Raw genomic sequence first — 1,153,433 nt, 5'->3', positions numbered from 1 at the left:
GAGAAACCCCATCTCTATTAAAAAAAAAATGTATGTTTAGCCAATTCATTTAGTGTAAAACCCCTGTCCCATCCTCACTTCAATTCCTAGCTTGTAAGTTGCAACCCATAATAAGAAATAAAGCTCTCCTTTCCAAATGTAAAGATCTTGTGGTTTTAAGCCAACATAATTGACAACAAGAGTAGGAACCATGGAGTGACCAGGTTCCCCCAGCGTGAGTGAATGCACTGGTGCCTGGTGGAGCCACTGACAGCTCAGTTGTCCCCCTGACAGCTTTTGTAAGAAAACGGGTAAGCTCTCTCCAATCTAAGATCTCCTACTTTTGAGTTGAGATCTTGAGGACTTCATTTTCACTCTGATCCTTTCCAACCCGACCCTTCGAGGACCATCTTTGCTGGCCCCAGGTTTCTAGTGGGAGTGCTCCGGGGCAGTTCAGCCTGACTCATCCAGTCCATCAGGTTTTATGAGGATGCTTGCCCTCTAGTGGCAATCAAAGGAATGTCTTATGCTCTTCTGGGGAACCTAGATTCTAAGCACAGTCCCTGACCAGCCACCATCAGGAACATACATGTTTCAGAATTATGAGAAAAAGTCTTATGAATATTTTGGATCCTGAAAAAAGCTTACCTGGAACAATTTAAAGATTTATGGGCCAAAATGGAGAAATTCTGAAAACATTTGACATACTAAAATTAGAATATTTGCGTGTACAATAAGAACAGAGAGGGTTCAGACCAGGCACGGTGGTTTCACGCCTGTAATCCCAGCACTTTGGTTGGGAGGCCGAAGCAGGTGGATCACCTGGGGTCAGGAGTTCGAGACCAGCCTGACCAACATGGAAAAACCTCATCTCTACTAAAAATACAAAAATTAGGCCGGGCGTGGTGGCTCACGCCTATAATCTCAGCACTTTGGGAGGCCGAGGCAGGTGGATCACGAGGTCAAGAGATCGAGACCATCCTGGTCAACAAGGTGAAACCCCGTGTCTACTAAAAATACAAAAATTAGCTGGGCATGGTGGTGCATGCCTGTAGTCCCAGCTACTTAGGAGGCTGAGGCAGGAGAATTGCTTGAACCCAGAAGGCGGAGGTTGTGGTGAGCCGAGATTGTGCCACTGCACTCCAGTCTGGGTAACAACAGCGAAACTCCGTCTCAAAAAAAAAAAAATTAGCCGGGCCTAGTGGTGCATGCCTGTAATATCAGCTACTACTCTGGAGGCTGAGGCAGGAGAATCACTTGAACCTGGGAGGCGGAGGTTGCAGTGAGCCAAGATTGTGCCATTGCACTCCAGCCTGGGCAACAAGAGCAAAACTCCATCTCAAGAAGGAAAAAAAAAAAGAACAGAGAGTGTTCAGGATCTCTCAGAAGCAACAGGAGGCCTAGGCCTTTTTCTTTTTTTTTTTTTTGAGACAGGGTCTCACTCTGTCATGGCGACTGGAGTGTAGTGGCATGATCATGGCTCACTGTAGCCTTGACCTCCTGGGCTCAACCATCCTCTCACCTCTACCTCCCAAGTAGTTGGAACTACAGGCATGCACTATCACACCCCACTAATTTCTTTATTTTCAATTTTTAATTTTGTATAGAGATGGGGTTTCACCATGTTGCCCAGGCTGGTCTCTACTTCCTGGACTCAAGGAATCCTCCCATGGGAGACCATTTTTAAGTGGCATTATGAGAGCTCTAAACACAGTCAGGAGTCTCAGATAACCTCCTTAAATGAGACTATTTCAAAACTGAAGGAGTCTAATTCAAAGCTTGACCAGCATATCCAAATCTATCTGCCACTATTGGCCAGATAGCTGGAGACCCTGCAGAAAGCCTTACAGCCCAACAAATTAATTCCCTGGCTGAAGTAGTAATCAATAATTTAATTGCTTTAGATTTTTTCTTAGCCAAACAAGAAAAAGTCTGTGCAGTGGCCCATAACACCTGTTGCACTTACATTAACTCTTCAGGTGAAGTAGAAACTCATATAGGGTTGGGTATGGTGGCTCACACCTGTAATCCCAGCACTTTGGGAGGCTAGAGGCAGAGGATTGCTTGAGCTCAGGAGTTTGAGACCAGCCTGAGCAACATAGTGAAACCCCATCTCTACAAAATATACAAAGATTGACAGGCTGTGGTGGCACATGCCTGTAATCCCAGCTATTTGGGAAGCTGAGGCAAGAAGATCACTTGAGCCTGGAAGGCATAGGTTGCAGTTAGTCCAGATCATGCCATTGCATTCCAGATTGAGAGTCAGAGCAAAACTCTGTCTCAAAAAAAATAATAATAATAAAAGGAAAGAAACTCATATAGAAAGAATTTCCATGTAATCCCACCACTTTTGGAGGCTGAGGCAGGTGGATCACCTGAGGTCAGGGGTTCGAGACCAGGCTGGCCAACATGGTGAAACTCTATCTCTACTAAAAATATTTAAAAAATTAGCTGGGTGTGGTGACACACACCTGTAATCCCACTTACTTGGGAGGGAGGCAGAGGCAAGAGAATGCTTGTACCCGGGAGGCAGAGGTTGCAGTGAGCCAAGATTGCGCCACTGCATTCCAGCCTGGGCAACAGAGCGAGACTGCTTAACTCTTAGGAAAAAAGCCCAGTAATAGTTAGTAAGGAAGAGGGTGTACCGAGGTGTGACCAGCCTCCTGTCTCATCATAGCCAGGAAACTTAGATTTTAAAGTTGTTCTAGGGTCTTGGCCAAGAGGGGTTTGTTCAGTCAGCTTATGGGGCTTTGGATTTTCTTTCTCCACATTTCCTCCTTTTAGCTGAGATCTGCCACAGGCGGTATTAATGGCCAAATTGGTTACAAAGTGAAACTCCCAAGGACATAAAACAAGAAGACAGAGAAACTTCATCCAGACTTTTTTTTCAGGGAACTTCAGCAAAGTTTATAACTGATCAGCTGGCTCGGCCATTTTGAACAGCAGACTTATAGGTGTCCTAGGCCTGCATTCTATCCTAGGGTACCCCTCTTTATAGCAGAACAATGTAGAAAGACACACAAAGCACACTAGATTCACTACAGCTAGCCTCACAAGACTTTTTTCTCATTAACCAAAACTTGCCTGTGGTAGGGTGGGAAAAGTGAAGAGCTCAGGAAGGCCAGAGAAAGACCCACCTATCCCAGAGACAACCAAATCAGAAGTTCAGACAGCCACTTGTCAGTTCAGAAGGGATCTTTTCCAGGAGTTGCATCAGCCCTTAAGTGTCCTCGTTTGGGGAACAAAAACTCCCCATGTCCTATGATCCTGTACATGCTCAATTCTGTCACCCATAGCCATCAGCAAAGAGTGCAAGGTAGATTAATCTAAAGAGAATAGCAATTAACATCTCATGGTGCTAAACCTGTTCTTAGCCAAGAGGAACTTACTCTGAGAGGGGCTTCTAACCCCCTAAATCTTAGAAGGGACTCTAACACCCCTAAATTGGGCCTTGAACCCAAGTTCAGTCAAGTGTCCTTGCCTTTTATGAAGAGGGGCCTTTAACCTACTCTGTTTTAGGAGAGACTGTAACTCCCCTAGGTTGAGCCTCTAACCCAATTCCATCCTTTACCTGGGTACTCCTCCACTTACCCAAAGGTAGCCAATTGGTGCTGCAGTCTATTTCCTTTGGGTTGGGTGTCTCCTCAGTATCATTTCTTCAAAGTTCCACGGGAAGGTGTTACCAGAAAGGGATCCAGATCCAGACCCAAGAAGGTGAGCACAAGATACAGGTCACAAAGACCTTGCTGATAAAACAGCCTGTGATAAACAAGCCAACCCAAACCCACCAAAACCAAGGTGATGACCAAAGTGACCTGTGGTCGTCCTCATCACTCATTATATGCTAATTATAATGTATTAGCATCCAGATCCAGATCCAAGACAGGGTTCTTAGATCTTGTACAAGAAAGAATTCGGAGTGAGTTCACAGAGTAAAGTGAAAGCAAGCTTATTAAGAGGCAAAGGAATACAGAATGGCCACTCCATAGGCAGGGCAGCAGCTAGAGCTGCTCAACTAAGGATACTTATCGTTCCTTCTTGATTATATGCTAAACAAGGCGTGGATTATTAATGAGTTTTCTGGGGAAGGGGTGGCCAATTCCTGGAACTGAGGGTTCCTCTCCTTTTTAGACCATTTAGGGTAATTTCCTGATGTTACCATGGCATCTGTAATCATGGCGCTGATGGGAGTGTCTTTTAGCATGCAAATACATTACAATTAGCATATAATGAGTGATGAGGAGGAACATGTGTCACTTTGGTCACCATCTTGGTTTTGGTAGCTTTGGGCTGGCTTCTTTATCACATGCTATTTTATCAGCAAGGTGTTTGTGACCTGTGTCTTGTGCTCACCTAGCTCATCCCGTCACTTGGAATGCCACACCTCCTGGGAATGCAGCCCAGTGGATCTTGACCTCATTTTACCCAGCTCCTGCTCACGATGGAGTTGCTTTGGTTGAAACACCTCTGACAGACCCACCAGAGGAGCCCTTCCGTTTGTATCAACATGTGTGATTGTTTATTTCACAGACACTGTGTGCCAAATGTTGGTACAATGCCAACACCTCCCCTTCTTGGTTATTGAGTTTCTGCATTACACAAAGAAGGAAGCAGGCCCAGAGGGGAGCCTGGGAAATGGAGTTGGAGAGACCCATCCTGGGTTGCTTGATTTAGGGGTTTAGACTGGGAATGACTCCTCCATAGATCTGAGAGAAGAAACTGCACACTGTGCATAGTGGCTTCTTTTCTGCCAGCCCTAAACAGCTCAAGAAAGGAGAGTAGTCTCTCGGTTATGAGGCTGGGTGTGAAGCATTTTTTTTTTTCTTTAAGAGAGGTCTTGCTATGTTGCCCAAGCTGGTCTCCAACTCTTGGGCTCAAGCAATGCTCCCACCTCAGCCTCCCAAAATGCTGGGATTACAAATGTGAGCCACCACCCCCGGCCTGAAGCACCTCAGTTCATGCATCTAGCAAACCTTTGGGCTGTGTCTCTCATCCCCACTGGACATGAGGTCTCCCTGTAACAATTATTTGGCTACAACCCCTTTAATAGCCTGAACTTAGCCAAACAGTTATTTAAAAAATCAGTATTCAGATATAACTAAAGAAGAAGCAGAAGAATTAATCTCTCATATGTATTTCAGCATATAAATATTCATTCTGACTCCTTCAGCAGAGAGCAGTCACCACCCTGTTTGCATTTGTTTTGAATCAGGGAGCCTGCGGCTGCCACCTACAGACTAAGAGCTCTTACTTTAACTTATTCTTTTATTTTTTAATTTTTATCTCTTTTTAGAGATGAGGTCTCACTACATTTTCCCAGTTGGCCTCAAATTCCTACGCTCAAGTGATCCTCCTGCCTTGGCCTCCAAAGTACTGGGATTACAGGTGTGAACCACCGTTGTTTTTTTTCTTTTTTTGAGACAGAGTCTTACTTGTTGCCCAGGCTGGAGTGCGGTGGCGCAGTATCGGCTCACTGCAACCTCCGCCTCCTGGGTTCAAGCGATTCTCCTGCCTCAGCTTCCCAAGTAGCTGAGACTACAGGCGTGCACCACCATGCCCAAGTAATTTTTGTATTTTTAGTAGAGACAGGGTTTAACCATCTTGGCCAGGATGGTCTGCATCTCTCAACCTCGTGATCCACCTGCCTCAGCCTGGCAAAGTGCTGGGATTACAGGCGTGAGCCACCGCGCCCAGCCTCAAGCTTTATACTAAATATTAGGACATGGTTTTTCACTCACTCAATAAGTAGGTGTTGAGTGTTTATGTAACTGGAACTCTTCTGGGGTTACAATTTAACTTGCTTTCTTGCCTCTAAATCATTATCACCTTAGTGAGGAATAAACTCCATGATTTTTTTTAACTTGTCAAAATTCCTATCGAAGCAGTCTGGGGAGTCATGCCCTACAAATCATAAATTTTCATCAGATGGGTTTTATTTAACTCTATATATGATGACTTACTTTCCAACCTGACTCTGGCATAACATGATGAGACAAGGAAGAAAAGCAAAATATTTTAATTTTTTCATCTCAAAACATATATATATATATTTTTGCCATGTCTTGAAATGACGCTGCAAAGCTGTCCTTTGTGGGGGAAAATTTGCATCTGTAAAGAATCTCTATTAACATAGCTGGATCTTTTTATTCCAGACCCTCCCAATCATAAAGAGATTAACTAAAAGTCTAGCACCTTTTACAGATCTGAATAGGAAACACTTGTCATTTACTGTCTCCAAGGGAAGCCACTATAAGACTTCAAAAGAACCTTGGTTAGACCCTACAGGGTCTAAGGAGTGCCCGGTGGGAGCTGCCTGCCTACCTTTCCATTCCTATTTTCTCACACCCATTGCTCTGTGCAATGAAATCTGAAGTCACTCCTACAAGATTGGCAACTACAGCTGAAGGAGTGGCTGCTACAACCAGATGTGGTTCAACCTGGCACTGGGCAACCCCAACGAGGAGGTAGCAAGGTTCTATGCTGCAGCCATGGGTGGGGCTGGGTCCTGGGCAGCCTGTCCTGTCCTGCTCAGCCTGGCCCTGACGCTGCTCTGGCTATCAGCTGATCTCCTTTTACCTTCTGATACCTGGATATCCCTGCCTGTTTAGCCCCATAGCTCCCTGAATGGGGGAGCCATGGGGGAGCTCCGTAGTCAGGCCTCTGACAGCCACTTTGAATAAACCAGACACTTCACATGTATCTTGAGAATTATTCAGGTATGAATGGGAATGTGACTGTTTTGTTTCCCAATTCTTGTTGATTGAAGCCAATTAGATTGGGCCAGTTCCCAGCTCTGACACTTGCTATGAACTAGCCTGATACTTAACTATTCTTCTAACTTAGGAGACATTTATAGCTCCCAATTTCATTTTTCACTATAGCTCCAATCTAGAGCCAAGCCCAGGCATTTTTCTTTTTTTGAGACAGGGTCTCATTCTCTCACCCAGGTTGGAATGCAGTGGTACAATATCAGCTCATTGTAACATCTGCCTCATGGGCTCAAGTGATCCTTCCACCTCAGCCTCCCAAATACTTGGGGCTACAAGCATGTGCCACAACACCTGGCTAAATTTTAAACTTTTTTTAGAGAGGAAGTCTTTCAATGTTGTCCAGGCTGATCTCAAACTATAAGACTCAAGCAATCCTCCAACCTCAGCCTCCTGAGTAGCTGGGACAACAGCTGTGAGCCTCCACACTCAACTAATAAATATAATATAAAACATGTATTTTATATATAATAGTAGAGACAGGGTTTCACTATTTTACCCAGGTTGGTCTCGAACTCCTGGGCTGATGTGATCCTTCCAAAATGCTGGGATTACAGGCATGAGCCACATGTGTCTGGCTGCAAGTCATGTTTACTTCTTGCTCAAGCTACAATGTTTGTCATATGGGTTGTCAGGGGGATTCTGCTTATTTCTCATTCCTGGACTACATTAGCAGTCAAGGAGATTCTGTTTCTCACTTAAGAACCCACACTGGGGAGGCCCCATCTCCCAGGAGACAGGAAGAGAGAACTTGGTGAATTCCATAAGGCTCTTCAAATTTCCACCCATCACTTATTTCATTGGCCAAATCAAGTCATGAGCATGCCTAAATTCAAGAAGGCTAGGAAAACATACTCCTCTCATGTACTTGGAGGGAGAGGAGAATCACAAGGTTTGCAATAGACCTAATAATGACTACAAAGACTTTCTCATTTTCTCATTAGTTTCTGTTTCTGGCATGGTCATAGTTAAAAATTTAATTTTTTGGTTAGATTCTAGCAAGGAGGACCAACTCTTTATACCTGTGCAAATAACTACATCAACCTGAAAAGTGGAGCAGTCCACTGATGACCACCCTGGTTAGTCTTATAAACAAGGCCAATTGATGCCCTTTTCATCCTTCATTTATTTCTATTTATTATTTATTCTTTATTCTTTTTTAATTTTCATTTTTTCTCAAATATTTATTGACTAGATATTATTTATTATTTTTATTTTTTGAGACAGGGTCTCCTGTTGCTTATGCTGGAGTGCATTGGCACAATCATGGCTCACTGCAGTCTTGACCTCCTGGGCTCAATAGATCCCCCAACCTTATCCTCCCAAGTAGCTGGGACTACAAGCACATGCCACCATGCTGAGCAAATTTTTTGTAATTTTTGTAGAGTTAGGGTTTTGCCATGTTGCCCAGGCTGGCCTTGAACTTCTGCACTCAAGTGATTCATTCACCCACCTTGACCTCCTAAAGTGCTAGGATTATAGGCAGGAGACACCTTGGCCAGCCCACTAATTTCTTTTTTAAACCGAAAGCATAGTTGATCAATGCAAAAACTAATAATGGGACATTAACAAAATTCAAAACTCTTGCATTTTAAAAGGCACCATTAAGAAACTTAAAAGACAAGCAACGGACTGGGAGGACATATTTGCAAAAGACATCTGACAAATAATCTGTATCCATAAAATACAAACACAACTCAGTAATAATAAGGCAGACAACCCAACCAAATAATGGGCAAAATAAATGAACAAACATTTCATTAAAGAAGATACCTAAATTACAAATAGTTACACGAAAAGATGCTCAACCTTATTAATCATTAGAAAAATGAAAACTAAAATCCCAGTGATATACCATTTGATACCTACTAGAACGGCAATAATAAATAAGATCGGCAATAACAAATGTTGGCAAGGATGTGGAGAAATGGGGACCCTCTCACAGTGCTGGTGTGGTGTAAAATGGTACAGCCCTTTGGAAAACAGTGTGGCAGTTTCTCAAAAAATTAAATGTGAAACTGCCATACAACCCAAAATTCCACTCCTAGGTATCTACTCAGGAGAAATGAAAACAAAGATAACAAAACTTAAATATGAATACTCATAATATTCATATTTATGTGTGTAAATATGATGAATCATACTTTGTATCATTATATATAAGAGCCCCAAGCTGGCAATAACCCAAATTCTTTTCTTTTTTTATCTATTTTTGTTTGAGTGGTTTTTTTTGAGACAGAGTCTTGCTCTGTCACACAGGCTGGAGTGCAATGGTGAGCTCTTGGTTCACTGCAACATTCACCTCCCAGGTTCAAGCAATTCTCCTGCCTCAGCCTCCCAAGTAGCTGGGATTACATGTGTTTGCCACCATGTCCAGCTAAATTTTGTTTTTTTGTTGTTGTTTTTTTGGTTTTTTTTTGAGACCAAGTTTCGCTCTTGTTACCCAGGCTGGAGTGCAATGGTGCGCTCTTGGTTCACTGCAACCTCAACCTCCTGGGTTCAAGCAATTCTCCTGCCTCAGCCTCCCGAGTAGCTGGGACTACAGGCGCGCGCCACCATGCCTGGCTAATTTTTGTATTTTTAGTAGAGACGGGGTTTTACCTTGTTGACCAGGATTGTCTTGATCTCTTGACCTCATGATCCACCCACCTCGGCCTCCCAAAGTACTAGGATTTTGGGAGCCACTGCGCCTGGCTGGTAATAACCTAAATTTTTAGCAACTGGTGAATGGATAGACAAAATGTGGTGAATCCATACAACAGAAGACTGTGCAGCAATGAAACATAATGACACATGCTATGGCATGGATGAGCCTCAAAAACACTATGCTAAGTGAAACAGGCCTGACATAAGAGGTTTCATGTGGCGTGATTTCACTTATATAAAATGTGTAGGGAAGGCAAATTTATAGAGGCAGAAAGTAGATTAGTAACTGTCTGGGGCTGGAAGTGAGAACAGAGAAAAAATTGTAAATGGGCATGAGGAGGTATAAAAGTTGTTGAGGGATGATTCTGAGTTTCTGTGGGGTGTGCCCATGAAGGAAAGTATTCTCAGGAATTTGGCATGTGGCTCCATAAAAATCTATCATCTGAGATAAACTCCATTCCCATCATGAACTTTAAAAGGTTGATTGGAAGCCATCCATGATGGCTCATACTTATAATCCCAGCATTTTGGGAGGCCAGGGCAGGTGGATTGCTGGAGCCCAGGATTCTAGACCAGCCTGGGCAACATGGTGAAACCCCATCTGTACCAAAAAAATACAAAAATTAGTCAGGTATGGTGGTGCACGCCTGAAGTCCCCGCTACTCAGGAAGCTGAACTGGGAGGATATCTTTAGCCCAGGAGGGCAAGGCTGCAGTGAGCCATGATTGTGCCACTGCACCCAGCCTGGGTTGACAGAGTAAATCCCTATCTAAAAAAAAAAAAAAAAAAAAAAAAGAGGAATTGCTGGATGGTAATGTTGCAGGAGTTTCTCCTCAGTTCAGCCAAAGATGGGGTTCTTGTCACCTGGCCATGAAATATTAGGCTTGCAGACACTTTGAAGGGTGAGCAAAATGGAATTTATTGGGCAAAAAGAAAAACAACGGGCAACAGGGACCCTCAGCAGAGAGAGTCCTGGTAGTATATGGTTCCCACCTCGAAGATTGAACCCCAGGTTCCATGCTGGAAGAGGAGGGGCCAAGCTCCTCTGCACGAACTTCCCGAGGCTCCATCACAGTACAAATTCCTACCAGTGTGCGGCTTGGTCAGAGATTCTCTGGGGACCCCTTTACACTTGGCTGAGCAAGGAAAAGGGTAAAGAAAAAGACCGACCTAAACTGCTTCCTGCTGACAGAGGGCGGTGCTTTGGGAACTGGCAGTGGGAGCTCCCTCAGAGGCCTATCTGTGGGTTCCCTTGCATGACCGTTTGGAGTTTGAGGGCCTGAAGTCAAGAAGAGAAAAACCGGGTTATTAGAAAACATGTACAAAAACTAAACAAGGGAGGGTAAAGACAGCTTAAAATCCCGAGGCCTTTTACCAGTTTGCACAGGGAGAGGGAGGCCAAAAGCTCTACTGGTAAAAAAAACCTTACCCTTTTACCAGCATGTTGGGCTTCTGGGTTCTCTTTCCCTGAGCCCAATCCTAAGCCAACCAGCTGAAGATATGGGAAATTAACTCTTTCCAGTTTGGAGGCTGCATCTAAGGGCAGTGTCCTTTAGTACGGAGACAGTGGTGAAGAGAGGACAATGAAGAAGAAAGGAAAAAAGAAGGCACTTTTTAAAGGAGTCCCAGGGGTACAGACTGAATATGAATGGCTATCCATCTAGAAAGAGGGCAGCAGGTATCCCTGGCTCCCATCTCTTTTTAGCAGATACCAGGGGTACATGAGGGAGAGAAGACCATTCTCTTTCCCTCTTCTGTCCTTGCATACTTGAGTCCTGATGACCTTGGCAGGTGCTGCCATGGGTGCCACAGCAGCTTGCACCCATGAAGCATGGAGGGCCCAGAGAATAGGAATTATCAGCCAGGTGTGGTGGGTCACACCTGTAATCCCAGCACTTTGGGAGGCCAAGGCAGGCAGATCACAAGGTAAGGAGTTTGAGAACAGCCTGGCAAATATCGTGAAACCCATCTCCACTAAAAATACAAAAATTAGCTGGGTGTGGTGGTATGCACCTGTAGTCCCAGCTACTTGGGAGGCTGATGCAGGAGAATCACTTGGAGATGAAGATTACAGTGAGCTGAGATGGCACCACTGCACTCCAGCCTGGGCAACAGAGTAAGACTCCATCCTGAGGAAGAAAAAAAAAGAATAGGAATTATCCACTCTTACCTATGACTCTATCCCCACCACAGTCAGTAGTCTTGGAGTTCCCTAGACCTCGTTTATGTCATAGATACTAGCATGACCTTTATGCATGAAATGAGAGGCTTGGCTTGGTTGGCAGGAATTAGCCATGCTCACTTGCACTGTGCCTTTTAACCTCTATTATCATCTGCCTTTGAATCCCTTAGATCAGTTTTCTTTCCTGGGGCTTTGACCCAAAGCTTGGAATTGAGTTTGGAAAAAAAATGTGTCTGATGGGGGTTGCATGGACTCCTTATCATAAGCCAAATGCCAAGGAAGGTGAAGCTGCAGAACTGAGTCCTCCCCCAACAAGGGAGAAAAAAGGATGTCTTGTGACATGCCCAGGTAACTGGTGGGTATAGTTACGCATGCTAGGATTTGGGTGCATGGTGCTTGGTTTTGATTAGCTCTTACTTTCCCAAAAAGGAAATCTCTCATTGAGAGGCATCCTATTTATTCCCATCACCTGGCAGGATTTGCAGGATAATTACTCAGAACTAGAATATTATCCAGATTTTTACATGACCCATCCCTTTCTTCTTTCTGAGTTGCAGCTGGAGATTGCTGGTTGTTTCACAAGAACAAGCAGGGTTAGTCTAAAAATGTAGGCAAAAACTTAAAAACTAATGACTTTAGAATTTAATGACAAATGTATGATATTCTGAAACATAATTTCTCTCTCTCCAGTCTTCATTTTTGTTAAAAAAGCAAATTATGATAGGATTGAATTGTTTGCAACATAGACTTTAGTCTTATACTTGGCCTGATTATTTGCATGAAGTGCAGCAAGAATAACTATTTCTATATAGGTCTTTTAGATTGGCTTTGATGGATCTCTGTTCCTCAAGGAATCTCAGATAAGAGGTTTTAAAACTGAGCCCAGACATGGATTTATGCCCTCAAATACCTGTGAGGTGGGTGATCTTCTCCTCTTAAGGTCCCATGATAAATTTGGAGCTCCTAGACCTGTTAAAAAGTGACATTCTTGGCTGGGCGCAGTGGCTCATGCCTGTAATCCTAGCACTTTGGGAGGCCAAGGTGGGTGGATCACCTGAGGTCAGGAGTTCAAGACCAGCCTGGCCATCATGGTGAAACCCCATCTTTATATATATATAAAAAAAAAAAAAACATAAATAAAGTGGCACTCTTTTTTTTTTTTTTTTTTTTAAAGATGGGGTTTCACCATGTTGGTCAGGCAGGTCTTGAACTCCCGACCTCAGGTGATCCGTCTGCCTTGGCCTCCAAAGTGCTTGGATTACAGGCGTGAGCCACTATGCCCAGCCGATATTCTTTACTGGACACAGGTTAGGAACCCTGTACAGGAACTGAGTAGACAAGGGTATGAGGCCAGTCTCCCCACTGGGCTTTTCTCAGCTCTAAAAGTTGAGCTTGACTCCTTAAAGGGCAGCAGATCCTTCCAGTCAAAACCTTGGTAAAATAACTAGTTTCTCCAATTGCATCCTGTTGCCAAAAAAAAGGATTTTATTGCACTGATGCAAACTACTATATTCTCACAAGTTAAGAATACTCACGGATCGTTTCCAAATTCTGGAGAAGCCAGGCAGAGAGAGAGAAAAATATGCTTCAAATTTTGTTCACAAGACTATACCTTACTCAATTATTAAAGGCCATAAAGAGTTGAAAATAAGTTTCTTTGACTCTGAAAAACAAGGATCAGCAATATTCCAAGCAAAAGTAAAAAAGGTTGCTTCAGCTTTCTGAGTTCAGTCCATTCAGTTCATTATGCTTAATATTCGTGAACACTTTAGATCTTTATGAGTCCTGTACATTTTCCTTTATTCCAATATCACAATCTCCAAAGTTATCAGAAACCTGCTTATTACAAACTTTTTTTTTTTTTTTTGAGACAGGATCTGACTCTGCTGCCCAGGTTGGTGAGATCTTGGCTCACTGCAACCTCCACCTGTGGATTCAAGCGATTCTCCTGCCTCAACGTCCTCAGTCACTGGGATTACAGCTGCATGCCATCATGCCTAGATAATTTTTGTTTTGTTTTGTTTTTTAGTAAAGACAGGATTTTGCCATGTTGGCCAGTTTAGATTTGAACGTCTGACCTCAGGTGATTCCCCTGCCTTGGCCTCCCAAAGTGCTGAAATTACAGGTTTGAGCCACTGCATCCAGCCAGATCAAGCACTTTCAACTTGAAAATATGAAGTTCTCTTTCCTAACATTTTTCTTTTTCTCTCTCTCTCTATCTTTTGTTGTTGTTGTTGTTGTTGTTGTTGTTGTTGTTGTTGTTGAGATAGAATTTCACTCTGTCACCCAGGTTGGAGTGCAATGATGCCATGATGGCTTACTGCAGCCTTGACCTCCTCGGCTCAAGCAATCCTCCCAGCTCATCCTCCAAAATGGCTGGGACTATAGGCTTGCACCACCATGCCCAGCTAATTTTTGTATTTTTGTGTAAAGATGGGCTCTCCCTATGTTTCTCAGGCTGGTCTTGATCTCCTGGGCTCAAGCAATCCATCAACCTTGGGCTCCCAAAGTGCTGGGATTACAGGCATGAGCCACTAAGCCTGGCCCCCTAACATTTTTGTATCGGCTAATGAAAGAGTTTTAAGTTTAGACCCTACAAGGCAGAAAGAAATAACTTTAAAGTTATCTTATTAGATGTACAGTGATATGATCTGGCTCTGTGTCCCCACCAAAATCTCATCCTGTAGCTCCCATAATTCCCAGGTGTTGTGAGAGGGAACTGGAGGGAGATAATTGAATCATGGGGGAGTGGGTCTTTCCTGTGCTGTTCTCATGATAATGAATAGGTCTCACGAGATCTGATGGTTTAAAAAATGAGATTTCTCTGCACAACCCTCTCTTTGTCTGCTTCCATCCACGTAAGATGTGACTTGATCCTCCTTGCCTTCCACCATGATTGCGAGTCCTTCCCAGCCATGTTAAACTGTAAGTCCAATAAACCTCTTTCTCTAGTAAATTGCCCAGTCTCACATATGTCTTTATCAGCAGCGTGAAAACAGACTAATACAGTACATTCGTACTGGGAGTGGGGTATCGCTGAAATGATACCTGAAAATGTGGAAGCAACTTTGGAACTGAGTAACGGGCAGAGATTGGAATAGTTTGGAGGGCTCAGATGAAGACAGGAAAATGGGAAAGTTTGGAACTTCCTAGAGACTTGTTGAATGGCTTTAACCAAAAGCCTAACAGCAATATGGATAATAAGATCCAGGCTGACTTAGTCTCAGATGAAGCTGGGGAACTTCTTGGGAACTAGAGCAAAGGTAACTTTGTTATGTTTTAGAAAAGAGACTGGTAGCATTTTGCCCTTGCCCTAAAGATTTGCAGAACTTTGAACTTGAGAGAGATGACTTAGGGTATCTGGTGGAAGAAATTGCTTTTTTCTTAATTATTATTTTGAGACAGAGTCTCACTCACCCAGGCCGGAGTACAGTAGCATGACCTTGGTTCACTGCAACCTCTGCCTCCTGGGTTCAAGCGTTTCTTATGTCTCTGCCTCCCTGGGATTACAGGCATGTGCCACCATGCCTGGCTAATTTTTACATTTTAGAAGAGATGGGGTTTCACCATGTTGGCCAGGCTGGTCTCAAACTCCTGACCTCAGATAATCCACCTGACTCAACCTCCCAGTGTTGGGATTACAGGTGTGAGCCACCATGCTTGGCAGCAGAAGAAATTTCTAAACAGCAAAGCATTAAGAGATGACTTGTTTGCACTTTAGGTTCTGGGGAAAAGTTAAAAAAAAAAAAAAAAAAAAGAGGTAACTTGGATGCTGTTAAAGGCATTCAGTTTTGTAAGGTGAGCAGAGACTAAAGGTTCGGAAATAAAGGTTCAGAAAATTTGCAGCCTGACAATGCGATAGAAAAGAAAATCTTATTTGCTAAGGAGAAATTCGAGCCAGCTGCAGAAATGTGCATAAGTAATGCACATTAACCCCCAACACAATGGGGAAAATGTCTCCAGGGCATTGTCAGAGGTCTTCACAGCAGCCCCTCCCATCATAGGCCCAGAGGCCTAGGAGAAAATGGTTTCATGGGCCAGGTGCAGGGTCCCCATGCTGTGTGCAGCCTAGGGACTTGGTGACCTGTGTCCCAGCTGCTCCAGCCATGGCTGAAAAGGGCCAATGTAGAGCTCAGGCTGTGGCTGCAGAGGGCGAAAGCGCCAATCTTTGGCAGCTTTCATGTGGTGTTAAGCCTGCCTCTGCCTGGGTAAGTTCCCAAGATGGAGAAGGAGTGAGGGGTGAAGTGCGATTGCCTCACTCCCTCACCTCCCACAGCATCTGCTCCAGGACCATGAACAATAGCTGATGGCTCCATGGCCTTTGCTGGCTCCAGCTCAGTTTCCCTGGGCATCTAAACCTCAGCCGCCCTGGGGTGGGAGGATGGGCTGAGCAAATAGAAGTGTGAGGCTGTCTAGAGTCCCACCCCTGAATCAGCAGACCATGACCTGTGGTTCCACCTTGTGCAGATTTGAGAGGAATTGCATAAAACACTGGAGAAATCCAAGAGAGGAAGTCAACCAGGGCGCCAGCTTCCTCCATGATCACAGAGCAAGCTGGTGTCACAGCCTGGACCTAGAGCTCTGTTGGGTGGGAAGCAGGAGGAGAGTGCTGCCTCCAGGCTGGGGAAAGGCTCCCTCTCACCTCTACCCAATCCACATTTTTTGGCTCAGCTGCCCTGTGGGGGATGCAGGGTGGGGAGGGCAGAGATTTGGGCCTGGGAGGGGGACAGTACACAATCTTGTGGCTGTTGCCCTTCCCTCACGCCTTGTCCACCTCTGACTGTGGGTCTCTGGAAGGAATAGATGGACATGGCCTACAAGGTGACCCAACTGCTGCTTCTGGCTTTGGTGACCACTGCAGGGAGCACCCAGCCCAGGAATGTGTGGGCCAGGACGGGTCTGCTTAATGTCTGCATGGACGCCAAGCACCACAAGGCACATCCCGGCCCTGAGGACAACCTGTATGGCCAGGTGAGGATAAAGTGGAGTCTGTGGCGAGGGAGAGGGCTGCCTCTGACAGACATAAGTTAACAGGGTGGAGAAGCCAGCTGTGGGAGGTGATGAAGGCAGGAGGATGGCTGCTGTGATTCTGGAGGGCCTCCCCACCAGAGGCCACCAAATCTACAATAATAAAGAGACCACATACCTAACAGTCACTATGAGCCTATGACTCACACGCTTTCACTCATGCCATGTTAGTGAATAAGCCCAAAGGGCAGGGTGGGTGTGTGGTGGTCTCTACTTATGCAAATGAGGAAATAGGTCCACAGAGGGCACAGGTGCAAGTGGGAACTGAGGAGAGGGATTGTCCATACTTTCCCAGACTTAATTATGTGTCACCCCACAGAGCTCAATGGCACAGTAGAAGAGGAGCTGGGCCCCTCATGGTCATGGTGCAGCCAACACCTACAAACAGGCCAGCTTCCCACCCCCATTAGGTACTGAAGAGACAGCGACCAATCAGATATGCTGGGGAGACTTCCCAGTGAAGAGGCCATTGGCCTTGGCCTGGGAAGATGAGTAAGAGTTTTCCAGGAAGGAAAAGCAGAAAAGGACAGCTTGACAGAGGACAGCATGTACTCAGGTCAGAGGGTGACGGTATGAGCAATGGCGGGTCCAGTGTGGCCAGAGCGAAGGGTGCTGATGCCCACAAGGAAGGGAAGGCCAGGGTCCCCATTCCACAGGTAAGGCCACTGAGGTAGCTTGGGGAGCGTGAACTCGAATTTGAACTCCAGGCTCAGGAAAGTGCCTGTATTTTATTCCTCTGGTCTCCTGGTCTGCTCCCTACAAGTGTTCACATTCCCAGAGGGCTGGGGATGTGCCCAGGGGGAGCCTGTGGCATGGACAGGATCTGAGGGCTAAAGTGAAGAGAGGACAGCCCGGAAGTCCCGTGACATCTGAGTCATTCCCAACATTCTATTTGCTTATTTTAAATTTGGGTTAAAAATTTAAAAACCCAAAAAACATAAATTTTGCATTTTAGCTGTTTTTAACTATACGGTTCAGTGGCATTAAGTATGCTTATGTAGTTGTGCAGCTGTTACCACCATCCATCTCCTGACTTCTTCCTTTTTTTTTTTCTTTTGAGACAGAGTCTTGCTCTGTTGCCAGGCTGGAGTGCAGTGGTGTGACCTTGGCTCACTGAAAACTCTGCCTCCCGGTTCAAGCAATTCCCCCCGCCTCAGCCTCCGAGTAGCTGGGACTACAGGCGTGCACCACCACACCCAGCAAATTCTTTTTTTATAATTTAGTAGAGACAGGGTTTCACCATGTAGGCCAGGATGGTTTCCATCTCCTGCTCTGTCATGATCTGCCTGCCTCGGCCTGGCTCTCCTGACCTCTTTCATCCTCCAAAACTGAAACTGAAACTCTGTGCCCACCATTTCATTTGCTTTTCAGAACCTTCTAGAGTACCTCCTCTTTGCCAGGAAATGGTGCAGACGTAGATCTTTGAGAGACACAGATGATTATAATTCTCAGGGCCATGAGCCATATGAGAGTGATGATATTTGTAGAGCCCCTACTACAGCCAGGGTGTTCTTTTCATTATATTCACTAACCCTCTCAGAGGCACAAACTCCTGACCCTGACAGGCAAGACCCATGTCTGCCAAACCCCAAGACCCATGATGTGCAAGGGGTCTTGCAGGGAGACCAAGAGTTGGGACATGTAAGGAAACGCAAGTGTGAAGTCGGGCAGGCGGGGAAGCATGTTGTGTGTCAGCCGGCACCAGGTGTGGGCCAGGGTGTGGGAGATGGGTAGATCTGGCTCCACTCCCATGGATTTCCCTACTGTTTCTCCTGGGTGCTCAGACCTGTCGCACCTCCACCATCACTTGACCCTAGGTGCAAGGGTTCAGCCCAGAAACTTCAAGCAATTGATTCCTGATTTCTCAGGTTCTCTGAGTCCTGGCCTAGAGTGATTTCCAAAGAGAAATCTCCACCATTTCCGCTTGTCTTGCCTGCATTGAATTTACCTTTCTAGGATGGCCTTTCTCACATTTAGTCAAGTCTGGGTTCAGGCCCATGTGCGGGCTACAGCTCCTCTGTTCCCCTACGACTCTCAGGATCTACCTGGAGTCTCCTCACCTGGACCTCCAGAGCCTGGGAAAGCCAGACCAGCCCCTGACCTCAGCCCTCAAACACAAGCCTGGCTAGGTTCCTCTCCTCCTTGTCCTGAGTTAAACCTTAACCACACTGTATACCACAGGTGTAGCTTTCTGAAACTCTGTAAAAATGAGGGTAAGCACTCATACTGGGTTGTTAAGAGGATAAAGTGCAAAATCCTCGGGGACTTTGCACCTATGGTTTTCTATGCCTACAGTGTTCTTTGTCTCCCTACAGTGTTCGTCGCAGCTCATCCACCCACTCAATCTGTACTCTCCATGAGGCTAGAGATGGTACATGTTTTGTTCACAGCGGTGTTCCTAGGACCTCACACAGTGCCTGATGTATAATAAACACTCAGTTAATATTGGCTAAATGCAAAATGAATAATATAAATAATCTGATAACACGAAATAACTTTTTAAACCATTAAGAGCTGTACAAACAATAATTACTCCCCTAGACAGTGGCTCCCCTCTATGACACTCCATTAAAAGCCAATATTGGCCAGGTGTGATGGCTCACATCTGTAATCTTAGTACTTTGGGAAACTGAGATGAGAGGATTGCTTGAGAACAGGAGTTTGAGACTAGCCTGGACAACATTGTGAGACCCAACTCTACAAAAAGATCTTAAAAATAACCAGGTGTGGTGGCATGGGCCTGAATCCCAGCTACTTGGAAGGCTGAGGTGGGAAGATTGTTTAGCCCAGGAGGTTGAGGCTACAGCAAGTTAAGATCACACCATAGCACTCCAGCCTGTGCAACAAAGCAAGACCTCTCTCAAATAAATAAATAAATACGGACAAAACACACCAATATTGTAATTGCCTCTGTCCCCAGATGGGGGCTCCTCAAGGGCTCTCCCCAGCAAATCTTCCTCTGGATGACCTACCTCGGGCAGAGGATCCAGAATATGGAGAAGATGGCTGTGGTGGGGAGGCACTTAGTCCTGTCTTCCCTACCCAGTGCAGTCCCTGGAGGAAGAATGCCTGCTGCACGGCCAACACCAGCCAGTACAACACCTCCCGCCTGTACAACTTTAACTGGGAGCACTGTGGCAGGATGGAGCCTGCCTGCAAGCACCACTTCATCCGGGACACCTGTCTCTATGAGAGCTCACCCAACCTGGGGCCCGATCCGGCAGGTATGAGTGCTGTTCCCACAAACATGACCCTCATGGCCAGGCGCAGCAGCTCATGCTGGCAATCCCAGCACTTTGGGAGGCCAAGGCCGGCGGATCACGTGGCTAAACCCTGACTCTACTAAAATACAAAAATTGGCTGGGCTTGGCAGCAGTTGCCTGTAACACCAATTACTCGGGAGGCTGAAGCAGGAGAATTGTTTGAACCTGGGAGGCAGAGGTTGTAATGAGCTAAGATTGTAATGAGCCACTGCACTCCATCCTGAGCTACAGAGTGAGACTCTGTCAAAACAACAACAAAAACCATAAAAAAACCATGAACCTCAGCAGAGGGCAGAGCCTGCCAGCCACTTGCAGGGAGGGCTTGGTCCAGGAATTCAGGTCTGAGGGTGGTGGAGGCCCTGCCCCCTCCCACAGCTCTGGTCCCCTTCAAGCCTGCAGCTACTGAGATACGTGGCTGACAGGAGCCTTCCCTTTCCTCCCCACCCAGGTCAATCAGAGCTGGCGCAAAGAGCGCATCCTGAACGTGCCCCTGTGCAAAGAGGACTGCGAGCGCTGGTGGGAAGACTGTCGCACCTCCTACACCTGCAAGAGCAACTGGCAAAAAGGGTGGAATTGGACCTCAGGTGAGGGCCGGGAGGAGACCAGATGAGGAGTGGGAGTGGGGCTTTGGGGTTGGGAGGGGTGTGGTCTGGCCCAGAAGCTAAGGGTCTTATGTTCTCCTCCCTCAGGGATTAATGAGTGTCCTGCCGGGGCCCTCTGCCACACCTTTGAGTCCTACTTCCCCACTCCAGCCGCCCTTTGTGAGGGCCTCTGGAGTCACTCCTACAAGGTCAGCGACTACAGCCGAGGGAGCGGCCGCTGCATCCAGATGTGGTTTGACTCGGCCCAGGGCAACCCCAACGAGGAGGTGGCGAGGTTCTATGCTGCGGCCATGAAGGCTGAGGCCCCATCCCGTGGGATTTTGGGACCGTGAACATTTGTTCCTGATCCAAGAAGGGTCCCCTGGGGTTCCTCCAACAACTCATTCTAATAGACAGATCCACGTGTGTCTTGTGTCTTGTAATTTGGGGACGGGTGGGTTGAAGGGACACAATGCTTCATCTTTTCCACTGATAGGCCCCAAATCGGACTGGAACTAGCCTGACATTCACTGGGAAGTAGGGTGTAGAGGTTGAGCTAGAATACAGGTATCTGACCCCTTAGTCTGGTCCTCCTTAGAGCCCCCCTCTCACACCAAGCTTATCACCCCCACACTGCACAGAGACAAAAGAAAAGGTGGAGGGAAATGGACAGAAACTGATGAATTATTGAGCTTCAGGTGGGGAAGACAGTTTCTTTCCCTTTCCCATTAGATGTGGGCTAGGTAGAGATATTGGTGGGAGAAGAGGGTCTCAATGTGGAATACCTGCCTTGTTTCTATTTATTTATTTGAGACTGGGGTCATGCTATGTTGCCCAGGCTGGTCTTGAACTCCTGGGCTCAAGCAGTCTTTATTCCTTGGCCTCGCAATGTGCTAGGATTATTGGGGTGAGTCACTATGCGTGACCTACTTTTTAATAAATGGTAAGGCTGCAATTAACAGTCTTAGCCTCTAACTGGGCTTGGTGGCTCACATCTGTAATCCCAGCACTTTGGGAGGCAGAGGTGGGTGGATTACTTGAGGTCAGGAGTTTGAGACCAGACTGACCAACATGGTGAAACTCTGTCTCTACTAAAAATACAAAATTAGTCGGGTGTGGTGTCAAGTGCGCCTGTAGCCCCAGCTACTTGGTAGGCTGAGGCAGGAGAATTGCTTGAACCCAGGAGGTGGAGGATGCAGTGAGTGGAGTTTATGCCATGCAGTCCAGCCTGGGTGACAGAGTGAGACTCTGTCTCAAAACAAACAAACAAACAAAAACAAAAAAACAATCTTGAACCTAATAGAATGTTATACTTGAACTCCAGAAGGATTATTGGGTCAAGAGTACATATAATTTTGAGAGTTACAACTTCATGGGAGTTGTATCAATGTGGCCCCCACTAGCAAAGTATGAGAGTGTCTATTTCTCCGCTGGGTGCAATGGCTCATACCTGTGACCCAGCAGTTTGGGAGGCTGACACAGGGGAATCTCTTCAGCCCAGGAGTTCAAGGTTAGCCTGGGCAACATGGTGAAACCCTATCTCTACAAAAAACTAAAAATCTCAACTGGGAATGGTGGTGTGTGTCTGTAGTCCAAACTAGCAGGGAGGCTGAGGTGAAAGAATCACTTGAGCCCTGGGAGGCCAAGGCTACAGTAGCTGTGATTGTGCCACTGCACTCCAGCCTGGGCAACAGAGCAAAACCCAGAGAGGGTAAGAGAAAGTGCCTGTTACCTCACAACCTTGTCAACACGGTATGCCATCAAACTTTGGTTTTCTGTTCATCTTACAGGTGGGGAAAAGGGCATCTCAGTGCAGTTTTCATCTGTCATTGTTCCTGAGATCTGTCCATGTTGACCTATTGAGATCTTAAATTACTGGGTAAAAATCCATTCTATGTGCACATCACACTGAATTCAGTCTCCTCTGATGGGCATTGGAAGGAATAGGTTTCTTTTATGATCTTGACATTGCTGAAAGCCACAGGCCAGTTATTTGGTAGAGTACCCCTCATTTGGGTTCATCTGTTTCCTCATGATTCTTGAGGTTATGCATTTTGGGCATGAATGCCCTGCGTGGTTATCTCATGCATCATAACAGGAGGCATGTGGTGTAAGGTTTGCCCATTACTGGTGACGTTAACTTCGGTCTTTTGGTTGAGATGTCTGCCAGGTTTCTCTACTACGCTTTCCCCTTTGTAAGTAATAAATATGTTGTAGGGAGAGACTAGGAACTATAGATATTCTATTCATCAGCACACTTCCACCTACACATTCTAATCTCTGATGGACATTTTTTTAAAAAAAGTAAAAACAGGCTGGGCGCGGTGGCTCACTCCTGTAATGCCAGCACTTTGGGAAGCCGAGGCGGGCGGATCATGAGGTCAAGAGACCGAGACCATCCTGGCCAAAATGGTGAAACCCCGTCTCTACTAAAAATATAAAAATTAGCTGGGCATGGTGGTGCACGCCTGTACTCCCAGCTACTCGGGAGGCTAAGGCAGGAGAATTGCTTGAACCCGGGAGGCGGAGGTTGCAGTGAGCGGAGGTCTCACCATTGCATTCCAGCCTGGCTCCTGGCAACGGAGACTCTCTCTCAGAAAAAAAAAAAAGTAAAAACAAGGCCAGGTTCACGCCTGTGATCCCAGCACTTTGGGTGGCTGAGGCGGGTGGATCATGAAGTCAAGAGATCCAGACCATCCAGGCCAACATGGTGAAAGCCCGTTTCTACTAAAAATACAAAAATTATCCAAGCATGATGGCGCAAGCCTGTAGTCCCAGCAACTCGGGGGTTTGAGTCAGGAGAATTGCTTGAACCCGGGAGGCAGAGGTTGTAGTGAACCGAGATCACACCACTGCATTCCAGCCTGAGCGACAGAGCAAGACTCCATCGTAAAAAAAAAAAAAAATGTAAAAACAAAACCTAAACATGTCTTATTACATTACACCTCTTTCACCAACCATTTAATACTTTCCAGGGGTATATACTGTAAAAAACAAACTGCTTTAAAATAGCATGGAAGGCCACGCCCCTCCTCTGAGCCCTCAAGCCAAATCATCCTCGAGCCAGCCTATATATGAGCTCCAGTCACACTTCTCATGTTGGGAGTCTTTGCTCCATCAAATCCTCTAGGTGCCTGAAATGTTCTTCATTAATCCTCTGCAGGCCTGCCCCTTGTGGCCACTTAGACAGATGGTAACCTACCCTAAAATAACTTCTGTCCGCTCAGCCTAACAAAGCCACCCAGCTGATGTCTCATCACACCATTCTGTGCCCTTGTGTGGATTTTTCTCTACTGGGTTTGTTGTCTGCCTTTCCCCTAACAAAACATACTCTCCCGACAGCAGGGTTGTGTCTATGTCATTTTATGCTCAATCCCCAGGGCCTGGGTTAGTGCCTGGTACCAAGAAGGTGCTCAGTAAGTTAAGGAATCACTGCATCCATTCTGTCAATCAACTAATGCTTTCTGAGCATCTAGTTCACTGGCCCATGCTGGTCTCAGCCGACAGGAAGGGAATTGAGTTCTTTGCAAGGTCTGGTGGGGACAGACAGTTTTGAGAACCAAAATTGTTCTAACTCTTAGAACAATTAGATGAGCCTTTCACAGAGGGAAGCACAGAGTGTGGTGTTGTTCTGCTGAAGCCCAAAGACGTCGGGGAAGTCTTCCAAAGGAGTAACGTTTGCCAAGCACAAAACAGTACCAGGAATGGGACTCCAGGAAGAGGTCTTAGTAAGTGTAAAGGCTTAGAGGTAATAGAATTGTGAGAAGAATTCCAGGGTGGCTGAGATAGAAGTTATGTGGGGAGTAGGCAGCCAATAAGGCCAAAGAAGAGACACTGGATCTGCATTTCTTAGGACGGTGCCCTGTGGGCCCCTCACAGAGCTTCTCTCCTGCAGCTGCTAGGTGAAAGAAGTCAGGCTTGGGCCGGGCCCGGTGGCTCAAGCCTGTAATCACAGCACTTTGGGAGGCCGAGGCAGGCAGATCACCAGGTCAAGAGATCAAGACCATCCTAGCCAACATGTTGAAACCCCGTCTCTACTAAAAATACAAAAGTTAGCTGGGTGTGGTGGCGCATGCCTGTAGTCCCAGCTACTCGGGAGGCTGAGGCGGGAGAATTGCTTGAACCTAGGAGGTAGAGGTTGCAGTGAGCCGAGATTGTGCCACTGTACTCCAGTCTGGCGCCTGGTGACAGAGCGAGACTCTGTCTCAAAAAAAAGAAGTCAGGCTTATAATCAGACTGAGATCTGTAGTTTCTGCAGCTGGGAAGATGAGTGATGTGAGATTGCATGTGATGGGCTGGCACTCAGGAAGAGCTCAGGGTTCTCTCTCCTCTCTAACTCCAAAGCCTCTCTCCTGTTCCTGAAGCCCAGAGTCTCCACCTCTGTAAGTCAAACACCTTCCTGTTATCTGTGCCTGGTCCTAGGGCAGCCTTCAGGTTGGGGCTGGAAGGAATGCCAATGGTTAACCTTGTGGCTAATTTTTAGTAGAGACAGAATTTCAGCATGTTAGCCAGGTTGGTCTCGAACTCCTGACCTCTGGTAATCCACTCACCTCGGCCTCCTGAAGTGCTGGGATTACAGGCAGGAGCCACTGTGCCTGGTTTCAATAGCATTTTAATGTCTCCACCCCAAAGGGAATATGGGACATATGTAACATGTATGTTTGCTTAGACCACATGCAAGCAACTCTCATGAATATTTATAGTGCCTCCTAAAACCTGTTAAATATGTATGTTTAGCCAACTCTTTTAGCATAAAACCCCTGTTCTACCCTCACTGCACTTCCCAGCCTGCAGGTTGCAACCCATCATAAGAAATAAAGCTCTCCTAGGCCGGGCACAGTGGCTCACAACTGTAATCCCAGAACTTTAAGAGGCTGAGGCAGGCAGATGGCTTGAGGTCAAGAATTTGAGACCAGCCTAGTCTCAATGTGGTGAAACCCCATCTCTACTAATAATACAAAAACTAGTCCAGGCACAGTGGCTCATGCCTATAATCCCAGCATTTTGGGAGGCTGAGGTGGGCAGATCACCTGAGGTTGGGAGTTTGAGACCAGCCTGACCAACATGGAGAAACCCTGTCTCTATTAAAAATACAAAAAATAAGCCAGGCGTGGTGGCACATGCCTGTAATCCCAGCTACTCCGGAGGCTGAGGCAGGATAATCACTTGAACCTGAGAGGCGGAGGTTGCGGTGAGCTGAGATCGCACCATTGCACTCCAGCCTGGGCAACAAGAGCAAAACGCCATCACACACAAAGAAAAGAAAGAAAAATTAGCCGAGTGTGGTGGCATCTATAATCCCAGCTACTTGGGAGGCTGAGGCAGGAGAATCACTTGAACCCAGGAGGCAGAGGTTACAGTGAGATCGTGCCACTGTACTCCAGCCTGGGTGACAGAGTAAAACTGTGTCTCAAAAGAAAAGAAAAGAAGGAAGAAAGAAAAGAAATAAAGCTCTCTTTTCCATATGTAAAGACCTTGGGATTTTAAGCTGACATAATTGATGAGAAGAGTAGGATCTATGGAGCGGCCAGGTTCCCCCAGCGTGAGTGAATGCACTGCTGCCTGATGGAGCCATTGGTAGCTCAGTTATCTCCCTGACAGCTTTGGGAGGAAGGTGGGTAAGCTCTCCCCGATAAGATCTCCTGCTTTTACGCTGAGATTTCAGAGACTTCGTTTTTTTTTATCTAATCTCCTCCATCCAGACCCTGCAGGGGCTATCTTTGTTGGCTCCAGCTTTCTAGTGGGAGAGGTTGGGGGCAGTTCAGCCTGACTCATCATCAGGCCCATCAGGTTTGGTGAGGATGCTCGCCCTCTAGTGGCACTCGCAGGGATGAATTTATGTAAATGCTGTTAAGAGGAACTTAGGTTCTAAGGGGACAGACAGTCCCTGACCAGCCGCCATCAGGAATTTACATGTTTCTGAATTATGAGGAAAACGTCGTGTGAATATTTGGGATCTTAGAAAAAGCTAACTCAGAACAATTTAAAGCTTTATAGGCCAAAATGGAGAACTTTTGACAGACGTTTGACATGCCTAAATTAGTTTATTTGTATGCACAATGAGAACAGAGAGGGTTCTAGACATCTGAGAAGCAATGGGAGGCCTTTTTTTTTTTTTTTGAAATGGGGTCTCTGTCACCGGGACTAGAGTGTTAGTACAATCATGACTCACTGCAGCCTCGACCTCCTGGGCACAAGCCATCCTCCCACTTCTGCCTCCCAAGTAGCTGGGACTATACACATGTACCACCACACCCAGCTAATTTATTTTTAATTTTTAATTTTTTTTGTAGAGATAGGGTCTACCATATTGCCCAGGCTGGTCTCAAATTCCTGGACTCAAGAAATCCTCCCATGGGAGACCATTTTTAAGTGGCATTATGAGAGCTCTCAATAGTTAGGAGTCTCTGATAACCTCCTTAAATAAGACTAATTCAAAACTGAAGGAGTTTAATTCAAAACTTGACCAGTCTCAACTGATCTCAACATCTGTGAGTGATGGAAGAAGGTATTACCTCCTCTAGCCGAGGGAAATGGATAGAGCGGTGTCTAAATGTTTGAGTGGTGTCCAAAGCAGAAAGGGAGCTGTTGTCTTTTGGGGGCCGCCATGCCTGCTGTAAGGAAATGCCGTTTGACTTGCAAACTGGTTATGGTATGGTAGTTGCTGATGAAGAAGATGAGGAGCCATGATGTCAATCCTTTTTTATACAGTCTTTCTTCCTGCCCATAACCACACTTCAATCACCATGGGCAACGACTGAGATAAATTTTGCATTGTAAAACAGGGACATAGCAGTAATGGAAAAAGTATCATCATGCATAAAATTTGGAAAATGCAACATGAGACTTCTGTGTCATGAGACCAGTGTATTCAAACCTATCTGCCACTATTAGTCAGATAGCTGGAGACCCTGCAAAAAGCCTTACAGCCCAATGAAGTCTCTGAATTCCCTGGCTCAAGTAGTAATACACACTTTAATTGCTTTAGATTGTCTTTTAGCCAAACAAGGAAGAGTCTGTGTGGTGGTCCCTAAGGTCTATGGCACTTATATCAACATTTCAGGTGAAGTAGAAACTACATAGGGCTGGGCCCAGAGGTTCATGCCTGTAGTCTCAGGTACTTAGGAGGCTGGGGCAGGAGGATAGCTGGAGCCTAGGAGGCAGAGGTTGCAGTGATCAGAGATCATGCCATTGCACTTCAGCCTGGGAGACAGAGCAAGACTATCTCAAAAAAAAGAAAAAGAAAAAGAAAAAAGAAAGCGGAGTGTGGTGGCACATGCCTGTAATCCCAGCTGTTGGGGAGGCTGAGGCAAGAGAATTGCTTGAGCCTGGGAGGTGGAGTTTGCAGTGAGCTGTGATTGTACCACCGCACTCCAGCCTGGGCAACAAAGCAAGACTCCATCTCAAAAAAAAAAAAAAGAAAAGAAAAGAAAAAAGGAAAAAAAATTTCCAAACAAGCTAAAATGGTCGCAAGAGGTATGAACTACTGATCCTATCAATTTCCTATTAAGTTGGCTTTCTACCGAACTGGGAAGTTCCTTTCAAGATGCCATTCAAGTCCCTGTTATCAACATATGTCTCCATCAACCTCTTCTTCTTAACATTTAAATTACTTATAATATGTATAACCAACTGCTTTAAGTCTGCTGCTAAAACCAGAATTATGTTGGCTCAATGCATAGAATTTACAGACAAGTTAAATTGGTAGCCCTACCTTTTGGCCCTTATGTTGCTTGATAAATCTTAGGCGCTAATGAGTGCCTGCCTACCTATATTCCTGTCTGACCAAGATGTTTAATTGGCTATAAGTCTCTTGGCCACAAGGCTCCCACCAAGGCACTGGATGGACTTGGGGCAGGTAGCCTCACCATCCTCGCAATGACATGGTACAAATCTGGCCATTGATGCCGCCTGTGGCAGATCTCAGCTAAAAGGAGGAAATGTGGAATAAAAAGAAAATCTGGGCCGGGCGCGGTGGCTCAAGCCTGTAATCCCAGCACTTTGGGAGGCCGAGGCGGGTGGATCACAAGGTTAAGAGATCGAGACCATTCTGGTCAACATGGTGAAGCCCCATCTCTACTAAAAATACAAAAAATTAGCTGGGCATGGTGGCACGTGCCTGTAATCCCAGCTACTCAGGAGGCTGAGGCAGGAGAATTGCCTGAACCCAGGAGGTGGAGGTTGTGGTGAGCCAAGATCGCACCATTACACTCCAGCCTAGGTAACAAGAGCGAAACTCCGTCTCAAAAAAAGAAAGAAAGAAAGAAAATCTGCTGGATGTGGTGGCTCACCCCTGTAATCCCAGCACTTTGAGAGGCCGAGGTGGGCGATCACCTGAGGTCAGGAGTTTGAGACCAGCTTTGCCAACATGGTGAAACCCTGTCTCTACTAAATATACAAAAATTAGCCGGGTGTGGTGGTGTGCACCTGTAGTCCCAACTACTCAGGAGGCTGAGGCAGGAGAATCACTTGAACCTGGGAATCGGAGGTTGCAGTGAGCCAAGATGGCGCCATTGCACTCCAGCCTGGGCAGCAGAGTGAGAGTCCTTCTCAAAAAAAAAGAAAAAGAAAATCCAAAGCCCCCTTAAACTGACTGAATAACCCTCTTGGCTGAGGAGACCCAAAAAAACTTCAAAATATAAATTTCCTGGCTATGATGAGGTAGGAGACTGGTCAAACCCCAGTATACCGTCTTCCTTTCTGTTACCAGGCTTTTTTCTTAAGAGTTCAGCAGAAACCAATCCTGGAGAACAGATGGAAGACTACTCTGCTGATTTCAACTTCAACCACCTGATGCTGTGGCTAGATGTCCCTCTTTTATTCATGGGTTTTTTTTTGAGAAAGGGTCTGGCTCTGTCACCCAGGCTGGAGTCTAATGGCCAAATCTCGACTCACTACAGCCTCTGCCTCCTGGGTTCAAGCAATCCTCCTGCCTCAGTCTCCTGAGAAGCTGGGACTACAGGCACACACCACCATGCCTATCTTATTTCTGTATTTTTTTTGTAAAGACAGAGTTTTGCCATATTCCCAGTTTTGCCATTTTTGCCAGGCTGGTCGCAAACTCCTGGGCTCAAGAGATCTGCCTGCCTTGCCTCTCAAAGTGCTGGGATTATAGGCATGAGCCACCGAGCCCCAGCCTCTTTTTGTGATTTTGATATGACAGCTGACCAGCTCTCAAAACATTCCTTCCTGATCAATTCCTATCAACCATGGGCTGGTTCTGGCCAATTTACAGAGGCTGCATGCAAAGTGTCTTTGTGTGCTATGTTCCGCCTTTTTAATTTAATTAATTTATTTTTTAATTGTAAAGGTTTTGGCCACAATAATGTTTCATCTTTTGAGATATACAGTCTAAGTCTGCATTTTAACATTAAGTCTTGGCTGTGCCTGCAATCCTAGAACTTTGGGAGGCTAAGGTGGGAGAACTGCTTGAGCCTAGGAGTTTAAGCTCAGCCTGGGCAATATAGTGAGACCCTGTCTCTTTCTTTCTTTTTTTTTTTTTTGAGACAGATTCGTGCACTGTTACCCAAGCTGTAGTGTAGTGGTGCAATCATGGCTCACTGCAACCTTTGCCTCCTAGTTTCAAGGGATTCTCCTGCCTCAGCCCCCACTGGTAGCACCACCATGCCCAGCTAATTTTTGTATTTTTAGTAGAGATGGAGTTTTGCCATGTTGGCCAGGCTGGTTTTGAACTTCTGACCTCAGGTGATCCACCCTCCTCAGCCTCCCAGAGTGCTGGGATTATAGGCATGAGCCAGCCACCATGCCCAGCCTTCTGTCTCATTTTTAAATAAAAATATAAATAGGCTGGGTGCCATGGTTTGTGCCTGTAATCCCAGCACTTTGGAAGGCCAAGGTGGGCAGATCACTTGAGACCAGGAGTTTGAAACAAGCCTGGACAACATAGTGAAACCCAGTCTCTACTAAGAAATAATACAAAAAAAAAAAAAAATAGGTCGGTGTGGTGGTGCACACCTGTAATCCTAGCTACTGTGGAGGCTGAGGCAGAAGAATCACTTGAACCCACAAGGTGGAGGTTGCAGTGAGCTGAGATCACGACACTGCACTCCAGCCTGGGTGATACAGTGAGATTGTGTCTTAAAAAAACAAGGTCGGCGTGGTGGCTCACATCTGTAATCCTAGCACTTTGGGACGCTGAGGCAGGCAGATTACTTGAGGTCAGGAGCTTGAGACCAGCCTGGCCAACATGGTGAAATCCTACCTCTACTAGAAATACAAAAATTAGTTGGGTGTAGTGTTGTAGTGTCAGGCGCCTATAATTCCAGCTACTCAGGAGGCTGAGGCAGGAGAATCTCTTGAACCAGGGAGGCGGAGGTTGCAGGTAGCTGAGATCGTGCCACTGTACTCCAGCCTGAGCAACAGAGCAAGACTCCATCTCAAATAAATAAAAATGAAAAAATAAAAAAATTAATGTTAAGTCTCAACTCCAAAGTGAACACAGGATGTTTGCTTAGTATACACGCGTGTGACTCCCTTTCATGAACATTCATAACTTCTCCTATAACCTATTAATATGTATGCTAGGCCAGGCGCAGTGGCTCATGCCTATAATCCCAGCACTTTGGGAGGCTGAGGCGGGTGGATCACGGGGTCAAGAGATTGAGACCATCCTGGTCAACAAGGTGAAGCCCCGTCTCTACTAAAAATACAAAAATTAGCTAGGCATGGTGGTGCGCGCCTGTATTCCCAGCTACTCAGGAGGCTGAGGCAGGAGAATTGCTTGAACCCAGGAGGTGGAGGTTGCGGTGAGCTGAGATCGTAACAACAGCGAAACTCTGTCTCAAAAAAAATATATATATATGTATGCTAGCCAACCCATTTTGCATAAAACTCCTGTCCCACCCTTCCTCCCTCAAATTGCCTGCTTTTGGTCTCAGCCAAAGGCTCCACTTAACCAGCCCGGAGGTTGCAACCCAGCCTAAGAAATCATGTTTCCAAATTATGAATCTGGTGATTTTAAGTCGATACTTCCCAGGTTTTCACAAGATTCAGGTGTGGCTCACTGTTGCAGGACACAAGCTGGGATCTCCTGGGAGTTGGTCTCTTTGCAGGCCCTAGAGGGCCTTCCTTCTTTTTTTTTGAGACAGAGTTTCACTCCTGTTGCCCAGGCTGGAGTGCAATGGCTTGATCTCGGCTCACTACAACCCCTGCCTCCCGGGTTCAAGAGATTCTTCTGCCTCAGCTTCCCAAGTAGCTGGAATTACAGGCGCCTGGTGCTATGCTTTCCAGGTTCAAGCAATTCTCCTGCCTAAGCTTCCCAAGTAGCTGGGATTACATCCACCTGCCACCACACCTGGCTGATTTTTGTATTTTTACTAGAGATGGGGTTTTACCATGTTGGCCAGGCTGGTCTTGAACTCCTTGATCACTCAGGTAATCTGCCCGCCTCAGCCTCTCAAAGTGCTGGAATTACAGGCTTGGGCCACTGCGCGCAGCCAAGGCCTTCCTTCTTGGTTGATTTTGCTCCAGAGATCCAACTGTCTCCTCATGCTCCCCTGCCTGCCTCCTCCTTGGGTCCAGACCTGTGGCATTGCCCAGGTTACTGGGTCCCCATCTTCCCTACACTTACTGCCACCCATAGGCTGATGGCTCCCACATCTGCATCCAACCTGGACTCTTCCTCTGAGCTTTTCCCTCTACAACCACCTCCCTCTGGGTCAAGGGCAGACTGTGTTGCATCCTGACCAAACCTGCCCCTCCCTCTCCCTTTTCTCATCAGTAGTACCATCACGCGCTCAGAGAATTAAAACAATGACTTCTGTGGGGGGGGGGGGGCAAAAAACAAAACAAAACAATTAAAAACAATGACTTCTGTCATGGCCTGGGAGGGGATGGGGAAGAGTCTAAATTAGCCCAGGATCACAGGGGCTGTAGAAAGGATGCCTGAATTGGCGGAGGGGGTCAGTGAGTTGGGGATGAAAGAAGAGCTTGGACCTTCAAACAACTGAGAGATCTGATCAAAAGATTCAGAACATCTGTGATTTTGTGGCTGGCGGTGAGTGACATCTGGGCTAATGAGGTTGTGGGAATTGGTGGCTCTACAATTTATGGCCGTGGGAGATCCTTGCTTTCTGTCGCTGACTGGGAGGTTGGAGGCCTGGGTTCTAGTCCTTGCCCTGAAATTGGCTCTGCCCTTTGGGAACCAGCCTAACCCCATATGTGGGTGTCCTTAGTCCTGGTGGTGACGAGGGATTGAGAAACGGAAATAAAGACAGAGACACCAGAGTAGAATTTACAGCATGGGTCCAGGCGACCAACGCAAGCTTGGGAACCATGTTGGCCCCAGCTCTGGGCTCCAAACACTTTTATTATGTGCACATTCTCACTCATCTTACCAGTGTGGAAAGGAGGGGTAAAGGAGTAGGTAAGATAGCCAGGTGGAGAGTGCTTGAGATCCTTCTAAGACGCGCTAATCTAGTGCTCTGAGTTTTCAACAGCACTGGATATCCTTCTAAGACATGATAAACTAGTACTCTGAGTTTATTGCCCATTGTTATCAGGGTGAGGTTGAATCAGAAGTATAGCGGATTAGGAACCACCTGTCTGACCACACCCAAAGCATCAACGGGCTTTTATCTCCCAAGGGTTGAGGACATAGAGCAATTAAAATCACTCCATATTCCAAGAACCTAGGCAGAGCCTAAGGCGTTCCATGATCTCTGCCCTGTAAGGCTTTTCTCCTCCTTGCCAGCTGCCATCTGCAAAGACCCTCCAGATCTTGTGAGCAGAGGTCACCTCCCTTCTCAGAGATCTTTGCATAAGCCCTCTCTACAAGGCCCTTATACAGTCTCCATGATGAGAAGGCGTTTGTGGGACCGGAATAGTATTGCCGGCTCTGCAACCCCCCCTAGGTGTTCCCTAGTGTTACTGCGGTCTTGGATGGTCTTCACCTTAGGTCTCCTGTTGCCGCTTGATTTCTAATTGACTGCACCAATAATACAGTTTAGTTCAGTGTATAAACTTCAGTGTACTCTGAGCCAAGCAAGTTTATAATTATTTAGCTAGAATTAACATAGGTCTCCCCCTGGCCATCTTGACCCACATGCCTTGATCCTCCAGATCTCATTTTCCTCATCTGTGTAATAAGACAGGAATTAGAAACTGATGAGATTAGCTCAAATAATCCCAGCAGCTCAGGCTATAAGGTTTTTTTCAGACCTGAGCTTTTGGGAGAAAATTGGGTAGGTGGAGCTTAGGGGCTGGCCTGAGGCCTGCACTGTTAATTCACCCCCTCCCACTCCCCTATGGAGGCCTGGCTGGAGCTCACATGCAATAATTAACTGCTGAGTGGCCTTCGCCCAATCCCAGGCTCCACTCCTGGGCTCCATTCCCACTCCCTGCCCCACTGCCCGTCTCCTAGGCCACTAAACCACAGCTGTCCCCTGGAATAAGGCAAGGGGGAGTGTAGAGCAGAGCAGAAGCCTGAGCCAGACCGAGAGCCACCTCCTCTCCTAGGTATGATACTCCCCATCCCCCTTCAGAGGCCACACAACCTATGGTACTCCCAGCATGTGTTAAGGATTTGCTGAACTGGAAGAGCCCTCTGTTTAAAGCCTAGAGAGTCTTGAAGTGGAGACTGAGGCCATGAGAGCATGGCCTGCCCAAGGTTAAACGCCAAGTTAGTGTCCATTCCCCTGAACTAGTACCTGGGCTCTAGCCCTGCAGTCCAGCACTGAGTTCTCAGCTCTTCTAGTCTGGGGCACCAAGGTTGGGAGTGGAGGTCATGATTGTTGGGGCGGTGGGGGGGTGGATCATAGCTGGACCAAGACCTGAAGGTGAGACAAGGAAGGTGGGAAGGGGGCTTACAGAGTGACGCAGGTCACAAGGACAGGAAGAGAGCCTGGCTTCAACAGCAGCCACAGCAAGAGAGACTGACTGAACAGGTAGGCGCCCCTGGGGCTGGGGAAAGTATTCTCCCAGCCCCCATCCCCAGCACTGTGTGTTGGTCGCCCCCATGAGACCCCAGCACTGTGAAGGTGCAGGGGGCAAAAGCAAAAGAACTCTGACCTGGACTTAGGTGGTCCCTGCTGTGTGACTTGGGATGGCCCTCAATCTGTGCTCAACTGATTCTGCAAAGACTAAACTGGCTATCATTTGTTGATTTCCCTTCCTATATTTAATCCTTGCAGAAGAAAGCTAAGCCTCAGTTTGCTTCTCTTTCCCTCAAGGCCCAGAAAGTGGAGTGAGGGCTGGGGTCAGGACGGGCTGAGTGGGAACCCTGTGCCCTAAACTGTTAGGTTTTGTTCCCCTGGGAACTGAACCCAAAGGATCACCTAGTGTTTCCTGACAGAACAGATTTCTCTGGCCTGGCTTTCCAGATGAGTGAGTGAGTGGGTCCACAGAGGCGTGATTGGGTCCTGGAATGAATTAATCAACCATTAGAGAATGAACACTAGAATCACTAGGGTAGCAGAATAATGGTTTGTAGAGCAGGAAGGAGAGAGAGCTGCTGGGTGGGAATCCAACTCCAGGCTTCTCTGAGCCCTGCTGTGCAGGGCCCAGCTCAGGCCCTGCCTAGAGCCCTAGAAACTTTTACAATGAAGTATTTTGGTGTCGAAATCTGACCTGAAAAGGAGCCCCTGTCAAGAGGAGAGGAGGGGCAACGTGAGGGCAAGGCAAGCTTGTGAGCGGGAAGGACCTATCCACTTTAGGGACTGGTATGTGGAAAATAGGTTAGAAGGAGATAGATGGAGAGAAGTCATAGGAAATAAATTCTGAGCATTTTAGGAGGGCCCAGACACCAGTTGACCAGTGGAGAGAAGGAAACAGTCACCTCCCAAAATTCAGTGTCTGAGGTCAAAGGATTGAAGTTCTGTGATGACCAGGGAGAAGCCAGCTCTGTGGTAGGGGGCTCAGGAGCTCCCCAAGGCCCCAGGGCTGTCTAGCTGGCTGCCCCCTGCCTGCCTGTGCCCTGTGACACCTCCCCACAAGCCCCCAGATCCCATGGTTTCTAGGAGGGGCCTTCTAAACTAGCCCAAGTGATGAGGCTAGAAAGGGCTGGGACCAAGGTTTAAAAAGCAAAACAGGCCGGGCACGGTGGCTCAAGCCTGTAATCCCAGCACTTTGGGAAACCGAGGCGGGTGGATCATGAGGTCAAGAGATCGAGACCATCCTGGTCAACATGGTGAAATCCCGTCTCTACTAAAAACACACAAAAAAATTAGCTGGGCATGGTGGCGCATGCCTGTAATCCCAGCTACTCAGGAGGCTGAGGCAGGAGAATTGCCTGAACCTAGGAGGCGGAGGTTGCAGTGAGCCGAGATCGCGACATTGCACTCCAGCCTGGGTAACAAGAGCGAAACTCTGTCTAAAAAAAAAAAAGGCAAAACAAAGCCAGGCATGGTGGCTCATACCTATAATTCCAGCACTTTGGGAGGCTAAGGTGAGCAGATCACCTCATATAGGGAGTTTGAGATCAGTCTGACCAATGTGAGAAACCCTGTCTCAACTAAAAATACAAAATTAGCCGGGGAAGGTGGCACATGCCTGTAATCCCAGCTACTCAAGAGGCTGAGGCAGGAGAATTGCTTGAACCCAGGAGGCAGAGGTTGCAGCCGAGATTGTGCCATTGCACTCCAGCCTGGGTGACAAGAGCGAAACTCTGTTTCACACACACACACACACACACACACACACACACACATAGCAAAACAAACTAACAAAAAAAACCTACACTGCAGCCCCCCACTGAAACATTTTTTTTTGTCAATTTTTTTTTTTTTTTTGAGAGAGTCTGCTCTGTCACCCAAGCTGAAGTGCAGCAGTGCGATCTTGGCTCACTGTTCCCTCCACCTCCCTAGTTCAAGCGATTCTCCTGCCTCATCCTCCCTAGTAGCTGGGATTGCAGGCACACAATATCACTTTCGTATTTTTAGTAGAGATGGGGTTTCACTTTGTTGACCAGGCTGGTCTCAAACTCCTGACATCAGGTGATCTACCCGCCTCAGCCTCCCTAGGTGCTCATATCACACTGCACCCAGCCCATTTTTGTAAACTTTTACAACAAAGTGATTTGGTATCAAAATCTAACCTGAAAATTAATGTGAGCTTATGTATAGTTTTAATTTATCCCAGCAGTGTAACAGTTTCATCCCAGAATATGCACTTGATTATTGGGTATATGGAAATTATATTATCTTTGTATCACCTTTTATGAAATTGTAAAAAATTTTAACTCTGAAACATTTGAATGGCATTGTGGACCCATGGCAAACTCCTGGCTATTTCTCCATTTTGCCCAAATCCATCCTTTAAATATATCACTTGAACCTCCCTACCACCTGGATAAGGGAGAGACTCAAGCCAGGGAGGGGTGGTATCTAATCCAACCTCTCACTGGATCTGGGAAGATTGAGGGAGATTGGGGGCAGGGCTCGATCTGCCCCAGGCTTCAGTCGAGGCCCCACCCTCCTGGAGCCCTGCCCACAAATTAAGGCCCCACCTCTGCATTCCTTGGTGCCATTTACCACAGCTCTTCCTTCAGGGACAGACATGGCTCAGCGGATAACAATACAGCTGCTGCTCCTTCTAGCTTGGGTGGCTGCAGTAGGGGGGGCCCGGACACCAACTGTGCGGGCCAGGACTGAACTTCTCAATGTCTGCATGGACGCCAAGCACCACAAGGAAAAGCCAGGCCCCGAGGACAAGCTGCATGAGCAGGTGGGCCGGGGGTGATCTGGGGTGGTGAGGGACTGGCTCAGGAAGAGGAAATCAGGATATGGAAATGTCAAACCTCATTCACTGATGAAGGCAGACAGACCCCCCAGAGGATCCCCTCCGTTTGTATTAATATGGGGGAGACTATTTCACAGATACTGTGTGCCAAATGTCGGTACAATGCCAACAGCTCGCCTTCTTGGTTGTTGAGTTTCCGCATTACACAAAGAAGGAAGCAGGCCCAGAGGGGAGCCTGGAAATGGAGTTAGAGAGACCCATCCTGTGGTTGCTTGATTTAGGAGTTTAGCCCAGGAATGACTCCTCCAAGGATCTGAGAGAAGAAACTGCACACTGTACATAGTAACTTCTTCTCTACTTGCCCTAAACAGCTCAAGAAAGAGTCTCTCACAGTTTTTATTGGTTTGTTTGTTTGTTTGAGACGGAGTTTTGCTCTTGTTACCCAGGCTTGAGTGCAATGGCGCGATCTCGGCTCACCGCAACCTCCGCCTCCTGGGTTCAAACAATTCTCCTGCTTCAGCCTCCCGAGTAGCTGGGACTACAGGCGTGCGCCACCATGCCCAGCTAATTTTTGTATTTTTCGTAGAGACGGGGTTTCACCATGTTGACCAGGATGGTCTCGATCTCTTGACATCGTGATCCACCCGCCTCGGCCTCCCAAAGTGCTGGGATTATAGGCGTGAGCCACCGCGCCCGGCCATTTGTTTTTTTTTTTAGTAGAGACATGGTTTCACCATCTTGGCCAGGCTGGTCTTGAACTCCTGACCTTGTGATCCACCCACCTTAGCCTCCCAAAGTGCTGGGATTACAGGCATGAGCCACCACGCCCAGCTTGTTTGTTTTTTGAGATGGAGTCTCTCACTCTGTCCCCCAGGCTGGAGTGTAGTGGTGCAATCTCAGCCAACTGCAACCTCCACCTCCCAGGTTCAAGTGATTCTCAGAGTAGCTGGGACTACAGGCGCCTGCCACCATGCCTGGCTAATTTTTGTATTTTTAGTAGAGATGGGATTTCACTGTGTTGGCCAGGCTGGTCTCAAACTCCTGACCTTGTGATCCGCTTGCCTTGGCCTCCCAAAGTGCTGGGATTACAAGCATGAGCCACGGCTTCCGGCCATCTCACAGTTATGAGGCTGGGTACAAATAATTCTTTTTTTTTCTGAGACAAGGTCTCCATATGTTGCCCAGGCTAGTCTTAAACTCCTGGACTCAAGTAATCCTCCCACCTCAGCCTCCCAAAGTGTGGGATTATAGAAATGAGCCATGTGCCTGCCTGCAGCATCTTGGTTCATGCATCTAGTAAAACTTTGGGCTGTGATGTCCTGAACATGATGATATAACTAAAGAAAAAACAAAGTAATTTGTAGGCCAGGTATTATGGCTTACACCTGTAATTCCAACACTGTGGGAAGCTGAGGTGGGGGGATCACTTGTACTCAGGAGTTCAAGACCAGCCTGGGCAAGATGGCAAAAACCCATCTCTACTAAAAAAATACAAAAAATTAGTCAGGTGTGGTGGCACGTGCCTGTAGTCCCAGCTACTCAGGAGGCTGAGGTGGGAGGGTCAGTTGAGCCCAGGAGGCAGATTAAGCTACTGCACTCTAGCCTAGGCAACAGAGTAAAACCCTGTCGGGAAGGAAAGAAGGAAAGGAAAGGAAGGGAAGGTAATTTGTAGTATGCATTTCGTTTTTTTGTTTTTTGTTTTTTGGTTTTCTTTGAGAATGGAGTTCTTGTTGCCCAGGCTGGAGTGCAGTGGCACGATCTCACCTCCACCTCCCAGGTTCAAGTAATTCTCCTGCCTCAGCCTCCTGAGTAGGCACAAGCCACCACACCCAGCTAATTTTTTTTTTTTTTTTTTTTTTTTTTTAGTAGAGAAGGTTTTTCACCATGTTGGCCAGGCTGGTCTCGAACCCCTCACCACGTGATCTGCCCCCCTAAGCCTCCCAAAGTGCTGGGATTACAGGTGTGAGCGCCTGCGCCCGGCCTTAAGTGCACATTTTCTTTATTTTTTTGAGATGGAGTTTTGCTTTGTCACACAGACTGGATTGCAGTGGTGCAATCTCAGCTCGCTGCAACTTCTGCCTCCAGGGTTCAAGCAATTCTCCTGCTTCAGCCTCCAGAGTAGCTGCGATTACAGCCATCCACCACCACACCCAGCTAATTTTTGTGTTTTTAGTAGAAATGGGGTTTTGCCATGTTGGTCTCAATTCTTGACCTCAAGTAATCTGCACGCCTCCACCTCCCAAAGTGCTGGGATTACAGATGTGAGCCACCGTGCACAGCCCACGTTTTAATATTTAGCTTGTCAGCCTTAAGTAATGAGATTCAAAAAGCTTGAAGATAGCCACATAGGAGCATAGATTCAAGTTGTCCTGAATTTCACAGCAGTCACAAGTTAGTTTTTAAGGAAAAAGAGTAGTTCCTCTAGTTTTTAAGGAAAAAGAGTAGTTCCTGTTTATCGAGAATTTATAATAAAATAATGTGAGCAATTGATTGGCTATACATTGTTTTCTGTTTCAAATTCCAGGAACAAATAATGGGTGAGGCAGCTAGTTAGAAACAGAACTGCCTCCCCAGTAGCTGGGATTACAGGTGCATGCCACCACACCCAGCTGATTTTTTTTTGTACTTTCCAGCAAAACCCCAGAAAGCCTGCTAGACAAATTCTAAAAGCTGTAACACTGATTTTTGTATTTTTAGTAGAGACAGGGTTTCACCATTGTTGGCCAGGATGGTCTCCAACCCCTGACCTCAGATGATCCACCTGCCTCTGCCTCCTAAAGTGCTGGGATCACAGGCATAAGCCACCACACCCAACCTTTTTTTTTTTTCTAAGAGACTGAGTCTTGGCAGGGCACGGTGGCTCCTGCCTGTAATCCCAGCACTTCAGGAGGCCAAGGCGGGCAGATCACCAGGTCAGGAGATCGAGACCATCCTGGCCAATATGGTGAAACCCTTACTCTACTAAAAAATACAAAAATTAGGCCGGGCGCATTGGCTCACGCCTGTAATCCCAGCACTTTGGGAGACCAAGGTGGGTGGATCACGAGGTCAAGAGATCGAGACCATCCTGGTCAACAAGGTGAAACCCCGTCTCTACTAAAAACACAAAAAAATTAGCTGGGCACAGTGGCGCGTGCCTGTAATCCCAGCTACTCAGGAAGCTGAAGCAGGAGAATTGCCTGAACCCAGGAGGCGGAGGTTGCAGTGAGCCAAGATCGTGCCATTGCACTCCAGCCTGGGTAACAAGAGCGAAACTCTGTCTCAAAAAAAAAAAAAGAAAAAAAAATTAGCTGGGCGTGGTGGCATGTGCCTGTAGTCCCAGCTACTCAGGAGGCTGAGGCAGGAGAATTGCTTGAACCCAGGAGGTGGAGGTTTGCAGTGAGCCGAGATCTCGCCACTGCACTCTAGCCTGGCAACAAAGCAAGACTCTGTCTCAAAAAAAAAAATAAGAGACAGAGTCTTGCTCTGTTTGTTGCCCAGGCTGGAATGCAGTGCCCCAATTGCGGCTCACTGCAACATCTACCTCTTGGGTTCTAGCGATTCTCCCGCCTCAGCCTCCTGAGTAGCTGGGACTATAGGCGCATGCTGCTATGTCTGGCTAAATTATTTTTTCTTTTTTTTTGAGACAGTCTCACTCTGTCACCAAGCACCAGGCTGGAATGCAGTGGCACAATCTTGGTTCACTGCAATCTCTGCCTCCTGTGTTCAAGCAATTCTCCTGCCTCAGCTTCCTGAGTAGCACGCACCATCACATCCAGCTAATTTTTGTATTTTTTTAGTAGAGATGGGGTTTCCACCATATTGACCAGGCTGATCTCGAACTCCTGACCTTGTGATCCACCCGCCACAGTCTCCCAAAGTACTGGGATTACAGGCATGAGCCATGCACATGGCTGTCTGGCTAATTTTTTTTTTTTCCTTTCTCTCCTTGCCCGCTCTCCCTGGCTAATTTTTTATATTTTAGTAGAGACAAAGTTTCATCATGTGGCCCAGGTTGGTCTCAAACCCTGAGCTCAGGCAACTCACCTGCCTCTGCCTCCCAAAGTGCTAGGATTACTGGTGTGAGCCACTGTGCCCATCTAGGTTACAATATAAATTGTTTTCACCTTCAAATCTTTGTCACCTCAGTGAAGCCTAATCTAACCACACTATTACACTGCAATTCCCCAGCCTTCTTCCCTGCTTATGATATTGCTAAAGCAATAATCACACGATGTGTTAATTTTTGTAACCCCAGTTTCTACAGAGGTACCTGGGTGAGAGTAAGTGGGATCTCAAAGGTTAAATTAACCAATTTTGGAATGATAGAACCTCCAGACAGGAACTCCCTTCTGGGCTCCCACAATCTCTGATGGCCCTCTCCTCTAAAGAGGTCCCAACAGCAAGTATTTTCCTGGATGACTTCCAGTGGGCTGGGATATCAAGGTGGAAAAGAGGAGATGTTGCATATGGAATATTCTGGCTGTGCTGGCTGTGGGCTGAGTCACATGTCTTTCCCCATCCAGTGTCGTCCCTGGAGGAAGAATGCCTGCTGTTCTACCAACACCAGCCAGGAAGCCCACAAGGATGTTTCATACCTATATAACTTCAACTGGAACCACTGCGGAGAGATGGCACCTGCCTGCAAACGGCATTTTATCCAGGACACCTGCCTCTATGAGTGCTCCCCCAATTTGGGGCCCTGGATTCAGCAGGTACACACGGCTTCTGTCAGGTACAAGACCTGGCAGAGGAGCTGAGCTTTCCAGGCATCTGTGCAGGCTGCATCCTCAGCTCCAGTTCTATTCAGGGCTGGGTTGCTGGGGTTCTTGTGCCTGAGCCTTTCTTTTCTACCAAAATCTCCCAGGTGGATCAGAGCTGGCGCAAAGAGCGGGTACTGGACGTGCCCCTGTGCAAAGAGGACTGTGAGCAATGGTGGAAAGATTGCAATACCTCCAAAACCTGCAAGAGCAACTGGCACAAGGGCTGGAATTGGACCTCAGGTGAAGGCTGGGGTGGGGCAGGAAGGGAGGGATTTGGAAGTGGAGGTGTGTGGGTGTGGAACAGGTGTGTGACAATTTGGGGTTGTAGGGCTGGCAGACCCCAAGATAGTTCTGGGCCCAGTGGCTAAAGATTTTCCCTCTTCTCTACAGGGTCTAACAAGTGCCCGGTGGGAGCTGCCTGCCTACCTTTCCATTCCTACTTCCCCACACCCACTGCTCTGTGCAATGAAATCTGGAGTCACTCCTTCAAGGTCAGCAACTACAGCCGAGGGAGCGGCCGCTGCATCCAGATGTGGTTCGACCCGGACCAGGGCAACCCCAATGAGGAGGTGGCAAGATTCTATGCTGCAGCCATGAGTGGGGCTGGGCCCTGGGCGGCCTGTCCTGTCCTGCTCAGCCTGGGCCTGCTCTGGTTGCTCAGCTGACTTCTCTGTTTACCATCTGATTCCTGGACATCCCTGCCCTGTTCAGTCCCATAGCTCCCAACTGTTTGGTTTCTGCTCCATGGTTGGGCCTCTGACAGCTACTTTGAATAAACCAGACACCCCACATGTCTTGAGGATTATTTGGGTATGAATGACAATGCGACTCTTTTGTCTCCCAATTCCCATTGATTGAAGCCAGTGAAGACTGGGCCAAATCCCAGCTCTGACACTTGCTATGAACTAGTCTGATACTTAACTATTCTTCTAACTTAGAGACATTTGTAGCTCTCAGCTTTATTTTTCACTATAGCTCCAATCTAGAGCCAAGCCCAGGCCTTTTTTGTTTGCTTTGAGACAGGGTCTCACTCAGGTGACTGGCCCTGGGTAGTCTTGCAAACAAGGCCAACTGATGCATCATGTTCTCTACAGGACTAGTAATACCAAACAAATATGATTTGTTTACAGATATATTTGAATTAGTGGAATTTAAGATAACTAACATCTAAAATCAACTTTCTTTTTTTTTGAGACAGAGTCTTCCTCTGTCACCCAGGCTGGAGTGCAGTGGCATGATCTCATCTCACTGCCACCTCTTCTTACTGGGTTCAAGCAATTCTCATGCCTCAACCTCCCAAGAAGCTGGGATTATGGGCATGTGCCACCATGTCTGGCTAATTTTTGTGTTTTTAGTAGAGACCGTGTTTCACCATATTGGCCGGCTGGTCTCCGAACTCCTAACCTCAAGCAATCTGCCTGACTTTACCTCCCAAGGTGCTAGGATGACAGGTGTGAGCCACTGTGCCTGATCTATTTTTTTACTTATTATTGTGTGTGTGTGTGTGTGTGTGTGTGTGTGTGTGTTTTTGTTTTGAGATGGAGTCTCCTGTCCAGGCTTGAATGCAGTGGCGCGATCTCGGTTCACTGCAATGTCTGCCCCCCAGCTTCTGCATCAGCCTTCTCAGTAGCTGGGACTACAAGTATGTGCCACCACGCCCAGCTAATGTATGAGTAGGGACAGGGTTTCTCCATGTTGGCCAGGCTAGTCTGGAACTCCTGGGCTCAAGTGATTCTTGATTACACTGGGATTGCAGGTTCGAACCACCAAGCCTGGCCCACTTATTTTTTGGACTAAAAGCATAGGTGATGAAAGCAAAAATGGATAAATTGGACTTAGAATTCAAAACTCTTGCTTTTTTGACACTTTTTTTTTTTTGAGACGGAGTTTCACTCTTGTTACCCAGGCTGGAGTGCAATGGCGTGATGTTGGCTCACTGCAACCTCCACCTCCTGGGTTCAAGCAATTCTCCTGCCTCAGCCTCCGAGTAGCTGGGACTACAGGCACGCGCCACCATGCCCAGCTAATTTTTTTGTATTTTTAGTGGAGACGGGGTTTCACCATGTTGACCAGGATGGTCTCGATCTCTTGACCTCGTGATCCACCCACCTCAGCCTCCCAAAGTGCTGGGATTATAGGCGTGAGCCACCATGCCCGGCCTGAACAAACATTTCATTAAAGAAAATACATAGGTTGGGTGCGGTAGCTAATGCCTATATAATCTCAGCACATTGGGAGGCTGAAGCAGGCAGATCACTTAAGGCCAGGAGTTCAAGACCAGCCTGGCTAACATGACAAAACGGTGTCTCTACTGAAAATACAAAAATTAGCCAGGTGCAGTGATGCATTCCTGTAATCTCAGCTACTCAGGAGTCTGAGGCAGGAGAATTGCTTGAACCTGGGAAGTGGAGGTTGCAGTGAACTGAGATTGTGCCACTGCATTCCAGTTTGGGTGACAGAGTGAGACTCTCAGAAACAAAAAAAGAATATACACAAATTATGAGTAGTTATACGAAAAGATGCTCGACATTATTAATCATTAGAAAACTGCAAATTTAAATCCCAGTGATATACCATTTGATACCTATTAGGATGGCAATAATAAATAAGATCGGCAATAACAAATGTTGGCAAGGATGTGGAGAAATGGGGACCCTCACACAGTGCTGATGTGGTGTAAAATGGTACAGCCCTTTGAAAAACTGTGGCAGTTTCTCAAAAAGTTAAATGTAAAACTGCCATACAACCCAAAATTCCACTCCTAGGTATCTACTCAGGAGAAATGAAAACAAACATAACGAAACTTAAATATGAATTCCATAATACTATGTATCATTATACATAATAGCCCCAAGCTGGCAATAACTTAAATTTTTAGCAACTAGTGAATGCATAGACAAAATGTGGTTAATCCATACAACAGAAGACTGTGCAGCAATGAAACATAATGACACATGCTATGGCATGGATGAGCCTCAAAAACACTATGCTAAGTGAAAGAGGCCCAACATAAGAGGCTTCATGTGGCATGATTTCACTTACATGAAATGTACAGGAAAGGCAAATTTACAGATGCAGAAAATAGATTAGTAGTTACCTGGGACAGGAAGTGAGAACAAGGATTAACTGTAAATGGACATGAAGGGGGATGAAAATTACTTGGAGGATGATTCTGAGCTTCTGAGGGGTGTGCCCATGAGGGAAAGTATTCTAACAAATTTGGCTTGTGGCTCCATAAAAATCTATCATCAGAGACAAACTCCATTCCCATCATGAACTTTAAAAGGTTGGTTGGAGGCTGGGTGTGGTAGCTCATGACTGTAACCTCAGCATTTTGGGAGGCCAAAGAGGGTGGATGGCTTGAGTTTAAGAGTTTGAGCCCAGCCTGGGCAACATGGTGAAACCTGGTCTCTAGAAAAAAAATACAAAAATTAGCTGGGCGTGACAGTGTGTGCCTGTAGTCCCAGCTACTTGGAAGGCTGAGGTAGGAGGATCTCCTGAGCCCAAGGAGTTTGAGCCTGGAGTGAGCAATTGTACCACCGCAGTCCAGCCTGGGTTGACAGTGAGACCCTGTCTCCAAAAAAAAAAAAAAAAAGAAAAAGAAAAGCAAGCTGGGATTTGGCAGTCAAGGAGTGAGTCTATCCTTGGTGTGGATAACATGAGAGTCATTTAGGAGGTGGCCCATTGACCAAGGATGTTTTTAAATTTTCTTTTTTTCTTTCTTTCTTTTTTTTTTTTTTTTTTTTTTTTTAATAAAGATGGGGTTTCACCATGATGGCCAGGCTGGTCTTGAACTCCTGACCTCAGGTGATCCACCCACCACCGGCCTCCCAAAGTGCTAGGATTACAGACTTGAGCCACTGTGCCCGGCCAGGACTTTTTTTTTAAAAAGAGTGTTTATTCCAGTTGGCACAGGTAAGGTTTGCTAAACTGAGTGTTGGAGACCTGAGCTAGGGGAAAGAAAAAGGCTATATCATATGACTAGCAAAAAAGAAAAAAAAAAGGGAACATGAAGTACATTACCAAAAATACCAAGACAATAACCACAATCATATATCTTTAATTAACTTTACTCCTTCCTTGTCTAGTTACATGTTCTTGGGCTAGCATCTTCCTCCAGAGAAGTCTTCTGCCTTGGGGCTGAAATTTTGCTAGAAATCCCTAGTCTCAGGACTCTTACGTTGGCTCAACCAAGTGTTAGTTTATAGTGATGATGTCAGATACATGGATTTATTTCCTGTCAGCAAAGTATAGTAGGTATCTTTAGAAAAACAAGAGGGGAGAATAGAAACAAGTTGTTGAGCTGAATGTGGTGACATGTGCCTGTAGTCTCAGGTACTTAAGAGGCTGGGAGAATCGCTCGAGCCCAGGGAGGCTGAGGCTGTAGTGTGCGGTGATCATACCACTACACTCCAGCCGAGTGAGACCCTGTCTCAAAAAAAAAAAAAGAAAAGAAAAGAAAAGAAAAGAAACCAGTTGTTGAGAGTATCAAATGGCCTGGCCAATCTATTCACTTTCAATATCAGAATGAAAGAAGGATATTCTCTGGGGCGTACTACATAACAGCACAAACCTACCAGTGACTGCTAGATTTCATGAGGTCTCAGATCATGGCTACATTGAGGAGAACTATTATTAGAACCTGGGGAGGGAGCAGGAGACAGGGAGGTTTGTCTTCTCAACTGATTTAACTAACATTTTTTCTTAATTTTTAGGCAGAGTCTTGCTCTGACACTGGAGTGCAGTGGCATGATCTCGGCTCACTGTAACCTCCACCTCCCAGGTTCAAGCAATCCTCATGCCTCAGCCTCCTGAGTAGCTGGGACCGCACACATGTGCCACCACACCTGGCTAACTTTTGTGTGTTTTTGGTAGAGATGGGGTTTCACCATGTTGGCCAGGCTGGTCTCAAACTCCTGGCTTCAAGTGATTCACCCACCTCGGGCTCTCAAAGTGTTGAGATTATAGCCACAGGCCACCGTGCCCGGCCTAACTTATGTTTGATAATTCTATGTGTCTTATTTGGCTGAGCTCTGCAGGTGAAACAGATAATGAATGTATTTACAAATCTTGAGGGCCTTACAGTCTATTTCATAACATGTGTACTACAATTGCTACCAATAATACAAGGTTAAATTATGGAATAAAATCAACATGGGCATGAGTTTGACAGTCATCATGTAAGGCCTTGCACATGAATATGAGTATACTTTTATCCATCCAAGAAGGTCCACAATCATAGTCACAACAATACCTTGCATAAAAATTATCTTGGCTAGGTGCGGTGGTTCACACCTGTACAGCCTGGACGACATAGTAAGACCTTGTCTCTACAAAAAATAAATAATTAGCTGGGTATGGTGGTGCACACCTGTAGTCCCATCTACTTGGGGAGGCTAAGGCTGGAGGATCGCTTGAGCCCAAGAGGTCAAGGCTGCAATGAGCGGTGTTTGCGTCACTACACTCTAGCCTGGGTGACAGTGAGACCCCATTTCAAAAAAAATATCATCTAGAGGGAATGAGCCCCTCTTTTTGCTCTGACATCTTTTTCCACTTTGTGGACATGATGGACAAGGCAGCTCTTATAATACTGATACACTGATTTTAAAAATATGGAGCATGCCAATTATACCTAATTATTTTTAGTATCCCTCCTTGTATCCTTCTTTACTTATGAGTGCTATGCTGTGTGGGAGAGAATTTTTGGTGTAATCCAGTAGCTGTCTGGGAAGTGTAAGATGATTTTGCTGTAAAAAAAAATGCTTGATAGTTACATTATTTTGAATTAGGACCTGATCTTGGAGGACAACAGAAAAAAGTGTTCTTGGGGAAAGGCCTTCATCTCGGCTGTGTAAGAAAACTATATTTTACAACAACCTTGTCATTAGGAATTTTAACTACTTTACAGGGGAAGAATCCTATTGTTTTATGTTAGATCATGACCCAAGACAGTGACATAAGTCAGCACAACAGAAAAAAGAAAAAAAGAAAGAAAAATAACACGCTTTTTGAGAAGTGAAATTCACATTCAGTCTGGGCAAGGACCTAAAGTCTGCTGTCAGGGGAAAACACACAGGAAATAAAAAGTAACTTTTGTTTTTTCATGTTAAGAGTAGACTTATACTCAAATTTAATACTCAAAGATGATTTTTTATGAGCAGCCAATATTGTTTAAAGCTTTCTATTTCTTAAAATAGAAGTCATCTGAAGAAGCACTTCTAGAAGGGCAGAATAAGGACGTCTGAAAATTCATTCCTCAAAAAAAGCAAGAAAAATACTGGCAAAAATGGTCAAAATCCACTTTTTTAGCCAAGTGCGGTGGCTTATGCCTGTAATCCCAGCACTTTGGGAGGTCAAGGTGGGAAGCTCACTTGAGGTCAGGAGTTTGAGACCAGCCTGGCCAACATGGTGAAACACTGCCTCTACTAAAAATACAAAAATTAGCCAGGCATGGTGGCAGATGCCTGTAATCCCAACTACTTGGGAGGCTGAGGCAGGAGAATTGCTTGAACCCGGGAAGCAGAGGTTGTGATGAGCTGGGATCATGCCACTGCACTCCAGTCTGTGAGACTCCATCTCAAAAAAAAAAAAAAAAAAATCCAGGCACAGTGGTTCATACCTGTAATTCCAGCACTTTGGGAGGCTGAGGCAGGAGGTTCACTTGAGGCCTGGAGTTCAAGAGCAACCTGGGACACATAGCAAGACCTCATCTCTCTCTCTCTCTCTCTCTCTCTCTCTCTATATATATATACATACATATGGCAGCTTCCTGTTTTTCTTTGGAAGGGATTTTTGGCATGCATCAAGTGCTCCAACTTTTCAGTTATCTCCCAAAGGTCTCTGTCCTAAACATCTTAAGTCTGGGAGCTGAAGGGACTAGGCATATGTGAGTCTTTCTTTTGTTTTTGTTTTTGTTTTGAGATAGTCTTGCTCTGTACCCCATGGTGGAGTGCAGTGGCGCCTTCTCAGCTCATTGTAACCTCCGCCTCCTGGGTTCAAATGATTCTCTTGCCTTAGCCTCCCACGTAGCTGGGATTATAGGCATGCACCACCATGCCTGGCTAATTTTTTTGTTTTTTTTTTTAGTAGAGACCGGGTTTTACCATGTTGGTCAGGCTGGTCTCAAACTCCTGACCTCAAATGATCCGCCTGCCTTGGGCTCCCAAAGTGCTGGGATTATAGACGTGAGCCACTGCACCCGGCCATATGTGAGTCTTTCTAGATCATAGAACAAAGAGGTAGTTTTAAATTGGTGCACAAACAGTTCCAGAGCTATACTCCCTCGGAGCAATTCAGAAAAGGAGAGGGAACATTTAGTTCCTATTTTCTCTCTAGATGGGGCTTACAGTACACTTCCAGTGGCTACTTGATGACCTAACAGCTAACAAATTTGCACCAGGGAGATCATGGGGCAAACAAACAATAGCCTTATTACAGCTTAGCAAGGGAACTTCATGAAACTTTCCCCTGGCCCACCCCATAAATAAATCCAGGTCTACTCATTCTTCCAGGAAGGAGCTTGGCCTCACACTGAGTGCCACAACTTCTATGGCTCCCACCCTGGGGACTGTCTCCTTAGTGACCTAGCTCTTGACATTGATGGAGCTTTGTATTCTTGGGTGGGCTGAGACCACAGAAAACAAAGAAGTAAACATAAAATAGCCAGGCTTCCAACAGCTATTTCCCCAGGATTAGAAAGTGCAACCTGAATGTTAGTATAGGCATTTGCCAAAGATACAGATCTTCTTCTCAGCTTAGTGTAGAGAGAATGAGAGATAAACACCCGTATTCAGCTTTACCGTAAAAATAGAAGTAGCTGAAACACATACCCAACACTCCAAACTTTCCAGCTATACCTACAGAATCTGGCTTCTGCCTTACGGGTCTCAGAATACTGAAATGATATGACAGAAACTCTAGCGGGGCACCAAAAACAGAATAGAGGTCTGGACAAATATAAAAACTTGAGAGGCACCTTAAAATCTCTGGTCAGACAGATAAGTGAGAGCCTTCTCCTACATGAGGCCAGCTGGACAAGAGTGAGAGAGATAGTGATACGGTCAGGCTTTGTGTCCCCAGCCAAATCTAATCTTGAAGTATAATCCCCACAATTCCCAGGAGTGAAGGGAGAGACCAGGTGAAGGTAACTGAATCATGGGGGCAATCTTCCCCATACTGTTCTTGTGATAGTGAGTGCTAATGAGATCTGATGCTTTTGTAAGGGGTTCCTCCCACTTTGCTCAGCACTCCTCCTTCCTGCTGCCTTGTAAAGAAGGTGCCTTGCTTCCCCTTCGCCTTCAGCAATGATTGTAAGTTTCCTAAAGCCTCCCCAGCCATGCTGAACTTTGAGTCAATTAAACCTCTTTCCTTTATAAGTTACCCAGTCTTGAGAAGTTCTTTACAGCAGTGTGAAAATGGACTAATACAGGTAGTTATTTTATCTAATGTGCAGAAACCAACACAGAGAGTCAAGGAAAATAAAGAAATAGAGGAATATGTTCTAAACAAAAGAACAAGATGAATATCCAGAAATTGACAGGAGTGAAGTGTAGATATGTGATTTACCTCACAGAGAGTTCAAAATAATGGTCATGGAGATGCTTACTGGGATCGGGTGAGCAATGTAAGAATAAACTGACAATTTTAATAAAGAGAAGGGAAATATTAAAAAAGTACTGAATAGAAATAGTAGAGCTGAAGAATACTATAACTGAAATGAATAGTAAACTAGATCAAGTAGGAAAAAAAATAGTGAATTTGAAGACAGGTTGCCGGAAATTACAAAATCTGAGGACCAAAAAGGAAAAAATAATAAAAAAGACTGAGGATAATTTAAGAGACTTATGGAACACCATTAAGCATAACCACATACACATTATCAGTATATAAAAAGGAGAAAACAAAGAGAAAGGGCTAGAAAACATATTCAAAGAAATAATGGCAGAAAACTCCCAAAACCTGGGGAAAGAAATAGAAATCCAGAGCTAGGAAGCCCAAAGGACATCAAATGAGATTAATCCAAAGAGACCCACACCAAGACACCTCATAATCAAACTGTCTAAAGTTAAAGACAAAGAGAGAGTTTTGAAAGCAGCAAGGGAAAAGTGAAATATTACATGCAAGGAAACCCATGAGATTATCAGTGGGTTTTTCAGCAGAAATCTTGCAAACCAGAAAGAAATAGAATAACATATTCAAAATCCTTATAAGAAAAATAAATTTTAACCAAGAATACAATACCAAGTAACCCTGTCTTTCAAAAAGGGAGGATGATAAAGACTTCCTCAGACTAATAAAAGATGAGTGTATTACCATTAGATATGTCTTATAAGAAATGCTAAAGGAAGTTATTTAAGGTAAAAAAGAGGATGTTAATTAGTAATATGAAAACATATGAAAGTATAAAACTCACTGGTAAAAGTAAGTATGTTGTCAGGCCTGGCGTGGTGGCTCACACCTGTAATCCCAACAGTTTAGGAGGCCAAGGTGGGTGGATCACCTGAGGTCAGGAGTGTGAGACCAGCCTGGCCAACATGGTGAAAACTGCCTCTACTAAAAATACAAAAATTAGCTAGGCACAGGCCTGTAATCCCAGCTATTTGGAAGGCTGAGGAAGGAGACTCACTTGAACCTTGGAGGCGGAGGTTGCAGTGAGCCAAGATCACGCCGCTGCACTCCAACCTGGTCAACAGAGCAAAACTCTGTCTCAAAAAAAAAAAGTAAGTATGTTGTCAAATTCAAAATATTTAAATACTATAATTGTAGTGGGTAAATCAATTTTATATCTCAAGTATAAAGGTTGAAAGATCCTAGCTACTTGGGAGGCTGAGGGAGGAGAATTGCTTGAACCTAGGAGGTGGAAGTTGCAGTGAGCTGAGATTGCACTACTGCACTCAAGCCTGGGCAACAGAAGTGAAACTCCATCCCCCTCCAAAAAAAAGAAAGAAAGAAAAACTAGTAAAAACAAGTAAAGCTACAGTACTTTGTTAAGAATACAAATTATTTTACTTTAGAGAGCTGAGGCAGGAGGATTGCTTGAGCTCAAGAGTTTGAGACCAGCCTGGGCAACATAGTGAGACCTTGTCTCTACTAAACAGGTGTAATTTGTACCTGTTACCGTATAGGTAATGTAACGATACTGACAAAGGAATTTAAGACAAAAATTGTTAAGAGACAAAGGAAGACATTTAAAAATGATAAAAGGATCAATCCACCAAGAAGACATGGCAAATAAAAACATAAATGCAACTACCAACAGAGTCCCAAAACGCAAGACGCAAAAAATAACAGAATTGAAGAGAGAAATACATTATTTGACAATAACAGTTGGAGATTTCCATATCCCACCACCAGCAATATATAGAATAGGCAGAAGATCAACAAGGAAATAGAGAACTTGAACACTATAAACCAAGTAGACCTATCAGATATCTACAGAACACCCCAACCAAGCAACAGCAGAATATATGTTCTTCTCAAGTACACATGAAACATATTTTGGGCCATAAAAAAGGTACTAATAACTTAAAAATAATTGAAATAGAAGAAAATATCTTCCCTGATCACAATGGAATGATGTTTAAAAATCAGTAAGATAAAAACATTTAGGAAATTCACAAATATGTATAAATTAAATACACTCCTAAGTAACCTGTGAGTTAAAGGTTAAATTACAAGGGAAATTAGAAAATGCTTTAAGATGAATGTAATGAAAACACAAAATACCAAAACCTATGGGAGGTAGCTAAAGCAGTGCTTGGAGAGAAATTTAGATTTGTAAATGGCAATATGAAAAAGAATAATGTTCTTAAATCCATAAGCTAACCTACTACCTTAAAACAAAACAAAACAGGCCGGGCATGGTGGCTTACACCTGTAATCCCTGCACTTTGGGAGGCTGAGGTGGGCAGATCACCTGAGGTCAGGAGTTCAAGACCAGCCTGACCAATATGGTGAAACCCCAACTTTAAAAAAAAAAAAAAAAAAAAAGAGAAAGGACCAGGCACAGTGGCTCACACCTGTAATCTCAGCACTTTGGGAGACTGAAGCAGGCGGATCACTTGTGCTCAGGAGTTCAAGACCAGCCTGGCTGGCCGGGCATAGTGGCTCATGCCTGTAATCCAAGCACTTTGGAGGCCAAGGCGGGCGGATCACCTGAGGTCAGGAGTTCAAGACCAGCCTGACCAACACGGTGAAACCCCATCTTTATTAAAAAAAAAAAAAAGACCAGCCTGGGCAGCATGGTGAAATCCCATCTCTACAAAAAATACAAAAATTACCCAGGCGTGGTGGTGCATGCCTGTAGTCCCAGCTACCTGGAAGAGGCTGAGGTAGGAGGATTGCTTGAGCCTGGGAGGCAGAGGTTGTAGTGAGCTGAGATGGTACCACTGTATTCCAGCCTGGGCAAAAAGTGAGACCCTGTCTCAAAACAAAACAAAATAGAAAAAGATGAGCAAAATAAAATTGGAAAAAGAAGGAAATAATAAAGATTAGAGCAAAAATAAATAGAATAGAGGATAGAAAAACCCCAAAAATCAACAAAACCAAAAGTTAGTTCTCTAAAAAGGCCGACAAAACTGATGAGCTTTAGTGAGATTGATGAAGAAAAAAAGAGGGAAGAATCGACTCAATAAAATCAGGAGTGACAAAGGGAACATCAGTACTGACCTTACAGAATAAAAAGGATTATAAAGGAACAGTATAAAGAATTGTATGCAACATATTAGATAACACAGAATAGTGAACAAATGTCTATAAAGACACAAACTACCAAAGATAACGTAAGAAGTAAAGAATACAAATAGACCTGCGACAAGTAAAGAAGTTGAATTAATAATTTTTAAATTTCTCACAAAGAAAATTTCAGGCCCAGATGGCCTCAGTGGTGGTTTCTACAAACTGTTATTATTTACTTATTTATTTTCAAGACAGAGTCTCACTCTGTCACCCAGGCTGGAGTGCAATGGCATGATCACAGCTTCCTGCAGCCTCAACCTTCTGGGCTCAAGCAATCCTCTCACCCTAGCCTCCCAAGTAACTGGGATTACAGGTGCATGCCACCATGCCTGGCTAATTTTTAAAAAATTATTTTTAGTAGAGAAAATATTTCACTGTTTCCCAGGCTGGTCTCAAACTCTTGAGCTCAAGTGATCCTCCCACCTCTGCTTCTCAAAGTGCTGGGATGACAGGCATGAACCACCACGCCTGGACCAAATGTTTAAAGAATAATTTATACCAATCCTTCACAAACTCTTCCAAAAAAAATAAAAGGAGGAAATATTTCTCAACTCATTCTGTAAGTATCATATGAGCCAGTATTACTTTGCTACAAAATTGGGCAAAGATATCACAAGAAAAGAAAACACAGATCAGTATTTCTTATGAATTAAGATGTAAATCTTTTTAATCAAATACTAGCAAACTGAATCCAGCAACATGTCAAAAGTATATATTATTACCAAGCAGGATTAATTCCAGGAATGAAAGAATATTATTCCATTTATAATAGCATCAAAAAGAATAAAATATGTAGGAATAGGTTTAACAAAAGAAGTAAAAGACTTGTAACCATAATATATTTTTTCTTTTTTTTTGTAACTATAAAATATTATTGGCTGGGCGTGGTGGCTCACGCCTGTAATCCTAGCACTTTGGGAGGCGGAGGTGGGTGGATCGCCTGAGGTCAGGAGTTCAAGACCAGCCTGGCCATCATGGTGAAAACCCCATCTTTATATATATATATATATACACACATATATATATACATATATATATGACATTGAAAACCTGAATACATAGAAGTAAATCTCATGTTCATCAATCAGAACACTTAATATTGTTAAAATGGCAATACTCCCCCAAACTGATCTACAAATTCATCTTGAGACCTGTCAATTCCAAAAGGGTTTGAGACTATTATTGAATCGGAGTCTGCAGGGCAGACCCCCTTAAAAGAAAAGAAAAAAAAAAAAAAAAAAAGACCTGTCAAAATCCCAGCTGGCTTTTTTGCAGAAACTGAAAACCTGATCCTAAAATTCATATGGACATGAATGAGATCTAGAATAGCCAAAACAATCTTGGGAAAAGAAAAGAATTGAAGAAGTCACACTTTTCACTTTCACAACTTACTACAAATCTACAATAATAAAGACAGCGTGGTAGTGGCATAAGAAGAGACATATACATCAGTGGAATCGAACTGGGAGTCCAGCTTTTTGGCAAGGTGTTAAAACATGGGGACAAGAATAGTCTCCAACAAATGGTGCTGGGACACAACTGGATGTTCATATGCAAAAAAAAAAAAAAAAGTTGGACCTTTATCTTACACCTTTACCCAGGTATAATACATTTGTATAAATACATCTTTATACAATATTAAAAAACAACTCAAAGTCGATCCATGACCTAAATAAACATAAAAACAAAATGATGAAAGTCTTTGAAGAAAACCTAGGGAAACAGCTTCATGACATTGAATTAGGCAATGAGCTCTTGAAGATGACACCAGTAGCACAGGAAACAAAAGTAAAAATAGATAATTGGACTACATCAAAATTAAAAACTTCTGTGCATCAAAGGACAATCAATAGGCAACACACAGAAAGGGAGAAAATATTTGTAAATCGTATACTTGATACGGGGTGAATCCAGAATACATAAAAGAATACTACCACTCAACAAAAAACAAATAACTCAATTTTAAATATGGGCAAAGGACTTGAATAGAAATTTTTCCAAAGAAGATATACAAATGGCTGACAAGCATAGGAAAACATGCTCAATATCACTAATCATTAGGGAAATGTAAGTCAAAGTTACAATTAGGGCTAGGTATGGTGGCTCACGCCTGTAATCCCAGCACTATGGGAGACCAAGGTGGGAGGATCCCGAGATCAGGAGATGGAGACCATCCTGACTACCCTGTCTCTACTAAAAATACAAAAACTTAGCTGGGCGTGGTGGCACGTGCCTGCAGTCCCAGCTACTTGGGAGGCTGAGGCAGGAGAATTGCTTAAACCAGAATTGCTGTGAGCTGAGATCACACCCTGCACTCCAGCCTGGGTGACAGAGTGAGACTCCATCTCAAAAAAAAAAAAAAAAGCCATGGAAAGACAAATATGCATGCTTCCACTTAGACAAGGAACTTACCTACAGTACAGTAGTCCAAATCCCAGAGACAGAAAGTAGAATGGTGGTTGGCAGGGGCTAGGGAAAGGGAAAATAGCGAGTTGTTTAATGGATATAGTCTCAGTTTTGCAGAATAAAAATGTTTCCAAGATTGGTTGCAAACAGTATGAATATATTTAACACTGCTGAACTGTACAGTTAGAAATGGTGAGGATAGCACATTGTATGTGATGTGTATTTTTACAACACATCAGAAATTGCTTAATTATGTCTTCAGAAATGCCAGACAGTAATATATTGTCGTTTTAACAGATTTGAGACAATTTTAATTTTTGTGACCCTTGACTTCTATACCTTAACTTTTTTTTTTTTTTTTTTTTTTTTTTTTTTTTTGAGACAGTCTTGCTCTGTCACCCAGGCTGGAGTGCAGTGGTGTGATCTCAGCTCACTGCAACCTCCACTTCCTGGATTCAAATGATTCTTGTGCCTCAGCCTCCCAAGTAGCTGGGATTACAGGTTCTCGGGACCATGCCCCACTAATTTTTGTATTTTTAGCAGAGACAGGGTTTTACCATGTTGGCCAGGGTGGTCTCGAACTCCTGGCCTCAAGCAATCCGCCCACCTCAGCCTCCCAAAGTGCTGGGATTATAGGCATGAGCCACTGCACCCGGCCTATACCTCAACTTCTACCTGTGTCTACCTGGCTGTCTATAAATTAACCCGATAGCTGTCCCTACTCAGTATGTGCCAGGCTTTTCCCTATACAATTCTGAACAATTTTTTAGTGAGCAAATTGAAGCTCAGTAAGGTCCAGTGACTTTTCCCAAGGTTGTGCAAGAGATGGAGCTCTCATTGGGTCCCATTGGCCTGATCCTAAAGCCTGGGTTCTTCTCCACCAGACTTTATCTCCATTGAGCTGGTCTCATCCTAAGAACCACTTAGGGTACCTACAAAATCCAGATACTCCCGGGGGATGAGCAGTTCTTTAGATTTTGATGAATGTTGAATGAGTGGATGCTGGAATGAGTAATTAACAAGTAAGGCGATGAATGTAAACAAGAGTGACTAAATTGACAGACTCAGGGAAACTTGAAGAGGGTGGGGCCTGGAAGGGAAGGAAGAGAGGAAGGAGATTAGCTAAGTGGGGAGATTTCACTCTGTGCTTACCAGAGCACATTCTCTATCCTGTGCTGAGGACAGAGGCGGTGGGGACAGCCTGGATCTACTGCCCACTTAAGAGAGAGGACAACTCAGACACAGCTGTGTATGCTTCCAGCAGCAACAGAGGTTCAGGCAAGATGCCCGATGGAGGGAAGGGTGTCAAGGGCAGTGGGGAGACTTGGCAGGTTTGTGCAGAGGGGAGCGACACATCTTTCTTCAGAAAGATTATGCTGGCTCCTGTGGGGAAGGCAACTCGAAGGGGAAGAAACTGGAAGAGGGAAGACTTGACACTAAACATAGCACCAAGGGCAGTGAGGTTTTGGAGGAACCTTTACCAGAGAGGGAGAGGAAGCAGTCTCCATTATCCACTCTTTAGTGACAGAGCCCAAAGGGACAGCTCTGTAATGGCTGGGGGTGGGGACGAGGGTAGCAGTGAACAGAGGAGATAGGGGCTGCTCCTTTTGTTGAGTGCCTTCCAGGACAGCAAGTGCTGGTCTGGCTGCTCCAACATGGGAAACTTTTATGTTGTCTCTCAGGTCTAAGGGTCTCTTTACATTTCTTAAAAATTTATTTTTAATTTTTTAATCTGGGTGTGGTGGCTCACGCCTGTAATCCCAGCACTCTGGGAGGTCAAAAGCAGGTGGATCATCTGAGGTCAGGAGTTCGAGGCCAGCCTGGCCAACATGGTAAAACCCCATCTCTACTAAAAATACAAAAATTAGCTGGATATGGGAGTGCATGCTCATACTTCCAGCTACTTGGGAGGCTGAAGCAGGAGATTCACTTGAACCAGGGAGGCTTAGGTGGCAATGAGCCAAGAACATGCCACTGCACTCCAGCCTGGGTGACAAAGTGAGACTCCATCTCAAAAAAAAAAAAGTTTAAAAAAAATTTTTTTTAACTTCTATTGTTTTTCAGATGGTTTTTGGTTATATAGATAAGTTCTCTTTTTTTTTTTTGAGATGGAGTTTCGCTCTTGTTACCCAGGCTGGAGTACAATGGCACGATCTCGGCTTACCGCAACCTCCGCCTCCTGGGTTCAGGCAATTCTCCTGCCTCAGCCTCCCTAGCAGCTGGGATTACAGGCATGCGCCACCATGCCCAGCTAACTTTTTTGTATTTTTAGTAGAGACAGGGTTTCACCATGTTGACCAGGATGGTCTCTATCTCTTGACCTCGTGATCCACCCGCCTCGGCCTCCCAAAGTGTGATAAGTTCTTTAGTGGTGATTTCTGAGATTTTAGCACACCTGTCGCCAGAGCAGTGTACACTGTAATCAATATGTAGTCTTTTATTCCTCACCCCTCCCCACCTTACCCCACTCCCAGTCTATATCATTCTCGTTGGCATTTGTTTTTTGAGAGGTAAGGTGAGGTCTGCTGCATTAGCCCAGAGACAGCTAAGGATGCTGGAAAGGAAAATGTTTTTTAGAGAACAGGGAAGGAAAAAGTCTGAGGAAGCAAAATTATTTTAAAAACACTGTCCTTTCCATTTCTGTGTCATTTAACCAAACACCACCCTGTGGGTTCTGTCAGTTGATCCTCATGCTGATCTGAGAACTTGGCAGAGCTGGGTCACTGCCTTCCCCAGGGCTAACCGGGTGTCTAAGCTGGTACAAGACCCCAGGTGATCCAGTGTCTAACCACAGAGCTCTTGCTGGACACAGGGAGAAGACATTATGTGTCCCTGGCCCTGTTCAGGGGAGCAGGGAATGGACCTGAAGGATTTAATTACTTGTCATAGATAAAGGCTAGAGAAAACGTGAGGGTGCAAAGCCTCTCCTCCAAATTGTGAAGACTTACTCAGGGCCCACTCACTAACACCACTTCTCTTGGGCCCTTAAAGCCTGGGGGTGGGGGCTTTAAGGGCCCTCTGGTCAACCCTCTACCCTAGCCTCAGGACCCCAGCATTGAAGGAAAGGTGTCTGACCTCATTCATCACTGTAGGGATGGGGAGACTGAGGCAGGAGGTGAATGGTCTCCCAGCCTGGAGCCCTTTCCCCTCAGGACTTGGTCTCCCTACCCTAGGTCCCTCTGCAAGGACAGAAAGACATGGTCTGGAAATTGATGCCACTTCTGCTGCTTCTGGCCTGGGTAGTCACCATGTGCAGTGCCCAGGACAGGACTGATCTCCTCAATGTCTGTATGGATGCCAAGCACCACAAGACAAAGCCAGGTCCTGAGGACAAGCTGCATGACCAAGTATGGCTGGAGTGTGCCTCTACTGAGGGGCTGGTTCTAACAGGGAGGAGGAAGTCAGGATGGTAGGGGAGGACTTGAGGGATCAGACACCTCCGCATCCTGAATTTTTGCAGTGGGAGAAGATGAAAGTGGAGGGGTAAGAGTGGCTGATGTGATTTTAGTGGGGCCCTCCCTAGAGGTGGATACCATGTTGGCAACGAAATTGAGTCGTCATTTGATGGGCACCTATCAGTTGTCATGTGATTTTTGTACATAATTTCATATCCCCAGGGGTTCTTTGATGTAGGTAGATGTTATTCTCCACATAACACAAGTAAGTGAAACTGAGACTCACAGAAGCACATGGGCCCACACAGGAGCTGGACATGACTGGCCCCTGTGGTGGGGTAGGGGTAGGACTGGGTTGGGCTCCTCCTTTTGGTGGGTGAGAGACTAGGGAGGCGCTGGCTGTTCCCACCCTCACTATGTGCCAGTTCCATGGAGTGCCGAGGGGAGAAGAGGAGGAGTCCCCTTCCATCTGTAATTTGAGGCACAGGGGCTGTATATTTACACAGTCTCTATACATATATGCCAGTGGATTGCAATCTGATTAGACTCAGTATCTCCCTTTTATGACAGATATTTTTTAGATTCTCTTTTCTATCCTGCAATCAAATTCAAAAGAACCTATTTGTATGCATAATTTTTGTAAATATCAACATAATGCTCTGTAATATAAAGGAGAAACACATAGAAAGTAAGTTGTACTAAAATAATATATATTTCAACATGTCAGTTCTCTGGTATGACTGACTGCATTAGAAGGCATTAGGAAATAGCACATGCCTGCTTTTGTCATAAAATCATTATGAATGGGGAGCTAAAAATGAAGATTGATACAGGTGTATTATATTGGTAACTTAAACACTGTAAGATGCCATAATATAAGCAATGTTGCTGTTGATGACATAATTTTCTAAAACAGTGAATAACTCTAGTAGAACAAAACACATAGTACAGCCTTCTATTTCATGGTATTTTGAGTCCTGGAAAACCCAGTCTAGGTTAAAATCTTGTGAAAATATGATGTGACTATATGTTAGACAGATAGATTTAAAAAGTAGGGCCTTTGCTTACTTTTTCTTTTTTTTTGAGAAGTAGTCTCACTCTGTTGCCCAGAGCTGGAGTGCAATGGTACAATCTCGGCTCACTGCAACCTCTGCCTCCTGGGTTCAAGTGATTTTCCTGCCTCAGGCTCCCAAGTAGCTGGGATTATAAGCACCTACCACCATGCCTGGTTAATTTTTTTTATTTTTACTAGAGACGAGGTTTCACCATGTTGGTCAGGCTAGTCTTGAACTCCTGACCTCAGGTGATCCACCTGACTTGGCCTCCCAAAGTGCTGGGATTACCACCTTGAGCCACCACGCATGGCCTGGATTTTGCTTACTTTTTCCAGCAAATTATTTTCATGGGCCTACTATGTGTCTGTCACTGGCCTAACCACTGGGACACAGATCTTACTACCTGCCAAGAAGAATGAATGTATTCAAACTCTGTTACTATATGGCTCACTCCTCTTCCTTTGCTCAAAATGTCACCTACAATGAAGTGTTTTCTAACCCATTTAAAACGTCAGCAATCATTCCATATTTTACATTACTGCTCTACCTTTTCTCATATCATTTATCATATCCTGACATACCATATATATATTTTTTTAGTTTCTTACTGTCTGTCTCCTCTGACCAGAATGAAATTTCCATGAACACATATTTCTGTCTGTTTTGTTCTCTTCTGTATTCATAGCATCTATAACTGTGACTGGCATAAAGTAGGTGCTCAATAATTATTTTTAAATGAGGATGTGAAAGGACTTTTTATGAAGTGTTGCATGCTGCATAAATGATAGCTATTACTCCCACGACAAGGTTTCCCCTGGGCTCCCACAGCCCCCCATCACACGGTTGTAATTGTGTTTCCTCCAAGAATGGAGGCCTAGGACAGAGGGACCATCACAGTGAGTATTCCCAGGACAACCTACCTAGGGCAGAGGAGTAAGAACCAAATGGGGGAGAGACAGGAGGTGGTAGAAGGAGGGTGCGGGGAGGCACTTAGTCCTGTGTCTTCCCCACCCAGTGCAGTCCCTGGAGGAAGAACGCCTGCTGCACGGCCAACACCAGCCAGGAGCTGCACAAGGACACCTCCCGCCTGTACAACTTTAACTGGGATCACTGCGGCAGGATGGAGCCCGCCTGCAAGCGCCACTTCATCCAGGACAACTGTCTCTATGAGTGCTCACCCAACCTGGGGCCCTGGATCCAGCAGGTAGGATGTCTCTTCCCCACACCCCAGCAGACTGCCATCCCCCTCAGTCACTTCAAGGCTATGGCTGCCAGCATCCCTGGCTGAGAGGAGCCCTGCCTCCCCACCTCCCACCCAGGTGAATCAGAGCTGGCGCAAAGAACGCTTCCTGGATGTGCCCTTATGCAAAGAGGACTGTCAGCGCTGGTGGGAGGATTGTCACACCTCCCACACTTGCAAGAGCAATTGGCACAGAGGATGGGACTGGACCTCAGGTGAGGGCGATGGAGGCGGGGTTAGGAAAAAGCAGACTGAGGTGGGGTTTGGAGAATCCTCAAGGATTTGGGGTGGGGTGATTTCTGGGGGTGGCCAGAAATGAGCTTTGGGGCCCAAGGGCTGAATGTCTGTGTCTACCATCTCTCTACCTGCAGGAGTTAACAAGTGCCCAGCTGGGGCCCTCTGCCGCACCTTTGAGTCCTACTTCCCCACTCCAGCTGCCCTTTGTGAGGGTCTCTGGAGTCACTCTTACAAGGTCAGCAACTACAGCCGAGGGAGCGGCCGCTGCATTCAGATGTGGTTTGACTCCACCCAGGGCAACCCCAATGAGGAGGTGGCGAGGTTCTATGCTGCGGCCATGAATGTGAATGCTGGCATCCTGCTTCATGGGATTGGGGGTCTCTTGCTCAGCCTGGCCCTGATGCTGCAACTCTGGCTCCTTGGCTGAGTCCAGTCCTCCCAGACTACCTGCCCTCAGCTTGGATAACCAGGCTGGGCTCCAGCTCCCACAAATGACAGCATCCTAAGCATGCTTCCATTAGTCACCCAACGCTCTGTTACCTGGTCAGTTCCTGCTCCACGGTGGGGCTTGGGGCTCTAGACTGACATATCCACGTCTGAGGAATTATTTTGGTTGTGAGTTTGTGGGTGGGTAGGAGACAGATTCTACAGCTTCTGGGTTCCTTCAGATTAGAGCAACTAAACCTGTATTTTATCCCCAGCTCTGCTACTTACTTTGTGAAAGTGAAACAGTTGCTTCACTGCTCTAAACCTTTGTTTCCTCCTGTATATAAAAAATGATAATAGTCCTGCCCTCAGGCTTGTGAAATATAGAGGAGCTGTTTCTCATGAGGCCAGTGTCTGCACATTAATAGTCTTCCGGGATCCTGTGGCTCCTGTTGCCCCAAGTGAGAACCAGGTCCTGAGCTGATTTATCTTGGTCTTCAAACAGCCTCCCAGTACCCCAGTCCTCATCTGCCTGGCTCTGTACTCGGCTCTGTAATTGGAAAGCTGGGACTGGGAGTCCAAGAAAGGCTCTGGATTGTCAGCGGGTTGAAAAAAAAATTCACACTGCCTAACGTGATGCACATTGAAGGTGCAGCGTTGGGGCTTGGGACTCCGAGGAAGAACAGAGCTAATTGGAGAGGGTAGTTTAGGGGGTTCCTGGAGTGGAATACTCAAGACCCTCGAACTGATTCAGCGCTTCTGTGTCCTGGAGGTGTGGCTGGAAAAGTTAGAAACCCTTAGGGTCTTCGGGGGTGAGGAGCCTTTGGCGCCTTTGTCAACTCCTAGGATTGGTGGATATGCCTATCTTGGGGGTTGCTCTGTCTTCGCACAGCCCTCGGGAGCTGGGCCTGAGCTATCTCTGGATCTCCCAACACCCCTTTCCCTTTGGCTGTTTCCACACTCCTACAACTGTCCCCAGAGAGGCATAGGTTAAGTGTCTGAGAACACCCTGCCAGAGGGTGGCCCAGCTAGGACGAGAACCCAGGTGTGCACTCCTAGTCCAGGTCTCTCCCCCACTACCAAGGATTCCCCTCACACCAGGCTCATCTTTTCTTATACTAGAATGTGACTGATGAGGAAGATGGCACAGATTGTAGGCTGAGTTACTGGGTTCTGGAGGCACCGTTGGGTGGTTGGGTAGATCTATTAATTATTATATTTATCTAGTGTGGAAGGTCCCATCGAGGCCCTTCTACGTTCCAGGCTCTGTTCCAGCTGGGTTAAATCAATGCATATTTGAAATAGAGGAAGGAGCTCGCCGGACTGACCCGGACTCCGTCAACAGGTTCAGCATAGCAAACTGAAAGTTATCTCCCAGGTTAAAGGGAACCTCCCAAGGCCGCCCGTAAGTTGGCGGCGGCGGGCGCCGGGCTGGAGGCCTGCGCCTTTAAGGAGCCAGGGGACGGAGGGGCGGGGCAGGAAGACGACTCCCCGGAGACGCCGCCACCGGCTAGGTCTTTTTTTTTTGGGAGGGGGCGGGCCAGACCATTTCTTGGACTCCACCCCCTTTCCGGCGGCCGAGTCCCCCTTCCGCCCCTGGCGGGAGGGGAGGGGGTCGGAGGGCCTCGGAGCAGAACCAGTCAGGGAGCTCCCCGCTGGGCGTCCGGCCCGTTGAGGCGCAAGTTTGCTGACTCGGAGGGAGCTGCTGGGGCGGGGGCGAGTGCTAATAATACCCGTTTGTCCCGCAGCCGCTCTTTACAGTTTACACAGCTGTCACCTTCGTTCCTCCTTAATTAATAATAAAAATAGCCGCCTTTCGGGAGCGCGGGCGGGGCGCCAGGCCGGGTGCCGAGCGCGGTACAAGCCCGGCCCTCAGAGGCGGCCCCCGCCACAGGATCCCCATTTCCCAGAGCGGGAAGCCGAGGCTCAGCCCCGCGCCGCGAATTGCCCCAGGTTACCCGGCGGGCCAGCGGCTCTGGGACCGAGGCGCGGGGCGGGGTGAGGCGGTGCGCGGTGCTTTCCCCGGGTCCCTGGGGCGGCGCGGGGCGGGGCGGGCGGCGCGGAGGGCGGGGGCGCGCGCGGATGGCCATCTTAAGTGGCCGCCGGGAGCTCAGGGACGTTGTCCGGGGAAGGGGGCGCCGGAGCAGCCCGGGAGGTGGGGGTCTGCGTGCGGCGGCCGGGATCCCGTAAGGGAACTTTCTCCTAAACGGGCCAGGGGAGCTTCCTGACCTCGGACTGCTGAACCCCGCCGAGGCTCGGCCTGCGGGTGTCGGGGGTGGTGCTGGGGAACTTGGCCGAGAGGGGGAAGGGCTCTACCGGGCTGGGAGGGACTGCGTGAGGGGCTCGAGGACGTCGCACCTCTTCTAGGGGAGCGGATCACCATGGAGGGGATCTCCCCGTGGGATTTGCCGGAGTCCGGACCCCGCGGAGTTAGGGGGCTGCATTTCTTGGGAGTTGGGGGGTCTTGCCCGCATAGGTGGAGGGAAGAGGATTCGGAGGGGTCATCCTGGATCCTTCGCAGGTTTGGGGAACTCGATGCAGCCAAGCTGTACTGGGGCCGAGAGAAAAAGCCGTGGAGTGGAATCAGACCTTTATGGGGCATAGGGGTCATATCACTGGGAGAACTGAAGAGCGCTGAATTTTCCGGGGGGTGCCTGGATCCCGAAGTGTCGGGACCAGGATGGGAGGACTTGGATTTTGATGGGGGTTTGGGGACTGGATCTCTTCGGGTGAGTGATGGAGGCAGGATCATCGTGGGGTCTGGGAGATCCCAGGCCTAGCGGGAAGGTGGGTGCACCGTCCCCGCTGGAGGAGGCTGGGGGCAGGGGCATCCAGGGCTGCGGGCGGAGCGGAGGGGGAGGGGGCGGCCGCCGGCTCTGCACTCCGCTCCCGCCCCTCCCCCGCCGCCTCTGAACAAACTTTCTTTCTCTTCAAGTTGAGGCCGGCGCTGCAAGCAGCAGCGGCTGCACGGCGAACCAGGCGGCCTGCGCCGCGGAGCGCGGAGTCCCGACCCTCGACTCTGTCGAGCCCACGGATCCTAAGGCTCGGGCCCCGCGTCCCGGGCCCGGCCCCAGCCCCAGCCTCAGCCCCTAGCGTCCCGGGGCGGATGGCGCGGGGCGGCGGGCCCGGGCAGCGCTGAGCCCTGCGCGGGCCATGGCCTCGGCCTGCGGGGTGCCGGGCCCGGGGGGCGTAGCGCCGGGGGGCGCGCTGGGCAGCCAGGCCCCCGCCTGGTACCACCGCGACCTGAGCCGCGCGGCCGCGGAGGAGCTGCTGGCCCGGGCAGGCCGAGATGGCAGCTTCCTGGTCCGAGACAGCGAGAGCGTGGCGGGGGCCTTCGCGCTCTGCGTCCTGTGAGTGGGGCGGGGGCTCCTTTCGGGCTGGAGGAGACCGGGAGTGCGGGGAGGGCCCGGGTCAGGGTGCCTGGGCTGGTGGGATGCCAGACCCGCCTCCAACCGCCAGAGTAGGGGCCTTGGCTTTCTCCTGGGTCTGAGGAAGGATGCAGGAGCACTTCCTGCTGTGTGCCTTGGGGCACTTTCAGGAGCCTTGAGGGCAGAGGATGTGGGGTTCTGCGGCCCAGTGTGGCTGTGATGGACGAAAAATTCGGGCATTCCCCGGCAGACCCCTTCAGGCATCCTCCAGGGAGCAGGGGAGAGGATGTGTCTTCCACCTTATGTGCAGTCCGGTTTGGATAGGGACTGAGTGGTGAGCAGGAGAGGGAGTCGGGGTAGAGGGACTGACGGGATGTGTGGGATTCCCGGCAGCTTCCTTAGGGCTCCTTTGTGTGCTCTGGGGTTCTGTCTGGCTGTGTATGGCTGGTGGGGGTGGTGGTGGGTGGTGTAGAGAGGAAGGCTTGGGGAAGCAGGGGCTGAGGCTGTATGGAACCTTGCCATTATTTATGAACCAATGAGTGAGGGCTTGAGCCCTGGTTACCTGGCTGTCCTAGCCCCCTGAGCTACGAGTGCTGAGAGCAGAGCTAGACTTGGCGCTTGTCAGAGTGGCTGGGTCCTGCGGCTGTGCCTGTCAGCCAAGTGTGGTAGTGGTGCCTGTCAGCCAAGTGTGGTAGTGGTGCCGGGGTGAGTTAGCACTTACGGTTTTGCAGTCTTCTCCCTGTCCTGTACCCCCTGCCTTGGAGTCTGACACTGAGTTGGCTTCTATGGGCCTCTCAGTGGGAGTAGTGAGTGGGAATCTGGAGGGGGGCTGCTTTATTTAGACCTAGTTATTTAGATCTTTCGTAGCCCTGTGAACTCCCTCCCAAACTCCTCTCCCAATGTCGGTTCCTTACCCCTTTGTTCTCCTGACATCTTTGGTTAGGGGGCACGTTAGCCTAGACCAGGGGAGATTTTTTTTTTTTTTTTGAGACAGTCTCACTGTGTTGCTCAGGCTGGAGTACAGTATCATGATCATGGCTCACTGCAACCTCCGACTTCTGGGTTCAAACGGTTCTTCTGCCTCAGCCTGGCGAGTAGTTGGGATTACAGGCGCTCACCATCAAGCCCAGCTGATTTTTGTATTTTTAGTAGAGATGGTGTTTCACCATATTGGCCAGGCTGGTCTTGAACTCCTGATCTCAAGTGATCCACCCACCTTGGCCTCCCAAAGTGCTAGGATTACAGGTGTGAGCCACCTTGCCCAGCCGGGGGTCATTTTTAATTGTCACAACTGGGATGATGCTATTGACATCTAGTGGGTAGAAGCCAGGGATACTGCTAAACATTCTACAGTACACAAGACAGTCCCTCAAAACAAAGAACTGCAATCCAAAATGTCAGTGGTATGGAGGCTGAAAAACTCTCGCCTAGGCAGTTGACCCAGTAGGGAAGGGGCCCTATAAGTCTCAGCTTATGCCTCAAGTCTGAGGCCCAGTAGGGGGAGACTAAGGAGGGACAGACCAGGCAGATGGATATCTCCTAGTCCTGCCTCCCAGCCCCCTCTGAGGCATACCCCCTAATTAGGCTGGGGAGGGAGGCAGGTGCTGGGTCAGCTGTTGAGTGGGAGGGGGACAGCTGGGGCCTGTCTGGGTGAGGAACATTATTGTCCCAGTAGGGGGAGAATCCTGGCCCCACTGCCAGGGGAGGCTGTGAATGGGGTGAGGGGGTCTCACTGTGAGTGGGGGATTCAGGTTTGCCAGCTGACTGGCTCCTCCCTGAATTTCAAGAGCCTGGGAGTAAGGATCAAATGTCGGCAATCAGATGAGGGCAATATCTTAGATTTGCTTAATACACACACACTTGCTTACCTGTATACATTGCAGGTGCTCATGGATAACATGCAAGACACGCCCCTGCCCCAGCAGGCACAGGCAATCTGACCAGTAGGCCAGGATACCGCTCTGGCTTCTGCCATGGTTTAAAATCCCAACTTGACCTTTCACTTACCCTGTGACCTTAGGCAAATCACTTTCCCTCTTTGGGCCTGTTTCCTTAGCTGGAAAATGGGGATAATAATGTCTACTTAAAAATGTGAGAATTAAATAAGATCTATAGGACACTGGGTACCCAGCCTGTCACAGATAGGATTCAGTCAATGGTATGCTATTGCAATAAACACAGACAGTGTTTATAACAGTCTACCAAGGAACACCCGGTCACAGGCAGACACCCAGCATAAGCAGACAGGAGAGCCCCTGAGGGGGCCATGGTGTTGGGGGGTCCTTACCTCCCTCCTGCCCAACACGGAGAGTGACTCCTCCTGGGTAACTCCTGGGGGGAAACACGCCCTGAGGTGTGGAGGCAGAGGATCTTCCCCCACTGAGTATGCACCTGGCTCAGCTGTCACCTGTTCTGCTGTGGCTGCCGTCTGTCAGCACCCCTCTTGCCCCTCCTTGGCTTGGGGCTCCTAGAGGCCCAGGTCTCCCATGGGGGCCTTCTTCGGTGGGAAAGCCTAGGGTGATGCCCCCACACTCCTTGACAGAACTACCCTAGACATACCTGACTCCGGCAGAGCCAGACAGCAGCATAAACACAGGAGGCACACACATATTAGCATGTTACCTGTGTGTACAACCACAGGTTGTACAGGCTAACCAGGCTTCTGAAGACTCACTCTGGCGGGGGGCCCAGACTGGTACCACAGCCCAGAGGGGCTGTTTAGACAGCTGTGGAGGCTACAAAAGAGCTGCCTGTTGCTTCCTGGGCCCTGCCCTGTGGTGGGTGTGGAGTCTGTAGGTCTGGTGGGGAGAGGGGGGTGTTCTGGTCATTCCTGCCCTTATTGGCAACACTAGGAGGGTGGAAGTGGACCAGCCCATCATTAACCCTGTGCAGTCTGGGCAGGTGGGTTTAGGGAAACCAAGCTGAGGGCATTGGGATGCTGAGCTTGCTGGCAGGAAGAAGGGGTGCTTTGGGTCTTAGACCCCAGCCTGGGGGTGACAGATTCTGGCCCTGCCTTGGTGTAGGTATCAGAAGCATGTGCACACATATCGAATTCTGCCTGATGGAGAAGATTTCTTGGCTGTGCAGGTAGGACCTTGGACCCCTGACCCCTGACCTTGATCCAGCTTAGGGTTTGGGACCAGCTGGCTGACCCTTCCTCCCACCTTTGCTGGCCCACAGACCTCGCAGGGTGTGCCTGTGCGCCGCTTCCAGACCCTGGGTGAGCTCATTGGCCTGTATGCCCAGCCTAACCAGGGCCTTGTATGTGCCCTGCTGCTTCCTGTAGAGGGGGAGCGGGAACCGGACCCTCCAGATGACCGGGATGCCTCAGGTACTAATGTGTGGGTCCCCTCCCTGCCCCTGTCCCTTGGTTCTCCCTGCCTCTTCCCATCCCCGATTCTCAACCCTACCTCTCCTGTAGCCCCCTTGCCTGTGGTCATGATGCTGGCGCCCTTTATCCCTCTTTCCATAAAGTCACTTTACAGCTGCATTATGCCTCCTACTCCACCGTGTGTGGGAGGCCCAGACAGCTGCCCACTGACCCCTGCCCACAGATGGGGAGGACGAGAAGCCCCCGCTGCCCCCGCGCTCTGGCTCTACCAGCATTTCTGCCCACACTGGGCCCAGCAGTCCCCTGCCAACCCCTGAGACTCCCACAACTCCAGCTGCTGAGAGGTGAGACCCCTACCCTATCCACTGAGCAGGAGATCCTTTCTCCTCTGAGAACTGTTTTCCTACTAAAGGTGGAGAGGCCTTCTAAGCCCTCACCAAGGACCCCCACACCACCCTGATTCATCCCGCCCTGGTTGCCACAAATACTGTCTCTTCTAGGGATGGGGCAGGGGTGCTGGGACAGGACAGCAGGACCTCCACTGACTTCTTTACCCCTTCCCAAAGTGCTCCCAATGGGCTAAGCACCGTCTCACACGAGTACCTGAAAGGCAGCTACGGGCTGGACCTGGAGGCTGTGCGGGGTGGAGCCAGCCACTTGCCCCACCTCACCCGTACCCTCGCCACCTCATGTCGGAGGCTACACAGGTATCTGGGACATCCAGCCCCATGCATTACCCTTACTTCTGACCTGTGCTTGCCTGCTCCCTGGCTGTATAGGTGCCCTAACCTCTGACCCTGAACAGTCAACTAGCCACTGCTTGCTGACCTTCCTCACCTGGTACCCTTTATCCTTGTGGTGAGGTGGAGGCTACACCCAGCGCCCCCTTCCCTGTACTTAGGTCTGGGTGGGAATTCTTCTGACCTGATGTCTCCCCTAGTGAGGTGGACAAGGTCCTGTCAGGCCTGGAGATCCTGTCCAAGGTGTTTGACCAGCAGAGCTCCCCCATGGTGACGCGCCTTTTGCAGCAGCAGGTGGGATTGTAGGGAGACCCCTGGGAGGTGGGCTCATGTTCTGGAGCTGCCTGGGAGGCTCTGCTTAGGTGACTGTTATACAAGCCTAGTTCTTTCTCCCCCTACCAGAACCTGCCACAGACAGGGGAGCAGGAACTAGAGAGCCTGGTGCTGAAGCTGTCAGTGCTAAAGGACTTCCTGTCAGGCATCCAGAAGAAGGTGGCATGACCTCTGACCCTTGTCTGCCGATTCACTGGCCACTGTCATTAGCTTAGCACTGATCTCAACCTTGAGTCTACAACTTAACATTGGCCCCAGCATCAGTTGTGTCCCTCCCTGCCCCAGGCTTCAGTCAGGGTGTCCCTTGACTTCACGCTGCCCTTGTTCCCTCCAGGCCCTGAAGGCCCTACAGGACATGAGCTCCACAGCACCCCCGGCTCTGCAGCCATCCACACGTAAGGCCAAGACCATCCCTGTGCAGGCCTTTGAGGTACATGGCAGTGGGGCCTCATGGGGCAAAGGGCGGTTGGAGGGGACTGGGGTGCTGCCTGCCCCAAGGTCTTGTCAGCAGCTTCCCACCTGGCTTGCAGGTGAAACTAGATGTGACCCTGGGTGACCTGACCAAGATCGGGAAGTCGCAGAAGTTCACGCTGAGCGTGGATGTGGAGGGTGGGCGGCTAGTGCTGCTGCGGAGACAGCGGGACTCCCAGGAGGACTGGACCACTTTCACGCATGACCGCAGTGAGCCAGGGCCAGACCTGGGAGGGGTGAGCAGGGGGGAGCCCCCGGCCTAGGGGCACAGGCCCATGTGACCTGTCCTCCATGCCCTAGTCCGCCAGCTCATTAAGTCCCAGCGTGTCCAGAACAAGCTGGGTGTTGTGTTTGAAAAGGAGAAGGACCGGACTCAGCGCAAGGACTTCATCTTTGTCAGTGCCCGGGTGAGCAGCAGGCTGGGCCAGGCCACTGGGGACAGCTGGGGTCCTCACATGGGTGCTTCCCATTGGATGGGAACAGAAGGAACACATGATGTAGGCATGCCATCCCTCCTGGCAGGGGTAGGTCTGACAGGTGAGAGTGTTGAGAACGGGTGGCCTGAGGGTGGATAACATTTACAGCACTGTTACATGCTTGAGCAGTGGGTATACAGTGGAGAACCAGACAGACCCTCTCCTCATGGACATGAGCTGTCTAGCAGGGTATCCCTGTAGAGGGGGGGTTTCCAGGATGCCTTCCTGCTCCTGAGTGGCTACTGTTCCCCCAGAAGCGGGAGGCCTTCTGCCAGCTGCTGCAGCTCATGAAGAACAAGCACTCCAAGCAGGATGAGCCAGACATGATCTCTGTCTTCATAGGCACCTGGAACATGGGTCAGGCACAAGCTTGGGCTGGGGCTGGGGCTGGGGCTGGGGTGGGAGAGAAGGATGGCCCCAGAGCAGGGGCCTAACCCCTCCAGACCCACCTCACCCCCTTCACCTCCAGGAAGTGTACCACCTCCGAAAAACGTGACATCCTGGTTCACATCGAAGGGTCTGGGAAAGACCCTGGATGAGGTCACAGTGACCATACCCCATGACATATATGTCTTTGGGACCCAGGAGAACTCAGTGGGCGACCGCGAGTGGCTGGACCTACTGCGCGGGGGCCTCAAGGAGCTTACGGATCTGGATTACCGCCCGGTGAGGAGGGTCATCTTGTCCAGCCCCCTGTCCTCACACGCCACCTCCAAACTATCCTATTTCATGGGCAGCCCTAGGAGCACAGCCTCACTGGCTTTTTCTCTGGTCCCGGAGCATATCCTTTGGGAGATCTGACCTGAGTCCTTCACGCCACGAGAGGAACCATTTCTCTCCAGTCCCTCAGGAAGAGGGGTGGCAAGCCTTCCTATCCTGTGATGGACACAAAAGTTTATTTATCGTCCAGGGGGAAATGCAGGCAGTGGGTGCAGCAGGGCAGTGGTGACCATGCACTCTCCACCCAGATTGCCATGCAGTCACTGTGGAACATCAAGGTGGCAGTGCTGGTCAAGCCAGAGCACGAGAACCGTATCAGCCATGTCAGTACGTCCAGTGTGAAGACTGGCATCGCCAACACCCTGGGTAAGCAGGGCTGGTGGGTGCCCAAGGGTGGCCGTGTCCCTCTGTCCATGGCTTCTCCTTCCTCTCCAGCCTAGGATCCCCTGTTTTTGGTGATCTTTGCTTCCCCATATATAGGGTACTTTGAACTTTGAAAAGCATATTCATATTTGAAATCTCTCTCAGTCACCTGGGAAGGTGAGACTAGGATAATTACTCACTTTTCACAGATGATAAAACTCAAACCCAGAGTGGTTGAGTGCCCTGTCCAAGGTCACACAGCAAGTAAGTGGTGGATCCAGGCATTGTGCCCAGGTCTCCTGATTTTCAGTCTGGTCCTCTCCCAGGATAGATTCTGTTGAGAATCTGCAGGGCCTTTCAGCTTCACCCTTGGGGCCCCTGTAGACATACATACAGACTCAGGCCATCCACACAGACCATGTGTGCCCAGTGAGGACCCCCAGGGAAGGTGTGGGTATGTGCAGGGGCCCACCCATGTCAAAGTGTCTGGTGGGCTCAGCGGGAGGATCCTCTCATTTTGGCTTTGAGAGGCAGAAGGGAGAGTTGGGAGCCCTCTAAGGGTGACCTGGGCCTTCCTCTCTTGCTTGCCTTAACAGGGAACAAGGGGGCTGTGGGCGTCTCCTTCATGTTCAATGGAACCTCATTTGGATTTGTGAATTGTCACCTCACCTCAGGAAGTGAGAAGACGGCTCGGTGAGGGGCACCTTTCCTGTGGTCTCTTTACACCCACCTCCTGTTCACCTGAGGCCTGTTCCCACTCCCATATCTGAGTCCATGACCCTCCTGTAGGCCTGTCTCCAGAGATTCTCTCCTCTCTTAGCCCAACCCTGACCTTGTCCCCAGGGACCTGGATCCCTACCCCATCCCTGACTCCCAAGATTTCTTCCTTTTATGCCTATCCTTGTCTTCTGGCCCTGACCCTGGGGATCTACTCCTCCCCACCCCACACCCCGCACCCCAGGAGGAACCAGAACTACTTGGACATCCTGCGGCTGCTCTCGCTGGGTGACCGGCAGCTCAGTGCCTTTGACATCTCTCTGCGTTTCACACACCTCTTCTGGTTTGGGGACCTCAACTACCGCCTGGACATGGATATCCAGGTGGGAGCAGGGCCCTGCCCTGGCTGTAGGGAGGCTAAGGACCACATAGGCTATCACCCCTGGCTCTGGTTCAGGAGGAAAGTTTCCAGCCTTTGTGTCCCCCACCCCAGGAGATCCTGAACTACATCAGCAGGAAGGAGTTTGAGCCCCTGCTCAGGGTGGACCAGCTCAACCTGGAGCGGGAGAAGCACAAGGTCTTCCTTCGATTCAGTGAGTGTGGGCCTGGCAGGTGGAGCGGAGGGCTGGGAGGCTTGTGGTATCTCTGGGTGTCAGGGCCCTGAACCCCACCTGTCCCCTGCTTTCCTTAGGTGAGGAGGAGATCTCCTTCCCACCCACTTACCGCTATGAGCGGGGTTCCCGGGACACATATGCCTGGCACAAGCAGAAACCAACGGGGGTGAGCCAAAACAGCATGGGCCTTGGGGGACACCAGGCCTGAGACGAATCAAGAATTTGGGTCAAGGGCGTGGGCCTCTGCAGCTACCACTCTAGCCTCCATGGCCCCTCTGAGAACTTTGGGTGATCCTGGGTATTGTGAGGATCCAAGAAGGGAGGTGGGTCTGGGGCCCCTTGTAATAGAAGTGTGGGGACTCATCAACTCTGAAGTGGGGTCCATGCCAAGCAGCCCCCTAGCTGTCAGTGCTAACCATGCTGCCATCCTCTGCCCCAGGTCCGGACCAATGTGCCCTCATGGTGTGATCGGATTCTGTGGAAATCCTACCCTGAAACTCATGTCATCTGCAATTCTTATGGTCAGAGCTTCCTGGACAGGGTGATGGGAGACCTGGGGTGGTACCCCTCTGGACTCTGCCTTAACTTTGGAAGGCGGAGCAGAGGGCAGGACTATTCCCCCTGAGTCCCCATTCCTATCCCCACTCCCCAGGTTGTACTGATGACATCGTCTCCAGCGACCACTCCCCTGTGTTTGGGACATTTGAGGTTGGAGTTACCTCCCAGTTCATCTCCAAGAAAGGTGACTGTTCCAGATGTGCTTGTGGATGTGGCATAATCTGGGTGGGCACCAGTGGTGGCTTTGGGATGTACCATAGGTTTGACTATATAAGTGTGTGTGGATGTGTACCAGTGAGTGCAGTAGTGTTGCTGAAGGTGTGATGTGTCAGGGTGTCTGTGCACCTGGGCCATCACAAGTGTTGTATGCCCATGAGTATGTGTGTGCATATGTGAATATACATGTATCTGTGTATCTGTGTCTGCCTAGGGCCACGTCTGTGTCCCTGACTATGCCTGAAGGTGTGGCAGGTTGTTGGTGGGTAATCCCACAGGCATTCTGGTCCCAAGTACCCTCTTCAATGGGTCTTTTATCCTTGGGTTGTCTCTTTGCTCTGGTCCAGTGTCTGGGCTCTGGAGTTTCTCCATTGGCAACTTGGGACTGGGGACGCCCCTCCTGGCCCTGCCTCCTGTTCTGCCAGAGCCCCTAATTTCAAATCCCAGGGCCCTGCCTCTGTCCCATTCCTCCTGTGATCCTCTCAGCCCTCCTCCCTTTCCCTGCAGGGCTCTCAAAGACTTCAGACCAGGCCTACATTGAGTTTGAGAGCATCGAGGCCATTGTGAAGACAGCCAGCCGCACCAAGTTCTTCATTGAGTTCTACTCCACCTGCCTGGAGGGTCAGAGGCGGGGCAGGGGCTGGGTGTGGGCCAAGGAGGATGGGAGGCCAGAGGGTGCCCCTAGCAGTCAGCCCCCTACTTAGGGGAAAGGGAAGCTGGGAGGTGGTACTCAGTTGGGTGTCTTCTACCCTCACCCCAGAATACAAGAAGAGCTTTGAGAATGATGCCCAGAGCAGTGACAACATTAACTTCCTCAAAGTGCAGTGGTCTTCACGCCAGCTGCCCACGGTGAGGCTGTGGGCAGGTTCCCTGCTTATGGGTGAGGGCACAGAGAAGGGTGCAGAATAATTTACTGGGGAACCTGCGTGGGAGGGAGTGTGGGGCCAGCAGAGCGTGTGTGTGTGTGTGTGTGTGTGTGTGTGTGTGTGTGTGTATGAATGAGGATAAAGGTCTTTGCTTTATTTTGGGAGGTGGAACCTTGTTGCAGTTTGTTCATTCAGGAGATGCTTCTTGAGCTTTTGCTAAATGTCAGGTCCTGTGTTTCTATGTCCTACTGAGGACATAGAAAATTAGTTACAGTGATGCTAAGCGCTGTAAAAGGCCCGTCCAGGGCTGTGTCTTCTGCATTAAGGATTTGGCTCTTCCCTGAAGAGCTGAGTATGAGTGAGCACAGATGACCTGAGGGAGGGGAATGAGTGGTGTCAGTGGCAGTGTGCAGGAGGAGCAGGGGGAAGTGGCTGGGCTTTGTTCCTCACTGGGCCTCCCTGCTTCCCAGCTCAAACCAATTCTGGCTGATATCGAGTACCTGCAGGACCAGCACCTCCTGCTCACAGTCAAGTCCATGGATGGCTATGAATCCTATGGTGAGGGCTGAGGGGTGCTGACGGGAATAGGAGGAAGCCAGACTAGGGCCCTAGATTGGCTTGGTAATTTGCTGGTCTGTCCCATCTGCCCCTCAGGGGAGTGTGTGGTTGCACTCAAGTCCATGATTGGCAGCACGGCCCAACAGTTCCTGACCTTCCTGTCCCACCGCGGCGAGGAGACAGGCAATATCCGAGGCTCCATGAAGGTGCGGGTGCCCACGGAGCGCCTGGGCACCCGTGAGCGGCTCTACGGTGGGGACTCCACTGGGACGTGAGATAGGGTGGTGTGAACAGATCTAGGAGGGCAGGACCAGGGTTGTGGGGGCATGTTGGAATCTGGGATACCTGGAAGTTCTGTAGCCACAGCTGGGAATAGTCCTGCTCCAAGGCATAGCTGGGAAAGGGCTAGCAGGCCCAGTGGGTGTCTGTGGGATCCAGGAGCCCAGGTCTCCTCTGAGTCTCCCTTCCTGCCCCCTCAGAGTGGATCAGCATTGATAAGGATGAGGCAGGAGCAAAGAGCAAAGTCCCCTCTGTGTCCCGAGGCAGCCAGGAGCCCAGGTGAGCTAGGGCTGTGTTGAATGTCATGTGAAAGGGTACCTAGGGGCATCTAGTCAGCCCCACTTCATCTCCCCTCTCCTGTACATCCCTGGCAGGTCAGGGAGCCGCAAGCCAGCTTTCACAGAGGCCTCCTGCCCGCTCTCCAGGTTATTTGAAGAGCCAGATAAACCGCCACCAACTGGGAGGCCGCCAGCCCCACCCCGAACAGCTGCCCGGGAGGAGCCCTTGACCCCCAGGTGAGAGGAGAAACCTGTCACCCCACCCCAGCCAATTATCCATCACTATCCCCTGCAGGATCTCAGGGGTGGCCTGGGGATCATCAGCTGCTTGGGTGCTCTGCCACTCTGTGGTTAGAAGTGCTGTGCCCTTACATCTGTGGCTACTTTGGCCAGCCAGACCACCCTTAGGTGTGGCTCTGAGTCAAAAGGAGCACAGTCAGCCTTTCCTCTCAATTCCGCCTTTTAAAATGGAATTGGAAATTGTTTTTAAGACAGTTCCGTCCACGTAAACAGACCTAGCTTGAGCCTTCTATTTGGAGGAGGCACACGGCTTGGCCTGGGATTTCCCAGGGTACCTTCTTTGGAACTCTGTCCTGCAAGAGGCCCCACTTGGAATGGGTTTGTGGTCAAATGGGTTTGGGAAATACTTTTTTCTAGATTCTTTTCTTAGACATTCCCAGTGCACATTAGTATTAGCAAAAGCTCTGAGCATGTGGACAGGAAGGAAACTTCTTTTCAACTCTGTTTAATATAGTTTCCCAAACTTAATGGGCCAGGAAGCTTATTTTCCACATAATAACTGTTACCGTCCTGGGGAATTGGTGCTCTGTGTTACACTTTGGGAAAGTGACGATTGCTTTCTAATTATATCCAATTGTTGCTTAAACTTACAAACTCCTAGGTTCAGTTTGGTACTTTTTACTCATCTTCAGTTGTCAGTCACTGGGGTTTTATTCCCAGGCTTGAGTAAGACCCACGTAAATCTCTGAGAAAGATTCTGCAGTGGATTGACCACAGGTGCCTTGAGAGGCTTTCCAAACCTGGCCTCTCATTAGAGGGTTTACTTGCCCTGTCTTCTGGCACCTCTATTCTGACCCATTTAAGCTCTGGTTTCACGGTTACATATAAAGTTATGAAAGCTCTGAGAATCTTAGCAAGTGAGGCGCAGGACTGTAGGGTTATCTATTCCAAGGGTTATCTTCTCCCTGACTTTAGAGATGAAGAAGCTAAGGGCAGGTGATGTGCTTAAGGTCATGGGAAAGTCTAGGACCAGGGGCCCTTCTGACCCCCATCCAGTTCTCCCACTGCTCCCACTGCCTTAGACCTGGGTTGCTGGGTCCTGGCTTAGTCATCCTTTTTCCACACTCAGGTTGAAGCCAGAGGGAGCTCCTGAACCAGAAGGGCTGGCAGCGCCCCCACCCAAGAACAGCTTCAATAACCCTGCCTACTACGTCCTTGAAGGGGTCCCGCACCAGCTGCTGCCCCCGGAGCCACCCTCGCCTGCCAGGGCCCCTGTCCCACCTGCCACCAAGAACAAAGTGGCCATCACAGTGCCTGCTCCACAGCTTGGGCGCCACCGACCCCCTCGTGTGGGAGAGGGGAGTTCTTCAGATGAGGAGTCTGGAGGCACTCTGCCCCCTCCAGACTTTCCCCCTCCACCACTGCCAGACTCAGCCATCTTCCTGCCCCCCAGCCTGGATCCTTTACCAGGGCCAGTGGTCCGGGGTCGTGGTGGGGCTGATGCCCGTGGCCCACCGCCTCCTAAGGCCCATCCAAGGCCCCCACTGCCCCCAGGCCCCTCACCATCCAGCACTTTCCTAGGGGAAGTGGCCAGTGGGGATGACCGGTCCTGCTCGGTGCTGCAGATGGCCAAGACGCTGAGCGAGGTGGACTATGCCCCTGCTGGGCCTGCACGGTCAGCACTCCTCCCAGGCCCTCTGGAACTGCAGCCACCCCGGGGACTGCCCTCTGACTATGGCCGGCCCCTCAGCTTCCCTCCACCCCGCATCCGGGAGAGCATCCAGGAGGACCTGGCAGAGGAGGTGTGTGGAGCAGGGTGGCTGGCTGGGTGTATCTGAGGACTGTGCTTGCCTACAGACTGGTACCATTTCACTGCACCATTCAGCACTCAGGATGTCCCCTCTACCCTGAACTGAGCACCAGGAAGTTGGGAGACACATGAAGCAGCCCAGCCCTTCCCTCCTTTTCCCCAGACCATGTGGTAGAATGTGACTGTCTGCAGGTGTTTCTATAGGGGGCAATGAGCTCCCCCTGATACGCCCTGTTTTCTTAGGCTCCATGCCCGCAGGGCGGGCGGGCCAGCGGGCTGGGCGAGGCGGGCATGGGCGCCTGGCTGCGGGCCATCGGCTTGGAGCGCTATGAGGAGGGCCTTGTGCATAATGGCTGGGACGACCTGGAGTTTCTCAGGTGGGGGAGGGGCTGACCCCGGGGGCGGAGCTGGTGCCTTCAGGACCCCCTAGCTCATCTCACCTCCCAGCCTCTTTTACCCCACAGTGACATCACCGAGGAGGACCTGGAGGAGGCTGGGGTGCAGGACCCGGCTCACAAGCGCCTCCTTCTGGACACCCTGCAGCTCAGCAAGTGATAGCAGAGGCACCACAAAGCTGCGAACTCAGTGCCCCTCCCTGCTACCAAGGCCCAGCTATGGCCCCAGGGTTGGAAAGTTATGAGTGTCAGGGCAGTATCTCTTTGCCTATTATTGGGGTGCCTATTTATTGGGGATCTGCATTCCCCACTACCCAATCATTTGGAGCCCTAATGAGGACATCCTGTCCGTGGCCTTTTTAGGCTCAGGGCAGGTCAGTTGCCATCCTGTCCGTGGCCTTTTTAGGCTCAGGGCAGGTCAGTTGCCATGGTTACTGAGGACCCTGGTTACTCTGGTGCTGTCCTTTTACTGGACCCCACCTCCCAGCCCTAGGGGTGCCTGCAGGAGTCCAGTTGGGTACGTCTGGGCCCCCACTTTTACCGGTGTTTCTATGGCCCTCCACCTGGCCTGAACCACAGGAGAGGAGCTCAGCTAGGACTTCCCCTCTCCCGCTGGGGGTGGGGGTGGGTGTCCATCCGGAAATGAAGGAATAGCCCGAGAACCGGGCTGGGGTTTATTTAAGCTGTTTTGTGTGGGTTTGGGGAGGGAGGGCACCTTAATATTATTGGGGTTGGTTGGGGTGGGGCAGGATCTCAGCCATAAAGTGCCAGTTTGCTTAGTTCTCTTTGTCTCCTGGTCTGTGCTGCCCTGTGCTGGGGATGCAGGGCGGTGCAGGGAGGGAGGTTCCTCGCGGGTCTCAGCCTGGGACAGGGTCTTGCAGGCAGCCTGTCCCCATCCTGGGCACTCAAAAGGGTTTCAGTGTGATGTCGTCAATAAATTAAATTTTATTTGGATTGAGTGAAACTCACCTCAATAAATTACAAGTTTTTCAAAGAAAAAGGACAACCAAAAAAATTGGAAAAAAGGGAACCCCTCTGTCCCATTCCTTGGGCAGCCCCTCCAGTCCTCTAACAGGTCCACTCTGTGCCAGATGGGCTAGGGAAGAGAGGGGATACAGGAGAACTGACACTGGCCACTGATTATCCCGGCGACCACCAGCCTCTGTACGGGTGGGGTTAGGGCAGGTGGGCCTGCAGCATGGGGCAGCGGGCTCTTCTGGTCACCAAAGTAAGGAGTAACCCAGCCATTGCAGAGCCAGGGAAGTCGGCCCTGAGGGGTGAGTCAGCGGACTCTCGTGATCACCAAGGTAAGGGGGGACCCAGCCGCTTCAGAGCCAGGGAAGGGGGCTGTGCCGCTTCTTGAGGACCTTCACTTTGAGGGCACTGTGTTACCGACAGGCCTTATGTGATCCCGCCTCCAAAGAAGGCCAAGCTAGAGGGTGGGTGAGGATGAGAGTGGCCCTGACTTGGTCTCCAAAATTGGGGAGGACACACCCAGGGGTGAGACAGTAGAGAGTGGGGACGGATGGGAACTTCCAGATGGGTGGCCAGGATGGGAGGGGCTGTCAGGTCCTGGAGGGGCAGGGATGTCTTTGGGGGCAGGCTAGGAGCCTCCAGAGGCCGGCAGCTAGAAGAGATTGGTCTTCAATGCGGGGCCGGGCTTCCGGTGAAAGGAGGACAGAACCCCGGAGAAGGGCCCGGGGCCCGACTCCGGCTGCCAGGCCTTAAGTAGTTCGGCTGCGCCAGCGCCGGGTCCGCCGCCCCCACCGCCCGTCACGCCGGCCCACAATGCGCCCTTGAGCGGCTGTGGCCCTGGCCCAGGCCCCGGACCGGAGCCCAGGGCGACAGGCAGTGGGCTGGGGCTCAGGCGCGGACTGGCTAGGCCAGGTGCAGGCGGCGGCGGCAGCGACGCGGTACTGTCGGGCGTGGGGCTGCACGTGGACTCCTTGGAGTCGTCGTCCTCGGAGGAGCAGCGCGCCTCGCCCTTTTTGGTGCCCGCCGTGCCCGCAGTGCCCTTGGCGCTGGCCGCGCGCTCCTGTTTGCGGAACTTGGCCCGGCGGTTCTGGAACCAGACCTGCGGGCACAGGGGCCAGTCAGCCTGGAGAACGCATGGGGTCAGCCCACGGCCGCAAGGCTCAAGTGAGATCCTGGTTTGGAAATAACCCGGCCTGGGTTCTTACTAGTTGGAGGGGCCTTCGGCCCTTCAGTACATTCACAGCCCGCTGCCTTCTGCGCGCTCCTCTGGCTCCTGCCTCTAGATCCCTGGGTTCTTGCCCTTGGGATCCACTCACCCGCGGACTCCGCTGCCTCCCAGCACTCTTGGTCTCCTGGAGGGGACCCTGCCGTCGTCCCCCTCACCCTAAGTTCTTCCCCCAATTTCTTCTTTTAGGAAGCTCTGGGATTTCCCTCCTGGAGTGTTCCAGGGCTGTGGAGAGCAGTTTAGGGCACCAGAAAAACCTTTTGTTCAGGGCGTCCAGTCAAGGCGTACCAACTGAACATCTGTACACAGAGTTGTACAAACAGACTGCTCTAGCTCGGCTCTCTTTGGCCCTGCGCCTGCCACAACCTCAGCCTCCCGGGCTCCGGGTTTTCAAAGCTGCAGCGCCGGGGTAGGGAACCCCAGGGGTGCTAACTGGCAAGCTCCCACTCCTCCTCAGCTCCGCCTTGAGGTCTCCTAGGGCTCCCACTCCTCCCTCCTAGCTCAAGCATCACTTGGAATGTCCTGCCCTAGGAGGGAGACAGAGCGGAGGTAGCCTGAATCAGAGTGGAGGCAGCCTGGAGCTAAACAGATCAGGTCTCCCAAGGGTCTCCAAGTCCCGGCCCTGCTGCCTCCTGAGGCTGCCCAAACACCCTAGGACCGCGCCCTGCCTTCGGGCTGCATCTGCCTAGATTTCCCCCACCCCAGGTGTCAGGCATTAAGTTCCCACACCTCCTTCCAGGCGCACACAATCTCGAACACACACGTGTGTATACACGCACCTGCACGCGAGCCTCAGTGAGGTCGATCTTGAGCGCCAGCTCTTCACGTGTGTAAATGTCGGGGTAGTGAGTCTCCGCGAAGACGCGTTCCAGTTCCTTAAGCTGCGCGCTGGTAAACGTGGTGCGGATGCGCCGCTGCTTGCGCTTCTCGTGCAGGCCAGATGGCTCTGGGAAGAACTTGTAGGGCACTGTGGGTGTGTGCAGGAGGGAGGGCAACGAGGATGGGGGAGTGAGAGGCAGAGCTTAACCCCTTGTGCCCAGCTCCAGGGGGAATCGCACATTTCCCCTGTCCCTGGCCCGGTCCCTGGTCTAGGTCCTGGCAGCCTGGGGCCAAGCGTCCTCCCTATCACTCAATGAAGCTGGTGGGATAAAGGCAGACGGAGATCAGGGAGACTTGAGCCCCAAGAGCCGCCAAGGGGAAACCATAATACTCCAGCCAAGACCCCCACCACTGTGGTCGCCCTCCTCCCATGCCCTGTTCCCTCCACCTCCCCCTGTTCCCTGCACCCCCACTCAACCCCTTGCTCCAGCCCCTCCCTTCCTTTCTGTCAGCTCATCTGCTCCCTCACTTCAGGCCAGTCCCGGCCCTGGATGTCTGTCAGGTCTCATCACCATTGCCAGTCTCCCCACTACCCAGTTCTGGGCCAAGGCTCTGCAACAGAGACCCTCCCACTGGCCCTCTATTCAGCCCTACCACCAACCTTCCCAGCGGCTCTCAGCTGTATACAGATTTGTCTCCCTCTGCCTATCCGCCTCTCCCCATTCCCAAGCCTCATTTCTTCAATCCTGCCCCACACCCCTGATCCCCATTCTCCCTTAGATGTTTGCCTCTCCTTTTCCTTGTCTTCCTCCATTTGAATCTCTCTTCATTTTTCCCCTTCTCGGCCACTCTTCTCTTTTAGAAGACTTCTTCCATCTTCTCTTTGCCCTTCTTCCTCCCCAGGCACCTTCTCCATGTCCCTTCTCCTCCAAAGCCAACACTCAGCCCCCAACTCTCTTCCTATACCCATCCCAGTCTCCACTGCCCCACAGACAGTGTCTCCAACAGTATTTCCCTTCCTTGTCTCTAACCCTGGTTTAGATCATCATATTCATCAGTGGTCTCCAATCTCCATCTTTGTCCATCTTTCTAGGTCTCCATATCCCTTGGTTCTTGCCTCCAGCACCCCATTTGTATCCCCATCTTCCTCATCTCTAATCTATCTTGGTCCCATCAACTGATTTTTATCTGTCTCCCCAACTCTGAGTCCCCATTTCTCCTAGGATTTCCAGTGCTTCCACCTTTGCTCCCATCTCTGCTTATCCCCATTTCCCTGGTCTCAAAACCCTGTATCTCTGGAGCCTGTCTCCCCTCTCCCTAATTCCTGCCCTCATGGTTCAGGATACCCAATCTCCCCACCCTGGTTCTCATTTTTTGTATCTCTCCCCACAATCCCCACCCTAAGGATTTTTTTTTTTTTTTTTTTTTTTTTTGAGATGGAGTCTCATTCTGTGGCTCAGGCTGGAGTGCAATGGCACAGTCTCAGCCCGTTGCAACCTCTGCCTCCCGGTTTCAAGCAATTCTCCTGCCTCAGCCTCCCAAGTAGATGGGATTAAAAGTGTGGGCCATCACGCCTGGCTAATTTTTTTTTTTGTATTTTTAGTATAGATGGGTTTCACCATGTTGGTCAGGCTAGTCTCGAACTCCTGACCTCAAGTGATCAACCCGCCTTGGCCTCCCAAAGTGCTGGGATTACAGGCTCACACCCGGTCTTCTACTTGGGTCCCCGGTGGTTTTCTCATGAGGAAAAGAAATAAGAAAATTCCATAGGGCAAGCTGGGACTCAAATCAGAGGGATGGGATGACTGAGAAGTTCAGTGAGGTTTGGACAGGGACTTAGATCAAAATCTTGGGGATGCCGGAGCTGCTTCTGGGTTCTGCAGGACTCTAGCTGGGAGGGTCTGTAGGGAAATGGGAAAATACAAGTGGTTTAATGACCCGGGCCCCTTTATTGCGGGCTACTAGAGCTGGTTTTGGTGGCTGCTGAAGAGCTCGGGCCCAGGCAGGACGGGTCCAAGACAGGGCGGGAGGGGCCTGACGGCCACCAGGCCTCTAGGAAGCTTCCCCTCTGGGCAGCTCAGCTTCCTGCAGAGGTCCTTGCTGGGGGGTCATGCATCTTGTGGGGCAGGGGTGATGGGCTGGGGTGATACGTGTTGATAGGACTGAGCTGGGAGCCTTTTTCAAAGATCCAGGGCTTGTAGAGATTTAGTGATCAGTCTTTGCTGGTGGGGAGGGGAAGGCCTTGTTAGGGGCCCAGAGGTGGATGGGGATCTATTTCCTTCACCTGAAGGGTACAAGACAGAGATTTGGCAACGAGAAAAACAGGAGAGATGAGAGGGCGAGGCTCATGCTTGCGGAGGGGAATCTAGTATTCTGGGGGTCTCTCGGGGCATTGGAGGGTCTGGCCAAGGCAGGAATGGGGGCGGCTGAGGGGGACAGTCGCATTTATTTGGCAAGCGGGCCCGGGGATTCTGCAGGAATTGGAGGGAGAGCTGGGCATGGGCTGCGCTCACCTGCCGAGTAGGGCGCGGGCTGGTGGTCGCGTAGGGCGCCAAGCGCGCAGTTGGAAGAGCCGAGTGCGGGGCAGGGCGGCCCTGCCGCGGGGAAGGTGGGCCGCAGGGGGCTGTATTGGAAGCCGCCGGGCTGGCTGCAGGCGCCAAAGTCGCCGTAGGCGGACGCCTCCATGGCCGCCACGCACGAGTCGTACGAATTGAGGTAGGAGTAGTCCATCGGCCCGGGGGGCGGGGGCGGGGGCCGGGCCGGGCCGGGTCGGGGTCGGGGTCCGGGTGGAGGTCGGAAGGGAGGTTCGAGCGCCAGGCTCCAAGGACCCGAGGCTAGCTCTGAGCGCCCGAGAGTCCGCCCGCCCCGTCGCGGCCGCACTCCGCCCGGGTGCAACGCAAGTGCAGCTGGCCGGGTCCGCGCGCCTTTTAACGCGCAGGACCCCGCGGAGGGGGCGGGGCGGGGCGAGCTCGGGAGGGGCGGGGCCTGGGCGGCCCAGAACCCGCCCTCAGCCGCCCCGACCCCCACCCCAAAGGGTCCCCGCCGCCCGTTTAGGGCTCTATGTATATGGAGCGGGGATGCGCGGGACCCTATCCCCGGTGTCCCTATCCTGTCCCAGACCAGACCTTCGGACCCTACAGAGAGTCCGAGGCCTGAGGGTCCCGACCCCTTTCCCCGGCCTCCCCAGCTGGGGCCCCGCGGAAGGGAGGCGAGGCAGGCCTGGCCGCGCTCGTGTGAAGAAGTTAATTCAATTCGCTCTGATAACCGAGTTATTCCGATCCGGCCCCTCTACCCCGCCCCTAGCGAGGTCCCAACCCCGTGGAGACTGCGGAGGCGGCCCAGGAAAAGGGATGGAGACCGGGAAGAGACGGAGCCTGGGATGGGGACAGGGAGGGGACGTGGGTAGACAGAGGAGGCAGAGACCAGGAGGGATTGGGACAGAAACAGTGATGGAGACAGGGGCAAGAGATACTGGTACACAGAGGGAGACGGGATGGAGCGCGGACAAGGCAGAGACAGGAGATGAGGGTAAGAGAGAGACATGGGGAGACAGGGACGGGGGGGGGGGGGGGACAAGAAAAGTGTGAGGCAGGCAAGGAAACAGAAGGGGTCGGATGAAACACGGACGGCAACCAGGATTGCTACGGAGAACAGGAGAGGGATGAGAGAAAAACAGAGGCAGAAATCGTGAGACAGACACATGCCCAGGGACAGTCTCAGAGAGACAGGGCCAGGGACAGCTACGAGCGCAGGAGCAGAGACTGAAGGCGGAGAGAAAGCACCTCTGGGGAGCTTAGACGTGAGCACTGGAGGACAGAGGGGGCCCAGCGATGGTGCTGGAGGCTCTGGGGGGCAGCCCCCAAAGGGCTGTGGAAGGGGAGAGTTGTGGGAGCCAGGTCCCTCTACCCTGACTTGTCCCGAGGCCCACACGACCCTGCACATTCAGGGCCCGCCCACCTTTCCCTCCCCCCAGTTCCCTCAACTCCATCTGTGGTGTGCGACCCTCTCACGTGGCCTTGGGCACAGGGTGTGTTTGTGATGGATGTCAGGAAGGGAGCGCGCCCCATGGACTCTTTATTGTTCTTCAGTCTCTTACTCCTGTCCTCCAGAGACCCCCTTTTTTTCTCCAGGAAAACCATCTAGACTCAGTCTGCACTTGGCTACAGACATCCCTGCACAGATTCGGTCACCAGCTCTTCGTGCTCCCGCACAGCAGGACCCATTCAGAATCCTCGCCAGGAGAACGAAACAGAACTCCTCCGCCGCTACTGAGCTGAGTCGGGCAGCTCAGTCCACTCAGCCCCCAGCCTTCTCCATCGATCTTGGCAGGTCCTGCAGATGGGGAGTCCAAGACTCAAGGAGAAGCCGCAGGGAAGGGCGTGTCTTTGTTTCCAGCTGAAGTCCTTGGGGCTTAATAGAAGGACTCCTGGAATTCTCCCCAAGTTTGTCAGGACAGAGGGAAATGCATCTCTCCTCAGGTAATCCCTCCCCACCATCTGTTTTGGGCTTCGCAAGAGGACTCTCCATGCCCGATCTCTGTAACCACTCCATGCCAGGGGATTTCTTCGAGGTTTCTCAAATTACCTTCTTTCAAAAAAATTTTTTTTATTGTGGTAAAATACACATTACCTAAAATTTACCATCGTAGCCATTTTAAGCTATAGTTCTGTGGTATTAAGTACATTCATATTTATGTATTAATAAATCCATCTCCATAACTCTTTGCATCCTGTAAAAATCCAATGTCTGTACCCATTAAACAACCTCTCATTTCCCCATCCTCCCTTCAAACCACCATTTTTCTTTCTGTCTCTGTGATTTTTTTGTTTTTTTCAGACAGAGACTTTCACTCTGTCACTTAAGCTGGAGTGTAGCTGCCAGATCAGGGTGCAGTTTTGAATTCCCGGGGTCAAGCGATCCTCCCCCCTCAGCCTTCTGAGTAGCTGGGACTACTTGTGCACACTACCATGCCTCACTAATTTTTAAATCTTTTGTAGAGATGGGGGTCTCACTCTGTGGTCTCTGTTACTTTGACTAGGGACCTCGTATACATGGAATCATACAGTGTTTGTTTATTTATTTGTGAGGTAGTGTTACCCTGTCACCCAGGCTGCTGTGCAGTGGTGGGATCATAGCTCACTGCTGCCTTGACCTTCTGGGCTCAAGTGATCCTCCCGTCTCAGCCTCCCAGTGTGCTGGGATTACAGGTGTGAGCCTCTGTGCCCAGCCCACTGTTTGTCTTTTTGGCTTACATTCCATTTATATACCCCCTTTCCTTATCTACCCATCCATCCATGGACATGTGGGTTGCCTTCACATTTTAGCGGTTGTGAATAACACTGCTGTAAACATGGGTGTACACATACACATCTGCTTACGATATTTGTATCTGCTTTCAATTCTTTTTGATATACACCCAGAAGTGGAATTGCTGGATCATATAGTAATTCTCTTTTTATTTTTCAAGGAATTGCTTCCATAGAGCAATGATTTCCATAGAGGCTTTTCCATTTTCCACTCTCACCAGCAATTGCACCAGTATTCCAATTTCAACGCATCCTTGTCAACACTTGTTATTTTCTGTTTTTCTCAAATGACTTTTTAGGTCTAAACTTGTAGAGATTGAGACCTGACAGATCAACTGCTTCAAAAAATTCTCCCTTCTGGTGTGTGAGGTGTTCTTCTCCCTCTCAATACATCCTCTGCAAGGAGCCCAGGGGGTCTCAGAATTGGGAGATCAGATGAGGCCACTGTTCTAAGACCCTCCTATGGCTCTCTATTGCCCTCATGATCAAGTCCAAGCTCTTGCTGGCCTGCCAGGTTCTTGGCGCTAGCGCGCCAGCCTGCCTTCCCCTCGTCTTGGTTTTCTTTACAGTTTTCATACTCTAATCTTTTGGTTCAGAGCTGTTCTCTCTGGCTAGAATGCCCACTTCATTCCCTGCCCTCCCACATAAAACAAGCAAAATCAAACAAACCCAAATGTGGTTGACTCCTATTTATCCACTGGGTTTCGATTTGGATATCACTACTTCCTGGAAGCCTTCCTTGATGCTGCTAGACTAGGCTGGGCATCCCTGCAGTGTGCTGTAGTAGTAACTCCCTCTCTAGTTACTCAAATGACCTTGTTGAAGTGTTTGCAATACACTGCAAGGTCAGGGCAGAACTATGTCCTCTTGTTTCTCATTCACTTCCCAGCCCTGCCGTGGTGCCTAGCCCATCACTCTGTCTGTCATAGGTCCTCTCTTACCTGTTTGTCCAATGAATGAATTAGGCTAATCTGAAATCTTTGCATTGAAGAATTCTGCCCTTGCTTCCAGGGAAGAAATCCCCATCCTCTGACTCCACTCTGCACTCTCTGAAGAGGGATCATCCTGCCGTCTTCATTTTCCCTCTCGCCAGGGACAGAAAACTTCTTCCCTTGTGGGTCAACCTCTGTCTGGAAGAAAATCCTTCCTCATCTGAGGAATTTGCAGGTGGCCATATCCCTTCCCCAGTGAAGCTGACCAGCACTAGGAGCAACTGAAGCTTGTATGCAGAAACAAGCAGAGATAGAGGGGAGGCAGAGTCCCAGTGCTGCCTAAGGCCCTGGCTCTGGCTCTCTCAGATACCATGATCCAGACCTCTCATTTATTTATTTGTATTTGTATTATTATTTTTTGAGACAGGGTCTCACTCTGTTGCCCAGGCTAGAGTGCAGTGGCATGATCACTGCAGCCTCAAACTCCTGAGCTCAAGTGACCCTCCTGCCTTGGCCTCTTCAGTAGCTAGGACTACAGGCACAGGGCACCATGCCCAGCTTAACTGATTTTATTTTATTTATTTATTTATTTATTTATTTTTTTGAGATGGAGTTTTGCTCTTGTTACCCAGGCTGGAGTGCAATGGCGCAGTCTCGGCTCACTGCAACCTCCGCCTCCTGGGTTCAGGCAATTCTCCTGCCTCAGCCTCCTGAGTAGCTGGGATTACAGGCACGCACCACCATGCCCAGCTAATTTTTTGTATTTTTAGTAGAGACGGGGTTTCACCATGTTGACCAGGATGGTCTCGATCTCTTGACCTCGTGATCCACCCGCCTCGGCCTCCCAAAGTGCTGGGATTACAGGCTTGAGCCACCGCGCCCAGCAACTTAGTTTATTTTAATGATTAAATAAATTAAAAAATATAAAGTATTTGAATAGTGCCTGGCATATTAAATCAGCTATTTAACCACCACCACCACCAGAACTCCTTCTCCCTGTTTTTTTTTTTTTTTTTGAAACGGAGTCTTACTCTGTCACCCAGGCTGGAGTGCAGTGGCATGATCTTGGCTTACTGCAATCTCCGCTTCCTGGGTTCAAGCAATTCTTCTGCCTTAGCCTCCCATGTAGCTGGGATTACAGGTGTCCACCACCTCATCCAGCTAATTTTTGTATTTTTAGTAGAGATGGGATTTCACCATGTTGGCCAAGCTGGTCTCGAACTCCCACCATGGCCTCCCAAAGTGCTGAGATAACAGGTGTGAGCCACTGTGCCTGGCCCAAGAGTTTAAATTTTTAAAAATAAATCTCTGTCAAAGAGCAACGGAGGGGTAAGGATCCAGGCACAGTCCAGCATCTCCCTGACGCCTCCACACAGGCCCCTCAAACTGCACCCACTCTGACCATGCTCCACTTTCCACAGAACTGCTCCTGCAGCTGTCCCTTCCTCTGGGGAAGAGGAGAAGGGATGGTGCTAGGGGGATGCAGAGCCCATCCCTTAGCCCTGCCATCTGCCCCATTTCTTAGGACTTCCTGGGATTGACTGTCCTTCCCTTGACTCCCCATTCTTCTGGTCCCCCACCCCTCTGGTCCCCTGGTCTCACACAGCATGGCCCCTCCCACCCTCTGGCTTCTGCTGGTTCTAACCATTTTCTTTGATCTCTAGTGCCACCTCCCCATGGTCCTCCTCAGCAACCTCAGCCTTGCCCTCCTTCTCAGGTGGAACCCTTTGACTTGACCCCAGTCCTGTCAGTCCGTACTCTAGAAAGCCCACAGTCCCAGCTCCCTGAGGCCCTGCTCTTCTGGACTGGCTGTATAGGGCTGAGCTGTGGCATTTGCTGCTACTGTCAGTTGCAGTACCAGGTTCAGAGAAGGCAGGCCCTGGGACTTGTGAGCAGGGAGGGGCTTTGTGCTCTGGATAGATGGTACAGCATAGTTGTCAGTGGCAGGGTTGTAGGGGAGCTCGTAGCCCTCCTCCTTTACCTGAACTTGGCACCCCCACACATCCTTGGGCTCCGGAGGCAGATCATAAAGGCCCTGTGGAAGGGCTGGGGTCCTCCATTGCACTCCCTCTCCTGTCTGAGCAGGGGTGCTGTCCAAGGGGTCTGAGTATAGAGAGTCCTGGGAAGGGCCTGGGCAATGCGCAGAGAATCTAAGGGCTCAGCATACAGGGCTGGGGGGCTGTCAAAGAGCTCTTGGGGGCCAGGTGGGGAAGGCAACTTCCCCTCTGCCACCTCCCCTTCATGGGAGTCAGCTCTGAGAACATCGTGCCCCTGTCCGGCCTTTCCCTGGGCCTTCTGCTGGTGGATGGCAGTCTCAACTGCCCAGAAGATGTCATTTCCCTGTGCCATCTGGAAGGTGAAGTTTCCAGGGCCCAAGAGGCAGCGGTGCTGGCTTCAAAAGGGAACATGACCTTGTCCAATCCATAGCGACGCAACAGAGTGTAGGGCCAGGACAGGAGCGCCTCCAGTATCTGAGAGTCAGCCTCTCAGCCTCTACCCTCAGCAGTAGGAGCCATGCAGGCCACAGTGCTCGGCAGCCTCAGTCCTCTGCACCGTTACCCAGAACTGGGATCCTTCCCAGGTGGGGCTGCACAAGGAGTTCTCTAGCATCTCCAGGGCAGAAAGCTTAGGTGGGTTATTAGGAGGCGCCAGAGTCCATCGACCTCTTGGAAAAGGGTTTCGGCACAGCATCTGTGCCCAGGCTGCACTGGATGGTGCACCGGCCACCCTCAGGTGCTAGCACTGTGCAGTGTCCAGGAGGAAGGCAGCGGCGCTGGGTTCAGGGGGGCTCTCCATGGCCACGAGAGCCACACTCATACACTTCTCCAGATGGATCACCTTGCAGTCCAGGCGGCATGAGCTCCCTTGACCACTCCCAGAGCTTGACCCCTTATGATCGAAGAACTCAAGCCATGCTACGCCATGGGGACTGCCCAGGTAGAGCACAGCCCAGGTCTTCCTTCATTTCTTGGTCTCAAAATGCTGACTCTGCAAAAAGAGTGGCCCTTCCATCACAACTCCGTTCGTGGCCCCTTACTCCTTTCTCCTTCTTATCAAGTGACTGAGTACTGTGGCACTGACAGACCCAGACTAGACTCTGGCCAGGCTCCTCCGATCCTTTACTCCTGATGCTTGCATATCTAACCTAGACACGGTGCACCTCAGCATCACCTTTACCTGAAAGATTTCAGAAGACATCAGGGCCCTGCGGAGTTACCCAGCTTGAGGCCTTCATTTTTGTAAATGAAGAGACCAAGGCCCAGTGAGGGGTCCTATAGAAAGAATAAAAGTAAAACCAATGAGTATGTATCAGAGGAGGAGTCCCCACAGAAGGAGCGGCATGCAAGAGGATCCTGGGGACAAGTACAGTGGGGACTGCCTTAGATCTTCTACTCCGGTCTCTGCTCTGACATTAACTTAGTCTGTGAGCTCAGGCAGTGGAAGCAGTTGAGGAAGGACCCATTCCCTGGAGAACTCTTTCTGCCGGCAGTCATTTGGAGAGTGGCATCCTGGGGATTTCCAGGTACCAACACCTTATTCTCACTTCTGCCAGCAAAACTGTCCTTAGCCTCTTCTCAGAACTCTGAGCAAGAATGTCCTGTCCTCAGAGTGTGGCTACCACATTGGCTTCTTACCCCAACGCACTCCTGCCAGCCCTCCTCTCCTCTAGGGGCGGCACATGCAGCAGCGGCTCCTTCCTACCATTGAAATGCATCTTTGTACTCTTCTCTGAAGCAATGTCTGCATTGTCATCGTTATGCAATTATGATTGGAAGCTGAGCTTGATCAGATGTCCAATCTAACTTCTATTAAGTCATGAAACTTCTCTATCAGTGAAAAGTTAACACATTGTCTGGTCCTGCTTAAGGACAAGAACTCCTTTTACCCCTATTTACCAACTCCATAAGCAGCCATATTCCAAATCCTTATTCTCTGCTGCTGGGACTATCTGGTCCAGGAAGAGTGGGAGGCAAACACATCTACTGTATGTGATTCTGCCCTTTCTGTCAGAACCCACAGTCTTTTGCTCATCCCTCTGAAGACAACACTTGCTGACCATTCTCCCCGCCAACCAGTACCTTAGGTCATACAGTCTTCCACTCATTTGGCTTTTTGTTCTTAGCTTCTAGCATCAAGGCTTTCCAGGCCACCAGGGATCCATAAAGAATGAGGAAAGATCTTAATCCAGTTTTACAAACTTTTTTTTTTGAGATGGAGTCCCGTTCTATCGCCCAGGCTGGAGTGCAATGGTATGATCTCAGCTCACTGCAACCTCTGACTCCTGGATTCAAGCGATTCTCTTGCCTCAGCCTCCCGAGTAGCTGGGATTACAGGTGACCACCACAATGGCCGGTTATTATTATTATTTTTTTTTTGGTATTTTTAGTAGAGACGGGGTTTCACCACTTTGGCCAGGCTGGTCTCGAACCCCTGACCTCAGGTGATCCACCCGCCTCGGCCTCCCAAAGTGCTGGGATTACAGGCATGAGCCACCGTGCCCAGCCACAGTCTACAAACATTTTTTGAGTGTTCAATCCATGATGGACGCTCACAAGGCACTAGACATATGGGAACATATTAGTCTTAGATGCTTTCTTTAAGGATCTCCCAGTCTGGTGGGCACATGAGAACTTATCTGGGGAGAGGAGGGATTTTTCTTTAGAATGTCTTAGTTGTTTGTGTAAGAGAATAGTACAGAGAAGTTTTGTTGACTCCTTTAAAAAGGTGAAAGAAAAAGCAAAGTTTGACCCAACCAACCTTGCCAGGCACTGACAAGCTTATCCAGGTGATACGGTTTGGCTGTGTCCCTACCCAAAATCTCATCTTGAATTGTAGCTCCCATAATTCCCACATGTTGTGGGAGGGACCCAATGGGAGGTAATAAAATCATGGGGGTGGGTCTTTCTGTGCTGTTCTCATGGTAGTGAATAAGTCTCACGAGATCTGATGGTTTTATAAATGGGAGTTCCCCTGCACAAGCGCTCCTGTCTGCTTCAATATAAGACGTGACTTTGCTCCTCATTTGCCTTCCGCTGTGACTGTGAGGACTCCCCAGCCCTGTGGAACTGTGAGTGCCTTAAACTTCTTTCCTGGCCAGGTGGGGTGGCTCACACCTGTAATCCCAGCACTGTGGGAGGCTGAGACAGGTGGATCACCTGAGGTCAGAAGTCTGAGACCAGCCTTGCCAACAAGGTGAAACCCCGTCTCTACTAAAAAATACAAAAATTAACTGGGTGTGGTGGTGCACGCCTATAGTCCCAGCTACTCAGGAACCTGAGGCAGGAGAATCGCTGGAACTGGGGAGGCAGAGGTTGCAGCAAGCTGAGATCATGCCACTGCACTCCAGCCTGGACAACAGAGTGAAGCCCCATCTCAAAAGAAAAAAAGATTCTCTTTCCTTTGTATATTACCAAGTCTCAGATATGTCTTTATCAGCAGTGTGAGAACAGACTAATACACCAGGTTATTGTGCATGGGAAGGAACCTGCCAATGGGCTGCCATAGTGAACAATTATGGAGTGCTCATCCAGCACCATTCTTCCCTCTTGGGAACTGTCAGGCCCATCTAGATGGCTACCCAGGGACCACTGCTTTTACATAATCCTGCCTTCAGTCATAATTGGTCCAGGTGTGGATCCTTTTCAAAGATGGGTCAATAAAACCTTTCCTTACTATTTTTTTCTTATTTGAACCTGGAAACAAGTCATTCTTTTGTTTTTTGTTTTTGTTTTTTAAGAAACAGAGTCTTGCTGAACCCAGGTGAGTTCAGTGGCACAATCATAGCTCATTGCAGCCTTGACTTCCTGTGCTCAAGGCATCCTCCTGCCTCAGCCTCCCAAGTAGCTGGCACTACAGGTATGTGTCACCACAGCCACCTAATTAAAAAAATTTCTTTTCTGTTAAGTCTTACTACGTTGCCCAGGCTGGTCTCGAACTTCTGGGCTCAAGTGACCCTCCTGCCTGTCTCCCAGTTCCCTGGGATTACAGGTGTGGACCACTACACTTGGCCCAAGTCATTCTTTTTTGAATGGTGAAAGCTATAAATATGAAGTTCAGGAACTGTCTGCAGGCATATTCTCCATCATGAAGAAAAGAAAGGTGCTCTGCAGTGCAGAAAGCAGGTATCTATTAGGATTTAAGTCCCTAGTTCCAGTTATTCTTGAGACATCCTTGCTTTTTTTGCAAATTAGTTGTTCAGCCCCTTATTAGATTTTATTACCCAACACATTCTTCTTTATGTTTAATGTAGTTCAAGTTGGATTTCTTTCACGTCCAAACAAAGGAATCCCAATTAAAAAATCAGTACAAGGTGTGGAGTGATGCACACGGCAGAACCTAAACCATGGACCTGGCCCTGTTGATGCTGAGGGTGGCATATAGTCAGAGTCCCTCGGGCATCCTGAGTCGGGAAGTGAGCAGTTCTTGTTAGGTGGCAACCGAAGCAGCCAGGGAAACCTCTGCATGCTGTGTTTTAGAACAACCTCCCCATCCCTGCCCCGTGGTTACAGCTTCAGAGGATTCAGCGGGAACATGGCAAAATATTGGAGCACATTGTCTATAGCTGGCAACCCCAGGAAGATGCTTCCAGGGAGGGACAAGCACATGACAAGCAGTATGACAATTTGTAGCCCTGGTGGGGCCTCCTCTGCCTGGGGCCGGCAATCCCAGGCGGCTGCAGGAGAATAATCATTTGCTTTGCAGACTGGCTGCAGGCAGATTCTGTGCACACCCTAAAGTGAATGGATTGATTAGGAAAGGGGGAATGTCTGGTAGATGAAATGGGAATATCTGGGATGATCTAGAGGAATTAATGACCTGTGACTCTTCCAGTCCCCGCTTGGCACTCTGGCCTGACAGTAAGGGTCAACATTTCTTTTTCTTTTCTTGGCATCTGGCATCTGAAACCACTTCTAAGTTAGGGAAATTCCCCATCTAATAGATGCCAGATACTTGTCTTCTGAACTTCCCTCACAACCAGGGTGTGGTATAGACATTTGATCTTGTCTTAGCCAATCCTGTGCACAGATCACAGACTAAGCTAAGAAATCTACAGCTAAGGAAGTGAGGATTCAGAGACCCTACGAACTCCCCCCAGGGACAATGGGGTTGTAGTAAGACCTTGTTCTAGAGGGAGCAGAGACCCTACAGAGCTTGCTCTTGGCAGCAGGAAGGGGCAGTGGTGGTAGCATTGTCCTCCTGGAGAAAACCCTGCAGCTTAATTTGGAGCATTGTTCTGGTTTCATGTGTGGCTTTCTATCTGGTTCTCTAGTTGTTCCTGTAATTCTCTGAGATACCTAATATCTTTTATACAGTTAGTAAATTTTTTTTGGTTAAATAAGATGGAGTTGGGTTTTGTTGCTTGTAACTAATGATTCTGATAATATATAAATTGGTGGTAGATGGACTGAAGGCATCAGACCCTCAGAGAAATAGCTGGAATCTAGGAATGGCTGTGGTGCCTGATGGGAACTAAAGGCAATGAAAATCCAGAGATAGGGTGGCACTTAGCAGCAAATTAGCTCATCCGTTTATTCCTAGTGGTTACCTGGAATGAAGTGTTCATTGAGAACACGGGCTTGGGGGACTGTCCAACGTGAGTCTGAAGGGAATGAGGCACAAATGGATTGGAGGTGGTATGGACAACTTAAAGTGAGAAGGAAAGAAACAAACTTAAAGTTTGCTGTCACTCCGTCCTGTGTGAGAACTAGAGCATTGTTTGGAAGAGGGACATGCTGGGGTGCTTATATATGGAAGAATTTGGATGGCTGAGAGCTCTGAGCTTCTACAAGCTAGGGCTAGGTTGGGTATACCTAAGGGAAAATCCAAAATAACAATGGTATAAACAAAATAATGTATTCTTTCTTCTCACTAAGACTGAATCTGTGGATAGGGAGTCCAGTGCTGGTGTGGCTACTCCAAGGGCGTTAGGGCCTTCCACTCCTTCCTTCTTTCTGTTTTCTCTTCCTAGAGTGTGGATAGCCTTTCTATCCTCAGGCTTACTTATTGTTCTAAGATCGCTGTTGGAGTTCCAACCATCACATCCACATTCTAGAAAGCCAGATGAAGGAGAAAGCAAGAAAAAGTACATCTCTCAGTGAGATGTCTCCCTGTAAGGAACCTTCTTAGATGCTCCGTGCAACGCTTCTGTTTACTTTGGATTTAGTTGTATGAGCACATCAAACTGAAAGGGAGACTAGAAGAAGGCATGAGTTTTAACTGGGCACATTAGCATCCCAAAGAAAATAGGGTCTTCATTGCTGAGGAATAAGGAGGGAATGGATATCAGGCAGGAAAGTAACCCATTCCTCTGCAACAATTACCCCACAACTTACTAGTGTAAAACAATACACATTTATTATGTAATAATTTCTGTGCATAAGGAATCTCGGAGCAGCTTACTTGAGTTCCCTGCTTCAGGGTCTCTTCCAAGGCTACAATCAAGATGTCAGATCTGCTGTCTCAAAAGAGGGCGTGACTAAGACCAGGTCTCTTAGTCTCTTAGCTCTTTTCAGGGCTCAGCACCTCAACAGCAATTGGACTGAAGGGCTCTGTTTCTTATCAGATGTTGGCCAGAGGTCATGCTCAGTTCTTTGCACTATGGACCTCCCATCAGGACAAGCATGTTAGAAGGGTCAGAGGGAATGCCAGCCAGACAGAAGGCAGTTTTGTAACCTAATATTGGAAATCATATCCCATCACTTTTGCCATATTCAGTTCCTTAGAAGTAAATTACTAGCCAGGTACAGCAGCTCACATCTATAATCCTAGCACTTTTGGGAGGCTGAGGCAGGAGAATCATTTGAGCTCAGGAGTTTGAGGTCCTGAGCAACATAGAAAAACCTCCTCTCAACAAAAAGTATAAAAATTAGGATGGTATGTGGTGGCTCATGCCTGTAATCCCAGCACTTTGGGAGGCCAACGTGGGTGGATCACGAGGTCAAGAGATCGAGACCATCCTGGTCAACATGGTGAAACCCCGTCTCTACTAAAAATACAAAAAATTAACTGGGTATGGTGGCGCGTGCCTGTAATCCCAGCTACTCAGGAGGCTGAGGCGGGAGAACTGCTTGAACCCAGGAGGCGGAGGTTACGGTGAGCCGAGATCACGCCATTGCACTCCAGCCTGGGTAACAAGAGCGAAACTCCGTCTCAAAAAAAAAAAAGAAAAGAAACCCATCTCTACTAAAAATACCAAAATTAGCCGGGCGTGGTGGTACTCACCTGTAATCCCAGCTACTCAGGAGGCTGAGGCAGTAGAATTGCTTGAACCCAGGAGGTAGAGGTTTCAGTAAGCTGAGATCACGCCACTGCACTCCAGCCTGGGGGACAGAGGGAGACTCTGTGTCAAAATAAATAAATAAATAAATAAAATAAAATTAGCCAGGCATGGTGGTATGTACCTGTAGTCCTGGCTATGCAAGAGGCTGGGGCAGGAGGACTGCTTGAGCCCAGCAGTTTGAGGCTGCTAGTGAGATACGATCACACTATTGCAATCCAGCCTGGGTGCACTTACCAAAGAGTCTGGATTCCATGTGTCAGTTCTAACAGCTGGGGGTTCTAATAAGTTCTAGTAACTTATATTTATTTATTTAGAGACAGAGTCTCATTCTGTCACCCAGGCTGGAGTGCAGTGGTATGATCTAGGCTCACTGCAACCTCTGCCTCCCAGGTTCAAGTGATTTTCTTGCCTCAGCCTCCCAAGTAGTAGATGGGATTACAGGTGTGCACCACCACATCCGACTAAATTTTTTTTTTTTAAGAAGAGATGGGGTTTCACCATGTTGGCTGGGCTGGCCTTGAATTCCCGGCCTCAAGATACCCCTCGCCTTGGCCTCCCAAAGTACTGGGATTACAGGCATGAGCCACCATGCCTGGCCTAATAAGTTTTTTAAAAAGGATGACTTAATTGTTTTCTAGAACCTGTAATAATATTTTATTATTTACTTTATCACATATTCATCCATCTACTATCTGTCAATCCATTGTATTTTTTTAATGCATTTCAGAGCATGTTGCAGACATCCATATACTTGGCCTCTAAATATACTCCAGTGTGCATATTGTTATGTTGAAAAATGGTTGGCTGTAGAAAGTGTTAGACCTTTTTCCAAAGAGTTGTGCCATTTTACACTTCCACCAATAATATATGTGAATTCTTGTTTCATATCCTCTTGAACATTAAATAGTGTCAGTTTTGTTTTTTTTAAATTTTGAGATGAAGTCTTGCTCTGTGGCTAAAGTGCAGTGGTGCGATCTCGGCTCACTGCAACCTCTGCCTCCCGGGTTCAAGCAATTCTCCTGCCTCAGCCTCCTGAGCACACACAGGTGTGTGCTACCACACCTGGCTAATTTTTGTATTTTTAGTAGAGATGAGGTTTCACCATGTTGGTCAGGCTGGTCTCGAACTCCTGACCTCATGATCCACCTGCCTTGGCCTCCTAAAGTGCTGGGATTACAGGAGTGAGCCACCACACCTGGCTGTTTCAGTATTTTTAATTTTATTTATTCTGATGGATATATAGTGGATTTAATTGCTTTTTCAGTTGGTTGATTGAAACCTGGGTTCCATAATGAAGTTAAATGAAATTGAGATGCCAAGAATTCTTTGGTAAAATGTGGAAGAAGGAATCCAAAGAATTAAGGAGACAGGAATTTGGTGTGGGTTTATAAGTGTGACCCATTCACTCCTAGCTTTGTCCCCTGGGAGGGCACAGGAGACATTCTTTTCACCAAGGCATTGAAAAATATATTTGTGAGAGAGTGATGGTTATCTTCAGAAAGTGCTGTAATACCAGCTTCTGTAGCTCGGGGATATTGGTGGGAGATACTTCAGATGAAACAGCCTCCTCTCCCCTCTCCTTTCCTCTCCTCCCCTTCCTTCTCCCTTCCTTTCCCTTCCTTCTCCCTTTCCTTCCCTTCTTTTCTTTCTCCCTTCTCTTCCCTTCCTTCTCCCTTCCCTTCTCCCTTCCCTTCCTTATCCCTTCTCCTCCCTTCCTTCTCCCTTCCCTTCTTTTTTTTTTTGAGACAGAGTTTCACTCTTGTTACCCAGGCTGGAGTGTAATGGTGCGATCTCAGCTCACCGCAATCTCTGCCTCCTGGGTTCAAGCAATTCTCCTACCTCAGCCTCCCAAGCAGCTGGGACTACAGGCTGCGCCCCATGCCCAGCTCATTTTTGTATTTTTTTTTTAAGTAGAGATGGGGTTTCACCATGTTGACCAGGATGGTCTCGATCTCTTGACCTAGTGATCCACCCGCCTCGGCCTCCCAAGTGCTGGGATTATAGGCGTGAGCCACTGTGCCCGGACCCCCTTCCCTTCCTTCTCTCTTCCCTTCCCTCCTTCTTCCTTCCCTCCTTCTCCCTTCCCTTCTTTCTCCCTTCCCTTCTCTTCCTTCTCCCTTCCCTTCCCTCCTTCTGATTCCCTTCCCTTCCCTCCGTTCCCTTTCCTTCCCTTCCCTCCCCTCCCTTTCCCTTCCCTTCCCTTCTCCTCTCCCCTGTTCCTCCTTTTCTTTCTCTTCAGACAGGGCTTCATCATGTTGGCCAGCCTGGTATACAACTTCTGACCTCAAGTGATCCACCCGCCTCAGCCTCCCAAAGTTCTGGATTACAGGTGTGAGCTACTGTGTACCTCCCTATATATGTACCTTATAGGCTTCCCCAGAAAGGCCTGTAGTCATTTTCCAGGATAACTGTTGTGGGGTTTTTTTTTTGAAACTCGATGTTTATTTTCCATGAATCTTATATGTTGTTTAAGAGCCCACACAAGAACAGCTTAAGACCATTCAGTGGTTGCTCCTACCCATTCAGTGGCTTGAGCAGTGGGAGCTACAGACCAGTCTTCTGTGGCAGGCTGGGTGCTCCAGTCTTCAGTAGGGAACTGCTGAATAGGCACAGAGGGCACCTGCCCGCCTTCAGACCAGTTGGCAACCTCAGGCTGAGTAGCAGTGAACTCAGGAGCTGGAGCAGTCCATTCGCCCTGAAATTCCTCCTTAGTCACAGCCTTTTCAGCAGCAGCCTGCTCTTCTTTTTCAATCTCTTCAGGATCTCTGTAGAAGTAGAGATCAGGTATGACCTCCCAGGGGTGTTCACGGAAAATGGTGCCGCGCATGCGCAAAACTTCCCGAGCCAGCATCCACCACATCAAACCCACTGAGTGAACTCCCTTGTTGTTGCATGGGATGGCAATGTCCACACAGCGCAGAGGAGAATCTGTGTTACACAGAGCAATGGTAGGTAGGTTAACATAAGACGCCTCTGTGAGAGGCTGGTAGTCAGCCCTTGGGTCAGTAACCACAAGCAGTCGTGGCTCCCGGAAGGCTGCCTGGATCTGGTTGGTGAAGGTTCCAGGAATGAAGCGGCCAGCAATTGGAGTGGCTCCAGTGGCAGCAGTAAACTTTAGCACAGCCCTCTGGCCAGTATTCCTGGAGGATATAACACTGACATCAGAGGGTTTTCAATGGCAACAGTGGCACGAGCTGCCAGGGGAAGCTTCTCCCAGGTCCTCTTCAGATTAATGATGTGGATGCCATCACTTTTCCTTTTATAGATATACTGCTCCATCTGGAAGTCAAGGTTGGTGCCACCTAAATGGGTTCCTGCTGTCAGGAACTTAAGGACATCTTCCTCCATTTACAGGACATCAAGGGCTCCGGACATTGTGAAAGTTTCCCTTTAAGTTACCATGGGAATCCAGAACAACGCCGTTTGGAGCCCTCGGCAGGTATCACGGAAAGGAAGCACTGTTGTGTGTTTAATTGTGTCTCCCTCAAAAGAATATGTTGAAGTTCTGGTCCCCTGTACTTGTGAAACAGGTCATCTTATGGAAACAGTTGGTTTGCAGATGCAATCAGGTTAAAGTGAAGTCATACCGTTTAGCCCTAATCCAATGACGATCTCCTTATAAGAAGCTTTTTTTTAAAAAACCTTATAAGAAGGGAGAAATTTGGACACAGCAAGAACAGCATGTGAAGATAAAGAATAAATTTCGGTTGTTTCAGGCTACTGAGTGTGTAGTATTTTGTCACGGCGGCCCTAGGAAACAGAGGCAGTAACTGTGCCCTTTGGAGTGTTGGACACTGGCTCTAATGCCAGCCTTTGGACTTGTAGTAGGCACAGTGGGTAAAGAATCACTCAGAGTGAATGAAGGCTGATGGAGTCAGGTGATAAATTGACTTTTGATATTTTTTGAGACAGGTTCTTGCTATGTTGCCCAGGGTAAAGTGCAGTGGCACGATCATAGCCCACTACAGCCTCGATCTCCTATACTCAAGCCATCTAGCCTCTGGATTAGCTGGAACTACAGGCATGTGCCACCATGGCTGGCTACTTTTTTTTTCTTTTTTAATTTTTGTAAAGACAAAAATTACATGTTGCCTAGGCTGGTCTTAAACTCCTGGGCTCAAGTGATTCTCCTGCCTTGGCCTCCCAAAGTGCTGGGATTACAGGTGTGAGCCACTGTGCCCAGCTGCAACTTTTGATTTTAGTCTACCTTACGGTCACCCCAGTTTTTTTTTTTTTTTTTGAGACAGAGTTTCGCTCTTGTTACCCAGGCTGGAGTGCAATGGCGCGATCTTGGCTCACCACAACCTCCGCCTCCTGGGTTCAAGCAATTCTCCTGCCTCAGCCTCCTGAGTAGCTGGCGTGCGTCACCATGCCCAGCTAATTTTTGTATTTTTAGTCACCCCAGTTCTTAAGCCCATTTCCCCATGGTTTCCTCAGTTCCTGAGTGTATTGTTAGACTAGATATATTCACCAAACGGCAGAATCCCCATGTTTCTCCCGTCCATGGAATGTGGCTACTATGGTTGAAAGGGCCTAGCAAAAGCCCTAAGCCTTCCTCCCTATTGAAATTATAAACAAAGAACAATAATGCATTCCCAGGGGTAATGTGAGATTAGTGCAACCATCGAAGATCTGAAAATCTAGAGGCGAAAATTGTGGTTACTTACCCATTTAACTTATCCGTTTGGCTCATGCAGAAGTCAGAAGGGCCTCTGAGAATGACAGTGAATGAAAGGTTAAGACGGTGATGACTCCAGTCGGTTGTATTGCTCTTCCAGATGTGGTTTCTTCACTAGAGCAAATCAACAGTGCCTCTGCCACTCACAAACTTGCAAATGTTTTTTTTCCTATTTCAATAAGCAAAAAAGACCAGAGGTAATTTTGTTTATCCTGGCAGGGGCAGAAGTACATTTTCATGATTTTGCTTCAAGAATTATGTCAGCTCTCTGCCTCTGTGCCACACTTTAGTACACAGGGACTCTGAGAATCTTAAGGTCCCATAACACATTACACTAGTGAACTATGATTATGATAAAGTGCTGATAAATCCTAAATAGCAGAAAGTACTGTGTACTCCGAATGTCTGAGTGCGTTGCTGTTGTCAGCGTTTTGGATTTAAGCCATACTAGTAGGTGTGAGGTGATATCTCATTTATTGTTTTAATTTGCAATTCCCTGATGACATATAATGTTGAGCATCTTTTCATGTGTTTATTTGCTATCTGCACATATTTTTGGGTGAGGTGTCTGTTCTGATCTTTTGCTAATTTTTAAATCGAGTGATTGTTTCTTTGTTGTCAAGTTTGAAGGGTTCTTGTATATTTTGGACACCAGTTCTCTAAATTTGCTTTACAAAGATTTTATCCCAGTTCGTGGCTTGTCTTCCTTCTCTCAAAAGCGTCTTTTGCAGAATAGAAGCCTCTAATTTTCATAAAGTCTAACGTACATTCCTTCTTTCATGAATTCTGCTTTTGGGGTTGTATTAAATCATCACCATCTTCATTTTATAGTGATAAGTAAACTTAAAAAAATAGTAAAATAAATAAATAAATAGAAAATTATCACAAAACCCAAGGTCATATAGATTTTGCCTTACGTTATTTTGTAGGAGTTTTATAGTTTTGCATTCTATTTTTAGGTCTGATCCATTTACATATATATTCTTTTTTCTTTTCTTTTTGAGACGGAGTTTCACTCTTGTTACCCAGACTGGAGTGCAGTGGCGCGATCTCGGCTCACCGCAACCTCCGCCCCCTGGGTTCAGGCAATTCTCCTGCCTCAGCCTCCTGAGTAGCTGGGATTACAGGCACGCGCCACCATGCCCAGCTAATTTTTTGTAATTTTTAGTAGAGACGGGGTTTCACCATGTTGACCAGGATGGTCTCAATCTGCCGACCTCGTGATCCACCCGCCTCGGCCTCCCAAAGTGCTGGGATTATAGGCTTGAGCCACCGCGCCCGGCCCTTTTCTTTTCTTTTTTTGAGACAGAGTCTCGTCTGTTGCCCAGGCTGGAGTGCAGTGGGGTGATCTCGGCTCACTGCAACTTCTACCTCCCAGATTCAAGTGATTCTACGCCTCAACCTTCCGAGTAGCTGGGATTACAGGTGTGTGCCACCACATCTGGCTAATTTTTGTATTTTTAGTAGAGATGGGGTTTCACCCTGGGCTCAAGTGATCTGCCTACGTTGGTCTCCCACAGTGCTGGAATTAACAGGCTTGAGCCACAGTACCGAGCCCTGCAGGTATTATTTCTATTCCCATTTTAGGGATGAAAACGATTGAGTTGTAGAGGAGTTAGGTAATTTACACAATGTCATAGGGCTAGCAAATGGCAGAACTTGGATTTAATCCCAGGCAGCATGTTCTTTCAGTATGAGGAAAGATACTTCTTGATATATCAATTTATGCTATTTATTGACTTCCTATTATGAATGTTGTTCACTCATATCACCCAAGCTCTAAGTTTTTCTCCCTCTGGTATCCCAATATGCCATATTTCACTAAGACATCATGGATTATAAGACACGCCTTTATATACCACTAAGAAAGACAAAAATTACCAAAAAAGCACAATGCTTTCTTATCATTTAGAATTTTTTTTTTTTTTTTTTTTTTTTTTGAGATAGAGTCTCACTCTGTTGCAAGGCGCCAGGCTGGAGTGCAGTGGTACAATCTCGGCTCACTGCAACCTCCACCTCCCAGGTTCAAGCAATTCTCCTGCCTCAGCCTCCTGAGTAGCTGGGACTACAGGCGCATGCCACCACACCCAGCTAATTTTTTTTTTTTGTATTTTTAGTAGAGACGGGGTTTCACCATATTGGCCAGGATGGTCTCGATCTCTTGACCTGGTGATCCGCCCACCTCGGCCTCCTAAAGTGCTGGGATTACAGGCTTGAGCCACCGCTCCTGGCCTATCATTTAGAATTTTTTATGTTACATTTATTGAAAAAATTCTTTTAGACTTTAGATGTATAAAGTGTTATATATCACTCTTATGTATGCATGCAATAAAAATATATAAGCAAATTAATTGGTAAAAGTATTCCTAAAACTCCTTTATATTCAGAGTCCCATTCTTATTTTTATTGTTATATCTTTTAAATTACAATTAAAAAAAAATAAAACAGAGATGACTATGTTGCCCAGGCTGGAGTGCAGTGGCACAATCTCGGCTCACTGCAACCTCCATTTCCCAGGTTAAAGCAATTCTCCTGCCTCAGCCTCCTGAGTAGCTGGGATTACAGGCACATGCCACCATGCCCAGCTAATTTTTAAAATATTTTTAGTAGAGACAAGGTTTCACCATGTTGGCCAGGATGGTCTCGAACTCTTGACCTTAGGTGATCCACCTGCCTCAACCTCCCAAAGTGCTGGGATTACAAGCATGAGCCACTGCACCTAGCCCATGCTTTTTAAAACCCAATATCCTACTTCATATTTTCAAGACTATTGGTGATACTCTTGAAAAAGAGAGATCCACTATTACCAGTGAGATTTTCTTCCAAACAACTGATATTCATTCCACAAGTTCTGATACTGGCACTTTTTTGATTTTATCAGAAGGTATGCATGAAAACTTTCCAGACAATAACAAACACTCATTTTTTCTTCGAATGGTCCTTAAGTGAACTAAAATGCTTAGGAGTGGCAGTTATTCGCCATGCCACCAGGAATAACAATCCCACATGGGCTTGGCAGTGGCATCTCTGCCATGGCTACTTCCTGGCTGACAGTGATTCTGAGAGGGTTCTCGATTTCAGGTGTTCAGATTTTGTTTTGCTAACACATGTATCTTGGGATCAATGAAAAACACAGTAGTTGTATACCAATTTTATCAACATTTAGTTGTACTTTATGTCTTTGTAGGTATCATATATTTACCATGATTATTTTAACTTCTTTGTACCAATTTTTTCTTTTCCTGGAATTAATAGTTGTCTTTTAAAAATTTTGCATAGTTTTTAAAGTCACTATCAATATCACTCTTCTAAGGAATTATAAACCCTTAGAGATATTCTTTTCCATGCAGTCAGACATACTAGGTCTTCTATCAGTACCATTATTTTTTTCCTGTAGGCTTCTCTTCTGGAGCTTTCTGAGGTTAGCTGATTATTCCCAGTTCTTCACTTCCTCTCTGTTACAGAATGATACACTCATGCTTTTTGCCATGGACTTTGCAGTATCTCCCACTAGAGTAGGGGGAGTATATTTCCCTGCCCCACTGATGGTGAACATGGATGGCTCTATGACTTGCTTTGGCCCAAGAATGGTAATAGACATGAGAAGAGCAGAGGATTGAAATGTGCCTGTGTAATCTGGCTTGCTTCTTGAGCTTCTGCAGTTAACCATGACAAGTACAAGACCTGGGTAGATATTGGTTCAAGCAGGATGAGAAAACGTGGGGAAAAGACCTTAACAGAAACCTCATTCTAGAGCCAAGCCCAGCTAGGTCCAGTGGTATTGACTGAACCCTTGTTAGAACGCAGAGTCATAAATGTGAATCGTCCTTGTTGTAAGCCACTGAGATCTTGAGTTCCTTTTACTACTTAGAAAACACTGACCAATTGATATGGTTTGGCTCTGTGTGCCCACCAAAATCTCATCTAGAACTTTAATCCCCAGGTGTCAAGGAAGGGGAATGACTGGATTTAGGGGTGGTTTTCCCCCATGCTGTTCTCATGAAAGTGAGTGAGTCTCATGAGATCTGCTGGTTTTATAGGTAGATTTTTCTGTGCCTGCCCTCACTCCCTCCTGACACCTTGTGAAGAAGGTGCCTTGCTTCCCCTTCACTTTCTGCCATGATTCTAAGTTTCCTGAGGGCTTTCAGCCCTGCGGAACTGTGAGTCAGTTAAACCGCCTTCCTTTATAAATTACCAAGTCTCGAGTATTTCTTTATAACAGTGTGAAAACAGACTAATACACTGATACACATTCTGCCTTCCTGCACCAATCTGGACTAGCAGTTGCTCTGAAAAGCTGCTGTTCTGGGATATCTCTTTGCCTGTCTCTCAGGTTGGGTCCCGCATTTACTGAATTCTGTGACTTCCGTCTTCTCAGTTTATTTCCATATTTTGATGAAGCCCATTTTCAAATAGTTTCCTGAGAATGGGTGCAATGGTACGTAGGAATAGCATCTAAACATGTGTTCACTGTGTTGTAACATTTGATGCATAATTTGCCTAGGTGTGGATTTCTAGGTTGAAAGTAATTTTCTCTTGGAATTTTGAAGGCATTCCTATGTTGTCTTTCAACTTGCTGTGTTGTTTTTGAGGAATGCATTATGATTTCCTATTCTTTGCATGTAATTTCTTGATATGGTTTGGCTCTGTGTCCCCACCCAAATCTCATCTCAAATTGTAATCCCCACGTGTCAAGGGCGGGACCAGGTGAAGGTAATTGAATCATGGGGGTGGTTTCCCCCTTGCTGGTCTTGTGATAGTAAGTGAGTTCTCAGGAGATCTGGTGGTTTTATAAGTGTTTAGCAATTTCTCCTGAGTTCCTTCTCTGTCCTGCCGCCTTGTGAAGAAGATGCATGTTTTTCCTTCCCCTTCTGCCATGATTGTAAGTTTCCTGGGGCCCCCAGCCATATGGAACTGCAACTCCATTAAACCTCTTTCTTTGATAAATTACCCAGTCTTGTGTAATTATTTATAGCAGTGTGAAAATCAAGCAATACACTTATTTTTCCTTTGGAAGTTTTTAGAATCTTCTTTATGTCCTGAGTATTCTGATACTTCCTGATGATATGGCTGGTTCAGAATCTATTTTCAACCACTGGGCATTCAGTGGATCTGAAAACTGATGTCCTTTAGCAATAAAAACATTTCTTATGTTATTTATTTGATAGTATTTCCTTGCTGACTTAATCTCTTCTTTCTTTTTGAAGCTACCTATCATGTGGATGTTGGACATCCTTAATTACTTTTCTAACTTTATCTGTTCTCTTACATTTTCTGTTTCTTTTGGTTCTACTTCTTGGGAGGTTTTCTTAAGTTTATATTTTTATTTTATTTTATTTATTTATTTTTTATTGCATTTTAGGTTTTTGGGTATATGTGCAGAACATGCAAGATAGTTGCATAGGTACACATGTGGCAGTGTGATTTGCTGCCTTCCTCCCCTTCACCCCCATCTGGCATTTCTCCCCATGCTATCCCTCCCCAACTGCCCACCCCCACTTTCCCTCCCCTATTCCCCGCAATAGACCCCAGTGTGTAGTGCTCCCCTCCCTGTGTCCCGGTGTTCTCATTGTTCATCAACCGCCTATGAGTGAGAACATGCGGTATTTTATTTTCTGTTCTTGTGTCAGTTTGCTGAGAATGATGGTCTCCAGATTGATCCATGTCCCTACAAAGGACGCGAACTCATTGTTTTTGATTGCTGCATTATATTCCATGGTGTATATGTGCCACATTTTCCCAGTCCAGTCTATCATCGATGGGCATTTGGGTTGGTTCCTGGTCTTTGCTATTGTAAACAGTCCTGCAATGAACATTCGTGTGCATGTGTCCTTATAGTAGAACGATTTATAGTCCTTTGGATATATACCCAGTAATGGGATTGCTGGGTCAAATGGAATTTCTATTTCTAGGTCCTTGAGGAATCGCCACACTGTCTTCCACAATGGTTGAACTAATTTACACTCCCACCAGCAGTGTAAAAGTGTTCCTATTTCTCCACATCCTCTCCAGCATCTGCTGTCTCCAGATTTTTTAATGATCGCCATTCTAACTGGCGTGAGATGGTATCTCAATGTAGTTTTGATTTGCATCTCTCTAATGACCAGTGATGATGAGCATTTTTTCATATGTTTGTTGGCCTCATGTATGTCTTCTTTCGTAAAGTGTCTGTTCATATCCTTTGCCCATTTTTGAATGGGCTTGTTTGTTTTTTCTTGTAAATCTGTTTGAGTTCTTTGTAAATTCTGGATATCAGCCCTTTGTCAGATGGGTAAACTGCAAAAATTTTTTCCCATTTTGTTGGTTGCTGATTCACTCTAATGACTGTTTCTTTTGCTGTGCAGAAGCTATGGAGTTTGATTAGGTCCCATTTGTCCATTTTGGCTTTTGTTACCAATGCTTTTGGTGTTTCGGTCATGAAGTCCTTGCCTACTCCTATGTCCTGAACAGTTTTGCCTCGATTTTCTTCTAGGGTTTTTATGGTGCCAGGTCTTATGTTTAAGTCTTTAATCCATCTGGAGTTAATTTTAGTGTAAGGTGTCAGGAAGGGGTACAGTTTCTGCTTTCTGCACATGGCTAGCCAGTTTTCCCAACACCATTTTAAACAGGGAATCCTTTCCCCATTGCTTGTTTTTGTCAGGTTTATCAAAGATTGTATGGTAGTAGATATGTTGTATTGCCTCCGATGCCTCTGTTCTGTTCCACTGGTCTATATCTCTGTTTTGGTACCAGTATCATGCTGTTTTGATTACTGGAGTCTTGTAGTATAGTTTGAAGTCCAGTAGTGTGATGCCTCCTGCTGTGTTCTTTTTGCTTAGAATCGACTTGGCTATGTGGGCTCTCTTTTGGTTCCATATGAAGTTTAAGGTGGTTTTTTCCAGTTCTGTGAAGAAGGTCATTGGTAGCTTGATGGGGATAGTGTTGAGTCTGTAAATTACTTTGGGCAGTATGGCCATTTTCACGATATTGATTCTTCCTAACCATGAACATGGAATGTTTCTCCATCTGTTTGTGTCCTCTCTTATTTCATTGAGCAGTGGTTTGTAGTTCTCCTTGAAGAGGTCCTTTATGCTCCTTGTTAGTTGTATTCCTAGGTATTTTTTTCTCTTTGTAGCAATTGTGAATGGCAGTTCATTCTTGATTTGGCTCTCTTTAAGTCTGTTATTGGTGTATAGGAATGCTTGTGATTTTTGCACATTGATTTTGTATCCTGAGACTTTGCTGAAGTTGCTTACCAGTTTCAGGAGTTTTTGGGCTGAAATGATGGGGTCTTCTAGATATACAATCATGTCATCTGCAAATAGAGATAATTTGGCTTCCTCCTTTCCTGTTTGAACACCCTTTATTTCTTTTTCTTGCCTGATTGCTCTGGCTAGAACTTCCAGTACTATATTGAATAGGAGTGGTGAGAGAGGGCATCCCTGTCTAGTGCCAAATTTCAAAGGGAATGCTTCCAGTTTTTGCCCATTCATTATGATATTGGCTGTTGGTTTGTTGTAAATAGCTTTTATTATTTTGAGATACATTCCATCAATACTGAGTTTATTGAGGGTTTTTAGCATAAAGGGCTGATGAATTTTGTCAAAGGCCTTCTCTGTCTCAATTGAGATAATCATGTGGTTTTTGTTTTTGGTTCTGTTTACGTGGTGAATTACTTTTATAGACTTGTGTATGTTGAACCAGCCTTGCATCCCCGGGATGAATTCTACTTGATCATGGTGGATAAGGTTTTTGATGTGCTGTTGTAATCGGCTTGCCAGTATTTTATTGAAGATTTTTGCATCTATGTTCATCATGGATATTGGCCTGAAGTTTTCTTTTCGAGTCTCTGCCGGGTTTTGGTATCAGGATGATGTTGGTCTCATAAGATAATTTGGGAAGGATTCTGTCTTTTTGAATTATTTGGAATAGTTTCAGAAGGAATGGTAACAGTTCCTCTTTGTGTGTCTGGTAGAATTCGGCTGTGAACCCATCTGGACCTGGGCTTTTTTTGTGTGCTAGGCTCTTAATTGCTGCCTCAACTTCAGACCTTGTTATTGGTCTATTCATAGTTTCGGCTTCCTCCTGGTTTAGACTTGGGAGGACACAAGTGTCCAGGAATTTATCCATTTCTTCCAGGTTTACTAGTTTATGTGCATAGAGTTGTTTGTAATATTCTCTGATGATGGTTTGAATTTCTGTGGAATCTGTGGTGATTTTCCCTTTATCATTTATTATTGCATCTATTTGGTTTTCTCTCTTTTCTTTTTTATCAGTCTAGCTAGTGGTCTATTTTGTTCATCTTTTCAAAAAACCAGCTCTTGGATTTATTGATGTTTTTGAAGGGTTTTCCATGTGTCTATCTCCTTCAGTTCTGCTCTAATCCTAGTTATTTTTTGTCTTCTGCTAGGATTTGAGTTTTTTTGATCTTGCTCCTCTAGCTCTTTCAATTTTGATGATAGAGTGTCAATTTTGGATCTCTCCACTCTTCTCATGTGGGCACTTACTGCTATATATTTTCCTCTAGAGACTGCTTTAAATGTGTCCCAGAGATTCTGGTATGTTGTGTCTTCATTCTCGTTGGTTTCGAAGAACTTCTTTATTTCTGCCTTCATTTCATTGTTTATCCAGTCAACATTCAAGAGCCAGTTGTTCAGTTTCCATGAAGCTGTGCAGTTCTGACTTAGTTTCTGAATTCTGAGTTCTAACTTGATTGCACTATGGTCTGAGAGACTGTTTGTTATGATTTCAGTTGTTTTGCATTTGCTGAGGAGTGATTTACTTCCAATTATGTGGTCAATTTTAGAGTAGGTGTGATGTGGTGCTGAAAAGAATGTACATTCTGTGGATTTGGGGTGGAGAGTTCTGTAAATGTCTATCAGGTTTGCTTGTTCCAGGTCTGAGTTCAAGTCCTGGATATCCTTGTTAATTTTCTGTCTGGTTGATCTGTCTAATATTGACAGTGGAGTGTTAAAGTCTCCTACTATTATTGTGTGGGAGTCTAAGTCTCTTTGTAAGTCATTAAGAACTTGCCTTATATATCTGGGTGCTCCTGTATTGGGTCCATATATATTTAGGACCATTAGCTCTTCTTGTTGTATTGATCCTTTTACCATTATGTAATGTCCTTCTTTGTCTCTTTTGATCTTTGTTGCTTTAAAGTCTATTCTATCAGAGACGAGAATTGCAACTTCTGCTTTTTTTTTTGCTTTCCATTTGCTTGGTAAATCTTCCTCCATCCCTTTATTTTGAGCCTTTGTGTATCCTTGCATGTGAGATGGGTTTCCTGGACACAGCAAACTGATGGATTTTGGCTTTTTATCCAATTTGCCAGTCTGTGTCTTTTGATTGGGGCATTTAGCCCATTTATATTTAGGGTTAATATTATTATGTGTGAATTTGATACTGCCATTTTGATGCTAGCTGGTTGTTTTGCCCATTAGTTGATGCGGATTCTTCATTTTGTTGATGCTCTTTAGCATTTAGTGTGTTTTTGGAATGGCTGGTACTGGTTGTTCCTTTCTATGTGTAGTGCCTCTTTCAGGAGCTCTTGTAAAGCAGGCCTGGTGGTGACAAAATCTCTGAGTACTTGATTGTTCACAAAGGATTTTATTTTTCCTTCACTTATGAGGCTCATTTTGGCTGGATATGAAATTCTGGGTTGAAAATTCTTTTCTTTAAGGATGTTGAATATTGGCCCCCACTCTCTTCTGGCTTATAGGGTTTCTGCCAAGAGATCTGCTGTGAGTCTGATGGGCTTCCCTTTGTGGGTGACCCGACCTTTCTCTCTGGCTGCCCTTAGCATTTTCTCCTTCATTTTAACCCTGGTGAATCTGACGATTATGTGCCTTGGGTTTACTCTTCTTGTGGAATATCTTTGCGGTGTTCTCTGTATTTCCTGGACTTGAATATTGGCCTGCCTTGCTAGGTTGGGGAAATTTTCCTGGATAATATCCTGAAGAGTATTTTCCAGCTTGGATTCATTCTCTTTGTCACATTCTGGTACACCTATCAAACGTAGATTAGGTGTCTTCACATAGTCCCACATTTCTTGGAGACTTTGTTCCTTTTTGTGCTTTTTTCTCTAATCTTGCCTTTTTGTTTTATTTCATTGAGTTGATCTTCAACCTCTGATTTCTTTCTTCTGCTTGGTCAATTCAGCTGTTGAGACTTCTGCATGCTTCACAAAGTTCTCATGTTGTGTTTTTCAGCTCCATCAATTCACTCGTCTTCCTCTCTAAGTTGTCCATTCTTTTTATGAAATCTTTTTTCAAGGTTCTTAGTTTCTTTGCATTGAGTTAGAACATGTTCTTTTAGCTCATGGAAGTTTCTCATTACCCACCTTCTGAAGTCTGATTCTGTCATTTCATCACACTCATTCTCCATCCAGGTTTGTTCCCTTGCTGGTGAGGGGTTGCGGTCCCTTGTAGGAGGCGAGGTGTTCCAGTTTCGGGTGTTTTCCTCCTTTTTGTGTTGGTTTCTTCCCATCTTTGTGGATTTATCCGCCTGTCGTCTGAGTAGTTGCTGACTTTCCGATTGGGTCTCTGAGTGGATGTCCAGATTGTTGATGATGAAGTATTTCTGTTTCTTAGTTTTCCTTCTAACAGTCTAGCCCCTCTGCTGTAGGACTGCTCAGGTCCACTCCATGCCCTGCTAACCTGGGGAACACCTGTAGCAGCTGTGGAACAGTGAGGGTTGCTACCAGTTTCTTCTTCTGCTATCTTTGTCCCAGAATGATGCCCACCAAATGTCAGTCTGATCAGTCCTTTGTGAGATGACTCTTTGGATATACAGGAGTCAGGGAGCTGCTTGAGGAGACAGTCTGTACTTCATAGGAGCTCAAGTGCTGAGCTGTGAGCTCCATTGTTCATTCAGGGCTGCTAGGCTGGTACGTTTAAGTCTGCTGCAGCAGAACTCATAAAGCCCCTTTTTTTCCTCAGGTGCTCTGTCCTGGGGAGTTAGGGTTTTATTTATGAGTATCTGTTGCACTGTCCTGCCCAGCAAGGAGGCAGTCTAGTCACTGCCTGCCTGCAGTGGCTCTGCCCTGCTGCCGTGGGCTCCGCCCTGCTGCCGTGTGTAATTCCCTGTAGTCCTGTTTATATGGGTGTGGTTAGAACTGCCGTGGTCATGGTGGCCCACCTCTGTAATGGTGGACTCTCTCTGTTATGGCGGGTTGCCTTGGCAATGGCAGAGTACCTCTGTAGGGGTGGAGTGCCTCGGTAATGGTGGGCGCCCCTCTCCCACTGAGCTGCACTGTCCTGGGTTCAGCTGTGCTTGCCGTGAAACTCTCAACCCCGAGCATTTTCAATTGCTGTTTTGTTTTTGTGGGGGTGGGACCCGCCGAGCCTGATCATTTGGCTCCCTGCCTCAGAGCCCCCTTTTTTTTTTAAGTTGAACGGTTGACTCTCTCCCAGGTGTTCCAGTCCCCTGCTGAAAGGGTGCTGGGATCTGTGTGATTTCCCGTGTGGCGACCCACTGCGCCAGCTGAAACAATGTCGCTGCCTGGGAATCTCCTGGCCTGGCTTACTGTTTAAGTCCTGTTTAATCAGATGAATGTGCTAATCTGCCTTCCCAAATCTCAAATTGCCAGTTTAACAGGGCAACCAGACCAGTGTATCTTGTACGGAGTGCTGCTGTGCTGCGGTGCCGGCCGAAACAGCCACGCTGGCCAAAACAGCCATGCTGGCGGCCCGTGGGGCTCCTACACCTGTGGGCAATAAAGATCCATCTGGAAATGCGGTGTCCACTCACCCTCTATGCTTTCACTGGGAGCTGCAATCCTGAGTTGCCCCTGTAGTGCCATCTTCTCCTCCTTCCCTCTTTTTTTTTTTTTGAGATGGAGTCTCACCCTGTCACCAGGTTGGAGTGAAGTAGCGCCATCTTGGCTCACTGCGACCTCTGCCTCCCAGGTTCAAGTGATTCTCCTGCCTCAGCCTCTCTAGTAGCTGACACTACAGGCATGCGCCACCACACCCAGCTAATTTTTATATTTTTAGGAGAGACAGTATTTCACCATGTTACCCAGGATGGTCTCGATTTCTTGACCTTGTGATTTGCCCGCCTCAGCCTCCCAAAGTGTTGGGATTACAGGCGTGAGCCACCGTGCCTGGCCCCAGTTGTTTTTATGGATTAAAAATTTTAACTAACATGTCTTAAAATTCTAAAAGTTATTTGGCTCTGTGTTACTTTTTTTTTAAAAAAAAAGGTATATTGGACAGGTACGGTGGCTTATGCCTGTAATCCCAGTGATTTGGAAGGCTGAGATGGGCAGATCACTTGAGGTCAGTAGTTCAAGATCAGCCTAGCCAACATGGCAAAACCCCATCTCTACTAAAAATACAAAAATTATTAGATGTGGTGGCACATGCCTGTAATCCCAAATACTTGGGAGGCTGAGGCAGGAGAATAGCTTGTACTCAGGAAGCGGAGGTCACAGTGAGCCGAGATTGCGTCACTCCATTCCAGCCTGGATGACAGAGCTAGACTCTGTCTTTAAAAAAAAAAAAGAAGAAGGGCATATTGTTTTTGTTTGATGGTCATAATATTTTTTATTTCCTCTCTTTTGATAGTATAGATTTCAGGGTAAGGGTTCCTGTGTTGTTTCTGCTTTCTGTTAGTTTTCTTTTTCCTGGTTATATTTTTGGTCTTTCATGTTCAAGCTTTCCTTATGTCTGGACAGTCTCGTTTCCTTTTTTATTTAAGAGTGAGGTACCACAGAGTTTCTTGGGAGCTCTGTGTGTGTGTGTACTAAGTTTGTGAATTAGTGTTACTGTATGGTAATGGGATAGAGACTCAAGCATTTTGCTGGAGAATGTAAAATGTCCTTTCTATAGCTCTTTTCTCTAGGATCATTCAATGTCTTCAGAGACAAATGTTCAGTGTTCTTTCCAGGAAGGAAATATGCCTGGCTGCCACTGTGCTTGGAGCTTATGCCAGAAGGGCTAGCATGTTATAGTAGGGTTGTTTTCAATTCTGTTTTTTGGCACAGCTCTTTTGCAACCTTTTGCTGTTCCTGGGTCCCGAACCTGGAGGCTTTCATGGTAGGTTCATCCACAGGCTAAAGATTCCGATTCCTGTCCCTGTGAGGAAGGCATGACCAGCTGACCAGAATAAAGGAAGAGACATGACAATCTTAGTGCATTTAAAAAATAAATGTTCTGGTCAGGCATGGTGGCTCATGCCTGTAATCCCACCACTTTGAGAGGCCAAGGCAGGTGACCTACTTGAGGCTAGGAGCTTGAGACCAGCCTGACCAACATGGTGAAACCCTGTCTCTACCAAAAATACAAAAATTGTCTGGGTGCGGTGGCGCGGGCCTGTGATCCCAGCTACTTGGGAGACTGAGGCAGGAAAACCGCTTGAACCTGGGAGGCGGAGGTTGCAGTGAGCCAAGATCACACCACTGCACTCCAGCCTGGGCAACAGAGTAAGACACTGTCTCAAAAAATAAAAATAGAAGTTCAATCCTTGCTCCTATTTTCAGCCCCATGATGCATCCCACATTCTCAGAGCACCTGGTATTTTGTATTCCTGAACTCTTCTGGGGTTCTGTGTTATGAATTTGATTCTTTCTTTTTGACATCCCCTCTGTAGTTATTGGGTATGTAGCTGACACTACAGGTGCACCACTATGCTCAGCCAATTTTTGTGTTTTTGTAGAGATAGGGCTTCCCCTTGTTCCCCAGGCTGGTCTTGAACTCCTGAGCTCAAGTGATCCACACATTCTGGCCTTCCAAGATGCTAGGATTACACGCATGAGCCACTGTACCTGGCCTTAGATAAGATTTTTAATAATATTCCTGGAGCTTATTTCACTATTGGCACATGTAGATTCATCTTGTTCTCTTTTATTGGCTGTGTAGGACTCCATCATATGGATGCATCATACCGTATTTTAATGGACGTGTTGATTTTGAAACAATATCTTAAGAGCACTAGGAAAACAGCAATTTAAAAGATTCCTTTTAGTAAATTCTTTTTGTCGAATAAACAACTATTTTGGGGTAATGAATACTTATCCATTAGTTTTTCAGGTTTGGACACTTGTATTTTAATACATCAAGCTTTCTTAAAGTTATCCCACCTAGAAATGACAGATGACTACATATATAATTAGGTGAGATTAGGTGAGAGTCTCAGTGAGGAAGTGAGAAAAACTTGGGAATCTTTTAGTTTCAAGAAACAGAAACTATACCTGAAGGGATATTCCAGCTAAAGGAAAAAGAAAACTTAATTTTAGGGATACTCTGTTGTTTTGCAGGACCTAAGAGCAGATGGGTTTTAGGGAAAACTGGGACTAGGGACCCAGACACCATTGGTATTCTTTGATGCTGCTATAAAGTTTCTATAAACATTCAGGTTTTTGTGTGGACATAAGTTTTCAACATATTTGGGTAAAATACCAAGGAGCAGAACTGAAGGATCAAATGGCAAAAGTATGTTTAGTTTTGTAAACAACTACCAACTGTCTTCCAAAGCTGCTACATCATTTAGCTCTGCTCCTGCCTGCACTCCAGTCCACTGGACTCTGCTCTTCCCCCGCAGCAGGTAAGTTTCCTCCACTATTCTGGCCCTTGGAGAAGACAACTTTGTTATGGATGTCTCCAGACCTGTACATCCTAGTTAGGCACTCAAAACAGAGACTTGTGGCTGTTTCTCAGTTCTAGTTTTAAAATTTCTGGAGGGGAGGGAAGTCTGATTTGTCCTGGTGGGTCAGGTTGTCACATCAGAACCAATGAACTGTATCTAGATGTATCCAAGGAGCTGTGTCATAGCTGCTAACATGGCAGCAGCAGCCTCGATAGGTCTTTGGGTGGCGGGAATGGGTTGGGAGAGAGTGTTGGAATAAGGAGTGTTAAGCTCACTGTCACTTAGGAGTCTGCTGTTACAGAATCTTCTAATTCTTTGGTGGAAGCTTCCTGGAAGGGAGAAGTTACAGGGGTGCCATCATTCAAAGAAAATTCAAGCCGTTTGTGAAGTTTTTGTAACAACCATGACAAGGGTTCCTTGGGTCACAGAGAAGAGACCCTCCACAAATGAAGATAGCTTTACAAGTTTGGAGCACTTACCCTTCTCTAGGCTTCCAAAGCTGTATGATCCTTCCCAGCAAATTGGAAAGCAGTCGGCTTGAAGGTGGCGGTGGCTTAGAGCTTCCTTTTAACCATTTATGGAATAGGTCTTCCTTTCTTGATGTAAATCCAGGCATCCCTCTGGTATCACATTCCATCTTCCTGAAGAACTTCTTTAACATTTCTTGCAATGCAGGTCTGATGAATTCTGTCACTTGAGTTTGTCTGAAAAGGTATTTTTCTGTCATTTTTGAAATATTTCCATTGGGTGTAGTATTCTGAACTGGAGTTTTTCTTTTTAGTACTTGAAGTATGACCTTCTTTTCTCTTCCAGCTTGCATAATTTCTGGTGAGAAGTATGCTTTGTTCTTCTCAATGTAATATGTCTTTTCTCTGTCTGCTTTCAAGATATTCTCTTTATATCTGAATTTTGGAAGTTTGAGTCTGATGTGTCTAGGCATGTGTGGTGGTTTAAAAATATGTTTAAAAATATTTTTAATGTATATCTCTATCTCTATATCCTTTAAAAGGTGAAGCTTAAAGGCCAGGTGCGGTGGCTCATGCCTGTAATCCCAGCACTTTGGGAGGCCGTGGTGGGTGGATCACACGAGATCAGGAGTTCAAAACCAGCCTGACCAACATGGTGAAAGCTCATCTCTACTAAAACTACAAAATTAGCCTGGCATGGTGGCCCATGCCTGTAATCCCAGCTACTTGGGAGGCTGAGGCAAGAAAATTGCTTGAACCCAGGAGATGGAGGTTGCAGTTAGCCAAGATCATGCACACTACATTCCAACCTGTGCAACAAAAGCAAAACTCTGTCTAAAGAAGAAAAAAAAAAAGTGAAGTTTAATTCTCCTTCCCTTGCATTTTTGGGACTGCTATTGTAATGAATGCAGTATAGTGGGAATGGTGGTGCGCTGTGCTGATGCTTAGGGCACTTGTGACTTCTGCCTGCCTCTCCCTTAGATTGCTCTGGGGGTACCAATTGTCATGTTGTAAGGACCTTAAGCCGATATGTTTTAGTCATCAGGAAATTATACTTTTTTTATATAATTAATTGTCTAAGAAATGCTAAATAGATAGATACCGCAATGGGAAGAAACAAAGATAAAAACCCAAATCATGAGATTATGCCATGGAGACTTACTGATTTGCTCTTCCTGCAAGTACTCGGTAAGCATTGATTGTGTGTCTGAGTATGCCCAGGTAAGCCCCAGAAATCAGGCAGAGGGAGGAAGACTCTAAAACAGTTTTGCAACTTTAACCTGTTAAAATATGAGCCATAACTTTTTGGATACATTTCTATTTTTTTTGCCCACATTTTAAAAAGAAGCTCTATTACAATGTGGTTGATTTGGCTGGGTGTGGTGGCTCATGCCTCTAATCCCAGCACTTTGGGAGGCCGAGGTGTGTGGATCACCTGAGGTTGGGAGCTTGAAACCAGCTTGACCAACGTGGAGAAACCCCATCTTTACTAAAAATATAAAAAATTAGCTGGGTGTGGTGGCGCATGCCTATAATCCTAGCTACTCAGGAGGCTGAGGCAGGAGAATCGCTTGAACCTGGGAGGCAGAGGTTGCAGAGAACCGAGATTGCGCCATTGCACTCCAGCCTGGGCAACAAGAGCCAAACTCCATCTCAAAAAAGAATGTGGCTCATTTAACTTTTAAAATTAATTGATTTTTTTTAGAGTAGCTTTAGGTTCACAGCAAAATGGAGTGGCAGGTACACAGAGTTCCCATACCCCTCTCCTCCCCTAGTAACACCCTCCTCCAACAAAGGCTCCACTATCAACGTTAGCATCAGATTGGAATATTTGGTACAACCAAAGCCCCAATGTTGACACATGTCATAATCGACCAAAGTCCATAGTTTACATTAAAGTTCACTGTGTTGTGCATTCTGTAGGTTTTGATAAATATATAACATTTACCCACACTTACAGTATCATACAGAATAATTTCACTGCCCTAAAAATTTCCTGTGCTCCACCTATCCATCTCTCCACTTAAGTCTCTAGAAATCACTTCTGTTTTTACTGTCTCTATAGTTCTGTCTTTTCCAGAATGTCATATAGTTGGAATCATACAATATATAGGCTTTTCAGAATGACTTCTTTCACTTATTGATAAGAATTTAAAGTTTCTCTATGTCTTTTTATGGCTTAACGGCTCATTTCTTTTTAGCATTAAATAATATTCCACTGTCTGGATGTACCAGAGTTTCTTTATCCACTTATCAATTGAAGAACTTTTTAATTTCTTTCAAATCTTGACAAGTATGAATAAAGCCGCTACAAACTCGTGTAGGTGTTTGGGTGCACTTAAGCTGTCAGAATAGTTGGGTAAACACAAAGGAGCTCAGGTGTAGGATCATATGGTAAAAGTATGTTTGGTTTTGTAAACTGCTGTCTTCCAAAGTGACTGTGTCCTTTTGCATTCCCTCCAGCAATGAATGAGAGTTCCTGTTGCCCCACCTCCTTACCAGTATTTGGCGTTGTCAGTGTTTTGAATTTTTGCCATTCTAAAGTGTAGTGGTATCTCATTGTTTTTTTTTTTTGAGATGGAGTCTCGCTTTGTCACCCAGGCTGGAGTGCATTGGCTCGATCTTGGCTCACTGCAACCTCTGCCTCTTGGGTTCAAGTGATTCTCCTGCCTCAGCCTCCTGAGTAGCTGGGACTACAGGCACCTACAACCATGCTTGGCTAATTTTTGTATTTTTAGTAGAGACAGGAGTTCACCATATTGGTCAGGCTGGTCTTGAACTCCTGACCTTGTGATCCACCCAACTCAGCCTCCCAAAGTGCTGAGATTACAGGCAGGCATAAGCCATCTCGCTGCCCTCATTGTTTTAATTTGCAATTCCCTAATGACAAAGGATGTGGAGGATCTTTTCATATGCTTATTTGCCATCTGTGTATATCTTCTTTGGTGAGGTGTCTGTTCAGATCGTTTGCCCATTGTTTAATCTGGTTGTTTTTTTGTCGTTTAGTTGTAAGCATATATTTTGAATACAATTCCTGTATCACATATGTCTTTTGTAAAATTTTCTCCCAGTCTGTGACTTCTTTTCTCATTCTCTTGACATTTAACTTTGATATATTAAAAAGACATTTTTGAAAGGATATATTTTCTTATTTTTAAAACTGAGGTATAATTTTTGAGATATAAAACATTGAGAGATAATTCACATCATAAAATTCACTCTCTGGGACAGGCCTGGTGGCTCACACCTGTAATCCCAGCATTTTGGGAGGCCGAGGCGGGTGGATCACTTTAAGTCAGGAGTTTGAGACCAGCCTGGCCAATATGGTGAAACCCTGACTCTACTAAAAACACAAAAATTAGCCAGCTATGGTCATGTGCACCTGTAATCCAGCCACTCAGCAGGGCTGAGGCAGGAGAATTGCTTGAACCCACGATGCAGAGGTTACAGTGAGTTGAGATTGTGCCACTGCATTCCAGCCTGGGCAAGAGAGCAAGACTCCATCTCAAAAAAAAAAAAAGAAATCACCCTTCACAGTGTACAATACAGGGATTGTACAAAATTGTGCAAACATCACCACTACATAAATTCTAGAACATTTCATCACCCCAAAACAAAACCCCAAGCCCATTATCTGTCATTTCTATTCCCCTTTCCTATCACCTGGCAACCACTACTCTACTTTCCATCTCTCTGAAATTGCCTATCTGGACATTTTCATAGAAATAGAATAATCTACTATGTGGTATTTTGTAACTGGATTCTTTCATTTTGCATATTTCAAGGTTCATACATGTTGTAGTATAAATACTTCATTCTTTTTATGGCTGAATAATATTCTATGTGTGTGTATGGATACACCATATTTTATCCATCCACTCATCAGTTTGATGAATATTTGGGTTGTTTCTACTTTTTCATGATTATAAAAAATATTGCTGTGTACACTTGTGTACAAGTTTTTGTGTGGCTGTATGTTTTCATGTCTCTTAGGTATAAGCTAGGAGTAGAATTGCTGGGTTATATGGAAACTCTATGTTTAACCTTTTGAGTGACTGTTAGACTCTTTTCCAAAGTGGCCTCCTCATTTTACATTCCTAACAGTAGTGTATGAGAGTTCCAATTTCTCCAAATCCTCAGCAACACTTGTTATTTCCTATCTTTTTGATTACAGTCATTTTGGCGGATATGTATAGTGGTATTTCATTGTGGGTTTGATTTGCATTTCCTTGATAGCTAATGACAATGAACATCTCTCATGTGCTTTTGAACCTTTTGTGTATCTTCTTTGAATAAATGTCTATTCACATTCTTTGCCTGTTTTAAAATTGGTTAATTTGTCTTTTTATTGTGTTTTAAGAGTTGTTTATATACCCTGGATGCTACTAGATTCTTATCACATATATGAGTTTCAAAGATTTTCTCCCATTCTGTAGGCTGTCTTTTCACTTTTTTTTTTGAGATGCAGTTTCACTCATGTTGCCCAGGCTGGAGTGCAATGGCGCAATCTTGGCTTATTGCAACCTCCGCCTCCTGGGGACAAGCGATTCTCCTGTTTCAGCCTCCCAAGTAGCTTAGATTACAAGCATGCGTCACCACTCCTGGCTTTATGGGTTTTTTTTTTTGTATTTGGTAGAGACTGGGTTTCACCATGTTTGTCAGGCTGGTTGCAAACTCCTGACCTCAGGTGATCCACCCATGTTGACCTCCCAAAGTGCTGGGATTACAGGTGTGAGCCACCATGCCCAGCATCTTTTCAGTTTCTTGACAGTGTCCTTTAAGTGCAAAAGTTTTCATTTTCTTTCTTTAAAAAAAAACAAAACAACAGAGTCTTGCTCTGTCCCCCATGCTGGAGTGCAGTGGCACAATCTCTGCTCACTGCAACCTCCTGGGTTCAAATGATTCTCCTGCCTCAGCTTCCTGAGTAGCTGGGATTACAGATGCCTGCCATCACACCCAACTAATTTTTAGTAGAGATGGGGCTTTCCCATGTTGGCCAGGGTGGTCTCAAACTTCTGGCCTCAGGTAATCTGCTTACCTCAGCCTCCCAAAGTGCTGGGATTACAGGCATGAGCCGCCATGCCAAGCCAAAACTTTTCAATTTGGATGAAGTTCCATTTATTTTTTCTTGTTGTGTTTTAGTGTCAGATCTAAGAACCTAATCCTAAAAAAAAAATTGTGGTAAAACATACAAAATACAAAATTTATAATTTTGACCATTTTAAAGTGTATAATTCAAAAGTATTTAGTACATTCACAATGTTATGCAACTACCACCAATATCTAGTTCCAGAACATTTCATCACCCAAAAGAAAACCCTACACTGGTTAAGCAGTTACTCCATTCCTCCCTTTTCCCATCCTGGCAACCACTAACCTATTTTATGTCTCTATGTATTTTCATATTCTGCACACTTCATATAAATGAAATAATACAATATGTGGCCTTTTATGTCGGCTTATTTCACTTAGCATAATGTTTTCAAGGTTCATCTATGTTGTAGCATGTAACAGTACTTCATCCCTTTCTATGGCTGAATCATATTAATGATATGGATGCACCACATTTTGTTCATCCGCTCATCAGTTGATGGGCATTAGGGTTGTTTCTATCTTTTGACTATTGTGAATAGAAAAAGAAAAAAACATGCAGAAGTTTGTGTGTGAATATCTGCGTGTCTCTTAGGTATAACCTAGGAGTAGAATTGCTGGGTCATACAGAAGCTCTGTTTAACCTTTTGAGTTTAAACCTCTGTTTAACTCTTTTCCAAAGTGGCTGAATCATTTTACATTCCTACCAACAATAAATGAGGGTCTACATTTTCCCATATCCTTGTCAACACTTATTTCATTACTTTTTGTTTTACCTTATAGTCATCCTAGTGGGTGACAGTAGGATCACTGTCATTTTGGATTTCTCTAATGACTAATGATACCGATGATATCGAGTGTCTTTTTATGTACTCATTGGCCTTTTGTACATTATTTTTTCTAAGAGATTATGACTATATTTTCTTCTCAGAATTTTATATTTTAACTCTTATGCTTAAGAGTTATTTAATTTTTGTGTATGGTGTGGGGTAGAAGTCCAATTTATGTTTTTGTATGTGGATATCCAGTTGTCTCAACATAATTTGCTATTCTTTCCACATTATGTTTCATAATTTTTCTTTTTTTGAGACAGGGTTTCGCTCTTGTTACCCAGACTGGAGTGCAATGGCACGATCTTGGCTCACTGCAACCTCTGCCTCTTGGGTTCAGGCAATTCTCCCGCCTCAGCCTCCCGAGTAGCTGGGACTACAGGCACGCACCACCATGCCCAGCTAATTTTTGTATTTTTAGTAGAGACAGGGTTTCACCTTGTTGACCAGGATGGTCTTGATCTCTTGACCTCGTGATCCACCCACCTCGGCCTCCCAAAGTGCTGGGATTACAGGCGTGAGCCACTGCGCCCGGCCCATAATTTTTTCATTGAGTGTTGGACATCATGTGTAGAACAGTGGAGACTGCAATAAATAATATTTATGCCTAGAAATGAGCATGCCTCTCCTTTCGAGAGGCTGTTTGTGTGGGTAATTGAGGTAATTTAGTCCAGGTCTGATCTGGGCTTAGGTTTTATTGTTATACTCTCAGCTTCAAATTCCTAACTGTAACCTTATGGTTAGGGTGGAGGCTAGGTTGGTACAACTTTATCAATTTTTTATCTTTCAAAATTGATTGATTTTCCTCCTCTCTTGACTCTTTCTATTCTTTTTGTCCTCGTGGGTAATTACTCTTTTCCACATTAAAAAATTGTGATAAAATATACAGAATATAAAATTTGCCATCCTATTTATAAGTGTATAGTACAACAGTATTAAACATACTTCCTATGTTGTGCAACCACCACCATGGTCCATCTTCATAATTCTTTTCATCTTGCAAAATGGAAATTCTATACCCATTAAACAGTAGCTCCCTATTCCTCTGGAAACCCAGACTCTGGAAACCACCATTCTACCTTCTGTCTCTGTGATCTTAACAATTCTATATACCTCATATAAGTGAAATCATACAATATTAGTCTTTTTTGTTAATTTCTGTGTATGTATGTGAGACAGAGTTTCACTGTGTTGCATGAGCTGGAGTGTAGTGGTGTGATCATGGCTCCCTGCAACTTCAACGTCCCAGACTCAAACGATCCTTCTACCTCAGCCTCCCTAGTAGCTGCACCACAGGCAAATGTTACCATACTCAGCTAATTTTCTTCATTTTTCCGTAGAGAAGGGGTCTCACTATATTGCTCAGGCTGGTCTTGAACTTCTGGGCCTCAGCAATCCTTCCACCTCAGCCTCCCAAAGTACTGGGATTACAGATGTGAGCCATTATGCCTGGCCAACATTTGTCTTTTTGTGACTGGCTTATTTCACTTCGCATAATGTTCTCAAGGATCATCCGTATTGTAGCATATGTTAGAATTCCCTTCCCTTTTTTTTTGATTGAATATTCCACTGTATGTATATACTACAGTTTGCTTATCTGTTCATCTGTTGATGGACACTTGTGTTGCTTCTGTGTTTTAGCTATTGTGAATAATGCTGCTCTGAATATGGGTATACAAAGATCACTTTGGGACTCCGCTTTCAATTCTTTTGGTTATATACCCAGAAGTGAAAATGCTGGATTATATGGTAATTCCACACGTAATTGTTTTAGGAACTTTCATATTGTTTTTCACAGTGGCTGTACCATTTTATATTCTGACCAACAGTGCACAAGGGTTCTAATTTCTCCAAACCCTCATCAACACTTGTTATTTTCTGATTTTTTAAAATAGTAACTATCCTAAAGGGTCTGAAGTGGTGTCTCATTGTAGTTTTGATTGACATTTCCCTAGTGATTACCGATGTTTTGTGTTTTTGTGCTTATTAGCCATTTATATATATTCTTTGGGAAAATATCTATTCAAATCATTTGCCCATTTTATTTTTTATTGAAAAAATTGAGACAGAGTCTCACTCTGTCACCCAGGCTGGAGTATGGTGGCATGATCTCTGTTCACTGCAACCTTCACATTCCGGGCTCAAGCAATCCTTCCACCACAACCTCTCAAGAAGCTGGGACCACAGGCATGCCCCACCACACCCAGCTATTTTTTTATTTTTTATTTATTTTTTTATTTTTGGTAGAGGTGAGGTTTTGCTCTGTTGTCCAACCTGGTCTTGAACTCTTGGTTTCAAGCAATCTACCTCCACCTCTCAAAGTGCTAGGCTTACAGGCATGAACCACTGTGCCCACGCCTTTGCCTTTTTTTTTTTTTTGAGACAGAGTCCTGCTCTGTCGCCTAGGCTGGAGTGCAGTGGCACAATCTCAGCTCACTGCAACCTCTACCTCCCAGGTTCAAGCAATTCTCGTCTCAGCTTTCTGAGTTGCTGGGACTACCAGCGCATGCCACCATGCCCGGCTTATTATTATTATTATTTTTGTATTGTTATTAGAGACGGGGCTTCACCATATTGGTCAGGCTGATCTCAAAATCCTGACCTCCAGTAATCCACCCACCTTGGCCTCCCAAAATGTCAGGATTAAAGGCATGAGCTACTGCGCCCAGCACCGTTTTAAAATCAGGTTGTTTTGTTTTTTCACTGTTGAGATTTAGGAGTTCTCTATATAGTGTGGACATTAATCTCTTATCATATGTATAATTTGCAAATATTTTCTCCCATTCTGTGGGATACCTTTTTACTCTCTTGATAGTGTCTTTCATTGCACAAATTTTAAAAATTTTCATGAGGCTCAATTTATTTATTTTTTGTTGCCGTTGCCTTTGGTGTCATTTCCAAGAAATCACTTTCAAATTTACAGTTGTAAAGATTAGCCCTATATTTTCTTTTAGAATTTTATATGTTTAGGTCTTACATTTAGGTCTTTGATCCATTTTGAGTTGATTTTTTGTATATGGTTAGATAAGGGCCCAAATTTATTCTTTTGCATCTGGATATCCATACTTGCCAGCACCAACTGTTAAAAGACTGTTTTTTTTTCCCCCATTGAATAATCCTGGCACTCATGTAAAAAATCATTTGTTCACATATGCAAGCATTTACTTCTGGGCTGTGTATTCAGTTGGTTTACATGTGTATCTTTATGCCAGTATCATACTATTTGATTGCTATAGCTTGTAATAAGTTTTGCAATCAGGAAGTATGAATCTTCCAGTTTTGTTCTTCTTTTTTAAGACTATTTTGGCTATTCAGGGTCCCTTGAAGTTCCATATAAATTTCAGGATGGGTTTTTCTATTTCTGCAAAAAGCATCATTGGGATTTTGATAGGGATCACACTGAATCTGTAGATTGCTATAGAAACATTGATAAATTCTTGTATGTTGAACCATCCTTGCATTCCAGGAATAAATCCTACTTTGTCATGGTGTATAATCCTTTTAATATGCTACTAAATTTGGTTTGCTAGTGTTTTGTGGAGGATTTTTGCATCAGTGCTCATAAGGGATATTGGGTTGTAGTTTTCTTTTCTTGTAGTGCCTGTCTGGCTTTGGTATCAGGGTAATGTTGGCCTCATAGAATGAGTTCAAAAGTGTTCTCTCCTTTTTTCTTTTTTTGATAAGTTTGAGAAGGATTGGTGTTCTTTAAATGTTTGATAGAATTCAGCAGTGAAAATACCAGTTCCAAAGCTTTTATTTCTCAGGAGGCTTTTTATTACTGGTTCAATCTCCTTGCTATTTATAGGGTTATTCAGATTTTCTATTTCTTTGTTTAGTCTTAGTAGGTTTTGTGTTTCTAAAAATTTATCAGTTTCATCCAGGTTATTGGATTTGTTGGCATGCAATTGTTCATAGCACTCCCTTATAATCCTTTTATTTCTGTAGAATCACTTGTAATGCACTTGCTTTCATTTCTGATCTTAGTAATTTGACTCTTCTCTTTTACTTAGTCCATCTAGCTAAAGGTTTGTCAATTTATTGATCTTTTTAAAGAATCAATTTCTTGTTTCATTGATTTTCTCTGTTGTTTTCCTATTCTCATGTTATTTATTTCTCTTCTAATCTTTATTATATCTTTTTTTCTATTGGCTTTGGGTTTAGTTTGTTTTTGTCTTTCTAGTTCCCTAAATGGCAGTTAGGTTGTTGATTTGAGATCTTCTTTTTTAATGTAAGCATTTATAGCTATAAATTTCTTCCTTAGCACTGCTTTTACTGCATTCCATAAGTTTTGGTGTGATGCATAAATACTTACAGGTCATTATCGTGTAGTTGTAAGTATTTTCTAATTTCTTTTGTGATTTCAATTGATTGCTCAATTTTTATTTATTTTTTTTGAGACGGAGTTTTGCTCTTGTTACTCAGGCTGGAGTGCAATGGCGCGATCTCAGCTCACCGCAACCTCCGCCTCCTGGGTTCAGGCAATTCTCCTGCCTCAGCCTCCTGAGTAACTGGGATTACAGGCACGTACCACCATGCCCAGCTAATTTTTTGTATTTTTAGTAGAGACGGGGTTCCACCATGTTGACCAGGATGGTCTCAATCTCTTGACCTCATGATCCACCCACCTTGGCCTCCCAAAGTGCTGGGATTACAGGCTTGAGCCACTGCGCCCCTCAATTTCATAATTTTATGAATTTTTACAGTTTTACTACTGTTACTGAATTCTAACTTATCTTGCTCTATAAGAGAAAATACTTTGTATGATATCTACCTTTTAAAAATCTATTGAGACAATTTGTGGCCCAACATATAGTCTATCCTGAAAAATGTCCCATGTACACTTGATAAGTGTACGCTGTTGTTGTTGAGCACAGTGTTCTGTATATGCCCATTATCTCTAGTTGGCTTATTGTGTTGTTTAAATTTTTATTTCCTTACTAATCTTCTTTCTGGTTCTTCTATCTAATACTGAGAGTAGGGTATTGAAGACTCCAACTATTATTGTAGAACTTTCTATTTCTCCCTTTAGTTCTGCCAGTTTTTGTTTCAAGTATTTTGATGATTGTCATTAGGTATGTAAATTTTCATAATTGCTATATCTTTCTTCCTGTATTAAACCTTGTATTTATAATAGTCTTAGCTGGGCCCAGTGGCTCATGACTGTAATCCCAGCAGTTCAGGAGGCCAAGGAAGGAGGACAGCTTGAGCCCAGGAGTTTGAGAACAGCCTGGGCAATGTAGTGAGACCTCATCTCTACAAATAATTAAAAATATTTGCTGGGCATGGTGGTACATGCCTGTGGTCCCATTTACTTGGGAGGCTGAAGTGGGAGGATTGCTTGAGCCCAGGTGGTTGAGACTGTAGTGAGCTGTGATCAAGCCACTGCACTCCAGCCTAGGCCACAGAGTAAGACCCCTTCTCCAAAAATAATTATATAATGTTATTTTCTCTTGTAATTTTTAAAGAAAGGTCTTTAAAAAAATTGAAGTGTATATTGTCTGATGTTGGTATAAGCATTCCTGCTCTGTTTGGTTACTATTTGCATAGAATATGTTTTTTTCCATCCTTTCACTTTCAATCTATTTGTCTCTTTGGATCTAAAGTGAGTGCCTTGTAGACAGCATACAGTTGGATTATGTTTTTAAATCAATTCTGACAATCTTTGCCTTTTGATTGGAGAGTTTAATCCATTTACATTTACAGTTGGCTGGGAGTGGTAGCTCACACCTTTAATCCCAACACTTTGGGAGGTTGAGGCAGGCAGATTACCTAAGGTAAGGAGTTCAAGACCAGCCCAGCCAACATGGTAAAATCCCATCTCTACTAAAAACACAAAAAAATTACCTGGGTATGGTGGCACATGCCTGTAATGCCAGCTGTTTGGGAGGCTGAGTCATGAGAATTGCTTCACTTGAACCTGGGAGGCAGAGGTTGCAGTGAGCCAAGACTGTGCCACTGCAATCCAGCCTGGGTGACAGAATGAGACCCTGTCTAAAAAAAAAAAAAAAAGGGCCGGGTGCAGTGGCTCAAGCCTGTAATCCCAGCACTTTAGGAGGCCGAGGCGGGTGGATCATGAGGTCAAGAGATCGAGACCATCCTGGTCAACATGGTGAAACCCCGTCTCTACTAAAAATACAAAAAATTAGTTGGGCATGGTAGCGTGTGCCTGTAATCCCAGCTACTCAGGATGCTGAGGCAGGAGAATTGCCTGAACCCAGGAGGCAGAGGTTGTGGTGAGCCGAGACTGTGCCATTGCACTCCAGCCTGGGTAACAAGAGCAAAACTCCATCTAAAAAAAAAAAAAAAAGAAGAAGAAGAAGAAAAAGAAGTAATAAAAAGGGACTGACTTTTGATGTCTTGCTATTTGTTTTGCTTTTTTGACCCTCATTTTTTTCTATTATTTTTGTGTTTATTTATTTATCTGTTTTTTTGTTTTGTGTTTACCTTTTGTAGTAAAACATTTAAATTAATTTCTCATTTCCTTTTGGATATATTCTATAGCTATGCTCTTTGTGATTAATATGGGGATTACATTTAACACCCTAAAGTTATAATACTACATTTTGAATTTATACCTGCTTAACTTCAATAACATACAAAAACTCTGTTCTTTAAACAATCCACCCTCAACCCTTTTGATTACTGATGTCACAAAATTATATCTTTAATACTGTGTGCCCCAAAGCAAATAAATAATTCTTTGAAATGCATTAGTCTCTTAAATTATGTAGAAAACATTATGTGGAGTTACATATTAACATTGAACACTTTTTTTAAAAACACGGGTGGATCACGAGGTCAAGAGATCGAGACCATCCTGGTCAACATGGTGAAACCCTCTCTCTTCTAAAAATACAAAAAATTAGTTGGGCATGGTGGCGCGTGCCTGTAATCCCAGCTACTCGGGAGGCTGAGGCAGGAGAATTTCCTGAACCCAGGAGGCGGAGGTTGCGGTGAGCCGAGATTGCGCCATTGCCCTCCAGCCTGAGTAACAAGAGCGAAACTCCGTCTCAAAATAAATAAATAAATAAATAAAAACATAGAGTCAGCCTCATTCTACCTAGGTTGGAGTGCAGTGGTATAATCATAGTTCACTGTAACATCAAACTTCTGGGGTCAAGTGATCCTTCTGCTTCAGCATCTTGAGTAGCTGGGACTATGTGTGCACTGGCTAATTTTTATTTTTATTTTTTAAGAGATAGGATCTTACTATCTCTTGCCCAGGCTGGTCTTGAACTCCCTGGCCTTAAGCAATCCTCCCACCTCAGCCTCCCAGAGTGCTGAGATTACAGGCATAAGCCACTACATTGAGACTTACTCTTGCAGGGCAGGTTTAGTGGCAATGAACTCCCTTAGTTTTTGTTTATCTGGGAACATTTTAATTTCTCCCTCACTTTTGAAGGAAAGTTTTGGTGGGGATAGGATTTTTCGTTGACTTTTTTTTTCTTTTAGCACTTTGAATATATCAGTCCACTACCACTGGGCTCCAGAGTTTCTGATGAAAAACCTGTAGATAGCCTCATTAAGGATCCTTTGCATGTGATGAGTTGCTTCTCTCCTGCTGCCTTCAAGATTCTTTGTCTTTCAAAAGTGTGATTATAATGTGTCTCAGTGTGGATGCCTTTGAGTTCATCTTACTTGGAATTTCTTCGAGCTTCTTAGATATTTATATTCATGTCTTTCATCAAATCTGGGAAGATTTCAGCCATTATTTCATCAAATATTCTCTCTGCCCCTTTCTCCCTTTTCCTTCTGGGACTCCCACAAGGTATATGTTGGTCAGCTTGATGATGACCCAGAAGTCCCTTAGGCTCTGTTCTCTTTTCTTTAACCTTTTTTCTGTTCCTGATAATTTTCATTGTCCTATCTTCAAGTTCACTCCCTCTTTCTTCTACCTGCTCAAAACTGCCTTTGAAAGTCTTTAGCAAAAATTTCATTTTAGCTATACTTTTCAGCTCCAGAATTGTTTTTTGTTTCTTTTTGGTTTCTCTCTCTTTATTGATATTTAAATTTTGTTCATACATCATTTTCTTGACTTTCTCCATGTCTTCCTTTGGTTCTTGAGGCATCCTTAAAGATAGCTCTTTTAAAGACTTTGCTTAGTATATCTCCCATCAGTTTTTTTTCAGGGACAGTTTCTGTGGGTTTTTTTCCTTTGAATAGGTCATGATTGCCTTTTTTTTTTTATATGCCCTATAATTTTTTTTTTTGTTGTTGTTAAAAACTGGACATTTGAATCTAATAATGTGGTAACTCTGGAAATAAAATTTCTTTCCCTTTCACAGGGTTTACTTTTTTTTTTTTATTATTGTGGGCTGTCTCTGCCAAGGATCAGCCTGAAGTATAAACTTAAGGTCTTCTTAGGCCTTTACTAAGTTTGTCTCTTCTCTAAGATATTATGATCACCTTCTAATTTTTCCTGTATATGCAACTGCTTTTGAATATCCTAGTCTTAAATGTCTGACTCCCAACAGGAAATAAAAGAGAAAAATGAAGAGGGAAGGAAGGGTGCAAGCACATTAATCCTAGAAGTCACTTCAGCCAGAGGGACTTGTTAAAATGGGAGGAGGTGTAAGAACAATGGTCTCTGCCTCTTTTTCTTTACCCCTGTGATCAGAAATACCATCAGGGCACAGATCCCAAGTATTTGAAAGACAGGGTTCTTTTACCCCTCTTGGCTCTTGCAAGCTGCATTCAAGCTGCTCTAGAAACATGTGCACAGCTGCCTGTCATGGGGCTGGAAGGTGAGGGATAGTTATTAACTATGCTAAGAGTTGAAATTGAACAAAATTAATCACAATTTATCATCTAAGTTTTCCATTGGAAGTTGCAGGACTTGAACAGGCTTCGGAGCTCCAAAATAGTTACACCAAACAAACTCTGCCACTGTAATTGTCTGGGTGGGGAGACAGACTCCTGGTGCTTCCTACTCTGCCATCTTCCCAGAATCCTCTGGGCATTCACCTTTTAAAACATGATTTTACTCTTTCATGTGTGTGTGTCTGGGGGTATCTAAGGTGGGGATTATACTATACAGTGCTTAATATGCCATACTTTTTCCTTTTTTCCTTCATTTTTCTTTCTTCTCTTTGCCCTGGTATTTTATGTAGATTGTGTTGGTTAACTTCTCAAATTTCCTCACAGGTTAAAATATATCTAAATAGGGTTATGACAGAACCAGAGAAAGAATGCTTGTCACAGACATCCTTGATATGGAACAAGTTGTAGCAACTGACGAGACTTTGCTATGTTTATCTTTGTAAGAGTAAATTGCTCTGTGCAAGGGCTAGGTGGCATTATGTAGTGTGAAGTTTTTCTTAAAAATACAGGTTTAGGAAGACCTATATTGCTGTTGGGTTAAATCTGAAGATTCTGAGAATATATGCAAGAGAGAGATTATAATGATGGACCCTGAGATTTAAGTGGACTTGGAGAAAGAGGGATCAGATGGGCAATAAGAAGGGTTGGAGGTTAATGGACTAAAAATATCGATAAGATCACAGAATTACATACAAAATGTACTCCAGTTCACATAAGTGAACTGGAAGATGAAATATATTGGCTAGAGAGGGACAGGGGCTTTGGAGGAAGTTCAATTACTTTTGATGAAATTTTTCAGTGTGACCATAACATAGGTGATTGAGGTGGGCAGGGGCAGAAAAAAGGACTACTAAAAGTGAAGAGAGCAGGGCATTAGATAGGTCATTCATGGAAGGCTGAAGCCACCAACAATGATGGCATGTGCCGGGGAAGAGAAAAAGTGACACAGTGACTAAAATCTTCCCTGTGAGACAGTGATGGGGAGATCAGTCTCCCCAATTAGAGAAAGGCTGGTATGGTCAAACTGATGAATTCAAAAGAGCTAAGAGGAAGGATGAGAACTAATTGAGGAGGCGCAGTGGAAGCTCACTTCCTGGCAATGAAGGCAGCCTCTGCATAAGAGGGCTACAGGGTAAGCAGAATCTTAGGGGACAGACAGAGTAAGCAATATCTTTAGGGGACAGTTAAGGTGAAGAAGTGAAGCAAGTATTTCAACAAGAAGGTGCATATAGAAAAGAATCTACCGATTTTAGAAAGGAAGTGCTGGAGGACACAGTGGAAAGGCTGGAAAGGGGAGGAGTATGTGATGATGTGGTGGAAGATGACCACTGAGGTTAGGGTCAGACTTCTTGTGATTACTATGACAAATCTGTGGGGGATGGTAGTATTAGACTTAAAGGCTCTTAAGAGGATGGTAGGCTAATGGTTTCAGGAATGTTGAGGCTACATTCCTTAACTCTACAACTGATCATGACTCTGGAGGGTCACACTGGTGACTGCCCTCCCCCACTAACTGTTCCATATTCTCCTTGTCCTATGCCACTGCCTTAGACTACTATGGTTCTTTGTCCCGTGAATGAGCCAAATCTTTCCTCTTTAAGAATATGAGTCCTTATTACTCCTGGTATCTAATATCTAAGTCAGTTAGGATCACAACAGTAGAAAAAAATTATAGAAATATATAAAACATAAAAATTAATCTGAGAAAAATCACTCAGGATGAAGCCTCTTTTTCAAACATGCCTATTATTTTTTTCTTGCTGTCCTTTCTTGCCTTATGGTTTTTAGTCTTCTCTCCATGTCTTTGAGCATTTTAAACATATTTTAAATTCAGATATTTTTTCTTATATTACTGACACTTTTTGGAACCAATTTCTCCCATTGGTTGTTATCTGCAGACTTTTCTTCTTGACGATTTGTTTCTTCTTTCATTGGGTAAATTTTCCCTGTAAGGTCATTTTCAGTAGGATTTGGTTTTCCACAGCTCTCTTTGTGAAAACCGGATTATGGCAATAATCTAACAGAAAAATCTTTGTGCTTTTTCTATGGGATTCTTTAGGTTTCATTGGTCCAGGATCAGCTTTTTGTTAGTTTTTCAGCTTTGTTAGTTTTTCAGATATCCCAGTAATACTTGGGTATTATGAATTTGGACCACTCACAAAGAGCAAGAGTGTGAATTTTTTCTTAGCTGACTCTTTTTACTTACATTTCTGAGTAATGGTAGAGTTTCTTGTATTCCCTTTTGAGTCCCAGGTCAATGAACAGTGTTTGTCTAGTCCTCATTTCACACAGAGAAGGTCTTTTGAGACTCGTGTCTCACTGTTGAAGCCCTAGTACCCAGCCATTAGGCTTATATCTGGTCTCAAGTCTCTATGAACTCGTTGGTCTCTACTTTCACTCACTCTCTACATTTTAGGTTCCATTCATTTCTGGCACCTAGAGACTTCCCCCTTTTTGTTTTTTGAGATGGAGTCTCACTGTCACTCAGGCTGGAGTACAGTGGTGTGATCCTGGCTCACTGCAACCTCTGTCTCCTGGTTCAAGCAATTCTTCTGCCTCAGCCCCCTGAGTAGCTGGGATTACAGATATATGCCACCACGCCTGGCTAATTTTTGTATTTTTAGTAGAGACAGGGTTTCGCCATGTTGGCCAGGCTGGTCTTGAACTCCTGACCTCAGGCGATCTGCCTGCCTCAGCCTCCCAAAGTGCATGAGCCACAGCACATGGCTGGAATTTCCCATTCTTGGTTTTAAGTCTAGTTGTGTATTAAACTTTTTGTTTTATTACATATATTAAATATTTCTCTTTGAGGTGGAAGAGAGTTTGCCTGAAATCACTCTATCTGTTTTATACTGGTCGTAAGTCATCCCAAATCATTCCACACAATGCAAACAGAAGGTCTTTTAAAACATATGGTGCTGGGAAAACTGGCTAGCCATATGCAGAAAGCTGAAACTGGATCCTTTCCTCACACCTTATACAAAAATTAACTCCAGATGGATGAAAGATTTAAACGTAAGACCTAACACCATAAAAATCCTAGAAGAAAACCTAGGCAATACCATTTAGAACACAGGCATAGGGAAGGACTTCATGACTAAACATCAAAAGCAATGGCAACAAAAGCCAAAATAGACAAATGGGATCTAAGTAGACTAAAGAGCTTCTGCACAACAAAATAAATTATCATTAAACTGACAACCAACAGAATGGGAAAAAATTTTTGCAATCTACCCATCTGACAAAGGGCTAATATCCCGAATTTACAAAGAACTTAAACAAATTTACAAGAAAAAAACAACCCCATCAAAAAGTGGGCAAAGGATATGAACAGACACTTCTCAACGGAAGACATTTATGCGGGCAACAAACATGAAAAAAAGCTCATCATCACTGCTAATTAGAGAAATGCAAATCAAAACCACAATGAGACACCATCTCACACCAGTTAGAATGGTGATCATTAAAAAATCAGGAGATAGATGCTGGAGAGGATGTGGAGAAATAGAAATGCTTTTACACTGTTGGTGGGAGTGTAAATTAGTTTAATCATTGTGGAAGACAATGTATTAAACTAATTTAATTTAATTATCCCTGACAATGCGATTCCTCAGGGATCTAGAACTAGAAATACCATTTGACCCAGCAATCCCATTACTGGGTATATACCCAAAGGATTAGAAATCATTCTATTATAAATACACATGCCCATGTTTATTTCGGCACTGTTCACAATAGCAAAGACTTGGAACCAACCCAAATGCCCATGAATGATGGACTGGATAAAGAAAATGTGGCAGCCATAATACTATGCAGCCATATGCATAAAGCTGGATAAAGCTGGAAACCATCATTCTCAGCAAATGGACACAAGAACAAAAAAACCAAACACTGCAAGTTCTCACTCATAAGTGGGTGTGGGTGTTGAACAATGAGAACACATGGACACATGGAAGGAACATCACACACCAGGGCCTGTTGCGGAGTCGGGGGCCAGGGGAGGGATAGCAGGGGATGGGGAATAGGGGAGGGATAGCATTAGGAGAAATACCTAATGTAGATGATGGGATGATGGATGCAGCAAACCACCATGGCACACGTATACCTGTGTAACAAACCTGCACATTCTGCACATATACCCCAGAACTTAAAGTACAACAAAAACAAAAACAATAACAAACAAAAACAAAACCCACCACAAATCTGGTCATTTCCTTCCCTTAGCATGGCATTCAAGGCACTTTGAAATCAGGAACCTTGCCTCTCTGTAGTTTCATTTTCTACCAATTTCCTCTCTTCTCCACACTCATACTCCAGCCACAGGCAACAACCCTTCTCTTTCTCATAATTGCATTTAGGGTGTGTGTTAATGGTAAATTTACATTTTCCCTAATTTTTGCATACTGTCAAGACGGAACTGCAAAAGTAGTAATGTCTATTTCCTGAGAGCCTAGACCCAGAAAACAGTAACTGCATATAGCATCACCTCTGGAAATAGTAGTGCAATATGACCTTAACTTTATTCAACTAAAAGTGCTGTCAATTAGATTTGTATTAAATTAGTTATTAGGTTTTATATTAAATTACATATTAAGATTGTATATTTTAATATTATTAAATCACCCTTTCTAAAATTTGGTATGTTTTTTCATTTGTCAGATCTTATTTTTATGCCCTTTAATATGGTTTTCTTGTTAAATTTATTTTGAACAGGTAATACATTAATATGGTTCAAAACATACTAAAAAGTATTTAAAATAACATATCAATGTTTCCCTTCCATTGCTCTCCCTGAATTGCCCAGTTCTGCTCCCTTACAGAAGTAGGTTATATATATATATGAGCAAATACGTGTACCTACTTGCTGTAATTGTAAATGGAATGTTTTTCTTTTGTTACTGTTTCTAGTTGATTATTGCTAGAATACCGAAAACAATGGATTTTTGTGCAGCTATCTTTTATTCAGATACCCAATTTTCTTATTAATGCTAATGGGCTTTTACTATAGCCCCCCCCCCCCCCCATTTTTAGACAGGGTCTTGCTCTGTTGCTCAGGCTGGAGTGCAGTGGCATGATCTTATCTCACAGCAACCTCTGCCTCCCAAGCTCAAGTGATAATCCCACCTCAGCCTCCCAAGCAGCTGAGACTACTGGTGCATGCCACGATATCCAACTAATTTTTTGCTGAGATGGGGTTTCACCATGTTTCTCAGGCTGGTCTTGAATTCCTGGGCTCAACCGATCCACTTGGCTTGGCTCCTCAGTGTTGGGATTACAGGTGTGAGCTACTGTACCTTTTTTTTTTTTTTTTTTTGGAGATAGGGTGGCAGCCTGGAATGCAGTGGCATGATCATAGCTCACTATAACCTCAAACTCCTAGGCTCAAGGAATCTTCCCACCTCAGCGTCAAGTAGCTGGGAATACAGGCATGCACTATCATGCCTGGCCTGAAATAACTCTAAACTTAGAGAAAAGTTGTAAAAATAATACAAAGAATTCATGTACATTGTTCCCTCAGATTTCCCAAATATTAACATTTGTTTGTTTGTTTCTGAGACAGTCTCACTCAGGCTTCCTGTAACATCTGCCTCCAGGTTCAATGAATTCTCGTGCCTCAGCCTCCCAAATAGCTGGGATTATAGGCATGTGCCACCATGCCTGGCTAATGTTTATATTTTCAGTAAAGAGGGGTTTCACTATGTTAGCCAGGATGGTCTCAAACTCTTGACCTAGGTGATATACCTGCCTGGGCATCCCAAAGTGTTGGAATCACAGGTGTGAGCCACCGTGCCCAGCCAACACCTTACTTTTTGCTTTATCATTCTCTCTCTGTGTGTGTGTGGTTTTCTGAAATGCTGGCAAATCAAATTAGAGGTTTACCTTTAACTTCTAAATACTTACATTTTCTAAAAACAAGGACATTCTCTTCCATAATCATAATTATCAAAATAAGAAAATTTAAAATACTATCACTCTAGACATTTAAATAACATTTAAGTTCTTGATGTAATAAATTAAATTTCCTGACACTGAGCCTTGTATTGCTAAAATAAAGCTTATGTAATCAGAGTGTACAATTCAACTTAATTTTGCATCTATGGTCATAGGTGAGATTAGGCTGTAGCATTCTTTCTGGCATTTTACTGCGTTTGAGTACAATGGTAGCTTAGATAATAGTTAAAACTCATCTATTTTGGGGGTTGAGTGATGGCTACAGGAGAGTGTTTACTTTGTAATCATTCACTGAGCTGCATACATGTGATCTGTACAATTTCCCATGTTTTTTAATTAAAAAGTTTAAAAACACAAACTTTTATTTTTTATTTGTTTTTGGGACAGTCTCACTGTCACCCAGGCTGGAGTGCAGTGGTGCAATCTTGGTTCGCGGCAACCTGGGCTTCCTGGGCTTCAACAGTCTTCCCCACCTCAGCCTCCCAAGTAGCTGTGACTGCAGGCATGCACCAGCACAGGTGGCTAATTTGGGTATTTTTAGTAGATGTGGGATCTTGCCATGTTGCCCAGGCTGGTCTTAAACTCCTGGGCTCAAGTGATCTGCCCACCTTGGCCTCCCAAAGTGCTAGGATTACAGGTGTGAGCCACCACACCTGGCCAACAATCTTTTCAAGGATAAAATTTTATATATTTTTCACCCTGTCTTATGGTGCTGAAAAAAGATAAAATTTTAATCACCTTTCCAATTTCTTCTTGGGTAATCAATTGGCCTATTAAAACTACGTCTAGGATCAGTGTTTGCTGGGAAATTATCCATTTGCTCTGATTTCAAATTTTGTTTCCATAGAGTTCTATTATTATTCTCAATTCCTTTATATGGTTATGTCTAATTTCTCATTCCTAAGTTTGTTCTTTTTTGGCTCCGTTCACCTTTTATCAGGCTCAGGATGTTTTATCTATTTTATTGGTGCTTTCAAAGAATTGTTTTTTAATTTATTTTTTTTTTCTACCGTGTTAACTTTAGCTTTTATCTTTATTGGCCCATTTTCTTTTTTTTAACGGTTTAAATGTGTTTTTCTCCTATATTTCCTTTTCTTCTTTTACTATACTGAGGAATTTCTCTAAATTTAAAAATCACTTCATGCCTTTGAGTTTTTCCTTTTGAATAATAAATGTGTTGCACTTTCATTTCCAAGCCCGGTCTCATATATTCTAGGATCCTTAATAGGGAATCTGGGGCTGGGTACAGTGGTTCATGCCTATAATCTCGGCTTTTGGGAGGCCAAGGCGAGTAGATCATTTGAGACCAGGAATTTGGGACTAGCCTGGCAAACATGGTAAAACCCCATCTCTACTAAAAGTACAACAACAAAAAATTAGGTGGGAGTGGTGGCGCATGCCAATAGTCCCAGCTACTTGGAGGCTGAGGCATGAGAACCACTTGAACCAGAGGTGGAAGTTGCAGTGAGCCGACATGGCAAAACCACACTCCAGCCTGGGTTACAGAGCAAGACTCTGTTTAAAAAAAAAAAAGAAATCTGGGTCTTACCTTGCTGCATTTTCTCAGAGCTCCAATCCTGGTGGGTCCCACTGCCTGGCCACAATGATATGACAAATAGAAACGTGAGGAGAAAACAAACAATACTTTTCTGTTCCAGGGCCAAGTGAGATCTGTGCTTGCTGCAGATCCCATCCACACACCCAAATATTCCTGGAGCATTTGTCATGTGCGAGCACTGTGGCAGGTTCTATGAATGGCTGAACAGTTGGGTATCCACCCTCTTCGAGCTTACATTCTAGTGATGAAGACTTAGAACAGGTAGCACAGTGAGCTGAGCATTGCCTAGGATGCTGTGGAAAAGATATGGGCCATCACCACCTAGGAGGTCTGGCAGAGAATCTCTGGAAGAAGTGGTTCTTAATTGGTTTCCTTAGACTAAGGTTCTACCCTGTCTCCTTATTCTATTCTTAAGAAGGTGGCTATTTGGTTTTCTTGTATAAAAGTGATCTGATTAAAGAGAAAAAAAATAATAAAAAAAACCAAAATAATAAAAAAAAAGAAAAACAATAAAAAAAAAAAAAGGAAAAAAAAAGTGATCTGATTTTGAGTTATCTGCCTAGTGTTCCTGGCCACAGTTAACTGAACCAACAGACTGAGAGCCGGGCATAAGACATCTATCGAGTAGGAATACTGCACACAGGATGGTCACTGGCTGACTTAACTAGAGCCTCTATGGGATGTCTGAACATCAAAAAGAAAGAAAGGAGCAGAAACAGAGATAGCAGAAGAAAAAGCAGAAAAGAATAGTAAGTTTATACAAATGGCAGTCACAAACCCTAGAGTATTAGATTAAAACCATATCTAAACTCATGGTTTTTATTTATTTTTAAAAATATGAGACAGGGTCTTGCTCTGTCACTCAGGCTGCAGTGCAGTGGTACAATCACAGCTCATTACAGCCTTGACATCCTGAACTCAAGCAATCCTCCTGCCTCAGCCTCCTAAGTAGCTAGGACTACAGAAATGTGCCGCCATGCCTGGCTACATTTTTTTTTTTTTTAAGTTTTGGAGGATGAGGTCTTGGAATGATGCCCAGGCTGGTCTTGAACTCCTGGGCTCAAGTGATCCTCCCACCTTGGCCTCCCAAAATGCTGAGATTATAGTCATGAGCCACTGTACCTGGCTCATGGTTTTTAATAACATACAGATGGATAGAATAATAAATTCAGGTATATGTATTTGCATGTTTTAACATACATACATATATGTTTTCCAGCTTTGTGGGTTGAAATGGTCTATAAGCAATGACACTCCAGCAATGAGACTCTAGCCAGGAATATATACTGTGTCCAGATCTTGGTTTCCAGACTTTGTTTTAAATGGTACCAAGAAACTACTTGGTTTCTAAGTTCCTTTTTTCTCGAATAAAAGGAACTGGGAGCTTCTTAGAGAAATGACAGATATCAGGGCTGAGACAGGGAAAAGAGGAGTAAGCCTGAAACATCTTGTGGTGCCAGAAAATGCTTGAAAAGTGATGGGGCAATGTTGAAACAACACAGGTGCCAATGAGTACTCATTACTGAATGAGTTCTCACTGGCCAAATCTGAGCCGATTTGAGCAACAAAATAAACTATGTTAGCATTAGATTATAACCTGTAGAATAAAACAGGTACCATTCATTCATACTGATATAAATTATCAAATAAATAAATGAGGAGAAGGGACAGCTCTTCTTTATAGTGGAATACCAATTAATAAATACAGGTAAAATAAGGAAATAAAGTCACCATTAGGCAAGCGCAACATCAATATCTGTGATAAGCAAGAATCATTGATGACGGAAACGAAAATCAGCAGGCAAAATTTTAACGATAAATGAGACATTCACACAGCTTCAAAGTATCTCCCCAGAAGATTCTTATTAATTTCAAAGAGAAAATTCCTAATTTTACAGTGGAGAAACCTGGCACATACCACCTTAGCCATGTGATCAAAATTACCACCACCTAGGCTGGGCATGGTGGCTTACACCTGTAATCCCAGCACTTTGGGAGGCAAAGGTGGGTGGATCACCTGAGGTCAGGAGTTAGAGACCAGCCTGGCCAACATGGCTAAACCCTGTCTCTATTACAAATACAAAAATTAGCTGGGTGTGGTGGTGGGCACCTGTAATCCCAGCTACTCAGCAGGCTGAGGCAGGAGAATCACTTGAACCCTGGAGGTGGCGGTTGCAGTGAGCTGAGATTGCACCACTGCACTCCAGCCTGGGCAACAGAGTGGGATTCCGTCTCAAAACCCCAAAACAAACAAAAAGTTACCACCACCCTTTCCTGGGAGGCACTACGAAGGGCACAATATCACTTCTGCGGTTGTCTTGCCAAAAATGCAGACCCTCAATTACATCATGTAAAAACATTAGACAAACTCAAATTGGGGAATATTCTATGAAGTAACTGGCCTGGACTCTTCCAAAGTGGCAAGGTCATAAAAGACAAAGTAAAATGGAGAAACTGTCACAGGCTGACAGATGAAGGAAACACAACAACGAAATGCAATGTGGGATCCTGGACCAGAAAAAGGACATCAAGGGGAAAACTGGCAAAATTTGAATGTCCATAGATTAGTTAGTAGTAGTTTATCAATGTTAACTTCCTGGTTTTGGTTTTTGAGAAGGAGTCTCACTTTGTCGCCCAGGCTGGAGTGCAGTGGCGTGATCTAGCTCACTGCAATCTCCAACTCCCAGGTTCAAGTGATTCTCCCGCCTCAGCCTCCTGAGTAGCTGGAGTTACAGGCACCCACCAACATGCCCGGCTAATTTTTGTATTTTTAGTAGAGACAGGGTTTCACCATGTTGGCCAGGCTGGTCTCGAACTCCTGATATCAGGTGATCCACCGGCCTCGGCGTCTTAAAGTGCTGGGATTACAGGGATAAGCCATCACACACGGCAATTTCCTGGTTTTGATAAGCTATAGTATGGCTTTGTAAGAGGTTACCATTGGGAGAAGCTAGATGAAAAGTACATGGGAATTTTCTACTATTTCTGCTACTTTCTGTAAGTCTAAAATTATTTCTAAACAAAAAGTAAAAAAACAATGAAAAGAAAAGCAGTCACTGAGGTAGGGAGCAACAGGCCCTCAGGGGTAGACAGTGATCCAAGCATCTTCTGGAGCCCACACCCTGGATTCTGACTGCCTCATATCCATCATACCATTAGGACATGCTTCCATTACCTATGAGAGTTTGATTCCTGGCCCCATTCTCTGCTTCCTAAAAGAGACTAGCTAAGGACACACTTCCTGAGGATTCCACAAAGGGCCTGCAGCGGGAAGGTGGATGGAGTGCTTATCAGCGGTGCTTACTGCAGATGGTGCCCAAGGATGCACCAAGCCTTACTGTGCCTGGCTAAGGTGGGCTTGAAACATTGGCTGGTCTGTGAAATGCCCCTGGGGGATGGTGTCCAGACCCTCTGCTTAGTGACTAACATGCAGACTGAATAAACTGCATGTTTATTCCAGGCTCATTTAGAAAAGCAGTACAGACAGGGCTGAGGACAACTCCATGGCCACATGGGCAGAGGTTAAACCTATGGTCTCTCTCCCTACAGCTTCCTAATGTCTGCGATGTTAGTCTTTTGAAGGAGGCCCTGCAGAGCTGAGCTTCCTTGGTTATCTGGGACTGCTGCTCAGTTTGAGTAGGTGAGGGTAATGAACCAGTCAGGCCTCCTCCTAGAGGTGTCCAACACTGGCCTAGTCCCCAAGGCTGAAGAAACATGGTCTGGCCTGACCCCAGGACATGGGGTGGGGAGGAACAGTGGGCATAATACAGTAGTGCAAACAGGCAAGGTTCTATGGGTCCCTTCCCTTAGAATTTTAGGGTATGGAACGAGGAGGCTACAGACTAAATTGCAGACCCATCTGCACCTGGGCCTCCGAACTCTTCCTCCACTACCAGTGAAGCCATTCTGGGGACTGAGTTGCATGAGGGCTGCCAGAGGGTGGCAGTTCACAGTCTGGTCCCTGTCTTCTTCCAGCCAGCTGTGTTTTTAGCTGCCATACTTCTGAGCTTCCTGGGAACATGAGAGAGTCCAGCAACTATGGGGGATGGGGAGCATTCTGAAGGAAATAAGGGACCTCCCTCTCCCCCTTGCCTTGAAGGGGTGAAAGGCAGCTCCTCTCCTGAAGGCTTGTTAGCAGGTTATGGGCCCAAAACAAAGGGGCCAGAGTAGGGCAAAATTCCTCCTTCAGGTTTTGGGACTGAGGAAGGGTCTTCAGGGGCTGTGAGGAGGTAAGCAGGCCTTAGGCTGGGTAAAGATGGGAAAGGCATGAGGGGAAGATAGGTGAGTCACCATGCCACAGCCGAGGGGCTTTTATTGGATGGTGAGGGTGCATATAGGTAGGCAGGTGGCTGCTAGATGATGTTGCACACCTTTTCAGGGTGCAGTGGTGCCCGGATGTCCAGTTTGCGAGTCTTGCTGTCCTTGTCGATGATCTCCAGCCGCAGCTTGGGGAGGCGCTTCTCGGCCTGGGGTGAGGGCAGTTCTGGGCTCTTGAGTAGCTGCTTGTCTGAGTCCTCCACTGTGATGCGCAGAGTGCAGCCCCCTGGTAGCAGGTCCTGCTCATAGGCTGCTGCCAGCTGGTTTACCACACGGCGCTCTACCTGCGAGTGGGGAGGTGAAGTGGTGGTAACCACTGCAGCCTGGACCCAGCCTGGAGGCTGGCCTCCATCACTTACTGCTAGGGCAACTCAGAGACCTCCTTTGGGCCTGAGACTCAGTTTTCTCATTTGCCAACAGGTGCTAATAACAGCTAGCGTGCAGGACTGTGCTGTTTCTGAGGCTCCCAGCCCAGTCCCACAGTCCTAGGGGGGTTCATATTTGGCTACCCTCCAGCAGGGGTTTTACTTGGTGATCATGTGTTTATGGTTATGAATGGGCACCGCTCAAACTGAGGGAGGCAGACTGGGTCTGGGGGGCCCAGGGAAGGGGGCTGTGGAGGCGCCTCATTTCTCAGGCTCCTTGTGCTCACCTCATGTTTGATGGAGCGGGCGCCATAGTGCACGTTGTAGCCATCGACCAGCACGTCTGCCACCTCGCGGTCCCAGAGCAGCGTAATGTTGTGTCTTTGCTTGGCCTGAGTTGGGTCAGATAATAGCGTGCCTGCATGTGGCCCACTGCTTTCCACCTCTTGCCACTCTGACCTGAGGCCAGGGCCACTGGCCCCATGCCACTGTGCTCTACCCTCTGTGTGTATGTGGGTGCCCCCAGTCCAGTGTTGCAGATTTCCAGTGGCTGGCTATCCTGCCCCCACCCATGGGTAGTCCCCTCTTACTCTCTTGGCCCAGAAGTTTAGTTCCTTGTTGACGAGTTGGATGAGCTCTGAGTGGCAGAAGGGGAGGAAGTAGACGATCTCATTGATTCGTCCCAGAAACTCATCCCTCCGGAAGTGAGCCTGCATAACCAGGTTAGGGGTGGGATAAGCTCAGTGACCCAGAGGGGTTAGGAAAATTACCAGACACAGGGGGACGACTGGGGAAATTATGGGACTTCCAGATCTTTAGGATGGCTAAGATCACCCTCCCGCAACCTTAGGCTCCAGCAGGGAAGTGCCAAGAAAGACCTCTTACTTTCAGGATAGGGCGAATCACATTCTCCTTGAAGTTCTTTGAGATGGTGATCTTGTCACTTATCTGGACATCTCCTGTGGAAATGGAATCATAAACTGCTTACTACCCACACTCAGGGACCTGTGGGGCTGTGCCTGCCCATTGGCCTGCCCATGGAAAGCACCCTAGTCCTGCCTGCCTGTATGGTCATGGCCAGAGTCACAGGCTCTCTGGGATTCAGCCTGGTCTTCTCTGACCAGGCACTTTCTGAGGCCCTTGCAGCTCTCCTATGTACAAAGCCTCTGGTTCCTTAGGGTGAGAGTTGTGTGAAGGAGGGAGAGGAGAGGAGAGGAAGCGTCAGGATTAAGACCTGAGTCCTGACTTGGAGAAAGGGGCCTGCAGGGCTTGATCTTGAATGGAAAAGGTGACAGACACGACTTCCTGCTGGATGTGCTCATTTTTTTCAGCACTCTCGAGGGCCCACCTACGCAGGAAGCTGCCCTGGGTGAACAAGGCTGTGTCCACTGCCATGGAGTTTTTGATCTGGTGTTCCCTCCTTGCACCAAAGCATCTCTATCTATTGCGTGTGCGTCTCTCCTCAGTCCCCTAAGACCCTGGGCAGCTTCTGGCCTCCCACCCTGGTGTAGCTCTGTCCATTCATGCCTGGATCCCTCTTATCACCCAACAGACTTGAGGCTTTCTTAAAGAAGTAGGGGCACTGTCTCTTTTGTCTGTTTCTCCCTCAACCTCCACTACTTGGTGTCTTGCCTGGTGTCTGCTCAGTGTCAGCTAGGGACAGAGCTGCCCACTAGCACCTGTACCTGGGCCCATGGCCCCAGTCCCATCCTTCCCTAGGAGATAGGCTGGTGGCCCGGCCACCGGCCCAGACTGCTCAGGTCAGCCACCATACCCAGGTTTTCGGCAATACGGTTACGGCTCATCTCTAAAGCTTCCTGCCTCAGCTGCAGCGCGTGCTGTGCGATCTCATCGCTGGCCACATTGGAGGTCATGATGAAGATGGCGTCCTTGCAATCAATGGTCTTCCCTTTTCCATCTGTCAGTCGGCCCTGGGAAGGGAAGGGAAAGATATAGTCAGGAAGCTGTGAGCCTGGGTAGGCCTCAGTACTCTCAGTTCTCACCTCCTTCAGGAGGCCTCTACAGAGCCGTTTCCCTCCAGCCCCGGCGGTCAGCTGCTCCCTCCTCTTGGTTCTCTAAGCACTGGACTAGCCCCTTGGCTGCTGTGCTTGCTGCCCTGGGCTGCTACTGTCTAACTGCTGAGTGCCTCCAGGTAAGGCTGCACTTACTCTCTGGTATCTCTTGGGGAACCCCACTATCCTTGGCATCCAGAAGTCAGAGTTAAACATCCATTTGTGCAACCAACACATTTTTTGGAGGCCCATTCTGGGCCAGGCTCTGTGGTGGGGGTACTGGGGTCTCAATAAGCCTTCAACTTAGGCTCTATTCGCCCAGTATAGAGAAGCAGTGAGATACAGGAAACAAGCAATAACCTTCCAATATTAAGTATAATGATAAAGGGAAGCACAGGATGCTGTAGGAATTCAGAGGAGGGTGCTTTACAGAGCTACTGTGAGGAACAGATGTGGTTATCTGCAAAATTCTTAGTAAACCATGCTGTAAGAATGTTCAGAGCTATTATTACTGTAGTAGATGATATATAATGAATTGAAACAGGACAATCTCTTATCTTTGGAGCTGCCATCTGGCCTAACAGAGGATAAAAAATGAGGTTGCTTCTTTAACCACTTTGGGTGTTTCCTTGGAATCCTCAGCTCTTTCTAGAAGGGATACAGGAGATATCTAAACAGGAGAAAGATGCACCAAAGAGAGAAAAGGAGCAAATAGCAGAGGGCAGAGACAGAAGATCGATAAAAGTACAGCGTTCTGGGGACAATCAGTTGAAGGGTACAGAGCCCCTCTCACTCAGTGAACCTCAAGGGCATGATCGTACAATAGCACTTTATATCATTGATAACAAAAGCAATGATCAGGAACTCCTTGAGAGCAAGTGACAGAGTGACAATGCTGAACACAGACAGGGACTTCTACTTTCATCACAGATGCTCTGCTTAGTGCTTTGTGTGTACAATTCCACTCCTTTCTAGGTAAGTGGCTCCCTGATGGCAGAGGCTGGGTCTTGTTCATCACTGTGTCCCAGAACAGTGTCTGATATAGAGTAGGTGATTGACACCTGCTTGCTGGAGGCCGGAATCTTCACATCCACCCTTGGAGGTAGGTGCAGTTAGGACCCCTAGAAAAAAGCTGAGGCTCAGATAGGTTCAGTACTTGTTTGAGGTTTCACAGCTAGGATATAGTAGAGGTGAGACTTGAATTGTCTGACCTCAGAGTCCATGCCCTTCCCTCTGCACCAGGCTACAGAGGTCACACCAATGGTGCTGGATGAATGAGGCCTCATGCTATTTTCTTTCCTTCAACAGAAATTCTCAGAATTTTGCCCAATTCAGTTTGTATCCTTTGATCTTCACTGGAGAGATGCAATTGGGACAGATGCTAGGGAGGAGATCTGCCTGAGATTTCTTCTGGGGAGCAGAGAAAGCACAGCTCCTGCCAAGCCAGAAACCACTGCTCTGGGGATACATCACTGACCTCAGCCTGTTGGCTTCTGCCTGAGCCAGGGATGCTGGCCCTGCCTGAGCTTCAGGGTCAGCCCTTGCTTCTAAAGCCAGTGTTATGGTAAACCCAGTCTTGCCCTTTAGGAGCAAAGGAGAAAGGACTGTGCATCAACTGAGCACTTACTGCATCCTGGGTGTGCTTTCCAGCCTTGCTTTCCACTGACAGGCCTCTGAGAAACTGTTAATTCCCAAGGGGCCTGGTGATCCACGTCCTGGAGCTGGTCACTCTGTGGTCCCTGCCTTGAGGCAGGAAGAGGGGAAACAAGGGTGCAAGTGGATGTCCTTGAGCTTTTACCAGCAGCTTTTCACTCTCATCCTCTGCTTATGGGTTCTAATCCAACAGAATCCACTGAAGGCAGTTCTAGTTTTAGGCACCAGGGGTGTGTGTGTGAGAGACATGTCCAACATGTATGACACTGTAACGCATATGACAGTGTGTGTGTGTTCCATACTCACTTTGCAGAGCTTATCCCCAAGGACTGAGTTCACACATTGCTATACTGGCCAGAACAATAACCCAGCAGCAATTTCATTCTAAGAGATCAAAGCTCTGCTCATAACTGGGCCTGAGGATGGGTCCCAGGTGGGTGAGGGGAGCAGGTGCAGTGCACAACTGACCCAAAGGGTGATTTTCAGTGCTCATGTCTCCTTCCCCTCAGTTTCCTTGGCAATAAAGATGTATCCCAAAGAGGGAGCTGTCTGTGCCTCACCTCCCTCTAACAACCAAAGCATGCACATCCTGGGTGGGGCCTGAATGCTTACCCCTGGGTTACAGGGCTGCTCTGCCACTATCTCACATATGAATCCTTGATGGGAGGAGTGGGGGCTGGGCTCTCTGGGGACTAGTCTTTTCCTGGGACTTCTGCCCTGGGGTCACCTGTAAGTGGCCAGCATTAGTCCTGCTTTGATGAGAGCAATAGGATTCTTGCTTTTCTGGGCCCAGGCTTGGGAAAACTAGACTGGGTGGGGATGAGGGTGCTTCCCTCACAGCTCCAGCCTAAATTAGGTGCCCCTATAAGTGCTGCTCGTCCCTAGTACAACACCGACCACAGTGGACTGAACTGCTTTTTAGAGGCCCATCTCCCACTCATTAGTCATAGTGAGGCCAGGGCTGCGTCTCTTTTGTCAGTGTCCCCCTGCCCCACACAGTGCCTCATGAATAAACAAATGAGCCACATTCTTTCGGTTTGCTCCTTTTTGTTTTTGAGATAGGGTCTGGCTCTGTTGCCCAGGCTGGAGCACAGTGGTGCAATCTCTGCTCACTGCAACCTCCGCTTCTGAGGCTCAAGCCATCCTCCCACCTCAGCCTCCTGAGTAGTGAGGACTACAGGCACATGCCACTATACCCAGCTGGTTTTTGTATTTTTTGTAGAGACAAGGTTTCACCATGTTGCCCAAGCTGGTCTCGAACCCCTGAGCTCAAGTGATCTGCCTGCTTTGGCCTTCCAGAGTGCTGGGATTATAGGTGTGACCCACCATGCCTGGCTTGGTTTGCTTCCTACCTAGTGAGTCTGTTTTGACTCTTCCCTGATATGTCCCAAGGCTCTGTGTGTAGTCCTCTTTTCTCCGCACATTATACACTCCCTGGGTTAGAGACCCCATCTATTCCTGCGGCTTCTGTTAACCTCTCTGGGCTGAAGGATTCCTGGACTACTATTTTCAGTCAGACCTTTCCCAAACTCCGGACCCATGAAACTGATGAACGGCCTCTTGGCCATCTCCACATGGATGTCCCTCAGGCATCTCACCTTCAACATTTCCATATCCCAGTGTCTCACCTTCCTCGCCAATCTGCTGCTTCCCACTGAGTTCCCCACCTCAGCTGATGGCCACAGCAGCCAACTGGCCACCATTGGCTCCTCCTTCTCTCCTCAGTCAACCTTCTAGTAAGCTTCTCCAGCCCATGGTCTTCCCAGCTCTAGCTTAGGCTCCCCAGCAGTCTCCTTGTTGGATGAGAACTCTCCCTTCTCATCCATTCTCTATACAGCTGCCCACAGCATCTCTGTAAAGTGAAAATCTGACTGTTTCTTTCTTGCTTAAAGTCTTTCAAACACTCGTTACTCTCTACTAGAGAAATTCACACTTCTGTGCCTGGCATTTTAACTGCGCCCTGTCTACCTTACCTACCTCCTCTCTACCACTCTGTCCTTGCTTTCCTTCTGCAATTGAGTAGTACTGACCAGCTGCAGCTCCCTGAGCATGCCAGGCTGCTTCACGCCCTGCGCTTCTGCACATTAGCTTCCTACTGCCAGCCCCTCCACTCTGCTCACTTAGTACTTACTAGCCCTTTGAAGGTTTGCTAAACTACTGCTGGATTAAATAAGTCAATACATTTCCCCTGACTTTGTGGGATCTGGGAATGGTTCAAGTGAACACGACAAGCACCTGTTCTCAAAGAGCATAAATCTAAGTGAACCTAGATGGCAGCTTTGCTCAATGGAACCAAGAGCATTAGAAACCATAGTAGGCTGGGGCTGGGGAGAGGGGTGACAACAGCTGCAGGAAGGAATTCCTATCAACCCCTAAAAGGCAGTCAGTAGAGTGGAGTGGTGGAGTAGGGGAGAGAGGGCTTACATGCAGGGCTGCTTCTACTTCAGTCAGCAGTTGCCTTCCGTCTTTCTCGGCCAAGAATGCCATCAGAGGTACCTCTCCAGGGATGCCAGAGATCAAACAGGCTGCGATGCTCACCCTCCCTGAGCTGTCCTGTCCTGTCCCTTGAGTGCCTCACTGAGATTGACCAGGCTCTTTTGGCCCTAGCAGCATGGCAGTCATTCAAGCTGCAGGATCTAGAACTGGGTTGCCTGGGTTTGAATCCTTGATTCTCTCTTCCCAGCTGCATGATCACAGGCGAATTACTTAATCTTACTTGGCTTCAGTTTTCACCTCTGTTCAATGGAGGCTCTAATAATAACTACCTTTGGAGGGTTGTTTAAAGGGTTGAACTGATACACTTAAACCTCTTAAAACTGTGAATGGCACATAAAATGCAAAATGCCAGCTACTACCATGTCTCCTTTCCACCTGTCTACCAGGCAGAGAGCTCCCAGAGGACATGTTTGGGTCTGGCCATAACTGTGCACTTGAATCCCACCAAGAGGCTGGAAAGGAGGCCTCCGCGTACACAGTACACATGTGAGTAACTGAGTCTGTGACCTCTGAAGGACTGGCCTCTTCTTCCTCAGCAGGAGGTTTGTGGGAGGGAGCAGCTGAAGAGCTAGGAAGATACCAATGAATTGGGCAGGGGCAAGGAGGCTAGGCCAGGTGGGAAAGGCAGTGAGCAGCTGGTAGGAGATCTGGATCTAGGTCTTCCTGGCTTGGTACCTGATGTGCTGTTCAGTCTGGAGGAGTCTCCTCCCTGTGTTCCTGTGACATGGGAAGTAAACCACCTTCCCATTTTCCCAGGGCTGCAGGAGGCTAGGTAGAAAGGTGAGCTGGACTCATGGCCTGGTGCTGGCTAATATAGCCCCTGCACGGAAGAACAGAGGCCTCAGCCCTGGTTCAGTCCTTGGCTCCTCATGCTCTTTTGATGGAGCAGGGCCCTGGAAAGGTGGAAGTCATCTTTTCCACGATCATACGCAATCCCTTGCCTGGCTGAAGGTAAATAGTGGTATGGGGGAGAACTGGGGCTCTGGAATCAGACATATCTGCAGCCCAATCTTGGCTCTTTACACAGCAGCTCTGGCCTTAGGCACATCTTTTATAACCTTTCTGAACCTCAGTTTCTTCATCTGTAAAAAAATGAGACAATTTCTACCTTGCCTGGTAGGAATTTTTCTACCTACCTGTGAGGATTAGTGATAATGTCTATAAAGTCTTTAGTACAGGTCTAGTACATAGAAGGTACTGGACAGAAGTGTGTTCCTCTCTCCATTCAGAACGTACCATTACCAGCAGGGGAACTGGACTGTCTGTGAGAATCCTCAGATTCTCAGAAGAGAAAGGCCCATGAACCAGAATATCAGCATCTTACCATTAAAAGCAACAATGTTAGCATTTTAAAGAACTGCAGGAGACAGCGTTTGGTACAGAGGGAGGAGCAAAAGCTGTCTGAGGCAGAAGGATTCTTGGGGCTTCTCTGATTTACCCTCCTTGTTTGTCACATGAGGTCTCTGATGCCTAGAGATGGGCAGTGACTTGCCAAGGCCACAAAACCAGTCAGGAGCAGAGCTGGAACAAAAAATTCATGTCTCTCTCATGGCACCTCTGCCATACCATGTCTCTCTAGAAGGTGGCCTGAGCAGCCACACAATTTCAACTCTTAGGCAGGGCTGGTCCTCCCTCGAGTGCCCTGGTGAAGAGGGGCTAAGCTGCATCTGCTGGATGAATGAACGTATGCATGTGGGAGCAGGAAGCCAAGGAAAGACCAGCTAGCCTCTGGGCCCTTGCTTTCTGCTGTTCACAGCCCCCCCATATCTCCAGGTGTCCCCCTACTCCATCCTGGCCTAAGGCGACTCTCACCTCATCAAACAGCTGCAGCATGATGGTGAGCACATCTGGATGGGCCTTGTCTACTTCATCAAAGAGCACCACAGCATTGGGGCACTGCCTCAACTTCTTGGTCAGCTGGCCACCCTCCTCATGGCCGACGTAGCCTGGTGGGGACCCGATAAACTTGGCCACCTGGTGGAAGGAAGGAAACATGCTAGGAAGGCCTTTCTGTGCAAGTTTTCAACATGGGGCATGCATGGGAAGATGACTTTATACACGGTTAAGATTGCCTGTCTCAACAAAGACAATTGGCTATCCCTCTCCTGGTGTGGCAGATAGATAGATCTTCTCAATGTTTATTCTTTAGAGCAAATCCTACGTGAAACAGATTGGTGACCCTGCTGCACACCTGTGCTCCCAATGACAAATCCCAAGGCTGCTGGAATGATCTGAGGCCCAAAGGCCCAAATGACAAGTCATGAAATACCCAGGCAGTCGTGCTGACAAACCATGCTTCAACCAAGGACTGTCATTCACCTCATGTCGCTCCTGGAACTCGGACATGTCCAGCCTGATGAAGCCCTGTGTGGAAACAAGCAAGCACCAAGTCCGTTTGGAGGCAGAAGAGTGAAGAGAAGGGTTAGGGAGGAGAGCACCTCAACTATCCCCAAGGCTTTCAGACCACACCAACATAAGATCTTCTATCTCACGCTCAAGAGATTTTTTTTTCTTCTGGCTTCCTGTCTCCTTTTCTGTGCACTCACTTCCCACGAGTCCCTCATTCTCTTCCCTAAAACATCCAAATCATGTGCCTGACCTTCTAAATCTGACTCGGGGTGTCTTCTTTCTGCTAGGTCTCTCCTGGTCTGATTACCACATCATCCACCCACCCATCCTTCCATTCCACATTTCCTGAGGGCACCTGTGTGTGCTGGACACCGGAGTTACAACAGGGAACAAGTCTTGGTATCTGTCCTTAAGGAATGCCCCATGGAGTGGGGCAGACATGGACAAAGTTAGTCACGATCGGTGTGGATTGTGATGTGAGGGAGACAGAAACACTCAGATGGCTCCAGAATGCCCCTCAACTCTGCAAGTCTGTGTGATGCCCCATCTCTCTGATTTACTTTTCTTCAAAATGAATATATTTTAAAATTTATTTATATTTTTTCATTTCATTCAAAAAATATCCATAACATGGCTTTACAGCCCTTCTCTCTTCACCACTGGGTGTAGGGGTGATTTCCGAGAAAGTGGCCCCATGGGTGAGGACCATGGTTAGCCCCTGGGGAAGAGAACAGCTTGCAGTGTGCGACCTGAAGAGTTAACATAGGCAGAGTGCCCGCTGGTTTTCAAGAAGCACTAACTGATTAGGGAGCTATAAAGGCATCCACAGGTGCCCTGTCTAGCCACAGCCAGACCAGAATTCCCCACAGTCCCCCGGGCTCCTCTCCTACTGGCACATGCTTCCATCTAAGAGACAGCATTCACTGAATCCTTCTTCTCTGAGAGCTGGCGATGATGAGGTGCCAAGATCCTCAGCGGGAGGTAGCTATTCTGAAATCCAGGGCCATATTCTAGCTTGGCCACTGGTCAGAAATTCACACCGTGATGCATTTTTAATTATTTCTCTGTCCTGTCACTCTATAGCTGAGACACAGGGTAGCAAGAAGAACCTTGGGCTGGGAGCCAGGGGACTCGGCTTCCAGTCTTAGTTCTGTCTGCCTGTGTAACCTTGGACATGCTGCCTCCCCTTTTTGAGCTGTCGTTTTGTTCTGCATTACACAAGGCTCTTGGCTCCTCTCCCTGCCTCATCAGGGGTCTGGGGACCTAATCCAAGAGGTGGGACAGGGCTTAGAGAAGTTATTAAGGCCACATGGGGGAAAGCACTGCTATCAGCACATGGGGCATGAGTCAGCAAGCATTTCCAGAGGATCCCTAGGCCACTCAGCCGAGAGATCTGCAGGTTTCAGGAAGGGTGGGAGGATGGTCATGGGGAAGCTGGGAGACAGCAATGGCCTGAAAGCCACAAGATGGGTCGGTCTCTAATTAATAACGGCTGATATTTACAGGGTATTTACTATGTGCCTAGCAATGTTAAGCAAGTTTATATAAAGGGCTTAAAACATGTACAAGTCTATAAGGTAAGCACTACAATCACCTCCACTTTACCGATGAGAAAACTAAGTCAGAGATTAAAGTAACTTGCTCAAGGTCCCCCGTGCTTGGCAATCTGGCTCCAAGTCTGTGCTCTTAGCCATCATGCTATCCTGCCTCATAGTTTCCCTTCTGCCAATCAGCTGGGTTCTTGACAGTCTTTGCCTGAAGGGTTCTGAGCTTTGTGTCCAGATGCCAGTGAATGTCTGAGGACACAGGGAGCATAGACTCTCAAGCTTACTTATGTCAAGTGACCTGGATTCTCACCCTAGTTCTTCTAATGATTTGCTATGTAATTTCGAGCAAGTTTGTAGGCTTGATTTTCTGAGCCACAATCATCATTTTGCTTCACATGATCTTACCTTGGGCTTATCAACAAAGTGAGGCAAGAACAATAAGAGTAACATCCAATACGTACTGACTGCTTACCATGTGCCAAGAATGGCGTTTACTATTTTACATCACTATCGCATTTAACCTTCCTAACAGTCCAGTGAGACAGCACCATTATGGAACCCAGAAAGCGGATATAAACAGAGGTCCTGGCCAACTCCACATAGCACGGTACAGTTGGGATTTGAACCCAGGCAGCTGGACTCAGATACTTGCTCTTTATCCTTCATCATACTGCCACTATAACTAAGTCTTCTGGGCTCCATCACCCTACCTGATGATGATATCACAGAACACCATTAAGGTTCCTTCTCAAGGCTTATTAGCTCCAGTAATGAAAGTTAACAGGGCCACTCAATTTGGGAGAAATAGTCACAGATCTGATAAAGAAATCATATAAATGTACGAAGAATGCCTTGTGAAGCAGCAAGATCTGGAGTTGTCAGTGTCTCTTTACAAATGAAGAAACTAGGGATCAGAGAGCCTAGTTATTCATGTCACCAGACTCCAGGCCAGTGCTCATTTCATTTCGTCAGCCATCTTGGGAGGCAAATTAAAGGGAGCTTCTGTTTGATAAAAGTCTACTTTACAGTGGGCTCTGTGAATGACACTTTCCACGTATCACTCTTTGGGTCCTGGGTACACAGGTTGCAGAGCTTAAAGTCCAGGGCTCTCTTGGATTTTGAAGGCAGGTCTCAAACATGCCCGTCACCTGTCATGTGGCTATAAAGTGTCTATGCTAAACATAGATTCTGTAATGAGCTGACCCACAGGGCTAGTACAGGTAGGAGTTTTATAGAAGCACCACCTATGATTTAAAAATAAAATACATGGTTGTGTTTACAGGGCTTCTCATGCCTCTCATCTTCCAATGTGTAATGGGGACACACTGGGACATTTCCAATCTAGCTTCCTAGAGCACTGAGAACAGTATCACAGTGGGGAGTTGAGAGACTAGATTCTGGTTTTATTTCTTCCCCTAAAAGGTGAGCTTGCTGTAGGGCCTCAGTTTTCTCATCTGAAAAGTGGGTCTAATTTAGCATCCATGCTATCTTCCTCATAGGATCAAACAGGAGAATAGATGCGGTGGTGTTGTGGTAAGTAGGAAATGATGAATAAATTCAAGTCAAGGATTAGGCACTTGCTGTCTGCTAGATCCTGAGCTAGATGTGATTCCTATGATCTCACTTGATGTTCACCATAACCTAAGATACAGGACTAGAGGGCTTTCACCTTGAGGCAAGAGGGCTGAAACTTCAAGGGGTAAAGTTTACCTGCCTAGGGCCAGTAGAAACTAGAAGAACTAGAACCTGAGGCAAAGAATGATTGCTCCAGAGCTCTGTCTACCACAGTGCGCTGCCTCCAAGGGATGATGGTGTTACTTCCTTCTGAGTGAGGCATGCACTGAAGGATGCCAACCTCATCCTGCACTGGGGTCAATCTGGCTCCCATTTAGATGTGCCAACTAAAAAATTACTTGCATTATTAGTCTTTTAACAAGCCCCTTCTCCTTTCTACACCGGCAAGTCAGTAGATACTTTCCTTTTACTTCCACTGTGTATGAAGACATATGAAGACAGCTTGGATAAGGAGATTATAATTTGTAATTAAATATTAACCTTTCTGACAGTATTAAAATTAAACCACTCAGAATTCTTCATCCCTAATCAGGTGGTTCCTGCCCGTAAACTGCATCTTCCCTAATAGTCCTGCTAGTTTATGGCCCTTTCCAGAGTGCTAATTGTTTCAATCGCTGCCAACCTGATGAATTGACTTAAAAATGCTATTTCGGTTGGAGCACATTAGCATGCTCTGCGCTGCTTCTTGCTTGCCTGCTTGTCAAGTGGGTCTGTTCCAGGTTTGATGGAGGCAGAGCACAGCTACTGGCAGAGCCGGGGGAGTTAAGAGCCTTTAGCCATTTATGAAGCAGAAAGGGGCTCAGGAGGACCCAATCTGAGATACCTTGTTTCTGTGGCTGCCAGTGGGGCAGGCAGCCTAGAAAGAGAACAGGAGTCCAAGACTCTGTGCTGCTGGGGCCACTTGGCTGGCAGAGGCCTAAGCAACTCCTCATTGCCTTGGCCGGGGAGGCTTTCCTTAGACAGGCAAGAGTATCCAGGGTCTCGGGCGGTCTCCTGCCCTGGATACTGGGAAGGCTGGTAGGAGAATGTTTGGCTTTCAGTGAAATGTTTCTCCACTCTCTGAGAGTGCCAATCAAAAGCACTTTCTCTCTGCATGAAAGCATTTCCTGTCTGCCTAGAAAGTTAAACTGAGCAGGCCTTGGAAAGCCTGAGAGTGAACAAATAGGAGATGGGGATGGCCCTCTCCTGTGGAGAATCCAGGGCTCTGAGCCATGGAGGAAGGGGGACTATATGCACCCCAGGCTCAAGACACAGGAAACCATGTCTAAAAGCTCATGCAGGATAGTGAGAAGCAACAAGGCATCCTCTTATTCCTACTTGTTTTCTCCTACAGCCCCCAAGACTCACAGTAGCACAACCCTGACTGCACTGAACACTAATGGTGTCTTTCTAAGTCTGTTTCCCTCTCCAACCTGAGCTCCTTGGAGCAGGTAGAGTGTCTTATCAAATGCTATATTAGCAGCATCCAGTACAAAACCTGGCACAGCACAGATGCTTGAAAATGTTGCACGCTGGATCTCACTTTGTTCCCTCAAGAGTCAGGCAGGGGAAGGATTATTATTCCTATTTTACAGATGAAGAAACTGAGGCACAAAAGTGCCCAAATCTCTGGAGCAATTGGTGGCCAAGTTGGGGCCAGAGCTGAAATCTGCTTCCTGGGTCAGGGACCATCTTTTTGATTCCCTATTGCTGAATTCAGAGAGTCAGACATTTTGGGATAGCAGAAGAGGTGACATCTCTATGATCTGCAGATCAGACCTTGGTCCCAGTCCTTACCTTTTTAGCATCTTTGTGCATATATTTGGCTGTCTGCTTGGCTAGCTCTGTTTTTCCTAGTAAGAAAGAAGGGAGAGGTGTTGGGTTAGAACCAGGTGACTATCCGCTGGAGTGAAAGAATACTAGAAATGCATGGACACTAGAAAAAAATATATTCTATGGATGAGAATGTTGAGGTGCAGAAAGTTATCAATGACTCTCCCACAATCATTTAGGGAGTTAATGGTGCAGCTGGGACCAGAATCTAAGTGTGCACTGCATCTTAATTTTTCTGGGATGGAGATTGAGGCCTTTTCTCTGTAGCACCATCCTAAGAGTGAGAGGCTGACTTTATAATCCAGAACCAGCTTGCCTTTTAAAGCCCAATTTAAACCTCACGTCTCCTAGGCATACCCGGACTGCCTGGCTCACTGCCATGTATCCCTCTCAATGTCCACATTCTTGCCAGGCCCTGGAACCACATGCCAGAGAGATGCTGGGAGGGGCTGACGAATACTTTTCACTGTGGCTTCACAGTCCTTTGTAAAATAGAGAAGGAATGACAATGCTGAAGTGGGGGCTTTGAAGGGCCATTTGGTGTAATGGTAACCTTTGGAAGTCCCTGACTAGTATAAAAGTCAAGTTCTGTAGCATCATGGTCAGGTTGGTGGTAGCCTCTTGGGGGCCTACATCTGAGGGAAAGGCCCATGAAGATGTTGGGAAGGGAAGAGGAGGCAATTAAAGCATGAAATTTCCCATCAAGACCATGGTGGGAGGTAGTAGTGAAGGTATGTGGGGGGTCTGTCAGGGCAGAGAATGAGGGTTTAAGAATGCCTCAGATAATCCAGCCTAACTGGCTAGAAAAATACTCAACCCATCTTACTGCAACCAAGTTTTCTATGCACCTGGCACTGTGCTGATCATCAGGGGCCTTCTTTAGCTTTTACAGCTAGGCTGTACTTAACATGGTTGGTGTGCTGGGCAGAGGAGATGGTTCAACTGTTCTCAAAGGGGAGGCTCTGTGGATGTAAAGTGGCTGGACCAGGGTTAATGGGCCCTGAAGGGCCTGGTTCTCCAAGTGAATCAGTCTTAGCACCACAGCTTCCAGAGGGAGGGACATAATTCCAGCTCTTCATAACCTGACAGATGGTAACAGAGTCCTCTTTCTTGGTGGCTCTGTAATTTGGAGGCTGTTGTTTTTAGAGGTGGAAGTGGACCTAGAGGTAGACCTGCTGACCCTGGCCCACAGCAGCTGGGGCTGTCAGGCTTGGGCCGGGCACTACTCTACCTCTCCATCCCCACTGGCTGATCTGCTCCCAATTACCTATTCCAGATGATCCCAAGAAGAGGAAGACCAGAGGGTGTTCTTCATCATACCAGCCATTCTCCTTCCTCCGGATCGCTACGTCCAAACATACAAGACGGGGGGGATAGGGAGGGAGGCAGATAAATCAATGACACAAAAGGCAGGATAATTATCACTAAGTATACAATATGTTTTACTGCTCTGCGCCCACTCAAAGTCCTCAGTACCATTAGTGCTGCCTAATCTGATTAGCTGGCAAGGCCCCTAGAGACACCTAATCAGGTTAGAATGGATTTGGAAAGCTGCCCAGAGCAGATTTCGGATAAAGTTTTCCAGGATGAGCACTCAGCGTTGCCAGGGAAACTGAAAGGCGGGTGGATGGTGAATGGAGGTGAAGGGGGTGGGGGACTGGTGAAGGAGAATTTGAGAGGAACTTCAGCTTTCACTGGTTACTCATCTACTCATCACTAGTGAGACTACAGGCCACCTCCTATGCAAATGGAAGAGGCAGAAGCCCATGGCAGGCCCTTGGGGATGTGGGGTGTGAGCCCTGGACTCCTATCTGGGTAAACTAAGGTCTCGTCCACCGTCTGGGTCAGGAAGTAGAAACGCAGCCAAATGCATTTTCTGGAAGCCAATCAAACGCAAGGTGGAGCTTGGGGCATGGAAGGGGTAAGCCACATGGTTACCAGAGATGCTAACCATAGCCTCCAGTGGCAGAGGGAGTGGGGAGCGTGGGGAGTAGGACAGATCTGTACCAGTTTCCTTGGAGGCTCAACTCTGCTAGAGCAAGATGACCTCCTCTGCAAGAGGAAGTATGTAATCAAGGGCTATGCATTCAAGCTGAGGAAACTAAGTGCTTAACTATGGAGTAGGAGAATCAGGCTCAGAAACATTGCCCAAGTATAAGAGTGGGGGTGGAGCGAGGCAGAACTGCAAGAAGAATCATGCACTGAACATGCTGCACGCTAGGCACACCCTAGGCACAATGGGAAAATTCACCAACAATGTATCTATTCAAGACCCGCACAAATACCCTCAGAGGAAAGTATTATTTTCAACCCATTATACTGAGCACAAAACTGAGGCAACAGATAGAGACTTGCCCAAGTCATACAACTAGTAGGTGGCAGAGTTGCTTCTCTCTCTAAACCCATCTTTTTTTTTTTTTTTTTTTAAAAAGTAACATAAGGCTGCTCAAAAAAGTATCAATTTGGGTTGCACTGATGGAAACAGGGCAGTCAGGAGCAGGAAAGAGACATGAGCACTATGTAATGTCAAGGTCATTCTGCAGATGGAGCAGGATGTCTGATCTGCTTTGCAGAATGTCAGGGAGTAGATTAGCCAAAGGATAGATGTCAGAGGACAAGGCCTGGAACAGTAGTCAATGGAGAAAGATCTGACAGTGTTTGGGATGTGTCTGCCAGTCTTCAGTTACCAAGATCCAAACTACTATCCTGTGTGGTTGGATTGCAAAGAAGTGACTGCAGAGGTCTGGGAAGGATCTCTGGAAGAGGCAGGACTGGTGATGGATCATGGAGGATGGGCTGGACTTGAAGAGGCAAAGGTGGCCAGCATGACAGAGGTGCAGAGACAGGAATGACCATGAGCAGAGGTGGGGTGGGGTCAGGCTGTGAAGGTCTGGAATACCTGTTTTAAGAGTTCAGCTTCATGTCTTTGGTCTTTCTCATCTCAATCTCTAATGTTCCTACCTACAATACGACTTTCTGTCTACTTCTGGCCTCAGTAGAAACAGATGGAAGCTATGCAAATTCACAGACATCAGATTAGCCACTTCTGCCTGCCTAGAAAATGCTCCCTGAGAATCCTGAAAGAGTCCTGAGAAAAAGCTCTGTACAACCTCTCTCCTGGGAAAGAATCCAGATTTTCTCTAAACTAACTGGCCTAGGATCTCTGGAAGGGCTGGCTATAAGGGGAACCTGCAGACCTCATAGGTACCCTAATGCTGGGAATGAAGAGGGACAAGTGCAAGCTTGGCTAAGTGGGGAGTCCCCGGTGTCCGACAGAAACAGCGAGCTGAGTGTGGGTATCTGAGGAAGTGAAGACATTAAAATGGTAAAGGCTAGACTTGTGAATACTATGTATGGACATGTCTATATGTGTTTTGGTGCAGGGATGAGAGGTGTCACCTGAAAGGAGCCACATTCTTCTAAAAGTTGGCTAAATTGAGACTCTAGGTTGGAAACAAGTTGAGCATGAACTGAGTTCAAGCTTTGTGGCATATTTGAGGAGGCAGATGTACCCAGACATCCCCCTACAAGGGTTCTCTGGGGTATCATGTACCTGGGGTTCTTATCTTGCCTTTTCTTTTAAGGTAGCATCCTAGCCCACAGAGAGCTGCACGCTGCCAGGCTGCGCAGTACGAAAACACCATGGAGAATGAGGAATTGAATTATGCCTGGGGCCATTGTTCCCCTTTCTTTTCTAAGAATGCACCTGGGAGAGAGCTCTTTATAATGCCAGGCAGACTTCACTGCACAGCTGTCCCTGGTCAATTCTGCTCGACCTAGGGCATGAGTCTGAGGTGAGCTTGATGTGGGTCCCCTGTGAAACAGGCGAAATGCCAACCATTAAACAATTACAACTCTGGATATTTCTAATAATATCTGAAGAGAAAAACGACCAAGCAGATGGAGTCCGACAGAATGAAAAACGGTGGCAGCTAGGAAGGACAGGAGAAGGCGGGCTCCAGTGTGTGTGGTTGACAGGGTGGCTGAGGACCAAGGCTATGAGCCTTGAAGATGCCGTCAGGCCAGAGTAGAAGCTGGGACAGACTGGATGGGCCCATGTGGGATGTGGCCATAGGTGCTGTTGCTCTCATTGTGGCCAGCAAATGTATTTATGGTAGACTCTGTAACACTTCATAGTCTATAAAGTAGTTCTGTAGACATAATTTCATTTCAGCCTTGTCATGGCTTTATAAGGTAAGCAGAGCAGGTGACGTGATTTTCATTTTATAGGTGAAGAAACACACAAACAGAAGTTAGATAACCTGCTCAAGGTTACAGAGGGAAGAAACAAAGACCCTGGGCTTTACCCTCCTCTCTGGCTGATCCTGAACCTGTGCTGTACTATGAGAGCTTGGACGAAGGTTGGCTCTCCTCCTCTGGCTTTCTGCTGCCACGGTACCTTTTCATACCCTGACTCCCTGAAAACGTTCTCTGTAGTCTTCCAGTCTGGCCTGCTCAGCCATTCAGCACATGGCCTCAGGAGCCCTTGTCCCCTGACCCTGTCCTGGTCACTGCTCTTGGGCTAGAGATAGTATCAGGGGCTTCTGCACAGGCAGCCTGGCTCCCTTCCCTGGCCAGTCCCATCGCCACAGGCTCCAGCCAGGATGCTCTGCCTTCTAGCACATAGCGCCAGTGCCCACCTGGCTTGTGTTCTGCCTTCTCTTAGCCATGCTTGTCACTATTGGACCATCTGAAAACTCACCTGCAACAGCTCTTTTTGATTAATTCCACCACACCACATCTAGCCATTTAGTTGCAGGTCTGTATTCTCTGGCATGCATTTATCTACAGGGTGGCATAGTGGAGAGGGCAGGAGTTATACGATCTGATGCAGAGTCCCGCCTTTGTCACTTACCAGTAGACTGACTTTAAATAAAACACTCATTCCCGGCTGGGTGTGGTGGCTCACACCTGTAATCCTAGTACTTTGGGAGGCCAAGGCGGGCAGAACACGAGGTCAGGAGTTCGAGATTGGCCTGGCTAACATGGTGAAACCCTGTCTTTACTAAAAATACAAGAAAAAATGAGCCGGGTATGGTGGTGCATGCCTGTAATCCCAGCTTCTTGAGGGGTAGAGGCAGAAGAATTGGTTGAAGCCAGGAGGAGGAGGTTGCAGTGAGCTGAGATCACACCACTGCACTCCAGCCTAGGAGACAGAGCAAGACTCTGTCTCAGAGAAGAAAAAAACAAACAAACCAAAACCAAACCAAACACTGACTCCTTTGGAGCCTCAGTTTCTTCATCTATAAAATGGGAACAGTCACATATGCTGTGTCAGCCCCACATGCAGATCAAACAAGTTAATGGTGATGAAAGCAATTTGTAAGTGGCAACAAGTGGGATAACAATAAGAGTAAAAATAATGGTAGTCATAGCAGCAGCAATGGCAGTTACCATAGCTTTGGTATTTTACAGTAATTCTTTCATCCTTTTAATAATCCTGAGAAGTAGGTGTTATCTCCATTTTACACAGAACACCGAGGCTCAGAGAGGGGCAGTATAAGGTGTTTCATCTACCTGTGCCCTTGTATCTAGGGGAGAGGGTGTGCCTCCAATCTGACTGTATTCCATGTGAGCAGGTGCTAGGTGTCCTGGGTGTCCTATTTTCTGAGGGACCCCTGAGACTAATCCAACACTGGTTTAATATTTGCTGACTAAATGAATTATTGGTCTTTCTAAAATTGCAAGGGGGAAAGAACAGATACCTCAACTCTCATCTTACAGAGGAGAAGAGTAAGGCCTAGACTTGAGTCTCTTAGTGCTCCAGGTGGTTACTACCACCCTTGGGTGAAAAAGGCTTCCACTTTCTTCTAAATCCCTCTCCAGGAAGCCTTATGCATTTGTTTAGCAAACAAGCTCTGTGCTAGGTGCAGGGACACCCACAAAGAGGCCTCAAACAAGGTGCTTGCCATAGAGGTAAATGCTGCTATGAAAACTGTGGGCTCTAAATGGGATGGGTGCACAGAGGGAAGTATGGGAAGAGCCATTTGTGCCAGTCTGACATTCGTACTTGAAGGGTGAGAGGGAGATTGCCAGCCAGCTGCAGGTTATGGCAGGACATTCCAGGAAGAAGGCCCTAGTGTGTGCCAAAAAGGCAAGAGTGGCCTCCTCCTTCCACCCCAAGTCTTTGTTTCTGTACAGCTCAAGGTTCTGGGGCAGTCTGGGTAGGCTCACTCACCTTTCTTGATAGGTGCCAGGTATATAATGCGGGAGGTTTTTTATAACCTAATCTGGAACATGTTTGTCACAAGTCTTTGGCATCTCCTAGGGGAACTAGTCCTTCAGAGGGACTCTCATAGTTGAGAGTCATACAAATGTTTATCAGCAGTTTCCTGATGACTGCTTGTAGGTTCAAGGAACATGGTAAGTACTCGACAGGTGCCTACTGAGTGGAGACTGGTGCCTAGGGTTTGGTGGATCATGAAAAAGCAGCTCTCTACTTAGTCCTTAGTAAGGATTATTCTTTCTGCAGGCAAACTATTGCTGCCAAGGGGTTAACATCTTAAAAATACAATGAGTAGCTTGTGACAAGACCACACACACACACACACACACACACACACACACACACACACATACGGGAGTAGGGACTGCCTGAGAGAAGAGCAGTGCCCTCTTCCAGAAAGAGGCTGAGATGAGAATCTGTGTTGGGGGGAGTGGCGGAATGTCACAGTGGGTTCAGGCTTCATTCACTGAGTTCAACAACTTTTTATATCCCTGTGTGCCCAACCCTAGAGAAAAAGAGCTGGTGTGCAGTAGTTCTGGACTTTTGGAGGGAGAAAGACATACAAACATAGTAGATACCACGTGATAAAGGTGTTCCCAGGAATCCCAGGGAAAGGCCCTAAACCCAGGAGGACTGAGGAGGGCAACCTGCAGAAGGCCTAGGTCTTTCCTTTCCATTTTTTTTTTTTTGAGATGGAGTCTCACTCTGTTGCCCATGCTGGAGTGCAGTGGCATGATCTCAGCTCACTGCAACCTCTGCCTCCTGGGTTCAAGTGATTCCCCTGCCTCAAGGGATTCAAATGATTCTCCTGCCTCAGCCTCCCAAGTAGCTGGGACTACAGGCACATGCCACCTACTCTTTATATTTTTATTATATATTAGCCAGGCCTAATCTTTATATTTTTAGTATAGATGGGGTGTCACCATATTGGCCAGGCTGGTCTCAAACACTTGACCTGACCTTGTGATCCGCCCACCTCAGCCTTGCAAAGTGCTGGGATTACAGGTGTGAGCCACTGCACCTGGCCGGTCTTTTCTTTTTTAAATGGGTACATGTAGGTGTACGTATTTGTGGGGTACATGAGATATTCTGATACAGGCATACAATCCGAAATAATCACATCAAGGTAAATAAGGCATCCATCACCTCAGGCATTTATTATTTCTTTGTGTTTCAAACATTCCAATTAAACTCTTTCAGTTATTTTTAAATGTACAACAAAAGACCAAGGTTTTGAATGTCTCAACAGGCAACGTGGAAGGGCGGGGCAGTCTAGGCAACCAGAAAACACAGCATGCTACTTCAGAAGTAGCATGATGTGGGGTGGAACTACAAGCAGTTTTTTAAGCTTATCACAACAACTCTGGGCCGGTCGTGATGGCTCACGCCTGTAATCCCAGCACTTTGGAAGGCTGAGGCAGGCAGATCATGAGGTCAGGGGTTCAAGACCAACTTGGCCAACATGGTGAAACCTCATCATTTCTACTAAAAATACAAAAATTAGCTGGGCATGGTGGTGGGCACCTGTAATCCCAGCTACTTGGGAAGCTGACGCAGGAGAAGCATTTGAACTTGGGAGGCAGAGACTGCACCATTGCACTCCAGCCTGGGTGTCAGTGCTAGACTATGTATAAAAAAAAAAAAAAAATCACTGCAACTTCACAACCCAGGGATGATCTGGATGGAAGGTTCAGAAAAGTACAGAGCTTGGGAAGATCACGTTTTTGGACTGGTCAAAGAGGGAAGTGAAACATGAGATCTGGTGGTGAGCCCTGGTGGCTATATGCAATCCTTCTGTAATATACAATATGCGCCATACTCTGGCAGAGCAGAACATGTGAGGTGGCAGAGCTTCCCCGGGGGAGTGAGTGACTTCAGAGGGTCAACTGGGACCAGGTCAGAAGGAGTTCCAAGAAAGCTGCAGGGTATGTGCAGGCTGACCTGCTGTCCAGGAGAGGCTTCCTTAGAGCAGGTCTGGAGAATGGCCTGCCCACCCCTGGGGTCAAAGGTCAAGAAGTATGGCTGTTATGAGCTATTCTATAGTTATATTCCCAGTACGCTGTGAGATACTGGAGAGCAGGTGTTGCAGCTTCTCTTTTTTACCTTGGGGCACATCCTAGAGCCCATGAGGGCCTGGGCTATGGGGGCCATTCCCTGGAGATGGACAAGGGACCAGACGAAATTCTTTAATTTGACAAACTGCACTAAGCATCCACTTTGAGCAGGATGCTGTGCCAGGAAGTGGAAGCATAAAAATGATTAAGTCACATTATCTCCCCTCAAGGAGCCTGTAGTCAGTTGCTCCTGAGCTGAGTTAGGCTAAGTAAAAACCAGCTAGTGTGTGGGTTGGTGTGGGGTGGGGAAGGGCCAGAAGGAAAGGACTGCAAGCAGAGAGGGTGGCAGACAAATGCAGGCAGGAAATCAACACAGTATGTACAGGAGGCAGGGGCAGGCCACTGTGGCTGGTGCATGCATCAAAGCAGGGAGCTGCAGCAGCAGGCCTGCATGCCAGGTTAGGGCAGCAAGGAACAGGCAAAGGTTTTAAATGGGGAGTGGCACTGTTAGATATGTGTTTTGCAAAGATCACTCAGCTGGTGAGGAGAACTGATTCTAGGGGAAGGAAAGGAGGCAGGGACACCAGTGAGGGGGCTGCCTGGTTCAGACGGGAGACTCTGACACCCTGAGTTAGGGCAGCGGTATTAGGAACAGAGCAGAAAGGCCAGGTGCTCAATCCTTCATGGGCTGTAAAGGGGGAGGGCACAGGAGGGGCCAAGGAAGCATCTGAGTTTCTATTTAGGAGTCCAGTGAATGGTGGTCTCTACACAGATGGCAACACAGGAGATGGGCAGCCTGGGGAGGGGGAGGAGTCTGGTTCTGAATGTCCTGAATAGACAGCTGGTTGCCTTTCTGAGAAGAATGGTGGGGCTTAGAGGTGCTGAGCTCCCAGGAGGTCTGTCCAACAGGGTAGGAGCTGCCTTTCCTTGTGACCGAGAGCAACTCTGGATTCTGGAAGGAGAGCCTCATTTTCAATGCCAAAGCTCTGGCTTGCAGGTTGTCCTGGTTTGGCTCCAGTGGCCCTAGACCAGAGAGGCCATGAGGGCCTGGGCTGTGGGGCTGACACTTTATCTCCTCCATTTATAAGGTGGTAACTGTGCGCCAGCCTTGCTAGAGGTCCTGCAGCTGGGGATCACACTGATAAATTCACTGTATTACTTTGCACAAATCAATATCCCAGCACTTACCAGGGGTTGATGTGACCAAAATTGGTTTCAGCCAATTCGTGAGGGTAATAAATGGCCATTTATCAAATCAATTCATTCTGCGGCACTTCTCTGGCTGCCCATCCTCATGGTACCCATGGGGTGCCAAGCTCCATCCAGCCAGTCCCTAGCACACATGTGACACTAGCTTAGAGAACTCAGGGAGGCCTGGTGTAGTCTCTAGATCCACCTCACTCTCCTGGACCTGCTTCAGCTTGAGGTCCTGAGGTGCTGGGTGCTGCTTGCCTACTATAAGTTCTGACCCAGAGAGTGTTTCATGCTTCAGCTGGGCTGCTGGCAGCTGCAATCACCAGGCTGCCTTATTCCCTCATGCTTGGGTTTAGAAGCCTCTGGGAGCTGGTCACAAGGACTGAGCATGGCTGTGAACATTACCATTATGATTCCCAGCTGCAGGGCTTCTCAGCAAGGTGGATGCAGTAACTTCCTTACAATGGAGGTTTAAAAGCACCAACCCCATAATCCAGGCATACCACACGACCAGGTAGAGTCTTCCTGGGGCAGTGGTATTTTAAACTTCAGCTGAGTGTAAGAATCACCTGGAGGGCCTGTTAACACACAGATCCCAGAATGTTTGATTCCACAGGTGTGGGATGAGCCTGAGATCTGATTTTTAACAGGTTCCCAAAAGATAGTGATGCCACTGGTCCAGAGACCATGCTTTTAGAACCACTGTGTTGGCAGATGCACCTTTGTCTTGGCCTGGCCCATGGTTCCTCTTCCCTTGCCTCATCTATCTGAAATCAAGCCCGAGGAATGGCACTCCAGAGTCAGAGAACAAATATGAGGCCACTGTATTCAGCAGACCTTAGTTTTAATTATCTGCTAGTGGGATTTGCACAAGCAGGAGGGTCATTACATTAGGGGTTATACCAGAGGGCAGTCTGGCTCCCAGGGGTCAAAGTATGGAAATAAGAGCTTCAGGGGTAGAGAAGACTCAAAAGTTGTTCAGGGTATTTTGTGTAACATTGGGCCAGCTGCTGACAAACTATCTGGAAGTGATAGCAGAGTCCCAGATGGGGACATAAGTTCTGGCTCAGCTGCTACGTTGCTAGTGACAGACAAGCTCCTACCCCTCTCTGGATCTCAATTCTCCCACTTGTAAAACGGGTTGAGGCCAGGTGCAGTGGCTCACATCTGTAATCCCAGCACTTTGGGAGGCTGAGATGGGTGAATCACAAGTTCAAGACCAGCCTGGCCAAGATGGTGAAACCCTGTCTCCACTAAAAATACAAAAATTAGCCGGGCGTGGTAGCGGGTGCCTGTAATCCCAGCTACTGGGGAGGCTGAGGCAGAGAATTGCTTGAACCCAGGAGGCAGAGGTTGCAGTGAGCCAAGAGAGTGCCACTGCATTCCAGCCTGGGCAACAGAAAGACTCTATCTCCAAAAAAAAAAAAGAAAATGGGGTTGAGGATAGCAGACCACCAGGTGAAGGTCAGATTTAAATTCTATGCATAGGAAAGCAGCCTCGAGCAAGTGATTTAGATATTCTGTGTCTCAGCTTTCTCATCTGTAAAATGATTTAGCGGTACCAACCTCAGAGGATTGCTATAAGGATTAAATGACATGACATGCAGAGAGCTTATAACAATGTCTGGCATATAGGTAGGACTCAACAAATGCTAACTTTTAATATTACTCACTGCACCTATCCAGTTTGGTGTCAACAGGATGTACACCTCACTGCAGCAGAGCATGCCTGCTGCCCTTTCTGGGGTCTCACACACTCACCAGCACCCACTGTGGCGATGGCGCTCTCCTGGCCAATGATGTGCTCCTTCAGTCGCTGCTCCAGGGGGAAGCGGCGCCGCTCCTCAGCCTCACGCTTTCGCTGCTTCTCTTGGTGCTGTGGGGAGAGAGGGCAAATGGTTCAGGGCTGCCGGGTCCATAGTACCATAGCTTCATTCTATCCCCCAACTCAGGGGGAAAACACAGGTCTGGGTTTCCAGGGGTCCTCCTTCATAGCTGTGGCTCATGGTCACTGGGGGCTGCTGGTCCAGCCCTTCGCACTCTCTGCTCAGGTGGCTGCCACTCAGGGGTCTCGGCTCACTCTGCTGGTAGAATAAGTACTGCTAGCAGATTAACCCTGGCTCTGGAGGCTGACAGAAGACCTGGGTGCAATCCCAGCTTTCTCACTTACAAGATGTGCTTATCACCTATAGCAAGTTATTTCACCTCAGTTTTCTCATCAGCATCAGCAAATTGGGGATTAAATATTAATATGATGATGTATGTAATAGGCCTAGCATCATGCTTGGCATGGAGTAAGTGCTTACTAAGTATAAATTCCTTTCTCTTTCGTCTTGAAAAACTTGTTGTTGTTCAAAAGAGAGCTATGGGCAGCAGGAGAAGCCTGGGCTTGGTCGCCCCACACAGAAGAGTAGGGTTGGGGCTTGCCCTCAGGCAGCTCAAAGTCAGGTGACAGGCATGGCCTGCACACAAATACTTCACGACCATTTTCCTCAAGGGTTCAAAGCATGAATGTTTATCTCTAGCACTGTATCTTTCACCAAAAAACACAAAATCCTACTTGAAAACAAATTTGGCGAATGTCTGTAAGTCTGTCCTCTAAATCAATTATGGGCTCCCCAAGGACAGTCCCTATCTTTGACTCACTGCTATTTCTAGCATGGGTCCTGGCACAGTGGGGCATCTGGTGAGTGTTTGCAAAAGTGACAGATACAAAGAGGAGAGAATGAACAGCTAGATGGGGCGGTAGTGTAGGAATAGAGAAAGGAAGGACACAAAAGTGTGGAACATCCATTGGAGGGCTTTTTGGGGAACAGGAGGCTTGGAGAAGCTGGAGGAGGACTGGGCCAGGAGGGACCTGTGGGACTGTCTGGAAAACAGGCAGGGAGGGGCGAGGGCAGGGGCCTGATGGTAGAGTATTTGTGGAAGTTAGGAGCTGGAGGGGAAGGAAGCAGATCTTGAACTGGAAAAGAATGACCAGGTCTTTAGGAGGCTCCTTTCCCCCAAGCCTGTAACACTAACATCTTTCTGGAAAGAGAGCTGTCAAAGTAAGGCCCTGTCACAAAACTTGTGGTTGCAGACTGCTCCTGTGGGCAGAGTGGATAAAAAATACCTACTGCTTGGGCAGTGTTTTCCTGTTACAGTAGTGACCTTGACAGAAGTTAAAAAAAATAAATAGCAAACAATCCAATTTTGGCTGTTGCTATCAGTCTGTAACTGAAAGCTCCCATCAGTCCTGGGGTTTCATATGGAGCAATAATTCGGTGCCATTCCCAATGGAGTGACACTTGCCGGTTGGAATCCAGAGTGTCACTGTGTAGCTCCCTCAGGCGCCACATACATCACTTGGCTCTGCCGACTTCAGCTACAGATCTGCTTTTTCCTCCTCCCTGCCCACCCAGCCCCACTCAGCACTTAGGTCCACTGGGCTGGAGGCTCTGATGGTGAGATGCACACATATTGGCTGGGACAGTGCCAGCTTGCAGTCGGGAGGTCATGGAAGGAGCCTGAAAGGATGGAAGCTGGCATGCAGGGGTTTGTTGGGTCAGTTTCCTCACTTCCCTTCAGTGATGAGTCCCAGAATACGCCTGCCTCTGGGCCTTTGCTGACACTATTACCCCACCACAAAGATCTTCTCTCTTCCCACCATCCTCCAACATGGTACTGTCTAGGGAGTCTGTTGTAAGGCTGTGTGCCTATTCGAGGCCTTGGGACCTCTGGTGCACTTAAATAACTTCCTGTTTGTCTCTCCTTCCTGCACCATGAGGTCAGTGGTTACAAGACCAGGTTTATTCATCTCTATAGTTCCAGCACCTAGCAAAGGGCCTGGCTCACAGCAGGCATCAATTTGTGTTGCTAACTGAATAAAGGTGACTACCGTTTGTGGAATGGCTGCTGTATGCCAGGCACTGTACTCAGCACCTGATACACAGCATCTGCTTTCATTCTTCGGCTATCTCCATCTGAAGTTTGGCTCTTCTTTTGGCTTACAGTAAGGCAAATTGAGTAGAAAAACATGCTTTGCTCCAGACAGACCTGAGTTCACCCCTCAACCTTATTTACTCCCTGGTTAGCTAATTTTGGGGAAGTTAGCCTCCTAGAATCTTAGTTTTCCTCATTAGAATGCAGGGTAGTACTCATAGTTCTGGCTTGTAGGATCCTTGTGGAATGCCAGTGAGGATTAAATGAGATAATGGATTAATATAGAAGTTCTTAGCAAGTCTCTGGCACATAGCATTAAGTAAGAGGCAGTCTGAGTGACCAAAATGGCTACCTCATACCTAACCTTTATTAAGCCTTTGACAGATGTCACCCTCCTTCTCCTTCACTGCATTTTAATAACAGATTGTCTAATCCAGTCCTTTTTTGTTTTTGGTACTGGAATCCTTTAATTAATTTACCTGTGGGTGGAATTCCACAGATAAAGAAGAGTTACTCTGCTCAAGCAGAAGGCAGGAGCCAAGTAAACTCGGTTGCTACCACTGCCGAGAAGCGGTTCTCGGGGCTCCTTCTCTAGGAACCCTAGGTCTGCAGTATGCAGTCTCAACGCTTGCCCGGCTCTGGAGGTGCATCCAGTGCCTGACGTGGCTCATCTCTACTGTCAGTCTCCCTTACATGAGAGAGAATTCCACTTCTGGGTACTTTCCATCCATTGGCCTGTGGGGCCTCACAGAACATATCTTTTCCCTTTGCTACAGGCAAAGTCTAACATAACTTTTCTTTCCACTTTGTTGATTCAGGTATGACCATTATGGCCTCCCTACGTCTTCTCTAGGGAAACACTTCTACTTCCTGTAACTCTTCTTCAGTGTCATGGTTTCAGGTTGTTTGATATTTCTGTTTATTTACTGGGCAAGGCTGGGTGCGGTGGCTCATGCCTGTAGTCCTAGCACTTTGGGAGGCCGAGGCAGGCAGATCAACTGAGGTCAGGAGTTTGACACCACCCTGACTAACATTGTGAAACCCCTGTATTTCTGTACTAGAAATACAAAATTTAGCCTGGCATAGTGGTGGGCGCCTGTAATCCCAGCTACTTGGGAGGCTGAGGCAGAACTGCTTGAACCCGGGAGGCGGAGGTTGCAGTGAGCTGAAATTATGCCACTACACTCCAGCCTGGGTGACACAGGGAGACCCTGTTTCACAAAAAAAAAAAAAAAAAAAAAAAAGAGGAAACATTTACTGGGCAAAGGAAAAGAGAAAGAGTCCTTGACTTCTATGGATGTGACAGGTGGTGTGGGGAGTTACACCATGAACTGGTTAGTTTTCCAGGAGCTTTCTAGATGGTCTTGGGAAAGGTTCAAACTATGGCCTAAATCTTAGCACATTGTGATTCTTCCCAGGCTGGAATCCCAAATATCTATGAAAATTCAGAAAAACCCTGGAAAATCGATCAGACTTCTTGATAAAAATGTGTAAGACACTGGAATTGATGCCTGCTGTGAAAATTATGCTTCATGCTCTTTTCACAGTGCTTAGTACAGAGTTTGTACTAAACAACACATTAAATGAATGAATGACTTTTAAAGGCATGAGCCATGTGCCCAGCCTTGTGAAGGTTAGCCAGTGGAGTAAACTAGAGAAGGAAAATACCTGATATGTATATATTCTCTTTGGAGGAGAGGAGATAGACGGATGGGAGAAGGAGCTTGCTAAGGGCTCCATAAATACAGGCTACTATGGTTCCTGTCTCTTTGAGGAGATGGGGAGGAAGGCTATAAGACTGAGTTCAAGGCTCTGCTTGGATAGGGATCCACTAAAGGAGAAGATAAGGCAGGAATTCAGCCTGCAGAAGCAGAGGGCCTGAGCTGAGAGAGGCATTGTAAGAGAGCCACCCAGGAGAGCAGGAGTGGGGGAGTGAGCATCTTCTTAATAAAAGCCACACACAATTAGCTTCAGAAGCCCTCACCTGGAGCCGGCAGCAACCAGCTTCCCATGCTGCATCTTGGCTGGATAATCGCAGTCACTGGTTTCCATCAGTCTTGATTTAATATGGCACCCCTCCTGGCTGTGAGTGCATTTACAGGAAAGGGCTGGGAGGCCAAGGCGAAGCCTAGCTTGGCTTGCTCTGCTCAGAGGTGGGTGGCTGGGCTGAGTGGCTCTGCAGGGGAAGGTTACAGAAGGGATATGGCAGGCATCCCAACTGTTGGGCATCCGTCAGGGGAGAGGTCTGATGGTGAACCTGGCAGTGTGTTCACCATAGGGGTGGTGGGTAGGCAGAACAAGACCCTGGGCAAGAATGGGAAGGTAGGTATGGAGCGAAAAGAGATGAGAGGCCAAGCTGTAGTTTACCTCTCAAGGGGAGGTCAGGCCTATAGAGTCCACCTGCTGTTCATGGATAAACTCAGGCATGGTCCATACTCCTGAATCCCTGAATCAGATGGTGACTCATATAGTTGGGGCTTCTACCATGCCCTGAAACGGCATGACATAGAGGCCTGGGAAGAGAGGTCAACAACGGGAACAGGAGGTAACAGATGAGATAGTGGGGGCAGGGATGACGATGGAGAAAATCTGGAGGATGGGAATGATAACAGAGAAGCCCAGGAATGCCAACAAAGAAGTCCAGGGGATGCAGAACAGATGGGAACACAAGACTGACAGATGAGAGAGGCACCTAAGGGATGCGAAAGTCTCTTAAACTATCCACAAAGTACACATCCCAGGAGGAGAAGGCTGGGTACAAAGCAGGTGTCAGCCCCTTCACACTTGGTAATCACTAGGTCGGCATCCCAGATTCCATACTCCTCTCTTCCATCCATCCTCCTTTTGCTGCTAAAGCCATATTTTAAACATGTAAATCTGATCATGTCACTCCTCTGCAAATAGCTAGGTGGATCAGAGACAAGACTGATGAGAGACGGTTAAGAGTGGCTAAAGTGAGAAAATGAGTCTGTGCTCTTCTCAGTGCATCATATCAGAGGCATGTGATGTTGCTTTACCTCATAACTGCTTGTGTTAACTTCCATCACTAGGTTAAGGTGGCGGCTGCTAGGTTTCTTGACTATTATTTTTCCCTTTGTAATTAAAAAGTATCTTGTGGGGAGATACTTTGACACTGTGAAATAATCCTGTTACTTACTCCTCAAACTTCAACTCATTAATTTTATCTTTCACTAATTTGGGACTGGCTGTTTTAATCCTCATAGCCCTATGAAGTTGATAGCATCATCATCCCTATTATACGGAGATTAAATACATTCAAGCAGGGTTCTACCAGCAGCAAGTGTAGAGACAGAACACTAACCCTTGCAGTCTGACTCCAAAGCCTGCACTGTTGCACTGTCCACTTGGAGATAAGGAAAGACTTGTCTTCAGGGAGTTCACAGTCTGTTTAAGAAAATTAGATTTAAAAGAGAAATTTTCTATCTGTTAGAAGTATTAGTACTTCTAGTAAAGGGCTACCTGATAAATTTATTGAAAATAAACCCCACAGGGTGTTCTTGCCAGAAATGCATAATCTGAGTTGAATCACAATGAAACATCAGACAAACCCAAACGAGGGACATTCTACATAACAACCAACTTGCACTCATTAAAATGTCAAGGTCCACTTTTGAATGGGCTTGTTTTTTTCTTGTAAATCTGTTTTAGTTCTTTGTAGATTCTGGATATCACCCCTTTGTCAGATGGGTAGACTGCAAAATTTTTTCCCATTCTGTTGGTTGCCAATTCACTCTAGCAACTGTTTCTTTTGCTGTGCAGAAGCTGTGGAGTTTGATTAGGTCCCATTTATCTATTTTGGCTTTTGTTGCCAATAATTTTGGTGTTTTGGTCATGAAGTCCCTGTCTACGCATATGTCCTGAATGGTTTTGCCTAGATTTTCTTCTAGGGTTATTTCTTTCTTTATTTATTTAAATGCATTTTAGGTTTTGGGGTACATGTGAAGAACATGCAAGATTGTTGCATAGGTACACGCATGGCAATGTGATTTGCTGCCTTCCTCCCCTTCACCTATATCTGGCATTTCTCCCCATGCTATCTCTCCCCAACTCCCCACCCCCTGCTGTCCCCCCCCATTCCCCCCAACAGACCTCAGTGTGTGATGCTCCCCTCCCTGTGTCCATGTGTTCTCATTGTTCAACACCGCCTATGAGTGAGAATATGTGGTATTTCATTTTCTGTTCTTGTGTCACTGTGCTGAGAATGATGGTCTCCAGGTTCATCCATGTCCCTACAAAGGACACTAACTCATCATTTTTTATAGCTGCATTATATTCCATGGTGTATATGTGCCACATTTTCCCAGTCCAGTCTATCATCGATGGGCATTTGGGTTGGTTCCAGGTCTTTGCTATTGTAAACAGTGTTGCAATGAACATTTGTGTGCATGTGTCCTTATAGTAGAACGATTTATAATCCTTTGGATATATACCCAGTAATGGGATTGCTGGATCAAATGGAATTTCTATTTCTAGGTCCTTGAGGAATCGCCATACTGTCTTCCAGAATGGTTGAACTAATTTACACTCCCACCAACAGTGTAAAAGTGTTCCTGTTTCTCCACATCCTCTCCAGCATCAGTTGTCTCCAGATTTTTTAATGATCGGCATTCTAACTGGTGTGAGATGGTATCTCAATGTGGTTTTGATTTGCATTTCTCTAATGACCAGTGATAATGAGCATTTTTTCATATGTTTTTGGCCTCATGTATGTCTTCTTTTGTAAAGTGTCCGTTCATATCCTTTGTCCACTTTTGAATAGGCGTTTTTGTTTGTTTGTTTGTTTTGTAAATCTGTTTTAGTTCTTTGTAGATTCTGTATATCAGCCCTTTGTCAGATGGGTAAACTGCAAAAATTTTTTTCCCATTCTGTTGGTTGCCGATTCACTCTAATGACTGTTTCTTTTGCTGTGCAGAAGCTGTGGAGTTTGATTAGGTCCCATTTGTCTATTTTGGCTTTTGCTGCCAATGCTTTTGGTGTTTTGGTCATGAAGTCCTTGCCTACTCCTATGTCCTGAATGGTTTTGCCTCGATTTTCTTCTAGGGTTTTTATGGTGTTAGGTCTTAGGTTTAAGTCTTTAATCTATCTGGAGTTAATTTTAGTGTAATGTGTCAGGAAGGGGTCCAGTTTCTGCTTTCTGCATATGGCTAGCCAGTTTTCCCAACACCATTTATTAAACAGGGACTCCTTTCCCCATTGCTTGTTTTGTCACGTTTGTCAAAGATCGGATGGTTGCAGATGTGCTGTGTTGCCTCCGATGCCTCTGCTCTGTTCCATTGGTCTATATCTCTGTTTTGGTATCAGTACCATGCTGTTTTGATTACTGTAGCCTTGTAGGATAGTTTGAAGTCCAGTAGTGTGATGCCTCCTGCTTTGTTCCTTTTGCTTAGAATTGACTTGGCTGTGCGGGCTCTCTTTTGGTTCCATGTGAAGTTTAAGGTGGTTTTTTCCAGTTCTGTGAAGAAGGTCATTGGTAGCTTGATGGGGATAGCACTGAATCTGTAAATTACTTTGGGCAGTATGGCCATTTTCACGATATTGATTCTTCCTAACCATGAACGTGGAATGTTTCTCCATCTGTTTGTGTCCTCTCTGATTTCGTTGAGCAGTGGTTTGTAGTTCTCCTTGAAGAGGTCCTTTATATTCCTTGCTAGTTGTATTCCTAGGTATTTTATTCTCTTTATGGCAATTGTAAATGGCAGTTTGTTCTTGATTTGGCTCTCTTTAAGTCTGTTACTGGTATATAGGAATGCTTGTGATTTTTGCACATTGATTTTGTATCCTGAGACTTTGCTGAAGTTGCTTATCAGTTTCATGAGATTTTGGGCTGAGACAATGGGGTCTTCTAGATATACAATCATGTCATCTGCAAACAGAGACAATTTGGCTTCCTCCTTTCCTATTTGAATACCCTTTATTTCTTTTTCTTGCCTGACTGCTCTGGCTAGAACAGTACTATATTGAATAGGAGTGGTGAGAGAGGGCATCCTTGTCTCGTGCCAGATTTCAAAGGGAGTGCTTCCAGTTTTTGCCCATTCATTATGATATTGGCTGTTGGTTTGTCATAAATAGCTTTTATTGTTTTGAGATACGTTCCCTCAATACCTAGTTTATTGAGGGTTTTTAGCATAAAGGGCTGTTGAATTTTGTCAAAGGCCTTCTCTGCATCTATTGAGATAATCATGTGGTTTTTGTCTTTGGTTCTGTTTATGTGGTGAATTACGTTTATAGACTTGCGTATGTTGAACCAGCCTTGCATCCCTGGGATGAATCCTACTTGATCATGGTGGATAAGCTTTTTGATGTGCTGTTGCAATCGGTTTGCCAGTATTTTGTTGAAGATTTTTGCATCTGTGTTCATCATGGATATGGGCCTGAAGTTTTCTTTTCTTGCTGAGTCTCTGCTGGGTTTTGGTATCAGGATATAAACAAGCACTTTACAAAAGAAGACATACATGAGGCCAACAAACATATAAAAAAAATGCTCATCATCAATGGTCATTAGAGAAATGCAAATCAAAACCACATTGAGATACCATCTCATGCCAGTTAGAATGCCGATCATTAAAAAATCTGGAGACAACAGATGCTGGAGAGTATGTGGAGAAATAGAAACACTTTTACACCGTTGGTGGGAGTGTAAATTAGTTCAACCATTCTGGAAGACAGTGTGGCAATTCCTCAAGGACCTAGAAATAGAAATTCCATTTGATCCAGCAATTCCATTACTGGGTATATATCCAAAGGATTATAAATCATTCTACTATAAGGACACATGCACACGAATGTTCATTGCAGCACAGTTTACAATAGCAAAGACCTGGAACCAACCCAAATGCATTGATGATAGACTGGACTGGGAAAATGTGGCACATATACACCATGGAATATAATGCAGCTATAAAAAATGATGAGTTAGTGTCCTTTGTAGGGACATGGATGAACCTGGAGACTATCACTCAGCACAGTGACACAAGAACAGAAAATGAAATACTGCAGGTTCTCACTCATAGGCAGGTGTTGAACAATGAGAACATATGGACACAGGGAGGGGAGCATCACACACTGAGGTCTGTCGGGGGGAAACAGGGGAGGGACAGCGGGGGGTGAGGAGTTGGGGAGAGAGAGCATGGGGAGAAATGCCAGATATAGGTGAAGGGGAGGAAGGCAGCAAATCACACTGCCACGTGTGTACCTATGCAACAATCTTGCATGTTCTTCACATGTACCCCAAAACCTAAAATGCCATAAAAAAATGTCAAGGTCCTGAAAGCCAGGGAAAGACTGAGGAAACCATTCCAGATTATATGTTTTGTTTTTGTGTTTGATTGCCACATCATCATGTTTGGACCATTTCAGATTAAAGAGACATGATAACCAAATGCAACTTGGATTTTGAAACTGTCTTTTCTTGTAAGGAGAATTATTAGGACAACTTGTGAGGTCTGAATAATATCTGTAGATTAGTTAGTATCAATATTAATGCCCTGATTTTGATGATTATACTGAGGTTTTATAAGAAAATGTCCTCGTTTTTTAAGGAAATACATACAAATATTTAGGGGTAAAGGGGCATCATGTGTAAACTTATTCTCAAATCATTCAGAAAAAAATTATAGATATCCTTATATGTATTATTTATGTGCATAAATAAAGCAAGTATAATAAAATGTTAACAGTTGGGAATCTAGATGAAGGATTTATAGGAACTAACTGTACTATTTCTATAATTCTGCAAAAATAAAAATATCAGGATAATGCCTACCCTTGGGGCGTGAGTCTGGAAGGGAGTCTGAGGAAGGCTTTTGGGGTGCTTCTAACAGTCTATTTCTTGATAAGGTGTGTCTTGTTTGTGAAAATACAGTGAGCTGTACATTCCTGGTATGTGCATCTTATACAAGTATATTTCAATAAAATCCTTTTAAAAGTTAAAAAAAAGGCCAGGCATGGTGGCTCATGCCTGTAATCTCAGTACTTTGGGAGGCTGAGGTGGGTGGATCACTTGGGGACAGGAGTTTGAGACCAGCCTGGCCAACATGGTGAAACCTGTCTCTACTAAAAATATAAAAATTAGCTGGTTGTGGTGGGTGGCCCTGTAATCCCAGCTACTTGGGAGGCTGAGGTAGGAGAATCGCTTGAACCTGGGAGAAGGAGGTTGCAGTGAGCCGAGATTGTGCCACTGCACTCAAGTCTGGGCGACAGAGCAAGTCTCTATTTCAAAAACAAGAAAAAAGAAAAAGAAAGTTAAAAAAAAGAGAAAGAGGAAGTTGGTCCCTAAAAAGCACTTAGCACTGTGTCTAGCCCATACCATAGTAACACAGGGTCAAGTACAGAGCTAGGCATATGGCAAGCTGGCACCTGTAATGAGAGGCAAAGCAGAGAATGGGCTGAGCAAGGCCGGGGGGAGGAAGAACATAACCCTCCTACCCTCCTGTGTCCTCCTCCTCTCCCCTCCTGCAGGGCTGCACTCAGTTCTGAGAGGAGCACCCAAGCTCTCAGCCTGGAATGCAGGCCCAGGGGAGTACCACATCCCCAGCTACCCCTGAAGCAAATGAAAAAATAGAGAGAGGAAATGTGCTTGTGATCCTGTCACTGGGATATGCAAATAAAATATATAGGATAGGCCTATCTGCCTAATATTCCTGCCAATGCATTCTTTGGGTGTGATTAAAATGAGCAATAAATTCCTCGTGAGTCTCGGTGCAGTGAGGATTGGGAGTGGAGATGCAGGCTGGCACAAGCACGTTCCCCTCAGCTGAATATTCATCATGGGAGAGCTCCCCATATTTTTGTTTTATCTGCTATCATGTCAACAGAGATATATTTCTACTTCTCCTTCATCTCTTAGTTAAGACATGAAAATGGTCCTGGCTTTAAGAATTAAACTCTCCATCTATTGAAATCCTTCAAAGTGAGACTACAGGCTACCTCCTCTTTGAGGCTTGCCCTGCTCTCTCTCTGACAGGAGGTGATCCACGCTTTCTTGGATACTCCACCAACTCTGAGAACCCTCCTAAGACAAATCGGTCTGCAGGTATCAGAGCTTAGAGTGCCTGTCTCTCCCCCAGCCAGATGGCAAACTCAGGGACAGGGGCTGGGCCTTATCACCTCTGCATATTCTCAGGGGACCTAAGGAGGCTTCGGCGCAGAGGATACTGAGAGAACTGAGGGACAGCCAACAGTGAGGGACACATCATTCAGACCACTTAAGGTGACAGAGATTCTAGGGTAAATGACGTATTTTAAAGGGCAGAATTAAATAAAAAATTAGGCTTATGGATAATTTTAAATGAAGAAATCACCAATAATATTAAGTGAATAAAAACAAATTCCAAATATAGAATAGGATCTTTAGGGCCAAGCAGGAAACAAAAGTGTCTGATTGATAATCAAGGACATAATGCAAGAGGGAATGGGGGGCCCTGGGCTAGAGAGTACATACTCCCAATCCCCAAGCATTAAATTCAAATTTTTGGAAAATGCTGGATGACTATATAAAATGTGGCTGCCAGTTTGACACTCCTGGTATATATGGTAGGCAGCCAACAGCATTTTTTTTTAAAAGGCCATCTATGTAACTACACATAGACATGATCCAGGGAAGGCTAATACAGTGTCATAAGAGGAACCCTCTCATTTTATTCCTAATAGTCACTTATAACAACTTGGTTTTCTGTAAATTATCTGCTTGCTTTCCTACAGCTTCAGTTTTCCCATCTGTGAAACAGGGGTAAGAGGAACGCTCTCATTTTATTCCTAATAGTCACTTATAACAACTTGGTTTTCTGTAAATTATCTGCTTGCTTTCCTGCAGCTTCAGTTTTCCCATCTGTGAAACAGGGGTAATAAGAACTACTTCAAAGGCCACAGGATTAGGAAAAATATATATTTGAGCACCTATCACAGTACCTAGATGCATTTGATAAAACAGTATCTACTATTGTTATAAATAATTAAGACTATTAATAGTGGTTATGTCTGGTGGGAGGGCTAGAGTGCTTTGAATTAAATTCAGCTCAGTTGTCATCTCTTCCAGGAAGCCTTCCTTGATAAGTCATACCATCAGTGGTGTCATGGCTTACTTGCCTGTCTCCCTATCAAACTGTAGCTCCCTGAGTGTTTTACTCATCAGTCTTCTTCCCATCTAGCCCAGAGCCTGTCACGGAGATGTCATTTATAAATATGTACTATATTATTTAATTCTCTTCATTTTACTTTCTTTATATCTCTAAAACTTCTATAATGAGACATATGACTTTAATACAAGTTTTCTATGAGCATAATTTGACTACGAGTGGTAGATGTAGGTGGAGGAGGCTAGGCTGGGTGGCAGGGGGATGCTGGGTGGACAGAAGGGGAGCCAGATAAGATCAGAGTGGCAGCAACCCATGTCTAGACAAAGAGCCAGGAGATGAGGCCCAGGCTGGAGCTTCAAAAGCCTCCAGGCCTGAGTCATTATGTTACAGATGGAGGGCCTGAACTCAGAGACAGCTGCTTCTTACTTACTCACAGTTTTGAAGAGGTAGCTTTGTGCAGTTTGGAGGAATAAAGCAGAACAGAATGAATGCGTGACCAAGTAGATGCTGAACAACTGAGAGAAAGCCGATGCTGCTGACATCCAGGGAGAGCTGAGGGGTGCTTCACATGGGCAGAATCTTATGGGACAGCAGAGCAATTACATGGAGATACTCAGAGGGCACATTCAGGATGGAGAGTCCAGACTGGATGACTGGATAAAGGGATCAAGTGCACAGAGGTGACAACAGATGAAATGGACTTCCAGCTGAGAGCTATGGAATCCCTGGACTGGCTCCAGGTGGTCTTCTTAGCCTCTAAGGCAGACCCTCCATGGTGGGACAGCTGTGTTAGGGGCTCTTCCCTGAAGCTGCTGCCCAATAAGCCTATCGACTCTGGTTTTGCCATGGACTAAATCTCATTCCCTCTCACTCACAGCTGTTCCTGTGCTCCTCCTCTTCTGGCCAGATGCCCCTATGACCATCAGCTTTTTCTCATGGCACAGTACCTCTTGCCACCCTTCTGCCCTTCTTTATACAGATTCTAAGAGGGCAGTGTCTACTTAGAATACGGTGTCTCATGCTCCAGGAGGGTCTGACCAGCACAGGGGATTGCAACCAACTGCCATTTGTTCACTCTGGACATTAGCCCTGTAATAATGTGGCCAACATCAAGCCACTTCCCTTGGGCAGCCAAATTTTGTTAAGGGTTCCTCAGTAAGCCTAACCCCTCCATCAGCGCTGGCACTAATGGGCCTGTTCTCTTGCTTCAATAGCCAGACCAGTGCCTGCTCTATGTTACACAAGCTCAAAAACCACAGGTACTCTTGGTCAAGTCCAGGGCTGGTCTCTCAGGGGACAGCAAATGGGCTAGAGAGGGGAGCTGATGATGAGAGTGCAGTCCCTAAAGTTATGTGCAACAGTGCTGAGGGATTTCCTTAAGGCTCTTGGGGAAGTTGACCCAATCTCCTGGCCTGTTCCTAGGAGAGAAAAATCTGAACAAAAGGAGAGAAGCACTTGCCTTCTGAAATTTAGCAGTTCTGTCTGGTCACAAGGGCCCCTGGGGATGGATTGTGAAAAGCTAGTCACCCTTCCTAATTCCTTCCCTTCTCTAGAAGAAATTACTGCAAGACAGTTACTAAAAATACCAGGAAGGCAAAATCTGTATGGTTCATGTTGATTACCAAATATTTCCAGCTCTCCCATTCTAGGCACATGGTAGGATTACTTTTCTTGGCTCCCTTATGATTGGTTTGAAACATGGGATTCATTCTGGCTAATGAATAGTGAGTGGAAGGAAGGGCTCTTCCTTCTAGGCTGAGCATTTTACTGTAGCTGTAAGACCCTTCAGAGCATCCTTTTCCCTCTGGCAAGCAACCAGCAACATTCCCATGGGTGGCTGCTCTGCCTGCTGGGATGGCTAAGTGCCTAGGATGAACAGAGCCTGCCCCTCATCCCTAACCACAAGGAACATGCAACATAAGGCAAAAACAAATCTTGTTTTGTTTTAAACCACTGAAATTTGGGGTTGTTACAATAGCAGCATCTAGTTTATACTGACTGATCCACAGACAATCATTTGTTGCCTAGAACCTTAGAAGCCATTTAGTACAATGTTTTCACATCTCAGAAGACCGGGCTTTAATGAGGGGAAGTGCTAGCCCAAGGTCACATGGGCAGTGAGTGGTGAAGCTAAGATTAGAATCCACATCTCTTCAGTCTCAGTCCAGTGAGCTAAGTGCTTGGACTCAGGACAGAGAATATTTGCCACTAGGTGGGACCTGCCACACTGAATCATCTCGAGGTACTTCAGCCACTTTGTGGTTAAGAGACTCCACGATGCTGGAAAGGACATAAGAGCGAAAGTCAAAAACCAGGTCTTCCAGTCCCTGTCCTGCCACCGAACCTACCACATGACCTTGTAGTCAAGCTTATTATGTTCAGTTTTGATGCTAATTCACTCTGGGACCAAAGGCAAGCCACATCACAGGCCTGGGCTCCAGTTTCTCCAGGAGTAAAATAAGTCAGTTGATTTAGGTTTCAGAGATTGAAACTTGTGCCAACAGCAGAGTCCACTCAGAGGCTGCCCCAGGAGGGAAGGGCAGGCCATGTGGGCAGTGCTCTAGTCCATCTTTCTCCTTCAACTCAAACAACTCAATTTTCTTCTGATTTATTGGTTTGTGCTTTTGTAAGATTTCCCATTACTGGACTTGATTTCTAAGGTCCCTGCCAGCTCTGAGATTTGTGATTCTAGTTCTTGGATTCTGTCCAGTAGTTCCTGAGTTACAGCTCTATGGCTGGGAGAGGTGGAAGACTTAGCCCTGTTCTCAGGGAGTTCAAAAGTTTGGTTGAGAAGACAGAATTAGAATGGAGGATTTTTTGGCTCAGATTCTATTTTGGCTCAGATTCTATACCAGGCTCTCTGGAGTGTGTGTGGAGGGGAAAGGTGAAGGAATAGTTCTAGAAAGAGTGATGACAGGAAAAGATGGTTTGTTGAGGCTTTAGAACATGAGGCCTAGGAAAAATGACTATAATCTTTACATGGGCTAAAGATTTTGTCTGGCTAGTACCCCCTCCTCTGAAAAGGACCTATCACTTCATAAATCACATTTAAAGGTAATGCTCAGAAGCCAGAAGTGGCCGAGGCTGCTCCTTGGTCATGACAGGGGCAGCTTCCTATTCTTGATGAGACTGTGGGCTGGATTTGTATTTAAACAGATAATAATCACCTAAGGAGAAGTGGCCTTTGGTGTAAAGCCTGACATAATTGAATGACTGAAAGATTAAATGATGCATGGAGTGTCCATAGGCCTCTTCCCTTCCCTGATACTTACCTTGGCTTCAGAAGTCCTCAGAAGTTTCATCACTTCCCCTTCTCGGGCATAATCCAAGGGTGTGTGTCCCATTTCATTCCGCTGCAGGGGGTTGGCTCCTGGCAAGAGAAGAAGGATAAATGGTCAGAGGCTCTATGAGTGATCAGGGGGACCTCAGCCTTCCCTTGGAGGTGGCTTGGGGCTCTGATTTCTGTTGGGAATGTCCATGGACAGTCACAAATGATGGGAAAAACATGGTACTGGGGCTCCTACAAGTCCATGCACACACGTTCAATAACATATTACACATATACAAATACACACCGCTGAACATGCTAACAAAATATGCCAAATACACAGGTTAATATACCCCAGCACAAATACATGTAAACACACAATTTCATACATGCATTCGTTAATATCCACATTTTCCAATGTATCAGCATACAGATAAACATTCATTCATGAAGCTATATAAAGGGTTCCTTTCTAAGGCAGAGAATATCCCAAATAACAATTAAATGGTTCCCCTTCTTTCTGTTTTCTGCTCCTCTCCTTTTATGCTCTCTTATCTCTGGGCATTTCCTGTCTGTCTGAGTCAGCTGAGTCCCCTGGAAGGACAGGGGCACCATCAGCAACCTGGCTATGCCACTCTAGCTGTCAGTGAGTGAGTGTGTGTGTGTGTCTGGACATTTCTTCCAATCATTAATTCCTGTGACTTAAGGACAAAGACTGAGTATGACAAGAAGAAGGGGTTAGCTCGGGGCCATGTATCTACCTTCTCTCTAAGTAATGACAGGTGACAAGCCTGTATAAACTGTCTACTTTGTGCCAGCCTTGCCAGTAATGGAGGAAAGGTCATTCTGACTCTGTGCTATCACAGCCTTCCCAAAGCCCAGGTTTAAGCACCTCACTCTCTTCAAAAACCATCCATTCCATTCAATTAGGCAGACACTGAATGAATGGGGCCTGAGGACACAGAAGCATCACATCTGGCCCTGCCCTAACGGTACTCCTCTCAAGTCAGGAAGACAGAAACATAATTAGAAAACCGCTTTGTACACAGCAGATGCTCAATAAATGTGTGTTACATGGAACATTAAGGTAATAATTATCTAGTACTTCTTTAGCTTCTTTCTCGCTCAGGAAGTGTTGTCTGAAGTAAAGATGGTTAAGACTCAGACCCTGCCACAGGATACAATGGACTGGCTGGGGATCCAATTAGCACAGAGCATGGCTCAGGTGGGTGTCCAACCACTGTTGATGGATGGTAAAAACCAGTGTTTCTTAATCCAGTATGTGAAAACATTTATATAATGATACAGAAGTATTCCTATTGCAAGTCTCTACTTAAAAAAAGAAATGATCCTAGCTACCTGGGAGGCTGAGGCATGAGAACTGCCTGATCCCAGGAGGCAGAGGTTGTAGTGAGCAGAGATCACACCACTGCACTCCAGCCTGGGCAACAGAGAGAGAGAGAACTTGTCTAATAAACAAACAAACAAACAAAGTATACAATTCAGAGCAGCCGTGGTGGCTCAAGCCTGTAATCCCAGCACTTTGGGAGGCCAAGGCGGGCAGATCATGTAGGTCAAGAGATGGAGACCATCCTGGCCAACATAAACCCCACCTCTACTAAAAATACAAAAATTAGCTGGGCATGGTGGCGCATGTCTGTAGTGCCAGCTACTTGGGAGGCAGAGGCAGGAGAATCGCTTGAACCCAGGAGGTGAAGGTTGCAGTGAGCTGAGATCATGCCACTTCACTCCAGCCTGGCAACAGAGCGAGATTCCATCTTAAAAAATAAAAAAGTATACAATTCAGTGGTTTAAAATATAACATTCTTGAACACTTTCACCCCCCTCCAAAAGAAATCTCCTACCCATTATCAGACACTCCCCATACCCCCCAGCCCCAGCAACCATTAGTTTACTTTCTGTCTGTGGATTTGCCTATTCTGGATACTTCATATGAATAGAGTCATATGATATGAGGCCTTTTAGATCTGACTTCTTCAAGCTTACCAGAATGTTTTCAAGGTTCATTCAACATGGCTGAATAATACTCCATTCTGTGGACATACTACATTTTATTTATCTATCAGGTGATGATGGACATTTAAGCTATTTCCTCTTTGGCTATTATATAAACAGTGCAATGAACATACACATACAAGTCTTTGTGTAGATATGTTTTCATGTCTCCTGGGCAGATCATTGGAGTCACGATGTAATAACAGTAACACTGGTATTTATTGAGCACTTACTTTGTGCCAGGCACTGTGCTTGGTACTTTCCATACATTTTATCATTTAATCCTCGAAACTACCCTGAGGGATAGGAATTAAAATCCCCAAGCTATAGGTTCAGAAAAGCGAAATAACTAGCCTGAGGTCACAAAGCTAGCTTTACTTAATTGAACTATGAGTGAAAACAACCCCCAGGTTTTCCTAACTCAAATTCTCTACTCTCACGAGGGTGGCACAATATACCCCCGCTGAAAAAGTTTTCAGTTGGCCTTTGCTTTCAGGACAAAGTGCAACCTCCCTAGGAAGGAGTCTGTCTGTGGTCTTCCTAACTACTGGGCAAGTCCTCAGAAGCTCAGTCGGAGCCTCATCCTTTCTTTCAATTCTGTTGGCACTTACTGGGCACTGTTTATCTGCAAGCCTCTGTGTGCAGGATGATGGGCGATTGGCAGAGCCAATGAATAGTTTCCTTCTTTATATTCCTTGACTGTTCTGTAGCAACTCATACCTTGGCCACTCTCTCCTTTGACTTCTATAAAACCACTTTTCAGGTTTTCTTCCCATCCTTGTAACCATTTATTTTCTCTTTTGCAGACTCTTCGTCTTGTCTTTAAGATTATTAGGTGCTACCTAGAGTTCGAGTCCACCTCTCCAAGAGCTCACGGGGACAAGCGATCACAGGCTGAGTGTCATCAGTGTGCTGAAGGAGGGACAGGCAGCACTGGGAGGCTCAGGAAGGAACAAAGTGCTCAGAGACTTGTTCGCCTGGCCCAGCCTTCCTGGCCCAGCCCCACTGAGCTGCTTTCTCTGGAGCAAGGGCTGAGGGGCCAGTGGCAGAGGGGATCCTCCCCTTCCCCCAGAGCTAAACCAGTGGAGGCAGAAAGGGAGATACAATGAAGCAGTGGAAAGGTCTCTCCTTTCGTAGCCTCAAGGGGAGCTCTGTCACTAGATATGAGCTGCAGTAGAAGGGAGGATTAGGGAGAGACCTCTGGAAGGGGAAGAAGGGCAAAGAGAAGAGCAAAAAAATGGATAGGAAGAAAGAAATGGGAGAGAGAAGAGGAGGGGGAAGAGGAGAGAAGGTGACAGAAAGACAGTAGAACGTACAGAGAGTGAGATCAGCCTCTTCAAACAAGTGCTGTCAGTGATCTATATTTGCTTACAGAATGAAAAATGTGTGCCACAAACATTGGCCACTGAGTAATTTCTAGTAGGAGTCATGTCACTTCTCATAAAGGATGGGATAGGGACAGGTAGGACATCTCTGCATCTGGGCCAGCCAGCACAGGGGCTCCTTTTAAAGCAATACTGGGCCTGTCTCCAGCCCAGGAGGCTCTCAGGTCAGGCTCCACCTGATCACTCATGGGGAATGCTCCCCAAGGTCCTGGAGCCTCAGGGCAGCACATCTGCCCCCACTTCAAGAAGGCTGAGGCAGGGGTACCATGGATAGTGTCCATCTAATATTAGTACCCCAGCCCTGCACCCTCGCTCTGACTTGACTAATTGCTGTAATAATTGATAGAACCTGACTTCTACTACTGATCGATTTCACCTCCACGACCAACGGCCACAAACCATTACACTCCAATAAATAACCACGTTGGGCCTCACCCGCCTGCCCTCTCCAGGGGCATCAGGATGGCCCATGCCCTGGCCTGACCTCCCCTTGCCTCCCACCCAGGGCCCCTTCGGGCCGAGCAGCTGGTCTAGAGGGCCAGGCCTCTGGGAGCAAGTGAAAGGGCTGGATGGAGGTGGGGAGTGCTAATCGCAGGCCATCCGTCACCTCCCACTGGCTGTCTGGGGCTGGGGCAAACACCTGGAGCACCCCAGGCAATGTGGTACAGAACCCCCCCCCCCCTCCTTCTCCAGATTAGTGTGTCCCAGCTTATAATATTTGATAAATAGCAGACTGGCTTCCTGGCAGTACTGCTGCGGCTGTGCCTGCCTGCTACAGCTGTGGAAGGTCACTCATTGGGGAAATATGTTTCTGTCAGTGGTATTGAAAAAAGTTTAGTGGAGTGACAGGCCTCAATTTTTCAAATTTTATTAACTCCATCCTCTTAACCATTTGTCTTGAATTCCTTCAGATTCTGGGGGATCTGTCAATAGGGACTGGGCCAGGAAAGTAGTGTGGGGGGTGGGTGGTCATGGGGCTGATTCTGGTGGGTGCCACTGTGGCTGGTTTGGACCTCATCACCCAGGGCAAGGTAAAGCAGTTGCAATGGCGTTGGTGGGAGTGAAGGCCTGGCTCACTGGTGCTGAGGGAGCCCACTTCTCTTCTCTGGTTCAGCTCCTGCCTTTGATTTGACATAATTATTGACTCTCCAAGTGGAAAAATGGTGAGTTCTTCTAATTTCCTAAGAAGATACTCCCTTCTACTACATCTCAAAGAGGTGGTCACTCTGGCTTCTCTGAATGTCCCCAGTACCCAGCCCCAAGCTCATGGCTCTCCCAGGGGTGTCCCCCATTTAACTGAGGGCAGATTTTTTTGTATATGAGCCCCAGATTCGCTACCCACTACTATCTTGGTTCTGAAAACACCTGTTTATCTTTTAAGACTAAGTCCAGACTTTTCCTCCAGGAAGCCTTCCTTGTTTCCCTTCCACCCCAGGTTGAGTACCATCCTTTCAGCTCCCATAGGCCCTACTGCTTCCAGCTTACTGCATTGGCCATCCTGTATTAAAGTCTGTCTCATCTAAGACTGAGAGTTCTTAAAAGTCAGACACTATGTTTGATATACTGCTATATATGCTTGCATGGGATGGGAGCTCAATAATATTTGCCAGATGACTGAACTGTATTCTCTATTGGTGCTATCTTCTGAGGCCACACAGAACATGACTGTTCTTTCTGCCCCAGGAGAACCTTTCTGATAGCAAGTGCATAACCATGTACCTTTTTCCTGTAGACTAAAGTCCCCAGTTTTTTTGCTGGTCCCAGAAGCCTCTCTGCCTGGGTGGCAGAAGTCAGGTCAGGCCCAGGTACCCTCTATGCTCTGTAGGTGGGAAGTGGAGAAGAAGTGGTTGGAGAGAGAGACCCACCTGCCTTCCCTAGGGAGAATGCTGAAATTGGGTGGGATTCAGATCTCTGCTGGTGGGAAAAGCTCATAAGCTGAGGGGGTGGGAGGAGGCTTGTCACTCCCTCCTCCCTTGACACTACTCTGTTCTGGTCCTTGCCTACCTCAAATAAGATCATGTGTATAAGACGGCTTAACAACAACAACAGTTAATGTCCCATACAAGTGTGTCAGCCTATTATTATTAACACTGACATTCATGCCCCTCCCCACCCCCAGTTCTGTCAGCACACTGCCCTTCTAGTCATACGATTCCACCACACTGCAGTTCTCATGACCCATCCCTTCCCTCTGAAAGAGCACGGGGCTGGGGAGCCAGTGAGGGGCTGCCTTTCCTGGCTGTGTGATCCAGGGCACTTTCTTTACTTCTCTGGTGATAATGATTGCTGCCCTACCTACTTCTAAGGGCTTTGTGAGGACTAATTAGATTAACAAGTTCAAAAATGATTGGAAAGAAAGACTACGGGTGTACAATGTTCTTTGTAATAACTTTTACATTCACCCTTACTTTTCTTTTTTTTTTTTACTTTTGCTTTTCATATTTACTGCTAGTGGCTTTCGACCTTCATCCTGATTGTCACTATTGCAGCAGTCTGCTGACTATCTCAAATTAGAAGTTTTTGCTGAAACTTTTAATTATGGGAAATCCTTCCCATAATCAGAGATATGTCAGTGTGGACTGATCTGTTCTTTTTGGTTGTGAGCTCCTCATCAAGGAAACATTCAGAGAGAGAGAGTGAGTGAGAGGATGACCACATATGAGAAGTGGTGCACTTTCCCTGACTCCATGCTCAGCTCCACTCTGTCCCCACCTGTGGCCTCTCTGATTATCTAGGTCCTACCCATTCTTCAAGGCTCAGTTCTCTCCTCTTCCAGTGATAAGTGCTCTCCCTTCTGGGCTCCTAGTGCCCTCCCTATTCCCTTCTTTTCCTGGCCCTCAGCCTCAGGATCCTTGCCTGCCACTTTCATATCTTGGTTTAGTCTTTACATCCAGTATGTTACGGGACTGCTTAGGTCAGAGCCACTTCTCCTCTACTTTCCCAGAGGCTGAAGGTGAGAGAGAAGAGACTTGTTGAGAATGCTGCAGGAAGCACAGAAGACCTGGGAATAGAGCTCTGGTCTGATATATTGAGCTTTTTCCATAAACCACACCATTGAGTCCTATTCAACATACGTATGTACACGGACATGCACACCTGCAGATAAGCCTCCTCTGTAATGAAAAATACTTACTGGGCACTTGTTATGTGCCATATCCTGTGCTGACAACGTCCATGGATTTAACAACTTGGTGAAGACAGCAGGAGAGGTATTATTTTTTCTTTTCTTTTTTTATCTTGGTTACAATACCACAACACCTTTTTTTTTTTTGAAAGGAAAGAAGAAAGAGAAAAAAAGGAGTGAAGGAGAGGAAGAAAGAGGAAGAAAAAGAGGGAGAGAAAACGGGAATATTGCTTTATTCTAAAATGGGTATTAATAATGGCCGATCAATATTTTGTGTATTTAAAGTGAAGAATGTATAATTTGTGTATTTAAAATGGAGAGCTCTATAAATATTTATTGAGTTTACTTGTTCCGGATCTGAGTTCAAGTCCTGGTTGGCCTCATCAATTTTCTGTCTTGTTGAGTCTAAAGCTCTTTATGGGTCTTATGTATCTGGGTGTTGGAATCGTTAGCTCTTATTGTTGCATTGATCCTTTTACCACTATATCTTTGTTGCTTTGAAATCTATTTTATCAGATGCGAGAATTGCAACTCCTGCTTTTTATTTATTTATTTATTTTTGCTCTCCATTTGGTTGGTAAATCTCTCTCCATCCCTTTGTTTTGAGTCTTTGTGTATCTGTGGATGTGAAATGGGTCTGGATGTAGCATACTGTTGGGTTTTGGCTGTATCTTTTGATTGGGGGATTTAGTCGATTTAAATTTAGGGTTACTGCCATTTGATGTTAACTGGCTATTTTATCCATTCATTGATGTAAATTCTTCTTTATGTTGATGCTCTTTACTTTTTGGTATATTTTTAGAAAGGCTCATACTGGTTGTTCCTTTCTATGTATAATGCTTCTTTCAGAAGCTCTTGTAAAGCAGGCCCGGTGGTAATAAAATCACTGAGTACTTGCTTCTTCATAAAAGATTTTATTTTTCTTTCAATTGTGAAGCTTAGTTTGGCAGGATATGAAATTCTGGGCTGAAAGTTCTGTTCTTTAAGGATGTTGAATATCGGCCCCCACTCTCTTCTGGCTTGTAGGGTTTCTGCTGAGAGATCTGCTGTAAGTCTAATAGGCTTCCCTTTATGGGTAACCTGACCTTTCTCTCTGGCTGCCCTTAGTATCCTCTCCTTCGTTTCAACCCTGGTGAATCTAACGATTATGTGCCTTGGGGTTGCTCTTCTTGAGGAATATCTTTGTGGTGTTCTCTGTATTACCTGGGGTTGAATATTGTCCTGCTTTGCTAGATTGGGAAAGTTTTCCTGAGTAATATCCTGAAGAGTATTTTCCAGCTTGGATTCATTCTCTTCATCGTATTCAGATACACCTATCAAACGTAAATTAGGTCTTTTCACAGAGTCCCATATTTCTTGGAGACTTTGCTCATTCCTTTTTATCCTTTTTTCCTCTATTCTTGTCTTGTCGTTTTATTTCATTAAGTAGATCTTTGACCTCTGATATCCTTTCTTCTGCTTGATCAATTCGGCTATTCAAACTTGTGCATATTTCGCTAAGTTTTCGCGTTGTATTTTTCAACTCCGTTAGTTCATTTATATTTCTCTCTATATTGTCTATTCTTGTTAGCATTTCGTCAAACCTTTTTTCAAAGTTCTTCGTTTCTTTACATTGGATTAGAACAAGTTCTTTTAACTCCCAGAAGTTTCTTATCATCCACCTTCTGAAGCCTACTTCTGTTAATGGCACACAGTCCTTTTCCATCAGGGCTTTTCTGTTGCTGATGAGGAACTGTAATCCCCTGTAGAGCGAGAGGGGTTCTGATTTTGGGTATTCTCAGCCCTTTTAGGCTGGTTTCTTCCCTTTGTTATAAATTTATCCATCTGTCCTCTTTACAATTACCACCTTTCTAGTTGGGTTTCTGAGTGGATGTCCAGTTTATTGATTCCCAGCACTGGAATCCGAGCAACCCACTGCACCGGCCAAAACAGCGGCGTTAAGACTGATGGTGCTCTTCTGTCTGGGAATCTCCTCCCGTTTACTCTGCATGAAGAGCTACCGGGCCAAGGCACTGGCAAAACCGCTGCGCCGGCAACAAGAGTCGCGCTGGCGACCCGTGGGGCTCCTCCACTGGAAATCTTCTGGTCTGTGAGTGACGAAAATTTGTCTGAAAGTGTGGCGTCCTCTTGTTCTCTGCGCTTTCACTGGGACCTACAATCCCGAGCTTTAGCGATCAGCCATCTTGGATCCTCAGTCAGAGGATCCAAACTATTTTTTCTAGTTTACAGATGATTTAACTGAGTCTAGCAGAACAAGGGGGAAAGGTCAGAGGCTAACTTGTTGGGTATAATGCCTTTATCCACAGTGTCTGAATTGTTTATCAAACAAAAATTCTGAGAAAGTAGAGGCTTGAGGAACTGAAATAATTTGCCCATGATCATACAGCAGATAAATAGTAAAGCTGGGATTTAACATGGGGATTTATTATACTATTTTTCTTTTGTACACGTTTGATATTTTACATAATTAAAAAGTAGTTTTTAAGGAAAGGAAGCCAGGTCTGGTTTTCCACCACAAAGTGCTACCTTCTAAAGGCCTGATTATTCAAAAAGAGAGAAAAATAATCTTTTTTCCTCCCTTTCGGTATGCTCAGATGCTCCAAAGACAAGATTGAGGAGTCTCTAGCAGCAGGTTTGGGACAGACAGCTTTGTAGAAATGGGAAAAAATGCCAGGCTTAGTGGTTCACACCTTTAATCCCAGCACTTTGGGAGGCTGAGGTGGGTGGATCACAAAGTCAGGAGTTCGAGACCAGCCTGAACAACATGGTGAAACCCCATCTCTACTAAAATTAGTCAAGCGTGGTGGTACATGCCTATAACCCCAGCTACTCAGGAGCCTGAGGGAGGAGAATCCCTTGAATCCTTGAGACGGAGGTTGCACTAAGCTGAGATCGCGCCACTGCACTCCAGCCTGGGCAACAGAAGAAACTCCATCTCATTAAAAAAAAAAAAAAAAAAAAAAAGGACAAACTGACGCTACCTTTCCTCCTCCCTTTCTGGGGGCCCAGGGAATGGTAACACACATTAACTGACCTCCTAGAAGGCCATCCACAAGTCCCAACCCCACAGTGGACATGCTCTGATGTGACCCCTTGCCTTCAGGGAGTCAGATTTCTAAAGTTTAGGGAACACAGACAGTTTTAATGGAATGGATCCAGACATTCCTCATTCCACTGTAGGGAATCAGACTTGTTCTGGCCCTTGGGCAGAACTCAGGCTAGTGAAAGACAGACAGGGATAGGAATAATGTCGATATAGTATGGTAAATGTCAGGAGAGTGAGGAGATGAGGATGATGATTCTTCCCCCTCCCCGTGGTACAAGGGAGCTAGGCATTGGGTAGCTGAGGAGATGGGAAAGCACAGCACCAGCTGGAGAAGAGCAGAAGATACTGCACTGAGCACTAAAGAAAAAAGGAGGGGGGAAGTGGAGAGGCCTGAGGGAGGGAAATTAGAGCTCAAGGTCACAGAGACTACGAGGAGAGTGGGAGCTAGAACCCACGCCCACTAGTCCAGGGCTCTTTCCACCCATACTGTCTCAGCCTCTGCCCACCCTGTGGCTTTCATTTCCTCAGCACTGAGTGGAAGGGTTGGCCTGCATTGGGCTACCGCTGTTCTTTTCTGTGGTGCCAAACTCATCTTTTCCCACCACTTAGACTTCATGTCCTGCAAGTCTCAGGTTCATCTTCTCTGCCCTGAAGCTTTTCCAGACTACTCGAGCCTACAGATCACTTCTTCCTTTCAATGTTACCTGATCACAGCCTTTCACACATATGTCTTGTCTCCACAATCAGATGTGTTACTAAGAATGCTTTGTGCATGGCTAGAAAAGGAATGGTGATGATCGCTAGGCATCAGGATGGGTGCACAGAAGCCAAGACATGCCAGACTAACCTCTCCTTTCTTTGTCATATCAGGATGACCTGTTTGCTCAAACAGGTACAATTAGGGCAAATGTGGACTTCATGAGACAACTGATGGGATGCCTCGGGATAATCCTGTGGTCACCATGGAGAAATGTGGGCTGCATGCCAGTACCACATGGAATGTTAGTAAATGACTGATAGATTAGAGACCCAAGGGGGTGGGTCACTGATGGATCAGAGGTCTGGAAGGAGTTTCCAGTGGCAGCAAACACTTGGTCCATTTAGCATGTTTATCTATGACATGGATATCACAGGGACATCTTCCTCATCAAACCTGCAGCTGTAATTAAGGTGGGAAGGGTACCAAATACACCCGATGGAGGATTGACATTAAGCACTAAAGCAAATGTGATGAAAGTTAGTGGAAATACACAGGAAGTCACAGGTTTAGGAAAAGAAACAAAGTGAGGATTGTTCTGAGAAATGTGATTGAGACAGGAGAGGGTTTAGAGGCCATGTGAGAAAAATGCATTTGAAGGGCCATCATGTAAAGCTGGGATTAGATTCATTCTACATGAATCCAAAGGTAATATTCAAACTCTTAGAAGCAGATTTTGGCTAAATTTCTAACCATCAGAATATACAAAAACAGAATATGAGCAGCCTCAAGAACAAGTGAGTTCTCTAGCACTGAAAGTGTTCACTCATTTAATGGACAACACTTAGGGGGTTTGCTACTTATATATGGGTTTACAGATATTTTTTCAAGACTAATTGTTAACTTGCACTTATCCATTCATTCAAAGACAGTTTTTGAGTCTTCTATGTGTTTGGCACCACGGTAGGTGCTAGGGATACAAAGGTGAGTAAGAAGATACAGTTCTTGCTTTTAAGGCACTTCTGATCCAGCTGAGGGGAGATGGACAAGTTTATTTCAATAGTATCTTGTGCTATGATTACAGGCCTCAGCACAGGGAAGGCTGGCTTTAGTTTAGATTAAGTCAAGAGTTCCTGTGGAAATTTAAAAATGCATTTGGTTACTAAACGCCGTGTAACAGTTTAATCAAGGCCAAATCACTTGCTTAAACTAACTACTGGCTGTGGGAATATAAGTGTACAGTGAAACAGAATTTGTGGATTTTTGCTCTTATACCTTGAGTTTTGGTCTTTGGCTGGGACTTGTTTATGTACCTACAGATTGTCTTACAAGTGGCTGTGATGTCAGGGTGAAATGATTTAGCCAGCAGGGCTACCCAAGTCTCCATTTCTTACCCACCCTATGGGGACTGCTTCAACAGAGACATAAACATGCTCCTGCCGTTACCTTATTGCACTCGTCACACGGGGAGGCTAGAAGGCTTGATTCAGGGATATGATTGGATTTTAAATCCCAGTCTCACAGGATTTTAATTACTGGTCTGGGGCAGCAGAGATAGGCGCTGGCTGCCTTTGGATGGAGGAGGTCGATACGCCAGTCCACAACATATTGAGCCACAATGCCTGCAGACTCTATTGCTCTATTTAATCATCTTTTGCAAAATTTACAGTGGAACAGGAGGGATCAATACGGAATTTATCACATTCTCTTGTAAATATGAGCCAGGAAAGAGTTCCAGGCAGTTTGTTACTGAGAGGGAGGGAACATGTCTGTGTGCAGCTGGGCATTAGGAGATGAGACAAAATCCATACTTCCTGGCATAAGCTACAGACATTCAGCCAGTCACTCTTAAGCCTGCAGGCAAGTTCAATGGGAAGAACACCGATTCATTCATTCAGCCAACCAACCAACCAACCAACCAACCAACCAACCAACCAACCAACCAACCAATATTCTAGAGCACCTATTTTATGCCAGACCCTACAGAGGACAGGGTAGGCCATCTAGAGCTCAGGGGACATACACTGGAATTCTGCCTATAAGATCCTAATCATAGCTATAATAACATAATGGCTCTGCCACTTAGTGGTGAACCTTGGTTAAGTTACTGAACTGCTTGGTTCCCTGTTTATGCATATGGAAAATGTAGATAATGAGAGTCCCTAACTTGCAGAGTTATTTTAAGTATTAAAAGAGATAAATAAATGCCTTAGTCGAGAGCTTTTACCAAAAAATGATAACTATTGTTATTTTTCCTTCAATTACTATTACCAGCCATTCCTTCCTACAGTGGATGGGGTGTTGAACAGGGAGCTGGCTGCCCTACCTCCTAAGTAGACAGAAGGGAGACTGGATGGCCTTCCCAGGTTAGAGACCTGGTCAGGGCCACCAGCAGTAGAATCAGAGGAGCAGGAGGAAGACGGTGTGTAAAGAGGAGATACATGTTAAGCTCTGTTTTTTGAAGCTTCGAATGCAAACTTTAAAACAATAAAATGGTCTCCTAAAATTGCTGTGGGGGAATGGAAAATGGAGTGAGAAGTGATTCACTTTATGTGGGCAAACCATGTAAAGTTACACACTAAAGATATAAATGAGTTGGATCTTAAAGGCTAAGTAGGAATTTGACAGGTGGAGAAGTGGGGAAAGGACATTCCAGGCAGAGAAAAGTGAACAAGGACATGTTTGGAGGCAGGAAAAGCTATGCTAGGGAGTGAACAGTTCAGTGGGCCATAGGCAGAGACAGTTCCTGTCTCCCAGGCCTACTTGGCTGCAGGCATCCTCCTGGTAGGCCCACAGAGTGATCACAATCCTGAAGCAAACCATAATCCTCATCCTCTCTTGGGAACTGGTGGCAGAAGATTTATGGTGGACTTCAGAGTGACTACATGCTAGGCTAAACATATGGGCTTAATTTATAGGCAGTGGGAACTGATGAAGGTTTTAAAGCAGGAAAGTGACATGGTTTTGTGAGGTGGAGGCTAGTTTGAAGAAGATCCTAGAGGTAGGAGGACCAGCAAGGCTGTTATAATAGTCCAGGTGAGAGTGATAAACCCTGAATTAGAGAAGTGGGGATGGAGAAGAGAATGGGCTTGAGATGAAATTCTAAGCAAGACAGGGCTTGATGGAAAGTGGGGGAGAAGTCATCAGACATAATGCTTTCTAGCTTGAGTAACCAGTAGATTGTCAAATAGAACATGGAAGAAAGTGTGAGGAGGGATGGGTTTGGATGCATTGAGGATGAGATGTCTATGGAATATTAAACATCAACAAAGCTATGAAGACATGAAAACGCCTCGTTTGTTCTAAGGAAAATATGCAGATCATTGTGGTTAGAAAGAGGTGGTACAAAAACCATAGAAATGAATATTCAAACATACTCCACATACAGAGTTAGGCGAGGAAAACGGCAAAAGCAAAATCTCCTGCCAAGGATTTCTGGTCAATGCAAACTTAACACAGAGGGTTTCTATACGGCGGATAATGCTCTGAATAGCATGTCACACAGGCATAGGAAGTGAGGATCCTTACCTCGTTTTCATTTTGGGACTTGTCCAGAATGAAAACGAGGTAAGGATCCAAAATGAAAATGTTCACGACTTTGCTGGAAGTCATGGACTTTCAAGAAGCCAGCTCTACTTCCCCTTCCCCCCACGTTCCAGCACAGACTCTCCTTAGAGGTGGCAGCAGGTTCTATGGCCAGAGAGCAGCTAGGAGCAACTGTCAGTGGGGAGGGAAAGGCTCTGGATAAAGCAGAGTTCAAAGTGCATTATCAGAGCCTGAGTACTTGGCTTCTGCAATCTTCCCTCCTGCAAATGACAGCTGAGACCAAGGCATCTGAACCTGGGGTCTGGGCTGAATTTAGCGGTCATAATTATACTGCTGACGTCTGGGGCACAGCCACAGTCTCCGCAGAAGGCGGCAGCTTTTGTTCATGCACTAAAAACACATCATCTTCAAACATGCTAATCGTATGTCTGCTTCCATCTAACAACATTGAAAGGAGGCTGAGGAAAGGGCACACAATGCCCACACATCTGGCTAATTCAGTTATGAGACCAATCAATCTTGATGGGTTGTCTGTGAAACCCCAACTACCCCAAAGGACTGAACTGACCAGATGTTTAAGCTTCTGTTGACCAATCCTAGCTGAATGTGCAGAGCAGAGAAGAGGGGTTATCAAGAGATGACTTTTGCTTCCACTTACACATCTATTCCCAAAGCTAAGTAAAGCCTTCTGCTTGCATGAGAAGTATCAGCACATAAAAGCAGTGGTTGTGCCAGGCTCACTGGAATGAGGTACACTCAAATATACAGACTTTCACTCTGAACTTAAAGGAAGATAGAAAGCCTTATTTATATTTGTCTTTGTGAACATTCACAGCAATAGAAACCAGTGAAATATTTTTTGCTAACTGTACTTCCCTATATGGAGAGAATCAGAAATGTGTGTATGTTTTGGGGGGAGGAAGTAGTATCTTTAACTATAATATCAAATGTTATAGGCTATGGTTCTGGGAAGAGGAACTGTTTTATCTGCTGATATCTGCTTTCAATCCCCCATTCAAGGCTAAAGCAATTAGTCGTCTTCCTCATAAAACATTTGCTTTTTTTAAAAAACCAGAAGCTTCTGCCAACAGGGACTTTTCCAGTTTATGCACCTTCTTTTACGCCTGACCGCAGTTACCAGGCAACTATCACCAAAAATAAAAGTGGAAAGGTGGTGGGAGATTAGGAGCAAGGAGAGAGGACAGAGTAGAACACAAACACCAGGAAGACCATTTTGACCCAGAGCTCCTTGCTGTTGCTAGTGATTCCATTTTTCTCAAGAGTGCTTTTCCCTCATTCATTCTGACGACTTCACTAAGTTTGTCCCAGAGTTGAGGATGCATGACAAAACAGATGAATGGTCTTGGGTAAAAGAAACCTCTGACTTATTAGTAGTGAGAGAGAAGCAAAGATTAAAAATGGGGTCTTTGGGCCGGGTGCGGTGGCTCACGCCTGTAATCTCAGCACTTTGGGAGGCCGAGGCAGGTGGATCACGAGGTCAAGAGATAGAGACCATCCTGGCCAATATGGTGAAACCCCGTCTCTATTAAAAATACAAAAACTTAGCTGGGCATGTAATCCCAGCTACTCAGGAGGCTGAGGCAGAAGAATTGCCTGAACCCAGGAGGCGTAGGTTGTGGTGAGCCGAGATCGCACCATTGCACTCCAGCCTGGGTAACAAGAGTGAAACTCCGTCTTAAAAAACAAACAAAAAAAAGAGGTCTTTATTGTGATACTCTGTGCCTAGAACAGTAATGGGCACTTAGTAGGAGTTTAATAAATGCCTGCTGACTGATCAATTATGGCCCCATTATGACACAGCTGGGCTATAATCCTTCCATTTCTGTTTGTCAGGAAAGGCCTCCTATGGTCATGAGCAACACTGCTGGACAAAACCGCTACCCACAGATCAGGAGAGTCTTCCTTCAGCCTGAATGAGCGGATGAAGTTGTGCTGGGAGGTAGGGCTATGAATGTTACTATCATATCCAGCAACCTCTTCTTCCTCTTCTCCATGGATGCAGTAATCAATACTGCTGACCAATCTTGCCTCCTTTCAATTTTTTTCTACCTTAAAAACAATTTTTTTGAGGCAGGGTCTCACTCTGTCACCCAGGCTGGAGTGTAGTGGCACAATCTCAGTTTACTGCAAATTCCGCCTCCCAGACTCAAACAATCCTCCCCGCTCAGTCTCCTGAGCAGCTGGGAGCACAGGCACATCACCACACCCAGCTAATTTTTGTATGTTTTTGCAGAGACAGGGTTTTGCTATGTTGTCCAGGCTGGTCTCAAACTCCAGAGCTCAAGCCTCCCATCCACCTCAGCCTCCCAAGTGCTGGGATTACAGGGATAAGAGCCACCACGCCTGGCCTTCTTTTCTACTTGATTTTCATGATATACAATATCCATCACTTTATCTCCTTTGCAATTCATTCTTGTTTTCCAAGTTATTGAGTGTCACCCAAGCCTGAGTCCTCTACCCTTATTCCTTTCTCTCTCTATGTATTCTCCTTTAAAAAGCAGCTCCGATTTGTATAGTTTAAACTACCCCAGTGGTTCTCATTCCTGGCTATATATTAGAATCACATGGGAAGTGTTAAAACCACATTGACCCAAAGTAGGAGAAAATATTTCCATATATATCACAGATAAAGGGCTAATATTCTTAACATAAACAGAAATTTTTAAAATCAAGAGAAAAGATGAAAAGTCCTACAGAAAAGTAGACAAAAGACACAAATAGTTCACAAAAGGAGATATAAAATGACTGTCAAACATGAAATAATGCTCAAGTTCACTTATAATAAGAGAGTCAAACTAAAATTACACTGAGATACTATTTCTCACCTTCAGATTGGCAAAAATCCAAAAGCTTGACAATGTACTCTGCTGGAGAGGCTATGAGGAAATAGGCCCTCTTGTAAAACAGGCTAGAGAAAACCATGCTAATGGAAGTGCAACATGGTAGAACTCATATGGAAGAGAAGCTTGGCTATAGCTAACCAAATGACATATGCATTTACCCTCTGACCCAGCAATATCACTTCCAAGGCTTTACTGTAAGGACATACCTCCAACAAGACCAAAATATATATGCATGAAGTTATTCATTGCAGCATTATTTGTAACTGTAAAATATTGGAAACCTCAAGGTCCATGTATAGAATACATGGAATACATACATACAATGAAGAAGTATGCAGCTATTAAAATGAGGAATATCTCTATGAATTTACATGAAGTAATTTTCAAGAAATATTGTTACGTAAGAAAAGCAAACTGCAAAGAGACAGATACAGTATGTTACCTTTCGTGTAGGTAGAAAAGTGAAATAACAGAACATACAAATATTTGCTTATACAAAGAAACACAGGGAGGATAAAAGAGAAAACAAAGCTAATTATTTGCAAGGGGCCAGGACTCACTGAGAGGGACAGAAGAAGGCTGAAAGGGATACAGGAGGAAGGTTTTACTTCTCTGAGTGTACCTTTTGGTACTTTTGACTTTTAGAAACAAGACAGTGCTCTACATATTCAAACAATAAAATTATATCAACCAGGATAGGCAGGGGAGAAAAACCCTAAAACTGAAAGCAAATTGAAAAATTAACCCAACTGTATTCAAATGAATAGCATAAACAAACTGAAGTGGGTAAAAAGAACCCAGTAACTTAGGAACGCAGTATTTGACGATAACTCTCAGCCTTGGATGGACTAGGGGTGAAAACTGCAAACAAATCCTGACCTGAACTTTTAAGGAGGTTTGTTTTCTACAGTGGTATCAGTGAAGCAGTTCTGAAGCTTTTTTGGATGTACTATAGGATTGAGCAAATGAGTAAATAAATACATGTACCAACACTATTTGCTGCTAGCATTGTCACTAAGGAAGAAGGATGTACAAATATGAAATGTGTGAAGACAAGAAAGAACCCTATCAGGATTAACTGGAATGTGGTGGGGGTGGGGCGGGTGGTCTGGTGTTCTCAGGATTTCTAACATATGTATGTGCATAAGAAGAGCTTGTGTTTACAGTCCCAGCTACATGGAAGGCTGAGGTGAGAGGATCACTTGAGGCCAGGAGTTTGAGAGCAGCCTGGCCAACATAGTTAGATGCTGTTTCTTAAAACAAACAAAACCAAAAATAATTCTTGGTGCCTTTATGTTATAAAGGAAAAAAGTAAAGAATATAGAATATCTCTGTGCATACGTATATATACGTACGTGTATATTTTAATGGATATGTATATATATATGTGTATCTATCTATATAAATAGTTCGTGGCTCTGTCCACAGGCGCAATGAGCACACTTGGTACTTAGATTTCACACTCTAGTACAATTATCAACAAAAAAAAATCCAAGGGCTCCTCAAGAAATGGCTGATTTCAGGGCAGCAGTAAGGTGAATACAAGATGAGCCTGAAGCATTTCTTTATTTAGAAAAATAAAATGCTATGTATTAAAAAAAAAGATGCAGGTATGCCACACTGGCTAAATATGAGGCAGTAGTAGCCCCAACATAACTAAGCATAATTTTAGAATATCAAAACGGTAAGTACCCATGAACACATTTTGACAATATTAGAAAATGGAGGACAAGGGTTTTTTGCTTAGTGTAGAATGCTAAGTGCTAACTGGTCAATATGGAGTACGTGCTGGAGTTAGAAAACATGGAAAATACCCATTTTGCATGCATCATATAAAGACTGGTTCAGACAAGAACCAGCAATGGGTGCTAATTCTAGGGGAAATTTTTTAAAAAACTAAGCTGGGCTGCCGAGCATAGTTACTCACGTCTGTAATTCCAGCACTTTGGGAGGCCGAGGTGGGTGGACAACCTGTAGTCGGGAGTTCAAGACCAACATGGAGAAACCCTGGCTTTACTAAAAATACAAAATTAGCCAGGTGTGGTAGCCCAAGCCTGTAATCCCAGCTACTCTGGAGGCTGAGGCAGGAGAATCCCTTGAACCTGGGAGATGGAGGTGGCAGTGAGCTGTGATCACACCATTGCACTCCAGCCTGGGCAACAGAAGTGAAACTCTGTCTCCAAAAAAAAAAAAAAAAAAACCTCAGCTGGGCAAGGTGGCTCATGCCTGTAACCCCAGCTACTTGGAGCCTGAGGTGGGAGGATCACTTGAGCTCAGGAATTAGAATGAAGTGTGCTATAATTGTGCCACTGCACCAGCCTGGGTGACAGAACAAGACCCTATCTCAAAAGCCAAAAGTTCCCTCTTCACAGAGTGCTAATTAATGCCAAGGGAAAAAAAGAGTAACAATACAGTGGAGAATTGGACAGTTCTTTGATTGGAGATGAGGTGAGAGTAAGACTTTTCTCTGAAAATTCTTGTGAATTTTGTACTATGAGCAAGCATTAAGTATTCAAAAATAGGACTAAAAATAAAGCATTTGAGTGTGATACATAAAATAACCCTCCCCCACCCCCCTACCCAAGATGTCCATGTTCTAACCCTGGAAACTGAATATGTTTGGGGAATATGAAGGTTGCATATAGAATTAAAGTTGCTAATTAGATGACTTTGTGATGGGGAGATTACTCTGGACTATCAGAGTGGGCCCAATATAATCACAAAGGTTTCTAGGAGTAAAACAAGATGGCAGAAGAGCCAGTGTGAGTGTGAGGAAATGTGAGAAAGACTTGCCCGGTCATTGCTGGCTTTGAGGATGGATGGCAACTACATGGAGACCAAGAATGTGGGCAGCCTCTAGCAGCTGGGAAAGACAGGAAAACAGACTCTATTCTAGTCTCCAGAAAGGAAGACTGCTCTGCCAATGCCATCTTCAGTCCAGTGTGACCCATTTCAGACTTCTCTCCAGAATGACAAGATAAATTTGTGTTGTTTTAAGCCACTAAATTTGTGATAACTTGTTACTGCTGCAATAGAGGTGATGCATAAGAAGAGTCATGTGGTTGCCTCTGAGGCGGACCAGGGATGTGAAAGGGAGACTTCCTTTCCACTACATGTCTTCTTCTTTTTTTTTTTTTTAAGAGACGGAGTTTCGCTCCTTACCCAGGCTGGAGTGCAATGGCACGATCTCGGCTCACTGCAACCTCTGCCTCCTGGGTTCAGGCAATTCTCCTGCTTCAGCCTCCTGAGTAGCTGGGATTACAGGTACATGCCACCATGCCCAGCTAATTTTTTGTATTTTTAGTAGAGACGGGGTTTCACCATGTTGACCAGGATGGTCTCGATCTCTTGACCTCGTGATCCACCCGCCTCGGCCTCCCAAAGTGCTGGGATTACAGGCTTGAGCCACCGCGCCTGGCCTCCACTACATGTCTTCTGGTACTACTTGTGTGATTTTTTTTTTTTTTGAGACGGAGTTTCGCTGTTGTTACCCAGGCTGGAGTGCAATGGTGCGATCTTGGCTCACCGCAACCTCCGCCTCCTGGGTTCAAGCAATTCTCCTGCCTCAGCTGCCTAAGTAGTTGGGACTACAGGTGTGCGTCACCATGCCCAGCTAATTTTTGTATTTTTAGTAGAGACGGGGTTTCACCATGTTGACCAGGATGCCTCGGCCTCCCAAAGTGCTGGGATTATAGGCGTGAGCCATCGTGCCTGGCCTCTTGTGTGATTTTTAAAGTAAAAACCACAATGGTCACTAAACAAACACACAAACAATAGACATCAGGAGCTCTCTACAGACTACAAATCCTCTATCTCTTCCCCAAGACCCTCCATACCTGTCTCCCTACCCCGTAATACAACAGGTGGCCAGTTTCCTCCAGGTCTCTAAGTAACACACAGGGCTCATTTCTGTTGCTGCCTCACCTGAAAAGCTTCCGTCCTTCTCCCTCCTTGTTTGAATTTTACGTGTCCTTCTGGGTCTGGCTCTGGTCCCAGTTCTTCCATTATGCCTTCTATAATGCCACACTGGTTTCTCCCCTCCTCATTCCCCATGATGGCTATTAATTCTGGCCCTTGCTTATGTTTAATTGAAAGTCCTGTTATCTACCATCCTGCACTGTTCTCAGTGTGCTTTGCATATGGGCATTATCAACAAACATTATCTACAGGGTGCAGTCTAAAGGAAGGGCCTGTATCCTTTTCTCTCTTATTTCCTGGCATGCCTAGTACCCATTAATTCAACAAATGTTTGCCAGGCAGCTATCATGTGCTAAGGACAGTGCAAGGTGCTGGGAACACAGTACTTCAGATCTAGATCCTACCTTCTGTGAACTCACTGTTAAGTGAAGGAGAGATATATTATTCAAATAACTATAGAACTACATGTTATAGTAAGAGTGATAAATCATACAGGATGCTTTAAGAACATCTATCAGAGGAACCTAGAATAGGGATGGCAGTGGTTAGTTGTAAGAAAATAATTAATAGTTGCTGAAGAAATACAAATACTTAGACAATTAGATCAGTGCACAAGTATTCAGAATCACAGAATATTAAAGCGAAAGGGGGGCTGAGATTGTAGTCCAATTATATTACTTTGCAGATGAGGAAACTGAGGCTCAGTGTGGGGGAAGGACTTGCTCGAAGTCCTACAGCAAGGCAGAGTTAGTGCCAGAACCACATGCCAGCACCTTGACTCCTAGTCAGCACTTTACTACACAGGCTTCTATTACTTCAAAGGGGCTCCCTGAAGGATTTCTTAAGTGGCAAGCTCCTTTCTTCTGCTATACTTTAAAATACTCATTTCTAAAATGCAGTTCAGGAAGGAGTCTGTGGTTCAAACCTACAGAGAACACAGGAGTCTGTGTTCTTCCTTGGGTGCTGCCAGGCTTCTGTATTGAGGAAGACAGCGCATGCATGCTAGAAGCAAACTCCTTTTGGGAAGGGGAACTTGGTTCTGGTCATCCCCAGTCTCAGGTTGGAAGGGGCTTTTGCTGCTATTTTGCAGGCCCTGACCTTCAGACTAACAATCTCCTTTCTTAAAGCTGCCATGTGAACCTTTATCTGTGCATTCTGCCCAACAGTACATGTACTGGAGGGGGCATAAGTGGGCTGGCAAAGGGCGGCTGGAAAATCTGATTCTGACTCAGTGCTGTTTCCAGGCTCAGTGCAGGTGGAGGAGAGTGTAGGACACAGAACAGACCTGGCCCAGCCGATACTGACCTCTCCCTCACCCAAGGGAGTCTTGGCCTCCAGCTGCCACTATTGGCGGTGATGAGGTCATGCCGGATACCAGCCAGGCTCATCTGAGGACTGTTTGGAGCCGATTAAAGCCTTGATGAAATGCGGGGGCCTGGATGGGAAGTGGCTCTGGAGAGAATGGGCTCTGGTGACCAGGCTCTCATTTCCAGCTCAACTATGCAGTGGCTCCTCTATGTCCACAGGAGCCAGGATACAGTAATACTTCTCCCTGCGTTGAGCAAGGACAGTTCCTCATTCTATACTGGGTAAGGGGCTGAGGATAGGACTCAGGTCACTGAGGGCTTCTACTAGGCCTGGTCTACCACATGGGCTGCAAAGAACAATACCACAGAATTCCTCCACTCCCCAAAATGCCCCAGACTAGACTACTGGATCCCTTTGGATGACTAAATGGCCATCCCTCTCCACAGGATTTTTCTCAAGCTAAATGACAGGCTAACAGCCACATTTTGAGTCTCAATGTCAATGCCATGTATGCTCAGGGAAGTCTTCCTCTATTCCCCTTTAGACTAGATTAGGTCCCATTATGCTCTTGTAGTACCCTCTATTCTTCCTTAATAATATTTTTATTATTAACTAATGATTTAACTAATAATTCTGGTAATTTTGTAATCATTTGCCTAACATCTATATTCTACCAGACTTTAAGCTTTACAAGGATATAATAAATATTTGTTAAAATAATAAATATTTATATTTGTTTTATATATATATATATATATATATATATATATATGAAGAGAGATGTTTACAGATGTTTTTAATAACATTATTTTAAAAACTGTTGATTGGCTCACGCCTGTAATCCCAGTACTTTGGGAGGCCGAGACGGGCGGATCATGACGTCGAGAGATCGAGACCATCCTGGCCAACATAGTGAAACCCCGTCTCTACTAAAAATACAAGTTAGCTGGGCGTGGTGGTACACACCTGTGCTCCCAGCTACTTGGGAGGCTGAGGTGGAAGAATCGCCTGAACCCAGGAGGCAGAGGTTGCACTGAGCTGAGATTGTGCCACTGCACTCCAGCCTGGCGACAGAGCAAGACTCCGTCTCAAAAACAAAACAAAACGAAACAAAAAACCTGTTGTATACAACAGAGGGGCTCATCTCCACTTTAGCTGTGGGGTCAATCAGGTCCTCCTGGCTTTCCAGCCTGCTTTCAGGCAGGCTGTTAGCCATCCAAGACAAGATTTTATGGTTTTGAAAGACATGGAGGATTTTTTCTTCTTTTCTTTTTTAATAGCTTTACCGAGATGTAATTTACATACCAAAAAGTTCATCCATTTAAAGTATACAATTTAGAGGAGGTTTCTCCTATACTTATAGAGTTGTACAACCATCACCATAATCTAATTTTAGAATATCTTCGTAATCTCCAAAAGAAACCTTGTACCCATTAGCAATCTCTCCGCATCCCTCCCCTGGATAACTGCTAACATGGAGGGCTTTTAAAATTTGAATCCAAACAAGAAGAAGAAACTTTTAGTATTCAATCACTTAACACAATTTCTTCATTTTATGGAGGAAAACAGTGATGTTAGAGAAGGGGTGAGATGTGGCAGAACTGAGGTGGATCAGTCTCTGATGTCTACAGCATAATGGTAGTGCTCTGACCTCTCTGCCACACAGTGTGACTCTATGTGTCCCAGAATGTCTATATCTCTGGACTTTAAGCTAGTCGAGGGCAGAGGCTGTATTTTGCTCATTTGTCTCCTCTTTCTGCCTGGGAGTACCAGCAGACCAGTCATGTTTTAAGTGTGGTCTGTGTACTGGTGCCAGATGGTGAACTTTTCTACCAGTTGTTGATGGGATAAGTACAAACAATAACTGTCTGGAAACTTTTATAGCAACTAGTCAGAGTAACTTTATGTCTGTTAGGAATTGATGACAAATCTGGGGCTATATTTTGTATGCCTTTAAAAATATACTTCTTCTTTTTTTTTTTTTTTGAATCCAAGTTTTGCTCTTGTCACCCAGGCCAGAGGGCAATGGTGCGATCTCAGCTCACTGCGACCTCCACTTCCCGGATTCAAGTGATTCTCCTGTCTCAGCTTCCCAAGTAGCATCTGCCACCACACCTGGCTAATTTTTTGTATTTTTAGTAGAGATGGGGTTTCACTATGTTGGCCAGGCTGGTCTTGAACTCCTGACCTCAGGTGATCTACCTGTCTTGGCCTCCCACAGTGCTGAAATTACAGGCGTTAGCCACTGTGCTCAGCCTTCCCCCATTTTAAAAAAAAACCTGTTTCAAGTATAACATATAAAGAAAAGCACAATAAGTACATAAGGATACAACTCAATTTTCACAAAATGAACACATCCACATAACCAGCATCTACATAAAGAAATAACATTATGTGGAACACATCCACATAACCAGCATCTACATAAAGAAATAACCTCTCTGTTACTACCCACCCTCTAGAGGTTAAGTACTACCCTGACTTCTTATGCCATTGATCAGTTTTCTCTGTTTTGGACTTTGAATGCAGGCATACTGTAAGTACTCTTCTATGTTTGGCTTGTGACCTGATGTGAGGTTTGTGTTGTAGTACAGAGCAAGAGTTCACTCAATCCCACTGTATATTTGTCCACTGTGTGACCACCCCACAATTTATTCATCCATTCAGCTATTGATAAACATTTTAGAAATGCCTAAACCATCTTTCACATTAAACATAAAGCCTGTTCTAGTCCTCCTCTAAATCTTAATGATTTCCCTTTGGAGGATAAGTCCAGTCTCCTCAGCATAGCTTACATTAGTGACCTTCAATATCAGCTCCTGTCTTCCATTATTGCCCTCTGATACCCTCCAGCTCTTCTAAACAACTTGCAATATTCTGAGTAAAGTATGCTGCTTCATACTCCATGCCTTTGAACACGCTGCTCCCTCTGCTTCCTTACCTCATCCACCTGGTACATTTGCATTCATCCTTCAAGACTTGGTGTGAACCCCATCTCCTATATCATGCTTGCCCTGCCCTCTTCAAGATTTAGAAGGTCTTTTCTTTGTGATCTCACAGCACCTTCTATAGCTCTCCATTAATACACCAGATAGCAGATCTTGGTTAAAATGTCTGGTTTCCTCACTGAACTGTGAGTTACTTAAGGGCAAAACCCATGTCTGGATCTTCTTTATTTCCCTGGTGCCTAGGGCAGGGCTTGTGGCAGCAGAGATGCTCAGTAAGTGTTTGGTAAGAGAAGGAATGCTGAAGCTGGAAGGGGTCCCTGGTATCTTAACTTCTCTGTTTTATTGAGGAGGAGAAAGGATATGCCTAAAGGTGAAAGGATTTGTTGGTGGCAGAGCTGAAACATCTGATCCTTCACCCAGTGCTCATTCCCCCTTTCTGTACTGTTGGCGAGAATCAGAGGGTGAAGCTTAAACACAGAACAGACAGCCTGAGGCAAAGCTGATTCCCTGCACATCTGGCAGTGCCGCCAGATGGACAGACAGTGAAGTGGAACAAGAAGCAGAACTCTTAAGTCTTGGGTCCTAACAAGCTAAGAGGCTGTTAAAGGGGATGGCGGCACTGGAAGGCATCTCTGCCTCAGACAGGGATGGTGGGGAATTTAAGGACTCATTTGATGATGGCTGGTTAACACTGGTAACTGAACGCAGACTTGGAGACAGGGACAAGGAGGATTCACTAAAGTAGGTGGGAAGGAGGCCGAGGGAGGACCCGGGGAAAGTGTTAGGTTTCATTAAAGCCCAAGTGTTTCTGAAGTGACGATCACCAGTGACTGAAAAGGAAGTGGCATTGTGACTATAAGGAGAAGGAAGATAGCTAGGCGGAGGTGGCTCATATGTGAAGCTCTAAAAAGTCAGACTCATTAGGAAATTAAGAGTCGGGGGAGGGCATCAGCAAAGAGTAGACCAAAAAGTAAAGACACCACATCTCTGGAAAGAAAACCTCCAGTGGTTTTGGGGATTTATCAGTGCATCTGATCCAAAACATACTAAACCACGTGCAGGGCACTGTAGCAAATGAGATGGCGACAAAAAAAAAAAAAGACACAGGCCTGGCCTTCATCTACCTTGGTCTAGTGAGACCCAAATCCAGAGAACAGGAAAGACTTCAGAAGGAAGGTGGCATGAGGTTGGAGACTGACTGGTAAAAAGAACTCCACCAGCATGAGAAAGTCTTTTTTTTTTTTTTGAGATGGAGTTTTGCTCTTGTTACCCAGGCTGGAGTGCAATGGCGTGATCTCGGCTCACCGCAACCTCCGCCTCCTGGGTTCAGGCAATTCTCCTGCCTCAGCCTCCTGAGTAGCTGGGATTACAGGCACGTGCCACCATGCCCAGCTAATTCTTTGTATTTTTAGTACAGACGGGGTTTCACCATGTTGACCAGGATGGTCTCGATCTCTTGACCTCATGATCCACCCACCTCGGCCTCCCAAGGTGCTGGGATTATAGGCGTGAGCCAACACGCCCGGCGAGAAACAGTCTTAAAGGGAAAAGAGAGGCCGAACAAACAGCGAGCGTAAAGGCACCAATGTGGGAACACAGTGTAGCTGGAGTATTAGGGCTCCAGTGGGGGGAAAAGGTAGGTGAGCATCAGACTAGAGCAACTCTAAAACCAGTTAAAAACATTAGTATTGTTAGGATTTTGTTTTTAAATGAGTGAGCACTGAGTGTTTCTGAAGTTAATAATAAAGTACCTACTTTATATATATATACTATATATAAAGTACCTACTCTGAAGAAGTACGTATGTCCTAATCCTTACAAATCCTTAGGAGGTAGGTGGCACCACCCCCAATTCCAGATGAGGAAAAAGAACTTCAGAACAGTCAGTAATTTGCCCTGGATTGCAGAGCTATTAAATGGCAGGGCTGGTACCGAGATCCTGACTCCAGTATTCATGCTCTTCCCTTGCAACCGCTCTTAGCTGGGGCTCCTTCTTGGAAGCACATATGAAAACATATTTGACTAGTGATTTTCTCAATGCTTCCAAAGGGTTGTGTGTGTGTATGTATATGTACACACACACAACACACACACACACACACACACACACACAGAACCATTTTAGATGCCTGGGAGAGAAGTTAATTCCCATGTACAATGGATACCTTGGAGCATGAGGGCTCAACTCTCTGGAGAAACCCTGGCCAAGAAGGACCGCCATGATTAGAGAGATGTTTTAGGAAGATGGCTCTGCCAGTGGATCACATTGCTGAGAGGACCTGGTTGCCAAAGCAACAGTCCTGGAAATACCAAGATGAGTCAGCTTCAGGCACTTGAAGTGGGAGGCTCCGGCCACCCTCCCTGGTCACTCCTCTTTATAGTCCTACTGCCTTTTCCCTACCTCTCTCCCTCCCTCCAACCACACCTGCATTCAAGTGTTGAAGCAGAGCCTTCCTGCTGCTAAGCCATCAACACAGGCAAAAGCAGCTGGTTCAAAGGTTAAAAAACACAGGGGTCTCTGTCTCAGGTTGGGAGTAGAAGATTGGCACTAGTTAATTCAAAACCCTTCTGGAGAACTCTGGCAAACTCCTATTAATCCTTCCTGACAAGGCTTAAGCACCCCCTCCTCTGGGAAGCTTTCTGTAACTGATTCCACCTCTCTGATTACCAGGCAGAAGAAAGCATTTCCCTGTTCATCCCCAGAGCCCTTTGTCCAGGTGCCTGCTACAGCACCTACGACATTATTACGGCTGTTTCCACAACTGTCTCCTCTGACAGTATGAGAGCCTCTCAGGGTCAGTGATGGTTTGCCTGATCTGTCTTAGGATTCCCTGAGGCCCATGGTCTCAGAGATGGCAACTGGCTTGTCCAAGGGTCACTTGACAGGGCTGAGATTTAAATCCAGGTGTGACTTCAAAGCTTGTGTTCTTTTTCACTATGCTATGGGGTCTCCCGAAGATGACGTGATGTTAAGCAGTCTGTGCTAAGCTGTACAATGCTGTACAAGTTTGGAGAAGGAAGTATCAGAGAGACCAGATGACCAAGAAAGGCTTCCTAAGAGAGGGAGGCCTTGAAAAGTCTGAGGATTCAGATAAGAAAAGAGGGAACATGATGGCACTTTAGGCAGGATGGGAATGTTGTAGAGAGACACAGAATTAAGAGGCCTTAAGGTAAGAGAAAAGGTTCCACACTGGGGAGGCATGGCATTAGAGCTGCCAGAATGAGAGTTGGATTTCTTTATATATGTCACAATGAAAACTACTTATAGCAGACCACCTACCATGTACCTGCCAGAGGCTTTTGCAAAAATTACCACCAATCCTCAGGCTATCCTTGTGAAATGGGTGTTATTTTAGATGTATGAAAACTGAGGCTTAGAGAATTAAGGCAACATGTCCAGGGTAACACAGCTAATAGGTGGGGAAGCTGGGATTCAAACCCAGGTTGGCCTGATTCTGAAGCCTGAGGTTCCCTTTCTATTACTCCATGCCACCTCCTAATGGACCAGAGGGCTTTCCACATTATCAGCCTGATGCTTCTGCCTGAACCTCCTCCAAGCTCAAATGGGGACTTCTGGTCAGACAACGAGCAAGCGCAGCTGACTTTTCCAGCTCTAACCCTCTAAGATCTAGGGACCCTAAATATCTGAGGACTGAGTGATTGCAAGGTAACTGTTCTGTGTGGGCCCTATGAGCACAGGCTGGCCTCTGTGTTTAGACCTGCTTTGGATCTCGCAGAGAGAATCTCCCTTTGGTTATTGTAGCAAAGCTGGTAGCAAGTACAACCTAAGAAAGCTGGATGGGGCCAGGTGCGGTGGCTCATGCCTGTAATCCCAGCACTTTGGGAGGCCAAGGCTGGAGGATCACCTGAGGTTGGGAGTTCGAGATCAGCCTGACCAACATGGAGAAACCCTGCCTCTACTCAAAAGTACAAAATTAGTCAGGAATGGTAGCATGTGCCTATAATCCCAGCTACTAGGAAGGCTGAGGCAGGAGATCACTTGAACCTGGAAGGCAGAGGTTTCAGTGAGCTGAGATTGTGCCATTGCACTCTAGCCTAGGCAACAAGAGTGTAACTCCATATCAAAAAAAAGAAAGCTGGATGGGCAGGAAGGTAGGCTCCCTTGCCTTCTCTGAAACCCTTTGGAGAGGGTCAGTTGAGGTCAAAAGACTTTGAAAATATTACTGGCAACAGTCCCTGGAATGATAGAGCAGGATCCTGCCTCTCGGTTGGCTGGTCACACACACAGGCAGACCAAGGGAGGTCAAGGGGGAAGGGAGGTCAGAAGTTGGCAGCCTGCAGGCCCTGAGTGACGGCAACTTGTTCAGGGTTGGGAGGGAGAAATAATGGGTTAATGGTTTTGGCCCTTGAGGCTGGGAGGCTAGGGCAGGGGGTGTAAATAGATGCTGGCTAAAAAGGCAGGTGGGAGAAATGTAAAGGTGGGGGCTAAGGGCATCTGTTCCAAGTTAACAGGCAGGAACCATGCCCCTGCAACAGCTCAAAGGGACAGCCTTGGCCTGAGGGGTGAGGATGGAGCGAGTTTCATAAAAGGCCCTCGTCTTTTCATTTCAAAGGTGTTCGATCTAGAAGGCTAGGAAGAGGGGCTCCTTATAAAGGGAATTCTCTGTCTGAGGGCTGGGAGGAAGCAGAGAATGCAAACTACTGGACAATAGCTGGGAGTATTGATTGATTTTTAAGTCATGACAGAGAGAAAGTCTTTGGTGAGCACTCCCATACATAGCTACAAATATCTTGTCACAGAGCTTCCCAATGGACAAAGGAAGCAGCATTCTGCTTGGGGACATTTTCTAAGTCTCTGCTTCTGAGAGCAGCAAGTTCTCCCTCCAAAAGCATCAGTCATCCCAAGTACTGCTGCCACATCCACAGACAGTCCTGCCCTTCAGTGGCTGTGCCCCGGACCAAAGCATATTCTGGTGGCTCTGGGGCAGACTTGCGGGTACAGGCCAGGCCTGGGTTTTAAGCTAGCGTGGCTGACAGTAAGTAGCAAGATTAGGTGTTTATTTCTAAGAAGTCCCCAGAAGCCAATCAGAAGATGATCTGGGGACACTGGGCCAGTGGAGGAAAAGGCTCTGGGACTGAAAGAACGTTCTTTGAAGACTGGTTTTGAAAAAGTGATTAGGTAGTAAAAGACAGTTGGCATAAGTTACAGAGAAGAACACAGCTCATTAAAAAGATGTTTCAACCACAGCCAGGCACGGTGGCTCATGCCTGTAATCCCAGCACTTTGGGAGGTTGAGAAGGGCAGATCACCTGAGGTGGGGAGTTTGAGACCAGCCTGACTAAAAATACAAAAGTAGCCGGGCATGGTGGTGCATGCCTGTAATCCCAGCTACTAGGGAGCTGAGGCAGAATTGTTTGAACCTGGGAGGCGAAGGTTGTGGTGAGCTGAGATGGCCCCATTGCACTCCAGCCTAGGTGACAAGAGCGAAATTCTGTCTCAAAAAAAAAAGTTTCAACCAGTCAGAGATGATGTAGTAAAATGAGCTTACCTACCTGGGAAGAAGCAGGGTTCCTTCTGTCTCTGACAAAAAAAAAAAAAAAAAAAAAAAAAAAGTCAGCTAGCTAGCTGTGGAGAGAGTTCTGCTGGCAGAGAGGCAGGCAATCATCAGAGTGGCCCAGAGACCTTTGAAGACCCTTCCACTTCTCAGGTTCTATGAAGAATAATTCCAACAAAGAAGACCCTGGGATCTAGCCCCAAGAGAGGATCCCTGGCCCCCAAAAAGCAGCAGAAGGGTCATGAACAGGTAGTCATGTGTCATACAGTGCATGTGTCACTCAGGGGCCTGTGCCCCACACATCCTGGCAAGATGCTTCCCACCCTATCTCAAGGAGAGGCTGGAGTGGGACATGGGGAAGTGAGAGAAAGTGACTGGGATGTATCTGGCAGGTAACACTACCAGACCTGGACAGGACTTGCCCAGCCTGAGTCTGGGGATGCCATACATTGTCCTTCCAATTAACTGATGTTCTCCCAAGGGAGGGTATTCATTATTCAACAAATATTCATTGAGTGCTTACTAAGTGCCAAGTACATATAGTAGATGCTGGGGACACTTGAACAAGTCAGTCATGGTTGTTGCCTTTTTGAAGAACAAGTTAGGAAGAAGGCTATTGAACAATTTCAGGTTGTGACATGTGTTATGACAGAAAAGAGTAGGGTGCCATAACCCAGAGTAATGGAAGGGGCCTGAGACTCAGACGGGACCAAGGAGGATGTCTTTGCGACTTGGGTTAGTAGGGATTTAAAGAGCCTCTACTTTGTTTCATTAGCTCTGCTTTAGAGGTCACAGAGGAGAAGAGAGAACACTTTTAGGGATAGAACAATCAAGAAAACTCTCACAGTATATGCAGACAGGCAGGATGGCATGGTGTATCACACACACAGGTAGGCAGAGAACACACATCAGCCACAGGAGGGCAAACCACCTGTGTGCATGCCACTCTCGGCGAGTACTCTCCAGCTGCTCTCGAGGCATTTTTAGCTCTGGGAGGATAATGGGGCTCTGGGAAAGTACATATTTCCAGAATAAAGAGGCTGCCAAGTACTCTCTCCCCACTGCCAAACCCCACCTCACCCACCTCCACCTCTGCTCTCACCTCCATCAAGCAGCTCCTTGACAGTGCGGTAGTCATCAGCAAGGACAGCATAGTGTAGGGCTGTGCAGCCCTTGAAGCTGGCACGATTGTTCAGCCTGTTGTTGAAGTCATCCTCTCGGGTGACCAGGACTGGGGAGACAGTAACGCAAACCCTTCCATTAGCAATGAGAGCATGAGCCACCAATCTCACCTGTTTTCTCTTGGCATTTTAATTCATTCACTCATGCATCTGCCTACTTACTAAACATATAAATGGCACCTACTATGTTCCTGGCCATCTGTGCTGGGTAAGAAGGGGCAAAACAGAGGCTAGTTAGTTCCACAATGTTTACTGACATCTGTTATCTGTTAGGATTCATCCTGGGGACATGAAATAGATCAGATAAGGTCCCTGACCTAACTGAGGAGGGAGGAAGACAATAACCAGATGTTTATAGAACTGTTTGAGATAAATGTTCTGTTAGAGGTATAAGAGGAGAATATACTAGAACGCTAGAGGAGAGTTTAGCTCAACCTGGGATGAAGAGAGGATCCCAGAAGACAGGAGTCTTAAAGGATGAAGGGAAGTTATGCAGGTGAAGAAAGCAGGCTAGGGTAGGATAAGGGAAGAGTGGGGCAGGAGACAGAGGCTGTTTTAGCAGAAGATTAATATACCTCTCTGCTCTGAAAATGTTTACATTCTGGTAAGAAATTAGTTTTAATTTTTAAAAATGTAAAACAATATAAAAGCAATTAAAATTTTAAAATCACAGAAAAGTTCAAAATAGAAAAGGGACTAAGATCTTAGGGACTGAGTAACTACATGTTAGATTTTGATATATGTTCTTCCAAGATTTCGTGTGTGTTTGTGTGTGTGTGTGTGTGTGTATTCCCTACAAAATTGGAATTTACTGTATATGCAATTTTGTAAACTGCATTTTTACCCTTAATAATTACCTATTAGAAAACAAAACAAAAACAGACAATAAAAAAATTACCTATAAACATTAAAAAATTCTTTTTAAATACTTTTTAACTTTCTACCCAAATCAAAAGGAGACCTACAGACATTTTTTTGAAAGACGAATAAGCATTTCATGTGGTCAAAGAACCAAAATCCCCCAGGCTCACTCTAGTGCTAATATTTGTGATTCTCTTACTCTAATTTGATATAAAATAATCTAAAACCAGTCCATCACTTTTCCAAGACTTTCTGGATTGGGTGACCCCACACACCCTGTTCACCCAGGGGGTCCTGGTTTGTATCTGTTGTTATAGACAGTTCTAGTTTGGACAATGAATTAGAATGTTACCCCACCTCTGGGGCCTTCCCTTAGGAAATGAGACCCCACAGAGCACTCTCTCCCCTGCTCAGGCAATGGAGCTTCTTTCTACCCCATGTGGAGGTTAACCAGGCAACTGGAAGTAGAAGCCTGGATGTCCTGGTCCCAGCCTTGGCTCTTATTCCATCCTGTTTTCCTGTTTAGGTGAAGGTGCAAACACACTCTCTTGCATTCCCTCCTGAGCTGAGTTTGTAGGGGTGGAATTTGGGTCCTGACTACCTGTATTCCTCTTCTCCCCAAGTCTACAGCATAGGATCTACTGAGGACAGGCTCCTCTTACCTCTCACTGGATAGAGGTACACTCAGTCAAGAGATGACTTTACTTACGTAATCAAAAGCACCAGACAATTTCTGAACCATTCTTTTTCACGTGGTCTTAGAATGGAGTCTATGCTTCTACCCCTCCTGGAATACTGAACATCCTATATAAAGTTCCAAAAGCCAGAAGAGTGTCATGCCTCTTCCTAATACTAATATATATTTTTTTGTTGTTGAGATGGAGTCTAAATCTGATGCCCAGGCTGGAGTACAGTGGCACGATCTGGCTCACAACAGCCTTCACTTGGGTTCAAGCGATTCTCTGCCTTAGCCTCCTGAGTAGCTGGGATTACAGGCACCTGCCACCACACCTGGCTAATTTTTCTATTTTTAGTAGAGAAGGGTGAACCATGTTGACCAGGCTGGTCATGAACTCCTGACCTCAAGTGATCTGCCTGCCTCAGCCTCTCAAAGTGTTGGGGTTACAAGTGTGAGCCACTGCGCCCAGCCATACATTTACTGACCTACTGCATGCCTGACATGGTCACTTTACACAATTAATCTTATTTAATTCTCATAAGTACCTTACATAGTAGGTAATTATTATTCCCATTTTATAGATGAGAAAACTGAGGCTTAGAGGTCACATAGCTAATAAGTGGTTGTCCTCACACTTTCTCACATATCATAATGTCACCCTCATTTTCCAAATAAGGAAATCAGAGACCAAGAAAGAAGTAGAACCTAGATGTCCTGGTCCCAGCCTTGACTCTTATTCCATCCTGTTTGGGTGAAGGTGCAAACACACTCTGCAGAACTTGCCCTTAAGAAAATGGCCTGAGGTTTATAGCTAGCACTCAGATAAGCTAGTGTGGGTGGAAGCATTTCAAATGTTTGGCCAAAATAAAGTTGGTGGAGTGTGCAGCTGGAGAACAGACAACACTCTCTTGTGGTTTATAGAATCAATGGTCAATGAGCCTTCTACTCTTGATATGGGCTCTCCAGACTGATGACCCGCCTGCTCCCGCCCCAGGAGTGTTATCTGACCTTTCCTGAAGCAGGAGGAACAGGAAGTTAAAAGGCCTCTAACATACAAGTCCCATGTGCAATGGCATCTACACTTTTCCCATCAGAGAGCCCTTTAGGACCTCAATCAGAGATTACTAGCCCTTAGTCACAGTCTTATCAAATCATGCTAGGTGATCTTATTTCCAGTCCACTGCAGATTAGGAGAAGGAAATAAGAAGGCCAGGGAGGATGCTACAGAACCAAGCAGATTGATTACGATCAAGCACTGGCCAGGCAGGCAGGGAAAAGAACAGGACAATGAAAAGCTGAAAAAGGAATTCAGAGTACAGCACCTCAAAAGCCCCTAAGGGCATCACTGAACTGCCACATAGGACATTAACTGCTGGATATAATGATGAACCTGACGAAAAGTGATAGTTGGCTCAAGAAAGCAAGAAAGGTGTAATCCATTTTACAAAGAAAACACATCATTCATTCAACAAACAACATTTAATGAGCACCAATGCAGGGTGGTAGTTCCTGGAGATATAATAATAAATTATACACAGTTCCTGACTTTCAGAAGCTAACAACCTAATGCAAGAATCAGACCACTGAGCAGACAAACGATAATATAATTTCACAAATGCAATGACAGAGCTATACACAGGTTGCTTACCATAAACAGCAGATAAACTAAAGGAACACAGCTGGGGCTATTTTGGTGCAAACGTCAGGAGACTGCCAGTGTCATAGCCCAGCTAATAAGGAATGTCCAGAGAAGGCACACTGTTCACCAGTCTCATCACTCATCATCGCCTTTCTAATGCTCTTTCTTGCCTCTGAGCTTTTGTAAATACTATTCCACTGCCTGGAACATTCCCCCTCTCCCATGCCTTCAGTTGGCTAACTCTAATATACCGTTAGGCCTCTGAGTAGAAGTCACTTTCTCCAGTGATTCCTCCTATGTTTGAGGTAGTAATTCTCCTAAGAGCTCCCCTAGCACCTTAGGCATCTCCCAATTCTAGTATTTATTACATTCTATTGCAAGCACCTGCTTACTTGACAATGATTCCCGACTAGACAGAAAAAATTCAATGAGGACAGGAAGTGTGACTACCTTCTCTAGTGCCCAGCAGTGTATGGCCGTGAGTATGTGCTTTACAAATACTTGCTGAATCAACAAATAAATATGTCAAACATAAACGAGGCCCTAATATTATCTTTGGTTTTGGAATAATAAAAATAAAACAATACTAGTCAACCATACTTTGTGGGGGCAGTAGAGTACAACTGTTAAATAGCTGAACTCTGACGTCAGACCACTTATGTTTGAGTCTCAGTCCTGAACTTACTGACTGTGTAATCTTGAGCAATTTACCTAACCTCTCTGTGGCAGACTCCTTTATCTATATGTGGAAATAATAACAGTAATGCCTTCATTGTAAGGATTAAATGAGACACTATGAATAAAGGAGCTAGGTACAGTACCTAGCATACAGCACCTCTCAATAATAGTTATTATCTCATCTGGGGCTTCCAAAAGTATATTTTCTCTGTGAAAAAAGGTTTCATCTGGGGAATCCTGCATATACTTTTCCTCTCAGAAAGGCACAGTGAGGCGGGCACAGTGGCTCACGCCTGTAATCCCAGCACTTTGGGAGGCTGAGGCGGGTAGATCGCTTCAGCTTAGAAGTTTGAGCTTGGACAACATAGTGAACACTATCTCTACAAAAAATACAAAAATTAGCTAGGCATGGTAGCACATGCCTATAGTCCCAGCTACTGGGGAGGCTGAGGTGGTAGGATCACTTGAGCCAGGGAGGCAGAGGTTGCAGTGAGCAGAGATCATGCAACTGTACTCTAGCCTGGATAACAGAGCTAGACCCTGTCTTAAAAAAGAAAGAAAAAAGAAGGAAGGGAGGGAGGGAGGGAGGGAGGAAGGGCACAGTGAGCATGAGAAAAGCGTTCTGAGTTAAGAGCCATCTGTTTCATTGGGTGTCACTCAGCAGTTTCTTGTTTGACAGCTGAACACTTGTTAAAATCCTGCAGTGGTCTCTAAATAACAAAAGCTTTATTTACCGCTCACTTCTGCAGGGTAAGGAAACCCTAGCTTTGAGTTCGCCTCTGGCCTCTACTGGTCACTCCCAGGAGCCAGTGCCATCTAATGTCATGGAATGTCGAGCAGTGCCCTTGCCTTTAAAGATGTGAACATGTTTCCATGAGAGGGAACCTCTATGACTAATAAGACAAACAAGACAATAACCCGTTATGTTTGTACAATGTTTTAAAGTGTAGGAAGCACTTCAAGGCAATCATTCCCTCATCCTCATGACAATCCATGTAGGGCAGAGAGGTCAAGTACTATCATCATTATTGAACAGATGAGGAAACACAGGCTTAAAGAGGTTAGGTGGCCTGCTCAACTTGCAATGCTGGTCAGTGGTAGGCTAGGACTACACTCTAAGCCTGAGTAGCTGCAAGGCCTCTGCTCTAGCTTCTGTACTGTGCAGCTTCTGCCAAAGCCCGCAGGCCCAACCAAGCCTTACATAATTCAGGGTTGGTTGATACAACCTGAAGGTCAAGTCTCTAGGAAAAAGCCTCTGGCCTTTCAGCTTCCTCTCACTGAAGACTACACAAATTAAGACCCTGCTGAGGCATCACAGCACCCTGAGTTAGAAGCAGAGCACTTACCCCCTCTTGCCACTGCTCAGGAATGCCATCTATAATGTGAGTATGTGAGGGAGTTGTCTACAACCCACCAGAAAGGTCTCTGACTTTCCAACTTGGATGAGTTACTTCATCTCATCATTTTTATGCTTTCCACCACCATTTAAACTAAAAAAAGTTTAGAGAGCTTCAAGACGAAATGTATTCCAGTTACTTTTTATTTATTTACTTTTTCGAGATGGAGTGCAATGGCACAATCTCAGCTCACTACAACCTCTGCTTCCCAGGCTCAAGTGATTCTCTTGCCTTAGCCACTTGAGTAGGTGGGATTACAGGTGTCTGCCACCATGCCCAACTAATTTTTGTATTTTTAGTAGAGGTGGAGTTTGCAATGAGCCTAGATCGTACCACTGCACTCCAGCCTGGGTGACAGAGCTAGACTTTGTCTCAAAAAAAAAAAAAAAAAAAATACTGAAGTGACATTGCATGGAATATAGAAAATATTAGGAACTAGCTGCCATCATCCATGAGGAGCTCAGGATCTAAGTGGGGAGTCAGATCAGTGGGAAAAACTTGCCTGGAGAGGAAAAGGCCCTTCATTTCCTTCCATAGCCTCAGAGTCTCCTCCCTCTCAAATCCAATTACATATTCCAATTACTTTTAAGAATTCATACTGTTGGAGAGAAATGAGGCCTTTTTATGCCAAGAGTTTTATATATACTATCTCACTAAATCCTCACTATAATCTGAAGATAGCCACACTAATGTCAGGCTTCAGGCTGCTTCCTTAATTTCAGTGACTGCTATCAATTCTGCCTCTGGTATTTGTCTTCAGCCAAGAGATGGAGCAAGAGGGAGACTTCCCTGTGCTGGGTCAACATGAGACCACCCCAGAGGGCAAGGTCCTTCATTTCCTTCCTCAGCCTCAAGAGTCTCCTCCCTCTCTAAATTCTACTTGTTCTTTAAAACCCAATTCAAGTCTTCCTCTTCCAGGAAGTCCTCTCCTTCCAGCTCTGTCCTAAATTTCTGTAAAGTTGATTGGACAAATAATTTTAGCAGTTAATTATTTATTGCCTTACAACTCTGCTTATAATACTTTCTTGTGTTTTTCCCTCTGTTTTGACTCCCCACTTAGACCCTAGGCTCCTCTTGGATGATGGTAACTAGTTCATAACATTTTCTGTATTCCATACCGTATCACTTCAGTATTTTTCAGTATTATTATTATTATTTGAGACAGTCTTGCTCTGTCACCCAGGCTGGAGTGCAGTGGCATGATCTTGGCTCAATGCAACCTCTGCCTCCCGGGTTCAAGCAATTCTCCTGCCTCAGCCTCCCAAGTAGCTAGGATTATAGATGCCTGCCACCACACCCAGGCATCTATAATCTGCTCCAGAGAGAACAAAAAAAAAAAAAATAATTTTTGTATTTTTAGTAGAGACAGGGTTTCACTGTGTTGGCCAGGATGGTCTCGAACTCCTGACCTTGTGATCTGCCTGCCCTGGCCTCCCAAAGTGCTGGGATTACAAGTGTGAGCCACCTGGCCCACTTCAGTATTTTATGCAGCTTCAGCAATGAGCTCACATGAGCTTTCATCCATCCCTTACTAATGACTACCCCATTACTGAGGACCTACCCTATAGTAAGTGCTAAGAGATATACCAGATGTCTCATGGGAGCGAACATGGCTTGGGGAGGAATCTCCCTGAAAAACCACCCTGAGGAAAAGGGGGAACCTAACAGGTAGAGAGGGAAGGATGGGCATTCCAGGAGAGAAAGTGGCATTTGCAAAGGCTAGAGGGTAAAGAAGCATTATCTGTCCATTCAAGACACTGGGAACCCTTCAGTGTGCCTGAAATGCCAAGTTAAGGCAGGTGAAACAGCAGGCAGAGATGAGCTTGTCCAAGCAGGCAAAGGCCTGATCCTGAGAAAGGTCTGGACTTTATCCTGAATGCTATGGTCCTGTAAGTTTCTGTTACTGAATTAAGCTGCATGGGGATCAGCAAGAACAATAGACCAGGAGACAGGAGATCTGGGTTCAAAAGTGGCCCTTTCACCAACTTGATACGTGGTTCAATCCTTCTGTGCCCTTAAGTTCCCTGCTTTTAAAGTAGAGGAGTTTTTCTACATCAGTGGTTCTCAAGTTTTAGTGGGGACAGAATTATCTGTATAACTGGTCAAAAAATGTTGATTCCCAGTTTTCTACTTCAGCTATTCAGATTCAACAGGCAGTGCCTGGGAACATATATTTTAAAAGCCCACTGTGTTGCTCCTCAGCAAGGCACTAGACTAGATGATGTCTGAGGGTCTGTCCCACCCTAAATTTCTTTAGGGTGGGACACAGGCTGGCCAAACCCACCTCCCACCTGCATGGTCCTGCTCCAGAGAGAACAAGGATGCCTGGGCACTACATCTTGGGATTAGACCTCTACCCATTACCTCATTCATACCACCTATCCTCCTAAAAAATCCCAGCTGGAATTAGGTCATTCTATATCACATACCCTAGTCTGTCTCCTCATTCATCCATCAAACATTAAGTTCTTACCATGGGGAAACGAATGGGCCCTAGAACAGGTGTGGCGGCTCATGCCTGTAATCCCAGCACTTTGGGAGGCTAAGGTGGGGGATCACTTGAGCCCAGGAGTTTGCTACCAACCTGGATGACATGGCAAAACCCTGTCTCTACAAAAATAAAAAAATTAGCTGGGTGTGATGATGCACGCCTATATTCTAAGCTACTCTAGAGGTGGAGGTGGGAGGATTGCTAGACCCCAGGAGTTCAAGGTTGCAGTAAGCTATGATTATGCCACTGCACTCCAGCCTGAGCAACAGAGTGACTCTGTCTCAAAAAAAAAAAAAAGAATGGACCCTGGTCTCAAGAACTTGTATTACAAATAACATAAAAATAATCTCCTTTTATAGAGTATCTCTAAGAGGAAAGAATTCAAATTTTGAGTCTGAGAGACCTGGATCCTAGTAACTCTGAAAAATTACTTCATCTCCCTAGGCCTCAAATTTCTCATGGCAAAATGGGAACACTAATGCTATTAATTGGGTTGCTGTAAAAATTTGTGGTGATGTGATATAGGAAGGGGCAAAAGAAATAATTTGTACTCAGGAAATGACAATTTTTAAGTTAACATGTCCTCTTGTCTGGGAACCTGCAGTACAACTACATCCTCTATTGACTTTCAGAGGCTCCTCTTACCTGGCACCAATTAATTTCTCAAACAGACTTTCTGTTATTTTAAAAAAGTTTCCTGAGTTCAAGCAATTCTCCTGTCTCAGCATCCCGAGTAGCTGGGATTACAGTTGTGTGCCACCATGCCCAGCTAATTTTTAGTAGAGACGGGTTTTACCATGTTAGCCAGGCTGGTCTCAATTTCTTGACCTCATGATCCACCAGCCTCAGCCTCCCAAAGTGCTGGGATTACAGGAGTGTGCCACAGTGTCTGGCCAAAAAAATTTTTTTATTTAAAAAAAAAAAAGAGAGATGGAGTCTCCCTATATTGCCGAGACTGGTATCAAACTCCAGGGCCCAAGTGTTCCTACTGCCACAGCCTCCCAAAGTGCTAAGATTAGAGGCATGAGCCACCCACTGCACCCAGCCTTCAAACAGATTCCCTTCCCACCTTTTTCCTTTCCTCCTCCCTTCCTGCTAGTCAACGGCCACATAAGAGGACCCTGGTGACTCTAGTATGAATCCTCAGCAGGCAGCAACGTGTATCAGAAAGAGCATGGGGACTAGAGTCAGTCAGTCCGGAAAGCAAAACTGACTGTGTGACTTTATTAACATCTGTGAGATTCAGGTTCTTCATCTCCAAAACAGAGACAGTATCACCTACCTCACAAGAGTCGATGGTAAACCTAATTTAAAAAATGGACAAAGGATTGGAATAGACATTTCTCCAGATAAGATATATAAATGGCCAAAGAGCACATGAACAGATGCTCAACATCACTGGCCATCAGGAAAATGCAAATCAAAACCACAATGAAGCTGGGCGTGATGGCTCATACCTGTAATCCCAGCACTTTGGGAGGCTGAGGCGGGAGGATTGCTTGGAGCCCAGGAGTTCAACACCAGCCTGGGCAATATGGAGAGACCTCCATCTCTACAAAAAAATTTAAAAATTAGCCAGGGGCTGTGGTGGTTCGTGCCTGTGATTCCAGCGACTCAGGAGGCTGAGGTAGAGCATCGCTTAGGCCTAGGAAGTCGATACTGTATTGAGCCATGATCATACCACTGCACTCCAGCCTAGGGGACACAGAAAGACCCTGTCTCAAACAGGTCTCAATAAAATAAGATTCAACGTATAATTAATGTCCAGATTAGGCAAATCTATGGAGACAGAAAGTAAATTAGTGGTTGCCAGGGGCTGGGAATAGTTGAGGAGAAATGGAGAGCGACTGATAATTAATGAGGTCTCTTTATGGCGTGATAAAAATGTTCTAAAATTGATTGTCATTATAGTTGCACAACTCTTGTGAATATATTGTGTAAACAATCGAGTTATATATTCTAAATGGTGAAGTGTATATGGAGCCAAAAAAGAGCCCAAACAGCCCAAACAATCCTACACAAAAAGAACAAAGCCAAAGGTACCACCTTACCCAACTTTAGACTATACCACAAGGCTAAAATAACAAAAACAGCATGGTACTGTACAAAAACAGACACATAGACCAATGAGACAGAATAGAGAACCCAAAAATAAACCCATACACCTATACACAACTGACCTTCAACATGGTCAACAAATATAAGCAATGGGGAAAGGACTCCCTGTTTAATAAATGGGGCTGGGATAACTGGCTATCCACATAGAGAAGAATGAAGCTGGACCTCTACCTCTCAGCATATACAAAAATCAACTCAAGATGGATTAAAGCTTTAAATGCAAAACCTAAAATTGTAAAACTTTTAGAAGAAAACCTAGTAAATACCCTTCTGGACATCGGCCTTGGCAAATAATTTATTACTAAGTCCTCAAAAGCATGACAACACCAAAAATTGACAAATGAGACCTACTTAAATGAAACAGCTTCTGCACAGCAAAACAACCTATCAATAGAGTAAACAGACAACTTATAGAATGGGAGAAAATATTTGCAAACTATTTATTTGACAATGGTCTAATATCCAGAATCTATAAGGAACTTAGGCGGGTTTTTCTTGTTTTGTTTTGAGATGGAGTCTCACTTTGTCAACCAGGCTGGAGTACAATGGCATGATCTTGACTCACTGCAACTTCTGCCTCCCAGGTTCAAGCGATTCTTCTCCCTCAGCCTCCCATGTAGCTGGGATTACAGGCATGCACCACCACACCTGGCTAATTTTTGGCAAATATTTTTAGTAGAGACAGGGTTTTACCATGTTGGCCAGGCCGGTCTCGAACTCCTGACCGCAGGTGGTCTACCCACCTTGGCCTCCCAAAGTGCTGGGATTACAGGCATGAGCCACCATACCTGATCAATAATCTACAAGGAACTTAAAGATTCTTTTACTGGACAAGTGAAAAACAAATCCCATTAAAAAATGAGCAAAAGACAAGGACATTTCTTAAAAGAAGCCATACAAGCAACCAACAACCACATGAAAAAATGTTTAACATCACTAATCATCAGAGAAACGCAAATCAAAACCACAATGAGATACCATCTCCCACTAGTCACAATGGCTGTTATTGGTGAGGGTGCAGAGAAAAGAGAATACTTATACACTGTTGGAGGGAATGTAAATTAGTTCAGCCACTGTGGAAAGCCGTTTGGCAATTTCTCAGAGAATTTATAACTACCATTCAACCCATTACTGGGTATATATCCAAAAGAAAACAAATTATTCTACCAAAGAGACAATCTCATTGCTGGGTATATATCCAAAAGAAAACAAATTGTTCTACCAAAGAGACACATGCATTCATATGTTTGTCAGAACACTATTCACAATACCAAAGACACAGAATCAATCTAGGTGCCCATCAATGGTGGATGGAATAAGGAAAACATGGTACTACACCATGGAATGGTGGTAGTATACCATGGAATACTACACCATAGTACTATACCAGGGTAGTAAATGATAATAACTTTATTATTCATTGGTACTATACCATGGAATGTGGTATTACACCATGGTATGATACCATGGAATATTACACAGCCATAAAAAGAATGAAATCATGTCCTCTGCAGCAACATGAATGCAGCTAGAAGCCATCATCCTAAGCAAATTAACACAAGAACAGAAAACCAAATACTGCATGTTCTCACTTATTTACTTTTTTTTTTTTTTTTTTTTTTTTTTTTTTTTTTGAGATGGAGTCTCGCTCTGTCGCCCAGGCTAGAGTGAAGTGACATGATCTTGGCTCACTGCAACCTCTGCCTCCTGGGTTCAACTGATTCTCGTGCTTCAGCCTCCTGAGTAGCTGGGACTACAGGCGCGTGCCACCACATGTGGCTAATTTTTGTATTTTTAGTAGAGACGGGGTTTTGTCATGTTAGCCAGGCCGGTCCTGAACTCCTGACCTCCAGTGATCCTCCAGCCTCGGTCTTCCCAAGCAGGAAACAGGTTCTTGATGGACAGACACTGTGTCTTCAACATCTCTTTATCTTTTATATAGAGAAGGCACTCATGGTCACCTAGGCTAGCCGACGGCTGGAGGACCAGCCCCTGCTTGAAAATGGTTCTCACAGACATCATGCTTTTTCTCCTTAGGAATAGGACCTCACCTCATTATCACCCCATCCTAGTATAGCAGGGGGGCTCAGAATAGATTTGATGAATTAAAGACTGGGTCAACACATATTCCACTGGAGACACCTCAAGGGCAGCCTTCCCACAGGGACCCCAAGCCCATTTTCTCTCACCTCCATGAAAGGGAAGGGGGAGACCAGGAAAGATGGCAAGGAACTTGAAGAAGACAGGCTACTGTCCCTGCCTGTCGCCCATGACAGTCACCGCGGCACCCTCTCTGGTTCAGGACCCTTTCTTTTAATGCAGACCTAGGGAGTGCTTTCCAGACCCTACATCTCACCTTCACATCACCAAATTTATAAGGTGGGGCAAACTCTTAAGAATCTGTTACTCGGTTATCTATAGACCCATCAAAACTCTGTTTTAACCTCCTGTACTTCCCACCTCTCCTAACAAAGTAGTGACATGTTCACAAGTATCTAGATTCCCTTAGATGTGTCCTATAAGGACCCTGAGGTCACCCTCTTCCCCCTCCTCCCCCAGCCCCATCCTATCCAAAGCAGTGTTCTTCCCACTCCAGGGATCCTCTGGGGCAGGGCTGGCAACAAGAAGAAGGTGGCTGCCCTCTTTGCCTCTTGGCAGCTACTTGGTTGGTCACATTTGGTTCCTCTGTGTTCCCCATCTCTACACCTGCTTGCCTTTCCTCTGCCTTTTCTTCAAGATGTTAAAAACTCGCAATAAAAAACAAATACAAAATGCTGTAATTAATAGCCAATTCCAAGCCAACCCAGCATCTCTACTAATAAACCTCAACACTTGCAAAAAGAACAATAAATTCTGCCCCTCTCTGGTTCTGAGTTGGTCTCTTTTATATAGTCTCTCTGTGTGTATGTATGTGGGTAAGTGTGTCTACATATATATTTATTTTCCTTTATTTCCCATCCAGGGAGGGGCAGAATAATGAACTGCGTGCGTCAGGGAAGATGAATCTGAGATACTAGGGAGCAGTGCAGTAAAAAGATTAAAGTGTTATTATTGTTGGGTTTTTTTCCCCCATGGTCCATTGTGACAGCTCGACCGTCATCTGTAAAAAATGTCTCAGCGAGAGATAATCATCGGAAACTCAATAAAGCGTCAGGGGGAGCCTCAGCCCCTATCAATCACTAGGTGCCTGGAAAATTTCAGCCCTCTGTCTCCCTTCCTGCTATCCATATAAATGTCTCTAATATATTTTGTGTGGTGTGTGGGACCCATCCCTGATTTGGACCTTTTGATGAAAAAATATTTATACACAAAATATGTAAATCAGTTAAAAATCATAAGACTAGTTCTTTGCCACCCAATCCTATTTTTTCTTATTTTTATAAATGCATCGAATTTATTCTGTTTAATAAAACATGTCAACTAGTCTATCATACTCTCCTAGGACACAGACACACACACATGTACACACACACAGGGATTGAGAGAGAGTGAGTTTGGAGGGCTAAAAGGATGGAAACAATTAACCTAACTGGCTGATTTATTTAATCATGCAGTTGGCCAAAATGTATCCTGGTAACTCTATGGTGGCCAGAACCAGAACTATGGAGAAATGACAGGTAGAAACATTGGCCATGGAGCGTGACAAGTCTCTGAGTGAGCCTGGACAAGGATGAGGAGGGCTGTGACATTATTAAAAATAACAACTTGCCCACACAGCTTTTGGCCTGGCAGGTTCCCAAGCCTTCGGACAAGCCAGAGATCTGAGCTAAGTGTGGGGCATGTGTAGGCTGATATGGTTGCTGGGGCTTAGAAAAGAGCAGCATTTGACATCCTCACTCTGCCTCAGTTTCCTTTAGTACCTGCATCATAGGGTTGCTGTAAATACATAGTAAGTATCAATCAATGTTATATGTTACCCTGCAGCTATCATCATCGCTGTCATCTCATTATCACCTCCTTCTGCTTCTCAACCCTGGAAGGAATCAGTTCCTGCAGTGCCCTCTCCTTTAGGACCTTCAAGCCTCTTCTCTGTCTAAAGGATAAAGTCCAGGTGTCTTGATCTGGCCCTAGTCTACTAATACTGCATCTTTATTGCACATCACTGTCTAAAATGAATCTTCTGCTGCGTGCATGCTTCACCCTAACACATGTTCATCTCCCAGGGTGAAATGTAATTTTTCTGTTTCCCACATCTGAGTGTTTTGTTTTTTTGAGACAAGGTCTTACTCTGTCACCCAGGCTGTAGCGCAGTGGTGTGATCATGGCTTACTGCAGCCTTGGCCTCCTGGGCTCAGGCAATCCTCCTGTCTCAGGACCACAGGCACAACCTACTATACCTGGCTAATTAAAAAAAAATTAGGCCGGGCATGGTGGCTCATACCTATAATCCCAGTACTTTGGGAGGCCAAGGCAGGCAGATCACAGGTCAGGAGTTTGAGATCAGCCTGACCAATATGGGGAAACTGTGCCACCACTGAAAATACAAAAATTAGCTGGGTGTGGTGGTGGGCGCCTGTAGTCCCAGCTACTCAGGAGGCTGAGGCAGGAGAATCGCTTGAACCTGGGAGGCAGAGGTTGCAGTGAGCTGAGATTGCACCACTGCACTCCAGCCTTGGCGACAGAGTGAGACTCCATCTCAAAAAAAAAAGAAAAGAAAAAGAAAAAGAAAAAAATGTTGGCAGGGTGTGGTGGCTCACAACTAATCCTAGCACTTTGGGAGGCTGAGGGAGGTGGATTGCCTGAGCTCAGGAGTTCAAGACCAGCCTGGGCAACACAGTTAAACCCTGTCTCTACTAAAATACAAAAAATGTGCCAGGCATGGTGGCATGTGCCTGTAATCCCAACTACTCAGAAAGGTGAGGCATGGGAATTGCTTGAGCCCAGGAGGCAGAGGTTGCAGTGAGGTGAGATTGTGCCACTGTATTCTAGCCTGGGCGACAGAGCAAGACTGTGTCTTGAAAAAAAAATAAAATAAATTTTTGTAGAGACGGGGTCTCACAATGTTGCCTAGGTTGGTCTTGAACTCCTGGGCTCAAGCAATCCTCCTGCTTCAGCCTCCCAAAGTCTTGGGATTATAGGCATGAGCCACTACGCTTGACCACTCTGTATGTTTTGAATATAGTATACCCCTTCTCTACTCACACTCAATTGCACCCACCTGTCAGCCCTCCATACAGCTGTCCAAAATCTTTCTATATTTTGAGGCTTAAATGTCATTTATTTCCTTGACCTCTTCAGCCAGAGATTCTCTTCTCTTTGCTCTGAGAGTCCTTGTTATCTGTACCTCTTACTGGACCCTTTGTCAACTATTGTCTTGGTAATGTCTTCAGTCTTTATTAGTACTAATTACTGTTCTTGCAAGCATCTTACATTTGCACAATGCCTTGCATTTTCTCAAGTGCTTTCATAAGTACTCCAATTTGGGCTTTATAATAAGCCTATGGTGCAGGAAATACTATTCTCTACACATGAGAAAATCAAGCTCAGAGAGAGTAAAAGAATTGCCAAAGTCACACAGTTAGGTAATGGCTAAGCCATTCCTTTGACTCTAAATAATATTTGGCTCTTTGAGGATAACAGTTTGCTACCAGAGAAAAACATTTGGAAGGCTGTGTCAAAGACTGACTGACGTTCCGTAAGAGTTTAATGAGGAGGAGGATGTAGAAACAGAGGTTTACGTTCACAGAACTTCTTCTATGTTCTAGATTTTAGATTAGGGATAATATACCATCTCTAACTCTCCCAATAACCTTTATTTTACAAATAAGGAGACAGAGCCTCTGAGAGGTATAGAAAATTGCTCCAGGTGTCAGAGCCATTAATGCTCTGTACATGTAAAATACCATGGGGCTTAAACACACAGCCTCTCTAGGGGAGTGAAGCTTAAAGTGGCAAAATAAGATCTCTTGTAGGGAGGTGAAGGCCTAGATGAGTTTTCTAAGCAGTTCAAGCACAAGACCACAACTAATACCTGTAGAATCACGCTCCAAAAGGGGTAGGAGCCTATTAGAAATGCAAAACCTCGGCTCCCACCCCAGACCTAATCAATCAGAATTTCTGAAGGTAGAGTCTAGGAACCAGTGTTTTAACAAGCTTTCTAGGAGATTCTTATTTCCTTAACCTTATTATTCTCATCTGAGTTTGTGCTCTCCAAGGGCATACATTCTCCCCTCTGCTATGCTTGAGTTAGGCTGGGTACACAGTGGGTGCTGGGTAGTTAACTTAAACTGAGTAGAAGAGATAGTCAGATGAGACCATCCTTGGCATATCCTGGGGAGGGGGAGAAATATTAAACAGAGCAGTTCCATTACCGCCAGCAGGGAGTCCTAGCCACTTCCTGAACTCCAAGGCACTTGTCCACTGGTTTGTGATGCGCCAGCTTGCACCGTCCTGTCCCCCATCTGAAGACACAGAGATGGGGAGGTCAGCTGGAGCAGGCCAGGCCCTGCAGGCCCTGGAGCTGTGGGAAGGGGGCACTCAGGCTGGTGGGGTTGGTCCAAGTCCCTCTACCCTCAGAAGGGCCCTATGCCAACCCAGCTTCTGTGAGACTCCTCTTTATTCAGCTGCCACTTGGAGCTGAGAAGAGAAGCTGATTTATGACCTGCTCTGGCTGCGATTCTGCCATGTTTTATTGTTTTAATTGTACATATAAGAGGCATTCAAAATGCTTGCTTGCATTTCTGACAGCCCCAGACACCCAATGTTTATAACAGTTACTTATAAGCAGCCAGCGGCATCCCCGGCTGGGCGACTTGTTTACTGTTACCACTAATTTATTACCTCCTTCATCTGAGGATTAGGGCCCACCACCCATTAGCCAGCCACAAGTGGAACACTCCTGGAGTAGGCACGGGTAGGGCTCAAGGCACTGAATGGAATGTGGTTGATATCAGGGAATGAGTTGGCAGAGGAACAGCTATGATCCTCATACTTCTCTCCACATGTATTCCATCTCACAGACATTCTCAGCTGTGCCCTCTGCTTTTTTTCATTTTTTCCCATCTTCTTCATCCTCCAAAGCCCAACTCCAAATCCCACTTGTTTTAAGAACATTATAGGCAGGCGCAGTGGCTCACGCCTGTAATCCAGCACTTTGGGAGGCTGAGGCAGGTGGATCACCTGAGGACTGGAGTTCAAGACCAGCCTGCCTAACATGGTTAAACAACATCTCTACTGAAAATACAAAAAATTAGCCAGGCGTGGTGGCAGGTGCCTATAATCCCAGCTACTCGGGAGGCTGAGGCAGGAGAATCGCTTGAACCCAGGGGATGGAGGTTGCAATGAGCCGAGATCGTGCCATTGCACTCCAGCCTGGGCAACAAGAGCGAAACTCTGTCTCAAAAAAAGAACATTACTCAGTCTGATAGTGAGCCTAGAGCTTCTAGAACGTTAGAAATCATATGGCTGACAGGAACACTGGAGGCCAGATAATCCAATGACTTAGGGCAAGAATCCGCTTTACAACATTCACGAGGGGCAGACATCTCAACTGTTCAGTACCCTTGAGGGATGAGTTGCTCACTACCTCCCAGGCAGGCTTCCTGCCTTACACTTTGCCAAAACCCATTTCCATAGAGAAATTTTTCATTAAATGTCACTGTGCTTTACATATATATGATTACCTAACAACCCTATAAGATGGGAATTGTTACCACTATGTTACAGCCGAGAAAACTGAAATTCAGAGACTTTAAGTCATTTACTCAAGATCACACATCTAGTAAGTAATAAAGCTTAGATGAATCATTCAGATATCTGGTACTAACGCCCAATCTTTCTCTAGGACATCAATGTGCCTCTGAAGATGCCACTCTGAGAGGTGGAGAGAAAGGAAACAACAATCAGGCCAACAACACTTCCATACCAAGCATCCTTGGGCCACCTGCACCAGTAAGACTGCCCTCTACCCAGAAACACCAACCTTGACAAAATAGACCCAGCTGAGTAGGCTTCTTGCTAAGGAGCAATGCTCACATGTAAAACAATAAAGAGTGTCACTAGGAATGGCATAACCAATGACAAAGTCTTAGCAAAGATGGCAAAGAAGTTTCTTTCCTCCCTAGACTGTGTCTGTTCTCAGCAGGTAAAACAGATACAAAGCATCTTTGATGTCTTTTAGTTTTCTTGCCTCAATCCTCTTTCCTGCTCGCACCTTAAATGCTGGTATCCCGAGTAAAGGACTTATCCTCCTACCTCCCCCTCACTTTAAATCCTTTCTTTCTTTGGGCAATTTCAGTCACATCCATTGTTTTAACTCTCAAGAAAATGGCCAATACTCCTAATTCCCTATCTCCTGCCAAACTACTCCTTTGAGATCTCCAGACCCACATATCTAATTATTCACTCAAAGCAGAAACTGAGGTGTCACCGTACATACCTGCTTTTCCATCAATTCTCACAATCCACTGAGTACTCAATCTTTGAATATTCTGCTATCATCTATTTACTCCATTCCCAAAGATCACCTTTAGGAATCTCCAGATATTTTAAATGTATTTTGGGAGGACAGGAACATAGCTTCTTATCAGATTCCCAAAGAGTCCATTATCCCTAAAAAGTAAAGAATCATTGCTAATCTTTCCCCTCCAATTCTTCCTCCACCCTGTCAGATGGTCCACTTAAAATGCAAGTGAATTCAACATTGCCCCACTTAAAATCCTTTAATGGCCTTCAGAATAGAGAATGAGCTCCCTAGAACTGCCTTACAAGGTCCTTCCCACATGTAACCTCCTTCACCCTCTGGCCTTACTTCTTGTTCTCCTCAATCTCGCAGCAGATGATTCCACCCGCTGTCACTCCCCAATCCCCCACCTGATGCCTCTGCATACACTGTTCCCTCTGCCTGGAAGATCCATCCCTCTTAGCCTCCTTGGCAATCTCCAACTCATCCTTAAGACCCAATTCAAGGTCACTTACCCTGTGACATTTCCCAGGCACCAGCCTGCTCTCTTCTCAGGTGGAGCTCACCACTACTTAGAGCAGTGCTGCCTACAAACTTTGTGCAGCTACCATTGCATTTATCACTCTGCATTGTGATTCCTTGTTTACAGGCTCGTCTCTGTAAATGACTGGGAGCACTGTTAAGGGGCTAGACCATGTATAATCATTTATATAATTCCAGCAATTGGCAGAGTGCCTGACACTCAGTAAGAACATGCTGAATTACACATAAATGAAACTAATAAGCAATTACAACTGTAGAGCACTTTATGATCCACATATCACATATTTTATCTCTTAATATTGAGAACAATACTTATACGGAAGACAAGGAATGTATCATTGGAGGTTAGACAGGTCTTGCCAAAGCCACAAACTACAACTCACCACCTTTCTTCAGTACTAACTGAATCAGGGCAAGGGCCACAGAAATATCTATTAGAAATTTAGTGAACTTCATGGGCTTTGGCACTGACTCCATAGTCTAATATAACAGTGAAGGACTGTCTAACTTTCCTGAGTTGTGACCATCCTGTGAATTTGCCTAGACACACTAGAAGGACAGGGAATTACAGCTCTTGTTCTACTCTACCTTCCTTACCCATCCCAAGTCAGGAAATTTTCCATGAAAAAGTCAATCCAATCCAAAAATAAGAGAACTACAGGATTCTTTTGTTTCTATTTTGTCAATGAGAATGAGTCAGAGCTGGGTATGGTACCCTGCATACAATTAACTGGCAGTCAGTATAAATTAGTTGGATGGCTGAAAAAAGAGGTTTCCTTCAATGGAAAAAGGAAAGAAAGACATGGTTAAGACTATGCTGAAGGCTTAGACTGCTGAGATGGAAGAGCCCTGAGATGATTCTAACGGACTATCACTATCCAGGTCAAAGTCAGAACGTTCAGTGCACCAAGCTGGACAGCAGAGCACATCCAAACTGATACACCCAGGAAAATAAGGCCAGCTGCCAGAAAACTGTGGCAGACAAAGGCAGTCTAGACTTTTTTAAAAAAGGTGGAGAGTTAGATCTTGCAAGCGACAGAGAGTTTATTAAGGATTCCCAACAAACTTCTAGGATGTTATTTTTGGTAACATCGGTTTGTTTTGTTTTGTTTGAGACAAGATCTTGCTCTGTCACCCAGGCTGGAGTGCAGTGGCATGATCCTGGCTCAATGCAACCTCTGTCTCCTGGGTTCAAGCGATTCTCGTGCCTCGGCCTCCTGAGTAGCTGGGACTATAGGCATGCGCCATCATGCCCAGATAATTTTTGTATTTTTAGTAGAAATGGGATTTTGCCATGTTGGCCAAGCTGGTCTTGAACTCCTGGCCTCATGTGATCTGCCTGTCTCAACCTCCCAAAGTACTGGGATTACAAGTGTGAGTCACGGCACCTGGCCTTTTTTAACAGTTCTTAAACACTTGGCTAATTACTGGGTACTAGCGTGGGTTCCCCAAGAACAATAAATCAACATGCTGGAATAACCCTATTTCCATTTTTAGAAAGGGTTATTAGACAAGAAAATAAGACAAAGGTTAGAAACATTTTAATTTTAGCAAGATATCTAGGAAAAAATCTCAAAATTTTGTGAACAAAGCAGAAAAATGGAGGATGGAAAAGAACGAAGTTTGGTAGAATTACAGCTAAGAATGCTGAATAATGCATCAAAATTATCCTGACCATGTGCTCTAGGCCTCTGTATTTAATAGAGGCCTTATAAACATTTTAATCCAAGTAAGAACATGATGGCAGGGGATCTTGTCATTGTGTTTAACTCATAAGTGCTTAAAACACTACCTGGTACATAGGAATGTGATCAATAAATATTTTGAATAAATAAATGAATCCGGAACGATCCAAGATGGCCGATCGCTAACATCCCGGGATTGCAGCTCTCAGGGAAGGCGCGGAGAACTAGAGGACGCCACACTTTCAGACAAAGTCTGGTCGCTCACGGAGCAGAAGATCCCCCAGTGGTGGAAACACAGGAGTCGCCAGCGCGACTCTCGTGGTTGGCGCAGCGGTTCCGCCGGCTCGCTCAGCGCAGAGTAAACGGGACAGGTTCCCCTTCTGACCGAGGTTTGGAGCCCCGGGAAGGCAGAGTCGCCTACTACGGAAACAAGAAGGAAGCCCGACAGGAGAATCCTGGGAAGAAAAGCACCATCAGTTTTAAGGCTGCTGCTCTGGCCCTGGGAACTAACAACCTGAAGGTCCACTCAAGAGACCTAATCTGAAAGTTGGTAATTTCAAAGACGACAGGAGGATAAATTTACAATGACGGGAAGAAACCAGCGTAAGAAAGCTGAGAATACTCAAAGTCAGAACGCCTCTCCCTCTAAAGATGATCACAGTTCCACATCGACAGTGGAACAAGGCTTGATGGAGAACGAGCGCCTCCTGATGACAGAATCACTCTTCAAGGAATGGATAATAACAAACTTCGGTGAGTTAAAAGAACATGTTGTAGCCCAACGTAAAGAAACTAGGAACTTTGAAAAAAGGTTTGATGAAATCCTATTGCGAATAGACAACTTAGAGAGGAGTATGAGTGAATTAATGGAACTGAAGAATACAATACAGGAACTCCGAGAAGTATACACAGGTTTAAACACTCGAATTGTTCAAGCAGAAGAAGGGATATCAGAGGTCAAAGTCCAACTGAATGAAATAAAACGTGAAGAAAAGATTAGAGAAAAAAGGATAAAAAGGAATGAGCAAAGTCTCCAAGAAATGCGGGACTATGTGAAAAGACCAAATTTACGTTTGATAGGTGTACCTGAATGCGACGGAGAGAATGAATCCAAGCTGGAAAATACCCTTCAGGATATTATTCAGGAAAATTTTCCTAAACTAGCAAAGCAGGTCAACATTCAACCCCAGGTAATACAGAGAACACCACAAAGATATTCCTCAAGAAGAGCAACCCCAAGGCACATAATCGTTAGATTCACCAGGGTTGAAACGAAGGAGAGGATACTAAGGGCAACCAGAGAGAAAGGTCAGATTACCCACAAAGGCAAGCCTATCAGACTTACAGCAGATCTCTCCGCAGAAACTCTACAGGCCAGAAGAGAGTGGGGGCCAATATTCAACATCCTCAAAGAACAGAACCTTCAGCCCAGAATTTCATATCCAGCCAAACTAAGCTTCACAACTGAAGGAAAAATAAAATCTTTTATGAACAAGCAAGAACTCAGAGATTTTATTACCACCAGGCCTGCTTTACAAGAGCTTCTGAAAGAGGCATTACACAGAAAGAGACAACCAGTATTAGCCTTTCTAAAAATACACCAAAAAGTAAAGAGCACCAACATAAAGAAGAATTTACACCAACAAATGGATAAAACAGCCAGTCAACATCAAATGGCAGTAACCCTAAATTTAAATTGACTGAATTTCCAATCAAAAGACACAGCCAAAACCCAACGGCATGTTACATCCAGACCTGTTTCACATGCAAGGATACACAAAGACTCAAAACAAAGGGATGGAGAAAGATTTACCAACCAAATGGAGAGCAAAAATAGATAATAAATAAATAAAAAACAGGAGTTGCAATTCTTGTATCGGATAAAATAGATTTTAAAGCAACAAAGATATAGTGGTAAAAGGATCAATGCAACAAGAGCTAACGATCCTAACACCCAGATAGGAGACATAGATTCAATGAGACAGAAAATTAATAAGGATATCAAGGACTCGAACTCAGATCCAGAACAAGTAAACTTAATAAATATTTATAGAGCTCTCCACTTCAAATACACAAAATATACATTCTTGTCAATACCACATCACACCTACCCATTAGTTTAAATGAAACATTGATTGGCCATTATTAATACCCAATTTTTTTCAAAATAAAGCAATATTTCCATTTACTCTCCCTCTTTCTCTTCCTCTTTCTTCCTCTCCTTTACTTATTTTTTTTTTTCTTTCCCTCTCTCAAAAAAAAAGAAATCAACTTGTAAACCTCTAGATCCAGGTTGGCAATGTCTCTTTCATTGCTTGATTTCCTTTCTTCCCTTCCCTGCCTCCCTCCCTCCTTCCTCCCTCCCTCCCCGCTTCCTCCCTTCCTTCCTTCCTTCATCCCTTCCTTCCTCCCTAATAAAAAAAATAAATAAATAAATAAATAAATGAATCCATAGAAAGCCCACTATTAAATCTGCAGATCACACGAAATAAGAAGACAGAGTTCCTATTTTAATTTTTATTTCATAAGGGGACATGATAGCCTTTTCAAATATTTTTGTTTCCTGTCTCTCCCTATCTACCTACCTACCCAGAATATTGGCTGCCTGGCATAAGAGTTAAATATAATCCAGAGGTTGACCAGGAAGAAAGAAGGGAAACAAAAAGGAAAGAAAGAGAAAAAGAGAAAGGATGGAAGGGAAGGGAAAAGAAAAGAAAGGAAAAAAAGAAAAGGAGGACAGAAAAAAGGAAAGGAAGGAAAGGAAAGGAAGGAAGGATGGGAGGGAAAAAAGAAAAGAAAAGAAAGGAAGAAAGGAAAGGAAAGGGAGGACAGAAGGAAGGAAGGAAGGATGGACGGACTAAGAAAAAGAAGTTAACTAGGAATGCAAAAAATTTATGTAGAGCAGGGTTGGCAAACTACATCCTCTGGGCCAAATCCAGCCTAGTATGTGTTTTTATAAAGAACATTTTATTGAAACATATCCACGTCGATTTGTTTGTGTACTGTTTATGGCTGCTTCTGTATCACAATGGTCAAGGTAAGTAGTCACAACTGAGACCAACTGGTCCACATAACTTAAATGTTTACTACTGGGCTTTTTCTAGAAAGTTTGCAGACTGCTGATCTAGAAAGTTTAATAAGAGTATTAACCTGAAGGTTACCATTAAAACACAAAGCTACAAAACTTGAATGTACGTGGTGGACACCAGTGTGACAGGAGAAGTTGGACTAGAAGGCTTCATAGCTCTAAGATTCTATGAAATAAAAAAAAAAATGTTTACTAAGCCCTGCTAGAATCCTGACAGCAGATGAGAAGGCACACAAAAGAATCTCCTACTACCTGGCCCTGCCTGCTAAACAAATGTTCCACTTTGCTTTTTGGTGAGAGCACCTGTATTAGTTTGTTTTCATGCTGCTGATAAAAACATACCCGAAAATGAGACCAAAAGGAGGTTTAATTGGACTTACAGTTCCACATGACTAGGGAGGCCTCAGAATCATGGTGAGAGGTGGAAGGCACTTCTTACATGGTGGTGGCAAGAGAAAAATGAGGAAGAAGCAAAAGGGAAACCCCTGATAAACCTATCAAATCCTGTGAGACTTATTCACTATCACAAGAATAGCACAGGAAAGACTAGCCTCCAAGGTCCACTATTTGTCCTGGATTATATAGTAAGTTGAGGGGATAGTCCCAGAGACAGGACTGCATTTTACATGAAGGAAAAAGCAGTATTCAGAGTAGTAGTATTTAGGGACTTCTGAGGCTAAGGAATTCATGAAGGCTATGTCTAGTTCTGGAGCAGGGATGGGGCAAGGTAAGTCTGCAGGAAACAGAAGAGGAACAAATCCACACTCCATGCAGTCGCCTTAATTATTTTACTGAAACCTGCTCTGTTGTCCATTCATTTGTGGCTCCATAGGCTGAAGTACTTTCAGGAAAACACTAGTTGAAATGTACTTCCTACCCCCAATTAGGTCATAAAATCAGGCCTCTATTTCTTTCCCCAAGACTTCTGAAATGACATAAAGTTAGAGCCAGAAGACTATGAAGGGCAGCTGTTTCAAGCCCTTTGGGTTCTCCATGAGTCCATAGAGATAAGGAACACAGAGATAAGGCTCTCACTCTGAGTTGCTGGTAGAACTGATACCACAGAGCAAGTCTTCATGAAAGCCACAAAAGGAGGGCTCTCAGAGAAGCAGGGCAGCCCACACTCACCTTCCAGAGAATGGATTCCCTGTTCCTTGGCAGTCTTGTAAATACTGCTGAAATCATCTCCAAGGTTTGGATCAGCCCCGGCGGCAAGCAGGACCTGTATCACACTAGAAGAAATCACAAAGACAGAAGTGTCAAAAGCAGGAAAGGCCCAAGAGGTAAAGACCCAGATCTGGAAGCATGTTTGGGGACTGGTACTGTCTCTGCTCATGGGAGTGATACAGTAGAAAAAAACACGAACTCTGGGAGGGTAAAAGGTAAGCATAGGAAAGACAGGGATAGGAAATCTTGGCCAGGTACAGTGACTAATGACTGTAATCCCAGCACTTTGGGAGGCCAAGATGGGAGGATTACTTGAGCCCAGGAGTTCAAGTCCAGTCTGGGCAACACAGTGAACTTCAGTAACAACAACAACAAAACAGCAGCCTCTGAAACTTATCAGCTGAGAAGCTTGGGACAACTTATGTAACCCCTTTCTAAGGCCCAGTTTCCACAACTCTAAAATACAAACTCTTGGCCAGGCATAATGGCTCATGCCTGTAATTCCAGTACTTTGGGAGGGCAAGGCGGGCAGATCATGAGTCAAGAGATCGAGACCATCCTGGCCAACATGGTGAAACCTCGTTTCTACCAAAAATATAAAAGTTAGTTGGGCATGGTGGCGCACAACTGTAGTCCCAGCTACTTGGGAGGCTGAGGCAGAAGAATCACTTAACCCCGGAGTCAGAGGCTGCAGTGGGCCAAGACTGCACCACTGCACTCCAGCCTAGTGACAGAGCAAGATTCCGTATAAAATAAAATACACAGTTTATCCAACAATTACTGATCAAATGCCTACCATATTCTAGTCCCTGTCCTAGGTGCTCAGGTCTGCGACCTCAGAAACAATAGTTAAATATCAAGTTACAGCAAAGTGTGATGCAGGTTACCAGAGAAGAAACATGCAGTAGAAGAAAGGAGATCAAGAAAGCCCTTCCAGCATCAGCAAGATGGCTGAGCAGGACTCTCCAGCATTTGTTCCCCAACAGAAACATCAATTTGAACAATTATCCATATGCAAAAATACCTTCACAAGAGCTAAGTAAACCAAATGGGAGATTAAAGCACCTGGGCATAGCACAGAGGTAAGAAAAGACTACCTACAGAGGGTAGGAAGCACAATTTCCCCTTACCCATATTGCCTCTCCCCAACTTTAGGCAGTACACATGGGGGAAGGAGAGAGAAATGAGCACTGGACTTTGCCTTGGACCCTGAAACCAGGCCCACCCCAGTAAAACTCAGTGCCTGGAAGGTTCCCACACTCCAGGCTGATGCGCTCAGACTAAGTCCCTAGGCCTCCCTTAGTGCCAGGCCATACCCCACAGCCCGAGGCTCCAGATCTGTCTGGTGGACTTGGTCTCTGGACCTGCTTCCTAACCAGATTGACCTTAGCAGCCCCAGACTCTTGCCCTAGTGCAAGGCTAGCCCCAGTAGTCATGGGCTCCGAGCCCACCTTAACACCAGCCTAGCCCCTACAGACTGAGGCTTTAGGCCCACCTTGCAGATTCGATCTCCAGACCCATCCTAGAGGCAGGGTAGCCTTGGTGGCCCAAGGCTCTAGACTGCCCCCAGAACCAGATGGGACATGAATCCAGGCTTCAGGCCTGCCTTAGAACCAGGTCAGCCAGACAGCCTTAGTTATCAGGCCTATGACAGCAGGCCCAGCCTCCAGGTCCACCCAGGTTCCAGCACAGCACACAGCCAAGTTAGTCCACATAGTTCGGAGCTGTGGGCCTGCCCTAGCACAAGGTCAGTACCCCTGGCCTTAGGTACTAGGCCAGCACCTGTGGACACAGTCTCTAGGACTACTCAGTTTCACAGCAGTCCCTGTGGCTCCACATTTCAGGCCAGCTCTAACAGCCAGCAGGCCCATCTCAGTAGACCCAGTACTGAGCTGGCTCCCACAAATCCAGACACCAGGATCGCCCCCGTGGACCCAGGTCCCAGGCTAGCCCCCATGGCCCTAGTACCCAGGCCAGCCCTCACAGACCTACCCTCTGGGGCAGCACCTACATATCCAGGCTCCAGACCATCACCCACAGACGCAGGCTCCATATCTGCCCAAAACAAGGCCAGCCCAGGCTCCAGACCAGTCCCTGTGCCACAGCCTTCAGTGAACCCAAAATCTAGGCCTGCTCCAGCAGACCCAGGGTCCAGAATGGATGTGAGAGACAGCCTGGCCCTCATGGACCATCCCTGTGCACCCATGTTCCAGGTCAGTCATTGTGGACCAAGGGCCCAGGCCCAATCCCCATAAACTCAGGCTCCAGATCTGCCCCAGTACCAGACCAACCCCTGTGGACTCAGGCTCCAGGTATGTCCCAGTACCAGACCAACCCCTGTGGACTCAGGCTCCAGGTATGTCCCAGTACCAGACCAACCCCTGTGGACTCAGGCTCCAGGCACCAGGTCAATCCCAAAGACTAACCATTCTCTGCAGATTCAGGCTCAAGGCCCACTGCATCACAAGGTCAGTCCCTGTGCACTTAGGCTTCAGGCTGGCCCCTGTAGATACAGTAGGTCTAGGCCTACCCCTGTGATCGCAATCAATAGGTCCACTCCAGTGGACCCAGGTTCCAAGCTTAACCCTAAGGACCCAGGGACCAGGCCAGCCTGCCTGAGGACTCCAGAACCAAGCTCATTCATGAGCCACACAAAATGGCCTGCCCAGAATCTCTGGACAGGTTGAATGGTGAAGGGCTTTCCCAGGCAAAGCCAATCTGCAAAGACTGGAGTAAGTCCCTAGTTCTTCATATACTCAAGACACCAATGCCTGGCCACAAGAATCAAGAACAATTAGGGAAACCTGATCCCACCCAAAGAACAAAATAAAGGATCAGTAACCAAGCCTAAAGAAATGGATATTCATGACCTGCCTCACAAATAATTCAAAATAATTGTTTTAAGAAAGTTTAGCAAACATTAAGAAAACACAGAGAAACAATTTAACAAAATCAGGAAAATAATAAATATCCAAATCAAATTTAAGAGATTGAAATTATTTTTCAAGAAACATCAAAAGAAATCCTGGAGCTGAAAAATATAATCAATCAAATGAAACTGCAATACAGAGCATCAACAGCAGAACTGATCAGCATAAGACTGAATGTGAACTCAAAAATTAGTTATTTGAAAACAGGAAAGCCGATGGTCTCCAATAAGATTTAGTCCAAATAAGACTACAACAAGACATATTATAATAAAATTCTCAAAAATTAAAGACAAAGAAGGATTCTGAAAGCAGTAAGAGAAAAAAAAAAGCAAGTAGCATATAAGGGACTTCCAATAAGGCTGACAGTGGATTTCACATTACAAACCTTACAGATAGGCCAGGAGAGAATGGAACGATAGATTTAAAATGTTGAATGAAAAAAAACCTGCCAACCAAGAATAATATATTTAGCAAACCTGTTCTTCAGAAATGAAGGAAAGATAAAGACCTTCCCAAAGAAACCAAAGCTGAGGGAGTTTATCACCACCAGACTTGTCTTTTATTTCTTAGACAGGTCCAACAGTGATAAATTTATAAGAAATGCTAAAGAGAGTGCTTTATGTTGAAAGAAAAGGATGCTAATTAGCAACACAAAAATACTAAAGTATAAACTCACTGGAAGCCTGAGAAACATGGTGAAACTCCATCTCTATCAAAAACAAACACATACATTAGCCAGGCATGGTGTCATAGGCCAGTAGTCCCAGCTACTCAGGAGGCTAAGGTAGGGGGATCACTTGAGCTTGGGGGGCAGAGACTGCAGTGAGCTGAGATCACATCACTGCACTCCAGCCTAGGTGACAGAGTAAGACCCTATCTCAAAACAAACCAACCAACCCAAAAACCTTACTGGCAATGGTAAACACATAGTCAAATTCAGAATACTATGATATTGTAAATGGTGGTAAGTATATCACTTTTATCTTTAGTATTAAGGCAAAACTGCTAAAAATAATAACAGCTACAATAATTTGTTAAGGGATATATAATACAAAAATATGTAAACTGTGACACTAAAAAGAAAGAATATGTTTGTGGCAGGTGTGGAATAAAAGTGTAAAGTAACCACAAAGCAACCTAAAGTAGATACGTAAAAGATAAAAGGTAAGGAGGGCCGGGAGCGGTGGCTCAAGCCTGTAATCCCAGCACTTTGGGAGGCCGAGGTGGGTGGATCACGAGCTCAAGAGATCGAGACCATCCTGGTCAACATGGTGAAACCCCGTCTCTACTAATAATACAAAAAATTAGCTGGGCGTGGTGGCGCGTGCCTGTAATCCCAGCTACTCGGGAGGCTGAGGCAGGAGAATTGGCTGAACCCAGGAGGCGGAGGTTGCAGTGAGCTGAGATCGCGCCATTGCACTCCAGCCTGGGTAACAAGAGCGAAACTCCGTCTCATATATAAAAAAAAAAAAAGATAAAAAGTAAGGAATATAAGTATACTACTAAAGAAAATCACCTCATCACAAAGGAAGACAGCAAGAGAGGAAGAGAGGAACAATGGATCTACAAAATAAGCAGAAAACAACAAAATGTCAGAAGTCAGTCCTCACCTATCAATAATTACCTTGAATGTAAATGGTTCAAAAAAGAGTAAGACCCAACTATATGTTACCTACAAGAGACTCACCTTACCTATAATGACACACATAGACTATATATGGAAGAATGGAAAAAGATATGGTATGCAAATGGCAACCAAAAGAGAGCAGAAGTACCAATATTCATATGGAATAAAATAGACTTTAAGTCAAAACTGTAAAAAGGGACAAAGAAGGTCATTATACAATAATAAAGGGTCAATTAATCAAGAGAATACAACTATTGTAAATATATATGCACCTAACATCACAGCACCTAAATATGTAAGGCAACTATTAATTGATGGGAAGAGAAAGATAGACTGTAATACAGAAATAGTAGGGGACTTCAATATCCTACGTTCAGCAATGGACAGACCAACCAGAAAGAAAATCAATCAGGAAATGTCTGACTTAAACTACACTTTAGACTAAATGAATGTAACAGACCTATACAGAACATTCCATCAAACAGCAGTACAACACACATTCTTCTCAAGCACACATGGAACATTAAAGGTCTCCCCTTACATGCATCTCCTTAATGCAAATTCCAAGAGTAACTACTATTTATAGATTGGCAAGTTTCCTTCCAAACTTTGGAATTAGAAAAATTGGTCCAGTGGCTGTGCGAGAAGAGGGAGTAGAGGCAGGGGCTCCGTATGTTAGCTTCTTTTCTTCTTGCTCTTTATGTAATATTCCCACTAATATATTTTTTTCCTTTCTAAAAAAGGGCTCATGTTCACTATTAAAAAACAGAAAATACAGATAACCAAAGAAGAAAATGTCTTAGAACATATAACATCTTTCTGGTTTCTTCAATGGATATATACATACTTTTATTTAGAAGAATGGGATCATGTATAAACTTTCTCTCTGAATGCAGAGATGTCCTTCCGTGTATTATATGTCTATAACATTGTTTTAATGGCTGGGCACAGTGGCTCATGCCTATAATCCCAGCATTTTGGAAGGCCAAGGCAGGCGGATCACTTGAAGTCAGGAGTTTAAGACTAGCCTGGCCAACATGGTGAAACTCCATCTCTACTAAAATACAAAAATTAGCCAGGCATGGTGGTGCATGTCTGTAATCCCAGTTACTTAGGAGGCTTAGGCAGGAGAATTGCTTGACCCTTGGGGGCAGGGGTTGCAGTGAGGTGAGACTGGGCCACTGCACTCCAGCCTGGGCAACACAGCAAGACTACGTTTCAAACAAACAAATGTATAAACAAACAATAACAACAAAAAGCCCATACTGTTTTAAATGGCTATACGGTATTCCAGTACAAGACTATTCCATACCTGATTTAATCAATCCCTTATTATAAAACAATAGATTGTTTTAAATATTTTAATAACATAATATTTCTGATTATTTCCTTTGGATGAATTCATATTCATTAAAAAGTATAAGCTTTTTAAGCGTTTAAAAAATATTACTAAGTTGCTTTGCAGAAAGATTTTACTAATTTTTATTTTCACTAGCAAAGTATGCTGTATGAGAGTAACCGTTGTGCCTTTCTTTAACCAAAATAGGGTATTTTTTTTCCTTCTTTTCCAGAATGTGTCAATCTGGATAATAGAAAATGGAATCACACTGCTGTTTCAATTTGCATTTTTTGATAACTAGTAAGGGTGAATTTTAAACAAAATATATTTAGCAGTCCGTTGTGCTGCTTCTTTATGAATCCCCTATTAAGGTCCTTTGCCCATCTTTCTCTTTCTCTTAGGGTATCTATCTTTGGCTTACTAACCTTCGAAACTGCTAATGCTTCTGCAGGCAGAAGTGGCAAGCATTTCAAACAAATTATTTATTGTACCTAATAAGAAGCCAAACTATGGTTTGTTTTCTCTTCCTTATTAGTTTTTTAGTATTTGTAAGCAGTTACGTTGATGGTTTCTCACATACCATTTGGTTTGAATTTCATTACCTTCAACAGGCACAGTACCTGATTCAATTATTTGCTGAACCAATGAATAAATTTCACTAACTTCCATGCACACAAACATACAGTCCTTAAGGGTAAGCCCAAAACCAGACTCTATCTCCTACATAGCAGTGGTTCTTTTATATCTGACCTAATATATAATATAGTTAAGTGAGTCTTCTTTTTTGCTACAATATTAACCATTAATACTGAAGTTAAGTGAGTCTTCTGAGCCTACTCACCTTACCTAAAATTCTAAAATTACCTTCAAAGGTAATTTATCCAATTATAAATTAAGATTTCAAAGAGAAATGAGAAGGGCCTCTAAGCAGCTAAAATCTATGTCTAAAACTCATATATTTAATTAACAGTAGAGTCTTCAGGTTCTCATTTAGAGTCTATTTACTCTCAGTTTATACACAATTTGGATTAAGGTTGGCATTAGTCAGTCTTCCTATTTCCCAGAACGTTAAAAGCCAAGAAGGTACAAAAAGGCAGATACAGATAGGCCAGCTAATTGAAAGCACTGCAAAACAATGTCTGATAGAGAAGTAGTATGGCACAGAGGTTAGAAAGACTGGATGTAAAATCTGGGACGATCAGAGTGTCAGAATGAATAATGACAGTAATGGATTACAACATACTAATCATATATAATTATAAGCCATTGAGTAAAATAAGATTCTCCATTGAAGTCCACATTGAAAATCAATTAATACGTAAATGGGAGAGAAGGGAAAGTTCCGTCTTACTATAGAATGAAAACTAATAATTGTGGAAGCAATGATGAAATTAGAAAATCACCCTTTTATGGCCTCATAATAATTATTAGGGATAATAAGAGTATCTAGCTCACCTGGTTGTGTTAATGCACATAAAATGGCTTAGAACATTCGTGTACATGTGTCCTTATAGTAGAACGATTTATAGTCTTTTGGGTATATACCCAGTAATGGGATTGCTGGGTCAAATGTAATTGCAGCACTGTTTACAATAGCAAAGACCTGGGATCAACCCAAATGCCCATTGATAATAGACTGGATTGGGAAAATGTGGCACATATACACCATGGAATATTATGCAGCAATCAGAAATGATGAGTTTGTGTCGTTTGTAGGGACATGGATGAATCTGGAGAACATCATCCTCAGCAAACTGACACAAGAACAGAAAATGAAACACCGCATATTCTCACTTATAGGCGGGTGATGAAAAATGAGAACACATGGACACAGAAAGGGGAGTACTAAACACTGGGGTCTATTGGGGGGGAAAGGGGAGGGCCAGTGGGAGGGGGAGGTGGGGAGGGATAGCCTGGAGAGAAATGCCAAATGTGGGTGAAGGGGAGAAGGAAAGCAAAGCACACTGCCATGTGTGTACCTACGCAACTGTCTTGCATGCTCTGCTCATGTACCCCAAAACCTAAAATCCAATAAAAAATTAAAAATAAATAAATAAATAAAATAAAAAGCTAGTTCTCAAAGAAATGATAAATGGTTGAGATGATGGATATGCTAATTACTCTTACCTGTTACATACATCACATATGTCAAAACATCACTATGTACCCTATGAATATGTACAATTACTAGTTGTCAATTAAAATAAAATTAAAAGTCAGTTAATTAAAAGCTTAAAAAAAATGGCTTAGAACAGTGTCTGACATACAACAACTGCTCAATGAATGTTAGTTATTATTACTATGTACCTGACCCTGTGGATGGGCTACAGGGAAGTCAGGAGACATATGAACATCTAAATTGGGAAGTCAGCATGGCATTTTATAACTAGCACAGAGAGACCTGTGTTCAAATCAAACCTCTATTATTTACTGATTGTGTGTTGTTGAACCAGTTACTACACGTCCAAGCCTTCATTTTCTTATCAGAATAATGGAGATGATGATGGCTCCTGTGCAGGTTGTAAGCATGTAACCAACTCCTTAGGGCCCAACACATTAAAAAAAAAAAAAACCTCCACAAATCTAAGCTCTCTACCTTCTGTTTGTATAATCTTAGCAATAATCACATGAATCAGGGCTATGGTGGGCATCAGATCTATACCTGACCACCCAGCACTCACGCTGACATAGTCCTGTGTCAAGAAGGCAGCTCTTCTATATTCTGCACAAGTCAATGTGTTTTGAAATCCAAGTGAGAAGGCTTTGTCGATCTAAACTCAAAGGGACGTAATTTGGTTAATCCTCAGCTGCTGTGTCCAATCACCATTCAATCACACCCCCTCCCATGGCAGGCTGTCCCTCCAGGCAGCTAATGTCACTAACTGTGCTACCTGGGCCTCTCCAGGTTCATGAGTATTGATTCCATCTGTCCAATTTGCAGGCTGTAGGACGTGTCCAAGCAGCCACGTATGCTGCCCTTGGTCCTGGAGGGCAGCCAGTGGTCTGACAGGGTGGGGAGAAGAGAGTGAGTAGCATCGACCCTGGGCTGCTAACCCAATCAAAGGGAATGGGCAATTCACTTCACAAACTTGGAGGACAGAGAGGATAAGCATCCAAGATAGTGACTCATCCTGAAACCTCAGAGAAGATGCCCTTCATTTTAATAATACTCAGAAGGCACCAGCACCACTGTGGGGTATAGACATAGCTAAAGAAACCATGGCGGCCAGGTTGATAGTTCACACCGTAATCTCAGCACTTTGGGAGGCCAAGGTGGGTGGATCACCTGAGGTCAGGAGTTTGAGACCAGCCTGGCCAACATGATGAAACCCTGTCTCTACTAAAAATACAAAAATTAGCTGGGCATGGTGGTGGGCACCTGTAATCCCAGCTATTCAGGAGGCTGAGGCAGGAGAATAACTTGAACCCAGGAGGGGGAGGTTGCAGTGAGCCACGATCACGCCATTGCACTCCAGCCTGGGTGACAAGAGAGAAACTCTGTCTCAAAAAGGAAAAAAAAAAAGAAACCATGGCTGCTCCGTAGCCAACAGTGGCATCAAACACCTTGCCATATGGCCAGTAGGTTTTTTGTTCAACAACCTTCATGTACTTATAAAGCATCTAACCAAGAGCTCCAAAGGGGTCAGGCTATTCTTCGAGAACCCAGCCCAGATTGGGCTAGAGGGATATAAGAATATGATTTACCACTAGCTTGGATTGCCAAAAGAACCTCACTGAAACTATAGCATATAGCACACAGCAGGGCAGAAACGGGGTAGGAGGCTAGCCAGGTTAGAGAAATCAAAGGCAAGGATGGTGAAAACAGGCTTAGCATTAGGCTAGCACCAGGGAGTGCCAAGAAGTTCACAGTCAAAATAGAATCAAGAGCCACACACCAGGCAGCAAAGGTATATATGAGGTTAGAGGTCAGGAACTAGAGGGTGAGGTAGAACAGCACATTATAAACCAAGTGAGTAGCCAGAAACCAAGGAATACACTGGTACCAGAATTCAAGGCAAGGCAAAAGCAGCAGCATCCAGGAGCAGCAGTAAGGAGACATTGGATGGAATGATTTCTGCCCCTTTTGTTTTCTGCTGAAGTGGAAAGAAATCCCCAACACGAAACAGTATTTGGGAGAAGGTGACTTACATGGGGAGATGATGGTAAGTCAGCCCACCTGGCTGATATTCAGAATACAGAGTGAGCAATAAGAACCAAATCTGACAGCACAGAGGAAGACAGGCGCTGCTACTGGAGCTGATCCATCAAAGGACAATAGGACAATAGCAACCTCTCCTTTGTTCTGGTGCTGGCATACTGGCTGCCATATTGTAGGTTTGGGTTACACTGTTACTGTCTTAAATTTGAGTAGCTGGCACCAAATGGGCCGTGGTATAAAGCTAGGCCTTCATGGTCATAACTGTTGGATTAAAGGCGGCAGAGTATACCAGGCCACTCAATTATGTTTTTCTATATCAGGAAACATCACTCAAAAGAGTTACTGCACAGGCACTCACTGGCAAAGGCTTAAAAATATCTGTGATTCTCTGGCTGGCATGGTGTCTCACATCTATAATTCTAGCACTCTGGGAGACTGAGGAAGGAGGATCGTTTGAGCCCAGGAGTTCAAGACCAGCCTGGGCAACATAGTGAGACCCTATTGTTAAAAAAAATTTAAAAATTAGCCAGGCGTGGTGGCACATGCCTGCAGTTCCAGCTACTTGGGAGGATCACTTGAGCTCAGGAGGTCAAGGCTGCAGTGAGCTGTGGTTGGGCAAAAAAAAAAAAAAAGAATATCAGTCACTCTCTCAGCCAGCTCAAGATTTGGCCTCTCATGGTCTGTGGAAAGATGCTTACACCAGAATGACCCTCAAAGGCTAGGGATAATCTCTAGATACCTTATTTCCCTTACTAATTTGGGGAAGCAGAGAATGTCTATGACACAAGTATGTTATATTGTCCCTTGCTTCCCAGTACTGACTTTCAGGCAGTTAACCTGTAGGACCACTTTGCCCCAAACCAGGTTTTGATAGAAATGCTAGGATCAGAAGGCCCAACAGGCCAGGCGCAGTGGCTCATACCTGTAATCCCAGCACTTTGGGAGGTTTAGGCAAGCAAATCACTTGAGGCCAGGAGTTGGAGATCAGCCTGGCCAACATGGTAAAACCCTGTCTCTACTAAAAATACAAAAAGTAGCTGGTGTGGTGGCAGGCACCTGTAATCCCAGCTAATTGGAAGGCTGAGGCAGGAGAATCACTTCAACCCAGGAGGCAGAGGTTGCAGTGAGCCGAGATCGAACCACGGCACTCCAGCCTGAGTGACAGAGTGAGACACTGTCTCAAAAAAAAAAAGGAAAAGAAGGATCAACAAAAATGAGGCAAAGATATGAACAGCCAATTCCTAGAGAAGAAACCAAAAAAGATTATTAGGTACATAAAGAGAATCTTCAAGTTCATTTGTTATTACAGAAATGCAAATTAAAATGAGATGTCACTGTAAATTCAACATACTGACAAAAGTTAGAAAGCTGAAAAATGGCAAGTGTTAGTGAAGACGAGGATCTGGGACTCTTCATGCACTGTTAGGGTATAGACTGGTGAAGCCATTCTGGAAGCCAATCTTGTAGGACTTCCTTAAAGTACCTTACCCTATGACCAAGCGCTTCTACTCCTGAGTATATAATTCCTAGAAAAATTCTTATACATAAGAATTTCCATGAAGGGCAATGCAAGAAATGGTACATCACAGCATTCTGTGGCCATGGAGAGTGGTGGGCCATCAAGTGTCCACCACTGGGGGGATGGATAAGGTAAATGTGGTAGTCACACACTACAAAACATGAGGCAGTCAGAAGTAACAGGCTGGATATACATGCAGCAACATAGATGGATGTTTTCAAAAAAGGTTGAAGTCCTATCTCTTTTATTTATATATTAATTAACTTGTCCTTTTGTTCCAAAAGTTAATCCCTTTCAGGGAGTCTCTCAATTATAGAACTTCTAATTCCTATATGATCTAGTAATCTTGGGAGTTGAAACATTAAGGACCCAGTGAAAACAATGAACTCCCTGAAGTACACCCAAGGGCCATCAAAGATGCCACCTGCTGTCCCCTGCTTCAACTGGTTGGTGTTCATTTTCCTTCAGGGTTCCTTGGTGACTCCATCACCATCTCAACTGAGCCTTCTTTGATTCCCAATCTGAGTCCATGCTCTTTCTCTTTGTCTGCACAAAGAGAAAAGTGGTGGGCACCCAGTACCCACCAGCATGGTAGGTGACCGTCATCACATTGTATCATGATGGTCCGCTTACTTTTATTTGCCTTTCCCACTAAACTATGGGGCAAGGGCCAAGTCTCAACCTTGTTTCCCAGCTCCTTGCCCAGTGCCTGGATCATAGATGTTTTCTGAATGAGTGCATGAATAAATAAATAAAAGATGAATAAATGAAATCATTATTTTATTTGATGAAAAATGGGAGAGAAAGGTAGACAGCAGCTGTCTCTGCCCTGCTCAGCCTTCTCCCACCTGAAGGTTCCAACTAGGCTGCAGGTGGTTTAGCTGTAGAAAACCTTCTATCTTCCTCTCTGAGCAGTAGCTCCTCCCTGGGCTACAGAAAGTTCCCAGACAAAGCTGAGGAAATAAACAGAAGGGTAGTCCCTAAGTGGCAGCTCCTGAGATTCATGGAACTCCCTTTGGAGCCATAGCCAAATTAATTTGCTCATTGGGCTGTAATTAGATCAGAAGTGGGAGCACATGTAGAAAGGTTGGCTCACACTGACCTTAATGAGCTCTTGCTTTTAGGGCAGTGGGGAGTCACAATGCATGGGAGGGCAGTTACTTCTGTCGATGTTTAGGCTTTCTGTTTTCAGTGGCCAGAGGGGGTTGGGGTATTCACATTGTTTAGGGAAGAGCGAGAAAACCGGTGTTGTGAGCGGAGGCTTGTGTTGGGCCAGGCGCGTGTCAAAGACGGCTGGCGAGCAGCTGGAGTTGGTGAAGCAAGAAGGGCAGTGATCCCAGCTCCAGGTCAGCCCTACACAATGTTGAGCTTCAGAAGAAGCTCCTCTAACTCCTCCTCCTACCCACCCCCACCCCATATCTAAAGCATAGGATCACTGTGATGAGTGTCACGGGTCCCAAGGAGAAGACAAAGAGTGACCTCTTCTCAACCCAGTGCACACCTCGATGAGGGGAGGAAGCAAAGAGGTCACAGTTCAGGAGGTCTGCTGCAAAGTCAAATGAGCTGTGGCTCATTCAGTAACCTGGTCTCCGGCTGGTCAAGAAAGCCGGGTGGCCCAACCAAAGGCACTAGTATTTGTTAAATCTACAAGTCCTGTGGCATGGGGACATGAGCTGAAAGTAGAGAGGGCAAGGGGAACTGTTTTCTTTTTAAAGCCAGATTCCTAAGGAAATGAATTAAAGATTGGGTAGGAAATAAGGTATCTGTACAGAAAATGTACCCCAGTTTCTTCAAATGAGGATAATTTTTATATATTTACCTTAAGAGGTAAAGATCAGTAATCATAATAAAGCAGCCACAGTGTGTTAGACACTCTACATTCACTATTTCAGATCCTTATAACAACTTGCAATGAGGAACAGTCCTATTTTATAAATAAGTAAACTGAGGCTTGGCAAGATAATATGAGTAATCCAAGTGTACACATTAAATAAGCCCAGAAACCAAGATTCAAATCCAGGTCTGAGTCTAAACTTGGTGTACATTCCCCTAAACCACAATGGCTCTCACCCGACTGACCATCCATTACTCTGTCTTATCCCGCAATTACTAAGCCCTTGCTGCGTAGTACAGGAACAGCGAAATTTTCAGATGGCAGTTAAAGCAAAGCAGGGCATAGCAGCTAGCTAGGATAAGGAGTCAAGGGTAGCTAGACAAGGGTAAAAATCAGTGGTGAACCCAGACAGAGGTGATGTTTAGGGGCAAGGCTCAAGGAAGCCATGGCACATTAATCAGATGGCCAAGGAATCAAGATCACCCACGACAGGGTTTCCAAGACAATCCCAATTTCACATCCTCCGCCTAGTTCTAAATACACTTTCCTGTCTTTCAATTTGTGGTTCATAATATATGGTCACCAAACCTAAGGCCAATGTAGTCAGGCCCTAGTTGTTAGGACTTCTTACTATAGAAAAACTAAGAACTATAAAAGGCAGAGCAAGGTCTTAAACTCAGGCAGTTTAAGTTTCATTCCAGAGCCCCTTTTCTTCACTACCATAGTATACATAACTAGACTGGATGCTCCCCAAAGCAGGGACTGTGCCTTGACTACTTCCATCTCCTCATACATAGGGCCTATACAGGGCAGTAAATATTGGTTGAATCAATTCACTTCTAGAGCCTGATGTTGTTCAACACAGTTTTTCGTCAGCTTCTAGGCTTTACTTTTAGTATTGCTAAGTTCTGCACCTTGGGTTTTACAGTTGGTTTTTATTTTAATTGTTGACCCATATACTCATCCTTGTTAGTTTTTATCAACAGATTTAACCATTGCTCTAGCCCACTGAGGTTTTATTTAATGTCCCCTATTCTTTCATGCAACATATTAGTACCTCCTCAAGCTTCATTTACTCTGTTGGCATTTATCGATGACCTCAATGAAATAGTGATATGAAATAATAAATAGGACAGGGCCCCACAGCTCACCACTCAAGTCTGCTCTCTACTCTGATGTCCATTCATATATAAACAATGAACCAGATCATTTATGTTTATTAGTCTATACTATTTTTACATCATAATTTTACTCATACAGATGTCATTAGAGACATCCAATATCTTACTAAAATCCAGAAACGCCCATCGTGGACCCCTGGCCCACCAGTCTGGCAGCCCTGTTAAAATAAGCAGATTATGGTATGGCTGTTTTTAAAGAAGTCTCTTAAAAAAGAGGTATAGGACTATCCATCTCACAGTTCCTAGAGATGGAACACCCTCCCCTAAGCAGCTGAACTGAATGAACACTGGATGCTCTCCTTTCCCCAAATGACATTCTCCATGAAGAGAGCACTGAACACAGAACCCCAGGACAGAATAGAGCACTGGGCCCAGGCAGTGTACCCTGAGACTGTCACATTAGGCAAATGAGCTGGTGCTGATTTCCAGGGAGCAGTATCTTGGGTTACCTGAGGTTAAGGCATGTGTCTGCCAAACTACGGGTGCATGCTGGAATTGGAATATCATTACCACAAAACACGATTATCTTGAGCAACGATTCCAAATGGGATTAGAAATGACTGTTACTCTGAGACAATGGGCCATAGCAGTAGGAGTGGGAGAAACACCAAGCCCAGCACACTTCTGGGCGCATTGTGTTGGCATTCTAGGCACTTGGCCAGCACCCTCACCCATCCTTCCTTGCTGGGGAAAACTGGGTACTCTCCTGCACTGAGCAGGTGGCCACCTGTGACAAAAGCCAGCCTACATGAAGGTACCCTGCTCAGGGGTCCCATGTTCTTGGGTTCCCTGCCAGCTGCTCCTACTAGCACATCTCTATGTTCCCACCTTTGTGAGCTTATGCTCACAACAGTCCTTCCGGAAATGCTCTCCCCATACTCCCCATATTACCTATCAAATCCTGTCCATCTTTTAAGGTCCAACTCCTCTGAAAGGACCTCTTTTCATGTTGCCAGCTCTATACAGCATCATCTCCTCCATAGCACTCTATGTGTTCTTCTCTGTGGCACTGAACGTATTCTGCCTCCTTCTCCAAAGTGGGACTTGTTTTATTTGTTTTTTGACTGTCAGCTTTTCAAGAACAAGGAGAGTAGCTTGTCTGTTTTGTACATTTCTCAAAATCCATCTAACACATCATGGGTCATCAAGAAACCCTGACAGGGCTGACCTGACTCCTCGTCCCAGCATCCTTTGGTCCATTCCATGGCCTTGCTCCCTGCCCCTTCCCTCCATAGGCAGTGTAGTTCAGTAGAAAGAGCAAGGGTTTGGGGTTCAGAAAGACACAGCTTCAAATCCTGGCTCCTTCTTTTACTAACTGGACAACCTTGGGCAACTCTGAGCTTCATTTTCTCTATCTGTAAAACAGGAATAACAATCCCTGCCTTTCTGGATTGCCCTGAGGATTACAGCCAACATGGGAAGTGCCTGACATGGGCCCTAGCCCTACTCTACAACATGAAGCCAGACCAAGAATAGGCTAGAAGATGGAAGAGGCTCTACGTCCCTAAGGTAGGACCAACTTCCACATGGTTGGTCAGGCTCCCTGAGAACCTACTTTCAAGCACAGGTATACTGGTACTCTACCTGCCCCACATATGGCTAGCCAGCAAGGAAGGAGAGAGACCCAGGGAAGCTGCCAGTGGTCAAGCTGCAAGAGCAGCATCTGCTTTTCACTCTAATAACACCTGTGAAGCTGTTGGAGCCCACAAAGAAAGGCCTATAAAACCTCTCCTGTAGGACAGCAATCTGGCTTAGGCCATTGGTTTTTTAAAGACAGGGTTTAACGCACCCTCTCCCCTTAGTAAGGCAGAGGCAAAATAAGCAAATGCTAAAAATAAATGACTGCTGTGAGAGGGAACTGAATGGTCTTCAGCCAAGGATGGCAGCACTTTAAAATTAACAAAGCCCAGGTACCACAACCAGGAAGGCCTTGGCAAATGCGTGTTATCCACTCATTAGCTCAGTTCCTCAGGGACCCTGGCCAAGCAGGGAAGGCAGTGCCGGGAACCAGTCCTTCCGACACTGATGAAATGCACTTGGGGAGAAAAGGCAGAAGGAGGGAGGGAGATTCTTGTGGGGAATTTCAAACAGTTCCACTGTGCTTCATGCTCTGCCTTGCAGTTCTCACCTTCTCTGAGGCAGGGGCTTGCAAACACCACCACCAAGACCAAGCAGAATCAAATCAAAATCTCTGCACACCAGCCTCCCTTTTCAGGACCTTTGGTTCCTGAAGCACCACAACGGCCTCACTATATAGGTGGTCTCCCTGTATGAGAGTTCAGAGATAAGGAACCCAAGAATAGCGTGGGAGAGGCAAACTCCCAGTCTATACCCTCGACTTTCTCCTTGCTGGAATGAAGAATCATATACTTTATGAATTTATACAAGTCAGCTGTATACTACTCACAAAGTGAATTTATCACTATTCATCAGTAATTATACTTCATGACATCACTGACAGTATGAATTCACAAATCTTCATTCCCTACTAAAAATCAGAATGCATATCACTCTAATGTGAGATATCATCAACAATAAGAATTCAAAACATTCCAGGTGACCATTAACAATAAAATTTATTTTGACACTACTAACACAAATTCTCAGTATGCCACTGGTCACAACTAATAATGAAAATTAGAGAGGGATAACAGCTTTTTAAGAAGTTTTTAAAGTCAGTTTACTGAAGTATCATTTACACATAGTAAAATTCATCCTTTTTAAGATAAATAATTTAATGAATTTTGATAATTATATATACGTATGTAACCAACACAATAATCAAAGTATAGACTATTTCTCCATCATCCCAAAAAGTTATTTTATATTCTCCTCTCATTCCCAAACGTTGGCAACCATGAATCTGATTTCTGCCCCTAAAGTTCTGTCTTCTCCAGAACGTCTTATACACGGAATTAGAGTAGGCAGCTTTTTGTGTTGGTTTTAACTTGCCATGATGTTTTTGTTGTTGTTGTTTGGCTGTTTTTACTGTATAGATGTACCACAATTTGTTTGTCCATTCACCAGTTGATGGACATTTGCATTATTTCCAGTTTTTGGCAGTTAGGAATAAAGCTGCTATAAATATTTACATACAGGTCTTTTTGCAGATATATCTTTTTATTTCTCTTAGACAAATACCTAGGAGTTGCTATTGCTGTGTGGTATGGTAAATGTATGCTTTACCTTTATAAGAAACTGCCAAAGTGTTTTCCAATGTGGCTATACCACCATGCATTCCTATCAGTGATGTATGAATATTGTTCTGTACCTTTGTCAGCACTTGGTATTGTCAGTTTTCCTAAATTTTAGCTACTGTAGTAGGTGTGTAGTGGTATCTCATTGTGACCTGAATTTGCAGAGTATGTTTCCATGTGCTTATTTGCCACCCATCTCTTTTTTGGTGACACATCTGCTCAGATGTTTTGCCCATTTAAGAAAACTGAATTGTTAATCTTTTTATTATCGATTTGTAAGACTTCTTTGTATGTTCTGGGTACTATTCCTTTATCAGATATATGTTTTGACAGCTTCTTTTGTTATGTATTAGAAATTATAAGAATCTAAGTCGTATCATTTTTCTTCCAAACCACTATCCTCTGCACGTACTCTAATTAAGGGACTAGGAAAGACTTAAACTTTCAATTTACAAACATCGTAGTGCTGCTGGAACAGAGGGTCAAGCAGTACTTAAAACCTGCTAAAACTCATGAGACTATTTTTATCTCCATTGCAAGCACCTAACACCACCAAAACTTTAAGGAAAGCTACATCTGGAGAAATGACTGTCCTATGAGCAGCTTTTGGCCCCCCAGGCTCTGCACCTCCCAAAGCCCTGTTCTGGTCGGCCAGACTTCTGGAATGGTCAACAGTCGTCACACTCCATGGCTGGCCATTGTTCACTGGGAAAGGTAGGAGGCTCCCAATCCATCCCTCAGTGGAAGAGCAAATAGTGGGGCCTGTGGCTGCTTGGACATCAAAGTTGAGCAAACAGGCCTGGCAGGCCCTGCCTCTCCGCCTACACATCCTGCAAATGCCATCTGAGGGAACTTCTCCAAGGGGGTCATGACTTTCAGCTTGTCATAGCACACATCAAAGTTTGCACCACACACGAACTAGGTGCATGGGTTCGAATCAAGTCGCCCGAGAGCGGATACTCAGCCATTGTGTCCAGTTTTAATCCTGTGTTTTCCCAAGTAATTAAGCCTTCTTGCTTATGAACTTGTGACTAAGTAAAGCATCACTGAGAGGTTGTAACATCAAAGTGCCTTCCACCGTCTGTCCGTGTTTGGTAAAATTGGATTTCTTTCCCTTCTTAAAGAAAAACTAATTGAATTTAGCTGAAGGCTGTGTATATTTGCACAAGCCGGTGAGGGCTATGCTAAGTCACAGTGATCATTCTGGGACCCTGTGGCTTAGCCTTTAGCTGGACTGGGTCAGAGTGCAATATAGAATGAGACACCCAGACTCAGGCTAAACAAGTGCCTTGTGGCATGAGGCTTATAGAGGGCTCACTGTGGAGAAGGGGGCCAGACCCTAGTGACTGTTCCTTGAGTCAATACTATACCCAAGCTGTTACTAGGGCTGGCAAAAGATTGTCCTAGTAGAATGTTGGTAAAGCTTTGGCAGCATGGCTACTGAAGACAATGGCCATCACATTGCTCAAGTCCTTGATGTCAGCAGTCAAAGTAAGCTTCTTAAGGCAAAAGCTGTGACTGTTTATTCTCTGAATCCCCGATAGCCTAGCACATTAGCACCTGACACCGTGGAGATTTTAAATAATGTTTGCTGGATATACATAATGATAATATATATTTTATATATATAATGATAATATAAATACATATAATATACAGAGATATAATGCTCTGTATCCCTTTTTTGCTTTATCAGGAAATGTCAATCTAAATTAATACCCAATTTGCCTAATTACCTAATTTACAGTAAATACAGCATGGTCCCATTCATGTTACATTTGTATATAAACATATATACAACAACCAACTGCTAGATAGAGGGAATTCAGGTGACTACCACTTTCTTTTCTATATGTTTTTACAAAAACAATAAATCTATTTTCAGAAAAGAGAATCTCGGGTTCAATCTTTATAAAATTATCTTTTCTTTAACCAATATGATTTCTGATCTTGAACCACTTTTCCCTCTCCTGTGTATATTTATATTTGTATTTTAAGTTACTTCAAACTCTTTTTGAAAATAAAAGGAGAAAATACATTATAAATTAAATTCCTGTGCATATTTTTAGAATGTAGTTCTACAGCACTGTTTTTTCCTATTCAGAACTAAAAAGTACATACAAATCTAGAAATTCACAAGAAGTTAAGCTCCTTAAGGATAGAGACTATTATATTCTATATCCCTAAAGACTTAACATATTATTAAGCAGCATCAGGGTGAAATGATTGGGCTACTCTGAGGATCTCTCTCTTGAGCTTGTGGGCTGCCTACATCCTAAAGGAGGTGAAGGTTCTCTCTGCTTTCAGCTTTGAATCAAGGGTGCTCCCCTTCTATCTTCCCTTCATCGAAATCTGATTCAAATATGGTAGCATTTCGGGTCTGACCAATATGATTCTGGAAGGAGTTAGTGACTGATTACAGGAAAATCAGTACATTTCCAACAAAGAGAAACCTATTGACAGATTGTGCTGGTATGGATATGATAATCCTTCAAGACTACTCACAGGGCACCTTAACAATGAGGCCTACTCACCCTGACCAATATGCGTTCTACTTTTCCTTTTTCTCATGGCACTTCTTCTAATATATTATACGGTTTACTCTGCCATTATACTTATTGCTTATTGTCTGTCCACGCCTTTCTCTATCCAAAGACCACAACTAATACAGAAAGAAGCTCTCTGTGGGCAGGCATCTTTGTTTATCATCAATGTTATTTCAAGTACATAGAACAGTACCTGGCAAACAGTAGGAGCCAAAAAAAATTCTTTGATATGAATATATAAATCCAACCCAAGAGTATGCTATTTTTAATAAAAATATGTCCTCCCTGGATGGTGGAAGGAAGAGAAGGGCACAAAATGGGTACTTAATTAGTCCAACTAATATAAGTCAACACGCTCACTTTGCTCAACAGGCATCACTGATTTGCTAATAGCTCTGGATAAAGACAGAACAATCAGTTAAACCAACAACTCATTAGATTCAAAGAGATGTGTCCCCAAAAGCACATTTACTAGCCATCTGATCACTAATTGACAGTATTCTTAAGCATGGTGTTATTTCCTATTCAGTCTCAAGTTGAAACTACTACACACAGAAGGGAACACATCTCTCCACCTCTCCTTTAGCACTACTGGCTATTTCTTGCAGAGGGAAACACCTGCAAGCTGGGGGAAAAGACTGGTGCATGTGGTGAAGTACCAGTGGCGTAGAATTAACAGGTGTGTTTGTGTACAGAAGTCTAATGGGGGCATCAGAGACTAACAACCCACCACTTATAACCTGTAGTACATACATTACCTCACTGGATTCTCAAAAGTATATGGCAAGAATCTACTCTGCTGCCACAATAAGTCTCCTCCCACCCTTTGCTTCGATAGTATCCCATAGACACTGCTCAAAAATCACTGATTATACTATATTATGTCTCTTTACCTGTATTTGTTTTTCCCATTAGACTGCAAACTCCCCACGGTCTTGGATTCTGCAAACACTAGCACAGGGCCTGGCTCAAGGCAGATATTTACTAAATGTTCATAGAAACAATTTCTGATGAAGAAACAGGGTGTTCATGGAGCTCTGAAATTCAATTAAGGCTTGGAACCAGGACTGGACTCCAGGTCTCTCAGCTATGAAGCCTATTTATATCAATTTTGCTTTTAAAGCATAGGTGCTTGCAGCTAAAGAGGGCAAATCAGGAAACTGAGTGACTGAGAACAAAGGAGCACAGAAGAGAGACCCATCTCATGTATAGCTAAGTCTCTCAGTCAGTCTGAGGCAGTACCACCTCTATATTATAAAATCCCAGTTACATTTTTTTCTTTCATATTTATAATCCTTTCAGAGGTGGCCAGTACTGGCAGATAAAAGCCTTAAACGCCTACTTGCAGAAAGAATTGAAATTGGTACCTCCAACTATAAATTTCAATGGCTGTTACTAAAGTGCCCAGTCTACTTTCTTTGAAAGTATCCTTTTTTGCTTTTATTTAATCAATTTCACACAATTGTAGCTAGAGCAAATGTGTACTTCATCCCAACACTTCCAGAATTATACAGACTCCAAGGCAGAAATCAGAACTGACTGAAATAGAAAGGCAGCATCTGCACTAGGCTGGGATCTGACATTGGGAGGTAGCAGTGAGATACAGTAAAAAACACAGACCATAGCTGGGCACAGTGGCTCATGCCTTTAATCCCAATACTTTGGGATTACAGACTGAGGATACAGGAGCACTTGAGGCCAGGAGTTCAAGAGCAACCTGGGTAGCATAGTGAGAGCCCTATCTTAAAAAAAAAAAAATTAGCCCAGTATGGTGGTGTACACCTGTAGTCCCAGCTACTCGGGAGGGTGAGGTGGGTGGATCACTTGAGCCCAGGAGGTAGTGAGCCATTGATTGCACCATTACACTCCAGCCTGGGTGACCAAGCAAGACTGTATCTCAAAAAAAAACCTCAAAAACACGGTAACACAGACTTTGCAAGCAGCCAGACCAGGTTCTAAATCCTGTCCAAGTGACACAGATAAATCACTTTTTCTCTTTGGGTTTCAGTTTTCTGAGCTACAACATGAGCATAATATATATGTTATGGAGCAACTATGAGAATTAAGATAACTCACTACACAAAGTAAACTATTTCAATCTTTATACAATAGCCACAGCCCTGAGAGAGTGAGGGAGTGGGCAGGAAAACAGCAGAGCCTCCAATGGGAGGGAAAGAGATCCCCCATCTTTCTTAGTTTCCAGCAGAACCTCCAAAGAAAAAGCCCCTGGAGGAGCACTTGCTGGGGACAATAACTGCAGACTTCTCAAGATGAACAGACGGGGGTAACAGAACATGACAGTAACTTGCACCTATACATATAACCACTTACAACAGGCTCCAAACATCTGGTTGCTACAATAATGCAAATGACTGGCCTCAGGTCACAAAGCCAATGATTGAAGGAGCTGGGAATCAAAGCTACATCTTCCGTGTCCACGGCTACTATAGAGTCCAATGCACCAGGTGAAGTCCAATACCTTAGTCTGAATCCATCTCCCTGCCATTGGAAGAAGACAGTAGGGAGGCACAACAGGTGGGAGCATGCTCAGGAGCGCAGACTGCAGAGATCTGCCTAAAGGAGCCCTATGTGGAAGGAGATCTCTCACCTGTAATTTCGGTTGATGGCTGCCACCATGAGTGCTGTCCAGCCAAGTCTGTGCCTTGCGTTGACATCTGCGCCTTCTGACAGCAGTCTAAAATGAGACAGAAATATTTTCAGGGTATGACTTATCATGGATGTAAGAGTGGCAACAACCATAGAAGAAACAGACACAGTCAACAAACAGAGGCTGAGTGAGTCTGGAAACAGAGGCCTTTGAGGACTATATTCCCATTCTCAGCTTCTCTGGTCATTCTGCCCCATCAAGCCTTCCCCAACCTCTCTCCTTCCCTTAAATCAGTCTGTCCCCTCTGTTGTCTTCCTAGCCCTTGAGAAAAGAATAATTCCTCCCTATCTTAATACTCTGACACTCTCACTCCCTTGGTCCAGAATACTCTCCCTGCCCCTTTGCATATTTGAATTCTCCTCTCATTCTATTTAATACAATCCTTGTGGCTTGTGCACTCCTAAGAAGTAAGCCTTCCTTGACTCATCCAATCCACAGCTCTTCCTTCCTTAATTTCCCAATGTTAGGAACAGAATGCCTAATGACACGTCTTATCTAATCAGTTATCAGTTGACAAAATGATCACATTTCTCAACTTTATCTGTATTGTGGTTGTTTAGCAATTGAAAATCCTTCAACCCAAGGAAAGATGGAAATAGATTAGGTTCCTAGGAGAGTCCACATAGACCCTCTGGGAATCTATATGCCAGTGCCTAAAATGTTGTAGAAGCTTAATAACTGTTAAATAAATTAACAAACACGGAATTTAAAGTATCCCACTAAAAGTCTGAATTTTGGCTCCCAGGAATAAGGGACCCAACAATGTAGGGGTGGGTAAACAGAATGAACTCTTACTGAGCACCTTCTACAAGCAGGAACTATCCCGGGTACTTTACATTCATGATTCTATGTGGTCTTCATACCACCTAAGGAGCTAAGAGTAATCTCCTCTTTTAAGGGATAAGGTAACAGGCTCATTGAGGTTAAATGACTTGCTTAAGGTCACACAGCTCATTAAGGGGCAGTGCAGTGACTGGCTGGCAGTAACTTTAAGCCAGGCTCCTTCTCACCTCACTACCTTCCTCTAGACAGAACCTAGCTCTAGATAACATGAAAGATAAAGACTACATTGATGTCAGTGAATCTGTATGACATGTGCTTGGTCCTGTGCTAGATTCTGGATGAGGGTGAGGAGAAGACATGGCTCAAGACAGTATATCAAACAACACAGTGCTAAGAAAGGGCAGAAGGGGTTGGGGAAGCTAGGAGGCTGTCTGTTTTTCAGTGGGTTCTAGACAAAGGGCAGAGAGTCCAAAGGCTTGGGTTTGAGTCCTAGCACCATTCTTGTGCCACAATCTATAGTAAATGTCCTTACAGATCAAGTCAAATAAAATCTCTGTGTTGCTGATGTTAGCAGGTAACTCAGGCTTGAGAGGATGAGAAACATCATGTACTAATTAATGCTTCTTTCAAACACTTTCAAAAGCACTGTCAAAGCCCAAGAGGGAGACACACCACAGAACTGCATGTCCCATGAGTGCTATGAATGGGACTATGGGTTGCAGGTGCATGTACCAAGGGAACTTAACCCAGTTTCAGTGGCCAAAAAGGCCTCTCTGAGGAGGTGCTGATAAAGGGGAACTGGCCAGACAAAAGGGGGTGAAGGAGGGGAAGGAGTGTTCCAGGTAGAGGAAGTCTTCTTCACCAACAGCAGGCATGGGATACACGAGATCCCCTAAGAGGTCTGGTGTGACTGGGGCACAAAATGTTAGGAGAGAGTATTAAGAGAGATTAGGAATTCTACTAAAACTCTGCTATTAATTTTATGCATATTTCAAATTCATGTTGATTTTTCTTTTTTTTCTTTTTATGTTTAGTGTAAAAAAAAATTAAAAAAAAATAAAATAAAATAAAGAGAGATTAGGAAACCTTCCTTTCTTATCTCTAGTTTGGAGGGTTTATTCTGGTGGAGGTCCCTTACTATATATAATGTTAAACTTCTTTTATGCAGAAACCATTTTCTACAGCCAAGAACGCTGCCTAATTTACAGAATCTCCTCTCCTTGTTTAGCAGGCCATGTGATACAGTAGAGCATGCATGGTTCTGATCTTAACTATCATCCTAATTGGGATGGCCTCATTTCTTTGACCCTCGGTCTAAAAGGCTAGAAAATCAGAGGCTTCTGAGGGAATAAACTTGAATTCTGTCTTGAAGAAGGGGAAGAGTTTAGAGAAGTGGAAGGAAGTGCATGTCAATCAAGGCAAGAAACAGGATATGACTGCGAAGCAGGAAAGGAACATTCACAGACCATCAGGCAGCTCCATCTGGGTGACAGTTCACAGCAGAGAAACAGCTGCTGAGGTATGCAGAGGCAACACAGGGCCTCAAATGTCAGACTAGGAGGCCAAGGCAGTGGGCATAAACCTGTTAAGCTCTGGGCTCTTTTGTGACTATGATCGGATTTCTTCCAGGAAAGTGCAAAGGAGCACACACACTCAAAAAAAATTTTTTTCACATATAATGATCAGGTGTTCACAGCCCCCATGAAATCAGTAATGGACCCTAGGATGAGAGCTCAGTCTAAAGGTTTGACAGATTCCTGGCATCGAAGCTACTGCCCTGCACTCCCATGTCTAAGAGGCATATCACACATCTCTCCCAGCAGCTCTTGCTGTGGAGCCTTTGAAAGAGCCTCAGAATGTTCTTCAAAACAGGTTCCAATCAGCCACCATCAATCCACTGAAGCTAGCAACAGAGAGAAAACCTACTTGGCATTCCTTAATTTCCCACCAAAGGCAGTGAGGTTGTCATTCAAGGTTTTGGGGCAAAAAAAATTATAACATTAACCTAATTGCTAAGCAGGCTGAATTTGAAAGGGGGGAGGGTACAAAATGGGGATAAGAAGACCAGTCTGGAGGCTGCTGTAATACAGACCTAGAGAGAGGAGAGCTGGGCAGGAAAATAAGAAAGGAGAGTGTAACTAGGATAAACTCAGAGGGACTAAAATCCCTCACGCCTCGGAGTAAACAATGACCATGTTCCCCTGCCTGGGCCCTGAAAATTGTGGAAGCAGCTGCTCTAGAGGTAGGGCTAAAGAAAGAAGATTGAAACGCCTCCTCCTACTGTCCCTCAAGGGCTGAGTGCAGTCTAACAAAAAGAAATGGACGAATAAAGGGTGTTGGAGTAGGTCAGACCTTGATTTGAATTCTGATCCAGCTAGATAACTCTGAGCAAATCAACTCTAATTTTCAGTCTTCTGACCTTTGGGATAATAATCTCTAATTTGTAAGATCCCAGCCCTGCCATATAGCAGGTACTCAATACAGACCCTACCATCCTGTCTCACTTCCATCATTTTGATGGAACAAAGCTGAGTGCTCTCAAGCTGGTAGTGTGGCAGGTTGGCCATACCCAGGGATTCTAAGATGTGGTCATGAGGATGACTGGATAATTCAGTGAGGCTGGTTCTAGGCACTGTGTTCATTCATTCAGCAAACAAGTACACATACCCACTCTGTGCCCAGCCTCTTGCTGGCTACTGAGGAAGAGACAGAGAGAGAGGTTCTTGCTTTCCACGACCTAAGCCAGGCAAGATTTCTCTCTTCTCTTCCTGCCTTCCTTCCTACTTTTAAACCTACAGATACACAGTTACGTACCTGTGTGCGTGTATGTGTATAAAATTCTGCTTATAACTTTGTTTTAAGTATGCTCATATTGCTAAGTATGCAAGAACTTACTGTTTCTAATTGTTGCATAATTCCCCATGGTATGTGTCCACATTTTCTTTCTCTGCTTTCCTAGGCATACCTGCCCAGGGAGCCTCTATGTCCCAGCCACCAAACACAATGCTCACAGCATATCCTCTCATATGTCCCCTTTTGGACCTGTGTGAGCATTTCCCTGTGGCATGTACTCAGAGTGAGATCACTGGGTCCTGGGGTATGTGCGTAGTTGATTGACTAAATAGTGCCAGGGTCCTCTCCTGAATAGCTGCTCCATTGACCCTTCCACAAGCAGGACAGAGGTGTGCCTATGTATCCCTCTTCCTGTCAACACGTGGCCATAGCCAGCTTTCTAATCACTGCCAGTCTAATGGGTGGGTATAAAGGGCTATCATATTATTCTTTTATTTTGCATGTCTCTGATCACTAATAATTTTGAGCTATTTGTTATATGCATGTTTGCTTTTGGGATTTTCTCTTCGATACACTGCAGAGTTTTCTATTTAAAAAGAAGGAACTGCTGGAAGAGACACTTCCCTAAACCTGCTATCATTTCAATGAAAGAACGTATGGAAGACTCAGGAGACCTGGGTTCTAGCTCTAGCTCTGCCACCTACTATTCTAACGCCCTGAAGGAAGGCACATCATCTTGCTAAGCTTCAGTCTCTTCATAGGTCCAATGAGGATCACAATCCTCCCAGTGTCACAGGAGTTTTAGAAGGTGGCACTGAAATATGAAGGAAAGGGCTCTACAAACCTGAGGGGCCACTCACAGGAGGAAACCTTGGTGTTCCTCAGTGAGACTCCTGCTTTTCAGCCCTGCCCAGCTCCTTGACTGAGCATCATTCTTTGCAGTCTCTTGGGGTTGAGGTATAATGATAAAAAAGGAATGACCCTGGAGTACAAAGGCTGGAGTTCAGATTCTAGCTCGGTCACTTACTAGCTGCAAAATGGAAGACATTAATCCCTCTCATGCAAAGTGGTTACAAGGATTAAAACAGAACTCCTGTAAGGATGGTGGCACCTGGTAAATAAAGAAGGGACCACAAGAGAACCCCCAACCACAAGTAACTTTTTCTCTTCAGAGCTGGGTGCCCCCCACCAGTACTTTTGTACAGAGCAGCCCATAAAGTTGGGATTTTACAAACCAGGTCTCCTCCATTTCATTGTGTTGCTTTGCAAGTGAATGCCCAGTGGGCAGTCATTTCAAAGTCCTGGGCCTGCTAAGGGACTGGCTGCCTGCTGAGAGTGGCTGAAAGGGCCTTTGAGGCCTGAGAAAGCCACCCTTGCTCTCCCCTGAGATTTTCGCCAATGGACAAAATGTGGCAAGTGAATTAATCTCTTTTAAGAAGAGCAATGCTTGTGACAGAGTACAGTGTCTCGGAAAAGGTTAGGAGTCCATCATCCCTAAGATGATGAGTAGAATGCTTAATGCAGGCTGCCACTCAGGGCAGAGCAGCCTGTGTCCAGGGGCTAGGGAAGCAGAGTGGGCATGGTAGGCCTTTCTGGGCTCACTCCAGAATTGTGGAGGGCCCTTCCCTAATGAACTAGGTCTCCTGCTTGGCAGGGCAGTAGGTGACCCTATCTGAGGATTGCCCAGGGCAGTTGACAGAGAATAGACCACATTAGAAGTACAGAGTTGAAGCCAGGCATGGTGGCTCACACCTGTAATCCTAGCACTTTGGGAGGCTGAGGCGGATGGATTACCTGAGGTAAGGAGTTCAAGACCAGCCTGGCCAACATGGCAAAACCCCATCTCTACTAAGAATAAAAAAATTAGCTGGGCGCAGTGGCGGGCACCTATAATCCTAGGTAGTCAGGTGGCTGACATATGAGAATCACTTGAACCCAGAAGGCAGAGGTTGCAGAGAGCCGAGATCATGCCACTGCACTCCAGCCTGGGCAACAGAGACTCCATCTCAAAAAAAAAAAAGTCCGAGTTGAATCCCAGCTCCTGCACAACTCTCAGACAATAGAGTGGTTCAGAAAAATCAGTTGGAAAGACCTTATTTCAAAAGATTAAAAAAAAACAAAAAACAAAAAAGGAAAGATCTTGTTTCAAATCTAGGCTAGGCTTAGGCTGAGGTCAGGAATTTGAGAACAGCCTGGCCAACATGGTGAAACCCTGTCTCTATTAAAAATATAAAAAATTAGCCAGGCGTGGTGACAGGCACCTATAATCCCAACTACTCAGGAAGCTCAGGTAGGAAAATCGCTTAACCCTGGGGGCAGTGAGCCAGAGATCCGTGCTCTGTACTCCACCGTGGGTAACAAGAGCAAAACTCCATCTCAAATAAATAAATAATACAAATCCAGGCTCTGTCACTTACTAGGTGAGGAGTGGTAGATGAATGAGTGACTTAGCCTCTCTGAATCTCAACTGCTTCCTTCATTTACATGCTAGCTCCTGCTCTCTAAGCCTGATTCTGCATCTGTTAAAAAAAATGGAAAGTACCCCACCAGCCCTACTATATATGTCACATAGGGTGCTATGAAGAGACAGTGACAGAGTAAACCAGGATGATACATGAAAAGGTATACACAGAACTTGGAACATAGTAAGTGCTCAAAATTACCAGAGGATAGATAAATGAACTGTCTAAAATTCCCAGGCAAGAGCAGTGGCAGGAAAGGGAAGGTTCCCTAGCCCAAGAGCTGAAGATGATCACAGGAGAAGGACAAATCAATCGGGAAAAACACAGCCTGCTCCCATCCACCAGTGTTCCTGGAGACTCCAGCAGGCAAAAGACCAAACAGATGACAGCTACTACCTGTGATTGGGGAAGAGGCAATGAAGCAGTCAAGCTTTCTTTCTGCTGTGAATGCCTCTGTATTGTTTGAAGTTTTGTTTTTATAACAATGACCATACTATTACTTTTTTAAAATAAAAGTTTCTTAGGAAAAACACTCCTATACTTTCTTTTAAGAAGCCTTCCCTGGGAGCCGTGGTGGCTCTGGCCTGGCGCTTGAGGAGGCGAGGCTATGAGTTCAAGGCCAACCTGAGCAACATAAGAAGCTCTCATTCATTACCAAAAAAAAAAAAGCCTTCCCTAAGATGGCCTGTTGCCACAAGCCTGTGCTAACCTGTATCAATGCAGTTATCATACTGTTCACATGTCTAACATCCCCAGTTGGCAGCATGTCCTTCTAGAAACAAGGACTTGTCTTCATCTCTCTGCTCCGTGTGCCTGCCATAGCAGGTGGCACACCACGAAGCTCAGGGTCTGAAGGAATAAATGTCTACAGCACTTACCTACATTAACCTCTCACCAATACTTCTATCTGGTTGGAAGTTACCTGTTTTACAACTGTATACTCGTCTTTTTCAAATAACTTAGGCTTCTATGTATATGTAGGAGGGGGTGGGTGCAGCTTCTCAGTCTCAGGGCTGAGGATATACGTCAGTAAAGGCCTATGGGCTGGAGGTCACAGATTCCAGTCACAGCTCTATCACTTACTAGCTTTGTGACCACAATAAATGTCTTTGCGGTCCTTACTTTTATCTGCAGTAAGAGAAGGAAATTGAATGAAATTCTTTCTAAAGTCCCTACCAGCTCTATAATCTTATGATTCTAAATATGTGCAGCATCAAAATGAAAATTGAGTAGATTCCTAGCAGACACAGCACTCAGCAAGACTTCCAAGGAGAAGATAACTCCCCAGGCTCTGATTGTAGGAGGGAGGGAAAGAGTCCTAGAGAGGAATACAGGGCAGCTTCGGACTAACTAGCTTTTTCACTCAGGGGAGGGAGGTACCACTTGACTTTTCTTCCTCTTTCTTTAGGACCAATCAATACAAAGCAGCCACTGAACTTCAATGATGCATTGTTCCAGCTGACTTCCGGATCCTTCACATGAACCAGCCCTCAGCTGCAGCTGGGGAGGGGCTGAAGGGTAGGGAGCCCTATCCCACCTGCATCAGAGGCCTGGAAGCACTGAGCCATGCAGACCCAATCATGATTGCTATCTGGGCAACAGGGCCCTGGCTGGAGCCTCACAGAAGGCCCTGTTTACAGTAATAACAGCACCAGGCCCTGCTGTCTGAGCAGAGGCAAGGTGCCTGAGGCCAGAATCCCCAGGCGGCCTCCATCTGTGCCTTATCTATCCTGCCAGCAAGGGCTAGGAGGGGCAGGGCAAGGGAGCAACGGCTACTCATAGACCCCCAGCCTAGGCCAGCAGTCTTCAGGCAGGGTCTTAGTGCTTCAACTCCACAGACAAGGCCTCTCCAGCAAATTCTCCATTGCAACTTGAACTGAGCACCCTTCTCCAAGGCTTAGCTGGGGACCCTTCGACAAGGAAGCACTCCAGATGCTCTCACTCCCAGTGAGATGGCCCACCAGGCATTCTGTCATGCCTGGAGAACTCCAAGGGGAGTGAGGGCAGTGACGGAGGAGAGGGGCTGGCAAGTATGCAGTATCTACCATAAACGCAGGTGTACTGTGAAATGTGTCTGCTTGTTTCATAACTGGCTATTTCCTATCATAGAAAGCTTTAAAATTTCTGAACTTAAAGAATGATCTGCAGAAATTAACCAGTCCAAATCCTGGAGGCTCAGAAAGCATCCTCCTTGGAAAAAACTGACCTATATATGAGCTTGCCTCTGTCTGTCTCTTCCAAGCTGTGTACTGTGGGCAGATTACACGAACCTCTCTGAAACTTAGTCATCTTACCCTGTCAGGCTGCCAGCCTGCCAGCCCTATCTAACATGTGTGCTGAGATGACCAAAGAAAATAATGTATTTGAGAGCACTTACATTTTCCAAATCTTAGTTGCTATTATTATTTTTTTTATTTTTTTGAGACGGAGTTTTGCTCTTGTTACCCAGGCTGGAGTGCAATGGCGCGATCTCGGCTCACTGCAACCTCTGCCTCCTGGGTTCAGGCAATTCTCCTGCCTCAGTCTCCTGAGTAGCTGGGATTACAGGCATGCACCACCATGTCCAGCTAATTTTTTGTATTTTTAGTAGAGACGGGGTTTCACCATGTTGACCAGGATGGTCTCGATCTCTTGACCAGTTGCTATTATTACAATTGTTCTGTTTGTTCAGGCACACAGTGGAGGAGCTGAATCACCACCTCAATGAATACTTGCTGGATCAACTAAATAAAGTGCAACGTTGGGTGATCATTCCTTGTCCCATCTCTCTTACAGAAACTTGGCACATACTAAATTGCATAAATTATTTTACCTTTTTATTTTGAAATAATTTCAAACTTATAGAAGTTACAAAAATAAGACACACCCATTCCCTTCAAATAGTCTCCACTCATATCCTGTTTACGTGTTGCTTCATTTGCTTTTCTATTCTTTTTCTGTTTTTTTCCTGGACCATGTGAGAATTAATTTCAGATACTATGCCCCTTTACCCCAAATACTTCATTGAGCATGTATCTTCTAGTACCAGAGCATTCTCTTGCAGAATCACTAATGATTAAATTCAGAACATTTACCACTGATAAACTATGTTTATGAAATATACAGCCCATATTCAAAGTTCTTCCATTATTCCAATGTTCTTTATAGCAAACTCCCCCTGTGATCCAGATGCAAGCCAAGATCAATATCAGGGCCAAACACTGCATGTGTTTCAATTTCATCTAGAAATAGTTCCTCAATTTTTCTTTGATTTTCATATTGACATTTTTTGCAGAGTAAAGCTAGTTTGTTTGTAGAATACCCTTCAATGTGGATAACAACTTGTGAGGTGCAACTTATTATTTACCCATTCATTCCATAAACTCATCCTGAGGACTCTGAGCAGGGCACTCAGGATTCTTTGATGAATTCTGTGGTATCCTTGCCTTCAAGGCATTCACTGGACAGCTACACACAGGGCAAACAGCTAAAATACAAGCAAGGACCCTAGAGGAAGGTGCCATGAGAATGCAGGTCAGAGCAAGAGAGCCACAGGGATGACTTCCTAGAGGCAGAGTGTGCCAGAAAGATTGAGCCAGAAGCACAGATTCCCAGAATGATCTCCTGGGATCCTCTACGGCAAACATCTTTGATTCCCTAGGCAGTGTGTGCCAAGGCTGAGACTGCATAAAACATGAAAATCCAACAATACAAGGCCATAAATGGCAGGGAGAGGCCCAAGGCACCTTCATCTGGGTACCCTGCCCAGAGCTATTAATATATGCATTTCCCAGAGAGCCAGCAGCTGCCGTGGTGACAAGGGCCTGCACAGGACCTGAGGTGTGGGTGTGGTAATGGGTCATAGGCGCCACCTACCGGCCCCACAGCAGGCCTCCTGGCTGGCTGCCAGGAAACCTGTCACACTACAGCAGTGGGACGCAATAGCGGCTCAAACTTCTCAGTGTTAGTACTTGAGCCACCTTTTGTAAAGTTCAGGAATCCTACAAAATTTCTAGTAAAGAAGAGACAGTAAAAATCCAACCATAATACCTGGCCTCCTTGGGCAAAGGTGTGGCCTTCACTCATTCAACAAAACTTAAGTAACATCTCCAAGCCAGCATCTGTGCTGGGCGCTGACAGACACTGAAATGAATCAAACATGAATCTGGCCCACAAGGAGCTCTTATTCTGAGCTGGAGGAGGGAAAATGAAACAAGCGCACAAATAAGTGAGCTAAGTATCACAGGTGCTCAGAGATGTTTTACCCAGGGTCAGGGAGCACAACTCACTGTCTTGCAAAGCTCTTGAATGATGGCGTTCAAAAGGGCTCACATTTCTTGAGCTCCCTACTACGCAACAGATACTTGACATTTATGATCTCATTTGATCCTCTGAAAGAAGCCCAAGTCTTACAGAGGGTAAATGACTGGTTAAGATTATAGGGCCAGTAAGTATCAACTGGGGGGATGGAACCCAAGCTCTACGGAACCACACTGCCTTCCAGGGCTCATATGCCCAGTTCTTCCCTTCCTTCCCACATTTAGCATGTGTCAGCACACCATAGTTATCTGATGGGATCAATCAGCTGACAGAAAATAAGGGAAAGCCTTAAGTAGAAAGGAGTTTACCTGAGGGATGAGGATACCTTCTGATTAGTCCTGCTTCCTAGAACCTTCTCTCTTGCAAGTTTCTAGTTCCCTTCTAGTCTCCTGCTAAGAATGGTTCAAACCTATCCTTTCTTGTTTCTGGCAGTCTCCATACCACCGCCACTACTTTCATACACTACATATTCACATTTCAAATACTACCTATTCAAAAGCAAATACAATGCCTTTAAAACAAGTTCTGCAAACAAACCCAATCAAAAGGTTACAGGACATTCAAGAAGCCATGAGCTGGGCGTGGTGGCTCACACCTGTAATCCCAACACTTTGGGAGGCCAAGGCAGGTGGACCACCTGAGGTTGGGAGTTTGAGACCAACATAGTGAACCCCGTCTCTACTAAAAATACAAAATTAGCAGGGCATGGTGGTGCATGCCTGTAATCCCAGCTACTTGGGAAGCTGAGGCAGGAGAATTGCTGAATCCAGGAGGCAGAGGTTGTGGTGAGCTGAGATTGTGCCACTGACTCCAGCCTGGGCAACAAGAGTGAAACTCCATCTCAAAAAAAAAAAAAAAAAAAAAAAGCAGCCATGGTTCTTAGGAGGCTGGGCTGATTACAAGCTTAACAGAACCGAGAAGTATAATGCAGCTGCCAAGAAAGCTAATGCAAGATCTGGCCATATTAATAGAAGTATAAAGTCTTTAACAAAGGGGATGGTTGCCCTGCTCCTCACAATAATGGTCATACTGCACTGGAATTCAGAGCAGGCACCAAAATGTTGTGGCTGTTTCATTTAAAAATGACTAGGATGAGGAGGAGACTTGAAACCACAGTTTAGAGAACCAAGGCTCATGTAGCTTGGAGCTATGTCTCCTAAGAGTTAAAAATCTGGAACAGGAAAAGGAAGCTATGCAGTCCTAGAATACAGAGCTGAGACCAAATGGGGGAGCTGCAAAGGGAGTTAACATATAGTGATGGCCCATCATGTACCAAGTGCTATGCCAGGTGCTCTCACACTATTACTTCCAAGTTCGTCAGAAGATAAAACTGTTTTCTACTAATTACAAATTGTCTTTACTTATATTACTCTAATTGCCCGGAAAGTCTTTCCATAAAGCTCCTTGTATAAAAATACTACCTATCTCTAGACCCAAACCAAAGGCCACCTTGCCTGTGAAGCCCTAACTTTTCACCTGCACTAATTACAATTCTCTTACCAGAGCAAGTTCTGCGAAAGGCAAAGATCATCATGATACACGTTTCTCCTCCTCAATGCCTAATAAGATTTATTGCTCATAATGGGCCTTAAGAATGAATAAATGCCAAAGAATGGCCAGGTGTGTTGGCTCGCGCCTGTAATCTCAGCACTTTGGGAGGCTGAGGCAGGTGGATCACCTGAGGTCAGGAGTTTCGGACCAGCCTGGCCAACGCGGTGAAACCCCAACTCTACTAAAAATACAAAAATTAGCCAGGCATGGGGGCACGTGCCTGTAATCCTAGCTACTCGGGAGGCTGAGGCAGGATAATCGCTTGAACCCAGGAGGAAGAGATTGCAGGGAACTAAGATCACACCACACTCCAGCTTGGGCAAAAGAGCAAGACTCTGTCTCAAAAGAAAAGAAATAAATGCCAAAAAAGATATAGAAATGGCCAATAAGCACATAAAAAGTTGCTCACATCATTAGCCATCAGAGAAATGCAAATCAAAACCACAATGAGATACCACTCCACACACACTAGGATGGCTATGGTAAAAAACACTGATGACAACAAGTGTTGGTGAGGATGTGAGAAAGTAGAATCCTCACACATTGCTTTCGAGAATGTAAAATGATGTAGCCACCCTGGAAAATGGTTTGGCAGTTCCTCAAAACACTAAACGTATAGTTACTCTGTACCCAGCAATTCCACTCCTAGGTATATACTGAAGAGACATAAAAACATACATTCACACAGAAATCTATACAAAAATGTTCATAGTAGCATTATTCATAATAGCTAAAAAGTGGAAACACAAATGTCCATCAACTGACATCCTGTATGGATGCACATCCACAAAATCTAGTACATCCATACAGGGAATATTATTCAGCCGCAAAAAGGAATAAAGTACTGATACCTGCTACGACATAGACGAACTTGAAAACATTATGCTCAGTGAAAGAAGCCAGACACAAAAGGTCACATATTGTATAATTCCATTTATATCAAATGTTCAGAATAGGCAAATCCAGAGACAGAAAGCAGATTAGTGGCTGTAACATCTAGGGGAGAGGAGAATGGGGAGTGACTACTATTGGGACCAGAGTTTTCTGGGGGCCTGGGGTAGTGTGGGAGAGTGATAAAACATTCTGGAAATTCTGGAATTAGTGGTGCTAGTTGTGCAATCTTATACATGTTCTAAAATCCACTATATTGTCTATTTTAAAAGGGTGAATTTTATGGTATGTGAATTATATCTCAAAAGAAAAAATGAATGAATGTGTATTCAATCAGAATCTGCCTATTCTTCAGGAGGCAGATAGTGCCTCATACCTAGAGGCACCTAAAGAGGGCTGGATGTTGACGATCAGGGAAGCTCAGTGGGGACCTGAATACTGGAGAGGAAGTGAGGTTGGAGACAAAAGTGCCTGGGATCCTGTCTGACTCATCTAGAGGTTGTGACTGAGTCCCTGATGTGCCCTGGGAAGGATCCTGCCCCTCCCCACCCCTGCTGGACTCTGAGCCCCTGGGAATTCCAGAGGCCTCCCTCAATTGTTTGTGCTTTACATCCTGCCCTAGTTCACTGTCCATCTGCAAAGGCTGGTCAAACACACAGTCTTCGTAGGAGGCCTGGGTGCTATCCCTCCAAACAAAAGGGCATTGAGATGGAAGCCTCAGCTCATCCTCAGAGAGGATTCTTATGCAGTCTTCCAGAGCCTCCCATCCACATGAATGGAGGATCCTGGAGACCAGCCTGCCCAGCTGCTGCCTAGGGCTGTGCTCTCCTGCTGGTTAGCCTTGTGGAGAATAAACAAGGTATCCATCAACCAATCAATCAACAGGCCAGACTCCATCTGTACTGTGTGCCTTCTGAGTGCCAGCCAGCCTTGTGTGAAGGCTCCTACTATGGTGAAGGTAGGAGAAGGAAGTACCATACACCTTGCTGTGACATGGCTCACAGCCTAGTTAAGGAGAAATATACAAGAAGCAACTGGAGAGAAAAGCAAGGAGATGAATCAGTAAACATGACATAGCAATGGTGTGAGGCAAGTCAATTATCATTCCTACTTTGCAAATGAAGAATCTAAGGTTAGAGAGGTTTGACAACTTTTCCAAGGTCACAGAACTAACGAATGGTCACAGCTGGGATTCAAGCCTTGTTCTGTTGGACTCCAAAGTTCCTACCATTGCCTCCCTGCCAATGATAAGAAATCCACTAGAAGGCCAGGTGAGGTGGCTCAAGCCTGTAATCCCATAACTTTGGGAGGCCGAGGTGGGTGGATCACCTGAGGTCAGGGGTTTGAGACCAGCCTGGCCAACATGGTGAAACCCAGCTAGCTATTTTTGGTATTACTAAAAATATACAAATTAGCTGGGTGTGGTGGCACATACCTGTAATCCCAGCTACTCCGGAGGCTGAGGCAAGAGAATCGCTTGTACCTGGGAGACAGAGGTTGCAGTGAGCCGAGGTTGCAGTGAGCCAAGGTTGCACCACTGCACTCCAACCTGAGTGACAGAGTGTGAGACTCCATCTCAAAAATAAATAAATAAATAAATAAAAAGAAATCCACTTGTATCTGCATCCATTGACAGAATCACAAGGAGAGGATCACTGATTGCCTTAGAAGGACTCTGGGCCAAGGGCTCTTGCTCAGAAGGGACAAACATAAAGGAGGCAGGATGTAGTAGAGCCTCAAAGTTCAGAAGTGAGATTTTCTGAGGTTTTTCAAGAAGGGCAGAGAAAGAACGGGAACTGCAAGGCAAGCAGCTTAAGTGAAATAATTATTATAAGCCCAGTAACACACTGGCTCGACTGTTTTCTATATTCTTGGATTTATATCTGTTCCTCAGTTTCCAAGAAAATTCCTTGGGGAAAACAATTCCAATTGGTTCTGGCCATGCTGACATGCATTGCATTTTGATTTTAATTAAGCTGGGATTTTAGAGAAGAGACAGCACTTAGGCCACAGAAATGATGGTAGGGAGGCAAGGCCTGACAGTCGCCCCTGCTGTTGGGCCCTGAGAGATTACAGCTTTGGGGCCTACACTGCCTCAAGGGGCAGGACCATGCCCAAGATGATGCCTGGCACATACAAGCAGGAGGGCACTCCCATTAGTTCCTCATGTTCTTCAGCCATCAGAATGGTTGCTGACCATATTGATCCCCTCTCAATCCATCTCAGCTGCCACTGATGTAAGAACAAAGCCCCTTCATGTGGCCTTTGATGCCCTGCAGGGCCTGCTTGTTCTAGGCTCCTGGCACCTTCCTCTAGCTGGAGTACCAAAGGCCTTTTTCAGTTCTTCACACTGGCCTTGCAGCCTCCTCCTGCAGGATTCTTGCAAATAAAAGTTCCTTGTGCCAGGAAAGCTCTTCCCACCCTATTCTACCTAGATAACTCTTCCTTATCCTTCACTTCCAAGCTCAAGCTTCCTCTGACCAGGAGGAAATCTGGCTGTCACACGCTCTCCTGATTCTCTGTGACCTTCCTTTGCAGTATTTGCACCAGCTGCAATTTTGCATTTGTAGGATTCATGCCTGACATGTACATGTTTGACTGACTACTGATTTACCAAACACCGTGCCACACATAGTAGGCACTATTTGTTTAATGAATAAATGATTCAACTACTTCATTTTTGTTTGGCCTCTGTCTACAGGTTTATTATGACTGTAATAGCTACTAAAGTTTACTTAATATTTTATCATTTACAAAACACTTTTAGCGAGGTATGGTGGCTCACAACTGCAATCCCAGCACTTTGGGAGGCCAAGGCAGGAGGACTGCTTGACCCCAGGAGTTCAAGACCAGCCTGGGCAACATGGCAAGATCTCGTCTCAATTAAATAAACAAACAAAAAAAACACAAAACACTTTCAATGACCACGCGTGGTGGCTTATACCTGTAATCCCAGCACTTGGGGAGGCTGAGATGGGCAGATCATGAGGTCAGGAGTTTGAGACCAGCCTGGCTAACAGGGTGAAACCCAGTTTCTACTAAAAATATGAAAATTACCTGGGCATGGTGGCAGGTGCATGTAATCCCAGTTACTCAGAAGGCTGAGGCAGGCAAATGGTTTGAACCCAGGAGGTGGAGGTTGCAGTGCCAAGATTGTGCCACTGCACTCCAGCCTGGGTGACAGAGCAAGACGCTGTTGGGTGGTGCGGGGGAACAAAAAAAGAAACTACTTTCAATAATATCCAATAAGTATTTGGTAACTATTTACGTGCACAGTGATGAACAACACAGCAATTGTCTGCTGCCTTCCAAAACTCACAGTGTTGTGAAGGAGATAAGGAAACAGACAACCCATCCCAAGAGATGGTGGCAAGTGCTCTCACTTACATAGTACAGGGTACTATGGGAATCCACAGGTACCGGAGTTGGAGTTGTTAAGACATTATTTTAGGCAGATAGGAAAAGGGGTCCTTGGGAAGTTTTCATTTTTTAAAGCATTTCCAGAAAAGTTTCTTGTAAAGCCCCAGTTCTTAGAGCCAGCCTGGCAACCTTTGATATGCAAATGAAGGCCATTAAAAACTGGGTCTACCCAAACATGGCAATTCTCACCCTCTTCTTCTTGCCCTTGCCCCACATGTGCATTGCAACATGGCCGCCTCTACATATTCCACGTGTGTAGAACGTCAAGGCGCCCTACATTTGCATATTAAAAGACTAGGGTGGGAGGGCCAGTGATGATCCCAAGGATGAGAAATTTTCCAGACAAGGAATCACCTGCCTCGAATACTCACAAAATCCTGGGAAGTGATCAGACAATTATCATCAAAAATATTTTACCATGGAGGCCCTGAGGAAACTGAGAGACTAGCCCAAGGCCATACAGGGCTGGGCTCCTTTTCAGTGGCATGACCCTTCCCTTCCAGGCCCCCTGTGTTAGGCCCTGGCTGCTCTCTGCTCATGGCCAACTGCCTGCTTCTGCAGAGCTTCTAGACAGTTGATCAGTTTCTCCCACAACTCACCTACCCATGAAGTTACAGAAAAGCTGCTAATCCAATCTTCCCCAATTGCCCTTCCAACATCAGAAAACAAGCAATCAGAGCCTCAGAAAGCCACATACCCCAGAAAAGAAGCCAGGCCCTGGGCCACTCTGTAGAACTGCTTGACAAGTACAAGGTCTAGCAGTTCTCGAACAAGCCTAGGGTTTCAGTGTGTGATCTAGACCCTTCCCGAAGGATTCAGATTTCTCTGAAGACTGGGGAACTATATTTAAAAGTTCTCAGTGGGAACCCCATGAACAAGATTTGGAAGCTAAGACTTAGAGGGGTTCAGTGACTTATTAATGGTCACATAGTTTGTTAGTAACTATGTCAAAAGTAGAAACCAGGTCTTTTAATTCTAAAATTCTTGTATATTTTTCTGTAACATTATGCTGCCTTTCCAACATCCTGGAAAGGCATTCAAAAAACCTGTGTGGGTTATACCCCAGCATTAAAAAAACTGTGAGGATCTTTAGATGCTCTCACTATAAGCATCAAATGACAGGAGTGATGCCCTTGAGGCCCTGACCTTTGGTCTAGGAAAAAGCTTTTGTTTCAATCCACTGCAAGCCGCAAGGATATTTACATACTTCCTGATTAAGAGAGCTGGATGTTTTGTTTGCTGTGATGCCATCATTAATATCTTCCCATCCAGCCAAAATGATACAACAATCAATAAACAGACAGCCTCTCTGAGGCCCCGAGACAGCCAAATGTATTTACCCAGTCAGGGTTTTGTTAATTAGATAAAATCCCTGGATCAATGTGCAGGACATTTACCTATGCTGTAGCTAAGCACATTCTGGACACCTCAATCCTGGCGCATGGACAGCAAATGCCTCAAGCCCCAAGCTGGGGCATCCAGGGATAAGAACCAATCCAAGCCATCAATGCAAAGCTAGAATAAATATGTCTATCTCTCAACAATGCCCAACCCTTTCTTTTTTCCTGAACTGTATACCAAATCAGATTTTTTTCCCCAAAGCCATCTAGTAAACCACTTTGGGCTGGTATGAAGTTCTTTATTGTCTAAAACCATAAAACCAGAACTCAAAACAGGACACCAAAAGAATCTCCTAAATGATAATTTAAGAGGCAGCATGGTATGTATAGTGGCAAGAGTCAGAAAGATCCATACATTCTACTGCCTAATTGACGTTTCCACGTGTGTATCTCACTGGCATGTTAAATTCAGCATGTTTAAAACTGAACTCATAATCCTTCCCCCCAAACCCAGTGTTCCTCAGGGATCCTCATCTCAGTGAATGGCAAAAGCATCTACACAGATGATCGAGCCAGAAAAGTGAAATTCATTAAGACCTTCTTCTCCCTAATCAACCACATCCAATTCTAGTCATTCATTTATTGAACACTTATTGTGGCAGGCACCATACCAGGCAGTGTCCTAACCATCACCAAGTGCTATCTAGCTGACTTCCTCCATTTCTGCTGCTGATGTCTTAGTCCACATCACATCTTCTCTCATCTGGACTACTCCAATCGCTTTTCACCCAGTCTTCTGGCGTCTACGACAGATCTCACACCAATCTGTTCTCTACCAAACAACCAGAATGATCTTTTAAAATTGCAGATCTATCAGAGAATAAATGCATGGGAAAGAATTTTAAAAAGAAAAAATAGAAAAAAAAATAAAATTGCAGATCTATATCATGTCACAACATACACCTGTTTGTTAGTCCCTCTTTCTCACACATACATATAATGGCTAAAAATTCCTCAGTGGTTGCCCATGCTCTTAGGAAAAAAAAAAAAACTGGTAATATGACCTACAGACCTAATGTGGGATGGTCCCTGCCTAACTCTCCAACTTCATTTGACACCACCCTCCCGCTTGCTCTCAAGGGTCCAGCCTTATTGGCCTTCTCTCAATTCCTCCACATCTTTGACTCAGGCCCTTCCATCTGCTATTCCCTCTAAGCTGTCTTCCACCTTTCTCTTCATCCTCAAGAGTTCACTTCAATCTCATCTACACAGAGGCTTTGATCTAGGACTTTGATCTCTACAACTGACAGCAATACATTCTGCTGTTGATAAACCACCCACTCTGTTGTATTGTTACAGTAGCCCAAACAAACAAAGACAGTGGCCTTTAGTGACTAGCTTCTTTCACTTAGCATATTTTCATCCATGTTGTAGCATCTATCAGTATTTCCTTTGAATTGATAAGCAATATTCTGATGTATTGTTATATATTTTTATGCAAAATGTAACAGACCCAGAGAGACCTGAGTATAGGATTTAGGCATGACCCCACACCCCTGCCCCATGCCTGGGGGCCATTGTTTAAAGCCTTTTTCTTCTTTCTTTTCTCCCTGTAGTTTCCTAACTAGGTGCCCCACCCATTATTTTCCTGTTGTTCCTAGAATATGTGATATAAAGAATAACGTACAGCCAATCAATAGCTTATGTGATTCTAATGTAAATTCTTGGGAAACAACTTAGCAAGTGCCTCTTCTGTGTAGTGGCTCAGGTCTGTAATATCAACACTTTGGGAGGCCAAGGTGGGCAGATTACTTGAGGTCAGGAGTTTGAGATCGGTTTGGCCAACATGGTGAAACCCCATCTCTACTTAAAATTAAAAAAAAAAAAACAAAACTTAGCTGGGTGTAGAGGCGTGCACCTGTAATTCCAGCTACTTGGGAGGCTTAAGTCCAAGAATCACTTGAACTCAGGAGGTGGAGGTTGCAGTGAGCCAAGATCATGCCACTGCACTCCAGCCTGGGTGACATACTGAGATTCTGTCTCATAAACAAAAAAATAGTGCCTCTTGTTTTTCCCTTCAAAAACCCACTTTCTATTTTCTCAAAACACAAAAAGAAGAAAAACAAAAGCAAAAGAAAAAAATTTTTTAAAGAGAGAGTCTCACTCTGTTGCACAGGCTGGAGGGCAGTGGTGCAATTACACTTCACTATAACCTCCAACTCCCAGGCTCAAATGATGCTCCCACCTCAGCCTCCCAAGTAGCTAGGACTACAAGCACATGCCACCACACCTGGCTAATTTTTTTTCTTTACTTGAGGCAATGTCTTGCTATGTTGTCCAGGCTGGTCTCAAACTCCTGGCCTCAAGTGATCCTCCCGCCTTTCAGGCTCCCGACTATGGCCAGCCCATTTTTAAATTATCATTTTATTGTTGAATTGTAAGAGGTCTTTATGTATTCTGATTTAAGTCCCTTATCAGATATATGATTTGCAAAATAGTCTCTCATTCTGTGAGAGTCTTCACTTTCTTGATGGTAACCTTCAAAGCATAAAAGTTTTTAAATTTAATGAAGTCCAATTTTTTTTTCATTCATTGCTTGTGTTTTGGTGCCGTATCTAAGAAAGCTTTGCCTAACCCAAGGTACAAAGATTTACTTCTATGTCTTCTTCTAAGAGTTTTCTAGTTTTACATTTAAGCTCATGAACCACTTTGAGCTTATTTTCATATGTGGCGTTAGGTGAGGGTCCAACTGTGTTCTTTTGCATGGTGATATGCAGTCGTTGAAAAGACACCATTTGTTGAAAAGACAAATTGTACTTACTTTTGAAGTACATAATTATAATTGCATAATTAGTCATCTGACTTTAGTTAGACTGTGCCAGTCTTGTTCATCACTGTTATCTCCCACATTCAGCCCAATGCCTAGCTCCGAAGATGCACCGTAAGTACTGGTCGAATGAATTAATCATTGTGTTATTAGTAATAATAAGTCTGCCACTCTTTGGGCTTAGGTGTTATCATCTTCACATTACTTGGAAGGTAGGTAATTTGTCCCTTGTTTTGCTGGCTCTCAAGATTTTGTCTCATGTCCTTCTTCCTCACCAGAGGGCACACAGGCTCCTCCAGGGCAGGGACTGTTTCTCCTTCCTCATTTTGTTGCCACCCTCCCTCCTCCAAATTCAGCTCAGGGCTAGGCTGAATAGGCACAGGCTGGATAGGCGACTGAGGGATAAACAGAGAGTCAGTCAGTCTTCTTCACGACCAGGTCCCTACCAATCTCCAGTCTCTCCTGGCCTCAGACTGATCCAGCAACACTGAACAGCAGGTGACTTCCCCTCCCAAATACCCTGCAGGCTGCTCTTTGCCTTGTGCTACCACATCAGTCCCCCTTTTTGCCTGGAATGCCTTCCCTTTCTATTTACGAAGCCCAGCTGATATTTTAAGTCTATGACCAGGTGCCATTTCCTCTAGAAGCTTTCCCAGATTCCCCCAGGCTGTTTGTCCTCTGAGGTCCTGCAGCCCCTGTAGTTTCCTGTCTCACAGCACTGACCACCTGTTGCCACAGTTTACTCCCAACTCTGTTATCACGGGCAGGAATCATGCCTGCTAGTGTTCCCTGTGCCAAGCAGAGGAATCAGGATACGGTAGGTGCTCTTTGTCAAATGAACAAATAAATCCCGGAGAAAAAGGGCAGGTAGAATGAGGCCCAAGATGGATCTCACCAGGCTTCCTTTATTAGAGAGGGCTTGAGCTGATGAACAACTGAGGTAAGCACTCAGCAGAGCCTACCCCCTGTTGAGAGAAAGGAGCCAGGTAGGGGTGCTGTCTTTCACCCAGTTTGTCCTGAAGGAAATGTGATCTCTGCTGAGAGAACAAGAGGCCTCTTTTCCCAGTCCTGACAGCTCCTCACAAGTCTCAGTCTGAGCCTGGACAGATGTGCCTCCAGTCTGTCTTGTGCCCTAGGTTTCGGGTGAGCAGTTCCTGAGTCCAGAAGCCAGGCTCAGTTCTGAGCTAAGCCCAGGAACAGGGCCACCTGCTCACACTGCTGACAGGTAAGAGAGAGGCCAGGCTTCCACTTCCCAGGAGCCAGAGATGAATGAACTTAAGTGCCTCAGGGGAGAAGGGAGGAAATGGATTCCACATGGGAGGGAGGGAGGGAGAGAGGAAAGAGGAGTCCCGGCCTCCCTCTGATATAGCCAAGAGGGGGTGTGAAAGTGGACTCTGGACCGCTTACTTCAGGTACGCACAGGCTAGATGAAATCTAGTCCACAAACTTCTTAATATAAAGAACAAAGTGTGGCAAGTGGCATTCAGGCCTACTTTTCCAACCTGACCTCCAACTTCTCTTCCAAAAAAGAAGTCCCCTCCTGTGACAAGCTGGCATTGGCCCTTCCTAGATGACCCTTGTACCCTCCCAGACCAGAAGGAAGGTGTAGGATGAAAGTGGGGGGAGGGGCAAAGAAGACAAGATCACATCCAGCTGGGAGGAATCCAGGAAGGCTCTGTAAGGGAAGCAGTACTTGAGCTTTGAAAGGTATAAGTGGAGGATAATGAATACAGAGGGCAGAGGGCTGCTGGTGTGGAGGACTCGCATCCAGGGCCCATGGACTGAAGATTCCAGGGTGTGAAAAAGGAGGATCACGGCTGGGCATGGTGGCTCAGGCCTGTAATCCCAGCACTTTGGGAGGCAGATCAAGAGATCAGGAAATTGAAACCTGTCTGGCCAACATGGTGAAACCCCGTCTCTTAAAAAAAAAAAAAAAAAAAGGGAGGATCAAGCACTGCCCCCTCAAGCAGAAGAGCCTCAGGCTGCTTGCCTTTCACTATCGGGAACTTTCCCAAGGCTCTGGGGCTAAGGACAAGAGCTGGGGGAGGGCAAGTAGAGACAGGCATAGTACAGAGCCCCAGAGAGGTCAAGGGGAGAAGGGTAAAAGACAATATTATTATTATTATTATTTTTGTTTGTTTGGCCGGTTTTGTGGCTTTGTTGTAGGAAGGGCAATATTATTTATGAGGTCTGAGTTTTGTTCTAAATACTGATATCTTTGACTGTACCAATCATAAGGTATAGTCACGTGCTACGCAATGACATGTTGGCTAACAACAGACTGCATGTATGAGGTTATCCTGTAAGACTAGAATGAAGCTGAAAAGTTCCTATCCCCTTGTGATGTTGTAGCCGTCTCAATATCACAAATTACCTTTTCTGTATTTAGATATGTCTAGATACACAAATACTTACCATTGTGTTACAACTGCCTATAGTGTTCAGGACAACACTGTGCTATACAGATTCCTAGCCTAGGAGCAACAGGCCATACGGTACAGATTAGGTGTGTGGTAGGCTATTACCATTTAGGTTTGGGTAAGTATACTCTATGATCTTCACACAGTCATGACATTGCACTTCTCAGAATGTGTCCCTATTGTTAAGCAATGCATGACTGTATGTGTAAATTAAAAATATATACATATTGAGTGTGGGATTCTATCCTATTATAGACAGGTCTGTTGGGCAGAGCTAAGAGCCAGGATACAGAGGAAGAAACAAAGAGCAGCATGAACCACCTGTGCAGAGTCTAGGGTACAGAAAGGCTGAATTAGGATCTGCTGTAGGAATTCCAGAGTTTCCTTCTAGCAAGGATGGTCAGGCTCCCTTTGTCCCCACTGCCCCAAGGCCTGGCTCATTTGCAGGAAGAACTACAACTGGTGGGCTACACGTCTGTTTCCTTGAGACCAGGGCCTGCATCACCATCCCCATCCCCCATCTGCAGTGCCCAGCAGAGGCCCAGTCATTCTTTCATAATCAAGAATGGCTTTGGGTGAGGGGGAGGGAAGGATATGCTCATTCAGGCCTTCATCATCTTGAATCTGTCTTACTGAAACTGAAACAGGTTCTTAATAGATCGGCCCTCAGTCTTTTCCCAATGCAGTCCATCCTTCACTCATCTGCAAGTCAGCCTTACCTGGGTCATGCCCTTGCTCAAAAACTTCCCACATCTCCCCACTGTGTATGGAATAAGAGTTCAAAACTCCTCACCCTGGGCATGGCAGGCCTTGCACATTCCAGCACTTCTCAGACCACCTTCCCTCTTTCCTGACACCCTGTACAAGTCCCACCTTGGGAGCAACAACATGTTCCCCACACTGAGCAGCCAACCAGCATCTGCTTCCCACCTTTGCTCAGCTTGCTCCCGGCTCTATGTCCTGTATGAGATGGGGCTAAAGGCAGGTCTGTGCCTTGCTCATCTCTGACTTCCTCACATGGAGTGAAGGGAGATTCTGAGGAGGTCAACCTGACCAAGTGAGTGGGACAAGAGAAGGCAGGAGAAAAGCAGGCTAGAGCCTGGGAACACACATGAAAGGCCCCATACAAGAACGAATGTTCAGAAAAATTGTCTGAATCACACACACGCACCATAAGTTCAACTACTTTCTGTATTTTGGGGGTGGGTGTTTAATTGCTATTAGAAAAACATGTATTTGAAAGAACTAAATAATCAATGCTTGGCAGCTCAATGGAATAGGGCAGTGGCATCCCTGGGGGATGGAAGAGTAGATTCCCAACATTGCTGCTCTGCAAATGCACTGGCAAAAGGGGAAGGCCGCAGCCTGGCAGCTGTTGGCAGTAGCCACCAGGTGATTCCAGGGTCAGCAAGGGTCAGCTTCCATCCCCTTACTGCCTTGTACTGCAGCAGAATGGAGCAAGGCACATCTGCTTCTGGAGGAATGAAGATGCCACACACAGCCTGCGGTTATGAATGGCTCTTATAATAAGATGACATTTGTGCTTGGTTTTTAAGATGCATCACTGCATGTTTATTAAACTATTACTCCATCATATTTATTTGGCTACAAAACAACTCCCAGACCATACTTCTAAAAGTGGTTTATTAAAAACTAAAGCTTGAACATTAATACTCAAAAGCACCCTTGAGAATCAATAATAATGCTGCAGATAAAATGAAAGGGAATCAAAGTAGTAAGTCTTGGTGGGGCTGTGGCTGCTTTTCAACACTTTCTTGTATGTTCGGAAAGCTAGAGTGGGGAAGAGCACCAAGGGCCTGTAGCACTGGGTGCAGAAATAGCCACCCCCACACCTGACTTCCTGTCTAACATGCAGACATGATGGCGATGAAGAGTGGTGTCCTATGGTCACCTAGCTCTATGTAAAGGGCCAAGAGAGGCCAAGGTTAGGCCCAGTGGAGGCCAGTAATTTCACCAAGAATAAGACCTATGTCCTTAAACAACAGCCCTGTAACTGATGCCCCATGCTAGCCCCAGTCTGAGCATCCATCCTGAACACAGACTCTGCCCTATACCTGGCACTAGACTGAGCTCAGCTGAATCTTGCCCTTGCTGAAAAATAAGCCTCAAATTCAACCTGCCAGTAGTCACTGGGACTAGCCAAGCCAGTGAGGCTACAGAAATGCAGTCTGCCCCTGGGCTGGGCCCAGCATGGGCACCTAGCCCTGCAGGCAGGCATTTCTAGCCCCAGGCCTCCTGGCAGATGGGCTCTTCCAGCTCTGTCCCAAATCCCCAAGCTTTTCCATGGATGCCCACCTGCAACCTGTCCAGGCAGCAAGCAATAACGAACACATGGCCATTCCCAAAGAAATGAGAACAAATCACAAGATTCAGAGAAGAACCCACAAGATATGGGGGTCGGGGAGAGTCCAAACCAATCCAGTGAAGAACAAAATAGCTGAAAGATCCAGGGATGTTTGGGAGCTGACTCCCTACCTAAAGTACCTAAGGGTTGATCCGGGTCAGAGGAGCCCAGGTGACTCTGTGACTAACAGGGAAGTCACAGGGGACAGTTCCCAACTTAGGGTGAGGATTTCCTCCAAAGCAGTCATCAAATGAGAAGAGGCTCGCCCTGCTCAGTCCCTCCTGTGGGGAGAGCAAGGCCTGGGGTTCAACTCACCTGCTGACTTCTTGTGGATTGTTGGCACGGGCAGCTTCCATCAGGGCTGCATCTGAAGAGAAAGGGGGCACTGGTCAGATCCCTGGCCAGGACATACCCGCGTCAGGACTGCGTGGAGGGCCCACTAAGACAGTGGCAGTGCTTTAGAAACATGGACTTTAACAAGCAAACTGATGCCACAATACATAACAAGAAAGCTAATCATTCCCACCCCACGTGGTGTCCACTGTTAACCACCTGACTTCCACACCTTGCTACTACAAACTCGTAACTCTCTAATCATACAAGGAGTGCAGCACAGCTGCTGGCACTGTGTCTTGCTTGTGATAACCGATGTGCTCTTCATAATCTATGAAGCTCTGCATAATATGCTTTATGTTCCTGTAAAAGTTATTGTTAGCCATTCCCTGACCTTGTCCACTTTCTCCCTCAACTCTAGTTCTTCAAACCACTTCTGAATGTTGATGTGAAAGGTCATAAACCCAAAGGGAAAGGTAGAATGAGGGAGGCAAGCAGGGTGCAGGGCTGTCTGGGGATGGAGAGGGCCTCAACTAGGAGTCTTTGAGATCTGGCTCCATTCCATGCTCACTACCCACCATGTGACCACGGCAGCTCCTCTCCCTCTCACCCACAGCTTCCCTGACTGTAAAACAGAGACCCTTGCCCTGCCAGCCTCTCAAGGATGTCAAAGAGATGAAATGACAGTTGAGACGTCTGCAAACCCCGCAGTGCTAAGCCCAGGGAAGGGAGACCCAAGCAGAGGGTCTGGTTAGGAAACAGCAAGCCTAGGAGGAAAGCAATGAGAGCTCCATCAGCCTGGCCTGGTCTGGGCAGCCTGTTGCCACCACCTTGCGGCCATAAAGAAAATTGGACTGACTCAGAAAAACCTCAAAGTCAAGAAGGCTTTTCAAATAGCTCAAAACCAAGTACATGGAGCCCTCTGTGCCCAGCCCGGTTGTGAGCTGCACTGCTGGGCACTGGATGGACTCATAGTCATTCCTGACTCAGGGAACTCTCACTTGAGCCAACAGACTTACCCGTGAGCAAATGTACTGGAGTAGGGTGAAAGAGCAGGATCTGGAGACGGTGAGACCTGGGCTCCAGCCCAGCTCTGTTGCTTATTTGCTGTATGACCTAGCCCACTCATCTAACCTCCTGAGCCTTAGTTTCCTTATCTGTACAACAGAGATGAAACCCACCTTATCATGCATATGAAAGGCAGTCCTGTGGTTCAGGCATCCTCCTGGCCTAGATTCCAGTAACAGGCCCTTTCTAATTACTTTACCAGATTGTACCCAAAGCACATACCCAAGCATGGCTCAGACAGCCACCAGCTGGGAGGGGAATCAAGCCTTCCTTAGAGATGGCTGTGTCCACTCTTCCCTCACTCCGCAAGAAAAAATGTGGCTTCTGCAAGGTTACAGAGTAGGAAGGAGCTAAGAACCAGGCAGGGCCTCCTGGCTTCTGAAAGGGTTCAGTTTCTACCACACTGCACTGAGGGCCTCAGGTCAAAACTCTAAATCAGGGGTCAGGGTAATTGGCAAGTCAATTCCAGCAAGAACTGGTCACGGTTTTGACCATTACCTATTTTGGTAAATAGACCCTGGTATTCTTGCCGGAGTTCAGGCTACAAAGTCCAATTTGGAACCCCCAGGAACTTCTTAGGCAAGACCTCACCAAATACACTGGACTCAACATTCCCTACTCATGAACCTTCCATTTCTCTCCACTGCCTACAGAAGAAATTCCAACACCTTCATCCACTCCACCCCTGACTGGCATCCAGGCCCCACTCCATCTGTTCTCATCTAATTCCAAAGACCTTATCCTCCAACCAAGCTGGCCACTCTGCTAGCCCCTGCACACACCATGGTGCCCTGAAACTGTTATTCCCATCCCTGAAGCCTTTGCATAGAATATAATCCAACTCTCACACATTTACTAGGCATCTACTAAGTTCCAGACACTGTGGTGGGCAAATGATGTCTAGGTATAAGGGAAGTTGCTAGTATAACCTGGGGCGGGGTGGGGGGGAAGAGAGAGAGAGAACATCTATTTCCTGTTCTCTTGGGGCTCACAAGGTCACTCTCCTTTTCATCCTTCAGAACTTAAGTTCGAATATCCCATCCTCTGTGGGCCCCCAACACTACTGGAAGGCTTTCCTCACCCCACTGGCCCTCTGATCCCCCAAAAACACATAGCACCACTCACCAGCCCTGCATTCCAACTGCCTGCACTGTCCCCTTGACTGATTTTGTGTTGTTAGGACTTCCCGCACACCTAGCCTAAAACCAAACAAACAGAGGGTACCCCACAGAAACACTGAAGGTGAGAGGATTACGGCATGCCTAAACCAGATGCCCTTAGTGTCATCCTCAACACCCTCATTTTGTAGATGAGGACCAGTGAGGAAAAGCAAAAGTCCAAATTCACAGTGGGAGTTAGACACAGAACCAAAACAAGATCCCCAGTGTTGTCTCTCCCAGACCAAAGTCCTTCCTTTACACCTGGCCACATCAAATGAATGAAAGTTAAGGCACTCCCCACTCCCCCAACTCTTGCTCCAAATACTCAGAGCTTCAGATGCATGGAATCCATGGACACCAGGCCTCAGTCTTTCCTCTTGAGAAACGACTAAGAACCTGAATGGCTGGACTCATACAGGTCCTAAGTCCCCTCTGTCCCCTCTCTCAGTGGCTGCTCAGCTCCATGCATCCAGATGAGATGCTAATCGGGATCAGCCATCCCCCCGACAGTTGGCCTTGGGCCTCCAGGAATCCAACCTCCCCCTCCTGCCAACTATCCCACATGGCAAGACTACCTCACAGCATGTGAGATGAGACACAGCAAAATCCTGAGACTGACAGACTCAGGCAGCTGAACCCAAAAGGGGTCAAAATAGCAGTATTGTAAAAATGTTGAGAAATTATCCTTCACTATATAAAGAAACTGAGGTCAAGCTGGCATTAGATCCAAGTCAGGTTCTTCCTGACTCTAGCACCTCTGGTGGGCGGGGGTGGGAGGTGGCAACTTCTCTAAACCATCTAGCGGTTGCCCTTAAAACACCCCACAGTTTCTGCTTCCTGGAGATCTCAGGAAAGAGGAATTGGACCAAGCAGAATATCAGAAACATAAGGGGACCATGCTATAATAGATGTTTAGTCCAGTATCCCATTGAACAGATGGATAACATGATGCCCAGAGAGGGGAGGCGGACCTATGATAGGAGATTATACAACTCCGAGATGATGAGCTCTCCAGGGCAACACCCTGCCCCTGTAACCAGATGATGTCTGAGTCCCTCCAAGACTTGGGCTCTACAGATCTAAATCTGTAAGTACCTCCCACCCTCCTAAGATAAGAAGTTAGGACAATCTTCCCGCCTCTCCCTTTCTCAAACCCAGATCTCATAATCACCCTTGTTGGACGGACTCTTGCTGTAGCAATGAACCACCAGCGCTGTGGCCAGGACCCACATGCCCAGTCCGGCCCTGTTGGGGACCTCGGTCCAGCTGTCCTGTCCTGGGAGTGTTTCTTCGGGGCCAGGAAGGCGTCCCCAGATGGCAGCCGCGAGGCATTTGGTATCGAAGCGTCCTCCATGGCGCCCCCCAGTGGCTGCCCCGCGTCCGGAGAACAAGGCCGGCGATGTTCCAGGGCGCCCCCCGGCGGCTGCCCTCAGCCACTGAGGCTCCCCGAGACCCCCAGTGGTCACATTCCCACCGAAAACACCTCCATGGCCCCGGAGCACTGGGGACCTGAGTAGCCGGAGGAGTAGCCGTGGCGCCGGTGGTTTTCTCCTCAACACCAGGGACCCCAGCATCGTGACAGCTGCTTCGATAACCCCGTGGTGCCGGCCCCTGTGCTGGCCACGTCCAACATGGCTGCCGCGGCGCGTTCGAAGACGCCGCTAACGGGGTGGAGTTACGTACTACCTCACGGGAGGGGTAGTCTACAGCCCTAAGTCTTTCCCCAGCTGGAGAACAAATAAACTACCCTTCCCAGAAGGCCGTGAGATTGCGTCATAATGACTACCAATTTATAGGAGCCTGGGGGCATGTTGGGAAAGAGAGTTCGGGTGAAGGGGCGTGGTGATTGGAGTTAAAGATTCGAATCCCAGGACTTCTTTCCTAGTTTAGTTGAAGTACAGGACACAGTTTTTTTTTTGTTGTTGTTGTTGTTGTTGTCTGTTTTTGAGACGGAGTCTCGCTCTGTCGCTCAGGCTGGAGTGCAGTGGCGCGATATCGGCTCACTGAGTCTTCCTGTCCTGAGTTCAAGCAATTCCCCTACCTCAGCCTCTGAGTAGCTGGGATTAAGGCGCCCGCCAGCATGTCCAGCTAATTTTCGCATTTTTAGTAGGGACGGGGTTTCATCTCGTTGGCAGGTTGGTCTCAAACTCCTGACCTCCAGCGATCCTCCCGCCTCGGCCTCCCAAAGTGCTGGGATTACAGGCGTGAGCCACAGTGCCCGGCCCACAATTTCTGACTGGTGTAAATTACACAAGAATCTTTAGCTGGGGGGGGGGGGGGGGGGGGGGGGAAGAATCTTTAGCTGAGGTGTATTATGAAACTTATGCTTATTTAGTTTAGTCTATTTCTTTTTTCAGCCTGGATGGCCTTTCAAAAAGATGTTTTGGGTAACCGCTACATCTGAGATAGGAATACATTTTATTTTCCTTCACAGACTTCGCTTTGCTTATAGAGTTGACTTCCGGTCTTGCTTGTATTATCTTCGTTTTTATTTATTTATTTATAAGACGGGGTCTCACTCTGTCGTCCAAGCTGGAGTGCAGTGGCACCATCTGGGCTAACTGCAACCTCTGCCCCCTTCCCCCACGCCCAGGTTCAAGCGATTCTCTCACCTCAGCCTCTGGAGTAGCTGGGATTTCAGGCGCACGCCACCAGGCTCAGCTAATTTTTGTATTTTTAGTAGAGACCATGTTGGCCATGCTGGTCTCGAACTTCAGACCTCAAGCTATCCACCTGCCTTGGCCTTCCAAAGTTCTGGGATTACAGGTGTGAGCCACAGAACCTGGCCCCACTTGTGTTATTTTCAAAGGGCTTTCACATGGGTCATCTCACCTGATCCTCAAGGCAGCTGTGTGTGAGAAGCTGGGCAAGAACTGTTATTCCCCACTATAGCAAAGGGAATTGAGGCTCAAAGGTGAAAAGACTTGCCATTAAATCACCTGGACTAATGCTCAGGCCTTCTGACTTTGAGCATATAGTTTCCATTAACACCTGTACTCCCATCCTGCCACCTCTTTCCCAAACTGAACCCATAGGTAGTTAAAGAAGGAAGCTTTGTGCCAGTTCTGTTTCTTGCCAGTCTTGTAGGTGTGCTCAGACTTCATAGGATCAGTCTTCCCTGACCATTCTAGTCAAAATAGTAATCCAACCAACCCCTATTCTGCCTCATTTTTCTTCACAGCATCTATCACCATCTGACACTACATTTTTGTTGTCTTTCTCTACTATAGCATGAGCCCCATGAGACAGGGACTTTGTATTTTCACTTTTATATCACTAGCACTCAGAACAATATCTGGAACAGAAGAGGCACTCAATTTTTTTTTTTTCAGGGAATGGATTACTCTCACCTTATTAGTGTGGAAGAGTGAATGTGAGCTTTGGCATTCAGGCAGATGCGACTCTTACATTTACATGTGTGACCTTGGAAACTCCCTTTACCGCTCTGATAGTTAATTCCTCATTATTGTTGAAGATAATTCCTACCTTCAAGATGATCGCTTAAGATAATGTGTAGAAAGCCCCTAACAGTGTCCTTGGCTCACAGTAGGTCTTCAAGAAATGATAGCTATCATTGTATTCTCTGCTCTGTGTATCTACACCTCATCCAGGCAGAGATGGAACTTCTCATTTCTGCATCCCTTAGTAAGACAGGAATGAATGAACAACTATTTTTGTTTCTTTTTTTGGGACAGGATCTTGCTCTGTCACACACAACTGTCATAGTTTTCACTGCGGCCTCAACCTCCTGGGCTCAAGGGATCATCCCACCACCTTAGCCTCCTGAGTAGCTGGGAACATAGCTGGCACCACCATGCGTGGCTAATTTTTTGTTATTACTATTATTTGGGTAGAGACTAGGTCTCACTATGATGCCCAGGCTGGTCTGAACTCCTGGGCTCAAGCAGTTCTCCTGCCTCAGCCTCCTAAAGTGATGGAATTATAGGCGTGCGCCACTGCGCCCAGCTTCAATAATATTTTTAAAGCACCCAATAATGAAAGCATTTTGACCTTTTTGTTTTAAGAGATTCTTAGCACATACTGTTTCATTAACCACCCCATTCACTATAGCAACTTCACCTTCCCTATATTCTTGAAACATTTCTGCCTCCCAACTTAGGGTGGTCACAGCAGTAAATGCAGTCTCAGAAAGCTCCCATTTACCAGATGCAGAGTTCAACCCCTCTCATTGCAGACACATCCCAGGGTCCTTCAATTTACTTAGCAATGCATCATTTTCAAAGCACTTCCCCATTGATTCTCTCAGTTGATTTTCACAGGTACCATATGTGAGGGGTTCAAGGAAGGAATTCGTTACTATCAGTATTTGGTAGAGATACTGAAAAGCTTAAATGATCAATGTCTGAGTGGGGGACATAGTGAAAGAGCATGGAAACACCCGTTAGAGCCAAGTATGCTTGCTCACGTGCCCATAATATCAACACTTGGGGCAGCAGTTTGAGACCAGCCCGGGGAACATAGTGAGATCACAGTCTCTGAAAAAAATTAAAAATTAGCCAGGCCCACCAACAGTGTAAAAGTGTTCCTATTTCTCCACATCCTCTCCAGCATCTGTTGTCTCCAGATTTTTTAAATGATCGCCATTCTAACTGGTGTGAGATGGTATGTCAATTTGATTTGCCTTTCTCTAATGACCAGTGATGATGAGCATTTTTTCATATGTTTGTTGGCCTCGTGTATGTCTTCTTTTACAAAGTGTCTGTTCATATCCTTTGCCCACCTTTGAATGGGCTTATTTTTTTCTTGTAAATCTGTTTTAGTTCTTTGTAGGTTCTGGATATCAGCCCTTTGTCAGATGGGTAGATTGCAAAAATTTTTTCCCATTCTGTTGGTTGCCAATTCACTCTAATGACTGTTTCTTTTGCTGTGCAGAAGCTGTGGAGTTTGATTAGGTCCCATTTGTCTATTTTGGCTTTTATTGCCAATGCTTTTGGTGTTTTGGTCATGAAGTCCTTGCCTATGCCTATGTCCTGAATGGTTTTGCCTAGATTTTCTTCTAGGGTTTTTATGGTGTTAGGTCTTATGTTTAAGTCTTTAATCCATCTTTTACACTGTGTAAATTAGTTCAACCATTGTGGAAGACAGTGTGGCGATTCCTCAAGGACCTAGAAATAGAAATTCCATTTGACCCAGCAATCCCATTACTGGGTATATATCCAAAGGATTATAAATCATTCTACCATAAGGACACATGCACACGAATGTTCATTGCAGCACAGTTTACAATAGCAAAGACCTGGAAACAACCCAAATGCCCATCGATGATAAGACTGGACAGGGAAAATGTGGCACATATACATCATGGATACTATGCAGCCACAAAAAACGATGAGTTCGTGTCCTTTGTAGGGACATGGATGAACCTGGAAACCATCATTCTCAGCAAACTGACACAAGAACAGAAAAATCAAATACCACATGTTCTCACTCATAGGCGGGTGTTGAACAATGAGAACACATGGACACAGGGAGGGGAGCATCACACACTGGGGTCTGTCTCGGGGAAATAGGGAAGGGACAGCAGGGGGTGGGGAGTTGGGGAGAGATAGCATGGGGAGAAATGCCAGATATAGGTGATGGGGAGGAAGGCAGCAAATCACACTGCCATGTGTGTACCTATGCAACAATCTTACATGTTCTTCACATGTACCCCAAAACCTAAAATGCAATAAAAAAGAAAAAACAAAACAAAACAACAACAACAACAAAAATAAAAAGAAAGAAAAAAAGGTAGCCAGGCATGGGGGTATTCACCTGTAGTTCTAGCGACTCAGGAGGCTGTGGCAGGAGGATCCCTTGAGCCTGAAGATTAAGGCTTCAGTGAGCTGTGATCACATTACTGGGCAACAAAGTGAGACCTTGTCTCAAAAAAAAAACAAAAAACAATTTAAATTAAAAACAAACAACCCCCACTCCCATTAGAATCAGCTAGGACTCAAAGTGAATTCCATATGGTCAATAACCAATTCAAGGAACTTTAGGGCCGGGGCAGTGGCTTACACCTGTAATCCCATCACTCTGGGAGGCTGAGGTGGGAGGATCATTCAAGGTCAGGAGTTTGAGACCAGCCTGGCCGACATGGTGAAACCCTGTCTACTAAAAATACAAATAAATTCGCCAGGGTGGTGGTACATGCTTGTAGTCTCAGGTACTCCAGAGGCTGAGGCAGGAGAATCGCTTGAACCTGGGAGGCAGAGGTTGCAGTGAGCCAAGATCGTGCCATTGCACTCCAGCCTGGATGACAGAGCGAGATTCTGTCTCAAAACAAACAAAAAAACAAAAACTCTTAGGTCATATTTGAAAAGATTTTCAACTCAGGAGGGCTTCCTTTTGGTCTGCTTGGAAAGCAAGAATTTATATTAGGTTCCAATTACCCCACCTTGGCCCTAAGCTTCTAGCTGTTGGGTTGGGCGATAGAGAACTCCAGTTTCATTTAGTTTGTAAGAAGGTGACTGAGGGATATCCGAATGGGGTTCAGGAGGCAGAAAGTGAAGAATCAATGCAGTTGCTGTGATCAGCTACCTCTGGCATGGAGCTGGAGGCCATTCTGTGCACACATCCTATAGGTTCCTGAGAAAAAACTTTTCCAGAAAAACAAAACAACAACACACACATACATTTTTAAGGAATTAAGTAAATAGGTAGTATCTGGGCTTTTCACTGTTGGAGAAAGAAGTTATAAATAAGAAAAGAAAGCTAAAATGAACCTTGTGGTATTGAACTGGAATCAGATGTACCAGCATAAACTCATCGTTTTAATTTTATTTTTATTTAATTGATTAATTTATTTTTTGAGATGGAGTCTTGCTCTGTCACCAAGGTTGGGGTGCAGTGGTGTGAGCTTGGTCGTTGCAACTTCCACCTCCCAGGTTCAAGTGATTCTCCTGCCTCGACCTCCCAAGTAGCTGGATTTACAGGCATGCACCACCTCCCAACTAACTTTTTTATTTTTGGTAGTGACAGGGTTTTGCCATATTGGCCAGGCTGGTCTTGAACCAGCCTGCTTGGTCTCAATTGATTATTGACCATATGGTTTTGCCATGTTGGCCAGGCTGGTTACGAACTCCTGATCTCAAGTGATCTGCCCACCTTTGTCTCCCAAAGTGCGAGGATTACAGGTGAGGGCCACCATGCCCAGCCACAAAACTCATGGTTTTAAAATATATAGAGAGACAGATCAATACAGAAATATAGATTTTTTTTTTTTTTTTTTTTTAAGACGGGGTTTCACCACGTTGGTCGGGCTGGTCTTGAACTCCCGACCTCAGATGATCTGCCTGCCTTGGCCTCCAAAGTGCTTGGATTACAGGCGTGAGCCATCACACCCGGCCAGAAATATAGATATTTTAAGTATGTATGAGTTGGCGTATTACATGTATTACCTAGTTCTAGCCTCTGATAGGGTCTAGAAACAATGACACCCTAAAAATTGAACACAGCATTCTCCAATAAACCAGAAACCAGTTACCCTTGGAGAATGCTGTTTAGATCTGGGCAGAGAAAATACAAAATGAATCAACAACATCTTATGTGCCAGGAAGTTAGGAAAGGCTCAAAACCAGATGCAGGCTTGTGAAAAGAACACAGGAGCCAGTGAGAAGGAGTTCATAATGACCTAAGTGGGAGCAATTTAACTAAAGAGTAATGACAGTATAGGGTTTTGACCCACAGAGTAAAACAAATATGATATAAATAATCAAATAAATAAATAGATAAATAGGGGAGGAATGAGGGAAGAGGCAGCTCTTTCTTACAGTGGAAGTTCAATCAATAAATGTAGAAGAAAGAAAAATACAGAATTACCACTAGGTAAACACTGGAGTAATAAAAATTTCAGGCTGGTCACAGTGACTCACGTAGTGACTCACGCCTGTAATCCTAGCAGCTTTGGAGGCCAAGGCAGGAGGAGGAGGAGGATCACTCAAGCCCAGGAGTTCGAGACCAGCCTGGGCAACAAAGTGAGACCCTGTCTATATAAAAATATAAAATAAAAAAATTAGCTGGGCAGGGTGGTGCACACCTGTTGTCCCAGCTACTTGGGAGGCTGAGGCGGAAGGATTGCTTGAGCCCGGGAGGTCAAGGCTGCAGTGAGCCATGATCACACCACAGCACTTCAGCTTGAGTGACAGAGCAAGACCCTGTCTCTAAAAAAAAAATAAGAATAAACATTTTAGGCAAAATCCATGGATGATGCTAAAATTAGTGGACAACAAGGAGGAGAAACAGAATTCATGTAGTCTCAAAAGTACTTCCTTCAAGATACTTACCGACTACAAAAACTTTACAGTGGGGAAACCTGGCAGACACCAATTTAACTGCATGATCAAGGTAAACATCACCCGTAATAAGACATACAGGCAACGGACAAAATGAATCCCTTGATATGAGGCACTGGGAAGGACACAACATCATTTCTGTGCATTCTTGTCAAGCATATATAGCCTCATTTCAATCATGAGAAAATATCAAACACATATTGAGGGACGTTCTGCAAATAATTAATGTGGTATTTGTATTCGCTTTCTATTGCTGCATAACAAATCACCATAAACTTAGTAGCTTAAAACAATTGCTATCTAATATCTCACAGTTTCCATGGGTCTGGAGTCTAGCATATTTTAATTATGCTTTACTCTGGGTCTGAAATCAAGGTGCTGGCCAGCTGCATTCACATCCAGAGGCTCCATTAGGGAAAGGTAGTTTTTCAAGCTGCCTTACATTGTTGGTCAAAATCATTTCCTAGCAGCTGTAGGACTGAGGTTGTATTGCTAGCTAGCAACAGCTGAGAACCTCTCTCAGCTCCTGGAAGCTACTCTCAGGTCTTTGCCATGTAACCACTTCCTTAGATTCTCTTGAATTTTTTTTTTCTTTTTTCTCTTTCTTTTTCTTCCTTAGATTCTCTCATACTTGCAAGGAAGCTCTCTGACTTCAGGAAGGGCCTGGTTATTTTAAAGGGTTCGCCTGATTAGGCCAGGCCCACCCAGATAATCTCGCTTTTGATAAATCAAAGTCAACTGATAAGTAATGTCATCACAGGAGTGATATCTCATTACATTCACAGGTTCTGCCTGTACTTGGAGTGTATACAAGGTGTGTATATTCAGCAGTGGAAACCTTAGGGATCATCTTAAAATTCTGCCTATCACAGTGCTCTTCCAAAATGTCAAGGTCATGAAAGATAAGGAAAGCCGGAGGAGCTGGTACAGACTGGGGATTAAGGAGAAACAAATACTAAATGGACTCTGTAATCATGGACAGGACCAGGGAACAGAAAACGGACATTAGTGGGAAAACTGGTGAATTTCAAATACGTTCTAAGGTTTAGTTAATGATATTGTACAAATGTTAACTTCCTGTTCTTGATCACTGTATTATGGTTATATAAGATGTTCACATTGGGGAAGTGCAGTGGGGGATATAGAGAACTCTGTGTACATTTTTGTAACTTTTAAATATAAAACTAATTCAAAATTTAAAAAATTTTAGAAAGAATATATAATTTCTCAGAGTGAGTAGATGAAATAGGTAGGGAAAAATTGAGAAGAAACTGACATCTATTGAGTACTATTCATTTATCTATTGATTCATTCAACAAAATATTTATTGAGCACCTACTATATACCAGGTACCAAGTTAGGTGATTTACTGAAGCCAACTCCTTGAAGGTAGGGTCCATGTCTGGATCATTTATGTATACCAAACACATTGCACAGTGTCTGGCAGAGAGAAGGCATTTGTGTTCTCTTTTTTTTTCCTTGAGATGGAGTTTCGTTCTTGTTGCCCAGGTGGAGTGCAATGGTGTGATCTCGGCTCACTGCAACCCCTGCCTCCTGGGTTCAAGCATTCTTCTGCCTCAGCCTCCCAAATAGCTAGAATTATAGGCAGGCACCACCATGCCTGGCTAATTTTGTAGTTTTTAGTAGAAATGGAGTTTCTCCATGTTGATCAAGCTGGTTTCGAACTTCCAACCTCTGGTGATCCACCCACCTTGGCCTCCCAAAGTGCTGAGATTACAGGTGTGAGCCACCACACCCAGCACCGTTTGTGTTCTTATTTAATTCTGACAATAACCACAAGGTGGGAATTTTCCTTCCATTTTACAGATGGAGAAACTGAGATTCAGAGAAATGAAATGACTTGTCCATATCATGCAATTGGTGAGTGATGGCTCTAGGATGCCAGTGCTGGTCTGTGTGATTCCAAAACCTATGCTCCCTCCACCATTTCAGGCATCGCCTTAATTTTGATTAGGTGTCATTAGGTTCAAAGGTCATTCTATAGTATAAATTAAGATATAAAATTTGCATTTTTAGCCGGGCATGGTGGCTCACGCCTCTAATCCCAGCACTTTGGGAGGCCGAGGTGGGTGGATCACCTGAGGTTGGGAGTTTGAGATCAGCCTGACCAACATGGAGAAACCCTGTCTCTACTAAAGATAAAAAATTAGCTGGGTGTGGTGGCACATGCCTGTAATCCCAGCTATTCGGGAGGCTGAAGCAGAATTGCTTGAGCCTGGGAGGCGGAGGTTACGGCAAGCCAAGATCACGCCATTGCTCTCCACACTGGACAATGAGAGTGAAACTCCGTCTCAAAAAAAAAAAAAAAAAAAAAAAAAAAGAATGCTGTTACCAGAAAGTCATTAAGAGAGGAAAAAAAAGAAAATTGCATTTTTAAAAAGGTAAAATACATGAGTTCTCAAAGAAATTTCATGCTCGCATGATTGGTGCAAGCCCCAGATCCTCTCATGGTGTTTCACTGAAAATCCTTGAAAACAATTCTCTCTCTCTCTCTTTCTGAGACAGTCTTTCTCTGTCACCCAGGCTGGAGTGCAGTGGTGTGATCTTGGCTCACTACAACCGCCGCCTGCCTCCCAGGTTTAAGTGATTCTTGTACTTCAGCCTCCCAAGAAGTTAGGATTACAGGTGTGCACTACCATGCCCAGCTAATTTTTCAGTTTTCAGTAGAAATAGGGTTTTGCCCTGTTGGCCAGGCTGGTCTCAAACTCCTGGCCTCAAGTGAATCCTTGCCTCGGCCTCACAAAGTGTTGGGATTACAGATGTAAGCCACCGTACTCAGACAACAAAAGAAAGTTATTTAGTCAGTTAGCAGCAAAAGATACAATTAAATATATAGCATCCCATCAAATATCAAGAGTGACTGATGAGCCTTTGTGAGTCAAAAATCTTTTTCAAAAAATTAGCACTGTGGATTGGGCTTGGTGGCTCAGTCCTGTAATCCAGCACTTTGGGTGGCTGAGGCAGTTGGATCACATGAGGTCAGGGGTTTGAGACTAGCCTGGCCACCATGGTAAAACCCCATCTCTACTAAAAATACAAAAATGAGCTGGGTGTGGTGGTACATGTCTGTAATCCCAGCTACTCAGGAGGCTGAGGCAGGAGAATTGCTTAAACCCAGGAGGCGGAGGTTGCAGTAAGCCAAGATGGCACCACTGCACTCTAGCCTGGGTGACAGAGCAAGACTCCCTGTCTCAAAAAAAAAAAAAAAGAATTCACTTTCTGCTAATTCTACTGTATACTGCCATACCACCATCTCCGTGTCTGCTCTTACACAATTTTTTGGAATAACTAAGACAAACTGATTTATTATTAATAATATCAGGAAATTGTATTAAATATTTTCTGTGTGTCAGTTGAGTAAGTGAACCATGTTGATTATCTATATAAATGCTCAGGTAAGTTTCTCCCAGGTTTGGTGGACATATTTTTACATGTGATATCTCCAGTCAGTGAAGACACAATCCCTCAGTGATAGCAGTAAACCACATCTGAGAAATCTTGGAGAAACTCATCTAAGCATTTTTCAAAAACAGAAGAAGTAAATAGTTACTGATGATTGAGTATGTATTCTGAGTCCAGCATTGTGCTAATAAGCACTTTACATGAATAAACTCACTTAATTCCTACATTAACACAAGTTAGACACGAGTAGCATCACAGGCTTATGTGACTCACAGCCCCAAGTCAGCCATTAGACAATTTTTCCTTAAAGAATAAACTTCTCTGTGTGTGTGTGAGTGTCTGTGTGCATAAAGTCTTCTGCACTACTTTTTCTCAAAAATATCAAACACTTTCCTTAGTCCAAATAGAAGATGGTAAATATAATATTCTCCTGATGATCAAGATTATTGCTATCTTAATTGATATTAATTTATTTAGAGACGGAGTCTCCCTCTGTCGCCCAGGCTGGAGCGCAGTGGCATGATCTTGGCTCACTGCAACCTTCACCTCCTGGTTCAAGCAATTCTCCTGCCTCAGCCTCCCAAGTAGCTGGGACTACAGGCACGCACCACCACACCAGGCTAACTTTTTAGTATTTTTAGTAGAGACAGGGTTTCACCATTTTTGTCCAGGACAGTCTCGATCTCTTGACCTTGTGATCTATCCACCTTGGCCTCCCAAAGTGCTGGGATTACAGGTGCGAGCCACCACGCCTGGCCTTAACTGATTTTTATATCATATTATAGATGCAGAAATCTTTTTTTTTTTTTTTTGAGATGGAGTTTCGCTCTTGTTACCCAGGCTGGAGTGCAATGGCACTATCTTGGCTCACCGCAACCTCTGCCTCCTGGGTTCAGGCAATTCTCCTGCCTCAGCCTCCTGAGTAGCTGGGATTACAGGCACGCGCCACTGTGCCCAGCTAATTTTTTTTTTTTTTTTTTGTATTTTTAGTAGAGACGGGGTTTCACCATGTTAACCAGGATGGTCTCGATCTGTTGACCTCATGATCCACTTGCCTCGGCCTCCCAAAGTGCTGGGATTACAGGCTTGAGCCACCACACCTGGCCAGATGCAGAAATCTTAAGCACTAACTCTTTATTTTCTTTTCTTTTCTTTTTTTTTTTTTTTTTGAGATGGAGTCTCACATTGTCACCCAGGCTGTAGTACAGTGGCAGGATCTTGGCTCACTGCAATCTCTGCCTCTGGGGTTCAAGTAATTCTACTGCCTCAGCCTCCCAAGTACCTAGGACTACAGGCGTGTGCCACCATGCCCAGCTAATTTTTTTGTATTTTTAGTAGACACAGGTTTCACCATGTTGGCCAGGGTGGTCTCAATCTCCTGACCTTGTGATCCCCCTGCCTCAGCCTCCCAAAGTGCTGGGATTACAGGTGTAAGCCACTGAACCCAGCCTTAAGCACTAAGTGAAATCCTGCTCTGAAAATAAATCTCTTAATCACCTCCTTTTCTTGTTACCTGTTTCTTCCCCATAGAATCAGAGTGGAGCATGTGGCCTCTGGGCAGGGTAATATGGCTTCTTTTTACATTAAAAATGAGAATTTAGTTTGTGATAAGTCTGGCACTTTATGTAAGTGGGAAAAATATGAATTATTTAATAAATAGTGCTGGGACAACTGGGCAGCCAACTGGGGAAAAAAGGAAATTAGATTTCTGTCTTACCCCTTCGTCAAAATAAAGGCCAACTGAATCAAAAGACTTAAATGTGAAAAAGAAACAATAAACATGCCAGAAGAAAACATAACATTATTTTTCAAAATAACTTTGGAGTAGGGAAGCTTTCTAAGCACGACACAAAACTCAGACCCACAACAGAGAAGTCTGGTATATTTGACTCCACAAAAAAATTATTCTGATTGAAAAATACCATGAACATTGAAAATTGTAAATGATAATCTGGGAAGAATATATTCACACCACAGTGGAGGATTAAGTCATACAGAGAACTCTTATATGAAGAAGACGTACAATGCAGTAAGTGAGCAAAGGCAATGCCTCTGCTAGCTTATGCAGTGCCTCTGGGAAAAGCGAAGAAAGCAGCCACCTCTGGAGGAATTAGCAAAAGGGGCCCCTTTTGCTAATTCAAATTTTGATAATACAAACACATTGTATTATCCCATTTATATAAGATTCTAAGCAGTGTACATGTCCCAGGGAGCAGCGTGCTGCCAGGCTGCAGCCTCCACTTCCATTAGTTTACGCTTTTGAGCGGCACAGGAAGCGCATATCCAAACATAGCTGCCTGGGCAAAGGACTTGATCAAAGACCTCATGAGAAATGAAATATAAATCATATTTAAACATATGAAAATAAGCTCAGTACACTCATGCCAAGAAACATACAAATTAAAACCATAGTGACCTATATCTTACAGCCTATACAAAAATGTACTCAAAATGTATTATCATCCTAAATGTAAAACCTAAAACTCCAAAATTCCTTGAAGAAAACAGGAAAAAATTGCAACTTTGTGTAAAGCAGATTTCTTAGATACAACATCAAAAGCACAATGCCTAAAAGAAAAAAAAAGATCAATTTAACTTCATCAAAATTAGGAATTTTTGCTCCTCAAAAGCCAATGTTAAGAGAATGGATACACCACAAAGTGGAGAAAATATTTACAATTACATACCCAGTAAGGAACTTACACAAGAATATGAAAAGAATTCTCAAAACTCAGTAATAAGAAAACCACCCAATTTTTAAATTGGAAAAGATTTGAAAAGATAACATCTCACTGTCAAATAAGAACATTAAAAATCACCCTCAGTACCATTGCTCTTAGAGAAATAAAAATGGAAACCATGAATTATATATCTATTAAAACGTCTAAAATGAAAAAGACTGCCCATACCACATGAGGATGTGGAGCAACTGGAACTCTCATATACTGCTGAAGGGGAATGTGAAATGGCAAAACCACTTTTGAAAACAATTTGGCAGTTTCTTTAGAAGTTAAACAAGCACATACCATATGATCCAGCCATTCCAACTTCTAGGTTTATTAACCAAGGAAAATAAAAACATATGTTCACACAAAGTCTTGTACATGAATGTTCATAGCAACTTTGTGAAAGCTACAAATTAAAAATGTTATCAAAACACCAGAGGTTTGGTCTCGGTCAGGGGTTTGGTCTAGGTTCAGGGAGGGTCCTAGTGCTCCCCTTTCTTGCTTCTACAGCCTAAGAAATGGGAGTTCAATCTCAAATCCATCTCCCTGACTGACTAAAACTATGGGTTCATATATCAGGGAAGAAATGTAACAATGTATAAGAAAACAGGAACTAAGGAGGGGCGGAAGAAGCAATCTTAATGAATGAGGGGTTGGCATCTGGTGCTGTGATCTGGTGAGTTTCAGTTCTTTCATACTTTTTCCAGAGGCTGAAGGTTGGTTCCTGAGGAAGTAACTCAGATAAAACAAATATAAATTTCAAGCTTTAAGATCAGGAGGGTCTATTTTGTTATGCTAGCCAAAAAAATAAAAAGAAAAAAAATGAAAAAAAATAAAAAAGATCAGGAGGGTCAATTTCTATGTTTATCAAAAAGAATCATCTATGAGACTATTGGGTTGGGTTCAAAAACAACCTAAATGTTTATCAATACATAAAAGGATAAACAAATTGTGGAATATCCATACAATGGAGTGTGACTCAGCAATAAAAAGGAACTATTGATATGCACAATGACATGGATGAACCTCAAGATATTAACGCTGAGTGAGGCAAGTCAGTTCTACAAATAAATAAGCAAGCAAGCAAGCAAACGCAGGCTACACATTATATTATCCCATTTATATAAGATTCTAGAAAATAAGAACAAATAGAGTATATAGTAACATAAAGCAAATTGATTGCGTGGGGATAATAGGATTACAGGGGTAGTGGGAGGAAGCATTTACAAAGTGCACAAGAAACTTTTGGGGTGATGGATATTGTCATTATCTTGATTGTGGTGATGGTTTCACAGGGGTACATATGTCAAATTCATCAACTTTACACTTTTATTTCTTTCTTATTTATTTATTTATTGAGACAGAGTTTCGCTCTTGTTACCCAGGCTGGAGTGCAATGGCGCGATCTCGGCTCACCGCAACCTCCGCCTCCTAGGTTCAGGCAATTCTCCTGCCTCAGCCTCCCAAGTAACCGGGATTACAGGCACGCACCACCACGCCCAGCTAATTTTTTGTATTTTTAGTAGAGACGGGGTTTCACCATGTTGACCAGGATGGTCTCGATCTCTTGACCTCGTGATCCACCTGCCTCGGCCTCCCAAAGTGTATTTTTTTATTTTTTTAAGACAGGGTTTCACCATGTTGGTCAGGCTGGTCTTGAACTCCCAACCTCAGGTGATCCGCCCACCTTGGCCTCCAAAGTGTTTGGATTACAGGCATCAGCCACCATGCCCGGCCCAAATTTACACTTTAAATGTGAAATTTATTGTATGTCAATTATATATCAATGAGGCTGTTTCAAAAAGCTGTAATGAGATATAGTTCATCTCAGACTGGCATATATATTGCATGTATTCTTATGTAGTATATATATAAAACTGTGTGGTAAGTTTGTAAAGAAAAGGACACTAATCTTGTTGGTGGAAGTGTAAACAGGTACAACCTCAGTGGAGGGCTAATTGACAATATCAATATACTGGAATTTAAAATCTAGATATACATGCAGATGTATAAAATGAGGAATGTTTTGAGATATTTCTAAGAGTAAGAGATGAAAAGGAGCCTGAATGTCCATCACTAGGACTTTGGTCAAATACATTAAAGCTAAATGTGGAATTTTTTTAAAACAGGGTAACACTATCTGAATGGAATGCACTGAGATATTTTAAGTACAAAAAAAATTCAAGGCACAGAACAGTTGCATTATACACAACCACTGGTGTTATTTGAAATATACATCTACTTATGAGGTTCTATGTGTAGGATATGTCTGGAAGGACATCCACCCTATGTGTATAATAAAAATTGTTGCCCATTGATTGGGCAAAGTGGGGCTGGAGGATAAGGGACGGAAGTAGGGAGGGAGGAGGAGTTTACATTCCACTGTATACTTGAATTTTGTTCTATGTGTATGTATTACATATTCAATTCAATCAACCAATCTCTATTATTTCTATATCAATATTAACTTTAAATTACTTCTGGCATCAGGTAGAGGGAGTGCTTTTAATTTCATCTAGACCGCTACGTTTTTTCTCAAGTACAGACACTGCCATCTTGTGGACTTTTGGGATAATGCAGTGAAATGACTTTTGGGATAATGCAGTGAAATATCATTAAAATTAGCATGTTCCCCATCCCATCCCATCCCATCCCATCCCATCCCATCCCATCCCATCCCATCCCATCCCATCCCATGCCATCCCTCTCAACAAACTATTTGGCATTCAGTGCCTACCCTGGGCTTTTGTCCAACTTTCTAAAGCTTACAAAGTTTCAACAATATTCAGCCTCATTTATTGAGCACCTGTAAGGCATCAGGTACTGAAAGTACAGTCATGAAGAAGTCCTGGAGCTCTGGAGGGGCATGCAGGCAGTAGGCCATGTCAACAGAGAGCGCTAAGTGCCACGACAGACATAATTCAGGTTTCCCTGGGCGCACACAGTAGGGTGAGTGGTCAGAGTAGGCTTCCTAAAGGAAGTGACCGTTGTGCTGAGCTCTGCAGAAGGAGCCAGAATTGACCAGATGAAAGGGAACAGAATAGCTGATATAGGGTGGGGCACTTGGAGAATGGGGTCATTGTGAGTTAAGGGAACCCCACGGGCAAATTAGCAGAGGCAAGAATGCAATTTTTTCTTTTTGGGCAATGCATGTTTGAGGAACTGAGTGAGTGTTCAGTGTGGATTAAGTGTAGAGTAGGAGGGGCTAAGAGGAGAAAATGAGGCTGAGGCTGAACCAGAGGGGTTAAGTAACTTACTAGGTTTTCTCAGCAAGTATCTGCACCCAGGGCTAAATGACTTAACCACTTTCTCTTATACTTACCATGAAGATTTTCCTCCGTGAGCCTTTCCTAGACCCCATGCCTACTGCTCTGCTTCTTCCAACTGGGCACAAAGCTGAGCCATCTGCCTTCCCTCTCTTCCTTTCCCCTTCCCTTCCCTTCCCTTCCTTCTCCCTTCCCTTCTCTTCTCTTCCCTTCTTCCCTTCCCTTCCTTCTCCCTTCCCTTCCCTTCCTTTCCTTCTCCCTTCCCTTCCCTTCTCTTCCTTCTCCCTTCCCTTCCCTTCTCTTCCCTTCCCTTCCCTTCTTCCCTTCCCTTCCTTTCCTTCTTCCTTCCCTTTTCTTCCCTTCCCTTCTCTCTTCCTTCCCCCTTCCCTTCCTTCCCCTCTCCTCCCCTTCCTTTCCCTTCTTCATTGCTTGTTTTCTGCAGCCTTGGTGCTAGGGAGAAGACAGAGAAGGTACTTTGGGTCAGGAGTGATAATTCAGGTCTCAGAGGAACTGTCCACTCTGCACATGATGATAGATAAAGCTGATAGATGAAAATGATTCCTGTATCAGAGCCTCACTCCATCTCTCCAGCTTAGTGGAGCAGGTGGATCCTGGGGTCGGGATGGTGGATGAGCCTTGGCATTGAAACCTTTGTTTTTCAGTAGTAGCCCTCTGTCTATTCATGGGCAAATGAATGTGTGTATGTGTTTACTGAGTGCCTATTATGAGCAAGACTATGCTTTTGCTGCTTATGCTACATTAATTCCAACAACAATCCTATGAGGAAGATATTCTCTCCACTTTACAGATTTAAAAAACTCAAAATGCGGGCCAGGCGCAGTGGTTCACACCTGTAATCTCAGCACTTTGGGAGGCCAAGGCAGGCAGATCACGAGTGAGACTAGCCTGGCCAACATGGTGAAACCCCGTCTCTACTAAAAATACAAAAATTAGCTGGGTATGGTGGCAGGTGCCTGTAATCTGAGCTACTCAGGAAGCTGAGGCAGGAGAATCTTTTGAACCCTGGGGGCGGAGGTTGCAGTGAGCCAAGATTGCACCATTGCACTCCAGCTCGGGTGACAGGGCGAGACTCAATCTCAAAAAAAAACCCACCAAAATGGAGCAGCCTTGTTTATGCCGTATGCAGCATGTCAGTCTCATAAAAACCCAACATGTGGAAAGGTTAAGTAATTTGGCCAGGGTCACCTAGCTTGTAAATGGCAAAAATGGGGCTCAAATGGTCTGAATTCAAAGCCCAGACTCTTAACCACAACAATATCCCAGCTCCCAGGAAAAAACAAAGATCCACATGTAATAGACATCTCTGAAGTTTGCCTAAGGTATGGAGGAAGAGAAGAATTGAAAGTATAGTCAACCCAGTACTGAGTCAATATGATACATTCTGAGTTGGGATGTGTGCAAGGGTGCACTCTCACATAACCGAACCAAAGGCACAAACAAATGAAATGGAAGAAGGAAAATTCCAGGCAGCAAGGAATTCCCAGATGCTTGGCTGCACAAATGGCTCTTCCTTGAGAACTAATGGGATGACCACCATCACTCCTTTTCCAAGCTTGAATGGGCTCCCAGTCTTTCTAACTGGACAGGCAAAAGACAAACTCCTTTTTCTTCTTCATTCATCTGAGATATTTGACAGCCTTCAAATATAACCTTACTAGAATGCTGACAAAATAACAAAATCTGAAAAAGCAAAGGGACAGCCAGGTGTGGTGGCTCACGCCTGTAATCCCAGCACTTTGGGAGGCCTAGGTGGGTGTATCACAAGGTCAGGAGTTTAAGACCAGCCTGGCCAAGGTGGCAAAACCGCATCTCTACTAAAAAATACAAAAATGAGCTGGGCGTGGTGGCGGATGCCTGTAATCCCAGCTTCTCGGGAGGCTGAGGCAGAGAATTGCTTGAACCTGGGAGGCAGAGGTTGCAGTGAGCCAAGATAATGCCACTGCACTCCAGCCTGGCAATAGAGCAAGAGCAAGACTCTGTCTCAGAAAAAAAAAAAAAAAAAAAAAAAGGCAAAGGGATGTGTGTAATTCTAGAGCACATATTTTTGATAGAAAGGCGAGTGAATTCTGGCCATAGATGTGCTGACTGGGCCATCTTCTGGGTACTGAAACTTCTACTCCTTCCCTTCCCTCCACTGTATCTCTTTTGCTTGTATGATGGAGCAAGCTACTTTTTCTCCTGTCACAGGATGCGTTCTCTGGAAGCAGAAGCTGAGATGGAGTTGTGGGTCCAAGATTATTAGGGATCAATATCTGTGAGGAGAAGTGGGAGGGAGCAGGGTTGGGCACAGGAAGACACTGAACTGTGACGCAGACCTGGCCAACTCTTGGCCAATTGTATTAGTCTGTTCTTAACGCTGCTATGAAGAAATACCCAAGACTGGGTAATTTATAAATGAAAGAGGTTTGAGTCACAGTTCTGCATTGCTGGGAAGGCCTCAGGAAACTTACAATCATGGCACAAGGGGAAGCAAACACATCCTTCTTCACATAACAGCAGGAGAGAGAAGAATGAGAACCAAGCGAAGGGGGAAGCTCCTTATAAAACCAACAGATCTCATGAGAACTTATGTGCTATCATGAGACTAGCACGGGGGAAACTGCTGCCATTCAATTACCTCCCACTGGGTCCCTTCCATGACATGTGGGGATTATGGGAACTACAATTCAAGACGAGATTTGGGTGAGGACACAGCTAAACCATATCACCAACTCAGAGTTACTCCAGAGTATGACTGTTGGAGTGGTTCTGGGTCAGACTAAAGTGACTGAGCCTCTACACCCCTTTTCTGTTTCCCTGACCTTCAGCCTAGCTCAGTCACCAGCAAGCGCTGCTTAGGCAGACCCTGAAAGAGCTCACGGCAACAGTCTGTCTGCTGACTACATAGTCTAAGTCTGGGCAGAAAATCTTTCCTTGAAGGGGATTGTAAGCAGTACATGCCTATGACTACCAACATTTTTAACATTGTTCATTCACTGACTGATTATTCAATGTGTTGGGTGCTGGCTACCATGTTGGGTGCTAGGGGACAGAACAGGATACAGGGGTGAAGCAGAAGTGGATCTCACCCTCAGGTTTGGTCTAGTTGGGGGCTCAAATCACTATAGATTAGGGCAGTGAATTCAGAAGGCAGGAGAATACCTAGACAGGGTCATTGCTCCTACTTAGGCAACCTCTGCTCGGGGTCCCTCTCAGTAGAACTTTTCCAAAAAAAGTAGCCCACATTCTGTTCTATGTCCCTGTCAAACAATGCTCACGTTCTCACCAGTCTGTATCCATCCTTCTGTTCTACTACTCTTTGTGAGAATACCTTTCCATCAATCTCTTCCCCAGTGATAGTGATTGTCTGTGTGTAGTCTTGGTAGTATCTGAATACTGTGGTTATTGTATTAGATTCTGTTATCTATCTCCTTGAGTGAAAAGGAACTGAAGAGTGGAGGGAGGGGGTGAATTCTCTCTCTTGAACTAAACTTAAGGAACCCAGATGTCTAAGAGGGTAGATCTGGAGGGATTTTGGAGCAGGGGTGGGAGGAAGCCAGGTAAGAGGGGTCTTCAAGCCCAGGAGTAGCATTTTGGGAATGAGATTTTGAAATAATACTACTCTGTGGGTTATCTTCTGGCCTCCAGTAAGATTGTATTTAATGGTTCAGCTTTGTTTACATTCAGATGAGCAAGCAGTTCCTGCCCTCCAGAGGCTCTGAGTTTAATGGGGAAGACACAAGTAAAAAGACAAGTTTGAGGCCGGGTGTGGTGGCTCATGCCTGTAATCCCAGCACTTTGGGAGGCCAAGAGAGGAGAATAACTTGAGGCCAGGAGACCAGCTTGCATTATATGGTGAAACCTCATCTCTACACAAAATACAAAAAAATCAGCTGGGTATGGTGGTGTGCAACTGTAGTCCCAACTACTTACGAGGCTGACCCCAGGAGGTAGAGGTTACAGTGAGCCATTATCATACCACTACACTTCAGCCTGGGCGACAGAGTAAGAACCTATCTCCCTCCGCCCCAAAAAAGTGTATAATTCTTTGTGATAAATGTTTGAAGGGAACTGAGCTCAGGGTGCTGCAGGAGTCCAGAGGGGAAAGCAACTAACTGCCTGGGAGACTAGGCAGACTAACATCCCTAGAGGAGTGCTTGGAGGGGAAGAAACTTTCAGAGTGGCTTTGGAGAATGAACAGGAATTGTGAAGTCAATGGTTTTCAAAGTGTGGTCTCTGTACTGCTGAGGGTCCCCAAGGCTTTGGAGAGAATTTGCAAGGTCAAACTATTTTTTTAATAGTATTGGTATTATTTGCCATTTTGCTGTATTGACATTTTCCTGATAATGCAAAAGCAAAGGTGGGAAAAACTGCTGGTGCCTCAGTAGGAATCAGAGCAGCGGACCCCAAATGTACCAGAAGTCATCGCATTCTTCACTGCTGCACCCCTGCAGTAAGAATTTTTAACTGCTGCTTTCACTTAAGAATATCCTTGATGAAGTTGTAAAAATTAATTTCATTAAATCTCAAATCTTTTTAGAGTGTAAATGGGTTTTGAGAGCAAAATATTTGAGAACTGCGGTGTGTGGTAAAGAGAGATTGGCATTTCCAATAGAGGTAAGAGGATACTAAAGCACCAAGTTATGACTATTATTATTACTTTTCTTCTATAGGGAAGCTACTCTTCCGTGCCATCAAAAACTCAGGATGTACGGGACAGAAGGGATCGAGTGATGGGAGATAGGGCTGAAAAGTAGGCTGGAATTAGCTTGTGAGAAGCCTTATGAGCAATGCTAAGAAATACAGACTTGATTTACTGAGGATGTGATCACACTTCAGATGTCTGGTTATTGTGATGGGGGTGTGTGGATAGCAAGAAAGTCTGCAGCCCTGGAGATCAAAACACAAGCCAGATTTTGGGAATGTGAAAAGGTTCTTGAGAAGATGGAATAGGTAGCAAGGAGAAGTAGACATAAGAATTTCCCAGGAGTTTGGATGCAAGAACAAGAGCACCATTAATCAGTAGGAGTGCCTTTCTTTTGAAGTCATGGACCTGTATAGAATAGGGCTGCAAATTCAGGAAACATGTTAAGATTTTGGTGTCTGCCAATTCTTTAACAAACCTTCCATCAGGGTGTGGGGTCTTTGTCCCTTCCCTTGAAACTGGGAAGGCGCTGTGATTGCTTAAATAGAATAAGGCAGAAGTGACACCATGCCAGTGTCCAGACTCAGGTCTTAAGACACTAGCAACTTTCACTTCTGTCTCTTGAGATTCATGTTTTTGGAATCTAGCCACTGCTCTATGAGGAAGTTGGTGCTGACGCATCGTGAAGCCTGTGTGGAGAGAACTGAGGACCTCGGCCTACAGCCTTAGCTAAGCTCTTAGGTGACAGCCAGCCCCAGCTTGCTAGCCATCTTGGAAGGGGATTCTCCAGGCCCAGTCAAACCACTCCAGCTAATGCTGTGTACAGAGATGAATCAGCCCCATCAAACATTGCCCAGATTGCAGATTCATGAGCAAAATAAGTGATTATTGTCATTTTAAGTCATTAAGCTTTGGGTAAGGGTTTGTTGCTATCTATTGTTTGTTACACAGCAATAGATAACCACAACAGCTGCTCATGCAGTTTTCCACGAGATGAGGAGAAGGGAGAAGATATTTGCAATAAATATAACTGACAAAAGCCTTACTTCTATGTTTTAGTCTGTTCAGGCTGCCATAATAAAATACCATAGACTGTGTGGCTTAAACAGTGTATATTTATTTTCTCACAGTTCTGAAGGCTAGAAGTCCATGATTAAGCTACTAGCAAATTCAGTTCCTAATGAGGGTTCTATTCCTGGCTTGTAGATGGCTGCCTTCTCGCTGCGTCCTCACGTGGCCTTTCCAGAGAGATAGCGCTGGTGTCTACTCTTTTTATAAGAAAACCAGCCTTATCAGATTACGGCTAGTCCCTTACAACCTCACTTAACCTTTATTAGCTCCTTAGAGGCCCTATCTCTAAATATAATCACATTGGGGGTTAGGGTATCAACATGGAATTTTAGGGTGGATACAGTTCAGTCCATCACTTCTTAGAATATAAAAAAGAATTCCTACAGATAAATGTTTTAAATAAACAAAATATTTGAACAAGCACAAGAAATCCAGATGGCCAATAAGCATATGAAAAGTGATTGATTTTATGAGTCATTAGAGAAATACAAAATGAAAACATGTTACAACTCCACACCCACCAAAATGGACAAACGTTGAAAAATCTGACATCAAATAATGGCCCCAACTAAAGCTGCTGTACCATATTGTGTCTTTGTTGAAATGGATCAATGCAGTCTCTGGCATTTGGCATGTGGCTGCTAATCTTTCAAATGTGTTATTTTCTGTCACTGTCACTAAAAGCAGTTTACATGTACAGGAGAAGGTCATCAATACATGTTCACCGTCTTGTCCCATAACTATATCATTTCCCCTGCTCTCTGTCAAAGCGTAGTCCACAGGGGCCTTGATCTTTGTGTTTTGGTCCACTATATCGACGGCATCGTGCTGATTAGACCTGGACAATAGAAAGTGTCAAATATTCTCGACACCCAGTAAGACAAATGCCTGCCAGAATGTGGGGAATAATCCCTATAAGAAGTCAGGGGTCTGCCACATTGGTGAAATTTTTAGGAGTGCAATGATCTGAAGAATTCTAGGACATTCTTCTAAAATAAATGTCAAGGTATTGCATTTCATAAACCCGTATCACTAGGGAAGAGGTAGTGTTTTGGGGGCCTCTTTGGATATGGGGGGCCTCAATATACACTACATTTAGAAATACGGTTTTGACCTATTTATCAAATAACTAGGAAAGATGCTAGTTTCAAGTGGAGCTCAGAGAAATACAGGGCCTTACAGCAAATCCAGGCTACAGTGGAAGCTGCCTTGCCACTTAGAGGGGAAATGGTATATTTGGGATCAGTCTAGAGCAGATTCTAAGTTACAAGTACGTTACATGAAGGAGTGACCCAGTCTGTATCACCCACCTTGGTTGCATTCACAGCTCTTCCTTAATTCACACACACAACCTCATGGAGGTTTTCTTTACAACCAGCTGACAAAGGAAAAAAAAAGGGGGGGGGGATGGTTATAGATGGCGGGAGGGACTCAATATGTTTTTTGTAACCAAAGCTGGACAGCTGCCACACTAATGCTTCACTAGGACGGACCCTAAAAAAAGTAGTGAATAGGACACTTGGTTGTCACTTTGAATAGAGGGAAAGTAGTTTGAGGTAAGAATATATATACATAAACTCCTGGGCAGTGGAGAATGATTTAGCTGGTTGCCCAGGATTCTGGAAAGGTCAAGATTGGAGGATTAGAGACAGGCTAGTGTAGGGGAAGAATCATGTGGCTGGATATTCAGAAGCACATACAAAGTGAAGTGAAAGGACCATTTCTAATGGAGGGGGATGCAATTCTCCCTTTCTGAAACTGACACCTGCTCTTGAAATGTTTGCCTTTCTACCACTATCCCAAAGACTTGGAGTTAGAGAATGCCTCATCAGCTCACATGGGATCTCATAAGATATTGCCCCAGACTGAAGGATCCATTTTATGGCAAAGGAGGTGCATAACAATAATCACAACAACCACTGTTCTACCACATACTTTATATGTGAAAGCAGCTGGCAAACAGAATGGTGAGATGGCCTATAAAAGGCTCATCTAAGGTGCCAACTTGAGGACAGTATTTTGGGGGTGGAGTCCTGTCCTCCAGGATAAAGTATACTTACTAAACCAATAGCCAATATACAAAGTCGGAAGATCTCAGTAATGCCAAGCCTAGTAATAACAGCAATTGCAGCAACCACCACCTGACAAAGGCAAGGCAACCAAGAGCTCAGACTCCCGAGAGATGATCCGAGTCCTCTTGCCAGGCAGGCAAACTAGACAAGATGCAGTGCTAGAATGGGGGTGGAAGGGAGGCCATGGTGGAGAAGAAAGATAATGTCAATTATCATTTTGGGTAAGCAGTGGGATTGTGGCTTGGCTCAGTAATCCCTATACATTCAATCTTTTTCTTTTTCACTTACTCCAACTTAAATCCAAAGGATTAACAGAATGGGCTACAAAGGGATCTCAGTGGCACAAGAAGTGACCAGTGTCTATGGTGTCCTGTGTCACATCTCCTTAGCTTCCCTTTCACTTTGGCTATTACTGTGATTGACAATTCTTTGTGACTGCAAACTCATCTTGTGCTGATCATTCCCACCTCAAGCAGGAATCTGTTTGCATCCTCATTTCATGTTTCATTTTTTAATATTTATTTTCTTTTTTTGATATTTAAACTACCAAAACCCAGTGGTAATTAAGATTTGCTTTTCAAATGGAGAATAGCTGGCAGAAAAGGGCATGATTTTACTCCAAACTCCAAAGGGTCTGCACTGTGATTCTCCTACTGGGGCGTGGCAAAGGCTCCCCATACAATTTCTCTCTCTTCTACAGATACTTCCCACACCATGGTGTTTGCTGGGACTCAAGACCCAAGTGACAAGGAAGCTTGAATAACTTAGACCTGCAGAGATTTCTCTTGCTTTGGGTCCTACACAAGTCTATAAAACCTGGCCAGGTATGGTGTGATGTAATCCAGCACTTTGGGAAGTCAAGGTTGGGGGGAGAATCACTCGAGGTCAGAAGTTCGAGACCAGCCTGGCCAACATGGCAAAACCCCTTCTCTACTAAAAATACAAAAATTAGCCAGGCATGGTGGTGCACACCTGTAAACCCAGCTACTTGGGAGGCTGGGGCACAAGAATCACTTGAACCTGGGAGGCAGAAGTTGCAGGGAGCTGAGATCATGCCACTGCACTGCACTCCAGCCTGGGTGATGGAGGTAGAGAGACTGTCTAAAATAACAACAAAACTGTAAACCTTATAGATTCCTTGGTGAATGGATTGGAGTGACAAGTTCAAATGTAGAATATGTTGCCTCCAAAATCCAAACAGGCCTACGAAACATTGTGCCTCTTTATTCATAGTGGACAATGGAAGGCGAAGCAACCTGTCAGCATGCCACAGGCCTTGGACCCCTAGAAACTTCCCTATGTGTCAGGTCCCTGAATTTTCACGGGGTTTATTGGCCAGCTTCTGAAACGCATGTGTTCTACTAAAGTATGTGGGATGCTTGATACTTCTTTCTCACCAGGTCCAATTAGCATAATATCAGTGCATTGGAGCAGCACAAGGTTCTGTGGGTTATCAAGGTAATCGAGGCCCTTCTGGCTATACTATACCAGAGTAAAGAAGGTTGACAGAACCCTGAGGAAAAACAGTGAAGGAATACAGCTGTCATGCCACACAAAGGCAGTTTGCTTTCGAACTGAAAGCAAAACACTTTCAGTGGTTTGAACGAAAAAGAAAACACTTCCTAGAGGCCAGAGGCTGTATTGATTTGTTCTGTTAAAGTTACCACATCCAGGTTGCGGGTCTCATTGGATTCCATACCTGATTACATTTATAATAATCCGTAGTCATGTTCCAAGTTCATCAGATTCTGCATCTGCCAAAAGGACAAATTAAACAGGATTGTGGAAGGAATACTACCTTGCATCTTTCACGCACTGGTGGTGGTGTTAAGCATTGCAATTTTCTCAGGAATGCATTACTCTTGTGCTGCTGGATGGGATTTTTTTTTAGAGACAGAGTCTTGCTCTGTCGACAGCCTGGAGTGCAGTAGCATGATCTCGGCTCACTGCAACCTCCACCTCCCAGGTTCAAGCAATTCCCCTGCCTCAGCCTCCCGAGTAGCTGGGACTACAGGTGCATGCCACCATGTCCAGCTAATTTTTTTTGTATTTTTAGTAGAGATGGGGTTTCACCATGTTGGCCAGGATGGTCTTGATCTCCTGACCTCGTGATCCACCTTCCTCAGCCTCCCAAAGTGCTGGGATTACAGGCATAAGCCACCAAGCCCGGCCTTTTTTTTTTGGAACAGTTTCATTTTTGTTGTCCAGGCTGGAGTGCAATGGCGCAATGTCAGCTCACTGCAACTTTTGCCTCCCAGGATTAAGTAATTCTCCTGCCCCAGCCTCCCTAGTAACTGGGATTACAGGCGCCTGCCACCACACCCAGCTAAATTTTGTATTTTTAGTAGAGACAGGGTTTTGCCATGTTGGCCAGGCTGTTCTCAAACTCCTGACCTCAGGTGATCCACCCGCCTTGGCCTCCCAAAGTGTTGGGACTACAGGTGTGAGCCATCATGCTGGCCTGGGATGGTTTTTTTTTCTGCCTTAATAGCTAGAATACACAGGCCTGGGTGGCTACAGGTGATAGAAGCATTGCCCCTGAACACTGTTTCTCTCAATGACCCACTTGTGGAATTCATGTTTCCTGTAGCCGTAGGCACTGAGAAGACCTATTCATGTGTGCTTCCACCTGGGAACTGGAAGCTATGGTCATGTTTGGCCACTCTGGGCTCCTCAAGCCAGAGGATCAGCAGAACAAAGAATTTCTGTACTGGCAGGGGTAGTCGACCCTGAGTCACATGAATATCAGGGGTTGCCATTTCTTTTTTTTTTGAGATGGAGTTTCACTCTTGTTACCCAGGCTGGAGTGCAATGGCGAGATCTCGGCTCAGCACCACCTCCGCCTCCTGGGTTCAGGCAATTCTCCTGCTTCAGCCTCCTGAGTAGCTGGGAATACAGGCATGTGCCACCATGCTCAGCTAATTTTTTGTATTTTTTGTAGAGACGGGGTTTCACCTTGTTGACCAGGATGGTCTCGATCTCTTGACCTCGTGATCCACCTGCCTTAGCCTCCCAAAGTGCTGGGATTACAGGTGTGAGCCACCGCACCCGGCAGGGGTTGCCATTTCATAATGGAGAAAGAAACAGCTCCCAGCCTGGGAAACACAGTGAGACCCCTGTCTCTATAAAAAATTTTTCAAAATTATCCAGGCTTGCTGATGTGGGCCTGTAGTCCTGGCTACTCAGGAGGGTGAGGCCAAAGGATCACTTGAGCCTATGAGTTTGAGGTCACAGTGAACTGTGATCACATCACTGCACTCCAGCCTGGGCAATAGAGTGAGACCCCATCTAAGAAAGACAGAGAGAGAGAGGAAGGAAGGAAGGAGGAAGGGAAAGAGAAAGAGTGAGAGAGAGGGAAGGAAAGAAAGAAAGAGAGGAAGGAAGGAAGGAAAGAGAAAGAAAGAAAGAAAGAGAAAGAAAGAAAGAAAGAAAGAAAGAAAGAAAGAAAGAAAGAGAGAAAGAGGGAAAAGGAAGGAAGGGAGGGAGGAAGGGAGGAAGGAAGGAAGGGAGGGAGGGAGGAAGGAAGGAAGGAAGGAAGGGAGGGAGGGAGGGAGGGAGGGAGGGAGGAAGGAGCATGTTTGGAACTTGGGGGATTTGCTGGGGCACTTCTTGGTGCTCCTCTGCCCAGTGAGAACTATGAGTGGTTAATTGCAGCAACCATAGCCTGACAAAAGCCAGGCAAGAGGGCTGAAGGCTTAGGTCACTTTACCAGGTCAGTGACCCGGACCAGCCAAAGTGCTGACTGAGGGTGAGGAAAACCTGGAATGGTTGGTAGAGGTGCAACATGAGATGATCAGTTATGGCCCTGAATATCAATTACAACCAGCTGTAATAATGCAGTCTAACTTGGTTTTCTAACTCCTTTTTTGGGAGATTGGAATTGCCCATCAGCTTGAAGAATTGGCTTTAAAATTCACTTCTAAGGAAAAATGACAGCATCATTTTTTTCCTCACGCAAGATTCAGAAATGAATGGGTCTGAGCAGATCTGTGTGCTGCAATGGATGGATGTGCAAGATCCAGTTTCTCTGCACCCCAGATGTGTTGAACCTGACTTATCCCCTCTTCTTTCCTGAGGCCTGAGCCTCTTGCCCTATTTTCTGGCTGGATTGACCCTGGGGATGGCTCATTTCATTCCAGTGGTCATGGGCATCGCTCTGGCTGCCTCAGCGGTCCCTTGGGGTTGGACAAGGCTTCAGCACAGCTTCTGTCACAGCCACTGCCATAGTTGCTGTGGCAGCTCCGATACCACATCTAACCTGACTGGACCTGTGGAAGCTCTGGCTTCCCCTGCGACTTCCCAGAGTGGTCAGTAAATCGTAGGGAATTAAAGCTCCCCGGGGATGATTTTGACCAAAGAGAAGAACGCCAGAAGGCCTGAGAAGGAGTAAAATGGCCCCTGCTGGATTGTGTTTAGATGCTGTGGTCCTCTGTCCTCCCTGGAGGAGCCCTGTGTGCTCCGCGGTTGGATAGTCTTGGAAGACGTTGCCAGCTCTACAGCACACTTTGTGGTTGCTCTCCCGACTTCCCTGCCTGACTGCTCCTTTCCCTCATTCTTGCTTCTTTCTCAGTAAAGCATCAGCACATTTGCTTTGCCTCAGACTGACTCTGTGTTCCAGGGACCCTGGCCAGGAAAGAGATGTGTTCAGAGAATGGGATATTTGAAACTCAACTTGTGATGGGATTGAGGTGATTGTTATGACAAGACCTAGAATATGACCATGGACAGGAATCACATAGGTGAAATGGATCATCAGTTCACTGGAGAAGAGAGTATCATGGAACCTGGAGTCCTGGTTCCTGGAATAATCATCCATGTGGGTATAGAAATCTCTAGGAATGTTGGTGGGGATGATCCAGGACCTAAACTCTTCAAAGCATGGGGGAAGGTGGCAGAGATGCCTGCAGGCAGAGAGACTGTGGATTGTGGATACTGAGTCTGAAAGAGGGAGGGCATCTGGGATTAGCGACGGGAAACAAGGAGAACATCTAACTCACCCCAAGGCCCAGTGGTACCAGGGCTGTGGGAGAGCAAGCAACCACCTTCGAAGAGGACTGCAGAGAAATAAGTATCTTTAGAGCATGAGGATGAAGAGAACATTTGTTTTTTTTTAGACAGAGTCTCACTCTGTCACTAGGCACCAGGCTGGAGTGCAGTGGCACAATCTCGGCTCACTGCAACCTCTGCCTCCCGGGTTCAAGCAGTTCTCCTGCCTTAGCCTCCCGAGTGGCTGGAACTACAGGCGCATGCCATCACGCCCAGCTAATTTTTTTGATTTTTATTTTAGTAGAGACGGGTTTCACCGTGTTGGCCTGGATGGTCTCATCTCTTGACTTGGTGATCCGCCGTCCTCGGCTTCCCAAAGTGCTGGGATTACAGGCATGAGTCACTGCACCCGGCCAAAGAGAACATTTTGGAAAGAGGGCTGGGGTGCAGAATGCTCTGCTGATGAGTAACCTTGAGCTCCAGAGTGCACGTTGGAAAGGTTTCGGGAGATGAGGAGCTATGGCAGATGGCGTTAAAAGGCAGTGCATAAGCTGAATGGGGATTCGAGGTGGGGAATGAGGAATGATGCGTTGGCTACATGCACAAGGCTAAAAGGCCTAGTGAGATTCGTCCAGCCATCCCCAGGTATACAGCAGCTGCAAGTGTTCAGGGAAGTGGGAGTGTGAGCTCTTGTCCAGAGTGTCCCCGTTCAGGGCTTCCCACTCAACCCTGCTGAGAGAGGCGGGGAGTCCTGCACGCATGGGGGATGTGTCCTGCTCTGAATGCACAAGCTCCTCCCTTCTCCCTTCTGTGGACAGGGAGGCCTCCAGGACAACACAGGTGACCTCTTATTCAAGCGGAGCCAGCACACTACCCTCTGCCGGTGACAGTCACACAAACACTGAGTTATGTCTCATTCAGTTATGCTGGGTTGTGTGCTTTTTCATTGTCCTTTGGTTGTGTGTTTAGCAAGGGACTGTCCTTTGCTTGCACTTGGTACATGTCTACTTATTTCTAAGACACCGTTACACTTAGACAAACTTTCCTATTCTTCTATTTTTCTTTTCATTCTCTCCCCTATTTTATATAACTCTTTGATTCTTTATCTTCTTATGAAAAGGAGTCTATTTTTAATTTCTTGACATTTCTCCTATTCTCTTTTGCTGTGACACCAACTCCTTTTACCTTAACTGACATTGCCTTGTTTGAGCTCATTCAGCCTGACACTGCCAGCCCAGACGGTTTCCTACTTTTTCCAAGAGACGTGCAAACCTCCCTCTTCCTTTGGTCCCACTCTTCAGAAGGATTTGGTGACCTATACACGATAACCTGAGTTTACTGGGTTTGTGCTTTTTATTACTATTAACTAATCTTGATACCTTCGCTTCTTCCATCCCAGTAGACTTCCTCTCTGTTCAGTGTTGCCTAGCTAATGTTTCTCCACCTTTTACTTACATTTTCCATCTCCCATTGCTCTGAAAGATCCACAAAATTACCCTCACTTTCTACAAGTATACCCCACCTTCTACAAGTACACTCTTACTTTAAAAAAATACTTTTGGCCAGGTGCGGTGGCTCACGCCTGTACTCCCAGCACTTTGAGAGGCTGAGGTGGGTGGATCACCTGAGATCGGGAGTTCAAGACCATCCTGGCCAACATGGTGAAACCCCATCTCTACTAAAAATACAAAAAATTAGCCAGGAGTGCTGGTGTGCACCTGTAGTCCCAGCTCCTTGGGAGGCTGAGGCAGGAGAATCGCTTGAACCCAGGAGGTGGAGGTTACAGTGAGCCCAGATCGCACCATTGCACTCCAGCCTGGGTGACAGAGCAAGACTCTTTCTCAAAACAAAAACAAAAACAAACAAACAACAAAAAAACCCACCAAAAGCCAAAAAACAACTTTCCATGTTTGACATGTGTCTTTCTAAGATTTTTTCTCCCCAAACCTACTCCTCAATTTTATTTTCTGGGGTATGACCAGCATACTTTGGGCTGATCAATACAGAATTTTAAACCAATAATATTGCAAGCTAGTGTGCACATTATCCCCACTTTTTCTTTTTACTTGTGCTTTTATTTTTTGAGGCAGAGTCTCACTGTGTTGCTCAGGCTGGAGTGCAGTGGCACGATCACTTCCTGGGCTCAAGCAATCCTCCTGCCTCAGCCTCCCAAGAAGCTGGGACTACAAGAGTGTGCCACTGCGTCAGGCTATCATTAGCTTTTAGTTCCCTTTGTGAAGGCTTCCTTCTAACTATTTAGTATACTTGTGAATGCACATTTCTTTCAATAGACTCAATTCTTTCTGATTCACTGTGGTCATTTTTTCCGTCTCTGGAGTTTATGTGGTCATTCTTTGGCCACTCACAACTCTGCTTTCTTGAATGACAGGATGTTCCAGGCTCGGTATGAAACACTTTCTACCTCAAAAGGTGGAATCAGACCCAGCATGGTAGCTAACGCCTGTAATCCCAGCACTTTGGGAGGCTGAGGTCGGCAGATCATCTGAGGTTGGGAGTTCAAGACCAGCTTGACCAACATGGAGAAACCCCGTCTCTACTTTAAAAAATACAAAATTAGCCAGGTATGGTGGTGCATGCCTGTAATCCCAGTTACTCCAGAGGCTGAGGTGGGAGAATAGCTTGAATCCGGGAGGCAGAGGTTGCAGTGAGCTAAGATTATGCCATTGTACTCCAGCCTGGGCAACGAGAGCAAAACTTCGTCTCAAAAATAATAAAAACAAAACTAAAAAGGTGGAATTGTTTTTTTCCCTAGAATCTTAGTCCTTCTTCCAAAAGAAAAATATAGAGCCAAACTTTGGAACCTAGGCTGGTGCCACTCATCAACCAGGGAAAGGCAGATCAATATTGGAGTATTCTCAGGTCACTGTGATGACCTAGCATGCATTTTTTCATTTCTCTCTCACTCTCCCCTTTATGTAAGGAGTCATGAGTATATCATATCATGTATCTATATCATATCATGCTCCAAGTTACCACTACCTTTATCAAGGTTGTTGTTACTTTTCTCTAATCTGAGATATTATTAAATCTCCCTCCTTTTTTCAGCTGATAATTTTTATATTTTCTCACCAACACTGATGTAAACAGCTCTCAAAGCAAGCCACATTTTCATTAGTTTTATTCCCCTAGTTTATAAGACTCCAATTCATTTTCTCTTTTAACCTCAGCTGAAGCATCCTCGGGCTACCAAGTGTGCACATCCAGATGATCTGATTCATAACTATCAGTTGTACCTCAATTATCCAAAAGTAAAAAGAAATGCCAAGCTTCCTAGACCAGTCTCAAAGCGAGTACCAAACGCTTGTAAGGGCTGCCTTGGCAAATACCGTTGCTCACAGTTTCATTCCATTTTCTCCTCTAGTTTTCTCCATCTGGACCTTACAGTTTAAATCGATTTTCCTTCCCTTTAATTTTTCCCTCTTTTACTCTCTTTACCATTCCATTCAAGTTTCCCTGACTGTGTTAACCACCTCTTTTTCCTTTAGTTGGATTTTTGTTGGAAATAAAAACTGCAAAATCAAGTCCTTAAAACAAATGTCCTTTGTGAGGGGTAATTCACGGTGGAAGGTCATGGTTCTGTATTTTCCTTGTCCATTTAGGCTCTGATGGGACACTCTGTTCTATTTCTAATGATTCTCTTTCATTGAGTTAGCATGATAGGTATGGGTATAAAAAAGAGCACCCAGAAACTTCAAGGTGAGGCAATACTTGAGAACAGGAACTTGTCTTGTGCATCTTTGTCATTCCCTGAACCCAGCATGGTGTCCAGCCAGGTATCAAAGGTACAAGAGCAGTGACTGCAGCGTCAATGAGTATTGAGCTAGATGTGCTGACTACACCTCTGACTGGAGCTCAGGAATCACCCCCCAGCCTGGGGTAGGACAACAAAGGCCAGTGGCGTGAACTTGGCTATGGGGAGGGACTGCAAAAGCTAGACACCTGAAAGTTTTGAGTTTCCAGGTGTGAAACATGGAAGATGGCCAGTGATGACTAACTTCCCAATTTGTTATAAATATACATCAATAAGATGTTGATAGAAAATTACTTTTGAGAGCGAAAAGCAAGAAGCAGGTTTGAATAATAGGTACTGGGAAATTATGTGACTATTAAAATGATGACTATGTAAAAATGACACATACATCTTAATGAATGAAGACAATCCCAAGAAAGACCACATCGACACTAAAGTAGTTTTGGTGATAGTGTGAAGCAATTTTAAGTGAAATTCTAATTAATTTTTATAATGTCAGAAATATAATTTTTTTTTTGAGATGGGATTTTGCCCTTATTGCCCAGGCTGGAAGTGCAATGGCGTGATCTAGATTTAAGTGTCTGCTTCCTAGATTTAAGTGATTCTCCTACCTCAGCCTCTTGAGTAGCTGGGATTATAGGCACCCACAACCACACCTGGCTAATTTTTGTATTGTTAGTAGAGATGGGGTTTCACCACATTGGCCAGGCTGGCCTCAAACTCCTGACTTCAGTTGATATACCCACCTCCACCTCCCAAAGTGCTGTGATTACACGCCTGGCCCATAAATGTAATTTTAAATGTTCAAAGAAAAAAAAAGACTACTGAACTTTAGCATTGCATGTAGTGCACAGATATGAACTTGGAAACAGCACATGAGCGAACACATTCAGAACTGCTACTCCTCTAGATTTCCCCACAGGCTCTGAACTGTGGGTAGCATATTTCCTTTCCATTTGTCACCTCTTTCTCCCATATCATTTTGAAGATGAAATATTGTATTGGGCATGTCAAGTTTAGATAGAGATCCTGTTCCACGATCTTGGGAGTTAGGTGGAGAATATTTTGTAGCCTCCCAGGGACAGTTGGAACACAGGCAAGATATCATCTTCAATTTCCTGTTTTCCTGTGTCTTCACCCAGTTGGTTCTGGACCACCTAATTTCCCCTCTCCTTTAGTCACAACACACATTAATGAACACAAATAAATGCTTAGGCAGCTGCTGCCAGCTTTACACATTCAGTGTCTGATCTGATGGAGCTCTGCTGGAATGTTCCACTATCTTTAAGTATCTATACATTCTGAACAACTATGGAGAAAGGAGTGATCAGAGCAAGCAGGGCTTCCTTGGCACTGTTGTCTAGTTCGTGCACTGCGTAAAGGTGCCTGGCCGAGGGGGTGCATGTGGACTGAAGCCCAGTGCCTCTGTCACTCCCCACGCAGTGCGCACCAGCAGGAGCTGCTTCAGAAGGAGTACTATTTTCTTCTCACAAAGACATTGTCCGCTTGCCGGCCTATGGTTCCCAGGGGCTGCATCTGCTTAGAGGATGGCACTTGTGTCTAACCTGCCCACATAGAAGGCACATTCCTCATTCATTCAAGGCACATCCACTTTGCACCTGCTCTCAGTGTTGGTTAGGGTTACTCAGAGACGGCTTCTTGAGAGAGAAAGGTTTTGAGACAACTCTAAAGGAAGAAAAGTAGAGAGTTTTCTGAAGAGAAAAACTGGGAATGCACAGACTTATTTACAGAAGGGGCCAGATGTGGTAGAGACTCTCAGTGTCTGCCTGTTTTCCCCTCAGACACTGCCATCTCCGTATCTGTTGCATCTCCGTGCCTGACGACTGTTTCCAGAACCACAGAAAGCTGTCTTACCCACCCAAGCTCTGCAGGCTGGAAGTGCTGGGGAACGAACACTTTCTCCAGCAAACAGCCCTCAACTATGCCAGTTCCCTTGTCTCCCTAGTGAGATGATTCTGAGGGGTGTGTTTTATACATTTAATCAGAATATGCTTGTGGTAGTCAGCTTCATGATGCTGCCTTTAGTGGTTTCCCCATGTCATTTCTCCATCTCTCCTGTGGGGGTTCCTGCACCTCCCTTCAAAACTGCCTGCACTTCCAACTGGTGGTCCACTTCTGTGGGAACCCACACAAAGACACAGTTTTCCCGGGTAAAACAGAAGAGCTGGGATCGAGGGGAAGCAGGATACATGAGTAGGGGGCAGTTTGTGGAAGAACTCAGAGACCACACTGAGAGGTCAGATTTGATTGAGGAGACAGTTCCTGTGCTGGATGACATATTTTTCTTTTAATTTATTATTTTCATATTTGATTTATGAATTCCTAGGTTTCTACAAGCCTTGCATTGCACACTGAGTTCTGGCTAATAAAATCTTAGCTCAGCCAGGCACAGTGGCTCACGCCTGTAATCAGCACTTTGGGAGGTCGAGGTGGGCAGATCCCTTGAGGTCAGGAGTTCGAGACCAGCCTGGCCATCATGGTGAAACCCTGCCTCTACTAAAAATACAAAAATTAGACAGGCATGGTGGCATATGCCTGCAATCCCAGATAGTCAGAAGGCTGAGGCACAAGAATCGCTTGAACCCAGGAAGTGGAGGTTGCAGGGAGCTGAAATCGCACCTCTACATTCCAGTCTGGGTGACAGAGCACTCTGTCAAAAGAAGAAGAAGAAACAAGAAAGAAGAAAGAAGAAAGAAGAAGGAAGAAGGAAGAAAGAAAAGAAAGAAGAAAGAGAAGAAAGAAGAGAAGAAGGAGAAGGAGGAGGTGGAGGAGGAAGAGGAGGAGGAGGAAAAGAGAAAAAAGAAAAAAATCTTAGCTGAAGATAGACACTGTAATCTTCTTATCTGTCAGTTGTCAGTAAAAAGAAATTCTAGAGAGAGAAGTATGATTACGGTGTAAGACTGAGATGAAATTCAGAGCTATAAAACCATTCCCAAGATCTTGTTAGAGAAATATGAAGGTGAAAATAATCACAAGACTATAGCCCACATAGAGGATTTTTATTTGTAGCCATCCCGTTCAATTTTTTTACCCTTAAAAAAAAAACTTTGTAAAGTAATCTGAAAAGTCTCCTTAAGCACATTGGGTTTTCAAAATTTTAAGATTATTTCTTATGGTAGGAAACCTTGAATCCCAAAGCACTGCATAATAATTGGTTGTCAAGGGAAACCGCATGACTGTAACTGGTATTGGTAACTCCTAAATGTATATAAATAACTTACAGCCTTTGTTTTGCAGAAGAGTCTGAAATTCTGTACATGATTCTTCTCATTTAGACCCAGAATAAAATTAATAATGTCAGTGACTCTGGCAGACTCTTTGTCCTAAGACAACACATTTCTGTGGTTTAAATTAGAGATTTGGCAAATGTATTTGCTTTGCAGGCTTAGAAACACAGATCAAATCTTCTCTTTGCTTTGCAGGCTTAGAAACACAGATCAAATCTTCTATCGAATCATTTCCCTCTGCCACACAAGTTCAGAAACCTAGAATCACCTTTAATATGTGGACTGTCATCAATCAATGTCATAGAAAATATGGTATTAAAAAAACCCTAGAATGCCAGTTTGTTAATTCATACTGGAATTCTTTCTGCAGAGGGATCTGGGCACTCGTATTCTCCAATCAGAGCACTTTTGCCCTGCAGGCAGCTACCCAAGGACCCAGATGGTAATCAGAAGTTTATGTGGCATGCATTAATTCAAAACAAAGGGAAATTGTTGAGTTGAATGGCTAATGGTTTCAAGCCAAATGAAGGCAACACTCCCATTTTATTCCCAAGGCCAGAACATTTTATGGATTTCTTTGTCCAGAGTCCTCACCACTATGGATAATACTGGATGGACACTGATAGTGTGTATCCTTGTGAATCTTAGATATTTTTAATACATCGAACTAGTTAAAAGAAATTCTAGAAAGAGAAGTATGATTAAGGTATATGACTGAGATAAAATAGGGTTCTTAACTATGGGTTTATGAACTGGATAACTAGAGATTCTCTTTTTTTAAGAAACAGGTTCTCATTCGCTTTCCAGACTAGAGTGCAGCAGCATGATGTTAGCTCACTACAGCCTCAATTTCCTGGGTTCGTGTGATCCTCCTGCCTCAGCCTCTTTAGTAACTAGGACTCCAGGCTCACCATCAAGCCTGGCTAAATTTTTATTTTCTGTAGATACAGGGTCTTGCTATATTGCCCAGGCTGGTCTTGAACCCTTGGGCTCAAGTGATTCTCCTGTGTTATCTTCCAGTGATTCTCCTGCCTTGGCCTCCCAAAGTGCTGGAACTACAGGCATAAGCCACCATGACCAGCCTGTGTAAGTAGGATTCTTGAGCACTTAGAAATTAAATGTAAATTTTGTGTCTATGCATATTTTCTCTGGAGAAAATGTATAGCTTTTATCAGACTCTCAGTGTGATTTATTATCCAAACAGGATTCAGAACCACTGATGTCAATACAATCAACTCCTGCCAGCCTGGGTCTCCACTTCTCCTTAAAATGACTTTTTTAATGCTCCTGCTCTGATTCTTATGTGCTGTTTCAAAGCATTAACTCCTCTGGGGAGCTCTTATTTCCAGGTTAAGGGGGAAAAGAGAGTTCCTCCTCAATGTAAACATGAAAGGTCTGATAATCAGAGAGAAATGGGAGGTTATTCTACACACAGTGATCCGTGTGAGCCCAAAGTGTCCTGTTCATCAAGAGTTTAGATGCATTTTTAAAAATTTACCCTGTATTATTTTGAAAGTTCTAAATTTGATTTCTTTCTTCTCATGGTTAGTGGTCAGAATGAGTAGAGACTAGCATTAAAGCTGGAAAAGCTGGAAAGCATGTGTAAAAATGAATTCTAAATGCATTGGACCAAAGAGGATGAAATGTAAGTTTGATAATCATGAAATTATCAATGGGAGTGTACTTACATGGATTCAGGCGATATCAACTGATTGAGTGCTCACAAGTGGTTTCAACAACTTGCTTGACTAGTTTACTGAAGCAGGGATTCAGTGATGGTCTAGAGTCAATGACTTTAATGTGTCAAAGGTCCAAAATCTCAGGAAGATGGGAATCTTGGAGTGGACCTAAATGTGCAATTTCCTCAGCCAGCCTCATCCATGACCCTGAAAAGGTTCAGAGGATGCTCCATTTATCATGGCACTGAGATATGTGTACCTGATGGGCACCCCCAAAAGCAATGCTAAAGATAGTAGTGGGAGATGCCACCTGAGAACGGGTAACAGGTTGCAGGGACAGAATGGCTATTAGAATGCTTCGACCTTCAAAGATCAGTGGTAGCAACTCATGGATGGTAGGGTTCTTGGAAATGAACAGATGAACAGTCTACTAAGGCGTGGCTTTATCTACATAATTGAAAAATAGAAACCTGATTCAAGTCACTACAGTGGGAATTTACTGCCTCAGACCCAGTTATTCAACCTAAGACTGTTTGCAAGCCTATAGCTCACTGATTGAGAGAAAGACTCTGTCCCTTTAAGGAAAGACCTTGCAATGTGCCAGTAAGTATATATTACAAACAAACTTTCCTCCAAGCCTCCCCTGGAAAGGCCTGCAGCCACCTGCTAAAGTGACTGTGCACTGGGAGAGAAAACGCCCAACCTGTTTGGAAGCTATTATACACTGGTTCTGAGTGTGTACTAATCATTGGTGGTACAAAATGCCAACCTGGTCTTCTGGTCAGAACAAGGGCTTATGGAGGCCATGTGATAAATGGAGTCTTGACCTTAGTCCATCACTGGACAGTGTGTACTTTGTTTCTGCATATATAGTTAAAATAAACATACTTAGTAATTGACTGAACCCCTTCCATTGGTTGCAGGATTCATTGTTTATTGTCTCTTCTTGACCCACTTCTACAGCCTCTATGGCTTCATGACATGGATGGCCTGGAGGAGAGATATGTAGATGGGCCTCTTGGAATGGGCATAGAGTATGAAGGCAATCATGTCCCACAAAAATGCCCAGCAGGGGTCATCCACTGCAGGTGAGTCACTCAGTGATCAGGTGGACAAGATGACTAGATGACTGGTTGCGTAGATGTCAGCTGGCCTCCTTCCCCAGCCCCTCCAGTTGTTGCTCAATGGAGCAGGTACAAAGCATCAAGATGGAAGAGATGGAGGCTGCGCACAAGCTTAACACCATCTATATCCTCTCCCACGAGTGAGTGCCCAACTGCCAACTGCAGAGGCCAAGAATGAGTCCCCAGTATGCCACCATTCCCCAGAGAAACTAGCCAGGAATCTGGTAGTAACTGAACACTCTGGAAACACATTTATTCCAATGAGAAAGTGCTTTCATGGGAATAGATGTGTTTCCAGAGTTTTCTTCCTTGTTCCTAATGCTTCTACCATACCATGTCTTTTTTTTTTGAGACAGGGTTTTGCTCTATCACCCAGGCTAGAGTGAAATGTTGTAATCATAGCTCAATGTAGCTTCCAGTATGAGCTCTCCTAGACTCAAGGTATTCTCCCACCTCAGCCTCCAGAGTAGCTGGGACTACAGGCACATGTCACAATTCTTGGCTAACTTTTAAAATTTTTGTAGAGACAGGATCTTGCTATGTTGTCCAGGCTGGTTCAAATCCTTTCTTTTCATGCTTAGTGGTCAGAATGAGTAGAGACTAGCATTAAAGCTAGAAAAGCTGGAAAGCATGTGTGGATTGCCTCAAGCAATCCTCCTGTTTAGGCCTCCCACAGTCCAGGGATTACAGGCAGGAGACACCCTACCCAGCCAAGAATGTCATCTTTACCACCATGGTATCCCATACATCTGACCAACAGGCTACTTTTATAGTGTAAGAGGTGTGGCAACAGGCTCATACCATGGGATTTATGTTACCCTTAGGATATGTTATCACCCAGAAACAGCTGGTTTGAAAGAATCACCTGCGAAGGTCATGGTTACTGAAAGAATGACCTGCTGAAGGTCAGTTATGGCGCCAGGAGAAATACAGCACCCTAACAAACGGAAGAGCAGTACATTCTTTGTATCAGCAACCAGTATATAAGATTGTTTTCTCCACAGCAGAGACGCATGAGGTGTGGCTTTATCTATACAATTGAAAAATAGGAAGGAGGAGGGCAGAGTATAGTGGCCCTTCTCATGAACACATCTAATAATCCAGTTAAAGAATATTTGCTTCTTGTCCCCACTGTTTTATTCCTGGCAGGTTTAGAAGCCTTAGTTCCTAAGGGAGAAAATTCTTCAAATAGGGAACATAGTTGCAGACACATTACGATGGAAGCTAAGACTGCTCAGTCGCCATTTTGTTTTCCTCATGCCACGGAACCAATAGGTGGAGACGTGGGTTGCTCTACTGGCTGGGATAACTAATCCTAATTACTAAGGGGAAAGTGAATCACTGGATGTTTTAGGACAACATAGTCCATAGAAGCATTAAGGAGAAACTCTAATTTTGGGTAATCTTCAGCATATCAATTATTTTATTTTATTTTAAACAATTTTTTTTGTGGAGATTGGGTCTCGTCATCTTGCCCATGCTGGTCTCAAACCCTTGGCCTCAAGCTATCCTCCTGCCTCATCCTCCCAAAGTGTTATGATTACAGGTATGAACCACCATACCTGGCCCAGTTATTTTAAGTATGACTTGACAATCTAGGGGCATGTGTTTTCACATGAAATGTGCAGAAGTGGGAATTCTTTTCTAACCTTTGGCCTGGGGAAGGACCATGAAAAGTCAGTCTAGCCAAGGGATAAAAACAGAAAACTCAATTTTTTTTTTTTTTTTTTTTGAGACAGGGGCTCGCTCTGTTGCCAGGCGCCAGGCTGGAGTGCAGTGGCGTGATCTCTGCTCACTGCAACCTCCCAGGGTCAAGCAATTCTCCTGTCTCAGCCTTCCGAGTACCTGGGACTACAGGCACGTACCACCATGCCCAGCTAAGTTTTGTATTTTAGTAGAGATGGGGTTTCACCATGTTGGCCAGGATGGCCTTGATCACTTGACCTCATGATCCACCCACCTCGGCCTCCCAAAGTGCTGGGATTACAGGCGTGAGCCACTGCGCCCAGCCAACTCAGTATTTTTATGGGTTACATGGGCAAGATATCAGGGGGAGTAGAGAGGCTCAGTTTATGATCACTCTCTGAAATGACAAAGACTTCTGAAACAAAAGGAGTTCAAAAGTAGAGTCAGCACTGGGCTTGGTGGCTTGTGCCTGTAATTCCAATAACTGAAGAGGCTGAAAAAGGGGGCGTTGCTTGAGGCCTAGATATTGAGGCCACCTTGGACACAGCAAAACCACACCTCTCTTAAAAAAAAAAAAAAATCCAGCTGCTTAGCCAGGCATGGTGGTGTGTGCCTGTAGTTCCAGCTACTCAGAAGTCCAAGGTGGGAGGATTGCTTGAGCTCAGGAATTCAAGGCTACAGTGAGCCTTGAATCAGACCACTGCACTCCAGTCTGGGTGACAGAGCAAGACCCCAACTCTAAAAATAACAAAATAAAAATTTAAAAATGGAGTCAGATCGGGGAGAACTCAAAGACAGCAAAGAGGCTTACTACAAATACTCCCTCCCATCCTGCTGGTCCCGTCTACCACTCTCATGTTCTGTGGTGCTCCAGATTCTGGCAGAATTAGGTCAGACTGTGGTGGAATATAGTTCCACAGACTTAAAGATGGTAATAACATTCCATTGTTTAATAAAAAAATAGCTCCCTCCAGCCTGGGTAACAAGAGCAAAACTCCGTCTCAATTAAAAAAAAAAAAAGCTCCATGCTGGAAAAAGGGGAAAACACTCACCAATGGGAAATTTTCTGTTGGACCTTACTTAAGATGGAAGGTATCCAGAATGCAGATGTAAACACAAGTCTGGAGTTCTGGACCCTAGACTGGCGACTGATGGTCATTAGCACCGAAATACCATACCAACAATGCAGCTAGTGCTCAGCTCACTTCCATGGTCTTACGTGAAGTCCTTGTTCAACTACTAGACGACATCAGTTTTAGACACGACAGATCACTTTTTGACTCCCGTTTGGTGGCTAATAGTGCAGGTAATATTTACTACCCCTGGACCCTCATCCTACTCCTTCAGATTTTATAAAACAAGACGGCCGGGCACAGGGGCTCATGCCTGAAATCCCTGTATTCTGGGAGGCCAAGGCAGGTGGATCACCAAATGTCAAGAGTTTGAGACCAGCCCGACCAACATGGTGAAACCGTGTCTCTACTAAAAATACAAAAATTAGCTGGGCATGGTGGCAGATGCCTGTAATCCCAGCTACTCAGGAGGCTGAGGCAGGAGAATATCTTGAACCTGGGATGCCGAGGTTGCAGTGAGCCTGAGTGAGGCTCCATCTCAAAAACAAAAACAAAAGAAACAAAAAAACCCCAAGAAGATCCTGGAGAGGAGATACAACTAGAGTCTGTTAGAGATGGTAGATTACAAATAAGAATCAAACATTTTCAGCCAAGCATGGCTCACACCTGTAATCCCAGCACTTTGAGAGGCCAAAGAGGTTGAGGCTGCAGTGAACTGAGATCACACCACTGCACTCCAGCCTGGGCAACAGAGCAAGACCCTGTCTCAAATTAAAAAAAGAAAAAAATTGAGAGAGAAACTGAAAACAAAGAAAAATTTAAAACTGAATGTGAAAGGGCAGCAGGGAAACAAATAAAACCAAAATAAACAATCCAACCATTTCTACAGAACAGCTCCAGTGGCTCATCCTGGGTGTACTGCACCAGGATTATTAGCAGGATTGCAAGCGAATTCCTTCAAATTTTACATAACTTTCCGTTTATTTTTTATTTTTATGTATTTATTTTTTTTGAGACAGAGTTTTGCTCTTGTTGCCCGGCTGGAGTACAGTGGCCCGATCTCGGCTCACTGCAAACTCTGTCCCCGGGTTCAAGTGATTCTCCTGCCTCAGCCTCCCGAGTAGCTGCGATTACAGGCATGAGCCACCACACCTAGCTAATTTTTGTATTTTTAGTAGAAACAGGGTTTCTCCATGTTGGTCAAACTGGTCTCGAGCTCCCAACCTCAGGTGATCCACCTGCCTCGGCCTCCCAAAGTGCTGGGATTACAGGTGTGAGCCACAGCACCAGACCTACTTTGAGAATTTCTAGCTAACATGACATATATTCTGTGTTTAAGTCCTTCAGTGTGACTAATAGCCATGTACACTGTCAGCAATAGTTTAAATATATGTGTTGTGATCATAAAAATTGCAAGTCGAAGAAATAAATGATCTGTAATAGTGTTTCCCCTTCCTTGACTTGAGAGAATTCCATAGGCTGTGCCAGCTCCTGACTAGGATTGTCCTTAGGCTTACTTGATCCTTGAACTGGACACGATAGTGATAGTTCATGTGACAGGTTTTTCACAGCTTTTCTTGATGCCATGAATGCCCGGGTTAGACTGTCCAGAACAGATTACCTTGAACTTGGCACTTTGGCATTTTGGACTAGATAATTTTTTTTTCCTTTTTGTAGAGAACAGGGTCTCGCTATATTGCTCAGGCAGGTCTTGAACTCCTAAGCTCCAGCTATTCTCCTGCCACTGTTTCCCTAAGAGCCAGGATTCTCTGTGTCTGGTGGGACTGGATAATTCTTTACTGGGGGGCTGTCATGTGCGTGGTAGGATATTTGGCAGCATCCCTGGTCTAGCCCCACTAGATTCCAATAGCGTCCCTCCTTCCAAGTTGTGACAACCAAAAATATATCCAGACACTGCCAAATGTCCCTTTCTGGCAAAATCACCCCTACTTGAGAACCACTATCTTAGACAAATCCATCTTCCTTCCCCACTGATATATAATTGATCACAAAGTCTGATGAATCCACATTCTTGCATTATCTCTCAAGTCCATTTCCTTTTCTCTGTCTCCAGTGTTCCTGGTTTTCCAAGGAAATACACAGGGCTGTTCTTAAGGTTTGGATGGAGTCAGGAAGAGTAACCCTGGAGCAGAGTATTAGCCACAGCTGGGATTGCAGGAGCTCATGGTGGCCACTGGGTGGTGTCCGTACAGCACCAAATCTGGAACTTACAGGTGTGCTCAGAGCCAGGACCCTGCATTGCCCTAGAAGCAGCTGGACGTGACTCAACCCAGGCTGTCAGTAACGTTTGGCACCATGCATCTACAGAGTGCCTACTGTGTGCTGGGCACTCCAGAAGGTGCTTTACCCATAATCATAAGAAGCATAGCTAACCACCATTGAGCATTTACTCCATGCTAGACACTGGGTTCTGTGCATTGCGTGGACTATATTCTTGAATTCTAAGAAATAGATATATTCGTTTATTTATTATCTCATTTCACAGATAAGAAAACAGAGGTAGAGAGATGTTAAGAAACTGGAAAAAAACCATTTAATTATTTCAAAAATGCTCAACATATTCATTTAACTATTGGAATCTACTGTGGGTCACATAATCTTGTAGATATGAGGCGGTATTTTTAACCCCCTATTCTATGAGAGAAAGCAGATCTCAGAATGTAAGAGTTATAGTCCAGGTTTGCACAGCTTGCTGAGTCAATATTTTAACTCAGGGCGATGTGTCTGATTCCAGCACCTCCCTTTGCATCCATATGAGAACACAGTGAGAGGGTTTCCCAAGCCATGCCTCCTGCTGGCCTGTCTCTCTCTGGTCTGCTCCACAGTGGGACCCTCGCATGCATCTATGTGTGTCAGACAAGGCTCTGGGCACCCAAAGATGAACCAGACAGACCTACAGCTTGCTTTCAGGGAGACCACAGTAAGGGGGTGCTCATGGAAGACAGCTGTTCAACCACCTCATTCTAGAAATTGTTATGTACAATTGTGCTGACTGCTAGAAAGGAAAAGCACAGGACAGGAAGTTGTGAAATTGTTTCAGGGAAGCCAGCCTTGTATAGGAAGTCAGGGTGAACTTCATGGGGAAGGGGAATTTGGGCTGAGAGTTTAAGGTTGAATACCAGTTGATTGAGCAATGAGTCATGGAGGAACTGTCTACACGAGGAATAAGGCTTCGGGGCTGGGAAAGAACTTAGCCCTAAAGGTCAGAAGGGTGAAGGGCAGTAAGCAAGGGATAAATAATAAAAATCCCAATTCATAGAAGTAAGTGCAACTGATGTTTCCACGTGTCTTATTCTAACCAATTCTGGTAAGAGTATGGGCTCCGGAGCCAGACAGGCTGGGTTTGAATCTTTGCTCCATCATATATTGGTTGTATGGCATTGGGCAAATTCTACCTTCTCTGTGCCTCTAATTTCATCATCAGTAAAATGGAAGTGAAATTGCCCCTATCCTTTCAGGCTGCTGTAAGAATTAAATGAGTTAATACACGTAAAGCACTTAGCAAAGCACCTGGCACATTGTAAGCACTATTTTTTATTACTGCTGTTATGCAGTTTGATACATACAGGTTTACATTCTACTCTCTTCATTTTACAAGAAAGCATCTTTCCATGCAGTTAAAAAACTTCTTTGTAAATTCACAGTGTGTGTGAGCACATATGTTTGTAAGAGCATGGGGGAAAGCTAAATGCCTCGCAGTGTGGTAACGTGTTACTTCAAAGAGAAGAGGGTGGGAGGACTTTATCCACTTTTTCTTTATGTAACTCTCTATTGCTCCTCTGGGAACAATAGCAAAAAAGAACAAAACCACCTAAAGAACAGAATAGAGAGCCCAGAAACAGACCCACACATATATTTATGTGTGGGATTCATGACAAAGGCTCTATTCCAATTTATCAGAGTTACTTTAAATACACGGGTTGATGGGATAACTAAGTTGAAATTGAACCTTGACTCCTTCCTCACAACTACCAGATACTAATTTAGAATGGATCATAGACTTAAATGTGGAAGCTAAAATAAAGCAATGAAGCTTCCAGGAGAATATCGGTGGAAAAGAGTTCCTAGACAGAACATAAGATTGATAAATTGGATTTTCCCAACATTAAGAACTTCTGTTCACCCAAAGACACCATTAAGAGAGCAAAAAGGGGCTGGGCGTGGTGGCTCCTGCCTGTAATCCCAGCACTTTGGGAGGCTGAGGCAGCTGGATCATCTGAGGTCAGAAGTTTGAGACCAACCTGGCCAACATGGCGATAACCTGTCTCTATTAAAAATGCAGAAATTAGCCAGGCGTGGTGGTGCGTGCCTGTAATCCCAGCTACTTGGGAGGCTGAGGTGAGAGAATTACTTGAAACCAGGAGGCGGAGATTGCAATGAGTTGAGATCGTACTACTGCCCTCTAGCCTGGGCAACAGAATGAGAGTTTGTTTCAAATAAAAGCAAAAAGGTAACTCACAGACTGGGAGCAATATTTGCAGTACATGTATCTGACAAAGAAATCATACTAGAACAGTTAAATATATATATGAAATATATATGATATTCATAACATCAGTAGGAATATATGTAAATATGTAAAAAACAGCAATGAGAATAGTGAACTAGTAACATGATACATGAAAAACATGGAAGAATCTCAAAGATAATGTGTAATGAAAGAAGCCAGACACACAAAAAGTGTGCCTGTGTGTGTGTATATATATATATATATATATATATATATATATATGTATTCATTATTATTATTATTATTTTGGAGATGGAGTTTTGCTCTTGTTGCGCAGGCTGGAGTTCAATGGCATGATCTTGGCTCACCACAACCTTCACCTCCCAGGTTCAAGTGATTCTCCTGCCTCAGCTTCCCAAGTAGCTGGGATTACAGGCATGCACCACCATGCCCGGCTTATATTTTGTATGTTTAGTAGAGATGGGGTTTCTCCATGTTGGTCAGGCTGGTCTCGAACTCCTTACCTTAGGTGATCTGCCTGCCTTGGCCTCCCAAAGTGCTGGGATTACAGGTGTGAGCCACCACACCCAGCCCCAAGAAGTATATATTATGTGATTCCATTTATATAACATTTTAAAATAGGATAAACTAATATATTGGTGGTAGAGATCAAAATAGCGGTTACTGTTAGAGTGAGTACTCATTAGAAGGAGGCACAAGGATGTCTTTTGGGGTGTCAGAAATGTTCTGTTTTTTTGGGGGGGTGGGGGATGGAGTTTCACCCTTGTCGCTCAGGCTGGAGTGCAATGGTGCAATCTTGGCTCACTGCAACCTCTGCCTCCTGTGTTCAAATGGTTCTCCTGCCTCAGTCTCCTAAGTAGCTGGGACTGCAGTCGCACACCACCATGCCCAGCTAATTTTTGTATTTTTAGTAGAAACGGGGTTTCACCATGCTGGCCAGGCTGGTCTCAAACTCCTGACCTCAAATCCACCTGCCTCAGCCTCCTGAAGTGCTGGGATTACAGGCGTGAGCCACCACACCTTGCCAGTGTTCTGTATCTTGATCTGGGTGATAGTTCCACAGGTGGTACACATAAGTAAAAAGTTATTAAGCTTAGTATTTCTGCACTTTGCTGATGTAAGTTGTATTTCAATAAAAAGTATTTTTAAAGTCATAGAAATAAAATTCAAAGGCAAATAACTAATTTACAGTAAATAATAACCACACAAAGAAACAAGGTATCATGAGCAAGGACTAGCAGAAATGAAAACAAAGAGATTCAGAATAAAAAAAATCCAATAATAGAGTTATCAGAGTTTCTATAATAACATGCTCCATAAGTTTAAAAAATGACAGAAATGCTTGAGAAGCCTGTGTAGGAAATAAGAAACTATAAAGAACTGCAAAGCAGACTTGAAAAAGAGAAAAATAGACTTTCTAGACATAGAGTCATAAAATAATTATAATTGAAAATTCAGTATCTGGAACCCCCTTTTCCCTGAAGATGGAATAGGTGTACTTTATTCTTCCTGCCAAGCACAATTGAAGTTCCTGTACATTACATGTAAAATAAACGTACGACTTTGGAAGATGTGCAGAAGAAGGCAGACCAGATAGCGACTTTGGGACTGAAGGAGTGACACAGTAATGAGTTCTCTATATTTTCTTCCTGCCTCATATATCCCAGACTTGGAAGTGAAGAAGCAAGCAAATGCCAACCTGCACAGACAAGAAAAGGGCCAACCAAGACTTGCTCTTTCCAGCCAGAAGACCAGGAAAGGAGAGCGCAGAAAGACAGAAAACGTCTAAACAATAACTGCTATACTCTGGCCAAATACCAAAGGAAAAACTGTGATTCCCCCACCACCCACGTCCGCAAAGGCCAAGTGGGGAGAGTGTAGATTTACACCACACAACACTGATGAAACACCCCCACCCCTGCGGGTGTGTACCTGTAATCCCAGATACTCAGGAGGCTGAGGTGAGAGAATGGCTTGAATCCAGGAGGCGGAGGTTGTGGTGAGCCCAGATTATACCATTGCACTCTAGCCTGGGTGACAGAGCGAGAGTCTGTTTCAAAAAAAATGCAAAAAGTGGGCCGGGTATGGTGGCTCACCCCTGTAATCTCAGCACTTTGGGAGGCCTAGGCGGGCGGATCACAAGGTCAGGAGATTGAGACCATCCTGGCCAACATGGTGAAACCCCGTCTCTACTAAAAATACAAAAAATTAGCTGGGCGTGGTGGCACACGCCTGTAGTGCTACTCAGAAGGCTGAGGCAGGATAATTGCTTGAACCCAAGAGGTGGAGATTGCAGTGAGCCGAGATGTCACCACTGCACTACAGCCTTGGCGAGAGTGTGAGACTGTCTCAAAAAAAAAAAAAAAAAAGCAAAAAGGCAACTTGTAGAATGGGAACAAATATTTGCAATACATGTATCTGACAAAGGAGTCATACTAGAATAGCTAATAATACATATGAAATATCATATATGATATTCATAACATCAGTAGAAATATATGTAAATATATCATATATGTGAAAAAGTAAACAGCAATGAGAATAGTGAACTACTAACATGATCCATGAAAAACATGGATGAATCTCAAACACACCGGGGTAATGTCAGAGAAGGCTGAGTAGGGAGCTGGGACTCTCATCCCTGCTAGATGGTAACAAGGTTCCCTCCCCATTGCAGTGTCGGTGAGGACCATGTGGGGAGTCGTACCTGGCAGTAATGAGGAACTCTCCTCCTTATGTGTCGAGGGAGGCTGGGTGGCGAACTTGTATTTCTACCCCTGCCTGGTAATAATGAGGTGGTGCCAACTCTGTTATCCCCTGCTGGAGTGGTTATTTAAAAAAACATCTAAAATAGATAATTTAAATATGATTCAGAGTCTTATAATACCTAAAATTTACAGGTTTAATAGAAAAGCACTTGTTGTACTATATTAGACTGCTCAGGCAGCCATAACAAAATACTATAGACTGGATATTTATTTCTCAGAGTTCTAGAGTCTGAAAAGTCTCCAGATCAAGGTGCCAGCCCATTCAGTTCCTGGTAAGGGCTGTCTTCCTGGCTTGCAGATGACCACCTTCTCAATGGGTCCTTATGTGGCCTTTCCTCTCTGCTCACAAGAGGAGACAGAGAGCAAGTTCTCTGGTGTCTCTTGTTATAAGGGCACTAATCCCATCAGACAAAGGGCCAATCCTCAGGACTACATCTAACCCTAATTATCTCCCAAAGGCCCCATTTTAAAATACCATAACTTTGGGGGTTAGGGGTTTAACATATTCATTTGTAGGACTCAAACGTTTAGTCCATAACACAAACCAAAAACCAGAAAGATCCTAAACTGAATCAAAATGGGCAATGCATAGATGCCACCAGCAAGATGACAGAAATGTCAAAATTATCTGATAAGGATTGTAAGCTAATGGGCAATTATGAACACATTTGAAACAAATGAAAAAATGGACTAAGCAAAGAGATGAAAGATCTGGGGAAGGAGCAAATGGATATTTTAAAATGGAAAAGTACAATGACAAGTAATAACACTCAGTGGATAGACTCAACAGCAGAATAGAGGGGACAGAGGAAAAAAACAGTGAACTGGAAAACAGAACATCAGAAATTGCCCGATCTTAAAAACAGTGAGAAAATAGATGGAAAAAAAAACATTAACATGGCCTTAGAGACTGTGAGACCCTAGCAAAAGATGGAACATTCATGTCATGCAGCCCTAGGAGAGGAGAAAGAGAGTGAGGCTAAAATGGTATTGAAAACACACTGGCTGAAAATTCCCTGAATTTGGCAAGAGACATAAGTCTACAGAGTTAAAAAGCTGAGAGAAACCCACACAGGATAAATCTAAAGAAATCTACATCATGGCACATTAAAGCCAAATTTCTGAAAACCGAAGACAAAGAAAAAAATCTTGCAAGGTGCAGTGGCTCATGCCTGTAATCTCAGCACTTAGGGAGGCCAAGGTGGGAGGACGGCCTGAGACCAAGAGTTTGAGACCAGCCTGGGCAGCATAGCCATACCTTGTCTCAATTAAAAAATTTTATATATATGTGTGTGTGTTGTGTGTGTGTGTGTGTGTGCTGTGTCTGTGTGTATATTGTGTGTGTGTGTTTGTGTGTGTGTGTGTGTATATGAATAAAAAAAGGAAAAACAATCTTGAAAGCAGCAAGGGAGAAATCACATCTTGTATGTAAGAAAAAATAATTCTAATACCTGCCACTTTCTTATCAGAAACAATGGAGGTCAGAAGAAAATGGTGCAGCCTTTTTCAAGTGCTGAAAGAAAAGAATTGTCTACCCAGAATCTTATATCCATTGAAAATATCATTCAGGAATGAAGCAGAAATCAAGACATTTATGAACAAAGGAAAATCAAGGATGCAAAAGAGAATTTGTTTCTCATACAACACTAAAAGAACAATTTAAAACAAATTCTCTAAACGCAAAGGAAACAATAAAAGAGGGAATCTTATAATATCAAAATGGAAGAATAAATGTGCTGTGGGAAAATCTGGGTAAATAAATACATTTATTCTCCTTTGCAATTTTGTAAATTGTGTTAGATAGTTGCAGCAAAAATGGTAACACTGCCTGATATGGTACTAGATGCATAGAAAGGAAATATTGAAGACAATGGTATCATAAATGGGGAATTAAATGACTTTAAAAGGAACCAAGATTTCCAATTCTACTCAAACTGGTCAAATGATAACTTAGGAGGTGTGATAATGTACGTATGTATACTATCTACATCAATCACTTAAAAATCCATGCAAAGACATACACTAAAAAACACTACAGATAAATAAAAACAGAGCTCTAAAAAATGTTCAAGTAACCCACAGGAAGGCAGGAAAAACAAAACAGAGAGGCAAAAACTAGAAAACAAGAAACAAAATAGCAGAATGAAGCCTTAACATACCAATAAATGCATTAAATGTAAATGATTTAACTTACAAATCACCACTAAAGAACTTACTCATGTAACCAACTACCACCTGTTCCCCTAAAACCTATGGAAATAAAAAGTTTAAAATAAATAAGTACCTTTCATCAAGAATACACATGATTTAAATACAGCAATTAAAATACAGAAGTTGGCAGACTAAATTAGGAAACATGACCTAACTATATGTTACCTACAAAAACAAATATATCAATATAGGCAGGTTGAAAATGAAAGGATGGGAAAAAGAGATAACATGAAAACATTAATCAAAAGAAAGTAGGAATAACTACTGATATCAGAGAAAGAAGACTTCAGAACAAAGAAAATTACTAAAGACTGAGAGGAACAGGGTACCCTGCAACATGGCTGAACAGTGTTTTTCAATGCTCTCAAGATAATGAAAAAACAAAGACAGTCTGAGAAACTGTCACAGTCAAGAGGAGCTGCAGAAACTATGACAACTAAATGTATTGTGATGTTCTGGATGGGATCCTGAAATAGAAAAAGGTCATAAGGTAGGTTGGGCATGGTGCCTGTAATCCCAGTACTTAGGGAGGCTGAGGTGAGCAGATCACGAGGTCAGGAGATTGAGACCATCCTGGCCAACAGGGTGAAACTTCGTCTCTACTAAAAATATAAAATATTTAGCTGGGCACAGTGGCACATGCCTGTAGTCCCAACTACTTGGGAGACTGAGGCAAGAGAATTTCTTGAACCCAGGAGGCAGAGATTGCAGTGAGCCAAGATTGTACCACTGCACTATAGCCTGGGTGACAGTACAAGACTCCATTTCCTCCAAAAAAAAAAAAAAAAAAAAAAAAGAAAAGAAAAGAAAAGAAAAGGGTCATCAGGTAAAAATTAGGGAAATCTGAATAAACTGTGGACTTTACTTCACAATCATGTATCAATGTTAGTTAATTAATTGTGGCAAATGTAACATACTAACAAAAATGTTCATAATAAGACAACTTTTGCAGAGGATGTATGGGGACTCTCTGTACTATCCACCCAATTTTTCTGTAAATCAAAAACTGTTATTTAAAAAAAAAAGTATTTGGCTGGGCACAGGAGCTCACACTTGTAATGCCAGCACTTTGGGAGGCCAAGGGGGCAGATCACTTGAGTCCAGGAGCTCAAGACCAACGTGGCCAATATGGCGAAACCCTATCTCTACTAAAAATACAAAAGTTAGGCATGGCTGCTCATGCCCGTGATCCCAGCTACTTGGGAGGCTGAGGCACAAGAATCACTTGAACCTGGGAGACAGAGGTTTCAGTGAGTCGAGATCGAGCCACTGCACTCCAGCCTGGATAACAGAGCAAGATTCTGCCAGTAAATAAATGAATAATAAAAAAGTTTTTTTTTTTTTTAGAAAAGCAATCTCTTAGATGTTAAGAAAAATGATGCCCAATATTAAAATAATCAAAGCAGAAAGTGTTGAATTATTGCCACTTGCTTATTAAGCTTAATGTTCACATGGCTTCTACTAAAGCAATTGTGGTCTTAGGTATTTTCTAGGATTCAGGTACTAGAATGTTATAGCAGCAAAATCCTGGAAATAAACAAATGCCCACCAACAGGAGAATGGAGGAATATGCCATTGTGATGTTTGATGTTATGTATCCTCTTGCCTGGGCCATGGGGTGCCAGGATATTAATACCGAAATATTATTTGGAGTGTTTCTGTATGAGTGTTTCTGGATGAGATTAGCATTCAAATCAGTAAACTAAGTAAAGCAGACTGCCTTCCCTAATGTGCGTGGGCCTCAAACACAAAGGCTGATTCTCCCTCAAGTCAGAGATTCTTTCCTGCCTGGCTGCCTTTCAGCTGAGATATCAGGCTTTCCATGCATTTGAACTTAAAATGAAACATCAGCCCTTCCTAGGTCTTGAGCCTGCCAGCTCAGACAGGAACTACACCATCAATGCTCCTGGTTCTCAGGTCATCGGACTCAGACGCTGAACTATTGGCTCTCCTGGGTCTCCAGCCGGCCAACTCATTTGGCAAATCTTGGGACTTTCCCACCACCATAGTCACATGAGCCAATTTCCTTATAATCTATCTATTTATATATACACATCCTATTGGTTCTGTTTCTCTGGAAACCCTGACTAATACAGGCATATTATATCAAATCAGATGGAGACATTTCAAAAAAGGAAAATTATAGGACCACTCCATTCATGAATATGGATATAAAAAAATCCTTAAAATATTAGCAAATCTAAGCCAAGAGGGTGTAAAAAAGCATTCATACCATTGCTTAATTGAATTTAACCCAGCTATGCAAAACTGGTTTATAAAACTGGTTTAATATTAGAAAATCCATGAATGTAAATCATTTTATAAACTGATTAAAAGAGAAAAAAAACATATTATAATGTCAATTGATTCAGAAAATTCCTTTGATAAAATCCAACTCTCAATCATAATAAGTACTTATGGAAAATTAAGAAGAGAAGAGAAAATCTGCAATTTAAAAAAAAAAAAAAAAAAAGAACACCTAGAAAAACCTGATCCTAAATGGGGAAACGTTGGAAGCATTCCTTTGAAGTCAGAAAAGCTGAGAATGCTCACTAATGCCACTTTTATTTAATACGGTATTGGAGATTTATACTGGAGATTCTACTCTGTACAAATACAACAAAGAAAAAGGATATTAGAGGCTGAGCACAGTAGCTCATGCCTGTAATCCCAGTACTTTTTGGGAGGCTGAGGCCAGAAAATCACTTGAGCCCATGATTTTGAGACCAGCCAAGGCAACATAGTAATACCTTTTTTTTTTTTTCTGAGATGGAATCTTACATTTTCTCCCCGGCTGGAGTGCAGTGGTGCAATTTCAGCTCATTGCAACCTCCATCTCCCAGATTCAAATGATTCTTCTGCCTCAGCCTCCCAAGTAGTGGGATCACAGGCACCTGCCACCACACCCAGCTAATTTTTGTATTGTAGAGAAAGGGTTTCACCATGTTGTCAAGGCTGGTCTCAAACTTTTGACCTCAAATGATCAGCCTGCCTCAGCCTCCCAAAGTGCTGGGATTATAGGTGTGAGCCACTGTGCCTGGCCAGCATAATGAGATCTTCTTTTTACAAAAAGTAAACAAATTAGTGGGGCATGGTGGAACACACCTGTAGTCCTAGCTACTTCTGGGGCTGAGGTAGGAGGATCATTTGGGCCTGGGAAGTCAAAGCTGCAGGGAGCTGTGATTATGCCACTGCATGCCAGCCTGGGTGACAGGGCAAGAATGTCTCAAAAAGAAAAAAAAATGATTGGCTGGGCGCCGTGGCTCACACCTATAATCCCAGCACTTTGGGAGGCCGAGGCAGGAGGATCACTTGAGGTCAGGAGTGTGAGAGCAGCCTGGCCAACATGGTGAAACCCTGTATCTACTAAAAATACAAAAATTAGCCATTTTGGGGATTACTATAGGTGTCCTATAGTCCTATAGTAATCCCAACTACTTGTGGGGGCTGAGGAAGGAGAATTGCTTGAACCTGGAAGGGAGAGACTGCAGTGAGCTGAGACCGCACCTTTGCACTCCAGCCTGAGTGACAGAGCGAGACTTTGTCTCAAAAAAGAAAAAAGAAAAGAAAAATAACAAATCCAAACAAACATACAGAAAAATTATTAGAAATATTTATAGCTGGCTATAGATTACCAAGCCAGTTGTATTTCTATGTAACAGCAGCAAATAACTAAGAATACAATTAAAACTAAAAATAGGCCAGGTATGGTGGCTCATGCCTGTAATCCCAGCACTTTAGGAGGCTGAGGTGGGTGGATCATGAGGTCAAGAGATGGAGACCATCCTGACCAACATGGTGAAACCCTGTCTCTTCTAAAAATACAATAATTAGCTGGGCGTGGTAGTGCGTACCTGTAGTCTCAGCTATTTGGGAGGCTGAGGCAGGAGAATCGCTTGAACTCTGCAGGTGGAGGTTGCAGTGAGCCGAGATCATGCCACTGCACTGGAGATAGAGAAAGACTCCATCTTAAATAATAATAATACAGGCGTATCATCAAGTCCCTAGGAATAAATCTACCAGGTCTTCAAGATCTCTACAGACAAAATATTAAGGATGTCAATTCTCCCCAGATTGATCTGGAAGTTCAATGTGATTTCAATAAATATCCCAACAGAGTTCTCATGGAACTTGGTAAGGTGCTTTTAAAATTTCTATGGAAGAGTAAAAGGCCAGAAATAGCTAGGGAATTTCTGTAGCTGAAAGAAGGGAAGTGGTGCTTGGGAGGAAATAAAGGAGGAGAGAACCAGCTGGGGGCAGTGGCTTGAGCCTGGGACTGAGAATCCCTTGAGCCCAGGAGGTCAAGGCTGCAGTGAGCTATGATTGCGTCACTGCACTCCAGCCTGGGCTGACAGAGCAAGACCCTGTCTCTAAAATAAAATTTAATTTAATTTTTAAAAGAGAAGATAACCAAAGGTCCACAAAGGGTTCATTCCCAAATCTCCTGAGGGACCTCTTTCAGCTGACAAATTTTTGGACTTCTAGGCTGCAAACCAGGTTAGTATCTCCCATTGTAGTCTGGAAGTGCTCAATACTAATTTCACTTTATTAGAAGAATGAAGTTGGAAAAGGAGAGGAGAAGATCAAAAGGAATGTCATTCTACCCACAGTTCTGAGCATACAGCAAAACCTCAGATGAGCCAAAATCCCCTGCTTGTGGCTTCCATCTGCTGTATGGAGTTAAGGCTTGCTGGCTACGTATCTGTCAAAAAGTTTGCACGAGTGTGGGAGAGAGATAAAGGCAATGCTGTCAGTATTTATAAAAGACTCAACTCAGAACATCATAAAAAAAGAAAATAATTTAAATTTCACTCATAAGTCCAAGCATCCCAGCGAAAAAACTATTTTTATCTTCTCATGTTTCTTTATAGTCCTAATTTCTATATATAAATAGAGGCACACAATATTTTGCATAGTCATCACTTTAAAGACTACATAATATTCATTCACTGTTTCTCTGGCTTTGGGCATTTCTGCTATTTCTGATTTTTTTTCACTGTCATAAAGAATGCTCTATAAACATTTTGTGCAGTCACGTTCTCTCTCATTTTAGAACCAGGGTCAGAACATTGAGAGGTATGCTAGGTTTCTAGTAATTACTTTTTCTATTTTCCAAATATTCTAGCAAGAAGCTGTACCTATTTCTCAACCTTTATAGATACCCTCTCCTATAACATTAAGATAACATTACTTAATATTATCTGCATAATGAATACAGTTCCAGTTTCTAGAATCAACCCGGGAGATTGAGAGGGGTTATTTAACTAGTTCCAGTCCTATAGCCATTGAAAACACAAACATTAATGATCAACCATGAGACAAGCAAAACACCAAAGACCACCCCACCCAGGCAAATCTCTGAAACACGGTGGAGAATATCGTAAACTTTCATCATTGAGCTAATAATACACCCTTATTTCAAATACTAAATCTTGGAGAAATAAGCCAAAATCTGGTAAGCCACCCTCTTCTGATGGATTAGCATTGAGAGAGCAAGACCAGAGATTTGAGATTCTTCTGCAGTGGATGAGAGCAGGGGAAGTGATATGACAGTGTGGTGCAGAGGATTCCCCCGAAACATCTGAGCCTGGTCACACGATCCCTGGCCTCATAAGGCTGAAATTACCTTTGAAGAAGTCACCATTTGACTAGACCCTCCTCCTTTTGCTTTCTCCAGGATAAGGAAATTGAGGCCCAGGCAGCTAAGACTGAACCAGGAATAACCATGAACATGTATTGACCTCAGGGGAAAGCTGTCTGCACTGGCTATCTAGCTGTTGGTTCGCATCGAAGTAAGTTGCAAATACGTAAGCCCAGTACATCTACCCAGAGCTCCCAAGTCAGTTATTTGTGGCTTCCTTCTCCTTCTCCTTTTCTTTTTTTTTGAAACAGGGTCTCACTATGTTGCCCAGGCTGATCTTAAACTCTTGGGCTCAGGCAATCCTCTTGCCTGAGCCTCCTGAGTAGCTGGGACTATAAGCGTGCACCACCATGCCTGCTTTATTCTTAAATATAAACAGATGACGAAGATTAGACAGTTCTGGAATCAACATAAGTGTCTATCAACAGATGAATGGATAATGAAAATGTGGTACATATATACAATGGAAAATTATTCATCCTTAAAAAAGAATGTAATTTTGTCATTTGCAACAATATGGATGGAACTGGAGATCATTATGTTGAGTGAAATAAGCCAGGCACAAAAAGACAAATACCACATGTTCTCACTTATATCTGAAAGGTCAAAAAGAGGGTCTCATGGAGGTAGAGTGTAGAATGGTGGTTACGAGAGGCTGGAAAGGGAAGAGGGAAGGGCAGATGAAGAGAAGTTTGTTACAGGGTACAAAAATAAAGTTAAACAAATTCCAGCATTTGATAGCTCAGTAGGGAAGTTATAGTTAACAATAATTTATTATATATTTTAAAATAGCTAGAAGAACTGTAATGTTTACAACACTAAGATAAATATTTGAGGTGGTGGATATGCTAATTACCCTGATTTGATCGTTATATGTTTTCTATATCTATCGAAATCACACATACTCCCCCAAATATGCACAATGATTATACATTGATTTAAAAAAAATTTTAAGAGAATGATCAACATCAACAAAACATGTTATATAAAACAAAGGAAGTGATGGGGGATGTTATTAATGGAGGAGCAATGCATGTGTGGGATATGGGGTTCATGGGATATCTGAGCACCTTCCTGTCAATTTCTCTGTGAACCTAAAAGTGTTCTAAAAAATAAGCCTTTAATATGTTGAGGGACAGGGAGCAGGAGGAAAGAAAAATCAGAAGCCAAGATGAGTTATTGGATATTAAAAATATTTGCCACGTTTTTAATGAGTTCAATAGAAGAGCAGGAGATAAATGCATATGAATCTCCTAGGAGGTAGAACAAAGACAAAGAATCAGAAAATATGAGAGAAGGAAAATAGAAATAAAGGATCAATCCAGAAGGTACAACCTCTAAACAAAGAGAACTTCTTGAAAGAGAAAACTAAAGACAAGAAATCATCCAAGGATAAAGACAAGAAATTTTCCTAGATGTTAAAAACCAAGTTTCCAGATTAAAAGGTCCACCAATTTCCCAGGACAAAGATAAAAGACTTGTATCTAGATATATCATTGTGAAATTTCAGAAACCCAAGGATGAAGACAATATTCTGAAAGCTTCCAGTGGGGAAAACAGATGACTTCTGAAGTCATGGTCGGCACACAGACTGCTTCAGATCCTCTCATACTCTCTGCTAAGTCCAGTCCATCACAGGGTCTTTGCAGCTGTCATCTCTGCAAAGATTTGGTACAAGAGGATTAGGGAAGAGCTACAGTTCCTGCTGCTGCCGCTGGTCTCAAAGCCATAATTGATAGTTATTTCCCTGTAATATCCAACAATACAGTGTTATTATTACTGCTTTATACAATCATGCCTTTTAGAGAAGCTAGAAGGAGGAGAAAATATATAGGATTTTATATTAAGCTACATGTTTACCATTTCCAGTACGCTTCATTTTTCTCTTTGAATTTTAGTTACAACTAGAGCCATCTCCTTGCTCAAATGTAGCTTCATTCCTTCCTTCCTCCTTTGTGCATTATTGTTACATATATTACATTTTAATGTGTTATAAGTCTAACAATACTTTATTGTTTTATGCAGTTGCCTCCTCTTTTATTTGTTTTTTGTTTTTTTTTTTTTTTTTTTTTTTTTTAGATAGAGTCTCACTCTGTTGTCTAGGCTGGAGCTGGAATGCAGTGGCACCATCTTGGCGCACTGCAACCTCTGCCTCCCAGATTCCAGCGATTCTCATGCCTCAGCCTCCTGCGTAGCTGGGATTACAGGTGTGCACTAGCACATCCAGCTAATTTTTTGTATCTTTAGTAGAGATGAGGTTTCACTATGTTGGCCAGGCTGGTCTCAAACTCTTGACATCAAGTGATCTGGCCAACCCCACCTCCCAAATTTTCCTCCCAATAAAAATGTTTCTATTCACCTATGGAAGGACATCTTGGTGGCTTCCAGGTTTTAGCAATTATGAGTAAAGCTACCATAAATATCCATGTGCAGGTTTTTTTTTTTTTTGCATATGTAAATGTTCAATTACTTTGGGTAAATGACAAGGTGTGCAATTGCTGGATCATATGGTTAGAATACGTTTACTTCTAGAAATTTCTATATCAACTGAACAATTAAATTGTTTTCAGGAGCTTGAGCAAAATATTTCAACTTGATTATTTAATTCCAACTCTTCACTCTTGTGACTCACATTTTGTACATGCATGTGCCTTTGTGGGAAAGACTGCCCCATCACGACAGTTTGCTGGATAGCCAAGTGACATGTTGATTTGCCGTGCAATGAAGCTTAGGTTTTTGGAATAATAATAATAACAAAAAAGAATACGTTTACTTTTAGAAGGAACCATCAAGCTGTCTTCCAAAGTGGGTATAGCATTTTGAATTCCCACAAGCAATGAGAGTTCCTGTTATGCCACATCCTTGTCAGCATTTGGTGCTGTCAGTGTTTTGGAGTTTAGCAACTCTAGTAGGTGTGTAGGGATCGTTGTTTCTTCATGTTGATTGACAATATCATCTTCCTTTCCTTTCATCTTCAAGACTTCTTTTAGTATTTCTTTTCTTTTTTTCTTTCTCTTTCTTTTTCTTTCTTTCTCGCTCTCTCTTTCTTTCTTTTTTTTTTTGAGATGAAGTTTCGCTCTTGCTTCCCAGTCTGGAGGCAATGGTACAATCTTGGCTCATCACAACCTCTGCCTCCTGGGTTCAAGTGATTCTTCCACCTCAGCCTCCCAAGTAGCTGGGGTTACAGGCATGTGCCACCATGCCTGGCTAATTTTGTATTTTTAGTAGAGATGGTGTTTCTCCATGTTAGTCAGGCTGGTCTTGAACTCCCGACCTCAGGTAATCCACCTGCCTCGGCCTCCCAAAGTGCTGGAATTACAGGCATGAGCCCAGCCTTCTTTTAGTATTTCTTATGAGGTAAGTCTCATAACAACAAATTATGTCAATTTTTGTTATCTGGGAATTTATTCTTCATTTACTAACAAGGAATAGTTATTCTGTTTATGGAATTCTTGTTTGACAGTTTTTTTTTCTTTCAGTACTTTTATTTTATTTTATTTTGAGATGGAGTCTCGCTCTGTTGCCCAGGCTGGAGTGCAATGGTGTAACCTCCTCTCACTGCAACCTCCACCTCCTGGGTTCAAGTGGTTCTACTGCCTCAGCCTCCCTGGTAGCTGGGATTACAAGCACCTGCCACCATGCCTAGCTAATTTTTGTATATTTAGTAGAGATGAGGTTTCCCCATGTTGGTCAGGCTGGTCTTGAACTCCTGAACTCAGGTGATCCACCCACCTTAGCCTCCCAATGTACTGGGATTACAGGTGTGAGCCACTGCACCTGGACTCTTTCAGTATTTTTAATATATCACATGTCACCCCACTGCTCTTGTAGTATAGTTTGAAGTTGGGTAATGTGAGGCCTCAGCTTTGTTCTTTTTGCTTAGGATGGCTTTGGTTATTCAGGATCTTTTTTTGTTTCTTGTATATTTTAGAATATTTCTTCCTAAATCTGTGGAGAATGTCATTGGTATTTTAATAGGAATAGCATTAAATTTGTAAATTGCTTTGGGTAGTCTGGGCTTTTTTCTTTCTTTCTTTCTTTCTGTTTGAGACAGTTTCACTCTTATCCAGGTTGGAGTGCAAGGCAAGATCTTAGCTCACTGCAACCTCCACTTCCTGGATTCTCCTGTCTTAGCTTCCTGAGTACCTGGGATCACAGGTGCCTGCCACCATACCTAGATGATTTTTGTATTTTTAGTAGAGATAGGGTTTCACCATGTTGGCCAGACTGGTCTCAAAACTCAAAATCCCAATGTGCTGGGATTACAAGCAGGCAGATCATGAGGTCAGGAGATAAAGACCATCCTGACCAAAATGGTGAAACTCTGTCTCTACTAAAAATACAAAAGTTAGCTGGGCATGGTTGCACGTGCCCGTAGTCCCAGCTACTCAGGAGGCCGAGGCAGAAGAATCACTTGAACTTGGGAGGCAGAGGTTGCAGTGAGCCGAGATCGGGCCACTGCACTCCAGCCTGGAGACAGAGCGAGACTCCATCTCAAGAAAAAGAAAATGTTGGCAAGGTGTGAAGAAAAGGGAATGCTTATACACTGCTGGTGGGAATTTAAATTAGTTCAGTCACTGGAGAATACAGTTTGGAGATTTCTCAAAGAACTCAGAACTACCATTTGACCTATCAATCTAATTACTGGCTATATACCCAAAGGAATGTAAATTGTTTTACCAAACATACGTTCACTCACATGTTTATTACAGCACTATTCACAATAGCAAAGACATAGAATTAACACAGATGACCACCAACAATGGAATGGAAAAAAAAAAAGGTATTACATATACACCATGGAATATTACACAGCGATTAAAAAAGAATGAGATCACGTCTTCTGCAGCAACAAGGATGGAGCTGGAGGAATTATCCTAAGTGAATTAACACAGGAACAGGAAATCAAATATCACATGTTCTCACTTCTAAGTGGGAGCTAAGCAGTGAGTACACATGGACACAAAGAGGGGAACAATAGACACTGGAGCCTACTTGAGGGGGAAGAGTGGGAGGAGGATGAAGGTCAAAAAACTACCGATCAGGTACATCATTATTTATACACCATACCCCAGTGACTTACAATTTACCCATGTAACAAACCTGCACATGGACCCCCTGAACCTAAAATAAAAGTTGACAGAAAAAAAAACTCATCTCTATCCTTCCTTTGCCCTAATTCCCTCAAATTCGAATCCCCTCAAGTGGCTCAGATAATTGGTAAAACCAAATGTATGGGAAAAGGATCTATAGCAATCTCTGCTTTTTTCAGGACCTACCTCCAAGTCACAAGACACAGACACAGACACACACATACACACACATGCACACACACACACCCCTATTCCATGACAAAGAAAACATAAAACAGCCAGAGCATTGTGTTCTCAGACACGATTGTCAGAGAGGAACAGGGACCCAGTTAAAGATCTGCAGGAGACCAGATATTGACAAGTCTGAACTAGATCCTCTGAAGAGAGGAAGACGGATTTCTGAAGGTGAGGAAATTAGGCATGTTCCCTAAGGAGACACTGGTGTTAGGATGGGGCTGGGAGACGATCTGAGGGTTGGGGTGACTGAGGTAGTGGGAATTATATGTCAAGAGGCAAATCTAGTTCTGTGCAAGAAATATTCCATGTAGAGAGGTGGGGTCAGATCTGGAAAAAGAAAAACATCTAAAAGGACAAGACTTTCTGTTGGTAACAAGTTTCCCAGTTGAGTTTTTATTTTTATTTATTTATTTTTAAGAGACCGGGTCTCGCTATGTGCCCATGCTGCAGTGCAGTGGCTACTACTCATAGGTGTGATCCCACTACCGATCAGCACGCGAATTTTGACCTGCTCCATATCCGACCTGGGCCGGTTCACCCCTCCTTAGGCAAACTGGGGTCCCCTGCTCCCAGGAGGTCACCATATTGATGCCGAACTTAGTGCGGCATAGCACACTACAGCCCAGAACTCCCAGGCTCAAGCAATCCTCCAGCCTCAGCCTCCTGAGGAGCTGGGACTACAAGCACAAGCCGCACCCGGCCCCAGTTGAGTTCTTACGCACATCTAAGCTTGAGAACCACTGTGAGTAGAGGATAAGAAGCTGCTAAACGATTTTGAAGTAGAGAGGATGTAACAGCAAAGTATTCTCTCATTAGTGGTGTCTTAACTCGCTGCCATTCGAAATCTTCTTCCAGGGGGATTTTAACAATTTAAGGAGGATAGCTCAGGTCTTAGAAGTACTTAAAGAAGCCTGGGCATGGTGGCTCATGCCTGTAATCTCAGTACTTTGGGAAGCTGAGGCGGGAGGATCCCTTGAGCACAGGAGTTCAAGACCAGCCTGAGCAATATAAGAAGACTCTGTCTCTACAAAAATTAAAAAAGTTAGCCAGGGATGGTGGTGTATGCTTGTAGTCCCAGCTACCCAGGAGTCTGAGGTGGGAGGATCACTTGGGCCCAGAAGGTCAAGGCTGCAGTGAGCCATGATTGTGCCACTGTATTCCAGCCTGGGTGACAGAGCAAGACCTTGCTTCTAAAAAATAAAAGTTCTTAAACAAGTATATATTAAATAGAAGCTTTTACAATTTTGCCTGAAGATCAAAGATTAGAATTTACTCCATATAAAGAGACGTTGGCTAAATACAAAAAATTCATTGCCCTAATGCTATAAAATTTAAAAATTCTAAGAGCCAATTAAGAATGTTAGAAAAATATACTCAAGGTATAAGATGATGAAACATTTAAATTAATAAGTAGGTGTTTGAGATCTGTGTCAGACAGCAAAAACTTAAATGGTGTTCAGATATCTCAAGCGGAAACTTTCTCATAGAGTCATATAATTTTCAAACAAAAAAAAAAGACCAGTTTTTTATCATTATAACACATTTCAATTCGCAAAAAAAGTTTCATTTGAACAGCCATGTTTATATTATTTTTGCATAGCACTTTAGTCGTTCAATATTAGTGAAGAAATCTAAATTTTCACATAAAATCCAAACATGCCATGCTCAGAATTCCCAGTCTTGCATTCTATTAAAAATGCACTTATTACTACAGAGAAAAAATTAAATAACTTATTTTAGAATTAAGAGGAAATTTTAAATTCTTAATTCTAATTTCGTTTTAATCATTTTTGAAGTTTAACAGTATTTAATACAAAGGCTCCCAAATTCAGAATACAATTTTTAGAAGAATAACATCCATAGAATCATTATTATTATTATTTAATCAAAGAAAGCAGGATGTGGTTGCCGTTGGCCCCCATATTTTTGATTGACCTAGAATCAGGGCTTATTCTATGACAGGATTAAATTTGATTAAAAAAAATCATTTCAAGGATACCATTCTTGGCCAGGTGCAGTGACCCATGCCTGTAATCCTAGCACTTTGGAAGGCTAAGGCGGGGGGATCAACTGAGGTCAGGAGTTTGAGACCAGCTTGGCCAACATAGCCAACCTGGTCTCTACTGAAAATACAAAAATTATCTGGCCGTGGTGGCACACATCTGTAATCTTAGCTACTCAGGAGGCTGAGGCAGAAGAATCACTTGAACCCAGGAGGAGAAGGTTTCAGTGAGCTGAGATTGTGCCACTGCACTCTAGCCTGGAGAACAAAGCAAGATTTCATCTGAAAAAAAATAAAAGTATAATTTTTTGGATCTTGGAACATAATTTTTATTCAATACAATATATTCCTATCAATTACAGCTCCCCAAGTGCTTTTGGTCAGAAGGAGATTCTTTGTCTATAAAATATCAATTGTCTACCATATTCATAGAATTTTCACAATTAGACGTCAATTTCAGTATATTCTCAATGCTTCCTGCTAGACTAGGATTCTTTGTCATCCCTGGTTTACTGCACTGTAGGGAACTGGGAAAGTTGCAACCACTCAAATTGTTGTTGGTGGGCCGGTTCAGGTTCTTGACTTCGCCACACAAAAGAATTTGAGAGCAAGTCCAGAGTAAGAGTAGGCAAAGAAGTTTACTGCACAATGAAAGTACACTCTGAGAGGCAAAGGAGGCTGCTCAAAGCCAGAGACAGCAGCTAGTACCTTAGGAGGGATTCCTTTTGTGGGAGTTGTATGTACATCTTCATAAAATACTGGTGAGGTCCAGTACGCAAGTGCAGACCTGCAGATGGTCCATGTGCTCAGCACCTACATGCTCAAACATGCATGGTGTGCATTATTAGCATGTAAAATCTCTACCTAGGGGTGTATTTTTTACTATTAAAATGAGAAAAAGGTCACTAGAAGCTAAACCTTGAGCCTAGTTGCACACGTGGGACCCCAGAGACGTCCCTAACCCCGCTAAGGCAGGAATTTATAGCTAATAGCTTCTTGTGCTTCCACTGCTGATTGGCTGGAGACTGGGGAAACTACAACATGAATAGGGGTCTCTCCCAGGCCTTATTGGTTATCAGGAACTTGGAACCCCTGTAGAACTGCTTATCTTGGAAAAGAGTTAGGTGCTAACCTGGGAGGGTGCGAGGAAAAGCAGACCTCAGGGCTTCATGCAAGGAGACAAATCAGGATGGCCTCCCAATGTTACTTAGCCTGCCTCAAAATGTTCTGCTTGTTATAGACAAGGTAAACACTTCCTTCTTGGCACAATTTTTTTCTACAAAGAATACAACCTAGCTATCTGTTCATTCCATGTTGACATCATGTTGGAGTAAATTTTTTGATGCCTATAAAGGTGGTTATTGTATTCAAACAAAATTACTCTGAGGTCAACTCTTATTTTAAAGAGTTGCTTATAGTTAACAACTGTTTAAAATAGTTATATTTTTAAATGTTATATTTATATAGTTATAGTTAGCAACTGTTGTGGTAATTAATCATTCTTTTCCTTATCCAGAATGAACAGAGGATGGGACAATCTTCACTGGAGTATAGCACTTCTAAGTCTCTAGACTGTGTCCCCTAATGGCTCAGGGAATGGGGAACAGAGGGAGGGAAGAGGAGCTGGGGTCAAAGCAAAGGGTCTTACCCAGAACAATTAACCACAGTTCACAGCCTTTCCCCACCATTCTCAAGGTCTGGGTCAAGATGAACCCAAAATGCTGTGGAAAGTAACACAACGAGCTCAGAGTGTAGTGGAGAATGTTCATGATTTGCTAAGAGCTGCGAGCAGGAAGGAATGAAGGGAGCAGACACCGACTCAAGGCAGGGTGACCGTCACACCTCATTCTTTGACTTGCTTTGCTGCAAGTGTGGTTTTTCTCTCCATCCCTCAAAAAGAAGTTAAAAATAATACATTTTCATTAGGTAAGGTAATTAATCAGGCAAGTCAATCATGGTGAAAGCTGACAACTTCGAGAGATATTCAGAAGTACCGACTTAGGTTTGAGCCCCATGTTAATACAACTTGAGAATAATTGTTTTCAAAGGACTTGCAATATTTCTCTAAGGGAAAGTAAAATATTAGGGGTTAGGAAGCATCTGCCAAAACGTAGTCTGTTTCTCTCACCGGCAGTCTGCATGGCACGTGGCTCTACCTGTTACCACGATGGATTGTTTTAATACCAGCTCCCTACCTGGGGCCAGATGTCACGGTCACCTTACCCCTAGAGCAGGACCCAGGCAGAGCTCTTTACAAGGACTCTTGGTTAGCTGTGCAGGAAGCTGTGTACTTAGGACCCTGGACTTCTGGATTTGAAGTAGTGATTCATTAAAACAGAACGGATGCATCAGCACACTTACAATGAAACGTATGTGCACGCTTCACATTGTCTTATGTTTATTTGCAGTTATTTTTGAACTTGAAGATGGCATATCTTCCAGCCATAGAAGTTCATTTCTTCATGCTAACTTGGTGGCTAACACAACAGGTAATATCTACCATCTACTGCCTACCTAAATCCTGCTGATCTTGCTTTGCTCACATCTTGGAGACAACTCGCAGAGTTGAGTCTGTGGCTAGAGCCAGTCAGAGAGCATAAATCTTTTTTTTTTTTTTTTTGACATGGAGTCTCGCTCTGTCACCAGGCTGGAGTACAGTGGTGTGATCTTGGCTCACTGCAACCTCTGTCTCCCAGGCTCAAGCGATTCTCCTGTCTCAGCCTCCCAAGTAGCTGGGATCACAGGCACATACCGCTACACCCAGCTAATTTTTGTATTTTTAGTAGAAACGGGTTTTCACCATGTTGGCCAGGAAGGTCTTGATCTCTTGAGCTCGTGACCTGCCTTGGCCTCCCAAAGCGCTGGGATTACAGGCCTGAGCCACTGGGCCTGGCCAAGAGGTTTTTTAAATTGCACCAGTAGGCCAAGCATGGCGGCTCACACCTGTAATCCCAGCACTTTGGGAGGCCAAGGCGGGTGGATCACTTGAGGTCAGGAGTTCATGAAAATACAAAATTAGCTGGGCATGGTGGCACCTGTAATCCCAGCTACTTGGGAGGCAGGAGAGTTGAGGCAGGAAAATCGCTTAAACTCAGGAGGCAGAGGTTGCAGTAGGCCGAGATCGTGCCACTGCACTCCAACCTGGGGAACAAAGCAAGGCTCTGTCTCCAAAAGAGAAAAAAAATTCCCCCAATAAACAAAACAGTCACAAAGCTTAGCTTTTCTCTTTATACCACTAAGAGTGTCATAAGATGGTGTTCATACATGTGCCATACATGAGGCCTGTGATGGGAACCTGTGAAATTTCATACTGAGCTAAAAAGCCCATGCTGTGGGCTCTGCGAAGCATGCAACACACTTTCCCAGCAAACAGGTCAAGGGACTCTACAACTCTACCCTTGTTTTTTTTTTTAAATGGAGTCTCACTCTATCTCCCAGGCTGGAGTGCAGTGGTGCAATTTCAGCTCACTGCAACCTCTGCCTCCCTGGTTCAAGTGATTCTCCTGCCTCAGCCTCCATAGTAGCTGGAATTACAGGTGCATGCCACCATGCCTGGCTACTTTTTTTGCATTTTCAGTAGAGATGGGGTTTTACCATGTTGGCCAGGCTGGTCTCAAACTCCTGACTTCAGGTGATCCACCCTCCTCGGCCTCCCAAAGTGCCGGGATTATAGGTTTGAGCCACCACACCTGGCCTCTATTCCTTCTTAACAGGTTACTGGCTGGGAAGAGCCAGCCAAGCTGGACATGGCTGACAATGTGTTTGATGACCAGTATGTGGGTCATGTTGAAGAAATGGAGAAAAGGGTGCCCCAGCTGTTAAAAGAACCAAGAGTGAATACAAATTTTAAAATTGAATGGGAAAAGGTGGAGATATAGAAGCAACTCAAAAACAAAATAAGCTATTCTAAAAAAAACTCAGTGATTTCCATGACACAGCTCTAGTGGCCTATACTGGGGACCTTACAAAGGATTTTAACAAAGCTCTGAGAGAATTCTGCCAAAATTCACACAACTTTCAGTTTAAAGCCTTCTATTGTTTTTTGACAAGTGCTCTTCAGCTTCTCACTACAGAGAATTGTAACAGAGTTCACAGAGGCTCTAAAACCAAATTTGATTACAGTGGAGAAGGAAATGTATGATTTGGGCAATTTACTTCATCATCTTCATCTCAAAATGTTTATCTGTGTCACCACCATTTCTTAGTGAAGAGGGGACACTACTGGTCATTACAACCTGCCTGGGTGTTAAAATAAAAAACTTCTCTTTCTATCCTCATGAAGAAGAAGTGCTAATTCCAGGATATGAAGTGTATCAGAAAGTTACCATTTAACAAACAAATAAAAACACAATAAAATTTTGCTCAAAAGTCCTAAAAAAAATGAGGAGTAATGGCCAGGCGTGGTGGCTCACGCCTGTTATCCCAGCACTTTGGGAGACTGAGGTGGGTGAATCACAAGGTCAGGAGATAAGGCCAATATGGTGAAACCCCATCACTACTAAAAAATTCAAAAATCAGCTGGCCGTGGTGGCGCATGCCTGTAATCCCAGCTATTCAGGAGGCTGAGGCAGGAGAATCGCTTGAACCTGAGGCAGAGATTGCAGTAAGCCGAGATGGGGCCACTGTACTCCAGCCTGGCCACAGAGCGAGACTCCATCTCAAAACAAAAAAAAAAAGATGAGTAACTTCAATTGTTTCTATGATGGTTCAACTAAAAATCCCAGAAAACAACACAGCAATTTCAACAGCTCAGGTGAGTCTGGGTCTGCATTGGAGGTGGCAGACCCAGGGCACAGAACTGTGGGCCTCCAAACAACTGCTGAAGAGTATTAGGTTCTTGAAAGGACAGGGCTGATGTCCCAGAAGAGAGAGCAGAGCCCAGGCACAGAGATACAGTGAAACAGAAAAGGTTTCTTTGTCCCCCTCACAGGGCATGTGACAGGGGGAATGGCTCATTTCTTCCATGCGCCACTGGTCAAACCTATAGGGGAGCATACAGACGGGCAGGCTGTGGGGCTTCGACCCCACAGCAGTGTCTAGGGGTGAATGTTTATAGTTCGTGAAGCCCCAGTGGGCATGTGTTACAGGGTGCTCTTTTAGTTTAGTTGTCCATAGGCAGCTGTGTTAACCAGTTCAATTAGACCCCCTACCTTGTCGCAAAGACAGCAGGCTTTTTTTGTATTGTGGGTTCTTGCCTTGGTGTATACCAGAAGAATTGAATCACACCTGGGCTTGGAGAATGAGTGCAAGGTATCATTGAGTGGAAGTACTTCTCAGCAGATGGGGGGGCCAGAAGGAAGATGGTTTTCCTTTGAAGTGGGGCTGCTGGGCGGCCTGGGCTCCCCTCCAACTGCTGTGGCCAAACCCCACATCGTTCTACCTGTTGGTGCCAGTGTGCCAGTGCCTATCAGTGCCTTCCTCTCAATGTCCAGCTGCCCATGTGTCCCTCCACTGACGTGCCACTCTCAATGTCCAGCTGCCTCTGCGTCTTCCACCAATGTGTTCCTCACCACATCCAGCTGATTGTGTGTCTGCCTGCTAGGGCCTGGGGGGCGGGTGTTGGTTTTTTGTTTGTTTGTTTTTTTGAGAAGGAGTCTCCCTCTGTCACCCAGACTGGAGTACAGTGGTGCGATCTTAGCTCACTGCAACCTCCGCCTCCCGGGTTCAAGCGATTATCCTGCCTCAGCCTCCTGAGTAGCTGGGATTACCGGCACGTGTCACCATGTCCACCTAGTTTTTGTATTTTTAGTAGAGATGGGGTTTCACCATGTTAGTCAGGCTGATCTCAAACTCCTGACCTTGTGATCCACCCACCTTGGCCTTCCAAAGTACTGGGACTACAGGTGTGAGCCACCATGCCCAGCCGGGAGTTGGTTTTACAGGGTGGGGGGACGTGGCAGGCCAGGGGGTTCTTGGGAAATGCAACATTTGGGTGAGAAGACAGGAGTGCCTGTCCTTACCTGGGTCCATGGGGTGGAGCCTTAGCCAGGGACCACACCCTCCTCTACGCAGCACTTCCCTTCTCTCCTTCCATATCATTATAAGGATTTGAAGGGACCACACTCTTCCCTTCCCAGCACTTCTGTATCAACAGGACAGTGTCTAGCTCAGTGAAGCTCTCAACCTCTCTGCTATGCAGAAAGGTCAAAAAGATCTGCTGGGCACCAGGCAGAATGAGTTATGGAAGCTGCTCCTATGTTGGGGGACACATCAGAGGTCCAGGAGAGTGAGGAGACCTGATTCCAGGCAGAAGGCTGTGGCTGCTGCAGGAATTGGGGCAAGAGATGAGGGCGCCTGAACTGAGTAGGTGGCCACAGTGATGAGGCAGGTCTAAGGACTGGTGCCCTCTATAAGGTGCTCTAGGAGGGAGAGAGTGAAAGCTGGGCAGACCGAGAGGTGTGGTCAGAAAACAGATTGGTGGATCTTGAGATTTCCAATGTGGCTAGTTTATAGGTTCTGGGCCAGTGGGAGGACATTTCTATAGAAATCGTTGGCTAGACAGAAGAGAGATGGATGGTGTTGGAGTGAGATCAAATAACTGAAAGGTTTTACACAAATGGGCCACGCAGTAGACCAGATACACAGAGAGGGTCCCTGGGCTGAGGAAGGTTAGAGGTGATACAACCAGAGGACAGGGACTTCAGTGAGGCAGAGCAGTCATAGTTGGCAATGATAATAGAGGGCGTCAGGAGAGACTAGTACTCCTCCCAGACCCTGATGGTGAGAAGTGCCAGCATGAGCATTTTACCCACCCTTTCCCACAAGGCCTGGCTTTCAGGTCTTTGTGCCTTTGCATCCATCATTCCTTGTGGCCTGAAGTCTGGTTCCTCCTTTGACTGCATATCCTATTTCATCCCATCTAAAACACCATCAATTTTAGTACCGTAATTATCTTTCAAGACCTGCCTCAGATATCACTTCCAATGGTAAGTTTTTCTTGATACTTTCAGGCAAAAGTAAACATTGTACCATGTTTGGAGTCAGACCACCTCAGTGGTAATCTGGACCAGCTCTGTGACTCTAAGTCAGTTACCTGACCAATCTGTATCTCAGTTTCCTCATTTGAAAGATGTGGGTATGAATAACAAATACTTCAGTAGTGTTGCTGTGAGTATTAAAAGAGACATTTGTAACGATTTCCTGGCACACAGACATTGCTCAACAAATACTACTTTTCTTTTTTCCCTGTGCACATCTCAGCCATACACTCACCATTTATATGATAATCATTTGTTTACAGTCTGGAGACTTGGCCTCCCCTTCCATCTGTACTTAGAGCCTGCCATAATGCCTGGCTGGAATGGGGGCTCTAGTACATGCTGGTGAAGTGAGTTAAGCTTTGTTGAGAGGCCAGGAATCCATCCATAAGTGAATCTGAGTTGCAGAGGGATTGAGTGCCCATCAAATTGAGACCAAATTAGTCTTATGTTCTGAAGGGGTGCTGGAAACATAAGAAATCTTTAGGGTAGAAATGGGACCACAGAGAGTAATTACAGGGGAAGTCTGAACTTTTACAGAGAGATTTTGAATTCAGATCAAGTCTAATAAAAATAGGATAGCCAGGTAGATAGTCCAGCTGAGGGAAGATGCAGCTCCCCATCTGGAGTCAAATGGTTGGTGTTCAGATTCAGGCAGACTGAGAACCCCAGGGGAGGAAGCCAGATCCCACCAATTCCAGTTAACATCAGCTGTGGAGACAGGAGTACATATGTGACTGCAAAAGATTGACTTCCAAGAGATACAGATTCAGAAACATCTCCTTGGGTGAGAAAGACAAGCACGGAGGCCACAATGGCTGAGGGAGCTGCAGGCCCAGAGAGGGAAGGCCTTTCTCACTGAGGCACCAGTAGGCTGGGAGCCCAGGCCTGGAAAGTGGCCATGGAAAGATGAAGGACCCATCAGGCCTGAGAGCTCAGTCAACTTGAGGTGACCTTAAACTGAAGAACCAAAAGGAAGTGTCCTCACAGCCTCTTTCTCCCCTGTATTTCTGAGTACTTCACAGATCCTGAAAAGGCAAGAGGTCTGACTAGGTCTAAAGCACCCCAGAGCCCACCATATTGGGTTTGTTTGTATTCTGAGACAGCATCTTGCTCTGATGCCAAGGCTGGAGTGCAGTGGCATGATCATAGTTCACTGCAACCTTGAACTCCTGGGCTAAAGTGATCCTCCCACCTCAGCCTCTTGAGTAGCTGGGACCACAGGTAGGCATTACCATACCTGGCTAAGTTTTTAATTTTTTGTAGAGACAAGGTCTCACCACGTTGCCCATGCTTGGTGTCAAATTCCTGGGCTCGAGCAATCCTCCCCCTTGGTCTCCCAAAGTGCCAGGATTACAGGCGTGAGCTACCCTGTCTGGCTCCCTCTTTTTTTTTTTTTTAACCTTAAGATGAAACTCTAAAAGTTTGGAAGGCCCATGTCTTGTGAAACCCCATGTAGAATCCTTTCCTTCTCTCTTTCCCATCTGCAGGAATGACGGCAGGCCCCATGTTCCCTCTGCAGCTGCCTGATCTCTTCTTCTGCTGCTTCTCGTGGTTGAGCTGTGACTGCCCTACCTGGGCCTGGTTCTCCATGAAGTTTATGGAGCAGGGGTGTGGGAGAGAGGCAAAGAGGCAGGAGCCTGACTAGCTCTCTGGCACTGGCAGCATTAGAAAGAATGGGATTGTTTTCGTGGTCTGCATTAGTGCTCATGGCACCCGCAGACAAATGAGAAACTACTGAGTCTGACTGCAAAAGTGAGCACTCTTAAAATTCACTACCTGAGATAACACCCTGGTCTCTTGACCCTGCACTATGATTAAAAAGCAGTATTTCCATGCACTGTCAGCAGTAACAGTCTTAAAAATGCAATTTAATTGTGATGAATGTTACAATCTAAAGAAATAAACCATTTATAATCACACATTGCTTTTCTGTGACTAGACATGTCTATAGGTTGTATTATTTGCTCAAGAAATTGTCCTAAAGCATTAGATTTGAAGGTGGCATTTTCACAGTTCAGAAGGTTTATGCTGTACATTTCTTATAGATGTCCTTGGAAGACTGATTGATTTAGCCAGAAATACAAGGGCTGTCCTAGATAAACCCCTCTTCCTTTAATACCCCACCAAATATCCAAGAAGCTACCAAGCCCTGTCAATGAATTTTAATAACAGTTCCCAGATATATTCCTTGCCTCTTGCCTACCCTGATTATCTGTGAGGAAACGAACAGGCACGTTCTAACGTCTGGATAGAGCAGGGTATGCTAAGTACTCTACTTGCCAAGGGTGGGTTTGGTTAAGATGCACAGAACCTCACTCACTCCTTATCCTCCACTCTCCATGCCTGAAGACTACACTGCCCTTGGCCTAGCGGCTATTGAGACAAATTACAAAGAAATGGTAAGTAGCACCAAATTGTAGAATGGCACAATAATAGACAAAAAGACCATTGGAGAGAATAGAGCCAAGAAAAAGACCCACGTAACCACAGGCGGGGAGAGGAATGAGTCACTGAACGTGTTGGGACCCCTGTGTGTTCATATGAAAAAAGAAAAAGAAATTGAATTGGATCCCTACTCTGCGAATTTCATTCGCCCAATGAAATTCATGGGCAGCCATTGTTTCGGCCGAAGCTTCTTCACTAGGTCCCAACAGACCACCACAACCATAATGGACTCTGCCACATAATCAAAGTGAACTTTGAAATGGGTCAGTTTCCAAAACAACCCAGGAGATTCACAGAAACCAATCAGAAGGGCCCAGTTTACCTGAGCCAGTATGATAAGGAAGTCATTTCTGTTTTAGCCCTGTAAGAAATGAAACTTTGAAATGACCAATCCACTTTTTGTTCTTTATTTCTGCTTTCTTCAGCCCTTTTCTGACCATCAAGCCAACTCCCTCTGCTCAGTTCATCAGAATACCCATTCTGTTTTCTAGAAGGAGACATTGCCCAGTTCTACGATTGCTAATAAAAGCCAATTGGGTCTATCTTTCTTTCTTTCTTTTTTTTTAAAATTTTTATTGCATTTTAGGTTTTGGGGTACATGTGAAGAACGTGCAAGACAGTTGCATAGGTACACACATGGCAGTGTGTTTTGCCTTTCTCCCCTTCACCCACATTTGGCATTTCTCCCCAGGCTATCCCTCCCCAGCTCCCCTCCCCCCGCTAGCCCTCCCCTTTCCCCCCAATAGACTCCAGTGTTTAGTACTCCCCTCCCTGTGTCCGTGTGTTCTCATTTTTCATCACCCACCTATGAGTGAGAATATGTGGTATTTCATTTTCTGTTCTTGTGTCAGTTTGCTGAGAATGATGTTCTCCAGATTCATCCATGTCCCTACAAACGACACAAACTCATCATTTCTGATTGCTGCATAATATTCCATGCTGTATATGTGCCACATTTTCCCAATCCAGTCTATCATCGATGGACATTTGGGTTGGTTCCAGGTCTTTGCTATTGTAAACAGTGCTGCAATGAACATTCATGTGCATGTATCCTTATAGTAGAACGATTTATAGTCCTTTGGATATATACCCAGTAATGGGATTGCTGGGTCAAATGGAATTTCTATTTCTAAGGCCTTGAGGAATCGCCACACTGTCTTCCACAATGGTTGAACTAATTTACACTCCCACCAACAGTGTAAAAGTGTACCTTTTTCTCCACATCCTCTCCAGCATCTGTTGTCTCCAGATTTTTTAATGATCGCCATTCTAACTGGCGTGAGATGGTATCTCAATGTGGTTTTGATTTGCATCTCTCTGATGACCAGTGACGATGAGCATTTTTTCATATGATTGTTGGCCTCATATATGTCTTCTTTCGTAAAGTGTCTGTTCATATCCTTTGCCCATTTTTGAATGGGCTTGTTTGTTTTTTTTCCTGTAAATCTGTTTGAGTTTTTTGTAAATTCTGGGTATCAGCCCTTTGTCAGATGAGTAAACTGCAAAGATTTTTTCCCATTCTGTTGGTTGCCGATTCACTCTAGTGACTGTTTCTTTTGCCGTGCAGAAGCTGTGGAGTTTGATTAGGTCCCATTTGTCTATTTTGGTTTTTGTTGCCAATGCTTTTGGTGTTTTGTTCATGAAGTCCTTGCCTACTCCTATGTCCTGGATGGTTTTGCCTAGATTTTCTTCTAGGGTTTTTATGGTGCTAGGTCTTATGTTTAAGTCTTTAATCCATCTGGAGTTAATTTTAGTGTAAGGTGTCAGGAAGGGGTCTAGTTTCTGCTTTCTGCACATGGCTAGCCAGTTTTCCCAACACCATTTATTAAACAGGAAATCCTTTCCTCATTGCTTGTTTTTGTCAGGTTTATCAAAGATTGTATGGTTGTAGATATGTTGTGTTGCCTCCAATGCCTCTGTTTTGTTCCATTGGTCTATATCTCTGTTTTGGTACCAGTATCATGCTGTTTTGATTACTGTAGCCTTGTAGTATAGTTTGAAATCCAGTAGTGTGATGCCCCCTTCTGTGTTCTTTTTGCTTAGAATTGACTTGGCTATGCGGGCTCTCTTTTGGTTCCATATGAAGTTCATGATGTTTTTTTCCAGTTCTGTGAAGAAAGTCAATGGTAGCTTGATGGGGATAGCGTTGATTCTGTAAATTACTTGGGTCAGTATAGCCATTTTCACGATATTAATTCTTCCTAACCATGAACATGGAATGTTTTTCCATCTGTTTGTGTCCTCTCTGATTTCGTTGAGCAGTGGTTTGTAGTTTTCCTTGAAGAGGTCCCTTACGTTCCTTGTGAATTGTATTCCTAGGTATTTTATTCTTTTTGTAGCAATTGGGAATGGCAGTTCGTTCTTGATTTGGCTTTCTTTAAGTCTGTTATTGGTGTAGAGGAATGCTTGTGATTCTTGCACATTGATTTTATATCCTGAGACTTTGCTGAAGTTGCTTATCAGTTTCAGGAGTTTTTGGGCTGAGGCGATAGGGTCTTCTAGGTATACTATCATGTCGTCTGCAAATAGAGACAATTTGGCTTCCACCTTTCCTATTTGAATACCCTTTATTTCTTTTTCTTGCCTGATTGCTCTGGCTAGAACTTCCAGTACTATATTGAATAGGAGTGGTGAAAGAGGGCATCCTTGTCTAGTGCTGGATTTCAAAGGGAATGCTTCCAGTTTTTGCCCATTTATTATGATATTGGCTGTTGGTTTGTCGTAAATAGCTTTTATTAATTTGAGATACGTTCCATCGATACCGAGTTTATTGAGGGTTTTTAGCATAAAGGGCTGTTGAATTTTGTCGAATGCCTTCTCTGCATCAATTGACATAATCATGTGGTTTTTGTTTTTGGTTCTGTTTATGTGGTGAATTACGTTTATAGACTTGCGTATGTTGAACCAGCCTTGCATCCCCGGGATGAATCCTACTTGATCATGATGAATAAGTTTTTTGATCTGCTGTTGCAATCGGCTTGCCAATATTTTATTGAAGATTTTTGCATCTATGTTCATCATGGATATTGGCCTGAAGTTTTCTTTTCTTGTTGGGTCTCTTCCGGGTTTTGGTATCAGGATGATGTTGGTCTCATAAAATGATTTGGGAAGGATTCTCTCTTTTTGGATTATTTGGAATAGTTTCAGAAGGATTGGTACCAGCTCCTCTTTGTGTGTCTGGTAGAATTCGACTGTGAACCCGTCTGGACCTGGGCTTTTTTTGTGTGGTAGGCTCTTAATTGCTGCCTCGACTTCTGACCTTGTTATTGGTCTATTCATAGTTTCCGCTTCCTCCTGGTTTAGGCTTGGGAGGACACAGGAGTCCAGGAATTTATCCATTTCTTCCAGGTTTACTAGTTTATGTGCATAGAGTTGTTTGTAATATTCTCTGATGATGGTTTGAATTTCTGTGGAATCTGTGGTGATTTCCCCTTTATCATTTTTTATTGCATCTATTTGGTTGTTCTCGCTTTTCTTTTTTATCAATCTGGCTAGTGGTTTGTCTATTTTGTTGATCTTTTCAAAAAACCAGCTCTTGGATTTATTGATTTTTTGAAGGGTTTTTCATGTCTCTATCTCCTTCAGTTCAGCTCTGATCTTAGTTGTTTCTTGTCTTCTGCTAGGTTTTGAGTTTTCTTGATCTTGCTCCTCTAGCTCTTTCAATTTTGATGATAAGGTGTTAATTTTGGATCTCTCCATTCTCCTCATATGGGCACTTACTGCTATATATTTTCCTCTAGAGACTACTTTAAATGTGTCCCAGAGATTCTGGCATGTTGTGTCTTTGTTCTCATTGGTTTTGAATAACTTCTTTATTTCTGCCTTCATTTAATTGTTTATCCAGTCAACATTCAAGAGCCAGTTGTTCAGTTTCCATGAAACTGTGAGGTTCTGGGTTGGTTTCTGAATTCTGGGTTCTAACTTGATTGCACTATGGTCTGAGAGACTATTTGTTATGATTTCAGTTGTTTTGCATTTGCTGAGGAGTGCTTTACTTCCAATTATGTGGTCAATTTTAGAGTAGGTGTGATGTGGAGCTGAGAAGAATGTATATTCTGTGGATTTGGGGTGGAGAGTTCTGTAAATGTCTATCAGGTTTGCTTGTTCCAGGTCTGAGTTCAAGCCCTGGATATCCTTGTTGATTTTCTGTCTGGTTGATCTGTCTAATATTGACAGTGGAGTGTTAAAGTCTCCCACTATTATTGTGTGGGAGTCTAAGTCTCTTTGTAAGTCATTAAGAACTTGCCTTATGTATCTGGGTGCTCCTGTATTGGGTCCATATATGTTTAGGATCGTTAGCTCTTCTTGTTGTATCGATCCTTTTACCATTATGTAATGTCCTTCTTTGTCTCTTTTGATCTTTGTTGCTTTAAAGTCTATTTTATCAGAGATGAGAATTGCAACTCCTGCTTTTTTTTGCTCTCTATTTGCCTGGTAAATCTTCCTCCATCCCTTTATTTTGAGCCTTTGTGTATCCTTGCATGTGAGATGAGTTTCCTGGATACAGCACACTGATGGGTTTTGGATTTTTATCCAATTTGCCAGTCTGTGTCTTTTGATTGGTGCATTTAATTTAAGGTTAATATTGTTATGTGTGAATTTGATACTGCCATTTTGATGCTAGCTGGCTGTTTTGCCCGTTAGTTGATATAGATTCTTCATTATGTTGATGCTCTTTAGCATTTAGTGTGATTTTGGAATGGCTGGTACTGGTTGTTCCTTTCTATGTGTAGTGCCTCTTTCAGGAGCTCTTGTAAAGCAGGCCTGGTGGTGACAAAATCTCTGAGTACTTGCTTGTTCGCAAAGGATTTTATTTTTCCTTCACTTATGAAGCTCAGTTTGGCTGGATATGAAATTCTGGGTTGAAAGTTCTTTTCTTTAAGGATGTTGAATATTGGCCCCCACTCTCTTCTGGCTTGTAGAATTTCTGCCGAGAGATCTGCTGTGAGTCTGATGGGCTTCCCTTTGTGGCTGACCCAACCTTTCTCACTGGCTGCCCTTAGTATTTTCTCCTTTATTTCAACCCTGGTGAATCTGATGATTATGTGCCTTGGGGTTGCTTTTCTTACGGAATATCTTTGTGGTGTTCTCTGTATTTCCTGCATTTGAGTGTTGGCCTGCCTTGCTAGGTGGGGGAAATTTTCCTGGATAATATCCTGAAGAGTATTTTCCAGCTTGGATTAATTCTCTTCGTCACATTGTGGTACACCTATCAAACGTAGGTTAGGTCACTTCACATAGTCCCACATTTCTTGGAGACTTTGTTCTTTCTTTTTGCGCTTTTTTCTCTAATCTTGGTTTCTCATTTTATTTCATTGAGTTGATTTCGACTTCTGATATTCTTTCTTCTGCTTGGTCAATTTGGCTGTTGAAACTTGTGCATGCTTTGCGAAGTTCTCGTATTGTGTTTTTCAACTCCTTCAATTCATTCATATTCCTCTCTAAGTTATCCATTCTTGTTATCATTTCCTCGATTCTTTTTTCAAATCTTTTTTCAAGGTTCTTAGTTTCTTTGCATTGATTTAAAACATGTTCTTTTAGCTCACAAAAGTTTCTCATTATCAACCTTCTGAAGTCTAATTCCATCATTTCATCACAGTCATTCTCCATCCAGCTTTGTTCCCTTGCTGGTGAAGAGTTTTGGTCCTTTCTAGGAGGCAAGGTGTTCTGGTTTCGGGCGTTTTCCTCCTTTTTGCACTGGTTTCTTCCCATCTTTGTGAATTTATCCACCTGTCGTCTGAGTAGTTGCTGACTTTTCGATTGGGTCTCTGAGTGGATGCCCAGATTGTTGATGATGAAGTATTTCTGTTACTTGGTTTTCCTTCTACCAGTCTAGTCCCTCTACTGTACGACTGCTGAGGTCCACTCCAGGCCCTGCTTGTCTGGGGTGCACCTATAGCAGCTGCGGAACAGTGAGGGGTGCTACCAGTTTCTTCTTCTGCTATCTTTGTCCCAGAATGATGCCTGCCAAATGTCAGTCTTCTGGATATAGAGGGGTCAGGGAGCTGCTTGAGGAGACAGTCTGTACTTTATAGGAACTCAAGTGCTGAGCTGTGATCTCTGTTGTTCATTCAGGTCTGTTCGGCTGCTACGTTTAATTCTGCTGCTGCAGAACTCATTAAAAAAATCCTTTTTTTCTCAGATGCTCTGTCTCGGGGGGTTGGGGCTTTCTTTATGAGTGCCCATTGCACTGTCCTGCCCAGCTAGGAGGCAGTCTAGTCACTATTTGCCTGCCGAGCCTTCACCCTGCTGGTGTGAAGTCCGCCCTATTGCTGCAGGCTCTGCCCTGCTGCTGAGGTCTCCACCCTGCTGACACGGGCTACGCCCTGCGGTGGAGTCTCTCTGTTGTGGCGGGTTGCCTCAGCAATGGCAGGCTGTGTCAGCAATGGGAGTTTACCTCTGTAGGGGTGGATTGCCTCGGTAATGGTGGACGCCCCTCCCCCACCGAGCTGCACCGTCCTGGGTTCGGCTCTGCCCACAGTGAAACTCTCCACCCGGAGCATTTGGAATCACCATTTTGTTTGTCCCACTGCGCTGTCCGAAACGCCGTTTCCCTGGAATCTCCTGGCCCGGCTCACTGTCCAAGTCCCATTCAATCAGCTGGATATGCCAATCTGCCCTCTCAAGTCTCAGATTGCCGGTTCAACAGGGCACCCGGACCAGCGCGCTTTGTGCAGAGTGCTGTGTAGCGCCACTGTGCTGTGCGCCGGCCGCTGGCTGCACCGGCCACTGGCTGCACCAGCCAAAACCGCTGCCCTGGCGTCCTGCGTCTCTTTTATACCTTGGATTTTCCCCGTTCTGTGGGCAACAAAGATCCGTCTGGAAATGCGGCCCTGACTCACCCTCCATGCATTCACCGAGAGCTTCAATCCTGGGTTGTTCTCACCGCACCATCTTGAGTTGGTCTTCCTTTCTTTTTTTTTTTTTTTTTGAGATGGAGTCTTGCTCTGTTCACCCAGACTGGAGTGCAGTGGCACAATCTCAGCTCATTGCAACCTCTGCATCCCAGGTTCAAGTGATTCTCCTGCCTCAGCCTCCCAAGTAGCTGGGATTACAGGTGCATACCACCACATCTGGCTAGTTTTTCTATTTTTAGTTGAAATGGGATTTCAACATGTTGGCCAGGCTGGTTTTGAACTCCTGGCCTCAAATGATCCGCCCATCTTAGCCTCCCAAAGTGCTGGGATTACAGATGTCAGCCACTGTGCCCAGCCGCCAATTAGATCTTTAAATTAAATATGTCATTTCTCTAGTAATTCCAAAGAAATTAAAGAACTAAATGTAGAAAATAAACCTCTAAAAATATTATTAAAAATGTAGAATAACATTTTTTTAACATCAGTAATGGAAGATATTTTTTACCAAAAAAAAAAAAAAATGTATTTCTCATCCATGCCTAATTCGGACAACAACTTCACAGAATATCCTTTAACAATTACCAAGGCAGGAAAAGAAAGTGCAGGGACTGGGTGGCCTGACGAACTCCTGGATCTCACCACTTCTGCCCAGAAGCTACACGATCATTTTGCTCACATTTCACTGATTCAAGAAAGCCACATGGCTACACTCAACTTCAAAAGGGGCTTCCCAGAGGCCTCAAAGGTGAAGAGAAGAGGAAGATTTGTAATATGCCCTATTGATTGGGGAAGTCTTTCTTAAATAAGACCAAAAACTACAAACAAATAAAAGTAATTTGATATATGACAATAACACAAATACCTAAAATGTATCGGGTGATTGCTGTATATGAGGCACTCATTGGCTTAAGCACTTTACATGTTTAAGTAAATGTAAAGTGCTTATCTAATCCTGATCATGACCCAATGAGGTAAGTTCTGTTTTTTTCCAATTTTACAATTGAGGTACTGGGAGGTTATACAATTGACTGTCAAAGAATAGAATAGAGGTAAGAAACAAGGGAAGGAACTCATCAGGGAAAGGTCAGCAGTTCTTAAGTATTAGTAGGAGTTGTATTTAAGCCATAAAAAAATGCCATTCCAGATTAAGTTCCTAAGTCTGCATTTAATTGGCTAATAGAAATCCTGTTGTTTTTTGGTCAGGAAAAGAATCCTTGTTTACCATCTGGTATGCAAGAGTCATTAAAAGTTCATGATTGTTTATCAACTTCAGCAGGGAAAACCCAGCTGTGATGAGATAAAAGTTGCAGTTTTTATATCTCCTAGGCAAGTGCTTTTGTAAGTCAAAAATTTTCCTTTTACACAGCAAGTAAATTAGGTCAGAATCAAACATTTAAACTTCTGAGTGGCAGAAGACACCACAAACAAACTTGCAAAGCAGTAGTAGATTGGGAAAGAATCTTTCCAAGATGTACACATGTGAAGAATTATCTACAAATAAATTTTTTTTAAAAAATTGGAAAAAACAATGAAGTAGCCAATTTAACATGAGGAAAACATTTTTAAATGGTCATTTTATAGAAATGACCATTGAAATGTAAATTGAAACAATAACATATTATTTCACCTATAAGATTGGCCACTAGGCCTTATTAAATTTCTGCTATTTAAGCAACATTTTATCTTAGCTTTGAATCTGCATGAGATTCTGTACCTCTGTTCTTATATTTACATTATTTATTTAATACCCAGGTGAGGAAAGTTTTAATGCATCCTTTAAGGCTGCAACTTACATAATGTATTGTAAGCAATATTGTGACATATGCTATTATTGCCAGACCATGCAATATTTAGTACAATTTAGTCAATTCAAGAATGCACAAGCTTCCAGAGTACGTGAGGACTCTTTCATTTGGTGTTTATTTTCTTCTGTCTCCAAATATCTACAGGCCTTCCATTTTCACTTTCCATCTTGTCCTCGTGAGCTTCATCAAACATCTCTTTTTTCTCCTCTGCTTCTCTCTTTCCACAATTTGACAGCACTTCTCCAGGTTTCTTCTCTTTTAAGTCATCACATGCACACCCGACAGACATCAACTTGTAGAAGAGATCAGCAGCATGTTTAGTCTCGGGCCTCCCTAGGACATCCATCTCAGGTGGCAATGAGCAACGGGGCTTCAGAGTCTCTCCTTGTGGTTGAAAGATTGCTTCTCCTCAGTTCAGTCAATAAATGATGACTGGAATTAAACACTGGCTGAAAATAACACAGCCTGATCTGTAAAGACCAGGACCTGGGTTTAGGCTTCTTCCATTCTCCTGGGTGTCAGGCGTCTTGCCCACTTTGGCTCTCCCCAAACTCTTTAGCCTGTCTAGTAGTTTCCACTCCCATTGTCCAACATTAGGATTCTGAGAAGTCTTCAAGAATGTTCAGGGGAAACATTTTAGCTGATGGGAAAGCCAGAAAGTTTTTAGAGATTATGTGCTGGAAGCTTAAAGGGCAAAATAGAAATAAAAGGAAATCGAGGTGACAAAAGTAAAGAATAGCCATAGTTTAGCAGTTGGAGGCTGTTCTATGAAATAGAGTTGTGATACTCTTTTTTTTTTTTTTTGAGACAGAGTTTTGCTCTTGTTGCCCAGGCTGGAGTGCAGTGGTGCAATCTCGGCTCACCGCAACCTCCGCCTCCTGGGTTCCAGCGATTCTCCTGCTCAGCCTCCCGAGTAGCTGAGATTATAGGCATGCACCACCATGCCCAGCTAATTTTGTATTTTTAGTAGAGACGGGATTTCTCCATGTTGGTCAGTCTTGTCTTGAACTCCTGACCTCAGGCAATCCGCCCACCTCAGCCTCCCACAGTGCTGGGATTATGGGCATGAGCCATTGCACCCGGCCAAGTTGTGATCTTCTTGAGCAAAGATGTTTGTAGGAGTTTGGCCTGGCTCATGGTATAACCTTGTTAGCTGCTGTGGATTCACCAATGTGGCTTACAGAAGCAGGTAGAGAATTCACAGCAGCACTTTGTATACCTATTGCTACTCCTTCTTCCCAGGATCACAAGGCGAACACAGTTTCTTATTTAAAACAGCAGATTGCACCTAGGAACCAGGTGGCATTACACTCACAAGAGTCTTCTTAGGTATTGGTTATAAATACGAGTTCATAGGCCTCCACCAGCAAGGGTCTATGGGGAGCCTCCAAACAGATTGTGCTTTTGATAGAACTCTCCCTCACCCCAGTATTCACTGCCACTGTCTGCCTGGGAATCATAATGAACAATCTGTTTTTGCCCTTAGTCCCTGTTTATGAAGCCCCGGTCACCAGATATCCCATGTCCTCAGACCCCAATCCACCGAAGACTCTACCTGTCCCCTCTTTAACCCCATATCTCACACTTCCCTACCTCCCGAAACACTTCTACTCTGCCCCCTGGAACTAATGGCTGACGGTTAGTAAATTGTTCCATATCCTCAGCCTCTTTCTAAAAGTTCTTTTCACCTCCGTGCTGTAACTGAAACATGCTGTCTCCCGAGAACACTGAAACTTCACTCCTAGCGGCTCAGACTAAGAAGCTTGGAGTTACTCTTGACTCCTCTCTTTCTCTCACACCACGATCCATGAGTAAAGCTGTTATTTTTACCTTCAAACTATAGACTGAACCCAGTCCAACCACTTCTCACCATTGCACTGCTCCACCTTGGTCTATTAGACCCACTGTGTTTCACTTGTATCATTACAGTCCCCTCTGTGATAGATAACGAGATTGTTTATTCTTTCTCTTATTGCTCTCCTCATACGTGGCAAGATTGGAGAGTTAAAAACTACACTTCCTAGACTCCATTGTAATTTGCGTCTGTTAATTAGTTCCTAATAATAATCACACACACAAAACATATTTTGTATTACCATCCGGTACAAGGTGGTAAGTGAAGTGGGGGCCGAAGTGGCCACTGGCAAGCAAAAGTAGACAGACACGACTATTTTGGTGATCAGCTTCTGGGCTGTTTTTTCCTTCCAGGGTGTCTCCAGCAGTTTCACGGGTGTGAGGGTCAGTTATAGGTGTAGCAATAATTGCACGCGCAGAACTAGCTTACCGATAACTGAGTCTGAGCTACAGTGGTGTGACCTTGAAGGGCAATACCCACGATGAAGCGTGACTACTTCTCCAACCCTTCCAATAATATATAAGCCTCTAATTTTGTGTCTTGAGTCCCTTTCTATTTGAAATGCCCAGAATGGTTTCTGTTTCCTTCATGGAACCCGCATGATACAACCTCCTAATTGGTCTCTGTGCTTCTACTATTGCCCACCCCAGAGACTGTAAACTTAGGTCCAAACATAACTTCTGTGCTTGAATATTTACATGGCTCAAAGCCAAAGTCCTACACTGCCTGAAAAAAAGGCCACATCCAATTTGACACCCGCAGACATTCTGATCTCATCTTCCACCGCTCTCCACGTTGCTCACTCTGCTCCAGCCACACTGACCTCCTTATAATTCTCGAAGACGCAGACACATCTTCGCCTCAGGGCTTTTTATTTGTGTTCCTGCTGCCTGGAGCTAACCTTCCCCAGATATTTGCCCAGCTCACATAACTTCCTTCAGGTCTTTCCTTAAATGCCCCTTTCTCAGGGAGACGACATTCCATGTCCGTCTACAATCTTAGCTGCCTCATCTCCTTCACACTCACTCTCCCCTTTCCCTGCATTTGGACCAGCTACTGCACCTGGTTCAAAATGTATAACATTTTAGATTGTGACAAGCGCTTCTCAGGTGCGGTGGCTCGCACCTGTAATCCCAGCACTTTGGGAGGCCGAGGCAGGTGGATCACCTGAGGTCAGAAGTTTGAGACCAGCCTGGCCAACATGGCGAAACACCATCTCTACTAAAAATACAAAATAACCTGGTAGTCCCAGCTACTCGGGAGGCTGGGGCAGAAGAATTGCTTGAACCCAGGAGGCAGAGGTTGCAGTGAGCCAAGATTGCGCCTCTGCATTCCATCCTGGGTGACAGAGTGAGACTCTGTCTCAAAAAATAAAAATAACAATAATAAATAAAACTTTATACATTTTTACTCTGTTTCACATTGCAACTTGCCCCCTCCACACTCTTGATCCTCCTTGTTTTCCCCAAGCTTTCTATTAGCTTATATCCCATCAAAGGGCACAAAGAGCCCATTGCTTTCTTTTGTCATCAACACTTGTCTTTTTGCCATAGCACTTACTTACCTTTCTGTACTATATAATTTATGATATTAATTTGTATATTGCCTGTTCTTCTCCATCTCTAGAATTTAGGCTCCACTGGACAGGGGTCTTTGTAGGTTGCTTTACTGATGTATCCTAAGCACTTAGAACAATACCTGGCATGTAGTGGGAGCTCAGGAAATCTTTACTGGATAAATGAATTGCCTTCATTCTATCTATGAATGAAAAAACTAAGCCTTAGAAAAGGCAGCTTCCTCAAGGTACACAGCTAAAAAGAAGTAGATCTAAAGTTATCCAGAGCAATGAGTAGGTAAGGAGGGAAGCTACTTTCTTATTTTATTTTTTTCAACATAAATAAAGTATTTATTGTAGTATAAGTACTGGAGTCAGACAGAGTTGGCTGAATTAAAACCCCTGCCTCACTACTTATTAGCTGTGGTGTCTTGGGCAAATCACTTCACTTTGCTTATTTTATTTTAAGCTCTGGGGTGCCTGAGCAGGCTGTGCAGGTTTGCTACACTGGTAAACATGTGCCATGGTGCATTCTTGTTTAAATGCTTTATTATAGTGTGCATACAGGAAAGTACACAGATCATAAATATGCAGCTTGATGGCTTTTCACAAAATGATTGCAGCTGTGCGACCAGTACCCTGATAAAGAAACAGAAGATTTTCAGCCATCTAGGAGCTCCCATGCCCTCCCTCTCAGTTATCACTTCCCCAAAGGGTAAGCATTCCACTAACTTCCAACCTCAGAGATCAATGTTGCCTGTTTAGCTTTATCTAAATAGAATCATATGGAATATATTCTTTTGCATCTGACTTCATTCACTCAAAATTACATTTGTGAGACTCATTCATGTTGTTGCATATAGCTGTATTTTACTCATTTTTATTGCCCTGTTATATTCCATTATATGAGAATATGGCAATTTATTTGACCATTCTAAATAATAGGCATTTTGTTCTTTCCAAATTTTGACTATAGGAATGATGCTGCTATGAACATTGCTGTAGGCTGTACACATGTGCATACATTGTTGTACACACCACTCTTATTTTTTTAAAGAGATGGGTGTCTCACTTTGTTCAAGGCTCGTCTTGAACTCCTGGGCTCAACCAATCCTTCCCCATCAGCCTCCTCAGTAGTTGGGACTATAGGCACCCAGCCACATTACTAAGTTCTGTTGGGTATATACCTTGGAGTAGAATTGCTGGGGATGCACTATTTACATATATAATGTTCAACTTTAGTAGACACTGCTAAACAATTTTCCAAAGTGGTTCTATTAGCCTAAATTCCAGTCAGAAGTTACAAAATTCTTTTGCTCCATTTTGTCATCAATACTTGGCTATTGCTAATTGTTTTAACGTGGCCGCCCCAGTGGTATATCATTGTGATTTTCATTTGCATTTCCCTGATACCCGTTGAAGTTGATCGCTTTTTCATGTGTCTGTTGGCGACAATTTCTCTAATGTGATCTTCTAGAAGCTTCTTGTTTTGTCACATATAGGATCACCAACCCACCTGGAAGTGATTTAGGGGTCTGGTTGAAGAAGTCAAACTGTATTGTTTTTTCATATAGATATCAGCTATGGTTTGAATATGTCCCCCAGACTTCATGTGTGGAAATGTAATCCCCAAATTTATATGTTGATTGGAAGTGGGGACTTTGGGAGGTAATTAGAATTAGATAAGCCCTCATGATAGAACTGGGGGCTTTATAAGAAGAGGACAAGGAAGAGAGGCCTGAGCTGACACGCACACTCTTGCCCTCTCACCATGAGATGCCCCTCATGATGTTATGATGGGGCAAGAAGGCTCTTACCAGGTGTTAGTGCCACGCTCTTGGACTTTCTGAACTCCAGAACCGTGATCTAAATAAACTTCTCTTCTTTATAGACTACCCAGTCTGTGGCATTCAGTTTTAGCAGCAGAAAACAGACTAAGTCAACGTCCACTTACCAGCAGATTAGGATTGGAATAGAAAACCAGCCCACTGCTCTATAACAGTTCCAGGAGTTGTGCCCTTGCTGGATCTCAAAAGAGAAAAAGCCATTGATCCCTGTGTTTAAGATAAAAACAAGAAGTTGTTAAGTGGGTGAGTACATTTTCTCACAGTTAGAACACAAGATATAATACTGAAAGCCTTGGCACCTGTGCACTAGTCAATTCAATGTGTCAACTTGATTGGCCTAAGGGATGCCCAGATGGCTGGTAAACATTATTTCTGAGTGTGTCTGTGAGGGTGTTTCTAGAAGAGATTAGCATTCAAATCAATATGCTGAGTAAGGAAGATCTGCCCTCATGGGTAGGTGATGGTAGACATCAAAAATGAACTCTTTCTCTCCTTGCGCTGGGGTGTCCATCTTCTCCTGTCATTGGACATCAGAGCTCCTGGTTCCCAGGCCTTCAGACTCAGGAACGTAATCCAACCTCCTTTCTCGGCCTGATAGACTTAGATTGGGAATTACGCCATTGACTTTCTCAGGCCTTTAAACTCGGGCTGAAGCCACCAGCTTGTCTGTCTCCAGAACCAGCTTTTCTGTTTTCTGGGTCTCCAACTTGCAGGTGGCATATGGCATGTCATGTTTGTGAGACAATTCCCATTATAAATCAATGAATCTATCTATCTATCTATCTATCTATCTATCTATCTATCTATCTATCTATCTATCATCTCGTATTTGTTGTACTTCTCTGGAGAATCCTAACTAATATAAAGTGTCAGCCATTTTAGTACTTGGCAGTCCCTTCCAATAAAGTTCCAGTGATGTCTTCATTTGATAAATCTTATGTAATTTCAGTCAACCACTTTTACCATTATTCTGTCTGTGGAGGTCACTTGGTCGGCTGCATCTAGAATAGAATGCTTTGATGCACATCAATGTTGAGATGCTTTGAAATAATGAACATAAACTCAAGAGAGCCTGTAGACTCTTCCAGGGAGTGACCATGGGGGAGTAACTAGAAATAGCAAAGGAATCCCACAGATTAATCATGTGGGAAGACTCTTGGTCTTCATTTTGCAGTAGATGTCATGCTCATAAGAGCTCTGGGAAGGGTATTAGGCCACTCTATTGCAGTTTCTGCATAAGTCCTGACCAGTTTATCTTTTTTAAGAAATCCATTTGGAAGTTTTGCAACTTCTCTGATTCCAAATAATGTGAGCCATAAAAGTATTATTAATGAATCAATAGGGCTTCACAACTATTGACAATCAAGGGTAATCCAAGCTTTAAAATAACCTTTAGAAAACTTTTAGAATTCTTTGCCAACAGGTATTGTATCAACAATTGCACTTGAACATGCTTTAAAAGTGTATATGTTATTAAGAGATATTGATGTGGCCTACATTTCACTCATATAAATGCACCTTAAATAATATGCATGAAATCATCGTAGGGGGTTTCCCGCATTGCAGTCTTAAAAAGCATTTAATTCTTACAATACCGTTGAAAAGTTCTGAAAACTCTACACATTCCAAACATGCTAATCTTTCCTGGAAGTCCCTCTGAGTTTGTGGGTGTTGAACTGTGGGTTACATACACAAAATACATTAATTCCATCCCAATAGCCCTGAAAGACTTAATTCATTTCAGCATCAAATTTAAAATCTAAAGTCTCATCTAAATATCATCTACATTAGATATGTGAATTGCTTTCCAGCTGTGAGCCTATGAAACACATGCTATGTGCTTCCAAAATACAATAATGGGATAGGCATAGGTTGGAACTTTCCATTCTAACAGTGAGAAATAGGAAAAAAGAAAGGGGTAACAGGTCTGAAGTGAATCCACATTACAAGGCAAACTCCATGAGTACTTATGGCTTAATCCTCTTTTGCTCAATGTTCTGTCTTCCAGGTGATGGGGTCTGGTGGCTTGCCTTCCAGATCACAAGGGCAGTGGTCCTGCCCCTACAGCTTTGGGTGACCTTGCCTCATGGCTGCTTCTGTCATAGGCCTCCCTTTGCAACCTAGTTGAAGGCAGCCACATCTTGCAGCCTTGTGCACTGTTCCTAGAGGAAGAGACAGTGCCTCATGGACACCACCAAAGGTTGCTGCCTTCCCCCTCCAGAGGGACAGCCACCAAGGCCCACACCACACTGGGGCTGCCAGAGCCACACCTTTGACAGCCAAGGAGCACAGTGCCAAAGTACAGGAAGTGAATCTCATGATGTGAGGGGGCTGAGCAACAAACTCCAGGTCCCTTGGACACTAGAGGCTTCTCATTTGAAGCCACTCTGCCCCCAGAGCTCTTACACTCTGGACCTGTGATGGGAGGGAAGCCCCGATAGTCTCTCAGTTGGCTTCAGAGTCATTTTTCATTGTCTTAGAGAATAGCTCTTGGCTTCTGTTGGGAAGGCTAACCTGTATTAATCTCCTTATCAAATATTCACTTAGCCACACCCTTAGTGTTCTTTCTCTAAGCAGACTTTCTCATTCTTCACAATATGGATAGGCTGAGAATTTTCCAAATCTTTAAGGTTTGCTTCCTTTCTGATCAACAATTCTGTCTTTAAATTATTTTTCTCTTCTCACATTTTTTTTTTTTTTTGAGATGGGGTTTTGCTCTTGTTACCCAGGCTGGAGTGCAATGGTGCCATCTCGGCTCACTGCAACCTCCGCCTCCTGGGTTCAAGCAATTCTCCCACCTCAGCCTCCTGAGTAGCTGGGATTACAGGCATGCACCACCATGCCCAGCTAATTTTTTGTATTTTTTTTTTTTTAGTAGAGACGGGGTTTCACCATGTTGACCAGGATGGTCTTGATCTTTTGACCTCGTGATCCACCCACCTCGGCCTCCCAAAGTGCTGGGATTACAGGCTTGAGCCACCACACCCAGTCCTCCTTCTCACATTTTCTGGTTGAAGGAAACCAGGCCATTCCTTCAACACTTTGCTTAAAAATTGCTTCAGCTAAATATTCAAGTTCATTGCTCACAAGTTCTATGTTCCACAAAACACTAGAATACAAAAAAAATTCAAACAAGATTTTGCAACTTTATAACAAGTATTGTCTATCCCCCAGTTTCCAACATGATGTTTCTCATTTCCAGCTGTGAGCCTATGAGCAATAGAAAGGCCTTTACCATCCACATTCCTACCAACATTCTGTGCAAAATTACTTAGGTATTCTCTAAGAAGATTGAGACTTTTTCTACAGCTCTTCTCTTTTCTTTCTGAGTCCTCACCAGAATCACCTCTAGCAGTCTGTACATGGCAGCATTAGCTTTTTCTAGTGCCTCAAAACTCTTCCAGCCTCTACCCATTACTCAGTTCCAAAGCTGCTTTTATAAAGCACCCACTTCTTGGGACCAAATTTCTATCTTAGACTTTCAGGCTACTGTAACAGAATGCCACAACTGGGTAGCTTTTAAACAACAGAAATTTATTTCTCACAGCTGTAGAGCCTGGGAATTCCAAGATCAATGCACTGGCAGATTTGGTGTCTGGTGACAGCTCATTTCCTAACTCATAGATGGCTGTCCTTTTGCTGTGTCCTTCTTAGTCAGAAAGGCAAGGGAGCTTTTCAGCGTCTCTTTTATAAGGACACTAATCTTATGCATGAGGGCTCTGCCCTCAGGACCTAATCACCTCCCAAAGGCCTCAGCTCCCAATACTGTCACATTGGGAGTTAGGATTTCAACATATAGATTTTTAGCGGACACAAACATTTAGCCTATAGCAATTAGTGAGAAAATACTGGCTTTTTAAAAACAATTGTCTATATTCAAAAGCATGGTGAGAATGGATACCTATACAAACAGACTTTTGAGAAATGGGAGTTCAGATTCAGGAAAGCAATGAGTTTCGCTACCTGAGCTGAAAATATAGGAGAAATTTGCTACCTCATGTTGAGAACAGACTGTAGCCAAAAACTACTGTTTTTTTTAAGCCATTAACTTTAATATGTCTTAATATGTATGCATGTACCTTTTACCAAACACTGTTTGTGCACTACCTCACATTCTCTCAGCCTCACCAACCATTCCAGTTACTGCTACAGTGAAAGCTCCATGCTGGTTCTTGATGCACCTCTCCTGATGTGGGCACTGCCGCCTTTCCTGCCTTTGGGCTTCTCTGATGCAGAGGCATGGGATGCCTGGGAGAACCCACTTTGCATTTACACCTAAGTGTGAAGAAGTCTAAGTTCCGTGGGGCCATTCTCAACCAATGGATGAAAGGAGTCAAAAGATTGCCCCTCAGGGGGTTGGTTCTGAGATTCATTCCATAAAGCCGCTTCTAAAGGCTCAGCAGTGCCCAGTGGGAGTGGACTACTCCACATCGCATCCTTGTGTTGGCTTCGCTCCTCCCTGTTCCACCCCCCAGGTCCTGCCCTTCTGCTTCCTAGGATCACTTCCCAAATAAGCTATCTGAATGCAAGCCCCTGCCTCAGGTTAAACACACACTCACATATAATCATACCAAACAACATGCTTAGATGACAATATCTAGGTTTAAAAAAAAAATCAATTTAGAGGTTTATTTTGCCAAGGTTAAGGACCTTGGCCCATGACTCAGCCCCAGGAGGTCTTGAGAACATGTGCCCAAGGTGGCTAGGTTATAGTTTGATTTTACACATTTTAGGCAGAGCAAAGACATAAATTAACACATGTAAGTTTACATTGGCTTGGCCTAAGAAGGCAGGACATCTCCACGCAGGGGCTTCCAGCTCATAGGTGGATTCAAAGATTTCCTGATTGGTAACTGGCTGAATTAAACTCTGCCTAAATAGCTGAAGTCAGCTTAAGATAAGGGGATTGGGGGTTGTGGAAGCCAAGGTTCTTGTCATGTAGATGAAGCTTCCACATTCAAAGAAAATAGATACGAATGTCTCTTATTGGACCTTAAAATGTGTCAGAGTCTCCAGTAAAGACCTAGTAAGAAAAGGGGATTCTCTACAGAATGTAAATTTCCCCCAGAAGAGACAGCTTTGCAGGGCTATTTCAAAATATGTCCAAAAATATATTTTGAAGGTAAAAATACTTTGATTTCCATCAGGGACTGCTCTCTGTCATGAGATGTTGTGCCAGAATCAGGTTGGAATCTGGTATCTTATTGCTACAAAGAATCTGTTAATGCTGGTCAAAGAGGTTAACGCTGGTCAGTTGTGTCTAAATTAAATAACTGGCTGAATCAAACTCTGCCTAAATAGCTGAAGTCCCTCCAAAGGGACCAGGGTTTTATGAGGCATGTGTGACCCCTCACTTCTGTCATGGCCTGAACTAGTTTTCAGGGCTTTGGGGGATCCTCTGGGCCAAGAAAGGGGTTCCAGTCAGTTAGTTAAAGGGGTTAGAATTTTATTTTGAGTTTACATTCCACCCCCTTCTGGTCAGGATTTGTCAGAGGCAATATCAACGGTCACATTTTTATTTTGTCCCAAAGTGTTGCCAGGGTGACATAGTTGCCTGCCCCAGGTCCATCCTGTCCCTTAGTGGAACACCTATGGTAAAGGGACTTAGACCCAAAGGACTTATAGCCAGTTTAAAGGTTCTAGGCCAGACTGGAATGGAGGTAGGCAGGCATTGACATCAACTCTTAAATTTTTTTTTTTTTTTGAGACAGTCTTGCTTGTCACCCAGGCTGGAGTGCAGTGGTGTGACCTCGGCTCACTGCAACCTCTGCCTCCTGGGTTCAAGTGATTTTCCTGGCTCAGCCTCCCAAGTAGCTGGGATTACAGGTGTGTACCACCATGCCTGGCTAATTGTTTGTTTTTAGTAGAGACAGGGTTTCACCATGTTGGCCAGGCTGGTCTTGAACTCCTGACCGCAGGTGATCTGCCTGCCTCAGCCTCCTAAAGTGCTGGGATTACAGGTATGAGCCACTGTGCCCAGCCTAAAATTCTTTAAGTAATATAAAAGCCAAAAACCCAAAGCCAAAGGCAAGGCTACAAAATTGAACAACCTATAACTTCTATGCATTGATCTACTATAATCTTGGTTTTAGTTACACATTTGTCGATGAAACCACCTTTTCACCTTGCCCTCTGCCTAGACACAGCCACACAGCCAATTTATCAAGACAGGGGAATTGCAATAAAGAAAGAGCAATTCACACACAGCCAGCTGTGCAAGATATCAGAGTTTTATTATCACTCAAATTAGTCTCCTGGAGCATTCAGGGATCAAAGATTTTAAAGATAATTTGGCGGCTAGAGGCTCTGGAAATGGGGAGTGCTAGTGGGTCAGGTTGGAGATGGAATCACAGAGGGGGTCAAAGTGAGGTTTTCTTGCTGACTTTTGCTCCTGGTGGTATCACAGAGCTGGTTGAGCCACATTACCAGTCTTGGAAGTGTCAGCTGATCCATCCAGTGCAGGGTCTGCAAAACATCTAAGCACCAATCTTAGGTTTTACAATAGCAATGTGATCCCCAGGAGCAATTTAAGAGGCTTGAACTCTTGCATCCAGAGGCTACATGACCCCTAAACCATAATTTCTAATCTTGTAACTAATTTGTTAGTCCTACAATGGCAGACTGGTCCCCAGGCAAGAGAGGAGTCTTTTCAGGAAAGGGCTATTATCAATTTTGTTTCAGAGTCAAACCATAAACTAAATTCCTTCCCAAAGTTAGTTCGACCTTTGCCCAGGAATGAGTAAGGACAGTTTAAAGTTTAGAAGCAAGACGGAGTCAGTTAGGTCTGATCTCTTCCACTGTCCTAATTTCCTCAGCTATCATTTTTGCAATGGTGGTTTCATAGCAATTAGCTATACAAAACATAAATATTTCCTTAAAACCATTTAAGCTAAGGAATTTAGAAACTTTCATTGTGCCACAAGGCTTTTCATAGTCTTTTGGTAACTTGTCCTAATATGGGTCATTAAAAAATTTTTTTTAAATATATCTATCTGTATAAATCTCATAACTGGGAGCACTATAGGCAGGAGGCTTCATCACTGGGTATCTGGATATTCTCTCAGTAATTTATTTTACTACTGTGGGAAGCAGAAAAATTTTTTTTAGTTGAGATGGATGGAAAAGGGCCATGTAATGACCGAGGAGGCAAAGTTCCTAATTTTGCCAGTTAATTAGGCATCTGTGTTCTCAACCTTGATTTGTAAGGTTATCCCAGTAGCATTTATTAAATAGAGAGTCCTTTTCCCATTGCTTGTTTTTGTCAACTTTCTCAAAGATCAGATGGCCATAGTTGTGCAGCTTTATTTCTGGGTTCTTTATTCTGTTTCATTGGTCTATGTGTCTGTTTTTGGACCAGTACCCTGGTGTTTTGGTTACTGTAGCATCACAGTATAGTGTGAAGTTGGGTAATGTGATGTTTCTGGCTTTGTTCTTTTTGCTTAGAATTGCATTAGCTAGCTATTCAGGCTCTTTTTTTGTTTGATATGAATTTTGTAATAGTTTTTTCTAGTTTTGTGAAAAATTACATTGGTATCTTGATAGGAATAGCATTGAATCTGTAGGTTGCTTTGGGCAATATGGCCATTTTAACAATATTCAATCCATGAGCATGGAATGTTTTTCCATTTGTTTGTGTCGTCTATAATTTCTTTCAGCAGTGTTTTGTAGTTCTTCTTGTATAGGTCTTTCACCTCCTTGGTTAGATGTATTCCTAAGTATTTTATTCTTCTGGTGACTATTGTAAATGGGATTGTATTCTTGATTTGACTCTCAGCTTGAAAGGTTTTGATGTATAGGAATGCTACTAATTTTTCTAAATTGATTTTTATATCCTGAAACTTTACTGAAGTTGTTTATCAGTTTCAGGAGTTTTTTGGTAGTCTTTAGAGTTGTCTAGGTACAAAATCACATCATCTGCAAACAGAAATAGTTTGACTTCTTTGTCTATTAGGATGCCTTTTATTTCTTTCTCTTGCCTGACTGCTCTGGCTAGGACTTCCAGTACTATGTTGAAAGGACTGGTGAAAGTAAGCACGCTTGTCTTGTTCCAGTTCTTAAGGGGAATGCTCCCAGTTTTTGTCTATTCAGCATGATATATAGGTTGTGGGTTTGTCATAGATGGCTTATATTATTTTGAGGTATGTTCCTTTGAAGCCTAGTTTCTTGAGAGTTTTTATCGTGAAGAGATGTTATATTTTATCAAAAGCTTTTCCGTGTCTATTGAGATGATTATATGGCTTCTGCTTTTAATTTTGTCTGGTGAATCACACTTACTGGTTTATGTATGTTGAACCAGCCTTTCATCCCAGGAATGAAGCCTACTTGATCATAATAAATTAGCTGGTTTCAGTTTGCTAGTACTCTGTTGAAAATTTTTGTGTCCATGTTCATAAGGGATATTGGCCTGCAGCATTCTTTTTTCACTGTATCTTTGCCAGGTTTTGGAATTAGGGTGATGCTGGCTTCATAGGGCAGGAGGAGGAGCTAGAAAGAAGTACCTCTTCCTCAACTTTTTGGAATGATTTCCGTAGGATTAGGACCAGTTCTTCTTTTTATGTCTGGTACAATTCAGCTGTGACTCCACCTAGTCCAGGGTTTTTTGGGTTAGCAGGTTTTTAAAATTACTGATTCAATTCTGGAACCCCATTTCAGTGTGTTCAGAACTTCAATTTCTTCCTGATTCAGTCTTGGGAGATTTTGTGTTTCTAGGAATTTATCAGATTCCTCTAGATTTTCTAGTCTGTGTGCTTACAGGTATTTATAATAGTTTTTGAGAATGTTTTGTATCTCTGTGGGATTCGTTGTAATGTCACCTTTGTCATTTCTGATTCTGCTTATTTGGATCTTCACTCTTTTTTCCTTCTTACTCTAGCTAGCAGTCTATTGATCTTGTTTATCCTTTCAAAGAATCAACTTTTGGTTGCATTGATTCGTTGCATGGATTTGGGGTTTCCATTTCATTCAGTTCTACTCTGATTTTAGTAATTTCTTTTCTTCTGCTAGCTTTGGGGTTAGTTCGTTTTTCTAGTTCCTCTGGTGTGATGTTAGACTGTTAATTTGAGATCTTTCTAACTTTTTGAGGTAGGCATTTAGTATAATAAACTTTCCTCTTAACACTACTTTTGCTGAATCCCAGAGATTTTGGTATGTGTGTCTCTGTTTTTATTTATTTCAAAGGTTATTTATTTCTGCCTTAATTTTATTGTTTATCCAAAAGTCTTTCAGAAGCAAGCATTGATTTCTTCTTGGTATTGACCTCTGTTTCTGTTCCACTCTGGTCTGAGACTATGGTTGGTGGTATTTCATTTTTTTTTAATTGGGATTTGCGTTATGACCAAGAATGTGGTTGATCTTGGAGTATGTTCTATGTACAGATGAGAATAATGTATATTCTGTGTTGATGGGTAAATGATCATGTATGATCAGAATCATTTGCAGATTTAAAAATATATTGTTAACATTAAACATTGATGATAAGAATTCATAAGAGAAATACAGTAACAAAGTATTATTCACTTTAACTGGATTAACTATAAATGCACACAATTTTGCAATGAGTTCCAGTAATACAAGAACCAATTTGTAAAATACTTGTTCTTTCAAATAATTCAACTAGTTGAATATTTACATTTACATTTGCATATTCTTAGATATTAGTGCAAGTAATGATACTCAGGAAATTTGGAAATTTCACTTCATTTGGGTTTTTCAGGGATTAAAAAACTAAATTCGAATTCTTTTAGGATGTGAAATTCAACATTTGCATATTTACTTCTCACCACGGTAACATCAGGGAGAGGACCTTTTAACTAAAATTCACAATACAACTTATTTTATTAAAGGGTTTTTCTTGACAGAATATTAAGGGCACGGGCATTGGCATTTAATTTCCTTATACTTATTTACTTTTCTACTCTATATCTGTATATTATTTGAGAGCTTTGCCTGTAAAATTGCTTACTGATAAAGGCACATTGCTTCAAGCAAGATACCTGGTGGACAAATAAGGAGAACTTCTTGTGATAAAGATTGTACACAGGGAAGATTAGAGAGCTTTTACTTCCTTGTTTTCCCTTTCCTCCCAAACCCCAAATCACAGCAAACTCCAAAACAGCAGCTAATTTCAAAGCTAATTTGCTCCCCTCAGCTGCACTCTTGCCATGAGAGCTTCTGTTATGCATGTTTAAAACGAATTCATCAACACACAAAATACACATTCATACCCGGAACATATTTACCCTCCTGAATACAAGGATTCTCAGGGACCCACGCAGACTTAGGATTCTGGCAAGATTCTTGGTCAAATAAAACCAATATCCAGAAGACAGTAATGCCTGAGAGTGAGGGGAAGCCTTACCCAGGCAGAATCAGTCGTCAGTGACGGTGGGTCCACACCACGGAGCTGGGCTGTGAAAGTCCTTCAGTCCAGGAAGGCACACCCTTGGCCTGAGCCGCAGGGAAAGCTAAGCTACTTGAAATACCAGATACTGACTCAGCTGAAACCAATATTTCTTTCTCTTAAGGTTAAAACAACTAAATTGTGCCTGGTAATTCCCTCAAAAGTGATCTAATGAGAACCATTTGGGGGATACACTGATTGAAGTGGTTGTGTGCAGGAGAGGGTAGAAGGGTTCCCATCAGCAGAGCAGATTTGTGTACAGGTTAGAACATGCTCTGGTGTTCTTTTGAATCAGCATAGTAAAGACTAGGATGACTCAGCAACTGGAGTTTGCTCCATCAGTGTTTAGTAGTCTGTGGTAGGCAAGTGCAGCCCCAGGGGCCAGGGTACACATTTAACCCTGCCCTTTTGGAAACCCAGAGCACCCCAAGTCTTTCCAAGTGGATCTGGAACTTGTGAAAGCGGTTGCTCATCAAGATAAAATAAAGAGAAAACACCCTCGAAGAAATTAAAATTAAGAAGTAGGCTAGGCATGGTGGCTCACACTTGTAATCCCACCACTTTGAAGGCCACGCTTGAGACCAGAAGTTCAAGATAAGCCTGGTCAACACAGTGAGACCCCCTGCCTCTACTAAAAACTAGCTGAGTGTGATGGTGTGCACCTGCAGTCCTGCCTAATCAGGAGGCTGAGGCGGGAGGATTGCTTAAGCCCGGGAGTTTGAGGCTGCAGTGTAGTAATGATTGTGCCACTGAACTCCAGCCTGGGTAACACAGTGAGATCCTGTCTCTAAAAAAAGAAAGGAAGGAAGAAGGGAGGGAGGGAGTGGGGAGGGCAGGAGAGGGGAGTGGGAAGGGGACAGGAGGGAAGGAGGAAGGGAAGGAGGGAGGAATGCTGGAAAGAAGAAAAGAAGGAAGAAGAAAAAGAAAGAGAATGTCCATTATATGTGCACACATGGCCATTTACCCATCGGTCTCCAGATTACTTTAGAAAAACAGAATTCTAGACAAAAAATGAGGGTACGTAGGGGTTTCCAACTGGAGAATTCAGAAGACCATGCTGGATTTCTGTCTTCAGTCATTTATAAGCTGGATGGTGCTGTCTTGTCCCTGAGCCACAGAAGGCAGTCTCACAATCCACAGACCACAAGGACGCACTAGGCCAAGGCTGCATGCAGGTCACCTGACAGAGTGGCTCAAGGCTCTCTTGTGTTTATTTGATAGAGTAATAAGACTCTCTAAGTATTGATTAGAAGTCTTAGGATTGAAGGATTTCTTAAAGTCTTTATGACTACTAATTTTTGGCATGATGTGAATTTGCATATTATCGGGCCAGATCTGCATATTCATTTTGTAACTCAGCAGGAAGCTTGAAGCCTGTTAACCAAACTTAGATTTTACTGTTTTCCTATCCAAAAACATTTGGAAGAAAGGGCTTAGATTTGAAAACAGGAATTGTATTTAAATTTGTTTTAATAACCTAGCAGTGCATTTTCCAAGGTTATTTACATGTATTGCATTTTGTTCTTATAAGAATATAAAACTTACCTCTTACATAGAGTTTTTAATACTCAATTGAGTAGTTTATTTTTTTCACTCAAAAGTCATTTTTCTAAGTAGAATGTTAAAGGATTCATGCTTTTGAAGACTAATTTCTTTAGTCTATTTAAATGTATTAACATAAATTACAGAGTGCAATTTACAGCTTAAGTCTCTTTGCAAACATGATGTTCTGTGACTTGGAGGGTTTTCTTTTATTTTTCTGTCAGCCTGGAGGTCTTTTCATAAAGGGCTGGCACATTTAAATTGTTGGAGGTGAGGATTAATTTCTTAATTTTTCCCCCTGGGAGACATTGAATCCCTTTATCTTAGATTTACATAAGCTCTCAGTGGTCTATTGAAGCCATTATAAATAGGAAATCCACTAGAGAGATATTTTAGCTATATTTTCTATAAACCTACAGAGGAAGCCTAATTATTTAATAATTCAAAATATCTTTAATATCAAACTCATGTCTTTGTCATCCATGGTGTGTCCAGACCAATCCTCCAGAAACAAGCAAGCTGAAAAATCTGTTGGGGTTCAGAATTCCCTTGGACTCCCCACTCTCGATCCCTCAATTCCTATCAATGCAAACCCAACACAGTTGGGCTTCTGCACAGGGGAGCAAATCTCTCACACAACAGAACACGTTATTAAATTATTGGACAGTCTGAAGATTCAGCAGTAGCATTTCTCCCCCAAGGAAAAGAAAGAAGAAACTATTCAGAAAAACACAAAGCCACCTGAGCATCCCTGAATGTCATACACATATTTATCTTCTAAGGGGCATGAATTCCTTGTTTCTGGTGCAAAACAACGTTCTCTGGTTCAGAGTTTTGCCTCTTGGATCCTCTAGGGTAACTTCACTTAGCTGGAACTTAATTCCAACAGAAAGAAAACACTCTAGCTTCAAATTGGATAAAATTCTATTTTTAAATTTTATTTATTTATCTATCACCCAGGCTAGAGTGCTGTGGCTTATTCATAGCTCACTGTAACCTCCAACTCTTGGGCTCAAGCAATCCTCCTGCCTCAGGCTCCAAGTAGTCGGAATTACAGGTGTGCACCACCACACCTGGCTAATTATTTTTTTTCTTTCTTCTTCTTTCTCTTTTTTTAATTTTTAATTTTTAAAAAATTTTTAGTAGAGACAAGGTCTCCCTATGTTGCCAAGGCGAGTCTCAAACTCTTGGCCTCAAAAGATCCTCCTGCCTTGGGCTCCCAAAGTGCTGGGATTGCAGGCATGAGCCACCATGCCTGGCCCAGATAAAATTCCAACCCAGAATTGGAATATAACAAATCCAACCTAGAAACATTCATTCTAACAGTCAGAGACACAAGAGCTCTTCCAATCTGCTTGGCTGGCAGGTTCACAGATGGGACTCTACCTGTATTCTGTGGATTCACACCCAGCAATACCTGGGAAAATCCACAAGACAATTTCTATTCACAATAGAAAAGAGAAACTGCAGTTTTTGCTTCCTGATGCTGTGTAGATGTTCTTGGCCCACCACTCCCTAGTGCTCCTGTTTCATGAGCTGATTAAAAACAAATAGAGACAGGTATGTGCTCGGTCAAGACCCAAATGCATTATCATTGCCTGAGTTCCCTTCCAAAAATAGAGCCTGACACAAGTAGTTGCTTGAAGAGGATTTATGTGGGAGGTAACTTCAGGGTGCAAGAGTGAGGAACTAGTAGGGTGACCAGCTGTTCCTGCTTTCTGGGAACTGCGGGGTTTCCTAATATGTGAGATTATCCGTGCTAGAATTAGATAAGTCACAAGCAAACTGGGATGAGTTGGTCTCTACAGGAACTGGGAAGCTAGACCCAGAAAAGGAAGGAAAGCCAGTTCAAGACGGGACTAATGAATTGGTTTGATCCCATCAGACTGTGTAGAGGCATCCCAGAATTATCCACCCGAAGGATAGAAGTGGGGAGCATTTATCCCCTGGTTCCCATCTCCTCTTAGCAAATGTTGTCCCTTGCTAATTCCTCCCCCACTCAGGGCTCAAATGCATGAGTGACTGTGAGTTCCCACAGGCATTTCCCACTGAGGCTTCAGAGAAATCCTGGACAGAAGTGAGAGAAACACACTGCAGCTGAGGCACGCTGCTGTTGGGTTATGCCTACACAGATCTGGTGGCTGCAGCAATGGCTGGGTTCAAAACTGGACTGACAGGATGTGAGTGTTGCACAAGAAGCGTCCAACACATGAGAGTGAATTTTGCTTCCCTCTGGTTGCCTCATACTTGAGTTCAACATGAAATCACCAAGCTCTGCTCTTAGCTTCCCATTCGTTTATTAATTTAAATGAAATAAAATTCTCAAACTATTTGTTTAAACAAGAAATCCAGCAGAGTAGTTTTATTTCACCTTGTGTATATAGGAGAAGATGCGTGCCAATGGTCCCTTCCTGGCTAAAAAGAGAAAATTCATGGATATTTGCACTTCCCTCCAGCCCCCGCCTCAAAAAATGAGGATGTCAATTTGAATGTCATCAGCAGTGCAAATTGTTATTAATTGAGACAACCAATCAAGATCACAGACTTTTTAGAAGTTAGGACTTACTGTCACTAGACATAGTAACAACCTCTGAAGCCCAGGTGTGTTGCAAAAATCCTTTTTGGAAATCATATTTGCAAGGATGATTTATATGTATTTTTTATTTCCATAGTTTTTAAAAACTTTTTCTTATGGTAAATTTTAGAAATAAACAAAATCGAGAGACTAGTATAATGAATACTCCTGTACAATGAACAACTATCAACTTTCAGCCATTCATGTTCCATCTCCCTCAGTAAAAAGACATGCAGCCCCAAGCAATAGAAAACCTAATTATATAATCTGAAAAAATAAAAGCATGATTAGTTTCAGATAATATCCCATCTAGAGATCTGCAGTTCTGGGCTGGTGTAAAATTGAATCATGCCTTCAAAAATTCAGCTCATTCTATTATTTTGTTCCTCCATCTTTAGAATGTGGCTGCAATATAGTTGCTAAACCTCCAGCAATCACATTCTTGTTCCAGGAAGAAAGAATGCAGAAGGATGAAAAGGACCAAATGATGTGCCAACTGCCTCAGGTTTCCTTTGAAAATCTTTCCCTGAAGCTCCACCCAGCAACTCCGACTTACATCTCTTTGGCTAGGACAGGATCACATTGTCTCTCCTTGGTCCAAGGGAGTGTGAGAGGTAATTTTAGCTGGGGACATAGCTGCCCTGAATTAAATCAGGGTCCTGTTTGTCAGGAAGAATGGGTCTCCGCTCTTTTATCCCTGCTTTCCTCTCTGCTTTGAATGCCTTTCCCTCCCTTGACCACTCAGATTATTCCTTTATTTAACAAATGTTTTTTAACATTCACTCCCTGCCAGTCCCAAGGCCAGGTCCTGGGGCTCTAAACGTCAGTAAGAAGTAGTTTTTGTTTTGAAGAGATTTTATTGAAACCAATCCAATAGTTTCATAGTTTTTTTTTAATAAACATAAAAATTGACCCTCCTGGTCTTAAAACTTGAAATATATTTGTTTTATCTGAGTTCCTTCCTCAGAAAAAGACCTTCAGGCCTCTCAAAAAAAAAAAAAGTATCAAAGAACAGATCAAGCATCCAGAAATAAGATGCTGGACCCCTCAGATTGCTTCCCTGCCCATTTCTAGTTCCTGTTTTCTTATGCATTGTTATATTCCTCCCTGATACATAAACTCCTAGTTTTAGCCAGTCAGGGAGATGGATTTGAGACTGAGCTCCCATCTCCTCAGCTACAGCACCCAAGTAAAGCTATCTTCCTTGGCAATACTCGTTGTCTCAGTCATTGGCTTTCTGTGCAGTGAGCACAGGACCTAGACCAAACCCCTGGTGTTTTAGTAGCAGAAAGCCAATACCAATATCTAACTCGATAAATCCAGAGTCACACAAATGCATTATTTAAAGACATAAAAGTAACTCCTTTAAGATATAAAACTAGAAATGGTTCAAAGGGGTTATTTGTCTCTGGAGACCAGATTGGGGGCAGGGAAGTGGAGGAATGGGGACTGTCAAGACCATTATACATGATAAGCTCTTCTGTACTGCTTGGTGCTTTTTTTCTTTTTTTTAACCACATGCCCATATAATTTTGTTAAAATATTTTTTAAAATACAGCAGGAAACATCTTTGTGTATAAAGAATTGTTGCCATTTTTTGTTATGTTCTCCTGTTGTATTCTCAGAATTTCTGTGTTAAAGATTGTTGATACAAATTTGTTTCCAGAAAGTGCAGGTTATTAAACAGAGTGACATGTGAACTATCAAGTACATAACAGGTACTCAGTACATATTAGCTAGAAACAAATTAATCACTCAGTGCTATCTCCAGATTCCAACCACTTTCCAGTAGCTGCCACAAAGAAGTGCAGTTCTCTGGATGATATCCCTCTGGGCTTTTGCTAATACAAATACTACGGCAGTAAGCAGCCTGTGCCAATATCAATTCCAGTTTTTGGCAGTGTGTAGTTGGGACAGATTCCTAGAAATGGGTAAATGCACATGTAATTTGACTAGATAATGTCATGTTCCCCTCCACAGGGATTGTAGCATTTTCCACTTCCTCAGTAATGTGTGAGCAGCCTTTTTCCCCACATCTTCACCAAAAGAAATTACTATCCAACTATGGAATTTATATAGTGAGAAGTAATCTCTCAGTGTAGTTTGAATTTATATTTCTGTATGCCACTGCCCATTTCAAGCTTCCTTTGCCCTTTCTCAGCACTTCAGTTGGTCTAGCTGCTTGTTAAGTGGTAATGCAGACCTTGTCCCTGAAGACCGTGAACCCTTGGTCACCTTGCCCTTGTCAAGCCATGGGTCCCTCATTGCCCATTCAGTGTTATTACAGCATGTAGATGCACCAAGATGCATCCCCTGAGCTCCAGACATTCTCCTTTGTATCGACATTAAGTGTGTGCAACCATACCTCTTCATGAAAATCAGTGTCAATTATTCTCTGCCAGCATAGTAAATCTGTTTTTGCCTTCTGAACCACTGATCCAAAAGTGGCCAGGTAGCAGTTTTATCTTGAGATCAAGTGGAACCCTTCTGTGTCTCCTGATGGAAGAGCTCACCTCTTCCTGCTCACTAGGACTTCTATCCAGCAGAGCCTAAAGTTGTAGGAGCACAAGGCAACATTTCTGCAGTGGGTCACTGGAAATGATGGTACAAGGAGCCACTCCCCCTCCTGCCCTTTGGTTCCTGAACCTCTTTATTCCAACAAATGAAGGCAGAGCGCCACATAACAGCCACTGGTTCCATGCATATTTCACACCCTCCAGGTGCACTGACCCTTCGGGATGTCATCTCTAGGCTAGTGCCTTTGCTGAGCCTTTCAGACCAGGTAATTCCAGGTGACATTCTACAGTGGGACCAAAGGATCCTGTGGGAATGTGCCCACTGTCATATCTTCTTCACCATAAAGTGAGGGCTCTTAGGCTGAGGCAATGTGAAGCAGGGTTCTGTCTCAGGAAATCAGAAACACTGTCAGCTCTGCATTAGTGCTGGCAGAGGTGCTGTAGGCAGGGAAGGCAAACCCACATCCAGAGATAGTTTAAGTTTCTTTTTTTTTTTTTTACACTGAACAGAGATTTTTAATTAAATCATTTCAGAAACCTCAATACAACTCTTATAAAATGCAATCAAACTCAAATGGTTGCAGTAAAACTTATTTTTATATTATTGACATATGAAGACTAGTTCATAAAATACATCTCCCAGCAAAGAACAAACTAAGACTGATTTGCTCCACAAGTTGCTCATGGCAGCAGCCATTTTTGACTGTTTAACAGACTTCTATGTCATAACACACATCAGGCTGTCTAGATAATAGGACAGTCTACGATAGTATTTCCACAAACAAAAAAGGGAGGGTTGGACGGGCACAGTGGCTCACGCCTGCAATCCCAGCACTTTGGGAGGCCAAGGCACGTGGATCACCTGAGGTCAGGAGTTTGAGATCAGCCTGGCCAACATGATGAAATCCCGTCTCTACTAAAAATACAAAAAAATTAGCCAGGTGTGGTGGCACATGCCTGTAATTCCAGCTACTCGTAAGGCTGAGGCAGGAGAATCACTTGAACCCGGGAGACAGAGGTTGCAGTGAGCCAACTGTTGCACTCCAGCCTTGGCGACAGAGCAAGACTCCGTTTCAAACAAACAAAAAAAGAAAGCATCATTTTAGCATGTCACAGCAATCGAGGCTGCAGCTCGAAATGGCACAACCAGCCCGAACCCAGAGACAGTTTAAGTTTCTGTAAGGAAAAATCACTTCCCCTTCCATGTTGGAAGAGGTCTGATATAATCAATTTATTCGATCTTCTCCAGAGATGGAGCCTTCCTGGGGACTCCGTTGCTGGCCCATTAGATAATTGGCAGAGGCAGTGGCTACAGCAGCCTTGGTGAATGGGAGCCAGTGCTTGGCCTCCATCCCCGCCACTGTCACTACTCCATTCATTAGTCCGTTGCTCAAGCACAGGAGTGGTTAAGGACAGAGGCTGGCTGACGTCCACCAGAGATGTCATCCTGTCCAGCAGCTTGCTGAGTACTTCTTCTGAGGTAGAGGCTTCCAAGGAAACACCGATGTGAGACACAGACGTCTTCACTCTCGGTGTCCACCTCTGCAGGTCCATCCCTGGGTCTCTTCCCAGTCTTCAGATGGTGCACCTTTCAGCGGCCAGCCAGTGACTCAACACTGCTCATGAGTAAGTGTGTGTCTCTACCTTAGGCCACTTCTCACTTCACGAAATGCTTACAACCAAATGTACTGCTCTTTGCCTACTAGGAGGATTTTCCTTTGACACTGCCTTTAGTGACACCCTGCCTGGATCTATCATGTAGCAGCAGTTCATTTTCAGCTCACACCAGCCTACAGGTGAGCCTATCCATAGAGGAACCAGGCCTGGGTGTTTCCTTCCTCCATCATCTGGTCATAGTGGAGCCCCACAAAGCCCCAAATGTGAGCTGCAGGAGAGACATCAGTGGAACAGGTTACATGACAGTGGCTCTGAGCCACCTGCTTGTGTGACTAATTTGTGCATTCTGGAGCGCCTCAGGTGACAGTGGATTGCCGCAGTGCCTGACTAATCTTATCATGACTTGATGAATCTAACCATACCCAGCTTATGACAGGCAGCTCCTGCCTCGAAATCACTTGGCGTCTGTTCCATGGTCAGTGACCACTAGGGCCTAGAAGGACACCAGAAGCTTCTTTTTGAATGCATAGTTCTCTGATGCAGAAGGGCTAGCCTAGCTAGAGGTCTATGCCATCATCTCCTACTGGGACCTGCCAGAGACTCCACTCAGCAACTCTATCTCCATGGATACCTCTAGCACTATAGCCAAATAGCAGATCAGCTTGCCCTGACTGCAACCTGGTCCTCATGCAGAGCCCTCTCTTCCCCTGGACCCCACTTGAAGTTAAACCTCTGACTACTTGGTAAATGGATTGGGATAATATTCTCAATGCAATGTATGCTGCCTCCAAAATCCAAAGTACCCATTAAACATGTGTGTCTTGCTTAGAGATAAGGAGTGTCAGGTGCAATTGACTTGTGCTTTAAATCAGAAGGGATGTCTCAGCATGTCTCAGTCCTGGACCCTCTCCAGTCTTCACCTATGGAGTAGGCTCCTGGATCTCTGTAGGGTTTATCTCCCATCCTCTGACACATATGTGTCTCAGTAGTACATTCAGCGTAATGCAATATTCCTATCTTCCAGGTCCAATTAGCATGATGTCACCAAGATAGTGGCTCAGAGTGATGTTCTACAGAAAATCAAGATGAGCAAAGTCTTAGCAGATTATATTGTGACAGAGAGGAGAGTGAACACAGGCTTGGGCATGGCTGTGAATGAGCATTATTACCCTTTCCATATACACGCTAACTCTTTGGTTACTAATCAATTACTAAGGGGGATTGAAAAAGAACACATTAACAGAGCTCAAGCTAAGATGCCAGAGACTGTGCTGATCTAGTGCAATGAAGATACTGTATTCATCATAAAAGCAGAATTTCAGGCTACTGCATGAATCCTGTGATGACTACATCATCTGTTGGATGATCCACATGGATTTTGGAGATACTAATATGGCTGAATTAAATGGGGAATGTCACGGGGACCATCACCCCTGCATCCTTTATGTTTTAAAGGGTGACGTTAATTTCTGAGCCCAAACAAATTTTCAACCTGCAGATTCAGGACTAAATAAATGGCTTTAGTTTTAAGCTACTATTTGGGACATGGAGCCAGGCAGCCAAAACTGCATTGGATATGCATATTGGGAATATAGAAGCAAGATCTGGACAGGGAGTGTAGATTTCGGCACCACAAGGTGAAGTAAGGGAGTGGGTGAGACCACCCTGGAAAATATGTAAGGTAGAAACAGCTTGGGATTCCAAAACTCCACATTCCCAACTGAGTTCCCTATTCCCATCTCAGAAAATGCCACCAGCATCTACCCCGGCAGCCAAGGGGGAGACTGAGCCTTTCACAGCACAATCATGTCTTTGGTGGTCTAGACCTGCCGGCTTCCTCTCCCTCCTTCAGGCCCCCTCTATACTCCAGCAAAATGGAACTCTCTGATGCTCCCAAAATGTACTATGCTCACTTCCCAGGACCATGCTATTACCCATGCACCTTCTTCTATCTGGAATGCTCTTCTCAGATCCTTCTTCATATATTTAACTGCTATTTCCATCTCATACGTCACTACTTCTGGGTAGACTTCCATGACCACCCTCCACCAAGAGTTAGCTTCTCCTCCTTCCACATCCTTCTGGGCACAGACCACCACAGCACACAACATTGAGATGATTGCTTTATTTCTGCCAACCCTTTCCTCACCACCAGACTGAGGCAGCCTGAAAGACATGGACTGAGCCATTTATATCTCTAGGCATCTGTGCTTATATATAATCAAGAACTTAGAGTGTCTCCCTGGAAACAAATAAATCTAAGCTGGGTCCTACAGAGGGAGATTTCAGAATGGCCAGTCTGATTTAATATCAAGTCTGGTTTCTTTTTCCTTTCTTCCTTCTACAGAGTGTGGTCACTGTTGATGGACTAATGGTACACTCATTTGCTCATTGTGAAGCCACTTTTCCTTTGTCTCCTTAACTACAGAGGCTGAAAACATACATAGTTGATTTCGCAGGCTCTCCTACATCTAGGTGTGGCCACATAACAACATGTGGCCAACGAGGTGAAGAAGAAGTTTGCTAGAGGCTCCTGGGAAAGCTTTTGCTTTTCTGATCAAAAGGACATTGGGGCTGACCTTCCCTTTTCTACTGGAATAGACATACAAAGCCTGAAACTTCACCATCTGTTTTGCACCTTGAGGCAACAGGCAAACCTGGCTAATTTTTTGTATTTTTAGTAGAGATGGAGTTTCACTATGTTGGCCAAGCTTATCTCGAACTCCTGACCTTGTGATCCACCTGCCTCAGCCTCCCAAAGTGCTGAGATTACATGGGCGAGCCACCACATCTGGCCTCTAATTCGTTTAAATATGCTTTCTCTAACATGATGTACAAGAGAATTCCTGGTTATTCTGAATATATTTTATTCCTCAACGAGGCAAATTGCCTGAAAGCAAGGGATGCTTGTTGACTTTTACAAAGACTATTACCTAAAAAGAATGTATGTGAAAGAAGATACAGGTACTAATAAATTAATCAGTGTATGTCTTTGCACATTGTCTTTTGTAAAATGCCCCAAGAAATGATCATTCTTTCATCATAGTACCTTGCGTGTGAGTATGTGGGCCTTGTGCCCTGAGCCTAAGCAGTTTGCTTTTGGAAAAATTTCCCAGTTGAGTTTTCCTCTTTCGAATTACAATTGCCTTTAGTCACATGACCAAAAGGATCAGGAGACATGCCCTTGTTAATGACCAGCTTTTCACTCCTGTGGAGGGATCCTGGGCCCACTTTCCATTCCAGGTCCTTCAATATCTGAACGTTTTGGGTCAACAAGTGGTATCAGGTATTTCTCAGCTTTGGTGAATCTTTGCTTCAGTTTCTGCTGCACTGACTCATAGCCAGTCAGGGTCCAGGCAGAGCTTGCTTTCAGGAGGTCTACTGACCCCTCAATTTGGATGGCCCTCTCTTCAAAATCCTTAGGCTCACTTCTGGCATTTGCAGTATTTATATCCAGTAATCCATCTTTTATCAAGATTTGCTTCCCGTTCTCTTCTAGCAGAGACTTGACATCTGGGTACTCAGAGCTTCCATGAGGTCACCTTCTGAGAGGCGGAACAAGTCTGAGTAGCCAACACTTTAAATAATTGCCATTCTTTGATTACCAGTTCTGCTGCCTTTAATGTTAATGCTGACCTCTCTGGGCGTGGTCGCTCACACTCTGAGAGGCTGAGGTGGGCAGATCTAATGAGGCCAGGAGTTCCAGACCAGCCTGGGCAATGAGATGAAACCCCATCTCTACAAAAAATCCAAAACAATTAGCTGGGCACGGTGGCACCCACCTGTAGTCCCAGCCACTTAGGAGGCTGAGGTGGAGATTGCAGTGAGCCAAGATCATGACCCTATACTCCAGGCTGGGTGATAGAGTGAGACCCTGTCTCAAAAAAAAAAGCTCACCTCTGCTGCCATCACTCAGTACCACAAACTGAATGATTGCGTCATCTCATGATCAGCTACCAGGATGGGTATGCCTCCTCTAATTATGTACATCTCTCATCCTATGTCCCCTTTCTTACAAATGTAATCTCCAGGCTGGAAGCAGTGGCTCCACACCCGTAATCACAGCACTTTGGGAGACCGAGGCAGGCGGATCACTTGAGGCCGGGAGTTCAAGACCAGCCTGGCCATCATGGCAAAACATCATTTCTATTAAAAAAAAAAAAAAAGCCAGGTGTGGTGTTGCACCCCTGTAGTCTCAGCTACTAGGGGGACTAAGGCAGGAGAATCGCTTGAATTCAGGAGGCAAAAATTGCAGTGAGTTGAGATCATACCACGGCACTCCAGCCTGGGTGACAGAGCAAGACTCCCATCTAAAAAAAAAAAGGGTCAATATGGGTAATTAGACTGAAGTTCATCAAAACAGGCCATCGTAGTAACCATAGTCCAGGTGTACATTTAAGAGGTTAGGTGATGCAAAACAGCCCGTTGTAATATGTGTTTCCTAAGGGGTCAATAACTGTAACATCTTTCTTATGCAATTTATTATAAAGGGTACAACTCAGGAACAGCCAACTGGAAGATCAGCATCATATGTAGGAAGGGGCATGGAGCTTCGATGCCCTCTCCAAGTGTGCCAACCTCCCAGCACCTCGACGTGTTCCCCAGCCCCGAACATCAACCATCATGCCCTCTTAACCTCTCTACACTCTTCCCACAGTTGTGCATCCAGCTTAATTTCTTTCCCATTAATCTGCAGCATCTGGTACAGATGGCAAGCATTCATTAAATATTTTTTAAATAAGTACATGGTGACAGCTGACATTTCTGCAACCATTATGGCTTATAAAGAACTTTTGTCTGAACTCAGGATTTTCTCCCCCAGATCTAGTCCTCTTTCATGCCTTCTTCTCCTAGAAAATGGCACTGACATCTATGTAGTCGCACAAACCAGAAAACAGAGAGTCACCAACCCCTCTCTTTCCCTTCCACACATCACATCCAGCCCATGACCAAGAGCATCTCTCAAATCTGTGCATTTCTCTCTCTCCTCCATGACTTCGGACCAAGGAACAATTATGTTCTCGCCTGGGCTGTTGCAGGAGCCTCCTGCTTGGTCTCCCCATCGCACTGAACCTGCCACCAGACTCTTCTCTGTGCTGCAGACACCAGGTTCTGATCAGGTCACCTGCCTACTTAAAACCCTTAATGTTCACTCCTTTTGGGATAAAGCCCGAACTCCTTAACACAGCCTGGCCTCCGCCTGCCTCCCTTGCCTCATCTTACCAATAATCCTCTCTTTCATACTCTACAGGCCTTCCTACAGACCTTGTCCTGTGCATTTCTTCCTCTTGGCTATTCCTGAGTCGTATCCTTTATAACAAATTATTAAAGCTTCTTTAAGTTCCTCCTTCTTGTTAGGCTTCATCCTGCCTCCAGATCTTGGCACAAACTATTTCTTCCCCCTTTGCCTCTTAGACCTCAGGTGTTAGTGCAGGCCTCTCTCCCTTCATGTGACCCCTCTGACCACCATAATTAGGTCAAATCCTCCTCACATAGACTCTTGTGGCATCATCTAGTTTTCCTCAATGGCCCAGTTGCAGTTTTATTGTTGCTTTGGTTTTATTTGGTTTGTGTGTGTTTCTCTCTAGTCTGTGGGCTTGCTGTCTGGTTTTGTTGACCTCTGCAGACTTTCCAATGCCTGGTCAGGGACAGCGCATAGTATGTTTTCAATAAACACGTGTTGAATGCATCCATTAACATTTCACTCAGGTTATTGTGATCCCTCAGGGCAGGATCCCTGCCTTAATGCTCTCTCCCCTCTCCCCTAGCAGCCAGCACAGGACTGGGCTGGGAGGTTTGTAATGAGCATTTTGCAAGGGATAGATGACCACCTGGTTGATGGATGGGCCTGTAGAAACAGCCTGTCAGGGAATGAGGCAAGCAGGCCAGGAAACGTGAAAGAGCTGAGGAAGGATGTGGTCTAAGATGGCTGTAGCCATGGCCTGTTTGGGGAAGGAGGGTCTGGAGCACAAATCATAGGTGGCACTGAGCAGTGGCACCACCTTGAGTCAAGGGGGCCAGACTCGTGTGTGTACATCCCAGATGATCTTCAGGGATTGGGCTATCCTGCCAGCTGGGCCCAAGATGCCAAGTTGGAAAATGATGGTCATCAGCTAAGTCTCCTCCTCCCTCCCATCCATCTGTGTCCTGTGACCTGAGGGGTCCCTCCCTGACTCACCCACTGTGTTGGTTTCCTAGGGCTGCTGGAACTAACTACCACAAACCGGGTGACTTAACAACAGAAGTGTATGGTCTCACCATTCTGGAGGCTGAAAGGTTGAAATCACAGTGGTGTTGGCCATGCGCTCTCTGAAGGTTCTAGGGATCTCTCCTTGCCTCTTCCAGCCTCTGGAGGTTGCCAGCTTGGGTTCCTCGGCTTGTTCCTTAGCACAACTGCAGTCTCTGCCTCCATCTTCACCTGGCCTTCTTCCTGTGTGTCTCTGTCACTTCCCTCTTCTCATAAGTCTTCTTATACCAGATGCTGGATTACAGCCCATTACGATCCAGTATAATCCATCTTGACTTGATCACATCTTCTTTTTTCAATTTTTTTTATTTATTTTATTTTAGAGACGGGGTTTCACCACGTCGGTCAGGTTAGTCTTGAACTCCTGGTCTTAGGTAATCCGCCCACCTTGGCCTCCCAAAGTGCTGGGATTACAGGCATGAGCCACTGCACCCAGCCACTTGATCACATCTTCAAAAAAACACCCTATTTCACACTCATTTCACACTGTGGAAGTTAGGACTTGCACCAATCTAGAGATTGGAGGACACGGTTCAAACAGCTACTAACCTGGAGCCAGGGGTAAATCCACTGGTGTATATGCCATGGTTGCCCATTTTGAACCCAAGTCTCTTCTTTTCTTTCTGTGTCTAAAGCCAAAGCCCTCTTCCTGGGAGTCCCTTCTGGCCCCTCAGCCTTTGTCTGAAGACAAAAGAAGGAATGAGCTCCCTCATTCCCAGAAATGTGCCTTTATGAAGCCCTGCACTTCAGATAGCTGCAGTTTTAACAGTGGCCGAAACCTCTTATGCCTTAAATATCCTCACAGCAGCCTTCAGAAAGTTTCTTATTTTTTTTAAATGTCACTAGGTTTTGGAGAACAGGTCGTGTTTGGTTATGTGTGTAAGTTCTTTAGGGGTGATTTCTGAGATTTTGGTGCACCCATCACCTGAGCAGTGTACACTGTACCCAATGTGTCATCTTTTATCCCTCAACCCCCTCCCACCCTTTCCCCCAAGTCCCCAAAGTCCATTGTGTCATTCTTATGGCTTTGCATCCTCATAGCTTAGCTTCCACTTACAAGTGAGAACATACGATGTTTGGCTTTCCATTCCTGACTTACTTCACTTGGAATAATGGTCTCCAACTCCATCCAGCTTGCTGCAATGCCATTGTGTGTGTGTGTGTGTGTGTGTGTGTGTGTGTGTCTGTATAATATATATGTATATGTATGTACATACATACCACAATTTCTTTATCCACTCATTGATCAATGAGCATTTGGGCTGGTTCCATATTTTTGCAATTGCAAACTATACTGCTATAAACGTGTGTGCAAATATTTTTTTCAAATAATGACTTCCTTTCCTCTGGGTAATATACAGGAGTGGGACTGCTGAATCAAATGGTAGTTCCACTTTTAGTTCTTTAAGGAATCTCCACACTGTTTTCCTTAAGGGTTTTACTAGTTTACATTCCCACCAACAGTGTAAAAGTGTTCCCTTTTTTACCACATCCATACCAACATCCATTATTTGTTGTTTTGATCATGACCATTTTTGCAGGAATAAAGATTGTATCACATTGTAGTTTTGGTTTGCATTTCCCCATTAGTGATGCTGAACACTTTTTCATATGTTTGTTGATCATTTGTTTATCTCTTAAGAAGGTTTATTATTATTCCCATTTTATAGATGAGGAAATTGAGGCTCAGGGAAGTTAAGAGCCTTACACAAAGCATGCAGCAAGCAAATGGCAGAGCAGGGACTTGAACCAGGTCTGCCTGACATGGATGCCACACCCTGAACCTGAATTCTACTGTCTAGATGCTTCCCTTGGTGGCAGCTGCCAGCCGTCAACAGGGTCCATGGGAAGCACATCCCACAACTTAAAATAGTGACACAGAAAACTAAAAGCTTAAGAGAAAACACAAAATTGAGGGTCTGTGTTTTGGTCACTAGAAGGACCCAGGGAGATAAAAAGCAGATGCTTAGGGCAGTTTGGGGTGACATTTCTTTAAGGAGCATTTTTTCCATTGGTGATATTTTAGAATTTATTTGATGGCAACATAGTACAAATTGAGTTCTTTTCCTCTGACCTACTTTCATATGCCCCACTCGTAGTGAATGTCATTTTGCATCCTGGATCCTGCCAGTGTCCTGGAAACCATGGTTTGTTTTGATCCATACTCAGCTGATCATGCAAGCAGGATTCCATCGTGAACACGATTTCCATTGATGGGAGGACTGGCTGTTTATCCCTGGTGTATATGCCATGGTTGCCCGTTTTGAACCCAAGTCTCTTCTTTTCTTTCTGTGTCTGAAGCCAAAGCCCTCTTCCTGAGAGTCCCTTCCGGCCCCTCAGCCTTTGTCTGAAGACAAAATAAGGAATGAGCTTATTTTTGCAGGCATAGTTTTGCTGGGCAGACTGTTTTCTTCCATTGAATGAGGTGATTGGCATGGCTATGATCACCTCTGAGATAGTACCAAGCTCTGCAGGCCAGCCCAGGGCTCCTGAGTAGATACAATCACTCAGATTGGATTTTTGATAAAAATAACTCACATTTCTTTAAGCTTTCAGTGAATTTTTGCTGAGTCCATTCTCAGTCGCTGGTTCTGTGTTGGGTGCTAAGGACATAAAAATGAACTAGACTTGGTCTCTCCCCTCAAGGAACTCAGGTTACCTTAGAGAAGACAGGCAATTACAACCAAATGGGATCAGTGCTTCAAGAAAGCTGCAGCAGTCAGCATTCTTAGATGTGTACACCACACAGGTTTAAGCAGAAGAGAACTAGGCTTAGTGCTACACAGCCAAAGACAACAGGGCAGGGACAATGCAGCCAGGCAAAATGCCCAACTATGCCACAGGAATTTCTAGTGAAAACAACACTACCTGTAACTTGGTACCCACGAGAGGTTCTGGATGTTAGAAACTCCTCCATGGACAGTCCTGAAATACCCAGACACCTCTGTCACAGCTCCTTTCCAGATGACTCTATCTACCTGCATGCAGTCATCAATGCCTAGAATGTACTTCCACCTCCTGAGTTACTTCACTTGGAATAATGGTCTCCAACCAGATTACTCAGTGGTAAATCCAAAATCTTACTCTGATATGAAGGCATTCTAAACAATGAGATGCTAATTTGCTCTGCATTAAAATGTAAGTGTTGACTGAGAGGCATACCCTAAACTAGAGGGAAACTAGTTTCCATCTCACCAGGCATCAGATAAGAAGGCAGAATGCCCTGACTCCAAATAGGGACACATCCTTGGTGATAGATCAGGAGCTAGAGAAAGAGACTGCCACAAGGGACCCTTCTCTTCCAAGGAAGGATGTTAAGTTTAAACCCTAAGGACAAGAATATAGTGGTTAATTTAAAATATTTTCCTTACCTCTGCATTATTATTTCTTTCCTGTTATCCCAGGATTTTAATTGAATTTTGTACAACTGTCTTACCATGCGTTGGGAACTATGGGAAATGCACTTATCTACACTTGATGAATTTAGACTGAGGAAAGGCAAAATCATCACAGATTCAAGAAATACTATTTGCAAACTGCACACAAAAAAAAGACATGCTATGCATCTCAAACAGGATAAATACAAAGAAAACCACATCTAAGCACACTGTGATAAAATTTCTGCAAACCAAAAATAAAGATAAACTGTTGAAAGCAGCCAGAGAAAAACATGTATTACTTTCAAAGAAGCAATAATAAAACTGATGGCTGACTTTTCATCAGAAACAATAGAAGTCTGAAGAGAATAGAATGTTATCTTCAAAGTGCTAAAAGAAAATACTTCCTTCAAGATGGCTGATTAGGAGCAGCTCAGGATTGCAACTCACAGCAAAAGCACAGAGGGTGAGTGGACACCACATTTCCCGATGGATTTTTATTGCCCACAGACCAGGAGATTCCCAGGCAGAGGAGCCCCGTGGGTTGCCAGCGCAGCTGGTTTAGCCAGTGCAGTTGTTTTGCAGGTGCCCCAGTGCAGCAGTTCTCCATACAAAATACATGGGTCTGGGCACCATTTTAGCTGGCAATTGGAGCTCATGGGAGACAGAGTTGTCCGTTCATCTGACTAAAAAATGGACTGAAACAGGGAGCCAGGCCAGAAGATTCCTGGGCAAAAAAGCACCGTAAATCTCAGCGTGGCTGCTTCAGACAGTGCAGTGGGTCACCACACGGGAAATCACACAGATCCCAGCGCCTTTTCAACAGGTGACTGGAACACCTGGGAGACAGAGTCGACTGTTCAATTTAAAACAAAACAAAAAAAGGGCTCTGAGGCAGGAAGCCAGGTGATCAGGCTCTGCTGGTCCCACCCCCCACAAAAAAACAGCCATCAGAAATGCTCTGGATTGAGAGTTTCACAGCAAACACAGCTGAACCCTGGATGGTCCAGCTCTGTGTGGGAGGGGCATCCACCATTACCAAGGCACTCCACCACTACAGAGGTAGTCTGCCATTGCTGAGGCAACTCGCCATTGCCGAGGCAGCCCGCCATTACAGAGAGAGTCCACCATTATAGAGGTGGGCCACCACTGCCAAGGCACTTCTAACTATACCCATATAAACAGTACTGCAGGGAAGTTCACATGGCAGCTGGGTGGAGCCACAACAGCTCAGCAAAGCTCTGCAGGCAGACAGTGACTAGGCTGCCTCCTTGCTGGGCAGGGCAGCCCTGAAAAAGGGCAGCAGCACAACAGAAACTCATAAATAAAGCCCTAATTCCCTGGGACAGAGCACCTGGGGGGAAAAAGGGGGGGTTATGAGTTCCGCTGCAGAAGACTTAAACATACCTGCCCAGCAGCTCTGACTGAACAACAGAGCTCACAGCTCAGCACTTGAGCTCCTATAAAGGACAGACTGTTTCCTCAAGCAGCTCCCTGACCCCCATATATCCAAAGAGTCATCTCACAAAGGAGAGCTCAGACTGACATCTGGCGGGGGTATCCTTCTGGGACAAAGATAGCAGAAGAAGAAACTGGCAGCAACCCTGAGTGTTCTGCAGCCACTCCAGGTGATCCCCAGGCAAGCAGGGCCTGGAGTGAACCTCAGCAGTCCTACTGCAGAGGGGCCAGACTGTTAGAAGGAAAACTAAGAAACAGAAATAAATAACTTCATCATCAACAAACTGGATGTCCACTCAGAGACCCAATCTGAAAGTCAACAACTACAAAGACAACAGGTGGGTGAATCCACAAAGATAGGAAGAAACCAGTGCAAAAAGGATGAAAACACCCAAAACCAGAATGCCTCTCCTCCTACAAGAGATCACAACTCCTCACCAGCAAGGGAATAAGGCTGGATGGAAAATGAGTGTGATGAATTGGCAGAATTAGGCTTCAGAAGGTGGCCGATAAGAAACTTCTGTGAGCTAAAAGGACACATTCTAACCCAATGCAAAGAAACTGAGAACCTTGAAAGAAGATTTGATGAAATGCTAATGAGAATAAACAACTTAGAGAGGAATATAAGTGAATTGATGGAGATGAAAAACACAACACAAGAACTTAGCGAAGCATACACAAGTTTCAACAGCTGAACTGACCAAGCAGAAGAAAGGATATCAGAGGCCGAAGATCAACTCAATTAAATAAAATGAGAAGGCACCGGGTGCAGTGGTTCACGCCTATAATCCCAGCACTTTGGGAGGCCAAGGTGGGTGGATCACAAGGTCAAGAGATCAAGACCATCTGGTCAACAGGGTGAAACCCTGTCTCTACTAAAAATACAAAAATTAGCTGGGTATGGTGGTGTGCACCTGTAGTCCCAGCTACTCAGGAGGCTGAGGCAGGAGAATTGCTTGAACCCAGATGGCGGAGGTTGCGGTGAGCCAAGATCGTGCCATTGCACTCCAGTCTGGGTAACAACAGTGAAACTCCATCTCAAAAAAAAAAATAAAATAAAAATAAAAAATAAAATAAAATGAGAAGGCAAGATTAGACAAAAAAAGGTAAAAAGGAATCAACAAAGTCTCCAAGAAATGTGGGACTATGTGAAAAGACCTAATCTATGTTTGATAGGTGTACCTGAATGTGACAGAGAGAATGAATCCAAGCTGGAAAATACTCTTCAGGATATTACCCAGGAAAACTTTCTCAACCTAGCAAGGCAGGCCAATATTCAAGTCAAGGAAATACAGAGAACACCACAAAGATATTCCTCAAGAAAAGCAACCCCAAGGAACATAATTGTCAGATTTACCAGGGTTGAAATAAAGGAGAAAATGCTAAGGGCAGCCACAGAGAAATGTCAGGTTACCCAGAAAGGGAAGCCCACCAGACTCACAGCAGATCTCTCAGCAGAAACCCTACAAGCCAGAAGAGAGTGGGGGCCAATATTCAACATCCTTAAAGAAAAGAACTTTCAACCCAGAATTTCATATCCAGCTAAACTAAGCTTCATAAGTGAGGGAAAAATGAAATCCTTTGCGAACAAGCAAGTACTCAGAGATTTCATCACCTCCAGGCCTGCTTTACAAGAGCTCCTGAAAGAGGCACTACACATAGAAAGGAAAAACCAGTACCAGCCACTCCAAAAACATACCAAATGGTAAAGAGCATCAACACAATGAAGAAACTGCATATACTAATGGGCAAAACAGCCAGCTCGCATCAAAATGGCAGGATCAAATTCACACATAACAATATTAACCCTAAATGTAAATGGGCTAAATGCCCCAGTCAAAAGACACAGACTGGCAAATTGGATAAAAAGCCAAAACCCATCGGTGTGCTGTATCCATCATGAGAGATTATTACAAACAATTCTATGCACATAAACTTGTAAACCTGGAAGAAATGGATAAATTCCTGGACACTTGCATCCTCCCAAGCCTAAACTAGGAAGACGTTGAAACCCTGAATAGACCAATAACAAGGTCTGAAGTTGAGGCAGCAATTAAGAGCCTACCATACAAAAAAAGCCCAGGTCCAGATGGGTTCACAGCCGAATTCTACCAGACATACAAAGAGGAGCTGGTACCATTCCTTCTGAAACTATTCCAAACAATCCAAAAAGAGGGAATCCTTCCCAAATCATTTTATGTGACCAACATCATCCTGATACCAAAACCCAGCAGAGACTCAGCAAGAAAAGAAAACTTCAGGCCAATATCTATGATGAACATAGATGCAAAAATCTTCAATAAAATACTGGTAAACCGATTGCAACAGCACATCAAAAAGCTCATCCACCATGATCAAGTAGGCTTCATCCCAGGAATGTAAGGCTGTTCAACATATGCAAGTCTATAAACGTAATTCACCACATAAACAGAACCAAAGACAAAAACCACATGATTATCTCAATTGATGCAGAGAAGGCCTTTGACAAAATTCAACAGCGCTTTATGCTAAAAACCCTCAATAAACTAGGTATTGACGGAACGTATCTCAAAATAATAAAAGCTATTTATGACAAACCAACAGCCAATATCATACTGAATGGGCAAAAACCGGAAGCATTCCCTTTGAAATCTGGCAGTAGTCAAGGATGCCCTCTCTCACCACTCCTATTCAATATAGTATTGGAAGTTCTAGCCAGAGCAATGAGGCAAGAAAAAGAAATATAGGGTATCAAATAGGAAAGGAAGAAATCAAACTGTTGCTATTTGCAGACAACATGATTGTATATCTAACAGACCCCATCATCTCAGCCCAAAAACTCCTGAAACTGATAAGCAACTTCAGCAAAGTCTCAGGATACAAAATCAATGTGCAAAAATTACAAGCATTCCTATATACCAATAACAGACCTAAAGAGAGCCAAATCAAGAATGAACTGCCATTCAAAATTGCTACAAAGAGAATAAAATACCTAGGAATACAACTTACAAGGAACGCAAAGGAACTCTTCAAGGAGAACTACAAACCACTGCTCAAGTAAGAGAGGACACAAACAGATGGAGGAACATTCCATGTTCATGGTTGGGAAGAATCAATATCATGAAAATGGCCATAGTGCCCAAAATAATTTGCAGATTCAATGCTATTCCCATCAAGCTACCAATGACCTTCTTCACAGAACTGGAAAAAAACACCTTAAACTTCATATGGAACCAAAAGAGAGCCCGCATAGCCAAGTCAATTCTAAGCAAAAAGAACAAAGCAGGAGGCATCACACTATTGGACTTCAAACTATACTACAAGGCTACAGTAATCAAAACAGCATGGTACTGGTACCAAAACAGAGATATAGACCAATGGAACAGAACAGAGGCCTGAGAGGCAACACAACACATCTACAACCATACAATCTTTGACAAACCTGACAAAAACAAGCAATGGGGAAAGGAGTCCCTGTTTAATAAATGGTGTTAAGAAAACTGGCTAGCCATGTGCAGAAAGCAGAAGCTGGACCCCTTCCTGGCACCTTACACTAAAATTAGCTCCAGATGGATTAAAGACTTAAACATAAGACCTGGCACCATAAAAACCCTAGAAGAAAATCTAGGCAAAACCATTCAGGACATAGGCTTAGGCAAGGACTTCATGACCAAAACACCAAAAGCATTGGCAACAAAAGCCAAAATAGACAAATGGGACCTAATCAAACTCCACAGCTTCTGCGCAGCAAAAGAAACAGTCACTAGAGTGAATCGGCAACCAACAGAATGGGAAAAAATTTTTGCAGTCTACCCATCTGACAAAGGGCTGATATCCAGAATCTACAAAGAACTACAACAGATTTACAAGAAAAAAACAAACAAGCCCATTCAAAAGTGGGTGAAGGATATGAACAGGCATTTTACAAAAGAAGACATACATGAGGCCAACAAGCATATGAAAAAATGCTCATCATCCATAGTCATTAGAGAAATGCAAATCAAAATTACATTAAGATACCATCTTGGGTCAGTTAGAATGTTGCTCATTAAAAAATCTGGAGACAACAGATGCTGGAGAGGATGTGGAGAAATAGGAACACTTTTACACTGTTGGTGGGAGTGTAAATTAGTTCAATAATGGTGGAAGATAGTGTGGCGATTCCTCAAGGACCTAGAAATAGAAATTCCATTTGACCCAGCAATCCCATTACTGGGTATATATCCAAAGGATTATAAATCATTCTACTATAAGGACACATGCACACGAATGTTCACTGCAACACTGTTTACAAAAGCAAAGACCTGGAACCAACCCAAATGCCCATCAATGATTGACTGGGCAGGGAAAATGTGGCACATATACACGATGGAATATTATGCAGCCATCAAAAATGATGAGTTTGTGTCCTTTGTAGGGACATGGATAAACCTGGAAACCATCCTTCTCAGCAAACTGACACAAGAACAGAAAATCAAACACTACATGTTCTCATTCATAGGTGGGTGTTAAACAATGAGAACACATGGATACAGGGAGGGGAGCATCACACACTGGGGTCTATTGGGGGGAATAGGGGAGGGACAGTATGGGGTGGGGAGTTAGGGAGAGATAGCATGGGGAGAAATGCCAGATATAGGTGATGGGGAGGAAGGCAGCAAATCACACTGCCATGTGTGTACCTATGCAACAATCTTGCATGTTCTTCACATGTACCCCAAAACCTAAAATACAATTTTAAAAAAGAAAAAGAAAATACTTCCTAACCTAGAATTCAATAGCAGCAAAAATATCCTTCAAGAATAAAAAAGACATTTAAAAATTTTTTATATTTTAATTAAAAATACAGGGTACATGCCTGCCTCTTTCTCCCAATCCCTTGAGGAAACACCCACTTGGAAGGGGAGAGGATCTTGCCTTCAGGGCAGGAGGTTGGCTCTGTTGCATAGACACTTAATAACGGAAATAACAGAATTCACCAGCAGCAGGTCTGCACGAAAGAAAATATTAAAAGGGTATTTTTCAAGTCAAAAGGAATGATCACCCAGATGGAAGCCTAAAGATGTGCATTAACAATAGAAATGAAGAAATAAACTCTAATATTTTCATATAATGGTATATTCAAAACATCTATACATATACAAGGGTTTTCTGGGAATATGTTCCTAAGAACCAGAAGTTTCATATCCAAATGTCTATTCATATTCAAACATGGAGTATTCTATAGCAATATAAATTAATGAAATAGACATGTACTCCTATCCAAAATAGACTAATAAAGACTAAATTTACCCTCCTGTCTAAAATAATAAACAAAAAAGGGGCAAAACCTATGAAATGAAAGTTTTCAAGGCATTGCATATTAGGTAATGACTATGACTCCTAAGAAGTAGGAAACAGATGTGGTGAGTCCTACAGTGCTCCGCTTATTGCCTGGAGAGCATTTCCACACCACGGGCAGCCCAGAAGTGTCCCTGAGTTGAGGAGATGGACAGGCCCTGGCTTCTAGGAGCTCTATACTTTGGAGTTTGAATTCAGGCGCCACCATCCTAGCTGGGTGGCCCTGGGCTCTCCGAGCTTCCTTTTCCACATCTGTATAAGGAGACTGTCAGTAATACATGAAATAAACACAGGGAAGAGCCCAAAATAGGCTTAGCTGATGGCCTGGCTCAGCCCAGACTGAGGCCCCCTCCCTCCCTCCTGCCCCACACTTGAGGCTTCACCATCATGACCTTGACTCAGGACACCTGCGATGATGCCTATGTGGGCTGTGGGAACCCTGGAAGCACTCATGCTGGGAAACTCACCAGACCTGTCCCGCTTTCTACCCTTCCCCTCCCAACCATACCACCCTCCATCACATCCACCCCGCCCCACCCCAGCTTACAAGCTCAGCCTTGGCCAACATAAATTTGTCCAATGCCCTGAGCTTAGAGCTGAGCCAGGCCTTGTGGACAGGCAGACACTCCTGGGAGCTCTACATAAGGCACTTGCCTTCCAGGCCCAGCATTTCTACCTGACCGGGGCCCTGCAACTGCTGCAGGGCAGGAGGGCTGCTGTGAAGGCCCTGGGAGGTGGTATTCCCAGGTGTGGACAGCCTCCACTTTGAGCTTGGGAGGATAGAGGCCTCCGTCCAATAGGGCCCATTCACCTCCAGCTGCCTCCAGAGGGTAGTCCTCAGTTTTGGGAATGCTGCATTTTTCTCTCTACAGAACTGCCTCAGGGCCTCCATCCACACCCTGTCAGGCTTCCTAAGAGGTGCTACTTCCGCCTGACCCCCGTTAAGGTTTTGTGGCTGCCAGCCTCTCCTGTGATGGGGCAGGCATGCAGCCTAGTAACTCTTCAGAGCACCAAGCAGACCTGCAACAACCTCAACTGTGCCTGCCTGTCAGGTGAGCTCTCCCCAGGGTCTGGGCAAACAGCCAGGCTCCCTCATTCATGCTCCATTCACTCACCCATCTATTCACTCGTCAAGGCATTGACTTACCGAAGCCAGTCACTCTTTAACATCTTTATTCATTCACTGAGTTATTCTGGCACTCACTCATTTATTCAGTGGTCCATCCATTCATTCACTCATTCACTTACTAATTCAATCATTAGCTCATTTCTCCTTCAACTGTGATTCATCTGCCCATTCATCCATGTGTGTATTCCTTCCATCACTAAGCAAGCATTTAGCAAGGCTTTCTACCAGCCAGGAATCAGAAAAGGCTCTGCTTTCAGAGACAGGTGCGTTGTCAAACAAGAACAAATAAGGAACTCAGAGGAGGCTGACTGGGGGCAGGTGTGCTTCTCGTGCCTAGGATATTTGTTCCCCAGAGGGGGAGGGCTGAGCTAATCCTACTCCTGAGTTCACAGCGTGGAACCATCATTGGTCCATCTAGGGTCCTGCTCGTGGTTTACTTACGGATTCCTTTTCATCCTTCTCCCCTGCTGTTCTTCTCTTCTCCTCAAAAGAAATTAGGTACTTAATGTGTAGGCTTTTGCTGATGAGAGTTCTTATAAAATGAATGCTGTAATTCTGAATGCCTATATTTTAGTTCATGTAAATTGTAGTATATGATAGATCTCATTCTCCTTCTCCCTTTCTTCACTCAGCTGTATGTTTTTAGGATTCATGCTGCTATAGGTGTGTCTATACATTCTTTCCACCTGCTAAGTAATACCCTGTGGTGTGCATACACCCCTTTTTGTCCATCAACATGCTGTACATTCAGCCGGCATCCTTGTTCCTGTGCCCTTTGAGCCTGTGGGAGGATTTCCCTGGGGTATATACCTAGGAGTGGCACTGCTAATCTAGGGAATCTAGACACTTTTGAGTACTGCCATGTGGCTGCCCAGAAGTGCTGCATCAGTCTACATTCCCATGGGCACTGTGTGAAAGTGTCCATTTCCCGCATACCTGTCAAGAATTGACATAATCAGCCGGGCGCAGTGGTTCATGTCTGTAATCCCAGCACTTTGGGAGGCTGAGGCGGGCAGATCACAAGTTCAGGAGATCGAGACCATCCTGTCCAACATGGTGAAACCCTGTCTCTACTAAAATACAAAAAATTGGCTAAGTGTGGTGGCATGCACCTGTTGTCCTGGCTACTCAGGAGGCGGAGGCAGGGGAATTGCTTGAACCCAGGAGGCAGAGGTTGGAGTGAGCCAAGATCAGGCCACTGTACTCCAGCCTAGTGACAGAACAAGACCCTGTCTCAAAAAAAAAAAAAAAAAAAAAAAAAAGAAATGACATCATCTGGCTCTTTGAGTTCTGCCAATCTAACAGGTGTAAAATATCTTCTTGTTTTCATTTCTGCTTCTCTGATAATCAATGGATTTGAGCATCCCTTCCATAAATAGCTCATTCAGGGCTTTTCCTATTGGGGTTGCTGTCCTCTTCTTGCTGGCTTGTGGGGATTTCTCATCTCTTCCAGATATTAGCCTCTTGTCAATTTTAAACATTGAATAACATCCCCTCTTCCAGCAGCTCTCTATTAGCCTTGTCCTTGACATATGTCACTGAACAGAAATCCACAATTTCCATGTAATTGAATACACAAATTATTTTTCTTTTGGCTTTTCCTCCATGCCCACAAAGATACTCTGTTTTCTTCTGTGGACCTGACACTCTCACCTTTCATGCTTAGTCTATAATCTGCCTGGCATCCACCTGTGTGTGCGATGGTAAGCAGGGATCCAGTCTTCATTTCTGCATGATATGAGTTTTCCCAGCAATCCAGCCTTTCCCGTAGAGGCAGGGGTCCCATCTTTATTGGGTAGTATTGTGAAGTTCCTAGTTGTATGTATCCTCCTCTCTGAGCTCTCTACTCTGTCCCATTAACCCTTTCGTCTGTCTGGCGAAATCACTTTCTTTTCCTACTCTTGTGTTGGATTACAATATCACTTTTGGCTGAGTGCAGTGGCTCACACCAGCCCAACACTTCTGTAGGCTGAGGTGGGAGGACCACTTGAGCTCAGGAGTTTGAGATCAGCCTGAGCAACATAGTGAGACCTTGTGTCTATTTTTTAAAATTATAATATCACTTAAAAATCACATTCTTCTTTACTTTCACTTTTCAAATTTATCTTGCTATTCACAGATTTTTATTTTTCCACATATATTTAGTAGGAGTTTATTGTGTTGCTCAAGAAACCAGCAGGAATTTGTATAGGGATTGTATTGGATATCTAAATTACTTTTAGGAGAATTACCTTGTAATAATATCAAGTCATTTCATCCAGAACATGGACTCCTTCTCCATTATTCAAATAAACTTTCTGTCTTATCAGACATCTAGATTTTGTCCCAAAGATAGCATTTATATTCTTAGCTAGATGATTTCTAAGATGCTTTATCATTTTTATGGCTTTTGTGAGTGGCATATTATTTTTGAGTTATATTTTCCAATTCGTTCTGGTTGTCGTAGAGAAATGGCATTAATTTTCATCTTATTTCCAGAAATATTGATAAACCCTCTTATTAGTTCTAATGGTTTGTCTATTGATTCTATTTTCTAGATAAACAATTGTATCACCTGTGAAAAATGACACTCTAATCGGTTCCCTTCAAAATTGATATCTATTTATTTTCCTTTCATTAAAGCATTGGCTGGGACCTCTAGTACTAGGTGCAATGGATTGGTGGTAATGGGCATCCCTGTCTTATTTCTGTTCACAGAGGGAATACATCAAAATTCCTCCACTGACTAAAATCTTAACCGGAGAGTTTTGGAATATTACCTCTTCCAAGTTAACATCTCGTAGAATCCCAGTTCATCAAATTATTTTAAATCACAAATAGGTATCAATTTTATCAAATACTCTTTTCTACATCAGTTGAAATAATCCTTTAATTTTCTTCATAAGTCTATTAATATTGTGAATGACACGGACAGGTTTTCTGAGGTGAAACCATCCTTGCATCCCTTGGAAAAAAATTTCCATCTGATTATGATGCATTTTTAAATATTCACCTGTATCTGGTTAGCTAGCATTTTACATGTAGGATTTTTGCATCTAAACTCCTAGATGAAACTGAACTAATCTTGCATTATCTTCTTTTGCATTATCTGGTTTGAAAATCAAGAACAGGTTAACATCATAAAATGATCTGGGGAGCTTTGCTTCGTTATCTGGATAGCGTAGATGAATCAGATACTATCCATTCTTTTAAAGTTTAGTGAACTTATCTGTAAAGCTATCTGGAAAGGAGTTTTTTGAGAGGAGGTTTTTAACTGCCATGTCATTCCTTTAATAAACATTGATCTATTCAAATTCTATGTCCTGTGAATTTTGTATCTTTTTAGAAATGTATCCATTTCATCCAAGTTTTTAATTGTAATTTTCAATAATATGCTTGTATTGTTTTTAACCCCTCTTGGATGAATGTAAATATTGTCTATCATTTGTTCTATGCTTAGTATGTCTACTCTTTTAACCCAAGAGTATACTTAGTATGTCTTTCTTTTTTCATGATCAGACTTATCAGAGGTCAATCTTAGCAATCTTTTTAAAGAACCAGCTTTTGGTTTGGGGAATATCTAATAGGTGTTGGTGTTCTCTGGGTTATTTATTTCTGCCCCATTTTTATTTTCTTCTTTTTGCTCTTTTGCCGTCTTTTGTCCAGCCTCTTAAGTTAAATGCTTAGTTCATTTTTAGTGTTTTGTTTCCCAACAAATGAATTTAAAGATAAAAATTTCACCAAGTACTGTTTTGGCTATTCCACAAATGTTGATACTGTACGTAGTGAAGATTTGTTTTTACAATCTAGTTCTAAATATTTCATCATTTCCTTTATAGTTTTCTTTATAACCCAAGAGTAATTTAATAACATACTACTTCACTTCCAGATATATGGAAATTTTAAACATTCTTTTGTTATTAATGTCTATTAATATCTATGTTTATTATATTATGATCAGAAAACATTATGTCATGTTGATCCTTTGGAGTCTTTAGGCTTCTGTGGGGTCTCATATATCAGTGGTCCCCACCATTTTGGCACCAGGGACTGGTTTTGTGGAAGACAATTTTTCCATGGGGCAGGAGTGGGGGATGGTTTCAGGATGATTCAAGCACATTACATTTATGTGCACTTTATTTCTATTATTATTAGAATTATATTGAAATAATTCTAAAATTCACCATAATGTAGAATCAGCGGGAGCCCTGAGCTTGTTGTGGCACCCCACAGCCACAGGGACCAGGACCAGTCCATGGCCTGGGGGTTGCAAATCTCTGTAACAGATGATCAGTTTTTCAAATACTCTCTATGTGCAGAAAATCATATATTCTCTGTCACACGTAGGGGATACGTATATACAGTCTTTGGCTGTCTCATCATTATGCATTCCAGCCAGTAGTGAATACTGTTAGGAACTCTGATGATAACCTGGTTCATTCTCCTTTTTAGGTGACCTGTATTTTCTCTCTGGCAGTGTTTGGAATTTTCTCTTTGCCTCGGTAGTCTTAAACTTATGAAATAATGCATGTGGTTGGAAGTTTGTCCTTATATCCCCTGATTGACACTCTCAGATCCCTTTAAATGTTAGGTCTTTCAAGTTTTTAATATAGTACCTTTATGTCCACTCTTGCTACAAATATTTCCTCCAGCTTGTTCATCCTTTCATCTGGGATGTCTATTGCCTGGATATTGGCATTTCTACTTCTATCCTTCACATCTCATATTTTATTTTTGCTTATACCTTCTTTTTCTTGATCCTTTCCAATTGCCTTTGTCAAGAGTTTATCCAGGTGATCCTCAAACCTCACTATTTCTCTCTTCAGTTGAATCGTCCTTGCTCTTCTCATCTATTCTCTTCTTTATTCCAACTATAATCTTTTCCTATCTGATACTTCTACTTGGTTCTTTTTTGTTTGGTTTGGTTTTTGTTTTGTTTTTCTGGAGACAGAATCTTGTTCTGCTGCCCAGGCTGGAGTTCAGTGGCACAATCATGGCTCACTGCAGCATCAACCTCCTGGGCTCAAGTGATCCTCCTGCCTCAGTCTCCCGAGGAGCTGGGACTACAAGTGTACACTACTACACCCAGCTAATTTTAGTAATTTTTTGGATAGGGTCTTGTTAAGTTGCCCAGGTTGGTCTCAAATGGTTCTTTTTTTAATGATTTCTTGTTCTTACTTCATGTTGCTAATATCTTCCCTTAGCTCTTTAGGAAAATTTAAAGCATTTATTTTAAATTCTGAGCCCTTCTGTTAAAGTCTCCCTGATTTGTGTGCATTGTTTTCTTTCTTTTGGTTATATTCTTTTGACCTATGGGCCAATGTTTCCCTCAGAGCAGTGTGACTCAGACTGGTAATATATGCCGGGGATGAGCTGAAGGCAGCATCCTAGTCTGTGCTGGGTCCTGACCAAGGTGAGGACCAGATGCGAGGGCCAGACACCCACAGCCACAGCTGGACACTCCCTGCTGCTGGAGCCTCCTCTGACTAGAATATCTAGAAGAGAAGCAGCCCTAGGCATCTCCCTAGATGGTGAGCCACCCATCCTAGGGACTGGGGAGAGAAAGTTCTAGGGTGATGTCCATGGGGACCTGGCTGGCCCCTCCTCACTAAATCAAGTCACACCAGGAGTTTGTGCCCAGGTGAAAGGGCAGGCAGTGACTGTCCAAGGCAGTAGGGGGGAAGGCAAGCATTCCTCTCCAAGCCATTTTTCATTTTTATCTCTCCCTCCCCCCAGCATGCCCAGGCTGCTGTGGAAAAATTAAGTGAGAAACTGAGAATGATAGAGAAATCCGTCACAGCTGACTCAATCTTCCTTCTTACTTCACAAGCACGTCATCTGCTCATTCCTGGGCATCGGCCAAGTTAACTATGGGAGAAATTTAGCTTATCGTTTAATTTTAAAACAAAAATGATAGTAGCCTCTTCCCAAAATTAACTCCCTTTTTTCTAGGGGACCAAAACTGACTTTATAGAACTTTATAAAACTAAAAAATTGTCCATAAGTTTAGAATTATGGCTTAGAAGTTATGAAGCCAAAGATCACAAGATTTGTAACCTCCCCTTTTGCTCCTATAGGTAACACCACTATTGTAAACATAAGACTGGTATTTGAGATATTTTTCAGATCTTGCATTCTGATCAACCAGATGGTATCACCCAGACCAGTAACCTACACCAAGAAACTGACTCAACAGGTCCTGTGACCCCCACCCAAAACTGACTCAGTGCAAGTAAACAGCTTCAACCCTCTGTGATTTCTTCTTCAACCCAACCAATCGGCTTCCCCCATTTCCTAGTCCCCTGCCCACCAAACTATGCTTAATAAACCCTAGCTTCCAAATTCTCAGGGAAGCATATTTGAAAAACATCTCCTGTCCTTCCACTTGGATGGCCCTGTGATTATTAAACTCTTTCTTTGCTGCAACACCTGCTGTTCTCAGTTCATTGGCCTTTCTGGGCAGCAGGCAAGAAGAACCCATTGGACTGTAACACTGTTGTCATTTCCTAGAATCCTATGCATCCCAATCAGTTCTGTAGGTTTCCCAGGGGTAATTTAGGAATTGAGAGCGGCAGTCATTTTGGCAGGATGGTGCCACTCCTCCCATTCTTACGTCTGACCCACCAGTCCCCAAAGTTGATGTTGTGCTTTGTTTCCTGTATGGACTCATCCTGGTATTCCCTCAGAGAACAATCTGGCTGTGTGATCTATCAGACTTCATTCCCACACAGCTGCCCAGAGGCAAGACAGCCTCCCTTTCAGAGCACCTTCTGCATCCTGAAGGCCTCCAGTGGGCTCATCCTCCCAGTTAATGGAGAGAAAAACTAAGACCAGTGAGGTAGCCCAGTGCTCATCCTTCCAGGATAGAAAGGAAAGCCCAGAGGGATTGCAGAGAGGGCTGAAGAGCAGGGATTCATTGTGTGGGGTCAGCTATTGCTTTGTTTCAAGACAGGAAACCCAGGAGTGCAAACTTCAGTCAGGTAAGAGGCCTGCCCTTATATCCTTGATCTGCCCACACCACCCATGCTGCCTCCTCCCCTGATTTCCCATGCTCCTTCCTTCATTCCCTCCCCAACCCTGATTCTCCCTTTTCTCCCCAGGTGCAGTCGAGAGCCTGCCTTGGGGGCAATGGCTGCTCTGCTGTGCCCCCTACCCTCACCACCTCCAGCAGGGTTGCTCTTCCCAGTTTATAGACAGAAAAACTAAGATTAGAGGAGGAGAGATTAGCTCCTGCTCAGAGCAGACCTTCAACATCTTCACCTCCTTGGACCTGGCACCCTCCCAAGGGGACTGCAACCAAGGTTATGAAAATAGCATCTGAGCTGCCATCTTGCGTCCCCGCGTGTGTGCGCCTAATTTCAGCTGGTCCACCCGAGGCCCCCTGAGCACCAACCCTAGTCCCCCGCGCGACCCCTTATCCGCTCCGACAAGATGAAAGAAACAATCATGAACCAGGAAAAACTCGCCAAACTGCAGGCACAAGTGCGCATTGGTGGGAAAGGAACTGCTCGCAGAAAGAAGAAGGTGGTTCATAGAACAGCTACAGCAGATGATAAAAAACTTCAGTTCTCCTTAAAGAAGTTAGGGGTGAACAATATCTCTGGTATTGAAGAGGTGAATATGTTTACAAACCAAGGAACAGTGATCCACTTTAACAACCCTAAAGTTCAGGCATCTCTGGCAGCGAACACTTTCACCATTACAGGCCATGCTGAGACAAAGCAGCTGACAGAAATGCTACCCAGCATCTTAAACCAGCTTGGGGCAGACAGTCTGACCAGTTTAAGGAGACTGGCTGAAGCTCTGCCCAAACAATCTGTGGATGGAAAAGCACCGCTTGCTACTGGAGAGGAGGATGATGATGAAGTTCCAGATCTTGTGGAGAATTTTGATGAGGCTTCCAAGAATGAGGCAAACTGAATTGAGTCAACTTCTGAAGATAAAACTTGAAGAAGTTACTGGGAGCTGCTATTTTATATTATGACTGCTTTTTAAGAAATTTTTGTTTATGGATCTGATAAAATCTAGATCTCTAATATTTTTAAGCCCAAGCCCCTTGGACACTGCAGCTCTTTTCAGTTTTTTGCTTATACACAATTCATTCTTTGCAGCTAATTAAGCCGAAGAAGCCTGGGAATCAAGTTTGAAACCAAGGTTAATAAAGTTCTTTGCCTAGTAAAAAAAAAAAAAAAAAAAAAAAAAAAAAAAAAAAAAGAAAATAGCATCTACTCACCATCCTCTCTCAGCACACACCCAACCAACCCACACCCTCAGTCCCACCCCTGTCTCAAAGAGACTGAGCCCTGAGAGGCACAGCTTCCTGCACCTCCTCACCCCCCAGCCTGCTTTCCTAGTCTATATGCAATGTCCTCAAGTCCTTTCCCATCCTCCTCATCCAAACTCCAAGACCTGCCTATACCTCACGCCCCTCCAGGAAGCCCCCTTTGTGACCTGGGTTCACTCCCTGCCGTGACTCTCCTCCCTCACCAGCCTAGCACCAAGCCTTGCAATGCTCTCTATTAGTTATTTCCTGCACAGAAAAGGGATGAGGGAAGCATCATTCCTGCCTATGTCTGTTCACACGCAAGGCTGGCTCTGCCTTCCCAGGGACCCTTCTGCAGAGGGAGACCACTCATCAGGCAGGCACCACCTGCAGGGGTCTCACTCAGGTAAAGTTTATGGACCTCAGTCCTGTTCAGAGCACAGCTATATGGGCTGGAAGCCTCCAGGAAACAGTTCCTATTTTCCCTGTGGTGTCTGTATGGGTGTGTACTGTATAGGGTATAGGTTGTATAGAGTCTGCAGGTAAACGTGCCTGTGTGTCAAAGAATGAGCATATGAGTGTGTGTGTGCATGTGTCAGTGTAAGAATGCCTCTGTGTTTGTGAGTGTGAGAGGGTCATACAGGTAGAACACTCTGTTGATGAAAAGAGTCAAACTCTGTAAAAAACAAAAAATTTATTTTGAGATGGTGTCTCTGTCACCCAGGCTGGAGTATAGTGGCACAATGTCAGCTCATTGCAACTGCTGCTTCCCAGGTTCAAACAATTCTTCCTACCTCAGCCTCCCGAGTAGCTGGGATTACAGTTACCCACCACCATACCTGGCTAATTTTTGTATTTTTTAGTAGAGATGGGGTTTCGCCATGTTGATCAGGCTGATCTTAAACTCCTGACCTCAGGTGATCTGCCCTCCTCGGCCTCCCAAAGTTCGGGTATTACAGGCTTGAGCCACCACACCCGGCCTGTAAAATATTTTAAGAGATTTCTTCTGAGCCAAATGTGAATGACTGTGGCCCATGACACAGCACTCAGGAGTTCCTAAGAACATGTGCCCAAGGTGGTAGGGGTACAGCTTGGTTTTATATATTTTAGGGAAGTATGAGACATCAATCAACTACATTTAAGAAATACATTGGTTTGGTTCAGAAAGACAGAACTACTCAAAGTGGGGGCTTCCAGCTATAGGTAAATTGAAATATTTTCTGGTCGACAATTGGCTGAACTTGTCTAAAGACTTGGGATTTATAGAAAGGAATGTTCAGGTTAAAGATGAAGGATTATGGAGACCAAGGTTTATTGTGCAGAGGAAGCTCTCAGATAGCAGACTTCAGAGAAAGCAAGTTCAGACTTAAAAGTGTGCCTGGCTCTTACTTAGCTGATTATCTCCTGGATCTGGAAAGCAAGGAAGGAAAACAAAGCGGGAAGGAGAATCTCTATAGAATGTGGATTTCTCCCACAAGAGACTGCAGGGCAATTTCAAGATATGTCAAGGAAATACATTTTGGGATTAAATATTTTTTCCCTGTCTCATAATGTTATGCCAGAGTCAGACTGAAAAGTGAGTCACAACATATAGGGTCAAATAAAACCCATCTGATGAGAATGTATGGTTTGTAGGGCATGGCTCCCTAGACCCTTAGGTAGGAATTTGGGTAATTCAAAAAATCAGAGCTTAGTCCTCAATTCCTAATGCAACCTTCTGAGATCCAAAACGCTCCAAAATCCAAAACATTTTTTAGCACTGACATAATGCCACAAGTGGAAAATTCCATACTTGCTTCAATATGCACAAACTTTGTTTCATGCACAAATTATTTAAAATATTGTATAAAACTGCTTCAGGCTGTGTGTATATAAAACATAAATGGATTCATCTTTAGCTTGGGGTCTCATTCCCAAGATATCTCATTATGTATATGCAAATATTCCAAAATCAAAAAAAAAAAAATCTTAAATCTGGCCCCAAGCATTTTGGATTAGGGATACTCAACCTGTATATGAATGGACAGGAGTGAGATTGCCAACCGCACTCCCCTTCCCTACCGCCCCACCCTTACCCTTGTCTGACCTCTGGGGAGGTGAGGACAGTAAGGGCTGGACACCACCTGGTGGCCATGAGCTGCACTACAAGCCACACCCTCCCTCAACTCCTTTCTCCCTGCCCTCTACTCCAACTCACATACACACAGACACACACATGTAAGACTTGATCCCAGCTCTTAGTTCTTTCTCTGGGGCCTCAACCACTTTGTGTTCATCATCCCAATGCCCTACAATAGTTTTGCAAAGACTGAAGATGGAGACCCAACCTTCTGAGTCTCCCTCCTCTATCCCAGAGAGGGAGGGAGGATTCAGACAGGTGGGGCTCACATCCTAACCTTGGTGCATTACTTAACCTCTCTGAACCTCAGGCAACTTGACTGCAGAATGGACTTAACAGTGTCTGCTGGAATCATTGCAAGATTTAAATAACATGCAAAATGAAGCCATTAAGTTGGCAGGGCAGGACTGCTTACAGGAAGCCAATGGGGTCAAGCCTTGTGTTCTGTAACCTGGTAAGGGCTGCCCTCAGCCTCTGGGCAGAGCCTCCCCCCATCTGTCCTCCCTCCCTTCCTCCCACCTCTCCTCCCTGGGGAACCCCAGACAGCTGTCTAGCTCACCTTTGCAGGGAGCTCCCCGCTGCCAGAGGCTCTACCCAATACCTGTTGTGGGTGAGGGTGATGCTGAGCAGAGCCCCCACGGCTCGTCATGGAATGGGGCATAGGGGCCCCTCCAAGTCCTCCCTCTGCATCCCCTGTCCCATTGGTCAACACGTTCTGCCAACCCAGCATCTCTTGAATTCCTCTCCTTGCCCAGCCCAGCGTGAGCATCGCACATCACCCATAGGATAATCCCTGCCCATCCTCTCCCTTTGCAATCACATCCCTGCTCTCCAGGGGCATCTTTCTAAAATGCACTTCTGAGTCACTCTCCTGCTGAAAACCTTTCTCTGGTTCTCCACTGCCCACAGAATAAAGCCAAACTCCATAAGCTGGCATTTAAGGCCCTTCATGACCTGGCCTTGCTTCCTCCTCCACCCCTCAGCTCCTCCAGCTGCCAGTCCCTTCCCTTCTCGGGGCCTTTGCAAAAGCGGTTTCTTTAACCAGGCAGGAGTGCCTGTCGCCTTTTGCCTGTAGGAAAACAACATCTGCTCATCTTTCAAGCCTCACTGTTGTTCTCAGGGTTCTGATCCTGCCTGGAGCCCCATGGCGGGCACCCCACAGTGCTCTCGCGGCCTGCATCTGAGTTTGGATCTCTCTCTCCAATCAAACTGTGAGACTCTCCAGGCCAGGACAAAGACAAAGTCAGCCTCGGCCCTAGCACAGGGCCTTGCATTCACAGGGAAATAAATGTGGCTGCTCCCTCCATTTGCTGAAAAACAGGATGTGTCACAGAATGGGCCTCAAAGGAGGGTTGGGCTGGGGGCAGACAGCAGATGCAGGGTCAAGGTCCCCCTAAGGCTTATGGAAGACGAACACACAAACACACTCAGGGTTAGGGGTCAGGCAGAAGAGCAGCTATATCAGCCCACAGTGACCCTGGGGTCAGCTAGGCACCATTAGAAGAGCCATCTCTTATTGGCCTTGGTCCATGAACTGACCACTCCCACCCCCAGCTGCGGACTCACTGGCCAAGCCTGGGTCCTGTGCTGTGAGAGGGTAGAAACAGACTTGGGGAGCCCAAAGCAGGAGCCGGGAGGGGGAGGAGCCTGGAGACCTGGAGACCATTCAGCCAGAGGAGCAGATTCCAAACCCAGACAGGCTGGAGGCTTAGGGGGAGCTGCAGAGGAAGCAGAGGGGCTTTGTGGTCCCAAAGGCAAGGCTGGCAATGGCTGATGGTCACAAGATGGCCCCGTCCATCTCTTTCCTGCTCTCACCAAGAAAGGAGACCTCAGTGCCCGCCCTCTCAATACACCACCTTTACTGATTAGGAAGAAATGAACAGGGAGACAGGGGTAGGTAAGTCGGGGACAGGGCCTGGAGACTGCCAGGCAGAGCCACTTTGTGGCCCCAGACTGGAGTCTGCCCATCTTAGACTGGGCGGAAGCAAACACTCATACATGGAGGAAAGCAGGGACTAACTCCTCAGGCACAACTCGGGGCTGGGTCTGATGTGGAGTCCGACTCAGGGGTGGCCCTTCGACAGGACTCAGAGAAACTGGGATGTGGGACTTGCTGGGACACAGATCATCGTACACAGGCATCACTGCAGCTAGGAACAGGGCTCAGAGGCCCCGGCCCTTGCCATATGGGCACTCATGACCAGGGCAGGCCAGCACTGGGAAAGTCTAGGACAAGCTTCAGGCTACCTCCTCCAGGCAGCCTACCTGCTTGCTTCTACCTCTCAGTTTTCCATCTATTCCACAATCTCTGCCAGCCAACATTCCCATCACTGCTCCCTGGCCAGGCCTTCTCATCTGCCACCCACCCCTTAGCTTCCACAATCTGTGCAGGGCTAGCCCAGGGAGTACCCCAACAGGTCTAAATGACTCTCCCAGAAGAGGGACTAGGCACCAAGGGTGGGGGACTCGGGAAGCCACAGAGTTCCAAAGAGCATTTGCCTCTTCCAGTTCTAATCTGCTCTTCACCCACCCCAAGCACAAAGTCTGCAAACAGCCCCATGGGGGAGGACTGATAGAAAGAAATAGATTTATTCTCATGTACAAAGCAGTCAGCCCACGGGACCATATACGACAGTTGCACAGAGTCCTAGAAAAACACATCTCTCTAAAGGCAACTCAGAAAGGTAAGGCAGGTGGCCCCCCTCCCCCACCCCACAACGCACACAGAACAAAACGGAGAAAGAGAAGCCAGTGGCCGGGCTGACCCAAGAGTCCTGACCCTATGGGGTCTCCCAAGCCCCAGGGCACAGGTGGATATGGCCTTGAAAAGAGAGCCCTGCCAGGGCTGAGGCCAGGTCTCTCACTGGCTGCAGGAATGGGGAAGGGGCTCAGGCCAAGGGGGGGGGGCTTCTGAGGGACACAGGGGGCTCTGAGGGATGCAGGGTTGGGCTCTCTGTGCCCTAGGGTGGCAGAAACATTCCACAGCCTCTGTTGGGACTCCGCAGAGCTACAGAGCTATTTTAGACATTGATCTCAAATGGATCTTAGAGCATGGATTGTCTCAGCCTCCTGTTTGGCCTAGACAGGCGAAGAGACTTGCCCAGCATCACACAGGCCAGAGGAAGCAAGGCTGGCTCATACCTGGGCCTGTTTCCCAGTATGGGGATTCCTCCTGCCCATCAACCCCATCATGCCTTCTTCCCAAGCCCCCTCTCCACAGAGCATTGAGCTGCCCCTCTGGCAGGTTTCTCCTGGGGCCCCCATAGCCCCAGGTCCCAATCCCACCGTCAGTATAGTGGTGGTCCTCAGGGGGCTTTCACCCCGAGGCTGTTTCTAGTCCTCCCATAGAACTAAGGATTGTTTCTAAGACGCCACACTCTGCTCACTCAGATGTCTCACCTTCCACTTCCATGAGGATCCTGAAGACCCCAAGGGGTGGGAATCCCCCAAGGGAAAGGAGTAAAGATCTGGTGGGGCAGGAATGGGGCAAGGAGAAACCATCAAGCTGCTCAGACAAAGAATGGCTTGGGAAAGACTCGCCAAGGTGTGATCAGAGGTGCAGAGCAGGGCCCACTGCTCATTGGTCAGCCCTGAGCTCTCAGAGGACAAATTACAAAGTCTCTGTGAGGCTGGAAGTCTTGCTTCCATTATACAGATGAGAAAGCTGAGGCCCAGGAAGGTAGTACTTGTCCAGGTCACACAGGAAGTCCTGGTCTAGGGCCCAGGACCTGTGGCTCTGTTCCCAGTGCATCTGGCCAGGCCAGTGGAGGGCTGTGGGAGGTGGCCTGGGCCGGGAAGGGTCCCTGGAGGGGATCACTCAGCATCAATGCAGCAGCCATTGATGGGGGCCCTAGTGCCATCCAGATCAGGCACCTCGTACTCCTCATCCAGGAAGTCCAGCGAGTTGTTGCTTGGGAGGCCGCGGATGGTGAACTTGTGGGACACCTTGGTCCAGTGCTCACGGTTGGAGGCCACACGCTCATACAGCTCTGCTGCTTTGGGGAACAGGTCCTGCAAAAGCCTGTGGGTGTAAAGGGGCAGGACGACAGGTAGAAATCAGACCATGGGCAGCAAGAAAGAAGAGGGCTACACAACACAGAACTTCCACAAGGGCCGGCATGATGGCTCACACCTGTAATCCCAGCACTTTGGCGGCTGAGGCGGGCAGGTCATCTGAAGTCAGGAGTCCAAGACCAGCCTGACCAACATGGTGAAACCTCATTTCTACTAAAAATACAAAATTGGCTGGGTGCAGTGGCTCACGCCTGTAATCCCAGCACTTTGGGAGGCCGAGGCAGGTGGATCATGACGTCGAGAGATCGAGACCATCCTGACCAACATAGTGAAACCCCGTCTCTACTAAAAAATACAAAAATTAGCCGGGTGCGGTGGTGTGCACTTGTAGTCTTAGCTACTCAGGAGGCTGAGGCAGAAGAATCATTTGAACCGGGAGGCGGAGCTTGCAGTGAGCCAAGATGGTGCCACTGCACTCCAGTCTGGTGTCAGAGCGAGACTCCATCTCAAAAAAAAAAAAAAAAAAATCTAGCCAGGCTGGTGGCAGCTTGTAATCCCAGCTACTCAGGAGGCTGAGAGGAGAATCGCTTGAACCCAGGAGGCAGAGATTGCAGTGAGCCAGGATCATGCCATTGTACTCCAGCCTAGAAAATAGAATGAGACTCCACCTCAAAAAAAAAAAAAACTTCCACAAGAGTGTGAGGCATAGGACTGGGCACCCAGGAAAGCATGATGGTCTCTTTCCACTGAGGCCCAAGGATGAAGTGAAGGGCCCACTGAGGGGCACAGCAGGCAGCAGTTGTGCCCAGAGGCAGGGATTGAATCAGTTGGAGTTGGACCAGGCCAACCTCAGCACCTGTGTTTGCTGTGATGTCCCCGTTCCAGCCCACCCTCTCTGTGTAGGGCGCCAGCTTGTCCCTTTGAGCTCACTCACTTGTAGATGGGCATTGCAATGTGCTCCATGAAGCTGATTTGCAACTCGGGGATATAGGCCTTCTCCCGGTCCATCATCTCCATCGGCCTGTTGCCCATGGCCTTCTCCTGCAGGCATCAAGTCGTCAGGCCTGTCCCTCTCATTCCTCCATCAGGTACTAGGGTCAGGCTAACCCAAGCCCTCCCAGCCCCAGGCCAGGAACCCTCCCCCAACCTGGACATCCTGGGGTGACTCCACACATACCAGGTCTCCCTGGGAGAAGAATTCTTTGTAGATCAGCTCCTGAAAGGCCAACACACTCATCACATCCTGCACCCAAGCTCCTCTGACAGCCCATTCCCAGGAGAGAAAACTGAGGCCCAGTGATTCAGTCCCAGGTCAGGAGCCATCCCCACCAGCCCCAGCCAGCCAGGAAGGAGTGGCTGGGTTGGGGCCCATCTTCCACCAGCCACTGACTTGTTAGGTCAGTTCCCCTCTCTGAGTCTCCATTTGCCACCCTGAGATGGTCTAGGTTTCTGTCTCCCCAGAACATAGCCAGGCTGAGCTGAGCAAAGAGAAGGTGTTCAGGCTGCAGGAGGCACCCAGAGCCAGGCAGGGTGGGCAGCCTGTGCCTTCCCAGGGAGGACAGCACCTACCGCGATCTTTCTCGTGGTCTTCCAGCCCTTGGTCTGGTCAGAGAGGTCACAGGAGGTCATAAGGAGGCAGAGGAGGAGTCTGTGGTGCTGCTTGTTGTTTCGGTCGTAGCCCACTGTTGGGGGGAGGGTGGGGTCAAGGAGCGAACTAGGGAACTCCTTGACCTTCTGAGGACAAGTCTCCCAGGGCCCACCCCAGAGTGGTCCAAGGAATTGGGCACTCCTGATGGGAACCAAGGGGCCAGTGCTGGGTCTGCCTGGTGGGGCCGTGCAGCCAGAGAAGGGTTGATGCTGCAGGGGATGGGTCTGCACCCCTGGGAATGTTCCCCTGGGAAATCCTCCCCCTAGTTGTTCCTCCCCAGCCCTGAGGCCTGGGGCTAATAGCAGTCACCCTCAGCCATCTTCTGGAGGTCCTTAAAGATGCGGAGATGGTGGGCTAGGTCCGTGGCCAAGATGATGTCCCGCATCAAATCCAGCATTCGCTGATAGTCCTGGGGTGAGGGCAGGAACATCATGGCCTCCTGCTGGACACTCCCACACTTTTGCCCATCCCAGTGAGCCTCCACTCCTTCTCCCGCCTCCAGCCAGCTCCCAGCTTCCCCTCATTCGCCACCCCCACCCTCGACCCCATCACCTTCCGGGAGAAATGATCAAAGATGTTGCAGCCATGGGTGTTGAGGATGGCGATGGCCTGAGCAAAGTGGTGCCTCTGTGGGGAGAGGAGTGATGGGGGCCCGGCTGCGGCAGAGGGGCTCCCCTCCCACTGACCCCAAGAGAGGAAGCAGGGCCTGGTCCAGCTCCAACCCCAAGGTCAGCAGAGCAGGCAGAAAGAGGGGGTCAGGGGCCCCAGTTCCCTTCCTGAGCTCTGTTTCAGCCCTCTGTCTGATCCAGGGCAAGTCCCTAGACCACTCTGAGCCTGACTCCTCAGCTGTCACATGCAGGGATGCAGCAAGGTAAGCTCTGGGGTCCTCGAAAGCTGGAACATTTTGAAATGATCCCTTGGAGTCCTAGACATTAAATCATGCAGAACACACTTGTTTGCTGACAAGGAGAGGCAGTGATGAGGCGAGGGCAAGGCCCTGTTTCCAGACGCTGAAGGGCTGTCACTCAGAAGAGGAGCAGCTTATCCCAGAGGGCAGAGGGTGGAACTAGCATTGCCACCAGCCCTCCTGGGAGAGCCTTGTCTCTCTTGGGGTGTGCAAGCAGGGGCAGCCTCTGGAGTAAGGTGACCTTGGAAATGTGTCTCCTGCTCTGTGCCAAGCCCTGTGCCAAGTGCAGGGAACTCAGAAATGGCTCAGACCTTGTGCATGCAGAGGTGGGCAGACCCAAACCAAACAATCTAAGGTGATGCCAAGTGATGGGAGTGAAGCCCATCCCAAGCTTGGCAGGAGCGGGCTGCATGGGGCTCCCAGACAGCCAAAGGGAAATGCACTGAACACAAATCCTTGCTACCATCCGCACCTGCACCCTTCCAAGCCCACCCCAGGAAAATGAGCCAGACGCGTCCTAGGTGTGGCTACAGCTCTCACAGCCTGTCTGAAGAGCATGGTTTGGGAATGGGAGGAGCTGGGTCCCATTTTTACTTTGCAAGTCACTGGCCTTAAATGGAAAGGAGGGTGGGGATGGGACAGAAGAGTGATACCTCCATGACGGAGCCCTCAGAGCTGTAGAGCGCAGCCAGCACAGATTTCTGGAAAAGCCCAGGAAAGCTGTGGTCACTCCTCACATCCGGATCCAAGTGTCACTGCTTTAGGGTAAGCAGTGTCCTGCCCTTCCCACCCTTCTCCCTCCTCCCTATCTCAGAGCACAGGGCAAACCCTGCGGGAACCTCCTCCTGTCTCTAAACCTGGCTCCTGGTCTCACTCGCTCCCACCTGTCTTCAGGCCGGGAGAGGATGAGACTCTCAGACACCACATGGAGGGTCCCCACTGTAAGCAGGGCAGGGTCTCACCGAGGCCACCTGGAAAGAGTTGTTTGTGCCTCTGTGGTCCAGGTCGTGACACATGCAGGAAATAAACAAGGCAAAGATCTCGATGTCCCTGGTTGGGAGGCAAAAAAGAGAAAAAAAAAAGAGGTCAGACAACACCCTCCCCAAACTCCTCAGAGGAGAGACAGCTGAATGACGTGCCCAGGAGCCACTGGGATGGGAAGCTGGGACAGCTGGGTTCCCTTCCTGGAAAGATGCACTGGTTTGGAGTCCAGCAGACCTGAGTTTAAATCAGGCTCAATCTTCACTGGCTGCAAGACTGTGAGCAAACCCCTCCCGGAAGATGGGGCATGCAGCCTTCCCCTCTAGTCCCCTGGGGCTAAGACGCTCTCATGAGGCGGTGCGTGTAACATGCCTGACACACAGGGGGATGCTTCCCTGTCCCAGGTAAGGGGATCCCAGCAGCTGCTAGATGTGGGGGAGATGCAGCCACTCACTCGAGGTAGTTGGTGAGCTCCAGGTTCTTGTAGAGCAGGTAGCAGAAGTGGGAGACAGAAAAGGCATGCATCCAGTTGTGGTAGGGGGGATCCCGGTAGCCCTTCTTCACCATCAAACAGAACCTGGGGGAGGGGAGAGGGCAGCAGAGGGCCCTCAGCCTCTCCTCCTCTATTATAACCCCGTGATGGTAGACTGCATTTCCCCCCACCTCCCTGAGGGAGCCTCCATAGCCTTCCTTGATGACTCTGCTTAGCTGCAAGTTCTTATGCACATCTAACTTAAATCTCTGGCTGCACACTCAGCCTCGCCTCCAGGCTCTGCGCTACCCCATTTCTTGCCTTTACTGACAGTTTGGTGTCTAGGAATTGCTTCTCACTTGTGGATCCTCCCCATCCCCATAAGACTAGGTCTCCCTAGTCATCCTTAGAGAGAGCCTCTCAAGAATGCCAGGGGCAATGGATGTGACAGCGGAGGAGAGAGGGAGGCGAAGATGGGCTGTCTGCATGTGGACGAACCGGGCCAGGGTCGGGCAGTCAATTTTGTAGTTGTTGATGAAATTCATGTCCTGCAGCATGCTCAGGATGGCCTGGAGAGGACAGAGGGAGGGATCAGAGACGCTGCCAATATCAAGATAGGGCCCCTGCCTGGGCCCTTCTTCAAGCTCCACACTCAAAATCTGGAGTCATAGAAACTTAAATCTAAACTAGAGAACCACACAATAATTGAAGCAACCATTCTCAGAGCTACAAAGTTTTAGAAATCCAAGAGATCTAAGGACTAAGAACTCTTGAAACCAAGCCCACACAAAATCTTAGAAAAATGGGGTTGGTGGGGTGGATGCAAACCCTGAGGTCACATGCCCTGGGCATTAATGGTCCAAGAGTGGCTTTTGGGATCATCCGGTCCAGCCCCTAGCCCCTGGGCAGGCCCCCTAGCCTCATGATGGCAGACTACATGCTCCTCCATCTCTGAGGGACACTCCACAGCCTTCCTTGATGACTCTGTCTTACCAGGAAGTTCTTCACGCACATTTAACTGAAGCCTCACATTTAATTGAAGCCTCTGGCTACACACCCTTGGCCTCACCAGTCAAGTAGAGGAGAGCAGCTCACCATGGACGTGTCATCCTCGGGCAGAGAACGAGGGGTATAGGTGAAACTGGCAAAGTTGGAGTCAATGGCAGCCACAGGCTGGATCCCATCATGAAGAAGTTTGGTGTACTCATCATCAGAGACCTAGCGGAGACCAGTCAGGGCATTAGAAGACAGCCTTTACCCCATCTGGTGTCTTCACCCTCAAATTCCCACAACAGGTGGGGAATCCATCATCAAGAATGCCACAGTTGGGCCACCACACTGTGGACTGTCATTGGGCAGAAAATCACCACCCTCCCCTCACAGCCTTGCAGCCCACCCCACACGCCTCCCTGCAGGTGACCACCCTTTATCCATAACAACCTAACCTTGGCAAAGATGGGGAACACCCCTTCACGACACCCCCAAACCAGAGCAGTATTTCATACACGGTAACCCTACCAGTTCTCCTTTTGTGGGGACCTTCCTACTGTCTAACCCCAACTCTTCCTACTACAGTTTTGATCCAGCTCACAAGGTCTGGGCCTCTCTGGTTTGGACACAAGTGAGAGGAAATGTCCAAATGAACAGTGTCAGCCAGTTTTTCCCAGACCAGGGTCTGGGAATGAGAGGGAATATCAGCAATTAGGACTGCCCAGGGTTGCATGGCCATTGTACCTAGAAAAGCCATGGGGGCAGGTGCTGGGAGAGCTTCCTCACCCTCAGGAATTCCCGAAATGAGAATTATTCCCTGAACATGGGGAATATCTGGCTCAAACAAGTTATTCCCTGGGCTGGGTCCTCTGGCTACTTCCAGCCTTGGGACTGAGCTCAGAAGCAGCTTGGAGGAGAGGTCTGTAAGCAGAGGTGGGAGCTGCCCCTACGGAGGGCAGGAGGCCTGCTGTGGCTCTGGGCCTATCCTCAGTAGAGATCCATCAGGAAGCCCCACCTGGCCCTGGGTTCTCGGAGAATCTGGAAGGAGAACTAGAGGTCCTTGCAAGCCTCACCTTCATGTGATACATCATCATCTCGTTGGCCAGGTGGCTGCGATACTGAGCCTCGTTCACTTTTTTGTACAGGAGAGACTGGGGGAGAAAGGGAAGATGGGGATCAAGGAGGCTGGCTGTGAAATCTTGGCAATGCCCTGGACTGGGAAAAGGGATCAGAAAGATACCCCACTTTCTGTCTGATTCTGGCCCCAGTCAAAACCTTGAAGCTCCAGTCCAGAGTAAAGACCCTATCCTCACTTTCTTCCAGACACCCTGCCCCACCCGTTCCTCCTCACCAAGTCCTCCTGGCAGTCTGGCCCTTTGCACCCCCAGAGCCAAGGAGAAGCAAGGAGGGAATCATGTTAGGGACATTGGGGCTGGATTCCCAGGCCAGAGCACCAGCAGGCCAGGACACCGAGACCCAGCATTTCCAAAAAAGCTCCTGGCTTGGGTTGAGACTGCTTCTAGGGAAGGAAGGAGGTTTTGACAACGGGAGTTTCTCTTGGTCATGGGAGGCTGAGTGGACACTGCAGGAAATTGTATCCCCAATTTTTAGATGGGAAACTGAGCCCAGAGGTGGACAGCGTATCCTGAAGGCTTCACAGCACCCCAACAGTGGGACTTTGAGTGCCAAACCAAGGGATCAGCAAGGGGAGCCAGTCGGGGAGGAGAACCGGGGGTCCCGCGTGGGCCCCGCCCCTATCGCCCTACATCCCACTCCCACCCCGCCCTCACATGGGCAATGCTGATGCCGCAGTAGATGGAGAAGGCCGTCGCCAGGTCCTCATCGAACTTGCTGAACCACGGCCCATTGATCTTGTTCACCAGCTCGGCCACACCTATGACCTCTGGGGAAGGGAGAGGGGCAAGGAACCACCGGTGGAGTGGGGGTCCGGTGGAGGGAGGGATCCGGCAGGGACCAGTCCTCGCAGTTTCCGCAGGTGACGTCCCAGGCAAGGAACCCGACTCCCTTCTGCTCTCGGATGCCGGAGGAGTTGGGGAGGGGTTGCCCACCCGGTGCGCCGGGACCGGCTCCGCCTCGTACAGGCCCCGCCCCAGCCCCGCCCCTCAGCCGCAGCCCCTCGCCTCCGCCCGAGCTGCCAGCGCGCACCCTGGTTCTCGTTCTTGATGGGGAAGCAGAGGATGTTGCGCGTGCGGAAGCCGGTGCTATCGTCCACGCCGCGGTAGAAGAGCGGGTGGGCATATGCGTCCGGGATGTTCAGGATCTGGCCCGTGGTCGCCACGTGTCCCGCGATGCCCTGGTCAGCGGGGATGCGGATCTCGTAGCTCTGCCGGGGCAGAGATGGAGTTGAAAGGAAGAAGTTAGTGACCTGGCCACAAAGGGGACTATTAAACGTCGGGCCGCTCCCCAGCGCCCCCGGCGGACTCCTGGACACCCTAGGGCCACAGCTTCCCGCCACATCCGCTCACCTCATCATCCACCACGCCCCCGTCGAACACCTTGGCCACCAGCTCATTCTGATCCAGCAGGAACACAGAGCAGCTGTGGGGGGAGGGGGTTTGGTCCTCTGCGGCCTGACAACCTCCTCTGATCGCCCCCACCTCCTATAAGGAGGCAAAGGGCGGACTTCCGAGGCCTGGGAGGAGTGTTCCAAGGTGAGACACTCTGCTCAGGGCTAGCTGGCTCCAGAAACGTGTCCATTCCAGTGCTTTTTTTTTGAAGCACCTACTATGTGCCAGGCACTGTGACAGGAGCTGGGGATCCAAAGCCAGCCCTGTCCCTGCTGTCATTGGAGCTTTCAGTCTAGTGGAGACAGGCATGAAATAAAGGATCTCTCAAAAGGTGATGAGGTCCCTCAGAAGGCAGAGAAGGAAAAGGGAGGGGCAGGAAAGGAGATGAAGGGAACTGAGGGTCACAGCCTATCTTGCCCCATCCCCTGGGTAGATTCACTCACATCTCTGCATTGCTGAGGTTTCTGGCCTCTGTGATGATCTCCTGGAGCAGGACAGAGACATCATCTGGGGGAGGGAGAAGACCAGGCATGGTGAGACTAGGCTGCAGTGCTGAGGCCAAGCCCTCCCACCTCTTCTCTGCAAATCCCAGCCCCCATGCCCACCCCACATCTGGGCATAGAGGAGAACAGTGCACTCACCCAGGTGGGTGAAGAGGTTCTTTGCCACTTGGAGAAGAGCCTGGAATGAAAGAAATGGAGATGATAGGGGGTCGGGGTGCAGGGGTCATCCTATCTCATGCCCTGCCTCCAACAGCACCCAGATCTTCTTCATCCCCTAGGGCTCACCAGACAAGCCGGAAACTGTCAGTGTCATTTGGCTACTAAGTGAAGGAGTAAGGGAATAGCCCAGGGGCAGGTGAGGAGTCTCCTGGGTGTCTCAGCTGCCTTCATGCCAGCTCTAGCTGCCTGGGTGTTGCTGTAGTGCCCAGGTTGAACACTAGAGGGCGATCACACACAGTGCCTGCTGGCAGTGGTGCAGGTCCTGAGCAACTGCAGGCCTTCCTCTTAAGCCTCCAAGACATTAGTTACCGTTACCTGGGGAAGTGCTGCCACAGGTCTAGAAAGACATGGGCATTTCCCTTGTGAGTGGCTCTCTGGGGCTGAAAGCTGGGCGAGTCGGTGCCTGATAGAGGCTCAAGGCCGGTCACTCACCTGGCACTCACACTTGAGCTTCTGCTCCTTCTGGAAGGCCAGGGTGCTGGTGAGCACCGTGCTGGTGTAGTGGAAGCAGTGCTGGATCACGTGCTCATCATGGTCGGTGAACCTGGAGGAGGAGCGAGCTGACCCAGGAGGGAAGGGAAAACCGGCTCCTCTCCCCACTCTCCTTTCTGTTCCACCAGAAGCCCACGGGGGTGCCCACCTGCCAACTGTATAACCACTGCACAGGCCCTTGGAACAGCTTCCTGCTCCCACACCCATGCAGATTGGCAGCTCCCTGAGGGGAGGGCTCCAGTCTTCCTTAGATGCTTGAAACCAGAGCCATACCTCCCCACTCTGATTTGGGATTTACCCAGCTCAAAGCTGAGTCTCCTCCTTCGGACTAGAGACTGCTCAGGCTCAAGCTGGCTTTCTCCTGTGCTTACCCAGGCATGCCTCCAGCCTTGGGGAGTGGCAGTGCCACTGCCCCATCTTGTGCAGCTCCTGTCACTACTCCACTCTCCCTGGACTCCACTGGCCCTGATTTGGGGCCTCTAGAAATCCGCTGGCCCTGCTCATGTAGCTAGCTCTGATGTGACAAGGTCAGCCCCAAAGCCTGCTCAGGTCATTCAATCTGGCCTCCAAATTATTTGTCACTGGGGAGCTGCATGGGGCTGGGTGGACCAATGGTGGGGGTCACGAGGGGAGGGAGCCTGCCTCAGCTCACATCACACTGCCCCCAGGTTTCCCTGCCTAAGCCCTTCCCCTTTTATAGGCTGGGCTTGGTGCTCCGCCTGGTGGGGCATCCCCCACTCATGCTTGCCATCTGGTGATTCAGGTCTAGATCCAGCCCCATCGCCCTGGCTCTGTCTGCACACCTTCCTTTCATTTGAGAGCCTCCAGCTAGCCCCTCCCCCACCACCTCTCACCCCTCAACCCTGGACATCTCTCAGCTTCAGCCACACAAAGATCCTCATCATTCTGAGAAAATCTCGGGTTCTTTCACACCCTTGTGCTTTTTCTCTACACTGTTCCCTCATCCTAGAATACCCTTCCCACTCTCCTCCCTCTATGCCCTGAAAATGAGCCTCGAGTCTTATGAGATGCGGCCATGACTATATCACCCCATGCCCAGTTCAGAGCCCGGTACAAACACTTGGGAGGTCTTTGCTGATGTCGTGACTGTATCCTATCCCTGGCCTTGCCACCAGCCCAATCCTGCTCACAGCTGACAGGCTTCTGGAGCCCATGTTCTCTGACTACTTAGCTGTGTTCCAGGAAGCTTCTCTGCAGTTACTGCACTGAGCTAAGCCCCACCCTGGCTCATGTAATCATTCAACACCCACCCCCTGAAATGCATGGGACCCAGAGATGGCCTTGCCCCTGTGCTGGACCTCAGGGCCATCACCAAGGCCCAGTCTTGTTTTCCTCCTGATACCACCTCTCCTCCAGCTCTGGGGCCATCCTAGAACCCAATCCCACAGCCAGCAGTGAGAGGTCATGGTCCTGCTGGTCCCCCATTCATTCTGCCTTCCCCTCCCCAAAGGCCTTCCCAAGGCCATCTGCTCAGCACTGGGATGGCAACATTAAGTGCTCAATATCTGCTTGCTGAATGTCATAAATTCTCCCACCACTAGGATACCTACAAGTTCCAAATGCCACCAATCCAACAGTCTTCTGCCTCAGTGGATTCTGCCTTGTTCCTATCTTCATTTCCCCAGGCCCACCCAACTGTTCACACAATTCCATGCTGGTAGGTCCTGCAGCTTAGAACTAGGACTCCTTGGTCTCCACCCTACTCCAGCAGGCCTCAGGACTGGGCTCTGACACCTCCCTAGTCCCAGGCTCTTTAGTGTCCACCTCCTGCAGGAGATCCAGGCCTTGAAGCCCAGCCTGCTTGCTTGGACTCCAGAGGGGAACATCCTATCAACGTCTCTTTGCATCAGGACTCAGCCCCTCATCTGTCTACTTCTCCCCACCTGTGTGATGGTGACACAGCACAAACTGCTTGTCCTGCCAGCCCAGGCATGAACCTGCACCCTGGACAGAAACGGCTCATCAGATGCAGCACTGTTTCTCACTGACTAAGATCCATTCGCAATAAAAATCGGGCGCCTACTGCCAGCTCATGAGCTGGTGCAGGACATGAAATTTACTTATAACACCACTTGTAGACCCCAGGTTTGACCTCAGTTCTTGAGATATGCTTCCCAGCTGAGCCTCAAAATCTGTTTCCCTGTTCACTGTGCCCTGCCCACCTCTCTTTATAGCTGCCTATCAGGGGCTCAAAAGATCCACAGCTTTTCCCAGTCCCCAAGCATATTCCCTTTGGCCACTGTCCACTGTGCTGATAATGCTCTGTGGGTCCCAGAGGGTTCACCCAGCCCAGACTGCACCCACCCCTCCATCTAGCAGTTTCTAGCAGCAATGAAGAAACAGGGATGGGAAGGTGGGGAGGTCAATACCCCAAAACCAGATAACCCAAACTTCAGGAAGTAGAGGAAGAGAAGGGGAACCAGCTTGGACCTCAACATGACTTTCATTCTCTTGCACTAACAAACTTCAACCCCACTGCTGCTGAGACAGTAGCCCCTGCCCAGTACCCTTCCTCCACTGCCACCCTAGTGGAGCTCTAGCCAGCCTCTCAGTGACATCTCCTGATCTGCATCATCCCACAAAGACTCACAAGTCTCCTTCTAGCTTGTTGAAGGCGCAGGCCAAGGCCACCACCTGGTCAGTGGCCCGGCTGATGACAGGGACACAGAGCACAGCCTGCAGTTCACAGCCCAACATGCTCTGCAGCTGTTGCACATCCTCCTGCAAAGGAGAGGCAGATCAGAGCAGGGAAGGAGAGGGGAGCACGCTTCCCTCCTCCAGCCCTCCATCACATTTGGCAATGGGCAGTTCTAAGGGACTCATGCAAGGTGGAAGCTCTGTGACATGGAGATGGGATAGTTGAAAGTCCCCAGGTCTTGTCTCCTCCAATCCTGGGCTGCTCTATAACAGAGACCTTGGCTCTGGGGGCTGGGCAGTGGGGTCTCCCCTTTCCCCTCTGGGTCAGCCAGGCCATGACTTACAGAGGTGAGGTCCTTCAGCTGGATGGACTTCTTGTCTTCCACCACCTGGCCCAGGCATCCTGTCAACTAGAGGGTGAGGAGAGACTGAGTCAGGGCCAGCACTCCCAGGTCAGGCAATCTCAACCTGTCCCCACCCTCAAGTCTGAAAGTTTCAAAGAACTCTTCAGTCAGTCCAAATGGTGGATGGGGTCAGCACTGAGGAGGAGGGATGGAGGGGAGTCCAGCAGAATTCACTATACAGGGCTGTAGGGTCTTCCCTAACTGCGCGAGAGAGAAGCAGACTCCAGGATTCTCCTCAACTGAGTCCAGCAGATACATATCCAGAAATACTCCAACAGAAATGAACAGGCCCCAGGTAAGCCTTTCTGTAGATGCTAAGAGATTCCTCGTAATAGAGCCTAATAATCACAGGTTAGGATCGCTGCAGCATTTCTAAGTAGATCCCAAGATCCAGATAATTCCAACAGATTCCAAGAATCTAGAGGATCCAAATACTCCAGGAAGATCCCAGGAGTGTCTACCCGGCCTCAATCGCCCCTGCAGACTCGAACAGGAAGACGCGGCACTCACGGGAAAGCTGACCTCTTCCCCCAGCACTTTGTCTCCGATGACCTGAGGAACAGAGTGCAGGGCCGGGTTAAAGGAAAGGCGAGGGACTTCCCCCTCGTTTACCGGAGTGCCTCGCCAGCCCCGCCCCGCTCCACTGTGGACCTGGGCCCTCACCTTGCAAGACAGCTGGAGATTGTCCTCCGACACCAGCAGGAGGCAGCAGCGGGAGGCCCGGGTCTCCTGCTGCAGCTGAGGGAGGGAGGCAGGGCGAGGGTCTGACCGCGAGTCCGGGCCACCCCACTCCCCACCCGCTCCCCTCCTCGGGGCTCTTCAGGCGGGCGGAGGAGAGGGGAAGGGGCATCGTAACTGGAACTGAGACGGAGGGCTCAAGGGGACACTGGTCCCCGGAGGACGGGGAGATGGCCGGGAGGGGCGCAGGGACTCACGTATTGGAGCACTTTGAGCTGCAGGGAAGAGGCATCCAGGTCGTAGAGTTCCCCTGCAAGGGCCGGGCGCGGGTCAGAGAGAGGGCCCCTCCCCACCTCCGTGGCCGGGTCCCTCGGGCACCGCCCAGCATGCGCCTGGCCCCGGCCGGCTCCTGGGACCGCCCAACCCGCCCACCTCCCCTCCAAGTCCCGCCCGGCCCCGCCCTCGGGACCTGCCCAGGCAGTGCCCTCACCGCACAGTTGCAGGATCTTGCGGTCGCGGTCGGTATAAGCCGCCCCGTCCTTCTGGTCTTCCGCCGCGCCCTCCGGAGGGTTCTGGATGGCTCGGGGAGCCTCGCTGGGCCCGCGCTGCTGCAGGGCCTGCACCCTCCGCAAGGCCACCAGGGTCTGGGGCAGGCCGAGCGGTCAGCGTGCCGCTCGCCGCTGCGGGACTCCTGCCTCTGCTCCCGCCGTTCCCTCTGCCTGCGGGGCCCATGGACCCCGCCGCCGTCCCAAACATCTCAGCCCTGGACTCTACCTTCCTGAGGGCTCCCCCGAGGGCTCCCGCTGCCCCTGGAGCGTCGGCCGGTCCAGGAACAGGAAAGCACAGGGTCTATCTCCAACCCTAGCCCCTAGATTCTTCCGAGACAAGATGTCAGATTTGTCTCCAGCCCCCTCAGGGAGTCGTAAGTCCTTGTTAAAGTCACAAAATCATACAATCTCAGGCAGGAAAGAGGCTCAGTATTATTAGGTGGAGGGGTCTTTCTATCTCCAGAACTTAGGAGGGGTTGCTTCCCCATAAATCCATCGAAAAGTCGAGACCTTTTAAGTTGGCAACCGTGTGTATTTATAAGGTATTTGAACAGTTTTTTTCTCACCACTGCCCTAAGTCAGTCAGTGCTATCATTATCCCCATGTTGAGGTGTGAAACTGAGGCTCAGAGAGGTTTAGCGACTTGCTCAAGGTCACACAGCTCTAAAGCGGCAGAGCTGAAGCTGAAACCCAGGTCTGTCCAACTCCCTGGCGGGGCCATCTTCCCACCAGCTGTGATAAGGGTCTTCAGCCTCATCCTACATGGCCCCAGTCCCACTCACATGCCTCTCCACTGCCTGCAGGCTCCACTCCTCACTGTCACTCAGCTGGCCACAGTGCACCTGGAGGGAGGGGAGAAGGGAACTAGCTGTGACCTCTCCCATTGTCTGTCCCTGCCAGAGTGCCCTTCCCATGCTCAGCACACACCGTCCCCATCAGCACATACACACCCCAGTCTGTCAGCCTGTGATGAGCCCCTCCTTCTGACCATGCAGACAGCTCCAGGAAAATCCCCTCCTCTAGGAAGTCTCCTAGGACTAACCCAAAAATGTGAAACTTTTTTGTCTCTGCCTTTTCAATCACCGCCTCATCAAGAGCATAGTTCAAGGTGTATGATTCAGGAGATGGAGGGACCTTAGACCCCTCTTCAGCTCCCAGCCTATGGAGCCCTGTGGTTCTGATTTTAGAATTGGAGGTATTAGCCTCAGCCTCCCAGCTCTATCCTTTCTGAGTTAGGGTATGAGCTGCTCCTAAGTCTTGGATAAAAGAAATGGTTCAGTATGATGCACCTGCCATCAGGAGGATGGGTGAATGGATAAATGGGTTGCAAATGCTTTTTCTTACAAGTGATTCTCACCACTGTGATGCAAGCCTCCACCTGGCAGATGGGCCATGGCCAGAAGAGTGGAGTGACTCGCCCAAAATCACATAGCAGAAAGTGGCAGAGCGAAGACAGTACCACCCACTCCCTCAAGCTCTCTGCCCACACCTTCCTCCTCCAGCTCCACCCTCACCACCATTCCCATCATCCTGTCCCTCTCCAAGGTCCCCGTGCCCATCACCAGAGAACTCAGCCCATCTTTCATACTCTGTGAAGTCCCTTCCCCCACCCCTACTTGGGTGCCTGTCGAGGAAAATGAGAGACGGTGGGGAGGGAGCGTGGCAGCCTAGGGACCCACTATAGGCCCTGCCAGCAAGGCTCCCCACCTGCGTCACCAGCTTCCGGAGCCTACTCAAAGCTGGTCACCACCTGCAGAGCTCCCCACAGCGCCTGCCCTGGGGGCCCCTCCTCCCTCCTCCCTCCCCAGTCAGCAGCCAATGCCTGCCTCAGCTCTGGGTCCCCTGCCAGGAGCAGATGGGGAGGAGGAGACCAGCAGGTTCCCGGGAAGCTCACAGTCTGGGTTGGGGCGGGATGAGTTGGGGGGGGACTTGACTGGGAGGAGGTGTGGCGCCTCATACCTGAGGAAGGAGGGAGAAAACTAGGTGGGTAGCTCAGAGGGGAGGACGTTTGGGAGGCTTCCTGAATTGGCCTGGGGAGAACAAGTAAATCCTGAAGAGACCAGGACACTGGAGGTAGGTGGTGTGGGGAGATGAGGACCCAGGCAGAGGTGTGGCCCATGGAATCACAGAAGGAAGGGCCTTGAGTGCCAGGCTAAGAAGTTAGGCTTTAGCCTGAGAGTACTGGGGAGCCATGGCAGAAGTTAGCACCTGAAGGCCATTGGCTATGGGGTGTAGGGTGAATTTGAGGGAGGAAGATTGGAGGCAGGAAGACCTGGAAGAGACCTGAGCTGTCAAGAATGCTACTGAAGCTTAAGCTCTGGATGAGGCTCAATCTGTGACTCCTACGGGACAGCGGGGGCTGGTGGGCGGAGAAGATGGGGCTATGGTTCATTTGCATATGGCTTATATAAATATGTTGGCATTTTACTGTTAGCACATGGAGGAGGACATGGTTCTTGTTCCTTCCACCTGGTTCCCACATCTCAGGAATTGAGAAGGTTGGGACCCCTCTAGGGCTATGGGGGCAACCAGTTCCTGGACTGCCTACGCCCACCTGCACACATGTGCGCATACACACACACACAGACCAGTCAGAGACACAAAGACATCCACACACCCAGCCTCACAGTGTCCACAGCAAGTTCATGCCTATACACAGGAAACAGTTCATATACTCAAGGGCCATGAGCATGCACCTGGAGCCCCTATATACAAACACAATCACCCCAACACACTTATGGCTTTTTGTTCACTCACAGGCACACACACTTTCACCTGCTCTTGCTAATCAGGGCAAGTGTCCAGGGCCCAGTGGGAACACTCAACAGAGGGTACTGTGGCTGTGGGAGAGGGTTAAAAGCCCAGCACAAGGCCAGGAGCAGTGGCTCAAGCCTGTAATCCCAGCACTTTGGAAGGCTGAGATGGGTGGATCACCTGAGGTCAGGAGTTCAAGACTAGCCTGGCCAACGTGGTGAAACCCCGTCTCTACTAAAAATACAAAAATTAGCCTGGCATGGTGGTGGGTGCCTATAGTATCAGCTACTTGGGAGGCTGAGGCAGGAGAATCACTTGAACCCAGGAGGTGGAGGTTGCAGTGAGCCAAGGCCGTACCACTGCAGTCCAGCACGGGTGACAACAATGCAACTTTCTTAAAAAAAAAAAAAAGCCCAGCACAGCCCCCAGGTCTCCACCCTCACCAAGTTCAAAATGGCCAATGGCATGAGCACCCATCCCTGTGCAGGGAGTGGTGGTGCAGTTGGGGGAAGAATGGGCACAAATCAGGCGTCAAATGCCAGAAACCAAGGGCCAACACTCCTCAAAGGGACTTCTTATCCTAGGATTGAAGAACAGAGGCAAAGACTCTTTCCATCCCAAAAATCTGCAATCAAGGCACCTTGAGTGGCGAGCTGTAAAGGCCCAGCAGTCAGCCACACAGCCCTGCACCTGGCCAGCATATCCCTCAGAGAGCCCTCACTGACTGTGGCCCCATCTGGCCCCAGCATTTCTTTGCAGGACTCCCTCGAGGGGTTTCCTTGCTAGCAATTGCCATCATGTGTGATCCTCTCCTTATTTTGCTCACTTCTTCTGCAATATTTTAGTTATTTTTGGCTTTTTAGAGATGACGTCTCACCCCGTTATCCAGGCCAGATTTGAACTCCTGAGCTCAAGGAACACTCCCAGCTAAACCTTCCGAGTAGCTGGGGTTATGCTCACTTCAGTGCTTGCCACCACCACCCTTCTGTGGTCTGTGAAGGCAGGGCCTGTCCAATCTGTCTTGGTCACTTCTGTGTTCCCAGCATCTAGCACACCATGCCTGGCATACAGTAGGTACTCAAATCGTTGTCCAACTGATGGATGAGTGGGTGGATGGGTAGGTGGATCACTGGATGAATACTAAGAGCAGAGACTCAGAGCCTGAAATGGGGCTTGTCAAGGAAGGAGCTGGTGACTCCGCCTTCCCAAAAGATCTACCCGTGGCACTCCGTCTACTTTCTGCACCCTCTGCCCTGAGGATCTGGTAGCAGCTGGGAAGTCTGGCTGTGCTGCCTCTGGGAGGCAGTGAGATCATGCGAGCCAGGGAGCATCTGTCAGATGGTATGCCTTGGGGAGGGTCATCCTGGAGAAGTGCATTTCCACATTAGTGGGAAGGTGCAGGCTTGGAGGAGAGGCAGATGTGAATAATCCAAACATCTTTCAAGAGCTCTTCCCTGGCCCAGGGTATTTGACAAGGGGAAGGGACGGATGTTGAAAACTTCTCCTGGCGGCCAGAGCCCTGGGTGGCTAGCATCCTGCTCCACAGCATGCACCCCTACTTCAGCTTCCCAGGGACCACACTCCCCCCCAGCACACCACCCCTTCCCCTGGCCTCCTTCCTGCCTCGCTCACATTCCTCCTCTCCCTAGGATCCCCTTTCCCTTCTTCCCTGCCTGTGGGCCTCCTACCCATCCCCAAAGCCCCACACAAGTGCTCTTTCCATGGCGAGACACCACTTGCTGCCCCAGCCTCTGCCACCAGACCACCTGGTGGCAGCAGTATTTCACCTGGCCCATGGTGGCAAGGGTGTCCCTGCCTTCCCCCAGACTGAGAGCTCCCTGAGGGCAGAGTCTGCCCCAGCACCCAACCTGCCAAAGGACGAGAGCAGAGTTCTACTGGGTAAGTTAAGTGAAAATGATCTGATCCCATCAGCATTCCTGAGACACACACACACACACACACACAGGCACACACACATGCATGCACGTGTGTGCGCCTCTGGACCAGTGAGCCAAGGTGAGCAGTGCCCGTGGCAAGCATTCTGCCCACAGAGGGAACAACCTTCCAAATGTCTTCCCCTCGCTTCCCTCTTGACCCAGTCCCCACAGCCTCAACCTAAGGAAGTCCTTCTTAGGCGCCTGGCACCCCAGGCCCTTTTCCCTCAGCAGGAAGGAGGTGCGTGACCCAGCCACCGCCTCCCAACCCCCACCTCTGCACATAGCCCCTCACTTTGGTGCCCCCCAAACTGACCAGCCCTGGGACAGACCGAAAGCAAAGAAGAGGGGGAGGCGGCCCCCTGAGAACTCTGTGCAACAGCAGATCCATTCCAGAAGCTGGGGGTGGGGGGAGCAGCTTTCAGAGAAACCAAGCAGGGGCCTCATCTCCCTCAGTCAGGCAGATGGGTGTGGAGGAGACCCAGCCAAGTCCTCCTCCTCTCCTTTCCCCTCTCCTCCCCTCTCAGCTGTCCCCCACTCCCACTGCCCTCTCCCGCCAGCAGCTCAGAAAGGTCAGGTGCCTGGGAAGCCTTTAATTCCATTTTAATGAGCTGGAGAGGAGTCCCCAGGGAACCAACACCTGCTCATTTATCTGTCCATGCCCCCAAGCCTGCCCTTTACTGGAATGGCAGCCCCCTTGACAGAAGCAGACCCCCAATAATGGCAATTTGGGGAACTTATCCTTTGCTCACTAGGACAGAACAGGAGTTTGAACCGCCCCCCCACCTCCATATAGGAGAAGAAACTGAAAGAGCGGCAGAATCCTGCCCCCACAGGCTGTGCGCTTCCACCACCCCTTCCACGGAGCAGAAATGCTGGGAACTTGGAGAGAGGCTGCAGAAGGAGCCCTGCCTGGGTTCTGGGGTTCTGGGGTTCTGGCAGAGCATCCACCACTTCCAGCTGATACTCCTTCCTCACCCACTCCAGGAAGCCCGCCTAGCAGCCTGTCTTCCACCCAGCCTCAGCCCTGGGTCTGGCTGGTCTGTCCACGGGCTTTCTCTCCTCAAGGCCCCCAGCTCCCACCACCCCGAATCTCTGGCTAGTTTCCCACACTGTCTCTATTGGTCAGGTCCTTATGTCCATCCATCCCTCTGCAATGTCTCTCCTCACACTTCACTTGTTCACGCCCTCCTGGATGCTGTCCCCACCCCATCTAGAGGATCGCAAAGAGGAACAAAGTTAGCGCTGCTTGCGCCAAGGACTGGGCCTTCTAACCTCTGGGGGGCTGAGAGTCCAGAAGGGGCTTGGACACCCCTCAGAAAGCTGCTGATTGCCAATGGCTTCATCCTACTCATTCAAGTTGGGGCAGAAGGCTGGGGTGTGAGAGATGCCCCAACTCCTCCCATATCGCCCATTTCCCCTTGCTCCTTCCTCTCTCTCTCTCTCTCTCTCTCTCTCTCTCTCTCTCTCTCTCTCTCTCACACACACACACACACACACACACACACCCCAGACAGGCTCCATCCACCACTCCCTCCCGTGGTCTCCTCTCCCCACATCCCACCGCCTACGCGGGCTCTTACCAAGATGACAGCTGCCACAGCCCCGGCCTCCTTGTCCGCTAGTGGTATGACCAGCACTGAGGGGGAGAGGGCAATGAGGTGCTCCTGCAGGGCCGGTGAGGCTCAGAGATACCAAGCCGAGACCCAGGTGGGGGAGACAAAGATGCAGACAAAGAGAGGCCAAGACAGAGACACAGAGAGACCCCAAAACCCACAGAGACAGAGAGGCGGGTCCTGAGGCAGCAATAAAACCACAGCAACAGCCTCTGCACGGAAGGAAACCCCTTCACTCCACCACCTTCTTGTGATCCTCCCATGGTTGCAGGGAGGAAGGCGGCTGGTGCTGAGCACCCCTATTTTACAGATTGGGAAATTGAGGTCTAGCAAGGGGAAGTGACTTGCCAAAGATCACACAGCAAGTCAGGCCTCCTGACTCCCAGTCTTGTGCACTTTCCACATCGAGACAGAGGACAGAGACCTAGAGAGACTGAGACACGAGGCAGAGAAAGACATGGCGGACAGGAGGCATGGAGGGGAACAGAAAGAGAAACAGGAGCAATGACAGTGACAGAGACAGTGTGAGAACAATTGGAGCCCCATCCAGCATCAGGCACAAGCACATCACAAGCACAGCCACGGGCCACGGAGCCCTCGTAGGTACCCAGCCCCTAACATGCATTCTCTCACTTGCGCCTCCTTGAAACTCCCCCCTTGTCCCATTTTATAGTCAGGAAGTTGAGGCTCGGAGAGTTTAGTAGCACAATAGAGAAAGAATTAGATGGAAGGATTATTAGAGACACAGAGCAAGAGAAAGAGGGAGACAGAGATGAAGACAAGTAGAAGACAGATGTGACCTGGAGTACAGGGGTCACAGTCCCTCCCTGCCCCTGCCCCTGCCCAGCTCCCAGCTCTTACCTTGAGTATCAGGAGCCAGTGGAGCCACCAGCCTGGCCAAAGCCTTCCCTGGCAGGTCCGAAAGGCCCAGCCCATTGCAGTCCAGCCGCTTCCGGGAGATGACAGCCTCTCTGAAAAGAGGACACAATGCCACCTTGAGAGCCTCTGGCTCAGGGAGGAGCAAAGCCTGGCCTGGGGACACAGGACAGTTTGGACCCTACACATGTGCAAGGATCTGGACAAGCTGACCTGCCTCAGGGTGGACATGATGACAGCAAAAGTAAAGAAGTAGGGGACCCTGGCCCCTATGTGGGGAAACAGGCAGCCACAGTCTGGCCTCTGTGCCTCTTGCTGGTAAAGGCTCAGGCAGGGCCCACCACAGATCTTCCAGGCAGTGGGAGAGCAGAGGAAGTGAATGCAGGGGCTCAGAGCTAGGCTACCTGCTACAAGCTGACCTTGGGCATGTGACCTGACCTCTCTGATCCTCCCAAGGACAACTACGGTGGGGAGAGCAGAATCCTCCCGATCACCATCCTCAGAAAACAACTGGAGATCAGCTTTTAGTTCAGGAGGAAATCATCATTGCTAAAGTTGATTGACCATTTCCTATGTACCATGCACAGCCCAAGCCACTCACACAAATGAGCTCAGAATTCCCAGCAATTTTATGAGTGAGATATAATCGGCATCTTCATTTTCAGATGGAGAAGCTATGGCACCGAGAGGCTAATTCATGTGTCCAGGGTCACACAGCGAATAAGTGGTAGAGCCAGGATTTGAACCCAGGCAGGTGGCACCAGGGCTAGGTCTAACCACTATGCTGGAACCTTTCCAAAGACCTGTGGAGGTGTGAGCCTTGAACAGGGGACTGCTGTGAGTGTCAGGGTATGATGGTGGGGAAGTGGTGGGGGAACCAAGGCAGGAGAGGTTGGTACGGGAATAATGAGTTTCTCTCTGTCCCACCACACAACCCACCTCCTCTATCCCCCTGGCCTCTGGCTCATCCTGCTTAATTAAGCACCTGAGTTTACACCAACTGTCACTCCTTGGGGATTAATTGTCCTGGCTTCTTCCTCCCTCACGCTGCCTCCACTTACCTATGCTTGTAGGAACTGCCTGGCCTGGATGGAAGAGAAACTTGGGGAACTGTGTGACTAGAGGGTCACTAAGGGAAGCCCAGCAGAGGTCACATGAGGAAAAGGAGGGGGTGGCCTGCAAGTCACAAGATCACTAGGTCACAGATTTGAGACAAATCGAGGACCAAAGAGGTTGAGCATCTCATTCAAGCTCATGCAGCATTCTGAACCAGACCCATTCCTTCCCAGCCACTTGGAGTAATCCAGAATCTATAGAAACTGGTGGTGTCTCCCACCTTCCTGCCATTACACCCGGGATCTTTAAGCCTCCTGGAGTTCTGGGCTGACCACATTGCCGGTCACCCGAGGAAGTGGGGGAGCGTAGGGCAGCAGGAGGGCAACGGGAGCCACATTTCCTAATCATTAAACTGATGCAGGCTGAGACTTCAGGGAGGCAGGGGGTGACCCCAGGCCAAACCCTGCCAGCTCCTTGACCTCGGACAATCTGGTTACCCGGAGGCCACACGGTGGCGCTGGTCCTTGCGTTGTGGTCCGACCCCAAATATTCCCCTCCCAGACCTGGATGGGGTCTGCCTTGGCCTCTCTGTCCCAGGACCCTAATGAAGGAAACTGTCCTCAACCTTTTTTCTGTTTTGCACAAAACCCCTCCTCCGGGCTCACGGCCTCATGACTCTCCAGCCCTCACTCACGAGCTCCAGATCCCAGATACCCAAAGGCCACCTGGAGCCTCCCCATCGCATCCCTGAGGTGGCCCAGGGACCTCCATTACACTGAATTATTATCTCCACTTCCCCCACCCTGCAGCAAAGCAGCACAATCATCCACCGGGTGGTCCTTCTCTGCTTGTCCAAAAACCTGCCTCCGTTCCTCACCTCCCCGATCTGATCAGTGAGTCACTTCCCAGGTGTCTCACAACAGTCCTCTGCTCTCTATGCCCAAGCCACTGCCCAGCCCACATGGAGATGCCTTTCCCCCGAACGCTGGGGAAGCTGCTCCCCAGCCTCTGGCCTTGTAGCTGGGTCTCTTCAATCCGTCCTCCATGCCACAGCAAGAATAAATGTTCTGGACTAAAAACCTCAGGGGAGTACCCTCCTTAAAACCTCTCATTCCACTGGGTCCTTCTGGGTCCAGTTCAGTACTGAAGGCTGAGATGAGCAGAGGGGCGGGACACAGGCCTCCCCTGAGGAGGCCAAGGACCCTCGGAGACTGATATACAGACCCAGGCTTGAGTCGGGAGATGAGGGCTCCGCCAAAGGGAGGACAAGCAGGCCCAGCCCGCCCAGGTGCAGGGTGTGATGGAGCCACAGAAGGCTTCCTGCAGAGGGAGACACCTGAGTTGAGTCCTAAAACACATGCAGAGGTTATCGAGGCAGACAGGAAAGGATGTCAGGGGAACTGCTTGCGCAAAGGTGCGGAGGCGAGAAGACTGTGCCTGCTGACGGAATGGCCACGAGGACGTTGGTGTGGCTGGACAGCTGAGAGCAAGGCTAGACAGGAGTTGGGGCCCCGGGGAGCTGGGCCTGAGCCCGAGGGCAGCGGAAGCCCCAGGATTTCCCATTCTGAGCAGGGCACGGGAACGGTCAGGTGTGATTTCAGATGGATTGCGCTGCTGCCTGGGTAAAACTCTCTGCATATGGAGAATGTGACACTGGAAACCTGGTCTCAGTGAGGATCCCATCATCTTAGTGGCCCTGGACAAGAGAGAGGCAAGGCTAGGACAGATCAACCTTGACTAAGCCGAGATACCCCCAAGCACTGGGGCTTCCAAGGACCCTCAGTTCTCAGGAAGCCTCGGCACCTTGCTCTGTAGCCTGCCTCCCCTGGCTTAGCCGAATCCCCAGCCCAGCTTGCCTCAACCTACCACCCTGAGAATCCCTTTCCTCTTGCTGCAGCCCCCCCAGAACTGCCATCCTCCTGGAGGCTCCAAAGATGCCCACAGACTGCAAGGGGGAATGTGCCGAGGCCGAGTCTCCCCGACCCACATGGGAGGGGGGCTTTGTCCCTGCTCAACCCAGAGCGGCTCCCTGCTCCTCTCCAGTTCCTCCCTTACTTCTCCCCCACCCCACCCTGCCTTCCAGGCTCATGCTGGGGGTTGTGGGGGACTCCACACCCCAGGCCAGCTGCCCAGGCGAAGGCTAATGACAGCCCTGGGTGCCTGGGTGGTCACAGCCTGCCCCACTGAAGATAAGGACAGATGGGCACAGAGTGGAGAGAGGAACGGGCGTGGACTTTATGACAGTTCCGTCCCTTTAACAACTATTTGTTTAATGGAAAAGAATCGAGGGAAAGGTTCTCTGCTGGTAGGGCCAACAGCCTGGAAAGAGCTGGGTCCCCAGGCCCTGTGCACTTCTCCGAGTCCCTGTGTGTTCTTCTCGGGTCCTCTACTGTGGTGAAGCCCCTTCCCTTTCACTGAGTCCCCCAACACCCACTAGGTCCCAGTCCGAAGTGAACAGCCAAGCCTCTTGCTAAGCCCATCCTCCCACTGAGCCCCATCCCTCAAGGGAACCCCCACCCTCACTGAGCCCTCCATTCTCACTAAGTCTCCATCCCCCACTGAACGCCCATCCCCCCGCTGAGCCCCCCCACCCTCACTAAGACTCCATCCCCCACTGAATCCCCATCCCCTCACTAAGCCCCCATTCCCTAAGCCCCTATTCTCTCACTGAGCCCCCATCCCCTGAGCCCATATTCTCTCACTGAGCCCCCATCTCCTCACTGAGCCCCCATCCCCTCACTGAGCCCCTATGCTCTCACTGAGCCCCCATCCCCTCACTGAGCTCCCATCCCCTCACTGAGCCCCATCCTCTCACTAAGCCCCATCCCCTCACTCAGCCCCATCCCCTCACTCAGCCCCCATCCCCTCACTCAGCCCCCATCCCCTCACTGATCCCCTATTCTCTCACTGAGCTTCCATCCCCTCACTGAGCCCCCATCCCCTCACTGAGCCTCCATCCCCTCACTGAGCCCCCATCCCCTCACTGAGCCCCTATCCCCTCAATGAGCCCCTATGCTCTCACTGAGCCCCGTCCCCTCACTGAGCCCCCATCTCCTCACTGAGTCCCCATCCCCTCACTAAACCCCATCCCCTCACTGAGCCCCCATCCCCTCACTAAACCCTATCCCCTCACTAAACCCCATCCCCTCACTGAGCCTCCATCCCCTCACTAAACCCCATCCCCTCACTAAACCCCATCCCCTCACTAAGCCCCCATCCCCTCACTAAATCCCATCCCCTCACTGAGTCCCCATCCCCTCACTAAACCCCATCCCTTCACTGAGTCCCCATCCCCTCACTGGACCCCCATCCCCTTGTGAACCCCCCACTCTCACTGAGCCCCCATCCCCTCACTGAGTCCCCATCCCCTCACTAAACCCCATCCCCTCACTGAGCCTCCTCCATCCCCTCACTAAACCCCATCCCCTCACTAAACCCCATCTCCTCACTAAGCCCCCATCCCCTCACTAAACCCCATCCCCTCACTGAGTCCCCATCCCCTCACTAAACCCCATCCCCTCACTGAGCCCCCATCCCCTCACTAAACCCCATCCCCTCACTAAACCCCATTCCTCACTAAGCCCCCATCCCCTCACTAAACCCCCATCCCTTCACTGAGCCCCATCCCCTCACTGGACCCCCATCCCCTTGCAAACCCCCCACTCTCACTGGGCCCCCATCCCCTCGCTAAGCCCCCCACTCTCACTGAACCACCAAGACCTGGATCTCTTCTCCCCTCCTTCCCCCAGTATGTGGGGATCCCAAGATGCATACAGTTCCCGGTGTCCTCCGAGACAAACCCTAGGGATGGCCAGATTCTGTAAGGAGAGACCTGGTCCCCTTAGGGCAAGAAATTTCTTAGGGATGGGTCCTGGGACCCCAAAATGGTAGTGGAGGGAGACAGCCAGCCTGGGCTGGGGTGGGGGCGGTGGGTGCTTCAGTTGCTGCTGAAAGGCCTGAGATTTTTCGCTGCACTCAGCAGCAGGTAATCAGAGGTTTTAAGATAGCAGGAGACTCCAGAAGAGGAAGGCGGCAGAGCTGGGCCTGAAACAGGCTGGGAGATGGAGGTAGGGCACCAACAAGAGGGAAGTGAAGCCTCCTTCCAAGAAGACCCTGGCCCAGGCAGCCTTCCAGGATTCTCTCCTCTCCAGCCCTAAGGCCCTTTGCAGCCCTTACAATTCAGAGCCTCACCAGCCCTCAACATCAGAATGTCCAGCCTATCATTTTACAGAAGGCCCGGGGAGAGGGCATGGGATTGTGATTGCAGCCATGTTGTCCTGGATTCCAGGTGTCTGACTCCTGGCCCTGTCCTGTGGGCAGACCCATCCCTAAGAGAGGCCACTATGGCCCAGGCCCCTTTCCTGAAACTTGGATACTTCTCAGTGTCAGGGAGCTGTGGAGCAGGCTTCCCCAAGAGGGCTTCTGGCCGGGCCACTAAAGGTAAGTAAAATGGGATTGGCTGAGATGAAAGTGGAGCAGGGAAGGCTTTGCAAGGAAGCGAGCAGCCCTTGCAAGACAAGAAGATAGAAAAGCCAAACACGCCAGGGGGATGCAGCTGGGCATCTGAGAGCCTGCAGAGTGGAGGAGGGGGGCAGGGGCAGGTGGGGCTGGGAGCTGGCAGGCCCTCCTCACTGGGCCCTCCTTAATCCACCTTGACGCTTCTCCACCCTCCTCTCCCCACACCGGCCTGAGCCCATTCCCGACCCATTGTGTCAGGCCTCCTTATCTGTCTTTATGATCCAGCCTCCATGCCACACCTGCTGCTGTTTGCCAGCCCTGCTGTTTGCCAGCCGTCCAGGGTTTCCTGGAGGAGCACCCTCCCCACACCCCCGCCTCCTCTGGCACTGCTAGAGCCTCGGGCTCCACAGCAGCCTGCAGGCCGGATCCTCTCCCTCCTGGGGGGATCAGAGCCACAGAGGTCACCATCAAAAGACCCCTGTACCCAATCCCACCCATTTCACAGAAAAAGAGACTGAGGCCAGAAAGGAAGTCATTTTCTCAAGGTCACCCAAGGCTAATCACTGGTTGGAACTTGTCAGGGTGCAAGTAGCAAATCACTGAGCTCCAACTGTGTTCTGGGCACTGTGCCAAACACTTGGCACCTGTTACCTCATTAAGCCAATGGAGAGGCCCTCAGGTAGGAATGCAGAGATAGAGGGATGGGGCCAAGCTAAAATCCAGACCTGTCTGAACCCCATTCCAGTGCTCTTCCCTCTTTCATATACCTGGGTCTCAAGTCCACATCCTGCTGGGAGCTCCTGAAGGCCAAACCAGTCTTGAGGCCTCTCCGCCCTAACTGTGGAGGTGGGCTCACCACCAGACACCAGGCACCAAGGTGGGCAAGCAGAGCTCAGATACCAGAGAGAGCGCTGGGCCTGGGCCTTCACTCCAAGCCTTGCCGCCCTGATGACCCCTGAGAGGTCCTCACTGTGCTCACCCTCTTCCCTTCTCATCCCCTGGCCCTCCTCCTGGATTCTCCAACCCGTCTCCCAGCAGGCACTCACCTCCCCAGCTCCACCAAGCTTTGGGCTAATTGCATTTGAACATTCACTTTTAATTGCTTTTCTTTTGTATTTTTTCCAAAGGCCTGACAGAGTCTGAGTGGTTGGAGGGAGGATGCTGAAAGGGCAGCTGATGCCAAGGATCTGGGCCCTGTCAAAGATGCCTGAACTGCAGACATGCACCAGCTCCGCACGCCCAGACAGACTAGGGGATCCTGTGCAGGACCCAGGGGCAAAGCACACCCGCAGGCTGCTCCTGCTGCCTCCCAAGCCTGTGTTCCTGCCTCCCTCCCAGGAAGGCCTCCCAGGATGCTTTGAGGAGCCCTCCTAAAGGAGCAGAGCTCATATAAAGCAAAGTTCTTTAGAATTAGAGGTGGGGGTAGCTGGAGGAGAATGCAGTTCTTTAGAATTTGAGGAGAAAAGGGGACATGAGCATGTTTTTCCCCTTAAGATTCTAAAGACTTTTCAGTGCTGTCCCGTCCTCTTACAGATGGGATATGAGGCTAGAGAGGGAGGTCGTGGATTTGTTCCCACACTCCTTGACGGAGAATTTCTTAGGGGAAGGTGAAAGGAGCTCAGTGGGAGAAGAGGAGATGGGAAGGCTCTAGGCTATCAGAGTGGAACCAACTCCTTCCACAGGAATGGGGCCGGGGAGAGAGGCCAGCATCCTAGAAACCAGGGTTTCCAGCACCAGGAGAGGCCTCAGGACCACGAGCCCAGCATCCCAAACAGAATTCTTTCCATGGCCCTGTGAAAGGTGTGTGACTTGCCAGGCTCAGCTGCTACCTGAAAAAGCCACATCCCTGGACCACTCAGCTTATTGGAAAAGCCCTCCTCACAGGGGTAGAGAGCTGCCTTCTGGGGACACCCTCACTGGTGCCCACTCTGCCCTCAGCTCCCTGCCCAGTGCTCCCTGGGCCCCACAATGGCCTTTCATTCAGTGGCTTAGCAGTCAATGGCCACATCCTTTAGAGCCTGCCTCCTCTCAGCAGCATGCAGCCCCCACCATTTTCTCTCTGATAAATTCTGCTTCCTCTCACTGTCCCCTGCATAGCCAGGAGCCACAAGACCCGAGTCCTAGGGCTGGTTCAGCCTTTTACCTGGCATGTAGCCTTGGTCATGTCTCATGGTATCTACCCATCTTGAAGATAAGGAGGCTGAATTAAATGGGCATCAAGGTATCGGGGGGCAAAGTGCACTGATCCTGTGATCCTGAAGTCAGTAATTCCAGCATTCTCTCACAATGGTAATCCCCCACAGATAGTCCTCACCATGGATCAGGCTGATTTAAATACTTCACATGTGTTACACACATTTAATCCTCCCCACAATCCTATAAGTACCATTATTATCACCATTTCACAAACAAAACGGAGGCACAGAGAGGTTGTGTCATTTGCCCAAGATTACACAGCTATTAAACAGGAAGCTGGGATTTGAACCCAGGCTGTGGGGCTCCAGAACCCTCAGCAGGATGCTGCCTCTGATCTCCCTGTTCTCAGATACAAGGAGTTGGCTCCTGCAGGCCCAGCTGCTAGATTCCAAGTCCAGCCTCACAGTGGTTCTCACAGCATGCTGGTGTTCTAACTGTAGACCATAGCCCCGACATTCTGAGACTGTGCTCTCAGGAGGCCACAGTCATTTAGAAGCAATTAGAAGGAGAAAATTTACCATCACTTGGTACTTTCTCTGTGCATATCCATTTCCCCAACAGAGAGAAGATATTGTTTCTGCCCTTTAAGCTGGGGTCAGCAACCAGGCCAAGAAAGCCCACCTGGCAGGAAGGCTGGGACCAAGGTAGGATGGGGAGGGTCAGACCAGATGACCTTGGACGGTGCCTCAGTCCTGAGAATCCTTGGCCTTGCAAGAGGGCAATGGGAGTGCAGAGAATGGCTCACCGGACTTTCCCCTCCTGGGGCAACTCATGTGGGGGGTCCTCACACACCAGCCGGGACTCCCCATCCAGCAGGTAGGTGTAGACAGTTTCCTAGGACAGAAGGCACTGATGAGACTCTGCGGAGAGGCCCTCCCAGCTGCCCGGTCCCAGTCTACACACAGGGTTCTGTGTGGCAAGGTCATGGACCCTGTGGGAGTGGAGCTCTGCCATTGATCTGTTCGTTTTTACTCTCCAGGTGATTCTAAGATGCAGCAAGGGCAGCAAAACACCTGGTGGACTGAGTGCTTCGCCCTCTCCTCTTGGAAGGGATTCTAAGCAGGCAGTGATTCAGTAAAGATGGGACTTTCTTTACCACCCAAAATTTAACATGCCAGGCAAAGAGTTTGAAGGACTGAAGGTGCAGACAAATCACCTCCCACCCAGGGACATTTCCCTGCCTGACTCCAGCCTCGGGCACTCAGCAAACAGTAACTGAGCATCCACTCTGAGCTGTACCAGGGATGGGGCTCAGAATGCTCTAGGAAGTGCCCCTCCTTCAACTCTACGAGAAACCACACATCCATAACCCCAGCCAGGGAGGAACACAGAGCAGGCCATTGCACCATCCTCCGTGGGGCCTAGGGAGGGCTTCCTGGAGGAAGTAACCTTCCAGCTGTAACTGAGTAGGAATTTGACACATTCAGGGAGTGTGCCGGGTACAGAATGGGCTCCCAGGCCTCGCAGCAGGTACACGGGTAGGTCCAGAGGTGTATAGAGCATGGAGCATTCAGGAACAGACAGTGAAGGGAGGGGCACGGGGGCTGGGCCCGAGGTCAGCAGGGCTGAGTGGGATGGGCCTTACAAACAGAACTGGGGACAGAGCAAGACGTGTGCAGGGAGACGTGAGCAGATTTGTATTTTGGACTGATTACTCCTCAGAGGGAGATCAAAGCTCTTGCTCTTCAATCCTCCCTCCCCAAGGGCCCAGAGCAGCTCTGGCCTCAGTTCCAGGCCATGTCTTGGCAGAAGTAGTTGCCCTCACTGACCTATAGGCAAAAATCCGCATTCCTTCTGAGCAGAACTGGCAACTCTTAGGGATCCCTGCCCAACCCCCATGCAACACATCCTTGTCCGCAACTCTGCTGTTTCTCTGTGGGATGGTGGAGAAGGGCTCGCCTCCCAGCTGATGGTATCCTGGAAGGCTTCAGGAGGAGGTGACAGTGGAGTACGTGTTGAAGGCCCACCCTCAGTAAGTGTGGAATCTTCAGCGGAAGCAGTTGCCTTCCATGACTCTGAGAGTCCACAATCCTGCCAGCCACTCTTGTCATCGGCTGTCCCCAGCCAGCCCCCACCCCCTCCTAATCCCCAAGAGATGCCCAGCCACTATTTCCAGAGACACTAAGCCAGGTTCAGTGGTGGCTGTGACATGGGGTGGGGATAACAAGGCCCGAGGGGAGTGAGAGGGGCAGACACCCTCTTGTTTGGCTGGAAGGAAACCTAAGTGGGAAGTTCGGGGATAAAGAATTCAGTGGGAAGAGGCCGCCCACTCCTCGGCTATATCTAGCCTCCTTCTTGTCATCCAGCTCTTCCAGCAGCCTGGGAGGGGCCTGAGGTATTTGGCCCAAAGAGGTTAAGAGACCACCCCAGGTCACATGGAAAGTCCTGCCCAGGCAGAAGGAGGGGTGGGTAATCCATGAGAGCAGAGAGGGACAAATTCTTGCTTCACTTCTGGATGTCCGTGTGTCTCCCACCCCCTCACTCTCAGCCCTCTAGGTTAAAATTAGCTGAGTCTATTGGAGAGAAGGAGGGAACCATTTCAGACACATCAGCACCATCTGCATTCGGGGCTGCCTGCCACAATGGGTGCTGATGAGGAAGCCAGGTGCTAGCTGCTCTCCTCCCTGGGTGGGGGTCCCCTCCCCATCTCCACTCCCCTCCCTGGGGGCAGCAGAGCAGACCTCAGCTCCCTCACCTCACTGGGGGCTGAGCCCCTCCGTGCAATCAAGCCAGGGCTCCCAAAAGTCAGGGCTTCCCTACCTCATATAGGTCTCTTGGGTGGGCCAGGGTTGACATTTCCCACCATCCCAGGAACCTGGACCACAGCTGTCATCCCAGCCCCCAGCTTTGGGGAGACAATTAATCTGTCATAGAGCATCTAGGCTGGCACAGCCACCAGGGCACCCTGCCTGTGAAACAGAGCCAGTCACTTCCTTCTCCCACCTGGGCAGCTTTGGTGGCCACAGAGGCTCTCGGGGCAGCCCTGCGGAAACCAACGTGCCAGCTTCCACCACCCTCCCTTTCCAGATGTGCCTCCATCCCAAGCCAGATGTTGTCTCAGTCCCATCCTTCTCTGGGAGGATTTATTTTTGGGCACCAACACTTCACCCACTTCCTACCAATTTCACACTCAATAAAGCTCACTCATTAGCCCTCCTCCTGGGCTCTGAACTTCTAAGAGGTTTGGGAAAGGCAGAGCTAAGGAGAGGGAATGGGGGTGCTTAGATGCCAAGTCCCATTTATCCTTGTCATGCTGTGTGACCTTGGGGCAAGTGCCCTCCCTCTCTGGGCCTCTGGTGGTTCATCCATCAAGCAGATTCAGGGACAATGGGCTCTGGCAGGATGGGAAGGTCGCATTCTGAGTTGGCCATATTTCCTGGAGCAGAGGCTCCCCTTGGTGGTGTTTGGAGTAGGGAAGAGGACATTCAAGGCTATCAGGACTCAGTCAGGGCACCTCCTCCTCCAGGAAGTCTTCCATGTCTCTTAGGCTGGATCAGACTCCTTTTCCCAGGCTCCAAAAGTCCCTTGTTTCCCTCTATCTGGCACAACTGGCACCCTGCTACTTTAGGTCTCAAGGGCTGGTTTACCCATCCTCCCACCAAAGGGATGAACAGTGGCCATTGAACCAGATTGGGGAGTGGCCTGGAGCAGCTGATGAGAGGCACAATCTCCCCAGTAAGGTACTCTGGGCTCAGGCAACCATGATCCCCACCCTCCATCTGCCCCAAACCTGCAACCCATCCATGATATTGGGATAGGACAGACAGAAAGCCACTAAAAGGCTGCCAGAAGTGATTTTTCCAGCCTCCTGGCTCCAGGCAGGGTGCTTTAACCTAATGCATTTCTATTTATCAAAGCTGAGCCCTATTCTAGCAACTCCCAGACCTGGCTTCCATGAAGTTCTTCTACATGTCTACCCTCAACTTCTCCTGCTCCATGTATTCCAAAACCCACCTGAGTCCACCACATCCTGTTTTCCTAAGTGAATACCTTTCCTTATCTGAGACACAGCCTTTCCACTTGAACTCTAAGCCCCTTCTGGCTCAGCCATTGCAGGATTCCTATGCAAGTTCATTCCTTAGTGCTTAGCTTCAGGCTTCCTCCTCCAGAAAACCGTCTCAGAACACCCACCCAGACCCTTCACTTCCCATGAAAATCCTCTGGGTAGGGACCCTGCCTCTTCCTTCCTCCTTGGCCCTGGGTGAGGTGCAGCATACAGCTGGTCAAAGACTCGGGGGTTGGGGTGGAAATCATGGGGCAAGGGTGGACACCTACCACTCGGGGAAGCACAGCTGAGAGGGCCTCCTTGACAGCGCGTTGCAGACCCGAAACGTCGATGACAGAGCCCAGACTCAGCAAAGCATCCTGAAAGAGAGGAGAGGGCAGTGAGGGGCTTTGCCAGGCAGGCCAGGGCAGCGCCACCTGCCCAAAGGACTGTGAGCAAAACCCCCCAGCTTAGACCAGAGCCCGAGGCTCTGAGGCACATGAATTCCAGGATCTTACGATCTTGAAATCAAACAGTCTAAGGTCACAGAATGTCCATGTACCTTCACCTTACAGGTGGGGAAACTGAGGCTCAGAGAAGGGCCAGGGACTTAGCAAAGTCCTCATAGTGAGAGTCAACAGGTCAAGCCTGGCCTAGACCCCAGGTCTCTTGTTCTCTAGTCGAGGACAATTCCGGCATGGTAGGGAAACGTCCAGCCTCCAAATTAAAACAAAACAAGCAAACAAACAAACAAAATATCCAAATATGAGTCCTAGCTCCACTCAGCATGAGCAGTGAGTGTCCTGGTTGAGTCACTGAGCCTGTCTCCTATCTGTAAGTTGGAAGCAGCTGGGGCTATTGCCCCCTACAGGCTGACACGAAGACAAAATGAAATTGAGCCCTTAAAAATGAAAATAAAAATGAAACAGAGCACTAAAAGTGCCTCACAGAATGCCCAACACGGAGTAGATGCTCAGCTGAACGTCCGCTGAAGCTGGGTCACACTCACTTTCACCAGAAGAGAGGTGGTCTCACCTAGTCTCATTTTCCAGCCTAGTGAGGGGCTGGGTTGAGAGTCACAAGAGTCCATGGGGTGCATTACCCATGAGATGGAAGAACAGTTGGGCCTTCCCTGGCAACTAGAGGAGAAGGAGACGTCAGCCTTGACTGCCTCCCAGCCTTCCCATCCCAGGAACAGGGCTCGTCCTTGCAGAGCCGGAACGGAGACAAAAGTCCCTGCTTCTCGCTCTATTAACTTGGCCAGAGCCGTGGGGATCAAAGAGAAAGGTAACAGAACAAAGGAAACAGGGGCCAAGGCAAGATCGTGACTCACACCATCCACCAGCCATGCCCTCCTGCAAGCCCTTGGAAGTCCTTTCAGATGTCTTCCCAGTGGAAGGCTGAGTCTGTTCAGAAAGCAAAGTGATTAACTGCAAAATGAACGAGACATGGCTGGGTCTCCATTCATGTGAACATGACATGAGGTTGAGGGTCTTAAAAGACCACAAGCTCAGCATGAGCTCACAGCGTAAGCATGACTGACAAAAAATAAAAATGCTCAAACTGCAGGCCGTATTAATACAGGTCTGTTCACCCAGTTGGGAAGGTGACAGTTCCTCCACTTCTATAGTCTAGTTAGACCATCCCCCTTTCATTGTGTCCCAGGTGCTAACAAGATGAGACTCAGCCAGAGGAGGCAATCCAGCCAGAGGAGGCGACCCATGAAAGGAGGGAACTGGAACCAAGTCCTGTCTGTGACTAAGACTGGATAACCCGGTGATGCCTCATCTACAGCAGAGGAGACCCAGATCAGTCTCCAGCTCCAATCTCTCAGAACCTCCTGGATGGGGGATCTGAATACTGTGGCCCCACGGACACCCTGGGAACCCATAGGATTTCACAGGAGGCTGGCCTTGGTCTAGTGGGATAAAGGACCTTCTTCCAAGCAGGGCCATGCTACAAAGGCAGAGGCCACCAGGAGAGAGGCCACCAGGAGAGAGGGAGGAAGTGAGCTCAAGAATGGGCTGAATGCCTATCTGTCAGAAAGTTCCACACGGCTCTAAATGAAGCCTTGTGTCCAGGCTTCAGCTCCAAGTTTTGCTCCCGGGTCTTCCTGGCTGCAGTTTCCTCCCCTACCCCCACCCAATCCTGTGTTCCCAGGACGAGGGCGGCAGTGGGCCTTCTCCCCAGATGCTTACTCAGCATCACTTTCCCCAACACCCAGGCTTCCTTGGTCCCTCCCGCTGCTCAAGGATGAAGACACATAACTTGGTTAAGGAAAGATGTCTGCCCTCAGACATTAGAAGCTGCTGATTCCAGACAATACAATACCCAAATTGGATCACTTGTCCTTTGACCATTAGGCACTCCTAGTCACAGTACAGACACCTTCAGCACCACCTAGCCACAGACTCCACATTCTCACAGACATCCCAGCATGCCTTCAGACACCATCCAGGTGCACACACACAAACACAAACACACATACACATGCACATACGCATGCGTTCTTGTTCCTTCTGGATTTGCAGGGCAAGAGCTCTAGCGATACCTGCACACAGTATATACGCAGGCTGTTATGGCCTTCCAAGGTCAATTCTGAAGACTAAAAAGGGGAGGAAGAGCCGATGCCCCAAATACTCCCAAAATAAGGTCTTCCAGATGCAGGCTCTCCAGACTGGGGCTCTAAGGACTGTGCAGAAGGTGGTGCTGGTTTATGTCTCTTCCTGCCTGGAGGCAAGAGGAGCCGCCAACAAGCTGACCTCCTGAGAGGCCCTGCCTTCAGAGGAGTCTGATGTATGTGCTGTGGACTTGGGAAAGAGAGACCCAGATGATGGAATGAGCTTGATACAGGGGGAGAAATTCTTCAAAGCCACAGACTTTAGACAGTTAAGTCTCCCCATATGATAGATGAGGAAGCCAAGGTTCAAAGAGAAGCAATGATCCACCTGTGGTCAGTCAGCCAGTCAGGGCAGAGCCAGGTCCAGAACCCAAACCTCTGGATCTCTGGCTCCTGTCTGGTTCCGGCTCAGCACCGGATCCCCGCTCCCACCCTAGTAGGGGCTCAGAAAGAACAGTCTGTCCTTTGTTCTGATTGGTGGACTCCTCAACCTGCCCTTTGCTTTGATTGGGAAATGCCCTCCACTGTCCTTTACTAGAATTGGTGGGTGCTTATCTGACCTTTGCTCTGATTGTTCAGTTTTCCATGACTTTTCAGGCCAAATGCAGGCTAATAGCAATAAGGAGAGCAGGAAAGGAAAGTTGGGGAGAGCTGGAGCAGCAGCAGGGAAGGGCTTCACATCCATGCCAGAGTGGACTGGATGATGACGTGACCGATGAAGCCCAAGGCTCTCTGCGGGGATCCTTCGGTCAATCCATCTCCTGGTCCTGCCCAGCCTGCCCCAGGAGTGGAGGGTGTTGGGCACAGGAAATGCAGCCGGGAAGGGCCACTTTAGACGTGGCACTCCAAGGGGCCTTCAAGGCTTGATCAAAGGCCATCTCCTCCATGAATCTTCCCCAGATCTCAAAGCAACCTCACCCCCATTGCATCAACTCAGGGAAGGAAATAGCTCAAATTGCCAAGCCCATGAGATGTGGGCTTAGAAGGCAGAGTGGCTGCGTCAGTGAAGGAAGGAGAGAAGCAGCGGGGAGCAGCTGAGAATGGGAAGTGGGGAGATTCCTGAATTGGAGGCACAGATGGGGAGCCAGGCTCAAGTCAGGGAGCTTCAATCTTAAAAGGAAGAGGAAATGAAAAATACAGACACAGCTTTACCTGCTCACATGCCACACAAATATATATTGCCATGCACATGCCTCTACTCATATGTGTATATGCGCAGGCCCTCACACAAAACGCATACAGACAAATCAAAGGCAATCATATATTCAATGCACACACAAGGTCACACTTAGGCTTGCACAACACACACACACACACACACACACACACACACACACACACACACCCCAGGCTCAAGATGGGATGAAGAAGGTAACACTTACTGCCTTCACAGCTTTTTGGAACAAATAACAGTATAGATATCAGCATAACAACCAGGCAATTTCCCAGACCAAAGGGGAGAACTTGTGGTGTGTAGAAAAGAGTGGCAATTTCCAATCCTGTCCCAGATTGACTACAGAAGTTCTGTGTGGCCTTAAGCAGCAACTTCCTCTTCTGAGACTCAGTTTTCTTATTACTAAAAAATAGATCTTTCTAGCTCTGCAGCATATAGCTCTATGGTTTGGTGGTTTAATTCAATGAAGCTTGATGGATGAGAGGGTGGGTGGATAGATGAATGAGTGGAAGATGGGTTGAGGGGGTAGATAGACAGATGAATGGTGGATGGATGGGTGGGTAGATAGGTAGACAAGTGGCTGGGTGGGTGGGTAGATGGATAGATGGAGCCTTTCTGCTCTCCCTAGTTCCACCTGCAGCTCTGTCATCCAAGGTAGGGCCAGTCAGTACCACAGACAGCACCATTCCCAAGCACTTATCTTTCATTCACCCCAGGTACCAAGAAAGGGGAGGCTGTTCTAAGTTAGGCCTTCTCTGAAGCCAGGGTTGGGGCTCAGCCTTGGACTGGATCTGCATTTCTGCACTTATCTGGGGAGAAATGAAGGTCTGGACTAAATTACTTTTAGGTCCTTCTTAAAGCCTAAGAGTCTATGAAACCAGAGATCTTGGTCTTACACCCTCTGGGGCCACAAGCACAAGACCAACACCCCTCCTGAGGGTTGGGGTCGCTGCCATAAGCTGCTCTCCTGTTTCATCTCCACGAGTCCCTGTGCCTTTTCCCATCTCCACAGGTTCTCTGGAGCTCTCCCCACTGCCTGGCACTGGCCCCATGCCTCCTTCTCTGGAAGGAAGCCTCACAGTGCCCATCACGTTGGCCTACAGCAAGGCAACATCATCCAACTCAAGAGTCAAGCCTCCAGCTGTGCAGTTGGGACTGCCCGTTCACACTGATTCATGCAACTCTGAGTGTGCTAGGTCTTCTTCGATGCCCTCTCTCTCTCTGGGCCTTCTCTAAAGGGAGGAGTCCTCTCCCTCTCTGTCCATCTTCCCTTTCTTTCCTTTTGGGTGGACCGCCCTACCTTCCTCCCTGCCTCCCTCAGTGGATGTCCACCTGTGTCCCAGGCTGCACTCCCGTTCCTCTCCAGGAGTCTTGACGTCTTTTCCCACCTCCGCGTCCTCTCCTCTCTTAGCTTCTCCTCCCACTATCCATCTCTCTCCTGCATACTTCCTGCCCCCACCTACTCCTGTGTCTCCAGCCCACTCCTCCCACAAACCTCCAAATAGTCATCTTGAGAACATGGGGAGAAAGCACCCGACTCAGGAGGAGTGCCCACAGAATGGGGAACCCAGGAAGGCAGCGCAGGGGGCAAATGGGGCGCCAGGCAAGTGTCATCTACGTCTCTTTTGCCTCCTGCCTCCTGTTCTGGTGGGCAATAGACACCATTCCTTATCTTCCCAGAGGAGGGAGCCCTTCAAGGGCACAGGAGAACTTATCCACCTCTGTGCCCAGCACAGGCCTGGCACTAGCAAGCACAGCTACCCAGTCAGGGTGACTGGCAGAACTGCCCCAAAGGAGGCCTCCTACAGGCTCAGACCAGAGAAGCCCCTTTTCACTGAGCCTCAGCCCAGCACCCAGGCTGACTCTATGCTTCCTCGCAGCCTCACAGCACACCCAGCCTGCAGAGTCTGAGACAAGGAAGCAGAACAAGGCGGCTCCTCCTCCTCCCTCCCCACCCGCCCACGCCTGCCACCTGTCCAAGGAGCTGCCTCTCAAAGACACTGGTGCCTTAGATGCTCAAAGAGGAGCTGCCTGTGAGTGCAAAGATCTTGCAGCCCCAGACCTTCCTCAATAAGGCTGAGCTGGACCAGGGTCAGGAGAATAGAGGAAAGAGGCTCAGCAACCCTTGGGAGCCTAGTTTGAAGGAGGAGGAAGGACAGAGTCCCAGGTCACAGCTGGACTAGCCTAACTGTCAGTGCCCTGCTTGAGTGACGCATCAGGCTTTGGGGAGGGGAGGGTACCCTTCCCAAGTACCTCCTGTGGCTAGAGGTTCCACCAGGTGTTCAATTTTCGTGTGCACCAGAACCACCTGGAGTGCTTGTTAAAGTGCAGATTGCTGGCCCCACCCCAGGGTTTCTGATACAGTAGGCCTGGGATGAGGTCCAAGAACTTGCGTTTCCAAACATTCCTAGATGACACGGATGCTGCTGGTTGGGGGACCACGCCTTGAGCCTCACTGACACTATCTCCGATCCTCCTAGGAGCCTGGGAGGTGCCTGTTTGGTTCATCCAATCATACAGGTATACAGTCTAAGGATTGGAGGGGTGGGGCCTTGCTCAGGTGAGAACAGCCAATGAGGGGACTCTTCAGGGAAGGTCCCAGTGGAAGGGAGAGGCTGGGGTGGAAGGAGAGCGAAACTAGTGGTAGGGAGACAGGGATAACAAGGGAGTATGGACGGGGCTACTCACAGTGCAGTAGCCCAGCCCTAAAGGAGAGATCTGCCAGGGACCTTTCCTTCTCCCCGCTCTTCTCTTCCTCCCCTCCCTCCTCTACTTCCCCTTCCCCATTCTATACCCCATCCCTCCACTCTCAGGCCCACCCTTCGCAGACTCCGGCTTCAGTTGTTACTCCAACAGGGCCGCGTCTCCAGCCTCCGAGCCACACTGGAGACACGTGCACTGTAGAATACACCTGAGCCAGTCCCGGCGCCTCCCGAGGTGTCACCGTCCACAGGAGCCTGACCCCACACTGTTGGCTCCTCCCTTCCAGCATCCACAGCCAGCTCCTCCCGGGCCTCTCACCCTTCCCAAGCTGGTCCCAGCTTCTACTCCAGCTCCTGCCTCCTCCAAAATGCCCTCCTGATTGTCCCCAGTGCCCCTGGATCCATCAGGAGCTAGGTTTGGAAGTGGGTGAAGGAATGGGAAGAGGGAAAGAGCAGGAGAAGGAAGGCAAGGGTAACCTGCACCACCAGTTCCCCAAGGGCCTGGCTCCCTGGGATCCCCTCAGTCCCTTGCCCAGAGTCTGGAGTCAGGAAAGGAGGGAACAGCCAGTGGGTGGAGGGAGGGAGGCAGGAGCTGAGTGTGGAAAGGGGAAAAATGGCCCTTCGAGGCAGATATCAGATCAAGCAAGGCAGGGCCAGATCAGGTCTCCTCCCACTCCCTCCCACCTTCAGCTGCCTCATCTGCAGGCCAGAGCCAACAGTGGCTCCCATTCCTGCCACCCACATTCTCCTCAACGCCACAGACTTCCTCCCAAACACATCACAGCATCCCTCTCTCCATGCCATCACAGTCTTCCTGGTCACCTGGCATTCTAGCTCTCCTTGTCCTCTGGCCTGGGGCCCACGAGGCAGTGCAGGGCAGTCACAAGGAGGCAGATGCCGGCACACTGTGAGTCAGAGATGCACTATGAGAGAGTCTGAGCAGGATGGAGGGGGCTCCCTGTCCCCAAGGGTGTGCAAGCAAGGACAGTGCCCTGCTGCCAGGGAGCCTGTGCCCTGAGAAAGAGCCCTGGTGAGGTGACTGGTCTCCAGCCTTGAGTCCGGTGACCCTGAAGGTCTGTACACCTTCCTCAGCCTCTCCCCCTCAGGGTGAGTTGGGAGCTGGACAAAGTAAGTCCAGGAGCTTCCGAGAGGCAGGCATGGTGGCTTCAGCAGAAGAGGAGGAGGACGCTGAGTGTCCCACTGAGCCAGTGTCAGAAGGGAGTTTATATCCCTCAGGAAATGATGGCCAAAGGAAGACTGGATGGATGGATGGATGGATGGATGGATGGATGGATGGATGGATGGATGGATGGATAAATGACTGGCTGATGAATCAATGAATGGAATGATCCCCTCCAGGGAGAGTTTGTTGTTCCCTCTCCAGGCAAGTCTGACCCTCCTGCCTGGGGCTCCCACCCCAATAGCATGCATTGTGTGCCATCAATGCAGTGCCACCCTTTCCCGTCTGGCTCCCACAACAGACTGGGAGCTTTTGAAGGGGAGAGATTGTCCCCAGGTCTCCAGCATTAACCAGCCTCTCACATGTGTCAGGAGGTGTTTGCTGAGCTGTGAAATGACTGGGTGAACCCCTGTGTGCCCAGGGCTATTGGACTGTGAGCGCTACATGCCATCAGGGAGCAGAGGAAGGATCCAGGAGGGGAGAGAGCTGCGACCTCTCAAAGCCTCGCCAGTCTAGAGAGTGACGATCTTAGAGAAGGAGCTGGAAGAATGGGGTGTCTCCTACTGAGAGCCTTTGGCAACCTCTCCCAGGCACCTTCACAGGCCAGGAGGCCCTTTGTGCTTCAGGATCATCTCCCAGTGCAGACCGAGTGGGAGCAGCAGGTCAGGAGAGAGGGCTCTTCCCCAAGAGGAGCACTGTCACCTTCACCTTCTTTCATGATGAGGTCACCTCCTCCAGGAACCTTCCTGGGTGGTCACTTGTCCTCTTCCCAGGCCTTCTGAGAGTTCCCACAGAACCAGGATCTACAGGGCCCCAGGCCTCATGGAGTCCAATCCCCAGCCTGATGGGGTAGACTAAGGCCAGAGGAGGCAGGGAAGGACTCACCCAGGCTCCTACCTGGAACCAGGAGACCCACGCTTCAGCCCAGCCCTTTGGGCCACACCAGGACACTTTGTCCCAGAGTCCTGCTTGCCTTTGGGGCCCCTCTAATACCGGCCTTGGCCAGGGGATGGGCTGAGCCCTCTCAGATGTGGGGTAGGGCGGAGTGTCTGCCTCCAGGCCAGAGACTGGGTCTCTTGTCTCCCCACTGTGTCCATTGTTCATGGGAGGTAAATAGGGTTAGTGTGGGCCTGCAGAGGGTGGGGAGGAAGGGCTGGCCTGGGCTAGGCTGGTGGGGGTAGACAGTGGGTAGACCCAGCCATGCTGGTCTTCTTAGGGTTAAGACAGAGAATAGGACACAGTGGCTGGCTGCCCAATGACGCCTGCCCTGGGGCTCTCCCCGACTGTCCCAGAGCGTTTCCTCCCTGCCTCTCAGCCTCCTTGGGCACTTGGCCGCCTCTCTCTGTGCTCTGTGGCGTGTATGTCTCCCACAGCCTCCTGCTGCTTTCTCCTGTGACTGTATTCGGCTCTCTCTCGTCAGAGCTTGGCCCACCCCAGCTGTTCCCCAAACACCAGAGGGGAGGGGAAAAGTGGAAGTGTGAGAAAGAGAGACAGGGACAGAACAAGGACCAATTCAGAATCAGGACAGACATAAGAGCCGGAAGGGAACCCCAGGGACAGGCAGGGGCTGGAGAGGCAGGGCTGGCTGGGGAAGTCCCTGATGAGAAGCCCCTGAAGACCAAGGCAGAGCTGGGGGAAGAATGGGGTCCACCCTCTTCTTCTGCACTGACTCATGCCCCAATTCCCTCTCCCTGCCCCTGCAGGCCAGAGACTGACCACTTTAATGTTCCTAAAAATAGCCCTTCTTTTTGGGGAGGTTGGGATAAGCCATCTTCTGGGTGGGGTCCATCTGGGGCATGCCTGGCCTATGGGGTCCCAGCCACCATGCTCCCCAGGACAGGGGTCTCTCAGCTCCTCTCTTGCACTGCAGTACATAAATGTGACCCTGTCCCTCCCTTGCACAAGACTGTCATGACTCCTGGGGACACCCCCTCCCTCCTCCAGAGTGATAGGCTGGAAGCAAAGTGCTCAGCACACAGCCTGGAGCAGGGCTCCCGGTCACCTTACCTCATCAAAGGGCCAAGGACGAGGGGCTGCTGCTCCCTCCATCCGGCTCTGCCTGCTCTGGCCTCAGGCCTCTTCCCACCATCCCAGCCTGATTCCCTGCACCCCTCCAGCCTCCCTACTCTGAGCCTTTGCTCCTCCTTTCCTGCTCCGTGGTGTCCTCTCTTCTCCACTCCTGTCCTTCCTGCTCTGGGCCTCCAGAAGCCTCCAGCCCTCTCCCCTGATCTTGTCCTCTTATCATTGGGACTCTCATCGCACCTCCTCTCTCTCCCGTCCCCCTTACAGCGCAAGCAAAGAGCTGGGCCACAGAACCCAGAGCAGATGGGGCACCAAGGCACAGTGCCCTCCTCCAGTGAAAAAGAGAGTTGGCAGGAGACATGGCAGGCTCTGGGGCCTCTGCAATCCCCAGACCCGGACCGTCTCTGCTGCCTTCATGTACCCTCCCCAGCTTTGGCTGGCTTTTCTGAACTCCAGGCCCCAAGTCTCTGTCTCTCTAATCAGTCTCCAGGGGAAAGCCCATTCAGTCTCACCTCCTTCCTGCCTCCATTTTTCAGATGAGAGAGCCAAGCCCCAAAGAGGGGAGGCGATGGGTCTACGAGCCCATGGGAAGCTGGCCATGGGCCTTGGTCACACTGCCTCATTACACAGGGTTCTGGTTAGTGGGGCTGCAGGGGCTGAGGCAGGGTCTCACCCAGCCCACCTCCCCACCCAGCCCAGCCCTCCAGGCAGGCAGGCTGGCATCCAGAGTTATTTGCCTTTGGAGGGCCCAGGAAGCCAGAGAACAAACATCCGGAGTCTCTGGAACCTCTCCTACTTTCCCTCCTCACATCCCGAGGAGCATGCACACAGCACACGCACACACACACTCTGGGATATCTTGTGGGACTGTTGTGAATCTGTGGGTTCCTTAGAACCCCAAAGCCCTGAAAAGAGGATGATGCCCTCCCATCAGACCCTCGGACCCTCTATACGATTCAAACTAAATTTTATGTTGGAAATGAAAATTAAAATAGCTTTTGTGTGTTTTTTCTGATTGCAGAACTCTGGATACACTCATCAAAACTGACCTGTCCTCTCACTCCGTGCAGGATTCCCACTTTGCTGGTGACCTGAGCACATGTGCAGGCTGCCCATTAGTGGTCCACAGTGGCGTGTCCCTAGGGGCCATCACATGATCGTGGCAGACTATGTTCCCTGAGTCACTGAGGGAATGTCCGTGTGAAAGTATGTAGGTCTGTGTTTCTGTGGGAGCCTGTAACCCACGTGGTTTGTGAGAGTGTAAACACGCGTGAGTACCCTGTGTCTATGTGTGTGCATTGGCCATCTGTATGTGGGGGTGACCATGTGGGCCTGCTTCTATGCATATGCGATTCTGGTCTTTGATGTCCATGCGACGGTGGTGCAGTGAGTGCGTGGCTGTCGAGGGGGCTGTGAGTGTGCTGGTGGCTAGCCTTGTCTCCAACTGAGTGAGTGAACGTGTGGCTGAGACTGGTGGAATCTGAGAGGGTCTAATTCTCCTCCTCTGTGCACCCCTGTCACTTCTTCCATCCCCTCCCTCAGATGTGGGCTCATCTGCCTGCCCTGCCACACGCCACATGGACTAAACAAGTCTTTGGACCTTCCTGAGCTCTGTTTCCTCATCCATAAAATGGTCCCTTCCCTTAGAGCTGCTGAGAAGATTAAACTGATCCATCAAACCTTTTCCTAAACTGACTCCCAGCAGAGGGGTGAGACCACCTGTGTGGACATTAAAAAGAAGGGAGACCAATCCTCTGGGCAGATGCGGGTCTGAAGGGCAAGGCCTGGCAAGGGAGAGCAGGCTGGGTTTCAGTGCCACCCCACCTCTGCTGGAGCTGCTGTGCAAGGTCTAGCCCACCTAGTTAAGAGGCTTTGGCCTTGCAGGTGACCAGGAAAGGGCAGCTCCCTTTCTTCCTGCCCTACCTTCGGGTGTGCAGCCTGGAACTAGAGGGTCTCTCGATGATAGGATTGCAGTGGACACATTCCAGATGAGGCTCTGAGGACACTCACCCTTCCCCCACTTCCCTGGGGCCCTGTCCTCTCCACCTACCCTCAAGCGCTCCCTCCCCAAGGCCCAGGAGAAGGCGCTTTAGAAGACACAGGGACTGACTAGAGCTGGAATTCAGAACTAGGCTAGCTGGGGCCTTTGAGAACCCCAATCCCACTCTCATTTTCAGAAAGGGAGATTGAGGCCCAGAGAGTGGCAGGGACCCTCCCAGGGATACAAGTGAACCCAGGAAATCCAGCCTCCTGTTTCAAGGCCTCTGTAGCTGGGTTTGAGATAGACCCAAGCTGGATTCTATTGGCTCCTGAAAGAAGCCCAAGGAAGTGGGTAGAGGTCCCAAAAGACAGGCACTTAGACACCTGTGCCTCCACTGTGGGCATGGACTCCTATCCACCTCCACCCTCCTACAGGACCAGATCCCTTACTGGTGTGATTAACCAAATTATGGGGCTTTTTCTTGAGCAAATTACATCGGCCTAATTGAATGAGCTGCAGGAGCCTGGGCTGGAGGCTGACAGTGGTGAGGACAGCAGGGGAAAGGAGGGGTCAGGCAGAGGGGGTGTCGGGAGAGGGAGAGAGGAGGGCAGCGGGTATGAGAGAAGATGACACCTCACTCAGTGCACCCTCACTGTGCTCCCACTGGTGCTCCTGTCATTTGGGGGCCTGGGGCGCAGGCACTGAGGTTACTGCTCCCTAAAAGACCACAGAGCATTCACCAAGTGCCAGGTACTGCATGCATGCAGGCACTGCTTCATGTCATCCTCCCAACAGCCCCCATTTTATACTTGAGGAAACTGAGGCTCAAGAGATAAAATGACTTGCTAAATGTCAGAGCCTGGACAAGGCTGTCTGACACCACACGCCCTGCTCTTCATCAGCACCTACGACATCCTGCTGAAGTGCCCACATTCTGCATGCAGGCACCCTTCCTGGGTATTCAGAGAAGGGAGGAGCTTGTCTCTGGGCACAGACACCATTTCTGTCCCCATTCAATGCTTCTCCTTATCTGCCCTACAATCTCCATGCTCCCTCATATGGTCAGCAGCTGAAGCTGGGGCTGAGCCCACTTGAATCACATGCAGCCGTGTCACCTATATTCAGTCCCTCTCACTCCCATGCAGAGTCCTGCATTGTGTCACACTCACCAACCAGGAAAACACAAGGAGACATGACCCCTGTGGCCTTCATACAACAGGTCCCACCTGCTCAGTGACGCACAGTCATTTCAGCGTCCACAGCGTCCACCTGTCCCACATCACTGGGGGTTCACAGGGCCACATACACAGTGATCACTTGCTGTCACCCTGACTCAGGGTCTCCCACATCTTCAGGGTTGCACCCATGTTCGCAAAGCCACCATGTCACCCTCACACAGCATCAGATACAGTTCCACACTGGCTGTGTGTCACTGTTACATTTCAGCATCATCCAGGACCTCCTAGCCTTAAAAACCAAAAATCCAATGTTACATCTATTTTAGAATTTGTCTAGCAGGTTTTTCAGTCTTCACCAGAAAGCTCCCCCAACAAAACAAGTCTACCTTTGGTGAAATGACATCATGTCTGGGATTTGCTTTAAAATATTTCAGCAAAGCAACCTAAGAAATGGGAGAGAAACATTTGCAAAGCTTTTATCTGATAAAGAGGTAATATCTGGAATATATAAATAAGGAACTCCTACAATTCAACAACAAAAAAAGCAAACAACCTGATTTTTTAAACGGACAAAGGACTTGAATCAACAATTTTCCAAAGAAGATACACAAGTGGCCGACCGGTACATGAAAAGATGCTCAGCCTCACAAATCATTAGGGAAATGCTAATCAAAGTCACAGTGAAATGTCACCTCACACCCATTAGGATGGCTACCATTAACAAAATAATAATACCATTCAACCCAGCAATCCCATTACTGGATATATACCCAAAGAATTATAAATTGTTCTATTACAAAGACACATGCACATGTATGTTCATAGTGGCACTGTTTACAATAGCAAAGATTTGGAACCAAACCAAATGCCCATCTATAATAGACTGGACAAGGAAAATGTGGCATATATACACCACGGAATACTATGCAGCCATAAAAAACGATGAGTTCCTGTCCTTCATAGGAACATGGATGAATCTGGAAAGCATCATTCTGACACAAGAACAGAAAACCAAACACTGCATGTTCTCACTCATAGGCAGGTGTTGAACAATGAGAACACATGGACAAACGGAGTGGAGCATCACACACTGTGGTCAGTTGTGGGGGCCTAGGGGAGGGACAGCAGTGGGTGGGGAGGGTGAGGAGGGATAACATGGGGAGAAATACCAGATATAGGTGATGGGGGGATAGAGGCAGCAAACCACATTGCCATGTGTGTACCTATGCAATAATCCTGCATGATCTGCACATGTACCCCAGAACCTACCATACAAGATAATAATAGTAATTAATTAATTTTAAAAAACAGAAAATAACACATGTTGGCAGGGATGTGGAGAAACTGAAACCCTTGTACATTGTCAGTGGGAATGTAAAAAGGTACAGAAAACAGTATGGATGTTCCTCAAAAACTAAAAAATAAAATTATCATATGATTCAGCAAGTCTACTTCTAGATATACATCCAAAAGAATTGGAAGCAGGATATTGAAGAGATATTTGTACACTGGGCCAGGCACAGTGACTCACACCTGTAATCCCAGCACTTTGGAAGGCTGAGGTGGGCAAATTACAAGGTCAAGAGATCGAGATCATCCTTGCCAACATGGTGAAACCCTGTCTCAACTAAAAATACAAAAATTAGCTGGGCGTGGTGGCGTGCACCTATAGTCCCAGCTACTCAGGAGGCTGAGGCACAAGAATCTCTTGAACCTAGGACGCAGAGGTTGCAGTGAGCTGAGATCACACCACTGCACTCCAGCCTGGTGACAGAGCAAGACTCCATCTAAAATAAAATAAAATTTAAAAGATATTTGTACAACCATGTTCATAGCAGCATTATTCACAATAGCTAAAATGTGAAAGCAACCCAAGTGTCGGCCTGTCCACACACTGGAATACTATGTGGCCATAAAAAGGAAGGAAATCCTGTCACTGTAACACGGATAAAACTTGAGGACATTATGCTAAGTAAACTCAAAAGCCAGTCACAAAAAGACAAATACTACATGATTCCAATTACTTGAGGTACCTAGAGTAGTCCAAGTCATAGAGACAGGAAGTGGAATGGTGGGTGCCAGGAGCTGGGGATGGGGGAGAATGGGGGCTGTTGTCTAATAGGTGCAGAGTTTCAGTTTGAGAAGATGAAAGGGTTCTGGAGATCGGTTGCAAAACAGTGTGAATGTACCTACCACTGAACTATACACTTAGAAATGGTTGTGATGGTAAAGTTTGGACTATGTATATCTTACCACCTTCAAAAAATGTTAAGCCTAAGCAAAAAAAAAAAAAAAAATTAAAGTACAGGTGGGGCGGGGGAATAGAGGAAACAAATGAGGCCAAATCCCAACAACTGCTGAACCGGGGTGATGCAGATATGGCAGTTTATTCCATTATTTTTTCTGGCATTTTGTCGGCTTAAAATTATCCATAATAATTTAAAAAAATGTGGCAGCCAGGTGGATGGCTCACGCCTGAAATCCCAGCACTTTGGGAGACAGAGGCAGGCGGATTACCTGAAGTCAAGAGTTTGAGACAAGCCTGACCAACATGGAGAAACCCGTCTCTACTAAAAATACAAAATTAGTAAGGCGTGGTGGCACATGCCTATAATCCCTGCTACTCAGAAGGCTGAGGCAGGGGAATCACTTGAACCCGGGAGGCAGAGGTTGCAGTGAGCCAAGATGGCACCACTGCACTCCAGCCTGGGCAACAAGAGCAAAACTCCATCTCAAAAAAAAAAAATGTAATCTCCCTTTCCAGCAACCACATCCTCTGCAGCCCTCATAGCCCAACATCTCCAAAGGGCTCTCCAGGCTCACATCGTCACCTCCCTCACCATCCTACCCAGGCCCAGTCTGACTTCTGGATCCAGCCCGTCAGCCTGACTCCTCCACAGGGCCCGGCACAGCACGATCTTCCAGTGCCCATCTTAACTGTGGGCCAGCACCATTCACACACCATCCCTCCCTCTCCTTGAGCCTCTCTCCTTTCTTGGCTTCCGGCTTCACACTCCTGGTCTCTCCCTCCCTGGCCCTCCTCCTCTGTCTCGTTGCTGCTCATCCTCACCTACCGGCCTCTAAACAATGGAATACACAGGGTTGAAGGCTCAGTCCTAAGTCCCCACCTCTTCTGTTGCCAAGCTCCCGTTCTCTGTCATTCCAGCCAGATCCAGGACCTTAACAAACTCGCCATGCCTGTCAACTCCCCAGGTGTATCCCCAGCCTGGCCCCACTGCCCGAGGCACACCTTCACCTGGATAATTCCCTTAACACGTCCTTAAAACAGCTCGCTCAATTTCTGCCTCCTTGTCCTCCCACCCTACTAGTGCTGACCTTCCCCCTGCCTTTGCCCATCTCAGAAACATCTCCACAATCCATCACTTGGTCCTTCAAGCCAGAATCCTGGAAGTTGTTCTCGGATTCTCCCTCTTGCTCACCTTCTCATACATCAGCAAGTTCTGCCATTTCCACTTTCAAATATCTCCAAAGTTGGTCCTTATCTGCCATCCCATCAGCACAGGCACCATCTCCTGCCTGGGCAGCTGCAGGAGCCTCCAATTGCTCTGCCCACCTCCTCTCTGCATCCCCTAACTTATCCCCCCTCCTCTGCCACACAGTGTGCACACATGCACACATACACACGCTGCAGCCAGAGCAATTTTTTTTTTTCGAGACAGTTTCACTCTTGTCACCCAGGCTGGAGTGCAATGGTGCAATCTTAGCTCACTGCAACCTTCACCTCCCAGGTTCAAGTAATTCTCCTGTCTCAGCCTCTGTAGTAGCTGGGATTACAGGCACCTGCCACCATACCTGGGTAATTTTTGTATTTTTAGTAGAGATGGGGTTTCACCATGTTGGCCAGGCTGGTCTTAAACTCTTGACCTCAGATGATTCATCCCCCTCGCAAAGTGCTGGGATTATAGGGATGAGCCACCATGCCTGGCCAGAGCAATTCTTTTTTTTTTTTTTTTTGAAACAGAGTCTTGCCCTGTTGCCCAGGCTGGAGTGCAATGGCACAATCTTGGCTCACTGCAACCTCCGCCTCCCTGGTTCAAATGATTCTCCTGCCTCAGCCTCCTGAGTAGCTGGGATTACAGGCGCCCACCACCACACCCGGCTAATTTTTGTATTTTTAGTAGAGACAGGGTTTCACTATGTTGGCCAGGCTGGTCTCCAACTCCTGACGTGATCCACCTGCCTTGGCCTCCCAAGATGCTGGGACCACAGGCGTGAACCACCATGCCCAGACCAGCGCAATCTTTTAAAACCATCCTTTGGATGGTGTTACTTTCCAGCCTGAACCCTTCAGTGCATCCCCCTGACAGTGTCCTACACAGTAATGTGTTTGCACATTGCATACTGTCACAACCATTACACAGCATCACACATGTAATGTCAGGCTCAGGATCACACAGTGTCACACATTTGCTTCCACGCACTTGCTGTCACTCCATGTCATGCCTTTGCACACTCAGCCTCACTAGATCATATGCTTGGGACACCCTGTTTCACAATTCAGTGTCAGACACTCGAGCCACAGACTCATGACCATACCTGTTACTGCAGCATAATTTGCTCATGTTTCCGTATTTGATTCTTATGGAGTCACACCCTCCATGCACCCACTGTCACTTTCAATATGGCACACGTGGTACAGGCAATGTGCAATGTCAGACACTTAGTATCAGTGTCACATACTTGGTGGCACAGCCACTGTGTACACATCTCCTATCATAGAGTGCCTCGTACCCAGTGTCACATACTCAGTGACTCACCCATACTCCACACAGTACGCCATGATCATGGTCGCACACTCAATATCACACCTCATAAGCTCCGCGTCACATGTGCAGAATGCCCCCTGTCCCACAGTATCTCTGTGTCCCTCTTGGTGTAACCCTGGGTTCCACAAGCTCAGCTTCTTGTCCCCACCCCACTGGGCATAGTCGTCAGGGCTGCTGCCCCGTGTCACGGCTGTTTCCTGTTGTTGTGCTCAGAGTCCTCAGCCTCTGCTTGTTCCTTCAAGGATTTCCTGTTGTCAGGGCCCCTAGCAGGCCTGGCCTGTCTGGGATACACAGCCCTAAGCCCAGGCACCGGCCAACAGGAACCCTGGGCCCTCTGCCTCCCTACTTCAATTTGGGCTGGATCCATGGGACTGTCCATCCTCCCCCAGTCCACCAACCTGGAGCCCCCATGTGTCTGCACTGGGGGGTGCTGGCTTTAGTGGATAGACAGAGGAGATGAGCTCCGGGCCTCGTGCCACCCCCAGGGTGCCCAGGCCTGTGCTTCCCAGAACAGGGCTCCAGGACAACCTGTACAAAGCTGCTACAGCAGCTGAACCACTGTGGACAGGACCAGCCTGATGCTGGTCTACAGAGCTCCATGTGAAGCTGCTGAAAGCCTGAGGACGGGGAGGAGGAAGGCAGAGGACAAGAGTTCGAGATTTAAAGTTGAAGAACACTTCCCAGAGGAAGCGGCTGAAAGCCGGGAAACAGGGAGGAGGAGGAGGAAAAGGCAGCCTGAGGAGGGGACACCAGGCTGGAGGCCGGAACCTGGAGGAGACAGGATGGACCAGGAAGAAGAAAGGAACATGAGAGAGGCGGAGGGCATTTGTGGGATCTGGAGAAAACAGGCTTCTCTCCCATCTGCTCCCACCTCTCCAGCACTCAGGCGGCACTTGGACTCAGGCTCTAGGCAGCAGCCTCTGGCATGCCCTTCCCTCCTGGCCTCATGGACTGCCCCAACAAGGGCCCGGTCAAGCCCCCTCTCCTCCTGCCCTGGCCAGCCTGCAGGAAGGACACACGGAGGCCAGCGCACACGCTCCTCACACAGCCTGAGATAAATATTTCCCGGGAAACGGAACTTGTTCTCTCAGTGTTTACAGCCAAGGGCCAGGCAGGATGGTGGGGGCGGGGCCGGCTGTAGGAACCTCAGCCCGGGGCTGCAGCATCTGGCCTGGGCACTGCCTCTGACCTTCCTGAGCCTCTGAGCCAGCCCCTGCCTTTCTCTGAGTCTCCACTCCAGGATCTGGAGGAGGCTGGCCCTCTCTGGGCCTAGGCCTGCCTGCAAGCCTCCCCTAGCTCAGTGTGTATCTTATCTGGGTTTAAGTCCCTGGTGCTTAATGCCTCTTCCTTCAGACTAGGCTTCTCAGTCGGCAGGACCTTTGATGCCCATCTCTCCCTTTATGCAGTCAGCCAGGGGTGTGGACAGTGGATGGGCAGGCAGAGAGACAGGCTGGAGTGGCAGCTGAAACTGCCTCCCTGGCCCCAGGTCCCTGCACGCCCTGGGCCTGTGCAGCCCAACAGGTGGGCATAGACATATGGCAGGGCCTCAGGGCCCCCATGGATGCCAGATGCTATGGCCAACTTGTTGGCAGCCGCTCCCTCAGGGCCATGGGGCATCACAGAGGCCACTGGCTCCTGAGGTGCAGAAGGCAACACACCTGGCAGTTAGGAGCTCTCACTCGGGAATGTTAGACAGTGGCCCGAAAAGTGCTGCCTGCAGGGCCACCTCCACCCTCACCCAGGGCTCCTTGCTGGTAAGCTGTGCTCCTGTACTGGGAGCCTCCCCCCGCCCACTCCTGCCCACACTCTCGCACAAGCTGCTCCTTCCCCAGCGAAGCCCTGCTCCACCCCCAGTGGCAACGGCAATACCCCCTCCAACCTGGCTCCCGCCCCTGCCTAGCACGACCCCACAACTGGGCCCACATATTCATCACTGGTGGCCTCAGCCTCACCCTGACTCTGGCACCAAGCCCTCCTCAGCCCAGGACTCAGGGGCAGAATGTTTTGGAGCCAGGTTCTGAGCATGAGCCAGCCTCCTGCAGCCCCCTCTGGGGCTGAGTCCTTGTTCCAGGCTCCTCTATCTGCTTGTTCCCAGTCTGTTCTGGTCCTGATTGTCCTCAGCTGATGCTGTCAGCAGCTGACTATATGGACCTCTCTGACTGCCTAGCTGATCTCTGCCTTGTTCCGTCGGTGGTCTTGACCCTCTCCATCCTTCAAAGTTCCAAGGTTGCCTCCTCCAAGTCTCCAAAACTGCCCCTTCTTGGAACTACTCCAGTCCTACTCACAGCCACTCTTGTTCATTCAAGAAGTATTAATTGAGCACCTACTGTATACTAGGCCTATACCAGGTACCACATGGGCCCAAGAGAGACAAAGGAGACTCAGTCTCAGTCTCTTCCTCCTGGGTGTACACACTCCCATGGGGAAGGCTACATTACCCACAGCACCACGTGGGGTAACAGGTTTCCCAACCGCGGGCTTAGAGAAATGGGGACTGTGAGTGCCTGGAGAAGGGGGGAGACTGGCTTGGCCTGTGGTGGAAGGACAAGTCTGAGAGAACTTCACAAAGGAGGCAACATTTCATCTGGGCCTTGAAAAGAGAGTAGGTGGAGAAAGAAAGGAAGGCCTTCCAGACAGGTGGTCAGTGTAAGCGAAGGCAGGAGGTGGGAGGAACTGCTATGTGCTGGGACTGAGCACAACCATGTGGTGGGAGTGCTGGCTGTCTTGGGACATAAGGGGACACGAGGGGACATGAGGGTACCCAGCAGGCAAGGCCAGCAATGCCCTGCCAAGGGGTGTGGTCTTTGTCCCAAGGGCAGCAATAGAGGAGCCGGTGTTAGGTGGTGCATTCTGGTACTTAGTCTGGACACCAGTGCCCTCATCCACGTCCACCTCTCCCCACCCCCCCCACCCCAGCTAGGGCTCCCAAGCCCCTATCTGGGCCCTGAGAGCAATCACAAAGAGGGCATTGCTCAGCATGCTCAGTTCACCAACTTGAACTGCCTCAGCCCCGACTTCCAGAGAGACAGTAACGATGCGGAAGCCTGGCCCTGAAGGAGGATGCCAAGAGCCCCTCCTCCAAGCCAGCTGCTGGCACAGGGGCCAGGGAACCATCCCAGGAGGGTGTGCTGAACACATGCCTGCTGGGCAGGGATGGGTGCTGGCAGCTCTGCTTTCTTGGCTGCCTCCCAGCCAGTGCCAGGAGAGCATGCCATGCCCATAGAACTTCCATAAGCCTCAGCCCAGCCCTGCAGAGCGCCCTGTCTCATGGGGGTACAGCCTAGTCCTGGCTCCAAGGATGGCACCCTCAAGGGAAACAGGGAGGAGGCTAGCTCTCCCCAAGGACCTGCCATGAGCCAGGCTTGCGCCGGGCACCCCACATATACAGTCTTTGTAACTTCCCAATAGCTCTGTTGCGCTAATGTCGAATAACAGTGATGATGTCCCAGAATAACAGAGGTTCTTATCCCTGCCTGGCAGGTGAGGAGACGACACTCGGGCTGGTTAAGTGAGAGGCACAAGGCCACACACCTAGGAAGCAAGGGAGCTGGAACTTGAACCCATGCTCATCTGACCCTGTGGTTTGTCCACTACATGAGGCCATCTTGGCTTCCCAGCCTCCACCCTGACAGGAAGGCCCCTCCTCAGGCTCCCCAGCTCCTTTTACCTCCAGCTGTCCCTATGGTCTGAGCAATGCCCTCAGGTCCTCACTCTCTCCAGTCCTGCCCTCCCGATGTCAGGGGCATCCCCTCAGGCAGCCCATCTCTTCATAGCAGGGCTGAGCATGGGCCTGGACACTTGGGTGGGGTGCTGGCAGAACCCAGAAATACAGCAGGCCCTGCCAGGAGTCCAGGTAGACACAAACTGTCTTTGGGACAGGTGTGGGGATGGGGTCAGGACGGAGCTGAGAGCTGAGGAGCTCATGGCCCAAGATCCTTTGTCAGAGGGAGGAGGCAGCAGGACCCAGCCCAAGGAAAGGCAGAGAGAAAACAGGGGTAGGAGCAGGTGAGGCCTACCCAGGGCAGCCTCAGGGGAAGGATGAGGCCAGTGGAGCTGAGCAAGGGGCAGAACTTGAACCTGCAGAGGGCAACCCAATGGCCTCGGCAGAGGGGGCTGCTCCAGAGGCGTAAGCAGGGAACAGAGGCGTAACTCCTTCCCTTGGGCACAGCCCCCGTTGCCCAGGAGGGTCTCGGCTTTGCCAAAGCCCCCTCCTCTCGTGGCTCCCTGAGTGGATGACAAATCTAGTCTTTCCTGGCAGGTGGCCGAGGCTGCTGAGACACTGCAGGCTCCCAGGAACACCATCTGTCCCAGCTCTGGGGGGAGCCCCGCCCCATGGGGAATGCCATGGCAGTAAATAAATTAATAATGGCTTTCCAGGCCCTCCCCTCCCGTCTCCCTCTGCCAGCTCCCAGCAGCAGGGCCCAGCCCCATTTGGAAACACATTCTCAGGTCTTGGCCCTGTGTCCCAGCAGGGAACCCATGCTGAGCCCCTTCTGCGTACCAGGCCCTGTGCGGGCACCTTCGTTCCCATCTTAGTAAGATGGGAAAGAGTGAGCCTCGAGCCTGGGACACATCTGGGCTCCACTGTCAGCTCTGTCCCAATTCACTTGCTGCATGACCCCTCTGGGCCTCAGCTTCGCCAAATGTGAAGCAGGAATAATAGCAGTCCCTGCCTTATAAGGGTATTGTAAGAATTAAACAAGGGAGGTGTCGAAAGCTCCTGGCACACAGGAGGGCTAATACAAGCAGCATCTTCCTCCCCTGCTCAGCTGGGCCTGGGCAGACTCATGCTGTTCTGGCTGTGGGTCCAGTTCACAACATATACGCATACACATACACACACACACACACACACATACACACACACACACACACACACAGGCACCTTCCTCTATGCCTATCTTCAACATTAGCACCCCACCCTGTGTGCTCGTCAAGTCCCCTTCGAGCACTGAAGATTCCTATGAGGCACCCCAAAGGCATGTTAGGGGTTGGGGATGGTACCCCTCACAGGGAAAGAAATGCACTGGCTGAGCCCTGCACCAGTACCCACCCAAGGGTGGTAGAAGGTTCAGGAATAACGAAAGCACAGTGCCCAGGCTCAAGGAGCTCACAGTGCAGAGAAGACGACAAGCCAGACACACAGAGTCACGTGATGGAGAAAACAGGGTGCTCACGCACAGCACGGTGGGCGACAGACAGCAGAGTACCCCGGCATCTGACTGCCAGGGCACGAGAGCTCAGAGGAGGGAGCGTGAGCGAGCTTGGTCCCGTGGTCAAGGGGTAGGGAAGACTTCCCAGAGGAGAGGAGGCTAGAGCTGATCCCCAAAGGATTTAGGAAGCTGGGGGGGGAAGAGGCCGGCGGGAGTGGTTGGGGGAGGCAGGAATAGATGAAGGGGGTCAGTAGCCAGGCTGGAGTTGCAAAGGGGAATTAGGAATGGGGAGCATGGAGGATTCTGGGGCAAGAGAGTGACAAGTTCAGGTCTGTGCATTAGAGAGAGCCTCCTGGTGGCACGTGGAGGATGGGGGAAACTGAAAGCAGGCAGCCAGTGAGTGGCTCAAGGGAGAGACAGGGAGCTTGGACCCAAGCAGGCAGCAGAATGGAGTAGGAGAGGAACTCGGGAAATACTCGGGGCAGAGAATCAACAGGGAATTGTTGGGTGAAGGTGGGGAGGACAAGGAAGGAGTCTGGAGTGATTCCCAGGTGAGTTGAGAGGAGGAATCCTCACTGGAGGACTTCCAGGTTGGGGATATATAGGGTGAGGGGAGATGGTCTTGATATGGGGGTGATCCTAGTCTGGAGAGCTGGGGCTGGGATGCGACTCCAGCCTCCCTGTCCTCCCAAAGGGGAGGGCACCACACAGACTGATATCCAGTCTGCGCCCCACTCCCTCAAGCCCACCCACTTCTCCCTCCACTGAGCTCTCACCTCCAGTCGGTCGTCTCTACTCTCTGGGGGTCCTGGCTCCTTTGCAAGGGGGTCCAGGCTGGCTGCAAAGACAAGAAGGTCAGGGGCTGAGGCTGGCCAGGCCTTCTCCCCTTCTCCCCAGCCTGCCCTCCCATTAGTCCCCAGCAAGCCCATGGACGGCCCCTCCTCCAGGGAGCCTTGCCTGGTTGCACGTCTCTCTCCCCAGACTCCCTCCTTGTTCTCTGCTTCCCATGGGCACCTCTGGCTCTGCTGTATCCTCTGTTCCTTGACTCTGAGAACAGAGCCATGTTCCTTCTTTCCACCTAGGTCTCCTAAGGAGTGAAAACGACCACCTCTTTACCCTTTCTGAGGCCTGATCCACTTCTGCTTCTCTCCAGGGAACTCCACTAGCCCTCTCTAAGCCTCAGTTTCCCTATCTGTAAACTGGGATTAGTAATGTCCACCTCACATAGTCACTGGGCCTCCACAGCGAGTTGGGTCTTTACTCACAGACAACCAAGGGGCTTCCAGCCTAGGCGCTGTGAGTCCTGGATGAATGTGAGCACATGCGGGAGCCCCCACCCCAGCCCAGTGCCCAGTCATCTGGACTGGATCAGACCCCCAACCTGTATCCCACCAGTACCACTTCCATAGCTCCCTGAATGCTGGTGGTGGAGACATTGCCACAGCAGCCTGGAGACACCACAGGGACCTGTTCACTCCTTCTCCAGATGCCCACTACCCCATGGCATTCCAAACCCCCAGCTTCTCACAGAAGCACTGCCCAGGGCCCGGCTGCCAGGCTCCTGCCCCTCCCCACCCCCACCCAACAAGCCTACCCAGGCATCGGACAGGCGGCGGGATATTCTGAGCCTGGCTTCGTTCCCGTCAGCTGCTGGCCGCCATGCCAGCCTGGCGCGGGTGCAGGGGCTGATTTGATTTGGCAGCTTCAGAATTGTGTGGTGGGGACCGGGAGGGGGAGGGGGATGAGACACCCATCCCTGCTAGTCGCTGCTAGGAAATAAACAGCCTGAGGCGCTCCTTCTGTGAGCTGTGGGAAGGGCACAGTCTGGCATGGGGGAGGCTCTGGGTTCCCTGCTGGTGTCCCCCTCTTCTCGCCTGGGCACTGGATGCCTCCCATGACTGCTGGAATCTCTGGCTCTCCTTGGGTTGACTGTAGGGGTGACCGGAGCTGCACCTGGTGTGCGGAGACTGGCAGTGTGGCTGTGGCAGGGTGTCTGGTTGTCCCACATGTCCCTGTGTCCTGCAGTTGGGTGTGCCTGCAGCTGGGTCTGAGTGTCATCTAGGGAGACTGGGTCTGTGTGTGGGGTGATGGTCTGGGTGTGGCCATCTCCCGCAGTGACAGTGGCGTGTGGTTGGGCCTCTATGAGGGGCTGACTGCAGCCAGGGTGTGATGAGGTCGTCCGTGTGCCTGACTCTCCTGTAGGCCTGGTATGCGTCGGCCCTGGCCTCTTCCTTCCCTCTGTGCAATGACCCCACTCACCTAGCCGCATCCGCAGAGGAAATGACGAGGGTCGAGATAAGTGCCTGACCCCAGGGCCATCCCTTTAATCCATAAAGCCTGAGTCTTCTTTTCCACCCACATCCAGATGGGCTACCTGCTGAGCAGCCTGGGGACAGCCCCCTCCCCTCCCCTAAGAGGAAGGAATGCCAATTTCACTGGAGAATCTCACTCCCCCGTCAGGCCTCCCACCAATCCCAGGACAGGTTCCTGCCCCCTAGCCCAGCAGAGGCACTGCCCAGAGGCTGGCTGTTGGCTCCTGTCCCTTCCCAACCCCACCCAACTTCTGGTTCCCTCTCCAGCCAATTTCAAGTGTGGGGAAAGTGGCTAGGAGGAGGGAGTCTCAGCTAGGTATTCCCAGCTCCCCATTATCCCACACCAGCCTGTGTTCACCACTCTCCTGCTCTCCCTACACAGGCCCCCCAAGCCAGAGAAGCCCAGCTCACCCCTCCTGGACACTGGAATCTGCACCAACCTGCGAATAGCCTACCGGTGTCCTGGAGGCCTGGCCTCTACAGCCGCCAGTTAGAGAAAATCAGGGCTTCGATTCCCAGACCTCCGCACAGTAGGGTCACACCAGGACCCTAGTTCTCAGGGGCCAACAGGCCAGGACTGTGCCCAAGCCACCAGCCAGGGAGGTCAGGGGAGGGTGGAGTCTGCTTTAGGGAAGACTCAGCCTCTCATCTGTCACCGCCTCCCCATTGTCCCATGTCCCGTGGGGACCTCAGGGCTCTCCCCACCCAGCAACAGGAAACTGAGCCCCTCCTGGAGACACTGAAGGAGTGGCCCCAGGACTGAATGGGGGACTCAGCCTTGCCCTTCGGGTCACAGAGAAGGAACCTAGGCTCACAGAGCTCAGCTGTCACAAAGGGGCTAGTTGGACAGAGACAGTATTCAGGGCTCCTAAGGGGCTTCCTGGAGGAGGTATCTGAGCCCTGACAGGAATAGGACACTGGGTTCCAGAGTGGTCTCCTGGTGGTCTGATCAGTTTTCAGCCGGGATTTAAAGATCCCATGATACACTTGTACAGTCTGTGTGTCTGTGTCTGGGCGTATGGATGCACATCTTAGTCATGGAGGCCTGAGCTCTAGTGTGTGTCCCAAGGACAGTGTCTGCCAGAGGCAGGGGCCAGCAGAGAGCAGGGACAGTGAAAGAGAGGAGTTGGACAAAGAAGGGGAAGAGAGGGCAGCTTGGGCTGTGGAAAAAGGCTGAGGAGAAAAGATCCCCCCACCCCGCGTTTCTGTAGGTGCCTGTGTGCTTAAGCGCTGATCATCACAGTCAGTTCTCAAACCCTGGATGCCTGATGCCAAGGGCAGTGTGCACCCATGGCCCAGCGTGGAAGCGAGCATAGCACTGGGCTCTGCCCCAGCCTACTGTGCAGCTTTGGACAGGACCTGCCCCTCTCTGAGCGGGTCTCCTTATCTGAAGAATAAAACGGTTGGACTTGGTGATCCCCTAGGGCCCTTCCAAATCTAACTTTCATTGGAAAGAGGCTTACATCCAGAGAAAGCCAGAGACAGAGACCTCACAGGGATGGGGAGGGCCCTAGGGCAAGCAGAGATGAGACAAGGGAAGGGGCAGCAGGAGGAAGAAGGTGGCAGTGTAAAGACAGGAGGGCCTGAGGAGGCACACTGCAGCCTGCAGCTGGGGAGAGGCTCCATGCCAGGGACAATGGAGCCTTGTGGAGGACTGGGGGCAGCTGTCACCGCCACACCTGCTTCTGGCCTGTGGGAGGAGGAAGACAGAGGGGTGATGAACAGAGTTTCCGCTACCTAACCTGAGTCCCCCCTCCAAGCCTGCTCCTCAGGTGTCCCAGGGAAAGTGGAGGAGGCTGTGGGCAATGAGGAACACCCAGGACTGGGAATCAGGAAGCCTGATTTAAGGCCCCATTGTGCGTGTGACCGGGGCCAGCTTTGTTCTGTGAACCTACCAGGCAGGGAAGCCCTTGGACCCATGCAGCTGTACTGGGCTTCCAAGGACCCATAGGGGTGGGCACTCTAGAAGGAAACCCTCCCCTGCAGCCTGGACCCCTCCCCAGCTCTGGCCTGGGTGCTGAGGCCATAGGAAGGACCCAGGAGGCAGCAAAGGACTGGATGACTGGGCTGTGGCCTCGCACACAGGGGAGGACCTGCCATCACTTCTAGTCCCTGACCTGGGACTCCCTTCCTTGACCCCTTCTCACCGCCACCCTCAGGGCAAGGACAGGGTCTTCCATCCTCAGACGACGGCATTCCCTCCTCAGGGCATGCCAATGGGATGCCTCTGGCTGTCCTGGCTTCTGCCCTTGTCTGAGGCCTTTGGACACGGGGAACTCGCAGGAGGTTCATGCACTTCCATGTCTGTGTCCAGGAAGTATTCATATCCTGTTTCCCCATCAGGCTGTCAGGGAATGCCTCTCCTTCCTCCACTGCTGCCATTTCTGCCCAGAGACTTTGTGGGCTGGGAGGAAAGGGCAGTTTCTCCTCTCTCCGCCACATTCTGAAATGGTTAAGGAATAGAGGCCAGTATTGAAGGAAATGACCCCCTTACCCTGCAAGCTTTGGGAGTGGCAGATCTCTCGAATGTACACTCACCAATTCTGTTGTGACAAGAAGATAGCCTGTGTGATCCAGGTTGAAAAGGTCTCCATTCTCCTCTAATGCCAGCCCAGCCTGTCCTGTCCTCCCTCCCTCCCTGCGGGTGGAGGGAGCGACCACCATCCTGAGCTATCTGTCTCCATTGCTTCTTGTTATGTTTTTAATAACTGAACATTGACATTAACAAGGCAGGTGGTTGCAGTTCTTCCCAGCAGCCCCGTTTAGAATCATTGAATCATCAAACCATCAAATCCTAGAATCCTATATTCACAGAATGTCCATATCTCCAGCTCCTAGAGCCTCAGCATCTTAAAGTCACAGAATGTCGGAATCACACAACCACGCATCAACACAGCCGTGGCTGGGAGCTGAGAGGCAAGGAATGCTAGGATTGCCCCAGTTAGAGCCCCACAAACTGACAATTCCAGATTCTCCAAATCCTACACTCCTAGAGCTAGAGCTCATATATCCCATGGATATATTGACCCTCAACCTCCTCCTTTTACAAGTGAGAAAATGCAGCCCAGAAAATGGTCCTGTGCAAGAATACCAGAGAGTTGGGGCCCAGGAATGCAACTTAGAGATTGCAAGATCGGACCTCAGTATTCTGATGCTTCGGGAAACAGCACCGCTTTTCTACTCTGAAATACCAGTATTTGTGTGGGGGTGACACTGTGCTTCAGCTCTGCCTGTGCCCCTTTGCTCTCACCCCCGGCCCTCTACATTCTTCTGGCCAGCCTACCTTCCCCATACCACAAGCTCTCAGCCCCTCTTACCCTCAGCTCCCGCAACTCACGTGCCCTGCCTGTCTCCCAGTGGCAGCCCCTAATAGAGGCAACCATGGATGGGAGGCATGCAAGGCCAACTCCCTTAGGGTGGGGGACAGGAAAGGCGGAATGCCTGCCCCCTGAAGCCATCAGCCAGAGTACAGGCTCCGCAGAGGAGGGGCCCTGCCGGCTCCTCTCCAGGGAGCTGAACAGGAAGGTCCTGGAGCTGCAGGGGGTAGCCACATCAGAGGCAGTGGCTTCAAGGGAGCCGGATCCGAAGTTTAGGGGAAGCAGCTGAGGCTTACAATTTACATTAGAACAATCACGTATGTTTAGCATTTTCATAAAGTTACATTTTTACTCATTTTGGAATGCACTCAGACATTTTTGGATTCGAATTTTATTAAGTATTACATTTCACAGATTGTTTTGATTATTGAATTCTGAACACTCTTTGCCCAGGGCAGATCCTGAGTTCCCCATGTTATAGGTGAGGCTGTAGCAGCCCTGATGGCTTCAGATCTCCCTTTAGCCTCCAAGCTCACAACCTCCTTGGTGGCTTTTCTGAGACCTGTTGGTCCTTAAAGGGACCTGACACATGCCCAGGCATCTGCCACTAACCCCTGTCTACCCTCCTATACCTCTCAGAGACTGCACAAAACCCACCCAGACACCTGGGTGGGGCAGCGTTCTCCTCCCTTCCCCTTCATCTCCACAGCTGGCCAGCTCCTTCCACCAGCCCTCCGGTCCATTCTTCAGCCATTTCCCTGCCCTGGCCTCATCACCACCCTCTCGCCTGGACCACACCAGCCTCCCCCTCAGTCTCCACCTCATGGTCCAGAGAGCTCCCAAACATGCAGATCTGATCTGCCACATCCCTTCTCTCAACTCTTCCCCCAGAGTCAGTTTCTCTCCAGAACATGTCCAAAGTCCTTAACATGGCTTACAAGTCCTGCAAACTCTGGCTGGGCCAGCTTCACCAGTCCTCATCCCTGGGGCCCAGCCATCTGGCACCTAGAGGCCTGCTCCATGGAGTGGCGCTGCCACAGGCTCTCCTTCCCCTGTCTGACACCAACAAACCTTCACAGTAACCATTCTCTCCCCTCTGTCCAGATCTTTCTTCTGGCTTGACCCTTGGCTCTCAGTTTAGATTTGTTTCCTCCTGGAAGCTCCCCAATGTGGTCCTCACTTCCACACTGGGCTGAATTAGGGGTCCGTGATCTATATCACCATGGCCCCTGAGTTTATCTCCCTCTTTGCCCTCCCCTCACACTCTACCATCATCACTCCCTGCCTCCCTGCCCCCAGCCCCCAGCCCTAGTACCTAGGTCTGTGCCACCTGCCACGGGGCTGATGCAACATTGCTCAGGCTTGGAGGAAGGACTGCATCTTGCTCATCTCTTCCCACCCTCTCTGCTGGGCACATAGCAGGCCTTTACTAGTGTCCACCTAGGAAGTCCTGGAAGTACACATGTGTGACTCAGACAGGAAGGGTGGGGTGCTCAAAGGAGGTAAGAATCCCTGGGCTGGGTGGAGCTGGGGGCTTCCTGGAGATGGCATCTGGGAGGACCCTCCATATGTCAGTCCAAGGCAGCAACTGGGGACAGGCTGCAGGAAGTGCCCAGGCCAGCCCTAGGACTGGCAAACCATCACAGCAAACCATCAGTGGAGGACTAGAGTCTGCAATGAGGGGGACTCAGTGCCTCGAGCCCAGGGGAGAGGACACTGGAGGAGCTGGCTGTGCATTCAGAGAAGACTTCCTGGAGGAAGAGCTACTTCTGGCTGGTGTGGGACAAGGAAGAAGATAGAGATGAGTCAGGTTGGAGAAAGTACTGAGGGACAGGGATACAGAAAAGAAAGCTCTGTCCCTTCTTGTCATTTACCCTTAGGATGTCAAGATCAGGGAGGTGGGGATGGGCAGAAGGAGCAAAGAAGACTGAGGCAGAATGAAGATAACATCTCAGTGCCGATGCCATGATCAGGGCAGGCATGGATAGCTAGGGCTGGCAGGGAGCAGGTCCCCAGCTGTGGCTGGGAAACATTTCCTGTCTCCTTGCCAGGGGGGTCATTAATAATCGTTTGCCCGCCACAGGCAGCAGAGGCCAGCCAGAGAGCAGCATGGTGCTGGAGCCAGAACCCAGCCTGGCAGCAAGAAGTGCTGTATTCTGACACCTGCCACCCTGCTGTGAGACCTGGACCAGCCACCTGAATTCTCTTGGTCTCTGGAGCTACTGGTGAAAGAAGGGCCTGAGGAGGATGCTGCCTTGAGTACCCTCATCCACTGGGCCCCAGTTTCCTTAGATGGAGCTGGGCTGCCAGCCCTACAGGGTAGTTCCAATCATCTGATGATAGATGTGAGCATCTGGACTCTGCCAGACCCAGCTCAGGACACACATGATGGGTAGAGGAGAGACCTGGGCCCAGCCTCTGCAGAGCTCCCATTCTGGCAGGAGCCAGACCCCAGACCAGAGGGTGCACATGCGGAGCCCCACAGAACCACGTGCCCCAGACTGAAGGAACACAGAAGGGAGGCCGACTGACAGCATGACTGAACACAGAAGGTAGGAGCTCCATGAGGCCAGTTTGGTAACCACCATGACCCCAGCCCTTAAAACTATATCTGCCTGGTACACAGCAGGTGCTCCATGAAGGCTTTTAGACAATTGCATAAGTTATCTGTTAAATGAGACATTTGTGAAAGGACCTTGGATTTTGGAAACAATTACATAAAAGATGATGACAATGACAATGTCAGTGACAATGAAGATTATTCCAGCCAGAGACAATGGGACAGAAAAGGAACCGTGAAAGCTTGAGAAGGCTAAAGGCCCAGGGATGGCCACCCAAAGCCAGTGTTACCTGGGGAACAGCCAGTTGCTTTCAAGATCCCTTTTACCAATCAGGCCAGACCTTCCTCAGTCCCAGGCTGCATTTCTCTGCCCACCCCAACACCCCCTTCAGGGCCCAGCTCAAGCCTATTCATTTCAGAGAACCTTCTGGAATGTGATACTGCTGCGTTGACCCCAGTCCCCTTCCCAGACTGTCTCAGACTTCCCTGTGCCTTCCGATCTCAAGGAGTCTTGGATGTTTCTTCTCTCAAGCACCTGCTGGGAGGCAGCCCAGTTAGGGTTTTCCCATAGCTCTCTCTGGAAGGTATGACCTCTGTCCTACATACTGCATCTCCCTCATCAGACTAGAGGGTCCCAAAGGTGTGACCAGCTCTCTCCTTATAGATAAGTGTCTCTGTGAGGACAGGGACTATTTCTCCCCCATCAGATGTGGGGTGAACACAAATAGAGCTACATCAAGGTCTTCCTGGTTTTCTCCATCAGGTTTCCTACAGCCACACAGAGAAGGGGCAAGGGCAGGTGAACCTGGAGAAGGGGGTCCTTGGCTGCTCAGCCCCACTGACATGAGCCAGGAAGGGCGCTGGGCCACCATGGACCAAGACTGCATGATTGGCTAACTCCAAGCCCAGCCCAAGCTGTTCTTATACCAAGGGGAGCCATCAAAGACACCACCCAGGCCTTACTGCCCGAGCCATAGCCTCCCCTCAGTGGAGCACGAGAGGTATAGTAAACACAGTGACCTTGCTGCCACGTGCATCCTCTCCACACCCTTCTTCAAACCGGGGCCCCAAACACCAGTCAAACTGAGAGGAAAAGAACAAAGGTTCCCAGACTGTGACATCGCCTGCCGCCCGTCTGTCCAGCGCCTGTTCTGCCGGAAACCCAAAACAAAGGCCTTGGTCATGGCAAGGAGGATGAAGGGCAAAGGGTAGGGGCAGCTGGGGCTGGGGGGGCATGGAAGAACATTCCAGGGCATCTCTAGGGACCTGATCAGGAGGGGAGCAAGGACAGGATGGCAGCCAAGCCCTCCTGCACACATGCGTCACTCCACAGACATTTATGGGACACCTGCTATATTCCACACGCCCCAAATGTTACAGAACTCACTCCTCACACACACCTCATGCACACACTCCCACCGCAGCATATTCTACAGTCCTCAACACCCCAACACACACACCGCTCACTCACTGGCCACCCCCGCCCCTCCTCACCACACACACACAGCTCACGGGGAGAAAAGATCACATAATCCACACCTCACACCAAAAAGTCACACAGCTCACACAGCCTCACTTCGCACCACACTCACACCCTGTCTCCCACCACATGCCTCACACACCTCACCTCCCCAGCCACAGGCCTATGCGTCCAATTAAATTCAACACACACGCCACCTAGACAGAGACACACACAGACACAACCTGCATTGATAATGTGCACATCTAATGTCACACGTTTGTGGCACACACAGCCCCTCAGCCAGCTCTGCCAGCCCACTGCCTCCTCCCACCCCACCCCACTCCCATATGCACGTGTACACGCACGGGCACACACCCATATAAACACACACACACTCTCACACACTTATCAACTGGCTCCTCGCCTCAGACCCCTCAGCCCCTTGCTTCACCCTTTCCTGTCCAGAATTGCAGGAGCAGCCACCACACAGACACATGATGCTCAAACACCAACACTCAGGTCCCAATATCTATATTCCCCAAGCAATCCCAGGATGTGCCACAGTGACTCTAAGCCAGCCACCCCGGCTCCAAACACATTGGCACACACATCACCCCCTGCCCCAACTCATCTCTGACAAGACAACCAATGGAAGCCATCAGGCCCCTGCAGTGGCCCTTCCTGGCCACACGACAGCCAGCAACATACACAAGCACATATACAACCCCATAGGCAAGTTGCTCCTACAACAACTCCACTGTGCAATGATAGCCATACAGTCACAGACCACAAGTTCCCCACACACGACAGGCATACACCCAGCTACCACTCCACAGCCACAACACAGCCACACACAGCATGAAATGCCATAGACTCACAATCCTCACACTTCCCTTCATCTCCCCACAAATAATCCCACTCGCGATGACACATTCATATATGGCACAACACACATGATGACACACAAGACACACCCAACACATGCAACCCAGGCCGTGCTACACACACAGAGGAACACACACAAACACATACACTCTAGACCCATCCAGCTTGGACACATCCCACCACAGGTGACTGACACCAGGTTGCAGTCTACGCTTCCCCATCCCAAGCCCCAGCCGCCTCTGCCAAGACCAGGGCAGCAAGGATGAGGGGCTTTATAAGTTACAAAAGCCAGTGCCCACCACATCATCCCCCCACCACCTCAGATCCCTGGGCACCACCTGAGGGCAGCACACTCCACATTCAGGCCTTTCCACCTGAGCCCACACCATGCCATGCCAAGAACATGGGGTGCAGGGGAGGTCCTAGGGACACAAGCACTGCTCACTGAGCCTGCCCCCTCCTCATGGCTAAGCAGAGGTAGATTCAAGAGGAAGGGGTGACTACAGAAAGAGACCCCAAAGCAAAGATAGAGACCTAAAGAAAATGGGGAGAGTGATCAAGACAGACCAAGAGAGGTGGGCATATGGGGCAAGAGACCAAAATAGAGAGAGAGCCCAGAAACACTTGAAGAGAACCCAGAGGAGAAGCCTGAAGGATAAAGTGGGACTGCTGCACCCAGAGAGAAACCAGAGGAGGGCCCCTCATGGGTAAAGACTCTGGGATCTCCAACACAGGAGGGAGGGCAGGGATCGGGCAGTGGGTCCTGCAGAGGAGACCAGCGAAGCCCCGATGGAAGGAGGATTTGGACTCTGGGGTCCGGTCCAGGCTGAGGACTGAAGTCCAGATGTTTGGGTGGGAATCTGAGCTGGTGCCCAGTTGAGGCTGTGGAATGGAGGTTCGGTACTTGGGGTGAGGCTGGCTCTGAGGTGGGGTCCCGGAGGATAGCTGGGGGTTCCGGTGCTCTGGGTGTGCCGGGAGTCCCACATATATGGTGAAGGTTCCAAGTCCTGGGCAGGGGTCCCCACTAATCTAAGGAAAGGGAGTTCGAGGCTTGGGCAGAGCTCTGTGTGCACTGCAGTCCCATCGTGGACTGGAAGCTCAGTGCTTGGGGTGGAACCCCGGATCCAAATGGAGTTCGGAGTCTGGGGTGACGTTTGGATTGAGAGCCAGGGCATCAAGGGCTCTTGGTCTGCGCTGCCGTCCCAGCACTGGAGTAGAATTCGGAACTAGGGGAGGGGTCTCCTCCCTGAGAAGGGTTCCGGGGACTCGGGGGCGGGTGGACCGGGCCCGGAGCTCTCCGGACACCCCGTTCTCCTGGTGCCCAGAGCGGGGCCCCCCTACCTGCAGGCTGTCGGCGCATGGCTGCGGCGGCGGTGGCGGCGGCGGCTCGTCCGGCTTGAGGAAGACCTGCTGGCCCCGCCTGAGGAATTGGACAACAGCGATGAGGATGTGGTGCAGCACCAGGACCATGCTCGCAGCCGCCCGCCCGCCAGCCGGCCCGGCCGCTGCGCTCGGTCAGCGCGTCCGCGACAGCTTCGCCGGGTCCGCGCGAGTGTCCGCCCCGGCCCCGCCCTGGCCCGCCCCCCGCCCGCCCCCGGCCCGCCCCAGCCCCGCCTATGTCCCCCGCCACCGCGGACCGCACCTCTCGGCCCGTCGGATCCTCCGACCCCACCGGACCCCCCGCCGCCGTCACCCCGCTTCTCCCTCCGCCCTGGGTTCCCACGGCCCTTCCAGCTTGCCTGCTGCTGGGACCCCGTCGGGAAGCCGGCTTTCAGCCTGCGCTCCCTGGCCCTTGCCCAGTCGCCACTTCTCTCGCATCTCGCAGGGGTCGTTCTCAGGGCCCCCACCCTGTCTGATCGCACCCTGTCTTCCCGCCACCACTTTGGGTCCCGGGCCAGCCAGAGCCCCAGGCGGAGACCGGCGCAGTGGGGTGGGGTGGGGAAGGAAGGAGAAGGGGAAGCGGGGCAGGGGCCGCGGACACCGCAGGAGCCTCGGGCTTGCTCCTCTCCCTGGACCCAGGAGGAAAGGGAAAGTGGGGAGAATGTTGGAGGTCGCTCCGAGTCGGACAGGCCCCCGGAGCAGTCTCCAATCTGCGAGGGAGACACGTGTGCACAGACACGGAGCGCACACACAGCGGCCGCTCCTGACTGGGCCCCCAGGCCTGGGCGGGCAGGTCTGCGTCGGCGTCCCCGGAGCCAGAGAGGGTGCAGGCCCCAGGGCCACACTGTCCGCAGTTCCGCGGTGGGACCCGCGCGCCGGGAGCGCGTTTCTCCGCAGAGCGGCTTCTGGATTCAGGCGCCTGAGGCAGCCGCGACGCTCCTGCGCCCCCTGCCGTCCCATCGCGGCGGCGCAGCCGGCCTCAGTCGCCGGCTACCCGGAGGGGCTGCGTGGGGGTTCAGCAGGTCACTGGGGTCAGCTCCCTGCCAGGACCGACCTGGTTAGCCTCCGCTTGGCATGAAAGCGGCTGGGGCGGTGGGACAGCTCTGGACTGTAGGGTGTGCTTGGGTCTTGTTAGGCCTTTGCCAGCGACTTGCTGCCTGACCTTCGTCCATCCCCTCCCCCCACTCCTGGGCCTCAGTGTTCTCATCTCCCTCACAGGACCCCCAGAAGGATCAAACCCGGGAATGGCGAGAAGGCAGAGTGCCCCGACAGCCCTCACTGGGTCCTGACCTGAATCTGCTCACCCCCATGCACTGCCCGCCCCTCTCTGTGGCTCCCCTCACCAACTCTTGAAGAGTGACTCAGTGAGCCCCCAGCCTCCTGGCCTCCCAACCTCCCTAACTCAGTTGGGTGATTCATCGGGGCCCTTTCTCCCTGGGGAGCGATTTCCTCAATGTTGAGTCACTGTGCCCAGTCCTGGACACAGTCCAGGCAGCTGGCACATAGCCTTGGCAGAGCCCGGCCACCCCACCAGCTCAAGGGGCGGCCCTGCATGCTAGCATTTCTCCAACCTTTCTTTCTGAGGCACTCTCTGGCATGCTCTCCCCCACTCATCCTCAGCGGCTCCCTACCACCAGCACAATATAGCCGGAGCCCTCAGCCTGGCGGGCCAGAACCGCTACAGCTGAACCCGCACTTGTTCATCCAGCTCCAACTCCCCTCCCACCATTCCTTACACTTTTACTTCTTGCTCTTCTCACATCAGTGACTGACTCACTCTCACCTGCAGGCCTCTGCCCATGCCGCCCTGCCCCCAATACCCTCCCACATCCTCTCCTCCTGCCTGTCATTTAGGGGTCATTTAAAGGCCCACCTCCTCTAGGAGGGCTTCCCTGGTTACTACCTTATCCCTCTGGGTAGATCTTTTTTTGTGTCTTTCCTGGGAGTCACATCAGGGGACTTAGAGGTGTGCAGTAAGTGATCTGGGCCAAGTCAATGTATTTTATTGACTCTTCAAAACAGGGGCAATTCTTTCTATTTATTAGCACTGTAGAGAAGATTACCTGGGCTAAGATGTGTACAGGTTCTGGCCCCACAGGGCCTCCCTTCCTATTTTTGACCTCAGTTTTCTCTTTCGTAAAAGGGGATGACCCATGTAAGGGCTGCAGGAAGGACTAGGTCTGAGCCTGAGCTTAGTGCACAAGTCTCTTGGTAAATTCTGAGCATGTGTCACTGGCTCAGTCCTGGGCTCTGGACAAGACTGGGTGGGACACAGGAGCCTGGGAGGTACCTGTTACAGCCACTGGCCAGAGTTACTTGTTCTTCAGGGAAAGCCACCTCAGACCATGGTCAACAGCCAACCCTGGCCTGGCACCGCCACCGTCTCTTGGGTTCCCAACTCCAGGCACCACCTCCACGGCACTCACCTCTTGAGAAGTTATTTCTTAAGTCTTACTTTAATCTCTCAAACTATAGCTCAATGACTGGGGTCGCTGGTGCATGCTCTATGCATCCCTCAACTCAGAGAGTCTTTCTGTGTCAACCTTTCAGATCCAAGCATTCTTCAGAGGGCTTGAGTTCTAACTATGCCATAGACTTGCGGTGAGATTCTGAGCAGGCCACAGCACCTCTCTAGGTCTCCATTTCCCCATCTGTGAAATGTTATTATGCTAGAGTGAATAAAAAAGCACACTGCTTTCTCTCAGTGCTTGGTAGAGTGCAGAGTCCTTTCACAAACACCCTTTCACACAATCCCTGAAATTCCCCAACTAGCGTCCTCCCTGAGGGGGCAACCAGGGCTCCTTGAGTTGGCACATTTAGAGGCCTTGCCAAGCTCTTACAGCAAGGAGTGACCCCTGCTTCTAGGACTCCTCCACCCACACACAAATCCCTGCCTCACTCCAGCTCCATGTTCTGTGATCCTGTGCTGGGTTCTCACCCTGACTCATGTTAGAATCCCCTGGGAGCATTTTAAATGCTGACTTCTGGAACCCCCATCCCAGATATTTGCAAATATCCTCAGGTGATTCTAATTTGCTGCCAGGTCAGAGAACCCTAGGTAGATGCATCTCCTCCAGGGCTGACCTCTGTCCCACGGAGGTGAGGGCCAGTGTGTACATCTGGGGCTGAGAGGCTTTCACATGTATTGAGCACACACTGTGTGCCTCACATTTCATCTTCTCAACAATGATATAAGGTGGGATCTATTATTAGTCACATTTCACAGATAAGGAAAACTGAGGCACAAAAAGACTAAATAACTTGCCCATGGTCACACAGCTAGCAAGTGGTCAAAATTCAAACCCAGGCCACCTCGCTCCATTCTGTGCCTTAAATACATTTCTTGGTTCTTGAGCAAAGGCAAGTAAAGAAATCAGATTTCCCAGCTCTTCTTTTGTTCCCAAGAATGCAGTGGCTGAGGGTCCTACTATCCCACTGTCTGTACCCTCTGCCATCTCAGACACCAAGAAGCCCAGCCCCAGCTTCAGCTTTCCTCCCAGCTCCAGCTCAGGAATGCCTAGCCCAGCCCCTCTAATCAACTCTTTTTGTATCCCCACCTTAGAGGCCACTTGGCCTGGAAAAGGTGAGTCAGCTGTCAGCCTGGGTCCTGGACCCCCTCAGCTTCAGGCCCTGTCCAGGCACCAGCCCTGCCTTGTTCCTAATAAAAACACCACCTCTCATTGGTATGACCTTGTGCTGCCAAAGCATTTCCTCACCCAGGCCCCATCCAACAGCCTCAGGAGGCACAGCGTTAGCCCCATTTTATAAACAGGGAAATTGAGGCTCAGAGAAATGTAGATGCTTCCCTGAGATGGCACAGCTGATTACTACAGGAATGTGGACCCAGGCCTCTAGACTCCAAACCCAGTGCTCTTTGCACCAAGGACGAGCAGCTACTATGTAACCCAGGCTCCTCTAGGGCAGGTTCACTCTGACCGTGTTCACCTTCTGCTCATAACCTTCACTGCACTCCCCATGGCCTCCAAGACAACATCCAAAGTCAGTACAACATGCAAGGCTCATCCCCAAGTGACTTTTTCCTGCTGCTTCTCCTGCCACTTCCTGTCTAGCCACGCCTGACTCAGCTGTACCCGGAACTTCTGGCTTTTTTTTTTTTTCTTTTTTTTGAGATGGAGTTTCACTCTTGTTGCCCAGGCTGGAGTGCAATGGCTCACCATAACTTTGCCTCCTGGGTTCAAGTGATTCTCCTGCCTCAGCCTCCCAACTAGCTGGGATACAGACATGCACCACCATGCCCAGCTAAGTTTGTATTTTTTTAGTAGAGATGGGGTTTCTCCATGTTAATTAGACTGGTCTTGAAATCCTGACCCCAGGTGATCCACCTGCCTTGGCCTCACAAAATGCTGGGATTACAGGCATGAGCCACTATGCTAGGCCGAACCACTGGCTTTTCTTCCACCTCCTTGTCTTTCCCCAACCTGTTGCCCTCCTATTTTGAATGCCCTTCCAAAGGCACATCTGCCTATCAATATCATACTTTTGTTCATTCATTCATGCCATAAATATTTACTGAGAATGTACTCCATGCCAGGTATTGAGGGTAAAGAAATTTAAAAGTCAGATCTTTCAAGATGCAGGAAGAAAACCCCCATCCAAACAGAAGTAGCTCCCACCAATATCTCCCCAGTCTACACTGCCCTCTTCCTTCTTCCCATATCCCCAGCCCTCCCTCAAGAGTAGGGACTGTCTGATTCTTCCCTGAGTCCCCATGGTTGAGCCAGGCTGGGAGCCCTGTGATGCCCAGTGAGCTCTGGTAAAGAAGCACCGTCTCTCCATCTCCCACACTTGGTCCTGACAGATTCTCCATAGACTGTAAGTCTTTTCCTATCCCCCACAACCACGTTCCCTGCTTCCACCGGCCTGTCTGCTGCCTGACATGCATATATCCTATTGCCATAAACCACGGTTAGACCACCCTGGAAGCTCAGGTTCAAACTTGAGCCCTTCCCTGACATGCTGGGTGACCTCAGTCAAGGCTTTGACCCTCTCTGGCCTCAGACTTCTCAGCAGCCGTGAAGGTTGGCCTGCTTCTCTTTGAGTGCTCAGGAAGCTGAGGTGGAGGGAAGCAGTATCCAGGCAGGCCTCCCTGGGCAGAAGATACCTCTCTGAGCAGATTGGCCTACACAGGCACCAGGCCCAAAGATATGGGCAAGGGCTAGATCCTGGTATCGGAGGCCCCTCAGGAGTGGCCGTATGTGACTTGCTCTCTCTGTGATCTGGGCTAGAGCCCATGGACTAAAAGAGGGCCCCACTTTCAAGGGCTCTGTGAAGGGATGATCTAAGATGCTTCCTGCAAGAAGCTGACATCTCTGCAGGTTCTGCCTCCATCCAGACCCTGTCCTCAACACTTCAGCCCTGGAGTGGGCATGGGTATTCACCTGGGCAGGGGTGAGCCACCCTTAGGCCACTCCGTGTTGTGTGTGCATGTGTGTAAGGCTGCACACAGGCTTGCAAGCATGATGTGTGTGAGGGTGGGAGAGGGCGTGAATACAGGTTTGTATTCTTGTGAGGGTGTGTGATACTGCAGTGGTATAGCTGACGTTATATGTGTGTACACAGATATGTCTGTGTATCTACAGGAGTTGGCACATGTGTGTATGCAGATAAGCATGTGTCTGTGTGCAGATGCGAGTGTCTATGCACATCTGCAGGTACATGTGTGTTTTGTGCATACACAAGTGTCCAGGAATAGCATGAGTGTGCTTTCACATGTGAATGTGTTTGCAAGTATGTGACATGTGTGTATGCCCAAATTCCCACCTGCCAGAGGTGCTGCCCACGGCCAGTAGTCCAGATCCAGCTCTGTGTGTCTGCTGGCTATGGCTCCAGGTGTGGCTGTAGCCCTCACAGGGAAAAGATGTGGCCACGGGCAGGTGCTGGGGACAATGAGGATTTCAGCTTCTGCTGGACAAGGCCTGTTCCCAGAGCCCTGGCAGCAGCTCTGGTCAGGAAGGGCACAGGCTGAGTGGACTCAGGCCCAGGGGATGAGTGGCTGTGGGTGGGTCAGCCACAGGTCTCATCCATTTTCATGTGGTTTGCATGCATGTTTGTCTTGTCTGCAGCAGATGGCTGGCCCCATGACCTTCGGGGGAAGGGAACCCATAGGATTCTAGTCCAGGACTAGTGTAAGACCTGCCGGCTCACAGGACCGAAGTCCAGGGAGCACAAGCCCCAGCATACCCTAGGCCTTAGTCTCTGCTCCCTCTCATCCACAGACCCCAAGATCCTTCCTTTTAACAGGCTGCCCTGGGCTACACAATCATACATACATACACCCCTATGCACAACTGAAGTCTTTCCACAGATACACGTCCATGTTCCTATCACTCCTACACCGCAGTCCTATGCACCGACACACATCCTCAGGCACATGCTCACACAGCTCCTACACAGGCACAGGTGGCCACGCCTGCTTCTGTGCCTCCTCCCGGGACCACTGTGCCTCCTTTTTGATGCCCACAATGGCTGGAGTCATTTCTTCCACACCCAAGTCTGACTCTGCCTCACCCTCACCCATATGGATTCCCATTGCCGCCTAGTTTTGTGCTAGAAACCCGGGCGCTGGTTTTGTAGGCACTGGAGGGAATCTCCTGGTCGTGGGTTGTGTAGACCATGGGTAAAGCGCAGTATTTGACCTGGAGTGCCCAAGTGTCTAGAAAAGTCCCTAATGGCTTCCCTTGGCTGGGGCTTGCGCACCTTTGCTGTTCCCACTGTCTAACCAGTCCCAATGAGGTGAACCTGGAAACTCTGCTGGAAATGCAGAGATCACTCGTCTTCTGGTGTGCTCTCCCTGGGAACTTCTTGAAGCCCTGGTCCTGGCCTTCAAGGCCTTCCAGGTCCTTAAGCCTGGGCAAAGCCTCCTCTCATGCTGCGCCCACACTCTGCCTTCCAGCCACACTCCCCACTGCTCACCGACACTTCTCATCACAGTCTGGAGGAGCTCAAACTTCCCACCATACTGTCAGCTCTGTTTTACTCACTGCTGTTTCACCCCAGCAAATAGAACAAGCTTGACCCAGAAGAATTGCTCAAAAAGACATCTACAGACCGCAGGAGTCAGTGGTGGAACTGCCTCCCAGCCAGGTCTGCCCCATTTTGTAGGACTTGCCCAGACGTATTTGTGTCCCTGTGTGCCTCCCCCATCAGACTGGGGCTCTTCTAGGCAGACTGAGTTGGATTCAGTTCCACATGTCCATGTCCAGCATAGGCTGGGCACAGAACACAGGAGTTGGGGGTGGATCAGAGGCAGTGCCTAGGGTGCAGTGACCCCCTCTATGAGGCCCAGTGGAGTCTGAAAGGTGGGGCTGGTGGAGCCACCTGGGACAATCACACAAAACATGATTGTCACAGGGAAGTGGCCTCCAGACTGCTTCCTCTACCCCATCTGAACCCCTTTCTGGAGTCACTCTAGCCATTCAGCCCCTGCCTGGCTTGCACACTTCCAGGGACAGGGAGCTCACTTTCTTACCAGCTGGCTCCTTCCCATGTAGGATGGCTCTGCCTGACACTGACTCCTCCCACAGTGCCATCCTGTCAACCCCTGCTCATCCTGAGCCACAGATTCCCATGGAAACCAGAAAGGAAGATGAGCAAAAGGAGAGGCAAATGCCAGCTTTCTCAGCAGCTCTAACCTGTCCAGCTTTGGGCGGAGTTGGGAAAAGGAGTTCTTGCTTCTCAGCCTATGCCAGGGACAGAGTTCTCCTAACCCCACCCGCCACCCTCAGAAACCTGCAGCAGCGCAGAGACAGCCCTGAGAAACTTTTTTTTTTTTTTTTTTTTTTTGAGATGGAATCTCACTCTGTCGCTTAGGCTGGAGTGCAGTGATGCAATCTCGGCTCACTGCAACCTCCATCTCCCAGGTTCAAGTAATTCTCCCGCCTCAGCCTCCCAAGTAGCTGGGATTACAGGTACCTGCCATTATGCCCAGCTAATTTTTGTATTTTTTGGTAGAGACGGAGTTTCACCATGTTGGCCAGGCTGTTCTCAAACTGCTGACCTCAAGGGATCTACCATCCTCGGCCTCCCAAAGTGCTGGGATTACAGGCATGAGCCACCACGCCCAGCCAACCCAAGAAACTCTTCAGCAACCTCCACTGAGCCACATCCCCCTGCTGAGCCCCCATCCTTCTCTGTGAGTCTCCACCCTCTCAAAAGGTCTCCCACCCACAGAGCCCTTGCCTCCTTCCTAAGCCCCAGCCCAGCACTAAATCCCCAGCCCCTTCACTGATCCCACACCCCTCACTGAGCCCCATGCTATCTCTCATTCCCTATGCCCCAACTCACCACAGATAAAGGTCCCAGTCCCTCCCCAATCTCCTCTCCTCAGTGGTACCTCCTGCCATCCAGTCTGCAGGACCTGGAGGGGCTGCTCTGACTCCAGCCCTAGGGGTACCATGGAGATGCCTCCTCCTGACCCTGGTAGCAGGCTGGGTGAGGGACGAAGGAGGCAGGCTGGTCCTCTGCCAAAGGCAGCCACCCAAAGCCCTGCCCTGCACCACCAGACAGCTGCAGCCCTGAGGCTGCCCGGCTTTCTTCCACCTGCTATTCCTGGGCTGGCTCCATTCCAGGGGTGCCTCAGGCTAGAGTCAGTCACTGACCACAGTCCCCGCTACACACACACACACACACACACACACACACACACACACACACACAAAGGCTGCTAAGAGCTGAGCCCATCAGAGATACCAAGGCAAGAAAGTCTAAGCAACAGGGACCAAGGCCTCATGCTAACTCAGAAACCATCACACAGCGAGGCCCCAGTCTGTGGCTTCAAGGCTCCATGAATTCCCAGATCTTCATGTTCTTAGAAAATCCAAGGCTCTATTATAACACTCCATCATTCAAAGAGTCTGTGCTTCTTACATTCTATGAATACAAGAACCTGAGGTCTTGAGAACATAGAAGCCCAAGATTCTAACATTCTATTGTCCCAACTGCCTGAGAGCCCAACTGCAGGACTCCAGAACTCCAGCACCCAGTTTCTATGCCCCTGAGAGCCTGATGGTCAGTGGGCTTGAGTCTCTGTGATGCCAGGTAAAGGGGAGGGCAGCAGTGAGCACCTGTGCCTGCCTGCAGTGGGGGATACTAAGGACAAGGATTGGGGACGCCCAAGGAAATGAACACCCACTCCCAGTGACCCTGGTACCTGAGTGTCTAAAGTCATGCAGCTAAGGGAGTGAAGGGTGTCCTGGAAGGGGGATGCAGGGAGGGGCCAGAGTCTGGGTGGGTGACTCAGTCTAAGCTCCCACTCTCTGGCTGTGCAACCTTAGAGCCTCCTGGAGCCCCTGTTTTCTCACGTCTAAACTGGGGATCAACTGGCCTTCCTTGGAAGGTAGCTGTGAATACATGAGAAGAGGCTCTAAAGTACTTAACAGAGAGCTTGGCACTCCTGACAGCTCAGAAAAGAATGTTGCTTCAGGCCACCTGAAGTCCTTAGTGCAGATGATAGGCCTGAAAGGAGGGAAGAGCTGGGACCTCCCACTTCTGAGCCTCAGTTTCTTCATCTCTACAATGACAGAGTGAGGCCTTCCATGGACACTTGGTGGCCCCAGGATTCAGGCTGTGTGGCCATGGCAGTCTTGGTGGGCAGGCCTGGCAGGAAGAGGAACCAGTGGGAGCCCTTCTTTCGGGGCCGAGTGACAGGGTAGAAGTAGGGAGCAGCATGAAAATAGGCAAGGGGGCCCCAGTTTGGCTCCCTACTCGGCGGGCCCAAATGCTAAAGGAGAAAATGATCAAGCCCCTTCCTTTCCATCTGGTAAGAATATACCTCCCAGAAGACAGAGTCCCTTTTCCATGTGCCCCTCAGCCTGCCTGTTTTGTTTTGTTTTTTGAGACGGTGTCTCACTATGTTGCCTAGGCTGATCTGGAACTCCAGGACTCAAGGGATCCTCCTGCCTCAGTTTCCCTGGAAGCTGGAATTACAGGTGCATGACATGGCACCCAGCTTAGCCTGGCTGCTTTTAGCAGAACCATTTCCAGATACGGCCCCTGGTCCTCCCTAAATACTCCTGCATGTGTGAGGTGCGTGCCAGCCTCTGCCTGCTTGCTTACACCATTCCACAGGCCTGGAGAACCCTCCTTCTCCTCTCTGCCAATTAAATCTTAAACAACTTTAAAGGGGAAGATAGGGGAATGGCCATTGATGACCATCTTCTAAATGCCAGATCTATTCTCTCATTTAATCTTCATATTATTAGCCCAGTTTTACAGTTGATGAAACTGAGACCCTCGTATCTGAGATCATTTGTCTAAAGTCATGCAGCTAGAAATGGTAGAACAGCAATCTCAACACAGCCCCTTCTGGCTCCCAAGCTCATGCCTCTTGGAGCAGGCTGACTGGCGGGGGAAAGAGCCCAGGGCCTCCCCCAGCTCATTCCTTGCCTTTAGGGCCATACTTGAGCAACTCCTCCCACCCCAGCAGTCCCCTCAGCTCCAGAAGGCAGAGACCACGGTCCCCTCCTCTCTTGCCTCCTCAAGTTGGAGGCAGCCTAGAGTCTGGCCATGCTTCCTGATTGATCAAAAGGCGCTCACTCGATTGGCAAAGGCTCCCGTGGTGGGACTGGGAGATGTGGCATTCTGTTTCTAGGCACCCGTCGCTATGGAAGCCAGGTGCTGCCAGCCCAAGACCTAGCAACAAGGCACAGTGCAGGGTGGAGGCCATTGCTGGGGACTTCTGAGGCAGCCAGCAAGAGAGAGGGAGGGCAGACTCCATCTGTTCTCTGGGCGAGAGGGCTGGACCTGCTGCCTGGCTGGACTCTCAAGGGGAAGAAGGAAGCAGAGAGGTCAAGACCAGTCAGGCCCTGAGAGACAGAGGCCCAGAGATAAGGGCAGAGAGAAGTATAGAGAGAAAAACAAAGGGAATTCAGTGACAGTGAAAGGCAGAGACATCATCATACAGCATGAGATTCGAGAAGGTGGAAGAAGACAAGAGCTGGCCAGAGTCGCGGAGACTGCTCAGACAGAGACCAGAGGCAGGGAGGGCCTGATTCCCAGTGAGGCCCCACTCCCGACTCCCAGGGAGAGAGAGGGTATGCCAGGGAGTGGGGAGAGCTGCAGGGGAGTGACAGAGATGGATGGAGGCATGACAGGAGGAGATAAGCCTGAGGCCGGAGGCAATATAGGGACAGTGATAAAGGAAGAGAGGAGAGGACCGCAGAGAGACAGGCGGGCAACGCAGATGCAGAGACAGAGCAGACGGCAACTGGAGCAAAAGGCAGCAATGCCAGGTCAAGGGCACTGAGGCCACCAGAGTCCTGAACTGGCCCAGTCCTGGGCTCCTCCTCCTTAGTCTGCCCATCAGTGGCATGGGTGTCTCCCTGCAGCCTGGTCTCTCCCTTAGAACATAGAATCATCTGGGCACAGAACCTCAGAAGAGAGACTCTGGAGGTCAGAGGTCACATGTTTCTCTTACCCCCAAGGGGACAGGTCTTGCCCAAGATGAAACAATGAGGCAGTGCCTGAAATACAGGAAGTCAGGGCTTGGGAATCCCAGCCCAGAGATCCTTCCCCACCCCCACCCCAAGTGACACCACTCCTAGTTGCCCATGGGAGCTCAGTTAGTGCAAAGAGGCACATTTGTCCCCATACCAGAGTGAACGAGGAGCTGACAGAGCCTAAGATGAGACACCTCAATGGGGGGCAGAGCTCGAGCCCTGGGATGTTTACTTCCCTCTTCCTCGACAGCAGGCCCTGTGTCAGGGCCCTGGGGACCCACCAGTGACCAGTGGACCACAGCTGCCCACCCAGCGCTAGGACTAGGGGAGGCAGGTGCTGGAGAACCCAGAGCAGCCTAGCTGCTCGGTGTCAGGGAAGTGGCAGATGCTTGACAGGCAACATCTCATTTAACCCTCACCAGAGCCTGTCACAGATGAGAGGGCTGAGGAAAGCGATTTGCCCTAACCTCCACCAGCCAGCAGGTGCCTGAACTGGGGCTCAAGCCCAGCTCTCTTGAGGCCAGTGCAGGTGGGAGAGGCTGGGGAGGAAGCAGCCAAGAAGCAAGGTGACCAGGCCTGCTCAGGAGCCCCTCCCAGAGAGTGTGGGGTCCCAGGGGAGGGTCCCCAGCCCTCCTCCAGCCACCACTGCTCCCAGCACCAGACACCTCCTCTCCCCACAGCAGCACGCTCTCCTCTGCCCCAAGCTACCTGTCCCTGGGATTGCTAATTCTGTTAGCTGCACCTGCCAGCCAGCCTGGGAGCTCCTGTGCCCTCAGAGGCACCCTGCTGCTCTTGGTTTCTCCAGACTCTTACAGGAGGAACGAGATAGGATTAATTCAGCACCTACTATGTGACCCTTTACATTTCTTATCTAATCATATTGTCTGTCGAGGTCTCCAAAGGCTCTGAGGGGGCTCATCTCATCTCCCTGCAGCTCCAGCCCCTGGTCCCCCTACCCACCCATCCCCAGCCACCACAGGGTGACTCTCGCAGCACCCACCCAAGATCTGCCTCTGGGGCAAGGCGAGACGGTAGCAGCAGGCACACAGGTGCCTGGGAACTGGGAGTTTGATTCTCAGCCTCTGTAGTGCCCAGGGTGAGGACAGTGGGGGAATCAGTGGGAGGTGTGAGGCTGGCAGGAAGAAGGCAGGAGCAGGGGAAGGGAGCCAGGGGAAGGCGGGCAGCTGCACACCAGCCTTGCCCCACACATACCCTGTACACACTCCGAGACTGCGCTGCTGCCCAGAACATCGACCCACAGCGCCACACTCCCCTGGGCCCCAGTTCCTGGAAGGAGGTACTGCAGGGATGATTGATCGACTGTCTCCCAGCCTCCCCTTTCTACTGCCCAGAGGCTGCCACCTCCATGCAGCTCCCCTGCTGGCCAATGCCATAGCCAGGATGAGACAGCTCGGGGCAACCTGAGAACAATGAGCAGTGACCCCTCACCCTCTCTGCAGCCCGAATTCTCATCCTCAAGAACCTGGCCCAGGTAGACGGATGGTACAAGAGCCAAAATGGTAGCCTGTGTTCATGTGTGCACATGAGTGCTTGTGCACGTGTTTGTCAGTAGAGCAGGAGTTGTGAATGCAAGATGTGAGCCATACAGATCTGGGTTCAAATCCCAGCTCTTTCATTTCCTGGCTATGGAACCTATGCAAGCCACTTAACCTCTCTGGGCGTGAGTTTCTGTATCTGTACATATGAGCTGCCAATCGTACCCAACAGATAGGATGAATCAGATGATACCCAGGGCTCTGCAACCATGCCGCCATACAATATTCTTTTGATATATGAAAGCTTTTATTAGTGTTACTGTGAGTGTGTGCGCCTGTGTGTGCATGTGCAGGTGCCTTAGGGAGATCCAGAAGGGATTTCTGACTCTCCAGCAAGGGAGTGTAGGCTGTTTCCTAACCCTCTGGCCCCCTAGGGTGGGGACTGCAGCCGAACTCTCAGCTCAGCCTCAGAGGAAGACCTGCTGTGCCCTCCTTCCCCCAAAATAAAACCACCTGTGCTGGGCAAGCCTTCTTGGGGAGATGGATGGCTTGGCGGCCACCAGGCAGGACTGGTGATTAGGAGGCTAACGGCCCAGCATCCGGAGAGGAATGGGAGGAAAGCTGAGCTGCAGAGCCATCTATCAAGGCTGGCAGGCCCAACCATACTGCACAGTGGAGGGGAGATGAGGGGAGAGAAGTGACAGGAGGCCATGTAGACAAGCTGAGCGCCCGGCAGCCAGGCCCAGCCCAGCCACTGCCCTCTCATAACCCTGAGTCACGGTTACCTTGGGACCTCAGTTTCTTCATCAGGATAATGGAGCTGAAGGTTTCTTCTACCTAGATAAGTTCCAGCACAACAGGCCCAATATCAGGCCCCAGGACCAGGAGGAGACCTGAGGAGCATGTGAGGGGCTGCAGGGGCAGGGGGGCTTGCCTCCTATAAATGCCCAACTCAGCCAAAGGCCCCTGAGAACAGGAGGAAGGGGATGGAGCACACAGTCTGGGCTGGGTCTCCAAAAACCTGAGTTTGGATCCATTTCTGTCTCTAATGCCTTGGTGGCCCTGGACTTCCCAAATCCTTCCCTGGACGTCTGCCTCCACCCCACCCCATCCCCACCTCCAACCAGGCCAGTCTGCCAGACATGGGCAGGAAGGACAATCAGCACAGCCCTTGCTGATGCAAATTTCATTCAAACTGAGGGCAAAGTCACCTGTGTGCTCTCCCCACCTTTCTCGGAGATAGTGGTTACCTGGGAAAATCCTGGCCAGCAAGTCTGGGGCAAGAAGTCCCAGCTAGAGTCCAGCCGGACCCAAGGAGTCCTAAGTCTCAGTCTGTCTCTAGAGACTTAAGCGAGGTTGATCAAGTCACTTTCCCACCCTGGGCCTGTTTCGCCGTCTCTAAAATGAACACTCCCATTTAAAAATCAAAGCAGCAATAACACAAATCTTCAGGGCTCCTCTTTCCCCGGGGACAAACTGCAAACTCCTCACTGCATCCCTCCCTCCCAGTCCTTCTCCAGCCTCAAGTCCTCCCACGTTCTCCGCTCTTCATCTCACACATAGACCACTCGAAACATCTGTCGCTCCCCATCCCACGCTGCTTCTTCTCCCACCTTGCCTCTCCACTGAAAGCCTCCTCCCCACTCATCAGGGCAGGGCCAGGCCCTCCCATAGAGCCATTAGTGGTCCCCACACACCTTCCCTGAGGCCTAGACCAAGAGGTGGTTGTCCCCAACCTCACTCAGCTCTCCGGGGTGACAGCTGAGCCGGGCTTGATTCCCAGAGGAGGGGAAAAGGGTTGGCAGCCCAGGGCCTCAAACAGGAACAGGGCTCAGAGGAAGTGGGAGAAGTGGAAAGAGGAGGGATGGAGGAATGAAAAGAAGGCAGGAAGGAAGGAGACAAACAACTGTCCCCAAGATCCCCTGGATGGAACAATCTGAATGAACTCCAGTCCATGCCAGACGCAACCCTATGCCCTGGCCCCTACCCCTCCCGCTCCCCCGATCTTCCTCGGGCCCCAGCCCTCCTCACACACACCAATTCCAAGTCCAGAGCCAAAGGGGTCTCTGGGCTCTTCATCGGAGCCCTGACCGGAGGCTAAGAGTGCCACATGGTCGTCATAGCGATGCTGGATGCTGTCACCACTAATTTATCACCTGAACCCTGGGAGGCCTACGAGGTGTGAGAAGAGCTGGTCAGAGTTGATCAGAGCAGCCACTGGTCTCAGCCATCTTGGGGTCTTGGGCCTGGGGGAGGAGCAGGGGTTGAACTCTATTACCCCAATCCAGCTGTGCCCTTCCCTCAGCCTCCCAACACCATGGTTAGAAGCACAGACCTGTCCCCGTCTGTTGTGTGCAACTACTGTGTGTCCAGCTAGGTCCAACTGCAGAGCCAGACTCAATGAAGGCCATGATGGGAGCCTCCCACCCCAGCCTCTGCGAGCAGGGCAGGGCATGTCCCTCCTGATGTTACAGGAACTGAGGAGGGGTGGAGGGAAGGGGAAGGGAGTTCATATGTTGTGCCTCCTCCTGGCAGGCAGGTACCAGGCATCTTTTTTTTTTGAGCTGGAGGCTTGCTCTGTCATCCAGGCTGGAGTGCAGTGGCGCAATCTCGGCTCACTGCATCCTCCGTCTCCCAGGTTCAAGTGATTCTCCTGCCTCAGCCTCCCAAATAGCTGCGGGTACAGGCACGCACCATCATGCCCAGCTAATTTTTGTATTTTTAGTAGAGCCGGGGTTTCACCATGTTGGCCAGGCTGGTCTCGAACTCCTGACCTCATGATCCGCCCACCTCAGCCTCCCAGGCGAGGAAGTGCTGGGATTACAGGTATGAGCCACTGGGCTTGGCCATACCAGGCATCTTTAAAACATAACTCATTTAATCCTCCCAGAAAACCTGCAGGGTCAGAATCATTACTCCATTTTACGTATGCTAGATGTCCTCTCCACCTAAATCCTCACAGCCAATCCTACCGCCTCCTCTGGGAAGCCTTCAGGATGCCCCACCCTGACATCACTGCCTTCTCTGAACTGCCAGGAATCGTGGGTGAGGGTTCTGGTCTCCCCATCAGATTGGGCTGGGGGCTCCTCCTCCTCCCACCCCAGGTTGTGGAGGTACCACTGGTAGATCTTCCCACCTAGCTACCCTCCTGGCAACCAGAAGACCGCCCACAACCAAGCAGGCTGGAGCTGTCTGTGGTTCCGATTCCTCCCAGGCCTTTCCCTAGAAGTCATCAGCTCCTCAGCCTGGAGGAGAAATGCCAGACTCCCACCTGTGAGGCACCCCTCACAACCTCCCCCACCCACCCACACACACGCTATTTCTTTCTTTTAAAAAAACTTCTTTAAGTAGAGATGGGAGGGTCTCACTAAGTTATCCAGTCTGGTCTTGAACTCCTGGCCTCAAGTGATCCTCCCGCCTCAGCCTCCCAAATTGCTAGGGATTATAGGCATGAGCCACCACACCTGGCCCACACTGCCTATTTTCTTCACTTACAACCTCAGGAAAAGAACCTTTTTTTGGAACAGGAGACTGGGAACAAAATTAACATGCAGTCACACAACAAAGCATTTACTGAACACCTACTATGTGCAGTTCTATCAGTGAAGCTTGGGATACGACAGTGAATGACAGAAACCAAACCTAATCCCTGCCTTTGCGGGGTTTTTGGTCTAGTAGAGTCGGCACTGAGTCTTCTAAGTTTTTTTTTTTTAGAGACAGGGTCTCCTTGTGTCACCCAGGATGGTCTCAAAACTACTGGGCTGAAGCGATCCGCCTCAGCCGCCCAAAGTACTGGGATTACAGGTGTGAGCCACTGTGCCCAGCTGAGCACTAAGTCTTGCTTTGCACATTTGAGCACACTCAATCCTTACAAGACACATGCAGGTGGATATATTTATAGTGGAGGAGATGGCAAAGCTTAGGGTGGTAAAGGAACCTGCCCAAGCCCACATGCTGGCAACCCGCAAAAGCAGGAGTCACATCCAGCTGTGTCTGACTCCCAAGTTTCATTCTTGGTCTGCTGCTGGGGGCGGAGGCGATCAGAGACCTAATCCCTGCCCTCACAGAGTTTACAGTCCAGTGCTGCCATCCCAGTTCTCCAATAAGCACCACTGGGAAGTGTTGTTGGGTCTGGTCCAAACCCCTCCTGCTGCAGCTCTGACGGGGCCTTTCTTCCTTAGGACCACAGAAGATCAGCTTTCATCTCCTTGCAGATACCTGGGGTGCTCCCATGAGTTCCCAGCCTTTTTCCACCCCCACAGGAGAGAGTGAGGTGTGTGCTCTAAAAATACCTTAATCCTTCCCTGCTAGCACTCTAATTAAGCTGAGTGAGTCACTACTTTAAGTAATTTATTGCTAGTTACATAATTGCTTTAATATTTGGTTCTAGAACTGGTGAACAAAAGTGACCCCCTTCTTTTCAGGGAATTGTTCATCCATAGAGTGGGGTTTATGGCCCCTGGTGGGGGGAGGACAGGGAGAGGAGTGGATCATCTTGGCCAGCCCCTGCTACAGTCTGGACAATATACGGCCATTTCCACCGGGACCACAGGACCCACCTGGTCAAAGGACGGGCAGGTTTGTGGAAACACCACCTCCCTACCCCGTCACCCGCTCTGTGGGTTTCTGAAGCCAGTACTTCCAGCCGTTCCAGCCCTCATAGCCAAGGCTTGCCCTTGGGACACCAAGGCCTGAGCATCCCTTCCCCTTGCCTGGCTGCACTGCCTCTGCCAGGAACCAAGGCCCAGAGAGGGTGAGCAGTTCCCTGGCAACTTCCAGCATGTCAGAAGCACCCCCCACTCCCTGTGCCGAGGTTTTAAGCTCAAGGAAAACCCAGTACCTCTCACACTCCTGTAAGAAATCCCCTTTGGCAGGGCGAGGTGGCTCACGCCTGTAATCCCAGCTCTTTGGGAGGCCGAGGTGGGTGGATTGCCTGAGCTCAGGAGTTCTCAACCAGCCTGGGCAACACGGTGAAACCCTGTCTCTACTAAAATATAAAAAAACTAGCCAGACCTGGTGTCATGTGCCTGTCGTTCCACAGCTATTCAGGAGGCTGAGGCAGGAAAATTGTTTGAACCTGGGAGGTGGAGGTTGCAATGAGCCGAGACCACACCACTGCACTCCAGCCGGGGCTACAGAGTGAGACTGTCTCAAACAAAAAAGAAGTCCCCCTCAAAGAGACTGACTACAGAGGGCACAAGGAAAGTTTGTGGGGATTAAAATATTCTTAATTGTCATGATGGTTACATGACTGTATTTATCAAAGCTTATTATACACTTTAAATTGATTTTATTGTATGCAAATTATGCCTCAATAATAAATTTTGAAAAAGTAATCACACTCCCACCTTCTGAGCCCCCACAGGAGTCATAGCTGTGCAGCACTGGCAGCCACGCAGAAACTGAGAGGGCGGGGCACAGAGTCAGTAATGGAGGCACGTAGTAGGTGCTCACACAGGAGGTGTTTGTTTCACTAAGTGCCAATTAGCAAGGACCCACTAGGCACTTTCTATGTGAATTTGCACATCCTTGATCTCATTAGCTCTCTCCCTGCTCTCATGACACCTGGAGAGGGATCCAGGTATATTACCCACTGTGTCTCATTTAATCCTCGAGGCAGCCCTAATGAGGTGGGCTCTATTATCCTCTCCTCTCTACAGATGAGGGAACAAAGGTGGCAGAACTTGCACAATCCTGCAGCTAAGAAGTAGAGGAGCAGACATGGACCAAGAGACAGTCTTCAATGCTTGCACTCCTAAGCATGTCACTCCACTACCTCCCTTCACAATCCTCAGTGGCACGGGTTAGGACGCAGGCATGGCTGACGCACCCAATAATGAGGATTTCACTGGGCTTAGAAGTAGGGGCAGGGCACAGCCAAGCAGAGAATGTGAGTGAGCGTGCGTGAGCTCAAAGAGGTGGCAATGGGCAAGGCTGGCTCGGGGAAGGAGGGAACTGCGTCAGGCGGCAAGCCTGGAAGAAACACAAAAGAAATCAGGCAGGGTCTGAGAAAATGAGGCAGAGGGCATCCGGTGGTGTCCTTTCTGTGAGTTTAAATGTCTTCTGAGGTGAGGCGCAGTGGCTCACGCCTGTAATCCCAGCACTTTGGGAAGCCAAGGCAGGATTACCTGAGGTCAGGAGGTCGAGACCAGTCTGACCAACATGGTGAAACCTCGTTGCTAAAAATACAAAAATTAGCCAGGCATGGTGATGTGCACCTGTAATCCCAGCTACTCAGGAGGCTGAAGCAGGAGAATCACTTGAACCTGGGAGGTGAAGGTTGCAGTGGACCAGGATTGTGCCACTGCCCTCCAGCCTGGGCAACAGAGCAAGGCTCTGTCTCTCTCAATCAATCAATCTTCTGATGCCCTGAGAAGCTGGGATTCCTCACAGCTATTTCTAATTCATTTCCCCTCAAATTTGTCTCTGTCCAGTTTTTGGGTTTTGGGGGGTTTTGGCCCTAATCACCCACTCACACCCACAGTCACCACCTCACCGAGCACAGGCAAAATTCATTCCAAAACTTGACAGAAACTCACTGGAAAACAGTCAGTGATGCCACGTGGCAGGAAGCACTCCAAGGTTAGAGTATGGCGGCAGCCCAGAAGTGAGAGATGCTGCACGGGTGGGGAACCACGGCGGCTCGGTCTGGCCATCTTGGCGTCTGTGAATATGCCAAGTGCGACTGCTTCCCTGGGGTGCACCACACGTGTGCCGAGTCATACCTGTGTTGCATATCTGGATGTGTATGCCTGTGTCATGTGCATTGGTGTTCCCGTTTGTTCTGTTTCGAGGTCACTTTTTGGAATGATCCTGCGTCTGCTTTTCAGCATCTGTTGGTGTCTGTGTCGTGTGTGCTGTGGGTCTGTCTGCGCTATGGTCTGCTTCTTGGTGTGGGGAGTTCTTCTGTGTTACTGGATTTCCCCTCTATATTTATGTTGGTGTTTGAGTCCCTATGCCTAGATTGTGTCTGGGTTTCAGGGTGTTGTTTGTGGCCAGGTCCCTTATCTCAGGCAGCTGGAGCAGGATGGTGCTGGAGCTGGATCCAGTTGCACCCAATAGCACCTAATGATTGTCAAGCACTTACAGTGGGGCAGAAAGCTGCACAGGAGATGCTAATCAGCACTGAAATGAGTCCGCTGACCAGGCCCGGAGAGGCTGACACAAGAGTGCTGAGTTGGCTGGGCCAAGGTCCCTAAACTCCCAGCACCATGAGGGGGCTGCCCTTACTGACGCACTTCCCAGGGAGACTCAAGGCCTAGGTTCTGGACAGCAAGAAGGACTGAGATCTGACTCCAGGAGGAACGTCTTCAAAGGGAGGTCTTTTATCAGATTTGGCAGTGGAGGGGTCATAGTGTTATCAAGAGTTGAGGCAGAAGTGATACAGGTTTGCTTTGGGAGGCCAGTGTCTAAGGGGGTGGCTTATGGGTGCTCCGGAGAGTAGAAGCCACAGGCAGCATGAGGCAGGGAGGGATGTCCCTAGAGGGGGGTCTAGAGCTGCCACACACCTGCCCTGGAGGGCAGACACTGAGGAACTAGAGCCATAGCTCAGGCAGATGAGCCGGGAGGTAGTGGCTGTCACTCCTTCTCTTGCCCATCTATGCAACTCATATGTCCTCAGTCACCCCCAATACTGTCTCTCACCTGGGGCTATCCCCCCTAATTCACCCGTTATTTGGAGCTTCCTAACCCCAAAGCTCACCATGACCTAACCCTGCTTAAACTTTCCTCTGCTTCCTTTTGTGAGCTGGGCCTTTACTCCCTTTCTCTCAATTGCCAGGCCCTTTCTACAGCCCAGGAACCCTGGACTTGCCACCCTTGACTTCTTGCTGCTCACACCTTTGCTCTCTCGGAGTTTTTGCGTGAAATACCCTTCCTCTCCTCCACCTGGAAAACTTGCACTTGTTCTTTAAGGCTAAGACCCAGCATCACCTCCTCCGGAAGGGTCCTCATCAGTGGTCCCAGCACTCACCCCACAAAGTTGATTGCCTGCATCTGGGTGTGCCTGTCTCTAACCAAGCGGAGGGCAAGGGCTGTCAGGTCCATCTCCATGGACAGAATGACAAGCACAGGCAGGGTATACCAGGCACCCTTGAGGCCAGTTGGAACGAATGAGCAGGTGGCTTGGGGGCTCCAGGGGACACTGTGTCCTGAGAATGGCATTATTCAGCAGCCCCTGTGCTGCCCAGATACGGAGCAGGGTGGCCACGGCAGGCAGCTGCTCTTAGCCAGAGTGGATAACGTGCATGCGGGTCCACTCAGGAGACCTCAGTAAATGTGACAGAGTGAGTGTTTGGGCCAGGTACGGTGGCTCATGCCTGTAATCCCAGCACTTTGGGAAGCGAGGCGGGCAGATCACCTGAGGTTAGGAGTTTGAGATCAGCCTGGCCAAAATGGTGAAATCATCTCTACTAAAAATACAAAAATTACCCAGGTGTGCTGGCGGGCACCTGTAATCCCAGCTACTTGAGAGGATGAGACAGGAGAATCACTTGAACCCAGGAGGTGGAGGTTGCAGTGAGCCAAGATGGCACCACTGCACTCCGGCCTGGGTGACAGAGAGACTCTGTCTCTCAAATAAAAACAAAGTGAGTGTTCAGAGGAAAGGCCTGACTTCTGGCTCGAATTCTGACACCAACAGGCTGTGTGATCTTGGGCAAGTCCACACCCTCTCTGTTCTTCAGTTTCCCATCATCTATTCGTTCCTCCGCTTCCAATCTCCACCCTTTGCTGCTGGGTTATGTGCCCCGGAAGCTGACTTCTAAGTGGCAGCTTCATCCAGGGCTCCCTTGCCCCCTGGCATCCAGATGAATTCTGCCAATGAGGGTCAGGGGGCTAGCAGGAGAGCAAAGGGTGAGCAGCATGCAGGCTCGCTGGGGGCATTCACCTCCTCCCCTACCTGCCTCCTCTGACAAGCAGTGACTGTGGCCATGGCTCTTGCAGGGCAGCCCCATCTCCAGGGCTCTGGCTCATGGAGCTGGGGAACTCTCCTTGCCCTCCAGGCACCTTGGATGCCAGTCCTGAGTATCTTGGCATATAAGCCTTCCCAATCTCTAATAGTTGCTTCACTAATTGCCTTCAGTTAAACCATTTAAGTGTGTCATCTTTTTCTCCTCTACAAAATAGGGTTAGCCCCTTGAAGGATTGTTTAAGGTGGTGATTAAACAAGGTAATTTTTAAAACATAAAGGTGACTCTGTAAACATTAGTTCTCTCCCTCTGGACCCCAGATCCCACCCCACTGAGTTTTGTTTGTTTTTTGTTTCTTTTTTAGATGGAGTTTCGCTCTTGTTGCCCAGCCTGGAGTGCAATGGCATGATCTCAGCTCACCACAATCTCCACCTTCCGGATTCAAGTGATTCTCCTGCCTCAGCCTCCTGAGTAGCTGGGATTACAGGCATGCGCCTCCCAGCCTGGCTAATTCTGTATTTTTAGTAGAGACGAGGGTTCTCCATGTTGGCTAGGCTGGTCTTGAACTCCCAACCTCAGGTGGTCCGCCCGCCTCAGCCTCCCAAAGTGCTGGGACTACAGGCTTGAGCCACCACACCCGGCCCACTGAGAGTTTTTAGATAACTCCGAATTAGCTGACCTGGGAAGGAGGTGGTACCCGGCTGCCATTTCTCTCCTCTTCTACCCCAATTCCTGCCCAGACCCCAACCCCAGGAAGCCTCTCCTCTGCCCCAACCAGAACCCATGTTTGAGCCACACAGCCATGAGCCTCCTACCCTAGAGCCCCGTGTGATTCAGGACATGCCTCCTGCTCCTTCCGGCGGGTGCTCAAAGCAGAGCTGCCTCGGACTTGCCCAGTCCTCCTCAACCCACCCCTACTCCACCCCAGAGTGTCCTCCCATCCAGCCCGTCCTCATCCTCAAACCTCCAGAAGACAAATTTCCCTTCAGTTCCCCAAGGAATGGGATCTCCCTGCTTCCATCTGTGCAGTCTAACCTTGCACCTTCCACTGTCCAGGACACCAGGAGCACTCTGGGGACTCAACCCTCCCCAGGCCCAACAGAGCTGAAGCACGTTCTTTGCCACCCCCTATAGCAGCTACAGCTTGAAGGGACTCAGAATCTGCAACCAGCCTCTTTGCTAGGGAGGCATCTCATGTACAGCCTTGCTAACCAGGCTGTCCAGCCCCTGCTCATGCCTCCCCACCGAGGGCAGGAAGCTCATCCCTCTCTCCCAAGTAGCCCTTTCCCTAAGGGACTGCCCTGCCACCCTCACATTGAGCCCAGCTGGGCCTCCAGGACTGCCCCAAACCCCAGCACTCTCTCGGTACTAAGAGCTCAAAGAGAGATGATAGGGAAAGCCTTGAATGTTAGAACAGTGGAAACCTAAAAAAAAAAAAAAAGAAGAAGAAAAGCACCTACTACAAAGAAGAAATTGAGGCTTCCAGAGGCCTCTCCCCTGGCCTCGCCTCACCACTGGGCTCCTCTCCATGCTCCGTGGAACAGCCAACTTCACACGTCCCTGGGAGGGATCTCACAGCATGCAGAAGCTCTGGTAAAAACTTCAAAGGCAGCCTCTGAGGCCTGGGAGGCATGGAAACGCCCAGGTGCAGGAGGTGGCTTCACACCACAGACTTGGCTCTCCTCTGAGCTCCTCACTTGCAAAGGGAGGGCAGCCTTCCAGGTCAGACACTCCCCTCTCTGCTCCAAGCCCAGCCATCTCACCCCAGGTCCCGCTGAGTGACCTTGGGTTAATCACTGCACGTCTCTGGACTTCAGAGGACTGTCTTGGGGGTCCCTGAAACTCTTTAAGTGTGACCATTAAGAGTTCCTAGGGGCCCCGGGCATGGTGACTCATGCCTATAATCCCAGCACTTTGGGAGGCCGAGGCGGGTGGATCACGAGGTCAAGAGATCGAGACCATCCTGGTCAACATGGTGAAATCCCGTCTCTACTAAAAATACAAAAATTAGCTGGGCATGGTGGTGCGCGCCTGTAGTCCCAGCTACTTGGGAAGCTGAGGCAGGAGAATTGCTTGAACCCAGGAGGCGGAGGTTGCAGTGAGCCAAGATCGCACCATTGCACTCCAACCTGGGTAACAAGAGCGAAACTTCATCTCAAAAAAAAAAAGAAGTTCCTGGGGAGAATGGAACCTAGACACTTCCCAGTCATGTCCAGCTGCTTAATCCAATAGCCTAGGACTCTGGCTAGCCCAACCTGAGTCTGAACACAAAGCCTGACTCTGGCCCAGAGTTCCCTGAAGGATGGCCAGCCCTTCAAGGGTCTCTACCTTCAGGAAGGCAGAACCCAGGAGAAAAAGTGTTGAGTAGCTGGACATGAGGCGTGGCCTGAACAGTTAGCACAGCAGGCATCTGGGCCTTCACACACACACACACACACACACACACACTCCCTCATCCTTGTGCTCACACTCAGACACACATGTGTATACACGGGAAACACAGTTTCACTAGAACATATGTACAAGGCACTCTACACTCATGTACACACAAGCCACACTCACATGCATAAAACTATTTACCAAAATCACACATAGAAATGGACACTCATGGCTGGGCACAGTGGCTCATGCCTATAATCCCAGTACTTTGGGAGGCCGAGGCTGGTGGATCATTTGAGGTCAGGATTCGAGACCAGCCTGGCCTACATGGTAAAACCCTGTTTCTACTAAAAATAGAAAAATTAGCCAGGTGGTAGTGGCGCATGCCTGTAATCCCAGCTACTCAGGAGGCCAAGGCAGGAGAATTGCTTGAGCCTGGGAGGTGGAGGTTGCAGTGAGCCGAGATCACACAACTGCTCTCCATTCTGGGTAAGAGAGTAAGACCCTGTGAGCACTTACATGCTGATACACATGAGTATGTTCACACTTTTATATGAACATTGATCCACACATTCTCACCCTCTCAGACCAGCATACACACGTGAACAACGAGAAGCTTACATTCAAGTACACACACACACACACACTGAGACACAGGCAAACACGAATAAACCAAGCAATATCCCTAACATCTCAGTATCAAGCAAATCATGACTCAAAAGAAACCCAGACCCCAAATGCGATGTCATTCTAAATCTATTTCCAAATCTTAGCCTTTCCCAGAAACATGAGGAGAAAATTTCCTCTGGCTGAATTCAGCATGTCTGTCCCTACTGGGTGGAGCCCAGTCTCTCCTCAGCCTTCATTCCTCCCAATGCCATTTCAGCAGGGCCCTCTCATCCTAGACTCAGTAGAGGTGAAGAACAATGGGTTATCCTTCTCTCCACCCTTCCTCTCTGCTACTTGTCCAGACACTTCTTTCCTACTGGCCCTTCAAACATAAGGAAGATTCAGGCAGAAAAGGACTGTATATGACAGCACCCCCTTCTGGAGATGAGTGATATTACAGCACAGCTCTATGGTATAAAAGTCATCACTCCCCAGCCTAAGCAGAGAGGAGTAGGAGAGAAAGAAGAACATCGGCTGGGTGCAGTTACTCACACCTGTAATCCTAGGACTTTAGAGGCCCAGGTGGGAGGATCACTTCAGCCCAGGAATTTGAGGCTGCAGTGAGCTATTATGGCATTACTGCACTCCAGCAAGCAAGACATTGTCACTACTTAAAAAACGAGGGGGAAATGAAGGAGAAGAAGAGGAAGAAATTGAGAAGAAGCACAAAGGAAGAAGAGGAGCAAAGTGTTGGGTGCACCAAGGATGGGATTTAGAAGCATCAGGCTGACTTTGGTTTCTCCAGTTTAATCAATTCAGCCCAGATTGCAAGATCAATTCTCTCAAAGTTCAACTCTAATCAGAAAACCAGTGGGTGGACCCTGGTGGGCCACCACACAAAGTCCAAACTTTCAGCCTGGAATCAGCAGCTCTGTGCTCAGCTGCTCCTCTGCTGAGATGTCTCACATTCAACTTTAATTGTCCACGTCTTGCCAGTACTTTAAGGCCTGGTTTGCCATCTGGAACAGTAATGTAGAGGAAGAGCAGGAGCTCTGGAAGCAGACAGACTTGTGCTCCAGGTCTGGCTCCACCATCACTGACTGAATACCTGTGCGTAAGCGATTTCCCTGATGGATCCTCCATTTCTTCATCCAGAAAATAGCAGTCTCTTGAGTTTGTGGTGAGGATTAAATGAGATCATAGATATAGAAACAGTGCTTAGGAAGCTGTAAACTTCTGTGTGAATGTATGAGGAGTCATAATTATGGCTTAGTCCTTTTATCTCTGCTCCCATCTGCACCCCCAACACACAGCAAGCCAGGGGGTCCCTGAGGGAAGAGGTCCATGCTGCTTCACCTTTGGGCCCCACACAGCCCACCACCCACCAGTGTCAGCCCTCAGCTAGCCTTGGCAGCAGGGTGTGGATTTGGATCAAAAGAGGCAGTACGAACTATGCTTACTGCAAATTCACACCAGACTACAGCTCCCAGAATGGCTCACAGACTGCATGGGTGTGGCCACAGACTTAACCCCTTCTTGACCAAGCCCTTTCTTTCACTGCATTCACAGAGGATTGGTCTCAGACCAGTAGGGATAACCTAGTGTGGTGGCCACACATCTCTGAGATGCCTCAGTCCCTCCCACAGAGCTTCGTGCTTCTCACCGTAGCCACAACCACAGCTGTTTTAGGCTTCCTGGTCCCTCCCACATGATGACAGCCCCTGTGCTCCTAGCTCTGGTCTCTCCCCCTTCAGGCCCCACTAAATCTTTCTTAAAGTGTGGGTGATCGTGGGTGGTTCATAATGACAGTAGCTAACCTTTGTGAGTACCTGCTGCATGCCAGGGGCTAAGTGCTGCACTTCCAGATTCTTCACAATCCTGCCAAGAAAGGATAATTATCTCCATCCTATTATTCACATGAGGTTCAGAGAAGTTAAGCAACTTGCCCAGGATCACACAGCTACAGAGTAACAGTACATCTTTCAGTATGCTGAAATTTGAGCATAAGCCTGTCTGCCACCCTTTCTGCTCTATCTTCAAAGCCTCCTCTGCGCCCAAGGCAACCATCCAAAGAATGAAAGCCCAGAAATTCAGGGTCCACACATCTCAGCAACTACACTGTTGGGAAGTCCTCTGAGATATTTGACTCAAATCTCTTCTGCTGCACCAAGCCCCAGCTGCCTCCTGTATTTCAGGGAGGGCATTGAGAAGGGTGACTTCAGGGACTTCAAGAAATGGGTCACGTCACTGGGGACCTGGCCTTTCCCAGGGAGCAAGCAGCTGAACAATAGGAGATAAATGTGTGAAAACATTCCTGTTACTAAATATATCGACTTCCTGAGAGGATGAGGGTGCTGACAGGGAGCCCATGGCCGCCACTGGAGGCCAGACTCTGTGGTTCAGGAAAGCTGGGTCACTCTGAGGAACAGACAAGGGTGTTCTGGCTGTCCTGGGGGCTGGGATGGAGGGGGTGAGAGGCTGGCCTGAGAGGGGATGATGGCTCATTTCTTCCAACCAAAGCTGCCAAGCCCTAGTTAGCTGATTTGCATATTGCTTTGCATCCGTTTGCATGTCATTTTCTGGAATGGGCCCACATTCTTTAGCCACTGCCTTTCTCTCATTTCTAGTATCTCTTTCATTCACTGAACACCCCTTTCTCAAGAAGGCTGGGTCCCTCAGCAGGCCCTGGACAGGAACACCAGGAGAGACCAAGAAGTTGCAAACTTACAATGATGCCTATGCATCAAGCCTGTTGGAGACACCTTCATGGTAGAAAGTGCTTCCTATAGTCTAGCCTCAATTCCCCACTCCTTTCCTGCTCCACCACTACCCAGCGCTTCCCCCCAGCCTGGCACTTCATGCCTAGACCACTTGGAACCCCTATAGTGCTGAGTAAACAAAATCATGCTCGCCCTCACCTCAAGGCCTTCGCACATGCTGTTCTCTATTCCTGGTGCTGAAGTACGTCTTCCTTATAAGGCCAGCCCCTCCTAATAAATAGCTTCCTGTGACACTGGCACAGGTAGGAAAGACTCTGGGTTTCCATCCATGTGGTCAGTGCCTCTGTCCATCTCCCCCAGGGCTGTCATGTTTGGTGGGGTAGCAACCCAGCGAATGGCTGCTGAATTAATGAATGATGAGTCCTGATCCCCCTCCCCAGTTTCCTCTCCCTGGATGACTTCACTCACTCACCTATGAGAGGGTCCAAGACTGACAGTGCCTCTGCCTCCAATTTCCCCTCCTGTCCTCAGACTTTCCCCTTCATACCCACAGCCCACTCTCATGAAGCCAAGAGACTCACAGCCCTTCTGCATCTGCTGTCTGTCCTCCCTCATCTGGCCATGCCTGCTTCTTTGTTATTATTTTTGGAGAGGAGTCAGGGCCTGCCCCCATCTCAGTTTTTTTGTTAATAAAGGCTGCCCATGTCTCCCACTCCCTGCCTAGGATGTGTTCTAGCCACTCCTGGATCATTATGCCCCAGCCTGGCCCTGTTTCAGAGGACAGTGACACAGGATGGAGACAGGACACAAGGCCAGGCTGGGTAGCCTGGAGTTGCCGGGCCTTGCAGAGAAGATCCAGGGCAGATATAACCACTACCAGGGAAGGGCTGCCCAGGAGGGATGAGCTGAACATCCTGTTTCTGGGGGTATGCAGACGGCAGGCTGGATAGATCTGCAGGCAAGATGTAGAGAGTAGCAAAGCAACTGCTAGAAAACGACACCGATGCCCTTACTGTCTGCTCCCACTCAGAGGCTGCACTGAGTCGGGTGCCCAGCCCTGTGCCCTTCCTACCCACCTTCACAGGCTGTTCCTTCTGCTCTTCCCTGTCTGGGCAGTCCCTATCCATCCTCCAAGGTCCTGCTCAAACGTCTCTTCCTCTGAAGCCTGGGCTCACTGTGGACCCCACACCTCCTACATAGCACTGCTCACCCTGTGGGGTTGCAGATTTCCACTTCTTTCTCCTACATCAGACTGGGTACTCCCTGAGAGCAGGGACTTGGTCAGTGTCTGCTCTGTGTCCCCAGTGATCAGCCAAGCAGGCACCAAGCAGGTACTGAGGAGTTCCTGTTGAGTGGTTGAATGAATGCAGGAATGGAATCATGCTGAGTAGGGAGATTTCATAGGCCCAAGCAGCAGAAGCCTGGGGAATACAGGCCTGGCTTGACAGCAGCATGGCTGAGGGTGAGACTCCCAGTCCATTAAGACCAAGGGGTAGGGGGCTGCTGGGAGCTCTTCCCACCCCCTACCCACCATTTGGCTAGATCCCAGCCAAGCCATCAGCAGTCCCTGGGGACAGGAGGCTGGAGTGGGAAGCAGGAAGAGTGGCAGAAGCTGCTTGGTGGGCAGGGGCAATGACTGCGGTGGGAGGGGGGCAGTGGGGGAGGCGTGCAGGGAGCATAAAGACAATTAACCCTCACTAAGCTGACCAAGCTCAGCAACCAAGAGGTTCTGGGCAGGGCCTGAAGGAGGGTGATATTGAGGGTCGGGTCTAATGAAGAGCTTCAGCCCCAGCCTTGCAGCCAGAGATTGGTGATAAAGCCCCAGTCTCAGTTTCCCTGCCTGGCAAGAGATGGATCCATGATCTCTGACCCCCTGCATCTCAGCTAGAAACACTACAAAGATCTTTCCCACTACCTCAGCCCCCACACATCCAGCTTTCCTAAGCCTTCCAAGAGCCTTTTCCCTCCTGAGATCCTGACTTACTGAGGTGTCTGCACTACAGCCCCACCCAGTCCAAGCCTGAGCAACCTAGACAAGCCCTTCCCCATCATCTATCCAGCCTTTCCCAAGTCCTCAAAAAGCCCCAGAACTCACTGACCCCTGTACTGGCTTGGCCTCCACTCTAGCCTCCTGGCCCCACCTCTCTCTTCCAGTTCAACTTGGACGATGCCACTAAGGCAGGTTTCTTTTTCCTTTTGTTGAGACAGGGTCTCACTCTGTCACCCCCAGGCTATATAGTGCAGTGAGTGGTGCAATCTCAGCTCACTGCAACCTCCACTTCCCAAGTTCAAGTGATTCTCCTTTCTCAGTCTTCTGAGTAGCTGGGACTACAGGCGTGTGCTACCATGCCCAGCTAATCTTATAGTATTTTTAGTAGAGACAGGGTTTCACCATGTTGGCCAGGCTCATCTCGAACTCCTGGCCTCAAGTGAGTTCACCTGCCTCAGGTGAACACCTACCTCAGCCTCCCAAAGTGATGGGATTACAGGCATGAGCCACCATACCCAGCCCAAGGCACGTTTCTAAAACCCAAATCTGATCATGTCTCTCCCTTGCATAAAACATTCCTGGGCTCCCCAGGGATCTCTGGGTAAAGCCTAAGAGTCCTGGAGCTGAGAGTTCTGCAGAATGTGGCTCCTGCCTGTCCCCCACTCTCTTTATACAGCATCCTCACTGCTGCAGGACATGACCAGCCCAGCCCAGTGCTTTTGCTTATGAGGTTCCCACCCCCACCTGTTAGCATGACCTGATCTCTACTACTTCATTATTCTCCAGTTATTTTATGTCTGTGAATCTTAGAGGCCCCAGGGGGAAGAGTCATTATTGCCTATTTCTTTTTTGCATCTCTCCCACAGGGTGTACAATGAATTGTCTCAAGTTCAAAGAGGTGATCATACATTCAGCCACCCCCGCCCTGCCTCAGTGGGCCACGGTGTCCCAGCTGTGTCCTCAATCAGGGGAAGAAAACAGCCACCCACACACACTCAGATAACACATACAGACACACACACACATCAGCCACAGAAATACCAATATACGCACTAGCACCATGATCACACACCCACACCAGAACACTTATGCTAACGCACACATCCACATCCACCCCCACAGAAGCGACAATATTATTCACACCCTAACAAATACACGCACATGAATACACATGGAACAGATAAAATGCACATCGATTCATTCTGTTTTTCAGACACAACACACATAACACAAAAACACAACCTAATAGCCACACCTACATCCACATGCAGACCAACCTGCATTCACACTCAGACACATGCAAATAAACTCCCAGTCACACAGGGATGATCACAAACTCTGACAGGCTGTTTTGTATCCAAACATCATGGACTCTAGAGCTCCACAGGCCCCTCTACACCCAATGTGTCCCTTACACTCCACATGTGCTTACACATACACACAAACACACATGCCCTGCCTGCCACCTCAGCAGCTCTTAGTAGAGGGTGTCTCCATGGAGCCCCCCACTCACTGGCACATGCACCCCCCTGCACGTGGACACACACGAGGCTGGCACCTCATTCCATCTGGCTCCGTAGAACCCTATCCTGGGACAGATGCTTTGGGGTAAAGTTTCATAAAGTGGTGTCTCTAAACCCCAACTCCCAATTCCATGGAGGACAGTTACCTCTGACCCTTTCTTGCTCCAGAGCCACTCTTATTCATATTTTCTCCATCTCTCCCCCTCCCTACCTCCTTCACACACACACAGCCTTGGTGGGCCAAGACACTCTCCCTCTCCAGGGTCCTGAACCAGCCTACCGCAGCCTTGAGAGCTCCTCCCAACTCCTTAGCAGACCTCCCCCTCCCCACACCCCACCTCGGCCCTTGAAGAGACGGTTCAGTTAGATCACCAGCCCCTCCTCCAACCAGCAGCCCCTTCCATGGGATGCCAGCCTCATCACCTATTAGATTGACATTAGGCACCCTTATCCTGCTCAGAGGTATCCCGCCCCCACCCCAGGCTGCAGTCCAGCAACACGGGGAGGAGGGGTGCCCAAGAGCAGGATCGATCCTTCCACGTGGCTCAGCTCCATGCCAACCCCAGCTCCTTGGAGGGACTCCCAGGACCCTGTCTGTGGCACCTCTCACAGCCGTTCACCACCCCAGCCCCTCACTATACTCACGGCTCAGCCGGTCTCGCTGCCGGGTACTGCTGGCTCCTGCAGAGGATGGAGTGGCCGCAAGCCTGCCCCATCACTCCTCATCGTCCGTCTCCCCAGCCAGACTAAGGTGGCACCTTGCCCTGTCCCCGCTGCCTGGAGTTTCGGGCAGGGCACCTCCAGCAGGCACAGGGACCAAGAGCGGTGGGATGCCCCCCACTCAGCCTGGACTCAACACCCCAATCCAGCTCTGCTGCCCCACTGCTCCCGCCTCTCCCGCTGCCACTGCCTCTGCTGCTCGGCTGGCTCTGGGAGGAGGTTGGAGCAGGTCTGATAATGCAGAAGGGGGAGGGAGGAGGGAGGAGAAACAGAGAGAGGCCCAGACAGAGAAGGAGAGAGGGAGGGGTAGAGAGAGAGTCTGACTGAGAGAGAGGAAAAAAGACTCACACACAGAGACTGAGAGATAAAGAGAGACAGGAAGGGAGAGAGGAACACATGAAGAGGGAGAGGAGAGAGGGATCAGAGCCTCACAGAGATCAAGATGGAAGTACAAAGAGATCAGAGAGGCACAGGGAAATACGCACACACAGAAGAACAAAGACATAAAAGGAAAAAAAAATCAGAGGCAAAAATAGAAAGAGAGCAGGGTAGGGGGAGAGGGGAGTGGCTGACAGAGGAGAGAGGGGTGAGGATGAGGGATTTACAATCCTCATGGGCTAAGATGGGACTGGAAACTCGAGGAGCAGCAGACCTAGACCCTCTGCTGCCCCATCGCAAAAGCCTTCAGGATGAGGAGACACACTTGTGCCCTCCTTGAGTCCAAGAGGTCAGGCCTCCATGCACAGCTAGCCACCCTCTCCTCTGGGCTCCCTCACCTGGTGTCTATCATGTCCTAGAGTGCACCCTAGCATGGAGTTGGGTCCATGGAAGACTCAGGGGCCTTGTCACAGGACCACCTCTTGGTGGTTCAGCTTAGCTGGCCTTTGGACTCAGAGCCTTGTCACAGGGCCACCTCTTGGTGGCTCAGCTTAGCTGAGACTCGGAGCTGAAGTGTGAGCATGGATTTCTACCAGGATCTGTGGACACCTAGGCTACAGCCCGCCCCACTGGCCTTTGCTGCCCACAGACTACAGGCATGGTGGAAGGCCTGCTGTACCCCAACTCTGCTTCCAAAGAGCGCTCCTTAGAATAAAGCTTTAACCTAATGAAATAGAGGCATTTTAGGCCCTAGGACAGATAGGGAGTTGTCCCGGCAGACCTACTATTGTACGGAGAAAGAGTTCCACACCTTGAGGCAGGAAATGGGGATTTAAATCCTGGCTTCACCATTAATTTACTTATTCATTGGCCTACCAGTGGCTGACCCCATGGCTCACACTATCCCTTGTCTCAGAGAAGCGCTCGGACTGCGAGGGAGAAGGGGAGACTTGCAGGCTATGACAGAACACAGGGTTTGTAAAGCCCAGAGGGACCCCCTGACTCAGTGGGGGTGGGAGTTGGCAAGCATTTCTGGAAGAGTGGGTATATTCCAAAGAGCTACAGCAAACCCTCTGCAGCGACCCCATCTCTCTGAGCTGTGGGGAGAATACCTCCGACCCATAAAACAGGCTCCAAGCAGAGAAATCCATGAGGCGGAATGGAAACCTGACCCATGCTGAAGAATACAGGGGGTACACACTGGAGGGGCAAGTCCAGAAATGACCGAGCTTCTCCAGACGGCCAGCCCAGGCTGGGTGCTGCAAAAAGCTGTTGTCTCATGGCCTGGGAAGTGTCAGGAAAGAAAATGTGAGGAGGCTTTGCTTCCCAGTGTGGCCCCAGAAGGCATTATAGAATTTTAGACATCTGAAAGCTCTGGGCAAACCATTTTCTCAAAGGGAATGAGGCCCAGGCTGATTGTAAACCAGCTGAGCCAGCCCAGAACTTGTGTCTTGCTCCTCTGCCTCACCTATCACTGGGGCCTCGCTGCTCCATTCCTACCAGGTAGGAAGGTATTCTCTGGGCTCAGAAAGCTGCAGTCCTCCAACATGGCCAGTCCTGGTCCCTCACAGCTCCCCTTCACGCCTTGGGAACCCGCTTAAGGGTCCAAGGAAGCTGGCAGCAAGAAGCTGAGTCAGAAGAGTTCAAAGGAGGATGCCTCCTGGATGTGGGTGGACGCAGGTGCAAGGAGGTCTCACCTGGCCCTCAGCCTCCTTTCTGCCCTCCCACTCCAGAAACAATGGTGGTGGCCTCATCCTCAGAAATCTCCTGGGAATACACCCAAACAAGTAGGTGGAAGGGAGGGTCTCCTCCCCATCCCAGTGCCACACCAGACTCCACAGCCACCCGGAAGTGGAGAGTCTGCAGGGGCAAGATGCAAGATCCAGGACTCAGAAGGGCCAATGGGCACTCAGGAACTTAAATCCCAGCTCTGCCACATGCCTGCACAAGGTATTTCACCATCCTGAACTTCAATTTAGTTTTCTCATCTGAAATATGGGGTCAAAAATTCCAAGCTCAAAAGGCTGTGAGGTTTTGGGTATGTCTGAAAAGTTCCCAGTAAATAGTTGCTCCTCCCCTCCCATCTGCTTCCCTGAAGTCGAATTGATGGAGCCAAGACAGTAATGGCCCCAAATGTTGGGACAGGGGCTCTTGTGGGCCGTGCCAGGATGGCGTAGGTGCATAAAGGGGAGAGAGCTGGAGACAATCCAAGACTGTTCTTCCCTCCTCCGCCAACTGCCTGCCTGCAAGACCTCTCCCAGCCGGAGCCAAAGGCCCAAGTGATCGGACGGCGGTGCCCCGCCCCCGCCCCCGCCGCAGGCCGCTCTCCAGGGTGCTGAGCCGTGAGAGCCGGGTTCACAGGCCTGGCCAGGCCCGCACCGCCAGGGATCCATAGACACCGTTTTTTGTGAGCTGGGGAACTGAAGGTGGGATGGGAGGAGGGAGGATGCAGTTCTGGAATCTGGCCTCCGCGCTGCCCCCAAAGCCTTGGGAGAACTGCAGGCTCCACAGTCTTCAGCTACTTTACCGAAGAAGGCGGCTTCTTCTCAGCGCCCGCCCCCGCCCTGTCCTGCGCGGCTGTTTCCCTCCCACCTTCCAGACGGCCCCCTCCTCTGTCTCCCTCACTGGCGCACCCTGTCCTCGCCCCCTCAATATGGATGTTCCTTGCAGGACGCCGGCCCCGTCTCTCTTCATCCTCCACCCCACTCCCAGGGAGCATGCAGCCTCCCAGCATACCAACAACTCCGGGTGTCCTCTGCCGCCCACCCCTCTCCCTGGAGCTCCAGGTGTCCACACTGCCTCCTGGATATCTCCTCTGGAAACAACCCGTAGGCCCCTCATATTCAAATACTGAACATCCAATACACCTTTCGTCTCCATTAAAGGCATCAGCAAATTTCTAATCGCTGAGCTGGACACTTCAAAGTCGCCTTGCCCCGTCCCTCTCCTAAACTTCCTGTATCAAATCTGTTCCAAAGAACAGTAGATTCCCTCACATCTGTCCACTCCCTCCATCCCCATCCCCTGCTTCCTTCCCCCTCCCCTGGTCATGCTCCAGCCCCTACCCCAGGTCAACCTCTCTACTCCACCTCCACCTTGCACTTCGAGATGGCTCCCAAGACATCTGTCTATTCATAGAACTCCCCCTCAAAACCTTTGCAGGGTTCCTCATTGCCCTCAGGATCAACACCGAGCTCCTTAGCCTGGCATTTGAGGTCTCTTGTGATGCAGCCCCGACAGACCTTGCCCATCGTTGGCTCTAGGTGGGGCCAGGTCTGGTCCCTAAGCACATGCTGGTCCTCTCCTCAATTTTGTACAATATTTCTCCTCCCAGGCTGACTGACCCCTCCTCTTCCTTTTCTGTGCCCATCCCAAATCCTGGCCTAGCCTTGCTGGGCCAGTCAGCACACACCCTGCCTCCCACCCACAAGGACACTGGATTTTGGGCTAGAGACCCTTGGTGGCCTCTCCCTTCCCTAATGTGCCAGCTGTCTCACCACCGGCTGTCACTGCCCATCCCCCCCCTCAGTCTTATCTCATTTCTTCTACAGGATCCTACTTTCCTCAAAAGATAAGCCAAAGCCCTATTTACCTCAGCCCTAGTCCACAGCCTTTGAGGAGCCCCCAAGGAGTCCAAGCAGGAAATGTTGATGGAGGAGTATCAGAAAGGAGGAGGCAGATGGAAATGGGGTGGTGCACATCAGAGCTCAGCCCAGGGGCACACAGGAGCACGCGTCGCTTGCAGACAAAAAACTGCAGGTGTATGGGGATGCGGGCAGTAATGGAGGGCTCTCGCTTACCTGCTCTGTGAGCACCCCCACCCCAGGGCAGCCCTCAGCTCTCCGGGGAAAGGCTGGTTATTGGTGGAATGTGAATTTCATGAAGGATTGGTCTGAACACCCCCATGTGATTCCCTATGGCTGAGGGACAGGATAAGTCCACAATTGGGTCTTGGCAATGGGCAGGGGAAGGGGTGGAGTGGGAGCTCAGGGAGCTGTTCAACAGTGTTTCTCCCCACTCCTCTTCTGCCAGGAAGCTCCCCTCTGTGGCTCTGAGGACAATGGCTGAAGGAGGACCATGTCCTTGGGAAGAGCCTGGCATGGGTCCTTGCATTCTCACACTAAGCAAGGCCCCCATCACACAACAGGTGACAAGCTTTCGCTGATAAAGGAATGAAAGGCCACCACAGCCTCCACAGTAGTTCCAAGGTGAAGTAGCTTCTTCACACCTCAGGAAGGTGGCTTTGGGATTCAGAACCCAGGGCTGGGGCACGAAGGATCCACTTCAGGTTCCAGGATCCGTCAGAGCTGCCCTGTGAGGAAGGGGTGACCCCAGGTGAGGGCAGTGACCTCTCCATGGCTGCTAGGCAGGGAGCTGGGGGGCTGGAACAGATGGTGAGTTCAGGGAAGGGAGAAGTCGCCTGAGGCTGCCCAGCCCCTCAACTAAGTCCAGGGCCCTCTCCTGCCTACCTTGTCCTGTGGGGGGGGCGGGGGCTGCACTGGCCCAGGAGGGATGGCAGAGAAAAGGGAAAGGGAAGTCAGCCTGGAACGGGGCTGCCCCAGACACTCGGAAGTGCCATCAGCCTAAGGTTGAGATTATCTCCAGGGTTATAAATCAGGGAGCATGAGATGCTAGAACTAGTGAATCCAATCCCTCATGGTACAGATGGGAAAACTGAGGTCAGAGGGTGTCCAGGTAACCCAATAAGTGAAGGGCGGGGCTGATCCGAGGACCAGAGACACTGGCCATTCCCCCACCAGACTACTTACCCCTCTTCATACTCTTCCCCCTCTCCCTCCTCCACCCCCCACCACCTAGCTGGGACAGCGGCCCACCAGAGAATATCTTGTGACTCTGGGGATGGTCCCCAGGAATGTGGGATTCCAGCAGGGATGGGTCAGGGCAGCAGTGGTGCCTGTGGCTTCATATTCTGGGAAAGGCTCGCTCTTCTTGGGGCCTCAGCACCAGCCCCTCACCACCACCACCCTCCAACCCAGCATACCAGGGTCTTCCTTGCCAGGAGGCCCTGAACCTCCCACTCAGCCCTGAACCACCTCTTCCCCCATAATTCCCCACACCTGAGGGGGGATGGAGGGGGTGTGACTCAGTGGGATAAAGGCAGCTGCTATATTTGAATTATTACGTAAGCCAGGAGGGAGGCAGCTGCAACGTGACTCCATCAAGGTTGGGAGACAAGTTGAGGCTAGGCCCAAGAGGCAGGGGTCTCCTCCCCTCTGTCCCTAGAGTCCAGCCTGACCTGGGGATCTGAAACCAGCCTGCAGTGCTGCACTGCAACAAAGATCTTCCCTAGGTCTAACCACACTAGGAAGGCTCTGTTCTCTGTCTTCTTAGAAAAATACCCCTGGTTTCTAGAAACGCTAAAGCCAGACTATGCCCCAGATCCTCCCCCTACACTCTCTCCAGCAAGAAAGATGGGACTGAAAACTTTGCCATTCTTTTAAAAGGGCGCCTGATGGAGACAGCAATACACATGAGCCTTGGCTTGCCTGCCCCATCGGGGAGGGACCTGTGTTCCTGTCCTAGCTCCTCCACCTACCAGCCATCTTCCTCCTGGGTCCTGTTGGAATGAAATGGGATGACACATGCAAAGCCTTGGCACAGCAGGTGGTGGGCGCCCCACGATGCATCTCTAAGGGCTGGCTAGAGATGGTGGTGGGAACTGAGGCTGGACTGACTCCTTTGCCCCCAGTGCCCTCCTTCTGGGTGGAAGGTGGGAGACCAGAGAATACAGGTCTGAGAGTCAGGAGCTTGGCCCCACTTGCTGTGTGACCTTCAGTAAGCCCCAGCCCTCTCTGGCCCCCAGCTCTGGAGCTGGTGTTTGAGAGGATTTTCCAAATGGGATCAGTGACTTATGGCACTGGAAGCTGCAGTGACAAGCAAAGTTGGCTGGGGGCCTGGGGGGCTGTCCTGGGAATGGTGAGCTGGAGGCAGCTGTGATAGGCACCAGCACTAGGCCCACCTCCTTAGCGCCTCCTGGCAGCTCCTCCTATGGACCCCACACCCCAGGAGAAGGAAGTTGTGCCCGCCCGAACTGTGTTGCCATGACGCTGGTCTCCATGGTGCCAGACACACAGCCCTCCCCTAACCCAACAGGAGGGACTGAAGGTGACAGGAGCTGAGGAGATTCAGGACCTGGGGTCCCTTCCACTTGTCCCTATGCCTCCATCTGCCCTATAAGGTCCCCATCCTGAGCCTCTCAGGAAAGCTAGGAGGAGCAGTGTCCACTTCAGAGTCAAAAGAGTAACAAAGAGGCTTCAGAGTGACTTGTGTGGAGGGCAGATACACGGGAATACAGAGAGGTGGCAGGGCAAGGGGGAGGCAGGGAGAGCTGGGGAGGCAGACGGGTGGAGGGAGGAGGGCATGCCACAGTCACAGGGGAGGGAGTCCCAGGCTGACAAGTGGTGGGAGGCACTGTCCAGCCCATCTCTTTGGTCTCAGCGTTTGGAAGTGGGTGGTGGTGGGAGGACAGGGTGGAGGAGGAGGAGCAGGAGGGAGGGGGAGCAATTTTCCTAGAGAGCTCTGTGTGGGTGGTATTCATCCACGTGCCGTGTGTGTGTGTGTGTGTGTGTGTGCATGTGTGTGTATGTGTGCCCGAGCAGCATGCACTCGCAGAACTGGAGGAACAGGCTGAGGTGTACAGACACGTGTGTGCAGGCCTGAGTGTGTGTGGCATGTGTGTGCCTGTGCCACTGTGTCTCCAGGGTGATAAATACAGCAGTAGGAGCTGTAACCAGGGCAGAGAAAGTATGGAAATTTCCACAGGCTGTAAGTGGTGTGGGAGAAGGGACATGCTAGGGCTGGGCCAACTCTGGCTGACCAGGGGAACTGTCCCTGACCGTTCTTCCTACATGAATCCCTGGATGCAAGTCGGCAAGTGGTGACATGGGCATATACACATACTCTAAGAGGCACCATGGGATGGAAGAGCAACCCAGAAGAGCTTCCTAAAGGAGATGTTATACTGGAGGAAGTGCTGGGAGGTTGAGGCCACTGTACTTACGTGTGTGAGAGATGGTCCCCAGAGCAGGGTCAGGGTCACTTAGGTCACAGAGCTGACTAATAGAATAGGAACTGTTCCTTGTTCTGATGGGGGATGATCCCAATGAGCCCATTTGACTGGGATGTGGTCATATCTCAGAGGTAGGGGCTTGGGGGACAGGCCCTAGGATGCCATGGGGCACTGTGCCCCAGCCACAGCAGGTCACTTACTGCCATCCCCTTGCCTGTGCTCAGGCCACTTCCTCTGCCCCACTTGCGGAGAGCTGCCTCTAATTTCAGACTCACCTCCAATCTTTTCTCATCAACATCCTCCACCCGGAGGTCTCCACCTTCCTCCACACCACTCACTCATCTGCTCCCCCTCAGTGTTCAGTAAAGCTGTGCATACAGTCAATGTTCAATAAGTACTTGTTGAGTGCAAAAATACTGGGCCTAGGATATGCCATGATATCTTCTCAGACATTTGAAAAGGAGATTGGCAAGGGACAGTACTAGATACTTCACACTTACTAGCTCATTTAATTCCCCAGACCACTAGAAGGTAGCTACTATTAACACCCGCAAAGTACAGATGACAATATTGAGGATCAGAGACCTAAGTAACTCAGGCGAAGTCACACAGCTTATAAACAGGAGCACCGGCATCCACACACACGTGCTTTCCAAGACAGCAACCTGTGATCAGGTGGCTTGGAGGCCACCAGAGCACGGGGCCAGGAAAGAAGGCCCAGCTCTTGCCCTTTCCTGCCCTACTGCTTTCCTTCTCCAGAGTCCCCAGGAAGCCTCAGAACTCTGCAGGGTAGGAAGGTTATGCTGGAAGGAGGCAGGAGAGAGGCAGACATCCCACGTCACCTCCCTGCCCCCCTCCCCTCTGCCTCCTGGCCTCCCCTCCTGCAATGCCCTCACCATCCAGGTTCTGACATGGCTCAGCCTTCTCTTCCAGGGCTCCCCGTGTTCCGCAGGTGCCGGGCCTGGATTTGGGTTGGTCCTTGAAGCCCTGTCCTCCTCCCCCAACATTTCAACCTCTACCACAACTGTGCCTGGCAAGGCCTCTGGTCTTTGAGGCTGGCTCAGGATCACCTCTTCGTCCAGGAAGCCCCTCCTTCTCCAAGAGCTACTTTCGGCCCCTCTGAAGTTCCAGGTCTGGGCTCTTCAACCCATCCCTGGCAACCTGACCTCAAATAACATGTGAATGAGCAAACCACCCAGGGGCCCAAGAGGCCCCATTTTTAGGAATCCTTGTGACAAGGACCAGCAGAGCCTCCTGCCCCTAACCTATCCAACACTGTTTGTCACAGGCATATATCATTCTGACTGAGGCCCTGAGGCTCCTGTTAGGATGTCACCTCACCCTCTACCAGAGGGAAAGCACCTTATGCCATCACTCTCTGACAGTTCAAACCCCCTTGGCCTCAGGGAACAAGTCAGGCCACTTGTAAGAGGAGCAAAGAATTGGAATTAGGAGTAAGTCAAAGAGGGAGACTCCACCAAAGTAGGGCAGTGGGAATGGACCTCGGGCCTGCTTCACGGGCATCGTGTGGCCTTGGGAAAGTGGCCTCCCTTCTCTGGGCCTAGCTCCCCCTTGTCAAGAGCAGACAGTGCAGGAGACATAGGGGCCGAGTCACATCAGGCATTTGGTAGAAGGCTGTTCCTGCCTCTTCCTGGCTTCCAGAGCCCAAGACTCCAAAGCACATTCCTGTAGGTGCTGCCTTCCAGAATGTCACCAGCCTGCGGGCCGAAGGCAGAACTGGGTCCTGCTTCACACCCTAGCAGAGAAACGCCTGGGCCAGCACCACCACCCGGGTGTCCTCCAGGCCCTGCTTTGATTCTAGCAATGATGAGTGGTCCGTGGCTGCCGCCTTGTGGCCCAGCGCAGTACTGCAGCCAGCCCCCTGAGCTGGGGCAGTGGCCACAGCATAGCAGGGGGTGCCTCCAGTCTCACCCACTCAGGTGGGCCTCAGGGCTGGCTGAGCAGTGCAAGATCAGATCCAGGAGCAGATTCTGGACCCCAAGCCCTGGGATAAGGGGGTCCATCAGCCCTTTCCTGGCTGGAAGCAGAATCATACATTCGACCTGTGGATCTGGCCCAGAGTGGCCCACAGGAGGTGGGAAACTCAAGGGGATTGGTCCCAGCCTGTGAAAGAGGTCAGCAGGACTTGGGTAACTGGTTCCAGTCTCCTGGCATACGCCTCCCCTTCCTGAGAGACAGGGAGAGGAAACCTGGAGTCCAGGTCTCCAAGTGCCCTGCTGGACCCCAGGCTCCGCACTGAGCTAGACGCCTGAGTCAGAGGTCACATAGCTCATCCTCACCCACTCTGCCCAGCCCCACTGGCCTAATGAGGCTAAGGAGAGGAGGTCAACCTGTCCACACTGAGCCCCCGAAGAGTGGGTGGTAATGAGGGTCTAGGCAAAGGCGGGAATGTGGTATCTGGCACCTCCCCAGGAAGTCCCAAACCAATCTCTGAGCAGTTCATGATCTCCCCTGCAGGCCTGGGTCTCCTCTTCTTGGAAGAGATGGCCAGACAGTGCCCAGTGAGGACAGCCCCCAGTGCACAGCAGACCTCACCTCTGGAGGAGCAGGCACAGGGGCCACATGTGACTTGAAGGTCCTTCTTCCTACTCAGGCTCCTGTGGTCTGACCTTGTGTCTCCAGCAGGGGCTGCTGCAGGGCTGCTGGGCCTGCATCACTGACACACCACACCCAGGCCCCAGCTGGGACTCAAACTCAGACTGCAGCAGGACAGGGACTCAGGTCCATTCAGGGTCACTGCTGGCCAGGTTGGGACCAGCATCCTCAGCCCGGCTGCACAACAGTACAATGGGGGCATGGAGCCAGGACAGGGCTCTGCTTGGGAAAGGGGGTCATCTGAAGAGCTCAGGGCCTGGAAGAAGCAAGGCCTAGGTTCTCAGCTTCAGGCACTAGATACTCACCCCTGGGCGTCCTAACCGCCTGTCCCCTACCCCAGGACGCCCAATCCCCTTAACCAATCACAGGCCTCAGCACCTTAGGGTAAAATATACAGATATATTTATATTATCATAAGCCCCCAAAGTGGGGAAGGGGCTTCGGGTCATCTGGACCTCCCAATCAGCCCAGACTGGAAGGCGGGCTGAAAACCCCAAAGCGCAGCTCTCAGCCCTGAGGAAGCTCAGCCAAGAGCTCCCTCCCCTCAGGCAGAGTGCTCCTCTAGAGCACCCACTTTCTGCTGTTCTGGAGTTTGTTGTGGGGAGCAGGGGCTCCCTTCCAGCGGGGGCCCCAGGGCCTCAAGCCTCTTAAAGGGTGGTGGTCCTCCCACATTCCTGACTTATGCTCATCTCTCCAGCACCGCAAACTCAGGGACAGTGAACCCGAGGGGTGAGTAGGTTGGGCCAAGAGGACTGAACACCTGGACACAGCTGGGAGAGACTCCCGCCAGGCTAACCCTACTGCCTCCCACCCCAACCAGGGAACCTCATGCTGCAGTCAGGATGGACGATGTGAGTGTGGGGTGCCAGTTCCCATGCAACCCCTGCTGGCTCACACCAGGCCTGGGGCATAATGGGTGTCTCAACAGAAGGCTTCCAGCGGCGGAATCCTAGAGCCAAGGGTAGGATCCTGTGCTCAGACGTTCCGCAGGAGCTGCAGGAAGGCAAGAGGCCCACAGGCATTTTGTGAAGGCCCAAAGGGGCCAGTACCTGCTGAAGCTGCTGCAGCCACTCTCCACTGCTGGCCGGGGAGCGCTCCAGTCTGCCGGGCTCCCAGCTCCCAGGGCCAGGCATAGGGGGTGGTCTCAACTCCCAGGGCCAGGCACAGGGGACTCCCAGGTCCCAGGGCTAGGCAGAGGGGGCTCCCAGCTCCCAGGGCCAAGCAGAAGGGGCTCCTGTGAACGGTGTGAACCAAAGGGGCCTAAGGGCCCCCAATGAAGCTGGAGGGAGGGGACTGGAGGGCAATTAGGGAGGGCAATTAGGAAAATCATCTACTGTGGAATAGAAGGCAGGTTAACCAGCCAGGTCCCCAGCCACTGCCCAAAGGCATGGAGAGCCACTCACAGACAGAGGGTCCGAGGTGAAGGCAGCCACACTCCGGCGCATTTCGTTTTCACTGCCTCGAAGGGGGATCAGTGACACACTGCCCAGCCGGACCTCAGGCACCGCCCGGGACACGCGAGAGGGCTCTGAGGGCCACACCAGGCCGTCGTGCTGGGGAGCAGGGAGAGGAGGGGGCTGGGCTCAGCTTCAGCTCAGCCAGTCAGCCTCAGATCTGCCCACCCTTCCCAGAAACGCCTCCAGCTGTGATCTCAGATGACTCCCTCAGCTTTATCCCAGCCGATATGAGAAGCAGCTGTGGGGAGAACATGACTGCATCTCTGGCAAAACATGGCCAGTTCTGTGACTCAACTCCCATCTCCAGATCCACAAACCCCTCCAAGAACCAAGAAAACATTTCTCCTAGAGGAACAGGTCTGTGCCCCCTCTTAGGAACCGGGAACTACAGAATCCACCCTATTTCCTTTTAGGCTTTGCTTACCAGGAAGCTCAGGGCTAAAAGAACACAGCTCCAAGTAAGAACTCAGCCCACCCTGGTTGTTTTGTTTCCCTTTTTCCTAAACACTTGTGAACTCTTACGTGAAAAAACTCTGTCTTAACTCATCTGTTTCAAGTCTAACCCAACCTCTGGCCCTGTTCTGGCTCAGGAGTCGACCCACCATGTCCCTGCCTCAGCTACCACAGCCACTGCCTCACTGGCCTGTTCACCTCTGGCCTCTACCCTCCATCCCTCTTCCTGACGCTGCACCCAGAGTGAGCCCTGGCAGACTCCAGCCTGCACTACGCTCTACCTGAATGCCACCCGCGCCCCCACCAGGGTTCCCCACTGCCCACTGTCGAGTTCAGTTTCCCTCACGTGGCCTCCAACGCTCTCTTGAGACTCTGCTCCTCACTCCCTTTCCTGTGCGGACTTCCTGCACTCCTGGCTTCTCCCCTCACAGTCCACTGTAACCATCTATGCTTCTCTTGCGCATCTTCAGACCTTTGCCTAAACCGCTTCCCCTGCCTAGAAGCTGTTTCCCTCCTCTTTGCTTGGTGAATTCTCCCACAGTGCCTTTTTTTTTTTTTTAACAGAGTCTCACTCTGCTGCCCAGGCTGGGGTGCAGTGGCACCATCCTGGCTCACTGCAACCTCTGCCTCCCGGGTTCAAGTGATTTTCCTGCCTCAGCCTCCCAAGTAGCTGGGATTACAGACATGCATCACCACAGCCGGCTAATTTTTTATTTTTTTATTTTTTTAGTAAAGACAGGGTTTCACCATGTTAGCCAGGATGGTCTCGATTGCCTGACCTCATGATCCACCCACCGCGGCCTCCCAAAGTGCTGGGATCACAGGCGTGAGCCACCATGTCTAGCCTCTCCCACATTTCCTAAAACTCAGATCCCCTGGGCTCCCTGCTGCCACCACAGCACTGATCACACTGGGCTATCACTGGCTGCTTCTGGGTCTGTTTTCCTGTCCACAGGAGGAGTGCCCCAAAGGCAGGGACTGCATCCTGTCTGTTCCTAGCATCCCTGGCTTGGGGCGGGACTAACAGTAGGTGCTAGGAAGGGTTTGTTGAATAAACTAGCAAATGAATTAAAAGTAACTCAAAAACCTTGAAGCAAGGGGTGGCCTGAGTAGTGCAGAAGCCAATGTGCCCATTCTCTATAATAGAAGCCTCCAGGGACCCACCCCACACCCCACACTCCGCATCTGGTACCTGCACAAACAGGAAGGTTGCAAACCACTCCCGGAGCTCCATCTGCGTGTCACAGCAGAGGTACCTGCAGGGTGGGACGCAGGCCTAGATGATGCCAAAGGCCTGGCTGAGCAGGGAACACTGTGTCTACCTCACCACCCCAGGGTCTGCCAGAGGACACAGATCTGAGAAGTGACGAGGGACCCGGTAAAGGGGAACGTGCCACCATCTTTTCTCAGTCTGGGGTCTCAGGACGGGCTGCTCACTCACCACTGTTGCTTCTCATGTTTCTCTGTCTCATGCACCACTGTGAAGCCCCAGCTGCAGACGAAGAGGGGAGAGTCGAGTGTTTGACAGGCCACAGAGGTTCAACACCCAGGTTCCCAAGATAGAGCCCAGAAGCCACAGCCAGAGCCGGAGCCAGAGTTCAGGGCCTTCTCACAAGAGTGGCATGCCCTGGCCTCTTCCTCTCTCAGCCCCCACCAGCCTCCCAGTCCCCGCCTCCTGAGTAGTACGCCACCAAACCCAGCTAATTTTTGTATTTTTTGTAGAGATAGGATCTCAACACATTGCCCAGGCTGGTCTCGAACTCCTAGGCTCAAGTGATCCACCTGACTTGGCCTCCCTAAGTACTGGGATTACAGACATAAGCCACTACACTTGTCCGAGAATTTGTGTTGAAGGTGTGTCCAGGTGATGTTGCTGGTCTGGGGACCACACCATCAGAGCCCCTACACCGACCTCTGTCAAATTAAAATCCCCAGCTGTGCCTCCCCAATCAGTTCTGAGCCCCACAGGCCCCTGTCCAGTCCCAGCTTACCAGGTGGGTGGCCGGAGTTTCTTCTTCACTCCCAGATAGACTTTGAGACTCTTGACGGGCCACTCCTTCTCAGGCCGGTGACTCTGAGGTAGGGTTGGGAGAAGAGGGCACTTTAGTCTGCAGAGTAGACACTGGGGCCACTCAGCCCACTGGGCACCTCCCTCCTCCCTCCTCCCACTCTCGAGCCCTCATTGCATCCCAGCACAGGGCGCCTCCTTCAGGAAGCCTTCCTGACAAAGCCCTCCCTGTTCACAATCCAGCCCAACCAACCCCCAGCCCTAGGCCCCCAAGGCCTCTCTCCCTGCGGCAGTATCAGACAGTCAACCCTCAGTCTCCGAGGCAGCCGTCCCAACTGGGACATCTGTAACAGCGAATCCCATCACCACCCTGCTGCCCTGCAAACTGGAGAAATGACTTAAGCATCAGCCTGAATCAGATTGTATGTGGAGGGAGAACTGCACATCCTCCCCCAGCACCAAGCTGGAATAAGCAAATGTGATCAGGGCGCCTCGGTTGGCTGCTCATGTCTGTGTTCATCTCAGGTTACTCATTTCTCACCCCTCTCAGCCCTGTGGAGTCTACAGGGTTGACTGTGTGGACAGAAGGCTCGAGGGACCAGCAGTTACTAGCTCTTTGCTTCCACAAGAAGCCTAATGACTCCAGCTGAAGCGGAACAGCTGTTCAATAGACCATAAGAAGAACTTCCCAATGGTCTACGTCAGGAAGCAAGAGACCAATGTACTGGGGAGGGGCACCAGATTGCCAAAAGGTTCACCTCTGGCCCCTGCCTCGGCATATGGGTCTGGGCTTGAAAGGAGCAGGCTGGCTCGGAGGCAGAGGGATGGGGGCAATGACCCCCAAGGAAGAGGCTGGTTGGAGGTCAAGCTAACAAGGCTTCCTCCTGCTCTGGGAGCCACTTGCTTAAAGCCCTACCCCTACCAGGCACCCCTGAAGCCCACAGGGGCACCAGAGTGAATGGCAGGGAAGGGAGATTCACTTACAACCGAAACTGGGGGTCAAAGACTGAGCCACCTCTCCCCTGTTCCCCACCATGGCTCCCAGCCACCTCCAGGCATGGCTCCTCAGTAGGGGCCAGAGAAGGGACTAAGAGACAGCCAGGGGAAGGGGAAGTTTCAGGAACTGGTGGACTTCCTGTGATATCACAAAAGGATGGGCTGCCTAGAGACTGGTGGAGACCTCTGTGCTCTCAAAGGGGTGTGGCTTAGGAGAGGCTTAGTAAGGATTTTTCACTCTGCTTTTGCCCCGACACCCCGATTGGAAAGCCCCATGTCTTCTATAGATAGCACCTAATCCGATGATGGACACGTGCCCAGGAGGGCCTGGAACCAACTGGGCTGCAAGCATGGGACACTCAGGGGGGCAAACGGAGGAAACTGGGGGGTGAGGGGGATGGGGAGGGTGGATCAGGCTGCAGACATGGAAGAAACAACATGTGGGACAAGACAAGGAAGAAACCTGCATGCATGCAGTGAAGAAGCAAGGCTGGGAGCAGCGAAGCAAAAGGTCTGCAAACCAGAAGACAGCTGGTGGCAGAAAATGGAAAGACTGAGATAGAGGCTGTAAGAGATTCAGCTCCAGACACGGAAAACACAAGGCTCTGGGCATGATGAAGGAAGGATGCGGGGAAAACTGGACTGCAGGTACGGGAGGAATCAGGCTGAGGGGAGGGAAAACAGGCTGTGGGTTTGGAAGAAGTCAGGCTGTGGGTGGGAGGGAACAGAAGTAGAAGGAAGCAGTCAAGTGAGTCTAGGGTAGACAGGACTGGCCCAGTCAGGAGCGGAGAAAACTCCGGGAATCAAGGCATTCAAACCAGGCTGTGGCTCCGAGAATGAAAACAACCCTCAGGCCTCCGATTCCTTGGGGTCTGACGTGCGTGGCACGTGTATGATGTGAGGGCGACTAACACAGGAAGTCTGCAGAAGTGGGTCTTAGGAGGAGAGGATCTCAGTCAATGCAATCTCCTTTTGAGAATGAATCCCCCAAGGTGGAGTGTAGTGGTGCAATCTCAGCTCACTGCAACCCCACCTCATAGGATCAAGCCATCCTCCTCCTCAGCCTCCTGAGTAGCTGGGACTACAGGCATGCACCACCACGTCTGGCTAATTTTTATAGAGACAGGGTTTCGCCATGTTGCCCAGGCTAGTCTCAAACTCCTGGGCTCAAGAGATCCTCCCACCTCAGCCTCGCAAAGTGCTGGGATTACAGGCATGAGCCACTGTGCCTGGCCCAAGAACTTCATTTCTTTTTCTTTTTCTTTTTTTTTGAGACGGAGTTTCGCTCTTGTTACCCAGGCTGGAGTGCAATGGCGCGATCTCGGCTCACCGCAACCTCCGCCTCCTGGGTTCAGGCAATTCTCCTGCCTCAGCCTCCTGAGTAGCTGGGATTACAGGCACGCGCCACCATGCCCAGCTGATTTTTTGTATTTTGAGTAGAGATGGGGTTTCACCTTGGTGACCAGGATGGTCTCAATCTCTTGACCTCGTGATCCACCTGCCAAGGACTTCATTTTTAACCAGACAGCTCATGTTTCCAGCATCTCCAGGTCACTAGTTCCAGGTCACTGGCAGACAATGAAGTTTACCCTTGATGTTTAAGGATCTCTGCTGGAACCAAGAGCTTTCTAGCATGTGCCTTTTCCAGGTGCCTCAGGGTCTTTAACAAGAGGAGACCCCCCCCCCCAGATAAGGCACAAGTGAATCACCTGTGCCTGAATCACCTGGATCCTGAATCACCTGGGATTGTCCCAATTTCAAACATTCTGTCCTACTGCCACATAAACCAAAAAATGCCAGAATTGCTAACACTGTGGTAACCAGCTGATACCTGCTTAGGGCCTCTGCCAAGCCAGAGGTGCTGGCTGTCAATGGGGCATGGGGAGTACCACTCACCCTGTGAAGCGGCCCCTCCTTGCTGAGTTCTCAAGTCTGAGATAATCCAGGAATACAAAGCTTGCATTTCCACACTAAGAAACCTGGGTGTGAGTCCCAGTCTACACTTACAGATGGCCTTGGGCAAGTCACGCAAAGCCTGTTTTCTCACCTGGAAGCAGGGACAGCCCTCTTCCTCAGAGAATAGTAGTAAGGATTCCATGTCTCAGAATGTGAGGGGCCAGTACCAAGCCTGGTTCCTTAGGGAATATTAGATTGCATCCCTTTTTCCAGCTCTCCTTCCTCCTTATTTCCATGCCCAGGGAGCTGCAGCTGCCTTTCCGGGTGCCTCAGCCATCCTGCCTCCCTTCTGCCCACAGTGCGGGTCCTAAGCACTCCTAGAGGGAGGGGCCCGGGAGATAGCATCCCAGAACCAAGAGGGATGGATTGGATAGGAGGACAGGCTCAGAAGTGAAGATGTGATCACAGAGGAGGGCAAAGGAGAGAAGAGAAGGCGTTTCCCACAGGGCTAGCAGGAGCCCAGGATGAATCAATAGAAGCAAAAAATGCAAAGAGAAGGAGATGAGGTCCTGCTCTATCCACTGCTCCTACCATGGCAGCCAAGCCTGTTGAGATGTCCTCAGGAAATGCAAGGGGCAGGAAGGGGCTGAAGACACTGGGGGTGGGGTGGGGGGCGGTGGCTGTGGAAGCTCAGGCTAGACCACCGGGCTTGGAACCCCATCTCCGCTGCCCATCCTGCAGGGCAGCAGTCCCCAGTCTTTTTGGTATCAGGGACTAGTTTCGTAGACAATTTTTCCATGGGCAGGGGGATGGTTTCAGGATGAAACTGTTAAATCTCAGATCTTCAGACATTAGATTCTCTTAAGGAGTGTACAACCTGGTTCCCTCGCTTGCACAGTTCACAGCAGGGTTCACACACTGATGAGAATCTAAGGCTGCTGCTGACCTGACAGGAGGCAGGGCTGAGGGGCAATGCTCGCTTGCCCAACACTCACCTCCTGTTGCATGGCCCTGTTCCTAACAGGCCACAGAGCAGTTACTGCTCTGTGGCCTGGGGTTTGGGGACCCTTGCTGCAGAGCATCTATGCTTGTGGCCCCCAAGGCATAGCTGAGACCCAAAGGGGCATCATGAGATGCAGATTTCTCAGCAGAACCTGAGCAAGGGCCTTCTCCCAGGCAGAAGTACCCACCTAGGAACAGGGCAGCCCCAAGGGAGGAGGGCATGAGCTCTCTCTCCTAGGAGTGTGCAGAGCAGAAACAGCCAGCCAGGGAGGACTCAGAGAGACTCCTACCCTAGGTGGGGGTATCCCACAAGTCTCTCTCGTCCCGCCCTGGCATGTCAGGGTCAGGGCAGTAGCAAGAACATTCCAACAGTCCTGGAACTCTGTCCAGGGTTGGAAATAGGGTGGCTCCAGGTATGACAGGAGCTGAAGATCAGAGCTCTAATGCAAACCTAGGTGCCACCATTACTGGATTTTTAACTTCCACACTGAGTCCTTTGGAAAATTCTACAGCATTGCACTGATAGGGAACCTATCTTAGGGAAAGGACCCTGGGACAGGATTAGGGACAAAGGGGAGGAGCTTAGGTCCCAGGCCCCAGGATAGGATACCAAGTGCCGACTGGCAAGGGGACAAGGAACCATGCCTGCAGATGGCCAGGAGCTCGGGCTGTGTCCCCATGCTACCACCCAGCTCACTTGGCCCCCAGGCGGTGTAAGGCAGCTGGCAGTCAGCCCACAGCTACTCACGGTCTCAGGGGCCCCGCTCCATGGCCTCTGGCTCTGTTTGATAGAGGATCAGGGTTATGGAAGAAGTCCCAGGTCTAGAGTCAGGACAGCACGTGTGGAGATGTGTGGGGCTTGAGGGGGGGAGGGGTGTGTGTGTGGCACGCATGTGCAGAAGGTGGGGAGTGCCAAATGGAGTCTGGGTTGGGAGAACACCCTTCACGTGGACAGAGTGAGTGAGTGAGGGTGGCCTGGGAGGAGTATGACGACATATGATGTGACAAGGCATGCATGGGCCACAACTTGGGACTGTCATCAAGTAGCAGGTTCCTGTGGCTACAGTGATACAGCACAGACACAATGAGACAGAGCATGGGCATGGAGTGGTGTGATGGCATCCGGGTGCCAGGGCCTAGTGGAGCTACAGGGCACAGTAAAGAGGCCATCCAGGGCCATAGCAGTAGGGGTCTTAAGAGTCTACAGTTCTCCCCCACTGCTGTGCCATCCTGAGAGCCTGCAGTGGGAATATTTCCACTTGCGGACCAAGGGGACTCTCTGAGCACATTCAGGGGTATAGATGCCCACCCTGGGGCAGAACCTAGTGGAGCCACTTACCCGGACCTCCTTGTAGAGCCGCAGGCAGCTGCTATTAAGGATGAAGTAGCGATCGTGGAAGCCGCCTGAGGGCAGGCCCAGGCCCAGAAGGCTGCGGTCCTCACGGAACTTCATCATGCCATGCTTGGTGTCACCAACACGGCTGGCTGGGGGGGGACCGGAGTGGGCACAGGCTGCAACAACCCCTACCTGGGGCTGGGTCCCAGAATGAAGGAAACTGCCCCATCCTTCCCCAGCCTTTCCATAGAGGCCCACCCATCTGGCACCCTCTGCCTGAGCTGCTCCTACCTGGCACCCCCAGGTCCCACCCTGGCTCTGGAAAAGGGGCCTTCCCCAAGCTTGGCACCACCTACCCAGGTATAGCAGCATAGCCTCCATGGCCTGGTGCTTCTTCACCACCAGATGGCTGTCCGTGCCCAGCCCGTGCAGGATGGGCAGTACCTTCTCTGCAAAGTGCAGGGGGCGCTCTGGGGAGAGGTCACACCTATCGTCACTGGGACCACATGGCTATCAAGGGCTGGCACATGGGCACATGTCACCCACACATCCCCTGTCCACTCCAACCGCCTGCAAGTGCCATGACACATACCACCACCATCATGACCACCCTTCCCACAACCAAACTTCAGGCTTGACACACCTGGCTGTGACCAAGGCTGCTCAAATTCAACATGTAAAAAACCACGCCCACGATCTCCACCCCCACCCTCCTTCCCACCCTCCCCTTGTCCCCCATCAGAGAATTACCACCACTGCCACCACCACCACCACCACCACCCCCCCATGCCAGGCTGCTCAATCCAGAAACAAACCCCTCCTCGCTCTCCCAATCCACACATCGGATCTCGCTGCTCTGTCCATCTCCACTGCTGCCCCCCTGCCCATGTTACCGCCTTCTCCTTGGACTAAACCATGGCCTTCAAAGTGTGCTCTAATTTCCCTCACCCTCCTCTCCCCACCCAGCAGCGAGCAGCACTCTTCTTAAACACCTGCTCACTAACCCTCTGATGGGCTTGCATTGCTGTCAGGCCCTGCGTGGCTGCCTCTGCCTTGATCTCCAGCCCCACCCATGCCACCACCGCTCACTGCCCTCATCTCCTTGAGGGCCACCACAGGGCTTTTGACTTCTTCACCAAGTAGCCCCTACTCTTCCTTCCCATCCTGTCTTGGGGAAGATCTGACAATGCCATGGGTCTCTACTCCACAACAGTTACCGCATCTGTAGTTGAACATGTATTAGCGTGATCATTTAGACTGACACCTCCGTCCCAACAACACTAACCCCCACAAGGACAGGGACTGTGTGTGTGGCTCCCCAGCCCAGTGCCTGGCACTCAACAAATACAGTAAAACTAATGAACAGATATAGCCTCATCCTCTACTGCCATCAAGACCACCTTTACCACAAAATACCTTTCTCATCCCAACCATCACCATTGTCACTGGCACCTGAGAAAGCACCGTCATGGCCAACACCATCTACCCCTTCACTGTCCCTTCTATCAGTCACATGACAGGCATCACCTCTATCCCTGCCAGCACCCTATCACCACCATCACAGGGATCACAGTCTTCATCACTGTGACAGCAACATGTCATCTAAGCCCTTTTCACCACCCATCCTCATGTACAAGGTAGGGAAGGAAAGACTGGGGCTATAGGCCATAAATGAGACAAGACAGGCCATACCACACCCTGCACAAGCCCAGGGTCACCTACCTGCCTCTTCCCTCTCATTGACCTCAAAGCAGGTCCAGTAGTCCTTCTCCCTGATGCCCACATTCCGGCGATCCAGGATCTCCAGGGTGAGCTCCTCAGCAGTCATGGATGCTGGGATCTGCAGGGACCAAGGAGAAGGAGATTAGCCTCCCTGTCCCTGGCCCCTGCTCTGCCACAACCTTGCTGTGTGATTCAGAGCCTAAGCCCATCCTTCTCAGGCTCTTCTGGAGTCCTAGGATACAGAGGGGTGTCTCTGAATGGTTCTTACAGCACCAGCCAGATACAGGTCCCAAACGGGTCCTCTCCTTGGGATGGAAGCACTGCTCCCCTGGCCATCTGAGCCTGCGCCTGGCCCAGCCTGACTCTCTGGCCCCTTGGCTTCTAGGTCCCAGCAGCTACCTTGATATGCTGCTCAGTCTCTGCCTTCTTCTCCTCCAGATACACTGTGCAGATGAAGTCACCAGCATGCTGTAGGGAGACAGGGCTCAGCCGGGGGCCTCGGAAATGGGTGCAGGAGGTGGGCCCAAGCCCCCCACCCAGGCTCCGGCCTTCACCTGGGTCCCACTGGCAGTGCCAGCCACTCGCATCTTCACAATGGCAGTGATCTCCTCTCGCTGCTTCCTGAGCTCCTCCTCATCCACCTGGGAAGGGGGAGGGGCCGGGACTGGGCGTCACTGACATCTCTGCCATCTGGAAGGCTCACCCTGCCCTCCACTGCCCTCTGGCCAGGGACGCACACTAAACACCACCACGTAGTGGTTAATGAGGTCTTCCACCACACGGCCAGCCTTGTAGTCCTGTCCGTCCGTCTGAAAGAGCGTGGGCCCAAACACAATTGCCAGGTTGTGCACATTCATCTGGTTGGTGTCTGAGAAGCACTGGACACTGGAGAGGGGAGGAGAACAGCCTTGAGTGAGGAGTCAGGCTGAGCTTCCCATCTCACCCTGCTCAATTCTGACTGACAGGTCCAAAACTGGTCTGCTCAGAGGGGACCACTATCTAACAGGGTAGGAACAGTTTTTCTGGCCATGTCTTGTGTCCTGGCAAGGAGCAGGGCTGGGAAGCTGGGAGATCTGACCAAGGTACCCTGGTTCCAAGTGGGAAAATCCTCTACAACAGTGATCCCCAACATTTCTGGCACCAGGGACTAGTTTCGTGGAAGACAATTTTTCCAAGGATGGGGCGGAGGAGCAGGGGATGGTTTCAGAGGCATTAGCTTCTTATAAGGAGCGAGCCACCTAGATCCCTCGCATGTGCAGTTCACAATAGAGTTACGATCCTTTAAGAATCTAATGCTGCGGCTGACATGACAGGAGGCAGAGCTCAGGCGGTAATGCTTGCTCACCCACCACTCACCTCCTGCTGTGCAGCCTGTAGGTTCCTAACAGGCCACGAACCTGTACTGGTCTGTGACCTGGGGGTTAGAGACCCCTGCTCTACAAATGTCCAGTGTTAGGGCAGATCACAGTGAGTACTTGGTGCAAAAGCCCAGCTGGCTTCCAGGGGAGGGCAGTCAGCCAGGGTGGGGGTAGAAGGACCTTCACCCCATCCCTCCAGAGTCTCACAATGGTATCGCCCCTCACCAGTACAGGTGGCTGATAAGGGCCTTCACCGTGGCCCTGTTGACAGGGGGCAGCCGCACCAGGAGCTCTCGGTACCTGGAGACTTTCTCTTCCTCATCCTCAATCTCTGGGTGGGGAAGATAAATCAGGTCAGAAACCCCCTATAACCATCTTCCCCCACCCTGCCTGGGCTTCTCTGCCTCTCATACTGGGTGGCAGCAGTCCCTGTGCCCGCCTAGTCAATGCAGTCCAGGCTGTCAACCAGGGTAAGGAACTCTCAGTCTTCCAGGGTCCCTGCCTCTGTATGGAATGGCGATGCGAATGAGGAGCAGAGGCAGGGAACTGGAGCCTGTCGGTTAGGGTGCGCCTAGTGCAAGTGCTAGCAGGGAAGGGCACAGGAGTCCAGAGGGATGGGTGGAAGAAGCTGGGCAAAGGCTGCAGGGCCCACCTGAGGCTTCCAGCCAGGCTAGACGCTGGGCGCGAGTGAAGAGTCCATCGGGCAGGTCGCGCAGAAAGCGCTTGAGCGCCGAGGAGACATCATCCACGTGCTGCTCGCCCTCCTTGAGGTGCACAGAGCGTGCGTCCTGCCGCAGGCTCTCCAGCAGCCGCTGTGTCTTCGACGTCTGCCCACACTTGCGGTAGATGCCCTCGGAGGTCAGACCTAGGGAGGGGGCGAAGCGTTTGGGGCCTGAGGCATTGCATCATGGGGGGGGCCACGTGGCTCGGGTGAGAAAGGCGGCTCTCCGGGAGGGGCGGGGCCTGCACCCCAGGGGCGGGGCTCACCGCACTGCGTGATGTAGTCCACACAGCGATATACGATGACCGGGATATCCGAGTCCCCGAGCTGCTGCTCCGACAGTGTGTCCCCCAAGCTGGCGGCTGCTTTCTGGATGGCCCCCAGCCAACCCATGAAGTCTAGCCGCCGCTCGCCCTGTATGTACAGTGTCCTGGGCCAGGGAGAATCAGTCACTGAGGGGCCTATACCTGTCCCACCCTGTCCCCAGGCCCATCAGACTGCTCCAGGCTTCTCGGATCCCTTCAGGGAGGCCGTGGCTCACCTCCTTCGCTCCACTAGCACCAGCACCTGGTTCTCACTGTCCCCCTGGATGGCTGTGGAGGGGGTCAGTCAAGGTGAGGCCCAGGTCTTGTTCCTGATCCCCAACCTGCTCCCTCCCTCTCTCTGGGCACACACACCCCTGGGACCCACTCGCCAATGTATAGGGTAGCTGAGATGTACCCCAAGGATAGAGGAAATGAAAGGGCAGGCTGGCGGCTCTGGCCAAGGCCAGGCAGAGCTCAGACTTCCAGGCAAGGGCTGGGGGCCTGGGAGCCCAGGCAAGGGTGCCCTGGAGGCGGGGGGGGGGGGGGGGGGGTGCGGCCCAGGTCTGGTCCACGCACAAAGCTCCTGCAGTTTCCGTAGTTGCAGCGGCTCTTCACAGGGCCCCTCGGGGAAAACAGCTCTGAGCTCTGAGCCACTGAGAGAGAACCAGCCCTCTTGGGCCCGCTGTAGGCTTAGGCCAGCTTTGTAGGGTAGGCGTCCGAGCCGTTCAAAATCACAGGCCAGCAGATCCTCGGCCAAGGGAGGCACAAATGCCTGGTGGGGAGGCAACCAGGCGGGGGAGAGAAGGGATAGCATCAGCCAACGACACTGCCGGCCCTCAGCTCCGTGGCTTGCAAGCAGGTGCTCTCTTCCCACCCAGCTGCCTTCTCTTCTCTTCCCCAGGGCAGAACCCAGCCCATTGATGGAACCTGGGTACCATGACCCACTTCATACCCACTCAGATGTGCCCTTCCCAGACACCTTCAGGAGAACTCTTCTCTGGGCCCCCACAGCACCAAAGCATTCTTGCCCTCTGTTGTGGCACTAGTTACACTGTTACTGCCACCTGAACGCCACCCGTATGGGAGCTGTCTCCCTGACCCTGAAGAGCTAGGACTAAGCATGGTTCATCTGGGTCCCCAGGTCTCCGAGGGCTGACTTTTAGGAGGCTCACAAGACAACTGATCAATGGACAAGTGAATGATTAAAGTCAGAGGCTGTCACAGCACAGGGGACCCCACAGGCACCTGACTATAGTTCCTGCAGCAGAGCTCTCCCCTGTGGCCTCCCTGCCTCTTCCCTCCAGCCTCTGCTTGCTCACCTCCAGGAACAAGAAGCACACTGCCCTGGAGGTGGCACTGTCCATCCTAAGATGGCTCTGTCACTCACTGTTAAACACTTATTGAGCACCTATGAAGTTCAAGGCCCACAGCTCTTCTTCTGCAGAGCTAAGATAGGTCTGACCAACCGGGGCTGCAGATTACACTAGGCCCTTGGTGGGACAGGCCTGCTCCATGTCTGCTGCCCTCCATCTAGCTTCTGCTCTCTGAACAGGGGATCTGGGATACATGGGATTGGTCAGGAGGCCCCACCTTCCCCCATCACCCACCCTTACACCCACCCTGCTACCCCAGGCCCACCTTAGCAATGCACGTGACCCATTCATGAGCCTGCTCTGCACTCTCCAGACCAAACAAGTACAGCCGTTCTCCCTCCGTGTACACCTCAAAGGTGTGCTCAAAGCTGCAAATATACAGGCCAGAACTCAGGCCCAGCCCACCCTCAGCCCCCACCATCAACCACCATCCTCTGCCCCTTCCACACTGCCATGGCACTTGTCCTTACTCTGGCCCCCTAAGTGGTGGTGGAAAAGTCTTGGGTTGGAGCCTCAAGAGACCGGGGTTGGCCTTGTGCAGCCTCAGTTTGCTGTGTGACCCTGGGGAGGTTCTCCCCTTCTCTGGGCCTATTTCCCTGTGGGGGATTGTACCCTGTAGCAACCACAGTCTGTGATTTGCCCAGGGATGCTCACCCATGGGTGTCAGGAGGGGGCACTGCCAGGCACACAATCTCGCTGGCCCGAATCTCTCCATTGGGGCTCACTGCCCGCTCATTCTCATAGTAGCTCAGGACTCCGTCACTAAGGACACACCAGCGCCGGCTGAACTCTGGGGAGAATTTGGGCAGGGGAGCCATCAGGGAGCCCCACCACCACCTGAAAACCACCTCTGTATCCTCCCAGGGCTCCGGCTCCCATCTGATGCATGTGTTCTTCATTCTCTCAAATTTCCCCCAAATCCATCCACTTCTCTGCATCCCCACCATGCCAGCCAGCCCACAAGTCATCCTCTCCCCCAGGCCTCTGCAGCAGCCCCTTCTAAAATCCCAGAGTGATCTAGCTAAAATCAGACTCCATCCTTCCTCTAACCAAAACCATTCCATGGTCTTCAGGACAGACTCCACGCCCCTCAGCCTGCCATTCAAGGCCCTGCCAGGTCTACCCCTGCACATCTCTCCAGCTGCCTCTCTGCTGGACACACACATCCCCACCCAGCACTCAAAGCTTTTGCAAACTCTGCCCCCTCCACCCACCACCTAAATGTCATAGAAGCCTTCTATGCCCCAACCTCCTTTTCCAGAAGCACCCATCACTCTACTCTGCCTCCTCCTACAATGGCTCTGAGAAACTGACAAGGTCCCATAAAAGAAACAGAAATGGGAATCTGGACCAGGAAAGGGAATGGAAAGAATAGAATGTCATGGCCATACAGGCTTGTACAGTTCACAGCACTGAGCTTTACAGTGGCTCAGAGCTTCCTGGCATCCACGGCAAAAAGGATGACTCAGGCAGTTACATAAATGACATTATCAGGCAGAGAGGGCAGACCTGGAGCAATGAGGTTGTGAACAGCATGGAGTTCCAAAGAACCGCTTTGGGAGTTAGAGGGCTTCATCCCCAGAGGAGAGCATGCAGGACATGCTGAGGGACGTTGTCAGTGATGACCTACCTCACAATGCTCCCACAGCAGCCTCTGCCTCTCATCCCATCTATGAGGGCCTGCATTTGCCCTTTGAGGCAATGTGTCCCCAGGCCTGTCCCCACAGATGGGCTCCCTCCAGGAGCACCAGCTCTGCCTGAGTCATCCTTCATTCTGCAGAATGCCCGCTGTGTGCTTGCCACCGTTCTAGGTGCTGGGGGCTACAGACAGTGGTGGCCAAAAAGAAGAGAATCTATAGATATATACATTAATGGGCAAATGAATACCAGGTAAGTAGTGTGAAGAAAATGTAGGGTAAAGGGAGAGATGGGGGTGCTATTTTGCATAAAGTAGTCGGGGATAATGTCTCTGCAGTAGTGATGCAGAAACAGAGGCCTGACAGAAGTGAGGGACTGGCTGTGCAGATATCTGGGGGAAAGCATTTCAGCCATAGGGAAGGGCAAAGATTCTGTGGGTGACATGGCATGTCTGAGAAACAGTGAGGAGACCAGCAGAGCTGGGGCCGAGTGATTCAGGGAGTGGTTCAGAGAGGTCACGGAAGTGGTGGATTTTCTTCTGAGTTGGGGAGTGAACAGCAGGCTGAGATCAGAGAGGGATAGGACTTTCAGATCAGTCCTCAACTCCCTACAGCCACAGGCTCTAACTACCAGATGCTCAGCAGAGCCCATACCCCGTAGGGGCTCAATAAAGATTCTTTTAGTCCAAAGATTCTTTTAGTCCAAAGCAGGGCACCTGCTCTGCAGTGCCATGCCCCACCCCCACTCCCACCAGGATCCTTTATGAAGCACTTACTGTCTACCACAGACTATATACAGGAAGCCCTCTCAGGTGACTCTGCCATAGTCCACTTGGCTGCTTCACAGGTCCACCAGTCGGGCCATCCCTGGCTTCCCTGGCCCTGCAGCTTCCACGCACAGATGCATGGGCCAGCGCAGGGTCTGGGGCAGCACCCACCTTCCCGGGCCCGGCGATCCTGCAGCAGCTTGCCAGCAGAGGCAGTTTTGTAGAGGAAGCCACTGTGGCTCACGGTCGGCAGGACAACTGAGTAGTGCTTTTCCAGGGGCTTCATCGAGTCCAGCCGAGGCACCTCTTTGGAGGCAGGGAAAGGATGGCCGGTCATGCTGGACAACCAAGGGCCTGTCCCCACCTCACTCCCACCTGGGCTGGGCATCCAGGCTCACTTTCAAATCACCAGCCCTAGCTCCCTAACTGGCAGCCTCAAGCTCCCCCTCCTATCTCCAGGGTCTTGCCCAGGCTGTTTCTCCACCTCTCCCCACTTGTGGAAATTTACACCATTCCCAAGGCCCAGTTCCAGCACCTCCCCTTCCAGGAAGCCTCCCTGACTTCCAGCCCACCCCACTCTCCAGGTTGGAGGCACAGGCCAGGCACACTGGCATCAGGGGCACATTGGACAAAGTCAGTAATAATCCCTGGAAAGAAGCTTGTCCCAGATGGCGTAAAGCTCAAGGCGGCAGCCTGACTACAGCCCTGCTCCCCAAGTCAGCAACAGGGAGGTTCTGCCCCCAGTCCAAGCCCAAGCCAGCTGGGTGGTCTCCTGTGTCTCCCTGGACACCTCTTCAGCCTAGTGCACTCCGCCCACCCATGGCCCTAAGCCCAGAGCCCCAGCCGCTGAGCTCCACCCTTAGTCCTGGGATGTGGCCCGGGAGGCTAGGCCTGGGCCACAGACTGCGCTGTTCAGTCCACTGCTCCCTCCTCACCCACCCCAAGAGGGAGCCAGTGGTACCCAAACCAGGTCTAGGATTGAGCTCCACCAGGCAGAGCAGCAGACAGGGCTGCCATGGTAGGTGACCCACACATGGAGAAATTTAATGCAACACCCCACAGGCAGCAACACAGACACACTCTGCACACGGACAAGCTCTCCAAAGCCCTCAACATCTCCAGAAACACAGATCCAGCGCAGCTCAGAGGTACACAAGCCCCAGCAGAGCCACCAGCCATCCTGAGATGCCCACACTGCAAGTCAGGAAAGTCATCAACAGAGTCACAGAGACAGAGACACGGAGGAACATGCATACGAAGCACAAATACACACTGACGTGCAAACCCCAGCACATCCCAGCTCACACACAATTGTACCGCCGGCCCTTGAGGAGCTGCAATCACACCCTGAAAGCTGCACGCAAATCAAACCCCACCGGACACACACAGCCTGGCGGACCCCATCCTCTGCCACACTCACCTGTGGTCCGGTTGTTCCGAAGGAATTCCATCTGCAGCGTCTGCCCCGCCTGCTCTGCAAGAGCCAGGGGCGTGGGGGCCTCAGGGTCCCCTGAGAAGCAGCTGATCCCAGCCCCACAGCCCAGGAGTGCCTGGGTCTCAGCCAGGTCTGTGGTGGTGACTGCAGCACACAAGGCCTAGGAAGAGGCAGGGGAGGGTCAGCCCAAGGAGTGGGGGGCCCACAGGGAAATCGGGTGTCAGGGAGGAGAGGAAAGAAGAGGAAGGAGTCGCCCAGGCCTGGAGCAGTCCATCCTCAGACTGAAAGAGAGAACAGGAAGGATAAAAGAGAAGGAGAGAGGGAAGAGAGAAGCCAAGGGGAGGAGGGGCAAGCAGGAGCTGCCTAGCAGAGGCCAGGGGGTCCCAGCTGCCTGGGGCCTCACCCCTGCTGGCGGCCTGGACACAGCTGCCCAGTCAGCCACAGAGCCTCCAGAGGATCTCAAGCTCCCTCTGCCTTATGGAGGAGCAGGGGGGTGCTTTGTAGCTAATTCCTCCCACATTTGAATTCCTCACTGCCTGCCCAGCCCTCCCAACCAATGGGAGTTGCCGCCCTCTTGGCTTGCAGACTAGACTGGGTTGGGCTGGGAGCAGGACGCCTGGGTCCCTGGGAGGTGGAGGCCTGGCTCCCACCGGGCTTCTAGCTGGACTGAGTCTGCCTAGGAGGGGCAGTTTGGGGGAGGGGCTGAAGGCCAACCAGAGGTCACAAATGGCATACCCCTGCTTTGGAGCTGGCTGCCTCCCACTCAGGCCCAGCCAGATCAGGGCCTAAGGCTTGGCTCCCAGCCTGTCAGGGCCTGGGGCCCATATGGAGCCTCATCTTGAGTGGGGTGTGGATGGGGGTGGGTCAAAGCAACCCAGCTGTTTTTCATGAGCCTGACAGGAAATAGCATCCCCATCAAGTTCACTCCTTTTGGCAGGATTCAGAAGCAATAGGACGGGGTGCAGGAGACTGAGGAATCGGGAGGGAGACAGACAGATGCTGGGGACATAGCCTTGGCCCAAGGGTCAGGCCTAGCTCCTCCCTGCATGGCCAGAACTTTTCATATGGCTTAGCCAGGGCCCTTCTGCCCTCCAAACCTCAGTTTCCCCATATGCCAAAGCAGCTCCCTGAGCTGGTAGATGAGATGGGTTAAGACAGCATGAAGAACAGGGCAGCAGAGACAGTGGGTGGTCCCAAGGGGCCCCAGAGCTGCAGTACCCTGACCTTGTCCAGCTCCTCCTGGTTGCCAAAGAGTGGGTGGTAGCGACGGTACTTGCCCTCACGGTACTTGGCCTCCAGGTGGCACCGCCGGGTGCTGGGGCTGCTGCTGGGCTGTAGGGCCTCACTGGGGGGCACATTGGCTGCCCAAAAGCGGTTCCCAGCACCATTGCCCAGCTGTAAGAAGAGCTGTGGGGTGGGCAAGAGGTCAGGGGGGCAGCTGACAGCCAGGGGCTGTGCCCGGCAGAAACTTTGTTTCTGAGGTTGTTAGGCATGGGGCTGGGAGAGCCAGGCCATCTGCCCACTTTCCCAACAGGGAAGGTAAGGATGGATTGGCCTGCTATTGGCTAAGGATGCTCCCGCCACCAGCACTGGGCTCTGAACCTAGGTCCCAGGAGGTCGGCAGCCTGACAGGTGGACACCTCAGGCCCTGCACCTGGTCCCGGGGGCCTTGCTGCTGCCCCGTCCAGTTCCACATCTGGGGCTCTGCATTTCTGAGGCTGTGATAACTGGGGGTAGGTGCCTAACCTGTCAGCCAATGGAGTGGGCAGGGATTTCCAAAACCTCTCCTGTCCCTGACATTCCTCTCTGGGCAAGAAGCATGGGGGCGGATTCTGGGTGAGTGTGGGGATCTAGCATTCAGGGAATCAGTTCCTTCCTTCATCCGGCTCCTCATTCCACAGCCATTGGACCCCCTACCATGACTCTTTCTCAGATCCTGTTTGGGGTGCTGGGGTCACAGCACAGGACAAAGCAGAATAGTCCCTGCCACTACTGTGTTTTCCAGCAACTTATCTTCTCTCCCTGAGCTTCGAAGTCTGTAAACTGGTTAAATCTAATCCTAACTCCTAGCTTGTTTTGAAAGTCAGTTAATTAGCATATACAAAGTCCTTAGTACTTATGTGCCAAACACACCATGGGGAGGTGGGAAAGGGGTGTGACACCCCAAGTGCTCTGTAGTCTGCAGCCTGGGTCTAGTCTCCCATTGCAGGTTCTCCCCTGTATCTACCCCATATGGGTACTTGGGAGTTTCCAGTACAGGGGCATAAATGTACACATGTGCACGCACAGCATACACACATATACCCACTGGTGCATGTGAGTTCAGATGAAATGAAGGCTGAGAACCTCTGAGGGGGTGTGCAAGGTAAGGGAGAAGTCCCTGGGTCAGCCAGGAAGTGGAATGGAAAGAGGCAGGGGTGGTGGTCAGTATGCATTACTCAGGCAGATTACAGCCCTGCCCAGGACCTTTCAATGGATGAAAGTTAAATTAGATCAGGGGTCAGCAAATTATTTCTCACAAGGGCCAAATAGTAAATATTTTAGGCTTTTTAAACATATACAGTCTCTGCTGCATTTTCTTCTTTTTCTTTTAATACAACACTTTAAAAATATAAAAACATTCTTAGTTCACTGGCTAGTTTCCTGACTTTGCCAAAAATTGCTTTTCCCAAATCCCCGCCCACTAGATTATCACAAAGGGTCTCTTCCAGCTCCAGGGTGCCGTGGTCAGTGAGATAGGGAGGGGGCTAGGAAACCCAGGCAGCTGTTGAATGGGGCAGACCCCAAGTACGGGTGGCAAGCAGGGGCGTCCCCACCTGGATAAGTGTTTCTGTCCACACCTTCCTGTCCATCTTCAGGCTCCGCACCTTGGAGATGCCGGCACCCAGGCCACGGTGCTCTCCTGTAGACACACGGCCAGACCTGGAATCACCTCGGCCCTCCCCTTCACAGGAGCACTTACCCAGCCCCAGTGTCCACTGGGACAGACAGGAATGAGAGGCCACAGACAGGCCTAGTGGGTATGCCTGCTGGCAGCTCTGGAATTCAGCCGGGCACCCTTGCTCCCTGCAGGGCAGGACTGAGCCCTCACCTGGGCCCCTGCACCAGCTTCCTGCACCTGGCTCCCTGGAACCATGCTTGGCTTCTTACAGGCCACACTAACACAGCCCTGCCAGAGGTGATCTCTTTAAATTGCAAATCCCTGACTTCCAGTCCCTGCTTTCACCCTCTAGTGGCTCCCAGAATTAGATCACAACTCCATACCTGCTTCCCCCTCCATCATCTTTCTACCCAGACTCTCATCACCCATGTCCCCATGGCCACTCCTTCCTGCCATTAGATCTCAACTGGCATGTCACCTCCTCAGAGAGGGCCTCCCCAGCACACTTCCCCAGACTTGCTCCTCCACCTGGATCCCCACATCCAGACGCCTACAGCTGCCACGTAGACTACGTCAGCTCCCAGGAGGACCGAATCCCCAGCATCTGGCAGTATCTGGCACACAGTGGACCCTTGATTGAGCAGATGAATGAACCTTGGGCTTGACCCTCTTACATTTCATCTTCCTCATCCAGTCAGTCATTGTGAGTTTTCCACCATAGATCCTAAACAGCCCTCAAATGCTCACAGCTTCCCCAGGCCAGGCTTCCTCCTCCTCCCTCTCCTGGATCCTATGGCAGCCTCCTTACTGGTCTCCAGTCTCGCCCCCTCTAACTCAGCTTCTACCCACCCGCCAGGTTCTGACCAATAAATCTGACCACATCCCTGCCTCCTGTCCCCCTCCCTCTGCATGCAAAACCCTGCCCGGCTTGGCCCCTGCCAGCTCCTCTTGCTTGGCCACCCTTATTCCTCTGACATGAGAGGAACACTGGACCCCAACAAGCCTGGGCTCAAATCTGGGCTCACTTACTTGCCAGGTGACTCTGAACAAGCCATTTCCCCTCCCTGTGCCTCCATGTCCCATCCATAATGGGAGAAGTTGAACCCAGCCTGGCAATGTAAGGTCTCAAGGCTAATCACAGGGGAAAGGCCTGGTGTGCAGAAGAAGCCTCATCAACAGCAGCTCTCTGACTGCTGTCTCTGCTCTAGGCCCTTCTGCCAGATAGGACACTGGCCATCCAAACTGGCCAGCCCTGCCATGCCTCTGCCTGGTGCCCTGACCCCCGAGTACACACCTGCACAGCGCTTGCAGATGACAACACAGAGGTTGATGGAGGCCCAGTCAGGCTGGGCAGCCCCACAGTCAGCACAGAATCTGTTGGGGGCTGCAGCCCAGATGCGCTCGGCCACCTCCGAGGTAGACAGGGCCTCGGCGATGGCTCCCTGCATGGCCTCCAGCCACTGCTCCTTCTCTAGCTCCGAGTCAGCAGAGAAGCTGGGGACACAGGAGTGGAGAGGTTGACGGGGATGGACTCAGAGGGATTTGGGGGCAGCATGAGAAGGTACAGAGTGAAGTGGGGGACAAGGTGTTGGGAGCACTTAGGCAGAAGAGGGAGGCATCCCAGGTCTGGTAGGGAAGGTAGGCATGGACAAAGGCAAGGACACCAGGAACCTGAGAGCATATGGGGGCAGAGGAGCCCAGTGGGGGGCTCTGCCCAGCCCGGGGAATGAAGGCTGCTGGGAAGAAAATGATGCCTGAGCTAAGACTGGACAGATCAGAAGGGCTGAACCAGGTGCAGAGATGAAAGGGCATTCTAGACAGAGGGAGCAGCATGTGCAAAGGGGCAGGATGGCACATGGGGCATTCCAGGACCTGCAGACAGAAGGGCAGACTGGCAGAGAAGAGGCTGGGAGGCGGACAGGGACAGGCCTGCACCGGGCAGAGGAAGCACATGCTGAGGACAATGGAGAACCCACAGAGGGTTTCAGTGGGAAGGAGGGGAAGGTACAGAGATGTCTTTAAAAGACCCCTCCACCATTCCCATCCTCATTCCTATCCCAGCCCAAATGTGATATGCTCCATGACTCCACTCCACAAAGAACTCCACTGGCCCAACATACCCAGACACCTGTGGCCGCCACAGCATGCCCTGCTCTTCAGGGTGGGAGGCCCTGGCTGAACAACAAATGGATGACTGTCCCTAAAAAGTTGTTTGTTTGTTTTTTTAAAGACCCCTCTGGCTCTTTCCCTACCACCGCCAAGTCACACATGTGACCCTGAGTCCACTTGACCCATAACTCATTGCCACAACTGAGGAAGGCATCACAGCTGCAGGAGTGATGGCCGTGAACCCCACTTTATGGAGGTGCTGGAGATCTCCTCCTCCACAGCCTCGCATGTGGAATTCGCAAAGCTGCCAAAGGCGGAGCCAAGCACCAAGCTCGCCTTCCTGTGCTTGCGCCTGAGTGCAATGAGCCACTCATGCCAGCTGGGGGAGGCCCTTTGTGCAGAACACCAAGTCCACCTCTTTAGTGTTGGGGCAACAAGAAACCAAGAAACGGGCAGCCATCTCAGACTGACAATCAGAGAACACCCATCAGGCGCGGCTGCAGCTGTGTGGTAGTTAAGGACTATGGCAAAGAATCTCAGGCCAAGGATGTCATCAAAGAGAACTTCAAATACAAGAAATGAGCAAACAAAAACAGCTCTCAGCTAGGCATGGTGGCTCACGCCTGTAATCCCAGCACTTCGGGAGGCTGACGTGGGCAAATCATGAGGTCAGGAGTTCAAGACCAGCCTGGCCAATATGGTAAAACCCCATCTCTACTAAAAACATACAAAAACTAGCAGGGCATGGTGGCACGCACCTGTAATCCCAGCTACTTTGGAGGCTGAAGCAGGAGAATTGCTTGAACCCAGGAGGTGGAGGTTGTAGTGAGCTGAAATCGTGCCACTGTACTCCAGCCTGGGTGACAGAGTGAGACTTCGTCTCAAGACGAAGGAAAAATAAGATCCCCATGGCAGTCAAAGTAGTTGGAGTAAAAAGGATGAACAGGCATGGGCAGCCCGAGGGTAAGGAGGCAGGCAGTGGGGCCAAGGGCCCACTAGGCCCAGGCCAGAAGGGTGACAGCAGAGGGATGGGGCCACATTGGGGTTAAAAGGAAAGGCACGGGCCCTTCCCTCTTGGTTGGAGAGACAGGCCCCTAGGAGGAACAGGTTGCTGAAAGGAGGAGATGGCCATAGCTGTCAGACATGCAGGCCAGAGCTCAGGAGAAAGATCCCGCTGGAGACAGAAACCTGGGCTAAGAGCAGAGAGCTGAGAGGAAGCGGGGTGATACTAGTACTTATTGAGCAGTTACTACTCAGTCTTACAAAGACTTCCTCAGGAAACTGAGGCATACACAGGACAGGTGATGTCCCAGGTCACATAGCTAGTCACTGGTGGACCCAGGATTAGAAGCCAAGCACAGTTCAGTGCCTCAGAGGTAGCAGCTGAAGGACTAGGAGTGGGCAAGGCTGCCCAGGGAGAGGGCAGAGGACAGAGAAAGACACTGGGGGACAGCTGAAGTCAGAGGAAACTGAGATGGCAGAACCTTGGGGGCCCAGAGACTGAGGAGCCCCTTCTTGAGAGACAAGAGCACCTTCCAGGGGTGGCGCAGGCGCAGGGGCAGTGGGTGCAGGAGGCCAGCACAGGCAACCCCTGAGCAGCATGGCAGGCAGGGGAGGACAGCAGTGACCAAGTGTCACAGGGGGAGAGAGACCTCTTAGAAGGGAGGGAGATCAAAGCGGGTTAGCGAGCAACAGGAGAGGGGCTGTGCAGGGCAGGGCAGGGAGAGGGAACCCATCCCTCAAGAAGGGACAGCTTCCCACATTGCACAAAAGGAAAACATCAGGAAGGAGTGAGGGCGCTGGTGAGCCAAGGGGAGGGAGGGTCACCTGAAGATGCGGTAGGGTGTGGTGAGGTCGAAGCTGCGCCGGTCCACTTCCTTCACGTTGCCCACGCTCATATCGATGAAGGTGATGCCAATGCCCAGCTGGTACTCCTGAAGGGTAGGCGGGAAGGGATGAAGGCAGGGCTTTGGGGACAGGGCATGAGGCTCGGGAGGGGAGAGGAAGGGAAGGTGGTGCAACTCAGGGACTGAAGGGTGCCCAGGAGAGGACATGGAAGCTGGGCAGAGTAAAAGGCTGTGGGTTCAGGGTCCACATAGCAATGAGCAGAGGTGCACGGGCGCAGGAGTCAGGTCAGGGATTGGAGGGCACTGCTCAGAGCCAGGGGGAAGCGGTCAGTACTGTGAGGAGTGAGGACACATCCAGGCAAAGGGCTGGGCTCATTGTAGGAAAAGAGGGAACAGAAAAAGCAGGGCTCAGGCCCCAGGTGGGCCTGGGGCAGGAAGAGAGGGCAGGATAGGGCGGCATGGGCAGGGGAGAGGTTCCAAGGCCCCTTAGCACCTCTCGATTCTTGTAGAGCTGCACTTTGTCCCCGACCACGGCCACATACAGCTTATTCTTGAAGCCACGCAGCTCCAGGCTGCCAGCGCGGTCAGGCTGCTCTGAGCCTGGAACTCCAAGCAGATAAGCACTAGACAGCCGTGCCCGAGCACGCTGCTCAGCCATGGCCTGCTGCAGGGCCTGCATCCACTCCTTCCGCTCCACTGCAGGAGAAGGGTGGAGGAGCAAGCTCAAGGTGGGCCTGGCAGGCAGGGAGCCCCTCAGGGGTCTCCTGGCCCTAGGCTCCTCAGGCAACACTTCTGCCAGAAAGCCCACCCAGATTGCCCCCATCACTTTGCTTGACTTCTCTGACTTAAATGAGCTCAGGCTCCAATCCCAGCTATGCCGCTGATGCTGGGCAAGTGACTTCACCCCTTCAAGCCTGCTCCTGCTGTAAATGGGATCAGGAGGTTCTTAGGACTCAGTGACTGTGCCAAGCACTGAGCCGGTCACAGGGGGTGCCCCCTTCCTCCACCCACCTCACAAAGGGATCACGCCTCCCCAAATGTGATGCAAGAGGGTAGATGAGCCATGCTTCTCCTCCCCCTCCTCTAGCCAAACTTCCAGTCTTCTCTCCCCATTTCCACACAACATCCCATACTCCCCACCATCATTCTCTGCCCGGAAGGCAAAGGTCCTGTTGTTTGTGATCACTTCAAACTTCTGGTCCCCGATGGCAGCCACACGGGAGATGCACGCCACAGAGATAAAGCGCTTAGAGTAAGCATCCTGGGGGAGAGACAGGAGCTGTATTTTGGGGTCCAGCACCTCCTCGCTGGCTCCCCCAGCCTTAGCTGAAATTAAGGCTGTAGCCCTATCTCCTGCAGGTGATCAGAGACAAGACCCTGTGCTGACCCTGACTACATTCCTCGGCAGCCCTGGCCAGGAGGACACGGGTCAAGGGGTCAGACAAAAGCTCTGGTGAGGACTCCTCTGGGAAGGGATGACACCTCGCTCCAGTGCAAGGGTCCAGCCTAGGCTGGAGTAGGGGTCGTGTCAGGGACTGATGCAGGCCTCACCTTGTTACTGTCAAAGTACCGCAGGTGATCAGCATCCAGTCTCACCCATCGTTTCTGATAGATGTAAGATCTAGAGGTAGAGAGACAACAGGCAAATGATGGGGAAGGGAGGACAGGTTCCAGAACCACCCCAGCCCTCGGAAGCCACACTCAGTGTGAGGATCAGCCAGGTTCTAGGGAGGAAGGATCCCAATGGTCACTGGCAAGAAGATGGACTTTATCTACAGCAAGAGTGATTGAAGTGAGACTCAAAGTAGCACATCTCTCTTTTTTTTTTTTTTTTTTTTTTGAGACAGAATCTCACTCTGCCACACAGGCTGGAATGCAGTAGTACAGGCCTAGCTCACTGCAGCCTCATATACCTGGGCTCAAGTGCTTCTTCCACCTCAGTCTCCCAAGTAGCTAGAACTACAGGCATGAGCCACTGCACCCGGCTAATTTTTAAATTTATTTGTAGAGACAAGGTCTCGCCATGTTGCCCAGAGTGGTCTCAAACTCCTGGCTTCAAGCAAACCTCCTACCTTAGCATCCCAAAGAGTTGAGATTATAGGCATGAGCCATCAAGCTCAGCTATTTCCCCATTTTCAGGGCAATAAAATGGGTCTGGAGGGACTCATCGGTGGTCGCAGTCTGCCTGGAGGGAGACCTATGCAAATCATCTCAGGCCCTTCTGGTTTTTAGATCTGTGATACCAGTGTCCTGGAGTCCCGGACACTGCTTGTCCCCATGCAAGTCAGGAACCAAGCACAGCAGGAACCAAGAGGCCTCACTCACCCCTGAGGTGGGTTCTTATCTAGCCAGCCGGCCTTGATGACTGGTGTGATGGGGGTGGTGCCCCCAGGCGGCCCGTCCATGGGGTGTGGCGCAGCAACCGGTCTGGGCAAGGGCAAGCTCAGGCTGCTGGTGTGCCATCCGCCACTGGTGAGAGAGGAGGGGATGGGGGCCAGGCTGAGGAGGTGAGGATGGGGTGGGCTGGGGATGGGCTGGGCAGTGGGAAGGAGGGTGGCCAGACACTCACTTGGGGACGCCCTCATAGTCGTGGTCATCCTCATCCTCATCCCCTTGGTCGTCCCCAGACAGTTCCTCCCCCTCGCTCAGCAGACTGGCCACACGCACGGCCCGTGGGATTTGGCTCGGTGGGGGCTCCTCCTGCCCCCAAGACCCACTCAGCGTCATCCTTCCCTTCAAACCCCAGATCACACCCACCCAGGGGCTGCCACGCCCCCTCTGTCCACATAGCCCAAACCCACGCAGCTCAGCAGTTTTAGTTCTGTTTCCTCACATTTCCCTCCCCCTGCCAGCCAAAATCACACAGGGACCCAGATCACAGGGACAGGAGAGCCAGTGGCAGACACGGACCTAGGACACAGACAAAAACAGAAAGATGAAGGAACAGAGAAAAAGACTGAGGGCTAGAGAGACAAGACAGACAGACAGAGGAACGCAAGAAGTGAAACAGAGACAGACACTCCAGGACAGGACACACACTCCCAAAGCAGAGGGTCGGGGAGGCCACGTGCCCACACCCATGGCCAGGGCCTGGGGGAGCCACACCAAAGCCCGGACCCCTGGCCCAGGGAGCTGTGGCTGCATGTGACTCCTGACCCCTGTATGGCAAGACAGCAAAGTTGGGGAAGGAGAAGCCTCCTAGGAAATGGCTGCTCACTCTCTGTCTGGTGGTCCCCAGGGTCTGACAGGCAGCTGGGCACCCCACATACACACTGACAGGCAGACAGCCCTATGCCCAGTCCCACCTTCTTGGTCATCACTCTGGCTGGGGCCCCTGGCCCCTCCTCTGGGACCTCATCGTAGTCAGAGTCATCTGGTAAGAGACGGTTTGGGGGGACTCAGGGCAAGGGGCCTGGCATCCTCTCCTGGGGTACAACACTGGGCTTCACAAAGCCTCCCCCAGGCCAAGACCCCCACCTCTACCTCTCCCTGGCTTTCAGGAAAAGGTGCAGGGGATAGGAAGTGCTATTTATACCCTCAGGCCCCATAAGACAGCACTAAGAGGGATGGCCAAGGAGTGGCTGGGCCACCAGAGAGGTCTGAGACAGCAGTGAGGTTAGGGGTTGGGCTAAGGACTGTCCAAAACATGCTAAAAGGGCAACACAAATCAAGAAATGCTGCCAACCCCAGGAAAAGCAAACCACCCAACATCATGGAAATCAGACCATGGACAAAGCCAGCCATGGCCCCACATTTAACAGTCAGGAGGTAGGACAGGTAGGTGCTGTCTCCATCGTGAGGATGAAGAGAATGGCCCTCAGGGAGCTGTGACCTGCCCATGGCCACACAGGGGGCTGGTGGCAGGGCTGCACAGAAAGGAATGTGATCCTTGATACCCTCCCGGGGCCTGATCCCAGAGATCCCCAGCCCTCCCCAGACCCACATCCCCTGGCTGCAGCACTCACCGAACTCTGGCAACAGGCGTACCGGCTTCGGAGGTATCTCCGGGGGACAGGGAGGTGGAGACGGGGAGTGGGGAGGCGCCTGGGGGAGGGGGGACAGGGGATCCTCAAGCTCTGGCTGGGGAGGGGATGACAATGATGGCAGCAATGACTCCTCTTCCTTGGAGGTCAGGCTGGGAACAGAACAAAAGTTGGGCATCACTAAGCAACAGAGCCGAGACTGAAACCTACTGAGCCCCAGCTCAGCCAAACTCAGGCACTATACAAACTCACAGACAGGAGCCCTCCTGCACAGCGCCCTCCTCACCTCATCTCCCAAATGAGGTGAGGCAAAATCCCTGCCGGTTCCCCAAAGCCTGAAAGAAGCAGGCACCCTCTTTGACCTGAATGAGGTGGTCACCCATCCTCAATGCTCTAGCTTTTAGTCACATACACCCACTGGGTCTCCACATTGCAGGAGGGATAAAGACCAGAATGGGGAGTCAGAGAAGGCTTCCTGCAGGGGGTGATACTTGACCTGAGCTTTTAAGGATAAGAAGGCATTGATGACAAAGAGAAGGGACAGGACTGAAATGGGCTGCAAGGCCTGAGGCACAGACCAGAGCCTCAGAAACCAATTCCTAAGGCCCCCAACTGTGGGTCTCTGACTCAAGATCACCTTGCTCTTGCCCAGATTTGGATATTCACTACCTCCTGGTGCCCTCAGACTCTTCAAACTCACCTCCTCCCACCAGACCCATCTCCCACAATACCAGCTCCTCACCTTTGCTACCACTCCCCAAGGAACCCTCCCCTGATTCTCCAAGGCCAGGTTCAGGGTCTCCTGGGCTCTCACAGGCATACAGTGTCCCCCTCTGTCTCAGCACAGATCACACTGCTCCTGACAGGCTGTCTTCTGAAGGGCTTTGGCATCAAGGACATGAATTTGAATCCTGCCTTAGTTTCTTAGTTCTTGTGTGTCCTGGGGTGAGCACCTAGCCCCTCTGAGCCTCAGTTTCCTCTTCTGTAAAATGGGGGCTCTATCACCGACCTGGCAGAATGCTAGGAGGATTAACCAAGACAGGAGGTGTCACGTGCCAGCACACAGGATGCGCAGGCACCACATGCTGGAACAAGGTGCCTGAGCCCTGGAGGCCTGGCCCCACCAGCTGTCTCTGCTGGTGTCCTGCAGGGGCCAAGGAGGAGAATCAGGGTGGATGGGCAACTTTTCCCTGGGTTATTTTTGGCCTTGTCTGTTGCCTTAATGTTCCTGACAATGGCTGACGGTGTGCGGCTACCCTGAAAGCAAGGAGGGGCTGGGAGGCAGTGACAGGGTCTGCCTAGGCGTGGTCATGATTCCAGATTTTTACTCCTGCGGTGGCCTCCACCAGTAACACCCTCCTCTCTGTTCTCTGCCTGGGAACATCCACACATTTTTTTAACCTCTGGGTTTTTTTCTTAAGAGACTGGGTCTCACTCTGTGGCAGACTGGAGTGCAGTGGCATGATCACAGCCTCAAACTCCTGAGCTCAAGTGATCCTCTGATTTCAGCCTCCCCAGTAGGTGGGTCTCAAGGTATGCACCATCACACCTGGATGATTTTTAAATTTTTTTTAGATACTAGGTCTCATTATATTGTCCAGGCTGGTTTTGAACCCCTGGTATCAAGCAATCTTCCCACCTCCCCTGATTCTTCCCACCCACCCTAGGAGGTGGGAAGCAACCCTTTAACTCTAAAACCACACTGCCCTTCTCTGAAAATCTTCCCTGACCCCTCCTTTATGCTGCTCTCCATTAAGAGCTTCATACAAATTATTCTAAATGACATTTTTCAAAGTATTGCCTTTGTGCCAAGATCCAAACCCTGACTCCAAAGTTTATGAGCTTCTTAGGACACTTGGCTTCTTCTGCGTTGCCTTCTACTGCACTTGTCTCTTCTCCAAGTGGAGATAAAAGTTAAGCAAACCCCTTCCTCTTCTGTGTGAAGAGCTGACCTTCAGCTAGGTTTCCAGCTCTGTTCCCCTGGAAACCTGCAAACGATAGCATGTCAGCCACGTTACCAGGCAACCACTGCCTCTGGCAGCACGGCCCGTGCAGGAACAGTGTCTGGACGGAGAGACACCATAAGCAGGTTCTATACCTGGTAGAGAAACTGGAGCTTTGAGCTTCGCCCAGTATGGTGTTCTGCAAACTGGGCACATCCCATGCAGGGATTTGAAGCCACGCCTGCGGGGATGTTAAAAAACGACTGGCCTCTTAGGCAAGGGCTTTCAAAGCTGGCTGGCTCCCTGTAAGTCACTATCCGCTGTGAGACCCAGTCCTTCACTCCTGAGCTGTCACTTGGAGGGCCACAGAGAACGGCCCCTGGACAGCTACGTGGGCTGTGGCTCGGATCACTTCAAGGACCCCTCAGCAGATGAAGGCCTGTCACTGCCCTGGTGGCAAGCTGCTCCCTACCTGACAGGCCTCTCTGGGAATCTGAGGCCAAGGCAGGGGCCATGGGAGTCTTGAGTCGGAATGGACCTATGAAGACCCCCTGGTAGGCACTGTACCAGGCTGTCTCCCCCACATGACCTGAGTCCCTTTGGGGCAGGGGCAGCACTGGACTTGGTCCCCCCAAAGCCCAGTCAGTAGCAAGAGTATGCGGGCCAGGTGGGTGGACAGGTGGGCAGGTAGGCAGCAGGAGGAAGGGAAGGCAACAGAAGGGGTAAACAATGACCAAGCAACCGAGAGAGTGCCCGAAGGCCCAACAGCATGACCTGGGGTGCTGGCCCTAGCTGGCCACCTGCGATTCCCTTAGAGACTTCTTGATGAACAAATCATTCTATCACTGCTGCCTCCCGGAGCCCAAGAGGAAGGGGCTTGGAGGCCAGGCCTGGGATCAGCAGAGAGCAGAATTCTAAGTTGTCAGGCCACAGCCAGTCAGACCTCAGTCCAGGGAGGTGAGGACAGGTGCCATCCCTCCAATGCCAAGCAGGTTTGAAGGGGCCTGGCTCCCAAAGCTCCCCCAGGTCTGAAGGCCAGAGCTGAGGGGAAGGTGGTACCATAGAGAAAAACTGCCCACCTGCTCATCCTCATCCTTGGGGTCCAGCAGCATCGGCCCCTCCTCTGGCACCACAGTGAATCTCCCACCACTGTCCTGATCTGCTGCAAGGGGTCTGCCCATCTTGGGCAGCAAGCAGGTTCCCTGAAGCAAACTCCACACCCTCCTTCCTCACTGGGGTATCTCCAGCACTCAGCAGGGACTTACAGACACCTGGATTCATTAACTGTGCATGTGTGTCCACATGTGTGTTCACAGCCATTTTCTAAGCACTTGACATGGATTCTTCATTTATCTACTCATTACAGGTGCTCTGTAAGGTAAGGCTCATCATGATTCCACTTTACAGAGGAGGAAACTGAGGCAAAGAAATGCTAGGTTATTTGTCCTTGGTGCCACAGTGGGAATTGAGCCCTGGCAGCCCAGCACCACAGCCGAGCAAGCAAGGCCATGCCAGAGTCCCAAGCCTTCTCTGAGGCCAGCCTCCTCCCACAGGCCACCAGGACTCAGGACCCAACTGAGAGGGAACACATCACTGCCCTGACCACAGCAGGAAGGGAGAGGGAAACTGATGCAAAGGGTCCTCTCCCAGCAGAGCTTCCACAGGGAAGGGACCATGTCTCACGAAGGTGGTATAAAGGGGCCTCTCAGAAGCCTCCTGGGAATTCTAGCAACCTCCTCCAGGAAGCCTCCTGGCTGCTCCCTGCTTGCCTGCTTACCACAGGATATCAGGGCACTTCTGAGTCAGGACGAAGCCCAGGAAAGGAGAAGTGCTTTCAGGAAGGCACAACATATGGGAAAACCCCAGGGAAGGGGCAGTGACCCCTTACCAAGAATAGGGCCCAAGGAATGTTCCCGCCATAACTGGAGTCCCAGCCTCTCACTGCTTGCAACACTAAGAGTAAGACCCTGCTCCAAACCCGAGGTCCAGCTGAGGCCCAGCTGGGATGTCACTCACTGACATCTCACCCACTGGGGCCCATCCTCAATGGCAATACCTCCAAGCTTTCACTCACAGTTTCCTCCTCCTCTCCCCTCTCCCTCCCATAGCCCACAGAAGCCCACCTCCACATCAAAATGCAGCTCAGTGGGCCTCCTCCTCTAGGCGACCTCCAAGATTCTCCCACAGAGCTTCTCCCCACTCACCCTGCATCCCTGGCTCCCTGCTCCTTCAGCCTTTTCTCCTCTACCCAAGGGGCATGTGAACCCACCTGCTCACCCACTATTCCCCAGAGACTAGGCATGCCAGGCAGCTAAGGTGCTGGTTCAGCCTAAATCTGTTTTATAGAATCAGAAAAAATATACAGAGCAGACCTCATGCTGGGGGTTATGGGACATGGGAGGGTCTCAAGCCACAATGGGTCAGAGGAGGGTGACCCCATAATTAATCGTATAAACCAGAAACATAGCCAGGCACAGCGGCTCGAGCCTGTAATCCCAGCACTTTGGGAGGCCGAGGCGGGTGGAGTTCAGGACGAGCCTGGCCAAGATGGTGAAACCACATCTCTACTAAACATACAAAAATTAGTCAGGCATAGTGGCAGGTGCGTGTAATCCCAGCTACTCAGGAGGCTGAGGCAGGGAATTGCTTATACCTAGGAGGCGGAGGTTGCAGTGAGCAGAGATTGCACCAGTGCACTCCAGCTTGGGTGACAGAGCAAGATTCCATCTCAAAAAAAATAAAAAATAACCAGAAAGACCTCTAAAAGTTAAAAGAAGCACTAGTAATAACTACATCAGGGCAGCAGGCACCAATAGGGCCTGTCCCAGGTAAGATGAGATGTGTGGTCACTCAGTTAACTAGAAAGAGGGCTTTGGAGCCAGGCAGACCTGGGCTTGAACCCAGCTCAAACACTCATTGGTTTGGGACCTTGAAAAGATCCCTTCCTCTCTGAGCCTCAGTTTCCTCACTGATCTGCCTCCAGGCTACTGATAATTCAGCAAAGGAGGGATACTTGCACCTGGCATCAGCACAACCTCTTTACCTCGAAGGAGACCCAGGCCCTACAGGCTGAGCCAGGAACCAGCTTCATAGCCTCAGCAGCCTCTCATGCCACCTCCTTCTTCACCCCTGCCCCTTCCTATCTTTCTATCTACACCAATCTCTGGCCAAAAGAACCAGGTCTCACTTTGAGGAGAGGAAGGCCACAGAGTGGGGCAGTCTGCATATCTCAGGCTGACACTGGCCTCACCCCCTACTTACACTCCAGCCCTCGCTGACTGAGCTGCAGTCTATCAATGCATACTTACAGGCCTCTGCATACCCTGTTCCTTCCACCCAGAACACCCTTCCCTGCCCAGCCAACTCTTACTCCTCCTACAAAAAGCCCAAATCATAGGTCCATCCTCCCCACTATCGCAAGCCTCCCCTCACATCTCAGGCTGATCTGGGCCGTCCCTGGGGCTCCCCGAGCCTCCACACTTCCGATCACTCAATATGGTCATATGGGTCAATGTTTGCTTCAGTGAACTGCCTCAGAGGACTAAGAACCCAGAAACAACCCCTTCCTAGAGTCACTTGTCACACAGGTGTTGGAGGGACCTAGCCCAATCCCAGCTCCTGGACTCTCACCAGCAAGGCTGCAGGTCCAATGATCTGGGGACATCTGTGTCCCACCCTGATGTCCACTTTCCACAGGGGTAAACTGCCCCAGCTGCCTACTTCCTCAATCATGCCCTAGACTGCTCAGGGCCCCAGGCCTCAGTCCTATGCCTCCTGCTTCCTCTGTGGCTTCTTCCCTTCCTCCTCCATCATGAGACCCAAAGGTCATCCGCTCCAGCACTCTCCTGGTTCTGTTCTGCTCACTTTGGCCAAGGCCCAGCATAGACAGCCCTTCCTAGGGTCTCACTTGCTAGAATGGAATGTCCATGGTCTGCCTCTCAACTTCTGCACAAGCTGAGAGTCCCTAGAGCCAGTCCTCTCCATGCCGCCAGCAGTACTCAGCAGAGGGGGCTTCAGCAAGTGTGTGCTGAATGACCATCACCCTACTCATATCCTCATCATTGGAGAAGGTCAGCAGCTCCCCAGCCTCTCCATACAGCAGTACCCAGTTAACCTGGAGCCCATCCTCACAACCACGTCTTCACCCAGCTCTCAGCACTTCTCCCTGGGACAACAGCTACCACTTGCTAAGCACTCACTATATGCCAAGCATTTTGCTGGGGGCATTTTTTCATGTAATGACGGGGGATTATTAACTCCATTGTGCTCAGGACAGGCCTCCTCCTTCAGGAAGTCCATCAAACTGCTCCCTCCTCTAAGCCCACACAACCTGTTTGGCCTTCCATCACCAGACCTACACGCAGCTTCCCACAGGCCAGCCCTGTCTGGGCAGGAGGTGGCAGAGGCCTCCTTTCCCATAGCAGCTCTAAGCACATCCCAGGCGTGACCCTGGGCTGGCTCCTGAGGGAAGAAGTGGGAGGAAGTTCAGTCCTCAGGGAGCTCACTGAGCCCCTCCTGGGTCCAGGCCAGCCAGGCAGAAAGAGCAGGTGCAGGTATCTGCTGGGCCCTATGGAAGAGATGAGCCGAGGGCAAAGGACAGGGCTGGAGAGCACAGGGTGTGTGAACAGGACTTGGTAGAGGTCTATGTCCCCAGTAACACGAGCACAGGACTGTTGAGTTCACCAGGGATCCACAGTAACTGAGGGGAGGGGAGACCACCCCCTACACCCCCTAAGCACCCACCACAGCACAAGTCCTAGGGAGGAGAGGTAAGAAGCACACTATCTCCCCAACCCCCCGGGGGAGGGAGGTCTGAGGTGGGAGGTTCAGAATCACAGCACCCTCGAACTTGACAGTGAGATAAGCCAAACTAAGCCTCCCCAAGGGAATCCCCAGAGGGGTGCTGAGAGCTGGGAGCAGAGAAGTGAGGAGATTAGCACCAGGCCCCCAAGGGGCAGAACCCCAAAGAGGAGCATTCTGTGGGGCAGAATCTAACAAAGACCCAGAAAACAGGCACTGTGGGCTCCTGGTGGACCCAGGAGAAGTGTATGGGGAGGCGGAGACCTAGAAAGCCCAGGGGAGAGGGAGGGATGAGAGACGGGGAGAAAAGGAAAAGGCAAGGAAAAAAGAGACGAAGTGGAGAAAGTGAAAGATAAAGCTCTACGAGAAAAAAAGAGAATGGGGAGGAGAGCAGCACAGAAAACCAGGCCAGGGGTGGCAGACAGGGGCTCCGGGCAGGGCTCCCTCCTACCTGCCAACAGCAACAACAGCAATGGCAGCCCCTCGATGGCCCCTCGCTCACCATCAGATGCCTGCCGGGTCTTGGGGCTGAGGACTCCCACGGTTCTGGCCAGACGAGTGCGGGTGTGTATGCCCAAGAATATCGTGTACCTGCAAGCCTGGCCCCTGGTCCCTGGCCCCTGGGTGGGTCTAAGGCTCAGTTCTCTTAGCGGTTTTTGGGTCCAGGTATGGCTTTGCACCTGTGATTTACGTCTTTAAGTGTTTATGAATCACTTCTCTACGTGTGTGTGTGTGTGTGTGTGTGTGTGTGTTTCTGTGTATAACTGTGGATCTGTCCAGAAGGGAAGAGGACAGAGAGAGAGGAGAGAGGGGAGAGAGAGTGACTGTGACTGTGTGTGTGTGTGTGTGTGTGTGTGTGTGTGTGTGTGTGTGTGTGTGTGTGTGTGCGCGCGCGCGCGCGCGCGCGCGCGCACCTAGCTCTGGTCTCCCGGAGGCTTCCTGCTTTCTGCCTCCCCCACCCCCTGTAGCTGTGGCCAACATACACACTTCCTGAACACTGAGAAAGAGAAAAGTCACCCAGAATCCCCCGGGGCAGATACTTCCTCCCCGCCCCCAGGCTGCACCCCCTCCCAAACTGGTATGGGACAACCAACAGTGTCCACTGCTCTTGCAAGGCCTAACAGGGTGGACGCCCAGGAAGTCCTGACAGAGAAGTCCTGGCAGTGGCCTCTCCCCTACCCCACCCGCATAAGGAGGCCCAGAGAGGCTGGGAAAGAGGCTCTTTGAAGGGTGAAAGTTCTGCCCTGGCAACAAGTGATCAGCCTCCAGGAAGACCAGGGATTGGCTGGGCTGCAGGGCAGTCAAGGGCACAGAAGGGAAACCTGGCAGCATGGCTCCAGCTGGGCAGCTGCCTTCAGGACACACACTCCCTCCTCCTGAGGCACCTCCAAGCATCTAGGCATTAGAGAGGGACACCAAAGGCCAGAGCAAGCTGGGAGGGGATCTGCGGTGTGACCTTGGAACTTCACATCAGAAATGACCCCTGTGCCACCTTCAGGGAAGCCAGTTCACAGGGCTCATGTCTGTGACGCTCAGGGCTGAGTAAACCTGACCTGAAGCCAGGAGGCAGGGTCTGGACATCAGCTTCGCCTCTGCCAGGCTGGGTGACTCTGGGCAAGTTTCTCAGAATCTCTGGATTCCTCAGCGAGCTCCCCAGCACGAGCTTAAATTTTTTTTTGGGGGGGGGGAGGAAGGCAGGAAGGAAGGGAATAAGGACGGTAGGGAGGAAGGAAGGGATGAAGGAAGGAAGGAAGGGAGGAAGCGGGGAGGGAGGGAGGGAGGGAGGGAGGGAAGGGAAGAAAGGAAATCAAGCAATGAAAGAGACATTGCCAACCTGGATCTAGAGGTTTACAAGTTGATTTCTTTTTTTTTTTTAGAGAAGGAAAGAAAAAAATAATAAGTAAAGGAGAGGAAGAAAGGAAGAGAAAGAGGGAGAGTACATGGAAATATTGCTTTATTTTGAAAAAAATTGGGTATTAATAATGGCCAATCAACGTTTCATTTAAACTAATGGGTAGGTGTGATGTGGTATTGACAAGAATGTATATTTTATGTATTTGAAGTGGAGAGCTCTATAAATATTTATTAAGTTTACTTGTTCTGGATCTGAGTTCGAGTCCTTAATATCCTTATTAATTTTCTGTCTCATTGAATCTAAGTCTCCTATCTGGGTGTTAGGATCGTTAGCTCTTGTTGTTGCATTGATCCTTTTACCACTATATCTTTGTTGCTTTAAAATCTATTTTATCCGATACAAGAATTGCAACTCCTGCTTTTTATTTATTTATTATTTATTTTTGCTCTCCATTTGGTTGGTAAATCTTTCTCCATCCCTTTGTTTTGAGTCTTTGTGTATCCTTGCATGTGAAACAGGTCTGGATGTAACATGCGGTTGGGTTTTGGCTGTGTCTTTTGATTGGGAATTTAGTCAATTTAAATTTAGGGTTACTGCCATTTGGCTGTTTTATACATTTGTTGGTGTAAATTCTTCTTTATGTTGGTGCTCTTTATTTTTTGGTATATTTTTAGAAAGGCTAATACTGGTTGTTTCTTTCTGTGTGGAATGCTTCTTTCAGAAGCTCTTGTAAAGCAGGCCTGGTGGTAATAAAATCTCTGAGTTCTTGCTTGTTCATAAAAGATTTTATTTTTCCTTCAGTTGTGAAGCTTAGTTTGGCTGGATATGAAATTCTGGGCTGAAGGTTCTGTTCTTTGAGGATGTTGAATATTGGCCCCCACTCTCTTCTGGCCTGTAGAGTTTCTGCCGAGAGATCTGCTAAGTCTGATAGGCTTGCCTTTGTGGGTAATCTGACCTTTCTCTCTGGCTGCCCTTAGTATCCTCTCCTTCGTTTCAACCCTGGTGAATCTAACGATTATGTGCCTTGGGGTTGCTCTTCTTGAGGAATATCTTTGTGGTGTTCTCTGTATTACCTGGGGTTGAATGTTGACCTGCTTTGCTAGTTTAGGAAAATTTTCCTGAATAATATCCTGAAGGGTATTTTCCAACTTGGATTCATTCTCTCCGTCGCATTCAGGTACACCTATCAAACGTAAATTTGGTCTTTTCACATAGTCCCACATTTCTTGGAGACTTTGCTCATTCCTTTTTATCCTTTTTTCTCTAATCTTTTCTTCACGTTTTATTTCATTAAGTTGGACTTTGACCTCTGATATCCCTTCTTCTGCTTGAACAATTCGAGTGTTTAAACCTGTGCATACTTCTCGGAGTTCCTGTATTGTATTCTTCAGTTCCATTAATTCACTCATACTCCTCTCTAAGTTGTCTATTCTCAGTAGGATTTCATCAAACCTTTTTTCAAAGTTCCTAGTTTCTTTACGTTGGGCTACAACATGTTCTTTTAACTCACCGAAGTTTGTTATTATCCATTCCTTGAAGAGTGATTCTGTCATCAGGAGGCGCTCGTTCTCCATCAAGCCTTGTTCCATTGTTGATGTGGAACTGTGATCATCTTTAGAGGGAGAGGCGTTCTGACTTTGAGTATTCTCAGCTTTTTTATGCTGGTTTCTTCCCGTCATTGTAAATTTATCCTCCTGTCATCTTTGAAATTACCAACTTTCAGATTAGGTCTCTTGAGTGGACGTCCAGGTTGTTAGTTCCCAGGGCCAGAGCAGCGGCGTTAAAACTGATGGTGCTTTTCTGCCCAGGATTCTCCTGTCGGGCTTCCTTCTTGTTTCCGTAGTAGGCGACTCTGCCTTCCCAGGGCTCCAAACCTCGGTCAGAAGGGGAACCGGTCCGGTTTACTCTGCGCTGAGCGCTGCCCCGTCGAGGTGCTGGCCGAACCGCTGCGCCAACCACGAGAGTCGCACTGGCGACTCGTGTGTTTCCACCACTGGGGGATCTTCTGCTCCGTGAGCGACCAGACTTTGTCTGAAAGTGTGGCGTCCTCTAGTTCTCCGCGCCTTCCCTGAGAGCTGCAATCCCGGGATGTTAGCGATCGGCCATCTTGGATGTTCAATCAGCACGAGCTTAAATTAATGGTATGGGCAAAGTGCGATGGCTCACACCTATAATCCTGGTGCTTGGGGAGGTTGAGGCAGGATGATTGCTTGAGCCCAGGAGTTCGAGACCAGCATGGGCAACAAAGCGAGACCTCGTCTTTACAAAAAATTTAAAAATTAGCCAGGTGTGGTACTGCACACTTGTAGTCTCAGCTACTCAGAAGGCTCAGGTGGGAGGATCACTTAAGCGCAGGAGTTCGAGTCTACAATGAGCTATGATGGCACCACTGCACTCCAGCCTGGGCAACAGAGAGAGATCGTGTCTCTATTAATAATGATGATGATAATGGCAGGGGGTACAGAGACTCGGGGGGTGATGTGGAGTCCCCCCAGGCCTGGCAGAATGATGAGCCCGGTTCTGAGAATCCTGGGCCATGCCAGGGCAGGGAGGAGGGAACTCCATCCTTGCTTGTTTTCTGATTTGCCTAAACCTTGGTCTGTGGCCTAGAATCCTATCCCAGCCCCGTTCTCCCCACCTGTCTCCTCTGAAGACCTCTCCCTTCCTAAAACATCTGGGATGACATAGGTTGGGTAGTAGGATGAGGGAAGGGGAGCTGGGATGGTGAGCTCAGGGCCCTATGGCCCAGCTGTGCTGAGGGCACCCACTGGGTGCTGAGTCACATGCATGTTTACTCACATGCACCCCAAGCTCAGCACCTGCCAGTACACAAACTCATGTTGGCATTCATCTACTCACCCACACGATATACGTCCCAAGGGCCCAGTAGGCACGCAGCATTATTCTAGATGTTTAAAATTCAACAACAAACAAAATCAACTAGGATCCTGGCCCCAGTGGAGCTGACATCCTAATGGGCTCACTCTCGTGGCGGCGTATGTACACACACATGCACGCACTGGCTCAAGCCTGACAGTGCACAAATAACACACATGCCATGTACTGCTCAAACAGCATGTGCACACTCACACATGTACTCACACACTGTCAGGGTCCCTGCCACAGCAGTACATGTGAGCACAAAGGTCCCCATAAACTCACATACACACCACTTCATGTCACCACTGAAACTGCACAAATCTCTACATGCTTTTACATCTTAGTATCACACACTCTCAGAAACCGTCTGAATGTATAAATGCACAGACACACGACTACCCTGACAGCCTGCACTGCCACCTGCACCCATCTCTATGGGTGCACACACAGACGGCCCCAGGCATACCTCACACTGATTCAAGACCCTGAGAGTACACATGTGCACATGCATCCATCTGCCCCCACACTCCACTAGGGAGCCTGGAGATGACGGGCCTCAGCCACCACAGGACCTGTGTGAAAGGCCCCAAGGTTGAGGGAGTGAGTTCCCCATCACAAGGGGTTGCAGCAGGGGTAGGAAGCTCATGTCATGTGACACTGTGGTGGGACTCCCACAAGGGGGTGGGCAGGAGCAGTGTTCCTCCACATGCCATGGAGCCTGGGGGTCATAGGAAGGGGCTGAGAAGGGATAGGGTGGCCAGTCAGGCTCCATGTTGGCCCCCACCCTGATCACCACAGGACCCAGCTCACATGAGGCTTCATCTGCTGTGAGTTTTTCTACCACACGGCTTTGAAGACTTTGTACACTTTCTGAGTTGAGTGAGTACAAAGCTGAGGACTGCAGATGCCCACAACTCCAACTGCCAAAGATCCCCAGACACAGAAAGCCAGGCTTGGCAGCTTACCCCACCCTACTCTGCTGTAAGAAATAGTTCCAAATTGCAGGAAATAATTTCCTTCCAATTCTCTTAGCACAGGACAGATTTTGGGTCCTTGAACTACAAAGGGCCAGACCTCCTCCTGATCATGGGGCCTGGCCTCCTCCTCATGTTGGCTAAGTGGCTACGTTCGCACAGGCTCTGAGAGTAGGGGTTGGTACCCTGGGGCCCAGGGGCGTGGACAGGGCTCTCCTCCTACCCAGCAAGCCTCCTGAACTCAGACGTCAGTACCAGGAGGGGCCAGAAGGCTGTGGAAGACCATGAAGGGCACCTGATGGGGAAACAGGCCCAGAGGAGCAGGCCCTCATCAGAGTCACAAAGCTAGCTGGGCCCAACCCAGGCATCCTGCCTCCTAGCAGGAACCCAGGCCTCTACTGCCTGACTGGGGGGTCACAGGAAGGGCCTGAGAGGGGACCTGGCCAGGGCCCTGCCTCTTCCCTTTGTTCACCCACTTCCAACCCCAGAGACAGACAGACAGACTTTATCTCCTCCATCCTCTCTCCCCATCTCCTCTCTCTCCCCCACCAGCTGATGGGATTGAAATAGAAATTGCTCCTGCATACAGAAGAATGGTCACTAGAGGGCGCAAGGGCACCAGGAAACTTCCGTTGGAGCTTCCCTCCAGCCTCCTGAAGAGACCCTATACCTGTTACCAGTTGTGTAAACCCAGGACGAGCATGTACCCTTTTTGTGCTTCCACCAATCAACACTCAAAACACCATAGCACTAGCTCAGCTTTCAAGGCCCCCTGACTTAATGTTCCTCCCTGGGTGGGAAGAATCTCCCTGATCCTCCCTACAAGGCCCCCATGACTATACACTTGGCCTCGATGCAGCCAGGGCCCCTCTGCCCGCTGTCTCTCAGATTCATTCCTGTCCTGCGTGAAGCCAGCACACGAATCTCCCAGGAGTCCTGATGCAGGGATCAATGAGACCGTGGAAGCACAGAGCCCAGAAGAGTGCCCTGCAGCAAACAACGGGGACCAGGAGACAGCTCTCCACACACCTGACTTCACCCAAGTGCTCCACCAAATCCCCCTCACCCTGAACACGTATCTACCCTGTCTGGGGATGCTCCCTGACAGCCGGGCACCTAGTAGATGGCAGGAAGGGAGGACACCTGTGAAGGAGATTAACATGGAAAATCCATGGGAGCCAGGGGAAACTCAAGAAAAACACAGGGTACCAGGAGCCCAGGAGGGGAAACAGTTCTGAGAGGGAGAGCATGCAGGATGAGGCCTGAGACGTGTCCCTGGATTTGGTGACATTTGGCAGTGGGAGAAGCGAGCAAGGTGTGAAAGAGCACAGCACCAGGACCTGGGCAGTCCCCTCAGCCCCACCCCAACCCTCCAGCTTTCCGTTTCCTCCACGTGTTGCCTCCTGATGTCCTGCAGTAGCTCACGCCTGCCAGGTCCCAAGCTGAACTCGACTTTCTCTCACACTCACTTCTGTTCCTGGGTCTCTGGATCAGTGACGGCACCACTGTCCACCCAGCCACCCAAGACGGAAACCTGGAGGCCTCACCGGCAGGTGCCCAACAGCCCCAGCACTATACTGAGTACCTGGACAGCTCTCCCCTCCTCCCGAGTTCCCAGACAGCCCTCTTCCTCCGAGCTTTGTGCTGCTGTTCCCTGCATTTCCGAAGCACCCTTCTTATCCCAGCACCAAAGGCCACAAACTCCTCATCAAGCCTCTGGGATCCTCTGCCCATGCGACTCCCACCCTGGGTGGCATCCACTCACCTCACCACCAGGCGGGGGGGTACGGTGCGGGGCGGCACGGGTGGAACGCTCAGCTCTGCCAAATGCTGCTTAGCAGGCAGCGGGGGCAGCACCGGGTCCAGGATGGATGTGGACCGGGCCGCAAAGCACGTGGGCGGAAGGCAGCTCCTCCGGGGCGGGATGGGCGGGGTGGCGGGGAGCCCCTCATCCTCTGTAGCAGCGGCAGGCAGTGGCTCAGGTGAAGTGGCGGGCGCAGGTGGTGAGCGGAAGATGTGGCGCTTCATGGGCACGGGCCGTGGGGTGGGGCGGGGTGCGGGGGCCGGCGGGGTGTGGGCACGGAGCAGGCCAGCCAGGACGCGGCGGCGGTGGCCAGGGAGTAGCATGCCCATGTCCATCAGGCGGGCGTCGCTGAGGCCTTGGCACTCAGTGGCCCACACCAGGCCATGCTGCTCAAAGAGCCCCGTGTACTGCTCCAGGTGCAATGCCCGCAGCCACTCGGCCACCGACAGCGCAGCATCCCCAGCCTCTGCCATGGTTCCTGCCAGCAGAGGCCCAACTGGCAGGGCTCTGTCCAGAGCTGGAATAGACAAACAGGCACAGGTCAGAGACAGGGCTGCCGAGAGTGGTTTCCTCACCAGCAGCCTGCATGGCCCTCTCAAGCCATGGGTTCAAGTTCTGTCCTGGAGCTTCCTCCACTGTGCTCCATGTGCTAGGCAAGGCCAGGTACTGCCAGGTCTCTGAATACACAGGTTCTTCTCTCTGCCTGAACCCCCTCACCCCTTCCCCTGTGCTATCCCAGCATCCACCTCACATTTTCTTCTCTAGGAAATCCTTCATGATCTCTGGGATCGGCACTACCCCCACCCCAACACACGGCCTCAGCCACTGCCGTGAGACTGGCCAGTGGTGTGATTGGTACTATGTCTGGTACCTACTCCCCACTGCCCTCTGCAAGACCCAGGGCAGGGTCAATTCTCTCTGAGGCACCAGTTCCCAGTGAGGGCCAGGATAAGCGCTTAGCAAGCGCTGAAGGACACCACTGCTGGTCTCTCCTGCAAGCCCAGTCTGGGAGCCCAGAGTAGCTTCCCCTTACCCCCTATGCCCATGGAGGAAGTGAAATGCTATAGGAGGTGAGTAAACCCAGCATCAGTCACATGGCCTCTGGGGGCCTGGCCCTGGAATTGGGTAAATCCTCTCACCACTAAGGCCATTCATTCATTCCTTCTTTCAAAATCGCCTGACACTAGACAATGGGGACTCAGGCTCCACCCCTGCACCCTGCAATTAAGAGCTCCTAGCCTGGTGGGAGTCAAGAGGTGATGTGAAGAGGCGGTGAGCAGAACAAAGGGAAAAGTCATCTGATTATCTCCACAGACACTGGAGATGCACATGATAAAACTCAATATCCAGCTTACTTACACAAATAAAATCTTACTAAAACAGAAATAAATTGATACTTTCCTAAATGAGAAAAGGATATCCATTTTACTGTTGTTATTATTATTCCTCACATAGCTCTGAAAGCTCTGGACAACAAAAATAAACAGGAGGTATTAAAATCAGACAGGAAGAAATAAACTATCCATTCATTGCCAATAATGTGAGTGTTGAGTTGGAAAGCCCAAGAAGCTCAGCTGAGAAACTATCACAACCAGTAAAGACTTCAGTTACTGGGTTCAAAATTAATATAACAGACTGGCTGGGCACAGTGGCTCATGCCTGTAATCCTAGCCCTTTGGGAGGACAAGGCAGGAAGATTGCCTGAGAACAGGAGTTTGAGACCAGCCTGGGCAATACGGTGAAGCCTCGTCTCTACTAAAATATAAAAAATTAGCCAGGCATGGTGGCATGCACCTGTAGTCCCAGCTACTCAGGAGGCTGAGGCAGGAGAATTGCTTGAACTTGGGAGGCAGAGGTTGCCATGAGCCAAGATCATGCCACTGCACCCCAGCCTGGGCAACAGAGCAAGACTCTGTCTCAAAAAAACAAACAAACAAAAAACAAAATTAATATAACAGAAATCAACATTTATAAGCAGTAGCCAGGTAGAAACCAGCATGAAAGACCCCATTTACAAGAGCATCACAAAATAGAAAACACTGAGAATAAATTTCGTAAGAGATAAACAACAGCAATAGGAAGAAAAATTGGGCATGTTATTGAGGGACAAAAAGAAGACCTGGACAAATGGCAGGGTATAATAAATTCCGGATAGAAGACAACAAAAAGATTAATGATGTCTAAGTTACTTTATAAATGTACACAATCCAATTAAATATGCACACAGAATTATTTTTGAAGCTAAACAAGTTGATTTGAAAATTCATGTGGGAAAATAAATAAGTAGAAAGAGTCAGGAAAATTCTGGAAGCAGAAAGAGGGTGGGAAGGGTAAAGAGTAGGAATCAACCTCACCACATGTTAAAACATATTATAAACCCACAATGATTAAAGCAGTATAGGATACTGTTGAACAGCACATGAACAGACCCATCAATTAAACAGAAAGTTCAAAAGTAGACCCAAATACATACACAAATTTAGGATACACTAAAAGTAGCCTCTCAAACTTGTGGGGAAACAAGGGATTATCAAGTTGTTGGGACAGCTGTGGAATGCTCTCAAAAAAAAAAAAAAAAAAAACTATGGTGGATCCCTACCTCACACTTTACAAGAAAAATTAAAAATTATAGCTGGATCAAAGATTTCAGTATTTAAAAAAATAATGGCCAGGCAAGGTGGCTCAAGTCTAAAATCCTACAACTTTGGAATGCCAAGGCGAGTGTATACCCTCAGGTCAGGAGTTTGAGACTAGTGTGGCCAATATGGCAAACCCTCATCTGTAATAAAAATACAAAAAATTAGCTGGGCATGGTGACAAGCACCTGTAATCTCAGCTACTCAGGAGGCTAAGGCAGGAGAATCGCTTGAACCCAGGAGGCGGAGGTTGCAGTGAGCTGAGATTGCGCCACTGCACTCCAGCCTGGGTGACAGAGAGAGACTGTCTCACAAAAAAAAAAAAAAAAAAATGAAAGGATTTACAAAATCATCTCAGGGCTGGGCATGGTGGCTCACGCCTGTAAGCCCAACACTTTGGGAGGCTAACGCAAGACAACTGCTTGAGGCCAGGAGTTTAAGACCAGCCTGAACGACATAGCAAGACTGTCTCTACAAAAAAAAAGTTAACCAGCTATACACTTGCAGTCTCAGCTACTTGGGAGAATGAGGTGAGAGGGCTGCTTGAGCCCAGGAATTCAAGGCTGCAGTGAGCTATGAGCTATGATCACACCACCACACACCACTGCACTCTACCATGGGCAATAGACTGAGACTCAGCCTCTAAACAAAAATTTTTTAAATCATGTCAGAGAGGCAAAAGCCTTTTGGAAATGAAACAAATCCAGAAGGCACACAGAAAAGACTGAAAAATTCAATTCTGCAAAAATCAAGCACTCTTGCATGGTAAAAAGCAAAGCCAAGAGCTAATTGACGAACTAGGGGATATCTGCCACTCATATTCCGAACAAAGGGCTCATTTTCCTAATAATTGAAAAGCATGCAGAAATAAGAAACAAGTCAATAGTCTAACAGAAAAATGGGCAAGGAGTATGAATGAAAAAATTTACAGAAAGGAAAATATAAATGGCTCTTAAATATCTGAAAGGAACTTAACCTCCCCATACTAGGAAATAGAAATGTAAAATATTCTGGAATACTGCTTTCCACCTATCAGACTGTCAAAGAGCAATAAAGCTGGAAAATACAAGCACTGGTAATGCAGTGGGGCATCCCCTCCCTGGCCATGGAATACCTGTAGGCATGAAAGCCCTAAGAGATGCACATGTCTGGGCTGGGTGCAGTGGCTCATGCCTGTAATACCAGCACTTTGGGAGGCCAAGGTAGGTGGATCACCTGAGGTCAAGAGTTCGAGACCAGACTGGCCAACGTGGTGAAACTCCATCTTTACTAAAAATACAAAAAGTTAGCCTGGCATGGTGGCAGGCACCTGTAATCCCAGCTACTCGAAAGCCTAAGGCAGGAGAATCACTTGAACTCAGGAGGTAGAGGTTGTAGTGAGCCCAGATCGCACCATTGCACTCCAGCCTGAACAACAGAGAGAGACTCCATCTCAAAAAAAAGAAAAAGAAAGCAGAAATGCAGATGGCTGACCCAGCTACCTGTAGGCATTTAGCCTGCACTTTTACTGGCACCCGCCAGAATTGACCTATATAGAAGGTTACTGGCTGCAGCGCCTGTGTTTCATAGCAAAAGAATGGAAATAACCAAAATGTCCATCAATGGGAGAATGATTAACTAAATTATGGTATAGTCATACAATAGAATACTCCACCAATGGGAGAATAGTTAACTACATTACGGTGTAGTTGTGCAATAGAATACTGGGCGGCCATGAGAATGAGGAAACTCCTTACATACTGGAATGGGATGACCTACAAGATACACTGTTATATGAGTAAGGAAAGCACAGAACAGTTTGTGTAACATTCTCTCTTTGTAAAAAAAAAAAAAGGGAGAGCATGGAGCATGTGCAGCTACCAGTAAATGAACAAAGTAGCTCTGAAAAGACACACGGGGGTAAGGTGACAGTTACCGGCTTCCTCCTAGGAAGAAAACTAAGGACTGAAGGGACAGGAGGGAAAAGTAGAAGATCCAGAGTTCATAAGGGCCTGAAGTTTATGGAGCCTGAAGCTTACACAATTTAGGTGCCCTCTGATATGGTTTGGGTGTTTGTCCTCTCCAAATCTCGTTGAAATATGACCCCCAATGTTGGAGGTGGACCTACTGGGAGGTGTTGGGGTCACGGGGATAGATCCCTCATGAATAGCCTGGTGCCCTCCCCACAGTAACAAATGAGTTCTCACTCTTTGCTCACATAGAGCTAGCTAGTTAAAAGAGCCTGGCTTCTCTCTTGTTCCCTCTCTCACCATGTGATGTGTCTCCTCCTCCTTCACCTTCCACCCTGACTAAAAGCTTCCTGAGGCCTCACCAGAAGCTGAGCAGATGCTCGTGCCAGGCTTGTATAGCCTACAGAGCCCTGAGCCAAATAAACCTCTTTCTTTATAAATTACTCAGGGTATTCCTTGATTGCAACGCAAAAGGGACCAACCAACATGCTCTCCTTAAGAGTATCACTTTTACAAAAATCACAAAAACATATGACCACATGCACACACTGTTTGGGTCCCTCTTTAGATCCTGGAAGGAGCCCTGCACCTCAAACTCTAGCTTCCCTGAAAATCCACCTCTGGGGAAAGGGAGACTTTTCTATTTATTTACTTATTTTTTGAGACGGAGTCTCGCGTTGTCACCCAGGCTGGAGTGCAGTGGCACAACCTCCACCTCCTGGGTTCAAGCAATTCTGCCTCAGCCTCCCGAGTAGCTGGGATTACAGGTGCCTACCTCCACATCCAGCTAATTTTCTGTATTTTTTTAGTAGAGAAGGGGGTTTCACTATGTTGGCCAGGCTGGTCTCAAACTCCTGGCCTCGTGATCTGCCCACCTCGGCCTCCTACAAGTGCTGAGATTACAGGCGTGAGCCACCATGCCCGGCTGGAGACTTTTCACTTCAACATTATACAGATGCTAGTTCCTCTGGGGCTAAGCTAAAACTTTAACACCATCCCAACTAAAATTACCAACTGGAATTTGTTGAGACAAGCAGATTCTAAACTTCACATAAAATGATATTAAAGATGTGTTAAGTGGAAAAGCAAGATGCAGAACAGTGTTACATAAATATCTGGGATAAAGAAAAACTATATACATAGTATATATATGCAAATATAAACACAGAAAACTGGATGGATACATATGAAACTGTGTTTGGGGAGGGGAACTGACAGCTGGGAAGACAGGAGACACTATACCCTTCTGTATCTTTTTAATTTTGTGTCATTTTCCAAAAAGTAAATAAAAATTAAAAGAGAATGAGATAACCATGAACAGAGCCTGAAAATGAGAAAGATAACAAAAACTTGCCGGGCAAGGAGGGGACTCCAATGAGGAGATACATACAGCCCGACCCACAACCCAGCCTGCTGGCCCCTACCCTGTCCCTTTGTCCCATACCCCTGCCCTGTTCCAAGGTTCCAAGCCCTGCTGGGAGGCTCTTAGCAAGCTCTCTGGGCCTCACCCTCTGCCTCTCAAGTTCAGTTCTCAAAATGGAAAATGGGATATCAGATGTCAGCCTCCATCAACCCTCTCCCCACCTCAGTGTTAAGGCCTAGCCTGCCACAGCCAGCCCTGTTCCTACCCCTCTACCTCCTGACTCACCAGCTGGGCTGCCAAGGATGCCCGGGTCCTCCCAGAGACAGCAGCTATTCTGAAGGGCTCCTCATTTTGGTCCAGGGTGGGAGCTGCAAGGACAGGGATGGAGGAGAAAGCCCATAAGGCAAGGCCACTTTGAGATGCCAAAGGAGAATGAGAAGGGAAGAGGGAAAGGGACAGGGAAAAGGAAAGAAGAGATGGGGGCCAGTCACAGCAGCTCATACCTATAATCCCAGCACTTTAGGAAGCTGAGGGAGGTGGATTCCTTGAGCCTAGGAGTTCAAGACCAGCCTGGGCAACATAAGGAGACCTCATCTGTACAAAAAATACAAAAATTAGCCAGGTATGGTAGAGTCTGACTGTAGTCCCAGGAACTCAGGAGGCTGAGGTAGGAGAATCACCTGAGCCCAGGAGGTGGACGCTGCAGTGAGCTGTGATTGAGCCACTGCACTACAGCCTGGGTAACAGAGCCAGATCCTGATTAAAAAAAAAAAAGAAGATAAAGAAGAAGAAGAGGTAGGGAAGAGGTGGAGGAAGAGGAGGAGAAGGAAGAGGGAAGAGGAAAGGATTCAGGGAACCTCATGCTCACAGAAGCTGGCAATAGGTCAGACCAGAGGAAGGTCTTGCTGGAGGGAGAAGGCAGACAGACAGGGCTGTCTGCGTGTGGAGGCTGCACAGGTGGTGAAGAGGAGTCAGGACTTCCCCACTCTCTGGCTCCATAAGACCAGTGCTGGGATGTGTATAGGGGCAGACTGTGGAAGGGACAGCCCCAGAAGGGTGAGGAAGGGACGATGCAGCCCCGCGACTAAAGAGGTCTCCCTGACACAGAGCCTGTCAGGAGAGGTGGGGGACCTTAGAGGACACAGGGACACAGGACCCTCTCCACTAACCCTGGGGACCATGGAGTGGGCTGAGGGCACAAGTGGGGTAACTGAGTCAGGGGCATGAGACCTTGGGGCCCTGCCCCTAACATGTAGGGGAGGTTGAGGAAAACGGACCAAAACAGGATGCTCCCAGGCAGGAGGACAACAAACAGGACAGCTGTAGACAGGCCACCACCCTTGCTATGTAGATGGCCAGGGCTCTGTGGGGCTAGGGACCAGTGGGGTGGCATGGACAGGTCCCCCTTCCCAGGGCCTAGAGCAGTCAGGTCTGCCAATACTAGGGTTAACTTGAAAACTGCTGTGCTCTGCATAATGGCTTCAGCAGGTATTCATGAACATTTTACATCTTACAAACACATAAACAGATATTTATCGTAAGTAAACTTCATAATTGTCACTGCCTAGGATAGGGTTAAAACAGGTATATATATATATATATTTTTTTTAATATTTTATTTTATTTATTTATTTTGAGACAGAGTCTCACTCTGTAGCTCCAGCTGGAGTGCAGTAGCACGATCTCAGCTCACTGCAACCTCCGCCTCCTGGGTTCAAGCACGATTCTCCTGCCTCAGCCTCCCAAGTAGCTGGGACTACAGGTGCGCACCACCACGCCTGGCTAATTTTTGTATTTTCAGTAGAGATGCAGTTTTGCCACGTTGGCCAGGCTGGTCTCAAACTCCTGACCTCAGGTGATCCACCTGCCTCAGACACCCCAAGTGCTAGGATTACAGGTGTGAGCCACTGTGCCCAGCCTTATTTTATTTTTGAGACAGGGTCTTGCTCTGTTGCCCAGGCTGAAGTGTAATGGTGCAATCACAGCTTACTGCAACCTCCAGCTCCCAGGTTCAAGCAATCTTCCTGCTTCAGCCTCCCGAGTAGCTGGAACTACAGGTACACGCCACTGTGCCCAGCTAATTTTGTTATTTTTTGTAAACACAGGGTCTCAATATGTTGCCCAGGCTGGCCTTGAACTCCTGGCTTCAACCAATCCTCCCACTTTGACCTCCCAAAGTGCTAAGGTTATAGGCCTAAACCACCCAGCCCAAAAGTGAGTATTTAAAAGACAACCTTTAAGTAACTAGCACTTCAGATGAAAGTATTGGCCAAAATGGCAGTGCTACTCGAACAACAGTTTAAAACAAGAGGAGACCCCGTAAAGAGTCTTACTGCACGCCAGGTCTCCAGGCACTTTACGTTACCTCCCTAAAGCCTCACAGCAGCCCTAGGAGGTACATATGATTGCTATGCCTGTTTTAAGATGAAGATACTGAGAAAAAGGGAGGTTAAATAACTTTAACCACACACCCAGGAAGGAGCAGTATGACTACAGTCCAGCCCTCTGCTGTCCAATAGCAGCCAGCAGTAGCCACAGACAGCTGTTGGACATTTAAAATGTGGTCCCTGGAATATGATGTGCTACATTTTAAACACACTGGATTTTGAAGACTTAGCGCACACACACAAGAATGCAAAAATCTCAATAATTTTCCCTATTGTTTACATGATGAAATATATTATTAACATTAATTTCACTTGGACAGTTTACATTGCATTGTGGTTCACACTCTATTCATACTGGAGACTGCAACTCTCAACAATTTTTTTTTCTAGACAGGGTCTCACTTTGTCACCCAGGCTAGAGTGCAGTGGCAAAATCTCTGCTCAACACAACCTCTGCCTCTGGGGCCCAAGCAATTATCCCACCTCGTGCCACGACACCCAGCTAATTTTTCCATTTGTTTGTAGAGATGGGGTTTTACCATGCTGCCCAAGCTGGTCTTGAGCTCCTGGGTTCAAGTGATCTGCATACCTCGGTCTCCCAAAGTGCTGGGATTACAGGTATGAGCCACCAGCCTAGCCATCAACTCTTAACCACTCTGCATGGCCTCTCAAAACACAAACTGAGGGCCAGGTATGGTGGCTCATGCCTGTAATCCCAGCACTTGGGGAGGCTGAGGCGAGTGCATCACTTGAGGTCAGGAATTCAAGACCAGCCTGACCAACATGGTGAAACCCTGTCTTTACTAAAAATACAAAAAATTAGCTGGGCATGGTGGCGGGTGCCTGTAATTCCAGCTACTTGGGAAGCTGAGGCAGGAGAATTGCTTGAACCTGAAAGGCAGAGGCTGCAGTGAGCCGAGCTGGCGCCAATGCACTCCAGCCTGGGCAACAGAGTGAGAGTCTGGCTCCAAAGAAACAAATAAACAAAAACAACAACAACAAACAACAAAAAAAACTGAGCACCTGCTATAGCACAGATTGATGGATGATGGTCCCAACCACCCCACTGGAATGACAAGATCTGGAAAACAGGAAACTACTTCTCTCCCTGAGAAAAGCCTGGCTCCCTCTTGGGCCTCTCTCAAGCTCCTATTCCTGTACTAAGGGCATCTGGCTAAGATCAAAGACATGGAGACTCAGCACTGACACCCCTTTGGGACAGTCCTGTTCAAGGCACAGGAAGCATGAACCAGACCTGAGACCTGGACTGGCCTTCCAGGAACTTCAGGCTGGAAGGGATCAGATACCGTCAGCCAGCAAAAACAGCCCAGGGGGCTCTCAACCAGGCTGGGGCAGGGAAGGCTTCCTGGAGAAAGCAGCAAATTGAAAAAAGAAGTTTAGAGCAGTGTTCTGCTAAGCCATACTGCAGCCTGAGGCACAGACAGGATCATCAATACTGGTCCTCTATTTATTTAAAGCGTTGATGTTTTGTGTTTTCCTCATCATGGATTTTTTGCATTCATTTTTATTTTTTAAATGGCATTAAATATTATATACCTTGATTACTGACCTTTTTTAAAATGATTATTGCTTTTAAATTTTATTCATCTTTTGTTTTTTTTTGACAGGGTCAGCTCTGTTGCCCAGGCTGGAGTGCAGTGGCTCACTGCAGCCTCGATCTCCTGGGTTCAAGTGATCCTCCCACTTCCACCTCCCAAATAGCGGGGAACGCAGGATCTCGTGGCCAAACCCAGCTAATTACTGAGCGTTTTGGCACCCCTCAAATTTGCAACAGAGGCAAGTGCCTCACTTGTTCTACCCGAATCCAAGCCCCTCAGAGGTTTAAGCCCCTCAGCCGCTATGACACATCACTGAGTCCTTGTCCTCAGGAAGGCAGGGCTCAGGATTTGTCATAGCAGCCAAGAGCTGAGGGGTTTCCCTCCTCTCCACCCCAAGGGCCCAGTCAGGCTTCAGCACGCCAGCACCCCCACCCTGCCTTTCCTCTCGTGTCCCTCCATCGTCTCTCCACTGTGCCAATTACAGTCCCACCCCTGCTCAAAGCCTTTCTATGGTTCCCAGTGCCCTTGAGCACTCTTTTGTCTGTCATTCAAGTTCATCCAGCTCTGACGTTTACAGATGAAGAAACGAACACCCACAAGGAGGAAGTGACTTGCTCAAGTTGTCAGTGACATACCCCAACCCCCAGCCAGGCTGGGCTGGCCCCATCCACGACTTCCTCCACATCACAACTGGCACTGGCCTGGCAAACAGGGAGCCCCCAAAATTATGTGATGACAGTGAGTGAGTAAACCACATCCTCCCACCTTCAGGTGGCTCCAGGCCACCTCCTCCAAAAAGTCCTCCCTGACTGCCCCCTCAAGCTCCTAGTCCTCTGAGGCTGAGCCCCACAGCTCAGCACTGCTACTGCTCTCTCCTTTGTTGCTCATCTTCTGGGGGCCCACCTCTGCCCAATCCCCAATGTATCCTGGAGTATGCTGAGAATCTGTACCCCTTCTTATCTCTTCTGTCCTCCACAGTAGTGCCAGGACGTGGCTGGGCTCACAGGGGCACTCAGTCCCAGTCCAGAGGTAAGGGTTGTCTGCAATCTCTAATCCTTGCCAGCCAGTCCTTCACATCTGGCTTGAGTCCCCCTTGCTGGAACCAAAGCTTTTGCCCTTCTGTCCTCTACCTACCATTTCAAACCCAAGGTCAGAGTTCAACTCCCTGGTAACATCTCTACCCACTACTGACTAGTGACCTGAGTTTCACCAGCCCAGCAAGAAGATGACCCAGAGCCTAAGCCAAAGATAGGCCCCTCCAGCTTCTTTCTTTCCCTAAATGCACACCATTTGGCAACCATGTGCCCAGCCCCTGCTGATTTTCTCCTTCATCTCATTTGTTCTTTTTTTTTTTTTTTGAAGCAGAGTCTCACTCTTGTTGCCAGGCTGGAGTGCAATGGCATGATCTCAGTTCACCGCAAACTCTGCCTCCCAGGTTCAAGCAATTCTGCTTCCGTCTCCTGAGTAGCTGGGATTACAGGCATGCACCACCATGCTCAGCTAATTTTGTATTTTCAGTAGAGACGGGGTTTCTCCATGTTGGTCAGGCTGGTCTCAAACTCCCAACCTCAGATGATCCGCCCACCTCGGCCTCCAAAAGTGGTAGGATTATAGGCAGCAGCCACCTCGCCCAGCCTCATTTGTTCTTTTTTTTGGAAACAGGGTCACTGTCACCCAGGCTGGAGTGCAGTGGTGTGATCTCAGCTCACTGCAACCTCAGCCTCCTGGGCTCAAGTGATCCTCCCATCTCAGCCTCTGCTGAGTAGCTGGGACCACAGGCACATGCACCATACCTGGCTAATACTTGTACTTTTGTAGAGATGGGGTTTTGCCACATTGCCCAGGCTGGTCTCAAACTCCTGAGTTCATGTGATCCTCCCCTCTTGGCCTCCCAAAGTGCTGGGAGTACAGGCATAAGCCACCGCGTCTGGCCCCTCATTTATTCTTATAACACGCCTAAAGCCTGGGATTCTTTTCCCATTTCATGGAAGCTATGTGAGGTAGAAACTCACCAGGTCACCTGCTAGAGCTCAGGGGGCTTTCAAAGTATGTAACTGCTTCTGTCTGGTGAAGTAAGGGAGATTCTAGAAGGAACCCCTGGCCTGGTCCTTGAAGGATAAGTAGGAGGTGGTCAGGTGGAAGCCATTCCAAGCAAAGGGGACTAGGTGTACAAGGCCCAGGCACAGAAAAGGACCTGGTGAATCTGACGGGAGATGTCAATGGGGTAGGAACAGAAGATGTCCAGAGAGGCTCAATGGCTGGCCCTTGGTCACCTGCAGAGTCTGCTGACCGTGTGGGTGTGGCCCTCTCTGGAGGCCTCCCTGAGCCTCTTTTACATTCTGATTTGCATGAGTGAGTCAGCCTTGGATCAGGGCAGCCTTAAAGGGTCCTAACCCTGGCCAGGCACAGTGGCTCAGGTCTGTAATCCCAGCACTTTGGGAGGCCAAGGCGGGTGGATCACCTGAGGTCAGGAGTTTGAGACCAGCCTGGTCAACATGGAGAAATCCTGTCTCTACTAAAAATACAAAAAAATTGGCCAGACATGGTAGTAGGTGCCTGTAATCCCTCAGCTACTCAGGAGGCTGAGGCAAGAGAATTGCTTGAACCCATGAGTTAGAGGTTGCAGTGAGCCGAGAACATGCCTTTGCACTCCAGTCCAAGTGACACAGTGAGACTCAGCCTCAAAAAAAAAAAAAAGGTCCTAACCCTTTCCACACCCCAGCTCTGGAGTCCTCTTGGCCAGGCCGCCTCCCCTGACTGCATCCTCAGCTCCTCTCTGCACGGGTCTGTTCAAGGGAAGACCTAGCCCTGCAGGGAGCAGGAGGAGAGGAAGGCAGGCCCAGGGGTCCTGACTAAGGCCTCAGATTGACCACCATCACCTCCCTTTTACAGCCTCATCCCCTACCCTGGGAACCAGCTGTCCCAGCACAGGCAGGCTGGGCAGGGAGCCCTGCATCCAGACCTCAACAAACTCCTCAGAGTGCCCCAACGAACCCAGAACATATACAGCCAGCTCTGGCCAGGCCTGGGTCTACAAACCACACCCCGCTGGTACCACAAATACACACCTCACACTACCTCAAGGGCCACACATCTCCCAGGGCCTCATATACCTAGCACCCCACCCAAGGCCATACCTCAGATCTGCCCCTCCCCAGCATACACAGCTCCCTACCAGCAATTCAACTGGGTGCAACAACCCCACAGTCCAATACCCCACCCTTGGGCCCCTCCCCAGCCCAGTCACCAGGTGATACCTCAGTGCAGGGCCCCTTCGGTCTGCTGCCCTCCTGGGCCTTCTCCAGACTCTGGTCACTCAGGCAAGAGTCTTAGAGACACTTCCGTAGATATGAGGAACTAGTGGGGGCTGGGTTCCCAACCCAGAGGGTGCAGAAGTGGCCCCCAACGCCTCTGCAGAAGCCACCTCCTCCAGCCCCACCAGGAAAGGCACAGCCTTCAGGTGGGCAGCTGACCGACCCCTGGGCCAAGCAGTCAGGTGTCCATCTCTCGGGGACTGGTGGCCACTGCATAACAGTCCCAGGAAGCCATACTGAGGTCTCCTGTCCTACCCTAAGCCACATCTCTGCCCTGGAACTCTCCCTGGCACCAGGAGATTCCTGTCCTGGCCCATGTGTGGTGTGGTCTGTCTTCTGGGGTCTCCAGAGTGCTTGTGGCTAATGGGGAGCAGTCCCTCAGGGCAGTGAGGACTGAGTGGGACCCCAGGGCCTGGGAAATGAAGAGCTGCCTCAGTAGCTGGTAGGGAGTTAGGGGCCCATCAGCAACGTTCCTGGGCTCCAGGCCTGGGCCCCCTCCCCACCCAGGATGCAAGGCAAGTCTGGTTCCAGTCCTGGCTCCATCATTTCTTATCTGAAGCCCTGGGCAAGTCACATCATGTTCTGAGCCTCAGTTTCCCCTCCACAAAGTAGAGCTGTCAGTCCCTGCCTCCTAGAGCCTGGCACCCAGATGACCATGACACGCCACCACATGTGTACTGGAGCCCAGCTTGCTCTTCTGCTGACTCCTCTGTCGCCAGGCAGTCACTTCCTGTCTCTAGCTCCAAGGTCTTAACTGGTCCTGCCCCTGGGTGCTGGGCTTGTAGCCAAACTCTGGGCTAGACTCCCTTAGCACCCTGTGGTTCTCAGCTGCCCCGGATACCAATGACTACCACAGCCTACCTCCAGCCATCTCTCCCTGCAGAGCTCCAGACCAGACACTCCACGGCATTCTGGACCTCCTCCTGGAACGCCCAGGGCACAGAACACTCCCATCCTACAATGAACTCACCAACTCCCCTTGGGGACTGTGGGGACAGAGGGAGTTGCGGGGAGAAGAGCTGTCTCCAACCCAGGTCGGGCCTTTAGGCAAATTAGAAAAAGATTCCTCTTCTTCCAGGAGCCCCACACAAGGGGAAGCAGCTGAGCAAGACGACGGCAGGCTGAGTTTCAGTCCTCCTTCTCCGGGCACCTCACCCACACACACCTGCCAGGCACCTTTGTGTAGTAAACAACACGTACACCCACACAGAGTGGACCTGGTGAGAGGCAGGACCTTTTAACAACTTTCCTGCGGCAGCCCTATCAGTATCACCCTAATAAAATGCTAAACCACGATTTTATTAATGACTAAGGGACACAAAAGACTAAGGGACAGTGGGCATCGCTGACCCCACTCTCGGGCCTCACACTAACTCCAACCCTAATCTTGAAAGACTTTCACTTTCTACAACCTTCATGTCTATACTGTTTAAAGTTTTCTCAATTGTGTATCACTTTTATAATTAGAAAAAAAATGATCAACGTGTTTTAAGTCATTAGATTGAGTTTGTTCCAGTTTGTTCCCCAAAACCATCATCATAAGGTGGCTTTACCATTTAAGTACAATACACATGGATTAGCAATGGAACTATTATAAAGTGAAACTCGATTTCCTAGGCCATCTGGATAGAAAATAAAAGACTGAGACTCAAAGCCCCTCCCCACCCGCCTTACCCTCCCAAGGGACTAAGACAAAGCTATCAAATAAGGTCTCCCTGCCAGGCACTGGTGGCCAGCAGCACAGAGTATGACCCAGTGGGACCTTCCCATGGGAAATGGACTGGGGCTCATTAATAAACTCCAGACACCAGGGTCCCTGAGGTTTGTCCTCCAGATACCATCACACCCTACCCTGACCCTGGACTCTCACCCACCATGCCTTAAGCCTCACCCAGGGCCCCCTCATGCCCAAGTTCCAACCCAAAAGAGGGTCAGGTAGGGAAGGAGGTGTGAGATGAAGTGGGAATGTCTAAAGTACCTCACTCGCAAATAAATGAAGCTGAAAGTTCAGTGGTTTGGTTTTAAGCCTTGTCAAAAAGTCTGTCATGGCTGGGCGCAGTCGCTCACCCCTGTAATCCCAGCACTTTGGGAGGCCGAGGTGGGTGGATCACCTGAGGTCAGGAGTTCGAGATCAGAGTGATCAACATGGAGAAACCCCATCTCTACTAAAAAATACAAAATTAGCCTGGTGTCGTTGCGGGCTCCTATAATCCCAGCTACTAGGGAGGCTGAGGCAGAAGAACTGCTTGAACCTGGGAGGTGGAGGTTGTGGTGAGCCCAGGTTGTGGTTGGCCGAGATTGTGCCACTGCACTCCAGCCTGGGCAACATGAGCAAAACTCTGTCTCAAAAAAAAAAAAAGGTCTATCGCATACTATGTCCCTCTGGCCCCACTACATACCCCCAGCCCCAAATGGGTCTGGGGAATACAGCCCCTTCCCCCAACTCCTTCCTGTTTACCATGTTTTGGGCACACCCCTGCCCTGCACCTGCACTGCCCCCATTCACCCCAGGCCTCTCAGCTTGCCTGGACTTCTGGGCCCTCACCCCTGCCTCCTGCCTTTGCCCCCTGCAACCAGGACACACTCCAGCCTGCTAGGCTCACCTGATAGGCAGCACAGCTCCTGACCCCCACCCTCCACAGCCCCACTCCAGGCCCCTCCCCACTCTCCCAACCCTCACCCTTGGACTAGCTCAGGCCCTTCCCACCCTGAAAGGTGACCCAGCCAGCCTCACACCTACAGAGACCTGGGACGCTCCCACCATCAGCAAGATGGCAGTGGGGGAGGGGCACTGGCCTTGCCCCCTGGCCCTCAGGCACAGACACACTCTACAGGGGCAAGGGCTGAGGACTTCCTGCGGCACCTCCTCCCACAGAGGGCAAGGGGCAGCCTGAGGAGCCACAGAATGACTCCAGGAAGATCCTCCTGTGACCACTGCCCCAGGACTCCAAATACCGTAAATGAGGCAGAAACAGGAAGAGACGGGGCTGACCACAGCAGGGTGGGAGTACACAGTGCTGACCACAGAATCACAAGCTGCAGGACTGGACAGATGCCGAGGCACCAGTGCTTAAGCTACAGGCCCTTGCCACGTGCCTTGGGGGCCAAGAGCGGGCACCAACCATGCCGCCAGAGGGAAGGGGAAGCCGCCAGCTGGCTCCTCTGTGAGCTCACTGGGAACCTAACGCTCCTGTCCACCAAGTAGGAGGGACTTGGTGGCTCCTCTGTACCCCAGAACTAGGGGCCCAGGGGAACAGGGATCCAGAACTGCCCCCTCTCTAGATGGCCGCTGGAATGCAGAAGACAGAAGATAAGGGTGTCCCTTACTGCTGGCACGTGAAAGGGTGAAAGGAGAAGCTGCCTATATTGGCTGGGGAGGGTGATCAGATGGGTGGGGCCGGGGCGGGGGCCAGAAGGGAGAGAGGAAGACAGGGGGACCAGCCCCACAGGCTTTGGCCTGCAATTGGACGTGTGACCTCAGTCTCCCTGACTAAATAACCAGACAACAGCCAGGAAAGACTCCCTGACTCAGTCTCCCTCTCCAACCCATTCTCCAGCAGCCACAGGGAGCACTGGAACCTGCTCACCTGATCCAGCCACCCCTGCTCGCAGCAACAAAAGGTGGTGCTTATGGAGTGCTTACCATCTACCCGGCACCATGCTAAACACATCACATGGCTTGCCTCATAAAATCCTTCCAACAACCTAGCACGCAGGTGGCTTCAGGCCACATTACAGACAAGGAAACAACCTCAGAGAGGTTAAGCAATGGGCTCAAAGTCACTGAAGAGCCAGAATCTGAATCAAGGGTTCTCTCAAGGAGACAGTGTGGAGACAGGCAGGGCCCAGGGAGAACACAGGGAGGTCAAGTGACAGAGGGAGAGGGAGGCTGAGTGCAGACTGAGAAGGGCCTTGAAGGCCATGCTAAGACCATGGTCCTTACTGTCCAGGCAACAGGAAGTCATGGAGGACAGCAGGGTGCTCTGGGGATGGAGCAAACCATGGCAGACAGGCAGTAGGCAGGGGTTCCTCCTGCTGTGGGATTTGGGAATTCACCTAACGTCTCTGAGCCTCAGCTTTCTCATCTGTATAATGGGATTAGGATAGCTCCACCTTGCAGGCTTGTGAGGGAGGGATGAGGCAGATCCCAGATCTGATCAGTTCTCACTCCCCAGTGACTTCCCACCTCCCTCAGAGTAAAAGCCAAAGCCAGCCCGCCTGCCAGGCCTGTGCAATCTGCGCCTGCATGCTCCCACTCAGCGGCCGGGCCCCGAGCTCCGTCTGGCTGGGATGCTCTTTCCCAGGCATCTGCATGACTCCTCGTACTTATTTGGGCACCTCCTCAAATGCAAGGCCTTTCTTCCCTGACCACTCTATCCTAAAAAGCACCCCATTAGCCTCTGTCTCCTTATTCTGTTTCATTTTTCAGCATCCCACTTATCACTATCAGACACTCTTATATGGATACTTATTTGTTAAAGTCAGACTTTTCAATTGAGAGGCATAGACCTTGTCTTATTCACAGGGCTGGGAGTTAATAATGCTAGAAAATGCTCAATCGATAGTATTTGAGAAACGTATGAATGGAAATCTACAAAGGCCCGGCTTGCAGCAGGCACTCAGTATGTGGCACCTTCCAGTGTTTTCAGCCTTTGCTGCTCACCCTCCTGAAGTGCCCCCACCCCCACCCCCCACCTCAAATCGCTCTCCAGGAAACCTCCTGAGCCACAGCAGCTGGGGCTGGGCACACACACGGAGGCAGGAAGAGGGTGGCCAGGGGCAAGGTCAGCAAAGGGCTGGGCTCGAAGGCCTTCAGTCAGGGTCTGACCCCAGCTCACCCTGCTCAGGAGGCTTGGCACAGGGGCTGCCAGGAGAGATGGGCAGAGTGAGGGGCAATTGGAGAAGGCAGGTGTCCAGTTTCAGCCCAGTGGCCTAGGTGACAGAGATTGACTCTGAGGCTTCCCAGCACCCTCCATGGGAGGGCCTGTCCCTTCTTTCAACCTCTGATGCTGTCCCAGAACTTCCTGCTGGGCCGGCCCCATAAACACTGCTGGGGAAGCCCTCACCCACACAGGAGAAGTGTGACTCTCAGACCCCCTCAACCATTCCCCAGAGCAGGTCAGAACCACTACTGCAGAATTCTAGGAGTCTCTGAGACCAATGCTCAGCCCTAAGGCAGGGGCTCCCTCTCCTGTCTGTCTACCCCTTCCCTGACCCCCCATTACCCAGTGGGGCTCAAGGGGCTTCCACTCACTGGTTCCTGCCACCTGCCCCTCCCCTCTGGTCTCATTCCCTCCACTCTCGTGCTCTAACATCAGCACTTCATCACCAGGCCTTTGCTTACACGGTTCCTTCTGCCCAGAACATCTTTCTCTACCTCACCCTTCAAACTTAAGTATTACCTGCTCCAGGAAGCAGTCTCTGACTCCCACAGTCACAGTCCTGATCACACCAGATGTCACCATCTGTGACTGTGTCTGTCACATACATACTCTCTCACCCCCAACCTTGGCTGGGTGTTTTCTCAAGGCAAGACCAGGGATACCTATGTCCCAAAGATGGCACACAGTGACTGTCTGTCGACTGAATGAACATTTCCTAATTTTACACACGGAGAGCCAGGCAGATGACAACTTGCCCATGGTTACCTGCCCACTGCATATCAGTGGCCAAAGTGTGGCTGTGGCTAGAACCAGGCCTCCAGCCTCCCAGCATGAGGTGCCTCCCGTTCCATCCAGTTATAGTTCTACTAGCCAGACCCCAGCCCTCCTTTCTCCCAGGACCACACAACGAAACCACCTGCTCCTTAGGCACTTAGGAACCACCGAATCAACCTTCCCCATTTCTAGAAATGAAAGTGAGTCCCAGTCCCAGAAGGGGCAAGAACCTAGCCAGGACCACACGGCAAGTCAGGACCATGACTCAGACATCAGCCCCCCTAGCCTGAGCTAATACCTCCAGCAGCCTGTTCCTTGGAAGAACTGGGGAGGGGGAGCCTCAGGCAACCTTAGAGACACTGGAGCAACCTCCTCCCATCCCCCACATACCTCCAAGTGGGCTAAGCCAGTTCTGCACTGAGAAATGTGGGTTTTCAGGCCACAGGCAGTAGAGGCAAATGAGTGTCCTGGTTCATGCCCCTGGAACAGAAACTGGAACAGAACCACTAGACAGTCCCTGGATCTTCAGACTCCCTAGGCATAGCACGTCCATCTTTAGAGCCAAGAAAGAGACAGAAGGAAGAGAGCAGCCTCAGGCGGAGCAGGGGAGGGAAGCCCTTAGCCAAGGCTCTGGTATCCCTTCACCACGCATGGGAGCCCCTGACCCAGAGCTGTCCTGTTATCATCTGGAAAAGTGTCAGTCTCCAACTCTGCTCCTGGGGGTGGAGGGTGGCCCATTCTCCCTACCAGGCACACTGTGGCCACTGGGAACAAACTTGCATTTAAGCTGCAAACCCACACAGCAGCCACGTGGATAAAGTTCCCCATTAAAGAGACTGAGACCAAGGTTCAAGTAGCTGAAAGCCTCGCCTAGCTCACACATCAAGGGGTGCAGAACTGGGCCCCTCCTGCCCCGACCCATGAGGAGTGCTGACCGTACCCACACGGAGTACTCACTGGAGGGATGTGCTACAGGCTAGGGCTGGGAAGCATGACCCAGCCAGGAGCCTGGCCAGGCAGTCTTCCAGAAGGACACTCCTGTGTCCCAAAGGGCACCTGTGTCATGTCCCAAAGGTGGAGAGGACCAGGGGCCACACCCTGGAATCTTGGCTGTCAGTGCTCTTCTCCTGGATGACTGCCTGGCAAGGATCCTGGCTGGGTTGTGCTTCCCTGAGGGGCACAGCTGCTCCTGCCCTGCGAACTCTTGAGTGCAGCTGCTGTGCCCACAGCCCCAGAGGGCATGGGAGAGAGCTGGGGTGGCAACTCCTAAGTCCCTCGGCCAAGCCCAGCCTTCTGCACCCTAAGACAAAGCATACCTCCCCTCAGGATCCTGAGTTTTGTTCACCATCTCTGCATAGGCCCCTAAGCCTGGCTCTGACCCTTCAAGGGACCTGGGCCTGCTGAGCCACATCCCATACTGGCCCCAATGGCCAGCAGTGGGACCCTGACCTTGCTCTTTGAATCAGCCAGCCACCAGCCCTCCCTAAGCCTCCCCACAACCCCGCCCTGGTGTCCATGGAAACAGCCCCACTATCACCCAGGAATGCAGAGAGGGGCTGGCCCATCTCTCCCCACTGTAAAATGACTGACTGCCCCCTCTGCTATCACCTAGTCTGTAGGGTTACCAGATTTCTTGAAAGGGAGGCAGCTGGGTGTGTGCTGGGATGGTAGGTGCAGAGAGCACCCAATGGCTGGAGACCAGCTGGGCCTCTGACCCACCAGCCAGCACTGAGAAACTCTCCAGGCCTCGTCCATCTGCCACCAACCTGGCTGAAGCATGGCACATACCTCAGCCTCAACTCACGGGTGACCCAGCCCAACTCAAGACTTTCTAGGCTCTCAGAACCTAGAATTTCAGAAATTCAGAAGCTGGGACTCACAGGCACATAAAACCCTAAAATCCTCAAATCTCTCCAGCCTAGAATCTCAGACCCAGAATTTTAAAATTCTATCTGCGGCCAGGCGCGGTGGCTCACGCCTATAATCCCTGCACTTTGGGAGGCCGAGGCGGGTGGATCACGGGGTCAAGAGATCGAGACCATCCTGGTCAACATGGTGAAATCCCGTCTCTACTAAAAATACAAAAATTAGCTGGGCATGGTGGTGCGCGCCTGTAGTCCCAGTTACTTGGGAGGCTGAGGCAGGAGAATTGCTTGAACCCAGAAGGCGGAGGTTGCAGTGAGCCGAGATCGTGCCATTGCACTCCAGTCTGGATAACAACAGCGAAACTCCGTCTCAAAATAAATAAATAAATAAAAATAAAATAAAATTCTAGCTGCTCAGTGTGGAGAGTAGAGGGAGTAGAGAGGAGGGGAACAGCCCCCTCCCCCCAGCCCACTTCATGTCTCACCTGTTCTGTCTTGTCTGGTTCACACCCGGGGGCTGGTAAGCCTGGGGGGGTCTCTAGAGCTGCTCCGTACTGCCCCTTCCTGAAGCTCCAGAGAAGTTGAATCCAGTGAGGATAAATGTCCAGCTGAAGGTCTCTTACTGAGCTGGAGGCCTGAGACAGACCCTGGGTTCCTAACTGTGTGCCTGACTACAGGAGACCCCTGCCCTGTGTATTACAGGTTGGGGAGGAGAGAGGGGGATCCCAGGGTAGGGCAGTGCTCGCTGGGCCAGTAGGAAGAAAGCTGGCAGGGAAGACCCTGGCACCTGGAAGGCCAAAGCACAGCAGCAGCTCAGCCTTGCTTCTGGTCTTCTGTCCTGGGGGCTAAGCCACCCCAGCACCCGCCTGGCCAGAAGGAGGGAGGGCCAGCCCAAGCTCCCCAAGGGCCACTGACAGCCAAGATTCCAGGTGTGGCCCCTGGTCCCACCCTGAGAATGAGAACAGAGGAGTGGCCATCCTGATCCTCTCCCACCTTCTTGCCTTTAACTTTGCCCTCACAGCAATGAAGATAAGAACAGGAGGAAGATTTTAACACATCTCCTCAGGGAGGACTCACTGATGCCTCAATCTTCTAGGCCCTCTGGCCCTGAGCCCCACACACTGGACCACAGGTGGTCCCCGTCTCTGGGCTCTGGAACCATGTTTCCAGAGTGGTTCAGTTACTGATGCTCTGCTGTAGCCAAGTCCCAGCACCCCAACAGGAATCAGGTTCCCGGTTTGGTCAAGGAGAAAAGACTTGGACCTTGTAGCAAGGCAGTGTGGGCAGGGTCTGAAGGAAGCTCAAGGCAGAGAGGTAGAGTGCAGGCCTCAGAGCACCCTGCTATGGTTCCAGTGCCTGCTCTTGCTTTCCCTGGCTAGGAGACTGCAGGCAAGTCACCACCTGCTACTGCCCTTAGTCTTATCAGCAAAATGGGGTCTGGGAGAATCACTGTATGAACAAGAGCCAAGGTAAATAGGACAACAGCAGAAACCAGACTTCCACAAGATGCCAGGGCTGGGGCCTTAGTCCAGTCTGCAAGCAGGATACCCTTGTACCCTTGAGGGCATCCCAGATCCACAGCTGGTCACCAGCAATGTCACCTGACCAGGTGGCCCTCTAGTCTCTGTCTGTCACTGACTAACAGTTCCCAGGGTAGGACTGGGTTTGGACCTCCTCTGTCTGCAATGCCTGCCAGTGCTTGGGGTTTTCACGGTGAAGCAACGGAAACTGAGATTCCCAGCTATTCTATGTAATGGATAATCTTGGGCAAATCACTTAACTTCTTGGGACCTCAGTTTCCTCATGTGTAAAATGGGAATGGTGCCTACCTCATAAGACTATTTTGAGGATTAAATGAATTTATTATATAAAGTGCTTAGCACACTGCCTGGTACTAGTAAGCTTCCAAGAAACAATAGCTACCACTATTATTACTACTATTAAATAATGACTTGTTATTGAATTGGTCACTTAATTCCATGTCCCCTCCCAGCCACTCTTTGTCCCAATGGTCTAGGACAGATGTCCTAATATAGGACAGGCTCTCCCCCTCTGTACTGTGGCCAAGGATGAGAAAGAGAAAGAGAGACATTCCACAGGAAGGCCACGTGGAACACAAACCATGCACTGTCTCCCACTGTCCCTCACATCTGGGGTCATCTGCCTTGAGTTGGGACTATCCTCAGATCCCTGGCTGGAATGTACAGGCCTAAGGGCCTGGCCAGGGGTAGGGGTAGGTAGACAAAATGTCCTCTCTGATCAGAGCTGGGGACACTAGGGTTGATTCAGGGACAGGCTCTGAGTTTTGTGGGGCATGTACATTGGACAGGGATGTCACCCCACATGCTAAATCCTTATGCTGTTCAGCCCCCTGGAGTGGCCACCCTTAGCACAGAACTCCTTTCTAAAACATACTCCTCTGCACAGGGCTGTGGAGGATGCTGACTCTAACCTGCCCAAGACCAGAAGAGGAAATGAGAAGAGCTGCCTGAGGGACTGGACTGCTCCAGAGGGAGGGGCTGGGTCAGCTTGACCGGGGTCACACTCTGTTCAAGGCTGCCTGGGTCACCGCCCTGGGGAAGGCATCTCATTCAGCTCTGGGAGGTGCTCAAAGAGTAAGATCTAGGTGAAGTCAGACAAAGGAGGCAAAGAACACCTGAGTCCTAACACTGCCTCTCTATCACCCTCCCACTGTAATCGTTCACAAGTTACTCAGCTTCTCCATGCCTCAGTTTCCTTATCTGTAGAATGTTACCTAACTTCTTGTGTTATTGGCAGGATGAAATTGGTTAATTGTTAATGCAATAATAATATGCATAAAAGTGTCTACAACAGTGCTACAGGCATGTTTGCTGACCTCATTTTCACTGATGTTATTACTCAGCTATCTCTAAGGCTCAGTTTCTTCCACTACGATATTGAAGAGTGATGCTCGTCTTACGCAATTATGTAAATTGTTAGTTGACAAATGTGCAGTGTCCAGCACAGCACAGGTACTCAATAAAAAATGTTCCCTCTTCCTCCCTCCCCTTTCCCCCAGAGAGGCTAGAGTACGAAACAGAACCTGTCCTGACCCCCATCAGGGGTCTCTGTGTGATCCTAGCCTGATTTCTAGCTCTTGGCCTCAGTTTCCCCATCTGTGAAAGAAGCTTCTAGGCCAAGTGCTCTCTAAGTATCCATGGCCATATCTGCTCTAGCCTGTCCCCCACCCTCATTCCCTCCTTCCTTCCCCATTTCCTACTCCATCTGCTACCAGTGTGACAGAACTCTTGGGAGCCTGAAGCAGGGTAGCAGGGGCAGGTGGTGGGCAAGGATCAACAGCTCTCAAGGAGCCCAGGGCCCGGTCCAGGCCCCCAAGGGTTAAGATCCACAGGCCCCCAAGGGTTAAGATCCAGAGTGAGGGGTGGGGGCCAGGGTCAGCGCTGGACAGGCCGGCCGAGAGCCCAGGGCCTGCCTCCCCTCCCCCTCCCCTGGGAACAGAGGCCACTTGTTTGGGCAGTGGCGGGTGGCTTTGAGCTCAGCCAAGGGAGAGTGGGGTGGGAAGAAGAGAGGGCTCCGGAAAATGGAAGAGACTCCCCACCTCCAGCCAATGCCCTAGGCCTGGTCTACCACTAGCCCCTAGTACTATCCCAGATCCTCTAAACTGACCCCCACTCTCTTTCTTTCATTCAAACACGAAATGCTAGAGACAGGACTTAGCAGATAGGCCTGACTATTGCCCCAGCACAGTCTTTCTTTGGGGCATGAGGCCAGGGCTGATCACCCCATCCTGCAGATGGGGAAATGGAGGCTCTGAGGAGTCTGGGAACGTGCAGAGTCACAAAGTGATTGGTGGCTGCACAAGGACTCAGGGCCCCAGGTCCCAGTGAGCCTCGTGGCTCTGCAGGGCCCATCCCCCCTGAGCTCCAAGAAGACCATTCCTAAGCTGTGCCATTACACAGGACAGAGGCTGGGCAGGAAGGAGGGGCAACAGCAGCCCATCTCTGAAACCTGAATCCCAAAGGACCTGGTGATTTGGAGAGGAAGCTTCTAGAGAGTTGGGAGGAGGGTTGACAGTCTGCACAAAAGGCTGAGGCTGGATGTGTGAAGCATGGCTGGAGCCCAGGTGGTGGGGGCATAAAGCTGGGGTTGAGTGGGGAGGCCTGAATGCAAAACAAAGCCTGGGACAAACAGGGCCCTGGTGGCCTCTGCCCGCCCTCCCACCTCACCAGTCACTGGTACTGTGTGTGGGACACCCCCTGCCTACACTACTTCAGTATGCAAGTAGCCAATGGGGAGACAGGGTCTCCAGGCCTGGTCCTGACAATCCCCAACCAGGTATGGGACACAGGATGAGTTCTCTCTACACCTATGCCAGCTACACCCATCTTTCTGCCATTCCTCAAACACACCACCCAAATTCCTTACTTTCCACAAGCTATGCCCCTGCCTTTGGAGGGCCCTTATCCTTGTAAGCTGCCACTTAACTGCCAAGCCCATTCCATTCATCCCCTCCCCCAGGGCCTGCACCTGTCCACACCTGCCTTCATGGCTTTGCTGGACTCCTTCTACCCTGTGATGATCTTGCTGGGCGGTCTCTCCCAGTCTGGGAAAACAGGTATCACAACTGCCTCAGTCTGGAACCCTGGGACCCACTAGAGAGTCAAATCCTTCTGAGTACCCCCAGGTGTCTGATCCTGAAGCACCCCCTCCCACCTATCTGGGATCAGGGAAGGCTCCCCAGGACATGGGATGTGGGGGAAGGGAATGCATATATCAGAAACCACAGTGTGATGGCTCCTGGCCAGATTTCCCCTGCACCAAACACCCACCACCCCCTGACCCCCAGGCTGCACCCCAAGCCTGCTCTCTCCAGGCCCAACTACCCCACTCCCAGCGTGACCCCATTCCTTGAACACATACTTCCTTTTACCAGCAACTGGGCCAGGTAGGGGCTCTTGGGAAGCCATGCCCCCATTTACTGGTGGGAAATTGAGGTGCAGAAACCGGAAGTAACCTGCCCAAGGTCACTGGAGCCCCAGGCCCAGGGCATTGGGTCGTACAGACCTCCAGAACGTAAAGGTCTCAGCGGCCAAAGAGGTGGGAGCCTTCACTTCACAGATGGGAACCCCAAGGCGCCCGAGGGCGGCTGGCTCCAGAGCCCGGGACCTTCACGCCAAAGGGCTACCGGCTGGAAGCCCCGGGTCCCATTGGTTCACCCTCCTCCCTACCGTCTCTGGCCCGCTCGTCGTCAGGAGGCGACCCCCACCACCCCGCCCAGAAAGGTAAACAGACAAGATGACCCAGGGAAGCAGACGCAGAGCGCGGTCTCGGCGTTCCGTTCTGCAGAATGGGGAAACTGCAGGCCACATGTGGCTAGGGGACTGTAGACCGGGAGGCTCCGGCAGCTGCACTGACCTGTTTTGAGCAAAGACTCCACGAGGAGACCTGGCGTCCCGGCGCCGCCAGCGACTCACACCGCCGTAGCCAAATCGCAGCAAGGGGCCGGGCGCGCCCACCCCGCCGGGCGCTTCCGCCCGCCCCACGTGACTCCCCCGGAGAGAAGGTGGGGCTGGGGCAGGGCAGGGCCCCGCCCCCTCCTCGGCCCCGCCCCTCGCCTAGTCAGTGTACTGGAGTCTGCTGGCCTGGCCGGCCTGCCGGACCCGTCGGTCTCTGTCTCTCTCCTGCCCTTCAAGCTGCTTGCGGGTCCTCCGACTGTCTCCTGAGACTCATGTCTAACCCCCACCATCTCACCCGCTGAGTCCATCTCTCCCTGAGTCTCCCTGCTCTCGCCGCCCCTCTTCTGGTCCCGACACGCACCCCACCCCCAAGGGGGCCCCACCCCCCAGGGGATAGGGGGCCGTTGAAGGCCGTCTGTGGTTCTCGACCACCTCCTCCAGGAAGTCCTTCCTCCACCACATTCTTCAAGGGTATCTCACTTCCCTCCCTGGGTGCCCACAGACAGGGTTGTGGGGAAGCTACCCACCCAGCCACACCTCCCAGGGATCCCTCAGCGGAAGGCTGCAGCCTTAGGTCCCAGCACCCAGGCCTAGAGAACAGGAGACTCCCACCCATCCTCCCAGCACATACACAGATGAGGGCACCAGGCTTGGCAGCCATTTCTGGGTCCTATGTCCAGGACATCTCTGGGGCCAACCACTCCAGAGATCTTGACTTCTCTGGGCTTCAATTTCTGCATACACACAAAGGGTATATTTGGAAGAATAGATCTCCCATTGGGGGGGGTTAAACCCCCTGAGAAGAGTAAAGTTTCATTAATTGGAGAACCTACTACATGCCAGTCCCAGTGCTGGGCAATTTATTCTTTTCATCTCAATCCTCACATTCTGCTTGAAGGCAAAAATTATCATCCCAGGTTATGGGTTAGGAAATAAGGCTCCAAGAAGTCTCAGGGCTTGCCCAAAGTTACGAAGCCAGTGTTGGGCAAAGCTGGGATGCAACCCATTTTGGTGAGTTCTAGAATCTCCTGGCTGCCCCCCCAACTGGCCATTCACCCTGTCCCTCTGGGAAACAGTTCACTCTCAGTACACCATGTCTTCCAGTGGTAGAGCTAAGGCAAGGAGCTTTTGGGGAGGGGAGAACCGGGCCAGACCTTGGGAAGAACTTCCAGGTCTCAAGTTCATATGGGGTCAAAAACACTGTAGAGGAGCAGAGCGCAGAGCCCTCCTCCGGACCTGGCAGCAGGGGTGTCCCTTGGACAGCAGAGGGCATCTGGGAGCCACAGATCACAGGAGAGGCCTAGGCATCCCTCTTGACTTCAGAGCAGTGAGATGCAGCATAGGGTGAGGGGCTGGCATCTGACCACTGGCAAGGTGATGGGGAGTCTGGGGACCTCACCATTTCTGTTAACACAGTCCTGAGGTCTTCAAAATGACCTAGGGAGGGTGGGACTCACTGAGCCTGGTCACCACCAACTGCACTGGAATCTGAGGCCCCTCACCTACACCCCTAACCTCCTTCCTCCAGAGTATGCTGCCCCAACCTCAGCTCTGAGGCCCACAGCCCTGTGGCTTGAGACCCACTGACCCCTCCACCTCCCTTCTGGGATGACAAGAGCGTGTCAGACCCCGAGTCCATGCGTTGGACCCAAAGGGCCTTGGGCTGAAGGACACACAGTAGAACCTCACCCTCTGACTCCTGGCCCAGGGCCTCTGGCCAGGCCTGCTCCTTCCCTTAAAGCAAAGGTCCCCAATCCCTGGGCCACAGACTGTCAGGAACCTGTTAGGAACCAGGCTGCACAACAGGAGGTGAGCAGGGGCTGAGTGATCATTGCCGCCTCCTGTTGGATCTGCAGCAGCACTGATTCTCAGAGGAGTGAGAACCCTATTTTGAACTGTGCATGCCAGGCATCCAGGTTGTGCGCTCCTTATCAGACTCTAATGATAAATGTAATGCCCTGGAATCATCCCAAAACCAATCCTCCCGGCATCCTGACCCATGGAAAATTTGTCTTCCACAAAACCTAGTCACTGGTACCAAAAAGGTTGGGGACCTCTGCCTTAAAGGAGTGAAAAGAAAGCAAATAGCTTGGCATGAGTGCCAAAATGATCACTCAATAAAGACAGCTGGATAGACATGGGCAGAGAATGGAACAGAGTATGGACAGGAGGAGGGCAGTGATAGATCCATCCCATCCCCACCTCACAAGGGGAAATGAGGAGATGCCTGAAGGATCAAAGACTGGTGATCAATAACTTTAACAAAATTAAGGGCAGAAGCAGGGGACCACGGCAGCAGCCGTGAGGCAGGTGGCAAGCAGGCACAGTGATGAGCCGGCTGAGGCTGTGGGATCGTTTATTGGGGCTGTATCCAGCCAGGCTGCAGTGCCCACCTGGGCTCGGGCCCAGTGCCACCAGGAGGCGCCAGGTGGGGGTGGGGAGAAAGCGCGGAAACAGCTGCCATCCAAGGGCTCGCCCGGTCTTGTCTCGGTCCCTGCATTGGTGCCACGCTCAGGTGAGCGAGGTGTCGTCGTCGCTGCCCTCACCGCCCGCGCCGCCCATCCGCTCCTCTCGGCTCTCTGCCACCGCGCTCTCGTCGATGTTCTCCAGTGAGTCCGCATGCTGCACTGACAGCTCCGACAACGCCAGGCTGGGCAACGGGCTCTGCTCCGGGTGCAGCCAGGGCTTGAAGTGAGGCAGATGCTTCTGCTTCCATTCGGGGTACTTGAGGCACGCCTTGTACATCTTCTTCATGGCCTGTGGGCCCGCCACCCCGCCGGGTCAGGGGGTGGCCAGGGCGGGGGTCCAGGTCTTCTCCACTCCCCCTCCAGCGCCCTCTAGCGGCTCAGCCCCCAGCACCCTGACTCACTCCCTTTCAAAACTTCGCCCCGGCCCAGCGCGGTCGCTCACGCCTGTAATCCCAGCACTCTGGGAGGCCAAGGCGGACGGATCACCTGAAGTTAGGAGTTCAAAACCAGCCTGACCAACAAGGTGAAAACCCGTCTCTACCAAAAATACAAAACTTAGCTAGGTATGGTGGCAGGCACCTGTGGTCGCAGCCACTCAGGAGGCTGAGACAGGAGAATTGCCTGAACCCAGGAGGTGGATGTTGCAGTAAGCCAAGATCATGCCACTGCACTCCAGCCTGGGTGATAGAGCAAGATTCCGTCTCAAAAAAGAAAAAGAAAAAAAAAAAAAGAACTTTGCCCCTCAGCCCTAATTGCCCTCCCTGAGCCCCAGGCTATACTCTTTTTTTTTTTTTCTTTTTTTGAGACAGAGTCTCACTCTGTGCCCCAGGCTGGAGTTCAGTGGCAATATCTTGGCTCACTGCAACCTCTGCCTTCCCAGTTCAAGCAATTCTCCTGCCTCAGCCTCCTGAGTAGCTGGGATTACAGGTGCCCACCACCACACCTGTCTAATTTTTGTATTTTTAGTAGGGACGGGATTTTGCCATGTTGGCTAGGCTGGTCTTGAACTCCAGACCTCAGGTGATCCTCCCACCTCTGCCTCCCAAAGTGCTGGGATTGCAGGCATGAGCCACCATGCCTGGCCCCCAGGCTCCAAGCTTGACTCTACCCATCTTATCCCATGGTCTTCTCTCCAGCCTCCAACACCCCCAAAATCCCAAGGCCACTCACCTTGGGAGCCAGGAACTGAGAAGATTTATTCACCACCCACTTGGGTAAGGAGCCTGTGAGGGCAGGGAAGGGAAAAATCCATCTCAGGGACCCAGCCCCTCCCTCCCGACAAAAGCCCCTCCCTCTGTCCAGAGCTTCAGGGAGGCCACTGTCTTCTCCTTGGGGAGGGGGTGTGTCAGGCAAATTCTACAAGACTTCACCCTCACTCCTTTCTACCTCAGACCAAGGTCCTCAGGTTCAGCTCTGTCCCCCACTTTCCCTCTGCCCAGCCTCAAAGAGTACGTGGAAGAAAACCACAGTGTCCTAGGTGAGCACAGACTATACAGGAGTGGAAACTCAGACCCACCCCACTGCAGCTTGCTGCCTCCCTCAATCACACTGACATCCCTTCTCAGCCTAACCTCCCTCCCAGGAATGGCCCTGATGCTCAGCCCTCCTCTGCCTGTCCTTCCAAGCCTCCCCTAACCACACAGGCCTCTGGCTGAGCACCCCAGCCTGGCCTGACGTGGAATCTACCACCCAGCTCTCCAACCTGCTCATTCCCAAGTGTCCACTCTGACACTGACACCCAACACAATGAGGTGCTGGGGAGTGCTGGGCCTGGACTACTGTGCACTCCAGGGCATGGAGCATTCCCAGGCAAGGATGCTCCAGGCTTCCCCATCCTCTACTCACTCACTCACTCACTCACTCACTCCACGTTCACTGTGACACCAACCTGGGCTAGCCCTAGGGACCCAGAGAAGAGCTCAATGAGGGCCCAACAGGAACCGAGTGTTCTGCTAGAGGGGAATGGGCCACAGAGCAGGGAGCCACTGGCTCCCCTGAGTATAAGGGAAACAGTAGGTGACACCTGCAGTAGCCCTGGAGGGATGAGGAGGAGAGGTTGTGGGGAAGGGCTGCCCGGGCAGAGGGGTGGGGACGGATGAGGTGTGAGCAATACCAGGAGCCCTGGGACAGGGCTTAGGCTTTTCTCTGAGGGCAGTGGAGAGCCAAAGAATAACTTCAAGCAGTTGAGAGTCATGAGGAGACAAGTGTTTTAGAAAAACTCCTCTGGCAGCCGGTACACACAGACAAGGTGGCTGGTACGGAGATAAATGCCAGACTCAGGAGCTGCTGAGGAGACAGAATCAATAGGAATCAGTGGCTGGATTTGGCTGAGGAAGAGGGAGTGGCCCCAAATGACCGCACATTCTGGGCATGGGTAACTGAAAAGCAGAGACTTGGGGGAAGGGGCAGGTCAGGAGGAAAGATGGAGAATTCCCCGCTGGACACAGAGAGGCTCAAGTGCCTGGAAGACATCCAGAGGGAGATGTCCAGGCTGCTGAGGGCCACAGGGATCTGGATCTCAGCTGAGGGAGACACAGCCACCTGTCACAGAAGCCACGGAAGTAGACGAGCCATCCCCAGAAAGAGAAGACTGAGGCCTGGAAAACCCAGGCCTCCAGGATGGGCAGAGGGAACAGCCAGTGAGCAGTGAACAAGGCCGAGCATGGGGACAGCGAAGCCCAGGAAAAGCACCCCCAGCTTCATCAGTGGAGCAGTGGTACCTCCCTGGCCCACTCTTTTCAAACTACTGTAAAGTCCCAAGGCTTGGTTCAAGGACGGCTTCAGGTGGAGATGCCCCAAAATGCAAAACAGCTCCTAATAGATGCCCTTCTGGATCCCTAGTAGATCAGACCCCACCCCTGTGGTATAGGGAAGGATCTCATGATAGGCTGCCAGGGCCAAGCCCTCACCTTTGGGGTCCACCTGGGCCAGGTAGGTGATGACGCAGCTCTTGGACCCCGTGCTCTGGATGAGGTAGCCCGTCTGGATGGACACAGCTCGGACCAAGTCTTTCCGAGGTGGGTATTTCTGGGGATGGAAGGCACAGGGAGGTGAGACTTGGGGTGGGGGCAAAGATGATGTTTTTGTGAGTATACACAAACACGCACGCATGCACGCACATGCATGTACACACACATACACACAGTTCACATGCCGTGACATCTGCTCCAGACTAGGCCTGATTCTGGGTGCAGAGAAAGGGAAGAACCAGACTAGGTCATCCTAGCCCCTCTTGAAGCTTTTCCTGTTTCCCTCAGAAAAGCCCCCAGTCTGGGGTCAGAGCTCATGAGCACATATGGGTACACACACACTCATCCTTGCCTAGCCAGCTGTACCTGCCTGTCCTTGCCCGGGGAGATCTAGGTGGCCCACCCTCAGGAAGGGCTAGAGGACCCTGCCTCTCACCTCTGCTCCTCGTTTCTCTGTCCCAGAGCCCAACCAACCAAAGTCACCCCATCCCACCCACTCACCACAAATGTGGCCACACTGCCCTCTCCTGATCTGCTCAAAAGCCCCAGCTGGGAGAGAAAAGTCATTATCTTCACTATACAGGAAGGAAACTGAGGGCCAGTGGGCTCCATGCCTGCTTGAAGTCACATGGAAGTCACAGTGGCAGCCTCAGCCTTGCCCTGCCTAACTCTCTCCCCTGCCCTGCTGCAGGGAAGGCAGGTTGACTCACAGGATGTTTGACTGAGTAGTTCATAATGATGTAATCAGCGCCCATGGGGAGCCAGGAGCGGAGGGTGATGACATCACGGTTCTTCAGGGGCTTGGGACACCTCCCTGTGGAGGGCAAGGGACAGTTCAGCCAGACCACTGGCCCACCTGCCTGCAAGGGAGGGTGTGGCAGAGGCCAGAGATGCAGGGATGCCTAATTAACTGCCAGCCCCCACTGCAAACAGGCACCTCCCTCCCAGACCACAGTCCCACAGCTGGAGCCAGGGCAAGACCTGTCCCTACTGCCTCCAGCCAGCCCTGCTCCTCACAACCTCACACAGCCCTTACCTTGTCTGGTTTGCCTATATGAATGTGAGTGTACGAGAGAAAAACAGTGTGAATATGCATGAAAAATGTGTCCCTGGGACTATGTGGCATGTGGGTAGGAGCTGTGTACATGTTTCAGTGTATGCGTGTGTGTGTGCACGCGCGCGTACATACATGATCATGTGAGTGCATATGTGTGAGTGTACATGTGTGTGCCTAAGGGTCTAGGAATGGACAGGGATGTCAGGGAGGGCACTCAAGTCTCTGTTCCCTCACTGCCTGGTCATGGGAGTGACCAGAGGAGGGAGGGGGGAAGAGGAGTCTTGGTGGGAGGCCTGGATGGAGGTTGAGGAGACAGGGATCAGCATGCTATGCCTGCTCACAGGAGTAATAGCCCACATCAGCGTTGACTGTCAATCGGGCGATGTCAAAAGTCTCAATGACGTTGCTGTCCCATTTCTTTCGGTACTCAATGTCGTGTAGGACGTCATAGAGTGTCTCAGCTGGCACATCACCGCACTCCATCCGGCACTGCAGACAGATATATGGGTTGTCAGAATCACATGGAGCTTAGAGCCCTGGCCAGAGGACCAGAAGGCAGACAGGCAGAGGAGGAGGAAGAGACAGAGGACAGGGAGGAACAGAGGCCTCTGACGCCAGCATGGACTTCCTTCTTGCCACAAGCCCTGTCCAGCTCCCTAAACAGCCACCAGTGCCAGGAGACAGACAGCCTCTGTATCCAGAGAGCATCTACCCCTACTCAGCCCAGTCTCTTCCTCCAGGAAGCCTTCCCAGCCAGACCTTCTGGGCTTCCACACAATCAATCTCTGTCTGTGCCCTCCCAGACCCCTGTGAGCTCCTTGTGGGCAGAGGTTCATGGTTATTTCAGCATGGAGCCTGGAATGGGAATGGGTACATGTGAAATGAAATGAAAGCATAAATGAAAATCAAATGCCTAAATGGATGATTTATTTCCTCCCTGGTACTTATCACCTCACCATACCACTTGTCCTCCTATTTGTGTTTTTTTCCCCCTTCAACAAACATCTTTGGATTTCTTACTATGTATTAGCCTTGCCCTCAAAGAGCTTTTCATCTGGGAAGAAGATGGCCAAGGACACCTTGTTTTTTGTTTCGAGACGGAGTCTTGCTCTGTTGCCAGGCTGGAGTGCAGTGGCATGATCTCAGCTCACTGCAACCTCCACCTCCCAAGTTTAAACGATTCTCCTGCCTCAGCCTCTCAAGCAGCTGGCACTACAGGCGCACACCACCACACCCAGCTAATTTTTGTATTTTTATAGAGACAGGGTTTCACCATGTTGTCCAGGATGGTATCGATCTTTTGACCTCATGATCCGCCTGCCTCGGCCTCCCAAAGTGCTGGGATTACAGGTGTGCGCCACTGCGCCCGGCCAGGACACCTTGTTTTATTTAACCCTCCCAACAACTCTGCCAGACAAGAAATCCAAGAAGGGACTTGAGGCTCAAAGAGGTTAAGTAACTCACCCAATGTCACTCAGCTGGTAAGTAGCAGAGCTAGGATTTAACCCAGACCACATGTATGGAAAGCAAGTAAAAACAGAACCAGGTTTCCCTAGGTTTGCACTCAGTGAGATGAAACTCAATGTCCTTGTTCTGTGATTTTTTTTTAACCCAAGAGCCCTATCCCCAAGATCAAGTTCTTCTCAGCAAATGGACAAGTTTTCTTGTGTAGTTTAAAAAGATCTCTCAGAACTGGCATTTAGACAGTGCCAAAGGAACCCTCACATAACACTTTCCACTCATAAGTGGATGCAAGCAACCATATGAGGGAGAGATCACACTGCCTTCCCCCTCATCCCAGAATAGGCCTTGGCACCATTAATGATGGTGGGACACCGCAGGAAGGTCACACCATCGCCTGCTGGCTTTTCTAGGAACCAAAAAACCCATCAAGCCCTGGATATAACTTCCGTTTATAGAAAATACAGAGGACAGAGGAACGAGCTAAGTGACACCACATGAGAATGCAACCAGACAGAGCCAGACAGTGAACCATCCCATGGGGCTACTGGCCGAGGTTCTTCCGCCAATCAATGTCATAAGAAAGGAGCTGGGCGGGACTGACTTGCAGGATATAACAACCACATGTAAAGTGCATTTCTGGATTGCAGACTGATTTGGACACACCATCTATAAAGGGCATTTTGAAGCCGGGCGCGGTGGCTCACACCTGTAATCCCAGCACTTTGGGAGGCTGAGGCGGGTGGATCACGAGGTCAAGAGATCGAGACCATCCTGGTCAACGTGGTGAAACCCCATCTCTACTAAAAATACAAAAAATTAGCTGGGCATGGTGGCATGTGCCTGTAATCCCAGCTACTCAGGAGGCTGAGACAGGAGAATTGCCTGAACCCAGGAGGCAGAGGTTGTGGTGAGCCGAGATCGCGCCATTGCACTCCAGCCTGGGTAACAAGAGCGAAACTCCATCTCAAAAAATAAATAAATAAATAAAAATAAAGGGCATTTTGGAGACAACTGGAGAAATGTGTATGTGATCAGAGTATCAGGTGCACTGAAAATTTATGGAAACAAAATGGTGGAGACTGCTGCCTTAAAAAAAAAAGGTCACAAAATAGATCGGTTGTGGTGGCTCACACCTGTAATCCCAGCACTTTGGGAGGCTGAGACAGGAGGATCACTTGGGGTCAGGCGTTGGAGACCAGCTTGGCCAACATAATGGAACCCCATCTCTACTAAAAATTTAAAAATTAGCTGGGTGTGGTGGTGTACACCTGTAATCCCAGCTACCCAGGAGGTGAGGCATGAGAATCACTTGAACCTGGCAGGTGGGGGTTTCAGTGAGCCAAGATCATGCCACTGCACTCCAGCCTGGGCAACAGAGCAAGACTCCAACTCAAAAAAAAAAAAAAAAAAAAAAGGCAGCATAAGCACAATTGGGAGAAAAATATATGCATAGAGGAAGCCCAGGAAACACAATTGCTAAGATGTTCACAGTGGAGATCTCTAAATGATAGAAATGTGATGGTTTCTTTTCACTTTTCTTGTCTGTATTTCTTATTTTTGTTTTTTCTTTTTTTGAGACAGAGTCTTGCTCTGTTGCCCAGGATGGAGTGCAGTGGCGCAATCTCGGCTTGCCACAACCTTCACCTCCTAGGTTCAAGCAATTCTCCTGCCTCAGCCTCCCAAGTAGCTGGGACTACAGGCGTGCGCCACCACACCCAGCTAATTTTTTTTTTTTTGTATTTTTAGTAGAGACGGGGTTTAACTATATTGGCCAGGCTGGTCTCAAACTCCTGACCTTGTGATCTGCCTGCCTCAGCCTCCCAAGTGCTGGGATTAGAGGTGTGATCCACCTTGCCTGGCATATTTCCAATTTTCTAACATGTTTTGCTTCTGAAATAATGAAAACAGTTTCAAAAGGTCCCCCAGCAATACTGAGAGATGCACCTACCATGTGCCAGGTACTGTACTAAGTAAGTGCTTTATACACATTATTTTATTCTTACAGCAGGGCTCTGGGATATTGGCCCCATTATACAATTAAGAAAACCAAGGTTCAAGGACAGACTCAAGTCTGCAACACTATTTGTGTTACCCTGAACGATTCACCCTCCCTCTCTACCGCATTTACCTTTCTGCTCTATGGCATGACTAGATCCAACCATTTAACCAGCAGCCCCCAGCTCCAGTCCTGTACTGAGTCCAGAAGAGTCAGAGATGAATGTGAGGCCTGTCTTTGAGAGGTCTGCAGTGAAAGGAGGAGCCACGCCTGGAAATGGGGAGGTGCCCTAAAGTGCTCAGTGGGGGCGTAAGAAGGAGATCAGCTCCATGGGCTGGGTAGGGGATCAGCCTTCATGGAGAATCTCAGTGCTGGAGGTAGATGCTTACCAAGTGGCCCTGGCAGAAAGAACAGCCAGCCAAGGTGCAGAAGCAGAAGACAGTGTGGCCTGTGGGCAGTGAATGAGTTCCATCTGGCTCAGTGTCCACAGCGTGGTACAGCCTACCACTCAAAAGGTCCCTGGCTCTAGGTCTTTTGAAAAATGGGTAATTCCAGGGCTGGGTCAGAGAAAGTATAAGATGAGCCTGGAACACCTTCTTGTGCCAGGAAGTAAGCAAACACTCAAAGAATGATAAAGATTCTGGGCATAGGAACCAGTCTCCCTCTGGTAGAGTGATCAGCACTTCAAGGTTTACCTGGGACTTTCCCAGTTTTACCACTGCAAATCTCACATCCTGGGAAATCCCTCAGTCCCAGGCAAGCTAGTGTTGGTCACCCTACCCGGGCGCAAGCTGAGATAATCTTCATATTAAACTCAGTAATGACCGTAACCGATTATATTCCATTGAATAAAACAGGAAACCAAAGTCTATACAGGTATGAATAAACAAGTAAGTGAATGTTTGATGAGAAATGGGGGATTTACAGTTTCGAAGTACCTTCCCATCCAAAGTAGTTACTAATTACAAAGGGAACATGAGTCACTTCACAGATAAGGCTGGCAGATAGCACCTTCATCAAGTGATCAAAATCAATATCATTAATCACAGGACAAGCTGCCGTCAGGCATTGGCTGGTAGGACGCAGTAAGAGGAATAGAGGTATCACTTCTGTGCTACCTCTGTCACAGAGACATAACATAAATAGAATCACAGGGAACATCAGATAAACCCAGAATGAAGACTTGGATCATTTTACAAAATAATTGGCCTATAGGTGTCAGGATCATGAGAGTCACGGAAAGAACTACGTTAGACTGAGGTGACTAATGAGATGGGAGTGACTGAGTAAGTGAATGAAGGAATAAAGTGATGGGAGGGATGCGATGGTAAGAAAGGGGTTGAAGAAGATGGCACAGGCCCGATCCAGCAGCATCATCAGCGTCCAAACAACGTCTAGTTGAGCAGCCACAGGGAGGTCCAGGCACTGCCCCAGAAGTTCAACACATGCTCACTCTTTACCACAAACCTAGCAGGTGGCTGCTATTATCATTCCTGCACTGCAAAACAGAAAACTGAAGCTCGGGAGATTAAGCAACTTGCCCAGATCATAGAGCCTGAAAGCAGCAGAGCAGGGACTCAAAAGAGGATCTTCCTGTCCTCTTAACCATCAAAGAGCACTCAAGCGTGGCTTCTGAGGAAACCAGGATTTCTCTAAATCCAAATTTGGATACTGGTTGGCTTTGCAAATCTTCAAACATGTTATCCTGGACCATGAGTGTGTGGAGGGGGCAGTGACAACAAAAGCCTGCTTCCTGGGTTAGAATCCAACCTGGGGCTGCCTCTTCCCTAGCCAAACTCAGTGCCCCCAGGGCCTGGCTGCAAGGCGGCTGAATGCACACTGGGAAGGGGCCCATGCTGCCCATCCTCCTTGCAGAGGCTCCCAGAGCAGGGCTGTCGTGGCTCCTGAGGCCAAAGACCCACCTCTGGGACAGAGGGCAGTGGGTGGAGCATGCTGAGTCAGAAGACAGACCAGGTGCTCATTGTAGACTCTACGTAGCCCTTTATCTTATAGATAAAGAGAAACTTCAAAGGTTTCCTGGGCTAGTGGCAGACACTTATGGAGGAAGTCCCCTGACTGGAAGGTGAGAACCTTTGCTGTGGCAGCGCAGGTGAAGAAACTGAGGCAGGCCAAGTGGAGGGGTCAGGCAAGTGTCCACAGGCATCCCCAGCTCAGCCTGGCTCCTGCGCTTTCCACAGCCCCTAGCAGGCAGCACCGCTGCACGGAGTGGAGGAAATTACATCCATCTTTGTTCCTGCCGGTGGCGGTGGCCACACCCCAAAGGTGTTATTCTAAGAGGCTTGGGGAGCAACAGGTGGTGGGGTAGGGCTGAGTCTCTGGACAGCACCAGGTGCACGGGCCTGTACCAGGAACCCACAGCTATTAGGCCCTGGGTGAGCCAGTCATCTCAGCTGGCCCCCCAGAAACTCCCCTGGAAACAGGAACCCAAGGGGAGTTGCTTGGCCAAGGAGCCATGCTGGGCTTCAGCACGTTTAAAGCCTGGTGAGGGCAGGGGGAGCAAGTGACGCCAGAGAAACTACAGGCTGTGTCCCCAGCACTCCATTCTGCAAACCTCCTCAAGTGCCCAAGGTGGAAAACGGGGATTGCCCAGAACCACTGGGACCAGCACTGTGAGCCCCAGCTCCCCAAGTCCCACGAAGCCACAGTCAGAAGGGACTGGACAAGCAAGGAGGAGGAAAGACCCACATAGACTTTGAGGCCAGCAATCCCCGGCCCAATCCCAGTTCTGTCTCCTGGGCACGAGAGTTAACTCCTGTAAGTCTTCATTTCCTCAGGTGAAAAATGGAAATGATAATAGCAGCTACCTCGTGGGGATGTTGTGATCCCCACACATCACCAAATGAGATAATGCATGTAATATGCCTACTGCATAGTAAATACTCAAAAATAGGTCAGGCATAGTGGCTCACGCCTGTAATCTCAGCACTTTGGGAGGCAGAGGTGGGTGGATCCCCTAAGGTCAGGAGTTCGAGAACAGCCTAACCAACATGGGGAAACCCTGTCTCTACTAAAAATAGAAAGAAAAAAAAAGCTGGGTGTGGTGGCCCAAGCCTGTAATTCTAGCTACTTGGAAGGCTAAGACATGAGAATTACTTAAACCCAGGAGGTGGAGGTTGCAGTGAGCTAAGATCGTACCACTGCACTCCAGCCTGGGTGACAGAGTGAGACTCTGTCTCAAAAAAAAAAGTAGCTATTGGCTTCTCCAAAGGTAGTGAGTGATTGCAAGTGACTGTTCACACTAAGTTACAGATCGAACTCCTTGTTCTACTGTTTTCCCCCTTCTCACTACGCACTTCACTAGTCTTTAAAAAAAAAGTAGCTGTTGTTACTCCAGCGGGTTTCCATGAGTAGCTGTGCACCCTTCCACATGGCCAGGACTAGGCTGCATTTGTAGGTATCTGCTGATACGGTGTACCCTAGGTGCCTCTCTCGCCTCACCCTGCCCTGCACTTTCATTCATCCTTTTGCCACTCTCTGAAGCCTGCTGTGTGCCAGATCTGTGTGCAACTGGGTGGTGGGAGACCGGAGGCGAACCGAACCCAAGTCCTGCCTCAAAGAGGTCCCACCAAGTACAATGGTAAGGGACAGGGACACAAAACCTCAAGATAGCACGAGCAGGGCTGGGAGAGGGGGACGCACCTGAACTGCATGGTAGGGTGCACCTGTGCCCAAAAGGATAAGGCCCTGAGCCACTGAGGAGCTGGGAAGGGCATTTCTGGCACAGGGACTAGTGGATGCAAAGGCCTGGAGGGTTAAACAAACAAGTACAGTGCAGGGTCCAGTGCCCAAGCTGTGTCTCACTCTCCCGCCCCCTGCCTGTGTTCTCTGGGATGGCTTGCCAGTGATCAGCATTAGAGAAGGTGGACTCTCAACTAGAGAGAGGGGCAGCAGTCTCTCCCAAGACCCAGGGAGATGGTCAACCCCAGATGGGAAAGGAAGTCAGGCCCCCTCCATGGGGCTGTGTCCTCGCCTTGTGAGCCAAAGGCCCAGGCGGTTACAGGCAAACAGACACAGAGACAGGTGGACTCAAGGCTAACTCTCCCTCCAAGACCTTACAAGGCAGGACGCCAATATCCTTGCCCATGGAATATGTGGGGCACTCAGAGTATCCCAAAGTCCTAGGAACCCAGGAAATGATCTCTCCACTCAGAACCCATCAGGTTACCACTGGGGAAACCTGGCTTCAGCTGGACTCTGAAATATCCCACAGGCTATGCTAACTTCTCCATAGGCTGCTTTTCAGCAGATAGCTCTGTGAGGGGAGTAACTGTTAAGCAAATCACACTTTCCTGACAGAACCATATTTAAATGAGAGGAAGAGTTCCTTATGGGGTGGGGCACAACGAAGCAAATCAATCACAGCCCTGAACAATAGCCCCAACTTCAGTAACCATTACCGTTGCTCCAAATCACTGACCATTCAGCACCCGCAAAGGAGACAGGGGCACCTGGACCATGGACCCCACAGGGGCTGAAATTGAGCTCAAACCACCTCCGCCAGCTGTCAAGGGCACAGAGCTTCATCCTTTGCAAATATTGCCTCTTACCCTTCCAACACCCCAGAGGGAAGCATCACCCCCATTTCTCAGATGCTGAAACTGAAGCCCATGGAGGTACAATCCACATGGCTAACAGTAGTGAAGCAGAGAACCAAAGTCCAGGTGTGACGGACCCTACAGTGTCAGGGCTTTTTGCTACCTTCACTAAGGGGCAGGACTGGCCCAGCTAGAACAAAACACCCTGGCAGCAGAAGGCTGCCTTGGTTGATGGCTTTAATGCAGTGCTCTGGACTCAGAGGCCTTGCTGATCACAGAGGCAGAGCTCACAGATTCTTCCTCCAAACAAAGCTCCTGACCCAAGCTCCACATTTTCCAGAACCCAGTGCTGGGGCTCCAAACCTGGAGTCCCTGTCACCTGCAGGCCCAGAGTTCATACAGCAGTGCTGGTCCACCTGTGTCAGATAGACCTCTGCCCTGCCATGTCCTAACGGTGTGGCCTTGGGTTGGGCAAAGGGCTCTGAGCCCCAGCATCTCATCTGTCAAGCAGGGATAATCCTCTCCTCAGAGTGGTCCTGTGAGGATTAGGTGAGACTGCTCCCTAAAGCCCTTGGCAGCAGACGCCCCTCTTCCAGCTCCAGGCCCAGCAACTTTCCCTGATTTCTCAGGCCCTGCCCTGGGGGAACACCTCGCACTAATCCCCAAAGGACATACAGGGACAAGAAGAAACAAAGTTTAAAATAACAACAATGCCAAGATCCACTCCACAGCATGTGTGCACAGGGAGGGGGTGGGTGGCCCTCTCACACCAGGGCCCCACACAGATGCCCCCTGCACCCTCACAGCCCACAGCCAGGCCCTGCTGTCACCATGCTGGACCAGGAGAGAAGGCTCTGAGAGATGCAAAGACTGGCACACAACAGGTCAAAGGCCCAGCACCAGTGCCCCGCTACCCTTTCTGCTCCTGCTTCTCCTCCCAGGGCCTACTCACCACCTGCTGGCTTCAGGGCCCTCCACTCTACCTTTCTCTGAGGCCTCTGAGAGGCCAGCATTGGGTCAAGCTGATCCAGCACCTGCCACTTGTCTCTGGGTTTTTGGGGCCTCCAGAAAGGAAACACGTAAGACCTTTCCCCTTATACTCCCCCCACACACACACAAAAAAAAAATCCCAAGAGCTGCTCCAGGCCAATGACCTGAGGGTTCAGGGCGAGAAGGGGAGGAGCGAGGTCTGCTCAGTGCTGTCATGAGGGGTGCTCAGGCACCTCCTCCTCCAGCTCCGCCCAGAATGCTTTCCCAGGACTTCCTCTCACTGGCTCCCTTCCTATTATGCCTTCGGTATGTTTTTAAACTTCAGCCCGGCTGCCCTCTGTTCAGGCAGCCTGCCCTATTCCTAAACTCTCCAGGATGGGCTGAAGAACAACCTTCCTTGCCTCCTAGACCCCCAGCAGCTCCCTCCTCAGCACGCACTATCATGCATTAATTTGCCTGCAATGCTGTGGCCCCTTGTTCGTCTTTGTGTCCTGCCTTCTTGGCAGGGGGCCTGGCATCCAGCAAGCGCTGAGTAAGGAGCTGTTCCTTAACAGAGGGATGGGCATGTGAGCCAACAAAGAGGCTAAGCCTGTGTGGGCTTCTCTGACTTTTAGAATGCTGGAGCCCTGGTCCATTGGCCCTCAGCACATCTGTGTAATTCAGAAGGAGGCACAGCCATGAAAATCCCTGAACTCTTGTAGATTTCTATGACACGAGGACAATTACTCTTACTTCTTCCACCATCATCCTCCTAAAAAGGGGTAAAAGGCTGGAGGGTGGAGGCATGAAGTGTCAGAAATACCAAGAGACAGCTTCAGGAGAGATACCGGGACTTGCTTTAAGATCTTTGATAGTCTGGAACAGTCAAAGAAAAGTAAAGTAAAATTGTACGGAAGTACCAATTTATGCTCAGTAAATTACCAAAAATATATAAAATACTCACTGCTTATGAAGATAGGGTAAAACTGTTACACAGTTAGTGGCAGCAAAAATTGGTCCCACTATTCTGGAAAGCAATTTGGCAAATACTTTTTAAATCATAAAAATGTATTTCTCTTTCTTTCTTGGTTTACCATAGTGATCACAGCTCACTGCCCCAGTAGCTGGGACTCCAGATGTGTGCTGCCACACCTGGCTAATTTTTGTATTTTTTGTAGAGACGGGGTTTTGTCATGTTGCCCAGGCTGGTCTCAAACTCCTGGGCTTAAGCGATCTTCCCACCTCAGCCTCTCAAAGTGCTGGGATTGCAGGCGTGAGTCACTGCACCTGACCGAAAATGTACTTTTCGATTTAGTTCCCAGATTCCCAGGACTAAAAATTTACACTCAGGAAAAAAATACAGAATAAGAAAAACGTTATGTTACAATATTCATGAGTATATTATTGAATTTGCAATTAGCAAATTATACTGGAAAACAACCTGAACACCACTAGCAGTAGCCCCAGGTTGGTTAAGAGAGACATGTCACCCTAATGATGACTGCGCACCACAGAGGGTGGAGGGCTCCCCTGAGCAGGGGCAGCCCCTGAGCTAGCTCTGTACCTTCAGGACCCAGACAGGCCTGTAGGGAATAGCTGCCAGAAATGTTCCTGAACTAATAATTCTGTAGCAATATGAGAAACCTCTACAGAGCAATATTAAAGGAACAAAATAGGATACAAACCAGTACCTGTGCCATGGTTTAAACTATGAACAAACTATACCTTTGAAGGAGAGCTGGAAGGAACCAAGGAAAAGCTCTATTCAGGGAACTGAGGCTCTGGGTGATTTATCTTTATTTATTTTTCTGTTTTGGATTCTTGTTACTGGTGCTACAATATAGTTTATATAAGAGATAAAAATCACTTTTTTTAAAAAGTTGTTTTTTATTTTTTTGTTGTTATTTTTATTTTTGAGACAGAGTCTGGCTCTGCTGCCCAGGCTGGAATGCAGTGGCACTATCTTGGCTCACTGAAACCTCCATCCTCCAGGTTCAGGGATTCTCATGCCTCGGCCTCCTGAGTAGCTGGGATTACAGGTGTGTGCCAGAATGCCCAGCTAATTTTTATATTTTTAGTAGAGATGGGGTTTTGCCATGTTGGCCAGACTGGTCTCAAACTCCTGGCCTCAAGTGATCTGCCCACTTTGGCCTCTCAAAGTGCTGGGATTACAGGTGTGAGCCACCACACCCGGCCTCACTTTTTTTTCTTCCTAATTAAAAGCATTGCCCAGAAACCCAAGTTCTTACTCCCTGGACCTGAAAGCTGGGACTCAGCTGCGTTGGGGCCTGAGACTGCCCGTCTGATACTGAGTTAACCTGGGAACACTCTGCGTTGTCTGGCGGGGCTTGCAGACACAATGACAACTCTTTAGGTTGGTTCAAGGAAGGAACAAAGGGAAGCCAGGTACAGGGAGAGGCATCTAAGCTGATCCCTCAAAGATGACCAGAAGAGGAGATGGCACTCAGATGTAAGGGAGAGAGAAGGGACTCCCGGCAGAGATGATGGTCTGAGCCTGAGAACTAGAAACAGCCTGGACTGGTTGGGGGACAGAGAAGGATCAACGCAGTGCCACAAGGGAACCTGGAGGACAGAGATGGAGGTGGGAAATGGAGCTGTCCTTTAGGGACCTGCTCATTCAGTCATCCACTCTCAGGACTCAGACAGGCCTGTAGGGAATATGTAGGGAACACGCAGAGTGTTCCCAGGTTAACTCAGTATCAGACGGGCAGTCTCAGGCCCCAGCTTTCAGGTCCAGGGAGTAAGAACTTGGGGTTCTGGGCAATGCTTTTAATTAGGAAGAAAAAAAAGTGAGGCCGGGTGTGGTGGCTCACACCTGTAATCCCAGCACTTTGAGAGGCCAAAGTGGGCAGATCACTTGAGGCCAGGAGTTTGAGACCAGTCTGGCCAATATGGCAAAACCCCATCTCTACTAAAAATATAAAAATTAGCTGGGCATTCTGGCACACACCTGTAATCTCAGCTACTCAGGAGGCCGAGGCATGAGAATCCCTGAACCTGGAGGATGGAGGTTTCAGTGAGCCGAGATAGTGCCACTGCATTCCAGCCTGGGCAGCAGAGCCAGACTCTGTCTCAAAAATAAATAAATAAATAAATAACAACTTTTTTTAAAAAGTGATTTTTATCTCTTATATAAACTATATTGTAGCACCAGTAACAAGTGTGGCTCTGTGCCAGGCTCTGTGCTAGGAGGCTGGTATAATAAATTCACTGAATTCCATCCTCAACTACCTGGGAGAAGGACAGATTATGCCCATTGGTAAACAGTGGCTCAGAAAAGTGAAGTGAAGGAATCAGGTTGGAACCCAGCATGGCCCAAAGTCGAGAACTAGGCTCCGTTCTGTGTGGGACCCAAGGAATCAGGCAGGCCAGTGCCTAGCTAGAGGAGGATGATCCCTGAGAGGCCAGTGCTAGGAGCTGGGGCTTTTGAGGGTGTGTATGGAGTGAGGGGCTGGCTTGCCTGGAGCCTATGAGGGGGTTGGAAGGACACAGAGCACAAGTGGTGTGGGCCCAAGGCAGGGTCTTCTTTCCCAATCTTTGGACTCAGTATTCCCACCTGCAAAATGACCAGACAATCCCTACGGCCCTCTCTACAGCAAAGGGGATCTGGCAGCAGCTACCACCAATACATCTTCTCCCCAAAAGTGGAGCCCCTGAGACTGTAGTGGAGAGTAGAGATGTTACCATGTCTCACCCAGACAGAGTTCCCTGAGCAGACTCAGCTAGACCTCTACCGCCCTCCATCCAGGGCTGAGTGACTCATCCCTGCTCTGCCTCCTTCCCCCTTCCCTCCCTGGTCCCCAGCAGCCTCCCTGGACCCCTACCCCCACCTCCACCTCCAGGCTCCAGAGCAGCAGGCTCAGCTCTGCAGCAGTGATTAACATCCTGCTCTAACAACGTTGCAGAGGCTGGCCTCCTGCCCTGTACCTCTCCACTCCTATCCCAAGGGCCAAGGGGGAACCAGGCAGAGAAGGGAGAGCTGAGAAAGGGAGGCAGAGACTAGAAGGCCTAGAAAAAAAGGGAAGGGGTTGGAGAGGCCAGTGGGACAATAAAGGGGCCAGGGCTGACTTCCAGACATCAAGACAGGCAAAGACAGAGAGGGAAAAAGCCTCCCAAGGCTTCCAGGACCACCAGTGGACTGATGCCTCCACAGCTCTCCAGTAAAGTTCCAGGCTTCATCCTCAGCAGCTTCTGGAGCACCACCCCCTGGGCAGCCCACAGCCAGCTCCTGCTCCCCATTCAGGCACAATTCTCCCTGTGCCCAGTGCTGCCATAAGGGGCACAGTTCTCTCTGTGCCCAGCACTGCCATAGGGGACATGGTTCTCCCTGTGCCCGGCACTGCCATAGGGGGCATGGTTCTCCCTGTGCCCGGCACTGCCATAGGGGGCATGGTTCTCCCTGTGTCCAGCACTGCCATAGAGGGCATGGTTCTCCCTGTGCCCGGCACTGCCATAGGGGGCATGGTTCTCCCTGTGCCCGGCACTGCCATAGGGGGCATGGTTCTCCCTGTGTCCAGCACTGCCATAGAGGGCATGGTTCTCCCTGTGCCCAGTGCCGCCATAGGGGGCATGGTTCTCCCTGTGCCCGGCACTGCCATAGGGGGCATGGTTCTCCCTGTGCCCAGTGCCGCCATAGGGGGCATGGTTCTCCCTGTGTCCGGCACTGCCATAGAGGGCATGGTTCTCCCTGTGCCCGGCACTGCCATAGGGGGCATGGTTCTCCCTGTGCCCGGCACTGCCATAGGGGGCATGGTTCTCCCTGTGTCCGGCACTGCCATAGAGGGCATGGTTCTCCCTGTGCCCGGCACTGCCATAGGGGGCATGGTTCTCCCTGTGCCCGGCACTGCCATAGGGGGCATGGTTCTCCCTGTGCCCGGCACTGCCATAGGGGGCATGGTTCTCCCTGTGCCCAGTGCCGCCATAGGGGGCATGGTTCTCCCTGTGCCCGGCACTGCCATAGGGGGCATGGTTCTCCCTGTGCCCGGCACTGCCATAGGGGGCATGGTTCTCCCTGTGCCCGGCACTGCCATAGGGGGCATGGTTCTCCCTGTGCCCGGCACTGCCATAGGGGGCATGGTTCTCCCTGTGTCCGGCACTGCCATAGAGGGCATGGTTCTCCCTGTGCCCAGCACTGCCATAGGGGGCATGGTTCTCCCTGTGTCCAGCACTGCCATAGAGGGCATGGTTCTCCCTGTGCCCAGCACTGCCATAGGGGGCATGGTTCTCCCTGTGTCCAGCACTGCCATAGAGGGCATGGTTCTCCCTGTGCCCGGCACTGCCATAGGGGGCATGGTTCTCCCTGTGTCCAGCACTGCCATAGAGGGCATGGTTCTCCCTGTGCCCAGTGCCGCCATAGGGGGCATGGTTCTCCCTGTGCCCAGCACTGCCATAGGGGGCATGGTTCTCCCTGTGCCCGGCACTGCCATAGGGGGCATGGTTCTCCCTGTGTCCAGCACTGCCATAGAGGGCATGGTTCTCCCTGTGCCCAGCACTGCCATAGGGGGCATGGTTCTCCCTGTGCCCAGCACTGCCATAGAGGGCATGGTTCTCCCTGTGCCCAGTGCCGCCATAGGGGGCATGGTTCTCCCTGTGCCCAGTGCCGCCATAGGGGGCATGGTTCTCCCTGTGCCCGGCACTGCCATAGGGGGCATGGTTCTCCCTGTGTCCAGCACTGCCATAGAGGGCATGGTTCTCCCTGTGCCCAGTGCCGCCATAGGGGGCATGGTTCTCCCTGTGCCCAGTGCCGCCATAGGGGGCATGGTTCTCCCTGTGCCCGGCACTGCCATAGGGGGCATGGTTCTCCCTGTGCCCGGCGCTGCCATAGGGGGCATGGTTCTCCCTGTGCCCGGCACTGCCATAGGGGGCATGGTTCTCCCTGTGTCCAGCACTGCCATAGAGGGCATGGTTCTCCCTGTGCCCAGCACTGCCATAGGGGGCATGGTTCTCCCTGTTTCCAGCACTGCCATAGAGGGCATGGTTCTCCCTGTGCCCAGTGCCGCCATAGGGGGCATGGTTCTCCCTGTGCCCGGCACTGCCATAGGGGGCATGGTTCTCCCTGTGCCCGGCGCTGCCATAGGGGGCATGGTTCTCCCTGTGCCCGGCACTGCCATAGGTGACATGGTTCTCCCTGTGCCCAGCACTGCCATAGCGAGCATAATTCTCCCTGTGCCCGGCATTGCCATGGGGGCATGGTTCTGGACTTGTCCCTTATGCTCTTACTCTCAACCTCTAGCCAACTCAGCCCCTTGGATTCTACTTGGCCACAACCTTCCCAGCAGCCCCTCTTCACCAGCCCAGACAGGCTTCACCATCCTTACTTGGACCCCCATAGCCACATCCTCCTCTCTGGTCCCCTGACTTTCAGGCCAGCACTGCCCAACTTGAAAGCCTCTGCTATCTGTCTGTCTGTCTGTCTGTCTCTCTCTCTCTCTCTCTCCTGTCTCTGTCTCTCTCTCTTTGCTGTCTCTGTCTCTCTCCTGTCTGTCTCTGTCTCTGTCTCTCTTTCTCTCTGCTGTCTGTCTCTCTCTCCTGTCTCTGTCTCTGTCTCTCTCTCTTTCTCTCTCTTCTGTCTCTGTCTCTCTCTCTCTTTGCTGTCTCTGTCTCTCTCTCTCCTGTCTCTGTCTCTCTCTCTCTCTCTCCTGTCTCTGTCTCTCTCTCTCTCTCTCTCCTGTCTCTGTCTCTGTCTCTCTCTCTCTGCCATCAGGATAAAATCCAAACTCCAAAACGTCCTCCCCACTTTGGTTCTGCCTATTTTCTTCCTCACCATTAGCCCTGAACCCCTGTCATTGGGAGCCTACCTCCCTTAGTGACTACTTTCTCTGCTTGCCACCTTATCCTGCTGCACTCCAAGAAGCCCAACCAAACACCATCTCCTGGAGAAGCCCCATACCATCCCTCCACCATGCTGCCAGTCACTGGCCTCACTCAGCCTGAGTATATGTCTATGTCCCCACACTGCTCACAAAAGGCTGTCACTGTCTCCATGTGTCTCCCCAGGAGGCCCAGAGTCTCTTAAGAGCAGGACCCAGGTCTGGTATCTCCAGGTGGCTGGCAGGATGGGTGGGAGGCATGAGAGAAGAGGTTTGTTGAATGAATAAACAACTGGGACAAGAACAACATGATCAGTAGAGACATTAAGGACAGAATGACCTTAAGATGCAGGAACAAAGTGGCCAGTAGAGACATTAAGGACATTGGCAGTAGCCATTGAGGGACAGGGGAACAGAGATGATAGAAAACACATCCCAAAGGGAAGATCCTGAGACCCAGAGACAGGCTTGAGACAGCCGCACCCTTCTTGACACCTTGCTCTGTCCCCTCTGGCATGCTTGGACTGGCCTTAATGCCCTGGAGCCCCTGGAGGCAGCACAGGCAGCTTCAGAAGGGGAAACCACAGCACAGCCAGAGCCGAGCCAGGGGCGGGAGCTGCCAAGAGACAGCTGAGGAGACATAATTGGATCATAGACAACTCTGCTTCTGCAGTGAGGGGGTGTGACTCACACACACAGAGTAACGCCAGACACAGAAACACACACGGAGTCTCACACTCACAGGCACAGGCGCACATACCTTCAACACAGATTGACTGACCCCTGTCAGGCCCCTGTCCCAGAGCTGTCAGGTCAGTGGGAAGGGGGAGATGGGGAACCCAGCACCTGCCCCTGAGGAGCGCAGAGTCTGCCAGACTAAAGGCCACACTACACATACCATCACCCACAATTGAGCTCCACACACGAAGTCCCCAGCAGAACCCTTGATCCCTATCACATCTCTTCCTCATGCACAGCCGTCATCTGGTGTCTTAGTTGTTTGCTTCTATTGCTTGCCACCACCTCAGGCTGTAAAACCCACAACAGCAGGGTCTGATCTGTGTGGTTTGCCCCTAAAATCCTAGATATGACACAATCCTTGAAACAGTATGTGCTCAATAAACATACTGAAGCAATGAATGAATGTATGCATGTATGCATGTATGCAAGTGGAAACACACAAGGGAACGCCATCCTTCTGGCTATCAGGCCTCTACCTCAAGACCCATCACCTCCCTGGCAAAGTACCAGGCCCCAGCCACTCTGGCAGGGTCCAAAGATGGTGAGCAGGGGCAGGAGATGGTGGAGATCTCAGGAAACCAGGGCAGATGGAAGTTGTAACCCAAAACCCAAGGATGAGTAAATGGTTCAGGTACCAGAGGGGAGAGCAGAGGTGGCAGTCACCTCCTACTTCCCATGGGGCAGTGGGAGGCAGTATATATGTGCAAACATTGCTCACTGGCCCAGACATAGGTTTCCAGAGAAGCATCAGAGGCGGCAAGTACCTGCCTTCAGGGAGCCTGGGCTGAGGGGCAGGAAGGCAACGGTTATGCCAGAGCCCCAGAGAACAGCTCCAGCTGCCCTGGAGAGCCACCCACACCAGGCTCTCTTTAATGACAGGTGACAGGAATCTACTGTGATTGGCATGGGATCCTCTGCTGCCCATGCTTCTGAGTCTCCAGGGGCCCCAGGGCATCGAAGCCGGCCCAGCCATGCCAGAGGGGATGAAGGGAGGCAGCAGGCAGGGTGCGGCTGCCTCAAGCCTGACACCTGGTCTGAGCTGCTTTCCCTCACCTGTTGCCAGAGCACGACTATCTGCCCAGTCGGGGAAAAGGTGAGGGGTCAGGGCTGAAATAAGGTTTTTATCCCCATCTATCCTCAGTGGCAACCTGGCACCTGGGCCTGTTCTCCTGCTCCCCGGGAACAAGCTGGAGCAGCCCTGCCGAGGCCCCGGAGCCCCACAGAGCACATGCCTCTGGGGTCACAGCACCCACAGTCTTGGCTCCAGGCGGCCTAGCCAGGCATGGAGATGCAGGGGAAGAAAGAAAACCCATCTGTCTCCAGGACTCCCTTTCTCTCATCTCCTGAAACTTTAAAGACTCTCAGTTGGAAACTGAGCTAGGGCTCGTTAAAGTTTAAAAGCCGGAGCCTGGGGAGCTGGGTGTGGAGGGCACAGAGCCAGCCTGGGGGCTGAGGGCTCCTCTAGTCCCGGTAGGGACACAGCCTGGAGGCACCCTCCACTTCACTCCAGCCTATAAGGGTTCCTTGGCCTGCTTAGAGCAGGCACCCAGGGGGCTGCACATCCATGTCCTGCGTCCCAGCCTGCACACTTCACAGTGTGCACATTGCAAAGAGTTACGCTGTACCCATCATATGCCATCCATGATCGCTCCTAAGGCTCTCCAGATTCAATCCCTTGCCCCATTCCTCAGAATTCGGCTTTAAGGTGGGCCTCAGTACCCCTGCACAGACAAATACTGCAGCAGTGCTCCCTTACCAGCCTCCCTGCCTAAAATCCTCCTCTGGCATCTCAGGGCCTCTAAGACTCAAGGCATGGAGCCTCGGTCTAGCTCTCTAATCACCTCCAGCCTCCTGAGTTCTGAGCCCACACTGAACCATCTCCCATTCTCCGAATGCACTACCCTGTGATCTGCCTCTGGGACTTTGCACAGCTACTTCTCTGTATGGAATAATCCTGATGCGATCAAACTTGTAATCTTCACTTCCCACCCAATTCTGAAAGGATCCCCTGAGCATTCCTCCTCTGTGGAATTCCTTCCCTGAACCCCAAGCCTAATTCAGATGCCCTTCTCTGTATTACTTTAAGTTACCCCTGGGCAACTTGCGAAGGGCCACACAGCCAGGACTCTGGGTCCTGTGCTCTTTTCCCAATATCTTCTGGGTTTCCAGTGCTCCTGTGACAAGTGTCTCAGCACCCAGCTCCTTGAGGTCAGGGCTTGGATCTGATTGCCCTCTCTGTCCCCCATCTCCAGCACACGGCCAAGCAGAAAGAGGCTACCGATGGATGCTTGCTGAATGTGTGAATGAATGAAGAGTCTGAAGACAGGCAGGGCAGATAAGAAAGCTGAAACCCAGGCACAGACTACTGGTGCAGGGCCACATAGCCAGGACTCTGGATCCTGCGCTCTTTCCCCAACGTCCTCAACCTAACGTAGGCACCTCCTCCAGGAAGACTTCCCTAACACCTCCAGCTACCTCTGCTCTTTCCCTTCTCTGAGCTCCTCCAACCCAAAGTCTAGACACTGGCTACCTGGGGCCATGCTCTCTGGGAGCCTGTTCCCTGAGGACAGCTCTGGAACAACTTCTTCCAGTTCCCCTCATGCCAAGTCAGAGCTGGAGTCAGGCAGCTCAGGCTTAAATCTAGATTCAGGATCCCCTTCTAGGGACCATTCTGATGGTGCAGACTGGCAAGACCTTAGCCACCATCCTCACTCTGCGCCCAGCAGTACAGCCTCCCCTACCCTGGCCTAAGGTTAGAACAGCCTCCACAGACCACCTGCCAAGCAACTTCCTGTACAGAGAAACTGCACCCACAGCAGGCAGAGCCAAGCCAGAGCCTGAACTGACCCAATCCAAAGCCCTAAAACTAGATTAACTTGGCTGGGCATGTAATCCCAGCACTTTGGGAGGTCGAAGCAGGTGGATCACTTGAGATCAGGAGTTTGAGACTGGCCTGGTCAAAGTGGTGAAACCCCATCTCTACTAAAAATACAAAAATTAGCTGGGCGTGGTGGCGGGCACCTGTAATCCCAGCTACTAGGGAGGCTGAGGCAGGAGAATTGCTTGAACCTGAGAGGTGGAGGTTGCAGTGAGCCAAGATAGCATCATTGCACTCTAGCCTGGGTGACAAGAGTGAAACTCCATCTCAAAAAAAAAAAAAAAACTAGATTAACTTGTGCCCCTGCCACCGCAGATAAGACTGACCCAGAAAGGTGATGTGACCCCCCAAAGTCACATAGTGAGGACTGGACTCCTGCCCAGCTGGGTGCCCTCTAAGGTACCCTCCCACAATGACACAGCACAGGGAGAACCCCCGGCCCAATCATGTTAATAACCTGGCCCATGGGAGTGGTGAGATTTCAGCCTTGGAGAGCCAAGGACCTAGGTCCTGATCTAGCTTTAGCCAAGCCCAGCTGTTTGTGAACAAGTGAATTTCTGCCCTGAGCCTCAGTTTCCACATCTGCTTCATGGGATTAAGGAGACCTATCCCACAGGACAGTTGGGAAGACACAGTGAGGAGACATAAAGAAAGCATGCTGCCCTGGCCCCACCTTCCTCATGACCCTTTTGAGTCCCAGAGACTGGTAAGAGTGGGAAGGCCTTGGAGACCCGTGAACCATCTGGCATTTCACAGGGCGAGAAGGTGAGGCGCTGAAGGGCACGAGCTGAGCAGTGGCCTGGGAGTCGGGAACCCAGGCGCACTGTGGTATGGGGTAGGTGGACAGTGAGACGGCCCTGGGAGGGGCTGCTGGAGCTTTCCCCAAAGTGGGAGGGGAGGAGCAGCAGGACAGGAAGTCAGAGGAGGCAGGTCTCACTGCCCAGCTTCCTGTGGCCAGCCAAGCCACACCCCATCCCACACCTGCTCCAGGGCCAGGCCTCTCCCATCAGGGGCCCAGGCTCTTATCAGGCCTCATTCCTGCCCCCAGGCTGCCTGTGCAGTGGGTAGGAGGTCACCTGGAACTGTCTGTCCTCCCTCCACCAGGGTCTGGAGGCATCTGAGGAGATGCCTAGGTCTCCCCTGCCTCTCACGCGGCAGGCATCAAGGGCAGCCAAGCACGTGAACATCCAGGGCAGGGCCTTGCAGGCCACGTCCTCTGCTGTCTGTCTGTCTGCTCCTCATCTCTCCCCCATGGCCCCAGCCCGGGTGCTGCGTTCAGAGTTTCTTGGAGCCAGGAGGGCCCAATGGCACAGATGGGCAAACAGCCCAGAGAGGGGCAAGAATGTGACCAAGGTCACACGTAACAGCCAGGACTGGACACCTGCTGGCCCTGGTTGAATGACTGATAGAAGATCCTGGTCTTCCGTTTCTCACACCAATACAGGTGCCATGGGGAAGCTGACCTGGGCTTTGAGAGACCTGAGTTCAGGCTCCAAGCTGCCCCCTGCCTTATATCCAGGATATACATTCAGCATCTGTCCCTGGGACAGAGCCTGGACTCTCAGGAGGTGGGTGGTGTCTGCCTCTGCTCCATTATTCGGAGCACAGTACAGCCATAGGGCCAGGTCAGGCTGGAGGCCAGGAGGGAGGGAGGAGGGAAGGCGTGGAAGTGGCTTCCAACAGCCCCTTTCCCTTTATCCTGGCTCCAACTACTGGGCCCAGAGCCACAGTGGCTTCCAGGGACCTCTGGACCAGGGTAAGGGGAAGACAGATGAGGAGGAGGAAATGAATTAGGTAGATAGCTAGGTAGAATCCATCCCCCACCCTGGGATCAGGAGCACAGGGCATGTCCAGGGGGCAGCTGGCTTTCCTCTCTCTGGGGACAGGCCCAGAGCAGGCTGGGGCAGGAGAAGGGAGGGGAAAAAGGGGCAAAAACTCAGCAAACACCTGCAGTTGAGTCCCAGCCTCCTAGAGCAACCAACCCAGTCATCGCTGGAGACTCTGGCTCCAGACCTACTGAGTAACCTTGGCAAGCCACTCCCCTCTGTGGGCCTCAGCTTTCTCATCCATCAAACAAGAATAGGATGAGAACACCTCGTCCTCCAGGCCTTCAAAGAATTATTGATGGGGTTAAAGGCCACAGTGTTGACTAAGATGCAAGCCCATGCGGAGAGGGGCAGGGGCTCTGGAGCCAGGCTGGCATGGGTTCCACTCTTGCCTCCGCTGTGGCATGACCTTAGGCAAATAACATCACCTCATTCAACCTCAGTTTCTTTGTAATGTGGAGACAAGATTACTACTGCCCCAGACTAGCCTCAGGGTAAATTTGATGAGGGGGAGAAATGCTTGGCTCAGAGCAGGGGCTCTCATGATCAGAAATGGGATTATCTGCATGGAACCCTGGAGCCCCGGAATCTTGCGGATGGAAACTCAGAGGCCTCCATCCATCTCCCAGAGCTCCAACTAGCTGTGCTGAGAGGATCGGGAATGGGGAGCTGGCACCTTGGGGTGCCCATTACCAGGGTCCCAGCCTCCTTCCTAGATCTGTGCTCTGCTCACCTCCTCTCCCCACCCTCTCTCCATTGTGGGGAGCAAAGCTGGGGAGGCAGGCTGCAGGGAGAAGCAAGGAAGGAGGACTAGGCTGAGAGGCTGGGTTCCAGGCCCAGTTCTGCTGAGACAGCTGTGTGACCCTAGGCAGGTCCCTGCCCCTCTCTGAGCCCCAATATCCTCGTCTGCATCCCAGGGGCAGGAGGAGTATGACATAGGGATTACCAAGGGCCCTTTGGCACCTCCAACATCTGCTTAGTCTGAACGAAAAGGAAAGTTGGGCCCTGGCTGCCCAGGAGGCTGTATGCCTGCCCAGAAGATAACAGCCCAGTTTTTCCAAGTCCCCACCACCCACAAGGAAGGCCACCAGACAAGTCTGATCTGGCCACAAGTGGTCTCTTGCAGTCAGCCTGGCCCCTAGACCCACCAATTCTAGGCCTGGGCTGGGCAGCGTTTATTCATTAACTAAGCCAGATGGAGGAGGTAGCTCCGCCCTATTGACACAGAGGGTGGGAGTACTGGCCTCCATTCAGACCCCTCCTCCCCTGACTTTCTAGAGTGCCAGCTTGATGAGGAAACTACACTTCTCCCCAGTGTGCACTGCCAGCCTGAAGCCTTTCGAAGGTCACAGTCAGGCTCTTGTGAACTCCCTTGCTCACCTTTCATTCAGTTTGTTCCTTCATTCTTTCCTTCCACCAATATCCTGCTAAATCTGTGTTGGATACTGGGTGGCAAAGAGGACAGAACCTGAGAGGTTGAGGCAGGCAGATCACTTGAGGTCAGGAGTTCGAGATCAGTCTGCCCAATATGGTGAAACCCTGACTCTACTATACATACAACAATTAGCTGGGCATGGTGGTTTGCACCTGTAGTCCCAGCTACTCAGGAGGGTGAGGCAGGAGAATCGCTTGAACCCAGGAGATGGAGGCTGCAGTGAGCTGAGAACTCACCGCTGCACTTCAGCCTGGGTGACAGAGCAAGGCTTCTAAAAAAAAAAAGGATGGGACATGCCAGTTGCCTTCCCCTTCCCTGCTCCTCAGGCTTAGACACAAGTCAAGGTCCTGAGCTCTGGGCAGTGAATCCCAAAACGGGAGACTCACATGGAAACTCTGAGGCAAAGATAGTCAGATGGCCAAGGTGCAGACAGAGTCAGAGGAGAGAAGGTAAGGCAGAAAGGGAGAAGCAGAAAATTCTGTAGGGATGGACAGAACTATATATAAATGATTAAAACAAAGTGAGACTGAAGGGCTGAGGGTCAGAGGCAAAAGGTCAGACCTCTCAGGCCCTGGTGTGAGGCCAAGATACATGCCTGAACTAAGTCTGAGACCAGGTCCCAGACAGAAGGGGAAGGTGGACTCCTCCACATTTCCAGGAGGATAGCAGAAAGGAGAAGGCAAAGAAGAGGGAGGCAAAGGGTACAGCCTACTGCCAGGAGCCCACTGCAGGGAGACCTACCAACCCTGGAAATGAAGCACCCACAGCAATCCCAGCTGTGTTGGGGGCAGCTACTGAGGCCTCTAAACCAGAGTCTTCACCAGCCCCTGCCCCATCTGGTCCCCTGGGGGAGGTGGGTTCCCAGGGTCCCAAACTCCAAGCCTGCCCTGCAAAGAGGAGAATTATGGAGTTGGGAGGAGCAGGGGAGATAGCTGTGAGCAGCAGATGTGTCTGCAACTGCCTCCTATGTTGGCTTCCCTTGACCCCAGCTCCCGTCCTCCCTTCCTCCCCCAGCCCACCTACAGGCTGGCTCTGTGCAAGGCTGGGGCATCGGAGCCCTGCCTTCAGGATCTGCTAGCCACAATCCTGAGTCCCTGCAGGAGGCTCAGGGAGCAGCCAGGGAGGGAGGGAAGGGAAAGAGCAAGAGCAGAGCATTAGGCAGGAAGGAATCAGGTCCTGGGCACCCTAGGGTAAAGAAAGCAGGGAAGGAGACCTGCTCAGCCTGAGAGAACCAGGAATCAGAGAGAAAAGGGCCCCGTCTCCCACCTGGGGTAACTCAAGTCAGGAACCAGGTGCAGGCTTCCCAGGCAGAGGGCTCCCTGAGGGAGACCACTCTCCTAGATGGGCCTGGTAGCAGCCCAGCTCCCTGGAGCAGGCAGGGACATGCAGAAGCCTGGGTTCCAGCTGAGAGAGCCAGGATGAGTCAATCCAGCTCTCCAGGCCTCGGTTGGCCCATCTGTGTGATGGGGCTTGGCCCAGCCGACTGTGCCTCCTCCCGGTCCCTGGCAGGAGACTGTCTCTGGGCCCAGATGCACAGCCGGGTGTCTGCAGCCCAGAGAGAGGACCAGGAGACTCCGGGAGAGTCAGTAAGGGTGCAGTGGAGGCTGCAGGTATAGCGGGCAACCCTACCTTGATCTTGTGCAGCGTCCGATCCATCTCCACAGCCTGCACCCACACAGACACGCCAGCCTTGCTGTAGGTCAGGTTCCAGCCCACCTCGGCCTCACACTCTAACCGGAAGCTGCGGAAGTCTTGGTCATCGGGCACCTGGACACTCTCTCGGCCCAAGACCGGCCGAGGCCCCAGGGACTCTGTGGAGGCCGCCGGCTTCTCCATGGGGAGTGTGGGGAGGCCCAGGGCCCTGGTCCTAGTCCGGCTTCCCTAGGTCCTCCGCAGAGGCTCCGACAACGTCGACGCGGCTGCAGATGCTGACGCCACCTTCCTGGGACCTGCCAGACCGGTTTGAGGACGGGAATCAGTGCGCTGGGGGCGCGGGTGGGGCTGTCCGGGGTCCTGGCGGGTGTAGAGCTCGAGAGAGGCAGGGGCTGGCCCCGGGGAAGGGCGGACTGGCGCTGGACAGCCTCGGGGCCCTCTCCGGAGGAGTGCCCCAGACCCCCTGGGGCCGGCGTGGGGACTGCGTATGGGGCGCGGTGGCCCACGGGCGCCCGTCGGGACCCGAGGGGAGGGACGGTGCGGCGGCGCCCGCGGAGCGACCTGCTCAACTAACTCGCAGCGGCGCGGGGCGGGAGGGGCGCGGGGCGCGGGGCGCGGGGCGGGAGGGGCGCCCTCCCGGCCGGGGCTGCTCACCTGTGCCCGACGCTCCGCTGGGGCCCGCCAGGACCGGGGTGCGAGCGCCGCCGCCGCAGCTGCCCCGGCGACCCGGGGCCGCGCGGGGGCTCTGGGGGAGGAGCAGTGGGTCCCGTTGCCCGGCCCCGCCCCGGCCCCCGCCCCGCGCGCCCCTCCGGCTACGCTGGGGGCTCAGGGGCTGGGCGGCCGCGGCTCGGGATTTTCCAGGCTGCGGAGGTGAAGCTGACGGAGCTCCGAGCCCCGCCCCGCCCCGCCCCGCAGGGTCCTAGCGCCAGCCCCCGCCGCCCCGGGAGGGGACCCGGCGCCCGAGGGGCCAGTCCTCAGCGGGGACCGGGAACGGGGTGAGGAGAGGCCAAGAAAGTGGGCTCTGCGAGGAAGGGCCACGAGGTGCTAGAAGAGGAATTCTGGAAGTTAACTGTGAACCCCTTCTCTCCACCACCTCCCATATTCACAGGTACACACCTCTACAACAACCTACAGTATTTACACACAGGCACGCTATCCCCAGAACAACCCAGAGATGCCCCCACGCAATACCCCAGAGATCCAAAGATGGGCACACACCCTCATGACAATCAAGAGACTAACTTGCAGGATGACGGCCCCACAGCAGCTCAGAGATGCCCACAGCTTGCATCCCCCACCAAGCTAGAGGCACACCACGCCTACACACACCCAACCCCATTCCCAGTGGGATGTGCAAACCCAGCAGGAAGCCCATCCAACCCACAAGGCTCAAGGTTCACAGGCTGGCCAGACATGGCAAAATCTCCCCAGTCTCACTCCTACCTGGGAGCTTGAACTGGGACTCCCTCTGGCCCCACACTCTGGCCCTTGGCCACCAGCACCCCTTCTCAGCATGCACACACGCGGGTGTACACACACACACATACACACACGCACGCACGGACGCACGCCTCCTATGGACTAGACGAGGCTCTCAATAGCATCTGGCCTAGAGCTCTGAGCTCTCTTACCTCCCCAGGCAGAGTTGCCCAGAGCTCCATAGCTACCTGCACCAGCCCTCCTGCCATCCCTTCCAGTCTGGGAGGCTCCCCCCTGCCCCCTGGGTCCTAGTGCCAGCTCTACCTCCATCTGCTCTGTGTGAACTGAGGCCACTAGCTCAACTTCTCCAAGGCCAGCCCAGGGTGAGTGTGGCAGTCTGTCCCAGTGACTATGGTGAGCTCCTGTGGATGAGCGACTAACAGGGCCCATCAAGAACCCACCACATGACCAGTGTCGGCGAGTCCACAGTCACACTGACCAGCATGAAGATCTCAGCCTCCTCCCACCTCCATTCCTGTCTGTGCCCCGCTGCCTCCTCCTCTCTGGCCCTTAGTTTTTCACTTACAGAAGGAGGGAATCAGAATGGATAACCCTAAGCTGCCTCCTAGCCTCACAAGCCTAGAGCTCTAGGATGGAACAGCTTTTCTTAAATGTGCTAAGAAAAAAACGAGGAGTCGAGGATTTGTCACGGTGCTTCACAAATAGAGGTGTTTCTTCCTGAAGTGCTTAAAGCACCACTGAGATGTTTGTAAATTAGGCCACATTTTAAAACTGAGTGGGGGAGAGCAGGGAGGATCCATGGTGGCAAGTGACCCCGAAGGACATCCTATAAAGTGAATCCTGGACAGTGTGCTGCAGGTCCTCATGAGGCCTGTGTGAATGACCTTAGATCTCCAGGCCTCCCATCTGCAGTGTGGGAGGCACAGTCAGATAATCACCCCATCCCTTCTAAACCACACTCCTGAAAAGTGTCTGGGAATGAGTGGGTGGCAGGGGGCTGGCTCTGGGCTCAGGACGCCCAGGCTATGACTCTCTGCTATCTAACTCCTCTGCCTCTAGCCCGATTCTAGGCAGGTTACTGCCTCTCCCCAGGCCTCAGCAGTGGACACCCAGGCAGTGTGGGTGTCAGATAAAACCCAAAGGGGACCCCAGTAGAGCCAAAGCCAGCTTTGCTTTGTGAACTGTATCCTCTTGGATCTGCCATGAGGAAAAGAGGTGGCAGAACTCGCCTGGTGGCTCCTGCCTTTTTAGGGCCACATATAATAAAACACATCTCAGCAGACAGCAGGCACCAGAGCAGCAAACTTCTCATACCCACCATCCAGTCCAGGATGAAAAAGACAAGGCCTAGTGACAGGAGGTAGCAGTGAGGACAGTCTGATAGAAGGACTTCCCCACCCTAGAGAGCTGCCAGAGAGATAAAAACTCAGGGAGGTGCAGATGGCAATAACCAAACCATCACTCAGATCCAAACACAGAAGAGCCAAGACTCTTTTGGATCTTGGGTCAGTAAAGGTGGGTGACCTGGCACCCCTGGGCTCCAGCAGCTGTGCCCTGGGCTCATCCCTGGGTGCTAGGTTTCAGCCAAGCTACCTCGCCAGCAGGTGAGTAGAAGGGTATCACCTCATTCTACTCATTAATTTACCCTTGCAAATGCCACCCCTCCCAGGAATTTTGGTATCTCTGGTTCTGGGTCTCATAAAAACCTCTCATGTGACAAAGCCGATTCATATCCTTCTCAAAACACCCCTGAGCAGCGGAGAAGGGCCCATATGCTCCAGAGCAAAAGAATGAGCCCAGAAGGACTGGAGGGGCTCTGGAAGAGGACTCTAGAGAGTCCTCTGGGTTCAAATCCTGGCCCTATCATTTCCTAGCTGTGTCAACTAGAAGCCGGTGACAGGCCTTCTCTGAGCCTCAGTTTCCTCATCTGGAATAATAATACATACCTATCCTCTGAGAATTGTGGCAGGGAAAAGAGTTGTGTATGTGCCAGTTTCACCTCCAGATAAGTAACTAAAAATATAACTGGTGGGGGTGGGTGGGGCAGGGAGGAATACACTGCCCAAAAATACATGGTTCCAACAAAAAGTGTTAAGGTAACATCTTGACATGATGGTTGGCAAGATTTGATTGTCATGGAAGATTAAACAATGGAAAGAGTTTTGGCAAAGCTCTGCCCACTGCAGTCCCCTGCCCCAGATCTGTTTCCCTCCACAGGAAGTGGATCGAGGTGCCTCTCTGAGCCCCAGGCCAGACTCCAGATCTGGCTACTCTCTGGGTCCCAGTTCCAGAATGGGGCATCAAAGACAGCAGAAGCCAGAGTAGGTAGAGAAGGTGAGACTGTGTACGAGCAGGCGCTTGGCAAACTGAGAAGCAGCGTGGGAATGTGAAGCATCATTACGCAGGGCACTGGGCAGGCCTGGCTCTCACACATGCCCTTTGCAGACAGAGCAGCTGAGGTTGTGGGAGGCACCGGGGCACTCCTGTATCACACAGAATGTCAGAAGCCATAAGGGGACTCCAGTCACTTGGGACTGACCTAGAGTCCTGGAATGGGGGAAGGGAGCACTTGGAAAGAGTCACATCAGACTTTTTGCTCACTGCTGTTGGAGGAGGAGTCAGAGCACCTGCCTGGAGTCAGCCACCCCATGACCTGGTCCCTAACACTCCCCTCAACTCCCCACAGCAGAACTAAAGACCCCTCAGACTAAGGGCATTTGACCCCACCCTCTTCCTGTACAAATAGAGACACAAAGGTCCTGCTAGCAGGGACGAAGCAAAAATAAGTATCTAGGGGCTGGGTGCAGTGGCTCATACCTGTAATCCCAGCACTCTGGGAGGCCAGTACAGGTGGATCACCTGAGATCAGGAATTCGAGACCAGCCTGGCCAACATGGTGAAACCCGTCTCCACTAAAAATACAAAAATTAGCCAGGCATAGTGGCACACGCCTGTAGTCCCAGCTACTCAGGAGGCTGAGGCTGAAGCAGGAGAATCGTTTGAATCCTGGAGGTGGATGTTGCAGTGAGCAGAGAGTGGGCTACTGCACTCCAGCCTGGGTGATAGAGCAAGACTGTCTCAAAAAAAAAAAAGAAAAGACAAGACAAAAAAAAGAGAAGAAAAGAAAAAAAAAGGAATAAGAACCTAGGTAGGTCTCTCAGCTCTTAACCTGAGGCTCCTGCTCCTCCCACTCCTATTATATACCACATCTTCCACTTGCCTGCTGGTGACCTTGACACAGTCACTGCACTCTCTCAGCCTCAAGAGTTAGCCTCCCTTGGTGCCTCCCCAGCCTGCCTAGCGTCCTGGACAGTGAGGATCGGGAAAGTCTAGCCTTGCTCCAGGGCGCCCACCCCTACTCACCATCTAGTGAGAGAGATGATGGCTGCCTTGATTTCCTTCTGGGAGATGAGAGGGTCCCACCTGTACCCCTTCTCCCCCACCCCCTCCTCAGGGGTAACCCTGCCTGCCAGTTTTGATGGAGCAAATTCCCAAGTTGTCCAGGACAACAAGGCAGTATCCTGGGGCACTGTTCTAGAAGATTAGGCAGTGACCTTCGAGATGTCACCCAGGAAGCCGGGCATGGAGGAGAGGTTCCAGAGACCCTCAGAAGGTTGGGCTGGTGGCTCACCCCTATAATCTCAGCACTTAGGGAAGCCAAAGCAGGCAGACTGCTTGAGTCCAGGAACTCAAGACCTGGCTGGGCAACATGGTGAAAACCCTTCTCTATTAAAAATTTAAAAATTAGCTGGGCTTGGTGGTGCACACCTGAGGTCCCAGCTACTCAGAAGGCTGAGGCGAGAGGATGACTTGAGCCTGGGAGGTCAAGGCTGCAGTGAGCTGAGATGATACCAGAGCACACCAGTTAAAAAAAAAAAACGTGCAGCACCAAGAGGCCCCCAGGGCTGGCTTGGCCTTGAAAGGGATGTGTCCTTTTATTTTATTTTATTTTATTTTATTTTGTTTGTTTGTTTTTTTTGAGATGGAGTTTCGCTGTTGTTACCCAGACTGGAGTGCAATGGCACAATCTCGGCTCACCGCAACCTCCGCCTTCTGGGTTCAAGCAATTCTCCTGCCTCAGCCTCCCGAGTAGCTGGGACTACAGGTGCACACCACCATGCCCAGCTAATTTTTGTATTTTTAATAGAGACGGGGTTTCACCTTGTTGACCAGCATGGTCTCGATCTCTTGACCTCGTGATCCACCAGCCTCCGCCTCCCAAAGTACTGGGATTATAGGCGTGAGCCACCGCGCCCGGCTGGGATGTGCCCTTCACAGTGGCAATAGGTGCTCCATCCCAGGCCCACCTGGAGCCGGATCTCAGTGTTTGCCCAGGGCAGGTCTCATACCCTTGCTGGGCTTCACTAAGCAAACAGCCCACACCTGCCTTTAGGGAGCTGCTGGAGCCTCAGGAGCCACACTGTAGTGCACAGCCTCAAAGTCAGTTCGGGTCAGGGTCACCCCACCCACACTCTGCCTGATGCCCTGTCACAGTCCCACATGAAGCACTCCACCTCGTTATGACACAGGGCCAGCCCTATGCAGGTACACACTTGGTCATGCTGGGCCACATACAGCACCAAAGTGGGATTGCCAGATAAAATACAAGATGACAGCAGGGCACAGTGCCTCACACCTGTAATCACACCTATGATTCCAGTGCTTTGAGGCGCTAAGGTGGGAAGACTGCTTGAGGTCAGGAGTTCAAGACCAGCCTGGAAAACAGTGAGATGCCGTCTCTATAAAAATTTAAAACTTGGCTGGGCATGGTGGCATAGGCTGGTAATTCAAGCTGCTAAGTAGGAGGCTGAGATGGGAGGACCACTTGAGACCAGGAGTTCGAGGCTGCAGAGAGCTATGATCGTCCTACTGCACTCCAGCCTGGGTGACAGAGCAAGAACCTCTGTCAAAAAAAAAAAAAAAGAAATGAGACAACTGAGACACAGAGAGGCTAAGTAACTTGTCTCAGACCACATACCACTAAGTAAGCAGTTTTAGCCCAGACAGCCTGGCTCCCTAGCCCAGGCCATTATACAAGACCACTGAGTAGGGAACTTTGTGGCATCTTCCATCCTTCTCCCTACCCATCCTCTGATCCTAGCACCTCTGAACTCTGGGAGCTGCCCTCTGGGCCTTGCAGGGGCTGCTGCCTCCCCTATGCCCAGGGGAGGGAAAAGTCTAGCTGCAGTCCCTACCGCCACCGTTACACAGGACTTCAGAGTTGACAGAGTCCCCAGCAGGCAGGGAGGCCTCTTGACAGGAGAACAGGCCTAGAGAGGGCCAGAGGCTTATCAGAGGTGGGCAGGGCCTGGAGCAGAACCAGGTGGACTCCCCTTCGGGAGGGCCCCAGGTCCAGATAGCCATGCCCCGCTCTGCCTGCTGGGTCCTCCCGCAGTTGATGTCTATTGGGTACTGCCGCCTGCAGGAACTCAGTTCGATTGTGGGGTCGATGCTTTGTTCCAAAAGCCCTGGAGTTTCCTGTCAGAGGCGCCTAATCCATCTGCCTGACCCCAGGCTCTCCCTTCAGCTCTGTGCTCAGGCCGGGTTGGGGTGAGGCATCAGTGTCTCATGTCTGCAGGAAGGACAAGGCTGTCTAGGCCTTCCTCTACCCAGGTGGGCAGAACTCCAGCCCTGGGACCACAGCTCCTTTTCTGGCAGCCCACACAACTTCCTTCTTTTGGTTTCTTCTTTTTTATCTCAAAGTTGGGCCTTCAGTGTCCTGACTCAGGACAGTTTCCACCTCCTGGAACTGGTGGGGTCTCTAGGGAGGGCTCAGGGTCACCCCTCGGGTGATGGGAGAGGTTAGGGGGCCTGCCCCAAAGCCTACCATAGGCTGTTAATGTTCCCAAGGAAGGGGCTCCTCTGGGAGGCTTTGCGGTCTGGGTGCTGTGGGCCTGCTCGGGGAGCCTGGACCTACCCAGGGATAGCATGGCCCCAGGTATAGCCCAACTTCCATACACCTGGGGTAGGTTCTTCTCTTGCTGGGCCTCATTTTCCTCATCTGTCCAAAGGGGCTAATGCTTCCTGCCTGACCTTCTGCCTGAGCGGGTTGCGAAGGTGAGACAGTATGAAAGGTGCCTGCTGTGGCCCAGTGCCTCTCCCTAGAGAGGATGTGCAGAGCCGTGTGTGAGTGACAGCTCACACACCACTGTGACCTGGGTGCTGGTATGTACATTCCCTAGGAGCACGAGTGACCGAGGTCTGTGTGGGAGCTAGGTGTGACTGTGTGGCACTGCAAGGTTTCTCAGTGTGGGTGAGCCAGTGCCTTAGGTGTAGGATTACCAGATTTAGCAAATATTTGGGATGTACTTATAGTAAAAATGTAGTTGTTGCTTATCTGAAATTCTAATTGTACTAAGTGTCCTGCTTTGTTTTTTTTGAGATGGAGTCTCACTCTGTTGCCCAGGCTGGAGTGCAATGGTACGATCTTGGCTCACCACAACCTCCACCTCCTGGGTTCAAATGATTCTTCTGCCTCAGCCTTCAGAGTAGCTGGGAAACACCTGACCTTGTGATCTATCTGCCTCAGCCTCCCAAAGTGCTGGGATTATAGGTGTGAGCCACCGTATCCAGACCATTTTTATTTTAAAGACAAGATCTTGCTCTGATGTCCAGGCTGGAGTACCGTGGTACCATCACAGCTCACTGCAGCCTTAATTCCTGGGGCTAAAGTGGTCCTCTCTCCTCAGCCTCCTGTGTAACTGGGACCACAAGTATGCACCACCACACCCAGCTAACTTTTTAATTTGGTAGGGATGGGTTCTCCCCAGGCCGGTCTCAAACTTCTGGTCTCAAGCAATCACCTGCCTTGGCCTCCCAAAGTACTGGGATTATAGGTGTGAGCCATTGTGCCTGGCCTTAGTTGTCCCATGTAAGTTGGGTAGACTAATAGAATTTCTGTCATGACAATGAGGATGAAGTGAGTTAGTCCCATGGAGTGCTTAGTACAGTGCCTGGCACACAGTGACTGCTCAATAAATGCCACAGTTGCTATCTGTTTTCAGTCCCGAACTTCCTTCCCCCAGGTCTGGCATCTGTCTCTGAGGCCTGGCCTCTGTCCTACATCTTTGTTCCTCAATCTGGAGGTAATGCTTTCTCCTGAGTGGGGTTAACCTAGAGCCTGGAGGGTTGAGAGGGAAGCAGAGGTGGCTGAAATGACATTTTGTCCCCCTCCCTCACCACCAATCCAAGCAGAGCTGCAAAAGGCCTGCTTTCAACAGCATTTGCTCCTTGCTCCACACAGCCCCTCCTTAGTGTCTGACAGCTGCACACCAGGACAGTAGCGAGGCACAAGGGGTCTGTCCATGTCTAGCCAGAGAGCAGCACGGCACTGAGATGCCCACATTCCAGGGGCTGGCTCCCAGGACCACATGGGGACTGGTGTGGGCAGAATTCTCTAGGGACTCTGTCCGAAAATGGGGCTGAAGGCTCTGCCCTGGGTCAATGGTCCAAATCCACACCTAGAACAGGCCTGCAGCAGGTTCAGCTTCCACGGGCACTGCTGTCGGGGACTCCTGCCAACCACTGCTTCCTGCCCTGAGTCCCTGGTGTCCTGGGTCAGCAGGTATCTCCACAGGCTTCCGGGGGGAAGGCTGCCTCTTTCAGCACCTTCTAAATTTAGGGCTTGGGCTCCGTGACTCACTCCTGAGTCTGCTTTGCTCCCCTCCTCAGGAGTGCGCTCCCACGGGATCTGCGTCCTCTGCTGCCTCAGACTGATGACAGCCCACAATCCTGCAGCAGCCACACATACACCAAGGAGAACTCCTGGCCCCACTCTCCTCAGGCCAGCCAGGCGCTGTACTCTCCTTCCCTTACCTATCTTCCCAACCCTCCCTGCAAACCAGAGCCCACCCAGGTAGCCACATTGGGAGCTGGCTCCCATGAGGGTAGTGGGGGAGGAGAGGTGGAGTCAAGCCCTGCTCCCTGCAGCATGGCTGTGGGCAGAGCCCTCACTTGAAGTCAGGAGGCTTAGGCTTGAGTTCTGGACCAGACTCACTCTCACCTTGCTGTGGGGCTCTCGGTGAGTTCTTGGCCTCTCTGGCCTTCTCTTTCCTCTTCTATAGACAAGGAGTTTGAACCAGACATCTATTAGGGAGGCTTGAAACAGATCTGAAGTAAGCACAGGGCCAGACCTCTATCTACTAACAAGGTGGGGCAGAGGGGGTATCTGATGTCAGGCCCTGTCTCCCACCCAGGCACCCCTCTTCCCCCCAGCCTCTGCCCCATGAGGGGAAACGAGGACCAACAACCTGCTGTTAGCATTCTTGGGCTTCTGCATGCAGGGAGGAAGCTCATGCACCCCCACACCCTGAAGGGGCTGGAAAGAGCCAGGGTCTTGTTCTGGTCTGACTGTCCAGGGCTGAAACGTGTAGCTTTGAGTAAAAATCATCTCAACTCTTGGCCTCAGGGTGTGGGGAAGAGAAGCATGTGCGTGTGCAGATGTAACCACTCCAGACATTTCTCCTCTGCCAGGTTCCCAGAACTGGAGGAGGAGATGGGGACATGGGGCCCCCGCTTTACTTCCAGAAATGCTGGCACCCAGGGCAGGGTGTCGAGGTATCTGGAGATGGTCAGACCTGGGGCTGCTGCTTCTCTGCCCCTGCATGACTCTGGGAGAACCCCATCTGCAACCTGCTTCAACCTGTGTTCACAAGGAACAGTGACTGATGCTTACCGTGGGCCTGGTACTGTTCTATGTATTTAACAGGTCTTAACTCATTTAATTTATAGGTAAACTTTGAGACAGCCCCAAGGCTTAGCATCCTCACTTTATAGACAGTTTGAGGCTCAGAGAGGGGCAGGGACTCACCCGGGGTCACAGTCTTATGTCACTGGGAAGGCTGCTTAAAAGCCAGGTCTGAGGGCAATCCTGGTTTCCATTTGTTACCCTGAGGTAGTCCTTTTCAGAGTATATATTAGACACTAAATAAATGATGAAGATGTTTGATTACTGCCATGTAATGGAAAGATCCCTGTCCTAGTCCAGTTCTACCCCAACTCCCTGTGTGTCCTTAAGAGAGTCCTTTTCTGGCTGGGCACAGTGGCTCATGCCTATAATCCCAGCACTCTGGGAGGCCGAGGTGGATGGATCATCTGAGGTCAGGAGTTTGAGACCAGCCTGGCCAACATGGTGAAACCCTGTCTCTACTAAAAGTACAAAAAATTCACCAGGCGTGGTGGTGGGCACCTGTAATCCCAGCTACTTGGGAGTCTGAGACAGGAGAATCACTTGAACCCAGGAGGCAGAGGTTGCAGTGAGCTGAGATCATGCTGTTGCACTCCAGCCTGGGCAGGAAAAGCAAAACTAGGTCCTAAATAAATAAATAAATAAATACAAAGAAAGTCGTTTTCCCTCTTCAGCATTACTTTCTCTGGCTAAAAAACAGAATGATAAGTGAAGGCTCAGTAAATGCTTGGAGGTAGATTTTGGATTCACCTCCAGGCATCCAAGTATCTTGGATATCTTGAAGGAACTTGAATTTCTATTTCTTTCATTCATTCATTTTGAGATGGAGTCTTGCTCTGTTGTCCAGGCTGGAGTGCAATGGCACGGTCTTGGCTCACTGCAACCTCCTCTGCCTACCAGGTTCAAGTAATTTTCCTGCCTCAGCCTCCCAAATAGCTGGGATTACAGGCACCTGCCACCATGCCTGGCTAATTTTTTTTGTATTTTTAGTAAAGATGGGGTTTCATCATGTTGGCCAGGCTAGTTTCGAACTCCTGACCTCGTGATCCGCCCGCCTCAGCCTCCCAAAGTGCTGGGATTACAGGCATGCGCCACCGCACCCAGCCTTGGATTTCTATTTCTACAAATACCTGCCTTTCATGACTTGCCTGGGGAGGCCCAATCTGTAATGAGACCTCAGGGTCTCCCAGCACTTCTCCCAACCTACCCCCAAAACCTCTAAGAGCACTCTAAAGAGAATGAGCTGCATAGAGCCCAGCTCCACTGCTCCAAGGGACAGAGAAAAGTCCCCTTTCCTGGGGGCAGCTGCATGATCCTACAGGTGCCATGGTGTGCCTAGGTGCCACCCCGCTTCACCTGGCTGGGGGAGAGGCTCCAACTGCCTCAGCTCAATGAACATCACTTCCTCTTCTCATCACCCAGTCCAGTCCAGGTATCACCTCAGCTCCACTGCCCCCAGATGGAGCCACCTGAGTACCCAATGCCTTCTGGGCTCAGAAACAGAGTCCACTGCCTTCTCACTCCTTTGCATTCAGAGTCTGTCCCCTTAGTGCTGCCCCCTCACCTGTCACACCTGGGCTCTTTCCCTTACCTGGGCCACTGTCCTAAGAAGCAGAGTCTCTACAGCTCCAGCCACACTCTCCTCTTCTCCAGAATTCTCCAGATCCTCCTCAGCTTCCTGCCTCTGGTGGTCATCTCAACAGAGCAGGGTCTTCCTCCATCAGGTCAAGGTGGGGGTAGGGGAAGGATTGGGAACAGGGACTCCCCTAGGTTCTCAGGTACAGTCAGTCTACCTAAGCCTATCCAGCAAAGACACTGACCCCTGAAGTAGACGGAAGGGCTTCAGACCCAAAGGCAGGAGGATTAGGCTTTAGCTCTTGCTCACAGACTGCTGAGACCTGGGGCAAGCCCCTGCCCCTCGTGGGGCCCTCGGTTTTGCAATCTGCAGAATAAGGAAATGGGTTCCTCAATCTACAATCATCCGGCTATAATAGTCTTTTACCTTTGTATACTGCGTGGGTAAATTCCTGAAACCAAGCTGCTTTCACCCCTGGATCTCACTTGATGTTCCCAACAGCCTGTTACCGTTGACAAACGAGAAAGCTTAGGTCCAAGGGAACAAAATTGCCCAAAGTCGCATGGCAAGCTGGAGGCAGAGCCTGGGTGCAGTCCTTGAATCCTGATCTTTCTCTGGCCCTTTACCCTCTATGATGCTGGGACTCTGTGCGACTTCCTCTAACCTATTGTCCCATTTGTAAAAGGACTGTAAAGCTGTCCCATTTGTAAAAGGACTGTTGTGAGGACTGAATTAGGAGAGGCGATGAAGAGGGTCATTCTTTGCAAATCATAAAAGAAAGGACCACAGAACGATGCACTGGGTCGTTAGGTTACTATTTATTACTGTTATCTTCGCTACGGCGCCCCCAAGTGTCGATCACGAGAAGCTTGGCTTGCGCAGGCGCTCTTTGGTGTTTACGAAGGCCTCGAGGCCCCGCTTTTGCGCGTGCGCTTCTCGCCCGGGACCGCCCAGAGGTTTCCATGCCGGACGAGGGGCGGCTCTGCTTCGCGCCCTCTGGTGGTTGTCGCCGCTCTGTCACCACGGCTCCCAGGGTCCCTTGTCGGCTCCACTTTCGTTGAGACGTCTCCACAGCCCGACAGCGGCGGCGATCTGAGGAGAGGCAGGAGGAAACACGGCGCGCCCGGCATCGTCCTTCTCCGGGGACTCCAGCATCTCAGTCACCGCTTCACTAAGTCCCAGGTGCAGGTTCTGGCATCCATCACGGCAAACTGAAGACCTTGGTGAATTCCATCGGAATGGCGCGCGCATTGCCACATGGGAATTGTAGTTCATGGGTAGGACCTTTTCGGGGCTGGGCTGCTGGAAAAACTACATTTCTCAGGAGCTCAAGAGTCAGACTGACAGAAAGGGGGCTCGCAGCATGTTGGGAGATGGAGTTTGGGGAAGGTCGTGGGTTCGTGCTGGCAGGGAAACAGTGAAGCAATGGAGCCAGGTGCTCTGAGTCTGGGCCTGTGGGTTCGAGTTGGGCAGAAGTTATACAGTAGCTCTCATAGGAGCGGAGTAACATTGTTGCGGCTGTGTTTTAGAAAGAATACTACTTATTAGTTGTGTGATCTGAGCGATCAGGACAAATCCTCCTTTATCTTATTTATTTATTTATTCATATTTTGAGACAGGATCTCTCACTCTCTGTCTCCCAGGCTGGAGTGCAGTGGCTCCAGAACTGCTGGCCTCCCGCCTCACCCTCCCAGAGTTCTGGGATTACAGGCGTGAGCCATCAGGACTGGCCAGATACCGTTTTATCAACTACAGTGGACCTTAAGGTTAAAGCAAACGTCACCTACCTACGAGCGGAGGGTTCAGAGCCCAGCTAGCATGGCAACATCTTAAATTCCTACTGCTACCAGAAAAGCCACACTCTGACTAAACCCCTAGCAACAGGAGCTATCAGGCAAATTGTCAGACCCTTCTTAACTGGGATTTACAACCCAGACCACTACAACACTGATTGACAGAGGACATGCCTTACAAACATTCTTTCCTGATAAGCAACTGCAAACCTCAAGCCAGTTTCAGCAAGTTCGTAGAGACTGCACACAAACTGTCTTTGTGTCCTATAGTTCACCTTTAGATGCAAAGAGCCAAATTCTACCTCATTTTAATGCAACAACCCCATCCCAAAGTGAACATGGAATGTATGTTACATGTTTACCCATTGCACATGCACTCACCTCCCCTCATAAATATGTATAGCTTTTCCCCAAACCTGCTGAGTATGTATGATTATTGTGAAATACAGAGTCTATGAGGCATAAAAACCAGCCTGCCCTTTCCCTCTACAAAGAGAGAGCACCTCTGTTACATGCAGGAGACTTGTCTCTTCTCATTTTGCAAATTGATGCCATTAATGAAACTGCCCTGATGACATCTCCCACTGGTCGACTCACAAGTTCCTTAACTTGGTGTGTTCATAACTTTTTTTTTTTTTAGCTGACTCTTTGGTTGGAGGGCAGCTACTCCTCACTGGGCCAGGTTTGTCTTCACCCACTGCCCACAAACAGTGTCACATTGAATCGGCTGTTTTTCACATAGATCAACGCCCTAAAACCTTAGAAAGGTGGGAGGATTTCAGGGTGGGGGGAAACTGGGCCTGATTTGCTCTGCCCCTCATCCCTGTCTCTTTGACAAGGGGTTGGGCCTCAAGGTAGAAGCTGTAGAGGAGGTCCCACCTTTCTACCCCTTTTCCTGATCTGAGCTCTCATGGTCTCCTACCTTGAAGACTTTCTTGTCAGTTTCCCAGAACCTCCCCCTCCCCCATCTCAATCTCTTTTGTGCCTTGGGAATTTCACAACCACCTCTCTTCACTGATCCTGGTGGCTTTCTCCTAGGGTCAGCCAAGAGCTCTGCAGAGTGGCAGGCTGTGGCTGGCCTGCTGCTGGGAGCGTGGGTGATACTGTGACAGGAAGCTTCCATGTGGCTGTGCCTGGTTTTCGTTCTAACACTTCTTGAAACCTAACACACTTCAACAGAGGGTCTAACTTCTTTGTGAGGGGATACTCTTGCCATTTTGTCCCAATCCACCTCTGCTATGTCTCATATCAAAGAAATTTGCATTCCTTTTATTCACATAACTTTGACCCGGCTTCTTTTTTTTTTTTTTCTTTTTGAGATGGAGTCTCGCTCTGTTGCCCAGGCTGGAGTGCAGTGGTGCAATCTCGGCTCACTGCAACCTCTGCCTCCTGGGTTCAAGCAATTCTGTGCCTCAGCACCCCTAAGTAGCTGGGATTACAGGCGCCCACCACCACACTCAGCTAATTTTTGTATTTTTAGTAGAGACAGGGTTTCACCATCTTGGCCAGGCTGGCCTTGAACTCCTGACCTTGTGATCCACCTGCCTTGGCCTCCCAAAGTATTGGTATTACAGGTGTGAGCCACCATGCCTGGCCAACCTGGCTTCTTTTAAAATAATATAGGATCATCTTCCCTTCTCGTGTCCATTTCTTCCTTCCTTTTTTTTTTTGAGATGGAGTTTTTCTCTGTCACCCAGGCAGAGTGCAGTGGCATGATCATATATATATCAGCACGATCATATATCTATCAGATGGAGTTTTGCTCTTGTTGCCAAGGCTGGAGTGCAATGGCGTGATCTTGGCTCATGGCAACCTCTGCCTCCCGGGTTCTAGCAATTCTCCTGCCTCAGCCTCCCGAGTAGGATTACAGGCAGGCACCACCATGCCCAGCTAATTTTGTATTTTTAGTAGAGATGGAGTTTCTCCATGTTGATCAGACTGGTCTCAAACTCCCAACCTCAGGTGATCTGCCTGCCTCAGCCTCTGAAAGTGCTGAGATTATAGTTGTGAGCCACCACGCCTGGCCCCACATTGGTCAATATTGAATGATGCTTGATTCTCCCCTTGGAGGGAGGAACAATATAATTTCAGTTAACTCCATCCCAAACACTGTTCCTCCTTTAAGTTGTCAACCTAAATAACAGAGAGGCTCTTTAAAAGAAAATGATGTTTATTTGGGAATAGAACATTGCAGTGGGAATACACATGCCTTAGAAACCAGTGCATTTTCAGGGAAGTAAAGAAAGACAGGTTTTCCAAGGAAAAAAAATGAGGAAGATTACATAATTGTTTTGAAATAATTATGCTTGGCTACAGAGATCAGGTGACACCAGTCTGGGGTTGGCCAGGCAGTTGCTGGGCAGATTTCCTCACAGAAGTATTTTTTTTTGGTAGAAGGTTGTAGTGGCTTTTGTACCAGGTTGTGGTTTTTATAGTATTTTGTGATTGTCTTTCTTTCCTTTCTTTCTTTCTTTTTGTTTTTTTGAGACAGAGTCTGGCTCTGTTGTCCAGGCTGGAGTACAGTGCATGGTCTTGGCTCACTGCAATCTCTACCTCCTGAATTCAAGCAATTCTCCTGCATCAGCCTCCAGAGTAGCTGGTATTACAGGGATGTACGACCATGCCTGGCTAGTTTTTGTATTTTTGTGGAGACAGGGTTTTGCCATGTTGGCCAGGCTGGTCTTGAACTCCTGACCTCAAGTGATCTGCCTGCCTTGGCTTCCCAAAGTGCTGGGATAACAGGTGTGAGCCACTGAACCTGGCCTGTGATTGTTTTTCTTTTACTTTTGAGACTAAGTTTCACTCTTGTTGCCCAGGCTGGAGTGTAATGGCACCATCTCAGCTTACTGCAATGTCGTCCACCTCCTGGGTTCAAGTGATTCTCCTGCCTCAGCCTCCTGAGTAGCTGGGACTACAGGTGTGTGCCACTACACCTGGGTAACTTTTTTGTATTTTTAGTAGAGATGGGGTTTCACCATTTTGGACAGGTTAATCTCTCAAGTGATCCACCTGCCTTGGCCTCCCAAATTGCTGGGATTACAGGCGTGAGCTACGACCCCTGGCCTGTGATTGTTTTTCTTGAGAGGCATACAAGCATGAGAATTCTCTCTTCATGTCCTTCCCTGACTCTACTTGTCAGGGTTTATTTTTTTTTTTAGTTTAATTAATTAAGCTGCTAAATTCAAGGTGAATTTGTGTAAATAAAATTATTAAAATTAATTTTTTGGAGATAGGGTCGTACTCTGTCACCCAGGCTGGCGTGCAGTGGCGAGATCTTGGCTCGCTGCAACCTCTGCCACCTAGGCTCAAGTGATTCCCTCAGCCTCCTGAGCAGCTGGGACTACAGGTGTGCGCCCCACTTAATTTTATAATTTTGTAGAGACATGGTCTTGCCATGTTGCCCAGGCTTATCTTGACTCCTAGGGTCAAGCAATCCTCCCACCTTGGTCTCCTAAAGTGCTGGGATTATAGATGTGAGCCACTGCATGTAGCCTTGTTTTTTTTTTTTTTTTTTTGAGACACAGTCTTGCTCTGTCACCAGGCTGGAGTGCAGTGGCATGATCTCGGTTCACTGCAACCTTCGCCTCCCAGGTTCAAGCTATTCTCCTGCCTTAGCCTCCCGAGCAACTGGGACTACAGGCATGTGCCACCATGCCCAGCTAACTTTTGTATTTTTAGTAGAGACAGGGGTTCCCCATGTTGGCCAGGATGGTCTTCATCTCCTGACCTTGTGATCTTCCCACCTCGGCCTTCCAAAGTGCTGAGATTAAGCTGTTTTTTTTTTAAATATTAGTGACTGTTTTTTTTTTTTTCCGAGACAGGCTTTCCCTTCGTTGCCCAGGCCAGAGTGCAGTGGCACGATCAGGGCTTACTGTAGTCTCAACCTCCTAGATTCAAGTGATCCTCCTACCTCAACCTCCCAAAGTGCTGGGATTACAGATGGAGCCACCCACTCCAGGCCAAGTGACTCCATTTTGATTCTGGCAACTTTCACAAAAGTAACAGTGAACAATGAATGCACGTAGTATGCACACAAGGTCAGGGAGTGCCAAGACCCCATTAGAGACTGCAATAGTCTGAATGCTGGTAACCCCCCAAAATCCATACATTGGAAACTGATACCCAGTGCAACAGTATACAGATGTGTGGTTTCCGGGGAGTGATTAAGTCATGAGGGCTCCACACTCATGAATGGAATTAGTGCCCTTATCAAAGAGGGTCGAGGGAGCTTCCCAGGCCTCTTTTACTATGTGAGAAGAGAGAGAGAAAGCATTGTCTTTGAAGCAGAGAGCAGGTCCTCACCAGACACTGAATCTGTTGGTGCCTTGATCTTGGAATTCCCAGCCTCCAGAAAGGCGAGCAATAAATTCCTCTTGTTTATAAGTTACCCATGCTAAGGTGTTCCGTTATAGTAGCCCAAACAGACTAAGACAGCTGGAAATGAACCCACTTTCTCCAAATGGATGTTTTTAACCATTTCAGACTTTTAAACTGTTTATTTTTTACCTTTAGTACAGATGGGGTTTTGCCATGTTGCCCAGACTTGTGTTGAACTCCTGGGCTCAAGTAATTCTCCTGCCGCAGCCTCCCAAAGTGCTGGGATTACAGGCGTGAGCCACCATGCCCAGCCTGTTTCGGTTTTCATTATATTAATATATTTTAGGTAATTATCATCTTTAGTGGGCTATTGGTTATGGACATAAATAACTAATTAAAAAGAAGCATAAAAATAAACCTGCAAATTTGCCTCAAGATAATTGTTGCCAGATTCTTGGATTTATCTGCTCAAAACTCATATCCAGATGTCAAAGGCTGCAAAGCCATGGCTGGAAGGAAAAAAAAGTAGACATGATGATCATATCTCATTTGATTTTTCATGTACTGAGAAAAAAGCCAACCTACCTCTAAAGGTGTCATTTGTGAAAACTACTTGCAAACAGCAGTCTGAACGTTTAATCTCATCATTCATAATAGAAACAGAATATGGCCAGTTAAGATAGCTCATGCTTGCAGTCTCAGCAGTTTGGGAGGCCAAGGTGGGTGAATTGCTTGAGTCCAGAAATTTGATACAAATCTGGACAATATGGGAAAAACCTTTTTCTACAAAAAAAAAAAAAAAAAAAAATTATTAGCAGGGCATGGTGGTGGCACATGCCTGTGGTCCTAGCTACCTGGGAGGCTAAGATAGGAGGATTGCTTGAGCCTGGGAGGCAGAGGTTGCAGTGAGCACTCCAACCTGGCCCCTGGCAACAAAGTGAGACTCTGTCTCAAAGAAAAGAAAAGGTGTAGTAAAAGTACAGTCGTATAATCTATGGCACTGCTGTCATATCTGCAGTCTGTTGTTGACTAAAACATCCTTATGCAATACATGACTATATCTTGCAATTTCTGAACTTTTGCCAATATAATGAGTAAAAAAATGACCCCCTCATTTGTACTTTAACTTACATTTCAATTTTTCTGTGGGTAACTTTTATTTTCCTTTGTTTTTTTGGAGGGCATGCAAGATCAGTGAGTTTTCTTTCTCTTCTGATGATGAAAGCCATTGCTCATTTTTATATTGGGTTTTCAGTTTCATTGATTTGTAGAAGTTCTATCTTCTGGATTTTACTAGTTTGTTTACTACTTTGTTTTTTTGGTTTTTGTTTGTTTGAGACACAGTCTCATTCTTGTTGCTCAGGCTGGAGTGCAGTGACGCGATCTCAGCTCACTGCAACCTCTCCTTCCCGGATTTAAGCAATTCTTCTGCCTTAGCCTCCCCAGTATCTGGGATTACAGGAATGCACCACCATGCCTGGCTAATTTTGTATTTTTAGTAGACATGGAGTTTCACCATGTTGACCAGGCTGGTCTCGAACTCCTGACCTCAGGTGATCACCCTCCTTGGTCTCCCAAAGTGTTGGGATTACAGGTGTGAGCCATTGTGCCCTGCCTGGATTTTACTATATTGTCATGTATATTGCAAGTATTTTCTTTCCAGAGATTGCCTCTTTTTTTATTCTGTTGTTGATTCTTTTTTGAGTGAGTTTAAAAAAAAAAAAAAATTGTGGGCTGGGCGTGGTGGCTCACGCCTGTAATCTCAGCACTTTTGGAGGCTGAGGTGGGCGGATCACCTGAGGTCAGGAGTTCGAGACCAGCCTGACCAATATGGTGAACCCTCGTCTTAAAAAAAAAAATTATAAAAATACAAAAATTAGCTGGGCATGTTGGCTCACACCTGAAATCCCAGTTACTAGGAAGGCTGAGGTAGGAGAATTGCTTGATCCAGGACCCGGGAGGCAGACGTTGCAGTGAGCCAAGATCACGCCATTGTACTCCAGCCCAGGCTACAGAGCAAGACTCCATCTCAAAAAAAAAAATGTGGTAAAATATAAGTAATATAGAAATTGTCATTTTAACTATATTTTAATTTTTTATTTTTAAAAGACTGGGTCTCACTCTGTCACCCAGGCTAGAGTACAATAGTATAATCATGGCTCATTGCAGCCTCGACCTCCCAGGCTCAAGTGATTCTTCTGCTTCAGCCTCTGGAGTAGCTGGGATGAGGTGCATGCTACCATGCCCCACTAATTTTTATATTTTTTTGTAGAGATGGGGTTTCCCCATGTTGCCCATGCTGCTCTCAAACTCGTGGGTTCAAGTGATCCATCCACCTCAGCCTCCCCAAATGCTAGGATTATAGGCATGAGCCACTGTGCCTGGCCACTACTATTTCTAAAACTTTTTCATCACTCCAAATGTAAATTCTATAAATATTAAGCAATACTTCCTCATTCCTCCTTCCCCTTAACTCCTGGTAAACTCTAGTCTACTTTCTGTCTCTAGTAGTTTGTTTATTCTTTATTTTAATTATTATTATTATTATTTTTGAGCAGAGTCTCACTCTGTTGCCCAGGCTGGAGTGCTATGGCATGATGTCTTCACTGCAACCTCCGCTTCCTGGGTTCAAGCAATTGTCTTGCCTCAGCCTCTTGAGTACCTGGGATTACAGGCAAGTGCCACCACACCCAGCTAATTTTGTATTTTTAGTAGAGATGAGGTTTCACCATGTTGGCCAGGCTGGTCTTGAACTCCTGACCTCAGGTGATCCATCCGCCTCGGCCTCCCAAAGTGCTGGGATTACAGGCATGAGCCACTGTGCCCAGCCTTATTTTATTTTTATTATTACTATTTTTTGGAGACCAAGTCTGCCACCCAGGCTGAAGTGCAATGGTACAATCTTGGTTTAATGCAACTTCTGCCTCCTGGGTTCAAGCAATTCTGCCTCAGCCTCCCTAGTAGCTGGGATTACCAGTGCCTGCCAACACGCCTGGCTAATTCTTGTATTTTTAGTAGACACAGGGTTTCACCACATTGGCCAGGCTAGTCTCAAACTCGAACCTTGTGATCTGCCCACCTCGGCTTCCCGCAGTGCTGGGACTAGGCGTGAGCCCCTAAGCCTGGCCGACACTTGTGATTTTCTTTTTAAAAAATTCTAGCCATCTTACTAGGTATAAAGTGCTATCTCATTGTGGTTTTTTATTTGCACTTCCCTAATGATGATGGTAAGCAATTTTTCATATGCTTATTGGCCATTTGTATATTTTCTTTGAAGAAATGTGCATTTATTTATTTATTTTTGAGATGGTATCTCTGTCACCCAGGCTGGAGTGCGATCTCTGCTCACTGCAACCTCTGCCTCCCAGGTTCAAGTGATTCTCCTGCCTCAGCCTCCCGAGTAGCTGGGACTACAGGCAAGTGCCACCATGCCTGGCTAATTTTTGTATTTTTAGTAGAGATGAGGTTTCACTATGCTGGCCAGGCTGGTCTCAAACTCCTAACCTCAGGTGATCTGCCCACCTCGGCCTCCCAAAGAGCTAGGATTACAGGTGTAAGCCACAATGCCTGGCCTGAAGAAATGTCTATTTAAATCTTTTGCTTGGCCAGGTGTGGTGGCTCATATCTTTAGTCCTAGCTACTCAGGAGGCTGAGGTGGGAGGATTGTTAGAGCTCATGAGTTTGAGGTTACATACAGTGAGCTATGATTGTGCCATTGCACTCTAGCCTGGACAGCAGAGTGAGACTGTTAAATAAAAAAAGCCTCAAAGTGTGGAAGTGTATAAATTCAAAGTATGTAAATGCTACCCTTTGGGTTTTTGTGGGCTTTTTTTTTTTTTTTTTTTAAAGAAAAGGTCTCACTCTGTCACCCAGGCTGAGTGCAGCAGCATGATCACAGCTCAATGTACCCTCCACCTCCTGGGCTCAAGTGATCTTCCCACCTCAGCCTCCAGAGTAGCTGGGGCTACAGGCATGTGTCACCATGCCTGGTTAATTTTTGTATTTTTGGTAGAGACGGAGTTTTGCCATGTTGCCCAGGCTAGTCTCAAACTCCTGGACACAAGCGATCTGCTTGCCTTGGCCTCCCAAAGTGCTGGGGTTACAGGGATGAGCCACCGTGCCTGACTCCTTTTGTGTTTTATGTGTTCTATATGCATAAATATTTCTGGAAGTATACACTGTGTAGTGTTAGTGGTGATGCTTTTAGAGGAAGAGATTGGGAAACTGGTATGTGTTAGCCACAGTGATGTATCCACACCCATTTCTCTTTTCCAGGGAATATGGAAAGACTGTATTTCTCAACCTTCCTAGTAGATGTGATTTCACCAATTGGAATTGGGCAGAAGAATGTGTCACTTCAGTCCAAGGCAATTAGTGTTTGTGTAAATGAATTTTTTTCTCCCCTACCCCCATCAGGGCAGTTGTAATCAAATAACTGAGATTATGGTGATGTCAGAAGGAGGTAGTTTGGATTTGAGTCATTGCTGGGAGAGAACAGTAGAGCATCATTGTCTAATATGGGATGAGTGAGAAATAAGCCTTTGTTGTGTTAAGTGACTGAGATTTGGAGTTTTATTTAGTATCACATGTGGTGGATTAAAGATGGCCAGACATTTTTTGACATTCCTTTCATTGAAAGCTGGGTTCTGTGTCTCCTCTTCTTCAATCTGGGCTGATCTGTAACTGCTTTGGTCAACAGAATGCAGAGGAAGTGATGTGTTCTGATTTCTCCTAGCATTCCCACTGTTGGATGTACGTTTTGGGATGCTCCCTCTCAGAATCTAGTCACCATGCTCTGCCGTGCAGGGGCCTTATATAGGTGCTTTGGTTTGTAGCTCTGACCCTCTAGCCAATAGATGGCACCTCCTGCCAGCCAAATGAACAAGCCATCAACAGCAACCCGCCCAGCTGAGTCTTCAGATAACTCCAGTCCTGGTGTGATCACAGTCACATAAGCCACTAAAAGTGAGAATCACCAGCTAAGTTCAGCCAACAGAGTCATAGGCAATATTAGAAATCACTGTATTGTCAGGTGTGGTGGCTCACACCTGTAATCCCAGCACTTTGGGAGGCCAAGGCGGGTGGATGGCCTGAGCTCAGGAGTTTGAGACCAGCCTGGGCAACATGGTGAAACCCTGTCTCTCCTAAAATACAAAAAGTTAGCTGGGCATGGTGTTATGTGTCTGTAGTCCCAGCTACTCGGGAGGCTGAGGCAGGAAAATTGCTTGAACCCGGGAGGCAGAGGTTGCAGTGAGCTGAGATGGTGCCACTGCAGTCCAGCCTGGGTGACAGAGCCAGACTCCATTCTCCAAAAAAAAAAAAAAAAAAAAAAGACATTACTACATTACATTACTATATTAAATAATAGCCAAAAGACCACAGACCAGCCTGTCCTATCTATCCTCATTAATATGAAGGTGTGAGGCATACAGGCTCACTTTTGTACTATTTTAATTTTTTGCTATGTGCATGTGATTGGTTTTCCAATTTGAAAAATAGCTACTTTCGGCTGGGTGCTGTGGCTTATGCCTGTAATCCCAGCACTTTGGGAGGCCGAGGCAGGTGGATCACAAGGTCAGGAGTTCGAGACCAGCTGACCAACATGGTGAAACCCCATCTCTATAAAAATAAATAAATAAAATAAAAAAAGAAAAATAGTTACTTTCTTTTTTTTTTTTGAGACCTGGGATTCTCTTATTTTTTTTTGAGAATCCCAGGTTCAAGCAATTCTCCTTCCTCAGCCTCCCAAGTAGCTGGGATTACAGGCACATGCCACCATGCCCAGCTAATTTTTGTATTTTTAGTAGAGAAAGGTTTCACCATATTGGCCAGGCTGGTCTTGAACTCCTGACCACAAGTGATCCACTGCTTCAGCCTCCCAAAGTGCTGGGATTACAGGTGTGAGCCACTGCACCTGGCCAAAAAATAGCTACATTTTTTATTTCAAAACTTCTAAGCATTGGACCATGAAAACTATTTTTTCTTTTTGATACCACAGCAACAGCAATACCTATTTACTGATTACCAACTCAGCTGGGGTCAAACCCAGTTCTAGGTGCTGAAGACGGAGCCTAGATCAAGATTGACTTGGTCCTGGCATTCCTGAAGCTCCCAGCCTGGAAGAAGAGACAGATAACCAACAAGTAACAACACAGAAATGTGATTCTTTCTGGGAGTAATAGGTGCTCTGAAAAGAACAACAACTAGGAGATATGATAGATGCTGATTGGGATGGGGGCCTTCTCAGACTGGGTGACAGGAAAGGTCTTCTGAAATCTGCCTGGTATGCAGGACCCAGCCCCTAAAAGTTGTGGAGGAAGAGCAGTAGGAAGTGAGTGCAGCCAGGGCAAAGCCTCCAAGGTGGGACTAAGCTTGGCAGTGGGATTTCAGTGCAGTGAATAAGGTTAAAGAGTAGGAAGAGGTAAGGTCAGCAATGTGGGCAGGGGCCAGATCAAGCAGGGCCTTGAACGCCATGGTAGAGGGTTTGGGATTTGCTTTGACTATGCTGGAAAGCCTTCAAGGGTTTTAAGCAAGAGGAAATTGAACTTATTTGTTTGTTTGTTTGTTTTGAGACAGAGTTTCACTCTTGTTGCCCAGGCTGGAGTGGAATGGTGCAGTATCAGCTCACCACAACCTCCGCCTCCTGGGTTCAAGACACTCTCTTGCCTCGGCCTCCCAAGTGGGTGGGATTACAGGCATGTGCCACTATGCTCAGCTAATTTTTGTAGTTTTAGTAGAGATGGGGTTTCTCTGAGACACTGATCACCACCTGTGGAGGTCTGTCCTACAGACTTTGACTAAGCAATGGATGAATAAATGTACATACACACACTAGATACAGTGAATCGAGTGGGCTAGGGATTGTCCTCAGCTGCTCTCAAAGGGCAACTGCAGCTAAGTGACTACTGCTCCTTGTTCCTCCTCACACTTCTTCACTATAGATTTAATAACAGAGATTCTAAGTCAACATGCTTGTAGATAATTATCATGGTTAAAAGAGTGGTTTTATGAATGATAAAAGCTTTTGGTGCTGGGGCCTAGAGTAAACACTATTAACAGGTAATTCCTTTTCGACCTCCCCCGAGAGGACCATCCAGCATAAAGTTTACATAAGTAAACAGAGTAGAAACAAAGAGATGTGGGGTAAACAGACTTAACTGGGGAAGCTTTTATTATCCTTAATATTCACCTTATGATTTAATGCTGTAATGTAAGAACTGGCTGCTTTCAGCTTGTTCCATAAGTTAATAAAAACCTTTTGGCCTTCCAAAACGTTAGATTGTATCTTACAACTTTTCTTTAATATTTCCTTTAATATTTTGCCAGCCACCCTGAGTGAATCTCAACATTTCTCCATGTTGGTCAGGCTGGTCTTGAACTCCCAACCTCAGGTGATCCACCTGCTGTGGCCTGCCAAAGTGCTGGAATTACAGGTGTGAGCCACTGCGCCTGGCCTGATTTTTTTTAACAATCACCCTAGCTTCTGGGAGATGCCTAACCCAAATGCAAGTTTAAAACTATATTTTAAAGTACTTTAGGGGCAGGTGCAGTGGCTCATGCCTGTAATACTAGCACTTGGGAGGCCAAGGCAGGAGGATGGCTTGAGCCCAGAAGTTCGAGACCAGCCTGGGCAACATAGTGAGGCCCTTTCTCTACAGAAAAATTTAAAATGAGCTGGGCAACCTTTTACATTTATTGGTCAAATCATATTTCTTTTACATAATTATTTGAGACACATTAAACAGCAAGTTAAATGTAAAAAGCAAAAATTTGTCTCCATATATTATGAATGTTAGCTAAAATTTTATTTGAACTGACCTTTATAATACGCTTTCATATTCTAAAAATAGAACATGAATATTTTTAGTGAAAATCAATCACTTTTTTATCATATACTATCCAAAAATGACTAACTATTCAACATTTCCTAGGTGTAGTCTGTGAGTCAAAAAAGGATTAGAAAACCCTGCCCAATATGACTCCTTACCTGAGAGAAACAGCATCTCTGCACCTCACAGCCAAGTCCAGCCCTGTTAATATGCTCTCCAATGCACACAACCAGAGTTCCTTATTTATATAGTGTCTCCAAGCACCCAAGAGCCAATTCTAAAGGGAATTCATCACTGCCACCAACTGGCCCTGGGTCTCCATGGGTACCGTGCCTGTCTCCTGGGCGTGCCTTTTGTGGAATGTTACCACCCATCTAACACAGAAATACTCCTTCAACAGACAGGTCAGGCCTGGGCTGGGGCTAGAGGTGCAGAGACACCCGGGACCCAGGTCCTGTCCCACAGATCACAGGATGGTGTGATAACTGGTGATAGTTGTAACTTGAACCCAGCTGGGGCTGGTGTCTGAGAAGCTTGAACTCAGTGTAGGGGTAGGAAAGTACTCCTGGAGGATGTGATGCATGGTTGGAAGCCAGGCTCCCTAGGATAGTGTTCCAAACATCAGGCTCCACCTGTACAAAGGCCATGGGTATCTAAGACAATGACATGTGGGGGACTGAGCCCAGCTCACTGTGGAAGCAAAGCAGGCTACGTCCTGGGGTGTCTGGGCCTTCGTTGCTTTCTAAATCCTCTGACCCGTCCCCATCAGAATCTCAACAGACTCATCACCTCCAGGGCCTGCACTGCTCTCCCAGCGTTGCCCGATTTCTCTCGTTTCCTAGCGATGGCCAGATTTGCCAGCACTCAGAGGGCAGGGCCTCCTGGCATGCCCCAGGGCAAGGCTGTGCCCAGCGAGTCCCTCCTTTCCTGTCTCCCAGGAGGCTGGGCCTGCAGAGCTGGGGGTAGCCACATAGCTAGAGACAGTTTGACCATAGATCCCTGCGACCCATGATTCACTTTCAAGGGTACCCACAAGAGATCCGTCTGCTCCACCAGAGGCTGCCCAATGGGATGAAGCGTGGGGCGCTGAGTCAGGTCACTGGGGTGCTGGCTGTCTCAGCCACCCACACTGCCTTGCAACCCCAGGCAAGCAAGCCCCTTCTCTCTTCCGGGCCAGGGGCTTTTCAGATGAAACCAGCTGCATCCCTTTACTCTCAGGGACCTAAAATTTCAGCGACCATGTAGAGCCCTAAACCTTTTTGCCTCTTGTCCTCTCAGCCCCGCACCCACCGCGTTTTTGTGCCACGGAGCCTGTGCGCGTGCTCCTCTGGAGGCCTAGAGTCTCTCTCTCTCTCTCTCTCTGGTCAACTATTTCAGTCCCTCACAGGCCCAACTCGAACGCCATCGTCCTCGGAAAGCGGGGATTCCTCCTTCCCGTCTCTGCTTCCTTAGCTCGCCGTCCTGCTGCTGCGCGTCCTCAGTATCCGCAGACAGCCGGGGGATCAGGGCCTTCAGGTCCCGCAGGGCGCTCCGCCGGGCCTGCGGCGGCGTGGGGGGCATCGGCGGCTCTTGGACTCGGCCCGGGCGCGGCGGGGTTAAGAGACCCGGGCCTTGAAGGCCCCACCTCCGGAACGGGCCACTGCGTGGGGGAAGTCGTCCCGAAGGCTCCGACCTCTCTCCGGTTTACGACCCTCGAAGCCACAGGAGCCCCTACTTAGGTGAACATTCTGGCGCCGGCGGTACAGACCCCGAGGCGGCCTCCCCCAGCGTCGGCCTTCGGCCCTCCCAGCCAGAGCGCTCTTGGGACGCGCCGGGGATTCCCCGCCGCCGCCCGCCCCCTGGCGTCACGGAGTCCCCGCGACGTCCCGCCCCGACCCGGCGCCGTGCCGGGCGGGAGGAGCGCGCCGCGAGGCGGGAGAGCGCGGCCATGGCGGGGCCCGGGGTCCCCGGCGCCCCCGCAGCCTGCTGGAAACGCCACATCGTGCGGCAGCTGCGGCTTCGGGACCGCACGCAAAAGGAGCTCTTTCTGGAGCTGGTGCCGGCCTGTGAGTGCGCCCCGGGGCTGATAGGATGGCCGCTGAGGGGACGCGGCTCCGGACGCGGGGAGAGGGTTTGGCTGGTTCCTCCGCCGGTGACCCGAGTGCGCGGTGCCTTGTGGCTTGAGCCTGTGCGTTACGCCCAATCTGACTGCCAGGACTCCGCCCCTTGCCATCCAGGCTCTGCTTAGGACCCGGACAAACCCCTCCTAGCCCCTCTGCCCTCGTTGTCCCTCAGGACGGGGCCCTGCCTCCCACGAGCTGAGCTTCCTAGGCGCTAGTGCCTCCCAAGGTGTTGGTTTTGCAGAGTCTCTTGTGCCTCCCCTCCCGGGCGGTCCCCGAGATAGGGGCTTGATCAGTGCACTTGGTCCGGGTAGCGCAGTGAAAGAACGCGGGACTTGTCCAGAGCCGCCACTTATTGGCCGATCCGGAGAGGGGTGACACTCAGAACCTCTAAGGAGGAGGCTGTGCATCTGAGGCTCTGCCGCCCACAGCGACGCTGGCGCAGGCTTATGGAGCACCTCCCCATCAGCCTACCCAGCCTGAGGGGACATGGAGGGGCGAGCTGCGGGCGGATGCTGGCGGAGCCCAGGCAAGTCGGACTCTCACAGAATTGTTTCTGGGCAGCTGGTCAGGATGGGGTGTGGAAGTTCAAGACGGGTTGAACAGGTGTGCCTGGGTGTTGCGCCTCTGGTCACCTGAGATTGTATGTCTGGAGTTGGAAGTCTAACCACAAACCCAGCGGCTCACTCACTGGAACTAAACTTGGCCAACCCGAATCTGCTCTTATCCAGTAAACTTCTCTCAAGCTTCCAGGCTGCTGCCTCTACCTTCATGGTTGCGAGGCCAGCCCCCACCTCCAGCAGCCACATTTTCCCACTGCTCAGATGGACAGTGGAACCGTCCAGTTTGAGGGAGGGGTCGCCACCCCCCCAGCCCTCAAGTAGCTGTGAGTCTGAGGGACTGAAGAGACCTGGAGGGCTGAAATCAGACTGAAGGGACTGTCTTGAGGTCTTGGGCAGGTCACATCCCTAAGCCTCAGTCTTCTTACCTGTTAATTGGGTATGGAGACCTTTAGGTTTGCTGGGGGGTGCAGTGCCCTGGGGTTTGTGTGAGAACTAGGCCAGGCCCAGGAGCCTCAGTCAAGGTGACAGGGCACTGGGTGTGGGAAGGAAGTTGATGAGAAGGGAGCTAGGCCTGGGCTTACCACCCCACCCTCCCCTGGAACTGGTAAGAAAAGAGGAAGTGACTGTGGTTGGGGGAGTGGGTGTGTTCCAGGGTCAAATGTCCAGAAGGTCTGCTGGATAATTGCTCAAGGACTTTCTATTCTGGCCTGGGGGTACCTTACACCAGCCCTGGGGAAGTTGATTATTTTTAAGTAGGGAGAGCTAGAGCCCATGGAGGAGAAGTGACTTGCCAAAGGCCATTGACAGGTAGAGTTCTGTTTCATCACTTTCTGGGACTAAGCCTTGCTCTGAGGCAGGAATGAATCAACCCCATGCCCTTTCCTTCCCTAAAGACCCTCAGTGGGCAGTACCCCGCAGTGATCATCCTTCTGTCCCTGGGAGACCAGGTCCTGTTCCGGGTGGGCCTGGGGACCCGTGCTATGAGGACACTGCTAGGGCTGAAGGTCCTGTAGAGCTGCACAGATGCCCCTCAGGCAGAGGGCAGAAGCCAGCCTGACAGAAGCTTCCCCATCGCTAGCATCTCTGGGCTCCTGCAGCCCTCCCGGCCTGAGGGAACTCTCATGCCAGGAGGCTGCTAGGTATCTGTCTCTGCCCCAGGCTCATCCTCTTGCACCCCCCAGATAACCATCTCTTAGAGAAGGCTGAGCTGCTGGACAAGTTCTCAAAGAAGCTGCAGCCGGAGCCAAACAGTGTCACTCCCGCCACCCACCAGGGCCCTTGGTGAGTGTGTGTATGTGTTCGTGGTCACAAAGGGCTGCCTGTGCTGGGGCCCTGCCCCCGCCGCCTGTGCTGGGTTCATTTTCTCTCTAGTGCCTCATCAGCCCCTGGCTGCTGCCCAGGGGTGGTGGGGGTTGGGAGAGGCAGGCCCTTGGCCTTCCCACAGACCAGCTGCTTAGAATCGCTTTCCCCTTACACCTTTCTTTGTCCATCTCTCTGCATTTGTCTTATCCCTTCTCCTCCCACCCCTATACTCTTTTACCCTTCTCAGTCTTTTTCAATTTTCCCTGGTCCTTACCTGATTCAGCCTAAAGAACGGGTCTTGCTACCTATTCCAAAGAGGGAGTAAAGATGAGAACCAGGAATGGGTTGGGGCTCAGAGTTGAGAGGTGCTTATGGAGAAGGGTCCTTGGCCAAGGCCTCGGAGAATCTTGGAGCAGAGGAGTCATGGACAGCCCATTTCTAGACTTGCCTTTTCCTTCACTAGCTTGGTGGCTTCCATTTTCCCAGGGGGAAGTTAATGGCTCTTGTTTTAGTCTTTTCATGTAGCATCCCTTGGGTGCCTTTGGGCACTTGGGTGAATCAGGGGACACTGAGCACCACTCTGATTGGTTGGCAGGGAGGAGCCAGGGCCTGACTCATACCAAGTCCAATCACTGGCTACTCTGAAGGTGAAGTGGCAGGAGGAGGAGGAGGGGCTCCGGCTGGTCTGTGGTGAGGTAAGTTGGGTAGGGGTTTGAAAATGGGGTGGAGAGATGTGGTTGAAGGGAGCCAGTCAGTGAGGGACACTCCTGTGTTTGTCGCATTCTCTAAGTGCAGTGCTGCAAGAATTGAGTGATCCCCAGTGTGTGCCAGGCCCTGACTGGAACTAGGCAGGGGTCAGAGTGCCCCAGGCAGCACAGGATGAAGTGGGCTCCAACAGCAGCTGGAGGGACTTAGGTGTGCAGGGGCCTGGCAGCCCATTTTTCCTTCCACATGGTTTAGCCTGCTCTGCTCACTTCTGCATGGCTCACCCCGTGCCCAGCCATCCTCAAAGCCTAGCTCCAGCTGATGCTCAATGTGCATTTGCAGACTACAGGAGTAAGGTTCATTTAGCCCATTGGCAGGGTGCAGACCCTCCACCTGACACTACCACCTTCCCTGCCCCCTTGCAACTGTGTCTCTTGGCTTCCCTTTCACCATGCTCTCTTGGTTTCCCTTTCATTTCTGTGGCTGTTGGCTCTGAACTTCCTTCGCTGGCTTCTCTCCCTCCTCCCTATAAATATGGGTGTCCTTGGGCCTCACTGACTCCCATGGCCTCAGGGATTTTCTCCTTGTCTGTGGACTCTCAGGTCTGTCTCTAGCCCAGCCTTCTTTTCTGACCTCCTGAGTGTCTTGCTCAGCTGCTTTTTGGACATCACATCTAAAATCAGACTCACCATCTCCCCCATAATATGGCCCACACCATTTCCAGAGTTGACTCCCTGCTAAGCATTGCCTCAGTTAACCCTTCACAACTTTATGGTTGCAGAGGAGGAAACTGAAGCTTGGAGAGGTAGAGCCAGGATTTGAGCCCCTCCCACACAAATCACCTTCTCTGCTCTCCATTCTCTCAACAACTGTTGACCATTGCTATATCAAAGGAACAGGAAATGCAGCAGTAAACAAGACCTGGCCCCATGGGGCTTCCAGTCCTCTGAAGGAGACTGTGAAAGCTCAGTAAATACACATCCAATCACAGCATGGCAATTCACCTGCCCAACAGAAGTGTGGGCATAGGTATGGATTCATTTGAGAACCTCTCCCTAGAGCTGCTGTTGTAGGTCCAATTTGATATTTGTTTGAGAGGATTCTCAAAACATCTGAGTCCCCTCGCCCTGCCTTCTGGGCTGTGAGCTCCCCAAGCCCTGAGATGTCTTGGTTTGCCTTCAAGGCAAACCTACATCCTTAGGGCCTGTGTCCACAGTCCATACTAATGACTATTTGTAGACTAAGCGATTAATGCGGTAGGCCATTCCTGTGACTGCCCCCCAGTGGTTCTCTTACATGCTGGAAACCCAGGGACACCTCGACTCCTCCTAGCTCTCCATCCTGAGCTGGTCACAAGCTCATGTTGACTCTACCTCCAAATCCATCAGTGTCCCTCTGTTTCATGTACCGTATCTGACCTGGTACAAGTAACCTTCATCCTACCCTGAAACACTCCTTCAGCACTCCCTGTCCCTTCTCCATACAGCTTTCACAGTGACATATTTTAATTAAAAAAATGATCTCCATTAAAGACAAACAATACACAAAACATGCTTCTAAACAACTCAAAGAGAATAGAAGCCCATAGAGTAAAAATTAAAAGCCTGTTTTACCATCTCTCCCTATGGTCAGTGTGCTGTAGATCTTTCAAAGCTCCTAGCCTGGAAGCTATCCTATCCAGGTCTCCAGCCTATTGTTGCTTCTCCTGCCACCCTCATCTCTGAGCTCATGGCTCCCTTTGCCTGAGATACTTTCCTGCACCCCAGCACTCCTTCCCTGGACACATACCAGCCAGTTAGGGCCAGTGGATGGGGGCAGTGGGAAAGCTTTTTCTTTTCTTTTAAAGAATTTTCTTTAGTAGTCCCACATATCACAAGCATTTATTATTATTACTTTAACTTTATTTATTTATTTATTTTTGAGATGGAGTCTTGCTCTGTTGCCAGGCTAGAGTGCCAGTGGCATGATTGTAGCTTACTGCAACCTCCACCTTCTGGGTTCAAGTGATTCTCCTGCCTCAACATCCTGGAGTAGCTGAGGATTACAGGTGTGCACCATCATGCCTGGCTAATTTTTGTATTTTTAGTTGAGATAGGGTTTCACCATGTTGGTCAAGCTGCTCTTGAACTCCTCATGTCATGATCCGCCCAACTACGCCTCCCAAAGTGCTGGGATTACAGGTATGAGCTACTGTACCTGGCCAACTTTTTATTTTAAAATAATTATAGATTCACAGGAAGTTGCAAGGATAGTCCAGAGAGTTCCTATGTCCCCTTCCCCCAGCGTCTCCCACTGGCTACATTTTACATAACTATAGAACCCACAACCAGGAAACTGGGATTGGTATAAAGTGTGTATATGTCCTTTGTCATTTTATCACATGTAGATTTGTGTAACTGTCAAGATATGGCACTATTTCACCACTACAAAGATCTCTTTCTTGCCACCCTTTTTTAGTCACATTCACCCTTCTCTCCCCCAGTGACCCCTGGCAACTACTAAGCTGTTTTCCACCTCTACTACTTGAATTTTGAAAGGCATACAGGGAGCCATGGTGGCTCAGTTCTGTTGTCCTGGAGCATGAGGAGGCTAGGCGTTTGAGGCCAGCCTGGGCAACATAGAAACCTCTCATCCATTAAGAAAAAAAAAACGGGCTGGGTGCAGTGGCTCACGCCTGTAATCGCAGCACTTTGGGAGGCTGAGATGGGTGGATCACAAGGTCAGGAGTTCAAGACCAGCCTGGCAAACATAGTGGAACCCCATCTCTACTAAAAATACAAAAAATTAGCCAGGAGTGGTGTGTGCCTGTAATCCCAGCTACTCAGGATGCTGAGGCAGGAGAATCACATGAACCTGGGAGGCGGAGGTCGCAGTGAGTTGATATCAAACCATTGCACTCCAGCCTGGGTAACAAGAGCGAAACTCCGTCTCAAAAAAAAAAAAAAAAAAAAAGGTATACAATAAACTTGAATAGTGTAACACAACATAATTGAAAGCAAGTGACAGGTGAAAAAGTGGAGGTGTTTATCAGATTGCTCAGTGGTGAAAAGAATTATGTTATAAATGGGGCCAACTATGAATAAAGGTGCCCCACCCCGCATGTGCAGGTTCCCTCTCCACAGATTCACTCACATAGGGTGTCATGTCAGTGCAGGTGCCAGCACCAACCTTGCTCCTCAGTCTGTCCTCACCAGGCCCACATGAGAAGAACACAGGAAGATTAGCAACAAGGCGGTCTGTACCAGAGGCGCCTCTGGCCCTCATGTTCTCTTGCCACCCTGGTCGGAGCTGCCTTGCCTGGGGTCTGTCTCTCCCATCAACCCTGCTTGGCTCTGGGTTGAAGGCATGTCAATGAGGCAGGGGTGCAGATGAAATGGCCCTGGGCTGCCAGGCTGCTCCCGTATTGAGAGGAGAGGTCCTGGGCTGCCAGGCTGCTTCTGTATTGAGTCTGGACCCTGGCTCCCCAAGTTCATGCCTGATCTTAGTGTTATTTGCTCTGCGAAGGGCTTCTCGCTGCTGAGACCTGTGCTTGGGCAGGCCTGGGTTGGACGAGGCCAGGAAGCAACTGGGAGGAGTGGAGAACAGAACTCACATCGCCTGACCAGTGCTTTGCCTGGAGGCTGATGCAGTTAGGTGGCTTGGGCTCAAATCTCTTAGCTACCTGACTTTGGGCAAGGCACTTAAAACTCTCTGTCGTTGCCCTAGTCTGCGAAGGGAGAGTGGTAGTGCCAGGCTCTTGGTGTGGTGAGGAGGGAAGAAGTATGTGGCGTGCTGGGAGCATCATGGCGCCCGAGCGCCGGATGGGCATTTGCCAGCGGCTGCACTGGGAGTCCTGATTCTGCATGGCGCTGGGAGCGGAGCGCTGGCTTCTCACTCTTCAGGCGGGGCAGTGGAGGGGGTTGCTCTTGCCAGAGAGGTTCCTAGTAGGATAGCAGAGAAACGAAGCGGCCCGGCGAGGATTGAGACCCAGGGCTGAATCCAGAGCACGAGGCCCTTCCACTGCTCCACATATAGCAGCCTATCCCTGTGCAAGGTCCCAAACCTGTGTGGGGCTCAGCTTTCTTTTTAGGAAGGGGGCGGGCAGGGGAGCAGCCGACTGTCCCTTAGCGCCTTTGGCCTGGGAAGGACTGGAGGCCTGGAGAGGCCTCAGCGCCGCGGTGCCCACCTGTCTGCCCCCAGATGGCCTACCAGGTGGTGGAGAAGAGCGCGGCCCTGGGCACCCTGGAGTCGGAGCTGCAGGAGCGGCGAAGCAGGTGAGGCGCGGGCGCGGGTGGGACTGACAGGGAGGCCCGGGGCCAACTACGACAAAGGCAGGGGAATGGCACCAGCCAAGAGCTTTCCCCATGTCCTCCCGAACGCCCCCTGAGCCCATCAGTTGGTGCCAGAGAAGCGAACGGCAGGGCTCTGAGGGCGAAGGCTTGGGGGACACCTGGCTTAGCCACCCGGCTGGCCCCGTGGCAGGGGCAGGTCTGTCTTGGCCCCAAGGCAGGTTCCCACTAGGCAGTGACGGGGGAGTCTAGGGACCCGCCATCCACTCTCTCCATCCTTCAGGCTGGCGGCCCTAGAGGCCCGCGTGGTGCAGCTGAGAGAGGCGCGGGTGCAGCAGGCCTGGCAAGTGGAGGATCAGCGGGTACAGAACGCCGCGCAGCGGCAAGCTTATGAGGCGCTGCGCGCGCACGCCGGGCTCCAGGAGGCGGCACTGCGCAGGCTCCAGGAGGAGGCGCGCGACCTGCTGGAGAGGCTTGTGCAGCGCAAGGCCAGCGCCGCGGCTGAGCGCAACTTGCGCAACGAGCGCCGGGAGCGGTGAGGCAGAGACCCCGCCCCTTCTGAGGAACGGCCCCGCCCCTGCAGGGAGGAGTCGGGACTCTCAGTTGTCTGGAAGGGAGGAGGGCCGCAGCCGCCCCCTAGGGGAAGGGACCGGGTCGCGCCCCGCCTCCGCGCGAGGCTTCGCGCCAGCTCTCGGGACGCTTTTCACTCAACCAGGGCCAAGCAGGCGCGGGTGTCCCAGGAGCTGAAGAAGGCTGCCAAGCGGACCGTGAGCATCAGCGAGTAAGAGTGGGAATGGGCCAGTTCGACCCTTGGGTTCTGCCTCCCATCCCCGCCTGCCAGCGGCGACCCAGGCCGTCGACTGTACTTGTATATTGTGCACAGCCCAGTCCCACGACCCTCAAGTGGTCGGGGCCCACGGGACACCTGCAGAGAACTGTGTGGTCTTAGGAGCCTGCATGCGTGCCCGCTGCACTTGTGCCCACACAGAACTCTCTTCACTGGGAATTCCAGTCTTCACCGTGTCCTGTGCTGGGGAAAGGAGCGGTTGGCTTGGTCCCTTGGCCTTTCTGAGCTTCATTACCTCTCCCAGGAGCCCGGACACCCTAGGCGATGTGATAAGGGAGAGAACTGAGACTCTGGCCCTGGCCCTGGCCCTGGCCCCTGAGCCAGAGCCCCTGGAGAGTAAGGCTTGTGAGAAGTGGAAGAGGCCCTTCAGGTGAGGACCCAGGTGACGGTCCCAGAGCTCTAAGCTGAGCCCCAGCCCAGAGGCTGCCAGGGTTTTTCTGTTGGACCTTGGAGTCAGCTCTTGGGTTGGGAGGGGGTTCGAGGAGAGGTCGGAAAGCTCAGACCTTCCAGGACTAGTCTGCCCTCCATTGTCTAGAGCCACTTGGGGTCAGTTCTATCTCACCCCAATCCCTACCCTCAACCCTTTTCCTCCTTCCTGGAATCAGAGCTCTGGGAGTGGGGTTTCAGGCTTGTGAATAGCTATCACCAGGAGGGAACCTGTGGGCAAAGCCCAGAGCCCAGCCATGCCAGGTGTGTGTGTGCAGCCATAGGTGTGCAAGCATGTGCATCTGCAGGGACATGAGGCACAGGTGTGTACAAGCTTGACTGAGCCCATGTGTGTGTGACCATATAAGCATGTGTAGATGTGTGCTCACACTGGTGGGACTGGATTGGGCATCAGTCCTTGGGTGCCCCTCTACAGAGTCTCCCCCATCTTTCTTGATTTGCCTGTCATTGAGGCTGCCCTCTCTGGGCCCCATTCCCCAGCCTAATGCCTCTTCTCAGTCTTTCCTTGCAGGTCCTTGGTATCCAGGCCTTGGGGTGGTGAAGAAACTATGGGGAGGGACATGAGATGCCAGTTCCCAAAGTCCTTGGCAGCCATTCTGGGCCAAGTTATTTGCAGGACACACTCTCTCCTGGGCATTGCGGAGGTCACACAGCAAGCTTAGGCTTCCACGACTCCTATCTCCAGCCTGGGGGAATCCAGCACCTCTCCTCCCTGTAGGCCCCAGCTCAGCTACCCAGGGACTTTTGTTGGTGGATACTTGTAGGGTGAGGCAGTTCTTCCCCTTATGATGGAGACCTTGGGAAATTTTCATTACCAAATCCATCGTTGCTGTGACCTTCCTGGGACTGGTCTGGGTCACTCTACTCTCCTGGTCTTGGAGAAGTCAAGTTCTTGTCACAGACTTGAGAAGTTACGAGCCTCCAGGTCTCTGGCAGTTTGAAGATGACAGACAGCCATTTGTACACACACCAGCCAGTCCCTTAGCACGTCTCTCTCGGTTTTGTCCCAGGTCTGCCTCAGCCACCTCTCTGACGCTGTCCCGCTGTGTGGATGTGGTGAAGGGGCTTCTGGAGTAAGTGTGTGTGTGCCTGTGTGTGCACCCATGTGTGTGTGTTGGGCTCCCCAGCCCAGGCTTGGTCTGTGTCTGTGCCTCAGCCTGTCTGTCCCTGTGGTGCACAGCTGTTTGCCTGTGAGTCTGTTGGGTCCTGAAGCCAGGAGCCAGGTGACTGACCTCAGCCCCAAGCCCCTGCTCAGCTGTCTTTCAGGTTCTGTCCTCACCAGGTTCTGTCTTCATTCAGGGTCCTCACAGGGGACCAAGAGCTCCAGCCTGAGGCAGAACAGGAACTCCCACTCAATTGGGAAACATGCTCAGAAATGTCAGGGACTCATTCAGAGTCACAGAGCCAAGCAGTGGCAAGACTGGGATTGAAACCTTAGCCCTGAGGTTTTTCTGCACCTACCAACCCTACCCTGTTCCTGCCTCTATATGCTCCCCACCCCTTTCCATGCCAGTCCCTGGGGTTGAGGCTGGGTTTGGGAATGCACTGGCTGCTCCTTGGGGCTGTGTTCTGTCTCCTGCCCTGTACGCTTCCCATGTTTGATGCTTCAGGGGCGCTAGAGATTCCCACCTGACAAGGCCTTGCTAAATGCCCTCCTGACCCCAACCCACCTTACTCCCAGTTTTAAGAAGAGGAGAGGTCACTCAATTGGGGGAGCCCCTGAGCAACGATACCAGAGCATCCCTATATGTGTGGCTGCCCGACTTCCTGCCCAGGCTCAGGATGTGCTGGTAAGGGAGGAGCTGGACCACATGGGTGGGGCGATGGTGATGGAGTACAGCTATGGGGACGGTCCTGGCATGGGAGGTGGTCCCAGGAGGCCAGGGAAGCAAGGCTGGGCTCCGCAGAAGGAGCAGGAAGCTGCCTCCCACAGCCTGTGGTGGAAGCCACTCAAGCATGTTATGATGTGAGCTTGGGAGGGAGAGAGAGAATGCTGGGAGGCCAGGAGGTCAGATAGGGGAGTAGGGTAGCATAGCACAGAGGCTGCTGCAGGGATCCAGGCAGAGGTGAGAACGCCTGGTGGGACTAGGTTTGAAATTCAAAAGTGTGGACATAGAGACCGGGGATGTAGTATCCCATCTGCAGCGGGCTGTGTCTACATGGACACCCATGAGAGAGGGCCTGTGAGCACTCACAGAGGCATGTGCAGGGAGGGCCAGGGCACCAATCTCCCTTTTCCCCACAGGACGCTCACCTCTCTGAGGTCAATGCTGTTCGTTTTGGCCCCAACAGCAACCTCCTGGCCACTGGAGGGGCTGACCGCCTGATCCACCTCTGGAATGTTGTTGGAAGTAAGGAGCCCTCCCCTGCAGGCCAACCCTGTGCTTCTCTCCAGACCCCCTCCTCAGCTTACTCCTTGGTGGGCAGAGTTCCTGGATCTCTGTTTCCCCATCTAGAACATTCTGCGGGCAGTGACTAGACAATGCCTTGACAAGAGTGAGACTCTGGATTCGGTGCTCTGAAGATGACTGGAGCCTCCCAGCTCCTAGGGTCCAGATTTGCAGAATAGGGAGGGCTGAGTTCAGATAGTCCCTGCTGGGGGTTGGTGGGGGTCCCCTAACATGAGGTCCTACAGGGACAGGCCCTTGAGGAGCTGGTCCCTGAGTCCCCCAGGTGACCCTCTTCTAGCATCACTTGAACTCTCAGAACTCAGCTAAGAGACAAGTATTGACTGTCTGCCTTGTCCCAAGCTCTGTGCTCTATAGAGGGTTTTGTTCTGGGGAGTCAGCGCCCGCTCCTGGGGGCCTCCTAGAAAAGGGAAGTCTCTGGCTGGCCTGACCCTGGCTTGCTGCATGACCTACAGAAGTCCCTTCTCCCTGGTCCTCTCTAGCCTGGTCTGTGAAATGACTAGCTGTCCCCTGGGACCCAATGCCAGCAGTTAGGGGAGGTGTAGTCTCCAGTCCAGGCTCCCAGACAGACACAGCGATTCTGTCTTCTAACCTGGGATGGGGAGGGGGCAGGGAGAGATCTTCCCACTCTCAGTCCCAATTCCTCCATTTTGTGAGGTTAGGACCTCATTTCAACTGTCTCTTCCTCTGGTCCCCCCAGGTCGCCTAGAGGCCAACCAGACCCTGGAGGGAGCTGGTGGCAGCATCACCAGTGTGGACTTTGACCCCTCGGTGAGGAACTTTGCCTCAGTGGCATGGGATTGCACCCCCTCTGATCTCCACACTGGGCAGGTCGGGGCTCTGGGCCCTAAGGGCACACCATGGATACTCTAGAATCAGCCCTTGGGCTCTTACACAGATGCTCCTCCCTGGGCCAGAGGCTCCTCTGCCTGCCTTGGTGACCTGGGCCATGGGACAGTCCCTAGCCTCATTCTCTGGCCTGAAGGATGTCGCCTCCAGCTTAGCACCTCTCACTTCCTCTCCCATTTCTCCAGGGCTACCAGGTTTTAGCAGCAACTTACAACCAGGCTGCCCAGCTCTGGAAGGTGGGGGAGGCACAGTCCAAGGTGAGGCCTGACTGGGGAGGCTGCCTTGGGGGTCAGGGGTCATACCTCAGCACTAGGGGACCTGTTATGGCGTTTTGGCCGCACTCTTGATATGTATCTGGGGCTGGAGTACAGGAAACACTGTCTGGACACAAGGATAAGGTGACAGCTGCCAAATTTAAGCTAACGAGACACCAGGCAGTGACTGGGAGCCGTGACCGGACAGTGAAGGAGTGGGACCTCGGCCGCGCCTACTGTGAGCCCCAGCCCCACCTCCCCTCCCCATCAGCCAGAAGCCCCAGGCCAGGGCACAAGGGACCTCACCTGCTCTCTGGGAGTGGCTCTGAGATTCATAGGCATTTGGGGATAAATCCTCTCAAGGCCCTTCTCTATCTCCCAGTGGTGTTTTCTGCCTGGTTTCTTGGTGACCTCAGGTTGTGGGTAGGAAAAAGATGTGGGTGAGCCCTGGGCTGGGAAGCAGAAGACCTGGGTTCTGGTTTTGGGAGGACACTGTATTCTGGGCCTCAGCTTCTCCATCTGTCCTGTGGGCTAGCTCCTGACAACCTTCCTCTGAGGCCCTGGGGTCTGTTGCTTGGTCTCCAGGCTCCAGGACCATCAATGTCCTTTCCTACTGTAATGACGTGGTGTGTGGGGACCATATCATCATTAGTGGCCACAATGACCAGAAGATCCGGTTCTGGGACAGCAGGTGACAGGTGCAGGCTGAGGGAGGACTGGGGGAGGCCTGGGGACACGGCTCTCAAGTTCTTGTTCCCTTCTCTGGTCATGGCAGGAATCTTGGTGGCACTATGGGCAGGCAAGGCTGTGGGGCTGGCACTGCCAGCTGGTGCCTCTTAGCTGGGCTCAGCTGCCCGAGGAGGCTTTGCCACTGTCTTCATGGCCCTTGGTCCAATGTTGGACTCTGCCTGGATCTTGCAACCAAGATGGAGATGCACCTTTTTCCATTTAGTTACTACTTTTACATCAAGAGGAAAAAAATTCTTTTACTTGTTTTTTAAACCAAAGACCCTAACTTTGGGCTTGAATTGTTTGTAAAAGCAAAGCTAGAGGCCGGGTGCAGTGGCTCATGCCTGTAATCCCAGCACTTTGGGAGGCTGAGGCTCGTGGAACACCTGAGGTCAGGAGCTTGAGAGCAGCCTGGCCAACATGGTGAAACCCTGTCTCTACTAAAAATAGTAGCCAGGCATGGTGGCAGATGCCTGTAATCCCAGCTACTTGTGAGGCTGAGGCAGGAGAATCGCTTGAACCCAGGAGGCAGAGGTTACAATATAGTAAGCCAAGATTGTGCCACTGCACTTCAGCTTGGGCAACAGAGCAAGGCTCTGTCTCAGGGAAAAAAAAAAGCAAAGCTAGAGCCAATGCTAGGCCTGCCTCAAGCCTTTACTCACCGATCTGCAGCTATTATTGTTTGCAACTCTTCTTTCTCTTGTATTTTTTTTAAAGACAGAATTCATTGCTCAGAAGAGATGGCGCTTATTTTAGTGACCCAAGGGTTTCAGGGGCTCCAGCTTTCAAAGTCTGTCTAAGTTCCTCGATGGAGGCAGCTGGCTGCAGTGGGGAGAAGGGAAATGAGTTACTGGCAGCCTTTGCCCCAGTGATCCAAGGCCCTGGGGTTTCTCTGGACATGGTTAGCTGGGAAGGCTGCTGCGCCTAGCCCCTTCCTGTCAGGAGTGGCCTGGCTAGGCTGTTCCTCATCTCTGTCTCTATCTTTGTTCTTCAGGGGACCACACTGCACTCAGGTTATCCCTGTGCAGGGCCGGGTCACCTCTTTGAGCCTCAGCCACGACCAGCTACACCTGCTCAGCTGTTCCCGAGACGACACACTCAAGGTCATTGACCTGCGTGTCAGCAACATCCGCCAGGTGTTCAGGTACCAGCCTTGTGCTTGCTGACTCTGTGGCCTTTGCTTGGACAGCTGAGCCTCTTCTCTAATAGGCCCTCTTGGGCCCCTCCCTGGCGGTCCATCTACACCAGGTCCTACTGAGGTACCAAATACTTTGAGAGAGAGGAAGCTCTGCAAGCTCCCTGCAGAGGGCAGAGACCACTGGTTACCTCTGTTCTGACCCCAGCCCTGTCTGTCCTCAGGGCTGATGGCTTCAAGTGTGGTTCTGACTGGACCAAAGCCGTGTTCAGGTATGTTTGGGAGAGCATACGCCTATGCCCAAGTGTGCCCTGCCGGACCCTGTGTGTGTCCTCCCCTCTGACCTTCTTTTCTTGCTCTGCTGTGGCCACTATAGCCCAGACAGAAGCTATGCACTGGCAGGCTCCTGCGATGGGGCCCTTTACATCTGGGATGTGGATACCGGGAAACTGGAGAGCAGACTTCAGGGACCCCACTGGTGAGCATGGCCTCCACCCAGCCACCTGCCTGGCCCCAGTCCTGCTAGGCTGATTCCAGGTTCTCACATACTCGGGACCCGGGAGTCCCCAGCCCTTGTCCTTCCACCTTCCAGCTGACCAGAGACTTTGCAGTTCACAAGGTACTTTCCGCATGCACTGGGTCTGTCCTCTCCACAGCCCTGTGAGCTCACTTTACAGATGAGGAAAAAGTCCCAAGAGAGGGCCTCAAACTGCTCAGGTCCAGCAGTAGGGGCATAGCCAGGTTGCAGGTGCAGTTCCTGAAGCCCCCCTGAAGCCTGCCCCTCCCTTTCCCCAGCACTGCTGTCAACGCCGTGGCCTGGTGCTACTCCGGGAGCCACGTGGTGAGCGTGGACCAGGGCAGGAAGATTGTGCTCTGGCACTAGGGCCACAACTTCCCTGCCTGAGCTGGAGCTCTTGCCTGAAGCCTGAAGCCTGAAGCCTAAAGCTTCCCTCGGCACACAGGGTTCCTGAGCCAGTGGGGCTGGGGTTGGGACTGGGGATGGCCTTGGGAATTTAACGGGGAAGAAGGCCGGGCAGGACCTAGGCTGTTTGCTTAAAAATGAAGTATGCGTTGGGGTATTACGGTAGTTTTTCTTTGTATTTTTATCTCTATCTCCTCACTTTTTCTCCCAAAGTAGAAAAAAAATTTTATAGCTAAACTGCGTCTGCCTGCCTCTTTGCAGCATTCATGGTACAAAGACCTTTAGGCTAGTGGACTCTGGAAGATCCAGGCTTGGCCCCCCACCTTCCTCTTTCCATATAGAGCTGGGGCAGCTAGCCCAGCCTCTCTCTGGTGAGACACGTGCTGCTCAAGTCTAACCACGGAAACAGCAGGAAGGAAGGCCCAGAGGCAGCAAAGAGCCATGGATGTGACTCTTGGTTCAGCCTGGTCCTGAAGCCAAAGCAACATGTTGGGCCCACCTGCTTCAGGGACTCAGGGCAAACCAACTTTCTTCACCAACCTAGGGCTGGCCACAGGCCTATGGAGACAGCATTGGTTAAATGGCAACACCTATACTCCGCTGACTCCCAGACCACTCACTACTGGCCCAGCTGCCTCCTGGCCATCATCTCCCATGCAAGTGACCTGTTCCTCTTGCACCCTATCCCTGGGACCTTGTGCTGCTGGATCTAGCACCCCTCCATCCCTCCTGCCACTGTGGGCCACCTTCTAGACCTGCAGCCTTCCCATCCAACCCTTTCCTTTACTATGGCCAGAGCAACTTTTTGTTGCTTTTGAGACCAAAAAAAAGCTTACTGCAGCCTCAAACTCCTGCAGCCCCAAACCCGTGGGTTTAAGCAGTCCTCCCACCTGATCCTCCCAAAGGGCTGGGCTTATAGGTGCACACCACCATGCTAGGCTCAAGAGTGACTTTCTAGTAGGGTGTTGTGATCACAAGTCCAATCCTTTGGAGTTCCCCTGCTGCCTTCAGAGACCACCCCCAACCCCAGCATGAAACTTGGAGCCCTTTGGATGTGACCTTGCTGGCTTCTCAGCTGCATCTTCATTTCCTTGCTATTCACTCATTCATTACTCATTTAGAGATGAGGTCTCACTGTGTTGCCCAGGCTGGTCTCACTCCTGTGCTTGTGATCCTCCTGCCTTAGCTTCCTGAGTAGCTGGGCCTACAGGTGCTTGCCACCATGCCTATTTCCTTGCTATTGTGAGTGCATCTCAGACATGCTTTTCTGTCTTCCCAGAATGTTCTCCTTCCCTCCCAGCCCCAAATTCAATTTTTTCTTTCAGGATCCCCCTTCCCTCGCCTGCCAGGCTGGATAGAGGCCACCTCTGTCCCTGAGCTCCTTTTGTATCTGCCTCCATTTTAAGACAAGAAACTCTTGGAAGAGGCCAGGATGGGAACAGATTCCCTGGGATCAGGCCTGGCACAGAGAACGCCTCAGGGAATGTTTATTAAGTGGTTAAATTCTCTTATTCAGGCTGGATGCAGTGGCTGTTGCCTGTAATTGCAGCACTTTGGTAGGCTGAGGAGGGTGAATTACCTGAAGTCAGGAGTTCGAGACCAGCCTGACCAACACAGTGAAACCCTGTCTCTACTAAAAATACAAAATTAGCTGGCCATGGTGGTGCATGCCTGTAATCTCAGCTAATTGGGAGGCTGAGGCAGGAGAATCGCTGAAACCTGGGAGGAGGAGGTTGCAGTGAGCTGAGAATGTGTCATTGCACTCCAGGCTAGACAAGACAGAAACTCCATAACAACAACAAAATTCTCTTATTCAAGGACTCGGCCAATCTAACAGCCTAAGAAGTCTTGGGTTCCAACATTCTTTGACACTAGGACTTGTACCCTGCCCCAGCCCTCATGTTCTGGCTCACAGCAGCCACCAGGGGTCACCAGCTGCCTAGTCTACTGTGGCCATTCCCATCTCCAGGGACACGCGGCTGGGAGACAGACTCCAGCAGCCACGGCAACTGAGCCCTTAGGAGGTGCTAGGCCCCACCCTGTACCCTTTCTGCAGTGTTATTTGTTTCTCTCAATCACATTGCCATGCAGATACCATGTTTCCCAGGTGAGAAAACAGCTCAGAGAGGCCACACAGCTGGACTGTGGCTACATTACACACACTCTTGGCAGGGCTGCCTGGCATGCCTCCTTCCTCTCCCCCAGGATGTGCCCCTTGCCTGCCACCTCGAGGGTTGAGGTGTGATGCTAGCCTGTATCTAACCTGACTCCCCTGCTGCATCTTCACCCTTTTCTGTTCTGGGTCCTGACCTGGATAGTTGGTGTCCTTTGAAGCGAGGGACATGCATGGACACAGGAATGAAGGAACTTGAATCCTGGGAGGCACTTACCAGCTGTGCCATTGTGTTTCTCCCCCATTTCACAGGGTTGTAGTGGAGACTGTGCTTAGAGAGCCCAGAGGAGGTACTCAGGAAATGGTCTGACTAATCTCTGGGACAGTGACCTCTCGGCTCCCCCAAAACCTTCCCTTCTACTTTATGGGCGCCAATCTTACCACACACACTGCTGCCGTGGGGTGGAGTTGCTTCTCTCAGGGAACACATGTTCACCTTAATTTGCTTGGAGGTCCCCCTCCCAGTAGGAGGGGGTGCTTCCTGGAAGAACAAGTCTGGAAGGCCAGACAGGTGAAGGAGTTCCCGGGAATGAGGTAGGCAGGAGGAAGAGGAGCTCACAAACTGAGCAGAGGAGTTCAGAGGGGCATGTCAGTAGGAACGCTGTTCCTCCCTCCAGCATCTTCAGTCCCATCCAGCAGAAGGGTGAAAATAGATGCTGACAACCCTCCAGGCTCTCAGCAGTCAGTGCCCAGGTTTTCAGGACTCTGGTGTTTTGGTTACCTACCTGAATTTGGGTGCCTAGCTCAAATCTGGAATGGCCTGCACTCATGGGTATAAAAACTGAGGCCCAGAGATAGGGCAACTCCCTGGGGACACAGAGCAGAGCTGGGATAAGAACCCAGGCCTCTGATTCCTGCTTTTCTAAAAGCTGGATTCAGGTTCTAAAGGGGCTGGCCGGACCTTCCGGAGGCCTAGTCCTAGGTTCTCCACTTCTGTCTTCCTGGGAGATCTTGTGCAGGTCACAGTGACTTCCAGGCTCTCCCACCTGTGAAACTTCCTGCTGCAAGCCTCCCTAAAGGTGACATGGCTTTTCTGCCCACCTATTCTGTAGGCATGAGGACCACGGCCTCTGCCTGCCCTGCCCAATCTCAGGCCTTAGTGAGCCTGAGATCCCAGCGAGGGAGAAATGACAGATGCCCCTATCTTGTGCTCCTGCTGCCCCTTGGTCATCTCTCAGTCCCTGACTTAAGTCTGCTGTTCCCGAGTCTCTCCCACCAGATACAAGCCCCTCAGTGACAAGGGACAGGGCTCGAGAGACCTGAACATGACCTGGGGCAGCAAATTTGCTGAACTGAATAGCGGTGGTCTCCAGAGACCTGACACCATCAGATGTGGACCCATTTGTGAGATTCAGACATACCCATGCTTGGATATAGGCCCTTCCACTGGAGGCACATCTACTAATCACAAATATTTTCAGTTTATCTGTACATTACCCTGTTCCATCCTCTTAGATCTTAGAAGTTTGTACTATCTGCTTGTTCCCACTTTACAGATGAGGAAAGCAGGGTCCAGAAGGTGAAGGGATGAGCCTAAGGTCGCAGCTAATCTGAGGTGGCAAGGGGACTAGAATATATCTTTTGGCTGTGCTTTCTCTGTCCCTCACTGGAGCAAGTGGTGAAGAGTGAGTTGTGTGTGCAGTGTAGAAGGGCTGTGAGCCCTGTCCCTGGGTTCTTTTCTGTTATGTTTCAACATAAAACAATCCAGGAAAAGGCGAGGCACAGTGGCTCATGCCTGTAATCCCAGCACTTTGGGAGGCTAAGGCAGGTAGATCACCTGAGGTCAGGAGTTTGAAACCAGGCTGGCTAAAATGGAGAAACCTGTTTCTACTAAAATTATTAAGAAAAAATGAGCCGAGTGTGATGGCGCATGCCTGTAATCCCAGCTACTTGGGAGGCTGAGGCAGGAGAATCGCTTAAACCCAGGAGGTGGAGGTTGCAGTGACCCAGGATTGCACCATTGCACTCCAGCCTGGGCAACAAGAGGAAAATTGCATCTCAAAAAAAAAAAAAAAAAAAAAAATACAATCACCATTCCAAGAAAATATTCCCAGACCAGAGCTCTCAGAAACAGACATGGCAAAAGTGTGTTTTTTGGCCTCTGGGACCAAGGGAAAATAGTCCAGGAACAAGATGCTCTTTGGCGTTCATTTGGTTCTTGGCAGATCAAGCAGTAACAAAGCAAACACGGGAAGAGTCTAGGAGGAAACTTAAAAATTGTAGAATTTGGGGATAAATTATAGTCCTCCCCCTTCTAACCTAAAAGTTCTGTAATTTAGTTATATTTCTGTCATGAAAAACAACTTCAAATGAACAAAATAAATTCGAAGATTCCGAGCAGCTGGATTTCTTCCTAAGGCCACTGAGAGAGGGCTGGGCAGTCATTGGCCACAAAACCAAAAGCTGCTGCTGTGCTCTTCAGGCAGTGAGTGGATTGCGAAGCCTGGGATGCAGTTGCAACCTAGAGGATAAGGGTTTGTTTTGTCCCAACTCCCAGTCGGAGAGTCCAGTGGCTTGTTTTCTTTTCAATTTCTTGCCATCCAAAGAAGTCTGTGTATTAAATATTGTGTATTCAAATATTGTGACCTTTTTTGTGTGATGTCTCTGTAGAAACTTAACTGATCCAGGACATGAGAGTCGGATAAGCCCTTGGAGATCACCTCATTCCATTCCTTTTTTTTGAGATGGAGTCTCGCTCTGTCACACAGGCTGGAATGCAGTGGCACAATCTTGACTCACTGCAACCTCTGCCTCCAGGGTTCAAGCAATTCTCCAGCCTCAGCCTCCTGAGTAGCTAGGATTACAGGCACCTGCCTCCATGCCCAGCTAATTTTTATATTTTTAGTATAGATGGGGTTTCACCATGTTGGCTAGGCTGGTCTCGAACTCCTGACCTCATGTGATCTGCCAGCCTTGGCCTGGGATTATAGGCATGAGCCACTGTGCCTAGCTATCATTCCATTCCTTTTAAAGTTGGAGATGTGGCAGCTCAGAGGGAAAGGTCTTCCATCAAGCAGGGTCAGGGCTAAGGTCAGTTGATGTCCTCCCACTGGGTCTCTGGCTTGTGGATGTAGCTAGGGTGATGGGTCAGAGAGGAAGGGGATCTAGGTGGTGTGCTGAGAACCTGTGGCCTGATTGTACCATCCATTAAGTCAGTTCCTGTGATGAAGGAGACCAAAATTTAGCTATGACGCTGGGGTGAGGCAGTTAGCTCAACTCTGCCCTTGGTCACAGATGGCACCTTCAGTACTGAAAGCAGCTTTCACTGGTAGGGAAGGCAGAAGATGGAAATGACATTTCATGTATCCTGACAGCCTTTCCCACAGTTTTGGTAGAGCACTTCACACACATTCTTTCCCTTGGGCCTTATGATAACCTTGTGCATTACTGTGGGCCTGGAAGACTATCAAGGACCCTAGTTCTGAAGGGAAGGACACTGAGAAGAAGCAGGAGAGGTGATGGTGAGAAGAGTTTGTGGTGACCAGCCTGTGCCACACACTTTCTATGGGCTTCCTGGAGCCAGGCTTTTTTTCAGGTTCCAGATGAGGACACAAGCTTAGTCCCCATGGCTGTCAGTTGGTGAAGCCAGGATTTAACCCAGACCTCCTGGCTCCCAAGTCTATCTCCTGTTGGGAGTGTAGATGGGTACAGTTCTTACAGGACCAATTTGGCAAAAGCTAACAAAATTAAATACACACATACCCTTTTTCTCAAATTCCACACTTAGGAATCTATCCAACATTTATACTGGAACATATTTTTACATAAACAAGCAATATGTATACTTGTAAGTCTTATACACAGGAAAATGTCTGGAAAAAGTGCTTACTCCATGTCCCCAGCTTCTGTGGGGCCCTTCCCCAAACAGGCTGTGTCCTGGTTCTCAGTGTGGCTGGCTGGAAGCCAGAGGGACTCAGCCTTTAACTAAGAATGCTCCATCCACGCCTAGGACAGATAAAATCTCCTTTCACATGATTCATTACTCCTTAGGTTGGAGGTTTAGGAAAGGGGAGAGGCATCCAAACTGCCCACTTCCTGGAAGTCAGTGGTCACATCCGGCATGGGGACTTCAGTGACCTTCCTCTCACTCCTCCAGCAACTGAATCAGAGCTCCCTGCTCAGCTGCCTCTATGCTATCTGCCCCTCCTTTCTAGCATGTGTCCCATAGTACTGTCCCTCACATATTTATTTTTCTTCTCATGGGAACAGCAAAGACCATAACCATCTCTATTGCCATCTCTAGTACTCAGGATATTACACCTAGCATATGGGTGGCTTCAGGGACTGTTTGTCTCATGGACGGATTAATTTAGTTTCTCCTCTCTATGTCTTTAATTGGTTTAAAGCAGGGCCCAGGAATGTCTTTATAAGAAGCATGGGCTTTTTGGAAAAGTCTATTTACCCAAATCTTTCTATATTAAAACTTAGAAAACATAATTCCATTTTTTTATTATTCAACATTTTATACATAATAAATACAAATTTTTTACAGCCACTGTAAAGAAAGCACATCTGCACAGAGGCTCCCTCTGAGCCTGTGCACTGTGGTGCTGGATTCCGTGTCCTGGATGGAGGGGTTATTTTTGAAAAAGGAGACATATTTTCACAACTTTGTTTTTTAAAATAAAATTAGCAGCTCTTCCAAAAAATATTTAAAATATAACAAAAGATTTCAAATAACCCTCTGAAGCTGTGGAAAACCCAAATTCAAGGACAATTTGGCTAGCTAAAGAGAGAATACAAGACTGGATGGTAAGAACTGCTCTATTTAGTAAGCATTTGAAGATTTTTAATATGTTAGCAAACTTTAAAATCTTAAAAACCACCCTTTTAATTTCTTTTTTAAACTTAAGAATAAGTTTGATAAACATAAAAGACCTCAAATAGATCAACAGGTTAAGAAATGTAAAAAAATAACAACAAAAAAACCCCAAATCATGGAGAAGATTCATCAATGGGTATTGTCACTGAAGTGATCAAAGAACTAAAAATTTCTTCAGCTATGACCTTACTTTTGGTCAAAAATCCCATGGGGACATTTGGCAAGCATTTCAAGTTTTTTAAGATTCTTAGGAGGGAAGGAGTTTTCAAAGCATAATACAACTTTTAGATTCAATTCTGCAAATTTGATTCCTTAATCAAGGGGGAAAAAAAAAAACCGCAACTGGCAAACATCCCTTAGTCCCCAGGTATCACGCTCCCTACCTTTCACAGGGGCAGACAGCGGAGAGCCAGCACCCAACTTGGGCATCTGCTGCTGCAGGCTTGCTGGCCTGCAGAGAAGGCCACTCCTGGCTTTCCCTGTGACACACAGAAGACACTTGTCTTTTCCTGGTCAATCCTTCAGTCCTTTCTCACAGGAAGCTGGTTTCCTCCACAGTCCCCCAGGTTCTTCCTTCCAAGGAAATGTGAGGGTAGTGGGACCTGGATGCTCCATTTTCCACATAGCAGTTGGTCTGGACCAGCCACAGCCTGTCTGTCTGGGCTGGTCTGCTGGCTTGGGAATAAAATAATGCCAGGGGCCTCCCCAGTAGAGAAGCTCAACAATGCAGGTATGTATCCTCAACTTATCTAGATATTCAAATTCTAAGGATGCTGGTAAGAAGACTATATGCTGTAAAAATTAAGATGAAAAATACCCAAATACAAAAGAACATTATATTGGCTAATTTCAGATCTGGAAACTCCATTTCTGCTTTAGCTGTAGCCTCCTTTCTATTAGTCTATGTGATGGACAAGATGTGGCTACTAGTTCCACCCCTTCATATTAGCTCTGCTAATTCTAAATGAATGGCATAGATATTAATATGAAGGACACTATTATTTTAAGTCTGTTACTTGTAGAAGAGATGTGCGTTAATGCAATTGGCGCTAAATTCAGGGCAGTCCAATTTTCCCAATAAGGTTTCACTTTCTCAGTCTGGGGACTAACCTTGGGGAGGAGCCAGCCTCTCCTGAAATCCCTCCTTCTGTTTCCTTATGTAGCCAACATGATCTGATTAATTCTCAATCAGATGAGCAAAAGCCACTTGAAGAAAGATGAAAATCTTTGCAACATTCTTGTGGCCACAGTAATATACTGTACGAGTGCACATGATCAGTAATTTTGGGACTGTGCCCTGGAATGAGGCCTGGTCTTGAGTTTCATATAAAAACGAACCACTGTTAGGCACGAGGGATGCTCCCCTCTCTTCTCCTGGGGTCCGCTAGGATTTGTGCTATGGTAGGAGAGATGACATAGAAAATGACAACAAAAAAAAAGGCACGAAATATTCAAAACATAGGAGGAGTCTACCAGGCCACCCAGTCACACATAATCCTCCTTGTTTTTGCTCTGTTCAAGAGTCATCATCATGCAAAGGTGCCTAAAAAACAAGACTGGCCAACCTCCAAGCCTGGCCTTGATTGTAGCAGTAATGGATGGGAAGCCCATCATCACACTAGTGTGATTTCCACATCTTCAATCTTCTCTGCTGGCCTTCGGTGATTCTGCGTAGGTGGAGGGGGAGCTGCCCGGACCTGAGCAGGAAACAATTATGTAGACTGTCAGTCACTTCCTGACTCAGTATCTGAAGCATTCCCAAAACCTAATCACTTACCTGTCTAAGGACATGGGCAGCCTAGGGATCTCAAAAATGCTGTAAGCACGTGCTTTACTCTTCACTACTTCCTACACTGAGAAGCAGCTGTTCTTAATGAAATGTCAAGCCCACAAATCAGCTGCTTGCCTAGGCTAAAAACCTCATGGGCACAAGAGTCCCATGACTAAGATTCTAGCACATCCTCCAAACCAAAGGTCTGGTTGGAAGGAAGGGAGAGCAACACTTAGATAAATGAAACATTTTAGCATGTCTTGGGAGAAGAGTTACAAAAGATAAGGCTAGAAAGTAGGCTGGGGTTAAGTTGTGAAGGGCCTTATTAAACCATGTTTAAAAATGTGTGCTTTAAGAAGAAAAAATAACTAAAAAAAAAAAAAATCTGTGCTTTATTCTGTATGCAAAAGAAGAGTTTTGGTGTATTTTAAGCAATATCAGATCTGTGAAAAGATGACTCAGGTAACAACTGGAGAAAAGATCAGAGGCAAGCAAGAGTTCAAGTAAGAAGGCAACTTAAGAGACTTTTGTAGTCCTCTGAATGAGAGTTGACAATAGCCCAAACTAGGGTACTGGCAGTAGGGGAAGTAGAAAAGTGGAAAGACTTGTGAGCTGTCTGTAAGGTATACCTGGTAGGATTTGGGGGTGACTGTGGGAGGCAGGGCCAGGAGGTATTAAGAATGATGCCAGAACACCAGCAGGATGGGGAGTTCCACCAAGATTGGCAATATGGGAATAGAAACATGTCTGGGAAGGAACATAACTCACTCTTGCTGAGTTTTGGGTTTCTGGGACATATAAACTAAGACATCCACAAATCTGAAGCTCAGAGAAGAGATCAGATTGGCAGTTATAAATCAGATTTGCTGATATATAAATGGTTATCTTAGCTGCGGAAGTAGATGAGGTCACTTGGCAAGAGTGCTTTGAATAACTTCAAGAGAAGCGGCCCAGGGACAGAACCATGAGAAGAATCAGCAGAGATCGGTGGAAGCCAGGCTGCGAACCACAGAAAGGTAGGACCAGAGAGGAAGAAAGCAAATGAGGCAAGTGTGGTGGAGATGCACATCAGCCCACTGCTCTCTGTTCCCACTCTTACCCACCAGTCTACGCTTACCCACCTCTTTCTGGGATGCCGCTCCAGCCTCCTAATTGCTCTCTATGTCCTTTCTGCCACCTCCATCCATCCTCCACTTAGCTGCCATAGTGATGCTTTAAAAATGCATCAGCCACAACACTGTCCAGCTTACCACCTTACAACGGCTTCCTATCTCATTTGGGATAAAGACTCAAGTCCTTAACAAGGCACTCAATACACAACTGCTGAATGAATGAAGCCAAAGGAAGCCAGTGGTAAAGGAATGTTATAAAAAGCTAATAGGTCAAGGAAAATAAAATTGCAAAGTATCCAAATGGATTACCAATGTGAAAGTTATGACCTTGGAGTGCAGTGATGGGTGGAATGCAGATGGCAGTAGAGTGAAGGGTGAGTAGAGGTGACGCTGCAAGAATATATTCACCCTGAGAATAGACATTCTTTGAGGCCATGAAGTTAGCTTATTATTTCATCTCAATATTCGTCAAAGAGGCAAACAGAGGCCTGGAAAATTAAATACTTACTAAAAAAAGTGTTTCACAATTAGCCCGCTTTAATGATCATAAAGCTTGTTCTAATCTAAATACACTTTCATAGTCATCATCTTGCAATCTCACTATGACTCAATGAAAAAAGTTCCAGTGTAGATTAAATGTTCCAAGATGAGTGGATTTCTATGGCCTTCCTTTTCAATAGCTCTTTTTACCTTCCCAAACCCAGTTCATCCTTGTTTGGCAGTCAGTAAACACATTTAGGCAAAGAGGAAACATTAATTCCTTACTTTCAATTTGGAAGAACTATGCAATCTATAATCCTGTGAGATAGGAGACTTACAGGTCGTAGTTTGCCATATGAGGTCTCAGGAGTGTGCCTTGATGCCTGTGAGAATCCTGGTGACTCAGCATGAAGGCTGTTTTCTAAGGGAGAAAACCAAAGCTCATTTTACTTAAGCTGTTGAGCAATAAAAATGCTAATGCAAGGCCTGCAGGGTAGCTCAAGCCTGTAATCCCAGCACTTTGGGATACTGAGGTGGGAGGATCACTTGAGGCCCGGAGTTTAAGGCTGCAGTGAGCTATGACCCCACCACTGCACTCCAGACTAGGTGGCAGAATAATACCCTGTCTCCACAAAAAATACAAAAATTAGCTGTGTCTGGTGGTGCATGCCTGTATTCCTAGCTACTTGGGAGGCTGAGGCGGGAGGATCACTTGAGCCCAGGAATTATTAGGTTGCTGTGAGCTGTGATCATGCCACTGAACGCCAGCTTGGGTGACAGAGTGAGACCCTGTCTCCAAAAGAAAAAAGAAAAAAAATGAATGCAGTTTTGTTTGTCCTTCAGGCAAATATATAGATTTCTGAAGTGAAAATGCATTTAGACCCCTGCCCAGGAAACCCTTACCGTTTGCTGAAGGAGACCGGGGAAAATACAGGGAGCTCCTCTTATCTGGGCTGGGGTAGGGGCTGCTGGGAGGCTGGTCGTACAATGGCAGTGGAGGCAGGGAGGCGTGTGGCTTGGGGGAAGGAGAGATCTGCAGAAAGGGAAGAGAGGTTACTGGGTGCTCAAGCCCAGGAAGGAGAGCCTGGCTGCTTCTCTGACTGCTCTGTATATATCCCTTTTCTCTGAAGCAAAGCTGACTACTGAAACTTGTCAACCTCATTAGAAGCAAATGAGCATTATTAACCACCCCAAGCCCCAATTCTGCATTGCACTTCACTTTTGCCCCTTACAGATCTCATCACATTACTGATTTTAGTTTATCTTAAACAGTTACCAAGTGAAGTCACTCTCTAGGGTTCTATTGAAAATGCACCAAATTAGTCAATTCAGTAAATTTAGCAAAGAACAACAACAACAAAAGGGACAAGTTGGATTTCTTTGGGTGAAGATAAAATACCTAGCACAAAACAGGTTTTATGCATGTTAGGCTAAGGGGTCACAATCACCATGCAAACAAGATCAGCAAACCCGTTCCTTCTTTCTCTACCTACCTGGCATGCAGTGAGAGATGCCTGAGGGGAAAAACTAAACTCTGACTGAATTACGGGTTTCCTTTAAAGGCTGTTTCCCTGTGATGACCTAAGTCTAGGGCCACTTGAGTGGGGAATGGGGACTCTAGCAGGCTCATTAATTCTCTGAAATAGATTGGCAGGACCTGGGCTAGGCAGGGAGGCTCTGACAGTGAGGGAGAGAGAGCCAGCTAAGAGTTTTACTACATAAATTAACCACAGAGCAATGCCTTCCCTCTTCAGTTTGTTTCTTTCTCTCCACCAAAATGATCTTTGATATGTCACATATAATTTGGCATTTTGGTTAACCGACTCAGGGACTAGAATGTGGGAAGATGGAGGTGTGGGAGGATGGCCATATTCCACAAGGGACTGACTGACAAGTCTCTGGTTTCTCAAATGCAGTTTTGCAGGCACTGGCAACCAAGGATCAGTGAGGGTAAAGCAGAGACTGCAGCCCACTTTTGTGTGGATCCATAGACTGCTTGGGAGCAATTTTCTTTAAACATCATTTAATTCAACTGTTTCTCCTCTCATGTACCTGAATCTCTCTCATCCATGGGGTGTCACCATTTTCTGAGGCTGAAAGTTCTTCCACTAGCACCGATGGAAAAACTCCAATCCGCCCACTGAATTCCCCTTCCCAGAAGCCATCGTCATCTTGGTTTTCTTTGTTCAAGATACGGATTATTGCTCCCTCAGGAAAAGATAACTCATCATCTGTCTGGCCCTCGTATTCATAAAGTGCTTTCACAAAACAGACTAGGGAGCAAGAGAAAGACAAATCTGGTAAGATAATTGACAGCTGGTTGCTTCTGCAACCACCCCTATGCTCACATGACAACTAAAAGAGCATCGTACAGAATAGGATTAAAGTTGTAATATTTTTACTCAATGATGATCAACTTTAGGGTTCTACTATACAGGACAAATGTGACCAAATAAAGGGAAGCATATTATAGGATAGGAGCAAAGTTGTGCATTTAGGTCAAATGTGACCAAATAAAGAGTGCCTTGTTTCAGTCTTTACCACTGGCATCTCCGTTGAGGCTGCCTGAAACGAGTTCTGCTTCTGTGGAATTGCTGGACGTGTGTGACCGACTGTCCAAAGCGGCCAGAGACTGCAGCATGCTCAGGAGGCTGTTCGAGGTGGGAAACTGTAGGTACTTTTCTGGCACATAACCCACTTGGCCAACTTTATTTCGAGCCTGGGTAAAAGACATGTGACAAAACAAGTTTACACACACAATTCAGGCAGGGCACAACAAAGACCAAAACAAACTCCTGAAAATGTCACAAGAAGGGGCGATATGAGCAAAGGAATATACCTTTACCCAGTCTTCCATATCTCCATCTTCAATCACTTCTAACACCTCATGTTCCTCAATGGTCAACTCATCTGGTTGAGAAGCCTGCAATGTAGGATGGTCATGGACAAAATTAAAAAGGTTAGATAAGGAGCAGATGTGAGCTGATCATGACAAAAACTGGGGATCAAAATATTGAAATGATTTTGAGAAACATGTTGAACATAAAAATTTAAATGCTGTAAAACTATCATAATGAAGTGAAGTTTTACTTTAAAAAACTAAACAAATAAAACCATAACAAAAACTGAAGGAACTGAATCCTCATGAGGCAATGAGTTTCAATGAACAGAACATGTGAGCCTGGGCAACACAGCGAGATCCCATCTCTACTTACGAAATAAACAAACAAACAAACAAACAAACAAATAAATAAATAAATAAAATTAGTCAGGCATAGTGGAACGTGCCTGTAGCCCCAGCTACTACTCGGGAAGCTGAGGTGGGAGGATCGCTTGAGCCTGGGAGGTTGAGGCTGCAGTGAGCCATGAGCATGCCACTGCACTCCAGCCTGGGCAACAGAGCGATACACTGTCTCTGAACAAAGAAAGAAAGAAGAGCACTTCCTGGAAGCAGAGGATCCGGGTTCCAACTCCAGCTTCTGTATCAAGCTTTCAACTTGATGCATCCATTTCTTTAAAATGACAATCCTGCCATTCTCTGGATGATGTGAGAGTCAATGTGGGATGAAGAAGCATAGAATTGTGATGATTTGGGAAGCAAAGGCAAAGGAGAAGGCACTGAATTGGAACTGCTACCAGAGGGCTGCCATGGACAAGCATGCAGTGAAAATGCAAAGAACTATGTACATGAATTTGATGATTGTGGGTGCAGTGCCTAGAATTGATCTGGAATCACTATAAAGCAGTGGTCAAAAGAAGAAAATTGTAGGAAAGGAAATGATTGAGATCAGTCATGGTTTGGATTTTTTATGCTCCAACTTAACTGTGGAGACTGGGCTGATCTACTTGCGTTCTACTGCACAAGCTGCTAACTGTAATGGTTTCATTATCCCTGACAGCAGCAGTCCACCAGCATCAGCCACCCACATGTTGCCCTTGAGATGCCAAATCTGTGAGAAAACTGAAGCTCCACAGAGGGGCTGGAAATCCATGTGGCTTTGCTTCCTAAGAGCCTTCCCTGTCATGTGTGATAGGCAGGGGCTGCTGGCTTCTGGCTCTCTAGAAAACAGTATTAAAAGCTTTCCCCAAGACCCAAGATCAGTTAAAACCATCATCTAAGACCATAAAGCTTTTCAAATCTCACAATCTCAAAGTGTAAAATTAACTCTAAGTTACACAAACAAAATAAGGCAAAAAAAGGGGTCATTTTCACGATTCACTTTTCATTTCATGAACATTAAAGTATTTCATCAAAACCCAGATTCTGAATGTCATCATTAGCTCCCTGAGACAGAAAAATAATATTGAGGATGGCTAACCAGTCACAGAATACACCAAGGCCAGATTTTAAATTATTTCTTATCTCAAAATATGAGGAAAAAGCCCTCTCCTTTACTCTTGATAGCTTTTCCAGTGGAATTGCTTCACTACTCTGAAACCATACTATGCCTTGAATATGACAGCAAAAGGCACTTTTGTAATAAAAATGTTTTCCATGGCAAGACCTAAAAAGTATCAACACAACCAGACATTAATGTGTGTGACAGCAAACCAGGGGAGGTAATATACTTTTAAATATACTGCTGCCCTTATAAAAAGCTATGGAGAGGCTGCATGAGGTGGCTCATGCCTGTAATCCAAGCATTTGGGAGGGTGAGGTGGGTGGATCACTTGATGCCAGGAGTTCGAGACTAGCCTGGGCAACATAGAGAAACCCTGTCTCTATGAAAAATGCAAAAAATTAGCTGGTGTGGTGGTGTGTGCCTGTAATCCCAGCTTCTAGGCTGAGGCTGAGGTGGGAAGATCACTTGAACAGGGAGGCAGAGGTTGGAGTGAACCAAGATCATGCCAATGTACTCCAGCTTGGGCAATGGAGTGAGACCCTGTCTCCAAAAAAAAAAAAAAAGGCATGGAGATCCATGCATGTTTTTCAACACTGCAGTGCTAGTTGTCCAATGTAAGCAGATACTAGCTTGATCATCCCATCCTAATGCAGTGATAATCAATTCTTTCACCTTACAAGGTCAAGTCCGTTGCATGGCAATCAAGACCCTGCAGAGTTTGGTCTCTGTGGGCCTCCTGACGCTTTGGCCCCTGCACACACTCCTGTTCTCTGAGCATACCATGTTCTTCTTTGCCTCCATGCTTTTAGGTGTTCTGTCCAGCAGGCTCCGTTCCCTCTTTCCTAACTGATGAATGGACTTAGATTACTGTGGGTTTAAGTCCAGCTTCAGTATGTTTTTATGGGCAAGTGACCTAAGATGTTTTTGAACCTCAGTTTTCTTTTTTCCTACTAGAATATAAGCTCTATGAGGGCAGAGATTTTTGTCTCTTTTGATCAGTGCTACATCCCAGAGCCTAGAAAAGCCCACAACACTGATACATGGGAGGTGCTCAAGCACTATTTGTTGAATGAATGGGGTGTTTGATAGTATCTTCCTCATAGGGTTATTGAAGAGATTACAAATAAATAAATAAATAGTAGTTACGATTAATTTTGATTTGAGACCGAGTGTATGTTTTCCCAGACTACCCATGATGAGTAAGTTGCTCCTCCTCTTGTTCTTAAAAGGCTCTGAGCGTACCAGTAACACTGACTACCATGATGCTCTAGTGAGCTTGTCCATGTGAGCTTCCTAGTAGAAACACTTAATTAGATAGGGACATACTTCTTCTCACTTACCCCAACTAAAGACAGTAAGTGAGCAGTAAATTGTTATTAAATACACACATGCTCTTATACTGTCTCAAGTCCTAGTATCCAGTGACAACCAGAGTTGACAATCTCTCTCCAAATTTCCTGTATTTCTTTTAAAACAATATGCTTTTCCTGATTATATCATACACGTTCATTGTAGAAAGGCTGGAAAATATGCATAATTGAGATATCATTGTACATACAATTTGGTATCCTACCTTTTAATTTGGTATTAGGACATAAGGGTTTCTTCTTATATAGAAAAACTCTTTCTTTTTTTTTTTTTGAGACAGAGTTTCACTTTTGTTGCCCAGGCTGGAGTGCAATGGCGTGATCTCCAGTCACCACAACCTCTGCCTCCCAGGTTCAAGCGATTCTCCTGCCTCAGCCTCTCGAATAGCTGGGATTACAGGCATGTGCCACTACACCCAGGTAATTTTTGTATTTTTAGTAGAGACAGGGTTTCTCAATGTTAGTCAGGCTGTTCTCAAACTCCTGACCTCAGGTGATCCACCCAGCCTGGTGGAAACACTCTAATATAAATTTCAATAATCTTCATAATATTATATGTTATGGCTAGAGTATATGAATGTCTAGTTTAATTATTCTCATTGGACTGCCAAATTTAATCTTTTTTAATTTATTTTTTAGAGGCAAGGTCTCACTCTGTCACCCAGGCTGGAGTGCAATGGTGTAATCATGGCTCACTGCAGTCTCGATCTGGGCGCCAGTGATCCTCCTGCCTCAGCCTCCTGAACAGCTAGGACTATAGGCATGTGCCACCATGCCCAGCTACTTAAAAAATTTTTTTTGTAGAGACCAGGTTTTGCTTTGTTGCCCAGGCTGGTCTTAAACTCCTGGCTTCAAGTGATCTTCCTACTTTGGCCTCCCAAAATGTTGAGATTACAGGCATGAGCCACCACACCCAGTCATGAGCTCTATTATCCTCATTGATGTCTCTATCAGAATGAAGGCAAGGGAAAGATTCATTCGTTCATGCCTTCTTTCTATCATTCAAGTATTCATTCCACAATTATTTACTGATGACCTACTACGTGCTCGGCATCGTCTTAGGGGCTGAAGACACACAGACAAGGTAAACATACAGAGACAAAATTTCTCCCTTCATGGACCTTTAGTGGAGAGTCAGACAAAGAAATATGAAAACTAAGATTAAGTTTGGCTGGGCAGAAGTGCCATATATTATAAAGCAGTACTATATGAAAGGACATTTTTGTATCCAAAATATTTTTCTATATTATGATTTATTTCCTTAGGATGGATGCTAATAGGGTCAAAAGTTAATAACATTCTTAAGGCTTCTGACTCTAACCTTTTTTTTTGAGATAGAGTCTTGCTCTGTCACCCAGGCTGGAGTGCGATGGTGCGATCTTGGCTAGCTGCAACCTCTCGGGTTCAAGCGATTCTCCTGTCTCAGCCTCCCTAGTAGCTGAGATTACAGGTGCAAACCACCAGACCCACCTAGTTTTTGTATTTTTAGTAGAGACAGGGTTTCACTGTGTTGGTCAGGCCAGTCCCAAACTCCTAACCTCAGTGATCTACCTGCCTTGGTCTCCCAAAGTGCTGGGATTACAAGTGTAAGCCACTGTGCCTGGCCAACCTATCCATTAAATATAGCTTTCTTTGTTCTCACCAGATTATTCGAGGCCTCCTTTTTGATCTGGACTATATGAATTATGATTAAAGTCAGTCCTTCTCTATTCTAATCTATCCTCTAGAATATCTATTCCATGACCAGGTTGCCTTCTTACAAGTCCAATCTGATTTCAGGCCATCTAAGGATCTTCCCAGCCAAGATAAAAACCAAACCTCTAAGTCTGGTACATGAGGCCCTTTACTATCTGATAACAAACACCTTTACGCACAGCTCTTCTGTTCTCCCGAGGATGCTCCACCGAATTTAACAATTCCTGAACACCCCACACTCTCATCACATTCTGTCTCTATACCTGCCGTTCTCTTTGCTTGGAAGGCTCTTTCCCTACCTTCTCACTGCATCTAGAAAGGTCTTAAATCTCATAACCCAATTTAGATGCCATCTCATAAAATCTCTCCCAATGATCACAGGTAGAGTTAGTGGCTCTACCTTTACTATAAATCTTTTCACACTTGTTCTGTTTTTCCAGTTTAATATTTATCCCTTCCTAGACTGTCCATTCCTAGAGGGGAGAGATAAAGTCACATTCATTCTGGTATCCCCCAAATATATAACATATTGGGCACTCTATATGTTTATTCAATGATTAACTGACTAAATAGATGTTCATAGTCTAATGCAGGGAAGTGCCTGGGATATGCCAACAGAGAGAATGTTGAATGAATGTCAACAGTTTAAAATCACTTGGACACTTAGGAATCTCTCTATTTAAGGACCTTAAATTTTAGTTCTGGGATATTCAGGTAAATATAATAATGGGAGGTGGTATCAGGAAACAATTCCAATGCGAGTTTTATTATATTCTGTAATACCTTTCCAAGTATCTGAGATGATTTTAAATTTTCAAAAGATTATCAAAACAATTTACATTGGGAAAAAAATGCTAACACTTTCAATGAACAGGAAGTATTATGAATTTAAATATAAAATGAAAGGATGTTAAATTCAAAACAAATCTGGGAATCACTGATATTGAGGAGTGAATACTGCCACCTTTTGGCTACATGGGGATGTGGCAGTAGGAGTGAATCTGTCCAGTGCATGACAGGTGGATTCTCTCCAGACCTTCCCTTTCTGATAGCCTTCCGCATTGCCCCTTCTCATGCATGCCTCCACTAGAACAGGGGCAAGAGAAGATTCATGCATTCACGCCTCTCTTCCAATATTCATGTATTCATCCCACAATTATTTACTGATGACCCACTACAGCTGGCCATCATCCAGGGCAAGAGAAGATTCATGCATTCACGAGTCTCTTCCAATATTCATGTATTCATCCCACAATTATTTACTGATGACCCACTACAGCTGGCCATCATCCTTGGGGCTGAAGACCTGGAGACAAGGTACACATACACAGACAAAATTTTTGCCTTCATGGACCTTTCGTGGAATGTCAAAGAAATATGAAAATAAACAAGAGTAAGTTTGGCTGGGCAGAAGTGCTATATAATAAATAAAAGAGGCAATGGGATAACGAGACGTGACTGAGGAGCTGGTTATTTATTTAGGTGGTTATGGGTGATTTTAGGAGGCACTGTTTGAGCTGAGCTTCAATGAGGAGCAAGGGGCAACCAACAGAGATTTGAGGGTAAAAAAGAGTTCTAGGCAGAGAGGGAGTAGCAAGTGAAACACGCCAAGTCAGAGGCTAAACTCATCACCATTCTGTTATATTGTTAACCTAATAACAATGTTAACCTAATAACAATTTTGTGCTAAGTACAGCTTGAGAGACTGGATGGATAGTCATGTGTATCCTCACAGTTAATCAGAATTTAATAACAATATGTTGGAGAAATACAAACCTTGTAGGAATAAACAACTTTGCAGGTGAGTGGATAATTTCTTAACGTGCCAGAAGGGCTGGAATTGCTATCATCGAAGACATCCATGTTATCTTCAAACTCTTCTCCTTCTTCTCTTTCAGTATCTGCATTAAGCTAAGAAAAATTAGAAACCAATGGCTAGTTTCCTTACTTCAAGAAAATGGCTGAAAGCAGGAAAAACACTCAAAATCTGATTGTTTCAAAATGTTAATTTGCCTTTAACTCTACATAAAAATGACTATCTTTTGCACTTACATTTTTCATTTTATGAGAGAACAGAGTTTTTTTTGTTTTTTTGAGACAAAGTCTTGCTCTGTCATCCAGGCTGGGGCAACCTCTGCCTCCCAGGTTCAACTGATTCTAGTGCCTCAGCCTGCCGAGTAGCTGGGATTACAGGTGCCCATCACTACACCTAGCTAATTTTTTTGTATTTTTAGTAGAGATGGAGTTTCACCATGTTGGCCCAGCTGGTCTTGAACTCCTGGCCTCAAGTGATCCACCCGCTGTGGCCTCCCAACATGCTGGGATTACAGGCGTAAGCCACTGCACCAGGCCTAGTATATTTTTTTTCTTTTCTTTTTTTTTTTTTTGAGATGGAGTTTTGCTGTTGTTACCCACACTGGAATGCAATGGCATGATCTCGGCTCACTGCAACCTCCGCCTTCTGGGTTCAAGCAATTCTCCTGCCTCAGCCTCCCGAGTAGCTGGGACTACAGGCATGCACCACCATGCCCAGCTAATTTTTGTATTTTTAGTAGAGATGGGGTTTTACCTCGTTGACCAGGATGGTCTCGATCTCTTGACCTCGTGATCCACCCGCCTCGGCCTCCCAAAGTGCTAGGATTATAGGCGTGAGCCAGCGCCCAGCCTTCTTTTTTTTTTTTAAGACCCAGTCTAGCTCTGTCGCCAGGCTGGAGTGCAGTGGCCCGATCTTGGCTCATTGCAACCTCCACCTCCTGCGTTCAAGTGATTCTCCTGTGCCTCAGCCTCCTGAGTAGCTGGGATTACAGGCACACGCTACCAAACCAAGCCAATTTCTGTATTTTAAGTAGAGATGGGGTTTCACCATGTTGGCCAGGATGGTCTTGATCTCCTGACCTTGTGATCCGCCCACTTCGGCCTCCCAACGTGCTGGGATTACACGTATGAGCCACTGTGCCCGGCGACAGAGATTTTTTTTCTTAAATCAACAGGGAAGTTTCTGTCAAATACCTAAGCAATATTTATCAGTATCCTTTTACTTTTCACTGTTAAGTACTGACTGACAAAGGCCTCCAAATTTTAACTGATCATGTTAGTAAACATTAAAAAAGTTTCAGGCCTGGCCTGGTCAACATGGCGAAACCCCATCTCTACTAAAAATAGAAAGAAAAACATGTAGCCAGGCATGGTGGTACATGCCTGGAGTCCCAGCTACTTGAAAGGCTGAGGCAGGGGAATTGCTTGAATCCAGAAGGTGGAGGCTACAGTGAGCTAAGATTGCTCTACTGCACTCTAGCTGGGGTGACAGAGTGTGACTCTGTCAAAAAAAAAAAGGTTGCTAAGTACTACCAAGGAGGTGGAGAACAGGATTATTTATGGCTGATAGAAATATGAATTCATATATCCTTTTGAAAAAATAACCTGTCTACTGAAATTAAAAACTAAACATACCACTTGATCTAGCAATTCTACTTTTATGAATACATCATGGGAAAATAAAAGCACCAAGGTATAAGACTACATATTTTAAGATGTTTACTGCAACACTGCCTGTAGTAACAAAAGCCTGGACACAATCTATATGTCCATCAACAGAAGAATGTTTGAATGCACTCTGATGTATCCATATTATAGATTAGTAACACTCATAAAAAATAAAGTTTGCCAAGTATGTGAAAAAACGCTCAATATCATTAGAGAAATGCAAATCAAAACCACAATGAGATACCATCTCATACCAGTCGGAGTGGCTTTTTTTTTTTTTTTTTGAGATAGGGTCTTCCTTTGTTACCCAGGCTGGAGTGCAGTAACATAATCACGGTTCACTGCAGTGTCAACCTCCTGGACTCAAGTAATCTTCCTTCCTCAGCCTCCCAAATAGATGGGACTATATGCACCACCATGCCTGGCTAATTTTTTTCTTTTTTGGTAGAGATGGGGTTTCACCATGTTGCTTAGGCTAGTCTTTAATTCCTCGGCTCAGGTGATCCTTCTGCCCTGGCCTCCTGAAATGCAGTGATTACAGGAGTGAGCCATCATGCATGGCTGAGAATGACTATTATTTACAAAGTCAAAAATCATCTGTCCAAAGACACATGGACCGGGAGTGGTGGCTCACGCCTATAATCCCAGCACTTTAGAAGGCTGAGGTGGGTGGATTACTTCAGGTCAGTAGTTCAAGACCAGCCTGGCAACACGGTGAAACCATGTCTCTACTAAAAATACAAAAATTAGCCAGGCGTGGTAGTGTGTGACTGTAATCCCAGCTATTTAGGAGGCTGAGGCACGAGAATTGCTTGAACCTGGGAAGTGGAAGCTGCAGTGAGTCAAAATTGTGCCAGTGCACTCCAGCCTAACAGAGTGAGACTGTCTCCAAAAAAAAAAAAAAAAAAAAGATGCATGTGTATGTTCATTACAACACTATTTATAATACCAATAGCAAAGACATGGAATCAATGTCTAAATACCCATCAATGACAAGCTGAATAAAGAAAATGTGGCACATATACACCATGAAATACTATGCAGCCACAAAAATAATGATCTTCTGCAGGAACATGGATAGAGCTGGAGGCCATTATCCTTAGTAAATAATGCAGGAACAGAAAACCAAATACTATATGTTCTCACTAATAAGTGGGAGCTAAATGATGAGTGCTCATGGACACAAAGAAGCAACAACAGACACTGGGGCCTACTTGAATGAAGGCAGATGGTGGGAGGAGGGAGAGGATTAGAAAAAATAACTATTGGGTACAAGGCTTAGTACCTGGGTAATGAAACAATTTGTACAATAAACCCACCTCCTTGACACAAGTTTATCTATATAACAAACCTGCACATGTACCCTTGCACTTAAACGTTTTTCAAAAAATGAGTTCGAGACTAGAAAGCCCAGAAATAAACCTTCACATACATACATGACTAAATGATTTTCAACAAGCATGCCAAGACCATTCAGTGGAACAAAGGACAGTTTTTCAACAAATGTTGCTGGAAAAATTGGATGCCCACATGTAAAAGAATGAAGTTGAAATCTTATCTTATACCATACACAGAAAAAACTAAATGGATCAAAGACCTAAAGAGAAGAACTAAAACTATAAAACTTTAAAAGAAAACATACAGAAAAAACTTTATGACACTGGATTTGGCAACAATTTTTAAAATATGATACCAAAAGCACAGGCAATAAAAGAAAAAAACCAATAAATTGAACCTTATCAAAATAAAAAATATGTAGGCATCAAAGGACAATAGAGTGAAAAGGCAACCCACAGAATGGTATAAGGTATTTGCAAATCATGGAACTTAAAAGGGACTAATATCCAGAATCTATAAAGAATGCCTAAAACTGAACAACAACAAACAAGTAACCCAACTAAAAATGGACAAAATATCTGAAAAGATATCTTTCCAAAGAAGATATATAAACAGCCAATAAGCACATGAAAATATGATCAATATCACTAATCATTAGGGAAATGCAATTCAAAAGCACAATGAGATACCATTTCATACCCATTAGGATACTATTACATCTAAAAAAAAATCAGAAAAAAACAAGTATTGACAAGGATGTGGAAAAACTGGAACCTTTATACATGGCTAGTAGAAATGTAAAATGGTACAGCTGCTACGGAAAAACAGTGAGGTGTTTCTTCAATAAATTAAATACAGAATTACCACATAATTCAGCAATGCCATTTTAGGTATATACCCAAATGAACTGAAAGCACAGACTTGAACAGATATTTGTAAACCAATGTTCATAGCCACATTATTCTCAAAGGTAGAAGCAACTCAAGTGTCCACTGATAGATGAATGAATAAACAAATAAAATGTATGTATATACCACAAACCAAATAAAAATGCGGTACATACGTACAATGGAATATTCTTGCCGGCCTATCTATCTACCTATCTATCCATCCATCCATCCATCCATCCAGTCTCACTCTATCTATCTATTTGTCTATCTATCTATCTATCTATCTGACTTATCTGTCTACTATCTATCTATCTACTATCTGTCTGTCTGTGTGGTTAGAGAGGGTCTCACTCTGCTGCCCAAGCTGGAGTGCAATGGTGCGATCATAGCTCACTGCAGCCTTGAACTCCTGGATGCAAGGGATCCTCCTACCTCAGCTGCCCTCCCCCACCCCACTCCTGAGTAGCTGTGACTACAGGCACACGCTGCCATGCCCAGTTTATTCAGTCTTAAAAAGGAAGGAAATTCTGACACACGCTACATAGAACATGTGTGATCTTTGAGGCCATAAGGCTAAGTGGAATAAGCCAGTCGCAAAAGGATAAAATATTCTGATTCCACTTATATGAGGTACCTAGTCAAATTCATAGAGACAGAAAGCAGAATGGTGATCGTCAGGGGCTGGGTTATACAGAGTTATTGCTTAAAGGGCAGAGAATTTTACTTTTGCTAGATGAAAAGAGTCCTGGAGATGATCCAGATACAGTGGCTCACGTCTGTAATCCAGCACTTTGGGAGGCTGAGGCAGGTGGATCATCTGAGATCAGGAGTTCGAGACCAGCCTGGCCAACATGGTGAAACCCTGTGTCTACTAAAAATACAAAAATTAGCGGGGCATGGTGGCAGGTGCCTGTAATCCCAGCTGCTTGGGAGGCTGAGGCAGGAGAATCACTTGAACCCAGGAGGCAGAGGTTGCAGTGAGCCAAGATTGTGCCACTACTCCAGATTAGGTGACAGAGTAAGACTCTGTCTCAAAAAAAAAAAAGAGTTCTGGAGATGGATGGTGGGGATGGTTCCACAACGATATGAATATACTTAATGCTACTAAACTTACACTGAAAATGGTAAGTTGGCATATTTTATATTTTACCACACACAGATGAACAAACATGAAAGGCACGCTCTTCTGAAATGTAACACAAGGAAAGTAATTTTTCAACCCAGTTTCAAGGTATATTACCCATCATAGCTAAAAGATGTCTATCAGTTTAAATGGTATTGAGTGTAAAAATGAGTTAGATCGCAGGCATTTGCCTAGAGCACTGTCCATAATATAGCAAATATAAATAATATTTTTTTAATTTTTTTTTTGAGATGGAATTTCGCTCCTGTTACCCAGGCTGGAGGGCAATGGCGCGATCTCGGCTCACCGCAACCTCCACCTCCTGGGTTCAGGCAATTCTCCTGCCTCAGCCTCCCAAGTAGCTGGGATTACAGGCACGCACCACCATGCCCAGCTAATTTTTTGTATTTTTAGTAGAGACAGGGTTTCACCATGTTGACCAGGATGGTCTCAATCTCTTGACCTCGTGATCCACCCGCCTCGGCCTCCCAAAGTGCTGGGATTACAGGCATGAGCCACCGCGCCCGGCCCTATAAATATTTATATGAGCATACATATCTGACAGTGGAAAGCAGAATGAGAAGAATAAAGACTGGAGAATAGAGGAAATGACTGACTTGCTTCTTATTTTTATTTATTTATTTAGTTTTTGGTGTTATTTCATACTAGTTTATTTAGGGGTTCCATTTTCACTCCTCAATAGATGTTATATATTTCTCATATGCTTCTTCACTCATAAGTTCATCTAGTTCTGAAGGGTTACTCAGTGTCATCTTGATCAGCCAACCATCTTCATAACAAGATTTGTTTATAAGTCCTGGATTTTCTGCAAGAGGTTCATTAATTTCAGTTACTTCTCCTGATAAAGGAGAATAGAGTTCACTAGCAGCTCACACTTTCCAAAGCGCCAAAATCATCTTGTTTGTTCAATTTTGTTCCAACTTCAGGCAGACTACAGTAAACAACGTTTCCCAAAGCTTCCTGTGCAAAATTGCTGATTCGCACTGTTCCAGTATCACTTTGTTGTTACCCATTCACGTTGTTCTGTGAATTTACGCACTGAGAGCAGAATGGATTCCATGCGCAGCGTCTGGACGACACCCAGCAGCGTCTGGACGGCACCACCCTGCCTTGGCGGGCAGGATGTGGTGGGTGATGGGACCACGTGCAGGTTGCAGAGCACTGCCCGCACGCTCCGCACCGCTAGCAGCGCCATGTTCGCCCTGACTTGCTTTTTATATACATCTATACTCTTGGAACTAGTAGAATGAGCATGTTTTACTTTTTAAATTAATAACCCAATAAGGAAAAAACAAAACAGCTTCTAAGATTTGTTTTTTGCTTATTTGGCTTTTTCACAAGCACTTACTGGCTTTTTCCCATATTCAAACATACAAAGGCGCCAGTGTTTACGCATTTAAGGTTACAAAGAATGAACAGGCAGGACTGACCTTCATAGGAGAGCCATTAAATTAATTACTTAAAATATCAAATATCTACTGTATGAAGAACTATGCTAGCCTCTTTGATGGATAGAAAAGGAAGAACACAGTGTCTCCTTCCAGTGGTTCACAATCTAGAGCAAAGGATACTACAAGGAGGTGCCAAGTGCATGGTCCTGGGAATGTGGAAGAGGCCACTGAAGAGGAGTCAGGGGAGACTTCCTGGGATGCAATGAGTCCAAAAGTATGCTGCCTAGCTGTTAAGGTCTACTTTTTCATGAATTAAAGGGCTTTCTCTTGAGTAATTATCACAGAATTTTTAAGACGGACTCTCCTCTTAACCACTGTTAAGAGGATAAAAATAAAATTCTGTAGCACTGTATACATGTATCAAAATGTCCCTCTATTTCTCATAAACATGTACAATTATTATGTATCAACTAAAAGTAAAAGGGAAAAATTCTACAGAATTGTGGAGAGATCTAGAAGAATAAATTATACATTTTTCCTGACACATTTGTTGCCACCATTTCAAATATGCTGAAATATTCTCATTGATAACTTTACTGAATATTCTCCATAGCTGAGTGAGAAAATCCTGTGCTATGTCTTAGAAATTATTCATCTACTGTCAGGTCAGTAGCAAAACAGTCTCACATCATATTGAGTCTTTTGTCACTCAATAGTTATGAGCAAAATAGTCAGAATCATAGACTTATGATTCTAATGTTTTCCAACAGGGCATTGTGCCACAAAAAAGAATCATGCTAGAAATTGCCATAAAATTAGCTTTAAACATAGTTATATATACTTAGAAGACATTGCCTTCATATTCTAGGAAAGGTTACAGGCATTTTAAAAAACAGTGGCTATTACAGAAATCAAAACAAAACAAAACACCCATATCTTTATAAAAATGTGGGTAGAACAAGTTTCCAAAAATATACATGTACTGTGCTTTGGCACTGGGAATCAATCCAAAACATTTTATCTTGGCAACCTGGTTGACATTAAACATTCCTTTTTTCCTCCTTTATTTGGAGTTGATTTTTGGATTCCCATGGAAGGCAATAAAAAAGCTGTAGTGCCAGCAATAGGGGTCACTGTCATATGCTTCTGCATTGCTCTAGCTGCTTTCCAAAGCATGTCATCTCAGAATAATTTCTTCCTTTTTCATCTTCCACTCTCTTAACTGAATTGTTACATTGTTTTCTTGACCCAGCATTTCTAAAATCACGTGCTTCCTCTGTGGCTTAAGGACTGTTCTCTCATCTCCTTTTCTTCCTGTCACCTGACAGAACTTCAATCGAAACTATTCTTTCCAGCTATACTAACATTTTTCCTGTCTTAGATGTTGTAAAATGCTTATTACTCTTATTGCAAAGGCAGGTAAGATAATCTTTTTGAGTCGGCTTTGGCAGCCATCTTCTTGTATTCAGCAAAATAACCTCTGAGGGGCTCATGATCATGACACAATCATGAAGTAGAAAGCAGGGTCTTGGGGTCTGGCTAACGTGGGTTTGAATGTTGACTATGCCACTTACTTTTTGTGTGACCTTGGGCAAATTATTTAACTCCTCAGTTTCAATGACCTCGTCACTCTAATGAAGACAATTACTTCTTCACAAAGTTAGCATAAAGATTAAATGAAGTAAAATATTTAAAACCCCTAACACATGTTTGGTGCATAGGAGGTACTTAATAAAGCATTAGTTTTTGTTTTTATGGTGAAGGGAGAATCCAGATAAAGAATCTGGTAATATCTAATAAAGAGGAAGGCAGCTCCTCAATATTTACTTTAGAACCTCTCAACTCCATTGGACAGGGAAATGATCACAGCAGACATTACTCCAAATACAACACAAGTAGGTTATCAAAGATGATGTTAACCAAAGGAATATAAATCATTCTATTATAAGGACACACGCACAGGTATGTTCACTGAAGCACTATCCACCTAAATGCCCATCAATGGTAGACTAGATAAAGAAAATGTGGTAGATATTGATCATGAAATACTATGTAGCCATAAAAAAGAATGCGATAATGTTCTTTGCAGGGACATGAATGGAGCCAGAGGCCATTATTCTTAGCAAACTAACACAGGAACAGAAAACCAAGCACCAGATGTTCTCGCTTGTAAGTAGAAGCTAAATGATGAGAGTACATGGACACATAGAGGGGATCAACACACACTGGGGTCTTTTGGAAGGTGGAGGGTGGAAGGAGGGAGAGGATTAGGAAAAATAACTAATGGGTACGAGGCTTAATACCTGGCTGATGAAATAATCTGTACAACCCCCATGACACAAGTTTACCTATGTAACGAACCTGTGATTATATTGCTGATCTTAAAATAAAAGTTAAGAAAAAGGTGATGTTAAAAATATCAGGAAAATGGACTTGTGTTTCCAGGTAAGACGGAGTATCAGGAATCAGATTTAACCTCCTATCAGAAACAACAAAAAAACTGTTTAAAATATATGAAAGAATAGTTTTCAACACAATGGGCATCACTCATGAAGGACAGGGATCCCTTGGGGATGGGAAACAAACAATTCCCAAATGTACTGTATGAAGAAAGTTTCTAGGCTAAGACATCAGGAGAAGAAATTCAGGCAGACGATGGTGATCTCCCTGAACAGGAGATAAAACTGGGAATTCAGTAAAGCCAAAGTGGAGACAGAGCTCAGGTTGTGGAATACAGCAGTCTCCCCTTATCCATGGTTTGGCTTTCCATGGTGACAGTTACCCAGTCAACCACAGTCCGAAAACATTAAATAGGAAATTCCAGAAATAAACTATTCATAAGTTTTAAATTGTGTGCCACTCTGAGTAACCTGATGAAATCTTACAGTGTTTCACTCTTTCTCCCCAGATGTGAATCAAGTATATGCACATTGTATAAGCTACTTGCCCATTAGTCATTTAGTGGCCATCTCAGTTATTTTGATTGACAGTCACCATATCACAGTGTTTGTGTTCAAGTAGCCCTTATTTCACTTAATACTGGCCCCAAAGCACCAGAGTAGTGCTGCTGGCATATTGTTAGGTATTCTATTTTATTACTAGTGTTGGTAATCTGTGCCTCATTTATAAATTAACTTTATGATAGATACAAATGTATAGGGAAAAACAGTATATATAGGGTTCGGTACTATCTGCGATTTCAGGCATGCACTGGAGGTCTTGAAATGTATCCCCTGCCTGGAGTGGTGGCTCACACCTGTAATCCCAACACTCTGGGGGGCTGAGGTGGATGGATCACCTAAGGTCAGGAGTTTGAACAGCCTGGCCAACCTGGTGAAAACCTGTCTTTACTAAAAATAAATAAATTAGCTGGGCATGGTGATAGGCACCAGTAATCTCAGCTACTCGGGAGGGTGAGGCAGGAGAATTTCTTGCACCCAGGAGGCAGAGGTTGCAGTGAGCCGAGATTATGCCATTGCACTCCAGCCTGGGTGATGGAGTGAGACCCTGTTTAAAAACAATATATCCCCGGCCGGGTGCGGTGGCTCAAGCCTGTAGTCCCAGCACTTTGGGAGGCCAAGGCGGGTGGATCACGAGGTTGGCAGATCGAGACCATCCTGGTCAACATGGTGAAACCCCGTCTCTACTAAAAACTACAAAAAATTAGCTGGGCACGGTGGCGTGTGCCTGTAATCCCAGCTACTCAGGAGGCTGAGGCAGGAGAATTGCCTGAACCCAGGGGGCGGAGGTTGTGGTGAGCCGAGATCGCGCCATTGCACTCCAGCCTGGGTAACAAGAGCGAAACTCCGTCTCAAAAAAAGAAAAAAATATATATATATATCCCCCACAGATAAGGGGGAATATGCACAGTACTTCAGAAATCTGCAGAGGGACCTCTCCAAGACTGCCCTCAGGTATTGGTCAGTACCTGTATTGATCAGTACATGTATGTGAACAAACTACCCCAGGCCAGGGCTAGAAGCACTAAAAAGGATTTAAAAAAATAATCCTCAGAGCTCTCATAGGTCTGAGAGTAACTCTTGCTCCCTCCTAAAAGAGTAAAAACCTCATAAGGCATAGGGCATCTGGTAGAGTATTAAGATTAGTAAGGGCTGGCGGACGCTGGGTCCCAGCGCGCAGTCGGCGGCACGGGGTGCTGGTGCCGATGACTGCTCTAAGCCAAAGCGAGGCCGCCAAGGCGGGCAGATAATGACCAAAACCAATCCAAGATGGCTGATCGCTAACATCTCGGGATTGCAGCTCTCAGTGAAAGCGCAGAGAACTAGAGGACGCCACACTTTCAGACAAATTCTGGTCACTCACGGAGCAGAAGATCCCCAGTGGAGGAGTCAAAGGGGTTACCAGCGCGACTCTTGTGGCCAGCGCAGCGGCTGTGACCTCCACGCGGCAGCTCTCAGCGCAGAGTAAACAAGACTGGTTCCCCTTCTGACCGAGGTTTGGAGCCCCAGGAAGGCAGAGTCGCCTATTATGGACACAAGAAGGAAGCCAGACAGGAGAATCCTGGGCAGAAAAGCACCATCAGTCTTAATGCCGCTGTTCTGGCCCTGGGAACTAACAACTTGGACGTCCACTCAAGAGACCTAATCTGAAAGTTGGTAATTTCAAAGACGACAGGAGGATAAATTTACAATGATGGGAAGACACCAGCGTAAAAAGTCTGAGAATACTCAAAATCAGAATGCCTCTCCCTCTAAAGATGATCACAGTTCCACATCAACAATGGAACAAGGCTTGATGGAGAACGAGTGCATCCCAATAACAGAACCACGCTTCAGGGAATGAATAATAAGAAACTTCTGCGAGTTAAAAGAACATGTTGTAGCCCAACGTAAAGAAACTAAGAACTTTGAAAAAAGGTTTGATGAAATCCTATTGAGAATAGACAACTTAGAGAGGAATATAAGTGAATTAATGGAACTGAAGAATACAATACAGGAACTCCAAGAAGTATGCACAGGTTTAAACACTCGAATTGTTCAAGCAGAAGAAAGGATATCAGAGGTCAAAGTCCAACTTAATGAAACAAAACAAGAAGACAAGATTAGAGAAAAAAGGATAAAAAGGAATGAGCAAAGTCTCCAAGAAATGTGGGACTATGTGAAAAGACCAAATTTACGTTTGATAGGTGTACCTGAATGCGATGGAGAGAATGAATCCAAGCTGGAAAATACCCTTCAGGATATTATTCAGGAAAATTTTCCTAAACTAGCAAAGCAGGTCAACATTCAACCCCAGGTAATACAGAGAACACCACAAAGATATTCCTCAAGAAGAGCAACCCCAAGGCACATAATCGTTAGATTCACCAGGGTTGAAACGAAGGAGAAAATACTAAGGGCAGCCAGAGAGAAAGGTCAGGTTACCCACAAAGGCAAGCCTATCAGACTTAGCATATCTCTCAGCAGAAACTCTACAAGCCAGAAGAGAGTGGGGGCCAATATTCAACATCCTCAAAGAACAGAACCTTCAGCCAAGAATTTCATATCCTGCCAAACTAAGCTTCACAACTGAAGGAAAAATAAAATCTTTAATGAACAAGCAAGTACTCAGAGATTTTATTACCACCAGGCCTGCTTTATAAGAGCTTCTGAAAGAGGCATTACACACAGAAAGAAACAACCAATATTAGCCTTTCTAAAAATATACCAGAAAGTAAAGAGCACCAACATAAAGAAGAATTTTCATCAACGAATGGATAAAACAGCCAGTTAACATCAAATGGCAGTAACCCTAAATTTAAATCGACTAAATCCCCCAATCAAAAGACACAGCCAAAACCCAATGGCACGTTACATCCAGACCCGTTTCACATGCAAGGATACACAAAGACTCAAAACAAAGGGATGGAGAAAGATTTACCAACCAAATGGAGAGCAAAAATAAATAAATAAATAAATAAAAAGCAGGAGTTGCAATTCTCATAGCGGATAAAATAGATTTTAAAGCAACAAAGATATAGTGGTAAAAGGATCAATACAACAACAAGAGCTAACCATCCTAACACCCAGATACATAGAGACTTAGATTCAATGAGACAGAAGATTAATAAGGATATCAAGGACTCGAACTCAGATCTGGAACAAGTAAACTTAATAAATATTTATAGAGCTCTCCACTTCAAATACACAAAATATAAATTCTTGTCAATACCACATCACACCTACTCATAGGTTTAAATGAAACATTGATTGGCCATTATTAATACCCATTTTTTTTTTCAGAATAAAGCAATATTTCCATTCACCCTCCCTCTTTCTCTTCCTCTTTCTTCTTCTCCTTTACTCATTTTTTTTTCTTCTTTCCTTCTCTCAAAAAAAAAAAGGAAAAAAAAAAAAGAAATCAACTTGTAAACCTCTAGATCCAGGTCGGCAATGTGTCTCTCATTGCTTGATTTACTTCCTTCCCTTCCTCCCTCCCCCCTTCCTCCCTTCCTTCCTTCCTTCTTCCTTCCCTCCCTTCCTGCCTTCCTCCCTTCCTCCCCCAAAATAAATAAATAAATTAATTAATTAAAAAAAAAAAAGATTAGTAAGGATACAGAACAACAGTCCCCAATCTTTTTGGCACCAGGAACCAGTTTCATGGAAGACAATTTTTCCAAGGACTGGATCCTCAGGGCACCATGAGGGAAGGTTTCAGGATGATACTGTTCTATCTCAGATCATCAGGTATTAGATTCTTATAAGGAACGTGCAACCTAGATCCCTCACATGTGCAGTTCACAATAGGGTTTGTGCTCCTATGAGAATCTAATGCTGCTGCTGATCTGACAGGAGGCAGAACTGAAGCAGTAATGCTCCCTCTCTGACCACTCACCTCTTGCTATGTGGTAAAGGTCTGTGGCCTGGAGGTTGGAGACCCCTGATATAAAAGATTAGAACAATACTATCAATCAACTTGACTTAATTGATATTTATAGAATGTAACCCCTAACAACAGCCAAATACACATTCATTTTTTTTTTAAAAGAACACATATAACATTTACCAAGATATACATTATACTGGGTAACAACAAATTTAAAAGGATTCAAGTATGTTATTTGACTACAATGGAAATAAAGTAGAAATACATAACAAAAAGTTATCTGGAAAAATCTCCTATAATCCTAGCACTTTGGGAGGCTGAGGTGGGTGAATCACTTGAGCTCAGGAGTTTGAGACCAGCCTGGGCAACATAGTGAGACCCCCATCTCTACTAAAAATACAAAAATTAGCTGGGCATGGTGGTGCTGGGAGGCTGAGGCATGAGAATCATCTGGAAGGAGGAGGCTGCCATCAGCAGAGATCATGTCACTGCACTCTAGCCTGGGTGACAGAGCAAGACGCTGTCTAAAAAAGAAAAATAAATCAGAAAATATTTGGAACTGGATAAAAATGATAGCACAACATATCAGAATTTTTGCAGTGGACCTAAAGCAATACTTACAAAATGTTTAGCACTTAATAACGATATTCAAAAAGAAGAAAAGTCTCAAGTCAATGACCTCAGTTTCTACCTTACAAATTAGAAAGGAGAAAATTAAATCCAAATTTAACAGAAGAAAGGAAATAATAAAATTCTGAACAGAAATTGAGAAAATAGAAAAGGGAAACACAAGAGGGAAAAATCGATAAAATCAAAAGCTGATTCTTCATAGAGCTCCATCTAATTAATAAACCTCTAGCAGAATGACTAGAAGAGAGGAGACACTACCAGTATCAGGAATGACAGAGGTGTTATCACTACTAATTTTCCAGAAAATAAAAGGATAAAGAATATTACAAACAACTTTGTGTCAATAAATCTGACAACTTAGATGGAATGGACAAATTCCTTAAAATTATCAAAGTTCACTCAAGAAGAATAACCTTAATGACTCTGTATCTACTAAAGAAATGGAGTCTGTTTTTTAAAAAAACTTCCAAAAGAAAACTCCAGGACCAGACAACAGCTCTGGTGAATTCTACCAAACATTTCAGGAAGAAAAAATTCCATACTATTCTATACAAAGCTTCCAGAAACTTGAAAAGGAGAGGATACTTTTCAAGTATTCGGAGACAAGTATTATAACAAAACCAGACAAGAATATTACAAGGAAAATAAATGGAGATGCAAGCATGCTTATCAGAGTCCTAACAAACCAATTCCAATCAATATACAGAAAAGACAGTATATGATGAGCCAAGTGGGGTTTACCAGGAATGTGAAGCTGGTTTAATATTTGAAAAATCATCAGTGCAATTAAACCATATTAGCAGACTGAAAAAGAACCATTTGACAAGATCCAACATCCATTCTATTAGCAAACAAAATAGAAACAGAAGAAACTTCTTTAACACGATAAAGAGCATCTACAAAAACCCACTGCTAACTTCATACTTAATGGTGAAAGACTGAATGCATTCTTGCTAAAAGTTTAAGAACAAGGCAAGTTGACACTCACCCTACTTCTATTCAGCAATTTTACAGTAAGAAGGAAAAAGGAATCCAAATAGAAAAGGAATAAGTAAAACTGTATTTGCTGGTTACATGATTACACAGAAAATCCTATGGAACCTACAAAAAAGCTACTAGAACTAATAAGTGAGTTTAGTAAGATTGCAGGATATAAGATCAATATACAACAACCAACTGTATTTTTTATAGATTAGCAATGAATAGTTGGAAATTATAATTTTAAATATCATTTATAATAGCATCCACAGTTATGACACAGGGGTAAGTCTGACAAAGAATGTGCAATATCTATATACTAAAAACCACAAAACATTGCTGAGAGAAATTAAAGTACTAAATAAACGATGAAAGTATATTATGCTCATGGATTGGAAAACAGAATACTGTTAAGATGGCAATTGTCTTCCAGTTGATCTACAGAGTCATCATAATCCTAATAAAAATCCTGATAGGATTTCTGGGGTAGAAAACCAATTTTTAATTTATATGGAAATGCAAAGGACCTAGAATAGCCAAAATAACTTTGATAAAGGAGAAAGTTGGAGGATTTACACCACCTGACGTCATGACTTATTATAAAATTATAGTAATTAAGGCAGTGTAGTACTGGCATCAAGCTGGACAAATAGATCAATGGAGAAGAACCAAATGCAAAGAAATAAACCTATACACACGATTAATTTTTTGTCTTTTTTTTTTTGAGAGAGTCTTGCTCTGTTGCCAGGCCTGGAATACATGGCATGATCTTGGCTCACTATAATCTCTGCCTCCTGGGCTCAAGCAATTCTCCTGCCTCAGCCTCCTGAGTAGCTGGGATTACAGGCGCCCATCACTACGCCCAGCTAATTTTTTGTATTTTTAGTAGAGATGGGATTTCACCAGGTTGGCCAGGCTGGTCTTGAGCCCCTGACCTCGTGATTTGCCCGTCTTGGCCTCGCAAAGTGCTGGTATTACAGGTGTAAGACACCACATCTGGCCAATCTTTTTTTTTTTTTTTTTTAAGAGACAAAGTCTTGCTCTGTTTCCCAGGTTGGAGTAAAATGACACAATCATAGTTCACTGTAACCTTGACCTTCTGGGTTCAAGATATCTTCCTGCCTTAACCTCCTGAGTAGCCAGGACCACATGAATGTACCACAATGCCTGGCTAGTTGAAAACTTTTTTTTCTTTTTTAGAGACAGGGTCTACTGTGTTGCTCAGGGTGGTCTCAAACTCCTGGCCTGTAGTGATCCTCCCACTCAGCTCCCAATGTGTTGGGATTACAGAGATAAGCCACTGTCCCAGGACTGATTAACTGATTTCTGACAACAATGCAAAGGCAATTCAGTGGAGAAAGGACAGTTAAAAAAAAAAAGTTCAAAAAAGGGACAGTTAAAAACAAAGAACTCTGACTTACTCTGTTTACCATACTAAAAGATGAGCTCATGCTGAATTATACATTTAAATGCAAAACCTAAAACTATACAACTTCCAGAAGAAAACCTAGGAGAAAATCTTTATGATCTTGGTTTTAGGCAAAGATTTCTTAGCTACCACACCAAAAATAAGATCCACAGAAGAAAAACTGGTAGGTTGGATTTCATTAAAATTAAAAATTTGTGCTTTTTGAAAGGCATTGTTAAGGAAATGAAAAAATAAGCCACAGACTGGGAGAAAATTACATAAATCAATTATCTGATAAAGGATTTGTATTCAGAATACAAACTCTTAAAATGCAATAAAAATAAAACAAACCCAATAAAAACTAAACAAAGATTTGAACAGACACTTCACCAAAGAAAATATAAAGATGCAAACAAACACATAAAAAGATGCTCAATATTATTAGGGAAATGGAAATTAAAATGACAATGATTTACAACATCACACTTATTAGAATGTCTAAAGTCCAAAAGACTGACTATACTAGGTGTTGTCGATATTGTGGAACAACTGAAACACTAGCACCCTATTGACAGCACTGTAAAATGGTATAACAACTTTGGAAAACTGTCAGTTTCTTAAAATGTTAAATATATACCTATTGTATGACCCAGCCAAAGCATATGATCATAGCAGTTTCATGAATTCCTTATCTTACCCTTGTTTCCAACATCATTATTCAGCATGGTCTTCACAATGAGTAGAGTCAGAATTTATATGCAACTCTGCAGATGTTCATACTCTTAGGGAGGCTGTACAACAGAGTAGACTGGCAGTTTGCTTTTGTACATTAGTTGGGGAAAGTAGCTGAAAACAGGGAAGTGATGTTAACATTGTCAGCTATAGTTTGAAAATGTAAGAAATAAAATAACAGGCTGGGCATAGTGGTTCACAAATAAAACAGTAGAAAGAATAAAAATATGGGCTGGGTATAGTGGCTCATGCCTGTAATCCCAGCACTTTGGGAGGCTAATGTTGGCAGATTGCTTGAGCCTAGGTGTTTGAGACTAGCCTAGGCAACATAGTTAAAAAATACAAAAATTAGCTGGGGATGGGGGCATGTGCCTGTAGTCCCAGCTACTCAGGAGGCTGAGGCAGGAGGATCCATTAAGCCTGAAAGGTTGAGGCTGCAGTAAGCCATTGACAGTGCCACTGCACTCTAGCCTGGGCGATAGAGGGAGACCTTGTCTCCAAACAAACAAACAAACAATGCACATTATATTGTCCACAATAAATATACACAGTTTTATGTCAATTAAAAAATAAAAGAATAAGGAAATACACCAAATTGCTAGTTGTGCTATTATAAGGATGGATCTACTAATCATTTTCTTCTGTATTTTCCAAATTTTTTTCTGTAATCTACTTATATAACTTTTTCTATTGTAAAATTAATATAATTTCAAAAGTCAGGTTGTCATTTGGTATGGCTTTTGAGTAAGAGAAGCAGGACAGTAAGACAAGGGAGGGCAAGTGACACAGGCTGATGGGGTGGCTGGCAGCAATCTAATGCAGGCAGGCTCCAGCCAGCTGCAACTTAGTTAACTGTGTCAGTGGACTGTTCTCCTTTAAAAACAATGTTGCTATATTCTGGGATTCCTTTCTTCCAGTCTTACATTCTATACCATAGCATGATACAGAAGGCAGAGTTAATACCCAGGAAGTATAGGTCCTTCCTTCTTCTATAATGTGTCTTTTTAAAACATTTATCTTCCACAGGGCACTTTTCAGTTATACTATTAATGTCTAACGGTAGTATTAATCATGTTTTCCAGATGACAAATGCTTTTGTTGGCACCTGTAATGGAAGAAATAATTTGGCCTCTAGAATGTGTATTTCTGCTTCGTTCCTCAGCCAGCCAGCTGTCAGTATGAAGAGATACAACCCCCTCTAAATAATTTCAGTGCTATTATTTAAAAGTGGATTAAATAAATATGGGTCCTCATTAAACTATTTTGTGCCTACATCTCTCCTTTATTTATATTATTAGTAGATCTTCCACAAAATGTAATCTCTCAGTTGAAAGATGCAGGCTCTGTAAGACTGACTAGGGGGAAGAAAAACGTGGGATGGGATTGCAAAATGCTTTCTTCACAGAGGCTATGACATGTTTCTAGATGAGTGATGTCTCTGGATAGTCTCAAAAATACTCATTTGTTGAATGCTTACCACTACTGTACTAGGCACAGCTCCTTCAGACAGGTCTCAAAAATATTCATTTATTCAATGCTTACTACTACTGTACTAGGCACAGCTCCTTCATTCCCTTCACACTGAAAATAGCCCTTCTTCTTTATCTCCTGTTAAAATTCTTTAAGGACCATCTCAAATGACATATCCTTCATACAAGTGGGCCTGGAATTTGCTGTCATCAAAAACTCTGCAACAATCTGAAGTAGACTGGCAATGTGAAGGTGCAATAGTAGGAGATATTCCATGAGATGGAGCAACTCTGTTTTTGTTTTTGAGATGGAGTTTCACTCTTGTCACCAAGGCTGGAGTGCAATGGCGTGATCTTAGCTCCCTGTGACCTTTATCTCCCGGGTTCAAGCAATTCTGTCTCAGCCTCCCGAGTAGCTGGGATTACATGTGCCTGCCACCACAACCAGCTGATTTTTGTATTTTTAGTAGAGATGGGGTTTCATTATGTTGGCCAGGCTGGTCTCAAACTCCTGACCTCAGATGATCTGCCTGCCTTGGCCTCCTAAAGTGCTGGGATTATAGGCATGAGCCACCACGCCTGGCCAGGACAACTCTGTTCTAATAACAACTAGGGAAGCACTTGTAATTCCAAAGTTGAGTGGATGATGTTTCTTTTTCCCTCCAGCTAGATGAATATTAATAGTGAAATAAAAATAAAGCTTCAACAGATTGTTTTTCCTTAAAATGTACACCCACATGCAATCCTTCTTAAATGTGCAAGTATATTCTCATTAGAAAATCAGAATGCTATCTGACAAAACTTCCAGGAATGTTTTAAAACTTTTGCCAGTTTCTCTAGCAAGCCTGCCTGGTATCTGAAGAGCACAAGCATTTTAAAGAGGCACTGTGAAGATAGTGGGAAGTTGGGAGATTAGAGTTCTAGCTTTTAGTTTGCCACTATTCCATCTCCCTACTTTCCCATACATCCACCATTCACTCCTTCCTTCAAAAAATATTTAAGAACCTACTATGTGCCAGGCACTTTGCTGTGCAGAGCAGGGAACCAGAAAGATATGGCAATTACATTCTAGAAAGGAAGACAGACAACAAACAAAAGAAAACAAATAAAGAAGGTAAGTTCAAACTGTAATTAATACTATTAAGGAAATAAACAGGATGACAGAGAGTAATGGGTGGGGAGGTGACAGTAGGAATTACATTAGTCTGACTAGTGAGGCATTACACATCCACCTATGTAGTACCAGGCAAATCATCAAACTTTTCTGGTACTTAGATATCCAACATGAAAAACTAAGGTTGAACCAGATGACATCAGAGTGGAAAAAGCCCTGGACTTGAAGCAAGAAACTTAAGCTGTGTCTTGGCCTTGTCTGTAAAACTCACCTAAACTCTATGTGAGGAGAATATGAAAGCTTAACAGCTTTCAAGATTTGAAGTCACCTTTAGACTAAGCCCACACACTAAGAAGAGCATTCCTTTCACTTCTTTAAGATTTTGTACAAATCTTTGGATGTTTATTTTCATTTTTCACTAAGGAAGACCTCCAAGAACTTCAGAGACACTAGATTGTTTTCTATTCTGTTACTTATAGACACAAGCATATTTATTTTATGAATAGGATAATGAGTTTGATATATGGGCATTGATAACCCAAACAGTGATCATATATTCTTCATCATACATTAAAAAAAAAACACCAATTTTTTCCTCTCTTTCTTTTCCTGCAACAATTTTAAATCAATTAGTGATAGGCTGAAGAATTATTACCTAAACCACTAGCAAACTATTATCTTTTTTAAAAATTCTGGCTATTAAGTTTGGGTAAAGAGTCAAAGAATCCTTCAACGAAAATCAACTTATATCCAAGAAAAGAAATTGTACCGAGTGTAAAGTGCCATTACTGGTCACTGCAGGAGGGCGGGCCCATCGCTCATTTTCCAGTTCTTCCATTACTTGGTTCATGGCACTCTTTAGCCATGTGTCCACAGAAACACCGATCTGCTTTAGCAGGTCCAGCCGGGCTTCAGCTTTCAATTTAATTATCTAGAGAACCAAGAAAATGGTCAGAAATCAAGGCTTTTTATTATTCACAATAGCAAAGATAGGGAATCAACCCAAATGCCATCAGTGATAGACTGGATAAAGAAAATGTGGTACATATACACCATGGAATACTATATAGCCATAAAAAGGACAGAGAACATGTCCTTTGCAAGGACATGGATGGAACTGCAAGCCGTTATCCTCAGCAAACTAAGGCAGGAACAGAAAACCAAACATCGCATGCTCTCTTCTAAGTGGGAGCTGAACAATGAGAACATATGAACACATGGGTGGGGGAGAACAACACACACTGGGGCCTGTTACGGGGTGATGGGTGGGAAGGGAGAGCATCAAGAAGAATAGCTAATGGATGCTCGGCTTAATACATAGGTGATGGGTTGATCTGTGCAGCAAACCACCACAGCACATGTTCCATGATTACTTGTGCATCACCCTAATAACAAACTTGCACATGTATCCCAGAACTTAAAATAAAAGTTGAAGAAAAGAAAAAAAAAATTAGCTAGGCATGGCATCATGGGCCTGTAGTCCCACCTACTCAGGAGGCTAAGGAGGGAGGATCACTTGAACCTAGGAGGGAGAAGTTGCAGTGAGCTGAGATTGCACCACTGCTCTCCAGCCTGGGGTGACAGAGCAAAAAAAACTGTCATGAAAGGAAATTACTTAACAGGAAAAGAATCATACATGATCCTATTTCTTGCATGGCAAATATTCTCGAGGCTTTGTTCACATGCAGACATATTTTTGCACAACTGTATTTACTGTGGCAATGCAACTTAGCTTTTACTTTTTAAGTTACCATTTATTTGTTTCATTTTTTATTTTTTTGAGATGGAGTCTCTGTCGCCCAGGCTGGAATGCAGTGGTGCAATCTTGGCTCATCACAACCTCCACCTCCCAGGTTCAAGCAAGTCTCCTGCCTCAGCCTCCCTAGTAGCTGGGATTACAGGTACACACCACCACACCTGGCTACTTTTTGTATTTTTAGTAGAGACGGGGTTTTGCCAAATTGTTCAGGCTGGTATTGAACTCCTGACCTCAGGTGATCTACCAGCCTCAGCCTTCCAAAGTGCTGTGATTACAGGTGTGAGCCACCACACCCAGCCAAGTTACCATTTATTATAAACTTCTTGTTTATATCCTTATCAATAAAAGGAAATCAAAGCTTTTTCCCTTCAAATTAATTTCTTCCTAATCTATTAATTAAAACAATCTTGATATTCACTAGCAATTCTTCCCCGGCACAGACGCTAATTTTTCACTTGGATCAGGGCAAGAGAAGGAGGAGAAGAGAAGAGAGGGGAGATAGTGAAGAAGGGAGAGGGAGGGTAGGGGGTAGAAGGAGGAAAAGAGAGAGAGAGACAGACAGAGAGGCAGAGAGAGAACATGAACAGAAGAAACGATCAGGGCCTCCTAACGATGGCATACTTGCCTTAAATATGGACTGCTTCATAAATTTGTGTGTCATCCTTGCACAGGGGCCACGCTAATCTTCTCTGTATCATTCCAATTTTAGTATATGTGCTCCTGAAGCGAGCACATACTTGCATTTTGACAAGGGTACAGTAATTATGATAAATCAAATATAACTTGTGAATAGGAAGAGATCAAGAGTGATAAGGTCTGTTTCCTTGCCCTGTTCCTAAGACTGTGCCTCAGAACATCCTGAAATCCAGCATTTTCAGTAGCCTTCTAACCCATCTCCTGGACTTTTGTCTTCTCTTCTGTAATTCATCTTTTATAGTCTGTGAACAACCTCATCACGTTTCTTCCCTGTTTAAAAACTTCCATGACTTCTATCTAAAAAATTAACTAATTCTTAACCAGGAACGAAAAATATCTTTCACAATTTGGCTGAGTTATTTCCTTCTACTACTTCTTTCCACAGCCTCTATGCTCCCACCCCACTGTCCCACTTGCTGTTCCTCCGATCCATCACATGCTCACAAGCCTGCGTGGATGCCCGTCCCTCTGTAAATGCCTTCTCATTGTTTTTTGATGCCTGGTGAGTGCTTATTTATCAACAGTCCATTCAAAATATAAACCTTTCCACAAAGATTTTTCTAAGTACTTCTCCACCTTCCTTAGGCAGTTAATAACTCCTTTTTCTCTGCTCCTGTGGCACTCTATATAGATCTAATTACAATGTGATAGGCACTAAATTATAGTTAGCTATTTAACTAAGTATGCCTGTTTGATATAACTGGGGGCTCCTTTAAGACTTGAGCACTAACATTCAGCATTATTCTCCTGTTATGTGTTCAGTAATCTTTTTTTTTCTTTTTTTTTGAGATGAAGTTGCACTCTTGTGCCCAGGCTGGAGTCCAATGGTGCAATCTCTGCTCACTGAAACCTCCACCTCCTGGGTTCAAGCAATTCTCCTGCCTCAGCCTCCAGAATAGCTGGGATTTCAGGTATATGCCACCACACTCAGCTAACTTTGTATTGAATAACGTTTTTTGAATGAATATTCTATGTAACAGCACTTCTATTTTTCCAAGAAAAGACTGAATAGGCTCTACCAATTCCGATGAAATTAATCTTGAAAGACTGCCATTCAATGATACTGAGTTATAAGCTACTGTGTCTCTTTAACAATAAAATTTTTAATATTAGAGGACTTCTCTCTAATTTCTAACATTCTTCAGCACAAGCTTAAAGAATTCCCCCTTTGACCTGTCTGCCTTTATTAACTTGTTTGTTGACTAACAGTAATATCTTTGCTTTTAAACTAAATTTATGATGTAGCTGGCAGAAACAGTAAAGATTGAGAATAAAAAGTTCCTATTCTCCAAATTCAAGATAAGAAAGAACTGTTTATTCTTTAGCCCTTGTTCCATAAACCATAAACGAGTAACCACAGAACCAGTTTTAAACCCCTCCTGATCAGATAGTAACTGCTGCTTTGCTCCAACAGCCATGCCTCTGAAAGTCGGCCAATCTGTGACAGCTTCTGCTTCTGCTAGTTCTCCAAACTCTAAACACCAAGGCTAACAAACAGCAAGCCAATCCCTTAAATGTTCCTAGTTTTAGAAATCTGTCAATCCCTGACATCCAAGCTTCTCAAAACCCTATATAACCACACTTGCTTTGTTCAGACAGAATGTGTTTTGTGTCATTCTCTTTTGCCTAGTAATACATTCAGCCTCATTGTTTCACATATGTAAGTGCTGATCTCTTCCTTAATATTTAAGGTTCCACTAAGTTAATTTTGAGGACTCTCAGTTGGTGGCTTTCTATGGGGCTCCTGGAAAAACAAGTTGGAGCTGATGCAGTGGCTTGTAACTGTAGTCCAAGCTATTCAGGAGGCTGAGGAAGGAGGCTCACTTGAGCCTAGGAGTTTGAGGCTGCAGTGAGCTATGATCATGCCTGTGAATAGAGAGCCACTGTACTCCAGTGATACTTTTTGGTACCCTTTTTTTTTTTTTTTTAAGAGCTAGTGTGGTAGCTCTTTTGCCTAGGCTGGTTTCAAACTCCTGAGCTAAAGCAATCCTACTGCCTTGGCCTGCAAAAGTGTTGAGATTACAGGCGTGAACAGCTGTGCCCAGTAGGTACACAATTTTGATTTCCCTCTGAATTCTGTTTGGGGAGTTGATATCAAAAACAATTTGTGTTCTGACTTGTTTCACTGGGCTTTCTTTGCTGAATTAATTTTTTTATCTTAATGTTTTTAAGCAAATAGATTGTTTAAAAAATCAAGGTAAAACTTATATTATCTAAAATTTGCTATCCGAATCATTTAAAGTGCACAATTCAATGGTTTGGGGCACCATATAAATCTTTATATAAGGTAACTGAAATTTTTGGCTTAGAGGCATTCAATTTGGTAAATACTCATAAAAATCTGCTTATTCTTTTCATAATTTCTTTTTTGGTAAAACTTTATTGGCATATAGCTCAGATGACAAAGATTTTTTGGTATACAACTTTTTTTTTTTTAGGACCATACAATTCACTCAAGTTTGCGATTGAATCGCTTATAGCATAATTCATAGTACATGCAACTATCACCACAGTCAATTTTAGAATATTTGATCACATTCAAAAGAAACACATACCATTTACCTATTGCTCCCCAACCCCCTATTCTCTGCAGCCCTGACAACCACTATTCTACTTTCTGTCTATAGATTTGCCTATTCCAGACATTTAACATATATGAAATAATATAATACATGGTCTTTTATGAATAGCTTCTTTCACTTTGTATAATATTTTGAAGATTCATCTATATTGTAGCATGTATAGCATTTCATTCATTTTAATGGCCAAATAACATTCTGTTGTGTGGATATACAACATTATAATGTTTATCCACTTCTCAGTTGGTAGTCATTTAGGTTGTTTCTATTTCTTGGCTATTATGAATAATACAGATTTTAGTGTGGACATGTTTTCATCTCTCTTTGGTATATATATAGGACTAGCACTGCTGGATCATGGAGTAATGCTAAGTTTAACCATCTGGGGAAATACTAGACTGTTTTTGAATGTGGCCACATCATTTGGTTTCACCAGTAGGGTATGAGGGTTTCTCCACATCCTGGCAAACACTTGTTACTGTCTTCCTTTGATTCTAGCCATTCTAGTGGGTGTAAAGTGGTATCTTACTGTTGTTTGCATTTTCCTGATAACTGTTAATGTTAATAATCTTAAAGCCGGGCACGGTGGCTCACGTCTGTAATCCTACTTTGGGAGGCCAGGGCAGGTGGATCACAACGTCAGGAGTTTGAGACTAGCCTGGTCTACATAGTGAAACCCTGTCTCTACTAAAAATACAAAAAACTAGCTGGGCATGGTGCTTGTAATCCCAGCTACTTGGGAGGCTGAGGCAAGAGAATCGCTTGAACCTGGAAGGTGGAGGTTGCAGTGAGCTGATGTTGCGCCATTGCACTCCAGCCAGGGTGACAGCGTGATACTCTGTCTCCAAAAGAAAAGAACAATTTCATGTGCTTATTTATTGGTCATTTGTACATCTTCTTTGGAGAAATGTCTATTCAGATCCTTTTCCCATCTTTAAGCTGAGTAATTTCTTTTCCTTTTATTTCCTTTATTATTAGTAAGAGTTTAAATGTATTCTAGAAGAAAGTCTCTTAGCAGATACGTGATGTGCAAATATTTTCCCCCATTCTGTGAGCTGTCTTTCATTTGCTTGATAGTGTCCTTTGAAACATGAAAGTTTTAAATTTTGATGATGTCTGATTTATCTAGTCTTTCTTTTGCTGCTTAGGCTTTAGTGTTAACTAATCCAAGGCCACAAAGATTTACCCCTATGATTTTTTTGTAAGTTTATTAGCTTTAGCTGTTACATTTAGGTGTTCATTTTGAGTTAGTTTGTGTATATGACCTAAAGTGCGGTTGTTAAGATAATTAACTGGAAGGTCATTAAACTGAGGCAGTTCCCACATTCTGGGTTCCTATATAAGCAAACCAAAACTCAACTCAGTATAAATGGTAAAACAAAACTGAAGCTTGATCATTCAAAAACTGCCAACTACCTTCTAATTAGAAACTTTCTACTGGAATGATCCAAAAAAAGGTTACTACTGTGCCACTTTAACCAATCAAATATTTGCTTTGTTTGCCTCTGAGTTCACCCTATAAAAGCATTCCTTTGGCATTCCATTGGTGAAAAACCCTGAACTGCGTATGATCTGGTGCCGCCCAATTAATTATCACTATTTTCTCAAATAAGAAAAATTTAAAGTGCCTAAGTTTATCTTTTAACAGGGTTAAACGTCATTCTTTTGAATATGGATATTTACTTGTCCTAGTACCATTCTAGTATGCTTTAGTTTTTTTAAGAGATAGGGGCTCACCGTTGCCCAGAATGGAATGCAGTAGTATGATGACAGCTCACTGCAGCCTTAAACTGCTGGACTCAAGTGATCCTCCCACTGCAGCCTTCCCAGTAGCTAGGACTACAATTCCTGGCTAATTTTAAAAAATTTTTGTAGAGACAGCCATCTCACTATGTTGCCCAGGCTGGTCTTGAACTTCTGGCCTCAAGTGTTCTCCTGTCTCAGCCACCCAAATGCTAAGATTACAGGTGTGAGCCACTGTGACTGACCTCTAGTATTCATTTTTTAAAAATGAAATTTATTTTTGTTTTTTAAAAAAGTAAACAAATTCTTTTTTAGAAATCACATATGCAAGTCATTTCATTGCTGAAGCAGAAAAGAGAGAAGTATTCAGTGCATTCTACTTTTTAAAGTAGTTATTCAAGATCTAGTTTTTATAAGATTTATTTTGTCAGTATTTTACCAAACAACCGATAAACATGGTATTTGCCAACTCAGCTTTAGACTGCGGTTCCAGAATTAAACACTGCTAACTTCCCTTTAGGATTTCAGTTGCTTATAAGTTAAAAATTGTCTAAAAGCAGAACTTTCTAGTGTTTTCAAATGAATTTTCATGATTTGCCAACTGATTAAAAATTTTCAGAACATAGCTCTCTGTAAACTTGATGGCATTCCAGATATTACTTGTTCAAATCATTTTTGGAAGCTTTAAAGAGGCAGAGCTTTTACAAATAATATTTTTAAAATCCAGATCTTTTAGGTTACATAATCTTGGTTTATAAATACAATTACCTAGATTTTAACACAAAATTTAACATAAGCATATATAAATGTCAAGCTACAGTTGAATTTATGAAATTTTTTGATAGTTTTAAAGTCTGTAAATCTGATTTGGACTTAATTCATTTGCCTTCAACATATCTCTTCCCTAAGGACTAGAACTGAGTGTATTATACTACTATTTAGGACAGTGCTTTACTTGTAGAATAGCGTCAATAATGGTAGATAATAGTACTTGGTAGATAAAAGGTACTACTCCATCTTTGGTTCCTTAAAAAAAAAGCTCCAAGCAGCTTTTATCATATGTACCAGGAACTGTATCATCTTGTATTTCATTTAATCCAGAAAGCAATTCTAGGGGTCAATACTATAAACTCTATCTAGCTAACTATTATTTATTTGACAGGGTCTCGCTCTGCTGTTCAGGCTGGAGTGCAGTGGTGCAATAATAGTTCACTGTAACCTAGAATTTCTCCTGAGTAGTTGGGACCAGAGGCACATGCCACCACACCTAGCTAATGTTAAAAGTTTCTGTAGAGATGGGGTTTTGCTATGTTGCCCAGGTTGGTATCAAACTCCTGGCCTCAAATGATTCTCCTGCCCTGGCCTCCCAAAATGCTGGAATCAAGAGGTGTGAGCCACCCTGCCTAGCCCCAAAACTCCATTTTACAGATGAGAAAAATGATTTAATCAAGGTCACACCAATTGTGGTAAGTTGTTATATTAAAGGTTCCCAAAGAATCATGCTCCCTCGTATCCATGTAGTCCACTCCCACCATGATTCTGGGCTTGTCCATGTGATTTGCTAGTGGGGTATTTGCCAATGTAATGGAAGCAGAGGACCCTCAGTAGGTGGACTGGACTTCTTGAAATACGCTGTCATCATGCTGGGGAAGTCCAGTTTAACCTATATGCTGACAAAAGGCCACATGGGGAAAAGGCCCAACCATCCCAGCTAAGCCCAGCCTTCTGGCCAATCATCTAGCTGAATATAATTTCTTGAGTAATCTCAGGCAAAATCAGCAAAAGAAATGACCAGATGGCCTGGTATGGTGGCTCACATCTGTGATCCCCGCATTTTGGGAGGCTGAGGTGGGAGGATTGCTGAGCCCAGGAATTGAGGTTTGAGACCAGCCTGGACAAAATAGCGAGACCCTGCCTCTATAAAAATAAAATATTAGCTGGGTTTGGTGGTACATGCCTGTAGTCTCAGCTATTTGGGAGGCTGAGATTGGAGGATCGCTTGAGCCCAGGAGGCTAAGGCTGCAGTCTGGCCTGTGAAACAGAGTGAGATGGTCTCAAAAGAAAATAAAAGAACAAAAGAAATGCACAGTCAGCACCCAGAATGGTAACAGATAATATACCACAGTTGTTTTTGCCATAAAGTTTGGGATGGTTTTCAAAGGCAGCAACAGATTACTGTGTTTAAATGATGTAACCTCCAAATATTTGGGCATTTTCTAGCCACTGTTCTGTTATGGATTTTTAATTTAAGTCTAATTAATCAGAGAACTTACTATGTATAATATCAATCCTTTTAAACTTATTGAAACAGGTTTATGGTCCAGTTTATGGTCTTGTCGAATGTTCTATGTGTACTTTAAAAGAACACATATTCTACTCATATGCAGTGGAGTGTTCTATGAATGCCAATCAGGTAAAGTTCATTAATGATATTGTTCATCTTCTATGTCCTTATTGATTTTCTATCTTCTTATTCTATTATTAAAAGAGGGAAGCTGAAGTCTCCAACTACATTGTAGATTTGTCTATTTCTTCTTTCAGTTCTGCCAGTTTTTGCTTCATATATTTTGTATCATTATTATTACATATACATCCAGGACTATAATATATTCTTGATGCAAATCATTAAAATCATTATGAATTATCCTTCTTAATATTCCTTGTTCTAAAACGTATTTTGTCTAACATTAATATAATCACTTCAGGTTTTGGTTTTTTTTTTTGAGACAGGGTCTCACTTTGTTGTTCAGGCTGCAGTGCAGTGGTACGGCTCAGTGCAGCCTCAACCTCCTGGGCTCATCCTCCCACCTCAGCTTAGCCTCCTCAGTAGCAGGGACTACAGGCGTGCACCACCATACCCAGCTAATTTTTATATTTTTTTGTAGAGACGGGGTTTTGCCACTTCAGTTTTTTAATGATTAGTGTTTGTTCTCCTGTGATAAGCAACAGCTAAAATTTCTCCTGGATTTTCTGCCTTTCAATTATTATTTCCTGCCAAGCTCCTTGGAGTCTCTGTTCCACCTATGTACTCAGGTATCAGCCAAGGATTTGGAAAGGCTTTCCAAATGACATCCACCTTCAGGCCAGTAAGACAAAGGTTCTGCTTAAATTCTGGTTGTGCTGCTCCTCACAGATGCGGAACTATATAAAGGAAATGTCACCAAGTATAGTCCCATTCTTTCAAGAAGAAATTCTTCTCCAGGTTTTACATGCTTTAGGTCATTTTCCAGTTCTATTAAATACTTTCTGTTTTAATATTTTTACCCCATATTGTCATCACAATAATTAGTCTTATATAAGCTAGTACCCCATTACAAGCAGAAAATCTTTTAGAGATATATTTATTCTATATTCAAAGAGAATTATAAAGAAGTCTAAACTTTTACTCAATAGTTTACTATTAATACCAATATTCATGTTGTAGTTCTGAAAGTGCTTAATATATACTGCAGTTATTATTCTATAACATACAAAGCAAGATGGGCATGGTGGCTCACGTCTATAATCTCAACACTTTGGAGGCTGAGGCAGGCAGACTCAAGACTAGCCTGAGAACTCAAGAGCCCAGGAGCTCAAAACTAGCCTGGGAAACATGGGGAAAGCCTGTCTCTACAAAAAATGCAAAAATTAGCTGGGTGTGATGGCACATGCCTGTAGTCCCAGCTATTTGGGAATGAAGGTGGGAGGATTGCTTGAGCCTGGGAGATGGAGGCTATGGTGAGCGCCACTGCACTCCAGCCTGGGTGACAGAGTGAGATCCTGTCTCTAAATAAATAAATAATTTAAAAGATATATAAAGCAAATAACATTATATGAAAATATGATTAGGAATAAAACTTTTTAGTGTAAGAGGAAAAAAAGACATAAATATATGTAAAATCAAAGAGGTTTAATAAAATCCCTCTAGTTGGGCATAATGGCATGCATCTGTAGTCACGACTACTTTGGAGGCTGAGGCAGGAGGATCGTTTGAGTCTAGGAGTTCCAGGCTGTAGTATACTATGATTGTTCCTTTGAAGAGCCACTGCATTCCAGCCTGGGAAACATATTGAGACCCTGTCTCTAAAAATAAATAAAATCCCTCTAATTGTCCATTTTAATTGGAAATATCAACACGGACTCATGAATTTAAAAAAGTTGTCTCTAGCTCTAACAACAAAGAAAAGATTTTTTTAAAAAAGTGATACTTAGAACAATAAGCACCTTCACAGCCCAGGCTTTAGTGTCTAAATACCATTTTCTATTAACAGAATTGGAGCTTCTTGGAGAAACATCTAATTCTAAGTCTGGGCAGGAAAAACACAAGGTGAGTTTGTGATAACTTGTGCTAGAAAGAAAGTGTTCAAGGACTAATGGGGGTAATGTCAAAAGTACACAGAAGTCAGCTGAATGGACTCCCAGTTTTAGACAATATGGGGTGGAATTTAAATTATATGGGATTTAAAATGACCACTGAAATTGATAATACACTAAATGGATAAAAATGTATAATAAGTTGAAATGATGTCGGGTGAAACTCCAAGAGGATAGGCAAATAACAACCACCAAGGAAAGAACATCTAAAGTAGAGCTATGAACTGAAAAATTCTTAGAGTTTGTACAGGGTTAGAAGATATTACAACTCTGTGGTGGCTTACACCTGTAATCCTAACACTTCGGGAAACCAAGGCAGGCAGATCAGCTGATGTCAGGAGTTCAAGACCAGCCTGGCCAACATGGTGAAACCCATCTCTACTAAAAATACATTTAAAAAAAATTAGCTGGGTGTGGTGACAGCCACCTGTAATCCCAGCTACTTGGGAGGCTGAGGCAGGAGAATTGCTTGAACCCAGGAGGTGGAGGTTGCAGTGAACTGAGATCACTGCCACTGTACTCAATCTTGCAAGACCAAGTGAGATTCCTTAAAAAATAAAAATAAAAAAAAGATATTACAACTCTATCTAGTCAGAGTTGAGAGAAGTTGGTGGATACCTATGGCATTAGTATAGGGCTAATTTATATCTAAATTTATCTCTAGACCAACCCAAACAAAGTTTAAAAACAAGATTCAAAATGATCAAACTGATCTGCAAGTAACTGACCTGGTAGCCAAAACAAAACTCAACAGTTTTTATAAGAAGAAAATAAGAATCTAGAAAGTTAATAACCAAACAGTCACTATCCCCAGATTCAGTAAAACCTTAGTAGATATTTGAAAAGCAGAAAAACAAGAGCCAAGAGAAAAATCAGTCAACAGAAAGAGTGAAATCAGAGATGATGGAATGAGTAGACAAGAACTTTAAAATTGCTATTATAAATATTCTTAGAGGTTTTCTTTAGAAAAACATGAAGACAGGAATGAACTGGAAGATAAAGAAGAACCAAATAGAAATGATAGAGCTAAAAATATAACATTTGAAATAAAAATTCACAAGATGGCTTTAACAGTATAGTTTATACACTATAGAGAAAATACCCATAAGTTTTATAGACACTAATAATAATTCATCCAATTAAGACTGAGATAAAAAATAAGGCTGAATAAAAATGAGAGGAATGAGCTTAGCACATGACATGTAGGATAGTATCAAGTGATTTAATATTTGTGTAACTGGAATCACAGACGAGGGCAGAAAAGATATATCAAGACATAAGGAGCAGGGCATGGTGGCTCATGCCTGTAATCCCAGCTACTCAGGAGACTGAGGCAGGAGAATTGCTTGAACCCAGAGGCAGAGATTGCAGTTAGCAAAGATTGTGCCACTGCACTCCAGCCTGGGCAACAAGAGCAAAACTCTGTCTCCAAAAAAAAAAAAGAAGAAATCAAGAAAATAATCCTGGAGAGAGAGAGATCCAAGATGGCTGATTACTAGCAGCTCAGGATTGTAGCTCCCAGTGAAAGCACAGAAAACGAGAGGATGCCACACCTTCAGACAAATTTTTGTTGCTCACGGACCAGGAGATTCCCAGCAGAGAAGGCCCACAGGTCGCCAGGGTGACTCTTATGGCCGGCGTGGTGGTTTTGCTGGTGCTCTGGCGCAGCGGTTCTTGGTGCAGAGTGAATGGAACTGGGTCCCCTTTTGGTCGACATTTGGAGCTCCAGGAAGGCAGCCTATTCAGCTGATTGAAAAAGGGACTCAAGAGGGAAGCCAGACCAGAGATTCCCGGGCAGAAAAGCACCATAAGTTTAATGCTGCTGTTTTAGCCGGCGCAGTGGGTTGCTCAGATTCCGGCGCTGGGAATCAATAAGTTGGACGTCCACTCAGAGACCTAACTTGAAAGTCGGTAATTACAAAGACGACAGGTGAATAAATTTACAATGATGGGAAGAAATCAGCGCAAAAAGGCTGAGAATACCCAAAATCAGAATGCCTCTCCCTCTACAGGGGATCACAGTTCCTCATCAACAAGGGAACAAGGCCTGATGGAGAACGAGTGCATTCCAATAATAGAATTAGACTTCAGAAGGTGGATAATAAGAAACTTCTGTGAGTTAAAAGAACATGTTCTAGCCCAATGTAAAGAAACTAAGAACTTTGAAAAAAGGTTTGACGAAATCCTAATGAGAATAGACAATTTAGAGAGGAATATAAGTAAATTAATGGAACTGAAGAATACGAGAACTCCACAAAGTATGCACAGGTTTTAACAGTCGAACTGATCAAGCAGAAGAAAGGATATCAGAGGTCAAAGACCAACTTAATGAAATGAGAAGACAAGATTAGAGAAGAAAGCATAAAAAGGAATGAGCAAAGTCTCCAAGAAATATGGGACTATGTGAAAAGACCTAATTTACATTTGATAGGTGTACCTGAATGTCATGAAGAGAATGAATCCAAGCTGGAAAATATTCTTCAGGATATTATTCAGGAAAACTTTCCTAACCTAGTAACGCAGGACAATACTCAACTCCAGGTAATACAGAGAACACCACAAAGATATTGCTCAAGTAGAACAACCCCAAGACATATAATCATTAGATTCACCAGGGTTGAAATAAAGGAGAAAATTTTAAGGGCAGCTAGAGAGAAAGGTCAGGTTACCCATAAAGGGAAGCCTATCAGACTCACAGCAGATCTCTCAGCTGAAACCCTACAAACTAGAAGAGAGTGGGGGTCAATATTCAATATCCTCAAAGAAAAGAATATTCAACCCAGAATCTCATATCCAGCCAAATTAAGCTTCATAAATGAAGGAAAAATAAAATTTTTCACAAACAAGCAAGCACTCAGAGATTTCATCACCACCAGGCCTGCTTTACAAGAGCTTCTGAAAGAAGCACTATACACAGAAAGGAACAACCAGTATCAGTCATCCCAAAAACTTACCAAAAGGTAAAGAGTATCTTCATAATGAAGACTCTATATCAACTAATGGGCAAAATAGCCAGCTAGCATTAAACGCCAATATTAAACTCACAAACATCAATATTAATCCTAAATTTAAATCGACTAAATGCCCCAATCAAAGACACAGACAGGCAAATTGAATAAAAAGTCAAAACCCATCAGTACGCTGTATCCAGATCCATCTCATAAGTAAGGACACACAAAGACTCAAAACAAAGGGTTGGTGGAAGACTCACCAATCAAAGAGCAAAAAAAAAAAACAAAAAAAAACAAAAAAACAGGAGTCGTAACTTTCGTCTCTGACAAAATAGACTTTAATAGTAACAAAGACTAAAAGAAACAAAGAAGGATATTACATAATGGTAAAAGGATCAATGCAACAACAGGAGTCAATGATCATAAATATATAAGCACCCTACATAGGAACACCCAGATACATAAGACAAGTTCTTAATGACTTATAAAGAGACTTGGACTCCTGCACAATAATAGCAGGAGACTTTGACACCACATTGTTAATATTTGATAGAGCAATGAGATAGAAAATTAACAGGGACATCTATAATTTGAACTCAGACCGGGAACAAGTAAACTCAGTGAATATTTATAGAATTCTTCACCCAGGTCCACAGAACACTCATTTTTCTCAGTATCACATTACACCTATTTTGAAAGTGACCACATAAGTGGAAGTAAATCACTCTTCAGCATTTGCATAGCATTTCACAGACTTAAATGAAATATTGGTTGGCTGTTTGTTATTTTCTTCCCTTATTCCTTCCTGTCTCTGCTGTTAAGCACAATTATCGGCATAAAAGAGGTTTTTAATACCTATTTTTAGACTGCATTCCAGCCTGGGCAATAGAGCAAGACTCCTGTTCTCTCTCCCCCTTTCTCTTTCTTTCTTTCAAAAAGAAAAAGAAAGAAAGAAAGAAAGTAATCCTATTTACAATAGCTACCGAAAACAAAACAAGCCAAAAAAGAAAAACCCCAGGAATAAATTTAACGAAGGAGGTGAAAGATCTCTACAAGGAAAACTACAAAACACTGATGAAAGAAATTGAAGAGAACACAAACAAATGAATCCATGCTCATAAATCAGAAGAATTAATATTGTTAAAATGATCATACTACCCAAAGCCATCTACAGGTTCAGTGCAATTGCTATCAAAATCGATTACATTCTTTACAGAAATAGAAAAAAAAAATTCTAAAATTTATATGGAACCACAAAAGACCATGAATAGCTAAAGCAATTCTAAGCAAAAATAATAAAGCTGGAAGTAATATATTACTTGACTTTAGTAACCAAAACAGCATGTTAGTGTCATAAATCCAGACATACAGACCAATGGAACAGAATAGAGGCCCCAGAAATGATGCACTTACAGCCAACCAATTTTTCACAAAGATGCCAAGAACCTGCACTGGGGGAAGGACACCCTCTCTTCAAAAAATGCTGCTGGGATAACTGAATATCCACATGCCAAAGAATGAAACTAGACCTCTATCCCTCACCATAGATAAAAATCAGCTCAAAATGATTAAAGACTGAAAACGTAAGACCCAATATTATAGCTGAGCACAGTGGTTCATGCCTGTAATCTTAGCACTTTGGGAGGCTGAGGTGGGTGGATGGCTTGAGCCCAGGAGCTCGAGATCAGCCTGGGCAACATGGTGAAACCCCATCTCCATTAAAATTACAACAGAGGTGAAGGGATCACCTGAGCCTGGGGAGGCCAAGGCTACAGTGATCTGTGATCATGCCACTGCACTCCAGCCTGGGCGACAGTGACACCCTGTCTCAAAAAACAAAAAACAAAAACCATAGGGGAAATGGTTCTGGACATTTTATGACTGAGACTTTAAAGCCACAGGCAATGAAACAAAAAATAAACAAATACAACTAAATTAAATTAAAAACTCTATTCGGCAAAGGAAACAATCAACAGAGTTAACAGATAACCCTACAGAATGTAAGAAAATTACTTGCAAACTATTCATGCAACAAGGGACTAATATCCAGAATATACACGGAACTGAAACAACTCAATAGCAAAACACCACTTAATCTTATTAAAAAGTGCCCACGGGATCTGTAACCACTTTTCTCAAAAGAAGACATAATAACCAATAGGTATATGAAAAAATACTCAACATCACTTATCATCAGTAAAATGCAAATTCAAACCTGATATCAAAACCAAAATCAGATATCATCTGAACCCAGTTAGAATCGCTGTTATTAGAAAGACAAAAAATAACAAGTGCTAGTGAAGATGCAGATAAAAGAGAACTCTTATGCACTGTTGGTGGGAATGTAAATTAGTACAGCCATTATGGAAAATAGCACGGAGGTTTCTGAAAAGACTAAAAATAGACCTACTATATGATCCAGCAATCCCTCTTTTGGGTATCCAAAGGAAAGAAAATCAGTATATCAAAGTCATACCTTCATCCCATCTTTATTACAGCACTATTCACAGTGGCCACGATGTAGAATCAACCTAGGTATCTACAATGAATGAGGTAAATGTGATATATGTACACAATGGAATACTATTCAGCCATAAAAAATAATGAAATCCTGTCATTTACAGCAATATGAATGGAACTGGAGGTCATTGTGCTAAGTGAATTAAGCCAGGCACAGAAAGACAAATATCACATGTTCTTACTCATGTGTGGGAGCTAAAAAATGTTAGTAAAAGAAGTCAAGAGTAGAATGATGGTTATCAGAAGCTGGGAAGGATTAGGGGGAAGGAGATGAAGAGAGACTGGGGAATAAAAGAAAGAAGCAAACAGACAGATGGAATAAGTTCTAGTGTTTAATAGCTTAGCAGGGTGACTATAATTAATAATTTATTATCTATTTCAAAATAACTAGAAAATTTCAAATGTTCTAAATACAAAGAAATTATAAATGTCTGAGGTGATAGATATCTTAATTACTCTAATTTGATCATTATACACTGTATGCATGTATCAAAATATCACATGTACCCCATAAATATGTACAATTATTTTGTATCAATAAAAACTAAGAAGCCAAAAAAAGAAAATAAAGAGTGCCTAAATAAGTGGAAAGACACATCATGTTCATGAATTAAAAGACTTAATATTGTTGAGAAGTCAATTCTCCTCAAATTATTTGTGGATTTAATGCAATCCCAATCAAAATGCCCACATGGCAATGAGAATAGTCCAAATAATTCTAAAACAAAAATAGTGTTGGAGGAATTATATTATCTGATTTCAAGACTTAGAATGTCATTAAGACTGTGATACTGGCATAAGTACACTCATCTAGACCAATGGAATTGAATACAATCTAGAAAATATTCATACATATATGATTAGTTGTTTTCAATATAGGTGCAAAGGTAACGGGAAAAGCATACTCTTTAAACTGTGATGGTGGAACAACTGGCTATCTATATAGGAAAAAACCAAAACAAAAGAAAACCATGACCCTTAACTCATAACAGACCTTAACAATTCAACTTGAAATGTTTAGGATCATAGTCCACAAAGAAAACCCTAAACTATTTAACACTTCTAGAAGAAAACATAAGAGAATATATCACAGCCTTCATCAGGCGAAAATTTCTTAGAACATAAAAAACAATAATAATAGAGGACAAAATTCATAAATTAGATCTCATCAAAATTAAAAGTTTCTAATCTGAAAAATGAAAAGGTAAGCCAAAGACTGGAGAAAATATTCACAATACATGTATCTAAATAAGGACTAACATCCAGAAAACATAAAGAATTGTTATAACTCAGTAATAAGACCAATCCAAATTTGGGCAAAAGATATTAACAAATACTTTACTAAAGGGGATATATGAATGGCCAATAAACTTATAAAAAGATGTTCAGCATCATTAATGTTACTAGTGTGAAGTCAAATGCAATTCAAAACCACAGTGAGATACCATTACATACACAGACTCAAATGGCTAAATTTAAAAAGACGGACAAGTCGGGGGCAGTGGCTATTGCCTGTAATCCCAGCACTTTGGGAGGCCAAGGGAGGCGGACTGCTTGACCCACAAGTTCAAGACCAGCCTGGGCAACATGGCGAAATTCCATCTCTACAAAAAAAAAAAAGAAAAATAAGCCAGGCATGGTGGTGTGTGCCTGTAGTCCCAGCTCCTCAGAAGGCTGAGGTGGGAGAATTGTTTGAACCCAGAGGTTGAGGCTGCAGTAGGCTGAGATCATGCCACTGCACTCCAACCTGGGTGACAGAGTGAGATGGAGTTTCGCTCTTGTTACCCAGGCTGGAGTGCAATGGTGCGATCTCAGCTCACTGCAATCTCCGCCTCCTGGGTTCAGGCAATTCTCCTGCCTCAGCCTCCTGAGAAGCTGGGATTACAGGCATGCACTACCGTGCCCAGCTAATTTTTTGTAGGTGGCTCACGCCTGTAATCCCAGCACTTTGGGAGGCCAAGGCGGGTGGATCATGAGGTCAAGAGATCGAGACCATCCTGGTCAACATGGTGAAACCCTGTCTCTACTAAAAATACAAAAAAAAAATTTTAATGAGGTCATAATAATGCCCAAGGGAAAAAAAATACCCATTTATCTCTGCTGGAGGTGACTAGCACTTGCTAATAGCAAAGAGGAAAGAAAGATCTTTATCATGGGAAGATCTGGTAGCACACCACCTTATTAAGTGACTACTCTTAGTATCATTAATAGCAGGACAACTTGATATTATGATTATGTGATGAAAGACATTAATATCATCTATGAACTATTTTGCCTAAAATACTAACCTGCTTCTAATCAGATCTTAAGACCTAACTTTCATTTTACAGAACACAATTAATTTGTCAATCTAACAAACACATAGAGCCAGTATTGCAAGATACAATAGTTGAATCTAGATGTTAGGAAAGACATGTTTATTATTCTTTTTTTTTAACAGTCGTCAATGTGCAACATGTTTATTCTTCATATTTTCTGTATGTTTGAAAATTTTCAGTAAAAAATGATATAAATGATTAGTCAAGAGGTCTGCTAACAGCATGAATACAGTGAATCCTCCTAATGATAGGCCCAGAGGTAATGAAAATTTGGAAATAATGTGATTAGAAATATATCTATATCTATCTGTATAGATGTACTTACCTACTTAGATATAGGGACTTGCTCTGTTCCCCAAGCTGGAGTGCAGCGGTCCAATCATGGCTCACTGCAGACAGACCTCCCAGGATCAGGCCTCTGCCTCCCAAGTAGCTGGGACTACAGGCACATGTCACCACACCCAGCTAATTTCTTTTCATTTTTGTAGAGATGAGGTCTCACTGTGTTGCCCAGGCTGGTCTCAAATTCCTGAGCTCAAGCGATCTTCCTGTCTCGGTCTCCCAAAGTGTTGGAATTATAGGCATGAACCACTGCATCTGGCCTAAAATTTTTGTTTTAATAGCAGCGTCACTCTTGTTATTAACTTTGAAATAATGAGGCCTCACATTTTATATAACCAGCTTTATCTCTTTTGTATAGGTATTTATAATAAATAAATAACTATCAAATGAAAAGCGAAAAATCAATGGAGATGATATACAGGTAGAAGAAAGGAAAAGGGTATGTGCAGAAACCATTATTGTTAATTCCTTTGAAGACTCTCATGGTCTAGCCTATCCAAAAATTTTATTATGATAATCCTGTAAGCACCACCCCAGTAAATATGCCCTCATATTTACTGGCTAATTTTAGTTAGGCTATTTTTCATATCTGGTAAGTGGAAACCAAGTGAGAGATTATTTTATGCTAACAATAAAATTAATTAAATGCTACAGATATTCAAAAAAGAAAATGGATCTGCTATTATGGTTTTAGCATACTATATTCCACATTTTTTGGTAAGAAAACTATCTTTGAGAATGCAGACATAAAATTAGAAGAGGTAAGACATCGTGTGACAAGAATTTCACTTCATGTTTTTAGTTTGAAACTAACAAACACAGTCTAGTTCAGCACACTATGGAAATAATAGGTCATTCGGCCTAAATAAAGACTCTGTGCGCCTGATACCCACCACTGCTACTACTAGGGATGGTGGGAGGTTTGGTGAAGTTAGGTTACTGGTTGGTGACACCACGCATGGAGTCTAGAAATGGAAAATACACAAAATATCCTTCCAAAAATCTCTGACATTTGTCTCAAAATAATTACTCCGGTTCCACCAAGGTTCTGAACAACTGGCTTCATCTAGAGCATGGAGAAACGAACAGGAATAACTCTTCTACCATAGGCCAGTGTTTCTTGGAGTAGGCAAGGGCTTGCCAACACTACTTGGCCAGCACCCTAGGACAGTGGTTTAGCCATGACCCTGAATTCAGAGAGGAAAATGACTAGTAACTGTATACCCTGCCCTCCTCACTATGGAGGCTGTCAATTAGACAGTTCCAAGAATGAAGTGGAAGTGGGGTTACTAGGGTTTTTCCAGCCCAGGCAGATGGCAAGCCTGTTCTGATTCAGATCACTTCAATGGGGCTGTGCCAAAAACATGCTCATTCATATTCTCTACACTTGCCTACACTGTCTCTCCCTTTATCCCACAACCAGTGAAGCACTTTTTCAAAGGGAGTGTTAGAAAACCACTAATTTAGATTAAACTTAAACCAATGCAGGGATTCCTTGTATGGGAAATACCTATTTATTTCCCTGAAAGATTCGTGCCCAGAATCTTCTCACACACTTACAGGCTGCACTATGTCCCAGGGGTGCTTATTCTGTCTTTGGGAAGAGCTGACTATTAGAAAGTATTTCTCAATACTAAACTCACATCTGCTTCCTTCCTACCTTCATCTTTTGGTTCAAGTTCTACCTCTTGAAATTGCATGACACGAATCTGATCTGCTATCCCCTTTTCTCTGACTAATCAAATACTACTGATCTGCCAGTATACATCTTAAGTCTGCCTCTTCTGTGTTACCTCCACAACAATCCCCCCTAGAGTGATTTCTGTGTCCTCTGGGTTCTTTAACTATACTTTATGCACCACTTCTCAGCACTTACGCTTTACCCTCTTAGTTATCTTTGGCTTTCTTTATGCCTTTCTAACAAGAGCATAATCTTTTGATGGCTGAAGGGTGTCAGTCTTTTATAAATATTTACCTCCATAACCCTTTAACATGTTGCTGCTGAGTAGATAAAAGTGTGTGCACAGGTCCTCCCTGAATTGGCCCTAACTACGATGAGTTTACTTACTTTCTACCACATTTCCTCATAAAAATCCTCTACTCTAGCTGGGCGCGGTGGCTCATGCCTGTAATCCCAGCACTTTGGGAGGGCGAGGTAGGCAGATTACAAGGTCAGGCGATAAAGACCATCCTGGCTAACATAGTGAAACCCCTTCTCTACTAAAAATACATAAAATTAGCTGGGTGTGGTGGTGCATGCCTGTGGTGGTGCTACTTGGGAGGCTGAGGTGGGAGAATTGCTTGAACCTGGGAGGCGGAGGTTGCAGTGAGCCGAGATTGCATCACTGCACTCCAGGCTGGGCAATGGAGGAAGACTTGGTCTCAAAACAAAACAAAAAATTCTCCACTCTAATCACTTCCAGTTACCAAATTACACCCTGTGTCTTCCTCATTTGCTAATATTTTCTTGTTTCCTATCTCAACCTCTCTCCATGTACGGCAGGGAATATTAGCCTCAGGCATATGAACTCTAAACGCTACACATAAAACGTACATTTTTGTGTGTGGGAGAGAATGTTTCATACAACTCTCAAAGGTCTAATGACTCCACAAAAAATTAAAATCCACTATTATAAATTTTTTCCCATCTCTGCTTAACCAAATCTACCCTATTCCTAAAAGCCTAGCTCATGCCCCTGGATCCAGGGAACCTTCCATATGGGGGAGATTTCCTAAGCTCTGAACATGTATATAGATCTCGCTATATAAGGAGATAGATATATCTAAATTGAAATATACACAGACATATATATATATAAATTTTTTTACCATTAATTTCTGTGGTTTATTATGTACCTTGTAGAAATTTTAAAATTAGTGTCTTCATTGTGACTTAAATCTGTGTTTAATGTTACGTAACTGTAAACTTTACAGCACGTTCAGCGTCTTTGTGTTATAGGCACTGCCTTCCATAGAGCAGGTACTTAACAAATACTACTGTGGACATGAATGAAGACAGTGAATCACCTTCATCTCAATGTATGAAGAAAGTCAGTTTTAAAGGTGCATATCACAGCTGTGACAGTGTCATTAGATCTGGGCAAAATGCCACAATTAGCTGCCACTTTACCTCTGCTTTACGAATATTTTCTCTAGCTTCATCTATTTTCTGTTCCAGCTCTGCTCGGCTTTGTTCTGATACAGCAACTCCATGACACTCCAGATCATTTAGAACCTATTAAAGAAAATGGGACAATAATGATGACTGTTTTTTACTTTTCATCTTCCTTAAGTGACTATTTAGGTAATTCAGAAGGCTTTAGTGACTAGTAACCGTATATTTTTTTCATTTATTTATTTTTGAACATTTTGAAATAATTATAGACTTACTAGTAGCAAAATTACTGCAAAGAGTCCCTTCAGTGGGGAAGCCTGTGAGATAACCAGGACCAGCCACTATCTGATTGCTGCCACATAAGAGATCCCAAGGGAAAACTGCTAAGCTGAGGCCACCCCATACTCAGATTAGTGAGACATAATCATAATGTAAAAACCCTCTTGTTTGAGGTGGTTTGTTAAGCAGCATTACATAAGTGCTACATTGCATCTGAGATGCCTGTCAGATAGTGAAAAGAAGATGTCAAAACAGGCAAGATACTATATGGATATATAGCAGTAGCAAGGCCCAATGTTGGAGATATTAATTTATGATTTGTTGGTAAAGCAAAACCATGGAAGTGATCGAGACTGCATATATGAGGGTAAAGAATAAGAAAACAAGATAACCAAGTACAGAAATCTGAGAAACTGAATATTTAATTGTTGGATGGAGAAAGAGGAACCTATAAAAAAAAATCTAAGTATGGCCAGAAAGGCAGAAGGAAAGCCAGGACAAAGCCAGGTTGAATCGTGGATGACTAGAGAAGATATCATTTTAAGACAAAGAGAGTTGTCAATTGTGATGAAACTGCTGACAGATTAAGAAATATGAGAAATCAAAGTGTCCATTTTGAAGCTAGCAACACAGAATTCATTGGTGATTTCGGTAAGCTTAGATTATGAAGCAGTATAGGGGAAGGAAAGGAAAGGAAAGCTCAAATGTAATGGGGTGAAAAGAAAGTGGGCGGTGAGATTCTATAGAATAAGCATAGGCAATTCTTTTAGGAAGTAGGATGTGAAGGCAAAGAATGAGAAGGATATAGGTATCAATAAATGAAATAGAGAAAAAAAGTACTATGCTTAAAATAATTTCTTTGTGCTTAGAGTTTAGTCTTAGAGATATATTTTCTTTCTTTGTTTTGTTTTCTTTTTTTTTTTTTTTTTGAGACAGGGTCTTGCTCTGTCACTCAGGCTGGAGTGCAGTGGCATGATCTTATCTCACTGTAACCTCCAACATTCTGGGCTCAAGAATCCTCCCCAACCTCAACCTGCTGAGTAGGTGGGAAGGTAGGTGTGTGCCACCATGCCTGGCTAATTTTTAAATTTTTTTTTGTAGAGACCGGGTTTTTGCCATGTTGCCTAGGCTGGTCTCAAATTCCTGGCTCAAGCAATCCACCTGCCTCAGCCTCCCAAAGTTCTGGGATTACAGGCATGAGCCACTGTGCCCAGCCAAACATATATTCTCATAAAACCTATAATTGTGTCTTCAAAAAATATGTTTTGAGGGACAAAAACCTACATTCAACATATGTCTCTTCCCCTGCCCATAATACACTATCACAGCTTTTCTTTGGCAATTTTATGGTAAACAGGTGAATAATTGTATTGCTGATGGAGGGCTTAAGGATATCCAACATGAGTAGAGTTGCCAGCATACTGCCGAGTGTTGACAAAACTCATATAATGCTTGAGCAAAGAAGTTTGAGACTAGCCTGGGAAACATGGCAAGATCCTATCTCTACAAAACACCTGAAAACAATTAGCTAGGCATGGTAGCATGTGCCTGTGGTCCCAGCTACTTGGGAGGCTTAAGTGTGAGGACTGCTTCTGCCCAGGAGGTTGAAGCTGCAGTAAGCCATGTTCACTCCACTGCCTTTCAACCTGGGTGACAGAGCAAGACTCTGTCTCAAAAACAACAACAACAACAACAACAAAACACATATAGGGTATTTTTCACATTTAATAAAGCTCAGCTTCTTTTTTTTTTTTTTGAGACGGAGTTTTGCTCTTGTTACCCAGGCTGGAGTGCAATGGCGGGCTCACCGCAACCTCCACCTCCTGGGTTCAGGCAATTTTCCTGACTCAGCCTCCCGAATAGCCAGGATTACAGGCGTGCACCACCACGCCCAGCTAATTTTTTGTATTTTTAGTAGAGACGGGGTTTCACCATGGTGACCAGGATGGTCCGGATCTCTTGACCTCGTGATCCACCCGTCTCGGCCTCCCAAAGTGCTGGGATTACAGGCTTGTGCCACCACACCAGCCTAAAATTGAGCTTCTTAAACTGGTTTGACATTTGGCTTAAGGTGGACGTAACTAGGACTTTCTCTTATACTTACCCGTTGTTGGTGAACAATGTTTTTATGCTCACGTGCCACACGTGTGGCCCATTTTCGAGCTTCCTTGTTTAGACTGTGCTCCTCTGTGGTCCCAGTTTCTGATTCTAATTGTCGGCTCTACAACACAAGAGAGAACAAAGATAAAAATACTGCTAACCTTATTACAACCACTACTGCTTTGTAGATGGACCAGAGGGCCTTCACTTAATCAGCACTCAAAACATGAGGCATGCTCCACTACTGCTGGAAGCAATGTCTTAATGTCACAGAAAGTTACCAGAAGAGTAAGATGACAGTAAGAAACCATTAAAGACCAATAAGCTTTTTGTCTTATACTGTTGAACACAAAAGCATAATTTCTAATACTGTGGACTTACCCTTTTGGGTGTGATGGAATTATCTTTCTGAAGGGGAAGGAAGCTAGTTAAGGTAAGCAAAGAAGAAAAAAGTATTCATGCCAATCTACTATGATGCTAAAATCATTGCATAAATAAAAATGGAAACAATCTAATAGTTTCAATGTGAGTAAAGAATCATTAAAGAGAAGTAAGAACAAAACAATAAAATAACAGCAACACAATCCTGTACCACCCCACTGCCCCAGGATACTGGATTTCATCAAGTTAGAGGTCCATCATCAACCTGCCACCAAACTTCAAGCCAACTTTTGCCCTTTCTCTAGGATTTAATGTATACATATGAAAGATAAGGGTGCTAGATCAAATGATCACCAAGGGTTTCTTCTAGCTCTAAAATGCTATAATTCTGATTTACAAAGAACAAACCGCAAAATCTAAACAATAGTAATAGCTAACTCCTATTGTGCAAGGTACTATGGAAAGTGCTTTATGTAACATTTTTTTTTTTAACAGGCTTAATGATGTGGGTCCCAAACCATTTTATAGAAAAGAAAACAAACGCTCAGAGAGATTAAGTAATTTTTCCCCGGATGGCCTAGATATTAAACGTTACAACCTTAATTGTCTGATTCCAGAATCAGAGCTATTAAACACACAACTCTTTTAATTCTCTCTAAATTCTTAAAGACCCATGAAAAACAAAGTTTATTGAGATAATTAGGAAATTTAAAAAAATATAAATTACCCAAAGAGGTTTTTATTAGAGAAAGAAGCAAAATTATAGAATGAAAAGAATTTTAGAAATTCTGATCATGGCTCACTGCAGCCTCAACTTCCAGGCTCAAGTGACCCTCCCACTTCAGCCTCCTGAGTAGCTAGAACTACAGGTGTGTGCTACCATGCCCAGCTAATTTTTTTTTCTCCCTAGAGACAAGGTCTCACTATGTTGCCCAGGCTCCTTTTAAATTCCTTGGCTCAAGTAATCCTCAAAAATGTTGAAATCACAGGCAAGAACCACACCTGGCCTAGTAATTCTTTTGCGAGATCTTGTAACTCAAAATTGATAAGTTACAAGATCTCGCAAAAGAATTACTAGGATTTTAAAAATTAATATTTTTGTTTGGGGAATTGTGATGAGGCAGGGTTTAAAGTTTTTGCTCTATACTAGCAAAACATTCCAGCTAAAGCTAGATTCTAATGATGGCAAATGAACAGAAATAGAGCAAAATAATCAAAATTCAAATCTAACCATCTTTACATTTGTATTTTATATTCTAATTCATTCTTTGGGTTATCAGAAATCTGGGAATGAACTTCATTTTATATTTTGCTTTGCAAATGATATCTGGGCATTCAAATTTACATCTGTTCTCAAAAATCAGGAACATTAAAATGTTAAACTCTGGACATAGATACAAATGAAATGTACATAGCTAGAGGAATGTAATCTGTAAAAGTAGATATTTTCTGAAGAGTCCAAGAATAGGTTTTTGAGTCAGATAGACAGTTTGAATCCACTGTATGCCATTTTATGGTACTACTAGCTTTATGATCTTGGGCATGTTAATTATCTGAGTCTTAGCTACATCTGAAAACTAGTGAAAATGTCACCTATCTCCATAGGTTTGATAGGCTAAATGAGGTAATATTTTAAACATTCTGGTATAGTATCTACATAATATCTTAAGCATCCAGTCATGGTAACTGTTAATGTTAAAGACCCAATTGAAAATTACTTGAAACAAAATTTTCTCATTATTGTTTATAAAAAAATTCAGGTAATTCATAGGTTCTTGGTAGCCTAAACAACAAATCCAAAACAAAGATTGAAGATATATTGAAAGATTAAGGTAGATCTCAGAGAATTAATTTGTAGGGAACAGCTAGATGAGAAAGGAGGCAACTGACGGAGACATTTAATTTTTATTACTGAGTAGCATTTTAAGAATATGTAAAGGGGTTTAAATTGTGTACTGGCTGCAGATGGGCCATAACCCAATTTGCCTTACAAAATTTATATCTTTTTATTGAGTATTCACTGAGCTTTTCCCTTATTTTTTATGTGTCTACTAAGACCTGCAAGATTGGAAGATATGGCTTTGAGATCCTTTGTTTAGGGAATGACACATAATTAAAATTCAAATTAGTTTATCCTTTTCATGAGTTCTGAAATCAAGCCATGGAATACATGTGGAAGCTCCTGAGGCACAGGTCTTGACAACTGAGAATTTCATACAAGGCGAATATAGCCCGGGGTGTTAAACAATACACAGAGAAATGTTCAAATACCACCTCTACTGTCAAAGATCAATATAAATCAGGATCTAGTATAGGTCATAATAATAATTATTAATTTGAGACAGTCTCACTTTGGCTAGCATAATTTCAGCTCACTGCAACCTTTGCCTCCTGGATTCAAGTGATTCTTCTGCCACCTGCCTCAGCCTCCCATGTAGCTGGGACTACAAATGCATACCACCATGCCCAGCTAATTTTTTGTATTTTTAATAGAGATGGGGTTTTACCATGTTAGCCAGGATGGATAATAATTTTTTTTAAGATGGTGGCATTAGCAGTGGTTGATTCCAACAAAAAACCCGTAACAACTGCTTCTTTTTAAAATGCTGGCAAATTTATTTTTATTTTTTATTTTTTTAGAGTCTTGCTTTGTCACCCAGACTGGAGTACAGTGGCACTATCTTAGCTCACTGCAACCTCTACCTCCTGGGTTCAAGAGATACTCATTCCTCAGCCTCCAGAGACACTGGGATTACAGGTGTGCACCACCACGCCCAGCTAATTTTTTGTATTTTGGGTAGAGATGGGGTTTCACTATGTTGACCAGGCTGGTCTCGAACTCCTGTCCTCAAGTGGTCTACCTGTCCTTGGCCTTCCAAAGTGCTGGGATTACAAGCGTGAGCCATCGCGGCTGGCCTAGTTCATCCTTTTAACATTTTTCTTTTCTTTGGAAGACAGGGTCTCACTCGATTGTCCAGGCTGGAGTGCAGTGGTGCAATCATGACTCACTGCAGCCTTGACCTACTGAGCTCAAGAAATCCTCCCACCTCAGCATCCCAAGTAGCTGAGACTACAGCGTATGCCAGCACACTCGGCTAATTTTTTGATTTTTAGTACAGATGCGATCTCATTATGTTACCTAGGCCATCTCAAACTCCTGGCCTCAAGTGATCCTCCTGCCTTCACCTCCCAAAGTGCTGGGATTATAGGCATAAGCCACCATGCCCAGCCCAATATTTTTCCTTTATCTTTAAACAATGTTTTTGATACAAAAATTAGCCAGTGTGGTGCGCATACCTGTAATCCCAGCTACATGGGAGGCTAAGGCAGGAGAATTGCTTGGACCCAGGAGCCAGAGGTTGCAGTTCAGAATGCGATTTGAACTAATAAGAAGTTACAGCTCAGGGTTTTATGCAATGTATGGTATATAGATCACTTCAAAAATCTGGAAAATTCTGAATTTTGAAATATATTTGGCCTAAGGCTTTTGGTAAGAGCCTATAGACTTTTAAGTCACCATATTTCAAATATACCACACATCCTGGAGGGAGTGGGACAGTGCCTCTTAAAAGACATAATTTAACTTATTCTGACTATGCCTGGATAGCAGAACCCCCACCTGGAAAGAGGTGGGAACTCATCTAGATAAATTGAATGTGCCTGGTCTCTCAGGAGAGTACGACTGGAGAACAACTGGTATAGACTGAGCCTTGGGACAATTCTAAAAAACTCTGCACACCTGGGTAACAGGAATATACCCATTAAGGCTGAGGGTGAAGAAATGATGAGAACTCTAAGAACGGAGCTATTCTTTTGTCTTGGGTTAGAGTACCAAAGGCAGAGCTTAGCAAAAAACAAAAACAGCAATAAAAACCTTGTGTCTAACATCTTCTAGAACATACCTAGAGGCATCAGACGGAAGAGCCTTATAAAAAGTATGCCTTTATTTTGGTAGCTCTTACAGAGATTTTCCTTTAAGAGCTATAATCACAAACTAGATAGGGGAACTTCCAGGCTCCTATGTGTCAGCACGTAACTGATGCTTCTGTGCAAAGATCTAGCTACTCTGGATGGTTAGACAAGCAACCAGATCAGGAGAAAGGGACTAAACCAGTAGAGGGCCTATCATATAGATGGCGGACTTTCTACTAAAAGCCTTTTGTGAAATGCTGAAGAAATCAGGACAACCACTTTGAACACTTAACTGTCAGTACAGCTAATTCTAAAAAGTGATGCTCGAGTTTTCTGCTCCTCAGAGTAAAGGGGCGGCTGGTGCAGCCTCTATTGTTCAGGTTTTAAGGCACCATGAGGGGTGACAGAGGCTGTGGTCGTGGTGGGCACTTTGGTTCCAGAGGAGGCCCAGGAACAGGGTTCAGGCCCTTTGTACCACATATCCCATTTGACTTCTATTTGTGTGAAACAGCCTTCCCCTGAGTCAAGCCAGCACCTGATGAAACTTCAGTTAGGCCTTGCTGAAGAGGAATCAGGACCTGGTTCCCAAATCTATCCTTTCTCTGGTGACAAATAAACAATGTGATTGACAATCTGATTGTGGCTCCAGGGACATTTGAAGTGCAAATTGAAGTTCGACAGGTGGGATCCTATAAAAAGGGGACGATGACTACAGGACACAATGTGACTGACGTGGTGGTGATACTCAAGATTCTGCCAACATTGGAAGCTGTTGCTGCCCTGGGGAACAATGTTGTGGAAAGCCTAAGAGCACAGAATTCTTCTGAAGTTTTAACCATGCTAACCAATGAAACTGGCTTTGAAATCAGTTCTTATGATGCTACAGTGAAGATTCTTATTACAACAGTGCCACTCAGTCTTCAAAAACTGTACCCAGAACTCCATTTGGATATCAAGATATTGCAGAGTGCCTTAGCAGCCATCCGACATGCCTGCTGGTTTGAGGAAAATGCTTCTCAGTACACAGTTAAAGTTCTCATCAGACTACTGAAAGACTTGAGGATTTGTTTTCCTGGCTTTGAGCCCCTCACACCCTAAATCCTTGACCTACTAGAAGTCATTATGCTGTGATGAACAACCCCACCAGACAGCCTTTGGCCCTAAACGTTGCATAAAGGTGCTGCTTGCAGATTGTGGCTGCAGGACTGTTCCTGCCAGGTTCAGTGGGTATTACTGACCCCTGTGAGACTGGCAACTTTAGAGTACACACAGTCATGACCCTAGAACATCAGGACATGGTCTGCTATACAGCTCAGACTCTCGTCCAAATCCTCTCACATGGTGGCCAGGAGGGTAATGCCAGCTATCTTGCTTCTGAAATATCTACCTGGGATGGAGTGAAAGTAACACCTTCAGAAAGGAAGGAGAGGAAGAAGAGGAGAATACAGAAGACCACCTCAAGGAGAGGAAGAAGAAAGCATGGAAACTCAGGAGTGACCTTCCCTTCCCTTGACTTGGAGCCAGACCTTCCCTTGACTGGAGCCTAAGCTCACTGGTACTGGGCTTTACAGGGTCGTAGACGTTTCTGAGGGATAGGGAAGACAAAAGAAAGGAAAGTAACTTCATAGAAGTGTCATATTGGCTTAGCAGCCAGTTTCCCATTTGTGACCTATGCCATCCATTTATAATGAATGAGGATACCAACATTTCATCCTAATATTCTAGAATCCCCAACTCCTGAAAACCCCTCTCTCAACTAATACTTTGCTGTTGAAATGTTGTGAACTGTTAAGTGTCTGGAAATTTTTTTTCTAAGAAAAACTATTAAAGTACTTCCAAGTAGGGAAAAAAAAAAAGTGATGCTCTTGTCTTTAGTCAAAGCCTCTCATTTTTGGATACTGTGCCAAGCATATGTGTAAGAGGATGGTACTTATTTACTCAACAGGAGGACTTCCCACAATTTCTATCACAGCCTTTCAGGTTTATGAGACAATGCTATATGCAGTAAAAAAATTTCTATAAGCAGAGTCACCCATAACAGCGAGAATTTTCAGGTACATTTCCTGCACAGTGTATTAACCCCATGCAGTCTTTCATAGACAAGGGAAATTTTTGCCAAATATTTATTTTTAATAGATGCATAAATCACTCCCCTTATGTAAAACTTTAATGCGTAAAAGTTCTCAACTACAGCAAGTGGACATTTTACTTACTATAATCGTTAATCTATAGAAGGTAGAATTAAATACCAGAAATAGCATCTAGAATAACAGGAAAAGATCATATATCAGAAATTTAGTATCACTTTTTGCTATCAATATCTCTGAAGATCTTGTTATTTGTTGTTCAAGGAAGGTAAAAGGGTAAGGGTATTCTCATCCCCACTGGGAAACTTGAAAACGTTTCCTTAAGATTTTCATGTATAGATGATACCTAAGTTTTGTGGAATGCATGTTTCCAATATTATTTTCCCATCCCAGCTTCACCTTGTCCTTTTTCACAGGATGTGACGAAATGCCCCTAATGGCACCCATCACGAGTTCTAGTAATAATGGAAAGGCTCACTGAGATGTATGTAGGGCAAAGGTGTTGAAAAGTACAACTCATGTACTTAAAATTATTCCAAACAGATTGCCTTTCAGATGTACAAACTGCCAAGAGGGACGCTGATGAACTCCTCCTTGTGGAATAAGTAGGAAAACAAAAGTCCCATGGGAGTTTTAGTGATCAGTCCAACAAGGGAGTTGAGAGCTAGGGATCACAACTGCAAAAGTATTCCAAGTATTTCAAGATCTGTAATGTCTTCTATATTTGATATTTGGTATTTCCTATAGCAATTAGGGGAAAAATACTAAAAAAAAAAAAAAAAAAGAAAAGAAAAGAAAGAAATATGTTTGTCCTGTGGAAAGATTTTAAAAAGTCAATCCACATCTGTTCTGATTCAATGTGCCAGGCACTGAGTAAAATGCTTAGTATCCTATTTTTTTTTGTTCGAGATGGAGTTTCGCTCTTGTTACCCAGGCTGGAGTGTAATGGAGTGATCTCGGCTCACTGCAACCTCTGCCTCCTGGGTTCAGGCAATTCTCCTGCCTCAGCCTCCCGAGTAGCTGGGATTACAGGCACGCACCACCACGCCCAGCTAATTTTTTGTATTTTTAGTAGAGACGGGGTTTCACCATGTTGACCAGGATGGTCACGATCTCTTGACCTTGTGATCCACCTGCCTTGGCCTCCCAAAGTGCTAGGATTACAGGCTTGAGCCACCGCGCCCGGCCTATATCCTATTTAATATTCAAACCCAATAAGGTATAGCTGGCCTTCCATATTTGTGGGTTCTCTATCTGGAGTAAACCAACCACGGATCAAAAATATTTTTTTAAAAAAGCAAAAAAAAAAGGATAGTTGTGTCTGCACTGAACATGTATAGACCTTTTTCCTTGTCTTCTTCCCTAAACAATGTAATAGGACAACTATTAGCATAGCATTTACACTGTATTAGGGATTATAATCTAGTGATGATTTAAAGTATATGAAGAATATGAATAGGTTATATGCAAATATATCATTTTATATAGAGGACTTGAACATCTGTGGATTTTGGTACATGAAGAGGTTCCTAGAATTACGGACACCAAAGGAGAACTGTTGTCATGTCACAAATGAGGATGCTGAATCACAAAAGTTAAATATATAGAAAATGCTAGTTTAGACACCAAAACCTATGTTTTCTCCATTGTACAACACCTGTATGAATCACTAACCCCAGTGTGACCCATGTGGCAGCTGAATGACTCTAACATTGAGATTGTAATAATTGTGCTTGTCAGTTCTCTCTCACAGAATATCCTTACTATAGAGAAAAGGATTTTAAGGCAAATTCCATATCCTCCTCAGAATAATTCTGCATTAAAAAGTCATTTCAGAAAAAAAAAAAATATGTACTTTACTTTTTCTAGAAAGAGCTCTGGCTCTCTGGTATCATCTGAGAAATGATAATTGAAGATATAAAGAAAGAATACTTTAGAAATCAATAACTCTATTATGGAAAATAGGTAAGAAAGGCCTTCAGTATTAACCATGAGACAGCTATTAAGTTATTACAAAAGACAAAGCTTGCCATTGGTCACTATCACTTGTAGCCATCTTTTGGTAATAGTAAAATTCTACCCAAAAAAGCCCTCATTACTATAGTAATACTGTGACTATATGTTCAATTGGACTTCTGTAGGGAAAACAGTGTGGTTTGAAATGGGTTATATTAAAAAGTTAAAAAAATTTTTAAGACAGTTTATGAAAATCATCAGAAGAAAATAAGAGTTATATTTTATCATAGGCATAACTTTAAAAGTCCTATAACTTTCCTAAATATATCTTAAATTTAGATAAAATATTTACTGAATTCTCATCTGTAAGGCAAGGGCATATGCAAAGTATATGTAAGTATCTGCTTAGTAAATGAAAAATAAATGTGTTAAACCTTAAGCAGTTCAAAATTCCTAATTCAAACTATAAAATGTAAAATAAAAGAACAATACTGACTGGCCTGCAATGGATCTCATCATATTGCTGTCTTACCTGAGTACATAGTTCTCCATTTACACTCATGTATAAAATTCAAAAATAACACCTGGTTGCAATCCACTTTCATCACTAAGTCTACTTGCTATTTCAGGTACAGTCATGTACTTTCAAACTTTTCTGGCTCTAACACTTATTAGCTGAGTGACCTTGAGCAAAGCAAATTGCTTTTATTTCTATTTTTGTTGTTGTTGTTGTTGCTGTTTGAGACAGGGTCTTGCTCTGTCACCCAGGATGGAGTGCAGGGGCATGATCACGGCTCATTGCAACCTCTACCTCTCACCTCTCAGGCTCAGTGATCCTCCCACTTCAGCTTCCTGAGTAGCTGGGACTACAGGTGTGTGCTACCATGCTCAGCTAGTTTTCTGTATTTTTTTTCCTCTCCCATAGACACAGGGTTTCACCATATTGCCCAGGCTGGTCTCAAACTCCTGGGCTCAAGCAATGCCTCCACCTTGGCCTCCCAAAGTGCTGGGATTATAGGCGTTAGCCTCTGCACCCAGCCAGATTTCCTAACTTTAGTTTCCTCAACTGTAAAAGAGGGATTACAAATAGTGTCTATAATATAGAGTTGTTATGAAGATAAATTAATATAGGTAATATCATTAGAAAAATGTCTAGCATGAGATAAATGTTCAATGAATGTTACCTATTATTTTTATTCTTTTCAACTTTTGTTTTCCCTTCCTGGCATGTTGTTTCTCCCTCTATGCAGGCAGAGTAAACTGTAATTCATCTTCAAGATCTAATCTATAACAAGTACACACAATCAAGTAAAAAAATAGAAACAAGGTTTGAATAGACATTTTACCAAAGAAGATATATGAGTGGCTAATAGACTCATGAAAAGATAACTCATCATTAGTCATTAGGGAAATGCAAATCAGAACCATGAGATACTATTCCATATCCACTAGGATGATTATAATCTGAGCTAGACAATAATAAATGTCTGGCTGAGGCAGGAGGATCATTTGAGCCCAGGAGTTCAAGACCAGCCTAAGCAATATGGCGACATTCCCTCTCTACCACACACACAAAAAGAAATTGGCTGTAGTCCCAGTCACTTGAGAGGCTGAGGCGGGAGGACTGCTTGAACCCAGGAGGTTGAGCTGCAGTGAACTGTGACTATGCCACTACATTTTGGCCTGGGCGACAGGGTGAGACCCTGTCTTAAAAAAAAAAACAACAAGACTTTTTAAATGACTGATGGTCTGGAATGATTTTTTTAAATCATAGGCAATTTATCTTTTTCCATTATGAAAAAACATATTGCTTCCCAAGTATTGAACACTTCTTCTTAGAAGAAAGAACAGCATAGCAGAAAGAATATTACTATTGCAATGACAACAGTAACGTGTCATTAATTTACTCCATGACTCTGGACAAGTCTCCCTTACTAGGCTACAGTTTCCCCTTTAATAAAGACAAGATTAGCTCTAAGGTTCTCTCTAGCACACCTGCTGAAGAAAATTAAGGTGCTTCACACAAGATGAAAAATGAGCAGCTCAATTTCTTTACTACAAACAGGGAAGGAAATTCTTAATTTATAAGAGAAAACACAGCTGATGCATCAGGGGCCTTTTATATGTGTATATACATAGCTTTCATCCCAACACCAGGTCCCACCCTTCATTAACATGCAAACCCACATGGCCCACCCCTCCCACCCTTGTCCCACACCCCATATACCTCAGCTATGGTCATTCTCAGAGCACTGACAGGGGAGAGCTCAATATCCACCAGCTGGGCGGCTTTTAAACTCTGCCCAGTAAAGATTGCACAAGGACAAAAAACAGCATAGAGTTAGAAATTTAAGGCAAACAAGGACAACACCTAAGAACATTTAACACAGTGTTTAAAACAAAGGATTTAGGGCTGTAGTTGGGCTGTAGAAAAGATGAGAGTCACTGTTAAAATCAGGATTTTTCTGTGGAAAATAGCAATGATGAAAGAATCTCAAATTAGTCATAACTTTAAGTCAAGCTTGACAAACTTGTCTATACCCTGTATTTTCTAATGCTCTGCTTCATCCCTCCCAGGCTTCAAAGAAGTCAAATCATAGGATAATGTGAATGAGTCATTGGCAAAAGCTGATGAAAAAAAAGGCACTATTAAAAGGGTAAAGGTTTTCTACATTTCTTTATATAGCTGCTAACAGAGCTACTTAAAGTATAAGAAAAGTAATGAAGATATCTCTGGCAAATGTGTTTTCTATTAAACTGATACCATTAAACTCTAGAACTATATCATAAACTCCGCTGGTTCTGGTTCTAAATTTATCAAAATTGATGAATATAATTTGACTTTCTTTTTGGCTTGTCTACAATGAGAGAATGTGCTAGTAATGACAACATGTGTCTTCTCATTTTGTAGAAGTTAAATTTCATTTTTATGATACCAAATTAGCATTTTGGTTCTTTTTTAAAAATTTAAATAATGGCAAACATTTCCCATAAACTCAAGGACAACTGCTGTATGCTTTTTTTTTTGAGACAGAGTTTCGCTCTTGTCACCCAGGCTGGAGTGCAATGGCGCAATCTCGGCTCACCGCAACCTCCGCCTCCTGGGTTCAGGCAATTTTTCTGTCTCAGCCTCCTGAGTAGCTGGGATTACAGGCATGTGCCACCATGCCCAGCTAATTTTTTGTATTTTTAGTAGAGACGGGGTTTCACCATGTTGACCAGGATGTGTCGATCTGTTGACCTCGTGATCCACCCGCCTCGGCCTCCCAAAGTGCTGGGATTACAGGCTTGAGCCACTGCGTCCAGCTCTGCTGTATGCTTTTTAAAAATTGTCATTTGGAACCAAGCATGGTGGCTCATGTCTGTAATCCCAGCACTTTGGGAAGCTGAAGTGGGTGGGTCGCTTGAACTCAGGAGATCGAGACCAGCCTGGGCAACATGGTGAGACCCCCATCTCTATTAAAAATACAAAGAAAATAGCCAGACATGGTGGTGTGTGCCTGCAGATCCAGCTAATTGGAAGGCTGAGGTGGGAGGATCACTTGAGCCTAGGAGACGGAGGTTAGACTAAGCTGAGATCATGGTACTGTATTCCAGCCTGGGTGACAGAGTGAGACCCTGTCTCAAAAATAAAATAATAAATAAGTAAAAACCAAAATAAAAATTGCCAATTGGAATCTACAGACAGAAAGTAGATTGATGATGCAAGGGGCTGAGGTGTGTGGTATGGGAAGAGTGGCTGCTTAATGGAGTCAGGATTTCTTTTTAAAGTGATGAAATGTTGTGGGACTATAAAGTGATGACAGCGCACAACATTGGAAATGTAGTAAGTGACAGTGAATCAACCCCACACTTTGACCATGGTTAAAATGGTAACTTTTGTGTTATGTGTATTTTGCCATAATAAAAAAAATGGCTGAGGGGTAGAGATATTTTAAAAATTGCCAATTTGAGGTTTATATAAGTACTTTAATAGTCTAAGAAATCCAAAAGGAATTATAAAAGGACTATAATCTTTTATAGTGCCAACCAAAATATTTCATACCCACATTCATTATTCCATTTATTAATTCTATTCTGGTTAAATTTTTTTTTTTTTTTTTTTGAGATGGAATCTCACTCTGTCACCTGGGCTGGAGTGCAGTGGTATGATCTTGGCTCAGTGCAACCTGTGCCTCCTGGGTTCAAGTGGTTCTCCTGCCCCAGCCTCCCGAGTAGCTGAGATTACAGGCACCTACCACCCTGCCTGGCTAATTTTTGTATTTTTAGCAGAGACAGGGTTTAGTCATGTTAGCCAGGCTGGTCTTAAACTCCTGACCCCAGGTGATTCACCCACCTCAGCCTCCCAAAGTGCTGGGATTACAACAGGGAAGAGCCACTGTGCCAGGCCTATTCTGGTTAAAATTTAGCCACTGATTTCTTTGGAGGAATACAACATAAAGAACTTCAGGGAAAGTATAATTTACATTTAAATGTATTGAAAACTTTTTTTCTCCTTCCCTCAGTTTTCAGGTTTCGGTAACTTGTCTTATAACTTAACCTCATTTGGTAGAAGGTTGTTAGCATAAAGAAACTGGGTGTGTTGGCCACAATTAAGGAAAAAAAAAGTCATAATTATTCTACATTCTTACAGTTTTGTTATAAAATTGATGAGACATACTCAGCTTTTTCTGTCTATGTCAAGGATAACTGTTATTTGAGCACAAACACAATTGAACAACAAATAAAATGAAAATCTGTAATTCCCTTACAGTATCACTGTCACAAGGCTGGAACTGGAAGGGCTGGGGTTTGTGAAATACAGCATTCTCTTGCAAAAACAGCTGAAGATTGTAGTCCCGTACCACCTAAAGAGAAAATAAAATATCTTTAGGTTTTTAATGAGGTTAAAATGTCCAATTACATTATAAAGTTTAAGATTTATTCTGCTGTTTTCTATACAAATGAGAAATCATCCAACGTTGTGGTAAAAAAGAGATGTTACACATTTTATTTTTCATTTTAGACAATTATTATTTTTCTGTCCGATTTTCTCAAAAATAAATTTGAAAAAGGATAGTTTAGAAACTACATCAGATTTGGGGATTAGACGATATTAAATACTTTAAGAAGGCAACAAGATAGGTTTTACGCAAAGCTATTCTGTGTAACGCAGAATAGGGTGCAGAAAAGTAAGTACATTGATCGTTTTCATCTCTCCCAGCTAAAAAATCTTATAGGCCTCTTAAAGTCTGTTTCATAGCCATTGCCATCCACTAGGAAACTGCTAGATAATTCTATCCAAGACAACAAATAGTGTTTGTAGAGTATTTCTGGGCACCTTCTTGAGGAGGTTACACTCTAATTACCGTCTTACAGCATACCAAGAAGACAGACTAGAAAGGAATTTCTATAAAAAGAGAATTCTGATACTCAGAAAGCAGCAAAACAAATAGCACAGAAAGACAGACATCTGAAAATAATTCACTCCATTTACATACCCTAGGAAAGAGTGGAAATCAACACCTGATGGGGCAAAAAAACCCACTTTCTATTTTGCCACCACATCGCTTACCCCTTACTTTTTTTTTTTCAACATTTCATCACATGTATTTCTTCTTATGCAGTCTAAGCTGAGAATGCCATGTACTTATCTTTCATTTGCAGTATATTATAGCCCATAAGTACCTCTGCCAGAAAACGGGCAGAAGAATTTTTTTAAAAAGTTCCAATTAACTCTGTAGCTCTACTTTAGGAGTCCTGGGAAAAGGGATAATTGAGGAGATACAGAAAATAGTAGGTATATATTGCATTTTTTTTTTCTTATTTTTTTTATTGCATTTTAGGTTTTGGGGTACATGTGCAGAGCATGCAATACAGTTGCATAGGTACACACATGGCAGTGTGTTCTGTTTGCTTTCACCCCTTCACCCACATTTGGCGTTTCTCCCCAGGCTATCCCTCCCCACCTCCCCCTCCCACTGGCCCTCCCCTTTTCCCCCCAATAGACCCCAGTGTTTAGTACACCCCTCTCTGTGTCCATGTGTTCTCATTTTTCATCACCCGCCTATGAGTGAGAATATGCGGTGTTTCATTTTCTGTTCTTGTGTCAGTTTGCTGAGAATGATGTTCTCCAGATTCATCCATGTCCCTACAAATGACACGAACTCATCATTTCTGATTGCTGCATAATATTCCATGGTGTATATGTGCCACATTTTCCCAATCCAGTCTATCATCAATGGGCATTTGGGTTGCTTCCAGGTCTTTGCTATTGTAAACAGTGCTGCAATAAACATTTGTGTGCATATGTCCTTATAGTAGAAAGATTTATAGTCCTTTGGGTATATACCCAGTAATGGGATTGCTGGGTCAAATGGAATTTCTATATCTAAGGCCTTGAGGAATCGCCACACTGTCTTCCACAATGGTTGGACTAATTTACACTCCCACCAACAGTGTAAAAGTGTTCCTTTTTCTCCACATCCTCTCCAGCATCTGTTGTCCCCAGATTTTTTAATGATCGCCATTCTAACTGGCATGAGATGGTATCTCAATGTGGTTTTGATTTGCATCTCTCTGATGACCAGTGACGATGAGCATTTTTTCATATGATTGTTGGCCTCATATATGTCTTCTTTCGTAAAGTGTCAGTTCATATCCTTTGCCCACTTTTGAATGGGCTTGTTTTTTTCTTGTAAATCTGTTTGAGTTCTTTGTAAATTCTGGATATCAGCCCTTTGTCAGATGGGTAAACTGCAAAGATTTTTTCCCATTCTGTTGGTTGCCGATTCACTCTAGTGACTGTTTCTTTTGCCATGCAGAAGCTGTGGAGTTTCATTAGGTCCCATTTGTCTATTTTGGCTTTTGTTGCCAGTGCTTTTGGTGCTTTGGTCATGAAGTCCTTGCCTACTCCTATGTCCTGGATAGTTTTGCCTAGATTTCCTTCTAGGGTTTTTATCATGCCAGGTCTTATGTTTAAGTCTTTAATCCATCTGGAGTTAATTTTAGTGTAAGGTGTCAGGAAGGGGTCCAGTTTCTGCTTTCTGCACATGGCTAGCCAGTTTTCCCAACACCATTTGTTAAATAGGGAATCCTTTCCCCATTGCTTGTTTTTGTCAGGTTTATCAAAGATTGTATAGTTGTAGATATGTTGTGTTGCCTCCAATGCCTCTGTTTTGTTCCATTGGTCTATATCTCTGTTTTGGTACCAGTACCATGCTGTTTTGATTACTGTAGCCTTGTAGTATAGTTTGAAATCCGGTAGTGTGATGCCCCCCGCTGTGTTCTTTTTGCTTAGAATTGATTTGGCTATGCGGGCTGTCTTTTGGTTCCATATGAAGTTCATGGTGTTTTTTTCCAGTTCTGTGAAGAAAGTCAATGGTAGCTTGATGGGGATAGCGTTGATTCTGTAAATTACTTTGGGCAGTATAGCCATTTTCACGATATTAATTCTTCCTAACCATGAACATGGAATGTTTCTCCATCTGTTTGTGTCCTCTCTGATTTCGTTGAGCAGTGGCTTGTAGTTCTCCTTGAAGAGGTCTCTTACGTTCCTTGTGAGTTGTATTCCAAGGTATTTTATTCTTATTGTAGCAATTGTGAATGGCAGTTCGTTCTTGATTTGGCTTTCTTTAAGTCTGTTATTGGTGTAGACGAATGCTTGTGATTTTTGCACATTGATTTTATATCCTGAGACTTTGCTGAAGTTGCTTATCAGTTTCAGGAGTTTTTGGGCTGAGGCGATGGGGTCTTCTAGGTATACTATCATGTAGTCTGCAAATAGAGACAATTTGGCTTCCACCTTTCCTATTTGAATACCCTTTATTTCTTTTTCTTGCCTGATTGCTCTGGCTAGAACTTCCAGTATTATACTGAATAGGAGTGGTGAGAGAGGGCATCCTTGTCTAGTGCTGGATTTCAGAGAAAATGCTTCCAGTTTTTGCCCATTCAGTATGATATTGGCTGTTGGTTTGTCATAAATAGCTTTTATTACTTTGAGATACGTTCCATCGATGCCGAGTTTATCGAGGGTTTTTAGCATAAAGGGCTATTGTATTTTGTCAAATGCCTTCTCTGCGTCAATTGAGATAATCATGTGGTTTTTGTTTTTGGTTCTGTTTATGTGGTGAATTACGTTTATAGACTTGCGTATGTTGAACCAGCCTTGCATCCCCGGGATGAATCCTACTTGATCGTGATGAATAAGTTTTTTGATTTGCTGTTGCAATCGGCTTGCCGATATTTTATTGAAGATTTTTGCATCTATGTTCATCATGGATATTGGCCTCAAGTTTTCTTTTCTCGTTGGGTCTCTGCCGGGTTTTGGTATCAGGATGATGTTGGTCTCATAAAATGATTTGGGAAGGATTCCCTCTTTTTGGATTATTTGGAATAGTTTTAGAAGGAATGGTACCAGCTCCTCTTTGTGTGTCTGGTAGAATTCGGCTGTGAACCCGTCTGGACCTGGGCTTTTTTTGTGTGGTAGGCTCTTAATTGCTGCCTCGACTTCTGACCTTGTTATTGGTCTAGTCATAGTTTCAGCTTCCTCCTGGTTTAGGCTTGGGAGGACACAGGAGTCCAGGAATTTATCCATTTCTTCCAGGTTTACTAGTTTATGTGCATAGAGTTGTTTGTAATATTCTCTGATGATGGTTTGAATTTCTGTGGAGTCTGTGGTGATTTCCCCTTTATCATTTTTTATTGCATCTATTTGGTTGTTCTCTCTTTTATTTTTAATCAATCTGGCTAGTGGTCTGTCTATTTTGTTGATCGTTCCAAAAAACCAGTCCTTGGATTTATTGATTTTTTGAAGGGTTTTTCGTGTCTCAATCTCCTTCAGTTCAGCTCTGATCTCAGTTATTTCTTGTCTTCTGCTGGGTTTTGAGTTTTTTTGATCTTGCTCCTCTAGCTCTTTCAATTTTGACGATAGGGTGTCGATTTTGGATCTCTCCATTCTCCTCATATGGGCACTTATTGCTATATACTTTCCTCTAGAGACTGCTTTAAATGTGTCCCAGAGATTCTGGCATGTTGTGTCTTCGTTCTCATTGGTTTCAAAGAACTTCTTTACTTCTGCCTTCATTTCATTGTTTACCCAGTCAACGTTCAAGAGCCAGTTGTTCAGTTTCCATGAAGCTGTGTGGTTCTGGGTTGGTTTCTGAATTCTGAGTTCTAACTTGATTGCACTATGGTCTGAGAGGCTGTTTGTTATGATTTCAGTTGTTTTGCATTTGCTGAGGAGTGCTTTACTTCCAATTATGTGGTCAATTTTAGAGTAGGTGTGATGTGGTGCTGAGAAGAATGTATATTCTGTGGATTTGGGGTGGAGAGTTCTGCAAATGTCTATCAGGTTTGCTTGCTCCAGGTCTGAGTTCAAGCCCTGGATATCCTTGTTGATTTTCTGTCTGGTTGATCTGTCTAATATTGACAGTGGAGTGTTAAAGTCTCCCACTATTATTGTGTGGGAGTCTAAGTCTCTTTGTAAGTCATTAAGAACTTGCCTTATGTATCTCGGTGCTCCTGTATTGGGTCCATATATGTTTAGGATCGTTAGCTCTTCTTGTTGTATCGATCCTTTTACCATTATGTAATGGCCTTCTTTGTCTCTTTTGATCTTTGTTGCTTTAAAGTCTATTTTATCAGAGATGAGAATTGCAACTCCTGCTTTTTTTTGCTCTCCATTTGCTTGGTAAATCTTCCTCCATCCCTTTATTTTGAGTCTTTGTGTATCCTTGCATGTGAGATGGGTTTCCTGAATACAGCACACTGATGGGTTTTGGATTTTTATCCAATTTGCCAGTCTGTGTCTTTTGATTGGTGCATTTAGTCCATTTACATTTAGGGTTAATATTGTTATGTGTGAATTTGATACTGCCATTTTGATGCTAAGTGGCTGTTTTGCCCGTTAGTTGTTGTAGATTCTTCATTATGTTGATGCTCTTTAGCATTCAGTGTGATTTTGGAATGGCTGGTACTGGTTGTTCCTTTCTATGTGTAGTGTCTCTTTCAGGAGCTCTTGTAAAGCAGGCCTGGTGGTGACAAAATCTCTGAGTACTTGCTTGTTCGCAAAGGATTTTATTTTTCCGTCACTTCTGAAGCTCAGTTTGGCTGGATATGAAATTCTGGGTTGAAAGTTCTTTTCTTTAAGAATGTTGAATATTGGCCCCCACTCTCTTCTGGCTTGTAGTGTTTCTGCCGAGAGATCTGCTGTGAGTCTGATGGGCTTCCCTTTGTGGGTGACCCGACCTTTCTCTCTGGTTGCCCTTAGTATTTTCTCCTTCATTTCAACCTTGTTGAATCTGACGATTATGTGCCTTGGGGTTGGTCTTCTTGTGGAATATCTTTGTGGTGTTCTCTGTATTTCCTGCATTTGAGTGTTGACCTGTCTTGCTAGGTGGGGGAAATTTTCCTGGATGTTGTCCTGAAGAGTATTTTCCAGCTTGGATTCATTCTCTTCGTCCCCTTCTGGTACACCTATCAAACATAGGTTAGGTCTTCTCACATAGTCCCACATTTCTTGGAGACTTTGTTCATTCCTTTTTGCGCTTTTTTCTCTGATCTTGGTTTCTCGTTTTATTTCATTGAGTTGATCTTCGACTTCAGATATTCTTTGTTCTGCTTGGTCAATTCGGCTATTGAAACTTGTGCATGCTTCGCGAAGTTCTTGTATTGTGTTTTTCAGCTCCTTTAGTTCATTCATATTCCTCTCTAAGTTATCCATTCTTGTCATCATTTCCTCAAATCTTTTTTCAAGGTTCTTAGTTTCTTTGCATTGATTTAGAACATGTTCTTTTAGCTCATGGAAGTTTCTCATTATCCATCTTCTGAAGTCTAATTCCGTCATTTCATCACAGTCATTCTCCGTCCAGCTTTGTTCCCTTGCTGGTGAGGAGTTTTGGTCCTTTCTAGGAGGCGAGGTGTTCTGGTTTCGGGTGTTTTCCTCCTTTTTGCGCTGGTTTCTTCCCATCTTTGTGGATTTTTCCACTTGTCGTCTGCGTAGTTGCTGACTTTTCGATTGGGTCTCTTAGTGGACACCCAGATTGTTGGTGAAGTATTTCTGTTACTTGGTTTTCCTTCTACCAGTCTAGCCCCTTCGCTGTACGACTCCTGAGGTCCACTCCAGGCCCTGCTTGTCTGGGGTACACCTATAGCAGCTGCGAACAGTGAGGGATGCTACCAGTTTCTTTTTTTGCTATCTTTGTCCCAGGATGATGCCTGCCAAATGTCAGTCTTTTGGATATAGAGGGGTCAGGGAGCTGCTTGAGGAGACAGTCTGTACTTTATAGGAGCTCAATTGCTGAGCTGTGAGCTCTGTTGTTCATTCAGGGCTGTTAGGCTGCTATGTTTGATTCTGCTGCAACAGAGCTCATTAAAATACCCCTTTTTTTCTCAAATGCTCTGTCTTGGGGGGTTGGGGCTTTGCTTTTAGATGTCTGTTGAGGTGTCCTGCCCAGCTAGGAGGCAGTCTAATCACTATTTGACTGCCGAGGCTCCGCCCTGCTGTTGTGAGGCTCGCCCTGTTGCTGCAGGCTCTTGCTGTTCTGCCGCCCTGCAGCAGAGTCTGTCTGTTGTGGCGGGTTGCCTGGGCAATGGCAGGCTGCGTCAGCAGTGGGCGTGTATCTCAGTAGGGGCAGGTTGCCTCGGCAACTGCAGGCTGCGTCAGCAGTGGGCGTGTGTCTCAGTCGGGGCGGGTTGCCTCGGTAATGGTGGATGCCCCTCCCCCACGGAGCGCCTCAGGGACGGTCTCCACGGCGAGACCATTTGGAATTGTCATTTTGTCTGTCCCACTGCGGTATCCCACACGCTGTGTCCCTACAATCCCCTGGGCTGGCCCACTGCCCAAGTCCCTTTCAGTCTTGAGTTCAGCCCTCTCAAGTCTCAGGTTGCCGTTTCAACAGGGCACCCGTACAAGCGTGCCCTGTGGGGATCGCTGGGTAGGGCCGGCCGCCGCCACCCCAGCTGCCGGCTTCTCCAGGCAGAGCCTCTGCCTGAGGTCCCACGTCTCCTTATACTTTGGAATTTCCCCGTTCTGTGGGCAACAAAGATCAGTCTGAAAATGCAGCTCCGACTCACCTCTCCGCGGATTAACCGAGAGCTTCAATCCTGGGTCGTTCTCACAGCGCCATCTTGAGTCTCCCGGGTATACATTGCATTTTATTTACCAGTGCAATCCCAGTTCTCTCCTGCTTCCCTCCCCCTCACTCCACCAACCACTTATTGAGAGGGTTTACCAGGGCCAACATTACACATAGAGATGTGGAGGATATATAGATGAATAAGATGAATAAGACAAAAATTCCATCTTGAAATAATTTATAATCTGGAAACTGGGAGAATCAAATAGACTACATAATTAAAATACACCATGGAGTATGTAGAGTGTAGGAGGTGAGAACAAGGTGATATTTAATCCAGGCCAATGGGGTGAGATGAGGTGAGGAGTTGTTAGGAGCATATGGTCTGGGAAGGCTGGCTGAATAAACATATTCTCAAAGGGAAATGCACTTTGTTCTCTTTTTGGATTCCAGTTTTAAGCTAGAATAGTTGTGAAAGCTCATTACAGAGCCCTTAGTGCCTCTCTAATCATCATTCAGAAAAGCTAAGAGGATCACCTCTCAAGTTGCCAAACCTAACCTCAAGCACTATTAACCTTTTTGTTTTGTTTTGTTTCTCTTGAGGAGGAGGTTTCAATCTTTTAAAATTTTAAACTCTTTGTTATGGAAAGTTTCAAATACGTATGTAAGTAAAGACAACAGTAGAATGTATCCTCATATCTTCATCACCTAGTTTCCAAAACCTTCCTTTATGGCTAATATTCTTTCATCTTTAAGCCCACCTACCTCTTCCACCCCTCATTATACTGAAACAAGTTCCAGACATAACATTTCATCTATAAATATTTCAGTGTGACATCTTAAAGATAAGGATTCTTTTAAGAAAACATATCCATATTACAATTTACAGCAAGCACTTATAAATCAACAAGTTCTCAAACTTCCTTGTTTCTTTTTTACAAAAAAGCTTTTCAAAGCAGGATTCAAACACAGCCCCCACAGTGCAACTGCAGATGCTGTTTAGGTTTCTTTTCAAATACAAGTTTCTTTATCTTTCTCTCTTTTTCTCCCTCTTCTAATTTAATTGTTGAAGAAATCAGGTTTTTGTTCTGTTGAGTTTCCTATAGTCTTGGAAAAAATTACAAAGATGTAATTTTTATTACATTCTTGTAGTATTCTTTTTCCCGTATTTCCTATACATTGGAATTTTTAATTTGTTTGTTTTATTTATTTAATTGGGAAGGTAATGTTTACTTACATTAGGAGCCTTGCCTCTTTTTACACACAGCTGTAGTGGGCTGAATGATAGCCTCTCAAAAGATATGTCCGTGTCCTAATTCCCAAAACCTGTGAATGTTACTTCATTTGGCAAAAGGGACTTTGTAGAAGTCCAAGATTGAGTGTGGACAGGGTTGATTTCTTCTGAAAGTATTTCTTGTTGTATTATAGTTGGCCATTTTTTCCTGGTATCTTCACATGGTCTCCCTGTGCTTGTTTCTGTCCCACACTCCTTTTTTTTTTTTTTTTTTTTAGATGGGAGTTTCGCTCTTGTTACCCAGGCTGGAGTGCAATGGCGCGATTTTGGCTCACTGCACCTCCGCCTCCTGGGTTCAGGCAATTCTCCTGCCTCAGCATCCCGAGTAGCTGGGATTACAGGCACACGCCACCATGCCCAGCTAATTTTTTCTATTTTTAGTAAAGACGGGGTTTCACCATGTTGACCGGGATGGTCTTGATCTCTTGACCTTGTGATCCACCCGCCTCGGCCTCCCAAAGTGCTAGGATTACAGGCTTGAGCCACCGCGCCCGGCCCCACACTCCTTTTTTATTCAAAAGTTTTAACTTTCAATTTTTTGTGGGTATGTAGTAGGTATTTATATTCATGGGGTACATAAGATATTTTGATACAGGACTACAATGTAATAATCACATCAAGAGGCTGAGCGCGGTGGCTCATGTCTGTAATCCTAGCACTTTGGGAGGCCGAGGTGGGTGGATCACCTGAGGTCAGGAGTTCAAGACTTGCCTGGCCATCATGGTGAAACCCCATCTTTAAAAAAAAAAAAAAAAAAAAAAAATCACATCAAGGCAAATGGGGTATCCATCACCTCAAGGATTTACCCTTACTTTGTGTTACAAACAATCTAATTATACTTTTTTAGTTATTTGAAAACATATAATAAACTATTGTTGATGTAGTCAACCCTATTGTGCCACTGAATACTAGATCTTATTTATTCTATTTTTGTACTCATTAACCATCTTGACTCCCCCCGACACCTGACTATCCTTCCCAGACTCTGGTAACCATCCTTCTATTCTTTATCTCCAAAAGTTCAATTGTTTTAATTTTTAACTCTCACAAATAAATGGGAACATGTGAAATTTGGCTTTCTGTGCCTGGTTTATTTCACTTAACATAATGACCTCCAGTTTCATCTATATTGCTGTAAATGACAGGACCTCATTCTTTTTCATTGCTGAATAATACACCACTGTGTGTATATATATGTGTGTATACATACATATACACACATATATATACACACACATACACACACACACACACACACGTATACTGCATTTTCTTTATCTGCTCATCTGTTGATGGACACTTTGGTTGCTTCCAAATCTTGGCTATTGTGAATCGCCCTGCAATCAACATGGGAGTGCAAATATCTCTTTGATATATTGATTTCCTTTCTTTTGGGTATATACCTAGTAGTGAGATTGCTGAATCATATGGTAGCTCTATTTTTAGTCTGTTGAGGAACCACCCAACTGTTTTCCATAATGGTTGTACTAATTTACATTCCCAGCAACAGTGTACAAATGTTTCCTTTTCTCCACATCCTCACCAGCATCTGTGTTATTGCCTGTCTTTTGGTTAAAGCTACTTGAACTAGGGTGATACAATATCTCATTGTAGTTTTGATTTGCATTTCTCTGATGATCAATGATGTTGAGTACCTTTTCATATGCCTGTCTACCATTTATTATTAGTAGTATTTTTTGAGACAGGGTGTCACTCCATTACCCGGGTTAGAATGCAATGGTGTAATCTCAGCTCACTGCAGCCTCTGCCTCTCAGGCTCAAGAGATCCTCCCACCTCAGCTTCCTATAGATGTGTGCCACCATGCTGAGCTAAATTTTTGTATTTTTTGTAAAGGTGGGGTTTTGCCATGTTGCCCAGGTTAGTCTTGAACTCCTGGGCTCAAGCGATCTGCCCGCCTTGGCCTCCCACAGTGCTAGAATTACAGATGTGAGCTACTGGACCTTGCCCTGTCTGCTATTTATATGTCTTCTTTTGAGAAATGTCTATTAAGATCGCCCATTTTTAAACTGTATTATTAGATTTTTTTTCCTATAGAGTTGTTTGAGCTCCTTATATAGTCTCATTATTAATTACTTGTCATATGGATAGTTTGTAAATATTTTCTCCTGTTCTGTGGGTTGTGTCTTCACTTTGTTGATTGTTTTCTTTGCTGTGTAGAAACTTTTTAACTTGATGTGATCCTACTTGTCCATTTTTGCTTTGGTTGCCGGTGCTTGCAGGGTATTATTCAAGAATTCTTTGCCTAGTCCTATGTCTTAGAGAGTTTCCCAATGTTTTCTTTTAGTAGTTTCATAGTTTGAGGTCTTAGATTTGAGTCTTGAATTCATTTTGATTTTATTTTTGTATATGGCAAGAGATGGTGTCTTAATTCTTCTGCATATAAATATGAATATCCAGTTTCCCCAGCACCATTTATTGAAGAGTTGTCCTTTTTCCAATATATGTTCTTGGTAACTTTTTCAAAAATGAGTTCATTGCAGATGGGTGGATTTGATTCTAAGTTCTCTGTTTTGTTCCATTGGTATTTGTTTTTATGCCAGTACCATGCTGTTTTGGTTACTATAGCTTTGTAGTATAATTTGAAGTCACACAGTATGATTCCTCCAGTTTTGTTCTTTTTGTTTAGGACAGCTGGACAGCTTTGGTTATTCTGGGTCTTTTGTGGTTCTATAAAAATGTTAGGATTGTTTTTCCTATTTCTATGACGAATGCCACTGGTATTCTGATAGAGACTGCACTGAATCTGTAGACTGCTTTAGGTAGTAAAACATTTTAACAATATTGATTCTCCCAATCCATGAGCATGGAATATCTTTCCATTTGTTTGTGTCCTCTTCAATTCTTTCCTTCCTTCCTTCCCTCCCTCCCTCCTTGCTTTCTTCCTTCCTTCCTTTCTCAAGTGATTTTCCTGCCTCAGCCTCCCAATTTCTTTCATCAATGTTTTACAGTTTTTATTGTAAGAGATTTTTCACTTGAACATGGAATATCTTTCCATTTGCTCCTCCTCTCCTCTCCTCCCCTCCCATCCCCTCCCATCCCCTCCCCTCTTCTGTCTGTCTGTCTGTGTCTTTGTCTGGTTTTGGTATCAGGGTAAAGCTGGCCTAAGAGAATGAGTTGGAAAGTATTCCCTCCTCCTATATTTTTTGAAATAGTTTGAGTGAAATTGATATTAGTTCTCCTTTTAAGTGTATGGTAAAATTCAGCAGTAAAACCTAGTCCCAGGCTTTTCCTTGCTGAAAGACTTTCTATGACAGCTTTGATCTTGTTACTTGTTTTTTGTCTCTTCAGGTTTTGAATTTCTTTATGGTTCAGTCTTGGTAGCTGTATTAGTCCTTTCTCACATTGGTATAATGAACAACCTGAGACTGGGTAATGTATAAAGAAAAGAGGTTTAACTGACTCATGGTTCTGCAGTCTGTACAGGAAGCATAGCTGGGGAGGTTTCAGGAAACTTACAATCATGGCAGAAGGGGAAGAGGAAAAAGAGAAGGGGGAGGTGCTACATACTTTTAAACAACCAGATGTCATAAGAACTCACTCACTACCAGAGAATGGCAAGGGGAAGTTCACCCCCATGATCCATTTACCTCCCACCGGCCCCTCCTCCAACATTGAGATTTTATCCTTTTTTTTTTTTTTTTTTTGACAGAGTCTTGCTCTGTTGCTCAGGATGAAGTACAGTGGTGCAATCTTGGCTTACTGGACTTCTGCTCCCAGGTTCAAATGATTCTCACACTGTAGCCTCCCGAGCAGCTGGGATTTCAAGTGTGCGCTACTACACTCGGATACTTTTTGTATTTTTACAAAAACACAAAACAGGGTTTTGCCATGTTGGCCAGGCTGACCTCGAATTTCTGGCCTCAAGTGATCCACCTACCTTGGCCTCCCAAAGTGCTGCAATTACAGGTGTGAGCCACTATGCCCAGCCCAATTTATCCACTTCTTCTGGGTTTTCCAATTTATTGGCATATGTTGTTCTCAGTAGCTGCTAATGATCCTTTGAATTTCTGTAGTATTGTTTGTAATGTCTCCTTTTTCATTTCTGATTTTATTCATTTGGTTAATCTCTTGTTTTTTTTTCCTCACTAGTCTGGCTAAAGGTTTGTTGATTTTCAACAGTGAAGTCAAGCGTCAAATCACAAATAAACTCCCTTTCACAACTGACACACAAAAAATAAAATACCTAGAAATACAGCTAACAAGGGTAGCGGAGGACCTCTAAAAGGAGAACTGCAAAATCACTGCCTAAATAAATTAGAGATGACACAAACAAATGAAAAAGCATTCTGTGCTCATGGATAGAAAGAATCAATATCATAAAAATGGCCATACTGGCTAAGCTATTTATTTATTTGAGAAGGAGTCTCATTCTGTTGCCCAGGCTGTAGTGCAGTGGGTGCAATCTCAGCTCGTTGCAACCTGCACTTCCCGGGTTCAAGATTCTCCTGCCTCAGCCTCCCAAGTAGCTGGCACTATAGGTATGCACCAACACATCTGGCTAATTCTTGTATTTTTAATAGAGACAGGGTTTTACCATGTTGGCCAGGCTGATCTGGAACTCCTGACCTCAGGTGATCTGCCTGCCTTGGCCTCTCAAAGTGCTGGGATTACAGGTGAATCAGGTACCCAGCCTGCCCTAAGCAATTTAAAGATTCAATGCTATTCCCATTAAACTATCATTAATATTCTTAGGAGAACCAGAAAAAACTATTTTAAAATTCATACAGAACCAAAAAAGAGCCTGAATAGCCAAGACAATCCTAAGCAAAAAGAACAAAGCTAGAGGCATCAGGCTACCCAACTTCAAACTATACTATAGAGCTACATCAACCAGACAGCATGGTACCGGTACAAGAACAGACACACAGACCAATGAACCAGAACAGAGAACCCAGAAATAAGACTGAACATCTAAAGCCATCTGATCTTCAATAAACCTCACAAAAAGCAATCAGGAAAGGATTCCCTATTTAATAAATGGTGCTGGGATAACTGGCTAGCCATATGCAGAAAACTGAAACCAGATCCATTCCTTACACCGTATACAAAAATCAACTGGTCTAAAGACTTAATGGAAAACCCAAAACTATAAAAACCCTAGAATAAAACCTAGGCAATACCATTCAGAACATAGGCAGGGGCAAAGATTTCATGACGAAAACGCCAAAAGCAATTGCAACAAAGCAAAACTTAACAAATGGGATCTAATTAAACTTAAGAGCTTCTGCACAACAAAATAAACTGAGAAAAATTTTTTGAAAACTACACATCTGACAAAAGTCTAACACTCAGCATCTAAAAGGAACTTAAACAAATTTACAAGAAAAAAACAACTCCATTAAAAATCGGCAAAGGACATGAACAGACACTTCTGAAAATAAGACACACATGCAGCCAGCAATCATATGAAAAAAGTTCAACATCACTGATCATTTCAGAAATGCAAATCAAAACCACAATGAGATACCATCTCACAAAGGTAAGAATGGCTACTAATAAAAAAATTGAAAAACAACAAATGCTGGCAAGGTTGTAGAAAAAGAGGAACTTTTAGACTGTTGGTGGGAGTGTAAATTAGTTCAACCATTGTGGAAGACATGGTGGCAATTCCTCAAAGACCGAGAGACAGAAAAACCATTTTACCCAGCAATCCCATTACTGAGTATAATATACTCAAAGGAATATAAATTGTTCTATTATAAAGACATATGCCTGCTTATGTTCACTGCAGCACTATTCACAATAGCAAAGACATGTAATCAATCTAAATGACCATCAATGATAGACTGGATGTAGAAAATGTGTTACATATACACCACAGAATACTATGCAGTCATAACAAAGGATGAGAATATGTCCTTTGCAGGAACATGAACGGAGATGGAGGCCATTACCCTTAGCAAACTAATGTAGGAACAGAAAATCAAATATTACATGTTCTCATTTGTAAGTGGGAGCTAAATGATGAGAACACATGGACACAGAAAGGAACAACACATACTGCATGTGTGCCTACCACAGGGTGGACGGTGGGAGGAGAGAGAGAATCAGGAAAAATAATTAATGGGTACTAAGCTTAATACATGTGTGATGAAATAATCTGTACCAAACCCTCCATGACACAAGTTTACCTATGTAATCTGCACATCCTGCACATGTACCCTTGAACCTAAAATTAAATGGGGAAAACAAAGGTTTATTGATTTTGTTTATCTTTTCAAAAAACCAGTTTTTCACTTCATTGACCATTTGGTACACAACTTTTTTTTTTTTTTTTTTTTTAAACAGACAGGGTCTCACTCTGTTGCACAGGCTGGAGTACAGTAGCATGATCATAGCCTGCTGCAGCCTCCAATTCCTGGGCTCAAGTAATCCTTCCACTTCGGCCTCTTGAGTAGCTGAGACAACAAGCATGTATTACCATGCCTGACTTTTTTTTTTTTTTTTAATCAGGCCAATTAAAGATTAAAACTGGACTGTTTTGGAAGATGACTGTTATCTCTCTCTCCTTTTTTTTTTTTTTAACTGCATTTTAGGTTTTGGGGTACATGTGAAGAACATGTAAGATTGTTGCATAGGTACACACATGGCAGTGTGGGTTGCTGCCTTCCTCCCCATCACCTATATCTGGCACTTCTGCCCATTTTAACCTACCCCAACTCCCCACGCCCCACTGTCCCTCCCCTAGATCCCCCCCACAGACCCCAGTGTGTGATGCTCCCTTCCCCGTGTACATCTGTTCCCATTGTTCAACACCCGTCTACGAGTGAGAACATGCGGTGTTTCCTTTTCTGTTCTTGTGTCAGTTTGCTGAGAATGATGGTTTCCAGGTTCATCCATGTCCCTACAAAGAACAAGAACTCATTGTTTTTTATGGCTGCATAGTATTCCATGGTGTATATGTGCCACATTTTCCCTGTCCAGTCTATCATCAACGGGCATTTGGGTTAGTTCCAAGTCTTTGTTATTGTAAACAGTGCCGCAATGAACATTCCTGTGCGTGTGTCCTTATAATAGAATGATTTATAATCCTTTGGATATATACACAGTAATGGGATTGCTGGGTCAAATGAAATTTTTTTTTTTTTTTTTTTTTGAGACAGAGTTTTGCTCTTGTTACCCAGGCTGGAGTGCAATGGCGCGATCTCAGCTCACCGCAACCTCCGCCTCCTGGGTTCGGGCAATTCTCCTGCCTCAGCCTCCTGAGTAGCTGGGATTACAGGCACGCACCACCGTGCCCAGCTAATTTTTTGTATTTTTAGTAGAGACGGGGTTTCACCATGTTGACCAGGATGGTCTCGATCTCTTGACCTCGTCATCTGCCCGCCTCGGCCTCCCAAAGTGCTGGGATTATAGGCTTGAGCCACTGCGCCCGGCCTCAAATGGAATTTCTATTTCAAGGTCCTTGAGGAATCTCCACACTGTCTTCCACAATGGTTGAACTAATTTACACTCCCACCAACAGTGTAAAAGTGTTCCTATTTCTCCACATCCTCTCCAGCATCTATCGTCTCCAGATTTTTTAATGATCGCCATTCTAACTGGCATGAGATGGTATCTCAGTGTAGTTATGATTTGCATTTCTCTAATGACCAGTGATGATGAGCATTTTTTCATATGTTTGTTGGCCTCACATGTCTTCTTTCATAAAGTGTCTGTTCATATCCTTCTCCCACTTTTGAATGGGCTTGTTTTTTTTGTTTTAAATCTGTTTTAGTTCTTTGTAGATTCTGCATATTAGCCAGAATTTGACTTTCTCCTTTCCTAATTAAATACCCTTTATTTCTTTTTCTTGCCTGACTGCTCTGACTAGAACTTCCAATACTATATTGAATAGGAGTGGTGAGAGAGGGAATCCTTGTCTAGTGCCAGATTTCAAAGGGAATGCTTTCAGTTTTTGCCCATTCAGTATGATACTGACTGTGGGTTTGTCATAAACAGGTTTTATTATTTTGGGATTAATTCCATCAATAACTAGTTTATTGAGGGTTTTTAGCATAAAGGGCTGTTCAATATTGTCAAAGGCCTTCTCTACATCTATTGAGATAATCATGTGGTTTTTGTCTTTGGTCCTGTTTATGTAGTGAATTATGATTACAGACTTGTATATGTTGAACCAGCCTTGCATCCTCAGGATGAAGCCTACTTGATCATGGTGGATGAGCTTTTTGATGTGCTGTTGCAATCGGTTTGCCAGTATTTTATTGAAGATTTTTACCTCTATGTTCATCATGGATATTGGCCTGAAGTTATCTTTTCTTGCTGAGTCTCTGCCGGGATTTGGTATCAGGATGATGTTGGCCTCATAAAATGATTTGGGAAGGATTCCCTCTTTTTGGATTGTTTGGAATATTTTCAGAAGGAGTAGTACCAGCTCCTCTTTGTATGTCTGGTAGAATTCAGCTGTGAACCCATCTGGACCTGGGCTTTTTTTGGGTGGTAGACTCTTAATTGCTGCCTCAACTTTAGCCCTTGTTATTGGTCTATTCAGGGTTTCAACTTCTTCCTGGTTTAGGCTTGGGAGGATGAAAGTGTCCAGGAATTTATCCATTTCTTCCAGGTTTACTAGTTTATGTGCATAGAGTTGTTTCTAATAATCTCTGATGATGGTTTGTATTTCTGTGGAATCTGTGGTGATATCCCCTTTATCATTTTTTATTGCAAGTATTTGATTATTCTCTCTTTTCTTTTTTGTTAATCAGACTAGTGGTCTATTTTGTTGATCTTTTAGAAAAACCAGCTCCTGGATTTATTGATTTTTTTGAAGCATTTTTTGTGTCTCTATCTCCTTCAGTTCTGCTCTGATCTTAGTTATTTCTTGTCTTCTGCTAGGTTTTGAGTTTTTTTGATCTTGCTCCTCCAGCTCTTTCAATTTTGATGATATGGTGTCAATTTTAGATCTTTCCTTGCCTCTCATGTGGGCATTTATTGCTATATATTTTCCTCTAGACACTGCTTTAAATGCGTACCAGAGATTCTGGTACGTTGTGTCTTCGTTCGTGTTGGTTTTGAAGAACATCTTTATATTGGCCTTCATTTCATTGCTTATCCAGTCAACATTCAAGAGCCAGTTGTTCAGTTTCCATGAAGCTGTGCGGTTCTGAGTTAGTTTCTGAATTCGTTTATGAATTCTGAGTTCTAACTTGATTGTACTGTGGTCTGAGAGACTGTTATGATTTCCGTTCTTTCACATTTGCTGAGGAGTGATTTACTTCCGATTATGTGGTCAATTTTAGAGTAGGTGTGACGTGGTGCTGAGAAGAATGCATATTCTGTGGATTTGGGGTGGAGAGTTCTGTAAATGTCTGTTAGGTTTGCTTGTTCCAGGTCTGAGTTCAAGTCCTGGATATCCTTGTTAATTTTCTGTCACGTTGATCTGTCTAATATTGACAGTGGAGTGTTAAAGTCTCCCACTATTATTGTGTGGGAGTCTAAGTCTCTTTGTAAGTCATTAAGGACTTACTTTATGTATCTGGGTGCTCCTGTATTGGGTGAGTATATATTTAGGATTGTTAGCTCTTCTTGTTGCATTGATCCTTTTACCATTATGTAATGTCCTTCTTTGTCTCTTTTGATCATGGTTGGTTAAAGTCTATTTTATCAGAGACCAGGATTGCAACTCCTGCTTTTTTTTTGCTCTCCATTTGCTTGGTAAATCTTCCTCCATCCCTTTATTTTGAGCCTTTGTGTATCCTTGCATGTGAGAGGGGTTTTCCAGATACAGCACACTGATGGGTTTTGGCTTTTTATCCAATTTGCCAGTCTGTGTGTTTTGATTGGGGCATTTAGCCCATTTACACTTAGGGTTAATATTGTTATGTGTGAATTTGATCCTGCCATTTGATGCTGATTGTTTTGCCTGTTATTTGATGCAGTTTCTTCATTGTGTCAATGCTATTTACCATTTGGTATGTTTTTAGCATGGCTGGTACTGGTTGTTCCTTTCTATGTTTAGTGCTTCTTTCAGGAGCTCTTGTAAAGCAGGCCTGGTGGTGAGGAAATCTGAGTAATTGCTTGTTCGTAAAGAATTTTATTTCTCCTTTGCTTATGAAACTTAGTTTGGCTAGATATGAAATTTTATTTCTCCTTCGCTTATGAAACTTAGTTTGGCTATTTACCATTTGGTATGCTTTTGGCATGGCTGGTACTGGTTGTTCCTTTCTATGTTTAGTGCTTCTTTCAGGAGCTCTTGTAAAGCAGGCCTGGTGGTGAGGAAATCTGAGAATTGCTTGTTCGTAAAGAATTTTATTTCTCCTTCGTTTATGAAACTTAGTTTGGCTGGATATGAAATTCTGGGTTGAAAGTTCTTTTCTTTAAGGATGTTGAATATTGGCCCCCACTCTCTTCTGGCTTGTAGGGTTTCTGCTGAGAGATCTGCTGTGAGTCTGATGGGCTTCCCTTTGTGGGTAACCTGACCTTTCTCTCTGGCTGCCCTTAGCATGTTCTCCTTCATTTCAACCCTGGTGAATCTGACGATTATGTGCCTTGGGGTCATACTTCTTGAGGAATATCTTTGTGGTGTTCTCTGTATTTCCTGGACTTGAATATTAACCTGCCTTGCTAGGTTGGGGAAGTTTTCCTGGATAATATCCTGAAGAGTGTTTTCCAGTTTGGATTCGTTCTCTCCATCACATTCAAGTACACCTATCAAATGTAGATTAGGTCTTTTCACATAATCCCATGTTTCTTGGAGGTTTTGTTCATTTCTTTTTATCCTTTTTTCTCTAATCTTGACTTCTCGTTTTATTTCATTGAGTTGATCTTCGACCTCAGATCCTTTCTTCTGTTTGGTCAATTTGGCTATTGAAACTTGTGTATGCTTTGTGAAGTTCTTGTGTAGTGTTTTTTCGAACAGTTCATTTATATTCCTTGCTAAGCTTTTTATTCTCGTTAACATTTTGTCAAACCTTTTTTTCAAGGTTCTTAGTTTCTTTGCATTGGGTTAGAACATGTTCTTTTAGCTCAGAGAAGTTTCTTACTACCCACCTTCTGAAGCCTGTTTCTGTCAATTCATCAGACTCATTCTCCATCCAGCCTTGTTCCCTTGCTGGTGAGGAGTTGTGATCCCTTAGAGGAGGAGAAGAGTTCTGGTTTTGGGTGTTTTCATCCTTTTTGCGCTGGTCTTTGTAGTTGTTGACTTTCAGATGGGGTCTCTGAGTGGACAACCAGTTTGTTGATGATGAAGTTATTTCTTTCTGTTTCTTAGTTTTCCTTCTAACAGTCAGGCTCCTCTGCTGTAGGACTGCTGGAGGTCCACTCCAGATCCTGATTGCCTGAGGGTCATTCTCTGTGCTCTTGCTGGAAGCTGCAATCCAGAGCTTCTCCTAATTGGCCATTTGGATACCTCCTCCTCCATGCCTGACTAATTTTTATAATTTTTTTGTAGAGACAGGGTCTCGCTATGTTACCTGGGCTGCTCTTGAACTCCTTAGCTCAAGCAATCTTCCCACCTTGGCTTCTAAAGTATTGGGATTACAAGCATGAGCCACTGTGCGCAACTTCCTTTGTTCACTTTTAAATTGGGTTGTCTTTGATGTTGAGTTGTAAGAATTCTTTGTATATTCTAAATATTCCATTTTTATCAGATATGTAATGTGCAAATATTTTGTCTCATTACTTGGGTTGATTTCATGTTCTTGATAATGTCCTTTGATGCACAAAAGGTTTTTAATTGATTATCTATGTTTTTTCTTCTTGCCTGTGCTTTCAATGTCAAATCTAAGAAAGAACTGCCAAACCAAGGTCATAAAGATCTATCTATATTTTCTCTTGTAAGTTAGATCACTGCTCCATTGAGTTGATTTTGTGAGGTAAGGGCTCACGACTTCATTGAACTTCATTTTTTTTTTTTTTTTTTTTGAGACAGTCTCGCTCTGTTGCCCAGGCTGGAGTGCAGTGACGCAATCTCAACTCACTGCAACCTCTGCCTCCCAAGTTTGAGAGATTCTCCTGCCTCAGCCTCCTAATTCGCTGGGATTAGAGGCATGTGCCACCATACCTGGCTAATTTTGTATTTTTAGAGAGATGGGGTTTCACCATATTGGTCAGGCTGGTCTTGAACTCCTGACCTTGTGATCTGCCTGCCTCAGCCTCCCAAAGTGCTGGGATTACAGGCATGAGCCACTACGCCTGGCCTGAACTTCATTCTTTCGCATGTGGCTATCCAGCTGTCCCAGAAGCTTTTTTGTTTTTTTTTTAAAAATTTTTTTAGTTTTTTTTTTTTTTTATTTTTGGAGACAGAGTCTTGTTCTGTCACCAGGTACCAGGCTGGAGTACAGTGGCACGATCTCGGCTCACTGCAACCTCTGCCTCCTGGGTTCAAGCAATTCTCCTGCCTCAGCCTCTCAAGTAGCTGGGACTACAGACATGCACCACCACAACCAGCTAATTTTATATTTTAGTAGAGACAGGGTTTCACTATGTTGGCCAGGAGGGTCTCGATCTCTTGACCTCATGATCCACCCGCCTTGGCCTCCCAGAGTGCTGGGATTACAGGCGTGAGCCACTGCACCCGGCCTCCCAGAACCTTTTTCTAAAGAGAATATTCTTTATCTATTGAATAGTTATGACAACTTTGTTGCAAATCAATTGACCATAGGTGTTCAGGATTATTTCTGAAGTCTCAATTCTATTTCATTGGTCTATATGTCTATACTTACGTCCATATCACACTATCTTTACTACCATAACTATATAGTAAGTTATGAAATTGGTAAGTATGAGTTCTCCAACTTTATTTTTCTGTTTCAATACTGTTTAGAATATTCATGGCCCCTTGTAGTTCCATATTAATTTGAGGACTGGCCCAGGTATGGTGGCTCATGCTTGTAATCCTAGCACTTTGGGAGGCTAAGGCAGGTGAATCAGTTGAAGTCAGGAGTTCAAGACCAGACTGGCTAACATGGTGAAACCCCATCTTGACTAAAAATATAAAAAAAGTAGCCAGGTATGATGGCATATGCCTGTAATTATAGCTATTTGGGAGGCTGAGGCAGGAGAATTGCTTGAACCCCAAAGCTGAGCTCACGCCACTGCACTCCAGATTGGGTGACAGAGTAAGACCCTGTCTCAAATTAAAAAAAAACAATTAAGGACTGGCTTTTCCATTTCTGAAAAAAAAGGCTATTCCATATCAAAAAGGAATTCTGATAGAGACTACACTGAATCTGTAGATCACTTTGGGGAATATTACAATATTAGCAATACAAAATCTCCCAATCCATCAACATCTATTATATGCATTTATTGAAGTATTTTATTTCTTTCAGCAATGTTTCCTAGTTTTCAGTGTACAGGTCTTAAACTCCTTTTGTTAAATTTATTCCCAAGTAGTTTATTCTTTGAGTATTATTGTAGTTGGAATTATTTTCTTAACTTTCTTTTTGGATGATTCATTGATGGAATATAGAGATGCAACTGATTTTTGTGTTTTTATCTTATACTTTGCTAAATTTATCACCTCTAGTAATTTTCTTAATGGATTATCTGAGAGTTATAAATATAATCATGTCATCTGCAAGGACACGTATTTTAATTCCTCTTTTTCAATTTAGATGTCTTTTATTTATTTTTCTTACTGAATTGCTCTGGCTAGGACTTCCAATACAATGGTTAATAGCAGTGGTGAAAATGGGTATCCTTGCCTTGTTCCTGATATTAGCAGGGGAAGCTTTCCGTTTTTCATTATTGAATACGATATTGGTTGTAGGGTTTTCACAAATGCTATAATGTTATTTAAGTTTCCTTCTTTTCTAGTTTGCTGAGTGTTTATCACAAAAAAGTACCGAATTTTGTCAAGTGCTTTTTCTGTGTCTATTGAAATGATCATAAGGTTTCTTCTTCCTTTTACTTACCTGTTTTTGGTTAGACTTCAAGGTATTAAGAACAGTAACACTTCCAAATAAATGTGGAATAACACTGTTATTTTCTGAATTCTTAAATGAGCTTTGTTTATTAATTGGTAGAGTTTCCTTATGGAGACAAAAAGCAAGCAAACTATAAAGGCCAGCAGAGCTATCTTTGGAGTTACTATCCTAGAGAAAATACCTATGACAACATCTGCTTCAGTTACATATACAAAGCATTTCATAAAATATTAAGGAGAAAAGCAAGCTTTATAAATAATTAAAATTTAACAAAAGCTCCTAGGGCCGTCTGTTTCCATTTAGGGGATGAATGGTATAGAAAGCACTTTAACATTTACAGTATGTTGTTATGAACTGCCATCAAAATATCTTTTGGAATATGTCACATTTTGAACAAAGTAATAATGATATAAAATAAATAAAAATTTAAAAGTGTCAAACTTCTCTTTGGGTTGCTTTCAGCAGTATAACAAGAGCAGCGCAACAAGCTCTTTATAACAGAAAAGCATATGGCATCAAACTTGCAGGCCTCTTCTGGTACTTGGAACAAAAGGGCACGACTCCTAGAGACATTATTCTTATTAAATTTTTATTCCTACCACTTTCGATTTAAATGTAAGAGCATCTCATTTATTCCTCATCCCTGGGGAGTAAGATACTCATATGAGTGAATGCAGAAAATAAAAGCTTATCTCTTTATGTGTTCAAACTAGTTCATAAATTCTTAATTCATTTTCTATTAAAATAATACAAGCTAAAGAGAATATAGTAGAAGAGCATGGAAAGTACTATGCGTGCATGTGTAACCTCAGGCCAAGTCAGATAATTTTCTGAGTCCAATTTCCTTTATATAAATGAACACAGTAATGACAACCTCAAGGGATTCAAGACATACTCCATGCTAAAAGTCCTAGGAAATTATTAAGAATGTGTAAAATATTAGCTATCTGTTATGACTACAATGTTTACATGTTTTATAAACTAAGGGTAATGTATCCAGTCCAACTTATTCTTGGAAAAAAGGATTTCAAAGAATTTTGCTAGGAGATAACCTCTCTGATAAAAGTAGAGAAAATGTAATTGGATTAAAAAATACAATTTATAATAAAATTAGAAATAAAAATGTCACCCTACCACATATTCCAACTGAATGAAAACTGCAAAACTCATTTCTAAATAATCATGGTTAATAAGGAGAAAAAAATAGAATAACAAAAGCCCTATATATCATACAATTTGGTTTAAGCAGAAAGATACTTTTTAAAAAGCTTTAAATGTATTTACTTAGAAACAAGAAAGACTGAAAACATGGGATCTAAATAGAAAAAGAAGCTTGAGAAAGAATAACATAAACTGTAAAACAGTAGAAAGAAATAATGAAGATTAAGGCAAAAATTAAGGAAATAGAAACAACACAGAGAAGCGGAACAAAGGTCATTTTATCTCGTGCTTGGCAAAGATTAATAGACTGACAAGTCTGGTCAAAATAAGACAGAGGGCGCAAACAATATTAAAAATAAAAACAGAGACAAAACTAGAAGCAAACATGTTTATAAACCAATTTATGACATCAAATCTGATAACTTAAATGAGACGGACAATTGTCTAGGAAAAGTTACCCAAAGATACTGAAAAAGAAATAGAACGGGCCAGGCGCGGTGGCTCACACCTGTAATCCCAGCACTTTGGGAGGCCGAGGCGGGTGGATCACGAGCGGTCAAGAGATCGTGACCATCCTGGTCAACATGGTGAAACCCCGTCTCTACTAAAAATACAAAAAATTAGCTGGGCATGGTGGCGCGTGCCTGTAATCCCAGCTACTCAGGAGGCTGAGGCAGGAGAATTGCCTGAACCCGGGAGGCGGAGGTTGCGGTGAGCCGAGATCGCGCCGAGCCGAGATCGCGCCATTGCACTCCAGCCTGGGTAACAAGAGCGAAACTCCGACTCAAAACAAACAAACAAACAAACAAAAAACATTTACTAACCACAGGAACTATTTACCTTCCAAAAGACAGTTTCACAACTGTAAAACATTTTAATCTATCAAATCTTGAAGAAAAGTCATTACATTTATTTTCTCTGCATACAATGTGACATGTCAGCAAACCTGATGGATAGCAACACTTAAATAAAGACTGCTATCGAAAAATGACAGCATATATATAGTAGGGCTTAATTTGTAAAATAAAAACAAAAAACACAAAAACCAAGACATTGAAGTATTTGTTTCTATATCAATTATAAAATGCTCCTTTTCTCTTTGTGCTCTTATAATACTCTTCGTACTGACACACAACCTATTGTTTCCCCCATGTGAACAGAATGTATTCAAACTCTGGGTAGAAGTTCAAATCCTTCTCAAAGGCAATGCATAGGGCAATGGACCAATGTTCTAAGCCAGCTTGTATCACCGCCTTCCTTTTTGCCCTTAGTGCATCTTCACTAACTCATCAACAAGGAGAATAGAATCTCCTCCAACTTTGTTAGAAGGAATGCTGTTTCCAGGAAATTTGTCCTTAAATGCCTTCTTCTAATATCACTGCTACCTTCATTCTCTTTGTATGCAGAAATACTTTAGCTTCTAAGTTGGATAACACTATACATTGCACTAAAGGTAACTTACCTTGCTGGAGTTTTCTAATAAAAACTGGAATGTGTTCTGCACAGCTTGGCATGTTTCTAGCTCAGTCCTGCTGAAGGTTATTAAATAATCCTTGAGATGATCATACACATTTCCATCCAGAGCCTGTAACACAGGAGTAAATAAAAGCAGAAAAAACTATAGTAAAGCTTTGACACATGATACCTTGCCTATGAGAAAAGTAGGTATGTTGTTTAAAATTTGTTAATAATAAATGGACAAAAGATCCAGATTGTAAGTAAATATGAACAGTTACCAATCACTTCAGAAAATGTTGAATCTCTCTAATAAACAAGAACTAAAAAAGGTAAGATCCAATATTAGTAAAGCTGTGGGAAAATAGGACACAACTTAGAGACAAAATGAGTGGGTTCTGATCTTTCCTAATCTGGTTAAGCGTAGGAGTTAAGTGAAATAATAAATGTGAAAGGATGCAGGTGCAGTGCCTGGAAAAGAGTAGATACTCTATAACAATCTCCTCCATTTTCCCCCAAACCATTATTCGTAGGATTATAAATTAGTGTATGTATATTTATTAAACAGCAGTCGAATAAAAAACACAATAAAAATATTTAAAAATGAAAAGCGACTCAGAGATACTGCTCTGGGGAGGAAAAAACCAGTGTAATATCTATGAAGGGTTTGAAAACTCTTATTTCCTTAAACATCTGTAACAGGAATCTTTGAAACCAAAACAAAAAAAAAAGAGAGAGAGAGAAAAAAATCACTGAACATCTGAGAAATAATTAAGCTATGATGTATACTGCCACCAAAATAAAACCTGTGGAAACTGTATAGATGAAAAGTATGCACCAAATAATTTTAGATTAAAAAAAGAATATATATATATATACACATACTAGCAACAACTATGGAAAAATATGATAATAATTAATAATAACAATAATCAAAGTTCTGAAGTCTTGCCAATCAGTAGAGGTAAAAATCGCAGTATAAAATTCACCCAATATAAGTCACCATTTTAACAATTTTAAAGTGTACAACTCAATGGCTTTTAGTACACTGACGAAGCTGTATAACAATTTCCATTATCTAATTCTACTACTTCTCCAAAAACACTGTACTAGTTAAGTACTCATTCTCCATCCACCAGTCTGCTTTCTACTTGTATGGATTTGCCTACTCTGGATATTTCATATAAATGAAATGATATACTACATGACTTTTTATGCCTGGCTTCTGTCACTCAGCATAATATTTTGAAGGTTCATTGATTTGTTAAGTACTTCATTCCTTTTTACAGGTTAATAATATTCTGTTGTACCACATTTCGTTTATCAGGTGATATAAATTTGCCTTTTCCCCACTTTTTGACTATTATAAATAATGCTGCTATGAATATTTGTGTACAAGTTTTTGTTTGAGCACTTTTTCCATTTCTTTTGGGAATGTACCCAGGAATGGAATTGCTGGGTCATATGATAAACTTCTATGTTTAATTTTGAGGAACTGTCAAACTGCTTTCCACAGTGACTGCAACATTTTACCTTTCTACTAGCAATGTTATGAGTGTTCAAATTCTCTAGACCCTTGCCAACAGTTATTCTTTTGTATTTTGGTATTTTTTTAAATTATGAAAGCTGTATTAGTGGTTAGAAATGGTATCTCTTTGTGGTTTTGATCTGCATTTCTCTAATGACTAATTATGTTGAGCATCTTTTCATGTGCTTATTGGCCATTTGTATATCTTCTTTGGAGAAATGCCTACTCAAGTCCTTAACTCATTTTTCAATTAAGTTGTCAGGCTGGGCATGGTGGTTCATGCCTGTAATCCCAGCACTTTCGAAGGCTGAGGCGGGTGGATCATGAGGTCAGGAGTTTGAGACCAGCCTGGCCAACACAGTGAAACCCCATCTCTTCCAGAAATACAAAAATTAGCCGGGTGTGCGCCTGTAATCCCAGCTACTCGGGAGGCTGAGGCACAAGAATTGCTTGAACCTGGGAGACAGAGGTTGCAGTAAGTCAAGATTGCACCACTGCACTCCAGCTCTGGGCAACAGAGCAAGACTCCACCTCAAAAAAATAAATACATAAATAAATCAGGTTGTCTTTTGTTGTTGGATTGTAAGAATTCCTTATATATTCTGGATACTAGATTCTTACAACATATATGATTTGCAAATACTTCCTTCCATTTTGTGGGCTGTCTTTTTACTTCCTTAAAATTTTCTTTTGACGTATAAAAGTTTTACTTTTTAAAAAAAGAGATAGGGTCTTGTCATGTTTTCCAGGCTGGACTCAAACTTCTGGGCTCCAGTAATTCTCCTGCCTCAGCCTCCCAAATAGCTGGGACTATAGGCAGCCTATCTGGCTTTTAAATTTTGATGCAGTCTAACTTAGCTACTTTTCTTTTGTTGCTTCCGTGTTGGTATTATATCTAAGAATCCTCAATGGAGGTCTTCCATTGTATCTTATGTTTGGCTGTTACATTAAACTTTTAGTGTGACTTTTAAAAAAAAAATACACAAATTCTGTCTGAAAAGCATGAGTAATAAAGCCACACCTTCTGTAATGCTTACACTACTAGATGACACCATTGAGCACTGTAAATTTAGGCACTGCAAATGTTTTTAGTACGATTACCACGTAATTATGTAACATCACCAGAGACACTGCTGGTTTATTAAGTCTGAACAAAATTTCCTGTATTAGGACATACTTTTCCTGAACTTGTTTAGAAAAAGAATATATAACAGCTTCTGATACAAAACCACTGGTGTATTTTATTTGAGCATAGCAAATGGTAATACGGGCATTGTGAGCTCAAAAAAAAAAGGGGGCATGATTTTAAGGTGAATCAAATAGCCACACAGTTTCTATTTTCTCAGGGCAATATAAACAGTACCCACTGCACTGTGCCCGGACTCTGTGCTAGCTTTATGGGTGAAGTGAGAGGGAGGAGAAAAGTTAAAAAAAGAAAATCAAAGTTCTGTTGGTACTTCTCTTTTTGACCTTACTATAATCAGGATTATTTCTGAAAGATATTTTTCACTAAAGGAATTGTACTATTAATTTTGATAGAAGTATATCACAAATCAGAAATTATACATTCACTCAGCTTCTTAAATCCTACTTTAAAAATTCTAACTGGGTGCAGTGACATGTGCCTATGATCTCAGCTACTTGGGACGCTGAGGCAGGAAGACTGTTTGAGCCCAAGAGTTTTAATCAGCAGTGATCTATGATCATGCCACTGCACCCTAGCCTGGACAACAGAGCAAGACCCTATCTTTAAAATAAATAAATTCTAAACACTTCATAAAGACATTCAAGAAGTAATTTGTTTCTATATTTCACTTCGGCAATAAAACATATATTATCTCATCATGAGATAATAACTGATTTCTGACACATGTATCCCAGGGTCCATGATAATCCAAACAGCTGCCAAAGCCTTACCAAAGCAACGGCAGTGTCTGCTGCACCAGGGCATCATGCCGGCTGCAGCAGGGCAGCACCGCTGGGGCTGCACACTCCATGGAGCCAGTGGGAGCCCTGCCCCTTCTGAGTTGGGATGGGAGATCACCAGGTGCCACTGTAGTCTCCTAAACTGCAGCTGCAGACCCTGGCCTCCTGGGAGGGGCTACAGCTGCCCAAAATGCAGCTATGGATCTGAGCTTCCCTGTGTTCTTGGGGCACACCTGGGAAGGGCCCCCTGCCACTGTCCCTGATGGCTTGGGGATGTCTGTTCCTGCTGCCTGGCCTCTCTCCTCTCCTGGAGCCTACTCTGATCAGTGGGGCTGTGGCTGAGCTCCAGGGCCTGGAATAGCAGTGGGAGGCAGAGTTCTGGGCAGAAGTGGGTGGGTTCCCAGTAAGGCCCCACCTTCAGGCCAGGGAGGGCCTAAAGACTGGGGCCTGGACTGCCAGTCCATCAGACCAGAGTGGGGACTTGTGGTGCCTCTTCTGGGCTTTCATAGAGCCACTCACCCAATCGGCAACCCATCCTCCCCTCTGAGGTCCATGAAAACCCTGGGCTTAGTCAGGGGAGAGGATGGTCCGAGGAGGAAGAGGGCAGAGAGAGGATGGGATAAATAGTTGCAGAGAGTACTCTCTCTGCTGATAGCTGGAGATGATGGGACAGCCAGCTGCAGGAGCTCTACCCACTCTGCTGAGAACTTCAGTGACCTGCAGAGATGTCCAAATGACTTGCCTGTGGAGAAAAGCTACCCTCTCTAGGGCCTCCTCTCTGCTGAAAGCTGAATACTCCAGAGGACGATCTGCCTACAAAGAAGAGCTACCCACTCCTCTGAGCTGTTCTAACAGTAAATAAAACTTCTTTACCTTTACTTGTCTGCCTACCTCATGCTTCCTGGAAGCAGGACAAGAACTTGGGCAAAGGCACCATGGCCATAGACGTTCTTGGCCAGAAAAATTGGCACCCCAGAGATGCTGTATTGAAAAAAGTTTAATTGGAAATACTGAACTTTAGTTGATAGTTTTGCATTTAGATGTAGAAGCATCTTTCTTCACTTAAGATGGAAGAATGTCAACCAGAATTATACAGATGTGCATTATTTAATATAAAAGAGTTAAAAAAAAAAAAAGGCAACTTGTTGCACTAGTAGTACCTAACTATTTATATTAAAAAGATTTACTTCCAACAGGGATTTGGACCACTCTTTTTAAAAAGGCAAATCCCAACTTAATAGCAATATCCTAGTTTTTAGAATCCTAACAGTTGACAAGCACAAAACAAATGTATTTCAGTCCTCCCCTCTCTTTTTTTACAGGTAGGCAAAAAACCCTGAAAGCCTTAGGGGTAAGGAAGATTCCTTGAGATACTAGCTGCTTTTCATTTTCTAAGGCCTAACTAAACCGATGTTCTCAAAGTTAAATGTACCTGAGAATCACTGCAGAGCTTATAAAAACATAGATTGTTTCAGCATAGTAAGGCTATTCTGTATACTACTACACTGGTGGATACATGTCATTATACATTTTTGTAAACCCAGATTGTACAATGTAAAGAATGAACCCTATTGTTAAATTTGGGGTGATGATGATGGTGTCAATGTAGGTTCATGAATTATAACAAATGTACCACTCTGGTGGGGGATATTGATAGTGGGAGGAAATGTAGGGGAAGAGAGAGCTCTGTGCCTTCTGTTGAATTTTGTTGTGGAACTAAAACTGCTCTAAACAGTAAAGTCTGTTTTAAAAAACAAACACAAATTGCTGGGCCTCACTCCCAGTCTCTGATTCAGTAGGCTGAAGTTGGGCCCTCAGAGTCTGCATTTTCTAACAACTTGCCACTGGCCTGGGACCATACTTTGAAAACTACTGAACTAGGTTGAGCATTTACGTGGACTTAGATTCTGGTGACCCTCTGGAAGTAGAGTGGCTGCAGGCAGAGAAGCCTACCATCCTGAATAGGGTCAAGAGCACCAATAGGTACTGTTACTGTAGATAGATCAGCAGCTGTTTTCAACTGGCAATCATGCGCTACTTCAGATGCGAGACAGGAAAGAGCTTGAGCTCTGAAACCAGTTGGATGTGGGTTAGAATCCCAGAGCTTTTACTTACTTTATCATGTTGATAGTTTTCTTATTTGTAATTAAGGAAAGTAGGAGTACCACATACTCCACAGGATATAGTGAAGAGTAAGTAAGGTAATGGATGTGGTATAATGTTAGTCATTCTTGCCTTGCTTTAAAATCATCAGTGCATTGGCCACATATTGATAATGGTTAAAGCCGGGTAATGAGTACACAGGGGTCATTATACTGCCTTTTTTTCACCCCTTCAGTATATATTGAAAATTTTTCATAGAAAAAGAAAAAGAAAACCTGAATATGAGGTAAAAAAAAAAACCCACAATTTTTTTTTTCCAATGGCTCCCACTGTATATTTTGAAAAGTAGAAATTCTTTAGCTGGCATTTAAGATTTTTTACAATCTGGTCCCAACATAACTCTCTCTCTCATTAGCACCATCTCTCATCACTGTTCTCTACATTATACTCTATATCTCAACCATAATGAGTTATTTTGGAAAATGACATTCACTTTCATGTTTTCAATTAAGTTATTCTCTTGGCCTAGCATGTCCTTTCCCCCTTCTCTTCCACTTAAATACTAATAATGATAATAATAATGATGGTTAGCATGGGCAACTAACATTTACTAATGGCTTACTGAGTTCCAAGTGCTTTACAAAACTGATTCAACTAGCTCTTCCTTAATGTTCCCACAATATTCTTTTATATGCTCTATGGGTATTATTGCAAATCATGGACTGAATCTTATTTAAGTAGGCGAGAGGAGGCCCATATGATCAGAAGCCTCTTTCGATGGAGATTAATCTTAAAATATCTTTCCAGCTATTCAACACCCAGACTTCCTGAATTTTAACTACTGCCTTTGCAAGGCTGTGGTACTCATTAAACTGCACATGAACTAATTTTCTGGTGGGTAAGATAGCTGGAGGCCTTCTGGCCTGGGTGAATTATTGCTAGTCTGCATAGTTAATGCAGGTGATACAAAAATTAAGAAACAGTTGGAATTCAAAGCACAAGAAGTGGATGACAACCCTATGATTTGCTCCAGCCCCCTGCCTTAAACTGCAATTGTCTGAACCAATGATGGCATCTAGAGATGAAGTTCAAGGCAATTCTTGGTAGTACTGTCTCAACATGGTTTGTGACTGGAACGTAGATTACATAAATATTTATATGGACTTTGATTAAAAAGCCAATGATTAGAATAAAAATAGTCCCAAAAAGTAGAACCAAAGAGCTTGAAAATACTTTTTACAAACTCCATCATGTTATTTAAAACACTATATTGAAACCATTTAAATACATGTCAGATTTTCCCAAAACACCCTTAATTCCTGATGAACAGGGAGCACTTGCTTCTTCCTTTTATCCTATCCTTAGCAGAGAAGGCCTCTAATAAGTGATGATTGAAATGAATCAAACTGAGAAGGATCTAAACTCAAAAGCAGACCCCAGTTGTATAAGCGGGAAAGCACCGAAGAAACATTTTGAGAGTGAAGTAAAGAATGAGGCATTTATTTCAATTGGGTCACCTTTATTATGATGAAAAAAATAATATGTTGTGAAAGTTGATTACACAAATTGAATCAATCTTGTCATATCCAACTAAATCAACTGAGGGGCCAGTGGGAAAAAGCACTTAGGGCATATAACGTTGTTTCATGAATGTAATTCTCTGCAAGCCTGCTGCTGAAACTGCCTGTGGTAACCTGAAATCAGTATTATCTAATAGCTACTGAAACAATCTGTTGTGACTCTAAGACTAACTTTACCCACTGCTATCACTCACCCACCAATCAGAGCTTGCCAGCTCCCCAAAACTTTACTAGTGCCAACCTTCTCTTTGTTCTTTGGCCATATGAAGATCACCCAATCTGTGTACATGTCCCAAAATGTAATTCTTGTTTTCCAAATAAAACATTTTTAATTTAGAGATTCATCTCTATATTTTCTTTGACTTTGATAATGTAATTGGCTGGGCGTGGAGGCTCACGCCTGTAATCCCAACACTTTGGAAGGCTGAGGCAGGTGGATCACCTGAGGTCAGGAGTTTGTGACCAGCCTCACCAACATGGTGAAATCTCATCTCTATTAAAAATACACAAATTAGTTGGATGTGGTGGTACCCACCTGTAGTCCCAGCTATTTGGGAGGCTGAGGCATGAGAATTGCTTGAACCTGGGAGGGAGGCTACAGTGAGCCAAGATAGTGCCACTGCACTCCAGCCTGGGTGACAGAGAGAGACTCTGTCTCAAAAACAAAACAAAACAAAATGTAATTATTCAGACTGACATGATTTTTTAATTTTTAAAGGGTAGTAGGGGTTGAGGGAGAGGTAGGGATAGTTAATGGGAACAAAAAAAAAATAGAATAAGATCTACTATTTGATAGCACAATAGAATGACTATAGTCAAAAATAACCTAATTATACATTTTAAAATAACTTAAGAGTGCAATTGGATTGTTTGTAGCTCAAAGGACAAATGTTTGAGGGGATGGATACCCCACTCTCCATGATGTGTTTATTTCACAATGCATGCCTGTATCAAAACATCTCATGTGCCCCACGAATATATACACCTACTATGTACCCACAAAAATTAAAAAAAAAAAATTTTTTTTTTGAGACAGAGTCTTCCTGGGTCGCCCAGGCTAAAGTACAGTGGTACAATCTCAGCTCACTGCAACCTCTGCTTCCTGGATTCAAGTGATTCTCCTGCTTCAGCGTCCTGAATAGCTGGGATTACAGGCATGCACCACTATGCATAACTAGTGTGTGTGTGTGTGTGTGTGTGCGTGTGTGTGCTTAGTAGAGACGGGGTTTCACCATGTTGGCCAGGCTGGTCTTGAACTCCTGGCTTCAAGTGATCCACCCACCTCAGCCTCCCAAAGGGCTCTGGGACTACAAGGTGTGAGCCACCACACCCGTTCTTAAATTTTTTTTTAATAAAATAAAAAATAAAAAAATTAATTTTTAAAAACTCCTCTTACATCTTGCATAACAGTATCCAGCAAACATCTATCAAATACGATTGCACAGACAAGGTCAGATCCCTATACATATATTTTTCACAAGATCTTGTAATAGCATTCTGGGTCAATGCTATCAGACTGACATATTTTGACCAGACACTACTTCCCTCTTTTTTTTTTTCTTGAGACGGAGTCTCTGTCACCTAGGCTAGAGTGCAATGGCATGATATTGGCTCACTGAAACCTCTGCTTCCCGGATTCAAGTGATTCTCCTGCTTCAGCCTCCTGAGTAGTTGGGATTACAGGCACCTGCCATCATGCCCGGCTAATTTTGTATTTTTAGTAAAGACAGGGTTTCACCATGTTGGCCAGACCGGTCTCAAACTCCTGACCTCATGATCCACCAGCCTCGGCCTCCCAAAGTGCTAGGATTACTGGCATAAGCCACCACACCTGCCTCCTCCTCTGACTTTCAAACCTGTGTATCAAACTGCCTCTTAGACTGAATTTCTCTTTTCCACCTGCTTTTCTTTTTGGGTTCCTTGATGTGTGATGTCACTATTCAGTCACCTGCCTCTGGCAGAAACCTAGAAGTCAAGGTTTACTTTTCCCTCTGCCTTGTCTCCCACATACTGTTAATTACCAAATCTTACTGATTCCACTTCTTAAATATTTACCAAACCTAACCCCTCTTCCTGATCTCCACAGCTACTCCCTTCTGGTTATCCTGTCTCATCTAGATTACGGCAGCAATCTCCTGTTGCCCTGTATCCAACTGTCCCTCTCACCAACTCATTTCCACACTGCAACTAGGAGGATGTTTCTAAATTGTGTATTTTATTTGACTGCTCTACACTGTTCCCTGGCTACCCACCGCAGTTAGGAAAAGGCTTTTTAAAAAATCATCATGGACCACATTATCTGAACATGGCATGCCTCTTCAGCTTCCTCACTTATTACCCACTCCTCATTCCCCTTCCCTACTATACTGTCTCTACAATGCTCAGTTTTTGGCTTCTCTAACACTCCTTTTTAGCCTCTGAGCTTTCACATAGACTTTTCCTCTGCCTTGACTACTCTCTGTTTTCTCTCCCATGATCTGGCTTACTCTTACCAGCCTTAAATATATATTAATCATCTACTCTGGATATCTCTATTGTCTTTTTGCTTCATAACTCCTGATCATAGCATAAAACCTCATGCTGGTGATATTTGCTTGTATGTCCCTCTTTTTGTTTAAGTTCCATAAAGGGAGGGATCAGGTCTGTCTGTTTATCATTCCATCGTCTATGCTGAATATAATATGGCATACTGGTGGAACTCAATAAATATCTGTTCAACAAATAATATACCAATCAGAATTCACATAATTACAAAAAAATGAATAAACCTTGGATACTTGAGCCCCATAAGTGAGAAGTCTAATGATGTTACATAACATGTATAAAATTGTATACGACTTAAAAAAGTAATTAATTTCACAAAACTCTAATTCAGTAGTTTTCAAATATTTTCAGTAGTGGCATCATTTTATGTGGAATTCCAAGACATAAAATATATATAATCTTGCATGCCTTCTTCTTCCTTCTAGCAATAGATCCTGCTCTCCTGATGTAAGGGGTAAACTTGCAGGGCAGGTAGATATGCAAGACAGAACCTCAAACCACTGCACTCTGCCCCTAATTACTGGGTGGAGGTGGTCCCTTGATCTAAATTAGTCATCCCCAGGATCGAAGCTGAAAGATTAGTCCAAAAATGGCCTGTCCTTCCCACCAAATGGCTATTCTTTCTACCAAGAGGATAGAGCCTATCTGTAGTAGGAAGGAATTAGACCAACTCACAGAGAAAGGCAGTGATGAGAAATCTGGCAAAGTGAAGATAGAAATGGTGGGCAGAGGACAGGGATAGTGTCCTTGAATTGGGTAATTCTTGAGCAAGCACCACCTCATCCTTTCTATGATTTGGTTGAGCCAACAAATTCCTGTTTTGCCTAAGCTACTTTGAGTTGGGTCATTGTTACTTGCAATTGAAATACTTCTTACTAAAGAGTAACAAATGATAACCAACGTACATTAGCTATATCCAAATAGTTTTCACATATATATGTTCAGAAATGGCAGGATAAGCATTCTTTCCAGGTTTATATAAGTGTGAATTAATCTGGCAGAATGAACTCCTTGGTGCTCTCCAATATGCAAAAACTTGGCAGGTAATTTATTCAAATATACTTTAAAAAAATAGTCAAACTTTTTTACTATTTGACACAAATTTCCAGGAGAATAATTCTGTAATAATTGAGAAACTGAGAAACCATGGGGGACTCTGAGCACAAATATGTTTTAATGACCCAGCAATGTTTCTAAACAATTGAATTTGAATGCCTCTAAGCAGCCACATTTTTTCCAGGTAGCTATTAGACCACACACTCCCTTACATATTACCGCTGCCCTCTTTATCCATTTGACTTACATGATCCCTAAAATCAGTTGAGTTTGGAACCCAAACTTATAATGTTAAATATTCAAGAATAGTGGGGAAAAAAAAGGGAATATTCCAAGGACATATTCAGAAACTTAGAAATCTGGAAGGTTCCACTAAACATTTATTTTAAAAGAAAGTGTAAATGTCCTAGAACTTGAAGAAGATTATGATGAATTAGGAGGGAAAATGGGTCATTTTCATAAGCATTTGATGTAATTTCCCCTAAAGTAAGAAATTTAAACAGTGGCCTCTTTATTTAGATCCAGGAAGGGCACAGATTCTTCAGTCATGAAGTTATGCTGAAATCCCTTGAGTTTCCTTAATGCAGCCTAGAAAAACAAACTTTTCTGAGAGAAATGGGCATTTCTAAAATAGCCTTTGGTAAAAGTCAAGGATATAAATATCAAGATGATGATAAATGTAAATTGCCTTAAAATTAAATCATGACATTTTACAGTCTGCTGATATTGGAAGAAAACACTGATTGCCTCCCTGCTTTTGTTTCTCTTTCTCAGAAGACCCCTAATCAGGTTACAAAGAGAAAGTAGCTTTTAAAGAAATCAAAACAAATACTGGGGTGTATCTGCATTATTGTAGTTGAATCTGCCAACTGATATAAAGTAAAACCAGAAACATATCACCTAATTTTCTATGTGGTTGTTTTTATACATGGTTGTTTTATTTAAAAGCACTGTTACTTCAGGTTCTATTAAAGAGGAAACAAATAAGGAAGTTTATGTCTGTAAATTATAAAACCAGGAAAGGAAAATTTCAATGCTGTGTTTCTATAAAGTTTGTGTTATCATCTTGCATTACTACTAGAATGCAAGATAAGTCAGATGCCTGAAAAAGGTCTGCTGTACTACTTATGGTCACCCAGTTGCAAGTGTGCTACAACCACATAATATTTAGGTTGCCATCTCAAAAGAGCATAGGCAATACAAAACCCTGAACCATATATATTCTCATTCAAACCCTAGTTCTACCACTTACTAGCAACATCGCTCTGGGAAGACACTGACCATTCTTGAGCTTTCCATTCCTTATCTGACAGAGTCAGAAGAGAATGGTGTATGTAAATGGTGTTATTAAAATAATAGGGCTTAACCATTTCTATGTTATGCCAGAGAATTTCATCTATCTCCCTTGCAGGACTATAGTTAAGAAATTTTGGTGACAGACTTGGTTTTTGAATCTGACTCTATTAGGTACCTGAGCAGCAGAACTGCTCTAAGTTTGTTACCTTGTCACAACTCAACAACCACTTATCACACCTTAATAACAACCACTCACAACTGAGTGACCATAAGTAGTACAGCAGACCTTTTTCAGGCCTCTGACTTATCTTGCATGCTAGTAGTAATGCAAGAGGATAACACAAACTTTACAGAAAAACAGCACTGAAATTTTCCTTTCCTTGTTTTGTAATTTACAGACATAAACTTCCTTATTTGTTTCCTCTTTCAAAGAACCTGAAGTAACCTTAAGTAACTCAGTGCTTTTAAATAAAATAATTTAAAAATAGTATCTCCTCAAGAGGTCTGTTAAATTGATATTTTTAATGAACCATTTTAATTCCCTTGTTTCTTTTACTATATATTTTGGGATGGTTTCTTAGGAATTATTAGTGTGATTTTATCAAACTCAAGAATCTCGGTCAGGCGACATGGCTCATGCCTGTAATCTCAGCACTTTGGAAGGCCAAGATGGGAGGTTTGCTTGAGGGCAGAAGTTGGTGATCAGCCTGATCAACATAGCAAGACCCCATCTCTAATTTAAAAAAGAAATAAAAAATTAACAATTAAAAAAAAGAATCTCAATTGACTTTTAAATTCAGATTCTCCCTTCTGTCAATTCAACTTTGCTGCTGAAGACTTCTAGTATATTTTTATTTCAGTTATTGTAGTTTTAATTCCAGAATTTCTATTCAATCCCTTTTTATAATTTGTATCTCTTTGAGGATATTCTTTATTTGGTGAGATATCATTCTCATACTTACCTTCAGTTCTTCAGAAGTGGGTTCCTTTAGCTCTTTGTAATATATTAAAAATAGGCAATTTCAACTCTTTTGGACTTCCTTGGAGACAGTTTTCCCTGTCTCCTTTTTACCCTGCTTATAGGCTATATATTCTTGTTTCTTCACATGCTTCACAATCTTGTTAAAAATGAAACATTTAAATAGCAGGATTCTGCTCACCAACCATACCATCCAATAGCAAAGAGGAGCTCTTCCTTAGCTATGCTACTGATGACAAACAGAATATGAACACAGTTGCATAGCTGCAGGAAGACAGAGATAGAGGGCCAAAGGTTTGATGGAGAATTCTTAAGGCTTTTGGAGAAACTACAATAGAATTTTAGATATTTAGGTATTAAAATCAGAAAAATGTACAGATTAGCCAGTAAATAGGACTACTGCAAACAAAAGAATTGCCAGAAAATTTTCCTATATTCCTCTTTTGACCGTGTTATTTAAATGGTCTCTTTTGTGTGCATTTTTTTACATCAAAGTATTGAACTGGCAGAAAGCATTTAGCATAAAGAAATATAAAGCCTTAGCATTAGTTCAGGAAGCAGTATCTCTGATATTGGCAATTTGAGTATTCCTTACATTGACATTTTAGGGAAGAGTTAATATACATTTCATGGACATATGGGACCATTAACAGAAAGGAAATAGTCTGATCTCCTTAGATGTTTCCATTGCTCTCGTCCCATGGTCTGATCCTTTACAGCTCCCAAACAGCCTCTAATAGGAATAATCTTTTTTTTTTTTTTTTAATTGAGACACAGTCTTGTTCCATTGCCCAGGCTGAAATGCAGTGGTATGATCTTGGGTCACTGCAACCTCCGCCCCCTAGGGTTCAAGCGATTCTCCTGCCTCAGCCTCCCAAGCTGGGATTACAGGTGCGTGCCACCATGCCTGGCTAATTTTTTGTATTTTTAGTAGAGACGGGGTTTCAGCATGTTGGTCAGGCTGGTCTTGAACTCCTGACCTCCGCCTGCCTCAGCGCCCCAAAGTGCTGAGATTAGAGGCATGAGCCACCACACTCGGCAAAACTCAATTATTTATTTATTTTTTTTTTTCTCTCTCCCTGAGATGGAGTCTCACTCTGTTGCCCAGGCTGGAGTGCAATGGCGCAACCTCAGCTCACTACAACTTCTGCCTCCTGGGTTCAATCAATTCTCCTGCCTTAGTCTCCTGAATAGATGAGATTACAGGTGCCCATCACCATGACTGGCTAACTTTTGTATTTTTAGTAGAGACAGGGTTTCACCATGCTGGCCAAGCTGGTCTTGAACACTTGATCTTGTGATCCACCCACCTCAGCCTCCCAAAGTGCTAGGATTACAGGTGTAAGCCATCACACCTGGTAGGAACAATCTTATATGTATGATATACTCACAAATGACAGCTAACTTTCTTTTTAAATTTCTTTTATTATTATTGTTATTATTATTATTTGAGATAGAGTCTTGCTCTATTGCCAGCCTGAAGTGCAGTGGTGTGATCTCAGCACACTGCAACCTCTGCTTCCTGGGTTCAAGCAATTCTCCTGCCTCAGCCTCCAGAGTAGCTGGAACTACAAGTGTATGCCACCACACCAGCTAATTTTTGTATTTAGTAGAGACAAGGTTTCACCATGTTGCCCAGGTTGATCTCAATCTCTTGACCTTGTATTCTGCCTGGCTCAGCCTCCCAAAGTGCTGGGATCACAGGCATGAGCCACCACACTTGGCCTTATTTTATTTTTTTTGAAGACCATGTTTCACCATGCTGCCCAAGCTGGTCTCAAACTCCTGAGTTGAACGCCTGCCTCGGCCTCTCAAAGTGCTGGGACTACCAGCGTGAGCCACAGTGCCTAGCCTGACAGCTAAATTTCTTTGCACCTGCCTTATCTATGCAACTCAGGAAATGACAAGAAAAAGAAAAAACCCTATGATAAGCACAATAATAAAGTAATTATATTCAAAAACTCAGTTCAATAAAATATTTTTTTGAGAACCTACTCTGTGCCAAGAACTATGCTTAGCACTGACTTCATGTTTGTATATGTGCTTTTGAATACATAAACATGAGAACCTGGGCAAGGATTGAAAATAAACAAGTAACAGGATAATTTCAATTATACAGGGTGCTAGAAGAGAGGAACTTGGACAAACATGAGGGTTTAAAAATGATTTTCTGGAGGAAAAAAATGTGTGAATACACCCAGTTATTATGTTAGGTACCATGGGAAATGCAGAACATAAGATAAAATATGTGAAACAATTAAAGAGTGATGAGCTGTTAATATAATTCAAAATAAGAATAAGTTATGTCTGAATGGCAAGAGAAACAACAGAATAATGCTGGCTGGAGTTTTCAGGGAGTATGTCTCTAAGGAGTATGACATGAATTGAGATAGGAGGAAAGCATTCCAGGTAGGGAAATACATCCCCAGCACCCTCAATGGCAGCATTTTGTTACCTGAGCTAGATAAATGAAGAGTGCTAAAGGTAAGACTGGGGCAGTATTATCCAGATTTTGACGGAGTTTGTTTTTGTTTTGATTTGTTGTTAGATTTTCATCATTGCCCAGACTGGAGTGCAATGGCATGATCTCGGCTCACTGCAACCTCTGCCTCCTAGGTTCAAGTGATTCTGAGTTTGAATTCCAAGATTTATACTTAAATTTAGATGTCAGCGAGTCGAGACGGTTACACAAGGCTATTATCAGAAGTTCAAAAAACCTGGCATAGCTGGAAGAACTGAGAACGTTTCAAAGATCTAGACAAGAAGGATCTAGGATAGTTAAGGGTGTTCAAAGCAGTAGCTGGTTTGCTGAGAATTTGCCTTCTATTCTCTTCCTTGCTGGTTTCTAGGTGTGCCCACAGCCAGCAAAACAAGTCAGGGATTTGCACGGTATCCTTTTCCTGACTGAATGAGAGGTGAGCAGATCATAGCACTTCACCAGATGGAAAAGCTTAGGCATCTTCTAGCAGGTTGTGGAAGTCTCTATAGGTTTGTCTGGAGAGGGTCAATTTTCATCACTTTTTTACTCATATTCTACAGAAACAGTGGAAAGGACCCTGTCTTGAAAGTCCTTCAGAATTACATTAGTTGTAATTTTCATTAACAGAACAGTTCAGTTCTAAACTATTGAAGAAAATAGTTATCAAGCTAGCTCAAGACTAATCATTTTGATTTTTGTTTTCTTAATAAATTAATTCATTAGGTTTTAAAATGGTTTTTGAGTTGCACTCTAAAGCTAATTTAAAATTATATATATTTTCTAAAAAATATAGTAAGGATAGAGTCACAGAAGTTTTGGTCTTCACATTTAATAAAAGTGGCTACTAAACATGTAATGCAGGATATTTTCAAATTTTAATACAGTAGTCAAAGTGTACTTTTTGTGGGGTGTATGGTTATTCAGGATATCAAATCTTTCAAGTACAGAGCCTATGAAAAAAATCTGTTTCCTTATTATAAATACTCATATGTCCATTCTAAAGTCAATTCCAGCAAAAACTTGTGCTGTTCCCAGCAGTATCTGAATCACAGAAAAACCATTAGCAGAGGACATTCAGGAAGGAAGAAAGGTCAAGAAAGACAGGATCCATTTCTCAGCAGCATGACAGTAATTCCTCCCTAAAAATTACAACTAAGCATTTTTTCCCCAGTCATTAAGATTGTGGCTAAAATAGATTGGGCCTCAAAAACCTTTCTAAGGAATGGTTTTAAAATAATAAAAACAAAACTAAGTTTCAACTTCCATTTTCCACAGTTGAATGGTATCTACAATTATAACTTAATTTTCTCTAGAGAGTTACAGAGATTTATTCAGATGTTAAAAGCTGCCTGTTTAACTGATGAAAATATTTCAGTTACTCAGAGGTTAGAATCTGACCTCTGAGAAAATTCTCTGGCTTATAGGAAATCTATGAAGATGGTTGATGGCTCTTTCTTTCTTTTTTGGAGACAGGGTCACTCTGTCACCCACACTGGAGCAGTGGTACAATCTAGGCTCACTGGAACCACCACCTCCCATGTTCAAGAAATTCTCATGCCTTAGCCTCCTGGACAACTGTGATTACAGGTATCCACCAAAGACACCCAGCTAATTTTTGTATTTTTAGTACAGACAGGATTTCACCATGTTGGTCAGGCTGGTCTTGAATTCCTGACCTCAAGTGATCCACCCACCTTGGCCTTCCAAACTGTTGGGATTACAGGCGTGAGCCACTGTGCCTGGCCTTGATGGCTCTTTCTACAACCGCGTAGTAAAGTTCCAGGGAGTTTCTTTGAGAACATCTGTGGACTGCTTGACAGTCCCCTCTGGCAAGAGCCCCTAGAGTTTTCTGTGACAGTGCTATAGCCTGTGTAGAAAATGAAAGCAAATCCAAATTGAAAAGGCATTTATGGCCTACCATAGGTGACTCTTGGCTTTAATTTCACAGAAGCAGGACACATAAAATTTAGGCCCAAGTTGGAATCAGCTTTGCCATCATCCGCAGCCTTTTAAACTCATCACTACCAAGATTCTAAACATTGAAAGCCTCACAATATTTAAATGGGACTTTGTGCATGTGCTTATACTATGCTTACCACAAATGCACCACACTTTCAATACTGAAGGGCCTTTTTATAAAGCATGTTAGTATTTTAGTTGATGTGAACAGGCTTGATTAGAAACATGCTAGTCTCTAAAATGCTGTCACCAAATATAGTTTTAATACTAAAGGAAATAATATATGTAATGAGGTTAGTACAATATATGGCAATAAACAGTAAATAAGCTATTTTAAAATTTTTATTCTCCTTCAAGGGACCAGAGGCCACATGGGTCTTACTCACTATGTGTCCTTAGTAAATGACACACAGAATGACAGTAAATATTTGTCAAATTATGAAATAAGAAGTAGCCTGAAATAAAAACCTTTGCTAACAGTCACTGAATCCCACATGTCCAAAATAGTATCTAAGAGGATATAAGAACTATATTTAAATTATAATTTATATAATTTTAGTATTTATAAAAATATAAATCATAAATTATGTTGGATATCAGTTTTCTTAGTATAAAATATAGACTCCATCTCTATTAATGCATTATTACTTTTTTTTTTTTTGAGATGGAGTCTTGCTCTGTTGCCCAGGCTGAGTACAATGGCATGATCTCTGCTCACTGCAACCTCCTAAGGAAATTACTAGGTTCAAGTAATTCTCCTGCCTCACCCTCCTGAGTAGCTGGGATTACAGACATGTGCCACCAACCCTGGCTAATTTTTTGTATTTTTAGTAGAGACAGGGTTTCATCATGTTGGCCAGGCTGGTCTCGAATTCCTGACCTTGTTGTGATCTGCCCGCCTCGGCCTCCCAAAGTGCTGGGATTACAGGCGTGAGCCAACGCATGTGGCCTGTTACTTATTACTATTACTTTGTCATTAGCTGTTTTGTTCTTTTATTGATCTATCCTTCTAGTCAGAAGAGTTGTTTAAACAACATGAAATGAAAATGTTCAATTTGTTAGTAAGCAAAAAATTAAAAATTAAGCATACTTTACCTTCAAATTGTCGCTCACATATGTACATTTGTTTAAACATAAAACACTTCTGAGAAGGGTGCAAGAATAGGCACTTTCATACACTACTTTTAGAAGTGTAAATTGATAGAATCTTTTTGGAAGGCAGTCAGCCAGCCAAATGAAAAGTATTAACCAATCTTTTGGTTTTTGACCAGGGAATGCAACTTTCAAAAAAGATATCTTAAAGATGTTATCAAAGAGGTATACAAAGATTCGTACAAAAGAATTTTCACTACAGATTTATAAAAGCATACGAAAAGAGTAAGAAAATTAATGGCATATTAATATGATCAAATACTATGTGGTCATTAAAATCACATTTTCAAATAATATTTAAAGGCAGTGATATAGTTTAAATGTTTTGTTCCTTCCAAATCTCATGTTGAAATGTGACCTCCAGTGTTGGAGGTGGGCCTAGTAGGGGGTGTCTGCCTCATAAATGGCTTGCTGCTGTCCTCACAGCAATGAGTGTGTTCTCACTCTGTGTGTTCACACTAGAGCTGACTGTTTAAAAAGAGCCTGGCAGCTCCCTCCCTCTCTTTCTTGCTCCATCTCTTGCCATATGACATGCAGGCTTCCACTTTGCCTTCTGCCATGATTGTAAGCTTCCTGAGGTCTCACCAGAAGCAGATGCCACCAGGACTATGAGCCAAAAGAAACCTCTTTTCTTCATATTACCCAGCCTCAGGTATTTCTTTAAAGCAATCAAATGGGCTAACACAGGCAGGAATAGCTCAGAATGTATTTTATGTGAAAAAAGAAAAGGACTTACATATATAACAACTTTAAAACACATGTATGCAATATATGTATAGAAAAGATTAGAAGGATATGCCAAGATGACAGTAAGAATGGTTTCTGTTACAATGTGAGGTTATTTTAAATTTACCATTAGGTTTTACTGTACTTTTCAAATTTTCTTTTGGTACTTTGGTAATCAAACAGAAAATAGATACTCTGTCAAAATTAAAAAATATTGACAAACATGCTATAGAATGCTATGCTATGCTATTCATTTTATTTTATTTTTATTATGGCTATCCTAGAGGGTATGAAGTCATATCTCACTGTTTTATTTCTAGACACTGGGTCTCGTTCTATCACCCAGGCTGGAGTGCAGTGGCACAATCATAGCTCTCTGCAGCTTCAAACTCCTAAGCTTAAGCAGTACTCCCACCTCAGGCTCCCAAGTAGTTAAGACTAAAGATGCATACTTTCCAAAGTATTGGGATTATAGGTGTGAGCCACCATGTCTGGCTAAATCACAAATTCATTAATACTGACTTTTTTTTTTTTTTGAGATGGAGTTTTGTTTCTTGTTGCCCAAGTTGGAGTATAATGGCATGATTATTGCTCATTGCAATCTCCACCTCCCGGGTTCAAGTGATTCTCCTGTCTCAGCCTCCCTAGTAGCTGGGATTACAGGAATGCGCCACCACACCTGGCTTATTTTTTGTAATTTTGGTAGAAACAGGGTTTCACCAAGTTAGCCAGGCTGGTCTCAAACTCCCGACCTCAGGTAATCTGCTTGCCTCAGCCTCCCAAAGTGCTGGGATTACAGGTATGAGCCACCAGGCCTGGCCCTGACTTTTATATTTAATATCCACATTTAACACTTCTTTCAACTTCACCAACCTATTTAATTCAACTATAGACAGGATTAACTGAAGACTACTAAATAGAATTCCAAGATGTCTGATGGAGAGGTTTGAGTGGGAAAGAATTAGTAAGACACTGAATCAGGACAAAGGAAGCATCTTTTGTGAAAACAGTAGATGGAAAATTCATATTACCTTGGTTATTTATTTACAGCTTTAATGAAAGGGAAAGAAATTGGAGAATGATAGGTGAGAAGGAGATGAAGGGGACAGGGACGGAAGTGAGAATTCCGAGTCAGTCTCTTTGACTTTTGAACATATATATTTGAAATGTTTTACATATTTAAAATATAAAATTATATTGGCTGTTTTGTTCACTGAGGCACTCAGAATGATACCTCATACTTAGTATTTATTCAAGAAATATTTGCTGAATGAATAAGATACATAAACATTATATACTGATATTTTCTTAGTAAATTAACTGCAAGAAGTTTCAGTTAGCACATGTATAACTAGATATTTGTTCTAAGGCACATAAAATATTATAAACTACATTAAGAACACATGAAGATAAACTATTAAATATTCAGACTTAATCATTATTCATTGTGATGCTGCCATCTTTTAACTTCTATTGCGTGACATGGAGTTAAGACTAGACAATTACATGGTCAGTAATTACAATGCTCAAAATGTCAATACCTGACAATATCCTCTGATGCAAGTCTGTAGAAATAGGTATTGTGAAAGTATCTAGCATATTTTACCTTAAAAATATGATAGCATAAACAGAGTAATATCTACCGTTTACAGAATATCTTATTATATTCTAAGTGCTTTGTGCAGTAACTGTACTTTGTACAACCACCCTTAAGACAACATTTTCATTTTACTGAGCAGGAAACCTGAGTCCCAAGATGTTATGTATAATGTCCAGAAAAAAAATTTTCAAACTCAAGTAAACATTCATATTCACAAGACTATTATATGACATGCTTGGTACCAGTCTACTCAGAAGGATGTAGGACAAAAATGATAGCCTGCCAACATGGCAGCACCTCTTTGTTGGTCTAGTCCTTGTAGCCATCTATGCAATATTTCACCCAGCTACCCAACAGCTATTCTCCTTGTGTCCCATGCTGCTTCCCCAGGCCCCACGTGAGATTCAGGTCCAAGAAAATGAGACTCACATGAATCTGGGAGTCACTCTGGTTTAACAGCCACATGACCCATGGGGCCAACATCTCTTAACAACAATGCTATAGGTACAAAGCATTTTTCAATATATCTTATTCCTCAGTTAAGGGCTTTAAACCAAGTGGAAGACCTAGGTTTTATGTTCAAATTTATTTAAACTTCTCCTGGGCAAGAAATTCAGTGCATTGCAAGAGAAGCTTGAACTCTTCTCTTCCAGACTCACACCCAGGCCCACATCTGGCCAAGAGTAGTGGAACTGAAGAGGTTTTCCCACAGCAATGGTTGTTCTACAAAAATCCACTTACATGCTCCCATTTAGTGTCCCCTCTGACTTGTGATACATACAAGTTGTCTGACTAGAACTAAAGCTAAAGTCAGTGTTTACTTGACTCACATAGGAATTGACAACAAGACCTTATTCTGAGCAATGAACTAATCAACCACAGTCACCAAGTCCAGCGAGAAATGGGCATATTATAATGAAAGATTAACAGCCACAACCCTATATTGCTGGTCCTAATAGACGTGTAGGAACTTCCATCCTCGAGCACAGGAACTCCCATCCTCCAGCACATTCTGTTGGAAGAGCCCTTACTTTTAAATCTCCCAAAGGTAGTCCACAAGTTTCACTGATTATAAATTAAAGCCAGTGTGCTAAAATCATTAATTTAAAAAACTGAAAACGTAATTTCCTGATTATAGAATACATGCTCAATAAAGGAAACTAAATACAGAAAAATCCAAAGAAAACAAAAATCATAAGTAATTTCACATAACTATGGGAACATTAACTTATAAAATAGACTTTAAAAACAAATTCAGGACTATATTTTACATATCATTTATGATCCCCATTTTAATTAGTTAATACAGTGCTAACATTTTCCATGGCACTATAACGGTATAATCTTATACAACGCAATTTTTTTTTTTTTTTTTGAGACAGAGTATCGCTCTTGTTACCCAGGCTGGAGTGCAACGGCACAATCTCGGCTCACTGCAACCTCCGTCTCCTGGGTTCAAGATGTTCTCCTGCCTCACCCTCCTGAGTAGCTGGGACTACAGGCATGCGCCACCATGCCCAGCTAATTTTTGTATTTTTAGTAGAGACGAGGTTTCACCATGTTGACCAGGATGGTCTCGATCTCTTAACCTCGTGATCCATCCGCCTCGGCCTCCCAAAGTGCTGGGATTATAGGTGTGAGCCACCGCACCCAGCCATACAATGTAATTTTTATGACATCATTTGGATATCATACATTTACTTGTTTGTTTGTTTGAGACAGAGTCTCATTCTGCTGCCCAGGCTGGAGTGCAGTGGCACGATCTCAGCTCACTGCAACCTCTGCCTCCTGGGTTCAAGCAATTCTCCTGCCTCAGCCTCCCAAGTAGCTGGGATTACAGGAGTGTGCCACAATGCCTGGCTAATTTTTGTATTTTTAGTAGAGTGAGGTTTTGCCATGTTGATCAGGCTGGTCTGGAACTCTTGGACTCAAGCAATCCAGCCTTCTCGGTCTCCCAAAGTGCTGGGATTACAGGCATGAGCCACCACACCTGGCCACTGGATATCATAAATTATTGGCTGCTTATTATGAAACATTCCAATTACTTCAAAATTATTAAATGTTTCATTTTTCAACATTTTAGTTGCTTTCCATTTATAATCTCATTGTAATCATCAAGCATGTAGACAAATATCATAATACATATTTATTATATCCTTAGAATAAATTCCTACAATATAATTGCTGAGACATATAGTTTATTTTAAGGCCCTTGATACATATTACCAAGAAGTCCTCCAAAACAACTTTATCAATTTACATTCTCAACAATCAAATATGAGTGTATTAACAAAATTTTAACTTATTTTGATGGATACAATTAAGATTAACATTGTCATAATTTTTATTTCTTTGATTATTGGTGGGATGGTAGATTTTCAGTCACTAGTCTTATTTTTTATGGAGATATTAGTCACACACCATTAAGTTCATAATTTTAAAGTATACAATGTGGTGGCTTTTAGTATATTCACAAGTATACAATGTGGTGGCTTTTAGTATATTCACAGAGTTGTGCAACCATTACTATTATCTAATTCCAGAACATTTTTATCACCACAAAAAGAAACCTGGCCAGTCACAGCACTTTGGGAGGCTGAAGCAGGTGATCACCTGAAGTCAGGAGTTCGAGACCAGCCTGGCCAACATGGTGAAACCCCGTCTCTACTAAAAATACAAAAATTAGCTGGGCATGTTGCCAGGCACCTGTAATCCCAGCCACTCAGGAGGCTGAGACAGAATAGCTTGAACCTGGAGTTCAGTGGCCAAGACTGTGCCACTGAACTCCAGCCTGGGCAACAAAGAATGAAACTCTATCTCAAAACAAAACACCTTATACCCATTATGTAGTCAGTGCCCTCTTCCCCAGTACCTGGCACCCACTAATCTATTTTCTACATTTATGGGTTTGCATATTTGGGACAAATGGAATGGAATTATACAATATATAGCCTTTCATGTCTGGCTTCTTTCACTTAACACAATGTTTTCAAGGTCCATCCATGCTATAGCGTGAATCAATACTGCATTCAATTTTATGGTTGAATAATGTTCCATTGTATGGAATACCACAAAATGGTAACCACATTTTGTTTATCCATTCACTAGTTGATGGACACTTGGGTCGTTTCTATCTTTGAATTATTATGAATAATGCTGCTACCAACATTTGTGTAAACAACTTTTTGCTTGAACACCTGTTTTCACTTCTCTTGGGTATATATCTAAGAGTGGAGTTTTGGGGTCATATGACAATTCTGTTGAATAGTTTGAGAAACCACCAAATGTTAATGTTCACATCACTGTTTTTCCACCATAGCTCTTTCATCTTACATTCTCACCCAATTTGCTGCTACCAACATTTGTGTAAACAACTTTTTGCTTGAACACCTGTTTTCACTTCTCTTGGGTATATATCTAAGAGTGGAGTTTTGGGGTCATATGACAATTCTGTTGAATAGTTTGAGAAACCACCAAATGTTAATGTTCACATCACTGTTTTTCCACCATAGCTCTTTCATCTTACATTCTCACCCAATTTCTCCATCTCCCCAACAATTGTTATTTTCTGTTTTTAAAAATTTGAGTCATCCTAGTGGATGTGAAGCAGTATTTCATTGTGATATTGATTTGTATATTCCTAATGACTAATGGTATTACTCATCTTTGGAAAAAAGTCTAGTAAAATCCTTGCCATTTTAAAAACACTGGGTTATCTGTCTTATTGAATTGTAATGCTTCTTTATATACTCTAAATATTAAATCCTTTTCAGATATGTAATTTGCAAATATTTTCTCCCATTCTGTGGTTATCTTTTCACGTTCTCCATAGATTCCTTGGATGCACAGAAGTTTTTATTTCTGCAGTTTTATTCTTTCTTTGGTTGCTTGTGTTTTTGGGGATATCTAAGAAACTGTTGCCTATTCTAAGCTAACACAGACTTGCATTTCTTTCCCTCAAAGAGTTTTATATAGTTTTAGCTCTTAAGTCTTTGATTCATTTTTGAATTAATTTTTATATATGCTGTGAAGTAGAGTTCCAACTTCATTCTTTTTACATGTGGATATTCGGTTGTGCCAGTACCATTTGTTGAAAGACTACTCTTTCCTCCACTGAATTGTTTTAGTACCTTTGTTGACAATCAACTACTGATGTACAGTCACTAGTCTTTTATATTTCCCTTTTTAAAACTGAATTTGTAGCTTTTCCTTATTTCTTTTAGGATATTTTTATTTCTCATTTATAAGAACACTTTAACTCCCACATTATCATTTGGCTTCTCAGGTATTCAGTGGCAGCAGTTAGTGGTTGTGGTGGAAACTATTTTGTTGTCCACCTGTTCTCCCTTTATTCCTAGGCACATGGTGTGAGACTACACTTCCTAGACCCCCGACTTGCTGTGAGACAGACCACATGACTAAGTTCTCGCTAAATCATTGTGAATAGAAGCAACATATGACCTTTCAGGACTAGATCTTAAGAGAATAGGTGTGTTTTCTCCATGCTCTCTTTCTCCTATCCACTGGCTAGAACCCAAATAAATCAGTGACACAGGGTGAGCCAGGCCATGAGAGAAAGCGGTGGAGCTACCCTGGTATCTGAGTCTCCAAATAACTTCATGAGGCAAATGCTGCCTATCTACCCTGAACCATTGCATGAGAAATAATTAACATCTATCGTATATGAACACTGCATTTTAGGTCTCCCTATTGTAATTGTTTAGCCTTTATCCTAATTCATACAGGATTAGTATCTGGTGTAGGATATTGTTGTAACAAAAAAACTACTAAAGGTGGCATCTGTTAAGTGGCAGAGTTACAAGCAATAAGGAAACAGATGCTGCAGATTGGGAAGCTGGTAAACCTTGTTACACCATGACAAAACATCTGACATATAACAGCGGACTAGAGTTACAGATCACGCAGCTCTAGGGCACAGTTTCTCAACCTTGGCAGTGTGATTCACACGTAAAGCACTTAACTACAAGGTTTGGCATTTAGCTCAATAACTATTTGCTTTGGTGTTATTATAAATTTCTGAATTGCGGGACTGTCAAATTTATCACCTTTTTCCCATATAGTGCTTGCCTTTGCTAGAATTCTTAACAACCTCATCTTCACACTAAGATCAGGTAAGTATTCTCCCACGTTTTTCTCTACTACATTTATCTTTAGCAAACCTATAACTTACTTTGGCCTGGTATGATGGAAGAAACAAAATTTTTCTTCCTGACTTAATGTCATGACTTTTATAATCTGTTATTTTCCCACTGATGTGAGGTTTACCCTTTCACAGTCTCTTTATAAATGCTTAATATCTGACTGAGATAAATCATGCTTGCTGAAGAAATGAGGCTAGAGTTCAGTATAGCAGAGAAAGTCCTTAATCCCATAAAACTTAGAGAAAATTCTATTTGACAAGAACACTGTAACAGCTGTACTCTTTCTTTCACTTATAAGATAACTTTCAGAATCTACGTGTTGTTGGCCTTCTCAACAGGTACACTTTAGGGCATTTTTATTTTTGGCAAGAATCAAAAATTCCCTGAAGCTTCATGGTAGGTCTGCAAATGTCTTACCAAATGAAGACAAGATTAGACAGGAAGAGCGCTCATGAGTTTAATGCTTGGAAACTCCCTGTGTACTTTAATTTTTTTGGTCTTGCTTGGTTACTCAGATGAAGCAACTCTCTCTTCTCTATCTTAATACCAGAAAGATATATATGGCCTATAAAGGAAAACACTAACCTTAGTCTTTAGTATTTTTAGAGCCAAAACAATTCCATATACTTGTTTCTTTGCTTGTGTTCACCAAGTTTATTTTTTATTTATTTATTTTTTGAGACAGGGTTTCACTCTGTCACCCAGTGTGGTGTGCAGTGACACAATTCGGCTCACTGCAACCTCTGCCTCCTGGGTTCAAGCGATTCTCCTGCCCCAGCCTCCTGAGTAGCTAGGATTACCAGCATGTGCTACCACGCCCAGCTAGTTTTTTTGTTTTCAGTAGAGACAAAGTTTCACCGTATTGGCCAGGTTGGTCTCAATCTCCTGACCTCAAGTGATCTACCAGCCTTGGCCTCCCAAAGTGCTGGGATTACTGGCAGAAGCCACCATGCCCAGCCTAAGTTTAATTATTCCAGAAAGAAAATTGGTTAAGATACATAAAAGCTTATTGGTAGAGATGAGCTATTAAGTTATATGAATTAGTGGAAGATGAGGGAAGATAGAAAGATAAACAAATACTTACAGAATGCCTACTATGTGCTAGGCATTTACACATATTTACAACTCATGGAAATGATATTCTTCACCTTATTTCCATAGGTGAAAAAACAGGATCTCACAGGTTAAGATACATAATGAAGCAATAAAAGCCTACTCCTGCAGGGAGACTTTCTTGATAGAATTATCGCTTTTTCTCATGGTTCACCCTCAATAGTTTCCTCAGACAATCCTGAAGCAAACACAACTACTCCTCTACTGGTGCTGGCAGACTTCAGCTTGAAAAAATTTTGTTACTGAGACTGCAAAGAGTAAGAAGAATGTATAAAGTTATTGTACTCCAATAGAAAATAAAATAAACATAGTATTAGATATTAAGAAAAGTAAAACATGCCAGAAAACAAGAGATGCCTGACAGTGCTGGATCAGAAAGAAAAGGTATAGTTAGAGAAGACAGACGTTCTTTGAGAAATGATCTTGAGAAAGCATAACAAGCATCAGAAACTAAGGTAGTTAGGTAAATTCCAGATCTTAGATCTCCAGAAACATACGATGCTGGTGATGAATATACTTCCTATCAATTCCATTAACAACTTCTTTTTCAAAACATCTTTAATCTCTAATTCTGTTTCTGAAATATCTACATTTGGAACATAAATTCTCTGTCTTAAGACAGTTGAGAGCTTGTTTGACACTAATACTCCTTGTAAAATATCATGTAATTTATAGCTATATAAAAGATACTGCTAACATATCATCTAAATCAATTTCAATCACATGAATTTATTAAACATGAATCCATAAAAAGTCACTCAACAAATATCTATCAAGAGCCTACTATTTGTCAGACATTATTCCAGGTATTGGAGACATTGCATGGGAAACAAAAACAAAAACTCTTGCTCTTAAATGTTATGGCAGGTTGTAATAAATATAAAAACACAAAGTAAAAAAATAGAGAATGAAGAAAAGATGCCTCTTTATGTTGTATAGTCAGGGAAGGCCTCGCTGTTAGAGTCACATTTGCGCGAAGACTTAAATAGAGGGAGTATTGAGTTCTGTATCTGGCAGAAGAGCTTGCTTAAGGAAACATCACATGCAAAAGTCCAGTTAGGTGAGAGTGTGCTTGGTTTGGAACAGTAAATTAGCCAATATGGTTAAATTACAGTGAGGGAAAGGATAGTAGATAACCTAGGACCCTGATAAGAATTCTGAATTTTAAATTTATTGAGAATAGAAGCTACTAGTAGGTTTTGACCAAAGAAATGACATAATCTGATTTAGGTTATAAAAGGATCACTTTGGCTATTGTGCAGAGAACAGTCATAAAGATAAGGGTGGGAGTAGAAAGCCAGTTAGAAGAATCTTACTAAAGTACCTGCAAAGATAACAATGGTGGCTTAGATTATTAGAATACAAGCAGTGGGTATCAGAAATTATTTTTAGTGTGTATGTGTGAGACAGGGTCTCGCTCTGTCACCCAGGCTGGAGTGCAGTGGCACACCACGGCAGCTCTCTGCAGCCTCGAACACCTGGGCTCAAGCAGTCCTTTCATCTCAGCCTCCTGAGTAGCTGGGATCTCGGGTGTATGCCACCATGCCTAGCTAATTATTTTTTGTTGAGATAGGGTCTCACATTGCCCAGGATGATCACAAACTCCTGGGCTCAAGCAATCCTCCCCCTTCAGCCTCTCAAGTGCTGGGATTACAGGTGTGAGCCACTGTGTCCAGCCAAAAAAAAAATTCTATTTAAAGGAATTATTAATGGGATGAAGGTGGGGTTTGGAGTAGGGGCAACAAAGACCTAAGACTTTTAGCTTGAGTAATTGAAAGGATATAGCTGTCATTACTGAAATTGGGAAGATAAAAAGAGTAGCAAGTTTGGGAGGGAAAAAGCAAAGGCTGAGTAGGTAACTGGGCTGGTCAGGAGATAAGTAACATACAGAGATTAAAAAATATATTGAGTATGATGAAAGCCTAATTTGTTATTGGTAAAGAAGATATTTACATACAAATATAGAGAGGGGGAAGGCTACAAAGAATCCTGAAATACTGAATGACACTGGACATCTCAATGCGAAGTGACATCTATACACACTCAAACACATACACAGATACAGAAACAGATCTAGCTGTATGCACACGTAATAGAGATAGGGAAAAACTGAAGTGTTTTTTCTATTCTCATTCACCACTCAACATAATATTTTGGACTTCAGATGTGTGAGGACTCTTTTCCACATGCCAAGCAATTCCCCAGTGGATACTAGCTGGGCACCCTCCAATCCAATTCTGTCACTCTCTTTCTGGAGACAGCGTCAGGTCTCACAGGTTGCTAACCCACAAGACTGCTCCCCACTTCAGAGGCTAATTGGAAGTCTCGGTTGTGACCTGTACTTCTGACCAACCAGCTAAAAACTAGGGTTCCGAAGATCCCTTCTTTAGGGTTGATCAGTTTGCTATAGTGGGTCACAGAATCCATGAAAACATTTTATTTATGCTTACTAACTTATTATAAAAGATTATCACAAAGATACAGATGAATAGCCAGATAGAAAAGATGCATAGGACAAGGTATAGAAGAAGGCATGAGGTTTCCATGCCCTCTCTGGGTGGACTACCCTCCAGGAAGCTCTCTAAACCTGGGAGAGCTTATGTCTCTCCATTATGTCCTCCAGGGATTTTCATGGACATAATGCTATCACATGGGCATAACTAATTACATCACTGACTAATGGTGATCAAATCAACCTTTAGCTCCTCTCTGAAGTAAGTGGGTGGGGTAGAGCTAAAGGTTCCAACCCTTTAATCATGTTTGGATCCCTTGGCAACCAGCCCCCATCCTGAGACTATTCAGGAGCCCACTAGGAGTCACTTCATTAAAACAAGATTCTCCTATCACTCAGGAAACTCCAAGGGATTTAGGAGCTCTGTGTCAGACACTCCTATCATTCAAGAAATTAGTAAGGTCTTAGCTGTAATAGAAACTGGGATCAAAGATCAAATACAGGAACAAAGGATTCTGCCAGTGCCCCTTATCTACAAGGGCTTTAAGAGCTCTGTGTCAGGAATTTGGAGGCAGAGACCAAACACGTGTTGCTAATTGTATTACAATATTACAGTGTATACATACATGTATTTCTTAGTTTGGCCCACTAGAAGGACTAGAAGCAATAGCTCTCAGAAGCAATGAGCACACCAAGTGCCCAGATCTTAGTTTTTAAATATCATCTTCCACTAAAAGAAAACAGGGGTTCTTGGGGGAAACAGTTGATCCAAAATTGGGGCAAAGAAAGTACATGATAAGCCTGGAACGTCCTGCACCAGAAAGGAAGAGGTCAGACAATGATGGGGACATACTCCTATTGGTCGAGTATAGAACAATCTGAGCATAAAAATAAATAATAAGAGTAACAAATTTCAATCCATTGAATAAAATAGAAATCCATGGACATAATGATATAAATAAATAAACAAGTACATAAATGGCAGAGAATAGAAACTTCTTCCTTCCATTAGAATGCCAACTAAGAAAAGTAGAAGAAATGATGAAAACAGAAAATCACCATTTGGCAACCATCATAAAGGTAGCTGATTCAGGAGGGTTTCATCAAACTATGCTAAGGCTGGTGAGTGGAGGTCTGACAAGGAACAGGATACTGGCAGTCTCCCCACAAAATACTTTGTCTCAATCTGTTGAGGCTGATATAAGAAATATCATGAACTGTGACTTAAAATCAACAGGAATTAATTTCTCTTACTTCTGGAGGCTGAGAAGTCCAACATCAAGGCACCAGCAGATTTGGTGTCTAGTGAGGGCCCACTTACTGGATCATGGACAGTGCCTTCTCATATGGTGGAAAGGGTAAGGGGGTCTCTCTTGGACTTCTTTTAAAGGGCACTAATCCCAACAATGAGGGCTTTGCCCTCATGCCTTAAATCAAAGACCTCACCTCCTAATACTATCACCCTGGGGGTTAGGACCTCAACATATGAATTTTGGAGAAACACAAACATGCAGACCATAGCACTACTGCATAGAGGAAAAATGATGATTTCATAGTGGGGGAAAAAAGAAAACCCTAGAAGACACCAAATTGACTAGGTGACCAATATTAACATCACCAGGAATGAGACAGTTTGACATCATGTACTTCTTCATATGATATACAGAGAAGACAGAGCATAATTTCTGAGGTACTTCTGCCAAGAATGCATGATCTGACAGATATCCAACAGAATCAAAGGACTCTACTCTTTAAAACTGTCAAAGTCATAAAACACAGGAAAAAAACTGAGGAACTCTTCCAGATTGAAGGAGACTAAAGAGACATGGCAACTAAATGTAACAAATGATCTTGGATTGGATCTCAAATCAGAAATCAAAAATATATTTTTGGAACATCTCATAAAAATGTGTTTTGTGTCTACAGACTGGATGGTAGTATGTACTGATGTTGATTTCCTGATTTGGATGGCTAAGGGAGAAGCCTTACATGGGGGCTATCAATTCTGGAGTACTGAGAGGTCAGGAGGCATTATGTTCACGATTTGCTCTCAAGTGGATCAGAAAAAGAAAAATGATAATGGATATAGACATTTATACATATATAAGCACATAAACATATAGTGAGGGAGAGGGAACAAACAAAATATTAACTGGGACATATAGGAGTTTGTACTTTCTTGCAATTTTTCTACAAGTTTGGAATTATCTGAGCAGAAATTATTTTAAAAAGTTAACATAAAAATAAACCTATTATTCTTTTCTATTGAATGATAAATGTATATAATTTATCTACAGATAGGTATATATCTAAATGCACATAAATCTTACCTCACCAATTAACTACTTTAAAGTACTCTGTTATAATCTTAAAAGATTTTGGCTTCGTTTCACATAAAAACTTCAGCAACAAATGTTCTATTTTACGAAGGGGAAAGATGGTTTGTTTTAAATCAAGTCAGAGGAAAACCTTTGGAGCTAAGGACTAGAGTGCAAAAGTGATCAGTTCTGGCCAGGTACAGTGGCTCACGCCTGTAATCCCAGCACTTTGGAAGGCTGAGGTGGGTGAATCACTTGAGGTCAGGAGTTTGAGACCAGCTTGGCGGGCATGGTAAAACCCTATCTCTATCTAAAACATAAAAATTAGCTGGGGGTGGTGGCGCGGACCTGTAGTCCAAGCTCCAAAGGAGGTTGAGTCAGGAGAATCACTGGAACCACAGGAGGCGGAGGTTGCAGTGAGCTCAGATCGCACCACTGCACTCTAGCCTGGGCAACAGAGCGAGGCTCCGTCTAAAAAACAAACAAAAACAAAACAGTTGTTGGACTCCATGTAAACACCATGGAACAAAATCTAGTAACTATTTCAATATTTTCCTACACTGATCCATCAGTTTCTACCTCAAGTTCACCAATTCCACTTTCCCCTTTTACTAAAAATCTACCTTCAGAGAAAGGTCTCTTATCTCCTTTCTTTCAGAGAAAGGTCTCTTATCTCCTTCCTTCTTAAGTTTTATCTATAGTCACTTAAAAATGATCAGATTTAAGCAAAAAAAGTTATTTTAACCAAATCTCCCTATGAAGTAATCTTTTTAAAAGTTGAAAAAAATAACAAAAAATTCAATCCTTGTTTCATAAAAGGACATTCTAGTCTGCCAAAACAACTTAACTGTTTCCATCTATGGAAACAGGAGCACTGGAATAGATAAGTCTCTCAATTACTTTCTTACTTCAGCACAGATATTACACATACTCATCATGTATTTGTGTGTGTGTAAAAGCATGTGTGCATGGGACACGCATCTCCTTACAGATCAGAATCTTGGGAGGACAGGAGAGACAAGCCACTTGACATTCACAGCTTAGACAGTCTTTAAGGTTCTGTCAATACTCTTCACCTATTTTAGAAATTTCAATCCTGGTTTAACCATTATGCTTTCTTTTCCACTTCATATATGCAGCAGTCTTTTTAGTCAGAAAGGCTCAGTACACTCCGAGATCCTCAATTTAGGGTTGCTCCTACAGCCAGTCAAGTGCTGCATTAAATAACAAGTCTCCACACAATGTGGACTTGGTTTCAATAAACTGCTAAGATAGACATTTCAATGCACCTGCTCCCAATAGCTTTCTGTGCGTTTACTGAAAGGAGCAATAAAAGTATTTAATACTGTATGTCAGGCACTGGTCCAACTGAGATCAAGACAGATCATATAAATTATATGCTGATTAGTAGAGGTAGAACTATACTTTAAATTTCTCTGATTTTAAGTTTCTGGTGTGTGTGTGTGAGAAAGAGAGAGCTCAGTATACTTCAGATGTTTCAATGCACTGACTTCAGTCTAAATTTGAGGAAGATATTTTAAAAAGCACAGATATATAGGAAGAAACTTACACACTTCAAATACATATTAATATAGGGTATTAATCTGTTTTGCATTGCTTATAAAGGAATATGTAAGGCTGGGTAGTCTGTAAAGAAAAAGGGTTTGTTTGGCTCACAGTTCTGCAGACTGTACAGAAAGCATAGTGTCAGATCTACTTCTGGTGAGGCTTCTGGAAGCTTATAGTCATAGTGGAAGGTGAAGGCAGAGTATGCATGTCACATGGTAAGAGAAGGAGCACGGTGGGTGGGGAGGTGCCATGGCCAGTCTCATGTGAACTCATTCATTACTGCGGGGAGGGCACTAAGCAATCCATTAGATATCCACCCTCATGACCCGAACACCTCCCACTAGACCCCACCTCCAACACCGGGGATCACATTTCAACATGCAATTTGGAGGAAACAAATATCCAAACTCTATCACATGGAATATATACTCTAGTCTGCTTCTCCTACAGATTTAAATGAATTCAAAGGCAGAGATGTGCTAGGTCAGGGGGCTTCAAATATGGAGTCCATCTGTTGTCATTCACTCTTCTCATACCTACGACAGTGACTGATAATGGATTATGACACTTGAGCCTAGCAGTTTCATAATACTTCTTGATTCAGCATTCCAGGCAGCTGCTATTAATTTCTTACAACTGACACATAAACTGAAACCTATTTGCTATCCCCATTCCTTTAAAGTTACAAAGATTTCTGGTAAAATAGTATCCATTCTGTTAGCCACCAGAAAGTCCTCTCTGCTTTGATAATGTTGGGAGAGGATGAGGGGGAAAGGGTATGGAGAAGGGACAGTGCATAATAAAGAAACCTAGGGTCTGAAATATACTCTGATAATAAGAATATAGGTAAGAAAAGGCTTTGATAAAAAGAATTCCCCAGGTTTAGGTAAGAAGCCTGAACCAGAAATTTGGGAGTGAAGACACAGAGAGTAAATTATGCTTAGGGAAAAAGACACATATACCTCTCATTTATTATGTTTTCCTACTTTTGATCTAAAGCACTTTTCAGTGGTTGCAGAGTGGGGTAAATAGATACAAGGTGACCTAGGAATGGGGAGGTAGCACACATGTGAGGCTGCCTTAGCACTACTCAAACTCAATGCTTTCCATTGCCAATTTGTAATTTTTGACCCTGTTTTCATTCTTTAACATTCCATTTTAAAATGTGGTATCTGCCCTCCCAATGCTTAGCGACTCTACAAGTATATCAAATCGAGGTGTTTCCAGGTCATTTTGAATTGCGTTTCTCTGTATTTACTACTTTTTGTTTGTTTTTTGAGACAGGGTCTCACTCTGTTGCCCAGGCTGGACTCGGATCACAGCTCACGACAGCCTCAAACTCCTGGACACAAGCAATCAGATTTCCAAGTAGCTAGGAATACAGCCATGCACCATCATGCCTGGTTTATTTTTAAGAAGTTTTTTTTTTTTGTATAGATGGGGTCTCACCATGTTACCCAGGCTAATCTTGAACTCCTGGCCTCAACTGATCCTCCTATCTTGTCCTCCTAAAGTGCTATGATTATAGGTAGGAGCCACCATACCTTGCCTAGTACTGTGTTAAATATGGAAGTATGTGTATTTCAGAAATGGATATTTTTGAGAAATGAATCTAAAGTTACTTCAAGACAGCAATTCCCTGCTGTTTGTCCAAATCTTTCAGAGTAAGTTATTAAATATACTAGCCTAAAGCAAAATGCAACAATCTCTAAATTTGCTGTCATTTTTGTTTATAGTTAATTACATGTCAAGAGAATCATCAATAGTTAAACATATTTTATGGAAGTACATAACTTAGTTTATAAATTGCAAAGGTGAGTCTGGTGGTATGTAGTTTATTTGCTGTGACAACAAACATGTCATTTACCCCTTTTCACTCTATTTCAACTCAATGTGTAAATGCTACATTTCCTAATGAGAAAGCTCTTTGAGAAAAGAAGTTGTATTTGTTTTATTTTCATCTCTGCATCCCTGAAAGTATCTAATACATTTAGATAATCCTTAGTAAGTACTGTTAGTGAAACCTAAGAATTCCATTGAAATATTCAATTCTAGATCTTTAATTTTAGTTTTAGAGTTTCTTCTAACTGAAGACAGTAATAAGTTTATTTCGTATACGACAGAAGTTCTCAAGGTAAGATCAAGGGACCACTGAGGGGGAATCCCTGAGATCCTTTTAGGGGACTTTTGGGATCAAAGTTACTTTTATAATACGAAGACATTGTCTGCCCTTTTAACTCCCACTCTTTCACAAGTATATGGTATAGTTTTCTAGAGGCTGAATAACATGTGATGCTGCAACTGCTCCGATAGCTAATGAAATCTCTATTTGGGCATTCTTGTGTCTCTAACTTTTCTCAGTTTAAAATTCAAAGATGTTAAATACCAATAAGAATTACCTACATCAACAAAAGCTTTTCGGTTCCCCAATAATTTTTAAGAGTGTAAAGAGGTCCCGAGATAAAAACATTTGAGAACCTGTGGTATAAGCTATTGATATTCACTGTAAAAAGAACAGAAGTTTACAAAATATAATTTACATAAACTAAGTGAGTTTTAAGATGTTTTCTTCAACCATTGTCAACTAAGGATATGAACTACATTTCCTCTTTTCTTTTTTTCTTTCTCTTTCTTTTCTTCTATCTCTCTTTCTTAGAATGTTCTTTATGTAACACAAATGACAGAGAGGTAAGCTTAACGTGATTTCCTATCAAATTCTGAAAAGATGGTTAAGAAATACCAACAATCACCAGGAGCCAGCACAGGTCAAGATAAAAAAAAACCACACACCAAAATGATATCATAATAGTTTCTCCTAATTTATTTTTTAAATATAATTAGAGTTCATAGATCATAGAACTGCCATAAAAGTTAAATATCTTGATTTCAGCAAGCATCAGTGGAAGTGACTCTGGATAAACAACAGTATTACACAGTGGTTAAGGGAAAGCACACTGGAGCCAGACTGGTTGAGTTCAAACTGCATCTCTACCACTTAATTGCCTACCTGTGGGAGGTGGCAAGTAACTTACCTCTTTGTATCTTGATTACCTCTTTAGTAAAATAGGGATAATAACAGCATCTACTACGGAGAGTTGGTAGGCTAATGAAAGTAAATATTTAGATCAGTGCCTAGCGTATACTCAGTACTTTATATGTGCTTTAAAAAAAAAAAAATTGTCTTAGTTTCACTGATGTATTCTAAATATCCAGAACAGTACTAGGCCCATAGTAGACCCACAATAAAATTTTTAAAATTAATGATTATCTTATTAACAGTAATAATGATGACAACTACTTTTCCATTTACTCTGTGCTTACTATATACTTGGTAAAGTAGTAAGCATTTACTACACACGATTTCATTTAATATTTCCTAAAGCAATTTGGGATAATTGTTAGCAGCCTCATTATTACAGATGAGTTAAGTGAGGCTTACAGAAGGGACATAATTTTCCCAATGCTGCAAAATTGTTAAGTCATGAAACCAGGAGTCAACCCAAATTTGCTTTGCTCAAAAAAACTTCTCTTCTTTAGCCATCATACTATATGTGATTATGAAGAAGATTGAAAAAAATGTAGATTAGATCAGCAGTCCCCAACCTTTTTGGCACCAGGGAATGGTTTTGTGGAAGATAATTTTTCCACAGATGGGGAGAGTGGGGATGGTTTTGGGATGAAACTCTTCCACCTCAGATCATCAGGCATTAGATTCTCATAGAGAGTGTGAAACTTAGATTCTTCGCATGTGCAGTTCACAATAGGGTTCGTATTCCTGTAAGAATCTAATTCTGCCACCCATCTGACAGGAGGTGGTGCTCAGGCAGTAATGTTCACTGGCCCTCAGCTCACCTCCTGCTGTGTGGCCCAGTTCCTAACACGCCATGGACCACTCAGGTACAAGGCCCCAGGGTTGGGGACCCCTGGATTAGATGACAACTCTGTGTCATAAATAGATTTCACAGTTGAATACCAATAGCTAATAGATGGGGTAAACTTGGAAATAGATCTTTACTTAACAAGTATCTACAGGGCTCTAATCATTTCAATGACTTAACTAATCCTTGAAGGAATAAATAGGAAAGCTTATCAGATTTATAGATGATATAAAGATGGAGAATATAGTTAACATTACAGATGACACAGTCAGGATTCAAATATTTCTCCAAAGACTGAAATGATGTAACAGAAATCAAAAGGATTACTTTTAAAGAAACAAATACAAATATATCCTGACTATAAACAAATCAGTAGAATATAGACAGGGAAATGAACAACTGGTTGATGGTCCCAATCTTATGTTCCCATCATATCAAATCATGTGCTATTCTTGTCTTTGCACTGGCTCTTCCCTCTGCTTAAGATGTCATTATAACTCTTCTTTGATGTTATTATACTATCTATCCTTAAGACCCAACACAAATGTTACCACTTCTGAGCAGTCTTCTTTACTCCGTGAGACAAGGTTGGTTATTCCTTCCCCTTTGTGCTCCTATCATATTGTGTACATACTTCTAGCAGTACACATCTGTTTTCTTCATTCCTCAAGGGCAAGGGCTGTGTTTTTGTTGCCTTTTAATCTGGAGTCTAGCAGAGTTCCTGACATACAGTAAGCACTCTCTTCATGTTAACTTCTATCATCATCGTCAGAAGCAGAATCTTCTGTGTTAACTTCTGAATCTACCTCTTCTCCTTTACAACCCATGGCCTGAGGTCATTATGATAATAACCTTATTGGTATTCTTGCTATTAGTAACTGCCTTTCATATTGCTGCCAGAGTAATCCTTCCAAACATAGAAATGTGATCATTTCACTTCTTAATTCAAAGGTCTTTGATAGATCTCCATTGCCTGTAGAACCTGAATCTTCTTAGCAGTACATACAACCCTACTCATATAACTTTTTAGAATCCAGCTTCATCTCTTGCTACACTTCAGCTGTACACTATACTGTAGAAATACTGAACTACTTCTGTCTGTAGCTCAGAATTACTGTTGCCTCTATACCTGGAATGTTCTCAACTTGCCTGTCTTCCAGGAAAACTAAATTTGATTCAGTTTTATAAATTTTTACTGAGCACTCTTCTATGCACTAAAACACAGTAGTAAATGACACACAGTTCCTCCTTTCAATGCCTTACATTCTACCGTGTGAGACAAAATAGGTCTTAACTTAAAAGCTACTTCTATAAAGCCTTTCATGACTTTCCTTCTATTTCCTATGTTCTCATTACATTTGTACATACTGCCATTACAGTATTTTTTTAATTCAATATTTTCATGAGCTTATTTTTGAAACTTTTTGTTAAACTATAATACATAAATGTGACTCCTCATAAGTCTTCAATGTGATTATACTTGGGTAATCACCAGTCAGATGAAGATTTAGAGCATTTGCAATATCTCAGAAGGCACTCTTTCCCATTCTATTACATCCCTCACCCAAGATAACCATTGTTCTGACTTATATTATCACAGATTAGTTTCACATGTTCTTAAGTACATAAATGGAATCACATAGTATGTCATCTCTTGTAATAAGATTCTGTTGCTCTAACTAATGACCAGGATTAATCCATGCTGTGTGTAATACAGCCATAAAACAGAATGCAATACTATAGGGGAAATAAATGAATACAGTTCTAAGCATCAGTATAGAAACAATCTAAAAAATATAAACATAGACAGGAAACATAATTCTATTCACATAAAGTAACAATGAAGCAAGATAAAAAGATAAATAACATTGTTTACGGATAAATTCCTGTGTAACAAAACAATAAAGAAAAGCATGGGAACATTTAATATAACTACCACGGTGATGGATACATCTACAGAGCAAGGAGTATGTTCACTTTATTATTCTTTTTTGAACTAAGCTTTTTTTTTTTGAAGTTGGTCTCACTTTGTCACCCAGGCAGGAGTGCAGTGGCATGATCTTGGTTCACTGCAACCTCCACCTCCCAGGTTCAAGTGATTCTCCTATCTCAGCCTCCTGAGTAACTGGGATTACAGGCACCTGCCACTGCACCCAGCTAATTTTTCTAGTTTTAATAGAGATGAGGTTTCACCATGTTGGCCAGGCTGGTCTCAAACTCCTGACTTCAAGTGATCCTCCAGCCTCGACCTCCCAGAGTGTTAGGATTACAGGCGTGAGCCACCACATCCAGCCTAAACTAAGCATATTACTTTATTATACTGGCATAGGAATTACAGCATTTATTATTACAAAATGATTATTTGCTTGCCTGCATAACTTCATTGCAAGCTCCCTGCAAACAGAGACTGGTTTTTCATTTTTGTGTCCCTAATACTTAATGATGCAAACAGATTCCTGCATGAATACATTCAACATATATGTCAGTTACTGTGCTAGATTCCAGGGATACAAACTGTGAGCAGAAAACATACAATTTTGCTTTCATAAAGTTTACAGTATACAAAGGGTAGGAAGAGAAGGCAAAGAGACAACAGAATCAGGTATATAATTATGAATTACAAGGATTATTTTGAAGGAAAGAAACCTGATGCTAGAAGAACATATAATAAAGGAATGTGATATAGTTGAGGAAGGATTCCCCAAAGAAATAGATTTGGACTGGGATGTGAACCCTGATTAAGAGTTAAGAAGGCAAATGAGAATAGTGAAGAGAGAAATTGTTTTAGACAGTAAAAGCAATATGTAAAAAGACCCTGGTACAGAGGGGGAAACAGATGAAAATAGAGAGATAGGCTGGTAATAGCCAAAAAGTGGAAACAACCCAAATGCCCATCAACTTATGAATGAGTAAACAATATGTGGTACATTCATATCAATATGACTATTATTCAGGTATAAAAAATAATAAAGTACAATTACTAATATATGCTACAACATGAATGAACCTTGAAAACATGCAGTGAAAGAATCTAGACACAAATGGCCACATATTATATGATTCCATTTATATGAAATGACCGTAAGAGGAAAATACATAGAGACAGAAAGCAGATTAGAGGTTGCCAGGAACTAGGGAGCAGGGGGAACAGAAAATGACTGTCACAGTGCGGTATAGAGCTTTTTTGGGGAGTAACAGAAATGTTCTGGAATGAGATAGTAGTGATGGTTGTACAACCTTGTAAATGTAATAAAACCACTGGATTTTACATGTTAAAATGGTGAGTTTTATGGTATGTAAATCATTATCTATTTTTTTTTTTAAAGAAGTGGGCAGAGAACAGAGCACATAGGGTCTTTGAAATTATCTTGGAGGTATTCTAATTTTATCCTAAGAGCAATAAGAAGCCACTGAAGGTTTTAGGAAGGGTACAATGTAGATGCTCCAAAATTACTTTCTGAACAAATGAAAATAATTACAGATAAATAGCCCCAGTACTCTGTCCCTAAGATTGACAGATCTTTGCCTTTTAATTTAAAACTATAAATTATCCTAGAAAATGCCTTCCTAAAAAATACCTTCAGGCTGACCTAAGCTTTTGTTCAGAAAGGGTTACTTCTCTCCAGAGGCCATTTTTCAGATGTGCCATCTTACCTGTATGTCTTGATGTCTCATTGAAAATCCATGATGACTAACCAGGGCTGGGATTCCAATACGTAGGATCAAAATAACTGTGGTACATGCATCTTAGTGGAGAGCTATGAAGAGGAACTCTTCTTGCCAAATAATACATCTCTCCAATTATGCTGACAGATGATAAATTACAATGTCCACAAATGGGGGGTTATTCTGAGTTCCAAAATGATAGTATGAGATTTCAGAAGCCCTGCAAACTTTCTCTGTTCTTGGCAGGTTTAAAAGCCATAAACTATATACCCCATGAGCATAAGTCCTGCTTATATAAGTCAGGATGCTCTGACCAGTCAACTGCACTCCAAAGACCAGCAGTGCTTCTGTGTACCCAAGGTTCATCATTTGACCAACACTTCTCCTTGGTGCTTTAATGGTTTTATTATAGTAATGTTAAAAGATAGTTCTACAAAATGGTAAACAAAACAAAACCCAGTTATCCTTCCCTTCAAAATTGATAGGTAATAATATTAAGGCTTTCTCAATGATTCATCTTACATGAAAAACATGGTTTTAGTGATATACACACATATATACATATGCTACTACCTTTATATAGATTTTCTTTGAAATCAATTAAAAAACAGTATATCTGGGGTATCACTTAGGTGGCTGGTTTTCTCAGACCCCAAATGTCTCATCCTCATTGTCAGGGCTAAGTTACTATTTGAGCTGTACAGAGTAGCATGTCAAATTCAGTGGTAACATTCTACCTACTCCCTTCAAAAACCTTATGAGAGAAGGAGCTGCATTCTAACATTTATTATCTTCACCTACAGACTTTCTCCCTCTTGGATAGTGTTAGAATGGTTTCATTTGCTTTAATTTGGCTTTGAGTTATTTATATCAGGAATAAATATTGGATTAGAATTGTGTAGAAAAGCTAGCTGGCATTTGGGCTTTACTACCTCAGTTAACTTTTCAGAGTATGTGTCTGAGATAAAGAAAGTGAAAAACACAGAGAGAGACAGAGACAAAAAGATTCATATTTGTCTTAATTTTTTGAGGCTAGAGAGTATTTGTCCCATTTCTTTACTTCTTTCTGTGCCTTGTACAAAGTGGAGCTTTAGGCAAAACTATCTTCCCTTTTGTTTAAGACACCAAAGAATACAAGAAGTATCACTGATATAAAAAAAATCACAAATTAGAAAAAAGCCCAAATCCTAGAATCAATGAAATATGGTACATTTTGATTGGTTAACTTAATAAGAAAACAATTAAAATGGCTTAACACGTAATTAAGTCAGAAATTATAAAGCTGTGTCTGAAAAGAGTTCAGCAAACTCCATACTATGTTATCTGTGATAAAAAAGCAAAATTCTTAGGCTTACATGCTTTATTGGATGCAGTTTAAACACACACATTGGTTATGCTAGGTAAAACAAGACCAAACAAACACAAGTGAGACCTAACCCTCATTATTACAGGAATAGGGGACTGTGCTCAGAAAAAGACTTGTCTGTAGCCAGGGACTATTTTAATCTGTGACTAAGCACCTCAGTGATGAAATATAATCTCTATTGTATTTTGTGACATGATTACATCTGCTTGAGAACCACAATCAACAGTCATCAGAATACTAGTAAAATAAATCCAACATCCCTTTTCAAGATGGTTTGAAAAAGAAAAATAGAGGGAAGTACTTTATAAATGACTGATAAACCAAGAAAGCTCACTAAAGCCACAAATGGCTAAGAATGCTGAATAGATAATCCATATACCACTTCCTTGCCTAACCCCAAATTTAATGCTAGCAGTGCTTACAACCTCAAGTTTCTAACCAACAATAAATATTACAGAAACTAAGAAGACTACCAAAACCTAACAGTCTACAATCCAGTGAGTAAAAATACTTTGACATTTTTAATGTATGAAAATTGTCTTTTATCTAAAAGCCCTACAATAAAATCTAAAGGAAAAATAGCAATGTGTTATAGAAAACTGCATTTAAAACTAAGATAATGAAGAATCGTGTGTTTACCTTTTAACCTGGCTGGTTTTTAAAAATCAAAGCTACTTTAGTGGCATTTTAGAATTCTTTCCTCAAGTTCAAATTCTTTTCAACCTCATTTAAACACTCTACTGCTAGGGTGAGGCAGGCAGATCACGAGGTCAGGAGATTGAAACCATCATGGCCAACACGGTAAAACCCTGTCTCTACTAAAAATACAAAAATTAGTTGGGCGTGGTGGCACGTGCCTGTAATCCTAGCTACTCAGGAGGCTGAGGCAGGAGAATCGCAAAAACCAGGGAGTCAGAGGTTGTGGTGAGCCGAGATCGCACCACAGCACTCTAGTCTGGCAATAGAGGGAGATTTTGTTTGTTTGTTTGTTTGTTTTTTAAATAAAAGGGGGGAGGGATCCGAGATGGCTGATTAGAAGCAGCTCTGGATTGCAGCTCCCAGCAAGAGCGTGGAGGGTGAGTAGACATCGCATTTCCAGACGGATTTTTATTGCCCACATACCAGGAGATTCCCGGGCGGAGGAGTGCCACAGGTTGCCAGCGCAGCAGGTCTCCGCACAAAAAACTCACACGGGTCTGGGCGCCCTTTCAGCTGGCAGCTGGAGTACCTGGGAGACAGAGTTGCTTGTTCAACTGATAAAAAGGGGACTGAAACAGGGAGCCAGGCCAGGAGATTCCCGGGCGGAAAAGCACCAGAAGTCTCCAGCACAGGTGTTTCAGCCCACGCGGCGGGACTCCATGCAAAATGTCACACAAATGCGGGTGCCTTTTCAACTGGTGACTGGAATGCTTGGAAGACAGAGTCACCTATTCAACTGCAAAAAAGGGGACTGAAACAGGGAGCCAGGCCAGGAGATTCCCAGGCAAAAAAAGCGCCATGAGTCTCCAACATGGCTGTTTGAGCTGGCTTAGCAGATCTCCGCACAAGAAATCACACAAATCCAGGTGCCATTTGAACTGGTGACTGTAATACCTAGGAGACAGATTTGCCCGTTCAACTGAAAAAAAAAAAGAGGTCTGAGGCAGGGAGCCAGGTGATCAGGTTTGGCCAGTCCCACCCCCACAAAAACCAGCAATGTGAAACGCTCTGGATTGAGTTACACAGCAAGTACAGCTGAACCCGGGACACTCCAGCTCTGTGCAGAGGGGTGTCCACCATTACCGAGGCAGTCTGCCATTACACAGAAGAGTCTGCCATTACAGGGGTGGGCCACCATTGCCGAGGCAGTTCTAACAATACCCCTATAAATAGGACTGCAGGGAGGTTCACAAGGCAGCTGGGTGTAGCCCACAGCAGCTCAGCAACGCAACTACTGGCAGAGTCTGACTAGGCTGCCTCCTCGTTGGGCAGGGCAGCCCTGAAAAAAAGCAGCAGGATGACAGAAACTTATAAATAAAGCCCTACCTTCCTGGGACAGAGCACCTGGGGAAAAAAAGGCAGTTATGAGTTCTGGTGCAGCACACTTAAACGTACCTGCTCAGCAGATCTAAACAGAACAACGGAGATCACAGCTCAGCACTTGAGCTCCTATAAAGGACAGACTGTCTCCTCAACCCCCGTATATCCAGAGTCACCTCATAAAGGAGAGCTCAGACTGACATGGGCAGGTATCCCTCTGGGACAAACATAGCAGAAGAAGAAACTGGCAGCAACCCTTAACTGTTCTGCAGCTGCTGCAGGTGAGGCCCAGGCAAGCAGGGTCTGGAGTGGACCTCCAGCAGTCCTACAACAGAGGAGCCTGACTGTTAGAAAAAAAACTAAGAAACAGAAAGAAATCACTTGATCATCAACAAACGTCGTCCACTCAGAGACCCCATCTGAAAGTCAACAACTACAAAGACCACAGGTAAATAAATCCACAAACATGGGAAGAAACCACTGCAAAAAACATGAAAACACCCAAAACCAGAACTCTTCTCCTCCTCCAAGGGATCACAACTCCTCACCAGCAAGGGAACAAGGCTGGATGGAGAATGAGTCTGATGAATTGACAAAAACAGGCTTCAGAAGGTGGGTAATAAGAAACCCCTCTGAGCTAAAAGTACATGTGCTAACCCAATGCAAAGAAACTAAGAACCTTGAAAAAAGGTTTGACAAAATGTTAATGAGAATAAACAGTTTAGAGAGGAATATAAATGAATTGATCGAGCTAAAAAACACAACACAAGAACTTGACAAAGCATACACAAGTTTCAGTAGCCGAACTGACCAAGCAGAAGAAAGGATATCAGAGGTTGAAGATCAACTCAATGAAATAAAACGAGAAGGCAAGATTAGAGAAAAAAGAGTAAAAAGAAACGAAGTCTCCAAGAAACATGGGATTATGTGAAAAGACCGAATCTACGTTTGATAGGCGTACCTGAATGTGACAGAGAGAATGAGTCCAAGCTGGAAAATACTCTTCAGGATATAATCCAGGAAAACTTCCCCAACCTAGCAAGGCAGGCTAATATTCAAGTCCAGGAAATACAGAGAACACCACAAAGATATTCCTTAAGAAGAGCAACTCCAAGGCACATAATCGTCAGATTCACCAGGGTTGAAATGAAGGAGAACATGCTAAGCGCAGCCAGAGAGAAAGGTCAGGTTACCCACAAAGGGAAGCCCATCAGACTCACAGCAGATCTCTCAGCAGAAACCCTACAAGCCAGAAGAGAGTGGGGGCCAATATTCAACATCCTTAAAGAAAAGAACTTTCAACCCAGAATTTCATATCCAGCCAAACTAAGTTTCATAAACGAAGGAGAAATAAAATTCTTTACGAACAAGCAATTACTCAGATTTCCTCAGCACCAGGCCTGCTTTACAAGAGCTCCTGAAAGAAGCACTAAACATAGAAAGGAACAACCAGTATCAGCCATGCCAAAAACATACCAAATGGTAAACAGCATCGACACAATGAAGAAACTGCATCAAATAACAGGCAAAACAATCAGTTAGCATCAAAATGGTAGGATCAAATTCACACATAACAATATTAACCCTAAGTGTAAATGGGCTAAATGCCCCAATCAAAACACACAGACTGGCAAATTGGATAAAAGCCAAAACCCATCAGTGTGCTGTATCTGGAAAACCCCTCTCACATGCAAGGATACACAAAGGCTCAAAATAAAGGGATGGAGGAAGATTTACCAAGCAAATGGAGAGCAAAAAAAAAAGCAGGAGTTGCAATCCTGGTCTCTGATAAAATAGACTTTAAACCAACAATGATCAAAAGAGACAAAGAAGGACATTACATAATAGTAAAAGGATCAATGCAACAAGAAGAGCTAACAATCCTAAATATATACTCACCCAGTACAGGAGCACCCAGATACATAAAGTAAGTCCTTAATGACTTACAAAGAGACTTAGACTCCCACACAATAATAGTGGGAGACTTTAACACTCCACTGTCAATATTAGACAGATCAATGAGACAGAAAATTAACAAGGATATCCAGGACTTGAACTCAGACCTGGAACAAGCAAACCTAACAGACATTTACAGAACTCTCCACCCCAAATCCACAGAATATGCATTCTTCTCAGCACCACGTCACACCTACTCTAAAATTGACCACATAATCGGAAGTAAATCACTCCTCAGCAAATGCAATAGAACGGAAATCATAACAGTCTCTCAGACCACAGTACAATCAAGTTAGAACTCAGAATTCATAAACTAATTCAGAAACTAACCCAGAACTGCACAGCTTCATGGAAACTGAACAACTGGCTTTTGAATGTTGACTGGATAAATAATGAAATGAAGGCCAATATAAAGATGTTCTTCAAAATCAATGAGAATGAAGACAGAATGTACCAGAATCTCTGGGACACATTTAAAGCAGTGTCTAGAGGAAAATATATAGCAATAAATGCCCACATGAGAAGCAAAGAAAGATCTAAAATCGACACCCTATTGTCAAAATTGAAAGAGCTAGAGGAGCAACATCAACAAAACTCAAAACCTAGCAGAAGATAAGAAATAACTAAGATCAGAGCAGAACTAAAGGAGACAGAGACACAAAAAACCCTTCAAAAAAATCAATAAATCCAGGAGTTGGTTTTTTTAAAAGATCAACAAAATAGATAGACCACTAGTCAGATTAACAAAAAAGAAAAGAGAGAATAATCAAATACTTGCAATAAAAAATGATAAAGGGGATATCACCACAGATTCCACAGAAATACAAACCATCATCAGAGATTATTAGAAACAACTCTATGCACATAAACTAGTAAACCTGGAAGAAATGGATAAATTCCTGGACACTTGCATCCTCCCAAGCCTAAACCAGGAAGAAGTTGAAACCCTGAATAGACCAATAACAAGGGCTGAAGTTGAGGCAGCAATTAATAACCTACTAACCAAAACAAGCCCAGGTCCAGATGGGTTCACAGCTGAATTCTACCAGACATACAAAGAGGAGCTGGTACTACTCCTTCTGAAAATATTCCAAACAATCAAAAAAGAGAGAATCCTTCCCAAATCATTTTATGAGACCAACATCATCCTGATACCAAAACCCAGCAGAGACTCAATAAGAAAAGAAAACCTCAGGCCAATATCCATGATGAACATAGATGCAAAAATCTTCAATAAAATACTGGCAAACCGATTGCAACAGCACATCAAAAACCTTATTCAGCATGATCAAGTAGGCTTCATCCCAGCGATGCAAGGTGGTTCAACATATGCAAGTCTATAAACATAATTCACCACATAAACGGAACCAAAGACAAAAACCACATGATTATCTCAATAGATGCAGAGAAGGCCTCTGACAAAATTCAACAGCCCTTTATGCTAAAAACCCTCAATAAACTAGGTATCAATGGAACGTATCTCAAAATAATAAAAGCTATTTATGACAAACCCACAGCCAATATCATACTGAATGGGCAAAAACTGTAAGCATTCCCTTTGTTATCTGGCACTGGACAAGGATGCCCTCTCTCACCACTCCTATTTAGTATAGTATTGGAAGTTCTAGCCAGAGCAATCAGGCAAGAAAAAGAAATAAAGGGTATTCAATTAGGAAAGGAGGAAGTCAAACTGTCTTTGTTTTCAGATGACATGATTGTATATTTAGAAGACCCCATCGTCTCAGCCCAAAATCTCCTGAAACTGATAAGCAACTTCAGAAAAGTCTCAGGATGCAAAATCAATGTGCAAAAATCACAAGCATTCTTATACACCAATACCAGATTTAAAGAGAGCCAAATTAAGAATGAACTGCCATTCACAATGCTACAAAGAGAATAAAATACCTAGGAATACAACTAACAAAGAATGTAAAGAAACTCTTCAAGGAGAACTACAAACCACTGCTCAATGAAATAAGAGATGACACAAACAGATGGAGAAACATTCCATGCTCATGGTTGGGAAGAATCAATATCATGACAATGTCTATACTGCCCAAAGTAATTTCCAGATTCAACGCTATCCACCTCAAGCTACCACTGATCTTCTTCACAGAACTGGAAAAAACAGTTCTTAAACTTCATATAGAACCAAAAGAGAACCCACATAGCCAAGTCAATTCTAAGCAAAAAGAACAAAACTAGAGGCATCACACTACCTGACTCCAAAGTATACTAGCATGGTACTGGTACCAAAACAGAAATATAGACCAATGGATCCGAACAGAGGCCTTGAAGGCAACACCATACATCTACAACCATCTGATCTTTGACAAACCTCACAAAAGCAACGGGGAAAGAATTCCCTGTTTAATAAATGATGCTGGGAAAACTGGTAGCCAATGTGCAGAAAGCAGAAACTAAGCTAAACTTCCTGATACCTTATACTAAAATTAACTCCAGATGGATTAAAAACTTAAACATAAAACCTAACACCACAAAAACCCTAGAAGAAAATCTAGGCAAACCCATTCAGGACATAGAAATAGGCAAGGACTTCATGACTAAAACACCAAAAGCATTGGCAATAAAAGTCAAAATAGACAAATGTGACCTAATCAAACTCCACAGCTTCTGCACAGCAAAAGAAACAGTCATTAGAGTGAATTGGCAACCAACAGCAAAAAAATTTTGCAATCTACCCATCTGATAAAGGGCTGATATCCAGAATCTACAGAGAACTAAAACAGATTTACAAGAAAAAAACAAGCCCATTCAAAAGTGGGAGAAGGATATGAACAGACACTTTATAAAAGAAGACATATATGAGGTCAACAAACATGAAAAAATGCTCATCATCACTGGTCATTAGAGAAATGCAAATCAAAACTACATTGAGACACCATCTCACGCCAGTTAGAACAGCGATCATTAAAAAATCTGGAGACAGATGCTGGAGAGGATGTGGAGAAATAGGAAAACTTTTACACCCTTGGTGGGAGTGTAAATTAGTTCAACCATTGTGGAAGATAGTGTGGCGATTCCTCAAGGACCTAGAAATAGATATTCCATTTGACCCAGCAATTCCATGACTCGGTATATATCCAAAGGATTATAAATCATTTTATTATAAGGACACATGCACAGGAATGTTCACTGCAGCACTGTTTACAATAGCAAAGACTTGGAACCAACCCAAATGCCCACATTTTCCCAGTGGGCAGAAGAAATGTGGCACATATACACCATGGAATACTATGCAGCCATAAAAAATGATGAGTTCTTGTCCTTTGTAGGGACATGGATGAACCTGGAAACCATCATTCTCAGCAAACTGACACAAGAACAGAAAAGGAAACACCGCATGTTCTCACTCAGGCGGGTGTTGAACAATGAGAACACATGGACACAGGGAGGGGAGCATCACACATTGGGTCTGTGGGGGGGATCTAGGGGAGGAACAGTGCGGGGCGGGGAGTTGGGGAGGGATAACATGGGGAGAAATGCCAGATTTAGGTAATGGGGAAGAAGGCAGCAAACCACATTGTCATGTATGTACCTATGCAACAATCTTGCATGTTCTTCACATGTACCCCAAAACCTAAAATGCAATAAAATATATATTTTAAAAAAAAAAGATATTGCTAGCACTCTCATGGCACTCTCCAGGATGAATGGAGACACTGGTTTCTTCTGTGCATCACTTTCACTCCCCTTCTCATAAAAGTCCATCCCTATGAAATGCCACCCTCTGCCACTACAGCCTGCCAACATCCCACTCACAAAGCCTGGTGAGACACGAATTCTTCTGTGAAGAAAAGACTTCCATGAAGAAAGGCCACTGAACCTCTCCTTTCTCACTCATTCGATACCAGTTTTGGGGCTAGGTATACTAAATGAGACTAAACATATCCCCAGTCCTCACTGCCCTCATATTTGCCTTTGGAACCCAACCACAACATTGTTAGAAAGTCTAAGCAATACCAAGAAGTCAGCTGCAAAAGTTCCAGCTGACAGCCTTGGGAAGGTCTGAGTCAACAGGTATCATGAATGAAATATGTGTGATAGGAAGCCCTCAGAATTCAACCTTCACATTTGAGTTTCTCTAGCTGATGCGAGTGGTACAGAGATAAGATCCCTACTGACCTTCCTGCCCAAAGTACAGATTTGAGGGCAAACTAAATGCTGTTATTTTAAGCCACAAAGCCTTACAATCATTTCTTATGCAGAGTGACACTAAGAAACTGGAACAGGTCAAAATATAAAAATCAATTGTATGTTTATAAATTAATAAAAAGAACTGAAAGATAAAACTAAGACCTAAAAGTTGCAGTAACACTGAGAAACACAAAATGCTTAGAATTTAACAAATCCTCATTGAGAAATATGACATGCTTAAATTTAACAAAATATGTGAAGGCTGCTGAGGTAAACAGAACTAAACATCATGTAAAATGATCACAATGATTCTTTCCCTAGTATAATCCCCTTTCCTTTGAGTGTCAGCAGAACATAATCACTCTTATGATCATGCTATGTTAAATGGCAAAAGGGAGATTATCTGTGCTTACATAATCACATGAATCTTTAAAAGCAGAGTTTTCTCGGCTGGTAGCAAAAAATCAGAAATTCAAAACATAAACAGGATTGGACACACTATTGCTGGCTTGGTAATGGAGAGTCATGTGCAAAGAAACTGAGAGCACCTCTAGGAGCTAAGAATGACCCCAGACTACAGCCAGCAAGAAAACAGCAAGTCCTACAATCAAAAGGAAATGGGTTTTGCCAACAGCCCAAATGACCCTGGAAGGACATTCTTCCTCAGAATCTCCAGACAAAAATGCAGCCAAGGTGACATTTTAATTTTGGCCTCGTGAAACCCTAAGCAGAGAACCTGGCTAAGCCTACCTGGATTTTTGACCTACAAAACTCTAAGATAATAAATGGGGGGTAGTTTAAAAAACCTCTAAGTTTGTAGTGATTTGTTACATAGCAATAGAAATAAAATATAACTGCAAAGGAACAAGAGAGAAAGTTCAAGAGGATAGAAATATTCTAGATATTGATGGCGACTGTGATAGTGACTACATGGTCATGCACATTTGTCAAAACTCAACCAATCCTATATTTAAAATGGATGCATCTAATTGTATATTAATTGTACCTCAATAAAAGTGATTTAAAGAAAATTGATTTAAAATTTTCTTCTTATGCTTCTTGTCACCCTATTCAATACTGTCATTAATAGTTTTATATATTCTCTGCATCAGTACTCCTCATTTATTGTAGATTCTCCAGCTCAAGACATTAAACTCTGAAACGAAAATATTCAATTACCTGTTAGACCTGTCCTCTGGAGGATGTGATCTGATTACCACCTTCTGATTTATATTTTTAAGAGAATACCTCAAAAAAGTCTAAAATTAAGATCATCTAGGTAAGGCTTACACCTCTATAAGAAATTTGCTAGTTGGAAAATCCTGTCTTAGAAAATTCGTTTCCAAACTATATTTCAAGGTGCCCTAGTATTCAGCCTGATGCCTTAAGAACCACGGGAAAGTAGAGAATGTCACAGGCAGGTATGGGAAGTGGGGAAAACACACAAAGAAGAAACAGGTTCACAAGCTTTAACCAAATAACTTCCCTTTATCTGCTTTATAGATAAAGATTCTATGTAGTAGTTTGTTTTAAAAAGTTGTTCACTGCTAAAAATATTTCAAAATAATTACTTTAGAAGTTTGGTACAGACTTGCAAGAAGCATCCTAATTTTATCTTTTTGAGTCACAGGGAACCAATCATAATATAATCAATGTAGCAGGGAAAGAATCTATTATCCCATATTCCATAAGCCCTTTGTGGGTGGCACCAGAGAATAACTTATTTCTAGCTCAATGACGGTAGGGATCACATCCAATTCATCTCTGTATCACCAAGTGCCTATCTCCTAGTACAAACTCAAATGCTTCCTGAGCTTAAAATGATATGCAAACGATGTTGAAAGGTACAATAAAATGACTGTAAGCTGGCATTCTTTTGTACGGCTTCTAATACATACCACTTCTAAGTATATTCGCTTAAGAATCTCTTGCACAAATGAGCCAGGGAGAATGTGCAAGACCATTGATAACAACACTGTTTATAAGAGTAAACAATAAACAACTAAAATTTCCATTAAGAAAATGGGTAAGTTATTTATGACATATATATAATGAAATACTACATAGCAAAGTTAAAGAAAGCTAAAAATCCATACGAATGAATCTCAACAAATACAATGTTGAGTGGGAAAAATGCAAGTTGCATAATATTATAGGACATAATACCATCTAAGACATTGTCAGAGTGGTGATTACAATGTGTTAAACAAAAGGGAGGTGTTTTGGGAGGAGTCACATAGGAGGTTTCCACTGTACTGAGAGTGTTTCAGTTTTGAAGCTTACTGGTTGGATAAATGGGTACTCATTTTATTATCTTCAGCATATTTATATAGTTAGAACATTCATAACACAGTTTTTAAAGTTCTATAACAAGGGTGAGCAAATTAAGACCTGCAGGCCAAATCCAGCCCATCACCCAGTTTGGCAAATACAGTTTTATTGGAACATAGCCACATTCATCTGTTTGTATATTGTCAATGGCTATACTGAAACAGCTGAACTGAGTAACCACAACATAGAAGCCTAAAATATTTACTAACTGTCCTTTATAGAAAATGTTTGCCAAAACCTCTGTTCTTTAACAAAATATAACTAAAGATCTAGAGTGCAAATTAAGGAGCAATCAAATTATGAAATAATCAAATATAACCATGGACATGGCCATTGGGAAAAATGACCAGTGGATAATGGGGAGATGGCGGAAAACAAATGTTTTGGTCCATTTTCTGTTGCTATAACAGAATACCACAGACTGGCTAATTATAAACAAGAGACCTTTATTTGATTCATGGTTCTTGGGGCTAAGAAGTCCAGGTCTAGGGGCCTGCATCTTGCAAGGGCCTTCATGCTATATCATCCCATGGTAGAAGGCAGAAAAGCAAGAGAGCACAAGAGAGAAAGCAGAAAGGGGCCAAACTTCTCCTTTTATCAGGGACCCCATCCTGTAATAAATGACTCACTCTTACAACAATGGCAATAATCCATTCAGAGGGCTCTGCCCTCATGACCTAATGACCTCTTAAAAGTCCCACCTCTCAATATTTTTGCATTGGGAATTAGGTTCTACCACATGAACTTTAGAGGACACATTCATACCATAACAAGTAAAAACAAAATAAGCTTTAGAGCACTGCAGTCCAATAGCATTTTCTAAGATGATGAAAATGTTCTATATCTGTACTGTCCAACATGGTAGACATTAGCCACATGTGGCCTTTGAGCACTTGAAATATTGCTACTGTGACTGAGAAACAGAATTTTAAAACTGATTTATTTTTAGTTACTTTAAGTAGTCACATGTACCAATGGTAAAGGCACAAATATGGATAATTAAAGGGCAAGACTGCAGATAGATTTGAGAATCAAAGAGTATTTATAGGAATTGAGTCAAATGGTTACTCTCTCCAAGAAAGAGGAATTTAAAATGAAAAGGATATAAAGCAAGAGAAGCAGTAAGCCAAGCTTGAGAGTTGAAGATTTCCATGCTAATTTATTAAGTGAACAGACATTAGGTGAATCAGAGGTACAAGAGGTAGAGATGACAGAGAAACCAGAAGAACCATGACTCTAAATAAAAGAGATGAATTACCTAATCCTACATATGAATGAGGAAGATATTTGGAATTTTTGTTTAGCCATAAAAGCCAAAAAGAACTTGGCTTTCTGTTCCTGGCTTATTTCACAAATGTCCTCCAGGGTCATCCATGTTGCTGAAATGACAGGATTTCGACCTTTTTGTAGCTGAATAATATTCCATTATGTACATATACCACGTTTTCTTTATCCATTTATCCACTGATGGACACTTAGGTTGATTTCACATCTTAGCTATTGTGAATAGTACTTTGAGATATCTCTTCAACATACTGATTTCCTTTCATTTAGATATGTATCCAGCAGTAGAGAGAAGAACAATGGTTACCAGTGGCTGGGAAGGGTAGGAAGGAGGGGACGATGAGAAGCCTCAGAAATAATACCACACATCTACAGTGATCTGATCTTCAACAAATCTGACAAAAAATAAGCAATGGGGAAAAGATTCCCTATTTAATAAATGGTGCTGGGAAAACTGGCTAGCCATATGCAAAAAACTGAAAGTGGATCCCTTCTTTATACCTTATACAAAAATTAACTCCAGATGGATTAAAGATTTACACATAAGACCTAACGCCATAAAAATCCTGGAAGAAAATCTAGGCAATACCATTCAGAACATGGGCATAAGCCAGGACTTCATGACGAAAACACCAAAAGCGATGGCAACAAAAGCCAAAATAGACAATTGGGACCTAATTAAACTTAAGAGCTTCTGCACAGCAAAAGAAACTATCATTAAAGTGAACTGGCAACCAACAGAATGGGAAAAATTTTTTGCAGTCTAACCATCTGACAAAGGGCTAATATCCAGAACCTACAAAGAACTTAAACAACTTTACAAGAAAAAAACAAACAACCCCATCAAAAAGTGGGCAAAGGATATGAACAGACATTCCTCAAAAGAAGACATTTATGCAGCCAACAAACATGATAAAAAGCTCATCGTCACTGGTCATTAGAGAAATGCAAATCACAACCACTTTGAGATGACATCTCATGCCAGTTAGAATAGTGAAGATTAAAACATCAGGAGGCTGGGCGCAGTGGCTCAAGCCTGTAATCCTAGTACTTTGGGAGGCTGAGGAGGGTGGATTACCTGAGCTCAGCAGTTCGAGACCAGCCTGGGCAACATGGTGAAACCTCTGTCTCTACTAAAATACAAAAAATTAGCCGGGTGTGGTGGCATGTGCCTGTAATCCCAGCCACTCGGGAGGCTGAGACAGGAGAATTGGTTGAACCTGGAAGTTGGAGGTTGCAGTGAGCCAAGATTGCACCACTGCACTCCAGCCTGGGTGACAGAGTGAGACTCCACCTCAAAAAAAAAAAAAAAGAAAAAATCAGAAGACAACAGATGCTGGAGAAGATGTGGAGAAATAGGAACGCTTTTACCCTGTTGGTGCGCGTGTATATTAGTTCAATCATTGGGGAAGACAGTGTGGCAATTCCTCAAGGATCTAGAAACGGAAATACCATTTGACCCAACAATCCCATTACTGGGTATATACCCAAAGGATTATTAAATCATTCTATTATAAAGACACATGCACATTTAAATCATTCTATTATAAAGACACATACGTTTACTGTAGCACTGTTCACAATAGCAAAGACTTGAAACCAAACCAAATGCCCATCAATGATAGACTGGATAAAGAAAATGTGGCACAAATACACCATGGAATATTACACAGCCATTAAAAAGGATGAGTTCATGTCCTTTGCAGGGATATGGATGAAGCTGGAAATGTTCATTCTCAGCAGACTGACACAAGAACAGAAAACCAAACACCACATGTTCTCACTCATAAGTGGTGTTGAACAATGAGAACACGTGAACACAGGGAGGGGAACATCACACGCCGGGGCCTGTTGAGGGGTGGGGGGTTAGGGAAGCAATAGCAGTGGGAAGGGGGATAGGTGAGGAATTGCACTAGGAGAAATATCTAATGTAGATGACAGGATGATGGATGCAGCAAACCACCATGGCATATGTATACCTATGTAACAAATCTGCATGTTCTTTCCATGTACCCCAGAACTTAAATAATCATAATAAAGAATTGGTAAGCTTTTTAAAAATCTTTTATTAAATTGATGTTTGTATTCTTTTCTACTATGATACACTGTATCTCATTCTTCCTCATCCAAATCACAAAGGAAATCTTTCACAAGCTTCTAAACAATATTAGTTCATATACTACACAAGAACATGCTATGAAAAAGGAACATGTGAGAAACAAATTACCTCACCACACAACAGCTGAATTGATTTCTATATATCTGATGAAATCAGCTATCCGATTAGTAACAGTTTGTTGTTTGTTTTAGTTTGGAGTTCAAAGAAATCTGCCTGATATATACAGAATGATCTATTCAGTATGTGCTCTAATCACTACTGCCATAAGAAATAAATAATATTCCTTGGAGAAATCTGTCCAAATACTTGTATTTAGCTATCAACCTCAACTTATTCTTTTTATTTCTTTTTTTTCAGATACGAGGTCTTACTTTGTCACCCAGGCTGGAGTGCAGTGGAACAATCACAGCCCATTGTAGCCTTAAACTCCTGGGCTCAAGTTATCTTCCCAATTCAGCCTCCTGAATAGCTGGGACTATAGGGATGTGCCATCATGTTCAGCAGATTTTTTAATTTTTTTGTAGAGAGAGTCTCACTACGCTGCCCAGACTGGTCCTCAAACTCCTGGGCTCAAGTGATCCTCCCAGCTTAGCCTCCCAATGTGCAGGGATTACAGGCATAAACCACTGTGTCTGGCCTGATCTTATTCTTCAGAATAATTAGGATAGAGGAAAACAAAACTGGAGGAATTACATTACCTGACTTCAAATTATACTACAGAGCTACAGTAACCAAACTATGGTACTGGCATAAAAACTGACACATAGAGCAATGGAACAGAACAGAGAATCCAGAAACAAATCCACACATCTACAGTGAACTAATTTTCAACAAAGGTGCCAAGAACATACATTGGGGGAAAAGTGCTGGAAAAACTGGATATTCATATGAAAGAATGAAACTATACCCATATCTCACCATATACAAAAATTAAATCAAAATGGATTAAAGACTTAAATCTAAGACCTGAAACTATGAAACTACTAAAAGAAAGCATTGGGGGAAGCTCTCCAAGACAATGGACTGGGCTAAGATTTCTTGAGTAATACCCTGCAAGCACAGGCAACCAAAGCAAAAATGGGCAAATAGGATCACATCAAGTTTAAAAACTTCTGCACAGCAAAGTAAACAATGAACAAAGTGAAGAGACAACCCATGGAATGGGAAAAAAATTTGCAAACTATTCATCTGACGAGGAATTAACAACCAGAATATATAAGGAGCTCAAACAACTCTATAGGAAAAAAAATCTAATAATCCGATTTTTAAAATGAGCAAAAGATCTGAAGAGACATTTCTCAAAAGAAGTCATATAAATGGCAAGCAGATATATAAAAAGGTACTCAACATCACTGATCACTAGAGAAATGCAAATCAAAACTACAATTAGACAGCATGTCACCCCAGTTCAAATGACTTTTATCCAAAGACAGGTGATATGATTTGGCTCTGTGTCTCCACCCAAATTTCATCTCAAATTGTAATCCCCATTTATCAAGGGAGGGTCCTAATGGGAGGTGATTGGATTATGGGGGCAATTTCCCAACACTGTTCTCATGATTGTGACTGAGTTCTCATGATATTTGATAGTTTAAAAGTGGCACGTCCTGCTTCACTTTCTCTCTGATACCCCCATGTTAAAAAGGGCCTTGATACCCCTTCACCTTCTACCATGATTGTAAGTTTCCTGAGGCCGCCCCATCCATGTGGAACTGTCAGTAAATTAAGCCTTTCTTATTCATAAATTACCTAGTCTCAGATAGTTCTTTTTTGTGTGTGTGAGATGGAGTCTCTCGCTCTGTCGCCCAGGCTGGAGGGCAGTGGCGCGATCTTGGCTCACTGCAACTTCCATCTCTCAGGTTCAAGCAATTCTCGTGCCTCAGCCCCCAATTAACTGGAACTACACGTGCACATCTCCACGCCTGGCTAATTTTTTTGTATTTTTAGTAGAGATGGGGTTTTACCATGTTGGCAGACTGGTCTCGAACTCCTGACCTCAGGTGATTCGCCTGCCTCAGCCTCCTAAAGTGCTGGGATTACAGGCGTGAGTCACCATGCCTGGCCTAAGGTAGTTCTTTAAAGCAGTGTGAAAACGAACTAATGTAACAGGTAATACAAATGCTTGTAAGGATGTGGAGAAAAGAGAACCTGCATACATTAAAACTATTATGAAAAACTTAAAAGTCCAATAAAAGAAATGAACTATAAAGTTGAAGAAGTCTCCCAAAAAGTAGACAATAATGACAAAGATGAAAAATAAGAAAGAAATGAAATTTAAAGAACCAAGCTAGGAGATTTCACATCTTAATAATGGGAAGTTCCAGAGAGAGAAAACAAAAGGGAAGAATTAATCCAAGAAATCAAAGGGTACACTTAGAATATTCCATAAACTTCTAAAAAAAGAAAAAACAATTAGATCAGATACAAATAATCAAGAACTAGGATGGCTTTGGATTCTCAATACTTATACAGTAAACAAGAAAACAATGAAGTATGGACTCCAATATTGAATGACAAGAGCTTTCAACCTTTAATTCTATATCCAAGTACAAGTACAGAGTATGCCATTTCATAAACGTAGTATCTCAAAAAATTTACCTCCATCTCCACTTTCTCAAGAAGGTACTGGAGGATGTGCTCTACCAAAAAACAGTATCAATCAAGAAAAAAAGAAAAGAAGACATATAAAGAAACTTGGAGATCTAACACAATAGAGACATAAAGGGAGATCTCAGGATAAATACTTGCATCTGACACAGAGGGCAACTGGTCCAGATTAGAAGACTGTAACTCAAAAGACAGTCATAATGAGGGTTGTTACCACCAAGATAACAACTGCTAATATAAGAAAAGAACATCCTGGAAATATGAAGAGAACAGAGAATAATTAAATGTTTTGGTCCCTAAGAAGGCAGGAGGGGATGAGATATAATCCAAAGCTGAGGTGAAAAGATCACCTTTAGATAGGAACAACTGCTACTGAGACTCTGGAAGTCCTGAATACAGATGAAATCAGATGTCAGATAGTGGACAATAATGAAGCTGCCTTCCAGTGGTTTCTATTGTCTCTGCAAATTAGGAAGAAAACCCAACTACTAAGCATAAAAGAGAAGGGGTAAGTTTGGGGTTTGAAGAGGAGGGAAAAGTTGAAATAATTGTTAAAAACAGAAGGAAACAGTAAGGAAAGACAGTAGGCTATCTAAGCAGTGTTGAGACTGCTGCACTGGTTCCTCTGTTAATTTATGATCGTGAATCTGCTCTGTTGAAACTTTTATTCAGCAGTACTTGGCTGCTTAGATATAGATTATCCAGTTATGGGGGTTCATCAGAGTTGGGATTTCATTTCATTTGAAAAAGGGCAAAGATAAGAGCATAACTTACAGTATTATTTAAATAATGAGCTGTGAACTTTAACCAGGATAACAAAGAAAATTAGAAAGGGTAACATTTATTAAGTGGTTATGATAATGCCAAGGCAATAGTAAGCAATAAAAAAGATAGATATTATTATTACTAACCACTGTCCTCTAGCAGTAAGTAATTTCCATCACTCTAATTTGCAATCATCTATATATATGTATCTTCTCTCTCTCTCTTCTACCATATTGAGCTCCTTGAGGATAAGCAGTGTGTCTAACTCATCTTTGTCTCTTCCAAAAGGCTAACTCAGTAGTTAGCATGCTGTAAGAGGCTCTTAAATGTGTATGGTTAAATCAACCAATCAGATACCACCCCCTTCCCTTTTTTTTGAGACAAAATCTCATTCTTGTTGACCAGGCTGCAGTACAATGGCGCAATTTCAGCTCACTGCAGCCTCCGCCTCCTAGGTTCAAGTGATTCTCCTGCCTCAGCCTCCTGAGTAGCTAGGATTATAGGCGTCAGCCATCATGTCTGGCTTTTTCTTTTTTTTTTTTTTTTTTTTTTTTTTTTGTATTTTTAGTAAAGATGGAGTTTCATCATGTTGGCCAGGCTTGTCTCGAACTCCTGACCTCAGGCGATCCGCAGGCCCTGGCCTCCCAAAGTGTTGGGATTACAGGCATGAGCCACCCGCCCAGTCCCAAATATCTTACTTTTAAGCTATGCATGTCATTTTTTAAAAGATTGTAACTAAGACTTTATCACTTTAACATTAATTCAGAAAAACAGATATCGCCTTAACATTAATTCAGAATAACAGATATCTCCAAGAAAGGCATCTAAGGGCCACTGTCAATTCAATGATGGAAATGTACTAAGTAGCTAACAGCATGACTGGTAGGAGTTTTCCAGTACTGTAGACTATAGAATTACCATGAGGAAAAAAATGAGTTAATACACAGTATATGAAAACTGAAAATACATTTTCTCATTTTTAAGGGGCAGGAGGGACTCCTGCCTCTATTTTTAATCAGTTTAGTACCCTACAATGTTTCATTAAGCCAGTACTCCAAAGCATAACCTATGCAATGCTGATCAAATATAAGCATGAAGACTCCAAAATAAGTTCAAGAACATGTACTAATTTGTGAGTCGGCCAGGCCCTTTAACTTTCTCTTTGTTTTAGGCGGAGAGCAGATACCCCACATAAGAATGCACCTTCCCTGGCTTATTGAAGGCCATCTTTTTTAGCTATAGATCCAATTCAAAAAAATAGAATTTTATTTTCACTTTGTTTAAGCTGATATAATGTTCATTTAAAAATGTTCATAGGGAAAAATATATAGCTTTGATATAATAGTAGACATATATAGGATATAGTAAATCACAACCTTAAGTGCAAACTATGTTAAAAATCAACTTTAGTAAATGTGTTGTTTGAAACTGTTGGTCCTTGTAACTCTGAAGCACTATGTAATACCTATTATGATACTAAAACCAGCCAGGCCCAGTGGCTCACCCCCTATAATCCCAGCATTTTGAGAGGCTGAGGTGAGAGGATCTCTTAAGCCCAGGAGTTGAAGACTAGCCTGGGCAACAAAGTGAGACCTGGTCTCTAAAAAAAAAAAAATTAAAAAAAATTATCTGGGTGTGGTGGTATGCACCTGTGGTCCTAGCTACATGGGAGGTTGAGGTAAGAGGATTCCTTGAGACCAGGAGGTTCAGGTTGCAGTGTGCCATGATCAAGCTACTCTACACCAGCCTGTATGATAAAGCAGGACCCTGTCTCAAAAATATATACATACACAAAAACACCTAAACTTCTAAGTGTAATGCTTTATGGAAAATATATGCAGAGTTCTCATCTGAGATGACAAAACAGTTCCTTGTCTCTGTATTTTCTAACCTGTATTCTAACAAGCAGAAGTCACAACAGTAGCTAGGAAAAGGGGATTTCAGGCAGTGAACAAAAAAGGAAAGAAAAAAAGTTTTGCAATAGGATACTTCTTAGTCCAGTTTGACTACCTTCAACACTCTTATTTTGCCTGAAGCTTCCAGGAACTGTCCCATCTCTACTTTCAAGGAAAGAACTTGTGGTTTCTGGCCAGAGTTGACCTCTTTCCCAGAGCTATTACAGAAAAAAGAGCACTTGCTCTGACTGCATCCCCATTCACAATTGCTAATTTGTAAATTAAGCAATTCAACTACAGCAATGTGTTTGTTTGTTAGTCATTAAAAACAATACATCTGAGGAGGATGGGTTGAAAATAAAAGAAAAAACAAAATGATAAAATGTTTGGGTTTTTAGAAAACAGAAGAATGACAGCTACAATCCAAAGCAGAGCTTTGGATTGTCTGCCAGCAACAAGGGAGAAAGCTGGCAACAGAATAAAAAGATTTCCTTTCCCTCCACCGTCTTCTCTTTACTTCAATGAAAATTAAAGACACATCATAGGTGATATCAACAGGGAAAAACTAGAACAAGTTTGGGTACACAAACTGTAATTTAATCTATCTGCATTTCAACATAATACCCAGAGGACAGATATCTTCATATAGCTACTGAACATATTCTTTTGTTTGCCCCATAGGCAGCTCAAAATTGTCAAATAGTAATGTGCAATTTTACCTATAAATTCAGGATAAACTTATTGAAATTTTTTAAAATCTAAATTTTTTAGAAATAAAAGATAGCCGCTGGGAGCAGTGGCACGTGCCTGTAGTCCCAGCTGAGGTGGGAGGATCGCTTGAGCCCAGGAGTTCTGGGCTGCAGTGTGCTATGCCAATCGGGTGTCCGCACTAAGTTCGGCATCAATATGGTGACCTCCCGGGAGAAATAAAAAATAGCCAAACACAATGACTCACACCTGTAATCCCAGCATTTTGGGAAGCTTAGGAGGAAGGATTGCTTGAAGCCAGGAGTTTGAGACCAGCCTGGTCAACACAGCAAGACTCTTTTTTCTAAAAAATAAAAGCAATCAAGCATAGTGGCATGTGCCTGGATCCCAGCTACTCAGGAGGATGAGGTGGGAGGATTGCTTGAGCCTAGGAGTTCAAGGCTGCAGTGAATTGTGATCATACCACTGGCACTCCAGCCTGGATAACAGAGTGAGACCATGTCTCTAAAACATCAAAATTTAAAAAGGCCTCATAATTATCATTAAACATAGTTGTGGCCAAAATTCTAATTAATAAAAAATTCAGGCTAAGAGATACACTATAAAAATAAATTTTTAATAGAAATACTCTTTTGCATAAAACTTATAAAAAATTTTCAGAAAATACAGATACAAGCTAACAAAAAATTATGCTAAAATATTGAAGCTAGGCAGAATCTTCAATATTTCATTGAAACAATGACATGAGTCTCAGAAAACAGCTCAGCAGCAGTTTCTCAGTTTAACAGTTATCTTATCTTCTTATATCTTATCTTATCTTCTATATCAATAACCACTAGACAACAACCTAGGGAAAATATAATCCTTTACTGTGACTTACCTGTAAACATTTTCTTAGCTAACAATCCAAATTATCTGAAACAGATGCTACCCAAACAATAACAAGTATCTTCCAATGAAATGCAACATAGTCTGGCTACTTAATCCCATAAACCCAACATCCAACTCCTGAGTTTTTGTTTTTAATGAAGTAAAATTACCACAGATATGAAAGCTGTATTACCTTCATAATGTTAACTAAATCTGTTTGATAGTAGCGATCCTGATGTGCATTTGCTGCTGCTAGGGTAAGAAGATAATCGTTCCTTGCATGGGTAGCTTTGGAATTACACTCAGATCGCCGGGCTTTTAACTAAAACATAGCAAAAGAAAATGATCACTGCAAACTGATATTGTACTGCAAAACATATAGGAATCCTACTCTTAGTTTGCAATTAATGGCTCCCCAACAAGAACAGAGGTAACCATGTGGGGAAAACATTTATACATATATAAAAATTATTCATCACTACTGAGAAATGAAACAGTGACTAGAACTGTTATACAGGGTAGGCGCATTTTCATATAACTGCTTAACATACTTCTAAAGTTTTGTAGATAACTTAAAAATATTTTGCTCGTTTTATTCAAATGGGTAAATAAAGGTTCTGAAATTAAGTACCTTATCTTCAAAGGCATGGATAAATCTAGTGGAGTTAGAAAATGGTTTTTTAAAAATCTGCACTTCTAATGTGCCACATGAACTGCATGCTAGTTTGGAGCCTGGCAGCTACAGCCAGGTCTCTAAGCTTACTTAATCAGGCATTCCACAGTGTGAAGTTTCTGAAGGAAAAACTCACTCACATCTGGCCCAGAATATCTGCTCAGGGGTCTAAATCTAAATGAAATAGATTTTGTAGAACTTTCCAAAGCCCTTGGATTAGGTCTCTTGGACTAAAAGATAAAGACAACAGGCTACCTAAGTAGGTAAGGTATAGAAACTTACCCTTAACACAGTCCTGAGAAGTAAGCTGTCTAAGGTGTTGACAACTGGGTGAAAAACCCCCGTGAACTGGGAGGGAAAGTTCCTCCCTGAGTCAGTGACTTTAAAATGCTTCTCTAAGGTAGAAATAATCTATCTCTACCCTCAAAGATCCAATTCTCTGTTTTACAAGCTAAGAGGCTTCTCAGTTGTAAAATATACTTATTGAAAACTCACCTTTACACTTGCCTTCTGTAAACTGATTCTTGATTGAAAAAGACTAAGTTTAGATCTGTAATAAAAATAGAAAAGTATGTTTAATTAAGTCAAATTATATCACAATAAAATTACTAAATATGATAATATTACGTTTTAAAAATAACCTCTTTTCATGATACTGTTCTAACAAAGAATGAAAAATGGAAACCAAGAATAATTATTTTCCTTTATTTTACGACAGGAAGAATTTAACATTATGGTAAAACAGGAAATATTGAGATTAATATAAGAAAAATATTGAGAATGACAAAAAAAAAACCTTTACCAAAAAAAAAAACCACCAAAATATATTGGTGTCTCCTAATAAACAAGAGCCATCAAACTATAGGCTATTCTCAGTATCATACAACTTCACACACTTCAGTTCCTGCAAAGGTTAGAGAGACCCAGGGACAACCAACCTATGGAGGCAAGTGTCAGCAAGCTTCTGGGGCTGTGTGTGAAAGGCTCTAACAAGACCAGGAATGCAATAATGCAGTCAACAGGTGCTACAAAGTCCTTACTTCTATTATTACCCTCACTAAAAGTACTTTTTCTGTGGGTACCTGTCTGTGTGCCCCCTCTGCTCTTAGGGGATAGTCTGAACTTATTGAGAAAGTCCTGGGACTCTCTGCCCTGTATGATGTAATCTTCTCCCACTCTTGTGTTCTTATCTCCCTTGATCCTTCTCAGTTTGGGAGAGTAACCATAATCTAACAATCAGTAGTACAAGCATGTTGATTTTACCCAAACAGCTAGAGATAACCATATGGAGAATGTCAACAGACAAATGCTAGGGAACAAGCAACACTCCCAGGACCAGTGATTTTTTTTTTTTTTAAGCTTCAATGTTTGTCTTGACTACAGTGCCAGGGTGATTTCCATGGGAGAATTCAATGCATATGCTGGTGGCTGTGCCCCATGAAGTAAAGTTGCTGGCCAATTTGGGACCAGATGATGGAGCAGCTAGTCTTTGCAAAGCCAGTGTGAAGAAGATAGGAAAAGCAGACTCTTATTTTTCTAACAAGAGAAAACATTCAGGGATGAAGACATATGCAGCCCAACTACTTCCCCACTGTTAAAAAAAGAATTGGGTTTGAAAGATTCCTGTTATTTTTTACCTTGTCATAGTCATATTTCATAATTATTTTATTTTTATTAATCATATTCCTGTTCATTTTCTCGAGTAAATGCCACAAACTCAAATCTCTGAGAAAACCTTTTCAGAATAATATTGTTTGGGGATATTCCCAGTTCTCTCTCTCTCTCTTTTTTTTTTTTTTACAGTCATTATCCAAATAGGCTGAGTTGCATCTAGATCTTCCAATATAAGATTTTAAGTTTCTGGCTTCTGCTTTATTTCCTAATCCTAATATATTTCATGTGCAGTATTAAAGTAGGTATTAGTGATAGAACAAGACAGTACCTGTTCTCAAAGATTACAATCTAAAAAAAATAAGGCAGGATTTTTACACCCAAACACTATACAAATAATGAACTATACTGTGTGCTACTCTTTATCATTTTACCCTTCAAAATTAATGTTCCTTGGGATTCCAAACTCAACTTCTCCTCTACTCTAGATGGAATTTTATTGTTGTAAGTAACCATCTGATAGGCAACTGACCCTCAAAGTGAGATCTTCAGGCTTAAATTCTCATTTAAGTGCCAGGTATCTGACTACCTTCCAAACACATTCACCCATGTTTCACAGGCTCTTCAGAACATACATATTCAAAATAAAATTCATCATCTCCTTCAACTTGTACCCCTTTCCCTTGTATGGTCTCTCCTAATGTGTGCATCTCCACACCATCTATCAAATCATCTATCAAAACTATAGGTAGTACAGTTTACTTTTTCCTTCCTGATCTTCCTCCTCATCTCTACTTAGAAAATTTATACTCATTCCTCAAGATCCTATCCAAATATCACTTCTTCTATGAAGGTTTCCTTTATCATTATGTGAAATTAACCTCTATATTTTCTATGCTTTCTTAAGAGTGTTTTCACATTACTGCTGCAAATAAACTATCAGTTACTATTAAGTAACTTCAGGTACTTAATTTCTTTGAGTTTCTAATTCTAGGCTTTAAATTCCTTGAGGGCACAAAGCTTACCTTACTCATGTCTGTACTCACCTTACCCAATATAAAGTAATTATTCAACAAACATCAAATAAATGAAGATAAAGAGGCATTTCTTACTCTATAGTTGAAAAGTTAAACATGAGTGTGTCTAACTTGCTGTACCCCTCTGAATTTGGGCCATGTTAGAAGGCAATTCCTTGTGATTAGCTCTGTGAATTATACCCTATCAAATCCACACTTCTCAGAAACAGCCTTCGACCGTGCTCGTGTTCATCCTGTGGGCTGTGGCTAAATTAGGTGTTTATTTATACTCTACAAATCTGCCAATTCTCTGTTCTAGGATCCCTGAGAGTTTAAGAAAACAAGGTCCTAAAAATGACCATGACAGTATATTCCCAATGGAGAGCTAACTAAAAACTTCAGGTCTTATTGAGAAGATGATTGATGCTATGAAAGTACAGGAAATATTTGTATATTCAAACAATAAAACAATAAATACAATAAAATAAATTAGGAAAATATTGTAACATCAAATCCTTCATGAATACTCACCAGCTCTTGGTAAACTGGGGAAGCCCCTAAATTTTCACAAGTTGCTTATAAGGTTGCTTGTATTTCTTGTGGATAAAAACCATATTAGAAAGACACCCTCCTCCTTGCTGGTCTGTCAGTACAGGTGTTCAAAGCCTTTCTGATTTTATGACTAGGAGTTCAGACTCCTAGATTTTGCATCAGTCGGCACACTGAACCAGAGTCTCAGCTGTCCTTCTCACAGACCTCTTCAGAGTCCAATTCTATAACATGCTTTTTCTCATCAACTTTTTATCATTCCTCAAATTGTCATCGCAAAAATTTCTATTATATTGTTTGCTTTATATTACCTTCTATTACCGGTTGCCAGTTCCTTCTTTTCCTACTTATTCTCAAAAAAAGGGACTTAAAATTCACATATATTTAAAGGGAAATTCATACAATTGCTAAAGTGTAAATGACAAAGTATGTAGATATACACTAAATTTTTGTGTAAAAGAAAAAAACAGTGCTGGGGGCAGAGTTTCTACATGGAGGTCAGTGCTCTCATTCACTTGATGTGTTCATGGACCTTCAGTGGCATCCTGAGGATCACAAAGATTTCCAACTACCACTGATTTGATTGAGTGTCCAGCATGAGAAAAATGAGGCTCTTAAACCCTGATATTCAGACACCATAGCAGCGACTTTAGGCTTCTGATAAGCTTTCAAGTCTGTAAATACAATGTTCATTTACTTTCTTTCCTCTTCAAAATTCAATTTAATATGATAACTAATCTGATATTCCCATTTTGCTATATTAATTTAGATTAAAATCAGCCAATTTAAAAAATGTGACCTAAAGTATATAACATAAGTAAGTCAAAAGAAACCACCACTACCTGAGAATGGTTCCATGCTCATTACTAACAGAGAACAAACAATTAGCAACAATAACATTTATTTCCATAATTACTTTCTCAGAAATGCTAAAACACATACTTCGCCTCGATGTCAGCTTTCTCTCGTACTGCATGAGCCATCTGCTCAGTCTCAAAGTACTTCTTTTTGCCTTTAGCTAAATCTTTCACTGTCTCTTGTAATTCAGTTTGGATCTTTGTCAACTGGTCCACACACTGTAAAATACAAAAGTACGATCATTATGATTTTAATTTCCAGGCTTAGAGAAAATGACTTTGTCCTAAGGACTATGCATTATGCCTTCAAGATGGAAACTCAGGGGAAAAATCAGTACTTTCAGTGTCCTTCAAATTGCAAATTAAAATCCAGCTATTTCCATCTCGAGTACTATATATCAGTGTCACAGTTTGCCTAAGAACCATACACTGAGAAATAACCTGAGTGCTGCTGATGACTGACATTAAGGTAAGATATAGAAGAGCAACTATGAAAAATGTTCTTACTGTTGGAAATATCATAATAAAAGCGTAACAATAAAGCAATTCTGTATTTCTCCATAATCTTAATAAAGTCTCTCTATATGTTTGGGTAACCAATGGTGCAAAGGGTACTGAAGAATTCACCCCTTAGACAAGGAGTGAAATCTGAGTAGTCTGAGTTGATAAGTCCAAGGTGAAGAAGAAAAGCAGAAAACCTGGGTACCCCATAACAATTATTACTCAAAACCATCCCCTGCCCAACACCTTGGGTACATGTATACATTTGAGGAGAAGGGATGGACATAACAACTCAATGTTTAGTCAATTAAGTTTTATAGCATGCTGGGGCCAAAGCAACACTGTTTTAGAACTCTTCTGAGTATCCAAAGGAGATTTACCCCAGTTTGAAGCAAACGGCTGAGAAGTTTCACTACCTGAGGTCAGCTTAGAGCAGTTACATCTAAAAACTTCTAAGCCTGAAATAGCACTGGCGGAGACTCGCAAAAGCTCAGCAAAACAGGAGGAGACACCTGGTGAGGGACTATTGTGCAAGGCTGAATAGTGCAGACGAGGGCAAGGACATCAGAAGAACCCAGGATAAAACAAGAATAAACTTAACCATATGACATATAGGTTAGACTTTCCCAGAAGCTGTTAGGTGTTAAGAAAGGACTATAGGGGATGAGAGATCTAGAAGATTCTGCATGGACAGATAAAAGCAAAATAACCACTCACATGCACTTAATAAGTGTTAGGCTATGAAGGTAAAGTTTAAAGAAACACATTAAACAAAACTTTTCCCCTCTGCACGAAACTGGGCCTTTGCTCAACTTTCTAGGTCTGTGTTTCAATAGAAACCTGATGAGAAGACACAATGTCAGCTGTGTTATTAGGCAACATTGCTTACAAACCCTGATATGCAAACTGCATCAATTTGGAATAAACTAAAAATTAACTATAAATATCTGATAGAAAAGCCATGGTTTGGAGCTTCTGTGAGTATGGTGATTCTTGTATCTCAGCATGTCACTTACCGGGACCCTGGAAGCTCTGTCTATAGAGTAGTCACAAAAAAATTTTAGTCTTTAAGGGCAAAAGCTGGCTCTGAAAATGTGAGTTTCACTTCCTTGTCCTAGACCTGTCACTTGGAGGACCAAACAGAATGACTGGTCAGCTATGTGGACCAAAACATACAAAAGTGGGAGAAATAATTCCCTTAATGCTAGATGCTTCCCTACTGGCAAACTGTGTTCCCTATATTCTGTCCTTCTCAGTAAACCTCCTGCCAGGTATGGCCTATGACAGTCCTGGGAATCTGAATGCTTATTACTTCTAAAAGACCCCTTATAGGCACTGCACAGGTGCTATATTTCATACTTTACAGGTATTATCACATTTAATCCTTGAAACGACTCTGTGAAAAAGGTGGTAGTAGTAGTAGTCATTGTCGCCGTCCTCGTCAACGTCCCATTAAGATGAGAAAAAAGACTCAGATGTTAAATAATTTACTCCGAGTCACATGGCAAGGATGTGATGATACCATTTACCATATAACTCATTAAAGTATGTACCCTAGTTCTGTGATGAACATGTTTCTAAGGTCCCTTATAGACACAGTTTATCTTAAAAATAGTAAGCTTTTAAAAAACTGACATATAATTCACATGTAATAAAATTCACCTTTTAAAAGTATACAATTTAGTGGTTTTTAGTATGCTAACAAGGTTGTTCAACCATCACTCTGCCCTAATTCCAAAAACATTTTCCTACCTCAAAAAGAAACTCTGTATCCATTAGCTGTCACTCCCCATTTCTCCCTACCTCCCAGCAACAATTAATCTACTTTTTTGTCTCTATGGAGTTGCTATCTGGGATATTTAGTACAAATGGAATCAGATAGTATGCCTCTCACTTCCTTTACTTATCGCAACATTGTTAGGGTTCATTCAAGTTGTAGCAGGTATCAGTACTTCATTCCTTTTTATGGCTGAATAGTATTTCGTTACATATAAACTAAAAGTAAGCTTTTATCTTGCAGAAAGAAGAGCTATCTTTCCTGCTAAATTATAATAGTCCTTATCAAATACAAAGCTATTCTTTAATAAACAATATGATGACAACCTGACACTCCCATAAAGAAGTGCTAAACATCCTAATAATGCTGTGTCTGCAGGTGTGAAAAGTTAAGAGCAGGCTCCTTAGCAAGAATTTGATTTTGAGAACCAAAAGCTGGGCCAGGTGCAGTGGCTCACACCTGTAATCTTAGCACTTTGGGAGGTTGAGGTGGGTAGATATTTTGAGACTTGGAGTTCGAGACCCTGGGCAATACGATGAAACCTCATCTCTACAAAAAAAGTACAAAAATTGGCCAGGTATGGTGACAAGCACCTGTGGTCCCAACTACTTGAGAGGCTGGGGTGGAAGGATCACTTAAGCCCAGGAGGTTGAGGCTGTAGTCAGCTGTGTTCATGCCACTGCACTCTAGCATGGGTGACAGAGCAAAGAAAGACTGTCTCCAAAAAAAAAAAAAAAAGAAGTTGTTAAAAATATAGTCTCTGAATATGATATAGATACAATAACAGACTTGCTAATAACTTGAATATAGGAATAAAAATAAAAGTAACCTGGGCCAACACATCTAAGTCCTACAAACGATTAGGTTCTTTAACCCAGTAATAATGCCCTAGACATTTATCCTGAGAAAAAAATTAGAAGAAAAAAGTTCATTTTAAATGTATTTTAAGTACATTAAGATTAAGGGTAATGTCCAAAACCAGAGATACAATTAAAGAAAGCAGAATAAATGGAAAATTCACAAAATAATTTAAAAAAAAACATAAAAGTTATACAGAAACAGGAACAATTAATTAGGAAATTGAGAGATAAAGGAGTAAGATAATTAAGTAGTCTACTATGGTGAAGGCATACATGTAAACGTGTTTCAGTATTAAGCTTTAAGTGTTTTAAAAGCATTGTATAGGATTTGGAATTAGGAAGTAGTAGTATATTCAAGTTTCTATTCTGTTATTTACTACCTAAGTCTGTTTAACATTTTTAGCCTTAGTTTTATCATTTGTAAAATAATAATACTATCAGGGTTGTTATGAAAAACAAATGAGACTATAATGGATATGGTAGCAGTCTGCAAACTCTAAAGTGTTATACAAATGTGAATTACAGTATCTCAAGGAAGGTAAGTACACTCAAATGAGAAAGATATGGACAAAAGTGTGGTTAAGTAAACACAGAAATGGCAAAAAGCCTTAGGTTATTGTGGCTCTCATTCATTTTTAAGCAAATATCAGCATACAGAAAATAATTTTGAAAATGCAATAATTCTCATAATCCTCATTATAAACCCGGACTCCTCATAATTGTACTAAAACTGTGTTTATCCTCCAAGCATTGTAAACGAAAACAGCCAAATTAGAGAAAATCTTAAAAAGAACATGAACTTTAAAATGTTACAGAGGAAGAATTTTAAGTCAGACTGGTTCCGATCATGACAGAACAACTTATATCAGACTATCTTCTTCTAGTCTGAAAAGTGTAAAAGCAGGACATATACATTTTTTTTAAAAATTGTTAGCATTAAAGAACACCACTACACACTGGACTTAAAGGACTATGACACCTCTCCCAGGTGAGGAGTACACCAAGGTAAGTCTTAAATTCAACTCGACTTTTTTCCTGAGGGCATTTGTTGAATCATGGCATTAAGAAATAACAGAAAGTAGCATTTTTACAAGACTGTGGAGACAGAGGTTGGAGTTGAGGGATGCCAAAAGAATAGGAACTTGAGAGGTAAGGGTCTAGAAAAAGGGTTACTGTGGAAAAGCAAGTCCAGAAATGTGCGTGCAATTTCCCCTTGAGTTAATAGATGACTTCTAAAAAGTAGGTGTTGGTGAAATGCCAAGAAATCCAATAAAGAACAGTAACCAAGAGGCTAAAGAGTAAGCAGAGATCAGACATCAGAGAACCTACCTGATGTTGAGAAAACAAAGGTTAGAGTTCAAGTTTTGTCAAAATAGAAGGGTCTTGGTAAACATCCTATACTTTCAGTTAAAACCCTAGGAGTAAGTGAAACAGAATAGCCCTAAAAAGCCTAAAACCAGAGATCCTAACAGTCTCAAGGTGATCGAACAGCATTCTATCTGCCTGCCAGCAGAAAACTTAACCCTCTTTGGAAATAACATCTTCCAGAGCCTCTACGATTTTTATCCACAATGTCCAACATTGTGAATCATAATCAAACTGAAGATCCAAATAACCAAAAACCAAGAAAAAGAGCAGGAGTTAAAAGAGACTTACAGTAATTCAGAGAGTGAAATTATACAATAGAGATTAGTAGTAACATGTTTAAGAGGATAAAGGAAAAACATGGAGAATTGTACCAGAAACATGGAATGTATTGTTTAAAAGTGAAATAAAAATCCTAGAACTGAAGTGTGCATTAAGATTCCAAAAGATGAGGTTTTATTGTTTTGTTTTTGAGAAAGGGTCTCCCTCTGTCACCCAGGCTGGAGTGTAGTGGCACGATCTTGACTCACTGCAATCTCCACCTCCCAGGCTCAAGTGATCCTCCTGCCTCAGCCTCCCAAGTAGGTGGGACTACAAGCATGAACGACCACAACTGGCTAATTTTTGCCTTTTTTTTTGTGGCAGGGGAGGGAGTCTGTCACCAGGCAGGAGTGCAGTGGCGCGATCTCAGCTGACTGCAATCACCATCTCCTGGGTTCAAGCAATTCTCTGCCTCAGCCTCCTGCACAGCTGGGACTACAGGCGTGTGCCACCACACCCAGTTAATTTTTTTTTTTTTTTTAGTAGAGATGGCATTTCACCATGTTAGCCAGGCTGGTCTTAAACTCCTGAGCTCAAATGATCCTCCCATCTCAGCCTTCCAAAGTGCTGAAACAACAAGCATGAGCCACCACATCCGGTCCCGAAAGATCAATTTTTAAAGAAGATTCAAAACAGCAGAAAAACATATTAACAAACTGTCAGGTCAGTTAAATATTCATATTTAAGTACACAGAGTAAAAAGGGTGGAAAACAGAAAATGATGGAAAAGTAGAAAAGACATACAGAGTCAAAAGGTCTAATAGCGAAAAAGTCATAATTGGGAGTTAAGTGAAATTATCTTGTTAGAAGATTTTTACATTGTTCATGAGGTGGTAAAAGACTAATTTTCAAGGTAGATTTGTAATAAGTTAATTTGGGCCAGGCGAGGTGGCTCATGCCTGTAATTCCCGTACTTTGGGAGGCTAAGGCGGGCAGATCACTTGAGGTCAGGATTTCAGGACCAGCCTGGCCAAAATGGCGAAACCCCATCTCTACTAAAAATACAATAAAATTAGTCAGGCGTAGTAGCCCATGCCTGTGATCCTAGCTACTCAGAAAACTGGGGTTGGAGGATCTCCTGAACCCAAGAGGAGAGGCTGCAGTGAGTGAGATCGTGCCACTGCATTCCAGCCTGGGTGACAGAGCAAGACTCGGTCTCAAAAAAACAAGTAATTTGGAACAAGGTCTGGGGAATAGTAAAATTAATGATTCAAAGTAATATAATAAGTTAGGAGGCATATTAGAATCTCTAAGGCAATTACTAAAAGAATAATACAGGATTTAAAAAGTAGGAAGCTAGTAGTGGAGGAAAAATTGATAATGATTAGATGGCTCAATATCACTATCAGTGAAATACAGATCAAAGCCACAATAAAATATTAATTATCTCACACCTGTTAGGAGGCTATTATTTTTTAAAAAGATAACACAAGTTGGCAAGGCTGTAGAGAAACTGAAGCCCTTGTATACTGTTGACAGGAATGCCAAATGATGCAGCTGCTATGCAAAACAAGGTCATTTGGGAAAATTAAAAATCTGGGATTGCTACCTTTAAGAGTTATAAATCTGGCATGCTGGGGGTCACCATGTGGAGAGAGTTATTAATGAATGAAGTCATTCAGAAAAGCAGAGCTAATGGATAAAAAGAAAGTCTCGATTCTGATACTGAGCAAATTAGAATTTTCCAGTAATTCAATTAGATCTGATGAATGAATTGGAAATTTGAAATGCAGTATTTCCTCCTGGTTGTGAAGTTATACTAGTATTCTCTGCCCCTACCTTCCACCCTCTTTCTGCACAATCTCATACACACACACACACACACACACACACACACTCTTCCAACTCAAAACTGGCCAGTGATCACATAGGTCACTCACTATGTTTGTTTTGAAAGAGATATTCTTTGGGAAAGATAAAACACAGGTATTCTTAAACAAATATGTTTAACTGACTAACAGTAGGTAAGTGCTCTAAAGAAACTAACATTTTACATAAAGACACATATACATTTAGCATACTGATTTCATGCTACTATAATCATCTTTGGCAAACAGAAAATTCAGGGGTTTTTGGTGGGGAAGGCGTTTGTAAAAATGTTCTGAAAATCTGAACGGCAATTAGAATCAAAACACTGGATGACTTCTACAATATTATTTCCTTAAATAATTACTTTAATATTTTCTTTGTTTTACTTTAATATTTTCTAAAGTATTAATATTTGTACAAGAAAATTTTAATTACTTATTAGGTATAATGATAATCTCAATTTTTATAACTCTATTTCCAAAAGAATGCAATTCAGTCACCTATTTTCAACAGCCAACTTTTCTGAAAAGTCACATTAAGCAATGCCATTTAACTATAAATTTTTAACTTCTGTCTAATAAAAGAAATATGTGTATTTGAAAACATTTACTCATGTGTAACCCATATATTTAGAGTCCATCACGTTTTTTAAAATAAGTTTTTTATACTTAGTCAAAATGTGTCAATTTCCTTTAAATTATACAAAATGGGTAAAGTTGAAAGTTAAACAAATTAATGTATATTTGCAAGAATAAGTGGTATTATAACTATTCTAATATACCCCAAACTATATCATTATTGTGAAACTAGTAAGTGGTATTGTAACTATTCTAATATACCCCAAACTATATCATTATTGTGAAACTAAGTAGCTCTATTTACTTTAATTACACTGAAAAGTGGCATTTCTATAAAGTATTTACTGAGCTTTTTGAACATCCACAGATTTAAATTACATTCACTTTTAGCAGTTAATATAGTACTTAATGAGAACATGTTGAAATCAGAAAATCCAAATAAAATGTCAACCAGAAACATATGTGACCATATGAAGTTTTAAATAAAATTTAGCATAATCTTGCAGATTACAAATGTAGCACTGATATATTAAAATGCATATAAGAAAAGAATAGAAATAAAAACAATACCCTTTTTAGTTGCTGTTCTTTTAAGCTTCTCACTGTTCTTGCAGGCTCAGAAATGAAGTTTTTATAGTTTTCACATATATTCATCCGAGATTGCGCGACCTGCATTGTTCCCTCGAGGAAAGATTTCCAAACAGGATACATGCTCCTAAATTCAAAGTAGGATAGAAAAGCATTAATTAGGCAGGGAAAAGGAAGAAAAAGTTGGCTAACCTTTTGCTCACAGGGTAGCACTGACAGAATGAATGAATGTTTCCTTTAATGTATTTATACTGTCTTATAGGCAATATTTCAGCACACATAAGAAGCAACATGGCATACACTCTATTCCTTTTATAGCTCAGCAATAGGAATTTTTAATTTATTAGTTATTCTTAATAATGGAGTAAAGCGCTACAAGAATTACAAAGCTAACATTATAAAAATTAGTTCAGACTCTCCCAAGTCTTTCGCTGTCACAAGGCTATCATTATGAATATCAAGTTTTATTACTTCATTAAGATATTTTCCTAATTTTACTAATGAGGTAACTGAGGCTCAGAGAGATTTCAGAGTATCATTCTAGGTCACATAAGAAGGTGGCACTACTGAGATACAAGATGAAGACTGGATACCTCTATATATAGCACATTGTCTTTCAACAACATCATATTACTCTTACATAAACTGACATGGCTGGAAAAATATATCATGAACAACTGATTAAGTGCTTGCAATGTCTATTTTGTCTGACAAAAGAAATCTTTAATATTGTTGCTCTACATCTGTCTCCCTGTGTAACAGTGCCTAGCCAGCATCACACTGTGCTTTGGATTCATTCCAAGCAAGTCCCATTACCTTTGCTTGATAAATGTGCTCAGCAATCTCGGTCAAGTCAAAGAATTATTAATCCTTAGCTTTTTCTAGCCAATTTCCTACTCAACCTTCTTTCCTACTTGTTAAATGCCTCAGTCAATTCTAGCAGGCTCCTACACTATAAACACAATCGATAACTCATAACAATGGTAGTGCTTTATTTTTTAAAATGAGTCTTTAAAATGAAATTCTGATAGATTATAATATTCATCTCCTGAGATTTCCCTATGGTGAGAAATCCATATCGATTTTCAACCATAGCAACATGTGGGACTATGCTATACAGAATGCTTGTTGTGGTCAACAGATGACAGTGTAGAAGCAAGAAAAAGAAAAATTGCCTGGATCCCAATCTTAGTTAGAAGTAAAGAAAAAAACTTGATAAACTATGGTTTTCAACCATGGAGTCTTACAAATTAGTTCATGTAATATACCCAATTAATCAATTTAGGTGGAAATATTCATTATTTAGGCAGATATGTGTCACTATCCCTTTGGAAAGATTCAGTGTGTTGCACCAGCAAAAACTGTTAGCATCAAAGCACTGATGGACTTAAGAACAGCAAAATGAACGCCCTCCATGGCCTCACTGCATGACAACCAATGGAACTTGCCATGTAAACTCACCATAGGCCCTCCCTCATGCATTGAGAGAAAAATTCAGTACTATAATTTGTAGCTATTAATTTATACTTAAAATACATTTTAAAATCAAAAAGAAAATGAGAAGGAACCATTAAGAACTGTGATAGGAAGAAAGGGAGGAAGGGAGAGATGCTTCATCCATGTTCTTCTCTCAGTGTAGCATCCTCTTCTCTTTACCCCTTCTCCTACCTAGTTAATAGCTGTTTGCCCTTCGAATCTCAGTTTAAATGTAACTGCCTTTAGGAAGTCTTTCATGACCACCACCAAGCGAATCCTCTCTTTGTTATTTGTTCATGGCTCCAGCACTTTTACTTCAATTATAAATATTTTAATATAATTGTTAAGTTAATGTCTGTCCCTCTCACTACAGTGAAAGCTCCATGAAGGAAGGCAGGGGTGTATGTCTTGCTATTGCATTCCTAGGGCCTAGCAAATAAAGAATTGTTACAATAATGTGTTGAATGAGTAAATAAATGAATGTATTAATTATGAAGACTGTACAACAAAAAAACAAATCCTTTCAATAAAAAGAGAGTTTAAAAAGAGACCTTTAAAAGTTTAGCAAATTTATAGCAGGGAAACATCCTAAACACTGATATGCCATTAAAAAGCACAGAATTTAGTCACCAGTCAGAAGACCTAGCTAGGTTCAAATTCTAGTTTTACCAAAATAATTATAAGTAATCACACTTCACTATACTTTCATTTCCTCAACTGACAAATGGAGAAATAACAAAAATACCTGCACCACTTACCTCACAGGGCTATTTTAACAATGAAATGCAAATGATACGAAAATTGATGGTTCACAGATTCTTTTAAATGAATAAATAGTAACTGTAGCAGAATTGTAACAGAAATAGAAGCACTTCTTGTTAACCTAACAGTGGTACTCCCAATGGTAATTGTGTTTTTCACTGTAATTAAGGAAAAATAATCATATGTCATAGAGTGATTTAAAAAAATTTTTTTTCACCAGGTTTCATATGAAACAATTTTGAAGAATACAAAAACTATCGGCCAGGCTCGGTGATTCATACCTGTAATCCCAGCACTCTGGGAGGCCGAAGTGTGCAGATCACCTGAGGTCAGGAGTTCGTGACCAGCCTGACCAACATGGCAAAACACCATCTCTACTAAAAATACACAAATTAGCTGGGTGTGGTGGTGGGAACCTGTAACTCCAGCTACTCGGGAGGCAAAGGCAGGAGAATAACTTGAACCTCGAAGGCGGAGGTTGCAGTGAATCAAGATGGCACCACTGCACTCCAGCCTGGGCAACAGAATGAGACTCCATCTCCAAAAGAAAAAAAAAAGTATCAAGCATATATGGTATCTTGCCATTCTACATATCACATGTTAAGTACTATGTTATACATTTTACATTTATATCATTTAATCCTCACCATAACTCTGTAAGATAGATATTAATCTCATTTTACATAGGAGAAAAGTGAGGCTCAGAGAGGTTGTGAAATTTTTCTAAGGCTACTTACTCACCAGGAAATAGCACCTCCATTGTCATAACCTAGACTTTGCCATTACTAGTAACTACTGCTTTGCTCTCATCCCAAATTCGATCACCTGATTTCTGACCAACACCTCCTGATTCTACTCATGCCTTTTAGAATTCTGACTCCAACAATTACTCAATCCTGTAAGAACCCACAATACATTTGGTCCTACCCACTTTCCATTGTCTCTTGCCCTTTCATAATCTCCCTTTTCAGTTCATTACCCAGCCTAGGTTTCATGGTCCATCCTTATAATCACTCCCTTATATACGCCCGTATTATCCTTGCCCCTCTCCCTTTCTACCTTTATAACCTTCAAGCTCCTACCCTTGGTTAAATCCAAAACTGTTTACATTCTACCTAAGTCTATGACAGAATGTGGCTAGAGAAAAAGATAAATATGTTACCTGGTCACCCTTTAAATTGATGTCAAATAAATGCTAGTAACCCCTTAGTGCTACCCAGCAATCATACTATATTGCCTTAATCCATTCATTCACCTATGCTTCTACACAATTATTTCCCAACTTCTCTCTTCTCAAACCTCTAATACGACCACACTTTCAGCCAACAGTGGCACTATCTGAAGGCAATGTCCACATGTTCCCACATCTGCCAATCTCCTTGTCTCTGCACCCACACGTTCTGCCAGTCCTCCTATTACTTGCATAAACTGCCCGTGCTCTGAGGCCAACTCCTCACATTTACACTATGTTACAAAGCCTCTCACTCAAGAATATCAATTCAATAATCTACAATGTCAGTTTTTCCCTCTCTACTGGATCATTCTTGTGAGCAAACATACTATAATACCTCCATTTGAAAAATCTTCATTAATCCTCCATTTCTCTCCAGTTACTACCCTAATGTCTGCTCCCTTTTATGGAAAAACTCCTAGCAAGAATGGTCTGAATTTACTGTTTCTATTTTCTCTCCTCTGGGTCTCTCAATTCTATCCAAATCAGACTTTAGTCTTCTGAGATGGCTTGCCAAAGTCATCAAAGACCTGCCTGTGGCTAGTCCAAATAGTTCAAGTCTTGATTACTTGACCTATCAGCAACGCTGACCTAGTTTACCCTTCTTGAAATGCTTTTTTCACTTGGCTTCCAGGACATTCTCTCCCTTGGTCTACTCCCACCTCACTAGCCATTCTTTAGTCTCCTTTGCTGGTTCCTCTTCATCTCATTGCCCCATAAATATTGGAGTGCCCTCAAGTCAGAGCCCAGGCTTCTTCTCTAACTACATTCACTCTGTTGAAAATTGTTTATAAATTTTTATTTTACTTTTATATTGCTTCTTTTTAGAGAGGGTCTTTCTCTGTCACTCAGGTGGTAGTGCAGTGGCACAGTCATAGCTGACTGTAGCCTCAAACTCCTGGGCTCAAACAATCCTCCCACTTCAGCCTTCCAAAGCGTTAGGACTTCAGGTTTAAGCCACTGTCCCAGGCCTACAGTCACTCTTTAAAGGATCTCACTCTATAGATGGGTTTAAAGCCATGTGGTTCCATGGCTTTAAAGACTATCACTATTCTGACTATTCCTAAACTTTTTTTTTTAAGAGGCAGGGTCTTGTTCTCTTGCTCAGGCTGGAGTGCAGTGGCATGACAGCTTACTACAGCCTCAAACTCCTGGATTGGAGTGATTCTTCTGCCTCAGTCTCCCAAATAACTGGGATGACAGGCATGTGCCACTGTACCTGGCTTTTTTTTTTTTCAATAGAAATGGTATCTCACTTTTTTGGCTAGTCTGGGTCTTGAACTCCTAGCACTGAGTCAGCCTCCTGCTCCCAGCCCAATTCCTGAATTTTTAATTCCTGCCCAGACATCTTCTCTAAACCCGAACTGCCTACTTAACACATCCAACTTGGATATTTAGCAGACATCTTACACCTAACATGTACAAAATTAAATTCTTAATTTCCCTAAAATCTCTTCTGGCAATCTATCTATTCCATCTCATTGACAGCTACTCAAACCTTCTAGTAGTTGGCTCAAACCCAAAACCCTGGAATCATCAATCCCTCATTTTTCTCTCATATCTGCTCCATCAAGAAATCCAGTTTGCTGGACTTAAAAAATACTATGGAATTTAATTACTGCCTCTCTCCTCCACTGTGACTACCCTGTTTTAGCTACCCTAACCTTATGCCTAGATTACTGCAACAGTCTCCTACCTGCCCTCTCTGCTTCTGCCTTGTCCCCCTAACACCTGTGCTCTGCATAGTACTGCAATTGCTGTGCCATCACTCCTTGGCCCTCTGTATTCTCCCTACTATCTTTACTGTCCTTATTGCCAATTGGCATCTATGTTTAATTATTCACTTGTTTACTGTTTGTCTTCCCTCATTAGAATGTAGGCTCCATGCAGCAGAGGTTTTGTTTCATTCTATGTTGCATGTTCATCACAGGATATGGCACAGCAGGCACTCAATACATATTTACTGGAGGAGGAGAGGAGGGAATGATGGAGCCTAGATTTGAACCCAAACTTGTCCAGCTCCCAAACCTCTGTTCTTTCGCTGACATAAGATTGTTCTTAGTCTCAGTAACAATGCTGAACATTAAAAAGGGTCTCTTCATGCTGATACAGTTTATACCAAGACTTACGTACCCTAAGTCCTCTGCATACATTCTATACTATTTTTGTTTTCTGTACCATTATTTACTTATCATTTTTGTTAAAATGACAAACCTTTTAATTTAAAAAATATATGTATCTAATGACTTTCTATCACCATTCTAACTGAAAAATACTTGCCATAATTATTAGGTTGTAACTAGGAAAATACAAAAGCATTCATCCATATACCCCCACCTAAGTTCATGCTGTGAACTATTTCTTATATGAATGTCATACTGGAAAACCTAGAAAACTTTATCAGAAGAAATTTATCATTAAGCAATAAGTCAAGGCTGGGCACAGAGGCTCATGCATGTAATCCTAGCACTTTGGGAGGCTGAGGCAGAAGGATCATTTGAGGCCAGGAATTTGAGACCAGCCTGGGCAATATAACAAAACTTCTTCTCTACAAAAAATTTTTTAAATTAGCCAAGCATGGTGTGGTGGCCACCCAGAAGATAAGATGGGAAGATCACTTGAACCTAAGAGTTTGGGGCTACAGTGAGCTATTTCACTCCAGCTTGGGTGCAAAAGTGAGATCCTGTTTTGAAGGAAAGAAAAGAGGCGGGGGGAAAGAAAAAAAAGAAAAAAATCAAGAAATTCTTAGCTGTTAAATTCTTTTTTTTTTTTTTTTTTTTTTAATTTTTTATTGGATTTTAGGTTTTGGGGTACATGAGCAGAGCATGCAAGACAGTTGCGTAGATACACACATGGCAGTGTGCTTTGCTTTTCTTCTCCCCTTCACCCACATTTGGCATTTCTCCCCAGGCTATCCCTCCCCAGCTGTTAAATTCTTAACAAGATCTTAAGAGTGGTAGAGATCTTAAGATCTCTACAAATGTGGTAAAACTAAGCTTCAAAGCTACACAAAGCTACAAATGTGGTAAAACTGTACAGAACTCAAAGTGCATACACTTATATACACATAAATGAGTGCATATACAACTAATGAATTCTGAATTAGACTGAATGACAGTATCAGTATCAATTTCTTGGTTGTAATATTGTATCACATTTATGCACGATGTTACCATTGGGAGAACTGGGTGAAGAATGTAAGAGCACTGTTTGTATTTATTATTTCTGATATGCAGCTACAATTATCTCAAAATAAAAAGTGTTTAAAATATAACAAACAAAACCATAGATCTTCCCTAGGCCTAGAAATACAGCTTTCTACCAGTATCACATCTCAAGATGACTCAGGAAAACGTGATTAAGGTCTGGGTGCAGTGGCTCACGCCTGTAATCCCAGCAATTTGGGAGGCCAAAGCAGGCAGAGCACTTGAGGCCAGGAGTTTGTGACTAGCCTGGCCAACATGGTAAAACCCAGTCTCTAATAAAAAATTAGCTGGCATGGTGATACACACCTGTAATCCCAGCTACTCAGGAGGCTGAGGAACAAGAATTTCTTGAACCCGGAAGGCAGAGATTACAGAATGCATCACTGCACTCCAGCCTGGGCGACAGAGCAAGACTCTGTCTCAAAACAAAGAAAAGAAAATGTGGTAAGTTCATAACCTAAGGATCATTTGTATGGTAACTAATAACAAGAAGAATGGGTTATTAAGTGTTCATATGTGGTTGTTATTGATAGTAGAAAGGGAGAATATCCTAAGCCTGGGTAACAGAAATAAAGGCAGCGAAAAAGACTGCTTTCAATCTAGTTGAGGTGTTGATTAAGAACTGTAATACAACTGCAGTTGAGGTGCCCAAGGGTTGGGAAACCAAGGATGAAAGAAGAAATAGCCAGAGATAAGTAGAGAGATAATTTGGAGACAAGTTTCTTCATGGCTTTGAATATCATGACAAGAAATTTAAATTTATCCGATTGGCAAGGAGAAACAATAGAAGATTTTCAAGCAGGGGAGCAACAATGGCCTATTTTACAAAGACAGAAAAATATAGTTTGTGTCATTATAGCAGATGTAATTGTGAAAGAGAGAGATCATAGGCAGACAAGCAGCTACTTAACGTTCCAGATTTGAGGAGATCTAGAAAGAAGGTGAAATTGGAGGCAGCTTTTTATTTCCCAAGTTGAAAAGTTAATAAAAATATATTATTCTTATCAGTTCACAGATAAGATTTAAAGACAGAAATACAAATAAGCTTACTTTAAAGAGTCATTAGAGAGCCGAAGGACATTTGAGAAACATTTACATATAAAGGAATGAAAATCTGTTCTTAAAAAAATAAAAAGATCCAAGAGAAAGAAGTGTTACAAAAGTCTAATATATATTGAGGTTGTTTAATGACATTACATGCTGCATGTATCATCAGATAGGCAAACAATTTAAAAGACTGAATACATGCAGTTAGTAAAAACAAAGGAACAAGTTAAAATCATACTACAGGTTGCGTGTGGTGGCTCATGTGCACCACATGAGCAGTTTGGGAGGCTGATGTGGACCAATCACTTGAGGTTAAGAGTTCAAGATCAACCTGGCCAACATGGCAAAACCCCGTCTCTACTATATACAAATATTAGCCAGGTGTGGTGGCACAAACCTGATTATAGCTGCTCAGGAGGCTGAGGTATGAGAATTGCTTGAACCCAGGAGGTGGAGGCTACAGTGAGCCAAGATCATGCCTCCACACTCCAGCCTGGGTGATGAAGTGAGACTGTCTCAAAAAAACAAACAAAATCATACTAGAGAAAATTTAACATATTGATACAGTTTAGAGATAACAACTTCCAGTATTAATATTTTAGGGCCAGTCTAGCAGTGATGAATTCCCTTAGCTGTTGCTTGTCTGGGAAAGAATTTATTTCTCCTTCATTTATGAAGGATAATTTTGCTGAATATAATATCCTTGGTTGGCAGGGTTTTTTTTTCTTTCAGCACTTTGAATATATCATCTCATTCTCTCTTGGCCTGTAAAGGTTTCTGCTGGGAAATCTGCTATTAGTCTCACGGTGTTCCTTGATAGGTGATGGCATGCTTTTTCCTTGCTGTTTTCTGAATTCTCTCTTTGTCTTTGATGTTAGATAGTCTGACTATAATGTACGATAGAGAATGCCTTTTTGCATTTTAACTTTTTGGGGGATCTCAGAGCCTCCAGTACCTGGATGTCTAAATCTCTTGTTAGACTTGGGAAGTTTTTGTCTATTATTTCATCAAATAGATTTTCTGACCCTTCCTTTCTGGGAAACCAAAAATGTGTGTATTTGGTCGCTTTATGTTGTCCCATATATCAGAAAGGCTTTGTTCATTCTTTTTTATTTTTCTTCTTTTTGTCTGCTTGGGTTGTTTCACAAGATCTGTTCTCAAGTTCTGAGAGCCTCTCTTTTGCTTTAGATAGTCTACTGCTGAAGCTTTCAAATGTATTTTGTATTTCATTCAAAAATTTTGAATTTTTTATCTGGTTCTTTTCTGTATCTCTTCTGTAAATTTCTCATTCATATACTGAATTGTTTTTCTGATTTCCCTGTACTGTTTTTCAGAATTGTCTTGTACCTCACTGAGCTTCTTAATATCAAAATTTTGAATTCTTTTTCCAGGATTTTGTAAATTTGTTTTGACTGGGATCTATTATTAGAGAATTATTTTGATCTTTTGGAGGTATCATATTTCCTTGCTTTTTCATATTTCCTGTGTGCCTACATTGATAACTGCATATCTGATGTAATAGTCACTTCTTCCAATTTTTTGAATTTGATTCTGTAGAGAATGTTTTCTTGAAGACAAATCTATGGTCTTGTTGGGTAGTACCCTTTGGTCTTGATTCTGGTTTGCTTACAGTGGTACAGCAGCTGTATGATTTCTTTGGCTATAAACAGTATTAGTGGTGGTGTCTGTAATTTCTTCAATGGTTTCAGGTGCAGTTATTAGTGAGGCCTGTGGTAAAGTTTTGCTGGGAATTGGGACATTAGGTAGGCCAGTCTTTGGGCTCCAGTAGAGGTAGTGGTGAGTTGATACCAATAGTCCAGGTGGGCCCATTCTTGGCCTCCAGGTGGCTTACTCAGATGCTGGAACCTGCCGCAGTGAGCCAGGAAGGTAGGCAGATTCTTGGACCTCAGGGCAGCTGGCATAAAACCGGCAATGGCAGTGGTGCGATAATCTAGGTCTTGAGCAGTGTATGCTAGTGTTGGTGGTAGCTGTGATGAGGTGAGCAGGTTGAGCAGGTCAGTCTCCAAACCTGCAGGTGGCACATGCAGGTAGGTGTCAGCCGTGATTGTAGTGGCAGGGGCAGGTAGAACCAACCTCACACCCCCTGGAGGAGTATTCAGGTGCCAATGGTGGTAGATGTGCTGGGCAATCTCCTGGATCCTAGCCTGTGTGCTCTGGCATAGAGTAGGGACATGAAGCCAGGCTGGGTAGGCTTGTCCTCAGGCTCTCAACAGTCTGTGCAGGTGCGAGCCATGATAGGTAGGGGCAGGCTGATCCCTAGGTCACTGGCAGAATGCTCAAGTAGGGGGCAATAGTGGCTGCACTGCTGCTCTGCCACTGGAGAAGGGAGGGATGCCTTCTGAGCTGGCAGCCTAGGCTAGTAGATGGGGAACATGTGTACCACCTAGGCTAGCAGGTTGGGAATACCTGCCCCAGCATCACTCACTCCCCAGCAGCACTCACACTGCTAGCCTAACAGGGTTAACCCACACCTTGGCCCCAGGGATAAAAGCTCATACCTCTCTTGTGCTTTAGCCCTAGGGCTGCTGAACCCCAGGACAGCGTACAGTCTGTTAGGAGCAGAGGTCTAAAATAGTGCCTTGCCGGCCGGGCACAATGGCTCAAGCCTGTAATCCCAGCACTTTGGGAGGCCGAGGCGGGTGGATCACGAGGTCAAGAGATCGAGACCATCCTGGTCAATTTGGTGAAACCCCGTCTCTACTAAAAATATAAAAAATTAGCTGGGCATGGTGGCGCGTGCCTGTAATCCCAGCTACTCGGGAGGCTGAGGCAGTAGAATTGCCTGAACCCAGGAGGCGGAGATTGCGGTGAGCCGAGGTCGTGCCATTGCACTCCAGCCTGGGTAACAAGAGCGAAACTCCGTCTCAAAAAAAAAAAAAAAAAAAATAGTGCCTTGCTGAAGTTACTTAGTTCTCAGAGACTGTGGGACCCAGCACAAGCTCCCTTCCTCAAGTAGTGCCATCACACAATCTCCTGCAGCTCCCTATCTTAGTTTCAAGGCCCAGGAAGGTTGAAGGGCTCTTCCCCGGCCAGTACTGTGGAAGTCCATAGTGGGAATGTGGACCACTGGGGGTCTCTCTTGGCTCCTGACTAATCCCACCTGAACAGGCTACTTTGTTTCCCTCTCCTTTTTTACTTTAGGTATTTCCTGTCACTTTTCTGTGGAATTCCAGTATTCTTTCTTTGATGATCTAGTCAATGTGTAATTATTTACTCATTAGTTTGGTTCTTCTTAGTGGCGGAAGTATTAAATGCCTCTAGTTAGCAACCTTGAAGCCCCTCCCTCCAATAATCAACATTTTAAACGTATAAACCCCTTGATCCAGCATTTCCCCCACTAAGAATTTACCCTACAGATAGACTTTCAGTGTACAAAGATATACTTATGTTCATATAGAACTTATTTGCTGCAGCATTATTTGAAATAGTAATAAACTAAATAACTAAAAATAGGGACATGGATAACAAATGTATAGTTCATCAATACTATGGCACTAAAGCAGCCATTAAAAAGAATGAGGGACCAAAACATACCGACATGAAAGGATTTCTAAAATAGACTCCATAAGTGTGTGTGTGTTGGCAGTGGGGCGGGGGGGGCGGGCGGTGTTACAGAGTACATGTACATAATAATTGCAGTTCTGAGCTGCAATTATTGCGTAAAAATATAAAAATAACAAAACTATGTAAGTCCATGTGTGAATCACACAGAAAAAAATGTGAAAAAGAAGACCACGCACTTGTAATGCCAATTACCCTAGGGGAGTAGAAATGTGACTAGAAGAAGATGCTTGGGAAATGATATTCTTTATACTCTTGTACTGTTTACCTTCTTGATAAAAAGCATGTATTACTTGAATAAAATTTTAAAACTACCAAGGCAAATATAAATATGAAAAAGTTAAATAGAAAATTTTAAATAACTAAAACTAAAATAAGCTCCAAATAAACAAAAAACATTGGCAATTGTGTTCTCAGCTTCTATCCTGATCTTTCTATTGTCTTTTTCCACAATAGCACCGCCATCCTCTCAGTTACCTAAATTAAAAAACCTGGGAGTCATTGTTTAATTCATCATCTCTCTCCTCCTACTTCATTCTTTCAGTCACCAAATATTTATGAGAACTATTTTAAATATGAAGAAACTGTTTATATATGTAGTTTGTCTCAGAACAAATTTGACAAACACAAAAAACAAAACACTGCCAAATCACTTGCAAGTCCTCTAGCTTTAGTCTTCTAAATATCTCTGAAATCTTCCCACAACTTGATTTCTGCTAGTTTCCTTGGTTCAAATATGAGATGATGAGGGATTAAATTCCTGCTATTTTATCCTTTCTGAATTCTTCCTCACACCCCTCTAACCCACCTTTATACTATCACTAAAGTAAAGTGACAATGTGATCTCTCTTGAAGTATTTCAACTGTTGAAATACTTCAACACTTCCATTACATTCTGAATAAAAAACAAACGCTATACTATGATATGTAACGTCCTTTTGTGATGCCTACCCATGTATCCTTGATCTCCACCATTCCATGTAACCTCTAACCCACATACTGGGTAGCCCTACTGAACTATTACCTAACAGTAACATTTCACTTAGAATTCCTTTTACCAAACTGTCTGCCTGGAAAACTTCTGCACATTCTTTAAGACCTGGCTTTACAAGCCTAGGTTTTCTTCTATGGCTCCAATGTCCCTCTCCTACTACCCAATTCTGCAACTGTTCATAGTGGCTATCTCCTGTATGCTCAGGAAGGACAGACAATACATCTTCTAGTCTCTCTAATCCTAAGGTCTACTTTAACTGCTGACATGTAGTAGATATTTCATATATATCCTATGAATAAGAAAGAAAGTATGAATGTGTGTTTAAATAGCTGTCTGGTCTTGAGTAAGACATATAACCTGTGACTCCATTTCTTATTGTGTAAAATGAGAATAATTATATCTACCTCACACAACTGTTCTGATAATCATGGGAAACAAGTTTCTAGCACAGTGTCTGTCACATAGCAAATATTTGGTATATGTTGGCTTGAAATACTGTTCAAAATTAGGGTTTAGATGCTAGCCTAGGAGCATGGCTTTTTAATCCTTATTTCTTTGGTAATTTGAATCCTGAATTTTAAATAAACTTGGAATATAACTCTTGGCCTCAAGTAATCCTCCCATCTCAGCCTCCCAAAGCGCTGAGATTGCAGGCATGAGACACCATGCTCAATCTAGTTATCTATAAGTTGGATCCTTCTTTACTGAAAGCAATCTTCTTAGGCTGATTTCCTTATATACCAGCAACACTGAACATCACACGCTCACTGTCACCTCAAGGTTTTGTTCTACTTGCCTCTCTTGCCTAGAATTTCATCTCTCCTCCCTTCCTCCTTAGCTGAACTTTGAAGATACAGGAAAATCCTTAAGAAAATGAGGTGAGGTTTTTGTCTTTTTTTTTTTTTTTAAAGAGACACAGTCTCATTCTGACATCCAGGCTGGAGGGGAGTGGTGCATTCATAGCTCATTGCAGCCTTGAACTTCTGGGCTCAAGCCATCCTCCTGCCTTAGCTTCCTGAGTAACTGGGACTATAGGCACACACCATCACACCCAGCTAATTTTTGTATTTTTATGAAGAGATGGAGTCTTGCTATATAAACCCAGGCTAGTCTTGAACTACTGGCCTCAGTCAGTGATCCTTCTGCCTCGGCCTCTTAAAGTGCTAGGATTACAAGCATGCAGAAAATCTATTAATATTGTTATTTCTTGTTTTGCTTTAATATGCTCTATTGAAATTATACTTTTCTATTATTTAATAGCTATCATGGCACCTTCCATGATATCAGTAGGCCACTGTGAAAAACTATTAGGGTTTCTTATCATATATCCTTCAGTTTTCTAGCTTCACTATCACATTCTTAAGAAATTATCTGATGTCAGTCAATCATCACTGACAATTCAACAGCTTGATTTCATATTCAGACTCTAAACCATACACTTCAGTGCTAAGTTCTTAATTACCCTGGATTCTCTGCTATTGTTTCAAGGGTATTGGTCATAATTCTAACCAGCCTGCAAACTCTGAGGTTAATGACTTCTGGGTCCTTCAACACGAAGAACAACTCCTGAGCATAAAACACAATAAATACTTACAAATTGACCTCAAAAAAGAAATCAAATTCTAAACAAAATTACACTTTTAAAATATCAGTAGGTCACTAAGGACACAATCTGTATTCCATTTTCAACTACCTTCATCACAATTTGTATGTGGGATATTAACTAACCACGTCTAAATCTTTTGTTTATATTCAAATACTCAAACACACATATATATTTCCTTAGAATATATTACTTAGAAAGTTTACCCCTAGTCTCACAAAAACCCCATCTTTCCACATTTACAATTTATTTCAGAAGTATCAATGAAAGATGAAAGAACATACACATCTTGTTTCACCATTGTCACAATAATGTGTTTCATCATAGGTCACTCAGAAAACAATTTGTGTTCCATTGTCACCTTCCTCCTTTAAGTTTTAACTGGGGGTATAATTAATTATATAAAATACAATCTTGGCTTATATAAGACCTGCAAATGATTTATTTTATATAGATTACATATGTTATAAAATATTAACAATTTTGATAATTTTGAATTATGTCCAAAAACACAGCAGAGGACAGAAGTAATTCTTTTAAAAACTAGAGTGTTACATTATTTATATGTGACATAGCTCTAGATAAAACCATTTCTAAAGAAAATAGGTAAAAACTACTAAATTACCTGTAATCATTCCGATCATCAGCTTTTACTCCAGGCCAATCTCTCTTCAGGTATTGACTAGCCAACTTCTGGATACCCTGTTAAAATATGTATATATTTTCTAAAATAAGTATTATGCCAGAAAGGAAGCTCTTTTCCTTAAAATACTTTACTTAGAAAATCTCATTTTTCAAAATGTAAATTTAATTCAGTAGCAAAATAAAAAAACAATGATAGGCTGGACATGGTGGCTCATGCCTATAATCCCAGCACTTTGGGAGGCCAAGGCAGACAGATCACTTGAGATCAGGCGTTTGAGACCAGCCTGGCCAACATGATGAAACTGTCTCTACCAAAAATATAAAAATTAGCTGGGCATTGTAGCGGGCACCTGTAGTCTCAGCTACTTGGGAAGCTGAAGCTGGAGAATCACTTGAACCCAAAAGGCAGAGGCTGCAGTGAGCGGAGATCGGGCCATAGCACTCCAGCCTGGGTGATACAGCGAGAGACTGTCTCAAAAAAAAAAACAACCAAACAAACAAAAATGATAAATGGTAGAATACTATAACCTTTTTTCATTATTGTCTAGTCCGCTCTTGTTTTCAGTCTTAGGAAAAGATGACTATAAGGATGAGAAAGTTGAGACTTCATTGATAAGCCTTTCACTTCACCAAACTATTTGACTAGCCATAAAAGCAAACCACTTCCGGCATGTCAGAGTGAACACAGCTGTCCATCTCCACAGAACTCTGATCACACAGCTTGACATCTCTTTCCCACTATTTCTCAGCTATAGCATATACTACATTTCTAAACGTCAGCAGCCAAACTCTCATATACCAGGAAAGAGAAAAACAAATTCAATTTGAAGTAGACAGATATATACTGACATGTAAAATTAATTAACAAATTTTGGTGCTGTTCCATACTATTAATTCTCCAGACAGATTTTAAGGGTCTTTTCCTTTTAAATGATGCCATGGCACAAGTCACTTCAAACAAAAAAACAAAATTGGTTTACAAAGAAATATGCCCACTACTATTATCTACACAATATGAACCTGGATAAAACAATGTTTCTAGATGTTGGGGGAGGTATAGAGATTTGAATTGAGAAGACCATTTTGTTAAGAATTGATTTTAAACTGCTCATTCCAATTATACAATGTATTAGATTTGGGTTTTTTTTTTTTTTTTTTTTTTTTTTTTTTTTTTTTCTTGTTTGTTTTTGTTTGTTTGAGAGGAGGCCTCATTCCAATGCCCAGGCTGGAGTGCAGTGGCACAATCATGACTCACTGCAGCCTCAACTTCCTGGGCTCGAACACTCCTCCAACATCTGCCTCCTGAGTAACTGGGCCTACAGGAATGTGCCACTGAGCCCAACTAATTTTTTGTATAAAAATTAAATTACTTTTTACTGTACTAAAAAGTAGAGACAGTGTTTCGCCATGTTGCCCATGGCTCAGCTCCTGGACTCATGCGAGCCACCTGCCTTGTCCTCCTAAAGTGCTGGGATTACAGGTTTGAGTGATCAAACCCAGCCAATGTATTACTTTTGGATAGGAACATAAGTGGTCCCCTAACACTATAACAGGGTCTAATGTAATGGTTATAGAAATATCATTAACACTGAGATACTCAGTGTTGTATGTAGCTAAAAAGAACACAATACATGTAGCTAAAAAGAACACAATTCTGAAATGAAGAACAATCACACTTATTAATCAACTACCTGGTTTAAGCAAAAATTGCTCAAGTAAAATCAACACTACACTGTATACGTGGTACCTTTCTAGTAAGGTCTGCTGTCAAATTACCTTGAATCTCAAGTTCCTTCTGAAATTGGCGACAGTTTGCTTTTCCTATTTCTAAGTATTATGTATTCTGAGAACTCATATACAACTACATATCCGTAACAGTTCCCTTTAACATATCTAGTACTTTGGATGCTCCAATATTAAGTTTTCCCTGAATATGTATGGTAGTTTTTCACCTCTGTACCTTGTTATACTGTTCCCCATTGTGTGAAAATATCTTCCAACCACTCCTATTCCTACTTGCTAAATTCTTACCCCTCCCTTTTAATCTGATACTTAAATTTCCCAATATAAACAATCAGAAGTATACATAGAAAAATGTGAAACATGTCATTGCCTAGGTACTTAATTTCATTTCTTTAAAGTGTAATAGCATATTCTTTCTGCATTTATTAGCTATAATTCTATAAAGAATTATTCCTCCTGAACTATTTGGATAAATTGAGATACAATTCTTAGAGGAAAGACAGGATATTTGATTTTCCAATATTTGGGTCCAAAGATGAACAATGAATTTTCAAAGTAACATTATGAACTCATGTATTTAAAAATAATAGATGATTCCAATTAATTACAGTTGCTTTCTTCTGATGCTCAAATGGTCACATCTGTAGTATGTCGGAGCCCCTCCAAATTGGCTCCCATATCATAATCCCAAATAGACTTTGAATGTTTCTTTGTGTTGTTGTTGCCGTTATTATAGTTGTTTTACAGTTCCTGGCCCAGACTTGCAATAAGCTCTTTCTCCAAGGAATCCTGATTGCTTTCAGAGAGAAACCAGAGACCACAATCTAGGCAAGTCCTCATTCTTTGGGTCTTACTATTTGTGTCTTTCTCTAAAAGGCCTTTTCTAATCACTATATGCAAAATATCTTCACCTCTGGCCCTCTCACATAACTCTATTTATGCATAATCCTTATACACAGTTACTCTCTGGTTTAAATATTTGTCTGTTTCCTCACTATAAGCTCCATCACATATAGATCTTGTCTTTTTTTTTTAAATCACTATAACCCCAGGCTATAGCAGAGCACCTAGAATTTAGTTGATGCCAATAATAACCACTGATTGCATGAATAAATGCCACCTACATTATTCTGTTTATAATGTATAGTACCCATCTCCATTTATGTTTGTGCTATTCTGAGTTAGAAGTGTTTGAAAAAAAACTTCTCTGGTTCCTAATTTTCACATATTCAATTTTTTAAAAAATTGTACCAGATTTCTGAGATTATGACCAAATGGCTTTGGTATAGCAAATTCCTCAGTAAAATTACAGTCAAATTTGACCATCTTCACTATTTTAAGAGAAATATGTGAGGATACTCCAAAGCAGTTTTTAAAAATAACAGTTTACTCCATACCTAGAAAGCACTACACACTAATTTTTGTGAGGGTTCAAATAAGTAAAGATCTCAGAATTCAAATAACTCATTATCTGTAGAGAAGAATAACAAGTATACAACAGAATATGCCAGGCAATGCAAGGGTTAGTGCCAAATAAGTGGCAAAATGTGATATAAGTACCCAAATGAGGAAAAGGTCATCTGGTATTTTCTTAACAAATCACGAACAAGGTTGTAAAAAAAAGGTCTTGATGCGGTGCCACTACTTCTTCCATCCTTGGTCTCTGTGCCTTTCACAGAGCTTCCAGCAGCAGAGGTTCACAACCTCTGTGGTCTGCAGGTGCCACTATAAAGAGGGCCCTGGAAAAAATTTGCCATTTTCAGTGTAAAACAAGTGGCAGTTACTAGCCATGATGTGTTTGTACTTCGGATCCGGATTTGCTGCATCCTTCTTTATAGTAAGACACCAACTGCTTAAAAATAACGATGTTTCAGTTCACCCATTTAACAGATATGAAGAGCAGTTTAAGAGGTGCCATCTCTGGAAAATGGATCAAACTCGAACTCATATGGCATACTAGATATGTGTGTAAATAAACTTATGACATGGAAAAAAATTACATCTAAATGATATGATAGTGAATTTTCCAGTTTAATCATTGTTGAAGTGTTTACAGAACACATCACACAGAATATAGAATATGAGATGAGCCTCAGTTCATGAGTAGGACTAAGACAGAAGGCAGAATGACAGTGCTCTAAATTTATGCAGGAAAAAATGAACTTAGGCAGTTTCATACATTTATTTCTCTTAACTCTATCTTAGGCTTTGTTATCACCACAGAGAAATTGGACATTAAAAGCATAAATACTTTACTTCAAATCATACAGTTCATAACTAGTTAAGTGTCAGCTAGAATCCAAAGTTACTATGTATTTGTAAAAGAAGTCATTTTAGAGCGGATTTAATCTATTTTTTTAAATATATGAAATTAATTTGTTAACTTTGTCCATTATAAATCACAATAGCAATTTCTAGAGCTCTAAACCACAAAGCTGAACTGTATTAAACTGAATGAGCCCTTCAGAGATGAGACGAGGGATTCATGAAATAGACAAACAATGAGATCTTTCGATGAAAGACTTGATTCAAGTTAGTTCACAGAGGCAAGAATCATGACTTCTGTGTGCTCCATGCAGCTGTTCAAGATCTAATCTGCATGGATGCTCAGACATACTCTGGAGCCATTATAGTAAAGTTCCTAAATAATACTGCATGTTTCTGAAAGCATTCTATGCTTAAATTAACTGGTTTCCTCTATACATTATGTTTAAAGCTGCGCTTGATGAATAAAAGGTTTAGAAAACAAAATCCACCCTAATTAATTTGCTAAGGAAAATAAACCTATGTTTTGCAATTTTTTTAAGGGTTATTTTATTTTATTTTTTTCAAATCACTCCCCAAGCCCACAGCACTACTATCTAAAACTGGTCCACTAGACATAATATTTATTTATATTTACCTGAGCATCACTGATGCATAATGCTGATTTGATTTGCAATTCAGTTCACTCTACAGCAGTGGCTTCCATAAAAATGTACTATCAATATACTCTTTGAAACATGAAATAACATCCGATTCCAACTTTTTAAAAAGCCATCAGTGTCTCATGTTAGGCTTGCTTTGTTTTACCTCTCAGTAACACTTGCTGTATTTCCTTAACAAGCAAAGAAACACAAAGAGAGCCACTGTTGAGTAGGCACTAGGAAATGGATTGATGGCTTAACCTCTGGCCAATTTATCACAGCAAGATGAGTAGAAGTGTGCTGTATGGCTCCGTCACAGGTAATTCTGTAACCATGTCATCCCTCAGCATATAGAGAAACTCATACTTAAATTTTACTAAAGGTTGCCATTAGATGGCTCTTTAAAATTTTTGGAAACCATATTCTTTATATACTATGCCATTTTGTCATGAAATTCCCAGTGCTAATGCAAATGATCTTCTAACAATGAACAAGTTCACTGCCTATGTTGGCTATTTCTCAAACTAATGCAAATTATGCAATTATTATCTTTACTATATTCTTAAATCACTTTAAAGGTAACAGAGAACTTCATGCCTATCCTAAAGGAAAGTTTTAAAATATTCATTGTTCTATGTGGTATATGATTATGTAAGATTTTTGAAAAACAATAAATTATTTTAAATTGCATAGTATTTACTTTTCCATTAATTTCATGATGAAATGAAATATTAATATCATGTTATATATATTAAACACTAAAGGTATCTTTTAGCCTTTTTCCATTTATAAAAATAAAGATTAATTTTATTTAAATTAAGTATATATAAGAAAAAAGATCTGTTGACATTTTATTTGCATTGAGACAGGCCCTCGCTCTGTCACCCAGGCTGGAAGGCAGTGGTAGTATCATAGATAGCTCACTGCAGTCTTGAACTCCTGGGATCAAGTGATCCTCCTGCCTCTCAGCCTCCAGAGTAGCTGGGACTGCAGGTGCATGCCACTGTGCCCAGCTAAGTTTTAAAATTTTTTTGGAGAGATGGGGTCTCACTTTGTTGCCCAGTCTGGTCTGAACTCCTGGCCTAAAGTAATGCTCCCACCTCTGCCTCCCAAAGTGCTGGGATTAAAGGTGTAGGCCACCATGTCTGGCCTATCTATTGACATTACAAATGATTTATCCTATTTGATTTTAAAAAAACACAGAATTTAAAAAATATGTTCATTGCAGCACCATTTACAATAGCAAAGACATGGAATCAACCTAAATGCCCATCAATCATAAAGTGGATAAAGAAAATTTGGTCCATATACACCATGGAATACCATGCAGCCATAAAAAAGAAGGAGATCATGTCCTCCATGAAGCTGGAGGCTAGTAACCTTAGCAAACTAATGCAGGAAGAGAAAAATAAATACTGTATGTTCTCACTTATAAATGGGAGCTAAATTATGAGAACACACAAACACACAGAGGAGAACAACAGACACTGGGGCCTTTTGAAGGATGGAGGGTAGAAGGATGGAGAGGATCAGGAAAAATAACTAATGGGTACTAGGCTTAATACCTGGGTGACAAAATAATGTGCACGATAAACCCCTGTGACATGATTTATCTATGTAACAAACCTGCACATGTACCCCTGAACTTAAAAAAAAAAAAAATGCTCATCATGACATAATTCTAAAAAAACTAGATGCAGAAGGAAATCTATATTCCTAATAAAGGATATATACGAAAAAAATGGCCGGGCATGGTGGCTCACACCTGTAATCCCAACACTTTGGGAGGTGGAGTCTTGAGGATCACTTGAGCCCAGGAGTTCAAGACTAGCCTAGGCAACACAGGGAGATCCTGTCTCTGTAAATAATAATAATAAAAAAAATTTCCAAGGCATGGTGGCGCAAACCTGTGGTCCTAGCTACTTGTGTGTATGGCGGGAGAGGGAGAGGAGGATGAAATGGTAGGATCACTTGAGCCCAGGATGTCAAGGCTGCAGTGAGCCATGACTGCATCACTGCACTCCAGACTGAGCAACAAAGTGAGACTGTGTCTCAACAAAGAAAAAAGGTAAAAAATAAAAACCAAAGCTAAACAACACAAAAAACCTAAAGCTAACACCGTACTTTTAATGGTGAGCAAATGCTTTTCCCTTAAGATAGAGAGAAGGAAACGATGTCCTCTGTTACACTTCTTTTCGACATTGTACTGGAAGCCTTACCCAGTAAAATAAGGCAAGAAAAAGAAATAACAAGCATACAGATTGGAAAGGAAGAAAAAAAGCTCTCATTACTCATAGATGACATGATTGTCTGTGTAAGAAACCCTGAAGAATCTACCAAAAAACTGCATGGAACTAATATCTGAGTTTAACAAAGCTACATGATACAATGTCAATATTCCAAAGTTAATTGCTCTACATACATGCAATGAACAACTGGAATTTGAATTTTTTTTTAAATGAAGTATTTAGGTATAAAAATATTTGCAGGATCTGTATGTGGAAAAGTCCGTAATACTGATGAAAGAAATAAAAGAATCAAAATGGATGAAGAGATATTCCAAGTTAATGACTTGAGACTTCATCTTGTTAAGATGTCATTTGTTCCCAATATGATCCATACATTCAACGCAATCCCAATCAACAGTCCAGAAAGATAAAGGTATTAGAATAGCCAAAATTTAGAAAAATAAGAACAAAGTCAGAGCACTCTCATTACCCGACTTCAAGGCATACCATAAAGCTACAGGAATCAAGACAGCATGATGTTGGCAAAAGAATGGGCAGAAAGATCAATGGAACAGAAGAGCCATCCTAGAAATAGACCCATACAAATACAGTAAACTGATTTTTCACAACGAGGCAATGGCAATTCAATGGAGACAGGATAGTCTCAATCAACAAGTGATGCTAGAACAACTGAATGACCATAAACAACAACAACAACACAAATTCTTGACACATACTTCACAAGTTACACAAAAATAACTCAAAATGATTCACAGACCTAACTGTAAAGCATACAACTATAAAACATCTAGATGAACAGAGAAGAAAATCTCCTTGACCTGGGGCAAAGAGTTTTAACATACAACACCAGAACTAAGACATATGAAAGAAAAACGATAAACTGGACCTTATCAGAATTAAACTCTTTCTTCTGGGAATGACACTGTAAAGAGAATAAAAAGACAAGCTTCAAACTAGGAAAAATATTTGCAAATCATGTATCTGATAAAGGAAGTTCAAATATATAAAGAATTCTTAAAATTCAATAGTAAGAAAAAACCAACACATTTTTTAAATGGGCAAAGGATCTGAAAAGATACCTCATCACAGAAGATATTAGAATGGCAAATAAGCATATGAAAGAAGTGCAGCATCACTTGTCATTACGAAAGTGCAAACTAAAATAATGTGGTACCACTACACACCATTAGAATGCTAAATCCAAAAATTAACAGGAACAAATGCTAATGAGGCAGAGTTACAGAGTACTCCTTCAGTGTTAGTGGAAATGCAAAATAGTATGGCCACTTTGACAGTTTTGAAATTTCTTATGAACAGAGACTTCCACAATCATGTTCTAGGTATTTAGCCAACGATTTGAAAACTTAGGTTCACACAAAACTCTGAACACAAATGTTTTTGGCAGCTTTATTCGTAAACTTGGCAACAAAGATGTCCTTCAGTAGGTGAATGGATAAACAAACTGTGGTATATAATTATAATGGAATACTATTTAGCAATGGAAAGAAACAGACTATTAATTCATACAACTTGGGTGAATCTTAAAACACATTTTGTTAAGTCAAAGAAGTCAGATTGAAAAGGTTACACACTGTATTATTCCATTCATATGATTTTCTGGAAAAGACCAGCTGATAGAAAGAGAAAACAGATCAGTGATTTTGAGCGGTTTGAGGAAGAAGGAAGTATTTGCTGGGGGAAGTATAGACAATTTCAAGGGTGGTGAACTAATATATATAGTATTGTAGTAGAGGATCTGCAACACAATACATTTGTCAAAACCTACAGAACTTTGACAACACTCACAGAACTTTGACAAGAGACAAAGCATTACTCTTAATATTTGCAAATTTTAAAAAATCTACCAGTGGTTTTGGGGAACCCAGGATAGAATACAAAATATAAGATATAACATTATAAATGGGTATGGGAAATGAGGGGGCAAATTTTATAATTCTGCAAAATAATACATTTATAAGTAGATCCAAAAAACTTTGGAAAAGTATTTTAGCTAAAAACTATATGACTAAAGACCAAAAAAAAACTGTATATAAACATCATATACTAGTTCATAAAGTTTTTTCTTACTAGGCACAGGTTAAAAATTCTGAAATGTGGTACATATACACTGGGATTAAACAAATATATAAACAAATGACAGAAAGTAGAAGCCAAACTGCTCAATGTTGGAGTGGGACTTACAAATATGAAGGGGAAACGAGAATGAATTACATGGGGCTGAATTAGAGTCAGAGACATCTAGTTCAATATATATTTTGTTGCAATTGCAACAAAATCTAACATTAACAAATGGGATCTAATTAAACTTAAGAGCTTCTGCACATCAAAAGAAACTATCAGTAGAGTAAATAGACACCTTACAGAGTGGGAGGAAAAAATTGCCAACTATACATCCAACAAAGGTCTAATATCTAGCATCTATAAGGAAATTAAACAAATTTACAGGGGGAAAAAAACCACAAACCCATGAAGAAATAGACAAAAGACATGAACAGAAACTTCAAATAAAAAGACATATATGCAGTCAACAAATAAATGAAAAAAAGCTCAACATCACTGATCATTAGAGAAATGCAAATCAAAATCATAATGAGATATCATCTAACCCAGTCCAAATGGCAAAAAGTCAAAAAATAACAGAAGCTGGCAAGGTTGTAAAGAAAAAGAAATGCTTTCACACTGTTTGTAGGATTGTAAATTAATTCAGCCATTGTGGAAGATTGCTGTGATTCATCAAAGAACTAAGACAGAAATACCATTCCACCCATCAATCCCATTACTGGGTATATACTTGAAGGCATACAAATCATTCTATTATAAAGACACATGTATGCATATGTTCATTAAAGCACTATACACAGTAGCAAAGACATGGAATCAACCTAAATGCCCACCAATGATAGACTGGATAAAGACCATGTGGAACATATACACCATGGAATACTATGCAGCCACAAAAAAGAATGAGATCATGTCTTCTGCAGGAACATGGATGGAAAGCTGGAGGCCATTATCCTTAGCAAACTAATGCAGGAAAAGAAAACCAAATACCACATATTCTCACCTATAAGTAGAAGCTAAATGATGAGAACACATGGACACACAGAGGAGAACAGGCACTGGGGTCTTTCAGAGCGTGGAGGGTGGGAGGAGGGAGAGAATCAGAAAAAATAACTAACAGGTACTAGGCTTAATAACTGGGTAATGAAATAATCTGTACCACAACCCCCCATGACACAAGTTTACCTATGTAACAAATCTGCACCTCTACTCCTGAACTTAAAAGTTTAAAAATTAAATAAACAAATAGAATTTAAAAATTAAAAAAAAAATCTCCCTGGAATTAGTTTGTAGAATTATAATCTGTATATTTGTGACTAAACTATATCTCTAAATTAGTGTATCCTTATGACTAAAAAATTTTTACAGCTACATAGTATTTCAGTCAAAAAACAAATCTTAATGTGTTATGCTAAATGATGTACCAACTGAGTAACACCCTTCTGCTCTCCTATAATCATCCACATATATCAGCAGCTATATGTGGTATATATATCTACTGATATGCTCCATGTTTTGACTAAAAAACACAGATATGTTCCATGTTTTGACTAAAGAATTACAGGTTTATTATATGAATGTATGTATATATTTTAACATAGAATATCTCTCTCTCACACACACACTCTCCTGCCACTATGTAAGACATGCCTTGCTTTCTCTTTGCCTTCTACCATGACTATCAGCTTCCTGAAGCTTCCCTAGCCGTGCAGAACTGTGAGTCAATGAAACCTCTTTCTTGATAAATTACCCAGTCTCAGCGAGTTCTTGATAGAAGCGTAAAAAATGGACCAATACAGAAAATTGGTACCGAGAGAAGGGGGGTATTTCTATAAAAACACCTGAAAACCTGGAAGTGACCTCAGAACTAAGTAGCAGGCAGAGGTTGGAAGAGTTTGGAGGGCTCAGAAGAAGACAGGAGGATGTTGGAAAGTTTGGAACTTCCTAGAGACTTGTTGAATGGTTTTGACCAAAATGCTGATAGTAATATGGTAAATGAAATTCAGGCTGAGGAGGTCTCAGAGGGAGAAGAGGAACTTATTAAGAACTGGGGCAAAGTCACTCTCGCTATGCTTTAACAGAGAGACTGGTGGCATTTTGTCCCTGCCCTAGAACTTTGAACAGAAGAGAGATTATTTAGGGTATCTAGAAGAAGAAATTTCTAAGCAGCAAAGCATTCAAAATGTAACCTGGCTTTTTCTGAAAGCATACAGTCATACCTGGTCATAAAGAGATGGTCTAAAATTGGAACTTATGTTTAAAAGGGAAGTGGAATGTAAAAGTTTGGAAAATTTGCAGCTGGCCATGTGGTAGAAAAGAAAAATCAATTTTCTGAAGAGAAATTCAAGCGGATGCAGAAATTTGCATGTGTAAAAAAAAGCCAAATGTTAACAGCCAAAACAATAGAGAAAATGTCTCCAGGGCATTTCAGAGACCATCACCACACTCCCTGCCATCACAGGCCCCAGAGGCCTAGGAAGGAAAAAAGACCAGGGCATGGCTGCTCTGTGCCGCCTTGGGCCATGGTGCTCTGCACTCCAGCTCCAGCTGTGGCTAAAAGGGGCCAAGGTACAGCTTGAGCTGTTGCTTCAGAGGGTGCTAGCCCCAAACCTTGGTGGCTTCCACATGATCTTGGGCCTGCAGAAGGCAAGAAGTGAGGTTCTTACCTTCTTCTTCTTACGTAGAAGGTAAGAAGTGAGGTTTGGAAACCTCTACCTAGATTTCAGAGAATGTATGAAAACACCTGGATGTCCAGGCAGAAGTCTTCTGCAGGAGCAGAGCCCTCATGGAGAACCTCTTCTAGGTACTGCAAAGGGGAAATGTGGGGTTGGAGCCCAAACCGGAGCACTGCCTAGTGGAGGTGTGAGAAGAGAGCCACTGTCTTCCAAACCCCAGAAAATCTCATACCATGTGCCTGGAAAAGCTGCAGGCACTCAATGACAGCCCGTGAAAGTAGCCACAGGGCCTATACACTGCAGAGCCACCAAGGCAGAGCTGCTCAAGGCCTTGGGAGTCCACCTCTTGTGTCAGCATGCCTTGGATGTGAAACACGGAATCAAAGGAAATTACTTTGGAGCTTTTAAGATTTAACGACTGCCCTGTTAAGTTTCGGACTTGCATGGGGCCTGTGACCCTGTTGTTTTGGTCAATTTTCCCCATTTTGAACGGGAACATTTACCCAATGCCTGTACCCCCATTGTATCTTGGAAGTAATTTAACTTGCTTTTGATTTTACAAGCTCATAGGCAGAAGGAACTTCCTTGTCTCATATGAGACTTTGGACTTGGACTTTTGGGTTAATGTTGGAATGAGTAAACACTTTGGGGGACTGTTGGGAAAGCATGACTGTGTTTTGAATGTGAGAAGGATGTGAGTTTGGGAGAGGCCAGGGGCAGAATGATATGGTTTGGGTCTGTGCCCCCACTCAAATCTCATCTTGAATTGTAATCCCCATGTGACAGGGGAGAAACCTGGTAGGAGGAAACTGGATCATGAGGGCAGATTTTCCCCATGCTGTTCTCATGAGATCTGACGGTTTAAAAGTTTAGCACTTACCCTTTCATTCTCTTTGTCTCTCCTGCCACCATGTAAGAGATGCCTTGCTTCCCCTTTGCCTTCTGCCATGATTGTAAGTTTCCTGAGGCCTTCCAAGCCACAGGGAACTGTGAGACCATTAAACCTCTTTTCTTTATAAATTACCCGGTCTCAGGTAGTTCTTTATAGCAGTGTGAAAATGGACTAATACGGGAAGCATGACATACAGCAATGAAAGTAGAAAGGTAATCAAGAGACAAACTACAAGACCAGAAAGGCACCATAAATATAATGGTGTACACTAAAAACAATAAAATGCCATTGAAAAGTTTAATCAATTTGCATTTTTAAAAGGTCATTTTCACAGCTATATAGGAAACAACTTTGGGGGCAAACAAAAGATATGGAAATCACTTATAAGGCTATTATAGGAGCAAATTCTGGGAAGAAGGCAGAAGGGACCAGGAATCTTGTCTCCCAACCTAGACAACAATCACACTGTGGCAAAATCAGTTTGATGAAATTATTTTAGAATTTTTAGAAGCCATTAAGTACTTGTAAGTCCCAGAGGAAGATATGGAGAGTAAATTACAGTTAATTTTGATCAATTTCTAGATGTGGCTACCCATCTTTATCCTCAGCCCACTGGCAGGCAGCCATGTATATGTTCCTGGAACAGTGCCTATGCTCTTTATGGGAGCCAGGATGGGCAAATGGGACCCTATCCTGTGCTACGATCACTGACTACTGCTTATGACTGTGGAGGTGCCAAAGGGACTTCCTTGGTGGGAAGCCATTGCAGCACTCTTTCTCTATTGCTACAAGCTCCTCCCCCTCATGCTGAAGTGACTTTCAGGGAACTTATAAAGGGACAGTGCCTTTTTTCCCCTCTTCATTTTCCCACATTTTGAGAACCACATATTGAAAATTAGACACTGAAGGGCATTGAGAGAAATTAATAAGTCACCACAATTTACAGAGAAAGGTACAAACTCAGAAAATTCCTGGGAAAACCTTAGGTTTACACCTCAGGCTGATCCTCAGCATGGAGACTACTTATGATAATCAAAAACAAAAACAAATTAGCAAAAACCTAAAAAACAGGGAGAATCTGATGTCCAGAGTCACCACATTATTAGATTCAAATGGCCAGTTTTTAACAACAATAATCACAAAGCATACAAAGAAATAGATAAGAAATATCCAAGGGAATGCTACTAGTTTGAAAACAATTTTGCCTACAATTACAAAACTGTTACATGGTAGCAGTACCCCCACAACTCCACAGGAGTCAAAGTAAGCTTCAACTCTTGATACTACATAGCCTACATTGCTAAAGTTTTCCATTTTATCAACTTCAATAAACTCATTTGTACAAAATGACTTGCACAAAATTTTAAAGTAAAAGTAAATAGAGTATTGCAACTTACTTGTTAAGAATCAGGTAAATTTTGACCAGAACTTCTAAGAAGCAAAAGAAAACAAATTATAAAAGGACTAAAAATCCGAAGAACTGAGACTGTCAATCTGTCAGTCAACAACAATTGAAAATCCTCTGGTCGCAAAGCAGTTACCTTTGAAAAGGTTAATCCACAGGCAACTGAAGTACTATAGGATAAACATCACCTGCTAAGTCAGACTCTAGAGGTGGGGGCTGAAACACTGATAATTTAACAAACTTCACAGGTGATTCTACTGTGTAGCCACTATTGAGAACTAGTATATTGGTTAAGAGCACAGACACACATTCTCAGGTTTAACTCCTGGACCTTGACAAGTTATTTAACTTGTTTTTATTTTTCATTATTTTTTATGTTTATTTATTTAGACATGGTCTCACTCTGTTACCCAAGTTGAGTGGCGCAATCTCGGCTCACTTGCAACCTCCGCACCCACCAGGTTCCAGTGATCCTCCCACCTTAGCCTTCCGAGTAGCTGGGACTACAGGCATGCACCACCATACCCATCTAAGTTTTGTATTTTGTGTAGAGATGGGGGTCGCACCATGTTGCCCAGGCTAGTCTCGAACTCCTAAGCTCAACCAATCTGCCCATCTCAGCCTCCCAAAGTGCTGGGATTACAGGCGTGAGCCAGCACGCCTGGCCATTAGCTTGTTTTTATCTTGGATGTCCTCATCTCAAAACTAAAGGTAGGAATAGTACCTACTTCATTGTTGCTGAGATAAGTAAATCAGTCAGTGTTTATAAAGCACTCGGCCCAATGTATGGCATATATTAAGTGCTCAATACCTTCATCCATTAAGTATTTACCAAGAATTTTCTACTTATGCCAAACACTACTCTAAGTACTGAACACTGTTGAAATGTTCAGTTTTTATTAATGTTGTTAAAACAAGAATGAGCAAATATTTAAGCAAACTTCTTACTTTCAGTTGAAAAAACTAAAGCCTAAGAGTAGACGAGCTTGGACAGGGCTCAAAGTGAACCAGTAATAGAACTGCGATTAGAACATGGGTCATTTGACTTCTAAGTGTCTCAGTTGAGTTGACTTCTGGGCAGATTTTAAAGGAAGAAAAATATATAATTAGAAACATTTAAATATTAGAGCCGACATAATAATTTTGAAATGTGCGAGGATAAGAAACAACCAAAGCAGCATAGGAAATAAAAGACAAAAGGCCCAAGCTTCATAATCACTATTTTGTACAATATTTTACAACATTACACTGGTCTTTGCAGTCAAAGAAATGTGGGTTCAAATCCAAGCTCTACTATTTATTTGTAAATTGACACTGAAAATAAATTCATTAGTCACTTTGAGCTCTAGTTTCCTCAACTATAAAATGGGCATAATAATGGAACCTAAATCTAATGATCAGAACAATGACTAGCATACAGCAAGCTCCTGATAAATTATAAAAATGATAACTGTGGTTAAAATTTTCAATGTGATTACTAAATGTAAAATAAAGCCTATAAATTTTAGTTCCACTCTTGAGTATCTTCCTGAGTCCAATGAGTAATAGGTAATTTTGTATGTGTATTTATTTATCCACGTAAAAAAGCCTAACTTCTACTATATACAAGGCACTAACATTTGAACCCTCCAGAAGTCTTCCTAAACAAATACTGTTCACTCACAGTTTTTTTCTCAAACTTTTTATCGATAAAATTTTAAAAATTGAGTACAATTTTTGATACAGATATTCTCCTTAATTGAAGTTCAAAGTTAGTGTTCCCTTTTTTTTTTTTTTTTTTTGAGACGAAGTTTCGCTGTTGTCACCCAGACTGGAGTGCAATGGCGCAATCTTGGCTCACCGCAACCTCCGCCTCCTGGGTTCAGGCAATTCTCCTGCCTCAGCCTCCAGAGTAGCTGGGACTACAGGCACGCGCCACCATGCCCAGCTAATTTTTGTATTTTTAGTAGAGACGGGGTTTCACCATGTTGACCAGGATGGTCTCGATCTCTTGACCTCGTGATCCACCCATCAAAATCAATTATAAATGTTCATCTGATAATGCAGATCTGTAATTAGATTTTAAATATTTCATCTTTGCAAATATCTTCACACAGATAGGGACTGCCAAATACTGATATCAATTCAAGAGTATATGACTTTCAGCATATTCATCACCTGGAAGACATTTATAGAATTCTACTATATTCTTCTCTTGATACTTATTTTTTTAAAAATTAAAGATCTCACATTTTTTAGAACAGTTTTAGGTTCATGGCAAAATTGAGACAAAGGTACAGAGTTCCCATATATCACTTGCCCCCACACATGGAAAGCCTCCCCATTAACAACATCCACGTAACATAACCATAGCGGTACAGTTTTTACAATGAATGAACCTACACTGACACATAACACAGTCACCTGAAGTGTATGTTTAGGATTTTAGTGCTATACAGTCTATGTGTTTTGACAAACACATATGACATATATCCATCATTAGAGTATCATATGGAGTATCTTTACCGTCCTAAAAATCTCCTGTGCTCTACTATTTGTCCCTTCCTCTCCCATCCTCAACTTCTGGCAACTACTGATCTTTTTACTATCTCATAGTTATGCCCACAATTATTTTTTGCCTCTGAGTTTTTGATACCAGCCTTTCTCTGGTATAGAATGCACTCATCCTCTATAACCACTTAATATTCTTGTCTTCTCTAGATATTCTAATCCCACTTTTCATATCTTTCTACAAACTTAGGGCCCATACTGATTATGTTATGAATGTGGTCTTTAATCACACAAATCAGATATAGCCCTACTGATAGTATATATTTCTAACTTTTATGTATACCTATCTTACTTTGTCAATTGGAGTTTACATTCTGAATATAGGAGTTCACATTACCTTGTAACCCTGCAAAAGCAAACACACTTGTTATGAACAGAGCAGAACCTCAAACATAGTGGATGACTTTAGGAAGAAGAGGGCTGTTCTCTGGGATATCCAGAGCATAACCTTTTATATCCAGTCCCTCAACAATTTCGCACTCAAGAATGCAAAACTTAATTTCATATGAAATAGCTATATGAAACATAGGGATTACTGTAACAAAAAGATTCACCAAGTCAAGTTTTTTCCACAAACAAGTCTTCTGCTATGTGTTAAAATAGTTTTCCAGCTGAAATATTAAAAACAAGACCATTTATCACTAAAAATTTTATAACGAAGTGGGAAGATTGGCCTGGAGTTCCAGCCAAGTCTAGGCAACAAGATCTGTCTCTACAAAAAATTTAAAAATTAGCTAAGTGTGGTAGTGCATGCCTCTAGTCCCAACTACTCAGGAAGCTGAGGCGGGAAGATCGCTTGAAGTCAAGAGTTTGAAGCTGCAGTGACGTATGATTGTGCCACTGTACTCCAGCCTGGGTGACGGAGTGAGACCCTGCCTCTTTTTAGAAAATGAAAGAAAAGAAAGGAAAGGAAAGGAAAGGAAAGAAAGAAGGAAGGAAGGAAGGAAGGAAGGAAGGAAGGAAGGAAGGAAGGAAGGAAGGAAGGAAGGAAGGAAGAAATAATTCTGATGACTGATTGACTCTTAAAGGGACCTCAGAACTTACCCAGTTGAACCCTCTCAGATCAAGAAAACTTGGCAGTGACTCAAGATCCCTCACTACTGATGGGCACATATACAGTGTGGATACTATGCAGCCATGAAAGAATTGAATCCTGTCCTTTGAGCAACATGAATGTAGCTGGCAATGATTATCCTAAGTGAACTAACACAGAAGCAGAAAACCAAATACAGTTTGTTCTCATGTCTAAGTCAGAGCTAAACACTGAATACAAATGGACATAAACATGGGAACAATAAACACTAGGAATACAAGAGCAGGGAGGGAGGCAGGGGCAAGGGTTGAAAAAATACCTATTAGGTATGCTCACTACCTGGGTGATAAATTCATTCATATTCCAAACCTCAGCATCATGCAATATATCTTTGTAACAAACCTGTCTGTGTATTCCTCTGATTCTAAAATAAAAGTTGAAAAAAAGATCCCTCACCAATTAATAAGGCCAATATCCATATAGATTATGATATGACTCCCACTTCAGTGTTCTTTTTCCAGTACATATTTTTTTAGCTTTATTTTTCAAATGATCCCCACCCTAGTATTCATAACCTTCTATCAAGTGGCATCAACTTAGTATATTCCATGTATATCTCCTTTCTTCTTTCTAACATTACTTAAGTCTCCATAATAACTGCAAAATCAATTTATTTTTGTCTGCAACCACTTTCAAACTGTAATATCCATGTACTCCAAATCCTATCTATTCCTCAGAATCTTGTTCAAGACTGTCTCACTGGGAGTAAGCAATTCTTTTAGGATTCCTCATGAACCTACCTCCATGACAGAACCTAACTTTCTGTAAGGCAAGGCCTTTGTGTCAAGTACTGTGCTACTATACTCATGACATAAATGTTCATTATTAAATATTTATTTGGAAAATATCTGCCCCATGCCAAGTAATGTATTGGACATTGAAAAGAACAGACATGATTCTGACATGCTCTCACTCTCAAATGGAACTTCAAATGGAAATAAAATATAAAGGGAAGGCAAAAGTATAAAAAGAGGTTTTGTTTGTTGATTTTAAAATAAAGGAAAAACTTATAGGCTGAGGAGAAGCCAGTGGCAGAAAGGGAGATTGAAAACCAGGAGAAAATGGATAAGAGTAGTAAAAATAAAGCTAACATACTGGAAAACTGGCAAGTGTTAAGGTCAGGATCACACAGATGAAAGATCAGTCTTTGTTAGAAAAATGTACATCTTTTTCAAAAAAGGAAGGGAAGATCAATGAGTTTCCAGATAAATTTAAAAAGAAGAGAAAGGGTATAACATTTGAATAAGTCACTTTTTTAATGGGCAGAAGACAATTCAAAATGCATTAACACAGTTTAGAGTAGGGATCTCCAAAGTTTTCTGAGTAAACATGAAGGTGCAGATATCCCCTTGATATACAGAAATTGGGCATATGCCCATAAGACAGGTACATATATATTTAAGTATAAAGTATATCCAGATACTTTATATACTATATAGGTTACAAAACATAACAAAAGTATAACTTTAAAGGATGAGATAAATAAACAATAAACAATCTTTCTAATGTCTTTCCAGTTGTGTTAGGTTCATATATAATATATCAAGGGCTAGTATCACAAGACAGTTACAACTTTAGGATAAAGTTCATTATTATAAAAGTGGTTACAAATCTATTATTAAATGGTCTTCCAGGTAATTACAAGTTATCTTTAGCTCACTTCATTTCAGGTCTGTTTGGGTTACCGTTATTTTAACATTATAACTAAGCTGATGAACAGTTTTAGAAGAAGAAATGTCATCTCTGCTCTTTTCTTGATGTTTGCTTGTGCTTGCATTAGTAGAATTATGAGTTTTTATATTTTTCCAGTGATTTTTAGTTATTTGTACAATTTGTGAGATAGTTTAGAAGTTTAAGTTAGAGAGTATTATCTGTAAATCTTCTTAATCAGATGAAAAATGCTGTACATTACAATATGCAAAGGCTAACAAAAGGTTATATCCCTCATGTATATAACCATCTTGTATACCCTCAACAGTGTGACCACCCTACTTTAGAGATCACCAATACACGACATGCACTTTAGTCTCAAACTTAACATGTATGATGTATGTAATTTGGGCAAGTTACCTAATCTCAGTTTCATTCTCATCATTTGTAAAACAAGGATAATACTTCAGTACATGAATAGATAAACTATGGTACATGCAGACAAGAGAATTATTCAGTGCTAAAAAGAAATAAGCTATTAAGTCACTAAAAGACACAAAAGAACTTAAATGCATATTGCTAAGTGAATGAAGCCAATCTAAAAAGCCTACATACTATACCTGGAAAAGACAAAAGTAGGGAGGCAGTAAAGAGAACAGTGGTTGCCAGGGGCTAGGGGCAGGGAAGGACAAACAGGCAGAGCCCAGAGGATTTTTAAGGCAATGAAACTACTATGTATGATTATATATATTACAGATCCATTATACTGGAGGATACACATTATTATATGTTTATGAAAACCCACAGAATATACAACACCAAGAGTGAACTCCAATGTACATTGAATTTGGGGTGATAATGTGTGTCAGGTTATCAACTGAAATAAATGTACCCTGAACTACTCTAAAAATTAGCCTATTTAAAAAAATAATGACAATAGCAACTATCTCAAAATGATGTTGTGATAATTGAATAAAATAATGAAGATAAAGTACCTGATGTGTATGCTACTATAGGTATGGAACAATGTCTCAGCATTATTCAATCTTTCACTCAGTAAATGAGAACCAGGAACAGTGATTACTATCATAACCAGGTAAATTTTGCCCAAAAAGAACACTGGCAATTAATTTTTTAAAAATACTTACTAATTCATTAATCTTTATTTGATATAAAGACTCTTAGTTTGTAGTACAACAGTGTCTATCAATTACAATTTTAATTCTAACCTATAAGTTCGACTCAATTGGTCATTATGCACAAGAAATATCAAGAAATATAAATATGTTGGCCAGGTGCGGTGGCTCATGCCTATAATTCCAGCACTTTGGGAGACCTCCTGATCATTTGAGGTCAGGAGTTTGAGACCAGCTTAGCAAAAATGATGAAACCCAGTCTCTACCAAAAATATGAAAATTAGCTGGGTATGGTGGGACGTGCCTGTAGTCCTAGCTACTCTGGAGGCAGAGATGAGAGAATTGCTTGAACCCGGGAGACAGAGGTTGCAAAGAGCTGAGATTGTGCCATTGCACTCCAGCCTGGGTGACAGAGCGAGACTCCAACTCAAAAAAAAAAAAAAATAAATATTAATATGTCACATGTAAGTTTATCACATGTGAATTTTAAAAATAAACTGAAAGTACATGTATCTATTCATCATAGGCTAAATGTAGATGATTAATAAAATTACTCAACACAGCAATATATGCATTATTAGGACAAAAACTTTCTAAATTCACATGCAAGATAGTGAATCCTGGATTCACTATCAAGGATAATGAATGAAGTAGGACTTGTTATTATATCAAGATCTTAAATGTGTCTTCTTTAATGACTTTACGTATTTATTCCATCTAAGTAAAACAGACTGCTAGAAAAAGTTAGACAACACTTAATTTATAATTTATAGAAAAATGAATGCAAATAATTTAAGTCTCTTTTTAAATTTTCATATCCCTAATTAATATTCATGAGGATATCATCACAAAAGCAGTTATAAAATTATACCAAAGAGGGTACGGAAATACATAGTTGTGGCAGTGGAAAAAGAAGAAAATTTTTCTCCCAGCAAAATGGAGGATTTACGTTGAACACATATATTTCCTAAATAATAGTTTTCTATTACTTTAACCAAATTATCCATCACTCAAAAATAACACTGTGGAGAACCAAATAACGTTGCACAAAGGCTGAGTTCACTTGTTTTGGACAGGTGGCCAGTCTGCAGCTCTGTGTCAGCAGCCCAAACCTGCCCACAATGGCCCTAAAGATGATTATGCAAATGCAAGCCAACCCAGCTCTTTTCCCAGGAACAGGAGAAGGGCTCCTAGTAGAAGCTGTAATTGTTCTGCAGTCATGTGGAAAAACAAGAAGAGGGTTTTTTGTTTTGTTTTGTTTTGTTTTTTGCCAGAGGCAGAGTGTTTTCATTAAGGGCACTACAATACAAGTGAGATGTATAAACATATATACACCAGATACACATGTGTGTGTATACCTGATGTATATTTCTCAAACACCATACACAATTTATTCCATCCTCCTGCCCAAGTCTCCTTGTTGGGCAACTCTACCTTCTTATAAAGTCTATTCTGTTGGCTATGCCTTTCCTTGTCAATAAGATACATACAGAAATGAATAAACTTTTCCTTTTACAATTTTTTATTGATACACAAAAATTATACATATTTAAGGGATAAACATTTTGATACACATATTCAATATGTAGTGATCAAATCAGCATTTAGGCTATCTATTATCTCAAACATTTTTCATTTCTTCATTTCAAATCATGTATTCTAATTATTTTGAAAGATACATTGTTGTTGATTACAGCAATCTGATTGTGCTATCAAGTACTAAAACATACTCCTTCCATTTAACTGTATATTTGTACCCGTTAACCAATCTTCTCTTCAACCTTCCCACAAACTGTTTCCAGCCTTTGGTAACTATCATCTACTCTTAATCTCCATGTGAGCAACTTTTTAGCTTCCACATAAGGAGTGACTGAGAACATGTGATATTTGTCTTTCTGTGCCTGGCTTATCTCACTTAACATAATGACCTCCAGTTCCACCCATATTGCTGTAAATGACAGAATTTCATTCTTGTTTACAGCTAAACAGGATTCGTGTGTGCGCGCGCATGCGCGCGCCTGCCATGTTTTCTTTATCCATTCATCTGCTGATGGACACTTAGGTTGATTCCATAACTTGGCTACTGTGAATAGTATTGCAACAAACATGAAGGTGCAGATATCCCTTTGAAATACTGATTTCCTTTCTTTGGATAAATATCCAGTAGTGTGATTACTGGATCATGTGATAATTCTATTTTTAGTTTTTTTGAGAAGCTTCCGTACTGTTTTCCATAGTAGCTATACTAATTTACATTCCTACCAACAATGTATACGAGTTACCTTTTCTCTGCATCCTTGCCAGCAGTTATGTTTTTGTTCTTTTTAATAATCACCATTCTGACTGAGATAAGATGGTATCTCATTGTGGCTTTGATCTTCATTTCCCTCATCTTAGTGATGCTAAGCATTTTTTCATATCTACTGGCTATGTAGATGTCTTCTTTTGAGAACTGTCTATTCAGATCCTTTGCCAACTTGTTAATGGGATAATTTGTGGAGTTTTTTTGTTTGTGTTTGCTGTTGAGTTTCTTGTATATTCTGGATATTAGTCCTTTATTAAACAAATACTTTGCAAATACTTTCTCCCATTCCACAGGTTGTCTATTCACTATGTTGACTATTTCTTTGATGTGCAGAAACTTTTTTGTTTAATATAGGCCCATTTGTCAATTTTGTGTTTTGGTTTACTGTCAGTACTTCTGAACTTTTAGCCACAAAATTTTTGCCTAGGTCAATGTCCTGGGGTGTTTCCTCCATGTTTTATTTTGGTAGTTTTATGGGTTTGGGTCCTGGGTTTAAGTCTCATCCATTTTTAGTTAGTTAATTGGTTTGTTTGTTTATTTATGTTTTTATGATGGAGTCTCGCTCACTGCCCAGACTGGAGTGCAGTGGCATGATCCTGGATCACAGCAACCTCCCCCTCCTGGGTTCAAGCAATTCTCCTGCCACGGCCTCCCAAATGGCTGGGATTATAGGCACCTGCCACCGCACCTGGCTAATTTTTGTATTATTAGTAGATATGGGGTTTCACTATATTGGCCAGGCTGGTCTTGAACTCCTGACCTCAGGTGATCCTCCCATCTCAGCCTCCCAAAGTGCTGGGATTACAGGCGTGAGCCACTGTGCCATTTGTATCAAAAAATAATACAGATTATTTTTGTATCTGGTGAAAGATAGGGGCCCAGTTTCATTCTTCTGCATATGGATATCTGGTTTTCCCAGAAGCATTTATTGAAGATGGTATCCTTTCCCCAATATAAATTATTGGCACCTTTGGCAAAAATGAGTTGGCAGTAAATATGTGAGTTTATTTCTAGGTTACTTATGCTGTTACATTGGTCTATGTGTCTGTATTTATACTAACACCATGCTGTTTTAGTTACAGTAGCTTTGTAGTATATTTTGAAGTTAGGTACTGTGGTAATTCTAGCTTTGTTCTTTCTATTCACGATTGCTTTAGCTATTTGACATCTTTTGTGTTCCATACAAATTTTAGAATTTTTTTTTCTATTTATGTGAAGAATGTCATTAGTATCTTGATAGAGACTACACTGAATCTATAGATTGCTTTGGGTAGAATGATCATGTTAACAATATTAATTTTTCCAATCCATAAACATAAGATATTTTTCAATTTTGTGTGTTCTCTTTAATTTTTTTCATCAGTGTTTTGAGGTTTTTGTTATAGGTCTTTCATCTCCTTGGTTACATTTAGTCCTAGAAATTTTACTTTTTTCTAGCTATTATAAATTTGAAGCTTTCTTGATTTCTTTTTCTGCTAGTTCATTATTGGTGTATAGAAAATGCCACTGATTTTTGTATGTTGATTTTCTATCCTGCAATACTACTTACTTAATTTTTCAGTTCTAAGAGTTTTTTGTTGGAATCTTTAGGTTTTTCTATATAAGATCATGTCATCTGCAAAGAAGGACAACTTGACTTTCCTTTTTCCTATTTAGATGCCTTTAATTTCCTTCTCTTGCCTGATGCTCTAGCTAGAACTTCCAGCATAATGCTGAATAGGAGTGATAAAATTGGGCATCCTTGTCTTATTCCACTTCTTAAAAGGAAAGGCTTTCAGCTTTTCACCATTCAGTATGATGTTAGCTGTGGGTCTATCATAGGTAGCTTTTATTATGTTGAGGTATGTTCTTTCTATGCCCAGTTTGTTGAGAGATTTTTATCATGAAGTGATCTTTACTTCTCTGCATCACAGATTAAATCACTAAAAGGCTTGGTCAAGTAGTGAAGATAAATATTATCAGTTTCCATAAGCAAGTAGTCATCATCCTATCCACTTTTCTGGGCAACCTGTCAAGTAACGTATAATTTAAATTTTCTGTTTGTTTAATTGTTCTTTCCCATCTTGGAAAACACATCCCTTTTTCTTCTTCCCCTCTGCTAGCTAGATGTAGAGGATCTAGCTAAGGACTTGACACCCCAAGGGATCTAAGAACTTCAAGATTAAAGAAGCCTGGATCATTGAATCATCACTTGACAGGCCATTCACCAATTCTGGCAATAAACTATTAGGTAAGTGAGAAATAAATTTCTTTTTATAAGCCTCAGTGATTTGGGAGTTGTTGATTAAAGCAAGTAGCCTATTCTAATAAACAGAGACCCTATATTTATAATGGACTCCAAATTTGTTACTATTGATACATCCAAGGCTTGCTACTATCTATATGTTGCCTTTGTATGAATCAAACAGACCATTTTAATAGATATATTTTACTCTTAAATTGAACTGTAAAATTCTATGATTATTACCTCACTTAGTGATGCAAAATTCATCAGTTAAAAAAAAACTTATGAATAATATTTCCAAAGTCAGAGGCTAGGCATGGTGTCTTATACCTGTAATCCCAATACTTTGGGAAGCCAAGGTAGGAGTATTGGTTGAGCCCTGGAGTATGAGACCAGCCTGGGCAACATAGTGAGACCCACTATCTCTACACAAAATTTAAAAATTAAACGCTCATGGTGGCACACCTATAGTCCTAGCTACTCAGAAGGCTGAAGTGCGATCACTTGTGCTCAGGAGTTTGAGGCTGCAGCGAGCTATGATTATGCCACTGCACTCCAGCCTGGGTAACAAGAGTGAGATCCCAGTCCCTTAAAAAAGTCACTCACAAATCTTAATTAATCTACAATAAAAGAATTCAAACTCTGTCCTTAAGAGATTAAACATACATACGCTAGATACAACATTAAAATTAGGCAAATGCTGGGTAAATATTAGATAGAAAACAATGCATACAGTATATACAAAAATAATTCATTTAATTTTCTAGTATGTTACATAAAATCATTTAAAACAAAGAATAGGGCCAGGCATGGTGACTCATGCCTGTAATCCCAGCACTCTGGGAGGCTGAGGTGGGCGGCTCACAAGGTCAGGAGATCAAGACCAGCCTGGCTAACAGTGAAACCCCATCTCTCCTAAAAATACAAAAAATTAGCCAGGCACGGCGGCATGCGCCTGTAATCCCAGTTACTCGGGAGACTGAGGCAGGAAAATCGCTTGAACTGGGGAAGCAGAGGTTGTAGTAAGCCAAGATTGTACCACTGCACTCCAGCCTGGGTGACAGGCAATACACCATCTAAAAACAAAACAAAAACAAAGGATGGAAAGAAAGCAAAAAATAGCTCTTACTTATATTTCTACAATAATTTCAGTAATTTTTTTTTTTTTTTTAGAGACAGGGTCTCACTTTGTCACCCAGTCTGAAGTACAGTGGCAGGATCATAGCTCACTGCCCCTTTGAATTACTGGACTCAAGGGATACTCTTGCCCCAGCCTCTTATGTAGCTGGGACTAAAGACACACATCCCCATACCACACTGCTTTCCAATTTTTTCTAAAGACAGGGGACTCGCCATCTAGCCCAGGCTACTCTCGAACTCTTGTGCTCAAGCAATTCTCCCACCTTGGACTCCGAAAGTATTGGGATTACAGGTGTAAGCCACCGTGCCACCCAGCCTCTACAAGAATTTTTGAAAAGCCGAAGAATTAATTTTAAAAAGAAAACAATAATAAAAAGATAGAAATGGTCAATACAACAAAAATGTACTGTAAATAGCTACAAACACTGGAATGCCTGAATACCAATTTTCATAGAAAGAAAACAAAATTACATTTTTTTTTTTTTTGAGACAGAGTTTCACTCTTGTTACCCAGGCTAGAGTGCAATGGCGCTATCTCGGCTCACTGCAACCTCTGCCTCCCGGGTTCAGGCAATTCTCCTGCCTCAGCCTCCCGAGTAGCTGGGATTACAGGCACGCGCCACCATGCCCAGCTAATTTTTTGTATTTTTAGTAGAGATGGGGTTTCACCATGTTGACCAGGATGGTCTCGATCTGTTGACCTCGTGATCCACCTGCCTCAGCCTCCCAAAGTGCTGGGATTACAAGCTTGAGCCACTGCGCCCGGCCCTAGATATCATTTTTAGTCCAGGTTAGGTTGGCAAAAATTTAATGACTAGCAGCACCCACTCCTGCTAAGGATAGGATGCATCAGATTACTGTAAATTGTTGGCAGAAATATAAATTGGTGTAGCATTTTAAATTTTCATCATTTAGTAAACAAGTTTTAAAAAATGTTTTTACCTACTGATACCTACTAAAATTTTAAATATAGATAGACCTCACAAGGAAGCCATTTTCAGACCTGCTAAAATAAAAGCACAAGTATAACCAGATAAATAAGTATGTTTATTGTAGTATGTATGTTTGTTTGCTTACTGATTGATTGATTAAAACAGGGATTTCACCATGTTGCCCAGGCTGGTCTTGAATTCCTGGCCAAAACGATCCTCCTACCTCTTCCTCCAAAAGTCTTGAGATTACAATTGTAAGCTACCATGCCCAGTCACAGTATTGTTTTAAACAACTTAAATCAATGTGATATAGATCAAAATACGTGGATGTTAAATAATTTAATCCACAATATGAATTATGATGCTGTCAATAAAATGAGGTCTTTTTATGTATTCACTTTGAAAAGATATCAATATTTTTATCAATGATAAAAACACTATTAAATATAAAAGATAAGATGTAGAATAAATGTGAATATAATCCTACTTTTTTATAAATGAAAAACTACACATTAAATGAGTACACATAAAAGGAAAAAGATTTATACCAACCATGAGGATATCTGAAAAGAAATAAAAGAAGGCAATTCATTTTACTTCAAATGCCACCCATATTATTTGAATTGTTAAAACCACCATTATCTTTTAAATTAAAGAAAAAGATTCTTATGAAACAGAATGTCAAAATATCTGGTAGAAGGTACATGCCTAAATAATAGGGAAGAAAACTGGTCAGTTTCTTTGTTTTTATTGCATCTTATTCAAGGTTAAAAGAAAATAATATGATCACCCATAATACTAAGTAGCATGATTTGTACTTGGGATTATATTTTGAAAAAATTAACTGAGAGAAAAACAGAGCACAAGCAATTCTATCCTTTGTTTTGGATTTACATCCCCAGATAGAACAAAAAATACTGGCCATTGACAGTACCTAGCCACTGCCAAGGATAATGCAAAAAGAAATCCTGAAATAAAGTATTAAGCTATAAAATAACATAAAACACATCTAAAAACTGCTCCATTATTTCTAATGGCAAATATTCATGTTCATTCTTCCATAAATGGGATTAGAACCCCCTTCTCTTTTCCTTTCACTTGGCATCAATGTGACCCCCAACAAGTACTTTCTAGGTCTAGGATTATCAAAATGCTGTAAAATGTATTGACTTTTTTATAATGTGCAAAGCACTGTATCCCTCAGAATTCACTCAGTAAATATTTGCTAATGACTATATATACAAATGATGCTGAGCTAATGACTTTGTTATCTCATTTAGGCTTAGCAACAACTGTGAGTTATTTATTAACCCCACCATGTAGAGGAGGAAATGGCTTAAGTAATTTATGCAGAGTGATTATGGTAACAAATGGTGGAGCCAGAATTAGAACTCTAAAGGTCTTATTCTATGTTATTTCTTTACATAGTACATGCTGTCTGTGAAAATATGCGTTACTTCTTAAAAGGTAGGAAGTTAAAAAAAAAAAAAAACAGAGGAGGGAATAAGAAAACAGAACAGAAAGTAACAGAAACACTTGACAATGTTAACAAATCAAACTACAAAAAGTAAAAACCTGACCCAAAATGTTTAAGGCACAGCTAGAGCAGCAGGATATTGCTGTATATCCTATTTAGCACTAACTGTAGTTCCTTTCTTCAGAGGGATCCCTCAGCTCATGCTATGTACCAACACACAAAGTGAGACCTTGTCTCTACAAAAATTTAAAAATTAGCGGGACGTGGTATTACACATGGTGCCACCTGTGGTGTTGCATGCTTAAGAGGGAAAAATTACTTAAGCCCAGGGGATTGATGACAGTCTAGTACTGGCCTAATTTGTTATTTATAGGTACTAGGCATTTCAGAGATAATTCCTGTAAAACAGAATGATGTGGTTAGCTGTGTATGGGCCAGCTACTGCTGAATCAATGCTCTGTAACAACTCGAAAAATGCAAATGGATTAAAACAATAAATGCTAACTCCTGCTCATGAATCTACAGGTTGGCTAGAGCATCTCTGCTTCAGGTTGCAGGTCAAGTTCAGGTCTACTTCATGTATCTTTCATATGGAACCCCTTCCGAAGTAGTTACCTAGGGCAAGTTTTTCTTACAGTAAGTGGCAGAAGTACAAAAGAGCTGGAAATAACTTGTCATGCCTCTTAAAGTCTCACTTTAGACATGGCTTTACAGTCAATTCCATCTCCATTCTACAGTCCAAGCAAGTCATATGACCAAGTCCAAAGTCAGTAAGGCAAGGATATATATATACTTCACCTCATGAGAAAGGGTGGGGAATGAATATTTGCTGAGCAATAATTCAACCTACCATAAACGCTTAAGAGAAATTCCCAGAACAATTTCACTTGGACTCAATAACAACCACACAAACACAACAAGATGTTGATTGAGTAACTCATTGCTATCAAATTCTCACAATGAAGAGCTAACAGGAACAGTAAATATTTAAATAACAGAAACAAGATGCTAAAACTTCTCAACATACTGACACAATGGAATAAACATAATACAACAGCATCTCAAAGGAGGAAAAGTCTTGCCATGGGTTCAGCGTAGGATGGAGAAGACCTGATTTAATAGCAAGATATGTAAAAAGACTTAGTGGTGGGCCGGGCACGGTGGCTCAAGCCTGTAATCCCAGCACTTTGGGAGGTCGAGGCAGGCGGATCACAAGGTCAAGAGATCGAGACCATCCTGGCCAACATGGTGAAACTCTGTCTCTACTAAAATATAAATATTAGCTGGGCGTGGTGGCGCGTGTCTGTAGTCCCAGCTACTCAGGAGGCTGAGGCAGGAGAATTGCTTGAACCCGGGAGGCGGAGGTTGCGGTGAGCCGAGATCGCGACACTGTACTCCAGCCTGACACACCTGGCAACAGAGCGAGACTCTGTCTCAAAAAAAAAAAAGAAAAAGAAAAAGCAATACAAATAATGACTAAAATTTTTCCAGAATTGAAGAAAGGCAAGAGACCCAGATTAACAAATGACAAATGATTCTAGGTACCAGCAAGGTTAAATAAAACATCTACATTCATAAATGATACACTGGTCTCATTCCACAAAGAATCTAAATCACTTATCAGATTACATATAAAACAATAACATAAATATGTAAAAAAAAAAAAAACAATAGAGTCACAGAAAATTAAATAAATTAGTGGATCAAGACCAGGTAGAAAGTTAGAATGTACATATACAGGCTAGAATTTTCAACTGAATTTCCAGGTGGCAAAAGTAAAAAGGGAAAGTTATCAGTAACAAGAATTGCATTGTTCCAAGAAGAAAATCAAGGGTAAACAAAGATGTTCCTAGCCTTCATATAATGGTCTATTAATGACAGGGAAAGCAATCTCCAGAATAATATCCCTATAAGAATAGTCTATTTCATAAGGCTATTTCTTACAAGCCTCTTATATGGCATAGAGGCCATATAAGCTGTCTGCTCCTCAGCTTCATCTCATACCCCTCTGTTTTACTGATAACATTCCAGCCTTAAACAGCCTATATAGCCCAACCTTCGAAACACACATCCACACACCATTCAGTCTCCTGGCATCCCTAGCACCTAGTATCATACCAGTCGTAAAGTAGATACTCGATAAATGTTGGGTTTTTTTTTTAAATGGAGTCTCGCTCTGTCACCCAGGCTGGAGGGCAGTGGTGCGATCTCAGCTCACTGCAACCTCCACCTCCCAGGTGATTCTCAACCTCCACTTCAAGTGATTCTCCTGCCTCAGCCTCTCGAGTAACTGGGAATACAGGTGTGCGCCACCACATCTGGCTAATTTTTTTTTTATATTTTTAGTAGAGATGGCATTTCACCATGTTGGCTAGGCTGGTCTCGAACTCCTGGCCTCAAGTAATCTGCCCACCTCAGTCTCCCAAAGTGCCGGGATTACGGGCATAAGCCATCACACTCAGCCTAAATGTCAAATTTTTGAAAGATTCATATTGAACAAGTTATTAAGTGAATGGTGATTTTCACTTAATAACTAACCAACACCCTAGTGGTTAGCTAAGTGAGGTTTAAGCATACCTCAGTAAAAGCAGTCTGCTGGGAGTGAAAATAATGTGGTCCGAAAACTAAGAATTTAGTTTGATTCAGAAGTAAAACCTAAAAAAATTAAAGCAGAAGTTGCAAACTGGCACCCTTCAGATGGGAAGAGCCTTCACACATGTTTTATTTGTCCTATGATACTATAGGCAACTGGAAATACTAAACAAAAACATTTTATTTATTTATTTTAAGACTTTCAAGGAGAAAAATGTTTTACATAAATGCTTCCTACAATATTACTAAAAGATGGTCTACCAATTATTTTACTGAAACACTTTTGGAAGACACAATCTCCTCCATTCTGGAGCTGCACTAAATAGTTTAATATCTTTTGTCATCCTGATCTCTCTACTCCCTCTTCCTAGTTTTGCACTTCAGAGATACAAAAACCTAGTCAGATTCAATTCATGTGCATACATATGAAATCTATAATAGAGGGTGTTGAAAATATGCAGTTTCTTCAACCATTTTCCCAAACAGCATGATTTCCAGCCCTACCACCATCTTTGGTCATCATCTTCTGGATGCACTTCAGACAACCAATGTCTCTCTTAAATAAATGTGTCCAGTACTAGATTATTTGAAGGGAGGGTGATGGATGGACTGAAACACAGGAAGACTCTAAGTTACTTGCCTTGGTGTCTACAATTGTAAAATTGGAATAGCAGTAACTACTGTATCCTCCAAAGGTTATTGGGAAAACATAAATGAATTAATAAATGCAAAGTGCTTAGAACAGTGCCTGACACAGTCTTTTTTTTTTTTTTTTTTTTTTTTTGAGACGCAGTTTTGCTCGTTACCCAGGCTGGAGTGCAATGGCGCGATCTCGGCTCACCGCAACCTCCGCCTCCTGGGTTCAGGCAATTCTCCTGCCTCAGCCTCCTGAGTAGCTGAGATTACAGGCCTGCGCCAGCATGCCCAGCTAATTTTTTGTATTTTTATTAGAGACGGGGTTTCACCATGTTGACCAGGATGGTCTCGATCTCTTGACCTCGTGATCCACCCGCCTCGGCCTATATGTTCTTTAACCCAAAATACAGAGAAAAAGTCCACAGACTAAACTGATATAGATAAGTTAAGACAGAGGTACCCTTTAAAAATCGCATTTTTTGATCAGTGGTCAGAGCAGGGGACTCAAATTAACCAGTGGGACAAGGCAAACAACAAATGAGTAAAGACATATGCAGACCAGTATGTCCTCTATAAAAGAAGCCAAAATAAAAACAGGCATGTTCACACAAAAAAGGTTCAAAGTCACAGCCCTAGTTTGAATTCTCCCCCACCACCCCATTTTAATTTGGCCTAACCACTGAATTTATTAACAGAAGATTTGGGGAGGACAATAATGGGGGTCAGCATCAACAATGATTTCCTCTCAACACCTTTACGAAATGTGCTACAGACTAGCCATGAAAAGGTGAAACTTACTAGCAAATCTATGTGCCCAAGAGTACTAGCATTTCATTATAGCCACCATTTCTTCCTTTAGTTAACTTTTTTAAACCTTAAAAATCAAACTGTAACAACTATTTTGAGACCCGGATCCATTTGCTATTCTTCCTATATGAATTTCTAAACACTGTTATAAGCTAAGGAAAAATAAAATAAAAATAAGCAATAAGATTTTAAAAAGTAATTTACAAAATGGAACACAGAAAATAATGCTCGATTTTGCCCCGGTGGACTTTCTACCATGACAGTTACACTGTCTCCTTATTTGTTCCATAGTACAGGACTGGCAGAAAGAAAAGCTCCAACTATATTCACCATTAATCTCTAATAGCATTAGACGGAAAGCTAAACACACACAGCTAAATTAAGCTACATTTAAAGTTCCTATGCAGATGAAATTCCCTCAATTATGTACTACATGTACATAATACTAACTTCTTGTATAGTACGCCCAAGTCTTCATAACTTTATTTGTTAAAAGAATAAAAACAGCAAAAAAAATTTTAGTTGCAACAGTGTAATACCACAGGGTATTTGCCAACATGTCTATGTTTACACTGTGTTTGTCCTTAGCAAGGAGCCGCCCTTAAGTCCACAATCTTTTCCTGCTCTTTCTCTCCAGCCACAGTAAGCTTTTGTATCCTTCTTTCACTAGCAGCATTCTGCCAAAGACTACAGCAAGTACATGCATACACAGAATTTGCCTGTAGCAATTTCAGCTTGAGTATTGCAAATGATTTTACCAACACCTCAGTGGTTAGCTAATTACAGTCAGAAGCCAGACTTGATTTTTCCCTAATATTTAACATTGCCCAGTGATTCTTACATGGCTTCTGTTTTAACAGACACATTTGTTATTTGTAGAAACAGATATACAATGTATCTGTTACTTCTGGAGAATTACCAGGTGAACTTTACAAACCATACTTCAAAATAAAACATTAATACTTTTGTAGAAAACTGAAACTGCCAAGCAACTTGGAAAAAGTTCACTGCTTGAATCTCTCCAATTGTATAAGGAAGGTTTTGCAATATTATTTTTTCTTTCTTCTGACATTCCCCTAAAGAGATAATATACGTTTACTTTGTAAGTGCTTGAGGTAAAAATTTTCAAATTGCTGTCATATGATCAAACCTACTTGAATTCACTTCCTTCACGATATTTTTCTATTGGGATGGCTCATCTGTCTGCTCTGTAAACCTCACAAATACGCAATCTTCTTAGTTAATCAATCCTTTTATAGCGGATAATACACACCTCTCATGACAATTCTATAAAATTACTCTTTTTCTATAAAAGTCATTCTTTTCCAGTTGACCATAATGCCATATAAGTTGCTTTGAATAAAATGAAGTTAATATATTTAACTGGAAGATCACATAAAATCAAAGAATAAAAACTCTATATGCGCAAGACTTTTTTTTTCTTTTTTGGGCATTGCTATACCACAGTAGCTAGAAGACTTGTTAAGATGTCAGTTCCCCCCATATTGACTTAAAGATTCAAAGCAATTCCACTCAAAATCTCAAGCAACATATGAGGGAAATGAATAAACTGATTCTAAAATGTATATGAAAATATAAAGGGCAATAATAGTATTGGTTTTTTAACAGATATCAAGATTTATTATTATAAAGACACAGTACTTAAAACAGCATGATACTGGGAAAAAATATTTCAAAGACAGATCAGTTGATTAAAATAGAAAGTCCAGAAACAGACTTACATACATAGTTAACTAATGTGCCACAAAATATCACTTCAATACAGTGTTGGTGTACAGTCAGAGGAAATAAACTTCTCTATCCATATAGAAAAACAAACTTTTCTATATGGACACTCAGTTGAAGAAGCATAAAATATGCTTGGAAGACTACATAAAATCATAGAATAAAATTCTATATGTGCAAGGACTTATGTGTGCCAAGTATCAAATACGTGCAAGCATTATGTGCAAGCATAAAATATGCTTCCTCAAATGACTTATCCATATAGAAAATGAAATCCTCACCCCAATACACCACCACATATGAAAGTTTACTTCAGAAATACCATAGAAATAAATATGAAATACTAAACAACAAAAATCCCAGAACATTGCAAAACACACTTCAGGGCGTACTTTAGGACAGCAATATACCCTTAAGTAGGACATAAAGAGAGCACTGAACATAAAAGAAAAAAATATATATTTCATTAAAATTAAGAACTTGTTTTCATCAAAAGTAACCATCAACAGATAAAAAGGCAAGCTACGAAACAAAACATTTCCACGTGAGATTACAGAGATATATGCAATACATACATCTGACACAGGAATCAAATTCGGAATGTATAAAGAGATAGTGTAAACTGGCCGGGCACAGTGGCTCAGGCCTGTAATCTCAGCACTTTGGGAGGCAGGAGGATCCAGAGTTCGAGGCTGCAGTGAACTAGGATCATGCCACTGCACTCCAGCCTAGGTGACAAAGTGAAATCCTACTGGCAGGCAGGAGGGTGGGCAGGCAGGTGGGCGGGAGGAAGGAAGGGAGGGAGAAAGGAAGAGAGAGAGAAAGGAAGACAGAGAGGGAGGGGGAAAGAAAGGAAAGGAGGGAGAGAGGGAAAGAAAGACCATAAATCAATAAGAGAAAAGCCAACAAGAGACTTTAACAGGCACTTAATAACACAAAATATTTAAATGCCTGATCAAGATATGAAAAGTTCCTCTACTTCATTAATTATCAGGAAAATGCAAATCAAACCCACAATACTTTACCATCATATATTCACCAGAAAGGCTAAAATGAAAAAAACCACAGACAAAACCAAGTGTAGGTGAGGACTTATAGCAGTAACAACTCTCATTCACTGCTCATAGGATTGTTAACTGCAATAATCACCTTAGAAAACCATTTCATATTTCCTAAAGCTGAACAACACACAACCTATGACACAGCAATTCCATTCCTTGGGTTTATATACCCAATAGAACACATTCATATAGTAACCAAAAGATACATATAAGAACGTTCACAGTGGCAACATTCATAATGATTATTACACTATGATTGATATAATCCAAAATAACAGACAACGACAGGTATTAGCTAGGACATTACTGTAACTAGAACCTTCATGCATTGCAAAATGAGAATGTAAACATAATTCAGAGTGGGAATGCAAAATGATACAGTCAATTTGGAAAGCAGTTTGGTCATTTGACAAAGCAAGACTGTCTCGATTTAAAAAAAGAATCAATAAAATATTTGAATGAACACATCACCACAGAATATATACAGATGGCAAATAAACACATGAAAATGAAGCTTAGCATCATTAGATATTAGGTAAATACAAATTAAAACCAAAATAAATACTACTACACATATATCACAATATCTAAAATTAAGAAGACTATACATAGTGTGGGGGAGGACATGAAGTACCTAGAATTCTAAAAAACTGCTGGTGAGAACTCCTTGGAATACAGTTTGGTAGTTACTTAAAAAGTCAAAAATGATTCACATTCCACTCCACTTACCCAAGAGGAATGAAACCACTTATCTATACACAAATGTTTATAGCAACTGTATTTATAATACCCAAAAAACAGAAATAACTCACATGTCCATCAACAGGAAAATGGACAATTGTGGTACATCCATACAATGGAATACTACACAGCAATAAAAAGAAATGAAATATTGACATAAACAGCAACATAAACTACAAAATAGTTAATGCTAAATGAAGAAGTCAGCAGGGAGAGGATTATAAGGACACACAAGAAAACTTTGGGAGCTTACAATTGTGTTCATTACCTTGCTTGTGATGATAGTTTCACAAATGTCAAAAATGTATCAAATTAAATTATGTGGTTTATTGTGTCTGAATAACATAATGATAAAGCTATTTTTTAAAAGTCAGTATAGTAGATTTCCTTGAGTAAGAGGGCAGTAAAGGTAGAGAACAGGAGGAATTTCTGGGATGCTGTTAATTTTGTGTTTCTTGACCTGGGTGCTAGTTATATGGATGTGTTCGCTTTGAAAATTCCTGAAGCTACATAATTATGACCTGCACACTTCTCTGTATGTATATGTCAATTTTTAAAAAGCTTATTAAAAAGATATTGACTCATCCAACTGTCAGTCTTCTTAATTTTAAAGAATACCAAACTTTAGCAAAGATATGAAGCAACTAGAACTCTCATATGTTGCTGGTGAGACTGTAAAGTGGTATAATCACTTTGGAAAACTGTTTGGCTATACCTACTAAAGTAGAACATACCACATGCCCAAAGACCTCTAGCAGCTCTACTCCTAGACATATACCAAAAAGAGATATGTACATATGTCCACCTAAAGACATCTATAAAATCTTTGTTTACAAGCACTAGTCAAAATCATACAAAATGAAAACAATGGGAATTTTCTTCATCAGTATAAATTGTGACATATTCATTCAGTGGACACTGAATAAAGAAGAATGATCTACTACTACATGCAACAACATGCATGAAGCCTAAAAGCTGAAAACGGAATTAAACAAAATCAGACACAGAATAATACCATTTAAATTCAAAAATCAGAAATCCAAAAATAACAACTATTCTGATTTTAAAAAGTACTGGTTGCCACTGAAAGGTATGAGTATTAACTGCTTCTGGGGCCCTGATAATATTCTTGGGGGGGTGGGGGGCTGTTCTTTTTTAGAGACAAGGTCTTACTCTGTCACAAAGGCTGGAGCATAGTGGTGCGATCACAGCTCACTGCAACTTTGAAATCCTGGGTTCAAGGGATCCTCTTGGCCTCAGTCTCCAAGTAGCTAGGACTAAAGAGATGCACCACCTTCCCTGGCTAATTATTTTTTTATAGAGATGGGGTCTTACTAAGTTGCCCAGGCTGGTCTGAAACTCCTGGTCTCAAGTGATCAACCTGCTCTGGCCTCACAAAGTGTTGGGATTACAGGCCTGAGTTACTGCACCTGGCCTGCTGGTAATGTTCTATATCTTAATCCAGATAATAGTTACATGACTATGTTCCCAAAAATTTATCAAACAGTGTACTAAGGACTTGTCCATCTTACTATAAAGAGGCTATATTTCAATTTTTCAAAATTTCAACTCTACATTAAGCCAAAAGAGGTATTTGAAAGACATTTAAAGAAATAATTTAAATAATGCAACTATCCTCTCTGACTACATCCTGTCCTCATAGAAAAAATGCAGATTAGCCTGAAATAATCAATGCATACTGGCAAAATCTATAGAAAGAATGTGTTAATTATTTCAAAAGTTTCTCTACTATTGACAAGAAGTAAAAACAATGTTTAGGAAAGCAAAAAAAGGGGATGGAAATATCTTTGTCTATATACTCAGGAAATAAGTTGAAAATTAATTGGGAAAACATTAAAGAGTAAGAAGAACTCAGAAGGATCATCTAAAGGGCAAATGTGGTAAGTAACAAAAACAGGCAGTAAACTGGCTCTCTATAAATGGGCTCAATTGTCCCAAGCAGAGAGACACACTGGAGCATTTTAATTTCTGAATATGATTACTTTATAAAATATTTTTAAATGCATTATTAGATCCTTTATATAGTTTACATATATTATTATATAGGATTGTATAAACAAAACCTGGTATAATCTATTTGAAAGACATTTAAAGAAATTTTTCAGCCACGTGCGGTGGCTCATGCCTCTAATCCCCAGTGCTTTGAGAGGCTAAGACAGAAGAATTACTTGAATCCAGGAGTTCGAGACCAGCCTAGGCAACATAGCAAGACCCTGTCTCTACAAAATAAAAAACTAGCAGGGCATGGTTGCATGCACCGGTAGTCCCAGTCACTCAAGAGGCTGAGGCAGGAGGATCACATGATCCCAGGAGTTCAAGAGTACAGTAAGCTATGATTGTGCCACTGCACTCAAGTCTGGGTGATAGAGCAAGACTCTGTCTCAACTAAAAAAAAAGGAAAGAAACTTTTCAAGGGTAAATTTGACTTTGAACACTCTGTAAAATGTAATTCCACTGTACTGCATATATACATATATATACACAGATAAACAGCATAAATATCTATATGCATACATGTATTTGATTAAAAAAGAAAGTTTAAATATATCATTTGGAGTTACAAAAATAACAATGGTACTAAAATAGTGCCACAATCACATTGAAAAGAATAAGCTGAAGAGAAATGGCTTAGTAAGTTTTTCACTTATTATAGGTAATCAAGTGATAATGTCTAGAATTGCTAAAGAGTTAGTTATAATCATATTATTTAAAGATACAGAGGCTGGGCATGGTGACTTACGCCTGTAATCCCAGCACTTTGGGAGGCCAAGGTAGGCAGATTACCTGAGGTCAAGAGTTCGAAACCAGCCTGGCCAACATGGTGAAACCTCATCTGTACTAAAAATACAAAAAGTAGGGCTGAGCATGGTGGCTCACACCTGTAATCCCAGCACTTTGGGAGGCCGATGCAGGCGGATCACAAGGTCAGGAGTTCGAGACTGGCCTGGTCAACGTGGTGAAGCCCCATCTCTACTAAAAATACAAAAAGTAGCTAGGCATGGTGGCACGCCCCTATAATCCCAGCTACTTGGGAGGCTCAGGCAGGATAATCGCTTGAACCTGGGAGGTGGAAGTTGCAGTGAGCAGAGATCATTCCATTGCACTCCAGCCTGAGTAACAGAGTAAGGCTCTGTTTCAAAAAAAGAAAGAAAGAAAAAAATTTACAAAAATTAGCCAGGTGTGTTTGCAGGAGCCTGTAATACCAGCTACTCGGGAGGCTGAGGCAGGAGAATTGCTTGAACTCAGGAGGCAGAGGTTGCAGAAAGCCCAGATTGCACCACTGCACTCCAGTTTCTTCTGGGTGATAGAGCAAGACTCTGTCTCAAAAAAAAATTTTTTTTTAAAGTTATAGAAATAATCACCAGGAGAACCAAAGTAGGCATCCACTTTTAATCTTTACTCTGTAGAAAAAGACTGGGATTGGAGCAGAGGACTCACTTTTCATAAAATTTAATGTACTATTTTACATTTTTAATCATGAACATGTCCTGTTTACTTGATTAAAACTTTAAATCATCCAGCACAGTGGCTCATGCCTGTAATCCCAGCACTTTGGGAGGCCAAGGTGGGCGGATCACAAGGTCAAGAGATTGAGACCCTTCTGGCAAAAGTGGTGAAACCCCATCTCTACTAAAAACACAAAAATTAGCTAGGCATGTTGGTGCGTGCCTGTAGTCCCAGCTACTCAGGAGGTTGAGGCAGGAGAATCGCTTCAATCCATGAGGCAGAGACTGCAGTGAGCCAAGATTGCACCACTGCACTCCAGCCTGGGTGACAGAGTGAGACTCTGTCTCAAACGAAACAAAAAAAAAAAAAGAAAAAGTATTCGACAGAAATATTAAAATCGATGCTATTCATTATCTAAAGCACTTGACACATAATAGGTACTCAAAAACTACTGATTGGACCAATGAATTAGTTCTATCTAGCTTTCAAGGAGTAAGTAATTTTCTTCTAAGATTATCAAATCAAATAAAGGCAGATAGCTACCAAATTAACTATAATGAAATTAGAATTTCATTTAAAAATCTGACACGGCATAAAAAAGTCATGCCCCAATCTCCCATTATTTATAATAAGAATTACAATAGTAACAGCAATAGTGGTTATCATGTAGAAAATTTACTGTATGTTAATTTTTCCTTCTAACAATCTCGCATGTTTTAAAATTCTTGCTACAAAGACAACTTTTACAATTTGGAGAAGGAAATAGCAATTTTAGAATTCTCCCCTACACAGAAGGTAATTGCTTAAAGGGTCAAAATTTCCAAACTGTATTAAATTATTTTTGTACATGAAAGAACAGTTAATTCCTACACAACCACAAAATGATATATCAACATAATTTTTTTCTTGTCACATTTAGCAATCTGTACTCAAATAAAGGTCTAAGTAAAAAATGCTTCAATTTCCATAGGAAAAGCTTCCATGTCATCTACTGAAAGCATTATTACTCCTTATCAACACAGTAATAATGAGAACTAATCCATGACAAAAAAATTAATCTTTCATAAACTGTGGAGAATGGACCCATAAAGAAGAATAAATCAACATACTTGTAAAAAGTATTCATTATTTTTCATACTTATAAATATTGTAAATAATGTCTCCTCCAGGTTTAAAACCTTCTTTAAAATGATTCCAATGGAGCAAAGTGGGGGATCAAAGTGAGACAGAAGTAACAAGAAAAGGAAGGCATAAGGATGCTATGGCTTCTCTCCAACAACCATTTCTGTCCTTAAGCCATGGAAAAGAAGTATACCTAGAATGGGACCTCCAATTCCAAGCTTACCTGCGCATACTCTCTTTCAATAGCAGCCTTCTTCTGACTGAATGTTCTAAAAATACAAAGAAAAATTAATTACAAAAAGGATAACCTAATAATTTCATGAAAATCTATCAACACACCTTCAAATACTGTCTGGTAAGATATGTAAGGGAAAAGATAATATTTTAGTCATCTTTATGTGCTTAGGAATACTGCTAACAGCATAGACTCTACACTCAGAGGATCTACATTCAAACTCCAGCTCTACCACTGACTAGCTGTATGACCTTGGCCAAGTCATTTGACTTCTCTCTTCCTCAGTTTCCTCCTTGCTAAAACGAGGACAATAACAGTACTCACTTCATAGGGATATTATAAAATTTAGTTATTAGAAATACATAAAGCATTCAAAATAGTGCGTACCACACAGTAAAACCTATATAAATGTTGGCTACTGTTATAAGAATAGCTAGTATATATTAGGCACTAAATATGTTTACTGAACATAACCAATGTAATAGGGAACTAATGAAAACAAGGTGAAAATCAAATTTTGATCAGCTTCTGAATATGAAAAATGCTCAAAATGTTTCCTTTACTCCAGTTTTGTATAAGCATTACAAAACAATGTACAAGGCCACTATAGATTGTGATATGATGGCAGCATACTTTCCATACATGTACTATATTTCAAAGATTCTAAGGTATACCCTCTTCTTTTCTTTTTTTAGAGACAGGGTCTTGTTCTATTGCCTGGGCTGGAGTGCAGCGGCGAGATTCTAGCTCACTGCAGCCTTGAATTCCTGGGCTCAAGACATCTTCCCACCTCAACCTCCTAAGTGGCTAGGACTGACAACAGGTGCACACCACCAAATCTGGCTAATTTTTTAAAACTTTTTGTAGAGAGGGAGTCTTGATATATTTCCCAGACTGGTCTCAAACTCCTGGGCTGACAGCAATCCTCCTGCTTTGGCCTCCCAAAGCACTGGGATTACTGGCATGAGCCAATGCACCTAGCCAATACACCCTTTACCTATACTAATATTTATGATACTAGAATGTATCTTTTAATTATGATTGGCAGTATTTTCCTCTATCTTAATGATACATATAATAACAGTTACCTTACAAACATAGGCATTGTAAGGTCAACAAAATTTGGTACTACTGACAATTTACCTTGAATATCCTGAGTTTAAAGACTTTACTGTTATGCCCCAGGAATCAGTGCTCTTAATCATTGCACCAGGGCAGAGACATAAGAGTAAGAAGTAGAAAAAAAAGCACTGAAATAAAGAAAAAGGCAAAAAATCAAAATTCCAACCTTAAAAATCATTTAAATTCACCAATATAACTTGATTTATTATATTAAAATATAACTGATTAAGATCTTACTATATTTTTTTTAGTAAATAGCTAATTTCTTAATTTAAAAGTAACAACAACAACAAAAAAGAACTCTCACTTTAAACATAAAGATTCATGCTTATTTAAGGGTGCTTCAAATGACCAACACAATATACAACAAATACTATGATTTTTTAAAATGTTTTTTAAAAATGTTTCAATGGATTCAAGGTTAAGCAATGAGAGGATTCTTGGAAGATGGCAGTTTAGTAAACACCAGGAATCTGACTCCCAGGCTAGGTAACAATTGCACTGGCAGAATAAATCATGCAACCATTTTGGAACTAGGAGTCACCTGATGGCTTGCAATATCCAGGGGAAGCCTTGGATGATAAATTATGATTAATTTTGGCCAATTTCAGCTCTTAGCACAGTGGCAGCCACCACCTTCCACCCCTAAAACCGTGACAGGCAGTCATGCATATGTTCCTGCAGCACTTTTCAAATAGCTACCACAGGGAGGGGTGGGCAAAAAGGACCCTGACCTTAAAATATTGGGGCTCTGTGCTCTGACCTCAGACTGCTACTTCTAATCATGGAGGTGCAGAATGAAAGGGGATGACCACTGCTGTTGCTTTTCCCTCAACACTGATGCAAGTTCCTCTCCCTCTGACTGAAGTGACTTCCAGGGGATTTAAAGAGCTGATATCTTTTCCTTTTCCCTTAATTTTTCTCTTTTTCCCCTTTTGAGAGCCAGATCTTAATAAACATTCTAAAGCAACCACATTTAAGGAAGAAATTGGAAAGTCACCACACAAGCCCAGGGGAAGGTGCAGGTTCACAAAAGACTTCAGAAAACCTGATGCTAACACCTCAGGCATGGCTCACTACAGACTATCTACAACATTTAAAAACTTTTTAATTATTAAAAAAAAAAAAAAAGGCCGGGCGCGGTGGCTCACGCCTGCAATCCCAGGATTTGGAAGGCCGAGGTGGGCGGATCACCTGCGGTCAGGAGTTCCAGACCAGCCTGGTCAACATGGCACAACTTTGTCTCTACTAAAAATACAAAAATTAGCTGGGTGTGGTGGCACGTGCCTGTAGTCCCAACTACTAAGGAGGCTGAGGCAGGGAATCACTTGATCCCAGTAGGTGGAGGTTGCAGTAAGCCGAGATCACATCACTGCACTTCCAGCCCGGGCAACAGAGTGAGACTCCATCTCAGATTTAAAAAAAAAAAAGTAAACCCTGGACAAAGAGGAAAATCTGATTTGCAGAGTTACCACAATTCTGGTATTCTGGTCCAAGTTGATGTTTGAAAAACAAAAAACAAAAAACAAATGAGAGCAGAGTTACCATATTATTACATTCAAATGTCCAGTTTTCAACAAAAATCACAAGGCATACTAGGAAGGAGAAAAGTATGGTTCATTCAAAGGAGAAAATAAGCCAATACAAATCATCCCTGAAAAAGAGCTGATGGCAGGTCTACTAAACAAAGACACTAAAATAATGGTCTTAAAGATGTTCAAAGAATTAAAGGGCAAAATGGAGAAACTACAGAAAACTATCTGTGGGCAAAATGTAAACATGAAAAGAAAGGAGTGCTATGGGAGAAATTTATAGATTCAAATGCTTACATTATTTTATAAGATCAGGTCAGGTGCAATGGCTCATGCCTGTAATCCTATTACATTGAGAGATCGAGGTGGATCACTTGAGGCCAGGAGTTTGAGACCAGTCTGGCCAAAACAGTGAAACCTCATCTCCACAAAAAATACAAAACTTAGCTGGATGTGATGGCACACACCTGTAGTCCCAGCTACTAGGGAGGCTAAGGAAGGGGGATCACTTGAACCCAGGAGGCTGAGACGGTACCACTGCACTCCAGCCTGGGCAACAGAGTGAGGCTCCATCTCAAAACAAACAAACAAAAAAAACAAAAATGATAAATCTCAAATCAAAAACCTAACTTTACGACTTGAGGAACTACAAAAAGAACAAATTAAACCCAAAGTTAGCAGAAAGAAGGAACTATTAAAAATGAAGATTAAAAAAGAGATAAACAGTGTAGAAAAATAACATAGAAAATCAATGAAACCAAAAGTTGGTGCTTCAGAAAGATCAACAAAATTGACAAACTTTACCTAGATGGACTTAGAAAAAAACAGAAAAACACAAATTACCAAAATCAGAAATGAAAGTGGTGAACACTACTACTGTTCTATAGAAGTAAAATAACTGTAAGAGTATCACGAGCAATTGTACACACCAGCAAATTAGATAACCTAGATGAAAACAGAGAAGTAACCCAACTTTCCATCAAGAAATGAATGGATAAATACAATGTAGTATATACAATGAAATATTATTCAGCTTTAAAAAGTCAGAAAAATCAGATATATGCCCCAATATGGATGAAACTTAAGAATATTATGCAAAGGCCAGGTGCAGTGGCTCACTCCTGTAATCCCAACACTTTGGGAGGCTGAGGCAGGCAGATCACCTGAGGTCAGGAGTTCGAGACCAGCCTGGCCAGTATGGTGAAACCCTGGTGAAATACAAAAATTACGCAGGTGTGGTGGTGAGTGCCAATAGTCCCAGCTACTCAGAAGGCTGAGGCAGGAGAATTGCTTGAACCCGGGAAGTGGAGATTGCAGTGGGCTGAGATCGTGCCACTGCACTTCAGCCTGGGTGACAGAGCAAGACTCCACCTCAAAAAAAAAAAAAACAAAGTTTTAAAAATAAATTTAGAGCAGCCTAAGTGTATAGTGTGATAAATAGTCTACAGTAGTATACATTAGTGTCCTAGGCCTTTACATTCACATGCCACTCACTGACTCACCCAGAGCAACTTCTAGTCCCGTAAGCTCCATTCACGGCAAGTGCCCTATAGAGTAATATCATTTTTCATCTTTTTCCTTCTTAATTTTTAATTTTTAGAGACAGAATCTCTGTCTCCCAGGCTGGAGTGCAGTGGCACAATCATAGCTTATTCTAATTCTGAACTCCTGTGCTCAAGTGATCCTCTTACCTCAGCCTCCTAAGTAGCTAAGACAACAGGCACATGCCACGATGTGTGGCTAATTGCTGCTGTTGTTCCATTCCTTGCTATGTTCCTTAGGCTGGTCTTGAAATTCTGGCCTCAGGCAATCCTCCTGTATTGCCCTCCCAAAGTGCTAGGATTATAGGCATGAGCCACACTGTCCAGCCCATTTTTTTAATCTTTCATAGCATATTTTTGTTTTATCGTTTCTATAGATATGTTTCGATATACAAATACTTATCATTGTGTTACAACTACCTACAGTATTCAGTACAGTAGCATGCTGCAGAGGTTTGTAGCCTAGAAGCAACAGACTATACCACATAGCCTAGGTGTGTAGTAGGCTATGGTTTAAGTGTATGCCATGATGTTCACACAATGAAAAATTGCCTAACAATGCACTTCTTATAAATGTATCCCCGGGCCGGGTGCGGTGGCTCAAGCCTGTAATCCCAGCACTTTGGGAGAAGAGATTGAGACCATTCTGGTCAACATGGTGAAACCCCATCTCTACTAAAAATACAAAAAAAAATTAGCTGGGCATGGTGGCGCGTGCCTGTAATCCCAGCTACTCAGGAGGCTGAGGCAGAATTACCTGAACCCAGGAGGCGGAGGTTGCTGTGAGCTGAGATCCCGCCATTGTACTCCAGCCTGGGTAACAAGAGCGAAACTCCATCTCAAAAAAACAAAAATGTATCCCCATCATTAAGCAATGCATGATTGTGTATAGATATATATATATATATACACACATATACAAATGTGTGTGTGTGTGTGTATGTGGGTGTGTGTATACTAAAACAATAATGAAAGTTTTTCCTGGGTCACGGTATTAGAGGCTTTTTTTATTATCTTCTTTTGCCTTCCATAATTTCTGGTATTTTATTAAACATATAATGTTTGAAAAAATAAAGTTCTTTTTTAAAAAAATGCACATTCATAAACATGTACACACACATTTTTTATATTCATGTTTTTTCTAAAATTGTACTAAGAAATTATTATGACCAGTGCTACCAAATGTTATCTCCCTACCACTACAAATAACCAAACAAAAGAGACTAATTAAAATGAACTATCTCATACTTTCACCATTTAAAAAAATCTAAAAAACCTACCTATATATTTTGTAGAAGGCTGGCTTTTTTATTTCACAAAAGATAAAAATAAATATTTAAATTATGTATTTATTACCCTTTTAAGTTTATATATAACTCATTTTAAAATAAGGACATTCACATGAGTCCACAAGAAAAAGGAACTAATAGCTTTTGTACCCTTGATGTGCATATCAACTAATTTAAATATTCTCAGTGTCATTTTTAGTTGTTAGTAAACAGTTACTTGTCTACCAACTAATTTCCTGTTCCAAACCAAAAACAAATCTTGGATAACAACTACTGAAAATTCACATAATAAATATTTGGAAATCTATTCGTTATGATGTACCATGTATCAAGAGAGCACAGCAAAAGAAACCTGATAATCTCCAGATAAGATGAAAAGGCGTTTGCTAAAATTCTGAATCAATGTCTTTCATAAAGATTTAAAATATTTAAAATCATTTAAAAATATTAATGGGTGTTATAATAAAACAAATAATAACAAGTACTGGCAAGTATGTGAAGAAATCAGAACTCTCATACAGTATTAGTGGAAATGTAAATGGTGCAGGTTCTGTGGAAAACAGTCTGGGAATTCCCAAACTGGTTAAACACATCATTAGCATATGATCCAACAATTCTATTCCCAGATATACATCCACGAAAACTTAAAACACATGTCCACACAAAAACTGCTAAATGAATGTCCAGGGTGGCATTATTCATAATATCCAAACAGTGGAAACAACCCCAAAGTCCATCAACTGATGAATGTATAAACAAGATGTGGTGTATTTACATGATGGAATGTCATTCAGCCATAAGAAGGAATGAAGTACTGATACATGCTACAATATGGATGAACCTCAATAACATTATGCTACGTGAAAGAAAACAGATGCAAAAGGCCATATATTTTAGAATTTCATTTATACAAAGTGTCTAGAATGGGCAAGTAAATTAGTGGTTGCCAAGCCCTGGAAGATTGAGAAAAACTGTGCCACTAATCCAAAAGTACAGTATTTTTCTTTAACTAGATAAGCTGATTATAAAGTTCATATGGAAAAAATGAACATGTAAAAATAGCCATAAAAATTCTAAAAAAGAGTAATATTTTTAAAAGCCTCCCCTTACCAGATGTTAAAAATTAATTTTAGAGTGACAGTAATTAAAATAGCTTGGTACTGGAACATAAGCCGACAGATAATAAAACTTAAGTTAGGAATATATTTAAATATATCTAGAAATTTAGTAACTGAAAATTCTGAAGGAAAAAAGATGAATTATCAGTAAATTCTACTTGGATAACTTGACAGGAAGATCTAATGTTAAGTACACAAGTACAGAATAATATATACTATGTTTTTATATTAAAATGTTTACCCGTATATATTTATGATAATTACAGTACTTTTCCTCATGTGAAAAACTGTCCTGTGCAAAAATGCCTACTGTGGGTCCCTTAAGAATCACTGTGATAGAACTCCCTAAAATACCATACAAGACTAGCCTTATAAGGGATCCACATGAAGAAACTGGCAGTAGTAGAAGAAGGAAGACATTTTATTACATTCCTGTTTGTACTATTTGATTATATACTAAGTGCATATGTATAACACACATTTTTATTGAGAGGAAATTCACATAATACACAATCAACTATTTTAAAGTAAACAATTCAGTTTGTGACATTTAGTGCATTCACAATGTTGTTCAACCACTACCTCTCCCTAATTTCAAACTTTTTCATCACCCCAGAACACTCCAGAACGCTCATTAAGTAATCACGCTTCATTCTCCCTTCTTCTCTTCCCGTCAACTACTAATCTAATTTTTTGTCTCTACAAATTTGCCTATTCTGAATATTTCACATGAAAGAAATTATATGTGACCTTTTGTGTCTGACTTCTTTCACTTAGCATACTTTTTTTTTGAGATGGAGTCTCACTCTGTCGCCCAGGCTGGAGTGCAGTGGCACGATCTCAGCTCACTGCAATCTCCGCCTCCCGTGTTCAAGCAACTCTCCTACTTCAGCTTCCTAAGTAGCTGGGATTACAAGTGCACGCCACCACACCCATCTAATTTTTTCTTTTTTGTATTTTTAGTAGAGATGGGGTTTCACCCTGTTAATCAGGCTGGTCTTGAACTCCTGACCTGATGATCCACCCACCTTGGCCTCCCAAAGTGCTGGGATTACAGGCATGAGCCACCGCACCCAGCCCACTTAGCATGCATTTTCAAGGTTTATCCAAGTTTTATTTATACATACATTTTTAGGGTTTATCTAAGTAGTATGTATCAATATTCATTTATTTTTATGGCTGAGTAATATTTCATTCTATGGATATGCCACAATTTGTTTATTCATTCATTTATTGATAGACATTTAGGTTTCCACATCTTGAATATTATGGATAATGCTGCTATCCACATTCATGTATTAATCTGTACATAAAGATACATTTTTAGGCCGAGTACGGTGGCTCACACTCGTCACGAGTCTCGCTCTGTCACCCACGATGCAGTACAGTGGCACAATCTCGGCTCCCTGCAACCTCCGCCTCCCAGGTTCAAACTAATTCTCCTGCCTCAGCCTCCCAAGTAGCTGGGATTACAGGCACCTGCCACCATGGCTGGCTTTTTTTTTTTTTTTTTTTTTTTTGTATTTTTAGTAGAGACAGGGTATCACCAGGTTGGCCAGGCTAGTCTCAAACTCATGACCTCAAGTGATCTCATGATCCACTGACCTCAGCCTGCCAAAGTGCTGGAATTACAGGTGTGAGCCACTGAACCTGGCCAAAGATATGTTTTTAAATCTCTTATGTATGTATCTAGGAGTGGCACTGGTAGGTCATATGGTTATTCCATGTTTAACTTTTGAGGAAACGCCAAACTGTTGTCTATGACAACTGTACCATTTACATTCCCACTGCATATTTTTTAAATTTAGTAGTTAAGTAAAACTAACCTTCCAAAATAAATTATATTGCATTCATTCAAAAGAATCTTATATGGCCACTAAAGGAATGAAGTAGCTATATATGTAATAGTATAGAAAGACGTCCTCAATTAACTGATGCAATCAACACTTACTGACTGGCAATAATGGATCAGATATTATATAGGTACTGATAATGGAACAGTGACTGAGACAGACATCAAGTGGGACTAACAGGCAATAAATCATTACATAAATAATTTAATAATGAGATAATTATAAGTACTGTGAAGGAAGTCTCAATACACTGTCCAGCGTTTTCCCAAGAGCTTCAGTAGAACTATAAAGCAAGATCTCATTTTATTTTAAAAAAACATTAATATAGGCCAGACATGGTGGATCACACCTGTAATCCCAGCACTTTGGGAGGTAGAGGCAGGTGATTACCTGAGATCAGGAGCTCAAGACCAGCCTGGCCAACACGGCAAAACCCCATCTCTACTAAAAATACAAAAATTAGCTGAGCGTGGTGTCGCACGCCTGTAGTCCCAGCTACCTGGGAGGTGGAGGCTGCAGTGAACCAAGATCATGTCACTGCACTCCAGCCTAGGTAACAGAGCAAGACTGTGTCTCAAACAAACAAACAAAAATAATATATACCTCTATGTAATGTAGAGAGCTGTATATACTCACAAGCACCTGGAAAATGTATACGTATGGGGAGAGGAAGAACACTCCAAGAATATGCTCCAAATTTTTATTGTTAGGGGAAGGAGACACGGGACTCTGATTTTCTACCCCGATTCTGTTTTTTTAATAATCATCTTTTATTTCTAAAATTGGAAAGAAAATTAATTTTAAATCAATTCATATACTTACATGAAAAAATATAAATTCCATATTATCTAGAAAGGAATAAATCTCTACAAAGATTAATTCTTTAATAAAATCTAATCATCTGAATAATTTTCTACAACAATCTGTTCAAGCAATTCTCCTGCTAACGTTTCTGAAATGACTCCTCATCACCTTCAGGATAAAAATCTCAATTCCTTGACATAACAAGCTATCAGGACCTGACTGCTCGTGTATCTTCATCTCTGTAAACTCCTCCATTCACACGTCATGCCCCCAGCTAAGTTTAACAGTAGGCTCATGCTTTCATGTTCTAGAAAATGTGGTCTTTTCCACTTGGAATTTTTGTTTACCTGGGGACCTTGGGCCACACCAAATAGTCTATGCTAACAATGTGATTTATTTGGGGGTGGGTGGGATGATGAGCCTTGGGGCACTCAGTATCATCCCAGCCTCTAGGGAGGCTGGAGGCTAAGGCCATCTGCATGAGTAGCAATCATGTCTAAGTGACTGAACCACAATAAAAACTGCACACTAACGCTCAGGTAAGCTGTCCTAATTGGCAATACTCCGGGCGTATTGTCACAGATCACTGCAAGAGAAGCAAACACTGTACAATTCCAGAGAGGACAATGGGAAGCTCTGATTGGATCTCTCTTAGACCCTGCCCTATGCACCTCTTCCCTTGGCTGATTTTAATCTCTAATCTTTTGCTATAATAAATCATAACCTTGAGTAAACTTTCAGTGAGCTCCGAGAGTCCTAGCAAATTATTGAATCTGAAGGTGGTCTTGGGACCCACAAAATTGCAAGTCGTGTCAGCAGTTAAGGTGATCTTGGAGACCTCCAACCTTGAAGTTGGTGTCAATGTGAAGGAGGTATTAGGGACTCCTGAACTTACAGCTGGTGTCAGAATTGAAAGCTGACTTAGAAGAGCTGTAATGAATCCATTTAAATTTATCACCAAGATAAGCAGAACACCTAAGAATGTTCAAATTACTAAAGGTGGTAGTGAGGATGGGGTATGGATGAATGTTGAGAATGAAGATAGGACCAGGCGCGGTGGTTCATGCCTGTAATCCCAGCACTTTGGGAGGCCAAGGCAGACGGATCACTTGAGGCCAGGAGTTCAAGTCCAGCCTGGCCAACATGGTGAAACCCCATCTCTACTAAAAACACAAAAATTAGCCAGATGTAGTGATGCACATCTGGAAACCCAGCTACTCAGGAGACTGAGGCAAAGAATAACTTAAACCCAGGAGATGAAGGTTACAATGAGCCAAGATCATGCCAATGCACTCCAGCCTAGGCTACCGAGCCAGACTCTGTCTCCCCATACCAAAAAAATAATAATAAAGACAAACACATCTACCAGAATGGTAAAAATTAAAAAGACTGAACTATAGTAATGAGGAAAAAGAACTATGAAACTCTAACATGTTATTGGCGCGAATGTAAAATGGTACAATCACTTGGGGAAAACACTGGTCTTGTATAATTAAACTTACATTTATTTTGATATAACAATTTCAATGCTAGTTATATACCAAGAGCAATGAAAACATGCCTACAAAAACACTTGTACAAAAATATTTATAGTATATTTAGTCTCATAAATAGCCAAAAACAGTACAGGTATCCATCAACGGGATCATGGATAAATAGTAACATATTCTTAAATTGAATAAAGCTCAGTAACAAAAACAAACAAAAAAGATGACCACTTAATTTTTGCTACATAAGTTGACCCGTTATTTTATAAATGACACTGCTTAAATATAACTAATATTAGCATATAAAAATATTTTTAGGCTGGGCGCGGCGGCTCAAGCCTGTAATCCCAGCACTTTGGGAGGCCGAGGCAGGTGGATCACAAGGTCAAGAGATCGAGACCATCCTGGTCAACATGGTGAAACCCTGTCTCTACTAAAAATACAAAAAATTAGCTGGGCATGGTGGCGCGGGCCTGTAATCTCAGCTACTCAGGAGGCTGAGGCAGGAGAATTGCCTGAACCCAGGAGGCGGAGGTTGTGGTAAGCCGAGATCGTGCCATTGCACTCCAGCCTGGGTAACATCAGCGAAACTCCGTCTCAAAAAAAAAATATATATATATATATTTTAGCATGGGCAGCAAATTTGTGTAAGGGAACTCGTGCTTTTATGATCAGCAAATTGCTAATTGTTTCATGAAAAAATGTCTTAATTTTGCTCTGGACAAAATTAAGTGGCTGTTTTTAAAGGTATTATTACAGTAAATATTCCTGTGAAGGAAGTCTCAATATATTGTCGAGCATTAAAATGATGACTTGAGAATACAACAAAAAAATACTTTTAACAAGGCAAGCAGAATGAACAACTGAAGCTATGTAAGTCTGACAGAAAGCAAATTATTTGGCTCCTAAGAAACAATTTCAATTCACTAACATCCAGTGAATATCTTCTGGATTTCAGTTATTCTACTAAATATGCACTAAAAATATAAAGATGAATGAAACACAGAGCCTGCTCTCAAGGAATTCATTTGAATATAATATAAACAGATGACACCAAGACCCACGAATGCTATAGCCATAGAATGAAAAGCGGAAGTGTTCATATTTCTTATTAATTAGGTGATCTTGGGCAAGTTAACTTTCCTGACTGTGCTTCAGTTTCCTATCAATAAAATGGGAATAAAAAGAAAACCTACCTCATAGGATTATTATGAAGATTAAGTAAGTACATATTTATAAAGGACTTGGAATAAAGTTGGCACACAGCAAATGCTATTAAAGTATTTGCTGAATAAGTGACAAGATCACATTCTACAGTTTACAAATATGAACTCTAATTCCGTTTAAACATTTTCAGTAAATGAATGTGCAAAACACTGACAAAAAATACATTTTAAGTACTTCTCATCTTAAACAGAGAAAAGTCAGAATCTCCCCGCTTCTCCAGTCAAAAATCATCCAAAAGAAACAAAGAGAGTAAGAAACAACTGTAAATAGAATCTCCAATAAAACTAGGAAACATATGTATGACATATAAGGAAACAACATGCCCAAAGGAGGTACAACCTGGAATAAGAGGGGAAGGGCAAGCCACAAGGCTCCAAAACTCAAACTGGGAGTACCTTTCTACAAGCATACTTCCTGAGGCAGTAAACTTAAATTCTGCATTTGCCACAACAAAAGCAGGGAACAGGGCTGGCAGAGGAAGCTTTCCTGTTCATAGTTTGAAGAAATAGAGGAAACAGAACTAAATAAGGAATCACACAAACAAGCCACGCTGGCAGAAACTGAGTTGCTGGTGTGGCAAAAAGATAGTGAGAGAGCCTACACTAAGAACAGCTCTGCAGCAGCAAATCTTCACTGACTAGCTAAGGATAAATTTTGTTTTTAATTATGCACAAAACCTGCTAACAAAGAAAATTACTGTAAATTTGAAAGACACAACCCTGAGCTACCAACATCTGATATGCTAAAGTGCTATAGGAAAAAAAAACCCTTCTCATTCAGAAATAAATCACCATAAAGGAAGCAGGAATGGGAAATCTAAACAAATGTAAACTTTTTAAAAGAAGAAAAAACAGAACAGGAAAAACATGGTAGTGAAAGGACACTCATGAGCAAAATGCTGCCACGAAAGAGATAATATGTAACCAAATATTTAAAATGAATTTTTAAGCTTCTTATACTTAAAAAAGGAAGCAGGCGGAGCGCAGTGGCTCATGCCTATAATCCCAGCACTTAGGGAGGCTGAGTCAGGTGGATCACCTGAGGTCAGGAGTTCAAGACCAGTCTGGCCAACATGGTGAAACCCTGTCTCTACTAATAATACAAAAAAGTTAGCTGGGCATGGTGGCTGGCACCGGTAATCCCAGCTACTCGGGAGGCTGAGGCAGAAGAATCACTTGAACACAGGAGGTGGAAGTTGTAGTGAGCTGAGACTGCACCACTGCATACTCCAGCCTGGGCGACAGAGCGAGATGTTATCTCAAAAAAAAAAAAAAAAGAAAAAGAAAGCAAATACCACTTCCAGATAGAATTATAGAAATGTCAAACCACAGGAGAATTGCAATGGTAAATAGGTGCATCCGTGTCTTCTTCCTGAACTTACAGGGCAAATGTTCAGTCTTTCACCACTGAGTACGATGTTACTGTTTCCCAAGCCTAGACTGTGTTACTACACTCCAGTTTGGGGGACAGAGTGAGACCCTGTCTCAAAACAAAAGGGAAAAAAAGGAAGTTTCCTTCCATTCCTAGTTTTCTGAGTCTTTTTTATCATGAAAGAGTGTTAAATTTTGTCAAATGCTTTTTCTGCCTCTACTGAGAAAATCGTGGTTCTGTCCTTCCTCTTATTAATGTGATGTATTTCATTGACTTTTTTTTTTTTTTTTTTTTTTTTTTTTTTTGAGACAGGGTCTCACTCTGGTCATCCAGGCTGAAGTACAGTGACACAATCTCAGCTCACTGCAGCCTCGACTTCCCAGGCTCAAGCGTTTCTTACACCTCAGCCTCCCAAATAGCTAGAACTACAGGTATGCACCACCAGGCCTGGCTCATTTTTGTAATTTTTTGTAGGGATGGGGTTTCACCATATTGCCCAGGCTTATGAGTTCAAGCCATCCATCTGTCTCAGCCTCCCAAGTGGCTCCCTGGGATTACAGGCATGAGCCACCATACCCAGCCAGCCAACCAATTTATTGTGAACCACCTTTGCATTCCTAGGATAGACCTCACTATCATGATGGATAATCCTTTTAATGTGTTATTGAATTGAGTTTCCTAGTATTTTTTTGCATCTCTCTTCACAAGAAATAGTAATCTGTAGTTTCCTTCTGGTTTCTCTGTTTGATTTTGGTATGAGGGTAAAGACAGCCTCACAGAATATAAGCATTTCCCTTTTTTCTGTTTTTTTGGAAGAGTTTTAGTAGGACTGGTGTTAATTCATCATTAGCTGTTTGGCAGAATTCACTAGTGGAACCTCACTAGTATTCCTTGTGAGGTTTTTTTTTTCTAATTACTGATTCAATCTTTTCACTTGTTATTGAGAATTTATATTTTTTTCCTGTAATCAGTTTTAGTAATTTGTGTGTTTCTAAGATTTATCTATTTTATTTAAACTATCTAATTTTTGAAGAAGAATTATTCATGGCATTCTCATATAATCATTTTAGTTTCTGTAAGGTAGTAGTATCCCCACTGTTTTCTGTTTGCACATATTTACTCCCTCTCAATCAATCTATTTTAGAGGCAGAATCTTTATCCCTACTGTATTTTCTGTTTGTACATATTTATTTCCTCTCAATCTTTCTACGTTATCCCCAGAAGCTCAAACTCCTGGGTTCAAGCGATTCTCCTGTCTCAGCCTCCAAGTAGCTGGGACTAAATTTACATGGGCCATGGTGCCCAGCTCTTCTTTTAGTCTAAGATTTGTCAATTTGTTATCTTTTCAAAGTATCTAGTTTCATTGCTTCTCTTAATAATTTTTCTATTCTATATAATTTTCCTCTGATCTAATTATTGTTTCCTTGGGCTTAACTTGCTCTTTTTCTACTTCTTAGGGTATAAAGCTAGGTTGTTAACTTGAGATCTTTCTTCTTTTTTAACACAGGCTTTTACAGCCATAAGTCTTCTCTGAATAAAATAACTAGTTTCACAGCATAAGTTTTGGTATTGTATATTTTTGTTCTCATTTGTCTCAAAGTATTTGCTAATCTCCCTAGTGACTTCTTTAACCTGCCCATTCTTTAAGAGTATGTTTAATTTCTACAAATTCACGTATTTTCCATTTCCTTCTGTTAAATTATTTCTAGCTTCATTCTACCACAGGTAAAGAAGATACTTTGTATGATTTTGATCTTTTAAAACTAACTGGTAATTGCTTATAGTCTAACATATGATCTATCATGGAGAATGTTTTATGTGTACTTGAGAAAAATATACACTCTTTGTTGGGTGGAGTGTTCTATACATATCCGTTGGGTCTAGTTTGTTCACAGTATGGTTAATTGGAATAGAATTGATAGTCCAGAAAAAACCCAAACATCTATGAGCAGCTGATTTTCAACAAGGGTGCCAAGAACACTAAATTGGCAAAGAACAGTCTCTTCAACAAATGGTGCCATAAAATTTCCACATGCAGAAAATGAAAGTGGGTCCCTATCTCATTTCAAATATAAAATTTTAAATGGCTCAAAGACCTAAATGTAACAGCTAAAACTACAAAACTCTCAAAAGAAAGCACAGGGGCAATTCTTCATGACCTTAGATTTTGCAATGCATTCCTAGATGAGAAACCAAAAGCACAATCAATATAGAAAAATTAGGTAAAATGGACTTCATCAAAATTTAAGTCCAGGTACAGTGGCTTATGCCTGTAATCTCAATACTTTGGGAGGCCGAAGCAGGAGCATCACCTGAGCCCAGGAGTTCAAGACCAGCCTGGGCCACACAGTGAGACACCATCTCTACAAAATAAAAAAATTATTTAGCCAGAGGTGGTGGTTCATCCCTATTGTCCCAGCTACTCAGGAGGCTGAAGTGGAAAAATCACTGAGCCCAGAAGTTTAAGGTTGCAGTAAGCTATGATTGTGCCACTGCACTCCAGCCACCAAGGTAGCAAGACCCTGTTTCCAAAAATAAGCACACAATGAGGTACTACTTCCTACCCACTAGCATGGCTGTAAAACAAAACAAAAAACAGAAAATAATAAGCACTGGCCAGGATGTGAAGAAATTAGAACCCTCATGCATTGCTGGTGAAAACATAAAATTATGTACCTGCTATAGAAAACAGATTGGCAGTTCCTAAAAAAGTTAAACACTGAATTACTATGTAACACAACAATTCCACCCCAAAGTATATACTTGAGAGAAAACATGCTAAAACAAAATTCTGCATACAAATGTTCATAACAGCATTACTCATAACAGTCCAAAACTGGGGAAAAAAAAACAAAACCAAAGGTCCATCAACAGATGAATGGATAAACAAAATGTGGTGTGTACATACAACAGAATATTACTCAGTCACAAAGCAGTAAAACACTAACACCCCTGGGGAACCCCTGTGCAGTCAGGCATCGGGCTTCACCGCCCTGGCGGTCCGGCTTCTTCAGCACCCTCAGTCAGTTGGGGCTGCACCAAAAAGGTTATTTCCCACAGTTTCCCGTGAGTGACCGCTCCAGAAGAAGCTATAACTAGAAAGAATGCGAAGGAAAACCGGGAGATGCGGCGCCACCATTTTCTTCCCACCTCATCTTCTTTCACCAGCCTCTCGGTCACTTCAAGGGGAGTGTCGGCACCCACCTCTGCCCTGCCCCATCCCCAACTAATGAGGCCTTTCCCGAGCTCTAAGTTTCCCCAGAAGACGTGTCCTTTGTCATAAAAGCATTCATAGCATTTAAGCGCTAATCTTCCAGGGAGGGCCGCGCACCCTGGAGGATGTGTTCTTGGCCTGACACTTCTCAGCCCTTCAGCTTCATACTGTGGCTGTGACGTCAGCGGATCCTCAAGGATCCTCACCGTAAACATGTGCTGCCCCTACCACCCTTCTTACTCCAGCTCTCTTTGTGAACACACCCTCTTTCAAAATCCTACCTCCTTGTCACCAAAATGTACCAAGGGCCATTCCTCTTCGCACCCTTACTCCCTTCCCAAGAAAACTGTTCTCCTATTAATAACAATGAAAAGAGTGCTTTAAGAGTAAGGCATTGACCTAAGCGCTTTACATGGTTTTTGGGGGGATTTCTTGAGACAGAATTTCACTCACGTTGTCCAGGCTGGAGTGCAATGGCACAATCTTGGCTCACTGCAAACCTCTGCCTCCCGGGTTCAAGTGATTCCCCTGCCTCAGCCTCCCGAGTAGCTGGGACTACAGGCACGCGCCACCACACATGGCTAATTTTGTATTTTTAGTAGAGACAGGGTTTCTCCATGTTGGTCAGGTTGGTCTTGAATTCCATACCTCAGGTGATCCGGCCGCCTCGGCCTCTCAAAGTGCTTGGATTACAGGCATGAGCCATCACACCCAGTCTACACATATTTTATTTAATCTTCCCACGACAGTCCTTAGGTAGGCAGAAATGAGAAAACTGAGGCACAGAAAAGTTAAATAATTTGTCAAGGCAATGCAGGTTTGTGGTAATGTTGAAATTTGAATCTATTGGGTGGCTAACTCTAAATCTGGTGCTATTATAATTCCTTTCTCTTTCCCAAATACTGGGTATTCCTCTTATTTTAGTTGCTTCTGTATGGGAATGTTTTTTCCTTAATGCTGTTTAGAGGTCCTTCTTGAGAAATTTGGCTTCTGTCTGATAACCCTTTTCTCAGAGCTCTCCTCACACAGACCCTTAAGAGTTTCTTACCAAGTGTCTAAGCTCTGAGCTTAATATTCTGCATGTCCAAAATGCTTATGCTTCCTTTAAAAAGTACCCCTAAACCAGTACCCACTAACCAGCCCCATTCCTCTACCTCAATATGATGTTCATTATCATTAACACTGTTTCCAGCAAATATTTGAGATAATTGGGGTTTCAAAGAACCCTGAGATTTAGTTCTGTCCTGAAGGAGAAACATGACATTTATTCATAGAAAGCCACATAAAATAGCAGATAAATGCCATCTCAGTTGCATAGAAAATAAACTGCATAAGAGCAACTTTGGACAAATCAGACAAGTGCTAGATTTGCTTATTCATCTGTAGAATGTTAGGCTATATCACTAAATTATTATAAGTGTAAGTTCAGAGAAAGGAGTGATCACTCTGCACTCAGGTGGGAACTACTGAGGGAGGTGAAGGCTATACTTTTGTTGTTGCTGTTGTTTTAGAGACAGGGTCTCACTCTGATCATGGTTCACTGTAGCCTTCACCTCCTGGACTCAAGATCCTCCCACCTCAGCCTCTGGAGTAGCTGGGACTACAGGTGTACACCACTATGCCCAGCTAATTTTTGTATTTTTTGTAGAGACAGGGATGTTGCCCAGGGTAGTCTCGAACTCTTGACTTCAAACGATCCTCCCACCTTGGCCTCCCAAAGTGCTGGGATTAAAGGTGTGAGCCACCACACCACCCAAACAAACAAAAAAAACCACTGATACCTATGCCAACATAGATGAACCTCAAAAACACTATACTAAGCACAAGAAGCCAGTTACCAAAAGCCAATGTATTAGTAGGGTTCTCCAGAAAAACAGAACTAATATAATGTGTCTATGTATAGAAACAAATTTGCTTTCAAGGAATTGGCTCACAAGATTATGAAGGCTGGCAAGTCCAAAATCTGCAGGGTGGGCTAGCAGCTGGAGACCCTGAGAAAATCCAATGCTACAATTCACGTTTGAAGGCTATCAGGCTGAATACCATATTTTTAAATATGAACAAAAGATCTGAATCAGCACTTCATTAAAAACCTGTCCAAATAATAGTAACAATGAAATGATGCTTAACATCTCTGGTCATCAGGAAAATGCAAATTAAAATGAGATACCACTGAACACCCACTAGAATGACTAAAGTTAAGAAAACTAAAAATTCCAAGTGCTGATAAGCATTTGGTGCAACTAAAATGCTCATACACTGCTAGGAGCAATGCTAAATGGTATAAATACTTCAGGGAAATTTTTGGCAGTTTTTTTTTTTTTAACACACATTTGTCAAAGGACCTTACAATTACACACCTAATTACTTATCCAAGAGGTATAAAAACATATGTCCACATATGGACCCATACACAAATGATTACAGCAGCATTATTTATAATAGCCAAAAACTGAAAGCAGTGAAATGAAACATCCACCAACTGATGAATAAATAAACAAATTGCAGTTGTACTCTGTCATGGTTTGAATATCCCCTCTAAAACTCATGTTGAAGTTTGCCATTATAACAGTATTACAAGGTGAGACTTTTAAGAGATGATTAGGCCATGAGGGTTCTATCCTCATAGGTGAGATTAATGTCATTATAAAAGGGTCAGTTCAGCCCCCTTCTCTCTCTTTTTGCCCTTCTGCCTTTCCGCCATGTGATAATGCATCAAGAGGTTCCTCAACAAATGCTAGTGCCTTGATTTTGGACTTCCCAGCCTACAGAACTATCAGCCAATAAATTTCTGTTCTTTATAAATTATCAAGTCTCAGGTATTCTGTTACAGCAGCACAGAGTAGACTAAGACATACTCTTATTAAGGAAAACTATTTAGCAATAAAGAAGAAAATTAAATATTAACATACACAACATGGATGAATCTCAAAAACATTACACTAAAAAAGCAAATTACACTATTAAGTAGAGGATGTCAAACATAAGTGTATCTACCGTATGATTCCATTTATATGAAATTCTAGTAAACAGAGCTACAATCACAGAAAGTAAATCAGCAGTTATTTGAAGCTGAAGCATCAAAGGGCACAAGAAAACTTTTTAGGAAGACAGAAATGGAAATGTTCTAATATATTGAGTCTAGTGATGTTAACTACATACAATTACTGAAATGTTCAAACTCTTTACACTTAAAGTAGATGGATTTTATTGTATGTAAATTATGTCTCAGTAAGGTTAAGAAAAAATAAAACACAATAAAAGTTGTAAATCCCAAATTACAAGTATTAATATTATCATTTTAAGTACTACTACTTCAGAACCTGCAAAACACTGAAATGAAAAAAAATTCATTGTTTCTGAAAACTTAATCTGCTTCCATTTTTTAAGCCTTAATTAGACTTAGTTTAGGTATCTTCTCTTTCAGAAATCATCACCTGAATCCATAGGCTGAACCAAGTATCCGCCTTCTGCACTCCCAAAGCACGTATCTGTCTTATCGCTAACAATATTACATTTTATTACATTGAATATATCTACAATTATGTCTGTCTTTCCCATACATGTTTGTAGCCCCAAGCAGTAGCTTTATGCTAACACCAAGAAGTTCAATTAAACTAAAATGAACCTATATAAAACCTACACGTAAAATACAGATACTATTACTGCCAAGTGAAAAAATATATGTACTTTCAAGAAAAAAAAATGCAAAAAAAGGAAAAGAGAACTGTCAATAAGCATTCTTCATGTTGTTTTAAATTTATGTAAATTTTCATTAAATCTAATTATAACAAGCCACATTAACTTGATACAGTATTCTTCTAAAAGTCCCAAGAACCAAGCAAACCCTCCTCCAGAGAAGTTTTATAACAGCCTCTAAATTTTTTAAAAGCACTCCTGTATCCCTTACTTTTGTGATGTCTGAAACAAGGTGCCTAACATACTAATAAATACTCCTGGTGCAATACTAATACAAAAATATAAATAAATGTTTTATGTTATTAAACCCTTCAAACAGTTCCCAAGGACCTGAAAGTCAGCCTTCCCCGTTATGCATGGAACTCATTTTAAATGCAGACTATCATATAGTTGCTAGCTGCTAACAGTGTAATTCCAGTCCTGCTCATTTGGCCTGCCACTTGGCATTAATGAGAAACACTATGTACATTGTGACTGATACTATTAAATAGCACATATAGTATCATTTACTCTGCTTCTCCTAAACAGAAAAGATGGTACAAACTTTACTTATTTATTTATTGAGACAGAGTCTCACTCTGTTGTCAAGACTGGAGTGCAGTGGCACGATCTCATCTCACTGCAACCTCTACTACCTCCCTGGTTAAAGCGATTCTCCTGCCTCAGCCTCCTCCCGAATAGCTGGGATTACAGACGCACATGACCACGCCCAGCTAATTTTTATATTTTCAGTAGAGAAAAGGTTTCTCCATGTTGGCCAGGCTGGTCTCAAACTCCTGACCTCAAGTGATCTGGTCTCCCAAAGGGCGGGGATTATAGGCATTAGCCACCACACCCGGCCAAAATTTTACTTACTTATTTTTGAGATGGAGTCTACTGTCACCCAGGCTGAAGTGCAGTGGTGCAATCTCATCTCACTGCAACCTTCGCCTCCCAGGTTCAAGCAATTCTCCTGCCTCAGCCTCCCAAGTAGCTGGGACTACAGGTATGTGCCACTGGATCCAGCCAATTTTTATATTTTTAGTAGAGATAAGGTTTCCTCATGTTGACCAGGCTGGTCTCAAACTCCTGACCTCAAGTGATCTGGTCTCCCAAAGGGCAGGGATTACAGGTGTGAGCCACCACACCCGGCCAACTTTGCTAATTTAAACAAGAGAGCCATATGGTGAAATTCTATATTATACAATATAGTTTCATACATTTAAATGAATGTATTTATTTCAAAGCAGCCTACCAACAGACCAAGGCACACAGGCTGTCACATAAAAACAATAATCCCCGTTAGTAAAGTACTTCAAGTTTTTCAATGTCCTTTCCCATCTTATCCTATCTGACGTCACAACAACTCATATGGTAACCAGAATAGGTTATTTCCATTCCATAAATGAGGAAAGCACAAATCAGGGCAATTAAAAGACACACATAAATTGCTACTAAGTAGCTCTGGTTAGGTGGGGGTAAGACTTAGGAAAAGAGCCTAGAACCAATTTCATCTAAGACTCTTTCCACAGTAAAGTCCTATCAAAAGTGGTGATGAAAATGAAGCCAAAGATAAAGAAAATAAGGACAATGAAATAGGATAATAATCATTTACGTTAGCTCCCTACTTTATCACCTCTTTTTCTTATATAGAGGGTGTACTGTCTACAGTACACCCTCTATATAAGATACCACCATGCTCCGAATCTACCAGGCTCTTTATTTGGTAACATTACTTTCCTAAGGAAGAACTCCAAAACAAAGATACACTTGGGAAGTGAAAAGGGAATAGAGAAGAAATTGTATGACTGAAATCTTTCTAATCCTAACACTGGATAAAACCACTTTGAGCCTCAATTTTTACAAAACATGTTTATCTTAATAGGTTGATCTGAAGATTAAGTAAAATAAATGGATACAAAAGTCTTTGAAAAGTATAAAGAACTCAATAAATGTTTATTATTAGGCTACAAATATGTGGTACAAAAACTCACAATAGGTGTATTATATAATTGTTAATAAATTTGAATTATACTATTTTTAAGGTTTACACAATCATACAAAAAATTAGATTTAAAAACATTTGAATAAATGGTCTTTGGCAGAATTAACCAAAATATTTGAATCTATTAAGTCTGAATGAAGAAAAAGCACTGTATTTCAGGACTCTAATAAATCTGACAAAGTATCTGGTAAATAAGATACCTATAGAAGATACCTGGTAGAAGCCAGGCCTCTATCTTCACAGGCCTCTGTACAAGCTAGTATTTGCATCCAAGGATTTCTAGAATTATTTAGAATCATAGTATCAGAGAACTGGGATGAACATTACAAATTATGTGGAGAACATCTGTGGTTCACAGAAAAAGTAACTAAGGCCAGAAATAAATAAATAATTCTACAAAATCTTTTAAATTTCCCTTATAGGACCTCAGAGGAGTTTAGGGGAGAAACAAAAAACAAATGAGGCCAGGTGCAGTGGCTCACATCTGTAATCCCAACACTTTGGGAAGCCAAGGCAGGAGGTTTGCTTAAGCCAAGGTGTTCGAGACCAGCCTGGGCAACATAGTAGGAACCTACATCTACAAAAAACACAAAAATTAGCTGGACCTGGTGGCATAAGCCTGTATCCCTAACTACGCAGGAGGCTGAGGTGGGAGAATTACTTAAACCTATGAAGTTGAGACTGCAGTGAGCTGTGATGGCACCACTACACTCCAGCCTGGGTGACAGAGTGAGACCTTGTCTCCAAAAAAAAAACAAAAAAAAAAGAAAAGAAAAAACAAACAATAATTTCCTCCAATTAGGCTCTTAAATCAGTATTCTCCTTGTTAAAGAACCCTTAAGTGCAAACTGTTTTAGAAGTTAAAGTATGCCTGCAATATGCCAGAATACTATAATTTTAAGCAAAACAGTGCATAAGAATTTAACATTATTGCAGGGTCACAAAACTTATTGATAAATAAGTATAGTAACATGACATTTCCATCAATAATGGACCATATATAAAAGAGGGGTCCCCAAAAATTATAATACCATATTTATGCTATACTCTTTCTATGTTCAGATACACAAAAACTTACCATTGTATCACAATTGCCCAAAGTACTCAGTAGAGTAACATGCTGGACAAGTTTGTAGCCTAGGAACATCAGACCACAGCCTCCACGTGCAGTAGGGCTATGCACTCCTAAGTTTGCGTAAGTACATTCTATGAGGTTGGTATAAGGATGAAATTGCCTAGAAATGCATTTCTCAGAACATAACCCTGACATTAAGCAACACATATCTGTATTGTGGAAAATTAAAACTACCACCAGATATCCAGGACTCAACTTTTTACAGCCCATTTCACATCTCTTTTTTTTTAATTGGAAAAGCTATTCTTAAAATTTGCTTAGTAATAATTCCTTAAAAATAAAATTATTTATATTGGAATACACACTTGATTTAAGTCTCAGAAGTTCACTTTGGTAAACACTTGCTTTATGGGCATTACCTAAAGCTTATAGAGTTTATAAAAAGCAAAGATGAAATGAGAATGAAGTTTACTTATCTGTTATCTCCAGATATTAAATGTAATAATATCTGGAGATATTATATTTAAAATGTAATAAACAGCAATATATATTAAGCGGTGATCATCTCTAGATAACAGGACTATTGGGTGATTTTAATTTTCCATTAACTTAAAAATATATTTTTTTCTTTTTTGAGACAGAGTCTCTCTCTGTCATCCAGGCTGGAGGGCAGTGGCGCCATCTCAGCTCACTGCAACCTTCACCTCCCAGGTTCAAGTGATTCTTGTGCCTCAGCCTCCCTAATAGCTGGGATTACAGGCATACACCACCATGCCTAGCTAATTTTTGTATTTTTAGTAGAGACAGGGTTTCGATATGTTGGCCAGACTGGTCTCAAACTCCTGGCCTCAAGTGATCTACCCAACTCAGCCTCCCAAAGTGCTGAGATTACAGGCATGAGCTTCCGCACCTGGCCAAATTTTTTTATTTTTAATTTTTGAGGGTACACACTAGGTGTATATACATGAGGAAAGCAGTTATTTTGATACAGGCATGCAATGCATAATAATCACATTAGAGTAAATGGGGTATCCATCACCTCAAGCATTTATTTAAGCTTAAACAATCCAATTGTCACACTGTTGTGCTATCAACAATGGTTAATTATTATAATTACCATTCCCACTTCCCACAAACACACACCCTCACTACCCTTCCCAGCCTCCAGTCACCTTCCTTCTACTCTCCAGCTCCATGAGTTTAAAGTTTTTCATTTTTAGCTCCTACAAACATGCGACAACACAGAAAATTTTATCTTTTCTGTGTCTGGCTTATTACACTTTAACATAATGATCTCCAGTTCCATCCACGTTGTTGCAAAAGACAGAATCTTATTCTTTTTTATGACTGAACAGTACTCCATTGTGTATATGTACTATGTTTTCTTTATCCATTCATCTGGTGATGGACACTTCAGTTGCTTCCAAATCTTGGCTATCATGAACAGTTCTGCAATCAACCTGGTTATCTTTTGGATACATACCTAGCACTGTGATTGCTGGATTGTATGGCAAGTGTATCTTCAGTTTTCTGAGTAACCTCCAAACTATTCTCCATAGTTGTGGTACTAATTTACATTCCCACCGACACAGAATGAGGGTCCCCTTTTCTCCACATCGTTGCTAGTGTTTGTTACTGCCTGTCTTTTGGATAAAAGCCATTAGAACTGGGGGAGGTCCCCTTTTCTCCACATCCTTGCCAGTGTTTGTTACTGCCTGTCTTTTGGATAAAAGCCATTTGAACTGGAGTGACATCTCACTGTAGTTTTGATTTGCATTTATCTGATGATCAGTGATATTGCACCTGTTCATATGCCTGTTTGTCAATGATTTCTTGTGAAAAATGTCTGTTTAGATCTTTTGCCCATTTCCTAATCAGACTAAGATTCAAACAACTTCATAGATCTTTTCCTATGAAGTTGTTTAAACTCATTACATACTCTGGTTATTAATCCCTGGTAAAATGAACAGTTTGCAAACATTTTCTCCTATTCTGTGGATTGCCTCTTCACTTTGTTGACTGTTTTCTCTGCTGTACATAGGCTTTTTTACTTGATGTGATCCCATTTCTTAACTTTTAAGTTGCCTGTGCTTATGGAGTATTACTCAAGAAATCTTTGCCCAGTCCAATGTCACAAATAGTTTCCCCAATGTTTTCTTTTAGCAGTTTCATAGATTGAGATCTTAGATTTAAGTCTTTAACACAATTTGATTTGGTTTTTATATATGGCAAAAGACATGGGTTTAGTTTCATTCTTCGGCATATGGATATTAAGATTTTCCAGCACCATTTATTGAAGAGACTGTCCTTTCCCCAATGTATGTTCTTCACATCTTTGTTGAAAATGAGTTCACTGTAGATGTATGGATTTGTTTCTGGGTTCTCTATTCTGTTCCAATGGCCTATGTGTCTGTTTTTATGCCAGTACCATGCTGTTTGTAGAATAATTTGAAGTCAGGTAATGTGATTCCTCCGATTTTGTTCTTTTTGCTCAGGATAACTTTGGCTAGCTATCCTGGGTCTTCTGCAGTTTCATATAAATTTTAGAATTGCTTTTTCTATTTCTGTGAAGAACATCATTGGTATTTTGATAGGGACTGCACTGAATCTGTAGATTGCTATAGAAACTATAGATAGTTTAAAAATATTGATTCTCTCAATCCATGAACATGGAATATCTTTTCATTTGTTTGTATCCTCTTCAATTTCTTTCATCAATGTTTTATACTTTTCATTGCAGAGATCTTTCACTTTGTTGGTTAGGTTAATTCCTAGGTATTTTATTTGTAGCTATTGTAAATGGGATTACTTTGATTTCTTTTTCAGATTGTTCACTGTTGGCATACAGAAATGTTACTGATTTTTGAAGATAATTTGACTTTTTCCTTTACACTTTGGATGCTCTTTCTCTTGTCTGACTGCTCTTGCTAGGACTTCCAGTATTACATTGAACAACAGCAGTGACAGTAGGCCTCCTTGCCATGTTTCAGATCTTAGAAGAAAGACTTTCAGAGAACCGATCCAAGATGGCTGATGACTAACAGCTTGGGATTGTAGCTCCCAGTGAAAGCGCAGAGAACGAGAGGACGCCACACTTTCAGACGAATTTTCATCGCTCAAGGACCAGAAGATTCCCAGTGGAGGAGCCACACAGGTCGCCAGCGCAATTCTTGTGGCCAGAGCAGCAGTTTTGCCGATGCCTCAGTGCGGCCGCTCTTGCTGCAGAGTAAATGGGACTGGTTCCTCTTCTGACTGATGTTTGAAGCTCCCGGAAGGCAGAGCTGCTTATTACGAACTCAAGAAGGAAGCCAGACCAGAGATTCCCAGGCAGAAGAGCACCATCAGTCTTAACGCCACTGTTTTGGCCAGTGCAGTGGGTTGCTCGGATTCCAGCGCTGGGAATTAATAAATTGGACGTCCACTCAGAAACCTAATTAGAAAGGCGGTAATTGTAAAGACAACAGATGGATAAATTTATAACAAAGGGAAGAAACCAGCTTAAGAAGGCTGAAAACACCCAAAATCAAAACCCCTCTCCCTATACAGGGAATTACAGTTCCTCATCAGCAATGGAACAAGCCCTGATGGAAAAGGACTGTGTTCCATTAACAGAAGTAGGCTTCAGAAGGTGGATGATAAGAAACCTCTGGGAGTTAAAAGAACTTGTTCTAACCCAATGTAAAGAAACTAAGAACTTTGAAAAAAGGTTTGATGAAATGCTAACATGAATAGACAATATAGAGAGGAATATAAATGAACTAACAGAGTTGAAAAACACAACACGAAAACTTAGCGAAATATGCACAAGTTGGAATAGCCAAATTGATCAAGCAGAAGAAAGGATATCAGAGGTCAAAATCCAACTTAATGAAATAAAACGACAAGACAAGAATAGAGAAAAAAGGATAAAAAGGAATGAGCAAAGTCTCCAAGAAATACGGAACTATGTGAAAAGAGCTAATTTACATTTGATAGGTGTACCTGAATGTGACAGAGAGAATGAATCCAAGTTGGAAAATACTCTTCAGTATATTTTTCAGGAAAACCTTCCCAATCTAGCAAAGCAGGACAATATTCAACCCCAGGTAATACAGAGAACACCACAAAGATATTCTTCAAGAAGAGCAACCCCAAGGCACATAATAGTTAGATTCACCAGGGTTGAAACGAAGGAGAAAATACTAAGGGCAGCCAGAGAGAAAGGTCAGGTTACCCACAAAGGCAAGCCTATTAGACTTAGAGCAGATCTCTCAGCAGAAACCCTACAAGCCAGAAGAGAGTGAGGGCCAATATTCAACATCCTTAAAGAACAGAACTTTCAGCCCAGAATTTCATATCCTGCCACACTAAGCATCACAATTGAAGGAAAAATAAAATCTTTTATAAACAAGCAAGTACTCAGAGATTTTATTATCACCAGGCCTGCTTTACAAGAGCTTCTGAAAGAAGCATTACAATAGAAAGAAACAACCAGTATTAGCCTTTCTAAAAATATACCAAAAAGTAAAGAGCATCAACATAAAGAAGAATTTACATCAACGAATGGATAAAATAGCCAGTTAACATCAAACGGTAGTAACCCTAAATTTAAATCGACTAAATCCCCCAATCAAAAGATACAGCCAAAACCTAACGGTATGCTACATCCAGACCCATTTCATATCCAAAGATACACAAAGACTCAAAACAAAGGGATGGAGAAAGATTTACCAACCAAATGGAGAGCAAAAATAAATAAATAAATAAAAAGCAGGAGTTGCAATTCTCGCATCTGATAAAATAGATTTCAAAGCAACAAAGATATAGTGGTAAAAGGATCAATGCAACAATGAGAGCTAACGATCCTAACACCCAGATACATAAGACCCATAAAGAGATTTAGACTCAATGAGACAGAAAATTAATAAAGATATCCAGGACTTGAACTCAGATCCAGAAGAAGTAAACTTAATAAATATTTATAGAGCTCTCCACTTCAAATACACAAAATATACATTCTCCACTTTAAATATACAAAATATTGATCAGCCATTATTAATACCCATTTTTAAAATAAAGCAATATTCCTGTTCTCTCTCCCTCTTTTTCTTCCTCTTTCTTCCTCTCCTTCACTCCTTTTTTTCCTTTCTTTCCTTTTTAATAAAAAATAAAAAAATAAAAAGACTTTCAGTTTTTCTCATTCAGTGTGATACTAGCTGTGGGTCTGTCTCATATGGCTTTTACTGTGTTGCAGTATGTTCCTCCTGTACTCACTTTATTGACAGTTTTTACCATGAAGGGATATTAAATTTTATTAAACGCTTTTTGAGCATTAATTGAAATGATCATATGGTTTTTCATTCTTGATATGATGTATCACACTGATTGATTTGCATATGTTGAACCATCCTTGCAACCCTGGGATATATCTCATTTGATCATGATGAATGGTTTATTTTAATGTATTACTGAATTCAGTTTGCTAGTATTTTGTGGATTTTTGTATCAGTATTTATCAAGAATACTGGCCTGTAGTTTTTTTTTTGATGTGTCTTTGGTTTTGGTATCAGGGTTCTACTGGCCTCACAGAATGAGTTTTGGAATATTCTCTCCTCTGTTTTTCAGAATAGTTTGACAGGACTGCTATCAGTTCTTCCTTAAGTGTTTGGTGGAATTCTGCAGCAAAGCCATAGGGTCCTGAGCTTTGCTTTGCTAGGAGACATGTTATTACGTCTTCAATCTCGTTACCTGTTACCGGTCTGTTCAGGTTCTAGATTTATTCATGGTTCAGTCTTGATAAGTTGTGTATGTGTCTATGAATTATGCATTCCTTCTAGATTTTTCAGTTTATTGGTATATAGTTGTTCATAGTACCCACAAATAATCCTTTTAATTTTTGTAGTATTTGTTGTAATGTCTCCTTTTCACATTTAATTTCATTTGAGTCTTTTCTATTTTTTCCTGAGTCTAGTTTTGTGTTATCTTTTCAAAAAATCAACTTTTCACTTTGTTGATATTTTGTATTGTTTTCTTCATTTCAATTTTATTTATTTCTGCTCTGATCTTTATTATTTCTTTTAATCTACTAATTTTGGGTTTGGTTTGCTCTTGCTGTTTTAGCTGTATAAGGTACATCATTAGATTATCTATTCGAAGATTTTTTTCTTCTTTGATGTAGGTACTTATAGCTATAAACTTCCAATTTAGTACTGCTTTTGTCGTATCCCATGTGTTTTGGTATGTCATGTTTTCATTATCATTTGTTTTAATAAATTTTTCAATTTCCTCCTTAATTTCTTCATTAACTGGCTAGTCATTGAGGAGCATATTGTTTACTTTTCATGTGGGTTGTATAGTTTCCAAAATTATTGTTATTGATTTCTAGTTTTATTCCACTGTGATCAGAGAAGATATGTGCTATTATTTCAATTGTTTTGATCCTCAGCACATGGATCATTCTCAAGCACAGACCATATATTAGGTGACAAAACAAGTCTGTAACTACTAGGTCCATTTGATCTATAGTACAGATTAAGAGCAATGTTTCTTTGTTGATTTTCTGTCTGGAAAATCCTCTCTCTCTCTTTAGCTCTAATATTTGCTTTATATATCTGGGTGCTCCAGTATTGGGTGCTTATATATTTACAACTGTTATATCTTCTTGCTGAATTGACCCCTTTATCATGATATATGACTTTGTCTCTTCCAATAGCTTTTGTCTGTTATAAGCAGAGCTATGCCTGCTCTTTCTTGGCTTCCATTAACATGGAATATTTTTCTCCATCCTTTTATTTTCAGTCTATGTGTGTCTTTATAGGTAAAGTGTGTTTCCTGTAGGCAACAGATCACTGGATTTTTCCTTTTTTAATCCAGCCAGCCACTCTATGTCTTTTGATTGAAGAGTTTAGTCCATTTACATTTAATGTTGTTACTGATAAAGACTTATTCCTGTTTATTTTTGTGCGTGTCGTCATCTCTTCCTTCTTTCCTTTCTTCCTGTCTTCCTTTTAGTGAAGGTGATTTTCTCTAGTGGTGTGTTTTAATTTCTTGCTTTTTATTTTTTGTGTATCTGTTATATAATTTTTGATTTGAGGTTACCACAAGGCTTACAAATACTATCGTAAAACCCAATTATTTTAAACTGATGACACCAATGATTGAATAAACAAGCAAAAAGAAAACTAATAAAAACCTACACTTTTAACTTTTTCCGCATACTTTTTAACTTTCGGTTGTTTCTATTTATATCATATTGTACTGGATATATCTTTAAAAAGCTGTTGTAGTTATTTTTATCTTTTCATTTTTCTACTTAAGAGTAATTTACACATCACAATTACCACATTATAATATTGTTTTTCTGTGTATCACTACCTTTAAATAATTTCTTATTGCCCATTAATGTCCTTTTCTTTCTGATTAAAGAACTCTCTTTAGCATTTCTTATAGGACAGGTCTGGTGTTGATGAAATCCCTCAACTTTTGTTTGTCTGGAAAAGTCTGTCTTTTTCCTTCATGTTTGAAGGATATTTTCACCAGATATACCACTGTAGGGTAAAAGATTTCCCATTTGGCACTTTAAATATGTCATGTCACTCTTTCCTGGTCTGTAAGGTTTCCACAGAAAAGTCTGCTGCTGGACATACTGGAGCTCCATTATATGTTTTTGTTTCTTTTCCCTTGATGCTTTTAGAATCTGTTCTTTATCCTTGACATTTGGGAGTTTGATTATTAAATGCCTTGAGGTATTCTTCTTTGGGCTGAATCTGCTTGGTGCTCTATATGCTTCTTATACTTGAATATTGATAGCTTTCCCTAGGTTTGGGAAGTTCTCTGTTGTTATCCCTTTGAATAAACTTTCTACTCTGATGTCTCTTCCTGCCCCGCTCCTTAAGGCCAATAAATCTTAGATTTGCTTTTTTTTTTTTTTTTTTTTAAGATGTTGTCTCACTCTGTTACCCAAGCTGGAGTGCAATGGCATGATCTCAGCTCACTGTAATCTCTGTCTCCCAGGTTCAAGCAATTCTCCTGCCTCAGCCTCCCAGATGGCTGGGCTCACAGGTATACACTGCCAAACCTAGCTAATTTTTTAGCACACCAGCCACTGCGCTGCAGCTTGGGCAACAGAGTGAGAAAACTTCTTGGGAAAGTTTTCCAGGTATTTGAAGAAACACCTATTTGTACCTGTCCTTGAGGAAGTTTTCCAGGTATCTGAAGAAACATCCATTTGTACCCATCCTCCTTAGGAAAGTTTTTCAGGTATTTGAAGAAACTTGGCTGTTATAATCTAAGCCACATCTGCATGAGGGGACACCCAAGGCCAGTAATGCTATTTCTTGCAGACTTGTAGTGGTAGTACTGCCTGTCTGTGTCTCTCTGTCTCTGTCTATCTGTCTCTGTCTCTGTCTCTGTCTCTCTCTCTCTCTCTCTTCACCTCCCTCCCTCCCTCTTTGTGCTGAGCTGCCTGACACTGGGAGTGATACAAGCACTCTTGTGGCCACCACCACTGGGACTGCCTTGGGTCAGACCTGAAGCCAGCACAGCAGTTGGTATTGCCCTAAGGCCCACAGTAACCACTAACTGGCTACTGCCTATGTTTGCTCAAGGGCCTAGGGCTCTACAGTCATCAGGTGATAAAGCCAGCTGGGCCTGTGTCCTTCCCAAAGGGTGGCAATTTCCTCCATGCCCTGGTCAGGTCCAGAGATGCCAGTAGCCACATAGCCACATACTAGAGTCAAAAACCTTTGAAATCTACTTGATGCTCTATCCTACTGTGGCTAAGCTGGCGTTCAAACTATAAGACAAGTCCTTTCTATTCTTCCCTTCTCTTTCCACAGGCAGAGGAGCTTCTCCCCAAGGTCATTGTCACCTCAGAACCACAGAGGGTACTCCGAGGCTACCACTGATGTTCACTTAAGGCCCGATGGCTCTTCAGTCATCTTGTGGTGAATTTTTCCAGGCCTGGGACTCACCCTTCAGTGCAGTAGGCTCCCATCTGGCCCAGGGAAGTTCCAGAAATGCTGTCCTTGGGCCAAATCCCAGAATCAGGGACCCCAAGAGCCTGCCTGGTGCTCTATCCAACTGTGGCCAAGCTGGTACCTAAGGTACAAAACTAAATCTCCTTCACTTTTTCCCTCTCCTGCTGGAAATATGCTGGGGTCTCACCTGAAGTGAGCACAACACAGAAGCTCACCCAAGGCCCAGAGTGTACTACTTAGATATTGCTGCTGGTTCTTCAGGGCCCAAGGCCTCCTTAGTCAGCAGGTGACAAATCCTACCAGGACCAGATCCTTCCCTTCAAGGCACCAGTTTCCCTTCTGGCCCAGGGTGTGTCTACATATGTCATCCAGAAGGTAAGGGCTGGAATAGGGCCTGATGACTCTGCCCAGTGCCCTATCCTCCAGCGGTTGAGCTGGTATCTAAAATGCAACAGTCCTTTTTACTCTTATCTCTCCGCTCTCCTCTTCTCAAGCAGAAGGAAGGGGTCTCTTTTGAAGCTACAAGCTGTGCTGCCTGAGGATGGGAGGGGTGATGCAGGCATTCTTGGCTGCCATGGCTGGTGTCTCACCAGATCATCTGCCCCTCCTCCATGTTCACTGGCTCTGAGCCCAGCTCAACACTAGGACTTGCCTAGAAATTGGAGCTCTAGTGTCTTAGACTGCCTTTCAAGTTTACGTAGGGCCCCAGAGCAATTTAGCCTGCAGTGGCAAGGCGTGCTGAAATTCAAGTTCCAACAACTGGGATGGGAGATTCCCTTCTGATTATGGCTGGCCGAAATGCTCCCTCCATGGGCGATCATTGGCTAAGTTTATCCCAGTTTTGCTTTCCACTTTGACAGAACAGCACTGGGTTCAACAGAGGGTCCCACAATCACAGCACCCTCCCTCCCCGATATGCAGAATCTCCACACCCTGCAGCCACTACCAGGGTATGGAAAAGGGGTGCCTTTGGCAATTCAAAACTCTCTTTCCTACCTTTTTCAGTGCCTCTTTCAGCGATATGAAGTTAAAACTAGGTTCTGTGATTGCTCACCTGGTTTTTGGTTCTTATGAAAGTACTTTGTTGGTGTAAATAGGTGTTAAATTTGGTGTTTCTGCAAGAAGGACAATCAAAGGAGGCTTCCATTCAGCCATCTTGCTCTGCCCTCCAAGCTTCCATTAACATTTTTAACATAAAAGTATAGTTAAAAATCCACATCCATGTTAGTTATCACAAATGTCAAACCTGCATTTTATTTGTTTCAGGTGTATTTTAGAGAAATATAACTGAACTGATACACTAAAGTCTACAAGTTCTATTATTCTCCCTCCTCTTCTCAGAAGCAACCAGTATCATGCCCTTCCTACTCAAGTTTTTAAACTTTAAGTATATGTGTATCTCTCAGTACTACATAGTATTTTGTCATTCTGCATCTTGGCTTTTTCAGTAAATATTAAGACTGTGAGATCCACCCAAGGGATATATTTCCTTCCTTTTAACTACTGCATTATATTTCACCATATAATTTTATCACCACTTATTTACCCAACCCTCTATCAAAGCATTTTAAGTTGCTACCAACTATTTGCTATTAATAAACAATGATGCAATTACATATCTGTACACATCTCTTAGAGACAGAAGTTTCTCTAAGGTATAAACAGGGAAATAAAACAGTTGGGTCATAGATTATATCCACTTTAAATTCTACTAAGTGAATCTTCAGAGTCTCGTTGTATAAGCTCCAACTGGGGCATATCACTGTCAACATCTGAAAGAGTCAAATGTAATAAAGTTGAGCATATTTACACATCTTTATAAGTCATCAGATTTATTATTTTATAGGCCTATGAATATCCTTTATGTATTTTTATCTTTGTTGGCCTATATTTTCTCACTGATATGCAGGAGCTATTTATATATTCTGGATCCTAATTACATGTTATATATTATGTTATATGTTTTAAATATGTATCTCAACTTTGTAACTTGTCATCATGAAATGTCTATTTTATGGTACTGAAATTTATCCACTTTTTCTTTGTGGTTTATGTGTTCTATATCTTAAAAAAGTCTTCCCTTCCAAGGAGTCAGATTGTATATTCCTTTTCAGAATTTTAAGATTATACATTTAGCCTATTAGTCCATATAGATAGAATTTATTTTTTAACACAGTATGAGGTAGGGATCTAATGTTTTCTCCCCACTGATAAGTCAATTGTCCAATAGCATTTACTGACTAGTCCCATCCATTTCCCATTAATCTGTAAAGCTATTGCTGTCACATACCAATTTCTGCCACATGCCTGCATCTCTTTAAAGGTTCTCTAGTCTCTTTCACTGATCCAGTTGTCTATTCCTATGCCAATACCATATGGCTCTAATTACCAAAGCTTTACAATAAGGATACATATTTGAAAAGGTAATTCTGTCAAACACTGCCTAATACTTATAACTCCATTGTTCTTACATCTTCCTCTTACATGTGAAATTCAGAATCAATCTGACAAATTTGACAAGAAAAAATATTTTGAGGTTTTTATTGGAATCACAATAAATTTGTAGGCTAATGAGAGAAAGAGGAAAGGTACGGTGGCTCGTGCCTATAATTCCAACACTTTGGGAGGCCGAGGCAGGCAGACTGCTTGAGCTCAGGAGTTCAAGACCAGTCTGGGAAACACAGCAACACCCCGTCTCTACTAAAAATACAAAAAATTAGCCAGATGTGGTGGTGTGCACCTGTGGTCCCAGCTACTCCGGAGGCTGAAGTGGGAGGACTGCTTGAGCCTGGGGGATGAGAGGGGGGCGGTGGTGGAGGTTTCAGTGAGCTGAGATTGTGCCACTGTACTCCAGCGTGGGTGATAGAGCAAGAAGATCCTGTTTTAAAAGTGAGAGAGAGAGAGAGAGAGAGAACACTGATATTTTAATGCTGAATCTTTTCATCCATGAATATGATATGCATTTCTACATTAATTCAGGTCTTCTTTTATGTCTTTCAAAATTTACTTTTTAATTCTTTTCATAAAGTTTTGGCACAGCACTTTAGATTTAATGTTGGGTGTTCTTATTATTGGGTATATTTATTACTGCTCTTGAGAATAAGATATTTTTTCTATTAGTTTTATGATTTCTAAAATATACAAGTAGGCCAGACACGATGGTCCACGCCTGTAATCCCAGCATTTTAGGAGGCCAAGGTGAGTGGATCATCTGAGGTCAGGAGTTTGAGACTAGCCTGGCCAACATGGTGAAATCCTGTCTCTACTAAAAATATAAAAATTAGGCAGCATGGTGGCACACGTCTATAATCTCAGCTACTTGAGAGCCTGAGGCAAGAGAATCACTTGAACCCAGGAGGCAGAGCTTGCAGTGAGCTGAAATTGTGCCACTACACTCTAGCCTGGGCAACAGAGTAAGACTCCATCTCAAAAAAAAAAATTATATACACTTAGACACACACACAAAGTAATATTGATTTTATTATGGTTATAACTAACAACCTTGTCAAACAGTTCTCACACTTTGTACTTAGTCTTAGATTGATCTATCTAGATAATCTGTTTTTATTTTTACTATTTTTATTTATTTATTTATTTATTTTTTGAGACCAGAGTCTTGCTCTGTCACCCAGGCTAGAATGCAGTGGCACAATCTTGGCTCACTGCAACCTCCGCCTCCCGGGTTCAAGCAATTTTCCTGCCTCAGCCTCTCGGGTAGCTGGGACTACAGGTGTGTGCCACCACACATAGCTAATTTTTTTTTTTTTTTGTATTTTTAGTAGAGACGGGGTTTCACCCTGTTAGCCAGGATGGTCTCAATCTCCTGACCTCATGATCCACCCGCCTCAGCCTCCCAAAGTGCTGGGATTACAGACATGAGCCACTGCACCAAGCCTATCTCACTGTTTTTAAATGATGACAATCTTATGTCTCTTTTCATGTGTCAAGGTTCTTCAGAGAAACAGAGTAAATAGGAAAGAGAGAAGACAGAGAGCTCATGGACAGACATACATAAAGATATTTATTTTAAGAAATTGGTTCATGCAATTGTAGAAGTTGACAAGTCTAAAATCTGTAGGGTAGCCCAGCAAGCTGCAAACTGAGACAGGAGTTGATGCTGCAGTCTTGCAAAATTTCTTCCTCTTCTAGAAACCTCAGTTTCGCTCCTAAGTCCTTTCAACTGATTGTGAGGCATACCCACAAGTAGTCTCCTTTACTTAAAGTCAATTGACTGTAGATGTTACACACATCCATAAAATGCTTTAATGGCAATATGTAGATTAACATTTGATTAAATAGCTTGGTATTGAAACATAGGCAAATTGATACATAAAAGTAACAATCACAGGGGTCATAACTGTGTTATCTATGACTTTAATGAGAAGACCTCTAAAACATCACCACTAAATATGATGATTGCAGACTTTTTTATAAATATCCTTTTTTTCAGATTGAAGACTTTCTAGTTTGTTGGTAAGAGTTTTTATTCTGATTGGATACCGAACCATTACTGAGATGATCTTATGGTTTTATTCCTTCAATCTGGTAATGTTAGATTTTCTAATAAATTAAATTGTCCTTGAATTTTTTTATAAAAACCCAACTTCATTGTTACTTAATTTTCTTATATACCATTAGATTCTATTTAGTAGATTTTTGTTGGGGATATTTGTACTTACGCTCCCAAGGAAGACTGGACTATAATTTGATTCCTTGTACTGTCCTGTTACGATTGTGCTATCACAGTATACAAGATTCATAAAATAAGTTGGACACTTTTCTTATCCTGTAGAACATTCTATAAAATAAGCATTGTCTGACTTGATAAAACTTAATTGCAAAAATGTCTTTTCCGGTGCCTTATCAAAAGTCTTCTTTCTTTCTTTAGTTTTCTTTTGTTATTGTTGTTGTTTTTGAGATGGGGTCCCACTCTGTCACCCATGCTGGAGTGCAGTTGTGTGATCATAACCCACTGAAGCCTTGAAATCCTAGGCACAACTTCCACCTCAGCTTCCCAAATAGCTGGGACTACAGGCACCACTATGCCGGCTAATCACTTTTTATTTTTATTAGGGACAGGATCTTACTACGTTGCCCAGGATAGTCTCAAACTCCTGGCCTCAAGCAGCCCTCCCAACTCGGCTTCCCAAAGTGCTGGGTTACAGGCAAGAGCCACAGCACCTCTGGCCTGTATTTCTTTTTTTAGTTACGAGTTCAAATCATTTCATGGTCAATTCAAGTTCCTCTTTATTTTTAGTAAAACCTTTCCATTTTTCCCCAAAAAAATCACTGTTGTTATACCTCTATTTCATTTCTAGCATATTGATTTTTTTTATCACTTTTTTTCTGAGTTTTCTGTATCATATTGGTCTTTTCAAAAAAACTAGCTATTGGCCTATAGATCATGTCTGTTTTTGTTTTCCATTTATCATTCCACTTATAAATAACAGAAGCTGGTATTTATTGAACACTTATAACAAACATTCTACATGTACTAACACATTAATGTATTCAATCCTCTCAACCCCATGAATCTATTCTATTATTATCTTCATTTTGTAGATAAGGAAGCTAAGAAGTCACAGACAGGTTAAGTAACTTAACCAAGTTTAGACAAGTATGAAGTGGAGAACTAATAATTCAAAATCAGGCAATTTGGTTCAAGAGTCCACACTCTTAAATGCTATATAATAATGCATGATTTATATTTTATTATTTCCATCCTATTCAGTTTTTAGGCATATTTTGTGGGGTTTTTTTCTAATTTATTAAGAAGAACCCACTACTTTTCAATCTTTCCTATTTTCTAACAAATTCATTAAGAGCCATAAATTTCCTTTGAATCATACCCTACAAGTTTTATTATATAGGGCATTCATTTTCATTGTGTGGTATTTAGTAATTCTCAATATGATTTCCACTTTAACTCAGTTAGTAGCGGTTTTGTTTGTTTTTAGTTTCCAAGCACAAGTAAAGGAATGGGAAGAAAGTTTCTACAAATTATTGTAAAATTTTTCAACCACATAGTAAAGAATTTTACAGCTAACAACCATATAGCCGCCACTTTGATTCTGACACAACATTCTGTTAGACTTGCTTTATCATTATCTATCCATTTATCCAGCTCCCTAGCCATTAATTAATCCACCTCAGTGTTGGTGGCTTTAAAGCAAATTGTAGACAATACTCTTCCCTTTAAATGTTTCGGCATGATTAGTGTTAACCAGCATCCAATATTTGCTTAGTCTTTTTATGTAAGACTACTGTCAATAATATGCATACATATTATATATAAATTTTCTGAGTTTTGACAAATGTTCATACCTATGTAACCCAAATGCCTATCAAGAACACAGAATAGGGCCAGGCGCAGTGGCTCATACTGTAATCCCAGCACTATGGGAGGCCAAGGTGGGCAGATCACTTGAGGTCAGGAGTTTAAGACCAGCCTGGCCAACACAGTAAAACCCTATCTCTACTAAAAATATAAAAATTAGCCAGGTGTGGTGTCGGGCGCCTGTAATCCCAGCTACTCAGGAGACTGAGGCAGGGGAGTTGCTTGGACCCAGGAGGCAAAAGCTTCAGTGAGTCAAGACTGTGCCCCTGCACTCCAGCCTGGGTGATAGAGCAAGATTCCATCTCAAAAAAAAAAAACAAGACAGAGGGAGAGAGATCCAAGATGGCTGATCGCTAACAGCTCAGGATTGTAGCTCCCAGTGAAAGCTCAGAGAACGAGAGGACGCCACACTTTCAGACGAATTTTCGTCGCTCACAGACCAGCAGATTTCTAGTGGAGGAGCCCCACGGGTCGCCAGCGCAACTCTTGTGGCCGGCGCAGCGGTTTTGCCAACGCCTTGGCGCGGCGGCTCTTCATACAGAGTAAACAGGACTGGTTCCCTTATTGACCAGTGTTTGGAGCTCCGGCAAGGCAGAGCCGCTTGTTGCGGACTCAAGAGGGAAGCCAGACCAGAGATTCCCAGGCAGAAGAGCACCATCAGTCTTATCACTGCTATTTTGGCCGGCGCAGTGGGTTGCTTGAATCCCAGCACTGGGAATCAATAAATTGGACGTCGACTCAGAAACCTAATTAGAAAGACGACAGATGGATAAATTTATAATAAAGGGAAAAAACCAGCCTAAGAAGGCCGAGCATACCCAAAATCAGAACCCCTCTCCCTCTACAGGGGATTGCAGTTCCTCATCAGCAATGGAACAAGCCCTGATGGAAAAGGACTGTGTTCCATTAACAGAAGTAGGCTTCAGAAGGTGGATGATAAGAAACTTCTGGGAATTAAAAGAACTTGTTCTAACCCAATGTAAAGAAACTAAGAACTTTGAAAAAAGGTTTGATGAAATGCTAACATGAATAGACAATATAGAGAGGAATATAAATGAACTAACGGAGTTGAAAAATACAACACGAGAACTTAGTGAAATATATACAAGTTTAAATAGCAGAATGGATCAAGCAGAAGAAAGGATATCAGAGGTCGAAGACCAACTTAATGAAATAAAACGACAAGACAAGAATAGCGAAAAAAGGATGAAAAGGAATGAGCAAAGTCTCCAAGAAATATGGGACTATGTGAAAAGACCCAATCTACGTTTGATTGGTGTACCTGAATGTGATGGAGAGAATGAATCCAAGCTGGAAAATACTTTTCAGGATATTATCCAGGAAAATTTTCCCAATCTAGCAAAGCAGGACAATATTCAACCCCAGGTAATACAGAGAACACCACAAAGATATTCCTCAAGAAGAGCAACCCCAAGGCACATAATAATCATTAGATTCACCAGGATTGAAACGAAGGAGAAAATACTAAGGGCAGCCAGAGAGAAACGTCAGGTTACCCATAAAGGGAAGCCTATTAGACTTACAGCAGATCTCTCAGCAGAAACCCTACAAGCTAGAAGAGCGTGGGGGCCAATATTCAACATACTTAAAGAACAGAACTTTCAGCCTATAATCTCATATCCTGCCAAACTAAGCTTCACAATTGAAGGAAAAATAAAATATTTTATGAACAAGCAAGTACTCAGAGATTTTATTATCACCAGGCCTGCTTTACAAGAACTTCTGAAAGAAGCATTATACATAGAAAGGAACAACCAGTATGAGCCTTTCTAAAAAATATACCAAAAAGTAAAGAGCATCAACATAAAGAAGAATTTACATCAACGAATGGATAAAATAGCCAGTTAACATCAAATGGCAGTAACCCTAAATTTAAATCGACTAAATCCCCCAGTCATAAGATACAGCCAAAACCTAATGGTATATCCAGAGATACACAAAGACTCAAAACAAAGGGTTGGAGAAAAATTTACCAACCAAATGGAGAGCAAAAATAAATAAATAAACAAAAAGCAGAAGTTGCAATTCTCACATTTAATAAAATAGATTTCAAAGCAACAAAGATACAGTGATAAAAGGATCAATGCAACAATAAGAGATCTTAATACCCAGATACATAAGACCCATAACGAGATTTAGACTCAATGAGACAGAAAATTAATAAGGATATCCAGGACTTCAACTCAGATCCGGAACAAGTAAACTCAATAAATATTCATAGAGTTCTTCATTTTAATTACACAAAATATTGATCGGCCATTATTAATACCCATTTTTAGAATGAAGCAACATTCCTGTTCTCTCTCCCTTTCTTCCTCTTTCTTCCTCTCCTTCTCTCCTTTTTTTTAACTTTTCAACATCCTAGTTCCTCACCTCTACTCAATACATTCCTTTGAACACCTGATTCCTTGTGATTCTCCTGTCCCACTGAAACCTCCAATCCATTAAAAAAAAAAAAAATTCTTAGAATCATTTTGAGGTTTATATGGTAGCTGACAGGTGACTAGGACTTTTTTGGAACTGCTCTTTAAAACAGGCAAAAACCTTGTGTTAAGTAAGGATCTGATCCAAAATTATTATCATCTTGTAGATAGATACAGTCTAAATTCTTTGAGTATCTTTGCTTTGTTCTCTAACTTCGGCAGGGAAATAACTTTTGTTGCCCATAACTTAAAAATTAGTATTTCCTAGTTTCACTGCTATTTGATTTGTGTTTTATTGTTTGTGACATGAAAAAATATGATTTAGTTGGTGCTGACTGCTGTCACGAATTAAGCTGCACTTTGAACCACATATTTAGATTTTATTTGCAGTGCACTGGACAGGCGGCAACAGCTTTTCACCAGTTCTAAGTAGAGCAAGTGAAGTGACCCATAGCAGCATTCTTAATTTTCCAATTGTCAAGTGACTGACAAAACAGAACCCTGGACCTGAAGAATCGTGGTTTCTAAAAAAAAAATAGACAGAATGGCACTATCATCCCAAAAGTTTCCTCATGCCCCATCTTAGTCAATTCCCATCCTTAAACATGAGACGAAACCACCGTCCTGACATCTCCTCCACCACAAATTAGTTTTGCCTGTTCTAGGACTTTCAGCATATAACTCTAGAGTATAGTATGCAGTATAAACTCTTTTGTATCTGGCTTATTTCACCAAGAATGTTTCTGAGATTCACCCACATTAATGTGTATATCCCTAATTCACTCACTTTTATTGCTGAGTGGTATGTATGGAGGTTTTTCTTTTTGGAGTGAGGAAGAGGATGTTTATCTCTTTATTACTGATTTCTATTTTCATTGCATGTGTCAGAAAATATGATGATACCACAATGATGATGGCAAACATTAACTGAGCCCTTATCACATGTAATGCATTGTTCTGAGCTCTAGCCCTCACAACTCTGAGAGACCACTATTACCATCTCTGTTTTACAGATGAGAAAACTGAAGCACATTAAATAACTTACTCAAGGTTATACAACTAGGGGGAAACCACATTTGGTACCTGAGCACTCTCTCAGTCACATACTAGCCAAAATGTATGATATCAATTCCACAGTATTATGTGAGACTCCTTTTATGGGCTAAGAAATACATAATCAACTTTTCTGTTTGAAAAGAATGCATATTCTCTAAAGGCCAGGCATGGTGACTAATGTCTGTAATTCTACCACTTTAGGAGGCTGAGGCAGATAGATCACTTAAGCTCAGGGGTTCAGTACTATCCTGGGCAACATAATGAGATCCTGTCTCTACATAATATACAAAAATTAATCAGGCATGGTGGCACATGCCTGTAGTCCCTGCTACTTAGGAGACTGAGGAGGGAAGATTGGTTGAGTCTGGGAGGCAGAGGTTGCAGAGAGCCAAGATCACACCATTGCATTCCAGCCTGGGCAACATAGCAAGACTCTGACTCAAAAAAAGAAAAAAAAATGCATACTCTCTAATATAGGATATAGAATTCTGTATGTATATAACTAATTAAGTGTATTGATTATGAAATTCAAATCTATATACTTTTAAATGTTTATGTGCTTGATATATCCACTTTAGAGAGGTATGTTAAAATCTACTATGATGACATTTTCTTAATAGATATGGGGTTTCACTCTGTCTCCTAGACTGGAGGGCAGTGGCACAAGTATAGCTCACTAAAACCTCAACCTCCTGGGCTCAGCCTCCCAAGTAGCTGAGACCACAGGCAAGCGCCACCATACCTGGCTAATTTTTTTAAATTTTTTTGTAGAGATGCGATTTCACTATGTTGCCAGGCTGGTCTCCAACTCCTGGCTTCAAATGATCCTCCCACCTCAGCCTCCCAACATGCTGGGATTACAGGTGTAAGCCAGCACAACTGGCCTAGACAGCCATTTAAACAGTATATTAGACCCATTGATTCTACTTCTAGAAATATATCCTAATTTATCCTAAAAATCAGTACCATAAATATACTACGTTTTCACACTGCTGATAAAGATACACCCGAGACTGGGAATTTACAAAAGAAAGAGGTTTAATTGGACTTACAGTTCCACGTGGCTGGGGAAGCCTCAGAATTATGATGGAAGGCAAGGAGGAGCAAGTCCCATCTTACATGGATGGCAGCAGGCAAAGAGAATGAGGAAGATGCAAAAGTGGAAACCCCTGATAAAACCATCAGATCTCGTGACACTTACTCATTACCACAAGAAACAGTATGGCGAAAAGCACCCCCATAATTCAATTATCTCTACCACAACACATGGGAATTATGGGAGTAAAATTCAAGATGAGATTTGGGCGGGAACACAGAGCCAAGCCACATCAGACACTTATTTACATCCTTGTATATTTATGGAACTATGGAAAATTACATATTATAATGTAGCATATGGTCTTTATGTAAACAAAGGAAAATAAAAATTAACTTTTAAGAAAGTACATTTTAAAGTATCAAATATTAACTGGCCAACAATGTCTCTTTCAGTAGCAAACATTTCTTCAGTATCTGTAATACCAGGCTCAGAAATGTATGAATATAGGCGGGGAATGGTATCTCATGCCTGTAATCTCAGCACTTTGGGAAGCCAAGGCAGGTGGATCACCTGAGGTCAGGGATTTGAGACCAGCCTGATCAACATGGTGAAACCCTGTATCTACCACAAATACAAAATTAGCCGGGCATGATGGTACATGTCTGTAATCCCAGCTACACGGGAGGCTGCAGCAGGAGAATTGCTTGAACCCGGAGGCGGAGGTTGCAATGAGCTAAGATCATACCACTGCCCTCTAGCCTAGGCAACAAGAACAAAATTCCATCTAAAAAAATAAAAGAAAAAAGAAAGAAACATATGAAGATAAAAGACACAGTCTTGCTCTCAAAAACCTCACAGACTGGAGGGGACGATATACCAAAAAAAAAAAAAAAAAGATGATTAACATATAATGTGATGAATGCTCTAACAGCACTGGATTTTATGGGAACACACAAGCACACAAGCAGAGTCAAAAACATAGGCTTCCCACAAAATCTAATCTGGCACCCCTCAAGTCAATATTTTTATTATTGTTCATCGTTTGTTAAGACAAGAGGCAGAGAGCTACCAGTTGCAGAGCTCAGACCTCTTCACTTCCTCTGCAATTGAGCTCTGTCTCCAAACTTGCATATCCTACAAAAACGTATTCCTAATTTACTCAACTTCCTTAAAAAGCAATTAAGCATATCCCTTGGGATCTCATTTTATCTCTCTCTCTCATACACACACACACAAACACACACTCACAAACACACCCCCAAGATTATTTGCTTCTGCTTATTCCTCTCGTACTTATCCCAGAAGGAGCTCTGGTAAATGCAATTTTCTCCCCATCTCATATTTCAAATACTGTTTTGTCACACCCCAGTAAATCAGATAGTCCATTATTCCAACTCTACACAGAGGAAGGACACCTAAAAAGGAAAAGGAGAAAGGAGGATACCAGAAAAGGCCTCAGAGATTAAAGTATTATAAATATGTAACTTTAAAAGAATAAAAAATTAAAAGTTGTGATCTTAGACAAATTAGCGAATCCTTCTGAGCTTAAGTTCCCTCACCTATACAAAGTAAATAATAATATCTGCCTCTTGGATTGCTAAGATTTTAAATGAACTAATAGATATTTAACATTTTATAAACATAGAACCAACCTGTAAAGCTTAAAAACAATGATGTCTTAACAAAGTATGAGTAATTGTTAAGGGCCAAAAAAAAGGTCTACATCCTTAGATATTCTGTGTGTGTGTGTATGTGTGTGCACACACAAATATATTCATTGCAGCATTATCTAAAATAACAAAATACTGGCAGCAGTCAAATACAGAAAATGGATTAGTTAAATACTAGGTAAGTAAACAATAAAATGCCACTGTAAACAAGGTATAATTTATAACAGTGGTCCGCACACTTTAATATATATGAGAATCACCTAAAAGTGATTATTAAAACATGGATTGCTGGACTCCACTCCCAGAGTTCCTGATGCAGGAAATTATGGATAAGCCCACAAAATCATTTTTAACAAGTTCCAGATGGTGCTGATACCACTGGTCTAGGAAATACACTTTGAAAACCACACAATTATAATTATGATAGTATTTAACCTGAAAAGTACTTAGGATATAATGTTATGTTAAAAAGTTGAACACAAAATGTTATCTACAATATGACTGCAACTATGTAAAAACACACATAACCAATATAGACAAATCTAAGGCAAAGCCAAATAAAAAAACAGTTATCTGTTTAGGACAGTGGAGTTTTTTCCTTCAGGTTTTCTTTAATATGAATTTAATTTTTTTGTTAATTTAAAAGGCAAAAAAAAAAATGTAGCTCAAAGCCAAATCAAGTAAGAAAATGAATCAAATGTTATGTTTTCATCAAAGAAAAATAGTGACACTGGGCTGGGTGCGGTGGCTCACGCCTGTAATTCCAGAACTTTGTGAGGCCAAGGCAGGTGGATCACGAAGTCAGGAGTTTAAGACCAGCCTGGCCAACATAGTGAAACCCCATCTCTACTAAAAATACAAAAAATTAGCCAGGCATGGTAGTGGGTGCCTGTAATCCTAGCTACTGGAGAGGCTGAGGCAGAGAATTGCTTCAACCCGGTAGGCAGAGGTTGCAGTGAGCCAAGATTGCACCACTGTACTCCAGCCTGGGTGACAGAGACTCCATCTTATACATACATACATAAAGATACTAATAATTAATGACTCCCAACCTCTTACAGGTACAAAAACTTCCCCATATTAGAGGCTTAGACTATCAGAAGAAACATTAGGACATAGACTCTGCTTCAGCTGAGTGTACCCTGATAGCCCCAGAGAAAATCAACCCACAAGGAAAACAGGTATATAGGTATCCCCTCAATGGCAGACTGCAACATCCTGAACAAAGATAACACCACTTAACCATATTCTTTCTTGGTCTGCTCTTTAGAACACAGGAATGGCTACTTGTAAGAACTGGCCTGAAGGAGAGATGCATGGCTAAGGAATAGAGAATTGAATTTCCTTTGTTAAATCAAATAGGCAAAAGTAGAAAACAAGTGTTTATGAGGGCAAAAAGAAAGCGATCGTTTTTTTGAGAGAATTAATATGTCCAATGAAGGCATGGCAAGATTTAAAATATATATTACTCAGATGCCTTGGAGATGGTACTTATTAGACACGTAGAAAAAAATGTCTCTACTGGACTCTGAAATTGGTAAAGAACAAATTTGCCATCCTAAAGTAGATTACACTTTATGAAAGAGCACAACCAATAGCTTTATAGCGTGATTGTTCTTCTACATTTAGAAAGAATCTACAAAATACACAGATTAAGTGAATGTCATTTAGTCTCATTGCCAAATGCTTTCATACTCTACAACACAGTCACATAGAGAGCATACGTAAGTTTATCTTAATTATTGAACATTTATAAAGCCATAAATAACCTCATCCTTCCTTGTCCCATCAAAAAAAAAATTGATTTTAAAAGATACATAGGTGAAGGATAAATCTTTAATTAATTAAATTAAATAATATACACATAAAAGAAGGGAGAAAAACACCTTATAAACAAGCCAAACCACCACTCTCTTTATCTATCATCCATTGTGGTACACAATAAAATAAATTTGTTAAATCACCAATTATTTCACTGACATTTTTGACCTATGGCAAATTCAAGGTTGATTATCAACTGATAATTTTATAGATCTTGGAATTCCATCTCTCCTGCAGTATCTCCTAGCCAAGCCAGTATTTCCTAGAATGCCTGAGGTGAGGAAAAATATCTGAAATGCATGTTAAACAACAGTGATAACTCCTGGAAAAGCAGCACTCCTTCTTAATTACAAATGAGAATCACCTACTATGGCTTTTAAAAATATATATGCTCAGGCCTCTCCCAAAATCTACCACACAGAATCTTAGGAGTAGGGCCTAGGCATCTGTAATGCAAAGTGCACAGGTGACTCTTGGTTTTGCAATGCATTCGTGGCATCTATTATTTGAATAAGCTATGTTTAATTCTGAGAATGCAAAATATTTCAAAGACAATGTCATCATATTGTAATGACAATATTCAGGAATTTGAATAAACTATACGATCTTCCTCATTGCAAAAACATTCCCCTCCACCACTTCAAAACATCACAGAGGCTGGGGAGTATATCACCTCTCAGACTGATCAAATGCAGTCTAAACAGAACTGCCTTTTCTCTAGTTACAGGTGTTGGCCAACCGACTCTTATTTAAATGGGAATCTTCAAACTTCTTTGCCTTTCAGCTCTTGATATACTATAAATCAAAAGAAGGTGGTCAAATTGAGTTACCAGAAAAGAGATAATCTTATCATAAAGAAATTTAAGTTTAAATTGATCATGAACAGGCCTTAATCTGAAAAGAGTCCAGTGTTTTTTATTATAACATTCTTTATGTAGTGCTTAGGTGAATTTAGTAAAAATTGAAAGACAACAGAAAATTACTATGTCCTCTCATTTTTCAAACGTGTTAGTATCACGGTACACAAAAAAAACAGCTAGGGGCTTTTTCTTCCATCTTTCTGTACTACAATGGGGAACACAAATGTCCCGGTTGAGAGCATCAACCGGGACAAGTTCTTATTAGGCTGTGCTCCAAAGTCATAGTCCTGTTTCTGACCATGATAATAAAGTATGGTTACACTGGAGAATCTGAAATCACTGACGATCACACAGCTGGGAAAATTGTTATGAACCTCACAGGCAGGCTAAACTAGTGCAGAGTGATCAGCCCCAGATTTGATGTGCAACTCAAAGATCCAGAAAAATGGCAGAATAATCTGTTCCTATTCTGTCTGTTTGATTTAATTGTACTGATAACCTAAGCTGGCATCCCAAACCACAAAAACGTAATACAAAAATACATAGGAGGGAAAATCCTGGAATACTTTTCCTAGGGATGCAATACATACTTACAACTAAAATACCTTAATGGACCAGGAAAAAAAAAAAAAAAGACAGCTGGGAAGAAAGGGTTAAAACCTCCAACTAAGACTGCGCTTTTTTAAGACTGCATTTTCAAGTTAAAAAAAATTACTTTCCATTCAGAGTCATCAATATTAATCAAGTTGCCAAAAGCATCTTGTCAGGAGATATATAATCAAGTTCATCTTTGAACACTATGATTTTAAATGTTCTCATCTATATCACATTTAAGACCCAGTTTAAGATGCCTAGTTTTCTTTTCCAGGAAGAGAGTGGAAGACCGTCATTAGTCAGATAATCCCTTATTAAAGTGAAACACATTCCTCTGAGATCATGGCAGAGGACAATTATCAAACATTTTAATCAAATGACTTTTGTATTTGTATAGATAAAAATAAAAGTTAACATAATTTGTATATGAGTATTTTATGAAAGTTAAAGACATTATTTATCTTTAACATTTTGGGTTCAAGACACGTCTTATCTTTGAATTATATTATACATCTGAAAGACACATCATAAATCTTTCAGCGCATTCTGCCTGACAGAGCTACTTACATAAAATTGAGCACTTAAGTCTTTTCTCTTGCCTTCTCCTTTGTTAAAACAATGCTAACACTTAACATATAGGAGGTTTGAAGACTTAATTTTAATACATGTGTAATAATATATCAAAATTAGACATAGATCAATGACAAAAGAGAGAAGAATAAAATGGGCCACTGTCAAAGCCATTAAAAAACAATTTTTTTTTTTATAAAGAAAGAAAGAGAAAGAGAAAGGGGGAGAGAGAACAGGAGTCTTGCTCTTTGCCCAGGCTGGAATGCAATCCAAAAATAGGTATCAAAAACCTCCTTTATGCCGATCATTGTGCTTAAAAGGAACAAGGGAAGAAAATACCAGAGAAACAGCCAACCAATATTTCATTTAAGTCTGTAAAATGCTATGCAAATGCTGAAGAGTGATTTACCTCCAATTATGTGATCACTTTCAAAATAGGTGTAATGTGATACTGAGAAAAATGTATGCTCTGTGGACCTGGGGTGAAGAATTCTATAAATATTTACTGAGTTTACTTGTTCCAGGTCTGAGTTCAAATCATAGATGTCCCTGTTAATTTTCTATCTCATTAATCTGTCAAATATTAACAATCAATGTGGTGTCAAAGTCTCCCGCTATTATTGTGCGGGAGTCCAAGTCTCTTTATAAATCATTAAGAACTTGTCTTACGCATCTGGGTGTCCCTATATTGGGTGCATATATATTTATGATCATTGACTCCTGTTGTTGCATTGATCCTTTTACCATTATGTAATGTCCTTCTTTGTTACTTTTAGTCTTTGTTACTATTAAAGTCTATTTTGTCAGAGACAAAAGTTACAACTCCTGTTTGTTTGGTTTTTTTTGCTCTCCATTTAACTGGTAAGTCTTCTATCAACCCTGTTTTGAGTCTTTGTGTGTCCTTGCTTATGAGATGGATCTGAATAGAGCGAATCAAAAGTTTTTGACTTTTTATTCAATTTGCCTGTCTGTGTCTTTGATTGGGGCATTTAATCCATTTAAATTTAGGATTAATATTGATATTTGTGAGTTTAATATTGTCATTCAATGCTAGTTGGCTATTTTGCCCATAAATTAATACAGATTCTTCATTATGGAGATACTCTTTACCTTTTGGTAAATTTTTGGGATGACTGATACTGGTCGTTCCTTTCTGTGTAGAGGGCTTCTTTCAGAAGCTCTTGTAAAGCAGGCCTGGTGGTGATGAAATCTCTGAGTGCTTGCTTGTTTACAAAAAATTTTATTTTTCCTTCGTTTATGAAGCTTAATTTGGCTGGATATGAGATTCTGGGTTGAAAATTCTTTTCTTTGAGGATATTGAATATTGACCCTCACACTCTTCTAGTTTGTAGGGTTTCAGCTGAGAGATCTGCTGTGAGTCTGATAGGCTTCCCTTTATGGGTAACCTGACCTTTCTCTCTAGCTGCCCTTAGAATTTTCTCCTTTATTTCAACAACCCTGGTGAATCTAACGATTATGTGTCTTCGGGTTGCTCTACTTGAGCAATATCTTAGTGGTGTTCTCTGTATTACCTGAAGTTGAGTATTGTCCTGCATTATTAGGTTAGGAAAGTTTTCCTGAATAATATCCTGAAGAATATTTTCCAGCTTGGATTCATTCTCTTCATGACATTCAGGTACACCTATCAAACGTAAATTAGGTCTTTTCACATAGTCCCATATTTCTTGGGGACTTTGCTCTTTCTTCTCTAATCTTGTCTTCTCGTTTCATTTCATTAAGTTGGTCTTAACCTCTGATATCCTTTCTTCTGCTTGATCAATTTGACTGTTAACACCTGTGCATACTTTGCGGAGTTCTCGTATTGTATTCTTCAGTTCCATTAATTCACTTATATTCCTCTCTAGATTGTCTAGTCTTGTTAGGATTTCGTCAAACCTTTTCTCAAGGTTCTCAGTTTCTTTACATTGGGCTAGAACATGTTCTTTTAACTCACGGAAGTTTCTTAGTACCCACCTTCTGAAGTCTAATTCTGTTAATGAAATGCACTCATTCTCCATCAGGCCTTGTTCCCTTGTTGATGAGAACTGTGATCCCCTGTAGAGGGAGAGGCATTCTGATTTTGGGTATTCTCAGCCTTTTTACACTGGTTTCTTCCAATCATTGTAAGTTTATCCACCTGTCATCTTTGTAATCACCAACTTTCAAATTAGGTCTCTGAGTGGACGTCCAACTTGCTGATTCCCAGCACTGGAATCTGAGCAACCCACTGCACTGGCTAAAACAGCAGCATTAAGATTCATGGTGCTTTTCTGTCCGGGAATCTCCAGTCTGGCTTTCTTCTTGAGTCCCTTTTTCAATCAGCTGAATAGGCCACTCTGCCTTCCTGGAGCTCCAAACATCGGCCAAAAGGGGACCCAGTCCTGTTTATTTTGCACCAAGAATCGCCATGCCAGCCACAAGAGTTGTGCTGGTGACTCTTGGGGCTCCTCCGCTGGGAATCTCCCGGTCCGTGAACAACAAAAATTTGCCTGAAAGTGTGGCATCCTCTCGTTCTCTCCACTTTCACTAGGAGCTACAATCCTGAGCTGATAGTAATTAGCCATCTTGGATCTCTCTCCTCCCATTTTTAAAATTTTATGAGCTAATGGAACTTTGAAAACCTGGTTATTTTCTTGAAAGTAAATTTGGGATTATTGTGTCTTCAGAAGAATATTTGTAGTCATGCACTTTACATAGCTAAGAGCAACTTATTTTCTAGGTGAGAAGCATTTCAATAACTCTTGTAACCTATTGTTTTTAAATACATAAAGAGGAATTTTTACTTCGAGAGTTTATTAACTAATATAAAGTATCATGAGATTATATACATTTCTACCACCCAATATAAGTTGATTCTAAGCTATCTGTGGCATATATTTTATTTTAGGTACATTATCAAAAAGTAAAAATAAACATAATTACTTCACCAGAAAAAGAAAAAACTTGATGCATAGCAAGACTTTAGTTCTATTCTGAAACTTTATATCCTTCATTGGTAATCACCATAAAACTGTCTGGTCCTAAGACAAAAAAGACAGACAAGGCACTTTTAACTATGGAAATATTTCAAAATATGACCCAAATCCCAGATACAATTATCAGAGATCTCTAATGTCCAGTGTTTCACATAATCCTTCAATAATCCCAAATATGAAAAAACAGAAAGCTACAGTCCATGGACTTTCTTCCACTCTAGTACTAATCAGCCACACTGAAACATGCACAGAGACACTGAATCTTATACTTCTTTGATATCTATGCTAAGTAGTAGTTCTTGAAATAAGATACTATATACTCCAGCCAGTGTCTGGACACGGTGGGCACTGAAAATGCTATGCCTCCAATTATTTAAAAATATCCTGAGTGAAAGATACCTGTCTTCTACTTTCAAGGAAACTGAGGACAGCTATCAAAACCAGGGAAAAGATGATCCTATGTTCAATAGATTCCTGCCAGGATCTAATAAGGGCTGACAAAATATATGTCTCAATAGACTTTCTTACTTCTTGGAAATATTATGAAAATTTCATTTGATTCCTTTCTTTTTCTTTTATCTTTTTGAGACAGAGTCTCATTCTGTCACCCAGCCTGAAGTGCAGTGGTACACTCATAGCTCATTGAAGCCCTGGACTACAGGCAAGTGCCACCAAGCTCAGCTGTTTTTTTTTTTTTGGTTTTTTTTTTTTTTGAGACAAGGTCTCCCTGAGTTGTCCAAGCTGTTCTCCAACTCTTGGCCTCAAAAAGGAGAACATATATGATTCCAGTTATATAAAATACCCAAAATAAGCAAACTTATAGAATCAGAAAGTAAATCAGTGGTTGCCTAGGGCTGGACAAATGGGGGGAAAAAAAGGGAAAGGTGACAGCCAAAGGGTAAAATGATTCTTTCTGGAAAATAAAAATGCTCTGAGGCCAGGCATGGTGGCTCACACCTATAACCCCAGCAATTTGGGAGGCCAGCCACTTTTAGAGGCCAAGGTGAGAGGACTTCTTGAGCCCATGAGTTCAAGATCAGCCTGGACAACACCATGTGATCCCACCTCTGCAAAAAATAATTTTTAATTAGCCATGCGTAGTGGCACAAACCTCAAGGAGGATTGCTTGAGCCCAACAGGTTGAGGTCACAGTGAACCATGATTATGCTACTGCACTCTAGCCTGGGCAATAGAGCAAGACTCTGTCTCAAAAACAAAAAAAGTTCCTGTGGTACAGCATATATACAGTTGTATATGGAATATCCAAACTCATATATCAAAAAGCAGAGGATTAAGATTATGTAGTATTATAGATAAATATATAATCTTAATTATGCACTTAACGACAGCTAAACATGTTCCTCCAATACACTTAAGAAGTAGACTTCCACTTTTAGCCATGATAAAATAAGTGACAACAGACTAGCCCTTCCCAGGTTAACATCTATAAAACTAGACGAGATATATGACTCTAGCATTTTCAGGCAACTAAACAACAGACAGCATAGGAGGTATTACCATGTTCACTCCAGCTTTCTGCCTATGACACTTTCCCAACAGTACCACAGGGAGGAAGACCCTAAGCCAAAGCATGATGGTCTCACTGAATCAGGATCCTGGCCTATAGAAGTGGCTATAATTTATAGGACAGGGTCCAGGACTGAAGGCAACAATGTAGAAGGTGTAGCCCAGAAGTCTGCATGGGGTTCCCTGATTGTCCTTGGCTGAGGGTTGAGCTACATATAAGACATGGCAGTATTCCAGGAGCCCTAGCAGAGCCACTGCTACAGGCTTAAGAGCTGAACGGATACCAGAGGCTGCTCTCTGATGGGAGACATTGGATAGCCAATCCATTCAGAATGGAGAGACATTGTTACACACCTTGCACACTCAGGCATTCAGTGAAAACCCTGGAAAAGTCATACACTAGAGTAAAGGCCAAGACTTAGAATAAAGGACAAAACTTAGACTTGCCACAACACAAAATCAATCCTGCAAGGATCAAAAACAATTTCATTCTGCCAAAACAAAACTCAACAGTCTTTAAAGAAAAACAATACAATGACACTTTTAATAACATGTCATCCACAATGTCCAAATAATAAAAAATTACTAGATATGCAAATAATAGGCAAATGTGATTCACAATCAGGGGAGGAAAGCAGCCAACAGAAAAAGACAAGATCATTCTAATGTTGGAAATAGCACATAAGAGCTTTAAAACAGCTATTATAAATATGTTTAGTCACTTAAATGTACAATATCAAAAATGAATACTTCACTGGATGGACTTAACAATGGATTGAAAACTACAGAAGAAAGGGCCAATGAACCAGAAAATAGATCAATATACTTATTCAATCTGAAGAACATAGAATATTACCAAGCAGTTTAACATATGTATAATAGGAGTCCAGAAAAAGGAGGAGAGAAAATGGGGCAGAAAAACAATTGAAGAAATAATGGCCATAAGTTTTCCAGGTTTCATAAAAAGCATCAACCATTGGATGATGTAACCCAAACAAGGTAATTACAGACATTATACTAGTCAAATCACACTCGAACTGTAGCAAACCAAAGATAAAGGGGAAAAAAATCTATCAGAGCAGGGCAAGACACATTCCATAGACGTGAACAAGTCTATAAATAAGAGCTAACTTGTCATCAGAAATGATGAAAGCCAGAAGACACTGGAGTGACCAACCCAGGATTCTATATCCTGCAAAAATATCTTTCAAAAATGAGGGTGAAATAAAGACATTTTCAGATAAACAAAAGCTAACAGAACTGTCAGGAGCAGAACTGCACCAGAAATGCTGAAGGAAGCTATTTAAGCTGAAAAGAAATAACAGATGGAAACTCAAACCTGTGTGTTGGTCTCAGAAACAAGAGTCAGGATTAGTAAATATAAGACTTCTTTCCTTCTATTACCCTTTTTAAAAGATAACTGTCTGTTTAAAGAAAACTAACATTATATTATGAGGTTTATAAAGTATGCGGCACAGTCTGGGAAGGAATAACTGTAATTAGACCACTGCAAGGTCTTATGTAGAATTGTACAATACTAACTCTAAGTAGATAGTGATAAATTAAGAATTCATGGTGTAGATCAAGAGTGGTGGCTCATGTCTATAATCCCAGCACTTTGGGAGGCCAAAGCAGGAAGACTGCTTGAGCTCTGCAGTTCAAGACCAGCCTGGGTGACATAGTAAGACCCTGTCTCTACTAAGAATTTAAAAAATTAGCCAGGCATACTGGCATACATCTATAGTTTGAGGTACTCAGGAGGCTGAGGCAAAAGAATTGTTTGAGTTCAGGAGGCTGAGGCTGCAGTGAGCCATGATCACACCTCTATAATCCAGCCTGGACAATAGAGTGAGACCCTGTTTGGGAAAAAAAAAAAAAAGGAAACATAATGTCATAGAATGACCACATAATGTCTTAGAATGACCACTTTAAAAGCAGAGGAATAGCTAACAAACGCAAAAAAAAAAGAAATAAAATGGAACACTAATAATTTCAATTGATTCAATGTAACTAAGAAAAACTATTATATAAAACACTTATTTTGCCAAAATAAAGCAAACAATTCTTCCATGGAGAGAGTTGGCTAACAATGCAAAACCACATTTTACAACAGAAACAATGTTTTAATTGATGACTATGACATAAAACCTTTAGATAAAGACAGCTAAAATGAAATTTGAGGTTAGGCAAGACTCTAACCATCTAATATGTTTGCTTGTTTCAGACAAAAGAATTCCACAGCTGGGTACAGTAGCTTATGCTTGTAATCCCAGCACTTTTGGAGGCCAAGACGGGCGGATCACAAGGTCAGGAGTTCAAAACTGGCCTGGCCAACATGGTGAAACCTAGTCTCTACTAAAAATACAAAAATTAGCCGGGCATGGTGGTGCACACCTGTAATCCCAGCTACTTGGGAGACAGAAGCAAAAGAATCACTTGAACCTGGGAGGCAAAGGCTGCAGTGAGCTGAGATCATGCCACGGCACTCTAGCCTGGGCAACAGAGCAAGACTCCATCTCAAAAAAAAAAAAGAATTCTACAACACAGAAAGGAAGGAACACAGTAGTACATAAAACTTGTTTTCATATGAAAAAATGCTCATCATCACTGGTCATTAGAGAAAGGCAAATCAAAACTACCTTGAGATACCATCTTACGCCAGTTAGAATGGCGATCTTTAAAAAATTTGGAGACAACAGATGCTGGAGAGGATGTGGAGAAATAAAACACTTTTACACTGTTGGTGGGAGTGTAAATTAGTTCAACCATTGTGCAAGACAGTGTGGCGATTCCTCAAGGACCTAGAAATAGAAATACCATTTGACCCAGCAATCCCATTACTGGGTATATATCCAAAGGATTATAAATCATTCTACTATAAGGACACATGCACACGAATGTTCATTGCAGCACAGTTTACAATAGCAAAGACCTGGAACCAACCCAAATGCCCATCAATGACAGACTGGACAGGGAAAATGTGGCACATATATACCATGGACTATTATGCAGCCATCAAAAACAATGTGTTCATGTCCTTTGTAGGGACATGGATGAACCTGGAAACCATCATTCTCAGCAAACTGACACAAGAACCAAAAATCAAACACCGCATGTTCCCACTCATAGGCGGGTGTTGAACAATGAGAACACATGGACACAGGGAGGGGAGCATCACACACTGGGGTCTGTTGAGGGGAAATAGGGGAAAGACAGTGGGGGGTGGGGAGTTGGGGAGAGATAGCATGGGGAGAAATGCCAGATATAGGTGAAAGGGAGGAAGGCAGCAAATCACATTGCCATGTGTGTACCTATGCAACAATCTTGCATGTTCTTCACATGTACCCCAAAACCTAAAATGCAATTAAAAAAAAAAAAAAAACTTGTTTTCCCAACTCTGAGCTACAACCAATTGGAAAGCAGTCATGTTATAAAGGAAAGTTTGTAAATCAAGTATTCTTAATACTTGTACATATTAGAAATAAAATTTAAGGTCTATTAATAATGGAAATACTTTACTAAAAACTAATTAAAAGCCAAAAATGTCATCTTAGCATCAACTAATATGAACTTTTACAATATGTTATGCTTAATAGATAAAGCAATAAAAGGTTTAACAACATTACTGAATCATTGAATTTTAGTTTTGAGCATAATATTCACACAGTTTAAGTTCAAAACACACAAAAAAATTTAGGCTGGGTACAGTGGCTCACGTCTATAATCCCAGAACTTTGGAAGGCCAAGGCAGGTGGATCACTTAAGGCCAGAAGTCCAAGACCAGCCTGGCCAACATAGCAAAACCCCACCTCTATGAAAAACACAAAAATTAGCCGAGCATCATATTGCATGCCTGTAATCCTAGCACTCAGGAGGCTGAAGCACAAGGATTGCTAGAACCCGGGAGGCGGAGGTTGCATGAGCCGAAATTGCACCACGGTACTCCAGCCTGGTCAATGGAATAAGACTGTTTCAAAAACAAACAACCAAAAGCTCTCTGTCCCTTGCTCCCATCCGCCTATCACCAGTAGGAGGAAAAACAAGTATCACTAAAATACAATCACAAGAAATATATACTTCAACTTGTTTCTGTGGGACCACACACATGGTAACACTTTTCATAACACCAGAAAGAACATTTTCTTTTCAAAGTGGAATTATTTCAAAGCTCAAAAAACAGAAAACATCTAGATGACAAAAAATTCCGACATGAATGACAAAAAGAAGATCAAATAATGTTAAAACAAAGCACAATCAAGGAATACTGGAAGGATACAACAAAATCAAATTTAAAAAAAGCATCAGCTAAGGTTTCAGTAAATTATTCCTGACCAACACTGACAGAAAATCTGCAGCAGTGGGACAAAGGGCAAGTTTCTGTGCCTAGATCCCAAATTAGTTACTGAAAAGCCAAGATCATGAACTAGGCTTACAAAACTAATCCCTGCTTATGCATCAGATCACCCCTGAAGACTGATACCAACAACACAGAATGGTATCTGTGGCGCTCAAATGAACATCTGGAGAATTTACAAAGAAAACCATCAACTTACCACCTCAGGCCTCCTCAGATAAACAGCTTCAGACTTGATACTCTCAAGAGTGAACTGCCAATTACCAATTACTAAGACAAATTATTCAGCTAAGGGTGATTCTAGCTCTTTATATGGCCTTCCCTCCTTTCAATTTAGGTACTTCACTAATGCTTTTACCTGAGAAGTAAAAAGGAGTTCATGGCTGGGCACAGTGGCTCACGCCTGTAATCCCAACACTTTCAGAGGTCAACGCAGGTGGATCACCAGAGGTCAAGAGTTCGTGACCAGCCTGGCCAACACAGTGAAACCCCAGCTCTACTAAAATATAAAAACTTAGCTGGGCATGGTGGCATGCACCTGTAATCCCAGCTACTCAGGAGGCTGAAGCAGAAGAATTGCTTGAACCTGGGAGGCAGAGGTTGCAGTGGGCCAAGATCACAGCTCTGTACTCCAGCATGGACTACAGAGCTAGACTGTCTCAAAAAAAGAAAAGAAAATGAGTTCACTAAGAACACAATTGCCTGAGGGCCCTTAACTACCATTTCTCCAAATTATAAGAAGACTGAAAGTGACAAGATTGGGAGGAAAACCCTAAGAGTCCATTGGCCTAGTGGCCCACTACCTATGGAAAATACAAAAATCTACTCCTAGCCTAACATACTTAATTCAAAATGAATTGGGAAGAGGGAATACAAATGATTTCTATGGAGTCCCTGATTCCCAGTCAAGTTGGGACAACTTGAGTTCCAGTGATATCCCTCATAATCAAACCCTAATGTATTTTTTAATATTCTTATGGGAACCTCTAGGAGTAAACCAGAAATGGGTCCCTGTGGCAAATCAGGCAAAACAATAATGTGGCAAACGCCACATTATTGCACCTAATTTACTTTGTTGGCAAGGACCCACCTCCAAGAAGATAATCACATTCCCAGCCTCTTCTACAGCTAGGCATGCTCAAACATATGAAGCAAACTCAGACAACGAAATGTAAGGGAAAGTGTATCGAGATAATTTCGGTACAAATTTATTCCCTAGTGGAAGAAAAAAAAAAAAGGAAACAGAGAAAGGTAGGAAAAATTAAGGAGAAATTGTACTGTCCTCTTCTTCTACCTGAAGGTATAATATGAAATTGGAGTTGCAGAAACTATCCAGCATTCATGAGGAGAATCATACCAACACACGGAAAGATGGAAAGTACCTAGGACTACTAACCATGGTGAAAGATTCTGTAGCATCACTTGAGCAGTTTACCTTTGAGGCCAATTTCAGGTTTCAACCCACAAGTTTCAACACATGGGTTACTCTTTAAAGAGTAAGTCACAGACTATAAATTCTATTTTTTTTTTGAGATGGAGTCTCACTCTATCGCCCAGGCTGGAGTTCAGTGCTATCAGCTCACTGCAACCTCCTCCTGTGATTCTTTCAATTCAAGTACACAGTGATCTGTGACCAAAAAAGAGTTTTATTAAATAGATCCTCCCAAACTATATTTCTTTCTCTCCCTAGTTACCATCTCCTTCTTATTCTCCCCCAACATAACTGACCATAATATGGAAGTATATATTTACATTTAAAATGTATTTAGTAATTTGAAGTTCAATGTTATCTTTCATTAATTTTAAAATTAGGTAATCTTTTTTCCCTTTTTTTAACATTTCCCTCAAAGAAATGTTATTTAAGTGTAGCCCTATGTGATCTTTTTCCTTACAGCTCTGTTTTTAAAAAAATTATCCCTCTCAAGATTTACAACATTTAAGTTCTAATTTGAAAGAACACTAATTGATAAGCAACTACGATTGTTGAATCAATTTTAAAATACCTGAGTCCAGTACCTGATCTGCTACTTCCAGTTTTCATCATATCTAAAACATCACTGAGGGCTGGGCATGGTGGCTCCTGCCTGTAATCCTAGCACTTTGGGAGGTTGAGGCAGGTAGATCACTTGAGGCCAGGAGTTGGAGACTAGTCTTGGCCAACACGGCAAAACCCCATCTCCATAAAAAATAAAAAAGTTATCTGGGCATGGTGGCACACAGCTATAATCCCAGTTCCTTGGAAGGGTGAGGCACTAGAATCGTTTGAGCCTGGAAGGCAAAGGTTACAGTAAGCCAGTATCATACCACTGCACTCTAGCCTAGGTGACAAACCAAGACTGTCTCAAAAAAAGTTTTTTTAATAAAAACATCATTAACTGCAAGATACATTATTTTATGTCCTGCTAAGAAAAAATGCTGCCAATTAACACAATACCCTGTCACTTAGAATTTTTATTTATACTTATTAAAAGAGTTATTTTAAACTTAGTCAGAGTTTAGCATATATTACTCCTAAGCATAATTTTTAAAAAGATAAATGAAATAAACCGGTACATAAATGGGTCACATTCAGAGTCAAACTCTTCTGAATCACTTTTTGAATCAGTCATTGATATCCCTATTTTTCCACAAATCACCATCCTCCATGCTTTCAAAAGCCCTGGTAATCCAGCATTTGTACTTCAACCATCGTCTCTGGGATTTTCTTACAAGCCTGCTGATAGCTATCCCACAAGTTCTATGCATGAAGAAGCAATGACAACTGCATCACAGCTGAAAAGAACCATAAGATGCATCTTGATTTCAGAAATCTAAGAATGTAAAAAAAAAAAGTGCTTCTTATAATTCATGAAACACAGTAACTTCCTTTTGTACCTTGAATAAGACAACATTCTTCCTGGACTTAAATTTTCCACTAATAACAGTAGCTACCAATGCTAAATACCTACCATTCCCAGCATTTCACCTGTCTCATTTTACTTTCCTAGAAAAGTGAAAAGGTCAATATTAATCTTCTTTCACACATACAAAATATGAAGCTCAGAAAACCTTAGCCACTTGTCCAAGATTACCCAGCTAATAAGCAGCAGGGCTGGGTTTCAATCTATGGCCTAACTTCAAAGTTCTTAAGTCTTTCCACTACCAGTGGTTCTCAAAAAACACATAAAAAACTCAGGTGAGGGCCAGTACAGTGGCTTACACCTGTAATCCCAGCACTTTGGCAGGCTAAGGCAGATGGATTGCTTGAGCCCAGGAGTTTGAGTCCAGCCTGGACAACATGGCAAAACTCCATCTCTACAAAAAAATACAAAAAATTAGCTGGGTGTGGTGATCTGCACCTGTAGTCCTAGCTACTTTGGAGGCTGAGGCCAGAGGATTGCTTAAGCCTAGAAGGTGGAGGTTGCAGTGAGCCATGATCACACCCCTGCACTCCAGCCTGGGTGACAGAACAAAACTATCTCAGAAACACACACACACACACACACACACACACACACACACACACACAAAACAAAAGGTGATTCTTCTACAGAATGGGAAAAACACTGCATATATTTGCAAATCTTATAAGATATAAAGAATTTGTAAAATTCAATAAGAAAAAAACAATTTTTTAAATGGGCAAAGGATTTTAATAGACCTTACTTCAAAGAAGATATACAAAGAGTCAATAAGCATATGAAAAAATGCTCACTATCATAAGCTGTTAGGAAAATGCAAGTCAAAGCTACTTATGATACCACTTCACACCACTAGAATGCCTATAATCAAAAAGATAGACAATAACAAGCACTGGCTACAACGAAGGGAAATAGAACTATCACGGATTATTGCTGGTGGGAATACAAAATGGAGCAGCTGCTTTGGAAAATAGTTTGAAAGTTCCTCGAAAAGTTAAATGTAGAGTTGCCATATGACCCAGACATTCCATTTTTAGGTATATATCCAAGAGAAAGATATATATCCACATAAAAACTTGTACATGAATGTTCATAACAGCATTATTAATAATGGCAAAATGTAGAAACAACCCAAATCTCCATCAACTGATGAAGGGATTAATAAAAGGTCGCATAACCATAAATGGGGTATTATTTGGCAATAAAAAGAATGAAGTAGTGATACTACAAACTGATGAACCTTGAAAACATTATGCCAAGCCAGGCGCGGTAGCTCATGCTTGCAATCCCAGCACTTTGGGAGGCCAAGGTGGGCGGATCACTTGAGGTCAGGAGTTCGAGATCAGCCTGGCCAACAAGTCAAGACCCCATCTCTACTAAAAACACAAAAATCAGCTGGGCGTGGTGGCAGGAACCTCCAATCCCAGCTACTCAGGAGGCTGAGACAGGAGAATTGCTTGAACCCAGGAGGGAGAAGTTGCAGTGAGCCAAGATCACGCCACTGTACTGCAGTCTGGGTGACACAGAGAAACTCTATCTAAAAAAAAAAAAGGAAACATTATGCCAAAAGAAGCCAGTTACAAGAAACCACATGTTGTAGAATTCCATTTATGTAGATTCTATTTCTATAGAGACAGAAAGTAGATAAGTGAAGAAGGTGATGGGAAACAACTGACTAATGGGTACCAAGTTTCTTTTAGGGAGAACTAAAACATTTTTCTTTTTTTGAGACGGAGTTTCGCTCTTATTACCCAGGCTGGAGTGCAATGGCGCGATCTCGGCTCACCGCAACCTCCGCCTCCTGGGTTCAGGCAATTTTCCTGCCTCAGCCTCCTGAGTAGCTGGGATTAGAGACATGCGCCACCATGCCCAGCTAATTTTTTGTATTTTTAGTAGAGACGGGGTTTCACCATGTTGACCAGGATGGTCTCAATCTCTTGACCTTGTGATCCACCCGCCTCGGCCTCCCAAAGTGCTGGGATTACAGGCGTGAGCCACCACGCCCGGCTGAACTAAAACATTTTAAATTGGTGTGACAATCTTACAACTCTATGTATAGCAAAAAAAGTTGAATGGTACACTTTAAATGGGATATGTAATCATACATGATATGCAGTCACATCACATAACTTATATGATATGTACACTGTATTTAAATAAAGCCTTTAAAAAAAAAACCTCAAGACCAGATTAGATTACCTCTAAGATCTCTTTCTAAATAAAACAGTCTCTGAGATGCTGAAAAAAAGTCTCAGCACCATGTGCAGTGGCTCATGCCTATAATCCCAACACTTTGGGAGGCCAAGGTGGGAAGATCAATTGAGCCCAGGAGTTCGAGACTAGCTAGGGCAACATGGTGAAACTCTGTCTCTACAAAAAATACAAAATTAGCCAGCCATGGTGGTGCATGCCTGTGGTCTCAGCTACTCAGGAGGCTGAGGCAGGAGGATCACTTACGTCTCAGAGGTCAAGGCTGCAGTGAGCTGTGATCACACCACTGCGCTCCAACTTGGGTGACAGAGTGAGACCCGGTCTCAAAAACAAAAAGAGTCTCAAACATCCATAAACAGACCTTGGAATCCAATCTCCTGAGATTCCTGGGAATCAACAGCTCAGAGAAAGTAACATAACAGTATAGAATTCCTCACTTGAGGTCTCTAGACCACCAGGTATCTGCAAAGGCAGGACAGGTGCTTCTTCAGCCAGTTTCGATACTTCAGAACATCCATACGCAATCACATATTCAGCCTTCTCTGGGGTAAAGTTTTAAGCATCTTTCCCTTTGGCTAAACTCATGTTAACGGTTTGAAAATGGTGATTTAGAGCTGACTGACGGTTCAATGTACAAAAAATAAGAAAACTAATTGTTCCTGATAATATACTGTTTTGGGGGCTTTTTCTTTTTGACAGAGAAAGAGAAAGGGGAGCAAGAACAGCAGTCTTGCTCTATTGCCCAAGCTGGAATGCAATCTAAAAATAGGTATTAAAAATCTCTTTTATGCCGATAATTGTGCTTAACAGCAGAGACAGGAAGCAATAAGGAAAGAAAATAACAAACGGCCAACCAATATTTCATTTAAGTCTGTGAAATGCTATGCAAATGCTGAAGAGTGGATTTACTTCCAATTATGTGGTCACTTTCAAAATAGGTGTAATGTGATACTGAGAAAAATGTATGTTCTGTGGACCTGGGGTGAAGAATTCTATAAATATTTACTGAGTTTACTTGTTCCAGGTCTGAGTTCAAATCATAGATGTCCCTGTTAATTTTCTATCTCATTGATCCGTCGAATATTAACAATGTGGTGTCAAAGTCTCCCGCTATTATTGTGCGGGAGTCCAAGTCTCTTTATAAGTCATTAAGAACTTGTCTTATGTATCTGGGTGTCCCTATATTGGGTGCATAAATATTTATGATCATTGACTCCTGTTGTTGCATTGATCCTTTTACCATTATGTAATGTCCTTCTTTGTTTCTTTTAGTCTTTGTTACTATTAACGTCTATTTTGTCAGAGACAAAAGTTACACTCTTGTTTTTTTTTTGCTCTCCATTTGATTGGTGAGTCTTCCACCAACCCTTTGTTTTGAGTCTTTGTGCGTCCTTGCTTATAAGATGGATCTGAATAGAGCGAATCAAAAGTTTTTGACTTTTTATTCAATTTGCCTGTCTGTGTCTTTGATTGGGGCATTTAATCCATTTAAATTTAGGATTAATATTGATATTTGTGAGTTTAATATTGTCATTCAATGCTAGCTGGCTATTTTGCCCATAAATTAATACAGATTCTTCATTATGGAGATACTCTTTACCTTTTGGTAAATTTTTGGGATAACTGATACTAATCGTTCCTTTCTGTGTAGAGGGCTTCTTTCAGAAGCTCTTGTAAAGCAGGCCTGGTGGTGATGAAATCTCTGAGTGCTTGCTTGTTTACAAAAAAATTTATTTTTCCTTCGTTTATGAAGCTTAATTTGGCTGGATATGAGATTCTGGGTTGAAAATTCTTTTCTTTGAGGATATTGAATATTGACCCTCACACTCTTCTAGTTTGTAGGGTTTCAGCTGAGAGATCTGCTGTGAGTCTGATAGGTTTCCCTTTATGGGTAACCTGACCTTTCTCTCTAGCTGCCCTTAGAATTTTCTCCTTTATTTCAACAACCCTGGTGAATCTAACGATTATGTGTCTTGGGGTTGCTCTACTTGAGCAATATCTTTGTGGTGTTCTCTGTATTACCTGAAGTTGAGTATTGTCCTGCATTATTAGGTTAGGAAAGTTTTCCTGAATAATATCCTGAAGAATATTTTCCAGCTTGGATTCATTCTCTTCCTGACATTCAGGTACACCTATCAAACGTAAATTAGGTCTTTTCACATAGTCCCATATTTCTTGGGGACTTTGCTCTTTCTTCTCTAATCTTGTCTTCTCGTTTCATTTCATTAAGTTGGTCTTAACCTCTGATATCCTTTCTTCTGCTTGATCAATTCGACTGTTAACACCTATGCATACTTTGCAGAGTTCTCGTATTGTATTCTTCAGTTCCATTAATTCACTTATATTCCTCTCTAGATTGTCTAGTCTTGTTAGGATTTCGTCAAACCTTCTCTCAAGGTTCTCAGTTTCTTTACATTGGGCTAGAACATGTTCTTTTAACTCACCGAAGTTTCTTATTATCCACCTTCTGAAGCCTAAATCTGTTAACGGAACGCACTCATTCTCCATCAGGCCTTGTTCCCTTGTTGATGAGAACTGTGATCCCCTGTAGAGGGAGAAGCATTCTGATTTTGGGTATTCTCAGCCTTTTTACACTGGTTTCTTCCCATCATTGTAAATTTATCCACCTGTCATCTTTGTAATCACCGACTTTCAAATTAGGTCTCTGAGTGGATGTCCAACTTGTTGATTCCCAGCACTGGAATCTGAGCAACCCACTGCACTGGCTAAAACAGCGGTGTTAAGATTCGTGGTGCTTTTCTGCATGGGAATCTCCAGTCTGGCTTCCTTCTTGAGTCCTTTTCCCAATCAGCTGAATAGGCCACTCTGCCTTCCCAGAGCTCCAAACGTCAACCAAAAGGGGACTCAGTCCTGTTTACTTTGCACCAAGAACCACCTCGCCGGGGTGCTGGCAAAACCGCAGCACCAGCCACAAGAGTCATGCTGGCGACCCGTGGGGCTCCTTCGCTGGGAATCTCCTGGTCTGTGAGCAAAAAAAATTCATCTGAAAGTGTGGCGTCCTCTAGTTCTGTGAGCTTTCACTGGGAGGTACAATCCTGAGCTGCTAGTAATCAGCCATCTTGGATCTCTCTCCTGGAGCATAACTCTGTCACTCAGGCTGGAGTGCTGTGGCACGATCTCAGCTCACTGCAACCTCCACCTCCCAGGTTCAAGCAAATCTCAGCCTCCCAAGCAGCTAGAGTAGCTAGGAGTATAGGTGTGCACCACCACACCCAGTTGATTTTCATATTTTTAATAGAGATGGGGTTTCATCATGTTGGCCAGGCTAGTCTCAAACTCCTGACTTCAAGTGATCCACCCACCTCGGCCTCCCAAAGTGCTGGGATAACCAGGCGTGAGCCACCATAGGAGGCCAGCCTCCTGATAATATATCATACTTTTTGATAGGCAAAATATTTTTTACAACTGGACAAGTTCCTTGGTTAAAAGCTTGGGAAACACAGATACAGGGGAGAGTGCAGTAGAATGGAAATCAGGACAAATAGCTTAGGTCCTCACCAATATAATTCACCTCATTTCACTGTGCCTCAGTTTCCACTTTCATCTATAAAAAGAACAAACATGATAATATCCAACTGACTAAAATTCAGTAATTTTCCCATATTAGATAATGACCTCCTTAAAATGTCTTCTAAGAAGATAGTTCTTTATATTCGGGATCACTGCAAAAAACTTCTTAACTGACTCTACTCAGCATAGCATATGATAAACAATCCTAAAAAGAAAAGTATACAGGCTCTAGTATGTAGAAACATTGTAAGTGGTCTTAAAAAGCAAAGAGAAAGAAATATAATAAACTAAAAAGAAAGTAAACTGTACTTGTCCACGGCTGACAGCAAAAGTCAACAGGAAACACATCAGCATAAAACCTCCTCAAAGTATGGAATGTCCCTGATTAACAACAAATTAGCTGTCTTTTCATCTCATACTTCACTCCCAACATACTAGCTTCCAAATGCATCCACAGAACAAATGAACTGAAGAAGGGGAGGAGAACAAAGGAGAAAAACTGTATCATAATTGGTCTCCTCCCCTCAAAATTCTGTAACATAAGAACTGGTGGGTTGCAGCAGTAGTGCAGCTCACTCCTGTAATCCCAGCACTTTAGGTAGGAGGATCACTTGAGTCCAAGAGTTCAAGACCAGCCTGCACAACAAACAGAAATCTGGTCTCTACAGAATTTTTAAAATAAGTCAGGCATGGTGGCACGTGTCTATAGTCCTAGGTACTCGGGAGGCTGAGGCAGAAGGATTGCCTGAACCCAGGAGGAAAAGGACACAGTGAGCTAAGATCACACCACAGCATTCCAGCCTGAGTGACAAAGCAATACCCTGTCTCTTAAGAAAAAAAAAAAAGGAAAACAAAAAAGAAGAGACGTAAGAGGGAAGAAATAGACAAAATTCAGCATAATATTCTATTTACAGTCTAATGTGCTGTGGATTTTTTTTTTTTACCTTTTCAATGTCATAAAAAACTTCTGACATTTTTTCAAGTGGGGCACAGTGGCCTGATGTTAGGATTGCTTGAGCCCAGAAGTTTAAGACCAGCCTGAGTAACACGGTGACACCTCATCTCCACAAGAAATACAAAAATTAGCCACATACCTATAGTCTCAGTTACCCTAGAGGATGAGATGGGAGAATCACTTGAGCCCAAGAGGAGAGGTTACAGTGAGCAGAGATCGCACCACTGCATTCCAGCCTGAGGAACAGAGTGAAACTCTACCTCAAATTTAAAAACAACAAAAAAAACTCTACTACTAATTTTAAGACTAAAAAGGTATTTGCACTTTTCTGAGTGAATTCATACTAATTCAAATTGACCATAAAACTGGCAGGGGGCACTGGTGAGAAGGAGCACTCTATGTGGGATTTCAGGAAGGAGAATATAGGAGTCTAAAAAGAAGAAAAGCAAGCAAAATCTGTTACAACTTAATTCATATAAAAACCCAAGTTCAGGCCAGGCACGGTGGCTCACACCTGTAATCCTAGCACTTTGGGAGGCTGAAGGGGCGGACAGACCACTTGAGGTCAGAAGTTCGAAACCAGCCTGGCCAAAGTGGTGAAACCCCGTTTCTACTAAAAACACACAAAACATTAGCTGGGCATGGTGGCTCATGTCTGTACTCCCAGCTAGTAGGGAGACTGAGGCAGGTGAATTGTTTGAACTCAGGAGGCGGAGGTTGAAGTGAGCTGAGATTGCGCCACTGCACTCCAGCCTGGCTGACAGAGTAAGACTTTGTCTCAAAAACAAACAAAAAACACCTAAGTTCAGAGATTTTCAATGAATTTTTAAAAGATCATTTCATCTGCTAGGGCAGACAAGAGAAGCCAGATCACCTCCCTCCTCAGGCAACTGAAGTTATCATGAATACCAAGAGGAGGCAAGTTTCAACTTTTTCAATATCGTCACTGAAAAAAAAAAAAAAAGCAAATCAGAAACCTAAACTCATGTTTTAGCAGGTAATAAAGTATCCAATTCACAACTCAAAGTAAAAGGATTACTTCCTTTAATTTAATATAAACAGAACACAATGACTCCTTTAAAAAAAAAAAAAAACCTGTTAATCCTTGAGCACCAACAATCTCCACCTTTACATATTATATACTCTACAACAAACAGGATGTGTATTTAAAGTGCTCAAATGAACCAAAGTATATAACACAAGCTCTACAGAGGACCCTATAGCCCCCTACAGAGTTTGCACAGTATCTCACCTAAGAAAAAATAAGATACATTTAAATATAGCCAGTTACATTCATTTGACCGGCTAACCAAAGGGTATAAAGAAAATGAGCAATACTTGGCCCATAACCCCAAAGACTTCACATGAGGGAGGATGCCAGAGCATATGCAAAATCAAAATCCTTTGAGATCACAAAGAACAAGGAAATTGCAGTTACTGGTAACCAAGAATGTGCCAAGTGAAAAAGTGGGAGGAAGGTACCACCAGACAAAGACAACAGCACACACAAAACCATGAATGTAGAGTGCACAACTGGACAACCTGATCTCCCAAGTGACCAGAGCAGGCGGAAGAAAGAGGAAGGATGCATGGGCATGGAATGGTAGTAAATTAAGCCAGGAAAAGAAGCTTGCAGATGGGTTGCAGAGAACCATATATACTATAACAAGGTGTTCGGCCTCTATCCAGCAGGCCACAGAGGAATAATCTATAATAATGTTTTTTGTTTGTTCAAGACAGAGTCATGCTCTGTCACCCCAGCTAGAGTGCAGTGGTGGGAATCTCAGTTCACTGCAACCTCCACCTCCCAGCTTGAAGCAATTCTCCTACCTCAGCCTCCCAAGTAGTTGTGATTACAAGTACCCACCACTGTGCCCAGCTAATTCTTGTATTTTTAGTAGAGACAGGGTTTCACCATCTTGGCCAGGCTGGTCTCCAACTGCTAACCTTGTGATCCACCTGCCTCAGGCTCCCAAAGTGCTGGAAATACAGGCATGAGCCACCACACCTGGCCTACAGTTATGTTTTTAGGAAGCTAACTGGTAGCAATGTGGAAGACATATTTAAAAGGAGAGATGGGAGATGGAAGGCATAAGGACACTACTGCAATAATTAGGATACTACTATAATGCAAGCAAAATGTGATGGATCATCAATAATACAAACTAAGCAACAACAGCAGGAACAACAGACTTCATCAACTTAGCTTAGATGTGTGCCACATCTCACATGCATTGTCATTTATCTATACAACCTTGAGGAACAGAGCCCATATTGCCCCATTTTACAAATGAAGAAACTTAAGTTTACAAAGATTAATTCATTTTCCACAAGTCAGCACAGATATTAAGACACAAAGGACTCTCTGACTCCAATGTCCATATCCTTAACCATAAGCTCCTGCACCAAGCTACAAATAGGGAGAAAATGGAGACAAAATGCAATCAAGAAATCTTTAGAAGATACAATCAACAGGAATTATTATAACCATTGACTGCCCATACCCCACACAGGTTCTTCCCTTACACACTAATTCTGCCTTCCTGAACTGCTTCTGAAAATTTAATATTTTCTTCATCTAGAATTTTCTTACTTCCCTTAATATGTTAAAAAACCTTCCATTTTTAACCGTATCAAGAGTTTCAGATATCTCACAAAGGAATTTTTTTTTTTTCTTTTTTTGAGACAAGGTCTCACTTTGTTGCCCAGCCTGGAGTGCAGTGGCACCATCTCAGCTCATTGCAACTTCCTCCTCCTGGGTTCAAGCAATTCTCCTACCTCAGCCTGCAGTGTAGCTGGGACTACAGGCATGTATCACCAAGCCTGGCTAATTTTTGCATTTTTAGTATAGACAGGGGTTTCACTATGTTGGCCAGGCTGGTCTCGAACTCCTAACCTCAGGTGATCTGCCTGCCTCAGCTTCACAAAGGGCTGGGATTACAGGCGTGAGCCACTGTGCACAACCTCGATTAGGAATTTTGAAGTCTAAATATTTTTTATGGTCATAATAATGAGGGGGAAGACAAAGAATTGAAATTATAATTTTCAGTTTCAGGAAACAACAATCTTGATATATCCAGCTTGGATGAGTAGATTTACATGTCTTAGTCAGAAACCCTGAAGACAGGTATACTGCAAAAATGCTTATAGTGCCTTAGTTAAGTATAGGAGAGGAAAAAAGGAAATTCTTAAAACTAAAATCTTTGGGCTACGAACACCAATCCAAACACATAATTCTATCATAACACCATAGAGTTAATATTTTTCATGAAACCAACATGAAGTCAGTGTACCACCAGAAAAATAGGATGAGGCTTACACACCCAATTCCAATTTGATAAATGTATTACTAAGGGGAAATACAAATTGCAGCCACTCTTATTTCAACAAGGAAATCATCTTCCACCCTTGACGAAAATCTTTGAACCGTCAGTCTGCATTACAAAACTGTTAAATAGGTGGCATTTCTTTCATTAAAATAAGTCATCTGTCCCTCTGGTAAAAACAATACTGATTTTCATAATGTTAGCAAGATGTCTTAGCTATTCAAAGTCATCTTGACTATGAATGAGTAACCTCAATAATATAGTAAAATATGATAAACACACCTCTCACTAAATTTGGCACTCAAAGATAAAGTTGTATTTGTCATATTCTAACCCAAAGAGAGCATATAATCATCTGGGATTGACTGGCTCACCCCCAGATATTAACCATTAACCACAGGTGTTGGTTTAAAATCTAACTGGTTAAACTGTTAAGGTCAATAAAATGATTGTTACAACTCCCAGGAAAGATTATTTAAACAAAATCTTTAATTATTATAATTTGACTAATGAGACTTAATTTAAGGTCCTTGTTTTTTCCCCAATACCATGTATGCATTACAGGTTTCCCCACTGAAGGAAAAAGTTTGTATTGTGTTAGTTCCAGTTCTAATTTCCAGCTGAGTCAAAGTTCTAACAGACTTAAAGCAGGAAATCCAAAAGGAAATTCCATCATCAGTTCCTGGGGTTTGGTAACTCAAAGGTTCTTTGAAACAGAGAAATAGAAGTCCTTGAACTATTTACTATAACCTTACCTCATATCTTCAAGCAAATCACATTCTGCTTGATGTTTGGCTTGAAGTTTTGTCATCTGCTCAGCTTGAATGTTTTTCAGTTCTTGTGTAACTTTCACCTAAAATGTACCATATATTTATTAAGGTCTTTTTACACATTTAACCCAAAAAAATTGCTTAAGGAAAATACATCTGTCAGAATATATGTCTCTTGGTCGCCTCTCCCCTGAAGACCATAAATCCATTCATTATTCGCCATCTAGTTTTAGTTATTGAAGATACTTATTTAATGAAAAATTAAAGCCAAATAGCCTGAACAAAAGTTGAATGAAAATACACGACTATAAATATTACAAACTAAAGACGTGCAAAATAAACTGCCAGTCATTCCATTTCATGCACAAGCTCAGTCTATGTCTAGGTCTTCCTAGAGTTTTAAAAGAGCCTGTCTTCTATTTCAAAAAAAAAGGATTCAAAGACATTAACCACCAGGAGAGGTGAGCAGAGTGTGGATGGGGATTGGGAGCCTAAGAATGCCTAATATTTAATGACCAATATTTACACGATCATGATAATATGCATGAATCGACTACAAAAATAACTCCATAATGGCTGCGAAAAAGCACACTGTCTCAGAACGATGCCCTCGACTTGCAGACAGCGCATCAAATCACAATCTCTTTCTCACAAAGGAGAAAGCAAAAGTGACCTTCCAGCATTTGCAGTGCTTTTAAACTACCCCGGCAAGCCGGTCCCCGTGGAGGCTCCACTTCAAACAGCGAGAACAGCAAATGCCTGCTGGCCAGAGAGCCTCGCCCACCCGCCCTCCAGGCCGGAACCCCAGGGTTTGAAGTTATGGTCGGTCTGGAATCGCGGCCTTAGAAGCAGGACCACCAGGATGGGTGGGGGTACATATTGGAAAGAAAGACTCACTTAAATGGAGAAACCCGGATTAGGAAAGAGAGAAAGCAGCGACAGCAGACACGGGTGAGTTAGGCGTTAGGCAAATGTTTGCCCACGAGGGGAGGACAGAACGGCCTCATCCACCCAGTGCCCAGAGTAGATATTTAGTATCCATCTGTAGGATTAAAAAGACAAGGACACAGCCTCGGCCCCTGGGAAACCTGAGGAAGGGCACAATGGGGAGGCTGCTGACAAGCCGGGTGCACCCGTCACTCCCACCCTGGCCACCCAAGCTTGGATTGCAGTGCACACGCCACGCACCTCCAGGGCCGGGTCCTCGCTTTTCATTAGACAGCACGACAGCCTCCTCGCCCCTCAGCCGAGGGCGAGGCAGGACCCGTCAATCCTTAAATTTGTTTTCCCTTGGGTTGGGGAGGCGGTGACTATTCCAACTTCTTTTCGGCCGCCCCGTGGGAAAAGCAGGCCAAACCCTAAGGCTAGGCTAGAAACAAAACCCCCGCAAATTTGCAAATGGGCGGGGCTGGCGACAAGCGACTGGGGGGCTCAAAGCTGGTGCAGACTAAACAATCATACACGCACAAGGCTCTGCAAAGCTGCAGGGGCGTCCCCGCCTCCCCCACGGTGCAGCCCCAAGAATGCACTTTGCAGCGCACAGCATTGCCAAGCGCGCACACACAAACGCACACCCGAAACTCTTGTGAAATGTCTAGGGGTCTCCAGCGTAGAGGAGGGACTAGCCCCCACCGCCCCTCTGTCGGAAAGGACCTCACACGCCGGCCCTCCGCCTGGAGCCGAAGGCAAGTCGGTGACAAGCCCAAGGCGAGGGCGGTCACGGCCCCTTGCGGAAGGGCAAGGGGGCGCAGCGGTCGCCCCTGCCGCGTTCCCCATACGCATCCCCCACCTCGAACCCCAAAGCCCCCAAGCTGCGCCCTTACCTTCCTCGGCGGCGGCTGCATGATGCTGAAGGGACATCAACCCTCCCCGACGGCAGCGTTAGCAAGAACCTGGAGGAGGAGGGCCAGAGAGGAAGGGATAGCCCAGCGAGCGCGCGTGTGTGAAGAAGAGCCTAAGAAACAGGACTTGCCCCGGAGAGAGCAGGCCGGCGGGCGGCAGGAGGACCCCGGCCAGAGAGCGAGTGTGAGAAGAAGGGGGAGGAGCGCCGGGAAGGCCTGGGGCCCGGACTGCCCGGGGGTGTGTGAGTAAGGAGGCGGAGATGGCGAGGGGGCGGGGGCCCGGGAGCGGGGGCACGAGGGTCTCGGCCGGCCGGGTGGCGGGTGAGCCGCAGCCGCGTTGTCCGCGCTCCCGGTCCGCCACCGGCGCCGCAGCTCCGGGCGGACGCAGCGGCCCTCACCCCACCCACTCAGGCGGCCCGGCCCTCACTGGGCCTAACGCCCCCGCCCGCCGGGGAGGAGGAAGGTGGCGCCGCGCTCCCCGCTAGGGCTCCACCACTCTAGCCGCGGGAATTTCCGGCCTCGCCGCGCGGCGCAGCGCCCCGCTTCGGTGGCGAAGGGAACCGCTTCGTCCAGAGCGGGGTTCGAGGGGCAGGCCCGGGCTGCCGGGAGGGAGAGAAGACACGGCACGGGACTTCGTACCGCAGGGGGCATGGGGGGAACTAACGGATTGGTCGGTGGCTGGGAGGTGTAAAAACGCCAGCGCCACGCGAAAATCCCCCCTTTCTCTCTGAGAGTGGCACGTTCCAGACGCCTCCTGGCCTCCCTCCCCGACGCTGGGAGCCAGCCCGGGGCTTCCCGCGCGCTTTCCCGCCAGCTCGCCGCGGCGCGCGCCTCAGTTCGGGGGCGCGCATGTGGGCGGGAGAGAGCTCCGCGCCGACGCACGCGCACAGGCCACCCCCGTCTTCCGTCTGCCTCTGCGGCTGTAGTGTGTGTGTGTGTGTGTGTGTGTGTGTGTGTGTGTGTGTGTGTGTGTGTGTAAGGGGTGGGGGGCGACGCTCGCGGGTAAATGTTTGCAGTGGGGAGGGGGTTAGCATGCCTATGGGATACCAGAATTCCGGCTTTTGCTTCGTCTCAGTCCCTCAACACCCTCTCTCCCTACCAGCTAGATGTGCGCGAGGGGGGCGAGCGAGGACAAGTCGCTTTGCGGCTGGCCGCAGGTGCTAGGCCGTTGCGATTATAGGGCGGAAAGGCGCCCTGCAAAGGAAGCAGAGGCTCTCTACTGCAGGGCATTCAAGTCAAAGATCACGGACTTAGCTGAGAGGGAGTCGAGAGAACATTAAGGCCAAGGCCCCCATTTCACAGACGGGGAGGCAAGAGCCCTTAGAGGGAAGCCTTTCTGAAGGTCACACAGCAGGACTAGAATTTCCACGGCAGGAAGGTTCTATGGGTTATTTTAAAACAGAAACGTGCAAGATAATAAGCACGAGGAAAAGTAGAGGAGGCAGGAGGGGCCATAGAGGAAGCCCTTGTCTGGGAGTCAGGATCTCTGGGTGCCGGTTCACTTTGCCTACCCCTTAACAGGCTAGGCGAGCTCGGGCTCCCTTATCTGCCAGTGAGGGCCCCCTAAGAAGGCCCCACCACCACCACACACACCTTATCTAAGTAGGGCCCCCCACCACCACACACACCTTCCTGCTCTGTCCAGACCATCTACGAGGAGGGTTATCGGCCTCCCTTGGAGTCCTCAGAAGAGGATTACCTCTTCCCCATGCCCAGGGAGTTTTTTGAGTCCCGGGGCTGTGTGGAGACTGAGCTGGATTGCTTGACTGTTTTTTCAGAAGTTGAGCCCCCAGACAGCTGTTCTCAGAAGTGCAGTCCAGCCAAAGAGGAAGGCAATGAGGCCTAGAGAGACCCAAGTAACTTGCCAGATGACCACAAGGCCAGAAATTGAAAAGGTGGAACTTGAACCCAGGTTGTTTACAGTGAGTTAGGCTAGATTCTTGTACAGAAAAGTGATAGAGTCAGAGCTGTGTTTTGAGTCAGACTAATCTAGAGCTGTGTATGAACTAGGAGACTAGTCTTGCTATTTCTGCCTTCAAAGGTTAGCACTTCTACCTGAATTGAAACTTAGAATTGAAAAAAAGTATTAAAAAAAAAAAAGATAGCCCTTCACCAGAATCCTTAATTAAGTCAGGGAAGGCCTGGGGCAAGGGAACAGGTGGATGCAGACCCAAGGTCCTGATAGCTGTGGGGCAGCAGCTAGAGCCCAGGCCACAGGTAGCCTAGCCTGGGCTCTAGGCTCCACACCAATTTATTGTGAAGCCTTGTGCTAGTCAATTCACTTATTTCAGCCTTGTTTCCTCACTTGTAAAATGGAGGTATAATGCTGGCCTCAGGCTTGCTGTATGAAATAGAATTTCTCCAACCTCAGGGCCTGGCATGTAGTGCTTAATAAGTGCTTATTGATTCATCATTCATTCAAAAAATTCTTGCTAAGGAACTGCTTTGTTACCAGCCTGTGCAAGCACTGGGGTTCTAGAGCTAAGCAAGATAGAATCAGCTTTCACCAAGACTGAGGTCCAGACCAACACAGGGCTAGTGGACGAGAGGTAACAGTAGTTGGCCCAGATGCAGTGTCATGCACATAGTAGGTGCTTAACAAAGATTTGCTGAATCCTAGTCCTGGGTGCAACTGGTCTGGCCCAGAGATTGTCCTCCCTTCACCTCTCTTCTTAGGAATGATCACTGGAGTATAAAGGTGCTAGATGTTGGGAGACATGGGATCCAGCCTCTATCATGGATCTGGTGGGCCTTCTCTGGGCCTTGGTGCCCACCTGCAGAATAAGATGAGTGAGCCTAGAACTTAGGAGTCCCTTCACAAAAGAAGTCAGACCCTCGGGCTTTAGGAGATTTGCCATCATTCTGAAGCCAGGACTGGCACTGACTCTCTGGAATGATTTCCTTTGGAAGTGTTATAAAGAGCTAAGGGCAATACCAGATAGGCTTACCTACTAACTCCTACTTCAAAAATGTGATTTTTTAAAAACATTATTTGAATACTTACCAAGTGACTTTTCCAAACCCTAAACTTTCATATTACTTTTCCAATATAATCTTTACCCATGTGATAGTATTATTTTCTTCATTTTTACTGATGAAGTACTGGAGGCTCAGTGGAGATAAGTGACTTTCCCTAACATGATAGACTTGAGACCATAACCAAGTTGTCCGATGAGGAATTTTCCTGTATAAAGAACGTTCAAAGGAATTGGGAGAGTTCCTAACCCAGGAAAACAAGCAGACTTGGGAAGATAGAATCCATTATGTTCCAGAATCCAGAGGACAGGGGAAAGGATTTCTGTGACTTATGTGAGCCTGACTTAAAATGTACCATTTTGAATAGGGCTGGGGCCTTCCAGAGCCTGGCTCCTGCAATGCAGGCAAGCACTGTATTGCCAGTAAGATCACTTGAGATTCTTTGGGGAAATGGTGCAGAGCGGCATGCACTATGGCCCCAGAGACAAAACTGGGACAGGACTTAGCTGCATCTCAGGAAGGAGCTTTTCCAGGCAGAGCTGCCCCTGGAGGGAGTGAGCTCCCTGTCCCTGGGGCTGTGCAAGCAGGTTCTGGCTCCCTTCCATCAAAGAGGCCACAGATGGAATCTCACTCTGAAAAGAAATTAATAACAGCTGTCCTTTATTTTGCCGCTTCCATTTTCCAGACATTAAAATAGGCATGTTATTTACATTGTTTCCAACCTTCACAACTCCTCATAATACATATAACCCCATTTCACAGGCTACAGCTCAGAAGTGAAATGACCTACCCAAGGGCACACAGCTAGTGAAGGAAAGCGAGGCCTGGCCCCTGGTTCTGAAGCTGTGCTCTCCCTCCAGCATGCTGCAGTGCAGTCTCCCACTTGACAAGGAATATGATTCTAAGGTTAAGTCAGAGCTAGGATCAACAATTGGCCTGGAGCAGGTATATGAACGGATATCAGAAGATCAGCTATTCTGATATTCCAGAGCTCCTGGGAAAACCTGCAGGGAGACAAAGTATACAGCAGCCGTTACCATGGCCAGAATATGAGTAGCACACTACACCCAGTCCAGAGCACACACCCAAGACAGTTTGACTCCATCAAAGGTTCTCTCCAGAGAAAGTGGCTGCCAGTCCCCCTGCCCACACTCTACCAAGGCATCCCTGACCCTTCCTGCAGCTGGGGTCCACAGCCCTCTCTACTCTGTCTTCCTCTCTGTCATTATCCCCCACCTGCATTGGCACCAGCTGTTCAGGAATGCTTGTCAGCATGTCTGGATGCCAGCTATTCCCTGCCTGAGCCCCACCAAGCCCAGCTGGTGATGCATCAGCAGACAGTGCGGTCTATGGACTCCACCCCCATTCATCTCCTTCCTACCCCTAGTCACCTTTCCCTACCCACACCTTTGCTCCTCCCTGAGCTAATTCCCTCAACAACAGCCTCCTGGCAGCCTGGTGTGAGTGTGCCTGTCTCTTCTACTGTCAGCTCTCAGAACAGAATCCCAGCATAGGTGAATGAGGCTTCAAGACTGAAGCCCCAGAAGAGAGCAGGATTCTCCTTAAGACACACAGTGAGTTTGTTCAAGTCATGAGGTCTTGAATTCTATAGTGACACTCAATAAGCCCCTTATCCTGGGCTTAGTCATGAGCAGGACTCTGGGGTGAGGAGCTGCCCACCAGGAGCTCCGAATCTCAATACATAGACCTAGGTCACAGCAATGAGATATGCAGGGCCAGGAAGGTCATAGGGACCCAGATCCTACCAGGTGGTAGCAGAGATGTAAGGCCAGAGGCAAGTCCCTAAGAAGCAGGCACTAGGACCAGGAATTATCCTGTCAAGTGTTGCCCTTGCCAAGGACTATTACAACTTTGTGTGGTGGGGGTGGGGGTGTACAGTGAATGAGCAGTCAGTCCCAGGGCTATCATAGGAGCTGATAGGCACATGGTTTTGACATTAGGAGGCGGGAAACCATGGTGCTAATTCTATCTTTGCCAGCTACTCACTGAGTGTGACCTCTGGCATATCACTGTCCTCTCAAACTTGGTTTCTATATCTATAAAATGGGAATAACAAATTCTGTCCTGTCTTCCTCTTGGAGGGCTGTGCAGGTTAAATGAAATAACAGGTATATAATCTGCAAAGGGCTAAGGAGCCACATAAGCAATAACTGCTGATCCTGGGACGCATCAGGGAAGGCTGAGTGGCTGCCTGTATTTGAACGCTGATCAGCACCTTCCACCATGAGCTGCACTGTGATTAGGCAACAATGAGTAAAATAGTTTTGGTGGAGGGGTGAGGTTACAGCGGTCTGAGGTCAAGCAAACCTGGGTTAGATGTCTGATTTCTCCTTTCCCGAGCTTTGAGTTTTTAAGTCTCGAAACTTCTTTTCAGCCAGGTTTCCTCATCTATAAAGGAGAGAGAATGATTCTTTGCAGGGTTGCAGTGAGAATTAAATGGGAATGTTTATGTAAAGTGCTTGCAACCGTGCTAACCCACAGATGTGTTCCCTTTGTTGAGTTTTCCTTCAGTTTCCCGTCATTTTGTTATGGTTTTATTTGTAAGTTAAAGAATAAAACACAAAAAGAGGAATTTCCATGGGGGAGATTGAGCCCGACTAGAATCCTAGTTGCTCCTTACTGATTGTGAGGACCTGGGAAGTCCCTGCCTTTCCCTCAGCCCAGGTTTTATCATCTGTAACACCAGGGGTTCCACCAGGGAGTTTCTCCAGGGCCTAGCCTGGGAGGCACAGGATGCTACCAAGTCTGAGGGCCCTTTTCAGGGAGAGGATCCTTCAGGCTGAGCTGGGTAAGGAGGGCCAGGCAGGGATCAGGAGAGGGAGATAAGAATTGTGGAAGAGGGACAGCAGGATGCAGAGGTGGCAGTTCTGTCACCACCATGGGCTGGCCTGTGAAGGGAGCAGGCCCTGTTCAGGATGCCTGCCTGCCTGTTTTCCCACAGCCTGCTGAGTTAATGCCAAAACAAAATACACTTGCTTGCTCCCTGCCTGAGGGCAGCAAGCCAAGATGAGCGTCCTGGAGGGCTGGCAGACACCCTGGCATCCTGCCTGTCCTCTGTGGGCATCCGCCCTTCCCCTGTCTGCAGCACCACCCTCAGCCAAAGCTGGCCCAGGGTGTGGAGAGGAGCCTCCCCAGGGTCTGCACTCCTCCTCCAATTTGCAGCCTTCCTAAATGGATACCTCCAACCCCTATACCTGCCTGTCTTCCAGTCCAGCCTTGGCCCAAGATGTGATCTAATTCTCATGCTGCTGTGGGCAGAGTACATGGCATCAGAATGCTGGGAGCTGCTGTCTGTCGCCATGGGAGGGAATTCCCCAGCTCAGGAAAACTCTTCCAGTGGAAGGGAGCAGGTGGCGAGCCTCCCTGAAGAGACAGACGCTGCCAACGCTGCAGGCAGAGCCAATCGTGTGGTAAGAAGCATCAGATCTACCACCCCCAGCCTTCTGTCTGATGTTTGTCTACACTGTGTACATTAGTAATAATAACTCATGCTTTATAATAGTTACTATATGGCAGACACCCTTTCAAGCACTTCACATAAAAAATGAATGTGATTCTCACAACTCTGAGGTAGGTACTATTACTAGCCTCATTTTACAGATGAGGCATTCACAGGTTAAGTATGCCTATGGTCATGTTGCCAGTGGCAAATTGAGATGTATACCCAATTAACCAGGTTACAGGGTATGTGCTGTTAACTGCTAAACTACTAATCTGCCACCGAAAGTTAGTATCCCCCATAAAACCTAGGTCTAAACTTGGAGCATGACAAGATGCTTGCCATAATACCTTAGAATCCAATCATCTTCCCAACTTGGCTAAGCTGAGAATCACCAGGGGGTGCTTGTTTAAAATACACAGTCCTCTGTCCCTAGCCTCCAGTCCCCAATCTGAGGATTCACTAAATTTGAAGTGGGAGGAGAGGCAGTGCCTAACATGTGGAAATCACACCATAATGCCTGTTAAATGAATGAATGCCCCTGACTTCTCTGAGCCTCTGCTCATCTCTAAAACAGAGTTATAGCTCCCTACCCTCCCCCATTTCCAAGTGTGGCTGTGGGTTAAGCCAGTGTGTGTGTCTGCTCTGGCTTTGCTGGGTATGGGAAATTGTTTATAAGCATACCCCGCTGGCTCCTAATAATAGCTGTAATAATAATAGCTGACATTTCTTGAATGCTTAGGAGATACCAGGCATAGCTCTGAGGGCTTTGTGTTAACCCATTAATTCTCTGTTGTTGTTTTTTTTAAGAGACGGGGTCTCGCTATGTTGCCCAGGCTGGAGTACAGTGGCTATTCACAGGTTCAATCCCACTATTGATCAGCATGGGAGTTTTGACCTGCTCCATTTCCTACGTGGGCCAGTTCACCCCTCCTTAGGCAACCTGGTGGTCCCCCACTCCCGGGAGGTCACCATATTGATGGCGAACTTAGTGCAGACACTCAATCGGAATAGCGCACTACAGTCCAGAACTCCTGGACCCAAGCAATCCTCCAGCCTCAGCCTCCCTATAGCTGGGACTACAGGCATGCACCACCGCACCCAGCAACCCATTAATTCTCACAACACTCAATGATCTTGATTTTAGAATGGAGTTGCCGGGAGTGGTGGCTCATGCCTGTAATCCTAGCACTTTGGGAGGCCAGGATGGGTGGATCACCTGAGGTCAGGAGTTCAAGACCAGCCTGGCCATCATGGAGAAACCCCATCTTAAAAAAAAAAGAAAGAAAGAAAGAATGGAGTTAAGTCACTTGCCTGAGATCACACAATTAGTAAGAAGTAGGATTTGAACACAGATGGTCCTGCTCCAGTGTCCAGAGGCTAACCACTCCATCACAGTTACTGGAGTCACCCAGCCCTTCCTCACGGGAGCTGGGCTGCCACCGTGTAGTTGAACAAATGACTAATATACCTGTAGTATTCTGGGAGTGGAGAATGAAAAGTTGAATTAACAGGTATTGGTTTGGAAACATGGCTTTATCCAAATCTCTCTTGGATAGAGAATCCTGGGAAATGAGGTAGATGGTGTAGACTTAGGTGGCCCTCTTGAATGTCTGCTCACAATTTCCTTCCTTCTTTCCTTCCTTCCTTTCTGCCTGCCTGCCTGCCTGCCTACTGGCCTGCCTTCATGTCTTCCCGCCTTCCCTCCTTCCCTCCCTCCCTCCCTCCCTCCCTCCCTCCCTCCCTCCTTCCTTCCTTCCTTCCTTCCTTCCTTGCTTCTGTCTTCTTTTCTTGTTTGTTTGTTTGTTTGTTTGTTTGTTTGTTTGTTTGTTTGTTTGTTTGAGATGGGGTCTTGCTCCCTCACCCAGACTGGAGTGCAATAGTGTGATCACAGTTTGCTTTTGCAACCTTGACCCCCTGGGCTCAATCTTCCAGCTCAGCCTACTGAGTAGCTGGACTTCTGGTACATGCCACCATGCCCAGCTAATTTTTTGTGTGTTTTTGTAGAGACAAGGTTTTGCCATGTTGCCAAGGCTGGTCTCAAACTCCTAGGCTCAAGCAATTCACCCAGCTTGACCTCCCGAAGTGCTAGGATTACAGATATGAGCCACTGCACCTGGCTCTGTTCACAGTTTAAAAAGTAGTAGTCCTTTATGGTTTTATCACACTCTATAGTGGGCATAAATATTGGCTATCTCAGCCTGACATGGTGGCTCAAGCCTGTAATCCCAGCACTTTGGGAGGCCGAGGTGGGTGGATCACAAGGTCAAGAGATTGAGACCATCCTGGCCAACATGGTGAAACCCCGTCTCTACTAAAAATACAAAAATTAGCTGGGCGTGGTGGCGTGCGCCTGTAGTCCCAGCTACTTGGGAGGCTGAGGCAGGAGAACTGCTTGAACCCGGGAGGCAGAGGTTGCAATGAGCCGAGATTGTGCTACTGCACTACATCCTGGCGCCTGGCTAAAAAAATATATATATATTGGATATCTCATCCACCCTATCAATGTCCCGACCCACTAGGCTTCTGGGAGGAGATCTTATTTATGGCACCCAGCAGGCATACTGGATGGGTGGATTTGAAGGCTTGAAGACTCAGAGGTTTAACAGCAGTGGAACATTAAGAGTGGGTAGCCAGGTCATGGAACACAAGGCCCAGTCAGCAGCCTAAGGAAGGATATGCCTGAGGGCCTGCACAGGCCTGTCCTCTGCTCATGTTCAGCCTATATCTTCACCCGCTGTGCTGAGCCTGACCTGGGGGAGGCTTTTGAGTAAGTGCTCCATAAGGAGAGGATGAGGTATGTTTGAAAGACAAGACACCCTGGGTTTGGTCACACTAACTCCAGTACCTTTCCTATCTGCACACTGGGCACTCAGCTCCCAAATAAATGTGCACTTAGAAGCTGCACATCTCAAACAAACAAACAGGCACATCAGCTTCCAAGCAAGCCTACTAATAGGCTGTGTACCCACTGCTCAAAACCCTTTTATGGCTGCCCACTGCCCTCCAAATTTAGCCCAAGCTTTTAAACCTGACATTCAAGGCCCTTCACTGTGTGACTCCAGCCAGCCTACACAGCCTCATCTCTCAGTCCTACCATTTTAGGTACCCTTTGTTCCAAACACACAGCATATATGTACATACACACAAACACAGACGCAACATTTCCAGCAATTCATCAGGCTCTTTTAGCAACTTCACACATCTGAATATGCTGTTCCCTCTGCTTTTAACATCCTTCTCCCTTTTCTCTACAGGGTCAGCTTAGGGTTTTGGTTAAGAGCTTGAGTCAAGTTCCAATTCAGACTGACCCACTGGACTTTTGGCCCTGCTGCTCTCTAGCTGCATGGGCTTCACTGCATAATCTGGATGCTGTGTACCTCTCCAACATCAGCTTACAGCATCTTCCCTCTACCATGTTCTATTATGTTCTGCCCTGAGCCTGTTTGCCCTTGGCACAGGTCTGATATTCTCTGGGCCTCTGTCACTATTTGTGTTGGAATAGTTTGGTACCCTTGATGCCTACGTGGCTCTGTTACTCTCTAGTATGTCACCATCAAAACCAGAACGTGCTTTCTAGATGGTAGCAGAATGACTCTGAAGGTGAAGCTTCACCTTTTCTCTCTGGAGCAGCTGGAAAAACCTTCTCCAAACCAGCACTGATCACAGAGAAGTGACTACATCAAGGCCAGAGGCATCTTCCAGATATTCCATCTGGGTGAGAATTCTTCAGCCACATCTGGAGACCATTAGTCTCCATTTGCACCCACACCCATACCCTGCACTGTGCCCTAGGAGGTGGACCCCTATGGGCTGCCTCACCAGGCCTTCTTGCTAACTGGCTTCCACTTGGGTTTGGACATGATTCCTGACCCATTTGAGTCCTGGGCCGTAAGATTTTTCCACTATTGCCAGCCTCTGGGCAGGTGCCTCAGTGTCTTTTTTTCTCTTAACCTGCCCACATCTCACTACAGTAGTCCTCTCATTAAAGTCTCTTCATCTGAACAGTTAGGAGTAAATTGCTTCCTGCTGGTCCCCAAATACCTGAGCCTGCATCTGGAAACGACTGATCTGAATGGGCAGATCCAGGTGGAGGGTCAGGTATTTGGTGACCAACAGGAAGCAATTCACCCCTCATGGTTCATAATCCCTACCAAAAATAAAAAATAGCTAAGCATGGCAGTGCATGCCTATGGCCCCAGCTACTCAGAAGGCTAAAGTGAGAGGATCATTTGAACCCAGGAGCTTTAGGCTGCAATGAGCTGTGATGATGCCCCTGCACTCCAACTTGGGCTATGAGGTGAGACTCTGACTCAAAAACAAACAAATGAAAAAATAGACACAATCATGTCAAGACTTGCCCCAGAACAAAGAACCCACCAGCACAACCCATAAACAGCCTCTCCCAATGTTCATGCTTTGGACCAGACATACTCTATGCTAGCTAACTTCTCTAGGAGCATGAGGATCTAATTCTAACTTATTAAGAGCTCTTGTGGGCAGAGTCAGATAAGACAGGGGCACCTGCAGTGCAGTGACAGTGAAGTAACAGTGACTAGTTTGGTGAACCAACAATACAGAACAAAACAGGCCTCAAGGCAAAGCATGGTCAGACTACTGCTCAGGCAGCATGAGCAGTGCAAGTCAGTGTGGAAGAAGCCAAAGAACTTGTGCTACTTAGGGCAGCCTTGCTGGAGGGCCTACAGGACCTGGGCAGGAACCATGGGATGCTAGAAAGGTGGGGATGGGACATATGGAGGGGTGGGGAGTAGGAAAGGAATATCTCAGGAGAAAGAGTTAGGGCCTGGCAGAAGGCAATGGGATCTCTGAGGGCAGGAGCAAGAGTTGGGGGCTTGGTCAGGCATAGCCTCTCACCCTGCCCCATCCTGGAACAGGTCTCCAGCCTGAGGACAGGCCCTCAATATCACCCACAGGCTATTCCTCTCCAGGGCTGTGCTGCCAGTCACCCCAACCCTTTCACTTCCCTTGCTTACTGCACCTGCCCAGACCACAGCCCAGCAGGGCTTAGGTTTCAATTCTCATTTCCTCCACACCTATGTAGTCTCTTGAAAAAAAGTTTCCATTTCTTGATGGGGACTAGGCCTGACACACCTGACACCCTCAATTCTCTGCTACTGCTTCTTTACAGTTGTTTCTGCCCATCACTAGCCCTATACTTCAGTCCTCTGCCCTCCTAGCAGCCTAAGCAAGCCTGCTAATAGGCTATTTTGACCATGCACTCACTGCTCACTACCCTTTCATGGCTACCCACTGCCCTCCAAGCTTTTTAACCTGACATTCAAGGCCCTTCACTGTGTGATTCCAGCCAACCTACACAACCCCATCTCTCAGTCCTACAACTTTAGGTACTCTTTGTTCCTAGCATACTGCGTATATATACACACAAACACACACAACTTTTCTAGCAACATCACACGTCTGAATATGCTGTTCCCTCTGCTTTTAACACCCTTCTCCCTTTTCTCTACTTGATAAACTAATAGTCACCCTTTAAACCCCAGCTCAAAACCCCTGCTTCTGTGAAGTCTTCCTCCTTCTCCTAAGTCAGAATATGAAGACCCCTTCTCTGGGTCTCCATAACTTTGTTCAGATCTTGATGATAGCAGCAAGCAGCAAGCACAAGCAGACTGGTCTTCTAGACTTCTATTTAGCCATGTCCTGTTCTGAATTCCCCTTCCTTTCAAGACTCTGGCCCCAGGTGGACCACTTAATAGCTATGGGCAAGTTGCTTAACCTTCCCTGGATCTTTGGATTAATGCTGGATTAGTGCTGTATGTCCACAGCTCTTCAGCACCTATACACACATTGATAATCACAATTACCCAGTGATTCTGTAACTATGTCCCACTAGGCTGAGAGTCCCTTGCCAGCAGGGTAACAATCCAGGTTCCTTGTAACCAAATTGTCTCCATATCCCTAGTGCCCACCATTCCAGAAACCGTTATTGCACAGGCAAATTTAGCCCAAACTCCATTTTTGCAAAGGGAGAAACTGACCCAAAAAGACACAGAGATTTGCCTAAGGTCATGAACCAGTTTCAGGGTATTCTTTTCCCTTCCTCCAAATCTTTGGGCCAGCCTCTCTCCAAGGACTGCCCCTGGCCTAGGCTTGGGCTCTGGATCAGAGGACAGGCCTGCACCAGGCCCCGCTTGTCATTATCCTATGGACTCTCAGGGTAGAAGCTACCAGCTGCCCAGACAGTTTTACTTCCCTCCTGGCTACAGAGACCACACTGAGACCAACTGTCAGACCTCAGACACTTCCGTTTCACCCAGAGCCAAACTTCCTTTCCCTATCTTCCTTAGGCAGCAAGCAGACCATGGGCCACAGCCTCTGCACCAGACCCTGGATAGTTTTGTTTCTCTCTGGGGGCTCAGCCCAAACAGCTGCAGTAGTGAACTCCCCCAAAGGACAGGCTCCACACTTGGGGGTTTGTGGCAGGAAAGACTGATTACCCAAAAACCCTGGAAGCTGGAGTCTTGACCTTGATGAAACCTCATCTGACCTATATGGTTGGGGACAGAAAGACCTCACATGAAGAAACTCCTGGAGAATCCTAAGCCCTCAGAGCCCTTACTGTAACCTGTTCATTTTACAGATGGGGAGCCTAAGGCCCAGAAAGGGATTTGCCCAGAGCAGATACACAGTGATGTACCTGACGCTGAACTTAAAGTTCTCGATCTGTGGTGCTCTTAATTGCTTTTGTCCATGTAATGTTGTTTTTGTTGTTGTTTTGTTTGTTTTTCTGAGATGGAGTCTCACCGTCACCCAGGCTGGAGTGTAGTGGTGTGCCCTCAGCTTACTACAACTTCCACCTCCTAGGTTCAAGCAATTCTCTTGCCTCAGCCTCCCAAGTAGATGGCACGACAGCATGCACCACCACACCTGGATCATTTTTGTATTTTTACTTTATTTATTTATTTTGAGACAGACTCTCACTCTGTCTCCCATGTTGGAGTGCAGTGGCGTGATCTCAGCTCACTGCAACCAAGCAATCTGCTCACCTCAGCCTCCCATAGTGCTGGGATTACAGGCGTGAGCCTTTGCACTCAGCCTGTTTTCTTTTTGTCTCCTTTCTACCAGCCTGGCAGATGCCTCTTCTCTCTGCTGCCTTGGTGAATACCTGCCTGCCTGCAGCAGCAACTTCTCATCCCCAGCATTGGCTGCCAATTAACCTTTAAACCTTTTACAACCAGATCACCTTGGGCTTCATGGTCAGAATGTAAAGTATGAGTAAATTGATTCACATCAAGGTTTTGGGGATCATCTTAGATATCCAGGGGCCTTTTATACTTAGAATCTGGTTTCTGCAGCAATTCTTCAACAGAGAAAAAAATCCAGACATAAAAATGGGGTTCAGGCCAGGCCCACTGGCTCATGCCTATAATTGCAGAACTTTGGGAATCTCTTACATGCTCATAGTCCTCCTTTAAAGAAGGCCTTATTATTCCATTTTAGATGTGATAAAACTGAGGCCCAGAAAGGGGCAAAACCTTACTCAAGGTCACATGATTAGTGAGGTGGGTAGGTATGCATTTACCCCTGGGTACCCAGCAGCAGAGGCAGAGGTGGCACCCCTGGAAGAGCTGGGCCTCATGGGCTAGGACCAGAGGTGGAATGTTCAGAGGCACGGAGGGAGGAGCAGAAGCTGAGAACCTGGAGCTGATGGAACCTGCAGGTTGTACCATTTCTCTCAGACATAGGGAGCAGAGGAGGGACAGAAATATCTAGCAGGGCATCAGCTTGCAGCTTCAGGTCAGCAGAGCTGGCTCAGTCCTTAGATACCATCTTATCCAATCCAGGGGAACCAGGTTTGTCCAGGGCAATTGATGAGGATAGTATCACAGTGGCTGACCCTGGACTAGATAGAATTCAAGACTCTGTCCTCCAGCCCAGTGCTCCACGCATTGCCCCATCTGCTACTACGTTGTTCAGGCCAATCTACATTTACTGATGGCATTCTCTGGATTGGACTTGCAGGCACCATGGAGACACAGGGATCCTCTCCACCACTACCGTCAGGAGTTCTCGGCTGCATGGGGGAAGTCAGATTGGGCTCAAAGACCTAGACTCCAAGTAGCATGTGAGAAGTGAGACAGCAGCAGACATGAACACAGTGCTGGGGAATTGGGTGAGGAGGACCTTAATGGAGCAAGTGCTGTGAGCAATCCTTAGACTTCAGATCCCCAACTGTCCCAAGAAGAAACTAAAGTAAACAATCTCTGGCTGGGCAGCAGTGGCTCACGCCTATAATCCCAGCACTTTGGGAGGCCGAGGTGGGTGGATCACAAGGTCAAGAGATCTAGACCATTCTGGTCAACATGGTGAAACCCCGTCTCTACTAAAAATACAAAAATTAGCTGGGCATGGTGGCGCATGCCTGTACTCCCAGCTACTCGGGAGGCTGAGGTAGGAGAATTGCTTGAACTCAGGAGGTGGAGGTTGCGGTGAGCCGAGATCGCGCCATTGCACTCCAGCCTGGGTAACAAGAGTGAAACTCCATCTCAAAAAAAAAAACAATCTCTAAGGTCTGCTAGTTCAGATGATCTACCCTCTACCCTCCTTTGCCTTGTAAAAGTTGGGAGCGGGGGCTGGGTCCAGCTTCTGGTAAGCTAGGGGATGGGAGGCAGAGGAAGTGGCTTGAGCTGCTTGACACCCCCACCTACCCACACTGGGGCTGTCCCATTACGGACAGGGAAATCACAGACTCAGCGCTCAGACATCTGGGAGGGGCTGGGCAGCCAGGGTATTTTTAGAAGGCCAGAGGCAAACATGCCCGGAATTCTGGGTGTTGCTGAGCCAAAGAAGCTGAGAGGCTAGCAGAGGGTGAACCAGAAGAGGTGGCCTCCGCCCTGGTCCTAACTTCACTGAGGTCAGCTGGCCTTGCCTTTCCCCAGAGGCTAGTGCTTAGGCCTACAGTGTGCAAGCTCTGATTCCCCCGACTTGTCACTCATGCTTCCTTCTGGGCCGTCAGACACAAAGCTGTTTTAGGGCCTCAGGGAGAGCACTTGATCTCTTGATTCATTCAGCCAGCTCTTTTGGTGCTTCCTGTGGTCCAGGTGAGCTGCTGGACCCTAGGAATATAGAATAGAGAGGAGGCAACCCTGGAGGGGCTCAAATCTGTTGAGGGTGGGGTAGTGGGAAAATGGAAACAGAGACAGTGATAACACCTTGATATCACTTTGGAAGAAAAGGAAATACGGCCCGAGAGAGCTCAGAGGGTCCCCAGCTCCCACGGTTGCCACAAGGACCAGTGGGTTATCTATGGACAAAAATGTAAGCTGCCAGCTAGGGGGCCAGCTCTAGGTATAACTAAGGTATGATTATCAGTCCATTCTAGAGCCATGCCTTTTCCTTTTGCATGATTTCTGAAAGATAACATCCCAGAAGTAGAATACAAGGTAAGATTATCTTTTCAGCTCCTGACTTATCAATTACCAGAAAAAAAAAAAAAAAAAACCCAGTTTGCACTGACAGCTCCGTCTCTGTCTCCTTCTCCCCATCCTATCCCTTCCAGTCCCTCCAGGCAAATCTACACTATTATGTTACAGATAAAGACCCAAGGCCCAGAGGGGCAGGTCCAGCCCAGGTGAACTCTGAGTTATCTGTAACCTGCAGATTCCCATGTGATTGAAAACACAGGAAGGGCGGGTGGGTGGCTCACACCTGTAATCCCAGCACTTTGGGAGGCGAGGTGGGCGGATCACCTGAGGTTCGGAGTTCGAGACCAGCCTGACCAATATGGTGAAACCCTGTCTCAAAAAATAAAAATAATAAAACACAGGAAGGACACTCCCAGGCCCGCCCATCAGAGGAAGAGGGCTGGGGCATGGGGTGGGCATATGGCAGGAGTCCAGCCCCACACTGGGCCCCATCACAATTGACACTGCAGCTTAAACCTGATCTGTCCCACTCACTCCCCAGGATTGTCTGGCCTTTCAGCCCCCAATTTCTCAAACTGTGCTCTTCAGTTTCATAAGGGTTTCCTGCCTTATTTATGGTTGTCTGCAGATATGCTATCTGAATTTTTACATTTTGCATGTTCACTTTAATAATAATCTAAATGTGTTAATATGAGAATATTCTGGCTTGGCTGGAATGCACAGCATCTTATGAAAGAGGCTGCTCTAAATGTCAGTGTCCATATCCAGATTTATCAGCAGATTAGTTCCAAAGAATCTAAGGGAACCACATTTAACACCAATGCAGCGTCTCTAACTGACTTAATTAAGTTTGAGACTCACTGCTCTAGCTAAAATGCTTATTTCCTTCCTGTAAGGTCCTGGGTAGAGAAAAAAGGATCTCAGTTGGAATCAGAGGCCTGGGTTCTGATTTTGTCTCTATCCAACTCACTGAAAAACCGCGGACGGTTCCCTACCTGTGTCTCATTCTAGATCTCAGTTTATTCATTTGTAAAATGGAATGTTTGGGTTAGACAATCTCTATGGTCCCTTCTGGCTCTCACATGCCAGGATTCCAAATTGTGATTGAGCTGCCCTCTCATAGTCACCCCTGCCCACCCTACACCCCCATGGCATCCCCACTGAGGCCCAGTGCTTCTGGGGGCTCCTGGGTGGAGAAATAGAGCCTCCAGGAGGGCGGGTATCAGGCAGATGTTAAGGGAGTGGCCTGAGTGGGATTGAAGGTCATGAGGAAGAAAGCCATCAGACCTACCTCCCCACGTCAGGAGGGCTCCTCCCCACGTCAGGAGGGCTCCTCCCAGGATAGTAAGGGGTCAGGGAACCCAGCCCTCACTGTGTGTGATTCTCCTCTAAGATTCACTGTCACTCATCCCATCCTCCTACCCCACAGTGCTGCCAGGAACATAGAGCAACCCTCTCATCTAACCCCCTCTCCCATCCCAGCTCACACTGGACCCCCAGACAGTGCCAGAACCAACCCTCTGACTAGACCTTCCTCAGCTCCCATCCTTTGGGCCTGCCAAACTCCTGTAGATTGCCTATAATTCAGATTAAGAGTTCCCTCTGTCAAGAAGCTCTCCTAGATCCCCCACCCTAGGTAGGCTCAGGACCTTTATCCAACCTCCCGTCTATACTAACCTCTGTCCCTGAACTGAGCCATCTTAATTGTTTTCGGTTGATCTCTCCCTCCTGGTTCCTGACTGCCTTTGTTAATTCAGACAGTGTGGAGATGACACCTTTCTCACTTTGCTGGGAAAAGATCTGAAGCTCTATCTCTTGGCCAAGGAATTCCAGACCTGGAAAAGCACCTGGAGTAGTAGGAAGTTTTCTCCTAACCTCAGGGCTCAGACATGCCTGCCCTCCAAGTCAACGCTCAGCAGCACCGGGGGCAGTCTTTTCCTGCATAGGACAGTTTCTTGACCAGATAAAGTAATCTGGGCACCCTACATCCAGGCCTATCAGTTTGTCCGATCTTGTCATTCTCTTCCCTAAGGAGTCTCCTGGGGACACAGGCCAAAGGAGTCATGTCACATGGGAGGAGAGGGCAGGATGGGAGGGAGGAATGGGACTAGGGAAATGCTTGGGGGGTAGGTGGGATGTCCCTACCACATCTAGATGGAGGTGGCTATGTCCTCATCTGGGTGTGGGACCATCCTAGCTTTCAGTGACCTGGTCCCCACCCTAGCCCAGTTGAGGAGACTTCAGAGCCCAGAGGTCATATGTCATCACCTCCCAGGGAAATCCTGCCCAACCCCAAAGTTGTCTGTTCCCAACATACCAGCCAGGAGAGAACACTGGGCAGTGAGTCACAAAAGTGTGTGGCTTTGGGCAGATCACACTCCCATCTCAGGGCCTCAGTTTCTCCATCTGCAGAATAAGGTGGACCCTGTAAACCCTAAGGGCTCATCTGGTCAGGACAGTCTATACGCAGATGAAGGGTGAAGTAGAAGAGACTGCTCCTGTGTGCCAGTTCTGGCCAGATGCTCCCGTGTCTCTTATCCCATCTAACTGCTCAGCCACAGACAGAGAAAGCTCCATGGAAAGCTTTCACTCTGCTAGAGGCAGAGACATGTGGCGTGGATATTTTGTATATATGTGTAATATAAAAAATATGTGCAATATAAAAATTATCATTTTCACCATTTTACATGTAAAATGCAGTGTCATTAAGTACATACACAATGTTGTGCTCCACTATCCATTTCCAAAGCTTTTTTTTTTTTTTTTTGAGACAGAATCTTGCTCAGTTGCCCAGGCTGGAGTGCAGTGACATGATCTCGGCTCACTGCAACCTCCACCTCCTGAGTTCCAGCGATTCTTCCACCTCAGCCTCCTGAGTAGCTGGGATTACAGGCACCTGGCACTATTCCCTGCTAATTTTTTTGTATTTTTGTAGAGATGGGTTTCACCATGTTGGCCAGGCTGGTCTCGAACTCCTGACTTCAGGTGATCCGCCCACCTTGGCCTCCCAAAGTGCTGGGATTACAGGTGTGAGCCACTTTGTCCAGCCCATTTCCAAAGCTTTTCATCTTCCCAAACAGAAACTCTGCAACTATTAAACATTAACTACCCATTCCCCTTCCTCCTACTCCCAGTATGCTCTTATTCTGGACTTTCTCTGTCCATGAATTTACCTATTCTAGGTACCTCATATAAGTGGGATCATGCAATACTTGTTTTTGTGTGTGTGTGTGTGTCTGGCTTCTTTCACTTAGCATAATGTTTTCAAGGTTCATCCATGTTGTACATGTGTCAATACTGCATTCCTTTTTAAAGGTTGAATAATATTTCTCTTTATGGATATACAACATTTTGTTTAGCCATTCATCTGTTGATGGAAAATTGGGTTACTTGCACTTTTTGGCTATTGAGAATAATCCTGTTATGAACATTGGTATACAAGTATCTGTTTAAGTCTCTGCTTTCAATTTTTGTGGGTATAGAAGGGAAATTGCTAGATGAACATGGTAACTCTGTTTCACTTTTTTTTTTTTTTTTTTTTAAAGACAGGGTTTCACCATGTTGGTCAGGCTGGTGTTGAACTCCCGACCTCAGGTGATCCACCTGCCTTGGCCTCCAAAGTGCTTGGATTACAGGTGTGAGCCACCACGCCCAGCCTCTGTTTCACTTTTTAAGGAACCACGAAACTGTTTTCTACAGTAGTTATACCATTATACATTTCTACCAGCAGTGCACTAAGGTTCCAATTTTCCTATATCCTTGTCAACACTTGTAATTTTTATTTTAACAAAAAATTATATCCATCAGAATGGGTGTGAAGTGGTATCTCATTGTGGTTGGCCTGGAATTTTTTTTTTCTTAAGCATATTTGGCCAGGAGCAGTGGCTCATGCCTGTAATCCTAACACTTTGGGAGACCAAGGCAGAGGACTGCTTGAGTCCAGGAGTTCAAGAGACCAGCCTGAGCAACATAGTGAGACTCCTGTCTATACAAAAAAAGAAGAAGAAGAAGAAAAAATTAGCCAAGCACAGTGGTACACACTCATAGTCCTAGCTACTTGGGAGGCTGAGGTGGGAGAATCACTTGAGCCTAGAAGTTCAAAGCTGTATAAACTATGATTATACTATTACACTCTAGACTGGATGACAGAGCAAGACCCTGTCTCTAAACAAAAAACAAAGCAAAACAAAACCCATATTTTAGCTGCAGTGTTCTTTTATCAGAGGAAAAATTACTCAAAGTCTACATGAAGCCTTTGCTGAGGAGCTGGTAGTCGTTAACTGGAGGCAAGAGTGACAGGTAAGGTCTCATGAGGCTGATAACTGTGCAAGCGTGTGTGTGTGTGTGTGTGTGTTGGCAGGGTGCTCATGTGTGTGTGAGGGCACTTTCTCTTGGTCTCCCTCTCCATGTCTTAACCCACACAGAGGACTTTTCTGAGGAATCCAGTGGCATAGTATAGAAGTCCCTGACTAATAGTCACTGAATTCACTTCCTTTCTGGGGTACTGACTGGGAGGAGGCCATGTGTAACAGGGGCAGGAAGCTTCTCTCCTTCATCCTTAGGGGAGGACTTAGCAGTCACCTTAGAGGAGACCCTCTCTGTTCTGTCTACCATTTGAGTTTATCAGATGTAAATAGCGCCTGGGAGAACAAAACAGGACTTTTTGTGGCCTGGCAAAGGCCACTTCTCCCAACCACAAATGGGATGCAGAGCTGAGGAAAAAGGCAACGCATTTGGGAGGAGCAGGACATGGACAAAGGAGCCCCCAGGGCACAAATGGAAGAAGGTTTAGTTACTTTCCTTGTGAGGTTCAAAGTTATTTGACTCCTAAGATGCCCATCCTCAGTGAGCCCCACTTATGGGAAGGAAAGAACCCCTGAGTCCCCAGTGATGTAGGAAGGAATCTGGTGGCCAGGCTTAACTCTGGGGCTGAGGATGTAGAAGCCCCTCTGGACTTTCCTCCTGGTGAAATTTGCCTGAGCTGAGGAGTATGAATGAGAGCTTGGACTTTGGGGTCCTGTGTTCACGGCTGCTGGGGCTCTGAACAGTAAGATGGAGCAAGACTGGGGCTCAACAGTGCCTCTAGAGGAAAGGAGCTAGTCTAGTCCCTGTGGGTTTTGAGCACTTTTGTGAGATGGGGGAAGGCCTCTAGAGGGCCAGATTGAACTTCCTGCGGATAAAATCTTGTGGGATCTCAATTAATGGGGAAAAAAATGTGACCATAGTTTTTACCTTAAGCTGGTGGAGTGACCATACAAGTTACATGCAGTTCTCAAGTTCTTTGCTTCTCTAGTTCCAGAGATAGGGCAGGATGAGGGGAACCAGGGAAGTATATTATTCCTTTCTGTGCCCAAGCCAGCTCTAGACAACCCTCGGGTAGGGGAGGGAAAGTCTCTGGGGCCTCTTTCCTTACTTAGGTTTCCTTCTCAGGATTCCACCATGGCCCCTTGCTTATGTTTACAGCCCATGATAGTACTTGAGTACTCAGGCTATTTCCTGTTCATTCTCTCTACAAAGCTTATCCAGCCTGGGTCCAGGTTCCTCTGTTCCCCATTAGGAGCACTGAGCTCGGCTAATAGACCAAAGGAGCTTATGGCAACAGTTGGTTAATCCAGCCACTAAGGGCTTCACATGCATTCCTTCACTGACTCCATTCACATTTCACCAAGGATGTCGGTTACTCCAAAGGCACATCAATCTGAGCAAAAGGTTGCTGGAGTGTACTATTTCAACAGCCTTTCAGCTCTGTTGTGTAAAGAAGGTATAATTCTACTGATGGAATTTTATGCACTTTGAAAGAATGTTTAGGAAAATAGTTTCTTGCAAATAGGCAGTCTTTGCTCACCCACAGAGAAGACAGCATTTTCTGCCTACACATGAGGGAGCCTACGTGAGGTCCAGAGCTCTGGACCAGACAGGCCCAGCCCCAGCTGTGACCTTCAGTTCCACTCCCTAGGCCAAGATGCTAAATTCAGATCACCCATTATTTCAGAAGCAGGTTAGACCAGTCACCATGAGCATGTGCCTGGGCAACTAATCTTGGTTATGCAAAATGAATCTCTAATCTGCAATGTCTTGCAACCCAGCACACAAATTAAAACATTTCTTCTTGACTACACTTGGAAAGAAAAGAAAGACAAGCAGGATAAAGGGCAAGATAAGAGAAGACAGCGAGGGCCAAGGAACTGAATCCTATCCGCCACCAAATCTTCATTTAAGCAGCCTGCTCATCTGTGACCTACATTTATGAATTCTTTCTTGCAACCAACCAGTCAACCTTCCTTCAAGTAATCAATGAATGAACCAGTCTTCATTCAGTCAAGTATTCTGTATTTATTTGGAACTACTAATTTCTTTCATTTATTCATTCACTTTCTTTAACAAATCAACCCTCATTCAACCAAGAAAAGAATTAGTAGTCATTCATTTATTCAACTAAGTGTTCCAAATATCAAAGCTCAGGGCTGCAAGAGACCTCAAAAGCCTCAAAGTTCAACCCACTGCAAACTTACAGGAATTCTGCCCATTACAACCTTGCCAAAATAGACAGCTCATTACCTTCAAAGGTTGCCTGGTCTGTTATAGAGCAGCTCTGACTGTGAGAAAAATATTTTAAAAGCTGAAATGGAGTCTGTTCCCCTTGTATCATCCATACCCAGTTCTGGTACTTCTTCCACGACACCCAGAACAACTCAGCTTCTGTGCTTGGAGACCTTGTCTACAGGTAAAGATGGAGACTATGTCCTCTGTGGCCCCCTCTCTCTCTCCCCTGTCCCTGTGGGTGATGTTCCCTCATTGTTCCAGTCTCTTTTCCTCTAGTCAGGAAGGCACCACTCAGTCCAGGGCTTTCTCCTGGTTTGGGATTTAGAATGGGAGTCCATATTCCAAGTGTGATGTTCTGAATGGACCAAACTCCAGAGTGTTTGTTGTGCCTTACATTTTGCCCAAAGGGTCTCTCTCTCACCCTGTTCCACATGCCTCCACCTCCCTTCTCTACAGCTGAATGCCTCAGGGCAGCTAAGCTGTGGACTTGCTGGAAACTTCAGAGCTGGTCCAACCCAAAAAGCTTGGGGCACAAACTGGAAGACAGAGATCAAGTGGACCAGCCATTCATTCCTCTGAGGAATTTGAACCTAAAATCTGAGGAGGAAGCTATGCCATTGGAAGCAGGAGATGAGGCAGGGAGACTAAGAAAAGAGGGAGTGGATAGGTGCCTGAGTCAGTGCAGAATATAAGAAAGCAGAAGCTGAGCTGGGGCAAGGGACGGGAGGGATCCACTGCATCTGTAGGGTTGTGGAAGCAAGTGACAGCACAAAATGACCAATTTAAGCAGAAAAATAATGTATTAAGAAGACTGGGTAATTTGCATAAACTGATTCCCAGTTAAGAGGTGATTTATATATATTTGGTTCTAAATAATTATAACACATGACAGGAAAAAAATATGTTTCAGAAAACGTAGGTAATTCTGTAAAGTGATGGATATATTAATTAGCTTGATTGTGGTAAGCATTTCAAGTATACAATGTGATGTAAAAACAATCACATTGTACACCTTGATTATATATACATTTTATTTCTCAATTGTACCTCAGTAAAGCCGGAAAAAAAATATGACTTGAAGTTAATATTTTTCCTTCTGAGTACATAATTGAAAAAAATTTATTTTATATTATAGTTCGACATCCAAGTCATGTACATTGATTTAAAAATCAACTCAGTGTGCTCATATATAACAAAAACTCAGATCTGAAATTACATAATGATATGACCATAATGAAAAGAAAATCTACAACTTCCTCCATGCTTTCTAAGGAAAACATACCTAGGTAGGTTGCAGGTTTTTGGTTTGCTGAGAAAGTCTTGTTCAGGGTCAGGGTGATGGCCTTTCGTATGCTAGATCACAGTCTTATATATCATGGGTAAGGAAGAGAACCCCAGAGCTAATTGTGCTATAAAAAAGGTAAGGTGGGGAGAAGGCACGAAAGGTGAAGGTGGGGGTCGCTAGAGAGGAGAGGTGCCTGGGGTTGCTTGAGAGGAGAGAGAGTTGCTGTGGGCTGTTTGATGTAAAACACTACTCCATCTCGAGACAGGAATCTACAATACAATAACCATTCCTCACTAAGGCCTTGAGGTAAAGATTTACTTTGGGGCAATTTAAGAGAAGTGCTGAGTCTTGCTCTTTGGTGGGGGTATAAATGGAGTCAGTGGTAGAAGGGCAGACACACCTAGACTGCATTTTAGGATCCTGCCCAAGTTTGTTTTTCATTGTTGTTGTTGTTATTGCTGTTTTGAGACAGAGTCTCATTCTGTCATCCGGGCAGTGGCGCAATCTCGGCTCACTGCAACCTCTGCCTTCCTGGTTCAAGCCATTCTGATGCTTCAGCCTCCCAAGTAGCTGGGGTTACAGGCATGCCCAGCAATTTTTGTATTTTTAGTAGAGACAGGGTTTCACCATGTTGGCCAGGCTGGTCCCAAACTCCTGACCTCAAGTGATCCACCTGCCTCAGCCTCCCAAAGTGCTGAGATTATAGGCATGAACCACTGCGCCCAGCTCCTGCCCAAGTTTTCTGATGGGCCGTTCAATTCTCAGCTGAAACTGGGTATTAATCATTACCCTATATAAAGAACCAAATGTAAGCTTCCTTCTCCATCACTGCCAAAATGCCAGGGCAGGCTGATCCAGCTGAAACAGAGACGGTGTTGGAATGTTTCCCAAAAGCCAGAGGGAAGTTATAGCTATGAGGTCAGCATGCTGACCTAAGAATGAATTTTTCGAAAGGGTATTAATCAGGATTCTTTCTTTGGGCTGCAAATCATGGAAATTCATCTCTAGTATGTTAAAGAAATCAAATAAAGCCCAAACACAAAAGGGGAGTTTGGAATTATTGGCTCACATAAATATGAAACCCAAGAGTATGGCTAGCTTCAGGAATGGCTAGATCCAGGCACACAAGTCAAGTCACCAGGAATCTGTCCCCATCTCACCACTCTTTCTTCCTCTGTGCTGGCTTCCCTCTGAAGTTACTCTCCCCATATAATAGAAAAACGATTTCCTAGAGTTCCATCTTGACATCATCAGCCCTGCTAGAAAAAGTTGACCTTCCCAATAGTTTTGGAAAAAGTACCAGTCTCATGTAGCTAACTGGATTATTTCCCCAACTCTGGAGTTGGGAATGTGGGATCCACCACATAGGAACTCCTTGAACTGAGGGTAGAGATGGGAAAGTCTCTCAAAGGAAATCAAGGTGCTGATCGAGGAAATGAGAATGGCAAAACAGCAGTCAGTGGAAATTGAGGACACATACCCTGTGCAGTGAGCTCAGGAGACTGATGTCAAAAAACTCTTTATGTGACCCAGGCTGGAAGCTGATATTTAATCCAGGCTTGAAGGACAAATGATTTATTAAGAAGCCAGTGTCTCCAGGAAGGGGTGAGGTGGACTGAGGCAGATACCCTGGGCTGATGTGGGTCCCACTCCCTCTCCTTTTGGCTGGAGACAGGATTTCCTGCAGCTGGACCTGCTGTCACAGGGCTAGCTACCAGACAAGCACTGAAACCCTTGGTCAAGGCCACATGCTACCAGAACAGAGAGATATTTGCAGGAATGCAGCCACAGGGATAAAAAGAGAATGCTGAATTGTGGTCAGAGCTTCCTGCTATAATATTACAGGATGGTGATAGGAGAGAAGTGGGAAAAATTAGAGATTTTAGGCTCTGGTAGTAAGAATCAAGCATGGATTCGGAGCCACAAATCAATGCCTCAATTTCTATACAAGAATGACCAGTGCCACTTAAGGAATATGCAGTGAGAAGGGAGGCCAAGATTCATATGACAACAGGAAGGAGAAAAGCTCTCCCAGTATGCACTAAGATTGAAGAGATGTGTGCTGTGAGCCATAAGATGTGCTTGACCACAGCATGGAGAATCTGGTCCTGCTAGAAAAGGTATCTGTGGATGTAATTTATAGGAAAACCTCACTGAAAAACAGCAGAATTCCCTGGAAACTGGATTTCCTATGCTGGATATCTTCCATTCCCTACCCTTTCCCACTCTGCTCGCTATAGGAAGATGACCACTAGAGCCTTAATTAACAACAGTCTGTGCTTCTGGCTTCAGGCTGGGTTTGGCCAATGGAGAGGCCCAGCTAGAGATGAGAGGAAGGGAGGAGAAGGAGATCAAAGTATTTATTACCGCTTTTTTTTTTGAGATGGAGATTTGCTCTTGTTGCCCAGGCTGGAGTGCAATAGTGTGGTCACATCTCACTGCAACCTCTGCCTCCCCGTTCAAGCAATTCTCCTGCCTCAGCCTCCCGAGTAGCTGGGATTGCAGGCGCCAGCTAATTTTGTATTTTTAGTAGAGATGGAGTTTCACCATGTTGGCCAGGCTGGTCTTGAACTCCTGACCTCAGGTGATCCGCACCCTCCTTGGCCCTCAAAGTGCTGGGATTACAGGTGTGAGTCCCCACACCTGGCCTTACTCCTACTTTTTCTTATGACACTGCCTTGAACTAGTGCTGTCCCTCAACTAGACTGAACTGCCTCTTCTCAAAGTGGCTGACTCTCTGTGACTCTCATTCCAGATTGCGGTAACTACTTGGCCATTCAGGCCTAAATGTGGTGACAGCTCTGCTGTTCCCCGACACTTTGTAAATTGTCCCTTCATAAATTAAACCTCCTTTCATTTTCATCTGTTTTTGTTGGTACCCTGAATGATACTACCCCTGACATTCTCCCCATTAGGTAAGGTGATTTGAAAGGAGGAAGGTGGGGCTGAGCTGGGCAGTCCTCAGAGAATATGAGCGAACCATGGAGTTCTGGCTGGAGGAACCAGTGCTGACTGGGGAGTTGGAGGGGATTCGGACACCACACAGCCTCCTGAATCTGAGACCCTGCAGGACAGGGGTGGGGCAGGCAGGAGGTCAGCACTAACAGAAAGTTCTTGGAGCCACCCTGAAGCGGGGGGCTAAAGCCCTGGGCATATTCCCTTCCACTTGGAGAGTCTGGTCACCAAGAGGATTGGCACCTGCTGGCACCTTGCAGGACCCTGAACATGTGGTCGGATTGAAGGACAAACTAAGGGACGCCAAGGACTCAGGAGTTTGAAACTTTCTGGCACATGTTTTCATTGTGACCAGGAAGGCCACCTGGTGGCAGATGCCCTCTGAAGAAGCTCCATAAATGCACTGTTGTTTTCCCTTTACGGGGGATTTCAGAGCTGAGACAGGCAGGGGCCAACCTACTGCTGGGAGGATCAAAGATGTGGGGATGGGACTTGTCTCTGAAGGCAGAGGAAGCGAGAGAGAGGGTCCAAATGGAAAATCCCACCAGCTCTCCTGGCCCCTTTGGATGCTGATGCTTCTACATTTCAACCATCAGTAGTTCCAAATCTCCCATGTTTCTCTTCCCCATCAAAGCTAAGTGTGGGGTTGAGGAGGCAACCAAGAGGATGCTTCAGGAGGCTGCGGGGTGACTGCAAGAAGGGGAGGAGCTTCCCTGGTGCATGCGCACTGAGCTCAAACCCTGCAGGCTCATTTTTGTGCTGCTGTGGAAATAAAGCGTGGCGAGGAAGCAGGGCTGTGGGCAGGGAGGACCTGGCCTGTGTTCCTGTGAGGCTGGGGTTGTTTATGAACATGGATAACGGACCAGAGTGTTCTGAAGGTAGGAGGCCCATGAAGAGGCCTGGGTCAGCGGAGCTTGTCAGGACCAGGGTATGGTGGGCTTGAGAATAAAACAGAGACACTTCTCTCAGTTCTTCATACTTCCCATGGCTCCATAGGAAAGAGCATGGGGGTTAGAGGAGTGGCAGAGCCAGCTGGCAGCCACTGGACCAAGCAGTGGGACCGTGGACCTGGAAGAGGGGCTAGGGGACAGACAGATGGCCGGGATAAAGGAAGGCCAGACTGCCTGTATTTGTGGGAATCTTGGGCAATGAGGGGGCCACGGTAAGATTGAATACCCCAAGAACCACACATATCACCTCTGGAGACCACTACATCACAGACACTACCAAGGGCAGACAGAACCAGAGTAAGGCCAGGGAGCCCTTTCCCCTGCAGAGTGAAGTCAGGCCAGCAGGAGATCTCCCAAGCTGTTTCTCCACCCTCAGGTGCTAGTGGCCAGAAAAGAGAGCAGAGTATGTTAACTGGCATACCATTCCCCATTCCACAGCAAGCCCTTCAAGTCACAATTCTAGCCTGGCTGGGGTAGGAGGATTGCCATGAATTGGATAGGAGATTGAAATTTTAAACGAGACTGGTCTAAGTTTTAATAATTGAAGGAGACCAGGAAGTTATTTAAAAGAAAAACTTCTATGAGTTTTTTTTTTGTTTGTTTTTTTTTTAAAGAGGAACGTGTAAAGAAAAAAAAAAAGCAAAAAAGCAGGCAGGTATGGTGGCTCAGATCTGTAATCCCAACACTTTGGGAGGCCAAGGCAAGAGGATTGCTTGAGCCCAGGAGACTAGCCTTAGCAACATAGTGAGACCCCATCTCTACAAAAATTAAAAAATAGCCACGTGTGGTGGCATGCACCTGTAGTCCAGCTACTTGGGAGGCTGAGATGAGAGGATCACTTGAGCCCAGGAGGTTGAGGCTGCAACGAGCTATGATGGTGCCACTGTACTCCAGTCTGGGCAAGAGAGTGAGACCCTGTCTAAAAAAGAAGAAGAAAAAACGGCAGAATTGTTCCATGTGTCTGCATCAACAAGTAAAAATTCCTCAACAACCAGTTGCAGTAACCCAATGGCCACTGCCCTCCCATCTATACTGGAGAGCCTCCAAGAACCTGAGAAGAGAGCATCTGAACCAGAGGGCCTGCGAAAGTCCTGAGACTTACTTTGATTGGACCATTTTGGGTCACAAGACCACACCTTACCCAATCACTGTGGCTGAAGGATGAATGCACTGATTGGTCAAGCCTAGGTCGTGTTTCCACCCCTGGAGTTGGCTTCCCTGGAACTACAAAAGAAATGTGATAACAACAGGAAAGAGAGAAAGGGGATGAATGTGGGGAAATACTGAATTAGGGATTTACCCCGTTCACTCACATGAGAGCATAAAGTTTCTGCCTCAGTGAGAGAGTGGGACTAAAACTAAAATTTCAGGTGTTTTATAGTCCTTAGAATAATAACCATTGATATACTTAAAGACTGTGTTAAATGGTGCATACAGAGTAGCAGCACAGAATTAAAATACCCCAGTAAGAAAAGGGAGCAAGGGAGAGAGAAGATAGCAGAGAGTCCCTAAAGGGTGTCTAGGGCCTGAGAGCTGGGTGGGGCATGAATATGGAAGGAGAACAGGGCTGGGCTGCTTCCAGAGAAGGCTCCTGTCTGATGGGAATTTTGTGACGTGAAATTGTGAAAGTGAAAGTGAAGGAAGCCACAAAAAAAGCCTTCTCTTCTATTTCCCATAGGAAGCCATCAGTTAAAAAGTCAGTTTCTCCTGTCACAGACCAGGGTGGGGAAAAAAATGATGACTAAATGCAATGTGGTACCCTGGACTGGATCTTGGAACAGAAAGAGGACATTACTAGAAAAATGGGTGAAATCCAATTAAAGTGTGGAGTTTAATTAATACTAATGTACTATTGTTTCTTGGTTGTGACAAACATAGCAGAGTAATTTAAGAGGCTAACTGGGTAAGGATATAATGTCGTAAGATGGCCCAGTCCCCTTTCCCTGGGAGCACATGGGCTGGGGAGTATGCTGACTGCCATGTACAATGTGACCAGCCTGGCCAACATGGTGAAAGCTTGTTTCTATGAAAAATACAAAAATTAGCCAGGCGTGGTGCGGGTGCCACCTGGGAGGCTGAGGCAAGAGAATCGTTTGAACCTGGGAGATGGAAATCACAGTGAGCTGAGATTGTGCCACTGCTCTTCAGCTCAGGCAATAGAGAGAGACTCAGTCTCAATAAATACATAAATAACATAATTTCAAAATAAAGTCTATTTTTAAGTCACTTTCTCTGTATCACCCTACAGTTTAGATTCACTTTTACTGCATGAAAGAGCACCACAGCTGGGATTATGTATCTATAAATGAACACTCATCTGCCTGTAGGTCCCCTGGCATCACTGTACAGCACAGGGGCAGTGGAAAGAGCCAGTCTCGACTGTAACTCCTTTAGGATCCTGAGACCTGGGGGCGAGTGTATGCATAGCCCGTGAATCACTTAGCAGAGGGTACAGCACATACAAAGTGCCCAGTGGCGGTCAGTGGTCTTCAATCGCCCCTAACTGGACACCTTATAATGTGCCTGCCTCCTCCTCTGGGCCACCCATATTCCAGGCTACTCCTCCTTGTGCCTGGGCGGTGAGGTGAGTTGTTCAGCTGCTTAGTGGAGCTTTCCTACAGGGCTGAGAACACTAGCTCTGAGGCTCCTGCATCTGGTGCAGGTTGGCGGTGCCTTTACTACCTGCCATGTTTGTGGACAACTGAGATGACTTGGTGCCGGGTTCTGAGCTGACTCATTTTACTTAATCCTTGCATCCACCTGGAAGAGTAGGAATCACTATCTCCATTTTACAGGTAGAGAAACTGAGGCTGCCAAGGCTGGTGTTTGCTTTCTCTCAGAGCAACTGCCTGAGACAGATAAGATGAACGGCACCAATAACTCTGGGGGTAGGTGAGTTGGTAAGTAGAAAAACTAGGAGTGTTGGGGAACTTTCCTCAGAGGTCACTTTTGTGTCCCACAGTTGGTGGACTTTGGAGTTAGGAGGGTTTCCAGGGAGAAAGAGATGAAGAAAACACCCCCAGGAGGAGGAAATAGTGAGAGGCCTGAAATGGAACACTTAGAAACCCAGCAGTTCACAGGAAGCCTGTCTAGGTGGGCTGGGGACCAGGATCTGTGCAGACATGGGTTGGGACCATAAAACAAACACAGGAGTCAGAGATTGGTGGGATGCCGTGGGGATGGCCACTCCACAGACCCTACTTCCCCTCAGGGTCTGCCCCTAGGCTAATAGCATTCCATCCTGCAGAACTAAGGTCTACCCACTCTAAAGCCTCTTTGTTTCCCTTGCTAGGGCCTTTATGGGTCAGTACTGGGAAGACTCAAAACAGGGCATAGATGGGAGACACTTTTATGCATCGATTTTGTGCCAAGCTCTAAAATGGGCCCTGGGGCTCAGGATGACCCAATCCCTTTCCCTAGGAGCATTCAGGTCAGGCTGGAGAGTATGCTGATCACCATGCATGATGTGGTCAGCTAGTCCATGATAAACAGGGTCCAAACTAGTGGTGCCCAGAGGAGACCCCTAGCCTCCTCCCACTAATTCCTGGTGGGCAGGGCAGCCAACAGCAGTCCCAGTGGGGAGGAGAACTCTGAGTTCTACCCCCTGCTGCCCCTCTAGGAGAATCAAATCCAGGATGGGGCAAGTCCTTGACAGGTCTGGCAGGGCGGACTGGGCCTTTTCACACTGGAAGCCCTCCTCCTGCTAGAGGATAGTATCTGGGCACAGCTCCATGGTGATGCTACTCAAAGGCCTTGCTGCCAGCAGGTATGATGCCATGCACTGCCCCAGGTGACCTTTACAGCGCACACAATCGGTGTGAAGCTGTGACCCTGCCATCTGCCTGCTATCCAGGACCAGACCAACCCAGGAGGGCCTTACCTCCTGGGCTTGAGCTCCGGACGCCCAAGCACAGTACTCTCTTAAGTGCCCTGGAGACCTCTCCATAGATGTACACTGCACGGAAGTCCTCTGGGCCTCCAGCTCAACCTGCTCCATGCATTTCCACAGAGCTTCAAGGAAAGGGAAGCCAGGCAGTGCATGTGTAGATGTGGGCCATTATTTGGGGACTTTGCTTCAGGTGAGCACTCTTTCTATTCTTGTGAAATGAGTAAGAAAGGGTCAAGGTGATTCCCTGTTGGAGGAAACCCCATAATTTCAGGAAAGAAAGGTTTAGAGAGACTTGGAGGCATGTGGGACACTGAGAACTGGGAGGGGAATGGAATCAAGTGTCAGACAAGATGTGGAGGGAAAGACCATGAGGTTGGAGACAGAGTGGATTCTGCCCTGGAGAATGTAGAACCTGCAACTGTGCTATAGGTGCATGGATGAATGGGGAGCCCAGAAACAGGGGCCTGCCTAGGCCTACCTGACCCCATGAGAAGCACTGGATCCTGGACCATCAGAACCAAAGGGGCTACAGAGCCCACAGCATCCTATCCATTACACTGATGGGAAAACCAAGGTCTAGAGGAGAAGGGGCATGTTTCAGGTCACCCGGTGTGTCAAGGGCAGGAGTCCTGCCTCCTAAGCCAGACCATTTCCCAATCATGTTCAGGTAAGTAAAATCCAGTGACAGTACCTTATGTGGGGCTTATGAAAGGGAAGGGCACCTAGAGAGACTATCTGGTACCCCTGCCTTATTTCTCAGATAATGAAATGAGCATCAGAGAGGGGCAGGGACTTAGGTCACAAAGCCAGGGAGCAAAATCTTCCCAGCAGCCCCAGGTATCCTGACTGCCCAGTCCAGGACTAATCATGGCATCAATGTCTCCTGAAGAGAGGAAAGAGCAAGAAGAAGGCCAGGCATCATGGCTCACGCCTGTAATCCCAGCACTTTGGGAGCTGGAGGCAGGCAGATCACCTGAGGTCAGGCATTCAAGACCAGCCTGGCCAACATGGTGAAATTCCGTCTCTACAAAAATACAAAAATTAGTTAGGCATGATGGTGGGTGCCTGTAATCTCAGCTACTCTAGAGGCTGAGGCAGGAGAATTGCTTGAAACCGGGAGGCGGAGTTTGCAGTGAGCCGAGATCATGCCACTGCACTCCAGCCTGGGCAACAGTGCGAGACTGTCTCAAAAAAAGAAGGAAGTAAGGAATGAAGGAAGGAAGGAGAAAGGGAAGGAGGGAGGGAAAGAAAGAAAGAGAGAGAGAAGGAGAAGGAGCTCACACTTACTGAGCACCTGTTCTGCACCAGGGCCCTGATGTGACACACCTTCCTTGTAATCCCACAACAGCCTTGGAGACAGATGTTTTTGCTCATGTTTAACAAGTCAGAGAACAAGGCTCAGAGGGGCGAAGCAGTTTGCTGAAGGCTGCACAGATGGTAGATGGCAATGCAGGAACTCCGGCCCAGGTCTTCCCACTTTTAAAGCCTAATCTCTTGCCCTTACCCAGGGTGGGTTGGGTTTAGCACCCAGGGCTGACAATGCAAGCACGTGGCAGGGAGGAGGAAACCAGGAGTAAACTCCAGGCACTGCCCGGGCTCCCAATCGCCCAGTTGTCCCAGTGACAACGATAAACAGAAGTGACCTTGAACAGCAGAGCCCTGCCTCCCACTGAAATGTTCTTTCTTTAAAAATGTCTATTGATCCACACCCAGCAATAAAGCCACACAAAACAAACAGCTGATGTACAAAAAGCATGGCTCCTGGTTTGCTGAGTTTCTCACCAACAAATGGTTTCAGGCCTCAGAACCTCAGATTCTTAGATCAATTTAGAGAATTCTAGACTCTCACAGCCCTAACACGAGAGGCCTCCCAGGCTGCTGGTCTCCCCCACCCGTGGAGGAATTCACAACCTCCCAACTGGCTCTGCTTTGGACCTTTGTTCTCATTTCTTAGAAATGGCTTCAGGGCTGTCAGCCCCGCCCAGGTGGTATCAGACCCAGAGCAGAGAAGAGGTAGAGCCACTGTCCTCCCAGCTTAATAGGGCAATCTCAAAGCCATGGGGCAGCTGCCTTTGGGCCTCAAGGGAGATTATAGGGTTGTCGCCAGAGGCTGGTCTTAGCTCTGTGTGCAAAAGGCAGTCTCGGCGCTGAAGGGGCTGCTTCTAAAGACAGGCAGGAGGCTGTGAGACCAGGTTTGGATGGGTCTAGAGAACTTCTGCCTCTGCTAACACAGCCAGACATCAAATCTACCTTTATGCTGGCCAATCCCACTACATTCCTTTCATCTCAGACCTCAACCTTTTTTTTTATTCCATCCAAGTACAAAGTCTTGCATTTCTGTTTTGATTTCCATCTTGTAAATATTAGCACTTCATCCTAGTCCAGTGCTTTACACGGTGCGGTAGAGTTTCCATGCAGACCCTTTATGTGCGTCATCTCCTTCCATGCTTAGGACAGTTTGCTGGACCTCACAGAGGTGGCTGATGTAGCATTCCCTGCGGAGCTGGGTGATATCATGAACCCCAGCAGCAGCTTCTGAGATGACTGTAAGCATTAGGCCGGCAGGACCCCATTCCCTGAGAAGCGATGGAGCCAGAGAAGGGGAAACTGCTACAGCCCACAGGGTGTCTGAAAGGGCTTCCTGAGGGCTGCTTCAGAGGCAGCTCAGAGCCTCAGGCAGGAATCCAGGAGGAGCAGGAAGTGGGGAGGATGAGTCGGGTCTACCTGGATTGGTTTGGGTGGAGTCCTTCCTGAGGCAGGGCAGGGTGGGGGGTTGTGTAGATCTTTTTGAAGCCCACCCCCGCACCTCCACAGTGTCTGTGTCCCCTTAAACGAGTATTATAATCTTCCTTGACTCCCATGAACAGAGGAGGAAACTAAGGCTCTGCCAGGACTAGAGCCCAGGTGTCCCAGATGGACTGCCTAGCCAGGGATCTTCACCAAACCAGCCTGGTCCAACTGTCTGTCCTGAGCTCGATGAGTTGGCCTGAGGAGGAGAAGATCTGTTCCCTGCCCCCTTGATGCTCCCTCCTGGTTGGAAAGCTGGGTGTTGAATTTTATGTAAGGTTATTTAAGCAAGAGTATTCCAGAAAGCCTGATGCTGGAGATTCGGATACTGGCACCAAGCCTGTGAGCATCACTCTGGAGCTGGAGCATGAGTCCATCTTCTGCTCCTGTCTCTAGACCTAGGCTGGGCTCTATCAGGAGCTGGGTCTGGAAGCAGATCAGAAAGCAGGGTCCACCCCAGCCCAGGGCCTGGACCTGCGGGTGCATCCAAGCTAAACCTCCACACAAGGGTCCATTGTGGTTGCTCAGCCTGGCCCTGGGCTCTGCCAGCCCTTCCGGCTCCCGGAAAACATTTCCCGTCTGGCAGCTCCCAGAGCAGCCTGTCCTTGGCCAAGATACTGACTGGCCCCACACACAGGCCTCTCCTACCCAGTGAGGATCTTGGAGTCCTGGCAGCTCAGAGCTCTTGGGTCCAGCCCTCATTTAACAGTCAGGGTCCCTTAGGCTCAGGGGAGTAGGCACAGGCACACGAGAACCAGAATCAGGATCAGAACACGGCACTTGGGCCATTTTCTCAGCTCTTGCTACCAACATGAGGCAGTAGGATTTAGACATGGAGAAGGGAAGGGGCTGTCCCATTACACAGTCCTCTGTGGCAGAGTCTGGAGGAAATGACTGATGCTTAGCTGGCCGCTTGCCTACCTAGACCCTTCAGATCTGGGTTCTCTTGGTTCAGCTGTGCAGCCTCGTTGAAGGTCGCTATTCCTCTCTTCATTTGGGGAGTAAAGGCTCTCCACTGTCAATTCATCCGCGACATCCTGAACTTTTAAATCAGGAATGAGTGCATTGGATGGGGTGAGGAGAAGCAGCTCTGGAATTTGGGGTTTTGACAACTGCACCCTGTCTCTGTGCGCCAGGCTATACCAGAGCCAGAGGCTCGGGGCCTGGGGTTCCCAACCCTAACTTGGGCTGACAGCGCCATCTGGTGCCCAGTTTATGTGACATGAGTCCCACTAGAGATGCCACCACAAACCTTCACTCGCTGTGGGACCTCTGAGCCGCCCCATGCCATTGGCTGGGGATATAGAAGTGACTGTGACCCCAGATGTGAGGGGAGAAGACCTCAAAAAGTGATCATTTAGGATGAGGAGGCTGTGACAGCAGAAAGTCTGGGGCAGAGGGGAGTCCCTGAGTACCACAGGGCCAAGAAAGAGAGGCATTGCCATCAATATAACTCTCATTGTCTCCTGGGCCAGGTCCTGTGCAGATCTGGGGACCCTCAAGGAATCAGTTATGATCTAATAGAAAAATGTAGGGTGGGTGAGGGAGCTCAGACTCAGGGACTTGGAGCTGAGTCTTGAAGAGTGATAGTAATTCATCTTGTGAGCAGTGGACATTCCAGGCTCAGGAAACAGCCTGTGCAAAGGCGTGGAAGAGGGAGATTGTGTGTATAAGCTTGAAGGTGACAGGTGTGGAGAGGAGGGGGACAGCAGAGGAAGTGCCAGGATATGAGGTCTGAAAGGTCACAACCCTGGGTACCTGTGGCCAACACACCTTGTCAGAATTTCCCTGCCCCACACCTACCTCCTTTCTTGACCTTCAGTGTCTAAGCATGTACAGAGCTCCTGCCTCAAACTCCAACCCCATTCCCTTTGGGTCTGTTACCTAGTGGAGTTCCTGATTCTTGAAAGCCTACCCTCTTCCCCCGGGGAAGCGGCTAGGTCAGGCTGCCCACAGGTTCATCCGAGGAGATAAAAACATATGACTTCCCTGGCCTCCAAGAAGCCCAGGCCCAGCTCTTAGATTGCAGAAGGATCTTTAAGTAATTATTTAACTCTAGACTCAAGTTCCTCAGCTGATGGGGATAATAATGGTACTGCCTCATGGGATGTGAGGATTAAATGAGAAAATAAATAGAAAACCACTCATTTGCACCTTGCTGGCATGGGTGGATGTCTGGAAAAGGGGCTCCTCCCCATTGCCAATCCCGGTGGGCATATTCCTTCCAGGGGAAAGCTCAAGGGGTCCAAATCTTGGCCCCACCTGGGCTGCCCACCCCCCGGGCTTCAGGCTTCCTTCTACCTTTCCTGAACCCAGAGAAGCTCTGTTGTGTACCCAGCAAATGATTGATTGTTCATGTTTGCTTCTCATCTTTCTTTCTCTCTTCCTTCCTTCCTTCCTTTCTTTCTTTCTTTCTTTCTTTCTTTCTTTCTTTCTTTCTTTCTTTCTTTCTTTCTTTTCTTTCCTTCCTTCCTTCCTTCCTTCTTTCCCTCCCTCCCTTCCTCCTCCTCCTCCTCCTCCTCCTCCTCCTCCTCCTTCTTCTTCTTCTTCTTTCTCTCTCTCTCTCTCTCTCTCTCTCTCTCTCTCTCTCTCTCTCTCTCTCTCTCCTTTCTTTTTTGAGACAGGTCTCACTTTGTCACCCAGACTGGAGTGCAGTGGTGAAATCTCAGCTCACTGCAACCTCCACTTCCCAGGCTCAAGTGATTCTCCTGCCTCAACCTCCTGAGTAGCTAATTTTTGTATTTTTAGTAGAGATAGGGTTTCACCATGTTGGCCAGGCTGGTCTCAAACTCCTGACCTCAAATGATCCACCTCGGCCTCCCAAAGTGCTGGAATTACAGGTGTGAACACCACGCCTGGCCTCCCTGTGATTTTTTTTAAAAAGAAGATGTTCAAATACAAAGGAAAAAAGTGTATAACAAGTAAATGAGAACCCATATGCTCTTCTAGACTCAACAATTAATGTTTTGCCTTATTTGCTTAATTGCTGTGTCATTTAAATAAATTTGAACTAGAGGCCGGGCGTGGTGGCTCACACCTATAATCCCAGCACTTTGGGAGGCTGAGACAGGCAGATCACCTGACATCAGGAGTTTGAGACCAGCCTGGCCAACATGGTGAAACCCTGTCTCTATTAAATAAATAAATAAATAAATAAATAAATAAATAAATAAATAAAATTTGAACTAGGGCCGGGTGCAGTGGCTTATGCCTGTAATCCCAGCACTTTGGGAGGCTGAGGTAGGCAGATTGCTTGAGCCCAGGTGTTCAAGACCAGCCTGGGCAACGTGGCAAAACCCAGTCTCTACTAAAAATACAAAAATTATCTGGGCATGGTGGTCCCAGCTATTCAGGAGGCTAATGCGGGAGGATCGCCTGAGCCTGGAAGATCAAGGCTACAGTGAGCCAAGATCACACCACTGTACTCCAGCTGGGGTGACAGATGAGACCCTGTCTCAACAAAGAAAAAAAGTAAAAAATAAAAGCCAAAACTAAAGAACACAAAAAACCTAAAGCTAACACCATACTTTTAATGGCGAGTGAATGCTTTTCTCATTTGTTTTATTTATTTTTTATTTTAATTTATTTAATTTTTTGAGACAGGGTTCTGCTTTGTCAGGCTGGAGTGCAGTGGCACGGTCACTATTCACTGCAGCCTTGACCTGCTGGGCTCAAGTGATCCTTCCACCTCGGCCTCCTGAGTAGCTGGGACTATAAGCACATGCCACCATGCCCAGGTAATTAATTTTTTTGTAGAGATGGGGTTTCATTATATTGCTTAGGCTGGTCTTGAACTCCTAGCCTCAGGTGATCCACCTGCCTTGACCTCCCTAAGTGCTGGGATTACAAATGTGAGCCAGAGCCCCCAGACTTTAACCATGCTTTATATATTTTAGATACAAATTCCTAATCCAATATATGATTTACAAATCCCCCATTCTTGTTGTTGATTGTGCTTTTGTTATTCTGAGAATACATTGCCATGCCAGGTGCAGTAGCTTATGCCTGTATGTAATCCCAGCACTTTGGGAGGCTAAGGCGGGTGGATAACTTGAGGTCAGGAGTTTGAAACCAGCCTGGCCAACATGGTGAAACCCTGTCTCTGATAAAAATACAAAAATTAGCTGGGTGTGGTGGCGCATGCCTGTAATCCCAGCTACTTGGGAGGCTGAGACATGAGAATCGCTTGAACCTAGGAGGTGGAGTTTGCAGTGAACTGAGGTTGAACCACTGCACTCCAGCCTGGGTGACAAAGCAAGACTTTGTCTCAAAGAAAATAATAATTATAATAACAATACATTGCCAAATCCAAGGTCATGAAGGCTCACCCCTATGTTTTCTTCTAAGAGTTTTATAGTTTTAGCTTTTACGTTTAGGTCTTTGATCCATTTTGAGTTAATTTTCACATATTTGTTCTTTTGCAGGTGGCTAACAAATTTTTCCAGCAACACAGAGCTGAGAAGATTAGAACCTGGAAGAAGAAAGAGCTCTGCATTCTTGGCTTCACCTGCCTGAAGTGGAGTTTCCATCATGCTGAGCTGGAGGTGCATGGGGCCAGGGAAGGAGTGAGTTCTAGCTCAAATGTCCCAGACTCTTACTATTCTTACTGAAATTAAGTAGATTTTCTTGAATAAATGTTCCTTCATCTGCTGTAGACAGGAAAATTCACAGGAACAGACATCTATCTTGATATTAATGTAGATATAAATAGATAATTATGTATGTACAATTTTTTTAACAGTTTTACTTGTTCTTCTGGGGAGAAGGTCTGGAAGGTTTGCAGAGCTGCTCATGCCACCATTCCAGAAGTTATCCACCAGTTCATTGCTTTTTGCTGAGTAGTATTCCATTGTATGTCTATGCCACAGTTTGTTTACACATTCACTTGTTGATGGACATTTGGGTTGTTTCCAGTTTAAGGCTATTGCAAATAAAGCTGCCTTGAAAATTTCTGTATAAGTCTTTGGACATATGCTTTTATTTATCTTGAGTAAATATCTAGAAGTGGAGTGGCTGGGTTATATGGCAGGTTTGTGTTTTACTTTTTAAGAAGTGGTTCCCCCATTATGCATTCCCACCAGCAGTGTGTGAGAGTTCTGGTTGCTCCATATTCTCACCAACACTTGGTATGGTCAGGCTTTTTAATACTAGCCATTTTAATAGATGTATCTCATTGTGCTTTTAATTTTCATTGTCCTAATAGGTAATGATGTGTTTGAGCATTTTTTTCATATGCTTATTTACTATCCATACACCTTCTTGGTGAAATATTTGTTAAAATCTTTTGCCTCCTTTTTTTTTTTTTTTAATAATTAGGTGGTTTGTTTTCTTACTATTGAGTTTTGAGAGTTCCTTCTATATTGTAGATACAAATCATTTCTTGGATATGTGTACTGCAATAGTCTCTCCTAGTTAGTAGCATGTCTTTTCATTCTCCCAATAATTTCTTTCAAAGGGCAAATGTTCTTAATCTTGATGAAGTCCAATTTACCAATAGCTTTCCTTTATAGATCACGTTTCTGGTATTGTATTTATAAAACCTTTGCCTAACTCAAGGTCACAAAGATTTTGTTTCATTGTTTAGTGTTCTCTCCTTCCAGCTTTTGGTTCCCATTGTGTGTATGGTTTTATATCTTCCTTTTTTCCCAAAAAACTTAAAAAAATTTAAATCTATGGAAAAGTTGAAAGAATAGTATCATGAACAGTGGCCTACATTTTGCCTAAGCATCAATTGTTAATACCTTGCTACATTTGCTATACCTCCCTGGATATTTTTTTCCAGAAACGTTTGACAATAAGTTGAGAGATTTTGTAACACTGACTTTTTGCAAAATCATCCTGAAAATGTTTTTTTTTAAAACAGCAACAGCAGCCCATGCCATTTTCTGCAATAACAAGGATAGTACTTGTCCAGTGTAGAGGACTTGGAAAAAACAGAGGAGCAAAAGAAGAAAATAAAACTGTTTCCTCCCCCATTCCAACTCCATGACACCAGGAAAGCCACTTACCTGAGAGGTGGGTAGGAAGGACACACAGAGCTCAGATACCCCCTTAAGTTTGGGGTACAAATCTGTGACTCTCATGACAGTCCCTTATCTTGGGGTCACTTTCTACAGAAGACCCCTCTGCTGGGAAGCTGAGGCCAGAATCTCTCCAGGTGACCTTGAGCCTGCTCCACCCTTTCTGGGCTTAGCTGGTAAAGTAGATAACAAGGTGGCTTGGCCTCTCTCCCAGGAGACTATTTGTATCTTTACTGTGGTGACTTCTTATTATGAGCAGGCTAGGCAACCCTGTCTCCAGCACCCCACCCCCAAGCAGGCCTATCCCAGCTGCTTTTGCCTGGAATAGCTCCTCCTCTACCAGCCTCCATCCTTCAAAGCCCAGCTCAGGGTTGCTCCCTGCCAAACCTCCCCTCACATCACCCCACCATTAGAGTCACCTTGTCTCTCCCTCTGTCCTTGCAGCAAATCCCTCACCTGTTGTGGGAGAGGCCTGGCTGGAACCATTGCACACTCCTGTCTCACTCAAGCCTCACAACAGTCCTCAAGAGAAGTTATCAAGGCCATTTTGAAGGTAAGGAGGCTCATCCTCAATGCATGGGGCTAGGTCAGTCACCTCAAGTTAGGGCAGAGCCAGGATCACTCAGACCCCTGTCTCTGCCTTTAGGGACATTGGTGCCCTTGCTGCAACCCCAGAGGCTTGTGTGCACAGAGATTAGAGCTGTGTCTGATGTATCTGGGCTCTGGATGCCCCCAGCTCCCAACCATCTCTTCTCTTGCTTCAGATGCAGCCAAACTGTAGAGTTTCCTCTTCCAATGGAGCTTCCCTGACTCCCTCTGAGAGTGACTGCTCCTTTTCTGCACACCCTCATGTCCTGGAATCAATGGCTTGACCCTTCAGCTTCTCCAACCATACTCAGAGACCCTCCTCCAAGTGCCCACACACACCATGGTCCTACACACAGATTCTTAATCAGCTTCATTCAGTATAGTTTAATGTTTATTTAAATTTATTTGTATCATCTTTCTAACAACATATATTATTTTTTTTACCTTTTTTTATAATATTGGGTTTTTATCCCATCCATGCATGTCCAAATTGTCAAAAATTAGGAAAGAATAAAAATGATCACAAATTGCCACAGATAATCATATTAACATTTTGGTAGATTATTTTTTTCTTTTGAGTCTGGTTTCTATAGACATATGCATTTTACAGAGTTGAGATTACACTGTATGAATAGTTCTAAAGCCTGCTTTTAAAAATCTAACATTATACCATGGATATTTTCCCCATGTCATTAAAAATTACATGTGCCACACCCACTGGGAAGGCTAGTATGAAGAAGACAGATAATAACAAAGTGTGGCGAATTGGAACCTTCATACAATGCTGGTGGGAATGTAAAATGGTGCAGCCCCTTTGGAAAACAATCTGGAAGTTCCTCAAATAGGTAAGCATAGGCTTACCTTAAGACCCAGAAATTTCACTGCTAGGTATATATTGAAGAGAAATAAAAACATATGTCACACACGAAACTTGTACATGAATGTTCATAGCAGCATTATTTATAATAGCTTAAAAATGGAACAGTCCAAATGTTCATCAATAAATGAATGAATCAATAAAATGATATATCCATACAATGGAATATTATTCAGTCACAAAAAGGAATGATGTACTGATACATGCTACAACATAGATGAACCTTAAAAACATTATGCTAAATCAAAGAAGCCAGACACAGACCATCACATATTGTATGACTCCACTCATATAAAATATCCAAAATAGACACATCTATAGAGACAGAAAGTAAATTTATAGGCGGCGGGGTGGGGAGGTCTGGGGAGAAATGAAGAGTGACTGCTAAAGGATATGGAGTTTTGTTAGGGGAAGGTGAAAATGTTCTAAAATTGACTGTGCTGGTTCAAAACTTCGTGCATATACTAAAAACCATTGAATTGTATACTTTAAATGGGTGAATTGTATGCTATACAAATTATATATCAATAAAGCTGTCATAAAAACAACAGCAGCATTTTTAATGTCTGGGGACATTCCTTTGTACAGCTGTATCATAATTGATTTAGATTTCTATTGCTGGAAATTTATGTTTTCTATTAATTCTTTCATTTCAAAATATTTCAAACACAGGCAAAAGTGAATTGAATGATGTAATGAACCCCTGTGCCCATCACCCACTTCAACAATTACCAACACAGTTTCTGCTTTTACCCACATTGATTCAATGAACATATTGTTCATGTCTTTGTCCACATTCTACATTCCACACTATTTCCTTTCATTTATACTGAATTCAATTCCACTCAAAGCGCTTCCTCAAACCCTCACAACGCCCTCCCAGCATGCTGTAGTGATATGATGGATCCAACCTTGCCCTACCCAGTCTGATGGGGGCTCCCGGTCTGGTGGGGGAGATGGATACTGGATTGGAGTGATCTGTAGGGATGGAGGCTGTGTAAGTAGAGAGAGCCCTTACCCTATTACCCAGGAAGGGCATCTCGCACTGGACTCTCCCTATCCAAAGAGGCTGTTTCCCACACCTCTGCCCAGCCCTGCCTTTCTCCTCTCCTGCCACACGGGGGCGTTAGAGTCACCCTTCCACAGCTGCCTCTGGAGGTACTCCCATCAGCAACTTGGATGGGTGGCTAGGGTGGGATCTGTGCCTTCTGCAGGTGATCCCAGCCTGGTGATGGCCCTCTCTTGGCCTGAGACTCCTCATGTGGAAGATGAAAGAGGTGGATGCTGTGAGTCCTGTGGTCCTCCAGCACTTCAGTCCGGCCTCCCACAGAGCCAGCTCTCAGCAGCAATGTGCTTGGAGCTCCACTCCCAGCACCTGTTTCTGGATGGCCTGGGGGATCCACCTGAGTGCCGCTTTCATTCCAGGTCCCAGGTGAGACTGACGCTTACTCAAGCAACCCACCTCCTTTTTATAGAGCCCTGCATGAGGCAGCTCACCACCCACAAGGAGGGACTTAGGCAGCAGATTTGCTGAGGCGTAAGGGTTTGCCCAGTGCAGCCTCACAGCTTCCCCCTTCTGGGAGCCACCCACATGTGGGCAGCCTCAGGGACCCCGGCTCTAGGAGCAAGATCCGGTTGAGGGTCGAGGAAGGGCAAGTGAGTCACTGGGACTTCCAAAGCCCAGCCTAAGTGATGTCTGGCCCAGCCCAGAAATCTGGTCTCCAGTGGGCATGGCCTGCAGGACCGTGAGGGCAGATGTGTGTGGCATAGCTGAGGGCTGAGTCAAGGGACAGGGTGTTTGCTTTCCTGAGAGGGCTTCTCCAGAATGGAGGCATCGCCAGCCTTGCAGCTTCTCCTGTCTCTGCCAAGGCAAGGGTGGTGGGTCAGTTTCTGCGCTCTGTTAGGGTGCCTGTCCCTCCCTGGGTGCTCCCTCAGCTACAACCCTCTCCACCTTCCATGCCTTTCACTCATCCCAGCCCTCCCCAGGATGCCTCCTTTCATCCAGCGAGCTGGCTGCTACCAGTCGGGGCACAAGCCACTCCCAAACAGTTCAGTCCCTAGGGGAAGGAAGGACCAGCTCACACATCCTGAGTGCCTACTGTGTGCCAGGCAGGCCTGTGTGGCACACTTGTATTGTTATCAGCTTCTTTCTCACAGCAGAGTCTCATGAGGCAAATATTATCCCACTCATTCCACAGAGGAGGAAGTGAAAGCTGGCCCTGCAGTATGAAGACTCAGGCCCAGACTTGCCGCCTCCTGCCTGCATCTCCCTCCACCTAGGTCTCTTTCTGTCTTTCTGCCTGCGGAAAGCTCACACTCTGAATCATCCTGCATGGCTCTTACCCTGCCCACTACATCCTTGCTGCTACTCACCTCCTGCATCCCCTGTACCCAACCAATAGCACACATGCCCACAAGCTCACATGCACCAAGATGGGTACACTGATCAACATAGGTGCACATGCATATTCCAGTCCTGACACTTATCCACTGTGCGATCTTGAGCAACTCCCTTAACCTCTCTGAGCCTCAGTTTTCTCATCTCATAGGAGTTGTTATGAGAATTAAATAAGGTACTGCATGTAACACTCCTAGTTCCTTGCCTGGGCATAGTGCTCAATAAAGATTAGCTATTTTTTAAACTTTAGCTACTTTTATTTCATCATTATTGTATACATGCATCTTTGTTCACTTTTTACACATGTAACAAGAGACATGCAGTAGACACACAGGCCCGGGGACCCACGCACACCTATGTGCCCAGTCAGGAACCCACAATAAAACAGCCAGCCACCTCGTATATTGGGTGCCCATATGCCCATGCCAGGTTCTACTGCAGATGGGAGTTGAGGATACCTGTGAACAGGAGAAGACAGGGGCCCTGGCCTTGGGGTCCACCCAAGCTACAAATGAGTTTCATGCTCAAAGTGTGATCTTTAGGCCTATCTGGGACCTTGTTAGAATCTTGAAGAATCTCGTACCTGACCCCAGATCTTCTGAATCACGATCTGTTTTTGGTTTTGTTTTTTTTTTTTTTTAAGAGATGGAGTCTCACTCTGTCAGTGACAGACTACAGTGCAGTAGTACAATCATACTGAATAGCTCACTGCAGCCTTGAACTCCCAGGATCAAGCAATGCTTCTGCCTCAGCCTCCCAAGTAGCTGGGACTACAGGCACATGACACCACATCCAGCTAATTTTTTAAAAAGCTTTTGTAGAGACAGGTGGAAGTCTTGTTATGTTGCCAGGACTGATCTCAAAGTCCTGGCCTCAAGTGATCCTCCCTCTTTGGCCTCCCAAGGTGCTGGGATTATAGGCATGAGCTACCACACTCAGACAGGACCTGCATTTTAAATAAGATTCTCAGAGCACCAAGGCAGAGGAGGGAAGTGGGTGAAGCTGCATCCCTGGGCAGGATGGGGCTGACTTTGGGCCTCTCCCATGTGTCTCCAATCCATGACTCTCTCAATGAGGCTAACACACCTCCTGGCTCCTCCTCTGCTCTTGCGACCTGCTGCTAAGGTATGAGGTTATCCAGTTCAGCCTTGGGAGGACAGGCTGGGCCCTCAGTCCTGTTCTAGGAGAACATAAATACTGAGGTCTCTCCTTGGTTCCTCTCAGGGTTATGAAGGGCTTGGGGCTGGGAGCCACATAAGGTCCAAGCAACTGGCAGGGGCACCTCCAGCCCATCAATCCCCTTCTGAACTGTGTTCATCCTGGCTTGTGAATCTCCCCACTCCCCTCCTAGCCTCCTGGTAGGTCACTGCCAAAACTCTGGCTGACCTCTTCCATCTTGAGTGGGGTGTGGGCTCAGTCCCTTGGGGCCATGGGAGTCTGAAGCCTGGGCCAGATCCCCCCTCCTTATTCCTGTTGGGGCTAATTTTAGGACTGCTTTAACAGCTGCCTCAGCTCAGCCTGGGTCAGTTCCCAGCCACTCAGTGTTGGGGTCAGTTGGGGTCACCAAGGAGTTGGCCAGGCCCGCCTCACCTTTGGCTGCAAAAGATGAAACTAGAATCTTTGTCCCCTGTCTATCCTCCCCACTGGCCTGGAGAGTCCCATCAAACTGGCCTCCATGTCCCATGCCCTGTGGGTGAAACCACAGAGTAGCCCAGGATTTAAAACAGCCCATGAAGGTCAAGACTGAATATTGGTGCCTGCATGCCTGGAGGGTGCAGAGAGGTGAGACTCCTTCTCAGTGGCCCTCTCTGATGCCAACTCAACACATATTTCTGCCAACACTGTGCCAGGCTGTCAGAGATTAGAAGCAGATGGCACCTGGGATACTTTTTTTTTTTCTTTTTGAGAAAAGCCTCACTCTGTTGCTTAGGCTGGAGTGCAGTGGTGCGATCTTGGCTCACTGGAACCTCCACCTCCCAGGTTCAAGCGAGTCTCCTGCCTCAGCCTCCCAAGTAGCTGGGATTATAGCACCCCCCCCTTACCACCATGTCCGGCTAATTTTGTATTTTTAGTAGAGATGGGGTTTCGCCATGTTGGCCAGGTTGGTCTCAAACTCCTGACCTCAGGTGATTCACCTGCCTCGGCCTCCCAAAGTGCTGGGATTACAGGCATGAGCCACCATGCCAGACCACACCTGGAATACTTTCTAGAGGAAGGATTTTCGCTTCTGAGAACAAAGGGATGGAGTCTGCTCTGTCACTGACGCTCTGGTCCTTGGTTTCCTACCCTCAGAAAGGGTGTGGTGATATTTGCTCACAGACTAGCTGGGGGTACAGAGGAGAAGAAAAGAGCTGGAAAGTGTGCTGGGAACTCTGGAGTCTGCGGTGCCCACAGGGCTGCCACTCAGCTGGGGCCTAGGCTCTCTCCCGTGAGAACCTAGAGGTTGAGCTGTTACCACAGTCTTTCCCCCCAGCCAGCAATGTTGCAGAAGAAAAGAGGAACAGATCTTGAAACTGATGTGGGCAAAGGGGAAGGGAAATGCAAGCAGGGGCCACGGAGGGAAGCTGTGGGCCTCCTTCCCCCACCTGCAGCCCTTGCTGTTATTGCCTCCCGTCCCTCCAAATCCTCTCCATATCTCCAGCTCCCACTTCCTTCCTCACCCTAGGGGACACTGAGCACCCTGTGGGGAGGTGAGTTGTCCGGTGGACTCTGTTTAATTTCCAGAGCCCCCTCTCTCTATATAACCAAGAAATTTTCTAAAGACAGGGCTAGCTTCAGTCCTCTGGGGGCAGCCCTGTGAACTGGGCTCAGAAAACCCCAGATTTGAACCCCCAACACCACATCTGTCTGTGTTACCCTGTGCTAGGTGGGCCTCCCTCTCAATCCAGTTGCCTCATCCTAACTCACACTGGCCCCATGAGGCCCTTGCAAGCTTCTGCCTGTCCCTGCTTCTCACAGTGTCCCGGCCTTGTGTGTGAATGAGTGTGTGTGTGCACACACTGGGCCTTGCTGCACGTGGGGGCACGCAATCAATATTGAATAGCCCACTTCAAATCCTTTTTGAAAGCCTATGAGTATCCAAATAAATAGATAAATGTCGACTTATCTAAAAACACACATGCACCCTGAGAAAAGCCTTGTTTATCCGTCTCCCTAAACAAGGAGTTGATTCCCACAATGGACCCTCCAGATGATTCAGGATGGAGGAACCTAAAGATTCAGAAGAAGAGAGGCCTTCTAGGTGGAGGGAACATCAGAAACCACAGCTGGGAGCTGGAGGATGCTCGGGGGCTGGTGGAATAGCAGCATGAGATAAGCTGATGAGGCTGGCAGGGTCCAGAGCCTGTAGGACCTCGAATGCCAGGCCAAGGAACCAGACCTTATCCCCAGGGCAGTGGGAACCATGGAAGGGTTTTGAGCAGGGGAGTGACAAGGCTGGGTGTGTTGCCAGCAGGGTCCCTCTCTGGCTGCTGCATGAAGCATGGACTGAAGGCAGAGAGCAGTGTCAAGGAGCCCTCTGCTTTCGAGGTTCAGGAGGAAAAGATGAAGGATGAAGGTGGGCAGTTCTGTGGAAGGTGAGAGGTAGACAGTCCCCAGGATAGCACAGAAAGGTGGCCAGCATTTAGTGGAGGATGGAATGAGGGCAGGCTGGAAGTGAGAGGAGGCTTGGTGACTCCTGGGTTTCTGGCCCAGGTGACCAGCTGGTTGGTGATGCTCTTACTGAGGTTGAGACAGGTTCCCCAGGCAGGTCTGGGCAAAGATAAAAAGTTCAGCTTTGGACATGTCAGGGGAGCAGGAGTCCCAAGGAGCTATTGGGACTGGTTAGAGGCCTGGAGCCAGGCAAATGTGGACAGATTTTCCCCGAATGACATTTTTCTCGATGACTTTTTTTTTCTTTTTTGAGACAGAGTCTTTCTCTGTCACCCAGGCTGGAATGTAGTAGCATGACCTCTGTTCACTGCAACCTCCACCTCCTGGGTTCAAGCAATTCTCCCACCTTAGCCTCATGAGTAGCTGGGACTACAGGCACATGCCACCACGCCCAGCTAATTTTTGTATTTTTCATCATCTTAGCCAGGAAGATCTTGATCTGATCTTGTGATCCACCCGCCTTTGCCTCTCGAAGTGCTGGGATTACAGGCATAAGCCACCATGCCTGTCTTGGATGACTTTAAAGTATCCCAAGTACATTGGGAACAGTCCTTTGGCACCAACTGCCCATAGTCCACAAGACAGATAGGACCAGGACGTGGGTCCTAGAGAATGACAGGGGATAGGGTCAGCAAAGGGTCTGACTAGGGTGAAGGGGAGGGTCTAGAGTCCTTGGGTCAGGAGTACTCCCAGGGTAGTACAGGAGAGGCTGGTGCAGAGGTTTAAGGGTAGAGAGGGGATAGGAAAAAGCCATGGGTGGGCTGAGCCAGCAGGTCTCAGAGACCAGTCAGCCCAGAGTCATCATTATACAGACAGATGGAGCCAGGCCTGGCAAGGCCTAGGGATGTGGCAGGTAACACAGCAAGGCAGACAGGTCATCAGCTTCTAGCTCAGTTCTGTACCCTCAGCCAGACTGACTTGGAGGGGTCAGCTCAGTGTGCTCGATGTGGGCCTGGGATTGAGCTTCTGGGCCACACCTAGGTGCTGTGGGCTTGTATGGTTTGGGTGGAAGAACTGGGCAGGCAGATGAAAGCCCCACCCTGAGCAGTGCCTTAAACCCACAGTCTGTCAGTCTGCCCCAACCCTGTGCTGTTACTTTCTTAGTCCCAGGACCCAGGCTGGGCTGTATGTAATCAGAGGAGGGAGCTGCAGCCCGGAGCCCAGGAACACAAAGCTGAGCACAGAGCCATCTCCTGGCAGATGCTGAGGTGCTCGTGGGAGGGTGGGGGAACTGTGGCATCAGGGGCCATGTTCCACACTAGGTGAAATGCAGTCAGGGCAGTTTCCACAATGCTTGCTAAGCCAGGTACTGTTCTACGATCTCAAGACAGTGAACGGGATTTATGTTCTAACTAGACATTGACAATAAGCAAACTAATACATAACATAACGACAGAAAGATGAGATGAAGAAACAGCCCGGAGAGGTGGGCACCTTCAGTAGGGAGTGGGAATGGCTACTTGACAGAAGACCCCTGCAGGCCTGATAGGCTGGGTGATTTTAATCAAGTCTATGTCCCTCCCCATGAACTTTGTACCTCGCTCCACCACCAGACACTCCACCTCCCCTTCAGCTCCAGCTGCACCATTGGGACTTGCTTTCTTTCTTTTTTTTTTTTTAGATGGAGTCTCACTCGGTCACCCAGGCTGAAGTGCAATGGCACTATCCCAGCTCACTGCAACCTCTGCCTCCCAGTTCAAGCAATTCTTCCACCTCAGCCTCCCAAGTAGCTGGGACTACAGGCGCCCGTCACCATGCTTAGCTAATTTTTGTACTTTACTTAGTAGAGATGGGGTTTCGCCATGTTGGCCAGGCTCGTCTTGAACTCCTGACCTCAAGTGATCAGCCCACTTCTGCCTCCCAAAGTGCTGGGATTACAAGCATAAACCACCGTGCCTGGCCGCACCATTGAGGGTTTCTGAGGGCTGCCTTGACTTGGCCATTAGCAGGGCCTGAGGAGGACTGCTGGGCAATGAGCCTTCCGCAAGTTCTGGTCCTTCCCACAAAGTCCTGCCCAAGATCCACCCAAGCTCTACCCACTTGGCTCCTCCAGCCTGGGAGCCAGGTAAGATCTGAGGTGCCCCAGGGCCTTGGCATTGCATCAGGTGTAGCCTGGGAGGTGGAGGTGACTCACTTGGGGGTGTCAAGTTCCAGCAAACAACAGCCCTGGGTCAGGGCAGAAACCTAGAGACTCCCTGCCTTGCCTTGCCCCAGAATGATGAACAGGAGGGTCCTGGTCTTTCCTAAGAAGCCCCCAACTGAGGGTCCTCCTGTTGTCAGGGAGGCCCAACTTCCAGCCAAGGTGTTGAGAGGTGCCCAAAGACCTGCCAGTGCCTGCTGCCTCTGGGCCTCAGCCTCCTAGTCCACTTACTGGGGGAGCAATGGGGCTAGATAAGCTTCAGTGTTCCTCGCACTGTGTTTTGTTGAGTATGTTGCAGGTGGCCCACAACCTCTGATGGTTCCCGGGAGCTCAGGGCAGAGACAAATGACAGATGCTGAAAAGGGAGGTGTCGGGGGAGGGTTTGCAAGGTTTAGCAAATGACAACACAGGATTCGTTGTTAAATTTGAATTTCAGATTAGCAATGAGTAACTTTTTAGTATAAGCATATGTCCCCAATATCCCTTATGTTTTTTTTTTTTTTTTAGGGAGGGAAGGAGGAAGGGAGGAAGGCAGGAAGGGAGGGAAGGAGGAAGGGAGGGAGGAAGGAAGGGATGAAGGAAGGAAGGAAAGGAGGAAGGGGGGGAGGGAAGGAGGGAGAAAGGGAGGGAGGGAGGGAGGGAGGGAGGGAAGGGAAGGAAGGAATTCAAGCAAAGAGAGAGACATTGCAGATCTGGATCTAGAGGTTTACAAGTTGTTTTCTTTTTTTGAGAGAAGGAAAGAAAAAAATGAGTAAAGGAGAGAAAGAAAGAGGAAGAGAGAGAGGGAGGGTGAACGGAAATATTCCTTTATTCTGAAAAAAAAAATGGGTATTAATAATGGCCAATCAATGTTTCATTTAAACCTATGAGTAGGTGTGATGTGGTATTGACAAGAATGTATATTTTGTGTATTTGAAGTGGAGAGCTCTATAAATATTTATTAAGTTTACTTGTTCCGGATCTGAGTTCGAGTCCTTGATATCCTTATTAATTTTCTGTCTCATTGAATCTAAGTCTCTATGTATCTGGGTGTTAGGATGGTTAGCTCTTGTTGTTGTATTGATCCTTTTACCACTATATCTTTGTTGCTTTAAAATCTATTTTATCCGCTATGAGAATTGCAACTCCTGCTTTTTATTTATTTATTTATTTATTTATTTATTTTTGCTCTCCATTTGGTTGGTAAATCTTTCTCCATTCCTTTGTTTTGAGTCTTTGTGTATCCTTGCATGTGAAACAGGTCTGGATGTAACATGCCGTTGGGTTTTGGCTGTGTCTTTTGATTGGGGGATTTAGTCGATTTTAAATTTAGGGTTACTGCCATTTGATGTTGACTGGCTGTTTTATCCATTCGTTGATGAAAATTCTTCTTTATGTTGGTGCTATTTACTTTTTGGTATATTTTTAGAAAGGCTAATACTGGTTGTTTCTTTCTGTGTGTAATGCCTCTTTCAGAAGCTCTTGTAAAGCAGGCCTGGTGGTAATAAAATCTCTGAGTTCTTGCTTGTTCATAAAAGATTTTATTTTTCCTTCAGTTGTGAAGCTTAGTTTGGCAGGATATGAAATTCTGGGCTGAAAGTTCTGTTCTTTGAGGATGTTGAATATTGGCCCCCACTCTCTTCTGGCTTGTAGAGTTTCTGCTGAGAGATCTGCTAAGTCTGATAGGCTTGCCTTTGTGGGTAACCTGACCTTTCTCTCTGGCTGCCCTTAGTATTTTCTCCTTCGTTTCAACCCTGGTGAATCTAACGATTATGTGCCTTGGGGTTGCTCTTCTTGAGGAATATCTTTGTGGTATTCTCTGTATTACCTGGGGTTGAATATTGACCTGCTTTGCTAGTTCAGGAAAATTTTCCTGAATAATATCCTGAAAAGTATTTTCCAGCTTGGATTCATTCTCTCCGTCGCATTCAGGTACACCCATCAATCGTAAATTTGGTCTTTTCACATAGTCCCACATTTCTTGGAGACTTTGCTCATTCCTTTTTATCCTCTTGTCTCTAATCTTGTCTTCTTGTTTTCTTTCATTAAGCTGGACTTTGACCTCTGTTATCCTTTCTTCTGCTTGAACAATTCAAGTGTTTAAACCTGTGCATACTTCTCAGAGTTCCTGTATTGTATTATTCAGTTCCATTAATTCACTTATATTCCTCTCTAAGTTGTCTATTCTCAATAGGATTTCGTCAAACCTTTTTTCAAAGTTCCTAGTTTCTTTACGTTGGGCTACAACATGTTCTTTTAACTCGCAGAAGTTTCTTATTATCCATTCCTTGAAGAGTGATTCTGTCATTGGGATGTGCTCATTCTCCATCAAGCCTTGTTCCATTGTTGATGTGGAATTGTGATCATCTTTAGAGGGAGAGGCATTCTAATTTTGAGTATTCTCAGCCTTTTTACGCTGGTTTCTTCCCATCATTGTAAATTTATCCTCCTGTCATCTTTGAAATTACCAACTTTCAGATTAGGTCTCTTGATTGGACGTCCAAGTTGTTAGTTCCCAGGGCCAGAACGGCGGTGTTAAGACTGATGGTGCTTTTCTGCCCAGGATTCTCCTGTCTGGCTTCCTTCTTGTGTCCGTAATGGGCGACTCTGCCTTCCTGGGACTCCAAACCTCGGTCAGAAGGGGAACCAGTCTCGTTTACTCTGCACCGAGAGCTGCCGTGCCGTCACAGCCGCTGCACCGGTCTCAGGAGTCGTGCTGGGGAACAGTGTGGGTCCTCAAAGCCTCGGTCAGAAGGGGAGCCAGCCCTGTTTACTCTGCTCCGAGAGCTGCCGCGCTGAGGTGCTGACGAAACTGCTGCACCGGCCACAAGAGTGGCGCTGGCAACCCGTGTGGTTCCTCCACTGGGGATCTTCTGCTCTGTGAGCAACCAGAATTTGTCTGAAAGTGTGGCGTCCTCTAGTTCTCTGTGCTTTGACTGAGAGCTGCAATCCCGAGCTGTTATCGATCGGCCATCTTGGATCGTTCCTCCATATCCCTTATGTTAAAGAATTATTCACTGTTTATCTGAAATTCAGACTTGACTGGGCATCTTGTACCTTCTCTGGCCATGTTAGGTGTGGAAGGTGACTAGAGCTGGGACTTCATCAGAGGAAGGTCTTAGACTTGGACAACCAGAGCTTTCGCCACCTCCCCTGCTGCCCTCAGGGTCCCTTACCCATGGACTTCTTGGTGCTTTGTTGGAAGGTGGGGGGATGAGGGAGTGAGAACCCCAGGGTTAGGGGGAAACTAAAAGCTATATAAAGAGGCAGAGACCTTAAGACCCCAAGAAGCAGCACCTGAACTCCTCTTGCCCCACACTCAGCTAACCTCGCCATCCCTCTTCCCCAGAACTCCTGCAAAGCTCAGCCTCATCCCTACCGCCCCACTCTTGCTTTTTCCAGCTCTGCCTCTCCATCCTATACAAACTCTACCCACAGCCTCTGCCAGGAGCCCTTTCTTGGCTGTCCCTTAGCATTGTGACTTCCTCCTCTGGGTTCCCAGGGTGCTGTCGGTCACACTCCTCCTCATGGAGCTGTTCAATCAGTGGAGCACCCTCTCTGGAGGAGGCTTTGGAGCAGGCTCTGGACACAGCCGACAGTGACCAGGACAGACACAGCCTCTGTTCCATGGAGCACACGGTCTGGTGGGGAGGCAGATACACAATCACAAAATGGGAGAGAATGAGTTGCCATTTCACTGGGACTGACTGGTCCATGTGACTGAGGCTTCATGCAGACAGAGGCCACATTCCGTTGCATTCGGGCCCCACCACAGAGCGGGCTTCAGTGAATATTAATGGCATAAGTGGAAATGCAATGATGCAACTAAAGCTGGGGGTGGTGGGGACGCTGGCTAAGTCTGAGAGGTCACCATGCAAACAGCCTGAACTCAGCAGCTCTGACTGGTGCCGTGGCCCGTGACCTGGTGAGGCTTGGCATCATGGCATGCTGTTGCTCATAAAAATCTGGCCCTGCAAGACTGCATTTCTGAGGGGCAGGGACTGAATCTTCCTCTCCTCTCATCCCCTCTAGCCCCTGGCCAAGAACCTGACACAGGAGATGAGTTGATAGAGAGCCAATACAGGAAATACGCAGTGTGGCTGCTCCACTGAGGCTGGCGGGACCAGTCACACCACATTGTTCTTTCTCCTCTACATAGAATGTTGCTTGGGGCAATTTTAGTGGGTAGGCACAACCTCTCTCCAATATTAGAAGAGGTGAGTGACTTTCTCCCGGTGCAGGTCCCGGTGGCTTTTGGCATCTGTTTGTCCAGGCCCCTTCATAGCTATGGTCTGGGACTCTACAATGACTATGACAGGGCCATGCCTACCTGCCCCTCACTGAGCCCTGGCCAAATGAGCCAGGCCCTGCTGCAGACACCATCTCCAGTACCCATATTAAAGAAGAAACTGAGGCTTGGGAAGTGTAGGTGCTAGAGTAGCTAAGCCAGGATTTTGACTTAGATTTGTTTAATGCTGAGGCTCAAGCTCCTTCTGTTGCACTGAGCTGCCTCTATTTTTTAAGTAATCTCTGAGATGTTACTTATTTTTGGTACTCAGAAACTCACTCCAGCTTTATCCCATTTTGATCTTTATGACTTAGGTTGCAGATTCCATCAAAGCTGTTGCTTGTCTGTGAACTGCCGTGGCCTTTGCCCGGAACAGTAAACAGTGGATGGAGGGAGGGAAGTAGAAGGCAGGTTTGAGACTGGCTCTCCATGGGATTGACCGTCACTCTCCAGGGGCTCCACCCTTCCTTCAGCCTGCTGCCTGCCCTGAGTCATGTGGCTCCCCAGCACTCCCAGGATGGCTGAGCCCTGTGCATGAATGCACACAGTGTTCCCCTGCAGCCTGGACTCACACTACCCCCTCCACATCACCCTCCATCTGGTCCTGGAAGTACTTCACTACCTCCAGGTATCCTCAATGGCCAAAATCCAAGGCTATCACTGGGGAAAATTCTTCATGGGTTTGCAGTGTGCCATGTCTCCCCTGCTAGACTGTGAATGCCTCTAGGGCAGGGACCTTTCATCCTCTCATTTGTGTGCTCAGTAAGCAGCTACTGTGTGCCAGGCACAGTGCTGGGTGCCAGGGTATAATTGGGGCTGCTGTGCAGTCAGCACACAATGGCACAGCTGTAGCTGCCCTGAGACCTCAAGTGCTCCAGCACCTTGGCTGCCCCTTGGTGTACTCTCTGGGCCTTCGAACAGTCTTACAACAAAAGGGCTAATGTCTGGCACACCTGGGGGCTCCAGAAGCTCATGTCACATTGGCCCTTGTCTTAGACCTCCTGGACCTCCCTGGCCTTTCTAGCTGTGTGCCTGATTCCGGGAAGGTTTGCATTGGATAGACATGGGGCAGTTTCAGTGATGAGTCACCTGATGACAGCCCTGTAGAATATAAAGGAGTGCTGGGTACAGGCATGCACAAGACCTTTAGCGCTCCTCTGTGACAGCCTCCTCACCAGTAATTGTCTGAGTCAAGTCTGGTTATAGGCAAATCCCTTGTTATCCTTTCCTCTCCCAACACTGGCTTCAGGATCCAGCCAGTTCTCTCTTTTTCTTTGCTGGCTTCTGTATCACTAATGGACCTGTAGCTTTGGGAGCAGATGCCACTTCATTGGAGCGTGTGGACTTCTCATCAGCTCTATCCAAGAGTTTTGACAGGAGCCTGAAGCCCTGTTTAAAGTCCCTGTCTTCCATTGGAATCTTACTGAGATTCTGGTTATGCCAGCTCCTGGTTCCAAGGTCATTGCCAGCCCCCAGCTCATGGGCAGAGCTGAGACCTTTGGCATGCTTGGAGCCCCGCTCAGGTTCTCAGGTCTGTCCCCCTACCCCAGGGGCTCTCACACACCCTGGGATAGTCTTCCAGGGCCTGTCCTTGTACAGTGTTCATAGTGGCAAAAACACAACCACAGCAGATGCAAATACTCCCAGCAAAAGAAAGGAGGGTTTTATATTCCTGGACCAGGGCTGGAACAGGGTTGTCTATTAATAACATGGAATTTAGATGATAATATTAAGATTATACATGGAAAGCTCTTGTTTCAGTATCTGACACATACTAGGTGCTCAATAAATTTCAACTATCATTAAAGGCATTGTGAGGAGAGAAGGATTTGCTATGATGATTGATCGTGTGGTAAAGGTAGTGATTCTTGATAGTGATTATGGAGTCACCACTGACAATGGCAATGATAGTTTTCCTTACCCAGGGAATCATCTCTCTGGGGACAGTTACAGTAGGCAAGTAGGTCAATATTTGATAGAAAGAGTCAAGAAGAGGAGGAGATATGTCCTATGGGTAATTTCTTAATTGATTATAGAGACAAGATTCACACACACAAAAGAATTATAAGACTTCTCCTACTTGACCTGGGAGCCAAGGGGTTGGGAAAGGGAGGCATAAGGTACCTGGCACAAGGTAATCATTCAAATATGATTCCCCAAAGTGGCATTGCTAGCTCTCCTCTTCTTTCCACTGTTGGTCACTGTCAGAACAGAAGGGAGGCTGGTGAGCCAGTGAATCCCTGCAGCTTTTTCCTGCTTGTTGCCTTCCCCCTACTTGCCAGAAGCTCACAAGCCTTCAGGTAAATGACATGACATGGAATGTCATTGACGGAGGGTTGGGGTCAGGATGGGTAAGCATCAGACCCTCCTGGCCTTCCCCTAGCTCTTCCAAAGGAGTTTTGGGCTGAATTGCACCCCCGGCCACAGTGGAGCCCACCACTATGCTCACGGAACCACCGTCAGAGAGCTTTAAGGACTCACAGAGAACACAAACACCAGGAGAATGGAAATTCAACTTTCTTTTCTTTTTTTTTTTTTGAGATGGAGTCTCACTCTGTTACCCAGGCTGGTGTGCAATGGCACAATCTTGTCTCACTGCAGCTTCCATCTCCCGGATTCAAGAAAGTCTCCTGTCTCAGCCTCCTGAGTAGAAAATTAGCTGGTTGTGGCGTGCACCACCACACCAGGTAATTTTTGTATTTTTAGTAGAGACAGTGTTTCACTATGTTGGCCAGGCTGGTCTTGAACTCCTGCCCTCAAGTGATCTGTCTGCTTCAGCCTCCCAAAGTGTTGGGATTATAGGTGTGAGCCACTGCACTGGCCTGGAGATTCAAATTTCAAAAGCTAAATGATGGAAACCACAGAGGAGAGACTTTTAGACCCTCTGCCAGCAACATTCCAGGTTACCGATACCTTCGATAGTCCAGACCCTTGTTACCTGTATTTTACAGTTGTGGAAACTGAGGGTCATAGGGTTTAAAGAAATGAACAAGTGATAGAATCAGGATTTGAATATAGAGTTGTCTATTCCAAGTCATTCCTCTTAACCACTATCCTGCCAGTCAAAGGCATCACGATGCCGTTCTGAGCAAATGGATGGTGTCTGTGATGCCCTTATGTACCAACCTTCTCTACTCAGTAGAGGAGGAAATGGCCCCTGGCTAGTGGGCGGAGCATCAGTGGATATTATGCTGGATTAAGATGTCATTCTACTGTTGACTAAGAACATAAACATGAGGCCATGAGGCCGCACCCCTGTGTGAAGGCAGTGAAATGGCTTATGTAAAGTTCTTCCTGGTGTAAGTGCCCTGGGAAAAATGTGTGGTCCAGGGCCTGGGAAACAGAACTGCTGTGGGATCTTATGGCTACAGAAAAGAGACCCTCAGTCTCTTTTCTGAGACTGTGTCTTACCCTGTCGCCCAGGCTGGAGTGCAGTTGCACAATCTCGGCTCACTGCAACCTCCGCCTCCCAGGTTCCAATGATTCTCCTGCCTCAGCCTCCCAGGTAGCTGGGATTATAGGCATACACGCCCAGCTAATTTTTACACTTGCTCTTAGCCAAAAGACCGAGAAGTGATACCCCCAGCTAATTTTTATATTTTTAGTAGATACGGGGTTTCATATGTTGACCAGGCTGGTCTTGAACCCTTGACCTCAGATGATCCACTCCCTTGGTCTCCCAAAGTGCTGGGATTACAGACATGAGCTGCCGCACCTGGCCAGACCCTGACTCTCTTAGTCTGGACTTTTGAAGATATTGGTGTCTCTAAGGATGCTCCCAAGTCAGGAGCCTATCAACAAGCAGCAGGTCAGGAACTAGAAGGGGAGGGTGGAGATCAGATGAGGCCTTAGGTTTCTTCCTAGAGTCAGTTAGCACCTGGAGAACAAATGATACCTTATATACCAAACTGTTTCGTAGGTCACACTCCACCCAATTCATGTCCCCATTGTCACCTCTATCTGAACAGCCTGTTAAGCCATTTTAAGAATGCAATTTTTAAGGATAATAATTTAAAATAAAATTTAGAACAAACGGAGAACCTCTTAAAAGAATAGTTTCTGATGGACAGAAAAGTTGTGATGATGGTACAGAGGATTCTTGTATATCCTCACCCACTTTCCTCTCCTGCTAACATCTCATATTTGCCACAACAAATAAACCAGTATTAAAACATTATTATTATTCACTAAAATGCATACTTTATTTGCATTTCCTCCATTTTTACCTAATGTCCTCTTTCTGTCCCAGGATTCCATTCAAGATGTCACGTTATACTTCAACATTATGCCTCCATCCTTTCTTCCTGGTCTGGGAGAGTTGCTCAGACTCTCCTGGTTTTTGATGATCTTGACAGTTTTGAGTATTCATCATCAGGTATTGTGTAGACTCTCCCTCAATTTGGGCTTTTCTGTTGGTTTTCTCATGATTAGACTGGGTTGAGTTCTTGGGAGGAAGGTCACCCAGGTGAAGTGCCAGTCTCACTGCATTATATCAAGGGAACATTCCATTAGCATGACTTATCACCATTGATAACAGGCTTGATCACATGACAGAGGGAGAGATTGTCAGACTTCTCCATGGCAAAGTTACTCAAAGGGTGCATTCTGATTACTGAGATGGAAGGGACAGCAGCCCCTGGCTGTCTGCATGGTGGGAACCCATGAGAGAACCCAGCCAGTAGGTAAGTCTCAGAGGGCAGTGTTTGAGTTCTGGGTTCGACTGCCCCATCTCAGTTTCTAAGGCTATGAGCTCTACCAGCATTGGCAGGAACCAGATCTGACTCATTTCCATGTCCCTAACACCCAGCACAAGGTTGTTGGTTGAATACATAACTGAATTTATTTTCTTTTGCAAATCATTTTTTTATGGGGGTAAAATTCACATAATATATACAATTAACCATTTTCTTTTCTTTTCTTTTCTTTTTTTTTTGAGATGGAGTTTTGCTCGTTACCCAAGCTGGAGTGCAATGGCGCGATCTCGGCTCACCGCAACCCCACCTCCTGGGTTCAGGCAATTCTCCTGCCTCAGTCTCCTGAATAGCTGGGATTACAGGCACGCGCCACCTGTAATTTTTTTTTTGTATTTTTAGTAGAGACGGGGTTTCACCATGTTGACCAGGATGGTCTCAATCTCTTGACCTCGTGATCCACCCACCTCGGCCTCCCAAAGTGCTGGGATTACAGGCTTGAGCCACCGCGCCCAGCCACAATTAACCATTTTAAAGTGTACATTTCAGTTGCATTTAATACATTTGCAGTGTTGTGCAACCACCATCTCTATCTAGTTCCAAAACATGTTTTTTTCTTTCTGAGACAGGGTCTGTCTCTGTCACCCAAGCTGGAGTGCACTGGTGTGATCTTGGCTCACTGCAACCTCCGCCTCCCAGGCTCAGGTGATCCTTCCACCTCAGCCTCCCGACTAGCTGGGACTACAGGCATGTGCCACCATGCCCAGCTAGTTTTTGTATTATTTTTCACCATATTGCCCAGGCTGGTCTTGAACTCCTGGGCTCAAGCAATCTGCCAGCCTCATCCTTACAGAGTGCTGGAATTACAGTTGTGAGCTACTACATCCCATGTAAAACATTTTCATCACCCCAAAAGAAAGCCTGCTTAAGCAGTCACTCTCTGTTCCCCCTACCCCTCAGACCCTGACAACCACCAATCTGCTTTCTGCCTCTATGGATTTATTTATTCTGGATATTTAACATAGATGGAATCAGATAATTTGTGACCTTTTGTATCTGGCTTCCTTCACTTAGCATATTGTTTTTTTGAGGTTCGTTCATGTTTTTTTTTTTTTTTTTTGAGATGGAGTTTCGCTCTTGTTACCCAGCCTGGAGTGCAATGATGCGATCTTGGCTCACCACAACCTCCTCCTCCTGGATCCAGGCAATTCTCCTGCCTCAGCCTCCTGAGTAGCTGGGATGACAGGCACGTGCCACCATGCCCAGCTAATTTTTTATATTTTTAGTAGAGACAGCAGGGTTTCACCTTGTTGACCAGGATGGTCTCGATCTCTTGACCTCGTGATCCACCTGCTTCGGCCTCCCAAAGTGCTGGGATTACAGACTTGAGCCACCGTGCCCGGCTGACGTTCATCCATGTTATAGCAGTGTCAGAACATTATTGCTTTTATGGTTGAGTAATATTCCACTGTATGAATGCCACATTCTGTTTATCCATTTATCTGTTGATGGACATTTAGGTTATTTCTACTTTTTGGCTATTTTAAATAGTGCTGCTATGAACATTCATGTATAAGTATTTGTCTGAGTATCTGATTTCAATTATTTTGAGTGAATATTCATGCATGATTGGGTTTTTAAAGAAGGTGGTATTTCCTCACAGGCTTTTAGGAAGCTGATCAAACTTATGGCTCCAGTTATGGACCAGGGCCTGTGAGAAGGGAGATTCTGTCTTGGGCCAGGTTGGAGTAATCATTTCATCAACAGGTTGGATAAAGACATGGTGCACATGTATCAAGTTCACCCATGACAAAAAGCCAGGAAGGGTGCTAAAAATCACAACGCAAATATATAAAGTGGGAAATGTAGCAACGCTTGCTTGTTGTTTCTTCAAAAGATTGTCCAAGTACAGGCCATGGGAGAACTGGTTTACCAGCAACAACACAAAAAGGAGCTCACAGTTTGAGCTGATCGCAAGCTCTACATGAGCTAAAGGGGAGGCTGCCAACAAATGCAAATGCAGGCTACATTAACAGAGGCACAGCATCCGGAGCAGAGGGGACTGCCCTGCCCTGCTCCACACTCAGCCAGGCCCAGCTGGAGCTCTAGGACCTTTCTGACACTTTGGGGTATGTGCTGAGTCAAGAAATGGTGACCAGGCTACAGAGGCCTGAAAACCAGGCCATCTGACAAGTAGGCAGAGGACTTCAGTGGGAGCAGGTGGCTGGAGCAGAATCTTTGCTGTCTAGGGTCTGCAGGGCTATCCCCTACAGAGGAAGGCATTTTTCCAAGCAGGGAGTAAGCTCTCTTCACTTTAGGGCTGGGTGTGCAAAGTGAACAAGGAAAGATTCAGAACCTTGGGTGAGTCCAGGTGACCCTGGGTGTCAGGTGGCTGCCGTGGCATTCCCATACTGAGAAACATTTAGCATGAGGGGAAGAAAGGGGCAGAAAGAATATATCTCCTTGGTGTTGGTTTTATCTTCTCTTTTCTCCTCCTCCACCTTTTCCTCCAGGCTGGCAGCCAGCACTCTGCTATCCTAGGAAGATACAGCTAAATCCTAATTAAAGTTAAGGATTTTTGTCAGAATGATGAGCTGAAATCAACAGGGTAAAATTTAACTGGCTGGCTTGTAAAAACCCAAGAAAATGTTTTGTGTCTTTATGGTGAATGAAAAAAAGCAGGATACACAATTGTATTATACATTATGACTTGGTTAAAATGCTTAGAAAACCCTGGTATCAAATATGACAAAATCTTAACTTCGGTTACTTGTGTGAATCAGGACAGTCAGAATTTTTTATTTCCTGCTTTATATTTTTGTGTACTTTTCAAATACTTTGCAATGAAGAGGTGTTATTTCTAGCGTCAGAAAAAACAGAATCCTTTGTTTAATACTTGAGAACTAATTGAATTGTGTGCCCTCCTCCCCCTCCCTACTCTCTGTGTTTCTTCTGGGCCCCTGGGTCTCCCCGCCAGGGCCCTGTTCCCAGGAGGTGCCTGAGAAATTTTGGTAAACACATGACGTCTTGCTTGAAGGGTCATACAAATAAGTGAGTCCAGGGCAGGAAGGAGAGCCCCAGCTCGCTCTCAGGTAGAAAAGACCTGAAGGGTGGGGAGCCCACAAGATGGGCACAGCGAAGGTGATGGGGCAATCCCCAGGGTGGAGTGGGCCTCTCCCCTCCCAGTGGAGGCTGCATTTGGCCATCAGCCTGGATGAGTCCAGCCGTGGCAGGGAACATGAGCTGCCTAGAAGGGGACCCAGGGAGACCACGCAGGGTGTGTGGCTATGTGGGAACAGCCTCCAACATCGCCATGGGAAAGCACAGATTCCCTGAACACCCCTAATATGTACTGGGCTCACCCTCTCTTTACACAGTCATTTAATCCACACACTAACCTACCAGGCAGGCATCATTACTCAATTTTACCAGCAAGAAAATCCACTTGAGAAGGATTAAGGGTCACGCAGCTAGGACCTAGCAGAGGTGCTCTTAACCACCATGGCACACTGCCTCAAAACAGTCTTCAGCTTCCTCCTTGGCAATATGGCCTGTCTCTTGCCTTTCAGTGGCCCCACAGATGGTTTGGTGATTGCACGTGATGACACTTTAACTGTGGCTGTGGAGAAAGGAGCTACTGCTCACTTATTCATGTCTCAGGGATGGCAGGGGCTTCATCCGCATCCCCTCCCTGGCTTTCATGGGCTGTTCTGGGTTGTGGGGGGAAGATAAGGCTCTGTGGCCTTGGAGACAGGGAGGAGACCCTCAGGGAACTGATTGGTCACAGGTCTCAGGAAGAAGGCTGGTCTTAGGTCCCAGGTTAAGGTGAGTTCCCATTGCTGAGGGCATTATGATCAGGGCCTGAACAGGTCAGTTTGGATTCTTCAGAAGGGAGGAGCAGTGTGAGTTTTTGAGCCAGCCTTTAGGTCACAGCCCAGGCTGACAAGTGTGTGGCTGCACAAGCCAAGAAGAGCCCCTTCCCTTCTCTTCTTAGAAGCTCAGAGAAGCTGCAATCAGATAGGACTTGAATGTGAGACCGCCTGATATATCCAGTCAGTTCAGGTTTTGCTGCCCCCATTCACCCCTAAACAGCTGTTTTCTCCCAGAGTGGGGGTTCAACCTCATGGAGATACCATGCGAACAAATGGCTCTGACATCTAGAGTCCAATGCACAGCCACGTCCTCACACGAGAGCAGAGAAACAAGGCTCATTGGGGACTCAGGGCTTCAGAACCTGCTCTCAAGAAACAATGTGGCACTGCCTGTGACTCAAGTGTTTTACAGGTACAGATACAAGGAGAGGCAAAACTAGAAATATATACACACTCACAAATAGAAGATTTTTATTTTTAAATATATAAGAAACATGTTACATATGTAATGGTATGCACCAACAGATAAAAATTAAAATCTAGATATTTATGCATATAAATTTATTGCACTGTCTGCCAGTCTGGTGGCATATCCCCATATATGTGAGAAGAAAAAGAAATGTATGTATGTACACACACACACACACACACACACACCTATACACATAAAATATCCATTTGTGGGCTGGGTGTGGTGGCTCACACCTGTAATCTCAGCACTTAGGGAGGCCGAGGCAGGTGGATCACCTGAGGCTGGGAGTTTGAGACCAGCCTGACCAACATGGAGAAACCTTGTCTATTAAAAATACAAAATTAGCTGGGCATGGTGGCGCATGGCATGCTTATAATCCCAGCTACTTGGGAGGCTGAGGCAGGAGAATCATTTGAACCTGGGAGGTAGAGGTTGCGGTGAGCTGAGATCATGCCATTGCATTCCAGCCTGGGCAACAAGAGCAAAACTCCATCTCAAACAAAAAATCCATTTATATATACTTATAAATTTCACTATTATATGTGTGTGTGTGTATATATATATATAGAGAGAGTATATACTAATATAAACATATGGATAAAATAAACACAAGCTAAACACACACACACACACACACACACACACGCATACATTTATACCAGAGGCCATTAGGCCTTTTTGCGACCTACTAGCAGTGATGGGTGCCAAAATGGCCACAGAAGTCTTTCCCTGCCAGTTCCATGTAACCCTATGCTGATGGCAAATACCTGACCAGCGACTTTAGGGGCCAAGGGAAAACTCCCCCTTTGCCTTCTGAATGTTTGCTGAAACATCAACTGACCAAAGGTAAATGAATAGGAGAAAAGGCAGACACATTCATTAATGTGCACAAAGGAGAACTACTGAGTGGCGATTCCAAGCCCCTGATGGGGCACAGAAGCTCATATGTCCTTTTTCGCAGGAGAGAAGATGGGAATGCAGACAATTTTTTGAGGAGCAGTAAATGATAAAGGAGAATGAATGGCTAAGAAACAGAAAAAAAAAGGCAGGCAGACAACAAGAACACAGAGGGCCTTTCTATCCTTTAGATTCAAAGCTTCTTCAATTCCAGGACACTGGATTTGTCCAGATATGGACAGCGGGCAGGGGCAGAGGCAGGGCAGTGGGTTGGTGCCTTCCCCACCCTGGGTCAGAGGCTGTCAGAGCCTAGGCCCACCCAGTCATGGTGTAACCATGGGCATGCCAAGGACACGGTATTTATGTCGCTCCTGGTGAGTCTTCCTTCTCCTGAGGGTGGGGGAGCCTGGCCCCTGGGCTTAGGGTACAGCTGTCTCTGAACTAAAGAAACATTTTCTGCCAGGGCACAGTGGCTCAGGCCTGTAATTTCAGCACTTTGGGATGCTGAGCGGGGACAGATTGCTTGAGCCCAGGAATTCAAGACCAGCCTGGCAAGATGACAAAAACCTATCTCTACAAAAAACAAATAGAAAAATTATCTGAAGATGGTGGTGCCCACCTTAGTCCCAGCTACTTAGGAGGCTAGGGTGGGAGGATCACTTGAGGCCAGGAGATTGAGGCTTCAGTGAGGCATTATCACACTACTGTACTCCACCTTGGATGACAGAGAGACATCCTGTCTTAAAACAAGCAAACAAAAAAAGTAAAATGACAAAGAAAAGAAATTTTCTATTATGTGCTGGGGGAAGGGGTTGTCCAAGCTGGGCACTGGGCACACAGAAAATAATTATCCATCTCTGCTTTTGGACAGAGGCAAACAGACCCAGACCCAGGAGTCTTGGTGCTGAGGCAGGGGGACACTTCAGGGATGCAGGAGCCAGAGGAAGGGTCCCAACTATAGGAACACATGCACAGGGAATTTGGAGGGCTAATTCTTCCTTCCCTGCCCATTCCAGGAAGGCCTCCAATAGCTTTTGGGGCCCACACTGGTGGCCTCAAAGAGCCAGGGGTGTACTGAATCTGTTCACTGTCCAGAACCCAGATACACTGAGTCATGGCAGCCCGGCTTGGGTTGCTGGACATCAGGAGTCATGGCTGCCTCGTATGGCCCGTTGGGTAACTGGGAAGAGGCTGACAGTTTGTGGGTGTTGAGTAACCACTGGGCTTCCTGAAACTTCTAGTTTCTTTCAGGTCCACTCCCCATCTTCCTCTTTCAGGGTCAGGCTTGGGGCTGGGGAGTATTCATATGCCCACATTCATTTATTCATTCATTCAACAGTCTCTGCTTACCAACTGGGCTTGGGGGGACCCAGAGAGATGTCCGTAGGGTACTGCCTTCCTGGATTCTCCGGCTCAGATGATAGCCCCACCATCTACTCCTGTAGCCAACGCAGAAATTCAGGCATCAGCCAGGACTCCTCCCACACGCCCCCTCATGTGCCTGCTTCTGTTTACCTGCAGTAACCTGATGTCTTCTGTTGCATCGTTTATCATCTTTTATTGCAAAGGCTCCAATTGTAGATTTCCCCATCTAGATGCCATGAAGACAAGGGCTGTATCTATCTTGTACCCTGCTGTATTCTGGGCACTTGACACTTAATAGGTGCTAATTAAACATTGTTGATGAATTGCTAAGTCCCTTTGATTCCATTTGCTTGATATTCCTTGAATCCATACCTCCTTCCTCCTCCAGCCACAGCTTTTGCTCAGGTAATTCCACCTGAACAATGGAGCAGTTTCCTGAATGGGCTGCCTAACTCACCTCCCACATTCAATTTATTTTTCACATTACAGCTGGAATGCTAAATGTGCCCATCTGCCCTACTTGATACCCTTCCCTGGCTTCCCCTTACTCATAGGAACAGGGCTGCTTTTCTGAGATAATAAAAAAATGACAGCAGTTATAACTGGTGAGACGAATCTCCATACCCTGTGAAAATGCTCAAGAAGATATGCAGAAATCCAAAAGCTTGCAGTGATGCTTTATAAACTAAAGATAAGAGAAGATCACAGAGTAAAGTGCAAGAGAGAAATTGCGCTAACTAGATGGTAGATGGGGCCAGATTGAGAAACATATTCTTGGATGACACACCACCTACTACTCCCTTCGAAACAGAACAGCATGTGTCATCTGTGTCATTAACTGACCATGTCTTATCTCCCACCCCTCTTTACTGCAAACTCTTTAAGGACAAAGACCATCTCTAATTTATCTTGGTTATCTCTGGCACCTGGCACAGGACTTGACACATAGTAGGCACTCAATAAATATTTGTTGAATGAATCAGAGGATTACATAAATTAATGAATGAAGAACGGAAGTTTCCAAAGGAGGTAAGAGAGACTAATCCCCACTCCCTACTCCAGTCTCAGAGCCCCAGGGGCAGTAGTGAGCAGATGGATGTTTGGCCATATCTTAACAACATAGGAATTATCTTCCAAGCCAGTCAGAATGATTGAGGGCATGGAATCCAGGACCAGATCATATAGGTAGAGTTATGGTTCCACCAGATTTTAGCTGTGTGAGCTTGGACAAGTTATATAACCTATCTGTGCCTCACCTTGGTCATCTGTAAAATGGAAATAGAAAAAGTACTTATTTTACAGGAATGTTGTGAGAACTAAATTTATGTGCGTGCATAAACTTAGCATATCTGCATTTAGTGCATATATATATATACATGAATACACACACATAAATAAATTTACATACATATAGTGCTGTTTGAGTGCCAGTTATTGATGATAATGATGACAATTCCCCTAGTTGACCTCTGTCAGCTTCTTTTTCTGTGTCTACACTGGCTGTCTAATGGTGGAATTGAGACTTCCACAATTATTAAGCTTTACAGCATAAGGTTGAAAGGATCAGGAGACAGTCCTTAGCCTGGCTTTATTTCTGCCTGATCAAGAGAGAGTGAACAAAAACAATCAATGTGGAATCTGTGTGATCTCACAGCACCAGCAGGAAGAAAATTGTTCTGAAGGTTCAGATAAGGAGCTTATTATCTCTGAAATGATTTTCTGTAATAAACTATAAAACTCTAAAAGTCATCTGTTTGGTATTCTCAAAACAAACAATTCAGGAAGCTTTGATGTAGTGGTTATTTGCTGGGTGCCTCCCAAGTGGGCAAAGGATGTGAATAGGCAGTTCATTGAAATGAAGATGCAAATGGTTTTCAAACATATGAAAAGATGCTTGGTCTCACTCATAAGAGAAGTCCAAACCACAACTACAGTGAGCTATGATTTCTTACCTATCAGATTGGCAAAAATCCAAGAGCTCCATATCAAGGGTTATGAGGCCACCGGGATTTTACTTTGAGGAATTCACCCCTCCTTTGTTTTCAGCTGTGTTGTTTAGTGGAGATTTCCTACACACTCCCGTTCTGGGGTGGCCCTGCCTGGCTTAAGCTTGCTAATTTTCCATCATCCAGAGATCATTAAAAATTATTAGGCTGGGTCCTGTGTCTCACACCTGTAATCCCAGCACTTTGAGAGGCCGATGTGGACAGATTGCCTCAGGTCAGGAGTTCAAGACTAGCCTGGCCAACATGGAGAAACTCTGTCTCTACCAAAAATACAAAAACTAGCCAGGTGTGGTAGTGTGCACCTGTAATTCCAGCTACTCAGCAGGCTGAGGCAGAAGAATCGCTTGAACCCAGGAGGTGGAGGTTGCAGTGAGCTGAGATCACACCACTGCAATCAAGCCTGGGCGACAGAGAGAGACTCCATCTCAAAAAAAAAAAAAAAAATTATTGGGTGACCTTGGGCAAATTATGTAAACATGCTGAGCTTTAGTTTCCTCATCTGTATAATGCAGACAAGAGTAGAGATCCATTAAACACAGCCAATACAGAGTAATAAACGGCACCTCCTACTGACTGGTAATTTGATAAATTTACATTTAAGTATATGTGCTTGACTTAATCTAAAGACTTAAAGAGACCGGGAGCAGTGGTCACGCCTGTAGTCCCAGCACCTTGGGAGACCGAGGTGAATGACTTGAGGCCAGGAGTTCGAGACCAGCCTGGCTAACATGGTGAAACACTGTCTCTACCAAAAATACAAAAGTCAACCAGGTGTGGCAGTGTGTGGCAGTAATCCCAGCTATTTGGGTGGCTGAGGCATGAGAATTGCTTGAACCTGGGAGGTGGAGGCTGTAGTGAGCTGAGATTGCACCACTACACTTCAGCCTGGACGACAGAGTGAGATCCTGTCTAAAAAAAGGAGGGTTTAAAGAACTACAAACTTGATCTTCACCTTCAAAATCATTATAGAAGCTAAAAGCAAGAAAAACCTAAAATGTATAGCAAAGAACAAAAAATAAAGGAATAAGGAAGCACAAAAATGAAGTAAAATGAGGCCACATTAGTTATGAAATATATATAAGTAAATTAAGCTATGTTACTGCAGGCAAATATTTTTATATTCTCATGTTTAAAAACAAAATTCAGCTACACAATATGCTGCTTACAAGAAATGCTTAAAATAATACAGAATGTCCAAATACATGTATTAAAGATATACATGTGAAAAGAGAGAAAAAAGAGTATAAAAGAATATATGGGCCGGGAGCTATAATCCCAGCACTTTGGGAGTCCGAGGCTGGCGAATCACGAAGTCAAGAGATCGAGACCATCCTGGCCAACACGGTGAAACTCCATCTCTACTAAAAATACAAAATTTAGCTGGGTGCGGTGGCACGTGCCTGTAGTTCTCAACTACTTGGGAGGCTGAGGCAGGAGAATTGCTTGAACCTAGGAAGCAGACGTTGCTATGAGCCGAAATCATGCCACTGCACTCCAGCCTGGCACCTGGCAATGGAGCGAGACTTTGTCTCAAAAAAAAAAAAAAAGAGAACACATGGGGAAGAAATCTTGGAGTAGAAAAACCCTTTCTAATTATCACTCAAACTCCAGAAGCCATAAAAGAAAAGATTGGCCAGGTGCCATGGCTCACACCTGTAACGCCAACACTTTGGAAGGCTGAAGTAGGAGGACCGCTTAAGTACACAAGTTTGAGACCAGCCTGGACTACATAATAGACCTTTCCTCTACAAAAAAAACAAAACAAAACTAGCTAGGTGTGGTGGTGCACGCCTGTAGTCCCAGGTACTCATGAGGCTGAGGTGAGAAGATTGCTTGAGACTGGGAGGTCAAGGCTGCAGTGACATTCCAGCCTGGGGACAAAGTGAGACCCTGAATAAAAATAAAGAGGGGAGTGGGGAGTTGGGGAGGGATAACATGGGGAGAAATGTCAGATATAGGTGATGGGGAGGAAGGCAGCAAACCACATTGCCGTGTATAAACTTATGCAACAATCTTGCATATTCTTTACATGTACCCCAAAACCTAAAACACAATAAAATATATATTTTTAAAAAAGATTGATAAATTCAATCACAGAAAAACTAAAACTTCTATATTAAAAAAGTTAAAAACCTAAGTGCTATGATTTGAACATGTCCTCTAAATATTGTGGGTTGGAAACTTAATCTCTAAATTTATTGTTGATTGGAGGTGGGGCCTCTAGGAGGTAATTAGGAATAGATAAAGTCATCAGGGTGGGGCCCATATGATGGGACTGGTGGCTTTATAAGGAGAGGAAGAGAGACCTGAGGTAGCACGCTTGCTCTGTATTGCCATGTGATACCTCTCACATTTCATGGTTGCAGCAGGAAAGCCCTCACTAAATGCCTGAACCATGCTATTGACCTTCCCAGCCTCCAGGATCATGACCTAAATAAACCTCTATTCTTTTTTTTTGAGATGGAATCTCACACTGTCTCCTGGGCTGAAGTGCAATGGTGCGATCTCAGCTCACTGCAACCTCTGCCTCCCCTGTTCAAGCTATGCTCCAGTCTCAGCCTCTGGAGTAGCTGGGATTACAGGCACCCACCATCAGGCTGGGCTAATTTTTTGTATTTTTAGTAGAGACAAAGTTTCACTATATTGGCCAGGCTGGTCTTGAACTCCCGACCTCGTGATCCATCCACCTCGGCCTCCCAAAGTGCTGGGATTATAGGCGTGAGCCACCATTCCTGGTCTAAAGCTCTATTCTTTATAAATTATCCTGTCTGTGGTATTCAGTCACAGGAACAGAAAATGGACTAACACACTAAGTAAAACCTGAAGACAAATGACAAACTGGGAAAAATTATTTTCAATTCAGGTCACAGGTAGAGGGATGAAATCTTCCTAAAATACAATAAACTAATGGGAATCAATAAGACCAACAACTGAATAGAAAAATTGCTAAAAAAACATGCACTGAATAGTGATGTTTTGGTCAATGGTGAACTGCATGTACAACAGTGGTCCCACAGGGATTATAATACTGTGTTTTTACTGTACCTTTTCTATGTGTAGATATGTCTAGATATACAAATGCTTGCCATTGTGTTACAATTCTCTCTAGTAGTCAGGACAGGTACAGGTTTGTGGCCTAGGAGCAATAGGCTATGCCATATAGCCCAGGTGTGTAGTAGGTTATGCCATCTAGGTTTGCATAAGTACACTGCACATTTACACAATGATGAAATAGTGTAATAACACATTTCTCACAAGGCATCCCAGTCTTTAAGCAACTCATGACCGTAATGGAAAAGGAAATGGAAATGAATAGTAAATTATTCTTTTGTTATGAAGATATGTGCTCAAAACAAAAAAAAAATCCACAAATTAAAACTACACTGAGACATAACTTTTTAACCTATCAGATTGGCAAAAATCCAAAAGTTTGATATCACAGTGTTGGTAAGGCTATGGAGATACAGGCGCTCTCACACATTGCTGGTGGAAGGGCAAATGAATACAATCACAGCGGCTGACGATTTGACAACAGTTATTAAATCTTCAAATGCACAATCCTTTTGATCGAGTAAAGATGTTTCTGTGAAATTTTCCTACATATATTTACACCCAAGCAAAAAATACGTAAAAGGTTATTCATTGCAGCATTGTTTGTACTAGCAAAAAATTGGCAATAACTCAAATGTCCACCAACAGAAGACTGGTTAAATACATTATGGTACAACTATACAATGGGATACTATGCAGCCCTTAAAAAGAATGACAAAGCTTCCAGTGTACTGACTTGGAAAGATCCCCAAGATACACTGTTAAGTGATAACATGCAAGGGTGAGTATCTTTATGGTACTCTTTTTGTGTTTTTAATAAAGGAAAATGAGGGAGACTGAAGTGGGCAAATCACTTGAGGTCAGGAGTTTGAAAGAAGCCTGGCCAACATGGTGAAACCCAGTCTCTACTAAAATAAAATAAAATACAAAAAATTAGCCAGGCATGGTGGTGCAAACCTGTAGTCCCAGCTACTTGGGAGGCTGAGGCACAAGAATTTCTTGAACCTGGAGGGTGGAGGGTGTGGGGAGCTGAGATCATGCCACTGCACTCCAGCCTGGGCAACAGAGTGAGACTCCATATTTTTAAAAAATTAAAATAAATAAATAAAAATTGAAAAGGAAAATAAGTGGAAATGTTTGCACAAAGGAACTCAAGGATACACAATAAACTCATAAACCCACTTTGCAGGTTAGGAGTGAAGGAAGCAGTGGAAACCAGGCAGGTGAATGATGGGGGGTGGAGGGAGGGAGATATTTCTCTGAATATCTTTTTCTTATGTTATAAAATTTTTGAACCATATATTACTCATTCCAGATTTTAAGTAGAAAAGTTAAGTGACACAGCAAGTTTACATGAGGAAACACAGACAAAGCTATGTTGTTAGCTAAATGCAAGTGAAATAAAGTAGGAGATGGTAATAGTGATGTAGGAAATTTTTTTTAAATGGCTAAAAGCATTAAATGGGACAAAAGGAGGAACACTTTTATTCATAAAAAAAGTAATCCATAATGAGGATGAACTTTTTATATATTGACTAACAGAGCATCAAAATGGATGAAATAGAAGTAGAAGGAGAGGTTGATATAAACAAAAAAGTAGTGAGAGACACATCATTTTCAGCCTGCAGGGTTAAATAGGGGAAAAAGGTGTCGGGCGCGGTGGCTCAAGCCTGTAATCCAGCACTTTGGGAGGCCGAGGCGGGTGGATCACGAGGTCAAGAGATTGGGACCATCCTGGTCACCATGGTGAAACCCCATCTCTACTAAAAATACAAAAAATTAGCTGGGCATGGTGGTGCACGCCTGTAATCCCAGCTACTTGGGAGGCTGAGGCAGGAGAATTGCCTGAACCCAGGAAGCAGAGGTTGCGGTGAGTCGAGATCGCGCCATTGCACTCCAGCCTGGGTAAGGAGTGAAACTCCATCTCACAAACAAACAAACAAATAAATAAATAAATAGGGGAATAAGAAATACTACTGAGGCTGGATGCAATAACTCATGCCTGTCATCCCAGCACTTTAGGAGACTGAGGCAAGCAGATTGCTTAAGCCTAGGAGTTCAAGACCAGCCTGGACAATATGGTGAAACCCTATCTCTATTAAAAATATAAAAAATTAGCTGAGTGTGCTGGGAGGATCACCTGAGCCTGGGAAGTTGAGGCTGCAATGAGCTGGGCCGGGCAACAGAGCAAGACCCTGACTCAAAAAAAGAGGAAAGAAGAAAGAGAGAAAGAAAGGAAGGAAGGGAGGAAGGGAGGAAGGAGGGAAGGAGGGAAGGAAGGAAGGAAAATTATTTTAAAATATTATATATGTATGTTATATATGTATATAGTACGACTAGGCAAATAAGCTATAAAGACGTGAATCTACAAAAAGAAAACACACATCTCCTTTAAAAATGTCCATGGAATGCATAAAAAGTAAATGCTAAAAAATAATATATTCACCAACTACACACTTAAACCTTCCTTTACAGCCTTTAATTTAACCCTTCTTCCCCCCCACACCTGCAGCAAAACTAGAAATTTGTAGCAGGTTTAAGCAATAAAAATAACTCCGAAACCTAAATAACCCCCTAAAAAGGCTTTTGGTTGTGTCAAAGAGTAATTACAAATTCAGTTACTACTAGTTACAAAACAACGTTAAAGATAACTTTACGTATCAAAATGTGTGTTACACAGACAATGCTGAATTCAGAGGGAAATGATAGCCTTAAAAAAATGCTTACATTATTGAAAAGGAATGACAACAAAATAGGTATTCACTTTATTTATTGATTTATTTTGAGACAGAGTCTTGCTCTGTTGCCCAGGCTGGAGTGGATTGGTGCAATCTCAGCTCACTGCAATCTCCAACTCCTGGATCCAAGAGATTCTCATACCTCAGCCTCCCGAGTAGCTGGGATTACAAAAGTGTGCCACCATGCCTAATGTGCCACCATGGCTAATTTTTGTATTTTAGTAGGAACAGGGTTTTACTATGTGGGCCAGACTGGTCTTGAACTCCTGGCCCCAAGTGATACACCCACCTTGGCCTCCCAAAGTGCTGGGATTACAGGTATTAGCCTCCACACCAGCCTAAGCATTCACTTTGATAAGCTTGTAGAAAAATAACAGAAAAGCTACCCAAAGGTAATTAAGAGGACAAAATAGAAAAGATAAAAGCCAGAGCTTAACTACTTACTAAACTATAGAGCTGAGAAATAAATTCAAGTGTGTTTTAAACAAGCAAGCAAAAAAATTCCTTAGTACAGCGTTCTAAAGCCCTTCATGGCTTGGCCCTGGTGAACCTCTTAACTTTATCCCTTGACAATGTCCCTACACACTCAAGTCCGGCCATTCTGAACTATGGACTCCTTGCTATTTGAACTCAGCAACCTGGTTGATGCAGATGGAATTCTGGAGCTAGGGCTATATCCCTGATTCTCTGAGCTCCTGTTACTTTCTTACCACTGCCATTCATTAATGAAGTCCACCTGCCTTGTAAGGCCCAGCTCGAAGGCCCGCTCTTCCAGATAGGCTTTGTGGATTTGAAAAACAACAACACAAGCCAGTGTGGGAGGAGCACCGCAAGAGTAGGTGAACCCAACATTTATAGATTATAGGATAATGGGGGAGACTCAAGCCAACCATGGGCGCGGAGGAAAGCCGGCTGGTGGCATTTGAGCTGGTTCATGGAGAAGAAATGGGATTTCAGCCTACTGAAGCAGGGAAAAAGCATGAGCAAACATGGGGGCGTGTGTGTGAAAGGACAGAGTGTTTGGAGAACAGTGGGATGTCCAATGTGACTAGCGTGGGAGGCTGAGGAGGAGTGGGGATAGGGGAGTGAAGAAAGGTCAGCAGGGCAGGTCACACTGGGCCCTAAAGGACGCTGCACCGAGGGCTTGTGCTTCATCCTGCCACCGGTGATGGGGAAGGGTCAGAAGCATTGTGAAGCTGGGACTGTCAGACAGCAAGTTGCCTGAGTCTCAGCCTCTTTGAGATGGAAGAACGTGGGGTGGTGGATGGTGTGAGGGAGGCTGCCCAGGAGGAGCTAGAGGGAGGTGGGGTCAGAGGCCTGGGGAGCGGGAAGGGGCGATCTCTAAGTGTTTCTCCTCCCTGACCCATTTCCTGGTTCCTACAGGCCAATACCACAGCCCCCATCATGACCAGGGAGGGTCTAGGAGGCAGCTCCTGGCAGCTCTCAGTCACCACAGAGTCACACGGCTCCACCCATTTGTCTGTCCCAGCCCCCACAGGGGGTCAGGTCTTTGTGTCTGCACAGTGGTCCTCTTTGTCCTGAGCAGCCTGTCCCCATCCCACCTCCCTCCTGCCCTTCTCTCTCTCCTCCCTGGGTTACAAAAAGCACCAGCTTTGCAGAGAGCCAGGCCAGGGTTCTGATCTTGGCTTCCGGCACTGAGTCTCTGTGTGATCCTGAGCAAGTTACTTTGCTTCATGGAGTTTTAGTTTTTGGTTTGGTGAAAACGAGGTGTTGTAAGCACTCAAACTCCTGGCAAGGATTGGTCTGCCACCCAGTGCTGGGACCCAGGTAACAAATGATGAACATGGAGACCATTACCCCATCCTCATGCTGTTCACTGGACCTCCTACTGCCAGCTCCCACCTCATTGTTACCCTTTTGGCCAGTGGCTACCATTCTCCCATTTGACAGACAAGGAAATCAGCGCCTGAGGACAGGGCTGACTTCATGGGCATGTGACCTGGACAGTAAGGGCCATGCTTTGAGGCATTAAATACTCTGCTATCACCATCTTGAAATTCTTAATTTATTATTATTTCTTGTTCTTTTGTTGGAAATTCTTAATTTTTAAATGAGGGGCCCACATTTTCATTTTCCCCTTGGTCCTGCAGATCAAGTAGTTGGTCCTGCGTAAGGAGGGATGGAACAGAGGCACCCCAGGCAGCCTCACTTGGGTGCCCGCATCCTGGCATGCCGAGAGCCAGAGCTTCCAGGCTGCGTTTGGCATCAGAGCCCTGGACCCTGCCCAGGAAACCTGAGAAGCACAGTTCCCGGCTGGTGAGGGAAGGGAAGATGGTGCAGGCCAATGCAGCAGTTCAGGGAGCAAGTAAGACAAGACTGCGACAGCCAGCCCAACCCTGTGTAACTGGAGCCGCCAGTGTGAGTCCCAATGCCATGGCCCAGCCGTAACTCAGGGAACTCAGCAAGGCCTTCCTTCCCATCAGCCAGGAGACCCACTGCAGACTCACTACGTGGCTTTGGGCATTCACTACCCCTTTCTGAACCTCAGTTTTGCTATATGTCACATGGTAATAAAATAACGCCCATCTCACAGGGTTCTAGTGAAGATTAAATAAGATACCTTAAACTTAATGACTAGCACAAAGAAGGTGACCACTAAATAGAGTTCCTACTCATTCACTTACAACAAATATATTGTGACAAATATTCAGGGACAGGAGTTGGGTGTGGTGGCTCCTGCCTGTACTCCCAGCACTTTCGGAGGCCACAGTGGGGGGATCACTTGAGGCCAGGAGTTCGAGACCAGCCTGGCCAACATGGTGAAACCCCGTCTCTACCAAAAATACAAAAATTAGCCAGGTGTGGTGGTGCACACTTGTAATCCTAGCTACTTTGGAGGCTGACACAGGGGAATCACTTGAATCCAGGAGGCGGAGGTTGCAGTGAGCGAAGATTGCACCACTGCACTCCAGCCTGGGCAACAGCAAGACTTTGTCTCAAAAAAAAAAGTATTCAGGGACAGTGATAGGTGCTGGCCGTTTAATTGTGAACAGAATGGACCCTGGCTCTGCTCTCAGAGAGATCCCTGTTAGAGGGGGAGACAAGCAATGCTAGTGATAACAGCATGGTAAGTGGTGGGGCACCTGGCCTGGGTCTTGGAGGAGCCATGGGGGGGGAGCCAGGATCAGGGGCACTGTGGGCAGAGGGAGCAGCAGGAGGCTGGTCAGAGGTGAGAGGTGAGAGAGAGAGGCAGGGAGGCTGGCATGGCAGGCTGGAGAGCTAGGCTTTATCCAGAGGATGGTGAAGACACCAGAGAGTGTGAGGCAGGATATGGCAGCCAGGGGCAACAGAGACACCACTGCAGCCTGGGAAGCGGGGATTGGAGCCTGGGCCAGGGCAGGGCCATACCCAGCATGCATTCTCAGAGTAGGTTTTCTCAGGGGTGATGAGAGAAGTGGAGAGAAAGAAGAAAAGGCTTGAGTGAGCCAAATACCTCCTCAGGGCTGGAGAGACAGGAAGCCTCCTAATACATGGTAGAAGCTGAGGCTGGAACTTTGCTCTTCCCCTCCTGACCTGCTGCTGTTAATGGAACCCTCCCCCCGCCCCCATGACTCCATTACCCACCTCCAGGGGACCATTACTGTGCCTGGGCCCTCACGGTTAGCCTGCCTTGGCTGCTTGGTTCCAGGGAGACGCCCTCAATACTATTCCAGCCTTTCAGATGGGCCTGTTATATGAGGCTTGCTGTGTCTCCATTTCCAGTTTGATCAAAGGTTTTATATTTTTTCAGCCAGAAAATCGTCTATGAGTTTGCAACAAATTCTTACCAGAATAGAAATAAATAAAAATATAAAAGCAAAGGTGCTGAAGTTGAAGTGGGATGGGGGTTCCCCAGGCAGCTCAGGGTAAGGGAGATTCTGTTGGGGGATTTGAAACCTGCTGGACTTGATGACCTCTAAAATCCAGCAATGAAGTGTCTGGGGAGGATGTCAGGAGATGGAGACATCCAGCCCCTCATTACATGGGATACTAACCCCTTGAACCAAGACAGCTTGGGATCATGAATAAAGCCATGGAAAAAGAATGCAAGGGTAGGGAGCAGTGGCTCATGCCTAAAATCCCAGCACTTTGGGAGGCCAAGGCAGGAGGACTTCTTGGGCCCAGGAGTTCAAGACCAGCCTGGTCAACACAGGGAACCCCATCTCCACGAAAAATTTAAAAATAAGCCAGGCATGGTGGCATGTACCTGTAGTCCCAGCTACCTGGGACGCTGAGGTGGGAGGATCACTTGGGTCTGGGAGGTAGGGAGTGTAGCGTGCTGTGATCATGCCACTGCACTCTGGCCTCGGTGACAGAGTGAAACCCTTTCTCAAAAAATTCACAGGCCAGCAAGTGAGAAATTAGTATTACTCCATTTTGCAAAAGAGGAAACTCGGGCTCATAGAGGAGTCATGGGACAGGTGAGGCAAGACTGGAATCTAAACCCAAGGCTATGGGGTTCAAGGACTAGGCTCTTTCCTCTGCTCCTCAGGCCTAAGTTACCTGTGTGGTAGCTGAAGCCTGTATGTCTCAGGGATGCAGTTTCCTCAGTTGTAAAGTAAGGGAGTTGGGCCACAGGAGGGGCAGAGCCCTGGGCAGGCCACCAGCCAGGTTTGCCTGCTGAAGGCTTAGGTAGAGCCTGGGTCCTCATCTTGATGTCAAAGAAACTGGTTTCTCCAGGGCTAAATGGCAGTGACAGTATAAGGTTTGAAGTTTTGGAAGGAAGAAGAGAAACAGGGAGTTGGCTGGAGTTCCAGTGCCTAAAGGAGCTTCCCCACACTGGAACCTGAAGACCTAGGCCCTGTAACTTGGGCTATGAGGATACTTAGGTCCCTGGAAGCTGTGCGGTGCAGCTTAGACAATAGGCAGAGGAGGCTGGACAAGGGGCCTTTGTGTGTCCCAAGCAAAGGTCCCAGCAGGACTGCAGAGGCGGCTCAGCCACACTAGGCTGTGTGTCCACTCTGCTCCTGCTCCTGGCTGGGCTGCAGCCAGCACCCTTCCTGGACCCCTCCTGGACTGGCAGCCAGGCCCAGTCAGCTGATGTGGAGCCCAAAAGGGCCCAAGGCCCCAGGGCCCTGGGCAAGCTCCTTGGCTACAGGAAGAGGCCTCCTCTGCACTTGTCCAGCAACGCTAATGATTGATTCCATTTCACAGGAAAGGAGACCCTGAGAGGGACTGGAACTGGGTCAAGGTCTCCCAGAGTCAAAGCTGAAGCTGGGCAGGAACCTACACTCCTGATTCCTAGACCAGAAATGATAGAGGGGGGCCCTCATTCATTCATCCATCCACAACTTCAAGGATTGAGCACCTCCCAGGACCTGAGTCAACAGCAGGAAGAAGGCAGACCTGGTCGCTGCCCTCGGGAGCTCACAGTATCGGAAATGGTCAGACATGGGGAAATGGTCAGACATCAGAGTAGGGTTGAGGGCGGAGAAGAGAGTTAAAGCAGCTCAAGATGAGGGGCCAAAGAGAGTTGGGAGTTCAGGGAGCTGCTGGTAAGATTAAGGGAAAGCAGGGAGCACGGGAGGCGAGATCCTGAGTGCCCTGCTTTCCTTCCCAGGGTAGTGGGGAGAGGCACCACCTGTCTCCACTTTCAAGCAAGGGAGGTGTGTCCTTAGCCTGGGGTTCGGAGCAGATCTCTCAGAGCAGGTCCCTTCCTGGACAGCCGGGCTGGGGCAGGGGCGCGACAGGGGTCGGGTGGCGCGGCGGCTGGGAGCAAAGGTCCCGCAGTGGGCCACGCAAGCGCATAGCGGACATGGCAAAACTTTGGCGTCTCTGAAAACCCCTCCTTACCCGCTCCCTTCTGGCGTGAGGGAGCCAGGAGGCCTCCTTCTGGCCGGGCAGTGGGACGGTCGCCGCCCGCCCCTCGCGGTGCAGCACCGGTACAGACGCGCTGACCCCGCGGCCGTGTCGCTGGGTGGCGTCCCCGAGCGAGTGGCGAGGTGTCTACCCAGGCGGGTTGGGGGCGGTGCCAGGGTCGGTCAAGAGTCCGCCCCGCCCCCTGCCTGGCTCGGCTGGGGAACTGGGCCGGGAGGAGGCAGCGGGGCTCCCAGGCACGTGGGTCTCTGCGGCTGCGGCGGCTGGACGCTGGCACTGGCACCTGGGAGCGGCGGCGACGGCACCCCGGGCGGAGGGGCGCAGCTCAGTGAGGAGAGGTGGGGCGCCTGGAGGGAACAGGGGGCAGGGAGAGGTCGGCGGGAGAGGCCCCTGGACGCGGCGGGCCAGACTGGGGCAGGTGCCGACTGGGCGCGGGGCAGAGGAGAGCCCTGTGGAGCCGCTGTCGCCCCGGCCACCGTTGCGAGCCGGAGTGCAGCGCATAACTGGACGGCTTGAGCGCGCCTGTGGGTCGGTAGTTGAACTTTGTCTCCACGGGAGCGTCGGTCTCGATGAGTGTGGACCGGCGCCCGGTAGTGAGGAGAATGTGCGCGTCCGCGTATTGGGGAAGTCTGCGTGTTAGCGGGTGTGTGAGCCACTGGGGGCGACTGGTCTAGCCTGCGGAACTTGTCTGTGTGTGCTCAGATGTGAGCGCCCCCGTGGCGTGGGGTGGTGGGCGGTGCCCAGAGACACGAACCCCTGGAGACCCACTGCCCCTGCCCCTGTCCTGCCCCCAGGGTCACTCTGGGTGGCCGCCTGCCATGGTAAGGTTGAGGGGCAGTTGCAGGGAGTGGGCAGGGGAGGAGGGAGTGGCGAGGAAGGACAGTTAAGCTTCTGTCCCGGGACTTTTAATCTGGCAAATGGTGCGGTAGGAAGGGTCAGTCAGGAGAAAGGCGATGCCCCACCTCCCAACCCAAGGGCTGCCGGTGGCCCTCTTGGGGTCCTCCAGGAGCGCAGCCCAAGGGCCAGGGACTGCTGGGAACCCGCGTTGCCTGCTCGGAACCTGTGGGGTCCGCTGTGCAGTTCCTCTCGGCATGGCCTCTCCAGATTCCTGGGACCACAGCCTGATCTACCTGGTTTGTTTTGGATCTAAGCTGAAATAATGATGAGCTTTTGAGGATCTGGGTGGAGCCCCAGGCAAGTTTATTACCTGTGGGGTGAAGTGGGAGGAAGAAGATTCTCTGAGCAGACAGGTCCACAGGAGAGCTCTGGAGACTTAGAGATCTATGTTCCAATCCTGTCTTGGCCACTCTGTGGCCTGGACAACGCGTCCTTTCTCTGAACCTCAGTGTCCTCCTCTGTAAGAAGGGACTAATGATATGGAATTTGAGGGCTGTTTAGGAGCAGAGTTTGTCTTGCTCAGCACCACTGTTCCCCCTGGGCAGGCTCACAGCTTGGGGATGGGAAGCTAGTCCCTGGAGGGAGCCTCCCAAAACCAGAATCCCAACTCTGTCCCTCCCTAGGGCACAAGACTTCCACAGGACCAAGCCTGAAGCCTGTAGCCTGGGACTTAAGGCCTCTGATAACTGGGGCCTGCCGATCTTTCCAGCCACCTCTCCCGCCTGAGTCTTCACCTTGCAGCAGCTGCCTGTAGTCTCTCATTTCTTGCCCCTGGCCTACTGCATATTCTATACTCCCTGCCTGATAAGCCCTCCTACTCCTTCCTCAACTGGAGAACTACCCAGACTTGGGACCCAGCTCAGATGTCCCCTCCTCTGGCAAGCCTTCCTTGATCCCCCCCCAGCTGTGTAGGAGCCTCTTCTAGGCCCCTAGAGTCCTGGTGCTGACAGCCCTCGTCCCACCTGGACTGTCATGCTCTATGTCTGCCTCCTCCTTTCTTCTTTGCAGGTCTAGGGGCTCCTGGAGGGCAGAAACTGGGTCTGACTCATTTCTGTGTTGCCAGCACTCTGCACAGGGCTGAGCTGAACTGAGAGAACAGCAGGTTTCTAACCCCAGCTTCTCCAGTAAAGGCTTGGCTGCAGAGGAGCTCCATGTCACTACAAAAAAGGGCAAACCAGAATCTGGTTACCTGCTACTGGGTGGCACAGGTTGCCAGAACAGTGTGATCTGAGACACTATAGGACCCAGAGTGCCCAGGCTAAAGACCTAGATTTCATCCTGAAGGCAATAGGGAGCCATGGAAATTTATGAGCAGAGGAGATTCATGGTCAGAGCAGCATTTCAGAAAGAGCTCTCTGGCTGCAGGATGGAGAATGGATAAAGAAATGTCAAGGACAGGAGGTCAGGGTGTGTGTGATGTTGACACTAGAACCGTCCCAGGGGTTGTTTAAACTCTAATTGAGCCCTTGCCCCTTGGCCAAACACTTTTCCCTGAGCCTTCAGATGCTCCTACTGGGGAATTTGAGGACCTGCAATTGATCTCGTCCCAGCTCTGCTCCCGGCTTGTTGGATGACCAGTTCCTGCCCTGCCAGGCTCTTAAAAAAGGCCAGAACAAGTAAGATCCTGCATGGGAGAGTATGTGTGTGGCACAAAAGGCTTGTCACTCTTTCTCCTCTTCTCCCTGCCTTGGGCTGTCTTGGAGTCTGGTCAGAGGGGTTGGGGATCACTGTGGGCAACCCTCAGAAGTGGCTACACTGTGGAGTGAGGCTGTGGCTTTTCTCTTCCTATCTCTCTCCTGCCCAGGTTACATGGGGCTCTAAGGCTGTGGATCTCCCCCAAGGACCAGCTAAGAAGGTGTGAGGATATCACCAGGGCCTCATGAGTGACCCCATGAGAGCTTTGACTTAGTGGCTAAAGTCTTTAGAGAGGCTATTGTCCCTCTCTAGGTGTCAGTTCTGTCATCTGTAAATTAAGAATGGTGATCCTTGCTTCTTAAGTGCAAAGTTGCTATGAGGATTCTTGAGCTAGTGATCAGGGAAGAGCTTTATAAGCCTTAAAGAGCAGTGCATGGAGGAGTGTGATACTCATAGACTTAAATCCACTTTGAAGATGATAAGAGAACATGGGTGCAATAGCAAAGGATTGTGCTCATTATTGAAATTTAATTATTGAATGCCTTCCTCCCCCACCCCCTCTGAAGAGAAGGCTTAACCAGTAACAATTTACAACAATCCATTTTGTCCTCCCACAGCCCTGTGAGCCCAATTGTGTTTCCATTTTGCTGATCAGGAAATGGAGGCCTGGATTGTATCTTTTCATCAGGCTGAGTTGAAATCTGGGGCTCCTGTCCACCTGGCAGCTTAGCCCTCCCCATCTGAGACAGAAGCCCTGTCCGGGTCTTGGTCCTCTGGCTTCCAGGCTGAGGGGAGTTTGAATTCTGCCCTGGAACAGTGCGTTTGGGGTTTTCTTGTGACCAGATTACTCAACTGCTCATTAGATAATGCCAGCTCAGACCTGCCCACAGGGCCAGAGAATCCTCATTGATCTGATGAAGGGAGTGGGGTTGCCCCTCATGCCACCTGCCCAAACTGCCTCTCCCCAAAGCACTTTCCATAGGCCTGCCTGGTGTACCCCCTGGGCCACACCTTTATCTTGGGTGCTCTTGGGTCCTCAGGCCTGGCCTCTCCTTATTACTGGGCCCTGATGGGAGGGGGCTGGCTGTGTGGGCCACTCTGACCTCTGTACTCATCCAGAGGCCAGTTGAAGCACTAAGCTAGGCCATCCCTGCTTTCTGTCTCCATCTCCATCACCCAGCACAGGTTGGGCTCAGAGCAGGTGCCAGTGGGTATCTGGGAAATGAGTGGCCAGGTGGGAGTAGCCATAGAGCAGAAGGGGAGGCTTTGCTCCATGGAGAGCCACACTTGGTTCTGGAGCAGTGGAGTTCCTCCACCCCTGTCACCCCATCTCCTAGGCCTGAGTCTTTCCTGGTCCAAGATGAGTAGCAGGAGTTTCTGCTGGGAGGGTGAGCAACCTGGGCCCCACGGAACAACTCCTTGGCCCTCTACTCTGGTACCTTGTCACTGTCAGTGTAGCTCCTGGGTGAGAGGCCTGGGTGCTGGAGAGAGGGAAGAGGGCTTCCCTCAGGCTTCTGGGACCCATGTGGCCTCTCCCTCCCCAGGTCTGAGGAGAGCTTCCGGGTGTGGGCGTGACCTCCTGGTGAGTGCCCAGCCACCCAGCCCTGGCTTGTAGGAGGGGGACTCTTGCCGTGGCTGGGCACTCACAGGAAATCCAGGGCCAAGGGACCTGCTCCTCTCACAGTACCACCATATGTGTCGTCTCCTCCTTGGTCGCCCTCCCTCCACACTCCCTGTCCCATCTACCTTCCATGTGGTGCCATCTTTTTAAAGGTCAACTCTGACCACATCCTTCCCTCTTAAGCCTTCCATGGCTCCTCATTGTCCTCAGAATAGAGGCCAAGCTCTTTGGCCTGGCATTTGAGCCTTTTCATATGAATTCCTCATTCCCCCTCGCCACACTCCATGCCACGCCACCCTCCACAGCAACCATGCAAGACCTGCTGGCCTTTTCCCAGCAGTTCACACTTTGATCCACCAAGTCTTTGCTCACGCCTCTTTTGCCTTCACAGGCCTCCTCCTTCTTCGTCTATCTAACAAACTCCTAATCACCTATCAGGTTCCAGCTCATATGACCCCCTCCTCTGCAGAAGCGCTCCCTGACCACCTCCCCAGGCCAGGTAGGAGTTGCTGTTGGCGCCATGGCCCCTGGGCTTGCCTTGGTTGTGGTTTATTCACCCAAGTGGATTTGGTCCCTGTCATGTCTCTTTCCCCAGTCAGACTGGGTACTCCTCAAGGCCCAGGAGAGTGTGACCTGAGGCCAGGTGTACAAGGTCCCTCTGAGGCTGGGTGTACCAGAGCACTGGCAAGTGCTTGCTGGGACTTTGTGGTTGCTGGGAATGTGATTTAAGATTGCATTACTCTTGTGGCTCTTAGAATCTCAAAATCAAAGGTTATCAGGAACAACGAGTAATCGAATTGAAGAAACACTGAGCCTTCACACCCGGAGCCAGAGCCCCTCAGAATTAGACTGTGAGAATCAGTGAACTTAGAATCCTGGAGGCACCTGGAGTGAGGTCATCTCAGAATTACAGACTTGCGTGGTTCCTGGTCAATGCTTTCATCCCCCTTTCCACCTTGGGTTCTCCATCCACCTTCTTTCCTCCCAAGCTGGACCCTTCCTGCTCCTCCTCAAATCTCATTACAGCTCCCTTCCGGGAACCTTGCCTGACTGGTCTGACCATGACCTCTGTTCCTCTGCTGGGGACACCCAGGAGAGCCTCCCTGGCTAGCAGTGTTGTGGGCTCCTGAATTTCAGTGTCTTCCTTCCTGTTGTGACAGGCAGGTGCAGCCTCCACCTCCGGACAGTTTACGATTTATTAGTACCATGGTGCACCCACCTGCCCACTTGTCTTATTCCCCATTAGCTGTCCTGTGCAGCAGCGATTCTCCCCATCTGAGCAGTGAAGAAACTGAGGCTCCAAGAGGGGGGCTGACTTCACCAAGGCTGCACAGCATGGGTGGTTCCAAGTTAGACCCTGAACCCAGGGTTCTTGCCTCTTGAATCTGGAGGCATTTGGCCATGACAGGTTGGGGTGGTGGTCCAGGACACTGTGGTTTAAGCCTGCTTAATTTAGTAGCACGGCTCTGTAGTCCTGTTCTGGGCTGTGCTCGGTTGCAGGTGAGATGGGTGGTTCGGGGTTCTGCTCTGGGTTGGGGGTGAGGTTGTCAAACCCACACTGACAATAAGTAGAACACCAGACCTTGAGTAAGCCCCTTCCTCTTTAGATCTTTCTGATCTGTAAGCCTGGCTGATCTGAGACTTACCCACTCAGATGCTGCTCTGAGCTCAGCCTTGGTGAGTGGACTCCACAGCCAGGATCTTGGGGGGTCCTCAAGAGGAAGAGAGCATCTGGGAGGGGGTACAAAGCCCAAGGGCCTCAGGAAGAGGAAGGCTGACACCACAAAGGCACGGGCTGATCCTGGGTGCTCCCAGTGCAGAAGCACAGCGGCCAGGCAGGGGGCCTGCTGGCCTTGGGCCCTTGAAGGACATTTGGGAGGAGTCGGGGTGACTTCTAAGCTCCTCGGCCTGTGCACTCCAGCCTTGCCCTCTTCACTCCCCTTAAGCCACCAGGGTGATGAGCAGTTCCTCACACGTGTCATGTCGTCTCTTGTTCATCCTCACTCTGCTCCTCCTCTCTCTTCACCCACCTGAGTCCTACTCATCTTCCCAAATGCAGGTCAGGTGCTCTCTCCTCCAGGAAGCCTTCCCTTGTCACCCCTCCATTCTTGTGAAGCGCCTCCTTGGCTTCCTCCAGGACTGATCACCTGTGTTACCATCACCTGTTTCCAAGTATGCCTTCCCTGACTTTGAGATCTGACCTACCTCAGAGTCCCCAGGTGCCCTGCCCAACTCTGGGCATAGATGTGACAACCTTTGCGAAGGGTGAGCGAGTGAGAGTGTGGTGGGTATCTGGCTTCTGTTGGGGAATCCCTGGACTGGCTTCCCCCTGAGGCCTTCAGTATGGGAAACCTGATCTGTGGCTATTCTGGTTGTGACCTTCCTATAGCCCCTGCCCATAATTCCTGTGAGGCCTCCTGCCCTTCATGTCTTCCTGAGATACCCCCACCCTCCCTACCTTCTTTACCTGCTGAAATATTCTTTCTTACTATTTCATAAAATGAGTCTAAATCATCTTACTAGCTCAACAACCCTCTGAGGCAGGTACTGTCCTGATATCGAGAGGAAATTGAGATCTGGGTTTTGGAGTTAAGAGACTTGTCCAGGTCTTACCACTGGGAAGAGCAGAACTGGGATTTCCCACCTGCCTAGTGCCCTCTCTTGCCCCCTCGATGTGTTTCTGGGACCAGGTCCTCTGTTTCCCTTCACAGCACCCCATCTCTGGCAGACACAGGCAGCAGGGATCTCCAAACAATGATGACAGGACATTCTCCCCTACCAGGCTAGATGGGGTCTGCCACCAGGCAGAGAGGCGCATTCCAGAGCAACTCAACTGGAGGAGCTGGAATGTCGTCCAACTGCCCTGGAAATTCCACAGCGGCCTGGGAGCTGCCCAGCTCCTCCTCCTGATTTGGGCCTCACTAGCCTAGAACTGCAGAGAGGAAGACCCAGATTGGAGTAGGGACAGAGCCAGGTCGGAGGGGCCAGAGGTCTGCATGCTAGGCTTGCCCTTGATTCACTGGTGACCTTGGGTGAGACCTTGAGCTACCCCTTTCTGGCTTTAGTTTTTCTACCTGTGAGATGGGTACAATAATCACCATGACCTCCTCACACTAAGTAAGTACTGGGAAGACTAAATCCTGGGCCCTGCCAATTGGGCACTCCTGTGGCAGAAAACTGAGCAGATAGGCAGAGCTGTGGGGCTAAAAAGGGATGGCCGGGGAGCTGCCTGGGGAGAGGGCCTGGGTCTTGCAGGGTGGGAGGTAGAGGTCAGGGGCACAGCCAGACAGTCAGAGCTGCTATGCCGTTTGCTAGCTTTGTGTCCTGGGACAGGTTATTTAGCCTCTCTGAGTCTCTCGGGATTCAATGAATAGAGGTATATGAAACCACCTAACACAGAACTTGGCACAGGGACAGCATGAAACTCTTGTGGTGATATAGGTGTTAGATGATCAGGGAGGCCGTCCATGAGTGACCATAGGACCATGGGACTGCTTTTGTTGTGCCTGAGACAGGAAGATGAAGGCAGAGGCAGAGAGGGTGGGTTTTCTGGAGGGGTGGCAGGGACCAGATAAGCCAGGGCCTGAGTGCCAGGCTGAAGAGCTGGGACATTCACCTGAGGGCACTAGGGAGCCAGGGACGTGACTCAACAAAATATGGTTGGGTTTGTGTTTTAGGAAACCACATGACTGCAGTGTGAAAGCTGAACAGACCTGGCAGGGGTGGAGGCATGGAGGCCAGTAAGGAGGCTGGTGCTGTGGGCTGTGGGAGCACCTGCCTCAGGCTGCAGCACAGGGACCGTATGGTGCATGTCTGAGGAATTTCACTGGTTGAACTGATAGGACTTGGTGAGTGGTGGGCTTCCAGTGGGGTGGGGAGAGGGATGTTGTCCAGGCCGTATCAGAGATTTGAAATCCGGAAAGATGGTGCAGGCCCTTCTCAGAAATGAGTATCACTTGGAGAAAGTGATATTCTCCACTTCAGCCTATTGAGTCAAGGCATTTTCTAAGGAGGAGGAGACAGGGAGTGCACCTGGCCTAGTGGGTGAAAAGGTTGACACCCCTCACCTTGTCACAGCCTCTAGAGTAGATCAGTGGGGAGCTACCAGCCCACTAGCCATACCAGTCTGAGACCACCGGGCAAGGTGCACTCAGGAAGCAGCGGCCCAGAGGCATTTCCCACGGCCGGTCCACAAGCTATTCCTACAGTGCTCCCATCTCCTCTTCCACATCCCCCCATCCTTGGGGACCTGGCCTCAGCTGTCACAGGCCCACTCCTCCATCCTAGGGAAATGATGATGCAAAAAGAAAAGCTCAGGAGGGTTATGTCCTATTTCTCCTGTGAGGTTCTGAGGTGCTGGCGGATGGTGGGACCTGCCCACACAGAGGGTCACCTCCACCACGCAACTGTCCCCCAACCTGTGCTTGGTGTGTGCAGGGGGCTCCAAGGTGAGACAAAAACCAGGGCCAGAATTCAGGAGGGCTGGGCTCTAGCTTTGGCTCTGTCCCTGACTTACTGTGAGGCCTGCGCCTCAGTTTCCTCCTCTATGAAACAGGGTTTGGCACAAGAGATTTCTGAATGCTGTTTCAGGCCCTGATGGTCTAGACTGCATCTTCCTGTGTGTGTGTGTTTGTGTGTGTGCGTGTGTGTGTGTGCACGTGTACATCTGTGTGTGTCCACTGCACGTACACCTGAGTTCAACTCTGCATGCCTCTGCATATCTTGGTGCGTCTGTGCCAGTGTGTGATCAGGTGTGGCATATGTGTGTTTATAACACCTATGGAGGAATGCTTAGAGGTAGGAGTGGGGAGCAGGGGGTCTCTAGAGACCTTGCTTGGGCAAAAGTGTGTTGGCAGAAGTACACTAGAATGCACACTGGACAAAGAGGGTATTGACGTTTCCTGCTATGGGGCCAAAGCACAGAACCAAGACCTTGGAAAGAGACCCTGGAGGCTTGAAGGCTTGGCTCAGCTGTGCAGGACATTGGGGAGACCTTCCCCCAGGCAGTACCACCGCTCTGTGAAAGGGGAGCCCAGGGAAGGAGGCTGTGAATAACCAATCCCTGGAAGACATGAGCTGGGGTTTGGGTGTGAGCCGAGAAGGCCCTCAGACCAGAACAAACACCAGGCCGCCTCTCTGCCTGCCTCTGGTCAAAGTTACCACAGAGGAGGCAGCCCTGTGGGGGACTGTCCTGGCTGGGTTTCCATGACCCTGAGCCTGAGCTTTCTCCACCTCCCTGTGTCTGCAGGAGCTTCTTGGGGCAGCAGCACGGCCTGCCCAGAAAAATGTTGGAGGCTGGGCGTGGCCCCAGGCCTGGGGACCTGTTTTTCCTGTTTCCCGAAGAGTTCCCTGCAGCCCGGTCCAGGCGTGTGCATTCATGAGTGAGGAATCCGAGCAGGCTCTGAGCATCCTGACCTGGAGAGCAGGGGCTGGTCAGGTACGGGTGTGTGTGGGTGGGTGGGTGCCCCGACCGGGAGGTGAGGGCAGGTGAGTGTGCCGTTGTGCCTGTGTCTGCCCTGAACTGGCTTAGATCAAGGGATCCGAAGGCAGGTGCCGTGCCCTGCTCCCTCATCCCAGGCTGTGATAAATTTAGGCTTTGAAGCCAGATAGCCCTGTGTGTCAAGCCTAATTTTTCCAATGCCTGGCAGTGTGATCTTGAACAAATAGGTTAACCTTTATGGCAATATCTACCAAGGAGTGGGGTGGGGGAGGAAGATGCCATTTGAAAGTTGCTCAGCCCAAGTCTGGCCCCTATAAAGCAAGGTGGGTGGAGAATCCTGATCAGACTGACACAGATCCTGAGGTAGGTAGAAACCTGTGGCAGGCCTCAGACAGCCGACCTATCTCCAGAATACATGTGTCCAATCCCCTCCCACTGGCACTTCCCTGACCTGTCCAGAGAAGGGCAGAGTCTCCTGGGCTCCTGAGGCAGTTGAAGGAGACATAAGCAGGGACATAAGCATGTCCCAGGTGGGCCAGGACCCCTAGAGGGGCTGGGTTGTCCCCTGCATATGTAGGGTTAGCAGCTAAGAAATCTTTAAGCATTCTTGTCCTTGAGAGGCCCTCAGAGAAGCAAGTAATTTGAAAGTAATTTGATCAAAGTTACACCAGTGGGGATGGGCTGCAATTCCCATTCAGGTGAAAGGGGCTGCAGGAGGGAGGTAGTGGAGTCCCTGTTTACAGGAGTATGCAGAGGCTGCAGAAGGGCTTGTGTCTGTGTGCACCTCCTCTGGGCCCCCATAGCCTCTTGTGCTTGCTTCCTTCATTCATTCGTCCATTCATTCTCTCATTCCTATAATACCTCCTGTGGTCGGGCCTCCTGCTGGATGATAGGGACAGAGAAAAGCATCAGATGGACCCAGCCCTTAAGGAGCACCTGAAATGTGTTGGGATAGAGGATGGAAGGACAAATTACCAAAGGGCTAAGAAACATTCCCAGGGATGATGGAGGGAGAGCTTCAGAGATGAGAAGATCCTTTGGGATGATGGAATGCAGTGTGGGTGGGTCCTGGGAAGGCTTTCCAGTGAGAGAGAACAGCATGAACTCAGGCAGAGGAGCCTGGAAGGGCCCTTACAAGGCTCTGGTCTCCCCTTCAGACTAGGAAGTCCTTGGGACAGGACCAGCCACCGGGACACAGTGGGGCTGGTGAGCGTTGGACAGTCAGGTGGAGCCGTCTCTAGACCCAGGGGCATCAGGGTAAGGAGAAGCAGAGGGGAGACTTAAGGGAGAGGGCTGGGGACTTGGCTGTCCCTCTAAGGCAGGGGCTGGGGCTAGGAAAGATGTACTCACAGGTTGGTCAGCCAGCCTGCAGAGCAAGAGGGCTGGCTGGGTGAGTCTGGCCCGGGGCCATGGTGATGGAGTTCCCAGAAGGCCTGGGAGGGTGGGGGCCAGGACGTCTTAAAACAGGTGGAAGGGGCAGCTCCCTCAGTTCAAGGGAGACAGGGAAGTCTCCACCCCTCTTCTCAGTGTCAGAGATTCCACCACTAGGGATTAGCAGGAAACTTCATGCAGGGTGATGAGATGGTGACTGTGGAGGGAAGTCAGGCCTTGGCACTGGGGCAGCAGCAGAGCAGTGGTGTGGAGGGGAAACTGGGCGTTTGTGTCTCAATCATGGAGGAAGTCCCCTCCCTGTCCAAGAGGGGCAGAAGACCTCCCGGGGGCATTTAGTGGCTGCAATTCTCAAGGCTGGGGATTTGATTAGGGTCTGAGACTTCTGAGGGAAGAAAATGCCTGGTGTCACCCGGTGCTTTGTGGCCAAGCTAGACTCGAACCTCAGCTTACTGATCCCCAGGCAGGGACTCTGTCCCGGGAGGGAATGTGGTCCCTGCTTAATCTCACACGGGGGCCTCTCCTTGCTACTTCTGCAACTTCTGTGAGCAAGCGACTCTCAGCTGCCCTTCTGAAGCTCCGGACCTGATGGACCCAGCCTGCGCCCATCCTCACACTTGCCATGACTGACACCAAATTCCTCCTCTCCCACCGCTCTGGAACAGCCTCCAGAGCCTGCCTCCAAAACATCTCCGAGGCCTCTCCTCTCACAGGGCCTGGGGCCTGCCCCAGTTTCAATCTTGGTGTCACTCCCCTGGCCCACCACACTCACCTCCACAGCCCCCAGTCAGGACCTCCAGTCCCACCTCCACTGTGGCCTAAGGTTTCTGGAAAAGGCCACTGCTAGCTGAACCTTGGCACTTATAACACCACCGTGTGCCTACTGTGTGCAGCCTCTACTCTAGATATTTTACACAGAACACTGGACCCTCACAATAGTCCTTATAGTGCAGATTCTAGTAATTGTCCCATTTTACAGCTGAGGAAATAGAGGCAGTCTGGCTCCAGTGCTTAGGTTCTTAGTCACTGGGTTCTCTGCACTGAAGGATAAAGAGCCATGAGTTCAACAGGTGGAGATAAGGGCCATGAATGAACTCCAGGTAGAAGGAGCAGCAGGAACTAGGGCTGGGACGCAAGAGCTTTGGGCACATTCAGGAAACTGCAGGTCATAGGGGTTGGGGCGGGTGAGGTTGGCAGAGGCTCAGTTATGAAAATCTCAGGTACCAGACTTGAGTGCTGGGCTTTCTCCTGAGAGAGGGCAGGAGCCCCAGGAGAGTTCCAAGTAGGAGAATACTTTCTTTGACAAAGGCCACTCTGGATTTTGGTGGGTGGGTGGGGCTGGGGCTGGAGGAGAAAGGCCAATGCAGTGGTTCCAGCAACAAGAGGTAGAGCCTGGCACTAGGCTGGCAGCAGGAACTGCCCTGACCCTGGGTAAGACGGGTCTCAGCCACTTGACCCTGCTAGAGCCCCAGCCTCCACCTGTCCCTTCTTAACTTGGCACCACATAAGCTTCTCCAGGCCTCCTCCCCCTGGGGAGCCATCTGTGTCCATGGCAGGGGGAACAAAGGTGCAGGCCCCCTTCCTTGTGAGTGCACATTTGCTGACAATAGGAGACAGAGAAGATCTAGGAGTCTTGGTGAAAGAAGGGAAACTGCTGGGCACTGTGGCTCAGGCCTATAATCCCAACACTTTGGGAGGCCGAGGTGGGTGGATCACTTGAGTCCAGGAGTTCAAGACCAGCCTGGGCAACATGGCAAAACCCCATCTGTACTATAAAATACAAAAAAGTTAGCTAGGTTTGGTGGCACACACCTGTAATCCCAGCTACTTGGGAGGCTGAGACTCGAGAATTGCTTAAACTCAGGAGCAAGAGATCACGCCACTGCATTTCAGCCTGGGCGATGTAGTGAGAATCTGCCTCAAAAAGAAAAAAAAAGGAAGGAAATCGAAGGACCTTTACACTTGCCCCCTAGCACCCCTAATCTCAACCTCATGGGCTTTGAACTGCTGCTGTGAAGCCAAGACTGGAAGGGAAGTCTGGATCTATGAGAGTGGATGTCACGTGCCCTGCAGAGTTCCCCAGTCCCTCAGGATTCCAGCATCTAAAATTAGGGGAATTAGGCCATAATCCTGTAATCCTGATACTTTGGGAGAACGGGTGGGCAGATCACTTGAGGTCAGAAGTTCAAGACCAGCCTGGACAACATGGTGAAATCCCATCTCTACTAAAAATACAAAAATTAGCTGGGCATGGTAGCATGTGGCTGGAATCACTTTAACCTGGGAAGTGGAGGTTGCAGCAAGCTGAGATCGCACCACTGTTCTCCAGCTTTGGCGACAGAGTGACTCTGTCTAAAAATAAATAAATAAAATAAAATAAAATGGAGGGAATTATATGGCCTCAGATTCTCAGGATGAGGAGGACTCACACTTCATCTGCCCTTTCCATCCTCCCAGACACACCTCCACACAGGCACAAGACCTTCTGCAGCCTCTGCTAGAGAGCCACTTGCATAATCCCACAAACAGGGAGTTCACTACCTCCCTCCTAGAGCCACTTCCAGGGGCTGGACCTGGTCAGGAGTGCAGTGGTGTGATCACAGCTCACTGCAGCCTCAACCTCCTGGGCTCAAATGATCCTCCTGCCTTAGCCTGCAAGTAGCTGGGACTACCGGTGCATGCCAGCATGCCTGGCTAACTGGAAAAAAAAAATCTGAAGAGATGGGGTCTCACTTTGTTGCCTGAACTGGGCTTGAACACCTGGCTCCTGCCTTGGCCTCTCGAGTAGCTGGGATTATAGGCGTGAGCCACCACACCCAGCTTGAACTAACTTTTTTTAAAGGTCAGATAGTGAATATTTTAGACTTCACATGCCATATGGTCTTTATCACAACTACTCAACTCTTTATAAACAGACGGGTATGGTTGTGTTCCAATAAAGCTGAATTTACAAAAGCAGACTGGAACTGGCCTTTGGACTATACTTTGTCTGCCTCTGTTCTCAAGTTTGACAATTGTGTGATCCTAATATTCATAGATCTCATGCATTCTCAAAGTTTCAGAGCTTGGACGTTCTGGGTCCAGATCCAAGTCAGATGGCAACAAAAGTCCTGGACAGATGGTTGTGTTGGGTCCCCTAGAGGCTCTCTGGCCACAACTCTGATGTCCCCACTCCTCCCTTCCCTTCAGGGCTATGGCAGCAGACCTGGAACCCTGGAATGGCACCATCAATGGCACCTGGGATGGGGATGAGCTGGGCTACCGGTGCCGCTTCAACGAGGACTTCAAGTACGTGCTGCTGCCTGTGTCCTATGGCGTGGTGTGCATGCTTGGGCTGTGTCTGAACGCCGTGGCACTCTACATCTTCTTGTGCCGCCTCAAGACCTGGAATGCCTCCACTACGTACATGTTCCACCTGGCTGTGTCTGATGCACTGTATGCGGCCTCCCTGCCGCTGCTGGTCTATTATTACGCCCGCGGCGACCACTGGCCCTTCAGCACCGTGCTCTGCAAACTGGTGCGCTTCCTTTTCTACACCAACCTTTACTGCAGCATCCTCTTCCTCACCTGCATCAGCGTGCACCGGTGCCTGGGAGTCTTACGCCCTCTGCGCTCCCTGCGCTGGGGCCGGGCCCACTATGCTCGCCGGGTGGCTGCGGGCGTGTGGGTGTTGGTGCTGGCTTGCCAGGCCCCCGTGCTCTACTTTGTCACCACCAGCGCTCGCGGAGGCCGCATCACCTGCCATGACACCTCGGCGCCGGAGCTCTTCAGCCGCTTCGTGGCCTACAGCTCAGTCATGCTGGGCCTGCTCTTCGCGGTGCCCTTTGCCGTCATCCTTGTCTGTTACGTGCTCATGGCTCGGCGGCTGCTAAAGCCAGCCTACGGGACCACGGGCGGCCTGCCTCGGGCCAAGCGCAAGTCCGTGCGCACCATCGCCGTGGTGCTGGCCGTCTTTGCCCTCTGCTTCCTGCCCTTCCACGTCACCCGCACCCTCTACTACTCCTTCCGCTCGCTGGACCTCAGCTGCCACACCCTCAACGCCATCAACATGGCCTACAAGGTCACCCGGCCACTAGCCAGTGCCAACAGTTGCCTTGACCCCGTGCTCTACTTCCTGGCTGGGCAGAGACTCGTCCGTTTTGCCCGAGATACCAAACCACCTACTGGCCCCAGCCCCACCACCCCGGCTCGCCGCAGGCTGGGCCTGCGCAGATCTGACAGAACTGACATGCAGAGGATAGAAGATGTGTTGGGCAGCAGTGAGGACTCCAGGCGGACAGAGTCCACGCCAGCTGGTAGCGAGAACACTAAGGACATTCGGCTGTAGGAGCGGAACATTCCGGCCTGAGCAGGTTTATATTGAGAAGCTGTAGGGGACCAGGAATTGTGCAGAGGGCATGGTCTCCCCAGATATGGACCATCAGTGACTCATGCTGGATGACCAAGGAAGCCATGATCCCGTGCACTGTCATTTGACAGGGGATCAGGATATTCTCCAGAGTCAGCTGTTCCCATAACCCCTAGTCATTATTTGTGTGTATGAGTTGGTGTAATTAAGTTTCAAGAAAGGTGAGAGTTGAAGGTCAGTGACACCCCCGGCCTGACTCCCACGCAAATAGCTGGCTGTACTGCCAAGGTACCTAGGTAGGAGTTCAGCCTAATCAAGTCAAATGGAGAAACAGGCCCAGAGAGGAAGGTGGCTTACCAAGGTCACATAGCAGAGTTTGGAGCTGAGCTACCTGGGGTGGGGGCCAAATCACAGGTTGGCCAGAAAACCCTGGTAAGTAGTGAGGGCTGAGTTCGCGCAGTGGTCTGGAATGAACTGGGTGCCAAGGTGGACTCAGCTCTGAGGAGTACCCCCAGCCCAAGAGATGAACATCTGGGGACTAATGTCATAGACCCATCTGGAGGCTCCCATGGGCTGGGAGCCAGTGTGAGGCTGTAACTTATACTAAAGGTTGAGTTGCCTGCTGAGCTGTGCCCTATTGTATGGTTGGGGGATAAGGATATGGCAAGGAAGCTTTCACCAGCCACAAAAGGGTCCTTTCTCCAATTCAATCCCTCCTGCCACCTGCCTTCTGACTAGCTGTCTCAGGAGTAGTCTCTTATCAGGGATCCTCTCTCCAGACCCCAGATCATCCCCCACTCTTTTTTTTTTGAGATGGAGTCCCGCTCTGTTGCCCAGGCTGGAGTGCAGTGGTGCTATATCAGCTCACTGCAACCTCCACCTCCCCAGTTCAAGCGATTCTCCTGCCTCAGCCTCCCAAGTAGTTGGGACTACAAGTGTGTGCCACGACGCCTGGCTAATTTTTTGTATTTTTAGTAGAGATGGGGTTTCACCATGTTAGCTAGGTTGGTCTCAATCTCCTGACCTGGTGATCCACCTGCCTTGGCCTCCCAAAGTGCTGGGATTACAGGTGTGAGCCACTGTGCCCAGCCCCAGTCATCCCCCACTTTAAAGCCAGCTGACTTCTGTGTCTGACTCTGTGCCGAGCACAGAGAAGAGTCAGGTGCAGTCTGAGACCTTGAGATCTTCCAGTTTAGGTGATGGCCAGTCTTGTGCTGATAAATGTGAAATCATTTAACTGGAGCTCCAATTTAACTGGGAACCCCTTCTTTGTAGAACTGCCCATTTCCATGGTGCAAAAACTCTTATCATGGCCAAATTCAAACTATAAACATGATGTCAACTTCCTTGTAAAATTTCCGAAAATTTAACAATTGGTTCTTGCAAGCAGGTACAAGTCACTCTAGCACATCATTGGATAATGCCGAGTGGCTGGGCCTGTGAGCTGGGGATCAGGGAAGGGTTCCTGGAGTGGAGAGACTCCTGAGTTGTAGCTTCTGAGAAAAGCAGCTCACCAGGAGAACACCCACATGCAGGATGCCTCCCAGGCAAAGACATGGGGCAAGAGGGCAGGGTGTACAGGAGCCATAAGCAGTCTGGACAGCTGGCTCTAGGCTGAAGGTAGGGTTGGAGCTAGGTCACAAGGAGGCCAAGTCAGGGTTCCCTCCTTGCCCTGACCCTAAGGATTCCTTTGCATTGGGGGTAAATATGAAAGAGACTCAGTCCACCTCCTATCCATCCTCTTCCTTCTGGGAAAATCCCAGATACATGGCAGGATGGTGCTCAGGCTGGGTCAGGACTTAGCATGGGGAAGATGGGTCTCATCCATGATAGGTTCTGGGTCTAGCCAGGACCACTCCGGGCTGATGTGTGGAGCTCAGCTGGACAGGGCCCAGCCCTAACCTTTGAACAGGGATAGGGCAAAGCTGACAGGCCTCACTCTTGATCTGAAGGACAGGGACCCGCTCCTCTCCCACTCTCCTTGTGGGCCCACTCTGCCTGCCTCTGACCTCTCTACCCTTCCCACGCTCCCAAGGCATCCCCAAAGGTTGTTGTATTTGGAGCCTGACTCCACAGCGCCCTCATGTGACAGAGACCCATCACAGACTGTAACCCAAATGATTACTTTGCACTGTGCCATGTGGGTGACATGCCCAGAATAGTGTGAGATATTCACCTCTCACATTCTAGGTTCTATACTTCTGTTAATGTAGCCAATGTCCTTCTGAGCATTTTTTTTTTTTTTTTTGAGACGGAGTTTCACTCGTTACCCAGGCTGAAGTGCAATGGCACGATCTCGGCTCACCGCAACCTCCGCCTCCTGGGTTCAGGCAGTTGTCCTGCCTTAGCCTCCCAAGTAGCTGGAATTACAGGCACGTGCCACCATGCCCAGCTAATTTTTGTATTTGTAATAGAGATGGGGTTTTGCCATGTTGGCCAAGATAGTCTCAAACTCCTGATCTCAAATGATCCACCTGCCTCAGCCTCCCAAAGTGCTGGGATTACAGGTGTGAGCCACTGCACCCGGCCCTTCTGAGCTTTCTTAGTGACTGCCTCTTACAAACCATCCTTGAGCCTTTCCTGCAGACCCGAGCCACTCCCTTTTCTACCAACTGCTGCTCAAGCTGAACCTCATCCCAGTTTATAGGGATCCCCTCCCCAGGTGAGCTTTGCTGGTTGAGAGTGTGAATGCTGAGCTCTGACCCTCTCAGCCCTGCTTAGACCTGGAGGCGGGATTGTATCCCATGATTTTGGGGGCCCTTGAGTGTGCATCTGTGGTTGGGGTAGGCTAGGACCTCCCCAAGCCCAAGTTCCCTGGTCACCATTCTTCTCATGTCCTGCCCACCTACCCTCCTGCATCTGCCCCAAACCAGACACCATGGTGGATGGAGACAATACCATTGCCTAGAGCCTGGAAGCTCTCCTTGAACCACTGCCTGTAGATTTCTTGGGACATAGGACCATAAGGACACAGGAGGGGCTTATTCACCTTCTAATCCTGTGGCAGGCGCAGGTGGGGGTGAATACTGGAGACCCTGGGCAAACCAGGGATGGCGCAAGACCCCACCTCGGGAACCCTGTTGGACTGCCTGGCCCCTTGGTATGCACAGCCGGCCTTGCTGCTCAATGCCCAGGCCACTCACCTTGAGGGTGAGGTTCCTGCCCTGATGCCTCATGCTATTTTCGGCCCAAGTAAGACTAGAATTTTCCATTCCTGGCCCCAGACCATTGTCCAGCAGTGATGTGGGGGGAACCTGCCTGCCCTCAAAATATCTTCTCTTACCCTCCAGGCCTCCCTGCCCCCTCTACACCTCCCTAACCTGACATCACTTCCTGGGCTGTTGACTCATGAAGGCCACTGTGAAAGGGCACGTGACTCGCCCAGCCACCCGGCTGACCCTAGGGATTATCCAGCCCAGCTGCAGACTCAAGGCCAGAGACGGGTGGGGCTGAGCTCAAGGTCATTCAGCAGGTCAGCGTGGCGCCTGGATATAAGCCAGTGCCTTGGTGGCGATTCTGCTGTCACTCACATTGCCCAGCTCTTCTTGCCCAGGGTGACTGGAATGGAGCCATAGAGCTGAGGCCAGGGACAGGGCAGAGATAGGAGGAAGGGGAGGGTGGAGAGTTGAGTGCTGGGGAGTAAATGTTGGCGGATGTGCCTGCAGCAGCTGTTCTCGATGAACTGCGTGACATCAGGGCCGGGTCCCTGGCACACAGGAGTCTGCCCTGGCTGGCAGATGTCCCAGGACCCAGGAGGGAGGGGGTCATCCCAGGGGACATTTCCACTTTTACCCCAAAAGGTTAGAAGAGGCCCTAAACAACATGTTATCCACACATGGCTGCTCCAGTACAAGCCACCAGAGCTACCTCTTTGCCACCCTTGTCATGGCAGATTTGGGCTGCTGTGTTTAGAATCAGGCACATGGGGGAGAGAAGTCGTGTATTGACCCATGTCCCATGCACCCTGCGGGACCTTCCCATCTATGTTGTATGGTGGATGCTTCACAGCAACCCTGGGAAGTAGATGTTATGATCCCATTTAGCAGATGAGGAAACAGGAGAAGTGAGGACTTGCTCTGAGTTATCCAGGCCACCAGGTCGAGTCAGTGAGTCCAGGCCACCTCATGGCCAGAGTCATGCCTTTCAGTGCCCCACCACGCTCACAACCCTGCAGGGCAGGAGGGTCTGTAATTCAAGATGGCATGATTCAAGGTGACAGAGGTGGTGTAGCAAGGATGTGAGGACACAGATGCTCCACCCAGACCACCTCAGTGTCCCTGTTGTCCCCACTTTCCTGGCTGGGGCCCCTTGGGCAAGTTACCTAATCCTGCAGCACCTCAGTTTCCCATTTCCAAAATGAGATGCTACCTTCCACTCAGGGCACTGAGGGGCTTCCCTACATTGTTAGCGTGAAGTCCTCCTCACAGTGCCCAGTGTGTGGTCAGCATTTATGTGGCTGGCACTGGGCCGGGGCTACGGAGGCCAAGCAGTTGGGCCCTGCCCTCGCAGAGTTGACATCACTTAGTATGTAACCACATTGGGCTACATGTTCTGAAGGAGAGGATGGTGTGCCTGGTCAGTGAGCAGCAGTCGGCCATATGTCTCCAGGGACCCCCTCCATGTAGTGTGGGAGGAAGGAAGCAGGTCTGTCCTGGGGGAATGTGTGGGGGCACTTCTGCCCTGCGTGGCAGTGGGTAGATTTCAAGACCACGGCCTGTGCTGTTTACAGAAACTTGCCCAGGTGCCCGGCTGTGGGAGGGCAGCATGGAGAGGAGGAAGAGGAGACTCCTAATAGCAAGCTTCAAGGCCTTGCCCCTTCAGGCTAGATAGCTCCCACCCTCCCACACAGCAGGGTAGCCATTACTTTCTGACTGGGGTGTCCACCATGGCTCTCTGCAGGCACCCCTTACTTTGCTAAGAGTCCAGAGATCCAGGAGGAGAAGACTGGCCTGGAGCTGGGCCAGCGCAGGCAGCACATGGGCAGCTTTTGCTGTGTGACCTGAGGCCACCTGCCTGCCTTCTCTGGGCTGCACTCTGGGGCCTGGAGACCCGTTCCACGGTTCCAGTTTCCCCACCTCAGCAAAGGCATCAGCTGCCTGCATCCTCATCCAAGGCACAACCAACAGCGGCTCCCCGCAGCCATTTCCAAGACCCTCCAGGCCCTCAGTTCTGAGGACTAGGGTGGAGGCAGTGTTTCTCCCCAGCATCCAGTGACCAGAGAAGTGAAGTGACTCCATTGCTGCCACACAGAGCCACACAGTGCGATATTAGGAGCTCCTGCCTCCTGCAAGGTGAAGGGTGGGGCTTGGCCAGGAGTGTTCAGGCCACAGGGTGAGGGGTGTGCTTGTGGGGGTAAGAACTGAGCCTGAATTAAACTCATCCTCCTCTGCCCTGATGCACTGTGCAACTTGGGGGAATAGCTACCTCTCTCTGGGCCTCACCTTCCCCATCTTTGATAGATTGGTTCTGCCCAGCCGCTCCTCCTCCAGTAGGGGATTCCTGGGCTTGCCTCTGTCTTGGCTCCAGCTCAGGTGTCCAGTCTCAGCCCTGTCCCAGCCAGGAACAATGGGCCAGGCAGGGCCAGTCACCCGCTGTCCCTAGGGGCTCCACCCATGGTCCTGGGCTATTTTCAGCCCTTGCAGATGGAGTCAGAAAAGGATTTTCCACTCCCAGCACAATGACTATCCTGGACCATTGTCCAGGAGTGACGTGGGGGATCTGCCTGCCCCAAAATATCTCCTGCCCCTAGTCTCCAAGCCTCTCTGCCCTGCTCCTTTCATACCCCCATCCTGAGGTCATTTCCTGGGGCTGTTAACTCCTGAAGGCCATTGTGAAAGAGCATGTGAGACCCCTGGGAGACACAACCAGCTGGAATCAGTTTTCCCTCCTGGCAGGGACCCCAGGGATTGCTTGTCTGCTTAATGGAACTGGTGGCCCAGGGAGGGCTGTGCCTTACCCAGAGTCACACAGCAGTCAGGGTGGAGCCTAGAGATAAGCCCAGGGCTCTTCGGCTGCTCCCACTGCCTCAGCCAAGTTCACTAGCTCCAGTCTGTGCCTCCTGGAACTGAGAGCTCACCACTGAACTTCCTGGCATAGGCACTGGGGAAGCAGCTGAATGATGTGGGTGGAGAGGTGCATGCAGCTCAGGCTCTGACCTTGAAGTGAGCTCAGCGCAGGGGCCTGATCTTAAACCCTGTTCTCCCCATTGAGTCCCATTTTTACCAAACATGGCTATTAGGGATTGAACATGTGTGTCCCCCACCCCGCAAATCCATATGTTGAAATCTCAACTCCCAAGGTGATGATACTAGAAGGCGTGGCCTTTGGGAGGTAACCAGGCCCTGAGGGTGCAGCCCTCATGAATGGTGTTAGTGCCCTTAGAGAAGGGACCCCAGAGAGCTCCTCACCCTCTTTCTGTCATGTGAGGATGTAATGAGAAGTTGGCAGTCTGCCACCTGGAAGAGGTCCCTCATCAGATCTCAACCATGCTGGCATCCTGATCTCAGACTTCCAGTCTCCAGAATGGTGAGAAATGAAATGTTTGTTGTTTCTAAGCCACCCAGTCTATGGCATTTTGTTAGAGCAGTCCAAACTGAGTGTGACTGAACTCAAGGTGACCGGGGCAAGGGTAGGGGGCACAGGGCAGCTGAGGCAGGAGCAGGGTTCTGGCCAGTTCATCCATTGTCAGGTCTGGGACTCCAAACTCAGTTTCTTCATCTGGAAAATTGAACTGATAATACCAATACCTCTTTTCCCGGTTTACTAGACAGCAGCAACGCAGTGAGGCACAAACACGCAACTGTTGATCTTCCTCCCACCCATGCTCCCTGCTCAATGATGGGTGATTTTCCTTTCCCATCCAGAAACTGCACATTTGGCAAACTCCAAACTTTTGAGTCACTTTTGGGTAACAAAGTCAGGATTAAAATTTCCATCCCCTGCTTAATTGAACACTCACTTGTCCTTTCCCCTTGTGCTGTGAGGACCCTCCTCACTCCGCTTCTGTGTCCGTCTCTCTAGGTATTGGGACAGGGTGGGGAGAAAAGGGACCAGTGTGTCTTTCCTGGTGCTGCTACAGACCTCTCTTGTTGACCTTGCTTCCTGGGCTGCCAGTGCCCCCTGAACAGAACCCACTAAACATCAGTCCACACCTTTGTAAAAATAGTCTCTCCGCTAAGCTATCCCAAAGTGACCTGATTGGAGTGTGCAACGTCTTTCCTGCTGGGACTCTGACTGATGCCCCAGTCTCCCTGAGTGATTTTCCTAGTGCACCCTGCTGGGGGTATGAAAGCCTGTCCCCGATCCAAACTTGGCTGAGATCTTACAGCTGCCTGCTGTAAAGATGTCTTTTAAGTTCATGGAACCCCAGGTTCAGTGTGTAGAGTGAGGGTGGAGGGTGTAGAGAGCTGGGGTAAGGAACCCTGAGAAGGTGTCTTACTCCAGTTATTTCCAGGTTTCTTTAGAAAGCAGACTATTTTACCCCATGTGTCCTCAGATTTCTGTCTTGGAACCAAATTCCAAATCAGTAGCCACACGAAAAGTTCCCTTCTCTCCAGCGTGGAATTAAACTATCAGACCTGCTTCTGTGACCAAAGCAACTGTAAAACGCGGGGGAGGAAATTAAAAGCCTGCTGCCTTAGTCCACAGTGTTTGCTGTCTCTGTGTGTGTGCATGTGTGTTTGTGTGTGTGTTGATTGATCACGTCTGTTCGAGGGAGGTTGGTGAGGGGTGAGGGGCAGTCCTGGCAGGTACCGAGTGGACACTTGGAGACAGAAGGGCTGCAGGTGGGCATACAGGTGAAGGGGCAATGAGGGCTGGCAGGAGTCAGACTAAACCCCGGAGGTGGAAGCAAAATGGCAGGAAGAGATGGGAATGAATAAAGGGTCCAGCTGCCCTCTGTGGTGCCCCCTCTCCTTCCCTCCTACTTTTCCTCTCTTTCCCTCCACACTGCCCATCATACTTTCCTTTTGCCTGCTGTCCCCAGATTCCTTGGGAGCAAAGGGAGGCGGACATGGACAGCCTACTCTGTGCTCTGCCCTGGCTATTTAGTCTGCGGAGAGCCCCAGGTTGGTTGGTGCTGCACTGCTTCCCCCTGGTGGCCAGAACTGGCAGCAAGAAACAGGGGGCTGGGTTCCAGACCTTTGCCCATGGGGTGTTAAAAAAATGGTCTATGACTGTGGCCAGGCTATTGAGGGTGATGGTCCTGGGGGAGGGCTGACAAATGAAACAGAGAACACAATTTACATACAATGTCTTGCCGACATACCCTGACTTGCCAACAAGGTGATGGTGCCTGACCTAAACAATGATGTCTGTCTCCTGCACCCCCAGCCAGGGGTAGAGATAATTCCCTGCCAAGCAATACCTTTTCCTACTCTCCACAGGGCCCTGGGCCTCCCCAGCTCAGCCTCAGGGACATAGTACATCTGCCCAGGGCAAGGACATGGAAGGGTGTAATCATGCCCCTTCCAAAGACTGGGCACCCCTAACTCCCTCTTCTACCTTATTCCAGTAACCCCACCCTCACCAGAGCCCCCTGCCTTTGTATGCCCCTAGAAGTCCTTGTCTTCTCACAGGGCAGCCTCCAAAACTGCACTCCGTGCCCCAGGGAAGAGTGACTAGCACAGCCGGTTCTCCCAGCACCCTTAGGAACTCCATCTGGGAAGAAGTTGGGGTTCACTCACCACACCCAAGATACCTGTAATTTGGATCCCACCAGCATGTCCATAGGTAAGATGTGTCTGACTCCTGTGGAAGTCATGTGCAAGGGAAGGGCTGAGTTTGGGGTCCTTGGGTGGATCCAAACTCAGAAGTAAGATGGGAAGCCTCAGCCAGCCTCCTAGGCTGCCCTTCATGTCCTCCCTCTAGATCTCTGCACACCTCCCACCTACAAGCTTTTCCTCCCCATAAACCCAGATGCCCTCATTCATAGCACAGAAAGCACACAAATCCTGGAGTCAGAGAGATTTGCGTTTGAATCCCAGCTCAGCCAGTCATCAACCAGGCAAACTTGGGTACCTCAGTTTTCTCATCATAACAAAAGGGGGTAACCAGCCAGGCATGGCAGCTCACACCTGTAATCCCAGCACTTTGGGAGACCAAGGTGGGTGGATCACTTGAAGTCAGGAGCTCAAGACCAGTATGACCAACATGGTGAAACCTCGTCTCTACTAAAATATAAAAATTAGCCAGACATGGTGACACGTGCCTGTAATCCCAGCTATCCAGGAGGCTGAGGCAAGAGAATCACTTGAACCTGGGAGGCGGAAGATGGAGGTTGCAGTGAGCCGAGATGGTGGCACTGCCTGGGTAACAGAGTGAGGCTCTGTCTCAAATTAAAAAAATTAAAGAGGGGGAAGGGAGATAACCATACTCACATCATAGTTTATTTGTGCTGTCTGTTTCCCCTAGAATGAAAGTTTCTGAAACGGCAGGGATCTCCGTTTTGGTCACTGCTTTATCCTCTGGGCACATCAGTGCCTGGGACATTCCTTTCCTTTACAAAGCAAATCAATTATTTTGCAAGTTTCACAATGGCCCTTTGAGGCAGGAATCTTATTATTACCCACTCATTCATTAATTTATTCAACAAATATTTAATAAGTGCCTACTATGTACTAGGTACTGCTCTATGTAGTACTGAAAATCATTAGTGAATAAAAAAGACACCTGTCTGCTGGGCAGGGTGACTCACGCCTGTAATCCTAGAATGTTGGGAGGCCGAGGTGGGCAGATTGCCTGAGCTCAGGAGTTCGAGACCAGCCTGGGCAACACACTGAAACCCTGTGTCTACTAAAATACAAAAGAAATTAGCTGGGCATGGCAGCATGCACCTGTAGTCACAGCTACTTGGGAGGCTGAGGAAGAAGCATTGCCTGAACCTGGGGGGCGGAAGTTGCAGTGGGCCGAGATTGCACCACTGCACTCCAGCCTGAGCAACAGAGAGAGACTCTGTCTTTAAAAAAGAGAGAAGAAAAAAAAGACAAAAGCTGCCCTTGAGCTTACATTCTAGTGAGGGGAGAGATAACAAACAATGGACATAATGGAACGTAAACTATATGGTATGTTAAAAGGTGGCAAGCGCTGTAGGAGAAAAAAACAAGAGGGATTGTGAGGGCAGAGAGGTTGCAATTTTAAATAGGGTGGTTGGGCAAAAAGGAGCCACTTGAGCAAATACTTAAGGGAGGTATGGGAGTTAGCCAAATGGAAAAGAGCTCACACAGAGAGGGACCAGTGCGTACAAAGCCCTAAGGGCTGTGGCTGGGTGGAGTGGGTCTGGAGGAGAGATGAGGGGAGGAGAGGAGTCCAGAGGCTGGGGGAGATCTGGTAGGACACTGAATGAGAAGGGAAGCCATGCGAGGTCTGAGGAGGAGATAGAAGATGACTTGTGTTTTAGAAGGATTGGTCTGTCAGCTGTGCTGAGAATAGACCACAGTGAGGCAAGGTCAGAAATAGTGACAACAGGGAGGTGGTGTTGCAGAAATCCAGGTGAGAGCTCAGTCTGAGGCCTCGGACCAGGTGGTAGCCATAAAGGTGGGGAGAAATGGACCAGTTCCAAATGTATTCCGAAGGAAGAAGGAACCGCATTCCTTATGGATCAGATAGGAGGAGGTGGTAAAAGAAAAGAGGGGCAGAGGATGCCTACAACGTTTTGTAGACGGTGAACCTGGGATCTAGAGAAGATGTAGTGTGGGGCCACACAGCAAGTCAGTGGGTGGGGTTGAAGGAGAGGAGGACGGGACTGGGGTGTCAGAAAGGTCCCCAGGTCTAGGACAGCATCTGGGAGAGGGTAGAGCAGAGTAGGGAGAAGGACTGCCACAGCTGGTCACAGACCAGCCCCAGGGCAGCTGAGTATTGATTTGATCAATGGCTTTTTCCTCTTTCCTTGAGTTCCCCTATGATGGCCTTTTAATTGGGTTCATTTGTTCCAAGACCATGGGCTGAGCTGAGCAGATGTCAGATGATTTGCCTATTCTTAAATAGATTAGGAAATGGCCCTATGTGTTGGGCTGCCAGAAAAACCAGAACGGCTGAACAGTGTCCCTGAGGAGTAACGCCGGCCCTGGGTGTATTGCAAAATCCCTTCCTGGCACCCTGCCTCTCCCTTGCCATCCCTGTGTCTATAGAGCTCTTCTGACTTCCTTGCTCATTTGAATTGTGTCTCGTCCTCCAACAAGACTCACTTCAAATCCCCTCCACCGTGAAGGAGCTGAAGTAGCACTCTGATCACCACGCCTCCCCTCAGCCTGCCTAAGCTCCTGCCACAGGGAACTCATACATCTGCCTGGCGAGAGGTCCTACCCGAATTGGAGGGTCTGCCCGAGAGGACATTTAAATCGCAATCCCACTTCAGCTTTTTTTTTTTTTTTTAAGTATCCATTTCCTGAGCTAGAGTCAGAAAGGGAAAGGGTGGCTGGGAAGCAGGAGAGAAGAGGAGTGGCACGTGATGGAAGTGAGTGGCAATTTAAACTTGACTGGAGAAAAAGAAAACTTTCATGTCGGTATCAAACTCAGACCATTTTAAAAAACTAGTTTCTTCCATTTTAGACATTATATACTGGTTTCCTTTTGTGAAATGAGCTTTAATTCTGTTCCATCTCTCATTCTCCCGTTGCAATTTTTGATTAAGTATACAGTGCATCTATTTTTATGACGTCAAAAGTATTGCTTACAGCGATATATTAGAGCATTCTATGTTTACATTTTCTTTCTTGCATAACTTTTTGTTTTTCCTGGAATTAATAATTGCCTCACTGTACATTCCTAAGAAGGACATATTCCAAGGACAAAGAGAACTAACTCTTAATCTGAAATCTGAAGTAGTTTTTGTAACCATATTGTAAGTACAGTTAACCCTGAACAACATGGGCGTGAACCTCATGGGTCCACATATATGCAGATTTTCTTCTGCCTCTGCCACCCCAGAGATAGCAAGACCAACTCCCACCTTCCACCTTTTCCTCAGCCCACGCAATTTGAAGATGAGGGGGATGAAGAACTTTATGATGATCCACCTCCACTTAATGAACAGTCAATATATTTTCTCTTCCTTATGTTTTCTTTTTCTTTTTTTTTTTCTTTTTTTATTTTTATTTTTTTTTTCACACAAAAGTTTTTAGTTTATTAAAAAGCTTCTAGTGAAAAATCCACAAGGGCCATAGATAACATCATTGCGGCACCTTTTACTCCTTCGGCTGTGTTCCAATCTCCAGCTCACTTTTTGCCAGCACCAACATTGGCCTTTGCAGTCCCCCTGACTTTCTTCATTCTGTTCTTGCGTTCCTTTCGTTGCTTTCTTGAGGTCTTCTTCTTCTCATACAGGCCATGTCTTGCAAGTCTATGTTTGGGTTCATTTTTCTTTGCATAATCCAGGGAATCATAAATCATGCCAAAGCCAGTTGTCTTGCCACCACCAAAATGAGTTCTGAATCCAAATACAAAAATGACAACCGGTGTGGTCTTGTACATTTTAGCTAGTTTTTCCCGAATTTCTGTCTTAGGCACTGTTGCCTTCCCGGGGTGAAGGACATCAATGACCATTTGTTTCCTCTGAAGTAGTCGGTTGGTCATGAACTTTCTAGTGCGGATAGTTACTGTGTCGTTCATGATGGCGGCCTATCCCGTTTTCTTTTTATTTTTAAAAATAAAGACGGGGTTTCACCATGTTGGTCAGGCTGGTCTTGAACTCCTGACCTCAGGTGATCCGCCCGCCTTGGCCTCCAAAGTGCTTGGATTATAGGCGTAAGCCACCACATCTGGCCTCCTTATGTTTTCTTAATAACATTTTCTTTTCTCTAGCTTAATTTATTGTAAGACTACAGTACATGACACATGCAACATACAAAATATGTGTTAACCAACTATTTATATTTTCAGTAAGGCTTTGGTCAACAGTAGAATATTGGTAGTTAAGTTTTGGGGCGGTCAAAAGTTATATGTGGATTTTCAACTGTGTGAGGGGTTGACATCCCTAACCCTGCATCATTCAAGGGTCAACTTTAATACTATTGGTGGTGTTAGTTTGTAATGGTTACATATAGTAGGATATAATGAAAATGTAATTATATCAATGTCACTGGAAACCAAAATTTTCAACATAAAAGATATGAATATAAAATCAAAGAAGAAAAAACTACTGTCAGTTTACTCTTTGATTTGGAAACATCTGTATAAATTCATGATGCATTTTTCTCTTTAAAAAGTATTTTCTATTTCTAACCACTAAAAAGGCCTGGAAACAATAACTAGCCCAGTGGTGCTGAGAACCTCTAGTACCCACTTCGAAGGCTCTGAATGTGTTTCCTATTAAAAGGAACAAGGGCTTCTTGGGGAAACGTCTGATTTGGGGTTTGTGGCAGGAAATGCATAAGATGGGTTCAGAACATTTTGTTGTACAGAAAGCAAGTTGTCAATACTACTAACATTGTGTTTAAAGGACATAAAAACCAACTTGAGGGCTGTGCTGCACAAAGATGGGGTATTTTAAGTATCAAAGAGAATAATGCCTACAATGGTTTGAAACATACAAATCTGAAACTCGTGTTTCAATCTATGAGTTTATAATGACACTAAAAGCAAACAAATAAGCAAAGGTGTAGGTCTGTTTTGTAGGTTGGTATCAATGCAGATTAAAAGGAAAAGAATCTGTCTTTTCTATGCAAACGGTATTTCAGAGTAACCAAAGAGATGCTGATGAAAAATTCTTCTTTATTAAACTCCAGCCGATAAATGAAGAAGGTGTCACAGAATTAAACATCATCACTTTGCATGCCCTAATCAATGGTGCCTGTCAAACACTTGAAATGTGGCTTATGTGAATTGAGATGTGGTATAAGTGTAAAATACACACTAGATTTTTGAAGACTTAATAGAGAAAAGAAAGGTTATAAAATACCTTGATTTTTAGATAATATTTTTGATATAACAGATTAAATAAAATATAGTATTAAAATTAATCTCATTATTTCTGATTACTTTTTTAATGTGCTTACTTGAAAATCAAAAATTATGCCTGTGCTTTGCTTTCTATTTCTATAGGCAAGTCTGGGCAGTGATCATCCCAATGGCTGCTAGTCTGATAACACCAGAACCACTGGCCAATATTAACATCACCAAAAAGAGAGAGAACTAGACGTTATAGCTTGTTTTATGGGGTACAAAGAAGTACACACCGGCCAGGCATGGTGGCTCACACCTGTAATCCAAGCACTTTGGAGGCCAAGGTGGGCGGATCACCTGAGGTCAGGAGTTCAAGACCAGCCTTACCAACATGGTGAAACCCCGTCTTTAAAAAAAAAAAAGAAGTACACACCACCTCCTATGAAGAATTCATAGGTGAATCTGAATTTGATCAAACCTCTAGATATCTAACTACCAGTTTTCAGAAAACACAAGGGACTGAGGGAGTTAAGATAACAATAGGTGATGCAATTAACCAAATCCAGAACTTGAGAACTCTTACAGAATACATGACTCGGTTTCTTTAATAAATGGCAAAAAAAAAAAGTGTGGGGGTGGAGTAGACATCAGAACAGAGGTCAAAGCCAAGGTCCCGTCTCTTCTCCCTGCTACAGAGACCAGAGGCCCCCGCTCCCTAAGTACCCAGAAGTCATCTCAGAGGAAATAGGGAGAAAATCTGAAACAGAAGAGAGACTGGACCACATCTTTCTGTAGCCCTCTGTGGGGAAGACACTCATGAGAATCAACAGATCTGTTACTGGTGACAAAGGAGCTGCATTTTCTTGGGGTATCAATTCCCAGATGAGATGCCTGGCAGAAATGACTCCTCAGGGCCTACCTACATTTACCCTTGCTGGGTTGACAAAGTGTCCATGGTGGGGAACCTGGCCTTGATTGCTCCAGTTGGCTGAAGTTCTGTACATTCCCACCCCCATGCTCTGTTTTCTTTCATCCAGTCCTTCCCCGATCTTTATTGTCCTTCTGTTTGCACCCCCAGAATGCTCATGACTTTTGTATCAAAGAAAACATCTTCTATGTCAGGTGCATGACTCAGCTGTTTTTCTTTTTCTTCTGAAAACTTTTTTTAAAGACAGGGTCTTGTTCTGTCACCCAGGCTGGAGTGCAGTGGCACAATCATAGCTCACTGCAACCTTGAATTCCTGGCTCAGGCAATCCTCCCACCTCAGCCTTCCACGTAGGTACAACCATAGGACACAATGCGCGGCTAATTTTTAAAATTTCTGTAGACATGAGGTCTTAATCTTCTGGCCTCAAGTGATCCTCCCACTTCAGCCTCCCAAAGTGCTGGGATTACAGGCGTGAGTCATCGCACCCGGCCTCAGCAACTTTTCTTTCTTTTTATTGTCCTCTCTAAATACCATGTATTGATGTTCATAGGCTGTGATTGCTTTGTGGCCATCTATAATCCACCATTGTATGAAGTCACCATGTTTCCTCAGGAGAGAGAGAGAGAAGGAAAGAAGAAAGAAAGAGAAATAGAGAGAAAAGGAAAGAAAGAGAAAGAAAGAAGAAAGAAAAAGAAAGAAAAGAAGGAAAGACTTGCTGGAACCACTCTCACCACACAGGGCACAAGTGTAGGCTGACCTTGTGTAGTGCTGATGTCATTGACCATCGTCTTATGGCAGCCTCTTGGTCCTCTAAGTCTCTTATACCAGCGCCTATGCCACGGAGGCAGTGGTTTTCATTGTGGTGGGTATTAACATCACAGTATGCAGTCTTCCCTTTTTACTTTCATTTAATCTGCTCGAGGCAAGCAAAAACCTTTCCGCACTTGCAGCTTTCATGTCAAGGCCATTTCTCTTTTATTTGAGTCAGTAGCGTTCATTTACCTCAAACATTTTTCTCCAGGGTCTATAAAGCCAGGAGACGTTGCTTTCTGTTTTCTATTACAACTTGTGCTGAACTCCCTGTTTAAAGCCTGAGGAACAAGAAGAATGTTGGTTAAAAATCCAGGGAAGTGATGGTAGTGTAAGGAGGTCTATGATGGTTAATTTTGTGTGTCAACCTGACTGGGCTAAAGAATGCCCAGATGTCTGGTAAGTCATTGTTCTGAGAGTGTCTGTGAGGATGCTTCTCGAAGAAATTAGCATGTGAGTAGGTGAACTGAGTAAATCAGTTGGCCCTCCCCAAGGTGGGTAGTCAGCATCCAACCCACTGAGGATATGAAAATTCACTTTCTCACTCTCTCTCTCTTTTTTTTTTTGAGACAGAATCTTGCCCTGTTTCCCAGGCTGGAGTGCAGTGCTGCAATCTTGGCTCACTGCTGCAACCTCTGCCTCCTGGGCACAAGCAATTCTCCCATTTCAGCCTCCCAAGTAGCTGGGACTACAGGTGTGGACCCCCATCCCTGGCTAATTTTTGTATTTTTTTGTAGAGACAGGGTGTCTCACCATGTTGCCCAGGCTGGTCTTGAACTCCTGGGCTCCAGCAATCTGCCTGCCTCAGCCTCCCAAAGTGTTGGAATTACAGGCGTGAGCCACTGCACCCCACTTTTTTTCATTTTAGAAACAAGGTCTTGCTCTGTTGCCCATAGCTATCACAGTTCACTGAATAGCTCACTGTAGCCTCGAACTCCTGGGTTCAAGCAATCCTCTCACCCCAGCCCCTTGAGTAGCTAGAACTACAGGCATGCACCACTACACCTGGCTAATTTAAAAACTTTTTGTGTAGAGACGAGGTCTCACTTTGTTGCCCAGGCTGGTCTCAAACTCCTGGACTGCAGTGATCCTCCTGCCTGGGCCTCCCAAAGTGCTGGGATTACAGGCGTGAGCCACAGCACTCAGCCTGCTCTCTTTTTGAGAGCGAACATCCACCTTCTCCTGCCCTTGGAAACTGGTGTCTTGGTCCTTGGGCTTTCAGACTTGGCCTAAATGACAACACCAGCTTTCCTGGTTTTCCAATTTACAGACAGACCGTAGATCATGAGACTTCTCAGATTCCATAATCATGTGAGCCAGTTCCTTAAGTAAGTAAATAAATAAATAAATAAAATTATTTCCTGTACTTCCTAAATATATTTAGGTTCTGTTTTTCTGGAGCACCCTGACTAATACAAGATCCACATTTTAATTTTATTGGTGATTTTTCATGACAAGATATTGTTTCTAACTATATTGATTCTTTAGATGGAAGAATGTTCAGTCTCTCTTCACATAGGCTCTTTTTATCACTTCCCTAATAGGTAATCCTGGTTCATTCCTTGCTTTGTCACCTCCTGAACATCTTGCAGACAGCTTTTTCTATGTTGCTCTTCATACAAGGGACCAAAACACTTTCCATTATAGTTTGGGACCCGTCTGTCTCCTGCTCTTTTCCAAATCCTAGGCATGTACTGCAAGTCCACACGTTGCCTGGAGAAAAGTTGGGCACCAGAATCTGCTTACCGAAACCCAGAAGTGCCAAGTCCTTTGGAAGGGGTCCCCTTGTCAGCTTTGTTTCTGCAAGAGGCAGCAGGATTCCGATGAAGCGCCCCGCTTCCAGCCGGTGACAGCTCCAGGTGGACCCAAACCACCTCAATCTCGTCATTTCATATTATTAACCTTACTGCCTTTGCTTTTGTTTTCCTGGCCTCTCTTGTCCCCTTCTGAGAGTGACAAAACCTAAGAGCATCTGCCAGCCACATCCTCAAGTGGTGACAGGTGGAAGTGTTTCCACCCTAACCAAGCTCCCTGGTGAGTAAGCACATGTGTGGCCCTCTCCGCAAGAGAGAAGGAAGTCAGGGCTTTTCCCTTTGAGATGAGTGTTACAGTCCCTTATTCTAAAACTTTGGGAGAAAAATAGTGAACTATGATGAACAATTCTGCTGTTTCTCTTTTAAATTTTTATTTTTAATTGACAATTGTATATACTTACGGGGCACAATATGATAATATTTTTATGTTGGTTTTTGTTTGTTTGAAACAGGGTCTCACTCTCTCACCCAGGCTGGAGTGCAGTGGCATGAAGCCTCACTGCAGCCTCGATTTCCTGGGCTCAAGTGATCCTCCCAGCTCAGCCTCCAAAGTAGCTGGGACCACAGGTGCCTGCCATCATGCCTGGATAGATGGATGGATAGATGGATGGGTAGATAAATGATAGATAGATAGATAGATACACTTTTTTTTTTAACAGCTTTTTGTAGACATAGGGCTTTGCCATGTTGCCCAGGCAGGTCTTGAAACCCTGGGCTCAAGCAATACTCTCACCTCACCCCCTGCCCCACCAAGATGCTGGGATTTCAGGCATGAATCACCATGTTTGACTCAGTGTGGTGTTTTAATGTATGTGTACATTGTGGAATGGCTGCTGTTTTTTAATTGATAATTTTTAATGAAATTCAGCACTAATCTGTTAGTACTTTTCTAGTCTGTGAATTGCCAGAAGCCCAAAGTGAGTATCATGTATGTTAATACAATTAATCATTAGATGATGAGGAGAACACAAGGCAGCACCATTAATGCCAGAAAGCAGCGTGGATGCGGGATGATTGTAGGAGAACTGGATATGTGCCTCTGGTAGGCTGGAGCACAGTCACAGCTGGGAATACAAGTAAAGCACAATGTTGTTTAAAAAGGCACCAAGTCTACCGCTATACCAGCCTGAATACGCCCGATAATGAAATGGCATCAAACATTCTGAAAAAGGCAACATTTCATTATTACTGTGAATTGTGTCACTTATTGAAAACCACCACACATAAAATTGGGTAAACAGTCCATCTGCATTTTAATTTTACAATGAGGTAAGCATAGAAAAATAAACTGAACATTGACAGTAATAAACTATATTCCTAGAAAGGCTTTGTGGGCCTCCTTAAAGGTTGTCTCACCAATAAAACCATAAGCATCTTTTAGGGTAAAGGTGGTTTCTATACTTCCTTCAATTCTCCAATGCTTCTCCAGTGCTTCCCCCTGTCTTTTTTTTTTTTTTTTGAGATGGAGTCTTGCTCTGCTGCCCAGGCTGGAGTGCAGTGGCTGGCACAGTCTCGGCTCACTGCAACCTCTGCCTACTGAGTTCAAGTAATTCTCCTGCCTCAGCCTCCCGAGTAGCTGAGACTACAGGCTCCATGCCCAGCTGATTTTTTGTATTTTTAGTAGAGACAGGGTTTCACCTGGTTTAAAACTCCTGACCTTGTGCTCCACCCACCTCAGCCTCTTATAGGTGTGAGCCACTGCACCCAGCCTCCCCTTCTTAATTTATGTGGCAGGCATATGGGGAATTCAAGAACTACAGGGAGTTCAGTTGAACTAAAATATCTGGTTCTGCCAGGAGGTGGAGGTTGGAGTGAGTTGAGATTGTGCCACTGTACGCCATCCTGGGTGAAAGAGTGAGACTCCATCTCAAAAATTTAAAAATCTGGTTCAGTAATTTAAAGAAAACACTTCGACAGTTAGCAATTTTTATTGTTCATGCCAGGCACTGTACTGAGAGTTTTACATACACTATTCCGGTTAAAACTTAAACCACTTGGGAGGACAGAATTCTTATCACCGTTGTACAGGTGACCGGAGCTCTGAGAGGGAAAGGAACTTGGCCTGGCCACACAGCTCTCAGTGGAAGAGCCAGAATCCAACCCAGGCCTGTCCCTGCCCAGGACACACTTGAACCCCTGCATCAGCCCAGGGTGGACTTTGTTCTGCCCTCTACTTTGTTCCTGTGGTCGGCGCCCAGGTTCCATCCAGGACCAGCTCCTTTACTTACAGATGGGGGAAACTTGGGCAAGACCACTGACCTCTCTGAGCCTCAGTTTCCCCCTCGGAAAAATTGAAATACAACTGTCCCTAATAAGGCTTAAGAAGGTTAGTATCTTCTTTTTTGGGGGGGGGGGGACAGAGTGTCACTCTGTCACCCAGGCTGGAGTGCATCGGCACAATCACGGCTCACTGCAGGCTTGACCTTCAAGGCTCCGGTGATCCTCCCACCTCAGCTTCCTGAGGAGCTGGGACTACAGGCATGTGCCACCATGCCCAGCTGATCTTTTTTTAGAGATGGGTTTTCGCCATGTTTCCCAGGTTGAAGAAAGTTAATGTCTAAATTTCTGCAAAACTACTTCGAAAATAGTAAATTCCACCTGGTGTGGTGGCTCACGCCTATAATCCCAGCACTTTGGGAGGCCGAGGTGGGTGGATGACGAGGTCAGGAATTTGAGACCAGCCTGGCCAACACAGTGAAACTCAAACTCTATAAAAAAACAAAAATAGGTTGGGCGCGGTGGCTCACGCCTGTAATCCCAGCACTTTGGGAGGCTGAGGCGGGTGGATCATGAGGTCAAGAGATCGAGACCATCCTGGTCAACATGGTGAAACCCCGTCTCTACTAAAAATACAAAAAATTAGCTGGGCATGGTGGTGCGTGCTTGTAATCCCAGCTACTCAGGAGGCTGAGGCAGGAGAATTGCCCGAACCCAGGAGGCGGAGGTTGCGATGAGCTGAGATTGCGCCATTGCACTCCAGCCTGGGTAACAAGAGCGAAATTCCGTCTCAAAAGATAAATAAATAAATAAATAAATAAATAAATAAATAAATAATTTTAAAAAAAGAAAGAAAACTGTAAATCCCTATATCAATCCTTATTGATAAAAACTTTCCATTTTTCTCATCATTGAAACACTATCAGGTCTCAGCATTTGGGGCACCTTGACTAAATGTGACATCTTGATTTTTAAAAGTGATCTATTTCTTTTTATTTTCAACTAAATAATACATTCACTTTGCTCAAACAAACAAACAAAGGTAAACAGTGAAGGATCTCCCTGTTATTGGCACTAAGTAACCCAGTTGGTGGTTGCTTCTTTATCTTTCCAGGTAACTATAACGAATATACAAATCTTAAAAGTGATATGTTCCTTTTTTCTTCCTTTATACACAAAGGGTTGCATACTGTACACATATTTCTACACCTAGCTTTCTTCTGAACATTCCTTTTTACATTTATTTTTATTTTCTTTACTTTTTATTTTATTCTATTTTTGTAGAGACAGGGTCTTGCTATGTTTCCCAGGCTGGTCTCAAACTCCTGGGCTCAAGTGATCCTCCTGCCTTGGCCTCCCTTAAGTGCTGAAATTACAGGCATGAGCCACCATGCCTGGGCCTGAAGGTTTCTTAAAGGTCCTTCTACATAAAAATTCCCTTGTTCTGTTTTAACAACCATGATTTATTTAACCAGTTCCCTATGAATAGACAGGTTATTTCCAATATTTTAATACTGATTTGTTGATTTCTTAAACAGCTGAATAAATGAAAACACCAACTTTTTCTTCATTATGAAGTTTAAACTATTTACTAAGCAATAATGTCTGCGTGAATCTCAGATTCAGTAAATCTGTTTTAAAAGAGACAGGGATCTGTTGGTACCAGGTGAAAGAATTGCCCCACTCTCAAGGGTTGACTAACATTAGCTTGGCTTTTGTTCTATTCTATTCTGTTTTGAAACAGAGTTTCACTCTTGTTGCCCAGGCTAGAGTGCAATGGTGCGATCTCCGCTCACTGCAGCCTCCACCTCTTGGCTTCAAGCGATTCTCCAGCCTCAACCTCCCCAGTAGCTGGGATTACAGGCACCCTCCACCATACCTGGCTAATTTTTGTGTGTGTTTTTAGTAGAGACAGGGTTTCGCCATGTTGGCCATGTGTTGATTGCATTACCCTCTCAGTGTCCCTGCAGTCCCAAGGGCACCAGACAGTGTTGCAGAGTCACAGCGCTCCACAGGCAGTGTGAGCAGCAGACCTCTGTGCTATCAGTATCACCTCCTCTGACATAGGCACTATGCTCCTTTTGATGCTGCCAGAAAGTATGTTAACATTTGTAGCTGGGTGCAGTGGTTTATGCCTGTAATCCCAGCACTTTGGGAGGCTGAGATGGGCGGACCACAAGGTCAGGAGTTCAAGACCAGCCTGGCCAACATGGTGAAATCCTGTCTCTACCAAAAATATAAAAAATTAGCTGGGCATGGTGGAACATGCCTATAATCCCAGCTACTTAGGAAGCTGAGGCAGGAGAATTGCTTGAACCCAGGAGGCGGAGGTTGCAGTGAGCCGAGATCCTGCCGTTGTACTCTAGCCTGAGTGAGAGAGAAAGACTCCATCTTGAAAAAAATATATAAATTAAAACTAAACATTTGTACCAGGACCAGGTCTGGTGGGCATGGGTCTGGTAGGAGGGAGACAAATGGGGTGTCCCATCAATGTGCAGGAGAGGAATCCAGAGCCCTGACTAAGAGCTGCCAGGTCAGGATTCCTGGGTCATGAATTTGCGAATTAACACTTGGTTGGGCAGCAGGAGTGTGGTGGGAATGCACAAGCGGCAACTTCCAGGAAGGTGTTCTCCTGTTCAGAACCAGGGCTAGCCATGGCTGGTGGACTGACAAGACGAAGGGGAGCCATATGGGGGCTCCTGGACCTCAGGAGGGAGGCTAGGGTCCTAGCGCTATGGCTGGGGCTAAAAGAGCAGGCTGGGCCCTGAGATGAGGCCACAGGGACACCAAGGCCTCGGCTGACAGGGGCAGGGGGAATGTCTCAGAAATTGCTGGAAATGCCAGATATGGCTCATCCAGTGCCAGATCTTGCTGGGCACCTGCCAGTGCTAAGGTTTCTGAGGCCGTGGCTGAGGCTGGGAGGGAGTGGAACAGGAGGAAGCAAATTAGCTGCCAGACACAGTTTAACCAAGGGCTCCTTGGCCTCTCCTGGGGCCAGTGGGGTTGGGGCCCGGCTCCCAGGCCTAGCCCTGAGCCTGTGGCCTCCCTCCGTCTCCCAGGCCCATCTTCCCTTGGCCTCAGTGACACGGCACTGACCTGCTCCTCCTCTTACTGCTCTGGCTGTCGCCCTGCAGTTCCATTCCTGGACATCTCCTCTTCCCTCCTTTAACTGATGGCTCCATCTTAAAGAGAGCAGAAGTGACCCCACCGACCCTGTGACCTACAGGCCCAAATATGAAGCTGATAAGTCCCAAATCTGTGTCTCTAGCCCTCTGCCAACCCTGGGAGACAGGATTTGGTTTCATTAAAGAGCTGCCAAGTTCCTCTGCCTTGATGTGAGTGTGGGGTCAGGCGGCTTGGCTAACCCGGGTAGATGGAGCATTTCCAGAGGTCAGAGCACAGTCTCCATGGAAACCAGGGCGATGCTCTGCATACGCAGGGACAGTTGGGGGCCCAGTGAGATAGGCGGAGTGCTGAGGGAAGGACACTAGGGCACTGGCAGGGCCTTCAGGTCCAAACCCACCCCCACTCCCCCACTTCCCCAACTCCTAGAGGAGCTCAGCCTACAGGGAGCAGACAGGTCTCCTTCCCTCCTGCAGCAGATGCTGTGCCTCCTCCACCCCTCCTGGGCCTCAGGAAGGGGGCTAGGGGTCCTAGGGCTGTGGCTGGAGCTGCAAAAGCAGCCCTGGCCCTGAGAGGAGGCCACAGGGACACCAAGGTTGGGGCTGCCAGTGCCACTTACCACTCTCACCCCCACACCTCTGCAGCTTCTCACTGTGGGACCCTGGGTTTCTGCCCTGGGGTTTCCTCTGGCCTTTGGAGCACACTTGGCCAGAAATGCCAGAAAGTTTGAGGATCGGCCCTCAACCCCTGACACCTGGAGCTGGTAACCAAATGCTCCAGCTCCCTTGTCTTTTGGGTGTGACCTCTCTGCGGCTGGTTCTGTGCAGCCACCCACAGGTTCCCCCTCCAGACTGACCCACAGTGAAGACCTGCTCGGCAGCCACCATGGCTGGTTTCTTTTCCCTGAATCACCTCTGAAATAAATGATTTGCACTTGAATCTTTGCCTTGGGATCGGCTTCTGGAGGGACCCAAACAGTGAACCCTCTCTCTACCTCACATTCACATCCAATCTGCCTGATTTTGCTGATTCTACCTCCTTAACAAGCCCTCAAGGCCAGGTGTGGTGGCTCACACCTGTAATGCACCACTCTGGGAAGCTGAGGTGGGAGGGTAGCTTGAGCCCAGGAGTTTAAGACCAGCCTGGGCAACATGGTGAAACCCCATCTCTACCCCCACAAAAAAAAAAAAAAAATTAGCCAGGCATAGTGGCATGCATCTGTAGTCCCAGTTGCTTCTCAAGAGGCTGAGGTGGGAAGCTCACTAGAGCCCAGGAGGCAGGGGTTGCAGTGAGCTCCAGCCTGGGCAACAGAGTCAGACCCCATCTCAAAAAAAGAGAAAAAGTTCTCAAATCCACCTTTCAATCATCTCCCATATATCACCTCTGCTCCATCCCCACTGCCCTGGTCACCTGCCTGGACTACTGGCCCAGCCTCCTCATTGACTCCCTGCCTCTGCACAGCAGCCAGCACAAGTCAGCTTTCTAAAACACAACTCTGGGCATGTCCCCACCTCCAACCCCGCTTAAACCCTTCCATGGCTCCCACTGCCCTCAGGAAAAACCAAGCTTCCCAGCCTGGCATCAAGACCCTGAAAGGACTGGCTCCTGCCCTCTCTACAGCTCTCTTATCCCACTCCCCTCTTCCACTTGCCTCTCCAGTAGGACTGAGCTTCATGAGGTTCTCAGAGTTGGCCATGTTCAACCCTACCTCTTGGTCTTCACAAGCTGTCCCTCTGGTAAACAGGAACATCTTCATCCTACTTTACCCAAACAACTCTAGTTGTTTTGAACACAGCCTAAGACACAACCTGTGCCTTAACACCCCTGTTCTCCCTGCTCTCAGACTGCAGACTGGCTGGGGGACCCTCAGAGCTCCTGTGTGTCTTTATGTCTCTGTCCCAATGCCCACCACATTCCTGTCTGTTCTCCACACTGGGCATTTTTGAAGGACACTAGCCATGAACAACTCATCTTTTTTGCTTCCCTGGGCCTGGGCACATAGCAGGTGTCAGAGAATAAATGAGTGATGATGATGACTTTAACTCTCCAAAGAATTATGCCTCCTGACTCCCCAGCTCCTTAGCATACTCTGCAGAGACAAAGAAGGTGGGCAGGGGCAGCACAGGGAGGAGGCACCTGCCTTCTGAAGCCTTCTCTGGCCCCCCTCTGACCCTGCCAGACGGCTGAGGCCTCCTCTGGGCTCCTCTAGGCTTACATCTTTCACTGTCCAGACCTCCCAATGAGCTTTGTCACTGCTGCATTTTCTTCTATTAATGAATAGGCTTTTCTAGGTCTCTCAGGCTCAACTACTTTCTTCTCAGGCCTTCCCACTTTCTTAGAAGACAATTACACTTAATAATGAAGGGAAGAGGCCAGGCATGGTGGCTAACACCTGTAATCCCAGCACTTTAGGAGGCTGAAGCAGGCGGATCATCTGAGGTCAGGAGTTCGAGACCAGCCTGGCCAACATGGTGAAACCCTGTCTCTACTAAAAATACAAAAATTAGCCAGGCATGGTGGCGGGTGCCTGTAATCCCAGCTACTTGGGAGGCTGAGGCAGGATAATCGCCTGAACCTGGGAGGCGGAGGTTGCAGTGAGCTGAGATCACTCACTCCAGCGTAGGCAACAGAAGGAGACTTCATCTCAAAAAAAAAAAGAAGGGAAGAGGAAGATGGTAATGATTGTGCATCAGATAAGTTAAAGGACATGGACATGAGAGCGACCCTAGCCTACAGAGAGAACAGCTGGGTAATGACCGTGGTGTGCTCTTGCAGTGCCTCACCCAGACTCATGCTGGTGACACACGATTTGTTCTGTCAGATTTTCTGTAAAATTTCTGCAAGTCATTATAACGAATATGGACTGACTGAGAGTTCAGATAACAATAATATTGGAATAATAACTTATTTCTCCACTTTCCTGTTGATGGATGTTTTGATTGTTCCCAATGTCTTGGTATAAAGTACAATGCTGTGATGTTCATCTTTATACATGTGCAGGTGTTTCTCCTGGTTATATGCCTTGAAGTGGAATGGTTCAGTCTTAGACTGTGCATTTTCACCTTTACTAGATATTGACAGATTGTCCTTCAACTTCGTTGTGTTCAACTTCTAGTCCCACCAGCAGTATGTAAAAATTCCTGTCAATTCAAACAAAGTTGGTTTGGTTTCGACCAAATAATTGGTTTCAGCGTTTGCTGAGTAACTGATTATTGGTTGAAGCCAAACCAATTTTGTTTGAATTGAGCAGAATCAGCAGAATCAGGAGCGCTTCTGTGTGTGACAAAATGCAGCACATTCATTGTCATATAATGAAGTAGTCAGTGTTTTAAGAGCTTTAGAACTTCCTGTGATGATGGAAATGTCTGTACCTGTTGTCCAGTAGGGTAGTCTCTGGCCACATGCAGAAATGTGTCTAGGGCAATGGAGGAATGGAGTTGGTTTCAACCAAACCAATTACCAAACTTTAAAAATTTTGCTAATTAGACATGCATGAGATAGTATCATTTCATTTGGTTCGAATTTAAATTTCCCTGGTTGGTAGTGAGGTTGAACATCTTTTCATATGAGTACTGGCCACTATTGCTTTCTTTTCTGTAAAATGCCTGTTCATGTCATTTGATCATTTTTCTGTTAGATTGTTTAGTTTTTCCTAATGACATGTAGGAGTGTTTGTTGTTGTTATTTTTTGTTTTGTTTGTTTTTTTGAGATGGAGTCTCGCTCTGTCGCCCAGGCTGGAGTGCAGTGGTGTGATCTCAGCTCACTGCAACCTCCACCTCCCAGGTTCAAGTGATTCTCCTGCCTCAGCCTCCTGAATAGTTGGGATTATAGGCACGTGCCACCACACCCAGCTAATTTTTGTAGTTTTAGTAGAGACAGGGTTTCACCATATTGGTCAAGCTGGTCTTGAGCTCCTGACCTCGTGATCCTCCTGCCTCAGCCTCCCAAAGTGCTGGGATTACAGGCGTGAGCCACCACACCCAGGCTTAGAAGTTATTTTTGTATGCTGGATAATAATCCTTTGTTACATGTGTTGCAATAATCTCTCAGTCTGTAGTCCGTCTTTTTGCTTTTTTCTTTTTTAGTGTTTTTGTATAAACAGAACTTTATTACACAGAGCTTATTAACATTTTCTTTTATAATTTTCTTTTTGTTTGTTGTTTAAAAAATTATTCCTTAATCCTGGTAAATAGAAATTCAACATTTGCTGAATAAAAGGAGAATAAAGAGAATGAGTGCCTTCCTCAGGGAGAATGTGCAGAGTGAGAAAGAAGAGGGTGGAACAGAGCCTGGGGAGGGCAGAGACAGAGCTATGCGACAGAGATCAGTGCCTTTAAGGGCCCCTTCAGCTCTGATGCTATACACACGCATACCAATGCAAAGAAGGACACTGAGGCCAGGGAAAGATTAAGTCTTGAAGGATTCTGGACTGGAGTCCACCAGTCCCCAGTCTCCAGACCAGGAGCAGTCCCCTGAGGCCTGCAGCCTCTTCCAGACATCACCTCCCCCTCATCCCCCGAGGGCGGGCAGCCGAGTCCAGTCCAGACTGGGCGGGACTCCAATGCGGGGTGCCGAGGTCGCCTGGCCATAGCCCCATCCCGCCTCTTTGCTCTCGCTCCGCCGGGTGTCAGGGACGCCGGGATCGGAGCTGCTACCGCCCGCCGCCGTCTATACTGTCCTCTTGTTTGGCGGGTTCGCCTCTGAGCAGCACCAGGGCGAGCGAGGTCTGGGCCGGAACAGCTGGTGCTGAGCGGGGCAGGTGAGGGCATGCGCTGGCCGGGATAGAAGGGGTAAAGGGTGCCGGGGCGCGGGGATACAGGGCAGGCCTGCCCACTCCAGGGTCGCGGCCGGTCAGGGCACGTGCAGGGGGCGAGTCCCTCTATGAGTGTGTAGTGTGGGCAATGTGTCAATGACTGTGAGCGCGATCTGCACTCCAGCCTGGTTGACGGAGCAAGACTCTGTCTCACCAAAAAAAAAAAAAAGATTACTGTGAGCACAATGGATTAGTGATTACTGTGAGCACAATGGGTTAGTGGATTGTATGCGGTTAGTGTGCAGTATGTGCAGGTGTGACCCATGGATTGTGGTGCGTGTCTGCCTGCAAGAAGTGTGCATGGCACCTCTCTGTAGCTCTGAGTGACTGTGCTGGGCTAACACAGGGGTCCACGGTGCATGTGCACTTTGTATCCGGAGCTGTGGCAGTATGGTGCACTGGGTGTGCTTTGCGTGAATTGTGAGGTGTGAGTTTTGTGTGGCACATCCGTGGCCCCTGTGGTGTGCTGAGCCAGGTGATGGAAGGTGGGGCACATTTGTGCAGGGGTGACACTGACAGAATGTTTTCTATGGCCTGAGGGTGGCTCTGCCTTTTCCACCCAGTGCTCTGGAGGGCTTGGGAGAGTGCAAGCTCACCCGGATCTGGGTGGAGGAAGTATGACAGGTCCCAGGCTCACCCTGTCACACACACAAACACATATACACACAAGAGAAGCTGCTCCGGTCTCATTTTTTTTTATCTTCCAAAATTCCTTTGGATTTTGCATTCTTCTATAATATTTCTGCATTGGTTTTAATGTAAAAATACTGTTCTGATAAATTCCCATCCAATGAGTTGGCTCAAGGCTTGGAGGTAAGCTGGCTTTATCTTGGGGTGAGAATCCCCTGCCTGTCTCCCAAACTGAGATGCAAGGACCTGGACTCAGCAGGAATGAGGCTGTGACATTGGGTACGTGATGTGTGCTGGGGGCTTGGCAGGGGGAACGTTGTCTTGGCCACATCTAGGGCAGGGGCAGGAGAGCTGGGCTTTTGAGGAGGAACCCTGACCATCAATGAGGTTCTTGCTTCTTCTCCACTGCCTGGGCAGGAAGACGCTGCAGGACCCTGAGGACTACGAATAAGGGGGTTCCCCTAGCAGACTGCCTCCTGGGACAGTTAGGTGGTTGTGTCATCCAAGCTTGGTTCAAATTTATTTTAAGCAAATGCAGAAATACTAGAGAGGCTTTCGAAAGGGCTCTGGCACTTTATCTGCAGGACTTTGGGCAAAAAAAAAAACCTCACTGTGCCTCAGTTTCTTCCTTTGTAAAATGGAGATGTGTATAGTATTTGCCTCATAGGTTATTTTTAGGACTGCCTGAGTACCTGGACATAAAGTGACACAATCTCTGATACACATTCTAACAGCTGGTGACAAAACTATGATGATAGTGATGTCAACCCCCACACAACTAGGTCCTTGCCCACCCTAGGAACTCTCAGTTTTCACAGAGCCAATGATTCCAATAAGCTGTGTGGGCGGGAATCTGAGAGCCCCTGTTTGAGTATGTCTGGGAGATCCATTCCCATTCCCAGACAGAATCCTTGTTGAATTCTCAGTGACCATCTGATTCCTGGGAAGATGCATTCTGGGAAGGGAAGATGCGGGTCTTTGTCAAAGCCTGGGATGGAGCATGGGAGAGAGGTGCGGGGAGAAATGCAGGGGCAGCCATAGGCTTGGATGGAGGCTTCTCTGTCCTGACAAACCCTGGAGGAACAGAAAAATGCTGACCCTGCGTATATGTGTATTTTGGGAACTGGGAGGGGTATGAGCCTGGGGTGCCCTCTGCCTAGAATGAGTCAAGTCCAGAACAGGATCAGGATTGTTTGGACCTGGACCAAGATAGGCCCTGGAAGCTGAAAGGGAGGCTGTGAGGTCAGCACTGAGCTGGAGGCAGACATGGACCAGGAGGCCCCTGCAGGCTGAGCCTTATTTCTGTGGCTAAAACATTTGCATTGGCAGAGCAAAGTGCCCCTGTTCCCGTTTACTTCATTGGGTCAGTTTGGAGGAGTTGCTCGCAGGCCTTGGAGGACAAGGGGACATAAAAGGCAGTGTTGGGAGCTGTGGAAACATCTGGGGAGGGCACCTAAATATATCTCGTGGTGACGGGGTGCCATGATGGGTCAGTGCAAGCTCAGGCAGGGGCAGAGGCAAGCCACTGTCCCTAGTGTCCCCTAGCAGGGAGTACTGCTGCCCCAGAGGCCCTGAGAGCTTCTCTGGAAGGTCTGGAAGACAGAACCCTCCTGGGCAGAAGGAGGCCTGGCCCAGCCCTGACTTGCTGAACAATAAGTCCAGCTCTCTTCTCAGCTGTCAAGGGGTGGGATCAAGTGATGTTGTCGTCACTTCTGGCCCTGATTTCCTTTAATCCCTAATTCTGGCTATAATTGTTTATAATTCCACAGTCCTAGCCCTAAGAGTCTATAATTACCCTAACATTCTAGAAGTGTACAATTCAAACTCCAACTTTCTACACTCCAGAACTGTAACACTCTCCAATTCTGGCTCCAGTGTTGGAGGATTCTGGCCCTGGCTTTGGCAGTCTGACTCTTGCAAATTCATAAACTCCCAGGGAAGAGGTCACTTCAGCAGAATCATGTGAGAAGCCCCAGAAAAGGTCTCCTCCCTGCCTAAGCCAGCCTGGAGCGGAGGCAGGTGCCTGGTAAAATGGCCACATGCTCTCTGGGGTAGATGACAGTGAACCCAGAGACCCCTCCTCATCAGAGCAGCACAGTTGCTGGGAGTACTTCACAGCTGTCAGGGGAGGGTGGCCCTGGGGGAGAGAAAGTTTCAGATTTTGCATTCTAGGCACCTCTCGGATGAGGGTATTGTGGAGTCACTGGGCACCTTGAAAGGCCATCAAGAGGAAGGAGAGAGAGAACAAGAAATGGGGCTGAGGAGACCTCAAAGGCAAACCTCGTCCTCTCTGAGAGACCTCAGTTTGTAGAAAAGACTCCTGTGGAGCCAGCAGGTGCAGCATCATGGATGCACAGCCATGTCTGAACTCAGCATAGGCCGGGGGATGGAGAGCTCCAAAATTCACAGTGATTAGACTGAAACCTTGACTTGGGCTGGTGACAAGCAGGACTGGTGGCCGACTGGGCAAGTTGGGAACCATCCTCCCATAGAAACCTTTGCCTGCTTTCTCTGAGTATTCTGGCCAGGACTTGTGTGGGATGGCTGAAGAGCGTGAGCCAGACAAACCATCTGTGTTCCTGGGGAAACCTGTTAGCTTCTCTGGGAGGGTCAAAGGAAGGGCTTGGGGATCCAAGGACTCAGCTCTTCCTCTCCCATCTCTTTCCTGGTTCTGAAAGCTCTTCACATGCAACTTGCTGCTGAGCTAAGCTACAGCCCTGTGTATGCTGGCCAGAAGGGGGTGCATGCATGTGAGAGTGTCTGAGTGCCTGCTGTGGGTAGTGTGTTCCCAAGTGTGGCAGATGCCAGGGCATGTGTGCCTAAGCATGTGTGAAGCTGTGTGAGTTATGCGGAGCTGTGTCCGGGTCTGCGTGTGCTGTGCATGCGCCCTTGCAGAATTGCACCCACGGACACATGCTCCTTGTAACTCTGCCAGGTCTCTGTGGCCTCTCTGTGCTTTCCTATGATGGATGGCAAACAGCAGACCCTAGACTCTGGACAGAATGAGAGGCTCAGATTGCAGAGAGGGAAAACCTCTGCAGCTCAGCAAGAGGGCCAAGTCTCTGGCCAGATGTAGTAGTTCATGTTTGTAATCCCAAAACTTTGGGAGGCTGAGGCAAGAGGATTGATTGAGACCAGGAGCTTGACAACAGCCTGTGCAAACTAGAAAGGCCCTGTCTATACAAAAAAATACAAAAATTAGCCAGGCATGGTAGCTCACACTTATAGTCCCAACTACTTGGGAGGCTGAGGAGGGAGGATCATTTGAGCCCAGGAGGTCAAGGCTGCAGTGAGCTATGTGTTTGTACCACTGCACTCCAGTCTGAGCAATGGAGCAAGACTCTGTCTAAAAAAAAAAAGGTGTCCAGTTTCCTCCTGTCCAAGGAGACCACCAAGCATGCTTCCTGCAAACCTCTTTAAAATCTGATCTGAATTCCAGAGGGACCGTGCTCCTGCAGACCCGGGACCAGGCAGCCTCCTGTTTCAGTCAAGAGGGCTGAGGGCATGTTTTTCCTCCCTCCGTGGGAGCAGCTAGGGGGCATGGGTGGTGGCCAGGGATGTGCACGAGACCATTCCTGCCTGCCAGGGGTCTCATCACAGGCTACAGGCCTTCTCAGCCCTTGACTCGTGTGGATTGGAACAGCTTTCCATTCCACAGCTGGGAAAACCAAGGTTCAGGAAGGGCTGAGACCCACCCAAGGGAGTAGCCAGTACTGAGCTGTGAGTCCAGCTCAGGGCTAGGAATGAGGACCCTAGGACTGAGCTAGCAGTGACTGCCTGGGGGCAGGAACTCTGGGGCTGGGGTGCCAAGGTCAGCCTGGTCAGCTAGTGGTGAGCATCACCCAGCCAGGGCATGTGGGGTGTAAACTGTAAAGCACTTGATTCATTGTACAGGACCCAGGGGGCTTCCTGCTGGTGACTGAGTGCAGGAGGGTGGCTGTGGAGGGGTCAGTGCCCACAGGCAACATAGGGTCTGCAGAGCTTCAACCTTGGCACTCCTCCCCTCCCGGTGAGGAGCCTACATACAGCCTGGGCTGAGCTGGGAGAGCCTGTGCCTGAATGAAAGTTATCCCCTAAGGCTTCCTCCTCCTCTTATGTAACTGCTTTTATTCTCGGGAGAAAATCAAGAGCCTGGGAACCCCACAAATCTCCCGTAGCATCTAGGACAGTTTGGGATTACGGCAAGGATTTCGGAAACTGAGAAAACAAGGACTGTGGACTAGGGGTTTGCAGGGCTCTCCAGGAGCGGCATGTGTGGAGTGCCTGCGGAGGCACAGGCCTGGGCAAACATGTATGTGAACAGATGTACGCACCCCGGAGCCACTCACAGAAACACACACACGCACTTGGGCACAATCCCAAACACCTGTGCCTTGTGAATGCAGGTGCATTTTCCAGCACAGGCACACTCATGGCTGACAAGCCTCTGGGCAGACACTGCACCCAGCATTCATGTTCTCCCCCAGCCTGGGGGCCTGATGGGGGCTGGTGGCTCTCAAAGCTACCTCAAGGCTCTGCCTCTGCCTCCAGGAACCAGCTTTCCCGGCCTTGTCCCTTTCCCGACTTTTCCCCCACACCTTCTCACCACAAGGACAGAGGAGGGGCCCTTCCTGTCAACTGGCTGGGAGCAGAGGTGGCTTTGTCTTTTCGGAAGAACTAGTTCCATGGAATTTGTGTTTATTTCCCATCAGGGCCCCACAGGGTGAGGGGCTGGTTTTCAGAGTTTTCTGCCTGCCTGTCATCTGGATAGTGTCTAAAAATTTGCAAAACTGCCTTCCTGTCAGTGTCTAGCTCACTCTTCATGACACTCCTGAGATGTAAGTGCCTTTACTTCCTCTGTTTGGCAGATGAGGGAACTGAGGCCCAGAGAGGGATGGGACTGTCTGAGGTCACACAGCAAGTTGAGGCAGGGTTGACCAAAACTCTCATGAGCTGGGGCTGGGAGGAAAGTGCTTTCAGCTTCCTGGGGCTTAGGGTATGAGGATTTGGCTCCCAGAGCCTAGAGGGTGGGGCAGGCTGGCACTACCAGGTGGGCCTGCCACAGAAACACCTCACACTCCTTTACCAAAATCTGACGGGGGGCACAGCCAGACCCTCATAGGCCAGCACTGTGCTGTGAGGCTCATCCCTGTACCACCTTCGTGGATATCCCAGGGGAGAAGGCAGGACGGGGAGCAGGAATACCTCTGCCTTGCTGTGTGACCCAGGCAAGCCCCGACCCTCTCTGGGTCTTGTGCCTTTCCATCTACTGGGATATTGAGATTGGGGATTGGTTGAGGGATGTGCTCCCTCTCCAGACCACAGAGGAAGCAGAGAACTTCCCCAGGGCCAGGAGTGGGGCGCAAGCTCAGGATACTCCCTGCCAAAGCCCTGGCAGTCCTGAGCTGCAGCCTATACCCAGGGAGTCCCAGCCTTGGCCATGGCCTGCTGCTGAGACCAACAAGGCAGGGCCTGGCACAGAGTTGGGGAGAGTCTCCTCCAGGCTGGGTGGCTGGGAGAGGGGATCTGGCAAATCCAGATGGGGCCTGTCTACCTGTCTGAGGCTGCAGCCTCCTGACTCTCTGACCCTTACCCTCCTTTATGTTTCTCTACAGCTGCTCTTATCACTACCCGGCCTGCTATATATTTACTCATTAACTGAAAGAAACTACTCTCCCCTGCTAGAATACAGGTGTCTCAAGGGCGGGACTTGGTTTTTTGACCTCAAGTGCCTTGAACGTTACTTGAATAGAATAGGTGTCCAATAAGCACTTGTTACAAAGAAGAGGAGGAGGAGGAAGAGGGAGAATGAATCATCTTACAGTTGGAGAGGGCCCACCATAGGCCCGGCTAGAGCGGCCCTGGCTGCCTTCTCCTCATCAAGCCCAAGCTCAAGGATGGATTGGGGAGGGGAGGGGAGGGGAGGGTCGTCTGCAGTCAGCCTTTCCCCCAAGATCACCTTCCATCTTCAGTGCTATCCTCATTCCTGGGTGGGGCTCGTCTGGACCCACAGGGTTGGAGCCACAGACAAGAGAGCCATTAATCTCGGGGTCTCAGCCTCTCTCAATGGATCTTCCAGGCACTGCTGAGAAAACCAGGGTAATGGTTTCCTGTAGCAGCAACAAGCAGGAGCATGGCCATCTCCAGACTCCAGAGAATGGGGAGGAAGAGGAAAAGTGGCCACCCGATGTGTGCCTTCCCTGTACCAGGCCATGGTCCTGAAATGTTATCTCACTGCATCCTCCCGACAGTCCCTGAGGTTAAATTGGTGATGCTGCTTGTTTGGGTGAACAAACAGAGGGTGAATGAAGTGACTTACTGGCACGTGGGTAGAGGCTGAGGTCAGCGTTGGTGTAAGGGACTTGAGCATCAGGGTTCTTGGGATTTGAGCCCTGGCCCTGCTGCTGGCCAGCTCTGTGCTGTGGCGACTTAGTTCCTCTCCCAGATGTCTCGGTTCCCTCATCTGCTGCTCTCCAGACTTCTGCCAGACATCGCACACGACAGTTTCCGGCACAGGAATGTTCTGGCCGCAGGCGCTGCTCCACGAGTGGGAATTTGCTCCAGCACTTCACAGACTGCAACTGAGGCACTTGCTAACTCTTGGGTGAGTTTTTTGGGTCCCCTAGGAGCTTCCTGAGTACATGCAGTTCACTTGCAGCCACCAAGGCTCATCACAGGCAAGAGTGGCAGTGGGGAAGGCACTGGGGTCCTCCTCCTTCCTCTGCCTGGCTATGCCTGGAGCCTGCAGACTGCAGTGTGGAGGGATGAGGCACACAGGACGGGAGGGGAGGACATGGACACATTGGTGCTGTGCCGTGCCTTGCTGGAGAAGTGGAATAGCTCGGGCGGGATTCAGAGCCACAGAGGTCTAGGTGTGAATCCAAATGTCTAGCAAGGACACTTTTCCTCTCTGGGCCTCAATTTCTTACTTTCTAAAATGGGGGTAACAGTGGTCTCCCCCTGCATATGTGAAAACTGCTAAGTGTAGTATGCTGGTGAGGGTCCCTCACGGAGAGGCTGGCCCTGCCCTCAGAACTCCCCAGGAACTTTGGTTGAGGGAGTGAGTAGGAAGGATTAGTGACTGAATAACTGTCCACAGAGGAGGCCCTTGGGAAACCTCTCACTTCTGCCATCCCAGCTAAATCTTAAGGCAGCCTGGAGCTGGCCCCACGAGAATGGTGGGAAGAATGAGTCCCTGAGTCCAAGTGTGTCTTGTTAAGCGTGAAAGGGCATATCTGGGGGAGCTGTGTTAAAACTTTTCTGGAGTTTCTATTGCCACTCGGCTCAGCTGATATCAACACAGAAAACAGGCAGCACAGCCCACGCGTTCAGCCCCCGCCTCTTGAAGATATTTGGGACTCACATCTCTTGCCAACTCTAGAATGGGTCAGATTCAGGGAAACTCTCCACCCCTCAGTATCAATGAGATGAAAAATGAGAAGGCCCTTTGCAAACTCTAACATGTTGTGCCCAGAAGGTGCATCTCCATGTGTGCCAAGCCCCTGGGTGTGTACATGAAAGCGATAACGTCCAGCTTCCAGTGTATGTGCGTGTGGATGCCTGGCTGGGTGGGGGGAACTCTACACCGCCCTCGACTCCTTTGTGGCTGGGGTTCTTCTAAAATTCTTACAATGTTTTTTTGCATATCCTCAGTTTGTCAGTTTATCAGAAAGGAAGGGGGCCACGGTCCGGAAGCCTGGCAATTGTCTCTGAGCCTGCCAGCTCTTCTCTCCTGCCCTTGCCTTATCCTGTGGCTGTCTCTGGAGGCCTGATTGCTGGGAGCTCCCAGTATGGCCCGTTCTGCAGGGTCAGAAGCTTGCCTAGCTGCTCTGAGCAGCCCACCCGCCACCTGTTTTTCCATCTGTGGCTATGCACTGGCTGCTTTCACACCACTGTCCCACTGACTCTTTTTATTTTTAGATTTTTATGTTTTTAAAGCTAGAGTCTTGCTGTGTCACCCAAGCTGGAGTACAGTGGCACCATTATTGCTTACTGTAACCTTGAACTCCTGGGCTTAAGCAATCCTGCTGCCTCAACCTCCCAAGTATCTGGGACTACAAGCATGTGCCACATGCTCAGCTCATTTTTAAAATATTTTGTAGAGATAGGGTTTTGCTATGTCACCCAGGCTAGTCTTAAACTGCTGGCCTCAAGTGCCACTGATTCTTTGTAACATCCCAATACTCTGCAGAAATGCTATTTATTGTTCCCATTTTATAGGCAAGGAAATGAAGCCTTGTTGAAGGGAAATGGCTCTCCCAGAGTTATCCAGCCAGCTAGTGGCAATGCTGGGATTTCAATTCTTACCTAACTCCAAAAAGTTTATTAATTGTTGTGGCTTACCTAGTGGGTATGTGTTGGCTGTTTGGCTGAATGAATAAATAAACGAAATAACAGATGAATCAATCATTCTGTCAAAATTGAGCTGAAAGAGAAAGTTAAGCAATAATAGCAATGTCTGTCATTGATTGAGCAACTACAATGTGTCAAGTGTTTCACGAAAAAATGAAAGCATCAGGAGGCTGAGGCAGGAAAATTGCTTGAACCCGGGAGGCGGAGATTGCAGTGAGCTGACACTTGGTCTCAAGAAAGAGAGAGAGAGAGAGAGAGAGAGGGAGACAGAGAGAGAGACAGAGAGAGATGGAGGGAGGGAGGGAGGGAGGGAGGAAGGAAGGGAGGGAGGGAGGGAGGGAGGGAGGGAGGGAGGGAGGGAGGGAGGGAGGGAGGGAAAGGAAGGAAAGAAAAAGAAAGCAGTCAGGATTATTGTTATTCCTATTTTGCAGTAGAGAAAGCCGAGGCTCAGAGAAATTAAAGGATCATGTCTGGTGTGGGAGCTGGAACTGTAATTTGTCAGTGTGCAGACCCAGAGCCTGAACCTAGCTTTCCTGGTTCCTTAGCATGAGAGTGAGGTGGCAGAGTCTGGCAATAGGTGCCCATTACAGCAGAGGAACCAGGGCCAGTCGAGACTCTCAGGAAGCTGGGTGCAACAGCCCACCCTGCCCACTCCTGCCTCAGGGCCATTTCCGCATTTTTCTCTGAAATGGGTTTCTGTTTCAGGCTGGGGTGGGCATCTGGCAGCCCAGGCTCTGACTCTCCTTCTCTGATTGATGACTTGTGTACTTAGGGCCAATGCCCTGGCATGGGGTGATTGCTGCTTCCCCTTTCCCAAGGTCGGCCATGTCATTAATAGCTCCATGGGAGGGCAGGGCCTGCACAAGATGCAGTCATTGGTCTATGGAGATGGCATAGGCTGGGTCAGTGGCTTCTGTGCCCAGCCCTGTGTGGATGCCAGGAACCCTGGGGCTAGTGGGTCCAGCTCTCCCCTTAGGAACTCATGGGCTGGGAACTTAGCCCCAGGAAGATGAATTCTGCAGTAGCTGAGACAGAGTCTGACATCCTGACTCCCAAGGCAGTCAGTCCCAGCTGGTTTTCATGGCCTGGGACAGAGTAGGACTGTCCTGTGGTACCAGAAGGCAAATCTCAACTCAGAGTGAGGGATAACCTTGTTTCTATCATACCAGAGGGATGGGAACCAGCCTTTTAAATCAGCCCACAGTTCCTGAGTGTCCTGTCCCTTCTATTATGGGACAGGGACACAACAGGGACAGACTCTGCACAGCAGGAGAGCCCATTGTCTGAGGGAGGAGACATTCCCTCCGGCAGTGGTTAATTTGATGGTTGAGGCAAGAGACAGACTTGGAAGTGTTAGAACCTGTCGCACTTGACAACAGCTTCGTTCATGCCCTCACACGGTGCCCTCCTGAGAAGGACACGCCTCTGTAGCACAGAGGGAAAACCGAGGCACAGAGAGGCCAATGTTTGGGATAGAAATGCCTCTGTTGCAAAAAGTTGCTGGAGTAAAGCAGATAATAATAGATTAAAAACTAAACAGTCGACTGGGTGCAGTGGCTCACGCCTGTAATCCCAGCACTTTGGGAGGCCAAGGCAGGTGGATCACGAGGTCAAGAGTTCGAGATCAACCTGGCCAACATGGTGAAACCCCATCTCTACTAAAAATACAAAAACTAGCCAGACATGGTGGTGTGTACCTGTAGTCCCAGCTACTTGGAAAGCTGACGCAAGAGAATCACTTGAACCCGGGAGGCAAAGTTTACGGTGAGCCAAGATGGCGCCACTGCACTCCAGCCTGGGCAAGAGTGAAACTCCATCTCTAAAAAAAAAAAACACAAACAAAAAATAGCAACAACAAAAAACTAAACAGTCCCCAGCCTAGGTGTCCTCCCAGACTAGAAATCTCCCTTCTGACTCTTACATTCATTGGTGAGATTCATTGTGGACTTGCTTTGTGCCAGGCCCACTCAGCAGCTTTATTATAGATTTATCTTATAATGGCAGCAACACCAAGAGCGGTTAATGTTATAACTCACATAAAATAAATGGGGAAACTGAGACTCAGAGTTAACTAACTTGCTCCAGCTCATATAACTAGTAGAAGCAGAGGGGTTCAAACCTGGGACTATCTGTCCCTAAAACTCATGACTCTCCCACTCCATGGGGTTCTTGTTCACAAGATGTCAGGCCTCTGAGCATATCATTAAATGGTAAAATGCAAGTGATAACATAAAAAAAGGAGCAATTAGGGAAACACAAATCAAAACCACAATATGATACCACTTTACACCCACTAAAATGGTTACAATGAAAAAGACAGACAATAACAAGTGTTGTCCAGGATGTGAAGAAATTGGAGCTCTCAAATACTGCTAGTTGTTAAAATGCACGCTTTGAATGACGAGACCCCCTAAACCGGCTTTGTGTGAGCAACGTGGCTGTTTATTCTCCTGGGTGCAGGTGGGCTAAGGCCAAAAAGCGCGTTAGCAAAGGGCGGTGGGATAGGAGTTGGTTTTATAGGTTGGGGCAAATCTTTTGGGTGTTATGGAGTAAGATCAGTTACAGTGGTCGGGGTAGGGGCAAGGAGTATACATTACCGTAAGTTCAGTTACAATGGCGGGTGGGGTATGGCCTAAGAGTAATTAAGATGGTAAGGTGGGAGGGTGGGGTGAGGAGTATTCACATTATTATAATGTCAGTTAAGATGGCAGGGTGGGGTGAAGGGAAGCTTAATGATGGTGAGTAGGGACACTCTGCTGGGCGATCAGGGATAATGGTGAATGAAGGGTTGCGGGTGGTAATCAGCCAAGGCTGGCAGGACTTTAGACTTTCTGGTCCGGGCTTGCACATGGAGGCCTGACACTAGTGAGAATGACAAATTATATAGCCATTGTGGAGTGCAGTTAGGCAGCACCTCAAAAAGTTAAACATAGAGTTACCAAATGATCCCCTAGTTCCATTACAAGGTGTATACACAGAAAATTTAAAACACAAAAACTTCTACACAAATGTTTATACAGCATTATTCGTAATAGCCAAAAAGTGGGAATAACCCAAAATGCCATCAGTGGATGAACAGATAAACAATTATGTGGTCTATCCATACGATGGAATATTATTCAGCCATAAAAATGAAATTTTGATTTATGCTACAACATGGATGAACCTTGAAGACATGCTAAGTAAAATAAGTCAGACACAAAAAGGCACATATTATATGATTCAATTTACATAAAAGGTCCAGAACAGGCAAATTCATAAATACAAAAAGGAGATTAGTGCGTTTCCAGGGGAATGGGGAACAAAATGAATGGGAGTAACTGCTACTGGGTACAGGATTTCTTTCTGTGGTTATAAAAATGTTCTGAAATTAGGTAGTGATGATGGTTGCACAATCTCATGAATATGCTAGAAACCTCTGAATTGTCCACTTTGAAAGGCTGAATTTTATGGTATGTGAGTTTCATCTTAATTTTTTAAAATATGGGAGCAGGAATATAGAAATTACATAGAAGTTTGAGATGAATGTTGATCCTCAGGTAGGTGAACAGGGAAACTTGACTGTGGGTGTCCTTGCAGCTGGAGTGAAAAGGGAGAAAAGCAGCTTCCAAGAGGAGGAAACCAGCTCTTCAGGCGCTTAGGTCTAGGACAAGATTCCTATAAACCCAAGTTAGCCCACTGCGACATAATATCAGAAATACAGATTTTATTATTATTATTACTTTTTAGACACTGTTTCAGTCTGTCGCCCAGGCTGGAGTGCAGTGGCGCGATCTCAGCTCACTGCAACCTCTGCCTCCTGAATTCAAGTGATTCTTGTGCCTCAGCCTCTCAGTAGCTGGGATTACAGGTGTGCGCCAGCGTACCTGGCTAATTTTTGTATTTTTATTTATTTATTTATTTGAGATGGAGTTTCGCTCCTTTTACCCAGGATGGAGTGCAATGGCGCGATCTCAGCTCACCGCAACCTCTGCCTCCTGGGTTCAGGCAATTCTCCTGCCTCAGCCTCCTGAGTAGCTGGGATTACAGGCACGCGTCACCATGCCCAGCTAATTTTTTGTATTTTTAGTAGAGACGGGGTTTCACCATGTTGACCAGGATGATCTCGATCTCTTGACCTCGTGATCCACCTGCCTCAGCCTCCCAAAGTGCTGGAATTATAGGCATGAGCCACCGCACCCGGCCATAATTTTTGTATTTTTAGTAGAGACGGGGTTTCACCATGTTGGCCAGGCTGGTCTCAAACTCCCGACCTCAAATGATCTGCCCACCTTGGCCTCTCAAAGTGCTGAGATTACAGGCATGAGCTACTGGGCCCAGCCAGAAATACAGATTTTTTTTTTTGTCTCCCACCTGAGATTCTAATGCAAAAAGTATCAAGAACTGGGAAGGGCCTGCGATTTGACCACACTTGCAAGCCAATGAGTTAGCCTACTACAGTTTCATAGATGCCGGCAGAAGACACAAGACTTCCGGTTAAAGATAAAGAACTTTGTTCCTCACAGCAATAGAAGTAGCCCAAATATCAGCATTTGCACCAGTTCCCCAATTCCTGTAGGACAATGCAAAAGGGAACAGGTAATAGCTGCACATGCAATGGCTTGCATAACAAGGAAAGGAATCTGGAGCTTAGGCAGTCTGTATCTTTTATAAGGGGTAGTAAGCCTGCCTGAACTTTGCCCCAGAGAAAGATACCATATTTGTTAGTTATACCAGATGGTCAATAAACCCGTTTTTTTTTGTTTTTGTTTTTGTTTTATTGTACTTTAGGTTCTGGGGTACATGTACAGATCATGCAGGATTGTTGAATAGGATTGTTGTACATACATGGCAAGGTGGTTTGCTGCCTCCATCCCCCACATCATCTATACCTGGCATTTTTCCCCACATTACCCTTCCCCATCCTCCCCACCCCCCACTGTCCCTCCCCTAGCCCCCTGACAACAGACAGTGTGTGATGCTCCCCTCCCTTTGTCCACATGTTTTCATTGTTCAACACCCACCTATGAGTGAGAACATGCGATAAACCTGGCTTTGGCTCCATTAGGGGACACTATCTTTATCTTTATCTTCCAAGGCTGTCTGCTCTACAAATATCCTTGAAAAGGTTGTCTGGAATAAAGGCAGTCTGTCTCTGCCCATAAGACATGCAGAAATCTGAGTGGCCCTTGGAGAATTGTCTCCCAATACAGTAGATGTGCTGGTCAGGGCTGAGTTGTATTTGTTTATTTTTATTTTGTCTTTTATTGTGATAAAATACACATAACAAAATTTGCAGTTTTAATCCTTTTTGATTGTACAATTCACTGGCATTAAGTATATGCATACTGTTGGGCAACCATCACATCACCACCATTCCAGCTCCAGCACTTTTTTGAGACAGAGTCTTGCTCTGTCACCCACGCTGGAGTATAGTGGTATGATCTAGGCTCACCGCAACCTCTGCCTCCCAGGCTCAAGCGATCTTCTACCTCAGCTGGGATTACAGGCACCTGCCAGCATGCCCAGCTAATTTTTGTATTTTTAGGGGAGTCAGAGTTTCACCATGTTGGTCAGGCTGGTCTTGAACTCCTGACCTCAGGTGATCTGCCCAGTCTCCTTGGCCTCCCAAAGTGCTAGGATTACGGGCATCAGTCACTGCTTTCAACCCTCCAGGACTTTTTAAAATCATCCACTGAAACTCAATGCTCATTAAATAATAACTCCCCATTCTCCCACCCTCTCAGCCCCTGGCAATCCCCACTCTACTTTCTGTCTCTATGAATTTGACTCTTCTAGGTACCTTATATAAGTGGAATCATACAGTATTTGTCCCTTTTTGACTGGCTGATTGCACTTGAAATAAAGTTTTCAAGTTTCATCCGTGTTGTAGCATGTATCAGAATTTTACTTTTTAAGGCTGAATAATCATTGTATGTATGAATAGCATTTTATCTATCGATTCCTCCCTCTATGGATGTTTGGCATGTCTCTACCTTTGGGCTATTGTGAATAATGCTGCTATGAACACTGATGTATAGACATCTGTTTGAGTCCTTGCCTTCAATTCTTCTGGTTAGAATTCTAGGAGCAGAATTGCTGGATCATATGGTAATTTTATGTTGTTTTTTTTTTTATAAACAGCCATAATATTTTTCACAGAGGCCACATCATTTTACATTTCCACCAGTAATGCAAAGTTTCCCAGTTTCTCCACGCCCTCACCAACGCTTGTTATTTCCTAGGTTGGTTTTTTTTTTTTTTAATCATAGCCATCTTAATGGGTATGAAGTGGTGTCTCATGGTTTCACTTTGCTTTCCCTATTGATTAGTAGCGTTGAGCAACTTTTCTTTCCTTTTTTTTTTTTTTGAGACGGAGTTTCGCTCTTGTTACCCAGGCTGGAATGCAATGGCGCGATCTCGGCTCACCGCAACCTCCGACTCCTGGGTTCAAGCAATTCTCCTGCCTCAGCCTCCCAAGTAGCTGGGATTACAGGCATGCGCCACCATGGCCAGCTAATTTTTTGTATTTTTAGTAGAGACGGGGTTTCACCGTGTTGACCAGGATGGTCTTGATCTCTTGACCTTGTGATCCACCCGCCTCGGCCTCCCAAAGTGCTGGAATTACAGGCGTGAGACACCTACTTGTGTATCTTCTTCGGAGAAATGTCTGTTTAAGTCCTTTGCTGATTTTTGAATTGGGTTGTTTCTTTCGTTGTTTAGTTTGTAGGAGTTCTTTATGCATTCTAGGTATTAATACCTTATCAGACATACGGTTTGCAAATATTTGCTTTCATCCTGGGTTGCCTTCCCACTCTTTTGCTAATGTCCTTTGATGTACAATAGTGCTTTTTGTTTGTTTGTAGAAAGTGATTTATTTAGAGAGAGAGAAAGGAGGAGAGAGAAACAGCTAACTCTCACACTGAGTGAAAGAAAAGCCGCTCTCACGCTGAGTGAGAAGGGTTTCCAGAGGGGGAAAACCAGAGAAGGAAAGCTCCGCTCACATTGAGTGAGAGAATCCAGAAAGATAGAATCCAGGAGAGGAAACAGCTTCCACACTGAGTGGAAGGGAACAGAGAGAGAGATGGGGCTTAGGAGGGGAAGACAGGCTTTCATGAGAGAGTGTGGAAGGGGACTCCAGGGGGACAATCCAGGATAGAGAAAAACAGCTTCCAAGAGAGTGTTTGTGGAAGGGGATCCAAACATGGAGTCCTGATGAACAATAGTTTTAATTTTTGATAAATTCCAACTTATTTAATTTGCTGTTATTGTTGTTCTTGCCTATGCTTTTGGTGTCAGGCTGGTCAGGGCTATTTTGGTTACAAGAGACAAATGCAGCTAGCTTGGGCAAGAAAAGATTTATCAGTTTATATAAATAAAAAGGCCACGGTCAACCTGGATCTGACATGGCTACATCCAGCAGTTACAAGGATGACATGATCATCCCTCTCCTAACTCTCCTACATTCTCGCTCAAGTTCTTCCCAGAAGCACCAGGCTTCCATGGTCCACACAGCTAATAATCCAGGAGGAAATGAGTGAGAACCTTTCACGCTGGTTCCACAAAAATTCCTGGGGCGAACTCTAACTGGTCAGCCCTGAATCCATCACTGGTGAGGAGTCTGGATGGATGCTGGGTCTGGTGACCACCTAGAATGAAGAAAATTGCCACTGAATGGGGCAGGAGGCTCCCAATAGGAAGAAATACTAGACAGGCAAACTTTCCTCCCCAAAAAGAGTCCAGGAGTCTGATGGGCAGCCAGGGTTGGGAAGCTCTGCTTAGAAGGGTGTCCCTTACCTTAGGCTTCCTGTGAGGGGCCTGGGAGAAGTACAGGGAATCCTTCTAGTTGATCCCTGAAGATTTCCTAGAGGATGCAGCATTTATGAGGCCCTGTGACTGATGGAAGAATGAGGCCAGGGCAGACTGGGCCCCAGGCAAGTTGGATCAGAGCAGTAGGGGGGCTGGATTCCCCTGCTACCTGAAATCCTTCCTAGCCCAGCCCTGCTCTATTGTAGGGGCTAAGAATGTGCACTCTGCAACCAGACTCCCTGGGTTCATAGCCCAGGAGTCATTCCTTCTCCCTGTGCTACCTTGAGCTAAACTTTTGTGCCTTGGTTTCCCCACCAGAAGCATAAAAGTGAGATAATAACAAGTCCCACCTTGCAGGGTCCTCATGAGGATTAAATGGGGCAACATGCATCTGGCACACACTAAGGCTTCAATAATTGTATTATCATCATTATTAGTTTGGGCCTCTTTTCAAGCTCATCCAGAGCAGCTCCAGCTCTGTTCACCATCCTTCAACAGGCCTCTCCCAGACTCTGCCTTTTGTTCACTTTGCCTTTTACATCTACATATGCTTGACCGCTTCATTGCCACCTCCTCACTGAGCCTTCTCCCCTGTGGAAATGTCCCTCCCTGCCTGCTCTCTGGCAGGACTCTGGGGCTCTGGATTATGGATCTTCAGGTAGATGTCCCTTGACCCCACTGAGCGCCTCTGGCCAGGACCTGGGTCTCCCCTGTCCCTGAGTTTACAATGGAAGTTGGCCAGGCACAGATGTGGGGAGAGGGAAGTCCAGTGGTGGACGCAGCACTGATGAGGGGAAAAAAGAGCAGGAACTGAAAGTACATCAGGGCCCAGCAGGTTGCGTGCGAGGGGCAGGAGTCAGAGCTGAGAGTGGAGAGGTCACCAGGGACTGAGTTTGCCTTTATCCTCAGGCGGTGGGAAGATACAGAGAGGGCGTGGAAAGAGAAATGATGAAGCCAGACTTTCGCTGAGCCAGGGTCCATCTGGCCACACAGAGGGGCTGGGCCGGCCCTGGAGATGGAAAACCCAAAAGTGTGAGAAGGCTGTGGCAAAGACCAGAGGAGGGTCATGGGGTGAAAGGAGAGGAGTCTGTGAAAATGGAACATGAAGCAAGGCCTCAGTTTCTCCACTGAAGAAATGGCAAGTCCTGCCCTGCTGGCCTCTCCAAGTGGTATTAGAGGATAGCAGGCACTTCGCACTGACCATTCTAAATGGCCAGTGACTGTGCCTCCTATGTCAGCTCACCCACTCCCTCACCCCATCCTCATGCACTGGTACAGTCCAGGTGAAGCACAGACCAGACACTCAGGATGCTAGGCCAAGTCTGTAAGCTCCAAGGTCCAGAGTCTGGCTTCACAACTGAAGCCCACTGGAGACGCAGTGGGGAACAGACTAGCTGAGCTGTGCTGGGGACATCTGGCTCCCTAGGGCAGGGTGGGGCCCAGTCTCCTCCGTCAGACCACATCCACAGTGATCTGGAGCAGATGGCACACAGTTCCTTCCTGTTCTGTCCTGCTCAGCCATGGCTCACAGACACAGGCTAAGATGGAAGGGAAGTCACCCCTGGGGAATGGTGCTGGGCACAAGGGCCAGGCAGGAGAAGGACAGTGGTGCTATTGGAGCTCCACCCCTTGCCCACTGAGTGTCCTTGGGGACTATGAATCCAGCTGCCCAGGGACAAGGCCAGGCCTGGGAGTCAGGTATTCTCTCTCCCACAGCTGACATGCCATGCCCAGATGGCTGTGCTGCCCCAGGAGCTCAATGTCTTTCCTCTCTTGGGCTCAGTTTCCTTCACTGCAAAATGAGTGTGAAGAAGGAGAGGAGCGAACTCTGGAAGCTCTAAGGGTTCCCCTCCCCATCTGCGTGACAGAGGAGGCCTGCATGGGTCTGCCAGTTGGAGCAAGTCATCCTACTCCTCTGGGTCCCTCACTACCAAAGCCATGGCTTCACTTCCCCCAGAGGGGAGAGGCAGACTGGAGCAGCGGGCTTAGCGATGGGACACAGAGATGGGAGGCTCCCCACTGGCTCCCTGCAGGGCTATGGCATCCTCTTGCCTGCTCTGGGCCCCAGCTTTCCATCTGTGACCTGAGGAGTGGTGTAGGACATCTGTCCTTCCAGCGCTCTGGCTGTCAGGGCTTCTTAGGGGACAGGGAAGACTGCCATGAGCCTGGCATTCAAGATCCTTGATGTGGGTCTACCACTGGCTGGTCCCTGGAGCCTGCCCAGCCCCCGGGCACAACCCCACTTTGGGCCCTATTTTCTCTGAATCTAACCGCAACCAAGTCATCCTCCATCTAACACCCCAACGGACCCTCTAAGTCTCAGATTTGATCATGCCTCTGCCCTGCTTTAGAAACAGCTCTCCCAGTGAGGGCTCTCCTCAGCTGGCACCCTCAGTGCAGAGGCCACACATGGAGCCTGGCGCTGTGAGGCTTGTTGGGCCTGGCTCCGATGATCCCTCAGCCTCACCACCGGCAGGGCCCCCTCAGCACCTGCAAACACAGACACTTACAGGTACTCTGAAGTCCCACATCTCCAGCAGGTCTCTCTGCCTAGAGCATCTGCCCTTTCCTTGTCCACACTCCACCAAAGAGCCTTCCCTGATACCATAGACAGGGATAGAGGCTTCCTTTGTCTTCCTAGAGACCCAGGGGTCTATATCTTCATCTGTCTTTTCCACAATGGAGGCTCCTCAAAGGATAGAGCCCAGAAAGGTACCTGCACATTGTAAGACTCCTTGTAAATGCATGGTGAATGAATGAATGAGGGAGGGAGGAAGCAAAGGTTGCAAGGGAGGTTATTTCCCATGAGTTTGGCTGGTCTATGATAAGATTATGAGCGATAACAGAAGCCCCAGTGAGCAAATGCTTACTGTGCACCAGATATTGGGCTAGGTGATCTAGACCCATTATTTCATTTGAGCCCCCAGTGATGCTGTGACTGTTGACAATATTTAAAATTAAGGACTCTGAGGCTCAGAGAGGTAAAGTCACAGCTCATAAGCGGCAGAGTCAGGATGGGAAACAGGTCTATTGGGTGCCAAGTTTTGCAGAGGGAACAGTGATGGGTGGCAGAGGGGTACAAAGGCCGGGAATGGGCATTTGGATCTAATTCCATGGATTGGGGCTTGAAGAACTCTGAGTTTTCTGGGGAGCTCTGAGGAGAGGCCTATCCAGGAGTGAATTCTCACATTTTTTATCCTTAGGAGCAGTACCAGGGAGTAATCTGGGGAACCCTGTGCCCCCACCCTCACTTGCTCCATAATCAACGGCCCCTCCTATTCTGTGACAGAAACCATTGACGTTTTCTCACACCAGTGTCATGAGCTATGCAAAGGTATCATCCCAACCAGTCACCTCCCTGATCCTCTGCTAAACAGATATCCTGGAGGTGCCCCTGCCCACCCCTGGCAGAGTCCAGGCCCTTTCCTGGAAGCCACAGAGGCAGCCCTCCTCCCCCAGCCCTGCACCAGCCCCAAGTGGTTCTCGGGGATGTCAAGCCCAGTCACTCTCAGTGGCCTGTTTTCTCCCCAAGGCCTGCGTTGTCAAGATCACTTTGGAGATTTCCTGTGGATGGAGCTCAGTCACTTGCTCCTTGGTTCCATCTTGCCAGCCTCACCCAGAAGACAGGGTACCCACTGCTCTTCCTGGAGCTGGGCCCAAAGGCTCCTGCTCTGCCCTGGGCTGGACTGAAGGGGTGTGAGAAATGGGTGCAGGGAGGAAGTAGAAGTAGGGCTTGAGGGCGACTCTTCCAGAAGCTTGATTGTGCAGGAGGAAGAGGAACAGATGGAGAGGCACAGGGGTCAAGAAAGAGATTTTGCTCGGATGAGAGAGGGAGACTGGGGAGTGGAGAGTGTTCGGGCAGAGGGGAAGGAACCAGCAGATTCGGCACAGGGCAGATGCTGAAGAGGGGGCAGGAGGCAGTGCCTGGGGCCCAGCAGGGCTGTGAAGGGGTGAGGAGAGAAAGTGCAGACACAGGGGTTTATTTGGTCAGTGGGAAGTTGAAGGCAGCCCCTCTGAAAGGCTGTCTGCTCTGAAGGAGGAGTTGAGGGCTGCTAGGGTTGAGGGTATAGGACCAACAAAAAAGATGGTGCCAAGGCTTAGAAGAGAGGGGAGGGAAGTCGCCCTTGGACAGACTAAAGGTTCAGCAGTGGGGCAGTGACAGCGTCTGCAGGGCCTCAGGCACTCAACTCTACTCAGCCCCACTGTGCAGGACAGAGCAGTCTGGTGACACCATGAATGGGAGACACGAATTGACTGGTTGTGTTCATGGGAATCCTGGGTCCTGAGGTGGAGGCCTAGGCTGGCAAGGGAAGGGAGAGAAGCCAGGAAGATCCTGGGCCTGGCCCCCAGTGAGGAGGGGGTGATCCTGTGCAGGGAGGTGAGAATATCAGGGAAAGCCTCAGACAGGGGAGGGGGGAGATGCGGGCTGCCCAGCCCTGCCAGGCCAAGTCCTGTTCACCCCTCTCAGCTGGGACTGTTCACAGCTGGAATCTCACACACAGCCAGACAGAAGCAGCCCCAAGGCTGGCCTTTGGTGCTCACATTTAATCTCTAACTGCTCCCAATCCCCAATAAACACATACTCTTAAGTACAACCTACAGCTTCCTATATGAACAGCCTCAAGCCAAGTTCCCTGTGCACCAAATCCTCTCTATGTGGACATAGTTGAACCACCTCTGGAAATGTATCTGTTAATTCATTCAACAAATATTTATTGAGCACCTACCATATGCCAGACACTGTCCTAGGTACATGCAGCAGTGAAAAAGAAAAACATGGAAAAACCCCTGAACTGATGGATTTTATGTTCCAGCTAGGAGAGAGAGACAATAACCAATAAATAAGTAGAACAGTATGTTAAAAGATGTTAAATGCTAAGGAGAAAAATATAGCAGAGAAGGGGCAGAGGAATCATGTGTGCATGTGCTGAGTGGAGGTTATGATTTTAGCTTAGAGTGCTAGTAGAAGGTCTCATGGACAAGATGTCATTTGAGAGACTACCTGAGGGGGTCTGTCCTATGCCCCTTTTTTGAGACAGGGTCTCGCTCTACAGCCCAGGCTGGAATGCAGAGGTGTAATCATAGCTCACTGCAGCCTCGACCTCCCAGGCTCAAGAGATATTCCTACCTTAGCCTCCCAAATAGCTGGGATTACAGGCACATGCCAACACACCCAGTTAATTTTTAGACATTTTTTGGTAGAGACGGGCTTTTTCTCTGTTGCCCAGGCTGTTCTCAAACTCCTGGGCTCAAGTGATCCTCCCGCCTTTCGTCTCCCAAAGTGGTGAGATTCCAGGTGTGAGCCACTGCACCCAGCTGCCCCGTGTTCTTCATGCATACTCCACCGCAGCAGCCCCCCGTCGCCTGCTGACCTCCTACATTGCACTCTGAACGAGGTAGTTGCCCCTGACTTTGATCTCTTCCTCCAAGGCCACCCCTCAGGCACCCAGCGTGCCCTCTTCCTCCCACGCTGGACTGGCCACAAATGGGCCAGTGTGAAGGTGAGGATTTGGGGTTTGATGGCAGGCAGTCCAGCTGATTGGAAGATCACTGATGGATTGGTGGCCCTGGCAAGTAACTAAGCTGTTGGGGGCCTTAGTTTCCTCCTCCCAAAATGGTAAGAAGAGACCATGCCCTCCTCACAGGCCCTGGGCAGGCAATGATACAGGACATAGGGTAGCAAATGGTTTTGTCTTCAGGTTTGAAAATAGTCATAGACCACGGCCTCATCCTTGAGGACCCACCACTAGGTCTCCTGGGACCTGGACATGCGCCTGAAATTGCCTGGTGAGAATGAAGACCAATAGATGGATGGTCTTGGGACAATCTCTGCAGGGTGTCCTGGGACAGCCAAGCTGTATGGCCCCAGAGGCAAGCTGGACTGGTGTGGAAAAGCAGACTAGGGGCAAATCTCTGGGCTTGGAGTGACAAAACATATCTCCCTTGAGCTTTCTCAAGGTGGAATACAGTGGCTTAGGAGAGGAATGAGCTCCCTGTAATGTGAAGTATGGAAGCAGGGGCCAAAGAGCCCCCTTCCCTGAGGGGATGGTGGGGAGGCCTCTGGGTCAGATGACCTTAAGACCTCCCTAGTCCTGACGATCCAGAACTCAGAGCCCTGTCATTGAACCCTATGTCCAGCTGGATGTCTTATCTCTGCCAGGTGGGCTCAGGCCCTAGGAGGAGCTAGGGATGATCAGAGCAAGAGTCAAGGCAGGGGCCGCCTTTCACAAGAGGGGAGGAGTTCCCTGAGGCTCCCCCTTACCTGTACGTGTGGTGGACAAAACTGCCTACCTTCGGGCTTCAGGGTCTGCCTGGGAAATGGGCAGGGTCATAAACTACAATAACCACCTGGCAGGGTTGGTGGTCTGCCCTGTGTGAGGTGGGACTGGGGGACCCAAGCAGTCTCAGAGGTGCTACTCCTGCAGCCATTACCTTCTTCATCTTCCTCGACAAACCTCTGTCATCAGTCAGACAAAAGTTTAAAAAAAAATTATGGAGCCAGGCAGCACCAAGGACAGAGCCCTGGGGTGCATCTTCATAGACTGGATCTAGTCATCCAACATTTCCCAGTGCCTGTTCAGAGCCAAAGCCTGTGCTGGTCTCTGAGGCCCCAGAGGCAAAGCAAACCTTGTCCCCAGTTCCTAGCACAGTTAGAAAAGGAAAGGGAGATAGTCTGACACCGCCCCTTTGGCTGGTCTTCTCTGCCCTGACTCCTGACTTCCATTTCTTTGTCCTTTCTTAGGCCATTCTTCCTAAGAGGCAGGGTGTTATGGTGGGTTTATAGTACACTTTGGGTAAGTTCCTAATCTCTCTGGCGTCAGTTTTCCCATAGGGAAATGTCACCTCTCTTCCTGGGCACAAGGTGCAGATCTACAGGCAGGACTCCTAGTTTCAAGTGACATAATTCTAGGTCAAATGGATGGAGGCAAAAGGAGTTTATTAGGTCACAATACCAAAGGTAAAATCTCAGGCGCAGCTGGAACCAGGCACTCAATGCTGTTCTCAGGAAACAATGCATCCCCATCTGTCATCCCTGCCATTCCCTGGCTTTCTATGTGGACAGTCTCCTCCCTGGTGGCAGTATCTCCATTGCCCAGGACAGTGCCTGTTATCCTTGCCTCCAGCAGCTCCTGCCTTGCTTTCTACCAGCTTTGCAAATGCTGTAGAAGACCTGTCTCCTTCCTGATGTCCTAGCAAAAGCACCAGAACTGACTCTGAGTCATGCAGTGAATGTCACCCGTCCACCCTGAGCCAGTTACAGGCCTGAGAGGCCCACTCTTCTCTCATTGGCAGGTTTAGGTCACAGAGCCATCACTCCCAGATCCCCAAAACTCTAGATGGGAGAAGGGGGGATTCCCCCAAAGGAAAATCAGAGGGCAGGCTCGTCATCATGAGAGGGAGTCTGGGAACTGGGTGGGAAGAAGCTACAGAGGAGCTGAACAATGACTGCCAGGCTAGCCAGGCGGCTGGACCTGGGCCATCTCTTCCCCCATAGACTGGAGCCTGGTTATCTGGGAGGATGGGCGGATCCTGAAGGCACTAACTGAGGCTGTCAGCCAACTACACTACTTGCAGCTAAGCAGCAGGTTCCTTCTCGAAGGGAGAGCCAAGTGACCTCTCCCACAAGGAGACAAACAAATTGGGCGGCCTGGTCGTCCAGGAAAGGTACAGAGAGCCTCTCCCACTAGCTCCATGGGAGAGTTTTTTAGGAGGCCCTGGGGATCTCCTGGAGCACTGGGTGGGAGGTACAGTAGCCCTATAGGTGTGGACTTACACAACGGGACACCACAGGCTGCCCCTCTGCTCATCGAGGGCTGCCCTGTCACAACTGCTCCCTGGACCTCTGTGCTATCCACATAGTTCCTCAGTCTCAGGGCTGCCCTTGACTTCTCAGCCTTGTGCCCACTGGGGCTGCCTGGTCTCTCACCCTCTTTATTCACATTCCCAAGAAAGAACCTGTTGCTAACTCTGCTACGCCTCAGTCACCTGATCTGTAAAATGGAAACGGTCGTTGTGAAGAGAGAATGAGACATGGGACATCAAGCATGTTGTACTGTGCTTGCGCATCATCCACACTCAGTGAATACATGTGTCCAGGCTGTGCTGGGGCTTCTGGGTGCACCCTTGGGCAGCTGGGGCCTCTGATACATAGCAGGAGATGCAAGTTCCATCTTTGCTAAATTTGCAAAGACTGGAAAGAAACCAAATGAAGAAGCCCCAACTTCCAAATTCCCCAAAGCTGCAGCTTCCTCTTCCTTTCACTGAAAATGGCTGTTTCAGTTTTAACTTTAATTCCTGCGACCAGGAGTTGAGAAGGGGAAGTGGGAAAGGAGAAGAGAAATCAGGGCCCCTGCCCTCTATGTTCCCGCCTGCCAGGTTTGTCCTGTAGCCAGCCAGATGCCACAGGTAGGACCCAAACTCTTCCAGGTGGGAGGACTTTGCTTCCTGCCATCTGTCTTCTGGGTGCCAGAGAGCTACTGGCATTAGGAACCTGGCCTCAGGCTGGCCTCAGGTGGGCTCCAGGGGCCACCCTGCCCCAGGCTAGAGGCTGCCTAGAATCAGGATTGGGTTGATGACTGGGGCACAGAGGGTATAGTGACCCTGTACAGTAGGTAGGTACCATAAATAGCCCTGTTTACCCAGGCTCAGAGAGGGTAGGTGCCTCACTCGAGGTCACACAGCAAGCTGGTGGTGGATTCCAGCCTTTCTGACTCCTCAGGGGAAGGAAGCTAACTCTTGACCCCTGTCATCCTGTGCCCTTGCTGCTAACTCACGGTCCAGGGGCACAGCAAGGGGGTTTCCAGGCCTTATTTCCCGGCAGGCAGGCTAAGATTAGGAAGCCTATTCCCACGTCCAGCCTGGTCTGAGCTGGTTCCTGCCTCAGCTGGTTGGCAGACAGTGACTCAGGCTTCCAGCTCCTGCCTTTGGCCAACAGGTCCCTTCATCCCCACTGGATATGAAGGCCTCAGGGGGCGGGGGAGGCTGTGGGGTCATGTGAAGTTTATCCCGAGATCATAGGATCTATGCAGCCTGGCTCCTTGTCATTTCTTCCTATGTCCATATGGAATTGCTCCTGCTCTACAACTGACCCCATGGTTGTCGCCTGAACTGAATAAAGGAAATTGGCAGAGGCTGTCCCCGCTGTGAGGTGAGGGGCTGCGGAGTTTTGCCGAAGGTGTACCCGGAGTGGAGATTGGCAGTGGGTGCCTGAGTCCAGGGCCTCTACCTCAGATGGTCAGGGCCAGTGGCTCCTGTGACCACATGGACCAGGGTAAAAACCTGAGAGCAAGGGCTTCAGCTCATCTGGGGAGGGTGAGTAGGAGGAAGGTGGAGAAGTGGGCCAAGAGGAACTGAGATTGGAAACCCAGTACTGAAGCCACTTAGTGGCAGCCCGGAGGGGAGGCCCCGGCTGTGGGCAGACGGGCCTTGCCCTCACCCCTCCCTGGCTGTGTGAAGGAGTGTGGCTGGCTGTCCACTGGTGCCATCTCATGGCCACAGGGCCTCAGTGCAGGGAAGACCCAACTCTCTTGGGAATCCCCTTCTACTCCCTAGTTTTCTCATCTGTAAAGGGGAGGGAATAAGCCGCCCCCCACCAAATTGCCCAGAACTACAGATAAAACATCTGGTACAGAATAGGCATTTAAGAAATGACACTGGCTCTGGGCGCGGTGTCCTAACACTGGGAGATGAAAGCGGGCGGATTACATGACGTCAGGAGTTCAAGACCAGCCTGGCCAACACAGTGAAACCTCATCTCTACTAAACATACAAAAATTAGTTGGGTGTGGTGGTGGACACCTGTAATCCCAGCTACTCGGGAGGCTGAGGCAGGAGAATCGCTTGAACTTGGGAGGCGGAGATTCCAGTGAGCCAAGATCTTGCCACTGCACTCCAGCCTGGGCTACAGAGCGAGACTTGGTCTCAAAAAAAAAAAAAAGAAAGAAAAGAAAGAAAGAAAAGGCACTGTCTGGGCATCGTGGTATATGCCTGTAATCCCAGCACTTTGGGAGGCCAAGGAGGGAGAATCTCTGCCAGAGGGAGGCTCTGCCTTGGAGGATTCATAACAGGCCAGTCCCCCTCACACTCCCATCTGAGGCCCCCACTTTGCGCAGCTCATCCATTGCTCTGGCTTCTATATTTATTTATGTCTCACAGAGGGTAAGCTCATTCCCCACTTCTGTGCCCTTGCCCACACTGGGCCTCCTGCCTGGGATGCCCTCTTCAGCCTTGTTATGTGTCCGGGTCCCTCTGGCCCTTCAGTGCCCAGCAGTGGACATGCTTTCTCCAGGAGCTTTGCGGGTTACTCTCCCAGGTGCACCGATGACCCCTCAGACCTGAGCACTCCCTCCTGGGCCCCACCTCCTCCTCTAGGTCTAGCCAGGTCCATGGGCAAATCTAAGGCCTGGTGAGAGCAGGGCAGTTCCTTTGCTCCAATTTGGTCATCCTGAGGTTCTTTGAAGTTCTAAGCCCTAGGATGCTGTGGTTTCAAGGTTTTGAGAGTCGTCAAACCTAGACTCTGTTAGGAAGGCAAAGAAGTAAAAGGCTAGTGGCTAATGGGTGCTCAGTGGTTGTTGAGGTGCCAGGCCAGGCCTCTTGTGTGTCCTTGAACTCCTGAGCAGAGGGGCAGAAGGGGCAACTGGCCTTAGTTTCTTTCTCCATCCATCAGGTGGAGCCCCATGAGCCTTCCCCTCCCCTCTGAGGTTAGTCCAAGTGCCCTTATCTGAGCAGAGCAGTGGGATTAGGCATCTCCAGATCTGCACGTCTGGGCCCTCTGGATAAGGCATGATAGGGACAGCTTTGTATTTCCTGTCCATCCAGGCAGCAGGAACTGAGACCACTTAGGCGTCTAACCCAAGCTCTGCCCTGGTTTCGATACCGCCAAGGAGCCCTCAGAGCCATTCCCATTCCTGGGACAGTGACCCGCCCTGCTGGAAGTTGCTATGGGAAGTTGTCCTGGGGACCCAGCAGAGGACTGGCCGCAGAGCTGAAGGCCACCTTGCTCTCCTGAGCCACAGCACAGCTCACATCCAACCAGGAGGTCCACAGTCAGCCAGTGGAAGCGACCCCTTAGCACAGGCCTGAGTAAGCAGTAGGTGCTCAATCTGTGCACAACTGACCAAGTGTTTACCAGAAATTCAAATCTGATTTTTCTCAGTGTGATCCAAACTTTGGGTTCCCACCCTGTTCCTCAATCCCCTTGCTGGGAAAAAAATGGCTTTGGGGAGAGATTGGTGCCTTTTTTATTATTTGTTTGTTTGTTTTTTAAGACAGTCTCGCTCTGTCACCAGGCTGGAGTGCAATGGCACAATCTCGGCTCACTGTAACCTTCACCTCCCGGGTTCAAGCAATTGTTCTACCTCAGCCTCCTGAGTAGCTCAGATTATAGGCACATACCACCACACCAGGCTAATTTTTGTATTTTTAGTACAGACAGGGTTTAACCGTGTTGGTCAGCCTGATCTCAAACTCCTGACCTTGTGATCCACCTGCCTTGGCCTCCCAAAGTGCTGGGATTATAGGCATGAGCCACCGCACCAGGCTGACATTGGTGCCTTTAAGGGCACCTTCAGCTCTGATGCTCTCAGGCTCTAGGATTCTCCTCAGTATCTCCCAGGGTAGAAGATGAGCCGCCCTGAGTGGCACTTCATCCTCCCAGCACACTGGTGGTCAGTATGACCATATTCTACCAAGGAGGCTCAGAGAAGGGAGGGGCTTATCTCAGGCAGTGACTGGGGGCAAAGGTGGAGTAAGAGCCTGGGCCTCAAACTCCCAGGGCACCATTCTTTCCCCATGCCATCCTCCCCTGCCACCCGCCGTGCTGCCTCAGCTTCTCCAAACCAAAGCCAACTTCCTCCAGGTTGCCCTCCTGGAATGCTGCCTCCACCACTGGAGCTGACCTCCCCAGGACAGTGAGGAGCCACATTTCCTACTCTGATGCTCCTGACAGCTGTGAGGCCAGTTTGGTGGTGAGGAGGGGCTGGGGAGCATGTGGCACAGGCCGCTGGGTTCTCAGGGGCTTCACATCTATCTCCACTGCCCACGTCCATCACTCCTCACGTGCTCTGCACCTGCCATGTAGGAGGGGCAGTCACTATGAAATGGGGGAATGTGGGAGGATCTGGTGACACAGAGTAGGTACTTGATAAATATGTGTGGAGAAAAGGAGAAGAGGGAAGGAGGGAGGGAGAGGACGGCTGAGTAAGTTGGTGTCTTAGTGGATTGCCACACGGAGTGTTGGAAATAGATGCTCGGTGCTGGAAAGATGGGTAGACAGACATGCTGGTGAGTGAGCTATTGAATGAGGGAAGGAAGGCTGGACGAAGGAGCGAGTGTCTGAGAGGAGGAATGTTCACCCCGTGGCTCTGAGTGTTACAGCAGCTAACAGAGGAGCTGAGCTCTAATCCCTGCCCTATCCATCTGATAGCTGAGAAGACCAAGAGAGGGCTGGGCAGAAAGAAAACTGCTGGTACTGTGGGCTAGCAGCCTCTGGTTCTCCCCTGCCCCTCTTCCTCTGCCCCAACCCCCGCTTTCCCCTGCTGGGGTTAGGGAATGTTCTGGGAAGGACGCCTTTTTTCCACCTCCTTGCTCCTTTAAACCCAGTTTCCGCCAGGCACTAGGCGTGGTGTTGGGGATGGGAGGGAGCCTGTGGCCCCCACAGGGGCTCTTTTAGTCAGAGACAGCCCTGCCAGGAAACAGAGGAAGCTGCTCACCCTGTCAGAGGAGTTGCAGCGTGGCTGAGGCAGGAGAGTGGGAGCCTCAGCTCTAGCTTCCCTTTCCCCAACACACTTCACACTTGGGACCACCAGCGTGCTGCAGGGACAGGAGGCTGCCTGTGAGTGTGGGTGTGTCTTGGGGCCATGGGTCAGTGCAGGGGTTGGGGGGTCGGGGGCGCCTGCACACAGGGAACTGTGACTAAGGGCAGGCTGGGGTCAGTGCTGACCTAAAGGAGGCCCACAGAGTTGGGGGGGGCCCCAGAGGAAGGGAGAAAAGGCCCAGAAAGGAAGAAGAAAGGTGAGCTCTGAAGCTAGATAGACACAGGATTTTGACGAATGCAGATGAGTTGAATGGCACTTTGTGTGAAGGAACAGTGGAGCTGGGAGGCTGGAGAGGGAGTCTGGCTCTCTGGCTGCCACTGGCTGTGTGGCCGTCTCCATTCTTGGGGATGTGTGATGAGAGGGGAAGGGGCAAGGGGGGAGGGAGGAATAGAGTGGCCCTGACATACTTCGGACAGGGCTGGAGGGCTTGGCGGGGTCTTGAATGTCAGGAAAAGGGTTTGGGCTTTTCCCCAGAGGGCAGAGAGATGCGAAGGATGTAGTCAGAGCCAGTTGTTGGCAAGCCCCCCACCACAAAGAGAGTCCAGCCCAGGAAAAGGCTGGGGTCTGTTCTGGTCCCGAACTTAGGACCGAGAGCTGGTGAGTGATGTGAGAGCTAAGATCAGCTGCTGCCTGGAGGTGGGAACCAAGCAAACCCCCGTCAAGCCAGCCCCCACCAGGAACTGGGAGACCAGCTCAGCTCTCCTAGGCCCTCAAAAATAGATCAGGGAGCTGGGGCAATGGCAAGGCCCGCCTTTCCTGACACGGCCCTAAAGGTTTGCCCAGAGAGCTGTGCCCCGGATCCCCTCCTGCAGCCCCCTGCCTCCTTCCAAGAGGGAAGGGAGGTGGTCCCAGGAGGATCGGTCTCACCAGCTCGTGGGAGAGGCAGAGGCAGACTGCAGTCCCCAGGCATCTAAGACAGAGGGTTGTCCCTGGGGGTGGGATCTGAAGGTGAGGGCCACCCAAAGGAAGGTTGAAGGACACAGCACCCCTCTAACACCTTCTCCTCCTCAAAACCCTCTTCCCTTGCAGACTGGTCTCCTCAGACTCTGAGGAGAGAGGCAGGGAGGGCCAGAGGCTGCCTCCCGAAGGTCAGCCCCCACGGAACCAACAGTTTCTTTCTCCTCAGATTTCTTTGTCAGACCCTGTGTAAGAGACCAGTCTGCAAGGACAAAGGGTTATGGTGAGGAGGAGAACATGGTAGAAGGGCGCTGTGTCCCTCAGCCTTCCTCCTCACCCCAGCTGTCCTGATGCCCTTCTCCACCCGTGGAAATCCTCCTAAACACCTGGACCTTGCTCTGTCTTTCATTCTGCTCTGAAAAGTCTCTTCCATCCAGTGGCTCACACTGGTATCCTCCATCAGACTAGCATATCTGTATCTGTATCCCTGTATCTCCATGTCCACCTTTACCTTCATGTATCTAGCTGGCAGGGTGGACTCAGTGAATGCCTGTCATGTGAAAACAAAAGAATGAACACATGAATGAGAATGGCCTGAACCAATGAATGAAGAGATGAGTGGACGTTCTCTGCTTGTGCTAATCCTGGCTTCCTGGCTATGCTATGGGGGAGCTGGTGTGCTTCGTCCTCTGACCTCCCCGTGGTGCCTACCTTGTCCTAGCTGGGCGCCCAGCACTCCTAGCATACAGGCTAAAGCCCCACAAAGAATCTTTGATAACTGAAGGTGACGTGGGGTATGAGATGCAGACTACAGAATTCAACATTATCATTTTGCCCTGAATTGGGGTAAAATAGCTTCACCAAAATGAAACTGTAAGTTGGGAGGCATGTATTTTTCTCTGATATAACTTTTAAAAATCCCATAACCTTACTTAGTAGGTATATTAAGAACAGCAAACACTTGACCCCATGCCAGGCACTAATCTTCACAGCAATCTTATAAGGCAGGTACTATCTCATCTCATTTTACAGATGGGGAATCTGGAGGACTGAGGTTAACTAGTGTGCTCAAACCACATAGCTCATCCATGGCATAGCTGGGACTTGAACCTGAGCATCTGGATCAGAATCCATATACTTTGCCTGAACCCTTTACCACCTACTGAGTGCATCTGCAGGACTTCATATTATTTTCTGGGCCTCAGTTTTTCCCGTCTGTAAAATGGGAAGAGAGGAGGATTAGACTCACTATCTCAAAGTCCCATTGGATTTAAGTTGCAAATTTTCTCTAGACACCAGTAATATGACAATGTCAGTTTAGAGGTGAATGTCTAGGAGTCAGACTTACCCCAGCAGGGAACCCCTTAGGGTATTTGTGCCACTGGCTCTCCCAAAACACAGCCTGAAAGAATGAGAGGAGGGACAAGATGTAGAATGCAATGGCATGACATTTACTAAGCACTGCCGAATGTCATAACTGCACATGTCACTGATGAGGACACTGTGATATGCCCCGCGTCACACAGCACGGAAGTCGGGGAGCAACATTTCAACCCAGGCCTGCCTAGCTCTGAAGTTGGCCAGGTAACCTATACATCCCATGTCTGTGGACTACACTAAGCTGCCTCTTCTGGACTGGGCAGATGGGCTCTGGTTCTGACTCTGCTCTGACTCACGAAGAAAGAAGAAGCAGTCCCTGCCCCTCACTGTGTCCGGATAAACGAATGACGTGGTCCCTCACCCATTTACCTTCAGGGACACTGTTTTCACTCTGGATGCCAGGGGGCGCTGTGGTGTCAGAGGCTCTGCCAAAGCCACCTTTGTAGCCTCAAGTGGAAAGATGCAGTGGGGAACCAGGAATCACCTCCTTCCCTATTTTACAGATAACAAGATGTCTGCCAGAAGGACCATGGCTTTGGAAGGTGGAGTTCAGGCTGAGGAGATGGGTGCTGTCCTCAGTGAGCTGCTGGTGTGTGGACCCTTCATATTGGTTAACTAAGAGTTATCAGGGCCCTCTCTGCCCAGACACAGAGAGACACGGGATCTGGCCCCTCTCCTCAAGCGAGTCCTAGTCTGTGAGAAGCACACAGATCCACCATGACAGTCTCCACACCTCAGGGAGCCCAGGGCATCCCTGCACAGCACGATTTAGCATTTATAACCTCGTGACATTCCTGAGAGGCAGGCACCACATTCCCCCGTTTCTCCAATGAAATGAAATCACCACCTCAAGGTCATATAGCAAATGCATAACAGAGTTGGGATTCAAACCCGAGTCCATCAATCTCCACTAACAGAGAAAGAGGCATATGACCAGGGCTTTGAAGGATGAATAGACGTTCACTAGGAAGGCTGAAGGAAAATGAGTACTATAGAAACAAAGTCAATCAGATTGCTCCCAAGCATGAGCTTTATTGAATCCCAAGTTTTCTCAAAGTGAGGTCTGTGTGGGGCTTCCATGGGGTGGTTAGAGTAGCAGAGTTGACAAAGTTGGTGCCCTCACTGTTCAGACGGGGAAATCAAGGCTCAAGTTGGGGCAGGGCCTGCTGGGTGGTGAGTGAGCACGTCACTGACAGGCTGTGTATTGCTTTCCTAGCCTCTCTGAACGTAGGAAATCCAGCTGGGAAGCCATGGAGTGGGACAATGGCACAGGCCAGGCTCTGGGCTTGCCACCCACCACCTGTGTCTTCCGTGAGAACTTCAAGCAACTGTTGCTGCCACCTGTGTATTCGGCCGTGCTGGCGGCTGGCCTGCCACTGAACGTCTGCGTCATTGCCCAGATCTGCATGTCGCGCCGGGCCCTGACCCGCACGGCCGTGTACACCTTAAACCTCGCCCTGGCCGACCTACTGTATGCCTGCTCCCTGCCCCTGCTCATCTACAACTATGCCCAAGGTGACCACTGGCCCTTTGGCGACTTCGCCTGCCGCCTGATCCGCTTCCTCTTCTACGCCAACCTGCACGGCAGCATCCTCTTCCTCACCTGCATCAGCTTCCAGCGCTACCTGGGCATCTGCCACCCGCTGGCCCCCTGGCACAAACGCGGGGGCCGCCGGGCTGCCTGGCTAGTGTGTGTAGCCGTGTGGCTGGCCGTGATAGCCCAGTGCCTGCCCACAGCCATCTTTGCTGCCACAGGCATCCAGCGTAACCGCACCGTTTGCTATGACCTCAGCCCGCCTGACCTGGCCACCAGCTACATGCCCTATGGCATGGCTCTCACTGTCATTGGCTTCCTGCTGCCCTTTGCTGCCCTGCTGGCCTGCTACTGTCTCCTGGCTCGCCGCCTGTGCCGCCAGGATGGCCCGGCAGGGCCTGTAGCCCAGGAGCGGCGTGGCAAGGCAGCCCGTATGGCCGTGGTGGTGGCCGCTGCCTTTGCCATCAGCTTCCTGCCTTTTCACATCACCAAGACAGCCTACCTGGCAGTGCGCTCGGAGCCGGGTGTCTCCTGCCCTGTGCTGGAGGCCTTTGCAGCAGCCTACAAAGGCACGCGGCCATTTGCCAGCGCCAACAGCGTGCTGGACCCCATCCTCTTCTACTTCACCCAGAAGAAGTTCCGCCGCCGGCCACATGAGCTCCTACAGAAACTCACAGCCAAATGGCAGAGGCGGGGTTGCTGAGTCCTCCAGGGCCTGGGCAGCCTTTACATTTGCCATTGTGGCTGGGGCTCTAGGAGCCCCCACCAACCCCAAACTGTGCAGAGAATTCGAGCTCAGCTCAGCTGGGCATAGAGTAAAGTCCCTCACAGGACCCAGAAACTCACCAACAACTATTTATTCAGCTCTTTTCTGGCCCATGCCCTGTGTGCATGGAGATGGACAGGCCTGAGCCTGGCTCTTGAGAGGTCCCGGTCAGCCATGGAGAGCTGGGGAAACCATGTTAAGGTGCTCACAAAAATACAGTGTGACATGTGCTGTCATCAAGGGGTATTCTCTATGCTTTGAGTCACCAATGAAGGAGATGAGGGAAGATGAGAGTGGAAAGTGAGAGCTTCTGGGAAGGGGCATTTGATCTGGGGTTTGAGGGATGACTATGAGCTCTCTGGTGAGGAGGGATATTCCATTTATTTAGCAAGCCTTTACTGACACCTTGTGCTCAGGCCTGAGTTGGTTCTGAGACCCTAGAAGAACCAGTGCTAGCCCTGGTCCATACAGGCTCCCAACTGCTGGAAGTATGGACTGGCACAGCAACATCAGGGTTGTACAGAGGGGAGCATGGCTGGGGGGAGGGGTTCCCAGAGGGTGGCCATGACCCAGTCCAAGGAGTCAGGGAAGACCTCTCTGAGGAGGGAACATCTGAAGTAGGTGTCTAGGGCTGAGTGGGAACTTGGCAAGCAGAAGTGGGGAGCACTTTAATGCAGCCCCGGTATGCTCTATGCATATCCGGTTGTGTCAGCCTCATGCTGGGCTCTGCCCAGGGCAGAGCGAGGACCGGAGCAGAGGACACATGGCCTCGAGTGTGTGAAAACTGAGAAAACGGGAGCTGTGCCTCAGTCACCCTCCAGACAAGGGCAAGAGTTGGCCAGATGCTCCAGGCTGTGGGAGGTCAGTGGAGGGAGCAATAGGGTCTTAGAAGCAATAGCTTCTTAGAAGAGGCAGGAGGCTGCCACTGGGCACAGTGGCTCATGTCTGTAATCCCAGCACTTTGGGAGGCCGAGGCGGGCGGATCACCTGAGGTCAGGAGTTCAAGACAAGCCTGACCAGCATGGAGAAACCCTGTCTCCACTAAACCTAAAAAATTACCTGGTGGCACATGCCTGTAATCCCAGCTACTAGGGAGGCTGAGGCAGGAGAATCGCTTGAACACGGGAGGTGGTGGTTGCAGTGAGCCGAGATCCTGCCACTGCACTCCAGCTTGGACAACAAAAGCGATACTCCAAGTGTTCATGTGCTCATGCCTGTAATCTTAGCACTTTGGGAGGCCAAGGCAGGAGGAATGCTTGAGCCCGGGAGTTTGAGACCAGCCTGGACAATACAGTAAGACCCTGTCTCTACAAAAAAAATTAAAATATTACCCTGGTGTGGTGGTGTGTGCCTGCAGTACTAGCTACTCAGGAGGCTGAGGCGCTGAGTTCAAGGTTACAGTGAGCTGGGATCATGCCAGTGCATTCCAGCCTGAGCAACAGAGGGAGACCTTGCCTCTAAAAAAATTAAAATAAGCCAGGAGTGGTGGCTCATGCCTGTAATCCCAGTACTTTGGGAGGCTGAGGTGGATGGATCACTTGAGGTCAGGAGTTTGAGACCAGCCTGGCCAACATGGCAAAACCTCTTCTCTACTAAAAAATACAAAAATTAGCTGGGTGCAGTGGCAGGTGCCTGTAGCCCACGCTACTCCGGAGGCTGAAGCACAGGAATCACTTGAACCTGGGCGGGGAGGTTGCAGTGACCTGACATTGCACCGCTGCACTCCAGCCTGGGTGACAGAGCAAGACTTTGTCTCAAAAAAAAAAAAGAGAGAGAGAGAGAGATTGGCTGTAAAACAACAGCGAGTTTCAATTAAATGGGGGATGGGATGGGGCCTGGGTGCATGGAAGGGGGCGGCCAGGAAAAGAGCTGGGTAGGGCCAGAGCATTCAACGTGAGGATGAGCCCCAGATCCCTCTCCTTCCTCCACCTCTTCAAATGTGGTTCTTTCAACTGTGGGGTATCTTCTGCACCTAGGGTACCTCCACCAGGCCCCAAAGTGAGGTGAAACAACCGTTAACATTGTTTCACTCTAAACGGAGGAGCCAGCAGCTTGAGAGCCTCAGGGCCACTGGGAGGCTCCTTTGTGGAGGTCCCACAGCTGGAAGTCTGCTAACTAGTCTCATGACAGACTGTTCCGCTGTGTTCCACTCCTGCTCTCTCAGGCCCATCGTTCTGATCTGTGGGTACCCAGAAAGCTTTCTTGAGGCTGTCTCATAAGGAGGCAGGTCAAACACAGATCTGAGCCTTAAAAAGCCTTGGAAAGGCATCTTTACCAAAGGTCCCTGTAGGAGACAGCAAAGGGGAATTGTAGCACGCAAGACCCCACACCCAGCTGGGGCAGTGGCTCACACCTGTAATCCCAGCACTTTGGGATCCACCCAAGGTGGGTGGATCACAAGGTCAGGAGATCGAGACCAGCCTGATCAACATGGTGAAACCCTCTCTATACTAAAAATACAAAAATTAGCTGGGCATGGTGGCTCCGGCCTGTAGTTTCAGCTATTTAGGTGGCTGAGGCAGGAGAACTGCTTGAACCAGGGAGGCAGAGGTTGCAGTGAGCCGAGATCACGCCACTGCACCCCCACCTGGGAACAGAAAGAGACTTTGTCTCAAAAAGAAAAAAAAAGACCCCATACCCTCCACCAAATCCTCCTCCCCTCTGAGGACCGCCCCTTGGCCACTCCTTTGCAGCTCCTCATTCTCTGCCATTTTTTCTCATTTCTCCTCCCTGACTCCTCCCTGTCACTTCTCCTCCAGTCCTTGTGCCCTCCTCCCAGATCTGATTTTCTCATGTAGAACAATCTAGCCTGCCCTTGGCTGCTGGTGCACCACACAGACCCTGAAAGCCAAGAACAAGCCCTGGCTAACAGTCTTTTTAGAAGGCAAAGCATGGAGGGGAAGGATTGTATAATTTATGCAACATTTTTCCTTTAGCTCCACCTAGTTCCCAAGGCTACTGGGCAGTAGGGTCATTTAGAGAGAGGCATTGGAGGAGTTAACTCCATGGTAATGTCACAGGTGTGCTTGCAGCTGGCTGAGGAAGTAGGAAAACCAGGCTCAACCCACCCTGGGAAGCCATTCAAAGTGTCCTTGCTAGAGAGGCAGACCATTTGGACAGAAGGAACTTTGACTCATGACCACAGTGAGACCGGTGTGCGTTAGAAGACAGACGCTGGTTTCCGTTCCCTGTACAGTGCCCTGCCATGCCAAGCAGGACACAGAGGACCCACCTTGCATCGAGCTCCGAGTCTCAGACCAGTCTTCTCAGTTGCCTGGGATGGGGGCTAGGGGATAGTGAGAGCAAGGGCAGAGGACAGGGTCTCTGCTTATAGCCCACCTGAGCCCCTATCCCGGCCGACTTCCAAGAGCTGTGAGCCTTTGGTTAGTCTTCCAGGAGTGGAAATTGTGGCCCACAGGTAAATTCCATTTCAAGCTTCCCTTTGTGAGGCTGACTAGTATGGAAGGTGCAGATTCCAGAGCCAGATCATCCGGGTATGTGTCCTGGCTCTACCATTTACTAACTCTGTTATGCTTGGCAAATTATTTATTTTTATTTATTTATTTATTTATTTTTGAGACGGAGTTTCGCTCTTGTTGTTCAGGCTGGAGCACAATGGCATGATCTCAGCTCACTGCAAACCTCTACTTCTTGGATTCCAGTGATTCTCCTGCCTCAGCCTTCCAAGTAGCTGGGATTACAGGTGCCTGCCACCATGCCCAGGTACTTTTTATATTTTAGTAAAGATGGGGCTTCACCTTGTTGCTCAGGCTGGTCTCAAACTCCTGACCTCAGGTGATCCTCCTGCCTTGACCTCCCAAAGTGCTGGGATTATAGGCGTGAGCCACTGCATCTGGCCTGGGCAAGTTATTTCACCTCTTTGTGCCTCGTTATTATTCCCATAACATTATTATAAATGTCTATCTTTTTAGAGCCATTAGTTTTTTGGGGCCTTTATGACCCACAGCCAAAACCAATACCTTTATTTGGGTTCCATTCTGAGATGGTGGAGCTTAGGGGCCGGCCATGCAGTGAACTGGACTGAGGAGGGGCAGAGTCTAGGCTAGGGTGGGAGCAAGGAGTCAACAAGGTCTAAGGACACCCGGGAAGGCTCCTTAGAAAAGATGCAGAGCCTGGGGAACAGAGAGCCCCAAAGTGGCTTGAGCTTGAAGGGGTGGATGGGCTTTGTGGGAAAGAGAGTGGGAAAAGGGGAGGAGTTTTGGGAATTCCAACATTAGGGAGCTGAGGAGAAGGAGCTAGAGATGTGGAGGGCAGCAGCCATGGGTCTTTGAATGGTGGTGGCATGAGGGGGAGTGGAGTTTCTGAATGGTGGTGGTGTGAGACAGAGTGGAGTTAGTGAGTGAGGGGGAGGCTCGAGGGAAGAAAGTGGGGGTGGGAGGTAGAGGAGAGAAGAGAGAGGAAGATTCCAAGAAAGGCCAGGCCCAGGGAAGGAGCTTCCAGGATAAAGTTGTTGCTGAGAGTTGGCTGGTGGTAGCTGAGGACAGAGACTGCAGTGGGGCCGGGGGTGGGGAGGTAGGAGCAAGGATTGGGAAACTAGAAAGTTGGGAATCAGGGCCCGCCTTGGGGAAATTTCCATTCCAAAAAGGAAAAGCCCAGGAGCATTTGATCTGTCCTAGCAATGGACACAGGTGGCCTCTTCCTCCCTCACTCATTTGTTCAACGAACATTGACTGGTGTTTCTGAGATGAACTCTGATCCAGACCCTAGTATGGGGAAAGAATCCAAACGGTTTGGGGTGCAGACAAGGAAACAGTTCATCCAGTAAACGATACTTACTGAGCACCTCCTATGTGCCAAGCACCATGCTGGGCCTTCAGGGAGCTGCTAGTCTGATGGAGGAGACAGGTAATAATGAAACATACATACCTGGATCATTACGGCTGGGGAGGAGAGCTCAGATCATAAAGAGGACCCAGGCAAGGAAGGTCTCACTAAGAAGATCATGAGCTCCTGGAATGGTCCATGGCCAAGAAATGCTAAATACCAGAGGGGCCCTGACCTAGTTGAGGGGCAGAAAAGATTCCTTAATGAGGCCTGGAGCCTCAGAAGGCCTCAGAAGGCATTAGCTCAGTGCAGGAGGGCCGCAGCAGAGTCTGTGACTTAGACCAAGCATCTTCACTTCTCTGAGCCTCTGTTTCCTTACCTGGAAAATACTAGACCTTCCTAAGCCACCAGAGGTATCAAGGGTTAGAAAAGTTAGAGCAGAAATTTCATAAAGTACTAAACATACTATAACCCAATTTAAAAAATGGGCAAGAGGCACAAATAGGCACTTCATATAAAAGGAAACAAAGATGATCAGAAAACATAGAAAAGAAATTAGATCCTAGCTTGACAGTGCCTCCTAATGTTGATCAGTTGCCAGTCCTGTGCCTAAGCATTTCTGTCCATGTGTACCTGGAGTCATGCACAATGCTCAGCAAACACCTGGAAACACCCAAACGTGCATCAGCAGAACACTGGATCAATACGCTGTGAAACATTCACACATTGAAATAGTCCATTATTACCTGTCTCCTATGTGAGCATGCGACAATATGGGTAAATCTTAGCAGTATGACATTAAGAAAAAAGAAGTAACAACAAATTATGTACAGCAAAATGCCTCCCCCCACCACCTTTTTTTTGAGACAGTCTTGCTCTGTTGCCCAGGCTGGAGTGCAGTGGTGCAATCTTGGCTTACTGCAACCTCCACCTCCTTGGTTCAAGCGATTCTCCTGTCTCGGCCTCCCAAGAAGCTGGGATTACAGACATGCACCACCACACCCGGCTAATTTTTGTATTTTTAGTAGAGACAGGGTTTCACCATGTTGGCCAGGCTCGTCTTGAACTCCTGGCCTCAAGCAATCCACCCGCCTCAGCCTCCCAAATTGCTGGGATTACATGTGTGAGCCACCACGTCCAGCAGGATGCTCTTTTAAAAAGTTAAGAACAACTAAAATGAAAATATATAGTTTGAAGGAATATGTAGATGCAATAAACCCATATAAAAAGGAAAGCAAGAGAATGCTGAACACAAGATTTGAGATGATTTTCTGTGTGGTGGGACAGCAGGAGGATGGGGGAAGACTATATAATAAGATGTGAATTATTATAAAGGTCCTACTTGTATTATTTTGCTTTTTGGTGAAAGCCAATTAAATAACTGATAAGACTATATCATGAACAAAATATAAAAAATCAAATCCTATGTGCTTAAGGTCTAATTATATAGAAAAAGGGGCAATCTCAGATAGTTTCTCTTTAGCTTTGGAATGGAATCAGAGGAGTCAGATTCCCCCTAAGACAGTTCCTTCATGGAGCTCATTGCTTCTTGGGGTCCCCACACTCATCATTTATCTCCCTCTTAAGCTCAGTTGCTCCGTGACTTACAATGTGGTTACATCCCAATAAACCCATTGAAAATATCATAAGTCAAAAAGGCATTTAAGGCCGGGCGTGGTGGCTCATGCCTATAATCCCAGCACTTTGGGAGGCTGAGGCGCGTGGATCACAAAGTCAAGAGATAGAGACCATCCTGGTCAACATGGTGAAACCCCGTCTCTACTAAAAATACAAAAATTAGCTGGGCATGGTGGTGCGCGCTTGTAGTCCCAGCTACTCGGGAGGCTGAGGCAGGAGAATTGCTTGAACCCAGGAGGCGGAGGTTGCGGAGAGCCAAGATCACGCCATTACACTCCAGCCTGGGTAACAAGAGCAAAACTCCATCTCAAAAAAAAAAAAAAAAAGGCATTTAATACACCTAGCCTACATCAGAGCTTAGCCTAACCCACCTTAAACAGGCCCAGAAATGCATCCATAGCCTAGAGTTAGGCAAAAATCATCTAACACAAAGTCTATTTTATAATAAAATGCTGAATGTCTCATGTAATTTATTGAATACTGAAATGAAAAACAGAATGATTGTATGTGTGTTTAAAGTATAGTTTCTACTGGGTGTACATAGCTTTTGCATCATCATAAAGTCAAAAAATCATTAAGTTGAAACCTCATGAGCTGGGGACCATCTGCATCTGAAGCCCATCATTGGCCGTGAGCTGTAATCTTCAAAACCTTCCCATCTTGATTCTCCAAGGGATTCCATGGTCCTCACCTCACTAGATCACCATGACTCACTGGGTAGATGGGCTATTGTTTTCATTATCCTTTCATAGATGAGGAGGCTGGGCTCCAGAGAAAAGGGAGTGAACTGTGGAAACTGAGCTTCAGAACCCCAGCAGAGTGTTTCTCTCCCCACTCTGGTGCCCAGTGCTCCCAGCCTCCTACCAACTAAGTCTTCTTGGAGCTAAAAATTGCCATACATAATTACCAGGCACCATAAAAATTCCAGAACCCCTCTGTTCATGGAAGATAACTTTATCTTATCCTGGATCACAAGGAGCTGGGTGGGGTTGGGAGGATTGATGAAACACTGGAAGCAACCAAGCCACTCTCAGATCGGGTGAGCTTCCCTTAGGACAGAGACTCAGTCTAGATCCTTAAACACCTTCCCTCCCCACCAAGAGGATTCCTGAGCCAAAGGCCCCAGCCAGTTCACCTCCAGGCCAAGCCACAGGACTCTGGGACCCCGTTACCTGAACCTCCACTCCTCTGTATCCATTTGCCCATCTGTGATATGGGCAAAAATAAAGGATTCCCTCCCAAAAGTGACAGGGAGGTGGAAAAGTACAAATTTCAGTTTGTAGGAGTCATCATTATGGGGGGAGAGAGTGACTCCTGGAAAGAGAGTCCTGTCCCCCATCCCTCCACAAGTCACCTCTCCCCAACTCACCCCACGACACACACCAAAACATGCCCCAAAGAGTAGAAAGAAAATACTAAAGGAGGTGAGAGTCTGACATCAAATGCCAGAGTCAGAGAGGGCACTCTTGGGGAAACATGACCCACTCCTCACTTTCCAGACACAGGCAAGTGCAGGGATTTACTCAAGGTCACAGAGTAATGCAGAGCAGACAGGCACAGGCCGGCAGGGCTCTCTTTTATCAATTTCCTAAAGTAGAGGGAGAGATTTACTCCTTGGCCCTCTGGAGGCAGAGCTGAGAGGAGGTTGAGGTGGGGAACTCCCTAGATGCTAATCTCAACTCAGAGAGGAAGTGCTTTCTCACTACAGAGATATTCCACAACCCAAGAGGCTGCCCAGAGGGTGGAGAGTGGCCTCCTCATTCTAGGGATATATGAGTAGCAAGCAGATTCTGGGTGTCTCGGCTGAGTCCTCCCTCTCTCATTCGGTAGTCTGACAATCCTGGGTGTCTACCATCCTTTTCTACCCTCCTGCCTGCCCCTCTCCTCTGAACCCCGCCTCTCAGCCTAGTCTGGCCCAGCTACAGTCTCCTTGGCTGGACCGGGCGGCAGTGGGATTGGCTGGGTGCTGCACAGACAGCTGACTTAACCATGTGTCCCTGAGGCCTTGCTACTGGAGGTTGGAGGGGCCAGGGCAGTTTGACCAGGCCTGAAGAAGGCTGGGCAGGGCTGGAGGGTCATGGGTCAGACCAGGTTATCCTCTGTTCCTGGGGAGAGTGAGCTCAGGCTGAAGGAGGAGAAGGAGGTGACCGGGGGCTCAAAGGAGCAAGAACCTCCTATAGAGGAGCATGGTGTTTGAAGCCCCTACAATCTGATTTTTAGCAGGAACTGCTATTTCCTGACTTTCATAGTCCTCAAAGTTACTTCTCCTTCATGGCCCACAGGGAAGGGGTAATAATATCTATTCCCAAGGGTGGTTTGTGGATTAAAAAAAATAAGTGAAATAACATTGCCCTCACATCATAGGTACACCACACATTTTCATTTGTTCCTTCATTCATATTTAGGGTCATGCATTTGAGTTGTGGGGTTAGGATGAATGAGATCTAGAGGCAGGTTGGGATGGGGAAAGCGATGATGCCCCATATCCAGAACACAGCGAGACTCGCCATAAGGGGGCAGGAGCGGGAGGGGAGCTCAAGCGAGGGATCACCGTGAAGCCGGAGAAACAACCTACACTTTTCCTGCCAGGAAGGTAGAGCAGCTGCAGGTAAGAGTATAGGTTTGGCAGTGGGAAGTCAAGGGCGTTCCCGTCGAAGCTCCTTTTGTGTGTAAGGCTTGAGGAGGAGCAGTGCGCTTTGAGAAGGTCTCAAAAAGACTAAGGGGATTAGGTAACAACTGAAAGGAAGTTTTCCCAACTCCCCGCTTTTTTGAGGATGGGGTGCTGCTTTAGCCGTCCAGGACTCCGTGCGTTGGGAAAATCAGGCCGCGAGGGGGCGCAAGAGCCGCGTACTCCGGAGTACCGAGGAAAGAGGGGCTCCGGGATCCAGGCCGAAAGTCCAGAAGCGCAGCCAGACGGCGGGGGAAGGTGGAAGG

At 45.8% G+C, this 1,153,433-nt stretch overlaps 15 protein-coding genes, 1 long non-coding RNA gene, 3 other non-coding genes and 5 pseudogenes across 95 annotated transcripts; 11 read left to right on the top strand and 13 right to left on the bottom strand.

Annotated features, from left to right (window-relative positions):
• The first annotated feature begins 17,120 nt into the window (after window positions 1-17,120).
• Window positions 17,121-20,856, top strand: LOC144576486 (folate receptor gamma-like). The gene is made up of 4 exons (XM_078340310.1): window positions 17,121-17,258; window positions 19,649-19,826; window positions 20,314-20,449; window positions 20,555-20,856. The coding sequence occupies exons 1-4, from the start codon at window positions 17,182-17,184 to the stop codon at window positions 20,797-20,799; spliced, it is 636 nt and encodes a 211-aa protein (XP_078196436.1). The 5' UTR covers window positions 17,121-17,181; the 3' UTR covers window positions 20,800-20,856.
• A 12,995-nt stretch (window positions 20,857-33,851) lies between these two features.
• On the top strand, window positions 33,852-42,674 carry FOLR1 (folate receptor alpha). 2 transcript variants are annotated; one of them, XM_002754837.6, is made up of 5 exons: window positions 33,852-33,922; window positions 36,951-37,126; window positions 41,647-41,835; window positions 41,988-42,123; window positions 42,274-42,674. In XM_002754837.6, exons 2-5 carry the CDS (start codon window positions 36,959-36,961, stop codon window positions 42,546-42,548), a joined length of 768 nt encoding a protein of 255 aa, XP_002754883.1. In that variant the 5' UTR covers window positions 33,852-33,922; window positions 36,951-36,958; the 3' UTR covers window positions 42,549-42,674. The 2 variants fall into 2 exon arrangements, with proteins under 2 accessions (XP_002754883.1, XP_017833314.1); XM_017977825.4 differs by lacking the exon at window positions 33,852-33,922 and having other exon boundaries at window positions 36,925-37,126.
• LOC118145973 (U7 small nuclear RNA) lies at window positions 39,762-39,822 on the bottom strand. Its single transcript, XR_004731445.1, has one exon. It is a non-coding gene; the product is annotated as a U7 small nuclear RNA (small nuclear RNA).
• Window positions 42,675-57,178: 14,504 nt separating the features above from the next.
• FOLR2 (folate receptor beta) lies at window positions 57,179-62,783 on the top strand. Of its 2 annotated transcripts, none has more exons than XM_009007498.5 (5): window positions 57,179-57,297; window positions 59,199-59,372; window positions 61,491-61,679; window positions 61,795-61,930; window positions 62,087-62,783. In XM_009007498.5, exons 1-5 carry the CDS (start codon window positions 57,277-57,279, stop codon window positions 62,377-62,379), a joined length of 813 nt encoding a protein of 270 aa, XP_009005746.1. In that variant the 5' UTR covers window positions 57,179-57,276; the 3' UTR covers window positions 62,380-62,783. The 2 variants fall into 2 exon arrangements, with proteins under 2 accessions (XP_009005746.1, XP_002754882.1); XM_002754836.7 differs by having other exon boundaries at window positions 57,179-57,303.
• Window positions 62,784-64,456: 1,673 nt separating this feature from the next.
• INPPL1 (inositol polyphosphate phosphatase like 1) lies at window positions 64,457-79,665 on the top strand. Of its 4 annotated transcripts, none has more exons than XM_035265522.3 (29): window positions 64,457-64,564; window positions 65,314-65,728; window positions 68,770-68,833; window positions 68,927-69,077; window positions 69,301-69,421; window positions 69,644-69,784; window positions 70,018-70,111; window positions 70,220-70,309; window positions 70,485-70,580; window positions 70,681-70,831; window positions 70,922-71,028; window positions 71,352-71,454; window positions 71,567-71,763; window positions 72,066-72,183; window positions 72,777-72,873; window positions 73,142-73,280; window positions 73,391-73,490; window positions 73,589-73,677; window positions 73,951-74,032; window positions 74,164-74,253; window positions 74,793-74,906; window positions 75,046-75,134; window positions 75,622-75,709; window positions 75,806-75,961; window positions 76,189-76,267; window positions 76,414-76,503; window positions 77,636-78,308; window positions 78,560-78,693; window positions 78,781-79,665. In XM_035265522.3, exons 2-29 carry the CDS (start codon window positions 65,532-65,534, stop codon window positions 78,869-78,871), a joined length of 3,741 nt encoding a protein of 1,246 aa, XP_035121413.1. In that variant the 5' UTR covers window positions 64,457-64,564; window positions 65,314-65,531; the 3' UTR covers window positions 78,872-79,665. The 4 variants fall into 4 exon arrangements, with proteins under 4 accessions (XP_035121413.1, XP_035121409.1, XP_054097926.1 ...); XM_035265518.3 differs by having other exon boundaries at window positions 76,363-76,503; XM_054241951.2 differs by lacking the exon at window positions 70,220-70,309 and having other exon boundaries at window positions 76,363-76,503.
• PHOX2A (paired like homeobox 2A) lies at window positions 79,626-84,632 on the bottom strand. Its single transcript, XM_009007493.4, has 3 exons — window positions 84,244-84,632; window positions 81,691-81,878; window positions 79,626-80,785 (listed from the first exon to the last, which is right to left on the bottom strand). The coding sequence occupies exons 1-3, from the start codon at window positions 84,458-84,460 to the stop codon at window positions 80,339-80,341; spliced, it is 852 nt and encodes a 283-aa protein (XP_009005741.2). The 5' UTR covers window positions 84,461-84,632; the 3' UTR covers window positions 79,626-80,338.
• A 4,941-nt stretch (window positions 84,633-89,573) lies between these two features.
• LOC100396077 (docking protein 1 pseudogene) lies at window positions 89,574-90,767 on the bottom strand (annotated as a pseudogene).
• Window positions 90,768-99,674: 8,907 nt separating this feature from the next.
• LOC100410730 (small ribosomal subunit protein uS2 pseudogene) lies at window positions 99,675-100,705 on the bottom strand (annotated as a pseudogene).
• Window positions 100,706-140,867: 40,162 nt separating this feature from the next.
• CLPB (ClpB family mitochondrial disaggregase) lies at window positions 140,868-292,760 on the bottom strand. Of its 2 annotated transcripts, XM_002754832.6 has the most exons (17): window positions 292,275-292,760; window positions 288,858-288,909; window positions 263,332-263,418; window positions 240,353-240,456; window positions 231,819-231,908; window positions 215,566-215,694; window positions 184,100-184,197; window positions 168,574-168,688; window positions 158,606-158,683; window positions 157,303-157,358; window positions 152,375-152,419; window positions 151,868-152,029; window positions 145,669-145,825; window positions 144,780-144,853; window positions 144,485-144,604; window positions 144,182-144,286; window positions 140,868-143,813 (listed from the first exon to the last, which is right to left on the bottom strand). In XM_002754832.6, exons 1-17 carry the CDS (start codon window positions 292,675-292,677, stop codon window positions 143,565-143,567), a joined length of 2,124 nt encoding a protein of 707 aa, XP_002754878.1. In that variant the 5' UTR covers window positions 292,678-292,760; the 3' UTR covers window positions 140,868-143,564. The 2 variants fall into 2 exon arrangements, with proteins under 2 accessions (XP_002754878.1, XP_009005740.1); XM_009007492.5 differs by lacking the exon at window positions 231,819-231,908.
• An 85,889-nt stretch (window positions 292,761-378,649) lies between these two features.
• Window positions 378,650-390,394, bottom strand: LOC144578117 (uncharacterized). The gene is made up of 2 exons (XR_013523264.1): window positions 390,317-390,394; window positions 378,650-380,166 (listed from the first exon to the last, which is right to left on the bottom strand). It is a non-coding gene; the product is annotated as an uncharacterized LOC144578117 (long non-coding RNA).
• A 33,043-nt stretch (window positions 390,395-423,437) lies between these two features.
• LOC100409289 (transcription factor BTF3) lies at window positions 423,438-424,336 on the top strand. Its single transcript, XM_002754831.7, has one exon. The coding sequence runs from the start codon at window positions 423,549-423,551 to the stop codon at window positions 424,035-424,037; it is 489 nt and encodes a 162-aa protein (XP_002754877.1). The 5' UTR covers window positions 423,438-423,548; the 3' UTR covers window positions 424,038-424,336.
• A 4,733-nt stretch (window positions 424,337-429,069) lies between these two features.
• On the bottom strand, window positions 429,070-533,074 carry PDE2A (phosphodiesterase 2A). 15 transcript variants are annotated; one of them, XM_078340286.1, is made up of 33 exons: window positions 532,902-532,972; window positions 497,091-497,169; window positions 486,171-486,300; window positions 485,990-486,051; window positions 462,707-462,796; window positions 459,177-459,265; window positions 450,707-450,816; window positions 449,813-449,868; window positions 444,324-444,383; window positions 443,484-443,637; window positions 443,251-443,303; window positions 442,979-443,053; window positions 442,826-442,867; window positions 442,256-442,321; window positions 441,865-441,995; window positions 439,194-439,305; window positions 438,681-438,720; window positions 438,483-438,546; window positions 437,998-438,070; window positions 437,678-437,855; window positions 437,302-437,414; window positions 436,585-436,662; window positions 435,617-435,739; window positions 435,020-435,090; window positions 434,504-434,626; window positions 434,031-434,118; window positions 433,722-433,769; window positions 432,714-432,788; window positions 432,471-432,570; window positions 432,083-432,195; window positions 431,691-431,729; window positions 431,448-431,554; window positions 429,070-430,520 (listed from the first exon to the last, which is right to left on the bottom strand). In XM_078340286.1, exons 3-33 carry the CDS (start codon window positions 486,274-486,276, stop codon window positions 430,313-430,315), a joined length of 2,847 nt encoding a protein of 948 aa, XP_078196412.1. In that variant the 5' UTR covers window positions 486,277-486,300; window positions 497,091-497,169; window positions 532,902-532,972; the 3' UTR covers window positions 429,070-430,312. The 15 variants fall into 15 exon arrangements, 11 of the variants coding, with proteins under 11 accessions (XP_078196412.1, XP_054097922.2, XP_078196413.1 ...); XM_054241947.2 differs by lacking the exon at window positions 532,902-532,972 and adding an exon at window positions 528,857-529,142; XM_078340287.1 differs by lacking the exons at window positions 497,091-497,169; window positions 532,902-532,972 and adding exons at window positions 486,808-486,898; window positions 487,473-487,621.
• On the top strand, window positions 475,580-475,641 carry LOC118145969 (U7 small nuclear RNA). The gene has a single exon (XR_004731442.1). It is a non-coding gene; the product is annotated as a U7 small nuclear RNA (small nuclear RNA).
• Window positions 533,075-533,424: 350 nt separating the features above from the next.
• On the bottom strand, window positions 533,425-608,750 carry ARAP1 (ArfGAP with RhoGAP domain, ankyrin repeat and PH domain 1). 18 transcript variants are annotated; one of them, XM_035264129.3, is made up of 35 exons: window positions 608,625-608,750; window positions 588,731-588,813; window positions 582,459-583,014; window positions 568,224-568,393; window positions 567,564-567,631; window positions 566,828-566,958; window positions 566,584-566,727; window positions 565,810-565,879; window positions 565,399-565,519; window positions 564,752-564,954; window positions 564,239-564,345; window positions 561,597-561,796; window positions 560,238-560,323; window positions 558,646-558,828; window positions 557,407-557,581; window positions 556,158-556,292; window positions 554,237-554,372; window positions 553,848-553,950; window positions 552,786-552,981; window positions 552,446-552,497; window positions 552,171-552,334; window positions 551,836-552,048; window positions 551,409-551,514; window positions 550,563-550,710; window positions 550,380-550,466; window positions 550,225-550,293; window positions 549,826-549,943; window positions 548,460-548,573; window positions 548,107-548,252; window positions 547,516-547,548; window positions 542,857-542,939; window positions 542,307-542,357; window positions 542,058-542,121; window positions 540,359-540,508; window positions 533,425-533,621 (listed from the first exon to the last, which is right to left on the bottom strand). In XM_035264129.3, the coding sequence occupies exons 3-35, from the start codon at window positions 582,968-582,970 to the stop codon at window positions 533,532-533,534; spliced, it is 4,428 nt and encodes a 1,475-aa protein (XP_035120020.2). In that variant the 5' UTR covers window positions 582,971-583,014; window positions 588,731-588,813; window positions 608,625-608,750; the 3' UTR covers window positions 533,425-533,531. The 18 variants fall into 18 exon arrangements, with proteins under 18 accessions (XP_035120020.2, XP_035120021.1, XP_035120023.1 ...); XM_035264130.3 differs by lacking the exon at window positions 533,425-533,621 and adding an exon at window positions 539,335-539,948; XM_035264132.3 differs by lacking the exons at window positions 533,425-533,621; window positions 547,516-547,548 and adding an exon at window positions 539,335-539,948.
• A 2,254-nt stretch (window positions 608,751-611,004) lies between these two features.
• STARD10 (StAR related lipid transfer domain containing 10) lies at window positions 611,005-652,422 on the bottom strand. Of its 2 annotated transcripts, none has more exons than XM_078340309.1 (7): window positions 651,225-652,422; window positions 639,484-639,803; window positions 615,501-615,648; window positions 614,813-614,916; window positions 614,043-614,160; window positions 612,304-612,356; window positions 611,005-611,422 (listed from the first exon to the last, which is right to left on the bottom strand). In XM_078340309.1, the coding sequence occupies exons 2-7, from the start codon at window positions 639,688-639,690 to the stop codon at window positions 611,177-611,179; spliced, it is 876 nt and encodes a 291-aa protein (XP_078196435.1). In that variant the 5' UTR covers window positions 639,691-639,803; window positions 651,225-652,422; the 3' UTR covers window positions 611,005-611,176. The 2 variants fall into 2 exon arrangements, with proteins under 2 accessions (XP_078196435.1, XP_035120055.2); XM_035264164.3 differs by lacking the exon at window positions 651,225-652,422 and adding an exon at window positions 640,162-640,371.
• Window positions 652,162-696,294, top strand: ATG16L2 (autophagy related 16 like 2). Of its 16 annotated transcripts, XM_078340303.1 has the most exons (19): window positions 667,037-667,193; window positions 667,679-667,776; window positions 668,992-669,091; window positions 669,708-669,807; window positions 673,997-674,070; window positions 674,369-674,620; window positions 674,801-674,866; window positions 675,177-675,302; window positions 676,390-676,452; window positions 677,061-677,169; window positions 677,625-677,730; window positions 678,488-678,558; window positions 678,822-678,893; window positions 679,008-679,128; window positions 679,476-679,581; window positions 680,614-680,763; window positions 680,979-681,026; window positions 681,131-681,232; window positions 693,951-696,294. In XM_078340303.1, exons 2-19 carry the CDS (start codon window positions 667,737-667,739, stop codon window positions 694,048-694,050), a joined length of 1,806 nt encoding a protein of 601 aa, XP_078196429.1. In that variant the 5' UTR covers window positions 667,037-667,193; window positions 667,679-667,736; the 3' UTR covers window positions 694,051-696,294. The 16 variants fall into 16 exon arrangements, 15 of the variants coding, with proteins under 15 accessions (XP_035120047.2, XP_078196431.1, XP_078196432.1 ...); XM_035264156.3 differs by lacking the exons at window positions 667,037-667,193; window positions 667,679-667,776 and adding an exon at window positions 652,162-652,486; XM_078340305.1 differs by lacking the exons at window positions 667,037-667,193; window positions 667,679-667,776; window positions 693,951-696,294 and adding exons at window positions 652,162-652,486; window positions 681,550-681,913.
• Window positions 688,284-988,415, bottom strand: FCHSD2 (FCH and double SH3 domains 2). Of its 17 annotated transcripts, none has more exons than XM_035264145.3 (21): window positions 987,904-988,415; window positions 986,066-986,163; window positions 914,856-914,901; window positions 873,981-874,057; window positions 859,437-859,581; window positions 851,741-851,874; window positions 848,118-848,172; window positions 847,143-847,271; window positions 783,793-783,915; window positions 758,684-758,779; window positions 756,160-756,231; window positions 745,601-745,717; window positions 743,233-743,337; window positions 721,611-721,772; window positions 701,216-701,350; window positions 694,874-694,957; window positions 694,576-694,753; window positions 694,087-694,307; window positions 692,938-693,067; window positions 692,373-692,455; window positions 688,284-690,368 (listed from the first exon to the last, which is right to left on the bottom strand). In XM_035264145.3, the coding sequence occupies exons 1-21, from the start codon at window positions 987,922-987,924 to the stop codon at window positions 690,285-690,287; spliced, it is 2,295 nt and encodes a 764-aa protein (XP_035120036.1). In that variant the 5' UTR covers window positions 987,925-988,415; the 3' UTR covers window positions 688,284-690,284. The 17 variants fall into 17 exon arrangements, with proteins under 17 accessions (XP_035120036.1, XP_002754918.3, XP_078196416.1 ...); XM_002754872.7 differs by lacking the exon at window positions 987,904-988,415 and adding an exon at window positions 987,269-987,428; XM_078340290.1 differs by lacking the exon at window positions 721,611-721,772.
• LOC144578116 (glycine cleavage system H protein, mitochondrial pseudogene) lies at window positions 706,826-707,622 on the bottom strand (annotated as a pseudogene).
• Window positions 723,227-723,333, bottom strand: LOC118145896 (U6 spliceosomal RNA). The gene has a single exon (XR_004731383.1). It is a non-coding gene; the product is annotated as a U6 spliceosomal RNA (small nuclear RNA).
• On the top strand, window positions 750,283-751,514 carry LOC100408196 (interleukin enhancer-binding factor 2 pseudogene; annotated as a pseudogene).
• LOC118145596 (uncharacterized) lies at window positions 986,766-1,030,200 on the top strand. 3 transcript variants are annotated; one of them, XR_013523261.1, is made up of 6 exons: window positions 986,766-988,159; window positions 994,128-994,328; window positions 1,026,595-1,026,735; window positions 1,028,034-1,028,185; window positions 1,028,635-1,028,743; window positions 1,028,955-1,030,200. XR_013523261.1 is itself a non-coding variant. In XM_035264160.3 (5 exons), exons 1-5 carry the CDS (start codon window positions 987,479-987,481, stop codon window positions 1,028,969-1,028,971), a joined length of 1,149 nt encoding a protein of 382 aa, XP_035120051.1. In that variant the 5' UTR covers window positions 986,766-987,478; the 3' UTR covers window positions 1,028,972-1,030,200. The 3 variants fall into 3 exon arrangements, 1 of the variants encoding a protein (XP_035120051.1); XR_013523262.1 differs by lacking the exon at window positions 994,128-994,328; XM_035264160.3 differs by lacking the exon at window positions 1,028,034-1,028,185.
• Window positions 1,030,201-1,067,215: 37,015 nt separating this feature from the next.
• On the top strand, window positions 1,067,216-1,089,989 carry P2RY2 (purinergic receptor P2Y2). 5 transcript variants are annotated; one of them, XM_017977809.4, is made up of 4 exons: window positions 1,067,216-1,067,358; window positions 1,074,851-1,075,021; window positions 1,076,422-1,076,610; window positions 1,081,192-1,089,989. In XM_017977809.4, exon 4 carries the CDS (start codon window positions 1,081,196-1,081,198, stop codon window positions 1,082,327-1,082,329), a length of 1,134 nt encoding a protein of 377 aa, XP_017833298.1. In that variant the 5' UTR covers window positions 1,067,216-1,067,358; window positions 1,074,851-1,075,021; window positions 1,076,422-1,076,610; window positions 1,081,192-1,081,195; the 3' UTR covers window positions 1,082,330-1,089,989. The 5 variants fall into 5 exon arrangements, with proteins under 5 accessions (XP_017833298.1, XP_002754817.1, XP_035121407.1 ...); XM_078340269.1 differs by lacking the exon at window positions 1,067,216-1,067,358 and adding an exon at window positions 1,067,933-1,069,533; XM_002754771.6 differs by lacking the exon at window positions 1,074,851-1,075,021.
• A 4,416-nt stretch (window positions 1,089,990-1,094,405) lies between these two features.
• On the bottom strand, window positions 1,094,406-1,094,971 carry LOC108593798 (small ribosomal subunit protein eS24 pseudogene; annotated as a pseudogene).
• Window positions 1,094,972-1,116,924: 21,953 nt separating this feature from the next.
• Window positions 1,116,925-1,145,413, top strand: P2RY6 (pyrimidinergic receptor P2Y6). 2 transcript variants are annotated; one of them, XM_017977807.4, is made up of 3 exons: window positions 1,116,925-1,117,148; window positions 1,142,280-1,142,365; window positions 1,142,993-1,145,413. In XM_017977807.4, the coding sequence occupies exons 1-3, from the start codon at window positions 1,116,990-1,116,992 to the stop codon at window positions 1,144,011-1,144,013; spliced, it is 1,266 nt and encodes a 421-aa protein (XP_017833296.1). In that variant the 5' UTR covers window positions 1,116,925-1,116,989; the 3' UTR covers window positions 1,144,014-1,145,413. The 2 variants fall into 2 exon arrangements, with proteins under 2 accessions (XP_017833296.1, XP_078196388.1); XM_078340262.1 differs by lacking the exon at window positions 1,142,280-1,142,365.
• The last annotated feature ends 8,020 nt before the right edge of the window (window positions 1,145,414-1,153,433 follow it).

Source organism: Callithrix jacchus, chromosome 10, assembly GCF_049354715.1.
Source record: "Callithrix jacchus isolate 240 chromosome 10, calJac240_pri, whole genome shotgun sequence".
In the NCBI taxonomy this organism is placed as follows: Eukaryota; Metazoa; Chordata; class Mammalia; order Primates; family Cebidae; genus Callithrix; species Callithrix jacchus.
The sequence above is the reverse complement of the archived record's forward strand: the minus strand, read 5'-3'. Positions and strand labels throughout refer to the sequence as shown.

Coding starts and splice junctions, on each gene's coding strand:
- LOC144576486 (XM_078340310.1), top strand. CDS start 17,182: ATGGCGGGTCCAGTGTGGCCAGAGCGAAGGGTGCTGATGCCCACAAGG. Junction 17,259..19,648: donor CCAGGGTCCCCATTCCACAG/GTAAGGCCACTG, acceptor TTCCCTACCCAG/TGCAGTCCCTGGAGGAAGAA. Junction 20,450..20,554: donor AGGGTGGAATTGGACCTCAG/GTGAGGGCCGGG, acceptor CTCCTCCCTCAG/GGATTAATGAGTGTCCTGCC.
- FOLR1 (XM_002754837.6), top strand. CDS start 36,959: ATGGCTCAGCGGATAACAATACAGCTGCTGCTCCTTCTAGCTTGGGTG. Junction 37,127..41,646: donor AGGACAAGCTGCATGAGCAG/GTGGGCCGGGGG, acceptor TTCCCCATCCAG/TGTCGTCCCTGGAGGAAGAA. Junction 42,124..42,273: donor GGGCTGGAATTGGACCTCAG/GTGAAGGCTGGG, acceptor TCTTCTCTACAG/GGTCTAACAAGTGCCCGGTG.
- FOLR2 (XM_002754836.7), top strand. CDS start 57,277: ATGCTTCCAGCAGCAACAGAGGTTCAG. Junction 59,373..61,490: donor AGGACAAGCTGCATGACCAA/GTATGGCTGGAG, acceptor TTCCCCACCCAG/TGCAGTCCCTGGAGGAAGAA. Junction 61,931..62,086: donor AGGATGGGACTGGACCTCAG/GTGAGGGCGATG, acceptor CTCTACCTGCAG/GAGTTAACAAGTGCCCAGCT.
- INPPL1 (XM_035265518.3), top strand. CDS start 65,532: ATGGCCTCGGCCTGCGGGGTGCCGGGCCCGGGGGGCGTAGCGCCGGGG. Junction 69,785..70,017: donor TCATGTCGGAGGCTACACAG/GTATCTGGGACA, acceptor TGTCTCCCCTAG/TGAGGTGGACAAGGTCCTGT. Junction 76,504..77,635: donor GAGGAGCCCTTGACCCCCAG/GTGAGAGGAGAA, acceptor TTCCACACTCAG/GTTGAAGCCAGAGGGAGCTC.
- PHOX2A (XM_009007493.4), bottom strand. CDS start 84,460: ATGGACTACTCCTACCTCAATTCGTACGACTCGTGCGTGGCGGCCATG. Junction 81,879..84,243: donor GCCCGCGCCCTACTCGGCAG/GTGAGCGCAGCC, acceptor ACACACCCACAG/TGCCCTACAAGTTCTTCCCA. Junction 80,786..81,690: donor TCACTGAGGCTCGCGTGCAG/GTGCGTGTATAC, acceptor CTGTGCCCGCAG/GTCTGGTTCCAGAACCGCCG.
- CLPB (XM_002754832.6), bottom strand. CDS start 292,677: ATGCTGGGGTCCCTGGTGTTGAGGAGAAAACCACCGGCGCCACGGCTA. Junction 152,030..152,374: donor AGTTCCAGGAGCGACATGAG/GTGAATGACAGT, acceptor TCCTTCCACCAG/GTGGCCAAGTTTATCGGGTC. Junction 143,814..144,181: donor CCCGCTCCATCAAACATGAG/GTGAGCACAAGG, acceptor CCCCACTCGCAG/GTAGAGCGCCGTGTGGTAAA.
- LOC100409289 (XM_002754831.7), top strand. CDS start 423,549: ATGAAAGAAACAATCATGAACCAGGAAAAACTCGCCAAACTGCAGGCA.
- PDE2A (XM_078340286.1), bottom strand. CDS start 486,276: ATGGCTCTGTTCTCAGAGTCAAGGAACAGAGGATACAGCAGAGCCAGA. Junction 441,996..442,255: donor AGCTGAAGGACCTCACCTCT/GTAAGTCATGGC, acceptor TCTCCTTTGCAG/GAGGATGTGCAACAGCTGCA. Junction 432,789..433,721: donor CTGAGGGCTCCGTCATGGAG/GTATCACTCTTC, acceptor CTCTCCCCACAG/AGGCACCACTTTGCTCAGGC.
- ARAP1 (XM_035264129.3), bottom strand. CDS start 582,970: ATGGCAGAGGCTGGGGATGCTGCGCTGTCGGTGGCCGAGTGGCTGCGG. Junction 558,829..560,237: donor GGACAGAAACACTTATCCAG/GTGGGGACGCCC, acceptor CCCACCCCACAG/CTCTTCTTACAGCTGGGCAA. Junction 540,509..542,057: donor CAACCTTCCTGTTTGTGCAG/GTACCAGATGCG, acceptor CCTGCTCCCCAG/CACGACGGCCTGGTGTGGCC.
- STARD10 (XM_078340309.1), bottom strand. CDS start 639,690: ATGGAGAAGCCGGCGGCCTCCACAGAGTCCCTGGGGCCTCGGCCGGTC. Junction 614,161..614,812: donor ACTACTCAGTCAAACATCCT/GTGAGTCAACCT, acceptor TTCCATCCCCAG/AAATACCCACCTCGGAAAGA. Junction 612,357..614,042: donor GGCCCAGGTGGACCCCAAAG/GTGAGGGCTTGG, acceptor CTGCCCTCACAG/GCTCCTTACCCAAGTGGGTG.
- ATG16L2 (XM_035264153.3), top strand. CDS start 667,076: ATGGCGGGGCCCGGGGTCCCCGGCGCCCCCGCAGCCTGCTGGAAACGC. Junction 669,808..673,996: donor TCCGGCTGGTCTGTGGTGAG/GTAAGTTGGGTA, acceptor GTCTGCCCCCAG/ATGGCCTACCAGGTGGTGGA. Junction 674,621..674,800: donor CGCAACGAGCGCCGGGAGCG/GTGAGGCAGAGA, acceptor TCACTCAACCAG/GGCCAAGCAGGCGCGGGTGT.
- FCHSD2 (XM_002754872.7), bottom strand. CDS start 987,295: ATGAAAAGCGAGGACCCGGCCCTGGAG. Junction 851,875..859,436: donor AAGAACAGCAACTAAAAAGG/GTATTGTTTTTA, acceptor TGTATTTTACAG/TGTGTGGACCAGTTGACAAA. Junction 692,456..692,937: donor CCGGTCTCCTTCAGCAAACG/GTAAGGGTTTCC, acceptor TTTCTCCCTTAG/AAAACAGCCTTCATGCTGAG.
- LOC118145596 (XM_035264160.3), top strand. CDS start 987,479: ATGGGCGGGGCTGGCGACAAGCGACTGGGGGGCTCAAAGCTGGTGCAG. Junction 988,160..994,127: donor GGGGCCCGGACTGCCCGGGG/GTGTGTGAGTAA, acceptor CCTGTCTTCCAG/TCCAGCCTTGGCCCAAGATG. Junction 1,026,736..1,028,634: donor TGCATGGGGCCAGGGAAGGA/GTGAGTTCTAGC, acceptor CTGTCCTTGCAG/CAAATCCCTCACCTGTTGTG.
- P2RY2 (XM_035265516.3), top strand. CDS start 1,081,196: ATGGCAGCAGACCTGGAACCCTGGAATGGCACCATCAATGGCACCTGG.
- P2RY6 (XM_017977807.4), top strand. CDS start 1,116,990: ATGTCTCGGTTCCCTCATCTGCTGCTCTCCAGACTTCTGCCAGACATC. Junction 1,117,149..1,142,279: donor AGGCACTTGCTAACTCTTGG/GTGAGTTTTTTG, acceptor CCTATTTTACAG/ATAACAAGATGTCTGCCAGA. Junction 1,142,366..1,142,992: donor CTGTCCTCAGTGAGCTGCTG/GTGTGTGGACCC, acceptor TTGCTTTCCTAG/CCTCTCTGAACGTAGGAAAT.